A 1,145,106-nucleotide genomic window follows, 5' to 3' on the forward strand; every position below is an offset into this window, starting at 1 on the left:
AAATATCAGCATGTGTAAGAGAGAGAACTAGTTCTGTGTGAAGCTAAGAATAATGGCATATATAAAGCATTTGAATATCTGTAAGTTAGGTTTTAGTTTTCTTTGGGTAAGCATGTAAAAGGAAATTATCTTATTTTTGCATATGTATGATGAACATGTATAAAACATATGTGGTATGAGTAGAAAGACTGTCATGTTATGTGGATCATAAATTAATATATTTTTTAGGGTGAACCCCACATAGAAGAGAAAGTCGCAGGGCCACAGAATTTCATTTATAGGAGAAATTTCAAGTAGTCTTTAAATCCAATCCAGTATCTTTACAGGTGCTATTAAGGTCATATTATGTTATTCCTCTGCTCAGAATCATCTAATGGTTTCTATTTGCCCTTCAACCCCCATAAGGCTTTATATAATCTCACTGTCTATCAACTCTGTGACTGCGTCCTTGCTAGTCTCAACACTCTCCACGCAGGGTCTCTACACTTGATCTCTTCCTGGTCCAGAATGATTCTGTCAGATATAACCAGGTATTATCTAATCTCCACGGAATATAAGCTTTATAAGAGCAGAGATTTTTGCCAGTTCTATTCTCTATTGTCTACCAATTACCTACCTATATAGCATCTGACACATAGTAGGTGCTCAATAAATACTTGTTAAATTTAGTTGAATTGAAAAGAAATCTATACTAAGCAGCATATTATACAAGCACTGGACTGTATGCGTTATATTAGAATTTAGCTCAGTACTCTTGACACACAGAGATTCATTTAATCACAGTATCATATCATCCTGGTGTCATCATAGAAGAGTTTTGGTGTCACACAGTCAACAGATATTCATTTTCTTTGTTTGTTTTGTTTTTTGAGACGGAGTCTCGCACTGTCGCCCAGGCTGGAGTGCAGGGGCGCCATCTTGGCTCACTGCAAGCTCCGCCTCCCGGGTTCACGCCATTCTCCTGCCTCAGCCCCCCGAGTAGCTGGGACTACAGGCACCCGCCACCATGCCCCGCTTATTTTTTGTATTTTCAGTAGAGACGGGGTTTCACCGTGTTAGCCAGGATGGTCTCGATCTCCTGACCTCATGATCCACCCGCCTCGGCCTCCCAAAGTGCTGCGATTGCCAGCGTGAGCCACCGCGCCAGGCCGGTATTCATTTTATTACGTAAACCTCTGAGAGACAAAATGTTCAGGATGTTGTAGATGATGCAGGAACTATAAAAGAAGCAAAATAAATTGTTGTTGCCTTCCAGTTAAAGGGATAAGACACGAACTCAGGAAATCTATTACACCAAACAGTACAAAGTCCTGGAATGTACTGCTCTGCGTATGGCAAGCTGCCCAGGAATGGAGGGAGGAGCCCAGGGCTGGCCCTTTAACAATGGGTGTATGTAGGATGACCAGAAAGGAGACAGTAAACACTTCAGAAACAGGGACCTGCGGAACAAAGGAACATCACAACCAAATACAGTTATTTTCTTCAGTAGCTACTGAATTCAGAATAAACAATGACTTGTTTTCATTAATGTATTTTTAAGAACTTATTTAAGGAACTAGGACATACCTTGACACATTCTGAAGTGAACTACTCATTATTACCTGAAATGAATAGATTTGTGCTTTTTAGCGGCCTGTTATTAAAATAAGATTAGCAAGTAAATATTATGGCAAGGTTCACTCATCAATTAATTAAATTTTCAAGTAAGATAAGAGTGAATATTATTTCACATATTTTTCTGTCTTCAGAGAATACATTTGCTCTTAGAAATAAGAAAGCAAAAAATTAAAATCCTTCTAAATAGCAATCAATTTGTCCACCTCAGACTACAGAAGGCATAATAATCCATTAAGAAGGTAAGATATGATTCTCAATATCAAACTACCAAATCATTCACATTTCTAACAAAGAAGGCTCAAAGAAGGTCAGTGAGCTTTGATTTGTCACAGAAATCTCTCAATTAAAACTAAGGAAACTTTAATTCTCTGGAAAGTCCATGAGCACAATAAACAAATTCCATAACTTTAAAATAATAATAATAGTAATAATTTCATGAATCTACAGTTTTGCTGCTTCAGAGACTTGCAAGAGTACCGAAATTTTTGCAGCAACCCTGGACTTTGTGTCAAAGAGTTTAATTAGAGATTTAACTGGAAAACATAACTTGATTTAATAACAGATTTTCCCAGAATTGTTGAGAAATATAAGGGATGCAGAGAGAGTCAATTAAAGCATCCCGAATCTTTGAATAGGCATTTTTCATCCAGGGTCTCTAAGAAAAGCCTCACTACATTTTTTAAAACATTGACATCAGCTGGGATTTTATTTCTAGTGTTAGTAATTTCAGGCCATGATGAGTTTGAAAGCAAAGATCGTTTTTTAAAGGCAGAATTTGATAAAGTTGGGGAATAAAGAGCCCTGGACATAGAGACAGGGCTGTAAACTAAAAGTCAGCAAGAACAGGTCTATTTCCTGCTTTTAAAGGCTAGATAATTTGCTGTGGGTTAGCCAGTGATTCTACTGTTTACACACTACTGCCTGAGGATTTAAAAATCAAGCTATCCTTGCTTTGATGCTTTCTAAGAAATATTTCTGTACTGTTATTTCTAGTAGTAATCATGATACTGAGGGCTTCTCGTGGGCTTATCTTATTTTCAACCTCCTGACATTGAAACAGGGATCATTATGTTGATGAAAAATGTACCCAAGAAATGCAAATATTAATAAATATTTTCCTGAATGTTTTGGGTGAAGATGTGATAGGGGGTTTTAACATGTCATATATGAAAATGTCATTAAAATATTTTAAAAACATATTTTTCTCATAGTTTGTGCCTATACAAACCACTTCATTGCTGTCTTTCTTTTTTCATTTCTCCATGATCTCCCTTATTGTCTTCTCTAGCAATTGAACCAGCACCGGGCTTGTATTTTCTTCTCAACAAAACAAAGGGTCAGTAATTTTGGCCAACCAGAGACTGTGTGTTCCTCAGTCATGTTCTTGGAAGATTCTGTATATTCTCTCATTTAGCCTGTGTGTTTGTCCTTCTTTGTGATCACCATCACCATGAACAGAAAGAACAGCAACAGGATCTGTTTTTTTTTTTCTGCATGTGCCTTTTAATGGCCTCATTAAACAAACCTCAGCCGTATTTAATTTCTAAAGTGAATTCTTTAATATGAATGACTTCAAGACAAAGTAGAAATTTAACAATGTGTAATGATAATTTACTAATCACAGGAAACTACAATTAGAAATATAAATTTTGTAGCTTATAAAGATAATAATAGTAATACATTGAGATACATTAAAAAAAACATCCAAAATGGTGCTGTTTCAAAAAAAAATCGTGTGGGATATGAAAAAGTACTCTGGGTGGAATTATGGCAAGGGTTTCTTCCTAAAAATGTAGCAGAAGAATCAAACTATATGCAGGAAAAACAATATGGCACTGAATTCTAATGCATGTGTACAAAGTTCATTTACAAATGCTTTCTATTAAAAATTGCCAGTTTTCCAAAGTGGCTGTAACCATTTAAATTCCCAATATTCATTTATTAGAAATACAGTTAGTCCACATCCTTGTCAACATGTGTTATTATCAGCCTTTTGCATTTTAGTTTTTCTTTAAAAGTTTCGTAGAATTGCCTGGTAAAGCCATCTATTCCTGGGATTATCTTTATAGGAAAGTTTTAAATTATAGATTATCTATATAATTATAGATTTAATTATAAAGTGCTAATATCCAGAATCTATAAAGAACTTAAACAAATTTACAAGAAAAAGACAAACAACCCCATCAAAATTGGGCAAAGGATATGAACAGACATGCATAAATATGCAGCCAACAGACACATGAAAAAATGCTCATCATCACTGGTCATCAGAGAAATGCAAATCAAAACCACAATGAGATACCATCTCACACCAGTTAGAATGGCCATCATTAAAAAGTCAGGAAACAACAGATGAGGGAGAGGATGTGGAGAAATAGGAGCGCTTTTACACTGTTGGTGGGAGTGTAAACTAGTTAAACCATTGTGGAAGACAGTGTGGTGATTCCTCAAGGATGTAGAGCTAGAAATACCATTTGACCCAGTGATCCCAATTACTGGGTATATACCCAAAGGATTATAAATCATGCTACTATAAAGACACATTCATGTATATGTTTATTGCGCCACTCTTCACAATAGCAAAGACTTGGAACCAACTCATTAGTGATAGACTAGATTAAGAAAATGTGGCACATCTACACCGTGGAATACTATGCAGCCGTAAAAAAGGATGAGTTCATGTCCTTTGCAGGGACATGGGTGAAGCTGGAAACCATCATTCTGGGCAAACTATCACAAGGACAGAAAACCAAATACCGCATGTTCTCACTCATAGGTGAGAATTGAACAATGAGAACACTTGGACACAGAGTGGGAAACATCACCCACTGGGGCCTGTTGTGGGGTGGGGGGCCGGGGGAGGGATAGCATTAGGAGAAATACGTAATGTAAATGACAAGTTAATAGGTGCAGCAAACCAACATGGTGCACGTATACCTATGTAACAAACCTGCACGTTGTGCACATGTACCCTAGAACTTAAAGTATAATAACAAAAAAAAATTTTTTTGACTAGATTTTTATTCATTCCTGCCTCCATTGGCAAATTTTGTACTTTTAGGAATTTGTCTTGTTTCATCTAAAATTTTAAAATTTATTGGCATAGGTGTATCTCAATATGTTTTATTATCATTTAAATGTCTCTAGGATCTATATTGAATTTACTTTATCCATTCCTGAATATTAGGAATTTGTGTTTTCTGTTTCTATTCTTATCTATCTTGCAAAGAGATTGCCAATTTTATTTGTCTTATCAAAGAACAAACTTCTAGCTTTGTTGATGTTCCATATTGTGGTTTGTTGTTTGGTTATTTTCTTTTTGTTTGTTTTCCCATTGGTTTTTGCTATTTTTACCTTTTTTTCCTTTTTAGAGTAGAAATGAAGGTATTTAACCTTTATCATATATGAACTATTTTTAAATGTGAAGAATTGTTAGTTATTTCATATCTAACTTCTTATTTCCTACATCAACTTTAACACATCCTTATTGAGAGTTTCTTAAAAGCCCCAATTACTCCAGAAATAATTGATATTTTTCTGCTTTTGTCTTATTATTCCTTTCTTTCTGTAGTCTTTGGATTTCACTGGATATTTTATTTCATTTGAATTTATTTGTGAATTGAATGCTTAAATTACAGATTTTTAAACTTTAATTTTTTCCAATGTAGAAATTTAAGACAACGCACTTTTCAGTGAGAATAGTCTTCAATACATCCTACATGTTTTGATATTTTTATTGTCTTCAATTCAAAATATGTTCTAATTTCAATTTTGCTTTCTTTTTTGATGCAAGGACCATTTAGAAATGTATTGGACAATTTCTAAACGTGTGGGAACATTCTAGTTATCTTTTGCTCTTATTTCTGGCTGATTTCCACTAATTTCTTACATATTCTGTAAGATTGCCATTCTTTCAAATTTGTTGATTGGTTTCATGGACTAGCATATGGTTAAATGCCTATTTATCAGTTCATGAGAAAAGGATGGTTTTTTAAGTTATTGTGGGGGCTTAGTAGGTGTATATATTTATGGGGTGAGAAAAGAATTTTGAAATCCCTCATTATGATTACATATTCGGTTTTTTTTCCTTTTTGTTTTACTTTTACTTCATATGTTTTGAATTTTACTCATTACAAAGTTAGAACTGCTATATATTCTTGGTAGATTTTGTTTTTGATAATTATGAAATGTTCTCATTATCAGTTATGCTTCTGGCATGAAACTCTTCTTCGCTAGTATTACTAAACCAGCTTTATTTTGATACTGTCTGAATGATCACAATTTCTATTCTTTTTTTTCATCTTTTTTGCTTGCTAATATTTAAGTTATATTTCTTGTAAGTTACATGCATTTTGGTGTTTTCCCTCCGTGACAATTTTTTAATTGGAGCCTTTATTTCCTTTAAGTGTAAAATAATAATTAATTTGGTTTAATTTTTCAAATATACTATTTATTTTAAAATTTAATTTTCCTTTTTTGCATTCTTTTGAATTTTTTTGCATTCTCTTGCCATTTCATTTTTCTAGGTCTACTTGAGCTTTTCTGTTTACTGTTTTGTTTTACATAGAGATTGCAAAACAAATACTTTTCTTATAAGGTCTAACATAAATCTAAAATACTTCTAGAAAAATGAAAAGACTTCAGAATTTTACTTCTATTTTTTCCTCCCTAATTATGTGTTCTTATTGTACTTTAATATACTATCTACATTATACCCCAAAAGTCATCAGTATTATTTATGCTGTAAATATTTATTAAAGTTCATCCAGATAGTTTAACTTTCCATTGCTTTTCGCTCTTTTGTCTACCTCAAGCTGCCATTGTGGGTCTTTTCCAAGTGCCAAATATGACCTTTAGTGAAGGTCTTTTGGTGACAAATTCAACTTTTATCTCAAAATGTCTTTATTTCATCTTTACTTTTGAAGCAAAGTTTTATTGAATATAGAACGTTTGGTACATTTTTTCAGCATTAAGCCTAACATTCTCCAATCTGCTCATTTCAATTATTTCCATTGAGAAGTCAGTCTGTTTTTGTTTCTATTCGCTTTGAAATTAACATGTCTTTTTCCCCCACTTTGGGATTTTTACTTGGTTTGGGGTTCACAGCAGTTATGATTTGATAGCTTCCTCTATATGTATCCTGATTGAAGATTGTAGTTTTTATTAAATCTTGTATTATTTATTTTGTAAATTGGGGAATTCTTAGCATTAACATTAGGTATAGTGTTTCTACCCCATGTTCTCTCATCTCTCCTTCTAAAACTACAGTTGCTCATATGTTAGATCTTGGTGCCTTACTTGCCAATAATGCTCATTTTGTGTGTGTGTTATAGACACTTTGCCCATTGTGTCAGTTCAGACATTTTCTTCTTAGCCATGTATTCTTTTATATTAAATCTCTTTTAGCTCCACCTAATGCCCTATGAAACACATGCACTGCACTTTTAATCAGTTGTTGTTTGTTTTTTGTTCTAGAATTTCAATTTGATTCTTTAATAATAAGTAGTTAATAGAAGAAACATGTATGCTGATAGTTCCCAACAGTTTTATTCCTCTTTTAGTAATTTCAACTTTTATTGTAGATTCAGGGAGTACATGTGCAGGTTTACTACGTGGATATATCACGTGATGAGGTTTGGAGTATGAATGATCAAATCACTCAGGCGGTGAGCATAATGCCCAATAGGTAATTTTTCAGCCCTTGCCCCCTCCCACTCTCCTCATTCTAGTAGTCCCCAGGGCCTATTGTTTCCGTCTTTATGTCCATGTGTACCCAATGCTTAGTTCCCACTTTTAAATGAAAGCATATGGTATTTAGTTCTCTCAACAGTTTTCTTAAACATATTTTTTATTACGGAGAACTTCAAGGATATACAAATTAGAGCCGTATAAAGTTCTCCAATGTTCCTCTTTCTCAACTTCAGGACTTATCAAATCCTGGCCAAGAATACTTCACCTGCACCCACCTCACCCCCCATATTATTTTAAAGCAAATTTCAGGCATCACATTATTATATCTGTATTTATTTTTGTATGCATCTCTAAAAGATAAGAACTCTTTTGACGATTAGTTCATGTCCTTTGCAGGGACATGGATGAAGCTGGAAACCATCATTCTCAGCAAACTAACACAGGAACAGAAAACCAAACACCATGTGTTCTCACTCAAAAGTGGGAGTTGAACAGTGAGAACACATGGACACAGGGAGGGCAACATCACACTCCAGGGCTTGTCAGGGGCTGGGGGAGGGATAGCATTAGGAGAAATACCTAATGTAGATGACAGGTTGATGGGTGCAGCAAACCACCATGGCATGTGTATGCATACACCATGGCACATGTATGCCTATGTAACAAACCTGCACGTTCTGCACATGTACCCCAGAACTTAAGATATAATAAATAAAGGTATATGAACTCTTTTTAAATTGTTACACACCAAAATTAATAGTTCCCTAATATCTTCAAATATCCAGTAAGTAATTTTTAAACCGTCTCATAAATATATCTGTTAAAGGATATTTGAATCAGGGCCTAAAGTATGGCTACGCATTGCAATTGCTATCTCTGTCAGCCTGTTAAATATATTTTCTTAGAGTATGCTAAACATGTATAAAAGCACATAAGTCATTATGCTACATTTTGATAAATATTTCCATATGGATATATCTGTGCAATTGACACTAACATCGAGATATATATGTCAAGCATTACAAAGTACTTCCACTTTTCCTCTTCCCCATCAATTCTTCCTCTAACAATAACTACTATCCTCACATTTATTAGCACAAATTCATTTTGCATGTACTTCAATTTTATATAAATAAATTTAAATGGTATATACTCTTCTGTATGAATACTTTCACTCAACATTATATCTTTTTTTTTTTTTTTTTTTCGACGGATTCTCGCTCTGTCACCCAGGCTGGAGTACAATGGCGCGATCTTGCCTCACTGCAGGCTCCGCCTCCTGGGATCACGGGGTCTCCCGCTTCAGCCTCCCGAGTAGCTGAGTAGCTGGGGCTACAGGCACCCGCCGCCACACCTGGCTAATTCTTGTATTTTTAGTAGAGACGGGGTTTCACCATGTTGGTCAGTCTGGTCTCAAACTCCTGACCTCGTGATCCACCTTCCTCGCACTCCCAAAGTGCTGGAATTACAGGCGTGAGCCATCACGCCCGGCCTTTTTTATTCACCCATGTTATTGAATTCAGTTTGTTTTTTATTGCTATTTAGTATTCTATTACATGAATATATCAACAGTTATTTATCCATTTCACTACTGATGGACCTTTGGGTGATTTTTCAGTTTTAGGTGATTATAAGCTAAGCCTAACAGTCTTGTACGTATCTGGTGGTAGGTTATATCACTCAACTAAGTTAGGGATGTACTTGGGTGCTGAATTACTGAGTTATAGAGTAGATACATGTTTCATATTAGTCAAATTTTTCCAAAGTGTTTTCCAAAGTTGTTATTACAATAGAGACTTCCAGTATTATTCTGTGAAAGTTCTAGTTATTTTTCATCCTCACTAACACTTGATATCTGGTCTCGTCAGCAATGACTGTTTTAACTTCTCTTATTAGTGAAGATGTTAAAGCACCTTTCTTTGTGCATGTTGGTCCTTTCCATGTTTTTCTTGTGAAATGCTAAAGCCTTCAAGTTATTTATTAAAACTGAATTATGTTTTCCTCATTCACTTGTAGAATTTTTTCATCTATTTTAAGCAGAAGTCCTTGGTCAAATAAAATTAGTGCAAACATGTTTGCTTATACAGCAGCTAACTTTTTTTTTCCCCTCAGTAGCTTCTGATAGGTATAAGTTTTTCATTTTAACTAAGTCTAGTTTATGATGCTTGATTTATAACCGTTAGGAATCTCAAATTCAGAACAAAATTGTCCTGGAAGTTTTATTGTATTGTTTTTCACATTCAGAATTACACTCTGACTGAAACTAATATTTTATTATGACATACAGGTAAGATTTATATTTTCCCCATACTTAAATTATTGTTTAATTTATCCTGCATCATTATTTGAAAAGACTACATTTTATGCTGTATTGTTTTGGGAACTTTGTAATAATAATCAAATGACCATATATGTGTGGCTCTAATTTCTCTATTCTGTTCTATTTATTTTTATTTATATTTTTACTAATACTACACTCTTATTTAATTAAACATCAAGGCTCATTAAAGCTCTTAGCCTTTAACGAGCCTTGATGTTTGATTAAGTCTTCTAAATTTGCCTTCTTCAAGATGGCCCTGGCTGTTCCTTTGTATTTTCATATAAATGTAAAATCAGCTTGATAATTTCCACCCAAAATATTCTGTTAGGATTCTGACTAACATTATGCTAAATCCGTAGTTCATTCAGTTTGGGGAAACCTGGCATCTTATTGATATTGAATGGTTTAATTCGTAAAATGATAAATATCTTCATTTGTTTAAATCTTTGCTATCTCACGATAGTTTTGTAATTTTTGCACAATGTTTTAACACATTTTGTGAGATGTATTTCTACGTGCATTCCTTTTTTGCTGCTACTGTTATAAATGGTTTCCTTTTTACTGCTGCTGTTTAAAATTGCAATAGATTCATAAATGTTGAGTTTATAGGTCATAAGGGAAATCCTTAGAACCTTGCGTGTCATATAATATGTACTAAATAAGTGATTTGTATTGCTATATTTTTATTTTGGCTTATTCTGTTGTTCTTTTTCTAAGTTACTTTTAAAACTTAGATGTCTAGCACATAAATTTTTAGCCTTTTATTTTTTCAGCATAAACATCCAAGTGTATACATTTCTCCCATTTCCAAAGAAAGCATCAAACCTTTCTTTTCGGCTTTGTTTTATCTTTAGTCATAGCATTTATTTCAGTCCTCTAATACTCAATGTAATTTATTTAGTTAGTTATTTGTCCATTTCTACAAGTTGTAAATTAATGTTCCGTGATGTCAGGTGTTTTGACTGTTTTATGCAGTGATGTCTCCAGAATGCCAAACTGTGCCTGGCACATACCAGAGAATAAATAAATACTTGTTTAATGAATGAACTCATATTTTTTCTGCCCGAAAGTTTTGTTATTATTTTCATAAATATTTGTGTGTTCTGTTTATAAGAGATCCATAAAAAACTTAAGAATTTTGTCTCGCAACACTAATTTGAGTGTGTGTGTGTGTGTGTGTGTGTTTAATTTAACTTTTAAGTTCAGGGATACATGTGCAGGTTTGTTACACAGGTAAACTTTGTGTCATGGGGGTTTGCTGTACAGATTATTTCAGCACCCAGGTATTAAGCCTAGTGTCCATTCATTATTTTTCCTTATCCTCTCCCTGCTCCCATTCTTTGATAGGCCCCAGCCTATGTGTCCATGTGTTCTTACCATTTAGCTCCCACTTATAAATGAGAACACGCTGTATTTGGGTTTCTGTTTCTGCATTTGTTTGCTAAGAATAGTGTCCTCCGCCTCCATCCATGTTCCTGCAAAGGACATGATCTTGTTCTTTTTTATGGTTGCATAGTATTCCATGGTGCATATGCACCACATTTTCTTTATCCTTTCTACTGTTGATGGGCATTTTGGTTGATTCCAAGTCTTTGTTATTGTGAATGGAGCTGCAATGAACATACATGTACATGTGTCTTTATGATAAAACAATTTATATTCCTTTGGGTATATACCCAGTAATGGGATTGCTGGGTCCAATGATATTTGTGTTTTCAGGTCTTTGAGGAATTGCCACAATGTCTTCCACAATGATTGAACTAATTTACACTCCCACCAACAGCGTATAAGCATTCTTTTTTCTCCGCATGGCAGCACTAATTTGAGGCAGTTAATCTGTTCATATTTATTGCAAATATTGATTTTTAAAAATGTATTTCTACCATCTTATTGTAAACAATTTGTCCTGGTTTTATTTTTTGCTTGTGTTTTGTCCTTTTTAGAAAAATGATTATGGTTTCTTTTTCATATTTTTCTACTAGTTTGGAGTTTTTATTTCTATTATTTTAGTTGTTATCCTAGAAAGTATCTATGCATGCTTAACTTTCCCAAATGATAAAGCAATGGGTCTTTTACTCCCAAACAATTCCAAGAAATGGCCTTTTGATTTCTCTGCTATTATATTCAACTGTTTTAATTATTTTTTATCCCTTTACAATACTAATATCATTGTTTCATACAGTCAGTATTTGTTTAGATTTACTCACATATTTACTTTGTCTTAGGATCACTTCCTGCTGTCTTTAGCTTCCTTGTCATCTGTCTTCTCTTTCCTATTTTCCACCTCTTTTCTCTGGGTTGTTTCCAAATAACTTCTCTAAAACGTTATTAGTTTGTTAATTCCTTACAACCATACTTAATCAGCTATTAAATCCTTTAAATATCTCACTTCAACTATATTTTCCAAGTCTAAGAGTTCTAATAGCTCATTTGTAAATTTACGAGTTCTTTATTCAAGGTAAACTTCCTATTAATATCTCAAATATATTAAATCATAGAGTTTATATTATGTATTCAGTAATTCAATTTTATCAATTTTGTGGCTGGAATCCTGTTTTCTGTTCTTCCAACCATAATTTTTCTAGCACATGATGATGTGTTTACCTGTGGATTTGTTGATTTCTAATAGTTTTCTGACTATTTTTGTTGGAATGCTAATTGTGAATTCTTTAGGAGAGATAGAGGAGTCTGGAATAAATGTAGGGTCTGTCATACCATTTTTGTCTTTGTTTTAGTAATATTCCTGTACTAGTCTAGGATTTCAACTAAGTCCACAGCTTGGGTTGTTTCGGGCCATGCATGGACTATAAATTTGGGCAATAAACCCATGTGAGAACTAGTTTGTGGTTATACATTCCGAAGTTTGAATTTCCTGAAAACTAGCTAGTTTCCTGAAAACTAGCAAATCGTATTTGTTAGCAGGAGAGCCCTTATTTATGGAAAGCTTGTAATAGTATATTCTTGGTTGCATAGACTGGTTTATCATAAACAAATTTGGAATCTATGGATTTATGTGGAACGGGAAATGGAAAATGTCACAAAGGCCATGTAACTGTATGAATATAAAATGGAAGTGTTTCATAATCTGAAATATTTTCTTCTGTACACACTTAGAGACCTCACATATGAGTCTGGGTTCAGAGTGCATCTGATATAGAAAGGAAGAACTGGGAGCTCTAATAATGATCCTAGGTCTCTTCTCACTTTGCCTGTGCCCTAAGTTTAGTTGTATTCATAAAATAATTAGTAATTCTTGATACTGGGTTAGATCTCTGATTCATTCGAGTCTGATTTGACAATCTAAATTCATGTGTTATTGCAAGATGTTTTAGGTGACATGATTGGCCTGGCACCCATTCCACTATATTATAAAAATGGTAGTCCTCATGATACTAAATCGGTTTTCAAGTGTCTCTGACCTGATATAAAACTTGCTTATTAAATTTTTACCTCCATAAACGTATTTTAATTCCTTCCAGTTATGTTGGTAACACTTCTAAAACTGCTTTATCAAATGGGATGGCCTTGTATTTCTTGTTTATACTTTAAATTCTTATTCATTCCTTTCAATATATAAGACACATGGATTTTATATTCTGCATCTACCAGTACCAATGACTATAATATTCATGGGTCTGAGCATGCAATTTACTGTTTCTGGTAACTCTTGTTCATAATGATTTGTTGGTTTATTTTTTTATTATTACTATTATTATTATTTTACTTTAAGTTCTGGGATACATGTGCTGAACATGCAGGTTTATTACATAGGTATACATGTGTCATGGTGGTTTGCTGCACCCATCAACCTGTCATCTAGGTTTTAAGCCCCTCCTGTACTAGGTATTTGTCCTAATACTCTCCCTCCCCTTTCCCTGACAGGCCCTGGCATGTGATGTTGCCCTCCCTGTGTCCATGTGTTCTCATTGTTCAACTCCCACTTATGAGTGAGAACATGTGGTGTTTGCTTTTCTGCCCTTGTGATAGTTTGCTGAGGATGATGGCTTCCAGCATCATCCATGTCCCTGCAAAGGACATAAACTCATCCTTTTTTATGGCTGCATAGTATTCCATTGTGTCTATGTGTCACATTTTCTTTATCCAGACTATCATTGATGGGCATTTGGGTTGGTTCCAAGTCTTTGCTATTGTGAATAGTGATGCAATAAACATATGAGTGCATGTGTTTTTATTGTAGAATGATTTATAATCCTTTGGGTATATACCCAGTAATGGGATTGCTGGGTCAAATGATATTTCTGGCTCTAGATCCTTGAGGAATTGCCACACTGTCTTTTACAATGATTGAACTAATTTACACTGCCACCAACAGTGTAAAAGCATTCCTATTTCTCCACATCCTCGCCAGCATCTGTTGTTTCCAGACTTTTTAATGATCACTCATAATCAGTAGCTTGTTTCTTATTTGTTTTGTAATTTCTTTTTATAATGGAGTCATGTGACATAAGAATTATTTAGGAACTGTGTTTAGAGTGAATTTCCCCATGAAATATTTACTTTTGCTTCAGTCAGGTAACTATAGGCACAATTCAAGACTCTGTTAAACTAAATTTTCAAAAAGGATTTTTTTAACTTACCCATATGTGCTTGAATGTAAGTTTGTGGTCATGAATTTTCAAGCGAGTCTTTATTTTTTTCTGCTCTATGCCAAGCCTCACCCAAGTCAGATAAACTATATAAGCTTCCATGTGTGTATGTATGTATGTGTGTGTGTACTCCTATTGCCTGACTAATCTTTCTATGTCCCATATTGGCAGGCAAACTTGACCTCCCACACAAGGCCCACACGCTGTCTCTTGTCCTTTGTATTCAGTGTCCCTTTAAAACCCTAGGCTCTAAACCACCAGAGATCAGTAGATGCCTTTTGGGTTAGAATAGGCTTTACTAATATCTTGGCCCTATGATATCATATTTTATCTTTGTTTCTGGACTAAGATTAATTTACATCAGTCAAGTAGCTTTATGAAAAGCTTTTTAAAAATATTTTTATCAGCATATTTAGATGCTCTGTACCGGGAGAGTTTCTTTACCCATCTAGTCCATAATATTGCCTGAAGATTATTTTTATTAGCACAAACATTAAACAATTATGGCTTATTAATATAAATTGTCCTAAGAAAAGTCTGGTCTTTTTCCATATAAAAATTGTTTTAATAAACTTTTTTTAAGCAAATATTAGTTTTATTAGCTTTTGAAAAGTAATTACAACAGATGAAATGTCCAAATTAGAGAGTGCAAATGCCAAGAAAAGAAAAATAATAGCTTATTTCTTCTATTCCTGTACAGTAACTTAACTACAGTATAATATTTAAATATATTTTAGAAGTCTAACAATCGGATGTTCAGAATAATCTCTAAAATAATTTCATCTATTTCAGCTGATAACTTGGTTTACAGGTATCAGGATAATTTTGGCATTTACCTATTAAAATGTTTATTTTTATTGGCACACTAGGCTTGAAACTTAACCATTTTAGTAATGCAAAATGCAAAATCTTACTAAGTGCTAGCAAATAGGAAAACCCATTATTTCTTTCTTTTTTTTTTTGAGACGGAGTCTCACTCTGTCACCAGGCTGGAGTGCAGTGGCGCGATCTTGGCCCACTGCATCCTCCGCCTCGGGGTTCAAGGGATTATCCTGCCTCAGCTTCCCAAGTAGCTGGGACTACAGGTGTGTGCCACCACTCCCATCTGATTTTTGTATTTTTAGTAGAGACGGGGTTTCACCATGTTGGCCAGGATGGTCTCAATCTCTTGACCTTGTGATCTGCCCACCTCGGCCTCCCAAAGTGCTGGGATTACACGCGTGAGCCACCGCACCCAGCAAAACCCAATATTTTCTTTATAATGGAAATTATTGAATAGATAGATTCCTCTTACAAATATATATAGACACACAATAAGTACAAATGTAAATTTTTCAGGGAAGGAAGAGTGGTAAATTTCCTTATCTATTAATGTCTCTTTGCACTCATGCAATAAAGACATATACCATATGTAAATACTTGTCATATTTGATAGCGAAGTATGAAAACACAGTTACTATGACTAAAGAAATAATATCCACTGATTATCTAATGGGATTGTTATGAGACTCAAGAAACATATGTGAAAATGCTATAAAAATTATAAGATGCTTTTACTAAAAATATCATTAGGAGGAGTAGTAGTGGTTTTTCCACTTCAGGAAAAAATACGACCTTCAATATTATTTCACAGAAGTAAATTAAAGATGGTTATAAATAAGGCTAGCTCTAAGTTAGTCTAGGATTAGGTGTTAACAGCAGTAAACAGTTGTGGTTTCAGTTAAATATTTTAGTGAACACTTTTCAAGAAAGAGAATAATTTTTTAAAAATTAAGGCAAGAGATCTGTCTGAACATATTCCCAAACCATCTTACATAGTATGTGGTATTTATTATATATAACTTCAATATATAAATAAAGTTCAGTTTAAAACTGAATCATGTACACTACCTTAGCTAGATGATGCCAGGTTTCTATCGAGTGATCTGTCAAGTTGATAGTGTGTAACCTGGAGATGATTTTCTAGAACTGGCATCTTATCCCTGTAGTCTTCTTCTCAAAACACACAACCCCAGCCTAGTTTATGAGAAAACACCAGTCAAATCCCAATGGAGGGACATACTGTAAAATATCTCATGAGTAAAAACAAAGAAAGTCTAAGAACCTGTCACAGCTAAGAGAAACCTGAGAAGACATACTGACCAAATGTAATATGGTATCTTGCGTGAGGTTCTGGAACAGAAAAAGCAATGTTAGGGAGACACTCAGAAAATTTAAATATAGACTTTAGTTAATAATACTGTATTAATATTGATTCATAACTTGTGACAAGTGTGCCATACTAACGTACTAGGAATTCTGTACTATCTTGAAAACTTTTCTGTATATCTAAGTTTACTCTAAAGTAAAAAGTTAATTTTTACATTAAAATAAATAAATAAACCAGTAGCAGGAATTTCATTTTTATTTCCACAAATAACCAGTTTGATTTTTTAAAATATAGAATTTATTGGTTGGTTCCTGCCTCCTAACTCTGTTGTCATTAAATAATTTGGAGGCTTTGATAAGTTTTAATAGCTTCTCATCATTTGGGGTAACCTTGATTAATACATGTGACTAAACTTAACTACTGAAGGGAACTCCATATGTTCACTGAAGTGTTTTTCCTTTATCCAGACTCAGGATTTACACAGATTTAACTTCATCTGAGTAACTCCGTATTAAGACACAACAAAATGGAGCAGAACACTTTGACCTGATTCTGTCAGCCCAGCCTCAACTCCATCTTAGCTACTGCTTTCCCTACAGAAAAACATGCAGTTCTTACGCAGTTCCAAGTCTCCGCTAATCTCTTTCCAACTCTACAAAAGCATTGCTTCTATTTTATCATGTACTTTAAGCCTTCTCTCTTCTATAGTTCCAGTTCTCAGCATTAACCTGGTAAGTTATTGCTCAGGCGTGATATAATTCCAGACTACGTCATGCTCATAATAGAAACACTAAATATACCTATATTTTATATCCAACACTAGGGTTAGATAAATTAAACTACAAAACACTCTGAATTCCAGCACCTTTCTTCAAAGCAAGAATTTTAAGTCATATTCTCAATGATACTGCATTCAGATCTTTAAATATGAGACTTCCTTTTACTTCCTGTATTAATTTGCAAAATGCAAAATATTTTCATGAGAGTTCCTTCTGCAAACTATTTGGAAAACTTGCTCTGAAAACTGTGGTGCAGTGATGGCGCTCAAGATTCCTCCCAAAAATGAATTTATGTTTTATGTTGTAATTATTTTCACAAAAGGAAGAATTTATTAAAGTACTGCTGGAGGGCTTCTCAACCTCAACACTATTGACATTTTGGATTGGATAAGTCCTTGTTGTGGGGGAATGCCTTGTGCATTGTAGGATGCTTAGCAGCACCCATGCCCGCTAAACATCTTAGCTCCTGCTTTCTTCCCAGTAACAACCCCTTCCCAGCTATGATAATTTTGGAGTTATATCTCCAGGTGTTTTCAAACATCCCTTGCTGGGCAAAATCAAACCCTACTTGAGAACCACTGCTGTAATGTCACTACTAAAATTCAATTTTATTGAAACTGTGAAAATATTTTGATTTGGCTGTGAGAAGCAATATCCCCAACATGCAGAAAGGACACTTAAATTATTCCCTTTGTTAAGTAAACACGCTCTGTATCTTTGTGTGCCATGCAAGTTGTAACACTGCTATGGGGTGGAGCATGGGGGCAGCAGTTTAGTTGGAAGGAGGCCTATGGAATATGTACTGATGTTCCCTTTGCATTGCAAGTGAACTTTTTTCTTAGAAAGATGTTTCCTAACAGAAGCTATGGAAGTTGGAGTTTAGCCTTCTCCTTTGTCAATAAACCTCCACATCAGCCACTTCTCCAAAACGATGTTTTGGTTCAGTTCTAGCGACTAATGTTAGTAATTTAGAGCAGGAGTTGGCAATGTGTGGTCTGCAGAAACCTGCTACGCCCATGGTCTATTGCTGTCTTCCAGCTCCAATATCAGATTTCTGTCCTGGTGACAGACTGTGGCCCCCAAAGCATAAACTATGTCCTATCTGTCCCTTGGCAGAAACAAATTGACCATCCTGTTGTAAAGTCTAAAATCTGCAAATTATTTAAATTGTCTAACCTAAACCCTTTATTCTATACATGCATCAGCTAAGTCATAATAGCAGCAGCCACATTTGTAAAAGTATCAGAGTCTTTAAAATTCATGCCAGAGGCAAGATTAATTTAGACACAATTTTCATCCTCATGGGAATAAGTGGCTTGCTCCTTCACATCCTAAGGCTATTCTTATACCTGTGCTTTTTCTGCCTTTCTCTGGGCTCAGTAACTCTAATACCCTTTACCTTTTGTTATAAGTTTTCTTCCTCAGAACCTCAGAATCCTTCCTGACATTTGTGGGAGTGAAATGGAAAATGAGTCCACCTAGGAGCAAGTTTACTGTTACTGGAGATGTTTAGTTACCTTTTAGGAAGGATTGGATGTTGGAGAGATGTGGATGATTTTGGTGTAAAGTAGCTACAATATTCTTCTTCTTTATCCAGAATCAGAGGCCACTCATACTTCTCTCTACAGCTTTGTGTTGTTTGAAAGGTGAGAAGACATTTCAGAAAAAGTTTGTCTAGCAAGTCCACAAAAATTATAATTGCATATGTGTCTTTTCTCTATTAATCGTGGCTCTGGGGTGGTTTTCCTATTGCAACCAATTGATGCTGTCGTATTTCTCCTGAAGCTTATGCTGTGCTATACTCGACAATGTGGGACATAAAGTGCTCTACTCAAAATGTACAAGGCTTGGAAAACAAAGCGTGTCTATGATACTTGGCTATTTGCAGTCAGGTGATTTATTGTGGAAAAGACACAGAAAGGGAAATGGAAATGTACAACCAACCACAGCTTACTCTGTAGATGATGCCGTCAATCTGTTTTCGCTGTGTTAGAAATAACCGTTGTAAAGATACAGCAACGAGCTTGTAATCTTCATTTGTGTTCATTTCCAGAAATGACTAAATTGGGAATATTAAGACTAGATACACTATTAAAAGCAACTTTGCCTGCAATGTTTATTTCCACATGTACTTGTATTTTTCCTATGAACTAATAAACTGCTGACAGTAATAGTCCAGCGCGGGTGCTTAGAGAATATTTACATGATAGAACAGCATGTTTCAACTGCTGCCCCCTTCATCATCTGTCCCTGCTCCACCTTTGGGTGCCAAAGAAAAATAACTGTAGCCAGAGGGGTTAAGGGCCTCACCAGCAAAGAACCACGGGCTCTGCACAACGTGGTTCCAGCTCAGACAGAATTTCATTCACATTTTGAACAGATCCCTGCTAAATATAAACTTAAATCTGCTTTGCATGTCATTACAGTAGGATTAAATCTGTATCAAATATAGAAACCTTAGCTATTAATCAAAGGAATATTCAACTATAATCAACATCTAAATAGGCTGTAGGTTTAAGTGAAAAAAAGTGCCTAGCAGGTGATTGTACTTTTGTGTAAGGCCCACTTGTTTGTAAATATGCACATCAAAATGACAGAAGAAGCTCTAGGATAATTTTCAGAAAAACAGTTTAGAGGGAAAAAATGGGAGAAAATAATGAGTTTGAGGGACGAGCTGAAGAAATAAAAAAAAAAAAAATTGGATGGAACTTTTGATGTGCAGAGTAGAGTTTTGGAAAGACTATCCTGGAACAAAACAGAAGGAAGAAGAGAGACAGTAGAAAAAATAAGCTAGAAAAGATAAGCTCACTCGTAACCCATGTTTCAAAAATCAGTGGATTTTTACTTATTGTAGAATAAAAGTCAAGCTCTTATTCTACATTTAATTTCATGGTTTGCTCTCGAATTACTCAATTTTCCACCTCTTCCTCTTGGGCACCAGTCCCTTGCCTACCTCACCCCTTAGTTCACTGTGGTTTATCTCCTCTTTCAACTTTCTGGAATGTGGTCCGTTTCATTCTTTATTCTCCAACCTCCTTCTCTAGCTCCCTATTACTTATTAAACCTTTTCAATTGAATCCAGACCTCAGATAGCTTTCTTCTCTAAACTTATGCACTCACCTATTTTATAACCCCTCAATTACTGCTTTTGGATGTCTATTAATTTGCTTTCTTAAACTGGGTTTGATTTTTTTGTATATTCATAATTTCTCTTCCTGGAAAAACAGTAAACATACTGAAAGAGAGTACTGTGTCATTCTTTTGTGACGATTATAGTATACCACATAAATCTGTATACAAGGAATCTAGTAAAAGCATTTGAAGACAGAGATGTACTTTATTTCAGGATATTATAGTCACTTCTGAAAAGTTGAATTTCACAGTCACAGTTCTCTGCAGTTTGTAACGTGAAATTTAAGAGGTCCATACTAAATGACACTTTTCATTAGGTGTCATAGTAGGTTGAATTGTGGCCCCAAAAGATATGTCTACCAGGAATCCCAGAATACAACCATATTTGAAATAAAAAATCTGAGTTTCAAAGAGGAAGAAGTCATACAGAAAAAGAACAGCAGAAATATTAATGAGGCCCCTTTGAGACTTAGCTGTGAGATATATCTGCATAGGATAAAACCCCATGAGAATAAGCAGAGATTGGCTGAGAGCTGTGAGGTGAGCAGTTCCCAGAGCTCACACAGGGCTGGGGATCCTTGGGTTTATTCCAGCCAGAGTGGAGCATCCTCACTGATCACTCTCAAAATTCAATAGTGATGTTAAAAAAAAAATCCATCTTTAGTAGTGGAGTTTGATTATATCTAGAATAAGGGCTGCTGCAGCCATATCCAAAAAAAAAAAGTAAAAACAAAACTCAAAAAAGAGCAAGATGAAATGCAGGTGACTTAACTGCCTTCTAGAACAAAGGCGACACACTAGGTTTCAACAGAGGACAAAAATGACTATGACTGACCATCACCACAGTAAAATTCACACATCCAGCATCCAGTCAAAAATTATTAAACATGTTAAGAAATAGGAAGATAAGACACGTAATGAGGAGAAAAACTAGGCGATAGAAACGGAACAATAAATGGCAGAGGTGATGGAATTAGAAGGCAAGGATATTAAAATAGCTGTTATAGTGTTATTCAATTATGTAACGAAAACATGATGTTAATAGATAGAAGAAATTTAAAAAGAATAAACTAGATTATCTAGAAATAAAAACTAGAATATCTCGCACAAAAAATTCATCACCCAGGATTAAACACTGCAGACAAAAACTCTTAGTAAACTTTACTGCAAAAGAAAATATTAGTGAACTTTTGAAGACTATCAATAAAAACTACCTCAAATGAAACACAGAGAGAAAAAGAGTGAAGAAAAATGAAATGCATTTCTGTGAGCTGTGAGATAACACTAAGCAGTGTAAAGGCTGTATAATTTAAGGCCCAGGAAGAAGGGGTGGCAGAGCGAATATCTGCAGATAAAATGAACAATTTGTCCAAATTTAAGAAAAATTTAAATATACAAAATCACAATGAACCCTAAGCAGGACAAACACAAAGAAAAATACACTGAGTCCGCATGGGAAGAAATGTTAACAATATCAGAAATGAAAAAAAAAAGGGGGAACATATCAATTTAAATTCTGCTAACATTAAAAGGACAAGAAGAGCACACTATAACCAGCTTTAAGCCAATACATTAGAAAAATTAAATTCAATGAACAAATTCCTTAAACGGGAAAAAAAATACCCAGCTGACTCAAAAAGAAATAGAAAATCTGAGTTAAAATCAATTTAAAATTCCAATTTAAAAATTGGAATTATAATTTTAAATGATTCCACAAAGAAATCCTCAGATCAGATGGCTTCACTGGTGAATTTTATCTTACTCTTAAGGAAAAATAATACCAGTCCTATGCAAACTGTTCCAGAAAATTATAGGAGAGTGGAACATTCTTTAATTCATTTTATGAGGCCAGCATTTCCCTGATTTAAAATGATATTACAAGAAAAGTACAGACAAATATTTCTCATGAATTGAGACACAAAATCCTGAACAAATATTAGCGAATTAATCTTGCAAATCTTTTAAAAGGGAATATATCATAACCCTATAGGGATTTTCCAGGAATGCACTGTTTAACTTGAATATTGATCATTATAATTCACCACATTAACAGGATAAAGGAGAAGAACCATCAGACCATTCCAGAAAAAGCATGCATTTGACAAAATTCCATTTTTGATAAAACATCTCAGTAAACCAGCGATAAAAAGGAACATTCTCAATCCGATGAAAGGCAGCTATAAAAACCTACAGTTAACATCACACTTTAAAGTGAAAGACTTTTCTCCTCAGCATTAAGAATAAGGGAAGAATCAGTGTTTAACACTCCTATTCAACATTGTACTGAAGTACAATAAAGCAAAATTTAAACAAAGATATACAGATATAAGAAAAGGATGTAAAATTGTTTTAATTACCAAATGACATGATGATGTAAGTGGAAGCTTCTAAGAATTCCACATAAAACTATTGGAAAGAAGTGAGTACAGAAGATTGCATAAGACAAAATTAATACAAAAATTTATTTTATTTCTATGTACTAACAATGAACAATGGGAGGTATTTACAATTACAGTCAAAACCATAAAACACTTAGAATTTTACAAACTTCAAGACCTACACACTGAACACTATAAAACATTTCTGAGAAGTCAAAGACCTAAATAAATGGAAGATGATACTATGTTCATCAATTAGAGTACTTAATATAAGTTATTAATTCTCACTAAATTGATTTATAGATTCCATATAATCTTGTTCAGAAATCCCAGCAGGCTTTATTGTGGGGAAATATTGACAACCTAATTCCAAATGTTATAGGGAAACGCAAAGGACCTAGAACAGCCAGAACAACTTGATAAAAGGACAAAATTGAAATCCTTAAATTTGACTCCCGTATTTCCAACAAATCTACAGTAATTAAGACAATGATACTGGTGTAAAGAAGGAACACATAAAAATCAATGAAACAGAATAAATAGTTCAAAATAGACAATGCGTATTTGGTAATTTGATTGTAGACATAATAATTTAAACAAAATAATTCAATGGGTAAAAAACAGACTTTTTAATAAATGGTGCTAGAAAGAATTAGAAATATCTATAAATATATTAATAAGCAAACAAACACCCACTCTGACTTTAAACTATACAAGAAAGTCCGAATGAATCACAGATGTAAGAGCGAAAGCTAAAATTATGAAACTCAGGATGAAAATATATTTTTTATTTTTACATAGCAATATTTTCATAGTTCAAAAAGTATCGATCATAACAGAAGAATGGATAAAATGAATATAAAATCCACTATTCAATAAGCAGTATAAAATGTAAAAACACAAGCCACAAACTTAGAAAAAATATTTGATATATATGTATGTCTGATAAAAGAGTTATATTCAGAATATATAAAGGACTCTTATGACTCTATAATAAAATGTAAAGCAATCCAAATGGGCAAGTTACTTAAACAGATATTTTACAAACGAAGATACACAAATGGCCTCTAAATACATGAAAAGATGCTTAACATAATTAGTCCCTAATAAGCATTAGGGAAATGCATATTAAAATCATAACGAGTACCATTATAAGCCTATTTAAATAGCTACAATTAAACTGAGTGACAATATCAAGTGTTTGTGGAGATGTGAAACCACTAGATCTATGATATATTGCTATACGTTGTTGGGAGTGTAAAATGGTAAAATCACTTTGTAAAGCATTTTAAGCAGTTTCTTATAAGATTAAATATGCATTTTCTATGTGACCCTGCAATTTCATTCAAAACAAATGAAACATGCCCACACAAAAGCTTATACTTAAATGTTCATAGTAACTTTTATTTTTAAAATAATAATACTCTGTATCTTGAATGAACACAAATGTCTAGGCCCAGTTGGGTGGATACAGACATTCTGGTATATTCATGTAATAGAATACTACTCACTGTAGTAGGCAGCTTCTAAACTAGCTCCTTCTGATCTCAGCCTCCTGGTATTCACTACATCGTGTAATCTCCTCCTGTTGAGTAATTTCTTTCTAATTAATCAAATATCTCATTGCTAAGGGGATGTCATTTCTGTAGCTACATACTAGAGATTGTAGCCAACTCTCTCCCTTGCTGGTTTTGATGAAGTAAATTGCCACCTTGGGGAGGCCCACATGGCAACCAACTGAGGGTGAAATCTAGCTAATAGCTACCTAGTTATCTGAGGCCATCAATCCAACTACCCAAGAGCAACTGAATCCTGCCGACTGTTATGTTAAGTGAGGCTGGAAGCAGACCCATCCCAAATTGACTTTCAGAAGAGACCTCGGGCCTGACTGCTTCCTTGTTTACAGACTTGCCAACAACTTTAAATCAAAGAACTCACATAAGCCATGCCCAGATTTCTGACCCACAGAAACTATGAGGTAATAAATATGTGTTGTCTTAAGACACTTAATTATTGTCGATTTGTTAGGAAGTAATAGATAACAAATACACCCACCAATATAAAGGAAAAATCTAATGATATATACAGTGTATGTTTTCTCTTGGTGTGTAACAAATCACCACAAACTTAGCAGCTTCAAATAATGTTCACTTATTAATTCACTGCTCTACAGGTGAGAAATCTGAGCATGGCATAGCTGAGTTCTCTGCTCGTATCTCACCAGGCTGAATTTAAGGTATTGGGTAGGGCCATGATCTCATCTGCATCTCAGGGTCCTCCTCTAAGGTCACGTGGTTGTTGACAGAATTCAATTCCTTATGATGATAAGACTGAAGTCTCAGCTTTTTTGCTGGTTGTCAATTTAGAGGTAACCTTGTGTTCCCTATCATCTGGCTTTCTCTATCACATGGAAATTTTCTTTTAAAAGCCAACAGAATTTTGTCTATGCTTCAAATATCTCTTAATTTTTTTCTAACGACTCACCTGCTTAGGTCACTCACTTAGCTCAAGCTCACCTGGGAAAATTTTTCTAACTTAAAATAAACTTATTAGGGACTTTAATTACACCTGAGAAATCCCTTTACAATAGCACCTAGATTAGTGTTCAGTGGAAAACTGAGAGAAAATTATATATACCAGGAGGCAAGAATTTTAGAAACCATCTTAAAATTCTGTCTGCCATATCAACAGTATGGACAAATTTCAGAAATAGTGTGCTGAGAGAAATAAGCCAAAGTTAAAGAGGACACACTACATTATTTCATTTATTTGTATCTCTAGGAAAGACAAATATGATCCATGATAATAAAAAGCAGATCAATTGTTGCCAGAATCCAGGGGTGGGGCATTGGCTGGAAAGAACACAAGAGACTATTCTGGAATGAGGGGATCATTATATATCTTGATATTGATGCTGGTTATACATGCATATAAATTTGTCAGAACTCATCAAATTGTACACTTAAAATGTGTGCATTATTTATTATTATATGTAAAGTATACCCCGATAAAGATCATTGAACATAAAATCAGCCAGTCACATGACCTCTGCCTTACTATCACCTTCTAAATGTTACACAAGAACGTCTAATTGACCAAATCTAATCTCACCCAGGAATCTAGCTACAAAGTAGTTTAGCAAATGCAATTTTAGTCTTAGCGTCCATGCTTCGTAGTAAAGGAATGGATACTCAAAGGTAGATGGTATAGATATTGAGCTAAGCCACGTCCCTCAGTTCAAGGTATTTCTTCTCATTCCTTCAGTAAATTCAGTAGGTCAGAAAGAATGAATCAAATATACATACACATATGTGTACACATGCATATACACACAGACACACACCTACACCCCCACCTTGGGCAAACATTATGCTTAAAGACAGTGAACTATAGTCCATAAAAAGAAACATAATACCATATGTAATGATAGCTGAACATAATAGAGTTCTTCTTGTTAATATACACAGTAGTTCTAATCCTCTTCTTATTATACCTCCTCTAAGCTAAGAGACAGCAGGCCTGATTTCTAGTCCTGAAATTCACTAACCAGAGCTATCACCTCTGTAGTTAAATCCCACTATAGAGATACTCGCCTCCTGTTTTAAAATTGTGTTCCAGTGTTGATACTTAGGGTTGGAACTTATTTTAGAATCATGTAATTCTTAATAGGAAAAAAAAAAATGGAGTTGTACAAAGATCTTGTAGAAATCTTTAAAATAATGAATTTGCATTTTGTTTTTTGGATCAGCTACATTTATAGAGCAGGGATTTCTTCAGCGATCTCTATCTTAATAATGGGGTGGAGTGAGCAGGGCATGAATCAAGGCCAAATATTCCTCTGGGATTAAATGAGGGGTGTTTTCTTTTCCAGTCACAAGCATGTGTACTTAGTTATAAAAATAAAATAGAATATACAAATTAATGAAAATTTTTCAGCACATCTGGGAAGGATTTTCAGATGATGAGTCGCAGGAGCATACCACTTGAGAACCACTGACACAATAAATTATATAAATAGGGCAAAGAGCAAGATTTAAGGAAACTATCCAATGTTCATTGATTGTGCTTCTGCAGTATGTTTCATACGAAGAAAGAAATAAAATTTAATTAAAACAGTATTATGTGAGGGATGTTGCTTATATGATTTTTGCCAAACCTAGGCATACAAACTGTAATTGCATTTATCAGTTGATGTCCAAAGAAATTATAACTCTATCTAAGACAACTTTCCTGGCTTCTTTAACCCTAAGTTTCAGGAAAAGCCAACAAAGAAACCAACAAAATGATCAGACACCATTTTTCATTCAGGAAAATCCCTTGTACCATGGGCCGAGATGGAATTGTTTCAGTAGAGTGGTTTTAGCTACACATGAGTTTCATTAGATTTGAAAAGTCATGCTCTACCATTTTCTTGGGAAGGAAAAAAATGTATTATGACTGTGTTTGGTTCCAAGAAATCCCAACAATGAGTTAAATCAGTAAAAGACTTGTCTCTTGCAACAAGCTCATGAATGGGAAGATCAAGATTAGTACCGTAGCTCAAATGTCATCGAGGTCCAGATTTCTTCTGTATTACAATTGAAACCAACTTTAAAATATGGCTTTAATTTTCACAGTTGTGGGATGATTGTTCCTCCAGGCATCCATCTGGAAGGAAGGCAAAGGAACTAAGACAGGGGCCCCCAAACCCTGGGCTGTGAACCAGTACTGGTCTGTGGCCTGTTAGGTACTGGGCTGCACAGCAGGAGGTGAGCAGCAGAACCAGCGAGCGTTACTGCCTGAGCTCTGCCTCCTGTCAGATCAGCAGTGGCATTAGATTCTCATAGGAGCATGAACCCTATCGTGAACTGCACATGTCAGGGATCTAGGTTGCAGGCTCTTTATGAGAATCGAATGCCTGATGATATCTAAGGTTAAACAGTTTCATCCCAAAACCATTCCCCGGCACCCTCCAGGTCCATGGAAAAAATTGTCTTCCACAAAACTGGTCTCTTGGTGCCAAAAATGTTGGGGACCACTGAACTAAGGGACAAAGCCAGTGAGTTTATCTTTTGATAAAGCTTTCCTTGAAGCCCCAACCAGAGGCTTCGATCAATTTTACTGTTGGCCAGAATGGGGTGGCATGGGTACCTTTATTTGCACTGGAAGCTACTGAAGCAAGGTTTTTAACTTGATACATTTCTATTTAATTGACACAGACATTAAGTAAGAAAAGTGATCCAGGCACGGTGGTTCATGCCTGTAATCCCAGCATTTTGAGAGGCCGAGGAAGGTGGATCACCTGAGGTCAGGAGTTCAAGACTAGCCTGGCCAACATGGTGAAACCCTATCTCTACTAAAAACACAAAAATTAGCTGGGCGTGCTGGTGAGAGCCTGTAATCCCAGCTACTATGGAGGCTGAGGCACGAGAATTGCTTGAACCCAGGAGACAGAGTATGCAGTAAGCCAAGATCGTGCCATTGCACTCCAGCCTAGGGGACAGAGTGAGACTCTGTTCCAAAAAAAAAAGAAAAAGAAAAAAGAAAAAAAAGAAAAGGGGAGTGGATATTGGAAAGGCATCAGGCAGTGTCTGTTATAGCCAGTGACTATCATAAACAAGATCTGCTATCCTATCACAACCTTCTCCCACCTGCTCTTCAAATTACACACAAACACACACACACACACACACACCACTTTATTCTGCTCACTTACATTCAGTTTTTATAAATATCCTCAGTAGATTCATTTCATGACAAGATAAACTTTTTTTGAGGAATATAACAATATAGGTGTTATTTACCCAAGTTTCTATGTGTCTAATTCAAGTACTGAGAAGTTCTGAGACTTCAATAATTTATTTAGTTAGGATTGACATGAAATGAATTTCTGAATGTCCTAACTAGCTGTGCAGACTTTTCCCAGAGTTGATCAAAGGTCAGTGTTCAATTGAACGCATTTGAGTCAATAAACATTTGTTGAGTGTCAACAATCTGCCAGGTCTGTGCTAAAGTTACCAAGAAGAATAAGACTAAATGTCTCCCTTTGGGAGAAGCCGGTACAAAAACAACAGGATGTGAACACATAACTACAACAGAGGAAAAGTTAGAGGGTACACATAGCTAAAACAGAGGCACAAGTTAGAGGGTGGCACAGTGGAAGAATACTTAATTCTACAGGGAGAGGAGGGCAGGAAAAACTTCTCTGAAGACATGATATCCAAGTTGAATTAGTCTCCATGTTTGTTGATTCTAGTGCATTTTCCACAACCTACAAATGAAAATTAAAAAGTGGCAATAAGAAACATACTTACAATAATATTTTAAATATATTTTTGAATAAGAATACAACCCAAAGTATGGATCCGAATTTTAATGAAATATCTGGACCACTGCTTTAGCTTACCCAGAATGCATTCTGTTATTTTCACAGTTTATTGTCACTTCATAAATATAGAACATCTCACAATATGTTTGTGCCTACTGAAAAGCAAACAGCAAAGTATCTAATAATCCAAGAAATTGTTGTTTAGAAAATATGCTAGACATTTTCATGATGATCCACAGAAATATTTAAATTCTTATTTGTTTCCTATACTCATTATTTGAGAATAAGAGAGATTAAATATTTCTAACTGTCTCTACCACATGATCATGGTCTAAACTATAAGTGTGTTGTGGCAGTATACTTGAATCTCTTAATGATCAAGCTACACATTCCTGAAGGTATATATACCCATTTCAGATTTTCATGGGGTGGAATTTCATGGCAGTCCTTAATGACTGTAAATTAGGATGTTTCCTTCTCTTTCAATGACTTATTATTTTCATCGCCATCTTTAACTCAAGACACCTTCCCCAAAACTCAATTCTGTTCTGCCTAGAAAAATGTACCACAGTGTTTTCAAATATTCTATTCCTTTAATTCTCACAATATCCCCCAAAATGAGCCATTTTATGTGGGTTTTGTGAACCGAAGACATTTGGCTAAAAGTCACACATCTTGATTTTCCCCCTTAATTCCAGTTCTCTTTCTGATACTTCCCACAAGTCTTCACTACGTCAGCAGGGGGCAGGGGGTATACTGTTGGTACACCGTATGGTACGGTCAATTTTGGTAGTCAATTGACTGTATGGTACAGTTAATTTTTAATTGCTAATGTAGCAGGACAAGCCGCAGACAAAACCCTTCAGACACTGAGTTAAAGAAGGAAGGGCTTTATTTGGCCAGGAGCTTCGGCAAGACTCACTTCTCCAACAACTGAGCTCCCTGAGTGAGCAATTCCTGTCCCTCTTAAGGGCTCACCACTCTAAGGGGGTCCACATGAGGAGGTCACAATCGATTGAGCAAGCAGGGGGTACGTGACTGGAGGCTGCATACACTGGTAATTAGAACGGAACAGAACAGGAGAGGGATTTTCACATTGCTTTTCTATACAATGTCTGTAATCTATAGATAACATAACCAATTAGGTCAGGGGTGGATCTTTCACTACCAGGCCCAGGGTGTGGCACTGAGCTGTATGCTTGTGGATTTCATTTCTGCCTTTTTGTTTTTACTTCTTCTTTCTTTGGAGGCAGAAATTGGGCATAAGACAATATGAAGGGTGGTCTCCCCCCTTACTAAAACAACAGGTATTTTCTGTTATTTCACCTAAAAAGTAAGCAGTTCTACTAGGTATACTCTAAAGTGATTTGCTGCTCAAATCTTCCACTCCATAAGCCTGCATTTGCTGAGCTTCCTTCTTCAGCTAGGCTCCTCAGAAGTTCCTAATATATATTTTTTTCTTTTTTTTTTTTTTTAAGATAGAGTCTCACTCTGTCGCCCAGGCTGGAGTGCAGTGGCGTGATCTCGGCTCACTGCAAGCTCCGCCTCCTGGGTTCACACCATTCTCCTGCCTCAGCCTCCCAAGTAGCTGGGACTACAGGCGCCTGCCACCACACCTGGCTTATTTTTTGTATTTTTAGTAGAGACGGGGTTTCACCGTGTTAGCCAGGATGGTCTTGATCTCCTGACCTTGTGATCCACCTGCCTTGGCCTCCCAAAGTGCTGAGATTACAGGTGTGAGCCACCACACCCAGCCAGAAGTTCCTAATATTTTAAGTATAGTATGCATTTTAATAATCCAGGAGTCTTTATTAAGCACCTACTTATGTTTCCAGCACTCTACTAAGAAAAAGGCAGACAAGAAAACTTTCGGTTTCTGCCTTCTAGAATGATTACAGTTTATTTCACTGTTTATATAAGCATCATAATGGCAGGGACTTAAGTAAACCCTGTGTTTTTGATGCCTAGAACAGTACCTGACAGTTAATAGTTTTTAAATAAGCAAATGCAGGTATACATGTAATATGTAAGTGAATTTTTAAGAACAGACAGTATATGATGGGTATAACTGTGAAGAAGCAAATTTAGCCAGTCACCCAAAGATTATTCAAACAGGTATTAGGGACATTACTGGAACATCTAATAATTCCTGGCAGGCATCATAGCCATAGTGGAGAAAAGCCATACCTCTTCTGGGCTGCTGTATAGCAAGAATTTTAACATGAATTTTTAGCTATTTAAAAACTTTAGAACTTTTTTTTACAAACAATAATAAGTGCTCACAGGCATGAAAGTAACAACACCTGAGACTGATCCATTTCTAAACACGATGATAACATCTGAGTTAGTGGACTTAGAAGAGAATTAGGCCCTCAGAAAAAGAAAATAAGAACTTCTAGTCAAATAAAAAGAGACTAGATTGGAAATAACAGAGACTATTATCTTAACTAAAATTGGTGTAAGTCTCTGGGCTTGGGTTAATGTGAACTAAACTAAATCTGATAGCATATCAATTAAAGTTATGTTAAGTTTGAGTACATACTGCAAGTTTTATAAGAACTGTTTGTTATTTTCATTTACCAGTATAGGTTTAATCATTCTCAACCAATTCTCTTTGTCTTCAAAATATGAGCCTTTATGTATGTTCACAGAGACAGGATTTTAGTTTAGACAAACCTTGCCTTGCTATTACGTGTGGGCATCTTTCTCAGGATGTTGCCTCAAAAGCTGTAGCATTAACTATAATTTACTGAGCATGTTCCTTATTCAGGCAGAAAAAGAAACTGAGGCACAGAGGGTTTGTTTGCCCAAGGTCACATAATCAGCAAGTGGTGGGTTAGATCTGAACTCAGGAAGTCTGGCTTCATAGCTGATGCTCTAAATGATTAAACAGTGTCTGTCTTGGTCTACTGCTTGTGATGCAAACATAGTCAAAGTTCAGTTTATACAAATGTGTTTTACCTTCGTGATGAAATTTCTATAACATGAGTTTAATCCTAGAATGATACCCCCTTGCTATGTTATATGAACTATTTTGTATCTCACAATGGCATCAGTTGCCTGTCTAGGAAATATGATTTAAATACTAGTCTGAAATCAACAAGATGGTAAATCTAAGGGGTTGGGAGGGGGGAGCAATTATGTATGATAATTTTAAAACTCCACCCTGAAGAAGATATAATGGCAGTTGAAATAATAAAAATCCAGTTGGCTTGATCTTTTAATTTTCCAGGAAAACTATCAAGAAAAGTGAGAACCTGACAATAGACATCTGCACAGAGTGGGCATGAAATTGTAAAACTAAAAACCCGGTTAAATAGGATGAGCTCCCGAGAGACGTAAAAACTCTAGTGAAACAGCAATTAAAAAGGCATGAGGAATGTATATTGCGGTAATGAGATAGAAGGTTTTAGGAAGTCCTCAACCAAGATATTCTCCAGGCTTTGACCTTTCTTGTCAACTGTTTGAAAACTTTATCATGCAAGAGAATCACCTTGTTATTAAAATACAAATTGCTGGCCATCATCCCCAGATTTTCTGATTCAATGGGTCTGAGGTTTGGCCCAAGACTCACTATTTCCCAGGTGACAATACTGCTGGTCCAGGGACCACACTTTAAGAATCACTGCTTTACAGTAATTGTTCTCAATACATATATAACCATTAGAAGGAGTATTCTCTAAAATGTCTACATTGTCAAGATTATGCCTTTGTAATTAGTAACGAAGTATACACCAGAGAGAAAGGCTAGAGTTACTAAATCCACCTGAACAATTGCAGAAAAAAGGAAAAAAAAAAATCTACCCCAAAGCATGATCAACTCTAGGAGCAAAAAGCAATCTGTTTGTTGAGGACCCCTCAACCCGTGTTTTAAAAGGATACTTAACTAGACTGCAGACTCTGACCACCCTGTTTACTCTTAGCTAACACTGTCATCAATAAACCAATGAGAGAGAACCCGCCCCATATTTACTTCAATTATAGGTAAAACCTATATATTAGTTATAATTACTTAGACTTTATCCCCCATGTAATGGTGAGTCCTGGAGATGTTTAAGCAGGAACATGATCTATTAGAGCTGAATCTTAGGAAATAAAAGTAAATATCAATCAAGACTTCTCCAGTTGAAAATAATACTGAATTCAGACTAGCTTCAGCAAAATGAGAAGTATATTATCTCGGATACCAGGAGTAACTTAGAAAATTCTTTCATAGTTTTATCTACATGCTCAAAAAATACTACCAAGAATTTGCCAAATTTTTCCATTGTTCCTGAGTCTGACTCTGATTTGCCATGCTCTAGTCTGCTGTCAGCCTGAACCAATCCCTATGGCCTGGGGGATAAGCTACTCTCACTGACCAGAACAGGTCAAGTGCCCTCCTTTATAGCCAAGGATAGGCCAGTCGCACCCAAACCATGTGGAGAAAAGTGAAAGTGCAGAGAGGTGGATTCATAGGGAAAAGAGAAGAAGTGGTAAAAATAAGGGTTGCTAATGTCACAGTTCTTGCGATAAACATGTTTAAGTCTGTGTGTTTAACCCAACTTACCCCATGCTGATTTGACCATGCACTCCTTATTGAATGATCACTTGAACATTGCTGCTGCATGGATTACAGTGTGGGAACTTGCTCGAGATATACTGATGTGCCACGAGATACTAACCCCTTAGTTTCAGGAAATTGGAAGGTTGAGTTGGTCAGAGCCACAGATCCAGTCACCTTGGAACATGAGCAGCCCTGCCCACAGTCCCAATTCTCCTCTAGTTTACCCTATGTCTTAGTCTGTTCAGATTGCTATACCATAGACTGAGTGGCTTAAAAACAACACAATATTTTTCTCCTAGTTCTGGAGATTGGAAAGTCCAATATCAAGGGACTACAGATTCCAAGTTTCCTGAGGGCCCACTTCTTTATAAATAGCTGTCTTCCTTGGAACCAACCCAAATGTCCAACAGTGATAGACTGGATGAAGAAAATGTGGCACATATACACCATGGAATACTATGCAGCCATAAAAAATGATGAGTTCATGTCCTTTGTAGGGACATGGATGAAACTGGAAACCATCATTCTCGGTAAACTATCGCAAGGACAAAAAACCAAACACAGCATGTTCTCACTCATAGGTGGGAATTGAACAATGAGAACACATGGACACAGGAAGGGGAACATCACACTCTGGGGACTGTTGTGAGGTGGGGGGGAGGGGGGAGGGACAGCATTAGGAGATCTACCTAATGCTAAATGACGAGTTAATGGGTGCAGCACACCAACATGGCACATGGATACATATGTAACAAACCTGCACATTGTGCACATGTACCCTGAAACTTAAAGTATAATAATAATAAAAATAAAAAATAAAAATAAATTTAAAAAATAAATAAATAGCTGTCTTCTCACTGAAATATCACATGGCAGAAGGAGCAAGGAGTCTCTTTTAGGCCTCCTTTATAAGGGCACTTACTGCATTGATGAGAGCTCCACCAATATGATTAAACTTCCTTCCAAACGCCCCACCTTCTCATCCCATTACCTTGGGGGTTATCTTTACCGCCAAGGGGATACAAAAATATTCAGACTATAGCACCCCAGGATCACACAGTTATCTTTTTGTTTTTTCATATGTCTGGACATGAAAGAGTTTGGAAAACATTGCTCTAGCAAACAAAGTAACACAGGCCACATATTTTCCAATTACTCCTATAATTATCCCAGTGGAAAGAGCTTCCTTGGTATTTCGAAGTCAAAATCATGTGTACACAACTAGCAGCCTTAACTGTTATGCTGTTACCCAAGTGAGGTAGATAATCAATCTCTTATAAAAGGGGCTTACACTCTCTCAAAAGGTGAAGGAGAAAAAGGATCCTGAATAGAGACGACATAGACAGGATAACAGGTCTCCCTCCCTACCCGTCGGCTCAAGTACTTGAGTGATTGAGAGCTGCTTGTTTCTATTTTGCATACAACTTGCTTGAGGTCAAGTTTCAATGGCTACCAAAGGCTTGCCAAACACCACCTTCAAAACAGGCCTAAACAGAGGTTCCTCCAAAGTAGTTAACGCCAGCCTTCACAACAGTAACTCAGAAATAATTCTTTCCTTGAAAAACCCACGCTAAAGATGGTAAGAACCCTACTCCTTTCAATCTTCTATTATGAAGAGTGTGGGGAATAAATGCTCCGGGACTGAATCTGATGTAGTTATGGTGCAATTGTTTAGTTTCAAGGACATGGATTTAACTAAAGCTCAGAAATCAGCTTGTCATCTCCCCCTGGCTCACAAAAGCCTGAGCAGAGTATATCATACACTGGTTTGAGACAATTCTGGCAAGAGGCCAGTGAGAAAATATTGCATGCCAGCTTCATGCTCAGTTATCTAGTGTTTCAACCAAAATTCTCTGAATTAAAAAAAAAAAAAAGGGGAGGGGACTCATAAAATGATAACCAACACCGCATTTAGAAGAAATTTTAGCTTTCAAGAGCTTCATTGCGGAATCACACAAAAATGATTTTAAAAGCCAAGTCTGGGAGTGAGACATACAGTTCTGGGTGTTCAACAAATTCTGACAAGATTTCACACACTGTCAGAGAGGTTCTTTTTTCTTGCCCAGCTTCCCTGCAGTGGGAGAGGGGACAGAGCCAATGCCCCAACCTCCCTGCACTGGGGGAGCCACTTTGACCCAATTCCAGAAGCCCAAGGGCTGTCCTTAATTAGCATTGTAATTTATATTGCACAATTATGCAAATTGGGTACATAAACAAAATTATCCTTTCAGTTTGGCTTTGCTACCCGAGAAATGCAAAGCCAGTTAAAGATAAGAATAAAGAAAACAGAATACATTTGCTTTAATGCAATGCGCCATTTCCTAATTTATCCTTTCTTTTGTTTTACTCTTTCACCTTGCGCTTGGGGTTTTTAAAAATTTTTATTTTCTCTTATTTTTTTTCTTCCTTTTATGCTTTTCTCCCCTTTATATATACTTGGCTCTTTTTCCCTGAGAAATTTTCCATCTCATTAATTCTCCTGCAGCAATTCATAACTCTTTGGGGGCATTCCTTTGTTTTTTGATATGACTACTAACTGACTGTATATCGTTTCCTTTTTTTTTTTTTCCTCCCAGATTCTCTCCTTTCTACTGGCATCCTTTTCCATTTTACTCCATTTTCCTCAGTTAGGTTGACTTGCTTTTATACCTGTGTGATGCTCCTTGCCAGATATCTAGCAAATGCCCCCAGGATCCAATCATTTTTTTCCTAAGAAAGCTGAAAATAAGCATGGCAAATAACAGAGCCTGGAAGATAGGAAACTTTAAAATATAAAGCCCAGTGAAATCTACCTGGAAGCCAATCCTTAGAGGCAAGAGACAGTGATTCAAATAGGTGTTAACTATCAGGTAATCAATCAATGATCAGCGTAACAAAGATCACTTTCCAACCTTGGAAAGTTATGCATATTCCAATTGAGCTAGCCCTTTTAAACAGCCTTAAAATTGTATAAAAGATAAGAAAATTTAAGATATTGAAAACTGATAGAAAATAAAACCTAGATAAAGCTGGTTTTGGACGAGCAGTGGCTACTGTGATTGACAATGGGGGGACTGACTGTTAAGGGGATTTATAACAAAAGTACTTGAACAGAATTGTGCAGAGAATAGAATTGTGCATTGATTTATCTGCCCAGAACCACAGCTCCCATGGGAAATACTCCACCTCATTCTACAACCTTCTGGCTGCAACAAAAGCAGTCAAATTAAAACATAACCCAAGGGGTATCTAACCCAACTTGAGAAAATCATAGTATCCTCCCTTTGGCTATAACTTTTTCCACATGAATAACATTCAAATGCCTTGCAGAGCCTCCCATATGTAATTTTAGTCCCTATCTGCCTCCCTGCCTCTAACTTATTCCCTACATTTTTTCCCATTTGCTTACTAGGTTCTAGCCATCCTGGCTGTCTAATATTCTCAGCTCATCGCATTTGTACCTTTCATCCTCTCTGCCTGCCATCACCTTTCTTGATTTTTTGATGGCTGTTTTTTTCTTGTCATCTGGGTCTCTATTCAGATGTTATCTCAGATAAATATTCTCTTATATATCTAATATTGACCTCCACTCCTCTGCCCCATCAATCATTTGCTATATATTACCTTGTTTTAATGTAATACTACTTGAAATCAGTTTATGTATTTATCTTATATATGTATTTTCCTCTTGGATATTTATTATATATTTTAACTTACTTATTCCCTGTCTCTCTCTATAGAATATAAGATCTTGTTTGTCTGGTTCACTGCTGGATTCACAGTACTAAAGACAGTGTCAGATATATAAGGGAATGAATACATAATTGTTTTAGAATGGACAATGACATAAACCTGGCCAAAATTTTCCATCTCCACAATTAATATTGTTTGTGATTAGAAAAAACAAAGGAAAACAAAAAACACAAAAAAACCAGTCAAGCAACTGTTTTTGGGCATTTACTATTTAGACTAAAAGATATAAAGCTCACAGTAACTATGCTTTCTACTAAGTGGACTGAAGTAAGACGGGGGTAGAGCGGGGGCGGAGGGAACTGGTGGAGTGTGGTGGAAGGGGGTCAGGTGGCTGGGGCAAAGGTGGAAACTAAGTTTGGTCAGTCTTTATTCCCTGGATTCGGATATTCCTGAGGCCCAGCTGCATTCCTATAGTTGGCTTCTATGAAACCCCTCATAGAAAGGGGGAAGTACCCTAAGGGTACCCTCTATGATTTCTGCTCTTTCTTAAACTAATATAAATTGGGTTTTAACCTTTTGCAATCCATAAAAGTAACATATAACAACATGAAACATGATAGCATTATGATTATGAAGTTAAAATCGAGGACAAACTTAGAATTCGAATCAAGATTCTGCTATTTATTAATCTGTGTCATGGAGGACCAATTTATTAATTTATTAATCTCTTCAAAGTTTATCTTCTTTATTTAAAAAAGAGCAATAATAGAACCTATCTGATAAAGGCATTAGAAGGGTCAAATGTAATTATATATGCAGAGTTCTTAAAATGCCTGAATATATAGTAAGATCTTAGTTATGGATTTTTAATGCGTATAGCCTGGCGAAATAGTGAAAGTCTGCTTTAAATTGGTATTTCAAACCTACCCTCATTGATGTGTCTTATTTTCTGTGGCACATTCTTTCATGCACGTCCCTGTGAAGAGACCACCAAACAGGCTTTGTGTGAGTAACAAGGCTGTTTATTTCACCTGGGTGCAGGCGGGCTGAGTCCGAAAAGAGTCAGCCAAGGGAGATAGTGGTGGGGCCCTTTTATAGGATTTGGGTAGGTAAAGGAAAAAGGGGGATTGTTCTCTGGCGGGCAGGAGTGGGGGTCACAAGGTGCTCAGCAGGGGAGCTTTTGAGCCAGGATGAGCCAGGAGAAGGAATTTCACAAGATAATGCCATCAGTTAAGGCAGGAACAGGCCATTTTCACTTCTTTTGTGGTGGAATGTCATCAGTTAAGGCAGGAACCAGCCATCTGGATGTGTACGTGCAGGTCACAGGGGATATGATGGCTTAGCTTGGGCTCAGAGGCCTGACATTCCTGTCTTCTTATATTAATAAGAAAAATAAAATAATGGTAAAGTGTTGGGACAGTGAAAATTTTGGGGGATGGTATGGAGAGAGAATGGGCGATGTTTCTCAGGGCTGCTTCGAGCGGGATTAGAGGTGGCGTGGGAACCTAGAGTGGGAGAGATTAAGCTGAAGGAAGATTTTGTGGTAAGGGGTGATATTGTGGGACTGTTAGAAGAAACATTTGTCTTTTAGAATTATTGGTGATGGCCTGGATGCGGTTTTGTATGAATTGAAAAAATGGAATAAGGAGAAAAACAGGTATTCAAGGTATAAGAATTGGGAGGACTTAGGACATCTAATTAGAGAGTGCCTAAGGAGGTTCAGCATAGTCCTGCCAGCAAAGATTATTTATTTACTTTAAGAGTTTAGAGTGGCGGTTTGGGGATAGCACCAGGAGATATCAGCTGTGATGGCTTGGAGAAACAGTGTAAACCGGCAGTGTAAACAAGAGCAGGGCAGGTATGAGTAGTTGAGAACGGTGAATAGGAGTATGACTAGACAGAAGATAGTAGGGATGACAAGTTTTTTGGGGGCACAGTCCACGTTGGTCTGGTGTCTGGAATGAGACCGGGGCCTAATAAAAAGGAGCGTCTATACAGGAGCTCAAATGGGCTGTACCCTGTAGCATTCTGAGGACAGGCCTGAATTCTGAGAAGGGAAAGTGGTAAAAGTATTGTCCAGTCCTTTTTAAGTTGGTGGCTGAGCTTAGTGAGGTGTGTTTTTAAAAGATCATTAGTCTGTTCTACTTTTCCTGAAGACTGAGGACTGTAAGGGATATAAAGGTTTCACTGAATACTAAGAGCCTGAAAAAATGCTTGGCTGATTTGACTAATAAAGGCCGGTCTGCTATCTGACCGTATAGAGGTGGGAAAGCCAAACTGAGGAATTATGTCTGACAGAAGGGAAGAAATGACCGTGGTGGCTTTCTCAGACCCTGTGGGAAAGGCCTCTACCTATCCAGTGAAAGTGTCTACCTAGTCCAAGAGGTATTTTAGTTTCCTGACTCAGGGCATGTTGAGTAAAGCTAATTTGCCAGTCCTGGGCAGGGGCAAATCCCCGAGCTTGATGTGTAGGGAAGGGAGGGGGCCTGAATAATCCCTGAGGAGTAGTAGAATAGCAGATGGAACACTGAGAAGTTATTTCCTTGAGGATAGATTTCCAGGATGGAAAGGAAATGAGAGGTTCTAAGAGGTGGGCTAGTGGCTTGTACTATAGCATAGCTTGCCTTTGCTGGTGTGTGGCGATTAGGCCTGGTGGAACTGCCATCAATAAACCAAGTGTGATCAGGGTGAGGAATAAGGAAGAAGGAAATGTGGGGAAATGGGGTGAACATCAGGTGGATCAGAGAGATGCAGTCATGAGGGTCAGGTGTGGTATCAGGAATAATGTGGGAGGCCAGATTGAAGTCTGGGCCAGGAACAATGGTAATTGTGGGAGATCAACAAAGAGTGAATACAGCTGAAGGAGCCAGTGAGCAGAAAGTATATGCATCAGGTGTGAGGAAGAAAATAGATTTTGGATGTTATGAGAGCTGTAGAGAGTGAGTTGAGCATAGTTTGTGATTTTAAGGGCCTCTAAAAGCATTAGGGTGGCAGCAACCACTGCATGGAGACATGATGGCCAGCCTAAAACAGTAAGGTCAAGTTGTTTGGACAAAAAGGCTACAGGACGCGATCCCAGTCCTGGTGTAAGAATTCTGACTGCACAGCCCTGCACTTCAGCTGTACGTAATGAAAAGGGTTGGGATGAGACAGGGAAAGCTAGGGTGGGGGCAGTCTCTAAAGCTGTCTTCAAGGAATGGAAAGAGGAGTGGGGAAAGGATTTAGGATCTGTGGGGTCAGCTAGGTTTCCTTTTGTGAGTTTATATAATGGTTTTGTTAGGATGGCAAAACCAGGTATCCAAAGGCGAAAGTATCCAACCATGCCCAGGAAGGAAAGGAGTTGTTTTGTAGAAGGGATTTGGGTTTGGAGATTAGCAGGACATGATCAGCAGGGACAGCACATGTGTTTTTTTGAGAATTATGCTGAGATAGGTAACAGATGAGGAAGAAATTTGGGCTTGACTGAAGAAATGGGGGCTGTCTGTGTAGCTTTGCGGCAGTACAGCCCACGTAATTTGCTGAGCTTGATGGGTGTCAGGGTCAGTCCAGGTGAAAGCAAAGAGAGGCTGGGATGAAGGGTGCAAAGGAATAGTAAAGAAAGCAAGTTTGAGATCCAGAACAGAATAACAGATTGTGGAGGGAGGTATTGAGGATAGGAGAGTATATGGGTTTGGCACCACGGGGTGGATAGGCAAAACAATTTGGTTGATAAGGCATAGATCCTGAACTAACTTGTAAGGCTTGTCTGGTTTTAGGACAGGTAAAATGGGGGAATTGTAAGGAGAGTTTATAGGCTTTAAAAGGCCATGCTGTAGCAAGTGAGTGATAACAGGCTTTAATCCTTTCAAAGCATGGTGTGGGATGGGATATTGGCATTGAGCGGGGTAAGGGTGATTAGGTTTTAATGAGATGGTAAGGGGTGCATGATTGGTCACCAAGGAGGGAGTAGAGGTATCTTATACTTGTGGGTTAAGGTGGGTGGATACAAGAGGAGGATGCAGGCTTTAGATTGGGAAGAAGGGCGGCAATGAGATGTAGCTGTAGTCCAGGAATAGTCAGGGAAGCAGATAATTTAGTTAAAGTGTCTCAGCCTAATAAGGGAACTGGGCAGGTGGGGATAACTAAGGAGTGCTTAGAAGAGTATTGTCTAAGTTCGCACCAGAGCTGGGGAGTTTTAAGAGGTTTAGAAGCCTGGCTGTCAATACCCACAACAGTTATGCAGGCAAGGGAAACAGGCCCTAGAAAAGAAGGTAATGTGGAGTGGGTAGTCTCCGTATTGATTAAGAAGGGGACGGACTTACCCTCCACTGTGAAAGTTACTTAAAGCTCGGCATCTGTGATGGTTTACAGGGCTTCTGAGGCGATTGGGCAGCATCAGTCTTCAGCCACTAAGCCAAGATCTGGGAAGGAGTCCGTCAGAGAGCCTTGGGCCAGAGTTCCAGGGGCCCTGGGAGTGGCTGCCAGGTGAGTTGAACAGTCCGATTTCCAGTGGGGTCCCACACAGATGGGACACGGCTTAGGAGGAATCCTGGGCTGCAGGCATTCCTTGACCTGGTGGCCAGATTTCTGGCACTTGTAGCAAGCTCCTGGGGGAGGAGGTTCTGGAGGAATGCCTGGCCGCTGCGGTTTAGGTGTTTGGAAGTTCTTGTGTGCTGGAGATGTGGCTGGGGTTTGTCTCACAGTGGAGGCAAGGAATTGTGACTTTTTTCTATTATTGTACACCTTGAAGGCGAGGTTAATTAAGTCCTGTTGTGGAGTTTGAGGGCTGGAATTTAATTTTTGGAGTTTTATTTAATGTCGGGTTCAGATTGGGTAATAAAATGTATATTGAGAATAAGATGGCGTTTTGACCTCTTAGGGTCTAGGGCTGTAAAGCATCTCAGGGTTGCTGCCAAACATGCCATGAACTGGGCTGGGTTTTTATATTTGATGAAAAAGAGCCTAAACGCTATTTGATTTGGGATAAAGAAAAAGGAGCATTAACCTTGACTATGCCTTTAGCTCCAGCCACCTTTTTAAGAGGAAATTGCTGGGCAGGTGGGGGAGGGCTAGTCGCGGAACGAAACTGTAAGCCAGACCAGGTGTGAGGAGGGGAGGTGATACAAGGATTATAGGGTGGAGGAGCTGAGGCTGAGGAAGAATTAGGACCTAGCTCGGCGTGGCGAGGATGGGAGAGGTCAGATGGGTCTGTAGAAAAGGAAGATTAGAAAGACTCAGCGACGCTTGGGGTTGGGACTGAGGGGACAGGCAGGAGGGAAAGAAGGAAGATTTGGGACGACTTGCATTGGGCACAGAGACTAGGAAGGGACTGACGTGTAAAAGAATGCCTGGACGTCAGGCATCTCAGACCGTTTGCCTATTTTATGACAAGAATTATTTAGATCTTGTAGGATGGAAAAATTGAAAGTGCCATTTTCTGGCTATTTGGAACTACTGTCGAGTTTGTATTGGGGTCAAGCGGCATTGCAGAAGAAAATAAGATGCTTAGATTTTAGGTCAGGTGAGAGTTGAAGAGGTTTTAAGTTCTTAAGAACACAGGCTAAAGGAGAAGAAGGAGTAATGGAAGGTGGAAGGTTGCCCATAGTGAAGGAGGCAAGCCCAGAGGAAAGAGAGTAGAGACACGGAGAAGGGGTCGGGGGTTCTTCTGGAGGTTCTTGCCCTCCAGAAGAGCAGAGAAGGGGATGGGGTGCAGAAATAAGGGGTTGGGGCACAGAGATAAGAGGTCGGGGCATGGAAATAAGGGATCAGGGTGCAGAGATAACAGGTCGGGGCATGGAAATAAGGTATCGGGGTGCAGAGATAAGAGGTTGGGTTTCCTGCCCCTCCCCCAGAAAAGCAGGGCTTGCCGCTAAGGGTGAAGGATGAAGGGAGTCGTCCCTGCATGGTCTGACACCTCTGAAACCTGGGTGAATAATCAGAGAGGCGTCCCTGCAATGATTAAACACCAAGGGAAGCCTGCCTTCCCTAGTCCGTGACCAGCGCCGGAGTTTTGGGTCCATGGATAAAATGTGTCTCCTTTGTCTCTACCAGAAAATGAAAGGAATTGAAAATAAGAGAAGGGAGAGATTGAAGTGTGGCGCCAAGATTTAAGGGAGAAAGAGGTTAAGGGATAATGAAAGAGGTTGGAGATGAGAGTAAAAAGAGGCCTCTTACCGGATTTAAACTTGGTGAGATGTTCCTTGGGCTGGTTGGTCTGAGGACCAGAGGTCGTAGGTGGATCTTTCTCACAGAGCAAGGAGCAGGAGGACAGGGGATTGATCTCCCAAGGGAGATCCCCCGATCTGAGTCAGGGCACCACATTTCATGAGCGTCCGTGTGAAGAGACCATGAAATAGGCTTTGTGTGAGCAATAAAGCTTTTAATCACCTGGGTGCAGGCGAGCTGAGTCCAAAAAGAGAGTCAGCAAAGGGAGATAGGGGTGGGGCCGTTTTATAGGATTTGGGTAGGTAGAGGAAAAAGGGGAGTTGTTCTCTGGCAGGCAGGAGTGGGTGTCGCAAGGTGCTCAGTAGGGGAGCTTTTGAGCCAGGATGAGCCAGGAGAAGGAATTTCACAAGATAATGCCATCAGTTAAGGCAGGAATACGCCATTTTCATTTCTTTTGTGGTGGAATGTCATCAGTTAAGGCAGGAACCAGCCATCTGGAAGTGTACATTCAGGTCACAGGGGATATGATGGCTTAGCTTGGGCTCAGAGGCCTGACACATTCTGCATTCCCATTTATTTCAGAATATTTCCTAGACTCCCGTTATGATTAGTATGTATTGAGAGTTGGGCTTTATACCTCATTCCATGAAAATTTATGCACATCTACTTTTTGGATGTATCATTGTTTGCTAGATGTCCACAATAGGGCATTTGTGAATAAACAAAATACTTGGTGCTATGAAACCGGGGACATGATGATATGGATTGATCCTCTTCAAGTGGAGCTTGGTGAGTGCCAGGTAGTTATCCCATTTGTGAAGAGAAGAGTAAATTAACAAGTTGAGATCCTGAAAAACAAACAGCTGAAGGTTGCCCCTCCTACTGCTCTTGGTAATGGTCTTCGTTGCCTGTTCTAAAATGCAGGTTGTTACAATAAGAACAAAGAGCTGTACATGAATATGAACCTGGAGAGGGGCTTAGACTAGATCAACCTTTGTGGATGAGGTTTGAGATACCGTTTTTCTGCTCCATGGTAAAGGCCTGTAGCCTATTGTCTAGTCTGCAAAAATTCTGTGAGCTCCACTCTCACCACATTAATAAGCTAAATGTGTCACAACAATGGGGTATGGTGGTGGGGGTGTTTGTGGGGAAGAGGCATGTCCCAAGACGAGTTAGACTAAAGTCCAAAGAGTAATGAAGGATAGGATAAGCAAACATAGCAGGGAGCAAAACACAGTTTTTTTTTTAACTAACATGTATTTCCTAAAAATGTGAAAAGTTTTAAAAATGTAATTTTATAAAATGAAGTCTAAAGTATACAAGTAAAACATTTCTAAAACCCACCTGAAATCTAATAATATTGATTCTAAAATTGTTGATATGTTTTAATATGTTCCCTCTCCTTAGCCAAAATTGTAAATCAGATTTTGCTTAGTGACGGAATAGGATCTCTAGTGGGCTTGCAATTCCCAGGAAAGATTTAGGAGGAGATAACGGGGAAGGGGGAAAAAATGCAACACAAAAAGACTAAGCATTTTTTAGTATAGTAGATCAGAGTAGATTCACAGGAGATTGAACACTTTGTTTTTCTGCCAAATTTTGGATGTGGAATTCAGAAAAAGAGCAGATTATGTGTGCTGTATTTTTTGTTTACATCCAAGTTGTGTGTGTGGAATTTTGTGACTCTTCCAATCCAGCAATAACCAGGTAAAAAATGTAATGGAAAAAAATCTTTCTAATTTTCACAAAAGTATAAACTTGCCAGAAGTCTATTAAAACATATTTATGAGTCCTATAAGAAAACTTGAATACATGGAGAGATAGAATGCTGCTACATAAAGTCAAATATTATAAATTGATTATTGAAATCATCTATGTATTGCTAAGATAAAGTAGTAATGCACTATTAAGTATTGTTTTAACATCCTATACAAATTACATTTGCTAGCATTTCTTCCAGAAATTTGCAATTACCTTCTTAAACATTACCCTCAGTATTTTTAAAAACTTTTCCGCATGTGTTATTCTTTCTCATTTTTTTCCGGCTTCTTACTCCTTTTAAAATAGTAAAGAATTTTTTTCTTTAAAAGTATTAGTTCTGTAATCCCAGCACTTTGGGAGTCCAAGGCGGGTGAATCACGAGGTCAGGAGCCTGGCCAACATAGTGAAACCCTGTCTCTACTAAAAATACAAAAATCAGCCGGGCATGGTGGCACACGCCTGTAGTCCTAGCTACTTGGGAGGCTGAGGCAGGAGAATTACTTGAACCCAGGAGGCGGAGGTTGCGGTGAGCCGAGATGACACCACTGCACTCCAGCCTGGGTGACAGTGCGAGACACCGTCTCAAAAAAAAAAAAAAAAAAAGTGATCTTGGGAAACAGAACTTTCTAAATGATCGAAAAGCACTTGCGTCATTCAATAACCATTTCCTCATTTCCAGCATGCATATGATTGGGAGTGTCATGCTCTGTTTTGCTGTGAAGACGGAGACAAAAGTCAGTCAAATCACTTAGTTAAAATCAACTTGGAAAACAGATCATAATCCAGTTTTTCAAAATCGAGAACTTTGATCCTGTAGCTACTTTTTTATAAATTTAAAATTGATATGAACAGAATTAATAAACTTAGTAAACAAACTCAGACCTCTTAGGAAGAAGACAATGTCTACAGATAAGAGTAAGCGAAATTAGCTTTGCAGAGCTGAAACCTCTAATTATTCCTGGCCTCTGCCCTGCTAAGTCAATTATTAAACTGGCAATATTTATTCATTTTATTATTTGTGCTTTTGTTTATAAATATGCTGTTATAAATATGCCTAATGATTGGCATATAGTCTCTTTTATTTATTTATTTTTGAGACGGAGTCTTGCACTGTCACCCAGGCTGGAGTGCAGTGGCGCAATCTTGGCTCACTGCAACCTCTGTCTCCCAGGTTCAAGCGATTCTCCTGCCTCAGCCTCCTGAGTAGCTGGGATTGTAGGTGCCTGCCACCACACCTGGATAACTTTTTTGTATTTTTAGTAGAGACGAGGTTTCACCATGTTGGTCAGGTTGGTCTCAAACTTCTGACTTCGTGATCTGCCCGCCTCAGCCTCCCATAGTGCTGGGATTATAGATATGAGCCCCCGTGCCCGACTGGCATATAGTCTTAACTATATTTTGAAGATAGATTTATTTGTAAAAGAATCTAGATTTTCAAAGATAGATAGCTTGATTGAAAAATATCAAGCAAGCTGGGCATGGTGGCTCATACCTGTAATCCCAGCACTTTGGGAGGCTGAAGTGAGAAGACCACTTGAGCCCAGGAGTTCAATACCAGCCTGGGCAACACAGTGAGTCCTTGTCTCTAAAAAATAAAAAGGAAAGAAAGCAAAATACCTAACATAATAGAATCCATGGACTTGCATCTTACAGAAAAATAAGAAGATAATGTAAGTTAAGCATCTTCTTTAGTGATTTTCACATAATGCAATGGTTCTCAAATAGTGGACGTGGGCCAGCATACATGAACACCACTTGGGAATTTTAGAAATGCAAATTTTCTGGCTCTACCTAGCCTTATTGAGCAGAATCTGAGATTGGAGCCTGGCAATCTTTGTTTTAATAAGCCCTCTCTGTGATTCAGTTACACTCTAAAGTTTGAGAATTTCTGACACGGTAGAAATGCTATGAAAAGGCACTTATATTTATGATGTTTCGAAAAAAAATTTGTCTGTAGCAAAAGATAATATTTGCCCAGAAGTTCATTTTTATCTCTAGCACAAATAATCAGGGTACTTATCATTCTATTTTTTCATTGCATGTCAAAGATTCATAAGTAGTTTGCAACAGCTTTCTTCATACACTTAAGTAATCATTAATTCCTTACACTTGCTTTCAAAAATTCTTTCAAACAGCAGTTAGATTTCACATGCACTTTACTTACCTCATCAAGATAATGTTTCTATAATGATCTCGCTTATATGTTGCATAATTAGATCTAGTATCTCTCTAATGAGACATACCATGTTATCTGGAACCAGCTGTTATATCCTGGATAGCAAAGGACATTTTACACTAAATTTTCTGAGACACTCAAGAATAATAAAAGTGGTCATTTCATAAAATTACATTTTCTTCCTTTCTTTAAGAAAGTTGTTATTAAATAGTTGTTTTTGAATTGACATTGATATTCACAACAGCTCAAAGGACTAAGGCAGTCAGCTAGTTTTGGCAGGAAGCATAATGTGTAATAATTATTACGCTGGGAGAATAAAGACTCTCACTCAGTTCTCGCAACTGTAAACAGTAAACTGAGAGTATAGACCAGTTTTTTCTAATATCTTTGCATTTGCATATCTACCATACATCTGAAATTTTTACATTACAGTGTTAAAAATAATATTTTTATATGAAGCATACATTTATTTATTAAGAAAGAGTTGTAAGTAGCCTTAGGAATGTTGTAGTCCTTTTTTCAGTGACTGCTTACGTGTGTTTAATAAATATGAGATGGAGGTAAGTAGACATATATACCTATGGGGCTTGCTTTATTGATTATTCACTCACAAAAATATCTATGTGCATTTTTAATACAGACAAATGAATACACAATAGACATATGTGGATATGCAAAGTGAACTGCATGAAGGCATAGCCACTTGTTTACATTCAGTAGCATTCTCACTTCCTTGCTCAAATGTAAATACATAACTATTTATCTAAACTGTACTTGCTTGTTAATGAAACCAGAGCATGCAGCATTTTATGAAAGTGGTGAATTAATGGATAAGATTACCTCACCTCCCTACAGCCTGAGTTTCTACAGAAGAGGAAATTAAGGGAGACAAACTGAACTGTGATGCTTGGGGACTCCCTTGATTCTGCCTGTCACCGTTTTAAAGCTGGCTCAAGGCCTCAGGGGAGTCTGGCTGTTCTAGCCTTCCTCAGGCAGCCAGACGGTAACGGTCCACTGCTTTTATTCATTACCCTGAATGTAATGCACTAAATTTAACAAGTAACACACTCAGCGGGAATTTATTGGCCTTTTGCAGCATGATTGCAAGGTAGGATATGGATATGGATTCCAATTACTGTTGACACCCAGATAAGAACAAAGCCTGTATATAATTATTAATCAAAGTTGATATCTTAGGGAAATGAAATTAAATAAATAAATATCTCTATACTATGTGATGCAAACATTCCCAAGTTTGGAAATCTCTTTCTGGTTACACAATAGAGGCATTCCAATTAAATATAGCAATAATAAAATAGCAACACGTAAAGGCAAATGTTCTTTTAAAGCAGCAACTTCCACATAAAAATAGCTTATGGAGCAGATGTATAGAAAACAAATTCCAAACAGAGACTCATATGTAATGTGTGAATAAATAGCCAAATAAACAGTAGTCTTTAAATAAGGATTTAATATTTTAATTAGAAAAAATAATCCACATAATATTGTTATTCCAGAAGGTAGTTATATAGAGATCTACTAAAATAGAAGTAATTTTTTAAAAAATATAGGATTACATTTTCATATCTATAGTACTAGAGTTACCCAATCATGAAAATTATTGTTGGTCTATAGGTAGATATTTATGATGAACCTCAAAGTCCTTGGGTTGCAATAGGAAAATGGGAGGAGCCAGATTCATTAACTCACTTCACGCAAGGATTTGCTATTGAAATTGTTTTCTTTATAAAGGCCATAGGGAAACACAAATGTAAAGGTATAGAAGAAAATGAACATGATATTATTTTATCACACTGTGGATGAAAAATGTTGAAGAATGTAAATCATACAAAAACAAAAGGGAACGTCACCTTCGACGTGATTAACCCAAATGGCCAATTTAAATTAATGAAATAAGAGGCAACATGCATCACTGGTAAAGGCTTGAACCCTCATATTACACAGAATCATACCCTGGTTTCAATAATTATGAGCTTTCTGACCTTGGGCCACTAATTTAATGTCTCTTAGCCTGTTTCCTCAAGTGTATAATAGGGACGATTATAGTAGCTACCTGCACTGTTAAACTAAAATAAAATAATTCCAGTAAATTACTTAAAATCGTACTGGGTACAAAGTAAATACTCAATAAATATTAGCATTTTATGTTATTTTGTATTAACCTATTCAGTATTAAAACTTATTAAACTAGAAAGAAAATATCATCAAAACCTTTCTTTTATTCCTGGATATGCTTTAGTATAAATTTCAGCTGAAGCATTTTAATGAAGAAAACGGACATTTTATCCCCCTATGGATCAGTTTGGATTTGAGTCATGGTTTTATAGCACAGTCTTGTCACAATTTAATTTGTGTGAAGTTAATTTAACTTGTGTGAAGTTAAATTACAATTTAACTTGTGTGAAGTTAAATTACACTTCTGATACTCAGCATATTTAATGTATAACATTGGCCCAGTGATACCTGCCTTTGAGGGCATATAGGGGAAATTGGAGGAAACGTACATCTATAAGTATGTCCCTGAGATTCAGCACATGGGCTAGTATTATCCAAATATGGAGCTATTTATTATTAGGGTTCTATACATGGACTCTTGTGTTTTGTCATCAATGTGATTCCTCCAGGTATGATTCCCAGTATGTAGCAAATGAAGGCTGGAACATGCTAATTGGTCTTTTCAAGACTTCAGAGTTAATAAAATGGTAGAGCAAGAGCCTAACTCACCTAGCTCAGAGTAAACATTCCTAAGTCAGTGTTCTTTCTACTACAGAAACTGCCCTCAGTAGATGAGGAAGTAAAGGTAGATAACTGACAAAATGCGTGTGCGTGTGTGTGTGTGTAAAGCATATGCTGTTGATCATGATGGTTGGTACACAGTTTGGGTCTTAGATAGTGGCTAAATGAAAATCATTGAAGTTGTGCCATGTTTTTTTCTAATTTTCCTAAGAATGTCATGGAGGTTACCTAATTGAAGCCATAAATAATTGAAATAATGAGATAAAACTATCTGCAGAGAGATAAAGAAGTACTTCAATGTCAATATCACCTACTGATGCTTTGGGGACTAAGACTTCAAAAGGCCCATAAAGCCAAAGGAAGCAGTTAAGTAACATGGGTTCTGTCAACCTTAGGGAATCCTAGTATAACAATAAAATGATTATTTAAGCCACACACATTAAACAAAACTAACAATCAAATAGTATCATATAGATATGTCTAATTATTTTTTCATTTGAATTTTGTCATTACACTGGAACAATTTTTATTTCAGAATACATAGGATCTTCATGTAAAAACTGTTCAGATAACTTAAAGTTAGAGGCATAGTCTTCCAAATCAGAGAAACGTGAATAATACATGATCTTTTAAACATTAAGAAAGGATAAATTAAACAAAATAGTACTTTAAGTAAATAGTGAGTAAATTTTTACATTGAAGGAAATTCATTCATTCATTCATTCATTCTTAAGTGTTAAGTGCCTTCTCTTAACTAGTTCTGTGCTAGCAATGAGGATACAGCACTAAATCAGATAGATGAGGTCACTGGCCTCATAGGTATTTAGATTCCAGTAGTGGAGAAAAATATGAAACAATCATTGATATGGTTTGGCCACATCCCCACCCAAATCTCGTCTTGAATTGCAGCTCCCACAATTCCCACGTGTTGTGGGAGGAACCTGGTGGGAGGTGATTGAATTATGGGGGCAGGTCTTTCCTGCATTGTTCTCATGATGGTGAATGAGTCTCAGGAGATCTGATGGTCTTAAAAACAGGAGTTTCCCTGGACAAGCTCTCTCTTTGCCTGTTGCCATCCATGTAAGACGTGACTTGCTCCCTTTTGCCCTCCATCATGATTGTGGGGCCTCCCCAGCCATGTGAAACTGGAAATCCATTAAACCTCTTTCTTTTGTAAATTGCCCAGTATTGGGTATGTCTTTATCAGCAGCATGAAAACGGACTAATACAATCATATAATTACAATTTTAACAAGGACATTGACTGCAATGGAAGTCTATATGAGGATTTAAACCTACTCTGGGTAAAGGGTCAGAAGGGTCTCAATGGGACATAATTGCACATGTACTAACTCACTCAACCCTCAAACCAACCTGATGACATCAGTACTGCTACAGTCACCCTGTTCACAGATAAGAAAACTGAGGAACAAAGGCATTAAATACCTTAACAAATCACAGAGCCAGTAAGGGATAGACCCAGCATCCAAACCCAGGTTGCTTAGTTCTAGATTCTTCTTTTAACCACTCACTGTGCTGTAGAAGTCTGTGCATCTGTGAGGGGATAATGAGAACACACTCCAGCTAGAAATCGAGGCAGCTGGGAAAGCCCGAGGTGGTAAGAGCTTGGTACTGGAGAAGAGGACTGTCTCAAGTCCTGTTCTTGAGAACAAGAACTGTCTGGGTGCTGTTCTTTTGAAATGTGAAAAATTATTACAAATGTGAAAACTTATGTATGTAATTTTAAATTGTCTAATAGCCACAGTGAAAAAGAGCAAAATGCAACAGATGGGTACAATCGGGCAATCTTATAAAATAAACATGCCGTTACCATGTGATGTAGCAACTGGACTCTTGAGCTTTTAAACTAGACAAATATAATTCATGATTATACAAAAACCTGTACGGAAATGATTATAGCAAAAACAGGAGCCAACCTGGTACTTCAATGGGCAAGTAGTTAAATAAAATCTGTGGTACATCCCTACCAGGGGATACTACTCAGCAAAAAAAAGAAGAATGAACTGTTAAAATGACTTGGATTAATCTTCAGAGAATTATGCTAAGGAAAAAAAGGCAATCCTTAAAGTTTACACACTGTATGATTTCATTTACACAAAATTCTTTCAATGACAAAATTTTAGAAATGCAGAAAAGACCAGTAGTTGCTAGGGGTCAGGGTTGGGCAGGGACAGGGCACAGGAAGGAGGGCAGAGTGGTTATAATAGGGAAGTATAAGCAATCTGTGATGAAGGAACGGTTCTGTATTTTGATGTGGTAGTAGATACAACCTACACATGTGATAAAGTTGCACAGAACTAAACACCTACACACACACACACACACACGAGTACAATTAAAATTTGGAAAATATGAATAAGATAGTATCATTGCCAATATTCTAGTAGCAATATTGTGACTAAGATTTGCAAGATACTACTATTGGGAAAACTGGATAAAGGGTACACAGGATTTCTCTGTATTATGTCTTACAACTGCACAGAAATCTAGAATTATCTCAAAACAAAATGTTAATTACAAGAAAAGAAATATGAAATTCATTTTTCTTTTTTTTTTTTTTTTTTTGAGACGGAGTCTTGCTCTGTCGCCCAGCGCCCAGGCTGGAGTGCAGTGGCGCCATCTCGGCTCACTGCAAGCTCCGCCTCCCGGGTTCACGCCATTCTCCTGCCTCAGCCTCTCGCTTAGCTGGGACTATAGGCGCCTGCCCCTACGCCCGGCTAATTTTTTGTATTTTTAGTAGAGACGGGGTTTCACCATGTTAGCCAGGATGGTCTCGATCTCCTGACCTTGTGATCCACCCGCCTCGGCCTCCCAAAGTGCTGGGATTACAGGCTTGAGCCACCACGCCCGGCCGAAATTCATTTTTCTTAATCAAATATATTCAAAATATTTGTATTTCAACATATGAAACAATATGAAAAGTATTGAGATATTTTACATTTTTCTCATATTGTCCATTTGGGCTAGCCCCATTCCAAGTTCTTAGTAGACACATGTGGCTAGTGGTGACCATACAAGACAGCACAGGTATAGAGGAACACAGAGACAAGAGGTGAGGCAGAGGCTAAAGGTAGGGAGGGTGAGCACTTTGGGAGGCCGAGGCTGGTGGATCACGAGGTCAGGAGATCGAGACCATCCTGGCTAACACTGTGAAACCCCGTCTCTACTAAAAAAAAATACAAAAAATCAGCCAGGCATGGTGGCGGGTGCCTGTAGTCCCAGCTACTCGGGAGGCTGAGGCAGGAGAATGGCGTGAACCCGGGAGGGGGAGCTTGCAGTGAGCCGAGATCGTGCCACTGCACTCTGGCCTGGGTGAAAGAGCGAGACTCCGTCTCAAAAAAAAAAAAGAAAGAAAAAAAGCAGAGTCTTCGTAATGGCACACAGGGCTTCATGTGCACCCTCCTGCTGCTTTCTCCCTTCCTCATTCTCCTTCAGCCACACTAGATTCCTTGCTGCTCCTGGAAAATGCCAAGCACACATGGTCTGGCCTTGGGCACCTTGCTCTTCATGCTTTCTCTGCCTGGAACTGTCGCCCCTGGATACCTCTCTGACACGCTCCCACACCTGGAATGGTCTCTGCTCAGATGTCTATCATGAGGTGTTCCCTGATCTACTTCTATAAAATAGCAAATGGCACCTTTCTATGCCCCGCTCCATCACCCATTATATGGCTTTCATTTTCTTCTTCATACTTACATCATCTGACAGTCTATACATACATATGCACTTGTATATTTGTCAGTCTTCCACAGAGGGCAGGGGTATTGTCTGCTTTCTTGGAGACGTATCTCCCAGAGCCTGGAAGAGTTCCTGGCACACAATATACATGCAATGAATATTTGTTGAATAAATTGTTTGAGGAATAAATGATTTATGTTTAATTCCTTCATAGTTTTCAAACAAACTACCTCAAATCAAATCTACACATACTTTCCTTGAAATCAAAAACTGACATAATCAATTTCAGAACTTGGGTAAAGTTTCCTGGGTGTTTAAAGCATGAAGCATAGAAGCAATCTCTTTGCATTCCAATAAAAATCAATACAATATTTTTCATGCAAAGATTAAACTCATGGCTAAAAGTTATGTTTGTTTTTTTAACATTGCTAATTATTTTAGAGAGCTCTTATTTCTGTTATAATTATGCTTAAAGTTTATTTCTGTATTCATGATTAATTTATTTATATCTTGTTGCTAAATCTACTTTTTTACCAAGTAAATTCACTCAGAAATTCTCAAAGAAAGTTACTCACTACTGGGCCTCCAGGGACATATTACCTTCTTGGAGATGCATTCTTCCAATAACCCCAATCAGATGTTTTTTTCTCTCTTGGACTTCCATTGTTGTACTAGTTATGTATCTGAATTTAACACCTACTCCAGTCTACTTACATCAGAGATATTTATGAAAATGTTATCACTCCAGGAAGGCAGAAACTGTCTTCTTCTCTCTCAGTCACTAGCATAATGCTGTGCACTTCTCAGTTGAACTTAGATAAATATTTAATGAGCTGAATTGAATTATGTTTTTAATAATGTATGCATACATCTAGTTTAGAAGACTTGATAAGCAAGCAGTGCTTAAGATACTTTTCACACACAAATTCAGACTGTCCAGTATTTGTCCCAGAAAATAACTAATATCAAGCTCCTATGATACATTAAAAATTTTACACATGATCTCATTTAGCCTCCATAAAATATGAAGTGGGTATTATTCGTAACACTGTTATCTATGACGAACTGGAAGTTCAGAAAGAACATCTAATGTTTCCAAGTTTTAACAGCTGTTAAATGTCAGGATTCTCCAAGTTGGCTGACCCCAAAGTATTGTTTTACACTTCCTAGTGGGGTTCTAATACTTTAATATAGAGATAGATAGCTTCTGAAGACAAGCAATAGGAAGTATATATTTCAAAAGAGGAAATTGACGTGTTAGAGATTATCTAGAGAAACACATCCAAGACATGTTGAACTTCAGAAACTATATCTCATGTAAGTTGAAGAAATTGGAGTGTTTGGGGCCAAGAAAACAGCAAAGGATACAGCATAGAAAGAAATTTGGCCTCACTCAAAGAGAGGCCCAGTCTTTGTATCTGGTTCTTTGGGGGTAACCTCTAAACCCTTGAAATTCACCAGGTGATTGATAGGAATGTCTTTGTTATTCATGATGGGCTCTTTGGACAACTTGCTATATTGTTAATCAATCAGTCATGCCTATGTATTGAAACTCCAGCAAAATCTTTGAGTACAGAAGCTCAGTTGAGCTTCCCTGTTTGGTAGTTCTTCATGTGTATTGCAGTGTTTTGGACATGTCCCCCAAAAAGCATGCATTTAAAAGTTAGTTAAATATCCAATTCCAGAGTGTTGAGTGGTAGGGCCTAATGAGAGGCGATTAGTCCATGAGGGCAAAGCGAATGGATTAATGCTGTTATCACGGGAGTGAGTTTGTTATAAAAGGCGTAGATTGACCCTCTTGTCCCTCTTTTACTCTCTCTCCCTCTCTTGCCCTTCCACCTTCTGCCACGGGATGACACACTGAGAAGGCCCAGATGCTGATTGCTTGGTCTTGGACTCCCCAGCCTCCAGAACTGTGATAAATCAATTTCTGTTCATTATAAACTATCTAGTGTGTGGTATTGTTATACCAACACAAAATGGGCCAAAAATATACCATCACACATCAGTAGTAGAAGGAATACATCCTAAAGACAGCACAAATCTCCCATTTGGAACCCTTCCAGACTCTGTACTATGTGTCTCTTTCTTTGACTGATTTTATGAATCATTCCCCTGTAATAAATAAAACTGTGAGTATAGTAAGTTTCAGGGAGTTCTGTATTTCTAGTAAATTATGGAATCTGAAGGTGGTTTGGGGCAATATGGAACTTGTGGTGGGTGTCAGAAGTAAAGGTGGTCTTCTCTTTAACTTTGTAGCTGGATTCTAATTTCATTAAGTTAAACTCCAAAATTCTGGGCAGACTTTGTGGTCTGGAAAACTTTATCATAAGTCCATGTAGATGCATAACAATAATGCCATAATTCCGGAGATCCTTAAAAATTTATTGTAACAAATTAAAGGTTTGTCTGGGGAGAAGGGCATGAAAACTGACCTCCAATATTCAAAGTGCTGTCATATAGACATATTTGGTATTAGTCTAGAGATAAAATTTGGTTCAAATCAGAAAGAACTTCTTGAAAATTAGAGTTATGCAAAAATTTCATTAGTTGCCTAGGAAAGTAGTAACTTCCTTACCTTAGAAAATGTTAATTCCTTAATTAAAATGCTATAAGCCCGAGAGATGTATTGCTAAGGAATTTCAGCCTAAGAGAGGGTGGGTGATTTTAAAGGTGTCTTCTAACTCTTCAGATTCTGCTATTTTGGCCGGGCACGGTGGCTCACGCCTGTAATCTCAGCACTTTGGGAGGCCGAGGCGGGCGGATCATGAGGTCAGGAGATCTAGACCATCCTGGCTAACACAGCGAAACCCCGTCTCTACTAAAAATACAAAAAATTAGCCAGGCGTGGTGGCGGGGCGCCTGTAGTCCCAGCTACTCGGGAGGCTGAGGCAGGAGAATGGCGTGAACCCGGGAGGCAGAGCTTGCAGTGAGCTGAGATCGCGCCACTGCACTCCAGCCTGGGCGATAGAGGGAGACTCTGTCTCAACAACAACAACAAAAATACAAAAATAAAAAATTAGCTGAGCATGGTGGTGCATGCCTGTAGTCCCAGCTACTTGGGAGGCTGAAGCAGGAAAACTGCTTGAACCGAGAGGCAGAGGCTGCAGTGAGCCGAGATCACACCACTGCACTCCAGCTCACGCCACTGCACTCCAGCGTGGGCGAAAGAGCGAGACTCTGTCTTTAAAAAAAAAGAAAAATTCTGCCATTTTGTCCAGGTGCAGTGGCTCACGCCTATAATCCCAGCACTTTGGGAGGCCAAGGTGGGCAGATCATGAGGTCAGGAGATCGAGACCATTCTGGCTACAACATGGTGAAACCCCGTCTCTACTAAAAATACAAAAAATTAGACTCCACCCCCCGTCCCCAAAAAAAAGATTCTGCTATTTTTTGGTCACCATTACTATTTCTTTAAACTGACAACGAATAAATCCTAGCTTCCATATATAATAGGCCAAAGTGTTTGATTTGGTTCTTAAAAAGATCTGTTATTTTGTTTTAGATCACTTAATGTAATCCAATTAGCTGCACAAATATAAGTAAGTTTACAAGATAGAAAATTGAAGTACTCTAAGACAAAACATTAGAAGTTGTGTAGTGCTGACTCACATCCTCCCATATAAGTTTTTGTCTTATCATTATCAGGATAAAGTGAGGAATGCTTACTTTCAAATGTTAATGGAAAGTATCCTTTTTATAAAAAGCAGCTCTATCACTAACACAGAATTTTAATAATGTACCATGAGAATTGGCATTTTGTTACAAATCAATCAATTTACACAAAACCCTTTCAAATGAATCGTAAATGAATATAAACAAAATTAAAAATTATCACACAAGAACATAAACTACACATTTGACAACAATTAAATTCAATGCAAATTTACATGAACATTCAAAACAGAAACTTTTTTTTACGCTGTGATTATCAGTAAGTGCTGTCACATTGGTTTCTGAAATATACCTTCCAAGCCTCCCTAAGTAATTGACATTTCTTTATATTCAACTGAATTTTAGGTTCTTGAGTAAAACTCCCAAAATATGGGTTTTATTGATTCAATAAAAACTAGCCCATTCGTTGGTATAAGCTGCATTTCACATTTCTATTAATATTCTAATCAGAATTGTCATAAGAAACAACACAAAAGCAACTTACTTAAGATAGCTAATTTCATGGGCCTGATATATTACAAAATATGAAACAAAAATATAAGAATCCCATTTGATATAGGGTTAAGCTTCAAAATAGATAAGGAACTCAAACAACTCAATAGCAAAAAGCAAATAATCCAATTTAAAAATGAACTGGAAACTTGAATAGATGTTTCTCCAAAGAAGACATACAGGTGGCCAGCAGATATATAAAAAAAAGTTTAATGTCATTAGTTATCAGGGAAATGAAAATCAAAACTGTGATGAAATATCACCTCACATCTGCCAGGATGGCTACTAAAAAAAAAAAAAAAAGACAAGTATTGGTAAGGATGTGGAGAAACTGGAACTCTTGAACACTGTAGGTGGAAATGCAAAATGGTGCAGCTATGGGAAACAGTATGAAGTTTCCTTAAAAACTTATAAATAGGCCGGGTGCGGTGGCTTATGCTTGTAACCCAAACACTTTGAGATGCCGAGGTAGGTGGATCACTGAGGTCAGAAGTTGAGGTCAGCCAAGAGTCGAGACCAGCCAAAATGGTGAAACCTGATATCTACTAAAAATACCAAAAAAAATTGGCCAAGTGTGGTGGCAGGTGCCTGTAATCCCAGTTACTCGGGAGGCTGAGGCAGGAGAATCGCTTGAACCTGGGAGGCAGAGGTTGCAGTGAGCTGAGATTGCATCATTGCACTCCAGCCTGGGCGACAAGAGAAAAACTCCATTTCAAAAAAATTGTATTTATATATATAAATAAAATTAGAGGAGTGAGGGTTAAAAATTACATATTGGGTACGATGTACACTATTCAGGTGACAGATACACTAAAAGCCTAGACTGCACCCCCATATAATTCATCCATGTAGCCAAAAACCACTGTACCCTTAAAACTATTGGAAAAAAAAGTTACCATATGATCCAGCAATATCACTTTTGGCTGTATAACCAAAAGAATTGAAATCAAGATCCCAAAGAGATATTAGCACTCCCATGAATAGCACAATGCAGGAGTATGCACAACAGCCAAGATGTGGAAACACCCTTAATGCCCATCAATAGGTGAAATGGATTAAAAAAAGTGGTATACACAATGAAATACTATTTAGCCATTAAAAAAGGCAATTCTGCAATGTGGGATGACATCGATGAGCTGGACGACATTATGCTGAGTGAAATAAGCTAGTCAAAGAAAGACAAACGCTTTCTGCTTCCACTTACATGATGTATCTAAAATAGTCAAATTTGTAGGACCAAACGGTAATCATGTTTTCAGAAGTGGGGGAAAAGGGAAATGGGGAGATACTATTCAATGGGCATAAAGTTTTAGTTAAGCAAGGTGAATAAACTCTAGGAATCTGCTGTACAACGTTGTGCCTATCATCAATGATAATGAACAGTAGACTTAGAAAACCTGTTGAGTGTAGGTCTTATGCTAAGTATTCTTACTACAATAAAATAAAACTTTTTTAAAAAGAATCCCATCATATGAGATGTGCAATAATCCTTTACTTAACTTTGTACAGAGTATCTTACTGCTATTGCTCTGCAAAATTATAAGCTTGGAGTAGCCCACAGCTATGATTTTCTTTCTTTTTATTTATTTATTTGAGACAGAGTCTTGCGTTGTCACCCAGGTTGGAGTGCAGTGGTGCAATCTCAGCTCACTGCAACCTCTGCCTCCGGGTTCAAGCGATTCTCCTGCCTCAGCCTCCAGAGTAGCTGGGACTACAGGTGTCCACCACCATTTCAGGCTAATTTTTGTAGTTTTAGTAGAGATGGGGTTTTGCTGTGTTGGCCAGGCTGGTCTTGACCTCCTGACCTCAAGTGATCCAACCACCTCAGCCTCCCAAAGTGCTAGGATTATAGGTGTGAGCCACCATGCCTGGTCTATGCTTTTCTATTTTCATAATAATGACATCATTTTGTCCAAAGGTTCAGTCTGCTCCAGGTTCCTAACTGTGGCATGTTAGATATTATATGAAATAATAACTTTAAAACTACATATTAGATGAAGGAGCTTAATTAAAACCTAGAAACATTCCTTTTTTAAAAAAATGGTAACAATAGTATATCATAATGAAGCAATGTGTTACGGTAAGCAAAATGTTTATATTCTTCCTTTGGGGGCAAAAGCAGCAGGAAAATAGAAGTACAAGAAGTGGGTCAAAATTCCCACATTGCATTTGGTGCATTTAAGTAACATTTTTCTGGAAAAACCTCTCCAATTCCTGATACAAAATTAAAATAGATTCAAGGAACTTCAGAATTTGAAGATAACTAGTTAAACTAATATAATACAGCTCTCAGAATTCAAAGAAGATATTTTCTAACAGCTTCAAAACAATATAGGTATAATTTTAGTGATGTTTTACTGAATAATTGGCATATTTATACATAATACCATAGATTTGAACAAAAAGCATCAATGTAAATGGAATACTAACTATATTTAATTAACTCCAATCAATATATAATAGGAAAATGTATTATTTCATTTCTATCTAGTGAGATATGACATTAAAGTTCTGTCATAATGTGCTAACTAACTATAAATTAAAGACTACTAATTTTTCCAGGTCTGTTTTCTCATAAGAGGAATCAAAAAGGCACTATAGAGGTGGCTCTTCAAAAGCCATACATTTTTGAAAAGCCACAAATAATTACATACTTTCCCTCCATTCCCAAGAATACACATATACTTATGTTTTACAAAGACAACTGACATTTCACATTGTGTCTTCATAGTTTTCTCTGAACTCTGCTTCCCAGGATATTGACAGGGATGAACTATTTTCTTAGAGTAGGCTGGAATGCCTCATTGTGCTCCACCATAAGAATCCCCCCAAATTCTGATGCTTTGAATTGCTCCTGTTATCTGGTCCATATTGGTTTACTTAAGGGTCATCAAAGAAGTCCGGTTCTAAAACAATACTCCTCATTCTTCATTCTGACAATAACCAAGTATTCCTCTAGATTGGAGAAGGTCTAAATACGTATCTTGTATTTGTTCAGGAAATTCTTCCTACTGTTATCCAATTTCAGGTACATGAGTAGAATAATCGATAGTCTGATATTCACTAGGGTAATGCTACTCAAACTTGCTCAGTTGATGGAATCACTGACGGTTAAGGTTGGTTTACTTTTATTTTTTACTTTGGAAAAATGTAATGATGACTAACTTTAATATATGTGCTTGAATATTTGATTTTTACATGACATAACCATAATATATAGTTTTAAAATCATAAACATCATCCCACTAACTTCAATAAAGTCAGGTTCTCTATGTTCTGTTGGGATTTATTACAATGTTATTTATCATCTGTTTTCATAAAAAAAATTAAAAATTTCTGTCCCTTTTCTGTTATTTCTTTTTTATTTCAATTTTTATTTCTATTTTCATGAACACATACAATATTATTTATGAAGAAATCTTGCTAAAATTAAAAAAAAGGAATCTGATTAAAATATTTCTGCCTAGCTCAAAGCGTACAGAAAATACAGGAAAGAAGAACATGATTAATGACATTACAGCATATTTTAGAATGAGAGAAACAATAAAGGATAAACAACCCAGTTTCATCAATAAATAAGTTGCAAAAGATTAAATGAGAGGGGGAACCTATAGATTAAAAGGAACTTTAGAAACATGTCAATCAAATAATCCAGGGAGTTAGGAATGAGCGAATGATGTTATAAATGAAACCAGATTGGCCATAAATTGATATAATTTAATTAGCTGAACCTATATGTGTGATAAGCACATAGAGGCTCATTATGCTATTCTCTCTAATTTGCATATATTTGGAATTTTCATAATAGAAGTTTTTAAAAACAAAAGCTATGATTTACTGTGAACAAAAAGCCAAAAGAAAATGTAGCAAAGAAACATATGGAATAATTCATTGAAAACAGAGAAAACTCAACTGATTCAGTAATATTTGGACAACGGGGAGGATTCTGCCCAGGACTTGGCTGGTGTTCCACAGATAATGTTGATCTAGAACATTGAACCCTCAAGAAGCAGAGCAGATTCAAAACTTCAAAACTAATGTATCTGGATTATGTGCTAATAGAAGCATGAAAAAAATATCAACATTAGCTAGAACGTAAAAAGAAATGCTTCCTTTTTAACTTTATTTCACAGACCAAACACTAAGTCATACCTTTTACAGATGTGGAGAAAGCATTATAGATGGAGGGGAATGGGTGGAGGAGGTTTGAGAGTAAATGGTTCAGAAAGCACTTTTGTAGTGTTCAAAACAGCATATGTTAGTCTTTTCTAACAAACACTGAGTGTTTAAACCTAAACTGTGTATTAGTGTCTTTCAAGGTCCATAAACCTTTTTTTCATTAATTTCTCTTAGATGGATGCCCATTTTGGAATCCAGTTACCCAAACTGTTGTCAATATTGTTGCCTTTTATTTCACCAGTTTTGCACAACTGGGCTGGAACAGTATTGTATGTGACCAAATAATAAAAGGCATCCATATTACTACTTCTGTCTGAGTGTTTGCCTCGAGACTTGAGTGGAAAACTTTACCCTTCTGTTGGCCCATCTCTGGTCTTAGAGTGTATTAGTTGGGATTATAGTCAACTTGAACCTACTATTCAATCAATAATTGAACTATTCTCTTAAGACGCATTCTGTTTAATACTGAAGGAAACTAACACAGCTTGACCCTTGTGAAGTGTTGTGAAGAGCTGCTGTCAAGTGGAGACTTCTTTTATTCTGGTTGGAGTATTGTGTTGCTATCTTTACCTTGAGCTGGGCAGAACCGTGAATAGCTACAAAAAAAATTCCTTTATCTTTGTTGCTTCAATGTTAAGAGGCGTTATTAACACAGTGACATTAAAATTGGATTGAGTCTGTAGCTGAACATTTAATTTTAGTGCTTGCAATAACTTAAACTAAGACGATAATAGCTACCATTTACTGAGTATGTATTTTAACCAAACACTGAACTTGAGAGCTTTCTATACAGCATTATATTTACATGCTTTTTCATTATTTATTGGCATTGCAAAAGATTATCCAGCCAATTGGTCCTATCAAGCCCACCACTCTTTCCTCCAGACTCTGCAATGGCAGTGAGCAGAGCTATTGTAGCTTTTAAATATGTGTTCAGCAGTGGGCGGGGACCAGCTCATACTGATTCAAGAGACTGTCTTTTCCCAACTCTACATTAAGTGACATCACACTGGTAGTTCCAGATGGCCAGGATGGGAGAATTTACACTACAGAAATCAGTAAGAGAGCCAGTCGCTAAACACTTAGCAACACACCGCTGTATGCAACCCTCATCCATTCTCCAAGAAGAAATTTTGTCATTGGGAGTATTTGACATGGCCCAGTTATTGCTACTTTAGAGATAGTTTAAAGTTAAGACCTGACTCACTTTATAGAGATAAAAGGAAAGAAATCAGGCTCAATAGTCATGTCACAGGTAGGCGTTCCACCCTCCAACCATCCCTGAATTTGTCTCATTTCTTGAAAGAACCAGGTGAGGGAGCCATGGTCCTGTGGGCATTCTTTCAATAACTTGGGAAGAGGATTTGGGGAAGACTCTCTAATTCAAGGGGTCAGCAAACTACAGCCTGTGGGCTAAATCTGCTGATTTCCTAGTTTTATAAATAACATTTTATTGGAACACAGCCACACCCATTTGTTTATGTGTTGTCTAGGGCTGATTCCACACCTCAGCAGAAGTGCCGAGTAGTGGCGACCCAGACTGTACGGTCCCCAAAGCCAAAAATATTTACTATCTGTCCCTTTACAGATAAAGTAAAGTATTCCGTGAGTGGCTGAGGTAGGGATGTGCTTGGTATATAAATGATGCTTTATTCTGGATTTAGTTCGTGTAAGAATGAGGTGAGAATAAGCTCAATTTCTTTGTTTTTCCTCAATCTGAGGGAGAGACTTGCAGAAATCTAAACTACATGCTTAATTTTATCCTCATGTACTCATTCAAGTTCATCATTTAGAGGAATAATTGCATTCATTATGTCACAGAAACATTCTTGTACTGGCTTCACATAGGTTGGGCTGCCCAGACATTCTACCTGGATATCTTTATTCAATTATTCATTCATTTTTTCATTCAAAAAATGAATCTAATATTTATTAAAGCCCTACTAGGTTCTGGGCACTAGGGGTATAGTCAGGAATAATCAAGGCTCCTGTTCAAATGGAGCTTATATTTTAGTAGGAACAGCATATATGCATATACTTATTTGCTTGTTGTCTAACATAATATCAGGAAGTGATAAGTACTATGAAGAAAAAGCAGGAAAGGTGTTCCACAGTTAATGGGGTACTTTTAAAGATGTTTAGGAAAGGTATCTCTAAAAAGATGACACTTGAGCAGAGAGATCAGAATAAAGTAAAGAAGCCAGTCGTGCATCCCTGGCAGAGAGAACACAAGGGCTGAGGCTCACTAGCAGGCATGGTTGGGAAAAGGCAAGATGGAGAGTGAAAAAGGGGGAGAGTCATGAGAGACGACGCCAGTAAGGTAGACAGGGGCAAGGTCATACCTGGCTTTGCAAGCAAGGAATTTTGCATGTTATTCTTATGACAGGAAAAACCACTGGGAAATTACAAGGGTGCTGATTTAAAATAATTTACACTTTAGATTAGCACCCTCTCTTCTTTGTGTAGTGGAGACGACTGTGGTTTATAAAGGAGAAGACTAGTTATTATGAGGCTATTGCAACAGTACAGGCAAGAAATGACCTCAGTTTTTTGGGCTTAGGTGTCACCGGGAACCATGAGAAGACAGTTAAAAGGATTTTTTTTTTATCAAAAATGCCTGCAGTCTTTCTAAGTCCTCTTTATAATTGAATGCTAACTTAGTTTTTATTACATGGAACAGAGATTGGGAAAGAATTTATACATTCGTTCAACAAACACTTACTGATCTTTAATATGAAAACAACAGCTGCTATGTGCTTGAGATTAGAAGTTAAAAGAAGGTCTGTTCAGTGGAAAATAATGCACAGCAATCAGTTCCTCACATATTAGCTCCCCTTTTTACTTTTTAAAAACTCTTCCCATTCTGACCTCAGCCTCCTCCATTAAGTTTTCTGCATCTGTGGGAAAACTCTGGGGCCATGGCTGCTCCTTGAGGCTGCTGCCTTTGAGGTGCTCCTGTCATCTAGAGTTTGAGAATGAAAGGCACGGATTAAAATAGAGTACAGTCTATGAGGGACATATGCCTGTGCACATGAGCACGTGCACACACACACACACACACACACACATCGTAAGTCCAATATGCAATTGTTGAATCTTCTAATCTTCCGTTTCACAAATTTTACCTATCACTATTAACATGGTTAGGTGATCCTTCAGCCAATTAGGGTATGGAATTCCTTTAACTCACGTTTTAATTCTGGTAAACTCAACTCTCCCTATTCCTTTCTTACCTTTTCATGTTAAGCTTCTAGGTGATATACACTAAAAATTTTAAGCAGATTTCCTTGAAGGTCTTTCCCATTGTTTGACATACAAAGGTACATCTTCTGTTAGTAATTCCACAGCTCTCTGTGTTGCCATGGATATTGTGAATTCAATATCTGTTCCCAAAGTTATGTTTCTTTCTTTGTCTTAAACAAAGAGCAGCTATTTAACTGATTGAAATCTTCCAAATACAACATGCAAAAGTAGCTGGTTTTCCAAGCCAGCAAGATTTAAGCCCTGAGTGAACATTTTGGCACTTAGTAGAGTGGTAGTGGTGTTCCCTGTCATATGGGTCTGCCTGTGACTCCAATGGAACCTTTTAATGTCAGCTATAATTCAGGGTATATAAGAGTAGAGAGAGGGGTGTCAATGAACTGGCAGACAGTTCTCAAAGCTGAGAATAAAAGTACTCACCTAATATTTCTGAGAATAGAGGTTTTGAAATTGAAATTCTGTGGATTCCTAATTATCACAAAAGAAATTTCAGTGTGACTTAAAAATTATTAGAGACTCAAGGAAATAATATGACTACAAAAAGTTTCATGTAGTATATATAAAATACATAACTATATATCACATTGTTATACTTTTTATTTTGAAAATGCTCTATGTATACAACGTTAACTACATTTTCTTTAGTGTTATGCTAAAGATAAAAAATAAAATGAGGACTTGGTAATCCTCTTCAAGGTATGGGTGAGATACACTGGACTTCCTCTACCACACAAGCGGTGCTTAGGGGTGTGCCAGAGGAGCTTGGAAGGGTTAAAGTTTTGTCTGTGACACTGAAATTGAGGCCAGCTGTAGGTCATATTCACGTCCCAGTCACAGGAAAATGAACCTGTGAGACAGAACCTAATTATCTGCTAAACCAAAAGCCAGTCTCAGTTCAATAACTTACGACAGAGCTAGCAGCCAGATATAGTGTTACCATGGCAACTTTGGAACAAGCTCCACTGCAGTTGAAAATAAGGAGGAAGGGAAAGGGAGTGTAACCCTAAATGTGCTGTAGCTGTTTGATCTCCGACAAGTGGGTCCATCTAGGAAACCAGGTTATTCTGTATGTGACTGCCATTGTCTATTCACTTTCATATCTGCTACAATTATTGGAAAGGAAAATGCAATTACAATGTCTTCTGGGCTTAAAAACGATTCCACTCTTTAACGGCTAAATGGGAATTAATTTTAAAGAGAAAAGTATAAGCTTCCTCTTCTCCTTCATGCCATCCCTAAATACAGATAAAGCAGGACACAAAGGGTGAGAAATCTTGAATACCTCATCATTGTCATGAATGAGGTTTGTGTCCATGAAAGTCACTGTCAACCCTATTTTCCTCTGCCTTGCAAATGCCACGATATTTTAAAGAAAAACTTTCAGGAATTGAAGCAATACTATTTGCTTTTCTAAGGGGTAGGAGTAGAACTGGAGGGTAGAAAAGAGAATTTTTTTTTTTTTCTGTGGATTCTGCCTAAACTTTCAAGTGAAATAATTTCCTTGGGATATTGAAATAAGAAGAATCAAACATTAGAGAAAGGAAAAAGCCCTGTCAGGTTGGTCATCTTTCTTCTTGCCAGTTCACCTTCATAGTTCCTTCTGGAATATCACTGGAATTTCAGTTTAGGAGATGATATGGCTTTATGCACACAAAAACTTCAGAAACCAGTTACCATGAATACTGTGACAACAGCATCTCACTAAAAATATTAGCAGGTAAGAAACAAGAGCTTATCATACAGCCATATGCACTTTGAGGAAGAATTCAGAAATACATTCCTCTATTTCTTTTCCATTCCCAATGGAGGCAAATCATGCTAAAGCTTGTCAGTTACAATTATTGGATTTCAACATATTTGACAATTTTGGTATGTCATTAATGATGTAATAAGACACATGTAGCACATAATGTTATCACTTGGGGTTGCTATCCAGCTGTAATACCAAATTTGAATCACATAGATATCTATGTATAAACATATAGATATAGCAGTGTGTTTCTTTATGTATAACTCATAAAACCATTGGGTTTGGAATAAGGAGAGAAAGGAATACAGAGATGAATAATATCCTTTTCATATGCATGAATAACTTTGCAGTAATGCAAATGAGAAAACGCAAAATGGAAAGTAGGTTTCTTCTAGCAGAAATATGACTAAGAACATAGCCTGAAATTTGCCAATAAATTAGACTCACTTATGATATCTGTGGATATTCTTTAAGATGTCACACCTTTTAAAAACACTTTACCCTACCCTATTATATTATTCAGTATATAATTATGTAAATATGGAAATCCACAACTTCAAATTCCTTTAAACTGCCATGATGCAAGAAAGGGAGCTTTAGGATTGTACGACAGAAGGTGTGTTGAGGTGTGGGGTCAGAAAAGCAATACAAAGGGCAAAATCAAATTTCTGATTAATTTCCAGGTAGAAGTAACCTAACCTTTGCTTATGACCCTAACTTAATTTATTTTCAAGTAAATGAAGCCAGAAAGTATACCCCTTTCTAGGATAGATGTTTCTGAGATCAGATTATTAAAAGGTTTGCAAAGATGCCAGCTAAAACAATGAAGTTCAATACACTCTTTGGATCCTGTTACTCCTAATATAAGTTTTTCTCTTAATCTTTTCACTTATATAAATTAGTTAGGAAAGTAAATGAAGCAATTTTATCAGAAAAACATCTGAAAGAGCTATTGATTCAAATGCTTTTACATTTTAGCCTTATCACACATGATTAGCTTGCAGATATGAGTTTAGTAATGATGCAAAGCACCAAATTTCACTGGATTCTCTGTTCCACTTGAATTCTTGGGAAAGATATTAGAAGCACTCACAAAGAAATCATTCTCTCTTTTCTCTTGGTCTGTTTAGTCAATGATTTTGAAAAGATGTGCCACGACAGTCTTTCTGAACTGTTTCTTCACACATTTTCTTCAGCACCATCATCAATATTTCTTACAGGCTTGTGGGTAGGTGTGTCTCTGTGTGTATGTGCTTTGTGTTTTGTTGTTGTAGTTTGTTTGTTTTTAAGTCTCGCTGTCACCCAAGCTGGAGCGCAGTCATGTCATCTTGGCTCACTGCAACCTCTGCCTCCCAGGTTCAAGCAATTCTCCTGCCTCAGCCTCTCAAGGAGCTGGGAGGCATGCGCCACCACGCCTGGCTAATTTTTGTATTTTTAGTAGAGATGGAGTTTCGCCATGTTGGCCAGGCTGGTCTCAAACTCCTGACCTCAGGTGATCCACCTGCCTCAGCCTTCCAAAGTAGGAGGATTACAGGCGTGAGCTACTGCGCCTGGCCTGCTTTGTTTATTTCTAATTATAATCCTAAAATACTAAGTGAGATCTGTGTGAAGCATATGCTCCAACCGGCATAAAGGCCTTGACATGTTCAATTAACATTAAAAAAATACAATACAATAAATTGTAGCTGAAACTAATTTTACAACTTAAAATAATTTGCTTTCCATATGGAAGGTATTTAATGTATTTGTTGACTGAGTAAGTGAATAAATGAGCCTATCTGCTAAGGATCAAGTACTTGATTATCTGCATAAAGACAAAAGAAGAAAAAGTAAAGTCTGAATGAACCTTAGGAAAAACAAAAAAAGCCTATGTCCTATGCTACCCCTGGATAAGCTCCATGAAAAAAAGATTCCAGTTTTCAAGGTTCTTAATTCACTCACTGAAAAGGAAAAGAAAATCTAGAACAATAGTTATTACTATTGTATCTACAATATTAAAATGGACTAGAATATTCTAGAATGTATGAGAATTTAGTGTATAATAAAGGTGGAATTACACATCTCTGATTTTCACTCCCTCCCCTAGAGGTTGTAAAACTAGCAGTGAAATAGGGAATATTTGCCTATATTCAATTTTCTCTTTTCTCTTTAGGACACTAGTGACCACTAGTTGTAAAACTAGGAGTAAAATAAGGAATATTTGCCTATATTTAATTTTTTCTTCTCTCTCTAGGACACTAGTCTCTTCACTGACCCCAGTCTAGAAAGTATCATGGTGTTCTATATGATGGATGACTACCTTCAGATCATATCCTAAAGTCTTCTCTATTTGATAGTTAACTATGATAAGTTCTATGATCCAGGTCTCTAGGATTAGGCTAATATGTCTGGCCATGAACTTTAGAAATTAAAAGTAAAAACCATTTTTTTTTCTTGTGAGTCTATCTCTTCCAAACCAGTCCAATTTGTTTAGAGCTCACTACACTTGCTATAAGTTTAAAAAATAATCTACCAACCAGTCACTTCAAATCTTCTGTTTATTCTATTCTTGATTGCATCTTCCTTCCCATGAAAGAAATAAATGTTATAGATCAAATGAGCGGAGAAAAATAGAGCAACAGCATAATGTTAGGAGGTAATTATTTTGGTTTAAGTTTTCCATATATCATTCAACTATACAGTCAATCACTTGACTCTGTTAATTCTACCTTCTAAATTTTCTCTGATCCCTCTCTGCCTTTCTAATCCCACTGCCATCACCTTCATTCAGGCCATTATCATCTGTTCCAATGAATATAACCAGGGAATCCCTACATATAATTATATGTATGTGTATTTATCAACATAGTAGTGCTTATATTAGTTAAAAATAAGGTGGAAGTGAATTCAATGTACACCTGTGAGCTGACTGGTTAAATAAATTATATTAGTGTATCATAAAACAATAACATAATAAGCATATGATAAAATAATATGTGGGAAAGTATTCGGTATATAACAATTGAAAAACAAATTACAAAAGATTATAAAAATATTGAGTGCATGTATGTGATGGTGGAAAGAGACAGAGCACATGACTTTACATTGTATGATAATACGAGATATTCTCTGGCTGATGAGACTAATAGTTGTTTTTGTTTTTCTATTTAGTCTGGAATTTTTCATTTTATAATTTTATAAAATGAACATTTGCTATCATTGATCTGTAAGACTTTATTTTGTTACTTTTTCTTTTGTCCTTCCCCAGACTTTAATTTTTTTTGTAAAAACCCTAGTTATCTTTAGATAATGTGAAAATATCTTAAATTCTTTTAAAATGGTTCAAGACTAGTAGGTTTAGTAACATTGGAATAGGTTTAACTGCATTTGCAACCAGTAATATTATCTTTCCAGTTGAACATGGAAGGGTTCTAATCTTTCCAGGATATGAATCACTTGTATAAGACAGGTGTTAAAATGTGTCATAAGATATATTATAAAGAAATCTGTACATCTTTCTAAGCAAAATATATTATTTAAGGAGAAGATCGAGATAAATGTCCTCATATTATGGTTGGGTTCATTTATTATCAGATGCTTCAAAATTGTTGATGTTCATTATGACAGGTTGATAGTTTTTCTTCAATATCTACTGCTTTTTTTCTTCTGATTTTTAGCTGGGTAAATAACTACCTAGAATTAAGTCTGCATTTTCATGCACCCCTCTGCTGCAAAACTTTGTGTAACTTGTGATTAAGTTCTAAGGACACAGTAGATTCTGTTTATAAAAATTCCAAATTGTTTCCTTAAAAGGGAGTGCAGTGCCTTTATTTTTGTCCTTGCATTTCTACTAGAGCAACAAGATGGAAACAACCTGATCCCTAACTTCAAAAGTGTTCAACTGTGTTTCTAGAAGAATGATTTCTGAAGCTATGTAGTCATCTCTAAATTTTTCACTACTGCTTCAACATCTTCCTGTGGTGCCACATTCATACCATACCTAATATCAACGTTCTATTAACTGAAATACAAGTCTAAGGGGAAGTTAATGCTAATTCACAAGAGGAATATGATGATTCTAATTCTTTTACTATCAACAGGTAGAAAAACTTTATGAAATCTTCTCTACCTTTCTTTCTTGCCACAAATTTCATCCCTATGCAATCTACTCTGTCATTAAATACTTCCAATTGTAGATGCATGAACTTTCTCCCATTTACTTCATACTAACTGGCCCTAGTAGTTCTTAATTTTGGGTGATTTTAGTCTTTGAAAATATTATATACATGATTAGATCACCTTTTCCAGAAAAAAAATAGACATACACTCAAAATATTACATGCACTCTCACGGGAACATAAAACCCCAAAAGTCTAGGGGCATGTGAAATTCACGTTAGGAAACCCTGGTTTATATCTCCATTTTTGTTCTTCCTACACATTGCAATAGTCTTTCTTTATTTCTATCTAATAATCCCTTATATTTTCTCATTTCAGCATTCTCTATCCAACTCTTTCTCAATTTGTGTGTTAGCCAGTCATCTAGGAGCTTTTACGAAACACACCTGCATATTCTCTACCCCAGACTTAGTCAGAATTTACAGGGTAGGAAAAATGGTGTGTCTACATAAAGCTTGATCATGTCCTCTGGATTGGAGTATTAAGCCATGTTGACTGGAAACAGATTAATCTTGCACTTTACATCCTTGCGTCTGTCCCCAAATATTTAAAAGGTCCTCAGTGCCTACTCCATTGCAAAATTGCACAATCCCCAGGAGAGCCTCCCTCAACTCTGTAGCTACTCCATCAACTGATTTCAGCTTACTTTTTATTAGGCACTCAATTACTAACTTTCCAACAATGCACCTAACTTTGCAACAACATTCATTGCCAAACATAGCCCAGCTTTCCTGTTCCTGCACATTTGTATATACTGTATATTCTCCCAGAAACCCAAGCCCTTCCATCACTGTCTCTAGAAATCCTTCCTTTCTAGGGACTAGCTAAATGCAGCTTCCACCAAGGAATTGTTTTTGATTTTCAGTGACTAAAATAAATGCCTTTTCAGGCCAAGCATGGTGGCTCACGCCTGTAAACCCAGCACTTTGGGAGGCCGAGGGGGGCGGATCATGAGGTCAGGAGATTGAGACCATCCTGGCTAACACGGTGAAACCCCATCTCTACTAAAAATACAAAAAATTAGCCAGGCGTGGTGGCAGGAGCCTGTAGTCCCAGCTACTCTGGAGGCTGAAGCAGGAGAATCGCTTGAACTCGGGAGGCGGAGGTTGAAGGGAGCCAAGATCGTGCCACTGCGCTCTAGCCTGGGTGACAGAGTGACTCCATCAAACAAACAAAAAAACAACCAACCAAAAAAACAAAAACAAAAACAAAAAAATGCCTTTTCTAGAATCCCAAAACATCAGAACGTTGTGTTTACATCTCTTTTGTGGATAGATCACTTTCTGACTTGATAGCTTTTTGGTTTTTTAAACAAATTCTCATAAGAACATATTTTGTAAAGAAGGAATTCTAATTTTATTTTGTATTTCCCACCTACATAGCATAGGATCATGTTCTTTTTTCTTTTTTTCTTTTTCTTTTTTTTTTGACGGAGTTTTGCTCTTGTTGCCCAGGCTGGAGTGCAATGGCGCAATCTTGGCTCACCACAACCTCTGCCTCCCGGGTTCAAGCGATTCTCCTGCCTCAGCCTCCCGAGTAGCTGGGATTACAGGCATGTGCCACCATGCCTGGCTAATTTTGTATTTTTAGTAGAGACAGGGTTTTTCCATGTTGTTTGGGCTGGTCTCGAACTCATGACCTCAGTAGGATCATGTTCTGTATAGATGATTATGAATGAATGAGTAGATGATGGATAGAAGGATGAATAAAAAGATTTAAGGGTCGGGAACCCTGTTTGTAACTGTGTGTAATTTCACTGGTTCATAGGGCTTTACAAAATAATTTAACCATCAAAGTTTATGTTTAAAATTATGCTTTGAGACAAAGTTGAGGACTAATAATGAAGATGAAGAGAAATCATCACAAGGCATTGTGGTAATCCCTCCATACTTAAAAAAGAGAGATAGGTAAGGTTACCATTTTCCATTAATATTGTGTCTAGAAGACCAAGGCTTTACTGAGCTTAGATCACTCTTGGGGAGGGATCAAGACAAAACACCGGGAAAGAAGAAATGTCTTCCCCTCCATGCTTTTAAAGAAATCGTAGTATTCTTCTAAAGGAGAAAGATGTAACAGAGTAAGTATATATTAAAAATTTTAAACATTCAATGCCAAGCTCCTAAAAGCCCTAAAAAGAATTTCTTTTCATACTAGTAAAGTATGAAATTATTTCTATGTCCCTTGGGTCGAATGGTCAAAATATCTGATGCAATTTAATGCAAGGTCCCATCTAACATAATTAAGTACTTACTAGTCATCACTGGCTCTAGAATACTTAAAATTTAAAGCTTAAAACTTTCTTGTTATGTCTAAGAACATAAAAGTGAAAATACTTTTCAAAAAAATTTAAGTTTCGTTGAGACCTGCTTGATTGAAGTGCAAAATCACTTGATAATTGCTAATATGTATTATTAGGTAATCAAAGGTTAATCTGGATATGTGTGTACACAGCTTGTACTTTTAAATCAGAGAACATTTTACAAAAGTTTTGCAAAACTAAATAGCATTGGCTGCTGTTGCCATTTTAAAAACTATCTGTGCATTAGTGATTTTTCTTACATAAAACTTTAAAAATCAATTTTCTCATGTTAGGAATGAAGAAGGAAGAATATGGTTTTATAGCTTTAAAAAGTCGTAATATAACACTCAAATAATCCTCTGATGATCATGAAAATCCCAAATGAGTCTCAAGAAGACACAAGAAAAGGCTTGGAGTAGTCACCCAAGATTTGTGAAATGAAATTGATTTCCATTCAAATCAGGTCTTTTACTCTTCTTGAAAATGTCAAGGTGTCAGCCTTGGCCATTACCAGACTGTGATTTATAGTTGAGACAAAGCGATAGTACCAGCTGACTGTCTGGAGCCACGGTACAGTGTCTGGCAAGGCTGCCGATGATAGCCATCTCTTTTCTTAACCAATCAGCAAAGCTTAAGTAAGACCCGAGTCTTTTTTCTTCCGTCTTGATAAGGGAATGATAAAATACAATCTGGAAGATTTACTTCGTGGGAAATAAACAAGCATTGTGAAGGCAAGTAGGTATCATTTTTCCACAGACTAAATTGCAAGCATTATTTATGGCAATCTATATTTCAGCCCTTTAGAATTACATATTCATAATAGGATCATAAACAGATGTTCCAAATATGACAACTTATTTTAATATACTGGAAGCCACAGCATAATTTTGTAATTTGATTAATTAGTAAGAAGAATTGTGAACGTTAAAATACATTTTCAAACTCTCTAAATTATATTTATGGCTTTTCTCATCTGCATCACAACAAAAGCCCAAAATGTTTTGCATTAGAACCATTATTCATAGTAAATTAATGTCTTTCTCATTGAGAAAGATTCCTAAATAGTAGTTCTTGATAGTAAAATGTTAAAAACCACCCAGGTCATACTATGATAAACAAAAGAGCAACGAGGTAAAGGATAAGGAATAAGAATCTAACATCCTTATTTTATAACTGTAGCCATCATATATACATCAGACACACAACAACACACACGTATATATAATGCATATATATATGTATAATAGTAGTAGAGGAAGAAATTAATTCATAAACAAAAATAAAAATTCCCAAGAATCAGCACTAATTATCTCTAACATTGGAGGTAAAAGTGGGGAGGATATAAAATTTGCTGTAAGGAAATGGCCTGATCATATGGTGGTTAAGGATAGACACAATAGGCTACAGAAAAAAAAAATCATCTCTTCTTTACCAAACAATTTTTAGTAATATTAAATAATTTTTAAAATTTCAAATTCCTAAATGAGACCAAATGCTGACTTTCCTGGTATATGTCATATATTAAATGCTTATGGAACGTGTTAATAGAAGTAATTAATATCATGACACTCAAGGTTGAGATTTGCTGCAGCAGATGTTTTACAGTTTCCATGCTGTAAGAGGACATTTGGCAAAATAAACTAATGTTGCCTGCACATTGATAGGTACCAGTGAGTTTAGCAAGACAAACATTTTCAAAAGCCTATCAGTCATCATTATACTCAGTAATTAAAAAATGTGTAGCGGCCGGGCGCAGTGGCTCACGCCTGTAATCCCAGCGCTTTGGGAGGCCGAGACGGGCAGATCACGAGGTCAGGAGATCGAGACCATCTTGGCTAACACCGGTGAAACCCCGTTTCTACTAAAAATACAAAAAATTAGCTGGGTGTGGTGGCGGGCGCCTGTAGTCCCAGCTACTCGGGAGGCTGAGGCAGGAGAATGGTGTGAACCCAGGAGGCGGAGCTTGCAGTGAGCCAAGATACTCCAACCTGGGGGACACAGCGAGACTCCGTCTCAAAAAAAAAAAAAAAAAAAATGTGTAGTGGTGGTTGTGTGTTCCATTACATTCCTGCCTGCTTTAAATTCCTTTCACTTTCTGCCATTGACACACCCTCACTCATTCCTCATGACCTTGATAGGCTAGTCTTCTTTTGCCTCCCTACATTGGCCATCCAATCAGAGTAGTCCTTGTTTATCTGTCACCAAAACAGAGCCAATCCAAGATTTTCTGACAACTGAAATCGATGTTGGCGTAAAGAGAATCTTTTTGTTTGTTTACTTTTCCTGGATTCACAGGCTGTAGGATGATGCATGATGCAAGTCTGAAGTTGTATGTGGCCATCTTTGCCACCACATTCAGAAAGCTTACCTGAGAATGAAGTCAACACTGGAGAGAAAGAGATAGAAAGAGGCAGAAAATATCAGGTGAGAGGGAGAGGCAGAGCCAGCAGAGAGAACTTGGGGGATGGTGGGAAGAATAGATGCATTAATAAATAAATATCTTATTTTAAGCTGACAAATTATACTGTAGAACTGATGAATTCCATGTGGGTTTCATTCTCAGAATCTCTCCACAATGGCAACAAAGATGGTCACTAGCAAGTCCAAGCCTCCGTTCTCTTTAAAACTTGCAATCCTTGAGGACAAAGTAAAACGATCTTTTTCTTTTCCCAGTATCTATGTTACTTCTAAAAGAAGATATTAAGGAAAGCCTGCATGAAATTTCATTCGTCAGTCAAGACCATACTGGCCTTGAATAAAATTTACAAGTTTTTTTTTTTTTTTTTTTTGAGACGGAGTCTTGCTCTGTCGCCCAGGCTGGAGTGCAGTGGCACGATCTTGGCTCACTGCAAGCCCCGCCTCCCGGGTTCACGCCATTCTCCTGCCTCAGCCTCCCGAGTAGCTGGGACTACAGGTGCCCGCCACCACGCCCAGCTAATTTTTTTGCATTTTTAGTAGAGATGGGATTTCACAGTGTTAGCCAGGATGGTCTCGATCTCCTGACCTCGTGATCTGCCCGCCTTGGCCTCCCAAAGTGCTGGGATCTTTATAAGCAGTTTTTATAAAGAAAGTCAACATTGTGATTGATAAAATATATATTCTTATAGATGTGGGTATTCCTTATAGAGGCACATGTCTTATAGATAGGTAAATAATGGACAACAATAATTTCTTGACTCAATCACTACGAGATAAAGTAGGGATCACCTTTTTATCTCTTAAATTTAGAAACACATAGTCCTATTATTTCTCAGCAAATTGCTCTTTCAGAGTTACAGTTAAAATATTTTAAATCATAGAGCTGAATGCGAGAAAATGAACTAGAAAGAATATAAAGTTGAATATTTTTCAAAGTAAGATGAGCATTTGTTATATGTCTAATTGCTAAAAAAAAAAAAAAAAAAAAAAAAAAAAAAAAAAAAAATACATTATCTCTTTGTCCCATAAATGTATTTGGTTGTTTTTAGTCAGTGCACTAGGTGGCCCTCACTGGAGAACATCCTATGGAAAGAAAACACGTTTTCTTTAAACATAAGATACAATTCCTTTGAGATTCTGTTAATCACTTTTCCTCTCTAATTGAAAAAGTCACCACATAAATTAGAGTACAAATTTCATTCTTCTAGAAAGAACCTTAAAAGTTGACATTTCTTTGAACAATTGTTTCAGAAATCCTTTTTTAAGTACATTTTCATTTTCTGGCATGGCTTGAATGGAATTCTAAACTTTCTGCTGCTTGCCCTCTAAGCCCCTCTGGTGAATTTAAATAGGCTTCCCTATATATTTAGTACATTCAAGAATTCTTTGTTGCAGTGCCTACTCTGCTTTATTATTAGAGAGCTGCCTCGGAAGTACAGCAGCCAGTTTGTTTTCTGCCATTAATAAAGAGTCTACTTTTTTTTTTCCACCTCTTTGAAGAAGTTGAAAAGGCTCCATGTTGGGTGGGAGGGGGGCCAGGAGGAGAGGCAGAAATGGAGGGAACTGACTGTGGTGTAATCCCCTCAACAAAAAGTGTTGTCTAAAGTCGAAACCTCCCCGAGGTTTACAAATGCCCAGGCTAGGCTTTAGTGTGATGTACAAGACAGTGATAAGTTAGCTACAGATTGGTCTTCCCACCCCCAAGACTAGGAAGTGTACTACGAGTAAGGCACTGCGTTTCAAAATTCTACAAAATCAAATGCTTCCATTGGCTAGTGTTTCAATGCCACCCAAGTATTTTCTTAAAGATGTCCAGAAGCTGTAAAAACAAACACAATGTAAATCTATAGTTTCTTATACTTCACTTATATGTCTAGAACAAATACGTAGAAGAATTTCATAAAGACCTACCAATTTGGATGTGTAAACTACTAATGTTGACTCATGGCCTAGGGAAAGCTAATTCAAAGGCAAGGACAGATGATTCCAGAGAGTAGTCACTTGAGGCTCACAAATCATCAGACACCTATTGACAAAGAGGGAGAAACTTCTCAGAAGAGAGGCAAAGTTAAATCTATCAACACAAAAGAACCCGAAACACCTCAAAAACCTTATATGGCCAAGACAAAACCTAGGAAGTTTTTATTCTTACTTACTTGACCTAACGGATACAGTCCATGATTATTTTTACATCTGTTTTGTTTGTTTAGAAATTATTAAGGTAACAGACATAAAGTCACAGTACTTATATCAGTAATGAAAAATTTAGTTCACCTTATCAGAATTTTTCACTTTTAAGTTGTCCATAAAATATGCATGAAATTAACTGTTTATATAAAATGAAGCTATTTAATCTTTCACTTAATATCAATTACCTTCAAGTTCCACCTGCTTTCAAATTCCTACAAGTAAACTATTACATACAAGTTAATATTATTGGCTGATAATGTACTTCATAAAGTTACATTTAACATGTAGAGACGTGGAGAAAAGCAACATTTAATGAAAATTGAAGCTGGTTCATTGAAGAAATGGTGTGAATCATTTTATGAAGATATCTCAAGTTTTATACTGTTTTTACTAAACCTTTCAAGAAATAAAGACATGTAGGAAATACATATGTGACCCACTGTATAGTTGGTCACTGAAAAGATAAGAAAACCAGGATGATGATAGATAATAATGGTACCTAAGTTTCTGCACGTTAAATATGTATTTGCAGAGCTACACTAAAAGTATATTTCTCGAATGTTTACAAGGGCCCAGGATTTTTTTTTTTAAACTTCTCTATATTAGGAACTTTGTTTTCCTTATCCAAATGCAGTCTCTAAGGGATCAGTGGGATTTGAGTGCTAAGTTAAATGTCTAGTAAAAAATTAAACAAAAGAATTCAAGCAATCAAAATGATGCCTGCATTTGCTGCCTATAGAAATGTAGGCTGCATTGCATGTGTAAATGGCAAGAAAATTTGGGCGTTAGCTAACCCTTTATATACTGCTTTTCTCAAACTCATCCAAACATGACAGCTTGTAAAACCGTTTACATATTTAAGGTGTATTAGACCAAGCCTAGGCACATGTACCAGCCTGCCCGTTTGAAGAGGAGTTTAAGGCAGAACATACCCTTTCTAATTTCATTAGTAATTAAATTGTACTATAATTGTCCTGAGATACTTATTTCTCTTCAAGACACTATTAATGTAGCCTAATGCTTAAATGATTTAAGAATATCTCTACACCTCTTCTGTAGCTCCACTGGAATACTAAAGTGTTTGGGACTTTTATACTGAAAAAGATATTGATCCCATGAACCCTGAAATGAAATATAATCATATTTAGATTTGGCAAAATTCCAGAGTGGCTTCCTTGATGGATCCTAAAAGGTTTTAAAAAATGCTATTTTGGAAAATTGATGTTTTCCTTACAGAGATTAAAAGTTAAAAGCATGAGTATCGCAATATTATCAGAGCAATACAAAAGAGACAAAAGAAAAACTAATACTTCATTGGTCTTTGGTAGATGTTGAAGTTGAATGATGATTTTTTTTTTTGCCAAAAAAAGGAATTTGAAGTTCACAGTACATTAACAAACAATATGGGAAAGAAAATGAATCAGGTAGGGGTTAGTATATTTATGTAAAACAGTGATTGGCTATTTCAAAATTAAAATGTACAAATAAGCTGGTGTCAGAAAGGAGATGATTCCTCATTTCCACCGCATTGAGCAAGCTCACATCGGCAGCAGACAGCCCTTAATATATGCGTCTGGCTCAGGCTGGTCTCCCAACCAGGAAGCCATCGAATTGTTAATATCACTGCTTTTTCTGTATGCAACACACATCATTTTCTCGCTCTTTGTTGTAGATCTCTCCTTTTTATTTTAAGCTTAGTATGATCTGATTTTCCAAATCATATCATAAAGCCCTAAAACAATATTATCCTGTGACAGCTGAGACAGAAATGCAGAAAAAGTGGCATCTGTCTATGCACATACAGCATAAAGTAGCTTATATAAACAAAGTCACCCACTTAAATCTATATACACCTTTATGAAGTAAGAGAAAAGCTTTATCAATGACGCTCTCTAAAGACTGTTCACATAGGAGGGTTACATAGAGAAGTTCCAATCGTGCAGGATTATCAGTAAAAAACATTTTATATGTTTATGGTGAAAATGAACAAACATCACTGCATTCTCAATTCAGTTTTGGTATATTTCTTTTATGAGACAGAAGTTAGTTAATAAATAGTGTGGTTCATGAATATGATAACATTAAAAAATTTTCACGTTTGAATAACCTATATCTATCTGATATCACTATAGCCAATAAACATCTACCCCTTACATGGTTTTGGAACTAACTTGATGGAACCTCTTATAGATATTATTTATGATCATGTTAAAACAGGTGTCAGTAAACACATACTTGTATGTGATATTCTTTTTTTACAAGCAGTACTTTCAGATCCATTGTGTGAACATTGCTATTAAATGTAATCAAGCTTCTGTGTACATGTAGACAAACATACATAGATTTCTTTGTATTAAGAAACTTATGGTTTTAAAAAATACTCAATTCCAACGAGAATGAGGTCAAAAGAAATAAAAGATAAATACTACCAAAACTCTTTACTGTTTATATTACCTCCTTTCATTTGGAGCTTTAAAACTTATATTTATACATATACATACACACCTAAAATTTCAGAACTTCTAGGTAGATAAATGAAGTAGATCATATAAAGAAAGAATCTGAATAGGTACAGTGTGCACACATGCTTAAACATATTCTGCATGCTTTATACAGATGTGTATGTTTATGGTATTGTTATATTAATAATTTTTAATAACTGACTAATAGATGATTTGTATTCTGTAATATTTCAAGTAGGCATTATAAGAAATTTTTAAAAAGATGAACAAAGACTCCATACAGTATTCTAAAACACATTCATACATTTATTTTAACAATGCAGAAGACACATAATTTATGGCACCCATCTAAGGCAATAGTTAAAAGAATGAAGCCACTTTGTTGCTTCTATTATGGCAAGTCTGTCATCTCCATTTTGAATCTTGATATTTGTAACATTATTGTAAAATTTTAAAATAGATTTAGTATACTGATTCTATCTCCAAGAAAGACATATCATCTGATGTGGCGATGGCTATTAAACTTTCAAATATGACATATTACTTATGGTTGGAATAGTTACCTCTGATAAAACTAAAATTCTTATAAAACTAAAACTATGCAGTTCATATGCAGTTGCTAGTCAAAGCAGTTTGACTTCATAGGTGGCGTTTACTGTTTTATCTCACGTAGGCCCATGATATGTACACAGTAAACTGTAAAAATTTTTAAAAAGACATATTTTCCCAAATTATTGGTGAAGCTTTCACTCTTGGACTCTCGTAACAAAATAATTGTTAGAATTGTTAAGACGTATAAAGTATGTTGTTTGGATAGAAGACTCAGAAAAGCCCTGGCAATAAATACAAAGTAAAGTATAAAACAGCATTCTTCTTAAATCGGTAGTAAAATCTAATAGGGTCAATAAAGAAGATTGTAAATCACGTTATTTCTAGGCCTCAAGCATGATTATAGCTGTATATGACACAGTCTGAGCCATAGTTATATGGAGACATACAGGATTTATTTAAGTAGCTAATGTATATATTTCAATGCCTATGAAAAGAGTTATAAATATAATCCCCTCTCATTAACTGAAGAGATATCCTCTTATACTAGCCACCTTAAAATGCACCAAAAGAAGCATTTTAAAACACTTATATTTTAATTTTGCTCCTTACACAGGTTTCTTATATTGCTTTTGTATGATCATTGTAATACAAATGCTATTTCAGTGCAACTGTGTAATCACTTTAGAGTACAGTTTCTCACAATAGTATTTTTGGGGGTGGGTCATGGTGAAAACATTGCTGATGAGAAAGAAAAGCATTGTTCTTTTCTCCTAGGCAGAATCTATGTATGTTCTTTTGTTCTGGTGGTAACTGCAGACAATCAATAAGGTCCAAAGCTGCTGGTTCCCCTCCGCCTAGGTCCCAAGAGCCTGACTTGTGATGTTACTAAAATACCTCACAAGTTAGGGTCTCAGGGACTAGGAAAAGTCTGGTTTGATGCGGTAGAATTCTTCTTCCAGAAATAAGGATAGCTTAGAAATTACAGTTGGGTTCACTTAGGCTTTTACCTCTAAATACTATTTAAAATACATAAGTAGAAATATATATATGATATATAAAAGTTAGGATGAGCTGAGTAACCACGACGACTATTGATAGACTGATTCCAGACCTTAAAATAATGAAGAATATGAGAAACAATGCAGACAATGAACAGTTAAGAGTCATTCCCTTAGATCCAAAGAAAGAGACTAAACATGGGTTAAAATCTGCTTCTAGCAGATTTGTACAGCAACACCATAGCCTCTGTTACATTAAAGAAGGATTATATGCCAGTTAATGGGACCCTAATTGAAATTTTGCTTCTCATTACACTGCTATACAGCACAACTGGTAAGGTGGGCCCAGGACATATAATACTTTAAATCGGATTTAAATATATACCGTCGCAGTTAAGAACAAAACAAAAACTTTTCTGCATGTCATAATTTAATACCTCTGAAGCTTGATTTTTCTCTTTGAATCTCCAAACTATTCAGACAGCAAATATTTCCACGCATACTCTGTAGTTATTTGAGCAATGCCACTTAATAAACATGTAATTTAAAATGCTGGCAACATCATAAAAAAAAACCATGATTCTATTTCTTGAATAATTACATTATAAAGCTCAATACTTTTAAAAATACACAACCCCAATCCTGTATATTCACTGAATTTCCTCCGATCTTTTAGCCTTGTTTGTGGTTCGAGAACAGAATTTGTACTTTAGGAATGATCCAAGGTTTAGTAGCATAGAACGCAGGGTAAAACAATCGGACCAGCCATAATATAAAAGTCCTGGCCACAGAAGTGGAATCTGGCTCTTCTGAGGTGGTTGATCTTAAAAGGGAAAAAGAGGAGGAAAAAAAAATGGAAAGAATTAGAATGTTTTCCTGTAGAACAGGTGAATCATCCATTTCCAAGTAAGCTGCAAGGAAAGCTATACTGCACAAAATATTTGCTAACTGGCCCCCCTCCTCCACCCTAGTACCACACCCCTTTCCAACCACCACCCCCCACCCCCTGTCCAGATCTTTACTCTGCCTTGTAAGACTTTAAATATTCTGCTCCATGATGTAATGCATCATTATATAAGATCTCTTTCTGTTTATCATTTGATTTCCCATACTGAATCACTTATGGCTTAAAATAAATAGTTAAAAAACAAAAACCAAAAAAACAAAAAAGCAGCACTCACAAAAAGCGAAAAAATAAAACAGCCCTTAGATCTAAGTCCATGCTTTTCCCTAAAACTGAATATGGCTTTACAATTTTTGACCATAGCATTCAACCAATTATCAGAATGAAAAATCTCACCCCTCCATAAATATGACATTAACATAATTATACCACCCCCATCACGGAGACCCATCCTCCTTAGGGAATACATCTGATGCTCCAAAGATGGAAATCAGTCAGATTTTAGTTGCTCTCCAACGTACCTTTGCTTCTCACTGACTGACTGGCTTTTACCCTCCACGCACTCACACGCCACCCCCTCCCCTCGGCTAGACACGGATGCCCGAGCGAGCACGCGCGCGCACACAGGCATACAGACACACAGCGAGAGGCGAGGCAAAGCATCTGATGCTGACTCAGAGCGCTTCTGTGAGCAGGGGGTGGCAGCGGCTGGTATTTTCACTGCGCTCATCATTAACATTAACTCACAGTCTAGCATCCACCCTCTCCCAGACCTGCTGGACTGCAGCATTTGCATGACGCTGTCACTCTAGCCTTTGCAGGTCAGATGATGGAAGGAAAAAAAAAGAAAGGAAAGAAAAAAGCCCCAAGGCTGTCTCATAGGAAATGCCTTCATTTCTTCCAGGGTCTCCTCATTTTTCCACCTTTCTACTTCCTCTCTGGCTGTTTCTCAGTTGTTTGACATCTTTCCGGAAGAAAATGTCTTGTGCTTCATTGAGCCAGTCGTCAGATGGTCCTCCCCTCACCTCACACTCCTGATCCCCACCCCTTTCCCCCCCCAATCAATAAGACGGATCTCCAAATGCAGTTGTGGAAACAGGCTCCGGCACAGTCTCATCCTGGATCCCCTACCTCAGGAAGCAGGCAGCCAGGCTCACACGTGATAGAGAGAAGTAATGCCAGCAATTCTTTAATAGCCCTAGATTGTATTCTGTGCCTTCATTTTCCCCACCTTGGTCGAAGCAAGAGCAAAGGGGACTTTCCACTTCTATATGAAGCCCTCAAGCAGCCCAAAAGACACATGAGTGAGACCAATCTGTATAGATCAATCATTTCTATGTGATAATGAAAAAAAACCCTATGATTTTAATAAAAGTAATTGCTTAATATTTTTATTAGCTGTGCTCTCATTTCACAGGAATTGTAAGACCTGCCAGGATCTGAGTCATCAATATGATTTAAACTGTGTTGAAATCCTAAGTTGCTTAATAAAATCAACCAACAGGGATATTAGTAGTATATTTTATTTTTTTTAATTTAAGAACTTTTAAAAAATAACAAATAGCTGTGTGGGAGTGGATATGTAAAAGTCTTTGAGACTGAGACATGTTTGCAGCCTATAAAGATGAACAATTGACTATATACGTTTAAATACAATATGGATTCTTGTACATATGTGGAGACAACCTACTATATGCATTACTACAAAAGGAAGTAAAACATTTGGCTGAACACAAATGTGTTTGTGCTACAGTGTTTCACAACACAAAAGGCAATATATAGGTATTTACTCAATTCCTTTGTTCTTCAATTGCTCCCTTTAATGACAGAGTGTGGTAAAGTGCCTACCTTTCCTTTCTACATGAACAGCATTTCTGAATTACTTGCCAGACAGAGCTAGCCATCAGTGACTCCGCAGCATACAAGAAATACATACAAAAGGAAGCAAAGTACGGCAATTCTCAAGCCAACTCTAATGCTGTCTGGTGCTGTAGAAATTTCAGTTTACTCACACAGACAGATCCCAGCATGCAGTGCGCACTGCAGGCTCAACTAAGGTAGCAGATTGGCAACAGATCTGTGGCAACAAACAAGAAGGACAACCATTCGCAGAGGTTCCAAAGAAAACATCACACAACCTATAAAGAGATAGAAGCATCGGTAGTAGGGTATGTATCTCTAAGATCAGTTCCTACAGGCTCCTGATTTGAAAGCAAAAGGAAAAAGAAACCTCTCAAATGCAACAACAAAAATAGAAAAAGAAGTTGGCACCAGAAGGAAACAGAATTAAGAATATACTCTCATGAGAGAGAAAGGCAAGAAGGAAAATAACAGAGGGAAGAAGAAAGGGAAACACAGAAATGGGAAGAGGGAAGGGAAGAATGAAAAAGGAGAGAAAGAAACAGATAGCAAAGAATCCCTAAGCATTGAAGCAACAATAAAATATGAAATTGAGTTTCTGACATAGAAGAACAGGAGTAGTATTCAACAAGCTTAGAATCTAATGAAAAACTAAAGCAAAAATCAACGCATGCGCAGCATAGCTTAAAATACTTGTCATTAACATTGAGACACCTGCTGACTTCTTCCTGTTCTATGTGGATTAAATAAATTGGTCATCTCTTAATCTCTCTTTGCTCAGACCCAACTTTTTTTTTTCTTTTTTAGCTCTCTGGCATGTGTGCCCTTTATGCTATTTATTTTTCTAGACAGTTGCCCACAATACTTTGGATAAATTAATGTCATGACCTCGCTATGGCTATCAGACATAAAATGTCGACTATTTTAATAATTGAACATGTGCTTACAGCAACTGCCTACTGATATCCCAGCTCTGTGGACTCCACATGAGCACTGCACTCCTAGCTCTGTGAATCAGAAACAACAAATGCAAATACAACTTTTTTTCCCCTAATCCATGCTATCTCTCTATTACATACAGAGATATACACACACACAGGCCTTAACTTTACAGAAGGCATAACAATGTTAACTGAGGAGATTAGAAAATCAAGAAGAATAAATATTGGCGAAAAAAAATTCATACTTAAAACTGAATGGCCACGCATTTAAAATACTTATATCCAGATAGAGGTTAGCCAGTTCCGAGTGCACAGGCTTCTGGCAGGACTTCTGTTAAGGCCAATGGGAATGCAGACTTGATTAAATCAATATTTATTTGAAAGAAGATGTAATCAATTAGTCCAATTACCACTGACATATATATGGGTTTAAGGTCTCTTCTAATTCTTAACATCTTATCATCAATACAAAAGCATCCCTAAATCAGAGTTTATACTTTGACTATGGCTAAAATATTTACAAAGTAAAATTTTGATGCTGTTTTACATTTAATTTAAGTCGTATAATGCAAGTATTGCCTTGCTAGATCAACTATTTTTGTGTTTTTGGAGATTTGTTCTGTTAACTTTCTAAAAAATAAGAAAGATATGAATTTAACGTCAAAAAATATTTTCAGTTAAAGGAGGTAATAACTGACTACTCTGAAATACTTTAATACAACCTGCCTTCTACCTGACGACTAAGGCAGGAATCTTTTATTTCTTATAAATGCCATTTGAAATCAGTGCTAAGAAGGGGATCATATTTAAATTCTTTAGTGAGATTTGGAGTAAGAAGGATAGAAGACAAAAGACAAAAAATCAACTAGAGTTCAAATTTTGACTCAAAATTCGTGGATGTGCAGAATTTATTGTTTATTACTTGCATTTTTTCTGTTTTACTTAACCTGTATTCTCCAATAAGCTGTGACCAACCACATGTAGCTATTTAAATTAAAGTGAAAATTCATTTTTTTTTCTGTTGCCCTAGCCACGTTTCAAATGTATAGAAGGGCGCATGGTGGTGGATACCATTCTGAACAGCCTGGATATAAAACGTTTCCAACCCTGCAAAAGTTTTATAGGAGACCATTGACTTAAATTTTCCTTGTGCAAAGTTTTATAGCATAATTGATTATTGTATCTCAATACTTTCTTTCAAGTCTCTTTTAAGAGAATGAAACTATGGTGATTTATTTGAAGATCTAAAAGAGAATTTCTTTTGACTGAAGAGTATCTATGGTTTTTATTTACTAATAGTCTGGAAATATGCATGATTACTTAAGGAAAAAGGGTAGATACTAACTTTGAAACAGTTGATAACAGTACTATCAATCAGAAGACACAAAAAAACTACTCAAGCTAAAGTCTCCGAATAAATATGAGGTGTTTATTTGTCTAACTTTTCCAGAAATGAGAGTCATTCTCTTTTTAGGGCCAAACAACACATATTACATATTTCTGCTTTCAATAAAGAAGTGATGTAATAGTAGTGTGAGTAGCAAAAAGTAAAAAAAAAAAATCTTTTCTAAAAGTCCTGGTTTTTTTTTTTTTTTTTTTTTTTTTTTCCTGTTTCTGTTTTTGTTTTTGAGATGGAGTGTTGCTCTGTCGCCCAGGCTGGAGTGCAATGGCGCGATCTCAGCTCACTGCAACCTCGGCCTCCCGGGTTCAAGTGATTCTCCTTCCTCAGCCTCCTGAGTAGCTGGGATTACAGGAGAGTGCCACCATGCCTGTCTAATTTTTGTATTTTTAGTTGAGACGGGGGTTTCACCATGTTGGCCAGGCTGGTCTCGATCTCCTGACCTTGTGGTCTGCCCACCTCGGCCTCCGAAAATGCTGGGATTACAGGCATGAGCCACCACTCCCAGCCCTGGTTAGGAATTTTCTACGGAATTAACGGAGAAAAAATCCCAGATGATACGAGTGTGTTTATGAGTGCCTATGTGTGTGTGTGTGTACCTTGGTATGAAAATTTTGATTTATAAATCAGATTCTAGAACTAATTATTTTAAGCAAAATTAAATAATGTAAAATGTAAATTTATATGAGTTATTACTTTAAAAGGTTCACAATAAAAGATATCATTGGTTTTTAACAAGGAAAAAAAAAAACTTGACCTGTATTTTCTTTTAAGATTTTAGTGTTTGGACAAGAAAATGACTCAGTGTTAAATTCAGGCACTTTATGACCGGGATGCAATAGGTTTGCCAACCTGAAATTACTTTATTTCTCTTTCTTTTGATATATGTAAGTGTAGAATATCACAACTACCATGGAAAAATAAATAATCAGAGATTTCTCCTCCTTTTAGGAATGATCCTGGCATGTAAAAATCTAATGTTCCTTCTTGCATTTAGTAATACAAAAAAAAAAGTGATTGTAATTCATTGTAGCAACCTCTTTTTCATGCCTTCCCTTCCCTGTTTTCTTTCCTCTTGCCCTCTCCCCTCTTCTGCTCTCCGAAGTGTACAACCCACTTTCCAATCTAGTCTGTTAGTCCATCAGTATCCACAAAGGGACCTCATTCAAAGCACACTACAGAGATGACACTGAGATGAGGGAACAGAGCAAGAAGAAGAACTTGAGGAAGCTATTGAGCTAAAAGTGATGTGAACTTTGTTGTGCAACCACACATAGGAACAACTAGGTCTTGAGGATGCTGGCGGAGTGTTTCTCTTTCAGGGAAAAGGCAGGGAATGATAATGAGGGGCAATTATGGAGACCACAAAAATTATACCCTAACAAATTATATACAAATCTGAGGCCAGGCACAGTGGCTCACTCCTGTAATCCCAGCACTTTGGGAGGCAGAGGCGGGTGGATCCCCTGAGGTAAGGAGTTCAAGACCAGCCTGGCCAACATGGTGAAAACCCATCCTACTAAAAATACAAAAATTAGCCGAGCGTGTTGGTGCACACCTGTAGTTATAGCTACTCTAGAGGCTGAGGCAGGAGAATTGCTTGAACTCAGGAGGCGGATGCTGCAGTGAGCCGAGATCACGCCAGCCTGGGTAACAGAGCGAGACTCTGTCTCAAATAAATAAATAAATAAAATAAATATATACACACACACAAATCTGGAAGAGTATTTTTCAATAGTTCTCCATATTGTACATACTAATATGTAATGTTTCTGCTGGGTTGATGTGCTTCCTAACAGGTGACAGAGAAAACAGTTAATCCTGGCTTTTTAAGAATGAATATAAGTGAGAAGCCTTCAAATGACTTCAGAATTACTGTTGTATTTAGACTCTGAATATTATGGTACAGGATCAATAAAAATTTATGTTTTAAGTAATGTTAACTATAGAGAAATACTATTTTCCATATGGTAGGCTAAGTACGACACCATGAAACAAAGTGAGAAAGTAGAAAAAAACTGATCTAAGAGTGAGAAAAACTAGTTCTAGTGCCAATTCTGCAATTAATAATGTTTATCATCTTGGATAAGTCATTTAACTCTTGGAACCTAAGTTCTCTTATTTTTAAAATGAGGAGAGAGGACTAGGTTATCTCCAAAGCCCAATTTAGCCCTAAAATCCTGTGCAATGGAAGGACAGTACAATTGGAAACATATCCTGGTAATTACTATCTGCTATTTAGATATCTGTTTACATAATTATCTAATTTAACCCTCATAATAACTGTCCAGTAGCATTTATCTCCAGTAAAGCTAATGACATTGCCTCTTCCTATATCCCTGTGGTATCTCACCTCGTAGCTGAATTTCAAAATTTGTATGATCTCAGGTCAGGCGTAGTGGCTCATTCCTGTAATTGCAGCACTTTGGGAGGCCGAGGCAGGTCAATCACCTGAGGTCAGGAGTTCGAGATCAGCCTGAGCAATATGGTGAAACCTCATCTCTACTAAAAATACAAAAATTAGCTGGGCGTTGTGGTGTGCGCTTGTAGTGCCAGCTATTCAGGAGGCTGAGACAGGAGAATTGCTTGAGCCCAGGAGGCAGAGGTTGCGCTGAGCAGAGATCAGGCCACTGCACTCTAGCCTGGGCAACAGAGACTCCATCTCAAAAAAAAAAATTGTATCATTTCACATTAGCTGCATAATATGGCAACTTCAAAATGTTATACTAGATCTTTTATGTAGATTACTTTATTTCCACTGAAATTTTTAATTATTTGAAATACTACATAAAAATTTTCATTTTATAACTAGATAGTAATTTTCTAAGATTTAAAAATGTGTAAACACAGTTATGTCATAGGCACTGGGGAGAAAACCTCCTAATTTCATTGGATGACTGCAAAAATTAGCCTATGTGGATTAAAAAAACATTTTAGGATTCATTGATCTAATAGACACACTTTAGCTTTAATAAGGCATTTAAAATTTGTCAGGATAAGATATATAGTTTATAAAACCTCAAGTGGATTTCTGAAATTTGGAATACAAAGGAAACCAGAAAAACAGGTGAATCATAGGTTAAAAATTCTCTATCAACTTGCAAAAACTTTAAAAACATCTTTTTTGGTTTCAAAAAATATTCATTTTTCAAGTGCTCCATAATTGAAGGAGAATAAAGTTATTAATGGATAGGTATTATACTGACTGTGCATAATCATTTTTATTCTAGATTTTTAGAGTTTTCTTTCATGTAAAAAATATGCTAATTTTGTAGGGTTCTTTTCATAAGAAAAGAAAATGCTTTATCTGCTAATTATGACAGTTAGCAGGAACACAAAATATAGAGCAAATTATTTTAAATTAAAAAGTGCTCTCTCTTTATAGATACTTTTTTCTAAGTTTTTCATATTAATTTATACACATCCTTTTCAAGATTGAATTTTACTTTGCTATCTCTATGCTCAGTAATAGAAATTGCTCCCACTTTTAGAAGTATAAGTAATGTGAGATGAGTTTAACTTAAAAAAAAACACACAAAAAAAAAACATGTTATTCCATGAAGGATGCCGCTATAGCATATTCTCAAACTCACTTAGGTCTTCAATCTTGATTAAAGAAGCTTCCATTACATGGAGTTAGTGGAAAATGCTTCTAAGCATTATAAACATCTTTTAAATATTTCTGAACAATGAAGGTTCAAGTGTATTCTGCATTCTCATGCTTTGTTCTATCTTTTCCAATCAACTGTATTGATTTTGTTAAGGGTTAGAAGGTATACTTTCATTGATCAAGAAAATAGCCTAACATAGCAAAACTGTCTTTGAATTCAAGACAGATCAATCCCACTTTCGTCTCCTATTAGATACATTATGCTTATTTATTCTGCATCTTTAAATTCCATAATATATAGCTGTTTAAGAAAGGAAACAGACAAAGAATTTTCTATTTTCTTGGAAAATATAACACATTTCTGGGTGTTCCCCACACTGAACTGCTACTGAACTTAGGAGACCTTGTTACACCTAGTCAAGTGCTTGGCCTCAGTTTCAAGTTCACTGAAGAATGTGGGCCCTTTTCAGGAGTTTAGAAAGCATTAAAGAAAAAAAAAAACTTCCAAAAAATATTGAAATCACTTAGCAAATCAGTGTTTGAGAAAATAATGATGAAGACATATCATCGTAGCTATCTTTTCCAGAGACACCGCTCACTTTTTTAATGCCACAGTGGAACTGGGTGAACTATAAACAATTCATTGGTTCTGACAGCTTATAACTTAGGAAACAGAATGATCCAAGTTAAGTTACCTTAAAAAAATAATGCAATAGAACAAACAAAAAAGTTCTCACACAAGATAGTGTTAGTATATTAGTCTCTCTGGGGAGGCATTTTGTTAGGATCTGTATACCAAAGCTCCAAGAATTAGCATTTTGACTTTTACTATCCTGGAAAGTTATAGGCTGATTAACACTCTTCCAAACTCTCCATACAAAACTTTACTTTGATAACAAAGAAAACATTCACAAATTCAAAAGCCTAATAGCCCAAGTGGCCCACAGGCATGTTAATTTTTTACAGTAATGTTTGACTATATTCCTTTATATAGCAATTTAATTAATGTATTTTCTCTTACGTGACACTAGCCATAACTCGCTGAGGAAAAGGGTTAAGTTAGAACTTATGTTCAGATACTTTGCTATTATAAAGTATTGAGTTTAAGAGAAAATGTATTCCCATTCCCGTGCCTGACAAAGACATTTTTTAAAGTACACATTAAACAAAAGAAAACTGCTTTTCAATTACTAAATGCAGTGCTCAGTAGGACAGAAAACGTACTGCTTCTCTTACACGCTGGACCTTTAAAACATTTGCTGGATGACAGCACTATAAAAAAATACAGTTTCTTTAGTAAAGAATTAAAGCTGAATATGCAACATTTCTTAGAAGCATTGAATAAGTCTATTTGTCCAGCTTACTTTGCAAAGACTGCGTAGAAAACAGCACCATAAACACTTTCAGTCCCCACACAAGGGCTAAACAAAGAGTCCTCTTTCTAGCCATCTAATCGGGTAATTTATTTTTTCAACCATCACATAAATCGAAACACAGCTGTAACCAATGACTTGCAGATCCAGTTCCCAGCCAGCTGGAATCAGTTCTGCTGAAACAGCAAGATTTTTACATTGTTCACTTCTGTACATCTGGAGAAATCATTGAGGTTCAAAGGTGACCAGAAAAGCTCTTTAAATAAATTCAACTGACAGTGAAGATTTGCCTAAGGATCTACAAACTCTACATTCACTTCTACAAAGTGTGCATGTCATGAAATTAATGCTTATAAAGGCTAGTTGCATCCTAGTCAATATAGACTTTATGAGTTGCTAACTGAATTAAGCACTTAAATGCCAATTTCTTTCAAAAAGCTTGCATAGGTTTCCTCGAAACTTTTTCCTAGGAGTTGTTGCTATTTAAAGACGGTTCTATTTAAATACCACATTACAGGCAGAAAATCAACCATAAGAACCTGCAACAAAACCAGATACTAGAAAGGTACCTACTCATATCTCAAGTTCAATTGCTTTTAGCTAATATAATCCTTTATTTAGATAAAATGAATAGAAGTATTATCTGAAAGAAAACAGAGCTGGAATACCTCCATCAAGCTAGGCAGGCAAATCCCTCAAAGGAGCCAGAGTCCTGGGGGAAACAAATGTGGGTTAGGAATGTTCCATAAGCAGTCTTGCAGGGAAGTGATTCTGGCACAAGGAGGAGAGAAACCCACGAGCACCAACAACTTTTGCTTTGCCTTAGAAGCACATAACTGTACATAGGGCAAAAGCTAAGACTCCCCAAAGCAAAAACAGAGGCAGTCAATCTCTGATGTAAACAGCCCTGCATAATAATTGGATAAACTCAGAATAAATAAAAATCTAGAAGAATAAGTGTATTATTGGCATTTATATTATGCACAATATATCAATTCCAATGCATCATTTTCTTCACAAAAGCCATGAAAAAGATACCTATTTGTGAAATAAATATATGTGTCTGACAAACTTCTCAAGTCAGTTTTTATTGTGGTTAGAAAAACAATGTACAAGCGAATCACAAATGCATTTTACTTTCTTTAGTTAAATCAATATACAGGGAAACAAGTTATTTTCATTATTTAACCATCTTTTTCAAATGTGTGGGCATTTCAATTATGGTGGATCAATAATCAGCAACTTCCTTAGGCATTGTGCCTTGAAAAAGATTGAACCAATAAATAGTGATAATGTATAGTTCTCAGTTCATGCTGAATGACAGATGGTGATCACATAGTGAGTAGCAATTCACAATTAGATATCAAATTCATATAAAGATGTTTAAGTTCATGCACTTGTTAAACGTGACTGATTTTTATGTGTCAATCACTGTGTACACAGGCTATAGAAACATGGTCTGGAACAGTTAGAAAAGTGATTTAATAAATAATAAAGTATTCGATATTCGAGGATTACCTTTAAGACTTTTCAAGGTAATGAAAAATTACACCTACCCAAAAGGCAGGCGATCTGCCTTCTTGCCCATCACTGGTTATTAACTCACTGTAGGATGTGGAGGAAGGGAATCTAGAGAGGCACAAAACCTCTCTAGATCTCCCATAGAACAAAGGTCTCATGTCGTTTCCGCTGGCTGGAATATGCATATTTTTGCAAGGAATTTTTAAAATCCTGATATACATCTGCCAATACTATTGCTTCTGAAATGTAAAATGCCAAATTTTCTCCCTTAAAAAATGTCATTACTTTCTGAGTAAACACCATTTAAAAAAATCTCTCCTTTTTAAGATATGAACCAAGCAATCCAGAAACAACTAGAGTCTACTAACTTATATCCTTGATTAGTACAGGGAAAGTTAAATTTATAGGGAAAATTCGTGAATGAACATTGCTAAAGTTTATGAATACATCATTTAAAAGTAAGCAGCCAGTTAAACATATCATTGTTTTAAAACTGGACTAAAATTAAACATCTCCCATACTCTGTTCTGTACTGTGATATTAAGGTATTCTTCATAAGTAAATTCACATGACTGAGTTTTCAGTTTATAAACATTTTAATGATTTTAATTCACACGTATTCCAGAATCCTGTGGTCCTGTGATGTACATATAGTTATTCAAATATACAATGTTTCTAAAGCATCTGTAACATATAACAATTTACATATATATGTACAATTTACATATATTAAGTGAAGATTTATTATACTTGTAAGAGTAAAAATATCCAAGAATTTTTATTATTTATGATAGAATGTCAACTGAACCAATAGCAGCAGAAACTGTCACACAAATACTTGTTCAGGAAAAAACATAACAATTCAGCTAAAACAAAAAAAACAGGGGCGGTGGGGGGTAAACCTTATTAGAAAACAACTTGTTTTAGGTGTTTCCCAACAGATGATCTCTTGAAACATGCCCAACATGTAAATTTCAAAAGTTAGTTTCTTACTTAAACTTATTATTATCAAAGTTTGATCTAATATTTTTTACCCAGTTTCTTTTCTAATAATTCCTCTAGACTGTAAATTACAAAATAAATATTTAGTATGTGATCCACACAACATATGCTATGAAAACTATAGAAAAATGCTCTATGTGTCACTATGAGCTTGCTAAACTAAAGATGGGTGCCAGGCTTTATTCTTTCACAAGAACTAAAAATAGGTTTCTCATATAGCTTTGAGCTGGTAGACTGAAGGAGAAAGTTCTAACATAGGTGAATATTCCATGTCTATTCGTGAACATATTTTACTCTTATTAGTACATTGATACTAGCTTAACTCTTTTTAAAGAGTAGAGAAACATGGCATTTTATTAATATTGCAAGTTTTTTGTTAATCATATATATAAAATATTGTGATAATAGTTTTAATTTCTTAGAGCTAGGTGGTAAAGAGTCACAACATACATTTTTAAAGTATGTATTGAAATATAATTGCCATTAAACTAGCTCTAAAATTATGTTTGATTATTATTTAGTAAGGGCTTTTTAATCCTAATAATGGTTTTGTAATGATTAAGGCAGCTTTTATGTATATTAGTTATTTGTTTATATGCCTATTTTGTTTGTAACAGCACGTAAGTCTCCTTGGGAAATGGTAGAATTTTAGATATTTAAAAGTAGTTTGGTGGAAAGTAATAAAAATGTATATTCAGAAAAGGGTGAAAAGTTTAGTCTTTTTGGATAAAGTAGAACATGATGAGAATTTTGGAAGGTGGGACTGGAGAGAACCACGGAGTGAAACAGGGAAGGAGCTCATAGACAAAATCAGATTCTTAACATCCATTCTAGAATCTTCCACAATCAAACAATACTTCCAAATTAAGATTTAATAGGAATTAATTTGTCTCTTTATTATTTAAAGAAAAATGTGTGATATTTAAACAAGTTCTTCTCCATTTCTGAAGAAGGAGAATTGGACCTTATACTGACGTGCAAAATTCTCACGAATTAAGTTCACCATTGTATACAAACAGAAATAAAGGTTTTTCAAAGCTACAATGACCTTGGTCATTTTAAAATTTGATGGGTTTTCTTTGCCAACCAAACTGGCAAGTCCAGCCACTTTTTTTCTGAGACGGAGTCTAGCTCCGTCTCCAGGCTGGAGTGCAGTGGCACTATCTCAGCTCACTGCAAACTCCACCTCCCGGGTTCTGCCTCAGCCTCCCGAGTAGCTGGAATTACAGGCACCCGCCACCATGCCCAGCTAATTTTTGCATTTTTAGTAGAGACGGAGTTTCACCATGTTGGCCAGGATGGTCTCGATCTCCTGACGTGGTTATCCGCCCACCTCGGTCTCCCAAAGTGCCAGGATTACAGGCGTGAGCCACTGCGCCCGGCCAGTCCAGCACCCCCCTGCTTTTTTTTTTTTAAATCAAGTTGGATCTTTGTTTTGGTTTTCATTTTGTTTTGTTTTGATTTTTGAGACGGAGTCTCTCTCTGTCGCCCAGACTGGAATGCAGTGGCTAGAACTCGGCTTACTGCGATCTCTGCCTACCAGGTTCAAGTAACTTCCTGCCTTAGCCTCCCAGTAGCTGGGATTCCATGCGCCCGCCACCACGCCCAGCTAATTTTTGTATTTTTAGTAGAGGCAGGGTTTCACCATGTTGGCCGGGCTTGTCTCAAAGTCCTGACCTCCCGTGATCTGCCCACCTCGGCCTCCCAAAGTGCTGTGATTACAGGCATGAGCCATTGCACCCAGCCTATCAAGTTGGATCTTGGTGATATTCATTCAATATGAAGTACCAAGTGAAAATAATAAGGATATTTAAAAATCCTAAGATTATACTTAAGCATTTTGAGTGTTTGATTGGGTTATTGATTACACTGGCTCCTTGTCAGTAGGTAGATATCACTAGCCATTTTAGAATGTTTTACAAGAGGGTTTAGCCAAAGTCTTTGTCAAAAAGGAACACGCCATTAATTTGGGTGTAAATTTTTTGGGAGAAAATTATGTGCGTGTGTGTGTGTGTGTGTGTGTGAGACAGACACACACACATAGAGAAAGGGAGACAGAGAGAGAGACACACACATACACACAGAATTTTGTAGTTTAAATCTTTCAAGTCGCAGACTTGAAACTCTAAGAGCGCACAGAGATTCCTGTAAAAGTGGTTCATAGAGGAGCTTTTCTTGTCTTTGGAGGCCTAATTAATATTATGTGGCAATGGGTGAAGCTATTAAAAATTTTTATTTTAATTACACCAAAATTAGAAACTCTTTCAAGATCAGCTGACACTCATGTTCAGGCCAAGTTTTGTCCTATCCTTTCACTCAGTCTTACTATCCTCATAGTTAATCAGTTTTAAAGAACTACAATTTCTTCCTTTCTAAAGAGAGAATTATAAGACATTATATTTGAAAACTCTTGAGTTTATTTTCTTTCCAGAGGACCCATAAGTCTTCCAAATTGACCATGTAAATCAATTCACTTATCTCTCCCTCTCTCGAACTAGTAAAATTTCCCAAAATGTTACAGGTACTGTTTTAAGCAAGCCAGGATAGAGCTTGTAAATTACCTAATATGCTTTGTTCATGAACTAGCCCAGATGGAAAGATTATATCCATATAATTGTACCCATTAGCTTTCTATCTGTGCAATAAATTAAAATGAAGCGTGAGGGCGGAGTGATTCTGTGTCAAGTATACCAATACTTTTAGCCTTTTAGAACCAACTTTACGTATGTGAAAATTCAATATGTAAAAATTTAAAAAATCATATTCAAATGGGCACTTCAAATGGCACATCTGTGTCAAGAAGGGTTACACAAGGTTATTTCTAGAGCTTTCAGTCACTTGAATTTAATTTGACATATATTTTATAAATATCCACTGTGTTCCAGTTACTAAGTTGCTAAAAGAATTACAAAAATGAAGGGAGAAATAGCTTCTGTCTTCAAAAAGTTTAATATATGGTAGAGAGTCAGATATAGAAATTATGATCTATTGAAAGTGTGAAGCATTCTATCAAATACAAAGTGCTATAAAAACACAGGAGAAAAAGACAGTAAATACTGAGTGCTTTATAGAAGGTTTCCAGCAGGAAGCTCCACTTGAGTTAAACCTTGAAGGAAAAGGACTGTTCAACAGAAAAATCTAGAAGAGGGAGAAAAAGACACAGTCTGTGGGCTGAGCAGGAGGAAAGGCTCAGGGTGGGAATTCACACAGTTTGGGGGAAATGACTAGAACTGCAAAAATGCTGGCTTATACAAGGAATGTTACTAGGAAAAATGGCCAGGCAGTTGGATTGGGGGTTCGGTCAGACAGGGTGTTTGTTTGGTGTACTAAGAAGTAATACTTTGGGCATAAATGACCGACTAAAATCTTTTTGAGTAAAAGTTTTAGATTAGCATAAGACACACAACAACAATGCTAACAATTACTATGTACTTAATACCAAACCCATACCTAGCTCAGTGCTAGTACATATAATGCCATTTTATCATCCACTGGGTAAACAGGATAATTATTAGCAATTTATTGACAAGAAATCTGAGCTTCAAAGAAGTAATGTACCCAATGTGGTACCACTAGTAAGTGGCCAGAATTTGATTGTGGCCTATCTGATTCCATTCATTCCTTTCTTAAGTCTTTAGTCAGATTACCTCTCAAAATTAAATTGGTCTCTCTGCAAGCACAGTGTTAAATCTCAGTACACCATAGGATAAGTAGTCTATGTCAGGTCAGGGAGGATTCTACAAAGAAACTAAGAGTGCACACAGATTCCAGGAGTTTCTTTATATTTGGAACATTTTGGAAGTGACAGTGGATGCAAATATAGGTTTTTCTGATCCCAAAGCTCATGTTCTTTCTTTTATCACATGTTACTACTGGTCTAATCAATATTTTAAGTAGCTGTAAAAAATTTCATCTCAGGAATGTATTTGCTTAACAAATTCCCAAATGTTGAGAATCTCTAGGGCTTCAAATTTGGGAACATGGCCAGGCACAGTGGCTTACGTCTGTAATCCCAGCACTTTGGGAGGCCAAGGCAGGTGGATCACAAAGTCAGGAGAACAAGACCATCCTGGCTAACATGGTGAAACACCATCTCTACTAAAAATACAAAACGTTAGCCGGGCGTGGTGGCATGCCCCTGTAGTCTCAGCTATTCGGGAGGCTGAGGCAGGAGAATTGCTTGAACCCGGGAGGCAGAGGTTGCAGTGAGCCAAGATAGTGCCACTGCACTCCAGCCTGGGCAACGGAGTGAGACTCCATCCCCCCCCACCCCCCTAAAAAATTGGGGATCAAATGTATAGTGTTAAAGTGAATACTTTTTCCCATGTGTCTTTTTCCTCTATTTGAATTCTCTCCTTTGTATAACATTGTAGAAATGAGAAAGTTTAATGATTTAAAGTAGCTGAATAACTTTGGCATAACTGAATAATTGATATCCTAGAGATATTTTCCATTTTAATTTGAATTCTATAATGTATCAAGCATAAAACCATAATATCTAATATGAATTCATTAAAGCCTTTGCTTGTCAGTTTCATGCATTCATTTTTCCATTGGTTCATTACTTAACTATTGTGTTGTCCATTCACTTCTTATCTGACTACACATTATATGATGGAAGATTCAGCTAAAGATCAGACTTTTCATTATCTAGTAAGCCTGTGAGAGTAGTCACTGAATACCTTTATGTTCAAGAAAACTTATTAAGTTCAGGAACTTAAATATTCTATCCCATGTGGTAGTCTCAAGTTTCATGATAAAGTAGACCATTTAGTGATACATCATGATGTCATTTCCAGAGGTATAAAGTCAGTTCTTGGAAAAAAATTTATAACAAAACTTCCATGAGTGTTTTAGTTTTACCAGAACAAAATCTATCAGTTTGGAGGCTTCTTTTTGCATTCCTGTATCATTCATATTTCTAACTACTTTTTAAAACTTTTTGAAAATAATCACTTAGACTATAGAAAAGTAAGCATAAATGTATCACGGAAAAAGTATTTTTCAGGGGTCTAAATTAAATTTGAAGGCACATCACCCTCCCAAAGTGCTGGGATTACAAGCGTGAGCCACCGCAGCCGGCCCACACTTCTAATTTGAGAATTTAATATGTAAAAGAGAGACAGATCAAAGAAAACAAAACTTAGAAACAGTTCTAATTTTGTCTCTGCCATGTTCATTGTGCAACTACAGACAGGACACTTAACACCTCAAGGCTTCGGTTTCTTGCTTTGAAAATGCATTACGCTACCACAGTGGAATGGAACATTAATTTTGCAACTTTAAAACCACTGAAAACAAAAAGCGCCATATAAACATAAAATAACATTTCCTTGTAACAGATTGATTTGGAGTCATTTTGCCTGCTCCTTTTAAAGTAAATTTTGTTAAACGGAGAAAAAAAAATCCCAATTCATGACTATTTCTTAAACTTGGCTTTATGTGTCTGGAATTCAATGACAGAGTTGTTGATTTTTGAAGATGTGAAATGCAGCAAAAACAAGAGAATAAAGTCTGAACTCCTATTGATTAAGGTACATAAGCTGTAGTGGGGTAAAAATAAATAGAGACAACTAGTTAAGTTTTCAGGATCTGAAGGCACTGTTATTTTGAGTTGAAGAAGCAGATGAATAGTTTCCAAACTATAACAATGCCATCTCAAGTTACATATCCCTTCCAAAAGAGTTCTAGATTTAAAGAAAACAATGACAAATATGAAATGCATTTTAGACTCCTTTGAAAAAGCAACTTTGATGATTGTATTTAAAAAAAACTGTTTGCACATAGACCCTAAAAAAAAGAGTCCACTTAAGGAGGAAGAGGCAAGTGGACGAGTCAGAAAAATCTAATATTTACAGGTCCTTTTACTGGTTTCTTCCATGCACCATGATGATTTTGTCCTGAGTAGCAGCAGTTGAGGACTTCTTCACTAGAGCAGGAGCAGATACATTGGATGCCTTCTCAAAAACCCCAACCAGTTTTAAAGGAATCTGACTTGTGAAAGCAGTAATTTATCCAAACCTCAGGCATCCAGCTTCTACAACTGTAAAGTGAAAGTATACGCCCATATACCTTGAAAAATTTTTTTAGTTTTTAATTTTTATGGGTACACAGTAGGCATATATATTTATGGATTACAGGAAATATTTTGACATAGGCATGTACTGTGTAATCACATCAGGGTAAACAGGGTATCCATCACGTCAAGCATTTCTCCTTTGTATTTCTTTTGGATAATATTTATATCTTCTTTCCCCCTTTATTATTTAGAAAATACTCAATAAATAGTATGAGAAAATAGAAGGCATATTTCTATTTCTGACTACCCTTCATCCCCTGTTCGGGCAGCTTTGAGGGTATTTAAAAAGATTTTTATCAATATTCTAGACAACACTCTAAAGTAGACCTCTATTAACTCAAAGAAAATTTCAAATATATATATCACATTGTTTAGAAGTGAAAGTATTTTAGTAAAGCTTGTTTCTTGAAGAGAAGGAAAACATGCTGGTATTGCATGAATTAGAAGCATACATTACAACAACAAAGAGACAGCAGCAGCAGAACAAAGTTGAGCTTGTTTAATAAAAACTGCTTACTCATTCATTCATTCTTTACAGTCAAAACCCTCCTCACAAAAAGGCTATCATGAGCAAATCACGGAGGTGGAATTTCCAAACAAAGAGGTAGTATCTGACCTTCCTAATTTTTAGGATAGCTACCTAAACTGCATCTATGATTCATCAGGATCCACGTAATTTAGAGTTTTTACATACTTCAAATATGTCAGAAATGTTGTGCTCCTTTCTTCGTAATGGTTTGCCTTGAAAAACACTGAGTTAAGAATTTAAAGAAACCCTAAAATTTCCTTAGAGGTTTTGTACAGAATGTGTTAGAGACTATTTTTAAAAATATGAAGATAAGAAAAGTCACAGTCTATCCTTGAGGAAAAATAACAATGGAACATAATAATAATTTTAAAAGATGAAATTCCTAAGGGCTTCAGAACTTAACAACATATGAGGTTCAAACATATTTCTATCACATTCCTCACTCTCCTGTTTCATGGCTTATATCCTCTTCCATTTAGGATTACCAGACAACCTCCATATCATCTACTACTCATCCACTGAGCAGATGTGTTGAGATAATGTGAAAACCATGCCTTCTGGTCTGCATTCCTAATCACTTAACGCAGCCTTGGGATAACAGAAATCCTACTCCAGTTGGCCAGTGGAATGTACCTCTATTTCTACATTCAGGATGCTTTTTTGCTGCCATTCCTATCATTTCCATTGGCTTTTAATCACACTTTTAAGTAGTTAATTCATCAGACCTGGTAATTTTGTGACTGTCCTGTTTTCCTTTGAGACTTCAGTGATTACGTCAGAAAACATCTTATTCATTTTACTCAGTTGTCTTCATTTGAAGTTTAGGTGGGGGTAGTTTAGCTGGTGTTCTGTTTACATATGCTGATTCTATTTAACATAGTAATTTTTAAAAATGTGCTACACCTTGTTTTCAAGCAATAATGTACCTCTACTTCTTTCACCTTGTATGTACAAAATTCATTATATATTTTCTGATTGTGACTAGAACCAAGAAAACCTTTAAGTCCTCCCCATGAGGAACAATGAAAGGGCTGTAAGGAAAGATAATTTAAATAAGAAAGAACTAGCTAGATTGGGTTCCACGTATGTAATAATAAGTTGGGGCTTTAGGTCACACTAACCATGTTTCCAATAATGAAAGAAAATTCATATACCTTGAGATCTGGTTATTAGAGAACATGGCTTAGTTCTAGGTTAAGAGTATTGTAGAACAAGAAAACCATTGCCTATTAGCCTTATCTGAAATTAACAGTAATTTAAATTTTGAAAAATTATTAGGAGGTGATTTACTAGTTTTAAATTTTTCATTGAAGGATGGATCTAACTTACATATGATTTAAATAACGTGTGCATCTATGGAAAGCTAACAGAACAGACTATAAGTCTCTCTCTTCCCTGGTGAAAATAACAAATGGAAAAGAAAATGCTGGAAATGATTAAAGATGCACGCATCAAGAGGAAGGACAGCTGCCCATAGTTCAAAAAGCATTGCTCTAGCTATGTTGGTATGAACTGTTGACTCAATCACTTGATGTAGACTCGCTAATCAGTTTACCTGCCAAACACATCCTTGTTCTTCCTGCATGAGACTGGACTCTCCTCTGCTACTACTAGGTAAAAGGTGCTCAGAGGCAGGTGGAATAATGATTAATTGTAATAAATACTGTAAGTGGAACTGAACAAAGCCTAAAGTCTGAGCTTCAAAAAAACGATTTGAATATCAGCATTCTAAGTAATCCAGTGAAACTGAATTTAATATAAGCAAAGATAATTACAGTGATAGACATTTGAAAAGAAAAATTCATGAGATAGATTCTTTAATAAAGTGTGAAGAAAATATGTCCTTCTACTAATGCATAATAACCTGACATTTTGGGTCTGTACACTGGCAAAGAGATGTGAATATTGGCTGCTCCCAAATATATGACTATCACTGAGAAGAAGGGCCCGGAACGACTTAAGGCACTCCCAAGATAAGCATTTCCTCTTTTTCAGAATGTGTATTAATGTATAACAAATGCAAGAAATGGGAATATCATAATTATTAGCACATTAATTTTTTAAGATTTTCATATTCTAGTTATATGGATACGGTGATTCATAGCTATTCACAATTTAAAAGTTTTATTTAAATAAGTAGATGTAATTAAAAGGAGTATGCATTATTTCAAAAAAAAAGCAAGATTAATGCAGACAAAACAATTAAATAAACAACATGAGAGTAAGTCTTTCAACAGAGACAGGTAACAAAGACTGTTTCATTTTGAAAACTTGTCATTTCCCTGCAAATAGATAATGAATATCAAAATACCTATTCAAACCCTCACAATAAAATAAAATAACTTTTTTCCCCCAAAATCTATGACTCTATCCTGAGTGGAAAACGTTTCACATATAGGTATATTAATTATGGAATTCAAAGTAATTATTATATCAAAATACAAATAGTTCAATACAAATAGTAGTGTTCAAATACAAATAGTTTATTGTGTCAGTTTATTCTTGTGGCCCTCACTAACTCTTAAATGTATATAAGCACAACTAATTCATCATAAGAAGACCTTTCTTGTTGCTTTCTTGTATTAGTTTAGTTTTAGTTCAGCTTATTAGACAGAGTCAAGGAGAAAATGCACCTGTAATCAATTCTTCATCCCAAGATCCAGCAGAAGGAGAATATATACAGGCAACAGTTTTTGAGGCATTAAAAGTAGCAGCCCCAGGAGGGATAAACAAACACAGACTAGGAAAGTTCACACTACATATTGTGAAGCGTTAATTGAAGAATGTGTATTTGGCACAAGAGACACCCCCTTTTTGTACATTCCATAAGATGGTGGTGTCATGTTTATATGGCTATGACACCTTGCAGCAATGCATTCTTCAAAACAATTTCTGAATGATTTTAATTACTTTTCTTCCAATACTATGCGGTATTCCCACACTCAATTCAATCTATGTTTTGCAGCACTAGGTGCTGACAATGTATTTTCAAATAGATTAGACATCTTTCTATAATACCGAAAAACAGATCTCATATATAAACTGAGTTCACCGCAAAAGGTTGCTGTGCATGCACGTGCGCACACGGGTCAGCTGCCCAAGGGAAGAAGTGGTAAAATTGGATATTTTCTTATGTGTAATACTTACTTTTCTTGGTTTTCAAGAAATACAAAGCCCGAAGCTTTCTTTTATCCAACTGAACAAGAAAATTAGCAAAGAAAGTAATCTAACTCAACTACAGAGGCAAGAGAACCACATAAACATATAAGGAAGATTTTTTTCCTCCAAGGAGAAACATTAGTGCCCACTGTTGAAAACATTACAATTAATCATTTTAAGTAAGAGCTCCTAGAACTGATGCACAAGGTTTGAGATTTTAACAGCCAGTGAGTAAATGAGAACATCAAAAATGTTAAGATTTAAGTAGTCTCAGAGTAAATCCCTTAGAACATTGAAGACTGGGAAAATCCAAAAAAAATGGGAGTCTTGTATTAATCTTAATAGTTCAAAGTAAAACTTGATATTTTTAGTACACATTAAACTTGACTTAAGGATTATGGGATGAAAGTTGCTAGATTCCCACACACAAAAAAACTTTTCTTTTAATTGACTATTTTACAATCCAATCCATAATTTTCCACTTCTTAAATATTAACGTTAGGTTTCACAACAGTAGTCAATCGTTAGAGGAAGTAACTGGGTATCATGAATGCCTTTCCAATTTAAAAGATCTAGATTCTCTCTCTAAAGCTTTCCTTGAGAAAAAGAAAAATAACAAACCTGCTTTTAGGCAAGTGACAAAAGAATATTGTAAAGTTATAAACTCATAGTATTTAACATGGACAGAAACCTCAGAACCATCTAAAAGGAAACCCTAAAAATCTGCTCATCTATATTCTATAAAGAAATGTAAGAACCTAAAGCAATGATTAAGTAGGCTCTAGAATCAAATTAAAAATTGATCTATAATCAAATTAAAAACAAACCATTCCATTTGATGAAAAGCGTTAAGGTTTATTTTATGAATCTAGGCTACAAAATATTTGGCCATAGATATCATAGGCTGACAATGCAGGATGTAATTCACTACTCGAGTAACTCTTTCCTAATTCTATTTAATATTTTATGCACTGTTCAACAGGCACAGCTTTAGGTTCCGGTTGAAATAGTTATTATTATTTAGAATTTTATATTCACTTTTTAACTTTCAATCTTGAACATATACAATAACTCTTGATGTTTAAATTATAATATTTAGAATATTTAAAATGTTTTTCATATACATATTTTCACACTTGCTACCCAATTTATGTTTTTAAAAGCCATCACATTCCACACAAGAGGAACTTTGGGGTAGAAAGTCAACTAAAAATGGGTAAAGGATATGGCAAGTGTGAGTGGTAAGGAGTAGGCACCATCTTTAGTGGCATAGAGGGGGCATATCAGACTAACAAGCCACATTGGTTTTAACATCAAAATCTTATTCAGAATGTTGCAGGTACACTCCCTCCTAACTCTTGATGTCTCTCCACTGACCCACAGACATAGACAAACTCTCTTTGGAGATCTCGTTTCGTAATGTATTATATCTTCTATAGATTATTAGTAAAGGCAAGACACTTGAGTTAATTTATTCTTCCTGAGAATGATAAAACTCACAAATGCCTAGAATAAGTAGCTTTAGTATTAGGAAAATACTATCCAAGTAACATCCAGGAACTGACAATTTTTAACTGGCAAAATGGCATAAGGAAATATACACATTTTGGGGAAAGTATGTTTCTAGATATTTTTACCTGATTTTTTTTCTTTATGGAGACAGGAGTCTTGCTATGTTGCACAGGCTGGTCTCAAACTGCTAGCCTCAAGCGATCCTCCTGCCTTGGTCTCTCAAAGTGCAGGGATTACAGGTATGAGCCAGCATGCCCAGCCTGTTTGTAGCTTTTGATTCCATAAAACTAACTTATTTTACTAACCCTGTCTCTCTCATAAGAAGAATGGACTAGAATTTAATGCCTTAAGAATCAGAGTCAATTAAGTATAAAATTCACTTTTAATAGAAAATGACATAATAGGCAATGATAAAAACCATTTGTCCTAAAATATTTTATTTAAACATTTACATAAAGACAAGTTTTATAAGCAAGATGGAAATATATCCACGGTTTGTTCTGTGGCAAACACATACTTCCATACCTCCTATGTCTATAATTTAGAAGAGATAGGTTGTTAAAAGCAAGATTATGACCTCAAGTTAATATGCAATCAAAATGAAAAGTAAATGTTACATTTGGTTCCTCGTAGAATATGAAGCTGAAAGATAAAAATTTTTTTCAAACAATATTGAAGCAGTATGCCTATCCGATGAAACTGTGATCAATATATCTTACCGCAGGTGCTAATACATAAGGACAATGTAAGAAAAAAATACCCACAAGATTTGTAATGAAATCATAGTAAACAGATAATTAGATTTCACTACAATTAACTTGCTTTATTACAGTAGAAATTTTAGTTATGTGAGGCCCATTTTTTAAGCAAAGCACAGCTGATATTGATAAAATGTAAAAGAATTGGGAGCAAGTCACTTACATGTATATGAAGTTCTGGAGAGATATCCACAGATATCTGTATAGTAAAAACGAGTGACATAGCACAATTAGTCCACTTTGTTGAATTACCGCTTCTGGTTATCAAGGGTGGGATGAGTTTCCTGACTGGCTTGATTTGGATGCAGCAAGTAGATGATTGATGAACACTGGTAAGGACAGGGTTTTTTGTTTATGAACTCTATTCACCCTACTAAACCACAGGTTGGGTAGTCTAATCTAGAGTTAAACACCTTCTTCTCTTTTCTTGAGCTGAGACAATATATGCACAATAAGTTGGAAGTGGGAATTTAAGCAAAGAATTCTAAATAGTGACCAGAAGAAAAAAAAATATCTAGCAAATTCTGGAGTTTTTCTACATGGGTTACTTCATCTATTCCTGCTGCCCCGTCCACTTCCTTTATCAGAACTTTTGGGTTCACACATTCCCCCTTTTCACAATGGGGTTGCAATGTTTTGTTTGTTTCTTTGTTTTTTGAGATGGAGTTTTGCTCTTGTTGCCCAAGCTGGAGTACAGTGGCGTGATCTCTGCCCACTGCAACCTCCAGCTCCCAGGTTCATGCGATTCTCCTGCCCCAGCCTCCTGAGTAGCTGCGATTACAGGCATGCACCAGCACGCCCAGTTAATTTTGTGTTTTTAGTAGAGACAGGGTTTCGCCATGTTGGTCAGGCTGGTCTCGAACTCCTGGCCTCCGGTGATCCACCCGCCTGGGCCTCTCAAGTGCTGGGATTACAGGCGTGAGCCACCATGCCCGGCCGCGACTTTCTTTATCCTGATTACAAGAGAAAGGGGCACCAGTGTGAAGCAATGTGACAAATCCAGAAAGGCATCTCTTTTGTTTTCCTACTAATTTTTGTGCAATGTGGCTAGAGGTGGAAGGCCACTGGCCTGAGCAGCCTGCAGCGGGGGAGGTGCGCTTGGAATGTGTTGAATGTGCATTCCTTAGATGCTTGAAAGGGGTGAATGCCCCCTTATTGGCTTCTACCCATTTTCACTGGTTTGGCTGCTTTAGAAGGGCACAGGTACTACTTTTAAACACCCAGTGTGCCTCCTAGCTTTTAATCACTGATGACTTGAGGCTCATAGGTTTTTGGAATTAGGCTTTTAAAGCAGTTTTCTTTTATCCTTATTTGGTTTTTGTCTATTCAATTTTTGGTTTGTTTACTTATTTTTAAAGAATGAAGTCTTAGGCTGGGCGTGTTGGCTCATGCCTATAATCCCGGCACTTTGGGAGGCCAAGGCGGGCGGATCACTTGAGGTCAGGAGTTAAGGGACTAGTCTGGCCACCATGGCCAAACCCCGTCTCTACTGAAAATACAAAAATTAGCTGGGCATGGTAATCCCAGCTACTCGGGAGGCTGAGGCAGGAGAATCGCATGAACCTGGGAGCTGGAGGTTACAGTGAGCCGAGATCATGCCACTGCACTCCAGCCCAGGCGACAGAGACTCCATCAAAAAAAAAAAAAAAAAAAGTCTTCAGCTGGGAGTCTTCTTCTTGTGGTTGAAGCCTTTCAACCACGTATGAGATAAGCCATTGTGCTTAGCACTGGAGATACACAGATTGATAAAGCGAGATCCCCTCCCTCGAATTTCCTGGTAGGTTCATGGCTTGTTTTCTATGAGCTTCTCATTGCTCTCGGTTTGAATGGCTTGGTGATTATTAAGAAATGCAAAGAAACTGATGTTGTTTATTGACATTTACTTTTTTTAAATTCATTTGATAAAATATTTTAAATTGCCATTATTAAATGCCATAATCTGCCATGGCTATTTTCTTTTGTCTGAAGAATAATTTAAAAACTATGAGAAGTAAAATAAATCTATTCATCCAGGCAACCAGTTATTCTTTAAAAGATTTTTTAAAATTGCAGATGAACTTCTGATCAAAACTCAGGCACACAGCTGCTTTCTCGAAGGGTGCTGCTAGTTCCTAATTCACCCTAAGCCATCTTCATGCCATATTGTACTCCTACCCCAGTTCTTCACTCATCTATTCTGGTAATGTGCTTATGATCATTCTCTTCAGAGAATCTTCTGTGGATTCCAAGTTACATAAATGACAACACTAATTTTTCTAAGCCAACCACTTAAAACTATTGTGGATTAGGCTTTATATAGACTTCTGTTTGATATTCAAATTAATGTACAATATGAACAATCATGAAAACTAATTAGTTTAGAAATAACATTGCAATATTTAAACTTTCATTAATTTGAATGGGCCTTTGCCTACCTTCTTCTAAATGAGGGTAGTTATATACTAAACAGTCAGACATAAGAGTATTAAAAGAATATTAAAATAAAATGGAGTGATTTAATATGCACAGACACTGATTCCTTCTTTAGAAATTCTACAGCACAGAGTACATGGTTCTGTCAAAGCCCTTATCATATTGAATTATATTGAATTATAATTACTGTTTATCGTCTACCTCTGACTAGGCAGGGAGCTTCAGGAAATTTTAACCTATTTATCTTTGGATTCTCAGCTTTGACATAATGTCTGACACATAGAGGATGCTCAGCATAAATGTGTTGAATGAAAGAATAAGCGAGGAAAGAGAATGGGCTTGATTTCCTCACTCTGCCATTTATGGTGTGTGACCTCTCAGCCTGCCTGAGTCTCAGTTTCCATGCCTGTCATCTGAGTGAAATAAAGTGTAGTAAAGAGCTTCAAAAGAGCGCCTGTGACTCTACGCTATAGGGACTTGCACAGGGACTAGTTAACTTGAGTATCCCTTCATTCCATCAGAGTTGATCACTTACTATGGGTGAAACACAGCTAGACCACTGGACACCCAGTTCCTGTTCTTGGGAAGTTGACTCTCCAGCGAAATGATGCCAGGTAAACAGCCCACCGCCTTCGATGTGCTGATTATATTGTGACAAAGGCTGATAAAGTAAAGTACAGACTCTAAGGGGCGCACTGGACCATCCTTCCCACAGACACCAGGAGTCTGGGGAGGATTCTTGGAGAACCTGACGTCCAAGACCCAATCCTCTTTGGGTCCGATAAACATTTCAGGCAATGGAACAGGCAGCACGAGGTCCTGGAGGGAGGGGCAAGAGCCTGATACAATGTATGTAAGGGGAGCTTCTTAAATTCCTCATGTCATAGCCTTGTTCCAGAGATCATGAAGTCATGCTTTGTAATCAATCTGTGGTTCATCTGTTTCTAAATTGTACAGAAAAATATCTAAGTTAAGTTATTTTTTTCTTCCATCATTTAGGAAGTTTTCTTCCTGGAACCGCACTTCTAAAAATTACCTGACTTACCCTTATTTATCAGTGTTATCATTTTGCACATGTTCTATCAATCAACAGAAATAGCAGAACTCAATCTTTGTGATGCAAAAAAACCAACTTAATAATGTTCCTGAATATATTGCCAATTACTAAATTAGTTTTTAAAAATCTGAAAGTATTTTACTATTGATTGGTTTCACCCCTCATTAATTGCTGGTATTATATGGCTTTCTGAAGGTGAAAAGAATACTCTCCTCAGAAATATTTATATTGACAGAATTAGCTGTTTAATAAATATTTGTCACATTATATTGCTTTTTGCGGTTCATCATCACATATTGGGCATCTCATTAGCATTTATATTTTGTATATTTTATCCAAACACCACAAGAGCGTGAAGTGTATTTTGTGCTGACAAACGGAGATACTGAACTATGTATTGAGGTCAGTTATCTTAAAACCTTGACTTCTTTAAAAAAGCAGTGAAAAGAACATGGGCAAACCAGAAAATCTAAGTTTGATTCTTGGCATAGCCGTGAACTAACTCTGTGGCTGCAGGCAGGTCACTTAACCTCTATTTTATTTAATAGTTATTTTCATTATCCTATTCATTTACACTTTAAACAATGTGGAAACAGCATTTGAAGGAGCTTTGAGTGGAGATTAGTTAAAAAATAAATACTTAAAAGTTTATTTAAGTATGGGTAAATCCTAGATCTTAAATTTTTTTAGAAAAGATCCAAATCTCCTTGGGTACTATTTATGCCTTCAGCACTATTTAAATTCTGTTTTGCTGAATCATTGCTGACTTCACAATTATCGTCAGGTACCAATGTTTGAAATAGACTGTAGCAACATCAATACAAGAAATTTTTTAAATTACTTTAATGGATCTAGATATGCAGTATATTGCATGAAAATAACATAGAAAGAATTGTGATGTTATTATAAGATAAAATCCTTAGGTTTCTTTTAGAAATTTTGATGGCAAAATATGCTTAAAAGATTGATTTCATGAATTGATGGGAAGAAATGAACTACAGAATAATTCTCCTCATAATATTCACACCATAAATCAGTTTACTTTGTTCAGTTTGATCCATCAAGTATTATACCCACAATTTTCCACAAAAAGAGCATCCCGTAGAAAAATCTGTTGCCTTCCTGGTTCCTGAAAATACAGAATTGCTAATTACCTTGGAGGATGAATGTGGCTTCAGATCATATATTTATTACAGAAATCATTATTTTTCCATCTCCAAATTTCCTAATGATACGAAACAGCTTATTTTAATCAAATTGGTTTTCCTCATGCTCCTTAAGTGCAAGAGACGCCCATCTGGGTCTGAAGATAATGATGCCATGAAATGGAAATCTACGTTTTAGGCCACAGTCAGGGCAGTCTTCTACTAAAAATAAGTGGTCATTTAAATGCTACCACATCTTGTTTTGCAAATCTGTCCTCACACGGCAAATAATCATTTTTGGTGCAGAATTCAGTCATAAAATCATCCATTAGTGGTTAGTAATGGACCATAATTTTACATGTTTTTAGAAAGTGCATTTGGAAAATGAAACACTGAAAATGATGGCCATATAAGGAATATTAATATTCATATGAAATAAACTTTAGGGACAGATATTCTTTTTTACTGACAACTACTGGCACAGAATATTTTCCACTTCCTTGAGGAAAAGAGCCTATGATGCCTCATCCAATGGTAGAGATAAATCTTAAGAAATTCTACAACTTATAGAATATATTAATATTTCATTTTGCAGTATGCTAGCTTTAGTGGAAAAATGAGAAGAATTAATAGCTGTAAGTTTTAAGATACATAAGATAAATCAGAAAGCAGTTTTGGAATGTTAAATATATTACAGGCAAACAATATTAGCCTGTGTCTAAATCAAATGTAAATGCTCACAGCAAATTTCCGCCCTCATTATTAACATATAACCCAAAAGAGATGAATTTCAAGCTAATGTCAAGACAGAATTACACATGTAATTGTACTTTCAGCATAAGATTATATACATTTCCAATATGGTGCCAGTAATGCCAGATGAGCTGTGTTCAGCTTTCAACATGGTCAAAACTGATAAAGATGCTTTTGCTGAAAATCAGATTAACTGAAATCATCTAATTATAAATGAAGAAAGTAAATTCCACCCCATTTATTTCATGTTTGTAAATAAATTTATTTTTTTAAATAAAGAAAAATATGCATGTGATCAACTCAGATTAGATGAAACTGTAACTTGGTTTTTGCAAAGTAATGAATAATAATAATGATTAGGAGCTAATATTTACGGAGCACTCCTATGAGTCAGGCCCTATACTACTACATTTATAATTTCATTGACCCTTTCCAAGAAACTTTGAGGTTGACCCTGCTTTGCAGATGAAGCATCTGAAGTACAAAGAAATTAAAGAACTTGTTTAGTTCCATACATCCAACAACTGATCCAGACTCTGACCATCTGACACTAGAGCACACTCAGTTTGTATTTGTTGATTTTTTCTCTCCCCAAAGCAGGAAAATGAGAGACTCATTGAAGGTTATTGCTAGGTTCAAGTGCTAATTACTAAACACAGACCTTGCAGCCCTAAACCACAATTTGAACTAGCCAGCTGTTTAACTTCAGGACTCCATGGGGGTGGGGTGCAGGGGGGGTACTTTAGCATGGGAATTCAGTGGTCCTATAGCCCAAGGCTGCTCTAGGAACTTTGCTAGAACTTATGGGGAGAATGGTTAGATTTCTCTCACTGCAGTAAAATATCTCAGCCATAGTTATTTATTTATTTATTTATTTTTGAGACAGAGTCTTGCTGTGTTGCCCAGGCTGGAATGCAGTGGCATGATCTTGGCTCACTACAACACCTGCTTCCTGGGCTCAAGCCATCCTCCCACCTCAGCCTCCAGAGTAGCTAGGACTACAGGTGTGTGCCACCATGCCCAGGTAATTTTTTGTATTTTTAGAAGAGACTTATTAATGGTAAGAACCTTAGAGAGAGATCATCTGGCTCATTTTCCAGATGACCAAACTGAGGCCCAGATTCTTTTTTTTTTTTTTTTTTTTTTGAGACAGAGTCTTGTTCTGTCACCCAGGCTGGAGTACAGTGGCACAGTCTTGGCTCATTGCAACCTCTGCCTCCCAGATTCAAGCACTTCTCCTGCCTCAGCCTCCCACGTAGGTGGGACTATAGGCATGCACCATCACACCCAGCTAGTTTTTGTATTTTTAGTAGAGACGGGGTTTCGCTATGTTGCCCATGCTGGTCTCGAACTCCTGACCTCAAGCTATCCACATTCCTTGGCCTCCCAAAGTGCCGGGATTACAGGTGGGAGCCACCTCATCCTTAGCTCAACCATAGTTCTAAGGCAGCCCCAACCCAGTGAAGGGAGGCAAAACTGCACAACATAAAAATGGTATGATGGCAGAGAGGGTATCTGAATTCAGACGAAGCCTTAGTTCCCTCATTCATAAAACACAAGTCTTATAAACTTTTCTGCTTCTCTCTGGGTTATTAGAGAGTAGAAATGAGTAACGAGAATGAAAGTAGTCTGCAGACAGCCAAGGTTAACACAAAATTGGTACTACTGTGAAATTAAGGTTGAAGCAATTAATTGTTAGACACAAGAAAGGATCACGAAATTTGATGCCAAGGATAGAAGATCCACATGTCTAGATCATCTTAGCCAGGAAAAAGTAAGTAAGTAAATAAATAAGTTATTGCTTCAGCTTTACTTTTTCCTTGGTCTGTCTCTGGGGGTATGCATCATTAGAACTCCAAAAACAGGTGATCACATCATACAACCAGGAGAGTTCCTGGATCTCATAAAGATCAGTTTTCTGGGGGCCACTCCAAGATGTACAAAAACTTTCAGGAGAGATTTTTAATAAGTGAATCTGCAAAACAAGATGAGGTTTGAGTGAAAAGAAACATAGTATAACACAAAAAGCACCAGCCTACAATTAAGAAGCCTGGCCAGAAGTAGTTCCACAACATTCTCTTATCCCAGAAATACTCATCACTGAGAGTTCACCCTGTATCAATCATTGTTGATACTAAGCCATTCACACAGACACAGTTTTCTGCTTTTCGGAAATTCACGGACTACTACGAAGGCAAACATTATACAACAATCTCACAAAAATATGTTAGTTATCAATGAGTTTGAACTTCAGTTTTGTTAATTATTAGATGAGGATATTGGAGTAAATGACTGACAAATTCCCTTCACTCTGATTGCGTATGACTTTTTTTAAAGTGTTAATCTAGAGAAAAGTCAGAATAGGAAAAGATACAATGTCTATTAAGAAATAAGAGAGTGGCAGGCAACATAATCATTATTAATTACATTTTAATGCGAATATAAAGGTTAGCAGATCTTAAAGAACATTATGCGATTTTGCCAGAAATAAAAGTAATTCAAAACTCTTTAGACAGAATAACCAAAATAAGCAAAAACTTTCATGTCCATCTTTATTGTATCATCACAACAGCTTACACTTATTGCCTTCCCTGTACCAAACACTTCATAACATAATTTAAAGTATGTTATATCATTTAATCCTATAGGAGCTCTATACTGTGTTATCTTTTTTTTTTTTTTTTTTTTTTTTTTTTGAGACTGAGTTTTGCTGTCGCCCAGGCTGGAGTGCAGTGGCGCAATCTCAACTCACTGCAAGCTCTGCCTCCCAGGTTCACGCTATTCTCCTGCCTCAGCCTCCCGAGTAGCTGGGACTACAGGCGCCCGCCACCACACCTGGCTTATTTTTTTGTATTTTTAGCAGAGACGGGGTTTCACCATGTTAGCCAGGATGGTCTCGATTTCCTGACCTCATGATCCACCTGCCTTGGCCTCCCAAAGTGCTGGGATTACAGGCATGAGCCACCTGTGCCCGGCATATTATTTTAGTCATAGGTAAAACAAGTGAGGTTTATGGAGACAGAGATAGCCTTGTAGCTACATTTGAGCTCTGATTGTCTCATTCCAAAGCCTACGCTTATGGACTTCCTTGCCTTCCACTACACACCACTGCTCATGTGCTACGTTGGTGCATGGAGCCCCAATGTGAGTGAAATATAAAGTAGTGGTGTACACGTAGGGGCTGGGAAATGGTGGACTCAGGAGATGAAGGGACAGCCTGATACGAGTTTATGTTGGTGCATTGGAAGCAGATTGTAAAGTTCCTTACTCTCCTGCTGACGAATGTAAACTTTATTAGTAGGCAAGATTACACAATCTTTACAAAATACATACTACTCTTTGAATAGAGGAATAAAGAGAGAGAGGACAGAGCTTAAGCAGGCTAAAGAAAGCCAGAGGCTCAAATGAGGGTCAAAGGGAAGTATTGTGCTGCAACTGTGTAAAAAATGTAACTTAGTATGTGGGACAATTTTTAAAAATCCAATTACTTAAAAATGTCCTAGAGTTTACTTTAAAATACCCACAGAATTTTGAAACCCCGTCTCTACTGAAAATACAAAAAATCAGCCAGGCGTGGTGGCGGGCACCTGTAGTCCCAGCTACTCGGGAAGCTGAGGCAGGAGAATGGCTTGAATCTGGGAGAAGGAGCTTGCAGTGAGCTGAGATGGCGCCACTGCACTCCAGCCTGGGCGGCAGAGCAAGACTCCATCTCAAAAAAAAAAAAAAAAAAAATCCACAGAAACAATAAAATACGGGATACCATTTACTCATGCATTTATTCATTTGAAAATTCTTGACTTGCAAAAAAAAATTATTGACTTGCTATATGCTAATTATTAAGTCAAATTTTAAACTGAAAAGATTATAGAAACATATAATCACAGAACATTCTTGTGTGACAAACATGTCCAAGAGCAAAAGAGTTAAATAAATTTGTCAGTGACTAGAAAACGAATGGAATTCTTAGCCTCAACCAGAATTAGGTCTCACAAATTGTCTCTCACACGTCTTCTTCACTTTAGTGAAAATTGCAGGGAAGGAACAAACATTTGCTGGGAAGTATAAGCACTTCAGCTAGGTATTTGAAGTTCTATTTTAACTCTGTGACCATATGATCCTGTATTACAGAGGAAGAACTTAAGTCTCAAAACTTTGATTTGATGGCAGGGTTTGGGTTCCTGCCTTGACTTGTGACTATGCAACTTTGAAAATAACCTCTTTGGTTTTTTTTGTTTGTTTTTTGTTTTTGAGATGGAGTTTCACTCTTGTTGCCCAGGCTGGTGTGCAATGGCGCGATCTCAGCTCACTGCAACCTCCACCTCCCGGGTTCAAGTGATTCTTCTGTCTCAGCCTCCTGAGTAGCTGGGATTATAGGTGTCCGCCGCTAAGCCCGGCTAATTTTTGGTATTTTTAGTAGAGATGAGGTTTCACCATGTTGGCCACACTGGTCTCGAACCCCTGACCTCAGGTGATCCACCTGCCTTGGCCTGCCAAAGTGCTGGGATTATAGGTGTGAGCCATGTGAGCCACCGCGACCCGCAGAAAACAACCTCTTAATCTTTAAGTAAGTGCTAATGATGTCCATCCATATAAAACAAAAGAAATGGTGCCAAATTTACATAACAATTCCCTCATTAAATTAAAAAAAATTCACTAAGTGTGAATACGTGGCCAAGCACATGTGTGTGCGGTGTGACTTTGGGTGACACTATGAAAGTTTCCAGGTTTGTTATTCTCTGCTCAGGGTTCAGGCTGCAAAAGTAGGACAATTGTGGACAGAGGGCGGTGGCTGATGAATGTAGGGAGAGGACCTGGCTGGAGAACTCCGCTCAGGTGAGGGTCTGAGCAAAACAGGAAATGGGGAGAGCCACTGAGCTGAGGATGGTTAGGATGGTCAGGAAGGAAGAGATCAGGATACGGGAAAGGGTTAGATTGTGATGTGCAGGAACGCAGCCAGCGAGCTGTTATCACAGATCTCTAGGCACTATGTAAAACATTGACTTGACTCTGGGGCAAACATACAGCACAAGTAATGTGTATAAGATTTATCTTCTTATAGCAACAGATGTTTAAAAAGCTAGCAAACATTTTAAAGGAACTGATTGATAGCAACAGATCATGTGGAAAACAAATGATGCTTTCTGTTAATTGAAGAATGAAATTCCTTTCTTAGAAAACTTTCCCTCCAGAACTTGCACCAAAAAATATTCTGTAGTAGCTAATGCAGAGACCACATAGAACATCACAGAAACCCACCAGAAATATGGCTTAGACACTGTAACAAATTTTTAATCCTCTAAAGTTTATGCTAATATTATAAACTGGCTTTTATTTATTAAATGTCATTTGCTAAACCATTTTGTTTAATCATAAAATAAACATAGCCTAATACAAATTTTATATGATGCTGGCATTTAGAAAAAGGGCTTTTCTTTGATTTTCTATTAATTTAATATAAATTATTTTAATTTTGTATTTTTCCCCTGATATTTCGTACATGAATAGAATATTCATGAATGATATTTCATAAAGGAATAGAATAGTTTCTATTCCTTTACTTACTGTGAGTGGAAATATATGGAGAAACAGGAGTAAGACACTTCATTACAGAAAATGCTATCTAAATAAAGTTGCCAAATAAAAAGAGAAGATGTATAGTCAAAATTGAATTTCAGATAAGCAGTAAAAACAACATGACAACATATTGGACATACTAATATTTTAAAATTATTATTTATTGTCTAGCTAAAATTCAGACTTAACTGCATGTCCCATATTTTTATTTTGCTAAAACTGGCAGTCCTATATCTAAAGTCCATGTTTTGAAACGAAACTCTAAGCAAGGAAATAAGTAAGGTCTATCTTCCCTGCTCCCAAAATTATCCATCAAATGTGAAAAGACCCGCTCTGAACATCATAGCACTTTCATAGCCATTAGTAAAATAATCAACAGTTGAAATGGACAAACTCATTATCCCCGCTTCCCAAATCTCTGACAACACCATAAGCAGAATAGATGTTAAGCTTAGATCAAAGTGGATGAAGATGCTATTTTCGGCCAGGCATGTTGACTCACACCTGTAATCCCAGCACTTTGGGAGGCCGAGGCGGGCAGATCACCTGAGGTCAGGAGTTTGAGACAAGCCTGGTCAACATGGCAAAACCCTGCCTCTCCTAAAAATAACAAATTAACCGGGTGTGGTGGCACACACCTGTAATCCCAGCTACTCGGGAGGCTGAGGCAGGAGAATCGCTTGAACCTGGGAGACAGAGGTTGCAGTGAGCCGAGATCATATCACTGCACTCCAGCCTGGGTGACAGAGTGAGACTCCATCTCAAAAAAAAAAAAAAAACAAAGGGAGTTGGGGGGGAAAGATGCTATTTCCTGGAGAGTATTGAGGCCCTCATACATCTTTCTGCAGATTTGTAAGCCAGGAGCAGAGGAGTAACAAAAGTGCATTATACCACTGAACTTCAGACATCTGTGTTGCTTCCTCCCTGGAAGTTATCCTGCCTTGGGAAACCATCCAATACCCTGCCATAGTACTCTATCCAGCCTAGGGAAAGAAGGAAGAATAACCATGCTCAAAACCTCACAAACCCATAACCCGGTTCAAACATCTCCTGGCCACTATCTAAAGTGAAAATTGGTTACAATGAAATTACTGCATATGCTTTCACTGGACCAGCATGGCACACTAAACTTAGTTTCTACGAAGTGAAAATTAAAATTAAACATAAAATATAGACTCATTTTCCTGTGAGAAATGTTTAATGTAATCAATCTTATCAAACAGGTATGGAGTGCATACCTAGCTCATATGGAAATAATTGGCTTTATTTAAAAAAAAAATTAGGAAGAAATTACAGGACTGATCTAGCTTCCTATGGCATCCCCTGACCAAGATGATGACCAAGACTGACTAACTATTAATATATTAATTACAATGTAGCCAGTACCCTTCAGTTTCATGTGAACTAAAATCTACATTTTTCCAGCTGTTCTCATTAATTGATTTAATTAAAAAATTTATATATCAAACACAATGTTATTTTGGCACTTGGCTAGATATGAAAAAAAATTACATGCAGACATGAAAATAGTCATTATGTAAAGAGTTGAGGAGAGAAAATATAAACAGGATCTAGGCACACAGAACAGAGGCGGGTAGACAGAGAAGGAAAGAAAGAGAGGTATTAAAAGATTGAGAGAGACAGCTTTTTCTTAGGGAATGAACAATTAAAGAATACTTTGCCACTTCTTTTCTGGAATTCTACATATCGAACTTCCTGTAGATAGTCTAAATGGCTTAATTTTCTATTTATGAGAATACTGATGCTGTTTTCTCTATATTACATGTTTTTATTTTCTCAACTGTCTGGAAAAGTGCAACAGGAAGGGATTATGACCCCTATTCTACACATAGAAAAACGGAGACACTTAAGCAATTTATCATTTCACTTTATTTGCGTATACACAGCAGTGACAAGATTGTTCATGTTTGCAAACTAAGCATGATACAAAAAAGAAAAGAATTAACTTCAGATGAATGAAGAGGGACTGCAATTTCAGAAGGAAAAGGTGAGACTTATTATTTGCCATGACATGACAATGAAAGAATAGCTGAAATGTGGCCTATTCAAACTAGCAAATCCAGGCAGCAGTGCCATGATGTTTTGAAGAGGACAGTCAGAAAAAACAAAAACAAAAAAAACCACCTCCCAACATTTCTTGTGACTGGCTCTGCCTACATAAATTCTGCAGCACTGAGCATGCAGAACCTTTAATAAGCAAACAGTACACTGCCTCAGTTAATATGCCTAATGATAATAATTACCTTTTATTCAACTCCTATTACCTACTAGGCATCATGGTTGCTAAAGGTCATGTGCATATAATCTTTTAATTCTTTCCAAAATCTTGCAACACTGGTGTTATAATTTTCACCTTACAGATAAAGACCACAAAGCACTGATGAAAAGGTCAGCTTTTATAGTTGGTGTTGACTCAAACTCACTATAAACTCAGGGATCCTGACTCCAGGGTGGAGTTCGATCACTATATTACTGGAGAACAAGGGATAGTCGTTGTGCTCTAAGTAAGTTAAATATGCAACGTAAGACCAAGCTATTTTGAAGGAGGGGTAGTCTTTCCTTCGCCTCTGAAATAATATCACGGAATGGATTCTTGCCGAAATGGGTGCCCATGCAGAGGTAAAATCTGAATAGTATTGAAGACTTTTTCAACCACACCCACCTTCCGCCTCACATTCCCCTCCCATTCATGCCCAGTTGAGGGTCATTGTCCTAAAAGGTCTTAACACCCAGAGCAGGGAGGAAAACATTAAGTGAGGGTCAAGTGATTTTTAATCATCAGAAGCGGGGGAAGGAAAAACAGAGTCTTCTCTGGGCCCCTATATTATGTAAGAAACTGTGTTATATAGATGCTTCCCAAATATTAGTCAGTTAATCTCAAGTAGTCTGTGACATAAAGTTTATTGTTCTCCCATGTTTTGAAATACTTAGAATTTTTAAATGGAAATAATCTGAAGTTAAAAGACTGAGTAATAATGCACATTTTTTTTTAATCCTCAAATAAACGTATTACCACACTAACCTGATAAATCCCCAGTTAGAAGTGAATATATTTGCTGTTTTTAGATAGGTTAGGTTTGGTAACCATATGCTATTCTATACTTTAAAAACTCAGAAACAGAAAACAGCTCCTTGAACTTTTATTGTGTGGATCTCCAAATTGTAACAATGGTCTAGAAAAGGTCTCTGAAAGCACAGGAAGGGCTGGTCAGTTGGACTGGGGAGGCTGCACATTCATTTTAAATGAAACAGAGAAAAATCTTACTTGCAAATTTTTACTGTGGATACCTACTGCTTTCAAGTTTCTAATTCTCTGTCACAGGAGACATTATAACAAGATAGATAGTTAAAATCAAATCCTTTGGAGTAAGATACATCTGCTTCAGTCTGGGATTTACCTTTTATGTGGCTGTAAGGAATTTATACGTATAAATTCCTGACCATGGTTTTCTCACTTTTATAAGAAGACTAATACTATTGCAGTGGAAGCCATCCTACTTGATGTCTTTGGAATTGGTAGTTGATAGATTAAAAATGTTACAGTTGACTCTCGAACAACACAGGTTAGAATTGTACAAGTTCCCTTACAGGTGAATTTTATTCAATAAAACTTACACCGAGTGTGCCTGCCTCTGCATTCGCCTCTCCCACCCCTGAGGCGACAAGACCAATTCCTCCTCTTCCTCCTCCTCTTTGGCTTACTCAACTTGAAGACAATTAAGATAAAGGCTTTTATGATTACCGACTTTAACTTAATGAGCAGTGGAATATTTTCTCATACAATTTTCTTAACAACATTTTCTCAAGAATACTTTTTTTTTTTTTTTCGAGACAGAGTTTCACTCTTGTTGCCCAGGCTGGAGTGCAATGGAGCGATCTGGGCTCACCACAACCTCCACCTCCCAGGTTCAAGCAATACTCCTGCCTCAGCCTCCCAAGTAGTTGGGATTACAGGCATGAGCTACCACGCCCAGCTAATTTTGTATTTTTAGTAGAGACGGGGTAGCTCCATGTTTGTCAGGCTGGTCTCGAACTCCTGACTTCAGGTGATCCTCCCACCTTGGCCTCCCAAAGTGCTGGGATTACAGACATGAGCCACTGCGTCCAGCCTCAAGTATCGTTTAGAGTAAGAATATAGTATATAATGCATATAACATACAAAATATATGTTAATTAACTGTTTATGTTATCAGTAAGTAGGCTATTAGTACTTAAGCTTCTGAGGAGTCAAAAGTTATACCCAAATTTTCAACTACATTGCGGGGGTGAGGACCCCTAACCCTTGTGATGTTCAAGGACCAACTGTGATTAAAAAGGGAAACATAAAAATACATTAAAACAAATATTTTATTTTAAAAACATACAAAAGTACAATTTTCTAATTTTCCCAATGTTTTCACATGAGGCAAGGTCTCTTATTTAGCATGAAACTGGTGACTATCTATCTTTTTATGTTTCATAAACCTCACTCGTAATGCACCACTTTAATAAGCCCAGTTATTCATTAATAAAAAGTAAATCTACTTATATTGTAAAACTGAGAGATGGCTCAATCCATTTTATTTTATTTTTTTTTAGAGCTGGGATCTCCCTCCATCACCCAGGTTGGAGACGACAGCTCACAACACCCTCAAACTCCTGGACGCAAACAATCCTGTTGCCTCTGTCTCCTGAGTAGCTGAGACTACAGGCGCATGCCACCATGCGTGGCTTCCGTCTACATTTTTATGATATGTCCAGTAATTTAGAGTTAAGTGTTCAAACTTAATATGACAGCAATTTTACCTATCCAATTTAATTTAGTCCTTCCAAAGAATTAAGCTACCTTTTTTCTTATGTCAACATTGTTCCGCAAGTTTATCTAAGTAATTATAAATGTATTATTAATTACATATAAATTATATATTGTGCAATACATAAAATTTTTACATATTTAATAACATGTATAAATTTTATAATTTAAAATATATGTGGATTGATTGATAGATTTACAATATTTGTAAATGAAGGCTTTCGAGTCTATCACAGTTTACACTGAATTAAATTCAGGCACCTCAAAAAGTATTAAACAGTAACCTCATGGAGTTATTATTAACTTTTTGAGGAAATTATGCACTCTCTTGAAAATCTGACAGAGCCTGGGTTTTTCTTAGAAATACGAGCACATTGGGCAGGGTGTGGTGGCTCACGCCTGTAATCCCAGCACTTTGGGAGGCTGAGGCAGGTGGATCACAAGGTCAGGAGTTCAAGACCAGCCTAACCAACATGGTGAAACCCCGTCTCCACTAAAAATACAAAAATTAGCCGGGTGTGGTGGTACACACCTGTAATCCCAGCTACTCAGGAGGCTGAGGCAGGAGAATCGCCTGAACCCGGGAGGCAGAGGTTACAGTGAGCCGAGATTGTCATTGCACTCCAGCCTGGGCAACAGAGTGAGACTCCATCTCAAAAACAAACAAACAAAACAAATACGAGCACATTTGCATACATTTAAACTATTTATTAATATAAATAAATATTTCAAAGGTTCTAAAGACTCAACAAATTCATCCTATGGCTCCTATGGATCTATTATCGTGAATTAAGAACATTTTTTTTGCCAATATGAGAAGGAATGTCATTACTTCCTGATTAGTTTTCGGTTGAATTGAATGCTACATAAAGAGCTGTAAATCTCTGTAGTGTTTAACGTTTTACTCATTGGCTTCCTTATTTTGAATAAAGTTTTAAAAATTCCTCAAAACTAAATTTAGACTCAAACAGAAAAAAAGACAAATGTAAAAGATGATAAAATGAAACAAAAAAAGCAAAACAAACACATTCGAAATCAATCTGCATTTCCTAAGTGTATCTTAATTCAACTACAGTAGTATTCTTAACCATTAGCCACTTTGCAGATTATCTGATATTCTTAACAGAAAGCCCAGCTGCTAAATGCTAAATGCAAGTGAGCTACTCTCTAGAACTGCACAGCCTACTACCTTAGCTACAAACCACATGTAGCTATTTAAATTTGAGTCAGCTAAAATTAACTAAAATTTAAAATTCATTTTTTTCAGTCACACTAGACATACTTCAAGCACTCAATAGCTTCATATGGCCAGTGGCTATTGTTCTGGACAGTGCAGAGAGAACAGTTCCATCACCATCAAGATTCCTGGAACACCCAGTTGAATATGTCTACTCCCACCAAGTGGTTTATATGCCTCCCTGGAGTCCGTTACGTTTGCTCCCAAACCAGTTTATGCCAGTTTTGCATATATTGAATTACATAATGTAATTAAATATCACATAAACAAATTGAAATATAATTGTAAAGAAAATGAGAAGTGTTGTTCTATACCTCTAAGTTGAATATTTAGGGAAGATTTAATAAAATTCAGTCACTTAAAAAAAAACCCATAATGCTATAGAATAACATGTGGGAAAGACAATTTCAGAAGCTTAGAAAAAAATTGGAGAAAGTAGAATTCTGCTCTTAGATTTCTTTGCATTGGATTTGAACTTAAAGACATTCATGATGCAATGAAAAATTAGAAATCATATATGATGCATGATAGGATTTATTGAAAGGAAGGATGACTACAATCTGTAACCAACAAGGTAAACCAAAAAAAATGTTCTTGGTTTACATAAAATTATTGGCAAATAAATATATAATCAGGTGTTTAAAATTTAAATAAAATGTAGGTTGTGTGTATTTGTTTTTAAGATCAATTTATTTTAATATCTGAGTGTATCAACTCATTGACTATTGATCCCAATTATATTAAATAAGAGGGCTTCTACAACAGACAACAAAATTGGCAATACATGTTTTTTTACTACTAGAAACTTGGTGTTTCCATAAGTGGTTTTGTCATTTCTCTTTTACACATTTACATTCTCTGGATTAAATTATATCGAAAATTTATGGACAGGAATCTGATCTAATTCCAGATTTATGTATAATTGGTCTTTTAATTATAACACAATAAAATATAATTAACAATACCAATGTTTCTTTACTTTTGAACTCTACTCAGTTGGCTGACGTTATATGGAGATGAGAATACTTGAACTTAGTCCTCATTCTGTTTAACATTTTGTTTTTTCTAACTTGAAAATGCTATATATTTATCTATCTATGGCATTAATTACCTGAGCATAAGAATTTCAATTTTTTGTACATTGAGGTTTATATGCAAATACAAACCTAAAATTACATATTCCTACTAAGAATATTACAATTACTACTACACTTCTTTTATTAAAATAACATCAAAATAATATTGCGGTTGCTAATTATTGTTTGATGAATTAATATTTTTCATTAGTCAGTTAAATTCAAGAAACCATGTAGACTGTCATGCACCATACAGATCTATTTGAAATAACAATGTCAGCATAGAAGTTGTTGTCTTTTATATGAACTTTATAATGACTTGAGAGTAGTGAAGCTGTCCCAAATTATCTAGTTCAACTTTATGAAAAGATGTTGTTAGCTTCATCAAAATAACAAGATTTTTGAAATTTTGCTTTACTATCTGATACTTTCATATCAGAAATGGAAAACTGGCTGCCCTGGGGATCCAAATTCATACTGACTAACAAGAGTTATTTATTTTAAAATATCTTTTTTTTTTTTTTGAGACAGTCTTGCTTTGTGGCCCAGGCTGGAGTGCAGTGGCGTGATCTAAACTCACTGCAACCTCTGCCTCCCAGTTCAAGCGACTCTCCTGCCTCAGCCTCCTGAGTAGTTGGGATTATGAGTGCCCACCATCACGCCCAGTTAAGTTTTGTGTTTTCAGTAGAGACGGGGTTTTACCATGTTGGCCAGGCTGATCTTGAACTCTTGACCTCAGGTGATCCGCCCACCTCGGCCTCCCAAAATGCTGGGATTACAGGCGTGAGCCACGGTGTTGGCCTATTTTGAAATATCTTAAAGGTAAATATGCCTTCTTTGGTCTACCACAGTCCCCATTACTTCCCCTTGTTTTAAAAGTCTGGCTTATACTACCTGGAACCAGAGGTTACTTAAGTTTATGATCCCTGTGAAAGCACCTTACATGATATCTTGCCTATCTCATGGAGGGCATGAACAATTGAAACTTGATGTTGGATTTAGTTACAGTCACCATTTAATATTAACTTTCATTTTTCTGAGCAACACAGTGCTAACAGATTGAACAATATATAGTTTTTTGTTTTTTTTTTCCTTTTTGCTTAAGATATACCACCAACTGCTAGGCCATACTCTCCTCTCTTGGAGAAGCGTTCTAGAAGGAGGAGAAATATCAGAATGTAACTGAGGTAGATAACTTCCTCTCTTTGCCTAGAAGAATGAGGGCGCAGTGGTACTTGGAAAGAAGTAATTAAAGGGATGAGTTTATTTTAAATCATTTTAATTATACATCTATCATATTTGAGCTTGAAGCTAAATTGCTATGTGATTTGTAGCCTTTCGGAAAGAAAAGTCTATTCTCTAATTTCAATCAACTTTATTAAAATTTGTTTAATGACACATTAAAATGGAGTACTAACTAAAAATCTAATGACAGCAATTCTAAAATATTTCTTCTTGGATAGGTCACTGAAATGGTTTGAAATCTGAGTTATGTCCATAGCTAGTAGATTGATCTTGGCAGAATCATTAAAGAAACTGGGCCTCAGTTTGGTCATCTGGAAAATGGGCCATTTGATCTCTAAGGTTCTGATCATTAATAAGTGTCAATTTTATTTTTAATTTCAATAAAGCACAATTCATTAAGTGCCTATTGTGTAAAAATTTACACAAATTACACAGCTTATGATCTAATCTTCTTATATACTACATAAACACATAAAAAGTAACTAGAAACACAGGCTGACTATGATTGTAGTCAAATAAGTACTCTAAGAGTTCAGATGAAGAGAAACAAAATTGGGATTTAAGAGATACTGGAGGTAGGAGAGATATGATTTAATTCACACCTTCACATAGCATAGAATAAGGTTAAAAATTAAGTGACACACAAGACAATGCCAATTTTAAAAGACCAAGAATTATCATCAAACAGAAATCCCCCCAAAAATGATATTTCTAATTTATTTTAAATTCTAAACTTTAAAAGTTTGAAGAAGTCTACTTAAATATAGAATTGCTCCAATATATAACACCTTTTTATTTTGTTTAAAAAATTTTTGCTCATTCACCAAAATGGAATGGTGAATGGATCCTATAAGCTAAACATTCTGGTAGGAGCTGTCAGTTTGAAACAGACGTGGATTTCTTACATAAAGGGGCTTAGATTTATTACAAATTATAGTGATTGGCTGGTTGCCTAAATCATTTCCAATGGTATATCACATGCTGAACCAACAGTGGGCTGCAGGCCTAGGCACCGTTAGAATACTTCTAATACCATGACAATACATTTTGGAGAGTCTAGAGATGTCTTGGGTAACCCATGACTTTACTGCTGAAACTAAGTTTATTGTGAGGTGTGTAGCGGTTCTCATCATTGCCCATAAATGATCTAAAGTTCAACTCAAGACAACAGGCATTGATTCAATATATCCATAGTTTAAAAAGTAAAACATGTACATTACAAGAGGTACAAAGGCGAGTCACAGTCCCTTTGGACACTTGTACATACTACTAATAGAAGTCAGAGAAATCCCTGTGGGAATGAAAGTGGCAAGGGCCTTGAGGATTCAAAACTGAGAAATTCTATCTTAGAGAATCAGTAAAGGATTTGTAGATGAACATGATATCATGTTAAATGACATAATAATAACAGGTACTAGAGTTTTGCTCGGGCAGTAGGAATTAAAGTAAGAGTAAAGTATTCTTCTGGTATATCTTTCACAAGCATTCCCAAAGGGTTTTAGAGGTCAAGTATAGGTAGTTAAGATCAGTTACCTCAGGAGTTATTCCTCTATCCTGTAGCGGAGAAACTAGCCATGGGTGTGAAAAAATGCTCAGGATGACAGAATCCTGTATCAGATCATTTGGGTAATCTTGAGGAATCACCTGTGCTCACTAGTCAGCATTTGATAATAGGGAATAAGAGAATCTAAATTATTATTTACAGAAGTCATTCATTTATTCTAATAACATAGTTCATGGACTATTGGACTGTTTTCAAAAGACTCAGTCCAATTGCCAAGTAATTTACCTGATTCTCTCATAGTTACTTTCTCTCATTAGTTCTTATAAACTAATAATGGACTTTTCTGGTGAGGCCCAACTGATTGCTTTGGACTTGATTTTACTTTTCTTCCCTCCTTCCCTTCTTCTCTCCCTCCCTCCCTTCCCACTCTAAAACTCCTTCCTACCTCATCCCACAAAGCATTAGAGGTAAATCAACCAGTATGAACATAAAGATATATCCAACTTTGTGCCTCAAAATATCAAAAGAAATATTGGTTAAACTAAGTATGATTCACCGATATTTAATAATTTCCTGAATTGTCATACTCTTACCACATGTGAAAACCCCAGTCTACAGTTAAACTTGACCACTTAAAATTCTTAAGGAAATTATTCAGTCTGGGTAGTTGTTTCCCCATAGCTGAACGTAAGCCCTCTATATGAACAATCTTTTGCTTTGATTTCTTAGACATAATTTAACTATTTTTAATTACTGACGTCAGCAGTGGTCCTATATCTTGGTTTCTTAAAAAATCCTATCAATTTGTATATCTGACATTTGCCATTTATTTATAAACATGTAGCAAGTTACATAGCCCTCATACCTGGAGTAGCAAAATTTATTATGAATCAATCAAAGGCAAACATACAATTCTTCCATGTAGTGTTCTCATCCTACAGAGAAGTTTTAAAAATTTTCTTCATTGGTACTAACTATATCCTCCACCTTGCAGATTTTTTTCTGTTTTATTGTTTTGTTTTGTTTTGTGTTTTTGAGAATGGAGTCTCATTCTGTCGCCCAGGCTGCAGTGCAATGGCATGATCTCGGCTCACTGCAACCACCACCTCCTGAGTTCAAGTGATTCTCCTGCCCCAGCCTCCCAAGTAGCTGCGATTACAGGTGTGTGTCACCATGCCCAGTTAATTTTGTATTTTTAGTAGAGACGGGGTTTCACCATTTTGGTCAGGCTGATCTCGAACTCCTGACCTCAAGTGATCCACCTGCCTCAGATTCCCAAAGTGCTGGGATTACAGGCACGAGCCACCACACCTGGCCAGATTTTTTCTTATGATTTCTACATAACTAACATAATAAATCATAGAGACATCTTCACCATTCTTCAATTATTCTTCTATTATACTCATTCACTTTAGATGATTGATTGATAGTATATAAAAGAGGCTGTAATTCTAACAAACAATTCATTATAGTACTTTTGTAAGATTATCCTTAAACTGCACATCTTACTTGACCTCTGTGAGGCACTTAACGCCATTACACAGTAAGGAAATAGACATTTATTGGCAATCAATCATATTCTATTTGGCCCATCAATAGATTTGGCTTCTAAATAAATACACCTAGTATTGGGAGATACATACATAGAAACACACAGGAAAGGGATCCTAGGCTCTCAAGGAAAAAAACTATTTATAAAGATAGGATTGTTTGCCCATTTAGTTGTCCCTTTCTTTCACCCGTGGGTTGAACTGCCATCATTGGACACAATGGTGTTCCTCTTTGCTATAAGTCACTTTCCCTTTCCTTTTCATCTCTTCATGTCTTTTTGTTTGTTTGTTTTAGGTCTATGTCTACTGCCTCTTATTCGTTGCTTCTTGATTAGTCCTTGCAAATATTTTTCTTTCACAGAGAGAAACAGTCTTTACTACTGTAGACCAATCAAATTATTTTGCTTGAAGTGACTAGTATTCACTTTCTAAGACTCACATGTTCTACATGTTGGGGGTACACATTCCTTCTTCACTACATTGTTAGCAAGTTCTAGGTATTAAGATATTTTGGATGCCTGAGCATTCTAGAAAGGTCAGCACCACATAGCCAGTATCTTGAGGTTCTTAATATACATTTGCATCTAAACATCTCTTTAATGTATTCCATGTTTCATATTTGGAGTCTTAAAGTTCTAACATCAACAACTACTTAATCCTGTGTCTGAAAGATGAACTATGTAAGATAGCCTCACTACACAAATTATACCACTAACTGCTGCTAAATTTGACAGCAAACTAAGGTTTCAAAGAGTCCCATTTGCTTTGTAACATAAAGAATATTATAAAGTGCCTTTCCTTTAAACAAAAATGTGTTCACTTTCTCAAATTATACTTTATATGCATATTTATTATTAATTTATTGACATGTTTCTGGTTTAATTGCTTCTGGTTTATTCAACAGATATAGCTGTACAAAAATAAGGGGCAGGAGATGAGGGAAATAAACAAAAGACACAAATCTAATTTTTAAAAATCATATTATTAAATGAGACTTAGAATATTTAGTTGAAATTGATGCTAAAAGAAAAACAATTCATCTGGAAAGAAAGGTATTTAAATTCAGCAGAAATATAAATTATCTAAGTGTAGGATCATAATCTGTCATGAACTAATTAGTAAAAATGAATTTGCTCTATTATTTTTATTCTAGATAAAAAGTACTTCTAAATTTTAAATTATCTGTTTAGGATGAATGAACACATTCAACACAGTCAAAAACTGACACATATATTACTGATGCGGAGCAGTCCAGGAATTAAATTTAAACAAACAGTTTTAGGAGTAATATATAAAACTCAGATGTTTGACCACTGCCATAATTCATTCAACTATTCGATAGAAACTCATCACAGAGTGAGGTCTTATACTCCATTCACTTATCCAATAAATATTTAGTGCTTATGATGAGTAAGGTATTGCAGGGGATACAGTGAAAAATAAAACATGGACTTTGCCCTCAAGGGGCTTACAGTCTAGTGTAGAAAAAATAAGCAAGCACATAAATAGCCATAACATAAGGTAGAAAGTGATGTGTCATAAGGAAAACTCAAATAATGTGCTATGGGAGCTATTAACTCTAGCAGACCTTTTTTATTATAGTGTCTAATCAGCCAGTATAAATAGACCAACGATCAATTTGAAAATTAAGGTCCAAATTTTATTAATCTATAGATGATAAAAAGCTTTAATATTAATGCAATTTAAGTCACTACCTACAATTTTCTTAAAATGTTGAACATGGAGTGACAAGCCATTAGAAATACCATTTTGACATTGTTCATAAGCAGATGCAAATGGAATAATCTAATAGGGCTGAAATGATCATTTTAATGTAATAAAGGCCCAAATCAATGATCCAAGATACTCATGACACATTACCTTCTTGCACAGAAATTGGCTCGGTCAGGTTAAAGTGATGAAGAATTCCTCGATGGCTCAAGTGTGCTCCAAGGAAAGCTAGAAGGTTGTACAGTTAACTCCCAGGGTGTAACTCTAAACCATACAACCTACTACCTCAACCCGGATGCACACAGCTTCCAATGTTGCTTCAAACTCCTTCAGTCAGCTCCTCCAAATATGGCAGCCATACACCTAAGGGCTTGGCAAGGATATAGATATAATATTCTAACATTTTACCAGTAAACTTGAACTGTTTCTCACAGGACTAACCTAAACACTTGGGTTTCCAGCATAGGTCACGTAAAATGTCTTCTGACCATCTCACCTGCCGTAGTTCTAGTAGCAATTAATAGTAAAAGGCAATTGCAATCAGCCTCATTTTTTCAGGAGAAATAGGCTCAATAAAAACATATAATTCCAATAGTAGTCTTTAATTTTCTTACTGAAGTTGAAGAGGTACACTCAACATTACAGTATGCACTGAAGTTTCTGAACAGAATCTATCCAGATCCTGGTCCAAACCCTGCTATAAAGGTTCAACTTTCTTACGCAATTTACTGTACATGGAATCGAACTTGAATGGGTGTGCTATAAATGCTTCCAAGTTGTTGAGAATTGAAGCCTGCCTTGTAAGACAGACAACGATTAAAATAAACATGGAAAACAAAGGAAAATATAATTACTTCGAAAGTATATAATCAACTGGAGTTTAACAGGATTTTACTGAACTATTATTGAACGGCACTGTGTATAGCATTTTGTCAGATTACCACACTGACACAGACCCATAGAAGCGAGCTTGTGCGGTCCACTTCACCACAAGATCGGATCTACGGGTTTATGCCAATGGGCAACATCTTGCATGGGCCCCTATTAATATAGAATTTGTTGTAAATATCTGATGCAATTAAGAGCCAAAATTAATATTGATCCTTTAGTGTAAATGTTTTAAACGCTGAATTCTAAGGATGCATATTCTCCATTAAAGGCCTTCATAAATATTCAGAACTAAATACAAATTTATATGCATGAGAATTTAAAAAGTAGTTTATTGAAAAATTTTTCATGAACTGCTTTGGTTTCAATAGTAAATAAATATTTTGGAATTAAACTATTCTAATTGATGATGAGTTTTAAAAGAAAAAAAGAATCCATACATGCATGTATGAATTATGTAATTGTGAGGCATGAATGTTGTATTACAAGCCTATAATTAAAACCAAATTAACTATTAAGTTAATTGTGTATGAGTTAGACCGTGCTTAATTTTTATAAAACTAGTTTAGTTAGTGGTTTCAAGGAATTGGTAACATTATAACTTCCTCATAAAACAAGGAAGATCTTGTTCACTAGGTAGAGAACACAGGAAGTTATTATCAGCCTTCAATACATACATCTGTGTCTATAGTTGGAATGGTGCTAAAATTTACAATATTTGCATGAGTTAATATAAAACTAAACTAAATGGCGTGATAATGGCATGATTACTAATACTCCACACTAACATTATACTCCAGATGTATTACATGACATAGTATATCTTCTTTCCTAAATAAAATATATTTAAACTTATTGCTCAAAAAAAGATACACTTAAAATACATGGCTACATACAACTCTCATCTGGTCAACAGGTTGGGCAAAAATAAAATATTACTAAAAAATGTTTTAAACCACCAGACAACAAGCAAACACACAAACGAGTAAACATAAAGCCAGCCACATACACTTTTTTTCAGATTGTAAACTCAACTGCAACAAAATGATAAGTTGTACAATCATTAATCATTTCACATCTATAATCACTTAGCATTTCCTAATTATATCTTTATTGTGTAAAATAATACTACATACTAATTGCTTAGTGATTTTGCATATTTTGAAATACGTTTTATAGCCTTTATATAGATCATGTGTTCTACATAATTTTTAACCATTATTTATTCTTAAATTGTCCTCATAATTATTAAAAACTATAGTAAATAACAATCATACATTCAGTTGTAGTAAAAATATTTCAACATATATTTATGAATGCAAATGTGAAATAAGAGGCAGCATTGGGTTTAGTTTCACCATAACTATAAGAAAGCATGTTTTGGTTTCATTGTCTTATCAGGTCATGTAAAAAAGATGAAAAAGCATGACCTTATTCCCCTCCTCCTGATTTCACTACCTTTTATATGGTACAGCAAATAAGAGAATATAATTTTTTTCTTTTCCTATAAAGCTTTCTAGTAAACCGTATTGCACCTATCTTAAGCGTATGGATACACAGACATATATTCAACGGGACACAAACTGTCCAATTGACCACAGGAAATTTTTCACAAAGGCAGGTCATAGTACACATTTTCAAATGAAAACCATCAATAAAATTTCAACAGCTAGACTCATAAAGAATATGAAATGAATTCTTATAACAAAACACAGTCAAAAGAATGTCGTTTTTCTTTAAAAATATTCAATCTTATTTGCTCTTTGTTTTTTATTTTTACCTGAAATGGTTTTCTCCTATGATCACCTTCTTCACTTTTCATATCCATTTTAAGTTTTTCCCTAAAACAACCACAAAAGGAGAAATATCAGACAACTGCTGTCTAGGAGCATCTGAGTGGATAGTGGGAATGAGGGTAGACGATCGAGGAGAAAACACGATATCAAAATGGGCAAAACCTTTTAAAGTATTTTTTTTAAAGGCTTAGGAGACTCATAGGGCCCCACCCAGGCTACTCATATGACATATAAAGTGGTTTCATAGTTTGCATTTATGCGTTCATTTTGGTTCGTGTTGTTTTCACAGTAACAGTTTTGAAAGTGAAAGGACGATGGCTGTTAAAGAAGCGACTAGGTTTTGCACAATGAAGTAGTGAAAGCTGAAAAGAGATTTGGATTTGGCATGGAGCTTAATAAGATAATTAAGAGTGTAGAGATTAATGGCTGCTAAAAATAACATTTAAAATAATGTTTTTAAACTAAAGGATCTTGAAACATGGAAACAGGTTTATCAATATTAATTAAGCCTGTGAAAGTTGGTGTACCAGTAGCTGAGGCAGCATGGAGGTACAAGAGCTATTTTGTAAATAATTAGTGGACAATAATCAACAAAACGTTTTATTTGAATGTTATCAGTATATAGGGATTTTGTAATCTCCTGTAATTGTTCATAGAATAGCAAACACAAAGGCAGAATTAATCAGTTCTATATTTCTCATTGTTTGCCCTACATATTTGTAATATAATAAAATATGATTTTAAAAGCATAACACATTACCAAAGTATATTTTTACCGAAATATTATGACATCAATTCTTAGTATGCAAATTACAGTTTTCATTGATATTTGCTGAATTTTTCGAAAGCATTCTCTTTTAAAAATTATTTTTACACTTGTTTAGAAACATTTTTTATCAAAACTAAAATAGCTGGAATGCATCTGCTAATCCTTTCACACTGAACCAGGCAAAACTGTTTTTTTAATAAAATGCTGAAATTGCTTAGCAATTTACTTCTACAAACAGACGAAATAATTACAATGCAATGCAGTTATCTGCTGAGCCAATACATTGCTCTGAACTTAAAACAAGTTTGCTGTACTTTTTCTAATACACTTGATATTTCCAATGCTTTTTGCAACTGCTCTAGGACAAGTACTTCTTTTAAAATGTATTTTAAAAGAGCATATTATTATGAAAGAAGCTTCTTTTCTACCTAGCAACTGAGAACATGCTGTTTTCATTCCTATTTTCGTTCCACTGAAATCTTTGTAAATAATTTGAATATAACTTCCCCCAAAGCAATCTTATTTATCAGTAATTCAATGCATATTCTAATATAACCCTTTTGTACAAGTTTAAAAAGTTTCTTCTTTCACATTTCAAATTATAAGTCACATGAAAGATTTACTTTTTTTACCCACTAGGTCTAAACATTCACTTTTCTTAGACAACAAAAACTAATACTGGACACAAAAAGCACAGATTATATTAATATCTTTCCAAAACTTCTGTGTATACCCCACATAAAAACATGTATTGTCTTGTCTTTTTCATAGAGATTTTTCTATCTTTCCTTAAGTTTCTATTCTAATCAAGATTAGAGCAAGAGAGGAAAAGGAAAAAGTTAACAAGAGTAAAGTGGGCAATGAGTTAAATAAGAGTAAATTGAAAGTTCAAGGATTCCCTTTTATATAACAGTAGCCTTTAAAAGAAAAAACAACAAAAAAAGTTATACCTGATATGAAAGGTGCGATTTCACCAAGTGCAATATATTGCTAATTATGCCATATGGTTTGAAATAATAAAAATAAAGAAGGCTCATTTGGTTATGTTGCCTTAAAGCTGCTTTACAAAGCCCGATGTCTCTGTAGTTATACAGCCAATGTTTGCTTTTTTTGGTTTGTTTTGGTTTGGATTTTTGTTTGTTTGCTTTTGTTTTTGTTTTTGAGCAGGAGCATCTCTCTTTTTTTTTTTTTTAGCACTCTTGCATGTAGTAGGACACACTCAGATTTTTTCTTCAAGGGCGCCTGTAATTTCTTAGAAAAGGACCAGGGTGCTTGTCTTCTTTTTCTTCCTTCTCGGTATTCCAGGCACAAAGCACTGCGCAGAAGCTACACCAATCCTTGCCGTCACTGGCAGCAGAATGGTAGAAGGTGGGAGAGACCAGGAATCCTTCCAGGCTGTGCTGACTTTAGAAATGAGGATTGCACACGTTTGTCTCCTGAACCAAAGGGGTGCAAAGGCAGGGTGCCAGTTTGCTACACTGCTGCAATGCAATGATCTCATGCTCACTGCTGCTGTCGTCCTGTTTGCCCAGTTCAAATGCCTGTTCATTATAAACCAAAAAAAAAAAAAAAAAAAAAAGACCCAACTACTTGGATTCTTCTACAAGCAGAAAGGGTAGTAACCTAAAAAAAAAATAATAAAATAAAAATACAAATCACCAGTCAGAAAAGGCAAAAAAAACAAAAAGCACATACAATTTTAGAATTCACTTGTTATGCCTCAATATTCTATTATTATTTTCTTTTTTCTTTTTTTTCTATTTAGAGATAAGCAGCAGAATTTATCAGGCGTGAAAGGGACAGCCTCCTGGTGGCCTGCCAAAAACCCAGAATAAAGGCGAAGTTGTGCTTCAAAGCCCAGTCGCTTGCTGAGTCTGGCTAAAGTCAAGTATTAAGATCCACCATTTTCTGAGCCATGTTAGAAAAGAAGAAAAAAGTCAGGACGGTTGCTGCTTTCCAAGTCTCCGCTGGCACCATCACAAAATCTCAGTCGTAAGGTCACATGATTCTCTGCCAAATGTAGAGTGCACTCCCATCAACCATTCTGCTGATACTGCGAAGGCAGCTATTGTCTCGTTTAGACCCAAAGTTCAGCCCACTCTTCATTGAATTAGCTGAAAAACGCATCACCTTTGGGGGCTGGGAGTCATGGAAACGTCTACCTGGCAAGCTGCCCACTTTTTCTGCCCATCAACCAGAGATGGAATTGTGCTGCCTAACGCAATGATGACTTGGAATGTGAAGAGTCGTCCAAAGTGAATCTGATTCTTGCAACGCCTGTTTCGTTTGCACAGAAAACTCTGGCTTCTTGTAGTTAAGAGGGGAAAAAAAATCCTTCCTACCAAATGTAGCAAATAAAGGTCTGAACATGCCTACTCTGCAACTTTTTTTCTCAACACACCCAAATGGTTCTCAAATGAAAAGACTGAAAGCCCTTCAAGTTTTCTGAGTTAAAGGCATCCCTTCATCTGTCTCCTTTTCCTTACAAGTGAATAAAACAAGCCCAGAACATTTGTTTTTGTCTCTCACTTTAAGATTTAAAAAAAACTCCGAGTTTTCTTCTTGCTTTTTGTTACTTTCTGATTTTATCTGGCACTGATTTTGTACTACATGGTCACAATGTCTTCCAGCAACAGTGGGGATGCACTATTGCTGCAGTCTCCAACAAAGTGCTGCCCTGAGAAAGCCAGTTGTCTCTTTATCCACATAAAACCCTGCAACTGGGTCTATAGTAATCCTCATCAGTACCTAGCACAGCTGCTGTGCAAGTTTTCTGAGACTGACATATGTGGGAAGGGCTCTTTCTGTTTCTTTGCTGGCTGCAGTTTGCCCCTGTGGCATGAAAGATGCCTTTGAAAGATGCACGGACTGTGTCAACAGCTCTTAGGTAGTAAAATGAAATGGTTCCCCCTCCCCAATGAATTTCCATTCTAGCAGGCAATGAATCCCATGTACGAACATTTCCATACTTTCTAACAAAAGTAGAGTGAATTAAATTTTTCACAATTTACTTAAGCAGAATTTAAAGCCAAACAGGAAAGCAAGCATTACTAGTACTGAAACCAAACATACTAAGTGGCACTAAGAAGAACCATGTCCTTTAACTTTATTTTTTAAAAATGTTGCAACAATTGGAGAATCTTTATCTAAAGTACGATTGTTTGCAAAAAACAACATTATATTCAGTGTCTTCCCCAAATGATGGATTAATATTGCCCCTTTCCCATGTATAAACACATACACTGCACAATACATAACGATGACTTTCAAAGATAGATAATCAAACTGTGACTTGTCTAATAGAAAAAAATCTGAAAAAAGATTCAGGCATCTAGGAAACATAACTAAAAATGGTTTGCAGTTGTTTTTGTGCCATGTCCTTCAGGTGACGTTCTTTAGCAACGATAGGAGTGAATGTGCACACACACATACAGACACGTGAGAACCATCATGTCGTCCTCCCCATTTGTAATTCAAAATAATGCAATTCTAAACCATAAAGTAAAAATTTACACACGGGCTAAAATTAAAATTGCTTTTTTTCTAGATTGCAAAATTCTGGACAAATCTGCTAGTGTCCTAAGAACATATTTAAAGAGTGCTTGGTAGAAACTTAAGCCCCATGATTCAGCAGAACAAGAAAGTAGATGACACATTCATTGACATAAAAATTTAAATTTCCAGTTCTCATTCATCTATTCAGCAGATTAATTATTAAGTCCTAGTATGTGCCAGGCCTTCTGATAGGCATAGGGGAACATCAATGAAGGAAATTGACGTGACTCTCATGCGGGAGTCATTCAGTAAGTACTTTTAAGTGAGAAAAGCTCACTACTAAACAGAGATGTTGCAGGTCCTAAAAGAGACAAACTTGTCAAGAAACAAACCGATGGAAATTGCGAAGTGGAAGCAAAATGGATATTAAATAATAAATTACAGATGATAGAGATGTTTTCTCTGTCTGAAGGTTTCCTTTTCAATACTAAATTCATGATTAGTTCTGTACAATTCTGTTGAACTTCCTGAAAGAATCTGATGTGAAAATTGTATGCTGTCTTCCCAATTAAAAACAATTTTTAAAAAGAAGCAGTGTAATGGGAGACTTTCACTTCTAGAAAGATGGAGTAGACATAGGTTTTTCTAATGCCCCTTCTAGGTACAACTAAAATCCCTCCGCATTACATATCAAAGAAATTTAAGGAGACTCTGGAAAGCTGAGAGAAGATGAAAAACTAGCTAGAGACTGAAGGACTTAAGGAATGACATGGATTTTACATTTTTACCTTATACATCAAAACTTCGGAGCTGAAGAAGCCTGCAACCCAGAAGTGCCAACTGGTTCAGACAAAAAAACAAAGTTCCAACAAAAGGCTGTTCTCTCCAGTCAAAGGAACAAGAAAGGGGCAGCCTCGAAAGACAGAAAGCAATACCATTTTGCTCTCGTTGAACACCACAGAAAGAATTATGGTCCCATCCCCGTGTACACCTGCAAAGGCAAAGCGGCAAGCCCAGACGCTGCTCCTTGCCAGGGTATTCCAACACCCTCTCCTTCCAGCGCCCAGAGTAGTGTAAAAGAAGTCTGAGCAGGAATCTAGGAGTTTCATCCCTGTCGCGGGTTAGCAAGATTCTTCTCTTACCCTACATGCAGTGTCTATGTTTACTAAATGGGCAGTCTGGACTTCCACTCCAAACGCAACAATAATGAGGTATCCATCTCCCTCTCCACTGAGGTAGTGTGAGAGGAGGTTTGGTGGAGATTGAGAACATTTGAAACTGTCCAGCGGTAACGAGGCTACCCTGCTATCCCTCAACTTCTAAAGCACTGGTGAAGACCACAATAAGAGCAGCAACAAACTACTCCATTTTTCCTAGCCAGGAAGATATCAGTGCAGGTCAGTTTGGTAGCAGAAACCAATGGAGGTTCACTGAAGAGCAGGAGCTACTTTTATCCGTATCTGGCAGTAACAAGACAGCACACCCCCTTTTCCCGGCTGGAGCAGTGTAAGAAGAAGCCAGATAAAAGAGAAGGTTTAAATAAGAATCAGAGCCTCATACATAATACCTAAGATGTCCAGGTTTCAACTGAAAATCATTTGTCACACAAAGCGGAAAGAAGATCTCAAACTGAATTTTTACAAGGCTATTGACACGTGAACATTGAGAGGACAGAGATGTTAGAATTATCTGACAAAGATTTTAAAGCAGCCATCATGAAAATGCTCCAAGGGGCAATTATAAGCATGGTTGAAACAAACAGGTAAAAGTTTTGACAAAGAAATAGAAGATACAAAGAATAATCAGATAAAAATTTTAGAACTGAAAAATAAAATAACTGAAATGATCAACAACTAAAAGGATTTACTTGACAGCAGAGTGGAGAAGGCAGAAGAAAGAATCAGTGAACTGGAAGAAAGAATAATGGAAATAACTTAATCTGAACAACAGAAATAAACTATACTTAAAAACAGACTTAGGCAACTGTGAAATTATTAAAAAAAAAAAAATTTGTATCTGTGTCACTAGAATCCTAGAAAGAGAGGAGAAAAAGGGCAATGCTTAAAATATTCTCAAAGAAATAGTGGCTATAGTGGCTGGGAACTTCCAAAATATAACAAAAAGGACACAGATTCAAGAAGCTGAGCAAACCACAAACAGAATAAAACCAAAGAAATTTATACCAAAGCATATCATAGTCAAACTTACAAAAACTTAAAGAAAAAATCTGAAAAGATCTGAAAAAAACACGGTCTTATCTATAGAGGAAAAATGATTCAGACAGTGGGTTCCCCATCAGAAACCATGAAGGCCAAAAGGAAAGGACATGACCGTTTCACTTGCTGAAAGAAAAGAACTATTAACCTAGAGTTTTATATCCTTAGAAAATATCCTTTAGAAATGAAGGGGAAAGGAAAACATTGTTAGATAAAGAAGACTAGAATAATTTTCAACTAGCAGGCCTAACCTGACAGAATGGCTAAGGAAGTTGCCTACATAGAATGGAAAAGACAAAAGAGGGAATCTTGGAAGTTTAGAAAGGAAGAAAGAATTTAGTACATACGAATATGGATAAATAGAATAGACTTTCCTTCTCTGGAGTTTTCTACATTATGTTTGATTGTGGAAACATAAATACAGCACTGTTTGGTATAGTTCTAAATGTATGTGGAGGAAATATCCAAGACAATTATATTATAAATGGGTAAGAGTGAAGTTACAAAGTAGGTAAGATTTTTTAACTGCTTGAAATGGTAAAATGAGGATACCAGTAGACTGTGATAAGTTATGTATATGTAACATAATACATAAAGCAGCCACTAAAAAATTATATAACGAAATTTAGTCAAAAAAAAATTCTAGATATGTCAAAATTCTAAAAATGTTAAAATTTGTTCAAGTAACCCACAAAAAGGCAGGAGAAAAAACTCAGAGAAATAAAAAACAGAACAAACAAAAAAGAACTATTTAAACGGCAGGCTTACATCATCTAAATAAATTATTGAAATAAATGTGAATTGTTTGAATATACCAATGAAATGGCAGAGATTTGCATAGTGGATTTAAAAACCATGGCCCAATTATATGCTGTCTACAATGAAAATTTAAATATAACAATATAAACAGGTTGAAAGTAAAATGATTAAAGTAAGCATATTAGTCAAACATTAGAAAACAGGAGTGTCTTTAATAATATCAAATAAAATAGACTTCCAAGGACAGAAAATTACCAGAGACACAGGTAGACATTACACAATGATAAAAGAAACAATCCAACAAGAAGACATAGCATCCCTGAATGTGTATGCACCACAACAAAGCTGCACAACATGTAGAGTATCAAACAGAAAAGAGAAACAGACAAGTTCACATTTATTTTTATTTTTATTTTTTCTTTGAGATGGAGTCTCACTGTCACCCAGGCTGGAGTGCAGTGGTGCAATCTCAGCTCACTGCAACCTCTGCCTCCCAGGTTCAAGCAATACTCCTGCCTCATCCTCCTGAGTAGCTGGGATTACAGGTGCATGCCACCACGCCTGACTAATTTTCTTATTTTTAGTAGAGACGGTGGCATTTCACCATGTTGGTCAGGCTGGTCTCCAACTCCTGACCTTGTGATCTCCCCACCTTGGCCTCCCAAAGTGTTGGGATTACAGGCGTGAGCCACCGCTCCTGGCCAACAAGTTCACATTTATAGTTGTATACTTTGACACACATCTCCCAATAATGGACAGAACAATTAAACAGATAATTATCAAGGATATAGAATCCAACAAATCATTCATCAACAGAATCTAGTTGACATTTATTAACCATACCACCCAACCACAGAAGAATACACATTATTTTCAAGTGCCCACAAACAAACTTATTCCAAGATAGGTCACATTATATAGCACGTAAAGCACATCTCAACAAATTAAAAATAACTGAAATCATACAGAAAGTGTTTTCAGACCACAATATAATCAAAATAGCAATCAATAACAGAAAGATAAGAGGAAAATATCCAAACACTTGGAAACTAATTAACATACTCCTAAATAATTAATGAGTCAAAGAGGAAGTCTCAAGTGAAAGAAAAATAAATTGGAGTGAATGAAAATGAAAATACAACATATCAAAATTTGTGGGACACAGCTACAGCAGTGCTCACAGCAAAAGTAATAGCAATAAATGCATAAACTAGAAAAGAGGAAAAGTCTCAAATCTATGATCAAAGATCTAATGTCAAAAAACAAGAGTAAGAAGAGCAAAATCAGCCTAAAGCAGAAGAGAAAGAAAATAAGAGCACAAGTACACAAAAATGAAAATAGAACAACAGGGAAAAATCAATGAAAAACAGATGTATTTGAAAAGATCAATAAAATTGGCATCCCCTCAGCAAGACTGAGAAATAAAAGAAGAATATACAAATTATCAATATCAGAAATGAAACAGGGCATATCACACAGCAAAACATAATAAGGGAACACTGCAAACTACACTAAACACATAAATTGAATATCTTAGATGAAATGAACCAATTTTTTAAAAACACGTATTACCACAATTCACTCAACATGAATTAGATCACTTGATTGATCCCTATAATAAGCCCTGAAATGAGTCCTATAACTATTAAGAAAACTGAAGGCCAGGCATGGTGGCTCATGTCTGTGATCCCAGTGCTTTGGGAGGCTAAGGCAGGAGGATCACTTGAGGCCGGGAGTTTGAGACCAGGCTGGGCAACATAGTGAGACACCATCTCTACAAAAAAATTTAAAAATTAGCTAGTTGTGGTGATGCACGCCTGTAATCCTACCTAATTAGGAGGCTGAGGTGGGAGGATGGCTTGGGCCCCAGAGTTTGAGGCTGCAGTGGGCTATGACCATGCCACTACACTCCAGCCTGGGTGACAAAGCAAGAACCTGTCTCTATTTTAAAAAAAGAGAGATTGAATGTGTCATTTAACAACTCTCTCAAAAAGAAATCTCCAGGCCTAGATAATTTAACTGGATAATTGTAACAAATATTGAAAGGTTTTTTTTTTTTTTTTTTTTGAGATGGAGTTTTGCTCTTGTTGCCCAGGCTGGAGTGCAATGGTGCAATCTTGGCTCACTGCAACCTCCGCCTCCTAGATTCAAGCAATACTCCTGCCTCAACCTGCCTAGTAGCTGGGATTATAGGCGCCCGCCTGCCCGCACGCCTGGCTAATTTTTGTATTTTTAGTATCCATGGGGTGTCAATGGGGTTTCACTATGTGGGCGAGGCTGGTCTCGAACTCCTGACCTCAGGTGATCCACCTGCCTTGGCTTCCCAAAGTGCTGGGATTACAGGCACAAGCCACTGCATCTGGCCATTATTGAAAGTTTTAACACCAATTCTACATAAACTTTTTGAGAAAATAGGGAAGAGGGAACATTTCTCAATTTATTTTATGAAGTTGACACTATCCTGATACTTAAATCAGACAAGACAGTGTAAGAGGAGGAATCTATAGACCAATGTCTCTCATGAATATGGACACAAAATTTCTTAACAAAATATTAGCAAATAAAATTCATCAATATATAAAAAAGAATTATATTAGGTGAGTGCATTGTTGGAATTTGCCATTTGTATTGAAATACATTCTTGGCCGGGCGTGGTGGCTCACGCCTGTAATCCCAGCACTTTGGGAGGCTGAGGTGGGCAGATCATGAGGTCTGGAGATCGAGACCATCCTGGCCAACACGGTGAAACCCCGTCTCTACTAAAAAAAAATACAAAAAATTAGCCAGGCGTGGTGGCGGGCACCTGTAGTCCCAGCTACTTGGGAGGCTGAGGCAGGAGAATGGTGTGAACCTAGGAGGCGGAGTTTACAGTGAGCCGAGATCGCGCCACTGCACTCCAGCCTGGGCGACAGAGCAAGACTGTTTCTCAAAAAAAAGAAAAAAAAAAAAAAAAAAGAAATACATTCTTAAATAAATGTGATTATGTTATACATCATTTTAATGGGCATTTCTCACTTTATGTTTTTTGCTAATTACTTATTACTTGTTGTTTATTTTACATTTGTTTTAGACTATGGAAAGAACATTAATAAACAAGCAAATTCAAGCGATTTTCTTATTTGAGTTCAAAATGGGTAATACATCAACAACGACAACGCATTTGGCCCAGGAACTGCTAATAAGCCTACAGCACAGTGATGGTTCAAGTTTTGCAAAGGAGACAAGAGCCTTGAAGATGAGGAGCATATCGGCTGGCCATTGGGAGTTAACAGTGACCAGTTGAGAAGCTGATCCTCTTACAACTACAAGAGAAGTTGCCAAAGAACTCGACGTCAACCATTCTACGGTCTTTCGGCATTTGAAGCAGATTGGAAAGGTGAAAAGCTCGATAAAGTGGGTGTCTCATGAGCTGAGTGAAAATCAAAGAAATCGTCGTTTTGGAGTGTCGTCTTCACTTATTTTACACAACACCAATGAGCCATTTCTTGATCAGATGGTGATGTGCGACGAAAAGTGGATTTTACACAACAACCTGTGATGACCAGCTCAGGGTTGGATCGAGAAGAAGCTCCAAAGCAATTCCCCAAGCCACACTTGCACCCAAAATAGGTCATGGTCACTGTTTGTTGGTCTGCTGCCGGTCTGATCCACTACAGCTTTCTGAATCCTGGCGAAACCATTACAGCTGAGAAGTATGCTCAGCAAATCGATGGGATGCACCGAAAACTGTAATGCCTGCAGCTGGCATTAGTCAACAGAAAGGGCCCAATTATTCTCCACAATAATGCCTGACTGCATGTTGCACAACCAATGCTTCAAAAGTTGAACTAATTGGGCTATGAAGTTTTGCCTTATCCACCATATTCACCTGACCTCTCACCAACCGACTACCACTTCTTCAAGCATCTCGACAACTTTTTGCAGGGAAAACGCTTCCACAACCAGCAGGATGCAGTAAGTGCTTTCCAAAAGCTCCTCGAATCTCAAAGCACGGAATTTTATGCTACAGGAGTAAACAAACTTATTTATTGTTGGCAAAATTGTGTTGATTGTAATGGTTCTTATTTTGATTATACAGATGTGTTTGAGCCTAGTTTTAATGATTCAAAATTCATGGTCCAAAATGGCAAGTACTTTTGCACCAACCTAGTACACAGTGACCTGGTGAGGTATATTCTAGGGATGCAAAGCCAGTTTAATATTCAAATATCAATCAATACAATTCGCCACACCAACAGGCTAAAAAAGAAAAATCACACGATAATATCAATCAAAGCAAAAATTAAAAAAAAAGCACTTGACAAAATTCAGTACCCATTCATGACTAAAAATTCTCAGACTACTAGGAACACAGGTGAACTTTCTCAACTTGATAAAGATCTTTTACAAAAAAATCCTATAATTAACATTATGCTTAGTGGTAAAAAATTAAATGCTTTCTCCCTAAGATCAGCAATAAGCCAAGAAGGTAAAAATACAATACTATCTAGAATTGCTAAAAAAGTGAACTGGTTAGGTGTAGATAAAAGAACATGTACAGAACTTGTGTGATGAAAACTGCAAAATGCTGATAAGAAACCTAAGAGATCTGGAGAGAGATATTGTTATGGTCATGGATTGCAAGTCTCAACAAAGATGTTAGTTCTCTCCAAATTGATATACAAGTTTAATTCAATTCTGACCAAAACCCCAGCAAGATTTATTATAGATATAGATAAAAGTATTCCAAATGTATTTGGAAATGTAATGGAACTAGAATAACTGAAACAATTTTGGGAAAAAATATATGGCAGCAGGAATTAGTCTATTTGATGTAAAGACTGATTTTTAACTAGTATAATATACTAACATTAGACCTAATAATATACGTAAAATAAATTAGTAATAATAAAAATAGTAGTAGGTTACTATGTGACTCTAATCAAGACTGTGTGACGGTATTGGCAAAGAGATAGACAACACCAATCAATGGAACAGAACAGGGAATCTAGAACGAGGCTCATATATACATGCCCAACTAACAACTGATTTTTGTCTAAGACACGAAACCATTTTTTGTTTTTTGATATGGAGTCTTGCTCTGTCACCCAGGCTGGAGTGCAATGGCACAATCTTGGCTCACTGCAACCTCCACTTCCCAGGTTCAAGCTATTCTCCTGCCTCAGCCTCCTGAGTAACTGGGATTACAGGCGCGTGCCACCATGCCTGGCTAACTTTTTGTATTTTTAGTAGAGAAGGGGTTTCACCATGTTGGCCTGGCAGGTCTCGAGCTCCTGGCCTCAAATGATCCACCCGCCTTGGCCTCCCAAAGTACTGGGATAACAGCCATGACTGACCCAAAACCAATTCAATAGAAAAAAGATAGTCATTTCAGCAAATGGTGTCACAGCAATTGGACACCCGCAGGAGAGACAGAGAGAGAGAGAGACAAAGAGAGGCGGGGAGTGAAGGGGAAGAGAGGGAGAATTTTGATCTACATATCACATCTTACGTACAAATTAACTCAAAATGGATCACAGGCCTAAATGTAAAACATTAAACTATAAAACTTTTAGAAAATAACAAAACAAGATCTTTAGGACCTGGAACTAGGCAAAGAGTTACTGGAATTCATAACAAAATCACTATACATAAAGAAAAATTGGTAAGTTGGTTCATCAAAATTAAACACTTTTGCTCCATAAAATATTCTGAAGGAAACCAGAAGATGTCACCCCAAAATGTGCCTCTGTGACACAAATATTGTTGAGCTAAAGGCAATCACGAAGCAGCCAACAAAGGAAGAGCTCTGTCTATCCTCCCCCTTTTCCATGTAAGGAGAAGGTACAAATTCTTTCTGGAAACAACTCTTACCAGCGGGGCGAGGGCACCAGAGGAATCTACAAACAAACCTTACTCCATTAGTTTTTTTTCTATATATTTATCTTCCCCCAGCTTCCTGCCTCTGGAAGCCTAAAACGGCTTTTGTCATGTCACTTCTCTAAAATATATTGCTGTTTGTCAAAGACTCTATATAAACCAGATTTCTAAGCCACTCCCTTGTGTTACCTTTCATTGAAGTTTCTCCCGAGTGATATGCACTGTGCATGTTAATAAACTTGATTGTTTTTCTCTTGTTAATCTATCTTTTGCTACTGAAGTCTGTTTGAACTATGAATTTATGAGCGTTGAGGAGAAATTATACTTCCTCGCCAACAACTCCATTATGAGAATGAAAAGACAAGCCACAGATTGAAAGAATATATTTTCAAACCATCTATCTGTAAAAGGACCAGTATCTAGAAAATATAAAGACTTCTCACAACTCAAAAGTCAAAAAATCAAACAGTCTAAATGGCAAATGGACGAAACATAAGGCACATTCTACCCAAGAGGCTATATGGATGGCAAACAAGCACATTAGGGAAATGCAAATTAAAACCACAATGAGATATCACCACATACCTATTAGAAGGTCTAACATAAACAAACAAAACAGTAGTGGCAACACTAAATGTAGGTGAGTATATTGGATCATTCATATATTGCTAACAGAAGTGTAAAATGATACAGCCACTCTGGGGATTGTTTGCCAAATTATTTTAAGAACTAAACAAACACTGAACATATGGTCCAGCAATTTGACTCATGGGAATTTATTCCCCCAAAATAAAAATTTTTATTTACATGAAAAATCTATACATGAAGCTTTATTCACAATAGCCCCAAACTGGAAACCACCTTGATGTATTTCAGCTGATGAGTGGTTAAAATGTAGTATATCCATACCCTGGAATACTACTCAATAAGAAGCAAACTATTGATAAACTCAGCAATGTGGTTGATTTCAAGAGAATTATGCTGAGTGAAAAAGACCAATCCCCAAAGATCACATTCTGTGATTACATTTTCGTACTCCTGAAATGTTAAAATTATAGAAATGGAAAACAGGTAAGTTGCTAAGGAGTGACGGCAGAGATGGGAGTGAGAGAGAAGTAGCTGTATCTATAGAAGGGCAACACAAGGGATTCTAACAGTAATGGAAACATTCTGTATCTTGACTATATCAATGTTAACATCTGAGCTATAATATTATTTTCAATTGTACTGTTTTGTACAACCGTTTCATTGTTTTCCAATTGTACTACAGTTTTCAAGATTTTAGCACTGGAGAAACTGGATAAAGATTAATCTAACTCTGTTTTATTTCTTACAACTGCATAAGTCTACAGTTATCCCAAAATGAACAGTTTATTTTTTGTAAAATGACAGATACACGAAGGTAACTGCTCTTACTGGTTATTTGCTCCCACCTTGTGTTACTGTAAAGAAAAACTCTAATGGAAAAATCTGAAGGTACTCCTTGGTTTATTTGAACTTGAAATTCCAGAGCTGATACTCAATAAACAATGATGTAATCAGCTGGGAAAATTAACTTAGGGGAATGTTCTAAATCTGGAGACAGCAAACTTCTCTATGAAGGGCTAGATAATACATGTTTTACATGCTGCATGTCATATGATCTCTGTCGCAACTGCTTAATTCTGCTGTTATAGCATAAAAACAGTCATAGAAAATACATAAATGAAAGTGTGATGGTGTTCCAATAAAACTTTATTTATGGACAACATTTTATCAATTTTCACATCATAAAATATGACTTTCTAAACATTTTTCTAACATGTATCATTGTAAAAACCATTTTTAATGTGTAGATTGTACAAAAACAGACCTTGAATTTGGCCCATGGGTTGTAGTTTGCAGAAAGCTGAGATAAATTGACATTTTTTTGACTCTTCTATGGTCTCATGATTCAGTTTTGCTTACTTTTTCTTTTCTTCTTGAATATCTACATTTTCATAGCTGCTAACTGCTCCCATTTAGGAATTCCCCCTCAATGTTCTTCCATCTGTGTTTTTCTTTATCATGTTGTTAAAAGATAAAACAGAAGTTTTACTGTGAAAATGTAGAGCTTGGAATAAAGTAGAAAATTGGATAAAGTTAGGTCTTTGAAATCACATTTGCTTCAATTTCTTCATAATTTTAGTAAAAAAATAATGCTTCCTTTTGACAAGACCACTTTGATGATTCATGCCTTGAGAATCACTAGAGGAGAAAATTGCATGAGGCAAACTAGTTGAAAAATTTAGATTTATTTAGACCAAAAAGTTGGGAAAAAATAGATTAATAAAAAAGGCTATAAGAAGCAGGGCACAGTGGCTCACACGTGTAATCCCAGCACTTTGGGAGGCTGAGGCAGGTAGATCACTTGAGGTTAGGAGTTGGAGACCAGCCTGGCCTCGTGGTGGTGAAACCTCGTCTCTACTAAAAACACAAAAATTAGCTGAGCACAGTGGTGGGCACCTGTAATTCCAGTTACTCAGGAGGCTGAGGTGGGAGAATCACCTGAGCCCAGGAGGCAGAGGTTGAAGTGACCCAAGATGGCGCCACTGCACTCCAGCTTCGGCAACAGAAAAAAAAAAAAAAAAAAAGCCTATAAGAAACAATGTGGTGTGGTGTGTTGTGGTTGTAGGTGACACTTGATAGTGATGGATGGAGGGGCAGAGATGGCATGAAAAGCAGGATAAAGTAGTTGATGACAATAATAAGGATATTGAAATTAACTTAAGTCAGAAAGAAAGAGAACCATGTCAATCGCAAAGAGAAATTTAAAAGCAAGGCCTAAATGCAGGTAATGATAGTAGGTAATAATGTATATCTTGAGGTCATATATATTTTGAAGTCCATTGGGGTCATGTGAATAAAATGATAGACTTCTAATGGGATTCTTATTTTCATGAAAAATAAAATTTTCCACAATTATGTTTAATCAAAGCCATTTTACAAGGCTTTTTTAAAGTAACACAAATGAAGAATATTCCAAAGTCCTCAGACAATATCGTCTGGAAGTTCTTTAGAAAATTAGAATGTACAGAGAACAAGGCCTGTTTTTTTTTAATTAAATGACTCCAAATAATTAACGTAGAAAACTAAACTGCATTATTTTTACCCTTATGGTCAATTAAATCTCAAGATTCATTAATAACTCATGACCATTATTTTTGTATCAAATGGGAAATGATGAAAATAGTTTAATTGAAATAAGGAATTTTGTTTTAAGTTCTGGGATACATGTGCAGGACGTGCAGGTTTGTTACACAGGCAAACGTGTGCTATGGTGGTCTGCTGCACCTATCAACCCATCACCTAGGTATTAAGCCCCACATGCATTAGCTATTTATACGGATGTTCTCCCTCCCCCGCCACCCACAGCAGGCCCCACTGTGTGTTGTTCCCCTCCCTGTGTCCATGTGTTCTCATTGTTCAGCTTCCACTTGTAAGTGAGAATATGCGGTGTTTGGTTTTCTGTTCCTGCATTAGTTTGCTGAGGATAATGGCTTCATCTATGTCCCTGCAAAGGATATGATCTCATTCCTTCTGATGGCTGCATAGTAGAATGATGAATTTTAAATAAACGTAAGTTCTTAAAACACCAACCAAAAGTGAAATGAGGTTTTATCATTACTGACATGAGTCAATATGTATTAACACACTTAAAAGTTATAGTTAAAACATTTTAGTTAATAAACACAAATAGGGCCAGGCGTGGTGGCTCACACCTGTAATCCCAGCACTTTGGGAGGCCGAGACGGGCAGATCACGAGGTCAGGAGATTGAGACCATCCTGGCTAACACGGTGAAACCCCATCTCTACTAAAACACAAAAAATTAGCTGGGCATGGTGGTGGGTGCCTGTAGTCCCAGCTACCTGGGAGGCTGAGGCAGGAGAATGGCGTGAACCCAGGAGGCGGAGCTTGCAGTGAGCAGAGATCACGCCACTGCACTCCAGCCTGGGTGACAGAGCAAGACTCCATCTCAAAAAAAACAAACAAACAAAAAAAAACCACACACACAAATAGAAAAATAATATTTTTAAGCACCTCTAAAGTACAGATATTGTGCCAAGCAATTTATGTGAATTGATTCAATTGATAACTCTAAAAATAGTTTCCCTAATCAACTTACACAAGTATGAAGTTCATAAAGTACGGTTATCAATGCTACCCATCACGCATTGGGGAAAAGAGCTCTGTGTTTAAGTGTGTGGTAAAACTGGTGTTTTAAGTGGTTTGGGGTTTTAACCCTTACTTTTGTAATAACTATAAAATTGTACATTTAATTTTTAATTTTCCAAAACAGAGAAACTGAATAATATGTAATTTTTAATATAAGGGCTCTAAGTAATTTTGTTTAATGCCTCTTCTGCTGCTTTTGGATATTTGGTCTTCTCAGACCTAGAGATTTGGCCTTCAGGTCTTCATTCAATCTTCGTTTGGCAGATTCAGTGGGGTTTTGACTGGTTTAAGAATTTGGGGTTCCACAATCATCCCTCTGGGACCATATAAACCAGATTACAATGGCCTGAAATAAATTGATTTGAAATTAAAAAAAATAGCCAATAAATTTTAAATATATGTCATAAATCCTTCCTTTCCATGAAATTTTAAAGAGGTTCTAGTGCTGTGTTGAGTTAAAAATGATAAATCACGTCAAGTTTAAAATGAATAAATTTGGGTAGTCAAAGATGTTGCAGACCAGTAAAACTATTAGTTGTCTTATTAATTGGACTTCGTTTAAGAAGACATTTAGGATAACCATTCACAATATTTCATTTTCTGGTTTACATGCCAAGTGAGGTTTACATGTTAAGTATAGCAGTCTAGGAAGTCTGGCATCTTTATTCACCACTTAGGAGTTATGTTTCATGTATTAACTAATTTCAGATTTAAAGGAAAGGATGGGCTATAAGAACAACCATTTAGCAAATGAAAGGTTTTATTCAGAGTTAAATAACAAAATCATAAATATTCAAGACATTTCTTTCTATTTAATGGGAAGCATCATCAGGGCTTTCTTGATTCAATATCAAATGTACGTATGACATCATCAATTGCATCACCTCAAGTAAGTGGAAAAGCCTTTGGAAAGAAGTGAAGCTTGAGCCAGAGCTGCCCAGTGAAGAGCCAATCCCATATTTGAACCACTAATTGGGAGTACGGCTGGGAAGGGCATGATCCCCAGAACTGAAAATACCTGTTCATTATTCCCTTATTGCAACTGGATTATTTGATAAGTATGTTTCTCCACAGTCAAGTGAATATGCTCAAGCAATATCTAGGTGTAAATGTGGGTGTTTTGAAGAATGAAAAATGAATAATAATTAATTAATGCCATCCTAGAAAGGTAGAGTGAATCCAGTCTACAACACAGTATGGTGTCTGAGTGCACAAAAGGAGCTGAACCTCAGTTTTCTGTTCATCGCAGCTCACCAGGCACTCTTCCTCTGTCTGTTCTCAGTTATAGATAGTATATTCTGCTTTTGAAAAGTCACTCTATGACCTCACTTTACCCTCAAGTATGTGCTTTCAATTTTATAACAATTTTGACTTCAGATGAAATAATTTTGACTTCAGACTTTAATCTCCCTGCTAACTTGAGGTTATGCTGGAGTAGTGATATCCCCCCAGGCCTGAATGTCTTCTGCATGTGTAATGACAAATTCTCCTTAAAAAGCACGTCACCGAACCAAGAGCAGGCAGAATTAGCAAAACACATGGATTATTCATACGCTGCCTTCTGTAGTCAATTGTGTTAAATTTGTTCCAGATCCACAATGGAATATTCCAGATTACCCCCATATTAATGGCCACTGGACTGAATACGTCAGTTTTTAAGCCTCCCTTATCTCCAGGAGAACCAAATGGAAATCTCGTAAGATTTATACTTGCAATCATCTCATGGGCTATAGAAGGAGTTTACTGTCCATGTTCTGCATACAAACTTTTCTAGATTACTATACTAATATGGGTGAAAAATTGATTTTTGTTTATCTATAACCTTAATTTTTAGAGTAATGCAAGGATAATTTTATTCATATTATGTTCATGAATGAATAACTTCTTTATTTTACAAAATACCTGTGTAACTAAAAAGAAAAAAAAGAATGTACGTGATTTGTACATAAACTGATTCAGTAAAATTGCAGGATACAAAATCGACACACAAAAACCAGTAGCAACAGTAAACAACCTGAAAATGGAATTTAAAAAATCCCATTTACAAAAGCCACATATAAAATTCAGTATGTAGAAACTAACCAAAGAAATACCTAGAAATTAACTTAACCAAAGACTATTTAAAATAATTTTTAAAATAAAAAATATGTTTTAAAATATATTATATATTATTTTATCTAAATATATGTATCTAAATATATATATTATATATATTTAGAAACTATTCCATATTTGGAGTTACAAAACAGAAAACATTATCATAATTTTAGCTTTCTAGGTAAATTTAGTTTTCTAGGTGTCATGATTATTTGATTTTGCACTTTGATTGAACACAGTGTCCCATCTCCTTAATGGAACAAGATGGTCTTTCACAAAAAAGAATATGCTCCTTTAAATTGCTGTAATATTCAATGTCTATGTAGCCTACTGCCCAGAGTAGAATGTCCATACAGTTTTTAAAAAATAGAATTTATTTACCCCTAATCTACATTGTCTTTATATTTTATATTCTTTATTATATTTATTTTTTATTTATATTTTGAGTTTCATTATCTTCATTTATACTTCTTTCTTTGTCTCTCTTAGGATGTCAACTTTCTCCTATCTATCAGGGTTTGTGCCAGCTCCTCGTTTATTCAACTTAATCTTCAGTGGCCCAGAAAAAACATACAGATAACCCAATCATAGAATAGTGTGAAGATGGCTTTCACTCCTTTAATATTTAATAAAAAATGAGTACTGTGTATGTGTAAAGTGCTACACGAGAAATAGTTCCATGTCTTCAAAAAGCCTAAAATCTTGTAGAAATGATAAAACATGTGAAAAAGTTCTTTAACATAAGGCCAAATGTTTTTCCTCTGATGGCTTATGACAGTTAAGTCATGTGTACTTTTAAAAGTGTAAAGTGCTGGTCATAATTGAGAGCAGTTGTAAAAAGGAGGTTGGGTGAGAAGGGGTGAAAACAAAATCTGAAGTGTTTCATGTACACCTAGACACTGGTGGGTAAAAATTTCACAATACTGTGAAATATTTTAAAATTTATTCTGTTCCTAAAGTATTACAAAAATCATATACTTGATGGAGTATGAATTTCAAGGCTTTGTCTGACATTCCAATGATGTAATATCTAGAAGGCTACAAAAAAAGTAAGCAGTCACTCTAGTGTTTGCTCTATGGTGGCTCATAGGCAGTAACATATCCCACTTTGGGCAGAAGAGAGAAAGGAGAAAACACAAAGCTAGGTATAATGCATATACATCAATAAATTATTTGCATATTTTTGATAGAATAATTCAAGTATGCTATTGGGTACTTTATGTGTCTTGACCATGTTTTCAAAATAGTTTTGAAATGGATTTCTAATGAACAAATCCCAGCACTACTTGGTCAAATCTGTGTTTCCTTATTACTTGAAAATGGAGCTAGGCATAGTGGTACATCCTTGTAGTTCCAGCTACTTGGGAGGCTGAGGTGGAAGGATCACTTGAACCCATGAGTTTGATTAAAGACTGGGTGATACAGTAATACCCATGTCTCAAAAAAATGCTTTTAAAGAAAAATAAAAATGGAAAGTGATATGAAAAGGGAAGAGTGTGTGTACATAAATATATTTGTGCATGTCTATATGTGTGTATATATGCAATTAAACAATTACAACTTTTTATATTATGTTTTCAATTTAAAAAGAAGACTATCTTCCTATTTGTTATTTTAAGATAGAAAAGAAAACTAGATTAGCAAAGCTAAAAGTAATATCTAGATATGCAGAGTATATACTTTTTTGTTTTTTGTTTTTTTTCAATCCAACAACTTGAAATCAAACTTGTTTTTGAAAACAACTTTGTCCACAGTACAGCTGGGGTCAGAATTGATTTCCGAATTTCATTTGCACTATTTACTTTACAGACAATGGATCAGTGATCATAGTCTTTAACTGCAGATATGTGAATTTGATAAAGATGAGAGTTTATCTAGAAATTTATCTAGATAAATTTACCTAAAAATCTATCTCACCACTCCTATTCAACATACAACTGGAAGTGCTAGCCAAAGCAATCAGACAAGAGAAAGAAATAAAAGGCAGCCAAATAAGAAAAGAAGTCAAGCTATCTCTCTTCATATATGATATGATTCTTTATTAGAATCATAATTATTATAATTATTACGATTTTAATAGTGATTATTTTAATAATCATAATTGTTTCCATTATAACCAGTAGAAAACCATAGAGGCCACCAAAAGACTCCTGGAACTGATAAATAACTTAAAGTTTCAGGATAAAAAAATCAATGTACAAAAACCAGTAGCATTTCTATACATCAATAAAGCTCAAGCTGAGAGCCAAATTAAAAATGCAATCCCATTTACAACAGTCACACACACACAAAATAAAATATTTCCAAATACATCTAACACAGGAAGTGAAAGATCTCTACAAGGAGAACTATAAAACACTGCTAAAAGACAAAGAAATGGAAAAACACTCCAGGCTCATGGATTGAAAGAATCGGTATTGTTAAAATGGCCAGACTGCCCAAAGCAATCTACAGATTCAGAGATATTCCTATTAAACTACCAATGTCATTTTTCACAGAATTAGAAAAAACTATTCTAAAATTCATATGGAACCACAAAAGAGCCTAAATAGGCAAAGCAATCCTAAGCAAAATGAACAAATCTGGAGGCATCAAATGACCTGACTTTATACTATAAGGCTATAGTAACCAAACAACATGGTCCTAGTAGAAAAATAGACACAAAGATCAATGGAACAGAATCAAGACCCCAGAAATAAAGCTGCACACCTACAGCCTATCTGATCTTCAACAAAATTGATTTAAAAAGTAGGCAAGGGAGAAAGGACTTCCTATTCTTGATGCTGGCTAGCCACATGCAGCAGAATAAAACTGGACCTCTACTTTTCACCATATACAAAAATTTAACTCAAGATGAAATAAAAAGGTAAATGTTAAGGCTTCAAACTAAAAGAATGCTAGAAGAAAACCTAGGCAACATCATTTGGACATTGGCCTTGGGAAAAAAATGTATGACTAAGTCCTCAGAAGCAATCACAACATAAAAAAAAAATTGACAAAGTGGGACCTAAAGAGCTTCTGCACAGCAAAAGAAAGTATCAACAGAGGAAACAGACAACTTACAGAATGGGAGAAAACATTTACAAATTATGCATCAAACAAAGGTCTAATATCCAGGATCTATATGGAACTTATACAATTGAATAATTAAAAAAACTATTAAAAAGTAGGCAAAAAACATGAACAGACACATCTTAAAAGACATACAAGTGGCCAAGAAATACATGAAAAAATGCTCCATATCACTAATCATCAGAGAAATGCAAATTAAAACCACAATGAGGTACTGTCTCAGGCCAGTCAGAATGGCTATTATCTAAAATAAGAAACAACAGATGCTGCTAAGGCTGCGGGAAAAGGGAACACTTATATACTGGTCATGGGAATGTGAATGAGTTCAGCCACTGTGGAAAGCAGTCTGGTAATTTCTCAAAGAACCTGGACTATCATCCTACCCAGTGATCCCATTACTGGCTATATATCCAAAAGAAAACAAAGCATTCTATGAAAAAGACACATGCACTGGGATGTTCATCAGAGCACTATTCACAATAGCAAAGACATGGAATCAACCTAGAGGCCCAACGACAGAGGACTGCATAAAGAAAATGTGGTACACGGACTACTATGCAGCCATAAAAAAGAATGAGATCCTATCCTTTGCAGCAACATGGATGCAGCTGGAGGACACTGTCCCAAGTTAATTTACTGCCAAATAGAAATAGAAAACCAAATATCACATGTTTTCACTTATAAGTGGGAGCTAAATATTGGGTACTCATGGACATAAAGATGGCAATGACAGACACTTGGGACTCTAAAGGTGGGAGGAAGGGAGGAGGTCAAGGGCTCTAAAACTATTGGGTACTAGGCTCAGTACCTGAGTGATGGGATCATTTGGCTCCAAACCTCAGCATTATGCAATACAGCCAGGTAATAAACCTGTACATGTTACTCCTGAATCTAAAATAAAAGTTGAAAAAAAAAAAAAAGGACAAAAGTTTGTTTTAAATCTATGGAGCTACTATGGAAGGGAGTCTACACAGAAAAATGAGCATACTAGCATGCCCTGCCTCATTTACTGGAATAAATTTCAAAAGAGGCTGAAACATGGTGTGAAAGAATTCTATAGAAGAGATTGCTTGTCGAAACTAAGGGTAGACGAGATAACCTGAACCCCTTTTTGCATTGTAACCTGGGGTAAGCCATTTAGTCAACATGTGTTCACTTTCCTCTCCTTTGCAATAAGAATAAAAGGGAATAGCAATCAAACTAGAACTCAGGATTAAAAAACTCACTCAAAACCGCTCAACTACATGGAAACTGAACAACCTGCTCCTGAATGACTATTGGGTACATAATGAAATGAAGGCAGAAATAAAGATGTTCTTTGAAACCAACGAGAACAAAGACACAACATACCAGAATCTCTGGGACACATTCAAAGCAGTGTGTAGAGGGAAATTTATAGCACTAAACATCCACAAGAGAAAGCAGGAAAGATCCAAAACTGACACCCTAACATCACAATTAAAAGAACTAGAAAAGCAAGAGCAAACACATTCAAAAGCTAGCAGAAGGCTAGAAATAACTAAAATCAGAGCAGAACTGAAGGAAATAGAGACACAAAAAACCCTTCAAAAAATTAATGAATCCAGGAGCTGGTTTTTTGAAAAGATCAACAAAATTGATAGACCACTAGCAAGACTCATAAAGAAGAAAAGAGAGAAGAATCAAATAGATGCAATAAAAAATGAAAAAGGGGATATCACCACCGATCCCACAGAAATACAATCTACCATCAGAGAATACTACAAACATCTGTATGCAAATAGACTAGAAAATCTAGAAGAAATGGATAAATTCCTCGACAAATACACCCTCCCAAGACCAAACCAGGAAGAAGTTGAATCTCTGAATAGACCAATAACAGGTTCTGATATTGTGGCAATAATAGCTTACCAACCAAAAAGAGTCCAGGACCTGATGGATTCACAGCCGAATTCTACCAGAGGTACAAGGAGGAACTGGTACCATTCCTTCTGAAACTATTCCAATCGATAGAAAAAGAGGGAATCCTCCCTAACACATTTTATGAGGCCAGCATCGTCCTGACACCAAAGCCTGGCAGAGACACAACCAAAAAAGAGAATTTCAGACCAATATCCTTGATGAACATTGATGCAAAAATCCTCAATAAAATACTGGCAAACCAAATCCAGCAGCACATCAAAAAGCTTATCCACCATGATCAAGTGGGCTTCATCCCTGGGATGCAAGGCTGGTTCAACATATGCAAATCAATAAATGTAATCCAACATATAAACAGAACCAAAGACAAAAACCACATGATAATCTCAATAGATGCAGAAAAGGCCTTTGACAAAATTCAACAACCCTTCATGCTAAAAACTCTCAATAAATTAGGTATTGATGGGACGTATCTCAAAATAATAAGAGCTATCTATGACAAACCCACAGCCAATATCATACTGAATGGGCAAAAACTGGAAGCATTCCCTTTGAAAACTGGCACAAGACAGGGATGCCCTCTCTCACCACTCCTGTTCAACATAGTGCTGGAAGTTCTGGCCAGGGCAATCAGGCAGGAGAAGGAAATAAAGGGTATTCAATTAGGAAAAGAGGAAGTCAAATTGTCCCTGTTTGCAGATGACATGATTGTATATCTAGAAAACCCCATTGTCTCAGCCCAAAATCTCCTTAAGCTGATTAGCAACTTCAGCAAAGTCTCAGGATACAAAATCAATATACAAAAATCACAAGCATTCTTGTACACCAATCACAGACATACAGAGATCCAAATCATGAGTGAACTCCCATTCACAACTGCTTCAAAGAGAATAAAATACCTAGGAATCCAACTTACAAGGGATGTGAAGGACCTCTTCAAGAACTACAAACCACTGCTCAATGAAATAAAAGAGGATACAAACAAATGGAAGAACATTCCATGCTCATGGGTTGGAAGAATCAATATCGTGAAAATGGCCATACTGCCCAAGGTAATTTATGGATTGAATGCCATCCCCATCAAGCTACCAATGACTTTCTTCACAGAATTGGAAAAAACTACTTTAAAGTTCATATGGAACCAAAAAAGAGCCCGCATCGCCAAGTCAATCCTAAGCCAAAAGAACAAAGCTGGAGGCATCACGCTACCTGACTTCAAACTATACTACAAGGCTACAGTAACCAAAACAGCATGGTACTGGTACCACAACAGAGACATAGATCAATGGAACAGAATAGAGCCCTCAGAAATGATGCCGCATATCTACAACTATCTGATCTTTGACAAACCTGACAAAAACAAGAAATGGGGAAAGGATTCCCTATTTAATAAATGGTGCTGGGAAAACTGGCTAGCCATATGGAGAAAGCTGAAACTGGATCCCTTCCTTACACCTTATACAAAAATTAATTCAAGATGGATTAAAGACTTAAATGTTAGACATAAAACCATTAAAATCCTACAAGAAAACCTAGGCAATACCATTCAGGACACAGGCGTGGGCAAGGACTTCATGTCTAAAACACCAAAAGCGATGGCAAGAAAAGTCAAAATTGACAAATGGGATCTAATTAAACTAAAGAGCTTCTGCACAGCAAAAGAAACTACCATCAGAGTCAACAGGCAACCTACAGAATGGGAGAAAATTTTTGCAACCTACTCATCTGACAAAGGGCTAATATCCAGAATCTACAGTGAACTCAAACAAATTTACAAGAAAAAAACAAACAACCCCATCAAAAAGTGGGTGAAGGACATGAACAGACACTTCTCAAAGAAGACATTTATACAGCCAAAAAACACATGAAAAAATGCTCATCATCACTGGCCATCAGAGAAATGCAAATCAAAACCACAGTGAGATACCATCTCATACCAGTTAGAATGGCCATCATTAAAAAGTCAGGAAACAACAGGTGCTGGAGAGGATGTGGAGAAATAGGAACACTTTTACACTGTTGGTGGGACTGTAAACTAGTTCAACCATTGTGGAAGTCAGTGTGGCGATTCCTCAGGGATCTAGAACTAGAAATACCATTTGACCCAGACATCCCATTACTGGGTATATACCCAAAGGACTATAAATCATGCTGCTATAAAGACACATGCACACGTATGTTTATTGTGACACTATTCACAATAGCAAAGAGTTGGAACCAACCCAAATGTCCAACAACGATAGACTGGATTAAGAAAATGTGGCACATATACACCATGGAATACTATGCAGCCATAAAAAAATGATGAGTTCATGTCCTTTGTAGGGACATGGATGAAACTGGAAAACACCATTCTCTCAGTAAACTATCGCAAGGACAAAAAACCAAACACCACATGTTCTCACTCATAGATGGGAATTGAACAATGAGAACTCATGGACACATGAAGGGGAACATCACACTCCAGGGACTGTTGTGGGGTGGGGGGAGGGGGGAGAGGGGAGGGACAGCATTAGGATATATACCTAATGCTAAATGACGAGTTAATGGGTGCAGCAAAACAACATGGCACATGGATACATATGTAACAAACCTGCACATTGTGCACATGTACCCTAAAACCTAAAGTATAATAAAAAAAAAAAAGAATAAAAGGAAATAATTACCTAATTGGGTCATTGAAATAATTAAATAAAAATATATTCATCTAAAAGAGTCAGAACATGTCTAGCATATACTAAAAATTAAATATTAGCCATAATAGTCATTTTTTACACCTCAGGACTTTATATCTAAATTGAAAATATTTATAAACAGAAAGCTATCTAGAAAAATTTCTCAGCATCATTTCTTAAAAAGGGCGATGATGCTACCATTATTATACATTTATATCACGTACATTATTGTTCATCTATATGCACTTTACATGACTGTACATATTTATATGATGCTACATATATTATGTCCACTAATATCTTTGAAAGTTTAGCAGAGTAGATGCTATTATTCTCTTTTACAAATCAATAAACTGAAATAATACTTACTTCAAGTAATAAACAATAGCCATGATGTAAAACCCAGGATCCGTGAAACCCAAGGGCTAATTTTGTTCACTGAGTGTGCTTTTCAGGGAAAACATATATTCTATTGCATTTTTCTTCCTCTATTTCTCTCTTGCTCCAGCCTGCCTGCCCCTATGAGGGTAATGGAGATAAGAGGAGTTATACAATATAAAATGATTTTCCCTGTATAATTTTATAGAACACTTTTTTTAGTCTGGTTTAGATCACTAGATTTTTAAGGGGGGAGTAAAATTCACTGACAATAAGTAAAAGTAAAGTTTGAGTTTGGTGAAATCTGGGTTATCTGGATGGACTGTTTGCTTGTGCAGAGAAGAACAGGAAGAATGTTCAGAGTTCTGTTTTGCAATAACTTCTGGAAAAGCATTCAGTGAGAATTTAAGTAGAATCATAATGAACAAATATACCAAAAGATGGCTTTTTTAAAAAAGCAATCATTTTCCCAGCCTGGGCAACATGGTAAAACCCTGTCTCTACCAAAAATCCAAAAATTTTAGCTGGACATGGTGACACGCACCTGTAGTCCCAGCTACTCAGGAGGCTGAGGTAAAAGGATTGCCTGAGCTAGGGAGGTGGAGGTTGCAGTGAGTCAAGATCCTGCCACTGCACTCCAGCCTGGGCGACAAATTAAAAATTCTTTTTTTTGCAACAAAAGGCCTAATTTTAAACAGTATTTTGTATATAGATGTTTTTAATATAATTTGGAATCTCCATGATTACATTTTATTCCATTTGAATGTAATCGATTAATTTTTGTGATGTCATTTTGTTGACAACTTCCCCAAAGATACATTAACTGTATGAATAATAATGGGACTGTATGTATTATTAAAGAGGAATAAATGAACTTAGATGTCTGTATAACCACTTTCAATGGAATCTTGAGGTTGAGACCTAAATTCAATCAATATCTCTATACAAGCTAAGGTTAAAGTTTTTTGTAAGCCACAAATAACATGTAGGATTCTTAAAGAATCTACAAAGAACTTACACAAATTTACAAGATAAAAACAAACAACCCCATCAAAAAGTGGGCAAAGGACATGAACAGACACTTCTCAAAAGAAGACATTTATGCAGCCAAAAGACACATGAAAAAATGCTCATCATCACTGGTCATCAGAGAAATGCAAATCAAAACCAAAATAAGATGCCATCTCACACCAGTTAGAATGGTGATCATTAAAAAGTCAGGAAAGAACAGATGCTGGAGAGGATGTGGAGAAAAAGGAATACTTTTACACTGTTGGTGGGACTGTAAACTAGTTCAACCATTGTGGAAGACAGTGTGGCGATTCCTCAAGGATCTAGAACTAGAAATACCATTTGACCCAGCAATCCCATTACTGGGTATATACCCAAAAGATTATAAATCATTCTACTATAAAGACACTTGCACACGTATGTTTACTGTGGTACTATTCACAGCAAAGACTTGGAACCAGCCCAAATGTTCATCAATGACAGACTGGATAAAGAAAATATGGCACATATACACCATGGAATACTATGCAGCCATAAAAAAGGAGAGTTCATGTCCTTTGCAGGGACATAGATGAAGCTGGAAACCATCATTCTCAGCAAACTATCACAAGGACAGAAAACCAAACACCGCATTTTCTCACTCACAGGTGGGAAGTGAACAATGAGAACACTTGGACGCAGGGTGGGCAACATCACATGCTGTGGCCTGTTGCGGAGGGGTGCTGGGGGAGGGATAGCATTAGGAGAAATATCTAATGTAAATGACAAGTTGATGGGTGCAGCAAACCAACATGGCACATGTATGCCTATGTAACAAACCTGCACGTTGTGCACATGTACCCTAGAACTTAAAGCATAATAATAAAAAAAGAAAATCACAATTGCAGCAATGCAAATGCACTCCAAGAGTCTTTCTCTATAGACCATAACAGAGTAAAAAAGTACAAAACAGCCTCTACAAAAAGCTGTTAATTATCATTTCTACAACAACTAAAATGCTATTTCAACTTACCATGCCATGAATTTATAGTTTTTAAAGCAAACATCATTGAAGGATAAATGATCTATTCATCATTATTAGTAAGCTAAACATCATAAAATATTACTACAAATAACTTGCTCACATTATGGTTTTGATTAGTGTTTCCCAAACTTAAATTATCAAACAGCAGTTAGATGGGATTACTTACCAAAGTATGAAAAACATTGTGACAATGTCAAACATTAAAGAGATGAAGTGCATTGTGAATTCCTAAACGGAATATATCCCACGATGTTTAAAGGATATATTTAACAACATAACATTAAAAAAAAAAAAGCTATCTCATTAGAATAATGTTATGTTGAGTTTACTGTTAATGATAATGAATTGGTAAATGGATAATTTCAGCAAAATATTTACTTTCAGTTTGGCCCTTCCATCATTATTTGTAGGCGTTTCCAAACAAAGCATTTCTTCATGATCATGATATTTGTGATCACAATGTGGCAGACGTACTGGGAACCAACTACCCTTAGAAATTTGGGAGACCATGAGGAAAGACCATCACACACTGCAACAGAGATTCATTGATTCTTAGTAAGTTCACAAGTTTCTATCTGCCACAATGGACGTACAGTCTAAGTCTCAGTTTCTGGCATTTTTCTTGGTTTTCATCCTACACTGGCCATTTATCCAATTTAAAAATAAAATATATAGTTGAAGATGGGGGTGGCAGGAATTATTTTCCACTCTTGATTTTTTTTTTCATATGGAACAATCCAGGCCTCTCTCCTTCTCTCACTCAGTCTTAACCAGCGGCTCAATCTGATTTATATGTGTGTAAGAAAAAAAATCTGTCCATATATGACAACACCCCCTTTCTCCTCCCTTTTTCTCCTTGGGGATGACCTTCCTACAACAAGCATTATCAGGCCACAAAGTGAGGCTGGTCGTACTGGGAAGACCTGTGTTTTCTTAGTCTGTGTAGGTGGGTAAATTTCTCTAATTCTGAGGTTAGTGTTAAGGAGCCCATTTACCTGTGGGTCTAAACTACATCCTCTAGTCTTTATCTGCAACGAATGTGACATTTTGGCTTTACATCTGCTTTCTCTCCTCCCGCCTTTGTCTTATTTCACAATTGATTCAGAACTCTTCATCCAACCCCTTAAAGACCTTTACAATCTACCAAGGAAAAATCAACATGTGGGAATGACAGGGATTTTGCTTTCCTTGCCGTTTGAAATAGATTCTATTTGTGGTTATGAATTAGCTATTTCCCATGCGCTCTTTAGGTAATTCCTAATATTACTTATTCCTCAATGTGTCATTGGAGGCCACAGAAAGTTTCCTATGTGTCTTTTTGTAGGAGAACTGAGTTCATAACTAATGCTTCTCTTCATACATTAACAAGCAGATGCTGTATATAGTTCAAAGATGTGTTCCCGCCCTGCTGAAGTTACTTTCTCTTGCCCAGTTTCTTATGGTCAGTGGCATGCATCCATGAGATAGTTGGCCTGGGTTTGAACTGCAGTCTACGACCCAGAAATAGAGCAAAACTCACCAGCCCACGCAGAGATCAAACCCAGAGTTTGGCCTCATTAGCTCCATGATTCAACCAACTGAGCTAATTAACCACAGATGCGCAATTATTACCAACTGCTGATTCCACTCCTTGAAGAATTATAGGTTGACAAATTGTATCAAAATGTATTTAGAATAAATTTGGATGGGTTGTATTAAATATATTTGCAGAAGTAAAAAAATTATTTTTCCCCTAAAATTTGAATATCATTATGGTAACTACATACAAATAAAAAGCAAACCTAGAATAAAAAATACAATGATACATCCTTCCTCCCCCCAGTCATCACACACACACAGACACACACACACACACACAGTTGTACACAGTTGTGTACAAATGTCCAGTAGCATTTATAAGCTCTCCCATGGATATCTGGTATTCTGTGGTTATATCAATAGCATGTTTGCAATCAGTTCACTTTGTTTTCATTACCATTTTCTTTTATTTATGAATCAGTTCCTTAATTTCTTCCTAAAAATCTTACACTCTACAGTTTGTTCATTCACTTACCACGCACCTTTTTATTTCTACTTTTGTATTCTTTCTTCTTTCTATTATAGATTGATGGAAAAATTCTTTTATGACAAAATGAACAATTTCTTGAAAAAAATGTAGTAAATGCTAATAAATCCAGCAAAATAATTTTTCCAATACGAATTACTACTGATACAGTGCCCTGAGAATACTCATCTACACATCATGTGATTTGTAGAAACAAATAAACATAAATCAAAATATATTAAGTGGTTGCTCCATGATGCTTAGGTTACTTTGAAGACCTGGACTACATTATAAGTGTTAAATCGAAGGTGAAAAATGCCTTATACTCCTATACATTCTTTTGTTTTTCCTATTTTGTTCTTTGATTACAAAATAATAATAAGATTTTGTGCCCTTTGAGCTTAAGAAACACATACAAGTTTCTTATGATATTCTCTGGATTAAAATTAAATTATAAATAAGTATATTATTATTATTTTTTTGAGACGGAGTCTCACTCTGTCGCCCAGGCTGGAGTGCAGTGGCGCAATCTCGGCTCACTGCAAGCTCCGCCTCCCGGGTTCACGCCATTCTCCTGCCTCAGCCTCTCCGAGTAGCTGGGACTAGAGGCTCCCGCCACTACGCCCGGCTAATTTTTTGTATTTTTAGTAGAGACGGGGTTTCACCGTGGTCTCGATCTCCTGATCTCGTGATCCACCCGCCTCGGCCTCCCAAAGTGCTGGGATTACAAGCGTGAGCCACCGTGCCCAGCATAAATAAGTATATTATAATTAAAATATTATAAGTTGTATTTAAAAGTTCTAACTTGCAAAATTTAGATAGAGTTTCTCACACTGATCTAAACTTTTTAAATGGAAGTAGGTTATTTATGTGAGCAATTATCAGATAAACTTTGTGCTCATGTTTAGGGTGAGAATTTCTGCCAGGTGTAGTGGCTCATGCCTGTAATCCCAGCACTTTAGGAGGCTGAGACAGGCAGACCACTTGAGGCCAGGAGTTCGAGACTAGCCTGGGCAACATGGTGAAATCGTGTCTCTACTAAAGACACAAAAATTAGCTGGGCGTGGTGGCGTACGCCTGTAGTCCCAGCTACTCAGGAGCCTGAGGCATGAGAATCGCTTGAACCCAGGAGGCAAAGGTTACAATGAGCAGAGATTGTGCCACTGCACTCCAGCCTGAGTGACAGAGTGGGACTCTGTCTCAAAAAAAAAAAAAATAAAACAAAAAAAAAAATTAAAAAGAATTTCCAGTTCCTGGTTTGAATCTATACCAACTTGTATTAATTCAGCATAGTTTTTTAAAGATACATCCATTTTGAGACTTTTTCTCTCAAATAGCTACTTAATTTTTTTGTTTTCTTTTTAGTACGTATAATCTGGTACTGTCAATTCTTGGTCCTTGTCGTTTGATTCAATATTTTAAATATGCTTTATACTTTGTTCAATAATGTTCATTTTCTGAAGTGGTCATCAAAGATATCAAAATGCTTACTAAATATTGCTGTACTATTTATGCATCATTTGTTATTTTGAGTGTTACAGAAGCCTGTGATGTCTTCTCCCCCTATCCCCAGGATCCCGGCATAGCTTCACTTCTTCCATCTTTATGTTCACCTCTAAATTACTTACAACTTTCTCTTCATCATTAACAAAGAAGTACTTTTTTGTTCTTTAGGTAAGTAACCTCCGCTTTAATGACTATAATTATCACCATATCTGCAGGAAAATAATAGACAAATTGTACCCAAAACAATGAACTCTCTACAAAATTTAAGTCTATTTTCCCCCTCAAGCTTTGTTAGGTATTTTAGAGCCAGGGATGATTAAGCTACTTGTCAGGATCATACTAAAAGCTCCAGTACAGTTTTTCCATAGAGAAGCACAACTCAGAAAGTGAAGTTTTATTCTCCCCCTTTAAAAATGAAAGCACTATATTGCCAAGAGAAAATTCCTAGACATTTTCAAATGTGGGTTTCTAATCTCTTACTACAATAGAAGTTGCAACCACAAGGTCAAAGAGCCTTAATTGCTTCTTCAATAAAATTCACACAATATTTTACTTACATGTCTAGAATTCCTCCCTGATCAACAACATAGAGATAATTTGATTACAGCAATATAACCAACAAAGATCTATTATGTAAAAATTATGCTTTTCAGAGAGGCTTAGCTGGCCAGAATATACTAATAATGGATGCACAGAGACTTGGTATAAAGTTGTCTAAATGTCCAAGGGGAAAAAAGCATATTAAAAGCAATCTTTTTTAGATTGCTCATTTGGATAACTTACTTGTCAATTTATTGACATAAGGAAATCAGTCATCTAAACAGGACAGATGGAATTGACCAGGCTGTTGCTGACAAAATTATGTGACATTGATACAATCAATACAATACATGAAAACAATCGTATATTGACGCTTAGGTTAGAGGCTATATAGCAAAAAATAACACACAATGGTTAAGGCTCTTTGATACAGTTCTAAAAACAATCAAACAATAGCAAATATTGTTTACAACATCCACACTCCAATTACAAAATGGGCCTCATCCTTCCAAACAGCAGCAAAGAAATTTTCTGTTTAATAGAAGGAATTCTCATGCTTGTATTGCTGAACCCCATAACATCATAAATGACCCCTAAATGGCATTCCAATTAATTAGTATGAATCAATACTTTAACTACATAAAAATGTACTCCTTTATCATTCATAAGATTCATATCAGAATCAACTCTATGTCTTCATCAAATTTGCCATAAGTTTAATTTGGACCTTGTATTCTGACAATCTACAGAATTAGTGAGAAGTTCAAAAGTGTTCATCAACACAGAACTCAAAGACAAATTTTGTTAGTTTACCTTTCTGCCATCTTCTGGCAGCTAGCTTACCCTCCATACTATACATAGTAGATTGGTTCAGTTGCTTAGTAGATGGCATTAATAACACTATTGGAAGATGGCATCCATTATGTATCAGCTGCCTTCTTCTATATGATGGATACAGAGATTTCAGTCCCAAGCCATCAAATGGGTCACCAATTCTTACCAACAATCTCAAAAGTACCAGCTATTGTTTATAATGGGGATGGACTGAGAGACCATGTGTCTGTTTCAGCAAATTTTTCTGCAACTGTTGGAAAATAATTCAAAGTACATGCTCTTAGTGGATTATAATAGTGGATAGTATTATGTAGTACTATCTTTGTATAAGCAGGACAATGTGGATTTTTTAATAATGCCTTTAACGGAAAGATAAGGAATGCGTTAATGGTAACCTATTTTGCCCACGGAATGAAACCGACAACTGTCAGACCAAACATATGAGAGTAGTTATAAGATTAAAATATAGATATACAGTGTTATTATAAATTAAATGCCTCAGGTATCCTCTCCTTTTCAGTGTTCTAATTGCCACCACCAAAAGCTAAAAGCTTATCACTCACTTCACACCTGCATTCCTGGAAATGTTTCCTATGGACTTTCAAAGCTCGAGCTGCCTCCAGATTCTCTCTCCACCCTCCAACTGTCACCTATATATTGCCCGTCACTTCTGGAATAATCCATATTAAATGCCACTTTCGTTATATTGTAACTCTGCTTAAAAATCAATTATGGTGCCCTATTTCAGACCACATCAAACTATTCTATCTAGATGTCAAAGCCATACATAAGCTGTTTCCATAATGCTCATCTGATTTATTTATTTATTTATTTATTTATTTATTTATTTATTTATTTATTTTTACTGGAACGTACCAAGAAATACTTCAGGGTTACCTTCTCACTGCTATATCATTGGAAACTGCCTTCTTTCATTTATGAGATTGCCCTCATACAAAGTGCGCTCCACTTTTACCCTCGTCTCACTAATAAAGTTCTACATAATCTTCAATACTATAACCCCGATGCTTCCATGAAGCACTTGCTCATTATTGCCGCTATCATTCAGCTCCACCTCCTGTCAATTCCTATAACTAATATCACTTCCTGGTGAATGACTTTTTAATATGCAAGATTCTTTGATGTCTTTTAGAGACATTTCCATAATTATATCAAAACATATTTGAAGAGAACTATGTTAATTATCAGTCACTTTTACGATGACAAAAAGGGTGCGGAAATACAGCAAGCACTCAAAAATTACTAATCACTTATAGTGCATTGTCACAAGCAATAAAAAACAGAACATGATATTTCTACCTATTTCTGAATTCATAAAACATGTTCATCTTGCTTTTCCAGTAATAAAAGTGGTTTGCAAAATATAACAAAATATTTTTTGCTATGGAAGTTAATATTTGTTACAAGGTACTATAGGAGGTAAAACTCTTATATATAAAGACATTTGAATTTCCATACATATGTGTGGCTCAAAATTTCAGAGCAATGAGAAGATATGTAAACAGCTTAATTTCTGCTAACCCCAAGAGATACATTTGTCACTTGTTTAAAAATGTAGAAACTGACAACCAAACACTACACATCAGTTACAATGTTTGCTATTTCCCCCAAAGTAGCACAACTATTTCAATAAATACAAGGAACTTGGCAATACATTAACATTTAATAATTCTGCACTAAATAATTATTTTTGGATTTCTGAAAAACATTTATTTTCTGATTGTTTTTATTCTTTTGAACCAAATAAGCTAGCAATGAAGGTTTTTCAACCTCTGTGATGAGTGACAGTACCGCAAACCTCAAGGGTGATCAATTTTTGTTAAACTGCAATAATAGGTATTGGATAGATTTAACCATTTTGAACTTTTTTTGTGTGTGTAAAATACTTAGTGTATTATCTCGTCTGTACATCTTTAAATGTCACTTACATTTCCAGAAAAGAACTTATATTGAAATTCTTGTAAAATTTTTACAGACTTTTAAAGAAGTGACATACTAAATTCGAAAGGTACAACACTTTTATTTTGTAGTTACTACTTTAAAAGCACAGGGATTACTGCCAAATTATCCCAACCAACTGAATATGTCATGCAGTAGAAACTCTCCTAGATAAATATCCAGCTTTTCTGGACCTCATTATTGCGCTCTGTACACATGGATTTATCCTGTCCATTCTTCCTTAACGATCGAATCTGCCTATCCAAATACTTATGCATATATAGCATGTTTAAGAGTTGCACATAATGAATATTGATATTGACATAGTTAATATTAACAATATTAATAATTGATATTGTGACAGACATTTTATTAATATGTCTAATATTAATAAAATAGTGAGATGCCTAGTACTCTGAAAAGAAATGCAGCTTAAAAATCGGTCAAAACACACAGAAGTGGGGTTGAGAAATATGAGATCTTATATGAAAATATGAAATGTATGGAAAGGTAGAAGTCATAGGATGGCCTAGGGAAACTAATGGAATATGTTTTTCGGTGTATGTTATACAAAAGTGCAAAATAAAGAGGAGAGCTGTGGTAACCAATTTATTTCTTTATGTATTTATTTCAATGTTGTAGGGTTATTCCCAGAAACCTAATATTTTTCTCACTTTAAATTTCAATGAATAATTGTCATAAACAACCTCAAGTAGGGGTATTATCTGTTTTCTTCACAGAATACAGGGGTACTGTTTATCTTTTATAAACTTTACTGCAGAGAAAAAGCTCAAGTACAGAAACAAATCAAGAAAATCCCATCGATCTACAATCACCTATTTAAAATATGTCTTCTTCATACTTTTTCAAATTATTCTGGGTGTTAAATTTAAAATTCTCTTTTTATTCTGAAACTCAGATCATTGACTTAGTATAGTAATGAGTCTGATGAGTCTGTTTCGTTCCCAGCAATATTGCATATAATTATATTATTTTTTCTTTTTTTGACGGAGTTTCACTCTTTCTCCCAGGCTGGAGTAAAGTGGTGTGATCTCAGCCCACTGCAAGCTCCACCCCCCCCCAGGTTCAAGTGATTCTCCTGCATGAGTCTCCTGAGTAGCTGGGATTATAGGCGCACGCCACCACGCCTGGCTAATTTTTGTATTTTTAGTAGAGACAGGGTTTCCTCATGTTGGCCAGGCTGGTCTCGAACTCCTGACCTCGGGCGATCCACCCATCTCAGCCTCCCAAAGTACTAGGATTACAGGCATGAGCCACCATGGCAATTATATTCTTGAATGCCATTTTTTTGAGCTCTATTTCATTCTCTCCTCACATTAAGAAGGGCAATATTCATTTTTGTGTTAGGAACTCAGTTGCCATTTCCAAGTGTCAAAGCAGACAGGATGGCAGCCTTGGCCAAAAGACACTGTCCTTTGAGATGAGTAAGTGCCAACTTCACCTCCACAGTTTCTGTATGAATGCCCTGTTCTTTCTGAAAGGTTTTTTTTTTTTTTTTTTTTTTTTTTTTTTTTTTTTTTTTTTTTTTTTTTGCTTTGGTCTTTTAGCAACCTCCATCTCTCTGTAAGAAAAGTATTTCTATGATTAAAGTATATGTGCTTGATGCCAAAATTGCCAACCAAGAGGTAAAACAAAATATTTTTGGTGGGTTACGTTTTATTTTGTTTTTGGCTATAGAATTTATATACAAAAAAAAAAAAAAAAAAGCCCCTTAGGTGTTAACGAACATTGTGTGGCCTGAAGTGATGCAGTTTGGTGCCACCTAGCCAGATGAGTTTCTATTCTTCTTAAGCCCTCAGACCTCTCTATATTCCCCGAGTCCAGAATGTATTTCCTACATAATATCTTTCTAAATTTTTTAAATACAGCAAAAGTAATTCATAGTGATATGAGATAAAGCACTAGAAACATGTAATTTAAAGATGGAAATTGTTGCTTCTTTGAGAAGTAGGAAAGGATTCTAATAATCCACATTTGTCAAATTTGAGGATATAGATAAACAATACTCCAAATTGATACTGAGAATTACAGGAAACGAAATTTGTATGTTGAGAACGTTTACGCAAATTACATCTACTGTGGTTTCATAAATTACGAAAATAGTAGAAACGGAACTGAGAAAGTTGAACAGTTTTGTTTGTGTATGCTTATTCCAAGCAGACAAAAGTACTAGAACGCAAGGAGGTCTAATTCATTAGATTCCAGCAGGAAGACATAGGAGAAGCTGAAGAAAAAGGGTGATGGAAAAAAGATATTCAACAGAAAAGGAGTAAAATTGAGAGAGTAGAGATAAAAAAAAGCTAATAAAAGCAGGAGATAGACTGTTTAAAAAGAGAAATGCTGTTATGAAGAAAACAAAAAAGGTTTGCAAAACACAGTACTTAGGTTTGGAAATTTTCATTTTGTTTCAAATGGGAGTTACAGCAAAGAAAAACTGAGGTTTGAACTGTTGAAAAGCCAACCTATGAGGCATAGGATTTAATTTCAGACTCAGCTTTTCCCTATTTTCTAGCATGGAGGTTTTCTTTTTTCCCTTTTTTAAAAAAAGAGTCTTTGATCTTTTGCCTTAACGAGCCTAGTCAATATGTAAAGAATCAAAATTGTGAGTGCTAATGCCCTTATTTTGTTAAACCAAGTATTAAACATTGTACTATTTGTGTGGTCTGAACACTCAATTGGAATTGAACCTTGCGTGATTGAGGTGTTTGAAGACTCAGGAAATAAATGCTGTAATCAAAAAGGCGAAGTCATGTCTTGCCAGAAAGCCATTTTCTTTATTTTAGATGAATTAAGCTAAATAATAAAAACATCACTTCTTTCCAGCTAAGAGTAATCAAGAATTACATTTGACAAGGCAAAACCATTAATAAATATGGATCCTTATAACTCATCATATGGTCTGAAAATCTAAATCAATAACTATACTTTCTTTTAGTCCACTATTATAAATTAATAAACACTTCAAAAATTCAAACTCTACCACTGGTTATTAAAAGAAGGACTACCACAATTTGCTAATTAACAAGTGTAAACACTATATTAAGTAAGACATAAGTATATGTAAAAATGCAAATGTAAATATAGATATGTATCCAAATGTCATAGATGATATTAACAGATGGAAAAGAAAAACCTTTTGATTCATTTTCTAGTTTGGAAGTGACAGCCCTAAACATAAGCTAACAGAACTGATTATCAAAGCAATTGGTCTATTTTTTCATCAGTTATTTACTTATAAATTGAGTGCATATCTTAATTATCATGTTCTCAATTTTTTTCTTTGGGAACAAACATATGTTTGGCTGAACAGAAAGCATAGTATCAAGAATAAAACACTTGTATTCCAAGAATGCTACAAAAATAAATAGGGTTTAATGACTTCTATTTGGTTACGGTTATGCAAAGTTAGTTTGCATAATTTTTAAACTTAAATGTAGATGTATATAGAACAACCATACATACATTATTTTAAATAATCTTAATTTGTTCAAATGCTTAATAGTTATATACCTTTAAGCTATTTTTTGGTGACTCAGCAACCAAATCTTACAAACATTTCTGAAAAGTTCTGGACATGTAGACCTGAGGTTATTTTAAAACACAAAATATTAAAGAAATCTAACGGTTTGTAAATTAAATCTTAACAACAGTTGAACATGCTTTCAATGGCCTTTTAAAATGCCTGTCTCTCTCTTTCTCTCTCTCTTCTTCCCACCTTCCACCGTGATGCAGCAAAAAGATCATCACCAGATGCTGGCACACTAATCTCGGACTTACCAGAATTTCCCGAATTGTGAAAAAATTAATTTCTGTTAATTATAAATTACCCAGCCTATGGTATTCTGTTATAGTAGCACAGAACAGACTAAGACAAAATTTTACATAAACGTTGGGGCATATTTGCCAAATATTAAACCATAGGTAGGATTTCAATTAGTAAAAATGGGAAAAATAAAGTTATAGGGAAAAGGACTGAAAATTATAACAGCTTGACACAGTTATAAGGCGTGGGAGGAAGAGTTGAGAAATTAAGTGAAGAGAAAGGACATTGGGACTGGGCTGTAAAGAACGGGTCATCTGGACCATGCATTTGGAATTTGTTTTGTGAATAACTGGGAATCATTGATATTCTCTGCACAATGCAGTCAGAGTGTGCTGTAAGGAGAGCTTTGTGGAAGTAGTGGATTAGAGACAGTAAGTGGAAAGACGGGAGGCTAGAAAACCATCACAGAAAATGGTGTAAAACATTTTTAAAATTTATCATTAAATAGCATAAATGAAAGAAACCTAGTTTAAAATGACAAATCACACACTTTAAATACTTATCTAATTAGCAGACATTAAACATTATGAGAATTTCCAATATTGGAGAGAGGTAAAATTGGAAATCTCACAAATTTCTCATAATAATATAAGTAGAATACACAAATAGAAAAACAAAAAACAAAAAACATTAGATAGTTGATTCATTTGGATATGAGGAAAGATCTAATTTTTAAAGAGAACATTTACTTTTCTTCATGTAACTTATTGTCAAAAGTCTTCTCGGAAATTTTTGTCTTTTTCATGAATACACAAATTCCTTATTTTAAACTAAGATATCAAAAGCATTTATATTTAATGTGTTCTTGACATTAAAAATACAAACCTTTTTTTTTGCTCATGAAATTCTTAGCTGGAAATATACGTGGAGTGATTTATGTTTAGATACTAAATTAAAGACATATTCCATAAAAATATGATAAAAGTATCTTGCTGAAAGTAGATCAAAGCAATATTAAAATAAGCAAACACTTATTTTAATTATATATTGCATCAAGAAACTCATGAAAAATACATCTTAAATGACATAATTCTTAAGTATTCACTCAAACAACTATACTGTTCCACCTTCTCTTGACCCGTCCTGTCCTCCTGAAAATGACATCTGATAGTTTAGAAGAAAAGGAGGGAGATCATTTTTGTTTAATCTCCTCCTTTAACTTAAATATGGGCATGTTGCATGTGTATGTAAAGCCCAAAACAGCATCAGAGAGTTTTTGTTTGGTTGGTTGGTTGGTTGGTTTTTTGAAACGGAGCCTTGCACTGACATGAAGAGAGTTATAGGCCTGGGATGGCCATAGGAATGGGAGAAAGAAGCCTCTCAGAAATGACAATCATGAATTAATGACTAAGAACCAGAAGGAATCATGGAATCCTTAGTGAATAACTGAGTAGACAGATGACTCAACGGACCTGAGGTCCCCTACCAGAAGTTAGACTAGACATCAGGCAAAATAAGGAGAAAGGCTGAATTGACTGTGGCTGGTTTTTACCACCTTGAGGACAAACGGGAATTTGAAATAAAAATTATGTTGAGATTTAATAAAGTCAAATTTCTTGCAGAAGAGAATTTCCTCCTTTAGAAAAGTTTTTTTTTTTTTAATTCTGTTACTTTTTAAAATTTTTTATTTCCATAGGTTTTTGGGGAGCAGTTTGTATTTGGTTACATGAGTAACTTCTTGATTACATGAGTAAGTGGTGATTTCTGAGATTTTGGTGCACCCATCACCCGGGCAATAGACACTGAAGCCAATTTGTAGTCTTTTATCCCTCGTCCCCCTCCCACCCTTTCTCCTTAGTCCCCAAAGTCCATTGTATCATTCTCATACCTGTGCATCCTCATAGCTTAGCTCCTACTTATGAGTGAGAACATAAGATGTTTGGTTTTTCATTCCTGAGTTACTTCACTTAGAATAATAGTCTCCAGTTCCATCCAGGTTGCTGTGAATGCCATTGATTTGTTCCACTTTATGGCTGAGTAGTATTCTATACATATATCACAATTTCTTTGTCTATTCATTGATTAATGGGAATTTAGGCTGGTTTCATATTTTTGGAATTGCAAATTGTGCTGCTAGAAACATGTTTGTGCAAGTATCTTTTTTGTATAGTGACTTCTTTTCCTCTGGGTAGATACCCAGTAGTGGGATTACCGGATCAAATGGTAGTTCTACTTTTAGTTGTTTAAGGAAACTCCACACTGTTTTCCACAGTGGTTGTACTAGTTCACATTCCAACCAGCAGTGTAGAGGTGTTTCCTTTTCACCACATCCATGCCAACATCCGTTACTTTTTGATTCTGGCAATTCTTGGAGGAGTAAGGTGGTATTGCATTATGGTTTTGATTTGCATTTCCCTGCTCATTAGTGACGTTGAGCATTTTTTCATGTGTTTATTGGCATTTGTATACTTACAGCCAACTGATCTTTGACAAAGCAAGCAAAAACATAAAGTGGGGAAGGGACACCCTATTCAACAAATGGTTCTGGGATATAATTGGCTAGTCACATGTAGGAGAATGAAACTGGATCATCATCTCTCACCTCAAACAAAAATCAACTCAAGATGGATCAAGAACTTAAATCTAAGACCTGAAACTATAAAAATTCTAGAAGATAACATCAGAAAAACCCTTCTAGATATTGGCTTAGGCAAACACCTCATGACCAAGAACCCAAATACAAATCTAACAAAAGCAAAGATAAATAGGTGGGACATAATTAAACTAAAGAGCCTCTGCACAGCAAAAGGAACAGTCAGCAGAGTAAACAGATAACCTACAGACTTACGGAGTGGGAGAAAATCCTCACAATCTATACATCCGACAAAGGACTAATATCCAGAACCTACAGGGAACTCAAACAAATTAGCAAGAAAAATGCCAAACAATCCCATCAAAATGTGGGTCAAGGACATGAATAGGCAATTTGCAAAAGAAGATATACAAATGGCAAACAAACATATTTAATTATCTTTTGAAAGCGTTCAAATGCTCTTGATATTTGTTGACCATGCACATGTCAAAGCTATTGTTCTGTCTGGTCAAGGAAATACTTCCTTAAAGGGAGAAGGGGGATAGGACTTGAAGGGGAATGAGGCAAGGATTTAGGTTAATAAAAGATCTACCAATCTAACGTGCTCATGAGTTATGACTGATCTTCAAATTATCTCAAAATATATTATTTTGTTTGCATTGTAAAATTTTTAAAAATTCAGCTTTTGAATGTGACTATAAATGACTTACAAAAGACAGAGGCTTTATATGTTTCTTTATGACTTGGACATGACTCAACATATGTATTTTAAAATGACAATTCTATAATAAAATATGATATACATTTTTTGGCAGCATAAATTAGAAAATAACTATTATCAAATTAAGTAATTAGGTTTTTATCTCTGGTTTTGTTAAAGTTCATTAATTTGCTTGCATAATATGGCAATGATGATGAACTATAATAAAATCCAAGTGATAATAAATCCTAAAAGACTTCTAGACAATGAAATTGATTCATCTTTGTTACATTCAACTCCATTTTCCTTTACTAATATTGACCCCAAGGAGACCTCACTAATGCTTATAGATCTAATCAAAAGTCTAACAATAGCTTAAATAAAATATTGGCCTAAAGTATATTTTCTAAGATGTAATAACTGCCTAAAACCTGTTTAATTCTCGAAGAAAAAAATAACCTTCTCAGAGTGCATTTCTTCCTGTGGTTATTTAACCTTACTGTAACTTCGTTTTATAGCATAGAAAATAAAATCATTCTTATTTCTCAATTATGATCATTCATATGAAGGTGACATAAACATAAAAAGAGTTAAGCAATATGTTATTAAGATCCAATATTTAACTTATTTTTGTTCCAATTTATTTTAATATCATTGGCATTCTTTCTGATGAGCTAATGCAGGAAAACATTGCTGTATCCGGGTTAGATCACTGAAAACTCCACACTTTGAGAAGGCTGTTCTTCAAGCAAGTTGAGTGCTATAAAATTATGAAAAAAAAAAAAAAAATCTGGTAGGAAGGAGTGATATCCTGAATGCTGAGAAAATTTTAATCATGTTTTCCTGTTTAAACTCATATTTGAACAGTACTGATTTGAAAATTTGCAAGTCAAAATATAAAGTGGATTTAAGAAAAATAAGATTTGCAGAAATACAACAAACATCAAGATTTGGGTACTCGTCCTTTTATTTAAAAAATATTTTTCCTAGACGTTGCATTTTTGTCTTTAAAAATACAAGGCGTCCATTAAAGAAATCGTCCCACATTAACATTCGAAGACATTAAGATTATGGTTGAGACTTTTGTCACATTGGTCCTGCATTTGTAATTTTATGTAATTTTCTGGCTCACCAGGTTTCAAGCTCTGTTCACTTCCTGCCATATACATACTGCTGAATTAATCCACTTACATCAATGAATTAACTTCCATCTATATCATTATAATGATTACGGTCTAAGTTTCTCTAAGAAAGAAACCATTAATCAACATGGCACATGGATACATATGTAACAAACCTGCACATTGTGCACATGTACCCTAAAACCCTAAAGTATAATAAAAATAAATAAATAAATAAATAAATAAATAAATAAAAAGAATTCTTTCTAAAAAAAAAAAAAAAAAAAAAAAAAAGAAAGAAACCAGATTTGTCTATTCAGAACAATCTACTTAAATAACTAATTGAATATACCCCAGACACACCAACCTCTCAATATGTGCATAATTGAACTCATCATCTATCCCCCAAATCTGTTCTTTGTAGTAATTTATTGGCACCTTCATCTACCCAGTTTTCCTTGCAAACCTTTGGGAGTTATAAGATTTCCAGCTGTGCTAACCTCCCACACATGAATGGTAAAGTACTGTCAATTTGATATTTAAAATATATTTCTCGGCTAACCTACTCAACTCTGTCTTCTCACTCTTCTCTTCTTTGACCATACTCTTCTTCCCTTATCTTTCTTGCTTGATCAACTTACACAGCTATCACAATGGCACACACTTCCAGATATCAGTCTAAAATGTAAATTTGATCAATTCATGCTCATTCTTAACTGTATTGATTTGTTCCTTGCTGTATTTAAATTTTAGTTCAAAGTTGTTATTGCATGTAAAGCTCTTGTGATCTGGCACATTCCTACTTATCTTGTCCCTCCTCATCCTCCCCTCTACATTTCAAACACATTGTATTGCTATTTCTCAAGTGCCATTATTATTTGTTATGATGCCTGGAACTCCCTTATCCATTTTGACCAAATGCCTGACTTTTGAAATTTATTCCTTTACATTCCCTCCTCTGAGAGGCTACACCTGAAGCTTTCACTCCAGGTTAGGAATAATGCACTTCCCTCTAGGACAGATAATACAACTTATATCTACTGAGTCTTCAGAGCCTGCTAAAGTGCCTAATATGTAGTCTATGCTCAATGCTTTTTGATTTAACTCATAAACTAATAGACACTTTAGTAGATCAAAATAAATGATGGAGACTACCTACATGTTTTATGAAATAAGAATGTTAAATATTTTTGATTTTTAATGTGCTCAATTTAGGTTTATATATGTTAGATTCTATACATTTTAAATATTTAAGTGATGTTGACCACTAAAACTTGACATCTATTTTACTGACTGTGCAGGGAAAATGAGTGTCATTACATAAATTTTGTCTACTTCTTTCATAGATAAAAGGTCCAAAAAGGTATGTTGAGATGGTCATTATTTATTCATGCACTACCTTACTATTCTGGCTTTTTCATTAACTGAGTTGAAATAAAAATACTAAGTAGGTATTATGGATGAAGTATATAATAATGTCTGTGCTGAAAAATCTCCATTTAGTTGAAATACTTAGATTTTGGGTGCTAAGTAGAAAAGCCGAGGTTGTGGTTGGGGGATAGAGAGGTGAGTCTTCTCTTCCTATGGATTCTAATTCATTCTGAGCTTCACTCAAAAGTGCTTGAATTGACTGGAGGCTTAATCTTCACAATACTTGCCCTAATATATGGAGAATTCATGAGCGTGTTTGGTCTCCATGGATGTCTTAAATCAGAAGGTGCTCAAAGGTCACGACAGATAAGATTGAATCACTAACATTTGTTGTGAAAAAGGAGTAAGAGGTAACTCAACTATCACATGATGACTGTGAAGTGAATACTAGTTAATTAGCTCTTTTCCCTTCGCTCCATATACTATTCTCCAATATGGAGGCTTTATAAAATGTTAGTTCTCTGAATTGTAAAATATATTTTAAAGCTTTTATGGAACCACCAAAAAAGGAAATAAATTCTCCTTTCTAATAATGGTATTAATAGAACATGCACATGTTCCCAAAGAAAGTCAAAGCTGAAGACTAAGGCAACTATAAGCATATATCAGGCACAAAGATCGTTTCTGCCTCGATAACCCAGGTAATCAAAACCGAAACAGGTTCAGGCATTTAACTGGCACAATTTTCCTCTTTACTTTGGTAGTAGAGACACAAGATGGTTTTACACATCTGGAATCAGTTTTAAGCTATGTCAGTCTTCTCTGTCCATACTACATTTTGAAATACGGGACAAATTACTGGAGTTTCAAATGATATGTTCAGGCAATAAATTAATGTGACAGCAATAAATGAGAAAGTAAAGCCTCCATATGATTCTGCACAGGCAGAACTGGCACACAGAGCTCTTGAGATAAATGCATAAGCTGTATATTCTGTATGCATACATATAAAAGTACATACATACATTTCTCCAGTTTGACCTTCTCTCTTATTCTGTTTTTTTTTTTTTTTTTTTTTTTTTTTGATGGAGTCTCGCTCTGTTGCCCAGGCTGGAGTGCAAGCACAAGTGCAATGGCGTGATCTTGGTTCACTGCAAACTCTGCCTCCAGGGTTCAAGCAATTGTCCTGCCTCAGCCTCCTGAGTAGCCAGGACTACAGGCGTGTGCCACCACGCCAGGCTAATGTTTGTATTTTTAGGAGAGACGGGGTTTCACCATGTTGGTCAGGCTGGTCACAAACTCCTGACCTCGTGATCCGCCCACCTCAGCCTCCCAAAGTGCTGGCTTTACAGGTGTGAACCACTGCGCCCAGCCCCTTCTCTCTCCTTCTACAGGCACCTCAAATTTAATGTCCAAAACTGGACAGCTAAAAAACTAGTCAAGATCATGATTACCCAGTTCTATGAACATATCATGCACATTCCCAAATACACACGCGTGCATATGCATACATACATATGCGCACCCATGTGCACATGTATGGTATATGTGCACATACACAAGAGTACAAGTGCACAGATAACTGCAGAAAAGAATGTTCACACGTACAAACAGGCATACAAGTACACACACACACACATATGCATACACATATACTCTTACATTTTATTGTGCATAAATTGTCGAGCTCTATACTTTATGTACTAGGTGGATTCTATCCATTCTTTAGGGTCTACATCAAATCCCACCACGGTCTAGATCACATTTGCACCACTCTACTTTAATCCCCCTAAAGCAATGAAGAATGGCCACCAACTGTGGTAAATGATTACATTTGAAAATTTCCACTCAATTATGGATCAATACAATGGCAAAATACAATGTAAATTAATAATCAGCCTAGTGTAATAAAAATACAGATAAAATGTGAGATGGTTTTGGAATTATTAGCAAAAACAAAATTATTTGGTCAAAATGCTCAAAGATTTCTAAATTCTCATTTCCAATTTCTCTTCTTATATCATCATGAATCTGAAACAACTTGTGACCTGGAAGCAGACCACAAACCACACTTTCAGAAGCCCTGCTCTGAAGAAACTAGTATTCACTTATGCAGTGGCTAGCACCTGCCTGCTCACTATATACATTACAGATCCCAATGCTGCTAGGAGAAGACACCAGAGTCTGTGTTTTTGAGGGTTTCTTTTCTGATTTTAGACTTGTGTGTTTCCTATTTTTGACATTTTTTTATTTAGAAAGTTTTGAAATACTAAGCATTAGCCTGGTGATTCAGAGGTGCACAATAGAGATTTTCAATCATAATCCATTCCTCAATTAGTTATGAAACACAATCTGTATGCCAGACACTGTCCCAGATGCTAGGATCCAAATTGGCAGAAAACCTGATCCCTGAATTAAACAAATCCAAATTAAATTCATTCTTCAAAACCGCTGGCATGTAATCTTCAAAAGTGTCAGGGTCAAGAAAGTCAAGAAAAGTCTGTGGCACTTTCCTACACTGACAGAAACTAATAAAACATGACTACTACACAGCGCGCATCACTCAGAAACAAGTTCTTACACCTTAAAGGACAGTAATCGGAATTCACTTGGACAGCCCACAAAACTTGAATGGAATCTGAGGATTAGGTGGTAGTCATTGTTATTTCCAGGCAGGTTGGACTTCCATAACACAATGCCATAGCTTAGGTGGCTTAAGCAACAGTATTTTTTTTTTTTCTTTCAGTTTTGGAAGTCGGAAAGTCCAAGATCAAGATATTGGCCAATGAGATACCCCAGTGAGGGTTCTCCTAGCCTGCTAACAATGGCTTTCTTGTTCCACCCTCAAGGTGGGAAACAAGAGAAAGGAAAGAAGCCCTCGTGTATCTCTTTTTGTAAGGGCAATAATCTAATCATGAACATCCCTCATAATTTAATCTAAACCTAATTATCTCCTGTAGGCCCCACCTCCAAATGCTATCACATTGGGGGTTAGGGCTTTAACATATGAATTGCAAGGCAGGGGGCATAATTTAGTCCGTAGTCCTTGATGGACCTTCCTTCCTTCCTTCCTTTCCTTCCTTTTCTTTCTTTTTTCCTTTCTATCTTTGAGCCAACATTCAAAACCATGATATTTTACATAAAAATTCCAATAGTCAACTTACTACATCTTCAGAAGTGGTAGCCACTGGAACACACAGTTTGTCAGAACATTTGACTAGAATGCCCATTCTAGTATTTTAGAAGTAGCCCTTATAGCACAGATGTTAATCATATGATCAGCTGTTCCTCAGTGCCCACCATTTTCTATTATCTGATATGTGTTGGTACACTCATTTTTTTGCATGCTATAGGGGCTAGGGGTACTTATATTTGTATCCCTAGCAAAATAGAAAACAATGAGGAGATCAGAGCTTTTTTTTTTTTTAAAAAACAAAAAAAAAAAGCATTGCTAAGATATGCATTAGAAACGCTAAGTTTCAGGCTCTGGGTTTAAAAAGTTCAGCAACAAGCTAAAAAAGACTGTCTTAGAAAAGACTGACCAAGATACTTGCCTTCTTCCCAATGACTTATTGACCTGCTCAGTAAAAGGCATGTGAAATCAGAGTTGGAGCTAGTGACTTTTGCAAGTGAGATAAGAAAAAGAACTCACTAGCCATTACATTCTGTTTCAAAGAGATATTTTACTCCCACTATTTTCTAATTTTTCTTTAAATGAAATTGCAATTGTTACATCTGTTCACTGTTTTTTTGTTTGTTTGTTTTTTCTAATTTGTTTTACCAGTGAATTCAGACTAAGTGGAAACAGGTTCTTTCAAGCATGATTCAAATGGTAAGACAGTGTCAGAGATTTAAATGGCACGAGGAGCAATCTGCATTACACAAAGTACTGAAAATGGTACTCCCTTTTTATTTAATAGAATCCATACAAATAATTTCTTCTTTTACTTATTGCTGCTATTTTGTACATAAACATATACATTTTTAATCCGCAGAGGCAATTTTATTACAGTATTAACAATAGCAATAATGTCTTCCATGTGCACAACGCTTTGAAGCTGACGATGTTTTCATATTGATATGCAGTAACATATAGCCAAGTTCAGCACCATACAAATAACTTTTTCATAAATTTATAAACATTTTTCTGAAATGCTTGACTTGTAGGTATGGTTTTTGAACATAAATACCACAAAAAATCACTAAAATTCAATTTAAAATAATTTCCATTGTATATCAAACCCATGTGTTTATATTATTTGTGTCTCATCCATCAGGAGAATTGATTATAATTTACTCCAGGCATAATAGCAAGGCATATAGTGGCATCTTATAAAATCTGTGTAAGATTTAACAGTCCTACTTGATTACTTTTCTTTTTTTTTTTGAAACAGAGTCTTGCTCTGGTGCCCGGGCTGGAGTGCAGTGGTGTGATCTCGGCTCACTGAATCACCACCTCCTGGGTTCAAGCGATTCTCCTGCCTCAGTCTCCTGGGATTACAGGTGTGAGCTGCCACTCCTGGCTAATTTTTTGTATTTTCAGTAGAGACAGGGTTTCACCATGTTGGCCAGGCTGGTCTCACACTCCTGACCTCAGGTGATCCACCCACCTTGGATTCCGAAAGTACTAGGATTACACGTGTGAGCCACTGCGCCCCGCCGATTACTTTCTTTTCTTACACTTTGTTCCAATTTAATTGAATGAATATTTTTTCTGCATCTATTAGGGTCAAAGATGAATAACACATAGTCATCACCCTCTGGGGGTTAACAGCTTAGTGAGGAAAAAAAAAGATGCATACAAAATGAATTTGTACATGGGACATAACATGAAAAGGTCTATTTTTCCCTGAATTTTTATAGCGATGTAAGACAACTGGTGAGAGTGGGAATGAAGGGAAAAGTCTCTGAGTGCTTATGGAAGGAGGTTCCACTTGAGATAAACTCTGAAGAAATGGGTAGCTGTTCCATGTTACACACCTACAACACACTTGTGTGAATATCTATATTATTAGCTTTCCGTTACTCTGCCCACTAATACACACTTACTCAATACTATTTTCAGTGACTCTTTACTGTAACACTTTTTCTTTACTCCTTAATCTCTTGATTCAATATACAAGTGAGAATTATTCTTTTGTATGCCTGCCAGACCTGTGATTAAGAGAGGCCTCTTTTTATTCTATTTTAAAGTTCTATTTTTTAAACAAAAGCTTAGAGGACCTATTAAATAAATCATGATACATCCAAAATATTGACTAACGTGCAACCATTACAAAGAATGAAATAGAGAACATATATAGACTTAGGAGAATGCCCATAATTAAAATGGTAAAAACCAAAAAAAAAATCCAGAGGATCATATATATGATATGGAAACATCATATGCTCATATTGAGATTGATGTTTCTGTATATAAAGAACCTGAAAGAATAAATACGAAAACTTTTGTAGTAGCTAACTTTGAGGGATATACCATTTTATGTTTAGTATAATTCTTATTTTTTATCTTAAATAATTAAAACAACAAAGATACTCATATTGAAAGAAGCGCAAAGGATACACCATTTATTTTACCCCTCTAAGAATTAAAATAAACAATTTGCACTTTTTCCAATAATTAATTTTTAGAAAATGTCAAAAATCATAAATTATATGCAGATATAAGTTCAAATCCTTGAACAAATTCTCGTGATAAGTGACAATAAAAATTAAGTTTATATTAAGGCAAAATTATAATTTTATTATCATTAAAGCCAAGAAGTAGTTTACATCAACAAGCAGCAAGACTATTTTCTGTCAATATACCAAAAACATCAGCAATAATCACCTAAAGATAAGCAACAACAGGCCAGGAGTGGTGGCTCACGTCTGTAATCCCAGTACTTTGGGAGGCTGAGGTAGGCCTCCCAAATCACAAGGTAAGGAGTTCAAGACCAGCTTGGCCAACATGGTGAAACCCTGTCTCTACTAAAAATACAACAATTAGTCAGACATGGTGGCGGGCACCTGTAATCCCAGCTACTTGGGAGGCTGAGGCAGGAAAATTGCTCGAACCTGGGAGACGGAGGTTGCAGTGAGCCGAGATTGTGCCACTGCAATCCAGCTTGAGTGACAGAGCAAGACTCCGTCTCAAATAAATAAATACGCAACAACAAAGGTAACACATTTATGCAATGTGCTTTATGATTTTTCAACACATCTATAAATGGAAATAAAATATTTGAAAACACAGCAGGCAATATATAAAGATAAAATAGAATCATAAAACCTTAGCCATTCATCAGAAAATGATACAATGCTGCATCACAAAGGCATTCATAGATTAGAACTATAATGTAACAGCTTGAAAAATAAAAAAGTTTATTTACTTTCTGCAATTGCACTGTATCTCAGTTGTCCTCACCTGCAGCTACACAAGGCATTCTTGCCATCAGTAATCTTTGACTCAACCAGATCAAGATAAACAGCATGTGCTTCCCGTATGGGATTTGAGGAGTCACACATTCGTTTTACAGTCCTTGATTTGTTTAATCCTTATTTCAGTTCAATGAGTAGACAATAATGATGCTGTTGCATGTACTTTCCAGATGAGGAAATTTAATATCCTAGAAGCACCATGAGTTTGCTAGCCACAAATCTCGTGAGCAGTGAGGAAATTGTTATCTACAAACACATAAAGCCTAAGAAATAATCAAGCAAATTCTAAATAAATACAACCTGCCTATTCATTATAACAGAGACTTTCTGACTCCTGGTTGGTTTTTATGCTACCATTCTGACACGGTTGGTTTTTATGTTACCACTGTTTTGTTTTCTTTGTCTTACGTCTCTAAACTGTACTGTTCAGCTCTTTTAGGCACTGCAAAGTTGTCTTGAATTAGGAAAGAGGTGCTAGAATGTGGGCGTGGGTGTTGACCTACATCTGAACAATTTGCATATGATTCACCACAATTAAACAATTTGGTTTCAAATAGCTATAATTAAGTTATTATCAGAGAAGTATTTACTAGTCTAGAAATTCTAAATTTATCTTTACATATACCCTAACTGAGAAAAGGGCCACATTTTCTGCACTCTATTAAGTAAAGCAAATGCTGAACTAAATGCCTCCATGTTAACATTTATATTGTTAAGTCACTGACAGCAAATTATATGAATGATACTTTAGTCATTTCTTTAAAAATTATAGGTTTGAAATAGCAAAAAAACTACGAAATGATGGTAGACAAAAAGAGTTTCAGTTTCTAACTTCTACACACACACACACAGAATTGCCTTCCTGATGTATGGAAATTATATACAGCAATGTCAAGGCACGATGAAATTATGGAGAATATCAAAATTTAGGAGAAAGAGTAAATTCTGTCTATAGTAAAATATAAACTGTAATAGTATGAAAGAAAAATTCTAACCGACAAACACTACACATTTCTAATTGAGCAGTAAGTAGAAATAACACTTTTCACTTAGTCAGAATAAGCAACATCAATTCTATGTATATCTAACAAGGGGAATAAATTATTGAAACACAGATGAAAGAAGCATATTTTCTAACCAAAAAAAATTTATTTTTCCTACCTTTGCAGCTCAGTAGTAAAACGCTCTCTGATGAATTTTTATGGATATCCTGGAAAAGAAACAGAAAACAGATGAAATAGAGAATTCAAAAAAATAGCTAACTACTTTAACATTATTATCCACATTGAGTGTTAGTGGTGTATTTGCTTGGTAACCATACACTGTGGCAAGGCATTCTCCGTTCCTTCTCATACATACGTGAGACTGGCAACACTGATAGTGACAAAGGGCACATGAGCATTAGAATAAAAGCATGAGCATGTTTGCGCTCTGTAGAGCATGAATGTAATGATTAAAACTCTTGGTGGGGCATGGTGGCTCATGCTTGTAATCCCAGCATGTTGGGAGGCTGAGGCAGGTTGATTGCTTGAGCTCAGGAGCTCAAGGCCAGCCTGGGTAACATGGGGAAACCCCGTTTCTATCAAAAATACAAAAAGTAGCCAGGCATGGTGGTGGCACCTCAGCTACTCAGGAGACTGAGGTGGAAGGATCACTTGAGCCCAGGAGGCAGAGATGGCAGTGAGTTGAGATCATGCCACTACACTCCAGCATAGGTGACAGAGCAAGATTCCATCCCAAAATTAAAAAAAAAAAAAAAGACTCATTGTTATTCAAAATGATTAGTCAATTTAGTAATTTTTAAATTGACAGTTGGTAAAGGTAAAAAAAGAAAAATCACTCCATATTGCTAAAACAAAATAACAGCTAAAAAATAACAAAACTAAGACTTTTAGATTTAATAACATCTTTTTAAATTATTTAAAAAATAGGTGCTGAGATTGAAATCCATTATGTGGACATGATCATAAGATTTCAGCTTAAGTGGCCCAAGTTTTACATTCTAGAAACGTAACAGACTATTATCTGGTGTAGAGAACTATTATTAAAAATTATGATGCCCTTCATTAAAACAGCATTAGTCTTATAACTGGAAAGTAATTTAAAAATCAACTGGTTCAACGTCCTCACTTTACAGATAAGCAAAGCAAGGTCACATCACTAGTTCATGGCAGAACTAAGGGTAAAATTTCCATCTCTCTTCCTTATACCCATTTCACAACATTAAATTATTTAACCCTTCATAATTTCCAAGATTGGAAAGATGTAAAGGAAGTAGAGTTATGTATTTTCTTCTTGATAAGTTCCATCCGCTTGATGAAACATATTTCTGCCTGAATAATCTATGTCATCAACATTTATGTATCCACCTCATTTAAAACTCCTTTCCTTGACCATTCTTGGCTGCCTTTGCCACCTGCTGATTGTGGGGCCTTGAGTGAACATAGGCGGTAGCCAGCAGGCCCGTGCAAGACCTAGCGGTGTGCTGTCTTCACATCTGACTCAGTGCAGTCACAGTGGTGGTGGCCACAGGGGTGCTTGTGTCACTCCATTCCGTTTTAGGTGGCTCAGAACAGAGAGAGAGACTGTACGCTTGGGAGAAAGCAAGGAAAGAGAACAAGAGGTTTTGCCTGGTAATCCAGAGAATTCTCCCGGATCTTGTCCAAGACCATCAAGTTGGTACCTCTATGAGTCTGCAAGCACCACAGAGTTACTGGGCTTGGGATGCTCCCTACAGCAGAAACGTCTTAGGTCATAACACTCAAGTTCTTTCAAATATCTGGAAAGGCTCCCCAAGAATTCTGGACAGCTACAAATAAGCCTAGACAGTGAAGACTACAATAAATACCTGAATCTTCAATGCCCAGACACCGAAGAACATCCACTAGCTTCAGTACCATCCAGGAAAACATGATGTCACCAGGTGAACTAAATAAGGCACCAGGGACCAATCCTGGAGAAACAGATATATGTGACCTTTCAGACAAAGAATTCAAAATAGCTATGTTGAGTAAACTCAAAGAAATTCAAGATAACACAGAGAAGCAATTCAAAATTGTATCAGAAAAATTTAACAAAGAGATCAAAATAACCAAAAAGAAGCATAACTTCTTGAGCTGAAAAATGCAATTGGCATAATGAAGAATGCATGAGTCCATTAATAGCAGAATAGATCAAGAAGAAGAACAAATTAGTGAGTTTGAAGAACAGGCTACTTAAAAATACAGTCAGAGGAGACAAAAGATAAAAGAATAGGAAACAATAAAGCATGCATACAGAATCTGGAAAATACCCTCACAAGGGCAAGGCTTTAAGGGCAATATCTAAGAGGGTTTCTGAGAAGAAGCTCTACAAGCTAGAAGGGACTGGAGCCCCATCTTCAGCCTCCTAAAACACAACAATTATCAGCCAAGAATTTTGTATCTAGCAAAACTAAGCTTCATAAAGGAAGGAAAAAATAGTCTTTTTCAAACAATTGCTGAGAGAATTTGCCAGTAACAAGCCAGCTAGCACTACAAGAACTGCTAAAAGGAGCTCTAAATCTTGAAACGAATCCTTGAAATACACCAAAATAGAACCTCCTTAAAACAAATATCATAGGACCTATAAAACAAAAACACAGTTAAAAAAACAAACAAAGTATTCAGGCAAGAATTAGCATGATGAAAAGAAAAGTACCTCACATCTCAATACTAACATTGAGTGTAAATGACATAAATGCTCCACTTAAAAGACACAAAATCACAGAACGGATAAGAGTTCACCAACTAAGTACGTGCTGTCTTCAAGAGACTCACCTAACACATAAGGACTCACATAAACTTAAGGTAAAGGGGTGGAAAAAGATATTCTATGCAAGTGGACACCAAAAACAAGCAGGAGTGGCTATTCTTATATCAGACAAAACAAACTTTAAAGCAATAGCAATTAAAAAGACAAAGAGGGACATTATATAACGATAAGAGGACTAGTGCAACAGGAAAATATCACAATCCTATATATACATATATATACACACACACACATATATGTATATATATGTGTGTATATATGTGTGTGTATATATATATACATATATATATGTATATATATATACACACATATGTGTGTGTGTGTGTGTGTATATATATATATACACGCACCTAACACTGGGGGTCCCAAATTTATAAAACTACTACTAGACCTAAGAAATGAGATAGGCAGCAACACAGTAACAGTGAGGGACTTCAATACTCCACTGACAGTGCTAGACACGCCATCAAGACAGAAAGTCAACAAAGACACAATGGATTTGAACTATACTCTACAACAAATGGACTTAACAGAAATTTACAGAACATTCTACCGAACAACTGCAGAATGTATACTCTATTTATCAGTGCATGGAACATTCTCCAAGACAGACCATATAATAATTGAGACAAAACAGGTCTCAATACATTTAAGAAAATTGAAATTATATCAGGTACTCTCTCAGATCACAGTGGAATAAAATTGGAAATCAACTCCAGAAAGAACCTTTAAAACCATGGAAATACATGGAAATTAAATAACCTGCTCCTGAATGATCAACGGGTCAACAATAAAATCAAGATGGAATTTTAAATTTAAAAATTCTTTGAACTGAATAATAGTGACACAACATATCAAAACCTCTGAGATACAGCAAAGGCAGTGCTAAGAGAAAAGTTCATAGCCTTAAATACCTACATCAATAAGTCTGAAAGAGCACAGACAATCTAAGGTTATACCTTGAAGAACTAGAGAAACAAGAACAAACCAAACCCAAACCCAGCAGAAGAAAGGAAATAGCAAAAATCAGAGCAGAACTAAATAAAACTGAAACAAAAAAAATCAGAAAAAATAAATGAAACAAAAAGCTGGTTATTTTAAAATATAAATAAAGTTGATAGACCATTAGTGAGATTAACCAAGAAAAGAAGAGGGAAGATCCAAAATAAGCTCAATTAGAAATGAAACAGGAGATATTACAACCGATACCACAGAAATACAAAAGATCATGCAAGGCTACTATGACCACCTTTAAATGCATAAACTAGAAAACCTAAAGGAGATGGATACATTCCTGGAAATATACAACCCTCCAAGATTAAACCAGGAAGAAATAGAAACTCTGAACAGACCAATAATAAGCAGCAAGATTGAAATGGTGCTAAAAAAAAAAATTGCCAACAACAAAAGAAAAGTCTAGGACCTGTTGGATTCACAGCTGAATTACATAAGACATTCAAAGAAGAACTGGTACTATCTATTGACACTATTCCACAAGATACAGAAAGAGCGAATCCTCTCTAAATCATTCTATTAATATGAAGCCTATATCACCCTAATACCAAAACCAGGAAAGGACATAACCAAAAAAGAAAACTACAGACCAATGTCCCTGATGAACATAGATGTTAAAATCATTAACACAATACTAGCTAACCAAATCCAACAACATTTCAAAAAGATAATCCACCATAATTAAGTGAGTTTCAAACCAGGAATGCAGGAATGATTTAACATACACAAGTCAGTAAATGTGATACACCACATAAACAGAATTAAAAACAAAAATCACATGATCATCTCAATAGATGCAGAAAAAGCACTTGACAAAACCCAACATCCCTTTATGATTAAGACTCTCAGCAAAATTGGCATATAATGTAATAAAAGCCATGTGTAACAAACCCACAGCCAACATAATACTGCATGGGGGAAAGTTGAAAGAATTCCCTCTGAGAATTGAAACAAGACAAAGATGCCCACTCTCACCACTCCTCTTCAACATCGTACTGAAAGTCCTAGCCAGAGTAATCAGACAAGAGAAAGAAATAAAGGGCATCCAAATTAGTAAAGAGGAAGTCAAACTGTCACTGTTTGCTGATCATATAATTGTTTACCTATAAAACCCTAAACACTCCTCCAGAAAGCTCCTAGAACTGATGAAAGAATTCAGCAAAGTCTCCAGATACAAAATTAATGTACACAAATCAGTAGCTCTTCTACACACCAAAATTGACTAAGCTGAGAATCAAATCGATAACTCAACCCCTGGCCGGGTGCAGTGGCTCACGCCTGTAATCCCAGCACCTTGGGAGGCCGAGGTGAGTGGATCATCAGGTCAGGAGATAAGACCATCCTGGTTAACATGGTGAAACCCCATCTCTACTAAAAATACAAAAAATTAGCCAGGCATGGTGGCGGGCGCCTGTAGTCCCAGCTACTTGGGAGGCTGAGGCAGGAGAATGGCGTGAACCCAGGAGGCGGAGCTTGCAGTGAGCTGAGATCGCATCACTGCACTTCAGCCTGGGCGACAGAGCGAGAGTCTGTCTCAAAAAATAGATAAATAAATAAAAAATAACTCAACCCCTTTTACCATAGCTGCAAATAAAATAAAATAAAATAAAATAAAATAAAATAAAATAAATAAAATAAAATACTTAGTAGTATACCTAACCAAGGAGGTGAAAGACCTCTACAAGGAAAACTACAAAACACTGCTGGAAGAATTCACAGACAACACAAATAAAGGGAAACACATCCCATGCTCATGCATTGGTAGAATCAATACTGTGAAAATGGCCACACTACCAAAAGCTCTACAAATTCAATGCAATTCCCATCAAAATAACACCATCATTCTTCACAGAACTAGAAAAAAATATCTTAAAATTCATATGGAACCAAAATAGAGCCCACATAGCCAAAGCAAGACTAAGCAAAAATAACAAATCTGAAGGCATAGCACATTACCTGACTTCAAACTATACTACAAGGCCATAGTCACCAAAACAGCATGGTACTGGTACAAAAATAGGCACATAGACCAATGTAACAGAAAAGAGAACCCAGAAATAAAGCCAAATACTTATAGCCAACTTATTTTTCAAAAAGCAAACAAAAACACAAAGTATGGAAAAGACACTCTATTCGAGAAATGATACTGTGATAATTGTTAGCAAGCCACATGTAGAAGAATGAAACTGGATCCTCATTTCTCACTTCGTACAACAATAAACACAAGATAGATCAAGGACTTAAATCTAAGAACTGAAACCATAAAGATTCTATAAGTTAACATTGGAAAAACCCTTCTAGACATTGGCTCAAGCGAACACTTCATGACTAAGAACCCAAAGGCAAATGCAGCAAAAACAAAGAAAAACAGATGGAACTTAATTAAACTAAAATGCTTCTGCATAGCAAAGAAACATCTGGCAGAGTAAACAGACAAACCATAGAGTGCGAGAACATCTTTGCAATCTATACATCCAACAAAGGACTAATATCCAGAATTGACAAGGAACTCAAACAAATCAGCAAGAAGAAAACAAACAATCTCATTAAAAAGTGAACTAAGGACATAAGTAGACAATTCTCAAAAGAAGATATACAAATGGCCAACAAACATATGAAAAGAATGCTCAATATCACTAATGATCAGGGAAATGCAAATCCAAATCACAATGCGATACCATCTCACTCCTGCAAGAATGGCCAGAATCAAAAGCAGTCTACAAATTCAATGCAATTCCCATGAAAATAACACCATCATTCTTCACAGAATCAAAAAAAAATAAATAAATGTTGGCATGAATGTGGTGGAAAGGGAACACTTTTACACTGCTGATGAAAATGAAAACTAGTACAACCACTATGGAAAACAGTGTGGAGATTCCTTAAAGAACTAAAAGTAGAACTACCATTTGATTCCGCAATCCCATATTGGGTATCTACCCAGCAGAAAAGTAGTGATTATAGGAAAAAGATATTTGCACACACAAGTTTATAGTAGCACAAATTGCAGTTGCAAAAATTGGAACCAGCACAAATGCCCATTAATCGACCAGTGGATTAAAAAATTGTGGGGTATATATATATCACAATTTTTATATATATATATATATATATATATATATATATATATATATATATACACACACACCATTGAATACTACTCAGCCATTAAAAAAGAATGAAATAATGGCATTCACAGGGAATTGGAGACCATTATTCTAAGCGAAATACTTCAAGAATGGAAATCCAAACACTGTATGTTCTCACTCATAAGTGGGATGCAAAGCTATGAGGACGTGAGGATGCAAAGGCATAAGAATGATACAATGGACTTTGGCAACTTGGGGAAAATGGTAGGAGAAGGATGAGGGATAAAAGACTACACATTGGGTACATGGTACACTGCTTGGGTGATGGGTGCATCAATAAATCACCACTAAAGAACTTAATAATGTAACCAAACACTATCTGTTCACCAAAAACCTATTGAAATAAAAAAAAAAGAACTTATACCAATCTTACTCAAACTATTTTAAAAAATAAAAGCAGAGAAAATACTTCCAAACACATTGTATGAGGGTGGTATTATCCTGATATGAAAACCAGACAAAGACACATCAAAAAAAGAAAACTACAAGCCAATATTGCTGATGAATATTGATGCAAAAATTCTCAATAAAATACTAGCAAACAGAATTCAACAACACATTACAAAAATCAATCATTATAACAATACATTACAAAAATCACTCATTAATCCCTGGGATGCAAGGATGGTTCAACATATGCAAACCAATCAATGTGATACATCCTATCAAGAGTATGAAGGATAAAAACCATGTGATTATTTCAATTGATGCTGAAAGAGCATTTGATAAAATTCAGCATCCCTTCATAATAAAAACCCTTAAAAAACTGGGCATAGAAGAAATACACCTCAACATAATAAAAACCACATACGACAGACCCATAACTAGTATCATACTGAATGAGGAAATACTGAAAATCTTTCCTCTACAATTGGGAACATATAAGGATGACCATTGCCATCACTGTTATTCAACATTGCACTGTAAATCCTAGCTACAGCAATCAAACAAGAGAAAGATATAAAGCTCATCCAAACTGAAAAGGGGGAGAAGTAAAATTATCCTTGTTTGCAGATGATAAGATCTTATTTCTGGAAAAACCTAAAGAATTCCCCCAAAACTATTAGAACTGATAAATTCAGTAAAGTTGCAGGATACAAAATCACCATATAAAAACCAGTAGCATTTCTATATGCCAACAGCAAACAATCTGAAAAGGAAATATTTAAAAAATCCCATTTATGATAATCACATATAAAATTAAGTATGCAGGAACTAACTTAACCAAACAAGTAAAAGATCTCTATAATGAAAACTATAAATTGATGAAAGAAGTTGAAGAGGACATCAAAAAAAATGAAAAAACAAATCCATGTTCATGGATTGGAAAATCAATATTGTTAAAATGTCCATTCTACCCAAAGAAATCTATAGATTCAATGTAATCCCTATCAAAATTCCCATGACATTCTTCAAAGAAATAGAAAAAAATCAATCCTCATATTAATATGGAACCACAAAAGACCGAAAATAGCCAAAGCTATCCTAAGCAAAAAGAATAAAACTGGAGGAATCACATTACCTGACCTCAAATTATACTACAGAGCTATGGTAACAAAAGCAGCATGGTACTGGCATAAAAACAGACACATAGAACAGTGGAACAGAATAGAAAACTCAGGAACAAATCTACGCACCTACAGTGAACTCATTTCTTTTTTCTTTTCTTTTTTTTTTTTTTTTTTTTACAAAGGTGCCAAGAACATACACTGGGAAAAAGACAGTCTCTTCAATAAATGGTGCTGTGAAAACTGGATATCCCTATGCAAAAGAACAAAACTAGACGCCTGTCCCAAATCAAATAAAAATGGATTGAAGGCTTAAGTCTAAGACCTCAAACCGTGAAACTACTACAAGAAAACACGGGGGGAAACGCTACAACATGGGTCTAGGCAAAGACTTCTTGAGCAATACTCCACAAGCACAGGCAACCAAAGCAAACATGGTCAAATGGGATCACATCAAGTTTAAAAGATTCTGCTCAGTAAAGGATACAATCAACAAAGTGAAGAGACAATCCACACAGAATGGGAGAAAATATTTTCAAACTACCCATGGGATAAGGAATTAATAACTGGAATATATAAGGAACTCACACAACTCTAGGAAAAAAAATAATAATCCAGTCAAAAGACAGGCAAGTTTTGAAGAGACATTTCTCAAAAGAAGACATACAAACGGCAAAGCGGCATATGAAAAGGTGCTCAGCATTACTCATCATCAGAGAAATGCAAATCAAAACTATAATGAGATATCATCTCACCTCAGTTAAAATGGCTTATGTCCAAAAGACAGGCAATAACAAATGCTTTCGAGGATGTGGACAAAAGAGAATCCTTGTACACTTTTGGGGGGAATGTAAATTTGTACCACCACTATGGAGAACAGTTTGGAGTTTCCTCAAAAAAACAAAAATTGAGCTACTACATGATCCAGCAATTTCACTGCTGGGTATATACCTAAAAGAAAGGAAATGAGAATATTGAAGAGATATCTGCACACCTATGTTTGTTGCAGCACCATTTACAATAGCTAAGAGTTGAAAACGATGTAAGTGTCCATCAACAGATGAATGGATAAAGACAATGTGGTACGTATACACAATGGAGTATTATTCAGCTATAAAAAAGAATGAGATCCTGTCATTTGCAACAACATGGATGGCACTGGAGATCGTTAAGTGAAATAATCCAGGCACAGAAAGACAAACATCACATGTTCTCAGTCATTTTGGGGATCTAAAAATCAAAAAGACTGAAGTCATGGACAGAGAGAGTAGAAAGGATAGCTACCAGAGGCTAGGAAGTGGTAGTGGGGGATTGTGGGTGGAGATGGGGATGGTGAATGGGTAAAAAAAAATTTTTAAAAATAGAAAGAATGAATAAGAGCTACTATTTGATAACACAACATGGTGACTATATTGAAGAATAACATTTTAAAATAAGAGTGTAATTGGATTGTTTGCAGCTCAATGAAAGTGATAGATACTCCATTCTTGATGATGTGCTTATTTCACATTGCATGCTTATATCAAAACGTCTCATGTACCACATAAATATATACACCTACTCTGTACCCAGAAAAAAATTTTAACATAAAATAAAACTCCATTCCTTGATGGAGGGAGATACCAATGAATTAGATGACAACATTCTGATCTTAAGCTGCTTACAAATCAATGAGAGAAAGCGGGAACAAAAATTAAGTTAAAAAGCACATGAGCTACAGAGCTGGCAAAATCAGTCAATAACACTACTAGCTAGATATGAAAGAAGCCACCTAGTAGTCCTTCATATAAAATCTGTTTTCTAGGCAGACTTCAGACAAAGAAAATGTACCATTTGCTCTTTAAAATATGCTTCCTCATTCTAAATTGATCTGTAAAATTATAAGCAATAACGGAATTATTCTTTTCTCTCTGGCTACATTTCATGTTTTTAAAAATATATAAACATTTGTGACTACGAAATAATATAATTTTTGTAACAATTAACAAACCGTTTCTGGTAAATGCTTTCAGAAGATACATAGTAACCCTTGGCCAAGTTTGTTTTGCTATTAACAGATAGTAACCTCTAGGTTTTCAGTGAGTACAATAACAGAATCAACACTACATAAGCATAGATTCCACTGCTGTACTATCACAACCTGGAATTCTAAGAGACTGGGAACTGAGCAAACAGCAACACAATAGCTGTGGGAATGTTTGCTTGTGCTATAATCTCAGAAACAGCTTGTGTGTACCACACTGGAAGCTCACAGTATCAGTAAGATGCATCTTTCCTTGTTGGACAAACTCAATGATTAATTCATGTTTTCCTTGCAGAATGTCAGAGGATGAATGTAGTAAGCTTAAAAGTCATATCAGATATAAAGAAGAGATTAGATTTAAAACTGTTCTTAAAATATAGGCTTTAAATGATTTGAGAGGTCGAGCCAGGGTACCCAGCTAGAGCAGCTAGTAGCTGTAACAAGAAAAAGCATTATTTAATAATAAGGTGTATTCACCGGATCTTATGACTCGAGTTTTTCAATTCTGCCTAAATCATTAAAAAACAATGCTGAGACAAACATTTTTTGTGCCAAAGTTTAAGTAACTTGACCCAACCATATTTAAGAGGAATAAAGTCACAGAATGAATTACAAAGAAATGTGTTTTTTGAAATAGCAGTAATTGGTAAAGTACAAAGTGTGTCTACATTTTTCTATAAACAGTCATATGAACATAGTTCAGCATTCTTATTTTATAGATATATAAATTTATGCACATACACACACTACTGTAAGTGGACACAATTATGCTTTGCACAAGCAAATATGCTTAAACACTGAAATCTATTTTTCTAATCCATCATCTCAAGTTAAGAATACTTGAGAAGGGTGTGGTGGCAGGCACCTGCAGTCCCAGCTACTCGGGAGGCTGAGGCAGGAGAATGGCATGAACCCAGGAGTCGGAGCTTGCAGTGAGCAGAGATCGCGCCACTGCACTCCAGCCTGGGAGACAGAACGAGACTCCGACTCAAAAAAAAAAAAAAAAAAAAAAAAAAAGAATACTTGAGAACATAAAACACATAATGCATTAGAATGCATTAGAAGAATATTTTTCTTAACTGGAGTTGAGATTTTTGGCTTTTTCACCATCTCCAAAATAAAGGTGATGGTAAATAAACACACCTGCAAGTTTCAAAGTGACATACGTGGTGTAAGTGACTACCAATTTAAGACAAGATTACCATAATGTGGAAGGCAAGATTTTGCAGACAGTTGATAGACAAAGAGCTAAATCAAGTTACCAGTTTGTTATATAAATTACTTAGAAACTCTCTTCTTGTTCTCTACTCCCTCTTTCACTGAAGAGAGAATTGTTTATGAAGATGCAACGAAAAGCATCTTCAAAACAATGTCCTTTTAAATTAACAATCTTCTAGTTTAGAAAATCAAGGTTTGAACAATCAAAAGAATTTAAAATATCGTGCAACTGTATTCTATCTTTCATTACAAAAGGCTTTAGCTTTTTCATCAGGATAAGAAGTCATAAGAGGTTGATATTCTACAAGGAAAGCAAGTTGCTCGCAGTTGAAGAATAGGGACAAAACAGACCTTAGCATTTTTACAAAAGTGCGTAGGAAGAAATAAACAATATTACAATGTCTGTACTATGCACCTTTGACACAAAACAAACATACTCTTTATAATGAATACATAGGAAATTATACTTAACAGGTTTATTAAAACAGAATTTTTAAATACAGTATCATTCGTAGGTTAACTGAGTTAAAAACTTTTTGATTGTCTAGATAAGTCCACTTATTTTACAGATGCATAAAGGAATTAAGATGTGCACTATAATATTTATGGTAAAGTCTAATTTTATTATCACGGCACATGCTTTCTTTTGATTTTCCACAAAGCTTGGCATTGCCACTTTAAAAATGAGAATTATTGAAATGCCTCAATTTTTCAGTTTTGAGATTCACCTCCCAGCTCCTCTTCATGATTCAAATCAAGTAATGCCTACTAGCAATATATTTTAAAATTCAAAACATATATTCTTCTATTTAATTAACGCAGAAGAACACCAGGTTAAAAAATAAAGCTTAATTAAAAAATATAAATTTCCCCACATTAATAACAATGCATATGAACCAATTGTGAATTTTTGTTCATAAGAAATATATATTTTTTCCTCTTAGCCTTTTGTGCACTCCATTTTCTCTTTAATATTCTACAATTTGAATAACCCAGTTCTACACTTTGAATCCAAGTCCAGGATAGGATTAGAGTTAATATTAGCTCCTAGCTTTGATCTCTCTGATATTTATATCAGGAAGTTGTGGTTTAGTTAATAACACACAGTTTCTGCTCATGAGAGGGTAAAAGACCCAAAGCTTTTATAGTATTATAACTATCTTCACTTCCTAACAATCATAAGATGGTCTAAGTCATTATAAGGCCATTTCTGACCTTTCAGAAGCTGCAGCTTTTTGGCATGGTGATAGAATGGTTTGAGATGAGAATGGTTCCAACAGTAACTTCATGTCCAAGGAATGCGATAAGGCCTTTACCCACAAAGGCTCTATTGGAGAGAATGATACGACTGGTTTTCTGCCAAAAGACCTGCTGTACAGATTGATCTCAAGTGATCATTTTTTTCCAAGTGACAGTTGGAATATGCCCATTAGGATGGTTGTAGAAGTGTTCTTAAGCAACTTGCAGAGGCCCAGCTGAGGTCTTGTCAGCTGATCTGAGAATAGCAGTGACAGCGTCCCAAGGACAGATTGTCAGATTGTCATGTTCAATACCTTTCTAGAATAAAAATCTCCATTTAAGTAAAATGTGTTGTATTTTTAAATCAGTTTTAAAATTACACTTTTAGTATAGTTTTTAGCTATGTTTATTTTGTACATTACAAAGTAAGTTTAACCTTACTTGATGAAAAACACACATGCACATACCCCCTTTAAATGCATTTTCTTTTGACTGCAATTAATGGAATGTATGATATTTCATTTCTAAAAATTATCCCAAATTATATCATAGAAAATACAAAATAATTAATAATTTTTATTAAGAGAAGACTACATACAAAATAAGAAACTCTTGCTTTACGGAGGTTATATACTACCAAAAGTAATAAATTGAGAAATAAATATGTACCATCAATGGTGGTGAAGTGCTATGAAAAGAAATAATACAGGCAAATGTGGAAGTGAGGGGTGGGGATCACATCTTTAGAAAAACTAGGAAGATTAGGAAGGAAAAGAACAAAATAAGAGGTCACAATGCTTCCTAAAGGCTATCAGTTATCACCTTGCTTCTGCTATTTTGGACATTTGGACCTGAGATTCTCCTTTATGTCACCATCTGATCTTCCTGTGAAATGGATAACAACATACACTTTGCAAAATTTCTAACACATGTTTGATTGCAAAATATCTGATGGGGGAGCACTTTGGAAGGCCACAGTGGGAAGATTGCTTGAGCCCAGGAGTTTGAGATGAGTTTGGGCAGCATAGTGAGATCCCATCTCTATTTAAAATACTAAACTAAATATCCGAGCAAATACTATAGGTAAATATCTAAAAACAAACCCACAGTGATGGGGAATATGGGGCTGGTTCATGGGTACAAAAATATAGTTAGAATGAATAAGATCTAGTAGTTGATAGCACAATTGTGTGATTACAGTTAACACAGATTTATTGTACATTTAAAAATAACTAAAAGTATAATTGGAATGTTTGTAACACAAACAAATGATAAATTCTTGAGGTGATGGACACCTCATTTACCCTAATGTGATTATTATGCGTTGTATTCCTATATCAAAGTATCTCATGTACCCCATAAATACATACAGCTACTATATAGTCATAAAATTAAGAATAAAAAATTTAAAAAGTAAAATAAACACAGTGATTAAAGAGAAAGGACTGGAATAGTTTCATAGCATAATAAGCTTCACTGAGTTTTGGACACTTATGACACTTACATATACTAGTTAAAACTTGTAAGTATTATTTCCATTTTATAGATAAGGAAACAGATACTTAAGAGAATTAAGTAACTTCCTAACATGACAAAGATTGTAAAGGAGAACAGCAGAGTTTTGACCTGGGTCCCTGTCACTCTCAAGCCCAGTTCCCCAGCTCCGCCATTTTGAAATAGAAAAGTGAGGCAAAGCCTCTCCGAATGAGACACTCAGTCCTGTTTTTCCCCTGGGGTTGAACCTTTGTAATAACAAATAAAAGAATTGAAAATCAAGTTGTTGCATTTTCTAAAATTAGCATTTTCACTCTTTATTTCTCATAAGCTCATTTAACTCTTCCTTTACAATATAAGAAACCACTTACACAAAAAAATCAAACAAACCAACTTAATCAATTCTAATTTGGGAACACATAAAGTTGTCCTCGATGTAATTCTACCAGTGCTAGACTTGATATAATTCAACTTGGTACAATTCTGCTAATGTTCTGGCATTTGCAAAGATATATATGATTTGTTGTTTCTATCACCCATGGTTATCTTAAAAGCAAACATCTATATTATTGTGTAAATATATAATCTTAAAATATAAATACTAATATTTATAACTAAAAAGAAATTTAGTAATATAAAATGAAAGATAAACTCAAAGAAATATTAAGCTCTAAATTGACTCCTAAATTTATATATTATCCCTTGAAAACTAAACATTTCTTTTACATTTTAAAAACAATTTTGTCTTTATTTGTCACTCCAGATTTGTTGTGAAAACATTTAATTACTTGGCTATAAAAACGAAGATTTATCTGCCTGCAGTTATCAAATTGGTAATTAAGAAAAGCATAAATACTGGCTTTTTTCTTCTTCAGAATTCATTGATAGATATTACAGTCTGAGCACTAACATCTTTTTTCATTATATGATAAACTGAATGTTAGAAGAGCCGTATATTAAGATAACTGCTTTTGTTTTACAATAAATATAAGGAGCAATTTGAAGTACTTACATAAAATTTTAGTTGCTACCAACTTAGGTCCAATAAACTACTGAGATACTAGAGTAACCTGGTCGTCCCATTTTCTATGTAACTAAAGAGGAAGAGTCAATAATCACATTTGACTACGACCCACATTCTCTCCATGGCAAAGAATGGACCTCATTTGTCTCTAAAGATAGATCAATTAAGTTTTGTGGAAAATGACAAAACTCCAGGAGAATGAAGTCAAATGAATGGGAAATATCGGAGGGAACTGCTCAAAGGAAATTACTAAGCCAATCTTTTAAACTGGATGGCATTAACTATGCTCATGTTTCCTCATTGAGAATGGATCTTTATCACTTCTTCCAAGTCCTCAATAATAACCAATCACTTAGAACATGTTTCTTGTACAGAAGACACAGACTACCTCCAAAATATTAAAAGTATACCTATCACTAATACCTGAATTTTAAATGCTCTTTTTGGCAAGTGCTGAAAATTCCAGTTCTCAAATGACACTCTGAAGGACTGTGTTCTTTGGCTCGGCTTTAGCAATGAGCATGCACCACATGTGGCTCTTCTGTCCTTGACCCAGGCCTTCTTGACCTTAAAATATTAGAAGCCTTAAACTTGGAAAAGAATCACATAAACATTGCAGATACAATAGGAAACCGTTAAAACAATATAAGAAACCACTTTACACACACACACAAAGATTTTTCTCACAATGAACAAACTAGTGAGTAATCAAAATTCTCAGTCATTAGAATCAAGATGGTTGCCCAATCTTTGTCAAAGGTGATAATTATATGGGTTGTTGAAGGTGCAAAGCAGCTTATAAGGAGATCTCAAAATATTTAGCTAGTAAGTTCATCCATAGATGACAGCAAAAATTTCACCTACCTTTGCACTTCAAGTTCTCTGAGTGTAAAGGCCTATCTGGTTTTTGACAAATACATCTCCACATACCTGGAACAGAACCTGACAAACGGTAGCTGCAAGCTTAAAATTTCTTGAATGAATGGAAAATTTTAAATTCTTCAATGCAAAACCAATCATATCACTTTTACCCCTGCAAAAAAAAACCATTCAACATCTTCCCATTGCTCCTAGAAAAGAGACTGAACTTCTTAACAATCTACAAGGACCTGCTGGCTTACTGCCTACCCACTTCTTTAGTTTCCTCTCACACATGGAACTCTCACCTGTCAATGCCAAACTGGATTCTTTCAGGACCTAACAGACACCAGCTTCCCTCTATCTATAGCAATATTACCCATCCTAATAGGCGGCTGAGGCGGACTCAACCAAACACAACTACACAAAGTCCTAGCCTACTCCTCAATCGCTCACATAGGCTGAATGTGGCCCCAACTGGTCACAAATACATGCACTATAAAATTACTTTTTAAATACTTCAAAATACAAAAGTTCATAAGAGTCAAAAATAATAAAAAAAAATAGGCTCTAAGTATGAAATCTAGAATGGGTATTACCATTTTGCCATGCTCGCTTTCAGTATCTTTTTCTCTATCTCTTAAAAAAAGCTAAAAGAACCTAGCTCACTATTTACTATCTCATTTCATTCAGGTATCTTCTCAGACAGGACTTCCTTTAACAGTCAATCTAAAACGACATCACTCCTAACCTTTCATTTTCTTATTCTGCTTTACTATTTTTTGTATCGTTTATTGCTGTCTATGTTACGTATTTGCTAAATGATAAAATGTTTATCTGGCTGACTTTCCAGAATGTAAGCTGCAAGGTGAATAAATATCTTACTATGACCAACGTTTCACCCAATGCATTCATTCCCTTTCCCCTCTATCCCATGCAAATACCAACAGCGGTCTGAAGTCAGCATATGTGCTTTGTATATGTAGCTTTTACCTTTCCTAAGAAAGCGTATATCTGTAATAAAGTTACTGCACAGCTGTCTTTCCTTTTGTTGCCTGGTTAACGTCCACCCATCCTACAGATTTCAACCGAAGTGTCTCCTCGTTAGACAGGCCTTCCCCACCACCCTGATTATTCACTGTTTACTGTGCACTTCTCAGCAATTGTGACAGTAAAAATTTTACTTTTGCTTGTGTGGGTACTGAATAATCTGCCTCTTCTGCCACTAGACTATAAGCTCTACAAAAGTGGTCAATTCTGTGTTTATTATTCCTGGCATGTGTAAAGTGCTCAGGAAACATTAGTGGATGAGTGAATTAAGCTGTAATATATGAGAAATGATTCCTATCTCTTCTCTCTCACATGAAGATACATACTTAATAAGAACAGGCATCAGTCAAACCCATGGCCAGATATTTTTTCTCCATTTTCCTACAGATGAAATTCATGTGTCTGGCTAACTTGAAACAAGGATAACAAGGCACTATTTCTATTTGCCACATGATTACTTTTCCGCATAATTTTTTATTATACTTCTGGGGAGCTTTCCATTCATCTCTATGAGTAGACCAGTTCACACAGTATTCTGTATTTTAAGGCAAAAAAATTTATTTCAACACCTTCTAAATCTAGTAGTCACCAAATTATATTCAGGTACCTAAGAGAAGACTACTTTGTGCTATTTACTGATGTTTCAGGGAATCAAGTACAAATATTTCAAATTGCTGTCTCATGATTCTCAAAAAATTTCATGAAAAATACGGGATCCTGCTTATATAAGTTCCTGCTCAAATTTTCGTGTTATTGGATCACATTACAGAGCATTTGTATTTTGACACTGAGCCCTTTTTCTTCTGGCTTCTTTTTTCTTACATTTCTTTCAAACGATGTGTACTCCCACATACACAACATACACATATACACACACACCTTGATTGGTAATTGAGACTCGGACAATACCGAAATCCTTTTATCAGCATATAATTATTTCTGTTTAGGTTTATAAAAACCAAATGAGTAAAATTCAAGAAAACTGAGAAAAAAGTTTTAGAACCTAAGGTCTCTAAAATATATTGACACATAAGAATAAATTTTAACAGCAAATTTCTCCAGGACATATAGAGTTGTTTTGTTTTTTTCTTCCTTTTCTTTTTTGGAATTGCTCTTTTTTGGAATTTGTCTTGCTCTGTCATATAAGCACCCAGGCTGGAGTGCAGTGGTGCAATTACGGCTAACTGTAACCTCAACCTCCCGGGTTCAAGCAATCCTCCCACCTCAGCCTCTCAAGTAGCCGGGGACTACAGGCACATGGCACCATGCCTGGCTAATTTTTTTGTATTCTTTTGTAGAGATGGGTTTTTACCATGTTGCCCAGGCTGGTCTTGAACTCCTGGGTTCAAGTGATCTACCAACTCGGCCTCTCAAAATGCTGAGATTAAAGGCATAAGCCACCATGCCTGACCCATATAGAGATATTATACCTACTTTTAAATCTGCGAGTCATGTCTTTGGTTTATGACTAAGAAGACCAGAAGAGTAGTATGAATTACAGTATAAACAATTTTGAAACACTTTTATTAGATATTTCTCAACCATATAAAGCCAAAGCATGTCTCTGGGTGAATCAATAGTATATACAGTGAATATGTGTTTTTTAAACATTGGGAGCGAAAATAAATGTAAAATATACATGGCTTTAATATATAATGTATAGTAATAATTTATGGCAAAAGAAAACAGAATTAAGGTATTTGGGAACAATTTCCCAAAAAAAGCTTGTTTTCTCTACAGTCTTTAACTATTATCATTTTTTAAAATACATAATTTTCATCAGAAAATGTATTTAGTATTTCTATGCTTTACACAGGAGTTTAAACCTTAAATTCCCACAGCAGCCTAGCAATGTAAATTAATTATGCGGATTAAGGGAAGACTGGATTGCCTGAAGAGTACATGATAGAAGTTTATGAACTGTGCTTTAGGAAAGACAAATAAATACCTCTCCTAAATAAATCTGTATTTTACATGTGCAGCAATACTTTCAAAGTTAATTGATTCATCTTATACGGTGCTTACTGATGTGCCCGTTACTATACAAGTTGTCTGAAAATTGCTAGACTAATAAAATTGTGTTTCTTGGTGTCTATCAGTAGGCTAGGCAAACACGTAAGTGGAAAAATAACTAAGTATAAATATACTAAGAACAATAACAGGAATTGATAGAGATATGCATAGATTATTACAGGAATATGGACTAGAGTCATAATCTTTGGCTGAACTCAAGAAAAGGGTGAGAACTGGGCTGACTCTTTTCAACACAGGTAAAAATTAATTGGAATTGGGATTGGCAAAAAGGTAGGAGTGTAAGGAGAAAGCCTCCAAACAAAGGGAGCAATATGAGTAAAAGCCCGGAAAGAAGAAACAGCATGGTGTAAGCAAGAAACTGCTAGCACCAAAGTGTTTCACAGAATATGATGCAGGGAGTGGCTGGAGACAAAGCAGGAAAATCTGACCAAGGTCAGATCGTGGATGACATAGTGCTGCACTATGGGGTTTATCCTAATCAATATGGCAAATGCATTTACTCTTATTTGCCAAATCTTATATGATGTGATTGGGTGGCTTCTATTTTGAGAATTCCTCAGAATCTTTCTAAATAAATATTAAAATAACAAAAGAGAATATTTTAATTAACTAGTAATATTTTTCATAGATACAAAAATAAGGAGTCATGACATTGATGCTATATGTGCTATTTCTGCCATACAGGGATGGTGGACTTTCAGTGTATGTTTGAATTACAATGTCAAGATTTTTCTTTAATATAGATTGAAGAAAAGGCAAGAGTTGGAATGGACAAAAAAATAAGAGGCCTTTGTAGTAGCTCAGAAGGGAGACGATGAGAGTTCTAAACAAGGCAGTGGAAATACACAGGGAGAGGAGGGAAATTTTCAAGAAATGTTTAGGAAGCTATATTGGAAAAAGTCAGATATGGGTGATGAGGCTTAAGGAGGAGTCATGATGACTCCTAAATATTAGCTTGGTAAATTGGCTCATACTGAAGTCATCACCTAGGAGAAACAGCATAAGAGTAACCATCAACTTGAAGAAGAAAATGCTGAGGTATGGCTTTGAGATTTAAGATAGATTTAAGTAGAGCTACCTAGAGGAAATGGTCATGTGGCTCAGGTACGAAGTCATTTTGTTGGGGACAAAAATTGGGAGAAATAGCAGCATACTAGCAAGAGCTGAAATTATGGAATTGATTTGCTCACCTAAAACCTGTATTTAGAATGAGGGGATAAGGAATCCAAGAATGATAAATAATAAATTGTTCATAGGAGAAAGCAGCCCCTGAAGAAGACAGAGAGGAGCAATGATGAAGGATTAGAAGGAAAAGAGTGGAGAGACTCACAGAAGCCATGGGAATTTCAAACAGGGTGGTAGACCAAGTCAGACACATCGAAGAAGTCCAATAAAGTAAAGACTACATATGCCCCTTGGGTTTCACAATTAAGAGCTTTTCAGGTGAACATAGATATGGGAGTCATTTCAATAGCATCTTACATACATACATACACACATACACACATAATATATATTAGAATGTATTCTAATATAGTGTCTATATAAGCAAGAAGAAAAACATTTTTCTCATGTTTATGGAATAAATACAAGAAAGGCTATGGTCTGTTCCTTGTATGAATAAAATATTAATTTGAAAATAGTTCATTTCTATGCCATTTTAAATATGCAGCTGATACATCATATGTTAATGAAAATATGTATGAGCTTTAAGGTACCTATAGTCATGTGGGTTAGACACCAGACATGAAGATGCTGTATGCCTACAGTTATTATGTGTTTATTATTTATTTATTTATAACTATTGTTATTTATTTTATTATTATTGCCTTTAGAAAATACTCTCTATTTCTCAAAGAATCATACAGGGTATGTTAATACGTATTACTTAAAAAATAATCTTTCAAAATATTTTGAATTAGAAGTTGGAGATATTTTATGTTATAAAAATTACCTTTGAAATGTTATTTAAACATGGGCAAGAAATTTAGGGCTTTAATTTTTTTTAAGGTCTGAATCATAGGTAAAAATATGAAGACAGGCAGGCCAAGCTAAGTCAATCTACATCGAAAACTCATAGGGAAGCAGCTCACTTTTCTAGAGAATGGGGTCTCTGGACATTTTGTCCAACAGTGAATCCTTCAAATATTAGTGGGTCTTATAGCATGGCTGTGAGAAGAAAGCCCTGGTTTGTTGTTACTGATCCAGAAAATACATTAGCATGACCTCCAAGTCCTGTAAAAATGCACATGGCACAGCCCCACTCCAGGCCTACAGAAGCACCCAGGAGTAGGTCCAGGGCACATGCATTTCACAGAGGCTCTCTAGGCAGCTCTGATGTGCAAATGTAGGTAAAAATTAGTGTCCTGCACGGGAGCAAGAATTGCTTACCTACAGAATCACAGCCCCCATTCTTAATTTAATCTAAAAAAAGTCTTGATGTAGATAGAATTATTCCTCAAGTTTCTTCATCCATCAGAAGAATGAAACTTTTCTTCATCTAGACTAGAAGAGCTACAAGTTGGGCAATAGATTGGTATGAATTTCCCACTTTTCTAGCAGGAAACTGAAAGAGATCATAGGAGCACCTCTGTGAGGTTTCAGCTACTGTTTCTAAAATTTCTGTTTGTAAACTTCCAGGTTTCCCAGTTAAGCAAAAGTCAAATGCGTGGTTGTATTAGTCCGTTTTCATGCTGCTGATAAAGACATGCCCAAGACTGGGCAATTTACAAAGGAAAGAGGTTTAATGGAGAACACACAGTTCCACATGACTGGGAAGCCTCACACTCACGGTGGAAGGCAAGGAGCAAGTCATATCTTACATGGATGGTGGCAGGCAAAGAGAAGTTGTGCAGGCAAACCCCTGTTTTTAAAGCCATTAGATCTCATGAGATCCATTCATTATCACAAGAACAGCATTGGAAAGACCTGCCTCCATGATTCAATCATCTCCCACCAACTTCCTCCTGTAACACATGGGAATTATGGGAGCTACAAAGTAAGATTTGGGTGGGAACACAGAACCAAACCATATCATTCTGCCCCTGGCCCTTCCCAAATCTCATATCTTCACATTTCAAAATCAATCATGCCTTCCAAACAGTCTCCCAAACTCTTTACTCATTCAGCATTAACTGAAAAGTCCACAGTCCAAAGTCTCATCTGAGACAAGACAAGTCCCTTCCACCTATGAGCCTGTAAAATCAAAAGGAAGTTATTTACCTCCTAGATACAATGGGGGTACAGGCTTTGGGTAAATACAGCTCTTCCAAATGGGAGAAATTGGCCAAAATAAAGGGGCTACGGGTCCCATGTGAGTCCAAAATCTAGCAGGGTAGTCAAATCTTAAAGCTCCAAAATGATCTCCCTTGACTCCATGACTCACATCCAAGTCACAGTGATGCAAGAGGTAGGTTCCCATAGTCTTGGAGAGCGCTGGCCCTGTGGCTTTGCAGGGTACAGGCTCCCTGCTGGCTGCTTTCGCAAGCTGGTGTTGAGTGTCTGTGGCTTTTCCAGGCACACAGTGCAAGCTGTCAGTGGATCTACCATTCTGGGGTCTGGAGGATGGTGACCCTCTTCTCACAGCTCCATTGGGAAGTGCCCCAGTAGGGACTCTGTGTGGGGTCTCTAACCCCACATTTCCCTTCCTCACTGCCCTAGCAGAGATTCTCCATGAGGGCCCTGCCCTTGCAGCAAACTTCCTGGGCATCTAGGCATTTCCATACATCTTCTGAAATCAAGGTGGAAGTTCCCAAACCTCAATTCTTGACTTCTGCACACACGCAGGCTGAAAACCACATGAAAGCTGCCAAGGCTTGGGGCTTCCACCATCTGAAACAACAGCCTGAGCTGTACCTTGGCCCATTTTAGCTATAGTGGCATCAAGTCCCTAGGCTGCACACAGCACAGGGACCCTGGACGAGACCCACGAAACCACTTTTTCCTCCTAGACCTCCAGGCCTGTGATGGGAGGGGCTGCCATGAAGACCTCTGACATGCCTTGGAGATATTTTCCCCATTATCTTGGGGATTAACATTTGGATCCTTGTTACTTATGCAAATTTCTGCTGAAACTTGAATTTCTCCTCAAAAACATGGGATTTTCTTTTCCATCGCCTTGTCAGGCTTCAAATTTTCCAGTTTTATGCTCTCCTTCCCTTATAAAACTGATTGCCTGTAATAGCACTCTAGTCACCTCTCGAAACCTTTGCTGCTTAGAAATTTCTTCTGCCAGATACCCTAAATCATCTCTCTCAAGTTCAAAGTTCCACAAATCTCTAGGGCAGGGACAAAATGCTGCCAGTCTCTTTGCTACAACATAACAAGTGTCACCTTTGTTCCAGTTCCCAGCAAGTTCCTCATCTCCATCTGAGACCACTTCAGCCTGGATTTCATTGACCATATTATTATCGGTATTTTGGTCAAAGCTATTCAACAAGTCTCTAGGAGTTCCAAACTTTCCTACAGTTTCCTGTCTTCTTCTCATCTCTCTAAACTGTTCCAACCTTTGCCTGTTACTTAGTTCCAAAGTCACATCCACATTTTCTGGTATCTTTTCAGCAACACCCCACTCTACTGGTACCAGTTTACTGTATTAGTACATTTTCATGCTGATGATAAAGACATACCCAAGACTGGGCAATTTACAAAAGAAAGAGGTTTAATGGAGAACTCACAGCTCCACGTCACTGGGGAAGCCTCACAATCGTGGTGGAAGGCACAGAGGAGCAAGTCACAGGTTATGTGGATGGTGGCAAGCAAAAAGAGAGCTTGTACAGTCAAACTCCCATTTTTAAAGCCATCAGATGTTGTGAAGCCCATTGACTATCACAAGAAAAGCATGGGAAAGACCCACCCCCATGATTCAGTTATCTCCTACTGAGTCCTTCCCACAACATGTGGGAATTAGGGGAATTACAAGATGAGATTTGGGTGGGAACACAGAGCCAAACAACATCAGTGGTACACCAAGATAAAACAAAACAAATAGCATATTTTTAAAAGGTGGACTTAAAATAATTGAATTTAGTCAATATTACACAAGCTATTTAGAAACATATTACAATTATATGAACTATATAAAAACATACAGTAATATAATTTCAATAAGAATATTAAATATTACATGAATTGTTTCATTTAAAATGGCCAAAAGACTAAAATAGTTTATTAATTATGCCCATCTCTTAGCCACACCCTTTTTTTTTGAATGATAAAATGGAACTTTAGGTGGGTCTAGATGAACACACAGCTACGTGTCCCCTCTTCCCTTCTTTGACTTCCTCACTTACTCTCCCCATGTAATTCCCTGAAATGTAGTCGGCTACACTTGTCCTTGTGGGAGAATCCATTGGCAAAATGTGTGTGTGTGTGTGTGTGTGTGTGTGTCTGTGCAGTAGAACATATTTTCCTTCCTGATGAAGGGGAAGCTGTATTTCCAGTAATCACAGAAAGGGTGAACTGCTTATAATACACTCATTTAAAGAGCTAGAGATACAAATAGAGAAAGAGAGAGATTCTAATATATTGGTGTTTCACTGATCCATAATATGCTTTAAGATTTTTCACAAATGTAATCACTATCATCATTATTTTTACCATGTTTAACCCACATACCACTTAATACTTTCCCTGTCAGTAAAGGAGAATGAAACATAATGTAGGCATCACTGAGAAATGTCAGACAGGGAGCTGTGGGCACTTTAACAGGCAGACATGGCCTAGTCTATGGAGTCGGAGCACATTACCTGAGGAAGTAATCTTTCACTTTTTGGTTGACTATAAAGGGCAGGAAGAGAAGGTTGGACAGCTTCTTGAAAATATTCATCCTATTTCTGCTGCAGCACCTCACCCACCCCACAAATACTCCCACAAGAACTCCCGTTCTAAGGAATCCAACCCCTCCCAGATTCATCTGCTCTTAAATACAAATTTGTCTAAGCTGTTAAATCATCCTTTCTTGGTGCTTTTCATTTAAGCTGCATTCTGAGAACTTGGGAAACAGAAATCAACAAAGACCAAAAAGATGAATTTTGGACTTCTTTGATGGAAAAAAGAAAAGCATTGGATTTACTTAAACATATATAATGTATTCTCCATTAAGAACAGAATAAAAAGGAACTATATGAAATTTTAAAAGGAAGAATTTAGGTTTTACCTATAAAATGATGGAGACTTGCAAATGGGATTGTAAATATCTATGTCTATTCTCATTGATTTTTAAGTCTGATTCTAAGACCCAAAGAATTACCCTCACTACATAGATGGATATTTCTTGGCTTTGTCTATGAGAACCAGGAAGTAAATGAGTTAGGAAATGACCAATTACAAGCAACCCAAATCATTTTCAAATCAGAGATGAATAGCATTCCAAATTACCACCTAGATCCAAGTAGCCTGTGAAGAAACAAATGAATCATTCTATAGGTTAGATGGTGTATTAGTCCGTGCTCATATTGCTATAAAGAACTACCTGAGACTGGGTAAGTTATAAAGAAAAGAGGTTCAATTGGCTCAAATTCCACAGGCTGTACAGGAAGCCTGTCTGGGGAGGCCTCAGGAAACTCACAATCACGGAGGAAGGCAAAGAAGAAGCCGGCACATCCTACGTGGCTGAGGCAGGAGGAAGAGACAGAGTAAATGGGGAAGTGCCACACACTTCTAAACGAGCAGCCACTAGGGGGATGCTGCTGAACCATTGGAAACCACCCCCATGATGCAATCACCTCCCAGCAGGGCCCTCCTCCAACACTGAGGATCACAATTAAATATAAGATTTAGATGGGGATGCAAACTCAAACCACATCAGATGGTATCCTGTTACCTAAATTTTGAAGATGATCAAAATTTCATTTGAAGGCTGAGTATGCAGAGCATGGACACTGACAATGCAATGACAATTTGATCAAAATTAACTTTTTTCAGCCAATATATGTTTGTTTAGCTAATCATATTCCTGCTATATGGCACTTTATTGTGAAGTCGATGGTAGGTTTTAAATATAAAAATTGTTTTTATCTTAAGGCATTTGTTCTTCAACCAGTTCAATTGACTTAGGTTTTAGAAAAGGTTTAGAATCCAGAGCCTAATAAAACATTAAAACTCACCAATTACCTTCTAATCATTAATTTGTGTTGTTTTTTCATTATTTTGTCCATAATTAAATTTTTCCTAGTGATTGATTTTGTAATTATTTTTAATTTCCTTTCACTTCTCTTCTAGCCATAGTGTGAGAGAATGTTCTTCCTTAGGCAATCAGTGTGAATCTTTGCAATAACTAGAGGCTGGGAAAGAAGTTCTAATCTATCTTAACTTTCCAGACCAATATTTCTCAACCAGATCATTTTTATTATATATTATATATAGTACCTAAAAAAATAGGAAGATTTAAGGGTCATTGGGTTAACATTTTATTCAAGTTCTAGACTTAAGATTTTTTTACTATCTTGATATTAATATTCATTTTTCTTGAAATATAAGCATTCAATTCTGTGACTGATTTTTAGGATTACAAATGAATATTTGCTCTTAATTCTTACATGATATAAATTTGGTAATTTTATTTCACGTAAATCAATATCCCCTTTAAAGGTAATTCAGGCTGATTTGGTTTGGCTTTGTCCCCACCCAAATTTCATCTTGAATTGTAACTCCCACAATTCCCACCTGTTATGGGAGTAATCGGGAGGTGACTGAATTATGGGGTGGGTCTTTCCTGTGCTGTTCTCATGATAGTGAATGAGTCTCATGAGATCTGATGGTTTTAAAAACAGGAGTTTTCCTGTCCAAGCTCTCTCTTTGCCTTTCCACCATCCATATAAGATGTGACTTGCTCCTCTTTGCCTTCTGCCATGATTGTGAGGCCTTCCCAGCCATGTGGAACTGTAAGTCTATTAAACCTCGTTCTTTTGTAAATTGTCAGTATTGGGTATGTCTTTATCAGCAGCATGAAAATGGACTTATACCCAGTCTTCCCACCAGAAATGTGTATATGAAATTAAATGCTTCTAACTTAAGATCAACCTACATTGTTTCACTGGTGTCTTCTGAAGGGAAGGATTTTCTTGTTGTAATAGTAAAATTTACTGCAATTTCCCTATTGCTCCAGTTTTATCTTCTCTTTATTAAATGATAACAGTTCAATTTTTTTTTCATTTACTTTCATTGCTTTTCAACTTCCATCTGCTCAGAATGTACCTGAGGAAAAATTCATCTTGAGATTTTTCTCCCATTAGAAAGCGGTGCTGGTACTACCTAGTTAACAAAATCAGAGGGTTCACACAAATTCCAGGTCTTTGAATTTCCAAAGAACTCATACACTTTATCACTCATTTAGTATTTATGTATGTAAGACCTTAAAATGTTTAACTTTTCAAAGATTTAATCTTATTTCTCAACATAAAATACAAGCCACGAAGGCTGGAAACCTTTTTATATTTCCTTTCATCTTAACAACACTCAACACTAATGAATATAGTTAGTGCTCTGTAAATATTTGTTAAGAAGATTAGTTAATTTGACCATGAACTGATTTAACCAAAATGAGCTTAAACTATCCCTACTTAAGACCAGCCTCAGAATTAATATGATCAAAGCACTGCATTGTTTGCTACCAACGAGGTTCAATTTCATTCAAGTCATTAAAACAAACCTAATAAATTCCAAACATATTGGAATCCAAATCCAAAGATCAATTCCAAATACATTGGAATCCAAATTAGTTTTTGCCAAAACATACTATTTTAGGACATGAGAGACAGTGTAAGATGGAAAATGAAAGAGTCTGGAACTCTCACAACATCAAGTTCCCCTGAATGGGTTTGGCAGCAACAATGGCAGGATAGCATTCCATCCTGGGCAATTCTATTCAAAGAAGAGATCCCCACTAAAATCCCTTAGAAACCTTTGCAAAAATTATAGAAAAAAACAATGTTTGGTTTTCTTCTCACCATGAATTCAAACAAAATACTCCTGGGTTTTTCGGGTTCTCTTTTCTTATTTGGAAAGGGAAATTAGAGAAAAAAAATACTAATGGAAAAAAAATGTTTGAAGTCAGCAAAAAAATAAGTATTATTTTATTAATCTTTTAAGTTCTCATGTTTCCTCAAATTGTGTATATTTGTGCAAGCATGTACACACATAGACATTATATTGATTTGATATATATGTCTCAAATACATATATATTTGAATGTATATATGTATATGTATTTGTATATACTTGAATGTATATGTATATATACATTCAAGTGTATACACACATACACACACACACATTCATTTAATAAACATTGCCAAAATCTTACTTTGACTTCTGTATGGGTTACAGGATAGAAAAGTGGAATTTGTGAATCTATTCAAGAGCATTTGAACATCACAAAAGTTTGCCATTTTATTGATGAATATATAATATTTCAGTCTCCACATCTCCTCCAAAGGTTGAAATATACAGATATCATGAGAGAATGCATAATCCCCAAATCTTGTCTTTATCACTTGCTTAATACATGTATACTTTCTTATTATGTATTGCTTATATTATTATAAGAATCAGTTTGCACTCAAACACTAAGAAGCAAACTAGAGATAAATACATGGCCAAAAAAAAAGCCTTCTTGAAATGAAGTTGAGAGCTTATATAAGCCAGTCAAATGCAAATATCTTGTTTGTGTATAGAGATATGAATATGTAAATACATAGGTATACTTTTTGTTTTAAGAAGAATTACATATATACAGGTTATATAATTACTACACGTTGAATTTGCTACTACTAACATTTTTATATTCCGAAAAAAAATGAAAATGAAAGTATTGCAAAATGGACCTCCTAAGAGGAGTCTTCAGTGGTTTTTAGGTTCAAGTCCTTACTTTAGAACCAAAGAAACTGAGGTCCAGAGAGTTTAACTGACTTTCATTTGAAACCTGAAATATAAGTCTATTTTTGCATTCCATTTCCAATAACTAAGAAGTCCATCTGGCAATTCTTTAAATAGTAGTGTTATTTACGGCATCCACTTCATTCAAAGTGGTGTCCTTCATCTGCCTGGCAACTCATTTTCCAGAGTCATAAGGTTTCACCAACGCTAACCCCTGTCTGCAGTTTTTGCTTTGTTCCTGTGCCCATTCTTCAAAGGCTTGCTCAAATGCTACTCCTTCTTAATGATGTCTTCTTTGGTCCTCCCTGCTGGAAGCGATCTTTACCTCTTCTGATCCACTAGAGCAATTATCACATTCTGCCTTGTAATTCTACATGGCTTAGTACAAGTGAATGGATGAGCTCTGAAGTTAAGCAGACAGGAGTTCAAATTTCGGTTTTGCTCCACACAAGCAAATAAAATTTGGACGTGTCTGTCAGCTTCTCTGAGCCATAGTTAAGTATAATTATAATTATCTTGCCTATATTTGTTTTTATCCTTGCTTTAACATGGTAACAAAACATATTAACTGGATAGATAAGTTTTAAATAAATGTCATACATTTAAAAAATATTTACTATCTTCAACGTACTGAACACTGAACTAGACTTTCCTAATACTTGAAAGTCACGTGGTCATTTATATAACTGTATTTCCTATATCCCCAATCAGAACATTCACATCTTAAAAACAGGGACTACAGATATTATCATATAGTATGTATCACATAGTATCATGGTGCTATGGTGTGTATTTACAAAGTAGGTGAAAACCTAAATGAATGAAAAATTAAATTTATTATTATTGTTATTGGAAGATGGGTTTGCAAGTTGTCAGATAAAGCGTTGTAAATTGTTTAATAGCTCATGCTACACAAGAATAAACTATTTTTATTACCAATGTTAATCTATCTAAAAATGAGAATAGACTTGTTCTCAAGATGTTATGAATGTGTATCTTTTCACCAAGAAATATATTTCATTCAGTAATATATTGCATATGAAATTTTATTAAGTGACATTAAGCTTTATTAAAGTTTCTACATGAATTGTCACAATATAAATATATCTGAGTTCTCTGCAAAAAATTGCTCAAAGGGAGAAACATGATTTCTACTGTTAAATATATCTATGATTTATTCTTCTCATATCATCAATCATAATTCCTTCCATACCCAAAGCCATCTAGTAACTATAGATAAATTACAAATGTCTGACACAGCTTGGCATAATGCTTTGCATACTTAAATGCTTCAACGCTCAAACCCTACAATTGTAAAGCAGTACAGTCAACATAAGCAGATTCATCTTTATGATGGGTTTTATTTTCTAAAAGGGTTAAATCTCAAAGAACTCTTTGTTTTGTGACAAGTGTTATGTGAGGACCCTCAAAACCCTGATTTATCATTGCTCCTTTTTTTCCAGTTTCTTTCCTGGCGTCATTTTTTAAGTACTTGCGATCCACGTTGGATTAAAAAAAAAAAGACATTTGAGGTCGAGAGCTGTGGAGGTTGAGGGTGGGAGGGAGGAGGCTATTTTGAATCTTGTGACAGTGAGGTTTCGTTCACTAAGGAGCTCTCTGTGGGTTTCTGGCATTGTAAGTGTTTTGTCTGCTTGCAAGCGAGCAGCTGATGGATGGGGAAAATGTTCATTGATTTGTAGTGCCTGCACTGCAGCCAACCAGCACTAGAATGAGGAGGCACCATCATGAATCTCTCAACTATGCATATTTATATGCAGCTGCTGTACTTCTAAACCTCTAGTGAATACAAAGTACTTGTGTGGCCACCAGTTCACACAATGCCTTCCTGCCGCATGCTCTGATTTAACTACTGTATGAAAGAATAGACTTGAGGGGCTCGGTGGGTTATAGAAAGAGGAGAGGTAAGCACGGAGACAGAAAAGAACTTTGCACAATTCCTTTTTCTTGGATAGTCAAGAGAATGAAATGAATGTGGGAACAAGTAGGGAACATTCTAATAAATGCTTTCCATGCTTGAATTTCAAGTTCTGAAATTGATTAATGGAAACTAAATCCTTTTAAAGATGGTGTTTTCAGTGAGCAAGGCTTTGGGACTACATGATAATGATGTAGTTAAAATATGCTGGCACCATTGAGATCATCCCAGCACTGGGCAGTGTGCATGAGAAAGTTCCTCCCGTGGGTAAACCACATCTTCAGTACAGAGAAATAGATGAGATGCTATACTTGGGTGAAGGGAGAAATAAAGAATCTTTAATAGTGTTGGGAAGAAAAATTAAGTAAAGTGCAGAATATGAGGTTGTTAAAAAAAAAAAAGACGAAAGAGAACTCCTTTTAGAATGGAAATGGAGCAGGAGGGGAGGTTTAGAAGCATAAAAGCTATAGGGCAAGGTTTGAGAGCTGGAAGCTGAGAAAAAATAAAGGGGTACCGTGAGCAGGAAAATGAAATTAAAGGAATAAAAGAAACAAGGCAAAAGAATGATCAATGTGAGAATTCTTTCTTTCATATAACATAATCTTTACTTGAAATATAAAGACATATATTTAGAATTATAGATCCTAAATAGTTCTGTAAAAATGACCCAATTTTATTAGATGACAAAGTTTAAAGCACAATAAATTTCTAAGGCTGGAGAGTTTTAGACTTGATTAGTAGAGTTCATTTTCCCAGCACTTAGAGAGAAAAAAATTAAAGAGAGGAGAGGGGAATGGGGGGAAATGTATGGGAAACTGAAAATAATATAGAACTAATGCCTACTAGGAAATTATTCTCATTCATAAAGTCCTGAAGGCCAAATTCAGGCAAATGCTATGGACAATAATAGTCCCACAGGGCATCGTAGAGAAGCTCATTTTATTATAAGATTAGGCTCAGCTCCAAAATAAGCTATGTCAAAGCAACATGAAATAAAAAGTCAAATTCAATACCTGGGTACAGTTTGATTTCATTATCAAAAAGAAGCTTTATGCTTTTCCATGTAGAGTTAAAACACTAATTCAGACCAAATTGCAGTTGCTCTTTTGACCAGAATATAAAATGGCCTTCGTCCACATAATTCTCTCAGAGTCTTCCAGGCATATCTCCCAAGGGTGTAGGGATGATGTATTGAAACTTGAAAGTTATAATGCCAGAGCATAGTCAATGTTGGTATTATACTCTATTCACTTAGCCATTGTTAAACATGTCCAGATTTTAGAAGCAATACATAAAACCTCAACATTGATCAGGAGTTTCTTCTGGCACAGAAATTCTTACCTTTCAATAGACTAATATTAGTCTCTGGGCTAGCAATGTACTCCACCCAGTGGTATGTCAGAGTAAAAGTGTCTTTTATAAAGGCTAAACCTGACCTAATTTCCTTCTATTTTTCAGCCCTAGAATTACAAAATGTTAGATAAATACATAAAGTGTAGCATGAACTTTCCTCTCCTAATGAAAAAATAGGAGCGATACATTCCCTTTTGTCAGAAGATCATGCCTTCCAATTTTTTAATTAAAAATAAGTAAATTCTTTAGTACTGTGTTCATATATGAATTATAAATAAGTTAATCAACCTTCAACTATATACCCCCCCACACACACATACACACACATATATACACACATGCATTGTTAAAAGTGAGCTTCTGAGGTCATGTAAGAATGCACTGACTTACTATCATTTGAACTGAGAGCAGAGAAGTGCCATTTTCCTGAGAGTTTTTAATTATTTCCATAGAGATACCAAACCCCAGTGATTTAAAAAAAAAAAAAAAAAAAAAAAAAACGAAAAGAAAGAAAGGAAACCAGAGCACCTATGACTTGAATGCATGGAGAATGGACTCCTTAGGTTTATAATAATACCTATGTAGAGGCTTAACAAGAATATCTCGTCCCAATTCTGTTGAAATATCCAAAATCATTTCTTTATGCCCTTGTCCTAGATGGTAGAGCGTACAGTCAATACAATGGAATTTTTCTTTTGTGATTTATCATTGTGATAATCAATGATCATTAGATGTCAAAGATACTGTGATTTGGGTAAACAATGTTCTGAGACTAGGTCTCCCCTGGGAAATTACATTGTAAAATTCTGGTTGTTATTTGCTCCTTATAAAGAATGAGCCAAAATAAAAACTGAATTAGGATTTGGTTGTCTAATGCAATTTGGAATTTTTCCCTATTAAACACGAAAATACCTAAAAGCCGATGTTTCCATTTAATAGTATAAGAAAATGTAGAAAACAAATGCTTCAGGCTACATGGCTAGAGTTTGAAGAAACAATGAGATAATGTCAATGAGATAAAAACTATATGGTGGGTAACAAGCCTGGACTAGGTGACAAGACAACTTACTATTCTTATTCTAGATCTGCCATTAAACAATTACTTGACCTTAGGCAAGTTACAAATCTTCTGAACCAAAATTTCATCACATATGAAAACATATACCCCCAAAACTAGTTTATTTCCATTGCCAAGGAGAAAGAGGGTTAATAATTTCTAACTTTGTTAACATAATGAACCTTTTGAGAATCTAAAAAAGCTGATGAAATCCACGAACACCTTGCCTATGAAAAGGTTCACATCCATAGACAGAAAATGATTTGCATATAATTGTAGGGTTCTGTGAATCCCTTGAAACCTATTTATAGACCATACACTTCATGTAAAAAAACTTGGATAATCAATTATATACTTGTATATCTCAACCAGCATATGAAATTATTTATTTCTGTCCTCAAGTCTCAAGCAGAGTATATAGCAGAGTTGGTACTCAATACAGTTAGAGCATATACATTTTTTAGTGATTTCAAAGTCAAAGCTATGAGTTAGAGACTTTAACATCATCCCCTCAATAACTTGAGTTCAAATGAAAAATAGAAACTAGGAACCACATTAATATTGACTCAACTCAGTGGATATTTACACTTTCCCACAGTTCAATTAGACAAAAAGAGAACATTGGAGAAGGTACTCATACGTATACAAATGTAGAGAAGGTGGCATCTTTACTCAATTTTATAGTCATCTCTTTAGCTTTTATGCGATGTATTTGTTGCACAATTTTATCATCAAAAATGTAATTATTCCATCATTTCATGGAATGCAAAAATTTTTTCTTATAAAACATTTTCAATGAAAGGCAACATAAAACGCTTAGTCATTGTTCATTAAGTACTTCTGTCATGGTTTGCATATGACAGCATCTGTAATATCATGTTTTCCAATCTCATCATACCATTGTGACTCTCATCAAATACACAGTCCTGTTCATTACAGCAATGTAGAAAATGAGGTACAATCAAAGCCCATTACCAAGTTGCTCACAATTACAATGGACTCAGTGATAAGAGTCCAAAGATGTCCCTGTTTAGAGTAATTTTCTTACTGTTATCCAGAAAGACCAAAGAATTGACTCTACCCTGCCATATTACAGCATGATTACATTGCATGATCAAAGCAGATTTTCAAAAACTTAGCTTAACGAAGGAGAGAAGTCATTATTAGAAATACATTTAAATTATGTAGAAGTTTAACCTCGGATGTTACCTAATTTTTTGAAACTGGTTTCTGCATATGAAAAATGTCAAGATAATACTAGTTTTGGTTTTTCAATCCCATCATCATCAATCTAAAGTATATAGCAACATGCCTGGCCACAATTAAATACGGAATATGTGGTAACTGATATATTACTATTCTCAAAATTATGATTACAATCACACAACTAATTATGATCATAGAAGAACTTAGGCTCCCCCAAATTTTCTTTTCCCTCCAGAGTAAAATAAAAAACCCTGAAACTCTCTCTAATAGACACTGCTTATTGTAAATCTAGAACATCAACTAACCAACCTAATGTTTCAAAAATAATTATACATGACCAAGGTTAGTTCCAGTATTGCTTAAAATTGTATTCAGCGTGTTCCTACCTACAAGGTTTGTTTTTAAAAGAAACAACGTAACAGTCACTGTCGCTTGCCCTTTGCACTAAGTACAGCTCAAAATAGTTTCTTAAATTAAAAGACTGCTAAAATGTGTATATTATTATTATACCTACAGTATCTGGTGTCTTTAAACAAGGATCTGATAACAACAACCTTGACTCAGATCTTTGTGAAAATCACTTTACTAGTTGTAACTACTGAGCAATGTACCAGGACATTTTTGACACATTCAAAACTCTGAAATGAATGCAGTTGTGTTGTATATGTCCTTATAAGGCATCTGTTGAATAGCAAAACACCTGTACTTTAATTGATATTTAAATATTTATAGAAATGTATGATTACTTCTTAAGTGAAAATTTTTTTGATCCTCCTTTAGTCTTATTTATAGTAAAGAATTATAATAAAATAATGGTCAGATATTTCATATCATTTCAAATTATGGAAAGAGCTTGTAATTCTTCCTTTCATTAACATTAATTCATTAACATTAATATCTGTTATGTATATATAACAGATTAATATATATTAACATATTAATATGTTAATACATATATTAATATATATAACAATATATAATATATTAATATATAACATTAATATATGTTATGTATCTATTAACATTAATATCTGTTATGTATAACTTTGTTTTTTTAATCTTCTAAATCAAAGTAGAAACTGACAAGATTTGCTTTATTTTCAGTGAATAAAGATACTTTCATTGCACAGAACAATTTTGCTGATAATTCTTCTATAGAGTTGCTTCTCTCTTCTCTGAAAGATACAGGAATATTAGCAGGGGATTTGGGAGATGGGAACATTACCAGGGGACATAAAATTACTTGGTGATAAACTCCAACTGTGCCCTATGCCAGAGCAATAGTAATGTGATCATTTTCCAAATTAGTCTAATTTTCCTGACTTTTGCTTTGTCCCCAATAGCATAAGGTGAGGAATTCTGAAAAAATGACAAAAGAGGCTCTACGTATATAAACATTATGAAAGAAAATCAAGGGTTGTATTTCTATCTAAATTGAAGATTAGTTTTGTAGAGAAATCCTGGCCTGAAAAATTAAGACAGATTTGAACCTCTTTTTCCGACTCTAGTTATCTCAGAGATTCACACTGATAGCTTGAGGAAGAAGACCATTCTCTAACACTCTTTTGATTTCACCCCTGGAAAAATGAACACCGGCACTTTATGGCTCCCATACCAGCTACACCAAAATAAATCTGTAGAAATAAATGCCAATGTGCAATGTACAGACAGTATCAGTCTTAAAGGATATGTGAATAACTTCTGAATTATTACACTGCATCTTCAATATACCAGCTTCACAATAAAAGTACCAGCCCAATGTAATATAGACAGTGAAATTACCCTTTCTTTTCCTTTGTGTTCTGTGGATAATTATAGAGATGAGGTGCTTTCATTAGTCCATTTGTTCAGTTATTGGATGAGACCTTAGCCTAACAATTGTATAACTTAGGCTCAGTTGAAACAACGGCTTTAGCAAAACTAAAAACTCAAAGACTTTTCAGAATATTGCTCTACCTTATATTAAGAAGTGAGATTAGTAGTTTGAAAGTCTTGGGAAACCTCCAAAACATTAGAGCAAGTCTTCTAACTAATATTTTTGATGCTTGAATGAGTTCAGTGGTTATAGTTTCGTAACATAATTTTCCAAATAATTTATTTTCATGTTATTTGTATTTTACTTATCACTGACAGTCTTTCTAAAATGTTCAGTTACTTAGTGTACATACAAAGGGATTTTCAAAAATTATTGTGAACAAATTTGTTACAAATTACATTCTTCAGTTGTATTTTAAAACGTTAGTTAAGATGTTAGTATAGCTCCTCTGACCTCTGTTGCCTTAAAAGGTAAGAGCGACAGATTTAGGAAACTGATATTTTAATCTAAGGGAGACTCTTGGTATTGCCTATTGTCAACCTAAGCAAGTTTTAAATGGTCGAATATGAGTCATGATTATTAAGTCAAAATACCACAGATCTAGAAGGAGGACTTACCAGCAAAACACCATAACAGGTTTGAATGCATCTGAATAACAAAATGATTGGATAAGGAATTAAACATTCCTTGAGAGGAAGATTTGTAAAATTTTAATACTGCATCAGTGGTTCTCCAGGGTAGTTCTAGATATTCTGCTTCTGGTCCTCAGGTCACACCTAGGCCTACTGAAACTAAGTCTCCATACATGGGTGGGGCCCATCCATCTGCATCTTTAACAAAATCCTTACGAAGATTAATTAATTATGAAGAAAAGTCAGGATTTATTAATCACAAAGGTATAATAAAAGGCAATGAATTAAATTCCCTTCTCATAAAGCTTTAAGAAAGAACAAAAAAGGAAACAAAAACAAAGCATCATAATGAAGGAAATAAAATAAAAGAAGAAAATGATTTGAGAAGAAGGTAATTGAAAATCTATATCTAATATATTATCCTATTTTTAAAGAAAATAAATGAGAGAAAAACTACTAATCAAGAAAATGCAGCAATAAAGTATAAACATTCAAAATAAGAAATGACAAAAAGGAAATAATCTTTGAAAGCAAAGAAATTAAAACATACACATGCACACGCCCCCAGAGGACTGTTTCTTACAGCTCTAGTCAAATACAATTGAAAAGCTAGTTTCCCTAGAGAAATAGATATTACCAAATTGACTCAACTTCCATTATAAATCTTAGCAGATCAATGCATAAAAACAAAGAGAGCTATCAAAGAATTACTTTACAAAAAAGTAACAGGCCCAGACAGTTTCACAGGAGATTTTTAACCAATTTCAACAACCATGTAGCCTGAAGAGTCTAAAAATTATTCCAATGCCCTGAAAAGGAATTAAAATTTCATAATTCCTTCTATGAAACAAGTATAATAGTGATATCTAAAAACAAAGACATTGTAAAGAAGAAAACAAAATACCAATATCACTCATAAATAATTCCACATAAAAGATTAACAAACAGAATTCAATGATATGTTTTAAAAATAATGCACTGTGACTAAATGGGATTTATCTCAGGAATGTAAAAACATTTCTTACTGTCATACATTATATTATAAAACTAAAGGTGAAAATTACGACTATCTCTATAGATGCTGAAAAAAATCTTCAACAAAATTAAACAACCACTTATGATACAAAAATATTGAAGAACACAGGAATGGGGGAATACTTTAAAACCTATACTAAAGAAGATACAGGTTTTGGGCTAACACATATTTGTATGTGTGTATGTGTATGTATATATATATATTTGTGTGTATGTATGTGTGTGTATATATATATATATATATATATATTCCAGAAGCAATATATATGTGTATATATATATACACACACACACACACATATACGTTAGTCCAAGACCTGTATCTTCTTTAGTGAGAAAAGAGAAGAAGCATTGCCACTAAAATTGGGACAAAGGTAAGCTTGGCCATTATTTATGGATATTCAGCAATGTACTTGAAATACTAGCCAATGTAATTAGATAACTGACACTAATTAGTGGCACAAGAATCGGTAGAAGAAGCAAAAACAATGTCTGTTTCCAGATGATATGACGGTATACTATGAAGCCCCTATAAAATCAATGTTAAAGCAAACTCAGTTAAAGAAGCAGTAAGTAGCTTGATGCACATTAACATATAAAAATAAGTAGCTTCAATATACTAATAAATGAATAAAGAGTGTAATGACGGAGAAATCCTTTTTATAATGTCAATAAAGAAGATTAAGTACTTAGGAATTAATATTTAGGAATTAATATATTAATTTAGGGAATTTTTAATGCTTCTTAAAGACATAAAAGTAGACTTAAACAAATGGAAAAGACATATCCTGTTTTTGTCTAACACAACTCAACATTATAAAGATCTCAGTTCTAAGTTACATTGTAAACTTGATGAAATTCCAATAAAACCTCCAGCAAGCTATTTTATGAAGTTAGGTTGATCTAAAGTTTATTTTAAAAGGCAACATGAAAAAATAGCCAGAAAAACACTAAAAAGAAAAACTATAAAAGGAATAAACACTACTATACTTTCAAATATACTATGAAGTCTCTGTTACTAGCCTGTTGTACTGGCATATAAATAGACAAATAATCCAAAAAAAATAGAATGCAGAAACAGTCCTTGTATATACTGAAACTTGGCACATGTTAAAGGTGGCATCTTAAATCCTTAGGGTGAAGATAAACTTTTTCATAAACGGTGCTGGAACTACTGGCTAGCCATTGAAAAAAAGATAAAATTAGGTTCATATCTGATAGTATACACTAAAATAAACTCCAAACAAATTAGAGATCTAAATGCAAAAATGAAACAACGCAAGTACCAGAAAACATGAATGAATATGAACTGGATTAAAAACAGGATTTCTAAATACAAATCAAAATTCAGAAGCAATGAAATAAAAAATTCATAAATTTGACTACATACAAAATGTAAAAATCTGCAGGATAAAATCTGCGAAGTTAAAATAAATCTGAAAAACTGGGAGAAAATATTCACAACTTATACCACAGACAAAAGGCTAATATCCACGATTTATCAAGAATTCTTAAAAATTGCGAAAAAAGCATCAAAAACATAAAAACTAGAAAAACATACAAACTGAAAATTTCTACAAAAGGTATACAAACTGTCATATATATGACAGTGGCACTCCCAGGTTCAAGCAATTATCCTGCCTCAGCCTCCCGAGTAGCTGGGATTGCAGGTGCATGCCACCACACCGGGCTAATTTTTGTATTTTTAGTAGAGATGGGGTTTCACCATGTTGGCCAGGCTGGTCGCAAACTCCTGACCTTGTGATCTGCCCGCCTCAGCATCTCAAAATCCTGGGATTACAGGCATGAGCCACTGAGCCTAGCCAGCCCCCCAACATATGAAAATATTTGAACTCAATCATAATCAGTGAAGTGCAAATTAAAACACTGCCATATTGTTTCTCAATTCTCGGATCGACCAAAATTAATGACATTGCATTCTGTTCGCGAGAGTGTGGGGAAACAGGCACTGTAGTAATAGGCTATACCAGTAGGTTTAAACAGGATATGTCTTTTCTGTTTGCTCAAGTCTACTTTTACGTCTTTAAGCATCACTAACTCATTCATACGCATTCCCAGCATTATTGGTGGAAATACAAATTGATCTAACCCTTTTGGAGAGAAATCAGTCCAACTTCTAAGACTGTATCCCGAAGATACTGGAAACAATTAGAAAATACACGACACAAGGATATGCTTTGCAATATTGTTTTTCATTGACAAATATTGGAAACAACCTATTGCTAATGGAAAGGAATTTGATTGAATATACAGTCATGCATCACTCAATTAATCAGGAATATGTTCTGAGAAATGGGTTGTTAGGTGATTTCATCATTGTGCAAACATCATACTTGTGTATTTAAACCTGTTGGTATTGCCTACTTAAACCTATTGGTATACACCTCTTAAACCTATTGCTATAGCCTACTTAAGTATACACACTTAAATATATTGGTATAGCCTACTTAAGTGTATATACTTAAGTATATTGGTATAGCTTACTTTAATATAGCCTACTTAAACCTATCGGTATAGCCTATTACACACATGGATTATATAGTATAGCCCATTGGAACAAATCTGTACAGAATGTTACTGTATTCAATACTGTAGCCAACTGTAACACAATGGTATCTGTACATCTAAACAGAATGAAATAGAAAAGATACAGTAAAAACACGGTATAAAAGATAAAAAAAAATGGCACATATATACAGGACACCTACCATCAATGGAGCTGTAGGATGAAAGTGGCTGTGGGTGAGTTAGTGGGTGAGTGGTGGGTGAATGTGAAGCCAAGGGCATTACTGTACACTACTATAAACATTATAAACGCTGTACACTTATGCTACACTAAATGTATTTAAAAATATTTTTTCTTCAATGATAAATGAACCTTAGCTTACTCTCACTTTTATTACTTATAAACAATTTTTAAACATTATGACTCTTTTGTAATAATACCTAGCTTAAAATACTAACACACTGTATGGCTACACAAGAATATTTTTCCTTATATCACTGCTCTATAAGCTTTTTACATTTTAATTTTTTTATTAAAAACGAAGATGTGAACACATACGTTAGCCAAGGCTCTCACAGAATCAGAATCATCAATATCACTGTTTTCCACCTTCACATTTTGTCCCATAGAAAAGTCTTTAGGACAATATCATGCATAGAGCTCTCATCTCATCCTGTAATAACAATGTCTTCTTCAGGAATGCCTCCTGGAGGACTTGCCTGAGGCTGTTTTACAATTAACCTTCTTTTAAAATATATAAGTAGAAGAAGTACACTCTAAAATAGCGAGAAAGAGTATAGTATAGCAAATACGTAAACCAGTAACATAGTTGTTTATTATCAAGGGTTATGTACTGTACATAATTGAATGAGCTATCCTTTTATACAACTGGCCTCACAGTAGGTTTGTTTACACCAGAATCAACACAACCTCTTGAGTAATGCTTTGTGCCATGACATTTCAATGGCAACAATGTCACCAGGTGATAGAAATTTTTCAGCTCCATTATAATCTTATAGTACCACTCTCATATATGCAGTTCATAGTTAACGAAGACATCATTATGCAGTGTATGACTGCGTTATGTTAAATCAACACAACAGGGTAATGTGCAGTTGTAAACAAGAAAGGAGTGTCTCTATGAACTGATTTGGAGTGGTTTCCAGGATAATCTCTTAATTGAAGAAAGCAAATTATAAATGAGTATCTATTGTAGCTACCTTTCATGTAAGAAAGAAAGGAATATAAGAAAATAAATATGTATCTTCTCATTTGTGCAAAAGAAATACAGGAAGGAAAGCCCAGAAGCTGCAGGGAGTGGAAGAGAAATGAGTAGGGAAAAGGGTGTAAAGGGAACACAGAGGGAAGGAGCTACAGGGAACAACACCTTTCTGGGTGTAACTTCTAAAACATAGTTTTGCACCTTAGGACCATAGCGATTTTCACATATCCCCCCAAAACTTAAAAAATCAAAATAAACCAAGATATCAGGTGGACATGGAGTGGAATACAAATAGTAAAAATTGAAGCTAGCTATATTATAAATGAATGACATCACCACACTGAATGGGGTGGGAAGAAAATAACAAACTAAAGTAATTATTATTACTTTAAATATATTAGCACTTAGTAAAAATATTTTGAATATACTGCACTCTATTACATTACTATGATCCGTCAATCTGTTCTTACAGAAACAAGGTTTAGCAACTTTGTAACCACTTGATGTGTGTACCGGGATTGAACAAATAAGTAAACATGTTGTAGATAATGAGAGCTTAATTTTTCATTGTTTGAAAAAAATTAGAAACAAGGAAAGGCAGAAGACTAGAATTAATCTATCCCATTAGAATAAAATCAGAGATGACTGGGCAGGAAAAATACCAAATGAATCTGGAATATCTTGTGATGGCAAGGAGTAAGAAAGTGCTAGAAAAAATGGGGGACATGTTGAATGGATATGGAAACCGGCCTGAAAAGCATTCCCAATGGCAGAAGCTGAAATAATTTGGACAACAAAATACATAATGATAGCATTTAGGGATTATAACCCCTAAAATAAATAAACAGCTATGTGTCCACACTGATGTAAATTATATAATCAAATAACCAAACAAATGGGGGAGAAGAACCAGCTCCTTTAAAAGAATCCCAAGTAATAAATGTAGAAGGAATGAAGAACATAACAAAATCACATTAAGCAAACACAACATTAATAATTGTTACAGACAAGATCTACTATTTAATGTTAAGATTAGTAGGTGAAAGATGGAAGAAAAACAGACTATTTCCTGCATATATATTAATTATGAAGGAAGAAACAGTAATCTTACATGGAAAAATCCCAACAGGAACCACCTCACTCAAGTGCTGAAGGTTAACGTCTTCAGTAATTAGATATGTTGAAATAATGTACCTGCTGACACGACGCACTGAGTCGGGCATAGCAGTTATTCTTTCCCAAATGCATAACTTCAAAGTACTCATGAGAAATGCAAATCAAAACCACAATGAGATACCATCTCACACCAGTTAGAATGGCCATCATTAAAAAGTCAGGAAACAACAGGTGCTGGAGAGGATGTGGAGAAATAGGGACACTTTTACACTGTTGGTGGGACTGTAAACTAGTTCAACCATTGTGGAAGTCAGTGTGGTGATTCCTCAGGGATCTAGAACTAGAAATACCATTTGACCCAGCCATCCCATTACTGGGTATATACCCAAAGGATTATAAATCATGCTGCTATAAAGACACATGCACATGTATGTTTATTGAGGCACTATTCACAATAGCAAAGACTTGGAACCAACCCAAATGTCCATCAATGATAGACTGGATTAAGAAAATGTGGCATATATACACCATATTAAGAAAATGTGGCACTATTCACAACAGCAAAGACTTGGAACCAACCCAAATGTCCATCAATGATAGACTAGATTAAGAAAATGTGGCATATATACACCATGGAATACTATGCAGCCATAAAAAAGGATGAGTTCATGTCCTTTGTAGGGACATGGATGAAGCTGGAAACCATCATTCTCAGCAAACTATCACAAGGACAAAAAACCAAACACCACATGTTCTCACTCATAGGTGGGAATTGAACAATGAGAACATTTGGACAGGAAGGGGAACATCACACACTGGGGCCTGTTGTGGGGTGGGGGGAAGGGGGAGGGATAGCATTAGGAGATATACCTAATGTAAATGATGAGTTAATGGGTGCAGCACACCAACATGGCACATGGATACATATGTAACAAACCTGCACGTTGTGACATGTACCCTAGAACTTAAAGTATAATAATAAAAAAAAACAACAAAGTATTCATGAGAAAACATCAGACAAACCCAAATTGAGGGACACTCTACAAAATAACTGACCAGTACTCATCAAAAGTGTCAATGTCATAACAGACAAAGACTGAGAAACTACAACATAGTGAGAAGACAGAGACCCAACAAAAAAGGGCAATGTGGAATCCTGAATTTTATATTAATTTCTGGTTTTGATAATTGTGCTATAGTTATGTACGTTGTTACCATTAAGGGGAAACTAGGTGAAGGATATATGTAAACTCTCTATGTTATTTGCACAACTTTTTCTGTAGGTCTATAATTATTACGTGAAAATAAAAGTTAAAAAAGACACAGCATTTTATAAGTGAGGATTTTACTTTTGACTTGGCATTGTGATCTGGGTTCTAGTCCTAGCACAGATGCTAACAAATGTGACTTTAGGATGTTATTTCCAGCCTCTAGGCTTCAGTCATCCACTTATTTATTCAATGTCCATTCATGATGTAATTGAATAGGATGTCCTATGTTTTTTTTCTATTCTGATTTTCTATTGTCTATGAAAAGCTGGCAGAGAGTTTTGAAAATTTCTTTATGACTTTATTTTCTTGTAGTATGCTATTCATACTGCTCTGGCTATTTCATTTAAGTTATTCAAATAAATGCTTTCAAACAAATCTTGTTTCATTTCTAAATTTGATATTGTGTTTTTGTCATTGTTATTTACTTTTGTGGAGAAATACAAGGCAACAGAGAGCATAAACTACTGTTTGGCATCATATATCATTTCTCTGTAAATATATTACATTATTTTTCTAAAAGGCTGGTTTAATGCTTAGAAAGATTAACCAGCCTTTCATAGAATGCCAACTGTGAAAGGCATAATAAAAGGTGGTTGGAATACAGAAATGAAGAAGAAATAGTCCCAGCTGGGAGGAGCTGAAAATTTAGCCTGAGAGCAGACATGTGTGTAAATGCATATTTGTAAGTCAATGTGAAAAGCACTATGATACAGATAGGTAACATCTCAGACAGGAACAATCAACTCTGCCTGGAGGAGTAAAGCAAGCTTTTTCAAATGAGGTGTCAGAGTATTAAAGGATCAGCAGATATTTTTTCAGGTGAAAAAGGAATAAAAGAATTTTTATGCATATAGAACAGTATGTACAAATGTATCGAGCTATGAAAAGCCGGTGAGCGTTTCACATCAACTGAATCATACGCTGAAGAATAGTGGGATGGGCTTAAATGCTAAGCTAAGGTAGAAGGACTAACTTATCAGCTTCTAATTCCTGTTCTACTTACTGCCGTTCTTTCTTGCTCTCTTTCTATTACACCACAGTTCATATAAAAAACAAACATCCTAGACTTATTCCATGAGCTTCGCCTTAGCCCTGCAGGCAACAAGAAGCAAAAGGCTCATTCTCGTTTCTAACGTCTAACTTTATTCTATAAACATTCATGAGGAAAGGATCCTCTATACATAAGACTGAATATATATAAATAAGAAACAGTCTCTACTCTGGAGGTGTTAAAGTGGGTGAGAAACACAGTCAAAAAGATTTTTATAAAAAATAACATTTTTGAAATAACTTCTCCCTATATATATCCCTCAACTAATCTACATCATTTTTTTTTTCCTTTTTTTTTTTTTCTTTTGAGACAGAGTCTCACTCTGTCGCCTACGTTGGAGTGCAGTGGCGCGATCTTGGCTCACTGCAACCTCTGCCTCCTGGGTTCAAGCGATTCTCTTGCCTCAGCCTCCCGAGTAACTGGGATTACAGGTGCCTGCCACCACGCCCAGGTAATTTTTTTTATTTTTAGTAGAGACAGGGTTTCACCATCTTGGCCAGGCTGGTCTCAAACTCCTGACCTCGTGACCCACCCACCTCGGCCTCCTAAAGTGGTGGGATTACAGGCGTGAGCCACCCCGCCTGGCCATCTACGTCACTTTCTACAACACATGCATGGAGACCTATGGGCTGGTTTGTAGGTCAGGGCAAGACATTAGGAAGCTGGGTGAGCATTTTAGGCGGGTCCTTACGTCATTCATCACCCTAAACTGTAACATACTGTCAGAATTCATTGGGCATTAGAGAAGCTGTCTGGATTTTGTGTAGACAAAATACTTTCTCAACTCCACCGCTGGGGCAAAGGCTAGGCTGTGCTGACCCAATTTCCATTCCTTCTAAACAAGCATTTTTCTCATTTATTTGTTTAACTGTTTATACTTTATGCTAAAGCCATTTTTTAAATGAGCTATACACAGATTCATATGCAAAACTATCAACAATAAATGAGATGTAATTACTAAACTATGTTTAATATACTAAATTCAGCTCAAGATTTGAAATTTAATTAAAGATTTTTTTTTTAAATATGAAGCTGTGGTGACTTATTTAAAAATGAACATCCTGGATGGGTGCAGTGGCTCATGCCTGTAATCCCAGCACTTTGGGAGGCCAAGGCAGGTAGACCACCTGAGGTCAGGAGTTCAAGACCAGCCTGGGCAGCATGGTGAAACCATGTCTCTACTAAAAATACAAAAACCAGCTGGGTGCAGCAGCAAGTGCCTGTAATCTCAGGTGCTTGGGAGGTGAGGCATGGGAATCACTTGAACCTCAGGGAGGTGGAGGTTGCAGTGAGCCAAGATTGTGCCACTGCACTCCAGCCTGGGCAACACAGTGAGACTCCATCTCAAAAAAAAACAAAGATAATAAGAAACAAAACAAAACAAAAAAAATGGACATCCTGAGGAATTCTTGGTATTGAATAAGGCCTATAAAGGATAGATAAATAAATACATAAATAAGAGAAGGAAAAAATATTACTTCTAAGCTCAAATGACAATGTTTACAATACGAAAACCCCCATATTCAGGTATTGCTTTACTAAAGACGAAATTGGTCATGCTTCTAAACACATACAGTTTTAAGTCTAAAACATAACTTCAGAATTATTCTGCATTTACCTAATAACATAATTGCATTTAGATAGGAGAAGGCTTTGATACCCAAAAGGTCAGGTAAAACAATTTGTATTGTTTTCAAAAATTACATGCAGCAATTAGGTACAAGGTAATGGCATTATTTTGACCATAATGTAGAAATCTGTCATTATTCCAGCTAGCTCTAACTGAAGTGATTTTTTTGCTTGAAGCAAATATGATATCTGAAGAACGCTATTTTTCCCCAATAACATTTAAGTTATTTAAATTGCATTGAACACTTTTTTTTTCTCACTTTGTTGCTCAGGCTGGAGTACAGTGGTGCAATCATGGCTCACTGCAATCTCCACCTTCTAGGCTTAGATGATCCTCCCACTTCAGCCTCCAAAGCAGATGGAACCACAGGCGACACTACCATGCCTGGGTAATTTTTAAATTTATTGTAGAAATTGGGTTTCACCATGTTGCCCAGGCTAGTCTTGAAGTCCTGGGCTCAAGCCATCTCCCTGTCTTGGCCTCCCAAAGTGTGAATTACAGGCATGAGCCACCATACCCAGCCTACATTGAGCATTTTAATATACAAATGTGATAGTCCAGAATGGTAAGGCTTGTTTTTCTGTTTTCTTCATTTTATCTTCTGTAAACATAAGATTTCAAAAATTGTATCCTCTACTGACTTTTCTTGGCAAGTTTGACATCTATTATTAATCAGAATATTCACTTTAAATCTATTATTTTTAATATTCTATAAATGCTGCCAGCAAAAATATTTTACAAGCAGACTCATTTGATTTTTAGAAATTTTTAAATGCATTATTCTGGATTACATTTGCATAGTGAGTTCAAATAATACATACTTATCATGTCAGAGTTGCAGTTATTAGCAGTGAAATACTTTAGTCAATAACTTCTTTATAAACAACTATGAGAAAAATGTTATTGAAATGATGGGAATTTTGTCTTTTTTAATTTGAACTCTTAAAAAATCAACATACAACTAAAATCACAACAGAATTTCTGTGTTATGGTAACTAAAGAGTTTCTTAGTCTTTTCAATCTTTAAATTCATAACTTTAAGATTGAAGATGATGACTCTAAAGAGAATCCCTGAAATTTCAAAAGCTATAGTTACTGGCCTCAGAGACCCAATGCATGGCTTACACGTAGAGTTCTTAGAAACCAATGCTATTATCTTTCCTGTTATTTGTGGTGTTCCTATTTTAAAGGATGGAGGCTGGGAAAGTTCAGCTTATTCAATAAGCCGAGTTAAGAAAACAAACAATCCACTAAATTCTATACAATGTGTTTCCCTTTCAGAATGCCATCAGTTTTCTCTCTCAACTTTATTCTTCACTCATTTCCATACACCTCATAAAGGTCTTTCAGAATTTTTCTGCAATATTTCGATTGAGCTATTATAAGTGCCTATAAATACCTACAGGCAACACTAAGTAACGTTTCCTCACAGAAAGTCCCTCCAAGATCAATTTAGTATTGTCGGTTAATGATACTCATCATGCGAGTTTTGGGGAAGAAACAAATATTAATAAAATAAATGTTAAGCCGGGCATGGTGGCTCACACCTGTAATCCCGGCACTTTGGGAAGCCAAAGTGAGTGGATTACAAGGTCAAGAGATAGAGGCCATCCTGGCCAACGTGGTGAAATCCTATCTCTACTAAAAATACAAACATTAGCCGGGCGTGGTGGCGGGCGCCTGTAGTCCCAGCTACTCGGGAGGCTGAGGCAAGATAATTGCTTGAACCCAGGAGGTGGAGGTTGCAGTGAGCCGAGGTCGTGCCACTGCACTCCAGCCTGGTGACAGAGCAAGACTCCATCTCAAATAAATAAATAAATAAAATAAAGGTTATGCCCTCAAAAAAGTTAGTTGAATTCCATTTTCATCTCTCATCATATTACCTTCCTAACTCCAAACAACCTAATTTTCAATTTTCTCTTCATTATTATAAATCCAATGAATCAAGGGATTTTTGTTTATGTTAACCACAAAAGTTCTAAATTTACCTTTTTTTTAATACTCTGAATCAAATTACTCTCCTGAACAATTTTTTTACTCTCCTAAATGAAAATTTCAAAGAATTTTGGAGGTCTATACACATGAAGATTATGTATATCAAGTTGTGAATCAAGTTAGAATCTTTTAGGTAAAAAACTGATAATTAAAAAAAAAAAACAAAAACAAAAACTTAGACCCTCATAGTTTAAGTCCACATAAACTTACTGAGAAAATGAAATGTCATATTTTACACTCTCAACTAAAAATAAACTATTAAAATTTAAGCAATTTTTCTAGTATAATTTATTTGATAATTTTAAATATCTGTGACAGTTCCTTCAAATTTTATCTGAAATAAGAGAGGACTCTATGGAAGGTACTAAGAATTATTACCCAAGTTAGAAGGCATTTACATTCTAGCAGCACCTAGCTTATCAGCCAGAAGCAGAGATCCTGTTCCAAGAAGGAATGTTTGCCTGTGCTGCACATTAATGACAAGTTCCTGTCTGTAAGAGGCAAAATGGAGGAAGTCACAATTTCTCTGAATAAAAGTAAGTTTTGCTACAAAGCCAAAATATTACTGGTCTTTTTCACTGGAAGTGGAGGACAAATCCAGAGGGAAGAGATAGAGATGCTATGGAATGCAGCTGGGAATGTGATGTGGATTTGAAAACATAAACTACTACTGCTATCAAATGTTTTGAAGTTTGGGGTAGGTAAAAACAAACATAGAAAAAACAAATCACACAAACAGGCAAAAAGTAACATCTGTAATGTTCTTATAAGAATTGTATAATAAATTCTGATTGGCTAGAATGAATTTTTGCAGGCGACAAGGTTTTTAAATGAAACACTGGACAGGTGATGGTGATAATAACACTTACAGATAATGATTGTTGGCTATTGGCAAATTTTTTTTTTTTTTTGTCTTTTTTGAGACCGAGTCTCACCATATTGCCCCGGTTGGTGTACAGTGGCACAATCTTGGCTTACTGGAGCCTTTATCTCCCAAGTTCAGACAATTCTCCTGCCTCAGCCTCCCAAGTAACTGGGGACTACAGGTGCACACCACCACACCTGGCTAATTTTTGTATTTTTTGTAGAGACAGGGTTTCACCATGTTGGCCAGGCTGGTCTTGAACTCCAGACCTCAGGTGATCCACCCACCTCAGCCTCCCAAAGTGCTGGGATTATAGGCATGAGCCACTGCACATAGCCTACAAATTCTTTAAATGTGTCACCTCACTTAACCTTTACCTCAAGTCTGTGAGATTGGCACTAGAGATATATGGCTTCTTTTGGAACCTGAAATTCCAAATCAAAATCATTTCTAAATACGAAAGACTTTTCAAGTTTGGAATCAATTAACATTAAAGCAAAAACTACTTATACTATCTATTTACTAACTTTAATATTATTATTCATACATATTAATGTCCTTGGCCACCCAAGACCTTGCTGGGGATGTTACATAATGTATAGCATAACCACTCTTAACTTTTCTAAAATTCAAACTACTCTAAATACATCTGGAACCAAAGAGTTTCATAGTGAGCACAAAGCAATTTAATACGTTGCCCAAACTGATACAGTTAATAAAAATCAGAAGTGGAATTATTTTAGGTAAAGACAAAGAGCAGTAAGAGTTTTTATAGCAGAAGCAGCATGAACTAAAATAGATGGAAGTTAATATGATGTGTTAAAGAAAGAAGTGGCTTCCTGCAGCTCTAACTGTGGAACTAACCATCAGAGAAATAAGACCAGAAAGAGGGTTTAGGTAAGGCTATGATGAACCTTTACCTGTGCAGTTGGGACATGGACATCAAAGCAACAAAGTCATAAAAGATTCCTAGAAAATTTGAGATGTGATCTTAATTTTTGAAAGAAAATTTAGGCAAATGGAAAAACTACACACAATATACATGAAGGAATAAAGACTTGAAGATCGGTTGGAAAATTGCTGCTATATTCTAGTTACAATACTTTAGCTAAGGTATGCATGATGAACAGCACAGAGGAAGTCTGTCTTGAAAATGACCTTCAACTTGTATGAATAAAAATGTTATTTCCTGATGAGACATGGTTAGAGGGTTGTTATCAGAATAGAGTGGCAGTGCATAGTGACAGATGATTTGGATTAATTATTACATTGGATAGATAGTATACAGACGTTCTAAGGAATTGCTAGATCATTTGGTTATTTTTCCTCCCTTTTGTTTAAATCAAAAAACATCCACACCCTAGGCAAGGCCCCTCTGCTACATGTTTGTTTTACTGCACTTAAGAATTCTGGGCACCCTTTATTGTACTTCAACCCTCTAGTTTCTTTAACCTGGTTGCATTAACCTAGTCTACAATTTCACCCACCATCAAATCATCTCCCTTCGTAAAGTATCCTCTTTTTTCTTTTATTTTTTTTTTTTGAGTTTTCCTTTCAGTTAATTTGTTTCTGATTTATGTCTTGTGTTAGCTCTTGAAGGCAAAAGAAAAAAAAATATCATACCATCAGGACGGAAATTTGTGTGAAAATTTTAGAGAAGAGAAACACTGATGCTCTCAGTATCTGTAAGGCAAGAGATCTCAGATTGGAAAAAACTTCTTAGATTTAGATCAGGATACATCAGACACGGTTCCCCTCTGAAAGATATTCACCTTAAAAAGGTCTATCCTGCTCTTAAAATGGATCTACTGGACTTAGTATAAAGAGACTGAATTAGAGACAACCAGATTTTCCACACTGGAAGCTCCTATTACTTTTTTTTAAAAAAATTAAATAGATCAAAACATAGAGCATTAAAAAAGATGGTTTTAAGCAGGGCAAGATACACTGAAACTAATACATCTTAATGAGAAATGGGTTAACTTGACTTTGGAACTCTATTTCATGTCTAAACAGCAGAATTAAGCTCAAGGATTGTTCCAAATGTAAATACTCAGACCTGTACATAAAAGACAGTAATTAAGCTAAATACTGATTTCTCTTCCAGACTTTAAAAATCATACCAAGTTTCTTCTGGTATTCCTTTCCCTTAATTTCCTGAACAATAGAATTAGCGTCAGAAGTGAAGAGAAAATTGTCAACACCATTCAGCCTTTTAATGGTAATCAAAATAACCCGTTATGCCAGAAAAAAAGAAAAAAGAGAGAATGAGAAGATTGAGTTAAGAAAGAAATAGGAGAGTTGAGAATGTATATTTCATCTTCTCCCAACTGGAAAACTGGGAATACATGAAACTTGGATTTTAAATTAATTGCTTTTTCTTATGTGAACTTGCACAAAGAAAAGTGAAGTAGGTCCTTTGAAGTTTTGCCCTAGTTTAATTAATGTGCTTAAGGTTCCTTGAAGAAATGTTTCAAAAGAAAATATTCATGGAAGATATGGCTGGCATACCCTCCAGTTAATGACGATTTAAAGAAACACGAAGCAGTCAACATTTACTACTTTTTAATATTCTCAGAAACTTGCCACTCTGTTTTCTGTTTTTACCTTCATAATGGCAACATGTTGAACACTTTGATGCTTTTTTTCAATGATGTTATACTAAAAAAGTGTAACATCTCAAAGGAACATACTTCTTTTCCAATTTCATTCATATTCACTCCTAAATCTGGATTAAATTGTATACATCTTCATTTAAATGGAAGAGACATTAATTTTTGATTGTTTAACAAATACTGTGAAATCAAGTTTGTTATTATTACCAATTTACAGATAAAAAAGAAAGGCAAGAAAAAAACATCAAGATTTGATAACTGGTTAGTGGTAGAGGTGAGGTTTGAATTGGTGTTACCGTCTCCAGCATCAGTTCTTTTAAAAAAGCTCTACTTGTCTACCAGAACCCAGTACACTCTCTCTAGAGGCAGTGGTAGCTGCTAGTATTCTTTTTAATTTTTGCTGTTAACAACTATTTGTTCCCAACTATCTTCAATTTCTTTTTTATAGTGGAGGAGGAAGGGAGAGAAGTCATGGATTTTATATCTGCGTTAACAATATGTAGTCAAATAATTCAATCGTTATACACTTCGCTTCTCTCTTTCCCCTAAATGTACATTAGTTAGTAACTAAACTGATTTTGATTAAATCTTCCTGGTGATTAGTTAAGAAATTTCCTGATGAGAAGTTGTCGCACAGAAAGCTAAAGGCAGCAGACATGAATGCTAGAATAGTAATACTATGATCTGGAGGACTTACCATTAAATCAAGTGGGGAAATACTTTAAGGAATAGAAATCATCTGCTCCATTTTACTGCACTAAATAAAAGATGCTCCAACATAGGTGCTATACGAATTCACTATTGATTATGCCATTTCTCTGTGCATCTTCATTAAATATTAAGGTTTCTGAATAACTCAATACAAATATATACATTATGAGTACATTTGAATTTATAAATGGCAAAAATAAAAGTTCTTGGTTTTATGAAGATATGATCTATATGTACCATGTTCAAAAAATGCCCTAAGAAATGACTAAACACATTGACAGAAAATTACCTTTTGAAAACAAAATATGAGACTATAATACAACACAAAGAAACCAAAAACAGGCTGAGTGCCATTTTTACATCTCAGTTTTTAATTGATTTTTAAATTGTATTGCACACTAAATTATTACATCCTTGGTAACAATCTTCATTCCCTTGTGGACCAGATATAAGCACAACGATCACAAGTTACCACACATATATCTTCAGAAACTGTCATGTTCATTGATTGATATTACAAAATGATAAAGTGATTTCTCCGGATGCTTAAGATTTAATTAGATGTTATTTCTTTGTAAAGTAACTGAATCATTGAAAGATAAGCGACCCAGAAGGAGCTTTAAGAATCTTTTAGCATTTGAGGAAATGCACCATATTGAGAAAGAGAAACTCGGTTAGAGATACAAATATTCACATTAGGGTTTTTCATTCATGTATTCATTCAACATATATTTGTTGAGCACCTATTATATGCTATGTTCTGTTCTTCAAGAGAAATAGGAATAGGGTGCTAGATGCTAGAAGCATTATCAGGAAAGGTTTCAAACAGAATATCAATTAATGGTTTTGTTGAATTCAGTTACCTTCCAACAGGCTTATGTGGTAATTAAAAATGTGTTTTCCCTAGAAAGCCATTCAGAGAGATCCATGCTGGCTTCAGTTTTTGGCCATGATTGGCACATGATAAAGAACATCTAGCTGCTTAGTTAAACTAATTTAGCCTATTTTCCATTTTTCTCATGTTGGTTCATTTCTGTTTAATATTCTCAACCAAGCTATAATTTTCATGAGGACAGAAGCACTGATAAATCGTGTTTTAATAAGGGTACAGAAGTGTATTCATTACATGGAAGACTACTGAGAGCTGGTTAACTGCTCTGACTGTAAATTGATCTTAATTATTCCAGAGAGAAGTTAGGAACTACTATGGTGTATGGACGGTGTATGCCCATTGTTTATCTTATTCTTTCCTGAATCATTTAACTAGTAGCTTTTTCACACCAGTCAGAGACTAGAATAACAAAATAGGGTAAAAAGGATTCTCAGTTAATTTTGTAACATTTCCTATTACAGGAGTATTTGGTTTTCTTTGTAATCAAATTTTAAAAATCTCCTGCTACAAAATGAGATAATCTACATCTCTTTAATCCTTTATGTCTCAAATTTTACTTAATTTTTAAATATGATTCAAATTAGCCATGCATCAGAATATTATTTCTTATCAAATGGGTATCAGAGCCTACAATGAATGAATAGTTCTAACAGGGCAAGAGAATATTTCACATATGGCAATTTTCTTCATGGATTTGAGAGCTCTTAGGGTCCATGATGACCAGAATTCTCATTTGGTTTTCTATAAATGAGGCTTTCTTAGTAACAGACAAAGAGAAATTTTTAAAAATTAGATGTATCCCTTCTGTCCAAAAGAAGGCTTATTGATAAATTACATTAATAACTCTGACTATAAGATAGCTATTATAGATAGTAAGTTCTATGCATTAAAATGTTATATTTGGTAAGAAATGTACTTTATCACTTCACAATTAGTCTATACAAAAAACATATTTAGTTATTTCATAATTAAATATCAATTTACTTTCTCTTACCAAAAATAAATAAATACAGTGAAAAAAAGATCACTTATCAATGTACTGTTTCTTGGTCTATATCAAACAAACAAATAAATAGGATTTTCAGATTATAAATATCAATGTTTCAAAATAAAAATTGCTATTAATAAAAAAGTGAAATACATTATCATTTACTCCAGAGATCATTTCCAAAGCTTAAAATAATCTCCAGGAATTAAATTCATCTCAGTAAATAAACACACACACACACACACACACACACACACACACACACACACACACACTATATTTTTACTTGTATCCCTGCAAGGCATGCTAGTTTTATGAATTATAATTATTTCTTCATGAACATGATTGCTTTTATAGCAGTTCTATTAAAGGAAACAAACACAGAATTGCAAAAAAAAAAAAAACAGAAGTGGAGACGGATGAACTAAGTAGTATATCTTTAAAATAAAATTGCTTAAGTATTACAAAAAGAATTAACAGGCATGTTTTAACTGAGGAATAAAAAAAGTACTTCTAGTGAAAAGTTCAACACTTTCTTCATGAGAAAATGGATAAAACGTTGACAGATTTAGTCAAGGATACCTAAATGGAAGTCCTTTTAAAATATCCTGAAGTAATTCCATACTTTTCTTCTTGATCTCTACCTATTTCTGATAAGCTCAATGTAAATAGACATTTTCTTTTTTTTTTTTTTTAAATCAGCTTCTTCCTCAAAGTTGATTCATTCTGCTGTTCTCAAATCCAAGCCATGAACCTGACCTTTCTACATGGTGAGATCAGACTAACTCCAGCCATTTTCATGGGTCAGTAAAAACCAATAGATACAAGGTGACATCCAAAGTGAAAAAGAACAATACTATGAATTTACCCATATTTTTACAAAACCAAACATATGTAGCATAGTAGTAGGACAAACAGGTATACATTTTCAAATGTCCACATGAGTTTGTTAATTCAGAAGTCTTCAGACACTGCACATGTTTAAAAATGTTTTTAATACCTAGAATACAATTACGGGGACAAAGCATGGTGGAAAGTTAGTCTTCTCTTCCTATTAGATGCAAATACATCTAATTAAGGAGAAGCCTAGCAGTGCAATTTTGTAGTGTCCATTGCATGTAAGAATTATGAACAGGCCATCTATCACTTCATCTGAGAGGGGAACTTACTGCCAACTGGTATCAGGAATGGAATCCACATCAGGCATTGTATAGTTGTCAAAAAATAATAATAGGATTTAAGAATCATTGACTTTGGCCAACTTTGAACTGATTACTTAAAACAGACAAAAAAAATAGAAAGTGACTTACCATTTTTAGGGGCTAAAATGTATGTAATACACAACCTCCAAGAAAATGTGTTAAATGATGAATACATCATTTATCATATATGGTTGAAAACTTTCCAGATCATATGAGAATTTTGTAGCATTATAGATACAAATAAAAAAATATATTTTGTTTAAAAAATATTTTGAGAGATATATTAAGCCACTAGTTCACCATGGATCTCTTGTATGAAGTTCTATTATTTACAGAGATGTAGTCTGTTGTAATAAAAGATGACAGATTTAGAGTAGAAAAATAATTTCAGTGCAGGTCATAGCTCAGTCTTTCTTAGCTACAGGATACCAATTATTTTACTGTTTGGGGTGGAAGACTGTGATATCCTCTCCCTCTCAACGTTAATGTGTATATGTATATGTGAAAGGGCTTTGCAAACCACATTGTAATATACTACTTTCAATGTTATTTATTTTATTAAAGCAATTGCTTACTAGCAAGTGTGAATAATATCCAGATGACAACCCCAGACTGTTTATCAATATAGTCAATGTAATAAATATACTCATTAGCTCTCGGATGATGCACTCAATAGAAGCTTATAAATAAATTCAATTGGTGACTTAAGAACTTCTAAATAACTTAATCTTTTTTCCATAATAAAGGAAAAATTTAAAAATCTGTACAATTTTATACTAGCAATGTTTGTGTTATCCTAGCAGAGGAAAAGATCTTAAGTTTGAGTATAGTAACACCAACAGTGGAATTGTTAAAAAATATCATAGAAAATAGTTAGAAAAGTATCTCTAAAACTATTCCCATTACTTTCAAACAAATATTTATCCCTATTGTCAAAAATATCGGGTCTCATTTCACTCACATCGTACATAAAATGTTGAGTTTAAAACTTTTAAGAATCAGCTGGGCGTGGTGGCTCACGCTTGTAATCCCAACACTTTGGGAGGCCCAGGCGGGTGGACCACGAGGTCAAGAGATCGAGACCATCCTGGCCAACATGGTGAAACCTCGTCTCTACTAAATATACAAAAAATTAGCCAGGTATGGTGGTGGGCGCCTGTAGTCCCAGCTACTCGGGAGGCTGAGGCAGGAGAATGGTGTGAACCCAGGAGGCGGAGCTTGCAGTGAGCCGAGATCGTGCCACGGCACTCCAGCCTGGGCGACAGAGCGAGACTCCGCTTCAAAAAAAAAAAAAAAAAAAAAATTTAACAATCATCCCAAATTATCCTATGTAAAATACAATCGCTTAATTATTTTGCTTTAAACCAGAAAATTTTTGCCATCCAGAAGGAGTTTTAGAAAATAAAGTGACAACTGAGTTTAACTACATGGATATTTGGTCCAAACTATAATTACAGTTGTATATATATGTAATAAATAACAGGAGCAAATGGGTGATGATAAAGTTTAAATATTGCAGGACTGGTTCTTCAGCATCTACTTAGGATAACACATACTAATTCTTTTTTCCAGGATTTTTTTCATAGATAACTCAGAAATATTGAGTCATCACTTTTTGGAGTTCAAATATAAATGAATTTCAGTTAGCATGGGACCATGTAAAGCAATAACTGCCTGTAGTACTTTAATTAAAGTGATTCTAGTTTTACATTTCATCTATTAAAGAAAACAACTGACTACTATATTTTTGGTACAGGTTCTGCATTTAAAAAATTATGTAAACAGACAACTGAAAACAACCAACAAGTGTACTAACACAGTAGAATAGATTAAAATTGTGCCATAATCACACAAATAAATATTACAAAGCAAAAAAGAACAACCAACCAATATATGTGACATAGGAAAATCACATGGACAAAATATTGAGTAACGTAAGCCAGACAAAAATACATACATACTGTGCAATTCTATTTATATGAAATCGAAGACTGGTAAACCTAATATATAGGGTGACAGGTGTCAGATGGGGATGAGAGAGTCCTATGGAGTGCTGAAATTTTTATATTCTGGTATCTGGGAGAAGATGTATGAACGTATATAACTACATATGGATGCATATGTAAAACATTCATCCAGATGTATGCTTAAGAATCATGCATCTTAGAAACTTTAAAACTTTTTAAAGCTCATAAAAAAGAAAAAAACAAAAGACAATCTTCATTTTTCAGAAAGCATGCTCAGTGGGCGTTTCAACAAAATTCTTTAAAATGTCAGCATGCCCTAGAATATACATCAAGAATGAAATCACAAACTAGGCATTTTAATAGTGTGCATTTACAGGAACAATAACTTATGGGTAAGTTTATATTCAATACCTCTTATTAGTTATTTCTACATTTACCAACGAAGCTAAACCTCCTTCAACTGTATTTCTATACTACTAAAGTTTTAGGAAAAGAAAAATTATTTTATAACTAGATGTAAATGATTTAGAGGGTAAATAGCCTTATATAAATGAAGGAACAGAAAACTGGAAGGAAAATCTGTGATCAAAGCCAACTCTCCAGGCGCTAGTATTATGACCATGAGCAGAAAGGCCATTTTTCCCTCTTTAAGCCTTCATTTTCTGTTGCATAAAATAAAGGTGTGAAAAAATAACATTCAATGATCCTAGCTCTAAAATCAACAACTCAAATGGGCCAGTGTTGAAAAAGTGACTTTGGCCCAAAATTTTCAGTGTTCATATCTTGACTCATAACAGCCACCATTACATAAAACTTAAAAATAAGTTTATAAGAAGTATTTTATGCCCACATTCTCATTTCAAGTATAGCGCTATCAATAGACGTTAGAAATCTAATTTTTATAACAATTGCCAACAACTAGACTGTAACAGAGTTCAAATTTCTTTCTTCATAAGCATGTGATATGGGGGAAATTCTGAATTTTAAAGAAAATGGACATTGTTGTCTAGTGAGAAACACCTGTTTCAAGGCAGTTAAGCACTTTGAGAAGGCTTCTGAGGATTTGCTTCTGTGGAATGCCACAGTAGAGTCCTGCACGGGATGGCACAGATGGCCACAGTGAAAACTCACCGTGCCTCTCTAACTCTTGTATGTCTCGGTATAGCAATGTCTATGTTGACAAAACAAGCTAGTGCAATTTCCTGTCTGAGAGGTGTTTCCCCCTATTGTGCTATTCCACTACTCATTATTTTAAGCCACTGATGTGCAAAAGAGCCTCACATTAGAAATACAACCTTTGTTCATGGATATTATCTGTTTTTGTTTTTTTTTTTTTCTGGAGAGAAACTGTCTATGACCAAAATTGTTCATTGGTTATTGCTTAATTTAGAATAATACTAAAAGTACTTCAGAAAATACTTCTGTATTTAAAAAAGTATATTTCTCACTACTTTCTGTCTATGGCTGATTTTAATATTTTTAGAACTCTGTTTCTCCAATTGTTAGAGAGGAGTGAGAGAGAGAACATTTACACCAAAGGGTTATATTTAATCGTCCTTCATACTCTGAAAGTCCAAGATTATTCCAACTGTGGTGCAGCAGATAACAGCATCGACTAGAAACACCATTAACACAGGTTCAGATCCAGACATCAACACTTACTAGCACTGGAACTTGGGGAAAATTAAACACTCTTAGCCTCCCATCTGTACCATGAGATAATCATCAACTTTCAAGGTTATTTAGAGGATTGAGATGAGATATATGAAGCACTCTGCACAGGACCTGAACAAGTCCATCAATCACTGGCCATGGATAATGCTTTCAAGGGCAGGAGTCAATCACTTGAAAGAACGTCGTACATAGGATAAAGTGTTCTACCATCATACTCAAAACTAATGCGTCAGTTTTCTAATTACTTCCAAGGTCAAATTTTTGAAATTCTTTCAGTAGTGCGCTTTGAAAACTGTTGTGGAAATACTAATGGATTGTTTAATGATAAATTTCTGAGCTTACGTAGGGTAAAAGCTCTTTAATTCTCTATTCCAATGCAATGCCCCCACTTTTTACCTCCCCTTCTTCGTTTAACCATCCGCATGCCTTCCCATAAGAGTTTTAGAAAAACTTGGCTATTCCTGGCTGCAAAGAAAAGCCTATTTCAAGCCTAAGAAAACTTAGTCAAGAACAGGACTTTATTTAATGGAATAATATTTATGACAGTAGCTTATTGCTTTGGGCATGTAAGTAACTCTAAGTAAAACAGACGGATTTTTTTAAGTTGATATTACAGATACGTAGGTTCATAGTCATTGCTTATAATTTGATATGTAAAAACAATTTAACAGACTTGCATATCTTAAACAGTGTACTTACATCTTACTCTTGATATTTTCCTTATCATTAGGCAAAGAAAATGTAAAAATCTCTGTCACACATACACACCCACACCTCCCCCCACGCATACCATTTTATGAACATATACACACGTTTCTTTCACCTATAGCTGAATAACTTTCATAGTGTCCTAGAGTATATAATATAAATCTCATAAAGGCATAGAGTGTATCAACACACATACTAATCAATTTTTTCAAACCCAATGTAGGTTTTGGTCTTATTATAATTTCCAATACGTTAATGGCTCTGCTGCCACCTAAATGAAAATTGTACCAGGTACTCATAAGCATTAACTCTCTTCGTCTGGTAAACCTAGTAATGATGTTTCAAATTCAATTTAAAAACCATTAAAATGTAGTGACTTTTAAACCCATTATAATTTAGCTCATTTCTGCAAAATTTAGTTTAGGAGAAAGCAGCTGTGCATTTGAACATCTGGAAATTACTTTTAATTGCACTTTTCTCAAGTGAGAAATGAGAAACTCTACCTGCGATTCTATTTGTATATCTGACCACACGAATCCTAGCAAACACCTGCACTTTATTTATAATTTCATTTTGGGCTACATAATCTCATTTTGCTATTAATCCAGACTTCTATGTGATTTAGCCACTGCAAATTTGATCTTGAACAGGCTTTAAGATGGAAAATGGAAATTGCAAGATATTTGATTACTCATAAGTTACTTATCTAAGGAGAAAACAAATTTCAAAGGTAGACATGACTAATCTGAAAGTTGAAAATATGCAAATACTATTACATTTACACTTAATGACTTGGGTATTGGAAATAAAAACAAATTCCAGATATGGGGTGGCCTAATAGCTTACATTTTATCTAAGACCTATTCATTCAATAAATCAGCCCTTGGTCTTGAATAAAGCATTTAAAACTACTGATTACCAAAATTGATTACTGCCTTCTAGTAACAAACACCAGTTTCCAAATTAAATTTGTTGGCACAAAAATATATCAACAGGAAAATGTTATCATTCCATAAATATTCCGAACTGATTATTTCTGTTTATCTGCCAAGATTACAAATCATTGTTTGTTTCTATATCATTGATTCATTTCCTGACAACCAAACATGTTTTAGAGATATCCATAAAACACTTCAGTAGGAATTTTCTCTCCATCAACTTTTTCAAATGTCATGCTATCTGAATACATCTACAATTGGTGGCTGAGGTAGGAGAATCTCTTGAGCCCAGGACTTCAAGACTATAGTGGGCCATGATTGCACCTGTGAATAGCCACTATACTCCAGTCCTGGCAGCAAAGTAGGATCCTATCTCTAAAAAGAAATAAATTAAAATAAAGACTAAAATTGGCTGTTGACAGGAAAAAAATTAACTCTCCACAGAATATTTATGAATGGGCTCAAGGAATGGAGAGGAAAGAGCATGTGATCAGATTAGAATCCCACAGAACATGGCAATAGTCATATATTGTATTTTTCCCAAACTCCTGCACTAGCAGAAAATTCATATCCAGAACACTATACTTCACGAAGACTGTAACAGGAAATTTTCAAAGCAGTGCTTTCAAAAAGTAATTTTGGATGACATCTCAAATAGAATTGGAATAAAGCCAATGCCATAACTTAAATTTCAGAACAACTGTTTCTATCACTGTTTAAATATTCTGTACACAAACATGTATTTATATATACTATTTTGAACACAAAACACAACTTAGTAACTCGTAAGTGGAACATGCATGTTCTATAATTTTTAGCAACTTGATCTTTCATGCACAACTGTCCATATTCTTCAGGCAAATGCCCAGGTTTAGGGCAAAACGAAAAGCTAACGATCCTTGCTAAGGCTGAGTCAGCTTGGTTATAATGCTGATTTGTCCAACTGAACGAGCTGAACTACCTAAACAGGGACTTAAAAAAAATCATTATACAGAGAAGAACCCTGCTTCTGCCAAGGAAACCCTATCACAGATCCTCCAGTGAACAAGAATGAGTGTGTAACTCCTCTCTCCTTGTAAAAATATCTGAGATTGGTAATTGGGGCTCTGAGGCAAGACTCAGGGATTTAAATATGGTAAATGACTGCATAAGCTTAAAGCACCATGGACCATACAGAATGGATCACCACCATCCCTTTAACACCATTTTCACAAGAGTTCTTACAGGCTGAGTAAATGAAAGCTGCTCTCAAAGCCCACTGTCTACCTTTCCAGCGTGTTGTTTATGTATGAACAGCAAGTTGTAATTAGTTGCTATAAAATATATCATTTTATTACCCTCCATCTTACTTTCTATTTTAGTTTTAAAACTGAAGTCCACAGAAAGCCCATATATTCCTCACATTTATCTAAACATTCAAATAAAACAGTTACTCCTTTCAAAATCTCTGCAAATGATAAAGCAGTTGATTATCACAGGAAAGAAAATGTTTTTGAGATATTTCCTCTTACAGACGTTGACCTCAGATGTTAGCGAGAGAAATGGAAAGAAAGGCACGATAGCTTGGTCTCATGATATTTTTAAACAAGAGATTATGTAATATTTCAATAATAGCAAAGCAGAGACAATTACAACTTTAGTAGATACTAGTTTTTTAAGCAAATGATAGTTCTCCAGATTTTCAAAGAATTAGTAAATCTTTAAAACAAATAACAATCAAATATTTAGAATCACTCTATAAACACGTAAATTAGCACGAATTTGTGCTGAATATTCAATGTTTTAAGGGAAGCAAATCCTCAGATTTGATGTGATCATTAATATTGATTCATATATCGACTTACTCTCAGTAAGAAACTCAATAAATTTGTTTATAAAAAGTAATATGGAATAAGAATAAACTTAGAGCCTGCTATCAGACTTTCCAACCTCGAGCTCAAAAGACATATATCTCAGGATGTAGGCAAAAACACAGGTTGGCAAATACACATGAACACATAAACAAGAGAAAACTAAAAAAATTCTTACAGTTTTTTAAGAAAAAATTTTGAGCATTTAAAAAGAGGTTCCTTTACTATCTATTTGTCTTGATTTTGAGAGAAGAATTTATAGCAAGATATAAATCATCATTGTTTAAACAGCTAATAGGTCAGGTGGCTTGTAAAATGAATGTTTAAGAATGATATCAAACAGAAATATTTACTTTGTGATAATTTTAAAATTAAACCAATATAAAGTAAAAAAAACTGCAACAAGTGCAAATCAACGCTTCTTTTATTTGAACAAGACTTAAAATCAACTAACGTGATTCTTTCTATACAATATGAATTGTACATAAATCAAAGTAACATTAAAAAATCATTTGGTTATGTAAGCTATAGTTGTATGTTGGCTGCTTGGAAATATGACATTTGTTCATCTAATAAAAGAGTAAAATATGGCAGTTAATTTTATGAGAAAAGCCTTACAAATGCATTACAGATTATAATTACTGTTTTAATATTTCACATTTATTGTAATAATGAAATAACAAAGTATTATTATTAGCAGTTTATATGAAAGGTATCATCTTTTATTTTAGTGCATACTTTCTCCAAAACAACAAAGGTTGGTGTCTTCATGTGCTTCTATATCTAGTTTTGTTACTGCAAATTCCAAATCATCCTGACTATACTAGTTTTTTATGGCCGAGGTCACTGAAGTTGTGCCAAAAATTCAACAATGATGTTCAATCTAATGTAGCAATGCATTTATCTTATTGCTGAATTTTAGACTGCTCAGAACAAAGCACTTCATTTAAATGATAAATGCTCACCTAAAATATCCTGTTGTAAACATTTTTCACATTTAAACAATTGTGGATAAAATACTGCAATGTTAAAGCTTTCTTTTCAATACAGAATAAAAGTTGATGTTTAATTATTTAATGTCTCTTTTAATTGGGGGACAGAAAGTATTTTATGTGCCTGTTGCATAATTAAAATAAACAAAAATCCCTGTCACATTTAAAATGGTAAAAGTCCAGAATTTGAATTGACAACTATAAATGAATTTCACTTTTTCTGAAGAGTAAAAGAGATTCCACATTGTAAAATTTCATAGATTTTAATATTTCCAATATAAGTATGGGGGAAAAGATGAACGAAAAAACTTGTTCGAGCTATTCTTTATAAATTGAAGAAATTCAACAAAAATATTAAAATATTTTTCTTTTTAAAAGTAATCACATTTCCATATAGTATTTTTACAATGTTAACTCAATGAAGGAAATGTAATCAGTGTTTTGCATTTATGGTCCTAAGGAAAATTAGCTAATAATTCTGCTAAAAAGCCTACATTGTGGAAATAATTACAACTCATTGCCATAGCAAAAGAAGCAAATTTTTTAGCTATTTCAGTAAGGAAGATAATTTAAATTGTCCTTAATACTTACTTGTTTCTACCTGAACTAAAAAATATTTGTCAGTAATCGTGTACAAGTAAGTTTCTTCTGAACTCGCAAACTAACACTTCTGTGTGCTCCAAAATTTCTATATTTGATGGCATTTACTTTCCTATGGGCTCTAATTAACCAAGAATACCCTATAATTTTCAGTTAAAACATTTCTTAGTAAATATTAGAAAAATAATCTATCAATTTCAAATGCTAAGTACAATTGATTTAAAATAATCAAAAAATAAAAACAGAAGATGTGTGTGAGAGCTAAAATTAAAATTACAATTGAATTCAAAAATAATTTTTAAGTGAGAATAATGCTGAACAAGAGAAGCTATCTTATTTTTCCTGCACCTGTTTCATGATAATAAATGTGAAAATGTTTGGTTTTTAATCCAAGTTTTGAAATATTTACCTTTATTAACTTCTTTTATATAAATTACAAAGATTACATTAAATGAGAATTCAGCTGTAAACTCACATACAAAGAGAATTTATCTAGGTAAATCTCTATTAATAACAATGTATAACTTCTATGGATTTTAATGTTGACTAGTATGAAAATTCCAAACACTCCATTCGTCGGTAAACTAATAGCAAGGTTTTTACAGTATCATAATTCAGTCCACAGCAGAACAAATATAAATTGTATATTTACAAAAATGACCTGAAGGAAATCAGGAGGCATTTTCTGATCCTAAAATTTACCTAAAATTAATATGATTTTTTCTATCACCAAAATTTGCAATATTCTATACTGTAAATGGAAGATAAATAAATACAGAATAAACATACCTATTAAGAAATCTCTTAATTAGGTCACTCTTAAAAAATAATATATCTGATTCTCATCAATATTTTAAAGAGAAATATGACTGCTTCTAGTAAAATAAAGTTGCACTCTGGATTACCACAGATTAATACACAAGGCATAGTAAGTAGTATTTATGATAGTGATAATAAAATTTCTTTTAAAAAAACAAAATAGAGCAACTGATATTACACTTTTCTACTTCTAATTATTCTGTAGAGTACCTATGTTTAATGTCTAAAGATACTATTGAAAATGGCTATAGAAAATTTGAGGTGTTAATATTTGATTACCATAATAGTATTTCATTGCCACTCGTGAATTTAACTCTTAAAACACTAGAGTATAAAATTGGCTTATAGAACAAAATTCAGTTATAGTAATATCAAAATTAATAATAGTTCCAGAAATTGGATGTAAGTACCTTTGAGCTTCAGGATTTCTTTCATGAAAAATTATCTTTTTATTGCAAAACAGCAATTAAACACAATTACTTAAAGTTATTCAGCCATGTTTATAGACCAAAGCATTTCTATTAAAACATTTGTTAGAAATAACATCAAGGTGTTAATACGTTTTTAAAATTATATAACAAATGCTGACATTTTTAAAAATCTCAAATGCTACATTTTAACATAGACAAGAACACTATAAAAATGTTAAGCTTAATTGCGCGCACGATGAAACTTCCAGAAAACTCCATTACTTACTGTTCACTGAGTATTACTTACAGAGATTAACAGTTTTAAGAATTCATTTGTTATTTATCCTGTAGTGTTTTGAAAAACCTTTCGTGCACTGTATACTTCTCAATCAGATGATCATACCTACTCTGGTCTGCTGAGAAAAACAAAAAATCAGCAAATCTTCTTTAAGATTGTGCTTGCTCCATCGTATCTTAGGTGGTAACAAGCAAGGAATTCATAATGATAAAAGCAACAACACGAGAAAAAATATTTAATGCTTGTTTCATATTGACTGTATAAAGTCATTTTGACATGCCTATACAACTGGTTGTGGCAGCTTTCAGACATGATTCCTGATTAAAAAAAAAAAAAAAAGAAAGAAATTGCTCCAGGTTCTTTAGAGAAAGCTTGCCGCTGGGAAGTTGATTTTGGCCAAGTGCCAAAATCATGTGCAAAGGGGCCTCATTACGGATTCATGGCAGCCTTCAGCACTAACAAAAAATGTGACCCAACAGGCTAAATCAGCGACTAAAATTAAAAAGTAAGAGACAAAGACAACTTACTTAATATTCCTTCCAAAGCAACATTAAACTTTTTTTGGTAATTAAACCCTTATTAGTATAATGCAGTGTTCCTCTGTCCTCAAATGATTGTACAATTACTCTTTAAAACTTGTCAGTTTCCCTTCTAAATAACACTTTCTTTCTGTGGCAGTTTACAAAGATTTCGCTATATAATAAAACTCTATATCCACTGTAATGGGTTCAACAGAAGAAAACAAAATCGTAAAAATGCAGACGACGTATTCCATCAAGATTTAAACAAACAAACAAAAAATAAGCAAACAATCGTCAGTACATTTTGAACTTCTACAAAAGTGAACATGCACCCTCTAAACTCACACTGGTTGTGATTAAGCAGTCTCAACTGCCCAACTTTCCCCCAAAAAAGTAGATTTGATATCGCAGCCTTACCTAGATGTCTTCTGGCTTTTCTGCAGATCAAAAAGTTTCCTCCCTAAGCACACAGATATTCTTTCACAAACCATAAAGGCCCTTTTATGAATCCAGCACTGTAACAGGCTACCTTCCACACCACGTTGAGAGCCCAGTGTACAAGCTCTCAAGATAAAATACGTTGCTAATACACAATTAGTGGAGGAGGTTGTCTACTGGAGAATTTATCTCCACGAAAGGAGGAAAAAAATAGAAGCTTTTTTTTTTTTTTTTTTTTAATAGCAAAAAGGGTGCGGTCAGATGTTAGGTTTTGCCTGAGAAAAGGGTTCTACACTGCACTAGTACCTAAACATTAGCAGAAGCTGCCTGGGAAGGGAGCCAATGGAAGGACTTTGTTTGACCCAGCTGCCAATCTCCCCTGAAGCCGTGCGCCAGACTAAACACTCACGCTATTTTAACTCAAATCAGGCTACAGCAGCTGTTTGCTTTCCGGCTCTGAGCTCTGCACCCACCGTGGCCTGTGCAGTTCATCCGCGAGTTTGCTAGCTGCCTGGCTGAAATCTGTTCCGGGTTGGGATTTGTCATTGGGGAGCAAATATTAACCCTATTCCTCATGGTAAATCTGCACTGTTTGTTGTTCAGCACTTGGATCTGGTCATTGGGGTAATTTCTGAGCTTTTAAAAGAAGACTGATATTTTTATATCATGGAGAAAATTTGAGATTTGAAGGTAACAAGGATTCCTACGTTTCTTTCAAATTCTAATGTAAACTCTTCTGATGTGTTCAAATTAACACTAAAATAGCCCTTGTGTGTTCCTACAAAAACAAGGTCCCTAGAGTCCACCTCTAAGAACAAAGATGGTACCCGTTCACTCCAACCTAAAGCTCTTCGACTACAGCGAGATGGTAAGTTGGCATCACAGAGTCGGAGAGACTCATATGGTTGCAGGAGTTAGCACTGACTCCTCAATGCTCAGGAAAGTTTCTCCAAAAGCAACACCTAGGCACACAAGAAGTTTGCTTTCCTTGGATGAAAAGGTACCAAGTGACCTAATTTACCGTACCTAAATCTCTAAGCTTATTTAGTTACTAGGCTAAGTGTAAAATTCACGTTCTGAATTGTAAAACGTTATGCCCACAGGTAGCTGAAGTTAAAAACAAACTAGAGAGAAGTTAGTTAGGGAATGTACAATTAAAGTAATAACCAAAATGACCTGATTGTAGGGGGGAAGAGATCCAATAGTTAAGATTGACTGCACATGAGATAGGAGCCAAACATTATGTATGGGGCAAAAATAAACCAGTAAGTCATTCAACATGTGGAAGAGAGAAAGAAGCTCAGAGGAGTGTAATAACATGGATCATAACTGAGTTATTTTTATTCCTGACCAAATTCCTTCCTATTGGACAACGATGGTGAGAGAAGCCAGCACGTTTTTCTTTAGAGATTTTAGTTTCTGTTGTTGCATCGGGCAAAAGGATATCTCTTAATGTAAGGCAAATAGGCAGAATTTTTTTTGTTTATTAATATAACTAATTTTGATCTAGCTATGATGGTTCACAGTGCAGTCAGAAGATGAGCAAAAATGAAATGTTCCTGAAATACACGAAAGGTGTGTCTTCAATTTTTTTTTTTTTTTTTTCAGAAAGTTGTTTCCCCCTGCTTTAAGAGGAGAGTTTATTTTGTTTCTATTCTTGCCCCAAATGATAGGTCTGTTTTCTTATCTGAGAAACTAGAGATCTAAATTACAAAAAAAAATTGTAATTTTATAATAAAACGTTATTTCCTCAGACGGGAAGTAGCAAAGATGCCTATAGAGAAGATGAACTGTTAGGCTTTATAGATGCACAAAAACTGAAAGACCAAATTAACTAAAAATGTGTGTCATGATAATATTGCACAGCAAATAAGGCTAGTATCTTTATTTTGAAAGTGATCGATATGTAAAATCCAAAGATTCCCATTGGATCTGGCTTCATATAGAGCAGTGTATAGTTTGATGCTCAGAATTCTTATGGAATCTAATAAAATGCTGGGAAATCATTTCTTTTGTGCCCCTTTTTTTTTTCCAATGTAAGAAAATATTCAACTTGTTTCTCTGAATGGTCTATTACCATCTACAAATCACCCACTATCACATTGTTATATATATATATATATATATGCAGTAGCTATAGACTGGCAGTCCTATAGTAACATTTGTTGATCTCAGTAATCACTTCTTTACACTTATTTTCTGTCTTTTCATTAGACATCTCATGCACAATAGTAGTTAATTCATATCATGACTGCTACAGGCTGAATTGTCTCCCCCCCAATTCAGATGCTGAAGTCCTTACTCCCAGTAACCTCAAAATCTGACTGTATGTGGAGTTAGTGTCTTTAAAGAGGTAATTAAGTTAAAGGAGATCATTAGGATGGGCCTGAATCCAATGACTGGTGTCCTTATAAGAAGAGGAGGTTAGGACACAAAAACACAGAAGACCATGTGAAGACACAGGGAGAAGATACTCATTTGCAAAGCAAAGGATGGGGCTCAGAAAAACCTACCCTGCCAACACCTTGAGCTGGGACTTCTTGCCTCCAGAATCGTGAAAAAATTAATTCCTGTTGTTTAAGTCATTCAGTCTATAGTTGTTATTTGTAGAAAACTAATGCAATGCCTAAGTTGAAGGGAGTGAAGAATTGTCCTATCTACTAGTGGAATACAATTCATTTCTATACTCAAGTCTACTAGTGGAATACAATTCATTTCTATACTCAAGTGTTTCTATGCTCACGTGTTCGATTTTGTCCAAGACAGCATGGAATGTACAAAGGAAATGTAATTTATTCACATTTTCCAGAAAAGAGGAAAAACTGTGTGTACACCAGAGTTTTATATAAAAGGAATAACAAGGTGCTAAAAATGAAGGAACATAAAACACAGTTGCCACTTTTCCATGATACTTATTTTCATATTTTGAACAGGAATACTGTCTTAATTCACTTTGTAAATAATAAAATAGTATGTGCACAATTAATACATACAGACTTTAAAAACAACTGTGGAATAAATAGGTGCCTAGCTTCTCCTTTGGGATAATCAAAAATGGCATGTGAAACTTTTGATTTTGAAAGACAGTTCTGACACATGGACAACTCACATTCAAGGTCTGATGCTAGATAAAAACTTTACATCAAGAGTTGGAAGCATAAAAGCTAGTCTTTGTAAGTGGAGAGTTCCAATAACCTATGCAAAGCGAAGAGACCCTAAAGGAAAAAGCAGAAGAAAAGTGGCCTTATAATAAAGTCTATATAAAGGTAAATGAAGGAAGACTGAACGTGTCAAAGATAAAAGAAGTCAGAAAGTTAATCAAATATCTCCCCCCAAAAATCATCTTTGCCCATAAGCAAAGCAACAAACACACCACTCACACGAAGTTGGAAGACACAAGGTAGCTATGGGAAACATACTGGAGTAGGAATATTTTGCTGCTTGTGGTGGGCAGGATTCTAAGATGGCCCCAAGATTTCCACTCCCTGTATACTTTTACTTCCCTAGTAGGTGGGGTAGAATCTGTGAATATGGCAAGATACTTGCTTTGTTGTTAAGAGTCAATGAGATTTCCATCTAATATTAGTAGAGTGAGAAAGAAGAAAAGAAGCCAATTGCAAATCAACCCACCTGCCCAGAAGAGGTAAGGAATAGGTGACTGAAATTACCATTGTAAGAAGATACCATTTTACCTAGCCACAATTCCCACCCGATGCCACCTGAAAGTGAGTACGCATTCATTCATCCTTTGGCTCACCTGGTCCTATCAAAAATTCTGTTTAATGCTGACCCTGTGTGGGGCATCGGGCTGTCATGTGGTATAAAAAACACAGCTTTTGATCTCATGATGATAGTCTAGGAAGCAAACTGAAAGCAAAACAACCAGTCCTAAAGAAAACGGCACTGTGTTGAGCACATTAAAATGCTGAGGTGGTAATGTCCAGTGGTTTCGTAAATGTGATAGAATATTACGACAATATTAGTAATTATCACATATTCAAATAATTACAATAAAATTATGGAGAAAGGTGCTATTTGAAAAATGCCATTTTTTTGTCATCCTACAGCTGCATGATGTCATTGTCTTCAAACAACTAAATATAATATTGGTTGTATGAAACTACAATTGTTAGTCTCTTTTACCTTTTTATGAAAATATTACCCCTCTACTTCTCATGCTAGTTGAGACTAAGAAGACTATCTCTTGAAATTCTAACGTTTTAAAATAAAATCTGAGACATAATCTTTCTACACAAAACCCCATTGTTACTCCAAAGTAAATTGCAAACCATGCTACAATGGCTTTCACTTTAAGCAAGATATGCTAATAATGACATGGTATTTTGAACACCTATTTCTTAATGAGAATAACCATAATACATTGACAAACAATTTCAAATAAAGTTAAATTAAGTTGAATGTGATCATGAAACAACTCAAACTATTTTAAAGAAAATAAGCTTAAATGATTAAGTAAATCTCCACAAAGGTCATATGGAAATAATTTAAAATAAAACATAATATGATATGTAATTGTCAAAATAGAAATTTTTTTAATTTAGCAAACAGAGATGCACACAGACACATGCAAACAAACAAACAAAAATATGGTACATTGAAGTAATGGAGGGAAGATATCTTATTAATTTGACCAGAATTTCAAAAATGATTTTGCATTCTCAGTATAATTTTTTTTAACCATTACCAGCTTCATTCCATTTTGTAAGCCTATAAATCTGCTTTTTTTTTCTGAGGGAATCTCTAGGGCACTTTTATATTTTATCAAATGTATTTTTTAGTTTCAGAAAGACTAAGAACAATCTAAACACACATGGAGAAATGGATGACACGAATAGCCGTATATCTAAAATAAGTTGAGATAATAATTCATAATCTTTCCCCAAAGAAACCACTGATCCAAATGGTTTCACAGGTGAGTTCTACCAAATATTTAAGGAAGAACTCATATCAGTTTCCCACAATCCCCTCCAAAACATAAAAGCAGAGGAACACTTTCTAATGCATTGAATGAGGCCAGCATTACTCCTAATGCCAAAATTAGATGAATATATTACAAGAAAGGAAATTTGTACACCCTTATCCTTCATGGAGGTAGACATAAAAATCCTTAATAAAACATTAGCCAGTATAATTTAGCAATGTATTGAAATAATTATACCTGAAGACCAAGTGGTCTTTATTTCATATATGCGAGGCTGGTTCAGTATTTGAAAGTCAAAACAAAATATGATCATATGAATTGACACAAGACACAACATTTCACAAAATCCAATACTCAAGCAAGGATAAAAACCCTTAGCAAACTAAAAATAGAGGAGAACATCTTCAGATTGATGAAGAACATCTACAAAATAGCTACTAGCATCATACCTAACAGTGAGAAACTAGATCCTCTCCCCCTGAGACAGAGAAAAGACAAGGATGTTTCCTGTCACTACTCCTATTCAGCATCATACTGGAAGTCCTAGCTGATGAAATAAGACAAGAAAAGGAAATAAAACATAAATGTTGGAAAGGAATATATAAAACGGTCTAGTCACAAATGATATGTCTGTATAGAAAATCCCAACGAAATTACAAAAAATAAAGCCAATTTGGCAAGGTTTTAGGACACAAGCTTAATACGCAACAGTCAAATGCTTTCCCCTTTACCAGAAATAAACACTTGACTTTTGAAATTTTAAAAATATTATTCATAATAGAATCTAAACATTATGTACTTAGATATAAATGTAACAGAATATGTATGGCATGTATATGTGCAAAACTACAAAACACTGATAAAAAAATTAAAGAAGATCTAAATAAATCTATGTTCGTGTTCTGTCAGCTGAGAGGGTCTAGAAGCAGTGACAGCACCATGGAAGTGAGCATACCTAGAAACCAGATGTTAGTTTCTAATACCATTCTCCAATCAAAGACACTAGGACTCCTTAGAGAAATGCTTGATTCTAGGACTTCACAAGAAATATATAAGGTGGACCTGGAGCACAGTGCCACAAAGAAAGTAAGTGCTAAAAAATAAAATAAAAATAAACAATGGTGGGATATTTAAAAAAGGCGTATAAGTGACAGCTGAAAGAAGTCCCAATTACTAATGCTGAAACAATTTAAACAACAAAATAAAGTAGTATTGGTTGATAACCCAAGTATAAAATGAATATCCATGAATCCATACTGATGTAAGTAAATGATTAGATGAACAAACAATAAACATATAGAGAATAAACAGATATTCCATGAAGAAAATTGTTTTGATTTTGTTTTTTTTTGAGATGGAGTTTCATTCTCATTGCCCAGGCTTGAGTGCAGTGGTGCAATCTCAGCTCACTGCAACCTCCACCTCCCAGGTTCAAGTGATTCTCCTGCCTCAGCCTTTCAAGTAGCTGGGAAGCTGGGATTACAGGCATTTGCCATCAAGTCGGATAATTTTTGTATTTTCAGTAGGGATGGTGTTTCACCATGTTGCTAAGGCTGGTCTTGAACTCCTGACCTTAAGTGATCCACCCACCTCTCTCTCCCAAAGTGTTGGGATTATAGGCATGAGCCACTGCACCTGGCTCTCTCTCTCTCTCTCTCTCTCTCTCTCTATATATATATATATATATATATATATATGTTCTCTCTCTCTCTCTCTCTATATATATATATATATATATATATATTATGTTCTACCTCTTTTAGAATATATATATATATATTCTAAAAGAGGTAGAACATAATTTTTCACTCGTTTGTTAACTGGTGGCTGAGTGTAGTGACCTCTTTTCAAAAAGAATGATGTTAACTGAAGGAGATAGAGACACAAAAAACCCTTCAAAAAATCAATGAATCCAGGAGCTGGTTTTTTGAAAAGATCAACAAAATTGATAGACCACTAGCAAGACTAATAAAGAAGAAAAGAAAGAAGAATCAAATAGACACAATAAAAAATGATAAAGGGGATATCACCACCGATCCCACAAAAATACAAACTACCATCAGAGAATACTATAAACACCTCTACGCAAATAAACTAGAAAATCTAGAAGAAATTGATAAATTCCTCGACACATACACCCTCCCAAGACTAAACCAGGAAGAAGTTGAATCTCTGAATAGACCAATAACAGGCTCTGAAATTGAGGCAATAATTAATAGCTTACCAACCAAAAAAAGTCCAGGACAAGATGGATTCACAGCCGAATTCTACCAGAAGTACAAGGAGGAGCTGGTACCATTCCTTCTGAAATTATTCCAATCAACAGAAAAAGAGGGACTCCTCCCTAACTCATTTTATGAGGCCAGCATCATCCTGATACCAAAGCCTGGCAGAGACACAACAAAAAAAGAGAATTTTAGACCAATACCCTTAATGAACATCGATACAAAAATCCTCAATAAAATACTGGCAAACCGAATCCAGCAGCACACCAAAAAGCTTATCCACCATGATCAAGTGGGCTTCATCCCTGGGATGCAAGTCTGGTTCAACATATGCAAATCAATAAATGTAATCCAGCATATAAACAAACCAAAGACAAAAACCACATGATTATCTCAACAGATGCAGAAAAGGCCTTTGACAAAATTCAACAGCGCTTCATGCTAAAAACTCTCAATAAATTAGGTATTGATGGGATGTATCTCAAAATAATAAGAGCTATTTACGACAAACCCACAGCCAATATCATACTGAATGGGCAAAAACTGGAAGCATTCCCTTTGAAAACTGGCACAAGACAGGGATGCCCTCTCTCACCACTCCTATTCAACATAGTGTTGGAAGTTCTGGCCAGGCATTCAGGCAGGAGAAAGAAATAAAGGGTACTCAGTTAGGAAAAGGGGAAGTCAAATTGTCCCTGTTTGCAGATGACATGATTGTATATCTAGAAAACCCCATCATCTCAGCCCAAAATCATCTTAAGCTGATAAGCAACTTCAGCAAAGTCTCAGGATACAAAATCAATGTGCAAAAATCACAAGCATTCTTATACACCAATAACAGACAAACAGAGAGCCAAGTCATGAGTGAACTCCCATTCACAATTGCTTCAAAGGGAATAAAATCCCCAGGAATCCAACTTACAAGGGATGTGAAGGACCTCTTCAAGGAGAACTACAAACCACTGCTCAACGAAATAAAAGAGGACACAAACAAATGGAAGAAAATTCCATGCTCATGGATAGGAAGAATCATTATTGTGAAAACGGCCATACTGCCCAAGGTAATTTATAGATTCAATGCCATCCCCATCAAGCTACCAATGACTTTCTTCACAGAATTGGAAAAAAAGCTACTTTAAAGTTCATATGGAACCAAAAAAAGAGCCCGCATTGCCAAGTCAATCCTAAGCCAAAAGAACAAAGCTGGAGGCATCACACTACCTGACTTCAAATTATACTACAAGGCTACAGTAACCAAAACAGCATGGTACTGGTACTAAAATAGAGACATAGATCAATGGAACAGAACAGAGCCCTCAGAAATGATACCACACATCTACAACTATCTGATCTTTGACAAACCTGACAAAAACAAGAAATGGGGAAAGGATTCCCTATTTAATAAATGGTGCTGGGAAAACTGGCTAGCCATATGTAGAAAGCTGAAACTGGATCCCTTCCTTACACCTTATACAAAAATTAATTCAAGATGGATTAAATACTTACATGTTAGACCTAAAACCATAAAAACCCTAGAAGAAAACCTAGGCAACACCATTCAGGACATAGGCATAGGCAAGGACTTCATGTCTAAAACACCAAAAGCAATGTCAACAAAAGCTAAAATTGACAAATGGGATCTAATTAAACTAAAGAGCTTCTGCACAGCAAAAGAAACTACCATCAGAGTGAACAGGCAACCTACAGAATGGGAGAAAATTTTTGCAACCTATTCATCTGACAAAGGGCTAATATCCAGAATCTACAATGAACTCAAATTTACAAGAAAAAAACAAACAACCCCATCAAAAAGTGGGCAAAGGATATGAACAGACACTTCTCAAAAGAAGACATTTATGCAGCCAACAGACACATGAAAAAAATGCTCATCATCACTGGCCATCAGAGAAATGCAAATCAAAACCACAATGAGATATCATCTCACACCAGTTAGAATGGCGATCATTAAAAAGTCAGGAAACAACAGGTGCTGGAGAGGATGTGGAGAAATAGCAACACTTTTGCACTGTTGGTGGGACTGTAAACTAGTTCAACCATTGTGGAAGACAGTGTGGTGATTCCTCAGGGATCCAGAACTAGAAATACCATTTGACCCAGCCATCCCATTGCTGGGTATATATCCAAAGGATTATAAATCATGCTGCTATAAAGACACATGCACACGTATGTTTATTGAGGCACTACTCACAATAGCAAAGACTTGGAACCAACTCAAATGTTCAACAATGATAGACTGGATTAAGAAAATGTGGCACATATACACCATGGAATATTATGCAGCCATAAAAAAGGATGAGTTCATGTCCTTTGTAGGGACATGGATGAAGCTGGAAACCATCATTCTCAGCAAACTATCACAAGGACAGAAAACCAAACACCACATGTTCTCACTCACAGGTGGGAATTGAACAATGAGAACACCTGGACACAGGAAGGGGGACATCACACACCGGGGTCTGTTGTGGGATGGAGGGAGAGGGGAGGGATAGCATTAGGAGAAGTACCTAATGTAAATGACGAGTTAATTGGTGCAGCACACCAACATGGCACATGTATACATATGTGACAAACCTGCACGTTGTGCACATGTACCCTAGAACTTAAAGTGTAATAAAAAAAATTATATATATATATATAAGCATGATGTTGAAAGAGAGAGGAAGAAAATAATTGTCTTTACAGTGGGGAAATCTGATTAACACTTCCACAAGCTAGCTGATCAATGTCAACATCAATAGTGATAAATTATTTTGACAGTATTCATCTTTGATAATAGGTGATGAGAATGGCAATTTATCTTTGTGGTCCTCCTCTCAAAATGCATGACTCCTGTCTAAGCATGAGATAAATATCAGATAAATTCCAATTGAGGAATGTTCCACAGAACAAGTGACCAGTAAGCCACAAAATTATAAAGGTCATTAGAAGCAAGAAATGTCTGAGAAATTGTCACAACCAAGAATAGACTAAGGTGATACGACTACTAAATGGAATGTGGTACCCCTGCACATCATCCTGGAACAGAAAAAGGGTGTTGGGGAAACACTGAGGAGATTTAAATAATGTATAGACTTTGGTGTGTTACCATGTATCAATTATGTTTCATTAATTGTGATAAATATATCATACTAATATGATATATTTGAGAAAATGAGTGTGGGAGCTCTATTATCTTTTCAATAATTTTGTAAATATAAAATTGTACTAAAATTAAAAATTAAAAGATACACGAGCAAAATGTTTTAATCGAAAAAAATAATTAATCTAAACACTTGATAGGTATGTTACAGAAATATTTTCTCGAGTATGGAAGTAATGTCCAAAAAGCAATTTCTGAGAAATATACATTAAAGTAGTAAAACTACCCCTTAGTTTCCATGACGTTGTTTCTCCTGTTTTGTTCTTCTCTTATATCTGATTTTCTTTTCAGTTCTTTTAAATCTCATTGACTCTTACATATAGGTTGTTTGATGACCTCCAAATCTTCAGCACATACACCAGTACAGTGCTTCAACCTAATTTCTAAATGTCCACAGGCACCCATCTCCATTTAAAACCAAAATCAGTTTTTTCCTACTAATCTTCCCTACTGCATTTAACAACCAATCATTCTCCCTGCTTAATGAGTCAGAAGAGATCCAAGACACCTCAACACTTTCCCAATAAAACACTGGGACAAGTGAAGAAATGTGGATTACAAATATGTCATCAAAAAGTTCCTGACTGAAAGAAAAAAAAACACATCAAATTGACTTTTTGGTTAAAACTTGAAGATAGTAATAACATGTATTAATATGCAGAGTAGGTCTCTTAAGAAAAGAACATTGAGGGCCAACAGAATCCCATTTTCATCGGCCAGATCATTCTCCGCAATATTCCCCACACCATAAAACATACTAAGTTGTGAATTTATAACCTTCAAAAGAAGTCGGAAATACTCAGCAGTTGGAACAAAAAGCCCATTGCAGTTCTGAAGCGTCGAGTCCCATGTGAATCCTAATATATGGAATGTTGACGAGGTTTTAGAGTTAAAATGTTAAGTCCATTAGAAAACTTAATTATTACATTAGCCTTTTGGAGCAAAGGTCTAAAATATAATGAATTTTGGTTTACAAAGAAAACTAGTAGTATGATAAAAAACTGAACAGAAACACAAGGATAAACCCACAACTTTCAATGATCCTTTTGAAGAAAGCGGTACCTCTAATCTCACAACTGTCACTGCGATTAAATACAGTGAGAGCACATATCAGAAATAAGTACTGCCATGAGGGACTTTAGCCAAAGTGTAAAGTATGCTGTTTGTCTTGGAAATGTCCCACCTCTTGGTAAATTCTCTTAATCTTTGCCCAGGCATCCAGTACCCTCATGCTTCCCTCTGGCTATCCCAGGCTCTCCTAACTCACTGAACACCCACAATCCCTCCTCCTCCAGCAAGAGCCCTGTACTTTCAAACCAAACTTCCTGTCAGTTCCACTTTTCAATCAAAACCCCAATTTCCTCAGGGTGGCTGATTTTGGCAGTCACTAAGCAAAATCCTAATCTGATAATCTGATTAAATTAATTCAAAGTAAGTTGTAAATGGCTAATAGCCTAAATTTCCAAGAGAAGCTGAATATATGACAATCTAATTTGTAGAATATACAAAGGAGATGTATTGAATTGGAAACCTGAATGCCCTCTGTTAATACTCAAATTTCTTCCATTACTTCTTTCTTTTCTACCTTTTTCTTTTTTCTTTTCTCTTTCACATTCTTTTCTTCCTTTCTTCCTTTTTCTTTCTCTTTTCTTTCTGCTCTTTTTTCTTTTCCTTTTCTTTCCTTTATCTCCTCCCTCCCTTCCTCTTTTTTCCTTTCTTCCTTCTTTCCTTTTTTCTCTCCTTCCTTCCCTCCTTTTTTCTTTCCCTCCAGTTTTTCCAGACTCTCAAAATTCTCCCATGCTAATCACTTTTTAAAATCTGTAATGAGAAAAAAAATTGACTAAGATTTTGGATTATCTTTTCTATTTCTTGTAATAATCTGTCACCAACTTAAAATGTGAACAGTGCATTTGGAAGTATCATAATGAGCTACTGCTTTTTTTTTTTAATTCAAACACTTAACCTGCCACAAATAGCAACTATTGATTAGAATGTCTTTCCCAGAAATGTTAGTCATCCTTTGTAATTAATTACTGCTATTTGCATCAGGCCATCAATGCAAAGCACAGCAATATATATCATATATTCATTTTTACTAATTATTCCTTCAACATATTCATTAATAATAAGTAATACCATGACTTATGTCTTTCTATGAAATAATCAAAATAGTCTATCTTTATTTCATATTTTTCTGTGCCAAGTGCTGCTCTGAGTACTTTGGATACAATAATTCATTTCATCCTCAAAATGAAATTATAAGTTGGTAATTTTTATACACTTTCTTTTAATATATTTGGAAACTAAAATTTAGAGAAGCTAAGAAACTTGCCAAAAATTACATAACAGCTAAATTGTATTTAAACCCCACTGCATGAGTCTATAAAAAATGTGTACGGTCTACTCCTCCAGGAATATATATGTATGCATGTTAAAATAACTTATATATGAGTACTGATACTATCAGAAGCTCAGTCTCAGTAGAAGGTGTGAAATCAGAAAGTGGGAATTAGACTAATGTTAAAAGATTACCTTGCATAGGAAACATTATTAGGGTATCTTGGATAAACCTGGAAGAAGGTGAATGGGATATGATAGCCAGGAGGATTAATAAGAAGTAGTGTTACTTCCAGGCCATTTCATCTAAGGAGTAGGCGAGAGTAGAGGTACAGACTTCACAGTCAGGCTTTGCCAGGCTTGTGAATGATAGTCCTGGTGGCAAAATGGTGAACCGAACTGACTAGATAAGGGAGACGGGAAGTAATATCTCCAGAAATCCTAACAGCAAGTGAAAAAGAAAATCAGTCAGCCTAATCACTGTGAAATAAGAAGAGAAAAATATAACAGACATTCTTATCAGAAAAAACTTTTATGTAATCCAATAATATAGTTTAATAATATAGTATAATGTTATTTCATTTATTTATATTGAATATACTGGGAACTTCCAATAGACATTGCTAAGCAGAATACCACCAAGTAGCAAACTATGCAAAGGAAACATTTGAACACTTGTTCAATAAATATCATAGTGGACTGTTTGAAAAGGTAATACCTTCTTGAGGTTTAAAAAATTTAGTCATACAGAAGCATACAAAACATAAAATAAAGATGCCTTCTTTTCCATAATGAGAGTATTCTGTTCCCCTGATGTAACTACTAAACTGAATGTGTTTTCAGGAAATATGCATTGTATGAAAAATACACAATCACTTGTACTTTTTTTTGTAATATTTATTTATTTTTGAGACGGGGGTCTTGCCCTGTCGACCAGGCTGGAGTGAAGTGGTGCGATCTTGGCTAACTGCAACCTCCACCTCCCGGGTTCAAGTAATTAGAGACAGGGTTTCACCATGTTGGCCAGGCTGGTCTTGAACTCCTGACCTCAAGTGATCTGCCCATCTTGGCTCCCCAAAGTGCTAGGATTACAGGCGTGGGCCACCACACCTACCCTATTTTTAATTTTTAGAAATTTATTTATTAATTAATTTATTTATTTTATTTATTTATTTTGTGAAGACAATGGTCTCACTATATTTCTCAGGCTGGTCTCAAACTCCTGGGCACAAGCTATCCTCCTGTCTTGGCCTCCCAAAGAGCTAGGATTACAGGCTTGAGCCACCACTCCCAGCCCTCACTTGTAAAACAGATTAAATTATATTCCATATATGTGACTTTAATTTGCTTGATATAGTTGGCTTTATAAGAAAGGAAATCTTACCGCATATATTGTGTTGTAACTTGATTTACTTACATTCTTAATATGATGTGTGTGTGTGTGTGTGTGTGTGTGTGTGTGTGTGTATAAACCTTTTGTAATTAGGGACCTAAGTTCTTCCTCATTATCACTCCTGTTTAATATTCTAAAAATCCAAGCTGTATCTGGTGTGTTTAATCATGGGAATATTTTATATTTGTTCTCTATTATCTGGCAGAAATAAGATACCAAGGTCTTAAAAAAATTACTTTATCTAATTAGTTCTCATCCATTTCACACTGCTGTACATTTGGGGGTGGGGGTAAAAAAGCAGATCTAAAGCCAAATGGCAGAGTTTAAAATACCCTGTAGACCATAGTTAAGTATGTAAAAGTTTAATAAACTTAAATTTCCAGTTACTCTGGCCAAAAGTTTATGTTCAAGAAATATTAACTGACCACCTTAAAAGTAAATCGTAGATGTTGGGGTAGGTGGTTAGGTAACGCATTCCTCCGAGAATTATAAGGAAAAACGAAACTTGCTGAAGGAGTCAGAGTGAATGGGGTCATCCATGCAATAGAAGCTATATTTTCATCTCTTTCCACTTATCCCCCTTGGCACTAAAGAAATTCAGTACAGAGAAATGTTGCAGCTGGGGAGAAGAGACAAGCATCTGGTTAAGAAATAACCCCATTGCTCAGGACAACTTTTGGCCTTCTATGTTGATCTTATTAAGTTTCCACTCTTTTTTCTGGAAAAGAAATTCACTAAGAGAAGAACAAATATTACACTACTTCTGGCACCATGAGTAAAGCTAGTGGGCTTCAGACGTCTTTTAGGTAGGGAACATATTTACTATCAAATAAAGATAAGAGCTAGCATGGGAAGCATTCTTGGGCTGTCAGTAAAGCAGCATAAGCTCCTTGTGATATTGTGACTTTTAATAACATATACAACTAACCCTTGAATAACACAGCCTTGAACTGTGAAGGCTCACTGGTATGCAGATATTTTTCAATAGATACATTTGGAATTTCTTTTTGAAATTATGTGACAATTTGAAAACACTCACAGTGTAGCACAGAAATTTTGAAAAAATTCAGAAAAGGTTAGATATGTCATGAAAATGCATAAAATATATGTGAATACTGCTCTGTTTTATCATTTGTTACTATAAAATAGATACAAATCTATAATAAAAAGTTAAAATTTACCAAACTGTACAAACACAAACACTTATAAAGATATTTGCAGTCCAGAGAAATGTAAACAAATATAAAGATGCTGTATTATATAATAACTGCATAAAATTAACAGTCATATATGCTGTACTATTTTAATAATTTTATAGCCATATTTTGTTGCCAATTCATGTTGAAAGGATCAAGCATGCATTTAAAGAACCATGTGAAGCTAACCATCTTCAAGTGATCAATTCGGTTCTCCAGTAAAATATGCTACATAGTAAACATATCTCTTTTCATGTATTTTTCATGTTAGTGCAATATTGTAAACCTTGAATAACAGCATGGGCCCATATGAAGTGCTATTAGTGTTACCGAAAATGCTCCCAAGAAACAGAGAGAAGTCACCACATTACAAGAAAAAGTTGAATTGTTTGATACGTATCACAGATTGAGGTCTGCCATTGGAATTGCACAGCATTTCAAGATAAATTAATCCAGCTTAACAACCATTGCAAAAAAAGAAAAAGAAATTCATGAAGCTATAGCTACAATTACACCAGCGCTTTCTGCAAAATACTTTTTTATATTGTATAGAATGTGTACCTTTTATGTGGTTTTAAGGTCGATGTGAGAAAGACATATGTATAGACACTAATATGATTTGAGAAAAAGTGAAATCATTATTTGGCAACTTAAAGCAAAAGAAAGGTGAAGGAGTTAAAACTAGAAAATCTAATGCCAGCCAAGGATGGCTTGATAATTTCAGAATGAGGTGTTGCTTGAAATTGTCAAGATAACAGAAAAAGGCTGGGTGCCGTAGCTCATGCCTGTAATCCCAGCACTTTGGGACGCCGAGACAGGCAGATCACCTGAGATCAGGAGGTCAAGACCAGCCTGGCCAACATGGTGAAACCCCCATCTCTATTAAAAATATAAAAATTAGCCAGGCGTGGTGGTACATGCCTGTAGTCCCAGCTACTCAGGAGGCTGAGGCAGGAGAATCGCTTGAACCTGGGAGGCAGAGGTTGCAGTGAGCCGAGATCATGCCACTGCACTCCAGCCCAGGCGACAGACTCCATCAAAAAACTTAAAAAAAAATTAAAAAAAAAATAGAAGCAGCAGCTTCTGCTGACCAAGAAGGAATAAATGAGTTCCCAGACAAAATTAAGAAAATCATTGAGGAGAAAGGTTTTCTGCCTGAACTGGTTTTTAATGCAGACAAAAGTGCCCAATTGTCAGGTAAAAAAATGTCACAAAGGACTTTTTTTTTTTTTTTTTTTTTTTTTTTTTTTTTTTAGTAGGGAAGAGAAGCAAGCAAGCACCAGAATTTAAGGCAGGAAGGCATAGGCTAACTCTTCTGTTTTGTGCAAATGCAGTCTGGCTTATGATTAGGACTGCCCTTGTCCATAAAGCTGCTAACCCCCAAGCCTTAAGGGTAAAAGATAAACACCAGCTGCCAGTCTTTTGGTTGTAAAACAAGAATGCCTGGACAACAAGAACTCTTTCACTCTTTCTGGATTGGTGCCAACAATGCTTTGACCCTGAATCAGAAAGTACTTTGCCAGTAAAGTGCCTTTAAAGTTCTTATGATGGTAATGCCACCAGCCACCCAGAACCCCATGAGTTCAACACTGATGGTGTAGAAGTGGCCTATCTGCCCCCAAACATAACATCTCTAATTCAGCCTCTAGACAAGGGAGTCATAAGAAACTTTAAAGCTCATTATGCATGGTAATTTATGGAAAGGATTGTCAGTGCTATGGAAGAGAACCCCAGTAGAACATCATGAAAGTCTGGAAGAATTACACCATTGAAGATGCCATTGTTGCTACAGAAAAAGCTGTGAAAGCCATCAAGCCTAAAACAATAAACTCCTACTGGAAAAAACTGTGTCCAGATGTTCTGCATGACCTTAAGGACTTACAACAGAGACAATCAAACAAATCATGAAAGAGATAGTGGATATGGCAAAAATGATGTGTTGGGGGGGAGTTCAAGATATGAATCTTGGAGAATCTTGGAGTTAACAGACAGCACACAGGAGGAATTAATGGAAGGAGATTTGATGGAGGTAAGTGGTTCCAAACCAGTACCAGGTGCTGAGGAAGAAGATGTAGAAGAAGTAATGCCAGAAAACAAACTGACATTAGACAATTTGGCAGAGGGATTTCGGTTATTCTAGACTCATTTTGACTTATTTTATGACATAAACTGTTTTGTGATATGGGCACAAAAATTAAAGAAAATGGTGGAAGAGTTGTTACCATATAGAAACATTTTTAGAGAAATTAAAAAGCGATTCGACATAAGTTAGGATGTATTTTCATAACCCAAGTGTATCTGCCTCTCTTGCCTCCCATTCTACCTCCTCCACCTCTTCCACCTCTGTCAACTGAGACAGCAGGACCACCCCCTTTTCTTCCTCCCCGTCCTCAGCCTACTCAATGTGAAGATGAGGAAGATGAAGAGCTTTATGATGATCCTCTTCCACTTAATAAATAGTAGATATATTTTTTCTTCTTTATAGTTTTCTTAACATTTTTCTCTCTAGCTTACTTTGTTGTGAAAATACAATATACAATGCATATAAAATAAAATACGTGTTAATTGACTGCTTATGTTATCAGTAAGGCTTCCAGTCAACAGTAGGCTATTAATTAAGCTTTTGGGGAGTCAAAATTTCTAAGTGGATTTTTTACTGTGCCACCCCTAACCCCTGCGTTTTTCCATGGTCATTTGTATATATATTTGTTCTTCATCCTTGTTTCCTGATATATAGCTCTTATAAATTCTGGAATCTCTAGAGTCATAAGAGTATCTAGGATGCAAATAAGATGACCACAGGGCTGGTCACAGGAAAAACCAAGGCATGATTAGAGGGTTTGGACTTTTTGCCCGCCCTTCCAGCTTTGGGGGATAGAATAAAGACTGGAGGTTAAGTTGATCACTAATGGCAGATAATTCAATCAATCGTGACTATATAATGAGGCTTCCATGAAACCTGAAAATCTAAAAGGACTGGGTTCAGAGCTTCCAGATAGCTGAACAGGTGGAGGTTCCTGGGAGGGGTGACACACCTAAAGAGGGCATGGAAGCTCTGCACCTGTATTTTTTGTTGTTGTTGTTTTGTTTTGAGATACAGTCTCATTCCGAGCTGGAGTGCAGTAGCATGATCTTGGCTCACTGCAACCTCCGACTCCCAGGTTCAAGCAATTTTTGTGCCTCAGCCTCCCAAGTAGCTGGGATTACAGGCGTGGCCACACCCAGCCTGCACCTGTTCTTGAATGCCTTGCCCTCTGCATCTCTTCCATTTGTCTGATCACTGATATGTACCCTTTGTAATACCCTTTATAATAAACCAGTAAACATAAGCGTTTCCTTGACTTCTGTGAGCTACTCTAACAAATTAATCAAACTCAGAGAGAAGATCAGCCAGGCGCAGTGGTGCACGCCTGTAATCTCAGAACTTTGGGAGGCCGAGGCAGGCAGATCACCTGAGGTTAGGAGTTTGAGATCAGCGTGGCCAACATGTTGAAATCCCATCTCTCTGCTAAAAATACAAAAATTAGCCGGGAGTGGTGGTGTACGCCTGTAACCCCAGCTACTCGGGAGGCTGAGGCAGGAGAATCGCTTGAACCCAGGAGGCGGAGGTTGCAGTGAGCCGAGATTGTGAATTGTACTCCAGCCTAAGTGACAAGGGCAAAACTCTGTCTCAAAAAAAACCAAAAACAAAAAAACAATGACTGGGCATGGTGGCTCATGGCTGTAACCTCAGCACTTTGGGAGGCCTAGGCGGGCAGATCACGAGGTCAGGAGTTCGAGACCAGCCTGGCCAACATGGTGAAATCCTGTCTCTACTAAAAATTAAGAAAATTAGCCAGGCGTGGTGGCAGGCCCCTGTAATCCCAGTTACTTGGGAGGCTGAGGCAGAAGAATCACTTGAAACAGGAAGGCAGAGGTAGCAGTGAGCCGAGATCACACGATTGTACTCCAGCCTGGGCAAAAGAGACTCCCATCTCAAAAATAAATAAATAAATAAATAAATAAATAAATAAATAAATAAATAAATAAATAAAACAGAGACGATTGTGGGAACCCTGATTTATAGACAGTTGGTCAGAAGTATGGGCACTACTACTTGTGACTGGTATCTGAAGTAGTGTGTGGGGTCAGTAAGAGGACTGGGCCCTCAACCTGGGGGCACAGAAACTATTTTGAGGTAGAGAGTCAGAACTGAATAGAATTAGAGGACACCCAACTGGTGTTCACTGCAGAATTAATTGCTGGAGAATTGCTTAGTGTGTGTGGGGAAAAAAATCCACACACATTTGGTCACAGAAGTGTTCTGTGTTGTGAGAGTATGGCAGGAGAATCTGAGTTGGTTTTCTTCTATATCCTTACACTCCTCTTTTCCCCCACCAAAGAAATCGTCAAAATATCTAGAGTATTTCTTTATAACTAGCATATCTAATGAAAAAGAAAAAAATTGGTGATCAGTTAGTGTAGACAGGGGCTGGAGAATCTTTGTTAATAGAGTTTGATGAAGATAAAATATGCTGCTGTAATACTAAAGAATAAGTATCTTCATGAGTATAAACAGGTAGGAGGCAATACATTGGCATTAGCAGAGAGAGAGATATTATGTAGGCGACAAAGCAAATAATTTCCAGAATTTCCAGGTAAGTAAAGAAAAATTATGACTGGGTCAGAACTGGTTTTTCTATTTATAATTGTGATAAAAAGCAAGCAAAAAACAAACAAGCAAAAAACAAAATAATCTGGAGGTAATAGATATCAATATTCAGATAACAAAGCCAATATCATGGGAATATTTGTAAAATAATAGGTACCTTTAAAAAATATAAATTTCGCCACAGGTCAACTAAGAGCCTATTTTAGGAGTTTGTAAAATGACTACAGAACAAACATGAATAAAATTGTAGTTTTTTTATTTGCAAGAATAACTATGCAAATTTGTTTTAGGTTTCAGAGAATGACAAAAGGGAAAGTAGGAACCAAATTCTTGAAATGTTTTTATTTCTCTAAAAAAAATCATTAAAATGAGTCATAAGCGTACAAATTTTACAGTCAACACAATCTGGAGAATTCATGATAATAAAATACAAACAAACTCCACAATTCTTTCAAAATCTTCATTTTAATCACATCTATTCTAAATTCTAAAACTATTTTAGACAACTTTTTCTGTCATCACTATCGCTGAACAATTAATAAAAACCCACTGATGGTCTCCACAGGAAAAAAATATATAAACACAATGTATCGCATATAATTTCAGAGTGATTACTTATTATTTTGTATAAAACTTCCTCTTTGATCCAAATTTAAGGGCTTCTAGTATAGAAGAATGTTTCTAACTAAATAAAGTAGGACCTACAAATGGCTTTTGAAATTTGACTACTACAGAAAAAGGGTAGCTTGTGCCTGGATGACACTGCAAACACGCAGCCTTTTCCTGGGCCCTTGATGGGGTGGGATGGTAGTGGGAGGGGTGGAGTACACAGCTAGCAATGTGTCTATATTCACGCACCAGAAATGACTCTGGAACTCTCTGCTCTTATTTTTTCTTTACTCTCTCAACTGTCTTACTACTTATTGTCTGGGAGGCCCTGAATAGCACAAGAAGTAAAAAAGAGACTTACCTAATACATATATTCCTAATATACTCACTGTAGTAAACACAGCAAGAAAAGAAAATAAGTCAAGACGTTAAAGATTCTTATAAACTACATAAAACTAACTTACTTTTGTAAACAAATAAAAAGCCCTGTAAATATCAGGATATATTAACTGTCACATATGTATGTTGAATAGTCTGAATAAGTAATAGCCACATTTTAAGACACTGTAAATTCCTGGCTTGCTATTAAAACCAGTATTATAATCCTAAATGTCATCTTAAGAAACTCTATGGTTGTAGCATCACAAATATGTATGTTCTAATTGTCAGGCCTCTGAGCCCAAGCTAAGCCATCATATCCCCTGTGACCTGCACGTATACATCCAGATGGCCTGAAGCAGCTGAAGATCCATAAAAGAAGTGAAAATACCCAGGTCCTGCCTTAACTGATGACATTCCACCATTGTGACCTGTTCCTGCCCCACCCTACCTGATCAATTGACCTTATGACAGTACACCCTCCCCGCCCTTGCAATAATGTACTTTGTGATATTCCCCCGCCCTTAAGAAGGTACTTTGTGATATTCTCCCCACCCTTGAGAATGTACTTTGTGAGATCCACCCCCTGCGCATAAAAAATTGCTCCTAACTCCACTGCCTATCCCAAACCTGTAAGAACCAATGATAATCCCACCAGCCTTTGCTGACTCTCTTTTCGGACTCAGCCTGCCTGCACCCAGGTGATTAAAAAGCTTTATTGCTCACGCAAAGCCTGTTTGGTGGTCTCTTCACATGGATGTGCATGACATTTGGTGCCAAAACCCGAGAATGGTTCTAAATGGCCAGAAAATGACACTTTTGATTTTTCCATCCTATAAGATCTAGAAAATTTTGTCGAAAAATGGGCAAACGGTCTGAGGTGCCTGACATCCAGGCATTCTTTTACACATCGGTCCCTCCCTAGTCTCTGCTCCCAATGCGACTTGTCCCAAATCTTTCTTCTTTCTCTTCTGTCTGTTCCTTCGGTCCCAACCCCAAGCGTCACTAAGTCTTTTGAATCTTCCTTTTCTACACCCACCCATCTGACCTCTCCCCTTCTTCCCAGACTGCTCCTCCTCAGGTCGCTCCCTGCCAGGCTGAATCAGGCTCCAACTCTCCTTGAGCCTCTGCTCCCCTACCCTACAACCCTTCTATCACCTCCCCTGCCACACCCAGTCTGGCTTACAGTTTCATTCCATGACGAGCCCTCCCCTACCTGCCCAACAATTTCCTCTTAAAGAGGTGGCTGGAGCTAAAGGCATAGTCAAGGTTAATGCTCCTTTTTCTCTATCAGACCTTTCCCAAATCAGTTAGTGTTTAGACTCTTTTTCATCAAATATAAAAACCCAGCCCAGTTCATGGCCCATTTGTCAACAACCCTTAGATGCTTTACCGTGCTAGACCCAGAGGTGCCAGAAGGCCATCTTATTCTCAATATGCGTTTTATTACCCAATCTGCTCCTGACATTAGGAAAAGCTCCGAAAATTAGATTCCAGCCCTCAAACCCCAAAGTAGGACTTAATTAACCTCGCCTTCAAGGTGTACAATAACAAAAAAGAGTCAGCCAAGTGGCAACATATTTCTGAGTTGCAATTACTTGCCTCTGCCGTGAGAGAAACCCTAGCCGTATCTCCAGCACACAAGACTTTCAAATTGCCTAAACCGCAGAGGACAGGCATTCCTCCAGGACCTCCTTCCCAGGGATGTTGCTCCACGTGCCGGAAAATCTGACCACTGGGCCAAGGAATGCCAGCAGCCTGGGATTCCTCCTAAGCTGTGTCCCATCTGTGCGGGACCCCACTGGAAATTGGACTGTCCAACTCTCCCAGCAGCCACTCCCAGAGCCCCTGGAACTCTGGCCCAAGGCTCTCTGACTCCTTCCCAGATCTTCTTGGCTCAGCAGCTGAAGACTGATGCTGCCCAATTGCCTCGGAAGCCTCCTGGACCATCACAGATGCTTTGGGTAACTCTTACAGTGGAGGGTAAGTCTGTCCCTTTCTTAATCAATATGGAGGCTACCCACTCCACATTACCTTCTTTTCAATGGCCTTTTCCCTTGCCTCCCTAACTGTTGTGGGTATTGACGGCCAGGCTTCTAAACCTCTTAAAACTCCCCAATCTGGTGCCAATTTGGACAATATTCTTTTATGCACTCCTTTTCAGTTATTCCCACCTGCCCAGCTTCCTTATTAGGTCAAGATATTTTAGCCAAATTATTTGCTTCCCTGACTATTCCTGGGCTACAGCCACACCTCAATACCTCCCTTCACAACCCATCATTCTGTTCTGGATCTCAAACATGCTTCCTTTACTATTCTTTTGCACCCTTCATCCCAGCCTCTCTTCGCTTTCACTTGGACTGATCCTGACACCCATCAGGCTCAGCAAATTACCTGGGCTGTACTGCCACAAGGCTTCACAGACAGCCCCCATTACTTCAGTCAAGCCCTTTCTCATGATTTATTTTCATTCTGTCCATCTGCTTCTCACCTTATTCAATATTTTGATGACCTTCTACTTTATAGCCCCCCCTCCAAAATCTTATCAACAGTACACCCTCCTGCTCCTCTAACATCTGTTCTCAAAGGGATATAACATATTCCCCTCCAAAGCACAAATTTCTTCCTCATCTGTTACCTATCTCAGCATGATTCTTCATAAAAACACACGTGCTTTCCCTGCTGATCATGTCTGGCTAAACTCCCAAGCCCCAACCCCTTCTACAAAGCCACAACTCCTTTCCTTCGTAGGCATGGTTAAGTACTTTCACCTTTGGATACCTGATTTTGCCATCCTGACTAAGCCATCCTGACTAAACCATTATATAAACTCACAAAAGGAAACCCAGCTGGCCCCATAGATCCTAGATCCTTCCTCCACTCCTCTTTCCATTCCTTAAAAACAGCCGTAGAAGCTGCTCCCACAATAGCTCTCCCTAACCCATCCCAATCCTTTTCATTACACACAGCCAAAGTACAGGGCTGTGCAGTCGGAATTCTTACACAAGAGCTGGGACCGCGTCCTATAGCCTTTCTATCCAAACAACTCAACTTCACAATTCTGGGCTGGCCCTCATGTTTGTGCCATTTAAATACTTCTAGACGCCTTCAAAAATCACAGGCTATGCTCCACTTACCCTTTATAGCTCTCACAACCTTCAAGCATTAATATCCTCCTCATACCTTTCACATTTATTGTCTGACCCCCGACTCCTCCAGCTCTATTCACTCTTTGTTGAAACTCCAACAGTAACTATTACCCATGGGCCTGATTTCAACCCAGCTTCTCATTTAGCATCCAACACAAGTCCTGAACCACATGACTGTATTTTCCTAATACACATAGCATCTTCTCCCTTTCCTCATATTTCTAATCTTCCAATTCCAAACCCGGACCACACTTGGTTTATTGATGGCAGTTCTTCTGAACCCAATCAATTTTCACCAGCTAAAGCTGGATACGCTGTCATGTCCCACCCCTCCATTATTGAAGCTGCTGCACTTCCTCCCTCCACCACTTCCCAACAAGCCAAACTGATTGCTTTAACTCGTGTGCTCTCTCTAGCTGAAGGAATGCACATTAACATTTATACTGATTCCAGATATGCTTTCCACATCCTCCATAACCATGCTGCCATCTGGGCCGAAAGAAGCTCCCTTACCATACAAAGCTCTTCCATTATCAATGCCTCCCTAATAGAGGCCCTCCTTCAGGTTGTTCTCCTGCCAGCCAAGGCTGGAATCATTCATTGTAAAGGACACCAGAAACCTACTGATCTTACTGCAAACAAAATAACCGATGCCTCCACACCCGCTAATATTCCAGCCCCCACGCCAAAGGGCCAGTATTCTTTTTTCTCCTCTATCACTCCCACCGACTCTTCTTCTGAAAACCTGCTCTACCAGTCTTTTCCAACTCAGGGCAAGTGGTTCTTAGATCACGGAAAACTCACCCTTCCTGCCTCATAAGCTCAGTCAATTCTTTTGTCTTTTCATAACCTCTTCCATGTAAGTTACAAGCCACTAGCCTGCCTCTTAGAACCTCTCATTTCCTTTAAGATATTTCCCCTGCATTTCACTCAATCCTTAGCTACCTTCCCCTTGTTCTTCGGACTCTCCTCTTAGCGCCTCCTCTTGCTTACTTATACCCAGCCCCATGAATAGCAGTGAAGGGTTACTCGTAGACACTTTGCACTTTCTCATACACCACAAAAATCAAACCTCCCCTTCTACCCAGTTGCCCCATCAATCCGCATTACAACCTCTAATGGCTGCTGCCCTTACTAAATCCCTAAGAGTCTGGGTGCAAGACACCTGTTTTGGTGCTCCCTCTCATCTTTTCACTTTACATTTCCAGTTTTGCCTTACAAAGGTCTCTTCTTCCTCTGTGGCTCCTTCACCTACATGTGTCTACCTATTAATTAGACAGGCACATGTACACTAGTTAGCCTTACCCTCCAAAATCAATTTGCAAATAGGACCGAACAGCTTCCTGTTCCCCTCATGACACCAACATTTTACTTCTATATATTTTTTATTATTATTATTAATATAAGAAAACAGGAACGGGCCTTGACTTACTCACTGCTGAAAAAGGAAGACTGTATATTTTTAAATGAAGAGTGTTGTTTCTACCTAAATCAATCTGGCCTGGTATATGACAACATAAGAAAACTCAAGATAGAGCGCAAAAACTCACCAAACAAGCAAATAATTACTCTGAACTCCCTTGGGCACTCTCTAGTTGGATGTCCTGGGTCCTCCCAATTCTTAGTCCTTTAATACCTGTTTTTCTCTTATTTGGCCCTTGTGTCTTCCGATTAATCTCTCAATTCCTACAAAACCGCATCCAGACTATCAGTAATCACTCTATACAACAAATGCTGCCTCTAACAACCCCAAAATATCACCCCTTACCCCAAAATCTTTCTTCAGTTTAATCGCTCCCACTCTAGGTTCCCACACTGCCCCAATCCTGCTCAAAGCAGCCCTGAGAAACATGGCCCATTATCTCTCCATACCACCTGCAAAAATTTTCGCCACCCCAACACTTCACCACCATTTTGTTTTGTTTTTCTTATTAACATAAGAAGACAGGAATGTCAGGCCTCTGAGCTCAAGCTAAGCCATCATATACCCTGTGACCTGCACGTATACATCCAGATGGCCTGAAGCAGGTGAAGATCCACCAAAGAAGTGAAAACACCCAGGTCCTGCCTTAACTGATGACATTCCACCATTGTGACTGGTTCCTGCCCCACCCTAACTGATCAATTGACCTTATGACAATACACCCTCCCCGCCATTGTGATAATGTACTTTGAGATATTTCCCCCGACCTTAAGAAGGTACTTTGTGATATTCCCCCACCCTTGAGAAGTTACTTTGTGATATTCCCCCACCCTTAAGAAGGTACTTTGTGATATTCCTCCACCCTTGAGAAGGTACTTTGTAATAGTCTCCCCACCCTTGAGAATGTACTTTGTGAGATCCACCCCCTGCCCACAACAAATTGCTCCTAACTCCACCACCTATCCCAAACCTATAAGAACTAATGATAATCCCACCACACTTCACTGACTCTCTTTTCAGACTCAGCCCACCTGCACCCAGGTGATTAAAAAGCTTTATTGCTCACACAAAGCCTGTTTGGTGGTCTCTTCACGTGGACATGTGTGACACTAATCACATAAGCAACCTTAATTTTCCCTAATTAAAAATTAGAGTAAAATCACCTGCCATGAGTGATAGCCAAGTATCTTTTACACCAAGTTTATCAAAATAAGCTTTTAGGAGTGGAACAATTTTGATCAACTGTGTTAATATTTTGGAACTGCTTGCAACAGTGACTACCATAAGTATGCATTTTACTATGCATGCAACTTACAAGTGATAACTGCCCAGTGGAGCACTAGAAATGTGGTCACACTGGTCTATTTTGCAAGTCACTTACCATATTGTGTATTCCATTCTCTTCTTGTTCAAATCTTGACATTGACAGTTCTCTTCATCTCAGAAAGAGCTCCTGAAAAGTATTTTTAGATTATAAAAGATTGCATTTATGCATATACATACATTTCCCCTAAATAATGATCAATATCTTTTAGATATTTTCAATATTTGTTAAGAGTTACAGGTCCAGAAACAATCAGCAGCTTCGTAGATTATCTCTAAGCACACTTGATTTTTACTGAATGCTGTCAAGGCATCAAAATGTACATATTCACCTTTAAAAAGTGTTAACTTTGCATTTATTGTTTCATCCGCAGGGCTAACAGCTGGGTATTACTGTTTTTGTTTTAAGCGACTATCTGAGGTGTTAAGACGTCCTAATTAAGTAAATTTAACAAACACAGCATTAAGTTTCAAAATCGAAGTGTTAGAACAGATACCTGTTTGATCTGCAGATAACTAATGAGAGCAACAGTACATCACAAACACATTTGATGTTATTCCTGCCTCAGCATATTTGGTTTGATAAAAAATATCTCACTCAAGTAACTGCCCAATATATTGCCCTGAGAGACTGAGAGAGAATTAACGATTTAATTCTAGTTTTTCCTGCCCTTGTTTTGCAAATAAATGAAGACATGGATGGATGGGTTTTTTGAAATGCCAATGATCTGTGTTACAGTGTGGCATTATCATTCCTGGGAGGAGCATGCCGTGTGCAGGGCTGAATCACAAAACACAAGACAACAACAACAAACAGGGATGAGTTATTTCAGGCCAATTCACAAATCATTATAGAAATAAGGTAATGAGCAGCCAGGCGTGGCGGCTCACGCCTATAATCCCAGCACTTTGGGAGGCTGAGGCAGCCGGATCACGAGGTCAGGAGATCCAGACCATCCTGGCTAACAAGACGAAACCCCGTCTCTACTAAAAATACAAAAAATTAACCGGGCGTGGTGGCGGGCGCCTGTAGTCCCAGCTACTTAGAGAGGCTGAGGCAGGAGAATGGCGTGAACCTGGGAGGTGGAGCTTGCAGTGAGCCGAGATTGCGCCACTGCACTCCAGCCTGGGCGACAGAGCGAGAATCCATCTCAAGAAAAAAACAAAAAACAGGGCCGGGCGAGGTGGCTCACGCCTGTAATCCCAGCACTTTGGGAAGCCGAGGCGGGCAGATCACGAGGTCAGGAGATCGAGACCATGCTGAAACCCCGTCTCTACTAAAAATACAAAAAATTAGCCGAGCGTGGTGGCGGGCACCTGTAGTCCCAGCTACTCGGAGAGGCTGAGGCAGGAGAATGGCATGAGCCCGGGAGGCGGAGCTTGCAGCGAGCCAAGATCGCACCACTGCACTCCAGCCTGGGCCACAGAGCGAGACTCCGTCTCAAAAAAAAAACAAAGAAAGAAAGAAATAAGGTAATGACCGACTTACAAGTTCCACAAAGATCACTTGAGAGACTTACATTCTGATGAGGAAAACAATACAGACATGTCTACAACTAATGATGAAACATGATGCAATGAAGTTAATTACATAAGAGTTCTTTCATTCTTTCTGAATTGAACAGGGTAGGCATCACTGAGATAGAACTCAAGCTGTACCTAAATGAAAAATTATCATGTTCAAACAAAGTGAGAGAGGGAGAGAATAATCCAGATGAAAAGAATAATATGGCTTAGGAGGCAGAGGACAAGTGGGACAGGAGAACCTAAACACTGAATTTAACTTCAGCCCAAATCAGGGAGTGAGAGTAGGAGAAATAAATGGATGTTTATAAGGGGAACTAATAATCTCAGTTTAGTGCCTAGTTGAATCTGTAGTACCCATGGGAAATTCAGAACAAAAAGTTCAGGATGAATATCCAAATTCAAGGTAAAGACTGAGTCAGTTGCACGAAGGTGATAACTGAAGCTTTGGGAGCATTTGAGCATTCTCTAACCACGGTGTGCTTGGAGAATAAACCTGTGGAATGCCTGTATTTGAAAAGACAAGCAGCAAAGATGAGAATAGAAGACGTTTGGAGAAGCAGCAAGGGAACCAAGAGACGATGTTTCTCAGATGTTACAAGAGTGTAAGAGTTTCACTGAAAAAGAAAGTGGCCAGCATTGCCAATGATGCACGCAAGTAGCAGATTGAGCTTAGAAAGTCATTTCCACTTTTTGAGGGAGCAAGCAGTCTTATGAAGTGGTAGGGAAAGAAATCAGATTGCAAATTGATTAGGGTTAATTGGTCAATGCAGGAATTGGTCAAAATGAATAAGGAAGTTAGTGAAAAAGCAGAGTCTGGAAACTTTTAGAGAAAGGCACATTGGAAAATGAAAGAAGGAAAGCAAGTGTGTCAAAGAATTAACACATTGGTTTAACAGTATTACATTTTAATGTGATTTCTCTGCGCTATTCATTAAAGAGGTACATCAATCAAGCCTGATTTTCTAACCAGGATAATTAATGGGTAACTTGAAACAATTAAATTTCAACATTTCAAATTGTCTAATACTACCTATCTAGTAGTCACTAAGAAAGAAAATGGATAACTTGTGTGGTTTTAAAAAAAAGACTGTTATGATTAATTTTAGGTGTCAACTTTATTGGATTAAAGACCAGCTGGAGAGCTAGTAAAGCATTAGTTCTGGGTGTGTCTAGTAGGATGTTTCCAGAGGAGATTACTGTGTGAGTCGGTGGATTGGGTGGAGAAGATCCACTCTCAATGTAGGCAGAAAAGGCAGAGGAAAGGTAAATTCTCGTTCCCTCTCTCTCCTGGAGATAGGACACCCCTCTTCTCTTGCCCTGGTGTCAGAGGCTTTCAAACCAGAGTGACTCCATCATGAGTGAGGGCTAGGGAAATGAGGCTGGGACTTGTTGGGCTGCATTCCCAGAAAGGCAGGTATTCCTAACCTCTAGATGTTTATGGGCAAGGGAACACATTGATAATGTTTACTAAACAGACTCAGACTTAGGAGTGTCCTGATAACCTGTTATCTTGAGAAAAGAAGCATTCCTAATTTTGCTTCAAAGATCATAATATTGATTCTTGCAAAATACACTAATTAAGAAAATTAATCCTTTATCACAAACCCTAGTAGCAGAGCCCATGTCCCCATGATCTTTTTTTATACTATACATAAACAAGTATTGTATCTAGTGTGGATGCACTTCTCCTCTTACTTTCAGGAACACCCTACTCTATCTATGGAGTAGCTGTGCTTTCACCACTTTATTAATAAACTTGCTTTTGCTTTGCACTGTGGACTCCCCCTGAATTTTTTCTTGCACGAGATCCAAGAACCCTCTTTTGGGGTCTGGATCAGGACCCCTTTCCTGTAACACTCCGACACCAAAAATTCCAGGCTGTCCAGCATTTGGACCCAGGTATTTGCATCAGAGGCTCCTCAGGTTTTCAGGACTTCAGCCTCAGACTGAGAGTTCCACTCTCGACTTCGCTGGTTCTGAGGCTTGAAGACTTGCACTGAGCCACGCTACAGGCATCCCAGGATATCTAGCTTGCGGATGGCCTGTGATGGGACTTCTCAGCCTCCATAATCACATGAGCCAATTCCTCTAACAAATTACCTCTCATGTATCTATCTACACATGTATCTTATTGATTTTGTTTCTCTGGAGAATGCTAATATAAATAACTTCACATTTTAAAAATATTTTTTGATAAAGGATGTATACTCATGTGAACAGAGGCTTACAAAGCTCTGAAACTCAATCTCATTATAAATGTTTCCAAAGACTATTATAGGACAAATCATCAGGAAAGGGGAAAATAAGATATTTCTGCCTTTTTTTTTTTAGACTCTAAAACATGCATTTTTCTCACATGGAAAGTAATGATACAAGTCAATGAAGCATTTGGGAAACAAATGCTTTCCACCCAAGCAACGTTCAGAAGTATGCCTAAGACTATTTTTCAAAGGATATAATGGCTACTGACATAGCAGACAACCTGAAACTGATGTTCTACAAAATAACTGGATAACGCTTTTGATAAATGTCAAATTCTTGATGCACAAAGAAAGATTGAAGAAATGTCAGATTGAAGGCAAAGTGCCTGACAGCTACCTGCAATGTTGGATCAGGGATTGGATCCCAGACTGAGGAAATAAGTCCTCAGGGAGACGACTAAGGAAACTTAAGTAGGTCTATAGATTAGTTAATAGGATGACTTCAATGTTAATCTTTTGTTTTCAATAAATGTTCCCTGATTATGTAAGACATTAACCTTTAAGGAAGCTGCTTAAAAACTGCAAGGAAATTTCTGTACTACTTTTGAAACTTTTTCATAAGTCTGAAATTATTTAAAAGTTTATTTTAAATAATTATAACTTAGGAATAAAATGGATGAAGAACAATTATCTAGAAAGAATAAGGAGAGCCAAAATTAACAATGTAATTGTAGGTGTCATACTGCTTTGAAAAATTTTTTTTTTAAATTTTGACCAGTTGAAAAATGGCCAAAACCAAGTGACAACAAAAAAACGGTACCAATAATGCCAGAATCCTCAAGAAATAAATTCTTTGTTTACATGTGAAGTAGCCAGTGTATATCTTAGTAATTAAAAAAAAAAAACTCAAAATGTGATTTTCAACCTGCATTTTCATGTGGTAAAAGAAATGGTCAAGGCCAATTTTTAAGTTGCCATGCCGTATGATTTTGCATTTCTACTCCGTGAAAGACATTAGTTATCATAAGCAAAACACCGTCTGTGATTATGAAAATGTTGATGGAATATTATACGTGTTTCCCAGTAACAGTATTTCATAAAATCTGTTATGACAAAGAGGCAAGCAAAGTCCTGTTTAGACACAGAGAAAAGAGGAAACATTTCGATTACCTCAGCAAAGCCTGGACAAACAGCTGTCACCATGGTGAGAATGAGGAAAGGTGGGAGGGAGGAAGGGTCATTTGAAGGTAGCACAGAATTATGAAGGGCGCCGATTGAGGCATAAAGGAGAAGGACATTTTAGGAAGAGAAAAAGGTTAAGCAGAGGCATAGGATAGAAGATGACAGGGTTGTTTTGATGATCTAATTCCAATGAGAGGTGGAGGAGCTCCAAAGCTGGAATTTCATTGAGTGATAGGATATGAGGAAAACACTTTGGAGTGTAAAGATCCTTAAGGCTCCCAACAAATTATGTGTTGCAAATAAACACTAAGCCCTCCCACATTTAAGACCAGTTATACTGAATGCTGCTTAATGCATTTCTGTCTCCAAATTCAGCAAAGTTCCATAGAATCCAATATATGAAATGCTTGCTTTAGTTGCCATTTCCAAAGTAGTGCTGGCAAATTTCCAAGTGCGGAACTTAAAATAATGCTCTAAGTGAATTGCTTTGTATGTGGACAATTATTATTCACCTGCAGACTTCTTAAAAGGTCAATAATTCAAGAATCTAAACCAGTATCAAGTTGTCCACAAAGTTATACAACACTGAAAAATGCTGTTAACTGGATATGGATTTCATTCTCACAGCAATTGCTAAGGTGTTTTAGCAGCATCTGCTTCCCGAAATGCTAGTCTCAGAATATGTTAATTGGTCTGATGTAAAAAGTGTTCTGTCAGTAAATACATTTGGTAAACATTGGGTTAAGCAAGGTTAATCAGATTTCTTTGCTGTAGGAGATATTAAAACCTTGAAAGGCTGGGCGTGGTGGCTCACGCCTGTAATCCCAGCACTTTGGGCAGCTGAGGTGGGCAGATCACCTGAGGTCAGGAGTTCGAGACCAACCTGACCAACATGGCAAAACCCCATCTCTACTAAAAATACAAAAAATTAGCCGGGCGTGGTGGCGGGCGCCTGTAGTCCCAGCTACTCGGAGAGGCTGAGGCAGGAGAATGGCGTGAACCCGGGAGGTGGAGCTTGCAGTGAGCCGAGATTGCGCCACTGCACTCCAGCCTGGGCGACAGAGCGAGACTCCGTCTCAAAAAAAAAAAAAAAAAAAAATCAGCCGGTCATGGTGGTGGGTGCCTGTAATCCCAACTACTCGGTAGGCAGAGACAGGAGAATCAGTAGATCCCCGGGAGGTTGAGCTTGCAGTGAGCTGAGATTGTGCCATTGCACTCCAGCCTAGGTGACAGAGCAAGACTCCATCTCAAAACAAAACAAAACAACAAAACAAAAAACAAACAAAAAACCTTGAAACAATGAATGAGAAATAAGGTACTTAATGAAGAGGGAGATAAGATGCACTGTCACACAAACCCAGCAGAAATCTAGTGATAAAAGTGTTCTAGAACACACACTTTGGAAAACTGTGAACCAAATGCATCTCTGCTTGCCTCATTTTAAATATATCAGACGTTTGATGGAATAGCTTGTCCAAATATTCATGAAGAAAGAAAATTTCTTCTAAACAACTAGATTTCTGCATACTTGTTATTGTCATTACAACGTTTCCAATTAATGCCGTCTGTGGGAAAATCTTCTCTACTTGAGAACATGTCTCTTAAAGTAGAAATTGGTGAGGAAAAAAAATCATGAATAGATATGTCCTTTTCTGCCAGTTTCTTCAGGGAACAAAAGCTAGTTAGTCAACTGGAAGCCTGAATTTTATTCATCTTATAATATAATCACTTAAAATAATCAGTTAGATGACAATGAAACACTGCAATAGGAAATCAAAAGCAAATCACTAGATCAGTTTCAAAAAAGTATAAGAAATAGAACAGCAGTTTGAGGATATTTATATATTTTACAGTTTTCTCGGTCCTACTACATGCCAGCCATAACATGTACATCCATGAAAAATGACCGTATAATGTCAACACTTTGGAATTGGTTCACACTTTCAGATATTAGAAGCTAAAAACAGAATAGATGTCTATGCTAGTCATGTTATGGTTCTCTGGCTTGAGAAGTGAAAAGCATATAAATGACTAACACTAGAATCTGGGGCAGCAGAAAGAGTGATACTAAACCAGAAACATTAATACGTCAAACTCAGTTTCAAAATGTCAGTACATAGTCATCAGATTGTTTCTCTGAGAAGTTAAATTTTGTGATTGTAATAGGGATTGAGATTAAAGCTATTTATCGTATCTACCATCATATTTATTATATTTCTTAATCATGCAAGTGTTAATTAAAATTTTCTTGGTACTTTCATCAGGCTGCTTACATAATAATCTTCAGTTTACAACCATCTCAACTGACCAACAGTGAGATTATCCCTTCTCAAGTGGATGATCAGAATTGCCAGTCATGGGACAGACACCATACACTCTTCAAAAGAAATCATGATGTATGTTTTAATATAACTTTTTATTTGGGGGATTTATCAGTATCCAAAAGCACCTCTTTTTCTTACAGAGTTCTGGAGTTAGATCCTCCCACACAAATAAATTACTTAATTGGGGTAGTCACCTCTTGTCCAGAAGTGACATGTTTTAGAAAGATGTGAGTCTTGAGGCAAATACTGGATTTGATTGTTCTTACTCCTAATAAGAATGTATCTAACTTCACTTCAACTATCTCTAAGTTGCTATTACATTATTTTTTCTCACGATTTTTGTTAATCTTCACTCTCTACAATACTCAGCAAACTCATGAGGAAGAAAGATTGTCAGAGTATGTACACAAGGTTTTTGGTAAAGATTAATGATCAGAATTAGATAATACTTGATTTCAAAATATTGGAATGGTTAGATATAATATTATTTAGAGTACAAAAATACCGGGTTTGCTAAAGCAAAATTAGTCCTTTCTTCTTCTCTAAGCAGTAAGTGTTTGCCTCTTGCTTGATACTCCCTACCTTGAAAGGGAAGTGCTAGCCTTATGTGGCAGCCACCTGCAGTGAAGAAAACAGCCTTCAGTTTCCCTGCCTGGAAGGTTCTTCCCCCAGATATAGATGATATTAGCCTCATGTCTTCCAAGTTGTTACTCAAGAATTATCTCTTCAGGGAAGTTCTCACCAACTCCCCTACCTACAATTGTTATTAACCTCCTGGGCTCAAATGGGTCCTCCCACTTCAGCCACTTCAGCCACCCAAGTAGCTGGGACCAGAGGTGTGTGCCTGGATAATTTTTGTACTTTTTTGTTGGTACAGACAGGGTTTCACCATGTTGCCCATGTCTTGAATCCCTTGGCCTAAGCGATCCATCAACCTCAGCCTCCCAAACTGCTGGGATTACAGGCATGAGCCACTGTACCCAGCATCTCTTTATTATTAATCATTATCAACACACTGTATACTTTACCTACTTATATTATTTATTACCTACTTACATAACTTAAATGTAGGCTCCACAAAGATAAGGAGTTTTGTCTTTTTCTTTTAGTTCTATATCACCAGCACCTAGGACAGTCCATGGCTCATAACAGGTACTCAGTAAATAATCATTGAAAGACTAAATCATCATCATTGTAAAAAAAAAAAAAAATCTCTTCTATGTATACAGATAATTCTGCTAGTTGGTGCACTTTGTTAAATAATTATATACCCAAAGCCCTTTAAAAAGTTCAACAGAAATTACATACCCAAAGCCCTTTAAAAGTTCAACAGAAATTATTAAATTATTAAATGCTGACATAGGGAGATGTCAGCATTGGACAAACAATAAAATGGATAAACAATAAAATGAATATTGGACAATCAATAAAATGTGATAAAATATGAATTACGATGAATGAATGTTCATGTAAAAACAACTAAAATAAAACACCATGTAAAAACAACTAAAATAAAACACCTTAAAAAATAGTAAAATAAAATGGATACTGGAAGAAAATATTAACAGTCTGTGTTATATCTATACCTCTCTAAATTTTAAACACAGGCTCACTTTTTTCAATTTCTTTTTCTTTATAAGTCCCAATAAGCACTCTCAAAGTGGTCATCTAGTTATTACATTCTTTATCCAGGTTTTATATTAATTTGCTCTTATTTTATTTTATGGCTCTTGTCTTTTCAACTTGGTTGTAAGTTTCTGGAAGGCAATATCACATACAACAGTGGTCCTACAGCATCTAACTCAGGAGTAAATGCATTGCCAACCTTGATTACATATGTGTTGATTGACTGATTGACTCATGTATGGTATCAAATATAGAATCTATAGATATTGGCATATGGTATCACATATAGTATCTATAGAAGTAAGTCTCTATCACCTTCAAGTCAATGAGCTCTATAGAATGACACTAAGGAAACAAGCGAAAGAGATGAGCACTTCCAGCACTTACTCTACAATAATATGTCATTCAGGATACCATGAAAAGTTCTAATTTAAAAGTTGAAGGAGAAGTCACATTTTACAAACAATGGACACACAACCACGAAACCAAAGGCACTATCTTAGAAGCAATTTTCAAAGACATTTAATTTTTTTATATATCAAATATCAAAATTAGGAAAATGATATTCGACATTAATACTTGTACAATATGAAATTTACTTAAAGAAACTTTATTGTCAAACATTTGGGTTATTTTTAAATTTTTGTTATATGTAAGTCTATAATGTACTTTAGCTAAATTTCTGTGTGATCATAGAATTTGTTCATTCATAATTTTTTTCCTCATCGTATGTCGAGTAGCTTCCATGCTTAGGCTTGGACTTCCAAAAGGCCAATGAGTCACACTTGGGAAGTCTGTAGCACAGTTTAAACATGTGATTATATTAGAATCCTGAGAGCACTCTGATTTTTTACCAGGAGCAACAATTCTTGCAGTGGATTTAAAATACAAAACATATGATGCAGTTTCCAACGGATGATATGAAACCATTACCAGAGACATGCTACTTTTTCCTGAAAGAGAATTTGTGAAGTTCTCAAATAGCAACGACATACAATTTCTTAAAATAATGATATTTAATATACTTACATTTGGAATAGCACCATGAAAGTCATAAAACACCTGCCTTTCACTCAAAAACAGTGCTCTGCTAATTAAATTGAAAATCTGAAGAAATTAAGCTTATTTCCAAAATTATCTCCTTAGCCAAAAGTTTTGGAGAATAATCTAAACATTGTTCAGGGCCACCGGAGTCTGACAGTCAAAGAGAGAACTCAGACTAAAATGGTAAGGATATTTATCAATAGCAAAAATTGCATACCAAAACATAAAACAGAAACTAATATGAAAGCTGCATTTAAGTCATGACCAATTTGAAAAGAGTTGTGACTATTTAAAATATGTAAACCATCTTGAATGTTAGTTATTCAGCAATAAATGCCGAGTAGTTAGGCATTTAAAGATTTTAAGATGGTCAATATTTTTATTGGCATGTTTAAAATGCTCTCTTAATTAAGGAATGCAATTTTAAAGGCTAAGAGTAGAACGAATGGAGCTATATTAAGTTTTGAGCCACTTTTAAAAATGTAATATCTATTCATATAATTTCATTTAAGAAATTTAATTATATACATATATTTTTAAAAATTTTACCAGCAGTTTATTAAGTTTCATTAAAACATCACATTTGGATAATTAGTGAGATTGCATTGAGTAATAGATTAATGTACCATCTTTCAATCTGGGAACATGCTATGTCTTTTAATTGATTATACATGTTTAGTAGGTGATATTTCAGCCAACTTTCAGCATAAAAAATCAAAGTCAAACAACAAAAATGTTAGGGTATCTAAAAAGCCTTTCTGAGAAACATACTACATGCAAGTAAATGAAACAAAATCCAGAATAATTTCATAGAAATCTTTCAGGATAGACAATCACTTGGAAACTACCTCTGCCATAAACAGGAACAAGGGTATCTTGGGGGAGGGGATTAAGTTAAAAGGGATGATGTCAAATTTTAGATCATACATTCATATTCCAGAGAGAATAAGAAATCGACATGTCCTATAAATGTCTGTTCTAAATCCAGGTAAAATACATTTCAGAGAAAGTTGTTTTGATAACACAAGTTCCTGTTTTTCTCCCAATCAGAATGGTAGCACTCATAATCTCACATTTTAAAATTCAATTAAATCAGCTTCTAGCTATGTACCAAATATTAGTTGGAACACAGGTGAGATAGTTCTCTTTGCTGTATGTTTTACCCATCTTTTGTTTAGGAGGAAACAGCTTTTTAAGAAACAAATTATCTGTCACTTGATGTGTCTTCTAATAGAAAAGGAGTTTTTTACTTAAAAAATTGAATTTACATTATCTGTATAAACTTCTAGCAGCTATGTACTTATTCACATAGACTAACCTTCAAAAATTATCTACAATTTGTTTTTACTTCACACCATCACCAGTTACCAATTTACAATGTAGACTTTTAATCATTTAAGAACCATTTTATAGAGTTTATTCTTAAAAAAGATCAATACAAATACCATCTATATCCCATATATCTTGAATATATTTTCAATAACTGAAATTACAACCTTTGGTGAAACATTACTCCTAAAAACAAATGCATTTGGTAAACATATCTTATAAATTTATCTTAAAAGGTAGTTTATGAGCAAAGTATGAGTATACATTACTATTAATGTGTACTATTAATAACTTTCCCACATCCAAACAATTTAAATTCAGTGTATCCAAGGTCGTGATTTAGGGGAAAAAATACAAAAAGAACCTTTCAAATTTTTGCCATGTCCATATTGTTCAGAGGTATCATTCTCAAAACATATTAAATTTTAACTTGTGGTATATATGCAAAGTGATCATTTCAATGTGAAAGAATTCTAGCATTTGCAAACAATAAAAGAACAGATTCTCTCATGTTGCAACATCAAAGCAACCAGCCATTTTGTCATACTGGATGCCCAAGTTTCAAAGACTTAAATCGCCATATCCTCATGAGACCACCCGGCATTTACTTCTTTTAATATCTCTTGTTGAAAACACGACAGCGATCAGGCACAAAGCACCACAGTGCACTCTACTGTAAATGCCCCATCTTGTCATAATTGTTCTTTTTAAAGAGAAGAGTCCTTAATATATTAATGAGCACTATTGTGAAGTAGAAAAGCCTCACCACAAAGGATGGCCACGTCCCCTGAACTGATGCAGATTTCAGCTTAGAAACTAGAAGGGAATTGAAATACTTAAACAATCAATCAATAGTCACCTCTCCAAGAATGGTGTGAACCCAGGAGGCAGAGCTTGCAGTGAGCTGAGATAGTGCCACTGCACTCCAGCCTGGGCGACAGAGCGAGACTCCGTCTCAAAAAAAAAAAAAAAAAAAAAAAGTCACTTCTCCAAAAGCAGGGCTGTTTAATAATGAGAGAATAAAATATCAGTTTTAACCTGAAATCTTTGTTTAAACAGTATTTTTAATTCATCAAAGTTCTCATCTCATTACTTTGTACAATACACTTAATATAATTCACTAGGTATCATCTGGGTTCTGTATTATTTTCTTACATGTAAAACATGTACAACTGTGCCTGCCCCTTGTTGAGCTGGCTATCACCAAGGGCACTGAGCATAGCAAGAGGACCCATTGGGGACACAGAAACAAATCAGTGAAACAAACTGCAATTACTTTTGCACCAACCTGAAACATAGAAAGGGGAAATAATGCTTGTTTTGCTTTGTCTCCTAATAGCTCCTGGCTAAATGTTTTATAAACATCATAAATGAAGGGATTAGTAGCAAACATTAAGACTAATAAGTGACTAAATAGCTTTAAATAAATCTTAGTTAAAATTTTTTATGTATGCTTAGATTAAGTATTTAGAAAAGTATAAATAACTTAGTCTATCGTGTTTTCGTCTCAACTAATTTTTTCAGTTATTTGTACAAAACCTCATCTCCATGACACTTTCTGTGCTGGGGTGCAGAATGTTCAAAGTAAAACATTCCTCTTACAGATGCTGGTGGAACCAGTGTTATCCCTGGAGAGGTATCACACATGTTCACGAGAACTTCTGATTCAACAACACCGCAACAAAACCACGTCTCTATGGTCTCCACCACACAGTATCACCAAAAGCTGCTTTTATTAATTGGGTTGGGGTTAAAGTACATGTTCTCCTGAATGCACATAGCTCAATAACTTGATCAATGCAATTATCTTGAAAATGAATAGAAGCCATGAATACAAAGATAGAGGACATATACGTAACTATTAAAGTCTCTGACAGGGGTTTTTGTGAAAACAAATTGCTATAAAGTAAGCTATTACTGGTACTGGTAGTTGCTAAACAAAGCAGAAATGGGACAGAAAAGAGAAAACAATATGAAAGTAATCACTGAGAGAACCACAAAATTCCAGGAAAAGTATTTGAAATTGGTAGCAATCAGGAGTTGAAGGCTGGAGCAAAAATGGCTCCTCTGAGTGGCACGCATAAGGAAAGCGTCTTTTCAGGAGACACTTCTAATTCTGTAGTCTATAGAGGAAGGAATGTCTTCTGCAGGGAGCTGCCCTTGCTCCTGCTCTGTTGACACACATACTTTCAGAAAGGTTAAATATAACTCCTTGCTGGAAAATAGCCTATAACCTTCCCAAGAGAGTTAATGGCTCTTGTTCAATATTTTCAAGAATTTGGGTCATATGGCTGGATTGTAAGTATTTACTCATTACTTTTTTCCCCAAACCAGCACGTGCACTCTCTCAGGATAAGAACTGTATTTGAATCATCTTAGCATTTATCAAGCCTAATCACAGTACAGTATTCAAATTTTTCCAATTTTGTGCTTAGAATAGACCTACGCATTTATTCTGTCTCTCCTTCAGAATTTTTAAGGATAATATTCTTTGTTCTCACACTAATTGCAACTATGTTAGACTACATCTGAATTATGTAGAATAAATATATTAAAGGCCTTTTATTTCCTTACCTCTTCCTAACAGGTAGAAAACCCAGACTTTAACTCTAACTACTGTACCTTATTTTTTGTAGGCACATGTCGTGGTTCCCTGTCCATGTTACACAGTCTCTGTAATTGGAGATTAACATAGGCATGCACCTAGAAATGGCTATCACATCCTCTCTTTATTGTCTGACATTTAAACCTTCCAGTTCTAGCTCTGAGGTGTTAAAAAAATAACACAATTAATGTAACAGAGTTATCGTTAAACTTTCACATTACCAGAGTGAAGTCAGAATAATATGATTCTCAAAATAAACATTCCGGAATGACACTGAACTAAATGGGCAGGCTGTTGTAATACTCTCATTGGACAAAAAATGACATTAACCACAAGTTAGCCTTCAGAATAGGAGTCTAAAAATAGCTGTTATCCTAACAAAATCAATGACTGTATACTTTTATATTTGATTATATATATGTGTATGTATATACACGCACATGCATTTGTATACATATTTGTGTGTATATGGGCACATATACATATATACACATTTATGTTTTGTATATATGTTTGCAAGTTTGTGTACACATGTATAATATACACATGTATATTTGTGTGTGTACACATGTACAATATACACTGAAATATAGAAGTGTGTATGTTGGATCCCCACTTGGAAAGACACTCAAGTCCTAACACAGGGTAGAAAGAGGGGAAATAGAATAAAAGAAGAGAACATTTTCTGCAAAAATTTAACAGCATGTAGAAAGCCAAAATCATAGACAGGGTTTGGTCTAGTGGAAGATTTATTTTCCATTCATTCTGTATTCTTGACCTACAGACTGAGGGGTAGAGTGGAGGGGAGATGGTGAGAGAGGCTGTAGAGGGCTCTGACTGTTGATGCTGGACTGCTTCCTTCTTCTGGACACTGTGGCTTTCTCAGAGGTGGTGAAGGAGGAAACCCACAGAAGGGCAGGAATGGAACACAGTTGAGTCCTTTAAAACCTGGGAGCTCAGATGTGGTGGTGGTGGCAGGCCACCATCTGCGGGCCGTGGTTAGAGTGTTGGAGTGCCTGTCTTCATCTGGTGGAGAGCCACAAAAGTGCCTCTGGTGAAGTCTGTGACTCGATGGCAGTGCAATTCAAATGGCAGCATACGGAGGTTTCGCCCATGGGCGTTAAATAAAGAGCACAAATTCTCTCTGGTCTGCTTACCAAATTTTTTGTACTTAAAATAACCAGTTTTCTCATCCTGAGAACTAACGACTTAAGGCAGTTATAAACAAAGTATCTGCTTGAAATTCAGAGTTTAGTCTGTATGGCTAGGGGGCAACCTTATTTAGCAGCACAAATTATGTCTAAATATGGAAAGAGACAGGTGGTCAGTGTAGAAAATTATACCGAAAGATCTTTTTCCCTTGGTTGACAGAGTTAGCTCTTTGAAAATGAGGGCGAGCTGGACAGTTATCAGGGAAAGGTTGTTGAGGGACAGTGAGAAGACAGGGACATTCTTTAGACACTCTGGAATGCTCTCTAGAGGTGAGAAACAGGGTCTGGTTTTTGCTCTGCTAGGTTCTATTTTTAATCTTTTGTTACTTTATTTTCCACAGATATTCCAATAAAATAAAATAAATTGTGAATATAAACTTTGTTACTTGTTTTGTAATATTTGGCCACACAGTGTGTGTGGCCCCTAATAATTTTCCGTAGCAAATATTCATTAGAAAAATGCAGTACAGACTTCTAAACTTCCTAAGTCCCCCTTGCCTCATGTATAAAAGGTGAATAATGATGATGCCAGCCATGAATGGTTGTTAAATCTGGTACTATGAATATATACTGTTATTGGGGAGAAGAATTTTGTTTTTCCAAAAGCATTTAGAGTGGCCTGTGAATAATGAGTTTAACTCCCAAACAGTTAAATGTGGTTGGAAAAATAAGAAAACAGAAAAGTAATTTAGATTGTAACATTGAGCAGCAGCAACATACAACCTAAGATGGGTATAATTTAGATGTATCTAGTGTACTGTGTACCATTCCTGATGAAACTTGCAAGAAGGTGAAAGTAACATATTCTATACGTTCAAGCCTCATGCCTATCTTAGAGATTAAAAACCACAAGTCCTCAGATTGCAGTTTTATCTGGTGTTAGATTGTTAAAGCAAGGCCTTAAGATATGACTGGTTTGGTTGCCTGGAGTATAAAATCAATACAACTGACAAGCAAGTTGGGAGGACTAGTCAATCATAAACACTGGGGTTTATGGAAGATGTTTACTCTCTCAGTTACAAGTGAGGCTGAACAAATGGAGAACAGGAGAACAAATTCCAAGAGGCTGCATGAAATTCTACTTCCAAGGAAAGGCCAGGAAGCAAATCACTATCAAAGAAGAAGTTTTGTGTGCTTATATAATTATGACGCACTCACCAGGGCCACAAAAGACAGATGAATCTCCTTTGTGAATTGGTATATTTTAAACTATATTTGACAGTGAATATTATCTGCTAGATGGAAAGCTCTCTTCATGAACACAGAAAAGCCTAACATATTTTTTCAGACAGAGGAAAACGTTATACCGTTGTCCTGATTGATCAAAGTAGTTGCTCTTTCCCTACAGATATTTAACAGGCAGATGAAGAGCCCTACCACAACAGCTCCTGAAGGAGGTTCTTCTCGACTCATTTTCCCCAGCAGATCCTTCTTGCCACTGCCAAAACTCAAAAGGTGGAGATCTCTTAGCTTCTTGGCACTGGAATATGGGCATGTGACATAGCAGTAAGGTGTCTTCAAGCCACAGTAGGATATTCAACCCTCATTGACATTTTAAACCCAGGATTTTATATCTGTTCCCAACTTTCCATGTCTACTGCTACTGCCTTTGTTCATTCATGAGTTCACTCAGGAAATATCTAAGTATCTACTCTGTTAGACACATACTAGAAAAAGGCAGATCCAATCCCTACCTTCATTTTCTTTACAGTCATCTGCCTTACAAAAATAAAAGTCTGATGAAATGGTTAAAATTTGATGAAATCTTGATGAAATGGTCAAGATTTATAAAGACCCACCTGGTAGACTGCCTTAGCTCAATTTGATATCGTAGCCATTTACCGCCCCTAGCAGCTCTCTGAGAGAGCACCGTCAGAGAGAAACGCAGGTTCCAAGACGTGCCCAAGATCACGCAACCTTCAGTGGAATGCCTGGCCAGACCAGATCCCAAATGCAACAAGAAACTGCTCTAGTTCTTCTCCTTCTACACTAGGGCTTTTCAAGTGTTTTTGTTTGTTTGTTTGTTTTTTCCATTTAACGTGAATAGTCCCTTTACTTAAATTACATGTTACTTAGAAATCACAAATAAAAATAGACAAAAGCAAAAGTTATCCAGGGCTGGCTAGGTGTGCTTTTCCTGGGAGGTCACCATGTCACATGAAAGAATTTTCAGGTTCTTGCAGACAGGGTTCTACAGTATTCCTTGTTTAAAGAGCAAATAAGATGAAAGATCTAATACACTTAGAAAATTTAAAACATGTGCTTGGTTCTATTGTTTGTTTTTGTACTTACCTACATATGGGAATTGAAGAAAGGAAGAACTGCACTAAACATTAGAAAGAAAAGATATTATCTTCATGCTATTAAAGCTTGCACAATCATTTTTGTGCAAGGACAAGTAGATATTCATTGTCAAGAAATTCCTTTACACATCATAAATATATACACATCCCTTTGCTTGTGAATGAAGTTTTTGTGCATCCTTTTTTCTCCCTTAATTAAAATGGAAAATGTTTTGAGCCTTTTGTTACTTTATTTTCCACAGATGTTCCAATAAAATTTTTAAAATTACAAAAACAAACACTGATGCTAGTTTTACAATATTTATTTACATAGTGTGGGTGGTCCCTAACAACTTTCCATGGCCAATATTTGTTATTAGGAGAACTATTTATTATTCCTTACAAAGATATTTAAAGGGGAAAGACACTTTATTTTGACAGACATGCCTGGATCATTGCTAGTACCCCTATATCTCCATTATGAATAAGATGTTCACTGGGTTTTTTTACTGAGAGGGCATCTAGTTCTTGATATGACTCAAAATCACCAGTGAAGTGGTTTGGAAACTTAATGTATGTTTTAGTGAGAAGTTTTCAATGGGACATGAGAGTTTGTGTGTACATGTGTGGTATGTGTGTTTTAATTTGAATGCTGACAAGTTTGGGGGATTCTGTTTAAGAATATTATACTCTGAACATATTTGTTACAGCTATTAACCCTAGATTAATCATCTGTGATCTTGGGGATATCAGTACATTCTTGAATCTGGATTCATATAAAATGAAAGAGTTGGACATTCTCGCAGCATTCTTATTTGGGAGGGTTATATGAAGGATGGAGTTCTTAAGCTGGGCTCTAAAGAACCGCTAGGACTTTGGTACACTCATAGATGATTTTTCTTATGATTTTCATTATGTCAACCTTCAGTGGAAGAACTTTTCAAAAAACAAATGCTCGTTGGAGGACAATTCCAAATCACTTTGCCCAGAAAGAATAGCCGACATTGTGACTCCTTTCCGCCATTTCAATCTTTCTACCACTACTAGCTTAAAAGAAACTTACACAATAGGTAGATTCAGTTACTCATTCACCATGTCCAGAACACACATCACCCCTTATGGCATCTTTGACCATCCTGTCACTCTAATACCCGCCCCCCCCCAGAATGTACTTCTCCCTTCTTCATAAATTGACCTGTTCTTCAACTCAAACCTTTGTCTGGTATAAAGTTTTCATAAATTCATAAGTCAATCTTCAATTTTTTTTTTTTTTTTTGAGATGGAGTCTTGTTTTGTCACCTAGGCTGGAGTGCAGTGGTGCAATCTTGGCTCACTGCAACCTCCACCACCCAGGTTCAAGCGATTCTCCTGACTCAGCCTCCTGAGTAGCTGAGATTCCAGGTACGTGCCACCACGCCGGGCTAGTTTTTGTATTTTTTAGTAGAGATGGGGTTTCACCATGTTGGTCAGGCTGGTCTCAAACTCCTGACCTCGTGATCCACCCACCTTGGCCTCCCAAAGTGCTGGGATTACAGGCATGAGCCACTGTGCCCAGCCACAACTTTCCATCTATGATGGCTTCTGCTACTTTTGGAATACAATTCCATTTCTACAACATGACAAAGGCTCTTTGTAATATGGGCATTGCCTCTAGCCTAATTTATTAATTTATTAACAGATAATTAATAACATATAATGTGCTAGGCAGTGGTCCAAAATAATGAATCAGACACTGAAGGCTCCTTTCATCATGGAACTTGCATTCTAGTGGGAAAGACAGATAATGAGAAGTAAATAAACACATTGAAATGATAATGTCAGGCAGTGATATGAAGAAAATCAAGCAGGAACAATGTATAATAGAATGCGGGAGGTGGTGAATCAAGGAGGACTTTGAGGAAACCACATTTCAACAGAAACTGAATGACAAGAAGATGTCAGCCAAGTCCAAATCCAAGGGAAAAAAAAGCATTATAGTCAAGAATAGCAAGTGTCCAGGGCAGAAACGAAGTTTGGCCTCTTCAAATCACAGAAGCCACTGTGATTCTGTGTTGCATGCCAGCTGAAACATATGGTTTCAAATAGATCCAGAGTAATAGTATCCAGGCAGGGCCAGCATAAGCAGGGCCTGACTGGGCAGGATGGATGGAATTCGGGTTCTCTTCTTATGACAATAGGAAGCTACAAGAGGGCTTAAGCAAAGTGAGAAGTCTGTTCGACTTATATTTTTAAATGATGATTTTGGCTGCCATTGGGAGAATGCTTTTCAATGTTATAAGAATGGAAGAGGAGGCAATTGTCATAGTAACTTTATCTTCAGCCCTTCTTAAATGTCTTCCTTTTTCCCTGGAGGTGACTTGCAGAGTAGTTTTTCTACTGACTAACATAGAAAAGTTAGAAATGAAATTTTGTTTTGCAAAGATTATGTTGTAACCAGTAATATATATTATTAGTGTGGAATTCAAAAGACACAAATGTTCTAAAAATGTATAATCATCAGTTGTGTTAAATGCAAGATTCATTAATTCATTTCACTCCTCCATAAAATATTGGTCAAAAATCAATATATATCAGGCACAGTGCTAGTTTCAAGGATTACAGAGGTGGTACCAATAACAAGAGCTAAATAACAACATCAGCTAAAATATATAGGACAGCTACTATGTGTTACTCTCTACCCAACACTCTTTACATATATTAACTTATTTTTCCTCATAATGTCTCTATGAACTATACGTTGTTATTTGCCCTCTTTTTTTTTTTTTTGGTGAACTAGTCTCTCTCTGTTACTCAGGCTGGAGTGCAGTGGCATGATCTTGGCTCACTGCAACCTCCGCCTTGTGGGTTCAAGCGATTCTCCTACCTCAGCTTCCCGCGTAGCTGGGATTACAGGCTCCTGCCACCATGCCTGGCTAATTTTTGTAGTATTTTTAGTAGAGGCAGGGTTTCACCATGTTGTCCAGGCTGGTCCTGAATTCCTGACCTCATATGATCCGCCCATCTCAGTTTCCCAAAATACTGGGATTACAGGCATGAGCCACCGCGCCTGGCCTGTTATTTGCCATTTTACAAATGAGACAATCTACATCGTAAGGGTTAAGAAACTTCCCCATGATCATTCAGCTAGTATATGGCAATACAAGATATTGAACTTACAGAATCTAGCTCCAGAACCTACACTTTTATCATGTACTTCATAGGTCTTTAAAAAATAAAAATAAAACAAATATTGAAAAATGAAACAAATACTGTCTTTATTTTTAGAACTTATTATTTGATTATTAAGATAAATATTAAGCAAAACTATAAGAAAATATAATAAAAGCCAGTGGTCACAAATTTTGCAAGAGTAAATGTTTAATAATCTGAAATACTGACATTTCTTTAATAATTTCAATGAGTTAAAAGGAAAAATATATGAGGACATAAGAGCAATGAATTTGGCCATTTGTTTGAGAAATTGCTAAGAAGAAGAAGAACGTCGAAAAATAAGACAAGAATTAGAAACACAATGTTCTTTAAGAATGGAAGGCTCTGACAAATTTGGAAATAGAGCAAAAGTGCCAGCTGGAAAGTAAGAGTAAAAGCTTAAAAATGGGAAGAAATAATGCATACACAAGTCCTTCCAGGTAAGGATGATCTAAACACAGGTAAAGGAATTATATTCAGAACAGGAAAGAAAATTTTATCAACAAAGCTTTGAAGCAATAAGGAAGAGGATAACCATAAATAAAATTAAGAATAGAAGAAGTAATTCACATTATATAGTCATATTAATAGAAACATCATATGGGATATTGGAACCATATATAAAATAACAGAGAACATTAAATGACGTAGAAGCGGCAGATAGGAATATCATTTATCCCTTCCTGTAACAAGACCGAAGGATATCAGAACTCTATTGTTTGTAATTTGTCACTTTACATAATATTCATACTTATGTTCAGTATTTTGTGTATTAAATATAAAAGACACCATCACACAAGTTCAGGTATTCTGTTTTGAGATTATCAAACTCTCTTCAGGCATTGCCAAATTTAGAGCCAATCGAGTTGAGATGCTTGATAATGTCAATCAACATTAGAACCAAGTAGGCTAACTTAACAATGGTGTTTTAGAAAGAATTATTCTGGTATGAAAACGTATTCTCCAGTTGCTTAGGACTTGGGTAACCTAATACGTCTCATGTGGCTAATACATGTAAGGCCTCACATCTGGATTTCCATAGCTTAAAGCCAATTCTGAAGTTATGAACGAATGAATGACTATAGAATAATCAGAGAAGAGATGGAGAGACAGAAAGTGAGAATGCTACCAGAACGCCTCCATAAACCACTGTAATCGGTGAGATGTGCACCCCTGTGTCTTCGCTCTCATTACTCCACTGGGGTTGGGTATCACGCATCATCATCAAGAACAGGTGTTGGCATCGCTTACAGCTCATTCATCATTAGGCTGCAGCAATGTTAACATATGCTGCGTTAGTGCTAATCGCGTTTGTTTTTAAAATCAATGTTGATCTGCCCTTCATCATGCCAAAGAGATAAATGTTAGCTGAGGAGAAACAAACCTGGGGCAACATATTATTTACTTACCCAGGTTCCTGTTCTCCCACCCCCATCCCCCAGGAAAATTCTCATGCCTGGAACCTGTAAATGTTTAAAGATTTCAAATTCAAGATTTTGAGATAACTTAAAAGTATACAGAAAGCATTTAAGAATTATATTTGACATAAACTTATCAGAGAACTCCTGGTTAAATCCTTAAATTCTGATATTGATTTTATGTCATTGATTTAACTGTAGATCACTTAATCAATGGCATTCTATTTAACAGACTATTTAGAGATTAGATTTTAAAGACAATTAAATTTGAATTATAGACAGCCCATCTTGCTGTTCAATTGTTAAAGTATAAGATCAGAATAAAATGTTTAGCATTTTAGAAAAACAGGGAAACATGTAATCAGAACTATACAGAAATGTTACACATATTCATTGATTAGGCTCTGACTGATTTAATGAAAAGACTTAAACACAGAGTTCCCCTCTTCAGTACAACTGTGGTTTTCATTAAGCATATCACTTAACTTCAGCTTAACAAATGAGAGTTTGTTAATTAATTAGTTCATTCAGGATCTCTAAATTGCAATTTGCATATCAACTGTTAGTTCTTAAAGAGATTTCTTAAAATGTTTACAGAAAGTTTCTTCTTAAATGTTGTACTCTTTACCTTGGCTTCTTTTGGCCAGGGGGTGGCGGGGGACCGAGTTTCACTCTTTCACCCAGGCTGGAGTGAAGTGGCATGACCTCGGCTCACTGCAACCTCTGCCCCCCAGGTTCAAGCGATTCTCCAGCCTCAGCCTCCAGAGTAGCTGGGATTACAGATGCCCACCACCACGCCCAGCTGATTTTTGTATTTTTAGTAGAGATGGGATTTCGCCATGTTGGCCAGGCTGGTCTCAAACTCCTGACCTCAGGTGATCCACCTGCCTTGGCCTCCCAAAGTATTGGGATTTCAGGCGTGAGCCACTGCACCCAGCCAGTTTTTTTTTTTTTTTTTTTTTTTTATAATGGAAGTTTTGCTGAGTAAAAGTACATTTCCATTCAAGCTTTTGGCAAATATGATAATTTCTAAATCAGGGAGTAAACAATTGAGGCTGTATAGCCAAGTAATTTTTACAGCTACATAATTTTTTACTGTTTTTCCTACATTTTGTTTTGTTTTGGTGCGTGTGTGTGCTATGACAAGAGCTGCATCTTTTTCATTTTGCTTTTTGCTGGCTCTCTCTCATTACGCTATTTTTTCTTTAGGGCTCTGGCTTGAATTCCATTCTTTGTGGCTTTGGCATTTGACTTTCGGGTCTCTGATTATAGCCAATTTAGTATCTTGTTATTCGTTCTGTCATTCCTGTGCACTGGTATCATTTGTTCTTGAGATAGAAAATTGTTTATCTGATGAGCTTTTAGTATCTTGAAATTTCCTTTCTCTATTAAACTTTACCCAGTTAGTTCCTTCTTTTGTAGCTGAATTTATTGTAATTTTTTTTTTTTTTTTTTTTTTTTTTTTTTTTGAGATGGAATCTCACTCTATTGCCCAGGTTGGAGTACAGTGGCGCAATCTCAGCTCACCGCAACCTCCGCTCTCCGCCTCCTGGGTTCAAGTGATTCTCCTGCCTCAGCCTCCCTAGTAGCTGGGATTACAGGCACATGCCACCATGCCCAGCTAGTTTTGTATTTTTAGTAGAGATAAGGTTTCACCATGTTGGCCAGGCTGGTCTTGAACTCCTGACCTCAAGTGATCCACTCACCTCAGCCTCCCAAAGTGCTGGGATTACAGGCATGAGTCACTGCACCTGGCATAATCCTCTTTCTTAAACATAATTATTTTTATTTTATTTTGATTTTTCTATTTTATTTAACTTTACTCTTTATGATCTTTAATTCTGTAGTTACATTCAACAAGACTTTATGCATTAAAATTATTTTTCATTGTCAATCAAATATTAAATAACCATGTAAGCAGAGTTTCGTCTTAGGTTTTTGACCACTTATTACAGTCCTGAATTTTATGAGGTTCAACTGGCTGAGAGGCAGCCTGGAGTGGTGATTAAGACTTTGAAGTTAGATTATTCACATTCAAACTCCGGCTTTTCCATTACTCCCTATTTATCCTTGCACATATAACTTAATCTTGCTGCGTCTCAGTTTCCCCATCTACAGAATGGTGATGCTATTACCTAATACAAGGTTGCTGTTGAAGACAAAGTTAATTAATAAACAGTGCTTGAAATATTAAAGTTCATTATTGAAAGTACTTAGCTTTTAGTTTTCTGACATTATTATTATTATCCTAGTTTTTCTAGGATGAAATACATTTATGTTACCTCCATGTTCATGTGCTTGTACAAACATACAAGCACACACATGTATATGCTACTCACAGTGTCTTGAAGGTAACCATTTAGGAATCCAAAATATTCTCTAAAATTTCAAAGAGTCTCTGTCCATAACCATGTATTTCACCTCAATTATGCCTGAATGTCCTTTACTTGGAGTCCCAGGGATCTGCATTTCACTTAATAGATGATGGTGCTCTCAGGACAGATCACTTACACTAACAGCGATGAAAAACATGGGAAGGTGGGTAGTAGACCGAATACATTGTGTCTCTGGCCCCTTAATAGCTTCTCATAGGACTCAGTAAAAAAATTCCAGCATCCAGAAGAAGAAATTGCCAGTGACCAGCAACATGAATGCGAGGAGGTCAATGACGATGTATTGACAAGCACACATTCACTGGCAAACTTTCTACACATTCAGATGCCAAAAAATGCAGAGTGAGTGAGTATATGGAACACTTATTCAACCAATTTCTCTATGAAATTTTAAATTTTAGAATATTTTGGCACATAATTCTTTACACAAATGTTAAAATACCACTGTAATTGATGGTCACTCCTTGCAGTTCAACCATGCCCAAATTAAACCTGAATAATGCACTGTCTGTGCTTCATACTGTTATCGGTTACCACCATAGGAAAACAAAGCTGTATTTAAATGTAATGAAAACATAAGTCATGTCACCAAGTTGAGAGTGAGGCATTCTCTCCCACAGTTCTTTGAATTAAATCAGCCCCCCTGCTTTTAGCAATCTTAATACAAGTCACATTATATGACAGTAACCTTGTCCCCTCTACTTAGAATGAACTATAAAAACAATAATTAATAGCTAAAAAATAATTTTAGCCCAGAGGTGAATTTCTTGTTATTTTGAAAATGCATTTACCACTACAAGACTGTAATCTCCCTGAGAGCATGGAACCATGACTAGGTAGTCAGTCGCTATAATCGAGAGAGATATTTACTCAGTAAGTATTTATTGTCCAGGTGAATGAGAAAACAAACGCAATCAGGTTATCAGAAAGAGTTCAATGATCACTGACTTCTTAGTAAGGATCAGAGGTTGCCATAGTAATGTCTATCTACTACTGTGTTCCATATTTTTATTTTGGTAGTTGCTTTTCTAGTTGCATTCAGCTTCACCTTCATGAACCCTACTTTATATTTTCACATCATTCTATTATTCATAAAGCATGGAGATATCTGTATGAGGGATGGATTTGACTTATTAGAATAAACCTGTTATAAAAAATGTTCATTTGTGCATTTGAGATTTGTGAACATATTCAACTTGAGTTAATTGAAGTTTTTTTTTCTTTTTTCTTCTTTAAACCCTACAAAATGTTGGGAAGCCTGTTCATAGTTTTCATTTTAACGTGTTTGGCATTAAGTGATAGAACGTCCTGGTTCCTTTCTGAGAATCACTCAGTTTCATAGTAGGATAGAGAAAGGTCTGAGTAATCAGAGAGTGACATAACATAAAAGCAGGATTTGACAGAAATAGAGTCAACTGTCAGTTCAGGATTTTCCATTTAACAAAGCTGACATCATTGACGTTAGCCTTTATACATTGTGTCATTGTGCAAAAAACAACTATAACTTTTCTCATTTTTATTCTATAATTTATTTTTATTGTATCTGAACATCATTTTTCCTCTTTGGGGAGTTTTATATTTAGAATTTGTATAATGCACTTTTCTAAGTTCCCTTTTGGCCTTCAGTCACTGCTTTACGAAAAGAGCCATTCTCATGTAAGTAACAGGAAACAGAGAAAGAAATATTGACATAGTGTAAAAATCTACGCCATCTTTGATTTTTACTGCAAATCTCTGCAAATGAGGCAGCACAGTTTGTTCAAAGATGGAGGATAGAGAGGATTTTGACTACTTTTCAAATTTATACTGTGCATTATACATGTTTATTTAAGCCATTAAAGGCTGTAATGTGTGGTGCTATTTCTCACCAAGGGAAAATTAACAGGATTAAAAAGAAGACTTAGCTTTGTTTTAAAAAGGAGGGTGATACTAATTTTTCTGAGAAATATTCCAGTTTTTTACTATTATGAGTTGTTTTTAACTATTATGAATTATACACAGCACACATAAAGATGCTCTTAATACTAAATGACGAATGTCATGAACAACGACTTCTACCTACCATATAAACGCCAATTTGTTATGGAAAGCAAAGTAATACATATAAAAGATTTAAAATGATGGTATGTCACATATGAAATGAAAGACAGTTTTTGGTTTGGTGACAGGTTAACAAGTATTAAAAAAAATTTGAGGAGCTATGTGAGGCCGAGGTGGGCAGATCACGAGGTCAGGAGTTTGAGACCAGCTTGTTCAACATGGTGAAACCCCGTCTCTACTAAAGACAAACAAACAAACAAACAAACAAAAAAAAAACTTAGCCGGGCACGGTGGCAGCCGCCTGTAATCTCAGCTACTTGGGAGGCTGTGGCAGGAGAATTGCTTGAACCGGGAAGGTGGAGGTTGCAGTGAGCCGAGATTGCACCACTGCACTCCAGCCTGTGCAGCAGTGAGACTCCGTCTCAAAAAAAAAAAAAAAAAAAAAAAAAAAAAAAAAAAAACTTCAGGAAAGGGGAAAAAACACCAGACTGATTTAGAAGAAAACAATATTAAGATTTTAAAGATAAAGGGGCTAAGATATCAGGAGAAAAACAAAAGTAAATTGGAAGTAAGATAAAGTTAATAGGTAAATATGTATATATGTTTATATATAGCAAATAAATAAATGAATATGATAAGATTGCTTTGAATAGCTAAGAGTCTGTGTTTTCATCCTTTTATCTGCAAACATAAAAAATTATTTCTTAATATGCGATTATTTACATATTAAATAGCAGAAAAAGAAATGTAGCTTAAAAAAAAACTTTTTTAGGTATATAGTCTACTCAGCAAGTTGAAATCCTGACAAAATATCTGAGGAGAGAGAAATTCTTCCTTGCGAATACTCACATAGATTTGTATTGCTATTAAGTTGCTTGTATATGTTCTCATTTATCTTCAGCACGGGAAAATACTAACTTTATAAGTAGTTTGTGATTAATTACTTTTTTTCACTGTTTTTGTCTCAATAAAAAGCAATATATTAAAGTAAATGTTAGTAGCCAGTTAATCTAGGCACTCAAAGGAAGAGTGAAACAGATTGTAAAGATTAATATATGTGTTATATATTTAATATAATTTATATTTAATATATATGAAAATTTATGTTAGTGTGTATATAGATATGTGTGTGTATATATGTGTGTGTATATATATACGTGTGTGTGTATATATACACGTGTGTGTGCATATATATGTGTATATATATATGCACACACACACACACATATTGTACCACGGACCTCCATTTTTTTATGTTGTGTGCCTGTATATAGTGAATACCACATACTCACTCCCAGGAAGGAGGAGGAGGAGAAAGAGGAGAAGGAAGGAAATTTTCAAATGACAATTTCTATCAGGATCCATTTTCCTATTATAAGTTCAGAATACTTGGACGTCTTTATAAAATCAAGTTGAAATCTCTAAGATTTTGATCCGTATTCTCTTAAATATTAAAGGTTATACCTAGGGAGATTCCATGTTGACTGGCAAACAAAGCATACGATTTTAAGAATGACTCTTCATAAAATATGTGTCTAAGAATTAAAAGTGTCTTGTAACAGATACACAAAAGAGAGATTTAGAATAATTAATATTTAAAGACAGATAATTTTAATGTTTCACACTTTTAACTACAAAATTCTTTGTTTTCCTAAATATTAGCAAAAATGTTGTATATTAAAATAAATCTTGAAAATCTCACCCAACATTTAGATAATAGTTCAAAAGTCATATTGCTAATTTACCTCTCAATTCTGCTATTCTTACAGCTTAAATTCATTTATGGCAAATCACAGATTTTACTTTGTCCTTCTGTCTTATTTGATTACAACACCTGATGTCTCTGAAACTAAATATCACAATTTGATGCTGCTGTTCATCTCTTTTCTCAAAGCATTTGTTTGAATAGGATGGAACAACCAAATTGAAATTAATCTCAAGAAAAAACATTAAAAGCAAAAACCAGAGTAGAGCCAAAAATAACATAAGCTGGTCCTCCTGCATTCAATCTTTCTTAAGTGTTCTGCCAGTGCACTCTCAATGTGTATATTCAATTACTACCAAGGGGCTGTAAATTATGTGACACATTTTGAGTGGTCTAATGTCCACTAGGGAAATGAGAGAGATGCTGCAATGATTTCCATTTGCTCACTGACTTTGAACTCAAACCACCAATGGATCTCACTTGACTGAATTTTCTGCTTGAAAGATTTGAATTTGTATGCCTGAAATAAAAAAAAGCTTATCTACAAGTATGTAAGATTTGTTCAAATGGCTTTTCAGTTTTGTGTTTGAGAGTTTCACTAAATTCCTAATGCTTTAGAAAGGACCAGTTAATGGCATCACACCTTTTGTATTTCTCTGTATGAAGCTTGCAAAGACTTCTACAGCCTTCCCTCTGCAGAAGAGTACATTCAGGGCTTTTGGGAATTGTATCCTGGAAAGCCTGGAAGTGAAGGGAGGTAAAGAAGAAGCTGCCAGTCAGGCCCAAGGGTTTTGTTCATCACAAGGATAATGTAAAAGACAATCAACAGCCTTGCTGATGAGGCTCCTTGATTCATGTCTTAGAAGGCTATTAGGACCCATCTGTTTGACTGCCTCTTCCATCCAGAGGCCACAGGGAACAGTTCTGCAGCTACTAGTTGTACAAAACATCACTCTGATTCTGAATTTGACAATCCATGAGTCACAGACCCAACACATTTGGGACATAGAAGCTTTGAGTCTCAAGATTTAACACAGACTTTGAACTGTATTTTATTTGTATGTTCAGTGCCTTCCTTGGGTTAATGTGAGAGCTTTTGTGGAAGATGTTGTTAATTATTTGTTATATATGCCAATAGTGTTTTTCAACAAAATGAAAATCACTATTTCCAAAAATAATTATGAAAGAGCTAAAATGGGGCTCAGTCAGTGATTGTAAAGTACAACACTATTATTTTACAACTGAGGGCATTCAGCAGAGTCTGGATTTGCTCAGAGTTGCACTATGATATGTTAGGTTTCAATGTCAGATTTACTCTGATGACTTAATAATAAGTCATTCCTGCCTTCCTATCTACAAACCTTCTTATCATCAGCTCTAAGAGTTGTCAAGAATACCTCAATAGTTTAACATTCCTTTTTTTGGAACACTATTAAACTATTCCTACTTGAAATCAAGGTGTAATTTGAATGAATTTGAATTTATTTTCAAATTATTTATCAAAAACAAGCAGAATGATCAGGATTAAGGGCTCAACTAAATTTAATCAATCCAGATAAGAATTTTATAAGTTTTTGTCGAAGATGCAGTGATGGCTAATTTTATTAATTAAATTAGGATAGGTTTTAATGTGTAAAGTAGTGATGGTTTACATTCAACACACAGTATTACAATCATTATTATTAATGACAAAATTCTCTTTTATACAGAGCACATGAATAAAGGAGGGTCATTCATCCCGCAATCAGTCTTCCTAGTCGTTTTAAATAGAACACAGTACCCCAAATTTCCTTTAGATACTCCAATTCAGAAAGTAACAGGCCCCTGGTAAAATTATGCTACTATATTAATATATTTTTGTGTTTTAATTCATCTATGAAATAAAGTAGGTCCTTTATTTTTCTGATATTCTAAGACAGAACAACTCCTACATTTAGCCCATTGTCCAGATGATAATGATCCAACTCTTGACAGTAAGGTAAAAACAAAACTCTTACACACACAATTCGGTTTGAAAATGTGAAATTTTCACTCAAGAAAAGGCAATTTATAAATGTATGCATGTGTGTGTGCACATCTTTATTTATGTATCTAAACTTTCCTATTTTCAGTTACTATTAAAATGATAACTATATATAATACATGGGTTAAAATGAGATATTATAACAGCCTTCCTCTATAAAACTCACTTTAATAACAATATACCATGAATTGTTGTAATTGTTATAGAATTAAGAATATGAAAGACAACTTATAAGTCAAACTGGTGTTCTCATGAATTATATATCAGATATTTTGTACCTATAAATTAAATAGTCATTTCAAGTTTTTTGAAGAAATATTTTGTTGGGTTTTCTATAAAATTAAACATTTAAAAAAATCTTTTAAGACCTAGAAATAGTGAATACCATTTTTTTATTTAAAATTTTTTATCAATACATAATAATTATATATATTTATGGGCTACATGTGATTTTTTATTATTGTATTTTTAAAAATAACATATAATTGTACATATTTATGAGGTATACAGTGATGTGTACATACATATAGTGTATAGTGATCAGATCAGGGTAATTAGCATATCCAACATCTCAAACATTTATCATTTTGTTGGGAACATTCCTCCTTTTCACTATTTAAAATTATATATTATTGATAACTATAGTCATCTTATTGTGGTATAGAACCCTAGGACTTATTCCTGCTGTCTAGTTGTATTCTTATAGTCTTTAAAAATTTTCTATCATTCCCTTTCTCCTAACCTTCCCAGTCCATAATATCCTGTGTTCTACTTTTTACTTCCTTCTAAACCGGGATATTTCATCACACTACCTGACTTCAAAATGCACTACAAAGTTGTGGTAACCAAAACAGTATGGTACTGGTACTGTCATAAAAATAGATACATAAAACAATGGAACAAAACAGAAAACCCAGAAATAAATCCATATATTTACAGCCAACTGATTTTCTACGATGGCACCAAAAAATACACATCAGGGAAAGGACAGTCTCTTCAATAAATGGCTCTGGAAAACTAAATATCCACATGCAGACAGTGGGGTGAAACTAGACCTCATCTTTCACCATTTAGAAATATCAAATGAAAATGGATTGAAGACAAATGTAAGATCTCAACTATTAAACTACCAGGTGAAAACTAAGGAAAAGCTCCCATGACATTGGTCTGGACAAGAATTTTTTGAATAAGACCTCAAAGGCACAGGCAATAAAAGCACAAATAGACAAATTCTATTACATCAAACTAAAAACTTCGGCACAGCTAAGGAAACAATAGAGTAAAGAAACAACCTACAGAATGGGAGAAAGTATTTGCAAACTATGTATGTGACAAGGGCTAGTTTCCAAAATATGAGCAACTCAAACAACAGAAAAAAAAAAAAAGAAAAAAGAAAACAACAACAACAACAACAACAAAACCCTATTAAAAATAGGCAAAAGACCTGACTAGACATTTTCCAAAAGACGACATACAATCAGCAAATATATATATATATATATTTATGTGTGTGTATATATATATATATACACACACATAAATATATATATATTTATGTGTGTGTATATATATATATATTTGTGTATATATATATATACACACACACATAAATATATATATATTTATGTGTGTGTATATATAGCTCAACATCACTAATCATCAGGAAAATGCAAATCAAAACCACAATATGGTATTTGCCTCAACCCACTTAGAATGGCTATAATCAATAAGACAAAAATTAACAAATTTGGTAAGAATGTGAAGAAGGGGAAACTGTTATACACTGTTGGTAAGAATGTAACTGAGTACAGCCACTATGGAAAACAACATGGAGATTCCTCAAAAACTTAAAAAGAAAACTATCAAATGATTCAGCGATCTCATTACTGGGTATATATAGTCAAAGGAAAGGAAATCAATATGTCAAAGAGATTCTCCACTTCCATTTTTATTGCAGCACCGTTCACAAAAGCCAAGATATAAAATCAACCTAAGTGACCAATTATGAATGAATGAAGATAAAACTATGTAAATATACATAACGCAATACTATTCATCCATAAAGCAGAATAAAAACCTGTCATTTGTGGCAACATGGATGAATCTGGAGGATATTATATCAAATGAAATTACACAGGTACAGAAAGACAGGCACCACATGACCTCGCTCATATGAGGAATCTAAAATAGTTGATCTCATAAAAGCAGAAAGTGGCATAACGGTTACCAGAGGCTAGGGAGGGGAAAGCATGGGGAGACAGGAAGAGATTGGTCAAAGGGTACAAAGTTACACTTAGGAACAATAATTTCTGGTGTTCTATCACAGAGTTGAGTGACTATAGCTAGTAGTAATGTATTATATATCTCAAGAAAGGATTTTAATGTTATCACTACAAAGAAACAATAAATGTTTAAAGTAATGGATATGCTAATTACTTTGATTTGATCCTTATACAATGTATACATGCATTGAAATATCACACTGTACCTCATAAACATGTACAATTATGTGAAAATTCTAAATAAAACTTTAAAAAACTGAATATTTCACATATTCACAAATTTGTTCATAAATTAATATCAAATTTAGTTCAATAAACATATATTTGGATTCTAAATATACTGGCTTTCTAAATATATTATTTTGGAGTTGGGTCTATTTCTTAGTTTATATGAGCTTTAGATTAGAAAGTATAATAAGCTGGGAAAAATGCTTCATTTAAAATTAGCAATCTTAATTAATGGCTTCAAATTTTACAGAACCTACAAATATGTATGGTGAAATGAGTGTTCCAGACATGAACACTTTATAAAATGGTGGCAGAGATCATTTGAAATGATCAAATATATTTAGCACTTTGACATAAAATATATCACAATAACATGCTCTGCAATATTAAACACTTCATTAAATGATTGAATTCTGGGTTTCTTCCAGTGTTCTAATTGGCACTGTTCCTGGTTTCTTCATTTATTTCAGCCACTTGATGGTTCTTGCCAAAATCTCTAAATTTAAGTGTCTGAGACTTAGAATCAATCCAGATTTGAACAAATGTGTTACCACCTTTAATTTACAGTGTTAATTGGGTTATTAAATTCCTAAATCTACTTTTGTAGATAAAGATGTGCTAACATACAGCCATTTAAGAAAACCTAGAAGAGAAAGCTATGTCTGAGGCTTATTTCCAGCTTTCAAAACAGAAAAAAAAAATAAGAAGAAAAAGGAGAATGAATAGCAATGCTATTTTCCTCAAGGTTACTCATTTATGCAAACATTATAAATCCAGCTTAAAACAAATAAAGAAACATATATTTTCATCATCCTGTTGGAAGTGGAGTCTCTGATTATATTACCTGATCTTATAGAAAGGCAGGGAACTACTCTTTTAATGAGCTCAACAGCGAAAAGAAGAGAGTGATGAGCTCAATAGAAAAAGGAAGAGAATGATGATCTGGAACATTTCCTTTACTCAGAAAACCTCTAATATCTTAAATCATAAAGATGTTCTTCCAGGACTCCCTGGGATCTATACCCTACCATTAGTGTCAACTGCATAGAAGAATCGCACATTTTTTACTGTGAAGTGGTGTGGCTTTGCAAGATTTTCCCCTTCTAATACTCATCACCTATATGTGCTTACACACACACACACAAGGCTGAGGAGTCAAAGGGCTATCTCTTGCTTCCTTAAAATTTGAGGTTCTACAACAGATTGCGTGCACTTTAGTGAGTTAGCTACTTACACGACTCTTAGTGGGGATTACATTTACATGACACTGTGAGAAATCAGGGAGCACTGATTCTTTTTTATTTTTCTGAAACGGAGTCCTGCTGTGTCTCCCAGGCTGGAGTGCAGTGGCGCGATCTCGGCTCACTGCAAGCTCCGCCTCCTGGGTTCACGCCATTCTCCTTCCTCAGCCTCCCGAGTAGCTGGGACTACAGGCGCCCACCACCATGCCTGGCTAATTTTTTGTATTTTTAGTAGAGAAGGGGTTTCAGTGTTAGCCAGGATGGTCTTGATCTCCTGATCTCGTGATCCACCTGCCTCTGCTTCCCAAGGAATCTGTCTTCTAAATAAAATATAGTAATCTTTTTTTATTATTATAACTCAAATCTTCTACTCAATCAACCAATGACTATCACATCCCTCTACAATCAAAAGTGTGTTATCTTCACCTCCAATTGACATCTATTAGTAAGTATATTGATCAAATGATATCAAAAGTTAATGTTTAATTCATATTTCACAAATGGATAAACATAGTACAGTAAAATATCAATGAAATAGAAAAAAATAGGAATGAGAGGAATATGGTGCCCTGGGAGCTAAAAACCTAATGTCCAAAACTAACTAGAGCCAGTGTCTTTTGAAATACCAGTGTTACAATAACCTGCAAGATCAAGAAGATTTTACAGAAGAATGTTCAATGTTTATAGGAATTCATTCTCTCATCATGTATGCAAACTTCTGTTGAACGCATATGGAGGGTCAGGCATGAAACTAGCATAAGTTCATTTACAGATATAATAAATAAAATGGTATGAAACAGGCCAGGAGCAGTGGCTCACACCTGTAATCCCTCAGCACTTTGGGAGGCCAAGACGGGTGGATCACCTGAGGTCAGGGGTTCTAGACCAGCATGGCCAACATGGCAAAACCCTGTCTCTACTAAAAATACAAAAATTAGCCAGGTATGGTGGGGTGAGTCTGTAATCTCAGCTACTCGGGAGGCTGAGGCCAGAGACTCAGTTGAACCCGTGAAGTAGAATTTGCAAGGAGCCAAGATCATATCACTGCACTCCAGCCTGGGCAACAGAGCAGGACTCCATCTCAAAAAAAAAAAAAAAAAAAAAAAAAAAATGGTATGAAACATTTGAATATTACTTAAGAGTAGAGTCCAACTGAAAGTTGAATAGAATTCAAATTTAATATTTGGGGAAGAAGATTATTAAAATACATCAGGAAACAGACATGTGTGAAATATTTTAAGACATTGCCATCTGTAGTGGAACGTTACATTACACTTTATGTACTTGTAAACAAAATGACTCTGGTGCCCTTGAAACACACATATAAATACACATTCCCAATGGGTTCCATATGCTGCTCAGCACTAATTACATACATTATTTCATTTACACAAACGAAATAAGAAGTCTCATTAGCATTAAATTTGTGAACCAATCTTTGTCTTTATTCCTTTTCTCAACTATGTAAGACACTGCTGTCCTTCAATGGCATTCAATTCACTCATAAAAAAAACTCTTTAAAAGAAGGTACTACTATATTACTTTCCATCTCAGAACAAAGAGTGCTCTCAAAAGTCAGTCAATTGGGGAATGATCATTATTAACTCTTAAGCCAAGTGGTAGTTTCCAAAAAGGAGAGAGTTATACCACAGAATTAAAAACAAAAATAAAAATTTGAGCTTTCACTTAATGTAAATGAAATTTAAATTTAGATTGAATATTACCCTAGAATTATCAAATATGACTTTCAAATGAATCACATTTCTTAGGCAACTCCATAAGGACTGACTTTGCTGACAGTTAAAGTTGATGCCATCTATTACTTTTTAAACACACCTTTGGAAATCTTGGTCTGTAAGTGTTTTAAAATAACTTGTCAAACTTGGTTATTTTAGTTTATCAAATATGCATCTTCTGAATAGTCATTTTGAATTTAATGACTTAATAGGTATATGTATTAGATTCTCAAGTAATATAAAATAAGTTAAGCTATTAAAACTAATCACACAATGAAAATTTAAATTGTTTGAATGTTAATTAAAAACATTAACAATTTCTTTCTTTGTAGACAATTGCAAATATGTTAGGGTTCTTGCATAAACAGATAACAATTTTTTTTTTCTCTGGCACATTTCACTATATATATTACTATCTGTCTTGTTATGAGGAGACACACTCCCATAGGCATATATTGAAATATATATACATTCACAAATGTGCATGTGTATATTTCCACTATACACACACCTACATATATATTTATTAGATACAAAAGACCTGGGTTCTCATTTCGTCATGAAACTCTGTACCTTCGATGGGACCAAAACACTTGGAGCCTCAGGTTTTTGAGGTATATATGGGGTTCCCACATCCTGCCTACCTCACATGGCTTTTATGAGCATCTAATGAAGAACTGTATCTGAAAGCACTCGAGAAATAAGGTCACAACTACAAACTAACTAAATAATACAAGGCTTATATGCTAGTCCTAATATTCTATGTTCAATCTATAGCACCTAATAATGAAAAAGGAGAAGTTCATGAAGCACTCTTAAATACACATACAAAAATGTAGATTAAATTTAAGGATCAAAACACTATGAAGCTAAAGGTTCTCTCCACCATACTGTGCTTTTTGTTTGAGAACTGCAATAGTAAAATAGCTAGTCACTTTATCAGTTATATTTTCAGTAGAGAAAGGGCTATTACAGAGATGAGGGTTAGGGTGGAAGTGGGGAAGGAGGTTGGGCAAGTGAGTTGGGAAGATATTTATCCACACACTTTCACCTGGACTGAGGGATATCACAAATAGGAATGTCTTGCACATTGGAAAGACAGGAAAGCAAAACTAAAATAAATAAAGTTTGAAAAGTATAACATTAGAGTTTATATACACCTTGAAATGAAAACAGATGGTACAGGGGAACAAGGTAACCTTGAATGACCTAAATTATATCATTCTAATAAATCTTCCCATTGTTTTTAATAGCTGCTTCACATTAATATTTAACTATAAATCCATGTCAGATTATGGGACTGTATAATGATGGCACAAAATCTAAACTTGTTTTCTCCAACTGTCTACTTTCTGAGACAGTATTGCTATATAAAAAAAATTTGTTATGAGTCCATGCATTTACTATTTCTTGAATCTAATGATGGTAATATTAATAGCTTCAGTTTCTAGCTTTCAATGCTCTCTACAAGCTGACAAAATCCAAGTATATATCTCCAGCAGGGACTTTTCCCCTAAATTCCACACTCCAAGTAAATGCCTACTAAAAATTGCCAGATACCCTAACATGTCCACATATGGCTTGTGATTCTCCACAGCCCTTAAGCCTACATTACTGCATTCACCCTTGTATTAGTCTCTTTTCATTCTGCTGATAAAGACCTGAGATGGGGAAGAAAAAGAGGTTTAACTAGACTTACAGTTCCACATCACTGGGGAGGCTTCAAAATCATGGCAGAAGGCAAAGGACACTTCTTACATGGCAGCGGCAAGAGAAAAATGAGGAAGAAGCAAAAGCAGCAACCTCTGATAAACCCATCAGATCTCGTCAGACTTATTCACTATCAGGAGAACAGCACGGGAAAGACCGGCCACCACGATTCAATTACCTCACACTGGGTCCCTCCCACAACACATGGCAATTCTGGGAGATAAAATTCAAGTAGAGATTTGGGTGGGGCACAGCCAAGCCATATCAATCCTCAACTTAGATAACTGCAACTCTATATTCCCAGTTACTCAGGCTAAAAAGTTTGCGGTCATACCTAACCCCACCTCATCCACTAGTAAACACTTTGGCTCTATCTCCAAAATTTATTTCTTGCTTTTCAACACCTGCACTGCTAACCACCTGGGCCAATACATCACCATCTTACATGTTGAAAAGCAGATTTCCAACATATCTTACTAAAACTGCCCTGCTTTCCGACCACATATTCTCAACTTAGCAGCTAAACCAATGCTTTTATGATGGTTTAGCTGCTAAGATGGCCGGGCGCGGTGGCTCATGCCTGTAATCCCAGCACTTTCGCGGGCCAAGGCGGGCAGATCACGAGGTCAGGAGACGGAGACCATCCTGGCTAACACGGTGAAACCCCGTCTGTACTAAAAATACAAAAAATTAGCCGGGCGTGGTGGCGGGCGCCTGTAGTCCCAGCTACTCAGGAGGCTGAGGCAGGAGAATGGCGTGAACCCGGGAGGCGGAGCTTGCAGTGAGCCAAGATTGCGCCACTGCACTCCAGCCTGGGCGACAGAGCGAGACTCCGTCTCAAAAAAAAAAAAAAAAAGATGGAAATTACGAGTCACTTCTCTGTGCAAAACTTCTAATGGTGTACTAGTTCATTCAGAATAAAAGTCCATTCCTTAAAGCTAGTAGGCTTGACAAAACTTCCTCCTGTTACCTTTCTTATTTTCTCTTCTATTAGTACTCCTTTTGCTTCCTCTGCTCGACCCATAACCACCCTCCTGTGTCTTCACAAACATACCAGGATCACTCTTCCAATCCCAGAACCCAGGTATTTTTTTTTTAAAGGTACATCATTGGCAAGTTAATTTATTTGTTAAATAATCATGACACCTACTGGAAAAAACAGATGAGTTTAACCATTCTTGACGAACAATTAAGAATTCCTGATCTGTGATCAAATCAACTCTTAAATGGAAAGACGAATAGCACCAATTCAGGAAGTGGAAATTCTGGATTTTTGCCTTCTTTCCAAATATAGTTATTCAACATTATGACTTGTTATGTACAAAATTGATCAGTTCTATCTTCTTATTAAGTGACATCATCAAAACTCTTCTAAACCATAAAAACAAATGTGCTACCAGCCATGTTATTTTTATCAGTGGAAGAGATCCAAGTTACTCCAAGGTTACCACGTTGAATCCGTACGTGTCTGCAGCAACTTCAATTCTTGCCTCCTCAGAAGAAATAATTCAACTGAGGGGCATAAAGCAGAAAAAGAGACAGAGGCAACTTTCAGAGAAGAAATGGAAGTTTATTTAAAAGGCCTTAGAACAGGAAAGAAAGGAAAGAACCTCCGGAAGAGATGCAAGTGGGTGCCTGAAGGTAAAAGGGAGAAAAAAGGAGAAGCTCTAACCTTGATCCTGGGACTTTATACGCTCACCTCTTTCCCATGATTCTTCGCTTAGGGTGGGCTTCCCGCATGCACAGTGCCCTCCTTGCCCTTGGGAATTGAGCACATGCAGTGTGTTTAGGGAGTTATACGAATGCCCATCTAAGGCTTTCTGCCTTTTTCCAGTGGAGTGTACCTGGAAGATCATACTTCATCATTTCTGTCTCTTAATATGCATGCCCAGGAAGTTGCTTCCCCCTGAGGCCTGTCTTTAACTGACACTTTAATGTTAACAGGCGTGGACCCTCAGAAAATGGCCTATCCCTGGCACTGGCTGTCAATGTATCACTTTTAGACAGGCAACGTAATAACTGCTGAACCATCACTTGACATTTCTAGTGGGTGAAGGTGGGGGGAGAACCCTCCCCTTCCCCATTCAAGCCTATCTATCTACCTATAACACTATTACTATATTTTTAATTGAACTTATTTACATAAGTGTTCTATTTAGTAGATGTATTAGTCTGTTTTTGCACTGCTATAAAGAAATGCCTCAGACGTGTAATTTATAAAGAAAAGAGGTTTAATTGACTCACAGTTCTACATGGCTGGGGAAGCCTCAGGAAACTTGCAATCATGGTGGAAGGCAAAGCAGGCATGTCTTACATGGCAGCAGGCGAAAGATGTGAAGTGCAAGCACAGGAAAAACTGCCACCTTTAAATCCATCAGATCTCATGAAACTCACTCACTATCATGAGAACAGCATGAGGGGAACGGCCTCCGTAATCCAATCACTTCCCTCCCTCGACACATGGGGATTACAGGTCCCTGCCTGGACATATGGGGATTGCAATTCAAGATGAGATTTAGCTGGGGACACAGAGCCAAACCATATCAACAGAGATACAAAAAAAAAGAAAAGAAAGAAAGTAGTGAAGATACTCTGAAAAACTCTAGAACAAATTAAATGAAGCTAATCTCTTATGTAAACTTTCAAAGCAGTTATAAACACTTTAACTAGCTGAAATGAATCATACAAGCTCCAATCAAGACGACAATACTTCCAGCCAATTATCTTAGCTCCAAGATCTCTTTATACCAACAACACATGCATTTCACTCGTATAGTACTTACATAATAATTAAGGTCTGTTTTTTGTGACATAAGAAATATAAATGAAAATGAAAACCTAAATATATCATATTATTTATACCAGGGTAGCAATTTGATCCCTTCTCACTGCATACACTGGTGTTTTCCAGAAGTGACGATATTGATAAAAATTTACCTCTGAAATAGTAATTTTCCTTCCAGGTATTAATAATCCATGTTAAGGAAGTATAAATATAGACTTTACATGCATATGTGTTCATCAAAGTGTTATTTATAATAGTAAAAACTTAAATAATACATTCAGCAATTTGAGAATTAAAAAGAATGATAGAGCAATATTTAATTATATAGCCATTATAATAGAGTATTGAACAATGATCAACATTCATGTAATTATGTTAAGATCAAAAGGCTAATATATACCCCAATTTTTCCTTCTTGCTTCTAGATGAATAGTATCTTGAGTCTCAGCCATATCTAATTTAGATGATTTTTTAAATATTCTGAACTTTAAATGTTAGAGGTAATACTGGCACATCAGGGCTGTAAAGATTGAAGGAATGCCTTTGGCATGTGAGAACATAAATTTGGGGTGTGGGCAGTGAAAAAATGCTATGGACTGAAGGCTTGTGTCCCACAAAAATTCATATTTTGAAATGCCAATTCCCAATGTAATATTAGGATTTGAGACCTTTAAAGGTAATTTCATCATGACAGTGAAACCTTCACGAGTGGTATCACTGCTTTTATAAAAAGACAAGAGAGAGCTTGCTTTTTCTTTCTCTGTTCTCTGCTGTGTGTGAGTATACAGCAAGGAGATGGCCCTCACCAGAACCTAGCCACGCTGACACCTTGATATCAGATGTCCCAGGCTCAAGAACTTTGAGAAATACATCTCTGTTGTATAAGCCATCCAGTGTATGTTAATTTTTTATAGCAGCCCAAACTAAGGCAACATGCACATATTTACTTTTAAAGGGCTAGAATGAATGAAATCCAACGTCGTTTTTCCTAGGTAATAAAATTATGGGTAGGTTTAATTTTCTGATTTTAAATTCTTTCCAGTAGCTAGGTTTTACTTTATAATACCTTGTATTTGGGTCATCTATAATTTATAATTTAATACCTTGTATTTGGGTTATCTTTGCCAGATACATGGAGAAAATTAGTAGTTATTGCAATATATTTTGAAGAAAGGAAAGTTCCACTAATAACAATACCCACGATAGGCCAGGCGCGGTGGGTCATGCTTGTAATCCCAGCACTTTGGGAGGTGAGGTGGGTGGATCACCTGAGGTCAGGAGTTAGAGACCAGCCTGACCAACTTGGCAAAATCCTGTCTCTACTGAAAAAAAAAAAAAAAAAAAAAAATTAGCTGGACATTGTGGTGCATGCCTGTAATCCCAGCTACTTGGGAGACTGAGGCAGGAGAATGGCCTGAACCTGGGAGGCGGAGGTTGGACTGGGCTGAGATCCCGCCATTGCACTCCAGCCTCGGTGACAGGAGTGAAACTCCATCTAAAAAAATAAAAAAAATATATATCCAAGACATTTTTTTAAAATTTTTCTTTTCTGGTTTTCCTTCTTTTTTCTTTAAAATATTTCATACTATAAATTTTGAAATAGATCTGATTGGCTACCAACAGACTTCATTCCACCTCAAATAAAATCTGTTGGATAAGACCAGAAATAATGAAATATCTTTTCTTACATTTAAATTTTTAACAATACATTTCTCAGTCCCCTTAAGCTTTAAAATATCAAATAAGTGCTAATAGATATGAGTTATCATATTCTTAAGCAACAAAGCTAAAAAAGTAAAGAATGAATGATCTGTACTTGGAGTTAGGAAAAATCTTGTGCTCTCAAGGTCCTATATAGCACCAACAGATACAGTATGTTTTATTCATACATATGTTACTACCGCATTTAATCAACAGCCTTCATTTTCCAGGGAATCAACAGTTGAAAGTTCAGAGGAGATTCATATTTTATACATTTATGTTAAAAATTCATTCAGCCAGACGTGGTGGCCCACACCTGTAATCCCAACAGTCTGGGAGGCCTAAGCGGGAAGATCACTTGAGCCCAGAAATTTGAGATCAGCCTGAACAAGATAGTGAGACCCTATCTCTACAAAAAAATTAAAAATTAGCTGGATATGGTGGTGTGCACCTGTATTCCCAGCTACTCGGCAGGCTAAAGTAGGGGGATCACTTGAGCCATGGAGGTCAAGGCTGCTGTGAATTGTGATTGCACCACTGCACTCCAGCCTGGATGACAGAGCAAGACACTGTCTCAAAAATAAAAATATATAATAATAAAATAAAAGTCTATATAAGGACTGGGGGAAATTCAGGAGAATATGGTGATTCTTAATGATCATTATACCTAAACTTTATAAGAAAATAGAACTGAATCCAGCATTTAATAAATATAGGTGATATCACTAGCCTCCCTAATTCAGGAAATGAATAGGTTATTCTAAATTATTGAAAAATCATTTTGACCATCTGCAATGACCAAAAGTATCTACAATGACTGCACTTGATCACTCTTGTATATATGAAAACAAAAAACATATGAGCATTCCAGCATAGTTTCTATTTGAAAACGTTTTATTGGAAAGTCCTATATTACAAAGTAGTAATGAATATTAACTGTGAAAAGAAACAGCAGCAAGTGCCAGTGTTTGTCAGCTATAGTAAGTGGGGATGACCATAAAAAGAAGTAACATTAACCAGGCCCCAATTGTATATTCATTTTACAGCGATATATTATATTCATTACCTTATTCTTTTGGGGGGAAACCAAATTCCTATTTTATACCAGACAACATAGTGACATAAAAATTAATTAATAAATTTATCTAAGTATGTGAAAATAGGCATATTTTAACTAAATTGTTTCATGAACCCTTATAGATTAATCATATAGTGGTATATGATGATGCTTCTACCTGCATGATGTTGAGGATATTCTGTCAGAGTTTCTATGAAATTGTATAAACAACCTATGCAGTATTTTAACACTATTTGAATTGCATCTTGAAGGACTTCAGATTCAGAACAAGAACCGGTTACAAAAGGCCTGGAAGTTCAAGTCAAGAAATTAAACTTAATGCTAAGTGCAATGGAGGCATCATGTTAGACATAAATAGATAGAATTAAGAGCTATTTAAGAGTTAAGAGTCAATTGACTGATTAAAGATGAATTCATGGGTTGAGAAAAAGTTCAAGGGTGTTATCCAGGCTTCAATTTGCACAACTACTGAGCTAGACACAATAAAAGGAAGACAGGTTTTGGGGACAGGTGATGAGTTCAAGTTTGGACATTGAAAACAAGTGCAGAACTTATATAATGCAAGAAAAGGAGGAAGTCATACCAAGTATAGAGAAGAAATGTTTAAGCATTAAACCAGTTGTAGAGTGAGAAAGAAGCCGAAGCACATTAACTTATTATAATAGTTTTGTTAAATATATGGGGTTTTCAGAAAGTGAAATGTTAATTACTGCAAATCAACTCTTTAATTCGATAGTTCTTTAATTCAACCTCCCCTGAAATTTCTATAGGTTTGTGGTTTGCACAGTGTCATCCAGAGACCACAGAGGTATTTGAGAAGCTGGGCAAAGGATTTTATTTAAATTTCATGCTTTGAAAATTATGGCATTGAATGACTTTTAAATATTTTAACAATATGAATGCTCACCCAAAGGTGATATATGTATTCCACCTTGATGACAGAGTGTTAGGTTTATTACTTCATTTGGAGCAACTGTCAGAGTCAAGCTTCTACTGCCATCTTAGCAAAACATAAGAATGTCTAGGAAATTTGTTATTGACTAAGTAGCTACATAGTTACACTGATCTATTTTTGAAATCAGACCATCACCATCCTTTCTGTCTGTTGTTGTATCAATATTCTCCCCTGCACATCACTGTCAGGCAACACTAGATACCTCTGCCTGGTGCTAGCCTGATGGTGGCATGAGGACAAAATAATCCTCTGAAAACTTTGTAGGGCAGCTTTATGTTCAAAAGTTTTCCAAACTAAGTGTTCTTAGTTTTAAGACTTAATTCTTAAAACTGATCTCAAAACTCAGTTCAAAACCAAGTTTTCTTAGTTTTAACAGTTTTTCTTTCTGATTTTCAGAAAGTCAGATAGAATATACTACTTTGTATCTTTTTCATTATCATTTTGTTTCTGGTTTTTCAGTTTTTCTCCAAAAGGCATGTTGTTTCAATTGCTTCTGGTAACATCCCAATCCCTTAGACACAGAGATATCCATATGACATCCATATCCCCATTTTCTCTAACAATATACTGTTGGAAATAAAGAGCCAGCACAATTTTTTTTTTTTTTTTTTTGAGACAGAATCTCGCTCTTTTGCCCAGGCTGGAGTGCAGTGGCGTGATCTCGGCTCACTGCAAGCTCCACCTCCCGGGTTCACGCCATTTTCCTGCCTCAGCCTCCCGAGTAGCTGGGACTACAGGCGCCTGCCACCACACCCGGCTAATTTTTTGTATTTTTTTAGTAGACATGGGGTTTCACCGTGTTAGCCAGGATGATCTCGATCTTCTGACCTCGTGATCCGCCCGCCTCGGCCTCCCAAAGTGCTGGGATTACAGGCGTGAGCCACCGCGCCCGGCCACAAATTTTAAGCATAGCCAATCAGAGCCCTTCCTTGGGACGGAAAAATGAATACTCTGGACAAAGCCTATCTATGGTAGAAGAGAATGAGGCGAGCTCATGAAGAAACAGAGACAGCAGAAAGAAGAAATGAACGCAGATATAGATAGGGGAAGAACTGAGTCCTCAGTGCCATTTAATCCAAGATTCAGGTTTTCCTTTGAATGTATGGAAGTATAGCAACTTTTCCCAACTCAGTGGTCTAATAAGTCACTCTTTTTTTTTCTTAAGCTATTTTAAGTTAGATGTCTCTCACGAAAGATAACAATTCAGACCAAAACATCAAATAACTGCAATTCGGAACTTCAAGTTTGAATTGGTACTATTCAATGACAATCAATGGATTTTTACTGGGCATCCACTAAAAATATACAAGGTACAGTCTAAGCACGTTCTAGGTGTCAACTCGTTTACTTATCACAATACTCAATTTGCTATCCCATTAAACAGCTTAAAAAACTGAGACCCAATCAGATTTCTCAGTTGCCCAAGGGCACACAACCACCAAAGGGTAAAGTATGAATTTAAACAAAGACCTTTTGTCTACAAGGCTGTTAATCTTGATACGAAGATTCTTAACATATGCCATATACTACCTCTCTTCACATGCTTGAGTTCTGATTCAGCCATCTAGTAGCTAAGTGATTTTTTCTCTCTGCAACTTAAACATTTTCATCTCTAAAAGAGGGATACTATTATTTCCTACTGCAAAATTGTTGTAGAAATGGAAAGAGATAATGCTTATGAAAGCATTTTGAAAACTGCAGAGCACTAGAGAAATGTCAGTTCGTATTATAAAATTATAACCTACATTAAAGCTTTACTATCTCTGAATCTTGTAATTAAGTTACTACAAAATTTAATCAACAAGTTTCAGCCAATAATATCTCAGTAAAGTAGATACAGGAGTCAACTCATATGTCAGAAAGTGGCTTTTAATCTAAACTAAAATAAATAATCCTGGTGAATAAAATCTGCCTTCCTTCAATAACAATGATGATGACTAAGATAAAATTAACTCACATTTCAATATCAATTTAAGTTTTCAAAATTACATTTTTTACTTCATTTAGCATATTTTGGTGTCTTGGGAAATGGATTATATTTATTTTTCCCTGTTAATGTCAATCTACAGCTACAGTGCAAGTTTTAGTAATAAGTATTCCAGATGAAAGCTTTGTGTGGTTTATTATGAAGCTCACAAAAAGATAAATATGAAATATTTATTCAAATTTTCTTTTGAATCCCTTCCTTTTACATATCTTGAAGACTGTTCAACATCCCAGAATATCCTCATATTACATGTAAATGATATTAAGAAAAACTATTCATTATAAAGGCCAAATAATACATCTACACCTAGTTCTTTCTTATTATGAAATTAAAGTTCTATAAAATATAAATATTCATTCATGTCTTTAATCATTTCTTACTCAACCTGGTACTTTCAGATAATCTTTGTGCATTTAACATGTTCAAACATGTTAATTTTTGTTTATGTTGTTAGCTATTTGACAATAGGAGCTATAGTGATTAATCTCAAAATAAGCAAGTAGATTCTTACCATTATTAAATATGATTTCAGTACTAACTCTAAATATTATATTTATAATTAATATTTATAAATATCAAAATATGACTAAATTCTGTATAGACCACTATGACTTAGAGATTATTTTGGGTTGAAGGGAAATTTAGTTTGGTTTGAATCATATGCTGAATCATTTACTCTAGCAGTGTAACGTTTTATGGGTTTCATAAAAACATTCTAATTGAACGAGTACCACTAATAACATTCAATTTATCTAAATCTTAAAGACAGACCCGAGAAAAAAATCTGATGAAGAAATCAGACAACTGGAGAATGTGAGTAAAACATATATTGGGCTATATGCATAAGAAACAACAATAACAGCAAAGCTATGAAATGAAATATATACGGTATATGAATTTACATGGTAATACATTTGATCTCCATATAAGCTCTTACCAATTCTAAAATAGTTTACCTAAGCTAATTCCTTATTGCCAGTAACATTTCTCAGAAATAACTTCTTTCCACATTTATATAAGTCATGAAGGCCTATTTTATGAGAACACATAATCAGGCAAAATAAAATGTTACATAAAATGGAGAAAAGATATGATTTGCTTTTTAGGAGTGTGTTTATGAGCTGCAGCAGAGTAATTCTTGTATCATGGCTTAAAATTAAACCGATACAAGCATAGCTGTTGATTTATATTTCCCTTATTTGATTTTTTATACATATGCAATATTATTTTTAAGCTCATTTGTATTCATGTGAATTGGATTGCAATTTAAAGTCTGGAAGGTTTGACTTCATTAAATATTTTTTGCTTCAATCAAAAAGTCTGTACACACATGAACATTTCAAATCAAGTATTCATTTATTTTAAGATTTTTAAAGTTGCATTATTAAGTATAATGTCAAGGAAAAATACACGAATATGATTTAACATAAAACTTAGTGAATAGGTTTATTGAACAAGCTAGGTTTAGGTAGGAGCCAAAGTCCAAAATAGACTTTTTTTTTTTTTTTTACCACTGTCTTTCACTCATGTAAGTTTACATGCTTTGTTTCTGAAAAATATCTTGGGAAGATCCACAGCTTGGTGGATATTTTTAGGCATTAAAATTTACAGACCAGTCTAATACCTTTATCTCTTCTGCTGGGCTTGACAGGCTTAGGAACTGCAGTAACAGGGAAAGAGGGAAAGGAGTGCACAGTCGCTTCTTTCCACAATTCACAGCTTGAGTTCCTTGTCCCTACTCATTATGCTGGGTCATGGTTACAGCAGAGAGATGGAGAACTTAAGGCATAGAGAGAATCTTATTTAATTAGTGCAGTTGTAACCTGTGTTGATGCCACTTCTCATGGGATAGTTTTTGTGAGTTCTTGTGGGCAATGACTTCAAAAGAAATAGAGATTCTGTTTGGTGAAACTGCTTTCATTTTCCTGTTGATTCCTACATTCTGTTCGTATCCATTTAAAATCTAACTCTAAAATGTCACACACTATTCTCAATTAAAAAAAAAAAACCTTTTTCTAAAACCGTGTCATAATTTTTTGTAATAGTTGAGAAGTGATCACTGGTTTTCTTATAATTACTTTGAAAATAAATTATATATTTTTAACTGCAAAACAAACAAGATGAAACAGCCAGGTTACTTTCTCTGGTGTCCAATCTGAGGATCTAGTAATGTCTTTAGAATGTGTGGGCACCCATAACATTGTTTTCAGATTTGGAGGCTTACTAAAAATTCTAATTCACCAGGCAAAGTCGCACTTACCATCCGGTTAAATGTACGATTTTTTACTTAAAGAAGCTATACTTTAAGAGATCCCAATTAAACAGTCCTTTTTAAGAAAACATTTATAGATTTCATTTGTACAAAAGGAGAATTCCAGTCAAGATGGCACAGCGTTCATAATTTAAAATATTATTCCACTTCAAACACATGGCAATGTAAATAAAGTATAAGAATAAAAAAATCCAAAAGACAAATCCAGGCTTAAGAACAGAATGAAAACTCAATGACTGAAAATCAGAAGAGAAATGCAAATCGGCAAGTGGAGCTGCAGGGCTAAGCCCACAGTGAACAGAGGTGGCCAAAACTTCAGCCCCCTATGGTAAAAGGAGGAAACAAAGTATCTTCCACCCACACGAGTTGGGGGACCAGAGACTTTCATGCTGTTTGCTTGAAACCACAGGTTGAGGTAGAATTCCCTTGTTGAGTGAGAGGTTGAACAAGAGAAATAAGCAAAACAAAATACTCACAGCTGAAGCTATTTGGGGAGTTAGCTTTATAAAAGGATGGGGGGTTAAATACAGATAAATTTTAGTCAGAAATTGAACCAGGCCACCCAACAGCTTCTGCAATTGGGATGTAGTGGCTTCAACTCAAATGTGGGGAGGGTCTGGGCTAGGCAACTGCAAAAATGCCGACAGTGAATGAGAAGGGGAGGAAAGTCTCCTAACTTGCCCTTTCACTCAGAATAAGCTTGTAAACCTAAGTACCTAAACAAGTGACCTAGTAGAGATAGAAAAGACAAGCAACAGCCCCAAAATTGTCACTTTAATTTACTTTAAATTTATTTGATGTAACAACCTAACAAACACTAAAAATAAGTATGCTTAATAATATCCATTTTTAAAAGAGCTTATAATAGCAGATATGAATAAAAATAGGCTTATTTTTAAAATTAGAAATATTAGAAATAATACAGACATTAAAATAGAAGCCGCAGTAGATGGGAAGTATTATAGATTTGATACCAATTAAAGAGAGAAATAGTGAACTGAATGATAGCACTCATCAATTTACCCAACTTTATAGACAAATTTCATCATTCTCTTCAAAGAATACATACAAACTCTGTTTTTCGTAAAACGCCTCACAGATATTTTAAAAAAGATGGAATGCCATCAAATTTTCTTTACAAGGGTAATATAGCTTTTATAGTAAAACCAATAAGAAGAACACAATAAAAAATTTATAGCCCAATCTCATTTATGACCATAGGTAAAATATCTTAAAACAAACAGTAGTCAAAATCAGAAATATATTAATCTATTTTAAAATATTAAAATTAACATATTAAAAATAAAAATTACCCTGGTGAATAAAAGGCTATTTTCTCCTCAGAAAATCTAATTTTATCATTTACAAAATAGTTGATTACAAGAGTTAACCTCATGTAATCACCATCACAGATAAGCGATTAGACGTTCGCTTGTAGAAAAAAAAGAAGTTATACGAAGAATCAAAATAGCCTTAAATTTTTCTTGCAACCCCTCAATATGTTATTCCTATCTTTTTGCCTGCTTTGTTTTTTCTTCTATGGAATTTATAGCCATTGCATGGTTATACATTCTATAGCTATGTATTTTACTTTGTTTACTGTCTGTCATTCTCTACTCTGGGACCTTTGGTCTGTTCACTGTTGTATCTCTAGCATCCACAAGTTCCTTTTTTTTTTTTTTTTTTTTGATTCAGTTGTACCTTATTTTATGTGCACTAATACAGTGTTACCCTGAGTGTGAGCTGAGAGTGGTGCCTCTCAGCAAACTCTTCATTACCTATCTGGGACAAAGTAAGCATACAAATTAAGACTTTAGAAGCTTTTTCAAGATTCTAAACTTAAAATAATAAAAAAGTAATAATTTGTGGATTAAAACAACAAATAGAGGTTTGTATCTTAAACATCACTTTTTCTAGTAATTCTTTTTTTTGTATTTTCCAAAAGTATTAGTCTGTGCAGATATTAAAATTTCTTTTTAAACTTTGCTTCACCACAAGTAGTTTGAGAAGCACTATATTAGAGAAGATAATGTTGTGTTATTTTTCTTTTCTTGGTTTCCCAACTAGACATTTTGTTCTTTAGCAAAAGTAGTATCTTTTCATTTTGTTTTCTCTTGTTAAAAAATTAACTGGGAGGCCAGCGGGGTGAGGTGGCTTCAGCGCCCTTGATTCCTATGTAAGTAAGTCAAAACCCCACTCAGTGTAAATGGTCATATTTTAGGTCAGTCATACTCTGACTAGGGATTCCCACTGGAATGATCCAAATAAGGCTACTGCTCTACTTTAACCAATCAAATATTTTATTTGTGTTGCTGCTACATTCACCCTATAAAAGTCTTCCCCTAACCCCTCTGTCAGAGCCCTGAACAGCTTGTGGTCTGGAGCTGCTGGATTCACGAACTGCTGAATGCTGAAATAAATTCTTGACTATTTTAATGTGCCTTCTAAAATGCTAGTACATAATATACACTTGTGAAAGCATGAATGGGGGTGCTTTCCAAGTTCTTTTCTTTTCACCTTATTAATATAACGTATAATATTATATCCAAGTTATGGGCTTTTATTTCAAAAGATGTATAGAAGAAACATTGGCATGGGTAGATTCTACTGTACTTTCTTGTGTGGCCAGGAGAAGGTTAATGCCTTTATTAGAATTAGGAGAGCAAGAAACAATAGTATTTTGTAGGGAAAAATGTCCAACTTATTTTAAAACACACTACTTTAAAAGTGAAAATTAGTAGAGTAGTGAAGGATCTGGAAAACTTATCACATGAGGCACAACAGAAGATAGTGGGAAGTCTTCACATGTGAATATTTAAGGCGTGGTAATATAGATGGTTTTAGATATGCAAAAGGTTTTGACTAATTATAGGAACTGATTTTAAGCTATTATTGAAGATCAAGTTTAAAAATTATAGTGGGTTGCTTTGTGAAGTAGAGTTCTCAGTATGGGAAATATTCAACCATAATCTGGAAGACTCCATGCCTTTTAGGTGAAAGATTAGACTAGATGCTATTTAAGTCACTTTCAAGTCCAAGCTGTTATGATTCTATGAACTAAACAGGGACTGAATGATCATGGATGAATTGGATGATAGCTAAAATTTGGTATTCATTTGCATTAAAAATCATCCTGGTGTACATAATTTGGAATAAGGCAGAGAGAAGAGAGGCAGCTGGTATTTATTACGATTCCACTCTACTAAATACTATGATGGTTTTCCTAGCATTTCCTCATTGGAAACTTTTAGCAGCCTGACAATTGTAGCACCCCCATTTTTAGTTGAGAAACTGAGGCTCAGAGAAAATGGGTTACTGAAGTGTCTACTGTTGGAAAATAACAGGGACAGAACTGAACGTAGCCTACACTAACACTCAGTCTGACACCAAAATTGGGGCTCTTTTCACCAAAGCAGGCTGTCCCAGAACTCAAGATGTCCCCAAACATACACATATATATATATAAAACCTATATAAATAAAACCTATATAAATATATATATAAAACCTATATATATATAAACCAAAAAAGATCTAAAGATGTGACAATACTGCTATCATACCCATCCAATATTTAATGATATTTTCAGCCATAGTATAAATTCCAAAACATATCATAACAATGACAGACAACCATGTTTAAAATTTTCAGACATCTTTCCTTAAAAGGAGAATCTAAGAGTTCCTTTAAATATACACCATGTGATTCTAAATTTAAGTTTTCAGCAACAAAATCCTGGAGCTGAACTTGGCTGATACTAAAGCCACATTGATATGACACTAGTGGAGGCAACATAAAATGTAAAGAGTCTTGGTGAGGACCTACTATTGAACCAATCACATAATCATGTGCTAGCTGAGGAAAGATGTAGAATAAATGAAAAATCTCAATTGTGCAGCATAGCTACTCCATGTTTTGTGAAAACCTAGAACCAAACAAATTGACATAAAGGACCAAGACGATGACAGAGTTTTGAGTGATCCAAGAGCCAAAAGTCATATAATGCAACAGAGGAATTCATTTTAAAATACAGCTTGAAATATAAAATTCCAGACCACACAAACAGATAATCCATTTCTAATCTTGGGGCCCTAAAATCTGCCTTGAACTTTAGGCCCCTGAATTCAAGCAGCACTGGACTCAACATACCAACCTGAACCCATCAGACAAATAGGAAGCAACTTCCAGTGATGCCTTTAGGAAACACATATCAATAAGGAAGTATCTTTCTAAGTATTAGCTATAGAGAAATACCCTAGAAATCAGCAGAGCAACTACAAAAAAATTAATAGTTGCTTAGAACAGAGCTTCCAACAACTTTGTTGCTTCTTTTTGTGCTTCAGATTTAGATATTTCTCTCCAAAACTGTTGTTTACTCTCCTCTATTTCAGAAAATCCATGCTCCAGCTAATTATCCTATTTCATTTTGTTATTCCTCAGCTAAACCTGACAAAATAATCATAGTGGATTTATTTCTAGACGTTAATTAGAAGTAGAATTAATTTTATTAGAATATTTATTATTTTCTGTAACAAATTATTAAAGAAAGACCAACATATAAATGTCATTTGATCAGCACTATGAACTTCTAGGAGCACAATTTAGTTTATTATAAAATTGCTTTCCAAACAGAATCTGCCATACCTTTAATGTCATTCATATGGTTTGAATGACATTATACAATGTCATACCTTAAATATGAATGACATTATACATACATACCTTAAATACGAAAAAAACCTCTATTTCCCAGCTCTTTCCACGTAGGAACAAAAATTAAAGTTTCTGGGAAAGATAAATTGTCTGGTGTATTTGATAAACAAAAACAGGAAATAAAAAAGAACTAATGGTAGAATATCCTTGGAAATACTTGACTAAGAAAAGCCAAAAAAACATATAACACACACACACAGAAGTCCTTCTCTTTCTTTTGAAATGATCCGAATTGAAAATGATATCAATGCCTAGGTAAAAACTGCCTTAATATATCACAGGCCTGGAGAAAGCAAACTGAAATGAAATCGTAGCATATTTGAGCGCTCTAAAAGTAGTGCCTTCCCCAGTACCTTCAGTGCCCCGAACGAACTGAGTCATATTCTTCATAACACCTGGGGCCTGTACCTCATAAGCAATTTCATGATCAAAAAAATAGAAAAATCTTTCTTCTCTACTCACATAGTTGAGAGTTCCACCCTGTTATTAGTGGAGTTCTTGGACTTCATCTTCCATGCTAACAGGCTATCGCTGACTCTGGTTGGACCCTATCAATTCTACTTCTGAGTTCTTTAATAGCTTCTCTTCCCCATGGTTAATAATGCAATGACTTCTGGACATAGTCCTTCTTTTTATGTATGCTGCTATTTAAAATATTATCTCCCTGCCAATCTTATTATTAACTTAACATAGATACTGCCCTAATCTCAGCTTCCACTCCAACTCTCTACAGAGTTCTGGTCCAGGATTTCTATCTCACAGCTACACATTTCACCCTGAATGCCTCCTCACCAGTTCCAATTCAAGACATCTTAAATCTGACCTTTCCTTTATCCAACAGTAGCAATAAAAACAACCTCTCCTAGTCACTTCCCTATTTCGCTAATGATTCCAGTCATCCATAATCAAAATCCAAACTATCTTTGACTCACTCTTGTCATGCTTAAAGTTTGAAACATCGAAGTGGCTACATTAAGAACTCAGGTTCAGGTAAGAGAGAGCTATATTCACCCTTGGCTCCACCATTTACTACCTGCGTAACTTAGGTATATTACCTTAATTATCCAAACCTTCATTTCTATACCACAAAAATAAAATAACAATAACTAACTTTTGTAGAGCTATTTATAAGTATTATATATAAACACATTTAGCATTTACATTAACTAAATGAAATAGATACTACCATTATTTCTTTTTTATAGATGAGAAAACTGAAAAATAGAGAGTTAAATAAATTGCCAAAAGCCACAAAGTAAGTGGCTGAGATTCAAACTCAGACAGTCTGGCTCCAAGACTCTAACCACCATAGGCACTGTCTTCCTGAAAATAATAATTTATGCTCATGTTTTTGTGAACATAAAAATAAGGCCTATAAAATACTTGTCAATATTGGCTATTATCATTATAAATTTCTACTTCGCAAAAGTCAGAAGCAAACCATCCAATAAACAAATCCCTATAGCACTTATTCTTGGACCATATGAATTACATATTGCCTTTTATTACTTAACAATCCTCTCACCATATTGTGTATGTTACAAGCTGTTTTAAGCTGGGAATGGTGTATAAAACTACCCTATGCTTAATAAATATTAGTGGAATTAATGGATGTTAAAGACTTTTTAACTGATTATGGTTACCCATATCCATTTCACAGTCTCTTGCAGCAGCCTGGTCTTTTGTTATCCTAAAGTTTATGGCTGCGTGCTCATTCGCAGAATCCGTATTTCTCCAATTTTTGACCTCTTTGTTCAAGGACATCCTTCCTACATTGAACTGATTCCTGGGCCCCATTCACTGATTTCTGAGCCAGACCTACTCCTGAGTCCTTCTACATTCTACACCTCACCATGGTCTCAGCCCCTCAGCATACCCAGTGTCATCTGTCCATACTTGTTCTAGTATGTGCTCGAGGCCCTAAGGCTTCAACACATGAAGCCACGCTCAAAGGTTACACCCACAAGTGCCTAGATTGTACACCAGGAGCTTATGTAGTGTTGCTAGGAAAACAACACTATGTTAGAATGTTGTTTTCTATCATTTCCAAACATACATTTTTGCGAAATCAACAGGGAGGAGCTAGGCTTTTCCACAAAAAGGACATTGCTTTTATTTTAAAATGATACTCAATTTCTCAAAAACTATTATGACATGAAAAAGGTATTTTCAATATTTATGTTAAAGGTGTGAATTTTAAAAGACTGTGTACAATATGGACTAATTCATGTATGCAATAGTGTATATATGCATAGAAAAATGTATGGATGTTGATATACTGAAATGTGCATAGTTTATATGAAAAAGCAGAAATTATGAATAATTTTCCTCTTTCTTATTTATATTTTCTATTTTTTACAATAAATCTTTATTATTGGTATAAGAAAAATATTATTTAGAAATCTGTTGAGTTAGAACATTTTCATTAATCCTTGTTATTGTCCCCAGTGCCATATAATTAGCAAATTATCTGGCAGTATTTTATACAAATAATCTGGAAAACTAAATTTTACTCATCTGTTTCATATCTTAAAATCTTACCTAAAGTCCATTTCTCTAGGTAATCTTTTATTCTCTCTTTCTGGCATCAGCTATATAGATATCTAGACCACTGATAAGTTAAATGGATGCTTTAAATGTCTTCTAAATTTCAAAGACAATATGTGTTCAATTTTCAGTGAACTATACATCCTTCTTAGGCGACTTATTTTTCCTGGCCCCTGGAGTTGTTTCATAAAACAAGTTTTGCTGTACACATGCATCTTTTTTTTTTTCAGCTTTATCCATCTAAAATATAGAATACTCTAAAAACAAGTTTAGTTATTTTCTTTTTACATAGGTGTTTTTAAAGAATACAGTTGCCACTTCCTTTGGAGAAAAAATAAACTTTAAGGTGTCATGTAGCAACTAAAACAAATGACATGTTGTCTATATACCAATACTGCAAAAAATTCCAACCCTGTAAAGCAGTATGAAAACAAAATGTAATAAACTTTCCTACAATAAGCAGGGTCCTTAAACCATTGCTCACTAGCATCCAGCACAGCAATCCAGTTCTATGTTCCCAAATATAATCAAACCAGCTTGTTTTTCAAAGTGAAAGAGTACTGATGGTTGGAATTTCAGCCCAGAGTACTGACCAAATGTGAATAACTTTAGAAGGAGCTGTTAATGGTAAAAATCTGCCTGTAGCTTGGTCTAGCAAAACCTCGGTCAACAGAAACAAAAGAGAATCTACCAAAGTTTAAGCAACCTGTAATAGGAAGGTAGGCAGGCAATGAAATATTACATGAACAAATTTGTATGAAGAAGGCCGGGCACGGTGGCTCACGCCTGTAATCCCAGCACTTTGGGAGGTCAAGGCTGGTGGATCACGAGGTCAGGAGATCGAGACCATCCTGGCTAACACGATGAAACCCTGTCTGTACTAAAAAATACAAAAAATTAGCTGGGTGTGGTGGCGGGCGCCTGTAGTCCCAGCTACTCGGGAGGCTGAGGCAGGAGAATGGCGTGAACCCGGGAGGCAGAGCTTGCAGTGAGCCGAGATTGTGCCACGGCACTCAGCCTTGGTGACAGAGCAAGACTCCATCTCAAAAAAAAAAGAAAAAAGAAAAATATATGTGCAGAGAAAAAATATTTAATGAGATATTCAAAATTGTGTTAACACAGTTGTCGTCCCATGGTGTCATTGTAAGAAGTTTGCAATCAACTTTTGCTACAAGATTCATTAACACTCTTTATGATTTAAGGATAAGATTCATTCCATCTAATCAGCAGAAATTTAGTGTACCTATTCCTTAAAATCATCAAAATAAAGGCTGCTGAAGGGAAGCATGACTTTCTATTGATTTGAACACTGATGCCCAAAAATCTGTGTCTTAAAAAATATGTAGATTTTGAATTAATGTATTCTCTCTCATATTTTTTTCTGAATAATCCCATAAACTAAGAATGCAAAATGAAGAAAACACAAGATTTTCAATATTTGGTCTACAGCAACCTATGATACACAACAGGGAATAAAGAGAGAGCTTGACTTAGCGTCAGAAGATCTGGTGTTCAACCTTGACTGTGTCTCTTATTAACTTTGTAATTTACTGGTCACAATTTTTGTTTAGTTGGGAATTTAAAAGCTAGCCTATTGTTATGTATATTTTGGTGGGGTTGATGTGAAGGTGTAATGAAGTTACATATGACAGTGCTCAGTGAGCCAAAAATGCCTATATAGAATAGTTGGTAAGATTATTATTATTCTTGGAGGCCGGGCGCAGTGGCTCATGTCTGTAATCCCAGCAATTTTGGGAGACTGAGGTGGGTGGATCACTTGAGGTCGGGAGTTTGAGACCAGCCTGACCAACATGGAGAAACCCCGTCTATACTAAAAATACAAAATGAGCCGGGCATGGTGGTGCGTGCCTGTAATCCCAGCTACTTGGGAGGCTAAGGCAGGAGAATCGCTTGAACCTCGGAGATGGAGGTTGTGGTGAGTCGAGATTACTCCGTTGCCCTCCAGCCTGGGCAACAAAAGCAAAAGTCCATCCCAAAAAAAAAAAAAAAAAAAAAAGATTATTATTTTTCACTTCTCTGATAATAGTAGGGAGGCAGAGTGCAGGACTGACCATCTAGCATTGACACTTGAGTCTAAACTATTTTAACATATTTGTATTTTGGTCCTGAAGCTCATTTTTGTGCCTCCATATTCTACATATATTTATAGGATGTGCAATACAGTGTTTAGTTGAACTTCTTGTTATTTATATAAAACTTTTGTCACTACATCTTGAAAGTTCAAGCAATAACAACATCAGAAAAAAATAACAATAACCACCCATATTAAGAACTTACTATGTGTCTGGGATGATTACAGATGCCTTTAATTCTCCTGTAATTCTCACAATGGCCAGATTTATAAAGAGAAAAAGAAGGCATTGATATGGTCTGAATGTTTGTTTCCCTCTCTCCCCAACCCCCCCCCCCCACCACCAAATTCTTATGTTGAAACCTAGCCCCTCACGTGATGGTATTAGAATATTAGAAGGTGGGGGTTTTGAGGGCGTGATTATTTCGAGGGTGAAGCCCTCGTGAATAAAATTGGTGCCCTTATAAGGAACTGAGGAAACTAGAATTCTTCCTTTCCACCAGTGTGAGAACACAGTGAAAAGATGCCATCTATGAACCAGAATGTAGGCCCTCACCAGACAATTTACAGCGTTTTGTTTTAGCAGCCTGAAAAGACTAGGACAGACATTGAGTGTTAATTAACTTCGCCTAAAGTGATGCAGATAGTTGATCTCCTGTCTTACTTTCCAAATTATTTTTGTTAATAACATTAACACCTATTTCTTATCATAACAGACGGAAAATAGCCGTGTAGGTATGAGAGTAGACTTTTTTTTTTTTTTTTTTTTTTTTTTTTTTTTTGAGACAGAGTCTCGTTCTGTCACCCAGGCTGGGGTGCTGGAGTACAGTGGCGTGATCTCAGCTCAGTGCAAGCTCTGCCTCCTGGGTTCACGCCATTCTCCTGCCTCAGCCTCTCCTAGTAGCTGGGATTACAGGCGCCCGCCACCACGCCCGGCTAATTTTTTATATTTTTAGTAGAGATGGGGTTTCACCGTGGTCTCTATCTCCTGACCTCGTGATCCGCCCGCCTCGGCCTCCCAAAGTGCTGGGATTACAAGCGTGAGCCACCGCGCCCAGCCGACTTTTTTTTTTTTAATTAATTTCATGGTTCCTCAAAGACACCTTTATGTCATATGATGACTAGGGGCTCGTTAGCATCTTTTATAAATTATTCTTATTATACTAAAATGAATATACACAGCAGTACAGAATGTATCATTTTAGTCATTTTAAGTGTAAAGTGCAGCCATCACCAGTCCGACTATAGAACTTTTTCATCATCTCACACTGAGACCCTGTACCTATTAAATATTAACTCCTCATTTCCTCCTCTTCTCAATCCCTGGTAGCCACTGATCTACTTTGTGCTTTTATGTATTTAATTATCCTAGATTCCTTATATAATTAAAATCACAAAACATGTGTTTTCCTGTGTCTGACTTACATTACTTAGCATAATGTTCTCAATGATCGTTTACGCCATAGCATGTATCAGAATATCACGCCTTTTTACAGCTGAATAATATTCCAGTGTCTGTACACACCATATTTTATTTCTCCAATGAACATCTGGATTGCTTCCATCTTTTGCCTGTTGTGAATAATGCTGACATGAGCCTAGATATGTAAATATCATGTTTTCAATTATTTTGTGTGTATACCACCCAGTTTTTGTTGCTACAAAGAATACTAGTATTGCATCTTTGGAAGAGAGAATTTAACAAAAATTAGCCAGGCATGGTGGTGGGTACCTGTAATCCCAGCTACACGGGAGGCTGAGGCAGGAGAATCACTTGAACCCAGGAGGTGGGGGTTGCAGTGAGCCAAAATAGCGCCATTGCACTCCAGCCTGGGCCACAGAGCGAGACTCCATCTCAAAAAACGAACAAAAAAAAAACAGAATTCAGTAATTCCTTCATCCCTTTATATAACACCAGCTTGAGTTTCATCATTCAATAAATATAGTCTAATAATTTTATTCCTTAAATGTGCTATGTTGCCCATGTGGAATACCTTATACTGGCTTAAATTCTTTCTTCCACTAACCTTGAAACTTACAAGTTTAGTCTCTAAACTACATGGTAATTAAAATTACTTTCATTATAAAACAGGTTTATAACAAATATTTCATATACATCAAAAGGTTGAAAAGATTTCAAATTTTAGAAAAAGAAGGACTTCTTAGAAATAATTACAATATATCTTAGTTGATAGCCTGTATATATAACCATTAACATCAATTTAATACCAACCTGATTCTAATCCACAATTTAAAATTTTATAGTTTTGTAGTATGTTACATGCTTCTCTGTAGTTCACCAACAATACTTTATAAGAGCAAAAATTAGTACACTTCAAGCAAAGTTTAAAACCTGAGGGTCAAAATTAGGAAATATCTATTCATTTAAGCAAAGTGACGAAATGTACTCAAAAGAAGCAGAACTGCTTTTCATACAAATGTATGTCCTTTCATCAAAGCACAGTGCTAAATGTTATTTGAGGCAAAACTTTATAAATATAAATAATTTATCACACATTTTATGATTCACCATACAACTAAGGAATGTAACACAGCTTGAAATCATGTAAAAATATTTACAGCATAAGAATGACAAAGAATTCAAAAACGTGAAGTATGCTTGCTCTAATAATTTAGAAAACAATAGATACTTTCATGGCCTATTTTCACCAGAACAGGCTTATCATATTAATTTTATCCAGAGTCTGTTGTTTTTTATGTCCTCGTGGTTTATATGTGCTACTTCATAATGTGTATTTGATGTCAAAATTCCCTTCACTGAAAGAAACTTTTTAGGGTGTGAGTATATTCATGTGTCTATAAATTTACCCAGTGACAATTGTTGCTGATGCTAACATTTATTGTTCACTAGGTGCTACATATTATACTAAATAATTTACATACTTAGTTTTAACTATATAAAATTGTGGATGTTTATTTTTAATTTTAAGGAGGGCAATTTCATATGGTTCATCCTGAGATTTTAGCTCATTTATTTCCCATAAGAACCATGAGATAGTTATTTATGTATGCCTATTTATATATGTATATTTAGTTACGTATGACATTTTATTTTACAGATGATCAAACTAAGTCATAGAGATGTGAAATGTCTTGTCCAAGGTTACCTACATAGTTAAGCAACAAACTCAAGAAATGAATTTGGCAATTTGACTGTATAGGTCATTGAATGAACTAGTCTGTTACATTATAACAAGATAACAAGCGGTGAAATCTACTCTGTGGGAGAGTTTGCTTCATTTCTGGACTCCTTCCCTTTGATAACCTACTCAAAGCCTGTAACTGCCTAAAGTATGGTCTGACTATAAACAGGACCATGGTATCACCTAAGAGCTGCTAGAAATGCAGGCCCCCGGGGAGTCTGAATCTGCACTGTAACAAGATTCCCACGTTACAGTGTTTCCTATGAACCTTACCTTTTAAGAACAGATCTAAGCTGTCTTCATTTTTAAGACTTAATAAGCATATGCAAAACAATCCATCTACATTCAAAAGGTAAAGACAAAATAAGTCTACATGTAATAAAATGTCCTGGTTCAGGTAACCTGTGTTCAATAAGCAATAATACTTTAGATGTAATTTTGGGTGTACACAAAATGAATTCTCGTGAATGCATGCATTCCCCACATCCTTTCTTTTCGTCCCACATACCTCTTTAACTTATTCAGTGAATAGATGTCTATTATGTCTCTAATTGTCATGAGATTGTGTCTTTAGTTTGCCATTTTGCTCTCTGCGATTCAGAAAAACTGTGGCTTTCTCTTTACACTTAGAACTTTCGGGCTTTATATACAATCCCTGACATAGTGACAGGGAGTATTTCTTCCCACTAGATGGCAGTAACGGCAATTTAATAATACATACAAAGACACTTCCAGTTTGCTACAGGGCACTGCAAACAATGAGTGAGAGTTTCGTGAATTGCTGGACTTAATATAGGGAGCAATGACTTGGTGACAAATTGGGGAACAGTATTTCTCTTTTGATGTCTATGTTTAAATTTTGTTTTGCACGCTTTTCAAGATTAAAAGCAGTCTTGTTTGCGTATCTCTTATCCCTAGCTATAAGGAGCAGCTATTTTATGAATAATTTTCACTGGTAAGAGTGATAGACAGGTGGTTGCTAAAATAAGGTATTTTGTTAGCATGACTACATAAATCATTTTGTTATTCCAGTTTTTAAGGAGATCTTTCCTTTTTCCTATAAATGACCGTATATATAATTTCTAAATGCAGATATTCAAGATTCTCATGAGAAATCACATCTTGGATTGATAAATGTATTTTTATTAAGTTTCTTTCCAGTAAATGTTTTAAGAGGACCACATACAAATGCCCTATAGAAGTTAAGCAATAACAGAAGGAGAGAAGAAGTTTATAGTAAAATGATAATAGGATTTTAACACATATAAATGCAATTCTACTGACATTCTATTTAGTGTTTAAATATGACTTTTTGCATTCAGAATGTTTTTACATAAATATTTAAGAGAGAGAACAAAGCTTATTAATAAAGATGTAAATTTCTTTAGGGATATAATTATGCAACCTCATTGTTGCCTTGATGTTTCAAGGGATTGAAAATACTTTTGCCATTGATCACACTTGTCTTATATTAATCTGTGTTGAAACTCTAAAAGTGCTACCCCAGTGCTTCTCAAACTGACTGTGGTCTAAGCCAGACTATTTTTTTCCCAAATCATGAACTAATGTTTTACAATTTACAGTAAAAGTGGATAACTAGAGAAATTAAATGTAAAAACTGACATTAAAACATTCATATTTTATTATTTGAATCAACAGACACAAATGTTGGGTTTTCTATGAAATTTTCTAAATGCTTACTCTCTATTTTTGTACTTCCATGTTTTCTAATGGATATCAAACCATTCTCAGAAGGGCCTAGCCCATGGACCCCACTTTGCATAGTGCTGCTCTAGACTGCTTCCTAGCAGAATGGAGCCACATCTTGCTGGGCAGTTAGGTTCTAAAGCGACCATGCACGGTGAAAACCTGGGGCCTCTCAATTAGTCTAATAAAGGCAGGATTTTTATTTTTGTTTTTTAATTTGGCTTCTTTGTTATCCATAATGATGTGACTGGTTTCCATTTAGATGCATGCAGTAGGAAAAATACATATATCTTAATGCTGGACTTACACTGAGCACAAGATGGGTGCCAAAGATGTGATGTTCCCAGGCACAGAAACTGATACATGTCTCCCAGCTGGGACTCAGGTCTTCACCTCTGGAGAGGGAACACTGTCTTTTGCCACTATTTTATGTCTTTCAGTCTGCATCCTCCTCCCTCCACCCCCAACTGCTCTTTTTCTTCCCTAGAGTGAGTACCAATGACCATATTCTCTTCCAGAGCCACATCAAAAGATTAAACAATGGCAACTTATACTGTTAGAAGGAAAAACACAATCTCTGCTCATACAATCTGACAGTTTGTAGACATCAGCTGAGCTATGCTCACCCACTTTGGAACAGGATGAAAGGCCAAACAGCCTTCTGTGAGGACATTTTTCAGAAGCACTTTAGTAATAGGTCAATGGCATAATAGGCCTAAACACAGAAGTTTTGCATCTGAGATCTCAATTCTGTTTGGATATTGTCACATTAATTTTCTACGAATGTTATTTAATTTCAATATTATCCCATAAACATGTATGTATGAAGAATATAAATATTCATACATACATTTTGAAGGTGTTTGACATATGTCAAACTAACATCAGCAACATATGTTTTACATCTAAACTCCAAAATGAGTTGTGTCAACTTTTATCATTTGATTTTATGTAATTTAGCTGAGACAGGCCTGAATCTTAGCTTTAGAGTATTTTGGATTTGGCCTTACATATATAAATTCATTTATCATTAAATTGAAAATATTTTCTTAAAAAAATACTCATGGAGTTATTTTAATTTCAGAACTTCACTAATACTTTTTATGATTTTAAATACATTTTGTTTTTCTCACTCTAATATAATGTTCAAAATGGGGAATATATTAAAATTATCCAGTTTATGTATCACATAGGAAAACACACCAAATTTCCCTAAGTACATACATTTATTTGCCAGGCATAGATCAGAAAACTAGAACATTTTATTCGTACTAGTTTCTCCATTTGACTTAAAGCTCTGTTTTTATTTGTTTTGTTACTGTATCAAAGGTGTATGTTTAAAAATATCAATCGGTATTTGAAGCTCAAGTTAAAACTAGCACCATTTATCACTCTGCCAGACTTTAAAAAATACATACATAAAACAAACAAAATAATAGTAACCACAGAACAAAAACACTACACAAAACTGATTTGCATACCATGTAAATGTATTTTTAAGAAAGCAGTCCTCAGGAAACTAAGAACCAATTAGTAGAAGAATAACTTACACAGGAACTATTTTCTAATTTTCTGATACCATCTACTTCCAAGCTAACACTTAATGATTGTATCATTGCCTATATGAGTTTTTATTAACATACATCATTTTATATGAATATATGTATGCGCGGCCGGTGATATTTTTTGTAAATGTTTATATTTTTCAAGCATAACCAAATATATTTGTATTATTTTAAAGTTTAATATGCTACTTTTCATGTGCTAAGCCATGAATTTCAAAGAGTACAGTGAATGTTGTACATGGTTATGTATATGTATATACATCAAGCAGGGTTGAGCATTGAAGAAAATCATATAAAAACAATAGTACAGAGAAGACATTTCTATCTAAGAGTAACAGGCTGGGAAAAGTCAGCTGAAAATAAATGTACACATTTGGAGACAAAATTTTCATATAAATGAAGAGAAAAAGTTTGATTAGGATTTAATTTTTAAAATGTAAATAGAAACAATGCCAATTTAGTTTAGCTGTTTTTTTTTTTAAATTAGGTTTAATTATAACTCATGCAACAACTTAAGGATGAAAAAAGCTTGGATGTTACATGTAAAATTCTTAAACAACTCTGTAGTAGAGCACATCCTCAAATCCTTTAACTTATGTTTGACTTTAGTGAGGAAAAGAGGGTCATATTTGTGACATCATTTAAGACTACCTTTTTCCCAAGGGCATCTATTAAGCATTTGGATAATGATGATGGTGATTATGATGATAAAGAGGATAAAGTTAATAGTTAGAATTTCCACGGAACTTACTGTGTGCTAGTATTGCTTTAAAGCTCTACACATATTATTCAATTCTGCTGTGAGAATTAGATAAATTATAAATCAAATATTATGTTATTAATATCATTCTGTTTTGAAGCACCTAGTGTCTACAAGTTCACTCTTCCAAAGTACTGCCATAAGCATTGAACCAATTTCCCAGTTTCCTCTCAGGCTAGTTTTTAAGTAGCAGAGAGAACTCTTTTTTTTTTTTTTTTTTTTTTGAGACACAGTCTCGCTCTGTCACCAGGCCGGAGTCCAGTGGTGTGATCTCGGCTCACTGCAATGTGCGCCTCCCAAGTTTAAGCGATTCTCCTCCCTCAGTCTCCTGAGTAACTGGGATAAAAGGTGTGGGCTACCCTGCCCGGCTAATTTTTGTATTTTTAGTAGAGATGGGGTTTTGCCATGTTGGCCAGGATGGTCTCAATCTCTTGACCTCGTGATCCGCCCACCTGGCCTCGCAAAGTACCGGGATAACAGGCGTAAGCCATCATGCCCGGCCGCAGAGTGAACTCTTAAAATATACATATTCACTTATATATGATATGAACTGAGACCTCACTGATCAAAAGCCTCCAAGGGCTTCCCAATTGACTTAGGAAAAACAATCCAATATTGTTGATATGGCCAACAAGGCCTTTCATGGCCTTATTTCACCATCTTATTGTCTTTGGTATAGCTCAAATATGCTACACTCTGCTCTCCTTGAAAACCTCACTGGCTCTTTTCCCTGACTCGGGGTGCCCTTTCCCGGGCTATGCCTGGTAGCATACTTCTTCACTTCTTGCAGGTCTCTTCGCAGATGCTACTAACCGCAAAAAACCATCTGCAACCAAAAACAGAAGAAACACTCCCCATAGACACCCAATCAACTTTATTTTTCTTCACACTATTTGACACTGTCAAAAACAGTATGATGCTTTTTATTTGTTTGGTTTTTGGCTTAATGTCTTCCTCCTCTCCATGTGCCCCCAGCACCACCTATAGAACATAAGAACCATGTTTGCTTGGGACTTTTTGTGATCACTACTATAACCTGAACGTTTAGAAGAGTACCTGGTGTATAGTAAGCATTTAATCAATGTTGATAGATTGAATTGCATCATTCTTGTCAATTTTCTCCTTATGTTTCAGCTGAACTAAATCTGCCTGACCCACACTGTTTGCTTGAAACTTAGGCTCAGTGGTAACCACACACACACACACACACACACACACAGAGCACACACATGTAACAGACATATATACAAAGACTTTTAAACACTTGTTAATTTAAAAAGCTTCTCAAAAGCATGACCTACCTTTGCTATATTACTATTAGGATTTAAATTTTGTACAAGAAATACACTTTGTGCATGCAAAATTTAAGATGGAAAAAGTCTGATGTACCTAACAGTATGGTAGGTATACTATATCAGCATACTATGTGAAATATGAGTATATAATAGACATTAATATGTGTGTAATACATGTTAAATATGTAATAGATGAGTGTATACAATATATAATACATATATATATAGCTTTCTGGTGACCTATGCCATTCTAAACAAAATTGCTATAATGTTTTCACTGAGAAATATTATTTACTCTTATATATGATTGCATCATGTTTATTTTCCGTGAATTGTATTCACTTGGATTAATCCACGGCTTAACTTATTTTTGCTCTCTTCGTTATACCTAGTCTTAATCTAAAGAAAATCCTGCATCCTCATTTATACCATTGGTAGAAGCTTAGCAAATCTATTCCCTAACTCATTCCTTTCTACTGACATATGGTTTTATAATGTGATCTTTTTCACCAAATATGGTGTCTGAAAACTACAACCATTACATCATAGTGAAGCATGTATTCTACCAGGGGGATCAGGTATTTTTGGAGATAGATAGCACGAGATAACAAATAGATCAGTTAAAGAACATTGTCTACCAAATTGCAATTCACTTCGTAAATCTTGGTTTCCTGCTTTCCCATAGACATCAGAATCATTTTCATGTGATTATCAGACCTGGAGTTAAAATATCACTGAGATTTGCAGTCCATGACAATATTGGTACTTTTTACTACGACTATGATAAAAGGCAATGAATATCCAGATTTTTATTTCTTTAAATTAAAAATAGCGTGCCTTGATATGGAATATTCTGTATATTAATTTGAAGGGGTATCTATAAAAAACAAAATGAAGAGCAATGCGTTTGATAGTTTCTGTATAAAAACAAACCACAGAAACAAAACCTCATCTCTCTAACAAAAGAGATGTACAAATGTGCATCTGTGCTTTCTGAGCTTGGAGAAGCTCATGAGTGAGGTAGAGAAACACATACCACACTCTGACATTGGCTGTCTCAGGATGACAGGAGGAAATGATTAGTAACTTTCTCTTTATATGTGTCTGTTTTGAGTTTTAGAATCTATTGCCTTTATAATTATATATCTATATAATTATGTTTACATATTAATATGTATTTATATAATTTACTTATATAATTTATTTAAATATATATTATATGTCTGTTATATATATATATATATAATCCATAATGGTATATTATTATATGCCTGTATAAACTCTGCGTGCATAATATACACATATTAACATACACACATGCATATATGTATATCTAAAGTTGCCAGTTGTTTTTAATTTAACATTGTTTTTCCATGTTTTATTTCTGGAGGTGATTATTAAGTTTACTACTGTGCCAACTGTCTTTGGGTAAGAAATGTTATATACAAAAAGTATACTTTACTGTCAGGAAAGGTTGTAAATCTGTTCCACTAAAATACTGATTAGTCGTTTAGCCAAAACCAATATTTTAAATTATTCTAATAAGTAATGAGAAATAGTACAGTATTTCCACCAGTCCTTTGCATATGCTATGTATGCATTTCAGAAGAAAATGTATGACTGATTTAAAATTTTTATTATAAACAGTAAACATATTAGGATGCATGGTTTTGAGGTAGCAATGGTACTATATAACATCTGATGTAAGTGTGTATTACTTTCAGAGATAATCTAACTCCAATAAAGAAGGTATTGTTATACCTATTTCATTTGGTTTAATAACTAGATCTTCTGACAAAAGTTTAAATGTACCGTAAATGTTAATTATTTTTAGCACAGTAGAAAGAAATAGAATATGCTAATGTTACTATAATAACAATAAGTTTATAAGCATTTGCACACAAAAATCTCTTTAAGAGAAAAAAGGACATTGAATTAGAAGATAAATACTTTTGTTGGCTTTTCTCAAAAATAGGACTGTACTGAAGCTTGCCAAATCCAAAAATTAACTGGCTGTGTCAAGTTCAAAACATTTCAGCTTCACATAAAAATATACTTTGAGTTCTAGGGGTACTACTCACATTCTATGCCCTATAGCAGCATACAAAACTAGAATAGAGAAAAAAAATCACCAAATATGGTATGGCATGTTACACTGCAATATTAAAACAACGTATCTTTCAAATAATTAAGACTTACTGTTATTTTGGAGCTATCTCTTTATAATGCCATTTTAATAATCAATAACCTGAAATGAAAAGTAATCAATATATAGTCATCAAAAATTTCCATAAACTAACCTACATCCAAATCATTCATTTTGCATTTATTCTTAAAAAAATTAAAACTAAAACATACTTATTAAAATGGAATGTCTAAAATGCTTAAACATTTTAGTTTAAAACCTGTCAGCTGAAACCATCCTCCCTATAATAAAAACTGTCTTCCTCTTAGACTCTCTAATAACTACTACACAATAATATCAATAATATTAGTAAAGTACTTCACTAGGAATAATCAATCTAATTTATTGTAGGTCTGTTTTTTAAGTTTGGAAATATAAAACTTCCAAACATCAAAATTCACAGGAGTCAAAATTAATAAAAATATTAAAAGAGGTCCAGTCACAGTTAAGTTTCCATGAAGTCAAATTTTACTCTTGCTATTTTTATTGCTGTTTACAAAATACCAAAAATATTTTAGAGACAAAGGTGAACAGAAAAAATAGCACCGTTCAATTTGTTTAATATCTATAAATTTACAAACATTTTTTCAGTCATTGGGCTAGTAAAATGCTACTTTTAAAAAACAGTTTTATTTTAAATGTTACCATTAAATGTATCATAAAAAGTCAAATGTATAAAATTATAATCCTAGAGACACTATTTCAGGTTTTTAAGAAGTATTTGAAAATAATTTTATATGCTCTATTTACAATTCATTCCTTACTAATCTTATTAGCTGATATTAGCCATCCAGAAATTCTTTATTCACAACAGTAACTAAAAGAATTTAAAATGAGGTAGAGATCTGAAAAACCTATGTTTACTTATGAGGTTTTACAAGTTATATTCCAACTCTGTGAGAAGCTACAAATGTTAACAAAATGATTGATGGGTTAGTCCAGTTTTTCAAACAGTTGAATATTAATGTAGGCTGCAGAAAGAATGTTTTCCTTCGTTGACCTAGTTCATTCATACTTGGCAAAATATTTGGAAACTAAAACATTAGAGAAGTCTAGTCTCCTCTACAGACCAGGAATATGCAGAAAGAAAAGCAAAATTGAAACTTATAACCCAATGTCTCAAGATTTAATTTTAAGATGCTATTATCTATTTTTTGTTTAAAAAACTACATGATATATAAGCAGTTCAATTATACATACATACACAAACACACACATCCATATACATATATGTATGTTTGTGGTTAAACATTTGTTTAAATAACAAATGGCTATTGATCTGTTTAATATTGAAGTAAACTAGTTAAATATTGATAACAAAGTCTAAATTGTTAAAAGTCAAGCACCACATTACTCGATCAAGCAATACATCTACATTTGTTGAATAAAATAATGTAAGATTCTGGTGAGTTTTATGGTTTTTGTAGTCCTAATAGAACATAGGGGAAAATAAACAAAAATCCATAATTAATTCTGTTAGTGCCTATACTTTAAAATGCTCCAGTAGAAAGATTTCACAGTACCTTGGTTTTTCCTTAATGTACACACTAGAAGAAGTTAGCTAAGATTTAAAGAAATCTAATCAGAGATCCACTCTCTACATTGGTTAAGATCTACCATTTCCTAATCAGTAGTTCATACTCCAGGGGCACCTGTGGCAAATGCTTCAAGTCTCCAAATATTGCACTGTGAAACTACCCATTGGAGCTTGGTAATTTACAAGACAGTTACAAATAATTTTTCATTGATGAGAAAAATGATGATCAAGATATGTGATTGGCAGGAAACACTGGGTAATCTCCCCATTGTGGGAACAAAGTAAAAGAACCCCAGGAAAAGGTCGTGAGTCTAACATCTTTGAAGTGGTACCTTTGATCTAAAATCTATTTGAATTGCTACCCACTCCTGGACATATAAGGTGGGTCCTTCACCTGGTACTACTAGAAGGCTCGTTGCTCCTGCTACTAGAATACAGTTGCATTTGCTCTGCAGTGAACGTTTTCTACAAAGTGCTGGATGGCATGCCTAAAAGGACAAGGAACAGAGACTCCTTCCAGATTATTTAGAACAAGCTATTTGGTTTCGTATCTGATTGTTAATAAAAGTCTGTACCTCTGCAGAAATTGATCGGTAACATTTGTTTCTTGGTTTGTTTTTGTTTTTGAAACGACCTAATTAGTAGCAAATTTGTAAAAGAAGAGACATTTACCTCCTACCTATCTCTCATTTGTCAAAGATCAAAATATTGACAAAAAAGTCCCTAATTTGTTGGGGCAATGAACTACCTTAGATCAGTTCCCGCTCTCAGCATGTTAAATAGGAGATAACTCAGGTTAGAGTAGCTCATTTTTGCTAGAGAAAGTCATGATCAGTCAGGATGCTTTAGATGATGCTGGAGTACCAACCAGTTTAAAATCACAAAGTATTTCTCCCTCACATTAACAGGTTAGCAGGGAAGCTTTGCTGACTGTAGCATCTTAGCTAAGCAGGATAACAGGGCAGCTTCCACCTCAAATGCAGAGAAAGATGCAAGTAAGACGAAGAACACTGGAAATTAAATACTCTGGCCCCAGGCACACTTGGTCACAATTACTTTTCTATCCCATCTAAATCACAAGAGCTGGGAAACGCAACACGATTCTGTCACCCAAAACATGAGAAAATCAGAAATATTTGCTATTTAAATTACCATAGCAATCCAATATCTACAGTTGAAAACTCAGGTTTTCTGTTTTGAACAGTGTATCTACAGTATGCCCTAAAATTACACTTTTCTTCAAAAAAAAAAAAAAGATGATTAAATTTGGTTTTGCTATTTAAGATTGAAATCTATATGACTGAAATTAAATCTATTTTAATCTGAACAACCTAGAATGTGTACAGGCAGGTTTAGATACATAAATGATGTAAACAATCAATTTTTTTTGCCATGGGAATCCTTACAAAATGATAGAAAAGATATTAAACTTTATATTTAAACATTACAACAGGAGGGGCCAAATTGTTATTTGCATAGTAATGACAATGCGTATTTGTTTTGTAAAATGGATATTTTCGGGTCCCTGGACTAATATTAAGATTAAATAGGTCTGACACTGGAATGCAGAAATCTACATTTTACAATGCACCCATTTAATCTGATGTAGGCAATACTGAGACCACATTTTGACAAGTGATGCTGTAGCTGATTGGTTCCAGGAAGCAAGAAGCATAAATATGAAACTGAATTAGAGAAAAAAAGTAAGGGTTCAATCAATCCATGGCAACTTTCATTTGGTTGTTCAAATTATATTAAAATTATAAAAGCATCAAAAAAACACCTGACTCAGCAGTCTGCAAAAGATGCAGTGGAAGCATGGTGGCATCACCTCTCTGTTCTGATATGCAATCAGCCCCCATTTAAATTAGGGAGAACAGAATCATACTATTTTCTTTGCAGATACTTCCCAATTTGATATCTCCAATCCACATTCCTTTCCTGAGTACTAAGCTCATATATCCAACTTTCTACTCAATATCTCCACTTGGCTACACCTTAATATGTCAATCTGTATATGTCTGAAATCAGGTTTTCAATAGTCATTTCACAAACTGCTCATTTACTGCAGCCATTTCCATCTTAATCCACGATAACTATTCTTTTAGATACGAAGGTGAAGACCTGGAAGCCAGGCTTGACTCATTATTTTCTCTACTATTTGTCAGTGCTTCCTTTGAAGATTCCTTGCAGAATCTCACCACTTCCTATCACCTCCTTTGTTACCATGCTAGTCTAAGCCATCACCATCTTTTACATAAATGGTTGCAATACACTTCTAAGGGTCTCTTCAGAGATGTGCTGGTAAATGTTTATCAACAACTTTGTTTAGAAATAATAAGTATATATAATGTTGTAAAAAAAAAAGAAAAGAAGGAACCGGAGGAGGAGGAGGAGGAAGGAGAAGGAGAAGGAGGAGAAGAAGGAGAAGAAGAAAGGAAGAAATGCAGGAAAGACGAGAGGGGGAAGGGACAAGGGAGGGAGAAGAAATCCTCTATAGTATTTGCAGATTTCCACATGGAATTACCTTCACCATGGCTAATTTCAAGTGACATGAGGGCATGTTTCAGGAAGAGATGCACACATGGCTTCTGCTGAGTTGGTAGGAGCCCATTCCAGCATAACACTGGTTCTCCTTTCTTTGACCCTAGCCACCTAATAGCCTCATCACCACACGGCAGCCGACGTGACTTGAGTGGGATGATACCACTCTTCTGCCCAAAGCCTCCAGAGAGGCTCCCCATGTCACAATGAGTAAGATCTCAGATCCTAACGGGAACTCCAAAGCTTATTTGATGGTGCCCAGGCCCTGTCCTCTAACCCTCTGGCCTCACTGCCTGCTGCTGTCCCCTGGCTCACTGCACTCTAGCCACCCTGGCCTCCTACCTTGTCTTTCAACATACCACACATGCGTCCACCTTAAAGCTTTCGCACTCACAATTCCCTGTGCTTGGACTACTTTGCCTCTAAGTACAGGCTTGGCACCCTCTCTTACTTCTCTTGGTCTTTGAGTAAATAGCACCTAATCAGAGAACCATGCCCTGAACCTCTGACTAAAAAAAAAAAAAAAAAAAAAGAAAAAAAATGGCCTAATAACCTACAGTCTCTAACCCTTCAGCTTGCTTTATTTTTCTTTATAGCACTTTTTACTTACTGACATTTATACACATAGGTAAATAGATCATTATTAGTATCAATATTTATGTGTCTGTCTCTTTAAGATCACACACACTCACATTTTCCCAGTTCCTGTGACAGTGTCTGCCACATAATGAACTAATAAAATCTTATTGGCTAAAGAGACACGCAATATACAAGCAAATAAATGAAGAAGGCAATTCCATAAGGAAAATAAAAAGATAGTGAGAGATTCCATGAGGGATACTGTGGCTGTGCCCAGTGGTGGTGGATATCTTAAGTGGTGATATTTAAGCTAAGGTCAGAATGACAATGTAGTTAATATAACCTGCACATGAATAAAAATTCATGACAAGATGAAAGAGAAGCAACAGCTTTCTGGATGATTTGGGGGTTTTGAAGAAGAGCTGGTAAAACAAAACAACTTTTAGGTGTGTTCTCAAAAAGTACACCCTGAGTCCTGGAATGATGGAGTGAAAATAATTCATTTAAAGGAGGAGGAAAAGAGGCAGAAAGAATCACCCTCTCCAATCCTTTATGCCAAAGAATAGGGAGGTGCACTACAAAATTCAAGGAGAAACCCTTATACTCCTGTGAGCTGTTGCTCTTTCAACGTTTACATTTTCAAAATTTATTTTTAGTTCGTATTTATCTCTCATCATAAACTTTGAAAACAGGCAGAGTTTATTATTCCCATCATTATAAGAAAGAACTGAAGACTCAGAGAGATGAATGCCTTCTCTAAGGTCAAAAGGCTAGCAAGTTAGTGAACCAGGATTAGCAGCCAGGCGTCCTCATGCAGTCCACTATATTGTGTCCATTATGACATGCTGCCTTGATGAAAATTGGCAAAAGACTACCTGGAGGTTGCCAATTTGCTCTGTACGAACCCAGACCCCGACAGTTGACTTACATTTAAATTCCACAGAGTTGAATTAAAGGTTGACTTTGAATGCATGGCAGGAAGGTCAACAGTAACATTAACTTTCAAAGACTTCTTAATGCCCCCCAAATTAAGTACAGACTCCCATAGCTAGCATCCAAGGCTATCACAGTGTGACTCCAATGAGAGCTTCCAGCTTTCCCTCATATACTTTTAAGACCTTTTTGCCTACACCAGACCATTTTCCCAAGTCACTCACCATGAATGAAGGCAAAGAGAGGGGAAGGTATAATTTGTCCCACCTGTAATATCTATCCTCTTCCTCTAATCTATTTCTGTCACAATTTAGCCATCTTTTAAGGAGTCTTTTTCAAACCCTTCAAGTCAGCTGTGATTTCCTCCTTTAAAGTGTTTCTTATGACACCAAAAATCTCCTGCCTGGTACTACAGTTCATTGAAAAATTATTAAAAATCTTATTTCGCAAATAGGATATAAACTTTTTTTTCTTAAAAAAATACTGTTCTTCAATTCTGTATTCTTTTTGTAGTGACTCTGCCATATAATGGGGAATCACTAAATATTGGTGGAACTAAATACAATTGATTCAAAGAGATGAATGCAACCTTCAAATTAGTGATTTCAACATTCCACTGAAGGCAGAAGTAAAAGATATGGGAGACATGGAGCACAGAGTGAAATCAATAAATCAAAGTATCTGAGAAAATGAGAAAAAGTAGAAGTAAATGGAAAGAGTCAGCTGCATCCACAGCAGCTGGCACAATGTATTGTGCACGGTAGCTACACATCAAGTGTCTGATGAATGAATAAATGAACAAAAAGAGGAGTGTAAAAGAGGATAAAGAACTACTGAAGATAACTTTAAAACAGGGGTCATCATTTTAGGCTAACTGGGCAAACTCTAAAAGAAATTAAGGTTGCTGGTATAAAATATACTCTTCAAGAAATAAGGCAAAATATCCTGCTGCATTACCTTCTCTTCTATTCTCTTGTTATAAAGTGCTTTCCTCCTTAATTTAATTTGAAACACAGAACAATTCTATGGGTAGGCAGCAGAAACATGATTCCACCCGTTTTATAGATAAGGAACAGGATCAGGGAGGTTAAGTCTCTAAGTTAAGATCAGAATTGGGGCAAAGCGAAAACTTGAAGCAAAGTCTTCTAACTCTCACATTCTAACTGCAACCCAATAGGCCAGCATCACCATCACCTCCTGGGGTCTTACTGGAAATGCAGATTCTCAGACTCCACCCCAGATGCCTGAATCTTAATTCAGTATTAATAATATCCCCAGATTACTCCCCAGGTTCATTACAGGATGAAAGAGGAGCAACAGCTTTCTGGATGATTTGGGGTTTTTAAAAAAGAACTGGTAAAACAACTTTTAGGTGTGTTCTCAAAAAGTACACCCCGAGTCCTGGAATGCTGGAGTAAAAAGATAATAATTCATTTAAAGGAGGAGGAAAAGAGGCAGAAAGAATCATCCTCTCCAATCCTTTATCCCAAAGCAGAGGGAGGAGCACTGCAAAATTCAAGGAGAAACCCTTATACTCCTGTGAGCTGTTACTCTTTCAAAGTTTCACTTGAAGAGTTACTCTCACTTAGAGTTACTAAAGTTAACTGCTTAACTGATATAAAACTAGAGAACCTATCTGCCTTCAAATATATATCATGATGATATATATTTGACAAGATAGATAGACAGCAATAGAAGAACCATCACATAGAAATGTTTTTCTTATATATATATACATAGTTGACTATATATATTTTGTTTTTATTTTGCATAAATTTATATATTCAAATACATATATATTCAAATACATTTATATATTCAAATATATAGTAAAATATATTTGTTACTTTTATATATATTTGGCTTATATATAGTCATATATATTCTTATATATAGGATATATGTGAATAAATATATTCTATATTTACATATTCATATATCCTATATATGAATATAACTATATATAGTCAAACTATATATATTTGACTCAATATATTTGACAATATTTGACAATATATATAGCAAACTATGTATATTTGATCATGTATATATATGTATAGCAATATATATATAGCAATAGAAGAACCATCACACCATACATATTGATATGTGTGTGTATATATAAAGTAATAGAAGAACTATCACATATAATTATTCTTACTTAATACTGTGTATTAATATAACTATTTCTATATTAAATAACTATAACAAAGCAATAAATATCCTATAAAGAATACTCAATATATATTATTAACCGATAATATGATTTATATAAAATATATGATAATGAATATGAATTAAAAATAAACATTTTAGTTCCATGGATGTGGGCCTCAAAGAAAAAAAAAATTTGAAGGAATGAGCCTCTTTTTAACGGAAGCAAAATTGAACAGCCTGGTGTAAGTAAATGAAGATGGAGTCAATCATTTGAGAAAAAAACAATACAAAAGAGGCCACAAAGTAATGTAGCAAGCACAATAGTCGGCATCCATCTGTAAAAACAAAGTATTGAGTGTTGCTTATTTTAAGACATGTTAACATTAGGGGGTCTGCATATACACAGAGACACACCATGGCTAAGTCCAATGGGTTTGATACTCAACAAAAAAAGGAAGGTTATGACATGCTAATTAAAGGCAATTGCTTTGGGTGATCTTATGTTGGTAAAAACAAACAACAATTTTTGGAAAGCAGGGCGATATAGGACCTAGACAGGGCTTTTTATAAACACATTCACCCCTCCTTGCTCAGCTAAAAGAATGGACGGGAGTAAGAAGGTCATTTCCCCTTTCAGAAGGGAGGGAGATTGTTTTTATTTTGCATTTTTTAAGGTTCAAACACAGCATTTTTTAAAAAGTGGTTCAAAGTTCAGAGCTGAGTTTTAGACTCAATTACTACAGCGTTCCAATGTAAAGATCTGCTGTATATATTTTAAGTTTCCCTTTGCCACCTATTTATTATCATTTGTTCCTACCTTAGTGAAAATATAAGTGGAACAAAAGTGAAGAGCAGATGAGTACATATAAGGGGGAAAGATAGAGAAGATAGTCCAGTGAGAAGAGACATACAAAAGAGAATAGTTGAACTAGGCCCAGAAAAATGAATTAAATTTTCTAGACAGAAATTCTTAAAAAAAAGAAAACAACACTTTGTTATCAAGAGCAGAGATATGTTCTTTAAAAATATATAAAATTATTTTATCTAAAATTGAAAGATAATAGTGCTTATAAATTTATCTATCAAATAGCAAAAGTATTTTTATTAAATATGTGACATTCAATAATTCATTTAAAAACCTTTCATATATAAATAATTTACAGTAATATGTTTTCAAATTTGGGAGGTACTGTTTGAAAGAAAGAAGAGTTCCAGGTTTTATGGCACAGAGAAGAAAATTTTCCAGTGATAAAATTGTGTATGACTTTCCAGCGTGGTTGAGATAATGAAAAGTAAAGCCTTTTACAACTTTATATTGGCTTTAGAGTTTTCAGAAATATAATGTTAGTATGTCCAAATGATTTTTTTCCAAATACAAAGAACATCTTATCCAATGAGTATTCAAATATGTATTTCATACATAAACACACAGGCATACAATATTATCTAAGCTGAATGTCTGTGAGAATTTTCACTGGGTTTAGAATTGCTTGTATTTATCTTTAATAGTGAAGTATCCTCTGAGAATCTTGACTTTATATGAAATGCTTCCTTATGTTTATAAACAGGATGGACAGCAAGATTCTGTAACGTAACCTGTACTTACTTACTCTTCACTCAAGAATATATTAAGGATCATATCATTGCCATCTTGGTTGTACTATTCATTAATGTTTTGTGAATATGGAGCTCTCTGTGATGTACCAACACTTATTATGTGACGAGAGTAGAATCCAAAAAGTATACAAGATTCTGAGATTAAACCAGAAGAATTCTGGGAGCTAGATATACATATATATATATATATATATATACACACACACACACACACATATATATATCACTTTAAATCAAATATATATATATAGTTATATTCAGAAAATTTTCTCGTGATAACACATTTCAGCTGCTTTCTTCTCACATTTGACTGTGGGCTCCACAACGACAGAAACCAGGTATTAGTCAAGTTTTAATTTCTGTTAAATAACACAAAACTTGGCTCGAAATAGACACTCGGATTAATTAATTTGAGGGCTCTGTAAACAGAAGTGCCTAGTGCTTTGGGTTCATGGGTTTGGGTAGGTAAATTAGAACCATCATATAAATCATCTCGTATACTGTCACAAAGTAGATTCCAGAGGCCCTTCAAAACATGTCACCATAGAACTCATGGCTTCAAGCAATAAGGCCAAAGAAGAATCCATTCATGATTTTAAATCTTTTATTTAGCCAATATCTATACTTATACTCTACCTATATTTACAGATTTTACCTGTTAACCTATTCACAGAAATTTAGTAGGTAAAAGATTGGTTGGGAATTAATTGATTTATCACTTAAAATGTGTTTTTCAAATTCTCTATTCATAGATTTTCCACTTTTGTTTTTCTCCTAAAAATCTCACCCAAGATGTCAGGCAGGTAAACATGTCTGATAAAATGCCTTAAATTACATGATATGCAATAAAGTGTATATATTGATTAAAGATGCTTCATCTCAGCATTATACGAACTCAAAGGTAACGAAGTGGGTCTGAGTTAGAGACAACTTTCAAAGGATATCTGGCGGTTTTCAGAGCTTTCATGTCGAGAACTCACTTAAATATGATTAGACAATTACATACCAGAGTATGTAAATGTTTTGACAGAAAAGGGATAAATGAATGAACATGGATGTTTATCCAGGTAATTTAAAGAAATCAGAAACATAAACTATATGAAATCCTGACATAACTGCTAAATCTTTAAAGAAAAATTAAGTGTCCAATATTTTTTATTGCTATCCCTTTCTTTTATGTCTAATGTTCACAATTTGCTTTAAATTGTTTTGTACTTTAGACAGTTTGATGAATAGAAAACCTCTGAGCTTATTGACCTTTTAGTGCACAGCTTACCTACAAAAATAGATCCAGAGACAAAATTAGGCAATGGTGTGCTGGTAAATGTTCAACAACCAGTCTCAAAAAAGGAAAAAGAAAAAAAGCCTTGATTTATAGCATTTGCTGATTTCCAGGGTGTAAATATTCCTGCCACAACCGATTTCAAGCTAAGAAAATGATGTCACTGAAGATGGAATATAGGAAGAGATAGTTAAAATTGGTTTATTCAATCTGGCTTAAGCCAGCTTGAGCACATCTGTGAAATTAGGTCATATTACATTATTAAGTATTTTCTGAAAAAAGTTGATTAAATAGTTCTGTGAAATGTCAACTATATACGCTTCTTAGATATGCGTTAGTCTTTTAAATGTCCTAAAATCTATTGTACCTAAGAAATCTAATTTCCGTTGTTTAACATAGCATCTTTCTCACATTTATTTGACTCTTTGATTTTTTCCCTCAGAATACCTTCTAACATCTTTCAGAATAATAATGCTTCACAGGACCTTGTTTGGGAAATGTGGCTGTAGGCACACACTTCTAGTCATACTGGACACACAGTAAGCATTTACTAATAGCAAATTACTGACAACAAGTATTCATGCATATAGAACGGTCATAAGAAAAAGGTTAGAAATGATATACAAATAAATAGAAGGGATTATTTCCTGATTTTCATGAGACTGGATTATTCTGAAAATTGTTTCACTGGTGCAACCATAGTTGTATTCACTTATGAGAGAGGTATTTACTGAGCATATACTATATCCAGAGCTCTGTTGGGACTCTAAGTCACTGAAACATTTCAGACTCTTTTTTTTCACGTTTAAGGATAAATGCTCCATTAGGCAACGCCAAGTTTAGTTTAGTTTTCCTTTTTTAAACAAATTTTTAAGTGGGGAGGGCAAAACTCAACAATTAATCTAAAATGTAATTTAAAGGAATATTTAAATCTAACACGTTAGGAGTGGAGGTTTTGCGAACTATATGCAGGATGTACATAATACACAGCTATTTGATAACTCCGATATAGAGAATTTTTTAAAGGCAAGAAGCTGTCATTTCCCACTAAATACTCAATATTAAATATTTTTACCTGGTTATTAAATGTTTACATAATAGCATTTTATGAACCACCAATTTAACTCTATTAGAATGTTTCTAAGTGTTTAAACATGTCCACACTTAGCAAGTTCATCTAATTTATGGTCACATATAAGTATTCCTAAAACTGAACATGTTTTTAAAAAACAAAAAAGCAGGAGTAGGCTAAGTGCTAACTAAAAAAATAACAAGAATCCAACTATCTATTTTGCAATGGATTTCAGGTAATAGACACAATTCCCTTTAATCACAACTCACAAATTATCATGCAATGTATAAACCTTCATGTATTTGTTTTTGTTTTGTTTTATTTTCCTTTGGAGAACCGACAGGTAGATTTTTTCATTGGAGAAATATTTGCCACTTGACCTTTGGGAGAAAGTGTGATCTGTTGTTACATCAAAGAAACTCTGATGTTGAATTATCTTGGTAGTATGTAAATTATTTAAAGCAAATAGAACGCAGCTACTTTAAGATAATACATTCATTGCTTATACTAGTGTATAGATTATTATACTATAATAGTGACAGTCCAATAGCTCACATTTTTTAGCCCTTAAGTTATTCTCACCATGCAAGAATAGAAACTAATGCATCTCAACACATTCAAAGAAACCAAACAATAAGCATATGTTTGCCCATGAACCCAACTCAAATCGAGGGATCTATATGAGAAACATACCAGCAAATACTTCTCTGGTTTCTTAATTGGAAGTGTAAAATTGTTTCTACCATTATTGCCAACACTTCATTGCTTTTGCTAAGCTATAAGGATATTTTCCTACAAGGTCAGTATTTGAAATGAATATCTACACACAAGACTATATGGTACCTATCTATATTAAAGACATAAATTCTGAAAAATAAATTTAATGAAAGTTGTTTTCATGCCTTGTCCTTTGAAGGATCCTTTCCTTTTTCATTCCCTAATTTTAACAATATACTTGCAAACAAAAATTGCTCAAAGGATACACGGCATGGAACATCTATAGTTTATTGTACATAGTTAGAACATAACCCAATATTAATTCTTCTAATAATGAGTTGTGGTACATTGTCAGAGGAATGTCTTATCCATGTTAATTATATATATGTGTGCATTTTGTGTGGTTACCATATACTATGGTCTTTCCTTAATAATACAGAATGTTACATTTCATGCTTGTCAAATTTTTATTCAAATAACATTAGCTGCTAGTATATTGTATTACAAAATTCAACTTTATCTTGCAGAAAAGAAAAAAACATTTATATTAGAATCTATAGACTCATTGACGTATTACACATCGAATAAACTACAAAGGCATGAATTAGTCCAGAGGCAAATGGTTTTGCTGCAGATTTGAATTATCTGTAAGCAGATTTCACAAGGCAGAGGCAAGCTCGCACTATCTTAGAGGAGTAACACCACAACGAGGAAGTCTCTCACCAAACCTTCTACCTCTCCGCATGAGATCTAACAACGGAAATGAACATAAGATCTAAAACACGGAAAATCCTGGGTAACACATCAAAGAGAATCAGGTCAGAGAGAGAAATTTCACAAGAACACAAATTCTATGTTATGGTCCGCCCAAAAGAGGGAAACTATTTTAAAATGATATCCATAATAAAGCTATATTAACAATAGGCTGTATGGTCCTGCCATAGTGGAAGGGTGTCTTGACCCTTGACCTCTGCTCACATAAAAGCCTGAGAAATGAAAATCATGTTTATCATGGTTGTTTGTTTTATACAAATTTACTGTCTTTCTTTATCTAAACTGGCATAAGAAAAAAAAAAAATCTTTTCTGAAATAGCCCAAGTCTGGTTCTTAATAGTCATGTGACTATTTTTTCTGCCAGCCATGTGCTCCGTATCATTTTACTCTGAAATAACTATGCGAATTTCGGCTCAACCTGCCTTTGCTTATAATGCATGACATACCCCGTGAGGGAGCCTGAGAACAGATTCCCTTGAAAAGCAAGGTTCTCATAGTTGGCCTGTAACCATGGAAGCAGATGCCGTTTTCTTCTCACCCTGCTTACCTCTTTGCAGCCTCGAGCTGCTCCCTATTGTTAAAAGGGGTACGCCTTGATTTTTCTTCATCATGACCGAACTTGCCTCTTCTTCAAAGGGCATGATGATGCAGGTCATTGGTCTAGACCGTTTGCACGGTCCAGAGAACAGCCTTGATGTAACCCTTGCTCCGTCTGAGCCACACCACCAGCCGTGCATCTGCAGACTGGAGGGGGACATTGGAGATCTGTATTTGAAAAGAAGTCTGTCTGATTTTGCCATTGTGCCTTTTCACTCATCGATCGAATGAATATCGAACCTTCTGTCGTTGCATGTGTGAAATAGATAGCTTAGCAAGCACTTTTGTGCCCAACCTGTGCAGTGGGCCAAAAGGTTTTCCTTTTAGCCTCAAGAATTTTTTCGTCAGGCTTTATGAATTTCATGTTAGCTTAAATTATTTATATGTCTTTATCCAACTGTTATGATGACCGTTTCAGTTACCTCGTCAGCAGTGACTTTCTTTTGGTATTAGAAGGAGCATTTTCTTTTCTGTCAACTATGTTCGTTTTCCTTTTAAGCTTTTTAAGATCTTCTAGATTAACTCATTTGTAACTAGAAATTGTATAATTTTGACTGTAACCTATGAAGCCAAAAAGTTGAGGTGTCCTTTCAAGGAGCTAATGAGATGGTGTCTATCATTTAACAGGTTTATTCCAGAAAGGTGAACTTGAACTGCCTCCAGGTAATTTCAGTGATTTGTAAGAGTAAGTAAGTCAAATAATCACATTGATTTTAAATTAAACAAAATTGTTTGATAAGCTCTGTTTCAAGGGAAAATTTTTCTGTTTATGCCCATTAAAATATTTGCAAAAATGTTATTGCGTAGCATTAAAATAGACTTAAAAGCACATAAATTCATTATGATCTGTGAAAGGCATATAAAATCATGGTGATTTCATATGTTAAATAAATACTATATATTTATGATATATATCTTGTGGCATGACTTAATTAGAAAGTACACAATATAAAAAGATGTTTACATTTCATTTTTAGTACAATTACAATTCCCAGCTTGTCATCAATAACTAATGTTGACAATAACTAATAGCAACTATACCACCTGCTCATTCTAAAAAGCATTCTTTTACTGTGTTCTTATAAAATCAGAATGACTTTAAAATGCCTCCTCTACTAATCTGCAGTATATTGCTTAGCAAGTACTGTCTGTATGTGTCATCAGTTTCTGTTTTGTTTCATTTTAAGAACCCACTATTTCATACTTCAACGCATACCTATTTTCTCTAATTGCCACAGGCAAAGGGGAGGTCCCTGACAGAATAAAGAAGGTTATTGTGACAGATGAAACATAATTCACAATGAGTACTCTTTTCATCCAGCTCTAAGTAGCAGAGGATTACTTCCAAGCTGAATTTTGTGGCAGAATGTATGAGCTGATTTTATTAACACATAAGGATAGGGCAAAGGCAGAAAACCTATTTCTCCTCAGCTGGATGGTGGTTATTTTGTGTGTGTCTGTTTGGGGGCTTTATTTTGATCCACCTCAAGCAGAAGATATGCTGGCCAGAAGAGACTCTGAAGACATCGAGGGCGTAGGCGGGGAGGGTAGAAAATAAGAAATTTACAGTAATAAAAGTTGTGGGTTTTCTATACTAGATAATGAAAATTGATGAACTAAATATACAGTATTTCTACATTCTTGGCATGCACATGAAATAAAGTCATACTTTTTTTCATCAAATACAGCAGCTGCAAAAGTAGGTAAATTTTATTTCATAAACTTACCTTTCTTTAGATTTTTTTTTGTTTTTCATATTTTTAATTTCAAATGCTTTGTTAGATCTCTAGATGCTGTTTAGTTTTATAAGAGGGCTTAATATTAAACTTGGGTTAAATAGGTATGTGTTTATTTGAATATTTCACTTGCTTTCAATTGTTTGTTTTGCTTCTAATGACAAGGATTTTATTTGATCTTTATAAAATTTGTATATGTAAATACAAAAAGTATTTTCCTTTCTATTTCTTATGAGTCCAAATTTTTAAATTAACTAAAAGAGGGGCAAAAACTTGTGCTTGATAAATATCTGTGCATAATAAAAAGAAATCCCAGACTATAACATTTATTGCAATTCATTTGTTTTAAATAGATTTTTACTTATATTAACCATTTGGATTTAGTTATTCTTGAAAGTTGTATTTTCTTTCCTAATACTTTATAGAAATTGTAGATGAAATAGTTTTCTATCTGTAAAAGGGAAAGTGTACAGTTGTTCTGTCTGCTAGTATGCCTATTACAAGACTTACAAAGTGCTATTTCCCTATGTTCTTGTCCAGAAAGTTTAAAAAAAAAAATCTAAATTCTAAATTGAAGTCTTTCTCAATTTATTGGATCCATTTCATATTTCAAATATTGTAATGAATAATTCAAATGCACTTAATTTAATTAGGTATTCCTTGGAAGGAGGAATAAGACTATAATCTACAACTATTTCTGTTTTTTTTTCTTAATTTGGTTATTTTGATATACAAATTATACAATTTGAATTAGCTGAAATGATTTCATTAAGTTGGTTTTGTAGCTAAAAGCTAAATTAAATACGCCATAATATTTATCTTGAAGTTTAACACTGTTCACAAATACTTATTACTTCATAAAGATTTACTTCTATTAACAGATTTCTTGGTGAATGAATTGTTAATGTTTAAAAAGTAGTAATTTAAAAATAAGAGTGCTTATTCTATAACTTCAAAAAATACAAAAAGTAATAGAATTATGATTTTCTATTTGTTGATGCAAGCAGAAATCCTCCTCTCTCCTCCCTACACAAAAAAAATAACTGAATTAAACATATGCCTTGCAAATATTTTAGAATATTCTTTTATTATGTTTTTGCTAACACAACTAAAAGATGATATTTTAACAAAATAGGAATTTCAAAGGAAAAATATAAAGATTTATATAGCAATTACTGTCAGATTATCTGCAGAGATTTCCTATCTATAGTTTTATGTCTTCCTAATAATTACAGAAAAAAGCCAATTTACCTACTTTGGCATTTGGTAAAATTTTTCACTTCTGTTGTTATTTTATGACTATCCTCTTTATGTAATTTATTTGAAATAGCTGCACAATTTATATTTAGAAAATATAAATGACTGAAGTGATATTTTTAATTAAACATAGGGGAAAGAAGAAAAGTTTACGAATGATGATGTTGTTATTGAAATTGTTTAAATGTGTGGTTCATAGTATAGATTTTTAAAATAATAGGTTTTGTTTTGTTCATAGTTAAGTGGAGCATGCCAAATGGTTATGTCTAAAAGTAAAATTCATTTGCACTCACTGAGTATTATAAAATATTATATAGGAAAATAACTGTATGGCTCTGAGGATAAGACTTTGTTTTGCAGTTGCATGACAGCTTTTTAAAAATAACATCATGCAACCTGAAAATGATGTCATTATGTTGTTTCTATAAAGAATTTACCTGAACACTCAGCATAGTGCTGCAAAAAATACTAGAAATAGAGGCCTGTGTATTTTATTTCGGGTATCATCTTTGCAGAGTCAACCTCTGTTTTATTCAAAATTTATTTCCTGTGTTTCAGGCCCAGAACATTTTTCATATTGCTTTCTTCTTCCTCACCCTCCCTAAAACACATTTTGCTCTAAACTTCTGCACCAGTCACTAGGAAAGACACAAACAGCAGTAGCGGTTCAGGAAGCAGCCCCGTGAATGTAAAAATCACAGACTTTGATTTTATAAGACAAGTTGGATAGGAGTCAAAACTGCCACATGCGGTGTGAAAAAATGCCACCCTGGTGTGAACAAAAGGTTTAAAATGGAGTCAAGAAGCGTGCAAGCTCGATGTCTAAGCTTTTCCTGAGAATTGTCTGCCACAACCTGCAGGGTATCAAGTGGGCTGGGAAGAACAGAGAGCTCTTGGAAGCTACAACTGAGAAACATCGGTAGTCAAATGTGTTAGTTTTTGTTTTGTTTTTTTAATTTATTTTGTTTTGTTTTGTTGTGTCTCATTTAGGCATCATTATACTAAACTGTTTTACCCAAAACATAAAACAAATCCAAAAAAAGTCACATAATGTGTGAAGAAACTGTTGCTTACAAATGAATTGTTTGTTACTTTTTTTTTTTTTTGCATCCCTTCATGTATAGCAAAGCAAATTTATCAACTGCACTTTATAGTTTAAATTCCTTGTTTTGTGGGCTTGAGTTCTGTTTACAAAATGATGAACAGGAATAGAGGCTCATGAAGTCCTAACAATTAGAATTTAAAATGTAACTATAACACGCATATTTGGTTAACTTCTAAATTACCAAGAAAAGGTGGAGAAAAAAGACCGAGCTCACTATTGGAAACAAGTATTTCATTTTTTAATAAATAATGCAATAACTCTGAATTCAGCAGGAATAGACCCTTCAAGAAACACTACTACAATATACTGCTATAGTATGCCAATTACACCTTTTTCTAAGATTTTGCTATGTAAAAATTTACCCATAAATAATCAGTCATTAAACCATCATCATTTACTTAAATAACAATAAAAGACAATTCAATTTTAAGGATAATTAAAATGTATACCATTGTGTCATAACCCTCACTTCAATAATCTTAATATGTGTATAAAGGCACAACTCTATGAATGCTAATTCCATAATAAATTATGAATAACATTTAAAGAAAGTAACATTTCCTAGGTGATTGTGATCTAATCAATACAACACATTTAAATGCATCAACAAACATCTTTGATGAGCATTGAAAAGATCCTTAAACTTCGAAGCCAGTTTTATTACATTTGCATCTTATCTCTTATTAAAGATTGGGTCTAAAGCCAGCAAATCCCATTGGTTATGAATGCAGGTCAAGACAGGAACATTTTTCTATTTACTCTTTGTAACACTGGATAGAAATCAATCTGCTACTTTCATTACAACCACACAATCAATTCCGTTTAAAGTATAATACAACAGCCAAGTCCAAGGACAATATGGATTCTTGGAAAAAGCTCATACCGTTTGCAGGGCTGTACTTGATACAGCTCCTGGTAAATTGTTTTCTTTTTAATTAGTGTACCTGGTCATTTAAAGCAAATATGCCTAAATGAGTATTGCAATGTAGGATCCAACCCAAAATTGAGAGTACTCTCTTCATTTAAGCTGCATTTAAAAAAATCCTTTTTAAACAATAAAAACCTTAGGAGAAAGAATTCTTTCTACTTTTAATCTAATATGACACAGCCATTTTGATATTTCAAGCAAAATTTGCACACACCAAAACTTCTACCTTGAAATTAGCATAAGAAATCCTTTATTTAAAATACCAGCTTCCTCTCATTTCTCAGCAAAATGACTTTATTTGGATTACTCTTACTTTATATCAAAATGACCAAGATTACTGCTTCTAGATTTTTTCTTGCACAAAGCATATCTCAGTAAACAAAAGAAATATGCCCACTGTATACTCCATTTACACATAATAGAATCATTATTTTAAATTCTTTTTAAGCACTAAATGTAAGATAATCTTCATATATGTAAATTATTAGAAAGCACAGATAATCCATTGTATACCAACACTAATGGTGGTTCAATGATTTCTTTTCCCTTTATTTTTTCCCAGCTTTATTAAGATAGAATGACAAATTTAAAAGTGGTATATATTTATGGTATACAGTGTCATGTTTTGATATATACAAATGCATTGTACAATGATTAAATCACCTACTTATTTTTGTGGTGAGAACATTTAAGATCTATTCTTGTAAAATTTTTTGAGTATAAAATACAATATATTATTATTAACTAGTTGCCATGCTGTAAAATAGATCTCCAGAACTTATTCATTCTTACGCTTTATATGCTTTCACCATCTCCCATTCCTCCCTCACTTTATTTTAGAAATAAGGATATTTTCCTTTTTCACATCAGTTTTAAACATTTCAATTTACAGTCTCATGATTTTCTCAAACATGTAATAAATGAATGTCTTCAAGAAAATCACAATTTATAGCTCTCTGAGTTATAATATTGAAATATATTCCTTATTAAAAATGCAGTATGCCCCTTCCATAGATGAGGAATAATTCAAATTTAAATTAAATAATGTGATGGTTTTATTTAAAAAAAATCTATGTCATTTAATGCAAATCATATGACCCTGAAATTTTGGAGTTTGGAAAAGTTTTATCCACTTAGAAAAACAATTTCAAATTTTGCTTTAATATTTTATTCTTTCTGCAAAACCTTATTGCACATCTGTCATCTTCTAATAATCTGTTTATTTTAATAACTATTATTAGTGAAATTCTCTTTCTAGTGATAAGAAGTAAATTGAACATTTTCCAAGCAAAGCCTATGGATAGTGCCTGAGACATGAAGGTACTCCCACATCTTGTATGGTGCTCCAGATGTTCTCACCCGGAAACAGGCATCATTTTTGCCACATTTTTTGCATACATTAGCAATGGCTAATGAATCCAACGTCAAAGCCTCCAGACACACCGTCCCTGCCCAGGAGACATCCAGAGGATGTTCTCCTCCAATCCGCCTCAAGAACCCAATTTCTGATGGCCTTGCACAGCCTTGAACACGGCTGCTTTGAGCTTTCTTTCCTGCTTTTCACTGGCCTCCACCACTGACGGCATCTGAGTCTATTCTTGCTTCTCTCTGATCTATCAGACTCTAGTCCTTAGACTGAGCAGGCGCCACACTCACAGATGACTTGCAGAAATCATGCTCTAGGCCACAAAACTTCATCAGAGCAAATTCAGAATGCAGAGGTCAGAGATAGACAGGCCAAGCAGGCCTCTGACAGCAACTCAGCTGACGCACGGACAGACTAGGACAGAGTGAATGCTGAAGGAAATGTTAGCTTAGGCCATTCATTATACAATCACTTAGAAACCAACAAGTTGTTTCAAGTACATGGGCCGTAACTTAAATGAGAGATGTACCACTTTCATGTTTATACACAGGCAAGCAAGCAAACAAAAAAACCTTATATGCTCATTTTAATATATTTTTGGAATTTTTTTATGTTAATGTCATGTTGTTTTTATATGTTTCCAAAGCCCAAAACCACCGCTGTTAAACTTGCATCCCTGAGGTGGCATTTAACATATTCTTTATTTTAAGTTTTGTCTCCCACCCCATCAGATATCCTTTTAAATGAAAGATAAACTTCCTGAAAAGTCAGAAATGGGTTAATCCTTCGGAGTTTATCCAAGTTTCTCTGGAATCTGAGGATTTCCTAAAGGAAGATCAGAAATCACTAGCTGTATTTCTTTAGCTTTTTTTCTCTAACATTTGAAAAAAAAAGGGCTAAATATGATTTACTTTTCTTTTTAAAATTAAATTTGTTCACAGATGCTCAGTTTCATATGTCAAATCATATAAAACATGATACTTTTCCATGTCGAAGGGATTTTTAAAACAATCTAATTAACATAATTTTGTATTACTTTTCCATTAGCTATACTACATTTTGGTAAAAGTAATAAGCTTGAGTTAATACTTTTTTTTAAAGAAACTGTTTAAAACTATTTTTAAATGTCAAGACTTTATAAATACTATTTTATGTCACAAAATTATAGCCCCATGCTAAATGTGCTTATAATATATCCTAAATAGGCAATGAAAACTTTATATGCTTTCATTGTTGCTTTGGACTAAAAGTAAAACCCCATCTATGAGCCACACTGTTCACTAATCAAAGAAAATACATGTCACTGTGATTTTAGGAAAAAAATCTATCTTAGTTTATATTGTTCTTTAAAGCAAAAACTCAAGTTCAAATCTTGGCCCAGTGTACTAGCTCACACTTCTCAATTTATATTTAATAATGTCAAAATACAGTTTAGACATTTGTAGTATTACAGCTTTTGCTATCAAAAGCCAATACACTTCAATGTATACATATAATTGTGAAAGTTGTTCTAAAAATGGAAAACTATTGCCCTCTAATCATATTTTACATTTAAAAAACATTGAATAAAAGTTGGAACATGACAATATTTCTAGAGAGCATTATTTCTTCCATACAGTCAGATAACCATGTGTGTATATATATATATATATATATATATATATATATATATATATATGGTTTGAAAGATAAATATGATAAGCTATAAGAACTTGCAATAAATTGGCAACTGTTCTTTGGGGGATATGATTTTTTATTAGATGCCTTGCTCTCAAAAGACATTTCTGAAGTAACTCATAAACTAGCATAGACATTGACAACATTTTACATCAAATAGTCCTTTGGTCTAAAATCCAATAATTCATTCATGTAATATATTATTATTATTTTTAGACAATCTAACTCTGTTGCCCAGTGCCAAATCTCAGCTAGCAGCAACCTCCACCTCTCAGGTCCAAGCAAATCTCATGCCTCAGTCTCCTGAGTGGCTGGGATTACAGGTGCCCACCACCACACCCGGTTAATTTTTGTATATTTGTAGAGACAGGGTTTCGTCATGTTGGCCAGGCTGGTCTCGAACTCCTGGCCTCAAGTGATCCACCCACGTTGGCCTTCCAAAGTGCTGGGATTACAGGCATGAGCCTCTGCTCCCGGCCCAACTAACATTTTTTAATTGCCTTTGTGCTATCCCGAGTTTGAAGGAAATTTGTTCATTCAACAAATATTTTCTATATATCTATTTAGCAATGTTCAAGCTTCTAAAAACGTAATATGGATTATGTTAAATGATTGGAGGATTATATGATATGATAGAGAATAATGAGAATGAGGAAGAGAAGGAGTTCTTGCATAGACAGAATGGTCAGGAAAGGCCAGGAGAAAAGGTCTTCAGAAGACAACAGAAGGCAATGCGTGAAATGAGTTTTTAAAATGAGAATGACCCCGTTATGGGAATCAGAACACACCAAGTTTCTGCACTAGATGGAACTGCTTGTGTAAGGGACCAAAGGCAGAAAGGCACTCAGCATATTAGGAAAGGCTAGGATCTTATTCCCAAGGCATTAGACACCCGAGGTACCATCTCTCAGAAATGAGACGTGGGATATAACATTTTTTAAAATCTCCCTAGATTTGGGCACCATCAATTGCACCCAATATATTAGGCAATAATTATTAACAATATCATAAACAATCCTTGTGGCATTACTTGGTGAATCTGGTTTTCTCATTTTGCTTAACTGAAAAAAATTGCATACTTGGGACACTGGTTTATGATTTTTTTCTCAAGAGCAAATGAAACCATTTCCTTCCTATAGCTAATGGGTCAATTTGGCAATTGGTTGAGGTATGTGATTCTGGTAGCAAATATATATCTAACATTCTCAGTCAAGAACAGGTGTGTCTTCTGAGTTTACCTACTTATACAGCAAAATAATTCACCAATGATATTATTTCCTTTAATTCTATGTTTTGTCTTAAGTATTCAACCACAAAATTTAAGGGCAACATATTATACATGTAAAGGGTTGACTCAAGTAGTTTCAGTATACTAGCAACTAAATGAATTGAGTAGCATACATGTATGCTGCTTCTTTATGTTACCATTAGACATGATACTATTTTCTACTTAACAACCAGGAATATTCAATTATAATATAATTTACATTTTTAAGAAAAATTTTTAAGTTAACTGTTTAGATGTCTTTTGGGAAGATAAAATGTATTCATTAAATGCTCTAAAGATTGGATAGGCAGTTAAGATCATTCTGAATAGGCTGTGGCCCAAGCAGGATAAGAAATTAATAACACAACTATTAAGATAAATTACAAGGTGTTTCTGCTAAATAAGATACTTAATAAAAAGTTTCATTGCATTTTTCCAGCCACTTAAAAACAAATTGTTGCAGCACTGTAAATTCTGGATATTAGAACACAAGATTAAAAGCAACATGTTTCAAACTTACCATGGATATACAATAGTACAATAGTTGACATTTTTAACTGTGGCTCCCCTTTACTGAACTTCTCCTGAAGTAAGTATCTTGCTCCTTTTCAAAGTCTAATTTACAGATCTACCCCTTCTTGGAAATTTATGTTTAATCACGTAGAAAATGAAAATAAAGCTACAAAGAATGCTTAATACACTTAAGTGTAAAATTTTGTACTTAATATTGATGGCCCACTTTTTTTTTTTTTTTTTTTTTTTGGAGACAGAGTCTTGCTCTGTCGTCCAGGCTGGAGTGCCGTGGTGCAATCTCGTCTCAGTGCAACCTCTGCCTCCTGGATTCAAGCAATTCTCCTGCCTCAGCCTCCTGAGTAGCTGGGATTACAGGCACGCACCACCATGCCTGGCTAATTTTTGTATTTTCAGTAGAGACAGGGTTTCAGCACGTTGGCCAGGCGGGTCTCAAACTTGTGACCTCATAATCCACCCGCCTTGGCCTCCCAAAGTGCTGAGATTACAAGCGTGAGTCACCGCGCCCGGCGATGGTCCACTGTTCTAAGTGCATTAGATACTGTGGCTTTAATTTAAAAGTTTCTGGACATGGGTCTTCTGTACCAATAATTACATACTGAAATGCTCTTTTGGTGTTCAATTTGGTAAGTCTAATTTAAAATCAGAGTTAAAGTTGTCACTTTATATAAGATTTTATTTATTTTGGGTATATATCAGTGCATTACATTAAAAGTGTTTAATTGGAGTACCATTATATAAGAGGTATTAGGTGGCAAAGTAGGAATTTCAAAGTAGGTGGCTGTGAACACCTTGAAACTATATAAGGCCTGAAATGAAGACACATGAGAGGGTTTTCTGAGGAAGATTTCTTTGGGGAGCATTGCGCCTGCCTTTCCACTCAATTTTAATGAAAGAGATTTCAGTAGGACCACTTGGGGAGCTGAAGTTTGAAGACAGAGTGGAACTGACTTTCAATCCTACCTGGACAATGTAAATGTCACACTTGCGTTAGCTAACTGCTTCAGCCTCCGATTCAAGAAAAGCTTCCTACAGTGTTGATATCTGCTTAAATTCCCAGAATTCATCAGTGCAAAAATAGATGAATATAGCCTGTGGGCCATATTTGTGTTCCTAAGCATGAAAAGAGGCTAACAGAGCACCTGGAAGGATAATGGACATCATAAGGGAGAAAGCTGTGTGGAATAGATCCCTAAAAAGGTGAGCTGAGGATGACACATAATGAGAGGAAACCCTATTACCCAACACGTAGGAAGTACAGTCGAATGTTGCCAGTGGGGTCCTCTGATATGCACCCAAAAGCACCCAAAGGGCATAAACTACCCTCTCTGGATAGTGGAAAGTGCAGTAAAGACAGTAACAGTAAAATGGGGGTTCCCGGATATCCATACTTCACCCCTCTGCAACTTTGATCACTGTGCAGTAGAAACTGTCCTTAAGAAGACGCTGAAGGAGGAATTCAAGCCTAAGGTGGGGAAGAACAGAAGTTTCTCCCTTCTGCTTCTCAGGCCGGGAATACCTTGCCTGCAGCAGACCCCATCGAGGCAAAAGGAGTGATGAGTTGAGAGGTACATTAGTCTGTTCTCACACTGCTAATAAAGACAGACCCAAGACTGGGTAATTTATAAAGGAAAGAGGTTTAATTGACTCACAGTTCTGCAGGGCTGGGGAGGTCTCAGAAAACTTACAATCATGGCAGAAGGGGAAACAAACACGTCCTTCTTCACACGGCTCAGGAGAGAGAAGAATGAGAGCCCAGCCCAAGGGAAGCCCCTTATAAAACCCTCAGATCCCGTGAAAACCAACTCACTGTAGGAGAACAGGATGGGGAAATCTGGCCCCATGATTCAATTGTCTTCACCTGGTCCCTCCCACAACACGTGGGGATTATGGAAACTACAATTCAAGCTGCGAATTGGGTGGGGACACAGACAAACCATATCAAGAGGGATGACCAACAGCCAGTTAATACAGGACATTTGCACCTTTTTTAAAAGTTCAATTTGTGTGCAATGAAAAGACTTTGGAAGGTTTTAAGAAAAGAATGACATTATCAGATCTATGAGTTAAAAATATAAATCTGATTGCTCTATGGGAAAGAGGATAGAGAAAGAGGAGGATTAAAAACTAAAGAAGAACAGCTGGGGTGTTATTGCAATCGTTCTGCTGTGAGAGAAGAGTGTCGCATTCTAGGGTGGTAGCAATGGAGATAAACAGAATGGGATGGTTTAAAAATACATTTGTGAGGTAAAAGTAACAGCACTTGTTGATGAATCAGATTGAGGTAATTATAGAAAGAGAGGTCAAGTATGACATCTGGGTTTCTGGCCTGAGCAATTGGGTGGATGAGGGAATTTAACAAGGGTGGATAGTAAAATAAGGCTGGAAATCCAACAAGAGTGGGTTGATGCCAGGCCAGAAACGCAGCATCTCCAAAATTTTCTATTAGAGGAATGTACAAGTCCTCCCCAAACATAAATTTCCTTTCCTATTCCTTGCAGAATTGTTGGCCACTCTTTCCAGCCTCCAGGGATATGATTATATCCCTTAATAATGTCAAAGAATTTGCATCAATCCCTAATTGCCAGTGATCTCTTTCTACTATCTTCATTACCATATTCTTGAATCCTCAGCCTCTACTAAACTTGCTATTATACATCCAGCAATACATTTTCTCAGATTTTTTAGCTTTCTTTTTGTTCGTTTTGCAAGCTATTACTTGAAACATTTATGTCAGCTATAATGGTCAAAGTTGTTGTTGGAATTTAAAATAAATAGCACAAAAGGAGACTGTGATAGTCTTAAGAACATCTGAGGTAAGTTGTGTTAATAGTAATTAGCTAACAATAGAGTACAATCTGTCATATTCTCATTGTCTGAAAGTTTAAAATAGCATTCAGAGCCTATAAATAGTAGACTATATTATTTTTCTCTGTATATATGTTTTTTGTTTGTTTGTTTCTTGTTTGTTTGAGATGGTATTTCACTCTTGTTGCCCAGGCTGGAGTGCAATGGCACTATCTTGGCTCACTGCAACCTCTGCCTCCCAGGTTCAAGCAATTCTCCTGCCTCAGCCTCCCAAATAGCTGGGATCACAGGCATGCGCCACCACACCAGCTAATTTTGTATTTTTATATATATTTCATTTTTATAAAAGTGATTGAGAAACAGGATTAAAATCAATTAGCAGAACCAACATTAATTTCTTAGTTTTGATCACTGGATTGTAGTTACATCATATATTAACATTAGGAAAGCAAGGTGAAGTGTATATAAAAACTGTGTATACTATCTTGTAACTTTTCTGTAAGCCTAAAATTATCTCAAAATAAAAAATTTTAAAAATCAGCAATGTGAGGTCATTTAAAAGGGGTATATGTATACAAAATCTCTGAGAGAGAAAGATATTCAAATATCAGCATTAAGGGCTGTTATTCAGTGTTATGTCTTTATTCTTGATTAAATACATGAGTTCATTTACATTTGCAAATCAAATCTGATTGCATTACATAAGATAAAACAGGAATATATACATAAATATATGACTACATAAGATGCCTTGGAGCTTAATGAATAAACAAGAGTTAATGTTACTTAATTATAAAAGAGCTAAGAATCTACCATGAATCTCAGTCAAAATCTGCTTACATTACGGGCCAGTTTACACTTTTTGTTAAGAAAAAATATTTAATAAATTTCCAGAGTTCTAGGAAAGCCTCTTAGCTTTACCTAATCTGTTAACTCAACACCATTTTTCCATTTACTCAGGCACAAAACGTCAGTTGTCTTTAACCCTTCTGCTTCCTTTTTTGTGTTGTTTCACCCACTTTCTAAGTCATGCCAAATCTTCATCTTCATTATATTCACTTGTGTCTCACATTAAGCCCTTATTGCTTCTCTTACATATTACATAAGAACATCCTCTTACATATCATTCTCACACTCCTTGACTCAAATGATACCTTCTACATACACATGACAATTCATTCTTCACAGATTATAGGCCTGATCATGGTCAAAAGACTTCAAAAGAAATATATTATCTGGAAAACAATAGGAAAATAGAAAAACAACGCACTCCCCTAGAACCTAGTCTGCAGGTGAACACTTTCATATCTTTCCAACCTCAACTCACACCCCTTCTTTCCATGTATACACCCTGCACTCCTGCCAAAGTGGATTGTCTACTTTCCCTAAAAAAGCCCTATACTCTTCCATTTTTACTTTTATTCATGTTGTTTTCCTCCAGCTGAAAATGTTAATGCTCTCATTCATTCAAAGGACCAGCTTTAATACGGAAACCCAGGATCTGCTTATCAAGCTAGTTAAGATGACAGAGTGGTCCTGCCCTTCACAGGCTTCCAATGCAATAGTCCACTTTTCCCATGCAACTTTTCTGATCCACCTGTCGATATGTAGGTTTTTCTTCCTTGGACCTGCTTTCTTTGTTGTCATGGCGTTTGTATTTCTGTGTTCTCTATTATAGTGACTCCTGCACTGATATGGGGCTCCTAATTGTTGCTTCCGTAAGGTCCAAAACTGTTTGCACACATTTTTCTACAACTCGAAATGTCCAACAGAGGAGAGGATACTCAGTAAAATCATTAGAATTACGTTTAAAACTAAAGGTATTCTCTAAAAAGCAGGGATTACTCATTTCCTGATGAACTCCTCCCTTTCCTACCCTAAGCTTACTACAACTTTGTCAAATTAGTTTTTAGGCTTAAAATATTGAAAAGCATGCTACTTGGACAATAGTGTTTTTTAGAGTTTGGGTCAATAATAATCAGTGATCCACATTTAAATGTGACGTGCCTGTAATTGCTTTTTCTGTCGTAGAAACTACATGTCTCTTTTATTCTACATGCTGTTCAAAATTTCCAACTGAGGAAAGGCATAGCTGAGGTTTGTTTATCTTCAGCTCACTCTTTTCGGAATCTTATTCTGTCTTTGTATTCATTATCTAATATTTACAGGATGTTGCATGTGGTTGGTTGGACTGAGCCCTGTGAAAGGAAGATTGGCCAGGGTGGTGAGTGAGATTGAAATATAGCCCAGGCTCTGCTCATCAAGCCCTAAGCATGAGTCCAATTACACCTGCAAGGGTACACGTGTCATGTGCACAGAGGAAAGGGCACCTTTTTGTAATTTACACGAAGTACAAGTGGGGATTCGTATAGTCAATGAATGTTAATATATTTCACAGAAACATTTCAATACTAAAATCCTTGGGCTTTTTAAAGTCCAATTTTATGGATAAGAGTGCAATTTTCATGTAAGTGTATTTCAACATAGAAACGGTAAAGAATTCTATGAATTAAACATACAGGTTCTCCCAAGAAATAACAAAAAGATACATTGGGTCATTGGCTTGATTTCTTTTCCAGTGTAAGATTGTTCCCTCTTGCATATTTTCATTGTTTTGTCCCATATAAGTTCAAACGATTTAAGCTATGGTTCTTACTCCATTTCCCAAGGGTGCATATTCAAGAGTCTGATAGAAGTCACTGATAATGAGTTGGAGAGTTGGGGGGTGGGTGTTTATATTTTATGTTTCTTTGGTGAAGTATCCTGGCTACAATCCAGGGCACTGAGTTATTACTCTTTGTGTGTGTGTGATGGAGTCTCGATCTGTCACCTAGGCTGAAGTGCAGTGGCGCGATCTCAACTCACTGCAACCTCCACTTCCCAGGTTCAAGCGATTCTCATGTCTCAGCCTCCCGGGGTTATTACACTTATATTCACTATTGTATTATTATTATTATATCAGTAAACATCTCCTATTGGCCAACTACTGTGTTGATAATGTTTATTATCTCTAATTCTTTCTGCAAACCAGCCTTATAGGTAGTGTTATTTCCATTTTTTATAGGATAAAATTGAGGTGTTTAGTGATTTCTCCAAGTCCGGAAGGAAAGCATGTGTCTAAAATGAGATTATAATCCAGGTCCTCCTGGCTACAAAATAACTTTCCACTCCTTCAGATGAAGTCTTGCAAACTATGTTCCACTTTCCTTAATAAATTCATTCAACGAATACTTATCAAATACTTCTTTTGTGCCCTGAATTCTTCTAGATCCTGGGGATAAGCAAAAGAGACAATGCCTTTGCTATTATGGGACTTACGTTAGGAAAAGGACAACAAACAAATACATAAATACATAATGTGAGTCCAGGTATTGACAAGTACCATGATGCTAAACAAATGAGGATAATGAGATGAGAGTAATGAGTTGGAAGTAATGGTTGGGAGGTTGGATAAGGTCTTTCTGAGGAAGAGATGCTTTAGTGGTAGCCTGAATGTAACAGAGAAACCCATATGAAGGCTGAGTGTCCCAGGCAGATAGTAAGCGTAGTCTCCGAGGCTAGAAGGATTAAGGCACATTAGAGGAACATCTTCAAGGCCAGTGTCATTAGGACATGATACGCAAGGAAGAGTGGTAGGAAATGAAGCCAGACACATATGGAGAAGCTTCAAAATGTAGGCTCAAGCAGTCAAGGGTATGCAGTTAAAATTTTTTCTAATGAGAGACTACAGAAAAGCTTTATCTAATTTACATTTTTGAAAAATCACCTTAACCGGTGTGAGCAAAATTAACTCTAGGGGGAGAAGAATGAAAACAGAAATATCAGTGAAAGGGCTATTGTAGCAGATGACAGTGGCTCCAGATAAAGTGGTAGTTCTGGGGGTATGGGGAATTGGCTGTACTGGAACAGAGTTGAAAGTAAAGTTGGCAAGACTTGCAGATAGAAAGAATGTGAGTGTCAGAAAAAAAGAGAAATCTATCACACCTTGCTTTTACACTGGAGATACTGGGTGGGTGAATGTTGGTACCATTTCCTGAGACAGGAAATTGGAAAGGAGCAGGATTTCAGGAGTAGATGAGTGGGAAACTATGAGGCCTGTTTCACACATGTCATTACTTCTTAGGACAATTTATACATCTCTCTCCCATTTTGAATGTATAATGTTTTAGTCTACATCAAAAAAGATCTAAATGGTGTTGGCAGATAGGTACCTCCCATGAATGTATACAAGATGTGAAAACAGTGCTTCCCTACATACGTTCACTCACCCACCTGCCCAAAATATAAAAGTGCCCCTATTGTTTTATATTATAGCTACGTATTTATTCATTGAGACACATAATTTCATTTGGATCATGAAACCACTGATTAAGGTCAACCAGAGAACATGCAATGAATGTTAGTCCTTTTTTTTTTGCTCTAGATAACCCCTGTGATGTCCTGAGGCAATCTTCTGTGGGTCCGTTTTCCCCATCCATGAGTACTTCTCCACGGTCCTGAGATTGCGAGCAGAGATACAGAGTTCTCTGGGATGTTTTTTTCTCTGTTGGTTTGTCTGTCTCTAACTTTCTTTTAGAACCATTCTCAAATCACATTTCCTCCAAAAATCTTTCTCTCATTGCTCTGGGCTACACAGAAAAAGAAAAGCCCAATTCTATTTTGAAGTTCTGAAGAGGATCGATTTGTATCACTTCTTTAGCACTTAGAACTGACTTAAAATTCTTAGTTTTCCCTCCGTTTCAAGATGTTTTCTACCTAGCTGTATTGCAAACTGCTTAAGGTAAAAAGTGGTCTTTTGTACACTCACATCACTCTCTACTGAACATAGTGTGCACATAAGATAATTTTGATTAGTTTTTGCTGATAAATCAGAAAAACTATCTTCCAAAATGTAGAAAGTTTGCAAAATTGTAGAGTTGTTTGGGGACTTTTTTCTTATATATTTGTGAAATCTGGAAGCAAAATTACAGGTACTCTAATCCCACAGTTTTTTTACTTGCATTTGAAACTTTGCTAGATAAACCGCTACTTGCTAAAATAAAACCAGACAGATAGATAAACAAAGAGGACCAGAACAGACATCTATGCTTATAAGTGGCATGCTTTCTTTTGCTAACTAGTTTGTTCTTTTGTGACTATATTTTGCTTAGTTACCTTGATCTGTTTTGAATGATACCAAGCATTCCATTGACTTATTTTACTCATAAGCAATGATAATTTGCATGAGGATAAAGAAGGGACAAGACAGCAGAGTCCATTTGAAAGGAGCTTCCCACCAACCATGTTGGAGACTCCTGATTCCTCCTCACTTGACTGGAAATTCAGGTGACAGTTATCTGGTGATAATCATTAGGATTAATGTATACAATTTATTTTGATGTATAATCTGTAATGGTCATACAAACACTAGTATGATTTCCTGAATTCACTATTCTACTGGAAAGAAAATGTTTTGATCAGCTAACAAATACATACATCCTTCATTTATCCATGGTTGTTTTCTTTTTTCTATTGTTGCTTTTCCTGTAAACTCGATTATGTGAGAGTTAATCCTCAAGGACTTTTATCACCCTTGTGTACAATGACCAGATGAGCTTTCTCACCAAATTCAACAGAGTCGTGGAACACTTGGACCCAGCTGAGGATTTTTATGGCTTAGCCCAAAACAGTGAGCTTTACAATATAACATGACAGGAAACAAGCGAAGAAGTGCATGTCTATATTTGCAGACATCTTTAGTTATGGGTAAACACTCCAAAATTATTTTTCCCAAGTGACAGGTGAAAGCAGCATAACTTTGTTGCTTTACCTCTATTCTCACTGACCAACTTGCCCAGATAATTCCACTTCTCTTTCCCACACTCTTAATTCAATCTGTTACAAGTCAGTCTTTTAGAAAGCTTGCTGTGCTTGGTGGCCAGAGACAAATTTGTTTCAATATTCAGCTAAGTAATTCAAGTGATAGCCAAAAGGCTGACATTACACTCATTAATGACTGAAAACAAAACACAAGAAAACAAAAAACCCATAAGAGATCAATCAGATTTTGATGAGAGAAAAGGTAAAATGCTACGGTGGGAATACAGTGAGAAGGTTGATCAACATGAAGAATTTCTAGGTTTCATCTGGACTATCTTTTTCAATGTGTGATTTGAGGGTATATCTTCTACTGTTAGCAGAGTATTGTTTAAACTTTCACCACCAAAATAGCTTGTCAAATTCCTTTGTGTAGCAGACACCCAGTTATTCTCAAAAAGAATCTTACTCAGAAAACAAGCTTGGAGTTACCTTCTTCTAATATAAAAATCATGAGAATATTAATGCTAATACTAATCTCTAGAAACGATCTGAGGAGAAACAGAAAAACGGGACCCCAAATTCTTCCTCTGGAGTAACAGATCTCAATAAAGAGAAAATTATCAACATATAATTATAAAACATTCAAATTCCTCCTCATGCTCAGAATGCATAATTAGCACATCTGCATTTGGGAAGATGAAATTTAACTCATCATGTGTTATAAACATCTTCAGATATGGCATAAAGTTTTCTGACTATTTCAACAAGCATACATTAGCCTCCTCCAGGGTGCCAGGCACTGTGGGCAGAAAGATGAATAAGACAAGGAACTCTGCCCGGCAAACTCTAAGACAAGATGATAGGGCTGACCCTCAGTAAGACATCTAGAGGCCTCCACAGGGCAAAGACCTTTCCTAAACTTCCTCTTAGATTTGAGCTCCCATAGCTTTTCTGAGCCTCAGGACCTTCATCTGTGAAAGCACAGAGATGAAGTCTGTGACCATTAAGATTCATGCCATATCGAAAACTCCAAAATTAGGACTCTAAAGAGTTTCCAATACAATTAGAGAGGAAGAGATGAGTAAAGTGTGAAAAGTAAGAGAGATAGAGATTGAGAGAAAATGAGCCAATAGAGAGAACAGATTTCATTGACTCAGAGTCTCATTTGGAGAATATCAACTTGAAGTTTTCTTAGGTTGGCACTTCAACAAAAAAGGTACTAAGAAATACTTTGACGTTTCAAAAGAACAATCTATTTGAGATAAATGGTAGTGGACTACTGAGGGAGTACTTCAAACCATGCTGCAATAGCCAGAAAGCCATGCGGGAAAGATATTAAGACAAAGACAGAGAAACCAATGGAGGTAGATACCGGTCAGAATCTTGCAAACATGAAGATAGGCACAGAGTGATTATGAAACTTAACATCATCTTGTTGATGATTTTGATTGTTCATAAATTTGAAATTGTTGATACCTTGCCTGCAATAGAATGCCTAGAACATCTTGTTAGTTCGATAATGTAAAGTGGAGGTTTAAATGTTGAAGAGAAGGAACTGCCAGGGTCTAAGGGACGGCATCTTCCTTTAAATCCTCTTTGATGAACAGAAAATAAGAATGGAGAATATAGGAACCTTCTGTTTCTCGAGGGCACTAAGTATGATCAGCATGATTACTTCAACCTCCATTTATCATCTCCAATTGCCTTTTACTTTACAAAGCTTACATTCTAATTGCAAAGAAAGCCTATAAAGAAATAGAATGCAAAAAAAAAACAAAGTTTTTAATATTAACTACAGGCAGCAAAGAATTTTTAAAAAGAAAAACATATATCACTGACAACTGGTGCTTAACTATCGTGTAAATTGCCACGAAAACAGTTCTTTAAGAATTTAAGGGGAGGCAATATTGCCACCATGATTTGGTTATGTATTCTCCTGGAATTGAACGCTGAAACTTAGTGTATTAGGTATGATCCCAAACTAGAGCCTCTGTTTCTATAAATTCTGTAAATCATAGTTACCTGTGATTTTTTTAAGCCTACCTTACGAAATATTTAAAATTCCGTCAGTTAGCTGCGGAATGTAGTACAACTTGGAAAGTTGCTTTTCAGTAGCACCTTCTTGGATCCAAGAGAGTGAAGAAGCACCCCACACCCAGATTAGACCTGAACTATCTCAAAGGATAAGAGAATGACCAAACATACCACTGCAATTCCTACCCTATCTGGGAAAAGTTATAACATTATCCTAGCACATCAAGGAGTACTATTCATACCCTTTATGAAATGAATAAAATGGTTTGCATTAATTCCCAACACAAGCACACAAATATGTTCATTACGCAGTAATGCTTATTGAGTGTACAATGATTATGTGAGTGTAGAAATCTGTTCTCATTACATCTTCAACCAAAGTGTTGGTAGTGTTTTCATAAAGCATGCATTAAGCAGTCTTAGCACATACCAAGTATATATTGAAAAAATTTCATGTGCAATATTTAGGATACATCCCTTTTTTTTCCCAGACATGCTCTAATTATGTCTTATGTTTGGATCATGTAGAAAAACTTTTTTACTTACTACCTACGTCTTATGCATGTATTTTCCTTAAATAAATGTCAATTATACTTTGATGTTTATCTGGTAAGCCTTGTCTCATGAAGATGATTTTTTTAAAACATCCAATTTAAAAATTTACAACCTCAGAAGGAAACAGTAAAAATAAAGATAGCCAGGTCCCACCTCACATATATATGTATAGTTTTTAACAATACCTACAAGACTTATACCAGCAGCATAAGATTTTGCATTTTTCTACACTATCGAGTGGGTTACAATGTGGGTTATCAGTTAAATTCCCACCTAAATCATTTCCAAGTGCCCTATAATGTTTGTAAAATTAGTAAACAACTGCTTTAACCAGCAGCTTTTCTTTAATTTTAGGATAAAAGCATGATAGTTTAAAATCACTGATAAATTTGGATTAAGACAAAACACACTGAGTGCCTTCCATAAACAAAATTTTAGGATAAGCTTTTAATGACAATTAAATTTTTTTTTTTAGTAAAATCACTAAAAAAAAAAAAACCACACAGATTGGTAAATTAGCTTCTGTGAATTAGGATATGGAAAATTTTTGACTCACAGTGGTAGGACCCAAGTGTATTATTTTTCTTTGCTTACATTCCTTTCCCAAATGACTGAGCAAGCTTATTATAGGACCAAATTACTCAGTGTCAAAACCGTAAAGGGGGATTCAGAATACAACTAAATGTGTTGGATGTCTCCCATGGGCCAAGTACACAGGATAAGCATGGAGCAATCATTTTCATATTCTGAGTCTCATAATTCTCAGAGCAATGCTATTTATTTTTCAGATAATGAAATTAAGGTTAAACTACAGGCTGTATGCATGTTTCCCAAGGTCATATACCGAGTATATAGGGGAGCATGGACATTAACATATTGATCTAATATTAAAACTCCTGCTTATATTTTTATTCCATACTCCCTTCTAGTATGGATTAATTATCAGAAGCCATAACCTCGGTTAGAAAATTCTGAATGTTCAATTTGAATCTGGCATTGTTTTGAGAAGGGCAAGGGAGTTTGCCAAACATATCCTGCTTTTATTATATGTGCTTGCAATAGCGATTTTAATGTCTTTTAAAAAAAACTTTGCATACATGAACTGTTACTTTTAGAACCTCTCACATCCATGAATTCCTACAACCCTCATTATAACACTGGTAGCAAATAGAGGTAGTGATATAGTTAAGGGAAAATACATCATCAAGGGTAATCAAGGGTAAGGATCAGAATTCATACAGTTCTAAATTCTGAAATTTACTCACAGTAGTACACTTCTTGATAACATAGGCAACAATTAGAATGAATTGTTTATAAACTAAAAAAAAATACCTACTATTTTCATTCTATCAGCCTTAAAATCTATTTGCAGAAAGGTCAACCTAGAATCACAGTCTCTTAAAAAAATGAGAAAATAATTTCTCATTTGCAAACTTCAAAAATGGCATGACTTGGACTCAAGTATTTTTCTATGTGGCTCATTTTTAATTATCTTGAGCTGGTAGAAAAGTGATGTTAGCTCATAGGTCTTTGAAAATAAATCAACAATAATTAACCCCAACTTAAATTCTAGTAACCCATCTCATACATCAACAGAAGTACTCTGTGTATGTGAAAATATAAACATGGCATGTTTGACATTTTGGAGCATCCTTAGAGAGACATTGATTTGTAATTCAGATCACATAGCATCTTTGATTTCTCCCACTTGCCCATGCCCTTTCCCCATCCCTTCCTCCAAAATAAAACACAAAAGCTGTATCTGCAATGGATGGAGAGCAACGCAGGAATCTGTGCAGAGACTATCCATCACATTTCTGTCTTAATTGAATGACACCAGAATGAGATCGATAAAATGTAACAAGAGACAGCTTTGCATTTCCACACCCACTTATTCCCCCCTCCATTACTCTCAGCCACCACCGTGACCAGAAAGCTCAAGTAAAAAACATGAACCCTGCTGCCAGACAAGCTGTTAGGATATGAATAAACTTGTCACAGAAACAACAAAACTTATAAACATTAGAAGGGAGCTAGGGAGACAAAATTTATTAAAGGAATATTGAACAGCTTCTTAATAAAAGCAATTTCACAGATGTATTCTCACTCCTAAATAGCTTCCTCAAATGCAATGTTTCAGTTAAATAATCTCAACAGCTTTCCCTAGGTGCCCAAGATTACTTGAGACTGCATCAATGGCTGGCTCAAACACAGATGTGGTGACAACTCAGCTCAGACCTGCAAGTCCTACGATAAATGCGGGGCAGCTGTGATATGTGTATGTCGAAGGTTCCCAAGATCTCCAATGCATTATTGATAACCTCATCACTCCGCGAAAAGCAAAAGCTGACGTTGTTATAATCTCAACCTTCTCCTGAAGAGCTCTGGCTTTGCCCAGGTATTGATCACAGGAAGAAGTAAACCAAAGGGTAAAACAGCACATGTAAAAATCCAGAAGGTTAAGGTTTGCCTGCATTCGCTATGAGTGCATTAACCACAGTCACACGGCCTGTTTCAGTGTGTTTTACCTTTGACGGTTTACAATGTGGTCCTACTTCTAGGCTACATGTTGTAATAATTCATTTAATACTCCATATCTTGAGCTTGTTACAAGCTATCCTGGAACAAAAGTCCGTATTACAAAATAAAAATAAACCTTCCATGTAGTTGTCTAAAAGGCAGATTTTTTTCTTCATTCCAGTAAATTTTTTCTATATCATTTTGAAATTTAATTACATATAGGTGACTGTTCTTTCTTAATCTGTCTTCTTTCCATTGCATGTAACCCTTCAGGGAAAAATATGTACCTACAAAGATACTCTATATAATTTTACTCTTTTATTATTTTAAATAATAATGTAAGACTACGAAACATATTAGTGCCTAAGTTCTTTTAAAATGTTAGATGTGATTTTAAGTTATTTTTAAATGATATGTTGAATAATACGACAAAACATAAATGTCACGTCTTATCACAGGTAGTTCAAAGTGAGAATTAGAAGGTATATCCAAAGTATGATTCAGAGCTTGAATATTTTATATTTTCTATGTTCATACTTGGAGATAAAATCTTAAGTAGCCTATCTTTGCTACTAAAAAAAAAAAAAGAAAACAGTTTCTGATGAAGCCTATGTTGGTAGGGACAGCTAAGGTTGTTGATGAATGCTAACAGCTCTAACACACACACACACACACACACACACACGCACACACACACACACAAAAGAGAGTGAGAGACCATTATTTTCTTAGCTGGTAGATGACTAGGTAGTTTGCAAAATGATCATTAGTGACTGGTTGCTCCTGGATTCCAGAGCAAAAGAGCTTACAATTCAAACATTATTTATGAGTGAAAACAACTGGTCATAAGGCACTAAGAGCAAAATGTACAGAGTTTGGTTTCAGCTGCAGACAGTGGTCACCTGAAGCAGGAGCTGATGGCTGCCTGTCCAGGTAAGACACATGGCGTGCAGCAGTGAACCTGTTTCATCCACCTTTGACTTGCCGGGCCTTGTATGTGATGTCATGTAAATTTGCCCCAGTTACAGATTGATATTGTTCACCATGAAATTAAGGCCCCAGAAAACGTGAATATACTAAGAGTAGTTACAAGTCTTTATACATGGATGCCTCTATTGTGAGGCATACAAAATTGTTAGTACATTCTAAAATAGGTAAAAACAAAAGCGCCCCAAGGTTTATCACATTGTTTTGTTATGCTTTGTGTTTTTGAATGAAGCCATTGCTCACTATCCCGAGTGCTGCAGGAGCTTAACCCCTGGGAAAAGACAAGTTTCATGGAATATGAAACTTATTTGAGCAACAGAAACTAAAACTATCTTGGAATAAATATGTTCTACATCTGATCATTTTTTATTTCATTTATTGTTGTTTGCTTTCGTTGGTGGGCATTCTATTTAGCAGTAAGAAAAAGTCAGGCTATTTCTGGTATGCATGAGTATATCACTTAAAAAAACTCATGAAAATATTAAAAATGACAGCAGAGTTAGGTAGCATTAGAGTGGGTTATGGTCCTCTAAATGTGTGTGCACCTCACAGTGGGGGAATTTGATGAACCCCAAGTGTGCCAAGTAAATCAGAGCCCAGGAGCTGGATGCAACTGCTCCATAGTGTGACTTCACACAGAGAACATAGTTTATGCTGAGGGGTGGTTGTTGTTGTTGATGTTATTGAATGTGGGTTATTTTTAATTTTTAAAATGACACTGCGGCTAATTAGGGGTATTGGCACAGCGTGGACTGATGAAGAAACTGATTACAATTATAAAGACTTCTGGGGCCAAAACAGTCAAACATAATGCCTGCTACTCATGATGGCCCCAGCAGTGTCTATATGGTTGTCAAGTATGATTAAGTGAGAAGCAAACTGTATTTATTATTTTTTTCCTACGGGATTTAGATGCCCATGGATATGGCTCATAATATTACCAGAGTCCTACTTCTTTTCTTGTATTTTCCTTGAACAGTTAGAATACTCAAGAAAGAGAAAAAACCTCCATATTATTGTATTCTCCAGAATCTATAATATGGCAGGATAAGTCAGAGAAAAATCATCTTCTCTAAGTAACTTTCACAATACTTTATCACTCTTAAAACTTGAAGTCAGTTCCAGACTTGTTTATTTTTCACGTTCTATATATTTGAAACTGACAAAAAGCAAGAAAACATACTGGAAATACATCAGTAAAATGAAAAACAAACAAATGAAATTTAACTCTGGGGAATTTATTTTTTAGAGCACACGCAAAAAAGAAAAATAACCTTTGCTTAATCCTATGGGGTCACCTATTGAAATGCAGCATCTAAACGTAGTTTATGTTTGAGTTTTGTTCCCTAAGAGTATTTTTCATTTGGGAGAAGAGCACTTATTACATGTTACAAAAGAGCCTGAATGGGTATTCAAATAACTGCTGTAATCAAAAGATTCTTTTTTTCAAGGAAATGACCATAGATTTTTATACTTATTTTTGCTTTGCTATGGGCATTCTAGAATGATAGAAAGATTCTCATTTGTTTCCCCATCCCCTGGCCCCCTGGAAGCTATTGAATTGTTCTGGTTTTGTACAGTGTAGAACAATCCTGCAATAATAAAACATTTCAACTTTGTACAAAAGGTGAAGCTTTCCATTTGAAGTTTTTCTTTAACGGGAAAAAAATAGAGAAAATGGGCTGACAGCTTTAGAAAATTCAAACAATTCCCCTTGCCAAGATACGTATTTTGTGAGTTTTCTTTAATTTTGGATTTGGTACATATGTTTCCTCTAACAATGAATGCTTTCAATTTCAGAGTTCAGTTTCTGCTCTCCCTACTCAAACCAATCTTCACCTTTTAATAGGCAATTATTTTTCTAATTGCTTTGTAAAAACTTTTTTCAGGATGATTTTGAGACACTCAGCTCTAAGTTATACATTATGGTTGCATTTAAAACAAACAGAGTGGGCAATAAACTGTAAAATGGCACTTGATTGGTAAAAGCATCTTAGAGTAAGAAAAAGAAGCAAGAAGACTATACTTCAAAGTACTAGAAAACTTTTGTAACTTACGAATTCATAAAAATCATAGGGGAATCTGTTGAGAAGAATTCTTTCAAGGAACAAAATGAGCAAAGCAGTATAGGCTGTGATAGTTTTAATGGGATAAGTAGTGTTGCGATATTTTCTCCCACTGGCATTAAATCTCACTTCACAAAATGGAATACTCTCCTACTGTATTTTCTCTTTATAACCCATTACTTACATGGAACTACATTTTTTTAATGTTTAAAAAAATACATAAAGCCAAGCTTTCATGATCTCAACTGTTTCATATATATTCATTTGAAATACAATGTTTCGAAAAACATTTTCATGTGGCAAAATGAAACAGGAAAAAACGGTTAGAAAACAAGAATAAGTAATATGCTCTATATTATGAGAATTTAACCATCAGGTGTGAAAAGAAAGGCAATCTCACTCAGCTCTGTGATACTTCACAAAAGCGTGTTTAGCAATGCTAATTTTAGCATTGCCTGCACAAGTCGAATAATAAAAATATATGTGGCTAAGCAGTTGAGATTTGTAATTGCGATATTGCATAGATGATTCCAATACAATTCAATTCAAATCAGGAAAATTAGTTGATATTTCATGAAACCAACTAAACCTAAAATAAAAGCTTCCTTCAATCTCGATGTTTTAAAATCAATTTATGACAGGCTGTTTAAAAGACTTGTTTAATTATTAATTGAAATGTTTTATCTCATGGTTCTCTTAAAAAGTTGCATTTGATATTATCTACCACTGACTAAACACAGAAAGTAAAATACACACATGGTTGGGCCAATATTGCAAATATCCTCATTAGTATCATGCTATAGAAAAACAATGAAGTGATTTTGTCACCAATTACTGACAATTAGCCTAAGTACAACAGTTAATTTCATGGAAATAAAACCACTGTAAAATGAAAGGAACAAAACCTATCATAATTAATGGCATTTGCCTGCATTTCTCTACTGGTTATTTAATTAATGAACCATAAAAGTTTGAAGTAATTTGAACAGCTAAACACATATGCAAAAATCAAAAGCCTGTGTATCTGGATTTTCTGAATTTTAAGTATCTGTGGAAACATGTTATTTGAGCAGCAGAATTATGTATATCGAGTTTTTATCCCCTGAACCTAAAGATGTCATACTTTCAGACAATGCATTTGTCAAACAGTAACACCTATTATATTAAGTTACAGAGAAATGTCTTGTGAGAGCTTGTCATTATCCTGTTATAATGCTTCTAGAGATAGGGAACTGCCAATAATTGTAAAAACGTTATAATCTTAAAAGTTCCTAGCTTCTCTCACCCTTTCTTCTCACTCAAACTTTTCTCTGCACTTGCTTCTTCCATGGTTTTTCTAATGTAACACTGTGGTCTGTGATCATGAGCATGAGGATGTCCACTTGTGATTCCAGGTCAGTTTTGTCTCATGCATTAACTCTCTGCCACAAGTTTCAGAGCTTGCAGTGTTGGGATGTATTACGAAGTCAAATCAAGATTTAAGATCTTGTTCTGGCCCCTCCCAAAGCTGGAATGGACTCATTTTGCAGGCTACCTACCAATTGACAAAGTAAAAACAACTCAAGGCCAGTGACTTCTAAAGCTAAACTTCAGAAAGTGTACCCTTGCAAATATTTTTCCAGTTTCAACAAGTTCAGAAAACAACATTTTAAAACCTCACAAAGCCTCTCTATAGACTGTTGCTTAATGAACAGCCACATGGATTTTAAAACTTTAAGTACACAAATAAACATTTTAGAGGTTTTTTGGCTGTGCAGAGATAAGATCCTCTCTGGGGAGACGACTAGAAAAGGCCGGGCTCCTTTGTGCAGACTCCTGGAATGTGCTTGCTTTTCATTTCTTTCTTTGTGTCTGGCACACTGGCCTCACAGGCAGTGTCTTAAGCCATGCAGGGTCAGGGCAAACAGAGAACTGCATTCATGGACAGATCAAGTTTATGTGAGAATCTGCTCCTCCACTGCCCTCAATCTCCATATGAATTGTTAATAAAATCTCAGCCTGAAAGCTCATCACCCCAACAGTGGGGAAGTCATGCAGAGAATCCTCTCGTTCGGAAAAACAAGATTTCTTCATCTTTTTCATCCTTCGCCAGCATTCGTGGGAATTCCGCCATGTAACCTCCTCCTGAACTAACCCGCACCCCCTCCCCAACCAATACCCCATTCCTCTCCACAACTCTCTAGGTCGCACCTGATCATCATCGGGGGAAGCAGGGAGCCGAAAGACAAAAGAAACATTCTTATACCCACAGCAAATCTACCACAATATCAACTTTGCCTCTGCAGTATTTTGCTGCTGTAAAAACCTTCAGGCAAAGGGAAATATCAATGCTTATTTCTCTTCCAGTTTGTGTCAAACACTAGAAAGACTTTCCCATAGCTTTATGACACCATATGAACCAGAGAGCCACAGATATAATAAAAGGTCACATATAAAGCGAAGAACAGAGTCCTACCCTAATTAACTTGATATCTCCATGCAAATACTGGACAGGAACAAGACCCGATGTGTGTGGCAGGCAATCTTGCGTGTATCTTCTAACCTTGCTACAGTCTAGCTGGGCCTCTTCTTTCCTCTGCTTTTGCTCCTTGAAAACTGTTTTAATATCGAACGCTTTTCAGAGGGATGGGCTGATGAACGAAAACATGAATTTCCTGCTTGCCCTTTAAGGTGGGTTAAAGGGGGTGCTAGCAATCAATTACAGAACAAAAGAACAAAAAAAATGACTTAAGAACCTACAAGTGAATGTATAACAGTCTTTGCAGTCTATTTTTTTTTCAACTAAGTGCTTTATCTGTATTTATTTACCTTTATCATAAATAATATACAATATCTATTTCATTAGAAAAGGACGTTTGCCCAGCAGCTCCTAAAGAAAAGCTGTTTTCTACTGAAAATGCCTTTAAATGCACTTAACTTTCATTTCAACTTGATGAGTTAACGAGGAGTAAAGAAGTTTAAAATTTTTTCTATATTTATGCTTCAGATTTTCAGATTGCTTTAACACACTCTGATCTATTTGCAGAATAAAAAGTTACATTTTCAAGTCTAATCAACATTCTGGCCCTATCAAATCTTTATTTTCTTATTTTATTTTGGTAAAAAAGACAACATTAACTTTTAAACTCTGTACACAAATGATTCCAAGGTATCTTTCAGTAAACGTCTTTTTACTGCAGCTGCATATGTCAGAGAAAGTTGAATACTGTTTAAAAATAATACTTCTAAAGTACACATAAATAAATCTGATTTGACTAAATATTATGCAAACTTCTATAACCATAAATCCAGAAATGCTGTTAATATTTAAGAAGATAGAAATGCACAAACTCTCAAACACATACAGAATTTCTTTTTTCAAGAGGCAAAATAAAAGAAACATAAAATCATTCCTTAACCATTCACATAACAAAGTCATATACATGTATTATTTCACTCAATTTATCTAAAACAAAGTTGCTATTATAAATAAAACATGCATTTGCTCTATACCCATAGGTATCACTCTTTGTATGTGAATCATAGGAACCAGTAGGTCAAAGAATTCTCTTCTACCAAATTTGAGTCACAGAAATTTGACAAATTTTCAAAAGAAAGAAAATTTAGTTGCTTATTAAACATCCCAGTGCCTCATAGCATTCTATTTAGGTATTAAGATTTAGAAATTTATGAAATACACATTGGAATCATAATTGTAATATAAAGTTCAATATTATTATTCAGCATTGATATAAATTATTATAATTAATATGCATTCTACTGTTTCTGAAAGCATAGAAAGTCCAATGGCTCTTCAAATATACATAAAAATTTGCCTTTAAATATAGAAAATCAGTAAATCAATGGATGCTGAAGACATACTTGCAGTTACGCAAACATGTGAAAAGTGTTATTTTAGGAAACGGAAAATGATCTGAGATATATATTCCTCTTTTGTGGAATAATTAAACAATAAGCTAATTTTATAGTAGTGAGTTTAATATTTAATATGGCTATGTAAAAATCAATAATTTTTATTCATAAGACTATGTTAATGAGTTATATCACATCAAAATGTTAATGTGATCGTTTACTTTCATTAATCACCAAAGGAATCATAATATTTTAGGACAGAATCTGTATTATCAAACCTCAATTTCTATTGTGACAAGTATTTTCTGAGAAGCAGAAATTATTGGTTTGACCATTCCCTTGAAGAATTTGCTCTTCAAAATACTAGTGAAGTTCTAGAGTAGGGCTCCCCATTCCTTTTCTAAGGAATGTGTTCCATTGATTTTCATGGGGTCTTGCAATCCATAACAAGGTGGAGGAGGAGGCAAAGTTGAATGTAGATGTTACTGGAGGGCTTGAGAAGTGGCAACCAATAGTACTTTCTTTTCTGCCTGAAACTCTGGGAGCCGAAACGAGAGAAAGTGGCCCCAAGGATAGCTTGGAGGTGGTAAAGGGTGGAAGCAATTGAGAACTCAAATCTGGATGTGTGTATTTACATTGAGAATATAGATAACAATGTGACTCTATGATACGAGGTTTAACAAAGCTTTTAGAGAGCCTCTGATAAACCTAGAGACAAGTTGAGGTTTTCATATTGTTATGGACTGAATGTTTGTATCCTCTTAAAATTTACACGTTGAAGCCCTAACCTGCAGTGTGACTGTATGCGGGGACAGAGCCTCTAAAGAAGTAATGAAGGTTAAAGGAGGTCCTAATGATGGGACTCTGATCCAACAGTATTAGCGTCCTTATAAGAAGAGACAAGAGAGAATTCACTCTTTTTCTTTCTGTGCACACACATATGGAGGAAAAGCCATATGAGGCCATAGGAAGACAGACATCTACAAGCCAGAAGGAGAGCCCTTACCAGAAACCAAAGCCCTTGATCATGACTTCCAACCTCCACAACCGTGTGAAAACAAATTTCTATTGTTTAAGCCACCTCATCTATGGTATTTTGTTATAGCAGCCCAAACAAACTAATATTATCACATGTTAAAATCAGCAATAACAACAACAGCAAGTTGAAATAAACCAGAACTTCATTCTAAGGATATTCTTGTTTTGCTTGTATCTTCTCCCTTCCTGTAGAGCCAGGTGAAGTAGATAAGTACTTCAGTATTTGTCCCTGCTTCTGTTATAAAATGTTAACCCTACCACCCACCTGCTGGATAGCCTGTAGATCTGTCTTTAATCAAAATTATCAATTACATACCTAAACTAGAGAGTATAATGGTTAATTTCTCATGTAGTTATTTTCCTTCAAAATTCCGATTTGAGAAAAAACCTATAGTGTAAGGATGAAGAGTATAGATTTTTGAGTAAGGGTCTAGATGCAGATTGAGCTTCAGGTACCTGCTTGCTCTTTGACCTTATGTGCCCCTTGGCCTGTCCAAGCTCCAGTTTCCTGAGCTCTAAAATAACATCGTTGACATCAAAAGATTGTAATTTATACTCGATGCTAGTAAACTGGCAAGATTCTTCATCATGATCATGACCAACATCATCATCATTTTCATCACACTTCTCTAGGCTTCCTAAAATTCTTTCAGTTTAATAAAGGCAGCAGAAGTCTATATATTTGGATCTGCACAATCTTAATGCCCTCATACAATCACTTTCACAGAATTTTTAAAATATAATGTCTAAAACATCTGTAAAGATCAATCAGTATGAGGAATAGCAGTATCTTGATCTGATGCTAAGATGTTTCTAAGGACTCTGCTCATTACACAGGGCTTTAAAAGTGACTGGTATGAATCATCCTCTCACATCACAAGAAGTGTGTGTGTTTCCACCCTTGATTTTCACCCTGGCTTCAGGTGGCTTATGTTAAATTACCTGTGGCTTGCTTAACTGGCATACTTGCAGTTTTATTCCCTTTGCTCAATCTTTTCTCTCTCCTTTGTACTTTATACTGCTCTTTCAGGAGGGTTCAGGTTTTGTCCTATATTTAGGAAGATGAATTTAGAAAGACTAAGGCAGTGAAAAGCATGGGGCCCTGGAACCAGACGGTAGGGAGTCAAAAAAAGCATGGCCACTTAATAGCTGATTGGTTTTGGGCAAATTAATAATCCTTCTTATTGGTTTTCTTGTCTGTAAAACAGGTGTGATCTCAAAGGATTAGGGTGAGAATTAAGTCAGTTACTACAGATGCCAGAGCGTTACTGGGAAATGTTAACCATTCAGTGTATATTAACTGCTATTAATACAGTGTTTAAATAGGCACCATGCAAACACAAAGTCTAATATAATCAATGAAACAGAAACATTTCATTGATCATAATAGATACTAAAAAAAAAGAAGAATATGGGGTTCGCCCTCAAATATACTAAAATTTAACTGGTGAAGGAATTCAACTTATTAAAGAACTTTTTAATGAAAATTAGAGAAGAACTCTTTAGGTGGAAGACTATGTTAATGAGGTATTTTTTTTTATTTTTTATTTTATTTATTTTTTTTTTTTTTGAGACGGCGTCTCGCTCTGTCGCCCAGGCTGGAGTGCAGTGGTGCGATCTCGGCTCACTGCAAGCTCTGCCTCCCAGGTTCACGCCATTCTCCTGCCTCAGCCTCTCCGAGTAGCTGGAACTATAGGCGCCCGCCACCATGCTTGGCTAATTTTTTGTATTTTTAGTAGAGACGGGGTTTCACCGTGGTCTCGATCTCCTGACTTCGTGATCCACCCGCCTCGGCCTCCCAAAGTGCTGGGATTACAAGCGTGAGCCACCGCGCCCGGCCAATGAGGTATTTTTAATGTTCTGAAGGTGGACCAACATGGTAGTGGGAGACGATATGCTTCTTTGCTTATAAAGGGATGTTTAAGGAGGGTTAAAGATGTTTCAAGGAAAATTGGAAAAGTTATTTGAGCCATAAAGATGATATCAAAATGATAATAATCAAAATAATATCAAAATATTTATATCAAAATAATCATAATATTTGCCAATAATGGGCTACATCTGCAGGTTCTATATGTAACATTGTGAAGCCATTTAACCACTCAGAGGAGACATAACAGAATCCTCTATGTCTAGCCTTATTTCTGTTTTTCCAATTAGTACACATTCCTTTGAAGCTCAGAGTGAAAATTTGTACATATAGTCCATCCTTGCTATTGATTTAAATATTGTATTCTATTCTCATTGAAGTAAAAAAAGTTATGTATAAAGTATATAAAATGTCAAACAAAACATATAACGTCTTATTCCATTTTATAGTTATGCTTTTGCAGTGTATGCTATTGAAGTGAGGTTTTTTTGTTTGTTTTGTGAGACAGAGTCTTGCTCTGTTGCCCAGGCTGGAGTGCAGTGGCACAATCTTGACTTGCTGCAGCCTCCACCTCCTGGGTTCAAGTGATTCTCATGCCTCAGCCTCCCCAGTAGCTGGGATTACAGGCATGCACCACCATGCCTGGATAGTTTTTATATTTTCAGTAGAGATGGGGTTTCACCATGCTGTCCAGGCTAGTCTTGAACTCCTGAGCTCAAGCAATCTGCCCACCTTGGCATCCCAGAGTGCTGAGATTACAGGCATGAGTCACTACACTCAGCCAAAGTGAGTTATTTCAAATGAAAATCTAGGAGTTAATTTGGTTATAAGATGACATAAATATTTATAAGGACAAATGAGGTATGACTTTTTCAAAGTGAAGCTTAAAAATAGATCAAAATGACTAAAACTGTGCCCACTCAAGGGAAGTACACCTCCAAAAATGTTTAACATTGCAAAACTTGTATCCTTGCCATAGTTCTACAAGAAATTATTGTCTTTAAATTGTAACATTAATGTTGCTAATGGGATTCTAGTCCACAATCACTCACTTTTCAGCAATAAACACATCTAATGATAGAATTATTCTATAAGTAACATTAAAAGTTACATGATGTATAAAACCCAACAACATTTGAGATCAATCAAATACAAAGAAAATTTAGAAACTACTTAGAAACCAAAAACTTAGAAATTAATTTTTCACAAGAGTTTTTTTCCTGGTTAAAAAAAAAAAACTCTCCATTTATTTTAGAAATATTTTGAATATGGCAGTTCCCAGCACATATTTTCCAAGGATGTTACCTTTTCTTTTTTGAATATGCATATTGTTGAGGTAGAATTCAGTCAGAGAAAGTGTTCCTGATTGAGGTTTACTCAACTCTGGAGGTATTTGCTCCCTAGAAGTGCCAGGGCTTTGACCTAGAGCACTGTGTCAAGAATACATGAGAATCAGGTCACAACAGGCTCATGTACAGAGTCCAGGCAGTCCTTCTCACTGAGTTTGGCAAAACATACTCTCCCACATTTAATTCTTCCAACTACAACTCAGAAGTAAGCTCTAAAGATAGATAGTGATGGGAAAAAAATTATTTAGCCAAAATTAAAGCAGAATCTTTAGGTTTTAGCACAGGAGAAAAAAGCATATTTTATGTATAATAATGAAAAAAGTTCTATTATCTTTCTGAAATATAAAGTTTGCTAAAATGCAGGTTATAGATATATCATGTATAACAGTGTATGTTCTAACACAATAGCATATCTAGCTGAAACACAACAATATAAATATAAGATAACCAGTTGAAGTAGAATGTAAGAAATAAAATAATACATCCATTTCATACAAAATGTAGTTTAAATGATGCTTAAATTAACAAGAATAACTTAGTAAGTGGAAGCATAATTAACTATCATCATCACCAAATAGTCACCTGTTGGCAGTTGTCCTAGCACCTGTTGGTTATGTTAGTCAATTACATTCATAAACATTTTATTTTATTATGGATATTTATGAATATAAATATTTTCTTCAACTTTTTTTTTTTTTTGAGACCGAGTCTTGTTCTGTTGCCCAGGCTGGAGTGCAGTGGTGAGATCTCGGCTCACTGCAACCTCCTCCTCCCAGGTTCAAGTGATTCTCCTGTCTCAGCCTTCTGAGTAGCTAGGATTACAGGCATGCGCTACCACACCCAACTAATTTTTGTATTTTTAGTAGAGACAGAGTTTCGCCATGTTGGCCAGGCTGGTCTCGAACTCCTGACCTCAGGTGATCCACTCGCCTCCGCTTCCCAAAGTGCTGAGATTACAGGCATGAGCCACCACACCCGGACCGTTATTCAATTATTTAACTGCTGTTTATTTCATGCATATTATATGCTAGATAGGGTACTTACCTCTAGGAAAGGATAAATAAGGCATAAGATCTTTGCCTTTGCGATGGAATTGCTACTTTCTCTGCATTTAAAAGGTGTGAAAACTGAGACCTATAGTGGTTAAATGACAGTAAGTAAAAGGTAGAGATGGGATCCCAATCCATGGTGCCTGAGCTCAAAGCCTGTATTTTAAGATTATCAGCTCAATTTCCCTTGCGTTATTTCAAGATCTTGGACACTCATTCAGTCCCTCTGTGAATTCTCTCTCTCTCTCTCTCTCTCTCTCTGTCTCTCTCCCTCTCTGTCTGTCTCTGTGTGTGTGTATGTGGTATGTGTTGCCCGGCGTTTTTTTTTGTTTGTTTGTTTGTTTTTGACTGAAAGAATGTTTGGGAATTTGGCAACAAAGAAAAATTATTTGAAAGAAACATCTTTTCACTCTATTTAAAACTAATAGTTCATAGGAATGCTTATTGTTACAGACAACTTTAAGGCAATGTTCTAAAGAGACCATGACTCTTAATACTGAGATTTTTATAAAAGGAATAGTAAAGACTCTTTAACAAGATGGAAGCAACACTCATCCATCAAATATCCTTTTCTTTTGTCTCAGTATATGATGTTTTTGTTCAAGGAAAACTTTAATTTGATCATAATAATGTCAACCAATCTTGATAAGAACTCTTCCAAAATGCCCTTTAATGTGAAGTATTTGTTGGCATTATAGAACACAGCCAAATATTACCCTGTATTTAAGGAGAACAATAATAGGGTAATACTCTCTGACGGCAGAGCAATACTAAAGAAAACACCACGCTGTCGCTTTACTTTTCCTACAAATGTAAGTCATCACCTACACTGTGAATCAGAAGTAGAATGGTGCTTTTCCCTAAAAATTTTAAACATAAACATTTTACTAACATCATCTATGACTCCAATACGGTTGAGATGTTGTTCCATTACAGATTTAAGCTCAATGCTGTACAAGTCAGAAATGTGCTTGCTAAGAGATTTGCAGAATAATATCTTGGAAGGTCATCACTTGGGAGAAAAATAGAGATAAAGACTTTACCCGTCACAGGAAGAGCTGAACTCGACCTGATGCTGCAAAAACAACCTTCATAAGGGTATCCAATGATCTATCAGTTTGATTAACACTTATTCTCTTTTTTTCTTGATGATCATTATTTACTAATATGGATGCAAATATTGCAGTTCCTTAACGTTTATTATTTTATCACATGCTTTCTAACAGTTGTTTGTAAAATATTTGTTATACTTGCAATGTGGCAGAGATATACTCTAATTCATTTTGTTGCTTACGTAATTTTTACCAAAATGTTTATTTTATTTTGTTGACTCTATAGAGATATGTTTAAATATAATGTATATTATCATCTGTTCTCTAGTAACCACTACTTATAACATACTATACTTGTATTTGTTTTTATAGCTTTATCAATTATTTAGTATGTTTTGTTACTGTCTTCATAACGATATTTACCAATTCCAGCATTGTTTAAAGTGGTGATATTTTACACTTTATTTCAAGGTTTGTAGAATATTACCACATTTTCAGAACTTATGAATTCCTACTGAATTCAATTACACAATTTACTTTATTTCTATAAAGTGTCACCCTACCAACACTGTTACATCATTGAACCACTTGAAAATCACATTCAATACATGATTTTTAAAAACCCATGTGGCATTGATATAGATCAAATGCAGCTAGCATTTCTTAGATTCAAACACGTACAATAATGTTTAACTATACCTTCTTAGTAGGCATACTCTACTGTTAATATGACTGTCAATACTAGGTTCTCACAAACAATCAAAAGCCCAGTTGCAATATTACTCTCTGCCACCGTATTTTAAACTTGCACACCACCACTTATTGCTATAAGCTGTGCTGTTCAATGTTAGCCACTAGTCACATGTACATATTAAACATGTGAAATAGTAATTTCAGGAACATACTGCTTTATGTTTAAATAATTTAATTCAGGGGTTGCTATGGTTTGAATATATACTATCCAAAATTCCAAATTTAAATGTTGAAACTTAATGTTTAATGTGATGTATTAAGAGGTAGGGACTTTAAAAAGTGGTTAGGCCATGAGGGCGCCTCCCCTTGTAAATGGGATTAAAGGGATTAAGGCTTCACGCAGCATTAGGATTTCTTGCCCTTCAGCCTCCTGCCATGTGAAGACCCGGTGTTCCTCCCCTCTGGAGGATGCAGCAAGAAAGTACCATCTTGGAAATGGACAGCAGCCCTCAGAGACAACTGAACCCGCTGGAGTTCAAGATCCTGCTGGATCCTGGATTTACAACTTCCAGAATTTTGAGAGAGTAAATTTCTGTCCTTCATAAATTACTCACTTTGTGCTATTTTGTCATGGCCACACAAACTGGACTACCACAGGTGTCAAAACAAGAAACTACCCTTCTCTTTTGCTTTGTATCTGTTAGTAGCAGTGGTTTTAAGTATTATTGGGTTACAGACACCTCTGAAAGAAAAAAAATTAAATCTCTAGGCCCTGCTCAGAAAAAATAATGTGTTTATGAACATGCATATAATATTGCAGGTAATGTTAGGGTTCACAGACCTTCTATAGCCAAATAGTGGATCCAAGTCAAGAACTATTATAAAAGTTATTTTGCTATGTAGCAGCATTCTGTATGAAAGCCTTTTGGGACATCAGAACCATGAGCAGGGGGAGCTTGGACAAGGAGAGCCAACACGGATTAAAATAATCAGAATTTATATTCTAAGGTGGGAAATTGATCGTTCCATGTAGAATGTCCAAATGGGGTGCCAGGAGGTTGGGTTGAATGCAGCAGCAATTAGAACCCAAGAACCAGCATGAGGGTAACACGCAACATGGCAGGCAGTATGAAATTCCAGAATCCAGTTCTGTAGGTTCAAATGATAAAAACTTTTAGACCAGGCCTCTATCAGTGATGAAAAGTTAAAAAAAAAAAAAAAAAAAAAAACAAAACTGGTTCTGTTTCCTCCTAGATAGAGCATAACAAGAAATGTAAAGCCCTGGTCAAACTGGCTAGTGTTTAATGCTGTGCTATAATATCTATGAGGAATCTCAGGGTGATTGGATTACTACTGCAGAGGTTAAGGAGAGAAACAGCTGAAAATATACCCGGCAGAGAAACAGTTGTACAGAGTCTAGAATTTGTCATATTATCCTAAAGAGCTGAACATGGTGACTGCAGTGTACTCAGTGTACTCCAAGAACCCAAGACATTATCCCAATTCTACAATTAACTTACCTAAGACCATTGAAATATAATTGAAATATCTTGTAATCATAGTTTTCTTAAAAGTATAGCTATACATTAGTGTGCAAACCCTGGAGTTGTCTTGCCTGGGTTCAGAGTCCCATTCAACCAAAAACTAGCAATGTGACTTCAGACCTGACCTTCTGGAAGCTATTTACAAACCTATAACATCAAAATGATAATAGTACTCAACCCATAAAGAATTCTAAATGTTAAATGAGAATATATTTAAAGTATTTAGAGCAATGCCTGACACAAAGCATGTGTTCATCCAATGTTTGATTTCATATATACATATATTATGTTTTGCCCAGTAGATTATTTTCATTCTGTGAAGTCTTCGAAATGGCTAATTATGCATAAATTCTAAATTTTCAGGTGTTTTAATCTGATAACACACACATTAGCGTCCTATAGTTTTCAAGGATCTAGATTCTGTGGCACATAATTCTCATATGAGAGACGAGCTGTGCTGAAATATGATGATTTCACGTTGATGATGACGTGTGGAAACATGTCATCTAGGTGATTTTACATCACAAACAGACTATTTGACATCTAAAACTGCAAGATTTTAAAACAGGTGTGAATGACAAACACAAAGGAAATAAGCCAATCTCATTATCATAGTTATAGCTTGTGCTTGGCAACAATTAGACGGTAGCCTGTCTTAGAGAGTAGCACGTTTTCACAAGAAATTTTCTTAAAATTTTGTAAGACTAGAACACAAGCATTATCATAAGAAAAAAAAAATTCCTGAAGAGATCCCGTGACTATCAATAGAATATCAAAATGCAATAGAATATCAAAATTATTCTTTCTGTGGAACAGTGGAAGATATAACAATCTCTAGAGACAATTGATATTTTGTTAATGTTATGTTCCGCCATCACTATATTTTCCCTATCTTCATTTCCCAGAATATACATTAGTGCGTAAGATTAGACACCCGGGTGACCATCTATATAATACATTCTATGCCAAGCTCATTATTAATAAAAACGAATTGAATTTCATCAAATAATTATAATTCCAATAATAATATACTTTCTGAAGTTTTTCAGAATATTTGTTATATTCTTGTGTCCCAGGAGGGATATAACTTGGGTAAGATGTTATGAACAGCTTTAAACTAGTCATATCAACAATATGTATATTAAATCCCATACATTATAGCATTTCATGGAGAAATTGAAGCCCAAATTTAATTGGTCTTTTTAAAATCCTTTTTAAGAGGTTTTCTTCCCAAACTGAAATCTTACTTTGCTATCTCCTTTTGTGCTACGGTCTGACCTGAAAAACTAATATTTGTATCTTGCCCAGTTTTTCCAATTCTCTTTATTATGTTATTTAGCATTTTCTTCTGTAGATAATTAGATAATTACCCATTTGCAATGCCAATTATTAAGTTTTTCCTCTTTCATAATGCCTATATTGGTGGTTTGTTTGTTTTACGTGTATTATTTCTTTGCCAACTAAATTAGGATCTCCTAATTGGAAAAGCAACTTTTAAACATAATTTTGAGCCACAACATCTATAAAGGTACAAGATATGTTATCATGGCTCCATTAAGTATTTCAGCCAAGATTGATGATTATAAATGTATAAAATGCTCTAATTTCCTTGAAGTAAAATTAACACTAAACGCTAAACTATTTCCTACCTTAGCTGGCATTACTGGTAGCCAACTTATTCCACCTGTCGTATGATGAGTTACAGTTACTTAAGAGGCTGGCATTTTGCAATGAAAATACAAATTTTTCACCAATATTCAAGACAGAATAACAGCCACAAAATCTTATGAATGTGCTACAGTTCTTGAAAATTTTGAAAAAAAAAACAGTGATAAATGTAATGAGATATGTTGGTAATAATATAATGATATACTATAAGGTTTTTACAGTTTAAAAATTCCTAAGTGTAAGAGAATAAAACGTAAAATATAATTATGCTAACAAATTAAATAACAGCACAGATCTGTCAAAAATTCTAATTTGGTCATTTCACACGTAGGTTTATTTCAGATTCTGTGTATGTGTGTGTTCGCTGGTGTGTGCGCCACATGTTCATGGGCTGGTTGGGGAGGGCAGTGGAAGTAAAACCTTTTTTTTAATTTGAAGATTGATATTTAAGAGTCTACAGAAAGCATGGTATCTGTTTTTCAATGAAAATAACACTTTCCTTGGAAATACTACAGAGCTACTTTATTGAAGATACATTTTATTTGCATTTGGGAAATAAGAAAAATTATATCATCCACTTTGACTCATTGCTTTGGGTGTTCTGCCCACCTATGGTGCAAAAACCAAATGATCCCTAAAGACCATTTACTCCCCAAAAGTAAGACTCATGCCTTTTTGTGCCTACAACTATATTCCCAACATGTAGCAGGGCTCTTAAACGGCATTCAATAAATATTTTATTTAGTCAAAAACAAAACACTGAACGTATGAAGCACCTTATTTTAAATAATTTTACACAAGCATTCATTGTATGTAAAGTAATACGGATATGTGTATAAGGCATCAATAAAAATAAATATTTTTCATATCACTCAGAGTTCTGCAAATTTGTAACAGTGGAGAATGAGGGCTTCGGGACTTTCGTGCCTCACAGATTTGAGTTCCAATTCTTTTTCTGGAATTGAGAAAACATCAGCTCTTTAAATGTCTGGGGTTATCCTCATCTGACAAAAAGAGACTAAGTCCTATTCAAAGAGCTCATGACAGGATTGGAGTATATCATACAGGGTTTATGAAAGCCCATCAAATGATAGAAACCGTCTTCCCATATTATTATTTTTTATACCCATGTTGACATTTTAAATGAAAAGTCTGGCATTTCAGATTTTTGACAATAATAACTGACAAAATTAGTACAGAATTTGATTTTCAAACAGAATTTTTTAAAAGCTTGGATAGATTTTAGAACATTATTTGGTCCAAAATCATGTATGTAAATAGGCAATGGGTAAACTAGCTATAAAAATAAATCCTTTTGAAGATATGCAAATAGACAGATTCTATGCTGCCTTTTCCTTGTCCAAAAATGGTTCCCTATAATTCAAATCCCCTAACTGGTTATATACTGTCAGAGAACACCAGTAAGCAGTCATTGTACTCAAAACAACAGCAGCAATAATGGTAATAATCTGAAGAGAATAATGAGTTTACTATTTTTTGCCCTACTACTGGAAAATTCCAAATTGAATTCACCCTCTCCTAACTGGCAATGTTGTGCTTCCCTTTTATGTTATGAATTTGATGACGGAAATAGTTATATCTCATCTCAGGTTTTCAATCACTTGGATTCCCTTAATAAGAATCAAATTAGTAAGGGTACTGGCTTTTGCTAATTTCAGTGTTTTTTGGCAGAATGATATTACCTCTGTTATAATCCAAAAGTTCAGTTAGGGTCCTATGAATTGCTTTTCAAGAGAACACTTGTGCATAATGCCAAAATCCACCGCAAAATAAATGCATATCTGATTTAAAAAATACTTTTTTGGTTTGGATGTTTTTGAATGATAACTGTAACACAACCTTTTCATTTATTTCCTTTTATTTAGTCCACATAGTGACTGTGACATAATGAGGCCTTTTCTTTAAAATTACCATTATCTACATAAGATTACCTAAATCCTTCAACTCTTCTAGAGCAATGAAATTACAACTTCAAATCTATGTGAAAGTCATATTCCTTACTTTCCTTTCTCCCCTTATTATTACATATTTTTGAGAGTCTACTATATAGCAGAGGGTCTCCAGAACATCTAAGAAATTTTCCTGACACTGAAGAATTGGAACCTAATGGAGAGACCATAACTGAAGGCAGCATTTCTAAGTGTTTTGTAGAACTATAAATTCCCTAAGAAACCTTAAAGTTTCAAAATCTGATTTGTGTGAACAAAAAAAAGAGATGATCATTAATTTCTGCTTATAGTCTATTACTGCCATAATATACAGGCAGTTCAGGAAGCTTCACGCATTCACGTAAAAATGGTTGATAATAAGATAGAAAGAATCTGAGACAGTAGCTGTCTTTATGGTGATGAGCCACATGCCTGCTCTGGTTGACCTATCTTCCTCCAGACATGATAGGAAAGAGAAGTAAATTTCTATCTTGTTTGATCCACTCTATGTGAGTGTCCTTGTTACCTGTTTTAGGCTGTATCAGTGTGCTTCTAATTATTGATGCTGAAAACTTTACAGCCAATGATATTTTCACCTCTACTTCTAGTACCCAACTACTGGATTATAGTCTTTGTAGATCTAATGGCATATTCCCCTTCTCCACCTGGAAAATTCCTACATAAATCTCAAATATTGCATCCTGTTAGAAATCTTCCCCAACTCAATCAGAGTTTTTCACACAATCCACTGAGCTCCCCAAGCACCAGTTATTTGAGAAACAACTGGTCCTTGGAGAGCTGCAAAACTAATTTAAGAGATATAGTCTCAGAAAGGTTGAGAAGGATACCTTTTTTTTTTTTTTTTTTTAGACAGAATCTCACTCTGTCGCCCAGGCTGGAGTGCAGTGGTGTGATCTTGGCACACTGCAACCTCTGCCTCCCGGGTTCAAGCGATTCTCCTGCCCCAGCCTCCTGAGTAGCTCAGATTACGGGTGTGTGCCACCACACCAGGCTAATTTTTGTATTTTTAGCAGAGACAGCATTTCACCCTGTTAGTCAGGCTGGTCTTGAAGAGAAGGATACATTTTTTAAATTACATAATTAAGAGAGACCTTGTGCTATAAGAGAAACAAGACTGACAATAATTTAAAAAGCCAGCATAATATTAGAAGTTGTACTAGTTTAGAAAAAAGCACAACTCTCTCCCTTGTTCCTTAATTTAGCTTTGATGTTATGACACATCATATAAACTGCAGTATTCCACGTAAGTTAAGCACAACCCAAACATTTACCTGAATAAAATTAAGGCCAAACAAAATGGAAAACATATTTGCCATCTAATCTCTCCATGCCGGGCGTTTAGGTTTCATGAGGCTGTCTTATAGAAGAAAGAATCAGAATAGTAAGACAAAAATAGTTCTAAGTTAAGAAGAAATGCCGTCTGTGAAGTTTATGAATTAAGTTGGATAATGATTAGTTCCTCAAAAGAGGAAAGTTAAATATAAACTAATAAGTCTTTTATTATAGTAAGGTGAAACCAAAAGACAAACGAGCAAACAATAATAGGCAAAAAGCAGCAATTTTGAAAAAGTACACATATATGGCCATCTTCTTAGAAATACATTTTATCCAATATTTCATTGACTATTGAAAGTTATACAAGAGTATTTGCATCAATCAGAATATGCTAAAAAAGATAAGTTGTGTCTTTAAAATAAATGATTTTCTTGGAAGAATAGAAAATAGTCAAAATTAAAAGCAGTTACCATGAGACTTTTTTTTCTGTGATAGAAAAAACATTAGGAATGGAAAGAAAATCATAAAGTCCAAAAACTGAGGATGAGATATCTAATTTCTTAACAGCTTTTTAATTCAGTTTGATCATGTTCACATTTAACAACTCATGGATCTCATCGGGTTTCAGCTTAGAGTCACGTATGTTGAAACTGAAAGGAACCTTACAGGAAGCCAAACATCTCCAAATTATGGAAATGTATAGGCTGAAGAAGAAGTGACTTCCTTATAAAACTCAACACTGCTTTTAAAAGATATTATAAGCGACGTAATCACTTACTTTCCATGTTCTCCTTACTAGGACCCATGGGAGACTCCTGTTCCTAATATCAAGAAAATAAGTATTCATATTCTTTGTGACTGGTTGATTCGTGGTCTGGCAGATACCCTAAACTTGTGTAATTTCACCAGGATCTCCTTTTTTGCATTGGCTGCTAGAAATCTTGAAACAAAAATTATGACCTATTTACAGCAAGGGCATATAACATTATGTTATCTTTTTAGCCCCGTTGCTGGCACTTTTGTTTTGTTTTCAAGGTGATTTTTCTTTCTTTTTACACTTTTATCTTTAATTACAGATCTTTCCCAATACCCTTTACCAAACAAGGGCAAGAATGAATAAATGAATGAAAGAACACTCAATTTTAAATGGCACATCTGGGCCCAGAGTGCAAATATTCTGTCTCCAAAACAAGTGCTTGTGTCTTCTCTACATTATTTAGCATCCCTACTTAAAATTGGATGAATTTCACCTTGCATCATTGAGAGTTGTAAGAATGACTTATCCTTTACCAAAAAAGAAAAAAACTGGTTTCGAGGAAAATTGCTTTCTAAATTCATTTCCTTTTAAAAAATCAACAAGTGTCTATTATTGGTAATGAAGTATTCCATATGTCTATCTGTCTATCTATCTATCGATCCATCTATCATCTATCATCTATTGTGAAGATATTTTAAAGAAAACATAGAAAACATTTAAAGGTACTATTTCAAACTTTATTTGGTAATTTTCACTCAGCAAACCTTTGCAAAGACACATAATAAAAACAGAAAGAAAAAAATAACTATTTCAATCATTCTGAAACCTTTAGATAGCTAATCTCTGGCTATCTAAAAGTTTAGCACACCACATAACAGCCCTCTAACAGAAAAGCAAGATAACATCATAGAGAAAAAAAAAAGTCATCTTCTATCGCAGAACAAAAGGAAAATGCAAGGAATTTTTTGGAAATAATTTGAGCTATGGACAGACCTGTCATAGACACCTACCTATTTTCGAAGCCCTTCTGAAGAATCCTTAATTGGTATAAGACCATAGCCAAGAACTTTGGTTAGTGTACTATACTCAAGTTCCTAAACCATCCTCTAAAAGTTTTGAGGCCTCCTATTTAGAACTGAGCGAAAGAGATTTTGTAATTTGATGAATGAATAACTAATGAGACTAGTTAACATTTTAGAGTGGTTTCTTTGTGTCAGGCCCTGCAACAACTGCATTATCTCTAATCTTCTCAAACCCAAGAGGCAGTAATATAATTATTCTCACTTTTACAGATGAATAAACTGAGTTTTAGGAAGGCTTGTTAAAGGTCATAAAGCCAGTAAGTGTTGGAAGTTGGTCTGCCTCCAAACACCACACTCTTAAGCCCTACCCTATATTACCATTTGTGCTTATATATGGTAATACTCATGTGTGGCTAACATTTGATATTACTGGTATTAATGTTCATTGGTATTCTTAAAGGCCTTCTTCAGGCTGAGCATGGTGGCTCACGCCTGTAATCCCAGCACTTTGGGAGGTCGAGGTGAGCAGATCACCTGAGGTCAGGAGTTTGAGACCAGCCTGGGCAACATGGTGAAATCCCATCTCTACTATAAATACAAAATTAGCTGGGCTTGGTGGCACATGCCTGTAATCCCAGCTACTTGGGAGGCTGACGCAGTAGAATTGCTTGAACCTGGGAGGTGGAGGTTGCAGTGAGCCGAGGTCGCACCACTGCACTCCAGTCTGGGCAACAAGAGTGAAACACTGTCTCAAAAAAAAAAAAAAAAAAAAAAAAAAAATTAAAAAACTTCAAAAGACTAACTGTACAAATGCTACATACAAGGAAACGTTGATTAAAATATAAAATATTTATGCTGGAAATTTAAGACTACTCAGTCTTAAATTTCAAATTAAGTAAATAAAAATATCCCACCAAATATAAGTTGTATAGGAAAAAGTAGTATCATTTAATTTTCTAAATAGGCTGAAAATGAAAAAAGGCTTCCAAGTCCACCTTTGCAAACCATATCTAGTACATCTATATACTATATCTAGTATTACCCACACTTCACATATTTTTATATAAGCGCTGCCAAGAGACTACAACATTTTTTAAAGGTGGAAGTAAAACTGCAAATTTGGAAAGAAGAATTTTATTACCTATCCATAAAATTCAAGTTTACAAAAGAGTTGGAACCTATTTATGCTATGGTAACTTGATCATGCATAAAAGGGGTGATACACTCAGTGACTCACATTACTTTAATTAAAAACCTGGTTGGGGTTACTTCGGGTTGGAGAAAAGCATAGACATAGAAGTCACAAGGGAAGATTTATATTCTTGATAGTACCACTAACAGGAACTCTGCATAATATAAAGATTGTTTTATTTCCATGTCAGAAAGCAATCAATATAAACTGAATGTGAGATGTACAATACTTTCATTAGAAGGAGGGAATTGTATTATTCATTCATAAAATTTCTTTCAGGGATGACTGAGAAGTTCCTATTCAATGATTTCCACAAACTTATAAAATTTTATCTCAAATCAATGAATGCATGCAGCAATAGAAATTATTTTTCTTAAAATAGAAGTGAGGAGTCCCGCAATGAGAACTATATTTTACAAATTATTACACGAAATATCATAGACTGAAGCCTGAGAGAAGGAAATGTTGACCAAGAGACTTGAATTGGGAGCAGTCTTGCAAATAATCACAATTTTGCCTGCTAAAGCGAGAACCGAGCCAAATAAAGAGGGAAAGAAAAGTGGAAATAGATTTAACTAGTGAAACAGAATTATGAAAATCAGAAAAATTATTTACTTCGCCATTTCCATTTCTAACAAGTACCTCATTCTATTCTCTTTCTTCCCAGATTTCCCTTCAAAGTAATAAGGTTGATTAGTTTTTCATTCATGAGCACTAACTCTTATTCTACTGATTCTATTACTACTATTAATAATTCCATTATTACTGATTCTTCTTGATATTAGGCAATATTGATGACATAAAAAGGGGGTGGAAATGACACATACAATTACTTTCTTTTTGAGCACAAATACATATGGACCCTTCTGGGTGCTTTCCTTATAAAATGAAATGGACCTACCTACCCATTTTAGGTGTGACATCTACTTTTTAAAATTAAAAAAAAAAAAACTATATACATGTTTCAGAAAAGTTTGTAACTGTCACAACAATGCAACTTGTTTAGTCCATCAATATAAACATACTTTTATTGGTCAAAAATCTCTGGATGAAAAAATGTGTGAATTATTCTTAAAACTGTGCCTTACAACGTGGTAGAAAATTAAGCCAAAACACAAGACAGAATGATCAAAGCCACCAGATGTTTTCAGAGAATGCAGACATTGCTCTAATGAATTTCATCCCTATGGAAAATCTCACCCCATTTTATAAGGTTCATAATGTGTTTCCTAAAGGAATGGAAACATTATTGGGATTGCTGACTTAACAGGCAACACATAACTCCACATTATGAAAACAATTTATTCAATTATTTTTTCTTCGAAATACCATACCTTGCTAATAATAGGTTCTACCATGGTTTGTCTCTCTTAATTTTAAAAGTTATATTTCCTAGAATTGAAAAGATACTAAAAATGTTTAAAGAAGTAAACAGGGGCACTCATATCATACATATTCTTACCATCTAGAGTTAACCATCAATAATACCTTAGCATATTTTTATTAGTATTCTTCCTTGGTTTTTCTACTAGGAGTCATGTTCACTGCAAAAAAGAAAAAACTCAAAAAATTATTTGTCAGGAAATAAAAAGTAGAGCAAAATATTTTTAAACACACAAAACCCTAACAAAGAAATAACTGGAATTGATATGAGGGGAAATTCATTTCAGGCATTTTTCTGTGCGTAGATATGGATGGATGGATGAATGGATGGATGGATGGATGGATGGTAAATGATATATTTATGAATATGTAATCATTATAAACACTGTTTTTTGAGTCTTTAATTTTTATAGATTATAACAAAATGAATCTGAAGTAACACTAAAGATAGTGGTGAATTTCTAATATTTCTTTACCAACAAAGGTATGATTTCTTTAAATTTCCTTTTTGCTTAAGAAATTATTTAAAACATTAAGAGGTGATGTCATTTTCCATCTTAAAACTCTATATTACAGGGTATAATTCTGTAGGATTCTGTAAAATATGAAGACATCAGCAGTTTACACGTCCCTACCTCATCTCTTTGCACTTTCTAATTTTAAAATGAATACTCTTATACTTATCTTCTTTAGGTTTAAATGTTTGTACACCTCTGCTACAATATTACCCTTGACTGCTAAGTATTAATTTTATATTTAAATATTTGCAAAGCTTACTATTTTTTTTATGAAGTCTTTCTTTTTCTGCGTTTTTTATTTTGATTCAACTACTAATTGGCTTAATGTATTGTTACAATGATTTTAGAAACACTCAGGCACCACTACTATATATATATATATATGTTTCAGAAAAGTTTGCAGCTGTCACAAATATATATATAGTAAATATAATGTATTATCTATGTGTGTGTAAATATATGTGTGTGTGTATATATGTGTGTATATCTATATATTTATAATCATTTTGAAAGGAAACAAACTCCAAATACCCACACAAAGGAATGTATTAAAATTGTGCTGTCAACTAATTCGAATTCTGTAAATGCCTCTTTACTAGCTAATTTCAAAATAATTTAACTAAAGGGAATTCTATGTGGACAAAGAACTTCTAATTTTATTTTAAAATGTAGTTATATTAACAAACTATTTTTAAGAACACCTTTGATAGCTATGCTGTATCGGTGTTGGAATTTTGTAATCTTCTACTCCTCTGAATTTATAGAACACATGCAAAGTCACTATATCAAAATGATTTCTACTAATATTACAGATTTGCTTTTTAATAGATGTGCTAACTTTCATGTTTGGAGAGTAAGAAAAGCACCACTAGAGGCCTGACTACTAGAATGATACTCAAAAAAGCACAGATGGGTTTTTGCATTTGTCACAGTTGATTCAAGAAGTTTGTCATCTCAACAGACTGCTTTCTTCAAATCTTCAAATGCACCCCACAGTAGCTTAACCCAGAACAGGTGACAGACCCTGCCCCAGCGAGAAACTATGTCCTTCAGTTGATTTAACTTATTTACAAAGGCTGATGACGGCAACCTAATACTCATATATTAGACCCCAGGTTACCAAGTAAGAAAGGAATTAGCTGTGACTTAGCAAGATCGTCGTTTAAATTTCACAGCTCTGATTTTAAAATTACATATTCTGGTTCAAATGGTGTTATGGTTTTGACAAGCTATATGACACTCTCAGCTACTTGCCCAGCAATATGATAGTCACATTAAAGCTCAGGATGAAATAACACGTCTGACAAAATGGATAACCCGTGACAAAACAACTCATTGGGAAATGTCAGATTGAGCTTATGAATCACCTATCATCAGACATGCTTAGTACCCAGGAGGCTAGTGGTATCACCAGAAGAACTTTCCCAACTAGGAATAATTAGGTTTCTCTAGAAGCAGCTTTCAGAGTAAGCTTTCAGACTGTCACAATTAAAAGCAAGCTTACTATTAGATATGGTAGCCTTATACAACAGGCCCTATCAGAGGAAAGAACTGTGTAAATATCATATAGAAGTAATGGGTTTTGGAAGTTTTCAACATAATTAAAAAACCTGAAATGTACCTATCCTTGGAAGACAATAAATCATTGAAATCCCACATTCTGATCACTTAGAATATGGGGGTGGGGAAACACAACTGTTTACGGCTTTTTGTTCATAACTGGCATTGGCTCCCAAAGGAGAGAGGGCATTTGTTTCTGACACAAATGAAGGCAAAATCCACAAATCCAGCTTCACTTAATCCGTCTTCAAGATGTTGATAAGAGAGACTGCTGCCACATGTAATCATATAATTTAGGGGTATGTGGTTAGCCACAGAGAAGCAAAGGTATGCACAAAAACTCCAAGGGCAGAGGAGTGATAAAGAACTAGATCTTTGATGTGCTATAAAGAACTTGCTACAGTGATAATTTACAAACATGTGAAGATACATACACACACAGTTTGATTTAATGTCCATTATTTCTTAATAAGGCCACTATTTAGAAATCGGTCAATCTCGTAAGTATATTGTAAATGACAGGTAGATCTGCCACTCCATGTATGTTTTAATGCAGTTAGATTAAGAAAACACGGTCACATTAATATAATCAAACTATGAATATTAGCTTTATAATAAAGCAATCAGTAGTAAGGAAGAATCTAGGAAATTTGCTTATGATTATCTTCAAAAATGTTCCCCTACTTTCTATAGACATGGCCAGAAAAGATATTTAGAACCAAGCAATGACGATTTAAATTAATTATTTCTAATTTTTTAAACAGACCAATAAAAGACAGCCAAGGTTAATTTAGTTAACATCTCATGAATTCAGGGCTGCAAAAATCTAAGGTGGAATTTTTATGGAGGGTTTGCTTTCTGTAAGAAATCCATTAAGGCTTATGAAGTTTGCCTATTTCTTTTAAATGGCATCCTAAAAGCAATTTTTTTAAAGAAATCCTTTTTATTCAAATATAAGCACCTTCCAAAGAAGACTAGCTTGCTAAGAATTTACCTATTCATATCTGAAAATACTTTTCTGACAAAAATTCTTGAATCCAATTACCATAAATTTAACATCCTGATCACTTATGCTGGAGGATATTTGTTATAATGCTAACAAACAGTGTCCTGTGTACTTTTACTCATCTTTCTTGCTTTTAAGGAAGGTATTCAGCTTAAATAGCAACTCTGTTAGCTTTAGAGATAAGTAATCACTCAAGACAGGACTGACAATTGATCCTATGGTTTATAGAAAAGGCTTTTACAAGCCAAATCAGTGAATTCTTCAGTAAATATTTTTTCCAGATTTGTACCTGTGTTGGTAAGAGACATGGAAATTTGGCAACTGCATCAATAGAAACTTGGTTTAATTTACTGACCAAGATACATTAAAAAGGTTTTCACTCACCTTGCGTAGCATTTCCATTTTGGTATACTACCTCTTTCCCTCAAAATATCTCAGAAGATCACATTTAGTAAATCAAAATTTATCCTTTCCTAGTCATACTATTTTACAATACAGGTATTTAATGGACAAAGACAATAAAATCAACTAGATATGGCCATCTGGAGTTTGAGGCCACCAAATAATGAAATAACTGTTAAACGTGTTAGTCTAGTCCTCTGAGTGGCATTTTCCCCTGTGTCATCATGCTAAGTACTAAGGGATGTATCCATCCCATAATTTGAGACATCTAAGCCTGCGGGCAAAAAGTAGATAGAAAGCAAATGAAGTTTAAAATACAGAAAATTGATTAGAAATAGAATTGAATTAACACCTAGAAATTAGATTGCTTATTTAATTATTCCATTTAGTTTCATTTTCCTTCAATTACTTTGCAATCTTTTGCAATAAATGAAGCCAAATCATAGGGAGAAAAAGTGTAAACTTTCTCTTTTTTAAAAAAACTAACATTAGTCAATTGCATACGGTAGAAATGTGAACATGTCTGGTAAACTATTTACTTTTTGTAGGACACCTGATTGAAATTTGAACAAGATCCAGTTGAATGAAAATGATAATTTAATGACTGTATTTCTTCAATTTTCAATGTAAAGAAAATGCCAAATGAAAAAAAGAATGTTTCTGAGGCAAATGTATTTTAGAAAATCAATATCAACTGAGATGAAAATGCTATTACAAATGCTACTCTAATTCAGGCTATGGAAATTAATGTATTTAAATATGTCTTTGTATTGAAAATATAAACTAGAAAGTTCTAAATATATGCAACTAGAGACAAACATATCTGATCTTGGGGAAAAGAGAAATAGTAAACAATATGGTGGAATTATCCCACAACACTGTTAAACAGTTGACAAATATTAGATCTGAAGTTACTGCCAGTGGACAGTCTATTTTTATTGGTAGGCAATGCATCATTTGAGATAAGATGGAAAAAAAATTGGGGGTATCTACTGATAAAAACTGTATAATCAAAACTTTTGTTTACCCAGGACCAACACTCTGAGTTGAAAACAGAGGAAAAGGTAGGCATTTGCTCTTAAGCCTACTATGTATGTGTCTTGTCTATACACACAACTGTACATGTTAGTGTGGAGATTGGCCCAGGAGTCTCATGACTGAATGTCAGGTAAACACGTACCTGATGTAGGAACTCATTGGTGGCAAGGTCCTAAGTATAATACCAGCCCCAAAATGTCTTCTCTCTTCAAGGGGGACTGAAATTCCCTTACTAGTGTATTTTGTTATGTTAGAGAGGGGAATTGGATATTCAATGATTCCTTACCAAATGCAAAATTCCTAGAAAAGAATTTTCCAAGCTACTACCAGTGACCAATATTATAGTTTAGTATTTGCCAATCTTTTTCCATCCCAGAATCCTGATAGACACGACAAACTTCCATCAACAGTTTAACATCATTAAGGATTCTATCATTAACATTTCTCTATAGCAGAAATTCTCTGTACCATTACTATTATAAACTATACAACCGATCCCCCAGGTGAGAATCACTGCCTTGATTGAAATGAATGCATGAGGTTTCTTTCCCATGGGAAACATTCAAAATAGGCTCCTGTGTAGCATGAGACAGGTGAGTTGGAGAAAAATAGTCCAATTCATAGATATTATCCGTGAGCAATACAAGTATGTTGAATGAATTGGACTTGCTTTTTATGTAGTTTTGGATTATTTAATATTTTTATTTCTATGTGCATTTCTATTTATTCTCTGCACAAAAAGGAGATAATATCTGTTTTGTATTCTATAATTTCTGTAAGGTGGCATAATAAAAATCATAAACTAGCATACTTCAACAAGATACTTAGGGGAACTCAAAGGCATTTTATTTAATATCACATTCCTAAGCAATATCCTATAACAAAAGTTAATTGTTCTGTGTTATCCTATGTTTTCTCCCTAAATAGCTTCAGCATGCTAGCAGAAATTATCCTAAATATTTGCAACATTTAAATATATTTCCTGAAATTTTTCCAAGTTATATTTTATAATTTTTTTTTTTTTTAAGACAGAGTCTTGCTCTGTCGCCCAGGCTGGAGTGCAGTGGTGCAATCTTGGCTCACTGCAAGCTCTGCCTCCTGGGTTCACGCCATTCTCCTGCCTCAACCTCTCAAGTAGCTGGGACTACAGGTGCCTGCCACCATGCCCGGCTAATTTTTTGTATTTTTAGTAAAGATGGGGTTTCACCGTATTAGCCAGGATGGTCTTGACCTCCTGACCTCATAATCTGCCTGCCTTGGCCTCCCAAAGTGCTGGCATTACAGGCGTGAGCCACCGCCCCTGACCTATATGTTATAATTCTTAAATTTAACTATAAAATTACAAATACCAGCAGAATATTTTAATAAATCCTTGCTAATTTAACAGAATTATTGTTTTATGACTAGAAGATTTTTATAAAGTGTCATTTTAAAATACATTAATAAAATTTTTATTTATATAAATAGAAATAAATGAGTGTGTGATTGGATCACACATTCATTCATACGGCACCAGTTTTAAGGAAAGAAAACATCAAATCTTGAAGCCAGTTCAACTTCAAGAAGCTGTCTCTAAGGAATCCAAGAAAGTCCAATATCAGGATGGGACACAATGGATGAAATGTATTTCCCACAAAATCTTCAAATGAAGGGAAACTAATTCTGTTTATTCTACAGATAAACCATTACATTTCAGTGAAAGGCAATTGGCTAGCTTTCTATTTTTCCAGCTATTTCTTTCGATGGAATTAACAAATTTGACATTTTAAGAGCAATAATTTATGACAACCTATCTACTGTATTAGCACTCATGTTGGTGCCTCTCATATCAAGCTAAACCTAAGTTTTAATCACAAAACTTTTCATTCGTAAGTCATTAATTGCCATTAATAATATACCAGATAGATGTAAACTGAAGTACATATAACTTATTCCAGTGGCAGTAAGAAATAGAAATGATTTAGTACCTAGTATGATTGGAGAAGAAATGACATTTTAAGAAATTATTTAGCATAGATGACATGCTGGACATACTTGTGAACACGTATTCATTGGAACTTTATTGGAACTATTTATTTTGGCAAATGTCACACTCAAAATAAGTTACATGGTAGCACTAAAAAATAGAAATACAGGAACTTTTTTCAATGAGGAATTTATTCACGTTTATAAAAATAAATGGAAGAATTGAGAAACAAATTCTCCACCAGCAGTAACAAAAATAACACAAGATAAAGTCAAAAGTCTTTTTTTTGGTTGTCTTTTGCTGGGTTGATCTGGCTTAAATAAATTCATGCTTTCTATTTTAAAGAGGGCTACCAACACAAAAATATGGGGAAAAAAACTTTTATTTTTCATACCTCTCAAAATTATTAACGAGTTATGAGTCATTTCCCAAATTTAGTAAAAAAAGTAAAATAAAATAATACTACATTTAATAATATATGAATCAGTCTTCAAAATGATCTTTGATGACTTTACACAGTAGAAGGAAGAAGAAATGCTAATATAAGTGATCTATTTGATACTCTTACTGACAATTTTTAAGGTGGAGGAACTCATTGGTGGCAAGGTCCTAAGTATAATATGTCCCAAAATGTCTTCTCTCTTCAAGGGGGACTGAAATTCCCTTACTAGTGTATTTTATTATGTTAGAGAGGGGAATTGGATATTCAATATTCAATTCTATTCAATTGATAGATTGATATCAATTTGCAGGAAAATCTTGTGATAAAGGTGGTACAGAGTATCTCCATCAGGTCTGTCAACCTGACAGTGAACCAGGGTATCAGTGATGTACATATCCAGAGCTGTCCCATAAGGACCACACTATGGTAGCTGGGCAACTTTGCCTGCTTCTAAGAAAACAGACGGGAGTGATAGAGTGATTACCAGACAATCTACTCTCCCAGTAAAATGTAAGGGAATATGAAATGAAAATTATTTTCTTTTATTTACCCTTGAAAATACGTATCCCCCAGTGGAAAGCATTCCATAGATTTAAATATTGGTACCTAACCTATGTTTTAGCCTCCCTGGCAAAAATGTGTACAAATGCAATGATAAAAAAAATTTTAAATGAAAGTTATGCTTCAAAGTTACACAATATACTGTGCCTCCCAATGAGTGGTTTAATCCAAATGACAAACTAGTTGATATGATTTGGCTCTGTGTCCCCACGCAAATCTCACCTCGAATTGTAATCCCCACAAGTCAAGGGAACGACCTGGCGGAAGGTAATTGGATCATGGGGGCAGATTCCCCCATACTGTTCTCCTTATAATGAGGGAGTTCTCATGAGATCTGATGGTTTTAAAAATGGCAGGCTTCCCTGCAGTCTTTTTCTCTCTCTCTCCTGCCACCATGTAAGGTGTGACCTGCTTCCCCTTCCCCTTCCACCATGATTGTAAGTTTCCTGAGGCCTCTCCAGCCACGATAAACTGTGAGTCAATTAAACCTCTTTCCTTTATAAATTACCCAGTCTCAGGTAGTATCTTTATGGTAACACGAAAACAGACCAATACGTTAGTAATTTAAACTACTTCTATTATTTAGTCCTTGGAAGATCACTAAACATCTGTGAAGTTTCTGATTTCCCCTACTGTCTCAATGAAGCTGATGATTATTCATTTCAAATAATCTATTAGAATGGATGCAAACTTAGAAAGCTGTAGAGAGCCACAGCATTGTCTAGATGACATTTCAATATCAATTTCACATTAAGGAAAAGTATGTTTAATCTAAGAAATAATGTAGCAATTCTGTTTTTAGCTATAATTTGAATGATGTGAGGTTAGCTCCAAATATTGACATTTTTCATATTATTTTAAATTATGTAAAACGAAGGAATGTGTAATTTTGTTAGAGACTCAGAAATAATTTCATGCACTTTAGTTAATTTTTATCACAAGAGTATACCATAATTTAATTTTAAGTGATATGACATATTATAATAATATTAATCCCAGTGGCATGGCACAGGGGACTGAATTAACATGTTTTAAAATTGAACCAGTATTTCAATTCACATTAGACCTACAAATGCACCAGAGCTTCTAATAGATTTTGCTGCTGCCTGTGGTATATAAATTTTTGAATTTCACAGACACAATATTTCATAATTGTAATCATAATTTAAATCAGCTATAACAAAGTGTTGAACCTCTATGGATGCTACCCTAAAAATGATCATTAACAACTAAACTTCTATAAAAGGTAATTTGTGCAGTCTATTTTCTGTTGAAGTCCTATATTACAAAAAGTTACACACAATATTTATAGGGTTTATAAAATTTCCTATTATTTTAATTGGTACACAATGACAGTGAGTACTGGTTATTCACAAATATACAGAAGCATGTAGTGGGTTTTATTTCTGATGTGTACATTTTCTTTTCATTTTCTTTTTAATTTCTTGTCTCTATTGCTTTTTAATTGCTTTAATTTTAATTTTAATTTTAATTGCTTTAATTTCTTGTCTATTGCGTTTTATTGCTCTCTATTGCTTTTTAATTTCTTGTCTCTATTGCTTTTATATTTTGCAGCATGCTTTTCTCTTATTTTGCTTAGTGCATTTCAATGTAAAATCTATTATGAATCATTTCTCTCTTTCCACATACATACAGATACATTCAGACCATTCACATACATATCTATACATATGATAGAAACATTTGAATGCAATATTAGAATCATTTTACGGCATTTGTCTTGCTGAGACTTTCACTACCTTCAGACGTATTTAACTTTCCATGAGGTACACTGGATCAAGTAGAAAATGGGGATAATTTTAGTAATTGTTTTCATAAACATTAAAAAGTCTAAGGGTCAAATATGCTGAAGTAAAGATTCCATTTTAGGCTCAATCACTGACACAAATTTGTAAAACTTCTCATTTCTTTACTCTGTCTTGCACACAAGCAATTATCAGAGTTATATAAACATTATCCATATAACAGTAATGAAGTGGAAGCCAATTACCAAACTGGAACGAAATTAACAAAGGTTAATAGCCCTTTCATATAAAAATGGACAAAATTATTTGCACGCTATGATTCCAACTATGCAAAATCAGTACCCAGGAAAAAATAAATGAAAATAAACACCAAAGTAATGGTAGTGATAACTGTATGGCTTCATAGTTATTAATAGTATATATTTGAAACGACAAGCTTTTCAGAATAAAAACTTGTTTTATTTTTATTTTTACAGTACACAAAGAAGTAGATAAAAAGTCAGACTTGCCTGAAGCTATTTTATTGCAATTGAAAGTATAGTGGAGTTTGGCAGATTTCCATAAGGGTGGAATGAAATTAGCTTGTCCATATATGATCATGCTTATGCTAGAACTACCGTTGTGTATTAGAGTTAATCAGGGTCTGTCTGTCTCACAACCACATCTCATTCCTTCTGAGGTTAGTGAAATTCTTCCTTCGTTTTTTATAGTCACTGAAAAGACCCATAGGCGTTAACGACAATATTACAATTCTGTAATCCACACCATAACAAAACTTCAAAACTCTTTATAAACTGTGGGACTGATAAGAGTTTGACAAAACCGATGCTACGGGGTTGCATTAAAAGCCCAGACTTCACCACTATGCAGTATATCCAGGTAACAAAACTCCATTTGTACCCCTAAATTTATATAATTTTTAAAAAATATGTTTAAAATGCTTATCATCCATCTCTACTAAAAATACAAAAATTAGCCAGGCATGGTGGTGGGCTCCTGTAATCCCAGCTACTCAGGAGGCTGAGGCAGGAGAATAACTTGAACCCGGGAGGTGGAGGCTGCAGTGAGCCGAGATCGTGCCACTGCACTCCAGCCTGGGCGACAGAGCAAGACTCTGTCTCAAATTACAAACAAAACAAAACAAAACAACTTACCAATTCTAGTCCGAATGGTACTTACAGAATATTTAAAACTATTATGTAAAATATTGCTTGCTTTATTTTATAGTAAACATATGTGTAAATACACACACATATATATCTATGTGTATATGCATATATATATGATAATATAAAATAATGACAAAGAAGCTTAACTCTTATTTTGGAAAATCTGAGCTCTCTAAAAATAACAAACCACATGCTATCTGACAAACTGATAACTAAGACAAAACAAAAATCAATTAAGCAAGAAGAAATTAAAGAATGGAAAAATAATATCAATTGTTCAATTTTCTGGTGTAAATTTGAAGTAGGAGCTAGGTTCTGTATTTCAATACAGACACAGGTCTTTTTAAATGTTCTTAATGATCTGTTACAGTTTCAGCAGGTATTGAATTATCTTTCCATTAAGACCCCGTATGTATGCACAGGTGTACCTTCCTGTGAACTCTTTTTTTAAAATTATGATCTTTTCTATAAAATGATGTTAATACATATGGCAAATACAGGTATTATGTACACCAAAGTATTATTAACGTATATTTCAATGTTCAAGACCATTGTGTAATACATTTATCAAGTAATATTGATGTGTGTATCACATAAAATTACTTTTACGTTTTATAGTGGAAAATTTCTCTTGAGAGGTTTTCTGGTTATTCTTCCCAGAATAAATGCAGGCTCTTGACATATTATGGGGTGGATGTCTTTGTAGGATTAGGCACAAAATACATCTTCACCTATAAAAGTAACTGAACCATGGTATAAAGTAATAACCAGGATTAATTCTGACCTGATTAATTCTGCGTAATCTGAATTCCACTCCAGCCTCTGCCCATCCACTCCAGGCTTGCCAGAGGAAACTCTGCCAGTGAACACTGAAACCTCTCATTTTGAGGACATCCTTGAGCCTCTGTATTAGCTCTGTGGCCTAATATCAGGCTTCTTGTAGTATAAGACAAGTGAATATGCTTCTATTGAAGCCACTGTAGTAGAGATTTCTGTTATTTGTACATGAAATCCTAACAAGCTGACTGCTTTTAAAACTGATTCAATATACCTCTTTGGGGTACGTCTCACCCTAGACCGCTGTAGCAAAACTTCTATTTTGCAGGTGCCAAAGATGACTAGAGTTGTTGAGGATTCTCATTATTTCAGTATTTTAATAATTGTCTGCTGTGGGACAACAAGAAATAAAAAATCAAGATCACTCAGAAGTGGAGCAGCTGCAACTTCAGGACTTCCTCAAAGTCAGTCATAAAGGTAAATTGATAAAAACAGGGCAGAGGCTGGGCGTGGTGGCTCATGCCTGTAATCTCAGTACTTTGGGAGGCTGAGGGGGCAGATCACCTGAGGTCAGGAGTTTGACACCAGCCTGGCCAACATGGCAAAACCTCATCTCTACTAAAAATACAAAAATTAGCTGGGTGTGGTGGTGGGCGCTTGTAATCCTAGCTACACAGGAGGCTGAGGCAGGAGAATCACTTGAACCTGGGAGGCAGAGGTTGCAGCGAGCCGAGATCACTCCTGGGTGAAAAGAGTGAAACTCTGTCTCAGAACAAAAACAAAAACAAAAACAAAAAGGAAAACGAAAAAGAAAGAAAAAAGAAAAAAAAAACTGCAGAGGTAGCCACACAGCAGTCATGTTCTTGTTGACTGCTACCATCCTGAAAGTGCCAATCATTAAAACTTTAGCAGTTTTGTGCATTTATCATCGTCTTTCACCCACTGTTATGCTCCCAAGATTAACTCAAGTTTTCCTTTTTCCCATTAGTTCAGAATGTTTTACCTAATAATTAGCGACCATGCCCCATTTTGCTATCATGGGTGAGTGAGATGAGCATTATGAAGACTCACAACGATGTCTCCCAAATAATAGTCTTCCAAACAGTTAATACACGTAACAGGCAAATAATAAATTACATCTTTATGTCTACATTAGTTGTTCTGAGTCTTTCTTACACATTTTTCTTTATAGATATACTATCTGTAGCAAACAATTCCAGTTTCTGATACAGTATGCATTCCTACTTTTTTCCTGTCAGAACCCTGATTTAGTTTGGGACATCAATGTACCCAGGTAAAATTACTCAACTTTTTAGCTTCTCATAAAGCCAGAGCAGATAAAGTGACACAGTTCTGGGTAATCACATGAAGTTGAAAGGGCCATCTCTTTCCAAATTGAAAAACAGAGTATTGCTTTTTTGCTAATTTGTTCTTTCCTTCTTTCCTAGATAGTTATTCTGAGGATATGGGACCTAGAAGTGTAGCAATCATCTACCGAAGAAGGAGTTAGCATGAGGGTAATAGGAGCCAGTAAAATACTGAGCAGAAAAAAAAAAAGAAAAAGAGCCCAAAATCTTGAAGGCACTCTTGAGTGTCTATATTAGCCTGTGGCCTAATCTCAGGCTCCTTGCAGTATGAGACAAGTAAATATGCTTCTATTTATGCTCCTGTAGTAGGGACTTCTGTTGCTCACACATGGATTCCTAATACACTAACTGTTTTTGGAAATGATTCAAAATACCCTTTTGGGATACTCTAGGACATGATACACGCCCAGTGCTTTGCTAAAGAGTGAATTCATCCATAGGACAGGGGTAGACCAATATTCTCTGAGACATCTTTAGCTTCTAAAATATTAGCCTCTAAAATATTCTACAGTGGTTTGCTTATAGCTCTTGCAATCACGATTTGTGAACCCCAAAGAGGGACAATTTGCCTGAACTTTTTTATATGAATAGGAATCTGGGACATACAGTCTAGATTCTAGATGTATTCAAAATTTCTGGGACATTTCAATTTTTTATGGTACAAGCAGGAAAAAAATTGATTAAAATCAGAATCATCCCAGCAAATCTATAATAGCACATTCCAAAATATAAACCAGAAATAAAAAATAAAAAGAGAAAGAGTTGACAGAAAGACTAGTGATCAGATTCTTAAGAAATAAATATAGTTTTAAAGGAATTTAGGCTGGGTGTGGTGGCTCACGCCTGTAATCCCAGCACTTTGGGAGGCCGGGGCGGGTGGATCATCTGAGGTCAGGAGTTCGAGACCAGCCTGGCCAACATGGTGAAACCCCGTCTCTACTAAAAATACAAAAATTAGCTGGGTGTGGTGGTGCACACTTGTAATCCCAGCTACTCAGGAGGCTGAGGCATTCTACTCATGAGAATCGCATGAACCTGGGAGGTGGGGGCTTCAGTGAGCCAAGATCGTACCACTGCACTCCAGACTGGGCGACAGAGCAAGACTCTGTCTCAAAAAATACATACATACATACATACATACATACATACATAACGGAATTTAGAGTTTCTTTATGCTTTTGCTTTGTTTTGTTTGAGACCGAGTTTCTCACCATTGCCCAGGATGGAGTGCAGTGGTGCGATCTCGGCTCACCACAACCTGCATCTCCCAGGTTCAAGCAATTCTTCTGCCTTAGCTGGGATTACATGTGGACAGCACCATGTCCGGCTGATTTTTGTATTTTTAGTAGAGATGGGATTTCACCGTGTTGGCCAGGCTGGTCTCAAACTCTTGACCTCAGGTGATCCACCTGCCTCGGCCTCCCAAAGTGCTGGGTATAAGCATGTGCCACTGCACCCGGCCAGAGTTTCTTTAAACATTTTTTTTTTTTTTTTTTGCTGTCTAAAAAGTATAAATTTGTATTTTGTTAAGAAAAGAAAAGGCAAAAATGTTTATGCTCTAACCAATATTTTTAAAAAAATGTTCTAACAAATATTTTTAATATGTGGATTACCTAAATTAGAATAACTTGGAGTTGCTGGTACAAAATGTAAATTTAAAAGACACACTCAGATTTATTTAAAAATTTAAAAATCTGAATTTCTGGGGGTGGCACTCAGGACTCTCTTTTAAATAAATCACTCGGTTGATTCTTGTGTTCACCTTGGTGTGAGAACATCTACCATACCTGACACCGTAGAATTCTGAATCTCTTGATCTGAAGTTTAAAGTTGACATTTGGCAATGGCTTAGAATGTTCAGTATAAACCTTGTTTCTCACATTAAACACTCAGAATCAATTTCTTCCATATTTCATTTTAGTGTTCGTTTTCCTAGGAAGCAGACGACTAATACATTATCTTCTCTGAGATAGTCTCAGCCATTATATACTGATGGCACAATGAGACAAGGTCCTCCATAATATTTATCTTTTAATCCAAAGATATATTTTAAAAACAAGCAGTTACATCCAATGTAATTCAATTGGGTTGTACACGGGCAAGAACACTAATCAAATTGTAAAATTAGAGGTATTTGGATAATGAAAGAGAATATAGTAGTCTCAAGGAATTTTTCCATTTACTGAAATTTAACATCACTAGTAATGTAGAGCTTGCTTAAGATAAAGCATATTATATAGACCAAGCAAAGCTAAGAAGTTTCATTCCAAGTCTTGCAGTAAATTATGCATATAAACACTGAAAAGACTGTAAGACTGTCCAGTGGAATTGTATACATTGCCTAGAAATGTATGTGTTGAAATCCTAGCCTCCAATGTGATGATAGGAGGAGGTGGGGCCTTTGGGGGGTAATTAGGTCATGAAAGTGGAGCTCTCATCAATGGGATTAGCGCTCTTATGAAAGATACCCCAGAGAGTCCTCCAGTCCTCTTTCTGCCATGTGAGAATACAATGAGCAGATGGCAGTCTGCAACATGGAAGAGGACCCTCACCAGAACCCAACCATGCTGGTACCCTGATCTTGCACTTCCCTGACTCCAGAACTGTGAGAAATAACTTAATGTTGTTTATAAGCAACCCTGTCTATGGTACTTTGTTTCATCAGGACAAACTAGACAGATTGATTAAAAAAAGAGTAAAGCAAACGGAGAAACAAAGTTTGTGAGAGTTGTGTGTAAGGCACATAGAAACAAAACCCGGTAAATATAATAAATGACAAACTGAAAATCACAGGAAAAAATGAAAAAATGTTTCATCTTAGCTGTATCAAAAAGAATAATCCATTTTTTTAATACCAGTGTACCAAAACAGTACATTTAGTAAAAAACAAAAAAACAAGAACTCATGTCTTGAAAATTGGTTTCTGTTATAACTGGCGGCACAGCCAACTGACTGAACTCTCCAAGAAATATCTTTATCTGTTTAATGCATCAGTTGAAATAGCCACATTATTCATTGAGAATTATTATTAGAATGAGATACAGATCTATTCTATTCTCAGATTAGTACAACATGGCTTTTATACTAAATGTGTCATTGGAGACACTTTGTCACACAGACAATATATTGGCATTTTTGATTATATGATTTTCATCTAAATAGAGCAAGCAATATAATGAACAAAGATGAATAGGCACTCTGTGTGTTGACTTGATGTTATTAATATTTATCCCAAAGGTTGTTTTATACTAAAAGATGCTATGAAAGGACATTGGAAAGGAAACAAATTCTAAAAGTGGTTGGAATAACTATTTGTATTGGAAAACATCACAGAATATAATTATAAGAGCAGATTAAGTATATTAAATTTTACTGAAGAAAATTAATAGTGCATAATATTTTAAAATGCCAATAAGAAAACAACTCAATACTACCTTTTGTTGATGAGTAACAAAAGGTAATAATACTAGGTATAGAACATCTGATGTGAATAAAAAAAAGTTCATCTCATCATAAATATTTCTTTGCCATTTATTTGATATTCATCAATATCAAATTTATTTGATGAATATGAATATCATATTCATAAATATCAAATAAATCATTTGATTTATGTGAATATCAAATAAATCATTTGATTTATGTGAATATCAAATAAATCATTTGAATCAAATATTCATTTGATAGTTATGTTTATATCCTCATACTATAGATATAAAGCCTTACCTTTTGGTAAAAAAATCAATATCTTCTTGTGAGATTTTCATGAAACCTACTATTATCACAAATCCCTCAGGAAATCATGTCATACATGATATATTATATTACTAAAAATGTGTTTCTAAATTTGACAATATATATCTAAATAGCTAATAGTGTTAACTAAATTATACCTCATCACCACCCTGCTTTTGCATCAATAAGAAAGAACAAGTTTCCTGATATACATATAATTTCTCTTCAATCATTTTTTATTCACATTGCACATATTAATAATCTCGTCCTTCCTTTCTCTGACAGTTGGCACAAGATTTTATATCTTTAGGAAAGAAATTGCAATATAAAAAACAGAAATATGTTATTAATTCAAATTAATGTCTATCTTTCTGGAGAAAAGAATGAATTGTTTTTAATTTGATAGTGAAATTATTTTGTTTTTGAAATCGCAATAAAACTTAAACCTGTAAGATTGCTGTAAGTAAATTTATTTGTGATCTTTTCTTCTGAAACAATGCTGATATGGTTGAAAATAATTTTGTCATAATTTAGACATGGACTTTCACAGCATTGAAACCTATAGTAATGTGACAGAATTAATGAAGATTTTTATATTTAATTTTACTTGCAACTCAAAATATCAAGCTTTATAAATTGTGACATTAACATAATAAATTTCCCTTGTTTTTATTTTTAACTATTTTCAAAACAAAAATAAAAAGAATCAATGTTTTACATGTATGTTCACTCCAAATTTAGTTAGTAATAACATTTTCAATATCCTCTATAACAATTTTAAGAAGCTAAAGACTTGATCCTGCAGCTTGTCATCTGGAATTATAAAATGGTACTTTTTTTTTTTTTTTTATCCAATCCTCTTATTTTCAGAGACAGAATCTGAGACCCTAAAGGGCTACAGGACATATGTACAGCTGATGTACCTAGATAGTAGCAGCTTACATTCTTAGCAAGGCAATGGAACCCAGCCAAACCAGACTTTAGTTTGTGGCTCCTTTTTAAAAAAATTATTTTTATTTTATTTTATTTTATTTTATTTTAGGCAGAGTCTCCCTCTGTCACCAGGTTGGAGTGCAGTGGCACAATCTCGGCTCACAGCAACCTCCACCTCTCGGGTTCTAGTGATTCTCCTGCCTCAGCCTCCCGAGTAGCTGGAATTACAGATGCCTGCCACCATGCCTGGGTAATTTTTGTATTTTCGGTAGAGAAAGGGTTTCACGATGTTGGCCAGGCTGGCCTCGAACTCCTGACCTCAGGTGATCCACCTGCCTCGGCTTCTCAAAGTGCTGGAATTACACACATGAGCCACAGTGCCCTGTCTAGTTTGTGGCTCTTCTAATTTTGTTTTATAGCTAATTTCTTTATTCTACTAAATATATATTTTAGGCATCAATTATTTAATACAAATTTATCAGTAACAAAAAATAAGTTCATAGGTAGAAACTTTTACATATAATTGAAGAATTTAAAAGCTGAACCTTTTCAAAAGTTTTTTAAAAAATACTGTATTTTAATTACCTTTATTTACTTTTACTCAGAACAGAAAGGATATGTTAAGAAAATTACAAATTTCCAGCAAGAAAAGCGAAAGCTAATTTTGGTTATTCAGTAATACCAAGTGTAGATACAAGATATAATTTAGAAGGCTAAAATAGAGCCTTTCTTTTAAAAATTACATTTAAAAATTATATTTAAAATATACTGTGTGTTCTCCAAAACAGAAATAGATCTCTTAATTTATGCACACATAGAACCTAAACTTGGGGGAAGGGTTAATATTCCCTAATAAGACCTAAGCTGTCTGTAGACACAGTAAATCATTCTTGTACAAACTCAGCCTATCAAATGGCCAGAACCATCCCTAGCAGCAACAGAATCTTGTCTCTAAAACTCAAATTACTCACCAACACTTCTGAGGTTACTGGAGTGAAACCATCTCAACAAAAGCTGGTTTTTCATTAAGTTTGTGTTCTTGGATGCTTTGTCTATTATATATGGACTTCCTTATGAGATACAATAAATTATATAAAGCCTACCTGATAAAAACACACAGAATAATCAACTTCTTGTGGTTGAAAGTAAATTCTTTTCAATGAGAAACTACATTTAAAAAAATCTCCAAATGTAGTAATGATAACTACTTCTTTCCTTTATTGTAATATTATAAAGTGTAGATTCAAATATATTTAATTTTAATTGAAAATATGCTTGGTTTTGAGATAGGGAAAAGAAATAACCATAGGATTCTTTATTTATTTTTAAAAAAGGGTATTAAAATACCAGTACCTCACTAATATTTCAAAATACATTTTATTCTTTTAACAAAATGCCTCTTTTAAAGAAGTCACAGTCTATTTTTTCACCCCTTGAGGAATTGCAGAAAGCAGAGAATTAAATAAAGGTTGGTTTTATAGGCATTGAATTAGAATATTAAATCAGTATGTCTAATTCACATAGAACAATGCCTTTTGGACAAAATGGAAACCCCAAACCACAGGACCTTATATCTGTACACAAAGTTTTCATCACATTTACTGTGCAAACATTAAATCATTTTATTTAAAAAATTACATTATCACTAAAAAAATCTGAATTTTGCAAATGTTTCTAACCATCTATTTATCTATCAATAAATAATCTATGGACGTGAAAATATAAAAATTATAAGATGTACTTATAATTTAAAAGTTATAATTTGTTTATACGAAACTGATATTTTATCTAAATGTAACATTCCTCTGTCAAAACATGTTTCTACCAAAACAAATACGTTAAATTCCTCACATAATTTTTTTCTTAAAAAAATCAATTCAGCTAAAACTTGTGAATAATCTACCAATTGAGTAATATCTCCTTAATAAATTCTATGTTCTTTTCATAATAGAATAATAATTTTTTTCACAAATAACCACATATAAACTTTCATTATATTCATATTCCAAAAAGTTGGCAATGTAGAGTTTACATTGGAGCTAGATACATTTAAGTTTATAATTTGAAAAACAGAACAGTAGAAATTCAGAATTTTTATCTTGATCTTTAAGAAAGAAACTCATTATTGAGCCAACCAAAATCTTGTTGCATTTTCATGTATTCCTCATACATTTATACATCACTAAGAAATATAAAATGTTTCATATCTGTGCATGTTGACATTATAGAGCTAATAAACCTACAAGTTCCTCTAAATGACAGATATTGCAATAACTTAGTGTAGAATAGGGTACTTTAGAAACTTGAACCTTAAAATGAATATTCTCAAAATATTTATTCTGGATATTTAAAAGCACTTTTATAATTTGTTCAGGGGATACAATTTTATTTGAAAATATTATAAAGGAAAAAATTTCAGCGGGGAGTGCTAATAACACCTCAAATGGTTAAACGTGTTCACAGGAATGAATGTAAATAAATGTAGATACTCAAAAATTCTTCGGTGCCCTGATAAATATTTACCCTTGTCTTTTGTCGTAAGGTCTATTACCTGCAATCTCACCACAGAGCGAGGTGGGAACGGGCACCTCCAAGAAGGTCCGCTAGATCAAGGTAGTGGACTAGTTGTTTCTGGACGGAAAACATTTAATTAAGATCATTTCCGATTTTGTATCTCCCTCTGTGCAGATGCAAAGGCTCACTGTAGGGAAGAAAAAGGGCCCCCCATTGGCTGTAAACAGGATAGAACAAATATCCTGCAGCTCCAAACAAGGAAACCCAGGCCCCCCTGCTGGCTAGTAATGGGGAGGAAGTTATCTCCTACAGACTTCAGAGATAAGTCCAAGAAAGGCATATTGGTATGAGAATCATGGGCACATTGTGAAGAAAGAGGAAACAGAGCTAAATCACTCATTATGGCTTAGTTCCACCGTTGTGTCATGATGCAGACAGATTCCTGAACACACAATGTTTGGGACTTTATATATCAAAAATCATGGCTGTTATCTTTCTAAAGCGTGTGTGGAGTGACAGGGGCACGAATCCTTCTGATAGCTTAGCAGCAGAGTCATATAGCCATAAACTTTTTTTGTGCACCCAATGATGAATATTATTACATCACATTTATGAAAAAAATGGTATTTTTCCATTGAATCACAAACATTAGATTATCACAATAAATTAAATTGTCACAATAAATCACTCTATTATATGGAGTCCTTTAATGAAGAAAATATAATGGATTCTACATGTTCTCAAACCATCAAACATTTGAGAGAAATAGTTTGGCAGCCCAATTTATAGTTTTGAGCCACTCTGTTTGACGAAATTAGAATGATGTTTTTATGGAAAACCTGACTCATCCTTCATTTGACAGCATCTTTGGAAAGTTATAGAAAATGAGTTTGAAAAACCTGACACATTTAAGTCTGTCCAACAATGTTTGCTTCCAGGAAGCTTTTATATTTCATCTCTGTATTTTTAAGTCCATGCTCATAGCGTTGTATTAAAAAATACAAGTAATGCTTGATTCATTAAGTCTTCTGACCCTTCCTATTTAAAATAAGTAAATAAATAGATGCCACCATTTTGGTGTAGCAAAATTGCATTAGTAACCCTCCCCATTGAGCTGGTCTGGTGGCACCTGCCTAGAATCCTAGCTACTTGGGAGGCTGAGGCAGAAGGATTATTTGAACCCAGCAGTTCAAGTCCAGCCTGGGCAACATAGTGAGACTCTGTCTCAGGAAACAAACAAACAACAACAACAATAAATTCTCCCTTTTGGCTGAGCTTTGCATTTGGAAAACTTCCCTTCTGCCCCTTCAGAAACTGTTCATTAGCAGATTGTTCTTGTTTTAGTTTTTTCTTTATATTGTCGGTGGAAACATTGGAATTGCAGACAAAATTGAAGGCTATTGAGAAACAACATCATTCCCAGTGATATAAATATGGTGTCCAGTGGTTATGATTTGCTTCGTTTTTCAACTGAACAGAATATTTTTTAGTGAAACTGTAAAGGTGGACTGAAGGTAGGAATAACTTTTAACACTAAAAAATATTGTTTAAAGGAAAGTATAAAAGACAAGCCGATGGTAATAGTTATAAATTTACACACTTAAACCTAAGAATCTATGCTTATCATAAACTGGCTCTTTGATTATAAAATAAAGTAGCAGTTATGTAAAAGGATCATACAATGTAAAGTAGCAGAACACAGTACAGGTTTCATATCAATGAAATATGTGGAGACATAATTATGCTATAAAGACATAATAAACCTGATCCCTCTTCTCACTAGCTGTGGGTGTATAGTGACGCTGTCCAGGCATTCTGATTCTCAACTTCCTATCTGAGAAGGTGCAGTGATAAGATTCTACCTTCCTTACAATACAGGCTTATGTTGAGAAGAAAAAGATACGCTGTCATCCAGTATCTCACCCATCAGAAGACGTTTGTGGGTCTCTCTAAGACTCGTTTACAAACACTCCAATTCTCCTCTCCTCCCAGGAACATAGTAGGAATGTACTTTCTCACCCCTTTTGAATGAGAAGTACCCATGTGACTTGTGTTAACAGTGAACTACTGTTCATCAGTGTCCCTTTCCCTGTCACATGAGTCAATATGGTGCCTCCCTGAGTCTGGGCTCCAAGTAACTATAACATGCAGAGCACCCCTTGCTCTATAAATGAAAAGTAAACCCGCCAGGGGTAGTGACTCACGCCTGCAAATCTAGCACCTTGGGAGGCTGAGGTGGACAGATCACTCGAGGTCAGGAGTTCGAAACCAGCCTAGCCAATATGGTGAAACCCTGCCTCTACTAAAAACACAAAAATTGGCTGGGCATGGTGGTAGGCGCCTATAATCCCAGCTACTCAGGAGGCTGAGGCCCGAGAATCACTTGAACCTGGGAGGCACAGGCTGCGGTGAGCTGAGATCATGCCACTGCACTCCAGCCTGGGCAACACAGCAAGACTGTCAAAAAAAAAAGAAAGGAAAAGTAAACCTTTGTCAAGATAAATCAGTGAAATGTGGGGATGTTTATTACTGCAGCATAGTCTATAGTATTCTCACTCACAAAATATATACATTCTAAAAGGTTAAAATTATAAAAGTTATGCCCAAAGAACAAAAAAAAATATAAAATCTTGCCACAGTTTTTCTTCCAGATACAAAGTATGATGAGATTGTCATCTCACTTATACCCCATTTTTGAGACCCACAATTCTAACTACCAATGTCTACATTCTAATTTTTTTCTGCTACCCACTCATGTTCATAATAGAAAAATGAAACTGAATCATAAATTAAATGTGCAAATATTTTTACAAAGACAAAAATGGGAACACTACTAAACCTTAACTGTCTTGAACCAAAACTTATATAAAACTGAAATTTTCAATTATAAACTGATGTTTAAAGAAATGAATTTAATATTTAAAAAAACTGGGAATGTCTCCATCAAAGTCCATGATCAAAACAAATAAATATGACTCAAATGACCATATACTATGTAAATGAAAGTCATTTGCAAACTACTATATCATATAAAATGGAAATTTCAAGAAAAATAGTAGCCATTAATAAGATGACAACTTGACTTAAATTCCATACTTTAAACTGACCAATCTTTGTGAACTTTTTTCAGTCTTTACTCAAAATGCATCAAACGTACCACACAGATGATGTGTTTTTATGATGTGTCTTAGTAAAGATGTATGCCTATGAGGCTGTGGCATGTCTATACTGCAAAAAGCTATTTGGGAGTACTTCTTTTGCTGGACTTCCTCTGGCGTAGTTTATACATCTCAAGGCTTTTCAATGTATGTATTCAAGGCTTTATTACTTGTAAATTTTTTTTTCTTGAGACAGAATCTCACTCTGTTGCCCAGGCTGGAGTGCAGTGGCATGATTATGGCTCACTTGTAGCCTAGACATCCCAGGCTCAAGTGATCCTCCTACCCCAGCCTCTCAAGTGTCTGGGAATACAGGAACGCACCACCACGGCTGGCTAATTATATTGTATTTTTTGTAGAGATCGGGTTTTGCCATGTTGCCCAAGCTACATTACTTGTAATTAAAGAAAAAATGTATTCAATTAAAATATGAGGACAGGCCAGGTATGGTGGCTCACACCTGTAACCCCAGCACTTTGGGCTTAGCACTGAGGCAGCACTGAGGCAGGAGGATTGCTTGAGGACACGAGTTCAAGATCAGCCTGAGCAATATAGCAAGACCCTGTCTATACAAAAAATAAAAATTAGCCAGACATGATATCATATCACACACCTATAATCCCGGCTACTTGGGAAGCTGAGGCAGGAGGATGGCTTGGGCCCAGAAGGTTGAGGCTGGAGTGAGCCATGATCTGACTACTGCACTCCAGCCTGGGTGACAGAGTGAGAACCCGTCTCTAAATATATATATATTCTCATATATATATATATGTTCTCATATATAGGTATGTATATATATAGACCCACACACGTATATATCCACACATATATAAACATGAGAACAATTATTTTTAGAACTTACTATATGCAAAGTACTCACTAGAAGTTCTCAATGCTGAATTCACATTAGGATCACATGGGAAGTTACTAGTAAATATCAGAGCCCGAGCCTCACTTAAGACCAATTACATTAGAATATCTGCAAATGGGACCTGAGTATTTGAACCCTCCCACTTTTCCCCTTCCCACCCCCAAGTAGGAGGATTAGTGGGTCATACGATAAGTGTATGTTTTCCTTTTTTTTTTTTAAGACTGCACATATTTAAAGTGTATAATTTGAGAAGCTTTGGCATAGGTAGATACATGTAAAGCTATCAGTGAAATCAAGATTTATCACCCATACATGATTATTTGTTAATCTTCTGAAGTGTTTCTAACATGCAGCCAAAGTTGAGAAATGGGGCTACAGGGAGATAAAGAGGTAAGTCCTGATCCCTCTCTCTAGTCATATGACATCATTTGTGTGACAGCAGCAATTAGATAATTCTAACTAAAATACAAGGGAAACTAAAAAAGTCTAAATATAGAAATAAGCATTATGTCTTGAGATACTCAAGAAAAAACTAATAGGATGAGAAAAAAATCTTCCCATTTAGAGTTAGCTGTGGCCAATTACATATAACTTGATGAATGACATATTTCTATTTATATATAAAAATCATTTATATTTTACGACATTGTTATATGACAAAACACTCATCATATTCAACATTTGAATAACTGTCACTTTGAAATAAAAATTTAAAATATTTTTTGAAAACATTCTTTTAATAAAAATAGCGATCTTCCCTTTGCATTGTATAAATACAACAGTATTTCAAAACAATATTTAAAATATATCAGTGAAAATAGATTAATGTTAATTTTGCTGTTAAATATAATTACCTCTCTATAAAGAAATACTTATTAGAGGGTATTTCAGAATTTTGTTTATTTAAATATTCCAGAAAGCCTACATCAAGCAAAATTTTATCTTACTTTTAATATTCAGATAGTTATTTTAACTCTTCCTGTATGTAATTTGATTCGACCCAGCTCTCTTGTTATAATTAAAGTTATTATGAATGACTTTGCCATGTTTATTTGTATATATTTATCACTATAGTTATGTCCTGTCAGTCACTGACTAGCTCCATGAACTTGATAATTCATTCAATCTCTTTGGCACTTTATACAATGTGGACATTGGGTTAGATGCACTCAAAAGAAAAAAAAAAACACTACCCAATATATCAATAGGGTTTTATAATTATATATTCAGAAACTTGCCCGTGTACAATAGGAATGAACCATCTTACATCTAGAAAAGGGATATTTTAAGCTACTAGTTTCATATAGTGTTTCCCAAACTTAAACAGTACAGCCCCTCTTTGGAAGAAAAGTGTTCACAGATCTTCAGTGTGGGCCTAAATTATTTTTCATAAGCTTAAATGCAAAGCTGCATTTGAATTCCTAAGGCTTATAATCTTCTAAAACTATAAAATCTAGAGAAATGCATACAATACAAACAAAGCTATGAAACAAAATTTATACCTCTCCCCACTCAATTGAACTAGAAAGCTGAATATTTTATTTTTCAAGACCTGGGAGAAGAATGTCTTGATACTAAGTCAATTGAGTATAATGTTTACTTCATCAATGTTTGAAAAATCAGTGCAACCATTGTATATTTAATCTAGTTTCCTCAATTACTGGAATGGTCAAACAATCTACTCTTTATTTCAAAAAATTTGTCACTGACAATGTTTGTGGAATACTACATATCACATTATTAAGAGTAAATAAATACACCTTGACATTTAGAAAGAAGTACCTAAGAACAAACAGTTAAAAATTTAAAAAGGTAATTGTAAAGACTTAAAATTTTGATTCAAAACTTTCAACTATACAAAAATATAACAAGGAAAATCTATCCTGGCTGCTTTTCTTTCATATGATAAAGACTAGGAGAAAAACTACAATCTCTATTTGAGCCAAGTTGTATGAAGCAGCTACTAAATTAATTCACTCTCTCTCCATTTGAAGTCTTCCATGAAGCACTCGTGACTCTATTTCTAACCTTAATTTTAGAGGTTACAAATCAAATATCCAATTACATGCTTTAAAATAAAAACCCTGGAAATTGCATCCTCATAAATACTGCCATATAGATACCTCAGGAAAAATCATAATTATACACCCTTGGAGGTAAATTACATGTATGCAACCAGTTTGGAATCAAGTCAGAATAATCTACTTCTATCAACAATAGTTACAGTTCATCGTGTCTTTTAAATTCCTACTCAGGACTCAAACCATTGTTTACCTCAGTTGCCACAGATTCGGGAGCAGTAAATCTCATAGTATTGAACAGCTACAAGTATTATTCTGAACAAGTCCCTGATACTTCAGGTCTCAACATTCAGGAAACATAGCTTAGTCTAGGTCATTTCTAAGTTGTATTTATGAATTCCATTTCCATGGTATTCTAATACAAAACTTCAAGAGTTCCAATAAGTTATCAACTAAACAACTAAACTGTCTTCTCAGTCTGACCCACTCAGGTGATTGATCATATGCTCCTGCTTGGTCTAGCCCTTTGCCTTTTCAAAATAATGACCAGCAAACATTGGCTGAATACCCACTATGTGTCAGAACATGGTCTAAGTATGAAGAAGCCATAATGCACAGTAATTAGATGTGATGAAATTCCGGGGAATGAGGATGATGGAGATGGAGAAAGGGAATAAATTGAGAAGAGATAAACTTGGTACTGGGTTGTGAAGAAAACTGAATGCATCCTGAGGATTTTGTTTTTTCCTCTAAGCAAAGCAAAATCATAAAAACTTTTCAATGGGTGACTGGCATGATCATATGCAAATTTTAGGAATAACTCTGGTAGGAGTGTAGCTGATGGACAAAAGAGGTAGGGATATAAAAATAATTAGCGATTTATAAAAAATCAAAAAGCATATGTTGTGGTCCTAAAACTGAGGTAATAAATACACAGGTAAAGAGAAGTTTGGGATAAATGTAAAGATGTGATCGATAGGACTTCTATGAAGTTTGGTTAAGGATAGGACAGAGTAAAGATATAGCATAAAATATTAATTAAATAAAGATTATATATTGACAGCCTATTTCTAGCATAGATTAATATCAGCCATCAACCAGGATAGGAAATACTAGGAGAGGTAGGTTAGGGATAAAGACTGAGCTCATTAAAGTTTTGGTTGTCTTCAGGTTGTCGAATCAAAAATATATTAATGTTAGTTGGAGATGCTGAACTTTGGAGAATTCAAGCAAAAGATTAAGAGCTCTTTCGTATGGAGGTTAAAGGTTCTATCTCTTGTAGGGAGGCAGCTTTTTCTACCTCTTAGCATGGTGCCTAGCAGATAGTCGGTTTTCAAAAATGTTTGATGGCTGGCTGGATGAATGCTATATCTCTAATTCTGGTAGAAATTTGTCTTGGCTTTTACAAGCTATATCAAAGTTTCTAAAAATAAAAGTGGGGGATAAAATTCATGAGACAAGAAAGTCATTATATTTTACATTTAAGAAGTTAATGTCACAGAAGGTCACGAAAGGACTGAGAAGGAAAGCTGATGGAGGAAATGGACTGGATGAAGGAAAAGTAGAAGATGGCGGGAATTGCCTTAGGAAAGATTAAGAACACTAAACGCTTCCTTCAAAGACTGGAAGGTATTTCTAAGGTCAGATTCCTAAAAGTAGAAATGCTGAAATAAACAGATCCTTAAATCTTATATTTGGCCTTAGTCGTACCCCACTGTAGTTGATCTTTCACACCCTCAAAGATTCATCTTCCTATATAGGGTCTACTCATATAACTTGCCAGCTTACATTCAATAGTTTTATGCCTACTGTATAAATCCAAATGGATCATTTGGGCAATTTAAGAATTTGCACAAATTAGCCTCATCTCTGTCCAGCAAATAGAATATAAGAACACAAAATTTGAATATTATGATGAATTGTGCTGAACTGATAGAACTATATCCAAATAAGTCTATGACAAGGATTACATATTGTTTTCAAATATTTCCAAAACATTTTAAAAATCAATCATATTCAAACCCTGGTGTATACAACCCGATACACTTAGAAATATTTTCATAGAAATAAATCTCAGAATTTAAAAAATGTTATTAGAAATAGATTAGGTTTTGGACAGCTATGATGGCTCATGCCTGTAATCTCAGCACTTTGATCCACCAACCCGAGCAGATCACATGAGGTCAGGAGTTTGAGACTAGCCTGGCCAACATGGCAAAACCCCATCTCTACTAAAAATACAAAAATTAGCCAGGCATGATGGTACACGTCTGCAGTCTCAGCTACCAAGGAAGCTGAGGCACCATGAGAATTGCTTGAACCTGGGAGGTGAAGGTTGTAGTGAGCTGAGATTGCGCCACTGCACTCCAATCTGGGCGACAGAGCAAGACCTCATCTCAGAAAAAAAAAAAAAATATATATATATATACATATATGTGTGTGTGTGTGTGTGTATGTGAGTATAGACATATACATATATATACATACACTAGGTATTAAGCAGAATTAATGAATCAGGAAGATAAATATATCAAACAAGTACATAATTCCACTTTTGGCTTTTTGAGAGAAGCTATAAAACAGGGAAACTTCTGACATACAATATCAGTGAAAAATGAAGAAAAATACATAAAAATAAAAATGATGAGGAGTCTATCAAACCTATTCAACAATAATTTTGCAAACCAAAAGATTATATTTTATAAATACGTGGCAGTAAAATGAAAAACTTAACAAAATGAGCAATACTATTAAAATGTCAGACTAGAAATTAATTCAATAAAAGTAGAATTCCTACAAAATTCAAAGAACAATTAATAAAACATTTTTTTCTAAATTTCACCTCCAAAATAGATTCTGTGGTCTGAATATTCTACCAGTAAGGTTTTTATTTTATTTGTAATTTTTACATATATATAAACTCCACAGAAAATATTGTAAAGTTCAATATGGATATAACATCCTTAATAGTACCACATAGATATCAAGCAATAACAAATAGTATATATCATTCTTACTTTGGAATATTCTTTAAAATTCTCAAGTAAACAAAAAGGAATTGAGCTAAGGTGTGTAATAAAAGTAAGCTTCCAGCTATGCAAGAGTAACATAATATTAGCAAATCTGCTGACCTAGAGAGGAGAACCAAATCATCTTCTCAACAGATTTTAAAACATTAATTTATATTTAACTGACATTTATAGAACATCAACAGGAACTTCTGATCATCAAATATAGTTAATTAAGAATATAATTACTTCTTAAGAAAAAGAATAAAACTTATACAAATAGTCAACACAGTACTCAAATTACAATCATGAAAGTAATTCCTAATAAAATCAGAAAGAACAAAGAATTATTCAGTTATTTCATGTTACACTGAAAGATGTAGCCAAGGCAATAAGTAGTGAACTCAAAATTGAAAAAAGTATGATGCTAAAAAGGAAGAAATAAAAGTATCTAAAATTGTTATTGTTTTTAGAAAATATGATATTCTATCTGGAACCACAAAATGACTAACTGAAGAACAATTACCATTAATAAAGAGCTAAATGAGATATAAGTATACAAAATATGCACATCTTAAGAATTCCAAACAATAATTCAAATACAATAGGTAATTTTGTAATATCTAACACTTATGAGCTAGGCACCGTTCTATACACCTAACTTGTATCAACATATTTCATCCTCAAGACAACCCCTTCAGCTAGGTATGTATTATTGGCTCCATTTTGCAGATGAGAAAGGACAGCCCAGAGAGTTTAAAGGATTTGCCCAAGTTCACACAGAGAACAGGTGGTGGAACAGGCATTTATACCCAAGCTGCAGAGGAAATGGGGTCAGAGGAGGTGAACCTGCATTTTACATCATCATCACACTCATTTCTTGAATTTTTACAGTAGGTTGTGTGTTCATATACTGAAAACATTCACCAATTTATACAAAAGGTTAACAGGTTACATTAGGTGGTGAGAATATGTTTTTAATTGTATTTATGTGTATCTAATTTATCTCTCCATTATGAACATAATATCATTTGTAATAAGAAAAATACAATAAATGCAATTTTGAAGCACATTGCTTGGGTCATGAGCTCAGATGGAGAACTATCTGTATTTTAGACAACTCCCTTATGTTAAACAGTATTAAAAGACTTTGCACCATCTGACTGACAGTGTGATTCTCATAAACTTAGCATAAAGTTTTCAGGGAGATAGTTCCTGCCACATAATTATAAAGAAGAAGAAAGACTTCATGTATCCCACCTCAAAACTTGAGAAAACAAACTCTTAATGAAGATGATCCCCAAAGTGAAGATAGACCAGCTTATCAAAGTTTCAAATGTATGAGGGTACTGAATTGGATATCATTTCAAAACATAGTTAATTATGTATCTATGGAAGGCTATAGGTTGTATTTTTATAATTTCACTATAAGAAAATAAATGATACATAATTATCTGAAAAGATAGTTTCATGTGTATATTTTGATATACAATTCTTCTTATATATTGTTTACAAAATGTTTGCCAGTCACCTATTTTCAGAAATTTTACCTTTTACCGGATTTTAGAGTAAAGTGATTAAATAGTTCCCAGGCTTACATGCCATGTATTTGCATCTCAGGATTATAATTTTTAAATAAAAAAAAAAGAAATTCTTTAGTGATTCTAGTTTTTCTTATAAAAAAATTAAAACATAAGTGAAGAAGAGTAAATCAAGTTTCTCATTTCAATACTCAGAAAGTTATATTAATTATGGATAAATGAATATGGTTACATAACAAGATGTTCTGCTTACCATTTGGATAGAATGCTTGCAATTTATTTGGACAATTATTCCAGTAAAATTCCTGAAGATCTGAAAAGTAACAATGATTGAGGAAGATTAATTAAACCTATTTTGTATATCATTTTATAACACATTAATTCCATGTGATCTTTGACTCATATTCATTCCAGACTCCTACATTCAGGCTCATAATTTTCATTTAATATGAATATTAAGTAAACTGAGGAAATAGCACACGTCTTTTATTTATTCACACACTCTTTTTATTGCCAGGAGCTACCTTTCCAGCCTGACTGCATTGAATCTCAACTCTGACCTTCATGAATCACACTGCGCAGTTAAAAGAAATAATTCACTCTAAACTCTGACTTGATACTTCCCTTAAACAAAATAGAGAGACTGTACCATTATGTTCATAATTTTTTTATTATATTTTAAGTTCTGGGATACATGTGCAGAACATGCAGGTTTATTATGCAGGTATACATGTGCCACAGTGGTTTGTGAAACCTATCTACATTTATTTCTCCTAATGCTACCCCTCCCCTAGCCCCCCACGCCCCAACAGGCCCTGGTGTGTGATGTCCCCTTCCCTGTGTCCATGTGTTCTCATTGTTCAACTCCCACTTATGAGTGAGAACGTGTGGTGTTTGGTTTTCTATTCCTGTGTTAGTCTGCTGAGAATGATGGTTTCTAGATTCATCCACATCCCTGCAAAGGACATGAACTCATCCTTTTTTATGGCTGCATAGTATTCCATGGTGTATATGTGCCACATTTTCTTTATCCAGTCTATCATTGATGGGCATTTGGGTTGGTTCCAAGTCTTTGCTATTATGAATAGTGCTGCAATAAATATATGAGTGTATGCACAGAATTATAGTAGAATGATTTATAATCCTTTGGGAATATACCCAGTAATGGAATTGCTGGGTGAAATGGTATTTCTGGTTCTAGATCCTTCAGGAATCGCCACACTGTCTTCCACAATGGTTGACCTAATTTACACTCCCACCAACAGTGTAAAAGCATTCCTATTTCTTCACATCCTCTCCAGCATCTGCTGTTTCCTGACATTTTAATGATCACCATTCTAACTGGCATGAGATGGTATCTCATTGTGGTTTTGATTTGCATTTCTCTAATGACCAGTGATGATGAGCTTTTTTCCATATGTTTGTTGGCGGCATAAATGTCTTCTTTTGAGAAGTGTCTGTTCATATTCTTCACCCACTTTTTAATGGGGTTTTTTTTTTCTTGTACATTTGTTTAAATTCTTTGTAGATTCGGGATATTAGCCCTCTGTCAGATGGATAGATTGCAAAAATTTTCTCCCATTTTGTAGGTTGCCTATTCATTCTGAAGATAGTTTCTTTTGCTGTGCAGAAGCTCTTTAGTTTAATGAGATCCCAATTGTCAATTTAGGCTTTTATTGCCATTGCTTTTGGTGTTTTAGTCATGAAGTCTTTGCCCATGCCTATGTCCTGAATGGTATTGCCTAGGTTTTCTTCTAAGGTTTTTATGGTTTTAGGTCTTATGTTTAAGTCCTTAATCATCTTGAGTTAATTTTTGTACAAGGTGTAAGGAAGGGGTCCAGTTTCAGTTTTCTGCATATGGCTAGCCAGTTTTCCCAACACCATTTATTAAATAGGGAATCCTTTCCCCACTGCTTGTTTTTGTCAAGTTTGTCAAAAATCAGATGGTTGTAGATGGGTGGCATTATTTCTGAGGCCTCTGTCCTGTTCCATTGGTCTATTTGGTACCAGTACCATGCTGTTTTGATTATTGTAGCCCTGTAGTGTATTTTGAAGTCAGGTAGGGTGATGCCTCCAGCTTTGTTCTTTTTGCTTAGGATTGGCTGGGCTATGCAGGCTCCTTTTGAGTTCCATATGAAATTTAAAGTAGTTTTTTTCTAATTCTGTGAAGAAAGTCAATGGTAGCTTGATGGGAATAGCATTGAATCTATAAATTACTTTGGGCAGTATGGCCATTTTCATGATATTGGGTCTTCCTGTCCATGAGCATGGAATGTTTTTCCATTTGTTTGTGTCCTCTCTTATTTCCTTGAACAGCAGTTTGTAGTTCTCCTTGAAGAAGTCCTTCAGATCCCTTGTAAGTTGGATTCCTAGGTATTGTATTCCCTTTGTAGCAATTGTGAATGGGAGTTCACTCATAATTTGGCTCTCTGTCTATTATTGGTGTATAGGAATGCTTGTGATTTTTGCATATGGATTTTGTATCCTGAGACTTTGCTGAAGTTGTTTATTTGCTTAAGGAGACTTTGGACTGAGACAATGGGTTATTCTAAATATAGAATCATGTCATCTGCAAACAGGGACAATTTGACTTCCTCTCTTCCTATTTGAATACCCTTCATTTCTTTCTCTGGCCTGATTGCTCAATATTCTTTTGATTTGGCCTGATTTTATTTGGCCTGATTGCTCAATATTATTATTGCTCAATATTATTTTGAGTACGAGTGGTGAGAGAGGGCATCTATTGAGATAATCATGTGTTTTTCGTCATTGATTTGCATATGTTGAAGCAGCCTTGTATGCCAGGGATGAAGCCAACTTGATTGTGGTGGATGGGCTTTTTGATGTGCTGCTGGATTTGGTTTGGCAGTATTTTATTAAGGATTTTTGCATCGATGTTCATCAGGGATATTGACCTGAAATTTTCTTTTCTTTTTGTTGTGTCTCTGCCAGGTTTTGTTATCAGGATGATGCTGACTTCATAAAATGAGTTAGGGAAGAGTCCCTCTTTTTCTATTGTTTGAAATAGTTTCAGAAGGGAAGGTACCAGCTCCTCTTTGTACCTCTGGTAGAATTTGGCTGTCAATCCTTCTGGTCCTGGGCTCTTTTGGTTGGTAGGGTATTAATTACTGCCTCACTTTCAGAGCTTGTTATTGGTCTATTCAGTGATTCAACTTCTTCCTGGTTTAGTCTTGAGAGGGCGTATGTGTCCAGGAATTTATCCATTTTTTCTAGATTTTCTAGTTTATTTACGTAAAGGTGTTTATAGTATTCTCTGATGGTAGTTTGTATTCCTGTGGGATCAACGATGATATCTCCTTTATCATTTTTTATTGTGTCTATTTGATTCTTCTCTCTTTTCTTCTTTATTACTCTGGCTAGGAGTCTACTATTTTATTAGTCTTTTCAAAAAACCAGCTCCTGTGTTTATTGATTTTTTAAGGCTTTTTTGTATCTCTATCTCCTTCAGTTCTGCTCTTAGTTATTGCTTGTCTTCTTCTAGCTTTTGAATTTGTTTGCTCTTGCTTCTCTAGTTCTTTTAATTGTGATGTTAGGGTGTTGATTTTAGATCTTTCCTGCTTTCCCCTGTGGGCATTTAGTGCTATAAATTTCCCTGTAAACACTGCTTTAGCTGTGTCCCAGAGATTCTGGTACATTGTATCTTTGTTCTCATTGGTTTCAAAAAACTTATGTATTTCTGCCTTAATTTCATTATTTACACAGTAGTCATTCAGGAGCAGGTTGTTCAGTTTCCATGTAGTTGTGCAGTTTTGAGTGAGTTTCTTAATCCTGAGTTCTAATTTGATTGTGTTGTGGTCTGAGAGACTGTTATGATTTTCGTTCTTTTGCATTTGCTGAGGAGTGTTTTACTTCCAATTATGTGGTCAATTTTAGAATAAGTGCAACGTGCTGAGAAAATATATATTCTGCTGATATGGGGTAGAGACTTCTGTAAATGTCTATCAGGTCTGCTTGGTCCAGAGCTGAGTTCAAGGCTTGAACGTCCTTGTTAATTTTCTGTCTCGTTGATCTGTCTAATATTGACAGTGGGTGTTAAAGTCTCCCACTATTATTGTGTTGGAGTAAAAGTCTCCTTGTGGATCTCTAAAAACTTCCTTTATGAATCTGGGTGCTTCTGTATTGGGTGCTTATATATTCAGGATAGTTAGCTTGTCTTGTTGCATTGATCCCTTTACCATTATGTAATGTCCTTCTTTGTCTTTTTTTGTCTTTGTTGGTTTAAAGTCTGTTTTATCAGAGACTAGGATTGCAACCCCTGCTTTTTTTTTTTTTCTTTCCATTTGTTTGGTAAATATTCCTCCATCCATTTATTTTGAGCCCATGCGTGTCTTTGCACGTGAGATGTATCTCCTCAATACAGCACACCAATGGGTCTTTACTTTTTATCCAATTTGCCAGTCTGTGTCTTTTAATTGGAGCATTTAGCCCACTTACATTTAAGGTTAATATTGTTATGTATGATTTTGATCCTGTCGTTATGATGCTAGCTGGTTTTTATGCCCATTAGTTGATGCAGTTTCTTCATAGTGTCAATTATCTTTACAATTTGGTATGTTTTTGCAGTGGCTGGTACCAGTTTTTCCTTTCCATATTTAGTGCTTCCTTCAGGAGCTCTTCTAAGGCAGGCCTGGTGGTGACAAAATCTCTCAGCATTTGCTTGTCTGTAAAGAATTTTATTTCTCCTTCGCTTATGAAGCTTAGTTTGGCTGGATATGAAATTCTGGGTTGAAAATTCTTTTCTTTAAGAAGGTCAGATATTGGCACCCACTCTCTTCTGGCTTGTAGGGTTTCTGCAGAGAGATCCACTATTAGTCTGATGTGCTTCCCTTTGTGGGTAACTTGACCTTTTTCTCTGGCTGCCCTTAACATTTTTTCCTTCATTTCAACCTTTGTGAATCAGATGATTGTGTGTCTTGGGGTTGCTCTTTTCGAGGAGTGTTTTAGTGGTGTTTTCTGTATTTCCTCAGTTTGAATATTGGCCTGTCTTGCTAGGTTGGGGAAGTTCTCCTGGATAATATACTGAAGAGTGTTTTCCAACTTGGTTCCATTCTCCCTGTCACTTTCAGGTACACCAATCAAATGTAGGTTTGGTCTTTTCACATAGTTCCATATTTCTTGGAGGCTTTGTTCATTCCTTTTCATTCTTTTTACTCTAATCTTGTCTTCCTGCTTTATTTCATTAAGTCAATCTTCATTCCCTGATATTCTTTTTTCCACTCGATCAATTCAGCTATTGATACTTGTGTATGCTTCACAAATTTATCGTGCTGTTTTTCAGCTCCATGAGGTCACTTATTTTCTTCTCTAAACTGATTATTCTAGTTGGCAGTTCTTTTAACCCTTTTCCAAGGTTCTTAGCTTCCTTGTGTTGGGTTAGAACATGCTCCTTCATTTTGGAGCAGTTTGTTATCAGCCACCTTCTGAAACCTACCTCTGTCAATTCATCAAACTCATCCAGTTTTGTGCAGTTTTGTTCCCTTGCTGACGAGGAGTTATGATCCTTTGGAGGAGAAGAGGCATTCTGGATCTTAGAATTTTCAGCCTTTTTGTGCTGGTTTTTCCTCACCTTCATGGATTTATCTACCTTTGGTCTTTGATGTTGGTGATTTTCAAAGGGTGTTTGGGTGTGGACGTCCTTTTTGTTGATGTCGATGCTATTCCTTTCTGTATGTTAGTTTTCCTTCTAAGAGTCAGGCCCCTCTGCTGTAGGTCTGCTGGAGTTTGCTAGAGGTCCACCCCAGACCCTATTTGCCTTGGTATCACCAGTGGAGGCTGCAGAACAGCAAAGATTACCGTTTGTTCTTTCCTCTGGAAGTTTCGTTCCAGAGGGTCACCTGCCAGATGCCAGCTGGAGCTCTCCTGTTTGAGGTCTCTGTCAACCCCTGCTGGGAGGTGTCTCCCAGTCAAGAGGCATGGAGATTAGGGACCCACTTGAGGAGGCAGTCTGTCCCTTAGCAGAGCTTGAGTGCTGTGCTAGGAGATCCTCTGCTCTCTTCAGAGCCGGCAGGAAGGAATGTTTAAGTCTTTTGAAGCTGCGCCCACAGCCGCCCCTTCTCCCAGGTGCTCTGTCCCAGGGAGATGCGAATTTTATCTATAAGCCCCTGACTGTGGCTGCTGCCTTTCTTTCAAAGATGCCCTGCCCAGAGAGGAAGAATGTAGAGAGGCAGTCTGGCTACAGTGGCTTTGCCCAGCTGCAGTAGGTTTCGCCCAGTTTGAGCTTCCCTGCAGCTTTATTTACACTGTGAGGGGAAAACTGCCTACTCAAGCCTCAGTAGGAGCAGATGCCCCTCCTTCCACCAAGCTCAAGCGTCCCAGGTCAACTTCAGACTGCTGTGCCGGCAGTGAGAATTTCAAGCCAGTGGATCTTAGCTTGCTGGGCTTTGTGGGGTGGGATCTGCTGAGCAAGACAACTTGGTTCCCTGGCTTCAGCCACCTTTCCAGGGGAGTGAACAGTTCTGTTTGCTAGCATTCCAGACACGACTGGGGCATGAAAAAAAACTCCTGCAGCTAGCTCAGTGTCTGCCCAAACAGCAGCCCAGTTTCATATTTGAAGCACAGGGCCCTGGTGGTATAGGCACCTGAGGGAGTCTCCTGGTCTGTGGGTGTGTGGGCCAGAATGCATCATTCCTCATGGCACAGTCCCTCACGGCTTCCCTTGGCTAGCGGAGGGAGTTCCCGACCTTTTGCACTTCCTTGATGAGATCAACGCCCCACTCTGCTTTGTTTCGCCCTCCGTAGACTGCACCCACTGTCTAATCAGTCCCAATGAGATGAGCCAGGTACGTCAGTTGGAAATGAAGAAAACACTCGCCTTCTGCATTGATCTAGCTGGGAGCTGCAAACTGGAGGTGTTCCTATTTGGCTACCTTCCCCACAACCTACGCTCATAATTTTTAATGGTAGTTCACAAACTTTCTGTAGGAGAAAATTGCACTATAATCTTCAAGTGTGATCAGAGCAAATCTATATCCTGAACTTTTTGAGTCTATATACTAGGTGAGCTAATTTATAGGTTTGGCAATTATATCACCTCTGGAAATATATTTATTTTAAGATTGTGATTAGCACTTTACTTCAGACATGGTATCATAGTTGTCAAGTACTTTTATAAGACCAGAGAACTCTCATCAATTTTTTAAAAATCCTTATTTTTAGAAGATGAGGAAAACGAAACTCAAGGAAAGAAAAATGACTTGGCTAAGATCTTAGCTTAGAAGCAGGGCTATGGCCATGCTAAGTCTCAAAGCTTTATTTTATGCCTCTTTCAATGGCATTATTTTGAAATATATTTATTAAAACTATAATATATTCCAAGCATCTGAGTACTGGGGAATCAGTAATGAACATGATAAAGAACCTGATTTCATGAAGCTTAATTCTAATAATCTTGGTTCATTAAAGTATTGAATAAACTCTTCCATCCGTATAATTAATATAGAATGAAAGTTTAACCAAATGCCAAGAGTTCAGAATGCAGTGGTATTATGAGCCAAGCCTAGTTTCCAATGAATATTCTTTCTTTAAACCTCTTAAATATATTTGACCTACAAAGTGCTTAGCTGAACATCTGAATATCTTTGACATGTAGATAGACGTTTTGTGCAAAGATAAAACTTTCAAAAAACAAGTATTTTTTTTCCATTTCATGTTTTCAAAGACATGTTTTATTTACTCACTCATCTGATTCTGTGTTAACTTCCAGGCTCAGTGTGAAGCTTAAAAACATTCTGTAGAGATTAAAATTTCCACACGTGCAAATGAGCAAATAGATTTCACACGCAAGAGCAAAATAAAGACCTTGAGATCCATTCTGCAAATCATTTCTTAACTACTCTTTCATATTTGGCAGTGAGTTCAGTTGTTCTGCTTATAGTAGGCATTTGCAAAATAGAATGGCATAGTTTAAAAATAACAGATTGGATCTTTAGATCACTAAAACACCTTTCTCGTGCCTACATTTTTATGCTCCCTACCAATAAGATATAAGTAACTACATTCCTGTTCAGTTGCATTATCTTAATGACTTTGGATATTAATTATTTTAGAATGACTTTCACATGAGGCAAATTGGGATGGTTTTGTCATTATAAAAACATCAGTTGAAATCTGGCAAACAAAGAGCCCAAAATAATTTACTAAACATAAGGCCAAGTTGCCAAGTTTTGCCTAAAATTACAGTTGTTCCTAAAATTATAACAACAGAAAGATACGTAGAATGGTTACTCGGTGTGAAGTGATTATTGGTTAGGCTGCCCTGTGACCGAGTCCAAAGCCTCTGAATGTGACTACCAACTTGATTCACTTAGAAATACCTCTGTTTTAGCATAGTTACCTTTCAGATTCTCTCTAAACCTCCTTAATATGACATTCAGGATACTGAATTAGTGACTGATTTCACCAAAAAAGAATCAGCTCATAGAAGGGACCCATCAGAGAATGCCTGAGGAGAATCATTCTCTACGTTTTAAAGAGAAGACAAACCCAGGCACATCGTCAGTGATTGATAGAATGGAATCTGGTTAATGCTCCTTTATTACTAGTTCTGTGTCTTTTCCATAATGTCATAGCTATGATATGAAGTGTTTTATTCTTTGTCATATACTTAGGACATAAGGAACATCTTATGGTATATATCATAAAATAAAACTCCTTATATATATTACAGAACCTTATATTACATATTATTACATATCTATGTAATTCACCATATACATGATATTAATTAGAAATTTCTGAACTTGAAAACTGTGTCTTCTGATTCTAGGGACCACCTCCATCATATAAAGACACTGTCTGTGTCATCGTTTCAGAATTATAACATTAAAAGATCATAATCAATTGCAGCACCAAGGCTTGTAACTATTGTCTTTGATACTTTCATCCTATTTTCTTGAGTAAATTTTCTCCAGCAGATGAGACTTCAACAGGATCTTCTCAAGTGCCTTCTCCTCCTAGAATCAAATTTAGTGCATTTCTAAGAAAAATTTCAGAGCTTATTGTCTTACATTATGCTTTTTTTTCTCTAATCACTGTCATTATAAAAATCAGGGTTGTGAGATTCAAGATTTTCCAAAATGTCAGTGTGTCCCACTTTTATTCTATTTTATTAGCTAAAGTTTTCACTCTAATTTATATCCTTGAAACACATGGTGCATGCATTGAGATTGCTTGTCATCTAATTAGAAAAAAATATCAAAGATTGTTTAAAGTATTGCCTTACTTATTACTGGGAATTGAGGGGTCAAATAAAACACAAGTGATAGAAACACTGTTTTACTTATTTGTCATTTGTCATTTTCAAATAAGGCAACAGCAAGGAGTCAAATGTTTATGACAGAAATAAGTCACATTAGTGCTGAATATGTTTTCTATAAATCTACCAGTAATCACATGTTTGGAATAGGTTGACCAATTTTTAAATGTCTTTGCTATTATAGAGTTAAATGAAGGTAAAGAGAAAACCAAAAGAGAAAGAGAAAGGCAAATTCTAATTATGATTATAATAGTCATAATTTACCACATGCCCAATATGCATTATTGAAGAGTTTGAATCAGAGAGTGACATGACTTGGTTTGCGTTTTTATGATATTACTGTGGATGGTAAGTGGAGAACAGATGGAAGAGTGGGGCCGGGGTGGCTCTAGATAAGCAGAGAGAAAAGTTAGGCAACTCTTGTAGTCTGGGGATAACGTAACTATACTTTCAATTACAATGCAGTAGTAGAAACTGACAGGAACACAGGAAGTTGAGATGTCTGGAGAATAAACTGTGGAAAAGAGAATCAAGGACAACTCAGGTCTTCAGCTGGAGCAACAAGGTAGACTGTGGTGCCGTTTATTAAAAGGGTGTGTCTAGCATATGGTGGAGGGAAAGAGATTTGGAAGAAAGATTACTATTTCGGCCATTTTACCTATGTAGGTTTAAAACATTGCTATATAAGTGGTTAATAGGCTGTCCTTTCATACACCATAATTTCTATTTTATCATCCACAATTTTCTCAATAAAAGGAATAGCCAGTTCGCCCTTTTTCTGCTGCATTGTGTTGAGAGCTGCTGTATCTGTGCCTCGTAATTCCTATCTCTTCTACATTTTCAGTCTCTCACTCCACCAGTTATTTTCCCGTAGACTGTTAGTAATGCCTTTGTGTCTCTTGTCTAATTAATTAATGCATCCCTCTATCCTGTGAATTCCTCAAGTTAATGTCCTCCCCTCCCCCACATAGCTAAGCTCCTCAAAAAAGCACATGAACTTGATCATTTTAACAGTTTCATTTGTATTTTATTCTACTGTGCACTGAGTGGGCGCTCCACTTCTACTTCCACTATGTTACTGAGACTGGTCTCACAAACTTCCCTAATAAACTCCTAATTGTGACACCCTATGGATTATGTTGGTAAGTCATATATATATATATATGTATGCTATATATATATGTATGCTATATATATATATATATATAGCAGATTGCTATTCCTAATGTTATTCTTCCTCCTCTAAACATTTTGCTTTGTGCAATATTAACATTATATTTATGAAACGTCAGTGACCAACAAATCTACATCTCTAATTCGTCCCTGTGTTCTAACCTTTGGGCCCACATATTGAACCGCATACTTGGAATCTCCACCTGGCTGCCACTATACACTCCAAACAAAACATAGCTAAACAGTGAACACTAACCACTTCTCACTCTTTGCTGCCAAATCTCTTTTCCTATTCCTATTGGTGAACAGCATCACCATCCACCCATTAACCCAAGACAGATGTTTGGGAATCTACTGCCTCTTCCACATCATCAAAATTTTATCATTGACTTTGACTTGTTAATACTACTTCTGGCCGGGTGTGGTGGCTCACGCCTGTAATCCCAACACATTGGAAGGCTGAGGCAGGTGGATCACCTGAGGCCGGGAGTTCGAGACCAGCCTGACCAACATGATGAAACCCCATCTCTAGTAAAAATACAAAAATTAGCCAGGCATGGTGGCATGTACCTGTAACCCCAGCTACTCTGGAGGCTGAGGCAGGAGAATTGCTTGAACCCGGGAGGTGGAGGTTGTAGTGAGCTGAGATTGTGCCATTGCACTCCAGCCTGGGTAACAGAGTGAAACTGTCAAAAAAAAGAAAAGAAAAGAAAACACACACACACACACACACACACACACACACACACACACACCCTACTACTTCCTTAACATATCCTGCTTCAAATCCTTTCCTCTCTATCCCCACCATTCAGGCTTTACTTCATGTCCCAATATCACCAGAAGGAATCACTTAACGCCTCTTATTGTGCATTCCCCATTCATCCTCTGCATTTCTACCAGAGGTCTCTTTCTAAAATGTACAGCTCTGTTGCTCTCCTGCTGAAAACCCCTTAAAAAATCTTCACTGCCTAAAGGAAAATGTTCATGAACTTTGGCATGGTTTTTAATGGTTTCCAAAATCTTACCCCTGCTTCACCACCTTACCTTCATTCTCATCTCTCACCGTGCCTTATTTACATGCCCTAGTAGTCACATGTACCAGACATGTGGCTTCATGCTCCTTTCATCCTCTCAAATGTTCCATGTCTAAAACATATCTCCATCCCTGCCTGTGCAAAAAAAAATCCCATTTCTGTCTATCCAGATTCTGTTGGAGCTTCCCCATATAAATGAACCCTTTCTTGATGGCACTGGTAGAAGAGGTTCTTCTTGATGATTTTACTCCTGTTGATACACAGTTCTTATATAGCAACTCAAATATTTTATAGAACTCATTGATTTTATGCCTCTAATGTCACTATATCGATCTTGCCTTGTTATCCCCACTAACATGATTGGTAGTTCAGTACATTACTGAGGATATTCTAGAATAAATACAGAATAATGAATTAATTAATGAATAAATGATGTATCCCAAAACCCTGCCAAAAAACACTAACACATCAAAACATTTTCAAAAAATTCTCCATGACTTTCTAATCCCATTTTAAAGCACAGCACACTGAAAATAACAATACTGTGAAAATAACATACACAGTCTGGTATGAAAAGAACAAAGTGTCAACATAGGACAAATCTATTAGGTCAACTATTGACAGACATAAGCCATTTCATGGACTTTGGCTAGAGCTAAACTTGAGAAAACAATTCACGTTAAACTTTGAACTTTAGAATTTAGGCAGAGGGAAAGCAACCAAAATAAGCTGCATAATCAGCTTAAATTCAATCAGCACTATTTCTAGATACAGCTTAAAGATCTGTGAGCTGTCTTGCATCTTATTACTAAAATTAACCATAGACAAAGCATGTGAATTGCTTATGATCTTCAGCAAATAGTGATTTTCAAAAACACTTGTAATCTTATTCATGTGGTTGAATCAAAACTACATTAACCCAGCAGTACAGATGGATATGATTTGCTCTGGAAACCGAGATTGTTTTATTACTTTACAGTTTTTACCTATAAAAATAAATTTACATGCTAGTGCATATGGTGAGCCTCAGACCTTAAAATATGCCTAGAAATAGCTGAATAAAAATGCCCTCACACTGCAGCTATGAAATTCAGGTTGGATGCTTTCACACTGTTTACTTTGATACCGCTATAGTAATACCTTTGTGTCTCTATTTTAATTTTATTTTTAAAAATACATAGCAGTAGGCCGGGCGCGGTGGCTCGCGTCTGTAATCCCACACTTTGGGAGGCCAAGGCGGGTGGATCACGAGGTCCGGAGACAGAGACCATCCTGGCTAACATGGTGAAACCCCGTCTCTACTAAAAATACCAAAAAAATTAGCCGGGCGTGGTGGTGGGCGCCTGTAGTCCCAGCTACTCAGGAGGCTGAAGCAGGAGAATGGCGTGAACCCGGGAGGCAGAGCTTGCAGTGAGCCGAGATCGTGCCACTGCACTCCAGCCTGGGCAACAGAGTGAGACACTGTCTCAAAAAATATATATATTATATATATATATATCATATTATATTATATTATATATATAATATATATACACACGCACACACACACACACACACAGCAGTATATAAACTCATCTTTCCTGTAAAAAATCTAAACAATACAAATGTATTTGAAGTAAATTTTCCTTCCCCACCTTTTCTTAGTTTTATTTTCCTCCACAGAGTTAAGTGTTTAGTGTATATCATTCAAGTTATATGACACATTCACATAATAGATCATTTTTAATATACATGTCATTTATAAAATGTATTGTTCTAAGTCTTGTATTTTCTCTTAATAGTAAGACTTAGAGACTTTGTTGATAGAAGTATAAACTGTCAAGAACAATTTTGAAATTCAACTTTTAACTAGGAATTCCACTTCTGCAAAAAATGGCATATACAGTGGTGACTATTATAGGGATGTTCAAAACAATGAAGCAGAGGGAGGAAATGAAATAACCATCCAACAATAGAGGAATGTTTTAATATATGGTATGATGATAAGTCTATGCTATGAATTATCATGCTGCTGGTTTAAAAGCATGAGGCAGATCTAAATATAGTGAATTTATGTACCTGTAAGTTATTTTGCAATGTTTCTCTGGAATTATTAATTCAGCCTTATTTCCAAGCAATATTCCTTACCATTTGACTCTCACACTCCTGTCAACCACCATCTTAGAGACATATTTTTCACAGAGACATAGGAAGGGACTAGTGGAAGATGGAAGATGGAGGATCCTGAAAGTTTGGTAAATGGCTGGGTCATATTTTGCCTTATACTAAATAACACAGAAGGAAAGAAAGACCTAGTAATAGAAAGACCTAGTAATAGGAATACCTGGGCCCTGTTAATCACATGCATACCTAAGCCAGTTTTTATTTGCAGAAAGTAAGAGCAAGGAACTGATTGAAAACTAAACTATACATAGTAGCTAAGATTGCTGCACATAGCTGCAAAATTTAGGCCCAGGTGCCAAGTTATTAAAAAAACGATTAATGAAATGAAAGCAGAAATACTAGATGTGAAATATGAGAATAAAAGGGAAAGAAATTATAAATATTCAAAACAGAGCTTAAGAAAAAAATAACTGAGAAATACTTTTAGACACGTGATATAAATATTTTTAAAATATTCATCTCCTCTCAGAGTAATAAAGAGAGGGCTAAATATTACACTTAAGGAGATCAAAGGAAGAGGAAACAGTTATTCTATAACTAAAGATAAATTCACAATTTTGTAAATAATAGCTTCAAATGTGGAACGTTTTAAAAAAGTGTCACTTAATCTACTTCATCTTCTCTCCTTTGAGATGAAAGAGAGAAAACTTACTTTGACACATTTTTTGTGAATTATTTTTCAAGGTCAGATTAAATAAACATATTCTAAGAAGATTGTTCACGTAAATTATCTCATTTAATTCTCTCAGCAGCCCACTGGGGTAGAAATTCATAGCTGCATTTTACTACTGGATAAATGGAGGCTCAGAAAGTGTAAGAAACTCAGCCAGCCGGAACACTTCAGAGCTGGAATTTGAATTCCCGTTTGTTCACTACAGCTTTAACACTCTTTCTATCTCATCACAGTTGCTTTTAAATCCTTATATAAGAACGCTACCAGAATGGAAATGAGTACCTTGCATTCAGTTTTAGTTAGCTTTTTCTGATTAACAGATACATTCACATTACATATTTTAGGGTAGTGTTTATAAAATGCATAATGACTGTCACTTAATAAACCTGATTATATAGAGAGTTATCAGATATATCACCCTCTTTTATGTGGTAGGGTGGATTACAAGGCTCTGAAATGAGTTCTTTACTGTTTTTTTTTGTTGTTTTGGGTGCTCTGTTTAAAGAGAAATTTTTTGCGATTAAATAGCAATCAGACATTTAAAAGACAAGCTGATCTCAGTACTGTATTTACGTAAGGCAGACAAAGATTGCATTTTCTATTTTGTGGTCTGGACACCTGGGGCACAAACTTCAGTAAGAGGGTCAACATCACTGAAATAATCCCTCATGTATCTGTCATATAAACAAGGCTTTAAATTCTGAAAACTCTATATAACAAAAAGAAATAAGTATTTCTCACATTACTATTATGAAGTGCCAGTGTTTCTGTTCTTAGTTGATTTGTTCTTGTAGCCACTTGTATAACTTTTTAAAAATCATTTTCCACTTAATAAAATGCTTTGCACTGGCAGAACGTAATTATGTTATGCACAAGCCACAGAGATAATTATAGTTCCTCCAGACATTCTTAATCTGTATTAGTGGAAACAAGTTACAGGGCGATGAGAACCTTACATATCATTATCCAATCTCAACAGCTGCTTAGTTAATCTTGCCATAATCAAATCTAAGTTATCATCCTATCATTTCTAACCTGCCATGTTCTTCTGAATTTCTGCTGATTTAAAGACATATCTATGCACTGTTGTAAGTCCTCAGATCTATTTAAGACTGCACTATGATTAATGTGTCTCACTAAGCCAAATGTCCTTTTTCTAACATAATTTAGGACTGCACTGTGTCCACATTTAGAATTCAACCTAACAAATAAGTGCTTGCTGAACTTCTCCTACATCCTTTGTATTAAAGGAAAAAGGGAGCCTTATGAGTATTAGAGAATCTGCTACATGTTCACAAGCAACCAAATCCTGCCATGGAGAAAATACATTCATTTACACTATGATATGTCCAATTTTCCATACCTCTTAATTGGCCTAACACTTAAAAGTAGCAATCAAATGTCAAGTTTTCAGCTCAATAATCTATCATCAACTAATTATCATCAATATAGGAAGCATTCCTTTTTAGAGCTGTATTAGATCCTTACTAATTGTAGTTTAGTACTTTGTCCTGTTTCGTTTTGCTTATTCCAAGTGCCAGGATTTCCACCATTTCCGATGGAACTTTCCTCTGTAATTGAACAAATTTCACTACTACGTTGTATTTCCTGTGATTGAGTTTATCCTCTTCCTGATGATTATTAAGCTGTGGACAATTACCTTAAATCTTCAGGACAAAAAATGAATTCTTCTTTGTTTTTAGCAATCTAGGAGACTCAACAATCATTTGTGAGTTTCCCAACATTAATAAGCTTGTTCTTATCTGTGAAGTGTCGCCATCATTGTAACCATTTCTCAATGATGCAATATTATTGTTTTTGACAAGCAAGGAAAAAGTTACAAAGGACTGGCTAAAATATTTAAGCCTTTCTATACACATCAAGAGACTCCAGGACTCCCTCTTTGGGGAACAAAAAGTGCAGGTAAATGAAAATCCTCCTTTTGTAAAAGAACTAGAAAATACATCCTACCAGGCCGGGTGCGGTGGCTCAGCCTGTAATTCCAGCACTTTGGGAGACCGAGGCAGGTGGATCACCTGAGGTTGGAAGTTTGAGACCAGCCTGACCAACATGGAAAAAACCTGTCTCTACTAAAAAAAAATACAAAATCAGTTGGGCGTAATGCCACATGGCTGTAATCCCAGCTACTTGGGAAGCTGAGGTAGGAGAATCACTTGAACTTGGGAGGTGGAGGTTGCGGTGAGCTGAGATCATGCCCTTGCGCTCCAGCCTGGGCAACAAGAGCAAAACTCCATTTCAAAAGACAGAAAGAAAATACATCCTACTACTTAGAGTGAAAAAAGGATAGGAAAACAAACCCAGCAGGTACTCATACATATACTCATCCTTATTAATATGTCTCACTGATGACTCACTAAATCCTTCAGGGTCTTCAAGACACCTGAAAAAGTTTCTTTATTCTTATTTTAATGTGTGCTTATAATTCTTAATCTGGAAATGTTTTATATTAATTGTAAGTATGTTAGCCCATTCAAATCATACCTATATGCAATTTGCCCTATTTTATGCATCAAACCCCTGTTACTAGCCAATAAACTCACTAAAAGAGTTACCCAGTTATTTATACATGCAGACTTAGATTCAGAGGTTGTTTAACTCCCCATATTCTATTTTTTTCACTGCCTTATTTAAATAAGTCAAGTATCCTAAATATTTAGTCCTTCTGTAGTACTGTCCTGCAGTGCAGAAGAAATGGTGATGAGGCATAGCAAAACAAAATAAAAATTTTCACTCCAAGCACATACTATTTAAAAATCAGTGGAAGTTTATCTTTATTTTTTAAAAACTCAAAAGTAATCTGTTGTGGTTTTATTCAAACTCAACAAGATTTAACAAGAGCACCTGATTCTTACACATTTTCAGCCTAAATTCTCAAATCACAGATTCTAGTACATGAGATAGATTTGAAGAAATGCCAAAATCAAAAACCAAGAGACTTGAAAAACATTAACAGATAGTTTTAAATAGAGTGGTGTGATGTAATAAGAATTGCAATGTAGAAAAATAATCCTTTCGCAGCAACCAATTACAGGGTAAAAGTTATATTCCTTCTTTTTTTTTTATCTCGGTCATTGCCCTAATATTTTACCTTATCGAAATGCAGGAATTGTATCATTCTCCCAGGTGGTAAAAGCAGAGACCGATAGGCTGAGGACCAGGCCTCCTTCACAGACTCATGAGTGATCAGAAAGTCACAACAATAGGCCATGGGATTTATGTCAGTGGAGTTAAGCCATGATGGTATAAAAATACTGGAGTGACCTCAGAAGGGAAATGATTTTATACACTGTTTGTGTATGTAAAACATGTAATAATTTGGCCCTTAACTCTGTGAAGTGGATAGAATGGTTATTATGGATAAAAACTAAAAAACTCAGACAAGTTTCATGGCCAATAAGGAGGGAAACTAAGCTAAAACCCACATCTTCTGGTAATTTATCAGTCCTTTTTCCTCTTGCTTAATCAGAATTTTCTTCACTCTCTCAATATAATAAAAGTAATAAAAGTAAATTTCAAACACGTTTAATATGTCTTTTTCTTCTCTTTTAAATATTTTTGGAATGTATCCATTATTGAAAAGAAACCCACACCTTACATCAAAGTGTTTAAAGAGCACGTAAATACTACTACCCATTATAACAGGAAACCACATGATTAGATAAAATTTTTATTATAATTAATGCACTTTCACTTGAATTCTGCTACTACACTATATTTCCAATTGCCATTCTAAGCTTAACAATTATACATAGCATATAATATGTTTGATGGGAGTAAGACAATTTTTCTGAAAGTTGGAATAATTTAAATTATCAATCTAAAAGTTACATGTTAATTATAACTCCATGGTTGTCATCTAAACTTTGTTACCCCTTCTCTGAGGGAGTTGAGGAGGATCTTTCATTTTGACCTTGACAAGAGTTAGGCTGTCTTCTTGGAGGACTAACAGTTTCAGTTGCCAGTGAAAAACATTCTTAGGTCAAATACCTGAAAACGAGACTTCACATATTCTACATCAACACTATTTGATGTTTTACATTGTGGTAAATTGTTGCTACGTCTAATGGGAATATAAGAGGATATTTTACTCCTCAAACGCTTAAATACTTCCCCTGCATCATAAAAACTAGAAAAGAATGGCCCTCAAAACCCTATCTCAAGAGTGCCCTTTATGTTGTGAATACAGTATTCTTGATTATGCAGATGAGACTTACACGTGCCATTGAAGAACTACGCCAATATTACCTTTTCCTTCACTGAAGTCTAGCAGAATCAAAAGACTCATAATGCCTTCAAACTCTCTGAAATGTTACCTTTCTGTATAATTTCAAAAATATCTATACCCTGACCATAAGTCTACAAGAGAATGTAGAATGAAGATTAGAGCCATATAATTTCGGTTAAGGAAAAACAAAGATAAAAAAGACTTTTTAATGAGTTTTTAAAAAGGTGGGGGTATGATCTATCCTATATAATTTATTATTCAGTTTTGCTTTTCAAAATGTGGTAATTTGTGGCTATAACAGAAGATATTTTTACTGTGTTTCTCTTCAAGTTCAAGGCTTTCAGAGACGTCATAGTCAAACCCAGAAAAAATTCTTGCCTTAGCAGGTTTTAACAGACCCTTAGTTAATGAGATCAACTGTTAGCTGTTAGTGCCCTTTGGAACTCATCAAATAATTCCCAAGGATTAACAATTGAGAACACTCTGTCAGTGAAACACAAAATCTCTGGATTACTCACCAACACAATCTGCCTTTTCAAATCGACTTTCTCAAATGTTTTGCCTGTTCTCTCGTTTCCATTCCCACTGCATTAGTTCAAGCTGCTCTGCACTACTCCCATTCCTAATTTCTTTCCATTCTACTTGTTCTGAACACTGCTTTCTTTCTCAAGCATTTGCTGCAGATCTTGAAGTGACTCCTGAACTATAAATAGGGTGCTTAAGGCCTGTCATGTGATAGTCCACAAATATCTTTCAGCATCTTTATCTCTGCCCCTATCATAGAATCTCATCTCTGGCTATTTTATAGTTTCCTGTTGTCATGTCACTTTTCATGCTGTAGCCTCTATCTCTGCTGATGACAAGTCCCTGCCTACGCTTCAAGCTCTGCTCCAATACTGCCCCTTGCAAAAAGTTTTTCCTTGTGAGAGAGTCTTTATCCCTCTACTGTATAAGCTAATAAATCCGGCCTTGCGTTAACATTGATTTATGGAAAGTTCTGTTCCATAACTTCTAAGAATGTAGAGGGTAGAAAATGTGTATTGGTTGTAGATGTGCTCTCCACAGTGCCTGGCTCAGAGTTTGTACATACAACCAAAGTTATCCTACGTGTGTTATCTGGCTCTTATGAGGGACACAGAGAGATGATATTGCCCAGTTTCACCTGAGCAAGGTATGGCCATGTGGCTGAGCACTGAAGAGTGGAGTATATATGGGTCGGCTCCAGGTCCAGACCATAAAATTTTCCCATGTGTGAACTAATACTTCAATAGCAGCTGTGGAAGTTGCTATTGGTGGAGCTACAAGATGGAAAGAACTTCAGTCTTTGAATCAGGGAGTAAAAAACTGTCCAAGGCATACTGCATGGATTGTAATGTGAACAAGCTCTGAACCTCTAAGAAGCTAGGGTTTTATCTATCACATCAGCTGATATATCCTTACAACACAGCAAGTCTGCTGATTGGTCAGCCAATTATTACAATGGAGACTATAATAAATAATGTTATTAATGTAGACATATGTATATATGTATATATTTATATAGTTAAAGTTTTCTTTACCTGTGTGCCCATCAAGCATCATTTTATTGCTATTGCTTTTTGTGTATAAGCTGTCCCATCAATAATTTTGAATTTAATATATTTTTAAATGAATGGAGAATTTAGTCACTAGAGAAAAAAATTTCAGTACGGACATCTGAATTTTTATAATTTGTGCAGTCTTTTACATTTGTATTGCCCATACTTTATTCAGTGGAAATATTTCTTAGAAACTTACTTTTACCAAGACTTGCCAAAGCAAAAGCTCAGTTTTCAAAGAAATAACAGCTTTCTTTCTTTATATATACATTTTTAAAAATCAGTTTACCTAATTTTTAGTTAAGTAAAATCACATAAACAACTGCCATAAATAATGTTTGAGAACAAGCATGATTAAAGCTATTATATGTTTGTGATATTGAAATTCTTTATATTTAGCTTAAGCCTTGTACTTATTAATGCATTTCTCTTCTCCCCTGTTTCTACGCTCAGGGTCTCCAGGCACATACAATCCTACCACACTGTTGCATTTGAGATAAATGAATACATTAAGAAATGGAGCTGGTACAATACGTATCTAATTGAATTGTGAAAGGTAGTTTACCAGAAGATACTAGCATGTCTTACTTGTGTTGTGATGGCTGTGTGAGTTACTGGTCCAGAGAGAATATTATACAACCTTATTGCACTTTAAAGAACATTTGTTTTCTTAACTTTTTTTTAATCACATATGAAAACCAGTATGATCTGCAGATTTGAGATATGCTCTTAAAATACACATCTCCAGGTTTGACTTCTCTCCTCATTGTTTGCAACTGCTGAAAGGACTTGCCTCTCAGCTTTCTTATCACCCCTCACAAACTTTTTATTTCCCAAACTAAGCTCCTCTAGTCTCTCTACCATTAGCTCCTTTCCTGAATTTCCTGTTTCTCAGAGTTTATATGTCCGTTCTAGCCATTCTTAGCAGAAGACCAATATATTTGATATTTGGAAATTTTCTTTTCATATCTATCTTTGCCTTTTCATCCCCCAAACAATCTCACTTCTAAGTCAAACTCCACCACAAGTTGCCCTATGTCAGAGGAACACACCCTCTGCACCTGTGCTCCAACTATGGATGTTATCCATCAGTTTCTGTATCTATAGCAGGCCCTCTTCACTTTTCCAAACTAACTCTTCATCCTCCAGACTGTTTTACGTCTCCCCTGGAAACAATAAGTTGATGAGCCACTGGCCCAGTAGCCTTTGCCCTTGAACTGGGTGAGACTGAAACTGTCAGCTGAAGCTTTTAGCAGGGGATTCAGAAGCAGGAGCAGTCAAACATCTCTGCCAAGTTATCATGTTCCTTTCCCTCAGAATGCACTTTTAAAAGGCGAGTCTCCCTATTGTATCCATCTCTTTTGGGTTCCTAGAATTTATTTTATTTTATTTTATTTCATTTTTTGAGACAGAGTCTTAGTCTGTCACCCAGGCTGGAGTGCAGTGGCGTGATCTCGGCTCACTGCAACCTCCGCCTCCTGGGTTCAAGTTATTCTCCTGACTCAGCCTCCCGAGAGCTGGGATTACAGGCATTCGCCAACACGCGTGGCTAATTTTTGTATTTTTAGTAGAGACGGGGTTTCACCATGTTGGCCAGGCTGGTCTCGAGCTCTGACTTCAAATGATCTGCCTGTCTCGGCCTCCCAAAGTGCTGGGATTACAGGCATGAGCCACCATACCTGGCCTTGACTTCCCAGAATTTCTGTGTCCATTGTCTTATAGAACAGAAGAATTTACCCTTATGTGTTTGAGAATTATATTTTCCTAAAGTTTTTGTTAAGAGAACTTTTACCAATTTGGCAAAAATGTCTGTGAACTAGAAGGTCCCCAGTCCATACTTTATACATAACAGGGGACATAACTGTTCCCTACAATCCTGTCCCTTAGAACTAAATCTTACTTCTGCTTTCTCCTGGTTTTATTCTGGGATGACTTGGCTGGAATGACTTTACCTTGACTGGCATGGCCATCTCGTCTTTCCTCCAGTGCTGAACCCAGCCTTTTGCTGCTGCTTAGATTTAACAATTTCTCCATTTGGACATTGTTACTCTTCTGGGATTTGCTACCTCTGTATGGAATTGGTTCTTCAGACCTTCTCACTGACCACTAAATCCATTTGGCTAAACTTTTAAACTACTAGCCATATATTCCAATCTTTCCCATCACTCAAAGTCAAACAAGTGTTTTGCTCTTACATTATTTGCTCTCACATACATTGTTTATTATCAGTCAATCCAGAATGTTCTTGCCTTGCTTTGTACATCTCTAACATTCATCCGGTAATCTTTCATCCTCTGAATAAACCTATTTATATTCTGCCTTTTTCTATAAAGGGTTAAGGAAGCTCTCTTAGTTAACCCTCCCTACGGCCACTCAGCTACATGTGAATAGGAATTATATCTCAGATAATTGACTCTAGATCCCAAAGCACCTTCCATAGTGGCTGTAAAGTGATTAGACATGTAAAAAGTTCTGGATTGCTGATAGGCAACACGTAACATTGTCCCTCTTAAAACAAATTTAAACACAGACTAATCCCAAAGAAGTTCATCTAGATTGTCACTATTTGAAAAAATTAAAAATAAATGAGACATAGTGTCATGAAAAGCAATAGTCACATGTTCTTCAAAACGAATTGGACTAAAAATATACAACCATCTTCGTTATCTGTGAGCCCCTATAACTAGGAAGTACCAGGGAAAGATTGGAAGCTCCAAAATTAATGATGAATACAAAACTTTCCCTATGTTAAAAAACTGAATTCCCTGGCTTCAAAGATATTAAAGAAAGTCAGCCCACTCAAATTTTCCTAAAAAAGATTAATATTACTTTGAAATTACATGATGCATTAATAATTAATCTTTAAAACAAGAATTCCAATGAATACACACTCTGATTCCTCCTTTTTAATGGTGCATTCTGGAATTTTCAAACCATACAATTCATTTTGTCATGATTTAACTTAAAGTATATCAGTGACTTATGCAGATGAAATATGGAATATAGCATTCCATAAAGTATGATATGTATATATCTCTCTATGTACATATATCTGTCACTATTAGTCTTTGCATGTGTCTGTGTGTGTGTATGTGTATAGTATCAATGTCCCTTTTCTACACATCTGTTTATAACTAGTCATTTCTAATCACCCAACACATAATTAAATTTATTTGCGAAAGACATAACAGTGATTAAAAAGTTAATAACATTTAGTAAACATCGATAATTTCTTCTACCCACAGAAGTAAATAATTCTAAATGTTGATTAAAGGGCTCTAAATCTAGATGATTTGGGCCATATTCCTGTTATATTTGTCCCTATGTAATCTCTAGTGTGTGAATATGTAAATAATATTGATTGCAAACAGCTTGCTAAATTGTTTTGTGATATCCTTCAAGAATATATGAAATCTAATCTTGCTAATTTAAATCTGACTGACAAGAAAATATTGATTGGGAAGATGAGAACAATAAGAAAGTCATTTAAATGTTGCTATAAGATATCAAAACTTAACATAGAAGAGACTGATGTCAAAGAATACCATATTGAGCTTCAAGATTTAAAATGTTTACCTCTTCTTTGTTGAGACAGATATTTTACAGAGAGTGGAGTGAAATTTCTGCTGAGGAAAGGAACTGTGTCAGCAATGGGGAACAGTGTAAGAGAACTTTAAAGCACCAAGAAGTGGCAATACAAATAGGGTAATGAAAGATAGATTTTGCTAAGAGCTGAAGGCAAACAGGACTTTCACTCCGAAGTAACAAATTATGAGACGTGAATGCAGAAATCAGCTACACTTTGTAGAAAGAAAGGTAAGAGAAGTCAAATAAGACAAGTTAATGCAACTGAAAAAAAGAGCAGGAGAAAATATTAAAGACATGTTCATGTCCTTGGAGGAAAGACAAACTAATAAATAATAAATAACAGTTTTATTAGCTATTTAACAAATTACTAATAAAAAATAAATACTAGAGAAAATGGGCTTGCTTAGAAACAAGTAAACAACAATAGCAACGCCTCAAAAGGTCTATATTAGATATTTTTGGAGTAATCCAAGAACCAGCACATAAACAGAAATGATTAATACTTTATATAAAATGATAAAAACTAAAAAGCTTAAAATCATAGAAAATGTCATGATATCAAGGTATTACCTTCAAAAGGCAAAAATCCTTATAGCTCTGGCCATAGTTTCTTTATATCTGAAGTCATTTCTAATACAAAGATGGAAGTAGAAATAGGTATATGCAAATATCCAGACATAAAGGATGAAAAAAAATTGAAACCAAGTTATCAAGAAAAATATACTATGCCAAGAAGGCTGGTTGCTCTATGATGTAGTATCTATGCAGGAATGGAGTATAAAAGATCATGCATATGATGTTAAATGAACAAATCAATAAATAGCTTTTAAACATTATTTAATTTTTTTCAGGAATACATGTTTCCCTAGTTATTGCATGAAATAAAAGCAATAAATCCACTAGGAACCGGTTGATATTAAGAAAAAAAAAATGCAGAATATAATAGAGATTCACTGAGGGTTTTAATTTCCTAATATTTTTTATGACTTACCTACCTAACTTTATAACTGTGACCATGAATTTACAGCTCTACACAGCAATCCCCACACAACAAAATCAAGAGAGTCAACTAAATTAAAAATTTAGAATTTTAAATATTAAAAAGAGAAAAGTCTGTCATGAAAAATATAATCTGGAACACATTTTTAGTCTCTTTACAAATTCAGGCATCATCTAGAACTGCAGCATGTGGTTCCAGTCAGTTCTCTTCTGCCATATATATATATATATATATATGTATATATACTGTATATATATATATATACTGAATACATATATATACTGAATATATATATGTGTGTATATATATATATACTGTATATATATATATACTGAATACATATATATACTGAATATATATATATGTATATATATATATATATATATTCTGCCATATATATATATATATATATATTTTTTTTTTTTTTTTTTTGAAACAGAGTCTTTCTCTGTTGCCCAGGCTGGATGGAGTACAGTGGCACATTCTCAGCTGACTGCAACAGCACCACCTCCACTCACTGCAATCCAGTTCAAGTGATTCTCCTGCCTCAACCTCCCCAGTAGCTAGGATTACAGGCACGCACCACCAGGCCCAGCTAATTTTTGTATTTTTAGTAGAGATGGGGTTTCACCATGTCTGCCAGGCTGGTCTCAAACTCTTGAGCTCAAGTGATCCACCCACCTCGGCTTCTCAAAATGCTGGGATTACAGTCATGAGCCACATGCCCGCCTCCCAGTCAGTTCTCTTCTGAAAGACTATTTCTTTTGCTATGTAGAGTAGACATTACATTCCTCACCTAAACCTCTCTCATTGCCACCTCCTCTTTACCTAGTATAGGTACCCTTCCAGTGCACACAGCTAGAGAAGCCCTAGCACAGGTTCAATCTCATGACACACCTCCCCTACTAGACTTGGACTTCTCAATTTCCTGGAGGTTTTCCCTAACAACTCTATGCCTTTATGAGTCATATCAAGAACCGGAACCAGTTCACACAACCCTCACTCTCAGTAGCTTTGCTAACTTCTTATTTACCCATCATTCCCTCCTTCCTGTCAGCACAAGTATCTCAACAATCTCATTTCTGCATGCATTTGTTCTTTAAGCTGTAATCACGGCCCCCAAACTCATTAAAAAGATAACACTCCTTGGACTTTGACTCTGAATCTCCTTCCAATAAGCTACGCTCCCTGCCCTATTTCAACTACTATTCTAAGCTTGCAACTCAACTGCAAAATCTCGGCCAAGGAGGGAGATCTCAATTTTGTATCCTTTAAAGAACTTTTTGCAGTTTTTAACCTAATAGCCCTTCTCTAACTATTCTATCTGAAAACAGCCCCTCTATTCTTTAACTTTATTTTTTTCTTAATACTTATTACTTCTTAATATATTCACATATTTATTTGGTAATTTGGTTAATACCTATCTCTCCTTTCTAAAATGCATACCACTTGGTAGTAGATTTTCTTAAAAAAAAAAAGTCTATATTCCTATCACATAGAATAATCAACCAAGTACAGCAATCACTTGATAAATACTTGTTTAATGAGTATATAAACTTATTTAATCACTCAATAGTTTTTGAAACTTAAAAGGTTGGTGTGACAACTGCTTGTTATTCACCTAAAATTCATTCTCCCTCTTCTTAAAGACGTGACTTTCCAGCTAGAAACTACATTTCCCAACTTTTCTCATATGCAGTTGTGACTGTGTAACTATAATTAAATGAGTAGAATAGAAATACTGTGTATAATTTCTAGGCTGTCTTCAAGTTAAAGACAGGCTGTGGTCTCCGAAACTTGGCTCTTTTTCTCTTCATGTGTGAACTCAGTGATGTCTGCAACCTAAAAGGCAACATATTATAGGATGAGAGAGCAACAAGGTGAAAGAAACCTGGGCTCCTGAATTACCTCGAGGAGCAGAACGGCCCCATTAGCACAGAAAAGCTGGCTTGTACCATGAGGGAATTTAACTGTTTTATGTAAAGGACTTAATTTGGAATCTTTTTCTTCTTTCACGCACTTGGCTTCCATGATTCTCTCTGTTATTTCTCTGAACTTAAATATTTTCTTAAAGGTTCTTTTCACAAAGGTTCTTTTCTTAAGGGTATTTTTCTGTTCAACCACCGTTCTTAATTTAATCTAGCGATTTATCAGTGTTTCAATCAACGAAATGTTTGAGAATTTAATAAAGGATCTGTACATATATTCTTCTTTATACTAGTGCGTATACAGCAGATAAACGCTGGTCATTTTTAATAACCCTGAAGCCTATCTTCGAATCCTCTAAGTAACTACAGTAACAGGATTAAAAAAATCCTTGAGAAATGGCACATATTATCATGGTTTAACTACCACTCATGTTCCAGGATATTTTCCTATCTAAATAAAGAAAATATACAACCATTTGCCAACCTTATTAAACCCTTTAGATTTGTCTCTAGTGCCCTTAGGATAGTCCAAACTAGACCTTTCAAGAGGGAGCCAGTATTTATCTCCAAATCTTCTTCTCAGCCATTTGCCACTCCCAGCACTTGGTGCTCCATACAATTTAAACTTTTTGCAGTTTCTCAAGCTCACCAGACTCTCAATTTTATAATATTTCATATCTCTTTCCTCTGCCTGGAACACTGCTTACTCTCACTTACATATCTCTCTACTCTTTCAACAAACCTCCATCTGAAATCCACACACCCTGTCCACACGCTACACCTCCAATACCTTTTTATTAACACACTTTATCCAGCATATCTTCATTGCTGTTTAACTCTCAGCCTTTGCCTCCCACAAAATCAAGGACTATCTGCCTTGTTCACTTTTACATCCCTCATACCTCTCACAGTGTTTGATATGTACTAGGTTCTTAATATATATTTTCTTCAATTATAAATTTGCTACACTTTTCTCAGCTATAGAAAGCTTAATGTTTAAGATGCTGGAGACCAGGCACGGTGGCTCATGACTGTAATCCCAGCACTTTAGGAGGCAGAGGCGGACAGATCATCTGAGGTCAGGAGTTCAAGACCAGCCTGACTAACATGGTGAAACCCTGTCTCTACTAAAAATACAAAAAAATTAGCCAGGCATGGTGGTCCGTGCCTGTAATGCCACTACTCAGGAGGCTGAAGCAGGAGAATTGCTTGAACCTGGCAGGCGGAGGTTGCAGTCAGCTGAGATTGTGCCATTGCACTCCAGTTTGGGTGACAGAGAGAGACACTCTCTCAAGAGAAAAAAATAAAGGAAAGATGTACTCACGCTTGTAATCCCAGCACTTTGGGAGGCCGAGGCGGGCGGATCACGAGGTCAGGAGATCGAGACCACAGTTAAACCCCGTCTCTACTAAAAATACAAAAAAATTAGCCGGGCGTGGTGGCGGGCGCCTGTAGTCCCAGCTACTCGGAGGGTCTGAGGCAGGAGAATGGCGTGAACCCGGGAGGCGGAGCTTGCAGTGAGCCGAGATTGCGCCACTGCACTCCAGCCTGGGCGACAGAGAGAGACTCTGTCTCAAAAAAAAAAAAAAAAAAAATTCTGGTGGTGAAGTAAACTGTATCTCCTTGATGCATGATTCTCAACTGTTCTGAAGAATATTCTCTCAGTTGGAAAGAAATATCTCCCGTCTGAATTCCCATAGTGTTTTATGACTCTCTCAACATGGTATGATAGACTAATCTTTCAGTGGATAGGCTGTGTATTGTGTTCATATTTTCATCCCTAATAGAATGAAGCACAGTTCCTTACATATCTTGAAATATCTCCACAGTACATTGCATGACAAAAGCAGGGTTTAAAACACTGTATGTAATTGAAGGAGGTGTAAATTGTATGCTTTTATTTGATTTATAGTCAAAGAGAACTCTCACAAGGGGCCAGTGGGAGTGGAGTGGATGGGAAACAAGGATGGTGGGGAGACTTTTCACTCTATATGTTTGTCTGCTTTTGTGATTTCAAAATGAATATGTTTATCTTAAAAATGATTAAAATTTCTCACACCTTCTTTATAAGAAAAACATAACAAAAGTTTAAAATCAAGGGATAGCCTGGGAGACATTATTTGAAACATGTAAGACAAAGTATCAACACTCAGAATGTATATAGCAAATGCCAAAAAGTTAATAAAAAAAGATAAACAACCTAATAAAAATTGTCAAAGTTATAAGGAAGCACTTCACTGAAGAGAACACTTGAATAAATAAAGATATATTTATAATAAAAATGATGAATGTATTGCATTCTGTATATAAGGTCTCCATTGCTCACTCCATTTCAGAGATTTACTAGATATCTTTCTGTTTTCATTTAGAATCAAAAATATGAAAATTTTAAAAACCTTAAGATATCATTTACCCAACAAATAAAAGTTAAAACATTGGACAATATTAAGAATTGGAAAGGACTGAGGCAAACGGGTACGCTAGCAACTGCTGATGGAAGTAGAAATTTGTCCAGTACCCTTGGAGAGAAATTTCAGTATTTTAGACAGTGATTGGAAAAGTAGTAAAATTGAGACCACATATATCTCACAACATATAAATTCCACTTTGGGTATTATCCTAAGAAAAATTTGATACATGTTCACAAGGGTGCATATACAATTGTGTTCTTTGCAACGTTGTTTGAAATAGCAAACACATAGAAACAACTTAAATGCCTCTGAAATGTGCAATGCAGATGTTTTTGGTGTTCTCGTATACCCTTGGCACTGACATTTTCCTTACACATTGAGGATGTTTTACCGCAAGCACCTGCCACTCTCTGCCTGAGGGTGTTCTCTAGCCAAGAACATGCTAGGGCTGCCTTGAGATGGGCTGGGATTCTAGAATTCATGGTCACAGGAGTAACCTTCAACTAATGACAGAAAGGAGTTTCAGATACACACCCCAGCTTCCTTGTCCTCAAGTGATACAACTCTGAAGTGGTCCACCATTAATCATATGGTAAGAAATGTGTAGCTCTGATTAAAAAAAAGATTAAAAATAGAAATGGTTAGAAATCAATTATTTCAAAAGCCTTAAATGTGTAGAGACAGAAAGAGAGAAGACAAAGTTCGTATCTTGTTTCTGTTTTGTGCAACCAGGTGGATGATGGATTGAAATGGTAAAAGATTCTGGCAAAAAGATGATTATTTGAATTCAGATGTCTTGAGGATGAAGTGCCTGTGGCTAATTGAATATACTGGCTTAAAGTTTGAGAGCAAGAAACAGGCTAGAGATGGGCTTATATTGGTATTTGAAGTCATGGTGATGGATGAGATGAACAAAGGAGAAAGAAAAGTAAGAGAGGGCAACCCAGGAAAAAGCGGTGAAGCTCATGAGTATTTAAAGAATGAGCAGAAGATGTGCCTTCAAATGGAAATGAAAGAAATAAGCTAATCTGATGGAAGGAAACCCAGTGGCAAGAAAGAAAAATAAAATGCTTATTTCATAAATGTCCCACTTGAGGACATATTGACAATAACTTCTGTTATGGTTTAAATATGTCCCCCAAAGTTGATACGTTGGAAACTAAATTGCCATTGAATCAGTGTTAAGAGTTGGGGCTTAGTAAGAAGTGATTGGGTCATGAGGGTGGAGTCCTCCACAAATGGATTGTTATTGCTGGGCTGGGTTAGTTATTGGAAGAACGGGTTGTTGTAAAAGGGAATCCTTGGGCAGTAAGGCCACACTTTGGGCAGTATGGCAAAACCACTGGCTTTCCTTCCACCAGGTTAGCTTCTTCCTTTCATTTCCATTTGTAGGAGCATCTTCTGCTTATTCTTTAAATATTCTCTGTTGGTTGGAATGTAAATTAGTTCAAGCTCTGTGGAAGACAGTGTGGTGAATCCTCAAAGATCTAGAACCAGAAATACCATTTGACCCAGCAATCCCAGTACTGGGTATATACCCAAAGGAATATAAATCATTCTATTGCAAAGACACATGCATGCGTATGTACATTGCAGCACTATTCACAATAGCAAAGACGTGGAATCAACCCAAATGCCCATCAATGATAGACTGGATAAAGAAAATGGGGTACATATACACCATGGAATACTATGCAGCCATAAAAAGGAATGAGATCATGTCCTTTGCAGAGGCTGGAAGCCATTATCCTCAGCAAACTAAGGCAGGAACAGAAAACCAAACACCACATTTTCTCACTTACAAATGGGAGCTGAACATTGAGAACACATGGACACAGGGAAGGGAACAACACACACTGGGGCCTGTTGGGGGATGGGGTGTGGGGAGAGAGAGCATTAGGCAAAATAGCTAATGAATGTTAGCCTTAATACCTAGGTTATGGGTCGATAGGTGCAGCAAACCACCATGGTACACATTTACCTATGTAAAAAACCTACATTTCCTGCATATGTATCCCAGAACTTCAAATAGAAAAAAGTTTTTTAAAAAAGGGACTCAACCCCTCAGGCTCTCTGCTCTCATCTGTCTTACATTCTTGCTTCCACCAATGCCATTCCCTTGGAATTCCCAGCCTCCAGAACCACAAGCCATATATAAATATCTATTGTTTATAATTTATCCCAGCCTGTGGTATCATGTTATAGCAACAGAAAATGGACTAAGACTGATTCTTAGAAACTTGTTTCTATTTTCAAATTCTAAGACAAATTCCAAGTTGCTACTACTGCTTCTTCATCTTCATCCCCATCTTTCTTATTTTTAAAACTTTTTGTTTTCAGAATTTCATTTCCCACTCAACTAAACCTACCCTTTGCTGATGCTGTAAATTTGAATGCTAGACCATCAAAATATATGTTTTTAAAAGGGACAATATTACAAAGTAGCTACAAAGCAACAAAACAAGACTATCTGAAACACTTACAAAAGATCGCCACCCCCCTCCCCATTTTCACTATTACAGAAACCCAACCTGTGTGATATATATATATTACTATTCATCAAGCCACAAGCATGTTCTCATGCCACTTGTCTCTTCTTTTCCATCTGTCTTAAGTGACATGGATTTAGAGAACCATACCTAAAGGGTCATTCTGAAGAATGCTTTTCATTTTATTAAGATTCTCTGAATTAGGTGAATAGTGTAGGTGGATAGTGTAACAGAGCTTTGATCCACCTGTGGAAACTCATGCAGTCGGCAGTCATCTTTAGAAATGTGCTTTAGATATCAAAAATGATAGTGTTACTTTCACTCAGAATACAAGGAGCAAGTCTATTTGATACTCCAATTACCATTTGTTAATTACATAATCAGTAACATCTAGTTTTGTTTTTGTTTTAATTGCTTTTTCTCCACCTCCAGAATTTGCACACACAGAATGTTTAAGCACAGGCCTAACTACTTTCCACATCTTTTCACATTCAATGCTTACAACAGTCATATGAAGTAGGCATTACTATCAATATTTGCAAGGGAAAAGGAGGTTTATAATAGATTAAAGACTTTGCTTATGGTAACACATAGTTCATAAGTGAGTCAGAATTTGAAACCAAGTTTTCTGATTCCAAAGCCCATGGTTTTGAAAACTCTTGTCAAGATGGCATTGCAAGAATACGGTTTGAGCCCGGTGCCTTTGCTTCCAACATGTAACAATAATAGATAAGTTTTAAAAGAGGTGATAAAACAGAAAAGCAATAGTCAAAAACAGGATAATCACACCAGAAGTAAACTATAAACACAAAGTGAGGTAAACTGCACCAGATGGTGTCTGGAATGAGAAGCAAGCAAATCGTTGTATCTGCAAAGTAACTGGATGCCACATGTGCCCCACAGGGAGTAATAATCAGTGCCAAGCTTACTGATTAAAACCTGAAGGTAAGACAAGAGGCAGCTGATCAACTGACTAACACCTCCCTTTCCCTGGAGCCACAGCTTGCATAGAGCTGCTTTCTTGGGAAGGCCAAAGCAAGCAGCCATAATCTCACAGTCACATCCTGGGACAGACTGCTCTTTGATTTAGTGACTAGGTTTTTGACATCCCCATTAGCAGAGATTATAGACTGGGAAACAAGAGGATACAGAGCCAACACTAAGACAATAGGACTGGTGCAGAAGGGCTAGCAATGAGAGAGACAGAGAGAGAGAATTTTTAAATCCTTCTCATTCCAGTTAAGCCTAAAAACCAAAATTCTAAGCCATGAGAGAACGATATAAAAAGGCACCAGCAAAATTTTAAAAACAATATTCAGTGAAGTTATTCCAGAAGACATGAAAATAATAGAGCAGTTTCAGAATGACTTCAAAATAAGCATGCTAGGATTTTGGAAGAGACAAGAAATAACATCAATACAATGTGTAGCAAAGTAAGTAGAAATAAAACATTTGAAGTGGCGATGAGAATCAATTAAAATTTCCAGAAAAGAAAAATATTGTCTTAAAAATAAATTCTGGAGTGGACATAGTCAAAAAAAGAATTAGTAAATGGGAAGATGTCTCAGCAATTCACCAAAAGTGCAGCACAGATAGATATATAAAATAGTGTGAAAGAGAATTTAAGAAATATGTATGATATATTATGAAACTTTAACATATATCTACTATGGAGTTCCAGAAAAAGAGATTAGAGCTAATGTTAAAAGAAGCAGTGCTGGGCATTGTGGCTCACGTCTGTAATCCCAGCACTTTGAGAGGCCAAGGCAGGTGGATCACAAGGTCAGGAGATCAAGACCATCCTGGCTAACATGGTTAAACCCCGTCTCTACTAAAAATAATAATAAAAAAAATTAACAGGGCATGGTGGCGGGTGCCTGTAGTTGCAGCTACTTGGGAGGCTGAAGCAGAAGAATCACTTGAACCCGGGAGGTGGAGTTTGCAGTGAGCCGAGATCCTGCCACTGCACTCCAGCCTTGGCAACAGAGCGAGACTGTCAAAAAAAAAAAAAAAAAAGCAATATTTGTGCTTTTGTGGGAGCAAAATTATGGAAATAATTTCAGGAAGATCAAAGTGTCTAGAAAGATGAACAAACTCTATGCTGTCTCCCCAGTAAGAAGAAGAATAAAACTATACTGCTACTCTCTAGGAAAGTCTTTAAGGACCCATAATTTGTCTGGGATGATAGCATCTAGTCCTATAGATTATTTTCTATATTTTGATGGAATAAATTACCTTTAACATAAATTGGTCAATCCATTTGAAAGAATACAGCTGATATAATATGTATTCTTAAAGAGAAGGCACGATTTTACTGATCAGATGTCAACTGCTACAAGGGTACAGAAGAGCCTGAAATTTAGTGACCAAGAGAATTGAAGAAGTAAATCAAAGAGTGTCATAACCCTGGGACATGTCCAGGCTACTCTCTCATCCCTATGTGAGCTCATAAGTGCACACACACACACACACACACACCACCAACCTGGTCTATAGGCAAAGGACAAGTAATCATCAATATGGTAATAAATACATAAGAAAAGCAACAAACCCACTAGTGATATATTCTGTAACAAGTGCTTGGTGTTACGCTTCACACCATCGGTGGAGCATTTTTTTTCTTGTTTTATTCAGAACACTTGTCAGAAGACTCTTTTGTTTTATTTCATTTACACATTTCTTCAAAACTGAGTGCATAACCAGGAGGAAAAGACATTGCCTTAAGACGTTAGAGGCCCAAGCACAAGATATGTGTTTATGTTTGTATGTGAATATATGTTTTATACATAGATAAGAGAGATCAGCATATATTAATTTGTGACCGTATAGCCACTGTTTCCTAGGAATCAAATACATAATCTAAACATCTATGGAAGACTAGCTTTATATAAGAAAATATACACCTTCTTAAAATCATGGTATTAAAATTATGTGGTTGATTTCAGTTTTTCAAAGATGCCTCTGTCTCAGCAGCAAGTCAGTAAGTAAATAAACAAAGAAAAGACAGGCGTTATTAGTTTAAGATTAAATGTTAGGAGAACTAAGAAGTAGGTCTTTAGTTTTTCACAATTTATGTACTTTCATTAGAGGGAAGCTCATTCTTTTGCAGCCTCTCTCCAAAGCCTAGTAACTTCCTGCATTGTGGTTAGACTTTATAACCAAGGAAAATAATAAAGTTCCCTTTAATTTTTGGTCTTTACATTCATTTGGAGGGAAAAGGTAAGTGGTAAACATTTTTTTAAAAAATTTTATACAAAAAGGATAAACTTTCAAAGGTCTAATCTCTTGGCCTTTCAAAAACCCTCAGCCACACCTTAACTTTACTTAAGATATAGTAAAAGAAAAACCAAAATGATTTATATGTCCTTTCCTGACTATTCACATTAAGATAATAACCAAAGACCCTATTAACAAAACACTTTGGGCAATTATGATAAGACCACAGTTTTTTAAAGCTCAAAAGATTCACGCAAATGAAATCTTTGACATTTTCTTTCAGAAAAAAAAATATTTTCACTTTCCTGCAACACTAATAAACAGCTAGGAACTGTGTATGTGGGCAAGGGAGAATGAATGTAACAGGTGACGAGAGCATAATGAACTAGTTCTCTTAGAAAAGGATTTGTCAGTCATATTTTGCAATTGTTGAAGGAAGCTTGTATCAAATCACAGAAACAGTTTGGAAAATAATTATTCTTTTTATACATAATTTTTGTATAAAGCCAAGCCTATTAGTTCTACAACAGTTGATTTTTCCTTAAATCTTTGCGAAAGAGAGCTAAGTAATGCTTCAAAATTGCCTTATAACTGAAAGCACATTCATTTTTTCCTAAAAGCTTTCTTCCCTTTGAAAAGTTTTGGAGCTTCTAACTCCAATATATTTTTTCAGTTTCTTAGTTTACTTTAGCAAACAGAATGTATAAGTCTCCAAAAGCAAGAGCCTATCTAGTAAATTTTATTTTTTAAGTGAGTATACAAAATTTGTATTACGCAGCTGCTCTTTAAAAAGTTTAAATGAATGTGACGCACAAAGTAACCACACAAACCTCTGTATTTCATCAGATCAACAGGGTAAAAGCACATTTTTCACTTCGGTCTCAGTTGGTAACATCTAATGCAATCACCTTGTTAATAAAATTGCTTTTCTAGCAAAGTCAACAACAGCAATAATATCTTGGCACTTAACAAATTGTAAAACCGAATCTGCAATTTTTGCCAAATAAAAACATTTCTATTAACATTTCTAGGGATATTCTCTATAGGCTCTGATATTTTTAAAATAAGAAGCACATTTAAAATAGAGTTATAAGTATGACTACACGGGGAGTTAAACACAATTTACACTCTGAGACATTGTTTTCCAGAAAACATAAGCCTAGCAACTTTCAAAATATTTGCACTGAAATAAAAACTGCTTGGTACAATTTCAAATTTTTTTAAAGTGTGTAAAGTTTCAAGAAACATGAGCAAACAAGACAAAAAGAAACAAAAGAAATTTGCATGCCACTTCCTAAAAGAAATTTAAACAATTCTTTGCCAGGAATAACATCCACATACTACAAGAAGGGAACTGTTGAAATCAAACACACTTACTTTTTAATATGTAAAGATGCACTTTTTTTTTTTTCCTATTTTAAGTTAAAAATAAGAGGACACACCAGTGATCTTGCTGGCAGTCAGATAACGCACAGGCCCTGACCCTTCAACTGCCCAGGAATTCTCACACAAAGCTCTTTTCATACAGACAGCGCTATATATTCCTAAGATAAGGCGGCAAAACATGAAGCCGTGGAGAAGTGACACAAAGTCGAACTAAATGAAATGTTTACATATATTCTGTCACACCATTGTTCCTTCATCATCTGTCCCACAAATGATTTGCCTAAAACAATGTTGATTCAAGTTGAAGAGAAGCATGATTTAAACAAAAGGACAATTTTCAGAAAAAGGACACACAAGACAATACAAATATTGTATTTTTCTGTTTGCATCACCAAGGTTAGTGTGAAATCGAGCAGAAACAAAACCATATCGTCTAAGAACTAAGAAATGCTTTTGCTGTAATTTCCCTCAAAGCACAACAGATTTCTTAACTTGTTTTACAACACAGAAAGTATATTTTAAATATAATATCTTAAATCTGCACTCACCATGAAAAAGCAACAGTTGCGCAGAGTAAAAGTGTGCTTTTTTCTGCCCCTGTTCCATTTCAGTTTTGCCTATGGTTGTCCAACACCCAAAAGCCCAGAGCTGCCACCCAGAGGCCCCTTCCACAAGCTGGCTTATTTGCCTGTCAATCTGAGTGCCGGCTTCTCTATTATGCAGCTGTGCACTTTGCTGAAGTTCTAATATGATTTCCATACGCTTCCCACCGCCTGAAGTAGGAGATTTGTTCTTTCAGTTCAATGAATACTCAAATCACTTTTCAGGTAACTGTAGGATCAAGCCTTAAGTTGTTCACCCTCAAGTTAAGGAGTTCTTGGTAAGAAGTGGGTGGAGAGAAGTAAGCTCACTACAAGGGAATTCAGAGTGTAATCAGAACGCAGAGAGAAACTTCCTTTTTTTTCCTTCCTTGCTATGCTGAGCTACTAGTGCCTCTTTCACAGAACTTAGGAATGTAAAGAGAGGACGCAAAGAGGCCCCGCCAGACAACCCTTTCTCAATCAATTAGCTTGCAGCCATTACTTGTGACCTTAGGTCACACAGCATAAGTGTGTGGGGCGTGCCTTCAGGGGTCTCAAGGCTACTTATTACAGCTTAGATAACCAAAACCAAGCAGACACTAAAATCTAGAAATATTTTAATGGAAAATGTACTGAAGATGGGACTAAAGGTAAACTCCGAGTGTCTTTTTGCAGTAACTACTATCTAATCCAGTCGCAGATTTTTTTTTTATATTAAGAAATCTAAAACAATATTTTCCATGTTGGATCAAACAGGATTTAGAACGAAGCAGTGAAACTTTTTTTTTGTATTAAATTTCAAGCTGGGAATAGAGAAATGATGAGTAATATATCATATAGATCACAGAATCATATATGTATTACTCATATAGCTCAGTTTCCAAAGTCTCGTTTGAGTTTTTTAAAGACTGCTGGTTTATTATACCTAACTGCAGAGTAGAACTACTGTAAACAAAGTTCTCTATGCTTAAGGAAATCAAAATAATATCACTTTAGGGGCTAGGAACAACTATTTTAAACTCTTTAAAGATTACATGCTGTCTTAGTATCATGATTTCTCTCATTCTCATAGTTGTTTTAATGAGAATTTCCTTTTGAGCTCTATTTCAGACAAATGTTTTTTCTCTTTAACATATTTTTAAAATGAGAACTCAAAATAACGGAAAATAGGAGAAACACTAAAGAAAAAGGTAATATTTTAAAACTACAGATTTGTGTAAATTTCATACTGTAAGTTTTCATATTCCTTGAAAACACTAAAAAATAGTAGCCACCACCATCAATAAATCAATGATACAGAAACATCAGGCAATTTTATTTCAAATTAAATCCATGCTTTTGAATAATGCAACCCAATTAAGAAGCTCAGGCTTTGATACTGATTGGATTAGCCAATCTCTTCGCTCCAAAAAGGCTGTTACTCAGAAATGGATTTGCCACACCCACGTTTTCTCAACCTTTTTACTTGGTGATGCCACAAGGCATGTCTGACTCAGCACAGTGTAGGAATGGCAATATTCCTTATGGATACCTGGCCAAGTAAATTGTCTGCAAAGTGGACACTGGCGTAAATAAAACAGACAAACCAAAAAAAAAAAAATCAAGAATAAATAAAATAGGTGTAAGAAAACAGCGGCCAAATAATACTGTCTGATGGATAGAGTCAATTTTAAAAACTGCAGTAACAAATAATGTGGTAATAGGAGTGTTAAAATCAGTTATGGGTGGGAATTAGGGCAGAAATTAAGAGTTTCCACTTTCTCCAATACATAATAGAGAGTCATTGATAGGTTTGAAAAAACAGATTGACATTGCCTCTCAATAAATTTTAAATAATAATAATTTGATGTCTTTTAGTGATTCTGTTATGAATGTTTTATATATTGAAAACAGGCATTATTGAAAACCATTTTTGGCTCTTTAGCCAATAGATATGTAGAAAATCAAAAATTCTAATTACTGCTTGAGAAATACCTAGTTTTTAGAAATTTCTACAACTCAACACCACCCTATCATTGCATGTTTCATCTTACTCTGTTATAAAAAGAGCAAGCTTTTTTTTTTTTTCTTGTTTCTTTCATTTGAGACTAACAAATAACTTCTAAAAGTCAACAAGACCAGCAGGCCTTATGCATTAGAAGACTGCAATTAAACACCTGAAGATCTGGCCTCTATTCTGACAGAGCTACACATGCACAAGACAAAGGACTTTCTGATAAAAGTGCAAAAAGGTCACTAATAACCTACATAAAACATAAAACATACATCAGCACTTGAAAGGGTCTTGGTGAGTTCACAGTCCATAATGTATTTTTTTTTTGATGGCCAGTTGACTAAAACAACCACAGACATTCTGAATCACATATGGGTTACGAAAAAAAATCCCATTTTAAAAGTGTGGTATCTTGCATTGAAAAGATCACTACCAGCATGCTATTGAAAAAAGTTGGTCGGTTTCCACCATCATTTCACTTACCACCATCATTTCAATTACCACTGCTCTAGATGTCGTGGTAATTTTATCGAACATTGCAGAACATTTTTCACTAAGTTCATCTAATTTGAAAAACATCTCAATAGCTCAGATAATTCTACCACTAAAACCCTATTATGTGTATTTAGAGATGCTAAGTTAGAATAAATATGAAAATAATTAAAATTATATTTTAATTAAATAAAAGGCCATTCAAAATGGTATGACATAATAATAATACATGAAGTTACAAAGACATAATTTCAAAACATCACATAATGAAAGAAAATGCTTGCTACTTATTATGTCATGTTGATATTTTCTACTCTAATCCTATTATGCATCTATACATTTGTCCGTTCATTTGGAATGTCTTGAAAGATAGTCATTTTGGGATGGAGGAAGAGTTGAACTAAAATCAAAGCCCTGAAAAATACTGCCATAAAAATTTTAGTTTTCCATGACATCTGGTTAGCAGTCCACCATCATAAGGTGGTCTCAGCTAACTTTTTGTTAAAATACTTAAACTGAAAAGTGCATCTCTCAACAATTCTAAAAACTAAGATTAATAGCGGTAATATCTTTACCATTCTTGTAAAGCTAATGATGTTGGGCTAAGAAAAACAACAGGTGGTCTGCATTGTAGAAAGATTAGTCCTATCCAGCTGAAAATTAAGAAGGTATTTTAACATTTCTTGATTAACTGCAGTCATATTTATGGCCTGTTCCACCAAAACTTGGACTGCCATAATTACATCGGATATCAATAGAAGGTGCTGGTTCTTGGGATACATAGTGCAGTGTCCTTATATCACTATTGCTTCCTATTTTGGCATTAGTACCCAAAAACAGAAAGTTGCAGTGGGGTGGGGTTGGCGGAGGACAGGGCAGGGAGGGCTGGCATGTAACACATTACGTCACCCCACAATTAGTTAAAATGAGTTATACAGTAGGAGAGAGAGGAAGATGGTGAAGAAATGAACTTACTGTACTAGGAATAGTAGCTTTTCATGCTTGTGATATAACAAGGTTTGGGACTTAAGAGACCTACTTACTATTGAGAGCAAAGTCAGATTGCATAGATGTGTCCTGGTCTCTAGCTGCTGGGAGGTCCTCACAGCAACGTGTCACCCAGCTGGAGCAACATGAAGTGGATTTAATCAGCATGAATGGGATTTAACCAGCAAGAAGTGAATAGTAAGAAAACAACAGGTGTTATCTGGTTGTAAACATGACATTGGATAGATCTAAGCTAATCCAGAGTGTTGAGCCAATAAAAAAACAAATATAAAGGTGGAGCCTACATGAAAATACTACAGAGAAAATGGGATAAGAACATTTTTAAAAGGAGAGCAATAAGTAAATATATTACTATTAAAACAGGTGAAAACAGGGATTTTAAATAAAATCACAAAGCCATGATCCCTATCATACAGGACAAGAAGGAGGAAATGGCTTAAAATAAAAGGAAGAAAATGAAACGGAGATATACACTTTAAAAAAGAAAAGAAAGAAACCATAGTGGATTTTAAAAAAATGAAGTAAGGATGATAAATGACACTGGAAAATTACAACAGTGAAATGAATGACAAACTTAAAAAATAGGAGATGTGTTTGAAATCCGTAGCAACAACATAGGTAAGCTTGCTGGAAGAAATCTTCTAATATTTGATTTCACATGTTTTTAAATCTAAAATGTCACAAAATGTAAGGAAAACTTAAAGGTATATTCTGTGTTCTACCAAAAAGACACAGGCACTTGTGTGTTCATCACAGCACTCTTCATAATAACAAAGACATGGAATCAACCTAGATACCCATCAGTGGTGGACCGGATTAAGAAAATATGGTACATACATACCATGGAATACTACTCAGTCATGAAAAATAATAAAATCATGTCCTTTGCAGCAACATAGATGCAGCTGGAGGCCACTATCCTCAGCGAATTAGTGCAAGAACAGAAAACCAAATACTGTATATCCTCATTTATAAGTGGGAACTAAGCACCGGTACAGATGGACACAAAGATGGAAACAATAGACCCGGGGGTCACTAGATGGGGGGAAGAGAGGGAGGGAGGAAAGGGCTAAACGTATTGGGTACTATGCTCACTACCTGGGTGACAGATCATTCATACACAAAACTCAGCATCCTACACTATACTCATGTAATAAACCTGCATGTGTACTCCCTGAATCTAAAATAAAATGATATTATGATATCACTTAAAAATGATATTATGAAAGAGGGAAACATGTCTATAAAAATGTGAATAATTTCAACATAATTAATGCATAACAGCCCTTGCACATTATTTTAAAGGAAAAAAAGGAGCAAACACTTTAATTAAAAAAAAAAAATGGATAAAAAAGAGGAAGAGATGAGAAAAAAAAAAAAAAATCTAAGGCCGGGCGCGGTGGCTCACGCCTGTAATCCCAGCACTTTGGGAGGCCGAGGTGGGCAGATCACAAGGTCAGGAGCTCGAGACCAGCCTGGCCAACATAGTGAAACCCCGTCTCTACTAAAAATACAAAAAAATTATCTGGGCACGGTGGCAGGCACCTGTAATCCCAGGTACTCGAGAGGCTGTGGGCAGGAGAATTGCTTGAACCCGAGAGGCGGAGGTTGCAGTGAGCTGAGATCACGCCATTGCACTCCAGCCCAGGTGACAGTGCACGACTGCATTTCAAAAAAAAAACAAAAAAAAACCTAAAGCAACGTTGATATATAGTGTACATTTTTATTTTTTTATCATTTAAAAACTAATATTCAAAGTGGGTTATTCTGTTGTAAAATGAGTATTCTCACACATTGCATATGAGTATACAAATTAAAACAGGCTTTCTGTAAGGCAACTTATTTATATGTACCAAAAGTTTTGTACTTTTTTGTTGTTACGTATTTATTTGTTGAACAAATAAATATTTATTGATCATGTACTATGTCTCAAGCACTGTTCGAGACACTAGGAATAAAGCGTTTAACAAAACAGAATTTCTGCCTCGTTTATCTTTGATTCTGTGAGGTAGAGATAACAAGTAGACAAACATTACGTATTAAGTACTACTGACTGTTAAGACAAAAATAACGCAGGATAAGACAAATGACTTCGGAGGCAGCAGATACTACATTTTACATAGGTGTTCAGGGAAGTGTCTTTCTGGTGTGGTAACATTTGAGCAATAATCTGAGTGTAATTTGGGAGCCCAACATAATATATGGGAGAAAAGCACTTGTGGAGAGGGACATACCAGTGAAGGGCTCTAAGATGGGGCACGATTCTCAGCGATACATTGAGGGCCCTTTTGTAAGAAATTCATTAGTGAGATAGGGGTATGTGTAACGTGTGCACCATTTTTGTACAAAATTGTTTATAACTGCCAGGAAAACTGAAAATAGAGTATATCAATTCTTATGATATATTAGATATTGGTTAAAAATGATATTTTCAAGAGTCATGAGATGTAAACTTTAGGTAAGCAAAAGCATGGGGAAAAAAACAAACTGCAGATAATGTATGATTCCAATTTTGTAAGATGAGTATTTTTTGAATATAGTTAAGAGATCAGGTATCAAAGTGTCGATAGTAATTCTCATCTCTGTATAGTAGAATATCAGATTTACTTTCTGATATTTTCTAAATTAAAAAAACATATAAGTATCTTTTTTAATAAAGAAAAACATTAAACAAAGGAGAGGCAGACATTCCAACTTTGGTGTATCATTAATTCCAGCATTCTCTTTATCACACATCTTGAAGCCTTTAATTTTTTCAAATATTTTACTTTCCCAAATCTAGTTAGAATTTGAAATGATTCTTCTTTTATAAGGAATGGAAATTTCCCCCTTCCCTTCAATTTCACTGCTTCTGCTCTGTTGCTTAGATTCACAGGAAGATTTTAAAAATAAATCTATAAAATCATGTTCATCTCTGTCTATAGCCTTTGTTTTCTCCTTCCAGAGCATATGGTGAGAGTCATCTCATGCAGTGACAAATGCCCTCCCACAACATCTACTACTTTGACCCTTAATTAGATCTTCTCAGACAATCTAAAATAACTCATGTCTGAGACTCTCCCTGTCTGTATAGATCCCAAAGGATTGGAAAGCAAGAAAGTATCTTACTGCAGCTGAGGACACATGTAGCCACATGGGTGAGCAACTAGGAGTTGAGTGAGGTTGCTTTTAAAAAATAAAGAAAGAAAGAAAAAGAAGGAAGGAAGAGAGAGAGAGAGAAAGACAGGCAGAAAGAGAAGGAAGGAGGGAAGGAGGGAGGGAAGGAAGGAAGGAAGGAAGGAAGGAAGGAAGGAAGGAAGGAAGGAAGGAAGGAAGGAAGGAAGGAAGGAAAGGAGGAAGGAAGGAGAAAGGGAAAGAGAAGAGAACAAGCATGCAAACACAGAAAAAACTACACAATTAGGTCATTAATGAAAAGTGAAAGGTCAGCAAAGTATCAGAATGTACAGGTGAAATCTCACGTTGAGAATCAGAGAGCAGGATGGTCAAGAGCACCCAGTTCAACAAGTTTTGTTTTGATAAATCTATAAAGCATACTGCCTGCGTGTTGTCTTTCAAAGCTCTTGTTAAAACAACAACAGAAAAACCCACTACAACAAATAAGAAAGTAAATATGAAGGTGAGAGAGAGAGAGAGAATACTAGATGATCTCCCACAAGTTTAAAAAATGAATAAATGATTAGAATGGGAGCTGGGAAGGAAGAGGAAGAATGGCTCCTGGAGGGGGTTATGAAATGCACATGTATAATTGATTCTTGTGTTCACTGGTGTTGCTACATTAATGTAAGTGGAGATTTTAGAGCAGAATATAGAAAATGGTCTGACTGGACTGGTGATGATGGTAAAGGGGGTTGAGAAAGCTAGAGTGGTTGGAAAGCACAAGTTCGATTCAGATAGAAAAAAAATAGAGACATTTATACAATAGAGAGTGGAGAAAACTCACAAATTGGGAAGAAACAAAAGCACAGGTAGCATGTCTACAACGGTGACAGGTCAAAGCTGAAGTCTAATCCTTTTTTTTTTTTTTTTTTGGAGATGGAGTCTCGCTCTGTCGCCCAGACTGGAGTGTAGTGGCACGATCTCGGCTCACTGAAATCTCTGCCTCCCGGGTTCACGCCATTCTCCTGCCTCAGCCTCCCAAGTAGCTGGGACTACAGGCACCCACCACCACGCCTGGCTAATTTTTTTTAGTAGAGACAGTGTTTCACCGTGTTAGCCAGGATGGTCTCCATGTTCAGACCTCGTGATCCGCCCACCTCGGCCTCCCAAAGTGCGGGGATTACAGGCGTGAGCCACCGCGCCCGGCCTGCTGAAGTCTAATCCTATGGGAAACTATTTGAGGAGCAACTATTGAGCTCCTCAAGGGAGGATCATTATGTGTGGGAGGCCTGGGCTAAACTGGGGGTCCTGATATCCAGATTGTCTTTCATCTATCGTGAGATACTGCCTGGTCCCCATATGCCTCATTGCCAATAGAGTTCACCCAGTCAAGTGGCTGTTCTAGCTGTTGGGTGACCAAATCTGCTTGGGCCCCAGAGACAGACCTAGGAAGATAGTGTGGAATTAATAACAATTTTAACCAAGGAAAAGATACCGGAGGCATTAGGCAAATGTGCTCCAGCGTATTACAGCTACATGGAGTGGCAGGGTCAAGACAAGACTGTATTTGGCACTTATGCAGGAATGTTTCTGAGATAAACCAGGGCTTCCTTGAGCAGATGGTGAAAAGCATGTCACATGCCACACCTCAAGGAGTGTGGAAAGGCCAACCTGTTCAAATTATCTTTCCCTTTAGCCCTCCTTAGTTCTAAAAATCTCCTTAGAGATTTTGGTGCCCAAAATCCTTACCATACCAAGACACTAATTTGTATATGGGTAAAATCCTATCTCTGGAACTTCTACAAAAATAAAATATAGTACATATAAACATTGTATTCACCTCCTTACGACTGTCTTCAGGCTTTAGATTAGGATATTCTGAATCAGAGGATGTTGGCAAAGAAGGCAAGGCTCTCAGGACCACGGCTGCCGAATTTGAGTTAATACTCACTCTTAAACAACTGGCCCTAAATCCCTAGTACCTAAAACTGTGGGTGCCTATGCTGTTACTGAAACTTTGCCTGTTGAGTTAGAGAATCCTGAAGAGTTAATCAAAGGCAACATACCACTTTCCTGAGCTCCCTGAGCCTATATCCAAATGATCAGAACTAAACTTCCATTTAGAAGAGGATATTATGGGATAATGAATATAAAAGCAAATAAAGTTCTATGATTCTAGTTCTAAAATTTTCAAGAAAAGCTATTTTTTTCAGATCCCAGCTACTGTTGAATTGGATAGGGGAATTGTTTTCATTTTGTCCCCAAGTCATAGTTCAATTAATTAACTTTCAAGCTTTTAAGAAAAGAAAATTGATTCTAACTATAGCATGTGATCAGAAAGGTATCCAAAATGTCTGAGCTAAAGCATTTTGGAATATATTATACAGATTACATGTTACAAAGTTTATTCTTTTCTTGCCCTTTTTCCTTTCAGGAAGCAAAGCTTGAGGAGAAATCATCAAATGTTGCAGGATACTTGTAAGCACAGAGAACGATGAAGACCTGACGAGGAGAGTATCTTTTTCTTTAATGTTTGTCCAACAAGAGAACACATTGTTAGTGTGCTTGAATTCCAACAAAAGAAGGCACAGAATGAATCTTGGTTGTTCCCTTTTACTTGCTAAATATGTACTGAATGAATAAATGGTGCATTATACATCTATAAAACAACTGAAAATAACATTTGTAGTGAGTGCGAATCTATACAAATTTCCCAAAAAAACACGAAACTAGGATGCCTGCTGTGAAAGATAAAAGCTCTGATCATATTTTTAAAAGAAGGAAGTCTTATCGGTTGATAAAAGACTGTTTTAGGCCTAAAGACTGGTATACATTTAAGAAGGGGCTGGGCACGGTGGCTCACACCTGAAATACCAGCAATTTGGGAGACTGAGGAGAGAGGATTGCCTGAGCCCAGGAGTTCAAGACTAGCCTGGGCAATAGTGACACCCTATCTCTACAAAAAAATAAAGTTACAAAGGTGTGATGGTGCACATCTGTAGTCCCAGCTACACAGGGTAAGAGTGATGTTTAGGGAAAGAAAGGATGGGGACATTAACCAGAAGTCTCCAGTGACTGGTTCCTTCCCACCTTACCTCCCACCAGACTTTCTCCACCAATAATTGTACAATAATTAAAGCAAAGCCAGCAGCCACTCTGTTTGTCATGGCCATGCCTTTTACTAGAGAGTCTTTGGTGTTTGGAGAGCCCTGCGGCCACAGTGTTTTCTCTCCTCTTTCTGGCTTCTCTTCTTTTTCATGTAACTTGTTTCTTCTCTCTTTTAAGACTTATCTTAGATGTCACCTCCACTGCTTCTGCCCAGACCCAATTGAGTCCCTCTCCCCGGCATCCAGTTGTTCTCTGTGACTGCTAGCATCGCGCTTACTATCTTTCACTAAAAGGTAGAAATTACATCCCTCTGCCAATGTGGTTTCAGAAATATCTCTTGATTCCATTCTCTGATCTTGTCCCAGTGCCTCTACTGTTTTGACTCAGGTAATTGTCATCTACTGCTCACCTGGTTTCTTACAAAGCCCCTTCCCTGGTTTTCCAGCCTGTCTTCAGCAGCTCAATAATCAAAATACTGCCAGAATTTTCTTCCTAAAATACATGCCCTATTTCTGCTCAACCTTTAGTTTCCCTCATTTCCAAAATAATAAAAACCTAAACTTTTAACACAGCAAAACACAATAATAATAGTATTCATCATAATTTGACTTTTATAGTGTCATTAGCCCACACTCCTGCCACTCTTAATCTATGTTCTGGGCACAATAAATATCTGGCCATGCTCAAGAAACCTGTGCTCCCTAATATGTGTGTGTCTTCCACAGAGCCAGCTCTTTGCCATAAAATGCCTTTCCCACATTTAGTTATTTCTAAAACGCTAATTCATCTCCTAAGATGCTACACAAGCACCCTTCAATAAATTATCCCAGTTTCTGCCAAGCAGAGCTATTTGCTAAATGTTTTCTGAGGTCACAATATTTTGTTCATGTATCTAATTTAGTTTTTTGGGTTTTTTGTTTGTTTTTATTTTTTTCTTTCTTTTCTTTTCTTCCTTTCTTTTTTTTTTTTTTTTTTATTTTGAGACAGAGTCTCATTCTGTCACCCAGGCTGGAGTGCAGTGGTGCGATCTCGGCTCACTGAAACCTCTACTGCCCGGGTTCAAGAGACTCTCCAGCCTCAGCCTCCCGAGTAGCTGGGATTACAGGCATCCACCACCATGCCCGGCTAATTTTTGTATTTTTAGTAGAGACAGCGTTTCACCATCTCGGCCAGGCTGGTCTTGAACTCCTGTCCTCGTGATCCGCCTGCCTCAGCCTCCCGAAGTGCTGGGGTTACAGGCATGAGCCACTGCTCCTGGCCTAATTTTGTATTTAGTACAGTATTTTAGTTGTTGATTTTATTTCTGCTTTTGGCTTTATGTCTTGCACGAAACAAATGTTACTTTTGTCTCTCCTCTATACCAATAGATGGTGACCTCATGGAGGCATCAAACTGCTTTATTGGTTTCAGTATTTCCAAAGCCTGTCACAACGTCTAGCACTCAGTAGGAAACTGCTGGATTACTGGGAAAGGAAAAGGAGAAGAGAGGAGGGGAGGAGAGGGGAGAGGAGGGCAGGGGTTGGAGGGGAGGGAAGGGGAAAGGAAGGGAGGGGAGGGAGAGTAGAGGAGGGGAGGGGAGGGGAGAAGAGGAGAGAATGATATGACAGGAGATAATGTACTAAGACGAGGAGAGGAACGAAGACTCTATTAAAATTCCATAACTGAGAATGCATCATTCTTCTGAAGGTGGATATAATCTTTATAGCAAAGAAAAAGTAAACTATCTTAAATCAAATAACTAAAGGATTCCAATTTCAAGAAGGTAAAATAAATAATCTTTCCATAACTTTCTCCTTCCAAAAATCATTGCAAAGAATGAGGAAGAAAAAGAAACTCTAAGACAAATTGTGTTTGTTTCTTGTGTAACAAATTCCCACAAACTTCGTGGCTTAAAAACAACAGAAATTTCTTCCGTTACAGTTCTGCAGGCCAGAAATGTGACATCAGTTTTACTGGGGTAAAATCAAGCTTTTTGGCAGGGCCAAGTAAAAAGAGGACGTGATTTCTGGAAAAAAAAAAAACAAAAAACAACAACAAAAACAACAACAAAAACACCTACCACATCATAAAATGGAAGAATAAACTAGGATGACAGTCAAAACAAAACAAAAACAAAACCCTAAATGACATCTCTTTATAAGAAGCCTTCCAGGGCAACTAGAGATAAAAGTGGAAGGTAAAAGTAGAAGGAGATAAAAGTCTCCTGTCTCTTTCTACTTTTATCTGGAAGGAGACAGGGTAGCAGGAGAGATTTCTCCAAGGGTAGTGGGAAGGGGACCTTTCTAGATTATTTGACCAGCTTGTCATTGTAGAAAATTGAATAGAAAGGCATTTTATAAAGATATTGGAGGGTTTGGGAAGACCTAGAAAAAAAAAAAAAAAGAAGAAGAGGAATAGGAGGAAGGGAGGGAGAAAGGAAGGAGGGAGAAAGGGAGATAGGGAGATGGTGAGGGAGGAACTGAGCAAAAGAAAAATAAAGGTGGCTCACGCCTGTAATCCCAGCACATTGGGAGGCCAAGGTGGGCAGATCACTTGAGGTCAGGAGTTCGAGACCAGCCTGGTCAACATGGTGAAACCCCATTTCTAATAAAAATGCCAAAAAAATTAGCCAGATTTTGTGACACACGCTTGTAATCCCAGCTACTTAGGAGGCTGAGGCAGGAGAATCGCTTGAACCCAGGAAGCAGAGGCTGCAGTGAGCCGAGATCCCACCAATGCACTCCAGCCCGGAAGAGACTCCATCAAAAAAAAGAAAGAAAGAAAGAGAGAGAAGGAGGAAGGAGGGAGGGAGGGAGGGAGGAAAGAAGGGAGGAAGGGAGGAAGGAAGGAAGGGAGGAAGGGAGGGAGGGAGGGAGGAAGGGAGGGAGGGAGGAAGGGCACTGAATTCAAGAGAAAACGAAAATTCTACTACAGTAAAGAGAATGCAATCATATCACATCACCAGGCTCAGCAGGAAACATTATTTGTATAGTCTTACTAACTATAAATTCAGATACAGATTTAAACTAAAATAGTAAAAATAGTGATATAGCTATATTGGGAGAATCAAGAATTTGGAGGTTTTAAGGAAGTTTAAATCCACATCTATAGCAACAAGAAATCAATTGTTAGAGCACTAACTCCAAAAATTGTGAGATAGATGTATAGATGTTATTTAAAACCACAAAAGTAAAATAAAAATCAAAGAGTTTGAAAGTGGTTGCTTTCCTGCAGTTGTGTCAAAAGGTTTATTTCTTCAGTTACTAGCCTTTAAATTTAACTGAATTTTAAATATATGCACATATATTCATTTGGTAAAAGTTATTTTTTAAAGAAATATTAAATTTATTTAGCCCATACCTCTTTCCTTTGTTTAGAATTGTGACAAGCAAATCAAATAGCCACATGTCCTCTTTTTTTCTTTAAAATATTTCTATAAAAGTAAGTTATACTACAACTATAACTTTATTAATGAGTCAATGCACAAATGCATGCTTTAGTCACTCTGCTCTTCACAGATAATTGAAATTGATATAACGTAATGTTTATTAACAAGTTATACATTAGATGATAAATATAGCTTCTTGCAAAAATCTGTAGATCAAACTTGAGAAAGAAAATAGTTTATTTTATAAAGGGACTATGCATTCCTAAAATCGTCTGTATTATTTTTACCTGGTTTGCAGAACATTGAACTGTCTCCAGATGAAGAACTGGTTCGGCCTTGCTATTTCTTCTCATCTTCACATCACCATGGGCAAGCTAAAGAAAGCTGGAGAGAAGAAATGTTGGTTTGTAAATTCAGAATTGGCACTCATTCAAAAACTTCCTACAGGTATACTAATGCTCATCCCATCAACTTGTTAATAAAAAGGTCTTATTTATATCCCTTAATTTTAAAACTAATTTAATGCAAAATCATATTTTTTCAGAGTAAATGGCTGTTTAAAAACAGTATTTCCACCAAACACACACAGAGCAAAGTACAAGGAGCGTTTACACAACAGGATGAGATTCTCCATTATTATTTCTGGAGAGCATCCTAGTCTGATGTTTTTCCTTTCGCCATTCTTAGAGAAAGTACGCTGTCCAAAACAGATCAATCTAAGTCCTCCTTATTTCCTCAGGAATACAGGTCAGGCAACATGCAGTATCCTTGGGAAAGTGGCCCAAAATGACCAAAAAGGCCATCTCAGTAAGACATCAGGAAGCACAACTGTTTCCATTGACACCAACATAATAAAAAACAAAACGCTCTAGGACTATGTGCCTTCTGAATCATAGTTTGTAAAAATATTGCACATGCTGTGTTTTGACCACCCAAGATAAATTAAAGTCACTTTATCTCTCTAAAAGCATCTTGGTCCTACTGATGTTTATGATTCTAAAATCAGGAGCATGGGTGGGACCCTCTCTGTCTCTGGGAAAGGATCAGTCAGTATCTGCTAAGGCGATGTTAGAAAAAAGCTTTAAAATACCCCCTTTGTTGCAAACCTGCTATGGGAATTTATGGTATGCAACATCAAAGGAGTAAAATTCAGGTCACCTCTGTTGGATGTAGCCATGTGGGTGTGTGAATTAAAAACATGCAACAGTGAGCCTCACAGGTTCCTGTTTCAGTCTGGCCTCTTCTTCAACTTATCTAAAAGTGATCCTTATTGATAGTCAAAGGAGAGGGCTCAGACAATTTTTGGAATGTGCTGGTTCTCAGAAAAGTGGATTAAAATGGTCAAATGCCCCATTACGCTCACGAAATAACCAATAAAAAAGCAGGCCCATATCTTGGTAGCTAAAAGAAAAAAAGAATTTCTGAGAATATTTCTGTTCATCATGAAATAGATGAAAAACGAAGCTGTTCAGGAAGAGCTGGAGAATGTGTAGAAGTGAACTGTATACTTCTGGTTCAGCTTCTCAAGCTATTAGGACATAGCATAATAGGATGGTGTTTCAAGGTGATCGACCACCTAGCAGCTAATATCTGTGGATCCCCTAGGGTGGCCAGACCCTCAAAGGAATGGGACATTCATCTCCAGTTTCAAAGCTTATTTCAAAGCTTACATCCTACAACTAATAAAAGTACAGAGATTTTAAACATGACAGTTTGTACTAGCCTGAAGAGTGATAAACTGATAGAGGTAAAGTAAAAACACGGATAAAAATAAAACGAGATTTTGTTATTTGAGCAAAGCTTCTATTTTAGTTGTTCTGATGTTTCCTTCAAACCTACTTTCCCTAAGCAACTTCTGCAAGTTGATTTCCTTCCTGCCCAAATTGCTGTGTCACCTGCTTTCCAACTAACAAAATCCTGCCCCTCTTTGAAGTCTCCTTTCAAATTGCACCTCCTTGGTAACAATTTCTCTGACCATACTAGTCCACGACATTCTTTATTTACTGAACTCATCTGTGACCCCATCTTGGCGGCTGTATTATGCGATCTTGAGATGTTATGTATGTGTGTCTATGTTTGTTTAAACTGATGCCTTATCTCCTGTGTTACAGTGCAAATTCAACAAGCCGGACAATCAGGACTTCTATTTTCTGTTTTAATTTCCTACAGCCCTCGCTTCAAACTTACACAATTAGTACAATAGGAAGGTTGACAAAAGAACCAGAATATTTTTTCCTTTAGCATAAGTAATATTAAAAGCCTTCTGCTTGTCTTATAATGCATTTAGACAGAGATTTAAGCTGACTTTGTGAAGAAATATTATCCAATTATCTAAGCTTTCTATTTCGGTTGTTTAGGAGTTTGGCTTAGAATAAGATGATAAATAGGTGAACAATATTAAGGAGCAGCTTTTGAGTTGCTTATCAGTAATTCCACGTTATCTCAATATTTATGGGTTCTTTAAAGACTTTATTTGTAATTTGCTCCCTATATAGACGAGTAAGCTGCATCTAGAAACTGTCTTCAGACATGTTATTTCATTTAAAGTTTTAAAAACTGGATTGCTTTTGAAATAATACCAAATTCAAAGTAATAAATAATAATAATAAATAAATAATACCAAATTCAAAGTAATAAACATAGGCTTTATTAAGCATGTCTAAATTTGGTTCAAAGTTCATGTACTTTTTTTACATTTACCTTTTATTTAAAATTTTAAAATTGCTGTATAATAGATGTACACAGTTTTGGGGCACATGTGCTAATTAAATATATTCATATAATTTATAAATTTTGATATTTTTTCCCAATGAAGATTTAAATAGTCTATGAAAAGTGGGTATTATCCTTTAAGAGAACACAAAACTGTATAAACTGAGAAATATTATCGACCATACACAGAATATAAAGTTGATAGAAATGAAACTTGGAAAACATAAAAAACTCTTTTATGCTCTTGACCAACTTGAAAATATAGACCAACTTGAAAGAGTTTTCATTAGTCACATGACTATTTTCTTTTTTTTGCTAACAAGGAAAAATATACCATTTCTACTTATGAATATCCAAATCATTTTAATAAGTAAAAATTGGAAAAGCATTGTGAAGGACAATGTTGCACGTGAGCTACACAAGGAGGTAAATGCAGAATTGAGACATGTGACGGCTACCTAAAGGATAAAATCGCCCGTGATAGAGTCCTTGCCATCAGGAGATGGGAAAATGAAATAGACACACACATAGGGAAAGTTAAAAAACAAACAAACACAGGTTTGGCGAAATTTGAATCTATCCTCTTTTGCTTTCTTTTTTTTTTTTGAGATGGAGTCTGGCTCTGTCGCCCAGACTGGAGTGCAGCGGCGCGATCTCGGCTCACTGCGGGCTCCGCCCCCTGGAGTTCAGGCCATTCTCCTGCCTCAGCCTCCCGAGTAGCTGGGACTACAGGCGCCCGCTGCCTCGCCCGGCTAATTTTCTGTATTTTTAGTAGAGACGGGGTTTCACCGTGTTAGCCAGGATGGTCTCGATCTCCTGACCTCGTTCGTGATCCGCCCGCCTCGGCCTCCCAAAGTGCTGGGATCACAGGCGTGAGCCACCGCGCCCGGCCAATCCTCTTTTGCTTTCTACCAAAGAAACTTGGGAAAAGCTGCTTGGATTCATTAAGCCTCAGTTTTTTCGCCCATACAACAGGCATGCTAGTTCTTCATTGCCTGGTTGTTAAGAGAATTAAATGAGGTACGTAATAGAGAGGACCTAGAAAAATCCATGGAGAACTCTGGACATTCAACAGGTGTACCCTTCCTTTCTGCTCTACAGATAGATGAGCAGTTCGGCACAGCAGATGTGTACCTTATTTGAAAGAAAAAGACCCACGCATCCACAAATAGTGTTATAGAGATGGGAAAAATTTTAAAGACCTTTAGAACAAGAAAAAAAATTGGAGCAGTAGGAAAAGTGGAGAAAGTAAAAACGTGAATCCAGGGAAGTGAAGGAACATACATATTCTTGAAAAGATGGAGGCTGAGTGGAAGAAAATGCTTATGTGCAAAAGTAATTATATATAAAAGAAGTAACAATGTAAGTTGGGGCCTGGCCCATGAATTCCAGGTGGAAGAGTGGGGAAATACTGGGAAGGTAATAAAGCTCCGGAGCAGAACAAGGAGAATAAATTTTCATGGAAGTAAATGGTGCTATTCTTATAAAATTCAATTATCATAATAAAATACTGCAACTATGAAGCCTTTCCTATTGGAAATGTGTCAATTCTTGCGAATAAAAATTTACCCTTCATTCAATTTTAGATTGAGCTTTTACATAAGAGAACTTTCCTTAAAGTGCATTACTATATTTTGTTCCAATAAATTACATTGTGCTTTTAAGAAGAGGCCAACAAGGCAACAAAACCCCTCCTGCCTAATTATTTGTAAGCACAGAGAATTTGGAGCAGGAAGAAAATAGAAGTGCACATTATACATCTGATACTGCATAAAACAACCGCGGTTTGGGAAGCAGAGGAGATCACTAAAAATGCTATAATGGATCTGTAACGGCTCTCTGTGGAATTCTTCAGACACAATAAAATCTCTTTGTAATGAGGATAAATTGCACATATTATACTTATTATTCAGTAAGAACATATTTTATTTACCTATAACATCTTTCTAGATGGATAGCGATACAGTCTAAAAAAGGCTTCCAGACATCCTATTTTGTGTATTCTCCTTCCCTCTCACAATTTTACATTTAAGGTAATGGATCTTTCTGTTTTTGGTGTATGACACATCTATTACTCTCCTGTAGTCCATATGTTAGTCTTGCAGCTCTGTTTCAAATGATGATTTAACTAGCTTGAAAAAAAATAATTTTGGTATTCAGAGTAATATAAGGCCAAAGTGCCCAGGGTTCTACCCGATCCTTGCAATACCGTTTATTTTTAAAGAGCTGAGATAAAGTTTATTTTCACTGAGTAAAATTAAAGAATACTGAAGCCTCAGTTCAGATGAACAACTATAACATGAAAACACTATATTATCATTAATATTAATCTAACTTTCTTGCATTAATACAAGATGTCCTATACTGCTTAGTTTTATTGAAGAAGGGATAGAGGGGAAGCTACTAGCTACTCTCATAAAATGATAAAAACAAATAGTCTCCTAATATCTCTTTATTTTAAATAACATAACATTCATATTACTCATAATATTTTAATCCTCACTGACCATGTCAATTCAGTAATGTCAATAATAAATCCTTCACAGTTTTTTTGTCATATTTAACTCTGATTTTTAAATTCAGAATCATTGTTAAATTTAGTCTAATGTGAAGAATAGCTTACATTTTGCAGTGATATTCTCTCTAAAGCATTTTTTAGATTTATTTTATAGTAAAAATAGGTCTGAAAAGAAACCACAATCAAAGTTAATCATGAAGAAAGTCTCTTTAGTAAAGGAGGCAATGGCTTCCCAAATGACTCATTTGGATGAGCAGAAAGCCAGCCTGTTTTCACAACTCTTGGCCCAGTCTGGGACTTGATGTTCTAAGCAATGCTCCAATCCCCCTAACATAACTGAACCTCCATCTGGTCTTCACAAGTTACAGGGAAATGTAAACCATAAAGAAATCTAGAGAAGACTCATAAAGTTTAACAAAGTCTTATAAAAAAAGATTTATAAAATCACATTAATAAAAATGAGATTTATTTTTTCAAATTGTGGAGTATGTTGAGATAAAGGACTGACTTGATAGTCCTTGAACTGCTACACACAAAACAGGCCTTAGAGGAAAGTCCTTGACTCAATATACAGGCAGAAAGCAGATACAGAGAAAAGCCACTATTGTATGAATAGAAAGGACAAGAAAATAGAATAAGTACTAATGTTGGTGTTTGGTTAGAACAGGAAGTGGTAACTTAACATAAGGAGATTTGAATATGTTTTCAGCTTCAGGTATTGAATCTTATCAAAACATAGGTGTTGGCAAAGAGAAGAACATGTGATTTATGTATGAAGTGAGGACTAAGGGTGTTCCTAAAAGGAGCAGCATTACTTCTTTCCAGGTCAGAAAACAACATAAGCGACAAACAAAGATTGTACCAACTTCCTCTGCTATACAATAACAACGACATCTACAACATTTATGGACCACCTACTATACATCAGGCCATAATCTCTACTAACTCTTTTGTTCCTACAACATTGCTAGGAGAGAAGGTAACATTATTCCTCAAAATCTAGCTGCAGGGAGTTTAAGTAAATTGGTCAAGGTCATAGCCAATCAGCGGCAAAACCAAGATTTGAACCTCAGCCATCTGGATCGAGAGCTTACATTGCATTATTATTCTTTCCTGGCTCTTGGTGTTATTATTTTCTTTAGTTTTGTTTATAAAATTGGTTATTATTTTGTGCCTCTAAGGTTTGTGTTAAAGTAGGAACAACACCTGTGTCCATTTAGTATGTTTCAAGTCTAAAAACTGCAGAGGTAGAAAGGCATGAGGGGATGGGAGGGACTAGGGGGAGGAGGAAGACAACAGAATTTTCAGAAATTTGAAGGATGATGTACTGTTTGAAAAGCCCTACTCAATATGTTCAGTTCCATAGTTTAAATATCATAAATTACTAACAGAAAGTACATTACTTTAGAAGTTAAAGACTGGCTCCATTAGATTGCTAGAGCATAGGTCAATGAGTTCTTTAAAAGTTTAATCCAGACGGGCTGGGCACACTAGAAGGATCAGGAGTCACAGAAACAAAGCTGGGTCATTTCACTCTGTTCTTGACACACAAAATGCCATTATTTATAGTATGGAGTTTTAACTATTCATAGCATGAAGTTTAAACCACTTCACCTGGAATTAAAAAGTCTTGGCAGTTTTGCCCCAGCCACCTTTCCAGCCTCGCTTCCTGCGATCTGTGACCACTCCTCATTATATACATGTTAATTGTTCCCAAACATGCTGTAAACTAGAATGCTTTCTCTGATTAAAATTTAATGGATGCAGCACACCAGCATGGCACATGTATACATATGTAACAAACCTGCACGTTGTGCACATGTACCCTAAAACTTAAAGTATAATAATAATACAATTAAAAAAAAAGAATGTTTAAAATCTGATTTGTTGTTGGAATGCCAACTCAAATGTTAATACTTTCTTTGTTTTTTTATTTTTTTGTTCTTCAATAAATATATCTATTTTATGAACACATAGAAAACATGAATATGCAGTATTTGGAGAATATGAAGTTTTCTCTACCTATATGTAAAATTATTACACATGTATTACATATATACATACCCCAAAAATCCAGTTTATTGATTACATTCCTCAATTAAGTTTTGTTATTTCTGATTTTTTCTGGTAGATCAGCCCCATTCTTAAAATACATCACCTAATATGCTTCCTCGCCATCTTTACTGTAAATATATGTATTCTAACTTCCGGATATTAAAAGGCCAATATTTTCTAAATATTTCCATCATGACTCCCCAAGCAAATCTTTGCCTACTTCTTTTCATATCTATATATATAGAGATATGTAGATAATATATTTATTTCTTATATATCTATATATGTTATATTTATTATATATCATATATAGATATTATATATAGAATATATTATATATAGATCTATTATCTATATTATATATAGATATATATAACAAATAAGTATATATATTATCTACATATCTCTATATAACAAATAAGTATATATATTATCTACAAATCTCTATATAAATATATAGATATGAAGAGGAATAGGCAAAGATTTGCTTGGGGAGTCATGGAAATATTTAGAAAGTATTGGCATTTTAATATCTGGATATAAATATTTATATATAGAGAGATATAGATAATATATATATATACTTAAGCATATATATTATACTCTAATTGTTTCCCTTAGTGCATTTATTCAATCATTGAACAATATATGCTGAGTACCTATTACATACCAGGCATATTCTAAACTCCCTAAACCTAGGACTATTTGTCATTTTGATTTGGGGTGGGAGAGTGACTTTCTATTCCCATGCTCACTTCTCAACACATAGTAGCCATTAATCAAATACTTGTTGAACCGAACCATCCACAGGAGCCTCAGTAAACATCACAATCAATAAGTAATCATTAAAAGATAACATCTTATGCTTTCTTAAAATGCAATAATTAATGTGTGGAAAAATACACAGGCATAACTCATTTTAGTGAACTTCACTTACTGCCCTTCACAGGTATTAAATTGTTTACAGATTGAAAGTCCATAGCAACCCTGTGTCAAGCAAGCCTATCATCAGCACTATTTTTCCAACAGCATGTGCTCACTTTGTGTCTCAATATTTCAAACTTTCTTCATTATATTGGTTGTGGTGATCTGTGATCAGTGGTCTTTGACGTTACTATTGTAATTGTTTGGGGGCACCACAAACCACTCATATAAAACAGATAATTTAATAAATGTTGTGTGTGTTCTGACTTTTACACTGACCGATGGTTTCTCCAAATTTTGCCCGCTCCTCAGGCTGTTCTATTCCCTGAGACATAATAATATTACAATTATGCCAATTAAAAACCCTACAATCGTCCAGGCGCGGTGGCTCACGCTTGTAATCCTAGCACTTTGGGAGGCCAAGGAGGGTGGGTTGTCTGAGATGGGAAGTTCGACACCAGCTTGGCCAACATGGTGAAACCCTGTCTCTACTAAAAATACAAAATAAAATAAAATAAAAATAAAATAGCTGGGAACAGTGGCACGTGCCTGTAATCCCAGCTACTCAGGGGGCTGAGGCAGGAGAATTGCTTGAACCCCGGGGGGGCGGAGGTTGCAGTGAGCTGAGATGGCAACACTTCACTCCAGGCTGGGCAAAAGAGCGAAACTCCATCTCAAAATAAATAAATAAATACCCTACAATGGCCTCTGAGTGTTTAAGTGAAAGGAAGAGTTAACACGTCTCTCACTTTAAATCAAGAGCTAGACGTGACTAAGCTTAGCAAGGAAACCATGTCAAAAGCCAAAACAGGCTAAAAGCTAGGCCTCTTGTGCCGAAGAGGAAAGTTTTGAATGCAAAGAAAAGTTCTTCAAGGAAATTAAAAGTGCTACTCCAGTGAATATACAAATGCTAAGAAACAGCCTTGGGCCCAGTGCGGTGGCTCAGGCCTGTAATCCCACCACTTTGGGAGGCCGAGGTGGGCGGATCACGAGGTCAGGAGATTGAGACCATCCTGGCTAACACGGTGAAACCTCGTCTTTACTAAAAATAAAAAAATAAAAAAAAATTAGCCAGGCGTGGTGGTGGGCGCCTGTAGTCCCAGCTACTCGGGAGGCTGAGGCAGGAGAATGGCATGAACCCGGGAGGCGGAGCTTGCAGTGAGCCGAGATCGCGCCACTGCACTCCAGCCTGGGCGACACAGCGAGACTCCGCAGGGGAGGAGGGGAGGAGGGGAGGAGGGGAGGAGGGGAGGAGAGGAGGAGGGGAGGAGGGGAGGAAGGGAGAAACAGCCTTATTGCTGATATAGAGAAAATTTTAGTAGTCTGGATAGACGTTCAAACCAGGCACAACCCAACATTCCCTTAACCCAAAGTCTAATCTAGAGCAAGGCCCTAACTCTCTTCAGTTTCATTAAGGCTGAGAGAGGTGAGGAAGCTGCAGGGAAACACGTTTAAAGCTAGCTGAGGCTGGTTCATAAGGTTTAAGGAAAGAAGTCATCATTATAAGATAAAAATGCAGTATGAAGCAGCAAGTGCTGATGGAGAAGCTGCAGTGATTCAAAAGATCATTGGTGAATGAGGTTTTCTTAAACAATAGATTTTCAGTATAAATGAAATAGCCTTCTATTGGGAGAAGATGTCATCTAGGAATTTCATAGCTAGAGAGAAGTCAATGCCTGGCTTCAAAGCCTCAGAGGACAGGCTGACTTACTTGGTAGGGGCTACTGCAGCTGGTGATTTTAAGTTGAAGCCAATGCTCATTGACCATTCTGAAAAGTCTTGGGGTCGTTAAGAACTATGCTAAATCTGTCCTCCCAATGCTCTATAAATGGCACAACAAAATCTGAATGACAGCACATCTGTTTAGAGCATGGTTTACTGAGTATGTTAAGCCCACTGTGGAGACCTACCGCTCACAGACAGAAAATATTCCTTTCAAAATATTACTGCTTATTGACAACGTACTGGTCACCCAAGAGATCTGATGGAGATGTATGAGGAAATTAATGTTATTTTCATGTCTGCCAACACCACATCCATTCTGCAGCCCATTATTTAAGACATATATTTTATAATGCTATAGTTGCCATATATAGTGATTCCTCTGATGTATCTGGGCAAAGTAAATTAAAAATCTTCTGGGAAAGATTCACCATTCTAGATGCTATTAAAGCATATATGATTCATGGGAGAAGATCAAAATATCAACATTAACAAGAGTTTGGAAGAAGTTGATTCCAACCCTCATGGATGACTTGGAGGGGTTCAAGACTTCAGGGAGGAGGCCGGGCACAGTGGCTCACACCTGTAATCCCAGCATTTTGGGAGGCCAAGGTAGGTGGATCACGAGGTCAGGAGATCGAGACCATCCTGGCTAACATGGTGAAACCCCGCCTCTACTAAAAATCCAAAAAATTAGCCAGGCGTGGTGGTGGGTACCTGTGGTCCCAGCTACTCAGGAGGCTGAGGCAGGAGAATGGCGTGAACCTGGGAGGCGGAGCTTGCAGTGAGCCAAGATCTCGCCACTGCACTCCAGCCTGGGCAACAGAGTGAGACTCCGTCTCAAAAAAAAAAAAAAAAGGCTTCAGGGAGGAAATAACTGCAGAAGTGGTAGAAAGAGCAAGAAAATTGGAATTAGAAGTGGAGCCTGAAGCTGTGACAGAATTGCTGCAATCTCATGATAATATATGAACACCTACGGAGTTGCATCTTATGAATGAGGGGCAAAAGAAATTGTTTCTTGAGATGGAATCTATCCCTGGTGAAGATACTGTGAACATGGTTGAAATGACAACAGAGGATTTAGAATATTCCATAGACGTAGTGGGTAAAGCAGTGGCAGTGTTTCAGAGAACTCACTCCACTTTTGAAAGAAATTCTGCAGTGAGTAAAACACTATCAAAGAGCACTGCGTGCCATAGAGAAATCTGTGAAAGGAAGAGTTGGTTGATGTGGCAAAGTTTGTTGCTGTCTCATATTAGGAAATTGCCACAGCCACCCCATCCTCCAGCAACCACTGTCCTGATCGGTCAGCAGCCGTCAACAGAGAGGCAAGACCTTACACCAACAAAAAATTACAACTCATTGCAGGCTGAGATCATCATTAACATTTTTAAACAATAAAGTATTTTAAAATTAAGGTATATACTTTGTTTAGACATGATGCTGTTGCACACCTAATAGACTACAGTATAGTGTAAACATAGCATTTATGTGACTTGTTTTATTGCAGTGGTGTGGAAGCAAACCCACAATATCTCTGAACTACGTATGTCTGGATAGGTCAAAAAGTAGAACTTTAAATTTGGCAGGATCTCAGATCTGGAACTTTTATAATGCTAATTAAAAAGGGAGTAATGAAACACAGCACCATTTTGTGGCTCTTAACTTTTTCTCTAACATTTTAAGTAGATTTTAATCTCCTCCAGGCCACCACGTTAGACTCATCGATTGCCCTTAAAATTCAAGGGTAATTTAAAGTCATCTAGTTCAAACCCCACATTTTGCAGATGAAGACACTGTCTAGAGAGATTTGCAAAGATGGGATGAGTACTACGTTTCTTTTCCCAATGCCTCTCCCTTTGTATCCTGTCACCACATTTTTTTTCTCTGAAATTTTATTCTCCGGATATTCAGTGGAACAACAGTAGCAAAGTATCAGTTGAGAGGTTTGAAAGAGTGGATGATGGAGAAAATATTTCCTTCTTTTTACATTTCAAGATCTCTCCTGAAGTTAGAGTATTTTATAATAAGAGAATGAAACAGTGCTGAGAAATCTATCTTTGACTAACAGGAAGAGAATTCTGATTAAAACTTTATTTTCCCCTTTTATTCCTTTTTTTCTTCCTTTTCCTTTATGAAAACAAATCTCTTAAATAGAATGTCACATTCATGTGTATACACATATATACACACACGTGCATGAATATATATATTCATTATGGGAAACAAATATTTTACCTCCTTGTGTCTGAAAAATTCCCTGAAAGTTACTTGTTTTATGGCTGATTGTGATTAATTTATTAAGTTATTTTTAAATACAGATCAGACTGATTATGATTAATGTGTTTATCTGCTAAAAGAATAAAAAGAAAGTTAGTTTAGGCAAGCAACCCATTGTGTTCTACTTGTTAATAAATCATTTGTTCTATGAATTTTGCCTCCTGGGTTGTTTACATTTTGAAGCAAAGTCAACATTCCTTCATTCAAAAAATAATAATACTTTATCAACCAACCGCCAGTATAACCTTCAGTCATTTTAAAAGAAGTTAAGACAGGTTGCCTCAAGATTATTACAAGTATAGAGTGTGGGGAAAGTAGCTACCTTCATTTGGATACTAGTAAGTCTTTGAAGCCCAAACCAGATACAAAGTGATTAGAGATGACTTGATCTGAAGGAGGCATATGATTTTTTTTTTTTATTTTTGTGATTTTTTTTTTTTTTTTTTGAGACGGAGTCTCGCTCTGTCGCCCAGGCTGGAGTGCAGTGGCGCAATCTCGGCTCACTGCAAGCTCCACCTCCCGGGTTCACGCCATTCTCCTGTCTCAGCCTCTCCGAGTAGCTGGGACTACAGGCGCCCGCCACCACGCCCGGCTAATTTTTTGTATTTTTAGTAGAGACGGGGTTTCACCGTGGTCTCGATCTCCTGACCTTGTGATCCGCCCACCTCGGCCTCCCAAAGTGCTGGGATTACAAGCGTGAGCCACCGCGCCCGGCCGGAGGCATATGATTTTAAGTGTCCACATTTGAACAGAGAGCTAAATATCAGCTAAGCAGAAGTTAGGACGCAACATGCAGTGTGTACATTGCTGGCTTTTGCTTCCTATTCAGTTTAATGCCCCAATTTTCATTGCTTTCATTTTTTTTTTCTCATAAGGTTACTCTTGATCTGATTAGTGAGACCTCGCCCTCTTCTAATCATCTCACTTCTATTATCTTACAGTATTTTTCAGAACCAGTATGTACAGTATTTTTTAGCTCTTGTTGAAAACACACAGTTTCCTCCTCCTCTCCTTGAAACCAGCCCACTGCCTGGCACCATTTCTTGAAACAAATCACGATGCCATTCCAGTCTAACAGGCAACTTGCAATTTCAAAAACAAATTCAGCTGCAATCGCTTTTAAAACATCTTACTAGGTTACTTTTCTGTCTTACGTCACCCAGGTTTCCAGAAATCTACTCAAAATGCCTAATGAGGCAATAAATTTCTTTATTGACTGCTCAGAATGTGGAAACAAATTGGAGTGACTCGCTCAGGCCTTTTCTTAACCCTCTTATTCAGCAAAACAGTTTATTTTACTGAAAGAATAGGAAAAAAAGAGCTGACAATTTAAAATTAACTAAGTAGGCCCACCCTCTCTATGGCCTTTAGGCTATTCAGGACGATCTTTTTTGCAAGAGTGTATGTTACAGCTTAAATGAGATTGTAAAAGAGCAAAATCTTGGCTTATTTATCATCTTGTGAAAATAACTCCCATGTTTGCCTTTTCATTTATTGTGATTTATTACTCCAACTAATTTTTAATGCAGAATTTTCTTGCGTTGTGTTTGTTAGTTTTATGATTTGTATTTGTTTTGTCTTAAGGAGCAATGGTCTTCTGTTAGGCCTTAATCCATTGGTAGAAATTGACTTGAGGGGCTATCTAAAAAACAAACCTTGCTTATAATGCATTGGTAAGGATAGAAAATAACACAGGAAAAAGAAAGTGCCATGAAAACTTTACATTTCTCTCTATAGTTTGCTTAAACAAATATTTGAAATATTTACATTTGAAATATTTGCTTAAAAATATTTAAATTATTTGTATCCCCTGAGCATATTCCAAATGATATGGGTAAACGTATTGAAAAATGTTGTTAATGGATTAAAAAGCTAACAACTAACTACATGAAGAAAAGTATTTGTTTATAAACACATAAAGAAAATACATCCTAAAATAAATATGTTTACAGTTTAAAGTGAGCGTAGAGTAAGTTTAGCTCAAACTCCTCAATTTACAAATATTGAAAGAAAGGGTGGGGAAATAAAGAGATTTAATAAACATCACCAGAAATTTGGTACAAGGCACCAGATCTGGAACTCTCATTTCCTAAGCTCTGAGTGTTTATTCCAATATTTCATTTTTGCCTTCCTTACTTTTCATTGCTGAACCTGAAAATGCCATATGGTATTAGTTCCTTTTTCATGCACCCGTTCATAAAAAACAAATCTAAATGGATGTGGAGGAAGGGAGGAGATCATCTATGCCCCAAAATGTTGGGAGTCAGCATTTTATTTTCTCCTTAGAAACAGTGGCCTTCCCCACAGTTAAAAATAATGTTTTATGTTCCCCTTTTCTCTTCTTTTTAATTTTGAATCTTTCATACTTATTACTTGAAGTTCAGAATACTAATATGAGTATGAAATATGGAAAGGAATTGAAAATAACACTGGGTAACTATAGCTTCTAGTGTGTTAAAAATCAATGCTGATTATTGGTTTGTGAAATCTTTTCATGAGTTCTTGGAATTCCCAAAAGTGGGATGATACTAAGGAGAGAATAAAGGTAGTTAATAGGAGGCAATTGATTGCTCCTATTTTGAATTAGTTATTTATTTTGAATTTTCAAAAGAATGAGACACAAGTTTATATCGTCATCTATGAAATTTGGATTTATGTTTATATGTACAATTAACATTTATTATAGAAACATAAACAGACCTAGATAATACCCTAGATATTTAATGCTAAACTCTACATTTAACAGGTAATGCCTAGGAAGATAAAGTCATTTACTTCAATGGTACACAGCAAAATAGTAGTAGAGAAAGAGCTAAATATACCTAATCTCACGTTATTTTTTCCCAACAAGCAGCCTCTCACCTATATATGAGGGTACTTAAATGTTCTTATGCAGATAATTTGAGTTGTTAAAAATAAATATACAGATGAACGAATTCTATACAAGTCCTTCATTAACACAATCACTTTTCTAAGCAGCACTGAAGTTACAGAGAAAAGTTTATTAATCACCACAACATCTTAATACCGCCCCTTAAGTGCCCATGCATTACTGAAACCATGGCCACTATTACAAATCATTTATTCCTAAAATAAAGAGCATAAACAGAAAAACTCTTTACTAACATGAAGATATTGCAACTCTCATTCTCTTTATTAACTCACTGTAATGGAAGACTTCAAAATCTAAATTAAAGGCAATTATGAATAAATAAATCCTGCTATAAATATAATTACCAGTCTTGAAAAGAAATGGATTTATCTTAAGATTTTATCAGAAAAAAATAAATTTTTGTATATTCCTTACCATAACAGTTTTTCACACACACACACACACACACACACACACACACACACACACACACACAGTCATCTGGGTGAGCCTTATTGACAGCTATTTCTTCTGTGAACTCATTTCCCACAATTTTCTTAAGTCATCTTCTTAAGTAATATAGAGATGTGAATGAGTTGAAAACATGGACTCTGAGAAGACTACCCGATACTCTAATAGGTATATCCCTAATATGCCTTTGTGTATCTTTCTCAGTTGCAATACTTACCAGAAACTTCCGAATCAGTAAAACAGATGATTATTTAAATTTCATATGAGGATAAACATTGCATTAGTAACTCCTAAGGTCCTAGAGTTTCTCTTTTGTGGAAAGAGAGTGCATCTCCTTGATACGAGCAGTTCAGATTGGTTCATTTGTTTTGCATATATGGCTAAGCAACTAACGTAAAGTTGAGAATCTGAAGATAGGGCTCTTCGTTAAAAGTTTTCTCTAAACAGTTTTTTTAACTTTGAATAAAAGACTCTGTACCCTTCTGAGCATTACTTTACTTATTTATACCTATTAAATTGTTTGGGATGTGATAATTTCTAATTCTCCAAGTATTCATATTCTGAATAATATTTTACCTCTAAATGGCATTTATGTACTATACACTTTGTAGTTTACTTAATGCCACTTTAAAATTACCAACTCATATCAGAACGAGGATAAGTTTTACCTGGTAATCCAAATCCAAAATTTACTTTTCCACTTCTCCAATGGTCCATAAGCATACTCAAGAATATAAAAAAATTAAAGAGCAATTCTTCAAGTTACAGAATACTGATGTAAGAATTTAAGGATTTTCTGATACTATGAACTAGTTTATTTAGTACAAGAAAAGGTTATTCAATGAAAAAAACAGTATATTAATTTATCTTATATCTTAAAAACTAAGATTTTCTCTGGTGGCTAATTCACTTAAAATAATGAAAACATTAAATTGACACTTCTTAGTTATCTAATGGGGTTGTAATGAACATTTCCTGGGATTTCATGTCAGTTGCTCTTCTATCATAACTACTTTCTCCATCCACAGAGACGGGTCCCCACGAGCAAGTGACACTCTTTCCTCTAATCCCAGCTGACTTGATGTAGCTGGAATAATCACACTCTTTCTCCAAGGAATGTAGAATTAAAATTGAGAAACTCTTTTTCAGCTTAATCCAAGTCTTTGGAAATAGATGTAAACTCATAAATACGGAGGAACCCTAGTCCAGCTTCTCTGAGGATTGGAATCAACAGCTGGCATAGAAACAGAGATGAGACAGACACACAGAGAGAAGCAGAGATCGAAGACAGAGAAAATATTTCAGCAGACATTAAGGATCCAGTTTCTGTCTCTCCTAAAGAACAAACCTTTTTTTTTTTTTCCTCTTAGATGACATGAGAGAATCCAGCAGCTGTTTAATACATATATTTTTGGTTTAAATTTGCTCAAATTGGAATCTGTTACTTGTGAAAAAAGAGTCCTAATTAAGTATAGGATGTTTTAGTAGTTTTGTTAAAACCAGCCATATAGACATCCAAAATAAAGAAGTTTCAGAATCACCAATGTGAAATAAGTTGGCATTAGAAGTATGATCTATACTGATTATAAAACTATGCTCATAATATATAACACAAATGAATCTTGTAAAGTAGAATTATCAGTAATATCATCAAAGTAATGGTTAAAGTAAATTTTAAAAATATGTTTTATTATAGTTTGTTTCACCAAAGTTTTACAGCTTTACTCACTTTAAACACAGTTCACTTTTAATTTTCATTATATGATAAAGAAGATTAATTTGCATTTTACATTTTGCCTCCTAATGTTTTCTAGAATAATGGACTTTCTACTCTCAGCCCCTTGGTAGGCATAATGAGAGGGTTTCACTGCCTACGTTTTAAGGCAATGTTCAAATTAGCTTACCTACTCTTTTCATCACGTCTTATGTTTTAAGAGCTCTGTGAAGCAATGAAAAGAGTATAATGGAACCATAGATCAAGGCACCTCATTCATTAACTTTTAAAATATCACCTCATTTATTTAGTCTTCCCTTGGAGTTTCTCTTTTGATAAGTAGCAATTTTATTAAACCTCCATTTAAGCTAAATGAGAAAGAATGACATACTTTGCTACAATACCTATAAAGACAATATTCTTACATTTAAATTTACTTTAGGCAGGAACATTACAGTGTAATCACAACATCTGTTTTTTGTGTGTGTCTATAAGCAGTGGGGAGAATACTACTAGCTTTTAAATTTATAGCACACCAAATAGCTAATACAGATTCTGGCCATGAGGGAAAACTTTGATGAAATTACCCTATCTAAGGGAACAAAATGGGTGAAATTACTGGCAGGCCAGAATATTTGAAAGCATGCTCTAAGAAGTCTGAAGGAAGAAAATCCTGGTATCAAATGTAATTCATTAAAAGTAACAATGCATGTTGTCCTGTAATTGGGTATGCTTGAGGCTCCAGACAAAAATCAGTAACATTATATCCTCTAAATTAAAGAATAACTGTCATAGGATTCAATACATCACCTTGCAAATATAATTTCTTTTGTAATGAAAATATACATGTACTCCCAGCACGTTGGGAGGCCCAGGCGGGTGGATCACGAGGTCAAGAGATTGAGATCATCCTGGCCAACATGGTGAAACCCCGTCTCTACTAAAAATACAAAAAATCAGCCAGGCGTGGTGGCGGGCGCCTGTAGTCCCAGCTACTTGGGAGGCCAAGGCAGGGGAATCGCAGAGGTTGTGGTGAGCCAAGATCATGCCACTGCACTCCAACCTGGGCGACAGAGCAAGACACCCTCTCAGAAAAAAAAAAAAAAAAAAGAAAAGAAAAGAAAAGAAAAGAAAAGAAAAGAAAATATACATGTACTCGGGGACAGTGTATGAGAAAGCAGTAGCTTAAGAAAGAATGCTACAATAGCACCCCCTTATCTGTGGAGGAAGTGTTCCAGATCCCCAGCGAATACCTAAACCGCTGATAGTATCAAACCCTATATATGCGATGACTACTAATAAAATAGTATCAATCCCTATATACACTATAACTAATCATAAGATAGAAGAATTAAAACAATATACTGTAATATAAGGTATGCAAATGTCTATTTCAAAATACCTTATTTTACTGTAATAACTTATTTTCAAACTCTGGTTGACGGTGAGTAGCTGAAACCTCAGTGAGTGAAGACATGTGATAATGGGAGACTACTACATAAATCTTTAGACTTTCACTATGATACTCCTAGTAAAATATCCAATTCACAAAGAATGGAAAAATCAATGGCCTATAGGATTTACGAGAAAAGACTGAGGGGAAAAAAAACACTTTCTATTATATAAAAAACCCATAAATATTAAAGTAATCCAATGAATATTATCTACTATCTTATTCAATAGTAGGAAATAAAATTGAGAATCAGAAATCCAGCTCTGTTCTCCCCCCAAGCCCCACCCCCAAATTTTTACATAACGATCTCCTTCTTCTCACTAGCCACTGGATCATGTCTTCTCAAATTAAAATTCTATGAATTTTCTACTACATAACTTCTCAGAAGTATACACATGAAAAACTATATTTAAAGACAAAGTAGCCCCAACTTCTGATGACAACCATCTTTTCCCTATGCTAGAAAGCCCCCATTTCTTCTTTAACAGGACAGAGGAGAGTTTTCGCCCACTGAGCTACTTTGCACAGCTGGATAAAAACTTCTCCAAATTACTAGATTTTACTTTTTAGTTCACCCATGAATAATAATGAGCTATTCAATCATAAGGAAGAAAAAATGCCAGCTCTACCCACATTCTGAGATTGTCTTTTGAATCACAACTCACTTGCCCCCTTTTGCGTGGGGCTGGTTTGTTTCATTAAAAGTGTGCACGGAAGTTTTATAGTTCACTATAGTGTGCGTGGGGAATCATCACTCACAGAATTCAGTGCTCAACTCACATTACATTATAACCACTTCAGAGAGGGGCATTCTGTGTTTAGATGGACAAGGGTCAGGTACAAACCAGTAACAAAACATGTTTCTTCCTGCACCTACTTCTTCAGTTCCCTACCTACCACAGAAACATCACACTGAGAATCTGAAGAAAGCTATGAACTTCTCTCCCCAACACTCCAAAATGTAGACTGAAACTTTACACACAATATGATTTCTTTTACTGAGAATTTATTCTTTTCACATCAAATATAAAAACAAAGAATTGTTATTTTAGTTTTTGGTTTTCAGTGCAAAATTTAACAAAACAGATACTTCCAGGAAGGCATACCGAAATAAATTCTAATTGGAAAAAAATGAACAAAAACTAGGTAATTCTTTCTTTCCCAGGAGCAGTGTTTCTCAAGCTTAGCTGCACATTGGAGTTACCTGGGGAGATTTAAAACATACTGTGGCCTGGGTCCTACCATCAAATATTTATATTTAATTGGTCTGTGGTGCCCTTGGCATTGGAATTTTTTAAATCTCCCCAGGTGATTCTAATGTGTAGTCAAGGTTGAAAAGCATTGTACTAGAATGCAGATTAGTACAAGATTATGTTAATCTTTCAAGTAATTAGAAAAGTTTTGTTGGAAATAAATAAGACTAAATGTTATCTGATACCATTCTACAGTTACTGACATGCTAATTAAAATAAGAAAAAAGCAGTAAAATATTCGTTCAAGTAAGATTATAATATTCAATCTTTATAAATCCCTTTAATGTTATAATATGGAATAAGATATTTAGTAAGACTATGTATCCCTGGGTAAACAACTTAAATTTCAGAAACATGCCTACATTTAAATTGTACTAATTCTCCGTTGCTACCTATGGAGGATCATGGAAGAAAAATCCCAGGTTTATTTTTGACGATTATATTGTCCCACATATTAACTTTTTCCAAAGAATTACCAGGAATTGTCTGGCATCAACTAAACAATATTTTTCAGAATTATAGGATGATAAATGGCATTTGAGATGCCCAGATTATTATCTACTTTATTATAATTCAGAAAAAAATTAAGATGATTAATAATCCTGGATTCTGAAAGGAGTTTAGTTAGAATGAGGAGCTATCAGAGTAGCATTAATTTTATAGAAAAAAATGAATTGTCCGGGCACCTGTAATCCAAGCATTTTGGGAGGCCAAGGTGGGTGGATCATCTGAGGTCAGAAGTTCGAGACCAGCCTGGCCAACATGGTGAAACCCCATCTCTACTAAAAATACAAAAATTAGCTGGGCACGGTGGTGCATACCTGTAATCCCAGCTACTCGAGAGGCTGAGGCAGGAGAATCACTGGAACCTGGGAGGCAGAGGTGCAGTGAGCCGAGATCACATGACTGCACCCCAGCCTGAGTGAGAGAGCAAGACTCCATCTCAAAAAAAAAAAAAAGGAAAAGAAAAAAATTACATTGTACCTCATCCAAATGAATCTGAGCAGATAGTACTGCATTGTACAGAAGATTAGTCTCTTCCATGCAGTGAACACTATGTGCCAGGAAAAAAAAAATACACACAGGAGAATGGTGTGAACCCAGGAGGCGGAGCTTGCAGTGAGCCGAGATCGTGCCACTGTACTCCAGCCTGGGTGATGGAGAGAGACTCCCTCTCAAAAAAAAAAAAAAAAAAATTTATATACACATATATATTTACTAATGTGGAAGAAGCTGCAGGATGCATTACACCATTTCTTTTAAAAATACAGAAAAATATTTATAGTTTGCTACCTCTGTTAAAAAGGTGAGAGAACAATACACTGTATATTCACATTTGCTTGTATTTGTTTCACCAAATGTTGGAAATATACCAAATAAACCAAAAAAATCATGGAAAGGGGCCAGGCGCAGAGGCTCACTCCTGTAATCCTAGCATTTCTAGCACTTTGGAGGCCGAGACAGGTGGATCACCTGTGGTCAGGAGTTTGAGACCAGCCTGGCCAACATGGTGAAACCCCATCTCTACTAAAAATACAAAAATTAGCCAGGCGCGGTGGCGGGTGCCTGTAATCCCAGCTACTCCGGAGGCTGAGGCAGGAGAATCACTTGAACCCGGGAGGCAGAGGGATCGCGCCATTGCACTCAAGCCTGGGAGACAGAGTGAGACTCTGTCTCAATAAATAAATAAATAAATAAATATGGTGGAAAGGGAACATCTCAGTATATATTTGTATATAGTCTTGGTTTTGAAAAATTTTAACATATCATTGTTATAAATATATATTAAAATTAACAAAAAAAACAGTGTGAATGCTCATGCTGATATTTTAGGGTTTCATTCTAAGTACTCATTAAAAAGAGTCTGGTCAAAAAAAATGAAAGCAATAAATATAGAAGATGGTTTTTATAGGTATCTTGTACAACAAGAGAATACAGGCTGAACATCCCTAATCTGAAAACCCCAAATCTGAAATGCTCCAAAATTTGGAATTTCTGAACGCTGACACAATGTCACAGGTAGAGAATTCCACAGGTAAGTACTTGACACAAACTTTGTTTAATGAATAAAATTATTTAAAATATTGGATAAAGTTAACCTTGGGCTATGTATATAATGTGCATATGAAACATAAACGAAATTTGTGCTTCTACTTGGGTTCCATCTGGAAGATAGCTCATTGTGCATAGGCAAATATTCCAAAATCCAAAATTCAAAACATTGGTGGTCCCTAGTATTTTGGATAACGAATACTCAACCTATACTGTGAAGGCTTAGAAAAGGATATAGTAAGAAAGGAGAGAAGGAGAAGGAGGAGGAGGAGGAGAAGGAGGAGGAGGAGGAGGAGGAAAGAAGGAAGAAGAAGGAAGAAGAGGAAGAAGAAGAAGAAGAAGAAGAAGAAGAAGAAGAAGAAGAAGAAGAAGAAGAAGAAGAAGAAGGTTTGTGACCTAAAAAATGTTTGTCTCCTGTTTTTTTTTTTTTTTTTTTTTTGACAGAGTCTCCCTCTGTTTCCCAGTCTGAAGTGCGGTCCCGTGATCTTGGCTCACTAAGACCTCCACCTCCCGAGTTCAAGGGATTCTCCTGCATCAGCCTCCCGAGTAGCTGGGACTACAGGCGTGCACCACCATGCCTGGCTAATTTTTGTAGTTTTATTTTATTTTATTTTATTATTATACTTTAGGTTTTAGGGTACATGTGCACAACGTGCAGGTTTGTTACGTATGTATCCATGTGCCATGTTGTTTTGCTGCACCCATTAACTCGTCATTTAGCATTAGGTAGATCTCCTAATGCTGTCCCTCTCCGCTCCCCCCAACCCACAACAGTCCCCAGAGTGTGATGTTCCCTTTCCTGTGTCCATGAGTTCTCATTGTTCAATTCCCACCTATGAGTGAGAACATGCGGTGTTTGGTTTTTTGTCCTTGCGATAGTTTACTGAGAATGATGTTTTCCAGTTTCATCCATGTCCCTACAAAGGACATGAACTCATCATTTTTTATGGCTGCATAGTATTCCATGGTGTATATGTGCCACATTTTCTTAATCCAGTCTATTGTTGTTGGACATTTGGGTTGCTTCCAACTCTTTGCTATTGTGAATAGTGCCGCAATAAACATATGTGTGCATGTGTCTTTATAGCAGCATGATTTATAGTCCTTTGGGTATATACCCAGTAATGGGATGGCTGGGTCAAATGGTATTTCTAGTTCTAGGTCCCTGAGGAATCGCCACACTGACTTCCACAATGGTTGAACTAGTTTACAGTCCCACCAACAGTGTAAAAGTGTTCCTATTTCTCCACATCCTCTCCAGCACCTGTTGTTTCCTGACTTTAATGATCACCATTCTAACTGGTGTGAGATGGTATCTCGTTGTGGTTTTGATTTGCATTTCTCTGATGGCCAGTGATGATAAGCATTTTTGCATGTGTTTTTTGGCTGCATAAATGTCTTCTTTTGAGAAGTGTCTGTTCATGTCCTTCGCCCACTTTTTGATGAGGTTGTTTGTTTTTTTCTTATAAATTTGTTTGAGTTCATTATAGATTCTGGATATTAGCCCTTTGTCAGATGAGTAGGTTGCAAAAATTTTCTCCCATTCTGTAGGTTGCCTGTTCACTCTGATGGTAGTTTCTTTTGCTGTCCAGAAGCTCTTTAGTTTAATTAGATCCCATTTGTCAATTTTGGCTTTTGTTGCCATTGCTTTTGGTGTTTTAGACATGAAGTCCTTGCCCATGCCTATGTCCTGAATGGTATTGCCTAGGCTTTCTTCTAGGGTTTTTATGGTTTTAGGTCTAACATGTAAGTCTTTAATCCATCTTGAATTAATTTTTGTATAAGGTGTAAGGAAGGGATCCAGTTGCAGCTTTCTACATATGGCTAGCCAGTTTTCCCAGCACCATTTATTAAATAGGGAATCCTTTCCCCATTGCTTGTTTTTGTCAGGTTTGCCAAAGATCAGATAGTTGTAGATATGTGGCATTATTTCTGAGGGCTCTGTTCTGTTCCATTGATCTATGTCTCTGTTGTGGTACCAGTACCATGCTGTTTTGGTTACTGTAGCCTTGTAGTATAGTTTGAAGTCAGGTAGCGTGGTGCCTCCAGCTTTGTTCTTTTGGCTTAGGATTGACTTGGCGATGCGGGCTCTTTTTTGGTTCCATATGAACTTTAAAGTAGTTTTTTCCAATTCTGTGAAGAAAGTCATTGGTAGCTTGATGTGGATGGCATTGAATCTATAAATTACCTTGGGCAGTATGGCCATTTTCACGATATTGATTCTTCCAGCCCATGAGCATGGAATGTTCTTCCATTTGTTTGTACCCTCTTTTATTTCATTGAGCAGTGGTTTGTAGTTCTCCTTGAAGAGGTCCTTCATGTCCCTTGTAAGTTGGATTCCTAGGTATTTTATTCTCTTTGAAGCAATTGTGAATGGGAGTTCACTCATGATTTGGCTCTCTGTTTGTCTGTGATTGGTGTACAAGAATGCTTGTGATTTTTGTACATTGATTTTGTATCCTGAGACTTTGCTGAAGTTGCTAATCAGCTTAAGGAGATTTTGGGCTGAGACGATGGGGTTTTCTAGATATACAGTCATGTCATCTGCAAACAGGGACAATTTGACTTCCTCTTTTCGTAATTGAATACCCTTTATTTCCTTCTCCTGCCTGATTGCCCTGGCCAGAACTTCCAGCACTATGTTGAATAGGAGTGGTGAGAGAGGGCATCCCTGTCTTGTGCCAGTTTTCAAAGGGAATGCTTCCAGTTTTTGCCCATTCAGTATGATATTGGCTGTGAGTTTGTCATAGATAGCTCTTAATTTTTGTATTTTTAATAGAGACGCGGTTACACCATGCTGGCCGGGCTGGTCTTGAACTCTTGACCTCAGGTGACCCGCCCACCTCGGGCTCCCAAAGTGCTAGGATTACAGGCATGACCCACTGGGCCCAGCCTGTCATAAGTTTTTAAATTAAAAAAAAAGCATTTTCAAAAGAAATATGTGATATCTCATTTGCATAAAAAAGTAAAGGTACATACAAAGTGATAAATAATAGTAAGCTTTGTTCATTGAAATTTCATCAACACTTTTCCCTGGGACATGGCAATAGATTTAAGTTTCATATTCTTTCAGCTTAATGTCCTTGGCTCCACCCACCACATCCCTGGCTGGTGCTCTATCTGTTGGACTTTACTGAGCATCCCTCTTTTTTCAGAGACCATGACTTTCCCTCATGTTTTCTTCCCACTCACTTGGATTCTGGAAAAAGCCTCAGGCCACAAGAGCACTAGACAGAAAACTTCAGGAAACACAGATATGAGATACATCTAGGGTTTGGAGAAAAACCAAGATTATTCCCCCTCTGTGTCTTCTTTTTTGCAAAAAATGGGGGTCATCCTGGACGGTTTGCCACAAAATGATGATGAGACATGATGAACCACAAGATGAGACCTGGTCTAGCTTGAAGTTGGTAGTTAAGTCCTCAGGATGGAATGCTGGTAAGGTATGAGATAGTAGGAACAAGTAGGATTGACTGTTTGTTAGGATTCAGCTCCCTTGTTCCTGTGTTACCCTTCTCATCTTGGGCTGCCCAACCACCATAATCGCTCTGGAACAAGATGAGATTCGACTATGAATTAGGAATTTGAAAGAGAATTTCATAGCAGCAGAGAAATTAGCAGCCAAGTTAGCTGGAGCAATAAGGTGGATAGATATAAGGTTTTCGTTTCGAGTTCTCTTGGCCAAAAATAGATTTTACTCAGGCAAGCGCTTGACTCCCAGTCTCCTTCCAAAGCTAACTCTACTCTGAATCAGGAGGTAGGAAAGTCAAATAAACAAAGCAGTAACCATGTTAACTTTTCTGGCTAAAGGCAATTTAGGGAGAGTCAGAGGCTAAATAATATTATGGTGGAGAATGTCGTAGAAGTTCCAAAAGTAGTCTATCAAAGGCTTTTGAATAAATATTAGGCTTTCAATAAAATTTTTTGACTGCATCTCCTGATGACTAATCATTCCAAATGTGAAAACATTTCATAGTCTTTGTTCACAGTGCAGGGCAAAGTCAAATCCGAGTTTCATACAAACACTCTCAGCAACTACTTAATGAGATTTGACTATAAAATAATGAAACTGAACTTCTCTTTAGTCACAGATTGGCTGAGACAAATTCTTTAAAAGGAATTGAAATAGCAGCAGCCCCACTCAACTGAGAATATATTTCCTAAGGTAAAAACATAGGACAGTGCTCACTTGGTGTGGAATGACTGAAAAGGAGGTTTGCAAACTTGAGCACATCAGAATCACCTGAAGAGCCTCTTAAAATACAGTTGACTGGATCCCATCCTCCACATCTTCGGTTTCAGTAAATCTGGAGTGGGTCACAAGAATTAGCTTTCCATAAGTTTCTAGATGATACTGATCTACTGCCCCAGGGAACACATTTTGGGAATCATTGCTTTAGAATAATATTACCTTATGGTCTACATAGAAACATTTTTAGAGTATTTCAAAATTTTTGAATTATTTGATTGTATTGTTTTTATTTTCATCATTCATCTGCTAAAAGACATATTAACATTAGCAGTTTTTCATCCCCATAGCCAGGTTACATCCAAGTTTTTCTATGGAATTTAAGTTGCAAAAATTTATATTTGTATGTGTAATCATATGAGCACAAAACTATTACTAGTGTTAATTTCTAGATCAGCATTTCTCAAACCGGGTCATTAAATGTATTTGAGGGAAGTATTAGTCTCTTTTGGAAACACTAGCAAGGGTATAAATTAATGTAATTAACAAAGAAAACACATGAACATTCTTTTTCATAGGTACATAGCTCATTGTTTTGGCCAGTACAGACAGTAAAGTGGCATTTAAGAGTATGCGTTCCAACTATTTCATGCCAAGGCACATAGAGAAATTTAAATTTATTTTGGACCCTTTTGGGGGAAGTGAATGGAGCTGCTGGGGCCAGGAGAGCTAGCCTGAGGGCTCTTACTTCCCTGTCCTGACTAGCCCACTGGGAAGAGAGGAAATTTCTCAATGTCTTGGAGAATTTTTACCCTAGTTTGACTGGGTCCTAGCGAGTTTGAAGCTCTTTATTAGGGTACCTTTTGTTCCAGAATTACATAATAAGGATGCCATATCTAGACAGGTATTTAAGATTGGATGGCCATTGCAGAAATAATACATCACAACATCTAAAGGAGGACAATTTTTCAGGATCTCTTCAGATTTTACCACCCGCCCCACATTCTGTCCTTGAAAAGTGGGAGTACCTTCCTGTCTTCATGCCCCCAGCCCTGCATCTATCCACGTGGTGTAATAAACCTTAGTCGTTGGCCAGGTGCCGTGGCTCACGCCTGTAATTCCAGCACTTTGGGAGGGCAAGACAGGAGGATTACAAGGTCATGAGTTTGAGACCAACCAGACCAACATGGTGAAACCCCTTCTCTACTAAAAACGCAAAAATTAGCGGGGCATGGTGGTACATGCCTGTAATCCCAACAGCTACTCAGGAGGCTAAGGCAGGAGAATCGCTGGAACCCAGGAGGCGGAGGTTGCAATAAGCCAAGATCGCACCATTGCACTCTAGCCTGAGTGACAGAGTGATACTCAAGTCTCAAAAAAAAAAAGTTAGTCATTGACAAGAGTGTCCCCTATTCCTTGGAAATGTTAAAAGAGAAAATAAAAGATGCCAAATATTAAACTAGTTGCTACTGTCCAATGGTGATTTTTCTCCAAATGGTTCAGTGTATAGTGTGTCTAGAAATAGCTATTAATCTCTTCTCTAACCAACATGCTTTGAGAATTGAAGTGTGTAGGATAATGTGCATTTTCACATGTAAACATCCCAAAGTATGCATACATATTGCAGTGAAATGTTAAGATTGCAAGTAAATTTTTATAGCAATAAATTTTAGCTAATTCAAAGGAATAACATAATTTCTCTTTGATGATTTGGGAGAAATGCCAGGATTTTACGTAGACCCGAGCTAATACTTCCTGAGTAAAAATCATAGACCAGAAACCAGTCTCCAAAGCTTTATCTGTCTTAACATCTTTCTCTGCTCAACGATCATGTCAGGTAGACACTCTTATTATCATCATTTTATAAATGAAAAAAAAATACTTGCAATACAGTAAGGTTATGTAGCTTGTTCACAGTCACACAGCTTGTAGAAGGCAGGGCTGTAATTCAGGCCTGAAAACCAAGTCAGGCTTCCGCCATTTTTAATGGTCATCCAAACACTCCAGGGACAGCAAACAGGAATGTGCAGACTGAAGGCATTTTTATTATCTATATTTACAAAAAATATTTAAGATGCCAGGGGTGACTACTTAAATTATGGACCACTATGGAGCACGGAGCATGATGAAGACACTAACATCAGTTGGTACATCTATATTTATTGATGGAAAGATGGCTATGAACTGACAGTAAATAATTAACTTATAATAAACACTTACAATAAGTGTTTTTTAATAGGAATTTTCTTTCTTTTTTCTTTATTTCATTTTATTTATATATTTATTTATTTTTTTGAGATAGGGTCTTGCTCTGTCATCCAGGCTGGAGTGCAGTGGTGTGATCTCGGCTCACTGCAACCTCCACCTCCGGGGTTCAAGCGATCCTCCTGCCCACAAGTAGCTGGGACTACAGGCACATGCCACCATGCCTGGCTCATTTTTGTATTTTTTGTAGAGATGAGGTTTCACCATGTTGGTCAGGCTGTTGTTGAACTCCTGAGCTCAAGCAATCTGCTCTGCCTCAGCACCCCAAAGAGAGGCATTACAGGTGTGAGCCTGTAATTTATTTATTAACATGGGATCATGTTAATAAGGGCATCTGACAGCTGTACTGATAGTGGACAGATACAGTCAGATAGTAAGATAACACTGGATTCTTATTTTCTAAATAGGATTTATATCTATAGTTCTATTTTTCTGAATTTTTGGTAATAGGTATGTGAATTATTTTTTATTTAGGAATAAGCATGATTTTTTTAAAAAGGTGATCCAGTCATCAGTATGTAATATTAATTGCTAACATTTATTGAGCACTTACTATGGGCCAGGCAATGATCTCACAGTTGTTCACAGGAAATCTCATTTAATCTACCTTTAAGAAAACAAAAATGTTGGCCTGGTGCAGTGGCTCACTCCTGTAATCCCAACACTTTGGGAGGCTGAGGCAGGCAGATGAGTTGAGGTCAGAAGTTTGAGACCAGCCTGGCCAACATGATAAAACCCCATCTCTACTAAAAAGACAAAAATTAGGTAGTTGTGGTGGCTCATCCCTGTAGTCGCAGCTACTCAGGGAGGCTGAGGCAGGAGAACTGCTTGAACCCGAGAGGCAGAGGTTGCAGTGAGTTGAGATCACGCCACTGCACTCCAGCCTGGGCAACACAGCCAGACTCTGTCAAAAAATAAACAAAAATGTTGAGGTAGGTATTATTAGCCTTTCCGTTTTACAGATGAAGAAGCTGAGGCCTAGAGAGATTCCACAATCTCTCAGTGTTCAAATGCTAGCAGCCTGAATCCTGAGTAAATGTTCTCAGTCACCACAGTGCAAGGATCTGCAGTTCTTAGGATACGGTTCACAAAAGCCTGCTGTTGCAACATTTCTCCCCACGATGCTCAGTATTATATTCCAGGTATCAGGCAGGATCTTGGAATTTTAAAATAAAATCATTCATTCAAACTGTCGGCCCCCAATACATTAATTCTAATGAAACCAATCTATGTTTATACAGTATTTGAAATACTGGTGATTAATAAGGATTGAACAAAAAGAAAAAAAAATAGTATGAATGAAAGAACTCAGGTCTGGAAGCCAAAAACAGAAAGCTGTTTCCAAGCACTTAGGAAACTGATTTGGCTGGCTTGTTTGCATCCAAACAAGGAATGTGTTCATTTACAAGTGACTGGTCTCTAGTCTGTTTAACACCTAAAGATTTAGAAAATATACCTAATCCCGTTTTCTGACTTCCTTCCTTTGTCTGTTATATATTTTCATGCAATAAAAATAAATGAAACTTCATTTCTGTAAGGCGTTTTTCATTCAGATCTGTCACTGACACGCTGATGTGCAAAATCTCTCTCTCCCTGCTCTCTCACTGAATTTTCTCTCTTCCTTTGCCCATTATGGCTCAGTGGGAGGTTGCACTGTAATTGCAGGATAGCTATGTAGTACCTAAAACACACTCCAGCATTTCAGGTTCTGATAATAAGCTAATAAAAGAATTAAACTTTTCTTCCTACTGTTCTACAATAACAAATCCATTTCAAAAGAAATATTCAACTCCACAACCATTTTATTTATTTATTTATTTATTTTTTTTTTTTTTTTTTTCTCTGCTAAGATTTGGCTGGCTTCACTGAAGTTTCTCCCCTCCTTTTCTTTTCTCACCCTGGTCACTGTGGGTAAGTGGGCAACACAGAGCAGGAACACAAGATTGACCCATACTATTCACAGAAGCTACATGACGGACAACTGGGCCCACATTCAAAGCATCCTAGCTTTCCCTCCATCTTTCCCTGAATCTGATTTCAGTATAAATATGTAAAAGATAATACTCATCTTTAATGCCACTGCAGGTAAAAGCACTCAAAAGTACAAATTTTGTATAAAGTTTTTCAATGATTTTTTAAAACGTGAAGTACTGTAGATTCCGGGAAGGTGCGCAGTAAAGCTGGCTTTGGTGGGATACAATTGTTTCAAACACTTGCCTCTGACTTCATTCTTTAATGAACATCTCTGGAATCAGTAATTACTGTGGGAACACATCTTTAGAGCTATTCTCAAAGAGCAAAATTGGCAGAGGTTGGTTTTATAAAGTTCACAAAATGAATGGTGCCTTATTGCCATAAACAAAGGGATTTTTAACAGCCAGCTTTAAAATACCGAGCGAATTACTGATAAGTGAATCAGTGAATAAAGTCTTTAATTGACAAGAAAATGAAGGATTAGTCTAATAGTGCATTATAGCAATACGCCATGAATTCAGACTTAGGCCTTCTTCTGTATTTGAACTCCGTAATTTAGAAGCTCTTTTAAAAAAATAAATAAATAAAGACTATTTCTTCTAAAGCATTTCTGCTTAAAATTTCCTAAAATGTGTGGTCCTAGTATTCAATCCCAGCATGAATCCTCCAAGTGACTATCATATTCTCATAACTGTGTGTGTACACTATTTGAAGTGACATTATAGTATAGAAAATGTTATCTATAATATCCAAATACTTCTTATATTCAGGTATTTTAGGTATTTTACTAAGTACTTTCTACTTCCTTGTTTTCCATGTGGAATTAATTAATTTAATAAGTAGGGATATAAACCCTGTCCATAATGTGTTTATTTATTTATCTTACTCTCTAAAGCTTTGATTACTTTTAAAAAATTAGTCATATCAATATTAAGTATATTTCTTTAAAAGGGTAACACAATATATGTTTTTCAAAAGCATTTTTTCAAACATAAGGTTTTCACTATTATTAACGTTAAGGGATTTAAGCTTTTTAAGAAAGTTCCCAAAGTGAGATAAATCATTTATTGAACAACTACAATTGAGGTACCAGCTATACATAGTAAGACACTCACCGAATGTTTAAAAATGAGGCATCTATTTAATTTATGTGCAGATGTCTTTTAGTTTCTTTTACTCAGCCAATATCCTTAAAATAGAAAATAAAAAGACAACAGTGAAGGAAAAAAAGGGAAGCAAAATAATAAGAACAACAACGAGCAGTTACTGAGCGCTTACTAGGTCCCAGCCCTGTGCTTAGCACCCTAGAGCTACGATTGCGTTTATTTCCGCTACAATTGCAGAAGGCAGTTATTATTCCCATTTTATGCACAAGAAAACTGAGAGCATAAGATTCCCAGCAAATTTTGTGAAGTCTGGTTTTAAATCCAGGTGTATTTAACTGGCCCAATAAGTGCCAGATACTCCGCTAGGCACAACCACATGCTAACTTACTTACTGAAGAACGAAAACAAATTCTGTCTTCTCAGATTTCACACCTCACTCAGAACTCAACGAAGACCACAACAAAGCGCTCGAGGGAAGCGATTTACCAGGGTGTCTGGGGGTGCTGTTATCATCGCTGCCACACTAACAAATAAGAAGCATTTCCAGGAGAAGACAGGTCCAACACAAGATAGGTGTGCTGAGAAAAGGGTATCATAGTCTTGATTGTGTCCTTTCTCAAAGGGCCAATGTAAACAGGAAATATCAGAACACCTAAATGTAAACAAGTACTTGAGGAATTCTAAAGTTGTTCTAAGAACTATGGAAAAATATTTTTAAAAACATTCATATTATTAAAAATATGGAATATTGTTATGGTTATTATAGCCAGAATGTATCATGGCTCCACTTTTATAAATACTATTAAAAAGTGGTATTTATATCATACTCCTTATAAAATTTCAAACGTCACATTTACGGCAGTGTTTTGTCATTGTTTGTAGTACAATTTAAAATGCACTCCAAAATGGACATGTGATTTTTCTCTTCCATGTATAACTGAGAACTTTTTCCATTTAAAATAATTTGTGAAGCAAAAGTAAGCTTTCACACTATGCAAATAATATACACTAAAACACAGTCACATAACATTTAATAGGCAATAAAATATTCTAAAACTTGACCAGTGTTTCTAATATTTATAAATTGCAGAAGGGTGATTACTTCAGCAGGCTTTTTCATGGAAAATTCCAAATTTTCTTCTTAAATAAGAGATAATTGTCAGTTTGGTATCAGACAATTGCAATAAAGCAAATATCACAATAAAGCAAGTTCCGTGAATGTTTTGGTTTCCCAGTGCACAAAAAAAGTTATGTTTACACTATGCTGTAGTCTATTAAGTGTGCAATAGCATTGTATCTAAAAAAAATGCTCATGCCTTAATTAAAAATATTTTATTGCTAACATATTCTAACAATCATGTGAGCCTTTACCAAGTTATAACGTTTTTGCTTGTGTAAAAGATTGATACTGGAAGCAGTGGGTTTTGGCTTCCGCTCCCTCCCTCTTTCCCCACATCATCATGCTTCCCAACTGCCCCCTGACTGTTCTCTCCCACTTTTCCACCGGCCTGAACCCCTGCCGCAGCCTGGGACCTCCTCATGGGGGCCTCAACGTTGATGGCTGCTCACCGAACAGGTTGGTGGTTGCCAAAGGTTGAGGTGTCTGTGGCAAATTCCTAAAATAAGACCGTGAAGTTTGCCACTTAGATTGACTCTTCTCTTCATGACAGATTTCTCTGTAACATTCAATGTTGTTTGATAACATTATACCTACAGTAAAACTTTTTCCAAAATGAGAATCAATCCTCTTAAACTCTGCTGCTACTTCATCAACTAAGTTTATATCATATTTTAAATCTTTTGACATCATTTCAGTAATGTTCACAGCATCTTTACCAGGAGTAGATTTCATCTCAAGAAATGACTTTCTTTGCATTCACAAGAAGCAACACCTTATTCATTCAAATTTATCATGAAATTGTGCGATTCTGCCACAGCTTCATGTTCCACTTCTAATTCCAGTTTTCTTGCTGTTTGTACCATATCTGCAGTTATTTCCTCCACCGAGGTTTTGAACCCCTCCAAGTCATCCATGAGGATTGGAATCAACTTCTCCCAAACTCCTGGTATGTTGATATTTTGACTTCCTACCATGAATCGTGAATGTTTTTAGTGGCATCTAGAAGAGTGAATCCTTTCCAGAAGGTTTTCAATTTACTTTGCCCAGATTCATCAGAGGAATCACGATATATGCCAACTATAGCACTGTAAAATAAATTTCTTATGTAACAAAATTTGAAAGTTGAAATTACTCTTTGATCCATGGGCTACAGAACAGATGTTGTGTTAGCAGGCATGAAAATAACATTAATTTCCTCATATATCTCCATCAGAGCTCTTGGGTGACCAGGTGTATTGTCAATGAGTAGAAATATTTTAAGTGGAATCTTTTCTCTGTGCGTGAGCAGTGGGTCTCAACAGTGGGCTTAACATTCAGTAAACCATGCTGTAAACAGATGTGCTGCCATCCAGATTTGGTTGTTCCATTTATAGAGCACAGGCAAAGTGGATTTAGCATAATTCTTAATGTCACTAAGACTTTTCAGAATGGTCAATGAGCATTGGCTTCAACTTAAAGTTACCAACTGCATTAGTCCTTACCAAGAGGGTCAGCCTGTCCTTTGAAACTTTGAAGCCGGGTATTGACTTCTCCTCTCTAGATATAAACATCCTAGATGTCATCTTCTTCCAGTAGAAGACCACCTCATCTACATTCAAAATCTGTTGTTTAAAGTAGCCACCTTCATCAATGCTCTTAGCTAGATCTTTTGGATAAGTTACTGCGGCTTCTCTATTAGCACTTGCTGCTTCACCTTGCACTTTTATCTTATAAAGGTGGTTTCTTTCCTTAAACCTCAGGAATCACTCTCTGCTAGCTTTCACCTTTTTTTCTGAAGATTTCTCATCTCTCTCATTCTTCAAAAGGTTGAAGAGTTGGGGCCTTGCTCTAGATTCGACTTTGGTTTAAGGGAATGTTGTGCCTGATTTGATCTATCCAGACTACCAAAGTTCCTCCATATCAGCAATAAATCTGTTTCACTTTATCATTCATGGGGTCACTGTATCACTTTTAACTTCCTTTAAGAACTTTTTCTTTGCACTCACAACTTGGCACACTGTTTGGTGCAAGAGACCTAGCTTTCAGTCTGTCGTGGCTTTTGACATGCCTTCCTCCTTAAGATTAATCTAGCTTAATCTAGCTCTTTAAGTGAGAGATGTGTGACACTTCCTTTCACTCAAACACCTGGAAGTGATTGTAGGGTTATCAATTGACCTAATTTCAATATTGTTGTGTCTCAGGGAATAGAGAAGAGCAAAGAATGGGAAAGAGATAAGGGAACGACTAGGCTATGAAGCAATCAGAACATTTATCAATTAAGTTTGCCCTCTTACATGCATGAGGTTCATAGTGCCCCAAAACAATTCCAATAGTAATATCAAAGATCACTTATCAAAGACCACCATAGCAGATATAATAACAATAAAAAGGTTTGAAATATTGAGGAAATCACCGCAATGTGGCACAGAGACACAAAGTAAGCACATGTTGTTAGAAAAATAATGCCAAGAAAGGAGGGAGGGTAGGATGGCTGACTAGATGCAGCCAGGTGAAACAGTTCCCACCTAGGGACTGAGACAGATCTGTTCCTAACAGATCTGCAGAGTGAAGGCACCAAGAGTGCAGGGAAGACATAGAAGCTAACCTGAAGGAGAAGAAAACTGGGAACCTTGCACGGAGTTCCCATGAACCAGGACTCATTCTTGGCTCACAGTGGCTCCAGGGAAATGGATGAGTTGAACTGGCAAGGAGCAACCCGCCCTCGCCACAGGGTTCTGGGACTCCAGCAGGAGGAGATCCCTTGACCATCATGGGCATTTGAGTTGGCAGGGAGAGCTGCTTAGAGAAGTGGTAGGGGCAACAAGACAGCTGATGTGGAACCCAGAGAGTTTGATGCGAGAGCATCTATAACATAGCACAGCCAAGGACAGTCATCCCCCTAGACTTGACTTGCTCCTTTAGGAGACTTTAGCCCTAGAGGAACTGTCAGACCTGAACTCTGCAAGGCAGCCTTGACCATCAGACAGAACCAGTACGACTTGAGCACCCCTTGGTTTGCTGCCCTTTTTCAGGGCCCCAGCGTGGCCATGCCTCCTGGCAGAGCAGTCTTGATTGCACTGGGGACTCACAGCATAGCTTCTGGGCTGGCGAGCCATGTCTGACTGGGGGAGAGTTCCAATGGGGTGGCCCCTACAGACACACACCAGCCCACAAGCTCTCCCACCCACATACTGTAGATTCCCCCAGGCCCAAGGCAACTCCTCACATTACTTTGCTGGCTCTCTGCGAGCAGATTTTGCTTTCCTTGCCCTGCCAGCACATGGGAGTACAGACCACCCCACCTCCCCCCAAGGACCACCATTGCAGATGGAACATTTGCAAGCAGAGAGCCAGCCATCCCTGCCCCTGCCAGCTCCCCGCCCATGCGCTAACACTGAACAAAGAACAGCAGAATTCTCCCCTGCCCTGAGAGATCACTCCTGCTTTCGGGGCACAGAAAAGGCACCTAGACCTGTGCCTGCAGGCACCCTGTCCCTGAGCCAATACCACCTCCAGCAGGACCCTGCACACAGTCACCAGCAGGAGCCCCACCCCCTCCCCAGCTGCACTGCCTTTGCCACTGTGGTAAACACCCACAGGGAGGCAGGCACCTCAATACCCGCTAGTACTCTGCCACAGCTGTTGCTACTGCTGCTGTGCGCATTTGCAAAGGAGGATGAATCCCGCTGTCCCCACACTTTGAAATGCTTTGGCCGACACCACTCATTGGAGTGCAGTGACCACTGATCTTGGGACCCCTCAGCCCTCCCGTGTAGTGGATTCCTAACCTCAAGGAGCCGGAGAACAAAGTCAGGGCCCAATACAAGTCTCCCAAAGATAGCATACAGTCCAGTAGTTGGGAGCTGACCACTAGCCCCCTAGGATCTTCCAGAAATGAAGCAAGTTGGCAGAATCCACCCTACACCACAATCAAACCTTCAAGGTCATAAAATATAATAAAAGAAAAAGAAAATAATCCAAAGGTCAGCAATTTCAAAGACTGAGGGAACATCATGCACCCAACACAGCAGCACCCAGATTGATAAAGCAAGTTCTTAGACACCTTCAAAGAGAATTAGACTCCCACACGATAATAATGGGAGACTTTAACACCCCATTGACGATATCAGACAGATCATCAAGACTGAAAATTCACAAAGATATTCAGACCTGAACTCAGCACTGGATGAGATGGACCTGATAAACATCTACCGAACTCTCCATCTAAAACAACAAAATATACATTCTTCTCCTTGCCACATGGCACATCCTCTAACGATCACATAATTGGAAATAAAACACTCCTTAAATAATACAAAAGAACTGAAATCATAACAATCTCTTGAAGCACAGTGCAATCAAATTAGAAATCAAGACTAAGAAATTCACTCAAAACCATACAATTACATGGAAATTGAATAACCTTCTGAATGACTTTGGGGTAAATAATGAAATTAAGGCATAAATCAAGAAATTTTTGAAACCATTGAGAACAAAGATAGAACATATCAGAATCTCTGGGACACAGCTAAGGCAGTGTTGAGGGAATTTTATAGCACTAAATGCCCACATCAAAAAGTAAGAAAGATTTTAAGTTAACAACTTAACATCACAAATAAAACAACTAGAGGAACAAGAGCAAACAAACCCCAAAGCTGGCAGAAGACAAGAAATAACCAAAATCAGAGCTGAACTGAAGGACATAGACACCTGAAAAACCATTTGAAAGGTCAATTAATCTAGGGGCTTAAAAAATCAATAAAATAGACTGCTAACTAGACGAATAAAGAAAAGAGAGAAGATTCAAATAAACACAATCAGAAACAACAAGGGGATATTATCACTGACCTCACAGAAATACAAACAAACATCAGAGAACATTATGAACACCTCTATGGAAATAAACTAGAAAACCTAGAAGAAACAGATAAATTCCTGGACACATACATCCTCCCAACACTGAACCGGCAAGAAATCGAATCTCTGAACAGACCGATAATGAGCTCTGAAATTGAATCAGTAATAAATAACCTACCAGCCAAAAGAAGCTCAGAACCAGAGAGATTCACAGCTGAATTCTACTAGATGTACAAAGAAGACCTGGTACTATTCCTGCTGAAACTATTCCCAAAAAAATGAGGAGGAGGAACTCCTCCCTAACTCATTCTATGAGGCCAGCACCATCCTGATACCAAAACCTGACAAACAGAAACAAAAAAGAAAACTTCAGGCCAATAACCTTGATGAACATCAATGCAAAAATCTTCCATAAAATATTGGCAAACCAAATATAGCAGCACATCAAAAAGCTTATCCTCCATGATTCAGTAAGCTTTATCCTTAGGATGCAAGGTTTTTCACCATAAATAAATCAATATATATGATTCATCACATAAATAGAACTAAAGACAGAAACCACATGATTATCCCAATAGATGCAGAAAAGGCTTTTGATAAAATTTAACACGGCTTCGTGTTAAAAACTCTCAATAAACTAGGTATTAAAGGAATATACTTCAAAATAATAAGAAACATCTATGACAAACCCATAGTAAACATCACACTGAATGGGCAAAAGCTGGAAGCATTCCCCTTGAAAATTGGCACAAGACAAGGACGTCCTCTCTCATCATTCCTATCCAACATAATATTAGAAGTCTAGCCAGGGTAATCATGCAGAACAAAGAAATAAAGGGCAATTAAATAGGAAGAGAGGAAATCAAACTATCCCTGTTTTCAGACGACATGCTCCTACATCTAAAAAGCCCCCTAGTCTTGGCACAAATACTCCTTAAGCTGATAAACAACTTTAGCAAAGTCTCAGGATACAAAATCAATGTGCAAAAAGTGTTAACATTTCTATACACCAACAACAGTCAAGCGGAGAGCCAAATCAGAAACATAATCCCATTCACATCTGCCACAAAAAGAATAAAATATCCAGGAATACAGCTAACCAGGGAAGTGAAGGATCTCTATGAGAACTACAAAACACTGTTGAAAGAAATCAGAGATGACACAAACAAATGAAATAACCTTCCATGCTCATGGACAGGAAGAATCAGTATCGTTTAAATGGTCATACTGCCCAAAGCAATTTATAGATACAATCCTACTTCTATTAAACTACCATTGACGTTCTTAAAAGAACTAGAAAAAAACTATTTTAACATTTATATGGAACCAAAAAAGAGCTCAAATAGCCAGAGCAACCCTAAGCAAAAAGAATAAAGCTGGAGGCATAACGTTATCTGACTTCAAACTACACTACAGGACTACGGTAACCAAAGCAGCATGGTACGGTATAAAAACACACATATAGACCAATGTGACAGAATAGAGGACACAGAAATAAGGCCACAAGCCTACAACTATCTGATCTTCGACAACCCTGACAAAAACAAGCCATTGGGAAAAAAATGCCTATTCAATAAATGATGTTGGAATAACTGGCTAGCAATATGCAGAAGACTGAAACAGGATCCCATCCTTAAATCATATGCAAAAATTAATCGAAGACGGATTAAAGACTTAAATGTAAAACCCAAAACTATAAAAACCCCGAAAGCCAACCTAGGCAATACCTTACTGGATATAGGAATGCGCAAAGATTTCATGACGAAGATGCCGAAATAATTGCAACAAAAGCAAAAATTGATAGATGATGCCTAATTAATCTAAAGAGCTTCTGCACAGCAAAAACTCTATCAACAGGGTGAACAGAAAACCTATAGAATGGGAGAAAATCTCACAAACTATGCATCTGACAAAGCATAGTTTTTAACACCCAGCATCTATAAGGAACTTAAACAAATTTACAAGAAAAAAAAAACAAGAAATCTCATTAAAAACTGGGCAAAGCACATGAACAGACAATTCTCAAAGGACAATATAACATGCAGTCAGCAATCATGGAAAAAACTCAACTTTGGGAGGCAGAGGTGGGTAGATCATGAGCTCAGGAGATCGAGACCATCCTGGCCAACATGGCGAAACCCCGTCTCTACTAAAAATACAAAAAATAGCTGGGTGTGGTGGTGTGCACCTGTAATCCCAGCTACTTGGGAAGCTGAGGTAGGAGAATCATTTGAACCCGCGAGGCAGAGGTTGCAGTGAGCCGAGATTGTGCCACTGCACTCCAGCCTGGTGACAGAGCAAGACTCCATCTCTAAAAAAAAAAAAAAAAAGAAATGCAAATCAAAACTATTGATTAAAGTGTAAATTAGTTCAGCCAGATGGAAGACAATGTGATGATTCCTTTAAGACTTAACAACAGAAATATTGTTCAACCCCGCAATCTCATTACCGGGTGTATACCCAAAGGAATATAAGTCATTCTCTTATAAAGACATGTGCACATGTATGTTCACTACAGCACTATTCACAATAACAAAGACATGGAATCGACCTAAATGCCCATCAATGGTAGACTGGATAAAGAAGATGTGGTTCATATACACCATAAAACAGAATGAGACCATGTCCTTTTCAGGAACATGGATAGAGCTGGAGTCCATTATCCTTAGCAAACTAACACAGGAACAGAACACCAAATACCACATGTTCTCACTTATAAGTGGGAGCTAAATGGTGAGAACACATGGACACATAGAGGGGAACAACACACATTGGGTCCTTTGGAGGGTGTAGGCTGGAAGGAGGGAGTGGATCAGCAAAAATAATAAATGGATACTAGGCTTAATTCCTGGGTGATGAAATAATCTGTACAACAAACCCCCATGACACAAGTTGACTTAGCACACTTGCACATGTACTCCTGAACTTAAAAAATACATTTAAAAAAGAAGACAAGTAATGACACTACACTTGCTTGACAGAAGGTCACCACAAACTTTCGATTTGAAAAAAATAATCCACAATATCTGCTAAGCAATAGAGCAAAGTGTAATAAAACAAGAAATGCCTGTATTGGAGAGGAAAAGAAAATTTCGTCTTCAAGGAAGACTTATGTTCCAAAAATGCCAAAGACACTAAGAATATTATTTTAAATGTTGAGTAAAATGGCCTAAATACATGACACACCAAAGTAAATAGCCATTTCATGGGACAACAGAACCCAGTTGGAAAATACAAAACAAAACTTAAAAGGACAATAAACATACTATATATAGAATAATCTTAATAATAAATGATCTTGATATGGTTTAAATTTTAGCTTTATACTTCATCGTCTCTCAAATTGAAAAACTTCCTGAGTCGCTGAGTAAAAAGGTTACTTGTGGAAATATTTTGTTTCTTCCCCATCACTTAGTGGTTGTGTTAATCGTTGTGCAAAGTAGCCAGAAGCTGGGTATATGCTGAAGATAGTCCCAGAGAAATTTTCTGTTGAATTCCATGTGGAATGTCAGAGGAAACTGTCAAGGATGACCTAAAAATTTTGAACTGAAGAACTGCAAGGAAGAAGAAGATTGCAGGGGCAATAGATTAGAGGGTGAAAATAAGGAGTTTGATTTTGTATACTGCAAGTTTGGGTATCTATTAGGGACCTATGGGGAGAAGTTGAGGATGTATATTCTCACCTTAGTCCATCAAGAGAGACAGATGAAAGCAGAAAAGCTCTTCTATTATGAGTATATTTGATTCTAAAAATTTATTCCTAATTCTATTTAACGACTACGAATTAACACTGAAATTGATCTCTGCTCTGGCACACAGCTCAAAAAGCTTGTTAGTTAAACAATTGAAAATTGAATGCTTTCAGATGAGCAAGAGAAATAAAGTACAAATTCGGAGCTACAGAGACTGAGTATCTGTAATCTGGGGAAGAAAAGGCAAAATTGCCTGATGGGATCAAATTTGTGTTAACCAACAGTCAGACCAGGGTCAGCAAAGTATGACTGATGGGCCAAAGCCAGCCTAAGCCTGTTTTTGTGAATAAAGTTTTATTGACCAAAATCATGCCAATTTGTTTATACTTTATCTATAATGACTTTTGCTATGCAATGGCAGAGTTGTATAGGTGTCCCACAAAGTCTTAAAAGTTTACTATCTGACCTGTTATAGAAAGTTTACAGACCTCTGAACTACAATCAAAGCACTACGACATACAGTCGGCCCTCCTTATCAGAAAGTTATGTATCCACAAATTCAACCAACTCTGGATCAAAAACACTTGGAAAAAAATGAAGCCATAAAAAATAACAACATAGCTGTAAAAATGATACAAATTTTAAAAACAATACAGTACAACAACTACAATCATGCACAGCTTAAAGACAGAGATATGTTCTAAGAAATGTGTGCTCAGGTGATTCTGTCACAGTGAAATTATCATAGAGTGTATTAACACAAGCTTAGATAGTAGCCACTACATATGTAGGCCATATGGAATAGCTTATTACTCATAGGTCACACACCTGTACAGCATGTTACTGTATGGAATACGATAAACAATTACAACACATGGTAAGGATTTGTGTATCTAAACATAGAAAAGGAACAGTACAAATAAGGTATAAAAGACAAAAACGGTACACCTCTCTAGAGCACTGATACAGTTTGGATGTTTGTCCCCATCTAAATCTGTTGCATTGTAATCCCCAGTGCTGGAAGTGAGGCCTGGTGGGAAGAGTTTGGATCATGGGGCAGGTCCCACATGGCTTGGTGCTGTCTTTGCCATAGTGAGTGAGTTCTTGTGAGATCTGGTTGTTTAAAAGTGTGTGCACCTCCTCTCACTCACTCTGTCTCTTTGTCTCTCTGTCTCTGTCTCTCTCTCTTGCTGTCTCTTGCTTCTGCTTTTGCCAAATGAGATGCCTGTTTTCCCTTCACCTTTCACCATGCTTGAAAGCTCCCTGAGATTTCACCCAAAGGTGAGCAGATGCCAGCACCATGATTCCTGTAAAGCCTGCAGAATTGTGAGCCATTTAAACCTCTTTTCTTTCTAAATTACTCAGCCTCAGATATTTCCTTATAGCCATACAAGAACAGCCTAATACCGGCATTTACCATGAATGGAGCATGCAAGCCTAGAAGTTGCTCTGTGTGAGTCAGTGAGTGAGCGGTGAGTGAATTGAAGGCCTAGGACATTTCTGTACGTACTGTAGACTCTGTAAGCACTGTGAAACTAGGCTACTCTACATTCATTTTTTTCTTCAACAATAAATTAAACTTAGTTTACTGTAACTTTTTCATGTTACAAACTTTTTAATTTTTAAGCTTTTTTACTCTTGTATCAACACTTAGCTTAAAGCACAAACACATTTTACAGCCATACAAAAAATATTTTCTTTCTTCATTTACTTGTTTTATGATTTTAATTTTTTATGTTTTAAATGTTTTTCTTAAAAACTTTAAGATAACGTTTTTTAATAAAAAAAACTAAAATAAAAAAATTTAATTTTTTATGTTTTAAATGTTTTTCTTAAAAACTAGGACATCAACAAATGCATTAGCCTAGCCCTGCACAAGGTCAGGATTATCAATGTCACTCTCTTCCATCTCCACATCTTTTCTCACTGGAAGGTTTTCAGGGACAATAACGCCAATGAAACTGTCATCCCCTATGGTAACAATGCCTTCTTCTGGAATACTTCCTGAAGGACCTGCCTGAGGCTGTTTCACAATTAACTTTTTTTTTTAAGTAAAAAGAGTACACTCAAAAATAACCATAAAATGTTTAGTACTCTAAACACATAAACCAGTAACATAGTCGTTTACTATCATTACTATTATGTACTGTATGTAATCGTATGTGTAGGTTTGTTTATACCAGCATCACCACCAACACGTGAATAATGCATATGGCTACAAGGTCACTAGAGAATAGAAGTTTTTTAGCTATATTATTATCTTATGGGACCACCATCATATATGTGGTGCATTATTGAGTGAAAAGTTTTTATGTAGCACCTGACTGTATTTACACAGCATTTACATTGTATCAGTTACTATAAGTAATCCAGAGATGATTTATGGTATATGGGAGGATGTGCATAGGTTATATACAAATACTATGCCACTTGATAGGAGGGACTTGAGCAAGCTTTATTTCAAACCTCCATTACAATCTGAAAGAAAAAGCACATAGAAAAATATTTCTCACTATCACCATATGAAGAAGATCCAATTGCTTCCCTAATTTTTTACCGTGAAAACTGCACCACGAAGAGTTAAGTAATTGCCAATGATATCATAAGCAAAATAGGGCACAGTGAAGCTTCAAACTAGGCAAAATAGCTTGAGAGTCCATGCCTTTAATCCCTGTTCTATATGCACACTATTCTTCTTTTACCCAAAAGGAAAATGAGGATGAGGGAGATTAAATATGTTGTTCAGTATTACTTGGGTACCAAGCAGTAAAGCCAGACTTCAAAAGCAAAGCTAACACGCCTTCTATTTTCCCAAGTAATTATTTCACTATATTAACACTAAGGAGATAAAGAATTTTGAAGGTTACTGGAAGAAAATTATAATCATATATGGGTTGGAAAAATACCCAAACCTACAAGAAAAGGAGCTCGTTTCCATCCCAGGAAACAAATGATTTGTGTTATCTTAAAATAATGGCAAGAATGACAGGGCTTCAGTTGTTAATAACAGCAAGGCATACAATAGAGTCTTCAGAGTCTTTAAATAGAGTCTTTTAAAAAACTTCAATTTTTAAAATAAGGCAAATACACAATCTGCAGAGTATCTCTGATACTATGAATGAGATTATATCTAGAGTACAATGGTGGCAGGATACTCCTTAACAAAAACAAAGCAAAAATTAGATTTATTAGAAGTAATGTAGAAGGATGGATTGGAATTAAGATTCACCTATGAAACAGAGAGAAGTAGAATGACATAATTTCTAATAAATGATCACAAGAACATAAATGACATAATAGTGTGAGTAAATTGCAAGCTCCAAAGTGTTCAAACTGAGGTATCTGATGTTTTCCTAATGCAGAAAACCAAAATGTCCCAGAAACAAGACATGGTAGTGATAAGAGTTTTCGAACACTTGACAATCTACTGAAGTCCAAATGCTTCTATAAGTGACTCATTTGAACCTGTCTCCTTTTAGCAACTGTACAGTCAACAAATATTCACCATGTGCCTGGCCTTGTCTTTAAGATGGTTGGTGTGACACACCTTAGCCACTAGGAAAAAACTTCAGAAAGGTCAGAGAAAAAACAAATGTGAAACCACGATAAAATGCTAGCACAGATTATTAAATAGTTGAATATGTAATAATTAAGTTTATTAAATAAGTGTATTTGAATAATAAATGCTGCTCACCCAGAGGGAAATTGCTTGAGCTCCAGATCTTGGCTGAAGTGACTCCTACCCTGCAGAAAGTTAATAGTGGCACTTGTGGGCTACCATGCTCAAATCACACAGCGCTGCCACTCCTACTAATAATGGAGGCGGTGACATAAAAGACTGCCTAGGAAAGATTATGAACTTCCTAGGCAGATAGTGAAGGACGTTGACAGCTTTGTAAACTTGGGTAAACATCTTAACTCCTCTTAGCCTGTTTTCTTATTTTTAATTGAGATAATGATGGGTCCTAAGTAAAAATATTTTGTCATGTAATACAAAATCATATTTTCCTAGCACAAAAATATGGTTAAATAGAAATTGGATGACATGTATCTGGGGCTCTATAAGAGGAATATTAAAGGGAATGTCAACTGGATCCTAGCTCGCAGTGTCTCATGATCCATCATAATCACCTTTGTGTTATTTAATAAACACCTGTATGTTGTTAATTCTATGCCAGGCTCTGTCCTAGGAACTTTACAGATATTAACTCATTTTATCCTCATCAATATTTGTTTATGTGTACTATATTTTACATTTTGACACTTGACAACTCTGAGGACAATTACATCCATCCTAGATGCCAAAGACAAGAAACTATCAGGTAGTTACAAATGCATTAATTCAGCAGTCCCCAACCTTATTGGCACCTGGGATCAATTTCCTGGAAGACAACTTTTCCATGGACTGGGACTGAGGGGATGGTTTCGGGATGATTCAACAACATTACATTTATTGTGAACTTTATTTCTATTATTATTACATTGTAATATATAAAGAAAGAATAATACGACTCACCTTCATGCAGAATCAGTGAGAGCCCTGAGCTTGTTTTTCTGCAACTAGATGGTCCTATCTAGAGGTGATGGGAGACGGTGACAATCATCAGGCATTAGATTCTCATAAGGAGTGTGCAACCTAGATCCCTTATACATGCAGTTCACAATAGGGTTCACGCTCCTATGAGGATCTAATGCTGCCTCTGATCTGACAGGAGGCAGAGCTCAGGTGGTACTGCCAGTGATAAGGAGCAGCTGTAAATACAGACGAACCTTCCTTTGCTTGCCTGCCACTCACCTCCTGCTGTGTGGCCAGTTCCTAACAGACCAAGGACTGGTACCAGTCCATGGCCTGAGGGTTGGGGACCCCTGCATTAAATTTCTAAATTCAAGTTTTGTGAAAATAGCTTTGGGGTCTATCATAGGTTCTTGTTCAATAGCCACCTCAAAACTAAACACAGAGGTAGAATTTTTCCCCAGTTGAAAATAGACATAATATGTATACTATCAGACTTCATAATCTGATACATAAGTCTCTGGTATTAAGGTCAGGATGTTGAATGCCGTATTATCCATTGCATCACAGAATTACATCATGTCTAAGTGAACACAACCTAGTAGACAGGAAGAGAGTTAATCTGGCATTTTGTTAATGGTCAATTTGAATGATCCCACAGTTAATCTCATAGGTTGTGGAGAAATATACCTGGGGAATATGAATCTACAGGGTCCCAGAGAAGTACATCGTGCAGCATGGCCACAAACTTACTTTGTGACTTTAGTCAGTTATCTCCAAACTTCTCTGTTCTTTCTTTTGTAAAATGAAGGTCATATGCCCAAAGACAATTTCAGGAATACAAACTGGAACAGAATTAAGAAGTCTCCAAACCCCTCAGTTTACGATGACTCCTGGAGAGATGCTAGTCAACATAGGATTTGCTATGCTGTGGCACAAAACAACCCCCAGATTCATGTAGCTTGATACAGCAAATATTTCTTTTGCATGTCACAATGAACAAATGGCTTTCCTTTTCTTTTTTACAGCTCAGAGATCTCCTTGCTCCCATCCTGCAACTCGGCCATTTTAAAACCTTTGGTTGCTGCTTTGCAGATGACAAAGATTATTGAAAATTTATCCTGGTTCACTTAACTCCTTCAAACTGGAAGACAAACATCCCTTGGACTTATGTCCTGCACTTGTCACATGACCCCACCATAGCCACAGGGGATGCTTGCAAACACTGATGAACACATGGAATATTTGATTAGCATTCATGATCTCTTCCAGGACAGATGAATGAATATGCTGAAGATAATATCAGTAGCACACACCAGTTTCAAGACCAGAACTCAGGAATTCTGGCTGCCAGTTCAATGTTCCCTTCAGATAACATGTGGGTTTAATATACTAATGTCTCCAAAGGCTTTAAAATTGGCAAAGGAACAATTCTTTCTCATTATAATAGCTTGCATTTCATAGAAATTTCTTAAAGGAAAAAATAAAACTTCTCCAACCAATATAGAAATATGTACTCTTAATTAGCTTACTAGCAGGGTTACAAAAATCTACCTACATTTCACTATTTTACATTATTCCAGGAACTGTATCCCAAAAACTGTTGTACTATGGTTCTTCTTTGAAAGGTTTTTATCAAAGCCCCAATCCAGAGTACACCTACTTGATATTCCATCCCCTGCAAGTCAGAGTGTTTAGAGTGGAGAATCTCCTCGTGTGAATGAAATAGACGAATAAGTTGAGCTACAAAGTATGCAGATTCCTCAGAGGTATTTGAAAAGGGTTATAAAGCTTTCTAGGCTAAAAGGTGGATTTTAAAGATCCTTTCTTTAAACCCAGAATGAAGGAATAAATTCCATTGTGTTTTGGTGGCTGGCTGCTTTCACGCAAGCATTCTTGGCTCCAGCCGTTCATGTTAGAAGCCGGAGGTGCAATTCAGCCTACTGGACATTTTAAGAAAATGCAGTTATCCAAAATCTGGGTTATAATAAAATTCTGAGTTGATCCTATGACTTGGCCAAACGTTTAATTTTTTTTAAAGAGTAAAGCTTTTTACATAACTACAATCAAGGATAAAAGAGGACAAGAAAATGGGTAGCTGTTTTTCATTTCACCGTACTGATATGTTGGGAAGATCTTTCTGCCTTAAAAAAATAAAAATAGGTTCCTCATCCTTTCATTAATCCAACTAAGAAAATAAGTGGACAAGTGCGTACCTGTGGTGAATGCCATCAACACCTTCCATCTCCCACAGTTATCTACTAGTTCATTTTCTGCATTTTTTGATCATTGCAACTCTTGAAGTCAGCATGCAAGTAGTTTATGAGAGGTACCTCTGACATTCCAGTGAAAATGCTGGTCACTACCTCCTCATTTCTTTCAAGACAAGGAAATTCAATACAAAGACTGAGCGTTTTCTGTTCAAGTTTGTTCCTCTATATGCAAAAAGAAATAGTTCTAGTAAACTATCGTCTAATGGACATACTGAAATCTATAATACATGTTCACTTTCGAAATAGATTGTTTCCATTCTTTTAAGCATTGAAAAAAGTACCACTGGGGACTCCTGGGCAAGATGGCCAAACAGGAACAGCCCCGGTCTGCAGCTCCCAGTGAGACCAACACAGAAGTCTGGTGATTTCTGCATTTCCAACTGAGGTACCAGGTTCATTTCGCTGGGATTGGTTAGACGGCAGGTGTAGCCCATGGTGGGTGAGCAGAAGCAGGGTGGGGTGTCGCATCACACGGGAAGCACAAGGGGTTGGGGAACACCCTCCCCTAGCCAAAAGAAGCCTTGAGGGACCGGGCCAGGAGGAATGGTGCTATCCGGCCCAGATACTATGCTTTTCCTACGGTCTTCGCAATCCACAGACCAGGAGATTCCCTCGGGTGCCTACACCACGAGGGCCCTGGGTTTCAAGCACAAAACTGGGTGGCCTTTGGGCAAACACCAAGCTAGCTGCAGGAGGTTTTTTTCATACCCCACTCAGCCTGGAACACCAGCAAGACAGAACCATTCACTTCCCTAGAAAGGGGGCTGACACCAGGGAGCCAAGTATAGCTCAACAAATCCGAACCCCACGGAGCCCAGCAAGCTAAGATCCACTGGCTTGAAATTCTCACTGCCAGCACAGCAGTCTGAAGTCAACCTGGGACACTAGAGTTTAGTGGGGGGAGGGGCGTCTGCCATTACTGAGGCTTGAGTAGGCGGTTTTCCCCTCACCGTGGATACAAAGCCTCAGGGAAGTTTGAACTGGGCAAAGCCCATGGCAGCTTGGGAAAGCCGCTGTAGCCAGACTGCCTCTCTAGATTCCTCCTCTCTAGGGAGGGTATCTCTGAAAGAAAGGCAGCAGCCCCAGTCAGGGGCTTATAAATAAAACTCCCATCTCCCTGGGACAGAGCACCTGGGGAAAGGGGCGGCTGTGGGTGAAGCTTCAGCAGACTTAAATATTCCTGCCTGCTGGCTCTGAAGACAGCAGAGGATCTCCCAGCACAGTGCTCAAACTCTGCTAAGGAACAGATGCGCTCCTCAAGTGGGTCCCTGACCCCTGTGCCTCCTGACTGGGAGACAACTCCCAGCAGGGGTCGACAGACACTGCATACAGGAGAGCTCTGGCTGGCATCTGGCGGGTGCCCCTCTGGGACAAAGCTTCCAGAGGAAGGAGCAGACAGCAATCTTTGCTCTTCTGCAGCCTCTGCTGGTGATACCCAGGCAAACAGGGTCTGGAGTGGACCCCCAGCAAACTCCAGCAGACCTGCAGAAGAGAGCTCTGATTGTTAAAAGAAAAACTAACAAACAGAAAGCAATAGCATCAACATCAACAAAAAGGACGACCACTCAAAACTCCATCCAAAGGTCACCAACATCAAAGACCAAAGGTAGATAAATCCAGGAAGATGAGGAAAAACCAGCACAAAAAGGCTGAAAAATCCAAAACCAGAATGCCTCTTCTCCTCCAAAGGATCACAACTTCTTGCTAGCAAGGGGACAAAATAGGATGGAGAATGAGTTTGATGAACTGACAGAGGTAGGCTTTAGAAGGTGGGTAATAACAAACTCCTCCAAGCTAAAGGAGCATGTTCTTACCCAATGGAAGGAAGCTAAGAACCTTGATAAAAAGTTAGAGGAATTGATAACTAGAATAACCAGTTTAGAGAAGAACCAAAATGACCTGATGGAGCTGAAAAACACAGCACGAGAACATCGTAAACCATACACAAGTATCACTAGCTGAATCGATCAAGTGAAAGAAAGGGTATCAGAGATTGAAGATGGACTAATGAAATAAAGCGTGAAGACAAGATTAGAGAAAAAAGAATAAAAAGGAATGAACAAAACCTCCAAGAAATATGGGACTATGTGAAAAGACCAAACCTACATTTTATTGGTGTCTTTGAAAGTGACAGGGAGAATGGAACCAAGTTAGAAAACACACTTCAGGATATTATCCAGGAGAACTTTCCCAACCTAGCAAGACAGACCAACATTCAAATTGAGAAAATACAGAAAACACCACAAAGATACTCCTTGAAAAGAGCAACCCCAAGACACATTATCATCAGATCCACCAAGGTTGAAATGAAGGAAGAACGTTCAGGGCAGCCAGAGAAAAAGGTCAGGTTACCGACAAAGGGAAGCCCATCAGACTAACAGTGGGTCTCTCTGCAGAAACCCTACAAGCCAGAAGAGAGTGGGTGCCAATATCTGACCTTCTTAAAGAAAAGAATTTTCAACCCAGAATTTCATATCCAGCCAAACTAAGCTTCATAAGTGAAGAAGAAATAAAATTCTTTACAGACAAGCAAATGCTGAGAGATTTTGTCACCACCAGGCCTGCCTTAGAAGAGCTCCTGAAGGAAGCACTAAATATGGAAAGGAAAAACTGGTACCAGCCACCGCAAAAACAAACCAAAATGTAAAGACCATCGACACTATGAGGAAACCACATCAACTAATGGAGCAAAATAAACAGCTAGCATCATAATGACAGAATAAAATTCACACATAACAATATTAACCTTAAATGTAAACAGGCTAAATGCCCCCATTAAAAGGTACAGACTGACAAATTAAATAGAGTCAAGACCTATCAGTGTCCTGTATTCAGGAGACCCATCTCATGTGCAAAGACACACATAGGTTCAAAATAAAGGGATGGAGGAAGATTTACCAAGCAAATGAAAAACAAAAGCAAAAACAAACAAACAAAAGCAGGGGTTGCAATCTCAGTCTCTGATAAAACAGACTTTAAACTAACCAAGATCAAAAAGACAAAGAAGGGCAATACATAATGGTAAAGGAATTAATGCAACGAGAAGAGCTAATTATCCTAAATATATATGCACCCAATACAGGAACATCCAGATTCGTAAAGCAAGTTCTTAGGGACCGGCAAAGAGACTTAGACTCCCACACAATAATAGTGGGAGACTTTAACACCCGACTGTCAATATTAGACAGATCGAGGGAGAAAATTAACAAAGATATTCAGGACTTGAACTCAGCTCTGGGCCAAGCAGATCTAATAGACATCTACAGAACTCTCCACCCCCAATCAACAGAATATACAATCTTCTCAGCACCACATAGCACTTATTCTAAAATCAACCACATAATTGGAAGTAAAACACTCTTCAGCAATTGCAAAAGAATGGAAATCATAACAAACAGTCTCTCAGACCACAGCGCAATCAAATTAGAACTCAGGATTAAGAAACTCACTCAAAACTGCACAACTACATGAAAACAGGACAACCTGCTCCTGAATGACTACTGGATAAATAACGAAATTAAGGCAGAAATAAATAAGTTCTTTGAAACCAATGAGAAAAAAGACACAATGTATCAAAATCTCTGGGATACAACTAAAGCAGTGTTTAGAGGGAAATTTATAGCACTAAATGCCCACAGGAGAAAGCAGGAAAGATCTAAAATCGACACCCTAACATCACAATTAAAAGAACTAGAGAAGCAAGAGCAAACAAATTCAAAAACTGGCAGAAGACAAGAAATAACTAAGATCGGAGCAGAACTGAAGGAGATAGAGACACAAAAAACCCTTCAAAAAAATCAGTGTTTCCAGGAGCTGACTTTTTTAAAAGATTAACAAAATAGACCGCTAACTAGACTAATAAAGAAGAAGAGAGTGAAAAATCAAACAGACACAGTAAAAGGTGATAAAGGGGAGATCATCACTGATGCCACAGAAATACAATCTGCCATCAAACAATACGATAAACGCCTCTATGCAAATAAACTAAAAAATCTAGAAAAAAATGAATAAATTCCTGGACACATATACCCTTCCCAGACTAAACAAGGAAGTAGTCAAATACCTGAATAGACCAATCACAAGTTCTGAAATTGAGGCAGTAATTAACAGCCTACCAACCAAAAAAGCCCAGGACCAGATGGATTCACAGCCGAATTCTACCAGAGGTACAAAGAGGAGCTGGTACCATTCCTTCTGAAACTATTCCAAACCATAGAAAAAGAAGGAATCCTCCCTAACTCATTTTATGAGGCCAGCATCATCCTGATACCAAAACCTAGCAGAGACACAATAAAGAAAGAAAATTTCAGGCCAATATCCTTGAGGAGCATCAATGCAAAAATCCTCAATAAAATACTGGCAACCTGAATCCAGCAGCACATCAAAAAGCTTATCCACCACAATCAAGTTGGCTTCATTCCTGGGATGCAAGGCTGGTTAAACATATGCAAATCAATAAACATAATCCATCACATAAACTGAAACAATGACAAAAAACACATAATTATCTCAATAGATGCAGAAAAGGCCTTCGATAAAATTCAACACCCCTTCATGCTAAAATCTCTCAATAAACTAGGTATTTATAGAACATATCTCAAAATAATAAGAGCTATTTATGACAAACTCACAGCCAATATCATACTGAATGGGCAAAAGTTGGAAGCATTCCCTTTGAAAACTGGCACAAGACAAGGGTGCCCTCTCTCACCACTACTATTCAACATAGTATTGGAAGTTCTGGCCAGGGCAATCAGGCAAGAGAAGGAAATGAAGGGTATTCAGATAAGAGGAGAGGGAGTCAAATTATCTCTTTGCAGATGACATGACTGTATATTTAGAAAACCCCATCGTCTCAGCCCCAAAACTCCTTAAACTGATAAGCAACTTCAGCAAAGTCTCAGAATACAAAATCAATGCGCAAAAATCACAAGCATTCCTATGCACCAATAATAGACAAAGAGAGAGCCAAATCATGAGTGAATTCCCATTCACAATTGCTACAAAGAGAATAAAATACCTAGGAATCCAACTTACAAGGGATGTGAAGGACCTCTTCATGGAGAACTGCAAACCACTGCTCAGTGAAATAAAAGAGGACACAAGCAAATGGAAAAACATTCCATGCTCATGGATAGGAAGAATCAATATCTCGAAAATGGCCATACTGCCCAAAGTAATTCATAGATTCAATGCTATTCCCATCAAGCTACCATTGGCTTTCTTCACAGAATTAGAAAAAACTACTTTAAATTTCATGTGGAATCAAAAAAGAGCCCGTATAGCTAAGACAATCCTAAGCAAAAAAGAACAAAGTTGGAGGCTAAAGATTTAAATGTAAGACCTGAAACCATAAAAACCCTAGAAGAAAACCTAGGCAATACCATTCAGGACATAGGCATGGGCAAAGGCTTTGTGACTAAAACACCAAAAGCAACTGCAACAAAAGCCAAAATTGACAAATGGGATCTAATTAAACTAAACAGCTGCTGCACAGCAAAAGAAACTATCATCAGAGTGAAACAGGCAACCTACAGAATGGGAGAAAATTTTTTTTTTGCAGTCTATCCATCTGACAAAGGGCTAATATCCAGAATCTACAAGGAACTTCAACAAATTTACAAGAAAAAAAAGAAACAATCCCATTAAAAAGCGGGTGAAGGATATGAACAGACACTTTTCAAAAGAAGACATTTATGCGGCCAACAAACATAAGAAAAAAATCTCATTATCACTGGTCATTAGAGTAATGCAAATCAAAACCACAATGAGATACCATCTCATGCCAGTTAGAATGGTGATCATTAAAAAGGCAGGGAACAATAGATGCTGGAGAGGATGTAGAGAAATAGGAACTTGTTTACACTGTTGGTAGAAGTGTAAATTAGTTCAACCTTTGTGGAAGACAGTGTGGTGATTCCTCAAGGATCTAGAACTAGAAATACCATTTGACCCAGCAATCCCATTACTGGGTATATACCCAAAGGATTATACATCATTCTACTATAAAGACACATGCACATGTACATTTATTGCAGCACTATTCATAAAGCAAAGAGTTGGAACCAACCCAAATGCCCATCCATAATAGACTGTATAAAGAATATGTGGCACATATACACCATGGAATACTATGCAGCCATAAAAAAAGATGAGTTCATGTCCTTTGCAGGGACGTGGATGAAGCTGGAAACCATCGTTCTCAGCAAACTAACACAGGAACAGAAAACCAAACACCACACGTTCTCACTCATAATTGGGAGCTGAACACTGAGAACATATGGGCACAGAGAGGGGAACATCACACACCAGGGCCTGTCGGGGCGTGGGGTGCAAGGGGAGGGATAACATTAGGAGAAATACCTAATGTAGACGATGGGTTGATGAGTGCAGCAAAACACCATGGTACATGTATACCTATGTAACAAACCTGCACATTCTGAACCTGTATCCCGGAACTTAAAGTATAATAAAAAAAAGAAAAAGAAAAAAGTACGACCACTTATTTTTGCTAATCTGAGATAATTCTGTGTCAGTAAAATCGGGATTTGCTGGTAATAAAAACTCGAACGGATAAACTTAAAGTTTGATCACATTTTATTTTATTTGCTTACTTACATTTCAATATCACACAGCCAAATTTAATTTCTTATTTATCTTTGAATTTTGTGTCTCTAGCACCCTGGGATCAGTTTTGAGAAAATATATTTTAATAGATTAATAGACGGTTCTTGGTCTATAGAGAAAATAATGTGTGTTCATTCAGAAGTAACAGCGTAACAGTGAATGAACATGTTTACCAATGTAACTAGTTCTGCTTCCTTCATGATAAATTTCAATTTACAAGGTAAAAAATATAATTTTTAATTACTAGAGATATAAAGCACATACTTATATAGCCTATATATAAACATACAGCCTATGCTAACCAAACTAAATGCTTATAATTTGTAAATAACCAATAGAATGTTAAAGGTAGAAAGAACCATTGAGAGCTTCTAGTTCTTTCCATTTGATGAAAGGTAAGCCTAGAAAGGAAAAGATCCCAAAGGCACACAATGAATTCACACCAGAATCTAAATCCAAACCTGGGTAGTATGAATACAAAGTCAGTGATTTTTCCTTCTATTTATTTAAATACGATAAAATATGTAAAGAAATTATTCACATGTATACCAGTTGTCATTAATTTTAATTGATGTGACCACATAAGATATTAATAAGCAACTCTCAACAAAAATATTTGAAGGGGTCGTTAATCCTATTTAAATCTTGGAACATAATACTTGGAGAATTCAATTTTTTAAATTGTAAATATAAAATATTTGCTGTGTTAGAAACAAAATTGGAAGAGAGTTATTCAAGAGGTGATCTGCTCTTGTTTTCAGAGTGGTAAATGTTAAATTCTACATTTTTGAACAAATTTATTTATCAGTTTTAAATTCTACAGACATATTTACAAGCAGAATATTCACATATTTATTAATATTTTTGTTTCATGCTGAGAATGTAGAAGAGCATTATGATAATATCCTTAACTTGATACATCTAATTTTTATACATGTGCCCTATGTTTATAACTGCAATATTTTTGGCATAATCTTAAACAGATGGTGGGGTATTTAATGATGCCTCTGGGTAAAAATCAATAGTATCTGAAGCCAGGGTTTATGAATTCATAGAAAGAGAAATGTACATCTTCTATCACTTCAAACACTACTTTTGAGTTTGTTTTCTATTTATCTTTATTACCAACAAGGAATTTTTTTAATAAGGATTAATAAAGGATTTTGTTTAGGATCAAAAAAACATTTGGAATACAAAAGGAACTTACACCTAAGATTTTTCTCTGAGGACCACAGACCACAGTTTTCTTTGTTTAGGGTATATAATATATTTATAAATTTATGCTGCTCCTTCTACCTTTGCATAAAAATACCATGCATGATTTTCAACTCATATCCAGTGATGTTATGCTGCCACGGTTTTTAAGTAATAAAGGACTTGTGACTCAGGAAAATCATTTCATTTGAACACCACCTAAGACAATGTAATACTGAAAGAAAGCCTTTTATAAAAATAAATGAATTAAAATATTTCTGGAACTCACCAGAATAGCTGCTTATTTTAAAATCAAATTAACAATATGCAGTTAAATATAAAAGGTTGTTGTACTTACATAATTAAATATTTCTTATTATTGCTTTGGAAGCGTATGGAGTGATTTTCATTTTGCCATTTAAGAATACAAGATAATAATTTTTTAAAAACATAATACAAGACAGTTCAATGTATAAAAATCTCTTTGCAATGTGATTATAAAATCTTCTAAAATTATCTTTGAGTAGATATTTTCTTTCAGTGAAGAAAACATTACACTTGTCCACACAAAAGAATTATTTTCTAACTTGAGAAACCCACGTTTCATGAAAGTCACTAGCCTGTCTCAAGGTTTAATTGAAACCAAATGAAGTCTAGTAAAACTAATCAAAACCAAACAAGCCTTGGGCTACGAGAAGAACTTACTGCTGGCAGGTTTCACCTCGAGTTATGGCTCTTGAAGATTTGGTTAGAATACTCCACAATCAAATGTTGCCATGCCTTCTGAACTAGACGTAAAATTTCTCCCAGAAGTTCTATGAATAGTTAAATTAAAAATGCCACCTTATTACCTCAGAATTATACTATGACCACTAAGAAAGGCAAATGATGTTAAATTAATTAATAGAAAGTACTGGATGAGAAAGAATGAAGTTTTCCAGATATTAAAATCTATATGTTACATTAACACCACTCATTAAACAGAAATTTCAAGAAATCTCTCAAAAATCTCAATGCATAATTTGCAGAAATGATGTCACAAGAGCTGAAATCTCAAAAGTAATGCATGGGTGGGATAGAAATCAGTAAAAATGAGGAGAAAAAGACAAACTAGGGTTATTGGGGGTAGTACCAGACCTGAAGTTGAACAGGGCCATGTGACTCTCAGCTTCTTGCACTTGAGTTTTGCTACTACTAAACGAGAGTAATATTTCTAACTCTTACTGTATACTTCTCTCAGATGTAGTCATGTAAAGAGTGATGCAAATGGAAGTTATTGTGAAAGCATAAAGCAGATACCAGCAAATATCTGTGAGCTAAGGAACAGAAAAGATGATCACTCCGAAATTACTGGTTCATTAATTACATTTTCTTCTTTTGTATTTGAAGGCAAAGAACTGGTAGAGAAACAGTGACTTTAGCTTTGATAAATAAAAATACAAGTATTTAGATGTATTGTGCTGCATGTTAAACAATAAGAAATTTATTATCCTCTGAGTAATGCACGTCTTAAGCAAATACCTATGCAATGTTTCAACAGAATAGTAAGTAATATGACCACTTGCTGAATAGAATACAAATGTTACATATAAAAGTGATTTAAGAGACTTGGTGTTGCAATATGGAATAGGTCCAAGAACGATTTTTCATTCCACGCACTTGGGCTCCTGCCAGGTTACTTTAAAAATTATGGAGTGTTAAAAAAAAAAAAACCAAACAAATAGACATAAAATAAAACAGGAATGTCCCAAGGGAAAATAATAAGAAAATTTTCCTTTCAAGCAGTTAGATAGATAATCTACATTTTTGACAAAGAAGGAACAAAGAAATATGATTGAGACATATAGTAAAGTTTATTACCAATAATTTGATATGCTTACCCAAGCTTTCTGGTTAACTGAGGACACACTATGCCACTGTTACTTTCATTTATAATTTTAAACTGATGACAATCTAAATAATTTAATAACACATTTTATCACTTTCTTTATACTAGTATAACACACTAATAGTTATACTATTAAGTTCGTAATTTAATTTTGGGTAACTTAGAATACGTCCTTTAGCTAAATGCCATTGTATGCACCTTATGTTCGGACAGATTTTCACTAGTTACTTTCCAATTGCTAATGCCTTATATAAATTTAAAATTGCTAAACAGTCACTCTAATTATGTACTCAAACTCAACTGCATTTGTCCATAATAAGTTCTCTGGCCTTGTGGTATGCATTGAACAAGAAAAAAACAGAAGAAAAAAATCTCCAAATAGTTCACTAGAAAGAGTACACATAAAACTCATAAAATGTGCTTTTTTGGGTGTAAGCAGAATACTTACTTATTAACAGCCTTCATTTGATCTTAAATGAATAGATTTCAAAGTTAATGTGTTTTCTGAATTGACTGTCATTGGTGAGATTAGGCCTGTCTCCCGGTGTGTATAGGGACTAAGGAAAATGATGATGTGCTATATCCTCCTTACTCCAACAACTTCTGTTGAAGTGAAATTACACTGAAAAGAGAGTATCAGGAGCTTCTGCTGATGGTAGACTAGGTATTCAGATCAGTCCTCCTGCTAAGAACAACTAAAAATAGCTTGATAAACTATTAAAAAGAATTCTTTTTTAATGTATCAAATAACTTATAAATTCATGATGAAATATGGGATGAGATCCAGGAAAGGATGAGAATTCATAAAACCACACCCAGTACTTAAGGCTACTTTTGCATTGAGGCTACTTACCAATATAAAGAAAGAGCTGAGAAACTAGTAGTGAAAATGCCTCACAGGGGTCAAAATACAAACTGTGGTGTATCCTCAAAGATTGGCTATATTGGGCTTAGAAGCACTTCTTCTAAAGCATACCAGGATTACACCTCCAAAGGACTGCTTCCTAAGAGGACAAATGAACCAGAAATAAACCACCCAGTGTGCATACTTACAGCTCAGGTTTGCATTATAAAGGCCTAGAAAATGTGAAGCCTTGAAATGGGATCACAGGCATCTAGGATTTCTAGCACCTCTAGACGTGTAGCAAAAGCAAACCAAAATCCTCTGTGTAGAAACATAATGTTATACTGGGCCTCAATACTTTTCTAAAATGTTTTCTCTAATACAATGTCTAGCCCACAGTCAAAGATAACTAGGTACTCAAGAGAAAGGCACCATTTATAAAACCCAACAGAAACATACTCAGACACTTTACATATTGGAATTATCATATAATAATTGTAAAATAATCATACTTAGAATTTAAAAGAAAATAAAAGCCAAGCTGGAAAAATGTAACAGAGTATTTTCAAATGACATAGCATATTTGAAAAGGAACCAAATAGAATGTATAGAACTGAAAAGTATGGTAACCAAAATAAGAAACTGGATAGATTTGAGAACAAATTGGATCCAATTGAAGAAACTTTGTGAAATGCAAAATAGTTAAGAAAAAAAAAATCAAGAACATCAAGAATAAAGCTCAGAAAGACAAAAATATAAAACTGTTTGGGAAAGGATCTGATACATTAAGGATACAATAATAAAATCTAACATATATTTTATTGGAGTTTTCAGAAAGAGAGAAAAGAACAATGTATAAACAATATTTAAGTAGATAATGGCTGAGAATTCTCCAGAATTAAAAAATGTATCAATCCACAAATTCAAAAACCTAATGAAACCCAAGTGGATAAAAAGCTGACAAATCATAGTGAAATTCAGAAAACTACAAAGAGGAAATCTTAAAGATACATCTATTTATATGACATGCTTCTATTTATGTATATAGATATATCTATTTATAAATCATATACACATGGAGCGAGAAAGAGAGACATAAATAAAAGACAAATTACTTTCAAAAGATTAATGGCTGACTTATTTACTGGAATCCAGAAGACTTTTAGAAGGATTTTTTTCAATGTACTAAAAATAAATTTCAATTGAGGATTTTATATCTAATGAAAAAGTCTTTCAAGAATGAAGGTGCAAGAGACATTTTCAAAGAAACAAAAAGCAAGAGACTTCACAACCATCAAGCCTCTATTAAAGGAAATTCTGAATGACAGACTTCAAGCACAAGAAAAATACAGCCGACTCTTGAACAGCAGAAGTTTGAACTGTGCGGTCCACTTATAGGTAGATTTTTTGCAATAAACACGGTTGTTCCTCTTATCAATATTCCAGGGTTCCTCAACTACAGGATTTGATTATGCTGGGATTTGGGTATCCACGTGGGGGAGAGGGGAGTGGTGTTCATGGAACCAGTGCCCCACCAGTAGCAAGGATGAATGTAATCCTGAAGCCCAAACGGAAGCTCAAGAGAGGCAAAGGGAAAGGGAGCACAAGAAAAGGGATGAAGGTGAGAATTAAAAAATAAAATCTACCCATCAGGACTGTGTTTCTCACCTGGGTGAGGAAGTAATCTGTCCAACAGACCCCAGCGACGCACAATCTACCTGTGTGACTAATCTGCACAGGCACTCCTTGAATCTAAAATAAAAGTTCAAAAGGACAAAAAAGAAAAGAAAAGAAAGGGGGATGGAAATGTGGATAAATGTAATTAAACATTGACCTTGTAAAACAATAATAAAGGTGTTTTATGTAATTTACAAAAAAAAATATGAGGCCGGGCGCAGTGGCTCACGCTTGTAATCCCAGCACTTTGGGAGGCCGAGGCGGCCGGATCACAAGGTCAGGAGATTGAGACCACGGTGAAACCACGTCTCTACAAAAAAATACAAAAAAATTAGCCGGGCGTGGTGGCGAGCGCCTGTAGTCCCAGCTACTCGGGAGGCTGAGGCAGGAGAATGGCGTGAACCCAGAAGGCGGAGCTTGCAGTGAGCCGAGATCGTGCCACTGCACTCCAGCCTGGGTGACAGAGTGAGACTCTGTCTTAAAAAAAAAAAAAAAAATATGAAATTAGTCTCAGGTTCTTGCTTTCAAGATGACAAAGAAAAGAAGGAACCATGTCATACCAAAAAGTGGCACAGCCACGTGCAGCCTATTTGCTGCAGACACTGTGCCCAATGTATGCCCAAGGACAAGGCTACTAAGAAGTTCGTCATTCAAACCAGAAGAGGCTGCAGCTATCAGACATTTCCAAAGGGAGTGTCTTCGACTCCTGTGTGCTTCCCGAGGTATATGTGAAGCTACGTTAATGCCTGAGTTGTGCCATTCACAGCATGTTAGTTGGGAATGGATCTCATGAAGTACTGAATGCACCCACCATGATTTAGACCTCCTGGTGCTGCCCCATGACCTCCAACAAAACGTAAGGAGCTGAATCCTTAAGGATTAAAGAAAAATAATCCTCTGGAAAAAAATAAAATGGAAATTATGCTTTATATATAATTTACATATATATGCATATTTATAATTTATATATATATAATATACATATGTATGAAATTAAATATTTCCATTTCATACCACATAGATGAATTCCAGACTGATTATATATGTAAATTTAAAAGGAAGAGCAGTAAATGTTCTGAAAGATGTAGAAGAGTATCAATAGGACCTCAGACTAAGAAAAGACCTCAGCTGGGCGAGGTGGCTCACGCCTCTAATCCCAGCATTTTGGGAGGCTGAGGCAGGTGGATCACTTGAGGTCAGGAGTTCAAGATCAGCCTGGCCAGCATGGTGAAAACTTGCCTCTACAAAAAATACAAATATTAGCCAGGAGTGGTAGCGGGAGCCTGTAATCCCAGCTGCTTTGGAGGCTGAGGCAGGAGAATCACCTGAACCTGGGAGGCAGAGGGTTGCAGTGAGCCAGGATCAGGCCACTGCACTCCAGCCTGGGGGTGACAGAGTGAGACTCGTCTAAAAAAAAAAAAAAAAAAAAAAAACCAGAAAGAAAGAAAGAAAAAACTTCTTAAACATTACCAGAAAAACCATTAATTTAAAAATTGAGCAACTTCATTACATTAAAATTAAGTAACATTTTCCAGAAGGCATCCTTAACAAAGTGAAAAGTCAATCCTGCTGTGAGGGAGAAGACATTTGTAACTCGAATAACTAACAAGGGCTTATATCAGGAATATATAATGAGCATCTATAAATCAATAAGAGAAGGTCAGGCAACCTGATTTTGTAAAAAGGGAGAGGGGACTTGAACAGGCATTTTACAAACTGGATATCCAAATAGCCAATAAGCACACTAAAAGAAAGATACTCAACCTCACTCATATTGGGAAAATTCTAGTTAAAAATAGCAATACATTTGGCTTATGTTGAAAAATCAATCAATAAAATTTGCCACATAAACATTTTAAAGAGAAATTATTGAAATTCGACATCCATTTATGATTTTTTTAAAACTCAACAAATTAGAAACACATGGGCACATCCTTCCATCTAACAAAGGGTAGCTACAAAAGGAATTTTCTGCAATTACTTAATGCTAAATCTGCAATGGTAAGACATTAAGCACAAGACAAAGATATTCATACCACCATTTTTATTCAACATGTCAGTATTGAGAGCTGTCAATATTTGCAGATGATGTAGCTTTTTGAAATAGAAAATAGAAATAATCTACAAATTGATGGAATTTTTTTTTTTTTGAGACGGAGTCTCACTCTGTCGCCCAGGGTGGAGTGCAGTGGCGCAATCTCGGCTCACTGCAAGCTCCGCCTCCCGGGTTCACGCCATTCTCCTGCCTCAGCCTCTCCGAGTAGCTGGGACTACAGGCGCCCGCCACCACACACGGCTAATTTTTTGTATTTTTAGTAGAGACGTGGTTTCACCGTGGTCTCGATTTCCTGACCTCGTGATCTGCCCACCTTGGCCTCCCAAAGTGTTGGGATTACAAGCGTCAGCCACCGCGCCCGGCTGATGGAATTAATAAGAGTTTAGCAAGGCCATTTTTTATAAAACCAGTATACCATAATCGATTTTATTTTTAAACATCAGTAACAAAATATAAGGTACAACTTATCATAGTGTAAAAAAATTAGGCAACAAGGAAAAAATCAAAGAAAAGATATGCACCAATTCTATGGGATAAAGTTTATGGAGAGAAATTAATGATGTAAGTGGAGATATATATCATGTTCATGAATTACAGACATAGGTATGTCAGTCCTTCACAAATTGATCTACAGACTCAATGCAATACCAGCCAACATCACAACAGAATTTTTGACTATACAGCTGATTCTAAAATGGAAATGAAATTGAAAGAGCCATGAATAGCTAAGCACGCTTGCATGCAAATAAAAATGGGAGGACTGGCTCAACTGATGTCAAAACTTACGATAAAATAGATTAATATGAAGACACCCGCAGTATTAGCACAGGGAACAGTACAAGACCAAGAGAAAGCAATAAAGATCCTGGGGAAAAAGCTGATACATACATCGACCTTTTATTTAGGTGCCTGCATAATAACAAGGAAATAACTGCCTTCTCAGGGTACAGTGCCGACACAATTTTTAGAGCTTACACTAATATTTGGGGAACCTTTTTGTGTCTTAATGAAAATGGTCTTTATAGACTCTCCTTAGCAAATGCCTATATTTCAATTATGCTCATTCTCCTAAAACAGCTCTTTTGCTGTGCTATTAAAATCAGGTAAATACTCTAAGTTATAATAGCACTGTCAACAAAAATCAGGTATGTAATTTTGAAAGGGTAGAAAGTTTAGAAAGTCATGATGATGCCATCTGGTGTAGATTATTGCTATAAAAGTATTTATCGCTATAAAGATATTTTATAGGTGCAGCCTAAAAAATGTTCAATAAATAAAAAACTATTTCAAATGACTTTATTTTTTACCCACTACCTAGATTCTTACCAAAGGAAGAGCAGCATTAAAAATTAGATGCTGTACCCCTCTTTCCAATATGTAATTGGAAAGCAGACTGAAATAATGCCTCAAGGTTAATCTTCCAAAAACCTATTTTAACGCTTTCTTTATAAAACTTTGTAATACGTTTCTTTCAAATTACTATTAATATCATTAGTTCTTGTTAAAAATGTAATATATTGAGTAAAGTGAATATATAGGTATTAAAAACAGATAAATTTTCCAAAATTGTATTTTCATCATATTGACATTGATTTCCACATTTGGTGACTCAGAAACTAGTATTGTAGTTTTGAATGGAATATATGTAGTATATAATATAAATACATTTTTGTTTCAATTTAGCCTTTTCCACTAAATTTTATCATATTAAAATGTTAAGAACTTGGTAACTTTTTTAAACTTGTGAAAGAAACAAACTTTTTATCTTTCACATTCAAGCAGAATGTGGACTTTTACTTTACAGATACTGCTGTTATATTATCAATAATATTTCAATTCTTTAGATACGATCCACTTTTATCTTTTCTAAAAACAAAATACCCAGTGAACTTAATGATCAGTTATTAAATAATTTTAATTATTTATACACTTAACTATTAAGTATATAAAACCATATGAGGTAATAATTCTACTGAAAACTCTTGAAAATTTCTAAGTCACATTGAAAATTTCTAAGTCAGATATTGTTAAGGAGTTGTTGATGTTAGAAGTGGTCACTGCAAATATATGTCCTACTTTTAGGAAAGAAATACTGTTAGAGCTCTCTTCACGTTACAGAATTAGCACAGAAATCTGCTTCCAATTAAAGAAACTGTGGGAGAACCCAGCTGGATTTAAAATTTGGCAAACGTATTAAACTGTGCTCCAAATGCTTTGGTTTCAGCAAAGCCTATACAGTATTTTTTCATGTCTTTTCCTCCTTAACTTTAAAACACATGTCCAGAGAATGGATCTGTCAGTCTCTCCTTCCAGTTACAATGATTAGAAAAAATGTCAATATTCAATGCCTGTAGTATTTTCTCCCTCTAACACACACAAAGGGTGGAAAAGAATATTCATGAGGTCACCTGTGTAAACCAAAGGATTTATATCTTGGTTGTCAGAGTGTTTACAAAATGATTCACTTTTACATAGAACCAAGAAGCTAAGTTTTGCCAACAGCTGATGGTACTCAAGCTGAGTGGTTTGGATTTAATCTGAAATATAAAAGCCAAGAAGATCGGCTTTTATATGAAAGAAGAAGATTGTTTCAGGATAGTTTTAAAGTCCCCACAACTACTTTTTATGACCCATGCAATAACGTTTTGAAAACTATGGTTCTACATCAATTTGGTTATGGAGAAAATGTTTTCTAGGGATACTAATTCAAATATACAAATTAGAAGGACTTTTGAAATTAGAATGAGTAGAATGAAAATAGTATGGAAAAACCACTAAAAGTAATCTAGAGGATTTAAAAAAAATCATCTGTCTTCAGAACTTACATCATCCGTTTCCTCTTTAAAAGTAGAAGAAATCAGCACGTTTTTCTTTCACTAGCTCACTCAGTAACAATTCTTCCATTTTCAAGCTTTAGTAATAGAAAGTTCTAGAAAGGCGAGAGTTTTTAAAGTGCAAGTAGACGTCACACCTTTAATGTCGTATTTCCTAGCTTTAAAAGACCATTTATAAGCAGAAATAATATCTTTTCTTCCTTGGGATAGATGGAGCACAAAGTAATACAATTAGAAATTACTAACTCATCTATAGAACTTACTGTATGTCAAGCACTATTCAAAATCTTTTACATATATTAATGTATTTAATCCTTCCAATAATCCTATGAGGTAGATACTGCTGTTATATTATCAATATTCTACACACAGAGACAAATAAAGGTTAGACACAGACAAATTAAGTAGAATGTGAAATTAAGTGCAGCTATTGCATTGTACAACTGGAATTCAAACCCAGGCACAAATTCTTGAGCCTTTAAACACTGTATTATGATATAAGGAAGCAAGACAAAATCAAGTATAAATAGATTGTTACTTATTAAGTTCTTGGACCTCCAGGATATGATTTAATCTATTGGACTTTCAGTTTTTTTCATGTGAAAAATACCAAGTATGGCATAGAATTATTTATATTTTAAAGAATGTGAGTTCCCAGAACATATTGAATATATAGTACATATCAGTTCCTACCAACACAAATTTTTCACATGCCTATTATTCACAGCTCAGTTATAAAACAATGCAGTCTTCCTGGTTCAACCTGGAGTAGTAAACATGTTTTTTTTTTTTTTTTTTAACCTCCTTTCCCTTTAAAAATTCTACTAAAATGTCTGTGAAAGGGTTAAAAAAAAAAAGTGAGGGTCCCCTTGAGGACAAGAAAATACCAGAGAAGAAGGCAACGAATAGGAAATTTTAATAAAATAATGAAGCTGAAAAGAAGGTGACTAAGTGGTGAAAGGCAACATATAGAAGAAACCTCAAATCTAAATATCCAAAAGCATAAAGAAAGCCAAAGGAAATCATCATACACTACATGCCAAAAAAAGGCTCAAAAATGAGACAGGGTGAACCCTGAAAACAGAGAATAAGTGAAATAGAAAATAGGGAAACTAGTTGAAAATCTGTGCGCAAAGCAACTAGATTTTTTGGTGATCAGCTCTCACTAGTCTCTTCTTTTTTTTTTTTTTTTTTTTTTTTTTTTTGAGACGGAGTCTCGCTCTGTCGCCCAGGCTGGAGTGCAGTGCCGCGATCTCGGCTCACTGCAAGCTCCGCCTCCCGGGTTCACGCCATTCTCCTGCCTCAGCCTCTCCGAGTAGCTGGGACTACAGGCGCCCGCCACCACGCCCGGCTAATTTTTTTGTATTTTTAGTAGAGACGGGGTTTCACCGTGGTCTCGATCTCCTGACCTCGTGATCTGCCCGCCTCGGCCTCCCAAAGTCCTGGGATTACAAGCGTGAGCCACCGCGCCCAGCCTAGTCTCTTCTTTTTCAAAAATGGAGGACTGCTCTATGGCAGGGCTGAACTAAAAGGACACTAAACGCAGAAACAGTGCACAGAAGGGAAGGCTTGGGTGGCATCTGAAAATAGAGAAATTAAATACCACCTTATGCTGACTGGTGGACCTCCACACCACCAAACTCACTTGTTACTAGGCTTTGAGAAAAGTGGCAGCCATGCTTATAATACCAGGAAAAAAAATTGAAGAATCATCTCTTCCAACATGGACCTTCAAGGAATGATATGTAGTTTCTGATAGTTAAATTCCAACAAAACTAATGCACCCCTGGCCAGTTATTCTAAAGTAAAGCTCTTAACTTAGTATTTCCAGCTGAAAAGCTGGAAAAAGCTGGTAACTATGCCATGGTAAACATCCAGTAAAAGTTAAAAGGAAAATTGTATGATTACTGAGTGTATAATTTTAGGTTACTGCTGTCTTATAGAAATCTTATATCAATATAGGAAATGGTGGAAATTTTTTTACATCTGTGCTGTTTGATACTATTGAGCAGTTGAACTGTGACTACTGCAACTGAGGTACTGAATACCAAACTTCGTTTAATTTTCATAATGTACAGCTAAGTAACCATAGATAGTTACTGCTTACCATATTAGACAGCACAGCTGTAGTCAAGGACATTGGAAAAAGTCAAAACGGTGGTGCTTCTTGGCTGCTTGTTGCCACTTTAAAAGATGTCTCAAAGAAATAAATTTCGCAAGACTTACTTCATTTGAAAGGAGAGACAAAAAGAGAATACAACTTTGCTAAAAAGTATGTCTTTCATCCCGTTACCTTCAATTTATATTGGCTGAAGACAACTTCACTTGGGGCCTCAGTTTAGAAAACTAGCCAGCTCCTGTATCTCAAACAGAAAAGATGAGATGGGACTCCCAAGCCTCTCTCAGTCACATTGCAATTTGTTCTCACGAGGAAAGATCAGTTAAAAAGACTGTTCTCTGTTTCAGATGGTTTCAGAGTGTAGCTTTCATTAAGTTGATCTTTTGAGTGTGTTACACACATCTCTTTTGTCATTTTTATTTCATTTTTAGTTTTTTCTCTCTAGATGCTTTTGTTTTGATGTTTTCTATCGAAATATCTTCTATTTTATGATTTTCTCCATTTGCTATTAAAACTATTTACTGATTTTTAATTTTAGTATTGCATTTTTTCAGCTCTGAATGTCCATCTGAATCTTTTCATAGATAGAATTTTTTTCTTTTTTTTTTTTGAGGTGGAGTCTCACCCTATCACCCAGGCTGAAGTGCAGTGGCGCAATCGTGGCTCACTGCAACCTCTGCCTTCTGGGTTCAAGCGATTCTCATGCCTCAGCCTCCCACATACCTGGGATTACAGGTGTGCACCACCATGCCTGGCTAATTTTTTGTGTTTTTAGTAGAGATGGGGTTTCACCATCATGTATAGCATTTCTATATTAAAAGTCTACATCCTTCATTTATTTTCCAACTTTTCCTCAATTTTTATTAACATTTTGTGTATGTATTTATTTATTTTGAGATGGGGTATTGCTCTGTTGCCCAGGCTGGTCTGGAACTCCAAGGCTTAAGTGACCCTCCCTCCTCAGCCTCCTGAGTAGCTGGGACTACAGGTATGCGCCACCATGCCTGGCTAATTTTTTTAAAAAAATTTTTGTAGAGATTGGGTCTCCATGTGTTGCCCAGGCTGGTCCCAAACTCCTGGGCTCAAGCCATCCTCCTGCCTTGGCCTCTGATATAGTTTGGCTGTGTCCTCACTCAGATCTCATCTTGAATTCCCACATTGTATGAGGGACTCAGTGGGAGGTAATTGAATCATGGGGGCAGGTTTTTCCCATGCTTTTCTCATGATAGTGAATAAGTCTCATGAGATCTGATGGTTTTAAAAAGCAGAGTTTCTTTGGGAGGCCAAGGTGGGTGGATCATGAGGTCAAGAGATCGAGACCATCCTGGCTAACACAGTGAAACCCCACTTCTACTAAAAATATAAAAAATTAGCCATACGTGGTGGCGGGTGCCTGTAGTCCCAGCTACTTGGGAGGCTGAGGCAGGAGAATGGCATGAAACTGGGAGGCGAGGCTTGCAGTGAGCCGAGATCACACCACTGCACTCCAGCCTGGGTGACAGAGCAAGACTCCCATCAAAAAAACAAAACAAAAAACCAAACCAAACAAAAAAAAAGTGGGGGAGTTTCCCTGCACAAGCTCTCTTCTCTTGTCTGCTGCCATGTGAGATGTGCCTTTCATCTTCTGCCATGATTGTGAGGCCTCTCCAGCCATGTGGAACTGTGAATCCAATTAAATCTCTTTCTTTTGTAATTTGCCCAGTCTTGGATATGTCTTTATCAGCAGCATGAAAATGGACTAATACAGCCTCCAAAAGATTACAGGCATAAGCTGCCATGCTTGGACAACATTTTAAGTATAATTAAAATAATTATACATTCTTAATTAATTTCAAGTTCTTGTCTGTTACCTCCAATATCTAGATCATCTATGGATCTGCTTGGATTATTTTTTTTTCTCTTTATTGTCAGTCATATTTTCCTACCTTTTTACATATCTAGTAATGGTTATTACATATTGGAAATTGTCATGAAAGAACCACAGAGGCTCCATACCATGTTATCTTCCATTAGAGAGGGTTCCCCATTTCCTTTGTTAGACAAATGTAAGAAGGAACTGATGATCACAACTAATTGGAGACTGAACACTTTTGGGATTTGGTAATAGTTTTGCTAAGACTCTGTTTACATCTGATTAATTCCTACTCCTCCGTCATGGTGTCCTGGGCTTTTGACAAATGGTTTTTACCAAGTATTCTTCTCTTCATCCCTGAAAGATTTGAAGATCAAACTCTACTGTCACAGGTTCCAAGGTCAGCTCTTAGCCACTTGACCTTCAATCCTGGCACTTCTATTCAGAGGGAGATTAGCTGTGTGCTTGAGTAAGCCACTCTCGCTCTTTGGTGGTATTTTTTTTCCTTAATATTCACAGATCTGTAGAAAATTTTGTTTTCCCTTTTGATCTGGCTCCTTGACCTCTTGAGTAGCCCCAGAACTCAGCCATGTGTTAGAATCCTCTCAAGTTTATAACTTGTCAGTCAGCTTTCCATGACAACTAACAGCTTTGTTGATTTTTTTTTTTCCTTAATCGTAGCCTCGGCTTGCGTTGAGCTTGTTCTCTGCCCTGATTCAGAATTGGCCAACGCCTCTAGGAAGTTTTAAGCAGCTGGTGATCTTCAGATCACTTCAGAATGGTTCTGCCCTCTCTGATATTGAGTCCTTACTGTTGTATTACACCTTTACAAATGTTATTTTTGTAATTTGTCATTCTTTTCCTGGTAGCTGTAATGTCAGCTGTGGGTTGGTAGCTGGACAGGACTAGTAAATAAACACGAGATTTCAGAATTAATATCTATGGTTAAATAAAATCTTTGCTTGTGCTTACCTGCACAGGGAACTGACTGAAACGATTGCATTTTGATGGAAATTGTCTTTTCAAAGAAACCACAAGGGAAATTTTCAAAAAGCCTGTGTCTTTTAAACTTTCAAAGCAATCTCTAGGTCTCCAAATCTGTACTAGCAGGAAATGGACTGTGAAATTTCTTTTCCGAAGAAGGGGATATATTCTAACACTCACCTAACAGGAATCCATAGAGAATAATAGAAACAAACAAACAAACAAACAAACAAAAACTTCCCAAATGGAAAATCCAGGAGCCATGGAGAAAACTAGAACAAAATAGTTACCCCCCAAAGGCAGAATAATGATGGTCAGTTTAGGAAGAGCTAGCACTGACTGCTCAGCAGGATTTGATAACTCTAATGAACCAACGACTTTAGTTTGTATAATATTCTTGGCTTTTCTGAAAAGAAGTATTTTGTGGTATCCTGTCCCGCTATACAAGCGATTGTGTGTAAGTCAGGGGAGGAGTGATTAATAACTCACCTTTTAGTGTATACGTTGCCAGATAACAAGTAGATTTAACTGGCCCAAAAGAGAGAATTATACATTCCTTGAGCTATATCAAGTAATATAAAAATACTTCGGATTACTGTATGTCCAAAAGTATGTTTTAAATGTATCAAAAAATAAATAAATGACTCATTTGTATATGAGTGATCAGGCTAGGAGATAATGGTATTCATCAACCAATACCCATTCTCTCATTCTACTCTTCTGGTAACAGAATCCCTAAATATTTAATTGAATGAATGGCAGCTAGGGAAAGCTACGCAAATAGGAAACAGCCTCCTGGATGTGGAGCAGAAGAGGTTTGTGTCACTGCGGGTAACGTTGACTTCTTCCTCCCTTCCCTTGTGTTGGACTGTGGTTGTAGTGATGAGTTTTGACTACGCAGACTAGGGAAACACTTGGCGAAGCAACAATGCAGAAGAAATTTGGGATCTTGGATGACCTCAAGGGGCAGAGCTTCCCTATTTATCCCTTCCCTTCCCCGTCCCATGCAACCACAACAGGCTCTCACCTTGCACTTTTACATAAGAGAGACATGAGATTTGTGTAATCCATCATCCCTTTATTCTTTGTTAAAATACTGTAAGCCTATATTCTACTTAATATGTAAGCTTTGTAGAAATACGTCTTTTTAAGGTATGTTTGATTTATTTTGATATAAACCAAAATTATATTTTATAAGAAAATAAAGAAATGCTGGCCCAAAATAATTTTGAAGGCATGAAGTATTTCTTAATTATATCTAATTACATTAGTGCTATTTTGCCAGACTAAATATTAATATGCTGTGTATGCATAGACATAATTCACAAAACATTTTCACATATGACTACATTAATGTACATAGTATTATTTATTAAGAATTATATTCATGGTTATACTAAAGACTGATAATCTTGTAAGTATTGCTTATTGCAGAATACCTAAGCTTCAACTGCCTGCAAAGGTAATAGGATGGTAGTGGAAAGAGCCCAAGACCTGTAAGGGAGAAGCACTGGGTGATTCTGAAGTCCACCCATGCCACCTTCATCAGCTGTGTGCCCAAAGTAAGTCATAGAATCTCTTTGAACCTCCGTCACCTTATCTACATATTGAAGATAATAATCTCCCATTTATTTCACAGGATGAAATCAATCAGGTTCAAATGAAATAATATTTATGAAGGTAATTTATAAAATGTTGCTAATTAAACATGTAAATATCAGAAAAGAAATGAATAATAACTCAATAGTAAGCCTTTCAAGAACAAGCTACTACTAGAACAGAAATAAAACTTAATCTGTGGCAGAAAAAGAGCAAAAACAAGGAGTAAATAAAGCTAGCTGTAAGAGTGAAAAGTAGAGGTCTGAATTCAGATAAAAGATTAAAAACAAAAAATAAAAATTCTAAAAGTAACATTTAGCTACATGAAATCAAACAGCTCTTATTTCTCAAAATAGCATTGATCAGAAATTCTAATTGGTATCATTGAATATCAATTAAATATTTTAAGATCTCGAAAATATTTAAATATTTATTTAAATATGTAGGACTTGTTGGGAGCTCTAAGAGATACTTGGTAACTTATGAAAAGAATTAAGGAAGAAGAATTTGTTAGAAAACAACTATTCTGCAGCTAAAAATGTTAATTAGCCAAGGTAATCATAGGGTTAGAGACTTAGATACTTCAAACAGATTTTTTTCCTCACTATAAAAGAAATGGAATACTATGAAACAAATACAAAATATATGAACATGAAGAGAAGAATACAGCCTTAGAATGTGGGCAATTATTATGAAAAGAATATTTTACAGTAGCCACATAATCCCCTTAATATAAATAAGAACCACAGTGAAAATTGGAGATAAGGAAACAAAAGCAAAGTTAAGACTCTATTTGGTTCCTTATTAAAGTGAAACATGTAGATTGCATTTCAATACAAAAAAGTATAAACCGAATGTATGAAAATGTCTTTCTCTTAAAAGTTGTCCCAAGATACTATCTCACAAAAATATATCTTTATTACATTAAAATGTTAATCCAAATAATGAAATTGAACACTAATGGCAGAAATAAAATGCACAGAAATTACTCTTCAAAGTACATTTTTCTAAGTATGTAATTATTATTGATTTTTTATAATACTTTAAAAACAGTAAGGTTTAATCCACAACATAAAGTGTTTGCATATTTATTTTCAGTGCTTTTGTTCCCTAAAACAGTCTTTATATCCAATAATCAATTTGCTTTCAGATAATTGTGTCATGGGTAGAGTAAATATATCATTAGATCTTAAAACTTATTCATTACTCATTTACTCTTGAATTTAATTATAGTTTATGCAGTTAAGTTTGGTTTCTTCTTATTAGAGAACCATGGAAAATAATATTAATAAAAAATAAGAAATCATTTTTCCTTGCAAATATTTCTAACTCTTCAAAACTAAGTGTTTTAAAATTAAATTTTTAAAATTGAACCCTGAACAACTACATTTACATTGTCACAGACAACCCTATCGTATTTCCTGAAACACATCATGCCTTCGCTGATTCCCCTGGAAATGTTTCAGTGATATGACTAGGGTGGTCAGTCTTTTTATCCTCACATCATAAGATTTTTTCCTTTCTTAGTTGTTTTTCTTCGGGAAAAAATGGTGCAACATGTGAATAGTAAGAAAGAACAAAATAGGAATACATTTTCTCCTGAATGCAAACTTCCATTTTTATCTAATAAGCTATATCTAATTCTTCAGAAAATCCCCTTAGCTCCTCTTTCAAAATATACACAAATTTAATCGTATCTCATAAATTTCACACCACCACCATAAAACATATGGCTGTTCCATGACACCAACATGATGTGCCTGATGTTGCCTTAGTTTGCTAGGGCTGCCATAATAAAATACCACAGATGAGATGAATAAAATCAATCTATTTTCTCACAGTCATTGAAGCTGGAAGTTCAAGATCAAAGTGCTGGCAGAGCTGGGTTCTTCTCAGGCCTCTCTCTCTGGCTTGCAGATGGTCAACCCTCACATGGTCATTTCTGTATGTGTGTGCCCCTCTGATGTCTCTTTTGTGTGTCAGAATCTCTTCTTACAAGGACACCAGTCAGATTGGATTAGGGCCAATCCTAAGGGCCTCATTTTAACTTAATTGTGTCTTTAAATTCGTATCTCTAAATACAGTCTCATTCTGACCTACTGGGGACTAGGGTTTCAACACAGGAATTTGGTTGGGGGCTGACGAAACAATTGAGTCCAAAACACACATATACAAAAATATATATGTTTATATACAGTTGATTCTCATTAGTTGCAGTAGTCATGTACTAAAAAGTTATTGCAAATGCTGAATGAACAAATACAGAACCATTGCTTCTATGGAAAATGCAGAGTTAGGTTTCAGTAGCTGGTCATGTTTTTGTCAAACAATCAATTCATAACCTTGTTTTATGTGTGCTTCTGTTTAAAGACACCTTATTTAATACATATTTCTCGCAACTAATTCATTGCATGGCCTTTGAATGATTTAAAGCCTGGTCTTTAGAGGCCATTTGCATTATACAGGTTTGTTTGCTGATGTCATCATAAAACAAGCAGTCTCATCAGCATTGTGAAACTATTCTTTCACATGACCCTTTTACTGCATAACACACAGCAGGTATTTTTAAATTCTTGAGACTCCTTATCTGCAGAGCCTGAATCTCATGCAAGTTTAACATTTTCTGAAATCTGTGAGTCAGCCAGCACTAGCCCAGAAGAATTTAACATTCTCCTGACCCTGGGTAACGCGATGATAAATTTCTATGGCCTTTATTTAGCCTCACAACAATGTTGTTCCACATGTTTTTCTATTGGTCATCATCTTATGAATTCACAAATTTAATTTTTTTCCATAGCTTCAATGCATAAGTGTTAATTTATCACTTTTGTGGCCTGAAGTGCATATTAGTGAATTTCTCTATTTTTTGGACATACTGCATTGTTGATTCATTAACATTAAATTCATAATCAACAGTTCTATCACTTGTGTCTGAATGAAACTGACCTAACACACATACTTTCTCTGTAAGGCACATCACAGCTTCTTACACTTACCAACACTAGACAGCACTTCAGCACTTTGCATCAGGGCAATTTTAAACAACAAAATCCCATGAAAATGCAAAAATAAAAGTGGCACCAGATAGACTGCAATAAGGACACTTCTTTACTGCATGAGAGCTAAAACCAGAAAGCAGTGCAGAGAATCACCTTGTTTGAACATGTGCATTGTGCATCTCAAATTTTTCAACACTTTGTACATGCATGTGTTGTAATGCATGTATGAAGTATAGATTTGGGGGTTATTACCAAGTAGGGAAATTACAAATATGAAACCTGCAAATATTGACGATCAATCGTGTTTTGTCTCCCTAGTTTTATCCTCACGTCTGCTTCTATGGTCTACACTCAATGCAACAGTCAGGATGACTCTTCTAAAATATGTGAGATAATGTCACTTCTTCAGATCCTCAGAATAAAAGTCAATGTGCTGACAGTGGCCTACAAGACCCTCCGCAGTTTGACCCTGGCTATTTCTTTGAGTCCACCTCGGCAGCTCTTCCTTACAACCATGTTGGCCATCTTGCTGTTACTTAAACTTGCCAAGCCCTCTTTGGTGTCAGGGCCTGCCCTTGCTATTCTCTTTCATGCAAAGCCTTCCTCCTCAGCACTGCATCACTCTCTCACTCTGTTAAGTCTCTACTCAGGTCTTTCCAAACCAACCTGTTTGAAATAGCCCCTCATTCCAATCCCTTTTCTCTCTTTCTTGCTCCATGTTTCTCCATTGTACTTATCAGCATCTGTCTCCTTATATGTTTTACTGGTACGTATGGTGATCATCATTCTTCCTCCTGTTTGCTTCATGAAGGCAAAGAGCTTTTTCTTATTTGTATTCACAGTGCCTAGAATATTGTAAAATCTCAGTAAATATTTGTTGAACAAATTATTGAAAGAAAGAGATGTATTTAATTAATTTAAAAGTGGATGGAAGAAGAAATACAACCTTGTAGAAAATATGCAAACACTCATAAACTTTGTCCAAATTCACTTTGTGTTTTAAGGTTTGTTTATATCAATCCCTTTCTGGTTAAGATATAAAATTGAAAAGTCAGAAAAAAATGGCCACAAAATATTTAATGAATTGGTGGAAATGTTTTGGTTTGACTTTCTAATTGAATAAGAATGAATTCAGATTTTACTTGAATACTATAGGCTATGGGTTGAATGTGTCCCCCAAAGTTCATGTGCTGTAAACTTAATCCCCAATGCAATAGTGTTAGGAGGTGAGACTTTTCATTGGTAATTAGGTCATGAGCGCTCTGCCCTCATGAATAGATTAATGCCCTTATCATGGGATTGGGTCTGTTATCACAGGGGTGAGTTCCTGATAAAAGGATGAGTTTGGCCTCCTTCCTCTCTCTCATGAGCACTTGTGCTCTTTTGCTGTTCTGCCTTCTGTCATTAGATGACACAGCAAGAAGGCCCTCCTCAATGCCAGCACCTGGCTATTGGACTCCCACTCTCCAGATTGTAAAAAATAGATGTCTTTCCTTTATATGTTACCCAATCTTTGATATTCTGTTATAGCAACACCAAACAGGCTAAGACACCATGTATTCCCCCATCTTCCCTTTCTTTTCTGTTGTTTTAGAAAGATAAAACTTTCCAAAGACCTTTGTTTTAAAACCAGTAAATCAAAGAATCTCCCAGTTTGTAGCTATAACTGATAAATACAATACTGTTTTTAACTAATCAAAACACAAATCCATAATGAATTAATTCCCTAGACTTTGGAAAAAACTATTTTGCAAAGATGGTTTCTAGAATGAGATACCTATTATGGTTTATCCTGATATTGTACTTCCAAAAACCATCATGTTAAACAATATAACTGTAGTGTCTCTTCAATCAAATTGATAAATATATCTCAGCCAACCTCTCTCTTCAATCTGATTCTGCTTTCTCTATTTCTGATCCTGTAAGAATCATGGCAACCTCTTTGCTTGAGCTCTATTTGAAAACAAACAAAATGAGGTTCTATTTCATAAATTTAAAACAAAAAATAGAGTACCTACGCTGAAAAGTGCTTCATGCAAAAGAGCATATTTCAAGGGCTTCTTAATCATATGTTTGTAGGAACTTAATCTGCAAACCAATGTCTAAATCTGACATTGTTTGGTCAATATATAAGACTGATAGGCTAAATTCCCAAGGTCTAATTGTTTTCATTAAAGTCTCAGTTTAGGAAAGCAACAAAGTTAGCAGATTATCTTCTTTATCTTTATGTCGTTTTCCTCTCCTTTTACAGTTTAGTGACTTCCAAGACCACTAGATATTTCTGGTCTAGCATAATAAAATCTTATTTTATTTTGCTAGGAGGAGAGGGATGGAGGTTCTATAGCAAAGAGTGAGATTTATTTTCATTGTATTTCTGATTGTTCATGTATTAATTTTTCAATAATAAAATAATTAGAAAATAAATAAGGCTATGAGGTTAGGTGCCTTGGGATTTTCAGTTAATAATCAATTGCTGTGTGATGAGAAAGTGAGTAAAAGTTTTGAAAGAAAAAAATACATTTTCAATATTTTTGTTTCATGTTGGTGTAAAGAAATGCAACTGATTTTTCTATGTTGATTTTGAATTCTGAAAATTAACTGAATTCATTTATTAGTTCTAACAGTTTTTTGTGGATTCATCAAAGATTTCTACATACAGGGCTATGTCATCTGCTAAAAGGGATAATTTTGCTTCTTCCTTTTCACTTTGGACAAGATTGGAAAAATAGGTATTGCTAAAATATTTGTACTACTTAAAGCTATCTATAGGTTCAATACAATCTCTCTCAAAATTTCCATAATATTTTTCAGAGAAATGGAAAAAAATGCTAATATTGTATAGAATTGCAAAAGATATTGAATAGCCAAAGCAAACTTGAGAAATAAAAACAAAGTTGGAGGCATTAAAGTGCCTAATTTTAAATTATATTACAAAGCTATAGTATGTAAAACAGTATGGGCTGGGCACAGTGGCTCATGCCTGTAATCCCAACACTCTGGGAGGCCAAGGTGGGTGGATTGCCTGAGGTCAGGAGTTCAAGACAAGCCTGGCCAACATGGTGAAACCCTGTCTCTACTAAAAATACAAAAATTAGCTGGCCGTGGTAGCACATGTCTGTAGTCCCAGTTCCTCAGGAGCCTGAGGCAGAAGAATCTCTTGAACCCGGGAGGCAGAGGTTGCAGTGAGTGAAGATCTCACCACTGCACTCTAGCCTGGGTGACAGAGCAAGACTCCATCAAAACAACAACAACAACAACAACAAAAAAAAAAAACCCAGTATGGTGCTGGCATAAAAGCAGGCACACAGATCAATAGAACAGCATAGAGAGTGCAAAAATAAACCCAAGCATATATGATTAACTAATTTTCGACAGGTCACCAAGAAGACACGATAGGAAAAGGATAGTTTCTTCAATAAATAGTGATGAAAAAACTGGATATCCACATGCAAAACACTAAAATTGGACCCTTATATTATACCATATACAAAAAAATCAAATCAAAATAAATAACAGACCTCAATGTAAAACCTGAAATTATAAAACTACAAGAAGAAAATTAGGAAAAACTCCTTGGGGTTGGCCTTGGCAATGACTTTTTGGATATTATACCAAAAGCTTAGGCAACAAAAGCAAACAAAACAAGACCAAACAGGTAGGATGGCATCAAACTGAAAAGCTCGTCTGCACAGCAAAGTAAATAATCAATGAAATGAAAAGGTAGCCTACAGATTGGGAGAAAATATCTGTTAAGGGGTTAATATCCAAAATTTATAAAGAACTCACACAACTCAATAAAAAATGGGCAAAGGACCTGAATAAACGTTTCTTCAAAGAAGCCATTTAAATGATCAACAAGTATATGAAAAGGTGCTCAACATCACTGACCATCAGAGCAATGCAAATCAAAATCACAATGAGATGTCACCTTACACCTGTCACTGTTGGAGAAAATATAAATTGGTGCAGCCGTTTTGGAAAACAGTATGAAGATTTCTCAAAAAGTCCAAAAGAGAACTACCATATGATCCAGTAATCCCTCTGCTGGGAATATACTCAAATAAATGAATACTCAGTATCTCGTAGAAACATCTGCACTTCCATGTTTATCATAGCACTAGTCACAATAGCCAAAATACAGAAATAACCTAAGTGTCCATGGACAGATGAATGTACTAAAAAATTGTGATGCGCACACACACACACACAATGGAATATTATTTGTCTTAAATAAGGGGATCTTGCTAGGTTTGTGACAACATGGACAACCTGAAGGATACTATGCTACATGAAATAACCCAGACACAGAAAGAAACATATGGCATGATGTCACTTATATGCAGAATCTTTTTTAAGTCAATGACATAAAAACAGAGTAGAATGGTAGTTATCAGGGGAGGAGGTTAGGGAGGAATAGGGAGATGTAGATTAAAGCGTACAAAATTAACAGTTATGTAGGGTGAGTAAAGATAGAGATGTAGTGTACAGAATGAGAATTATAGTTAACAGTATCGCATTTGGGAAATTGGCTGAAAGAGATTTTAGGTGGTCTTCATACACATCCCCCTAATACACACGGTAATTATGTGAGATGACAAATATGTTGTTTGATACAGTAATGCTTTCATTATATATATTATATATATTATATACATTATATATACACTTATATATACATATATGTACATATGTGTATATATGTATGCATATATGTATATATAGGTAAAACATGCGATGTTTTGAGATATATGCACATATATGTATAGATGTGCACATATGTATACATATCTGTATATGTATATGTACATATATGTGTATAGATGTATACATATATGTACACACGCACATATATACATGTGTATATACACATATGTACATGTATACATATATGTACATGTATACGTGTATATATACATATATGTACGTATATGTATGTATGCATATATGTATGTACATATGTACACATATACGTACGTATGTGCATATATATATATCTCAAAACATCACATTAGGGATTATTTTACTAACTTATTTTATTTAATCCTAATAGCATTTCAAGCTTATGACTCCACTTTAAAAAGAGAGAAAAAATGCTGTAGCAAATATACACAAGTGAATCACACAGAAGTTCATTCACTCAGTGGGAACACTACTTTACACCAGTAAATGTATAAATGGCAGAATGGTCATTCTTATGTACAAATGGCTGGGTGATGTATAAATGTCTAGAGGATCATTCCTATGAGTGTGGGATTTTGATGGGCAGTCAGTGAAACATTTCTGGTGTCTGCTGCCAGATTTAGTCCTCCATTTTGATACATTTAAGAAGACTCATTAGTCTCATGAATTAGAGTAGAGAAGAGTGTAAAGAAGACAACAAGGGAAACCAAAAATTGCTTATCTGACAAAAGAGTCAGGGATTACTTAGATTCACGAGTCATAAAAATGACTCCAATCTAACAAGATAAAATTTAATGAAAAAAAGTAAAATTCAGCTATCAGAATTTGCAAAATTAAAATTTCAAATATGTAGAAAGGCACAGTTGAGTAAGTGCTAATGACAGAGTTTTTAGTGAATTTCAAGTTCATTATTGGTCAATAATGTGACGTGTGATAAAAGGGTGAAAAACTTCAAGCCATGCAAATAAAAGTGGAGTGGCCACAACAAAGAAAGTAAAAACTTCATGTCCATAGGCCTTAGTAAATCACAAATAAAATATCTGTTCCATTTGGAGAGATTTTGACAAATTGGAATGATCTTTGCTGTTATGTAAGAGATTCATACATTTTAAGAATTGTCAACATTTATGATTTCTGAGCTTTCTTGCTACTCATAATCATTTGAAACTTTCACCCTATGCAAAATTCTCTCTTGTTATTGTTATGATCACCAAAATTTAAAGTATTACTTCTGTAACTGTAACCTAATGGTCTTTACTTAATTCCTTATCGGTTTCAACCTACTCTTAAATTGCTCTGGCTCTAAATGAGATACAAGAAAGGAAAATCTAACCACCTGACAATCTGTACAAATGAATTTTGGGAAAAGACTTGTATTAAAGCCTACATATCAGTTATTTGAAGAAGATGAATGATGACACTTGACAAATATGAGACCAATATGAAATTTTTAAAATGTTATATAGAGTTGTTATAGATAAAATATTAAAGAGAAACTAAAGTTTCATCTTCAAGCTTGTATAATGAAACAATATTGAAATAACAATACAAAATCTCCTTCAACTGAGTCTTTGCTCAGATGTCACCTACCCTGACCACCTTATTTAAAACTACAGATACACTTTCCACTTCTTCTTTCTTAGCTCTTACTACGTTTTTGCATGATATATTATATACTTATTCTTTTCTGTTTATTGCTTATTTTCTGTCTTATTCCACTAGCATGTAAATTCCATGAGGGTATTGTCTGTTTACCAATGACTCTCCAGCACATATGAAAGAATAAATATATAGTATCACCTTATAGTTTTCTAAATGCTATAATTATTGTATTTGTTAAAGTTCAGTTTCAGAGAAAAAATTCCACACTTGGTATTTTCAGCCCCAACTTAGGTATCACAGGGTGTTAAATGACTTACAGAATCACTGGGAGAAATGAACAAAAATATTCTAGGCAGAACCTTCAGGAAGAACTCCTAACGTCACAATTCAGAGGTGCACCATGGAGGAAACTACAGCCTTTTCTATGATAGAAAGCTGTCTGGAAAATTGGAAAGTTTCAGTATAACAGCTTGCTCCAGGATCACAACATCACTGACTTAATTTGTTAGCAACCAAGATTAGTAAGCTGACAGCACAGTGCCATTAGCAACAGGAAGCTACTCCTACTATTTCTGGATTCAGAAATGTCTCATGTTTTCTAGATTAAACACATACCTTTCAAGAGGAATTAACATAGTCATGGGGAACAATGAAACCAGCAACTCATTCTGTCTTTCTGAATTTGTAATATTGCTCACTTCTTTCTACTTATCTGCTCTGTTTGTCTTTGCCAAAGACTGATTTTTCCGTCTCCAGTCCACCTATAAGAAACTAGAGTTTTGTCCAGGATAGATCACATATTAAGCCACAAGACAAAGTCTCAAAAAAATTTTAAAAATCTAAGTCATATCAAATATCTTATCAAATGACAATGGAACAAAAATAGAAATTAATAACAAGAGGAAATTTGAAACACATTTGAAATTTACAAATGGATGTAAATTAAGCAACATAATCCTGAACAACCATTGATCAATGAAGAAATTAAGAAGGAATTTTAAAATTTCTTAAAACATATGAAAATGGGAACACAACACACCAAAACCTATGAGATGCAACAAAAGCAATGCTAAAAGGGAAGCTTGTAAAAATAAACACCTACATCAATAAAGTAGACAGATTTCAAATAAACAACCTAATTATGCACCTCAAGAAGCTAGAAAAGCAAGGAAAAACTAATCTCAAAATTAGAAGAAAATAAATAATAAAGATCAGAGCAGAACTAACAAAGTATAGATTAAAAAAAAACAAAGATAAAGTGAAAAGTTTTTTTTGAAAAAGATAAAATTGATAAACTGCTAGACTGAGAAAAGAGAAAGAATATGAAAATAAGATCAGAAACAAAAAATACATTACAACTGATACCACAGAAATAAGAAAGATTATTAGAGATCATTATGAACAACTACATGGCAACAGATTGGAAAACCTAGAGGAAATGAATATGTTCCTGAACACATACAACCTACCAGTATTGAACCAGGAAGAAATAGAGAACCTGAACAAACCATTAATTAGTAACAAGATTGAATGAGTAATAAACAGTCTCCCAACAAAGAAAAGCCCATGACTGTTGGCTTTATTGCTGAATTCTTCCAAACATTTGAAGAAAAACTAACTCCAATTCTTCTAAAACTATTCCAAAAAATTAAAAAGAGGGAATTCTTTCTAACTCACTCTATAAGGCCAGTATTAGCCTGATAACAAAACCAGACAAAGACACAACAACAACAACAACAACAACAACAAAAGAAAATCACAGGCCAATATCCCTGATGAATATTGATGCAAAAATCCTCAACAAAATACCAGCAAACTGAATCTTACAACATGCTAAAAAGATAATGTGCCAAAATCTAGTGGAATTTATCCCACAGTCGCAAGGATGGTTCAACATAGGCACGTTGATAAATCTGATACATCAAATCAATAGACTAAAGGACAAGAACTATCTGATCATCTCAATTGATGCAGGAAAAAGCATTTGATAAAATTAAACATACCTTCCTGAAAAAACCTTCAGCAAATTAAGCATAGAAGGAAAATATCTCAACACAATAAAGGCCATATATGATAAAACCCATAGCTAACATTATACTGAATAGGAAAAAGCTGAAAGCCTTTCCTCAAGAGCTGGAAACAAGATAAGAATGCACACTTTAACCACTCCTATTTAGCATAGTACCGAAAGTCCTAGACAGAGCAATCAAGCAAGAGAAAAATAAAAAGAATCTAAATTGGAAAACAGGAAGTCAAAGTGTCCCTCTCTGCAGGCAACATGATCTTATATCTAGAAAAACCTGAAGCCTGCACCAAAACCCCTTAAAACTGATAACAAAATCAGTACAATTGTAGGATACAAAATCAAAATATAAAAATCAATAGGATTCCTTAAAACCAATAATGAACTAGCTGAAAAAGAATCTGGAAAGCAATCTCATTTATAATAGCTACCAAAAAAATACCTAGGAATACATATATCCAAGGATGTGAGAGACCTCTGTCAAAAAAAGTAGAAAACACTGATGAAAGTGATTGAAGAGGACACAAACAAATGGAAAGATCGCCCATGATTATGGACCACAATAATTAATACCATGAAAATCACAATACTACCCAAAGCAATCTTCAGGTTCAATTCAATTCCTATAAAATACCAATAATGCTCTTCACAGAAATGGAAAAAAAATCCTAAAATGTGTACGTAACTACAAAATACACTGAACAGCCAAAGCAATCCGAAGCAAGAAGAACATAGCTGGAGGCATTACACTATCTGTAGGATGGGAGAAAATATTTGCAAACTATGTGTCCACCAAGGGACTAATACCAAGAATGTGCAAGGAACTCAAATAATTCAACAGCAAAAAAATAAACAACTAATCCTACTACAAAGTGGGCAAAAGATCTGAGTGCGCATTTCTCAAAAGAGGACATAAATATGGCCAACAGGTGTATGAAAAAATGCTCAATGTTTCTAATCATCAGAGAACTACAAATAGAATGGATACCAAAAAGACAAAAAAAAATAACAAATGCTGGCAAGATTTAGAGAGAAGGCAGCTCTTATATACTGAGTATATATTATACTCTTATTTATCTGTTTTTTCTTTTTTTTTGTATGTAACTTTTTATTTCTAATTAAATAGATGTGTAAGAGTAACAACATTGAATTCCTGCATATTTATGCCAATTTTAGCTATTTTTCCTTCCTAATTCTTCAATTCCTAGGAAGCCCAGAGATGATGTACTAATATATTTTAAAAGTAAAAAGTGGGTTGAAGAAAAGTTGTAAAATACATACAAGTACGTTGACCTGTAAGTGAAGCTAATCTAACAAACATGTCAAATCAGTCTTCTTTTTAACTCTAAAATATTTGTGTATAGGCTATATTTCTTTTTTATATTATTATTATTATTATACTTTAAGTTTTAGGGTACATGTGCACAATGTGCAGGTTTGTTACATATGTATCCATGTGCCATGTTGGTATGCTGCACCCATCAACTCGTCATTTAGCATTAGGTATATCTCCTAATGCTGTCCCCCTCCTCCCCCCACCCCACAACAGTCCCCGGAGTGTGATGTTCCCCTTCCTGTGTCCATGTGTTCTCATTGTTCAATTCCCACCTATGAGTGAGAACACGCGGTGTTTTTTCTTAAGATTAGGAGTTGACTTGTCCTTTTTCTAAGTGACTTTATCCAAGATCACCTCCTGACATTAAGTGACCAAGTTTTTTACATGATTCCCAGGATAGCACTAACAACATACTCTAGCACAGCTGGTCAGGGAAGGATCACAAATATAAAGATCGTGGCTGGAATAAACAATTATCAGGTCCGTACCTTGCTGAGAAAGAAAAATAATACCGTTACTGCAAGATAAAAGTTTAAAGGCTGAGCAGGAAATAGAAAAGCATGCTATAAATTATTTCAATTTACTAGGATAATTTTTAAAATAACTGTTTTCAAGAATTCTTTCAAATTTCCATAATTTAAAAATCTCTTCATTGCAGCTTAGTCAATCCCTAACTAGTAAGTAATTGTAGGAAGAACATGTTATCCATATGAGTTCAAGAGTTTAATAGAAAAATGCAAAGATTGGACCCCAACTACTATCAATTTTTGAGTCAATTTCCCTTTTGTTTTTTTAATTATAAAAAAGCACTAAGAAATAACCATATTCTTCTTTTAAATAACTTTAGAAGAGACCATAACCACAGTTGAGACTAAGAAAAGCAAATAAAAGATGACTTTAGGAAACCTATCAATCACCATACCTGATATATGTTGGTATCTCTGAAGATTAGAATAATGCACTTTTGCCTCATTCAAATCCTGGTATAAAGCTGGACTGTATAAAGACCAACAAATAGTCAACACATGAAACTACTTGGTTTTAGTGCTTGAGGCTAATATAAATTTTATCCAACATTGAAAGCTGAAAGGCTCAATAGCCAGCTCAAATACTCTAGAAAGGAAGTTTATCAATGCAATCCCACACCGATTACATACGCTAGACCAAAGTCTGACTCCTGCATGCCCCCAAATTAAATGGATCCTACCTGTGCAACTCAGATTCCCATTTCATCAGTTTTCCAAACACCCTCCAAACACCTAAAGCTTTTAGGTACTCAGTGCCTAGTTAATGGATTCTACAATGATGAATCTTGTCTAGTAAATGAAAATATATCTGTGCCTAAAGCCAAACATATCAGAATAAAATGAATGTAATGTTCTACCTTAAACAAAGCAACACATACATTTTTTAATGTGGTTTGTTTTCCTACATTGTATAGTATATATTAAAATCTGCAATATGTGAAACTCTATCACTGAAATAACTATTATTGATTTCAAAGGAAAATTATTATAAGTGTGACTTTTAGTTAACACATAAAATCACATCAATAAATAGAAATAGAAAATATTTTCTTAGCTTTGCTTTTCCTACAAAAAACTATTTTATTGGAAACTCCTGAGGGTGAAACACTCATATAGCATTCTTTTATAAAGATTATTTTAGCTTATGGGTCCTTAAAAACAAATATATCCTGAGTACCTATTCTGTACTGGGCAAAATTCTAAATGTTGGCCATAAGTACCCAAATAGGACAAACATATTTCCTGGTCCCATGTAATGGGGAGTAATATATACTAAATATTCACACATATATTATACATCTATGTCACATAGGTACATGGATATGTGTGTGTAGAAAAGTTAGGTATTTTTGTGAAATTTTGTTTTAGGCATGTCTGTGTATGTGTGTGTGTATGTACTGATGACACAAATATCTTACTATGGTGACAGCCAAAAACACACAAAATCTAATGATCTAGGAAATGAAAGTGGCTAGAGAATATTTTCAGGAACACAATCATGAAGATTAGGAATATTAAGGATTTGAGGTAGCCACCAAATATTTTTAAGCAACAGGAATGCTCAGATTTTCATTTGTAAAACATCTTTTAAATGATATGTGGTGAATCAACAATAGGGAAACAGAACTCAAGTGAAGACACCAATTAGGAGGTTATAGTTCACGCTGGGAATGATAGAAGCTAGGAGAGAAAACAGAGGCAGAGAGGGGTGGACAAATTCCAGATGTATCAGGGAGCTTGAGATGAAAAGACTTTAAGAGACACACCAAAGTGTACACACACACACACACAAACACACACACACACACACAGCCCAGAAAGAAAAGGAGAGAGGAAAGCAGAAAATTAGAAAGTAAAAAAGGAAAACATGGCATATCTCAGGCATCATCATACTTCCCAAATTTTTTTAGGATGTATCATTGCCAATGTCATGCACAGTAAAGGCCTCTGGTTATGGAGGCATAATATTAATATTAATCACTAGCTACGGAATAAGTACAGTAAGAGAATCCTTTTTATTTCTGCCAGAAATTACTTATTTTGAATCACAATGAAAAGTATCTATCCGTCCATCCTATGTAAAAATGGTGGCAACCACAGTTTTTCTCGCAGCTCTCTCCATCAAGACAAACCCACACAGTGAAAAATGTTCTCAGGAGGTTAGAGGGAAACACTACTTCCACGGTTATTGATATGCTTACTACAGACAACTGCATCACAATTCAGGAAAATACTGAACAAAGCCCAAAGCTACTTCTTTTCTGTTACATTTAAAAAGAGAATCCAGGAAAGTGCAAGGACCCAGACCTTACTAACTGGAAAGAAGATGAGCATTAGCAGCATTGATCACTCCAAGAATTGAGCCTAAAATATATAAACCAGTTATTTCTCTTAAAGACAACTCATTGACTTTAGAATTTGAGATGAGAGATGGCACATTTGGGAAAATATAAGCATGCTGATCACTAGAAAGATTCTAATGAAAAGTGATATCTGTGCAAAAAAAATTTTCAATCCTATACAACCAAACTATGTTTGCCAGATATTTTAGCCAAGAGGGTTACTAAATTTATTTGTTCATGAGTGGTTAAAATAAAGGCACAGTAGATTGTGATTCAGACTGGATTCTGGAGACAAGCTCTCTGGGTCAATCTTCTGATCAGTTGTTTAACTTCAGGCAAGTTACTTCATGTTTCTAAGCTTCAGTTTCCTTATCATTTTTTCCATCACAATTAGTTGTGAGAACTAAATGAGGTTCAATCATAAAAATGTCGTCTAGAGTTTGGTACTTACTAAACACTCGGTAACAATTATTAGTAGAAATATAGCTATTATTGTTGGAAAAGAATATGACATTTGTTCATTCAACAAATATTTACCAAGAATTCACTACTAGAAATAAGGCTAATGTGATGGTTAATTTTATAAGTCAACTTGACTGGGTTAAGGGATACCCAGATAGCTGGTAAAATATTATTTCTGGTGTGTCTGTGAGGGTGTTTCTTTTTTTTTTTTTTTTTTTTTTGAGACGGGGTCTCGCTCTTTCGCCCAGCCCGGAGTGCAGGGGTGCGATCTCGGCTCACTGCAAGCTCCGCCTCCTGGGTTCACACCATTCTCCTGCCTCAGCCCCCCGAGTAGCTGGGACTACAGGCGCCCGCCACCGCGCCCGGCTAATTTTTTGTATTTTTAGTAGAGACGGAGTTTCACCGTGTTAACCAGGATGGTCTCGATCTCCTGACCTCATGATCCGCCCGCCTCAGTCTCCCAAAGTGCTGGGATTACAGGCGTGAGCCACCGCGCCTGACCAAGGGTGTTTCTTGAAGAGCTTCTCATTTCAATCAGTAGACTAAGTAGAGAATATCTGCCCCTACCAATATGGATGTGCACCATCCAATACTTTGTGGGCCCAGATAGAACAAAATAAGCAGAGGAAGGGAAGAATTTAGTTCCCTTTCCTTAAGCTGGAACATCCAGGTTATGCTGCCCTTGGGCATCGGAGCTTCTGATTCTCAGGCCTTTGGGCATGGAACTTATACCAAGGAGACCCCTGGTTCTCAGCCATTTGGCCTTGGACTAAGATTTACATAATCAGTCCTTCCAACTCAAGCTGAATTACAACAATGACTTTCCTAGTTGTCCGGGTTACAGATGAAAGATCGTGGGACTTCTTGACCTCCATAACTGTGTGAGTCAATTTCCATAATACATTTCATTTTTTTTTTTTTTTTTTTTGAGACAGAGTCTCGCTCTGTCACCCAGGCTGGAATGCAAGGGCATGATCTCGGCTCGCTGTAACCTCCGCCTCCCAGGTTCAAGTGATTCTCCTGCCTCAGCCTCCTGAGTAGCTGGGATTACAGGCGCATGCCACCACACTCGCCTAATTTTTGTATTTTTAGTATAGATGAAGTTTCACCATGTTAGTCAGGCTGGTCTCTAACTCCTGACCTCATGACCCTTCCACCTCGGCTTCCCAAAGTGCTGGGATTACAGGTGTGAGCCACCATGGCTGGCTCATTTTGTCATCTATCTATCTATCTATCTATCTACCTACCTTCCTACCTACCTACCTACCTATCTTACTGCTATCTATCTTATTGATTCTGTTTCTAAGGAGAACACTAACTAATACAGCTCAAAAATATTTTTACATTTTAAAAGCATTCAGGCTGCAAGTGGAATGGTGCCTTCACTTTGTCCTCCAGCCGAGGCATCTGTGACCCAACGGCATGCAAACCCAGTGGCCTCAGCTGTGAGCACAGCAGTGGGAGCACCACCCATCCAGAGACCACCAGATTATCTCTTCCCAAGTCTTTACCATGGTGACCTACAGACAGACCTGAGTGTGGCCAATGTATTCCTCCATCGTATGCTGACCTTGGCACAGCTGTCAGAGATACTTTCCACAAAGGATTTGGTTCAGGGTTGGTGAAACTGGATGTGAAAAAAAAAAAAGTCATGCAGTGGCATGGAATTCTCAACATCTGGTTCATCTCATACAGACACTGGTAAAATTACTGGGATGTTGGAGACCAAATATAAATGGTGTGATTATGATCTGACTTTCACAGAAAAGCAGAACACTCTGGGAACAGAACACTCTGGGAACAGAAATCACAGTTAAAGACCAGGTTTTTCAAGCTTTGAAACTGACATTAGATACTACCTTCTCACCAAACACAGGAGAGAAAAGTGATAAGATCAAGTCCTGTTATAAGGAGAATGTATACACTTTGGTTTGACTTTCATTTTTCAGGACTTGAAATCCATGGTTTGGCTGTCTTTGCTGATGAGGCTGGCTTGCTGGGTACCAGATGACCTTTGACAGTGTCAAATCAAAGCTGACAAGGAATAACTTCTCACTGGACTATATAGGACTGGAGACTTTCAACTACACACTAATGTCAATGATGGGACAGAATATGGAGAATCAATTAATCAGAAAGTATGTGAAAATCTTGACACTTGAGTGCATCGTACTTGGACATCAGGTACCAACTGCACTCATTTTCACATTGCAGCTAAATATCGGATGGATTCCACTGCTTCCATTTCTGCAAAAGTCAACAACTCTAGTTAATTGGAGTGAGCTACACTCAGACACTGAGCTGAACAAGTACTGTCGACTCTGGTAGATAGGAAGAGCATTAATGCGGGAGGCCACAAACTTGGGCTTGCCTGGAGTTGGGAGCTTAATCCAGCTGAAAGAAACCTTCAGGATATCAGAAGATTTGACCTTAGTATATTTTCAAAGTGACCAGCAGGGCTCCCTACCACCCAACAAAAAAAGGTGATCAAAACTAAGAATGAGCTAAACAAGAACTGTGTTTTAAATATTTAGACAGTTACTTGATAGCTGGTTTATAGATGAATTGATTATCTATCTAGATACCAATGCTGCAGTCGTGCAGTCACATATACATTATTTAAAGATATGTAGGCCTGGTGTGCTGACTCAAGCCCATAATCTCAGCACTGTGGGAGGCCAAAGCGGACAGATCACTTGTGGCCAGGAGTTTGAGACCAGCCTGGCCAACGTAGCGAAACCCTGTCTCTACTAAAAATTACAAAAATTAGCCAGTCATGGTGGCACGTGCCTGCAGTCCCAGCTACTTGGGAGGCTGAGGCACGAGAATCGCTTGAACCGAGGAGGTGGAGGTTGCAGTGAGCCGAGATTGTGCCACTGCACTCCAGCCTGGGTGACAGATTGAAACTCTGTCTCAAATAAGTAAATAAACAAAAATAAAGATATTTAGGCCAAGGCATGAGATTACATGCCTGTAATCTCATCACTTTGGGAGACCAAGGTGGGTGGATCATTTGAGGCCAGGAGTTGGAAATAGCCTGGCTTTAGTAGAGCCAACCAGTCTCTACTAAAACTGCAAAAATTAGCCGGACATGGTGGTGTGCACCTGTAATCCAAACTACTCAAGAGGCTGAGGCAAGAGTCACTTGAATCTGGGAAGCGGAGGTTGCAGTGAGCTGAGATTAGGGATAAGATTAATAGCTAATTATACATTGCAGACAAAGAAGGTCAGTGAAATTGAAGACATTATACAGAAATTATTCAAAATAAAGCAAGCACAGAGAGGAAAAAGTCTGGGAACTAAAATGAACAGAAAATAAGTGACCTGTAAGACAATACTGTATAGTCTAACTTACATACAATTGGAGTACCAAAAGGAGAAGAGTTAGAAGGAATAAAAAACAGGTTTTTGAAGAAATAAAGGCTAAGAAATTATCAAACTACAGATCCAAGCTGTCCAACAAGTCCCAAGCAGAATGAAACTAAAGAAAAGCACATTGAGACACTACAAAATTAAATTGCTGAAAATTACTCCTAAAGTTAACCTCTTAAAAGCAGTCAGAAGAAAAAAAGACACATTACATACTGAAGAACAAAGATAAGAATGACGGCAAACTCCTCAGAAAGTACTTAAAACTAACACAACAGAGAAAAACCTTTAAAATACTGCATAAGAAAAAGAAGCTGCCAACCTACAAGTCTTACCCAGTGAAAATTTTTTCAAAATTGAGATGAAATTAATACTTTTTTTTTTTTTTTTTTTTTTTTTTTTTCAGAAAAACAACCAATGAGGGAATTAACCCTCAATAGAACTGCACTACAAAAAATGTCAAAGGACATTCTTTAGACAGAGGGAAAATAAAATCAGACAAAAATCTGTATCTGTACAAGTGAATGAAGAACACTGGAAATGGAAAATAAAGTGGGTAAATGTAAACATTTTTTAATCTATAAAATTAATTGTGTGTTTTAAAAATATATTGTGGTGTTTGTAGTATATAGAGAAATAAAATTTTTGCCAAAAATAGTAGAAATGATGGAAAGTTTGAAAATAGAAGTATATTGTTATAAGGTTCTTACTGTGTACATGAACTGGTATAATATTATTTGGAAAAGTACTATTGCAAGGTAAAGAGGTATATTATAAACCCTAGCGTATCCAACAAAAAACACAAAATTAAAACTAATGGTAAAAATAAAATAAATTTTAAAATCTTAATTAATCAAAAATAAAGAAGGGAAAAGAGAAAAAGGAACAAGAATGGATGAGACAAGTAGACAAAAACTGCAATACCGTAAATGTAAACACAACTATACTGAAAATAATGATACATTTAAATTGTCTGAACATATCAATTAAAAACAATGAAAAAGCAGTGCTTGTCAGATTGAATCAAAAAGCAATACCTAAGACATTATCTAGAAGAAACCTATTTTAAATATAAAGACATATAGGTTAAAAGCAAAAGGATTAAAATAAATACACAAAGCAAACACTTTTAGAAAGAAGCTAGAGTGTTCATATTTATATAAGACAAAGTAGAGTTTATAACAAGAAATGTTATAAAAATACAAACTTTATAAGATGAACAATTTCAGCAAATCTAGTATACGGCTTGGATGGTAATAGATGTGTTAACTAATTTCATTGTAGTAATTATTATATAAGGTATACATATATAATCATTGAGTTGTACACTTTATTTACAATCTTGGTCAATTAAATATTTTTTAAAGAGAATGATATTCATCATTTTGAAGGGATCAATTCATCAGTATACATAAAAAACCTAAATGTGGATACACTAATACCAGAGGTTTAAAACTGATAAAGATTGAAAAATAACTACACATATCCAATATTATAATTGAAGATATGAACACTTTCAGTAGTTGATAGAAAGAGAAGGCAGAAAATTAGCAAGGGTATAAAGTGCCTGAACAACAGATTGACCAGTCTCAATAAATTTAAGAAAATTGAAATCATATGAAGTTCTGTGGTCACTAAAGAATTAATTTACAGCGGCTCACGCCTGTAATCCCAGCCCTTTGGGAGGCCGGGGTGGGCGGATCACGAGGTCAGGAGATCGAGGCCATCCTGGCTAACACAGTGAAACCCCGTCTGTATTAAAAATACAAAAAATTAGCCGGGCGTGGTGGCGGGCGCCTGTAGTCCCAGCTACTCGGGAGGCTGAGGCAGGAGAATGGCGTGAACCCGGGAGGCGGAGCTTGCAGTGAGCCGAGATCGCACCACTGCACTCCAGCCTGGGCGACAGAGCGAGACTCCATCTCAAAATAGATAAATAAGATTTAATTTAAAAATCAATAATATTTGGGAAATCATCAGGTCTGAAAATTAAATAACACATCTGTAAATAAACCATAAGTAAGAATAAATTAGATAAAATGTAAGCTAAATGAAAACATACTATATGAAATTTGTAGGATGCAGCTGAAGCAGTGTTTCAAGAGAACTATACAGCATGAATAAAGATCTAAAAACCAGTGAGCTAAGATTTCACTGTAAGAAACAAAAATAGAAAAACAAATTAAACCCGACGTAATTAGAAGGAAGACAATAATAAAGATGAGTGAAAAAATTCAAGAAAAAGAGAAAAAAAAATAAAGTAAATCAATGAAACTAAAATCCGGTTCCTTGAACAGAGGAAAAAGTTGCTAAAGCATTAATTGAACTAATCAGGAAATAAAACACATAAATACCCAACATCAATAATGAAGAAAATGGACATAAATACAGATTTTACAGACATTAAAATGATTAAAAGGTAATATGAGCAAACTATAGGCTTATCGACATCTTGGATGTAATGGGCTAACTCCTCGAAATACATAAACTGACAAAAGATTCCTCAACAAGTCACAGATAACTGGATAGATAGCCTTATAACTACTAAACAAATTGAATTCATAATTGATATTCTTCTTACAAAAAAAGCTCCATGCCTAGATGACACCGGTGAATTCTACTAAACATTTAACGAAAAACAATACCAGTTTTGCACACATGCTTCCAAAAAATAGAAAATAAAATACTTCTCAACTTACTTTATCAGTCCAAATTACCTGATTTGAAAACCAAACAAAGGCAATATTTGAATAAATGAATAAATACATAAATACATGTATACATATTTACATGAAACAGACCTATAAGTCACCTGAACATAGTTGCAGAAATCCCAAACAAAATTTTAGTAAACAATACCCAAAAATGCAAAAAAAGGAAAAACAATAGCACATTATCTCAGCCCTATGGAGGTTGATTTAATATCCAGTAATCAATATAATCCAGCATATTATTACATAAAAAAGAAAAAGCATATGCTCTTCTCAACAGATAAAGAATAAAGCATTTGATAAATTCACAATTCAGTCATAATAAAGTTTATCTCCAAACTATGAATGGAAAGAAACTTCCTCAACCTGATAAAAACATCCAGCAAAATTGGCTAACATCATTTTTGTGAAAGACTGAATGACTTCCTCTAAGATCGGGGCAATGTGAAGATATTTGTTCTTACCAGTTTTTTTTTTTTTCAAAATTATATTGGGAGTCCCAATTAGTGCAATAGGGCAAAAATAATATGATTAAAAGTATGATAAATAAATAAAATGTAATACATGTTGGAAAGGAAAAAATGAAACTGACGTTATTTACAGATGAGATGATCATTTATGTTGAAAATGCAAAGACACCCATAAAAAGTGTTACTGGAACTGAGCACAGTAAAGCCATGGAATCCAAGATGAAAACACAAAAATCAGTTATGTTTCTATATACTAGTAAGGCTCAACTAAATATTTAAATTAAAATGTCTTTTAAAATAGAACAAACAAATGTGAAGCATATAGGGATAGTATACTTACTAAACTTCATGCTAGACCTGTATATTAAAATCTCCAAAATATGGCTTGGTGGAATTAAGGGAGAGTTAAAAAGATAAAAAAAGTGAGAGGGATATCACGTTCATGAATTACAAGATACAACTCTAGAAAAAGGTTTTAATTCTCTCCATATATATCTATAGCTTTATGAAATCCCAATGAAAAGTTCAGCAAGCATTTATGCAGAAATTAACAAGGTGATTATAAAATCAAATGGCAAGGCATAGATCCAAAATAGGCTTAATTTTTTAAAAGAACAATGTTGGAAAATTTACACCACTTGATTCTAAGATGTATTGTAAAGCTAGAATTATCAAAGCAATGTGGTTTAACAATTGACATAAGATCAATACAACAGAATAGGTAGTCCACGGATATTATCCATTTATTTATTTATTTTGATTTGATTTTTTATTTTTTGAGACAGAGTCTCGCTCTGTCACCCAGGCTGGAGTGCAGAGGCGCAATCTTGGCTCACTGCAGCCTTTCCCTCCTGGGTTGGTTCAAGTGATTCTTGTCCCTCAGCCTTCTAAGTAGCTGGGATTACAGGCGTGCACCACCAGGCCTGGCTAATTTTTGTATTTTTAGTACAGACGGGGTTTCACCATGTTGGCCAGGCTGGTCTTGAACTCCTGACCTCAGATGATCTTCCTGCCTTGGCCTCTCATCAATTTATTTTTTGAAAAATGTGCCTAGGTTATGCAACAATGGACGCATAGTCGTTTCAACAAAGAATACTCTGATGAGTATTTATGCACAAATAAAATGAATATCGACCCTGACCTTCACATCATATACATAAATTAACCTGAAATGGTTCATAGAACTAAACATAATAGATTATACAACATGTAGAAGAAACTGTAAGAGAAGGTCTTGGTGATGTTGGCTTAGGCAAACAATCTTTGGCCAGGACACAAAAAGTGCAAATTATGAAATATCAGTTGTTAAATTGGACATCATTAATATTAAAGGTTTTCATTTTTCAAAAAACACTGTTAAGGTAATAAAAAGTCATGCCACAGACTAGGAACAACATCCGCAGACATATATATACACACGATTTACGTCATATATATTTAAAGAATTCTTAAAACCCAACAGAAAGAAAAAAGATGCAGTAAAAATGAGCATCTTGAAGAAGATACTCGCATGAACAATAAGCACAAGGAAACATGCTGAAAGTATTAGTCTAGAAAGTATTAGCCTAGATGACACTGGTGAATTCTACTAAACATTTAAGGAAAAATAATATCAATTTTGCACACATGCTTCCAAAAAATAGAAAATAAAATACTTCTCAACTTACTTTATCAGTCCAAATTACCTGATTTGAAAACCAAACAAATTCAAGTTAAGGCTACAATGAGATACCATTACATACACATTTTAGAAGGGATAATTTTTTTTTAATGACCAATACCATTGGTTGGTGAGGTTGTGAAGCAAGTGGTATGTGGTTGAGGGAACTGCAAATGGTTTAGCTAATTTAAAGAAAAAATACCTTATAAGTTACTTAAAAAGTTAGGCATGAACTTGACACGCAACCCAGCAATCCCATTTCTACACAATTAGCTATGATAAATCAGAGCTTTATCCACAAAAGCCTTATACTTTAATGTTCACAGAACGTTATTCATAACAGTCCCTAATGGAAACAATCTCAGTGTCTATCCACTTGTCATATATGCAGTTAATACAGGAGACTGCTCAGCAATAAATCAGATGAGCTACTGATACCCTCAAGGATCTGAATAAATCTCAAAAGCATTATGTTAACTAGAAAAAGCCAGACACAAAAGTCTGTATACTGTGTTATTCCATTTACATGAAATTCCAGAAAATGCAAAATTGCAATGACAGAATGCAAATCAGTAGTTGCAGAAGCTGAGGGTAGGTGGAGCCGACTGACCACAAAGGGACTCAAGGGAATTTTCCGAGGCGATGGAAATGTTTTCCATCATGATTATGATGTTGGCTACATGACTATATGTATTTGCCAAGGATGCAAATTGTACACTTAAAATCTGAGTATTTTTATTATGTATAAACATGAAACTAGAGCTGATTTTAAAAATATTTACCAAGACAGTTCTATTTAATCCTTGCAGTCCCTTTATAGGTTAAATTACTATCATTACATAATTAGAGAAACAGGGTTTAACCTTGGTTATATGGCTGCTAAGCGGTTAAAACAGGGCTATTCCCTTAAATATGCTTCTTACTCCTGCACTGTAATCTAAATCAAATGCCTAAATTAAGTTAATGCCGTCTATATCCATTGATATAAGGAGCCAAAAAAAGACCAGTGATTCAATTAACATAGGCTCTAACTCTAATGTCCTCCTTCTTCAAGCAACCATATTAGCTCTACCATCTTAATCATTTTACATCATTTACATACAAATAAAAAACATATTATGTATATAGATAGTAAGTTCCAGGAAATTGGTACCATAAACAATATGTTGCAACCTTCCAAATTTCTCTAATTTTGCTACAAATATAATCTGTACCAAGATTTCCTCTCTTTTTCTCTTTCAATTTTATATTTGATAAATTTTAAAAATTTTGTTCGGCTTTCTCTTTTCATACAAATCAGAAATGTGTTTCAATTATTTTCTGAAGTATAAAACAAAGGGAATAATTTTCCTTTCCTGTAAATCCAGTTAAATTTATTAAAAGATGACATAGGAATGTTTTAGCACAAAGAAAACAGAATTTGTTTGTAGCACGATGTTCCTTCCTAGTCTCAATACACAGGCCAATAAAAGGTATTCTTTAGTGTTTTTAACATTTGCCCCATAAATTCCATTTATTAGAATTACATTCTTGATGTTAACCTGTCAATCTAAGGTATTCACCCTTTGAAGAGCAGGCTATTTGCTTCCCAGGAAAGCTAAGTTGTGCTGTTATCTGAAGTGTCAGAGCAAAGAATTTCAAAGGGAGACAGCTGCAGAATCCGTTTCAGAGCCCCTTGATCTCTGGATTAGAGTGTATACATGCCCCTCTAAATTGTCTAAAGGGAAATTTAGAGTTTACTTTTGGAATATTTAAAGGTAATTTGTTCTGATTAAGGTGATATTGGGAAACTGTTAGTCCAAGAGATAATGTCTATTTAATGTGGGTAAATGCTGACATGTTAAACTTCAACCCAAATTTGTCTTGACAAATATTTGTTCAATCTATGCTATTATATAGAAACCACATAAAACTATGTTTACCAAAGTGTACATCTTGTTGGGGACAAATGCTAAAATATGTAAAAATAAGATGATATGATATCTGGATTTACTTCAAAATAATATAGGAGGAAAATTAGATGGGGGTATGGATAGGACAGAACTCATAATTGGTTGATGTCTATTTGGACTGGTTAATAGCTGCAAGGTAGTTTGATATACTATTATGTAATTTTGGCATTTTTCAAAATTCTCCATAATAAAAAATAAAATACCAAAACAATTAATACAACTGAAAGCTGCATTTAAAAACCACTGCTTATGCTGAAATGACAAACACAGTTATTTCCTAAAGCTCTTTGGCAAGTTAGTTACTGAAAACTAGACTGCACTTTTCATTTGATTTCATGTTTTATATACCTGATGAATAGGTTCCTGAGTCCACCCACAGAAACCTAGAAATGTTTATTTTAGATGCACTTATCACAATGCTTTCACTAAGCTGTGGATTCAAAAATATTTTGTGGGCTGATCCCATTACATGGGGATGTGGTAGCTAACATCCTCATATAATGATATTTTCATGCCATATTACGTTCCACAGAACTGAGAAAAAAAAAGAAATTTAGCTGCACCAGATATGTGTTTTCCAAACTGTCACTGATCAGTCTAGCCTCATAGACACATGATACAAGATATCATCTAATTCAGTGTAATATTTGAATGAAAAGCGACACTATTAAGAATTGTAATGAAACAAAAGATGTAAACTGAGACTGCCCCCAAATAAACCAGAACCTCTCATCCCCGTATCTGCAAGGCAAATATTCACATGTTCTTATGCTGAAAGAATTAATGTGTCACAGAAACTTAATGATTATTTGCTAGTTCCACAACACTATTACTTTATAAATAAAATCTGAGAACTCTAAGATTATATGTTGATTTTTTTAAATCACAAACTACAAAATATTACTGCCTTTTTCCTTCTCTTACTATATGGATTTACAGCTTACATTTGACTACAGATTCTATATGTTCTAAATGATTTCTCATATTTTAGGCAGGTTAAAAATGATTTGGATGATAATCTCAATGCATGTCTTTTGTACTGTTCACCAAATCTCTTATTATTTTCTTTCTCTGGCATACAAGGAAAGAGTAGATTTCTTAGCCTCTAAACAGTTAGGTGGCACCATGTGACTAATTCTGGCTCATGAAATGTGACTAATTCTGGCTCACAAAATTTAGCTGCACCAGATACATGTTTTCCAAACTGTCACTGATTAGTCTGGCCACATAAACATGATACAAGATATCATCCAATTTGGTGTAATATTGGAATGAGCGTTTAAGTAATGAACACTTAAGTAATGATCCATCTCACTCACTACTTGCTTGAAAGAATCTCAGCTATGGCAAAGACTAAGCTAAGTCAGAAAAATAAAATTAAATTATAAAGCTAAACTTCATATATTTCCTATGGTAGTCAGGAAAGTCCAGGTTATACAATGGTAACAAATGAATCGTGAAATGTCAGTAACTTATGTCATAAAAATCTTTCATCTTCACTTAGTACCCAGTGTATTTCACTTCATCCTTCACTTTGCTGCGGCTCCTTTCCAAGCAGAGTCTTGGAAATCCAGGCTGTTTCCATGCTGGAACTTGGCCATCTCAGGACACAGGCCAGAGTCGGTGAAGTGACTCTGATGCCTTCTGATCAAATTTCATGAGCCAGAATTAGTCACATGCTGCCACCTAACCGTTTAGGGGCTAAGAAATCTACTCTTTCTTTGTACTCAGGAGAAGGAAAATAACGTGGAATTTGGTGAACAGAAGCTAATCTTTCAGAAAGACATGGGAGGTTTTCAACCAACAAGCGGGTCTTTCTATACTTTAAACAAAGTGATGCAGTATTATTTGTATGACTATAATGGCCGCTGCCTTCCAACTCAGCACGATGATGTTTGAAATACCACAAATGAAATAAATGATTTCCAGAGGACAGGCTTAGCACAAATGTTTTCAATAGCCCATTCTGATTAGAAGAATCCATGAAATTGTTGTAAACAAAATGTCTCAAATTACAATATCATCTCTCTTTCTGGTGTCGTACATTGAGATAGGCAAAAATTTCATCACAGCCCTCTCTGAAGGAAACTACATTCTGAGGAATGGTACCAGTGAGTCTGGCTCCTCTTCCTCAGGTTAAATATTTCAGTCACTTAATTTTTTTTCATTATAAATCTATTCTGAGGGCAAAAAAAGAGAAAGGGCTTTAGGATCTATGATTCACTATATTAACTAAAGTGATAGAGGACTAATGTGGGAGAAAATGTATTTAAAATCTAAAAATATGATTACTTAAAGAATTTGGGGTAATAATTTTGATGGAAAGATAACTACTTCCAATGCATTTGGTGGCATGTGAATTATTATAAAGAGTGATAATTAAAAGACTCAATCTACTAATGCATAATGGATTGTGACTAACCATCTCTAAAGTTCTAATTTTGGAATGTTCTCTGATATTTACAATGTAATACAGGCAAGCCACTTAATTTCTTTTCTAGCTTTAGACTATCCTTAATAACGAAAATAATACTCTTTTCCACAATGCATTAGAAAAAGATGGTATCTAGTGGATAAAATTGAACCAGTGAGGTAGGCATTTGAGTTTAAAGTTAGCTTTCATCTTTAATTTTTCTTTTCTTCTAAGGACTACATAATTGGCAGTTCATACAACTCTAAATACCTGTGTCCCACAGCTCCTTCCTAGGAAAGTTGCCACAGACAATTATTTTCATTAGACAAGTCTTGTGTCTCATGACTCTGGCTTGAAGATCAGACTTAGTTCTCAAGGTAAAGATAACTGTGTGTTCAGGTAATCATATCATTGAGTATTTGAATTGGGATCACTTTGAGAGTAAAATGGGGAGCTAGAGCTATCACTAGTTTCACCTGGAAAACAGGCATAAACTTTGACCTTTTATGTTGACTGTTTGATATGGTTTGGCTGCGTCCCCATCCCAATCTCACCTTGAATTATAGCTTCCATAATTCCCAAGTGTTGTGGGAAGGACCTGATGGGAGGTAATTTAATCATGCGGGCGGGTCTTTCCTGTGCCATTCTCATGACAGCGATTAAGTCTCATGGGATCTGATGGTTTTATAGAGAGGAGTTCCCTTGCACATGCTCCCTTGCCTGCCACCATGTAGGACGTCCCTTTGCACTTCCTTCATCTACTGCCATGATTGTGAGGCCTCCCCAGCCATGTGGAACTATGAGTCTGTTAAACCTCTTTCCTTGATAAATTACCCAGTCTCAGGGATGTCTTTTTAGCAGCATGAGATGGACTAATACACTATTTAAAGAACAAGCTGTCCTCAGTGGGGTCTAACCAACTCAGGGGACTTAGCAAGAGACTGCCCTTAAGGGGTGATCTGTGTACAACTACAACAAACTGACTCAACCAGTTCTTCTTTCCTGGGGAGTATAAATAAGTGGTATCCAAAAAGAGGAGCAGAGGCAACTTCTGGGAGGCTCATTGTTGGCATGAGGGTACCAGAGCTGTTGGGTTCCAGGAGGACCTGCTGAATCCCAAAGGAAGGTGTTGCTCTGTGTCTCCATGAAGTTACTATACCTTTAAGCTTAGGGATATGAAGCAGCTTCCTGAGATACCTCACTTCCCTAGTTATCCTTATCACAAATTCCCGTCACCTAATATAATTTGAAAGCATCCCCTCTCTGCAAAGTTAAGGGTATACACAATGAAGACTATCATTGGAATTGCATTGCTGTGGAAGGGAGTGGGTGTTATGGGATAGAAAAATGAAAGACCAGGTCACTGTAAATTTGGGGTTAAAAATTAGCCTTCCAGTGAAGCTGTAAAATCAAGACTGTATGAATAATAAATTTAGATGCTCATGAAAATGTGTTCACTTGAAAATTATGCAATTTTTAAAAATTTCTATAATCAGAGCAAGTAGTATTTTTTACCAGGCATCATAAAGACTGGACTAACCAATAGTTCGTAATGTCTTGAAAACAGAATACCAAGTGAAAATTCAGAGGTTGAAAAAGAATTTTAAAGTTTAAAATATAAGACAATAGAATTCTTCTAAAATTTGTGTAGGAAGTCCAAATATGTGCTTTTAAATATTAGACTGAAGATTGTCAAGATCAAAGATTTGATCTACTGCCATCTAGTGGAAGTTTAATTTATATTAATTTATTAATGGCTGACCAAAAGAAGCAAAACCAAAACAAAACAACAACAAAAAAAAGTCTAATTTTCAAACTCTAGTCAATGTAAACAATTATCTACTCTAGTGGCTTTATTCTCACGGAGTTATGAAGCTGTAATGAGGGCATCTTAGGCACCACCTAAAGTGCATGAGGAGTAAAAGAATACAGCTCTGAGGTTCCCAACCCTAATCCAAACAGGGTCATTGCACTTTCTAAAAATATTTTGAGATTCTGAGTCGATTTTATTTAAGAAAGAATTCTACTTTAAAAAAAGTTGTTGAAAGTCCTGATCTGGTCTCCTGTCCATCATATAAATTGATAAACCAATAAACACCGGTTTTCCAATGTCACACAAATGACTAGTGGCATAGCTAGCAATAGATAGGAGATCATCTGATTCCTATTCTTATTGAAATAATTTTGGAGCAACAAATAGGCTTCAAATGCAGTGATCTTTGTTCAATAGCACAAAGAGCTTATTCCTTTAAAAACAGATTGTTTCCTTGATCGTTATTTAAAATAACTTGACCCTACTACCTCCCCTGCACCATTAGAACCCTGAGTGGGAACAGAATCTCAAAATAAATAAATGGAAATGAGATTGTGGCTGTAAATGGTAATTATATTATGTCAAAAACACCTTTAGAGTTAGTTTAGAGCTCCCTAAAAATAACAATTAAAAAGTAGCTTGTAGAGGATATTTCCTCTCTTCTCCTTTCAATTTATGTGATGTTCAAGGTGGACAAAGTACTTTTGGAAAAAAAAACTACAGCTTTTTAACATCGTTTTATATTTTATGAAACATAAAACTATCAATTCTGCTGGAGTGCAAAGAAGTTACACTACTTGTCCCGAGTGAGTTAGAGTCTTTTCCCAGCTCTCCTGACTTCATGTCCAGCAACAGAATGGATAAGTAAGAGATACAAGAGGAAATAGGTTTATGGGGGGTGGCTATTATTGTTTTCCTCATCTGTTTACTTAGGATGAGTGAAAGTTGGTTATTTTCGAGTTCTGGGAGGGAAGAGCTGGTTGAAAGGAAGGTGATGATACAGGAGAAGGATCACCGATGGAAAAATTCCATGAGGATTTAAGAGAGGGTATAACCCAGAGTATGTGTGGAGGGAAGAGATACTACTTCCCAGGAGCAAGAAAGGGCATCCACATCTACAACAGCGTTGTCACTTTGACATATCTCTCTTCAATGTACCACAAAACATTTTTATGAAATGACATTGACGTATTCGTATTCACTTCTATATATATTCTACATAGCCTCATATAATTTGTGAGGTTGTAATTCAAAAATATCTAGGTTTTTAAATGCCCATCTTATCAATTCTTTCTTCCTTTATTTTTCATCTAAATGTGCATCTCTTATATCATACCACATAATATTTTCTCTCTTCATGTTTAAAAATAAGATATAAAATATTTATATAGTGAAACTTCAATATTATTCAAAAGACATGTATTTTTAGAATTTGTGCAACTATGGTAATTTATATAGAGTAAAATAACTAAATATTTCAATTTTCTTTCATATAACTCTAAATTTTTCAAATTTAGAGCAGAGAAAATATTTTTATAATCAAAACTTTAAAAATTCAAATTTTAAAAAATCTTGTTTTTTTTTCTGAGTCTATCACAAACTGCTGTGTAAATCTGAGCAAGTTGAATACCATTTCTTTACACATTTCCTGGGCACATTTAAAAAATAAAGGAATTAAACAATTGTCTTAAGTCTATGTCAAACTCCAAACAGTTCTGGTTTTATGATATAATTGTTCTCATTTTAAATATGTACTCAACAGATAAATTGCTTAAATATGTATTCTTAATATATAAATTGCTTATTATTTTTATGCACATAGGTCGTTTAAAATTTTAAAATATTCATGGGCTTTATGAAAAGTCAAATAACAAGAGAAGGTGCTTCCACAGGAGAGAAATCACTTGAAAAGCTCCAGGATACATTTAAAAAGATGAATTATATATATAGGCAAAAATGAAAATAACCTGTCCTCAGGGAGGAAAAAAAAGTTTCCAAAAACAAATAAGGTAGTAAATATTCCATGTACCTTTGTGTGTTAACTAGAACATAAGAAGATCTCAAGGTATTAGAAATTTGGATTTCTGAGCTGCTTCTTGACTAAATAGAAACATAAAAATCATGGGCAGCTGGCACCATCAACTCCAGTAGGGCCTAAGATGTCAGGTAAGCTATTGACTGAGAGAAAGAAAAACGTACCCAGTAGGAATTCATGGTATAAAGTTAGCCTACATCATGGAGCAGTCTGAATAAAAACAGGTTGGGTTTTAAATGAAACCTTCTTTTGTCAAAGCAATTTGTATAAGAGAGCAAAATGTCATTGGTATAACTTAATAAATATATATTATTACCCTATAAAGGACCGCAGAACACAAGCTTTATGAGCACATCGGACTTTGTCTATTTGCTTTACTGCTGTGTCCCTCAGTGCTTATAGCAATGATTGGCACATAGTGCTCAACCAATATTTGTTAAATGAATTGACATGCTGGACTTCTTCCTGCTGTTAGTCTAGGCTAGAGTACTAATGAAATCTGATGCTCAAATGAGTGAGTTTAGATCAACAATTACTCATTACATGTCTAACACATATCAACAAAATTATCTATCACTGTAGTGACCACATTTGCAAAACCTAAACTCATGTTACACAATCTGCAAAGTACAAATACTTTCATGATGACAACAGATTTCCATATCTAAAAATATAATTTTTACCAAAAAATTCAGAAATTAACTTTATATTATAGAATGGCCACGTAATTTCTAATGAAAAATGGGTCACTACTGAAAACGAAAGAGGACACCATCAATAATTACCCTAGTACAGTAGGCATAAACTAGACATATCCCCGGAAAAATGGGGTATATGGTCTTTCCAACAGCCCCCATGCTGAAGCCTATCCCTAGAGAAGTGATATGTTAAAAACCCACTTTCTCAGTCCTAGAAAAATCAATTAACTAACAAAGGGAAAAAAATAACTAAAATGAGTTTAATAAAAACTTTTAAAGACTCCTAAACCATCATCCTAGGAAGGTAATAGAAAAGCTTAACTCCACTGCAAAATGAATATCTTGTAAGAGCTGAAAAGCTAAATAGATTTTATTGCACTATAATGACATGCAAGACTATCTCTGTTGATGTTTAATAGGATGCTAGGTAATTGCTGTTAAATAAAAGGAGAAACAGGGATTATTAAAAGGCAATATTACTATAAGATACCTCAAACAGAATGTGTAATTTCTTTGCTTTACTATTTATATACATAGTTCAAACAACAGGTACACCTACAAAATACCATGGCAAAATTCAGTTGATCATCATCTTCATTATTAGCACCATGAGAAAGCATGGATAAAACTTGAAGGGTGTAATAAAAAATTGTAATGGATTAGATGAAATTGTAAAAGCATCATAAAATTGGCACATAGGTGTTCAAATATGATGCTATTTATAATATTTTTCACCTTAATGAGACACCTGAAAATTAGTTGCATCGTTACTATTAATCTAAAAATATTCATGCCTTTGAACATCCCTCTACCTCAATCACTGGAAACCCTTACTGATGCTCTTCGCTACCCAAATACGTCAGTTTCTCTCAGAGGCAGGGAAAGACAGAGATAGAGATGGAGGTGGAGAGAGGGAGCAAGCTCATGAACCTCTTTTTAAAATGAAACTATTTTTAGTTTCAGTCATTCCCAGGTTAAGACGAGAAAGAATTCTGATTTAATTAACTTGCATTCACCATCCCCTGAAATCATTCGAACTAATGGGGGTTTTAATGAGAAATATTTTTAAAGAATCTTGTCATTCTCTATTCTATAGAATACATCATACTAGAGTTTGCCTCCTCAGAAGCTTGCATTTTATTGAAGTCCTGTTGGTCTCATTGACATTGAAACACGCACTTGAACAGACTTTACAAAACCTACAGAAGAGAAAACCTAACAGTACTCCACAGGTCCTCTTATTTAGCCCACACAATTATCTTTCCAGTTAGGCATTACTATCCCCATTTCATATAAGAAAGGTGAGGCTTGGAGCACTTACAAAGGGTTTTAGGTCAGGTCTTTGGATTAGAATCTATTATTTTCTTCCTGAGTACAATGGAGACTGTTAAAGGAAAGTCTATGTGATGAAGTATCTGATTCTTGAACATTAGACACTTGGACTATGGATTAATTGTCTTTACAGAATGCCACTAACTAGGAACCTAACCTCTGGTCATTCTAGAGTATCATGGTCTAAAATATTAGCTCTACCAACGAGCTTTGCAAAAATCAGAATAAATGGTTTCCTGTATTTTTACATGTGACTGAGGACATTTGTATTTTCTGATATATACACTGAGCAATGGAGGAAAAAGTAGAATCAATGGATTGAATATTATTAGTTGCCTGAAATTGTAAACTTATATAGATATTACTAAAATAACATATAGTCTTTTTAAACAACTTTTTAAATGAAACTGATATTTGATGGGATAAAACTGATGATTATAACAATGGTTGACAGCTTGTTCAAACAAAAGGAAAACTTGGTTAAAGTGGTGGAGTAAAATTAAACTTTAAAAGTATTCATGAAGCATAAATACATCTCTGGTATAGCACTTAACTACACTGTACTAATATTTATTTAAATATACACAAACACATACTCTCTAACTACATGCTATACTTTGAAGAGTAAAGAACATGAATTTACACATCTTTATAACGCCATCCTTTGCAAAAATGCACTAGAACCCTCACAGTCTTTTAAGGTAGGTACTATTGCACAGATGAGAAAACTGGGGCCCAGGGAAGTTATGTAACTTGTCCAAGGTTATGTGTCTACTAAGTCATGAAGTTCAGAATCAGAACCAGGCATCTGTACAGAGATTTTATGCTCCTAACCACCTCTCATAGTATCTCATGGAGTTAAGTGATCACTAAATAGTCATTGACACTATTATCTCTAGTTTTCACGGTGTAAAAATTAACATTCTGAAAATAAATGCTTGAAGTACTTTAGTAGTACTTAAGTCCTACACTTTAAGTGCTTTCTCAGTAAGTTCAGAAGCAATGAAAGGAACTGCTATGTTGACCTTGATTCTTTCCCACAAAGGTTATTACTAGTAATGCGAACGTCAAGGAATCTTGGGAGAAAAAATAATATCAAATTCTAACTGTACCAGAGAATAGCATAAGGCACAGGCAAAATCAGATTATGATCCTTAAACCTGCTATTGAGGTCTTTACACCACATCTATGGGCCTAGTGGCCCCCAAACACAGAGATGATAGTCCTCCTTCACCCTGCATTCCTTAAACCTTCCAAGGAGCACTGTATTGAGTTCTGGGTATCAGGATCATAGAAGAGGCACAGGTGCAGTGGAGAGCGCAGTGGAGTGGAGTTTCATTCAAATGAGAATCACAAGGGTCAAAACTTTTGCTTTTCTAGATTTTTTGAAAAGAGGGTACCATAAATTATGTAACCAAACTAAACACCTCGATTATACATGAACATATATTGATATAGTGTTTTCATTATGAAAATCAATAACAATGTTGAAGTTGGAGTACATGAGAGGCTCGTTTTATTGTCTGCACAGTTTCTGGCATATGGTAAGTGCACAACATTGTTCTAGAAAGAAATAGAAAATTGAGAAAGAAACTGGACAACGTTTCATCAGGAAGCTAAGAAACTATACAATTCTGTTTTCTCCTCTCCCTTCCCCAAATTAAGCTGACTCCCTGAAAGTCAACAACTTGTCAACTATGCCCTCTAGTCTGGACCACTGTAGATAAAAACTAAAAAATCTAGCATTAGGCATAAAATGTATTACTACATCTTCGGTAATTGTAAGATTCTTTTAACATCCCGTGGATTGCAGTGGGTTGTAGACACAAGATGTGTAACCAGGAGTGAGAAACTGAACTACCTTAAATGTCTGGATAGTCAGGGTCTAAATAAGCCAAACTGACATTCTGCAACTGCCAAATTAATGATAATTAATTTTGTCATAAAATAGGTGTTATATTTAATAAGTAAAATATCTAGGAAAAAGAGGAAATGGAAACATTTAGTCTAATACTTATTTTTAGTAATTCAGACTTACAAAGACATTTTAGTAGTAACATGACCTTGCATTTATCTGGTATGTCACTGTTTAGAAATTGTTTTGGTATGCATTACCTAAATGATCTGATTGGGTGCAGAAATACCAAAATATAAAGAAAATATTAACGTAGATATTATTGCGAAGTCAATAGCTTTCAAACTGACCTATAAAATACTACGGTAAAAATACATGTGAACATTTAAAAAACTGAACCAGATACACCATTAATGAATGTAATATATATAAAAAATCTGTTTCTACAGCAAACAGCAAAATTACATGTACTGATTATTCAGTTTGGAATGATTAGGAATGCATGCTCTCAAGTCAGAATCCTTCATTCAAATCCCTCTTTTGCTGCTTGTTAGTCATGTGACTTTGAGGAGTGGCTTAGCCTTTTTGAAACTCAATTTTCTCAGGTTTGTAAAATGAGGATAGTAATGACACCAAAGGATTGATTTGAGAATTAAATGAAAGAACGTGTGCATTGCACATAGTGTAGCATATGGCATATAGTGCAAATATTAGGCCCCAGCAAATATTAGCCATTAACTCATAGCCTTTTGTTCCTCCTCTTGGTTCAGCAACCAGTTACAGAGCAACCTCACTGATCAATAACAAGATGTGTTATCTTCAGTTCGTGGAGATACTCGGTAAACACCTAAATATATTGATACTGCTTTTAAATCATGTCGTAAGAGTTAAGCAGGAAAAAAAGCCAGAATATGCAAATGTTTTAGGTCACTGTTATCTATTTCTTTGCCATCTTATAAATAAGCAATTCTTAATCACAAACTTACTAGTTTTGCTGTGTAAGTGTATGCCCTAATATTTACTCCCCTTTCCTAATTCAATAGTTAATTTTGGAATAAGGACCATACAATTATGGTATCAATAAGTACCAGTATGGGGGGGTGTTTCATTATTTCTATCTTGTTTATCATTATTTTAATAAATTTAGAAAAACAAAATAGTATTCAAATGCACATGGCTGTCAGTTACCATGTCTCAAATTAGGATGTGAAGTAACATTTTCTTTAAGATGCTTTACATTTTCTCAGTCACTCTCTGAACTCTTAACTGTAATTTTCTAAACAGAAGATGCTGGACAGAGTCCTACTATTTTTATTGTCTTTGAGAAACATTCGTTTCTAAGTGGGCACAATTCATCTCTCAGTATTTATAAGGTCCAGAATTATATTTTTAAATAATTGGCAAATATCTCACCTTTGGGATAACTGGAGACTTAAGCAGAATAAAAAAGATTAAGAATAACAGTATAATTCATTGGTTAAAAAAAGTTCAAGCTGACCCACCTAAATCTATTTAACCAATCTTGTCATTAAGATACAATATCTGTGTTAACTGAATTCAAAGCCAGCAAAGTGAACCCAGATATCATTTCCATTTTACTTCATCATAACCATAATTATTTTTAAAGAATACTGATATAAATGATTACTTATGAGGACCCAATTGCATTATTGTAGGATAGTGGAAAAATACAGCTCAATCACGTCCAGTCTCCTGTTTTTCCCTGGGATGTGCGAATTCTGCATACAGTGTTGGATTACGTAAGTGAATGTAATTTATGTTAGTATTATAAAATTGTATAATCCTATCTTGCTGGTTTTTAACGTGAAGATTATTTGTTAGAGTAAATAAATATTGACCCAGTCTTTCTGAATTCTTGGTACCAGTCTTAGCTGTCCGGAGAACTTGAAAGTACATATTTTGGGCAAGATACTTTTCCTCTCTAATACTTTTACAAAATAAAGGCTTCAGCTGATTTCAAGCTCTGAAATTTCTATTTTTCCAGATATAAAAGTAAAGATATATATATTTTCTAATTATTTCATTCTCTTCTCATAAAATGTAGTGAAAAACAGTTTAAAATATATTTTTAAATCTAAAGACAATTTTCAAACATTAACAAAAATATCATTGTTTGCCAAAACATTAATTTCCCCTTAGCAGTAATACAATAACCAAAAGTATAAACTTAAACAGATAACTAACATAAAATCAATCATGTTTTGGCATTATGTTATCAGATTATATCAAAAACATCTAGAAATCACTCAAGATTATTGTACTAGTTTACAGATTAAAAATACATACGTTAATTATAACGCTGACATGGGATTCTATATTTCCTGATTTATTATGCTTTGTAAAGCATTTCAACATTCCATGTTAACTGCTTACCTTTTCCAAGTAATTTTTCATATCATTAACAGTAGAGCTGGATACTGTAATTTGCTTATCATGGTTGCTTGAATCTACATAAATTTCATCTATTTTTAAGTTTTTAAACACCAACTAAGTTGGCTTAATTTTATGTTTAATAAACAAAATGATTTGCATTTCCTTACGACTGGCTATTTAAGAAAAATAATACAGGGACCATTTAATCTGAGCTTTCTTATGAAGGGCCAGTGAAATAAAAGGCTTAACATTGATGAGGTAAAGCTGACATCAACTGGTACATAGTGGTAATAGTTGACAATAATAATCGTAATCCCCGGAATTTGTATGACCCCCCCTCTGCAATTTATAATGTACTTAGAATTCATTAATTAAAACATGGATTTAAACCTTAGGAGCATCATTCATTATTCTTAGAGCTGGGGGTGGAAGAATTCAATGTGGTCTCTGTCCCCAAGGGGCTTTCAGTCTAGTGGCAAAGATAGACACACATGTGGCCCTACAGCAATACTGACTGGCACACAGGCAATAAAGGAGATGAAAAGGGGTGGAGAAGTGAGAGATTCTGGTCGTGATGATTTGGAGAGATTTTACAGAAGAGGAGACATTTAACCTGGTCCTTGAAGCAGAAAAGGATCTAGACTCTTAAAAAATGGGAAGGCATTTCACACAAAGGGAAAATTTCTATGCTGGCGTTGTCTTGAATTTTTGAATGTAGGAGAAAATGGAAAGAAATTAAGTGATCTGATCAAGGTGATAACAAGAGAAAGAGTCGGAGGTACACTATAATTTTTAACTCCAGGGTCAAAATGGTTCCTGCTATATTACATTGCTTCCTTCTCGAGGGGAGACAATTTCTCTGCTTTCACGACCACCTTCGCCCCCCATTTATTTCTCCACGTTGCTACGCCCTTTACAGGACCTGGCTAGGATGTCCACAGAAAAACACAGAGGCAGCCACGTCTTCATAAAACACATTACATTTCGGCTGTGTCTAAAAATCAAATGAACACATGTAGGTATATTTTTGGCCCCCTTTCCTCACCATTCTCCATCATTTCAAAAGAATGGGAGTTTGCGCTGTCGCCACATGGCACACTCAATAAAATGTTGATCCATTCCTTTAAACCTTCCATTTTTCTACTTCAGTTTGTCAAGTGTTCCCAATTCCAAGAAATCATAATTCATACTGTGCGGGAGGTTGCAGATTTTTGGCTCTGGAGGTTGTGCAGATGTTATTCCTTAAGGAAGACGATCGTGATTGCCTATGTGAGTAATGGTTGTGAGTCGGCTAGAAGCCAAAAGTTCTCTTATAGCAGAATGTATAAACCATTCTCCTACTGAAAGAAGGCCCCCAGTAGGATAATATATTATTACACATGATTCAAATTACAGGATCTGCAGCAGGGGAGCTCGTGACTGATTCAGGACAGTCGCCCCCTGAATACTGATGATGGGATGATGGAATGCCTCATGAATTAAAAGGGCCATGGTTTCTCATCTAAATCCTTCATATGCTTTAAAAAGTGGCTATGCCTATCATTGCACTCTCTAAGCTTCTTAAACGAATCATGCACTATTATGAAACCCTTGTCAATATTTTTAAAATTCCATGATTTTGAATAATTATATTCAAAACATCCTTTTAAAAGAAAGACAATGAAACTTCACCTTCTCTGCTAGAAAACTGTGCACCTTTAACGCAAATATGCAATAAAGATATGACTTAATAGAAATTGCATTGAAGTGTGACCCAGTTTTGCTCTCTGGGATTTTATAAAGCAAACTGAAATCTTCACATGCCACATGTTCCAGCCTCTTTAAGTTATCTATAGAACAAATGACTTTATCCCTGACAACTAAATACAAACGTACAAGGCAAAATTGTATGTCCACAGGTTTTCTGCAGATAAATGAACTCATTTGTGAACATTATTTAATTTGATCTACTTTGGTTATGTAACAATCCCATAAATTTGCTAAAGGTATTACATTGCAGATGGAGACCAGGCATTTTTATAGAAACACTAAGGCAAATGTTAAGTATTACACATTTTAAAAAAACAAACGGTATTACTGCAATATATTCTGAAATAATATGTAAGCTGGTCTCTTAACTTCTTTTCAAGCTGGTTCTTGTATTCAGTTTTTCTAGTAAATGGATGCAAATCAGGTGCATTGTGCTGGGATGGGAAGGGGGAGATTTGTCCAGAAATGACCTCAGTTCTATTCATTAATAAAATGACAATGTTGGCTGAGAGCAGTGGAGAATGAAATATAACAAGAGTGAACTTTCCTCCATGTGACAGATGCATACAAGTGCTTTTTGGATAAAGCACTGTATGTAAAATGGCCACTGCAGCATAAAATCTGGAAACGTTAAAGGAAGTTCTAAGATACAGATTGTTTGAAAAACCTGCAACTTCCATGGCAATGCACCCCTTATTCTCTGTTACCTTGTACAATTCTGAACCCCAACTTGGAGAAGCATGTATTCATTCATAAGAAGAGGGATCAGACAATATAAACAGAGGTTTAATGTTGTTAAGATTTTTTTTCAAGAAAGAGAAGATAATTTTTGCAAGTTCAAAACAAAATAGAATTGTACCCAGAGTCACTTTCAGTGACGGCAGACACCAATGGGAAAAAAAAAAAAAAAAAAAAGGTAAAAGCCATCAGAGAGAATGTAGCCACATTTTTGCATAGCGGTTTAAATTATGCCAGCAGAATAATTAATGGAAGGACCTAATATGGAAGGGGGGGGTGACAGGAAAGGGGAAGGCTATGTTAAACAAAGTTCATTACTGCATGATGTAAATGAGTTTCTCACCAATGATGTCACTGATTGGCTGAGCTGCAGAGCTGGCTTCGAGCATGGCCGGATTGGCTGCTAGCTCTTCTGGTGCCTGCCTGCTCGGGCAGCGGTTGAACCAGATACTTTCTGTCTCTCTTGTTGTCGTTTGAAGCAAATCTTGTTCAGCCCAGCTGTGTCTCCATAGTAGTGGCACCCTAAGAGAGAGTCTCCCTCCTGCTTCCCACAGCTCGTCTGTGAGGCGGTCGCTGCTGTGAAATACCAGCCCTTGGCACCAAGCCCAGACAGCGTTCTCAGATCCATCTATAACACACACATACAAAAAGAAAGATAGAAAAAAAAAAGCAGTTCTTTCATCTGAATTGCATCCTAAGGAGGATTAAGAAGGCTTCTATTGCTACTGATTTGTGTTCCTTCAATTTGATGGTTAAAATAGTTTTTGAAATACAGTATCTTCTCATCTGCAGTAGAACACCATTGGTTAAAACTGGTTAAAAAGACGGGGGGAACCCCCCTCTCCCATGTTTACCTTGATTACAGAAAAATAATTCTTCATTTTCTTCCTAAGCACCGTAACTGATGTTTTTGGTCCCCTACCAGAATTTTTAAACTCTCACCGGATTTCTAATTACAGCCGAGTCATTATATTTCAGGTTAAGACAAGGGATCTTAATTAGCATTCTTTTTTAGCTATGCGAAATGAGACAGGGCATGAAACAGAAACGATCTATGGAGAGGCAGAGAGAGAGAAAGAAAAAAAATCTGTGCAGCTTTTACAGTTGAGCTGACACCCCCTCCTTCCCCGCTCTCCCTCCACCCGCCCTTGCAAAAAAGAATGCAGTCATATGAACTTTACCAGACAATGGAGTACCTACAGGCTCTCCCCTAGACAAGTCCTTTATAACCAGCCAGCGCTATGTGCTGCAGACAGTGGCCAATCGGCAGGCTCCTTTCTGCAGCAGGGACACAATAGGTGCATTGGCCACACTGTCCTCCTAGACCCTGACAGCAGTTCAGGTTCATTTATTGTACACTGGAAGGCACATATGTCTTTAATATTCACTGTGAAATTATCAGTGCGACTGCCTTTGTTTCACCATAATTACATCAACCTAATTACCGCGCACAAGCTGCAATAGCACTGTTTGCACAGAGTGGCGCATAGCCATGCATGCCGTAAAAATATGCATGAACATGCTTGCTTATTTCAATAATAAAATCCACCAATTTTCTTCCCACAGCTTCCTCCAGAATACTTCAGTGGCATATAGCCATCGCTTTTCCCCTTCAAAAGAAAAAAGCATATGTGTGTGTATTATCTATACATATACAAATAACACATATTATTTAAACATTTTCCTAGTCATTTGTTGCGGTGAAGCATGGGAGTAGAATCTAGTCAGTAAATAAAAGGTCATTAAAGACCTAAGGCATTTCCCCCGTATTACTAGGCATCAGAGTGAAGGAGTAAGTGAATCTGCATGAATCGCTATAGCCGTGACTACATGCCGATTTATTTTGAGTCTGTCATGCACATCTGCATATGCCTAATTTATGTATTTTTATATTACATAATTATGTCATGCCTTGCAACACTGACTCAAAATGCTTGAAAAATTAAATCTTAGCTTTTTGTGTATTAGTTCAACAGAGTTAGGCACAGTCTGTGGTAGAAACTGTCTGCTTTTCTATTTTATTTTATGCATGTTACATTTACATATTCATGAACACAAAAGCTGTTATGACCGAGGATTCTGCAGCAGGGGATGAGAAGGCACGATCCCGCATACAGATGTATTAATTTCTAGGGGAAGAATGGCAGCCTATGATGACCAGGAAGAGAAGATGTTTGGGGGTTTCATTTGGGGTTTCCCTCATTATATAATACATGATGTCGCTAACCTGCCAACAAATGTTTAAGTACAATAAACTTGGAAAGTAAAGCCAATTTGTATTATTCGTGGCCATTCATCCACACTGTAAAAAAAATAATAAGCATTTTGAAATGCAGACTTCTGACTCAGGTCCTTGCAGGTAAAATAAAGGGGGTGTGCTCAGAAGCTGCTCATTATTTCATAATTTACATATTTCTTGCTCCAAATCAGAATGCTAAGCTTTGATTATTTTCTAAGTCAGAATTTTACCAACGTTTGCTTGTATTTATTGGTGTATTTTGATTTCTAGCTCATGATTCTGTAAGCAGGAATGCAATTCATCATTAAAGTATGCACATTAGGAGAAACAGTAACCTATTTATACTCATAGGGCTGTATGTTTATAACATATACTCATTCCGAAGAGAAAGAATCCCAATCGTTTTTTATACATTTTTATAAATGTATATTTTGTAGTCCTGGTTTTAAATATATGTAAAATTTGTATCAGAAAATGTATTCCAGTTGCTTTTGAATTTTATAAGCATTTTAAAAGAAAAGCACAGCTCTTCTATCTATACTTTCCAAAAATCAAGTTTTAATAGGAGGGATGGGGAAGGCAAATCCCTAACTAAACCAAAAGATCATACGGCTCAATCATAAAAAACACAAATAATACAAGAAAATACTGCATTTTTATTCCTGAACTGCTACACACACTGAAATCAAAATACCTGAAATCATATATGTAAATTAGTTGCTCGATAGATAATGTAAAATCCTTTTTTCTCTAAGTGAATGCAGGTAATTTCAGAAAAAAGCAAAGCTTATGCAACTACTTGCCTTGCCTTTTTGATGATTTTCCTATTAAAGGCAAATTTGTCTAAATATTTGAATTAACCATAAAAATGTACTAGTAATAAAATTAAATTATGTAGACCTCATTTCTCTCTCCCCTCTCACTTTCACACACACATATATATACACATATATGCACACACATATCCATATATGTCATATATGTAAATACACTTGTATAAAACTGTGGCTGTCCTTTATATTTCATAAGAATGTGCAACTTTTCTACCCACTCATCCCAATTCTTTGATCTGACACTGAACAAAAAAAAAAAAAAGCTTAGGAAAATCAAAGAGGTCATACTTAACTGTGAGTTGACCATTTTACTAAGTAAAAATCAAAACAGAGTTCAAACTGTCATAATATCACATAGATTTAGATCCCACTAACACATAGAATGTGTTTGGAAACTACTGTTATTCAAAGAATTTTACTGAATATATTAATTTCATAAACAAGATTAGTGGATAATTCATATCTGACTCATTTAACGAAATAGTATTTGTAAACAAACAAACACTAAAAATATAGGATGCCTTTCTTAAATACTACAATTCATTAAACTAGACAAGCTAGGCTTCCTACTTAGAAACACTCTGCCATTGAGTTGCTAGACATATTTGAAAAAAATATTGCATTTCTTATGTTATTCTACTATCCAGTTTTTACTAGCCCTCTCAGATCCCAAACACAAATTGCAATGACGAGATTTTAATATACTACTCAAATTTGAAATAATTTTGCAATAAAATTTTATTTGGAACCACTTGACTAGGTAAGTTAAACAAAAAGTAGACCTTAGAAATTTAAACCATCCTTTTATATAGGACATCCAAAGAAAATTAGTAACTAGTTACTGTATTTCCACCCTATCATGCTGCTATCCTTTATTAAAATATGTTTCTGATCTGCTGCTGTCAGGATATTTTTAATTGGTTGAGTTTTACTATAGATAAGGAATTTATGACCTCCTCCCATAAGATCAAAGACATGCATTTATAAAATAACTGTATGGAGAATATAAACGTCATCTACATTCCCAGGATGAAGGAAAGCAAACTTCTTTACAAAGATCAAAAGCCCAACCTGAGACGTACAATCATGATGATCTCACCAAAAGAGTGAAGTCTGCACAAATTGGCTGTAAGAATGTGAAATAGCAGCCAATCGCATTAACTTTATGAATAATACAATGCATTCTATAAGAAGAGTGAACTTGAAAAGAGACACAAAAATAATAAAAAGCAACTTGTCTGTCTGCTCATTGACTTATTCTTATAAAAAAAACTTAGTTTTAATAAGTATGGAAAATATTCATCAACATGAAGAGACCACTGTTTATCCCCCGTCTACAAAATGACAAGCATTCAGATGACAGAACAAGATGCAGCTCATCATCACAATGGCCCTAAATATCTGACTGCTTTTTGCCCACAAACTTATAGATTCAAAATTCAGTGTTTATGCTTTGGATTTCAAATAGACAACCCTTGAACTCTTTAATAATGATCATCTTTATAGGATGTGAAAGGCATAAGAATTTTAAAGGTGTCATTGATGGTTCAATTAGTCTACATTCTGATACCAAAAAACATTTCTCAATGCATAGTTACGGTTGTTTATATTGACCTCCAAAAGGTGAACAGTGTATCCCTGTGGGAAAACATGGCACCTCAACTTTTAAAACTGGCTTCTTCTCTTGCAAAGTTCCCAAACTGTTTTAACGGGATTATTTACTAAAGAAACAATTACTTCATAAAGATAACATAATAAATCATGACATCTAAATACCCAAAGGAAAAGAAAATCTTCAAGCAGATTAACCAGCTAACGAGAAATATTTTATTAGAAGAAAACAGCCACAGGTTTCAGCAACTTTTAAGTTGAATCTGGTGGTCTATAATTACTATGATTTCTTTTCCTATATACAAGAAACAGCAGAGAACTTTAGAAAGAAAAATGAAAACCTTTCATCTGAGAAGTTGTCACCAAGTATCCAGGACTATCTCATTGTCTCTGAGTAATGATTTTCATGCAAATAAAAATTATTTTTAATATCCAGATGAATTAGAAAGAAATACTATCTGTGGCCAGGCACGGTGGCTCACGCCTGTAATCCCAGCACTTTGGGAGGCTAAGGCAGGTGGATCACATGAGGTCAGGAGTTCGAGATCAGCCTGACCAACATGGTGAAACCCTGTCTCTACTAAAAATACAAAAATTAGCCAGGCATGGTGGCACACGCCTGTAATTCCAGCTACTAGGGAGGCTGAGGCACAAGAATCTGTTAAACCCGAGAGATAGAGGTTGCAGTGGGCCAAGATCACACCACTATACTCCAGCCTGGGCAACAGAGTAAAACTCTGTAAAAAAAAAAAAAAAAAAAAAAGAAAAAGAAAGAAAGAAAGAAGAAAAAGAAAGACATGCTCTACTCAAGCTCAAGCCATAGACTAAGTCCAGAATTATATTAAGCAGTAGTTATTAAATTAATGATTAACAAGAAAGTTGTCAGATTGTATCTCACAATCTGCATGTAGTGTAGTAAAAAAAATTGTTCACTCTATACCACAGATGCGCAAAGGAAACATGGTTTCTTCATTTTCTAAAAGTGATCTAATTTTCATGAGATGCTCTACCCCATTGGGTAATTAGGGATAAGGAGAAGAAATTTAATTTGCCAATTAATTTATCTCATTGCTTTTTGGTTTCAACAGCGTCTTCTGAGTTATTTCCTCTTAGGTGACAGATAGATGGTCCTCCAAAATTTTCCACATCCTGATCCCTAGAAACTGCATATATTACATTATGTAGCAAAGGATAATTAAGGGTCCTGATGGAATTAAGGTTGCTAATCAGTTGACATTAAAATAGGGAGACTTTCCTAGATTATCTAAATGGATAAACTGTGATAAAATTATTGCTTTGGTGGGAAACTGGTGAAAGTACTAAATTCAGGTAGACTAGAAAGTCAGGGATGATATCATGATATGTAGGATAATCTCTAAAATAATAATGTAGGAATTTATTACTGCAAAGCTATTAACAAGATGAATAAAATTTAAAAACTGATTAATCCAAAGAAAAGCAAAAGAAGAAATAATAAGTGGAACAACTAAAAGACAATCAAAAGAGTGTTGATTTAAAGCCAGTTTTATCAGTAACTACATTAAATATATTCATAAATATCGAACTCAAGGATTTTTAGACTAAGTATAAAAACATATTAACTGTGTGCTGTTTATAAGAGACAAACTTTAAATATAAGTATAGAGGCCAATTGAAAGTAAAAAAGATGAAGAAAGAAATCGCCAAACACTATCTTAAAAAAAAGAAACAGATTATAATAATATGAGACAAAGAATTGAAGGAAAAAAATTATAGAAAACAAATAGGGCATTTCGTAATAAAAAATACGTCAATTAAATAGGAAGATATAACAGCTTACATTTATATTAATCTAATATCATAATTTTATAATATTTTAGAGAAAAACTGGACATCTCCTAGAAGGATTATTTTAAGAACAAAATTAACTAAAATGACTTTATCAATATATAGAGAACATGTTAATAAAAAACTTCAGCATATATATTTCACCCTTTTATAATTACATGCAGAATATTATTTTTAGAAATACTTAATTGAAAAAGATGTTGGACCATAGTGTAAGTACCAGCAAGTTTCAAAGGATTGTAATTATACCATATATTTTATCGGACCAAAGTAGAATTAAACAGATAAACAGTTATAAAGATAATTCAAAAGTAAAACGATAAAGATAATTTGAAAATAACACTTATAAAAATAACTCAAAAATGTCTACATAATTGAAAGTTATGTAACATGTTATAATTAACCCATGTGTCAAAGAATAAAACAAAATGAAAATTAGAAAATGTTTTTAACTGCATAGTAATAAAATATAACGGGCCAAATTTGTGAAATGCATGTAACTGTAACAGTGATTTTAAAAATCCTACAGAAGTAAATATATATATTTTTAAAACACTAAAATTTAAGCTTTTATTCAAAGAAGCTAGTAAAATAAAAACAAGTTAATCCCAATGAAAGTAAAAGAAAAAATAATTAACTGTAGAAATCAATGAAACAAAAAGCAGTCATAAAATAGAGAAACTCCATAAAGAAAAACAGTGGTCTTTTGAAAATAATTTAAAATAATAAATTCCTAACAAACATGTATTATGAAAAAGGAGCAAGATAATACCAACATCAGTAATGAAAAAAGAGAACATGACTACAGATACTAAAGGCATTAAAAAGGTGTATAGAGGATATTAGAAATAGCATTGCACCAGTAACTAGAAAACCTACATGAAATGGATTAATTCCTTAAAAACCAGAACTTACCAAAATTGGCACACAAGAAAACAAAACCATGAATAATCACATACTGAACCTGAATTAAGCACCTCCCTAGAAAGAAAACTCCAAGACCAAATGGCTTTACTGGTAAAATTTTTCAAAAATTTAACATAGTCACAACACCAATCTCATAACAAATCATTCAGAAACCAGAGAATGATGGAACAACTGCAAACATTTTGTGAGTCTGGCATAACATTGATAACAAAGCCTGACAAAAATTTTACACACAAAAAATGAACACTACAGAACAATATTTTCGTAAATATCTAAGCAGAATGTCTAAACAAAAATTATTGCCTTGAAGTCATGTATGTATAAAAGGATAAAACATCCTGACCAAGTAGTTTATTCTAGGACTGTAATGTTTTCATTTTTTAAAACCATTGATATAATTCATCGCATTAAATAATGAAGAAGCAACACCATGCAACCATCCTAATAGATGCAGAAAATTTATTTGATCAACTTTAACATTTATTCAATAGAAAAACTCTTATCAAGCTAGTAAAATAAAGATATTTTCTTAACTTATAAAAGATAGATAGATAGATAGATGGATAGATTCTTAAAAGTAAAATATTGAATGCTTTTCCCCTTACCCCAGAAACAAGATAATAATCTCCACTATTGCCACTTATGGTCAGCATTGTGCAGTTCTTAACACGCAGGAAAAGCCAAGAAAAATGATATACATACATCAAAGTTTCATGGAAAATTGTCAATATTTGGAGATGACTTGATAATACACAACGGAAATCCAAAACATTCAAATCAACTATTAGAATTAATAAGTAAATGTATCAGAATGTAAAGTCAAACTACAAAAATCAATTGTAGTTTTATATACCAAAACCAATTAAAATATTAAAATTTTAAAATTCCCTTTTAACAATACCATAAAAATAAATCTTTAGCAATAAATCAACAAAAAGTGCAAGACAGACTACTGTAAAATATTACTGAAAGAAATTTTAAAGAACCTAAATAAGTCAAGATATATGTCACGTTTATGGATTCAAATTTTTAATATTAGAATCACATCAGTTCTGTCCAATTGATCAATAAATTCTACAAAATCAGAATCACCACGTTTTGGTGAAAATTGATAGTTGATTCCAAAATTTATACATACAAGCAAAAGGCTTAGAATAGCCAAGATAATATCAAGACTTCTATATCAGATATCAAGAATTATTATGCAATTTAATTAAGGCTGTATTGTATTAGTGCAAGGGCAGACACAAAAAACCAGCATAAAACAGAATAGCGTTCTAAAGCAGATCCACTCATAAACAATTATCTGATAATATACTATAAATATTATTTTTCTCTTTTTATTCAGAAGTTTTCCAGTGATTGTGTTAAACAATTAGACATATATGGTTTTTAATACTCTGTATAAAAATTAATTTATAGCGACTTATAGACCCAAAATTGAAAGAAAATAAAAGAAAGTTTCTGTTTAATAAACCTAGGACAGTTTTTTTATAAGCTTGGGGTAGGCATATATTTAAGAAACTGCACAAAGTGACTAGCCATATTGTTAATAAAAGAATAATAAATTATATTGTATAAAATGAGGAAGTTATATTCATCAAAAGTCACCATTTAATAGAGTAAAAAGGCAAGTACAAAAGATTGATTGCATTAATGTCCCCAATTTTTCATGCTTTTTCATGAAACTTTCAATTCCTCTTACTACAGAGGTAGAAATTTTACTCCAACCCTTAACTTCGTATCAGCTTTCTGATTTGCTTTGGCCAATGGGATGTTAACAGATGTGACAGACAGCTAAAGAAAGCTGAAAGAGCTGACCATTTCTGTTTCATCTCTTGTTTGTCTGCCATGATTATAAGAAAATACTGAAACTTGCTTTCTGGAAGATGAAGCATGTGGAGCAGAGTTAAACTGCTTCAGTTTCACCCGATACAGCCATGCCAGTTCAGTCAATAGGCAGCCAATCCAGACATGTCAATGAGCCCAGCTAGTAATGGTAGAGCAGCTTGTTTTCCCACAGATGACCACAAATGCACGAGAGAGCATGAAACCATCTGAAACTTAGAGAATCTCAAGTTAAATAAGTGCTATTGCTCTATGACTCCGGATTTTTTTATTGTCTGTTTTTTGACAGTAATATAGAAAGAGATAACTTATATAGCAAGAAATATATTGCAAGAAGGTTCAGTCCATGCAATATATATAAAGGAGTCACATTCAAAATATATGAAGAATTCCTGACCGGGCGCGGTAGCTCACGCCTGTAATCCCAGCACTTTGGGAGGCCAAGGTGGGCGGATCACAAGGTCAGGAGATTGAGACCAATCTGGCCAACACGGTGAAACCCCGTCTCTACTAAAAAAATGCAAAAAATTAGCCGGGCGTGGTGGCAGGCGCCTGTAGTCCCAGCTACTCTGGAGGCTGAGGCAGGAAAATGGCGTGAACCCAGGAGGTGGAGCTTGCAGTGAGCCGAGATTGCTCCACTGCACTCCAGCCTGGGCAACAGAGCAAGACTCTGTCTCAAAAACAACAATAACAACAAAAAGAATTCCTACAAATAAGTAAAGAAAAAATGTAGGCAACCCAGTTAAAAATGGGAAATAGAAATAAGCTATTCACCAAGGATATAAAAATTTAAGCTACAATTAGATACGACTACATAGCTAACAAAATTGCAAAAATTCAGAAGATTAACATTACTGATAGCAGCAGTGGCCCATATGCAGCCGCTGCGGCAAAGATGCTGGCTGCAGCAGGGAGAGGCATGGCTGGGGCTGCATGCTCGAGCAGAGTTGGTGGGAGCTGAGGACAGGTGGGAGTTTCTCCCCCTTCTAAGTTGGTGGGGTGGGAGCTCACCCACCTGGGCATGGCTGCAGCCACCTAACCATGGCTTCAGACCTAGGAATCCTGTGCTTCCGGGGCCCAGGAAGCCCCCCAGCCCCTGCAGGCTCGGAAGTGCCTGCTCCCACTGCCTGGCATCTCCCCACTCCTGGCACCGACTCCGATTTCAGAGCAAATTTGTGGCCAAACCTGGGCACCATCATGACCCAGCCAGGCGTGTACATGCTTAGGGCAGTACTGTCATGCCAGCACCCAGCCACCTAGGGCCCCTCTGGACTTTGGGCACTGAGGAGCATGGGAAGGAGGCCGAGGTGGGGCTTAGGGCAACTTGGCGAGGGCACAAACAGCCTGGGCATCATGAATGGTAGCAGGAGGCAGGTTCCTGGGCAGAAACAGGAAGATCCCCATTAAAACCCCACCTTCATGCCAGAGATGGCCTGAAGCCTGGGGGCTAAGCTGCCAGTTCCGCAGACCAGAGTGGAAACATACGGTGCTTTCTCCAGGTGTGTCCATGGCCACCCATGAACCAATCAACATGCACTTCCTCCCCTCTGAAGCCCATAAAAACTCTGGACTCAGCCAGACTCAGGCAAACAATGGGATGGCCTGCCTGCAGATAGGAGCTACCCAGTCCACGTTTCCTCTCCGTTGAGGGCTGCAGAGACATTGGAACACCTGCCTGGGGATAGGAGCCACCCACTCCAGGTCTCCTCTCCACTGAGGGCTGGAGAGATGTCAGGACAACCCGCCCGCAGATAGGAGCTGCCCATTCTGGGTCTACTCTCCATTGAGGGCTGCACTTATCAGGCCACCCTGCCTGTGGAAAGGAGATACCCACTTTGGATCTCCTGAGAGCTGTACTGTTGCTCAAATGAAGCACATCTTTGCCTTGTTCACCCTCCAGTTGTCTGTGTACCTCATTCTTCCTGGATGCAGGACAAGAACTCAGGATCCACCAAATGGCAGGACTGAAAGGGCTGTAACACAAGCAGGGCTGAAACATGCCTCTCACTTGCCATGTTACAGGTGAAGAGAAGGAGAGGAGAGGGAAGAGCTGAGGCCTTTCAGGGATCCCAGCCTTAGGAGCTCCCTGAGCCAGGGCTATAACACCCTATTTGGGGCTCTGTGGCTCCTGGTGTCTCTAAGCTTCCAGGTGCTACCACGTTCCCTGGTGCCTGCAGTGGAAGCCTCTTGCGGTACACCTGGTCCAGCTGCATCAAGGAGCCAGAGCCAATGCCAGCGCCTGGAGCTGCCTGCCCCACAGCAGCTCATATGCCTAGCTGTGTGCAGTGGCTGGACCCTGCATTCATTCACTCACTCATGTACCACTCACTTCTCTGTGCGTGGCTCGCCCTTGGCAGACATGGAATCTCAGCCAGTAGCGAAAGCCTAGCACAGCCTACCAGCCTGAGTGGGCAGAATGAGCCCAGTGGGCTCAAGCAAAATTGGGCAAAGGCGCCACCAGCCACAGAGGTGTCCGGCTGGCAAAGCAACAGCCCAGAAAGCCCGTAACAATATCAAGTGTTTTCAATAAAGTGAATCAATCAAGCCTCTTGTACTTGGCTAATTTGGCTATAAATTGATACACCCATTCTTTGCCAAGATCAAATAAATCTGAATATATATACACCCAATGATCCAATAATTCCACCTCAAGGTATACAGTCAGGCAAAACAGAACTGTATTTCTACCAAATGACATGTATAAGAATATTTGGGAAATAGCCCAAAAGGGCATCAATGATAGAATGGACAAAATAATTGCACACATAAAAATGGGCGAACTATTTCCATGTTAAACAACACAAACACATGTTGAGCTGAAGGAGTCGGTCACAAAAATATACATACCATATGATTCCATTTACATGGCAGTTAAGAACAAGTATAACTCCTGTATAGTGATAGAGGTCAGAATAGTGTTTCCTTGGTTGGGGAGAATATTAACTAAAAAGGAGCACAAGAGCATCTTCTGGGTTCAGGAAACCCAGATTTTATATCTGAATCTGGGTGGCAGTTACACAAGTGTGTACCTGTGTGAGTTTTTATCAAGATGCACATTTAAGACTTTGACAGCCTACTGTATATATGTTACAATCTAATATAAACTTTAAAAAAATCTAGTGGAAGCTAAGCTTCATCAAAATGAAAGAAAAAAATGCAAAAGAAGGAGATATGAGATGCCAGTGTCATGAAACCCAATATAGAAGAGAGGTGAAGGAAATCACGATTTCCTTCCAAGGTAAGGGAAGATTCCAGAACAACATTTGTACTCTAGACATGGAGAGGCAACATGCCCAGATGGCAGCAGTGTGGTAAAGATCAGGGCAGACATCCCTCTTGCCATTGTCCTGTTTTCTTGTACTGAGGAATTAATGTCAGCTTGAACCTTGTCTTTTTATGGGTTGATGAAGAGCCTGCTTTCCTTTCTCTGACCTGTTCCCTGATCACCATCCTCAATTCACTCTACACAAGTGTCCTGCCTTGACGTTCTCCTGAGAACTGGAATAAGCCTTTCTGAGCTACAAATAAATTATGGTACCCACTCCCCTAGTTCATATTCCTGAACAGATGTTCGGTAGCTGGGCCGTGAGTAGTTTTTCCCAAAATGAGTAAAATAAACTCTAATATTTTAAAGTCGCCATGTATTACGTGTAATAAAATACAATTCTAACTTATGTAATCTTAATATCAGTCAAAAAACTTGCCAAAAATACATACTAAATGAAGTACCATCTTTAGCAACACTACAATTCATAAGTGCATTTTGACATAAAACTTAATAAATCATGTATAATACTGTTCTCTTTTTACTTATCTTCATGTTTTCTGTGAAATAGAACGAGATTTTGAGTACATTGTTTTCTTCACAATATTCACAAGATTATACCATCTTGAGCTCTGTGTAAATGACATTTAGCAATCAAACAGTGTCACAAAGGAAATAAGATAGTTATCTACACAGAAAAATGTTGACAAAATTCCCTTAAAAAGCAGAGCACAGAACAATAAGCATAATTCTGTGTACAAGTGTGCACACTCACATGCATGAATGCTACATTTATGATGAGAATTTAAAATATCTGGGAAGATACCAACCAATGTGTTGGTACCAATTTGCTACTCCTTATTTAACGGATTGGGAAAGGAAATGGGGACCTTTTCTCTTAACTGCATTTTTAATAACAAATATAACTAAATAAAATGTTAAAAAGAAATGACACCAAGCATATGCATCATTTGGCAACATGATGCCAAATGTACAGATATTCAGGAACATTTGGCTTATTCACTTGTTTTTCCCACATTCTTCCAGATGGTGAAGACCATGTAGACACTTCCTCAGTTAATATTTAATGAGTGATTACATTTGTGGCATCTTCCTTCAATATGGAGTTACAGAGATTAAAGAACTTCCCCACATTACGTTCATTTCTTTCTTAAAAAAAATTAACTGTGTATTTCTGAGGTGAAAATTCAATAAAATAAATAGCAAAGTGAGGTAGTAAGAAAAGCACAGGCTTGGGAGAAAGCATAGATTTCAATCTTGGCTTTTCTGCTTTGAGATGAAATTTATTCATTTATAAAACAGAGATCAATCATCAAACCTATTTTAGAATGTTGTCACAATGATGAAATAAAGTAACATGTTAAAATATCTTCCTTGGTGTATAGCCCCCAAAAATGTACTTGATGCATGTCATCTTCCTCAGTCTGCCTGATAATATCCTAATCTAAATAGCACTTAGAATAAAATCATGTTTTGTGTAGTCCCAGCTACTCGGGAGGCTGAGACAGGAGAATCGCTTGAACCTGGGAGGCGGAGGTTGCAGTGAGCTGAGATCAAAGCCACTGCACTCCAGCCTGGGTGACACAGTGAGACTCCATCTCAGAGAAAAAAAAAAAAAATCCTTTTTTGCTGTTTATATGATGCAGAATTTTGAAGATCAATATACCCTGGTGGTGGGGAGGTTAAAAAAAAAAAAAAAACTAAGAAAACTTTAAAATCCTTTTAGCATTAAAAATACATATGAGATAAACTGGTCCCTGCTGTGAATTCTTCTAAGGCAGATATAGTTCGGGAAACAGATGCAAATCTGCCTCATGCATTGACAGCCTCCCACCAGTCTTATGGAAAACGTGTGATTCTCGGCTGAATCAACAAGGTAGAGTTTGGCTAAAGGTTATCTTACAACTCTGAATTTTGAAAGCGATGTTAACTTCTTCCAGGCCTTATTTTTTGTTTTAACTGTTTATCTTGGTAAGCGGTTGCTGATATTAGCATCCATCCAAGTGTCTCAATAGGAAGCCACCATAATGCAATTACACTTTCTTTTTTCATACCGTCCAACTCTGGCCTGGAGTGGATAAAGCTTGCAGCATTATATATAAAGCAGATATATATGACAATTATTCAATTCAGTTCTGCTTCACCTGCTGGGACTTGGGTTCCTACCCTTGGCAGATAGGAAAGGGCCCATGGTTGTGGGCAGCATCCCCCTCCTGGCAGCACCTTGCCTGCTGTGATGAGGAATGGCAGCCCTGAACTTACCTCCTTGTTGAACCCTTACTTTTCTTCTTCACTGGGATTTGCCTAAAACAAGACTTATTCAAGTTCATTAAAGCCTGTCTCTGTCTAAAAGACCTCTTCTCCAAAGGAGAACACAGCTACTTTACTCTCCTTGCAATCAGAAAATTGGTGTTTAGCCGGGCGCGGTGGCTCACGCTTGTAATCCCAGCACTTTGGGAGGCCGAGGCGGGCGGATCACAAGGTCAGGAGATCGAGACCATGGTGAAACCCCGTCTCTACTAAAAATACAAAAAAAAATTAGCCGGGCATGGTGGCGGGCGCCTGTAGTCCCAGCTACTCGGAGAGGCTGAGGCAGGAGAATGGCGTGAACCCGGGAGGCGGAGCTTGCAGTGAGCCGAGATTGCGCCACCACACTCCAGCCTGGGCGACAGAGCGAGACTCCGTCTCAAAAAAAAAAAAAAAAAAAAAAAAAGAAAATTGGTGTTTAATCAGCTAAATTAACTTTTCTTTCAGCTACTTCTTTCAGGAGGTATCTCTACATTAAGACTTTCAAAAAGCAAAATCTCTGCATACATAACTGGAGCCTCTCTCAGATGACTTCATGCATCACAACACAGACTTTGCTCCCTTAGGATCCAGTGGAAACTCTATCTTTTCCTAAACCATGGTTCAAAGAATGGCCCTCAGTTTTGCCAGTGTCTTCTAAGCAAGGACACTTCAATGAATCTCAGTTCTAGTATGGTTGGAAGAAAAATGCTACATTTTCAGGTGTATTTATATGCTGTCGTCAGATAATGAAAACTATGTAACCAAAGATCTTTCTCTTTTTGCCTTTGATGCCAGAAAATGTGAAGCAAAATTTGTTGCACAAGTGTTATAAACTGTGCTGCCTCTGCTTCCATTAGAGGGATTTTTTTTCTCTCCCATAAATGTCTCCTCTTATTCAGTGCTTTAACCTCTAATCTCTCAAGTCTTTTTTTTTTTTTTAACAGGTTACCGGATATATCATCAGTTTCCCATTGCTCCTGTAACAAATGTTTGCAAATTTATTGGCTTAAAACAAGCCAAATTTATCATCTTACAGTTTTGGAAGTGAGAAGTCCAAAATGGGTTTTTGTGAGCTAATAACAAAGTGTTGGCAGTGCTGTGTTTCTTCTGGAGGCTGTAAGGAAGAATTTGTTTCCTTGTCTTTTCCACATTCTAGAGGGCACCCACATGCCCTGGCTGGTGGCCTCTTCCTCCAGATTCAAACCCAGGAGTGTTGCATCTCACAGACCGTTCTTCTCTAGTTGTATCTCCCTCATATGCTGAAAGCTTCCACCTCCCTCTTCTATTTTTAAGGATTTGTGATTACAATGGGCCCACTCAGATAAAAGCCAAGGTAATCTCAGCATATGCTGATTAGCATCCTTAATTGTATATGCAATTCTTCATCTCCTTTGCCACATAATGCAACATATTTCCTGGTTCTGGGAATTAGAACACAGACATCTTTGGGGGAACGTTATTCTATCTACTACAGAGGGCAAGTCCTAAATTAACAAAAGAAAATTAATACTCGGCAAATGTATAAAACTTGAGTTGAAGAATAATCTAGGATCAAGACCACCACCAAAATCCCCTTGAGAAAGCAGTGATCAGCATGAGTGGTGAGAGAATCAGACAGAAATCATCAACCTGAGGAGTGGCAATGGAGGGTGAACTCAGACAGCTGGGGAGACCTAGGAGACAGACTAAGAGAAAGGACCAGGACATCAAATGGAGACAGGCCACCCTCTGGGACCTCCTCCTCAACAGACCCAGGTTTTTTGTTCTCTCTTTCTGGCCTCAATTCCAGGTCTTACTACTTGATTGCTGTATGCTAGGATTGAGGGAATATGCATGCAAATACTAGACAAAGCATTTGAGGGAGGCCTTCTCCCACAGTACTGGTGGCTGTGTAATAGATGTTCTTAATTACCAAGTGCTTAAACTGAGCCCTATGTACTTAGGCAACCTGTTTAGAGTTCTTACCCACTTGCCAATCACACTTGACTGCTGAATCCAAATACGAAAAAACTATAGATAGGTTCAAGGACCAAAATTACGGATATGCCATTGAAAACGTATAGTAGAGTAGGCCGGGCACAGTGGCTCATGCCTGTAATCCCAGCACTTTTGGAGGCTGAGGCGGCTGGATCACAAAGTCAGGAGTTCAAGACCAGCCTGACCAACGTGGTGAAACCCTGTCTCTACTAAAAATACAAAAATTAGCCTGGCGTGGTGGTGGGCACTTGTAATCCCAGCTACTCAGGAGGCTGAGGCAGGAGAATCACTTGAACCCAGGAGGCAGAGGTTGCAGGGTGCCGAGATCGCACCACTGCACTCCAGCCTGGGTGACAGAGTGAGACTCCGTCTCAAAAAAAAAGAAAAGATAAGAAAAGAAAATGTATGCTAGACTATTAAGGGGCCTAATAATCATAAACCCCTTTTCCTTCATAAGTATATTTATTTTCTTCTGTTCCTATAGAAATTTAGTACAAATCTGGTGGCTAAAATTAATACGCATTTATTCTCTTGCAATTCTGGTAGTTGAAAATCTAAATGCATCTTAAAGAACTAAAATTAAAGTGTTTGTAGGATTGATTCCTCCCAAAGACTGTCAGGAAGAATCTGTTTCCTTGTCTTTTCCAGCTTCTAGAAGCCACCTGCATTCTTCAGGCCTTTACGTCCTCCTCCATCTTCACACACTTCACTCCAACCTCTGCTGCCATCATCCCATCTCCTCTGAACTTCACTCTTTTAAAGACCCTGGTGATTATACTGGGCCTTCTGTGCAATCCAGGATAATCTTTTTTTTTTTTTTTTTTTTTTTCTTTTGAGACGGAGTCTTGCTCTGTCGCCCAGGCTGGAGTGCAGTGGCTCAATCTCGGCTCACTGCAAGCTCCGCCTCCTGGGTTCACGCCATTCTCCTGCCTCAGCCTCTCCGAGTAACTGGGACTACAGGCGCCCGCCACCACGCCCGGCTAATTTTTTGTATTTTTTAGTAGAGACGGGGTTTCACCGTGGTCTCGATCTCCTGACCTCGTGATCCGCCCACCTCGGCCTCCCAAAGTGCTGGGATTACAAGCGTGAGCCACCGCGCCCGGCTGATAATCTTCTTGTCTCAAGATTCTTAATAATCACATTAGCAAAGTCTCTCTTGCTCTGTAAGATTATTAAGACATAGACATCTTTGGGAGGCTATTGTTTTGTCTACCACAGGGAGGTAACCATGATTTTTAGGTTGGTGCATGGCCAGATGAAATAAAGATTACATTTGACAGTCTATTGTATAGCTACGTGTGACTATGTGACTAAGTTCTCGCTAATAAAATATAAACTGATGTGTTCTGTAAAAATAGTCCCAGCTACTCCGAGAGGCTGAGGCAGGAGAATGGCGTGAACCCGGGAGGCGGAGCTTGCAGTGAACCGAGATTGCGCCACTGCACTCCAGCCTGGGCGACAGAACGACTCCATCTCAAAAAAAAAAAAAAAAAAATTTCAGGAAGTGTGCCTTAAAATAAAAGGGGCATGTCCTTCTGCCTTCTTCCATCCTGATGGCTGAAATGCAGATGCAATGGCTGGAACTTCAGCAGTCATCTTGGATTAAGAATTAACCTTTACAGTGGAAGCCATATATAACAGAACAAGATGAAAGGAATTTCAGTGTCTTTTGAACACCAAAACGAGCCTGAAATTATCTCTCTGCTTCATGAATTTGAGAAAGAAATACAATTCTGTCTTGTTTAAATCACCACTATTTGGATTTTTCTATTACTTGTAATCTGATTTAATGTTAACACAAATATATTTTGCATTACATATTAAACTTTCATATTTTGTATACACAGAGGCGATATATTTCATTAGCTCTGTGTATATAAAATATTTTTTCATAAGTAGAAGGATTTTTATCATAATGACAATTAAACTGTAAATAACTTCAAGGGGATATTTTTATAAGCAAGGAACCAAAAGGAAGTCTCTAGATAAAGTTGAATTTAGGAAAGTTAAATATAAATTTACATCATTGGTTCATTTCCTGTCACTACGCTGACCAAAAAAAAATCTCAACAAATGTATAATTTCAAAGGATGATCTAAAAGTTAGCACCAAATATTGACCAAAGAAAAATGTCAGTTCAGAAAGACTACTCTAGGAGACTTTGCATAGATCTTCTGTCTCCTTGATGAGATCAGCTTAATTCATCTTTTTAATCCATGTGCTTTAAAAAATGCTAAAATTTAAAAATTTACAAAGAAAACACACACCTGAAGTGATCTATATTTTATCTTATTAACATCCTGATAGCAGGATAATAAATATATACTGCCTGTAGCCTTTTACAGTTTATGAGCTCATAAAAAGAAAATTTTATATTTTAGGTTAACTTAGTACATATGCATTTTCAAATAGACCTTCTCAAAGCAATTATTTCTATATTCCTATATTATACATATACATACACACACAATCATTTCACTGAAACATGTATCGTTCCCAAATTAAATACATGTGCATAATGAAATTCTTTCTGCTTTATATTTTTCCCAGCTCCATTCATTCTAGCTCTGTTGCATCACTGAAGAAGGAGAACAGCTGGTTACCATCTTCTTAATAATGTTTAATTTTATAACTATGTAACACATAATATATTACATACATGTGAATACATAGACTTCTATTACTATAGACATAGTAATATTATTTATGAAAAATGTACTTTTGTTTCCCTATAAATAAATTATTCAAATATTACATCAACATACTAAGAAATTTTAAGGGCAGATAATAGAAGAGATAGTATTTAGGAGAATGGGTAATAAAATATTACAGTTAACCCATAGAATCAAACTTAGAGTAAAAGTGACCATAAGCACAAGAAAAAAATTACATGTTAACAGATCAATTTGTATAACCCCCAATATTTGACTATTTCACATCTAATTAGATTATACCAGGAAAAACAGAATTATGAATGAAGAATGGACCTCATACTGACTGCCTCTGACTTGCATAGAAATGATGCTCTGAAAGCTTAACTGTAAGGTGGTTGTCAGAAACTCAGAGCATATTTTTGTTGTTCCTCCCTAACACTGTATTATAAAATATTTCAAGCTTTCAATAAAGTTGAAGGAATTTTACAATAAATAAGTGTATCCCACCACACCTAGCTTCTCTAACATTTTATTACTGTATAATAGCTACAACATATATCTCAAAACAATTAATTACATCTCTTTCTCATAGCAGAATGCTGTTTTAGGTCACATAAATTGAATTAAGCTCATAGGATGTCACTAACTTAACATTAAGTTGTTTAACCTTTCCCAAGACATGGTTTAAGTAGTGGTGCTGCACCTGTGTAATCAAAAACTGAGAAAACACAGCAAATAGGAGAAACAAACCACCATTATATTATCACCAAACACAACCACTATAAATGCTTAAAAATTTTTTTCAATACATATTTTTTAAATTTTTGTGGTTACAGAGTAGATGTATATGTTTATAGGGTACATGAGATGTTTGATACAGGTATGGAATGTGAAATAAGCACACCATGGAAAATGGTAATAATAGCATTGGGGTAATAATGCATCCCACAAGCATTTATTCTTTGAGTTAAGAACAATCCAATTTTGGTCTTTAAGTTATTATAAAATGTAAAATTAAGTCATTATTGACTATCGTCAACCTATTATGCTATCAAATAGTAGGCCTTATTCATTCTTTCTAAGTACTTCTTTTCTGTAGCCATTAACTATACCAACCCCCAGTAGCTTTGCCACCCTTTGGTAACCATCCTTCTACTCTCTATGTCCATGAATTCAATTGTTTTTTCAGATCCCATAAATAAGTGAGAACATGCAACGTTTGTCTTTCTATGCCTGGCTTTTCTACTTAACATAATGATCGAACATGCAACGTTTGTCTTTCTACGCCTGGCTTTTTTACTTAACATAATGATCTCCAGTTCCATCCATGTTGTTGCTGCAAATGACTGGATCTCATTCTTTTTTATGGCTAAATAGTACTCCACTGTGTATATGTACCACATTTTCTTTATCCATGTATCGGTTGATGGATACTTAGGTTGCCTCCAAATCTTAGCTATTGTAAACAGTGCTGCAACAAATGTAGGAGTGCAGTGTCTCTTCAATATACTGATTTCCTTTCTTTTGGGTATATACCCAGTAGTGGGATTGCTGAATCATATGGTAGCTCAATTTTTAGATTTGTTGAGGAACCTGCAAACTCTTCTCAATAGTGGTTGTACTAATTTACATTCTCACCAACAGTGTACAAGGGTTTTCTTTCCTCCATATCCTCACAAGTATTTGTTATTACCTTTTGGATATAAGCGTTTGTCATTGCCTTTTGGATATAAGCGTTTGTCATTGCCTTTTGGATATAAGCGTTTGTCATTGCCTTTTGGATATAAGCGTTTGTCATTGCCTTTTGGATATAAGCGTTTGTCATTGCCTTTTGGATATAAGCGTTTGTCATTGCCTTTTGGATATAAGCGTTTGTTACTGCCTTTTGGATATAAGCGTTTGTTATTACCTTTTGGATATAAGCATTTGTTACTGCCTTTTGGATATAAGCTTTTGTTATTACCTTTTGGATATAAGCATTTGTTACTGCCTTTTGGATATAAGCGTTTGTTATTGCCTTTTGGATATAAGCGTTTGTTATTGCCTTTTGGATATTAGCCATATTAACGGGGTGAGATGATGTCTCATTGTAGTAATGATTTGCATTTCTCTGATGATCAATGATGCTGAGCACCTTTTCATACGCCTGTCTGCCATTTGTTGTCTTCTTTTGAGAAATGTCTGTTCAAATTTTTTGTCCACTTTTTGATTGAATTTTTAGATTTTTTTCCTATAGAGTTGCTTGAGCTCCTTATATGTTCTAGTTATTAATCCTTTGCTAGCTGGGCAACTTACAAATATTTTATCCCACTCTGTAGGTTGTCTCTTCAGTTTGTTGATTATTTTCTTTGCTGGGCAAAAGCTTTTAAACTTGATGTAATCCTATTTGTCCATTTTTGCTTTGGTTGTCTGTGTTTGTGGGGTATTGCTCAAGAAATCTTTGCCCAGACCAATGCCCTGGAGATTTTCCCCAATGTTTTCTTGTAGTAGTTTCATAGATTGAGGTTTTAGATTTGAGTCTTTATCAACATATTTTTGTTTTGCTTGTCTAAGGTCTTGTGGATGTTTTCTGTAATAGTAATTATCCCATATTTAGCAATTTCCATAAAATTACATAACTTTTCTTGTCATTTTAAATGAGTAATTAATATATACCTCTATAGCAAATTGAATATGTGTTCCAAAATTTGCTTGCCATTACTAAGCCATTTATTAATACTTTTAATGAAACATTTAGGACGTTTTTTCATTCTGAGCTATCATAAAAATTCTGTAATTAACTTACCTTGTGCTTCCTTCAATTTTTCTCCCTTATCTGTTTTCCTTAGATTCTCAGAAGTGGAATTACTGTGTAAATGGGAAAACAATTTTTATTTTTATTTGCCTAATTCTTAATATGTATTAGGAACCCTCTACTTTTTATCAATTAATAAGCATCCACTTTTGGTACTTAAGGATGGGAAAGAGCAATGACATCTTCCCTTCTGACATTTAAGATTTGCCTCTTTTTCAGTACAATAAGATTTCTCTATTTTACACTCCTTTACAGTAGGAGGCCTAATAATCCAAAAACATAATAAGTTTTTGAGGTACACAGTGAAAAAATATCTGGGGGGAGTATCTGTTGCTACAGATAGAGATTGAAGATAAGAATATAACCATTATCTGTACTGGAGATCTATCCATATATCACAAGAGAAAAATTAGCTCACCTCTGCTGAACTCTAATGTTATAAGTTTCTATCTGACTTAGAGTTCACTCACAAGCTATTAAAATTATGAAAAATAAATATATATGCAAACTTGAAAGTAATTTATGGCAGCTTTAAGTTTATGCTACAGTGTGAGAGTTGCATAAGAGTGAAAAGACGAGTGAATTAAAAAGGACATGAAATAAATTATTGGGTGAGAAGTGAAAAACAAGTATCTGGCATATTCAATGCTGGAGAAAGCAGTACATTAACAGCCAAAGGCTGAGAAATATTGCAATCTGTTTGAGGTTATACATTCCAGGACTGATAGACCATTACATTCTCTGTCTTTGATTCTATAACAATCTGTACCTGTGATTAAAATCTGTGTTTTTGCACAATGGAAGATTTCCCCTAACTCATTAATAAAAAACATTGTGAATCCTGGGCACCCTTATTCAATTACAAAGTCATAAAACAACTTTTGAAAATCCTTTGAGTGACTACCATCAGAGAAATCAAAAGCTTATTTTATACATGGCTCACCGGAAAAATCTCCCCCCATCTCAACATCACAAATGCGGGCTCAGTATAGCATATTACATCATAAAATATTACATTAAATCCTGGACACCACACTGCCTATATACATCTACCCCCAGATCCAAAGCACATCATTAGAATTCGACCATCACTACCTAAAATCTAATGTATTTTTTAAACATTTTATGACTACATCACATTGAAGGGCTGTTAATCCCCCACTCTACGTGCTGTTTCCCCATTCTTAATGGAAATTCTAATCGATTACTTAATCTTGCTATGCTTTTGCTAAGTGTATTAATATGCTTAGGATGTTAAACTGAAGGGTCCCTTCTTATCTGCTGAAACATTATACTTTCACCAGGTTGACAGATTAATTTCCAAGAAAAAACCATTAGCAATAGTCTCCTCCCTGCTATTAACATGACGTATGAAATGAAAATAATTTGAAACAGCTGGATGAAGACTTCCCAGGGTAATACTTAGGGACTAAGCTCAGTGTAACATGAATCCATGTTATTATGTTGGATTAAGGTTTGCTATAAAGTTTAAGGTTTGATGTAACTTTTGGAGAATTATCTCGTATCACTAGGATGGAATGTATAGCATTTGAGAGGAGTTGCAGTTCTCTACTGATCTTAGCCAAGCACTGAAAAAAAAGACTAGAAACTGAGAAGTGACTAAAAGGATAACAAAAAGATATTTGCTACACTTTAGTTATAATTGCCTTTTTCTACAAATATTTGTCATTGTGCTAAACTCAATTATATTTTAGTTATTTTCTATTTAGAAATTGCTAAGCACGCTAGTTTACAACAAAGCAATATCAGAAATTCATTTCCTAATACTTAAATTATTACAAACCAATTTTATTCTTTAAAGAGAAGCATTGAATTCCTAAACCTCAGAGTTGCACACTAAAATATTTACAGATTAATTGATAGGATGTTTAATATTTGCTTTTAGATTACCCAGCAGGGCTGGGGGATTGAGTAAAGTAGAGATGAAGTCCAATCAGCCACGTGTTGATAATTGTGGAAACTGGGGGACGAGTACATGAGCGTTTTTATATTTTTCTATCTCACATATTAATCACCTATAAAATAATGGTCTTATTAAATTATTTTAAAGGTAAGACCTCTATAGCATTTTTTTAAAAATCACCTGCTATGTAGATAGAACATGTCCCCCTCCAGTCCATATGTTGAAACCTAATCCCCAATGGGAGGGCATTAGGAGGTAGGGCTTTAGGGAGGTGATTATATTCTGAGGGTGGAACCCTCATGACTGGGATTAGTGCCCTAATAAAGGGGCCCCAGAAAGCTCCTATAAGAGCTTTCACAGAGGTTCCACCTATGAACCAGGAAAAGGACCCTCACCAAATACCAACTCGGCCAATGTTTTGATCTTACCCTGCTCTCAGGAGAAATCTTACCCTGCATCTCTGGAGAAATGACTAAAAGGATAATAAAAAGATATCTGTCGTACTGCAAACATAATTGCCTTTTTCTACAAATCTTTATCATCATGCTGAAATCAATTTTAATTTTTTTTATTTAGAAATTGCCAAGCACACTAGCTTCCATCAAAGCAGTATTAGAACTTCATTTCCTAATACTTAATTGCAAACCAATGTGACTCTTTAAAAGGAAGCACTGAATTCTTAAACCTTAGCACTGCATGCTGAAACATTTCAAACACCGACCCTGTCAATGCCTCGATCTTAAACGTCCAATCTCCAGAACGGTGAGTAATAAAAACTGTTGTTTATGAGCCGTCCAGTTTATGGCATTTGGTTATAGAAGCCCAAACATAGACACCACCTCTAAAAATAACACATGTAAATGTATGTGGAGAGACAGAAACAAAGAAAAGAATGTCCAAAAAGCTAGACTTTGTTTCCTAGTACATACATAAAAGACAAGAAAGGGCTTTTATATACATAAAAGACAAGAAAGGGCTAGCTGCAGAAAACAACACCCAAGACAGAAAAAGAAAACTAAAAATGTCCATGTCAACCAAACGAAACTAGAGATCAATGGTAATTTTTTTTTTTTTTTTTTTAGACGGAGTCTTGCTCTGTCACCCAGGCTGGAGTGCAGTGGCACAATCTCGGCTCACTGCAAGCTCCGCCTCCCGGGTTCACGCCATTCTCCTGCCTCGGCCTCCCGAGTAGCTGGGACTACAGGTGCCCACCACCACGCCCGGCTAATTTTTTGTATTATTAGTAGAGACGGGGTTTCACCGTGTTAGCCAGGATGGTCTCAATCTCCTGACTTCGTAATCCGCCCGCCTCTGCCTCCCAAAGTGCTGGGATTACAGGCGTGAGCCATCACGCCCGGCCGGTAAAATTTTAGAAGTAGTTGAAACTTTAGAAATTCTTTATTCTGATTCCTTCTAAGCAAACTGCATCCAAGAATTATAAAGTAACTTGTACTCCAAATAGTCAATGGTTTGTTTCTTGATCAACAAAAAGTTATCAAGCACACATTATTGAGCCAACCACAACAGTAGATGCTGAAGATAATCAAGGTGACAAAAATAAAATAATCGACGCTTCTAGGGAAGACAGATGATCAAAAAATTAGAGTATGTAGATGAAATAATTCTGTAGAGTTATGAATAATACTTCGGGAAGAGAGAGAAGAAAAACCTAATTCTTTATGGCAAGATTATTGCAAATTTATGACAGGGCTGGGAATACAACACATGATTTCTTACCCGAGTTTGAGGTTGGCTTTGTCAGAAACCACTTGGTTTGGAAAGAAAAAAATCTTACACAAACTAAATTTTAAAAAACATGTAAGAATACAGGGAACAAAATTGCAGAAATTATAGGAACAATTGCAGAAAATATAGGAAGACTATTGCAAAGAATGAGAAAATGTAAGATTTTGTGAGACAGCAACTCTAGAACCTCACCCCACATCTGTGAGCCATACTGACATTAAGGGCTCATCCATAAATAATTACTGTGGGAGAGGGGAGTGAGGCTGTTGGTGCTAAATGCTGGTCCTTTCAGACTCTGGGTGAGGTGTTTTCTCACAGAAGCAAGCCCTGAATGGTAACTGTCTCTTGACGAAGGGCTGTTTCCAAGGCTCTCTTTATAAATGTGTTATGGGAATTAATAAAACCCTAACATAAAGCGCTCTGAAACTGCTAAAAATGAAAACTTTCCAGTAATATTAAGTTACATCATGTTAAAATAAGGTTGTCTTTTGAAAAAAGTTCAAATAATAAAGAACTATCATTTAAGAGAGATATAATGTTCACTGTTTTGCCAAAAGGAGGTTGGTGCATACTGATGGCCGATAAAGTTACACAAAACAAAAACAAAAGCAATAACAACAACACAAAAATAGGAGTAAGTTTTGACTCATCTTAATGAAATCTCCTCAACCCCAATTCTTTAGTATTAATAAATAATTAGAATTTAGTTATATAAAGATACAAATGCTTTGTTATACTTAATCTTTCTTAAAACTACAGAATTATATGATGTTGTATTCTAAAAAGACAGTGATTTTCAAAACAGACCAAAAAAAGTTAGTTTTGCCTATACACTGATTTCAACTAAATAGAGCTTGAGAACAAACAAGAGTTTAAAAAAAAGAGTATTTAAAATCAAATATACTTCATTTTATTTCCCAGGAGCAGTTTGGTTGACACTTCCCTAATACTTCAGGCTATGAAACATATATTTTAAAATATTTTGCAGCAATAATGAGACCACAGAAGGAATTGCATGCACAAGAAATAATCTCAGCCTGACAGAAAGGGAATTAGGAAGAATTCCATGTTGGGGGACAGATAACCCTGAAACACTGTTTTGCTGATAAGAGTATGAGAATGAAGAGATTTCATGTCTTTTTCTCATTTATATCTCATTTTCATTTCTCATTCTTATTCATTTGGACAATTAGTAGTAATGGCAAGATAAGCAGTTAAGGCAAGACAAACTATGTCACAAAAAGAACATTATAAAATAAGAACACCAATAAAATATTTGAGGTAAGTTAAGTCATTATCCAGACATTTCATGCTACAAAAGTTTCAGAAAGTTGTCCATGCAATTCGTGAAATGAAATTCTGGGAATAAGAGAAATGTGAGAACTTGACTTAAAAACTCTACGTTATAAATGAACCAAAAAGATCAAATAGAAGCTAGAAGAGAAAGGGAAACTCCTTCAATCCTGGATTTAGGAAAGTATAATATGAAAACCACATGTCACAAACTTAAAAAAAATTATCAGATACAACACAATTTGAATCCAACTGACAAAACATAAGCTGAAACACAACTCCTTTTCACAAGAAAGTACTTCAATCTTATGGTAAATAAGTGGAGATAATTTTATCAAATTCCACTAATACCCCTCACAAACTCGGAGGAATAAAACAAGAATGTTACATAGGACCTGGGAGAGACAGTCATCCAGCCTTCCCACCAGCCTTCCAAGGGTTTGGCAGGTGTGGAGGGGGTACACATCTTTCAGACTGCACTGAGGGATGCTCAAATAACTGGTAAGACATTATTCTTGGGTCAGTCTGTTAGGATGCTTGTGGAAGGGATTAGCCTTAGCACTGAGTAAAGAGAATCCACTCTCTCCAGTGTAGCCAGACATCATCCAATTTGTTGACCTAAATAGAACAAAAGGCGGAAGATGGGTGAACTCTGTTTTTTCTTTCTTTCTCTCTCTGTCACTCCTTGAACTAGGACACGTATCTTCTCCTAAACTCCGACATTGAGTCTCCTGGTTTTTGGGAATACAGACTCCAGGATTTACATCAGCATCCACTTCTCCCCACCTGGTTCTCAGGCCTTCATACTGTAACTGGGATTTATACCATCTGCTCCCCTGGTTCTTGGCCTTTTGGTGTGAGATTGAATTATACCACTGCTTTCCTGGTTCTCCAGCTTGCAAACAGCAGTTTTGGAGACTCCTTGGACTATGCAATCACAGGAACCAATTCCCATAATAAATCTCTCGATATATGTATCTCCTATTCGTTCGTTTCTCTGGAGAATTCTAATACACCCCATGCCTGGTCCCATAGCTCTGTTCCCCTTATCAACTACTTATTGCAGATACTTCTCAATAGATATGACCTATTTCTTATGCCTTATGTTTTATGTCTGCCTCACCATGTGATAAAAAGAAATATTTACAGTGGCAACCAGGTATTGAATTAATTTTTAAAGGTAAAAATTAAAAATTATAATATAAAATGCCAACATTGATATAACTGAGTGACATATGCTATATAAAAGTCAGTTGGTAAATGATAATTTTAATTAAATGAACTGAGGCACAAATTTTAAAGCATATCAACAAAATTTATGACATTGAAGGAAGGAGGGGAAGATAAGAGGAAATATAAGTGTGCTAATTATCTAGAATTCCATAGAGGAAATTAATACTATCTGACTTCTGACATTAATAGGTTGCAAAATATAAATTTAAGCATGCAATTTAAAGCTATAGAAATAGCTGCTTTTAGAACAACACCATCAAAAAGCTGTGTACCTTCCATTAGTAGATGACATGAACAATCCCACGTCTGTAGTAAAAGGTTGTATTCCTGTTGTGCCTGGGTTAGCTAAAAGATAGGGACAGGTTATTTTTACCCTCCAACCCCACTATCATGGGCAAAACCTGTAATACATAGAGTGAACAATATTTAAATTTCAGGTATATTTATTAATTTGACAGAAGTGGTGAGAAAATAGGGTCATGTTAACCATAACAAGAATTAATATAGCTCACAAATTAATATATCTATATGAAGGGGATGGCATGTGAAATATTTACTTGTGCCAGTAACTCAGAATGAGGAATATTAAGGGTTATTTTCTGTCTGCTTGTTACTACAATTCCCCACCAAAACATAAACATAGACCTTACTTACTGACAAAAATAAAAACACTAAATCCTTAGATGATATAGTTTCAAAGGATTTCAAAGATAAATGTTCCCAAATTTTTCCCAATTACTTAAATATCAACTTTCAAAGCAGCAGTTCTTTTCCATTTCCATAGTAAGCTAAAAGAGAAAAAAGCAACCACAGATTAAGAGTAGAGAATTCAAGCAAAATGGCCATCAAAGAGTCCCCTTTCTCCAGGGAAGCTGACTGACTTAGTAGCCTTGTTGTGCTCATTCATTGGCTGGGAGCAACACATAGGAAGTATGGCCTCGTCCTAAACATGGCAACAAATTTTGTCTGCCTTAGTTAGCTCTGCTTCCTATAAATGGAGACCTGTGAATCCATGACCACAACATTCTTCCGAAGGCTTTTGGAAATAAGAAAGTCTCATTAATAACAATTTAGACTGGTATTTACAAAAGCTCCCTTGTTAGGAAATTATTTTAAAATAAGAGTTCTCTCTCTCTCTCTCCTCTGCCCCATCCCCATACGCTGACATACACTGCTCTGAGATTATATCAAACACTGAAAAATTAACCCCCGAGGAAGAGAAGAAAGAAGAGTGAATGTCTTTCTATAACTTTATCATCCCTAAAAGAATTATACTAATAAAAATATGTAGATTGCTTGCCCTTACCCTGAGGCTATTTGAATCTAAAAGGGAAATTGACCTAATGTATTTTCTGGATTTATTACATATGTTATCTCATACCTTTTCATAGCATTATTCTATATATGTATAATTATTTCTATTTTCAGAAATGAGGAAATTGAAGCTCCAAAGAATTGTAAATTGGTTTAACATAATCATTAGCTTTTGAATTGAGGTCTGGCAGCCTTTAAATGTGTTCCACTGTACTCCTTTGAAATCTTCCAAACAATTTTGGACTTAGAAAAAAATACACAGCAAATTAAAAAAGGAAGTGATATCCCAGAACTTAAAGTAAGATAAAAATGTTTCTACCAAAGGAAGTAAAATGTACTCCGCAATATAACTTAAATTTCTAAAAGACACATAAGGAAAAAATCAGATAATTCTTTTGCTGTAAAAATTCTGAGAGAATATGAAAATAAATTTATTATATAACCTATAAAATGAAGAGATGAAATGTACTATTCAGCAACTTATCAATGTTGTTTACGAGTCTTTATTAATCTATGTATGTAAGATGAGAGTAATAAAATACTCACGCCATAGAGTTGATTGAATTAATATGTGTGCATGTCTTGCGATGGAATAGCCGGAGTTAGGCAGACTTCACAGGCTGAGGGCACGGCCCTTCACAAGACTGCTCTCACTCACCTCAGACACTAGCCACAAGCTTATGAGTTCCAAGGCCACCAGCACTTCTGACCAACAAGCTAAATATTCAGGGGTTCCTACTCTCTCTTCATGCTCAATCATTTAATAGACTGACAGAGAATTCAGGAAAGTCCTATACATATAATTACAGTGTTATTATAATACAAATCAGGATCAGCAAAAAGTGCATAGGGTGAAGCCTGAGAAGGTCCCAAATGTGTAGCTTCTGGTGTCCCCTCTCCCTACAGAGTCAGGACACATCACCATTCCAATCATTGATGTGTAACAATACACATTGTTACCCAAGGAAACTTTTATGAGCTTCAGTGTCTAAGTTTTTATTGGAGTTCTATTTTGTGGGCATGATAGATTCAATTACTGGCCATGTGATTGAACTTAATCTCTAGTTCCTACTCCCCTCCCTGGAGGTCAGGCTAATATCACATGGTTCAGAGCTCCAACCCTCTAAAAACATGGTTAGTCTTTCTGGATTGGCCAACAGCATCCTGAGTCATCTTGTTAGCATAAACTATCTATGAGCTCACCATGAGTCACCTCATTGGCATAACCTATCAGAACATACTATGAAGAGCAAAAACTCTCCTGTCACTCAGGGAATTCTAAGGATTTAGAAGATAACTCCCGGGAACTGGGAAAAGAGGCCAGCCAAATTATTTATTACACAATAATATGCAAAGCACTTTAATTGGTACCTGACATATATTATTGTTCTTGTTGTCCATATTCATAGGATACTAATTTAGAATAGAGTTAAAAGTAGGTCCGTGATTTAACTGTTAGCCTCAGAGATAGCTGAGGATTTGGGTTAGCTTTTCTAGGATTTTTGTAGACTTGTTACATTTTTACTTACAAGTTGAGTTTCCCATCAGTGTTTCCCAGAACATTAGTGCCATGCCTAGTCTGCTCAAACAGAGTCTCTGCTCTTGGGTTCAGACTGACTTTTACAAGTCAAAATAGGTTTCGGCCTGGACTAAGTTTACTTAGCTTTAAGATAGGATACATGATAGGCCACATTGCATGAATGGCAACAACAAATCAGAGGAATTAAGAGACTTACTTCGTTGCTAGGATTTGGTATTCTTAAAATCTTTCTTGCATATTAATTAAAGGAGTCACAGGAGCAGACTAGACCCTAGATTATTGAGAATTCATCTGTGGTTACTACATTCCAGACCCTACATTTGATCCTCATTGCTGAAATTGTTTATTGAGTAACAAGTATCAGTGAAATTCTACTGTACTGGAGAATGAGGGCCAGTCATGTGAATCTGAGGAGAATGTTATGAATCTTACAAGGTGTAAAAGCTGAAAGGGCTGCCAGAGCATGCTGCTTCCATGAATTGAGGTGGCTCATGCTTATCTTGTCTCATCTCCTGAGACTATGTCCATCTTAGCAATGAAGTAAGTCTCCTAATTCCTCTGATTCGTTGTTGCCATTCATGCCATGTGGCCTACCATGTATCCTGCCTTAAGGCTAGGCAAAACTTAATCCAGGATGAAACCAATTTTGACTTGTGAAAGTAAATCTGAACCCAAGAGCAGAGATTTTGCTTGAGCAGACTGGGCATAACGCTTATGTTCTGGGAAACACTGTTTGGAAACTCACTTGTAATTAAAATGTGACAATTTTACAGAAATCCTAGAAAAGCAAACTCAACAATGCAGTGATTAGATGCTCTTAATGGTAAGAAACCCACTTCAAGTGAGTTTAAACATAGAAAGAAATGTGTTAAGCCACATGATATGGTTTGGCTGTGTCCCCACCCAAATCTCATCTTGAATTGTAGTTCTCATAATCCCCACATGTTGCGGGAGGGACCAGGTAGAGAAAATTGCATCATGGGGGTGGTCTCCCCTATCTTGTTCTTGTGATAGTGAGTTAGTTCTCATGAGATACGATGGTTTTATACAGGGCTTCCCCCTCTGCTGGGCACTCATTCTTCTCCTTGCTGCCACCATGTGAAGAAGGACATGATTGTAAGTTTCCTGAGGCTGCCCCAGCCCTGCAGAGCTGTGAGTTAATTAAACCTCTTTCTGTTATAAATTGCCCAGTCTTGGATGTGTCTTTATTAACAGCATAGAACAGACTAATACACCACACAAATGAAAACTCTAGGAGTAGTATAGACTTCAGGAGGAATTCTATCTGGGTTCTATCTCCATCCTCTGCTCTTCCTCCAAGGACAATTCATCCTTCATGTGTTTGCTGGGTTTGTCATGGGTGCAAAATTGCTGCAGTTTTTCCCAGTATAATGGCTTCTCACAAAACCATCCAGAGAAACAATAAACATGTTTTGATGTTTAAAAAATTCAAAGGAAAGTCATGGTCTTTACTTTGCAGAAGCAACATAGATGCTGCCCAACCCTGAACCCATCACCATGGTCAGAGGAATGTTAAGCACTAATGGTTTAGGTCCAGACTCCATGTCCACTGTTAAACCAAATATTGCCACATGAGGAATAGGATTAACCTGCTGGTCTGGGTTTTGTTTATTTGTTTCGAGGGTGGAGATGAAAGTAGATATATAATAGCTGTTTCTTTCCTGCCCAAGTTTAGAAACAAGTGAAAAATAAAACACAGGGGATGGACCTATGGAGATGTCAGCCTTTTTACTGACTGGCTGGATAGGGAACATAGTTTAGCTTGTGGCCAAATGAATTTGCTCACATTTCAACTATAGATGTCTGGAGACCCTCATAGAGACAAAGCCTGTATCACTGAGTTTATTCCAAGCTGCCTTGCTGAGGGGAGAAAACCTAATAAGAAGAAATAGGACTGACTGGAGAACACTTACTTTATTTTTCTACCTCATAATCAGATGTCATTCCTTTTCCTTAAGGAGGACTGAGTGAGAAGTGGGGAGCATTATTCCACCTGAAGTCCCTCCACAAGGGAAAATAAAGCCAAGAGCTGGAAAACATTTCACCTTCTTCGCCTACAATGATGATGGTTAGTTTGGGTTAATAATGGCTTACTCCTCCAAAATCACATAGTTGGCAATCTGATGTCTTGTTAACAATGAGTACAGAAAAACTGATGCCAGGGAGTTCACTGGCTCTGTTCACTGCAGACAGTATAAAAATATATCATGACAGAGACTTCCTAAAAAACATGGCAGACATGTGCACCTCTGCTCCCTCCCCAAACCTAACTAAAATGACACTCAGATAGTTTTAAAAAAAAATCATTAGCCTACAAGGACAAATAAGATGAGAAAACAAAAGCACTCTAATGAGACCAATAAAATTTTGAAAGCTGACTTATGGATGGAATAATAGTAACAGATAGGTAAGTGAATTCTTGGAAAGAAGCCAGGATAAATAAGTCCATTTGTGCCATAAAGCTCCAGAAAGGCTCAGGAATTGAAGGTAACCACTATCTGCAGAGGACAGGGAGTCGGGATGTGGGAAGGGGAAGGCATAAAACAGGAAGATTGCTTTAAAAATTCTGAAACAAAAGTATTCAAACCCCAGCTTCCTTTTTTAGTCTGTGCAACATTTTTTCAGCTTTGAGAGTTCTAGATAAGCTGTGCCATAGCATAGAGAAACCACTGATAAAAAAAGACAAGAAGCTGGATGGCAAAAAGGGAAATGAGTGAAAGTCTGACTGTTAGATCATGAGAACACTGCTCCAAACCCCAACCATACCCAGACACCTACATCAGGCAGGAAGTGTTGGGAAATCTGACCAACCCACAAGAAATGATGGGCATCCCTTTCTAACCACCCTTCAGGAAATGGAGAAGTCGGTAGGCGTTGCCGCAGCAGACAGAGTTCCCATAAGCATTTTGGCTTAAGGCCATGAAATATTTGAGCAAATCTCTAACTTCATTGTAGCTACTTTTCCTTCTGCTTCATTGCAGATCTTTAAAAAATGGTATATGAGATTGAATAGAATGATAGGCTACTCTATTACGACCTAGCAAATTTAGCTCAAAAATCCCACAATTGTTCAATGGAAGGACATTCTCATGATAACTTGTCATGATAGTGTCTACCCTGAAGCAACTGTTAACACATACTGAAAGGAAATTACGCACCTACAGGAAAAGAAGATGCATGTCATTTTCAAGAAATCAAACTATTACATGTAATCAATATATGAATGAGACAGGATAATAATATAACACTAAAAAAATAATAATAACACCAGGCTGGGCTCAGTGGCTCATGTGGATAATCCCACCACTTTGGTAAACTGAGGTGGGAGGATCACTTGAGCTCGGGAGTTCGAGACCATCCTGGGCAACATGGCGAAACCCCATCTCTACAAAAAAATTAGCTGGGCCTGGTGGTAAGCGCCTGTGGTCTGAACTGCTTGGGGGACTGAGGTGGGAGGATCGCTTGAGCCCAGGAGGCGGAGGTTGCAGTGAGCTGAGATCACACCACTTCACTCCAACCTGGGCGACAGGGTAAAAAAAAATAAAAAAATTAGGCCTTGTGCAGTGGCTCACACCTGTAATCCCAACACTTTGGGAGGCTGAGACAGGTGGATCACTTGAGGTCAGGAGTTTGAGACCAGCCTGGCCAACATGATAAAACCCTGTCTACTAAAATAAATAAATAAATAAATAAATAAATAATAGGCAGGCATGTTGGGTTGGTACGTGACTATAATTCTAACTACTTGGGAGGCTGAGGCATGAGAATCACTTGAAGTGGGGAGGTGGGGGTGCAGTGAGCAGACGTCTGCCACTGAACTCTAGCCTGGGTGACAGAGTGAGATGCTATCTCAAAAAAATAAAAAAAATTTAAAAAGTATCTCATCATAATAGTAACTAAAGTGGCAATCTTAACTTGAAAACACAAATGAGAGATATAGGGCATACTTTACAAAAATTATAAAGCTTTATTGGAAAGAAACTTTATTCTTTAATAAGTAGACACACATAATCATGCTCCTGGATGGAAAAACAGTCATATATAATTTTGGACCTCCCCAAAATAATGTGAATGTTTAATGAAATCCCAACCAAAATTATAAGCTCTTTTTTGGACTATAGCCTTCAGGTGACAAATTTTATTTGGATTATTAATTAATAAAAAATATTTCAGAATTGTCTCAAATAAGGGAGAAACTAGGCTTAGCAAATATTAAAATATATGCTGAACAATCAATAGATGAAAGAGTACGGTAAAAAATCAACATATTACATCATATTAAAAAGTACAAAAAACTAAAAACTGACCCATACATCAAAATAAAAGAAAATGTTTTTAACTAATATATGCATAGATAATTGTTTTCCCAGTTTAAAAAAAATCTATGCAGACTATTCAAACTAATAATATCCCATCCCTAAATATACTCTAAAAGTACAATAGATCATTATACAAAGCATTAATAATATCCTTAATGCCTCAAATAGAATAAAACTGGACATTTAGCCTATTGCGGCAGTGCTAAGTAGTAGTCAATAACCTTTGAACTATCTAAGAAAAAGAGGTATCTGCCCCCCTCAAAACAAATGAGACCATAAAATTTTGAAATTTCTGAATTTTAGCCATAAATAAAAATTGAGAAAGGCTAAAAAAAAATGTAGAGCAAAATGTAATAGGAAAAGTTTAAAATTTAATTATAATTATTTTACAAATAAAACTCCAGATTCAAATGGGCAAACTCAAGAGCAAACGACTCACAAAATAAAGAATATTCTTTTAATAAACACACATTAAAAATGTTTAACCTCAATTGTATCTCAAATGCTAACTGTAAACTCAGTCATATAATTGCTTACTGAAGGAGTAAAATTAAATGACGCATGCTTTGGCAGAAAATATCTTAAAATTGGCACAATCCAGAGAAAATAAACATGTCCTCTTTTAAGGATGACACAGAAAATCATGAAGCATTTCATTAAAAACAAAAAAGCACTAAAAAGAGGAACACGAGTCTCAGTTAATGAAAAAAAGCTAAAATCATAATAAAGTAATTCACCAAAACATGAAGTAATTTGGCAGTTTCTGTAACTGCAAAAAGAATTCCCATGATTAATTCAAATCAATGCAACAAACATTTAATGTTTGCTTAGTATGTGTTAGTCATCGTTCTAATGTTATAGAGAAGTAAATAAATACAACAGTAATAAATACACTCTCCTAGTTCTCCAGGAAGCTATGATCTTCTTTGAGTCTGGAAGTGGGACAGTAAAATAAAAAGAATAAAGTATAATTAAATGTAATGCATAGTAGTGGAGAATAACCAAAACTGATATACATACTATATTGTGAGATAGAAATTGTTTTAAACTCTTTTTTGAAAAACTTTGGCATTTCATATAATGAGCCGTAAATATTTCCAAACCATTTATTCAGTAATTCTATTTCTGGAAATGTAGTCCAAGAAAATACATTCAAAAGGAGAAAAGATCATAATGCAAGGTTGTTTAGGCAGTACAAAACTGGAGCGTGTTTCTTGGAAAATTGATTACATTTAATAATAATTATGAAGACCGTAGCAACCAAGGGGAAAATTTTAAGACATATTTAAAAAATGAGATGCGAAGGTTAGTATTCTGATAAATATGTTTAAAAGTATCCATTTGGAAAAAATCTGGAAGCAAATAACATAGTAGAGACACATATGCTAGGATTCAGGGTAGCTTTCATTTATATTCAACATTTTATTGCTTGCCAAAAATATAGACTTCCCCTGGGCAAACATTCTCTCAAGCTGTTTAATGCTATTGGATTCTTTAATAATTAAGACAATGTAAACAAAGGAGTTTTAGACCCTTTGCTAATACAAATTTTAGAACCCTAGATTCCCACTGTTCCATTTTCCCAGGGATTCTTTTAGATTTACATCTTAACAAGTTAACCAGTTAACTGCTGGAGAACTGGGTAACAGAGAAGATACTTAATAGAGGGAGGGCCTCCGAGGCTTTGGTCGGCCCTGCATTTAGTCCCTTGAAACTGGATTCCTGTCTCTCGTCCTTCCAAACCTGGAGTAAGATTGGAGGACTGAATTTCACCCAATATTAAAGAATCGGAGGCAATGTGGTTTTGTCCAATTATATGGGGAAAAGGAAAAGGGAAAAGTGGAACACCATATTAGGTGTTGTGTGTATAGGAAGGAAAGGATAAAAATTTATATATAGTTAAGAAGGTTATTAATTCAAAAAAAATTACTGTGAGTAATCTGAATATCAGACAATAACATGGACTGCACTATGTCCAGAAACAGCCCCATGACCCACTCCTAGTTAATTCATTCTAGGAGAGGACACAGTCCTTTCTTCACACTCCCCCCAGGCCCCATATCTCAGTCAAGTGAAATTTCAAAAAAAAAAAAAAAAAAAAAAAAAAAAAAAAAACAAATATTTCACAGTATATTTCTCAAAGCTCTAGGTGTTCCACATTTAACAGTCCACGTTAGGCACACGTGGTCCAATCTAAATTTCCCTCACTTAGTAGGAAATAGTCATTTAGTAGGAAAACCATTTTTCTGCTTTCTCAAGGAAACAACTAAAATTAAATCTCAATTCAATTTACATTAATAAACCAAGCAATTTCACACCATCCTTGCAGATCTTTCACTTTTTCCAAGACAATGAATAATGAATTGCTTAACTTTTTGTAACTAAAGGGTCAATCTGTTGTTTTATGTCATACAGTCTCAGATCACAAAGAAAGTCAACTTTGTGGCAAAAGGGGGCAATAGGATTTTGATGCACTGGAAGTAGAAAACATTCCAGATTGAGGTGATTAAGAAAAAGGGGTTTACAGGCTTTATTCTACTTTGTTGATTCAGTGAACAATACTTGGTTCAGAGGGATTCAGGGTTTAACGTGCAGGCAATATAGCAGCAGGGGATGCAGCTAGAAGTTCAGGCTGATAGTGGGCCACAGTAGGTATTGCATGTTAACTCAGGGTGTTTGCACTGGATGTGACCAGAGGCCAGACTCAACTCCCCTTTCATTGCATCACCTAGACTTCAGGGCTGCACCTGTCAGGCCTGGGAGCATGCCATCGACTGAGCAAGGAGTTGTTCAAGAAATCAGCCTATGCCAGACTGTGTATGATATTCCCTGACCACAGAGACAAGATTTAGAACATGCACACGATTCAGTCTGGAACAAGATGCAAGATGCGACGGTTTCTTGCAAAGTTATGGGGATGAAGTTTAACTGCTCTGGACAGAAAGCTGCTAGGAGATAATCTTTCTTTGCTTGTCATGACATAAGGATGACCCCTGGGATTGCTTCAACCATTTTGCCACCAATATGGAACTCTTCTGCTGAAGAACTAAGTCCTTACGGAGAAGAGCAGAACCAAAGGGGTTAGAGAGAAACCGGTGGAAATGCCAGCCTGAGCCTGCCCCAAGTCCCTTCCTGTCTCTGGACTCCAGGTACAGGGGCCAATAAGCTGAGTGATATTAAGAGTATGAAACAACTTGTATAGTATGTTATATATGTACATATAAGCCAATCTATAATAAACTACTCATGTATGTGTACATATATATTATAAAACTTTGTTTTTTGAGACAAAGTCTTACTTTGTCAGCTGAGCTGGAGTGCAGTGTCATGGTCTCAGCTCACTGCAACCTCCACATCCCAGGCTCAAACAATCCTCCCACCTCAGCCTCCCAAGTAGCTGGGACCACAGGTCCATGCCACCACGCCCGACTAACTTTTGTATTTTGTGTAGAGACGGGGTTTCGTCATGTTGGCCAGTCTGGTCTCAAACTCCTGAGCTCAAGCTATCTGCTTGCCTCAGTCTCCCAGAATGCTTGCCTCAGCCACCGTGCCCAGCCTGAAACTTTATTAAGTGATGTATGCTGTAACTTATAGATAACTCACAGTACATATCACTCATCAAATCATTCTAATAACTTCTAAATTGCTTCTCGATGTTTAGAGTGTTATGATCTTTCCTTTGATGTGACTGCCTCTAGCTAAATAATATCTCTTTTTGAGTCATGATTTGACATAAGAAACTATATCAACTCCTTCCAAAAATTCCTCATAAAAATGTTAGTTATTATGTAATATAGTCTGAACAGGTAGGGAATTTTTCTTCACACACAAAATGTAATTAATTATACTGGATCTTCTCTACATGTCTGGTAAACTACCAAAAATTATATCCAAAATGTTTCTAGTTTTTATAATACTCTGATTTTTACGTATTAAATTTATGTATTAGTAATTCATAAGATATTTATTAGAATATCATATTTAATTACTTAGCCTAATTTTATTGGTATGCTAATCTTAAAACTGTAAATCTACCTAATATTACATGGAAAAATGTCAGGATCTAATAAATTGAAAGGTCATAAAATGTATTAGATATTTCATTTGTGATATCAGTTTTATGTAATTTAAGTGCATGTAACAGTCTTTTTATTATAACTATTTTGCCTCAACTGTTAAATCATATGCCTTTATTTCTACATCTTCTCTTTCACAGCATTATTTAGTTTTATAGGTTTAATCACTTTTATCATGCATTAATCTGTCAGCTTTAACAAAAATTTTTCAAGTTAAACAAAGTAGTGAAAACTATAAAACTATAATAATTTAAACCCAAATCTTTTTAAAAAGTCCACTTTCCAATTTCTTAATTATTTCCACTTCGCAATTTCTATTGAATATTCAACATTTGATAAAATTTCCAAACTATGTTTGCTATTCTAGTGAATCAGGCTATAAACAGAGGTATATGACTCAATTTTCATTAGGTCAATTCCCCCAGCTGGTTAGTACATCATTTAATACTAATGTTTATCTAATATAGGATAACAGTATAAAATCCGTCAAGAAAGGAATTTAATTTTATTTACATCTTCTATCGCCTCACCCAGAAATAATTGAATATAATAATGTAGTGCTAAATAAAAATATCCAAAAATTTTTATGACAGTTTAGCCTAAACTCCAACCTGCCCTTCAGATTATGTTAACACAACTACATGAAAATATATCATAAGATTTTTATGCAAATATTTGCCAATTATTTTTCTTGAATAAAGAAAATAAAGATTGATATATTATTATTTCTGGCATTTCTTCCAGTTCCATGATGAATAAGAAAACATAAAACTATTTTCAGCCTTGAATTTCACATTTTAAGTGAATTATTAATCACTTTTATGTGAAATAATTGAAGCTTCATCAGTGATAATTGAAATTCTACTGTCTTGATATACATATTTTCCCAAAAAAGTAGGAAAGTTTCATAAACTATTTCCAAATGTATGTTTCCAAGTGAGCCATACATAAATCTAGACTATAATAATATGCACATATTATTATTTTGTTATGCACTATTAATATTTTATATCTAGAAGTGCTTATTTCTAACGTAAAATGAAGTTTGGATGGTACTTTCTAAATTTTTATATTCTTTATTGATATTCTTTAAAAAAGGTTTGGAAGCTGATATTATTTCAAATGCATTATTATGTGAAACTGATTGATGTGATATACGAAATGGAATTGATAATTTCAATTTCATTTGAATTGAAATGGATTGATGATCCATCCCTTCTTTTTTCTTTTTAATTTAAAGACAGGGGCTTGCCATGTTGCCCAGGCTGGAGTATAGTGGCTATTCACAGGTGCAATCACAGTACACTGAACCCTTGGGCTCAAGTGGTCCTACTGCCTCAGCCTCCAGGACTACAGATGCATACCACCATGCGAGGCCAATTTTCCCTTTTGATGTTTGCCAATTTTCCCTGTTTGATGTTTGCAAATTTTCCTCATTACAACTATGAGCTTTAATGGAACATGATCAACATACTAATGAAATACATGTGTTAAGCACTTTCATCTATTATTGCCACAAAGTTTAAGCAATTTTAACGCTTAAAAGTAATGATAAGCTACTTATACGTTTGTTGAAATAATTGTTTTTATTCAATAAATGCAAATGATTTGTTATATTTTATATTAATTCTTGACATTATCAAAACATATTCCACTTTCTGATTTTTACCTAGCATCAGAAGATGGCCCAGTAGGCAGTTTATTATTTTATTTCATTATATTTTTGCTGTGCTCTCACAAATTCTAAAGATTTTTGTTTATTACATAGGCATCTATTGCTATCCAAACTCTCAATTATCCCAATAAATTCCTATAAGTATGTGTAGTTCCAAACAATGGCAATTGTTTAACTAAAGGACGATGAAAATGCTGATTCTCCTAAAACATAGAACACTTTTTAGAGAATGCATGTGCTGCTTACCATGACATGATTATACCAGGTGAGTGGAACCGCTAATGTTTTGGATCTCATTCCAAGAAGAGGACTATTTATCAATAGCATCCTATGACAACTCACTTGAGTCAGTAAGTTTATTGTAGCTTGATTGTTATCAATGATTTCACCACTTCACCACTCCATTCATCTGTGTGTTTGGGGCATGTGCCTTTGCAGTGCTATCCACTTTGTCTCTGGGACCCACAAAGTGACCTGACAAATGGAATATTAGTAAGCGTGTGCAAGCAGAGGCTTGAAAAACACATGTGTGACTAGGCATGTGCTTGCTCCTCTGCCTTTACTATGAGGACATACTTGGACTAACTTTCTACAAGATGAGACAGGTGGAGCAGAGTTGAGTTACTCCAGTTACCAAAGCCAGTGCCAGCCCCAACATATGTGAGCAAGGCCAGCCAAGATCAGGAAAGACACCTTAGCTGGCATGTATCTAAGAGCAGCCACAGAAACAAACCCAGCTGAGATCAGCTGAGCTCACACGAAAATACCTGAATCTCATAAAACCATAAGCTAAATAAATTTTATTAATATATACCACTGAGTTCTTGCGGCCACAGGCAGCAGGTGCAATTTTATTTACTAATTTCTTTTTATTAATTTGACTACTTAATGAAGTCACTATTTTTTTTTTTTTTTAGCAATCAGTGAAAAAGCATTTCAAGTTTTTAAAAACTACTCTTCCTATCCCGATATGAATTGGCTAACCATCAGTCCAACCAATGAGTCTCATAATTTAGTGCTGTTTGAGTGGGTTTTCTGTTACCTACGGCCAAAGGCAACATAAATGATGTAATTTTTCTTTCATTCTGTATGCAATGAAAACTCATTTGGTGATGGCAACACTTCAAAGTCTGTCAAGTATAATGGCCAATACTTTGTCTATATTTTCTGTGCATACGCTTTACCCAGAAGCAAATTTTCCAATTTGAATACAATTACCTCATTTTCTTGCTTGTGAGCCAATAATGATTACATGGCTTTTAACAACTTAGAATAGTAGCAATCACTGAGATCAACATCCAATGCAGTAAGATGATGTCAGTAGAAACTTTAATAAAACTTCATTTTCATAAATTTGATAGTAATTGAATTAAAAATATCTGGGAAAAGGGTCACAACACAGACTTTATAAAGAATTATTTAGCAAATTAAAAATTAAAATCTGTGCTGCAATCTCTATATCTTCTAAGAGGAAATAAACCTGACAAATATTATATTAATTCTACGAAAATAATTTGGAAAAAGATTCACAGCAAAATGTGACTTGTTTTAATGAAATGACATCGAATTAGTAACCATTTCATTGGAGTAAGAGGAAAATGTTGCACTTAAAATTAAAACGAAATACTAATTATCTTTTATCAAACTAGCAAAAATTTACAATGCTATAAGCCTGGCTGATGAAGGCAGCAAAACTATTGATAGGGCAATTTTTTACCACAGTTTTGGGAAACAATTCATCACTACAAATTATAAGGCTTAAATATATTTATTCTTTTTGGCCAAATAGGTTGTATCCGTTGGTTTTGCTGTGAAAACCACTTCAAAACTTAAATAAAATGACAACAATTTATTATTATTCTTTTAACTGGGAGTTCTGGTCATGCTGGGCTCACTTGTGCACTTGTATCACGTGTCAATCACGGAGGCAGCTCTGCTTCTGCAGTTGGCTGACAATCAGCTGGAGTGACAGGGGCAAATGAGTTCTGAATCTCTAGCTGGAAGGAGTCCAAGAATCAGAGCAGAAGCTGCAAGACCTCTTAAGACCTAGGTTTGGAACTAGCACAGTTGGCATTCCTGCTCTGTTTATTTTATTTAATTTTTTAAAGACAGGGTCTCACTTTTCCACCTGGGCTGGAGTGTATTCGTAGAGTCATAGCTCACTACAGCCTCAAACTCTTGGGCTCAAGTGATCCTCCTGCCTCAGCCTCCCTAGTAGCCGGGACTACAGACATGAGCCACCATGCCTGGATATTTTTTAAAAGATTTTTGTACAGACAGTGTCTTCCTGTGTAGCCCAGGCTGGTCTCAAATTCCTGGCCTCAAGCAATCCTCCCACCTTGGCTTCCCAAAGTACTGGGATTACAGATGTGAGCCACTGCACATGGCTTCTGCTGCATTTTATTGGTAAAATCAAGTTACAAGTTCTGATTCAAGAAGTAGTGGAGAAACAGGCTTCACTCTTGATGGGAAAAATTTCTCAAGGATATTGCGAAGGGGTGTAAGTGCAGGAAGTATGGAAAAATCTGGCCAATTTTGCAAACTACCACATAGATTCTGACAATATATTCTAAGGAATTATCTTAAATAAGAAGGCTGGGAAGACTCAATGCACAAAGTTGTTTATTGCCGTAAAATTAGCAGAAACAACTCCTCGAACTCTTTAGAAAGATTACCATGTATGTTATGAAAAGTTGACTTTGTGGAATAATAAGGAGATAATATTTAAAATATGAGGAATAGATACATGTGCTATGAAGTGGAAAAAACAAAAATGCATGAAAGTAGTAAGATCACAGCCAAATCAAACTTTTTAAAAAATATAGCAAAAGTCTGCATATCAAAATGTGTTTGGGTAGTGAGTGTATATTTTTTAATCTGCTTGTTTTTCTGAATTTCATTCTTCTGTATGTTGCACATGTCTAGTTCCCCCACTATTGGATATATATTGATTAAATTCATCACCCCTCAGCCATTCTTTTTTTTTTTTTTTTGAGACGGAGTCTCGCTCTGTTGCCCAGGCTGGAGAGCAGTGGTGCGATCTCGGCTCACTGCAAGCTCTGCCTCTCGGGTTCTCGCCATTATCCTGCCTCAGCCTCCTGAGTAGCTGGGACTACAGGCGCCCGCCACCACGCCCGGCTAATTTTTTTTTGTATTTTTAGTAGAGACGGGGTTTCACCGTGTTCACCAGGATGGTCTCGATCTCCTGACCTCGTGATCCGCCGGCCTCGGCCTCCCAAAGTGCTGGGATTACAGGTGTGGGCCACTGTGCCTGGCCCAGCCATTCTTTTAGAACAAATTTTAAAGATAAAATGTGGAAAGTAACATTACACTTCAGCGTGGGGAAAGGATGTTTTCAATTTATTTTCCAAGTGGGAAGTGACCCAAATCCCCTGGAACACCAACCCCATCATGACACTAAAGCATCCAGAGACAGCACAGGTGTAGACGTTGTGCACCACAGACAGAAAGGCAGAGAACTTCAGTAGAGAAGAGCCACAATACCCATTGAACATATTAGCCCAACCTCAAGGCTATTCGCTGGTCAGGACTTGATTTTCCAAGCTGTGCTTTGGGGAAATGCACAAACAAAACCAGAAAATTCTGTTATCAGTAACTAGGGTCTTGGAGCCAAAAGCACTCATTCAGCCCAGACCAAATCACACAAATCAGTGGTAGAGAAAGGAATAGAAGGACAGAAAAGGAAGACTTTGGCTACTCCAGTTAAGAATTATAAAGCTATGGCCGGGCGTGGTGGCTCACGCCTGTCATCCTAGCGCTTTGGGAGGCCGAGGCGGGCGGATCACGAGGTCAGGAGATCAAGACCATCCTGGCTAACAAGGTGGAACCCCGTCTCTACTAAAAATACAAAAAAATTAGCCGGGCGTGGTGGCAGGCGCCTGTAGTCCCAGCTACTCCAGAGGCTGAGGCAGGAGAATGGCGTGAACCCCGGAGGCAAAGCTTGCAGTGAGCAGAGATGGCGCCACTGCACTCCAGCCTGGGCGACAGAGTGAGACTCTGTCTCAAAAAATATATATATATAAAAGCTATGTGGTGAGAAAAACATAAAAATTCTTTATATATGCTTAATAGCTATTTGAATACAATTATATATAAGTATTATATAGAGCCTGTTTCCAAGTACAGTCCTAACCTACAAGTTAGCAACTTGAGAGGAGGTAGGAGGTAGAGAACAGTCCACCTGTAGTTTTGCTGTTGTGTGCCCATTATGAGTAGATGGACCCTCAGCATCTTTTTTTTCTTTTCCTTATCTAATGTATACACTCTGTCATGTTAAAAATGGTAGAGAACATGGTCTTTCAAGATCCTTTCTAGCATCAAACTTCTACAATGTGATGATTTGGTGTTAAATGGTGTGCCCACTAACCACCGGATCCTGTGAGGACAACTCACTGACTCCCTGGCTTGCTTAAATTAAGATCTAGAAAATGAGGAAGCAAACACCTCTTCCTAGAAGCCTTTGTCTTATTCTGAGAAGCACGATCAACTGTTTTATGCATAGTTCTACAAATAGACCATATAATTCCTCACACGTTAGGCCCTAGACTAGGACAAAATTAATCACTACATTATGTTACCTTTATAGTCAGTCCTCCCTCATCAGTTTCCCGTTTAGTCCCTGGACCAGAAACTGACAGACAGCTCCTACTTCTCAAAGAAGGAAGTATTTTTCTATATATGGCATTGATCCTAATATTCTACAATTCCAGAAAACCATACTTATTGTGACAAACTAATCCATGTTAATCCATGGTCATTCTAACAGTGTGACATAAGCAGTTAAGAACCTGATAATTACACTGGGGTTTGTGGTAATTTGTAATGGCAACAATACGAAACCAATACACATGACCAAACCATGTTATAGTTGTGAGCTAATGCAGTGCCATATGTATCTTCCATGTACCTACTTACATTTTCTGTTTAGGCCTTTGGAATAGACTAGACCAAATTTTGAAGTCACATAGAGTAATATTTCTTCCTGAGGCATAGTATTAGAAAGAGTTGCTTGCATTTTATTTCTCTGAATGCATTTTATGGGAAAACCGATTTAAGAAAGAGTGACAGAAAAAAATAACAACACTCTTTAGAATTCAGAGATACACAAAACAAAGTCTTTCCAAGAAATAAAAATAAGAAAGAGCAACCAGTCTTAATATATATATCATGATACACAAAGGAGATGTATAAAATGAAAACAAACAAAACAAACAAAAAACAAGAGAAAGGAGGACATTGTTCTATTATGTCTTCTTTACATTTTTATTACATCCTGTCTTATAGTAATCTCTTTTGAAAGACAGACTTTCATAGATAGATCTGCTTTATTAAATAGAGTAGTATCTTTAGTTGTTTAACATTTTTGTGGGTTTTACACAGTTAACTTGATAAATTATACTTATTTAAATTGGCCAATTCATTTTTATGCCTACTGAAATAAACATGTTTAAAATATTTACCTTTTCTCATTAAAATAATTTCAGTAATTGTTTTATATGGTCTGAGTATATTCTTCCAGGAAGGAATTTATTAATTCTTATATGATGTTGACTTTAGAAGAACACCAATCATCTAAAGTTTATTGATTATACAAGGAACACAATATCAAATAGACTAGAAACCTTAAAATTAGTTTGGTAAATTTTAACAATCATTCTGTCCAACTAGTCATGCAAAACTTATATGATAGGGGAGAAAAATAATATTTTGATGATGCAATTGAAACAGAACCAAGGCATTTTTAAGTAGCCAAAATTGAATTTCTGATCTTTCCTACAAATTATCCAGTTCAAAACTCTTCACACTGAAGAAAGTAACCATTTTTCTCAGCCAACCCCACTTTTCTATACAGATTCTTCTTACAGGCCACGTCATATGTCAGTAAATCACATTCCCAAATAGTCTCTGAAATCACTCAGGAGAAGGAGCACTGAAATGTCAGACTCCATTTATTTTCCTAAATGTATGATATATTCTTGCTTTTCTATTTATTTATTTATTTATTTATTTATTTATTTATTTATTTTGAGACAGAGTCTTGCTCTGTCACCCAGGCTGGAGTCCAATGGTACGATCTCGGCTAACTGCAACCTCCACCTCCTGGATTCAGGCAATTCTCCTGCCTCAGCTTCCCAAGCAGTTGGGATTACAAGCGCCCACCACCCCTCCTGGTTAATTTTTGTATTTTCAGTAGAGACAGGGTTTCACCATGTTGGCCAGGTTGGTCTCGAACTCCTGACCTCAGGTGATCCGCCCCCTCAGCCTCCCAAAGTGCTAGGGTTACAGGTGTGAGCCACCACACCTGGCCTGTTCTTGCTTTTTCTAAGCAATCAAAAAAATGCCAATCCGTTGCTAATATGACTATATCATAAATTAAGATATCATAGGTTCAAGTTACAAAATTTACACCTTTTATTGGTCATAAGTCACACAGTAACATATTTTCTTTGTCATTTAATTGATTCAAAACCAAAAATATATGTTACCCCTTCTATTGCTATAAGCCAGGTATTATGACAATCTTTACTAAAAATAATCTTATGTATTTTATCAGAAGTAAAAAATATTTACACGGTTTATAGGGGATTAATATAAAATTATTAAATTGATAATTTTAATTCACAGACTTCATCAGAATGTTGAAAGACTGTGTTTTATTTAATCTTCTATACAAACCAGATCTTCTTACTTTATGTGCTTATGTCAGGTACAGGTACAGGTACAGGAAGAAGCATGTGAAAGGGAAGGATAAGAACAAAGGAGAGAGGAGGAACATGATCCCTGAGTATCTTTGATGACATCAAGATGAGCATGAGCTTGATTCTGTGGGCATTGAGAAGCCTTTAAAAATGGCTTTTTTAAAGAAGAGTAGCATGGCATATTTATATTCTAGTAAACTCACTCCGGAAACAATGAGGACTATAAAACAGAGAAGAATGATCCCCAAATAGGGAAAAGAGTCATGGGAGATACGAGGAAGTTCTAAACTAATAGCAGAAGGAATGGAGACTGGAGACAAGCCCTGAATGAGTAAAAATAGTAGACTAGACAATATAATTTACTCCGGGACTTAGAACAAAGAAGGAGATAACTATTCACCCTTTGTGACTTGGGTGGCTAGTTGGAAATGTTGATTGACATAAAAAATACAAAAGTCAGGAAAAATGTCAAGGGAGAGGGGTGGAGACAAAGAGTTGGATTTGGCAAGGCAGGATTACATATGACTTTTCCAGCTGGAAAAGTCCAGTAAACCATACGGAAAATTCCTGTAAGTTGGAACTTAGTAGAGAAGTTGAGGATGGAAACATAGCTTTTATGATTACAGTTGACTGATAACCTCATGGGAGAGAAGGATATTGGTCATGGTGGTTGGATAATTGAGAATATATCCAAGAACAATCACCTCAGTGTCACCAATACTTGGAAAGCAGGTTTTTGAAAAAGACAGAGAGAGAAAAGAGAAGAGAAGCCAACAGACGAGTCTGAGAAGGAATTAGTTAGGGGATGGGTAAGAAGAGACACAAGGCACGGGGTATTCTAGAAGCCAAGAATAAAGGGTAAAGAAGACAAGAGTGTTCAATGCTGTAAAATACAGACAGGCCAGATATGATGAGGATTAAACAGAATTCACTGAATCTTTTTTTATATTTTCATAACATATGGTCTTTTGATATATTATCTTGCTAATTATTCAGGCAGAAATACTTTTATTTCTGTTAAAAAGAATGAGACAATATTTTGATGCATTGTTAAACCCATTTTGAGTATCATGCTCCTTTCTCCAGCTTTCTGACAATCTTTAGTAGAAACAGAAATCCTGAACACTTCATTTTTAGTATGTGTTTTAAAAACTCACCTTCCACTTATTAGACGCTCACAGAATGATTCAATATTCATGATGTCTTGCTTATCCAAGTGCCAGCTATGAGTGGAAACTACAGGACAAATGTCAGAAAGCATTTCATAGACTTGCCACAACCCCTGGAGGGGAGCTGGCATGGAAAGTAAAGTAGCCGGGCTTACATTGGGAATTAGAGCCAAGAAACCCAGCAGTGGGGTCAGTAAGAGGTGATGTAGGGAAGTAGAGCAAGTGTCACCAAGGATCATGCAAAGCAGAGAGGGAGGGATGCAAATGCCGAGTAGGGAGACCACTGAGCCCCAGAGTGAGTTGCAGTTCGAGCTAGAACGCCTGTTCTAGTCCTGAGGAGATTCCATTTCCAAACTCTTAGAAATCTTGTAAGAATCTTGCCTTTACTTTGATGTGAATTGAATGAATCTGTTCCTTGCAACCAAAGCTTAGAGATAAAAACTGTCACGACAGTTGACAGTCAGGGAAGAGAACTTCTGGCTCTGGAAGGAACAAACAGGCAAATGAATAAAACAAACTCAATGAATAGATGAAGGCTGTCCAGAGGAGGTATATGTGAGCTGAGTCTTAGATGTACTGATCTGTTTGACAAGTTAGTTGTGCCAATATGTCTATCTTTATGATGGGAGTTTGAGAGCCTTGGGATCAGGCTTACAGTCGCCAGTTCAAAGCATATTGTGTTTACGAGCTTGAAAAATATTTCCTCATTGAATAAAGGGTATGGAAGCACAAAAAATGATCACAAAAATGCTTTATTCAGTACAGCTCAATATGAAAATAAGGGGTTTGGTAATAAAGACAATTTTAAAAACCGTTAACAAAGATGTCTCTCCATATTCCTTCCGTGCTATAGTTTAATAAACCATTTTCACATATGAAATTCCCCAACATTTATCTGAACGTTGTTGCACCAACATTTTATTCCACTGAAGACAAAAAGAACAAAAATCAGTGCCCCAAACTTTTTTAAACATGTGCAGTATATGATTAATGTCATACTCTTTCCCAGATTTAAAAACCAACCAAATAAGCAAAAAGTCATAGTCTTACTAAGCCAATTTAATTTTTTAAATTTCATTGGCTTGGAAGATCATATGTAACTACTAGAAAAATTGTAAAAGCTAAGCAAAATAAGTGCATCAACAGCAGGACTTACAATGGGAATACCTAAAATTCCTGTGCAATAATGGTGTTATTATTGAGGTCAATAGGAGTATATCTCAAAAAATTCTAAATAAACTGTGTCATGTTCAGTAAGCAAAAGTATTTCATTTTCTCATGATTCCTTAGCCAACAATGTCACCCCCAAATATCATGGCATAGGGGAAAAGTGGTATTGGTTTAATTTAGATTTGATTTATGTGCTGTATCATCAAGAACAGATAAACCTGCATAATAAACAGCATATGTTGGCCTTAACCAAGCATGTGGATTCTGTTATATGAAAAGCAAATGTTCAAGTAACAAAATTAATATTAATGTGTTCTGCAAAATCAAAGTCTGGAGCAAGTTTGAGTAGAGTTGAATAATCACAGACCCTACTGTAGGCTAAATCTCATTTATTTCACGTAATGAAAGAGACCCGGTGGTCTTCAGTATAGAATTTAGGTCTAATGCCCAAAACTAAGTTTGGTATTCTCTATATAAAAAGTCTTTCTGTGAGAGAAATACATTTTATAAAAGCTGCAATCACAAGAAAATTGTAATTATGTAATAGATAACCACCATTGTTACAAAGTTCTTCCAAGCCATATTCAGTCCTTCTGTGTTCTAGTTGCTTCACCTCATTTAGGAATGCTCAACTGCAAAGATCATAAGAGACAACAATAAACCAGGAAAGAAATTCTCCTTAAGGACAATCGTGGACAAGGCAGGGCAATCACGGCAGGGCAATCATGGCAGGGCAATCATGTCCAATTTTTCCCAGACCTTTGCTACTAGAGGCTCATTTGTAATCATTTAAGACTCATGAAAATTAAAAATGAATGCTTAAAAATTATTCTATAGCTACCTCAAGATGGCTAGATTTCCTGAAATCTCATATTCTGATTTCACTTTTGATCTCTGGAATCACATTTCCTCATATACTCATATGTCATATGTAGTTTTTTCTATATTTATTGCCCCTCTTCTTGGGTCTGCCATTCTGAATCTCATTCTGTCTACTGTGACAAACAGCAGTTGTCAAGATACCTCTCTCTCCCAAGATAGAACATGAAAGTTTTATTTTTATTGTTTTACTTTTCATAAAATAACTTCTTCCTACAGTAGGCTTACAGACAGCCTGCTTAGAACCAAGTGTTCCCTTGTTGATATTTCTCTGACATAAAAATAGATCTTCCCTTTTAATATTAATGTGAACTCATATTTAAAAAAAATTGTAGAATGAACCATCTTGGAGTTTCCTGTAGTTTTATCTAACAGAAGAGGTTTTCAAAGGTTTTGCTGTGGTCTGGGTGTTTGTATCCCTCCAAAATGTTTATGTTGAAACCCAAACACCAATGTGACGGTGTTAGGAGTTGGGGCCACTGGGAAATGATTAGATCATGAGGGAAGAGGCTTTATGAATGGCATTAGTGCCCTTTAAGAAAAGGCCCCACTGGGAGGCCAAGGCGGGCAGATCACGAGGTCAGGAGATCGAGACCATCCTGGCCAACATGGTGAAACACCGTCTCTACTAAAAATACAAAAATTAGCCGGGTGTGGTGGCACGTGCCTGTGGTCCCAGTTACTTGGGAGGCTGAGGCAGGAGAATCATTTGAACTCGGGAGGCAGAGGTTGCAGTGAGCTAAGATTGCACCACTACACTCCAGCCTGGTGACAGAGTAAGACTCTGTCAACAACAACAACAACAACAACAAAAAAAAAATGAAGAGGCCCCAGAGAACTGCCTGGCCCCTTTCACCATATAAGGACACAGTGAGAAGGAGTCACGTATGAACCAAGCAACAGTCCATCAACAGACCCCAAATCTGCCAATGCGTTGACTTGGACTTCCAAGCCTCTGGAACTATGAGAAATAAATTTCTGTGTGTTTAAGCCACCCAGTCTGTGGCAACTTATAGTACCCTGAATGGACAAAGACACATATCCCGAATCTTTCCCCATCATCAAACTACACAAACAAATCTTCTATCTCAAAATTCTAGATGTTTAACCTCACGTAAACACAAAGGGTAGAAAAAGAAGTAATCTGAGAAACGACTTAAAGCCTCCTACGCTTAGTTATTAACATAACAAAGTAAAAAAAAAGTTGCTAATAGCCTAAAAGGCATTGCTTTAAATAATTTCCTAATACTAAATGATTCTTTTAAGGTATGGCTTGCTCAATATTTTAAAAACCTAATACCATCCACTGCTGAAGCCTTATGTCAAAAACCCAATTATTGAGAATGATGCCATTCATCCCTTAAAGTAACTTATTTTTTTCTGCAGATTAAGATACACATACTTTCTACAAAATATTTTAAAGGAATAAAGAAAAGTGTGAGAAACAAAGACAGCTTGTGATCCTTTACCCAGATATAACTATTTTCTGACTTATTAACTTTTATAGTGTGCATGTGTGTATCAGGAAGATGATCATATATTTCTATCACATCTCTTTTCACGTATTAACAAATATATCTTTTTTAAACTTTTAGGTTTGGAGGTACATGTTAAGGTTTCATAAAGAGGGAAACTCATGTCATGGGCGTTGTACAGGTGAAATAATGACAACAAATCCAGGTATTAAATCTAGTACCCAATAGTTACTTTTTCTGCTTCTCTCTCTCCCCCTACCCTCTACCCTCAAATGGAGACTTTCTCACCACTAAGTGCATTTGCACATCATTTAATGGCTTCATACAATTCCATGGTTGGCCTGTTACAATTTTTAAATCGACAATTAGGATGTTTTTGACTTTCCCAGATTGAAGACAATATTGTGATGACTATAGGTGAAATATATCTTAGTTCACAAGCCCCATCCTTTTTAGAAGTGGAATTGTTAAACCAAAGAGTAAGCACACTTTAAAATCTAAACTATATTGTCCAACTGCCTTCCAACCAATATCACATGGGTGCATTCCTTGCACTCTCCCCCATTCATTTTTTAATAGTCAACATCGATTGCATGCTTACAACGTACTGGGGTGTGTATGTGGTAGTAGATAAGGAGATACAGGAGGACTAAAACATGGTTCCATCCAACTCATCTCAGAGCTCATAGTTTAGTAATAGGATATACACATAATTGAAATGTAATGTCATAAATGGCAGTGTTTTGGTGACATGCATAGTTAATTAAGGAGGATAAGTAACATTAATTAAACATGTGTTATGTACCTTCACATTTGTTACCTTATTTAGTAATAATAAGCATCAGAGATCGGTCTTATCATTTTTATTCTACCTAGGAAGACAAATTTAAGACCCAGAAAATTTAAGTAACATTTACAGGCTTGGCTGCTGTAGTTTCAGATCAGTAACCCTCTAGCTTTGTGACCTTTAACAAATGAACTTATCTAAGACTCAGTTTCCTTATCTGTATAATACAAATAAAATGAACTTCAGGATTTCAGCAAGGGAGGAGTCAATTAAATGAGAAATCTTGCAGAGCATTTAGTACAGTGCTTGGTAAGCACTGTACTTGGTAAGCTCTCAATAGAAATTGCTACCATTAATACCACCACTGCCTCTACTAATAATTCTGCTACAAAAGGGAAAGACCACTTTAAAAATAACCCATTTCATAATCAGAAATGTTTAATGTTCTACGTAAATCTCCTCAATGCCCTTCAGGGACATTTGACAGTGTAAATATTTCTTCCTTAAGCGAAAGAATTGAAATGTCTTTACTGTTTTCTGTTTTCTATTTACTGATCTTTTAGTTATTTTCACAAAAATGCCGCCGTCTCTTAAAGATATATTACAGTCCTGCACTTGGCTTTGAGCATCTGAAGAAGTTACAAATTGAGTTTCTAAAGCAATCTAAAATATAATTTTTAAATGTTCCAGCGAAATAAGCGATTAGCATACATGTCATTACCTAAGGGCAGGGAGAACAGACTGTGTTCAGTGGAATCAAGTAAATTATTGGTGTAGAGTTCTGAAGTAAATAAACATCTTTTAATGACTTCAATTTTAGCACTTCTCATTTATGTAAATATGTAAAGTCATAAGAGACATATTCTGAGCCTCTCAAGTAATTTATTAAACAAATTATTTTTTCTATTAATTCTTCCAGAAATTACTTATAGGTCATGGCACAGCTGGTATTTGGAACTCTTGCCTTAATTTTGATAATGTTTCTAAATAAAAATAAGTGTACTGTTTTTGCTTATTTTGTTAGTTAAACAGAAAGATTGGGTTGAGAGACACAGAGGGAGAGAAGTTTAATTTGTATTTATGCTTTCAATATTCAGATTAATCAGCTGAAAGCATCTATTTGGGTTTTGGAGCACAGATAAAATAGCCCTCAAAGTGAAACTATCTCAATCATCTTCAAAATATAAAGATGTTTCTCATTAAACACATAAAAATGCAGAGAAATTATCTGCCAAAAAATACTCCACTAAGCAGCAGTGAGGAATCTAAGAAAGGTGAATGCCAATATTTTGAAAACTTACCACTCTAGCCATCTGATTGCCTTCCCTCTCAATCCTTGTCCATCTACCTACAGCTAGTTCCATGGCATGTTTCTTTAGTAGGCTCATTAATTGTCTTTATCAGTTGTTTTCATTTCAAGTTTTAGGATGAAAAGTGTTAGTGAAATATTTGTCCCAAATTTCAATGGGTTTTCTCTTATTTCCAATGGTTTAAAGACTTTGTGGATCACTAAGCCTTAATTACTACTATAGCAAAGAAAGTCATTTAAATTATCTCCTTAAGCTGATAGGAAACTTCAGCAAAGTCTCAGGATACAAAATCAATGTGCAAAAATCACAAGCATTCTTATACACCAATAACAGACAAACAGAGAGCCAAATCATGAGTGAACTCCCATTCACAATTGCTTCAAAGAGAATAAAATACCTAGGAATCCAACTTACAAGGGATGTGAAGGACCTCTTCAAGGAGAACTACAAACCACTGCTCAATGAAATAAAAGAGGATACAAACAAATGGAAGAACATTCCATGCTCATGGGTAGGAAGAATCAATATCATGAAAATGGCCATACCGCCCAAGGTAATTTATAGATTCAATGCCATCCCCATCAAGCTACCAATGACTTTCTTCACAGAATTAGAAAAAACTACTTTAAGGTTCATATGGAACCAAAAAAGAGCCCGCATTGCCAAGTCAATCCTAAGCCAAAAGAACAAAGCTGGAGGCATCACGCTACCTGACTTCAAACTATACTACAAGGCCACAGTAACCAAAACAGCATGGTACTGGTACCAAAACAGAGATACAGACCAATAGAACAGAACAGAGCCCTCAGAAATAATGCCGCATATCTACAACTATCTGATCTTTGACAAACCTGACAAAAACAAGAAATGGGGAAAGGATTCCCTATTTAACAAATGGTGCTGGGAAAACTGGCTAGCCATATGTAGAAAGCTGAAACTGGATCCTTTCCTTACACCTTATACAAAAATTAATTCAAGATGGATTAAAGACTTACATGTTAGACCTAAAACTATAAAAACCCTAGAAGAAAAACTAGGCAATATCATTCAGGATATAGGCATGGGCAAGGACTCCATGTCTAAAACACCAAAAGCAATGGCAACAAAAGCCAAAATTAACAAATGGGTTCTAATTAAACTAAAGAGCTTCTGCACAGCAAAAGAAACTACCATCAATGTCAACAAGCAACCTACAGAATGGGAGAAAATTTTTGCAATCTACTCATCTGACAAAGGGCTAATATCCAGAATCTACAATGAACTCAAACAAATTTACAAGAAAAAAACAAACAACCCCATCAAAAAGTGGGCAAAGGATATGAACAGACACTTCTCAAAAGAAGACATTTATGCAGCCAACAGACACATGAAGAAATGCTCATCATCACTGGCCATCAGAGAAATGCAAATCAAAACCACAATGAGATACCATCTCACACCAGTTAGAATGGCCATCATTCAAAAGTCAGGAAACAACAGGTGCTGGAGAGGATGTGGAGAAATAGGAACACTTTTACACTGTTGGTGGGACTGTAAACTAGTTCAACCATTGTGGAAGTCAGTGTGGCGATTCCTCAGGAATCTAGAACTAGAAATACCATTTGACCCAGCCATCCCATTACTGGGTATATACCCAAAGGATTATAAATCATGCTGCTATAAAGACACATGCACACGTATGTTTATTGCGGCACTATTCACAATAGCAAAGAGTTGGAACCAACCCAAATGTCCAACAATGATAGACTGGATTAAGAAAATGTGGCACATATACACCATGGAATATTATGCAGCCATAAAAAAGGATGAGTTCATGTCCTTTGTAGGGACATGATGAAGCTGGAAACCATCATTCTCAGCAAACTATTGCAAGGACAGAAAACCAAACACTGCATGTTCTCATTCATAGGTGGGAATTGAACAATGAGAACTCATGGACACAGGAAGGGGAACATCACACACCGGGGCCTGTTGTGGGGTGGGGGTAGGGGGGAGGGATAGCATTAGGAGATATACCTAATGCTAAATGATGAGTTAATGGGTAAAGCACGCCAACATGGCACATGGATACATATGTAACAAACCTCCAAGTTGTGCACATGTACCCTAAAACTTAAAGTATAATAAAAAAAAAAAGAAAGAAAAAATTTACCTCGACAAAGAGTTGTCCTCAATGCAATATTACAATAGTCCCTCCTGATCCTAGGAGTATGTGTTCCAAGACCCCTAGTATATACCTAAAACCACAGAGAGTACCAAACCTGATACATACTGTGTTTTTCAATCTGGTGATGAAACCGAAACTAAGTAACTGAGGACTGAGTAGCCTCCACAGTGTGGATATGCTAGACAAAAGGATGATTCATGTCCTGGGCTGGACAGAACAGGATAGCACAAGATTCCATCACGTTATTCAGAGTGGTGCGCAATTTAAACTTTTAAATTGTTTGTTCCTGGAATTTTCCATTTAATATTTTTGGATCGCAGTTGACTATGGGTAAAACTGAAACCTCAGAAAGCAAAACCACAGATAAGGGACGACTACTGAATTACACTGAGAATTTGTGGGATGCTGTGAAAAAGAACCATTCTACCTACCTTACTAGGAAATACATACGAATGATTTGAAATTAATGTAATTTAAGGAATAAAAAAATAAGGTTTGTATGTGTTTCTACAATCATTATTGGCATGGATATTGGATTTTTAAAGCTACTTACAAATGCAGATGCAAAACAGCAATACAAACCCGCTACTAAAAATAAATGATACTCACTTTTCCTTTCCCCACGTGAACAACTCTTAAGAGATCTTCTTTGACCAGAAGAGAATCTTATCATCTAATTGTAGTAAACATTCTTTTCTTAGAAATGAAACGTCAACCTTGCAAATGCAGTATCAATAAATTCACTATTACATGAAGGTTGAAGAAGGCCAGAAATTTCTAGCTCGATGGGAAAAATAAAAAGACATTTTCTCTAAGTGTCATACAGTCCTGAAATGACTTTAAAGTCAGACCCATTTCCAGTCCTGTAAGACATAAAATGTAGTACTTGTGTCAAGTGGATTTTCGAGTGGATTATTTATTTCCATCTGTCTCATATTTATGGGCAGGTCAAGTGCAAGATCGGAGGCTGCTTGAGAGAGATAAAAAGATAGACTGTACTCTAAAGAAAAGAGCAAAGTTTAAACAAGAAAATAAGACTCAACGTTTGTAAATTTAACCGAAGAGCTTTGGGAATAGCTATAGTTTTTCACAATTCAGGCAATTTCATGTGTAGATTTTACTTTGCAAACATGAAAATTCGACAATCCCCACATTATTATAAAAAGAATATGTGGAAATGATTGTTTATAGAAACAAAAAAGATATGCATGTACATATTTCCTAAGAAATATATTACAGTTCAGTTTTCTCTATTTAGTTTTATTTTCTTTGTTCCTGTAAAACTAAGTTTCAGTTTCCCAAGTTCTCCTTCAGTGAAAGCTATTCAGTTTTAGAACTCTCATTTACCTTTCCTAGGAAACGCCAATCTTCACTAAAGTTTGTACCAACAATTAAGCAGGAAAGCAAATAATTTGATATAGTCATATTTTGAATAAAGGTTCTTGACTTGTCACCACCCATTAAACCAGTACATAATTTATATTAACTGCAGATCTATATCCTTAGAACTTTTTAATTAGTGAATACTTTATTTCCCTAATGTAAGCACTGTTGTTTGTTCAGATTCTTATAAAATATTAAAGAAGTTACTCTGATGTCCTTAGATAAAACTAAATTAACTTAGAAAATGAGAAAAGCATAATTAAATCAGGTACTATGTAGCATTCTACCAGTCATGATTATAAATGAAAATAATAGCTTGTACTAAAAAGAAAATATGTACAGCATTCATTGGTCTTTTGGAGTAGTTAACATTAAAAATGGGATATTTTGGCCAGGCGCAGTGGCTCACGACTGTAATCCCAGAACTTTGGGAGGCCAAGGTGGGCGGATCACCTGAGGTCAGGAGTTGGAGACCAGCCTGGTCAGCATGGTGAAACCCCATCTCCACTAAAAATACAAAAATTAGCCAGGAGTGGCAGTGGGCGCCTGTAATCTCAGCTACTTGGGAGGGTGAGTTGGGAGAATCACTAGAACCTGGGAGGTGGAGGTTGCAGTGAGCCGAGATCACACCATTGCACTCCAGCCTGAGCAACAAGAATGAAACTCCATCTCAAAAAAAAAAAAGGGGAGATATGTTTAGAATCAAATAATTTATGTCTTACAATTTATAAACAATTGTTGAGGGCATGAAATACAGTTTTTAGGGGATCAGAATTTGCCAAATAGGCAGCTTTCTTTTAACTTGAACCTATATTAAGTAGTCTTTCTTCTGAGCAGCCTTTGCTTTCTTATTTAAGTGTTCTACACCATTATTTACCTGGGACTAGTCCCAGGTAAGCTTTTCAAATAGAGAACTTGTTGTAACATTGATTTTTTTAAAATGTTAACTTCATATCTCAATGGCTTTAGTACAACAAGAGATCTCTTCTTGCACATGTGTCTGGCTTGGGTTAACAAAGGTTTCTCTTCTTCACGGTGTTTTTGGAACCTGGGCTGAGGGAGACTTCTCTATCTTGTGATGCTGGAACACACAAACACACATGGCTTTAACGCTTGCTATAGCAAAGGAAGAGCTTAGAGAACTCACAGCCACTCTTATGAGAAGCACTTTATTTCTATTCACAGCTCATTGGCAAATTTTGTCCCTGAGTACTTTAAGGAGTGTTAGGAAATTTTCAGGCAAAATGAGAAGAATCAATTATGGTGAAGACTATTAATCTCTACCACCTCTTACTCATTAAGTTTTCAGTTCACTGTTCTTCTGACACATACTCGGCACTGCCACATGGGAAACAGCCTGAAGCCCATCCAGTCAGTCCCTGAATCTCAAAGTCCAGAGTGTCTACGTGAAATGCAGTAATCCCTCCCAAGCCCAGAGCTTGTTTCTGTTGGTCTGGAGACCTCCAAATTTAAAAGCCAAATTGCCTGTCCTACATACACACACACACACACACACACACACACACACACACACACACACACACACTAAATGAAGGGGTGGCAGAGCCAGAATAATTACAATAATACTCACTTTTAGAAAGCAGAGGAACAGGACATATGCCTCAGCCCATTTAAATCCTGAAGTCCTGCCGAGCACAAGCAGCAAAGGCTCCCCACCAGTGTGTGGCTTCTGTCTCTACCCTATGACAGGTTCTTTTTTTTTCCATTCCGTTCTGTGACTGTATCTGAAAATAAGACTCCACAGCTTTGCCAGCCCCCTTCTTGCTCACATAAACTTCGGTGCACAAAGGTCATTTTCAGCCTCATACTGTCAAAGGCTTCTTCAGTCCAGGCTTGTAGTCGTTTTGGCAGCACATTGCCCTCAAATACTTAAGAGGCTTCTTCTCCATCCGTTTCCAGTCCCTGCCCTGTGCCAGTAACTACACTCACACTTTCAAATACCTGGTTCTTGGATCTCCTAGAGAGCTCTTTGTTTTCTCAACCCCATGTCACTTTCTCTCAATTTGATGGGGCGACCTTCAACATATCTGCAATAACCAACGGGAAGGCCTCACTATTAAGGACTTTAGTCAACTTAAGGTCTTTAATCAACCAAACAGTTTTCTTGAATGCTCTGTAAAATTCCTTTGCTTACTGCTTTGGGTCAAGAGGCCGTTGTTTATTCATGTGGATACTGTAGGAATCCACATTTCTAGATCCTCTTTATTTCTTCTCATTTCTGCTTGTGAGCCAACTGATTCTTTCCTGAATTCATTTTTGTTTTAACAGCACCTTGCCAAACATACCAATAGCAGTTAACATCTACTATTTTGGTTCTAGCTTCCCCCTTTCACCCAGGAGCTAAAAGGTACCTAGGCCTATGGTCTGCCTTCCAAGTCCTGACTATCACAGTTTCACCAGATGTTTTACTATCATGTAACATTAATTTTCTCCTTTGCCTGCTTCGGGGTCAACATTCTTAACATTTGTCCACTGCCGGCTGAGTACATATAAAGGATTTTGTGATAGCAAAACTCAATTTCTAAAATTAATTTCTGGGTTAGTGAGAATAAATGGGGTTATACTGTGGTAACAAATTAATCACACAATCTCAGTGGCTTATGGAGGCATGGGTTAATTTCTTGTTCACACGAAATGTTCAATTTATGTGGGAACTCTGCTCCATATAGTCATTCAGGGAACCAAGATACTGGTTGTATCACTGTCTTTTAGTCGCCATCTCAACTTTTGGATCCTGAGGTGGCCAAATCAATAGGAATTTACAATCATACTTTTAAAGTGACACATGGCACTTCCTCTTAAAACCTTAGTCTACAATGAAAGCTGAAATTGGATCCCTTCCTTACACCTTATACAAAAATTAATTCAAGATGGATTAAAGACTTAAATGTTAGACCTAAAACCATTAAAATCCTACAAGAAAACCTAGGCAATACCATTCAGGACACAAGCGTGGGCAAGGACTTCATGTCTAAAACACCAAAAGCAATGGCAACAAAAGCCAAAATTGACAAATGGGATCTAATTAAACTAAAGAGCTTCTGCACAGCAAAAGAAACTACCATCAGAGTGAACAGGCAACCTACAGAATGGGAGAAAATTTTTGCAACCTACTCATCTGACAAAGGGCTAATATCCAGAATCTACAATGAACTCAAACAAATTTACAAGAAAAAAACAAACAACCCCATCAAAAAGTGGGCAAAGGACATGAACAGACACTTCTCAAAAGAAGACATTTATGCAGCCAAAAAACACATGAAGAAATGCTCATCATCACTGGCCATCAGAGAAATGCAAATCAAAACCACAATGAGATACCATCTCACACCAGTTAGAATGGCCATCATTCAAAAGTCAGGAAACAACAGGTGCTGGAGAGGATGTGGAGAAATAGGAACACTTTTACACTGTTGGTGGGACTGTAAACTAGTTCAACCATTGTGGAAGTCAGTGTGGCGATTCCTCAGGAATCTAGAGCTAGAAATACCATTTGACCCAGCCATCCCATTACTGGGTATATACCCAAAGGATTATAAATCATGCTGCTATAAAGACACATGCACACATATGTTTATTGCGGCACTATTCACAATAGCAAAGAGTTGGAACCAACCCAAATGTCCAACAATGATAGACTGGATTAAGAAAATGTGGCACATATACACCATGGAATACTATGCAGCCATAAAAAATGATGAGTTCATGTCCTTTGTAGGGACACGGATGAAACTGGAAACCATCATTCTCAGTAAACTATCGCAAGGACAAAAAACCAAACACCACATGTTCTCACTCATAGGTGGGAATTGAACAATGAGAACTCATGGACACAGGAAGGGGAACATCACACTCCGGGGACTGTTGTGGGGTTGGGGGAGGGGGGAGGGACAGCATTAGGAGATCTACCTAATGCTAAATGACGAGTTAATGGGTGCAGGAAATCAACATGGCACATGGATACATATGTAACAAACCTGCACATTGTGCACATGTACCCTAAAACCTAAAGTATAATAAAAAAAAAAAAACAAAACAAATAAAAAAAAACCTTAGTCTACAATTAGATGCATGCCCCTGCCCTAATGGCAAGGGAGGTTGGGAAGTCTTTACATGTGCCCAGGAAGGACAGAAATAATGATTATCATGGGGGCTAGTGATTTCCATCTCCCTGTATTTATAATATTCAGATACATGTGAATAAGCCATAGCAACATCATTTGACCACCACCATTGTTGAGAAACATTTTTCAAAATATTGGATTATGACTATGAATGGGAAGAAAGAGTTTCATCCATTTCTTTTTAATTATAAAAACACCTAGTGACTAATAATGTATACAAGAAAGCTATATAACAATCTAATTGGCTCTTAATGAAAAATCTTCCTTCATAACTAATGATCCCACTTTGAAAATAGATGATTGAACAATAGCAAAGTCAGGAAATAGTAAGAAGTGGAGCAGGAAAATGGAGAAAGAGAGATAAGTCAAAGGAGAAAAGGAATCATGGTAAAAAGGATAGTGGCAGCCGTGCTAAGTTATTGGACACTATATCCATCACGTCAGCACCCAGGGTTCTGAGAAATCAAAAGAGGAGGAAATAGGAATCTCATAGAGATGAAAAACCATCAGGGCCTAATGAGACAAGCAAAATACTTAAAATATTTGCAAAAGTATTTGAAACACAGGTTAAAATTTTTACTTCACAAATAGCTCATTCAAATTGATAAAAAATATTATTTATAAACCAGCTCTCTAATTCAGAGATAGGATCCCATAAACTCTTTCTATAAAGAGTCTGAGAGTAAATACTTTAGGCTTTCCAGGCCATAGAATCTCTGCCACAACTACCTGATCCTTCTGTTATAACAACAATCACAAAAACATAAACAATAAAATATGTAAATAAATGGGCATGGTTATTTCTCAATGAAACTTTATTTACAAGAATAGGTAGCAGGTTGCATTGGGTCTGCAGCTCAGAGTTTACAAACCCCTTGTTCTAATGAAGACAAGGGCAAAGAACTGTAAGAGGATTTCTAACAAGAATAAACTAGTCAATAAATAGAATAAGAAAACAATGTTCAACCACACTAGTAGTAAAAAAAAGCAAAGGAAAACAATAACGTTCTATTTTTACCTACAACATTATGAATTAAATACCATAATACATGACTAGAGAGAAGGAGAGGATATTAACATAAATTTCACAAACTATCTGAAGGCCAAATTCATACATATTATACATATATTAATATATAATATGTATATACATAATATATAATTGTGTGTATATATACATATATTTTTCTTAGATATGTAAGAAATATATAAATTCATATATGCATTTCTGTATATATGTATGTATATACAAAGAGAGAGAGACTTAATTAGAATTAGGAATTCTTACTAAGGACATGTGTTTGGTTTGAATTTTTAAATTCTAATTAGTCAAATGCTATTTATAGATGAATTAGGAGCAAGACAATAATTCTAGGTTGCCATAATAATAGTTTATTTAATAATAAGTGTGCACTTTTATAGCCCCATTATTTACTGGCAGAACAAAATGATAACAAGCGCAAAAAGTCCTACAACCTCTCTACTGATTGTAAGATTTCTCAGTGTTAGCAGCATGAGGTCCCCTATTCCATTCCCTTGTTATCACCTTCCTTCTTCCTCTGGATTGAGCAGCTTTCTGAAGAAATCATGTTAAGCAAAAGTTAGAAGCATGTACTTTTACCCATAGGACTGTCCGCCTTGCATGAGAAATCCTAATGTCCCCATTTGTCCACGAGTCTCACAATCTTTAGATAAAAATATTTCCATAGCACCTTTGAACTGTAAGCAGAGTCATCCCCAAGTTTTGTGAGTACTTGAAAAATGAAGATTCCACTAAAAAGTAAGAATTGTTCCCAATATCTTCTCAACCATTGTAAATAAATGGAAGCACAGGTTTATGAAGTGTCTCATACCTAATAAATCCGTTTTCTCTTTTTGAAGTTATCTTTTTTCTTCCCAGATCACAAAAGCAATACATGGATCACTGACAAATGTTACAAAGAAAAGATTAAAAGGAAACAATACTACATGATGCTAGTACTTAGAGTTAATTACAGTGGGTATCATGATAAATATTCATCCAGATTTGTGTGTGTTTGTGTGTGTGTGTGTGTGTGTGTGTGTGTTTGCCAAACTAAGATCTGTTAAACTATTTTTTCATTTCATTTGCTCTATTTCACTTAAAACAGCATAAAGAATTTTAATGTACATAAAGAAAAATGAACTCCTTCACTTTTAACCAGACTGCATTCCATTGGAAGCGTGCACCATAAAGTAGTTACACAATCTTCTACTCCTGGACACTGAGCCCACAAAACTCTTTTCACTCTTATACACTCTAATGTGAGCATTTCAATACCTATATTTAGGTGAGGTTTTCCTATTAGTTCCCCTAGGATAAATTCCTAGAAATGCAATTTTCTATGTCTAAGAGCCTCTAAATTTAAAATTTCACATTATATTAATAGATTAACCTTTAGAAAAGTTGTAACAATTTACTGTCTTCCTAAGTTTGGAATATAAACATGTTTAAATAAATTATGATACTTCTACAGACTGAAATGCTATGTTGCAAAAATTAATCACATAGGAAACTATGCATGGGACTGTATCAAGTTAAACAAGATACAAGATACAATAAAGCATACCAATGATATGATATATTACTATATAAAGTACAATTTTATCTGTGTGTGTGTGTGTGTGTGTGTGAAGAGAACACACGACAGAAAGTGCCACAACTGAGGAAAAGGCTTAAAGCAGACTTCTTTTCTTTTTCTATATTTGTGAAAATTTCAAAAATTTACATATTTTACTTGTAATCTGAAAAACAATCTTAAGAAATATTGGCAATCACAAAGCTAAAGAAATAAGTCTTCACATATTTTGCAATTTACCTGATATTGAACATAGTATTGTAAATCAGAAAGCCCTAAAATTTGCTCCAATCTGTAATGTTTAAACATGCTGGACTGAAATACATTTGCCCAATAAAGAACTTGTTAACTCATGAAAACTCTTCATGTCTAATAGAAAACAGAATGAAACCTTTTTGTTCCTCACTGAGAAAGCAAATAAAGGGCAAAGGAGTGAGGTCTCCAAAATCAGACTGAAAAGCCATGCTCCAGCTATAAGTTCCTGGCTGCAGGCATTTTGGAAAGCAATTTGGAGGGGAACAAATCCATTAATAAAGTTTCAATACTTCAGTGACCTTTGAGCAATTCCAGATGTAGACATGGAGATAGCCCCACAAATAATAAGAAAGGGCCTGCTACAAGAAGTGGCAGTCCAGAACAGGCTTGCAAGAGGCTAGAAGTCCATGGAACCCAGAAAAGAGGTTCAGCAGAAAAGAATCCAGATTCTTGATGAAGTATCACCAAAGATTCATTCTCTTACAAGAGCTTTTACCAGTTCCTTATATTTCCTCCAGTGACAAGGAAATACATGCCAGTCTATATTTCTTGATAAGATGATAGTTTTATCAATAACTAGTCTTTATGATGCACTTATTTCCAATCTATCACTATGTATAAAGTAAATCATTTAATCTTCACACAAACCCAACTTAGTAGAGACTATTATTCTCATTTTATAATTAGAAGATGAGGCAAAGAAACTTAAAGAACTTGGGCAAAGTCATCCACCTAGAATAGGGGTCAGTAAGCTTTTTCTTGAAAGGCCAGAGAGTCAATATTTTGGCCTTGCCAGCCGTAAAGTCTCCACCACAACTGCTCAACTCTGTTGCTGCATAGAGAAAATGCATCTATAGACAATACTTAAACAAAAAATATAGCTGTGTTGCAAAAATAATTGGTAGGGCCACTGATTATGGTTTGCCAACCCCTGATCTAAAAAGCAATAAACCAAGATTCAAACTCAATTCCATGCCTTTAATAATTAAACTGCCATACAGTAAGAGAAAATAAAATAAATACGGTTCTCTTTCTACAGTGTGGGCAGGCTCACTAATTCTCAAATATTATTTTGGCTCTCTATATGGTCCTATTCTAAAGAAACTGACCAGGTAATGTGAATTGTTACTTGTCATGATTTAGTGGACAACAGAATTTGGATGCCCAGGGGGCATAAACAAGGTAGGTAGCTTCCCTAGCAGGATGTGAATTTAATAACATTATTTCAGGGTATATCTGTAGACCTGAAATTTGATCAGTATTCAGCCTTCTCAAATGAAAGGGGAAAAAAGGAGCTGATTTTGAGCTCTTTTTAATACAGAAATATCTAGTTTAACAAGTCCTATGATCTATATTTTTTCTTAATTTCAAAAATATTGTTACTTTGTAAATTTGTCTCACAAGTATAATAATAATGGACAATATAGCTATACATGCTTTAAGTTGTTTAAAATTCAAAGTATTAGGGAAAGATATTTTAGTCGTATCTAGTTTTTCTTATATTTATAAAGCAGAGTTGAAAAATAATCAATATGTTAGGTCAGTCATTTCATTTTTTAAATAATAGTTTTCACCAGAATTTATCTGAGAGTCACATCTAGGAATACAGCATGACTAAAGATAACATAAGACTTCTACAATAATTGAAAAGCTATATAATCTATGGGCAAAAGAAAAAAAAGTCATAAAATTTAAATTCTCAGTCTTTACAATATTCATTACCTGAGCTAATTATTTCTAAATCTGAATCCTTCACAGGAAAATGGCAATCATATCACCTGTTAGCTTACCAGGCTTAGTCTAAAAGTTTTATGAAAAAAATCATAAATTATTTTGTAAATTTAAAACACTATATTCACGAAAGTAGTCTTCTAAGACACAGATGATTCTAACAAGGAAAAAAAATCTTTGTTTTCTTTTTTCCCTCTCTCCTTCATAGATCTATAATCCCTTCCACCAGGAACAGAATGAAGAAGACACCAGGAGTTCTCTTTGCCATCCCATCCTTGTGAAAAAGCAAAGTAAACTCATTATCATAGCATCATTTCATTTCTCAGGACCTTCTAAAATTTTCCTTACCATTAATAATCACCAACATAAGATATAGTCATTCATAAATATATAGTCCACAGCACGTCCTCAAATAAAATCATTTTGTTATAATGTTGATGAGAAAAATACTGATTCCCAGCTGGGGCCACTGTCTGAATGGAGTTTGTACGTTCTCCTCATGTCTGCATGAGTTTTCTCCCCATTCTGCAGTGTTCTCCCACCCCCCAACGCTGTGCATGTTGGGTGAGTTGGGATGCCTACATGGTCCCAGTCTGCGCGCGCGCACGTGTGTGTGTGTGTGTGTGTGTGTATGTCAGTGTGCCCTTTGATGGGATGGCATCCTGTCTAGGGTTGGTTCCTGTCTTGTGCTCTAAGCTGTCTGCATAGGTTTTGGACACCCACAATCCTGAACTGAAATAAATGGGTAAATAATTGTCTTACTTGTTTTTATTACTCTTTCTTAAATGTATACATTGCTCACATTTATTATAATATTTAATATTAGAAGTGTTTTAGTCTTTAGCTAGAAGTTTGCTGATGTTTTTGTGATCAAAATATGCTGTAGGAACTTAACTCTTGTTTATACCAAGTAGCCTGTGGGAAGATTCGTTTCCCTACGCATCTTTTCACTCAGTCAGTTTCCAAGAGCCTATTAACAATATTAAGTCAGGACTTAATGTACTAGATTCCTAGAGCACTTTCTTCAGAATTCTCAGGGACTGAAGACTAAACAATAATAATATGTACAGAACATCTGTATAAGTAGTTTACGCCAACCAGTTGACTAAAATTTTGGCTCGATTTCTCAGAAATATCATAGAGATACTGCAGTAGACAGCGTTACTTTTGGCAAGTGTTTACAGCCCAGCTTTCAGGAAGGATTATACTCCCTCACTCGCTGTTATCAACCTTGGTCGTATGACTTGTGAAAAGTGGGCAGAAGTGACACATGTCACCAGCAAACAGAAATTTTAAGAGCCACTATGTAGTCTGGCACTTTCTTTTTTCTCCTATTCTATGAGATTAGAATATTGCAGAGAAGCGCTGCTCCATGAGCTGGGGTCCACAGTGAAGACAGCGTGGAATCACACTAGGATCAACCCAGAGGACCGTGTAGCAGAATAAGAAATAAAATAGTGTTCCTGTAAGTCACTGGTATTTTAAGTCACTTAAGTATCAATGATATCCGTGTTATCCAGTAATAACAAGTGACTTAAATATCAGTGACTAAATAGCAGAATAACCTAGGCTCTCCTAAGTAAGTCACTGATTAATAAAATGTTAAATTCCAGTTACACTCTGTACTTTGACACTTTAATTACAATAATTAACATAAAGAGGGCGGCAACATAAAATATCTTATTTATTCACAAAGAAACAAGCATTTGAGTGTTTCGTATATGTTAACACAGTTGCTTAAAACAGGATAGAAAATCCAGTTTTGTCTGCACTAAGCCACAAAGACGTTGTAAGGGATTCAGAATCAAAGAAGGATTTTAAAAGTTATTTATAGGATAGGAAAGCATATAGCTACAGAATCACATCCAGAAATAATATTGGCCATTATTTACAGACTGGATATTGGGATGGTCACGATCCTGTTGTATAGTCACTTTTTTCTTTTTTCCTTTTTAACCAAGAGACTTCAAAATCGTTTTCAATGCAAAAAAAAAAAAAAAATGACTCTCAAAATGCATCAGCAAAACTCAATAAATTTTCTAAATCCAGAGAATGAAAATAAATACACCATTTCCTGTCTAGAAGCTAGGTCCTCATATTACACAGATCATATCCAGATCTCTGGTTTTTAATAAAAAGTAAATTGTGTTATCAGTATTTTTTAAACATAAAATCTTTAATATCTGGCTCAATACATGAAATATATGACTTTAGGGATAACATGAGATGGTCTGCGATTTCAAGAAATCATCAGCGCAGCATCAGGGATACCCTGCCCTCTACTGTCAGTACTTTAATTTTGCACCTTTAACTAAATAGTTATTAAATCACTTCATTGAAAATCCAAGGTTTTTTTTTTCCCTTTATGCTTTGGTATATAAACATTGTTTCTGTTCTATTAGCTGTTTTCTTATAAAATTTAACATGATGTTTCACTTACATATTAAAGTTAATCTGTCTTTTTTTTTTTTTAGACGGAGTCTCACTGTTGTCTCCCAGGCTGGAATGTAATGGCAGGATCTCGGCTCACTGCAACCTCTGCCTACTGGGTTCCAGCAATTCTCCTTCCTCAGCCTCCGAGTAGCTGGGATTACAGGCGCCCACCACCATGCTCGGATAATTTTTGTATTTTTAGTAGAGAGGTCTTAGTTCAAGACCATGCTGGCCAGGCTGGTCTTGAACTCCTGACCTCAGGTGATCCACCTGCCTCAGCCTCCAAAAGTGCTAGGATTTTAGGTGTGAGCCACTGCGCCCAGCCTAATCAATCTCTTTACACTACTCCTGAATAATGAAAGGAACTCAGAAAGCTTTCATCTAATCAGTCATTTCTCAATTTATATTCTCTTCTTTCATATTTATTTTTCTTGATTTTTATCCCATTAGTTTTAAAATGTTGTAATTCTTTTACCTGGTAAATATTTCCTTACAGTTACGAAGATGTGTCTATTTTATTTGCTCACCATGTCTTCTTGCATCTCAGACTTCCTTTGAAGTCATTTCATTTTTTATGTGGGTTTGCTGATGAGAAATGCCCACTATATTTATTTTTCTGCAAAAATCTTGAGTTTCTCCTTTTTTAAAGGCTTGGAGATAGAAAATTCTAGATGAACAATTATTTCCCTTCACTACTTGAAAATAATATTCTCCTATTTCTAGCTTCCATTGTTGATGATACTGCTCACCATCACATTCCAACTGGCCATTCTGACTGGCCCAGCTTTCCAGCTTAGCGATAAACTATCCTGCTAACAACCTCATAGACTACTCTAGCCAAGCTCTTGTTAATGCCAGTTTGGGGAGTTTTTTTTTGCAGTTTTGCTAGGAAATTTCACTTTTTCATTGGCTTTCTACTTCACCTGAGTTTCAAGTTCCTCAATTCTATTTGGTTTCTATTTATCTGTCATTTGCTTATAACTTCCAGAATTTCCCTACAATGTGATCTCAAATGGTAGTTTAAAATATATGCATATTTATAGTGCATTGTTTACATCATCTGCACTTATGTCAATGAAGAGTAAACATGTTCATGAACCATCATTCAATATTCTGCATCATCATAGTATTCTGGATATATATTAATGGTGGTCTTGTAAACAGTAATATTCGATTTTTTTAAATCATGTATTTGTCAAAAAAAATCACTTTCCCAATATATTATACTCATTTGCAAATTACACACATGTTCTACCATAAATCCTTTTTTTATTTTTTAATTTTAAGTTCTGGGACACACGTACTTCTGCACATGCAGGTTTGTTACACAGGTAAACGTGTATCATGGTGGTTTGCTGCACCTGTCAACCCAACATCAAGGTATTAAGCCTCACATGCATTAGATATATAACCTGATGCTCTCCCTCTCCTACTTCCCTCTGACAGGCCCCAGTGTGTGTTGCTCCCCTCCCTCTGTCCATGTGTTCTCATTGTTCAGCTCCCACTTATAAGTGAGAACATGCGGTGTTTGGTTTTCTCTTCCTGTGTTAGTTGGCTGGGGATGATGCCTTCCAGCTTCATCCATATCCCTGCAAAGCACATGATCTCATTCCTTTTTATCTACCATGAATTTTAACATTAAGTAGTAAGAAAATATATTTTCATTTTTAGAGATATAAATTTGAATACCATATATGAAATCAATGTTGTATATATTCTTAAGTGCATGTCCCACTGGTATCAGTAAGGGTCCTAGAAAGTCTTACCTATTCAGGGTATTTGTTGAGCAGCAATCCACCTGACAGTAGAGCTAGCTATGTCCTTTGGACACCACATATTTTCAGAGTTTTTAAGTAATGCAATAAGAAATCTAAAAAAAAATGCACATATATTGTTACTGTCTTTAATTACTAAATATGGTGCTTCTCAAATAATGGTTATGTCACAAACAATATACACATACAATATTAAGTAAAATCTTACCAACAGTCAAACCACTTCTCATTAACCTAACATTTGTCTTATACCTGTAATGTGCTTGGTATTATATTAGGTACAAACGGTAGAGTGGAAAAAGTTGGTCCTGATAAGGTCATAGGTTGCAAAGTCTCTTACAAGAGACTCACTATCATCAAACCTGTACAGTAAAGTGTGATGAGTGCTAAGATAGGACAAGTACAGCACATTCTGTGAGTACTTAGTTTTGGAAACATTTTTAAAAGACTCAAGTTCTTGTGATTTGGCTTAACAGTATACTTTAGACAGAACCTTGAAAAGTATGTTTTATTTCTTAGCCTGGAGAATCACATCATAACTCATTTGTTCTCCTGCAATATTTGAAATCCGAGAGGGACACTAAAAACAATTCATAAAAAAATAAAACTTATGAAAAACATTAGTGATGATTTACAAACAAAGCTTGGTACAGATAGTTCCAAGTCAATACAATCTTGAAAGGGCATCTCTTGTGATAGATGTGTTCGCTCAAAGTAGAGTTTATTAGAGATTCAGAAAATCATACAAATATGTTTGGTTCCCCAAAATCAACAGAGAGTGAGAATATAGCAACTAAAAAATAGGTAGAAGGTAAAGTATGAATTAAATACACTTTTAAAAGTATACTGAACCAGTTTAAAATTTAATTTGGTGTAACATGATCCAGCACAAGTTTAAGAGCATCACATACTACAAGATTATCATGATTAGACAGTCATTAAAATGGATGTTCTATTTTAAGTACTATGCCTAATAAGCATCATCTTGCAATAAAGGGAGATGACCCATTTTCTGCCTGTTCTTTCTCAACACCAGGAGGTTAAGGTACCAATGGATGCTGCGTATACACACTCACAGAGTTATGCAGTCACGTGTCTGGAGGTTCACTAAGTCAGAAAAAAATTACAATCCACTTTCCTGGCATCTAAGATTTAGCTAATCTTATGTAATTGAAAGTATCTAGAAACACCATTAAGTATGTACACATTTGTGTAAACTTTCGTGGTAGAACATTTGTCTACATAGTTGTGTTTGTGGCTAGCCACACCAAGATAGGTGTGGCTATCTTGGGGTTACATTATCTTGGGGGTACATTATCACAGCCTGTTTGAGAGTATTTTGGAGGATCTGAAACAACTGTTATTAGAACTAGTCCTTAACTGAACTCAGAAGTCCTGGGTTTGAGGACCACTCTTCCTCTGAGTCCATGGCCGTGGACAGGCCCTGAACCTGTGAGCTGTTGGTCACAAAGTCCAAATCCCTAAATTAAGATCTCTGAGGCCATTTAAACGCAAATATTCTGTGTCTCTCTGTGGTTTCTGCTAACACTGATTGAGTCTTGGCACACGAAGTCCATTTTCCCAACAAAATTTTTTGAGTACCCCCAGAGTAATAATTCACTATGTTTATTCATTACGAGTACATATTCAAAGGATTTATAAGGTTGGTAGCAAATGGGAATGGTCGACCAGGGCAAATGAGGAACACAAATCTATACATTTCAAACAGTAAGTTCCCAGTAACTTCTTGATTAATCTCTATACTAGCTTAAAAATAACCAAGTAATTATTTGGCATGTGGAGCTTTTACTCTTTTTACTTCAGACAAAACTCTGAAATGGATTTCTTAAATATAAAAAAGAATTTTACAAATCATTCTCACTTTTATTCCCACACAATTACTGTAAAAGAATGATTGAAAAAAAAGAAATAATAAAACATTTAATCCCAAAACAAGAGCAGGCAAGTCTCTCATTTTATTAATATAAGACCACATCTGTCATTTTTATGTTAAGTGTGTTATTAGTAAGTTGGTACATGAATTATTGGTAAGAAAATTTTTCTTAAGGAAAATGACTTTTAAAATAAATCTTATGTGGAAGAGTATATTGGATAGGAAGGGGTAAGGCAAATCCCAAAAGAGAAAGCTGTCCTGGATCCTGGGTATGAATATTTAAAAAAAAAAAAAATCCCCTCATTTCACCTTTTTCCTGAGGGCCAGATTGTTCTGTGAAGTGAATCCATTCCAACCTGAATATATTTAATATGAATGAATATTATAGTAAATGTTAACAGGGCCAAATTCTGCTACCACAAAAATTTTAAAACAAATAATCACCGTAGGGAAAACAGTCATAAGCCCTGGCTTATGGCTTATGCTCTGTTCAGTTTTTAAAATGTTACTTGAAATAATTCTGTACAATTTTATCAAGTCCTTAACACTCATTACTCCAGTGGTTTTGTAACTTTTTACTATGACTCCCAGTAAAAAAAATTCATTTAATATCATATATATATATAAACATACACACATAACAGATTCATAATGTTTCATTTAAAAAATGTCTGTTCTTATTACATACAGTAGATAATCTGGTATTATCCTCCTATTTCCCTTCTATTTCATTTTTAAAAAGCTGTTTTAGTACCAGTTAATTGATTTGCCACATACTATCATAGTGTGAACCTCAATGCATAACAGAAAACAGCAGGGATAAAATATTCTCCTGACAAAAACGGAGAAATAGAGAATAAAAAGGAAATGGAGAAGAGAACAGAAAAACGAAGGAATAGTTGAACATCACAGAGAAAAAAAAATGCCCTTGTGAAATGGATATTTCCAAGGAGAAGAAAAACTCAACTAGAAGAAGAAAAAAAAATTCCAGAAAATGGTCAGAATTGATCTCTAGAGTTTGAATGATTCAAACACCTTTGAATATTTCCCTCCCAATGTATGAAAACTAGCAACTCCACAGATTAAACATGACCTTTGCTAGATTCATAAACTATGTCCAAGCTACAGGCTGATGAAAGCCAATGTACCCTTATGATTTTTTAAATTATGGCATATTAATTTTTGCAAAATATGAAGAATTTTTTATTCACAAATGTAGAGGAGTTAAGAATCCCATTTTGTTCACTAACTCTGAGAAGTTAAGGGTTTTCATAATTATTTGTAAGTTCCTATGTGCTCAACTACCGCTTACTGAGATGAGCCAACAATTCTGCAGAGCAAAGGCTTCAGAGTTGGAGGATCAAGTTTTGTGTTTGAGCCTAGGTTTTACCACTTCTATAAAAAGGATAAATGACAAAATCTGGTCATTTTGTAAACTAGATCTCCTCCAAAATGTAGCTAATCCTTAACCAATTATAGTACCACTATGCACTTTACACATTGTATACTGTATACATATATATTGCATACTCTATACAAATTTATTGTATACAAATGTATACTCTATACAAATATACATCATATACTCCATACAATTATAGTATTATATAGAGTTACATAAACTTTTCCATAAGAGAGTCCATTTATAACACAGGTATAGTTCTCCTTTATTCTAGTCTTCCAAATAAAGAGCTTTCCATTTAATTTCCCTAGTGTAAAATAGTTGTCCAGAAGATTTGACTTTTTACTTGCCTATTACTTCTTTAGAAATCCCTTTCTCTGATCTGCAAGGATTCAGCAAATATCTTGAAATCTACCATAATGAAAATAAATGTTATTTATTTGGTTATCTTTTGAAATTAAATGAGTCGCACTTGCTACTTTGCAGATATTTCAGTGAATCAGTGGTCTCACGCTTTTTCTTCTGTTGTGCTGACACACAGATGTAAAAACATCTATGCCCTGGTGCATTTCATGATCTTCATTGTTAATTATTTTCTAGTTACTCTACTTACGTAGTTCTCAATGCTAGTCTTAGATTAATTTTAGTTGTGCGACTTTCACTGCCACTAAAATGTAACTTCCATGAGAGCAAGAATTTTTGCTGTTGTTTTTTTTTTTTTGAGACGGAGTCTCGCTCTGTCGCCCAGGCAGGAGTGCAGTGGAGCGATCTCCGCTCACTGCAAGCTCTGCCTCCCGGGTTCACGCCATTCTCCTGCCTCAGCCTCCCGAGTAGCTGGGACTACAGGTACCCGCCACCATGCCCGGCTAATTTTTTGTATTTTTAATAGAGACGGGGTTTCACCGAGTTAGCCAGGATGGTCTTGATCTCCTGACCTCATGATCCGCCCACCTGGGCCTCCCAAAGTGCTGGGATTACAGGCGTGAGCCACCACGCCCAGCCTTTGCTGTTGTTTTTAACAGTCTTAACCCCAGCATCTAGAACAATGCTGGGCACATATTACTCAGAAATTGTTCATTGACTAAATCAATGAAAAGTTTCATCTTTGACTGCACTGATTCTTTAACCTTTTTAAAAAAATGTGTGTCCAATATGTGGGTTGATAATCTCTAAACCCCCTTCCAGTTCTAGAATTCTATGATTCTAATATTCTAATATTCTATGATTCTAATAGTTAGTCCGTTGCCCCACCTTGCTCCCACAGCACTCTATACTTGCTGAAAACATGACCATTTTTCATCATCTATTTTCCCAAATTAGACCAAGGGTTTATCAAGAGCAAGTTAAGTTTTTATCTGTTTCTTCATATCCTCATGATAATATGCCATGATGCCTGGCACTCATGGTGTTAGTTATTCAATAAATATTTACTGACCGAATGAGTGAGACTTGTATAAAATAATTTGCGGAGCGGCAGGCATGCTGAGAAAAAGAGAACGTTTATTTTTTTATATCTAGCTAAGCAGTTTGAACCACTGGGCGTTATTTCTACAGTAGGTTATTGAGAGCTTTTTTCGATTTTTCACTCTTCAATCTTGAAACCCAAGCAGTATTTTTTTCTTCTTCTCTGATGTTTTCCTTGGGGAACCGCAAAAGGCATCATATCCTCTACGGGACTGTTAGGATTAGCAGTCTCATTTATAAGGGCAGAAGCATATTAAAGTCTGCACAAGTAAATGAGAGCCTACCCTAAAGCCTTCACCTGAATTTCTCATTTTAGGATTTTATTTTAATATTTTTTAAAATGAGAAACAAACTACAAAATATCTATTATGAAACATCATTTTACTGCATACTAAATCAAAGTATTTAAAGAAAATAAAGAAAAAGACATAACTTTGTACATGACAAATTTCAAAGAATCTTCAATTTATTTATATGTCTAATCTTAAGAAAATGACAAGAAAAGTCACACGTTTAGTTTATTTATACATCTACAACAAAAATTCATACTTTATTATTCATTGCAGTATAAAATATCATCATTCTGTTAAAATAATGAAGCTCAAACATATTTGAGTTTATCATCATTCCTTTCCTAAAACTTACTTGCAACAGAATAAACTAAATTTATTCACAGTATGACTGTTCTTCTCTTTGAAAATGAAAATATCACATCTTTATTGAAACAAGAGTCAGAGTCTTTAGTTCATGTTTTTTTCCTTAACTTTCCATAACTAAAAGTATTGATCCATCCAATTATATGCTCCAGATATATTCAAAAGGGAGAAAAATCAATTATAGCACTAATAATAGCCACCTCCAAACATACTCTTAAGTTAAATGAAGATCTGACTGGAGTTCATTTTACTTATAATTTGCATTCAAAGTTGAAAGAAAGTTAAAGTGTAAGGCTTTTTCTGATAGAAATTTCTCCTGACGTTCAAAATGGTCATCATTACTTTTGGGATACATTTTGTGTCTTAAATCACAATTAGGGAAAGATGGAATCAGACACCTTCGAAGACATTTTTTCTAAGCCAAATGATGCTATGCTTTCACTGGATGGTTGGACTACTCAAAGTAGTATTTTCCAAATTTTCTAAAATGATAAATTGCTATCATATAATAGTTTTCATCTGAATAGTTCAAGCATTTTGCTAGTAAAAGAGGGGACTCAGAACCTCTCTGAGAGGGTTTCTCATATCTCATGGTCTATTAGATACTTATGCATCCTATAATCATTTACTAAGCAATTTCCACTATAGTATATCACACACTGTACTATGCCCAAAGGTTTTAAAGATAAACATCCTGGTTTCCTTCTATAAGGAATTAACAGACTACAAAATAAATAAAATAAATGCTTACTAATATCTGCAAAGTGTGTTCTGCAGTTTGGTCCAAGTTTTGTTGGGCCCGAAACTTACTCAATTTAAAAGACCTTCTTTAAGAAAGAGAATATGGCCGGGCGTGGTGGCTCACGCCGGTAATCCCAGCACTTTAAGAGGCCGAGGCGGGCGGATCACGAGGTCAGGAGATCGAGACCACAGTGAAACCCCGTCTCTACTAAAAATACAAAAAAATTAGCCGGGCGTGGTGGCAGGCCCCTGTAGTCCCAGCTACCCTGGAGACTGAGGCAGGAGAATGGCGAGAACATGGGAGGTGGAGCTTGCAGTGAGCCGAGATCACACCACTGCACTCCAGCCTGGGCAACAGAGCGAGACTCCGTCTCAAAAAAATAAAATAAAATAAAGAGAATATAAACTTACGAATATAAAGTTACACATGTATATGAATATTTAGAATAAAAAATCATAAAAATTGTGAAATTTAAAAAGCTAAAAATACCACAATATCAACCAACTCCGTCTTTTCTTTAGCATAATATTTGAAATTTAAAAATTATTGATAGTTTAGGAAACTTTCATCTTCACAACTTATTGGTAGTTATGAAAATTTTTGTGATTGTTCTCCAATTTGGCAAAGTTATCGAGTTTCTTTCATATAAATAAGATTTTAGGTATTGCAAATGTTCCTCTTGCATGTCAACTGAGTTGTCAAATGTCAGAGTATGTGAGTATGAAACTAAGTTGACTTGGTTAACATGCTGAGTTGACAACACTTATTAGCCTGTTTGTCATAGATCTCTTCATTGCTTTGATGTCATTAGGAGTTTCATGTTATCCTCATTAAAGTCAATAATCACATTTAGTCAGCAATAAATTTAAGTCTTTTTCCATGGGTTCAGATGACTCATTCCTTTCTGCTAATTTGATTAGCTAATAATACTCTAGCATTCAAGTTCTATTACCCTGAAAAAATCTCTCTCTTCATGACTTATTAGTTTAGTTATGATTTAAACATGTTTTGATGCAATTTGCTTCTCATTATTAAAAAAAAAACTAAATTTATTCCTGAACGTTTTTGCTTTTGTTTCATGCTCAGTTAATTTTTCTGTAAATTTGTTTCACTTTTTAAAATATATGTTTCAATCAAGAATCTATAATTTCTTATGTGTTGTATCAAAACATTCCAAAAAGTATTTTCAAATTGCAGCTATAATAGTTTCCCCTTAGTCTTATCCCAAAAACACTCTAGTAATTACAATGAGTAAAATGAGACTCAAATCATAACTAATTGCAATTGAACTATCTTTTGCATCATAATAAATATGCATTTATTCTATAGAAAAGTGAAAAGGAAATCTGTGCCTGTAGAAGATGAAGGAAGGCTTCATAAGGCACATGAACATTGGAGCTGACTTTTGAGAAAGTAACTCATATTTACAAGGTAAGGAAGATTGTGGGCAAGAATTTGTGCAAAAGTTCAAACCCGGCCAGGCACGGTGGCTCACGCCTGTAATCTGAGCACTTTGGGAGGCTGAGGCAGGCAGATCACCTGAGGTCAGGAGTTCGAGATCAACCTGACCAAAGTGGAGAAATCCCATCTCTACTAAAAATACAAAAAAATTAGCTGGGTGTGGTGGCGCATACCTGTAATCCCAGCTACTTGGGAGGCTGAGAGGTAGGAGAATCGCTTGAACCTGGGAGGTGGAAGTTGCAGCGAGCGGAGATCTCGCCATTGCACTCCAGCCTGGGCAACAAGAGTGAAACTCCATCTCAAAAAAAAAAAAAAAAGACAAAAAGACATCATCATCTTTCTCTTCCCATTAGTTATCCAGTATCCCCATTTTCCTATTTTCACCTATTCATATCCAGTAGCAATTGTAGTTACTATAACACAAGGGCAATTGAAATAATCCATATGAAGACAAAGTTCTAGATGAAAATAGAATAAAGGCAATTTTAGATTTTTCATTTGTAAAAGTACAGATCATGAGAAGAATATATAAACATATAAATAAACATGAAGGACATATTCATTTTCAAATCTAGGATGAGCCAAAAAGGAAGCATGTCCTTGAAACTTGAAGAAAACATTTTTTGGAAAATGAATGCATACTTCTACTCAGTGGACTTCATCAGCTTGAAATCCCTGAAAGGTAATAGAGATGAAAATAAAGAGTTTCAAGAAAACTGTAGATGACATCATAGATGAGAGAGCCTTATCAAAAGGAAGTCATACCTTTGAATTCCAATCTCTACTCTTTGTGACACAGATCAAAGAAAAATGCTACCATCCTCCCCACAGGAGTGGTCCTATGAAAGTTGGAGGCTCCTGAGTTGGATGAGCTTTTGGGATGAGCCATATGATTCTAGTGTTCTTAGTTTCTCAAACATCTTTAAAGCCCCTTGGAAAATAAACAGCAGTAGCTAACCCCAAAGCTTAGAGACAAATACATACCTCCTGCATATCTCCCTTTCTGAGTAGTGAGTTGTTAATTTTATGTATCAACTTGGCTGAGCCACAGGGTACACAAACATTTGCTGGCACATTATTCTGGGTGTGTCTCTGAAGGCATTCTTAGACAAGATTCACATTTGAATCAGTAGACTAAGGAGAGCAGATCATCCTCCCCAGTATGGGTGACCCTCATCTGAGCCATTGAGGGCTTGAATAAACAAAAAGGCTGACCTTTCTGTGAGTAAGAGGGAATTGTTCCTGCCTGACTGCTTGAGCTGAAACATTGATTGTTTCCTGCCTTCAGACTCAACCTGAAACATGGGCTCTTCTTGAGTGTTGAGCTTGCTGGCCTTTGGATGAGAACTACACCATCTTTATTCCTGGGTCTCCAGCTTGATGACTGCATATCTTGGGACTTCTCAGCCTCCATAATCTAAGCCAATTCCTTATAATAAATCATATAGTATATATTATAATATATATATATTATATATACTCTATACTACAATAGTGTATAGTATTTATGTATAATTATCAGATTTGGTATATATTATGATATAATATCATATAATATATATTAACATATATATGACATATAATTATAATAGAGTATGTACATAGTATGTATATAATTATATACAGTATATATCATTATAAATTAACATCTATACTCTATATATCCTTGTAGTATATAGTATATATAATTACATATACTATATGATTTATAATATATACTATATTACATCATAATACATAATATATAATTTATTATATATACATGATTATACGGTAATATATAATGATAAGTAGATAATAAATGTATTTATATATCATGATGTTATATGATTTTCTATATATTAATATTAATCATATTATGTATGATTTATTGGGTCTGTTTCTCTGAACTTTTTTTTTTTTAGTTCTGTTTCTCTGGAGAACCCAGATAAATACAACTAGATATAAACAAGATAGAATTTTATAAGTTAGTTAAGATGAGCATGTTAATCGAATATTCCTATATATTTATTTGGTCTGTGTGTTTGGTATTTGCTAGTTCCGATATAGCAGAAAGGAATAAAGGCAAACCTCATTTATAAACATACAGTCGGGAATGTTAAAGTTGGTCCTCTTTACAGCTAAGAAACTGCAATGCAGTGAGTTTAAACACTTTCTCAAATACACACAGCAAATAAGTGGCAAAACCATACTTAGCACACCTTTCCTGAGTTCTAGGCTAGCGTCCTATCCTTCACACAGGCTTCTAAGTTCACATTCATTCTTTCCACGCTTCAGTGCTTAACATGTAAAATGATCTCTGAAGCTAACTCACACTTCCCACTTCATTTACTATGTGCCAATTCTTTCTTTAGAATGCATGTATTTGACTGAATAAGCCAGATTCTTGGCCTAGACGAGGAACACATGTTTCTGCGTTAGAAAGAGGTATGGCAGTGAAGGGCCAGAAGAGAAGAATGCCTGTGGCTCATGAGTGTCTATCACAGAGAACCCTCTCTAATCCAGCCTGAGGTGGGAAGGAAGTAGGCATTGAGATGGTGCCAGCATGCTCAACTGCAAGGATGGCTGAGAAAGAAGTGCCAAGGCCTACAGGAAGGGATTAACCTGGTAGCCTCTTTAAGTCTTGCCATCTTCAGACAGGGCTCTGGAAACCTGAATATGCCATACTTAAAGAACACGTCCATCACGAAGAAACAGAAAAGTTTGCTTCAAGAGGTTTTCCTTGGATATTTTTATATGAGGCCTTCAGGGTCCATCAGCTAACTGCTTTTGATAAATTTCACCACTAACTCTATTCAATTTTGACACTCTTGGAAGTCTCACTCAATACATAATGATACACCGGCTTGGCAAAAATAAAAATAATAAAATAAAATAAAACCTGTAAATTATTTTTGCAAAACATATCTGCTTGCTTCAGAAAAATATGTAGAAAGAAAAAATAAGACATTGATTCAGTTTTCCTGGATAGCTTGTAAAGCTAGATGAAAAAAAAAAATCATTTCAAAAACATTCTAATTTCTAAGAAAGCAAATAAAACAGTCATTTAGTTAAGTGTTTATCTCAACTAGCTATACTTCTTTATCAAATTTATAACAAAAGTTTTATTTATATAACTGGTATGTTTAATGCATTCCTCCCCAGTCTATGGATTTGAGCACAATTTTTTTGCTAGTTTAAATTATTGCAGACTCTGATAGTTGTATGCTTTTCCCTATCCTTGGTCAGAAATACAACATCTACCTCCTATTACAATTGTTCCTATGGGAAAAATCAATCTTTTTGACAATGAAATAAGTCATGACAATTTCCATGAACATCCGCTGATGAAAAGTAAAAATAGCCTGTTACATGCCCCCACCACATAGAATGGACCAGAGGGGGCGATATCCTAGTGTTTGCCTAAGATAAATCGGTCAGATTTTATGAGTCCTTGCATAGATCTGTTTGCTATGTCAGAACAAGCCACATGTTCCTAAGAGGATTTCATAGACCTCCAGGTGCTGCTGAGCAGCAGTTCTGCTTCTCCATAGACAGGAGGGTCAATATCCAACATTACCTATAGGAAGTATTTGACCTATTCTATGGTTAGTAAGCTGTCTGGGATATATTAGGAGAGCTAGTTATAGGTGACACTAACTCTATACTCACTTCTCATGTCTCTCTCTTTGTGGATGGACAAGGGATAAATGTGGGTAGGCTTACAAATGGAATCAAATGCTTAGTCTGGATGGTGGTGATACATCTAAGAAGAAAATCAATTTTATTAGGAGTAAAACGTTCAAATACAAAGAACAAACTATAGTGCATAAAATTATTTTTCCAGAAGGCTGTGGTGTTAAAGTGGTCTGTGACACCTGTATACTTATTTTCTGGCCCACCACTGTCATGAAGCCACATCATACGAACAAATTCAACATAAATATTATGTCTTAACCAATTAGACTTCACTGAAACTTTCCTTTCCACCTGATGCTAACTTCCATTCCTGCTCATCATATCAACCGCTTAATGGAACATGTCTATCAGTTTCTCCTCGGGAGTTGTAAAAATCTGACAGTGGAAATTGATTGCTAAGTGAAATTACAAATTATGCAGAAGATGTGAGAGTTCATAAACTTCTCGAAAGTGATTTTGGAGGACTGTTTTTATTTTATGGACAGAAACTGGCAGTGAAAAATTTAGCTGGCTTACTCTAGTTAACTACTGAAGAAAAGACAATTGCCTCAAAAGCAAATGCTAAATATCAAAAGATTAAGAGTGGATTTGGGGAAAAGTTATGAAGTTTCCATTTTTGTTTTAATATGATTCTCTTGATAATTATAAAAGTCACATGTGAAGTTAAAGCCCACTTGGGTCTTCAAAAAAAGTCTGTTGTTTTTTAGTAGCCTTAAGTGTTGAAAAAAATAGAATCTGCTGAGAGTTTATTCCCTTTCCTTTCGTGATCCAGATAACCTACAGCAAATTTAATTACCAAATAACTCTCCCCTGAGCAGAATCCCTGTTTTCAGCTTCCTCATTCAATAATGGAGAGGAGTCTTTCTTATGAAAATGAAGTGAGAATCAAACTTTTACTTTATACCCTAAGGGGTTCACTCAACCACAGTTTGAAATATAGAACAAGGCTGAGAGGCAATAGCAGAATATCAGGGTAAAAGATGAAGAAAAGGGAGATATATAGTTTGAGAACCATATTTAGTATAAGATTTGAAATTTTCCAAAGCACACAAAAAGTATTTCATAGTTCCATAGGAATAAATAATACAAACCACAGAAAATAAAGCTATAAAATCTTTTTCATAGGTGGTAATATGTATATAATACAGTGATTTTAACAGGGTTTATCACAATCAGAAAGAAGGAAAATTTGGGAATTGAGATGTAGGTTTTTTAAAAAAGAGGAAAAAAGCCTGGTCTTTATAAACAGAAAAAATATATATTTTATTGGTAGGAGAGGAAAAAATAACAAAATCCATTTGACCACATCTATTCACTCTCACCTTTTCCTCTAATAAAATAACAACTGTGCTATTTTAAAGGTGGTAGATTTATATTAATATTCCCCTCCCACCTGAACACAGGCCTAGGCTCCAGTATTAACTCTTTATCTGATAAAGGATGGCCAGGCAGAGGCTAACACACACATACCTTCTTTGCAAGTTCAACCTATGGCTAAGAATTGCTAGTGTTTAAGTCATGTGTTTATGTTGGTCTTAATTATATTTATAAAAATGGAGCAGAATTCCTCCTTTGATTCTATAATTCACTCAGTTCTGGGAGGTTTATATAAAGGTCAGCTGTTGTAATTGGTCATTTATTCAAGAATGTAGTTTAACCTTTTTTTATTGAGATCTTGGGATTCTTGATATATGAATTTTTTTTCTCTAAAGCCTCTAAACAGACTAGGAAATAGTACAGGGTTTAAGTAATATAATTTCAAACCTGGAAGAGACCTTAGAGATGATTCAGTTTCTTCATTTTTATAAATATGAAAACGAAGTCCCAAAAAACTAGAGTCCAAACTCGTGCTTACACAGCAGTGCTGCAGGGTACAAAGAAAGACTGCAGGATTTGGAGGCATAGGCATCTGAATTCAAATCATTACTCCACCATTTAGAACTGTGGGATGGATATTGGGCAAATCATTCAACCCTAGAGGAAGATATTTTGATGTAGTTAGTTATTTACTCATGCACTTCAGTTTATCCATCCATAAAATTGGGACAATAATCCTGGCTTTCAGGGTTACTGATAGAAATGTAGATAATGTATAAAAGTTTTTAAATGTTAACCACAACCACGCAAGACCCTATCTCTAAAAATAAAATTAAATAGTATAAAACAAAATAAAAATAAACAAAATATTAACCACTATGTTAATTTACTAGAAGAAATTTCAGAAACCCTGTATCTCAGGGCTTTTGCTCTTTTTAACAAAGAATATAATGTGAATACTAGTTTTAAAAGTCAGATTCATATTTTTTAAATCCCTTTAGTAAAAAGCTCCTATTTCTTGGTACTATCCTGCAACAATGTCATAATTAGGCCTAGATTATTATTATTATTTTTGTTTACATTGAATAGGTCTTAGCAGCAGACTCAGAATATTCCAGAAAAAAGAGGCAATTAATTCAGGAAGTGCTGTACACTGTGGCTGTAGACTTAAGAGAAAGAGAGTTCATTGACACATGAGAGGTTTCTACAAAAAATCCTCCAGTAAGGAAATCTGTTTCTATTAGCATCTCCAGTTTCTTTGGCAAAGGTAATACATCATATCTATTAATACCTCCAAAGACTTGTGTTACTTGGTCAAGCCCCACCCCACAAATAGCTTATGAAAATGTAGCTAGAGGCATAAGTTTACTGAAATGATTAATCAAACATAATGTCTTTAATTCCTTTTAAGTGTTAAGTAAAGAAAATATCAAGTCAATTCATTTATTTTTATTTTGAAAATTTCACACATGGGATGAGGAAGAGGGACAAGTGGGAAGAAACTGCTGAATGGGTACAAGGTTTTAACTTGGGGTGATGGAAATGTTTAGGAGCTAGGTGGGGTGATGGTTCTACTACATTGTGAATGCATGAAATGCTATTAAATTGTTACTTTAAAATCATTTATTATGTTGATTTCACCTCAATAAATTATTTTTTAAATTTTATACATACATAAAAGATTTCATTTCAAAATATTAAAACCTAAATATTTCAAGTGGCATATGAGAAACCAACAAAAAGTTTCACAGAATTAAAACATACATTACCAACTCAGAACAAGCTTTCTTAATGGTCTTTAAAATGTCTGTATGTATTTGTAAAAATAAAAATCAATATTTCTTTTAAGCTCTGAAATTGCAGAAACTATATAAAGTCAATACTATAAAAAGAGGAATTTTCTACAGGTAGCTAGTATTTTACAGGCAGATTACAAACCATCAAAAAACACATATTGACAGAGATTGACTGTGGCTGCTGTAACTTAATCTCAGCATTCTGGTGATCTCAAATCTCTGGAGTCTCACTTCATGGTTTATGATACAGTTACATCACAATCCCTCAATAGAATTACAGCTTTGTCACTAATCTCTCCCTATCAGTTATCCTGTAAGGAAGGAAGCTGGAAGGCACCACTAGAAAGAGGCAATGGCATGAATGATTGCATTCAGTCTCTTTCCACAACAATATCTGTAAGTCTGGGAGTGATAAATGGCACCCAAGTTATAAATGAGCAACAAGGTCAGTAGCACCAAGCAGCCAAGAGTTCAAAGAAAAGTCACAATTCTGACGGGTTCAAGAAAAGGCCACATACTGCTGGCCTGTATCACTAGAGATAAATCCTCCAAGATGCCTTACTGCAATTACAAAACAGAATTAGAAAAGCCCGTTATTGAAGGGCTAAGATTTTTGCCCAGGAATTGAACAAAGAACATTGATTATCATAAAAGTCATTCTTTTCCCAGAAAAATCTTGTATTTAACAACATTCTCTGACCAGTCAAGAATCCTAGTGAAAAATATCTTCAAGATGTCAAGTAATTCTTTGACACTGAAAGATGTGTAATAAATAACATTGTTCGTTGTTTTCTTCTTGATCTTTTCTTTTTGTTCTCTTAAATACATCTATAAAGAATCCAGAAGACACACGTAGAGAAATGACCCTTCTAGAACTGTTTATGGCTGTCTCCCTTTATTTCCTTAGGTTAATTGCATAACATAAAAATGAGATCTTTTCTTATAAACCAAAATGTACAAATCTTATAAGAATATAATGAATAAAAACCATTCACAGAGTGTTGTAATGAAATGTCATCTGAGAAATCCTTTTTTTTTTTTTTTTTTGCCATTTATGTAATGAAGATCCAGAAAATTTGGGGGTCTTTCTCAAGGTCATGTCACTGGTAATTGGCAGATTAGGATTAATATCCCTGGGCACCTAAAGTCTACTCTTACTTTCTTTCCACAGAATAGAAGTTTCCCTCAACTAGGTAGCTACTATCGTCCGTCCTGTAGCATCTAGGTCTCTCACTGGATGGGCCATAGTTCTCAGTTTTGCATGCACCACGGATTTATAATTGATTTCAATATTCTTTTTTTATTTCTCATTTATTTGTTCATGAGTATCAAGACTAATTGCACCATATTGACAAATTTGCTAGCCAATTGTCATGTAAAACTGGGGAAGAGTACAAGAAGGGACCGTCATTACAATCTTTACCACTCCTCAGAAAAAGCAGCTTTATACAAAAGTGTCAGGCCTCTGAGCCCAAGCTAAGCCATCATATCCCCTGTGACCTGCATGTATACACGCAAATGGCCTGAAGTAATTGAAGAATCACAAAAGAAGTGAAATTTAAATGGCCTCTTCCTGCCTTAACTGATGACATTCCACCACAAAACAAGTGAAAATGGCCAGTCCTTGCCTTAACTGATGACATTACCTTGTGAAATTCCTTCTCCTGGATCATCCTGGCTCAAAAAGCTCCCCTACTGAGCACCTTGCGACCCCCACCCCTGCCCGCCAGAGAATAACCCCCTTTGAATGTAATTTTCCTTTACCTACCCAAATCTTATAAAACGGCCCCACCCTTATCTTCCTTCGCTGACTCTCTTTTCAGACTCAGCCTGCCTGCACCCAGGTGAAATAAACAGCCTTGTTGCTCATACAAAGCCTGTTTGGTGGTCTCTTCACATGGACATGAGTGAAATTTGGTGCCATGACTTGGATCCGGGCACCTCCCTTGGGAGATCAATCCCCTGTCCTCCTGCTCTTTGCTCCATGGAAAAGATCCACCTACGACCTCGGGTCCTCAGACCCACCAGCCCAAGGAACATCTCACCAATTTTAAATCAGGTAAGCAGCCTCTTTTTACCCTCTTCTCCATCCTCTCTCACTATCCCTCAACCTCTTTCTCCTTTCAATCTTGGCGCCACACTTCAATCTCTCCCTTCTCTTAATTTCAGTTCCTTTCCTTTTCTGGTAAAGACAGGAGACGCGTTTGATCTGTGGACCCAAAACTCCGGCACCATTCACAGACTCGGGAAGACAGTCTTCCCTTGGTGTTTGATCACGCAGGGATGCCTGCCTGATTATTCACCCACATTTCAAAGGTGTCTGACCACACGGGGATGCCTGCCTTGGTCCTTCACCCTTTGCAGCAAGTACTGCTATTCTAGGGTGCAAGAACCCCTCAACCCCTTCTCTCCGTGTCTCTACCCCTTCTCCACTTTCCTGGGGGGAAGCACCTCCCACCCGTTCTCTCTGTGTCTCTAACCTCTCTTTTCTCCGGACTTGCCTCTTTCACTATAGGCAACCTTCCACCCTCCATTCCTCCTTCTCCCTTAGCCTGTGTTCTCAAAGTCTTAAAACCTCTTTAACTCACACCTGACCTAAAATCTAAATGCCTTATTTTCTTCTGCAATGCCACCTGACCCCAATACAAACTTGACAGTGGTTCCAAATAGCCAGAAAACAGCGCTTTTGATTTTTCCATCCTACAAGATCTAAATAATTCTTGTCATAAAATAGGCAAACGGTCTGAAGTGCTTGATGTCCAGGCATTCTTTTACACATGGGTCCCTCCCTAGTCTCTGTTCCCAACGCAACTTGTCCCAAATCTTCCTTCTTTCCCTCCCGCCTGTCCCCTCAGTCCCAACCCCAAGTGTCGCTGAGTCTTTCCTCTTTCCAATCTTCATTTTCTACAGACCCATCTGACCTCTCCCCTCCTCCCCAGGCTGCTCCTCGCCAAGCCGAGCTAGGTCCCAATTCTTCCTCAGCCTCCACTCCCCCACCCTATAATCCTTTTATCACCTCCCCTCCTCACACCGGGTCTGGCTTACAGTTTCATTTGGAGACTAGCCCTCCCCCACTTGCCCAGCAATTTCCTCTCAAAAAGGTGGCTGGAGCTAAAGGCATAGTCAAGGTTACTGCTCTTTTTTTTAATCCCAAATCAGATAGCGTTTAGGCTCTTTTTCATCAAATATAAAAACCCAGCCCAGTTCATGGCTCATTTGGCAGCAACCCTGAGATGCTTTACAGCCCTAGACCCTAAAAGGTCAAAAGGCCGTCTTATTCTTAATATAAATTTTATTTTATTACCCAATCTTCTCCCGACATTAAGTAAAACTCCAAAAATTAAATTCCAGCCCTCAAACCCCACAACAAGACTTAATTAGCCTCCCTTCAAGGTGTACAATAATAGAGTAGAGGCAGCCAAGTAGCAATGTATTTCTGAGTTGCAATTCCTTGCCTCCACTGTGAGACAAACCCCAGCCACATCTCCAGCATGCAAGAACTCCAAACGCCTGAACCGCAGCTGCCAGGGGTTCCTCCAGAACCTCCTCCCCCAGAAGCTTGCTACAAGTGCCAGAAATCTGGCCACTGGGCCAAGTAATGCCCACAGCCCAGGATTCCTCCCAAGCTGTGTCCCATCTGTGCGGGACCCCACTGAAAATCAGACTGTTCAACTCACGTGGCAGCCACTTCCAGATCCCCTGGAACTCTGGCCCAAGGCTCTCTGACTGATTCCTTCCCTGATCTTCTCGGCTTAGCAGCTGAAGACTGACACTGCCTGATCACCTCAGAAGCCTACAGGACCATCACAGATGCTCTAGGTAACTCTCACAGTAGAAGGTAAGTCTGTCCCCTTCTTAATCAATACGGAGGCTACCCACTCCACATTACCTTCTTTTCAAGGGCCTGTTTCTCTTGCCTCCATAACTGCTGTGGGTATTGATGGCCAGGATTCTAAACCTCTTAAAACTCCCCAACTTTTGTCCCAACTTAGACAATACTCTTTTAAGCACTCCTTTTAATCATCCCCACCTGCCCAGTTCCCTTATTAGGCCGAGGCACTTTAACTAAATTATCTGCTTCCCTAACTATTCCTGGGCCACAGCCACACCTCATTGACACCTTTTCCCCCAATTCAAAGCCTCCTTCACATCATCCCCTTGTATCTCCCCACCTTAACCCACAAGTATAGAACACCTCTACTCCCTCCTTGGCGACAAATGATGCACCCATTACCATCCCATTAAAACATAATCACCCTTACCCCGCTCAATGCCAATATCCCATCCCACAGCATGCTTTAAAGGGATTAAAGCCTGTTACCACTTGCCTGCTACAGCATGGCCTTTTAAAGCCTGTAAACTCCCCTTACAATTCCCCTATTTTACTGTTCTAAACCCAGACAAGGCTTACAGGTTAGTTCAGGATCTATGCCCTATCAACCAAATTGTTTTGTCTATCCACCCCATGGTGCCAAACCCACATACTCTCCTATCCTCAATACCTCCCTCCACAACCCATTATTCTGTTCTGGATCTCAAACTTGCTTTCTTTACTATTCCTTTGCACCCTTCATCCCAGCCTCTCTTCACTTTCACCTGGACTGACCCTGACACCCATCAAGCTCAGCAAATTACCTGGGCTGTACTGCCGCAAGGCTTCACAGGCAGCTCCCATTACTTCAGTCAAGCCCAAATTTCTTCCTCATCTGTTACCTATCTCAGCATAATTCTCATAAAAACACACGTGCTCTCCCTGCTGATTGTGTCCCACTGATCTCTCAAGCCCCAACACCTTCTACAAAACAACAACTCCTTTCCTTCCTAGGCATGGTTGGATACTTTCACCTTTGGATACCTGGTTTTGCCATCCTAACAAAACCATTATATAACCTCACAGAAGGAAACCTAGCTGACCCCACAGATCCTAAATCCTTTCCCCACTCCTCTTTCCGTTCCTTGAAGACAGCTTTAGAGACTGCCCCCACCCTAGCTCTCCCTGACTCAGCCCAACCCTTTTCATTACACACAGCCGAAGTGCAGGGCTGTGCAGTCGGAATTCTTACACAAGGACCAGGACTGTGCCCTGTAGCCTTTTTATCCAAACAACTTGACCTTACTGTTTTGCCTAGCCCTCAAGTCTTCGTGCGGCTGCCACCACTGCCCTAATACTTTTAGAGGCCCTCAACATCACAAACTATGCTCAACTCACTCACTACAGTTCTCATAACTTCCAAAATCTATTTTCTTCCTCACACCTGACGCATATACTTTCTGCTCCCCAGCTCCTTCAGCTGTACTCGCTCTTTGTTGAGTCTCCCACAATTACCATTGTTCCTGGCCCAGACTTCAATCCAGCCTCTCACATTATTCCTGATACCACACCTGACCCCCATGACTGTATCTCTCTGATACATCTGACATTCACCCCATTTTCCCATATTTCCTTCTTTCCTGTTCCTCACCCTGATCACACTTGGTTTACTGATGGCAGTTCCACCAGGCCTAATCGCCACACACCAGCAAAGGCAGGCTATGCTATAGTACAAGCCACTAGCCCGCCTCTTAGAACCTCTCATTTCCTTTCCATTGTGGAAATCTATCCTCAAGGAAATAACTTCTCAGTGTTCCATCTGCTATTCTACTACTCCTCAGGGATTATTCAGGCCCCCTCCCTTCCCTACACATCAAGCTCGGGGATTTGCCCCTGCCCAGGACTGGCAAATTAGCTTTACTCAACATGCCCCAAGTCAGGAAACTAAAATACTTCTTGGTCTGGGTAGACACTTTCACTGGATAGGTAGAGGCCTTTCCCACAGGGTCTGAGAAGGCCACCACAGTCATTTCTTCCCTTCTGTCAGACACAATTACTCAGTTGGGCCTTCCCACCTCTATACAGTCTGATAGCAGACCGGCCTTTATTAGTCAAATCACCCAAGCAGTTTCTCAGGCTCTTAGTATTCAGTGAACTAATGGTCTTTTAAAAACACACCTCACCAAGCTCAGCCATCAACTTAAAAAGGACTGGACAATACTTTTACCACTTGCCCTTCTCAGAATTCAGGCCTGTCCTCAGAATGCTACAAGGTACAGCCCATTTGAGCTCCTGTATAGACGCTCCTTTTTATTAGGCCCCAGTCTCATTCCAGACACCAGACCAACTTGGACTGAGCCCCTCCCCCCAAAAAAACTTGTCATCCCTACTATCTTCTGTCTAGTCATACTCCTATTCACCATTCTCAACTACTCATCAATGCCCTGCTCTTGTTTACACTGCCGATTTACACTGTTTCTCCAAGCCATCACAGCTGATATCTCCTGGTGCTATCCCCAAACCACCACTCTTAACTCCCTCTTAAAGTAAATAAATAATCTTTGTTGGCAGGACTATGCTGAACCTCCTTAGGCACTCTAATTGGATGTCCTAAGTCCTCCAAATTCTTAGCCCTTTAATGCCTGTTTTTCTCATTGTCTTATTCCGTTCTTTCTTCAATTCATATGAAACCATATCCAGGCCATCACCAATAATTCTATATGACAAATATTTCTTCTAACAACCCCACAATATCATCCCTTACCACAAAATCTTCCTTCAGCTTAATCTCTCCCACTCTAGGATCCCAGGCCACCTCTAATCCCGCTTGAAGCAGCCCTGAGAAACATCGCCCATTATCTCTCCATACCACCCCCAAAATTTTCACCACCCCAACACTTCAACACAATTTTGATTTTTCTTATTAATATAAGAAGACAGGAATGTCAGGCCTCTGAGCCCAAGCTAAGCCATCATATCCCCTGTGACCTGCACGTACACATCCAGATGGCCTGAAATAATTGAAGAATCACAAAAGAAGTGAAATTTAAATGGCCTGTTTATGCCTTAACTGATGACATTCCACCACAAAACAAGTGAAAATGGCCAGTCCTTGCCCTAACTGATGGCATTACCTTGTGAAATTCCTTCTCCTGGCTCATCCTGGCTCAAAAAGCTCCCCCACTGACCACTTTGTGAACCCCACTCCTGCCCACCAGAGAACAACCCCCCTTTGACTGTAATTTTCCTTTACCTACCTAAATCTTATAAAACGGCCCCACCCTTATCTCCCTTCGCTGACTCTCTTTTCGGACTCAGCCTGCCTGCACCCAGGTGAAATAAACAGCCTCAGTGCTCACACAAAGCCTGTTTGGTGGTCTCTTCACGCAGACGCAAGTGAAAAACGAACTCTTTAAGAGATTAAAAGAACAACTCTCAACTTTTAGTCTACTTCTTCACTAGGTGAGTCCCCATCCCCCTGCAACAATCCTGGAGCTTTTCCTCCTAATCTGTGAGCAGCCATGTTGGATAATAATATTAGAGTAGTGATTTTCATGATATTTCCCCCTTAAACATCATAGAACATGAAATGTCAAAAAAAAAAATGCTCATGGTACACAGCGATGGAATTTTAAGACCTATCTTGTATACTTTTGCTTTTAAGATTCAAGGTGATGTTACAAAATCTTAATGATGGGACATGAACATGAGAATTAGATTAAACAATGGAATAAAATTATCAGTGCTTATCAAAGGACACAAGAGTTCTTATTATCCCACCTAGCAGACAATCCAAGAATTACATGTCTTTAAAGACTATTTTTAGTGTCGTCATTTGAGCATGTCTATTATTCTGGAAATAATTCAAACTAAATATTGAAATTTTATCATGAAGCTTTGAAGATTGATTTTCTCCATCGTGTCCTATAACTGCCCTTTTGCCCCTTTCCAACTCACGTGGAGAACACCTCTCACACCGCCATTGTGATCAGGCCCCAATAATTTCTGCTAACTTGATGACTCACAGCTCCCTTGCATATGCATAATAATTCTGCTTCAAAAGTAGTATCTCTCTTTTCACTATGCTAAACTTGAAAAAACATAGCCTATTTCAATCAAACACATCATTAAGAAGCCAGAATATGAATGAGATTTTTAATAGATAATGAAAAATGTGAGTGACAAATAAAAAGCCACACACATCCAAATACACATAAGAATTCCAAAAAGTTGTGCTCTGATGGAAGAGTAAGATGAATAGAAACCTCAATCACTAAAGTATTCCACATACTCTCAATTCTAGGAGGAGTGTAGTTCAATGCAAATCTTTCTACAACCACTTCAAAGAGCCTCTGAATTCTTTCCTCGTGCTGGAATGCTCTAATAATGGCTAAAAAAAAACAAGTTGCAGCATACTTAATCACCTCCCTGTTCAAAAAGGGAATAAAATAAAGCAGACCTCAAATGTCCCCCGGGCTTCTTTTGGCACCTTTTGTTCAATTTGGGCAAGTTTCTTCAAGAATAGGCCAAATGTAGAATTAATCATCATTTTCTTAGTCTGTGAAATACATTTTCCGTGCTTATCTATCTTGTAACTAGTGCTGGGTGCATGGCTTTCCTTCCTTCTGCTCTAAGCTCCCAGTCGTTTATCTGTCTGTCCTCAATCAAGTGTCATGGTAAAGTGCTTCCTTCGGTCCTTGCTAAGCCAGGAACCCCACGTTCTGTTGTTGTGGAGAGAGATCACTAATAGAGACACGACCTGGACAAAAGCATTTTTACCTTAATCGAGATAAATATTGTAATGAGAACATTAAAGCACACACATTGCTGGCAATCTGCTAGAGCTGGGAGACTGTAGTGGATTTTATTGTTGTTATAATGGTTTCTACCATAATGAAATTTAATACATTACCAGGAAAAAGCCATGCCCTGTGGTAGGGAGCTGCTTATATTTCGAAACACGTTAGCGTGAAGCTACAGCCAGATCTAATAATAGAAATGAACTTACCTAAAGATGTATTGATTTTTATATTAGGTCATGTTGAGAATTTACAAAGAACATCTAGTCCATGAAACAAAAATCCTCCTGAGAACAGCATTGATTACAAGAAGTGTAATATTAGAAAAGTGGAAATCCTCTCCTCCCAGTATGGTGCACATTCATATAATGGATTAAGTGCACTATGTAGTTTAGAAAAGGTCATCTTTCAGATAAATGATAAATTTGATAAAATTCAACAGATTTAATCATCCTTTGAGACTTGATCAAAACAACAATGAAGAAATGAGTGTAAGAAAATATCCATCTCACTCATATAATTTGCTTATTGAAAATAGGGTTAATTTATTCTAACTTCTGAACTTATAAACATTTCTATTATCATGTACCTGTTCCATAAAATTTCTCACAAAATAAATTCCTATCTGTTTAGTAGATACTCCAATCATTAGATGGCTTCAAAAATCAGAAATTCTCTCTTAGACAAAACACCTGGTAAGAGGAGAGACAGAGAATTAAGACAGTATCTCATTATGTGCTTTACAAAACACAGAGATCCTCTTTTAGATACAAAAGAATAAAGAGGGAGGGTTAATTTTTTAGGCTCACATTTGACAATGGATATCAGCATTCATTCAATAAACATTTTATACATGCGTGCATGTACACAAAAAAAACTTTGCAAACATTTCTTCAGAGTAGTGTATTTTAGTACATTTCTGTGTTTTCATTATTCTAATGGGCGTTGTTGGTCACTTACACTTTCTATCATATTCTTAATGTATTTTGTTTTCAAATATTAGATTACAGTGTTTATTTCTTCGACAGTATGTCTCTCAAGTATTTTTTAATCTATAAGGATTTCTGGTACTCCTTATTCTTTTTTTCCCAATGTTAAATTGGTATAAGATTTGACTCACCTTTTTCTATTGCTCTGTTTTAAGTAAAACAAGTTTTCACGTCCTTTTAGAAAAGAGTGATGAGCCCTTTCAGCATTTCCAACTTTGTGGCTCTAAAACACCCTCTGTGGAGTCGTACTTTCTGAGACCTGCTTCCTCTGCTTCCCTTTTTCATTTCTACAGAGTTCAAGCAAACTACAACCTGTGGACTAAATATGAACCTTGGGCCTGTTTTACATTGCTCACAAGCTAAGAATATTTTTTAGGCTTTTCAAGGTTGAAAATAAAAAAGAAGGAAAGAAGAGAGAGAGGGAGAAAAGAGATACAGGAGACCACATGTGGACCACAATAGCCCTTGCAAATTTATTTTATGGACCTATACTGAAAAAGTTTGCCAACTCCTGACTCCTGGCCCAACATTTTCCTTTGAGCTTGCTGTCACTATCCTGGTCAGTTTGAATTCTAGTCCTAAAAGTGTCTCCTATTTCAAAGCTTTGACCTGGAAGAGAGCGTCTGTTTTATAGTATAAGAGTTTCTGTTTTATAGTATGAGAGTTCTTAGGATCCATAACTTACTGTGGTCTCCATGAACCAACCAGCATTATTAAAACCAAAGAATCAAGTCTTAATCACCAGCATATCCAAGAAATTCCTCCTAATTTACTATTTAGACATAAAAAAGAAACAAACGCATACAAAGACATGAAGCTTACCCAGGCTACAATTCATGCACCACTTCTCGAGGGACAAGAAACTGAAGTGTTATTGAGCATCTTCCATTTTATCAAGCTTACTGAGAAAGTAATTAATGTGTATCATTGTTTCATGTATATGTCTACTCTATGCAAAAAACTATTCTAGATACTGTAGAAAATGTTTCCCTTCTTAAAGAAGTTTGCATAGTAGTAAGGGAAACATACATGTTAGCTCAGGGAGGCATGAATGAGATCTCTGCATTTGTCAGTCCAATGTCATAAATACCCCTGGCTATTCAGAAAGAGAAAACATTTTCTCTTCCCCCTGTCCGATTTGCATTCCTTTCTTCAGAATTCCCATAGTAGTACTGTTCATCTATTACAGCACTTCTTAAACTATATTATAATTATATATTTGACTTGCTTTGATAACATAGCAAGATATTACAGGCAAAGAATCAGCCATCACCATGGTTTGCCTCTCAGGACTTTGGAACTACATGAATTCCATCATTCAATAAATTATTTATTTATTTATTTATCTGTTTATTTATTTATTTATTTATTTATTTTTTATTTTCTTTTTTTGAGATGGAGGAGATAGAATCTCGCTCTGTCACCCAGGCTGGAGTGCAGTGGTGTGATCTCGGCTCACTGCAACCTCCGTCTCCTGAGTTAAAGCGATTCTGCCTCAGCCTCCTGGGTAGCTGGGATTACAGGGGTGCACCACCACGCCCAGCTAATTTTTGTTTTTTTAGTATAGACAGGGCTTCACCATGTTGGCTAGGCTGATCTCGAACTCCTGACCTTGTGATTCACCCACCTCGGCCTCCCAAAGTGCTGGGATTACAGGTGTGAGCCACTGTGCCCGGCCAATAAATACTTTCTTGAAGAAATAATGAAATGAATGCTAACTTTAAAATAAATAATTTTCACACTTTAAAAAGAAGACAAAAGTTTAAAGCAACCTTGGTAAATAATCTTAAAATATGACATTTGATTAGTTGTTACAGTAGGTAGAGGGAAGTAAGGGGAAGCAGTTGACTAGTACCAACAGGCAAATAAAAACAGATAAAATAAATAATTTTTATAAGTCCTTATTTAACAAAAGAGAACCATCACAACCATAGAAATTACAGAGCTATAGGGTAGAATGGCACCCTAAAAGATCAATTCTTTTATCTTCTCAATCTGACCTTAACATTCCTCTCTTAAGGCATTTTAAACATCGAAATTATTTTTAAACATATATACTGCCAAAGGTGAACTATAGTTTATTTTGGTATTATACGTTAAAGTTCAATTACATATTTGGTTTTTTTTTTTCATAGTCTCACCATTTCCCCATTATAGAAATAAGAATCTTTCATATATGGGAATCTTTTTTTTTAATAAAGGTCCCATGTCCTCCTTAAAATTAAAAATAATCATAACAAAGTTTATGATTTTTTCCCACTTCTTCTCTTTAATCATTTCTATAGCACAAAGATAGGTGGATGCAGAAGCTGTAGTCAAATATGCCAATTCTAAATCCTGTGTTCTTCCATCCGCTTCTCAACAAATCCACTTCTCTCAAAGCAATCCCAGCTACAAGAGATGAGGCCTGTGGGCCCATTCTGTACAAAGTTCATTCAGCGGTGATTAAGGCCCTACTTATTTTATTCAAAACTCTTCTGAAAGACTCACATAGTTTACCCTTTCAATCTTAGCCAAATTTTAGTGAATAAAAATACTTCGTATTCAATTGTTGTAAAGACTCACCACCTCTTGGAAAGAGATTTCTGTATTCAGCCTGTGCTTTCCTTCGAAACTGCATTACCTGTTAATAGTATTATCATTAAATGAGGAGTCAGTCAGCTCAGTTCCTGCATTTGAAAGAGGGGCTTTCGAACTAAATGCTTTGTTAGTTTCCAGCAATAGAAATTCTTGATCACATTATTTTTTCTCCATAGAATCAGAATCTCTCAGAAAAATGTTTATTAATTTAAAATTTTAAATATATTAATGAAATATTGTTCTATTCCAGGAGTAACAGCTCCTAAGATTTAGCTTATAAGATAAAAGTACATAGAAACATTTTAGCAATGTGTTGAATAACACTGAATTCTTACTAATCTAACCTATTATTGTCTAGATAATAGTTGTAGTTATGTAAGTGATTATGACAGCTTTTATAATGCTGATTATTAAGGATAATTATGTTATTGTTGTTAAAACAAACTGAAGCCAATACATTAACCAAGGGTTAAATAAGAATATTATATAGGCGGGTGGATCGCAAGGTCAGGAGATCGAGACCATCCTGGCTAACACAGTGAAATCCCGTCTCTACTAAAAATACAAAAAATTAGCCAGGCGTGGTGGCGGGCGCCTGTAGTCCCAGCTACTCAGGTGGCTGAGGCAGGAGAATGGCGTGAACCCAGGAGGCAGAGCTTGCAGTGAGCCAAGATCGTGCCACTGCATTCTAGCCTGGGCAACAGAGCGAGACTCTGTCTCAAAAAAAAAAAAAAAAAAAAATTATATCAATGGATGGTATTTACATGTTTGTAGAAAGCGTAAAAGTACTACAGGAATCTGCAAAAAGATGAGATGTCTGACGGGAGATGTTTATTAGTATTTCTCATCAAGTAACAGGCCTCCAGAGATAGACTGACCTGCTCAGATCCCAACCTCTGCAGAATCAGATAAGGAACCTTGAACACACCGGAAAATAACTTTCCATCTAGGTTGTTATAAGACATCTAAATGGACAATGTGCACATAGTATATATAATGGGTTCACAGCATTTCCACATATGACAGACTTGTACATGCTTCCTATATTATAAAAAGACAGTACTTAAAATCTACAGTGTCCAAAGGAGCATCCTATTGGCACCTACCTGAGGTGACTTTACAATTTTATCCAGACTGCAGAGTCTACTTTGTTAAACTAACTCAAAACTAAATGAGAAACCATGTGGACAGTGCTGCTGGCAGGGGTTGGGAAGGGGGGTAATCTGGAATTTGGAGATAAATAATTCTCTTTTCATTGCAATTTTTTGTCCTGAGGTGATTTCCTCAAATTTTTCTTTTTGAGGTTGCATGCTGTAAAAAACAAAAAAGAAAACAATAATAAAGTTTTGTTTTCTTTAATTTGGCACACTCCTTCATGTACCATTAAAGATGCTGGCTTTTCAAGATGCTTGTATTTAGTAAAATTGGGTGCTATCTGTAGTATTATTATGTTTCCATCTGAGTAAAATATGATAATAACTAAAAATTTTACAGGTAAAATATGCAATGAAAAATTACATTTGATTATCTTTCTAAATGTAAAAATGAAGATGGAACCCCCTAAAAATATTTATTTTCAAAGAATGATCTTCCATTTTTCTAATTGAAATGATCAAGTGAGGAAATTGGTTTCATAGAAACTAGCTTTTGGCCTGTTAAGATGATGATCTAGCAGCTCATAATTTTCTAGGTAGTAAGACTTCACATATCCATGTAGAACTCAGAAATCTGGCACCATGAAATACCAGAATCACAGTAATCCCAGGAGACAAAAAACGGAAATGTAAGCACTGCATATACTTTTAAAAAGAAACCTGACTTCTCACATTCTTTACAGAGAAGGCCTTAAACTTTTGCAGGATGATCATTTACACCTCCTTTAATATGAAGCTAGTGAGGCTGATTAGGTGATTGAAGCAATTACTCCTGCTAAAATAATAACATGCTGAATGCTGATAAAATGTCAAAGGACACTGACCAAAACACTATCATAATTTTCTGATTCTAAAAAAGCAGGCTTAATAAAGTTTGTTTCATCCTTTGCTTCAGTTAACTGTATGTATTGCTCACAGATCACAAAGTTAAATATTCTGTCATTTACTGATGAAAAGAGGAAGCTCAACTATTCAAATGAGGAATTTATTCAAGAAGGAAGTTCAGGGTCAGAGTAGATTCAACTAAATGCCTCATATTTTTATATCTAAAACAAAGTATAATAACTGATTACAAATATTAGCATAAAAATAAAAGTGACATTGTTTTCATGAACATACGTAGAAAGAAAGAAAACATGGGGGAAAAATTTACCTACTTTCTAAAAGAAATCAAAATGATGATGTATTAGTCAAGGTTTTCTTAGAGGGACAGAACTAATATGACAGATACATAGATAGACAGATAAGATACATTAGATAGATAGATAAGAGAGTTTATTAAGTATTAACGATCACAAACCCACAACAAGCTGTCTACAAGCTGAAGAGCAAAGAGAGCCAGTCTGAGTCTCAAAACTGAAGAATTTGGAGTCCGATGTTCGAGGGCAGGAAGCATCCAGCACAGGAGAAAGGCATAGGCTGGGAGGCTAGGCCCATCTCTCCTTTCCACGTTTTTCTGCTTGCTTTGTATTCGCTGGCAGCTGATTAGATTGTGCCCAACAGATTAAGGGTGGGTCTGCCTTCCCCAGCCCACTGGCTCAAATGTTAATCTCTTTTGGCAACACCCTCACAGACACACCCAGGATCAATACTTTGTATCCTTCAATCTAATCCAATTGACACTTAGTATTAACCATCACAGATGGTTTCCAGTATTAGCTGGGGAATACTAGAAATTTTTAGAGCTGGAATATAAGCTTACTTATCAAATCCTCTCTTGAAATTTTAATTATTTATTACATTACATGTTTCAAATGAATGTCAAGAAGTTATTTTAAGTAAATGTGAATCCCAAAGTGAATTAAAACATAAATCCCAAAGTGAATAAAAATAAACTCCTATAGCACAGTAACCTGTTTTTCTAAATTAAGAACTCTCGAAAGCAGAATTTTAAATCATTTGCCCCAATTTTCACACATAGAAAAATACCATATTAAAACATCCTTCTTTCATACTGTTTTCTGTCAAGCTATGATATAATACATGTCATGATTTACTTGCCAATGTTGGGCAAATATTTAACACTAAAATTATTTTGTAGCATGCCACGGTCATCTCAAATATAATTCTTATTCCTGAGGACTTTATCATATAATAGAAGACAACCTTCTTCAGCAACATATACTTTTGACCCAAACCCACTCCCTCACATCTGGCATATCCTATCTCTGCCTTTCCAAATATTATAGATGCATTCTCTTGCAATTACGCTTCCTTGCCTTTTTCACCTAAAATAAAACCCTCCTGCATGTTGAAATACTTGGCATAAACTCTCTTTTTACCTTATTTCAATGCTGGCTCTCCCCTGAATACACCACTTCCTCTACAAAAAGTTCTACAGGTATAAAAGCTTCTATAGTCAAGTAATCTAGGTTCTATTCTATCCCTACACAAGGAGTATATATAGACTTGGAGAGGAAAAAGTAAAGGGAATTGATTATGCCATTATTCAAACTGTAGGCACACTCCTCACCGCTTGTAATTCACAATGTGGTGGATGATGATGATGATGATGACTGAACAAAGAGGAAAGGAGATACTCCTCCTCTACATGACCTTAATATTGCTTCACCCATCATTCCCCCAGAAAGAATACACAGTAGTTCCCAACGATAGATTAAGCGGTTCTTCATTGAAATCTGTCCGGAGTCCGAGTATGGGAGTCAGATTAGAAAAACAACCTGAGCAAGATAACCGGCTATCATATACCACACATTCTCCAGGAATCCCAATCCTGTCCTGAGACAATGATGAAATCCCACTTCCCCTTCAGTGTCTGGTAAATCATTGCCTTTTTCCTATTGTTTTTGTTCTATTTCAAATACCTGCTACACTAATCATAGCCATTGTGTTTGTCTTAGCAAAAACGTCGATAATCTGTAGTAAAATGCACAGCATTTTATATCTGCATGATGATCTAAAAGATTAGTTCATACCAATTAACGCATTTATTTTTCCTTTTCCTGGAACAAATATATAGATTCAGTTATGTAAATTGCAGAGACTATCAGTGAATGAATAAAGGGAAGAATTTCTCATCGTTCTGACACTTAACTCACATATGGCCCACTCATGTCATAACTAAAGCAATCTTTGAGATAGTGAACCAGCTGGAGAAGAACCAGACTTGAAATATAACAAACCCAGGAGAGGAAACCCAAGACAGGAAGCTGGAGGCAGTATGGTGTCAGCTAATGCCATGGTCAATCATCTGCAGGTTCAGTTTTAGCCAGGCCAGCTAGATGGAGGAAAAATGTGAAGCAGAAACTTGCTTATTATAGAGGTGCAAGTTGACTAAAACCAGAGTAATGCTACTCAATAATTACCACATTTTCCCCCAACTTCTCCCCAACCAGACACACATGCACTCACGTCTAATAGCAAATGGCTATCTGGCATGAAGTTCTTTGGCCATAAGACAACAGGCAGAGTCCAGCAAATGTAGCCTGGGAAAGAGCTCTAAAAACACTCTGAAAATCTTCACTTTGCTTCCCTAGGTCTCAATGATGTCTTCCCCAAAGGATTAGTTAAGGTTCTCCTTTCAGATCCAAGAAATTTTCTTGATTACCAAGAAATATTCTCTTTTTCTCAGACCAAAAACAAATGTTTTGAAGTATTTAAAACTAGGAAAAGGGAAAAAAGGTGATTTTCAATCTTGGTAAATGTCTATTTGCGTTCACATTTTGTCTCTCTTCTCTAAAGTTCTTTGTAACATGTGCTAAAAGTAAACCAACTGGCAAAAATATATATATATTTAATCTATAGAACAAAAGAAAAGCTGATTGAGGAATGTTGCCCACTTCCACCTCTGAAACATAGTAAGCTACCAACTCTTGTGATATATTGTCAGCTAGGTCACCGCATTTACAAGAGGAGAAATGAGACATGCTCTAAAGGCAGAAGGATTTAGACTAGACATTTGTATTTATACAGCACTATTGATAAACTGTTAGGCTTCTTTGTAAAAATGACTTACATCAAGTCAGTGCCAGAAATCGTTGTCATCAAGGATTGCATGCAGCTGGCTCTTGTCCCTAAATTGCCCTTGTTATACATTTGCTTTCTTTGCCTTTTGTTTTATTTTAGCCCTATAAGTTAGTTTTGACTTGTCCTCTGCCTAAAACCCCATGATCACCCCATCGTCTTTCACCACCTGAAGACCGAAGCCCTGTCCTGAACCCTACCCAGCAAAGGAGACCTCGCCTACAGACAGATCAATTCTATGAATAATAATCACTGTCCACTTGGCTCTCTGTATCCCCTGCTTTCTGGTTTACTCACTATGGACTTAACTGGAAATGACTTTTTTCTGCTTTGTAAATTAGACTGCAACACTCATCAAAAATTGAGCCCCCCAATTCACCACCCCTTTACCGTCAACTGCAACTCAGTCACATCTCCTATGTCAGTTCTTCCCCAGAGAATAGGTTCTGTGCTACCAACTAGCTCCCTTCTACTGTATCCTGCTGTAGGAAAAAAACAAACAAACAAACAAACAAAAAAAAAAACATCATTATTTGAGCATGAGTCATCCCAAGACATGGCATTGTGGTAGGCAAAAATTCTAAAGATGTCTCCCACAAGATCCCCATCCTCTAGTTATTCAAAATGAATCTAGGCACTGTTAGCAGATACAATTAAGGTTACTATAAGAATGCAGAAATCTGAAGTGTTTTTCCTATTATCATTCACTCATTCAATACTTCCGACACCAATGCGAGGGGGCAAGGGACAGGGGGCCTTCCCACATACACCGAGCAATTCCACAGATGAATCTCCAGCAGACACTAGCTTCCTCTAAGTCAATTCTGACACTATCTACCTGGAAGCAACATGAGATCCCACAGGTTGAGGGCTCAGTCCCATAAGACTGCCGCTACCTTTCATGCCAATCACAAGCCTCAGGTTGTTTTACCTATGCTTCTGAAGAACTAGCTTTCCACAGCTGCTTTCTTGGATTCTATTAATATACTACAGCAACTGACAGTACTCTGGGACATACATACACTGGTTTATTATAAGGAATATTTCAAATAATATTGTAATATTATAACATGCTATTGCAATATTATATAATATAAAATTACAATAATATCAAATAGAATATGACAAAGAATATGGATGAACAGCCAGATGGAAGGGATGCATAAGGTGAGGCATTTGGGAAGGGGCACAGAGCTTCCATGCCCTCCATGGGTGCACCACCGTCCCAAATCCTCCAAATGCTCAGCTATCCCCAAGCCATCAGAACTCAGTCCTTTGGAGTTTTTAATGGAAGTTTCATTACGTAGGTGCGATTGATTAAACCACTGACCATTAGTGATCAATTTATCCTTTATCTTCTCTTCCAACCTGGAGGCTGGGGATGGAATTAAAGTTCCAACCCCATAGTCATGGCTTGGTCTTTCTTGTGACCAGCCCCAGTCATGAGGCAATCTAGATGGCCCCAGCCACCAGGCATCTCATTAGCATAAAAAGGACACTCTTACCACACTGGAGATTCTAAGGATTTTAGGAGCTGTATGTCAGGAAACAAGACAAAGACCAAATATATATTTCACAACATCACAGTTACTAATCACCTTAAATAGGGAGCTTATCCTGGATTATCTGGGTAGGCTCAATGAAATTCCATGGTCCTTTAAAATCAGAAAAGAAAGGCAGAGAATCAGTTATAAGAGACGGAGCGATGGGGAAAGAGGAAGAAAAGAGAAAGTCAGAACAAATCTAATCCCAAGAAGGATTTGATTTCAAGTTGTTGCTGGCTCTGAGATACAGGGGCCCTCAGGCAAGGGCCTGAGAAGGGCCTCTAGGAGATAAGAGCAAACCCCAGCTGACAACCAGCAAGGAAATGGAGACCTTAGTCCTAAAACCAGGGAACTAGACTCTGTCAACAACCTGAAAGAACCTAGAAGCCAATTCTTCCCCAGATAACAGCCCAGACCACTGACATCTTGATCCTAGCCTTGTGAGAGCTGGAACAAAGAAATCTGTTAAGCAATCCTGGCCATGTGACCTATAGAACTGTGAGATCATAAATTTGTGTTGTCACTGATGTAGTAATTTGTTATGGCGGCAATAGGAAACTATTACAGATAAAATTTACTCACATAATTTTTTGTGGAAAAGAACTATTTCTTATAATTCTTGCCACTATTATACTACTGAAAGCTTTTTTTAAAATCAAGCATGTTTTAATTCATTAGACATTTATTGAGAATCTCCTATATCCAAAGGTCTTCAGCAGATAGAGCACCCTGTCTATGAATCTATCCTGTGTGAAACATAAACTGGCCTCTATAGGATAAAGTGTAAACAATTTAACAGAGCATACACAGTGTTCAATCATCTGGCTTCTGCCTATCCTTCTCCACTTGTCCTCTAAGACCCAGCTAGACATAAAACCAGCTGCTTTTTAAGCCCTTGATTTCCTTTAATGCCATTGAAACTTGGAGCTTGCAGTTTCATACCTCAAGTATGGCTTTTTCCTCTGTCTAAAACACAGCATCCCTAGATATCCAGGTGGCTCTCTCATTCCCCTTCTTCTAGTCTTTGCCATATTTTGCTCTTTAAAAGACCCCTACTCTTGAGCACTCTATTGAACATTGAGAATTACCACCATTTTCGCATTCTTAATCACCCTTGTTTCTGCACAATTTCTGTTCCATAACATTTAGCAACTTCTAATGTTGCTAAATTCTAATGTTGCAACTTCTATATTTTTTATTTACTATACTTGAAGAATGTATTATATTTGTTAGGTGTTATCACTCTATTTCCCTATTAAACATAATCTTCACAAGAAAGTGAGTTTTATTGATTTTGTTCACAGTCAATGAAAGTGAGTTTCATCGATTTTGTCTGAATCCCCAGCACTCAGAACAGTGCCTGGCTCCAAGTAAATAGATACATTATCAATATCAGTAAAGCATTGAATGGATCTTATCGAGGCCACATATTTTTTCAAAAGTTATTCATAAGATAGAGTCTGATAGATCACAGTAGGTGTCTGTGTAAAATGGAAATCTAAAAAGTCCATAATTTACCTTGCTCAGCTCAGGAAGTGGGTCCAGGATTTTGAAATTATCAAGTGTCATTTACATCCAATCTTCTTCTTGGACTGGTCTGGAAATACAGAAAGTATTGCTCAGTAGGTATTGGTGAAATGAGGTCAATCTTGTATTTATAAAATCTTACCAAAAATCAACACCTTTCAAATTCCTAAAAGAAAATAGGACAGTTTATAAGTCTCACTCATAAATTCCTTTCCCCAACTCTCCCTTTTATGTTTTGAAAAGTCATAAAAATTATGCTTAATTGAATGAAATATTTATTACTTTTCTACTGCCATTCCATTGGCTACCACTTCCTTTCTGAAAAAAATTTCAATTCATGACTTAACATTTTTTGTCTTTTTTTCTGAAACCATTTTTACCTTGGTGTTCATATGCCAGAAACGCAGAGATGAAAAGTAGTAAAAAATTAGAGAAAACCTTCTCCTTGTTACAAATACAAGTTGTTCACTTTGAGATTATTATTTAACATTTTCTAATTGCTGATTGATTATTCTAAGTTGCACCAAGAAGAAAACAGTTTGCAAATAGCTGTTAAGCACTTACAAAGCCACACATTGCTCCTCTAACGTGCGCCAAGGCCACAAATTGATATTTATAAAACTTCAAGAGTGTAAGGAGTTTTTCTGGAATGTGGCTGAAAAGTACCAACACTGTCTGTGACAAGGAGCTAGTGTGCTTACCAGTAAAGAAATTCTAGGTCATGCTGGCATCGAACAACATGCTTAAACTTGTCCATTTAGTAGTCCACAGTTTGCCAACTTTATAAAGGAAAGGTTTATTAAGGAAAAAATTTCAGCTGCTCCTTCTTCAGCTTTCTGTATCTTGTCCAAAGCAGTTTTGCCAAAGCCAAAAGTTTAAGGGCTGGACTCAATTTCTCCATTTTAAATAGAGACCACAAATAAAACTGTCAACCAGTAAGAATAAATGTAGTGAGGTTTTTGCTCAAACTGGTAGACTTCACTTGGTTAGCAATGCCAGAGCAAATATGTCCATAGGGCCCATTCAATGACTGACAAATTTTGACTTGATCCCAACAACAGCAAGTGGAAAAAAATCAGTCCTCAAATCACCTCATTGTGGTTTTGCATGTTTTAAGTTACGCCTGCTGCTGCAACCTAAATAACAGCTATTTCAGACATGTTTTCATCCTAAAAATCCTAAAATGAATCTAATCACATAATTTCCCATCTAACAGCACAATAAGCAAACATAACCAATTTTCCTATAAAAAGCTGGAAGCACAGCAGATAAGCAAAGATAGTTTGAAATCCAACATATTTAGGCACGAGGAAAGAAAAACAGCAATTTATTTCAAAAATGCATGAAAAATCATTTTAAAAAGCTTCAAATTCACCCAACAAATTTCATTTCTAAAGGTAATCTTAACAGTCTGAAAAATGAATATTAGATACTTCAAAGGATACTCATAGTAGAACAATTGCTGTGATTACAAAAGCATCTGATTTTTTGCCTAAGATAGTAGTTGTCAACACTGAGCATTAGAATTATCTCTGCCACATAGGCCCTAACACAGACCAATAAAACTAGCATTTCTGGGAGTGAGGTCCAGATGATTCTAAAGTCCAGAGCTGTAAATTGAGGTCTACAAGAAAAGGGAAGGTAATGAGAATTGTGAGACAATGTTTTCTAAACTTGCCTGATAATAATCAGTGTCTCTCAGAATGCTTCCTAACACATGCCTGACCTGCTGATGCACCGATCTCAGAGAAAAGCCATAGAAAGGTATTGTTAAACCGAAAATTTTAAAATAACTAAAAGAGTATAATGGATTATTTACAACACAAAAGATAAATGCTTGAGGTGATGGATACATCATTTACTCTGATGTGATTATTACACAATGTATGCCTGTATCAAAATATCCCATATACCCCATAAATATATATACCTACTATGTGCCCACAAAAATAAAAAAAAAAAAGAAACTCAATAATACTTATCATCAGGAACCTGATCTGGGAGGATAATGTCACTATATAAAGGCTTTAGCAAAGATCTGTGGAAAACACCTGGAAAAAAAATGCCATTTAATGTGAACTTCAAGGTTTAAGGGCTGCATTAACCAAGGTAAATTGTAGGACTATCTGAAGTCTCTCCTAAAATTCTCAATGCATCAGTAGAAATCAAAAAAAGGTCAAGAAGACAAGGGAGTGGTCAGAGACACAGGGGCTACTCAATGTTGGAGGATGGGGCAGAGTTTTTTTGTTTTTTTTGTTGTTGTTTTTCTGAGACAGAGTTTCGCTCTTGTTGCCCAGGCTGGAGAGCAATGGTGTGATCTCGGCTCACTGCAACCTCCCACCTTCTGGGTTCAAGCAATTCTCCTGCCTCAGCCTCCAGAGTAGCTAGGATTTTAGGCGCCTGCCACATCGCCCAGCTAATTTTTGTATTTTTAGTAGAGATGGGATGTCACCATATCGCCCAGGCTGGTCTCAAACTCCTGACCTCAGGTGATCCACCCACCTCGGCCTCTCAAAGTGCTGAGATTACAGGCATGAGCCACTGCACCTGGCCGGGGTGGAGATTTTATGGGAAGAACTAGTTTGGAGCAAATCTTCTTGTGTCTTCTTCTTGTCTTCCTTTACAGTCACTCTCTTCACATCAAATGGCGATTTCTGTTCACTGTCTTTCGTTGTGTTGACCAGGGCCTAAAGCATCTCTTCAATAGCAGTTACCTCCAACCTCACAAAGCCTGAGGATACACATGGTTTGCCTGGTTAATATCATGTAAAACATAGTCCTTGTAAGTATCAGTTTAAGCAGCTTCATTTTATTCAATGTATTTACTCTGGACAGTTTTTCTATTTCTTTTTTGTAACCTTGGGTATAAAAGTATTTTTTTAGCATTCTTCTAACATACCATAACACAAAGAGGGCAAAGGCAGGCTTTTCCACTGTGCCATTAAATGGCCTGCATAATTTGCCCCGCGAGTTCCCAGGACATTAGTGGTAATGCCCAGTGGAGCAATGAAGCCTGGTGGGCAGAGCAACGTTCCATCACAATCTGATGGGATATGGTAGCACCAGTAGGATATGGTGACACCAAGGACTACGTGGCAGGGAACACAAAAGAACTTACTGGGAACTAATGAAGTAACGATTAGACTATTCTCAGACATAACTTTGTTACCATTTGAACAGGACTTGAAGTTCTATCCAGAAGGTGAAGGCAAAAGCCTGAAAAATCAGAGAGGTTACCACACTCATATCTGCACCCACAAGTAAACGAGGTTTGAAGATACCTGAATTTAATGAAAGTTTGATTTTTGTTTTCTAAGAAGGATATAAAATAACACATACACTACAATTTTGTCAGAGGAGCTTAGGTGCCTATTTTTAAACTTTAATAATATAGAAGACATGATTGATAGCGGTTGTCTCTCGGTAATAGGATTATAAGAGATTTTTAGGGATTTTTATTTTGCCTAATTTCATTGTCTAAATATTCTACAATGAATATTTATTTTTACAATAAGACACAATATTAAAGTTAGAAAAAGTTTGTGATTGTTCAAAATTAATTACTAGGTATTTGTGGTTTCATAAAGCCTCATCATCTAAGGTAATTTACTGGTTTAAGCCTTTCTCATAGCAACAGCTTGTTATGGAAATAAGTATGCATTTATGGGACTCAAGTTATACCCTCACCTAATATGATAGAGCAATAATTAAGTATTCATAATCAGAATACAAGAAAAAGGGTAGCTTTTTCATTGCTATTGTTAAGTAGAAAGACTTTTCTATAATAATTATCCACTATATGGGTTAGTATTTTTTCACTGTAACTTTATTTTGTTAATCTAGCCTGTTTTATGATGTATGGCTATTGTCGACATCATTTACTGTGAATAAACACAAGATTCAAGCTCATTAGTTTTGGGACCCAAATCTTAGTCCCACCTCAACTGGCCAACACATTCACCATCATAGGGAAGGGAAGGGAATATGGTGAGAACATTTGTTTTAGTTAAAAATCATACCTTTTAAAAGCAGAGTAAAAAATCTATGGTTCTATTCAATATTCCTTTTTCAAAAACAAAACAAAACAAAATTTAATAAGATGTTCCACCACAATCAATCTTCACATATTAAATATAATGGATTACCCTTTCGAGCTTAGTTAAAAACAGCTCATGTATTTCAATGAGTACTTATTAACAAGAGTCCAAAATACTCAGCAACTTATTACATGTAAGAATCACATGCAAGAAATGCCGTATCTTGGAAATTTTCATTATAATGTATATTTTCTCTTCATCAAGCAAACACTCAAGTTTTTATAGTATTCACAACCCAAAGTGATTTAAGGGAGAACAATAAGGTGCCTGAATCACAGTACGATCAACAGAAACAATCTGTCATGAGGCTCAAACCCTAAGTCAGGTGTTGGGTGGCACAATGATGAGGAAGAGAATTTACCTGCATAGCATCATAAATTAATCAGTATAACTTTTTTCCTCTTCTTTCTTTCTGATAGGGTACACTCTGAAAGGGTGTGCCTTCATTTCAGAGCCAGTAGGATAGCAGTGTTCACTGACTTAATTGTCTGGCAAAAATTTAATGTAGCTAATTTTATTATATAGAGACATATATAACGACACAACTAAAATGTTACCATTCAAAGCAATAAACCTAAAATATATAGCATACATTTCATTATTCTGGTGATGAATGTCTATTTTATATATACATTAGCAGAATATTTTTCTGGCCTCATTAACTCCGAAGAGGAGTTTTCAAGATGGCAGTCAAGAATATCCCCACTCTCTGATAGCAGAAACCATCTTCATCATCATTGTCATATTCCTTATCATCATCATAAGATTCACTATCATGATCATCCTAGATACAGCAAAGAATCTATAGCCAGAAGCCACCATTTGGAATCTTGCCATTGGCTTAAGCCACAGCTATGGCACTCTCCTGCCATGTAAAGTTAGCATTTTAAGGACTAACCTCCAAAATTAAAATTAAAGTGGAAATCAGCTAAGATGTTTAAATTATTTTATGAATTTATCTTAAATCATAAGACTACAATAAAAGACATATATTTTACATATGTGCTTTTTTATTGCTTATTGAGAAGAAAAAGTCAGTCTGCAGCTCCTTCTCAGTATCTGTGAATATTGTCATTATTGGTCTACTATTACTAAGTGGCTGCTCATCTGAAAACCACTTAAAACTATGGAGTTGGACATATAAAATGTTGGCAGTAGGATAAATATCACATCTAGCATTGAGAATAAAAATGGGTAAGTATAACAACAGAGAAAAAAATGTGAAGCGATTTGCTGGAACTCAGTCACAAGCAATACAAAATAGGTGGAAAATAACTGTTGCCAACAGAACTGAATGTTCTGTAGTTATAAGAAATTTTATTGAGCTGTAATTTTAAGCAAAGCCTGTGGCAAAATATGTGCCCAGGAGGCATGTTCCAAAAGAGATGGGCACTTGAATAGTGACTAGAGTGACAAGTATTTGGAGAAGTGCAGCTGAAATACAAAACATAACACTCATCTATGAAAATCGGCCTTTATAACCTGATCTTAACATACACGTTACACTTACCTCTCAAACCATGCTCATCATTAAAAAATAGAATATATACGTGTGTGTGTGTGTGTGTGTGTGTGTGTGTGTGTGTGTGTGTGTGTATCAGGATATATTTAAGGGGCTAGGCTACAGCTGTGTTGAACATTGCTTAAACATTAATATTAAACTAATCTTTGTTATAAGAACTCACGGGGATGAGTCAACCAAGAACATACAGAGAGAGGATCAACTGAAGTATAGTAAATGGCTAAAACACAAAATAGTGAGATAATTAAACAAAAGTCAATAAAAAGGAACTAGACTTCCTTTTGATTCAGGTATACTAAATGAAAACCCAGAATCCATAAGCAAAAACAGATAAAGATGCAGATAAAGAACAGAACACTCCCCACATGCTAGCAAAGTTCAGGAGGTAAAACAGAGAGAGGGAGGGAGAGAGAGAGAGACAGAGACATCCAAAAGGAAGATCTGCTTACTGATATCAGCAAATAAACAGCTTACTTGAAATTCCTATAAATTGTAAGCTATTGTTTGTAATATTTCCTTTCTTTACTGTTTTGAGGTTTAATTTTATTAAATTTATATAGATGTGCAATTATCACCACAATCCAGTTTTGGAACCATTCTATTAACCCAAAATTGTCCCTCATGCCAGATACAATTAATCCATGCTCTTGCCTTAGCTCCAGGCAGAAACCAATCTGATTCTGTCTCTATAGTTTTGCTTTTTCTGGAATTTCAGAACAATGAAATTACACAGTATGTAGTCTTTTGTGCTCGGCTTCTTTCACTAAACATATTGTTTTTGAGGTTGTTGTAGGTTGTTGTATGTATCAGTAGTTCATTCCTTTTTATTGGCAAATAATGAAACACCGCTGTATTGATATATTACATTTTATTTATCCATACAATAGTGTTGGACATTTGGATTTTTTTATTTGAGGGATAGTATGAATAAATGCTACTATAATATTGAAGGAAGCTAGAATATCAAAAATAGTTGAGCTGAAGACAAGATGCAGGGGGATCTCTTAGCCTTCCCTCTGTTAGCCTAAATGTTGGGCAGAAAGTTACAACAATAAAAGTTCTTTCTATTCTCTCCCCCTTTCCTACCTAAAGACAGAATGTAAATTTTCCTTTACTGCAGACAATGCTTATAGGCTCAGAGAGGGGCACCAGAGGAATCTGCAAACAGACTTGACTTTGTTAGTTTCCCCATAAATCCATTTACCCACACTTTCCAATCTTTGGAAGCCTGGGACTGCTTTTCTTTCCTTACTTAATGTTTTCATATCTTCTTTGGTAAAATATCTACTCAAATATTTTACCAAGAATTTTTATTGGGTGTTTTGTTACATTATTGAGTTGTAAAAGTTCAGATACAATTTTTCCAAAACTGTCACTTTTCTTATTCCTTCCTTAATGGTATAATTTAAAGATCAAAAGTTTTTAATTTTGTTCATGACCAAGCTATCAAATTTTTTATTATGAGTTACATTCTTGATGTTATATCTAGGAAGTCTTTGGTTAACTCAAGGTCATGAAGATTTTCTCCTGTGTTTTATTCTAGAGGTAGAATAGTTTTAGCTATGGTATTTAAGTCTGTGGTACAACACCATATATTAAAAAGACCAGACTTTCCCAGGTTAATTATCTTGGCATATTTGTCAAAAATCAATTGATACACATAATATCGTTAACATGGAAATACTCTAAAAGTTCATCTACAGATTCAACACAATCCCTATCAATATCCCAGCTATTTTTCTTTTTATAATTTGACAAGCTGATCAAAAAATGCATGTGGAACTGCATGGAATCCAGAATACATGAAATAATCTTGAAAAAGAACATAGTTGGAAAAAATCACAATTTCTAATTTTAAAACTTTCTACAAAGCTACACTAATCATAACACTACAGTACTGGCTTCAGGATTCACATATAAGTCAATGGAATTAAATTGAGAATCAAGAAATAAACTCTTACATTTATGGTCAGTTGATTCCAACAAGAGTGTCAATAACATTCAATAGAGAAAGGAAAGTATTTTCAACAAATGGTGCTGGGACACCTGGATATCCACATGCAAGATACATAGAGTTGACATTTTTTTACACCATATATAAAAAATAAAACAGACCATAGACCTAGGTTTAAAAATAAAAACTATAAAACTTTTAGAAGAAGGCATAGGATGCATCATGACTTTGGATTAGTCAAAACCTAATTAGAGATACAATGCCAAAAGTCCAAGAGATAGAGGACAAATCAGATAAACTGGACTTTATAACAATTAAAACCTTTTGTGCTGCACACTACACCATTAAGAAAGTAAAAAGACAACCTACAGAATGAAATGAAATATTTGCAACTCATATATATGATAAGAGAATTAAGTTCAACATATATAAAGAAGTTTTATAACTCAATAATTAACAGACAAATACCCCAAGCAAAAAATGGGCAAAGGATTAAACAGACAATTTTCCAAAGAAGATATACTAATGACCGATAAGCACATGAAAAAATGCTAAACATAATAAGCCTTTAGATATATACAAATCAAAAGCATAATGAGATACATTTCACACCAACTAGAATAGCTATTAATATAATAAAAAAGACAGATAATAATATTTATTAAGATGTGGAGAAATAGGAACACTCAGAAACTGTTAGCTGGAACGTAAAATGGTACAGCCAATTGTTTGGCAGTTCCTTGAAATGTAAAATATAGAGTTCCCATATGACATCACAACTAAAAGAACTAGAGAAGGAAGAGCAAACACATTCAAAAGCTGGCAGAGGACAAGAAATAACCAAGATAAGAGCAGAACTGAAGGAGATAGAGACACAAAAAACCCTTCAAAAAAATCAATGAATCCAGGATCTGGTTTTTTGAAAAGATTAACAAAATAGATAGACCACCAGCCAGACTAACAAAGAAGAAAAGAGAGAAGAATCAAATAGACACAATAAAAAATGATGAAGGGGACATCACCACTGACCCCACAGAAACACAAACCACCATCAGAGAATACTATAAACACCTCTATGAAAATAAACTAGAAAATCTAGAAGAAATGGATAAATTCCTGGGCACATACACCCTCCCAAGACTAAACAAGGAAGAAATTGAATCCCTGAATAGACCAATAACAAGTTCTGAAATTGAGGCAGTAATTAATAGCCTACCAACCAAAAAATGCCCAGGACCAGATTGATTCACAGCCAAATTCTACCAGAGGTACAAAGAGGAGCTGGTACCATTCCTTCTGAAACTATTCCAAACAATAGAAAAAGAGAGACTCCTCTCTAACTCATTTTATGAGGCCAGCATCATCATCCTGATACCCAAACTGGGCAGAGACACAACAAAAAAAGAAAATTTCAGGCCAATATCTCTGATGAACATTGATGCAGAAATTCTCAATAAAATACTGGCAAACCAAATCCAGCAGCACATCAAAAAGCTTATCCACCACGATCAAGTTGGCTTCATCACTGGGATGCAAGGGTGGTTTGACATATGCAAATCCCTGGGATGCAAGGCTGGTTCAACATATGCAAATTGAAACTGGACCCCTTAGAAACCTAAACAGAACCAATGACAAAAACCTTATGATTATCTCAATAGATGCAGAAAAGACCTTCGGTAAAATTCAACACCACTTCACGCTAAAAACACTCAATAAACTAGGTATTGATGGAACATATCTCAAAATAATAAGAGCTATCTATGACAAACTCACAGCCAATATCATACTGAATGGGTAAAAGCTGGAAGCATGCCCTTTGAAAAGCAGCACAAGACAAAGATGCCCTCTATCACCACTCCCATTCAACATAGTAATGGAAGTTCTGGCCAGGGCAATCAGGCAAGAGAAAGAAATGAAGGTATTCAAATAGGAGAGGGAGTCAAATTATCTCTGTTTGCAGATAACATGATTGTATAGTGAAAAAACCCCTTTGTCTCAGCCCAAAAACTCATTAAGCTGATAATCAACTTCAGCAAATTCTCAGAATACAAAATCAATGTGCAAAAATCACAAGAATTCCTATATGCCAATAATAGACAAACAGAGTCAAATCATGAGTGAACTCCCATTCACAATTGCTACAAAGAGAATAAAATACCTAGGAATCCAACTTACAAGGGATGTGAAGGACCTCTTCAAGGAGAACTGCAAACCACTGCTCAAGGAAATAAGAGGGGACACAAGCAAATGGAAAAACATTCCATGCTCAAGGATAGGAAGAATCAATATCATGAAAATGGCCATACTGCCCAAAGTAATTTATAGATTCAATGCTATCCCCATTAAGCTACCATTGACTTTCTTCACAGAATTAGAAAAACTACTTTAAATTTCATATGGAGCCATAAAATAGCCCGTATAGCCAAGACAATTCTAAGCAGAAAGAACAAAGCTGGAGGCAACACACTACCTGACTTCAAACTATACTACAAGGCTACAGTAACCAAAACAGCATGGTACTGGTACCAAAACAGATATATAGACCAATGGAACAGAACAGAGGCCCCAGAAATAATGCCACACATCTACAACCATTTGATCTTTGACAAACCTGACAAAAACAAGCAATGGGGAAAGGATTCTCTATTTAATAAATGGTTTTGGGAAAACTGGCTAGCCATATGCAGAAAGCTGAAACTGGACCCCTTCCTTACACCTTATACAAAAACTAACTCAAGATGGATTAAAGCCTTAAATGTAAGACCTAAAACCACAAAAACCCTAGAAGAAAACCTAGGCAATACCATTCAGGACATAGGCATGGTCAAAGACTTCATGACTAAAATACCAAAAGTAATGGCAACAAAAGACAAATGAGATCTAATTAAACTAAAGAGCTTCTGCCCAGCAAAAATAGTCACCAGGGTGAACAGGCAATCTACAGAATGGGAGAACATTTTTGCAGTAGAGAAATGTGGTACATGTACACTATGGAATATTAGACAGCCACAAAAGAGAACAAAGTCATTTCTTTTGAGAAACATGGATGGAGCTGGAGGCCATTGTCCTTAGCAAACTAACACAGGAACAGAAAACCAAATACTGAATGTTCCACCTTATAAGTGGGAGCTAAATGATGAGAACGCATGGATGCATAGTGGAGAACAACACACACTGGGGTCTGTTGGAGGGTGAAGGGTGAAAGGAAGAAGAAGATCACGAGAAATAACTAACATGTACTGGGCTTAATACCTGGGTGATGAAATAAACTGTGCAACAAATCCCCATGACACAACTTTACCTATGTAACAAACCTGCACATGTATCCGTGAACTTAAAAATGAAAGATAAAAACAAAATTAGACCAAATTGTAATTAAAAACATTTTCTATGTTAAGAAACTTTGTTAGAACGAAAAGACAAGCTACAGATTGGGCAAAAGTATTTGCAAACTGCTTATCCAATAAAGGTTTAGTATCTAGGATATATAAACGACTCTCAAACTCAACAGTAACAAAACAACCCAATTAGAAAACAGATAACAGATATGAATATATAGATATATATGTATATCCTATGTAGAGAGAGCAAATAAGTATAGGAAAACATCATTAGCAATTAGAGAAATAAAAATTAAAACCAAAGTGAAATATCAGTACATGTCTCTCAGAATGACTAAAATAAAAAATAGTGACATCAAATGTTAACAAGCATGCGAAGAAGCAGGATCACTCATACATTGCTGATGGGAATGTAAAAAACATACAAACACTCTTTAAAACAGTTTGGCAGTTGTTAATGGAACTAAACCTGTAACCAAAATAGGATCCAGGAATTGTACTTTGGGGCATTTATCTGAGTAAAGGATAGTACAAAAAGCTGACTTAGAGGAACAATGATAATGGGACAGAGGCTGCCTTTGTCAACCATACCCATTCTTCCTTTAGTTAAAGGAACTTAGTTAAAGAAACTTTAGTTCAGTCTAAATAGCTTTTATTTGAATGATTTGGACAAAAATAGATGGATACAAGAGTGGGGAAGAAGAGGAGTGAAGTTTATCTTAAATTGTAAAGTGAATTTCAGAAAATGTCTGCTTTGCACAGCACTTAAATTCTGAGAGTTCAGCAAATAAAATATTACATATGGAAAAAAATTGAATTGCAAAATGCCGTGAATGTGTATAAAGATGTTATTGTTTATAAAATCAATACTTTATGCTAGAATTTTCTTGAAAAACATGCATGAGTTTAAAGTTATAGGACTTCAATTGCCTAGGATATTTATTGCACATGAGTCTTTAGTTACTGAAATTTGCTAGTATCCATATAAAATATGACTTTATTAGTTACTACAATTATCTGGTATATTCTAATCTTATTAGCAGGAATGCTACTAGGAAGACATATTTTAATGATATTTTTCTGGAAAGGAAATCTTTTGGGACACAGTGCTGCTTTCTAAATTGCTACCCACACGTGAGAGACGCCTAGTTTTAAAATCCAGTAGGCAACGTTATGGTAAGTGACTCATTTGGTTGAGGTAACATTTCTTACTTTGATGTTTCTTCATTTATATTGTTCCTGAGCTTTAGTTTCAGAACAACACACATTTCTTTTGCATGTTTTTGTAGTATTCATTCTAAATAGGTTAGTTCTGTAACCAAGTTCTAGTGCCTTTACTGGTTTTATAAAAATACTTTTCTAACAATACAGTTTGAGGGTTGAAAATAATTGTGGAGAAATTTTAATATACTTTTCCATTTATTTCTGAAAAAACCATTTTTGTCAACAATTCAGACAAAGGAAAATGGGGTAACCACTAATCACCCCCTTATCCATTTATCTCCTTTATCTGCGTAGATATTAATTACTTGTGATTACATGTTTTCTTTTTCACCACATTCTGAATGCCATAAGAGACACATTAACACACACTCCTTTCTCTTACACACTCTTTTCTCTTTGCAAACTGATCATGTAAAGCTGATGACTATGTTTAGTAAACGCCACATGATTTGCTCATCTTTGAACACTTGGAGTGGAAGGAGTTACTTTCAAGTGTGTTTTCAAAGGCAGCAGGGCTGAAAGGGCTGACCAGCAGCCTGGTGAGGAAAGCACTAAGTATCCCACTGTCATCTTGACCCTGATGACCCTTTCATTTCACTTCCCTAAGCTGCAAAAACACAGAGAGCTGTGTTACCCTTGCTTACCCGGGGGCATGAAAAGGAAATTTTGCAACAAAAACAAGTTGGAGGTCAGACGTGGCAGTGAAGTCTTGTGGAAAGAGGTGAGTTGAGAATCGGAGGACCCGTTTTCCACTAATCAGGACTATGTAACTACAAACAAGTCACACTTTTCATTTCTTTATTACAGAATAGCCATAATGACTATAAAAAGGGTGCATGTTTTATAAAACTTCTAAGAGTCCTCTAAAAGCTTAATAAAGACTGAATTAATTTAATGTATTACTATAATTACCAAATAACAGAATAAAAAGGACCGACTTCAAAACTTGTTTTTTAAAATTTGAATAAGAGCTAAATAATCTTTTATTTATTGTCAAGGCAAGTTTCTTTTAGTCAAAGAAGTTTTTAGGTTTTGCTAAAACAAACAAACCAGCAAAACACACACACACACACACAGATTACCAAAAACACAAATAAAAGAACTTCTTAAAGTACATTAGATCTTAGATATCGAATAAGTTTTAAAAAAAAGATTGTGATAACACATTGAAGGAATAAAAGCCCAGTGCATTTAATTCTGTCAAATGGTTTTAAAAAGAGAGAAAATGTTTACTCAGATATGACTGGAACTTCACAAAAGACAAACATAGAACATGATACCAAGCCAAATGATATCAAGTTATACCCTATGAATTAAGTTTTGTGAAAAGAGAGAAGGGCCTTGGGAAAATTTGTTTATCATGGAAATAAAGACATGCAAACTGTTTTGTTCATGCTAAGTTCCTGCCATGAGTATTTAAAGTTTGCAGTAAAGTGTTGAAACTGTGAGATATAAATAAGAGATGAAACTTTTTAAATATGCCACTAAAGAAAATGTAACACTTATTTTTAACCCTAAAATATTTATTAAGTAGTATTAAATTCCTTTGTTATTTTCAAACTCATATTTTTGATGGCTCTTTAACAAATTAGCTATTTAAAACATATAGCCTTATATGTGCTGGCAATTCCAACAGATAACACATAAATTTCAGCAGATAAGGTTAGAAATACAACACAAACACTTTCAAATTACCTTCCTCTTTTCTTGATCAAAGACTATAAAATGTCATATACTGACTGACCATTCCTTCTCAATATTGATAATATAATCAGAAATAGTTTCTTGTTTTATTTTCATAAATACTTAAAGAAGACATTGAGGCTTTAACATTTTTAATTTGGATGATATTTACATCGTACAAGTATATGACACAAAAGCGTTTTCAGGTAGAGTTTAAGTAACTTGAAATCAAAGATGAGCTGAAAGGGAAGTGACTCTCAGTTTCACCCACACTATCTGAAGGCTGATATTGTTCTCTTTTCCTAGCTGAACTGTTTGCTCTTTCATAGAAAATGGAACTATGCAGAAATTGCATTTTAAAATGTGTATTGCAACTTTATAATGGGAGGATAGGACAGAAAACCACCATGGGAAGAAAGAACTATAATAGAGAATCGGAATGCAAAAACCCAGAAAAAAAAATCTCAGTACTTAAACATTATAATACATCTTTTACCACAGTAATTATATAAACTAAAATTAGAATCTAATTTTTGCCTAGTTATACCTTATAATATAAGACACAATTATAATTGAATTTATGCCACGGTTAAGTGCTAGTCTACCTTACACTATATTGTGTATACTATTGCGAAGCACTTCTTCCCAATGTTAACTGAATGTGAAAGGAATAAAAGTCTTCAGCAATCTAGGCATGCAATCTTTCTCAGTTGAGTGAGTTAAATGGCACCTGGAAAAGGGTTTGATACGGTGTCAAAATGTGAGATATAAAAAGATGGCTTCTATCTGTGAGGTTTTTATTATGCCATTGAATTAATAAAGACTTTAAAGAATGAATCAGACTTTAAAACTCATCTACTGATGGATCTGGAGAGACGAAAGTCATGGTTATTTCTAACCAAAATCAGCTAAAGCATTATTTCTATCACTTTTCTGTTACACTCACTGGTGTCAAGAAAGGAAGGAAACTCATATTTCTGACATCTGCCAGATTACAGGGACTTTCAAATGTTTCTCATTGAGTCCTTTAAACAATCTTAAGAACAAGGTTTTGTTATTTTTAATTTTACAAATGAGGAAACAGATACGTAAGCAATTTTCCTAAGTAAATCACAGGGCAGTTATTCAAATTCATTTAGTTTAAGAAAATTTTATGGCAAAAATGCACAGAAAGTGTGATGGAAATAAAATTATAAAATTATAAAATTTTAATGTAATTTTTTCAAAATCTGTGAGTCATTTTCAGAATATAAACCACACTGCCTAAATAAGGGTCAATAGTTGATTTACTCTTCATAATCTATACATCTGACAAAGGACTAATATCCAGAATCTACAACAAACTCAAACAAATCAATAAGAATGAAACAATCCCATCAAAAAGTGGGCTAAGGACATGAATAGACAATTCTCAAAAGAAGATAAACTAATGGTCAACAAACATTTGAAAAAATGCTCAACTTCACTAATAATGAGGGAGATGCAAATCAAAACCACAAAGTGATACCACTGTACTCCTGCAAAAAACAGCCGTAATCAAAAAATTATCGTACTCCTGCAAGAATGGCCATAATCAAAAAATAGAAAAATAGGAAATGTTGGCATGGATGCGGTGATCAGGGAACACTTCTACACCGCTCGTGGGAGCATAAACTAATACAGCCACCACGGAAAACAGTGTGGAGATTCCTTAAAGAACTAAAAATAGAACTACCATTTGATCCAGCAATCCCACTACTGGGTATCTACCCAGAGGAAAAGAAGTCATTATTTGAAAAATATATTTGCACACTCATGTTTATAGAAACACACTTCACGAATGCAAAATCATAGAACCAAACCAAATGCCCATTGATCAACGAGTGGGTAAAGAAACTGTGGAATACTACTCAGCCATAAAAAGGCATGAATTAACAGCATTTGCAATGACCTGGATGAGATTGGAGACTATTATTCTAAGTGAAGTAACTCAAGAATGGAAAACCAAAGATCATATGTTCTCAATGATATGTGTGAGCTAAGCTATGAGGACACAAAGGCATAAAAATGATATAATGGACTTTGGGAACTTTGGGGGAAGCGTGGGAGGGGGGCAAGGGATAAAAGACAACAAATATGATGCAGTGTATACTGCTTGGATGATGAGTGCACAAGGATCTCATAAATCTCCACTAAATAACTTACTCATGTAACTAAATACACCCGTACCCCAATAACTTATGGAAAATAAAATAATAAAATAAAATAGTTTATTTACCAAGCAATCGGTCTATTTCAGAGTCACCTCAATACAAGGAAAAACTGACCATCAAATATGGATAACTACCTTTTGAAATGATGGTCTATGTTGTTCTATGTATAATTGACACTAATGCAATCTACATGAGTTTTTCATCAGAGGCTCTGTGTGCTCTGAATATTGTTTTTAGATTGTTAACTGTCTTATTATCATATTGATCGTGATCTAAAAATCATCAGTTGCATAAGCACCAATACTGCTTTCTGGTCTGTATTTCTTTATATGGAAGCTCTAATGATACCACCTTACTTGTGTAAGCTCATGAGAAAACAGATACTCACATAACACTTAACTGATGCATTCACACAAAGTAAAAGCCAAATTATATCAAGTCATACCATATGAATTAAGTTTTCTGAAAAGAGAGAAGGGCCTTGGGAGAACCTGTTTATCACGGAAATGAAGGCATGTTAAATATTTTTTAATGTAGTGTAGGAGTTAGAATTATACTCTCATAACAAGCAACATTTTAGTTTCAGGAAAAGAAATCATCTGTCACTTTTAAGTTAATTTTATATGAATATCATTGGCTTTGTCATATTGTTTCCATTTAATTTCCAGCTAAATTTTGGATTTTATAATTATGGAAGAACTATAAGAATGTATGCCTCCCTTGATTACTATACACAAATAGCATCATGAAAACAACATTATAAATCAATTCTCAGAGATTGTGAATGTATTTCTTTCTTTAAAGAGATGTAACTATTTTTAAAGAAAGATTAGTCACATTGATCTAAATTATATTCTTCCAGGACTGTGAATCTGGTAATTGGCTGCATTTTAATCAAAAGAAACTTCTTTGGTAAATATTTTTGCCTAGAGATCACCTATTATTGTACAGCCTTGGAGCTAAGAATGGCATTTCCATTAAATTGCTTTACATTAAGACTTAGACTTTTGGTGAGAACATTTGCTCAAAGAGTGAATTAAATGGTTTTACATTAAGACTATTAGACTTTTGGTGAGAACATTTGCTCAAAGAGTGAAGAACACTGAGAGCAATATCAACTCTGAGTTTAAAAACAATGTAAATGATTTTGAGTGGCTTTCTTTGGCTCTTGATGAATGGATAAAGATTACTAACACTGTCCAGTCCTTGTTCACTGGATGAGTCATGCTGACTTTGAGATGACTAAAGAATTAGCTTCTACAAATAGTCTATGTGGAACAAATACTGGCAATAATATTTTCAAATAATTTGAGAAAAGATTAACTTGGTACAAACTGAAGTGGAATCTGCAAATTTTACCCACTAACATTGGTAAAAAATATATGTGGAGAAAGACAATTTTACAAAGCTTGTGAAAATGTACAGTACTTAAAGACTCTGGATGTGCACTGTGTTATTCAACAGCTAGTAATTTGCAGAAGATATTGAAGTCAATCCTATGTTATTGACTAGTAGTTTCAATTGTGAACTTCATTTGCTTTCATAACCATCATCAGTTCTGTGATTTTTGTCACAAACAGGAACCGAATATCCCGATTTCCCTACCACACATCAGTTTGATAATTTCATGGTGGTAAAGTTTTATTGTGAATTTTTGAGGTGAGGATTGAGATTGAAAATTTGTCTGAATGAGGAGGAATACCCTTAACCACCATTAGCAAATACTGGATGCTTTGGAGAGTAGCTTTTGCTGCAGACTTCATAAAGTGTCTTAATGAATTCAATCTAAAATTACAGTGTTTATATGCAACACTTACAGTGTGGTACAATTATTTTAGTAACAATTAACTTTGTTTGAATCACGAATAATATCCAGCTGTTTTTTACATTTACCAAAAGTAAAGAAAAAAAAAAGGGAGACCTCCATGCACACAAACATTTGCAACATGTATAACTTCCAAACTGAATCTACATTTCCAGGAGTGTTTTTCTGACCTTAAATATCTGTGCAAAGGGAATTTCCATACTTCCAACTCCAGTTGTGCAATTGAGGAATTTCCATATCATCTTCACTTGGAAGTAATTATAATATAATGACATGCTAAAAGGTAAATATTAAGAGAAGAATCTAACAGAATTTTTTGAACGCATTCCAAATGATGAATATGCTCAATTAAAATCATATGTTTGTGGATTGATATCTGTATTTGGTAGTAACTACCTGCATGAAAAGATCTTTCCAAAGTGAAATACATAAAATGTCATTACATATCTGCATTAACAGATGAACATTTGCAATCAATTTTCAAGACAGAAACACTAACATCAAAACTCAATTAAGTGAAGTGGTGGCTCCCCTACCAAAAAAACTCAATTCCTCCCATTAGTAAACCTACATTACAAAATTGTTTGCTAAATCATTATTATATTTTAAATTTCATCAATGAAATAATTCATAAATATTTTTCTTTAGTGTTATATAAGTGCTTTTATAATATTCTAGATTTTTTTCGCTTGGCCTATAAAGTCTAAAATACTTATGATCTGGCCTTTTACAGAAAGTTTGGTGACCCCTGTTTTTGTCTTTTTGTATTGTTTTCTGGCCTGTATTATATCCATATTGAAAACTTTAGAAATATGTGATCAATATTATCACATTTTTATTCTCAAGCAAATTGTCGTAGCATGATATTTATCTTTCAAAATAGGGTCTAGTGGCCCTTAGACCTATCTAAATTTATTTCAGAGCTGAAGAAGAAGGATCATGGATTGAGCTGCTGGAAACCAAATAAATGAAAGACTTACTATGGGTTTTGTTTGTTTCATAAAGAGTGGTAGGAAAAAAAAAAGAACTGGAAAAAGTGAATAAAAATAGTCTAATGATATTATGAATTTAAAGAAATTTGCCTGGGTGCATGAAGGAAAGGATAAGTGTTTAAAAAGAAAAGGTAAGATAGTAAAGGGATTTAAATCAAATTGTTAACAATAAGGAAGTTAGAATACTGACAGTATGACTTTGAAAGGCTTTAGAGCTTACATAGTTTGAAAATAAAATCTATAATAATAAATATTCTAGAATTGTTTTAAACCTGTTTAACCACTGACTGAAATCTCACTTTAATGATCAGTCCTTTGTAATCAGCACAAAACAAGCTGCTAATGTTAAAGATAACTTATTCCTGCCTCTGTCATCAGTATATCCCAAAACAAACCCTTCAAAAATCTATCTAAGCTCAACAATTTACTTTATTCATCAAAATTATTATTGAGCATTATGGTTCTCCCCTAAGCAATAATTATAGCTGATTGTTTTTAGATATTAATATTAAGTGACAATCTTATTTGATAGTCTTGAAGGTATCACTGGATTTTTTTGGAAAGTGTTACCTTCTTTATTCCTACTGCTAAAATTAAAATGCGAGAGGAGAAAGATAATTTAAAGAAAACAATGTTAAACAAAAAAGATCCTGGAATTGCTGCATATGAATATCCAGAGGACAAATGATGATAAAATGAAGAAAAGGCTTCCATTTAAAGACCAAAGCTAGGACACCTTCAATAAAATATGGTCAAAAGACAAGACCAAAGTATAACTGTAAAATTCTTTAAGACCTTAGGAAGACTAAGGATTATGACTTGAAGAATGATTCAGTCAGATAACAGGGAGTCTAAAAATCTTAAGGGCATTGTCCTTCAGCAATCTCACCAGAAGCTCAAGGTAGAGAATGGCCTAATTCAAAGAGATTTTTGGATGTGGCTTTTATCTAATGAACAAAGTATTTAAGATGTTTATTGACAGAAACACTGCTTATGTGGACTGAAAGACACAGAAACAGTACAAAGTGAATAGAGGCCTTTGGACTCCCAGACTTCTACAAGCAGAAAGCAGGCAGAAAAAACTACTCTGCTGCAAATATGAGAAACCTTTTATTGCATAGGAAGGACAATTCTGAAGGCCAGCCAAGAGCCAAGAATGCGGATCTAAGAGCTATGGCATATTATTCCCAGGTCTTGAGTCTTGAGTAGCAGTCAACTACCGCCACGCTGGATTTTAGAAATTCTGTAACTAGTAACCCCTATATGCCTCCAATTTCACCCTTTTTTGAACAGGAGGATCAATAGCAAATATTCTGTGCCTTTCCAGCCACAGTATGTTTGGTATATTTGGCTCACATAACTTCTCTTTAGTTCAGATAAAGAGGAACTGTGCGAGAGAAGCTGTCCTTAAGGAGTAGCATCTTACGGGGCACATCCACACTTAGATCTGATTTATACAATGAGATTCTGGACTTTGAGCTAATGTTGCAATGGATGAAACGTTTGGGAGGCTTTAGCAGGGCACAACTGTATTTTGCATATGGTGAGGACGTGGCTCTTTGGGAACCAAAAGAGAGTTGTTTGTAGCCAACCTCCAACATGACTTCTAAAGATCTCATTCTCTGGTACTTACGTTCTTGTGTAGGACTCTTCCACATTTTATAGAGCTAACCAGGGAAACAACATAGCCACTGATATCTCATTGTAAGAAGAAAATAAAGACACATCAACCTAGAATTCTCTATACAAAAGTATATTTCAAAAATAAATACAAAATTAAATATTTCAGACAATAAAAGTTTAGGGAATTCATTGCCGGCAGATACACACAATGAGAATTATTAGAGGAACTACTTCAGGCAGAGATAAAATAATATCAGATGAAAACGAGAATTTATACGAAGGAATAAAAGCTGCCAAAAATGCTAAAGATGTAGATAATTACAGTTTATCTTCTTTCACTATTTTAAAAATGTCTTTAAAAGATAATTATCAACTATGATCCAGTAATCCCACTTCTGGGTATTTATCCATAGGAATTGAAAGAAGGATCTTGAAGAAATATTTGCACACCCACATTTATCAAGGCATTATCCACAAAGGCCAAGAGGTATAAGCAACTCAAATGTCAATCAATGAATGAATGAACAAATAAAATGTTATATATATATATGTTCACACACAATGGAATATTATTCAGTTTTTCAAAGGAAAGAAGTCCTGTCACATGCTACAACATGGATGAACCTTAAGGACGTTATGCTAAGTGAAGTAAGCCAGTCACAAAATGGCAAATACTGTGTGATTCCACTCATATGGGATATCTAAAATAGTCAAATGTATAGAAATTAAAAGTAGAATGGTCATTGCCATAGGCTAAAGGGAGAGGAAAATCAGGAGTTGTTAAGGGTATAGAGTTTCAGTTTTGCAAGATAAAAACATTCTAGATATTCTTTGCACAACAATGTGATATATGTAACATTAGTGACTTGTACACTTAAAAATGGTTAGCAGAGAATATTTTTATGTGTATTTTATCACAATTAAAATTGTTTAAAAGATAATTGACTGGTTAAAGCAAAAATAGTAATAATGTATTACGAAGTACTTATCACAAAAACACTTCAGGAAAAATGTAATAACATGTCAGCAAAATTCCAACATTGAAAACTATAAAACTATTATGTGAGAAATTAAAGATTTCCTAAATAAGTGGAGCTGCATAGCATGTTTGTGTACACGAAGAATAAATCTTTTTGAAGGTCAATTCTCCTCAAATTAATACACAGATCCAACATAATCCCAAATAGAAAATAACTTGAGGTGGAAAGCAGAAATTGAAAAGACTCAAAAATTAGTATTAAAATGTAAAAGGCATAGAATAACCAAACCAATTTTTTTAAATGAAACAAAGTTGAAAGAGTTTTATACCTGATTTCAGAACTTATAATACACTACCATAGTTAGAATGCTGAATTGAGAGTAAGAACAGATAAATAGAAAGTCTAAAAATAGATTCACATATCGTACAATCAATTGATTTTCAAGAAATATACCAAGGTGTGATGGTTAATCCAACTTGATTGGATTGAAGGATGCAAAGAATTGTTCCTGGGTGTGTCTGTGAGGGTGTTGCCAAAGGAGAATAACACTTGAGTTAGCGGATTGGGAGAGGCAGACCCATCCTCAATCTGGGTGGGCACCATCTAATCAGCTGCCAGCGCAGCTAGAATAAGCTAGGCAGAAGAACTTGGAAGGACTTGACTTGCTGAGTCTTCTGGACTTCGTCTTTCTCCTGTGCTGGATGCCTCCTGCCCTTGAACATCAGACTGCAAGTTCTTCAGCCTTTGGACTCTTGGACTTACATCAGTGGTCTGCCAAGGGCTCTCTGGCCTTCAGCCACAGACTGAAGGCTACATTGTCAGCTTCCCTACTTTTGAGGTTTTGGGACTTGGACTGTCTTTCCTGCACCTCTGCTTGCAGATGGCCTATTGTGGGACTTCACCTTGTGATTATGTGAGTCAGTACTCCTTAATAAACTCCCCTTCATATATACATCTATCCTATTAGTTCTGTCCGTCTAGAGAACCCTGACTAATACATACGGTAATTCAACAGGGAAAGGATAGTTCTTTTAATAAACAGGGCCGAAACAACTGAATATCAGTTTTGGACAAATTATTCTCAATGTTCCTCTCATACCATGCAGGAAAATGAACTTAAAATGGATCACAGACATAAACGTAAAAAGACTTCATCAAATTTAAAAGCATTTTCTCCTAGAAAGATACAATTATAAAAATAAATAGGAAAGCCACAGGCTAGGAGAAAAAAATCTGCAATATCTATATTCAGCAAATCACATGCATCCAGAATATATAAAGAACATTTATAATTCAATAGTAAAATAAAATATTTTAAAAGGTAAAAATTTGAACAGATACTTCATAAATAAAGATATATAAATGGCCAAATAAACCCATAAAAAATGCTCAACAGGATTAATCATCAAAATGATGCAAATTGAAACTCTAATGAGCTAGCCCTATACAACCTATAAAATTGATTAAGATAGATGCTATGGCCTGAATGTTTGTATTTGTACTGTATGATTCCATTCACATGCGATTATACAATTAGCAAAACAAATCTATAGTGACAGAGAGCAAGTTAGTGACTACTTGGTGTTAGGGGTGGGTGGGGAGGCATTAACTGCAAAGGAACAGAAGGGAACTTTTGTGGATGATGTTCTATATCTTGATAAGATTGGTGTTTGTACAGGTATATATTTTTGTCAAAACTTACAAGCCAAGAGAGTGTTTGTCTCATTTTGAAAAGAAGATGGTATATTCTCATGGAGAATTAATAAATATAATAATTTCAGGTGAAAGAAAGCCTGAAGTAGGAGTAAGAGGTGGTAATCTGAGGCTACAACTAGAACACACATTAATATATTCCCACATTTAATTCTCACATTAATCCTAAGAATTAAGTAGTTCAATATTGCTACTGTACAGATAAGGAAACTGGAGCACAGAAAAATATTGCAATTCACCCCAAATCACAAAGTTATTACATAATATGCCTAGGAATTAATCTTGAGTGGAACTGGGGAGACTTTTATCCTTATCCATTATGAAATAAGGAACGTCTATACATCAAGGTCTATAACTACTTTATGCAATTTCAAGGATGTTTATGGCAGCTAAATTTCTTAAAAACTAATAAAGACATTTAGAAGACTAGTGTATTCAAAGCAGTAAATCATAAGAGATCCTTAATTGCTTTTGCAATATGATTTAAATAATAAGTAGATAAGTGTGGTGGATGCAAAACTCAGTATAAAAATTCAGATGTGCACATAATACAATTTTATTTTTCTATATTTAGTTTGTTTTCTATTACCAGCTTCCAAGCAGTTAGATCACAACAAGTTAGTATCCATTGAATGGCCTTACCATTGAGTTTCAAATGCTGGGGTGGGTGAGAGGAGCAGGGCATCTGGCCCCCGTGTCATAATCTGTACTTGCGTCTCCTGAGATCTGCTGAGAATTCCACCATTCATTTTGGTCTGTAGATTTCTGTCCAAACAGATCACTGCTAAGTCATTGGTCCCCCATTCACAAGGTTTCTTCAGGTACACTCTCTCTGCTGACTCCCGTGAGATCATCCTCCTGTTCCTCATCACACAGCCAGAGACTTACAAGATGAGGCTATCTATAATCTCTCGCTGTTTCCTTACTCCTCTTAGTTTCAGGGCATATCCGTACTTCTCAGGTATCACGCTGGGATGTGAGGAAAGTGTGTTATCTTAAGTTTGGCAGAGATCATTGTCCAAATCGTTTAGCAGAGATAGTTGTCCATCTAAATCCATTTTGTCTTTTTCCTGGACAAAGATACCGTATTTCCTTGTTGGGAGGTGTGGACAGGTGACTGAGTTTTAGCCAATGGGATATGAGCAGAAATAATTGGTACCACTTCCAGACCTGGCTCCCACACCCCCACCCACACTACTCTGTGTTATTTCCCCTTCTGTTGTCATGACACAGACAAGAAAAGCCCTTGAGGTTGCAGAGACACAAGCTGTACAAGCTGGAAAGGACACCGCTTCCTGAATGATTTAGAAAGCCATCTTCTGGAACACGCAATAGGACTGATGCTGATCAAGAAATAAACTTCTCTTTTTTGTCTAGCCATTACTAGATTGGGTCTGTTATTATGGGCTAGTGTATAGTATAAGTAATATACAGAACCATCTGATTAAGTATGTTAAACAATGGTTTCTATTCTGTAAGACTGATGCCTGCATGGGCTGTACACAGGAAAGGAAATAAGGCACTCCTTCTGTTGCAATCCCCTAAACCTATCTGGAGTGTCCGAATGATCCCTCATGCAGGAGAGGTGAAGTTTCCCTTCTTTAAGGGACTCCCATTATTTATTCACTTGTTGCTTCACCATCTTACTCATCTCTTTTCTTCAGCTCCAGGAAACTTTATTACTTTGATAGGCAGAAAGTTTTGTGTTACTCATAAAATACTCCTTTAAAAAAAAACATGTGGAAGAGACTAAAATGCCAATAATTTAATATGTGGGAAATAAGTAAGGACATAAGTAATACTGTAGTTGATTAATTGGGTGAAAAGCAAAGAGTACAAAGAAAAGCAACGATGAGGGAATCTCTCTCATCTTTTAATATTTCATAATATTATCCCATGACACTTACAGTTGTTTGTCAACTGGACCAAATATCCAAGAACTGTGTTATCTCTTAGGGTCTCAGTAAGCAGCTTGAGTCCTATCTAGTATTTTAGGGACTGTGATACTTGAAAATGACTATTATTTTTTATAATGAGGCATTCAGTCAATGCACAAATGCTACTGAATACCTACTATGTGGGAGTCACTGATACAGGTGTTAAAATGTAATGAGATATCAATTATCTCTATTTTCTTCCAAAATGCAAATACTCAATGGAGGTAACCCTCATCCTTCAAGCACGACCCATACTGAGATGGTAAAACTAGACAGAGACCATTGCAAGGTTCTGAAATTGTTCACAAATGTTCTCATGAAGTTACTGATGTGCCCTTACTCATATGTGAAAAGATAAGTATAGTTCTCCTTGCATTGCTACTAGAAACAAATTAATATCATGAGCCTTTCAAGTCCAGATCTTGACTTAAGACACTTTCCGTTATCTCAGCACGCTTTGCAGAGAGTATTCACAAGGTTTTGTGATATAGGACACAGATAGTGAATGAAATTGCCTCGAACTCTTTCAGGGCCTGCCTCACTTTTTAAAGTGGAGCAAAAAAGCACATATTGAAACTATAGACTTGGCACATGGTTGAATAAACTATAGTTTCCTGATTGAATATGCAGAGTAAATTCCAACACTGATCCAGCGTAGTATGCTGGGTGTTAAGTTTTGTAAAATAAGTACTTACTGGTTTCTCTGTCATGATTTTATGTTGTTTTTAAACATCAATTTTATTTCCCAAAGTCTCACCCCAGCTGGGTAAATTAAGAGAGCATGAAATGAATATCAGGTATGATTCTAATATAACAAACATGGGAATTGTGACTTCAATGCCAGAACATTGGAAAGTTGAAGGATAGGGGATTTTTAGATTTATTGAAAATGTCCTTCTAAAAACAACTTAGTTTTCATGGATTGGAATTTTTTTTTTTTTTTTTTTTGAGATAGACTCTTGCTCTGATGGTCAGGCTGGAGTTCAGTGGAATGATCTCAGCTCACTGCAACCTCTGCCTCCCGGGCTCAAGCAATTCTCCTGCCTCAGCCTCCCGAGTAGCTGGGATTACAGGTGTGCACCACCATGCCTGGGTAATTTTTGTATTTTTAGTAGAGGCAAGGTTTTGCCATGTTGGCCAGGCTGGTCTCGAACTCCTGACCCCAGGTGATCCTCCCACCTCAGCCTGCCAAAGTGCTGGGATTAAAGGCATAAGCCACTGCACCTTGCTGGATTGGGATATTTTGAGGTTACAAGCAGTGGGCTAACATAAAATCTCAGAGCTCGGCCGGGCGCGGTGGCTCACGCCTGTAATCCCAGCACTTTGGGAGGCTGAGGTGGGTAGATCACGAGGTCAGGAGATCAAGACCATCCTGGCTAACACGGTGAAACCCCATCTCTACTAAAAATACAAAAAAAAGGTAGCCGGGCGAGGTGGTGCGCTCCTGTAGTCCCAGCTACTCAAGAGGCTGAGAAAGGAGCCTGGGAGGTGGAAGGTTGCAGTAAGCCAAGATCACGCCACTGTGCTCCAGCCTGGGTGACAGAGTGAGACTCCGTCTCAAAAAAAAAAAAAAAAAAAAAAAACCTCAGAGCTCACAATTTGGTCAAACCACAAAATTCTGTCTTAAATGAAATTTCTGGTGACACCAAGCTTTACATTGCTTTCGCCTGAACTCATAATGAGAGAAGCCAAGTTTACACATGCGTAGAGAAAAAAGAAAATAAACAAATGAAGTTTGTTTATCACACAACCATAAAAGCAGGCAGTCACACTGCGTGCCAGATCCACCCAGGACTTAATGCAAAAATCCTGGAGAAAGATTCAGTGAGCCACAATCAATCGTTCAGCCAGTTTGCCCCCAAAGATTTGGGCATTCATGTCCTATCATCCTGTTCCCAGACCAAGCTGAGGGTCGGGCTGCTGTTTCTCAGGGCCCAATAACAAGATGCAGATGAACTGGGGAGGAAGAGTTTTTATTTCTGTAACCAGTTACGGGGAGAAGACCTGGAAATGATCGCCAGACCAACTCAAAATTACAAAGCTTTTCAGAGCTTATATACCTTCTAAACTATATGTCTACGTGTAAGTGTGCATTCATCTCAAGACATAAGTGATTAAGTTCTTTTCATCTATAACTAAGGTCTGAGGCCTGAAGACCTGCTTCTGGAGCCTCAGTAAATTTAATCTAAATGGGTCCAGGTGCTGGGGTGATTACCTTTATCTTGTCTCCTGCTAAATCACGGAGGTTTGGGGAGTGTCTTCAGACTCCCAGGAAAACTTGTTTAAACCTAAATGGGTCCTGTTAGGAATTCCTTCATTATTTTGTCATGCTTTAAGGCCCAGGAAAGGCCTGGGAAAAACTCTTAATGGGCTTTTGTTACATTCTAGCCTTTGTATAAGGGCACTGTCTTTTTTAGCTTTTAATATTTAACTTAACCACTCAGTCAGTGCTGAAACAGTTGTCACAGAGGCCTGCGTTAGTGAAACCTGGCCTGCCACAATCCTGGAGGAAAGCATGGGGTAAGTCTGCATATTTTAGGACAGTGTGGCCACGGTTGGAAAATACTGTTGTGGGAACATGCTGTTATCATTGCCAAAGTGCAGTTTCACCAGATTCAGTCAAATCAATGGCCTTCCCCCTCCCCCTTTTTTGTTTTGTTTTTGCCTTTTTTGGTACCTTTCTTCCATCCTATTCCCATATAGCTAAAGATTTATTTTCTTTTATTATTTCTACTATGGATCACTGAAAACTCATTCTCAGTTTAGAAACATGGAGAGGCACTTTTCCTTATTTCTCCCACTAAGTAAAGCTAAATATCTTCAACACCATATATAAATCAAAATAAGAAGGCTCTCAAAGGCAGAGAGAGGACAGACTAGCTAAGGACTATGGACCCAAGGAATGGTGCTATGGTGAGACACCTGAGTCTCATATATTATATAGATCTGCCTCCTATTTTCCAGATTGGAAACTGAAGATGCCAGCAATCAGGAAATGCTAATGGTCACAAGCAGTAGAGCTCTACGAAAGCCTGTTTTTTTCTACCAAAAGGATAAGAAAAAAGGAAACTAAAAAATAACAGCTCACATCCAAACAAATAGGCCAGAAAAAACTGTGGTCTCACACCATCTCGGATCAACAAAGGTGGTGTAGGAAGACTAGATTTCCACTCTGACCCAGCTGCTCAGGCACCCTGCACACTCCACTCCTGCTGGGTGGTTGGAGAAGGCTGAATGGGAATTTGGGAAGTTCATCTCCATCAAACAGTAAGAAATCCCACCCCACTCTGCAGGTGTCAGCAAAGAGCTCATGGGGAGCCTGGACTTCTACCCTCATGCTGTGGCACTAAAGCATCTTCCCCCTCCACCCTTTAGTGGCATCAGAGGAGGCCTAGTGGAGAATCCAAACTCTCCCCACTGCTCCAGAAGGGTGAGGCCACTCCTCTTCTGCCCTGTGGTGTCAGTGGAAGCCGTGAAGAAAGCAGTAAGAAGGCATTCCAACCAGGCAGGTGTCAGCAAAGGTTGAATAGGAAGCCTAAATTCTCACCCCTACTCAGAAGTAATGAGGTACCCCCTCCCTGCCACCTCCCTCCAGCATGGTGTCTACAGAGGCCTAGTGGGGAAGCTGGATTTGGTTTTCACATGGCAGTGATGAAGAGATCCTGCCACATCCCCTGCCAGCCTCAGAGGAGCCTGTGGAACAGAGTTATATAAGATCCAGCCACAATATAACACACAAAATGTCCAGGATACAGTCACAAATGAATCCTTTTACCAAGAACCAGAAAAATCTCAACTTGAACGATATAAAAAACAATCAATAGATGCCAAGAACAAACTGGCACAGATGGAGTTATCTGACAAATAATTTAATAGTCATTATTATGTATCAGATTTACTATAAACGTTGGTGAAGTGGGACAGCTCAATATAGCTAATGAGTTATAATTCCCATTTAATGAAATGTATTTATGCAAATGGTCACCCAGCACCAACCACTAAGAAGTTAATGACAGCAGGCCAGTTGCAGTGGCTCACACCTGTAATCCCAGCACTTTGGGAGGCCGAGTTAGGTGAATCACTTGGGATCAGGAGTTAAAAGACCAGCCTGGCCAACATAGTGAAACCCTGTGTCCACTATAAATACAAAAATTAGCCAAGCGTGGTGGTGCATGCTTGTAATCCCAGCTACTCAGGCAGCTGAAGTGGGAGAATCATGTGAACCTGTGAGGTGGAAGTTGCAGTGAGCCAAGATAGCACCAATACACTCCAGCCTGGACAACACAGTAAGACTCCATCTCAAAAAAAAAAAAAATTAATGACAGCAATTAATAATGGCTTTTTACAACATGAGACTGGAATATAGGTTAAAAACTTAAGAATTAGAGTCAAAAATGTATGTGTTCTACTCCATGTATACCAATTATTGTCAACTGTGTTATGGATTGGGGTTCATTTGTCCACATTCATTTGCATATTTTCTTTCACCATCCCTTACAATCCCTGTACATACATCCCATAATCATTTACAAGTGCCTATATACCTAATTGCTTGTAAATCAGGATTATTCAAATATCGTCAAACATAATTATGAATATTATTTGTGAGAATGGAACCCTTAAAGACAAGGGCCCATCAAACTTTAAGTTAAATAGTTAATTAATTTTCTAGTTGCTCTGAACTACCTTTCTTCCTTAATGAGTTCTTAGTATCTAGTTCCTTGAAAAACAGGCCCAAAAAGGTTTTATTGAATTTGATCGTCTTTAATATACCATCTCACTTTAAATACTGTTTCTTTTCTCTCTCTTTTTTAGTCAATTTTTATTGAGTCTTTATTTATGAGATAATGGCATGATTCAAAAGCAATACAAGCCTTTTGATAGAATCTTTTTCCCTGTGAGATAAGACTATAAAAGTTCTTGTAAACCTTTCTCTCTTAAAAGCAAGAATTGGAAGACTCTATTGAGATTTCAAAACCATTGAATATCTGAAATTGCGTGGCCATTTGCCTTAACATGATTTTTTCACCTGGTTTTTATTTTCAAGAGAAAAAAAATTGTGGATGACTAACTTTTCCATTAAATCAAATGTAAAAGCATAAATGTGTCACTTTCCACCTTTATTTGTTTTATTTGAAGGTATCTGAATCTCAGGGATGAATGTTGTTAGGCAAAAGGGATTTTCTAATTTTAATATTTAAATAAAGGAAGACAGGAAGCTTTTTTCTCTTAAATGGCAGTTCCAACATTCTTGTATTTGTAAGAAATTATTGTCTTATAAAGCAAATAAAACTGACTATGTTATGAATAAGAGTTCTTGAAAATTGACCAAAACACGGAAAATGAAACTTTTCTACCCTGGACTCTGTAGTACTACCGAGTTATATGAGGTAGAGTACACAAATTATAATTCTTTCCAAATTAGTAAACCTCAAAAATGTAGGAAGCAGAAAATTACTTGCAAGCAAAATGAAACCAGTATTTACAGTAATTAAGAGATGAAGAATTTGGGAGGGCACTAATTTTTAGAGGGGGATCTATATAACTTAATTAAATAACAACTCTACTCCAGGAAATTTAAAAAGCAGTTTCTACAATAGAGTTACAGAGTGGCCCATGCTCCACCCTGTGGTATCTGAAATATCCACTCTTTCAGCTACACAGTTTAGGCAGGTATATCAGATGCAAACACTTCAGCCTTACTCATGCTCTATTTTCTTTTCTGCTTAAATTACAAATTGGTTGTGCATGACTGGAAAACATGGTAATGATATTTGGAAACTCCCAAGCCTTTTAAAATTAAATTTGGGATATGCTGGAACCTTATGTTAGAAGATAAACTCTAGAAATCTTAGCACAAAAATAAACTCAATTTTATAAAACATTAATTCTGATGATAGGGTTTCATCATATTTCTGTGGAATACACTGAGAAATAGCAGGCCATTACTTCAATTTAATTCCGCTTTGATTGGTTCTATAGCCACTGCAAAACAAACTCTGGACCATAAAGATTCAGAACATTACAAGTTTAGTATGAAATGACGGATTTCTGCAGAAATGCCTAAGGGGTGACAGCTATCTGAAGTTCTAATAACATTCAGGCCCACTTGGGAAAGAGTTAGTTTTCCTCTAGATGACATCTAGAAGCTGTTATTTTATGGTAAACTCCTATAGTCACAGAAAGTTATAAATAGTATTTTGAATTGGTCTCTCTGATGAGCTCTGTGATATCACTTCAACAGCTTTTAAGAATGATTTTACAAAGAGAATTTTTTAAATGTTATAAAAGTTAAATAACATTACAAAAAGTAGAGTCAAAACAGAAATACTTCCAGAGTAGATTTACATAGCACTTTACAATTTACAATGTATTGTAGATGCAACGTCAGCACGTGGTATGTTTCTTTCTATCCAATCAGGTTAAATGGAATACAACTCCATGTCTTAGATGATTCAGCAATACACCAAAATCAGCTTGGCTTGAACCACGCAAATACTATCCCAACTCAATTTTTAAGAAACCACAGACATTCCCCCTAGGGAATGAACTGTTTATGACCAGGCAGTATCTTTTATTTAAAAAAAAAATCTCCAATAGAGCATATTCACAGGCTAAAACTGAGAATTCTGACACTTTCACTGCATAAATGCACTTAAATATTTCAAAGGAATATTCCAAAAACTAAACATTAACTAGATTCTTGTTTATGAAGTTTAAACAACTATATGAAGCCATATGTAAAATTTTACTGTTTTCCCTTGTTAGATAAATCTGTGAATTCCAAGTCTTGCAAGACCCCTTGTTTTCACTTAGGAAAAAAAAAAAGCAATTCTACTTACTTTGTTCAGTTACCAGTTTATTGCCTTGCAGCTCCAACTCCATCCTCCATTGCTCTGCCTGTGATACTGGAGCTAAACCTTATAAATATTTCTCCTCTGTCAGATGCCCAATGTTCGTGTCGTCAGCAGATGGCTCTAGGAAACACTGAAGGAAAACAGGGCTTGTTTCCAGTGTTTTTCTCTGCTTGCTCCTGTGGTACACAACGTCTAGCAGGGCACAGAAAATGCAGTAGGGCCACCCTCCAGTGAGCTCTGCTGCATGGTACCTTTTCACGGGCAGCTTCCCCTGGCATTTCAGAGGGCAGCTTCCCTTCAAGCAGCTTACTAGCAAATTCCATGAAGCAACTCTCCCCTGTGGATAGTTTCCCAAGCATCCCAGAAGACATCTTCTTAGCAATTTCTGCTGGCAATATTCCTCAGAGAACTCTTCCACTAACCAATGGGCCATGGCTGTGACCCCAGCCTCTCAAATGGCAGAGAAGGGTTCTTACTCCAGATTTGTTTCTTCCTTTGATGCTCTTGCCTTAGGCCCACAGGTAATGGCTGTTTCCTATATCTACAATTCCACTATTGTTTAGAGTTCTTTTTTCACTTGGTTGGTAACGTAGGTAGGTTATAGTTATTAATTTTTATATTAAGCTTTCTCTGTTAAAATTACAATGTGGGTCTTGTATCCTAATTGATCCCAGAATGATATACATCTTCAAGCAGTTTTAAATTCAATAATAATAAATGGTACACATATAAATTTGTTTCAAAATAATGACATAAAAATGTAGGAAATCCAAAATACTACCTTAACAAAAAAAGGTCCCACAATCTTTCTTTAAGTAGACATTATTTTTAAAGAATCCATTTATGGCAATATAAATATACCATCTTATACAATACATGTACCTAATCTCTACTGTTTGGAAGGAAATTTCCTGTACTGAAAATACTGTGAAATATCCACATAGGTATTGATAAATTAAAATGCCAAGTGAAAATGAGATCAATTTGTGTACTTTTAAATAGAAGTAGATTTGAATACATGTTAGATTACATAATTCAAAGCAGAATGAATTTACCAGAATGAAAAGCCACTCTTTATCATCAGTATGGACATTTTAAAAGCACATAGGTCAAAAAACTAGATAATTTTCAGAGATATTAAGGTATTTCCATTACCTAAATAAATACGTAGGTCAACACTTGTTTTTATAAATTATCCATTTAACTGTGCTATTCCTTCCCCTCCTCCAGGTGGAAAATTCCCTCAAGATATCAGAACTTACTTTCATCACTTCCTGTACATTTAAGATTATTTAGTTGCAAACAACAGACATTTATGATGTCTGTATTAGTCAGTTTTCACATTGCTATAAATAACTACCTGAGACTGGGTACTTTATAAAGAAAAGAGGTTTAATTTACTCAATTCCATAGGCTGTATAGGAAGCATGGCTGGGGAGGCCTCAGGAAACTTACAATCATGGCATGGAGGAAGGGCAAAGGGGAAGCAAGCACGACTTCACATGGTGGCAGGAGAGAGAGAAGGGAAAGTGCTACACACTTTTAAATAACCAGATCTCATGAGAACTCACTCACTATCACAGAAACAGCAAGAGGGAAATCAACTCCCATGATACAATTGCCTCCCACCATGCCTCCTGTCCAACACTGAAGATCACAATTCAACATGAGATTTGGGTGGTGACATGGTTTGGCTGTGTCCCCACCCAAATCTCATCTTGAATTCCCACGTGTTGTGGGAACAACCTGGTGAAGTAATTGAATCATGAAGGCAGGTCTTTCCCATGCTGTTCGCGTGAGAGTGACTAAGTCTCATGAGATCTGATGGTTTTAAAAATGGAAGCTTCCCTGCACAAGCTCTTTTTTTTTGCCTTCTGCCATCCACATAAGATGTGACTTGCTACTCCTTTCCTTTCAACATGATTGTGAGGCCTCCCCAGCCATGTGGAACTATAAGTCTAATAAACCTCTTTCTTTTGTAAATTGCCCAGTCTCAGGTGTGTTTTTATCAGCAGCATGAAACTGGATTAATACAGTAAATTGGTACCAGTACAGTGGGGTACTGCTGAAAAGGTACTTAAAAATATGGAAGCAACTTTGGACCTGGGTAACAGGCAGAGATTGGAACAGTTTGGAGGGCTCAGAAGTAGACAGGAAAACATGGGAAAGTTTGAACTCCCTAGAGACTTGTTGAATGGCTTTGACCAAAATGTTGATAATGATATGGACAATGAAATCTAGGCTGAGGTGGTCTCAGATGGAAATGAGGAACTTACTGGGAACTGGAGCAAAGGTGACTCTTGTTACGATTTAGCAAAGAGACTGGTGGCATTTTGTACATTTCCCTAGCCCCATTAGCTCCTAGAGGTAGCCATGTGACTAGTGTTTGTCTAATGAAAGGTGAGTGAAAATGATTGGTGTATGTCACATTGGGCCAAATAATTTAAGAGGCTAGTGTGCCTTCCCAACAGTCTCTTTTCCCTTCTGCTGGCTAGATTAATAATATGAAAAGGAAATCATAGAGATACAACAAAATGGATGAAACCGTCAACCCAAATAACAACCAGAAATAAACGCTTTCTTTAAAAAATAATATTTTGGAAAAGGCATTGCAATGGAAATAAGGGTCCCATGATAAACTATGTTTCCATTCAAGGAAGTAAAAACTATGGATGACAGAGACTTAGAATAGCCATAGCTAAAAATCTGATGGAAGTTAAGCAGTAGACAAGGAAATTTGGTTATTTTGTGGCATTCAATATAATAACCAGAATTATGACTAATGACATACTAGATTTTTAAGAATATTATATAATTTTATGATCTTCATATCAATAACATACCTATAAATGTAATTAAAAGATCTAACATCACTTATCATTTGACTTTCTTTGTACAATTACAAAGGAAATAAATTAGGTAAATAAACCTAATCACTTAATATCTCTACAAGATGAGAGATATGTCCGTTGATCCTCTCTAGGGGCCCAACTGAAATATTCCAAAGTAATTTTAAGGCAGAAAGACTTAATTTAGTTATTTTAATACATAGAAACCCTGTCAAAGATTACAAAAGGTTTAAAACACCCCATCAAGACAATATAACAGGTATCTGTAAAATTATAGTCATTTTTTTACCCAGAGTGATAATGAAATACTTTAAAAGCAATACAGAAAGTTATACAGATGTTTAAAAAAAGCCTTAAACTTTTTTAAAGCTCAGTTTTCTTAACTAATCAAAAAACCCAACAAAGAGAACATGAAACATAGGAAATTATCTGATAAAACTGCAAAGTCTTTGTTTTTTAGGCCATTTACCACAAAGATAGAAAAAAGTTTCTCCTGTGTTATTGTTTCCCTTCCTGGGAAGCTAATTTAAATAAGTTAGAAGTCAAACCTGATTAAAAGATACTTGAATTTCATCACACAGGAAAAGCACGTATTCAAGATTATGAGTGTATACCATATTATATGGGAAAAAACAAGTAACACCTTAAGCAGAGAAAGTCATGTTCTTAGTAAAATAAGAGGAAATTTCCTGGTTACATAGAATGACCCAGAATTTCATATCCAGCCAAACTAAGCTTCATAAGTGAAGGAGAAATAAAATCCTTTACAGACAGGCAAACGCTGAGAGATTTTGTCACCACCAGGCCTGCGTTAAAAGAGCTCCTGAAGGAAGCACTAAACATGGAAAGTAACAACCAGTACCAGCCACTACAAAAACATGCCAAATTGTAAAGACCATCAATGCTATGAAGAAATTGCATCAATTAACTGGCAAAATAACCAGCTAATATCATAATGACAGGATCAAATTCACATATAACAATATTAATCTTAAATGAAAATGGGCTAAATGCCCCAATTAAAAGACACAGAATGACAAATTGGATGAACGGTCAAGACCCCTCAGTGTGTTGTATTCAGGAGACCCATCTCACATGCAGAGACACATATAGGCTCAAGATAAAGGGATGGAGGAAGATCTACCAAGTAAATGGAAAGAAAAAAAAAAGCAAGGGTTGCAATCCTAGTCTCTGATAAAACAGACTTTAAACCCACAAAGATCAAAAGAGACAAAGAAGACCATTACATAATGGTAAAGGGATCAATTCAACAAGAAGAGCTAACTATCCTAAATACATATGCACCCAATACAGGAGCACCCAGATTCATAAAGCAAGTCCTTAGAGACCTACAGAGAGGCTTAGACTCCCACACAATAATAATGGGAGACTTTAACACCTCACTGTCAATATTAGACAGACCAACGAAACAGAAGGTAAACAAGGATATCCAGGATTTGAACTCAGCTCTGCAGCAAGCGGACTTAATAAACATCTACAGAACTCTCCACCCCAAATCAACAGAATACGCATTCTTCTCAGCACCACATCGCACTTATTCTAAAATTGACCACATAATTGGAAGTAAAACACTCCTCAGCAAATGTAAAAGAAGAGAAATCACAACAAACTGTCTCTCAGACCACAGTGCAATCAAATTAGAACTCAGGATTCAGAAACTCACTCAAAACCTCACAACTACATGGAAACTGAACAACCTGCTCCTGAATGACTACTGGGTAAACAACAAAATGAAAGCAGAAATAAGTTATTTGAAACCAATGAGAACAAAGACACAACGTACTAGAATCTCTGGGACACATTTAAAACAAAGTGTAGAGGGAAATTTATAGCACTAAATGCCCACAAGAGAAAGCAAAAAAGATCTAAAATCCACACCCTAACATCACAATTAAAAGAACTAGAGACGCAAGAGCAAACAAATTCAAAAGCTAGCAGAAGGCAAAAAATAAGATCAGAGCAGAACTGAAGGAGACAGAGACACAAAAAAAACCTTCAAAAAAATCAATGAATCCAGGAGCTGGTTTTTTGAAAAGATCAACAAAATAGACCACTAGCAAGATTAATAAAGAAGAAAAGAGAGAAGAATCAAATAGACATAATAAAAAATGATAAAGGAGATATCACCACCAATCCCACAGAAATACAAACTACCATCAGAGAATACTATAAACACCTCTATGAAAGAAACTAGAAGATCTAGAAGAAATGGATAAATTCCTGGACACATACACCCTCCCAAGACTAAATCAGGAAGAAGTTGAATCTCTGAATACACCAATAACAGGTTCTGAAATTGAGGCAATAATTAATAGCCTACCAACCAAAAAAAGTCCAGGACCAGATGGATTCACAGCTGAATTCTACAAGAGGCACAAAGAGGAGCTGGTACCTTTCCTTCTGAAACTATTCCAATCAATAGAAAAAGAGGGAATCCTCTCTGACTCATTTTATGAGGCCAGCATCATCCTGATACCAAAGCCCGGCAGAGAAACAACAACAAAAAAGAATTTTAGACCAATATCCCTGATGAACATTGATGTGAAAATCCTCAGTAAAATACTGGCAAGCCAAATCCAGCAGCACGTCAAAAAGCTTATACACTATGATCAAGTCAGCTTCATCTCTGGGGATGCAAGTCTTGTTTAACATAAGCAAATCAATAAATGTAATCCATCGCATAAACAGAACTAATGACAAAAACCACACGATTATCTCGATAGATGCAGAAAAGACCTTTGACAAAATTCAACAGCTCTTCATACTAAAAACTCTCAATAAACTAGGTACTGATGGAATGAATCTCAAAATAATAAGAGCTATTTATGACAGACCCACAGCCAATATCCTACTGAACGGGCAAAAACTGGAAGCATTCCCTTTGAAAACCAGCACAAGACAAGGATGCCCTCTCTCACCACTCCTATTCAACATATTAATGGAATCTCTGGCCAGGGCAATCAGGCAAGAGAAAGAAATGAAGCATATTCAGTTAGGAAAAGAAGAAGTCAAATTGTCCCTGTTTGCAGATGACATGATTGTATATTTAGAAAACTCCATTGTCTCAGCCCCAAATCTCCTTAAGCTGATAAGCAACTTCAGCAAAGTGTCAGAATACAAAATCAATGTGCAAAAATCACAAGCATTCCTAAACGCCAATAACAGACAAACAGAACCAAATCATGAGTGAACTCCCATTCACAATTGCTACAAAGAGAATAAAATACCTAGGAATCCAACTTACAAGGGATGTGAAGGACCTCTTCAAGAAGAACTACAAACCACTGCTCAAGGAAATAAAAGAGGACACAAACAAATGGAAGAACATTCCATGCTCATGGATAGGAAGACTCAATATCATGAAAATGGCCATACTGCCCAAGGTGATTTATAGATTCAGTGCCATCCCCATCAAGCTACCAATGACTTTCTTCACAGAATTGGAAGAAACTACTCTAAAATGCATATGGAACCAAAAAAGAGGCTGCATAGCCAAGACAATCCTAAGCAAAAAGAACAAAGCTGGAGGCATCACGCTACCTGACTTCAAACTATACTACAAGGCTACAGTAAAAAAAAAAAACAGCATGGTACTGGTACCAAAACAGATATACAGACCAATGGAACAGAACAGAGGCCTCAGAAATAACACCACATATCTACAACCATCTGATCTTTGACAAACCTGACAAAAACAAGCAGTGGGGAAGGACTCCCTATTTAAGAAATGGTGTTGGGAAAACTGGCTAGCCATATGTAGAAAGCTGAAACTGGATCCCTTCCTTACACCTTATACAAAAATTAATTCAAGATAGATTAAAGACTTAAATGTAAGACCTAAAACCATAAAAACCCTAGAAGAAAACCTAGGCAATACCATTCAGGACATAGGCATGGTCAAAGACTTCATGACTAAAACACCAAAAGCAATGGCAACAAAAGCCAAAATAGACAAGTAAAATCTAATTAAACTAAAGAGTTTCTGCACAGCAAAAGAAACTATCATCAGAGTGAACAGGCAACCTACAGAATGGGAGAAAATTTTTGCAATCTACTCATCTGACAAAGGGCTAATATCCAGAATCCACAAAGAACTTAAACAAATTTACAAGAAAAAATCAAACAACCCCATCAAAAAGTGGGCAAAGGATATGAACAGACACTTCTCAAAAGAAGACATTTATGCAGCCAACAGACACATGAAAAAATGCTCATCATCACAGGTCATCAGAGAAATGCAAATCAAAACCACAATGAGATACCATCTCACACCAGTTAGAATGGCAATCATTAAAAAGTCAGGTAACAACAGATGCTGGAGAGGATGTGGAGAAATAGGAACTCTTTTACACTGTTGATGGGAGTGTAAATTAGTTCAACCATTGTGGAAGACAGTGTGGCAATTCCTCAAGGATCTAGAACTAGAAATACCATTTGACCCAGCAATCCCATTACTGGGTATATACCCAAAGGATTACAAATCATTTTACTGTAAAGACACATGCACACGTATGTTTATTGCAGACTATTCACAATAGCAAAGACGACTTGGAACCAACCCAAATATCCATCAATGATAAGCTGGATTGAGAAAATGTGGCACATATACACCATGGAATACTATGCAGCCATAAAAAAGGATGAGTTCATGTCCTTTGCAGGGATATGGATGAAGCTGGAAACCATCATTCTCAGCAAACTATCGCAAGGACAGAAAACCAAACACCACATGTGATGTCAATCATAGGTGGGACTTGAACAACGAGAACACATGGACACAGGGCGGGGAATATCACACACCTGGGGAGGGATGGAGGGCTGAGAGAGGGATGGCATTAAGAGAAATATCTAATGTAAATGACGAGTTGATGGGTGCAGCAAGCCAACATTGCACGTGTATACCTATGTAACAAACCTGCATGTTGTGCACATGTACCCTAGAACTTAAAGTATAATAAAAAAAAAAAGTACAAAAAAAAAAAAAGAATGATTCAAACAAGGAAAGTTAAATATGCAGAATTAAGTTTTACTTGGGGAAAACATTTCTCTAAATTGTAAAGCTGCCATGCAGGGGATGGTTGAAAATTTAAAAAAACAGACCTGGCACGGTCGCTCACACCTGTAATCCCAACACTTTGGGAGGCCAAGACGGATCACTGGAGGTCAGGAGTTTGACACCAGCCTGACCAATGTGGTGAAACTCCATCTCTACTAAAAATACAAAAATTATCTGGGCTTGGTGGCACACGCTTGTAATCCCGGCTACTTGGGAGGCTGAGGCAGGAGAATCGTTTCAACCTGGGAGGCAAAAGTTGCAGTGAGCTGAGATCGTGCCATTGCACTCCAGCCTTGGTGACAAAAGCAAAACTCCAACTCAAAAAAAAAAAAAAAAAAGAAAATTTAAAGAAACAGATCTCAAATCAAATCAAAACCTTTCGTAAACTTTATTACAAGCAAATAAATATTTTATGAAATCTTTGTTGTTCTATCAGAGACCAAATGTTTAGTTTTAAATAGCAAGTACATTTACCAAAGCTCAATCTTTAAAAAGACAAATAATTTTTAAAATTATAGTCAAATTGATCATATGCAAAATTTTCTTTACAAATTTATTTTTCACAAACATTTTTATTACTTAGACACTTCACAGCATGCTTAGACCTTTTGTTGTGTCCTGTATTTTATTTTTCTTAAAATAACCAGTCATTTTAGTTGGGGACAAAAATTTATCATAGACTTTTTTTTATGCGAAAATTTTCAACCTTTTTATTCTTTATCAAAAACAAATCTTTTTATGTATAGCTATTCAAACATCTCTCTCACTTATTTACTTTTTTTTAGTGTTTTTATTTTTTCCTAATTCCATAGTTTGCGACAACCTTCAGGGACTGCTGAATTTAGATACAATCATTTTTCAATAAAAAACTTATATTTGTCTTTTTATAATTTTTTAAACAAAAACATATTTTAGTTTTTGTTACATTTTGTATACAGAATTATATACTAATTTTAATTTTTAATTCTCAGTAATTCTAATTTTAGTAAAAACATAAGAACAAAGAAATTTGAATTGCTTATTACATGTCAATAATTTATATATCAGAACCACTTTATAACTTTAGAAACATGTTTATTATAACATACTTTTCATGTTAATTGACCCAAATATAGCCTTTTATAACATTTAAGAAGCCAAAGACATAGTTATATTTATGTTCAGTAATTTATATTTTAACATTTTATTGATTTGAAAATGACCCAGATATTTAATGAGTATCTAACATTTAATTTAACATAAATTTAAGATATTTAATTACATAAAAAGTCATTTATAAATGTTTAACCAATTTAATGTCTAATTTTTTATTTTTATTAACTATACCTAGATTACTTATAAAAACTGAGATATTAGACAAAATTAGTCATAATTTTAAGCACTTTGACAGCCTGTGAATATCAAGTGTTTACCTAAGTAAGAAACTTAAATATATGGGTATTTTGTCAATAACTCAGAAGACACAGTTATGTTAACTAAACCAACAATATTAATATTATTACACAAAGATTATTCTGTTTTTAGGCTAGGTTTATAGTTAAACCAGTTAAATCATTTATCTCTAACAGAGACAAATATGAAACTGTCTGGCCATAAAAACCAGGCAAAAATGTATGCTGACAATTTTGAAGACATTTCTATTTTTATTTTATTATCAAATTTAAAACCAGATTATTATCAAAGATTTATTAAGTCGCAGGAACTAAAAGTCATTCTGGTTAACAACTACTTATTTCATGAGTACTTATTTATCTAGGCCAATGTGAATAAAATTTCTTAAGGGATTTCTGACCAACTTTGCTAGATTTTACCTTGTAGACACAACTTAAAAAGTGCATAAACACACACATAAATACACACACAAATAAAGATAGCTTTCATTATAGAATTTTAGTCATGAGACAGTATAACCTGGTAATACAACTTCACTAGTTTATAAAAGGACACTTGGATCCAAGTTAAATTTCTGACAAAATGAGACTTGTTCATATGACAAAATTTTATTTGTTCCAATGGGTAATCTGATGAAAGCTGTGGACCAAAATTTTGAATGAAGTATAGCAGTTTGAAATAAGCTCCTTTTACCCCTTTTTCTATTTTTAGTTTTTAAAAAGTTTAGAGTTAAATATTCAAATATTTACATTTTAGCTAAGATTGGCTGAATTGTAGAATAAAAAGAAAGTCTGCAAATAGCCTCGAATTTTTTAGTAACAAATTGCTATTTTGTTTGCAAGTTTGGTTTGCTTGACTAGTCAAAGCAGGTGGGGAAGCATTTTAGAGATACCTTATATTACTGCTCAAGATATTGGGCAGAAGATTTTGACTTGTCTTTTGTGACAGTCCTTGTTAGGCATTTGTGTGTAAGAACACTCACTCCATGGCCTTCCCTGGCTCTATTTGTCAAAGTTTTTAACACCAGAGACTTCATTTTGATTCTAACAATTTTATAAAACTGAGTCTGTCAATAATTACATGGAGAAAAGTTATCTATAAATATATCCAAACAGGACAAACACAAAGAAACACATATCTAGAAACATTTTGGTGAAAATGGAAACACTGAAGAAATATAATAGTTTTCCCTTATCCAGAGCTTTACTTTCCACAGTTTCAGTTACTCACAGCCAACAAGTCTGAAAATATTAAATGGAGAATTTCAGAAATGATTCATAAGATTTCAACTGTGTACTCTTCTGAGTAGCATGATGAAATTCATATCATCTGCCTGTGTCTCACTCAGAACATGAATCATCCCTTTGTCTAGGGTAACTATACTGCATCACCCACCTACTCGTCAATTAGCAGCTATCTTGCTTATCAGACTGACTGTCGTTTTATCCCAGTGCTTGTGTTCAAGTAACCTTACTTGGCTCAACCTTATTTGGCAAGATTAGTGATGCTGGGCCGGGCGCGGTGGCTCAGGCCTGTAATCCCAGCACTTTGGGAGGCCGAGGCGGGTGGATCACAAGGTCAGGAGAGCGAGACCATCCTGGCCAACATGGTGAAACCCCGTCTCTACTAAAAATACAAAAAAAAATTAGCCGGGCGCGGTGGCGGGCGCCTGTAGTCCCAGCTACTCGGGAGGCTGAGGCAGGAGAATGGCGAGAACCCAGGAGGTGGGGCTTGCAGTGAGCCGAGATCGCGCTACTGCACTCCAGCCTGGGCGACAGAGCGAGACTCCATCTCAAAAAAGAAAAAAAAAAAAAAAAGATTAATGATGCTGGCATTTTAGATATGAAAAGAGAAGCTGTAAGTGCTTCCTGCAAGTGAAAAGGGAAAGTTCTTAACGTAAAGAAAAAAAAATTGTATGTTGAGGGCTCTAACACGTCTGGTTAAGAAAGAATCTTTAATCTGTGAATTGTGAAGAAAGAAAAGTCATACTATTTTTGCTGTCACATCTCAAACAAAAAACTACAACCACACTGCATGATAACTGTTTAGTTATGGAAAAAGGAATTAAATTTGTAGGTGGAAGAAAAGATGATCAGAAGTGTGTTCTGATGGACAGCAACTGAGTGCTATACTGTCTGCAGTTTAAGGCAATCACTTAGGGTCTGGGAACATATCCCTACCATGGATAACAAGGAACTACTGTAAAGAGGATCTTAAAATCATTGCAAAAGGTAGACCATCTACAAAGGCATAATAGGTAATTAATGGTGGATTGATGATTGACAGATAGATGACAGAATTTAGCCAAGTATGGTGGTGGACCTACTATGTCCCAGCTACTTGTGAGGCTGAGGCGGAAGAATCACTTGAACCCCAGAAGCAGAGGTTGCAGTGAGCCAAGATCACACCACTGGCGACACCCTGACTCAAAAAAAATAAAGGAATTTCAAGAGTAACAAAGGAAGCAAGAGGAGAGTGGAAAGCTCTTAAAGTGTTGAGAGAAAATACATATCCCAAGAATTGTGTATATAGCCAAACTCTATTTCTAGAACAAGAGTGAAGTAAAGGCATTTTCAGAAACCAAACCTTTGAAAGTTTATCATCTCAACTAAATGAACTTCAGAGGTACATCAGAAAAGAAAATTGATTACAGGAAGACAGCTGGGACATAAGAAATACTGAACAAATAAAATAATAAATGGGCCAGGCACTGTGACTAACACCTGTAATCCCAGCACTTTGGCAGGCCAAGGCAGGGAGATCGCTTCAGCCTAGAAGTTTTCAGACCAGCCTGGGCAACACGGCAAAATCCCATCTTTACAAAAACCACTTTAAAAATCAGCCAGGCATGGTGGCGTGTGCCTATAGTCCCAGCTACTAGGGAGGCTGAGGTGGGAGGATCACCTGAGCCAAAGGAAGTCAAGGCTGCAGTGAGCCGTGAACATACCAGTTCACTCCAGCCTGAGTGAGAGAGTGGGACCCTGTCTCAGGTAAAATAAAATACATATATAAATATAAAACAAGTTGCTTGTATAAGTTAATAACAGTAATATCCAATTTTGGTTGTAAAAAAAAATAAGGGAACTAAAATGCTGGATGGCTAGAGTACATGTGTTGCAATACTGCTGTATTTGAGGCAACTGCCAGTTATTAAATGTAAGCATACATTTTTAAGTTAGATTCTACCTCGGGCTACAATTAAGACTTGGTTGAGGATGTCAGTTAAAAGAGATGACCAAGAACACAATCTTTTGTAATAAAATATATTTATTTTCATTCAACAAGCTAAATAATCAATCAATCAATTAAGCAAACAAGCTATGACAGCTGATAGGGATGGGATGTCCTACCTTATGCTATTATTTGGCCATTCTGTTTCCTTAGGTTGTTGTTTATTCCCAGCTGACCCTTTGTTCACAAGAATTCTCTATCCCATCCTCTGTTAGGCGGTCACAGTAACTTAACTATTTCCAGCAAGATCAATGTACTCCAGAAAGAGGCAAGACTATAACATCGTTCTTGTCCAGGGAATGGCAGGCTAGGCATTACATGCCAACTAGAGATGGGAGCATATTTGATATGTCTTACATTCAATTTTTTTTGTTGTTGAGAGACTAGTTCTCACTATGTTGCCCAGGCTGGTCTTGAACTGTTGGCCTCAAGTGATTCTCCCACCTTGGCCTTCCAAAGTTTTGGGATTATAGGCACAGACCACTGCACCCAATCTATCTTACATTTTATTGGTTCATATTTACATCAAACTTATTATCGCCTTTAGATTCAAAGTAAATATTTGTAGAACAGATGTTACTTATTTAGAAATTAAGTTTCTAACAGGTATTTATCACTATCAACTTTTTTTGGAACTCTAGAGATTAACCAGTCAGAAAGATTCTACTAATGATGGAGTAAGATCCTATCAGAGCACTCAGTTATCAGAAAGCAACTGTAAAATCTAGACATAATACCAAAAGGCACTGAAGAAGGAATGAAAGCAGACAGGCTCAGATGAGGAATACACCCTCCAGGCAGGGTAGTGGAGTGGGATACATTAAGCACCTCTATTTCCATGACTTTTTAGCCTAGGGTTAATTAGTCTTTGAGGCCACCCAGGAATGTGGCAAGTAATTGTGAAAAATCCCACTCTGTTTCTGCCTGGAGGAACCAGAAAACTGATTCGAGAAAAATACCACGGAAGTAGGAAAAAAAAAAAAAAAAACCTGAAAGGGAAAAAGCCAGAGAAAAACTCCATATCCACATCTCTAACTCCTGAACATATGATAAATGGCTCCCTCCTCTAGAGTTTTCTTCAGCACAATCTCCAGCCCTTCAGCTTCTGTGCTCTAATCTCTGTCTTCTCAACATAACAAGGCCACCACACTCTGCTTGTGTTCCTTTCTGTGAGAGAGTAAGGGCTTAGGTCTGTCCTGGTCATGCCACAGACATACCCACGTGTATGGTCTTGCAGATCCCCCAGTATATATCAGAGGTTTTGATAAGTCCCATATGGACATCTCATTCTCCAATTAGGTAGTTTTCTAATGCCTTCAAATTGATAAATGCACTTTATTTTGTACATCTGTGTCTTTGTTGTTGTTTTTCAGAGTATTACTCTGAAATAACTGATTACACCATTTCCAGAAATAAAAACTGCACTCAAAATTTTCCTTCGACATTTTCTGGCCAGTCTCTTATTTGCCCGAACTAGTACTGCCAGCTCAGTCGGCTAGTGTTAAATAACTGCTGCTGTTTTTGTTTTGTTTTTTCTGTTTGTTGATTTTCACAAATGCCCTGGACATAGTGTTAGCGGTGTAAGTTATCTGGGTTACCAGTGGCGAATACGTATGAGTCTGCAGCAACCTCAATTCTTGTCTTCTCAGAACAAAGATTTGACTGAGGGGCATAAGGCAGAAAAAGGACACCAAGGCAAGTTTTAGAGCAGGAGAGGAAGTTTATCAAAAAGCTTTAGAGCAGGAATGAAGAAAAAAGAAAGGACACTTGGAAGAGGTCCAAGCAGGCATCTTGGAGGTCAAGTGCCCTGTTTGACCTTGAACCTAAGATTTTATATGGTGGCCTACTTCCGGTGTCTTTCACCGGCTTTCCCTTGATGTTTCTCTTAGGGTACGCTGCCTGCGTGCACGGTTCCCGGCTTGCGCTTGGGAGGCGAGCATGCACAGTGTGTCCTACCGTAACAGGACCTTTCCCACTGAACATGTTCTGAGTCAGTTCAATAAAGATAAACACTGTGAACTGGACTTTCCTTGTGAACTGAGAGACAAGTCAAAAAGTAACAATCATCTGGAGATGAAGCTTTTGGGGAAGCACCAAATCCATTTTGACTCCATCAGTGGTTGCTAGACTGAAAGGTTCTTTATCTCCATGGTTTTCAGAGCTACCATATATTTGGGAGAGGGGACTGCAAATAGGGCAAATTAAAATCCCAGAAAGCTTGCTCTTCTTACTTAGATTCAGTAATTTTTCTTGAATAAACATTCATCAGATTTCCACGAGCCTTTGGTTAATTTCCAGAGTTCTGAAGAAGTTGATTTTGATAATTTTTCCAGTGTTTTATGAAAAAAAAGATTTTCAGAGGTCCTTACACTATCATTCCAGAAATGTTTCTTCTCCCATAGACTTTTATTTTGCCCTTCATTCTTCCTTGCACCTCTGTCACTTAAGATCACTTTCCTCCACTCTGAAGATTAATATCCTTTAATACTTCCTTTGGTGTGAATCTTCTGATGACAAAATCTTTTTTCAGATATTTTTGTCTAAACTTGGCTTTCATTTCACTACCGTTTCAAAGAATATATTTTCTTTATATTAAATTATGTACTTAAATTTTTTTCAGCAGTCTGAATATATCATTCTGTCTTCTAGAGTTTATTGTAAGAAATCAGCTACCTGTCTCATTTGGCTTCTGAGATACTCTGCCTTTTGTTCTCTGATTGCTTTTAAGATTTTCTCACATTTGTTGTTCACTGCAGTTTATGTTGTGCCTGGACGTGATTTTCTTTCTGTATATGCTTAGTGTTTGTAGTGCCTTTCAAATCTGTCTTTATCTCTGTCATTAGTTTTAAAAGATTTTTTTTTTTTTTTTTGAGACGGACTCGCGCTGTCGCCCAGGCTGGAGTGCAGTGGCGTGAACTCGGCTCACTGCAAACTCCACCTCCCGGGTTCACACCATTTTCCTGCCTCAGCCTCCCGAGTAGCTGGGACTACAGGCGCCCACCACCACGCCCAGCTAATTTTTTGTATCTTCAGAAAAGACAGGGTTTCACCGTGTTAGCCAGGATGGTCTTGATCTCCTGACCTTGTGACCCACCTGCCTTGGCCTCCCAAAGTGCTGGGATTGCAGGCATGAGCCACCGCGCCCGGCCAAAAGAATCTTAACAATTACTTCTTCGAGTATTGTTTTTCATTTACTCTCACCTCTCTTCCTCTTTTGGTATTCCAATTAAATGTATGTTTGCCTTTTTTATTAAATCCCATGCTTTTTATAACCTTTACTGTATTTTAAAAAAAACTTATTGTGTCTGTTTTTGTTTCAATCAGAACATTTATTCTCAACTGTCTTGTAATCCACTACTGCTCACTGTAGCTGTGTCTACTCTACAATGAAATCCATTCACTATGGTTTTAGTAACTGTAATTTTTAGTTCCTCAAGGTCCATTTGATTCTTTATTTTACAGTGATCTGATAAAGTTTTTCTCTGGCCATTTAGTTCTTTGAACCTATTTATCACACTTATTTTAAAGTCGGCTTTTGATCTGGATCTCCAATGTATCTTTTTATAAATGACTCTCATTTTTAATTCAAAGCCATGCCTTCTCTTACACTAGTGTTTCTTGTCTGTTTTGCTTGAATGTGTAGGGTTTGAAGAGACCGTACTGGGGTCTGGATGATGTATCTTTGCCCACAGAGGATATAGTTTTATTTATATTTTTTAAATTTTAATTTTTGTGGCTACATAGTAGGTGTAGATGTTTATGGGTTACATGAGATCTTTTGACACATGCATGCAACATATAATGATGACATCAGGGTAAATGGGTTATCCATCACCTCAAGCATTTATCCTTCATGTTACAAACAATCCAGTTATACACTTTTAATTATTTTAAAACATACAATTAAATTATTTTTTACTATAGTCACCCTGTTGGGCTAGCAAATACTAGTTCTTATTTATTCTATTTTTTTGTGCACATTAACCCTCCCCACTTTGCCAACCCCACCTTCCTTAATACCCTTCCCAACATCTGGTAGCCGTCCTTCTACTCTATCTCCATGAGTTCAATTTTTTTTTTTTATCTCCCACAAATAAGTGAGAACATGTGGAGTTTTCCTTTCTGCAACTGGTTTATTTCATTTAGCATAATGACCTCCAGTTCCATCCATGTTGTTGCAAATGACAAGATCTCACTCTTTTTAAGTGGCCAAATAATACTCCATTATGTTTACGTACCACATTTTCTTTATCCATTCATCTGTTGATGAACATTTAGGTTGATTCCAAATCTTGGCTATTGTGAATAATACTGCCATAAATATGAGAGTGCAGATACCTCTTCAATATATGATTTCTTTTATTTTGGGTTATGTGAGATTGCTGCATTATATGGTAGCTCTATTTTCAGTTGTTTGAGGAATCTCCAAACTGTTTTCCATAGTAGTTGTACTAATTTACATTCCTATCAACAGTGTACAGGTTTCCCTTTTCTCCACATCCTCGCCAACTTTTGTTATTGTCTGATTTTTTGACACAAGCCATTTTAACTGAGGTGAGAAGACATCTCTCATGGTAGTTTTGATTTGCACTTTAGCTGATGATCGATGATGTTGAGCACATTTTTATATTTATTATTTCCGTGTCTTCTTTTGAGCGATGTCTATTCAAATCTTTTGCCTTTTTTGATTGGATTTTTAGACTTTTTTCCTAAAGAATTGTTTGAGCTTCTTATGGATTCTGGCTATTAATCCCTTTTCAGAGGGGTAGTTTGCAAGTATTTTCTTACATTCTGTAGGTTGTCTCTTCACTTTGTTGATTGCATCTTTTGCTGTGCAGAAGATTTTTAACTTGACATGATCGTATTTGTATATTTTTGCTTTGGTTGCCTGTGCTTATGGGGTATTTCTCAAGAAGTTTTGCCCAAACTAATGTTCTGGAGAGTTTCCCTCATGTTTTTCTTATAGTAATTACATAGTTTGAGATCTTAGATTTAAGTCTTTAATCCATTTCAATTTTTATATATGGTGACAGATAGAGGTCTAGTTTCATTCTTCTTCATACAGATACCCAGTTTTTTCAGCACCATTCATTGAAGAGACTTTCCTTTCCCCAATGAATGTTCTTAGCACCTTTATCAAAAGAGTTCACTGTAGATGTATAGATTTATCTCTGGGTTCTCTCTTATGTTCCATTGGTATATGTGTCTGTTTTTATGCCAGTTCCATGCTGTTTGGTTACGATAGCTCTGTAATATAATTTAAGTCAGGTAATGTGATTCCTCCAGTTTTGTTCTTTTTGCTCAGGATAACTTGGGCTATTCTGGGTCTTTTGTGGCTCCATATAAATATTATGATTTTTTTCTTCTATTTCTATGAAGAACATCATTGGTATTTTGATAGGGATTGCTTTAAATCTGTAGATTCCTTGGGTAATATGAACATTTAACAATACTGATTCTTCCAATCCATCAACATGGAGTATCTTTCCATTTTTGTGCATCCTCTTCAATTTCTTGCATAATGTTTTATAGTTTTCCTTGTAGAAATCTTTCACTACTTTGGTTAATTCCTAGGTATTTTATTTTATTTGTAGCTATTGTAAATGAGATTATTTTCTTGAAATTTTTTTCAGATTGTTTGCTTCTGGCATATAGAAATGCCACTGATTTTTGTATGGTGATTTTGTATCCTGCAACTTTACTGAATTTATCAGTTCTAATAGTTTTTTGGTGGTCTTCAGGATTTCCTAAATATAAGGTCATATTATTTTCAAACAAGAACAGTTTGACTTCTTCCTTTCCAGTTTTGATGTCCTTTATTTCATTCCCTTGTCTGATTGTTCTAGCTAGGACTTCCAGTACTATGTGTAATAACAGTGGTGAAAGTGAGCATCCTCATCTTTTTTTTTTTTTTTTTTTTTTTGAGACGGAGTCTCGCTCTGTCACCCAGGCTGGAGTGCAGTGGCGCAATCTCGGCTCACTGCAAGCTCCGCCTCCCAGGTTCACGCCATTCTCCTGCCTCAGCCTCTCCGAGTAGCTGGGACTACAGGCACCCGCCACCACACCTGGCTAATTTTTTGTATTTTTAGTAGAGACGGGGTTTCACCGTGGTCTCGATCTCCTGACCTCGTGATCCGCCTTCCTCGGCCTCCCAAAGTGCTGGGATTACAAGCGTGAGCCACCGCACCCGGCCAGGCATCCTCATCTTGTTCCCAATCTTGGAGGGTAGGTTTTTCAGTTTCACCCTATTCAATATGATAAAGCTATGAGTCTGTCATATATGCCTTTTATTAAGTTGAGGTATGTTCCTTCTATAGTCAGTTGTTTGAGAGTTTTTTTAAATCATGAAGAGATGTTGAAGATTATCAAATGCTTTTCCCACATCAATTGAAATGATCATATAGTTTTTGTTTTCTATTCTGTTGATATGATATATCACATTAATTGATTTGCATGTATTGAGCCATTCTTGCATCCCTTGGATAAATCCAATCTGGACATAATGAATTATCTATTTAATATGTTGTTAAATTTGGTTTGCTAGTATTTTATTGAGGATTTTTGCATCAATATTCATCAGTGATATTGGCCTATAGTTGTCTTTTTTGATGTTATTGTCTGGTTTTGGTATCAGGGTTATTACTGACCTTGTAGAATAAGTTTGGAAGTATTCCTTCCTCCTGTAGTTTTTTTGGAATAGCTTGAGTAGGATTGATCGTTCTTTAAATGTTTTGAAGGATTCAGCAGGGAAGCCACTGAATCCCAGGCTTTTCTTCGCTGGGAGACTTTTTATTACGGCTTTTGTTTTTACTTGTTATTGGTCTCTTTAGATTTTGGATTTTCTCATGGTTCAATCTTGGTAGGTTGTATGTGTCTAGGAATTTGTCCATTTATTTTATATTTTCCAACTTATTGTCATAAGTTACTCATAGTAGCCACTAACGATGCTTTAAATTTCTGTGTTATCAGTTGTAATGTCTCCTTGTATATCTCTGATTTTATTTATTTGAATTAGTCTAGCTAAAGGTTTGCCAATTTTGTTTATCTTTTAAAAACTTCTTTGTTTAATTGATCCTTTGTGTTGTTTTTTTATTTCAAATTTATTTCTGCTCGGATCTTTATTATTTTTCTTCTACTCATTTTGGATTTGGTTTGCTGTTGCTTTTCTAGTTCTTCAAAGTGGATCATTAAGTTGTTTATTTCAAGTTTTTCTTCTTTTCTGATGCAGGCACATATGTTTCCTTCTTAATTTCTTCAATTTCCTTCTTAATTTTTTCATTGACCCACTGATCATTCGGAAGCATATTGCTTAATTTCCATGTATTTGTGTAATTTCCAAAATTTCTGTTGTTATTAATTTCTAGTTCTATCCCATCATGGTCAGAGAAGATGCTTGATGTTCTTTTTTTTTAATGCTTTCAGACTCGTTTTGTCTAAATTATAAGATTTTATGAACACAAAGAAGAAAACAATAGACTCTGGGGTGTACTTGAGAGGGGAGGGTGGAAGGAGGGAGAGGAACAGAAAAGAGAACTATTGGATCCAGAGCTTAATACCTGGGTGATGTAATAATATATACAACCCCCATGACACATGTTTATCGATGAAACAAACCTTCACATGTACCTCCAAACCCAAAATACAAATTTTTTAAAAAAGATTTGTTTTGTGACCTAACATATGGTCTATCCTTGAAAATAATACATGTGCCAAGGAGAAGAATGTGTATTCTGCAGCCATTGGATAAAATATTCTGTAAATATCTATTAGGTCCATTTGGTCTACAGTACAGATTCAATCTGATGCATTTTTGCTGATTTTCTGTTTGGATGCTCTGTTCAATGTTGACAGTAGAGTGTTGGAGTCTCCAGCTATTACTGTATTGGAGTCTATTGCTCTCTTTACCTCTACTCGCTTAATATATCTGGGTGCTCCAGCATTAGGTACATATATATTTAAAATTGTGATATCCTCTTGCTGAATGGACCCGTTTTTCATTATACAGTGACAATCTTTGTCTCTCCTTATAGCTTTTGTCTTGAAATCTAATTGTCTGAGAGAAGTACACTGACTCCTGCTCTTTTATGGTTTGCATTGTCATGGAATATCTTTTTCCATTCCTTTATTTTCAGTATATGTGTATCTTTAGAGGTGAAGTTTCTCGTAGGCAATGGATCATGGCATCTTTTTTTAAAAAAATACATTTAGCCATTTTTGATTGGAAACTTTATTTATATTCAATGTTATTATTGATAAGTAAGGACTTACTCCTTCCATGTTGTTATTTGTTTTCTGGTTGTTTTGTGGTCTTCCCTTCCTTTTCTTCCTTCCTGTCTTCCTTTTAGTGAAGGTGGTTTTCTCTAGTGGTATAATTTAATTTCTTGTTTGTGTGTGTGTGTGTGTGTGTGTGTGTATCCATTATGTGTTTTTTGATTTGAGATAACCATGAAGCTTGCAAATATTAATACTATTTTATAACCTATTATCTTAAGCTGGTAACAACACTGTTAAGTTTATGTTATGTAACAACATAAACAAACAAGAAAAAGGAAGATAAAAACTCTACAGCTGAATTTCGTCTCCCCACTTTTAAACTTTTGGTTGTTTCTAATTATATCTTATTGTACTATGTTTTGGAAATTGTTGTAGTTATTATTTTTGATTGATTCATCTTTTTGTCTTTCTACTTATGAGTGGTTTACACAGAACAGTTACAGTGTTATGATGTTCTGTGTTTTTCTGTGCACTTGCTATTACCAGTGAGTTTTGTACCTTCAGGTAATTATTTATCACTCGTTAATGTCTTTTTCTTTCTGAAGTACTCCCTTTAGCATTTCTTGTAGGATAGGTCTAGTGTGGATGAAATCCCTCAGCTTTTGTTTGTCTGTGAAAGTCTTTATTTCTCCTGCATGTTTACAGGATATTTTTGCTGGATATACTACTCTAAGGTAAGAGAATTTTTCCTTCAGCACTTTACAAATATCATGCTACTCTCTCCTGAAAAGTCTGCTGGCAGATGTACTGAAGCTCCTTTGAATGTTATTTGTTTCTTTTCTCTTGCTGCTTTTAGGATGTTTTTTCCCTCGATCTTTCGAAGTTTGATTATTAAATTCCTTGAAGTAGTCTTCTTTGGGTTAAATCAGCTTGATTTTCTATAACTTTCTTGTACTTGGATATTGATATATTCCTCTAGCTTTGAAAAGCTCTCTACTATCCCTTCAAATAAACTTTCTACCCTTACCTCTTTCTCTATCACCTCTTTAAGGCCAATAACTCTTAGATTTGCCCTTTTGGGGCTATTTCTAGATCCTGTAGGTGTGCTTCATTGTTTTTCTTTTGCTTCCTCTGTGTATTTTCAAATAGCTTCTCTTCAAGCTCACTTTCTTCTGCTTAATCAATTCTGCTATTACAAGACTCTAATGCATTCTTCAGTATGCCAATTGCATTTCTCAACTCCAGTATTTCTGCTTGATTCCTTTTAATTATTTCAATCTCTGTTGAATTTGATAGAATTCTGAATTCCTTCTCTGTGTGATCTTGGATTTCTTTAAGCTTCCTCAACACAGCTATTTTGAATTATCTGTCCAAAAGGTCACATATCTGTTTCTCCAGAATTGATCCCTGGTGCCTGATTTGGTTCATCTGGCAAGGTTATGGTTTCCTGGACGGTCTTTATGGTTATGGATGCTCATCTGTGTCTGAGCATTGAAGAGTTAGGTATTTATTATAGTCTTCATAGTCTGGGCTTGTTGTTTACCCATTTTTCTTGTGGAGACTTTCCAGACATTCAAAAGGACTTGGGCGTTGTGCCTAATTCACATCTGCATTAGGGGGCACCCCAAGCCCAGTAATGCTCTGGTTCTTAAAGACTTGTAGACGTAGCACTTTGGTGGTCTTGGAAAAGATCTGGTAGAATTCTCTGAATTACTAGACGGAGACTCTTGTTCTCTTATTTTCTCACAACGAGTCTTTCTCCATTCTGAGCCACATGGAGGTGAGGTGACACAAGCATCCCTGTAGCCACTACTATTGGGACTGCACTAGGTTAGACCTGAAGGCAGCACAGCACTATGTCTCATGCAAGAGGTCCACTGTAACCATGACCTGGCTACTGCCTATGTTCACTCAAGTCCCTGAGGCTCTACAAATCAGGTGCTGGCAAAGCCAGCCAGGCACGTGTCCTTCCCTTTAGGGCAGTGAGCTCCCCCAGGCCTTGGGCATGTCCAGAGGTGCCATCCAGAAGCCAGGGACTGGAGTCAAAAATCTGAGACATCTACCTGGAATTCTATTTTACTGCAGCTGAGCTGGCACTCAAACGATGAGATGCAGTTCTTCTCACTCTTCCCTATCTTTTCACGGGCAGGTCCAGACACTCTGTCTGGCCAAGGCCTAAATCAGAGATCTCCAAGAGCCCATTTGGTGCACTACTCCCTTGTGGTCAAGCTGGTACCTGAAGCCACCAAGTCTCGGAGTCTCACCCAAGGCCCAAAACATACTACGTGGGTATTACTGCTGGTTATTCAGGGCCCAAGCATTCTTCAGTTAGTAGGTGATGAATCCTGCCAAGACTGGGCTCTTCCCTTCAAGGCAACAGACTCCCTTCTGATCTGTGTCTGGAAATGTCACCCAGGAGCTAGGGCCTGGAAATGAGGGTTCATGACTCTAACTAGTGCCCTATCCTATTGTGGCTGAGCTGGTATCCAAGATGCAAGAGAAAGCTCTCCTTACTACAGCCCCCCACACTTCTCCTCAAGTGGAAGGAAGGGGTTTTTGGAGCTACAAGCTGTGCTGCCTGGGGTTTGGGGGGTGGTGGCACAAGCCCTCCCTTAGCCATCCTGGCTGGTGTCTCAGTAAGTTACATGCCCCCCTCCACCACCAAGTCCAGTGGTTCTGAGCCCAGTTCAGCACCTGGATTCACCTAGACTAGACTGCCTTTCAAGTTAATTTAGGGCACCAGAGCACTTTAGCTTGTGGCAGCAAGTCTTGCCAGAACTCAAGTTCTGACCACCAGATGGGCAATTTCTCTCTGGCTAGGGCTGGTTTAAATATTTCCAACATGGGTGGGCATCAGCCGAGTTCAGCCTGGTTTCACTTTCTACTATGACAGGGTAGCACTGAGTTTAATGCAATGTCTCACAATTGCTGTGTGCTTCCTCTCCCAAATGCATAGATTCTCTCTCCATATCACAAGGCTGCTCATGGGGGATGGAGGAGTAGCAGCATCAGTGATCAAAGACTGTCTTTCCTACCTTTCTTTCAGTGATATGAAGTTAAAACTAGGTAAAACTAGGTACTGTGAAGTGCTCAACTTATTCAGTGATATGAAGTTAAAACCATGTACTGTGAGTGCTCACCTTATTTTTGGTTCTTATGAAAGTGATTTTTTGTGTGTGTAGTGATTAAATTTGGTGTTCCTGTAGGTGGGGGGACAACTGGTACAGCCTTCTATTTGGCCATCTTGCTCTGCCTATCAGGATTTAGTTGGCATGCAACTCTGCTAGGGGGAGTAACAAACCCAGCTCATATTAATACTGGCAGTCACTGAAATGAGTCAAATCTAAGCTTTAGTCCTCTTGAAGGCTGGCCTATTTTTGTTTACCTGTAGTTTTACAGCATAACTCTTCATGGTGACAGCAAAATGTGTTTTCCAAGGCCTCTCGTCATGAATGGGTACTAAATTCCAATTTTTGTTCTCTCCCAGTCCCCTGGCTGCATGAGTTGGTGGAAAGCATTGCTCAGCTTCCCCACCTCTGAACTGCCTCTTTAGAAATTAGTAAATGCATTCAAAAGAAAAGCAGTACCTGGTTACCTATCTGAGTTTCCATTCTTTTCTGCATTCTAGCCCTGCAAATCCTTAATCTTCATTACTTAGGTAGTTTTCCAATGCCTTCAAATAGTTATTTGTACTTTATTTTGTACATTTGCTAGCTTTTTGTTTGTTTTACAAGGAGTATTGCTCTAAAGCAACTGATTGTACCATTTCCAGAAATAAAAACTCCACTAAAAATTTTAGTTCTTGACTCTTTTTGAATCTAAATTGTAGGATACTCCCCAAGGAACTCACTTCACACCAGAGGATATAATTGAAATTTTTATGGAATTCAAAGAAGAGAATGCCACATCATAATGTTGGTCTTCTGATGCCACTACAGACAACCTTGATTAGAATCAACTGGGGTGCCTGCTAGAGATGTAGAATTTTAGGCTCTGACTTGGACCTATTGACATAATCTCTGTTAGTAGTGCCTCCACAACTACATTCTACAAAGCTTCTCTTTCATTTTTAGGCAAAGAAAAAAGATTGAGGACATTTGCACCAAGGGAAGAAACTAAAAAGAAGATCTATTAGTTTTCTAGGGCTGTTACAGTGAAGTACCACAGTCTGGGTGGCATATATTTATTTTCTCACAATTTCGGAGGCTACAAGTCAAGATCATGCTGTCAGGGGGGTTGGTTTCTTCCAAGGTCTCTCTTCTTGGCTTATAGATTGGCTATCTTCTCCTTGTGTTTTCACATGGCCTTCTATCTCTGTCTCTGTGTAAATTTTCTCCCCTTATAATATGCCCATATTGTATAAGGGCTTATCCTAATGACCTCATTTTAACTTAATTATCTCTTTAAAACTCTATCTCTGAATATAGTCTATTTGTAGTTACTGTACCAGCGGTTAGGACTTCAAACAATGAAAGGCTTTTCTTTGGCAGAGGGGGGCCAATTCAGTTCATAATACCTCAGGTAATGAACCTTGACTCCCAGGAAGAAGTATCATTTTTTCCATACATGGAAGGCCATTAGAATTTAGAATTAAATTCAGTAGCTCCCAGTGAGCTTTCAGAAAATGGCCCTTCAAGCCACTGCACTCTATACTCAGTAATAAAGTGAAGAAAAATTTTCCTAAAGAATGTCAGTCTTATTGCTAGAGTCCCTGATATTGCCATATCTCCTGCCCTTTCAAAGGTCTAGGTGTTCAACATTTCCTTGAATTTAATGAGATGCCTCAGAATTCTAAAAAAAGTTTGAAAAGTTATTACCTGAATTTTTTAACTTTTCGAAAAAAATGGAAAGAAAAAGTGCTTTAAATTCTCTACCAGACTTTAAAAAATGAGTGAAATATTTATAATTTTTTCAAAATAATTTACATCATTCCATTAAAAATCAACCCATGGAGAGTACAGATCTTCAGATTCTTGACTACTGAAGTATCACAAGCATTAAATTAGCAAAAGAATAGATTTCACATTGAAGTCATCTAATCTCTGGAGTACAGGGACAGTCAAGGAGAATTATTTAAACTTACATAGCATCACATTTATTCAATATGTATTTACCAAACACTACTATATATATAGGCATTTCGGTGATTACAAAACAAAAAACAAAAGAACCTACTAATTTGTGGGCCACACACTCAAAAGGCTTATGACCCAGCTGGGAAGGCATTAAAAACATGGAATGTTGAGAGTCATCCTTGCATAGAGGCCACACTACTATCTGAGTTGTAACTATCTGAGCACATGTTGTATTGTGAAAGTAAATGTAAAGGTTACTAAAATGTAAGGTAGAGAAATTAGAACTACTTACAACTCAATTAGAAATAGCCAAAATTCCAAAAAGGTGAATTACTTATGATGTAGAGAGTTTTTGAAAAGGGTAGCCAAAAATAGAAAATATTTTGAGCGTAAATAAGGTTACAATAATTATAATGACAGATCCTGGTTTGACTTCCAAGACAAGTACAGTTTTTTTTTTTTCATATGTCTAAGATATGAGAGTAAAAAAAGATCATGAGAAAATATTTCTGTAAACATTGTGGCCATCTCGTTCTTTTGACTAGGTAGTATTGTATCATTCTAGAGAATAAAAGAATAAAACTGTCAGTACATATTTTCTAGTAAAAATGTGAATTGAAGAAACATTAAGGAACTAAGTTGTTTATAACAGTGTCATCTCATAATAAAACCAAAACACTTTTAAAATGAAAGTACATATACTTAAGTAAACACATTTGCACTTTCTTTTTTCACTTTATTAAATAAATAAAAAAAATTCCCTAAATACAGTATTATGACACCACCTACTGGGAATTTAGAAGACAGCAATCAAGTTATCTAAGTATAACTATCCTTTTTTCAACTGCAAGGAAAAAATATCAATAAAGTGAACAAAAGAATGGCCAATATATACACACTGGTGACAGCACAGAGATATTTAACAAAATTATTAGTCAATTTTCATGTTAGGGAAGCCTCTAGCTTAACCATTTATCTTTGCTATTTTGAGTACTATTAGGTGAACTAGTTTGGATTAATAAAATTAATAGATGTGTTTATTAAACAAAACACTCATTTACTAACCTATGATGAGAGACAGTTGCTTGCAAGATGAATTTCGTTCTGTTTTTGCATCGGCATACCTAAGAAACCTAATCACAGTAAATTATTTGGGTAAGTGTATGGAAGAGGTTGGTCCTCCACAAGCCGAGATTCGATCAATCAGCATCTGTGGACAGAATTAGGAAAGTTAGGATTGGGTAGAGAGAGAAGTACAACTATAATGATCAATGGCGTGGTCAACCCAGTGAAGGACTCTAGGGCATATGTGGCCCTGCATTGGGCCAAAGTGGCTTGACCCCTTATTCATGCATTCATCGGCCCAAGATGTGGGAGACCGCAGGAAAAGCATGCCCTCTAGTGACCCTCTGCAGCTGAGGTAGACCCTGAAGGACGTGCCAGCAGGAAACGCTCCCTTGAAAGGGGATCTGGGAGATTCCTCTCCCAAACCAACTCAACATGAAATTAGAGAGAGGCTCTAAAGATAATTTAGGCCCCGTTTTTGGGATGATTAATTTGATAAACATGATTATATTTATCATGCTATTTCTCAATTCTTTTAAAATTTTCTTCCTTCCCTGTGCAAAACTGCCATCAAAATCGAGGCAGATACTTTTACATCATCCACATCTGAAATAATTTTTTTTTGGTAAATTTCTACAAATGTTTATATTTATTTACCTTTTGGTCACAGCTTATATACATCAAATCAAATAAAATACTATGTTCCTCAAAGCCAACACTTAACAATTAAACTCACAAAGGATTTAATTTTGTTACTGCCAGGTTCCTGGGATCACTACAAACCTGGAGCCATTTAAAAGTACTCATTTTGAGATGTTTCAGATTATCTATGCAATGTCCACTCTAGCCTCAAACCCACATAACCAAATACTCAGCTTGTATGAATTTCTCCCTTCATCCAGAGTAAATTATAAAAAAACACAAGTTGTTTTCTTGTCTTTTTTGGGGGAGAAAGTTTTCTCCCCTTTTCCTGATAATTTTGCCTTTTGCATGGGCCCTCGGCTCTATGTTTTTCCCCTGCTTACTCACAAGAATTATGTTTCATGGCCTAACGATCCAATTTATAGTGGGAGGACAAGTTGTTAAATTTTAAAATGTAAAATTGTGAAGAAAGTTATTTAGGACGAAAATTAAAATTACAAAAATATGACAAATACCAACAAATATCATTAAATCCAGTAGTCTCTGTAATTTTATTCATTTTGGGCCACACCCCTTCATATATTAATAATTTTGTAAAATTTCCTATGGGGAGACTGGAAAAGTAATTTATTCTTCCTTTTAGATCAGTTGGTCAAAACGATGTCAGGTTTCCTTGATTCTTGGTCATTAAGAATAGTTTCCTTCCTTCTTAGTCTAAGGAATGCATGAAAACTTTCAATATTAATATTTTTTTCAATCCTGTGTCTTGTTAATGGGAGTGTTTTCCAGCTGTATGATGCATGCTTCTGGGAAAAGAAGTCCCCACTGAACTCTTGAAGCCACTCTGACGAGCCTTGGTCCCCACCGTTCGGAAATAACCCTTGTCAAGATTGCCTACTCATCTATCCTCATTTTACTCCGAAGCACTTCACATAGGTGCCTACTTCTTACGTTTGGAAGAATTCCCCTGAGAGACAAAGACTTTCCTACTTCATTCAATATTGGTCTCTACTTCCTTTGTAGATTTTCCCTCCAACATAGAACCTTTCAGTGCTCCTCAGAACTCGTCGTAGGCCCTTCTCTTTGTTATCATTTCATTACATGGTATCATGAATTTCCTTGGCTATAAATGCATCTCAGAGCTGATGATTTATATTTGTATTTAACTTTATATCTCCAAGGGACAATCCTACTCTAAATCCCAAGTGCATAACTTCAATTGCAAACTTGCAGATTACAAAATCGAATATTAGAAGCAAGTATAGCCACTCCCAAATATCCCTTTCAAACCATACATCTTTCCTCCCTCCTACAAGTAATGATTAATCTAACTTGCATGGCAATCCTTCTTTTTCGTTTTACTATCCATGAGTGCATTCTGGTATGTTTTGGGTTTACCTAAGGTTTTTTGGAACATCAAATAAATTATACTATGTGTTTTTGTCTTATTTCACTCAATACTATTTCACTCCTGTTGATACATGCACTGTGGTTTGCTCTTTATTGCAGTACAGTATTCCATTACATGAATATGGTGCAATATGTGCTTACTGTTGACGGATATGTTTCCAGTTTTTGCTAATACAAACTATGCTTCCAAGAACATTTTGTACATGTAAAATGATACACATGTATCTAGATATCTTTAGAAAAAATACTTAGGAATTGCTGAATATACTCATAACTTCAGATTTTTAAAGTAATCCAAAGTGGTTGGACTTACACACACACCAGTATAATGAATGTTCCCACTACCACAGATACATCTTCACCAACATTTGCTAGTGAGAATGGCTAAATGTTTTTTTCAATTTTACATGTGTTTGATGCTATCTCCTTGAGGCCTTAACTTGCATTTTCCTGGCTGCTAATAAGACTGAACACCATTCCACATTGATTAGTTTTTTCGTTTTTTTTTTTTTTTGTAAAGTGCTTGTTCAAGCCTTTTTTAATTATCAGGCATGTTTGTATTGATTTAAATGTATGTGTGGTAGGTTTTTTTTTTTTTTAATCTGCTTCGTGGCTCCTCACATCTTCGAAACCTGCCAAACTCTTTCAAAAGTATTGTAGTTATGTAGCTGCATCCACTTGTATTTTATGGGTTATGAACATGCCTTGTCATCAGTTCTTTTGAACATGATGTCTATGGGTTCTTCTTTAGCCTATTTGCTCCATTTTTTATGAAACTATCTGGGGACACTTCAGAAAGCATGTCATAATTATTTTTCCCAAGCCCCAAGTCCATTGTTTATGAAATTTTATTAGTGCATTGCCATCTTGCCTCGCATGCTGCAAATATCTTCTCCCACTAACCTGCCATCTTTCCACTGTCTTTAGGGAATCTTAATGGACAGAATATTTAATGTGGTTAAAATTGCCAAAAATTTCCACCGTTTAATTTTGTGTGTGTGTGTGTGTGTGTTTGTGTGTATGAAGAGATCCATTGTTATTCCAAGATTTAAAGATAGTCTCCTATGGTATCTTCTATGAGAATTATAGATTTCTGAGATTTAACCATCATGGAACAGTTGGTATCCGAATAACTTTCCTGCCATTAATCAAAGTTGGATAAAAATATATGAAGCCGGCCGGGCGCGGCGGCTCACGCTTGTAATCCCAGCACTTTGGGAGGCCGAGGCGGGCGGATCACGAAGTCAGGAGATCGAGACCATGGTGAAACCCCGTCTCTACTAAAAATACAAAAAAAATTAGCCGGGCATAGTGGCGGGTGCCTGTAGTCCCAGCTACTCGGAGAGGCTGAGGCAGGAGAATGGCGTGAACCCGGGAGGCAGAGCTTGCAGTGAGCCGAGACTGCGCCATTGCTCTCCAGCCTGGGTGACAGAGCAAGACTCCGTCTCAAAAAAAAAAAAAAAAAAAAAAAAAAAAATATATATATATATATTTATATATGAAGCCATTCTTTTCAGTGTCTGGACAATGGATAGCACAAGGTTGCAATACTGGAGAGCAGTAAAGCACACACCAGGTAAACTTTCTTCCTGGAGACATTTTCAAACTATGAGGCAAGGGAAGTACAACCCACACAAAAAGCAGTTGTCTTAGAGTGTGGTATTTCCAGACTAACGGAGACGCCTACGATCCACACTGTCACTCTTAGTTTTAATTTTCCTGAGAAATTATCTAATTGCCAAGAAATCATATGACTACCATGAAAAATGATTTCCATCCATTTTTAAGATGATTAATAATCTTTGCTAGTCCAAATTTCAGGTTAATTCTATGTGTTATTCTTTAAGTGTGAGTACAGGGACAGATATAGTCAGTATTTTATTTCCCTACAAGCCTCCAAAAGAAGGGCTAGGCAAAAAATTTAGCCATTTTTCACTTAAAATATTTATGCTAATGTAAATGTTACATAGACATGTCACTTTCCAATTACGTTTCTAATTTCTGAAGTGGTAAATATTAGCAGACATACCTGCCAACATAAAAGTTCTTTGAGGCCCTTACTAATTTGTGTGAAGACGTTCTGAGATTAAAAAAATGAAAATATTCAATTAGAAAACATTTTTGTAAAGAGGGAGAAAAAAGGAGCACATTCATAAATACAAGAACATTAAAACACATTAAGATACCTGACTAAAGAAAAATAAAAATAATCTAAAAACTCTACTGAGGGACATATGAACCTAATAGGACAAACACTACTCTTTAGGAATAAGAATATTAATACTGAAAATGTGCCACAATTTCTCTATGTGAACCATGCAATGTCGTATGTATCTATGTATCCTGTATTATAATCAGAATACCAATAGAATCTGTATTTGAAGGAAGATTAAATAATTCTACACTTTATCTGTAAAACAGTATGGAATTATGAAAGAGATAAGGGTGTATGTGTTGGGAAGTAATACTTGACTTATTAGGTATGAAACCTTGTATTAGTTACAAAACAAATATTTTAAATATATATTCAAACAAGAAGCAACAATAATCAAATCAGTGAAAATAGCTGAATAGAGAAAATAGAACTGAATCGTATTTGTAAATATCAAACATAAAAATGATTATCTAGTGGAAGTTACATTTTAGATCAATGAGGAAGAGCAGGAATTATTTTATAAATGGTATTATGACAACCAGATAATACTGACAGAAAATGTTGACTCTTTATTTCACTACTTTAATGTAACTGTCAACTGCATTAAAAACTGATCTAAAAATGAAATCATAAAAATATCAGGAGAAACACGAGTATTTTTATAACCCTGACCAGAGAAAATTCTAAACATTATACCTAAGGCAGAAATAGTAGAGCACCACTACGTAAGAATGGTTATAATGCAAGAATAAAGAAATTAATTGTAAAAGTATTTGCAACGTGTGTAGTAATGATTCCTAATGTGAGCTACTGCCAAGTTACAGACATAAACACCCAAAAGAAAAAGTGTAAAGGATGTAAACAGGTAGTTAACAATACAAGAAATACAAATAGCCAATTAACATATTGGAATATGCTCTCACTAAAAATTTCAAAATGAGAATACACTTTTAGCTAGCAATAAAAAAATTAAAGGTCAGTAATATTCTGTTATTGAATGTATGAAAGAACAGTCTCATGTACTATCGGTGGCAGTGTAAACTGTAACAGCTTTGGTGAAGGGCAGTTTGAAAAACGTAGCTCAAAATTTTAAGTCTACATATTCAGTGACCCAGACAGAAATTATACATTGAGAAATTTTAGTGGAAAGACAAAGTGCATAAAGTATATAGAGACATATGTAGCAGCCTATGCTCTATGTCCACAGATAAATACTAATGGAGCATTCTCCGTATAATCAAATACTATAGAGCAGAAGAGTGGTAGATGAATATACACTTTCTTGGAAACATCTGCATTTATAAACTTTATGATATTTTGATAGTTATGTGTGTACATGCATACGCACAGAAAGATGTCCACAGGCACGAACACAAAAATGTTAACAGTCCCTAACTCTGGATTTATAGATGAATTTGGGTGAATTATTACTTTTGTCTTATTATCTAAGTTTTATTTTATATACATACCACCTGACAGACTGTGTGGCATGTGGTAGGCACTCAATAAATGAATGGATGGACATGAACACCTGATTATAATATGCAGATTCATCCACTGTCAATTTTAAAAGTTAGGCACTATATAGCAGCATTACGGTCTCATTTAATAGAAAAGAGTAACAAGATTTCAATTTGAGCTAGTACACTTATTCTTGAGGGCCCTGAGTGTCTCTACAAACTCCTGAGTATCTGGCGTTTTAGGGACTAATACCTGTAGATAAAAATGAGTCTTTGAAGGAAACCCGTGTGCTGGTTCTTCATCTATTGTTTCTCAGCTCCAATTCCACCCTTCTGTCCTCTGCTGTGTGTGCTGGGGCCGGGACTCTGCAAACTACACTTCTCTGACCCCTCTGACTGCTGCTTATTAGGTTCTGCCAGTAGGAAGTACTACAGGGAAGTTGGAAGGAAGATGAAACAAGATCTAGTTCATCTCTGATGGCTAGTCCTATCAGCTTTGTAATAACGGCAGCGAATGCCAGCCTTCAACGACTTCGAAACTTCTAGAACTGTCGTTACTTTACCCCTCAGCATTACCATGAGCAGGTAGGTGGTGAGCCTCCTCAGGGGTCTGAGCACTAATGCCATGAGGACCCTTTTTGGAGCTTTAAGGCTGGCAACCCCAATTTTTTCCCATTTGTTTTCTTACCCTTAGGACTAGTAGCTGCATCCTACAGTTGTGATCCCTGGGTTACTCTCTAATGCCTCTGTACTCACATCTCCTCTGTTGAAATATGTGGTGTCGGCTTTCCTGATTGGACACATGCTGGTAATGGTGCTCTCTGCAGAGCCGACGTAGTAAAGTCATCAATTGCAGGATCAAGATAGAGAGACATAAATGCTGAAGGCCAATCTATTAAGGTTAACATTTGGGAGGTGTCTGAATGTTAAAAGGATGTTAATACAGAAAGACATCCGTATCAGCAAAGGTCTGCTGGGGCAGCTCTGTCCAATGAAACTTCCTATGATAATTGAAATGTTCTAAAATGTTGTCCAATATAGTAGTCAACAGTCACATGTGGCTACGAGCATTTGAAATATAGCTAGTATTACTAATTAACAGAATGTTTAATTTTATTTAAATTTAAATGGCTAACGAAAACTGTATCAGTGCAGGTCTAGGGTGACTGGAGGGTCAGAGAATCTGCAAGACTGCACCACTAAGTTGCTAGTTATTTTAACAGGTGCTAGGATTACACAAACAAGAGATACAATCTCCTGTAAGAGCTCAGTCCAGCAGTGGAAGACAGACATGTAAAATAAACCACTTTAAAAGATTATTCTTTCAACAGTGTGAAGATGAATTTCAGGGGCAAGATCAAAGACAGTGCTACTCAGGGACAAATCTAACAGTCAAACTCAGAGATGGCGGACCTCATCGGCCATAGTACTAAGGAGTATTAAAAAATCTGACGTGTTGACACTTGGTAATCAACGGGAGGTAAAAGGAGAATTGAGAATAATTAATTTTGGGATTCTCACATCATTTCATCAAGGGAGTATGAGACAATCAGATTTGGGAAAAAGTGATGAATTCAGATGTGCCAAGTCGAAAGTGTCTGTGAAACATCCAGGTATATGTGCTGAAAAGACAACTGCAAATATGTATTGGTTTAGAACTCACATGGGTATGATTAGAAAACAATGACTTGTGAATCATGGAGGCATAATAAGAAGACAAACTAATAGACACAACCAGAAAAAGCGAAAAGCATGAGGAAGTGGCCAAGTACCAAACCTTGAGCACAACCTTAAGTAGGAAGGGAAAAAAAAACAAAAACAAAAAACACTAGGAATGCAGGTAGAAGATGGAAGCCAAAGATCCTCAAAACCAGAACAGGAGTAAACAATACCGACAAACTATAAAAAGGGCTGACAATTATTGAATACTTAATGCGGCACATAGTTTCCAAACATTTTATATCTGGAAACCCATTTAATCTTTTAAAAAATCCTCTAAGGTGCATTATGTCATAATGCCCATTTTATAGATGAAGAGTCTGAGGCACGGAAAAGTTAACTCACTCATTCAAGGTCAACACACAGCGAATAAACAGCAGAGCCAGAATCTGAATCCAGGAAGTTTGGTTCCAGAACCTGCACTGTTAACCATTCATAAGAGAAAAATCCAGTAGGGACTGAAAAATATTTTCATGCAGCTTTGGCTAGAGCACATGTCAAAAGTGGGCATGGTCTATGGCTGAGGGAACATCAGCAATCTGAAGACCCCTGCCCTTTCATGTGACATACAGTACTGTAAAAAGCAAATTCCTCCGCCCTACTTTAGCTAGGCTCAATCACAGTCTCATAGTAGGGAGACAGGCAAATCCTAAATTAAAATTGGAAAAGCAACCATCTAAACTCCAGTACTCACATTTAAAGCCCTGTAATACACATGAGAGATAACATCTGGACACTTTAAAGAAAAAAAAGTTCCTCATAAGCTTTTGATGAACTAGGTTAGGAATATGGGTCTAGGTCAGGTGCAGTAGCTTGCACCTGTAATCGCAGAGGCATGGGAGGCGGAGGTGGAAGGATCACTTGAGTCCAGAAGTTTGAGACTAGCCTGGACAATATAGTGAGACCTCATCTCTACAAAAAAATAAAAAATTAGCCAAGCACAGCTTGCACATGTAGTCCCACCTACTTCAGAGGCTGAAGTGGGCGGATTGTTTGAGCCAGAGAGTTGGCGGTTGCAATGAGAGGAGACTGCACCACTGCACTCCAGCCTGGGCAACAGAGCGAGACCCTGTCTCAAAAAACTAAAAATACACACAAAAACTCCACAAAATGAAAACAACAAAAGAATACTGGTTTAGCTCTACATTACTGAAAAAATAAGAGAGCTGTTTGCTACAGGGCAAACATGTTGTATGAGATAGTCTAGGGGGGAAAAGTGAGCTTTCTGGATTACTTCTGGAGAAGAGCAAACACTCCCCCAAAATAGTGGACACATGTTGAAATTTGTAAGCTCATTTTATAGTACATTCTGATTCTATTTCTATTTTCTAAATAATTTGGGTTATCAATGTTTACCCCTTTATTACAAGCTGGTTAACAACTAATTAAATTTATAGATAGGAGGCACAAAAGTTGAAAAGAGGATCATACCTAACATCTCCAGTTTTCTCGGTTAGGCAAAGAAAAGATCATCCAGCGTTACAGAAGCTGGCATTGCATAGGAGAGGCTGAGGATGGGAATGAAGGTCTGAACTACCCACTGAGAACTGTACACAGAAGGAATAAGGATATTTGAAATTTTGGTGTGCATGTGTGCAGTTTCTCCAATCATGCCTCTTTTATTTTAATTCTATTATTATCACTGCTATGTTATTTCATTTTATTGTATTTTAAGTCACTCCGACAAAGCTAATTAGAAAAAGAAGAAACTGAAGGTTGGAAAGTACAAGGGGAAGACATGGGAAAGGATGTGTAAAATAGATGAAATTAAATTTTTGTAAAAACAATGACCCTCTCTCCGCTTCCACCACCACCCCCTAAAAAAACCACCACCCTTTAGGTGTATATGCTGCATAAGGTTATCCAAACATGGAAAAGTATGTGGCTACGGTGGTTAGCGGTTGTTAACTCTAGGCTGGGAGTGCTATGGAAGATGAAAAAGGGACATGTGATCAGTAAGAATAAAAACACTAGCAAAACAGAAACATATTCATGGTATAATGTCAGGTGAAACTGATGAAATAAACAGGAGTAAACATGGAAATAAAAGTTTGTTCAGTAAGAACACTGAGCTGATTAGATGAATGCATTATAAGCAATTTCTAACTGGGATTGCTATACTTTCAATATAGTTTTTAGAAAAAGTAAAATAAAGCTTATGTAAGAACAGAACTACAGATATTTGCACTGTATCTTGAGGCTAAAGAGAAGACGTTAACAACCACACTCTTGTTTCTGGAAAGGAGGTATATAAACTGGGCTGTCACATACTATTTTTTACTAAATTGTCCCCCAGATTCATAAATTGAAGCCCTAAGCCCCTAAAGTGACTGCGTTTGGAGACAGGGCCCTTAAAGAGGTAATTAAGGTTAAGTGAGTTCATAAGGACGGGGCTCAAATCCAATGTGACTGGGGTCCTTATAAGAACTGGAAGAGAGGCCAGGGATGCAGCACACAGAAAAGGCTAGGTGAGGACACAGAGAAAAGGCTAGGTGAGGACACAGAGAGAAGGTGGTGGTCTGCAGGCCAAGGAGAGAGGCCTCAGGGGAAATCAAATCCACCAACAGCTTGATCTTAGACTTCCAGCTTCCAGAACCAGAAGAAAAATTTCTGTTGTTTAAGGCACCAAGCCTGTTATTTGGTTATGGCATATCTTAGCAGACCAATATATATATATTTTGGATGAAGTTATCATGGGCACAACAAATGGTATTTAATGTTATTTACAATGTAAATTTTTAAAAATTCAAACAAGAGTATTCCCATTCACCATCCACCTCCACTTCCCCAAGCATCCACATTTTTATTCGCTGGGAGAATGACAGGACCCCTCAGAGGCATAACTTGACAAATTTAAATCACAAAATAAAGATGCTGAACTTTGGAGAATCAAATACCTACCTTATTCTCAATTAAATGTAAAACTAAGCAAAAAAAAAAAAAAAAAATTAGATACTTCCTTGAAATCCCAAGTGAGGGAAACATAAAAAATCTTCCAACAAACAACAGAGCACAAGTGAATGAAAATTAAACAGCATCAATTTACGGCGCACAAATGCTACCAATAGTTTCATTTAGTGCAGTGGCTCTGAAACTTCAGTAAACATCAAAATTATCTGAAGGACTTGTTATAACACAGGTTACGTGAAGAGTTTCTGAACTGGCAGCTCTGAAGTGGGACTCAAAAATTTTCAATTCTAACACGTTCCCAAGCTGCTGAAGCTGCCTACTGATCTGAAGAACACACACTGAGAACTACTAAAGCGTATGGTCATTGTTGTATCGTAATGGATGTGGAACGTATTAGAGGGATCCCTACATGTTCATTCATGTGTACTGGTCTTCTGAGATGTCTGAAGTTCTATCTATATGAATTCTACCCTGAATTATTTCAAAACGTAACTTTTTTGGGGTAGGAAGGAATAACATAGTAATCAAAATGAGAGTCATTTAAATCAAAGTGAAATCTGCTATGGACTACAGTTCTGAGGTTCCAATTCTGAAGTTATTAACTCTAAGTTATATTTAACATGGTAAATTATATAAAGAAATTTCAAATACAACATACCAGCATCTCTGGGACACAGCTAAAGCAGTCTTAAGAGGGAAATTTATAGCACTAAATGACCATATCAAAAAGCTGGAAAGATCTCAACAACCTAAATCCCAACTAAAATAACTAGAAAACCAAGGGCAAACAAACCCCAAAGCTAGCAGAAGACAAGAAATAACCAATATCAGAGCTGAACCGAAGATAGAGACCACCCCCCCCAAAAAAAAACCCTTCAAAAAAATCAAAATCAAACAATCCAGGAGTTAATCTTTTTTTTTTTTTTTTTTGAGATGGAGTCTTGCTCTGTCACCCAGGCTGGAGTGCAGTGGCACAACCTCGGCTCACTGCAAGCTCCACCTCCCGAGTTCACGCCATTCTCCCACCTCAGCCTCCCGAGTAGCAGGGACTACAGGCACCCGTCACCACGCCCGGCTAATTTTTTTTTTTTTTTTTTGTATTTTTAGTAGAGACAGGGTTTCACTGTGTTAGCCAGGATGGTCTCGATCTCCTGACCTTGTGATCTACCCACGTTGGCCTCCCAAAGTGCTGGGATTATGGGCATGAGCCACTGTGCCCGGACAGAAGCTGATTTTTTGAAAAAAATTAGTAAAATAGGAGACCACTGGACTAATGAAGAAAAGAGAGAAGATTCAAATAAACACAATCAGAAATAAGTGGGATCTTACCACTGACCCCACAGAAAGACAAATCAGATACTATTATGAACACCTCTATTCACATAAACTAGAAAATCTAGAAGAAATGCATACATTCCTGGACATACACACCCTCCCAAGGCTGAAACAGGAAGAAACTGAATCCCTGAACAGACCAATAATAAGTTCTGAAACTAAGGCAGTAATAATAGCCTACCAACCTAGGAAAGTCCAAGACCAGGCAGATTCACAGATGAATTCCACCAGAAGTACAAAGAACAGTCAGTTGCTATCATTGCTCCAGAAACGATTTCAAAAAATTGAAAAGGAGGGACTCCTAACTCATTCTATGAGGGCAGCATCAGCCTGATACCAAAACCCAGCAGACATACAACAACAAAAACAACTTCAGGCCAATATCCCTGGTGAACATCGATGCAAAAATCCTAAACAAAATACTGGCAAACTGAATACAGCAGCACATCAAAAAGCTTATCCACCATGATCAAGTAGACTTCATTCCTGGGATACAAGGTTGGTTCAACATACAAAAATCAATAAATGAGATTCATCACATAAACAGAACTAAAGACGAAAACCACACGATTACCTCAATAGATGTGGAAAAGGCCTCTGATAAAATTCAACATCACTTCATGTTAAAAGTTCTCAATAAACTAAATATTAAATGAACATACTGCAAAATAATAAGAGCCACCTATGACAAACCCTCAGCCAGCATCACATTGAATGGGCAAAAGCTGAAAGCATTTCCCTTGAAAACCTGTAAAAGACAAGGTTGTCCTCTCTCACCACTCCTATTCACCATAGTATTGGAAGTTCTGACCAGAGCAATCAGGCAAGAGAAATAAATAAAGGTATTCAAATAGGAAGACAGAAATCAAACTATCTTTGTTTGCAGATGACATGATCCTGTATCTAGAAAATCGCATCATCTCAGCCCAAAAGCTTCTTAAGCTGATAAGCAACTTCAGCAAAATCTCAGGATACAAAATCAATGTGCAATAAGTGCTAGCATTCCCATACACCAAAAACAGGCAAGCCAAGAGCTAAATCACAAGTGAACTCCCATTCGCAACTACCACAAAAAGAATAAAATACCTAGGAATATAGCTGATAAGGGACGTGAAGGAGCTCTTCAAGAACTACAAACCACTGCTCAAGGAAATCAGAGAGGACACAAACAAATGGAAAAAAAAATTCATGCTCATGGATAGGAAGAATCAATATCATAGAAATGTCCATACTGCCCAAAGCAATTTACAGATTCAGTGCTATCCCATTAAACTACCATTAACATTATTCACAGAATTAGAAAAAACTTTAAAAATTCATATGGAACCAAACCAAACCAAACAAAACAAAAAACCAAACCTGAGTAGACAAGGCAATCCTAAGCAAAATGAACAAAGCTGGAGGCATCACACTACCCAACTTCAAACTACAGTACAAGGCAACAGTAACCAAAACAGCATGGTGCTGTTACAAGAACAGACAGATAGAGACCAACAGAACAGAATAGAGAACTCAGAAATAAGACCACACACCTAACTATAGCCATCTGATCTTCTACAAACCTGACAAAAACAAATAATGGGAAAAACATTCCTTATTCAATAAATGGTGCTAGGAGAACTGACTAGCCATACGCAGAAAATTGAAACTGGACACCTTCCTTACACCATATACAAAAATCAACTCAAGATGGATTAAAGACTTAAATGTAAAACTCAAAACTATAAAAACGCTAGAAGAAAACCTAGGCAATACCATTCAGGAAATAGGAATGGGCAAAGATTGCATGATGAAGATGTCAAAAGCAATTGCAACAAAAGCAAAAACTGACACACAGGATCTGATTAAACTAAAGAACTTCTGCATGGCAAAACAAACTATCAACAGAGTAAAAAGACAACCTACAGAATGGGAGACAATTTTTACAATCTGTGCATATGACAAAGGTCTCATATCTAGCATCTATAAGGAACTTATGATACTGACAAGAAAAAAGAAAACCTATTAAAAAGTGGGCAAAGGACATAACAGACACTTCTCAAAAGAAGACATACATGAGGCCAACAAGTATATGAAAAAAAGCTCAATATCACTGATCATTAGAGAAATGCAAATCAAAACCACAATGAGATACCACCTCACACCAGTCAGAATGGCTATTATTAAAAGTCATAAAAACAACAGATGGTAGCAAGGTTATGGAGAAAAAGGAACACTTTTACACTGTTGGCGGAAGTGTAAATTAGTTCAACCACTGTGAAAGACTGTGATGGTTCCTCAAAGACCTAAAGAGAGAAGTACCATTGAGCCAGCAAACCCATAACTGGATATATGCTCAAAGGAATGTAAATTGTTCTCTATAAAAACATGCCCGTGTATGTTCACTGCAGCACTATTCACAATAGCAAAGGCATGGAATCTAACCTAAATGCCCGTCAGTGATAGACTGGATAAAGAAAACGTACATATATGCCATGGAATACTATGCAGTCATAAAAAGGAATGAGATCATGTCCTTTGCAGGGACACAGATGAAGCTGGAGGCCATTATCCTGAGCAAACTAACATAGGAACAGAAAACCAACTACTGCATGTTCTCGTAAGTGGGAGCTAAATGATAAGAACATATTGGACTCAGTGGTGGAAGGAACAACACACACTGGTGTCTGGCTGGGAGGAGGAAGAGGATCAGTTAGAAAAGCTAGTGGATGCTGGGGTTAATACCTGGGTGATGGGATGATCTGTGCAGCAAACCACCATGACACACATGTACCTCTGTAAGAAACCTGCATGTCCTGCACATGGACCCCTGAACTTAAAAGTTGGAAATTAAAAAAAAAAAAAAAAAGAAATTTCAATGATGTAAACCTTACAATTAGATTAAAAACCAATATTAAAATAAGTTGTTTCTGTAGGTCGTGAAAAAGGTCACTTTTTTAAATAAGTTATTTCAAATTCATTACTAGGAATAAATAATCTGGTTTTTAAGTATATAGTAAATACAATTATAATACTTACCTTCAGCACAAGAGTGACATGATTCTCTGGATGTGCCTTTGAAGAAGTAATTTCCATATAGTGTTTGAGCACTTTGTGTCTCAGCAGTCAATTATACACAAACACAAACAACTTTACCACTGTGGTAGAATGTTGTAAAATATTAAGGATACTTTACAAAAGCTGTGATGACACATATGAAGTTTCTAAACTTTTAACAGGACTGAAAAACCAGTGCAGAAATCTGCTCAGTAGACAACTTAAAAACTAAACCCAAACATATTTTGATAGATACAATATGCAAAATCTAACTTTACGACAGGAATAGTACTAATTCATTGTCATTAACACCTTACTAGTACATTGATACCTTTACAAACAGCATCATATAATAGCATAGTATTTCATCTTACTCCTCCATCCAGGATCTTTTGTGAGAGGCACTTATAAAGAACACTAGTTTTGGCGACGCTGTATCAAACATACACATAGTATAATGGTCTATTTTACTATGCTCACAAAACATCATTTATAAAGAAATTTTTATGAATTCAAAAATAGGTTGTTAGTAACACGATTACCTTTAAAGTACGGATTTTGATTTTCATTCACAATATTAATTCATTAATCTTAAACAGTAGTTTCATCTACAAAATGTTCTACAGCTTTTTCCTTTTTGAAAAGGAATAAAGGCAGTTAAGATACTCAAAACTTCTAGTTAAACAACATCAATTTTTGTTTCACAGTATTAGTAGAGAACATTTTCAATTAAAGTGATACACAATTTACAAAAATAGAATGATTTATATATTGCAAAACATTGCCCTCCATTATGAAGTATATATACATGTGTGTACGTGTATATATGTGTATATATAAATATTTCTTTTAAGTTTTACAATAGCCCTTATTCAAGTACTTTGGGATTCTCTTGAAATAATCACCTTGCTATATATTTTAAATACATTTAAAAAGTAATAAAAGCTTCAGTGTAGTTTGACTTAAAAAAAATCAACCATTTACTTGAGTAAAAACCTGACTGAATTCAAAACAGGTTCAGGTACCATACTAAGTTCAAGAACTTTGTTAAAAATATAGATAAATTTAAGTGTCAAAGAGTTAAACATTTTCCAATTTGCTAGCATTAGAGCAGAATTAAAAGACTGTATTAATCTATTAACTATCCAATCTTAATCCCCAGACAAAATTCATTTATATATTATTACTAATACACTAATATACAATATACCTGCTTACAAACACATAGGTAGCCATAAATAAAACTTTATTCTTTATTTCATTTACAAGCTACCAAATATTACGTATCGTACACAGTGCTGAACACTTAAATGGCTGTAGTCATGGAAGGATCCAGACTGAATGGAAAGCTGTTGAGAAAGAACAGATAAAAGCAAAGTAATACTGTAACAGGAAGGTGGCAAAAGCATAGTTTTGCCATAATAAAACCAATTAGATTTGTGATTATATATCAGTTCCGGTTAAAACAACGTCTGAGCGCCATGCGATTCTCAGCTTTATTGTCTGCAGTCTGACTAAAGTCTGTGTATTTTGTCTTTTGCAGTTATTAAAATAAAGTTAAAAACTATAGCAGCAACAAGCAAACCCTGTGACAGGAAGGCAAGGGTTAAGAACTAAAAAGAGTTTATACAGTGCGTTCAGGGAAAGTGTGCAGTTTATCTTCCATCAGCAGGAGTTCGACTGAGGGACAACATGATTCGGGCAAATCGCTCACAGAGTTCATGCGTGGAATATGAAGGTAACTTCGGTGGCTCATGGAAACTTTTAATCTCCATAGAACAATCAAGCAGTTTTGGCAAAAAATCTGTCAGCTTTTCTTGGAGGTGTGCTGCAAATACAAACAATTAAATCTAACTAAAGATAGAAATTATCACACGATCACTGTCAACATGATTTACTAATATTAACTTGCTGTAATAGGTAAGATAATTGCCATTTTGGGGAGACAAAAACATAAATGGCAACTGCAATGCACACAGTTTAGCTCATCAATATGGAAAAAGAGTAACAATCTGAATGTGAAAATATTAAATATAATACTTATTATATTTAATATAAAAAATTGCAAGAATAAATAACATCTAATTCTAACTGCATTTAATCCAGACATCTCAGGTGCCTACTACCATTGTTTAAACTTACGTTCCATTTCTTGACCAAGGTAGGAACACCATCGATTTCTCATATCTTCTACAGCTAGTATATCCTTCTCTTCCATTTCATCCACCAGTAATAATGGCAAAAATGGGACAATAAACTCATTCATGATAATCAGACCATTGTTTACTTCTCGATCCTCTCCAGATTCAAAGAGTTCTGCAGCTTGCTCATTTAATTTCTTAATGCAATGCAGAAAAAAAAAAGAATAGGTTTTTGTTTCCTTTTTAAATTAAGTATCTGTAAGTATTAATAAGGAAGACAACATACATATGTTCACAAACAGTATTAGAACAAACGGTATTTACAGAAAACAATCTCAACCCATCCAGAACTGAAAATCTCTCTTTACAAAAAGCTATGCATATGGCAACAACAGAAACAAAAGCAACAGCAGTGGAGAAAACATTATTGTGTTTTTCAGTCATATTTGGCTTATCTCGATCATCAACACAGGGGCCATTTTTTCTTCTTTAGAGATTAACTTCCCCCAATTATAAAATTGTATAAGCACTCAAAATAGTTTTAAAAATAAATAAATTCAGAATCCATATTAATTTTTGAAAAACTCATCTCCATAAGTGGAAACTGAATATATACTATTGTATTCCTTGATACAGAAATATAAAGGTAATCAATTCACTTATCCCTTCAAAAACTTCCTACAGAGTCAACACCATGTGTCAGAAATTTTTGCAGACGCAGGGGCACTCAAGTGATTAATACAGAAAACTCTCATGGAGCTTACAATCTGGTACGAGGATTGGCAAACTTTTTCTGTGAAGGGCCAGACAAGGACTATTTTAGGCTTTGAAGGCCATAAAGTTTCTGTTGCAACTATTCAACTCTGCCATTGTAATACAAAGACAATAATACACAATATATAAATGAATGTGCATGGCTATGTTTCAATAAAACTTATCTATAAAAACAAGTGGTAGGTGGAGCACAAGCCATAGTGTGCTGATCACTGATCTAGTAGAACAGAGAAATCCATGTAATAAGAAACATAAGAGATAAATATAGGTATAAGACCTGTGATATTTAAGGGTTCTTATTTAAAATCTTATGTTTACAGCATGATAAACATGACTTTTAAGCTGAATTTCAAATAAAAAAGTTATATATTTAGATCTACACCATATAATTCTTATGCAATTTATTTTGATTTTGGAAAGAAGGTTGTGCTATAAGTCCAACTTGGCCATGAATCAGTTACCCAATTGATACGGTTAGGCTTTGTGTCTCCACCCAAATCTTATCTTGAATTGTAATCCCCAGGTGTTGAGGAAGAGACCTGGTGGGAGGTGATCAGATCACAGGGGCAGTTTCCCCAGTGCTGTTCTTGTGACGGGGAGTGAGTCTCATGAGTTCTGATGGTTTCATAAGCATTTGGCATTTCCCCTGCTTGCACTTCTCTCTCCTGCCACCATGTGATGAAGGTCCTTGCTTCCCCTTCACCTTCCGCCATCATTTTAAGTTTCCTGAGGCCTCCCCAACCATGTGGAACTGTGAGTCAGTTAAACCTCTTTCCTTTATAAATTATCCAGTCTTGTGTAGTATCTTTATAGCAGTGTGAGAACGGACTAATACACCAATCGTGAAGAAAGTCATTGGTAGCTTGAAAAAACTACTTTAAAGTTCATATGGAACCAAAAATGAGTCCGCATCGCCAAGTCAATCCTAAGCCAAAAGAACAACGCTGGAGGCATCCTGCTACCTGACTTCAAACTATACTACAAGGCTACAGTAACCAAAACAGCATGGTACTGGTACCAAAACAGAGATATAGATCAATGGAACAGAACAGAGCCCTCAGAAATAATGCCGCAAATCTACAACCACCTGATTTTTGACAAACCTGACAAAAACAAGCAATGGGGAAAAGATTCCCTATTTAATAAATGGTGCTGGGAAAACTGGCTAGCCATATGTACAAAGCTGAAACTGGATCCCTTCCTTACACCTTATGCAAAAATTAATTCAAGATGGATTAAAGACTTACATGTTAGACCTAAAACCATAAAAACCCCAGCAGAAAACCTAGGCAATACCATTCAGGACATAGGCATGGGCAAGGACTTCATGTCTAAAACACCAAAAGCAATGGCAACAAAAGCCAAAATTGACAAATGAGATCTAATTAAACTAAAGAGCTTCTGCACAGCAAAAGAAACTATCATCAGAGTGAACAGGCAACCTACAGAATGGGAGAAAATTTTCGCAACCTACTCATCTGACAAAGGGCTAATATCCAGAATCTACAATGAACTCAAACAAATTTACAAGAAAAAAACAAACAACCCCATCAAAAAGTGGGTGAAGGATATGAACAGACACTTCTCAAAAGAAGACATTTATGCAGCCAAAAAACACATGAAAAAATGCTCATCATCACTGGCTATCACAGAAATGCAAATCAAAACCACAATGAGGTATCATCTCACACTGGTTAGAATGGCGATCATTAAAAAGTCAGGAATCAACAGGTGCTGGAGAGGATGTGGAGAAACAGGAACACTTTTACACTGTTGGTGGGACTGTAAACTAGTTCAACCATTGTGGAAGACAGTGTGGCAATTCCTCAGGGATCTAGAACTAGAAATACCATTTGACCCAGCCATCCCATTACTGGGTATATACCCAAAGGATTATAAATCATGCTGCTATAAAGACACATGCACACGTATGTTTATTGCAGCACTATTCACAATAGCAAAGACTTGGAACTAACCCAAATGTCCAACAACGATAGACTGGATTAAGAAAATGTGGCACATATACACCATGGAATACTATGCAGCCATAAAAAAGGATGAGTTCATGTCCTTTGTAGAGACATGGATGAAACTGGAAACCATCATTCTCAGCAAACTATCCCAAGGAAAAAAAACCAAACACCACATGTTCTCACTCATAGGTGGGAATTGAACAATGAGAACACATGGACACAGGAAGGGGATCATCACACTCCGGGGACTGTTGCGGGTTGGGGGGAGGGGGGAGGGATAGCATTAGGAGATCTACCTAATGCTAAATGACGAGTTAATGGGTGCAGCACACCAACATGGCACATGTATACATATGTAACAAACCTGCACATTGTGCACATGTACCCTAAAACTTAAAAGTATAATAACAATAAAATTAAAAAAAAAATACACCAATCGTGAAGAGATTAGCTAAATCTGTTAGCTTCACTTTCTTTACGTTAATAATAGGGTATTATTATCTTCCAACCATAGGGGTTAAGAGAATAAAATGAGATAAATATTCAAGTATTTACTACAATTTTTGGAAGTATGCATTAAATGAGAAATAAAATTTAATGACAAGTTTAATGTTAAGTTTACTGAATCAAAGAATGTCCTGGAAATCTCTTAAATATAACATGTTCAAAGCCAACCTTGTTCCTCCTATTAGACTCCCTAATATTAAACGAAAAACTAGTAAGTTTGGCAGCTTTGACTCTTCCATTTCCTTCTTCCCACTCACCCAACAGCTATGACATGCCCTGATTTCATTTCCTTCACCATCATACCTACTTTACTACATGAGTTGAGGCCCTCACTCTCCATCCCTTGACTTTCCCCTCTAAGGTTCTTGACTTCAATCTACTTCTTTCCTGTTCATCCTCTAGTATGCTATTATTATTACCAGAATTATTTTCTGAAAACAAACCTCATCATGCCAAACCTAATCAAACTTACACTGGTGCAAACTCATTTGAATGTCATAAAAGTTTCTTCATCATCTGACATTGACAAGTATTGTCAGCTTCATCACTTCCACCTTACCCCACTTCCTCAGAACCTGGATAGCCACAATGAATTTATCTTGATTTTCTGTTGTGTACTGGAATATTCTCCCTTCTCTATCATGAATAAAACTCCTATTTATCCATCAAGATCCAGATGAGGTTTACCTTATCTCTTAAGGTTCTTCCCAAATATTTCAGGCATATCATTGTGCATATTTCTCATAATGGCACTTATTCCAGAACAAACAATTATTTCTGTATGTCTCCTACCAGACTGAGTTTTCTGAGGACAGGAGGTACATCTTACTCATGTTTGTATCCCTCAGAACCTGACACTTTGTAAATAAACAATGTGAAAAAACCTGAAAGGAACACTAAAGTAATCTTGATGAGGTTTCATTTCAATTCCTATATAAAACAAATAACCAAATGTGGCTGGGTTACTACAAAAAAAGATGAGAAACATTATACCATTTTTTGAATGTTTCAGAGGAACCATCAGGTTTTGGTTGTATTTATGTTTAAAATCAGCTATACTATTATTGTACCTGAAAATTCAATTTTTTTAAGTTAAACAAATTACTCTAATACATTCTATGCATACTCTTGTTTTTTTTTTGGTTTTTTTGAGACGGAGTCTTGCGCTGTCACCAGTTCGCCAGGATGGAGTGCAGTGGCGCGATCTTGGCTCAATGCAACCTCCACTTCCCAGGTTCAAGCGATTCCCCTGCCTCAGCCTCCTGAGTAGTTGAGACTACAGGCACACACCACCACGTCCAGCTAATTTTTGTGTTTGTGTATTTTAGTCGAGATGGGGTTTCACCACGTTGGCCAGGATGGTCTCGATCTCCTGACTTTGTGATCCACCAGCCTCAGCCTCCCAAAGTGCTAGGATTACAGGCATGAGCTGCTGCACCAGCCTGCATATTCTTATAGACTTACATAAAACATTTTTTAAGGCTTATCTATGCATCCCTTCCTCTCCCACCAAAAAAAGGAGTGGTAGTGTGATGATGAAATCTAAATATAGACATGTAAACAAACTGATGCTATTTTAAGAACATGTCTCATTTATCACCTATATACTTGGGATTCATAAAGAGAACAGAATAAAGTACTGAGTGTACTTTGCCATCTGAAGGGACTGGAACCAGTTTATAGACATCATCATGTTCTTATCCCATCAGAGTTTATGGAGTCAATCACTTAAGTCTGGAAAACTTGCCCAACGTCAGACAAAATGATAATATCATACTATATGCATTCAACTTACTAGTAAACATTCTCTCCTATAATGTGATATCAATTCTTCATCATGTCCTCTGTATAAGCCTTTAGACAAGAGTTCTTTGTTATTCTGATAAGCACAGATGAGGAACAGCAAGGAATCTATATAACTTGAAAATTAAAAAGAAACATATAACATTAGTATTTCACCTTTGTAGAAACAAAGTCAGCTATAATTCTAAAACATTTTAAGTATATGCTTAAGTTTTGATAATCTACATTATAATAAAAAATATCATCTGACGCAGTGTATGCTTAAGAGCGCCTTTTTAGCAACGGCAACATCTGAAACCCAGAGATACTTATCTTAAAAGTAAAAAAATAGGAGCTAAAAATTAAGAAAAAATCTGGGAAAAGAGGCAATAACTGATAAAGTCAGATAGTTCTGTCTTCCTTGGTATTTATTTTCCTGATGTTTTCCATTTGAACTCAAAACTGACGCTAATGTGAAAGCCAACAATCTACTTGTTTAACGCCATGTCACATTTGTATGAAGTAAATGATCACAAACTTCATTTGGTTTGTTCAACGACAACTTAGACAGGTTCTTTTCTATGTGCAGACAGTTTTAGTTACTGAGAAAAATGTAAAAAAAAAATAGAAATACGAATATCTAAAGGAAATAGAGGAAGTGGACAATGAAAGATTTCTTCTAAATCTGGGAAACCTAGTGGAATAAAGCAAAAACAAAAAGCCTCCAAACATAAAAAAGCTGATAGAGGCCGGGCGCAGCGGCTCACACCTGTCATTCCAGCACTTTGGGAGGCCGAGGCAGGCGGATCACCTGACGTAGGGAGTTCGAGACCAGCCTGACCAACATGCAGAAACCCCACCTCTACTAAAAATATAAAATTAGCCGGGCATGGTGACGCACGCCTGTAGTCCCAGCTACTCGGGAGGCTAAGGCAGGAGAATCCCAGAAGGTGGAGGTTGAGGTGAGCTGAGATAACGCCACTGCACTCCAGCCTGGGCAACAAGAGCAAAACTCTGTCTCAAAAAAAAAAAAAAAAGTGATAGAATTAGGCATATGTGTTATATTAATATAAGTCTAGATAGTATGAAATTCAAATTAGGTTTTAAAAAGGGAAGAAAAGGGGCCAGGCACAGTGGCTCATGCCTGTAATCCCAATACTTTGGGAGGTGGTGGTGAGAGGATCAGTTGAGGCCAGGAGTTCAAGACCTGCCTGGCCAACATAGTGAGACCCCCATCTCTACAAAAACATAAAAAAAAAAAAAATTAGCTGGGCATCGTGGTACATGCCTGTAGTACCAGCTACGCAGGGGGCTGAGGAGGAAGGACTTCTTGAGCTGAGAAGGTAAGAGGTTGTAGTGAGCCATGATCATACCACTGCATTCCAGCCTGGGCAACAGAGCAAGACCCCAACTCAAAAATACAAAACAAAACAAAAATGGAAGAAAAAAATATTTAATAAAGAATTACTTTTACCTCCAAACTATCCTTGTAACATGTCAAAAGAAAAACTATATCTAGCCAAGTATTTGTATAACTGAAATAAAAAATACTATTTTAAAATATTTCCTTTGTGTCAGTTTTTCAATAATTAACATATTTTTTCACAGATTAATATGGAAAAATATAATAGTTTAAAAAATGAAATATTATAAAGAAACACAATTTTAAACTCTAGACTCTCCTGCCAATAATTACTGTTTATTACTTAATTCATGTACTTAGATACAAAATAAATCCATTCCACATCCCAAATGTTAAATGTAAAATTATTTAAAAATTAATGTATACATTCATGGCAAATCAAATTACACACCTGAAGGTGTCGTGATAAATAAGTCTATTTTAAACATTTTTTGAAAATGGCTTTCTAGGAATTTGTTTTTGAGATTAAATATAACATTTTATTTTGAAATGTTATTAGGTTAATAAACATATTCTCAGCTAAAGATTTATGAAAAATGAAGGAAGTGATAATATTAAAAGTTGTTTTACAACATTAAGTTGTAGTAGTTCGTTAATTAATAAGTAACTAGCACATCTATCTTTTCCTTTATAGCTACTGAGTTTTTTGTTAAGAAGATCTCTTCTGAATGACACTGACATCTGGCTTTCTAGACCTGAGTCACCTCTTTGAGAATTGCTCTGAAACCATGCCCTTGTTCCAATTCTCTACTGAGGTTCGCAAAATGTTCCATATATGATCAAACTTTAAAGTGCTTACGAATGTATATTCAAATAAACTTAGAATAAGATTTAGCAGTCCAATTACCATATTCTTATCTAAGATAAAATAAGATCATGTAGCCTGGTACACTCTATAAAATTATGGTTCTTGCAACCATGATTTCACTTCACTGTTCTCAGGATTCACAAGGGTCCATCGGTAAGTATTTCACTCAAGGCTTTAAATGTTTACATTTTCATTAAAAACAATTTTGACAGAACCTTTTGGCAATATTTTACAAACAGCTAGCTAGCTACAATAACTGCTGTATTTAAAGATTTAAAGTAAAAAAAAACAAACCAACAAAAAAAAACCAGTATTTCTTTCTTTCTTTTTTTTTTTTTTTTTTTTGAGACAGTGTCTCCCTCTGTCGCCCAGGCTGGAGTGCAGTGGCGTGATCTTGGCTCACTGCAACCTCCACCTCCCGGGTTCAAGTGATTCTCCTGCCTCAGCCTCCTGAGTAGCTGGGATCACAGTCGCACACACACCAATATTTCTTTAAAAGATATTCCATAAGTAGTATCTGTCACCATTATTGATTTTCTAATTAATCCTTCTAATTTGATAAGTATTTACTATACTAGAATATTAACTTTCTGAATAAGTATGTATTTGAAAACTGACAAGCAAATTATAATATTTAAACATATTTCCAAGTTATATCTCAAATTCCTTTAATGTATGTTAACTGGGAACAACTAATACAGAAGCTATCCAGATAGGTACAAAGTGACAGTTTCATCATTTTAATTCTTATTGCGATAAAAGAATAGATTTTGTACTTATATGATTTCATTAAATTATACAAGAATACGAGGTCTCTATTTTAATTTTTCTTTTCCTAGTTAGCTGTGTGACCTTGACAAAGTTACCACATCTCTGTGAAGTCTGATTTCTTTATCTGTAACACTGAAATGCTTTTTTATATCTCACTCTATTGAATTATACAATCATATTATTTTTCTCAAATCAGCACAAATACAAATTCTAATAGTACATTTGAATATTCCTATTAAAGAAATAAAATCTTGATTGACATTACTCATAAATTGGAGGTATCGATCAAAGTAAGTTTTCTACATCAATGACTAAAGTGAAATTATCTTATAAATAGCACAATGACTAGGACTTTAAATAATTTGTACTTAAGTACTTAAGATAAATTGTCAAGTAAAACATTAATTTTTCCTTTTGCGTGATAACTTTAAAAATTTTGATAACTATTAATATAAAAATGAAAGTGCTGTCCTCTAGAATAGTACTGTCCAATAGAAATTTCTGTGATTATGGAAATGTTCTGTGCTGGCTAAAAATAGAGGCCACTAACCACATGAGGCTACTGAACTACTGAAATGTGGCTGGTGTAACCAACGGACTGAAGTTTGGTTTTAAAAGTTTTAGTTATTTAAGTTGTCAGGTGGCCACTATGTTGGACAGTATAGCTCCAGAATTAAACACTGATCTTCGCTTCTTGTTTTGAAAAAGAAGCATCATTACCTAAGTGGGAGCTTCTTACATTTCATAAAACAAAAAAGAATGGAAAAATTCAGTATCCCTTTTACTTGGCTGCAATATACACTGCATTGAAAATAAAGCATTTTCTCAAAAAACAATCACTAGTCAAGTTAATGTTAAACAACACGCATTAAGAAATATGTGGAGAAATATATGCCAACTAGTGAATCTAAAATGTAAGTAAAGCAAACTGTATCCTTTCTTAATAACAATTAAAATAATAGTATAATTAAATAAGCAGATATTCCTTTAAGACTATCTTTAATTTAAATAAAAATTAATCCAAAATTTGTTTAAAGTCACAGTACTCAAACATTTTCTACAGCTACATATTTTACAGAACCTGAAAGTTCACAAAGACAGACTGCAAACACTATCTCTGACTTGATATCAAGATCAGACTCAGCTTCAAGGGTAGTGTTTGAGAGCTGATAAACGCAGACACTAATGCCAACCTTACAGAGTTTTAAATGGAAAATATATTTTATGTGTGGTATATAGGAAGTCTCTATATCAACTTTGCAATTTTTCTGTAAACTTAAAACTGATCTAAAATAAAACATTTATTAAAAATATAGAGTGTGAACAAAATCTTTTCCATGGATGAGGTCACACCTGAATAGAATTAAGTGCAAAAATTATGCTCTTTTCATATTTGTCCACTTTGCCTTACCTTTCTCTTTGAAAATTTTCTAGCCCAATTATGAGATACATAGTTGTTTCCCTGAATTTCCTATAATCCTGATGCCACTCCTGTAGGTGAAAAAAACATTAAAAATGTTCAGAGTAAGATTTTAAAAGTACTATGAAACTGTACAAAAAGTAGTGAACTGTTTTGCTACTATTTGAATTAATAGAAATAAAGAGTTCAAAATGAAGATACATCAGAACTAAAGACTTTACTTTCTGGCACACAAGACTATTTATTAATATAACATTAAATCTAAAAATTATTAGGCATGGATATGAAATTAAACAATAAAGATTTTACTAGCAGATAACAGAAATATAAAGGCATGATAATCAGGTCATCTCAAAAATTCATCAGTGTAAAATTATATTATTGAACTACTATTATATCTACATCAACTGATGGAAGAAAATGAAATTATGCTGAGTATAAATCAAAGCTTGGACACTTGATACATAATTTTAAGAAACTAAAAAAAAGTTAGATTTATTTAACCTTTTAACTTCGCAAATGTGTGGTAAATTTGACTTTAAGTGTGTAAGCGAATACTTTATTTACATGAGATATGGTAAAAGAATAGCTGCAGTTCACATTTCAATGCCCCTCCCCACTCCCAAAACAACTATAGGGCATGTAATAGGACTAAATAATTCCAAGGTGATACCAAAGTCAAGATTTTCTTAGCTTACTTTATAATAATTGACTCAAGAAGAATAACTGAAATTCAATGTAGGATGAATTGGAAAAAGAATACTGATAACAAAAGTGTTAAGGCTTTTATATAAACATTATAAACAAAAATAAGAAATATAGTCAAGTTATTAGCCAACGATATTCTCCTTGAATATATAAACTTTTTTTTTTTTTTTGGAGACAGGGTGTCACTCAGTTGCCCAGTCTGCAGAGCAGTGGCACGATCACAGCTAACTGCAGACTTGACCTTCTGGGCTCCAGCAATCCTCCTACCTCTGTCTCCCAAGTAGCCTGAATTACGGGTGCACGCTCCCAGTTCCAGTTCAGTTAATTATTTAATCTGTTTTGTATAGACAGGGTCTTGCTGTGTTGGCCAGGCTGGTCTCAAATTCCTGGCCTCAAACAACTCCCTGTGCCTTGATTTCCAAAAGTACTGGGATTATAAGCATGAGCCACCACATCCAGTCTAATTTTAATTTTCAAGACATAATTTTCATGCTACTAGTAGATCTTAATAACAAAAAAGGTAAAACTTGTCCTGCAAGTATGAAGTTAGCTTTTCTGGGGAAGGTATTCAAACTGTCATTCCTTGTTGTCATTAGAATTGCCTTAGAAGTTGTGAGCAGGCAAACTTTTTCTGTAAAAGGCCAGATAATGTTTTAGACTTTGCAAGCCTCATCTTCTTCAGTTATTCAACTCTGTAACTGCAGTGTGAAAGTATCCACAGACAATATGTATACAAATGGCCATGTTCCCATAAAAGTTTATTTACAAAAACAGGTGGTAAGCTGGTCTGCAGGCTATGGTTTACTGAACCCTGAACTTAGAGCAAGACAAAGATATGAGGAATATGCAGAATCTAAAATCAAGTCATTTAAATACTTGTATGATTTAATGGCCCTGCAGTTAGAATATGAGAGGATTTATGAATAAAAATATAATGAGTCCAATCCGTTGAAGCAAACTGAAGGAAGCATTGCAGAATCAAGTCACAATTAAAAATCAAGTCCCATGAACACGAATCTTGGGGACAAGGGAAGAGCTCTCAATCAAGCTGAAGGGCACAGATTTGGAGTCATTATTAGCTAAAAGATGACTTGACTTGCTACTCAGGGTCAACAGAAAACAAATTTTGAATTTCTCTGGCTCTAGATTACATATCCTGGTCAAAAATATCTGGTCAGTGAGTACCCTTATGGATAAATGAATGTCTTTGGGCTTCTACAACTATGTTGACTTCTAAACAGCTTTACATAGGAGTCTTTCACAATTGAAATGAACTTTTGCATATGGAATAAAGAAGAAATCAAATTTTATTTATTTCCCAGAACCATTTATTAGAAAGTCTTTCTACTGTTCACTAACTTGCTTGTCAAAGATGGGAGGTGGACTGGGATCTCTGCATTTCCGTAACATTTTTCAGTTGGCTTATCAAGCTCCATAACATCTTGCTGGAATTTTCATATGGCCTGCACTGAATTTATAAAGTATTTGGGGAAAAGCGATATCTATATATTAATAATATCAAGTTTTCCAAATACCATATGTATGCCCATTTATTTAGGTCTTTGTTAATGTCTCCCAATAAGTTTTATAATTTTCCCCACCGAAGTCACACACACCTTTTGTTAAATTTATTTCCATATACTCCATAGTTTCAGATACTATCATAAATGGTCTCGCTTTTATACTTTATTTTTTTTTTACTGGCAAAAGGGAATAAAATTGATATTTGACACAAGTTTGCACGCTGCAAAGCTGTCTTACTAGTTCTAATAAATCAGTTGTAGATTTTATTTGAATTTCAAGGTAAAAAAAAAAACTACAAATAATGATGTCTTTGTTTCTTCTTTTCCAATATTTTACTTTTTGCTTATTTTCATTGCCTTGTTTTTGACAACAAAAATTTTAAGCTTTCAATGCTCACAATTCTATATATTTGCTGCAGTTTTATTATTTCTTATTTTTGTTTTTAGAGACACTCTTTAGTGAATTAAGGTAGTTACCTTATATGCCAAACTAGCTAAGGTTTTCATCAATAATGAGTGTTTTCTTTCTCTTTCCTCTTCCCTGTTTGTGTAGTGAATTACACTAATTGTTTAGGGAATCTAAAGTACCATAATTAAGTTTGTAAATGGAACTAAATATTAAGCAAAGGCACCCAAGAAAACAAACTTAAAGTTTACTAGACTTATAAATTAAAAAGACAATACGTAAAATTAAATTTAAAAACGTGAATACTAGGTGTATGAATTCATCAATTAAAATAAAGAATATTTTAAAGCCAAAGTTGACAAAAAGAAGTTTGTGCACAAAAAAATCCCACAAGCACATGTACAAGTACCTATGTAAGTGCTCTCTCACACACAACACAGTCTCACAATGACAAATATATATCGCATATAGGGACTAAAATGAATCTCTAACTTCCCCAAAATACATCTGATGAATCAAAGTGAAGGAAAAAATATAGCCCACAGAGTACAGCTGCACAGTGTAGTGTAACAGTTAAGAATGTAGATTCTATTAGCCAAGCTGTAAACTTGTGGCTGTGAAAACTAAGGTTTACTTCACTGCTCTATGCCTTATTTTCTCGTGTGTGTCAAATGGGAATAAGAACACTACCTATCTCACAGTGTTACTGTCTGAATTAAATCAGTTAATATATGTAAAGGGCTTAGACAAATGCCTGGCATACAGTAGGGTCTTGACAAATATTACTTGTTGATATTATGTAACAGCAATTTCTAAGTTGATTTCAAAATTAACAATGTATGTTACTTTGTTTTTAAGGTAGAAAAGTTCATTTAAAAAGTATTTGAGAATTAGTAATTGAAATAGAAAACCAAAAATCTTCCTTTTTTGATTTTACACTTTTTGGTCTACATGCTATCATATCATGTTAATCCTAAAATCACATATAAAATTATTAATTACTTGAGCATTGACTTGGAAACTTAATTTTTTACTCATCATTCATAACAAATTCAACTTCTGTTGGGTTGAAATGAAAGGAATATCAGTGAATTACAGAATCCCTAAATCTGTAGTTTAACCTCTAAGAAAGCACATTACCTCATATTGTTCCAAGTTTACTTCTTCAGGTTTTATCATTTCCAGTTTGGCTTGAGCAACTTTCATTATGTTGTGACACCTTAAAAAAAAAACACATACATATGCGCGTGTGTGTATGTGTGTGTGTATATATATATATATATATATATATATATATATATATATTTGTAAATCAAAAGCAAAATCCATAAACACTGAGCAAAAACAGCAGTACTTTTGTATAGAAACAACTCCTAAATAACCTTAAGTGAAAAACATTTTTGGGACCAATGTTGGGGAATTACAAAGAAGACAGCAGCAATAATTCTAATTCAAATTTACTGTGTTGTATTGATATATGGCTTTTAAATTACATTCTAATTAACAGTTTGCATAGGAAGAAAATGAAACTTTTTAAAAATAATGTGCATCTATTAAGCAAGCTCAAGAGACACTGCATCTTCTTTTCCCCCCACATGGTATTATTTATTCTTAAATACTAAAAAGAAAGAGTCTAAAACGTGCCTATCATCTCAGGTAAAAATGGAAACATTCCAGTGGATTTTATGATCAGAATCAGTGATAAAGAAATCCTCACGAAATATATTTATTCACATGTGCATAACTCTGTATTTCAAGCACAAGTCAGGTTATCAAAACAGATTAACTAGTTATAGTCAGATAACTGCAAAAGACTGAAAAGTCAGTGTAATTACTCCATTAATATCTTCTCCAAATTAAACAGCATAGATCCAATGGAACTCAGTACACTGATAGCACAGATAACGAGGGTCACAACAACCCTGTTTCTGAACTCTCTGCAGTCATATGTATCAAAATAAATGATGTCCACACTGCTACTAATACAAATAGTAGTGGCCAACATTCATTGAGCATTCAACCACCTATCAGATATTGTTCACAACTATTTATTTGTATTATGCACAGAATCCTACATTTCACAACACACATCTAATAAGGTAGGATTGATCCAGATGCTTTGCTTCCCCTCATATTCTTTGCTACACACTTTTAACTCAGTATTTTTGAGACACTCATAGAAGGATAATCATTTCAGAATTAAAATTACAATGAACTGCAACAGCATAAATATTTTTATATATGAAAATAACTTTCAATACTCTAAATTTCACATGGGCCCTAAAATTATTTTCTAGTGTCATTCATTCTAATTAAATTGTGATTTTTAACATTAGTAGTTTTATAGGACTTTCTGAATAATTATAAAACTACTACTACAATCTAGAGAAAACATTCTCTGGAAATATTCTATAGAATATTTTCTATATTCTACAGAAATTCTACAGAAATTTCTATAGAATATTTTCTCTTTCCAGAGAAAATATTTCTGCGTGAATCTAATTCAACCCTTCCAAGCCTCCTCTTTATGTGAAAGAATGTTTAATTATTTTATCTGCAAGACTAAAAACTTTTCTCCAGTGATTCTCTAATAAGGGTGATTTTGCTCCCCTAGGAGTTATCTGGCAATACCTGGAGATATTTTGGTATGCCACAACTTGGGAGCTGCTACTATCACCTAACAAAGAGACAAGGGATATTATTAAATATACTACAATCACAGAACAGCACCAACAGCAAAGATTTATCTAATTTAAACTGTCTAGATAGTACAGAGGTTGAGAAGCCCATTTTTGTTTCGAAAATATTGAGTGTATTAAGTGCAGTGATTACTTGATTCACAATTAAAATTTATTAAAATGATCTAAGTTATTTTCAGTTCAAACTTCAAAAGGCCACAGACTCCAGTAACTAGCTGCATTGAGTTCAAATTTTGTTACGTATTTATTAAAATATGTGCCCATGCATATATAAAATAAATACTCAAAAAATTATCCTGGGAATCTGCAGGAAAAAAAAAAGAACAACTTGAGCATAAGAATTTTATACTTTCAAATTACCTTTCATCAAAACTCAAATTTCTATCTCCAAATTGTTCTAGCAATGTTTTCTCAATAATTTTCTTTGGTGCCTGGTTCTGGATAAAGTAGACCACTACATGATGTAAACGATAATCGGTTTCTGGTGGGGTGTCTTCTTGGGCCAACTTAACCAACCTTGCATATTCCAACTTAATTGCCTGGAAAATGCAATGAAAATGACAATTTTGGTTAATTATTTAAACACCTAAAAATCCTTCAATATTACGAGTTTAATTCTTCTTGCATTTAAATCTGTTCTCTTTTTTTGGCTTTTAAAGTATCACAAACAAGGCAGTACATCTAAGAACACAGTCCCATGTTCCATAGCCTCAAAGAATTTTCTGAATAACTGACCACAAAGGCCCTTCTTTAAAAAAAAAAAAAAAAAAAAAAAATGAAGTCTCACACTGTCTCCTAGGATGGATTGCAGTGGCGCGATCTCGGCTCACTGCAACCTCCACCTCTAAGGTTCAAGCGATTCTCCTGCCCAGCTAAATTTTTTGTATTTTTAGTAGAGATGGAGTTTCACTATGTTGGCCAGGCTGGTCTCAAACTCCTGACCTCATCATCCGCCCGCCTCGGCCTCCCAAAGTGCTGGGATTATAGGCGTGAGCCATGTGCCTGGCCACAAAGGCCCTTCTTTATCCCTTTACTATATAAATATTCTTTTTGCTTCCACACATGAAAGTGGTAAAATAATATGTGTAAACTTACAATGTGAGTAATTCTGTAAAATTTATCAGAGCCTAGTCAAAGTCTATTCACAGACATCGTAAGATGGAGATGGTAGTTTTCCCATTCTGTTTTACCTTTCTAAGCGCCAGTTTGAACACCAAAATTCTAGAGTTGATATATAGCTCCCAAAAATACTCAAATCTGAAAGAAAATTGTTCTTAAATGCATAGTCGTATTATTGCAATTAACTTTCAGCTGAATAATTCAGCCCACAAATAAGGAATGCAACATCAAGCCCCGGGGTTATAATTATCACAAAAAGAAGTACTTATTGCTTCAACAGTATGTAAATTTTATTAATGTAAGAATAATAATGATTATATATTATCACTATTATTACCTTGAGGTTTAAACTTAGTTTTTCTTTATAAACAAAAACATCCCATAATATACAAATAATAATGGGAAATAACAAATACTAATGCATGTTTTAATACACAAGCAAAATCTAGAAAATATCTGACCATACAGAAATATGTAGACTTACACATATTGTACATATTGCTATGTACAAGAGGACCATATGATTAAGATAAAGCTTTTTATATTCATTTATATTATACTTATATGTAAACTCTAGCTCTAATAAGCATAAACATTTTGGGCTTCAGGCAAGGTTACAAAGAACCCATTCAACTAAAAAGGTTTTTTAATTTAAAAAATGCATGCCTTTCTTAAGTAATTCTTTGACATCTAGATGTTATAATCTATAGGGTTGTATTTTACAGACGGGAGAAAAAATAACTGATAAACATTAAATGAAATATTCTAGTTATGCAATATACTTCATTAAAAGGAAGGCTAATATGTTCTTTCTATGCAGCATAAGATTATAAATAGAATAAGAGAACAAATTATTCTAAAATACTTTTCCCTTGAAAAAACTGACTTTTTTGAGGATATATATGTCATTCCAAACTCTTATGTGACTAAATAACAGCCATAAATATCAACTGTATTTTAATGATACAGTTTAAGATTATCAACGCTTACTGTGTGCCTAGTTAGCACACATAAGCTTTGCTTAGAACTCTTTAAAAATCTTCCCATTATCCAAATTTGGAAAAAGAAAAAAACGGGGGGGAGGGGGAAGAACATACATAATAATCAAAGTATACCGAATTTGAGAATAAATCTAAAACATTAACAATTCAATTACTGTTCTTGTTGATATGAACCTTAGACAATGATTCTCACAGGCTACAGGTTGAGTATCCCTAATCTGAAATACCTGGGACCAGAAGTATTTCCAATTTTAGATTTTTTTCAGATTTTGGAATGTTTGCATTATGCTGGTTGAGCATTCCGAATCCAAAAATCCAAAATCCACGATACTCCAATGAACATTTCCTTTGAGTATCATGTTGGCACTCAAAATGTTTTGGATTTTGCAATATTTCAGATTTTGAATTCTGGATTTGGGTCCTTTGAGTATCATGTTGGCACTCAAAATGTTTTGGATTTTGCAATATTTCAGATTTTGAATTCTGGATTTGGGATGCTCAACCTGTAATAGACTTTTAGAATATTCAAATATTTCATATATCATATTTTAGTCCAAAATAGCATGACCAAAATAAAACAAATTTGTACTGAGTCTCTTAAAATATTATTGTAGGTATACATGCACGGAATGATTCCACTAAACGGTCATCATTCCCCTACCTACTTTCAAAATAGAAGCTGTTTTAATAAATAGCAGATTTCTATTATACAACTGAAATATATAACCTCTTATACTCTAAGATTATATGTTCACCTCTTGATTTTGCTGAATTTAAGACTCTCCTAATTTTCAAAAGCAAACTGCCAAAGTCACAGTATTTTTGAATATATAGGTGTTTAAACCAGCAGAGGTAGAAAGACGCTTCTGAATTTCTAGGAACTGTTTTTCAATCACACAAGAAAACATTTTTACCACCATAAATGCATTTCTTAACTATTTTTTATACACTTCCTTCTTAAGAAATTACCTTCTAAATTTCTAGAAGGTGTTTTTCAAACATACAAAAAAACATTTTTACTAGCATAAATGCATTCCTTAACTATTTTTTATACACTTCCTTAAGAAATTTTTGGCTTTTAAAATATACTGGAATCATATTTATTCAAATTCTCAACAGATGTTCCATGCTAGTATATTTAGCAGAGTTCTACACAATCTGCCATTATGAGTAAATTAACATTATGTTATATTTGTCTCATACTACCTCCTCAGAATCCTGTTCTAGAATTGTATTTGCCCATATTTTTTGGCGGTCTATGCTAATTATTTTAAGTTAATTATCACAGACGCTGCAATGAAATCACCACGCATTTGCAAAATGAAATGTGATACTAGTCATTAGATGACAGAACTGCTATTTAATTTTTTTTTTAACTTTTTCACTAGACCTTTAATCAGGCTTAATGCCATTTATTCAATCTTATTTCCTATCACCCTGCAACAAGGATCTCCCTTCTATCTAGGTTAGGGTTGTCTCCTCACAAATGCACACATGCCTTTGTTTCTTAAGTTCTCCATATGTGTGATATCCTTTCTTATTAATTCCCCGTCTACCTACAGATGACCCATCAGTAAAATTAGTTTAAGTCACGCTTTTGAGACCTTGTTCAGTTCTAAAGATGCAAATAATTTCTACCTAGACTTTTTTCTACTTTTCTAAATAATATTATAAAACCATATTCTAAATTTATAACTTCTTATGGACTTAATTTTTTATGTGAACTCTCTCTCTATATATATATGAGAATACCAAATATATATATATATATATATATATATATATATATGAGTGTATATAGATATAGGAGGATACCAAAAATATAAACATTGATATTCCAGAGGCAGTTAAATCTAATGGGAAACTGATGAGATTAAAATTCAAAAAGCTAGATACGTCATTTATAATTGTGACATAGAATAAGGCACATAATCTTCTAAGTCTGATTGCTCTTATCTCTAAAATAAAGTTGGTTAAGAGAGTTTATGTGTATTTTAAAATGCTTATGGGCTATTTTTTTAAAAACTGACAGTGCCAAGAAATGAAGAAAACTTACTTCAAATTCCAGAGGACTGAAATAATATTGGCCATATTCTTTGACCACACTCGTAATACAAATAGGAATTATAAACAGAGATATCTTCCAAGCTAAACACTGAGAAAATTTAAAATATGGCTCTGAATTATTCTTGAGCCAAAGAAATAAAAAACTATACTAATATGGGAATATCAGATATCAAAACCTATTGGGCTGTTAGTCAAAAAAAATTTCCAGGCAGGCGCAGTGGCTCACACCTGTAATCCCAGCACTTTGGGAGGCCAAGATGGGCAGATCACCTGAAGTCAGGAGCTCGAGACCAGCCTGGCCAACACAGTGAAACCTTGTCTCTACTAAAAAATAGGAAAGATTAGCCGAGTGTGGTGGTGGGTGCCTGTAATCCCAGCTACTCAGGAGGCTGAGGCAGGAGAATTGCTTGAACTCAGGAGGCAGAGGCTGTGGTGAGCTGAGATCATGCCACTGCACTCCAGCCTGGGCAACAGTGTGAGACTCCATCTCAAATAAACAAACAAATAAAGTTAGCTGGGTATGGTGGTGGGAGCCTGTAATCCCAGCTACTTGGGAGGCTGAGGCAGGAGAATCACTTGAACCCAGGAGGAAAAGGTTGCAGTGAGCCGATACTGTGCCATTGCATTCTGTGCCATTGCATTCTAGCCTAGGTGACAGAGCGAGACAGAGATCTAATATTATATATATTATATATTTTACATATATATTTTTTATATAATTATATATTATATATTTTATATATATTATATATTATATATTTTATATATATTATATATTATATCTCTATATAGACAGAGATATATTATATATTAATATATAATATATAAAAAAGATATATATTACATATATATTATATATCCAATATAAATATATCCAATTTAATATATATTAAATATATATTTAATATATCCAATATATCCAATTTAAATATAGAGAACATTTCAAGAATTTAGAAAAATAAAATATAAAGTAGGAGAAATAAAATATAATTAACAATTTGATAGTCAAAGGCCTTTTCTTTCCAAAATGTTGGATGGAAGACCAAAAAGGGGAAGAAAACTCATTGGTAGAAATAAGAAAGGTGATAATACAGAATAAAATGTTTTAAAATTTCTTGAAGAATAACACATATAACTTTGTCAATAAACTACAGTATCCCAACAGATAATAATCTAGAAAAATATAAACTACCAGAACTGCTTTCAGAGGCAGAAAAACTGAACAGACTGTAAAACTTAAAAGTTTTCCCTAGAAATCTGGTAACACAAAAGATATCAAGCCCACAATGTTTTAGAGCTGGGCTGTTATGTAAAATCTTCAAGGACCAGATAATTTCTGTGATATCTAAATTGCCACAGAGCCAGAAAAACAAGAGAAAGCAGCCGGGCGCAGTGGCTCACGCCTGTAATCCCAGAGCTTTGAGAGGCCGAGATGGGCAGATCACGAGGTCAGAAGATTGAGACCATCCTGGCTAACACGATGAAACCCCATCTCTACTAAAAATACAAAAAAAATTAGCCAGGCATGGTGGCGGGTGCCTGTAGTCCCAACTACTCCGGAGGCTGAGGCAGGAGAATGGCGTGAACCCGGGAGGTGGAGCTTGCAGTGAGCCGAGATCGTGACACCGCACTCCAGCTTGGGCGACAGAGCGAGAGTCCGTCTCAAAACAAACAAACAAAACAAAAAAACAAAAAGACAAGAGAAAGCCTCCTTAATGGTTATAAAAGGCTATATAATATATATATATTATATATATATAATTTGTATATCCAAAACTGACAAATATAAAGAAAGAAACCATAGATCAATTTTGTCTATGTACCCAGATGCCAACACCCACACCCACTTTCGGTAAACAGTGTGGTGTACAAAAAATATATGATAACAAAAAGTGTTTACAATAATTTTTGTAAACGTAGATCAAAGTTAACACCTTTACAAGTATTAAGAATTAAGGGTTTACAAGTATTAAGAAGGAGAAATCTGTTCAGCATCTCAATAGGTATATTATAAAATTTCTAAATTTCAATACCAATCAGTTTAGTTGGAAACCCTTATCTACTTATTTGAGAGTATTTTAAAATTCATAAAGCGGAACCAAAACTACACATTATACATAATAATAAAACACTGGAGACATACTCATTAAAATCAGAAACTAGACAAAGGCACCTACTACCATTATTTCAATATTGAGAATATGTTATAAAAATTTCTGATCACTGCAATAAAACCAGAAATGAAATAAGAAATAAAGATATAGAAAGTAATTTTTGGGAGACAGTTTGCTGAAATAATCAAGAAAATAAAATGAAAAACCATTAGAAAACAAAGAGTTCAATAAAGTTAACTAAATACAACATAAACATGTTAAATTAATTAATTATCCCATTACCTACCCCTTCAATAACCTGGTTAAAAAAAAAAGTGGAAGTAAATGACCCTATTCATAAAGGCAAAAAAAAAATCTAGGAATAAATTAAACAAAAGGACATAAGACTATTATGAAATAAAATTATAAAACCTTACTAAAGAATACAACAGAAGACAAGGAAAGTGAAAAGGCGTATCATGTTCCTTTTGGGCAAGACTCAAAATACTAAAAAAAAAAAATTATCTGCTTCATGTTAAATTAACACATAAATATAATTCTAAAAGGATTTGGAAAGGAAGTAGCAATTGATTTTAAAAATCATCAGAAGAAAAATGAGGCTTGCCAAACTTCCTGTTTATAAAAGAACAAAAATTACTAAGTGTTCTTCGAACAAAATGTGAAAGTGTATTACAAACGATCTACAATAAGATCATTTGTATTCAGTGAATTGTACAAAAGCAGAAAATTAGACCAGTGGAATACAGAGACCCAGTTAGAACTACTTATAAGTAGGGATTTAGTATATGATTAAGTATAAATCCCTGAAAAGGGATTTAGTATAGGTATGATTTAGTATATGTGTCAAGTCAGTGTGAAAAGGAGGCATTAGTCAGTATTTTATGTTTAGACTATCTGGATATTTTACTATTCAGAGAAAGCTAAAATCTTCTCTTGTAATCAAAACAAAAAGTATTATAAAACCATGAAAGTAGTAGAATTAAAATTTTCCATAATTTTTTAAGTGATCGCAGGCCCAAATCTATAAAAAAAAGTTGCTGTATTTTATAAGATCTAAAAAATTGTGTAAACTAAGACATAAAAATAAATTTAAAAGACAAATTATAAACCACAAAATATAATTTGCAAATTATAGATGAATCAATTGTCTTAGAAAATCAAATGTTCATTTAACTACAAAAACTCAACGTAATAAACGTATAAAGAGGAATGACAGTCAACATAAATACCAATTGCCAAAATATTTATGAAGAAAACTGACCCTCACAAAGATCAAAGAAATACATTTTGAAATATGAGATTACATTTTTAATGTTTTTTTAGACAAATATCAATAGTAGAATAAATCAATATAACTATATGTAGGCAATTTGATAATACTGGTATTTAAAATTTGCAAGCATTTTGACTTGTCAATTCTGCCATGTTCACGTAAGTGTTCAATAATATATGCACAAAAATGTTCACGATATTGAAAATAACTCAAATATTCAACAACAACAACGCTGATAAATTTAATAAGAATAGGTAACAACTTAGGTGTTCTTTATGTGACAGACACTGCCTTATGAGTTCCATGTGAATTATCTCATTTAATTCTCAAGATAACTCCTCACACAAGTGAATAAACTGGTTCTGATAATTTAATAAATTGCCTGAGGTCACAATTACTAATGATAATGCTAGGATTTAAACCCAGGACTTGACTATGGAGACCTTGCTGGTAACAGCTAGCAGGAGACAGAGTTTCCTAAATTAGAGTATGAGTAACTTATCAGTGTGCTGACATATTGCTCCCATCAGCCTCTATTGTGGGTGGAAATGTATTAACTTTCTTCAAATTTGTTGTAACATGAACACCCTATTCTAGGAGAATATTTAAATAAATTTTGATAAACTCTAGGAAACAAAGGAAAAATACTCAGATAAATCTACAAATCCTGATATGAATAATTACATATACATAAAAAATAAACTCAAGAAAAAGAAGCAAATAGAAAGAGTATACTTCTACTTTTATTTAAATTATAAATATAGGATGAATGCCTGAATGTAAGTCAGTCTCATCTCTCTAGGATATACAAGAAACAATGAATAGATGCTCACTGTGGAGTGAGAATTAGGAAGTGAGAGAAAAACGCTTACATTCTACATTTTGGATTATGTATTACTAGTTTATACGTCACTTTTTCTAAGAAGCCCTCTAGATACTAGCTCTGTTCTCTCATTTTATGTTCTTTTTCTACATTAAACTGGTTCTTTATCATACTAATAACTCTAATTAATGTTTCTGTCCCTAGCAGAAAATGAGTAAATGACCCTATTCATAAAGGCAAAAAAAAAAAATTATCTAGGAATAAATTAAACAAAAGGACATAAGACTGTTATGAAATAAAATTATAAAACCTTACTAAAGAACACAACAGAAGACAATAAAACGTAGGAACTCAGTCCATCATTATCCCAGCTACATTCCTGGATTCAGGACCATGCCCTGCATATAAAAAGGCAATACCTTTTTAGTATGTCCACCAACAGAAGGATAGAAAAAAATTACAGTTATACAACAAAATACCATGAGAGGGAAGAAATGACAACTGTATAACATGGATGAAGCTCCAAACACACTGTTGAGTAAAAGCAGACAGACAAAAAAGGACCTAGAGTAAAAGATGCCAAGTGTATAAAGGCCAACAAGAAAACTAACGTATGTTGTTGGAAGTCCAGATAATGGCTACTTTTGGGTATGGACAGACTGTAGTGATGGGAAGGAGGAAAAAAGGTACTTCTGGAATACTCCTGATGTTCTACCTCTTGGCCTAGTTGGTGGTCACATGGGTAAACACACACTGTGATAACCCAGAGTTGGAAGTACAAGTCTGAGAGCCTAAAGGCAGGATGTGTAACTGACTTGAAAGATGTGGCACTTAAAACTCAGGCTACAAATGTACATAGCCAAGAGGAAAAGAGTCTTCTTTGGCTAAGCATGGAAGTGTTGGACCGCTGACTTGAATTTAACAAGATGCATGGAGAAGTGTATTTTTTGCATTGACGACTTAGGCCTGCGTATACCTTTAGGGAACAAGATTTCATTAATACCATGTTGATAAATATTTCTTCCCCTTCACATTCCTTAAAAGGCCATGTAAACAAGGAAAGTATCACATACACAAAAAAATTCAATGCGTTGTACTTTTCAGCATGTTTTATATTCTAATAAACATTTTTGTATCTATTGAATAAACAAAGTGATTAAGAGACATTTCAAAAGCAAAAAAGGGTGATAAAGTTATGTCAAGTGGGGACACCATTATTATAAAGCAATGAAACAACTATTAAGAAAAAATTTTTATAATACGAAAATATTACTTCAATAAAACCCTAAGGGTACTTTGATACCGACAAAATATTTACAAAAAAAGAAATTTTAATGTCTTTTAAAATAAATGAAAAAACTTCACACTAATCCCATAATTGTAATTATAATATGACCCTCCCACCTCTACACATACATACAAGCAACCAGTACTTTGAAAATATTTTGTTTTTATCTTCTGGCTTTTATTTTTGCTTATCTTAGAAACTTTGTATTGCTTTCTTCTGAATTTCATTTTTACACAACAGAATCTTCTCTCTGTAAGCCACTGTTATTTGGGGATTTTCTATAGTAGAAACTAGTCTTAACCATTAAAGTCAATTTGAAGAAGGACTCAAGTTAGTGTAGTGTAGCCCAGTCTCATCCTCTTGCATTTTTTTTCCAGATCAACTTTGCCTATTAACTTTTTCATACCGCATTCTTATAGGGTAGACTTTCATGTGGGATGATGGCCTGTGGTTGAAAGAGTTCCTATGACTGGGTTGGTAACCTCCTAATTCGGAGGTTAAACTTTAGCAAGTCCACTTACTCAGACCTAAGTTTCTTATAACAAGGCTGATAGTGGCATCACTATTCTTATCACTAGCAAACATTTAGAGTATTAAAAAGTTGGTCTAATCATAATACATAAGGAAATCCATATTCAGAAGTACCTAAACAGGCGCAGAGTTAAAAAGCTTTCTTTCATAGCCAAAAAGCTAATGTAAAATAGACCCGACCAAGATTTTTTTAGGACGTGCCAGGACAGAAGAGGTATTAAAAAAAACAAAAACACAGCTGGGCGTGGTGGCTCATGTCTGCAAGCCCAGCACTTTGGGAGGCCGAGGAGGGCAGATCACAAGATCAGGAGTTTGAGGCCAGCCTGGCCAATATGGTGAAACCCCATCTCCACTAAAAATACAAAAATTAGCTGGGAGTGGCGGCAGGCCCCTGTAGTCTCAGCTACTCAGGAGGCTGAGGCAGGAGAATTGCTTGAACCTGGGAGGCAGAGGTTGCAGTGAGCCAAGATCGCACCACTGCACTCCAGCCTGGGCGACAGAGTGAGACTTTGCCTCAAACAAAACAAAACAAAACAAAACAAAACAACTTTTCCCTCAATCTATAATACACTAAACACGAAAAAGAACAAAAATTTAAACATACTATATCTAATTGTGGGGAAACAGGAAGACAGAAGCAGCGACCATATGTTAGATTCTATGGTGTGTACATATTTTATGAATTAATACTGAATGTTGATGATGATTAGAATAAATCAAAAAAAGGTAGCATATTTAAACATGCCAATAACTGTGGAATGAACCAAGAAAATGTGTTAAAAGATCTACCCCACAAGAAGGCACTCGGCTCGTATGATCTTACGAGTGAGTTCTAACTAACAGAACAGATCATTCCTACGATAACACGGTGAAGTACTAAAAAAACAGGAAAGCTCTCAAACTCATTTACCAAAGCTAACATAACCCTAATTGCAAACTTGATGAAGACAGCACAAAAAAGAAAAACATCAAATTCATTTAATACAGAATGCAGAAAAGCCCAAATAAAATGCTAATGAGTTAAACAGTAAGCATTTGAATTTACAAAATAAAAATTTACTAAGAAAAGTATTTTAAGTAAATAGTGGGAAAATTTATATAACTTTGTGTAAGAGTAGATCTTTTAATATGGCAAAAAAAAATCCATAAAGTAGGAAAATGAATATACTATTTTAAAACCTGTTTAAGAAAAAAGGTACTCTAATTCAAATAGAAATGGTAGACTGGGAGAAAATATAGGACACATGTCCATAAAGAGGGTAAGATATAAGAAACGAGAATACATCTATAGCATGGAATACTGTGTGTGTGTACACGTGTGCATGTGTGTACATGTGTACACGTGTGTGTGCATGTGTGTATGTGTGTATGCAGACAGCTAGTAAAGATAATGTGATATTGTCTAAACTTTAAGCCCACAATAGATTTCTGAGTGATATGTTACAAAATATTATGAACAGTAAAATCTACATTAAAAAAATTTTAAGTCTCTGTATATGTGCATTGTTATAAACAAAAAGAAAAAAACAAGATACACAGTGCTAAGAATGGTTACAATAGGGCCATGGCAGTGGCAGAGACTGTCATTGTTAGTTTTACTTTAGACACCTCTATATTACTGAATACAACTGCATTTTGTATATATTACTTTCATTTTTCATATGAAAAAATTTTTAAGGCGACATATTATCAGCTAGAGTTGTCCAAATGCTTCTACTTTTACCAAAAACATGCATTAATTAGAAACAACTTGATGTATGTTTACATAGAGGGGTTACACTCATATCACAGATAGGTGAAAATGTACACAAACTTCAGAAATTTTATAAACATATACACACACTAAAGACATAAAAAGGTAGAAAGAGGGTTTTATGATAGTAATTATTAGGTTAAGCCAAATGAAACTGTTAATTTTGTTACTCCAAAATGGTACTGACAATTTCTAACAAATGAGTTAAAAAAATTATATTAGCAAATAAAGGTCCTTGACACAGATATGGCACATTCATTTTTCTCATTTTTCATCTCCGACTATATGTGGACCAGAACTGGACACATAAGATAAGCTTTGTGATAATACTAACAACAATAACAGCTAAATTCTGAGCATTTACTATCAACCAGATACTACTTTAAAAGCATAACATTGATAGAATTTATTTAAAGCTCACAGTGACTCAATAAATTAGTTATTTAACACCTCAGGAAACTGAGATACAAAGATTGAATAATTTGCCCAAAATCAAAGCTACAAAGCAGTCGGCCCAGGCAGTCTGGCTGCTAATATCAACATATAAACTACTTCCTTCCTAATGTACATTCCCCCTATTCTTGTGTTTTTCCAGCAGAAAAAAAAGCATGAAAGGGAGTATGATGATAGTAAGGAGAATGGTTAGCGAAACAGAAATTCTGTAGTAATTATTTTTAACATCTGACAAAGAGCACAATCTCCTTATGCTATGAGTAAAACGTCAAACTTGACTCAAAACTCTCCAAAGCAACTTGAAAATTTTTACCTCAGATTCACTGAAGTTTATTAACCACAGTATTTAGATTATGCGCTGAGAGTTGCAATATAACATAACTTATTTAAGAAAATGCTCTGTCCCTCTTCCACAAACTTTTTTTTTTTTTTTTTGAGACGGAGTCTCGCTCTGTCGCCCAGGCTGGAGTGCAGTGGCGCAATCTCGGCTCACTGCAAGCTCCCCCTCCCGGGTTCACGCCATTCTCCTGACTCAGCCTCTCCGAGTAGCTGGGACTACAGGCGCCCGCCACCACGCCTGGCTAATTTTTTCTATTTTTTAGTAGAGACGGGGTTTCACCATGGTCTCGATCTCCTGACCTCATGATCCGCCCGCCTCGGCCTCCCAAAGTGCTGGGATTACAAGCGTGAGCCACCGCGCCCGGCCTCTCTTCCACAAACTTGATTCTTGCCCATGCTTTCTTGCTGTACTATCAAAATCATAAAGCAAACCAATAAAGAAAAATATATGAAATACAGAAAATATACAAAGGAAAGGATGCAAAGGGAATCACCAGAATGATGGTGAAAGGAGATCTCAAGTTATTAGTTATGGATCAGGAGAAAAGAAAAACCAATACAGATTGGGGCAGGTCATAAAGCTCCAGAATAGATGTTCCAAGAAGATAAAACTGGTAAAGGCAGAATGAGAGATTTAAACAAGCAGTGGACAGCTTTAAACTAAATCAGTAATACACATAAACTAAGCAAACCAAAAAACAAAACAACTAAGTTTAAGGAAAACAAAAGTTGAGGGAAAAACAGAAAGTAGTAATATTTATAACTCAATCATATATAGCATACAGAGTAATATTACAAATGCAGAATTCTGATATAATTAAAATTACAAGATTTTACGTGTGTGTGTATGGGGGATGGGAGCTGTGTCTCACAGCGTTATGTGAAGCAGCAAAAGAAAGAGCGCTCATCATTCATATTCCATAGAAGCAAATTCAACAGGTAATGTGTAAACTGTGAATAAAAAACCCAAATATTCGGGAGTGGAGCCAAGATGGCTGAATAGGAACAGCTCCGGTCTACAGCTCCCAGCCTGAGCCACACAGAAGACAGGTGATTTCTGCATTTCCATTTGAGGTACCGGGTTCATCTCACTAGGGAGTGCCAAACGTGGGTGCAGGAGTCGGTGCAGCGCACTGTGCGCGAGCCGAAGCAGGGCAAGGCATTGCCTCACTCGGGAAGCACAAGGGGTCAGGGAGTTCCCTTTCCTAGTCAAAGAAAGGGGTAACAGACGGCATCTGGAAAATCGGGTCAGTCCCACCCTAATACTGCGCTTTTCCAATGGGCTTGGAAAACGGCACACCAGGAGATTGTGTCCCGCACCTGGCTCGGAGGGTCCTATGCCCCCGGAGTCTCGCTGATTACTAGCACAGCAGTCTGAGATCAAACTGCAAGGAAGCAGCGAGGCTGGGGGAGGGGTGCCCGCCATTGCCCAGGCTTGCTTAGGTAAACAAAGCAACCAGGAAGCTCGAACTGGGTGGAGCCCACCACAGCTCAAGGAGGCCTGCCTGCCTCTGTAGGCTCCACCTCTGGGGGCAGGGCACAGACAAACAAAAATTCAGCAGGAACCTCTGCAGACTTAAATGTTCCTGTCTGACTGACAGCCTTGAAGAGAGTAGTGGTTCTCCCAGCATGCAGATGGAGATCTGAGAACGGAGAGATTGCTTCTTACAGTGGGTCCCTGACCCCCGAGCAGCCTAACTGGGAGGCACCCCCCAGTAGGGACAGACTGACACCTCACTCGACCGGGTACTCCTCTGAGACAAAACTTCCAGAGGAACTATCAGATAGCTGAATTTGTGGTCTCACGAAAATCCGCTGTTCTGCAGCCACTGCTGCTGACACCCAGCCAAACAGGGTCTGGAGTGGACCTCTAGCAAACTCCAACAGACCTGCAGCTGAGGGTCCTGTCTGGTAGAATGAAAACTAACAAACAGAAAGGTCATCCAGACCAAAAACCCATCTGTACATCACCATCATCAAAGACCAAAAGTAGATAAAACCACAAAGATGGGGAAAAAACAGAGCAGAAAAACTGGAAACTAAAAAGCAGAGCACCTCTCCTCCTACAAAGGAACGCAGTTCCTCACCAGCAACGGAACAAAGCTGGACGGAGAATGACTTTGACGAGTTGAGAGAAGAAGGCTTCAGATGTTCAAACTACTCCGAGCTACGGGAGGAAATTCAAAACAATAGCAAAGAAGTTAAAAACTTTGAAAAAAAAATTAGACGAATGGATAACTAGAATAACCAATGGAGAGAAGAGCTTAAAGGAGCTGATGGAGCTGAAAGCCAAGTATCGAGAACTACACGAAGATTGCAGAAGCCTCGGCAGCAGATGCGATCAACTGGAAGAAAGGGTATCAGTGATGGAAGATGAAATGAATGAAATGAAGCGAGAAGGGAAGTTTAGAGAAAAAAAAGAATAAAAAGAAATGAACAAAGCCTCCAAGAAATTTGGGACTATGTGAAAAGACCAAACCTACGTCTGATTGGTGTACCTGAAAATGACGGGGAGAATGGAACCAAGTTGGAAAACACTCTGCAAGATATTATCCAGGAGAACTTCCCCAATCTAGCAAGGCAGGCCAATATTCAGATTCAGGAAATACAGAGAACGCCACAAAGATACTCCTCGAGAAGAGCAACTCCAAGACACATAATTGTCACATTCACCAAAGTTGAAATGAAGGAAAAAATGTTAAGGGCGGCCAAAGAGAAAGGTCGGGTTACCCACAAAGGGAAGCCCATCAGACTAACAGCTGATCTCAAGGCAGAAACTCTACAAGCCAGAAGAGAGTGGGGGCCGATATTCAACATTCTTAAAGAAAAGTATTTTCAACCCAGAATTTCATATCCAGTCAAACTAAGCTTCAGAAGTGAAGGAGAAATAAAATACTTTACAGACAAGCAAATGCTGAATGATTTTGTCACCACCAGGTCTGCCCTAAAAGAGCTCCTGAAGGAAGCATTAAACATGGAAAGGAACAACTGGTACCAGCCCTTGCAAAAACATGCCAAATTGTAAAGACCATCGAGGCTAGGAAGAAACTGCAGCAACTAACGAGCAAAATAACCAACTAACATCATAATGACAGGATCAGATTCACACATAACAATATTAACTTTAAATGTAAATGGGCTAAATGCTCCAATTAAAACACACAGACTGGCAAACTGGGTAAGGAGTCAAGACCCATCAGTGTGCTGTATTCAGGAAACCCATCTCACGTGCAGAGACACACATAGACTCAAAATAAAGGGATGGAGGAAGATCTAGCAAGCAAATGGAAAACAAAAAAAGGCAGGGGTTGCAATCCTAGTCTCTGATAAAATAAACTTTAAACCAACAAAGATCAAAAGAGACAAAGAAGGCCATTGCATAATGGTAAAGGGATCAATTCAACAAGAAGAGCTAACTATCCTAAATATATATGCACCCAACACAGGAGCACCCAGATTCATAAAGCAAGTCCTGAGTGACCTACAAAGGGACTTAAACTCCCAAACAATAATGGGAGATTTTAACACCCCACTGTCAACATTAGACAGATCAACGAGACAGAAAGTTAACAAGGATATCCAGGAATTGAACTCAGCTCTGCACAAAGTCGACCTAATAGACATCTACAGAACTCTCCACCCCAAATCAACAGAATATACATTTTTTTCAACACCACACCACACCTATTCCAAAATTGACCACAGTTGGAAGTAAAGCTCTCCTCAGCAAATGTAAAAGAACAGAAATTATAACGAACTGTCTCTCAGACCACAGTGCAATCAAACTAGAACTCAGGATTAAGAAACTCACTCAAAACCGCTCAACTACATGGAAACTGAACAACCTGCTGCTGAATGACTATTGGGTACATAATGAAATGAAGGCAGAAATAAAGATGTTCTTTGAAACCAACAAGAACAAAGACACAACATATCAGAATCTCTGGGACACATTCAAAGCAGTGTGTAGAGGGAAATTTATAGCACTAACTGCCCACAAGAGAAAGCAGGAAAGATCCAAAATTGACACCCTAACATCACAATTAAAAGAACTAGACAAGCAAGAGCAAACACATTCAAAAGCTAGCAGAAGGCTAGAAATAACTAAAATCAGAGCAGAACCGAAGGAAATAGAGACACAAAAAACCCTTCAAAAAATTAATGAATCCAAGAGCTGGTTTTTTGAAAAGATCAACAAAATTGATAGACCGCTAGCAAGACTAATAAAGAAGAAAAGAGAGAAGAATCAAATAGATGCAATAAAAAATGAAAAAGGGGATATCACCATCGATCCCACAGAAATACAATCTACCATCAGAGAATACTACAAACACCTCTATGTAAATAAACTAGAAAATCTAGAAGAAATGGCAAATTCCTCAACAAATACACCCTCCCAAGACTAAACCAGGAAGAAGTTGAATCTCTGAATAGACCAATAACAGGCTCTGAAATTGTGGCAATAATCAATAGCTTACCAACCAAAAAGAGTCCAGGACCTGATGGATTCACAGCCAAATTCTACCAGAGGTACAAGGAGGAACTGGTACCATTCCTTCTGAAACTATTCCAATCCATAGAAAAAGAGGGAATCCTCCCTAACACATTTTATGAGGCCAGCATCGTCCTGATACCAAAGCCTGGCAGAGACATAACCAAAAAAGAGAATTTCAAACCAATATCCTTGATGAACATTGATGCAAAAATCCTCAATAAAATACTGGCAAACCGAATCCAGCGGCACATCAAAAAGCTTATCCACCATGATCAAGTGGGCTTCATCCTTGGGATGCAAGGCTGGTTCAACATATGCAAATCAATAAATGTAATCCAGCATATAAACAGAACCAAAGACAAAAACCACATGATTATCTCAATAGATGCAGAAAAGGCCTTGGACAAAATTCAACAACCCTTCATGCTAAAAACTCTCAATAAATTAGGTATTGATGGGACGTATCTCAAAATAATAAGAGCTATCTATGACAAACCCACAGCCAATACCATACTGAATGGGCAAAAACTGGAAGCATTCCCTTTGAAAACTGGCACAAGACAGGGATGCCCTCTCTCACCACTCCTATTCAACATAGTGCTGGAAGTTCTGGCCAGGGCAATCAGGCAGGAGAAGGAAATAAAGGGTATTCAATTAGGAAAAGAGGAAGTCAAATTGTCCCTGTTTGCAGATGACATGATTGTATATCTAGAAAACCCCATTGTCTCAGCCCAAAATCTCCTTAAGCTGATTAGCAACTTCAGCAAAGTCTCAGGATACAAAATCAATGTACAAAAATCACAAGCATTCTTGTACACCAATCACAGACAAACAGAGAGCCAAATCATGAGTGAACTCCCATTCACAATTGCTTCAAAGAGAATAAAATACCTAGGAATCCAACTTACAACGGACGTGAAGGACCTCTTCAAGGAGAACTACAAACCACTGCTCAGTGAAATAAAAGAGGACACAAACAAATGGAAGAACATTCCATGCTCATGGGTTGGAAGAATCAATATCGTGAAAATGGCCATACTCCCCAAGGTAATTTATAGATTCAATGCCATCCCCATCAAGCTACCAATGACTTTCTTCACAGAATTGGAAAAAACTACTTTAAAGTTCATATGGAACCAAAAAAGAGCTCACATCGCCAAGTCAATCCTAAGCCAAAAGAACAAAGCTGGAAGCATCACGCTACCTGACTTCAAACTATACTACAAGGCTACAGTAACCAAAACAGCATGGTACTGGTACCACAACCGAGACATAGATCAATGGAACAGAACAGAACCCTCAGAAATAATTCCGCATATCTACAACTATCTGATCTTTGACAAACCTGACAAAAACAAGAAATGGGGAAAGGATTCCCTATTTAATAAATGGTGCTGGGAAAACTGGCTTGCCATATGTAGAAAGCTGAAACTGGATCCCTTCCTTACACCTTATACAAAAATTAATTCAGGATGGATTAAAGACTTAAATGTTAGACCTAAAACCATTAAAATCCTACAAGAAAACCTAGGCAATACCATTGACGACATAGGCGTGGGCAAGGACTTCATGTCTAAAACACCAAAAGCAATGGCAACAAAAGCCAAAATTGACAAACGGGATCTAATTAAACTAAAGAGCTTCTGCACAGCAAAAGAAACTACCATCAGAGTGAACAGGCAACCTACAGAATGGGAGAAAATTTTCGCAACCTACTTATCTGACAAAGGGCTAATATCCAGAATCTACAATGAACTCAAACAAATTTACAAGAAAAAAACAAACAACCCCATCAAAAAGTGGGCGAAGGACATGAACAGACACTTCTCAAAAGAAGACATTTATGCAGCCAAAAAACACATGAAAAAATGCTCATCATCACTGGCCATCACAGAAATGCAAATCAAAACCACAGTGAGATACCATCTCACACCAGTTAGAATGGCCATCATTAAAAAGTCAGGAAACAACAGGTGCTGGAGAGGATGTGGAGAAATAGGAACACTTTTACACTGTTGATGGGACTGTAAACTAGTTCAACCATTGTGGAAGTCAGTGTGGCGATTCCTCAGGGATCTAGAACTAGAAATACCATTTGACCCAGCCATCCCATTACTGGGTATATACCCAAAGGACTATAAATCATGCTGCTATAAAGACACATGCACACATATGTTTATTGCAGCACTATTCACAATAGCAAAGACTTGGAACCAACCCAAATGTCCAACAACGATAGACTGGATTAAGAAAATGTGGCACATATACACCATGGAATACTATGCAGCCATAAAAAATGATGAGCTCATGTCCTTTGTAGGGACATGGATGAAACTGGAAATCATCATTCTCAGTACACTATCGCAAGGACAAAAAACCAAACACCACATGTTCTCACTCATAGGTGGGAAGTGAACAATGAGAACTCATGGACACAGGAAGGGGAACATCACACTCCGGGGACTGTTGTGCGTTGGGGGGGGGGTGGGGTGGGGGGGACAGCATTAGGAGATATACCTAATGCTAAATGATGAGTTAATGGGTGCAGCAAAACATCATGGCACATGGATACATATGTAACAAACCTGCACATTGTGCACATGTACCCTAAAACCTAAAGTATAACAAAAAAAAAATAAAAAGAGTTTGAGAACATCCTGGCCAACATGACAAAACCATGTCTCTACTAAAAATACACAAATTAGCCTGGCACGATGGCATATGCCTATAATCCCAGCTACTGGGGAGGCTGAGGCACAAAAATCCCTTGAACCTCGAAGGCAGGGATTGCAGTAAGCTGAGATCATGCCACTGCACTCCAGCCTGGGCAATAAAGCAAAACTCTGTCTCAAAAAATAATAAAAATAAATAAATTTTAAAAAGGAAAAGAAAAAGGCAAAACCACCTCCACTGTTTTAAGACTGGGCATCAGTGATTCAAGAAATTCAGAGACTTGAAGGAGAAATCAAATACACTGAACTGACTGCTGAATAAGATAACAAGTGTCATATTTTGGAATGTTTATTACAATGCTAAGAAATAATTATTTGATTTCTGTCTATTCCAAAGAGAAGCAGGTCTTGATAGAAGACACCAGAATTCACAGTTTATGTTGAAATGAAAGACACTTTTTTCCTAAATTATAAGAAACTGAAATAATAAGAATTAAGAGAAGATCGCTTTGGTTTCTTGAGGATTAAAATAAACAGATCACTTTAATTTCCCATTTCCTTGGTGTTCTCTACAAAACTGCAATTAGCAATTGGGACAGTGATCACTGGTGGTTAGAAATTTTCTTGAACAGAGAAACAAAAAAACAAAATTAAGAGATGACTGGCAATGACATATGCATCCAAGAATGCACACAACATATATTAATAGGTCCTACTACTCGAGTAACATTAGCATTAGTGAGAAACAGTGAATAAATATATTTAAAAATAAAAAAACCCAAATATTCTATTTAAAGATATGAATTAATACCAAACAGATTAAATAACTGAAAGTCATTATCCCCTGGGGGTTAGTAACTGTTGTAATATATACAATTAGGTGATTCTTTATATGCAGATATTAACTTAATAAAAATGAGATTGGCAATTCAACATAAAAAGACCCAACCTTGTCAGAAATGACAATGGCACTGTAAATCATAAATAACTTTTCAGATATTAACTTAATAAAAATGAGATTGGCAATTCAACATAAAAAGACCCAACCTTGTCAGAAATGACAATGGCACTGTAAATCATAAATAACTTTTCCACAAGAAATAAATACTTTAGAGGACATATATTCAGTGTTTTTTTAAGAAAGAAAATGTAGACTATCTGGGCATAAGAAGGAATTTCTAATTGTAAAAATTAGGAAGCCAGTTAGAAAACTAGAAACCATAAAAAATGTATTACAACAGGAAACTATAAAAAATACGTGTTTCTTCTTTTTTTAGAAGTAGATTTTCAGCCTTTCTTATGGGATCATAATAGGGTGATCAACTTGTCCTGGGACCAGTTTGCTTAGAACTTTCCCAGTTTAGCACTTTAAATCCTGTAGTCCAGGAAATCCCTCAGTCCCGGGCGTATCAGGAGAGTTAGTCACCCTAATCTCAGCTAACTCAGAAATGCTTATTGATAGGTCTACTACTATGTACAAGGCTTTTGTTTTGTACTGTATACTGAAAGAAATAGTGAAAAAAGAACCAGTTTTTGAAAGACCAAGTTGGATAATGGCAAAATATGTAAAATGAAAAATGTTAGATTTTTAATGTCAAAAAGAAAGAAATGCACAGTTCACTGTAGCAAACTGAACCTCAAAAAAGCTGCTTTTTAAAAACACTAAGAAGGGTTTGAAAAGAGTGAAAAAAAAAAAACTTGAAGATTTTCGGTTAATGTAAATAAAATGACAAAACATACATGGTATTTTCATCTTTCAAATCTGTAAAAGGAAAAAATTGTAATCAAAACATTGTAAAGCTCTGATATTAGAGGGAAAAAGATGTGGGTAAATCATGGAATAGTGTTCAGCTTGATGTTCTCACATGTGTTGAACTCACTAGGTTATCAAAAATTAATTATGGGGAAACAACGAAAATAATATAATAAATCATTGTATAAACAAAAAAGCAATTTAGTACCTAATCATAATAAAATTAAAGAATATTATGATATTGACCAATAATATGAACAATGAAGATAAAATAAACTATTACCAGAGGCAATTTACTCAGTTCTTATTATTGTTCATCAATGTCCTCATTCCCTTCAAATAAAAAATACAATTCAAATTTCTGCTGACAAATCAAAAGCACACTATTAGAGTGACTCAAATAAAAATATTTTTTTCTTGAATTACCTGGATTAAGAGAAAAACAATCAGTATTAGGTTAATTAATACATAAAATAAAACCCTAGGATATCTCGTGGCCATAACTAAGATAGGAAAAGAGAAATTATACAGAAAACCAAACTGAATTCAAAGAAATAAAATATTTTAAGAAGTTTAATTTTGAAAAAGAAAAGAAACGAAAACGAAAATGTTCATTGTACCTTAAAGAACCCTGCTTCAGGGCCACACCTGTCATATACACTCCTGGATTTACCTATCGCCATGATAATACCTTGCATGTTCGGTGTCATCATGATCTGCCACAGAAGATAGTTAACATTAAAAAAAGGTTTTTAAACTACAATAATTTATTTACATGCAAGCTGAAACTCCTTTGTTTTCCATATTTATAAATCAAATGTTGCATTTTTAATACCAAATTTAATCCAATATGCATGTAAGCACCTTTTAAGATCATCCATACAGGGCACAGCTGGTTCACACGGAGCCTTTGTGCAAACTGCAAAAAGGCATCCTCTCTGAATTGGATAATTTGAAAAAGGCACCCTGCTTCTAGACAAACAAATTAGAAAAATGTGCTATCCTCTGAGCGAACTATTTAGAAAAAGCAACATCCCTTTTTACCAATTAAAAACGGTACCTCTTCCTCAAGCCTCAGAGAGCTCAGCATGAGCTCAATTTGCTTCCCACTTCTGCCCGTCTAGTCATTCTTGCAGAACTGTACAACCTGCACATCCCTAAGCAGCAGCACTGTATCCATAACAACTCATTTTTAAAAGTTCCAATGCACATGCACTGTTAAACTGTCACTGCAACAAATTTTAAAAAACGACAAAACACACAACTCTGTCAATAGCATAAGCACTTGCACAAAAGATAGTGTTAAATGATTAATCACAATTCAACTTTTTTAAATGAGAGAGGGCACAACCTAAAACAAGTACTTAACTGCTTAATCAATAAATTCACAGGTTTATTAAAAACATGCCAGATTCCATAATTTTCAAGAGCCAGTATGTTTATAAAATAGTTAACTAGAACAATGTAGAGCCATTAAATACTAAATACTTAAGCATTTTTTTGTTTTTATAATAGATTATTTTTACCTGTTTACATTTTAAAATATCTGCAAAGTGAAATTACTCAAGGCCCTATGAAGCTATCTTATAGCAATCAAGAGATTGACTTCGTTCCCTCTGATTCACTGAACCTATTACTCATTGTATTTACTTTGGATTATACACTGAGAATTGCAATATATCTAACATCTGCTTGAGAAAACTCTCTGACCAGTTTATCTCACAAATCTCTTATTCTCTTTATGGCATGTGATTTCTTACACTGGTACAGTGATATGTCTTTATGACACTTCTGACTTTGGTGATTAACTCTAGCATGATAGTAACATTGGAGTAAGTCAGAAAAAAAGTTACGTGAAAAAAAGCTAACATAAATGCAATTCTTATCCAAACTCATAAAAACTAGAATCCAACAAGCGTTTGTCCAAATCACCCCCTCCCCCACTTCCCAATATTATGGCCTTCTCTGTGTTCCTGTTCAAAAACAGCTTTACTGGCCGTTCCTCAAAAAGAGTAATATTAAGTGTCTCAAGAGAAAAGTGGAAAAGGGGAGAAAATAATCTGATAGAATAAGACAATAGATCATTTTCATCTGGATTCCAATGAACTAAATCATGAGAAACAAAAATGCCTCCATGCTGTTGGAAAACTAAGTAAATGAGAATTAACAGTGAAGAGATAAGAATAAAGATGAAGGTCCTATTAACGGTAGGCACTCAGTAATGTTGATGACTTACTCCACTCACAGTCACATGGAGAGGCTGTAGTAGCAAAAATATCAATTATCCATCCTGCAATCAAGCTGTGGGATTTTCTGGCAGGAGATAGCGGGCAAAGTATTATAATAAGTAATTCCAGTAAAACAGGAATGGAATATAAAAAATTATTTTTAAATGCAAAAAAATTTTTGTACTAATTAAACAAATCTTATTGTAATCTGTCAACCTGAAAGTAAACTGGTACTATTTCTGCATAAAAGAATTAACTCCAGAAACAGAAAATTCTTTTGACAAATTCCATAAGTTTTCTACTTAAATTTTCATTTGAAATTCAAAGTTTTGTTGATAATTGGTAAAGTAATTTTGGACTATGAGGGGGCAAAGCTGTATGTTATGTAGCAATAGACATTAAGTATGAGGGTGCAGGCATGCCCAAAGTATTTGTATTAAATAGCAAAAGTTAAGTAGCAATGGTGCAGAGGGCTGTAACAGGTACCTCGTCATCATACCCCCCCTCCTTTGATTCAATCATAAATTTTCCTACATGAGGGATCGCCACCTCTACAACTCGCTGATTAGAAAGTGGTTGGCTTGTAGTATTTTCAGGTTTCTGCAGAAGGAAATCATTAATATAAATATTAGAAAAGAGAACAGTGGAGAACAATGGCATCCTTGCACAACTGTACAACCTGCACATCCCTAAGCAGCAGCCCTGTATCCATATGACTTATTTTTAAAAGTTCAATGCACATGCACTATTAAACTGTTTAAGTGCATACTCTTAAATCTTTTAAAAATACCTGCATTGACTTGGTATCAAATGAAACCACTTAAAACTAAACATCAGAAGCAAATGCATTCATCAAGTAGTAATACAAAACCTGCAGTTTTCCCTTTACATCCTCAAACTGGGTATTACCAATATCATTACATTTTTCCCTGAAAGTATTTAGAACTTTAAGTACTTAAGATAAAAAATAGTGGAGTTGTATTTTCTATTATTGTCTGTAGAGCTGACAATTTTTTAAAAAGTCCAATAGCTCCCCAAAACCTTTCTTGATATCTCAACCAAAATAAGATATGACCTCCTCTAAACTCATCAGAATTTGTAGGGTTTTTTCCTTATAATTTTATCTTTCTACTATTCTTTTTGGTAATCAATTGTGTATCCAGTTAATATCCATATTCTATTTTGTTTAACTTATTATATACAGCCTATGAGGCTCCAGTATACTTATATCTTAAGTGTTCAACAAACACCTGCTGAAAAAAAGAAAAGGCCGTTGGAAGCTGATACCCATTTTTAACAACTCAATCACATTGTGGAAGTCAGTGTGGCGATTCCTCAGGGATCTCGAACTAGAAATACCATTTGACCCAGCCATCCCATTACTGGGTATATACCCAAAGGACTATAAATCATGCTGCTATAAAGACACATGCACACGTATGTTTATTGCGGCACTATTCACAATAGCAAAGACTTGGAACCAACCCAAATGTCCAACAACGATAGACTGGATTAAGAAAATGTGGCACATATACATCATGGAATACTATGCAGCCATAAAAAATGATGAGTTCGTGTCCTTTGTAGGGACATGGATGAAACTGGAAAACATCATTCTCAGTAAACTATCGCAAGGACAAAAAACCAAACACCGCATGTTCTCACTCATAGGTGGGAATTGAACAATGAGAACTCATGGACACAGGAAGGGGAACATCATACTCCGGGGACTGTTGTGGGGTGGGGGGAGGGGGGAGGGACAGCATTAGGAGATACACCTAATGCTAAATGACGAGTTAATGGGTTCAGGAAATCAACATGGCACATGGATACATATGTAACAAATCTGCACATTGTGCACATGTACCCTAAAACCCTAAAGTATAATTAAAAAAAAAAAAAAAAGAAAAAAAAAAAAAAAAACAACTCAATCAGATTTATTCCTTTTTTTTCTTTTTATTGTTAACAAATTCTATGTATTTCAGTAATCTATACTAATACAGATGTCAGTGTAAAATTCAGAAAATTTCATTCAAAACTTTATGACACTCATATGATTCATTCAAAATACCGTACAGATTTTTACATACTTATTTATCTTATTCAACATATTTATAACTAGCGTATCCACTATTTACCTATTAAAAAAGCCAAAAGTACTGAAGGTGCTTAAAAGCAACTTTAGTAACTCAACTGCATAAGTTTTCATAAACAAAGATAAACTTTTGTTTTGATATTACAAAAAACATTTTTATAACAGCAATTAAAGAGGTTTTATTTCCGTTAGAAATATGGGTAAATTGCAGTAATGTGAACACTTCCTGGCTTCCTGGAAGCATATATAGAAAAAGAGTTTAACTGATAAAACAAAACCAATAGCTGCAACTGGTACTGCCCCTTTTAAAATAAACGCTATTTTTGGCATGGCGTAGTAGCTTAGACTTATAATCCCAGCAGTTTGGGAGGTCAAGACGGGCGTATCACTTGAGGTCAGTAGTTGGAGACCAGCCTAGCCAACATGGCGAAATCCGTCGCTACTAAATATACAAAGATTAGCCAGGCATGGTGGCACATGCCTGTAATCCCAGCTACTTTGGAAGCTGAGGCATGAGAATTGCTTGAACCTGGGAGGCGGAGGTTGCAGAGAGCTGAGACTATACCACTGCACTCCAGCCTGGGTTACAGAGTAAGACTATGTCTCCAAAAAAAAAAAAATATATATATATATATATATATATGTATATCAAAATCCACAATTTATCCTTAATGTATCAAAATCCACAACTTTTCAACAGGAAATGATCAGCCTGAACAGGTATCATGATCATGAGATATAATATGCAGCTAAGCCAACACCTGGTATGTAACAGCTGGTCTATAAAATGACAGCTATGAGTCATTATACTACTTTGTTGTGCTACTTTAAATTGTTTATATTTGAATAATTTTAACCTAATACTACTATCACACACATTCTACAGAGATGTGCTTGGTCTATGACATTTAATTAAGGATTTTTAATCTTTCTAGCATATAAGAGAAGAACTGTGGTAGGTCTCTGTACACAAGAGTGAAACATAAACAGGTAAATTCAGAAATCTGTTTGGAGTTTGTGGTGATGATTTCTCACTAGCAAACCAATCCAAAACAATTCTATCTTAGGAAAAGAAAATATAAATTGAAAGCAAATGGTTATTACTTAGAATATTAATCCTTACAAAACAGATTCCCTTTGGGGGAAAAAAATCGCACTTAAGGAACATAAATGTTTCATAAACCTTTTCAGTTACTATTGAAGAGTTTCAACAGCATAATGCTGATTAAATACATGGGTAAAAGCTGAAAAGGAGAAGAAACTTTGCCACATAAAATAATTCTGTAGTATCATTCATCAAATTTAGATATCCCAAAGTACCATAAAAATTTTTCATGTAAAGAATTTAAGGGCTCACTAGAGTAAAATACATGTGTATTTATCTTTTTCTATGGTTTTCAGGTCTTATATGACTACATTAACAAAGGCTAAACTTGAAAAGAGTTAAAAATAAGTTTCTCAGTTAATATGCTGCAAAAATAATTAAAATACAAAGATTTTTATGACTTGCCTGAAATCCATTAATTACATGACTTTTTAAAAAGTGGTCTCATTAGAAGGGTGACAAAAAAGCTATCTAAGTCCACAGCCACATTAATGTGCCTTTACCTTTTAACCTAGTAATTCAACCATGGGAAATCTATTCTAAGGAAATAACCTGAAATATGAAAAAAGTTTTCATTTCTAGCAGCCTATTTATAATGTAAAAGTAGAAACAAATATACAATGGGGTAGGAGATACATAAACAAGAAGTTAATTATTCAATGGAATAATATTCAGCCACTAAATGTTTTCACTGAGTGTATAACATGGGGAAATGGTTATAAAAGGTAAGTGATTAAAAGAAGGCAAGACAAAATTTTGTATGCAACTATAAAAATAAATCCCAAATCTACATATTAAAATAAGAGTGAAAAAAATACCAACGTATTTACAATAATTAACTTTGAGTAGTGAGTGGGACTAGGCATGACTTTTTCTCAGGGTCTACTCTTCTATATTGAAAATATCCTAAGTATTCCATTTAAAATTAAAGACATTTTTCTAAAAAGAAGGGCGCCTGAACACTTGAAGACTTTCTCTAATTTCCATGATTCTATGCTTTCTAGGAAATTTTTCTTATACTAAGGTTGATTTTAATATATTGCATATTTGAAAAGCAGCTAGGACTGATGTAACAGAAGGAAACCAACAGTTACTCAGTGTCTACTACATGCCATGCCAGGCACTTACAAATAATGCTCTTGACTAATCCTACAATTACCTTCATTTTATGGAAAAGAAAACTGAAGTCTATCTGGAGAAATTAAGCAATTTATTCAAGGTTGCATTCATAATAAATAAAACTAATATTCCAAAATCCAGAAATGTTTAATCCCTAAGTCCGAAGATACTTTTCACCTGTGCAATTTAGCTTCTAGTGTACGCTAAGTTTAAATGAAAAAAACCGCTATGAAGTAGTTATCATGACGCTAAGCAACTGACTGTAAGATCAAGCCACGGTTAATGAATTCTTAGACTTGCTTCAGGATTTACATACGCAATGGGGCTAACTGTGGATGCCACTGCAGAAAACAATTAAATGAATAGACAAATAGTGTATTTGTCTATCATATAGTCTCCCTGTCATCCTCCTTTCTGAAGTAAAGATTAGGTAGTAGGTTGCTACCTTGTAAGACGATATCCATATTATGAAGCTGAGCAATCAAAATTTACGTGACTTCTGCAAATTTAAATTCCATATGATTTTCCAAACTTAAAATCAGGATTCTACATTAAGCTAAGTAATGCTTTTGGTTTTCTAATATCAGCTTAAAAAGTGACACTTATTAATCATAATTTAGGCCTTTAACAAATAAAAATTCTAATTAGCAGACGCCTTGCAAATGCAGTTTTTGTCAGACAAAACTATTTCCCCTCGTACCTACTCCTCTGTTCTTTCTCCTTCCCTAGGTTTTCCTCTTACCATCACCCAAGAAGTAGACATCCCAGATCCACTAAACAAAGCATTTTCCAGGAAAAGCTTTAGAGTTAGTGATGTTCATATCAAATTCATTTAAAGCTTCTAAGGCATTTGCAAAATTTGGAATCATCAAATATCTATTTAAATTAATACATTTTAATAAGATGATATATTAATACATTTTCAAAATTGTTCAAACAAAAAATAATTTGTATTGTTATTCAGTTTATCAAAACAAAATTAACAGAGTACCATATCTCTTGAACATTTTGGCTAAAGGAAGTCTTATTATATATTTAAAGCCTCATTGCAATTAGCAGGTTATTGCTGGCACTGAACTCACTAAGCAGAAAATTACGTGTTGTAAAATTATTATACGTCGTACTCTTTTTAGTTGTCAAGGGGAATCTTCAAATATTAGAAAGAGCTACCATAAAATCTGCATTAGAGCTGCTTATGCTCACTAATAAAAGATAAATGACTACAGGAACTAAAAGGTTTAGTAGTAACAAATTCTTGAAATAGCTTCTCTCAGAATGTCATATTCACTGATAACATAGTATAACACCAACATGCTCAATTTACTGTTATAAAAAGATGTATTTGAAAACTACAATAGAGTAGCCTAATGATATTTTTGCATAGGACGTTCTTGAAATATTCATAAACAGTTTTACAACATCATACTTACCCTTCTAATAATACTCTAATCTACAGTATCTAGTAGTTTTAAATAATACTCTAATCTACAGTATCTAGTAGTTTTATTGTTAAACACATTTCATGAAATTATGACAATTACGTCTTAAATTCGCAACTATTCCAATGTAATCAGATTATAGATGGAGGAATGGGTGAGAGACAGGAGAAATACTGCTAAATTTTACACTTCTCTTTTTAAGTTCCAAATCAAATGGTCAATTTAATTTATGATTATGATTCATTAGAATTCTCTAGCAGAAAGACAGAAACTTAAGAGAAAAGTGTCTTTAAAATCACAGCTGAGGAAATCACAGCCTGGGCATGAGCTGACTTGCCCATGGTCACTGATCATGCCCATGGCAGAGCCATTACTGGGCCCCGTCTCTCCTGACTCCCCAACAGGTCCCTCTCCACTATACTGGAGGAAATGTCGTGACCACGGCTATGTTCAGAGAGCCAAAAGAAAAGTTCTTACCGACTGCAAAACTGTTTCAGGACTTTTATCTTCATGCTCATGTGATGCCTTGGTAATTATTCGAATAGTTTCTTCTTTCAAGTGCTTTGAGAAATCACTTCTTGATGGCTGCTCTAGATATTCTGGGTCTCCTGTTGCTTGTGCTTCATGAGAAAAGAATCAATTGTATATCTAATATAAACCACAGAGTCTATACTAAGATAAATCTTTTATTCATTTCTGTATCTGAAGTTATGTATGAACCAATTTTAGTCTTCCATTCAAAGTAAAATAGATCTTTCCTCGTATGGCACTTCTTCCCAGAATTTATTAAAAAACAAAAACCCAGAACTAAGAGTACCCCAATAATTATGAAAGAAAGCTCTCATTATAGTTTATGGTAAGGAATTCACAGTAAATTTTTCTACCATGAGAAATAACAAAAGCTCATTTTGGAAAATTGCCAGCATTTTACCAAAAGAATTTGGTTTGAACAGCAATCCTGGGCTGACTTTCTATAGAGTGCACAGGAGCTATTTTTCTCTGGCCACAGCATCCTCCTTCACACTTCCTGGCAAAATCTTAACCCTGAATGAACCTAACCTTCCATCTTTTCTGTACTTGCCCCCAGTAGCTGAGCGTTGTCAGAGGAAAGGCAAACTGGTACCAATAAAAATTTACGATATCTCCTACCCATCTTTTGAGTTCCAGACTCATATATCCAACAATGTATAATGAACATCCACTGGTGTCATGGAGACAGTCTCTGTCTCCATGAAGCTTACAGTCATCTGCAGAGAACACCACTAACCAAATAATCACATATATAAATTTTGACAATATTATAACACTTTCTATGGGAACAATGGCAGTGAAGTGATGTGAGCAATTTGGATTGTGACCTAAAGTGACCTATTAAGCGGAATAATGAATGAGCTGTTTTTCCAGGTGGAAAAATGAAGAGTCCATGCAGTAAGCATGGGCTACATTCGAGAAAAAGAATAATATGACTGGACTACAGTATGAGAGTGGAGAAATGGCAAGAGATGATGCAGGTATATAATATAATATATAATACAATGGCAACATAGCAAGTTTTTAAAAAATTATTCTGGGGATATTGTGAAGAACGAATTAGAGAGGAAAGTAAAACTAGAGATCGGTGAAGGTAATAGAAGGCAGTAGAGCAACATGAAAAAGAAATAAATGTGCTTTCTGATTAACAGAGAGAGCAACAGAGGGACACAAAATTGGCTAGAATCAAGACATATTTTGTACACAAAGGTGTGGAGGCTGCACATGAACATACCAAGTTTTTGACATGAGTTAACTGAGATCATGGAGGTAAAACTATGTGATAAGGAAAACTAGAGGTGAGGATGCTTACAATGTGTACAAAAAGGAAGGAGAGAAGTTAAAAGAAATTTAATGTCCTCATTAAATCATTTCCTGATTTTGGACTGCAATAGCCTTTCAATGCCCATGAGCAATAGATAAAGAAAATCTTTGGCTACCATCAGCTTAGCAATACTTCTGTTTCTGGAAGACTTCAGGATAGACGGCTCATGCCAGCTGCTTTAGGGCTGGGAGAGAAACTCCTTGTTGATAAAACTTTTCCTTGTGTTTGGCACTCTTCCTCTCTTCACCATAGTAGATAATGTCAACGGTTAATAATTGGATGTGAACTTAAAGCAATATATCCATCTGGTCTGACATTGGTCTAATGACCCATTGAAACCTAGAACCTTTGTAAAATTGGTTGTTAGGACCAAGAGTAATTTTATCTGATCAACACAAGTCAAATCCACCTTAGGTCACCAGGGCCAAGGTTTCCTTCCATAAAGGAGTTTGAGTACAAAAACGTTACGAGTAGCACTGAATGCTTCTGGCTAAATGTCATACACAACAATTTTCTCTAGGGTTTGCCCTATGTATATAACTCCTAGGGAACTTAAGTGAGTGGTTTTGTTGTCACGGTAGTTGAACCTACAATATTTGACACCCTGGGAGATTGGAAACAAAAAATTCAAATTGCATTCCCAACATGTTTATTGAACCTGTGCCATTTTCAGTACTATATTAGGTATTAAAAATGTAAAAAACAAAAGATTACATACTACACTAATTTTAAGGAACTCTGAGTAAAATCTGACAAATATACATTCTATTATAATACAATGTGCTAAATTCAATAAAAGTTACACACAAGGTTTTATACAAGCACTGTGGACCCAATACACACACTTGAGATAATGCTGCCTGTTAAACACTTTCTAGAGGAGCTGCTAACTTAGGTGAGTCTTGAAGGATTTGTAGAGGATTATCTTGGAGAAAAGAATAGAAAAGATTCCAGGCAGAAGGAACAGCACATTGTAAGGTCTGATCAAAGATTCATAAAATCCCTGCTATATATGAGACTCTGGAAGGCAAGCCAAAATATAAGTACAATAGAGAAGAACATAATACATTTGGTAGTAAGAAAAGGTTGGAATTAAGAGGAAAAAGATAATAGCTGCTACAGAAGTGCTCTCAGAGAAATTCACAAAGACTCTGGGATATGAGGAAGATCTTAAAGAATATGCAAAAATTCATGAACACTAACGATAAAAGAACATTTTTAAGATGAAGGATACTTCATGAACATGCCATAATGACAGAAAAATTTCCTACATGCAATAGAAATGATGAGTAATCTGGTGTAGATGAAACACAGGCTATTCACAGGGAAGTGGTCTTGGAAGAATTACAAGGGAATCAGATTGTAAAATAAAGTCCGTATAAAAAAACTGTCAAAGGAGACAAAAAAGAGGTTTTGTCTCCAATTTATCAAACCAAAGAATAAAAATGTTTACTAGAACAAACAAGAAAAATGTGGAAAATTTAAAACTCTTTGCATTCCTCAGAGATAATCACTATTAATATTTCTGATACATTATTTCCAGACTGTACCTACCTACTCATATTTTTAAACAAAAAGAATTACTCTCTATTCAACATAACATGTACTGGTTATATTGTGTTGTTCTGTACGGAAGGCTCATGCAACTAATACCCTACCATACACTTTAGTAATTTCTATTTCTGTGTTAGGAACAACAGCAGAACAAGTTCGGCTTTTACCATATAATACAATTGTTGTTTATCCTCTAACCCTATTAAAAACCTCATCACTAGTGGCCCGCAGCTATAAATTCCCTGAATGCCATACAGAACAATTTTCTCCAGGGTTTTCCCTGTGTATATACCTCCCAGGGAACTTAGATGAGTCGTGTTGTGGTCAATATCCTTATTCCTAAAGACTCTCTCAAATCACTCATCTGTTCTATGGGTATTTCTGTAGGATTTTCAAATGACTGACCTCCACAGAGTGATTTTCCGGCCATGCTTCTCTAGCTGTTACAGAAGACAACTCAACATTCTGAGGGAACTCTGAGCCTGCTCCTTTTGTCCATCTTCATGTTGAAACAGGGTATTGAGGAGGTTTGGGAGTACTTTACTTATGCATATTTCCTGGTTATCGTCTTCAATATTTTAAGGTCAACTTTACCATCAATTGGCTATTAAAGAGTAAGGATCTGCTCTTAACTATAAAATAAGACCAACTTCTCTGATATCTTTCAGAAGTCTTTATTTTGTTGACTTACTAATAGGTCAATACTTACTATGTTCACATTGAAGAAGATTTAAAGGGGACTGCTTGAGAGATATACAGTCCATCCATTTCTAGAAATGTATTTAAAAGTCCACGATACCCTGTAAGAGCCTACAAAGAGCCACGCTTAGGTGGTTGCATAGAATTTCTGGTGGAACTTTTGAAACTTCAGATTCCTGGGCCCCATTCCAAAGAAAATCTGAGGGGTGTGGGGGAGAGAGGTTTACAAACCAGAGTCAAACCATAAATTTATCCAGAACAAAGAGCTACATCCTCACCACATGTATTTGGCCTGCCTCCTTATTGTGTGACTATTTTGTTTCTACTTTAAAATTGTTATGTTCTCCTACACTGAGGATCACCCCTAGGAAATTCATTATTGGATTATTGGAAATCTCCATAGGGAATGAATTTATTAACAGAAAACTTTCAAGGAACATCTACCATATGTCGTTTATTATACTAGATGCTGGAGACATAAATAAGAACACCACCAGGCCTGGCGTGGTGGCTCATGCCTGTAATCCTAGCACTTTGGGAGGCTGAGGTGGGAGGACTGCCTGAGCTCAGGAATTTGAGTTCGAGGCCACAGACTGGTCAACATGGTGAAGCCTTGTCTCTACTAAAATACAAAAAAAATCAGTCCAGTGTGGTGGTGTATGCCTGTAGTCTCAGCTACTCAGGAGGCTGAGGCACAAGAATTGCTTGAACCCGGGAGGCAGTGAGCTAAGATCATGCCACTGCACTTCAGCCTGGGCAATAAAGTGAAACCGTCTCAAAAAAAAAAAAAAAAAAAAAAAAAAAAAGAATATCACCTAGTTCCTGCTTTCAAGGAACTTGAGAACATTGACGATATTGTTTATTCTACCAGGTCTTACACTCAGGATCCAACCGTACTCTCCTGGAACATCAGCTTATTTTTAACTTGTAGACAGTGTTTGTAGAGAAGTTTCAGAGCCAACTCTGCCTGCTGCCTCTAGACAAATTTATAAAACCTTACGCAATACACTTCATTCCAATCTTCACTAGTGTTTCCTTGTTTTTTTAAAGAAATCTGGGTGTGCTATATTGTAAGAACTTCAGATACTTCTTGGATAAGACAAGAGTAACATATGTAAAATAGTAACTCAGACAACGCTCTTCTCTCCAGAATAATTTCTGTTTTATAAATACAGCCTAGAGCCATGCTGCTTAACCTCAGAATTATCTGAAGATCTCTTTAAGATAGCACTGTATCAGATCCTTTCTCCAGAGATTCTGACTCCAGCATCTCTTAAGTGGTCTCAGGTAGGGTGTGCTGTTCATACTCAGAAAACAAATCCCTCTACTCATTCTGATCCATACACTGATAGCAAGAATGGTTGGCTAAAAATCTAAACAAAAGTATTCAGGTAAGTTTGCCTTTGCAGTAAGCAGATCTAGGGAAGCAGCATGAAATGAACCAAAAAATACTTTCCCATCATTTATTATCTCAGTAGGGAAAGAATGGTGCTGGAGAACTGATACACATGAATTTCTCGATCACATTTTAGCAGAAGAGGAACAAATACTAATTTGATTAATACAATATGAATTAGTACTCTTATTTGGAATATCACTCAGTAGAAATTGAATTTTATGAGGTCTTATGTTTCAGCTTTAATGAGAAGATTTTGCAGGGAGGAAAAAAATCATTCTGTTGGATTTTATGAACAAGATTTCCTTTTATTATTTCCACTAGTCACTCGTAATACTAGTGAACACCTGAGAGATTAAAATACAGATTTGCTTTGAGATCTTGGAAGTATTATACCAAATTAAATTACTTACTTTGAAAACTATGAAAAGAATCAGAAGAGGATGGCACGGACATTAAAATAAAATTTCTGTATTAATAATAGGGAATAAATGGTTCTAATGAAACATTAGCCTTATTCAATTTTGATATGCGAAACTATCCTGCAGCAGAGAATAAATTTCTTAATATAATCTCAAAGATAATAGTAATAGAAACCAATCTTCTAAACAACAATCTCACTCTGTAAATTTATGGACTTGGCATGTTCTACTTCGACTAACTCAAACCAAGTGCGTATTTCTGTCAAGTCTATAGAGGATACAATGTTTCCAACAGAAGTAGTATTACCACTGCTTTCTAAATAACCCACGCTGAAAGGTAACTACAAAAGTTATCTAGGAATAGGAATTGACCATTTCCATCTCTTTATCTTTAATTCTGGTTCCTCCCAGAAATATATCAACATTCTCTTCAAGTTTATTTTGCATGGTAAAAAGAGACATGAAAATATATGTCCAATACTGAGTACTGCATTTTTTAAAAATTACAAAACACCATGTAAAGTGTATGGTCAAATGTATTGATCATGAAAATGGATGCAGTTAAACACACATGGTCTTTTTACAGAGAAAGAAAAAAAGATGACAAATGTAAAATGAGGATGGAGCAAGGCTAGTCCTTATCAGATAGGAATATTAGTTGGAAATATTAGTTTGACTCAGCAGAAATAAAATATGTTAACTCTGTAAATTTGGAGAGACTTACGAGAAACAGACAAGATGAAGAGGAGAAGGATATATAGAACTTCGTATTTTGGTATCACAAAATACAGGTGAGCCAAGAATAAAACTGGAGCTTAACCAATGAATGGAGGATTCACCTGTGTCTGGGAGCTTAGCTACCACAACTGCTTATAGTACATTATGCAGCCCCTTACTCCCACTAATAACAAGAACAGTCACATGTGAATGGAATAAGTAAATGTTAAGGGAACAATAACACAGTAGCACCATCTTGGCGCAGGTTCTGAGGAGTGATTTGGAAAGAATATGTACAGAATGCAAAGCATGAAATCACAAAGGGACAGAAATTTTTTTTTTTTTTTTTTGAGACGGAGTCTTGCTCTGTCGCCCAGGCTGGAGTGCAGTAGCGCAATCTCGGCTCACTGCAAGCTCCGCCTCCCGGGTTCACGCCATTCTCCTGCCTCAGCCTCTCCAAGTAGCTGGGACTACAGGCGCCCGCCACCACGCCCGGCTAATTTTTTTGTATTTTTAGTAGAGACGGGGTTTCACCATGGTCTCGATCTCCTGACCTCGTGATCCGCCCGCCTCGGCCTCCCAAAGTGCTGGGATTACAAGTGTGAGCCACCGCGCCCGGCTGAAATGTTTTAAAAATGAAAGGAACTATAATATAGTTACTACACTGTGATTTGAGCTTAGATACCTCTTGATATCGACTAAAAACTACATTGTTGTGGACCCACATAGCTTCACCTGCTCTACACAGTAGCCTTGTACATGTGGGGGAAAAGTGCAGTCCTACATAATGGTAGAGTTCACCAGCCACTATAATGGTGGTATTCTCCACAGCACTGGAGTATCCAAATGTTGCTGTAATACCATTATCTTTTTTAAAAATGCTGAATTATCTGCCTCTCAGGATCAAAATCAATGACAATTATTTGATCTACATGAAAATAAGTTAAGTATCTGGACAGATTTGTGCACGCCTGAGACAGTCACAATACTACACTGTAGCACTGTAAAACAATCTTCTATTGAAGTAATAATTCCTTCTAAAGTTCAAATGATAATGCTGAAGCCCAACCAGGTAATGCTGCAAGGAAACCTCTGTCTGCAAAAGATGAAATTAAACAAACAAAAGCTGGAACTACTTCCTTAAAAAATAAAACATGGAGATCTTGCAAAAAAAAAAAAAAAAAGTTATTCAATAACATCCACTAGCAGTTATAAAAAGAGACAAATGAGTTTGAGGAAAATATATGGGCTTAATTTATAGCTTCTCATTTCCTCAATTCGTACTGAGAAATAGCATTTTCTATACCAGAAAACATGTTGCCCTAAAACGTATTTGCAACTCAGTGAAGAGTAATCTTTTAAGAAAATCAAAAGACAATATATTTTCAATTTTACTAGAAACTATTTTCTTAATTCTTATACAGTGTATACTTTGACTTATTTTATTGATTTCATCAGCTAATAGTTCATTTAAGAATAATGTTTTTAAATATTTACATGTTTATGTATTTATATCTTTGGTTTATAGGTCTATACACTTATTTTTTACCTGTGATATACTAAATAGTTTTGGTCAATTTTCTCTTAATCTTAAAAATTCTGAAAAACATCAAATAGTTATTAATAGTATTTTACTATTGCACAAAGTATATATGAATATACTGGTAGTATTATTTTGGCCAAATTTGAAATTACTACTCTTGATAGCTTTAGTGAATTGGTTTGCGTTTCTTGCTGATTTCACAGCTTTCTCTGCTACTTGCCAAGAAAATCCAAGCCCACCCAACACAGGCAGAGTAGGTAGAGGTAAAGTCAACAGAATTATCTCATTTATCTTGAAAAACATATAAATATATACAGTGGTGTCTGGCAAAAAGGTAAACTAAATTGTTAACTGTGATAATCTGAGTGATGGAATTTGAAATGATTTATACTGATTTCCTCATACTTTAAGATAGCTAAAACTTTTTAATAATGAACGTATCTTATCATTATAAAAATAATATTGATAATCAAACACAACTTAATAAAAATGGACAAACCTGTTGTCACAGAAGTCTCTGACTCTCGCAATTTCTGAGACGCTAAAAGCTTTTCCTGCAAAGCTTTCTGGGCAAGTTGTGCATCCCATTCTTCTAGTTCTTTTTCAAATCGTTGGTTGTCTTCCTCAACAAAATCTCTCAAATCCGGTGGTAATGTTTCTATACCAACAAGAGGCTGCCCAGTTTCTTTATTAAACTCCTCTGCAAATCATATTTCAAAAACTAGTATGAAATTAAGAATTAAAGGGAAAATGCAAAGCTCAAAACAGATTGCATTTCAAATAGAATTTAAACTATGAATTACCACTCAGCCAATCAATATTACTTAAGAATTACTATTGCTTAGCAAATAATTATTATCTAAAAAACTTTTTAAAACTCAAAACAAATGCTCAGAAAAACAATGATAAAAATATTTGATAATCCATCATAGGTAATGGTCTCAGATTTTTTTTTATCTTCAGAGTAGAAATGAGAGAAAATACAAAGCCAAAGCCAAGTTTTTTGTTGTTGTTGTTGTTTGTTTTTTTGAGATGGAGTCTCACTCTGTCACTCAGGCTGGAGTGCAGTGACACAATCTCGGCTCACTGCAACCTGCACCTTCCGGGTTCAAACGATTCTCCTGCCTCAGCCTCCCGGGTAGCTGAGACTACAGGTGCCCGCCACCAAGCCCAGCTAATTTTTTTGTATTTTTAGTAGAGATGGGGTTTCACTGTGTTAGCCAGGATGGTCTCGATCTCCCGACCTCATGATCTGCCCGCCTCGGCCTCCCAAAGTGCTGGGATTATAGGCATGAGCCACCATGCCTGGCCATTTTTTTTCTTTGCTACTCTAATAGTGATGTAATACTACTTCTGCCATTATTGGAAAATACCAGATGTTTGATTACTTAAACCTTTCACAAAATGTAAACAACTCATAATCATGTTAACCTTAGTAGCTCAAAATAAAACTAAAACTGTTTGTCATATGAATAAATTAAGTAGACTTAAATATGCAATTATGAAAATTAATCAATACAGCAAGATCTTAAAAACAATACATAGAGTATTCAGAAGAATTACTCAACTTCTACTACACACACAGATAAATAACTTCATTTTTTCAGGCAGAAGTGGACGGCCTAGCTGATTCTGAATGACTAAATATAAAAAGATGATTTTTATCAGTTTCAATAAACCTTTATTGTTTTCTATATGCAAAGCATATATCAGAATATCAGAAATAAAAAGATTCAGACATAGTATGACATGGTCTCTGGCTCTGAGCAGATGAGAGAGAAATGTGCAAGACAAGTCATTACACAATTTCAATACACAACAGTAAATGCCCAGTAGACAGATGCCAGGACAGCATAAGGAGAGATACTTTTTGGCAGATCAAGAAATAGTTTGCGGGGGAAATGACACCTGAATTGAATCTTGACAGAAGAACAAGAATTAGGCAAAAGAATTACTGGCAAAAAAATAAAACATATAAGAACATGCAAACATAAATGTGTGAAATGGTTTGATATGAGCAGATACAGCAAGAAGTTCAGTAAGGATATAAATTCAAAAGGAACACTGGTGATCAATGAAGGTGGGGAGATAATCAGAGGCCAAGAACACAGGCCATATATGTTAGGCTAAGGAATTAAATATTAAATATGAGTCAATTGGTGGAATAGTCACTAAAGCATTTTTAGCAAGGACAAAAAAGGTCATATTTGCCTTTAATAGTTGACTTGGAATACAAAATATATACGAATTCTTAGCCCTGCTGACATTACTTTTCAATTCAGTCTTGTCAAAACCCAGTAGCATTTCCTAATCACATCCTTCATTGTCTGAGTGAATTACACTTAACTAATCACACACATACCAGAGCCGCTTTTATGACTATTTAAAAATATATACCACCCTATATATTCTTACCTTGTATTAGGAACTGTGCCTTATCATTTATGTACATTAAACAGTATGCACTGGCATTTCTATAACCACCAAAAGAGTCCCTCACTAGCTCTTCCCATGATGATTTTGTCACAGCAATATCATTGTACTTCATCCATCTGCTTTCACGATGATCAAAAATATATGCCCAGTAGTGCCCAGCATTAGCTTGGCCTTCATGAACTAAAACGGCATGTAATCGATAAGGAACCTAAACGTGGAAAAAAGAAGAGTTAAACTGCAATTATGTAGTCTACTATACCACATTCCATGAAACCTACAAACAACCTGTTTGGAGAAAACCGTAAGAGCATTTTCTTTTTTAAATGAGAGAGAACTGGCTGGGATTAAAAGTTTGAAAAAACTAAACTATAAAACTTTAAAAAGACAGAATCTGAATAAGCTAAAGATATAAAAAGTTGATAGATTAAAAAGATGATTTTTGAACAACTAAAAATGTATTTATTGTGTATGTACTCATTGGCCTAATTGTTTCTTTTGAATAAAAAGCTTATAGTGGGCAGTTTTATATATAGTAAATGTGTCTAAATCTTCAGAATTCTAAATTGATGGTTAACAAAATAGATTATATAATATACACCAGAAGTTAAAACGTAATGGAGTCCTTAAGTTTCTTCCCAAATCTTAATATCCTTTAACAACCATAGATTTTCTCCCATAAGACTTTTTAAAGATGCTATAGCCTTTTGAAAAACTTTGGTAGATTTTACTGTAAAATAATAAGGGTACACAACACATATGGTGTGAAAATACAACTGAATGGGGAAAACTTGTCATGAATTTTGTTATAAATTTGTTATAAAATTTTCCCCATTCAGATGAACTGTCACATTGTACATATTGCAAGCCCTTATTATTTTACAATAAGATTTACCAGAATTTTAAAACAAAACATGTAAAGAAAAATTAGACTAAGATAATGTAAAGATACATTAAAATATATGTAAATAATTTTGGCAATGATTACTAGCTCAAAATTTCACTTACTTGTATCATAGATTTGTCAGAGTACATTAGTTCAATTGTTCGATGGATTCTGGATATGCTTTCCTGCAAATCTAAGGATATAAGGTGTCATTTAATGATTAACAGCAAGTGTGTTTCTACTTATAAGGATTAATGGTTTTCCTACAAACACATTAGAGGAATAGGAAAATTTTCCTAAAACTTTTCTTAAAAAACATTACTATTTGAAATCTGTAGAAAATGAATTATAGTTATTCTTAATAAAAGACACAGTACAAATGCATACTTTAAAAACAACACAAATACGATTTATCTAGAAAATGTGCAGAGCCAATAACAGTGAATTTTGTTCAAATCTATAAAGGACAGTTTCAATGAAAATGAAAGCTAAGCTTCCTTACATATTGCTATAACACAAGTAAACTTAAGAACAAGGTAAAACATGTTCACCACGTATCTTGTACACACACATAACTGAATAAAAATCGACTATAATCAACAGGGAAAATAAAATTATAGCACTCCCATGACAATTATTTCTACTTCTAGTAGAAAATAATCCTACAAAATTGTTCAGATAGAGATGTTCACAGTCATATTGTCCACAATAATTTTTAAAAAAGAGATAACCTAAATAACTGTCAATAAGGAAACGTTTAGATTGTAACCACATCATATTGTGAAGCTGCTGAACGAATCAGAAGAAACCTTGAAAAACTATAAAAAAAATTAGCTAACTTTAGAGTGGGGAAAGACCTGTCTAAGACTGTCAGAAAACCAGTAACCTTATAGGAAAAGATAAGATCCTCCCTGCCCAACACTTTAAAAAATCTACATTATAAAAACAAAACAAAACCAACATAAAGAAAATCAAATGAAAAACTGGGAAAATAATATCTGCAGCATATGTGATATTGTAGGTAAAGGGTTAATATCCACAATACATTAAACTTTCTATTAAGCATTAAGAAAAAGACAAATAGCTCAGTATTTTAAAAATGGGCAAATGTCACAAACAAGAAGTTTACAGAACAATATAAATATCCAACTTCACTCGAAGCTAAGGGAATGCAAATCAAAACACTAAAATACCAGTTTTTCAATTATAAAAACTACTAAAAAGTGTCCAGGGCTAGGGAGGATACTGGGAGACAGGCTCTCTCACACAGCGGGAATGCAAACTGGCTTACTGTTTTGGAGTGACAATTTTAAAACAGTCGTCAAAATTTAAAATATACACACTCTGAACCAGAAATGGTGGACATAAGGAAACAACAGACATTGGGGCCTACATTAGGGTGGAGGGTGGGAGCAGCGTGAGAATGGAAAAACCACCTATCAGGTACTGTGTTTATTACCTGCGTGATGAAATAATCTTACACCAAACCCCTAAGACACGTAATTTATCTTTATAGCAAACCTGCACATGTACCCCTGAACATAAAAAAGAACATATACTACTTACAGAAGTGTTTAAATATGTATATCGAAGGCCAGCATTATTTAGTGAATATCAATATGGGAATTAAATGAATTACATCATACCTGTGTGTTGGAATATTACACAATAGTTTACAAAATAATGCTAACTGCTGACATCAATAGGGATGAAAGAAAGAAAAAAAATATCCTGAGGAAAACCTTCTTTCCTGATCCATAGTATTACATATAAAAACCTTAACAGCCAGGCATGGTGGCTCACGCCTGTAATCCCAGCACTTTGGGAGGCTGAGGTGGGTGGATAACAAGGTCAAGAGATTGAGACCACCCTGGCCAACATGGTGAAACCCCATCTCTACTAAAAACACAAAAATTAGTTGGGTGTGGTGGCACACAACTGCAGTCCCAGCTACTTGGGAGGCTGAGGCAGGAGAATCGCTTGAACCTGGGAGGCAGAGGCTGCAGTGAGCCGAGTTCATGCCACTGCACTCCAGCCTGGTGACAGAGTGAGACTCCGTCTCAAAAAAGCTCTTCAAACTTAAAATGGCCAAAAGAGAACTCATCATATTTCTCTTTCCTCCCCTGAGTGGGAACCTCTTCGCCCACTGGCTTTATCTTTTTTCCAAAACACATTCTATTTGGTTATTCATACCATTATGAACTAAGAGAATCATTTGATTCGTCCCTCTCTCTTACCTCTAGCCAATGACCCACATCTGTCAGTTGTCTCCAAAGAATATTTTAAGTACATTCACTTCTTCCTTCCCTCAATGCCACTACTTAGGTGTCAAAAGCTTCCTAGCTTCCACCCCTCTGAATGTAATCTTTTAAAAACAACCCGCCATGAGGAGTAGAAAATTACCTAACACCTAATATAGTGCTTCATCAACACTATTTGCTTGATTAATGTTTGTTAATGAGTTCAAATATTTTTTTAAATTCCCTCTTATTTGAAAAATACTAAAGAAAATCTTGACAGCTACTAATGCTGTTAGTCACCATCATACCTTATGTACTTCTTACTAAATTAGGGCCATTGTTTTTCAAATATTGTCTATAAAGAGTTAAGTTGGTCATATAATATCCAACAATCAATATTGTTCAATATAATTCCAACCATGTCACATAGTTCATTTTTTTCATAAACCAATAAATCAGCATAAAATTGGGGAATGATAATAGGGAATTACATTTTCACATTTAAGGAAAAAAAATGTAATAAAATCTACCATAATCCATTTTTTTAAGTACACTTTAACAGCAGCAAAGTAGGAAAGAGAAAAGTTCAGAATAACTTATTCTGAAAAAAAAGAAAAAATAGAAAAGAATAAAAGAGAGTTCCTTCCAAGAATGGACGGATGGCAACTTGACACACACACACACACACACACACACACGCACACAAAGGCACACATGCGCACACACCCCACCCAGAGCACTGTCCTTATTTTTCTTATTTTGCTGCATGCCAGTAAAAACTCTGTTACAGACTAGTAATGGGATCATAGATACTCAGAAATCTGATAGAACTATTAAAAATTAAAATTCACATTTCTAATTCTTAAGCCTAAAGAAAATTTTTTTATCACCGGAACTCCCTGTGCAAACTTAGATTTAGTACCTAACTGATATGTAAAAACATTGATGTTGTATGACATTTCTCCAATGGAGTAACTGTGAATACCAGTTTGATATAAACTTAGAGCAGTAAACTAGAAAATCAGGCCATCTGCCATGTCATTAATCAGCTAAGCAATCCAGGGAAAATCTTTTGGTCCCTGTGAACCTGATATTGAGATTACAAAAATGGGGAGCCAGACTAGTTTATCTTAAAACCCTTTCTGGAAAAGAAAAATGACTATAATGTTTAAATATAAAATCCAGACGTGATTTCCCTTCTCAATATTAACATTATACATATCCATCTGAGGTGACAGTAACCATGCTATGAGACACTTCTTACCTCTGGTGTCATTTTCTATTTCTGTCCTCCAGCGATGTAAACAACTTTCCAGCACAGAAAGTTCTTCCTCCGTTATGTGCCTTGGTGCCGGATGCATGGGCAAATCTGGAGGTATCCGGGACTGAGTAAATGGTTTGTGTATTACTGATCTCGATGAAATGGCAGCAACTGATGAAGGTGATGTGCTTGGCAGTTCTGAAGATGGGGCTCCCTGTTGTTCTGTAGTGCTGTATTAAAGCACAGAGTATTTGTTATCAACCTTTCAAGCTGAAACTCTCGACAAAGATCGTGCCAAACCCACAGTATTAAATTGGCTTATAATTCAAAAGAAAAAATCTTAACAAAGAAATATGTGGATTGATCTAATATCCAAATGAGATTTTTAATACATAAGAACTAAATTATTGTAAGATGAAGTTGTAGCTTTAGAGTTAAAACAGCTTAATCATATTTATTTTTAAAAAACAAGAAAATCTTATGCATGATGATATTATTTTCCCTGGCTTATCAGCTTATGTTACAGAAACAAATTCTAATTTGATAGTACTATTTTTATGTATTATAAAATGCTGAATCTTATATATGTAAATACCAAAACATGCTAAAGTATAATTCTGAACTGAAAAAAATGTGATTAAAATTTTAATCCATAACCATAAAATCTACTGAAATAATAAAAAAACTCCCAGAGGACATACAGTCTTCTAAGTGAATCTACTCTTAGGAGTTCACTGAAGTAAATCAAAGCATACATTTTATAGAAACTGTCTTTAAAGGCAGCAGTTAACATTATTATGTAATAAAGGTAACAACTGTCTCTTGCATCAGGATTACTTTTTACCTTGGTAATGTCTGTGATGGTATGGAACCACTAGGTGGGGAACTAGCATCAATATCGTCAACAGGAGAAGTGCAAACAGGTTTACTTGAGGCAAATTCCAATGCATACTGAAGAACATCTACCAAGGGGAATCGTTTGGGACCGGAACCATAGCTTAAATATCTGTTAATCATAAAATGTACAAGTGCTTTTATTTCTATATACAGCATATTTGGGCTTTTATTATTGTTATAAAACGTGATACTTCAATAAAACTTCCTCAGCAATAAAATTCATCTGCTTTAAAACGAAGATGGTAAAACTGAATATACATTTAAGAAAAACATATTAAATGTTCCCCAAAGACAGGAAACCAAGGCCGATTGGGACTGAATGTGAGTATATACTGTTATAATTTGTAAATGCTGTTCTAAATTGTAACTCAATAGGAAGATGAAAACTGACATCTCCTGAGACTGTTTTTATTTTTAGATCTGGCATCTGGTCTCATGATCAAGACAGTGATATGTACTATCTTCCTATCTTTTACCACTAATCATGTTTCAATATGATTATTCATACTTTTTAAGAATAAAAATCATTAAAATACGATATACTATTCGATATAAGAAGTTTTAGACTACTAATTTGAAAATTCCTAAAATAAGGGAATACAGAGTAGATTGGGGTTTGCAAACTGAAATGACTTGTGACATTTCAGCCTTTAGATTTCTGTCTGGCCTGTAGAACATTTCTCAGTCCAGATTCTGACGTCTTTTAGAAATGATCCAAATCAATAGACAACAGTGAGGCCATACTCATACATGGCACCATCCACTGGTATGGAATGGCATTCATTCCCTGTACACACAGATTGCTCTCTAGGCTCCCAGAACATACCATCCTACACTGACACAATTTCCTCCTTTACGAAGCTGCTGAGAAGACTTGGTAGGCAGCTGAGTTTGTATCCTGTTTTAAGGAGAAAAACTCAGATACCACTCATTTTAATGAAAACCTCAAAAGTAATCTTTAGTTTCATGCAAAAAGAAAGGTCAAAACTATATTCATTTAACTTTCTATCTATTTTCAGCAGTAGGAACATTACCTGTTGACAATGAGATATTTAATTTTAAACACTAGAATAATTTTTTAAAGTCTACTATAGATTTTTAGTTTCAAGCAAAACTCAAAACCATTCACACAATATTAACTACTCCTAAAATTATAAATCACTCAAAGCAAATTTGAAATTAAAAATCTAGTCACCAAATACATGGTTTCTGATAATTATCTCCTAATTTCATAAAAGTTAAAATACCTTTCTAGCCTTTGTTGTAATACTGTGAGGTAATCTTTCAGTCTCTTGATCTCTTCCCTCTTAATTCTCGTTATTTCTCTGTTTCTGTGCATGTATCTATCAGAAAAAGGCAATCATTAGCATTTCCGAATATCATGAAAGTAGATGCAATATGGCCAGATGCCAGCGTGCCCAGCCTACCACTTTGGGGTGCCAAGGTGGGAGGATCACCTGAGGTCAGGAGTTCAAGACCAGCCTGGCCAACATGGTGAAACCTCATCTCTACTACAATACAAAAATTAGCCAGGCATGACGGTAGGTGTCTGTAATCCCAGCTACTCAGGAAGCTGAGACAGGAGAATCATTTGAACCCAGGAGATGGTGTTTGCAGTGAGACAAGATCACACTTGTGATCTTGCAGTGGCACTCCAGCCTGGGTGACAGAGCAAGACTCCATCTCAAAACAAAAAAGAATGAAAGACAGAAAGACAGACAGAAAAAAACAAAAGAAAGAAAGACAGACAGGAAAACAGGAAGACAGAAAGACAGGCAGACAGAAAGACAGAAAGACAGATAGATACAATATTAAGTATAGACATCACCACAAAGCATCAATTCCTTCAAAATTGTATAAGATATAAGGTAGATAATACAAAATGGTATTTTTTAAAATTCTGAATTTTAAGATTATAAAATTAATCTTTTTAAAATTTCCTTATAACATTATTCCCAAAAACTATACTTTTCTAATACAAAGTGAACTTCATTTACCTTGACAAATGGTATTAGGTATATTATGCAAAAGTAGAAATTAATTCTAAGAAAATTATGCAGAATTTTCCTCTGAACAATATTTTCTCCCTTACTAAACTGTTTCAAACCAAGTCATGCAGTATATCAAACCATACCTGTCCAAATATAAAACTTGGGGAAATTCTAATTTGTTGTGAATTTTTTCTGGTCTTCCCAATGCCTGATTAAATTCAAATCTTGACAATTCAAATGTTAACACAGGTGGTAATTCAGTAAACCAATGCTGAAAGGAAATAAAACAATAACAAAAACTTTAATACCACCTTTGTTTTCTTCATTGCAATCTTAGGCACAGGATGTGGGCACTGACATTGTTACTGACAAGTAATTGTGTACACAGTTTAGTTAAAACTCAACCTCTTTCTAAAAGTTTTCCGCACCTCTTGAAAATTCCAAGAGTGGGTATAATACATGATCAGGAAAAAAGGAAATCTCACAACTATCCTTTGAAAATAATTCTTTGTATTAGGATTTCTAGCCCAAAGAAAAAGACACTGGTTAAAACCATGACTTAGTAGCTCAAGTCTTCTCTGTCTTCTTCAATATGATGTTGAATGGTACTTATACTTAACCAAAGCATCAAAATCCTGTGACAAAATAACTTGTGAGAGGGAGTACTCAAAAAAAAAATTTATATCATAAATCATCACAACTCTCATACTAAAAATTAAAAAATGGTGTTTTCCTGTTTTAACTTTAGCTCCTCTGCTGGATTTCATACTAATTTATGAAAAAGACATATCACTAACAAAAAGTTAATACTTAGAGTAATTTACTTAAAATCTTTTAAAATAACTAGTGTTTAAAGAATTGAATGTCTCATTGCTATGAGCCAAATTATGCTAATGAGTATAACTGTAATTTCCTTCCCCTACCCCCAGCCCCTAATCCCCATACATGCTTTGGTAACTGTTCAATTAAGCATGAAATTCAACATTTTTAAAAGAAAATCATTTTCATATACAACCTCAAGTTATACATAAGCATATGTATTTAAAGAGAAAGAAAAGGTAACAAACTTGTAAATCAACAAATACCAGAAGTACAAAATAAATATTTCTGAAGTGCTTATTATAAACTGCAATATGCGAAACTGCTGCATAATCTATTGTGTATGATAATTTCAAGGGTCACAAAATGCCACCACACATCTATCAATAAGTTAAGAATATACTAAATTTAAATTTGAACATCCAAAAAAAGCATGAATGGCACACACCTGGCAAATTGAATCTGAGGAGGATCTGGAAAGTTGCTACTTTTCTCTACAGCAAATAAAAGCAAATGGTATTCAATACTATTTCTCTTTCAAAATGCAATAATTACTTGAACTGAGATTTCCTGAGCTGGATGGTTATCTTTTACTGAAAGCTAAGGTTTAAGGAATTTGTTTTATATGGATAATACCTGAAACGGATTAAATAAAATTATGAAAACTATCAGAAACATCTCAAGTTTTAAAATTTGATTAGCAAAGTTTGCTTACTCATTTTGATCTCACATGGAACTGGCAAGAATTTTTGAGTTAGTTCTAATCCACATATAAAATTATTATTAAGAATTAAAACATTACCCAGACATATCACAAAGAACACTTTTGATTCTTTAGGATAATATTCTCTGCTCCATTTTATGATACTCAAACAAGAAAGTAGATTTCAAGAACTATCACTTTCATATTTTATTGCAATACTTTAAATGTCACCATTAAAATTAAATAGTTACATATTTTAATTCATGGAAATCTACAATGGCCACAAGAAATGAAATGACCCAAACTGGGGTATACTTTTCTGTAGACCATGAAAAGTCCAGGAAATATAAATAGCTTCCATACCTTACAAAAGGATGTTCAAAAATGTTATGTAATATGTCTCTGTTATGAATGCATTTTCCTCTATCAGCGATGGCAGGTTTTTCCTACTACAAGAGTGGAAGGATTTCACTTTCTCATTCTAAAGCTGATGGGGACAAGATGAGATAACCAGACATTCTGTAAATTCATGTTTTAAAATATTAATGGTATGTCTAGCTCTGCAATATTTGGATTGTAGTATAGCAGTACATAATTTGAATTTTAAATAATACAAAACATGAGAAATTTTTCTTTCAAAAAAATATTTCCATTCAACAAAAAACTGTATCTACTTCTCTATAATCTAACTAGTATGCCATGCTTGTGAGACAGAGGTCATTCTCCATATCTCTAAACGTATTATTATTTTACTAGATAATGAAACTACATGAGGAATAGATTTCTGCAGTTAGTGAATAAAGAACTTACATAATCAGTATTGGCAGCACAAGTGCTTCTAAATTCATCACAATTCTAGAAATCTCACCTGTTAACAAAAATAGTTCCTAAAGAGTATGTCATTTTTATGAGTTTTAATAGCTGGTTTTTCTATTAAAGTGTATAAGATACCTTGTTTTTATGAGAGGATTACACAAATGTGGAGGAAATAAAACAACAACAGAAAAAACACACCTATCACTTCAAATTCCGCACGGAATATCAAACCAAGCCAGGATGTAAACTATGCACAAGAAGCAAAAACTTTTTATTCCAGTTAAAAAATTAGCTCCAGTCATTTAATTGCCTTGACTCATTTGCCCTTTGATTTTAAAAGGTAAGTTCCCCATATAACCTCTATAGATGTCTAATATGGTACATGTTGATACTGTTTCTCTAATTTTGTTTTTAAAGCTTTGTAAAAACTCCTTCTAGCACTTTATTATAACTTGGTACAGCTTTGTGAAGGGAAATTTGGCAGTACCAACACATCTAAATGAGTATGCCCTGTGACCCAAAGATTCTACTTCTAACTATACTTCATTCCTAAGTGCTCAAGGGTATTTATACAAAGACATTCTTCAAAATAATTCTTTTTCTTAGTTACTGCCTTACAGGAGAATTAAATCAATTTAATTTTATAAATACAGACTATGTGACACTATGTAGATTTTAAAAACACTGACGTAAAGCTGTACACTAACTTAGAAGCAAGCTCATGATATACTCTTGGGTGAAAAACGCAACTTTTGGGGCAGTGTGGACAGATGCAAATACTTATATGTGCATAGCAATAGTCTAAAAGAACACACAGCATACACTGGTAGTAGTGAATACTCACACTACAAGTGAAGTATTTACTATCTGAAATTTTTTTCCTCCAACAGACAATCAAAAAATATCTCCATGTTTCCTGGAGAGTCTGACTCGTCCACAAATTGCATACCATTTAAAAGTTACAATGTATCATTTAAAAAATATTTAAGTAGTTATTTTGGATACAATCATGTTTAACTTATTCAGTTGTCTCTTAGTATATCATCCACAAAATTTAAACTCTTATAGCCAATTGGATGTTTTAGCCTGGAAGACTGGAGGTCTTCCTATATTAGTTGGCCACAGCTATTTCAGCAAATAAGATGTTTTCTGGGCCAAAATAAAATCAACAATTTTTAATAGATTGAGGAAAAAGCTATTGTTATCAGGGATTATGCCAATTTAGAAATAGCCTATAATGTTACTTACTGGCTTTTAGAGATTCAAGAATAGTTTTTCTAAAGGATATAATAAGACTATAATTTAAATGTTATTTTTTAAAAACTGATATTATACTTTAGTCAGTGACAGTCTCTTAAATCAAGTTGAATTATTATTGAAACTATAGCCTCCAGCAAATCTAGAAAAATGGTAACAGGAATCACGGCAGTCAAATTTGCCACAGTAGTGGAGATTAGAAACTGCTAAATATAGAGAACATCATAAATCATTATATTCCCTAGGCTACATGAAAAAACCTAGGCAGAACATTTATATTGCAACATAGGGGCATTCAGAGTATAAAACCAATAAAAAGATGGAGGACAAATCTAAGATATTCTAAATAGACAATAAAATTTCAATTCTGTGTAAAATAAAAATTTTTAAAAGCTGGGAATATGTGAGAAAGATTACCAATAAACCATAGTGTATTTCAGCTACTCTGACAATATTAAAAAAAAAGTACCATCCCTGCCCTACTACCCCAATCATCCTTTTACTTAACAGCAAAGAGATCGGATTTTAAGAGTCTGTTTTCTTATTCCATTGTGGGACACTGCTAAAGTCCCAGTCTTTAGAGATCTGTTTCCCAATCAATAAAATAAGCTGAATTTAAACATTCTTATTTAGAGGTTTATATCAGAATTAGTTGTGCAGCTCTTGTTTCCATATACCACATCCCTATCCTAGTCCCTGCTTTGATAACTTTGAAGTCTGGCTATTCTCTACTGAGAATGGCTGAAATGGATGATCTATGATGTAGAGAGAAAGACTATTTCAAATACATCTCTTCCTCTTAACAGGAAAAGCATATTTTTGTTTGTTTATGTATGTGGGGGGAAGAGGAAAAAAATGAGTATGCACCTGAAACAGGAAAGGTTAAATGCATCTTTAAGAAAAAAAAAAAAAACAAAATTTAGATAAAAGCAATTTGTTCTCAAAAACACAAGAACAAAGTCTCCTTTTAGATAAACACAGAGCCATCGTATCACTGAATATTTATTAAGCACCTATTCAGTATAAAGACCTCAGAAACTTGTTTGATAAGCACCAAGACATTTCATTCATTCATTCAATAAATATTATGTATGCAGTTACCATATTACCACTAGGGATATAGTAGTGAATGACACAGATAAAGACCTCTAGCCACATTCATGGAGCTTAACAGCTAGACAACTATCAGCAATTGCTTAACAATGACTGATTGGGGAAGCACATATGTCCTTTGCTTACTATTACAGTGCCAAAACTCCCTGACAGATGAATGCATGAATGAATGGCTACACAGATGCAGCTACAGAGATGGATAAAGAAGCAGAGATGGGTGGAAAGAAAGAAACTAGTTGAGGTAGACATGTAAGTTAACAATATTTTATAAAAATTATTTCTTCCTTGAGAAGGGAAGTTCTTCCATCTGACCTTATGCAATCACGTAGCAATTTTACAAGAAAAGGAATCTGGGCATCGTGGACAAATTCCAATAATCGTTGATATAAGTAGCATATATCTGTTTTAAAATCCACTGTAATATCAGGATTTTTCTTCTTTATATCCAGGAACTAGCATGCTGCTAATGGCTGGTACCTTGATTGAAAGGTCTAAAAAGACTGAACAATGTCCTAAGATTTTAAAATTCTGAGATAAATTATTTAAGTGAGAATTTAACATAGATTATAGGCCATATGGACTGGGCAGGTCTCCCGAATGTCTAAATTACCAATTAAATCGAAACATACTCTCTGAGTATTCTCTCTCAATTATTAGGTAGCTAGATAATTAGAACCTTACATTGTGCTATACAGCATTGTAAGAAAGACCTGGGGAAGAAAGGGGACAATGAAAATGTTAAACTCACCTCTTGGCCTGATTTTCCTGAATTCTCTGAATGTAAAGACTCAATTTCTCCTTCAATCATTGCAGCTTCTAGGCACTCATGCAGATCTTTGAACCCATTGACCTGAAGTGGGTACTGACCAAACATTTCAGTGTTTTCAAATTTTTTACCTGTAAGAAGGGAGAAAATTAATAATCCTCAATATGGCCTTCTGGCTACTAAAATTAAGAGTACGTAAGGATTCTCACCTGAACCTGAAAATTGTAACGCTGACTGATTTCATTCCTGAGAAGTGTTAGTGTAATTTTCCTGTTGGTTCATACACATGTGCAAATGTACATTTATACCCAGCCATAGATATTACACATCCACATATATGTAATTATATACACACATACGTATGTATATTTTTTCTCACAAGAAGCATTTTCTAAGGGCAAGATACTGTACTGAACACTAGGAATATATACAGCAGTGAACAAGAGAGATATGGTCACTGAGCTGAGAAAATTCTCAGCCTCATTTAAAAAACATTATACCCATTAACTTCACATATATTTATAAACAAATAATTACAAATAATTATTATTACAATTGTTATAAAAAGAAAGTTGTGATGAGACAGAGTTATGTGAGAGGTATAAAAATGGGAGCTTAGTCTTGGGGGTGGTGGGGAGAGCAGAGAAACTTCCATGGCAAAGGACATTTAAGCTCAGACTTGAATAATGAGTGGGAGTTAGCCATGCCAGAGTGCTGGGGGACTACAGAGTATTCTTGGCCATGGAACAGCATGATGAAGACTTTAAGGCAGTAAAGAAGTTGATATGTTTAGGAACTAACAGAAGGTTAGTGTAGCTTGGGGAACCAAGGGAGAGATCACAATGAAAGGTCAGGCAGCGAGTTAAAATCTACAAGGTCTTGTGATCCTATTAAGAATTTTTTTCCCCACCACGTTCTGGGTATAATGCAAAGTCACTGATATGGTTTGGCTGTGTCCCCACTCAAATCTCATCTAAAATTGTAGCTCCCATAATTCTCCTGTATCGTGGGAGGGATTCAGCAGGAGATAATTCAATCATGGGGGCAGTTTCCCCCATACCGTTCTTGTGGTAGTGAATATGCCTCATGAGATGTGATGGTTTTATAAGGGGTTTCCCCTTTGGCTTGGCTCTCGTTCTCTTCTCTTGTCTGCCACCAAGTGAGACATGCCCTTCACCTTCTGCCATGATTGTTAGGCCTCCCCAGCCATGTGAAACTGTGAGTCCATTAAACCTCTTTCTCTTTCTTTTGCAAATTACCCGGTCTCGGGTATGTCTTTATCAGCAGCATGTAAATGGACTAATACAGTCACTGAATGGTTAAATCTAAGAATAACAGGCTCAGGTTTAAGTCTCCGAAACACCTTTAAAGTCCCTGTGTGAAGTAGGTGGTCATCTGTTAAAAGACCATTGCAGAATCCATCCAGAAATAAAGGTAGCATGGATGAAGGTTGTTAAAAGTAAAAATACACAAAAGAGATAAAATTATATACTTACACATTTATACACATATACAAGGAAGGGCACCAACAGGGCTTGACTGAGCAGGATAAGAGATAGATAAGAAGGAAAATATCAAGAATGACAGAATTCTGGCATGAACAACTAGATGATGATGATGATGATGATGATATTTTTTATTTTTTATTGAGACAGAGTCTCACTCTGTCGCCCAGTCTGGAGCTCAGTGGTGTGATCTCGGCTCACTGAGAACTCCACCTCCCGAGTTCCACCAATTCTCTTGCCTCAGCGTCTCTAGTAGCTGGGATTACAGGCGCCCACCACCACGCCCGACTAATTTTTGTATTTTCAGTAGAGATGGGGTTTCACCATGTTGGCCAGGCTGGTCTCGAACTCCTGACCTCAAGTGATCCACCTGCCTCAGCCTCCCAAAGTGCTGGGATTACAGGCATGAACCATCATGCCTGGCAGATTATGGACTGAAAATGGCACCACTTAAGTAAGAACAGAGGATTTTTTTTTTTCTTTAGTTTTGAGGTAGCAGTGGAAATCACTGGTTCATTATGACCCATGAGATTTCAATTTGAGAAGAGAGTTGAATATGAATCTATAACTAAGATTCACATTCTAGAATAAAGATAGAATTGCTGGCTTATTGACAGCAGGAAATTAAGGCACTGAATGAGATGCCTAGGGGATGGGACAGGAAGAAGAAATGGGCCTAAACAAAGTCCTAAGGTTCTGCTACCTTTATATGCAAAAAGAGACTATAAACACAACTTTTCTTAGAAGTACCCACAGAGGCAGGAAAAAAGCCACAAGAATACGGTGTAACAAAAGCCAGAGAAATGTGTTTTTAAGGAAAGAATAGGAAAAAGGAGGAAGAAGAGGTTAAGAGTCATCAGCATTAATAACTGGTAAGAATTCAATATGGAAAGTGTATTAGTCCATTATCACGCTGCTGATAAAGACATATCCCGGACTGGGAAGAAGAAGAGGATTAATTGGAACTACAGTTCCACATGGCTGGGAAGCCTTCAGAATCAGGGCGGGAGGCGAAAGGCATTTCTTACATGGCAGAGGCAAGAGAAGATGAGGAAGAAGCAAGAGTGGAAACCCATGATAAACTCATCAGATCTCATGAGATGTATTCAATATCATGAGAACAGCACAGGAAAGACTGCCCCCCATGATTCAGTTACCTCCCCCTGGGTCCCTCCCACAACATGTGGGAACACTGGAAGATACAATTCAAGTTGAGATTTATGTCAGGACACAGCCGAACCATATCATTCCAGCCCTAGCCCCTCCAAATCTCATGTCCTCACATTTCAAAACCAATCATTTCTTCCCAACAGTCCCCCAAGGTCTTAGCTCATTTTAGCATTAACCCAAAAGTCCACAGTCCAAAGTCTCATCTCAGACAAGGTTAAGTCCCTTCCGCCTATAAGCCTGTAATATCACAAGCAAACTAGTTACTCCCTATAAGAAGGGAGAAAATTAATGATCCTCAATATGGCCTTTTGGCTACTAAAACTAAGATTATGTAAGGATTCTCACCTGAACCTAAAAACTGTAACACTGACTGATTTTTTTCCTGAGAAGAGTTACAACTGGAGTACAGGTACTGGGTAAATACAGCCATTCCAAATGGGAGAAACTGGCCAAAACAAAGGGGTTACAGGGCCCATGCAAGTCCGAAATCCAACAGGGCAGTCAAATTTTAAGACTCTGAAATGCTCTCCTTTGATGCCACGTCTCACATCCAGGTCACACTGATGCAAGAGGTGGGTTCCCATGGTCCTGGGCAGCTCCGCCCCTGTGGCTTTGCAGGGTACAGCTTCCCTCCTGGCTGCTTTCATGGGTTCGTGTTGAGTGTCTGCAGCTTTTCCAGGTACACGATGCAAGTTATCAGTGTATCTAACATTCTGGGCTCTGGAGGACAGTGGCCTTCTTCTCACAGTTCCACTAGGTGGTGCCCCAGTAGGGACTCTCTGTGTGGGCTCCAACCCCACATTTCTCTTCTGTACTGCCCTAGCAGAGGTTGTCCATGAAGACCCCAACTCTGCAGGAAACTTTTGCCTGGACATCCAGGCATTTCTATACATCTTCTGAAATCTAGGTGGAGGTTCCCAAACCTCACTTCTTGACTTCTGTGCACCCGCAGGCTCAACACCATGTGGAAGATGCCAAGGTTTGGGGCTTGCACCCTCTGAAACAATGGGCCAAGCTATACCTTGGCCCCTTCTAGCAAAAGCTGGAACAGCTGAGACATAGGGCACCAAGTTCCTAGGCTGCACACAGCATGGGTACCACGGGCAGCCCACGAAGCCATTTTTTCCTCCTAGGCTTCTCTGGGTCTAGGATGGGAGGGGCTGCCAGGAAGACCTATGACATATCCTAGAGACATTTTCTCCATTGTCTTGGGGATTAACATTTGGCTCCTTGTTACTTAACACAAATTTCTGCAGCCACAACTTGAATTTCTCCTCAAAAAATGGGTTTTTCTGCTCTACTGGATCATCAGGCAGCAAATTTTCTGAACTTTTATGCTCTGTTTCCCTTTCAAAATGGAATGCTTTTAACAGCTCCCAAATCATCTCTTGAATGCTTTGCTGCTTAGAAATTTCTTCTACCGATATACTAAATCATCTCTCTCAAGTTCAAAGTTTCACAAATCTCTAGGGCAGGGGCAAAATGCCACCAGTCTCTTTGCTAAAACATAACAAGAGTCACTTTTGCTTCAGTTCCCAACAAGTTCCTCATCTCCATCTGAGACCACCTCAGCCTGGACCTTATTGTTCATATCACTATCAGCATTTTTGTCAAAGCCAGTCAAGAAATCTCTAGGAGGTTCCAAACTTTCCCACACTTTCCTGTCTTCTTCTGAGCCCTTCAAACTGTTCCAACCTCTGCCTGTTACCCATCTCCAAAGTTGCTTCCACATTTTCAGGTATCTTTTCACCAACGTCCTACTCTACTGGACCCAATTTACTGTATTAGTCCATTCTCAAGCTGCTAATAAAGACATAGGCAAGACTGGGAAGAAAAAGAGGTTTAATTGGACTTAACAGTTCCACATGGCTGGGGAGGCCTCAGAATCATGGCAGGAGGCAAAAGGCACTTCTTACATGGTGGTGGCAAGACGAAATGAGGTAGAAGTAAAAAGTGGAAACCCCAGATAAATCTCAAGGGTTTATCCTGGATTTCCACTTTTTATTCTACCTCATTTTCTCTTGTCACCGCCATGGAAGAAGTGCCTTTAATAAATGGTTAAGTCTCAGGAGACTTATTCATTGTCATAAGAATAGCACAGGAAAGACCAGCCCCCATAATTCAATTACATCCCCCTGGGTCCCTCCTACAACACACGGAATTCTGGGAGATACAATCAAGTTGAGATTTGGTTTGGAACATGACCAAACCATATCAGAAACTGAAAAGGATCTAATGGATTTAACCACATGTGGAAAATCAATAACCTTAGCAAGATCCCTTTTAGACAAGTTCGGAAGCCAGAAACTAAACTGGGGCTAGGTCGAATAAATGGGGAGTAATCAGTTGAAACTAACTCCTCTCTTTAAAGGGGCTTAACTCTGAATAAGAATCAAGAGAGGGTATTAACTGAAAAAGAGTATGGGAGGGGATAACGTTTTTAATTTTTAAGGTTTGAGATGCCAGACAATGTGTAAATATTGATGAGAAAGAAAGTGGAGTAGGAGAAGCTCAAAAGCCAAGAAAAAACGAATGAAGTAAGGTCTGAGTGAAAGCATGAAGGGAGGGAATTCTGAGCACATATAAAGAATAGTCTTTTGATATAAAACTGGGTAATTCCTTTATTACGTGTAGGAGCAGGTAAAAATATAGTAGAGGTAGCGATAGATCTAGGTTATGGAGCCTGAGGCTCATATATTTGGGGATGTTGTGTTTTTAGAATATGATACAAAACTACAAATGTAAAATTAGATTCGGGGACTGGGCAAAACCTGTGATTAAGTTTCATTAACGTGACAGTAAATCTATGAAATCTGAGGTAAAGATGTTCTCAGAGAATGAAGAGATAAGTTAGATTTGAAATGAGTGGAAAAGACGAAAATATTTATTGCAGTAAATGAGAGAAAGAACGGTGATTACACAGAACAAGGTGGGTTATAGGATTGGGAGCAGCAAAGCTCAGTATCACTCAAATTCATGATCCACTACAGTTAGCCCATTTCTGTGACTTTTCGCCAGCCATCTTCAGGTACTCAGTACAGACATAGAAAAGATGAACAGCTCAGTGAAGGTTTGAGAACAGGGAGGGGGTGCCAGAAAGGAAGGGGGGAAAGAGAGTTTTAGGTTTTAGATGAAAAAGGAAGAAGTGAAGTACAGAGAAGGGCTGAGAGGGGACAATGAACTAGAAGTTCTCAAAAAGTTGAGGGACTTTTGCAGTGGGGATACTTTGGCAAACAAACTAAAAATCATCCCCAATGGAGAACCATTGGTTTGAAAGAAAGTATTAGGAAGATCTATGTAAAAAGTGGTAAGAAAGTACTCTGAAATAAATTACTTTTACTGAAGCAAACACATAGTTCAAGTGAAAACGTATTAAGGCCACATTTATATAACACAATCACTAAAGCAACTTACTAATACCAAGTACAAAGACTTTAACACTGGATTGACAAATTTTTTTTTTTTTTTGAGAGAGAGTCTCGCTCTGTCTCCCAGGCTGGAGTGCAGTGGCCGGATCTCAGCTCACTGCAAGCTCCCCCTCCCGGGTTCACGTCATTCTCCTGCCTCAGCCTCCTGAGTAGCTGGGACTACAGGCACCCGCCACCATGCCTGGCTGATTTTTTTTGTATTTTTAGTAGAGACGGGGTTTCACCGTGTTAGCCAGGATGGTCTCGATCTCCTGACCTCATGATCCACCAGCCTCGGTCTCCCAAAGTGCTGAGATTACAGGCGTGAGCCACCGCACCCAGCCGACAAATTAAATATTTTAATAACAATCAATTTTAGGAATCAATATAATACAGGTAGAAATGCTCATGCAGGGTATTATAAACAGTGCCTAGTCACGACCTGATCAGACCTACTCGCTGCATCAGATACAGTGTTCTACTTCAAATAAAACCAGAATGATTAAGATGAATGACCCAACGTAAATGTACTATGTAAAATATTCTACATATATATATAAACTTATATATATATTAACTCATATATATGTGCATATATATATAAAACAACTTATATATAATTTGTTACCACTTGAAGCAAACAAAAATGTACGAACACTTCACTAAGACTTTTTGAAGGGCCAGCATCTGAGTTAGTATTGCCTTTTTCTGAATCCCAAACCACCTACGTTCAAATAAAACTTCAGGGAATCCACTACTTAAGATCGTGAAGAAAAAACATTTTTTCAAATTTTACACTGTAGCTGATCTGGAAAAAGATAACTTTCAAAAGCTGATGCGTTGGGTGATTTGAGAAAAACAATTTTTCAAAAGTTTATGCTTTGGGACCTAATATTATTACATAAAGTTATATTTAAAGAGTCTCCTCCCTTGTTAGGGAACCCAAACAGAAATTACTTAGGCCAAATTTTAAGAAACAGGTATTTAGCTTAAATGGAACAGTATCACTCTTCACTGATTTTTCAAAAGATAGAGTACAATCTTTTCCTGAAAACTAATATCTACATTTAAAATCACTCAAAAAGTGAGAACTCTATAACACCCTGACTATGCTAAGTTGCTAAATTCAGCTTTCAACATGAAAAAGAAAAGTGAGCATCATACCAAGCCCAGTATTTAACTCCAATATTATCTTCAAAGGATCTACCTACCGTCCCATTAATCCCTGTATTCCAACATAATTGTATCACAGAAGCCCTCTCACTGGAAAAAACATGAGGATAAAATAAAGTATCAATTAGTATGTGATAATGCACTCTGTACATTCCTTTTCCTTCATTCAATTCTGTGCTATATGCGAATAACAGTAGCAATCCAGACAGAATATATCAAATTAAAAATGAAGTCCACTAAAAAAAAGTAACTATCGAGACAAATGAACGAATGAATAATAATCTCTCTTCACTTGTAATAAAAAGCAAATGTATAACTCTACCTTCAAGTACTCCCACAGCCAGGAATCTGCCATAGAACAACTCTACCATGGGGTTCTTTGGCTTCTCTTCATCCCTAAAGTGTGTTAAAAAATATAAATGTGATTACAATTTTTGGACCTATAAATAGAGAAAATATTAAAGAACTATAACATATGACAAGACAAAAACACGTATGTGGCTATCATGCACTTGCATTTAGCTCTGTTATTTACAGTGCCACGTTGCACAAGGTACTTATTCTTCCATTTCTTCACCTGTCAACTGAGGATAACTATGATAGCTGCACTCACAGGACTCTCACAGGAGTTAAAATGAGCTACTACATGTATGAACTTGGAAGAGAAATTGACACAGTCTGTGCACAAAGTGCCTGCTCTTTCTATCATCATTACGCATTTCAATCTCATACTCTGTGTAGTGCATGTTTATTTGGACATGGGAAGGAAGAAAAGCCACTTTTAATCAGAATACATTTCTACAAAATTTTGATAGGTTATTTCCTGTATTTACATGGAAGAGTCCAAATAATCCAAAAACAACAACTCTCACCAGGGAGGGAACAAGGTACCAGTTTTTGACCCAAAGTAGCTGAACAGCTACTCCATTCTTTTGTGAAGTTTCACACTGCTGGTAGAATTAGTCATTTACAAATTTTCCAAGTCATTTAATACCAAAATTCATTTTTTTCTTTTCTGTTTAAAGCAAACAAAAGTTGATAATTTTAAATTGTCTTTTTATGGTTTGTGTGACCTAAAAAGACAAAGTTTATCTTTGCCTTACTGTATAGAAATGCATTGTATCTACAATTGTGTACAGATTTTTCTGTATTAATTTGTGTTTATATTAATTGATTTGTTAAGTATTATTTAAAAAGGGAGAGAGGGGATACCATCTCTCTTGATAAATGGGTCATCATGTAATCCTTACAATAATGTTGGTAAGTACTTCTCTTAATTCTTACAAGAACCTCAGTAGGTAGTATAGTAGTCTTCAGTGCTTCTGAAAAAAAATTCTGGCCCTTCACGTTCAGGTGCATGGTAAGATACACTGTCCTACTCACTTCTTAAAACTGTGATAAAATATACATAACCCTTTAACTGTACAGTCTGGTAATGTTAAGTATATTCACACTGTTGTGCAACCAATCTCAGAATTCTTTTCCTCTTGCAAAACTGAAACTCTATATGCATTAAACAACTCCCCATCTCCCCCTCCCCCCAGCCTCTGGCAACCACCATTCTACTTTCTGTTGCTACGAGTTTGATAACTCTCGATACCTCACGTAAGTGATTTATAGTATTTGTCCTTTTGTGACTGGCTTCTTTCACTTGGCATAGTATCTTCAAGGGGTCAGGTTACACCATGTGTCAGAACTTCTGTGCTTTTCAGGATGAATAATATTCCACTGTATGTATATACAGCACATTTTGTTTATCCATTCACCTATCAATGGACATTTGGTTTGCTTCTACCTTTTGGCTATTGTGAATAATGTTGCTATGAACACAGGTGTACAAACATCTCTTTGAAACCCTGCTTTCAATTCTTTTGGATATACACCAAGAAATAGAATTGCTGGATCATATGGTGATTATATTTTTAATCTTTTAAGAAACCCCCATACTGTTTTCCACAGTGGCTGTACCATTTCATATCCTCACAACACTGCACAATTTCTCCACATCCTTGCCAACCCTCGTTATTTTCTTGGGGCAGTAAGGGTTGGGGGGTTGTTTTGTTTTTTTTTGTAGCCGCCATCCTAATTAGTGTGAGATATTCCTACTCACTTTGAAGTTACGCCACATAGCTCTGCCCAACAAAATGTTTGCAGAAGTGATGTGTGTCACTTCTGGGCAGAAACTTAGAGACACAGCGTAATTTTCACTGCCAGCAAGATCTCAGAAACCTAGGTGACCTTGGGGCCCTGAGCGAACAGATAAACAGAACCACTTGCTCACATGCACTGCTACCTCATATCCCTGTCTTCATGCTTCTACGTAAAAGGATTTTGTCACAATTCATATTCCTGACATCTTTCTCCACCGCAAATTCATTCCTCCTCATGAAAAGTGATTATTGAATCTAAGAAAAGGAACTGGGCATATAAGACTAGCTCTTCCAGAGATCACTTTTTAGATTTTTTTGGTTAGACTATTATTTGTGCCTGCAAATTCTAAACAGCTTGTCAATAATACAGAAAATACTGGGATTCTCATAAGTCTGTCTTGATTTCTTATTTCTCTGTTGACATTTAATATATGCTATCTAACGAATTCCTAAAACCCCATCGCTAAACTTCATGGTAACTTACGTCTCCTCTTCAGCTTTCATTTGGAAGGCATCTTCTAACCAATCTAATAATTTGTGTGTAAACTCACTCACATCTTGCTGTGAAAAGAAAAAAGCCTGTTGATATTTGAGCCTACTAAAAAAAAAATACTAGATGTTGTAACATCAAACCTAGAGCCAGTTGTTGAAATGTATAATTACCAACTCCTTACAAAGATAACAAGTGAAATGTTTCACACAAAATGCAAGAAACTTTTATAATTTAACCAGGATATAAGATATTTGAAAAAACAAGCATTATATTGATAATCAATTATTGGGTTTCACTTTAAAATACACACACACACACACACACACACACACAATCGAAAACCAAACTTACAAATGAGATTTTTAAAAAATAATCATTACTCCCCACCCGAAGAGCTCTGTAATGAATCTTTATAAAATGAAGACATCATCTTACCAAACAGTTCTTCATTTTATAAAGAATTATGACTGGCTTCTCTCTTAGAAGGAAGACTAGTCTCTTTCCACAATTCATTTTCTTAATTCAACTTCTACACACAACTTTTTAAGCCATATCTACCTTTACTATCATTCAGAACCAGCCCATTTATCACCCTTCACCATTCCTTTGGTCTTGCTCTCCTAACACAGAAAAACAGGAATAGGTTGTGGCAGTTGTGTTATCAACTACCATAATTCTTTCAATAACGTGAGTTGGAACATAGAAAATAATAAACAGAACATAAGGGAAAAACAATAAATCAACTCTACTGGGGCTGCTTACAGACAGATGAATCAGTAGTAAGCAATTTGCCCTTACTTATCAAAATAGCCCCAAATACAAAACAAACTTACTATCGTATATTTTTTCAGCCAGCAGTTTCTTAAAGAACATGTAGGCCAACTTTATGTTAACCTCAAAAAAAAAGTTGAAACTAAAGTCTGGGAAGTGTAAGTAAATTGCTCCAAAGCTGTAGAGTTAAATAGGACTAAACGCAACACAAAAATCTAGCTGTAAACATTCATAACATCTGTGGTGGGTTGAATAGTAGCCCGTAAAAATATACGTCCACCTAGATCCTCAAAATGTGACACTATTTGGAATAATGGTCTTTGTCAATATAATTAAGGCAAGGATCTTGAGATGAGATCAGCCTGGATTAGGGCTGGGGCTAAATCTGATGGTGAGTATTCTTATAAGAAACAGAAAACCAGAAGACAGACAAACACATGAGGGAAAGCCAAATGAAGAGGGAGACAGAGATTGGAGCTATGCTGCCTCAAGCCAAGGAACACCAACAGCCACCAGAGTACGGTGGAAGCAAAGGATTCTCCCCTAGAGCCGATGGAGGAAGTGTGGCCCTGCCAACACCTTTACTTTGGACCTCTGCCCTTTAGAACTGTTAGAGAATAATCTTTTGTTTTTAACCACTCCGTTTGTTGTAATTTGTTACGACTGTCCTTAGGAACTACTGTTAACACCTTAAAACAACTTTTCATACTTTTGTATAAACTTTAATTCACTTAAACGTTATATCTAACAAAAAATAAGAAGGTTTCCTAGCTATCACAATATTTTTCAGAAGTTAATCCCTATCTTTCTTGGAAATCAATCTAAAATTGACAATTATAAAATGAAACAATTAAAGGTATGATTAAAATTGACAGTACTGATTGGGGCCAGGTGTGGTGGCTCATGTCTATAATCCTAGCACTTCGGGAGGCCAAACCAGGAGGATAGCTTGAGCCCAGGAGTTCGAGACCAGGCTTGGCAACATAGGGAGATCCTGTCTCTATAAAAATAAAATAATTTGCCAGGCGCAGTGGCATGTGCCTGTGGTCTCAGCTACTTGGGAGACTGAGGCATGGGGAAAGCTTGAGCCCAGGAGGCTGATGCTGTAGTGAGCCATTGTCATACCACTGTACTCCAGCCTAGGTGACAAAACAAAACTGTCTCTCAACAAAAAACAAAAATGGAAAAGAAAAAGAAAAAACTGACAGTATCACATACCAAAGGGTATCACCAAAAGACTCTTTTGCGCTTCAAAAGATGATATATTCGAAATATTCAGGAAGAATATATAATGAAAATATAAATTCACTTTAAAAAAAATCATGATGCTTACATTTACAGATTCACTAAATTACTCGTGTAGACTTCAAATTCAAGTGTTTAGGGAACAGAAGAGAATCAAACTTATCAACCTTAATTGATGTACATCTACCTTAAAAGGCCTCTAAAGAAAAAGAATCATTAATTTCAAAAGTTAGTCTACACTGCTAATCTGAAGCAAAAGCATTTATATTGTGGCCTTAACAGCCAGTTGTATCTATTTCAACTCTAACTCAAATTGAAAAGCCCACCTATGTACATATATGGCTCCTGACAAAGTCTATGCTGCCTCATCTTTAAATGTGAAAAGATACCCCAAAATCACCATGAATCTCTAGAAAAGAAAGAAAACAAAAAAGAAACCAGAAAAAAGACAAGGAAAAAGCCATCCAGAAGGAAAGATAAGTCAGAGAACAGAAGTAATCTTTTAAAAAATTTAATTGTATACTCAGAATCCCTGGAAAAGATACTATGCATACTAAAGAAGAAAAAAAAAAGTAAAACACATTCAGAACCAGAAGGAATGCTGAATGCCCTAAAATGATGGTTTGGGATCAACTGTAAAATTATTTCTCTTTCTTTTGATTTGTGTTAGTGTTATCATGACAGAGCGAGTAAGAAACAAAGCTGAGTAGATACTAAGCCTAAAAGGCACTGGAGCATTGTTAGAATTTTTTTAAAAATGCAACGACATATGAAAGAAACTCTGATGTGAGTGCCCTTTTTGTTCATTCACATTTGCCATACGAGGTAAATTTAAAACAGAAAAAAAAGGCACAAGGAAGATGGTGAGAGAATCTCAGACCTTCCTCTTCCAAATGCCCTCTCCATACATCACAAAACAGAGACACATCCAAGTATGTACTTTAAAAAACAACACTGCAAGCTTAGTGGCTTTTTGAAACTTCTGCCATTACACATTGCTGCTATCTTTTTGAACACTTACTATTCTTTGCCACTGTATTTTTTCCTCAGTTTTCCTTCTTTAATTTCTCTGATTTTTCCAATTATATGTGAAAATATTGGTTTGTTTATAGATATTTTGTATTTTTTATAAGAAAATTACCAATATTCTTTTAAGGTAATGGATAAAAATCTACCACAATAGACTATATAAAGAATAAAAGACAAAAGCAACAATAACAAAGATAATGTCTTTCAAAAACCATTTCTGGGTAATTAAGGAAAAGTACTCCCTGCCAACAAACACAGGAATATCAAAAGCATGTGTACTATAATGATTCTCTATTATCACACATTTGTGAAGATGTTTAATTATGTATTTGTAAATAATCTTAATTTTATCCATCATTTTCATTTCAATCATAATATAAATTAAAACTTTATTTTAACACCTTCAAGATCACTTTTCTCTTAAAAGTCTCCCAAATGTTTTAAATGGTTCCAGGTTATTTTTAATAAAGCAGAATCATGCATCTTAAATAGTCTCATATTCTTGGGAAAGCTGCTTAATATTGTTCAGATTAAATACAAATGGTTAATAAACAAGTAAGTGCAACAAAACTACCTGCTGTGAGTCATTTGATTTGAAAGCGTCCTTAAGAATTTCAACTGCTCTTGATGGATCAACATACTTTCTTTTGGTACCAACAAGAAGTGCAAATAGATACCTCAGCTCACGCATAAAAGGCAAATTCCGATGTTCCTATTGAAGGAAAAAAAACAAAAACAAAAACACCTTAACTGAAGATTAAGAAAATTTTTACTAGTAAATAGATATTCATTTTAACAACAACCAAAAATTAAACTGGCCAATATAGATTAGGGATGAATTAGCACTCTATCATAACTGAAGAAAGTAGAGTGTTGGTGCCATCTAAGAGACTCAAAGAAGTCAAGCACAAAAAGGCAGAAGACCTAGGATAGGCTCACAATTTCAGCATGAATGCCACATATTCACAGCAAATCATGTCATTACTCAGCCAAGAATATCTTCCTCATTCAAGACTGCTTATCATAATACTTCCCATTCAGCAAGGCCCAGCTGCTGTTGCTGAGAGCAATAATAACAGCCAACATTCAATGAGTGTTCACTACATGCCAGGCACTGTTCTAAGTGCTTGATCTCAATAAACCCATTTAAGCAAAAATCTCTACTCCTCCATGAAGCCTTTCCAGGCTCTTCCAAGTCAACTATACCTTCAAATTCCACATCTACTGAAATGAATGCCTTTCACTGAGCAATGAATTACCAACTGTCATTGTGGTGTGACAATCTTAATTATTAGACTAATATTAGAACTTTATCCAATTATTATTAGAAATTTAATATTTTTATATTTAATAAAAATTACTTATAAAATTATTTTATATTTATTTTATATCTATTTTATCAAACATTAATATAATTCAATCACAATATTTAAATTTATTTAATTTTATTAATTTAAGACCAGATCCTAATAGGAGACTAATATATCACCCTCCTAATATTCCTTTGAAATCTTACTTTTGGTTCTCAATAAGACTATAAGATTCTCAAAGACAAGAATTTCTACATCTTTTCCCCAACTTTTTACTACACAAAGCATTCAATTCTTACTGACTCACTAAAGCAAAATCTCCAGAAAAAAAATTAAAACAACCCACATTACCAATCACTAACAATTTATTTTAAAACAAGGAAACTTTAAAAAATAACGTAATTCACATAACTTAGTGAAATGTTTCATGACAACAAACCAGGCAAGCCATTCTTATAATATTTAGTTCTTCTAACAATTTTAACCGATAAAATTTAGATATTAAACATGAAAATTTTCTTCCAAATTTACACAGTTGGCATTCTCAACACTGTAAAATTCTAGGAGTCTGGGATGGGGTGTATCTTTACATAGTTGCTGCCCAGTATAATATAATCCACATAGGAAGAATTGCTTCTAGAATATATTCCAAAAAAGAGTCCTAAGAAATAGGTAAGAGGGAATAAAACAGGTTCCAAATATGACCTACAGAAATAGGTTTTAAAAGTATAAAAACTATAAGCTTTAATCCATAAAATTACTTCCAAAAGTACCCTTAATTTCCTGAGATCAATTTCTTTATCACCGCACCTAAGTCAATGCAGTTTTTTGAGACATTCCCAGTAACAAAGTTGGAAGTAATAATTTTTGGAAATCAGGGGAATTCTGCTGAGAAGCATATTTGAAAAGTAAATTGCTTCCTAGTTTCCAGAAGATTTTACCATAAATGAGATTTTAGCTTTGGTCAAATCATTTTTCTTCATCTGCAGAGATGATAATATGGTTTTTCTTCTTTAGTCTGTTGATATGGTGAATTATACTAATTTATTTTTGAAAGCTAAACCAATTTTGTATTCCTGGATAAGCCCCACTTCTCTACGAAGTATTATCCTTTATATATAATTGCAGGATTTAATTTTTCAAAAATATGCTACAATTCTTTGCTTCCAAATTCATTAAGAAATATTGGTGTGTGGTTTTCTTTTCTTGAATTGTATTTTCCTACTTTTCATTTCAGGGTAATGCTTAGCTCACAAAATGAGTTGGGAAGTTTTACTTCTTAAGTATCTGTACAAATTTATAGGGAATTATTATCATTTGTTCTTCAAATGCTTAATATAATTTACAAGTAAAACTATTTAGCTGCTGAATTTTTTGGTGGACGGGTTCCAGTTCCTTTAATATAATGTAGGGCTCCCACACGTTATCTATTTCTTCATTAGTGAGCTTTGATAGCCTGTGACTTTCAAGATACTTGTCTGCTGTTTATAATACTCCACTATTCTCCTTTTAGTGTCTATAGAATATGTAGTGATGTTTCCCTTTTTCACTCCTTATATTTGTAATATATGTCTTCCCTCTTCTTTCTTGCTTAGTCCACCTAGAATTTCATCAATTTCACCAATCTTCTCAAGAAGAAGTTTTTGGTTCCATAATTTTCTGTATTGTTTTTCTGATATTTGGTTCACAGATTTCTGCTATTACCTTATTGCCTTACTTCTGCTTTGAGATTAACGTGCTCTTTATTCTCTAATGTCTTGATATGCAAGCTGATATCATTAATTGAAAACCATTCTTCTTTTCTAATAAGATGCCTGGTAAGATGTCGCTTATAAGGTATCTTCCACTAATCACGGTTTTAGCTTCATCCCTCAAATTTTGGTATGTCATGTTTTAATTTTCATTCAGCTCACAATATTCTGAAATTACTCATTTGATCTGTTTTTTGTCCCCTGGGATATTTAGAGGTGAATTACTTCATTTCCAACTATCTGGGGATTTTCTCTGTATCTTTCTGTTGTTGATTTCTACCTTGATTTCTACTATTTTCATCAGAAAAGGTATCTTGTATGCTTCGAATCCTTTAAAATGTACTGAGACTTATAAATCCAGCTCCTGTTACTTCTTCATGACTAATGGCAGAAATCTCAGAATGCCTCTCTTATTTGTAAAATTCAAAATTCCTTCAGGTATTTGCTCCAGGAATACAGTATGGTACTCAACTAAACCAATTTCCTTCTGATGACGTTCACTTTAAGTAGTGGAAAGTGAGAAATTTCTTTATTTTGAAATATTTGTCCTAAATCAAGACTTTAAATAATAAAACCTTCCAATTAATAAGGCTTTAGCTATTTATATGATGATTTCCACTAAATATTATACATGTGCATCTTTGTTTTCTCAACATTTAATATGTTTTGCCATCAGTCTGAAACATTTTAAGCCAAATGTATATCTGTGTGAGGGAACAGGGGACGATTACATCAAGGATCTATTATTATATTTCCAGGGACCTCACAATTCTCCTAGACACTGAAATTACAAACAGTTCAAATAAACATGACTGTCTAAAATTAGTTTCAATTTCTACAAGCAATTGCCAAGTCTACTTAAAATACAAACTAATTTCAAATACTATATTTCTTTCAAATCTCACTCAATATGTATGTAACATTTGTGTCAAATTTTGCTAGCAAAAAATATCCAGTTTAAAAGTGCATACAAATGGCATCTTTGTGATGTGATCAAAGTAATCCCAAATGTATTCTGCAACTTAACACAAAGTGTTCAAATTGAATGTAGCTATAGATATGTCACGAGTTGGAGGTAAATTCATTATTAAATAAGTGACAAGTTACACTGACACCTTTTTTAAAAACCTGCTGTCACCATCTCAAGTGAATATAGGACCATTCAGTGGCTGATAACTACCTATAAATCCCACATTTGCTTCAAAGATGTCAAGGTATAGTGTGTACTGCTGTCACTATACTAAATTAAAGTCACATTTGTGGAATAATCATATAAAATTGCACAGTATTCTAAGTAATTGTCTCAGAATGGAAGTGAGAAATTCTTTTATTTCCTTAAGCTAAAGGGACACCTGGAGAGGCTAACCCATTGCAAGAAACAAACTTCTCTAGAAAGGTGCTGAAGATTGGAATTACACATTTCTCTAGTATTCACAACTCGTTCTGATATATAAGCATATATATAGCAACTGTCTTTTAAATAAGAATACAAACTAACATGGCCTCATTCAACTCTGTGAAGAACAAAAGAAATTAAAGCTCTGTAAGACATTAAGATCCAGGACCATAAATGGTCAAGATACATATACATACATGTATACATAACTAGAAATGATAATTCTAAACAATTTGACACAAATTATACATATACTTTGAGATATGAGAAGAGAGAAGAACTGTGATATTAACAAATTGCAATGACGGAGGCAATAGTTCAAAAAGTTTCATGTAAAAACTATGACTGAAAGGGCTTTCCTTAATTTTTCTGGAGACATAAGAGTTTGTCAGGCGATCCTGACTCCCTTTTGAAAATGGGTTATCAGCCTGACACTCTACAGCCCAGAGATTATAACCTGAAAAGCTGGTTATAAATCAAGTTATCTTCCCACTAGCATGCATTATAAATGTTTTAGCTGTTTACAGAAAAAGTCAGAAAAAGTGGTTTTAAAAATTAAATGCTAAAACGAAAACATAATTTAATAATTCATCACTCCTACTAAAATAGGTCAAAGAAGTTCAGCAGTTTACTGAAACCTAAAACTAACTTCCATGTCTTGGCAACAAGTCCACTTTAGGACTACAGATTGTTTACGACAAGATCAACCACTAAAGCCCTACATGCAACTATGTCATCTCCATAAGTAATTTTTTCCATTAGGTATAAATTGTGTGTGCAAATTGGTTCTTTTTAAAATAAGTCTTATCTTTTTAAAACTTTTTCTTATTGTTTAACTGATGATAGCTGACACCTAGTACCTACTCTGTACCAAGCACTTTTAAGCCCCTTACATGTTTTACCTCATTTAATGCTCACAGCAACTCTATGAAATAATTACTATTATTATTTATGATTTACAGATAGTAAATGGAATAGAGAGAAATCAAGTAACCAGCTCTAGGTCCCTAGCTAGAACTCAGGCAATCTGGCCCTGGTGTGTGTGTTGTCCCTTTATATTACCCATCTGTGACAGTCACTTCCAAAATGAAAGATATAGATTTGTACTGCAAAGACAGGAATGCAAAACTCATTTTTTAAAGGGCTCCACAAGACAATCAATTGAAAAGAAATTTCGATTTCCACAAAATTTTTTAGGAGACAACTGAGTAAAGACCTTAAATTGTAAACTACAGCCTATTAAGTTTACTGAAATTTGACAGTCCCCCCCAAAAAATTACTAAAGCAACACCAAAAATTGGCATATTACTGTGACAGATAAAGAAAAAAAGTCGTATTTGTAATATATTAACAAAGGATAGGAACTTGCTACGGTAACTAAGGCTAATGAATTGACATTCAAATTGACAGTTTCAGATTGATGAGCCAAGTAAATGCCCAAAAATCAATCACATATAAAAGAACATATAGAGTATATATGCTGCTTTAAAAAATCTTTTGAATTTTACCTTTTGGTTTCGGGGTAAATCTTGAGCATTTGATGGAGGCTTGTAATTCAGAACTAATCTTCTAAATTCCAAAAGATTAAATAATGACTGAAAAAGAACAACAATTTAACATAACCTGAGGGAAAATTCCATTAGCAGAATGTAAAAATGACTAGTCTAAGAGGTTTATTTTTTACAACTGTGTACTACTTATACTCAGAATCATTGCAACTGGCACAAGGAGGACATATTTCTGAGAAAAAGTCAAGTTTCTTATTTTTGACATACCATTCTTGATACCTGATAGTGCACAAGATTATATTTGGACAACTTTTTAAATATACTACTCATTATTAATAGCTCTTTTTATATGCACTTAAGCAGTTTCCTCAAAATAAAGAGTATGCAAATGTCAAGTCTAAAACTTTTTAGACATGCTATGCTTACCATGAATTATCTAGATGTATCATTAACACTAGAAAAATGGAGTACAAATAAATTTACTCATCAGATCCCAGGTGACAGAGACACAAAGAAATTACATATTATCTCAATGCTCAAGGAAGTACACAATTTAGAAAGGAGACAGACACATAATAGAAATGTCATGACTTCAAGATGCAGTGATAATAATTACACAAGAATATAATGGAGCATATGAAGGATGCCCATGGAAAGGCTTCCTGGAGTATGTTTTTTAAACTGTAGTTTGCAACCACTTACTATCATCATACTGAACATTTCTTTAAAATGAGATAAAATACAATGGAAAATATCACAATGTATCATACTCAGTAAATACATCAGAGTATTTTCTTGCAAAATTTTCATTGTAGATATTTTACAAACTTGTGTATGTGTAAAATGTTTTATAATATACAGTATATTCCTTTCTTGGGTCACAGTTTATAAAGTTTGAAAATTACTATACAGGAAGTGATAATGTTTCAAATCTTAGAAAAGGTGAGTCAGCCAACTTGACAGAAGATAAAGGTGGCACCACAAATCAATGAGGAAGCAAGGTTTTGATCAACAGCTGGGTGTTGAGAAAACTACATATAAAGAAATAGAGCCAGATTACATATATCAATTAACAACCTAAATATGAAAGGTAAAACCATATAGCTGGTAACAGAAACTGTAAAAAAAATTTTTATCTTGTGATCTAGAAAGATTTATTCAACAATATAAGCACATAAATCATCTATTCATTCATTTAACAAATATTTATGGAGCATCTATTATATGCCAGACACTAAGAAGGTAGTCTCTGCCCTTGTGGGGATTACAGTCTTGTGACTGCTTTTTAAAACAATAAGAGTAGAAGTAATAAACCAGAAGGGATATGAATACATTAACAGTTGGCCAAGATCAGAACCTTGGGGAGAAAGCACCATTTAAAAGTCACAGGAAAAAAAAAAAAAAAAAGAGTTTTGAGAAGGAGAAAGGAATACTAAGGGAAATCACAGAAGAAAAAGGAGCGGAGAAAACAAGGGCTTTCAAACATACTTGTGTATTCTAATAAATTGCGAAGCTTTAAAAAATAGCAGTGTCGGGGGACTCTCAATAAAGATACAAAGTTCCACAAAAGATTCTGCTGTACATCAAAAAATAGCTGGCACATTTCAAGGAGGACAAGATTAGCAATATCATGAAAGGTTGCCACATTCTTCCAATAAATTAAGGACAGAGAAATAACCTTTGGATTTGGCGACTGGAAAGTCATGTTTGCAGTGGAGTGGTAGAGGAAGAATACAGGCATTAAATAATGGGAAAATGGGGTACAGAGTAGCACCCTCTTATCCAAAAAGCATACATTCCAAAACCTCCTCTGAATACCGGAAACCGCAGATATCACTGAACCCCATATATATTATGATTTTTTTCCTTGCATACCTATGATAGTTAAATTTATAAATTGGGCACAGTATGAGATTAGCAACAATAACGAATAATAGATCAATTGTAAAAAATATACTGTAATAAAAGTTATATGAATGCATTCTCCCTCTCTCCCTCTCCTTCTCTCTCTCAGTACTGTAATATTTTCAGCCCCAATTAACAGCAGGTAACTGAAACAGCAGAAAGTGAAACCAAAGATAAGGGGGACTACTGTAATTAGGGGAGACAAACCATGAACTATTCTTTTGAGGAATTTAAAGAGGAAAGAGAATCTTGGCAGGTTAGAAGAATTTCAATCCCACTTCTATTCTCTGAGCTCCCACTGTAGATAGAGAATTTTCCTTGTTCCTGGACACTTAGAACTTCCTTCGGTGTGGCTGTGCTGGTGAAGAATTATTTCAGCTAGTTTTTCTTCATTTTTAAAGACTTCTGCTAGGTATAAAATTCAAGATGGCCAGTTATTTATTTCTAGCACTTTAAAGACATTATTTCTGCTTATGTGTGACTTGATGTTTAAAGGTATCAAAGTCAGCTATTAGTCTTGTTTTTGCTCCTTTATAGTTGTATCTTTTTCCACCCTGCAACTTTTAGGATTTCTCTTTGTCTACAGTTATTTGTTTTATTATGATGTACTTTGGTGCAGTATTTTTTACGTTTATACTATTTGATTCCTATTGCTTCCTGAATCTATGGCTTGATCTTTCTCAAGTTTGGAATATTGTGAGTCATCTCTTCAAATATGCTTTTGCCCTATTTCCTTTTACTCTCCCTCTGGAACTACAAATACACTGTTAGTACCACTCACCATATCCAAAGTATCTCTTTGATGCTCCCATCTTTATGTCACAGCTTTAGTCTGAAAAATATTCTCCAGATTAATTTACCAGCTGGCTAATTATCTCTTCAGTTGTGTCTAATAATGCTGCTAAATTTATCCACTGACTTCTTAGTTTCATTTATATTTTTCCATTCTGAAATTTACATTTTGTTCTTTATAGTTTTTAGTTTTCTTCAGACTCGCAATCTTGCTTTTAATTCCTTAAACATATTAATTATTATTATGGCAGACAAATATTCCAGTTTCCCTGTGCTGTTTTCTATTGTCTATTTTTTTGTGTTAGTTTTCACACACATCTTATTTTCTGGTATGACTGACCTGAGTACTAGACATTGTGTATGAAAAATTGAGGAAAGGTTCCAGATAATATTATCTTCTAAGAGAGAATTTACATTTGCTCTGGCAGGCAGGGAGACTAGAGTCACAGTCTCAGGTCGCCTTAATCCAATAAATTCTGAGATAACTTAAAGCTGTATAATTCAGAAACTAGGAAGCCTGTCTTAACACAGTTCTCAGTTAATGCTACATTCTAACCATTTAGAATTCCAACTCATAGTCTAAGATGTTTTACTAGGGCTCAAACTTTGCGCAAAAATTTTCTTAGTTCTTCAGCCACTCAGCAGTCAGTTCTGGAGATGCCTAAAGGACAAAATCCATCAAAAATAAGAAGCTCACTCTATGACTATCCTCCTTTACTCAAAATTCCTCACTGCTTTAGGACTCTGTGATGCCCTCAAAAAGTTGGTTTTATTTCTGTTTTGGAATCCAGCAAAACATCACGAGGCAGATGGTCTAAAACAACTTCATCTGCCATTACCCAGTGAAACTCATCACCATCGATTATCACGACAAATCATAAAAATTAGGTTTTTCAAGTCCCAAATACCCTATATCCTTCACCAACGTCATATGAGGACTGTCCAATGTATTCCTTCAAAAGAGATAAGAAAGGGTAACTTTTACTGCCTAAAGAGTATTTTTGATTAATGCACCTGAAAATAAGCATCCTTTCATTCACTCCAAAGCTAATATGTGAATTTTGAAAAGCACTTATGAAAATGAAGTTTGGTTAGATTCTTGCTAATAACAAAAACGTAATGGGGGATATGAGTTCAAATAATTTGTGAAAAAGAAAGAAGTGATGGCAAGAGTGCAGAGGAAATGAAACATAAACTGCCTACAGTGGAGAATACTGAGAAGCATGATAAATTCTCCTTGGAGGATTAAAAAAAAATTAGCATGGTATCATGTAAGTTTCATGGTGAGGCAGGGATTGAAAAATAGATGGCATTATTGAAACCACAAGTCTATGTACAGAACAATTAAACCCCCATGTGCTTTCCAGACCCAGCACATTCAGACAATTGCCTCCCCTCTGTGGCGGTAAAGGAAATTTAGTCTTTGGAGATCTTAAATGACTCAGGTTCAGAAAAATCAGTCAAATTGTATGTCACGGTAGAAAGAAGAGATAAGATTCAGAGCTACAAACAGCAAGATTAAGTAAAAACATGTAAACTGATACCCACATCGACCAATCCCATTTCTCTAGACTTACTTTTAGAAAGCGAGTGATCATGCTTAAACCACAAAGAATCAGAATTCACCCCAAATTTGAAATACAGAAATGGTCTGTGGGACAGAAACTCCAAAAACTGTTTGTACAGACAAAAAAATGAAGCTAATATGTGTGGGCATACAGAATATATTATTAAGACCATAACAAAGATGTTGAAGCATTTAGAAAATATTAAAGTATATAGAAAATAGGGGGAAAAGGTAGCAATTGACAACTCCAGAATAACAAAGTACTATAGATGGGAGGACCTAGTGAATCACTGTAGTATTTACAAAGTTATAAAAAAATGTAAATACTGACAACCTACTATTTTTAATTTGTATTATAACCATGTTGAGAGATGAAACAAAGGGCAATTCTAGGCAGGTGAACTGAAAGAGCGAACTCCTCATCTATCTCAGTGGGAGGCATGTCATTTAGAAAAATGAAGATAGAGAAGAAATGGATTAGATATGCCCCCTTTCAAGGGGCAGGACTAGGAAGCAGACAGGTTTAAGCATTTTAGTGCCATATGATTTTTTCTTTGATGAAAATTAAAGAGAGAAGAGCAAGGAGTATGAATAAGCATTTTAAATTATATCCTGAGATGTTCTGACAATATGCATCATTTTTTAAAATATCCTCATGTAATACTTTAGATACTCCATACATGCTCCCTTTTGGTTCATTCATCCATTCATGCAATAATTACTTGATGGGCTATTCCAATGTGCCAGACACCGTATTACATATACTAATATAGAGTAACCTAAATGTGCTGTCTGCCCTCAGGGTGCCTGTATTTTAGTCAACCTGCAGTTATACGATTTATGAGTAAGGTAACCACATACTTTACCATCATACACAGCAGGGCTTTAGGACTAAGTGACAGGTGCCAACAGATCTACAATAGGAGTAAGTAAAAGCGACTATGACAAGCAAACTGATGAGCACCTTACTTCTCGGCATCCAAATGGAAAGGTGCTAAGGGGCTAAAGGTCATCATGAGCACCCATACCACTTCAACAACATGTCCCGGAGCTACAGAGGAGAACACACACCTCCAAAGAGCTAACTCATTCACTGACACCCTAGTGGGGAACAGCTGCAATCAGTACTTTCTACGTAAAAGTACCAAGTGACTAGGACAAAAATAATCCTGACTAGCTGTGGGGTTGATGTCCAACCTAAAGACAGGCTAATGTTGCCAGCAACCAAAAGATTATTTAAGCCATTATCTGTATAATCTTCTCTTTGTTTATATTCCCTTTCTTACATTCTGTTCCCCCTTTCTACCAAAATATTGGTCTCAGTATCTAAAATAATAAGTATGCAAAGCTATCTATACCTGTTGTAGCCTACCCCAGCTATATACTTTGAAGTTAAAGGGTGATATTACTAGCAAACTTCTATAACTGGTCAATATATTTACAAGAAAAAGAATTCCAAGTTGTTTCAAATTAGTCCTACTAAGTAAATTCCATCCCTGAGAAAATTTTGTAATCAAAACTTTACAGTACATTTACATCACAATTTGAGTAAGTTCCAACTCACTGTGGAAAACAACAAAACCTCCAACACTATGGGAGATTTTTGGCCCAACTTTTCATTCATAAGTAAAAAGTATGATGGTCAAGTATTATATCTCAGTTTATAACTTAGAGTTAAGCAATAATGGTAGAAAATTTTTAAGAAGACTCTACTAAAGATAAAAGTTAAAAGCTACTTAAAATAGTTGGATAGACTTTAAAATTACCATAAAAAATAAAACTTCAGGTGATCTCTAGCCAAATTTTTCTGCCCGCTCACCATTTTCTACAATCTAATGCTTAGTGTTTTCTACTCCCTCAAAAGTCATTATCTTATTAGGCCATTATAACCTGAATTTTTAGGCTTATAGGTTACTTCTCCTAGATGTTTAGATTTCACCAAAAGAAAAAACAAATAAGTCAAGCCCTCTTATACTTGCCTATGTTAGGAGTTAAGCAGCCACTAAACTTACAGAAAATTTTAAAACTAGTACAATTACTAGTTTTTAAATAAGCTAGGCATTTTTTTAAAAGATAATTTTTTTCTAGCCCATTCCCTCCTACTCAAAAAAAAAAAAAAAAAAAAACTAAGCTAAAAAGAAAAGCTAAGATTAGCAAACTTAGGGTAGAAACAGATTGTAACTGTATCAAGATTAAACTGAGCTGCTGTAAGAAGTTTATCCTACTAAAACAAAAGATCATTATCCCTATATCAGCATTTATCATTTCAAACAGAACTTCCCTACACATATAGGATAGAGAAATAAAAAGCAACTATTCTAACAGTATTATTTACAAATACTTCCTTTCTTCTTATACTTTTCTAAGAAAAGCTTCTAATCAATGACCCTCATGTATTTGCCATAATAGTGCTGAGATAGCATCTACTTGACCAAATACAGGCAGCAAAACATGTTCATGAGCACTCAGTTCAGAGCCTTAAAATTATACTTAATATTTTAAAATTATGTCTAAATTATCAAATGCACAAACCTTCTTAATAAATAGTACAAGTAAAGTGAGATAGCCTATTAAGATGATCTAAGAAACTCTAAGGTATCAACATTTTAGATATTATTTTTGGCATGTAAGTAAACAATGTATAATCAAGGCTAGAGGCAAAGATACTACTATAGATTTATGTTAACCCAGGTATTCCTTAGAATCTTCATGTCCTGGGAAAACCAATAACATAGCATATTACTTATTAGGATGCACCACAGCATATTAAAAAGTGAAGTAAATCCAGAAAAACAAAGAAAATCAAATTATATGGTATTATGCACCAGAAGCAAAAAGGGAGAACACGGTGAAAATTTTAGCACTGAAGTATATAAAAAAAGTTAAAATTACGAGTTAGCAAAAACAATTAACTTGCAGAAAATGAACCAAATAACCTGTTAGTTGCCTTAATATCATATGAAAGTTTAAGCTGGCATACACACAGGTTTGGAAAGTTACAAAATGAAGATATATTTTGAATATAAAAAATAGCATGCATGTCCAATGAAGTAAAAAGCATTCATCAGGAACATGAAATAATAAGCTATAATTCAACTGTCATACAAAAATAAACACAAAATATTAGTTAACTTTCCTAAGGAGTAATAAAAATTAAGGACATATTATTCATAAATTGTTTTAAAGTTCTGCAATCTGATGGATAACATTATCAATGTCAACTGAGAATGATACAGAATTTTGATAACAGTTGTTAAACACGTAAAAGAAAACTGTTCCAAATTGAAAAGAAGAGGGATATCTACACATACATATGTCTCTTATTTTAGAATAAGCAGATCAAGAAACATATCATTAAGGGATTTCTTAGTAAAAAAAGACAATGTGTTATTCTTGATTTACCAATATTTATTCATCACATCATTTCATATGCAAACTGAGATTTATTTGCAAATCTATACCAACCTCAAACAAAATGCCTCTGCTTATTAAAAATATTAAGTGTCTATAATTCTATAAATAACACTGTCTAGTATATACAAATAAATCTGATCTGACCCACAAAAAGCCAGTTCTAGTTTCAAACTTGGTTACAATGCTTCCATAAATTTGCAGGGAAATATATACAAAACTCTTTCCACCCCAACAATTCCTAAAAGCAGAAAGAAAGGATAAATGGATTCCAAATAACTGAAAGGCATAAGTAGTGATCTACTGTTAAGAAATACATACTAGAAATGAAAAACAAAGAGGGATGGGGAGGATACTGCAATCCCCAAGCTAGTTTATTAGACAAAAGAGTATATTAAAAACTTCTCTGCACTTATCTTTAAAGTACACAACTTAAACACAACCAACTCACTTTCCATTGCTACCATACACATCAAATAAGAACTGAATAAAGAAAGATCCTTACCTGAATAACAGCACTAAACCAACAAGTATTGCCAACATTCTTTAGCCCAACCGGAGCTTTGTCCTGTCTTTTTCTATCATAAGGGTTTCGAGAATCCCTCCAAACTTCCGTAGGTGTCCTCTTCAAACATGCTTTATTCTCTGCTATGCTGGCTTCAAGAACTCTTAAGCAATGGTAGAAAAAAATGCAGCATTATATAATGGTATATATCCCAGGCATATCACACATTCTAAAAGCATTTTCATTACATAAGATTTGAATAATGTATTTGAAGAAATAATATTTAATACTAACTTTACTCAAATACAGGTTTTAGCAGTGTCAATGCTAATACATAGAGAAGTGTAGTCTTTTTTCCTAAGAAAAATGAAATTTCAAACATAAAATGATAGTAGTATATAATAGAAAGTACAATAAATCACATTTCAACAAATTAGATATTTAGTACCAGGAATATACCACCTAGATGAATTTTCTGAGAAATAATGATTAAAGTACATATTTACAACATAACATGATGACTACTTTTTATAACAATTACTCTGAATCAAGAAAACATTAAAAACTGAACAAGTTGCACTTTCACCACCGACCACTTAGTTCTTCTTCTACAAAAAAAAGTTAAGTGAGTTAAACTTTATGATTCCTTTCAATTCTTGAGATCTATGCCTCTATGAGAGCCAAGTAAAGGAAAAGAAAACCTGTATGTTCACTGCCTTGCCCAAAAGTTTGCCTTTGGGAAAATTTAATGAGATAAATATTAGAATACATATTAGAATAACAAAAGATAGTTAACCTTTCCAAAATAAACTCACCTATGAATATCTTAAGTATATCTAAACATGGCAAAAGTAATGCTACTTTGCTTAATGATGTTTCTTGCTCCTGAGCATGCAACAACATAACTATAATCGTAACTGGAAAACCCTGGTTCCCACATAGGATCTAACCAAGCATTTTGCCTGCTCAAGAAATGTGTTACTTGCTACTTGGCTTCAGCCAAAAAAACAAAAAAAAGAAACTTGTTACTTATTATTCTAAATCAGCATAAATAACAGTCAGGTATCTTAACCACTTTGTGTTAGTAATTAACACAAACCTGAGTAAAGTAATTAACAGAACCTGAGTAAAGATTAGTTTTTTCAACTTTTTGGTTTATCAAGAAAATCTCATTCATTTCACACCATTTTTATCCTAAAGATTTTATCCTATCAGATTAATGTCAAAATAATATTTTATCCTTAACCGCAATATTTACCACAAGACATTAGATATAATGAAATCTAAAATATCATTAAAATATCCCACGTGAATACAGAAGTCAGTCTTTGGGAATCAATAAAACACATTTTTGAAAAACTTGTAACAACATGATATGTTAAAATGTAAACTCATGTAGTGAAAAGTAAACAGTTTCTACTTCTGTCACATTTAAGAGTGACCCAACTGGCCAGCACTACTCTCTGCCCAAAAACCAACTCCCACAGGCAACCCCAGACTCTAGGCTTGTTTCACGAAAAGACATAGAACTCCTTGAAAGACATTTCGTTAGATGAAGTGGGGCAGAGGAAAACCAAAGAATATCTAGAACATTCTACTGTTACCAGAAAGCAAGTTTTCAAGAATACAAGGGAGAGATAGAAAGATAGTCAACTTGACTCTCCTATTGGAGACCCAGGAGGTCCTAAAGACCTTCTAACAGTTACATTTTGCAGTTCAGCAGAATAATAATAACCCGAACAAACTGAATTTGTTCAAGACTGGTTTATGTTCAAAAAGAAAGGTTAATGCACAGTATATAAAAAGTAACTGTAATACAAAAGACTGTCGTATACAGAGGGGCTATTTAACTTTTTATTGACTTTTATAAATGGCAGTATTCTCATTTGGAAATTTTGTTCCTTTTGTAATATATATGTATATTTAGACATTGAGATACAGCAAACTTATTTATATCTTGGTAGTCAGAAGTAAATAGACTAAAACATGGAATAAGTTCTGGGAAAGGTAGATAGAAATGATACCATAAAACAATTAGTACCAGTGATCCTATATGAGAGATAGAAGAGGTACCCAGCAATTGACTAGTACCAGTGCAGATAGACAATAACTATGTAAAAAGAGGATTCTACAGCATATTCTAAAATAGAAACTGCTCAAAAGTCTAAAAGAACCAGACGTAATCCTGAATCTACAGCATATGAACATCTGTCATTATATTTAACTACTAATTATAACAAGAAACAAATCCTTCTTAATAATGTCAACAGAGCAGATCACACATATCATAAGAAGCAGAAAATGGTTCATACATACATTAGTTACAGAAAACTTGAGGATGTCTGATTTCTGCACAATACACCCTAAGTACATTTTTCATATTCCAGATCTGGGCTAAGATTACTAAACCCCAGGAAGGTCTTTTGAAATGTTTTTAAGTATAGTCAATTCCTTTATGCCCCTCTTCTGCTCTACCAAAAAATATACACCACTTGATTCGTATGTTTACATACAAAATATTTAATGTAAACATCACATTGATATATTGAGATAATGTAAGCTTTTTAGTTCCTTTGCCTTCTCTTTCCCCACACAGGACTTGCAAGAATGTGTGGCCTCAAATGTACTTTCTAGGAGCAAGTAATGCCTGAACCATTTGTCACACCATTCCAAAAAGGAAGTTAGAAGGGCAAGAAAGTTAGGGATACGAACGAAGACAACATCTTCCCAGCACTCCTATATACCTTTCTTTAGAGGTCAAATGAGGCACAAAGTGTAACAACTTTGATTAAAGTTCAAGAGATACATGTAATGGCTGATTGCTCCTCAAAGTCACCTAAGATTTTAAAATAATAGCCATTTCCCAAGTAGCTCAATTCAGTCATATGGTAGATATTGTCATTCATTGTTAACAAAAGTATGGGTTTTAAAGAAATGGGTTTATCACAATACATCTTAACCATACCACATGGTAGAATTGTGGTGCAAAAAAAAGAATGTAGGTGAAAGGGGAATGCCATGATTTCCTGACCCTCTTAGTTTAAACATATTTTATCACCAGAATTTTACAGCATGCCTCAGTAGGTCTCCTCCTACCATCTCCTCTCGGTTCCTAAAGAACTTAATAAACACACTTAACACTGTGCCAAAAATATTAACCAGTGTCTCCAATCAGTGTCTGAAAAATGGAAACAAGAATTTGCTTTACCTCTAGAGCGAACATTAAAAATGAGTGATAAACACGTTTTTAAAGTAAACGGCTGATTAAGATATTAAATGCTGCTATTTCTTGGTTATTGATTGACTGACTGATTGCAAAAGCCAACCTCTAGCTCAAATAATGCTCTATTGCTCTGCCTAATCCCCTTCTATAATCTAGTACTGGCACCATAAATCCAAACTTTTTATAAAGCAAAATCCTGCATAAGGCTTCCTCCCCTGGCCTTTCCAATGATACTACCCAAGCTCTTAAGTATAAGACATGCAGTGGCTAAAATCCAGGTATTACCAGCTGGTAGAGGAGAAAAAAAAAGACAGGCAAATTTCAGAGATAGCCTATAACAAAATGTTTGAAGGGTAAACTCACAAGCCACAAACCAAAAACCAGCCTGACCTATCACCTTGCTTTATCTTCTCAAAACTGGTCATGACCTTGGTAATAAGCAATATAAAAAGAAGACAAAATGTTTTGCTGCGTCTTTTCCTTTCACACACTACGCTAAATGTTTAAAGCATTTACATACGGTAGATCTTCATATTTCCATTAAATTTTATTACACGGTGGTTTTATTTGGGGGAGGGTGAGGGGGTGTTATTATTTTATCGTTTTTGTGTTGTTAACTTGCCTATAGCAGTAATACTGAAAATATCCCACTTTATAGCTCACCTAAGCCCCTTTTTGGAGCTGAGAAACATGCATATACTTTAAGCTGTATAGATCAACCACAAAGAAAAAAAAGGGGGGCGGTGGGGAATGAGACATCTCATTTGATTTCTTAAAAAAGCAAAAACAAAACTAATGGTATTTTTAACTGGGATCAAACTAAACCCATAAATCAATTTAAGAAGAACTGACCAGTTTGACAATGGTCTTCCAAATCATGAAACAGCATATGTTTCAAAATATTTATGTATTCCTTAATGTGTCTTAATGATATTTAATCATTTTCTTCCTGGAAGTTCTTGTATATTTCTTAGATTTACTCCAGGTAACAGCTTTTGTCAAAAATCAGTTGGCTGTAGGTGTGTCCATTTCTGGGCTATTCTGTTCCACTGGTCTATCTGTCTGTTTTTTACACCAATATCATTGTTTTGGTTACTATATTCTAGCAGTACATTTGGAAGTCAGGTAGTGATGCCTCTACCTTTTGTTCCTTTTGCTCAGGCTTGCTTTGGCTATTTGCGCTCTTTTGTGATTCCATATGAATTTTTGGGATTGTCTTTTCTAATTCTCTGAAGGGTCACTGGAATTCTTTCTTTTTTTATTGTACTTTAAGTTTTAGGGTACATGTGCACAATGTGCAGGTTTGTTACATAGGTATCGATGTGTCATGTTGGTGTGCTGCACCCATTAACTCGTCATTTAGCATTAGGTAGATCTCTTAATGCTATCCCTCCCCCCTCCCCCCACCCCACAACAGTCCCCGGAGTGTGATGTTCCCCTTCCTGTGTCCATGTGTTCTCATTGTTCAATTCCCACCTATGAGTGAGAACATGCGGTGTTTGGTTTTTTGTCCTTGCGATAGTTTGCTGAGAATGATGATTTCCAGTTTCATCCATGTCCCTACAAAGGACATGAACTCATCATTTTCTATGGCTGCATAGTATTCCATGGTGTATATGTGCCATATTTTCTTAATCCAGTCTATCGTTGTTGGACATTTGGGTTAGTTCCAAGTCTTTGCTATTGTGAATAGTGCCACAATAAACATACGTGTGCATGTGTCTTTATAGCAGCATGATTTATAGTCCTTTGGGTATATACCCAGTAATGGGATGGCTGGGTCAAATGGTATTTCTAGTTCTAGATCCCTGAGGAATCGCCACACTGACTTCCACAATGGTTGAACTAGTTTACAGTCCCATCAACAGTGTAAAAGTGTTCCTATTTCTCAACATCCTCTCCAGCACCTGTTGTTTCCTGACTTTTTAATGATGGCCATTCTAACTGGTGTGAAATGGTATCTCGTTGTAGTTTTGATTTGCATTTCTCTGATGGGGTCACTGGAATTTTTATATGGACTGCAGTAAGTCTGGAGATGACTTCAGGTAGTATGGCCATTTTAATAATATTAATTCTTCTAATCCATGAACATATGATGTATTTCCATTTGTTTGTGTCTTCTATTTCTTTCCTCAATGTTTTACAGTTTTCAGTGTAGAGATCTTTTATCTCTTTGGTTAAGTTTATTCTTAGGTATCTTGATTTTTTGTAGCTATTGTAAATGAAATTGTTTTCTTAATTTTTCAAATAACTCACCATTAGCATATAGAAGTGCTGATTTTTGTATGTTAATTTCGTGTCCTACACTTTTACTGAATTCACTTATGAGTTGTAGCAGTTTTTTGGTGAACTAGGGCTTTCTATATTTAAGATCATATCATCTGGAAACAGAGACAATTTTACTTTCTCCTTTCCAATTTCGATGTCTTTTATTTGTTTCTCCTGCCTAACTGCTCTAAGACTTCCAGTACTATGTTGAATAGGATTGGTGGAAGTGGGCATCTTTGTTAGGTTCTTGATCTTAGTGGAAAAGCTTTCATCTTCTTCCCCATTCAGTATACTACTAGCTGCGGGTTTCTCAACTATGGTCTTTATTGTGTTGAGGTACATACTTTCTGTATCTATTTCGAGAGTTTTTATCGTGAAGGGATGTTAAACTTTGTAATGTGCTTTTTTCTGTATCTACTGAAATTATATGGTTTTCGTTCTCTTTGTTACTGTGATGTATCACATTTATTGATTTGTGTATGTTGAACCATCCCTGCATCTCTGGGATGAATCTTGATCATAGTGGATGATGTTTTTAATATGCTGTTGAATCGGACTTGCTAGAATCTTGTTGAGAATTTCTGCATCTAGGTTGATCAGGGATACTGGCCTGTTTTCTTTTTGTTGTGTCCTTGTCTAGTTTTTGAATCAGGGTAATGCTGGCCTCATCAAATGAGTTTGGAGGTATTCCCTCCTCTTTAATTTTCCAGAATAGTTTGATAATTAATACTAGTTGTTCTTTAAATGTTTGACAGACTTCAGCAATGTAGCCATCAGAAACTAGGGATTTTTATGTCAGGCTTTAGCAGTTATTCAATTCTCTCACTCATTGTGGTCTGCTGATTTTTTCCATTTCTTCTCAATTTAATCTTGGTAGGTTGTGTGTGTTCAAGAATTTATCCATTTTTCCTATATTCTAGAATTTGTTGGTATACAGTTGTTCATAACAGTCTCTTGTGACCCTCCAATTCTGTGATACATTTGTAATGTTTCATTTTTCATGTCTGGTTTTATTTATTCGAGTCTTTTTTTTTCTTTTTTCTTAGTCTAGCTAAAGGTTTGTTGATTCTGTTTATCTTCTCAAAAAAATTTCACTGATCTTCTGAATTGCTTTTTTAGTCTCCATTTGTTTACTTCTGCTCTAAGCTTTATTATTTCCATCCTACCAATTTTGGGTTTAGTTTGTTCTTGCTTTTCAAGTTTCTTTAAGTTGCACAGGTAATCTGTTTACTAGAAATCTTTCTTCATTTCTGATGCAGGCATTTATTGCCATGAACTTCTAGAACACTGTGTCCCATAGGTTTGGGTATAATGTGTCTCCATGCTCCTTTGTCCCTGTGAACTTTCTAATTACCCTTTTAATTTCTTCACTGACCCATTGGTTATTAGGGTGCATATTAACTTCCATGTATTTGTTGGTTTCTAACGTTTTTCTTGTTGTTGATTTCTAGTTTTATATAGTTGTGATCTGGTAAAATACTTGATATAATCTCTAACATATGATCTTTACTGGAGAATATTCCATGCACAGTTGAAAAGAATGTGTATTATGCAGCTGTTCATGTTCTGTAAATGTCCACGGTGTAGTTTAAGTTTCATGTTTCTAGATCATTTGTCTATTGTTAAAAGCGGGATGCTGAAGTCCCTACTATTGTTGTATTGGAGTCTATTTCCCCCTTTAAATCTAATAATATTTGCTTTATATATTTGGATGTTCTGGTGTTCGGTGCTTACATATTTACAGTTTTGCTTCTTGGCGAATTGATCCTTTTATTATTACATAATGACTTTGTCTCTTTTTACAGTTTTTGACTTAAGGTCTATTGTATCTAGTACAAGTATGGCTACTTCTGCTCACTTTTGGTTTGAATTTGCATGGGATATCTTTGTCCATCCCTTCACTTTCAGTCTATGTTTATATTTAACGATGAGGTGTGTCTCTTGTAGGCAACATATAGTTGGGTCTTTTTTTTTTAATCCATCCAGCTGCTCTATATTTTTTAATTGGGGAATTTAATCCACTTACATTCAAGGTTACTATTGATAAGTAATAATTTACTCATGCTAGTTTGTTTTCTCAATATTATGAAGATCCTTCGTCTGATTCTTCTCCTCTTGTTTACTTCTGTGGTTTGGTGGTTTTCTGTAATGCTAAGCTTTGTTTCCTTTCTCGTTTATCTATCTACTATAATTTTTCTTGTGGTTACCATGGAGATAACATAAAGAGTCTTATAGATACAACAGACTATTTTAAGCTAATAACAACTTAACTTTGGTCACACAAAAATAATCAAGACTTTTTCCCCTCACTCCCCTAACCCACCATCATTAGTGTTTTGATTGCTGTAATTTACATCTTTATCTTTTTTTTTTTTTTTTTGAAACAGTTTCGCTTTTGTTGCCCAGGCTGGAGTCCAATGGCTCCACCTCCCGAGTTCAAGCAATTCTCCTGTCTCATCCACCCAAGTAGCCTGGATTACAGGCATGCACCACCATGCTCAGCTAATTTTGTATTTTTAGTGGAGACAGGGTTTCTCCATGTTGATCAGGCTAGTCTCAAACTCCTGACCTCGGATGATCCACCAGCCTCAGCCTCCGAAAGTGCTGGGATTACAGGCGTGAGCCACCACACCCAGCCACATCTTTATCTTTCATGTGTTCCTTAGCCACTAATTGTAGCTGTTGATGTTTCTGACGTTTTTAACTTTAAACCTTCATATTAGAGGACTGAAGGAATTACACAGCACCATTATAGCACTGGGGTATTCTGAATATGATTATGGATTTACCTATTTTGATGAGTTTTGTATTTTCACACATTTTCATGATATTAATCATTCTTTCATTTCCTATTATTTCCTCTAAGTGTTTTTTGTAGGACCAATCCAGTGGTGATGAATTCCATCGCCTTTGCTTGTCTGGGAACGTCTCTATTTCTTTTTCTTTCTTTTTTTCTTTATTTTTTTTGAGATGGAGTCTCACTCTGTTGCCCAGGCTGGAGTGCAGTGGCACAATCTCGGCTCACTGCAAGCTCTGCCTCCTGGGTTCACGCCATTCTCCTGCCTCAGCCTCCCGAGTAGCTGGGACTACAGGCGCCCACCACCATGCTCGGCTAATTTTTTGTATTTTTTTTTTTTTTTAGTACAGACGGAGTTTCACCATGTTAGCCAAGATGGTCTCGATCTCCTGACCTCATGATCCGCCCGCTTCAGCCTCCTAAAGTGCTGAGATTACAGGCATGAGCTGCCGCGCCTGGCCCTTCTTTTTCATTTCTTAAGGATAGCACTGCCGGCTATATTCTCTGCTGACAGTTTTTATTTTTATTTTTATATTTTATTTTTATTTTTTCCCAGCACTGTGAATATGTCATCCCACTCTCTCCTGTCTTGTACAGTCTCTGCTGAGAAATGTACTGACAGTCTAATGGGAATTCCCATATACGTGACGTAATGTTTTTGTCTTACAGCTTTTAGAATTGTGTACCTTTGAGAAGATTTTGAGGGGTTGAATTTTATTGGGGATCTTTTCATTCCCAGATGTCCATAACTTCCCAAGACTTTCTTCCAAGAAGTGAAGGGCACAGGCAATCTATTTAACCAAATGGGTGGTCTACGCCTCTCTTCACTACTTCTTTCTCTGGCACTCCCATAATATGAATATAGGTTTGCTTAATGGTGTCTGCTAAGTCCTATGGGCTTTCTTCATTCTTGGTTATTCTTTTTTTTTTTCTTCCTCTGAATGGGTTATTTCAAAAGATCTGTCTTCAAGTTCAGAAATGTATTATTCTGCATGTCCTAGTCTGTTACTGTGGCTCTCAGTTGCATTTTTTTTTAATTTCATTCACCGAATTCCTCAAGCTCCAAGATTTCTGTTTTGTTCCTTTCCGTAATATCTATCTTCATTTAATTTCTCACTCAGCTAATGAATGTATTAATTTCGTTAAATTGTTGTATTCTCCTACAACTCAAAAGTTTCTTTAATGTCATTATTTTGAATTATTTTTCATGCATTTCATAAATATTCTTTTCTTTGGATTCTGTTACTAAAGATGCATTGTGGTGCCAGGTTTGGGGGTGACAGGTTTGCTTTTTCATGATTCTTCTGTCTCTATGTTGGTACCTGTGCATCTAATGGACAATTGCTTTTTCCAATTTTAATGAGCAGCTTTCATAGGAAGAGGTTTTTTCCTGTTGATGGGTCTTAGGGTGCTGACTGGAAATGGTGTGGTGGCTTTGGTTCAGGGTGGACTCAGTACTGTGGTGTCCAAACAGATTATTCAGCTAGAATCCTCACCTGCGGTATCCGTGATTATCTCAGTGACTTAGTATGCAGGAGCCCATGACTGTGGTGGCATGGTTTTTCTGGAGTTGGGGGCACCAGGCTGGTTGCTGGTCAGGCACATGCTTATGCAGCAGGCCAGAAAGGTTGTACGATTGTCTCTCCTGAATGGCAGGGTTACTGCTGGGCTGGCTATCAGGCCAGGGGTGGATGCATGCAGGTCTGGAGGCTGTGCATGACTCTGGTGATGTAGGGTTAAGCTGTGGAAAGAGTGCCTCCAAACCAGCTACTGGACTAAAGGTAGGAAATTGTGGCCCAGAAGCTGTGCAGAATCCTCCAGTGGTACAGGCAGACAACCTTTGCGCCAGCTGTTCAAGCTGGGAGCAAGTTCACACAGGCCCACTAGCTGTACACTGCTCTCTCCCTTGGGGTGGGGCCACCTCCAGGCCAGCTAGAGCCAGGGACAGATGTACACTAGCCTGGTGGCTGCATGGGGCTGCCCTGCCATGCAGGCACACCTGCTTCCCTGGGTAATAGGGAGCCTTGTGGGTTTAGGTATCAGGGCCCCAGTAGTGCCTTTGAGCCTAGGCTCCAAGTAGCCAAGGTATTAGTGCTAGAGGCACTTGTGTGAACTTTCTGGAATAAGGGCAATGCCTCTGGGATACAGGGTGGCTACTGGCCTCCAGGTCAGGAAGCACTCCAGATGTGGGCTTGGTTTCACAGTTGTGTCATCCCTTAGCTGCTTGGGTTGCAGGGGTGCAGGGTGTCAAAGAGGTTCCTGCTGTGGGGGAATGCAGCCACATGTACTTTCAGCAACTGTTTATGCTGGACTTGGGACCTGTGAGGACTGGGGAACTCTCTTGTAGCAGTGACTGCTGGCATCTGTGGTGGTGATGAGGACTGATGATTCTCAGCTTACCTCCTTCCTGTAGGAAGAGGAACCCCCTGGCTTTGATTCAATCCTGGCAGGGGAGACAGTATGGCAGAGGCAGGATACTTTGCTCTCCTCCCTGTAGAGCTATTCTTGACTCTATGCTCCACAGGGACTTTGCTGTTCTCCTGGTACTCTCCAGTGCATTTCCTCTGTCACTCCAAACAAAATAAACTTATTTGTTGTTTTGGTTCCTTTTTTGTGAGGGGAATGAGAGCCAAGCAACTCTAGTCGGCGATCTTGCTGACATCACTTCCCATCAGTCTTTTTAATTTTAGCCACCGTGATGGATGAGTGCTCTAATGTGTTCTTCAATGAGATGAACAGAATAAAGCTTTTGATCAAACTTGCACAACCCAGATCACCACCACTGCCACAATCTTAATACCCAAAACGGAATCACATCCACAATCATATACAGATTAAGGAACTCTATGTTTCTAACACAGAGGCTACCACTACTTGTCAGACATGTGTCTCCTACCAAAAGTTGACCTATGTATCTGGCCGTAGGAGAGCCCACATTGCATGGGGTGTGGCTCCTGCCACAGGGACGGCCTGATTACATCAACCAGTTGATCCCTCTTCCTGGGGATATCAGTGGTACCTCACTGTTGCTGATACTTTTTCAAGTTACACTGCTGCTGTTCATCAGTTACCTACAGCCACAACCTTGTAGCCCGGGAAACCAATCTGTGTCATATTTCTTACTTTTCCAGATCATCCATAACCTGACATAATGCATCTTAAACGGTTTGATGGTTATTCGATGGCCCTTCCATGCTCCTTAGCATCCACAAGTGGCTGGTATTATTGAGCACCGAAATCCTCCTCAAAGATCAATTTTAAAAGATTTCTAACTCTGCCTCTCTCATCCACTCCTGTTTCACACACCATCTTTAGGCAGTTCCCCTTCACAGCTGCTTCCTCAGTAATGATAAGGATAAAAAATGTAGGAGTTATATAGACCTATTTTAATAATTCAGAATTCCACCCTGACTATTTCTGGACATGATCCTTCTTTCTTTCCCCAGTGGCAACTCCAGGCTGAAGATAACAAGAAATAACTAGCTGAAACACAGAAATAATGAGGAAAAAAGAGAATCTGTAGTCTACTATTTCTTGAAATTGTTGAAGGTGCGTGCTCTTTGTAACAATTTTAGCTAGAAAACTTAGCACTATCTTCTAATGAGGCACTTCAAAGTTATTTCATGAGGCAAGCTATTTTCACAACAAATATGCCATAGACACAAACCAGTCACAATGTAGTTTATTAACAAATTTCAACTGTCCATACTCCACTTGTGTCCTGGCAGTGATAATCAAGAGATAATAAATATATCCAATTCTGACACTAAAAAGTATATAAAGAAATACTTTTAAAATGTTCTACTTAAAAAATTTTACGATGAAATGCATAAATGCCTAAACACAGGATTCTAAGATATAAAAAGATAGGCTTTATCTCATCAAATTACACACAATGTAATATCCTAATGTGTAACTTCACATTAAATTATGTCTCCTAAAATATAATAAGCAAATGATTCTGGAATTTTATTTGCAAAGATTTTCCCTATATCAACTTCAGTAATGAAGAAGGAGTTAATTTACTTTTAAGCATAATATATAAATGTCTTCCTTTTAAAACGCATCATTTTCTCTTTTGAATTTAGAGTTCTATACCTTAATAAACCCATAGGAGCAAATATATCCCTGATAATGTTTAGCTAGAACTCTCCATACCCTCTTTTTCTAATACAACATGATTTACATATAAGTTTATTAAATGCATATTTTGCACTGAACACCCATTTGTTCATTGTGGGTTATTGAATTTACACATAATTAATATGACTCTTTTACTTCTAGGGAGTATAGCTTTATGGCATGTTACATTATGCCAAATCTCTATGTCATCTACAAAAATAATATCTACCAAATATTTACTATTTTTAAATTACATTAAAATGTAAAAGACCTAGAATAAAAAAAAGCATTATCTGAAGAGACATTCTTTTGCCATTTTGGATAAAAACAACTCCAAAACAATAATATAACATATACATTGAACTGAATATCAAATTAGGAACAGCCTTCATCCCTTTTTATATTACCTTACTTTTATTATATAATTAGTACCTGTTGTTTTAATTAGAAAACACATTATAGAACTACTGATACTAATTGGGTATATAAGCTCACATACATTTTATATTCATATACTCATATAAATTCATATAAACAAAAATATTTTAAAAATTTTAAAATAAACAAAAAATTTTTAAAAATATTTGTATCAAGTATACATTATTTTTATAACCCTTTTCACATAAAATCATGCCCCATACATATGAAATCCAACTCATGTGTTTTGTATTTAAAATATTTCTCAAAGTAGGCAGGGTGCAGTGGCTCATGCCTGTAATCCCAGCACTTTGGGAGGCCGAGGCGGGTGGATCACGAGGTCAGGAGATCGAGACCATCCTGGCTAACATGGTGAAACCCCGTCTCTACTAAAAATACAAAAAAATTAGCCGGGCGTGGTGGCGGGCACCTGTAGTCCCAGCTACTCGGGATGCTGAGGCAGGAGAATGGCGTGAACCCGGGAGGCGGAGCTTGCAGTGAGCCGAGATCATGCCACTGCACTCCAGCCTGGGCGACAGAGCGAGACTCCGTCTCAAAAAAAATAAATAAATAAAAATAAAAATATATATATATATTTCTCAAAGTTTAAGTATTGTCGTTTTATAATTATTCAAGACAATTATGCATTGCAATACACATTTTAAAAAGAAAAAGCCCAATTCATATAATTTCTCAAATGCTTCAGAAAATAAGCCTAACTATGTATTTTTTGGTTTTCATTTAAAATTCCTGACAATAAATATTAGCCACAACTAATGAGAGGGACAATAGGGTTTAATTAGGTCTTTACATAATATAATGTCTTACAAAGTCGTTTCCCAAGTAACATTTAAAGACGTTAAAAAGTCGCACTAAGATAAAAAATTATACGTCTTTGCTAAACATAGCATTTTGAAACATTTCCTACCATACAGTAATCTCTGATTATTTGGAAAGAAATATCCTATTGATATTGTGCCAAGAAAAATTACCTGAGAAATTTGGTACATTCTGTTACCAAAGGACTATGTTAAAGGAAAAGAACATTAAAATCTTAAGATGCATCTGAGCTGTGTGCCTTTGGAAAAAGCACATTTAACCTCTTGCAAGCTAAATTTCTTCTTCAGCAACATAGAGTTACCACTGCCTTCAAATAGTTGTTTAGAGGATTACAGTTAGTCATAACTTAATGGCTTATTAAATTATTGTATCTCCATCTTTAGAGGTATTATGAAAACCAAATGTATCTTTTAGTCCTTAGATGAATCAAACTGTTTCAAACTACAAAGTTTTGGTTATTAAATTAAAAACTGCATTCTAGCACACCTCTTGAAGCCCTGCCCATTTATTTGAACAATATATATAAGCATATTATCATGCCGTAGATCAGAGGTCGGCAAACCACAGCCGAGGGGACAAATCCAACTGGCTGCCTTTGTAAATCAAGATTTATTAGGATACAGCCAAGCTCATTATATTATGTATCAGCTATAGCTGCTTTTGCGTTATGACACCAGAGCTGAATAGCTATAACAGAAACCCTATAGCCAACAAAGCCAAAAATATTTACTATTAGCCCTTTACAGAAAAAGGATGCTGACCCTTGCTATAAATTGTTATAAATTGGACAGTGCATCCAAAAAAGATAGGGGAAGAAAAAAAATGAAAGAAATATTAAAATATGCACCTAAATGTAATCCCTCATAACACCATCCCAAAATCTTAAAAATCTAAACCCAAATGCAATCAAAACTAAATATGAAGATTTGGTTACATAAAATTTAAAAATACACAAGCATATTACTAGTTTAGAGTAACAAAGTATATCTTATTACCTCTTAAAATTAATTTAACCCAATTAATGATTTCTATTTTTAAAAGTACTTATATCTGCTTTATATAAATTATGTTTTTACCTGCTAATGGCTTGTTCCTCATCAGTTATTCCAGTCTCCCTGAATGCCCTGTTTGATTCGGCCAAACTCAAGGCAATTGCTCTCTGAAGATCATCTTTATCATCTCCAGTGAGATCAATCACATCTGAAAAGCAAAACTATCTTTCTCAAAATTAAAAGTAAAACAAAATGAAAGGTAATTTTTATTATGGAGACTTTATATCCAATAAACTCTTTAAACCAGTCAGTACCAACTAATTTTGTATTTCTAAAAGCCTATCTAAAAATAAATGCAAACATATTTTTAACTGGTCATACTCAGTAACTCAATTATTTTTTTGATAAAATATACCTAAAGCAGTAAGCAGAAATATATTTCACTGTAGAAGAATCTCCGTATTTCCTGTGAGGTCTCTTATTAAAAGCTAATAAGCAGAAAGATGCTGAGAATGGTTTATCAACAAAAATTGAAATCAATACAATTAAACATTTACATTTCCGCTTTCTGAAGTTAACCCAATTACATACGCATTATATTCTGTCCATACTACTACTGTCTAGACATTATCAAATTACAGTAATTAACAATGAACCCTTAAAAACTGATGTTTCAGAAACTAACCACAGATGTACATTTACATATACATTTTTTAAATTCTGAAAGAATGTGCCAAACTATTAACAGTGGTTAACTCTGAGGAAAGGAGTTATAGGAGGAAGAAGTATAAGAATCTTACACTTTCTATTTAAATACTTCTATACAATCTGAATTGTTTAATAAATATGCAGTCCTTTTAATTTAAAACAAGATTCTCATTTCACAAAAATGAAATATACAAGTGAATGAAACAAGCCCTCTTCTAACAAAAAAAATAGCCTTAATGCTATTAAGTATTAATTCTTTTTCCAAAAAAGGTTACAACTAACACCGCCTTCAATGAAAATGACTTTTAATCCAATTTCCCAATATATATTGGTCAATTTCCCTAAACCAGATGATGCCAATGATAAATACTCCCATTATCATTTAAGCAATGATAGAAACCATGGTATATTGCTAAGTAGGGAAGTGGTAACAGGTTACAAAACAATATGAACAGAAAGAGAAACTATCTGTTATTATCTTTGCATGGTTGGGATTATGCTTATTTGTATTTTGGACACGTTTTGCCTTTATTTTACTTATTTGTATTTTAAATTTTATTTTTTAGAGACAGGGTCTCACTGTGTCACCCAGGCTAGAGGGCAGTGGCATGATCACAGCTCACTGCAATCTCAAACTCCTGAGTTCCAGTGATCCTCCCACCCCAACCTCCAGAGTAGCTAGGACTACAGGCATGTACCACTTGGCTAATTTTCTTTTTAATTTTTTGTAGACACAAGGTTTTGCGTGTTGCCCAGGCTGGTGTATTTTAGACATGTTAAAAATGTTTTCTTTGTAATCATACAATTTTAGAAGAGGAAAAAAAACAAACAAGATAGAGGATGGGGAGGATAAGGTGGCTTTATTTTACCATATGGCTATAAGGTTTTACATAGATACTAGAAAAACATATATTTAATGAAAAAAAGTAATGTATATTGATGTTTTCCAGAGTCTACTTCTATTCTCATCCACACGTTCTCCAAATAGTAGCTTGTAAGAAGATTTAAAATATTAGAAAGGATACCTGATCATGGAAGTGGTGGTATTTTTTTTAATGTCTTTAGAGAGTATAATAAAACCTCACAAAAGTGTATTAAGTAGAGCCCCCCATAAATGCAAGCAAGTGAAAATTGTGAAAGAGTTATACAGCATAGTAATTGAAATGGTGAATCACTTTACAGACAACAGCAGGCCACAGGTTTTACAAGTCTGGTTACAAAATCCAAGTCCACCCAGACCACAGCTGAAGATGAGTGTAACCCAGAACTGTATAGTTGAGCATAAATACTGACGAAGCAGCGAGGATAAAAAGGTATGGAATGCCTCATAAAAATGAAAGCTATCTTGGTTATTAAAATGGCTAGAACTTAGGTCTAAGTAAAGAAAGGATAATGAAAAGTGGAAAAAATTTGAAAATCACAGAGAAGCAGAAAAACAGGGTTTAGGTATGTGATTAATTAGCGGTCAGATTCCATTATGTCGTTCTCCTAAGTTTACTTTCTTCAATTATAGAAACTAAACATAAAAAAAAAAAAAAAAAACTAGAAAAACTATCTTCCTTATTCACTGGCAGTTAGGGTTTTGGATGAAACTTAGGCCTCATCCATTAGAATGCACTAACATGAGATATGGAAGGCAGAGTGCGGCGGGGCCAGGGGGGAAGCCATTATCCTGTTGCCTTTGGCTGTTTTCTCTAGCGTGATTGAAAAGATTTAAGTTGTTCCACAGTATTCCAGACTCCAATTTCCAGCCTTAAGAATGTCAAGAGATGGAATATAAGTGGCAACTAGACTTTGCATTCCAATCTCCAGGCACAGCTCAGTGGCAGTTACCTAATCCTGGCTTCCTGTTTCCTGGGCTGCAGCTATAGAAGTATGTTCTTGAACTCAGTAGTCCTAGAGGCCGCTTTCCTAACTGTGACAGAAGTAGCTGCTTCCCTGACTGGTCAGTCCTGCAATGATGTAGGAGTCATTTCAGAAGGCTGAGCTAGAGCGTTCCTCCAGTCCTTCCAGTGATTTTTAAAGAACCTAATCCCCTGTATTAAATTCCTTATTTGAGAATTTCTAGAATGTTTACTTGTATCATGACTGACAAGTAAAACAAATGGGCTATAGCTGAAACTAATTTAAAAATAGCAACTACTTACACTTACAGCTTTTCCTAATTTATCAATTGTAATTCAAGCAACAAAAAAGCAAAAAAACAAGATGGGTTTTTTTGAATGAAATCACTGAAATTCTGAGAAATGAAGCACATCGTAAGAAGCGAGAATGGTGCACAGGCTTCAAAATTTAAGTCTTCTAACTCTTAAATCCAGTGATCTTTCTGCCTTACTAGCAGTTCTTCAAACATGGTCCACTGATCCTTGGGGTCCCCAGGGCCCCTTTGAAAAAAGGGAGGAAGGTCCTTAAATAAAAAAATAATAATACTCAGATATTATTTGCCTTTTGTACTATAGCCACGTTTGCACCAATGATGCAAGACAATATTGAATAAAACTGCTGCATCTTAGCACAAATCAAGGCAGCAGCACCAAGTTGTGTAATTCACTGTATTAGTCACAAATATACACACTCACCTTTAAACAGAAGCCAAGCCAGTTTCTTTTAGAATTATGTTCTTGGCGAAAAGATTAAACCTAATTTTATTAAACCTCAAACCTTGATTTATGTTTAATTCTAACATAAGAAGTACACGTAAAGTACTTCTGCGATATATCCAGAGTATGCTGTTGCTAACAACTAGTGTAAAATGAGTTACAAGCTAAACTGATTTTTCCCATGGAATGCAATTTTTATTTAAAAGAAAAACTAACAAACTACAAACTAGAATTATTCAGACTTCAGTATTTAGCAAATGTTGTCTGGAAAAAGAAAGTGAGCCTGTTGCTTTAAGGAAAACAAATGTATCTGTTGACAATGATTAATATGGAATTTTCAAACAAAAATCTAAACTTCGAAAAACTTGTTTCTACCACTGTGAGCGTGATATCTTCTCAATACTTAAAGGCTTGTATATGAGTGGTGATAGTAACAAATTCAACTTTTTCTTATAATAGACATTCTTCAAGCACTTAAAAAGAAATCTTTTCAAATTACCAATGCAGTGTTACAAAATCATGTATGGGTAAAAGATCCATCCAAAAAGCAAGAAACATTAATAGATTTTAATGCAACATAATATGAAAAGGTTGTTGATACCACCATAGAATAACTGATGTGATTTCGAATTCCACATTGCAACTAATCTTTAAGAAATTACCATCTGTTAAGTTTGGGTACAGCATTAAAAAGAATATCCATTATTATCTGATTATCAGTTAAAATACTCCTCCCTTTTCTAAATTATTATCTGTGTAAAGCCAGATTTTCTTCACAAACTTCAACCAAAACAACTTATTGCAATAGAATGGCAAACCTTCAGAAGCACACTGGAGACTCTAGCTCTCCTCTAATACCGCAGACATTCAAGACTTGCAACAATGTAAAGCAATCTACTCTTCTCACCATTTTGTTTCAGCAAATGTGTTTTTCATAAAATATGTTATTCAAACACAATAGATTGACATTTTAATATGAACTAATAGCCTAAGCTTTTCTCAGTTTTAATTTCTAAAATAGTAAATTTTATGTACCCAAAAGCGCTGAGGTCCTCAATAATTTTTATGAGTGTAAAGGGGTCCTGAGAGCAAAAATAACAAGAATCACCATTTACTCCATGTTCTTAGACATGTTTTTTATGAAACAAATCATAATTGAAAATGGTTTTCTTTGGTTTTTACAATGTGATTCAAAATTTTTTGAAATAACTGGCAAAAGATAAAGATTAGGAGATTGTATGTGTACAATAATAGGTATTTCTTCCCTCATGCTCTGGGAGGAAAAAAATAAAAAACCAGAAGACCTGGTTACACGATTCCTGCATGGCAATAATCATTGTGACACAGCCAGAGTGTAGTAGAAGTAGTAGTAGCAGCTCTCTTTAGATAGAATATTCACTCTCCATTTGCCCCCACCCCCAACTTGGCCAGCCACACACACTCACATTACCTTCCTTGCCCTTGCATCCTTGCATATCCGTAAAAGGATAAAGCTGCTTGTGGCTAGAATGACTATACTAAATGGCTCCAGCCACTCCAGCCTCTCCTAGCATCTCCAACAGCGGAGGGTTCAGTATACAGGCACATCTGTACCCCAGATGGGAATTTGAGCCTCCAATCCCTGGTATAGAGGAATAGTAGTCTTTAATGCTGGAAAAGTTGGTTGAGACCAGAGACTAACAATCCTTAACTGAAAAGCTGGGACTTCTTCCTTTAAGCAATGGAGGAGGTTTATTTATTATTTTAATTTCATTATAATTGTAACAATTTTCTCCATGATCTTCCTATTATTCCATAAAGCTGCTTCTTTTCACAGGGTATTTTAGAACAATATGACAATCCCGAAAGATAGCTGAATCCTGAAAGATCCCTCACATACGGCCCTCACATACAATCCTGAAAGATGCCTCACATATCAAATGCAATCCTGAAAGATACCTCACATACCAAATTCGCATGACTTTAAGACCAGTAAAAGAAAGTAAAATGTTATTTCAACAGACTGGTTAAACCCAATTTATTCTTTTTCTGGACTTAGTGGAATAATGATTTGTGTAAAACATGTAATGAATTACCAATTTATAATAAAAACTAGCGCTCAGATATTCTCACATGCTTACAAAAGAAACAGAATAAGTTTGGCTGTAAACAACTTCTAACTGGTAAAAGTCAGTTATAAAAAATTAGCCTTTGTAGAACTTCCATCTCAATGCCAGAGCATTATTAATATTCTCATATCTGTGTCATGGCAAGACCTTGGTAAAACACTAAAAACATTATTTTTAACCAACCCTCCCTCTAGTATCGGCGTGAACACAATTCAACAGCACACACATGGGAACAGTTAGCTGGGTGCCACTGTATAAAATCATGTTACAAATGCATCTAAGCAGTAATCTACATTTTTATGAGAGTCCAAATTAAAACATTTTTCCTGTAAAGTGAGAAATAGATACCAAAACATGATACTCATCCTACTATATCTTTCACTTTCAAAGGAATACCATTTGAGTAAAACTTATACACCAACTACCAAACATTTCTCTGCTAACTCCAAAATACATGCTAGTCATCAACTTATCAACGAACTAGACTTCAAACAAAATATATGCATTGTTCATAACTCATAATTCACTTTCCCATGAAAATACTATATTAAATAGGAACGTGAATTACATAAGTGAATCTTACTTGAACCTCAGGTTTCTAAGTAAGTTCACAAAAGCCTAGTTGGCCCATAATCTAGCTGAACTATTATATATGTAAATATTTTGAATTCAAAAGCAAAAAAGAGTTCTTCCATTGTTTTCCTTATCTGCACAGGCTAAACCAAGAGGAAATACTTTTTAAAAAAAAAAAAAAAAGCCAAGTTTATATTTACTGTCAGCAAAGATTTCTAAGAAAGGGAGTGTAAGAGCAGAAGAAAAATTGGGTAGTGAAGAGTTTGAGAAGCATTGCAATAAGAATATGTAGCAGGGCAGGAGTAACTGAAGGGAAAAGTCTACATACAAAAACTGACAGATCTGCAAACCAAATGGTTGTTTTGGGAGATTGACAGAACAGCTATTAAAAGAAAAAAACAAAACAATACCCTGGACCACCAGAAGAATGGAAATACCCTTAAGAAAAAAAGGCAAATATGAACATCAGGATGTGCAGCAAGAGATCAGAAATGAGAATACTGCCATTCCTACCCTCACTCATTCAGCTTCAACAAGGCTGTATCCTCACTATTCATCTCGAGGGCCAACACACTGCTGCATCAGGTCCTGGCCTGGGATGCACAACTTTCAGAGAGCCAAAAGTTCATGCTCACACTTCGCTCAGGTATCTATACAAATATGAGCTCTTCCACACTACCTAAAATCACATATTATCCTACGCCCAGCCGACAAGCACACCCCCATCACTTGTTTGTCTATGTCCAGGTCTACTGTTATTCAAATATGAGCTCTTCCACACTACCTAAAATCACATATTATCCTATGCCCAGCCCACAAGCACACCCCCATCACTTCTTTGTCTACGTCCAGGTCTACTGTTCTTCATGAACTACTTATTACTATCTGATACTGTTTGTTTACTGTGTACTGTCTTTCCTCTAGGTAAACTGAGGCTCTGTATGCTTTCTTAATGGTCTATAAAAGTACTTGCTACATATTAGACAATAAATATTTGTTAAAGAAATACAGAATAGAGATAAAAACTGGTGAGTCATCTTCATAATGGCACTAATTAGAAGATGAGAACATATCTTTTATATATTCAAAATTTTTTCAAGTGAAAGGGCAGACAGCATAGTAAGGTATCATGTTGCAAGAATCTTAAAAGCCAGAAGACATAAACAATATAAATTGTTTCCCACTCCACTCTCCCATTCTCCCTTGCTCTCAGCTTCCTTCAGATGTTCCTACTTTTCCAATATTCTCACTGTTAAACTCAGATTCTCTAACACAGTGTTGTAAATTAGAACTTTCTGTGATGATGGAAATGTAGCATTATCTGCACTGATCTGGTAGCCACCAGAATTACACATTTAAAGTGCAACTGAGAAACTGAATTTCAATATTATTTCATTTTAATTGCCATGTGTGACTAGTGGCAACTATATTGAACAGCTCAGCTTTAAATGGTCTAGTTCTGTTTTTAATAATAGCTGCTAAAATCACAGTGGCAGCAGTGGTAAGTAAGGAAAATGAGTAGTAAGGGAGTCATTCCAGAGTTTTGTCATTAATTCTACTACGTTTTTCAATTTTTATTGTGAAAAAAAGTAAAATTAATCTCCCATGTTAGTCAACAGAAGTACAAAAACCATGGCTATTATTCTAACCCAAAACTAAAGAAAATTCATCAAGTTATACAAGTAATTCTACAGTTCATATCTAATAAAATGCACCTAATCAATTTGAATCACCTAATTGCACCTATCAGTTGGAACTCATTTTCACACCATTTAGCATCTCAGTTTTTAGGCTTCATCTTGACTTTCTGTGAGTCATCAAAAATCGTTTTACATATTAGAAATTCCTAGGAAAAAACTGAAGTTACTTGGGAAATGGGAAAAGTATCAGTGTTCAATTAATAATATCCTAAACTGTTTAGCATAAGTGAATTATCCTAAGAATAAAAGCACTAGAATTGGATCTATTTATCACAGTTTAAATCACTATTACTGTGGCCACGCAAGATAGCCATAACTAGAATTCTAGGATAGAACCTCAAGGTTTTTCTCCCTTTCTATGTCATCTTTTCAAATTCAAGGTGTTTTAGAAAAAAAACAAAAAACACAGCTTATAAATTTTTGAAGAATCTTACCACCTAACACTCATTTCAAGTCTTATACCAATTTCTCTAAAACTTAAGTCAATATGTGGCATTACTTTCTGTGTTAAAATTACCTACCCAAATCCCTCATCTTTTGATTGCTCAATTGTAGCACATCTTGTTCGGGAGAGCATATACTGTTTTTTTCCTGTTTTAAAAATGTTCAAAAGAATTTAATGGTCACAAAATAAAAAGTATTACTGTTAGATTTCAAAATGGGGCAAAAGCCCTGTATGGTCATGTCTATGACAGAGTTTGCCATGACACAAAAACTTGGCAGAACCTCTTCTCTGACTATTAATCACACCTATAATGCTCAATACCTGGCATTGTGTCCTGGTCTCATTTTCATTTGTGTTTTTGACAGCAAAACTCCAAAACAATTTTATTCTCAATTTAAGCCAGGGACAAGAGGCACTCATTTGACAATCTATAATATTTGATCTGGACAGGAAGTCCAAATAATAAAAAAAGTTACCTAGAATGTTTGCTAATTACAGTACAAATGATTTGGGCTTTTTCCCAGAATTCAACAGAATTACAGTATGGAATGTAATCAAGTAAAGACATCAGGTGTACGACTTCTAAACTCTTTTTTACGCAGAGCACTAGATTTCTTTGATATGTCTCCTTTTTCTCTCAAAAGTGAAAGGTAAAAAATACGCCAAAACGGCATATAATTGTCCTACTATTGAAAATATATTTACTTCCTCAATATTAAAGGAAGGCTCACAAATTGTTTTTCAAATCCAGTGACATAATATAGTTTAGCCTCTGACACACCAGGTATGCATAAACAAAAATTTCTCCGTATGCCCCAAATATAACTTCCATGTGATATTAGTTTAAAAACTATATTTTTCTAGTCAGCAAAAAAAAAAAAAAAGTTTATTCCTTCTAAAAGAAATAGTCCATTGTAAACAGTGATATTCTAGCTAATACCAACAAAGAGGTATATGTATTTGGTATTAGAGATTTTTATTTCAGAAGACAGACGTTTTGTCAGCACTGCAACCAAGTGTATCACTTAAAGTTAGCATGACTGTTTCTGCTTTAGCCCTGGTTTTGAGATTTTATACCTAAAAAAAGAAGAATGGAAAAAAACTGAAAATAAAAATCCCTGCCATATTTGAAAGAATTAAGTGAAACTGTGGTCAACCTTTAAATAACAATGTATTTCACACAAAATGGAGAAAGTGCTCAAAAAGGGTTTTTATAGCTACAACAATCCCTTAAAAACTCACACTCTGATCTATTCTTCTACATTCCTACAGCAGTTAGGTAGATTTTTTTAAATAGAGGCCTGCATTTGAATATATATCCATTTGTAATTATTCTGTCTTTCCTTCCCACATGTTTTACCACTTCTTCCAAGAATTAAAAATACACGACTTCATTTCTTCTCAACAGTAACTGCACAGTCACTTAAAGAGTATTTTTTTAATACCTGCTGAAATGCATGCATGACATCTCCCCACTTTCTCAGTTTTAAACCATGTAACACTGTATTATGACACTACTGGCAGGAATGTTTAATGGAAAAGTATTACTGTTACTCCGTCAGTTAACTTTTTTTCTGGTTTGATATTATCATAGTACAATCGCCACATTAAATTCCTGCAACTGTTTGCTGTCAATAATCTCAAACCAACTTTATGGACACACTATCTCAATTGGCATCCTGATTAGAGGGAAAGCACTTGATACATACTATGTATTATGTGTTTTATGGATAAAGAAACCACAACAGCAAGCAATTTACTTAATATGACAATCAGTTGAGATGACATCAGAAACTTCATTTCTCTACATTATTTCAAGTGGAAAATAAAATTACTTCATGAGTATTTTTCAAGAGATCCACAAACACACAAAAAAAGTTTTAATTATCAGCAAATTAGACACATGCCTCCTGAAATTAGGATGCCTTCTCCCTAAAGGAACCTATTCAAAATTTTTTTTTGTCCTCCATAATATTTTCACTATTCCCTATCTAAAATCTTAAATTTGCCTTATGCAGTATTTTCTCACTTTGCACAGCAAGTATCTTCTTTTGTGCAGGACACATATAATCCTAATTTTCCCCTTTTCTATAAATATACTACGTCATGTCACCAAGTATACCATCTATATTAAGAGTTCACAACTAACAACAATGATCTCTGTTCCCTTTTATCACCCATCTAGTTTCTTTTTCCCCTCGAGTCTTGGAACTTTGAAATATCCGAAATATTATTAAGTACTAATTTTTCTGACCTTTATACCACTTCTCTTTCAACTTTTTGCAACAAGCTTCTCAACTTCATTCCCTTTCCTTGGTTTTGAAAGAGCTTTACTGCACATATTATCAAAAATAACTCAGTGAATATTTTTTGAGCACCAATAATGTTCAAGCAAATAATTTCAAAATAACAGAGTACTCATTAAGACAGAAGCATGCCCTGGATGCTGGAGACACACTTGGTCCTAGCTAGAGGCCAGAAAAAACATTCTCCAGCAAGCAGCTCTTTAGCTAAATCTTTCAAGACCAGAACAAATTAGGCTAGGGAGGAAAAGGCCAGAGTGCATTCAAACAGAAGGAACAGCACATGTAAAGACAGAAAAATTAAATACCACTGAGTACATGAGAACTTCAAGCCATTCTGTATTATCACAGTGTTGAATGACAGGAGGAAAACAGTGGAAAATGAGGCTAGAAATGTGGATGGGGGCCAAGTCACAGTTTGCCTTGAACTTAGACGTTAAGTAAACAGGTCTATCTTATATATGCTACAAAAATTCTCCCATCACCTATTAACTGAGACAGGAGTATTCTAGTTTTCTCTGACACAAGATCATCTGTGTATCAAAAATACTTAGATTATCCTGAAAACTAAAAATTAAAATATTTTATCAATAAACATTAATAAACATCTATGTAAATGAACTCTTTTCTGGTTGCTTCCTAACTTTGAGAATGTCTATAAACAAAATAAGAAATTCTCTCCAAATATGTTAATAATCAAACTTTGCAAATCCATAAGGCATAAAAGTAACTATTTTTAAGTAGTACAATTATTAAACTATAATGAGATACGAAGGTAACTGAACATAGTTTGAAAAACTGTGTGCTACGTAAGTATAAAGTATTCATATTATGAAGAAAAACTTAAGTCCCACATAGAATCTTCCGCATATACGTATTTGTGTGTATCTCCAGAACACTTTTTCCAAGTTTTCTTTTTTTTTTTTCTTTTGGATGAAAGGCAATTTCATTACACAATAATAAACTTCTTCGCCAAAGCTTTATTTGGAAGCAGGGGGAAAGGGAAGGGAAATTTTATTAAATGGTAAACCTATCAGTAATTAGAAATAATACTTTAACCTCAAAAGAAATACTAAAGCCTCTACCAGCACTTAAAATCTACAAAATAACTGTGCCCATTAAAAATTCTAGTTCTTCCTTTTATGAATATCTGCAGCTATTCCATATTTCAAAACAATAAATACTATATGAAATGTTCTATGAAAAACTATATAACTTATATAAAATCTTTTCCTTATAATCTGAAAAAGATAATATATGTTCCTTTCAACTACACTAAAAAGAACCAAGGTTAATAGAGTTCTTTTTTGGTTCTTTACCTCTGCTTAAGCAACATTAATATATTACACCAAGGAAAGTTTTTCAGTATGTCTCTATTAAAATAATAAGAAAAGAAAGAAAACTTACTTGTATCTGCTTGGCTTCCCACACTGATGTATCTATCATTGCCAGGAAGTGCTGTTTGGTAGTAAGTTGTCTCCTCCTGCTGAGGGGTCTTAGCATTCTTCGCAGTAAGGAAAGCCACTGCTAATTCCAAGTTTCCATTACTATCCTTCAAATATCAAGAAAGGAGTATCAAGTGTTTTGAAATAATTTTATACATCAAAAAAAGTTATACAATATTCTCCATAACAATACTCTAGAACAAAACTGCTTTAGATTTGCAATTAATCTATATGTGATTCTAATTTTAGAGTGTAAATGCATCATACATAAAGTATACTATATCAATAGTAATACCTTTTTTACTAATTAAAACTACTGATACAATGTAAAAATCCATCTCTAATTTCTTGGTCTTCATTACTTTCCTATCTGCTTAATAAAAGTGGATCACAAACTTATACTTTTGAACAAATAAACTAAAAAATGTCTTCTGGAACTTGCCATAAGAAAGAGTGCAAAATAGGTATTAAAATTAGTACTTCTACAAAAAAGGACAATAAAAGATATTCCTTTTAATCTGGGTGCTGGATACATACGTAGGGGCAAACTTAAGCAAAATGTCAAGTACTCATAGGAAGAAAATGGCAAAATGTACTGAAGGGCTTGATAATATAGAAATATGGAAAGACACATAGAACTCTAGACAGAAATACTCAATATTGTCAACATGACAATCCTGCTCATATTAAATACATACATTTTGCATAGGTCTCATCAAAAGCATAGCTGAATAAAATTATTCTAAAGTTCATTTAGAAGAAAGCAGATGCCAGAATAAGAATTTTTAAAACAGCAAAATGAGAAGAGACTTGCCCAGTTACATCTTTATATTCTCTGCACAACTGACAACAAGTAAAACGCTAGCTCTAAAACAGTTAACCGAAACAACACAGGAAACCCAGATATTCATAACGAAGCTATCTTTGTAACAGAAAACCAAAACATGAAAGGCTCTGTAGGTTCCCTAAGAACTCAGACATGCACATGGGTGTAATAAGAAGCCAGTGGAGTGTTTTGGAAAGGAATGACATGTATGACTTACATTTTAAAAAGTTTACTCCATGTATTAAGAATAGACTACAGGAGAAAAATGGGAGAAGACAGCATCCAATATTATTGCTATCTTATTAAATGTGGGACATGACAGAAGTAGGATCAGCATGATTCCAAAATTTAAGGACCGAGCAGCTGGCAGAATAAAGTCCCCAGGACCTACCCCAAATCCAATTCTAGCAGTCAGTGACGAAAGGAGTAAGGGTGCAGTTTCAAAAGCACCACCACTTTCAAAAATGCTATGTGTCATGATCATCAGACGATTCCAAAGTGACTCATCCAAAATATAAGATACACTATTGTTAAATAAGTAATCTAACAATAACTCACAATAATGATGGCTAACATTTATTGAGCACTTACTATATGCCAAGAAATGTGCTAAGTATTTTTCATAGATTACCTCATATAATAATTTAAAACAACACAGTAGGAATTTACACAAATTGAAGTTCATTTACTTTTTAGAGCTAAAAATATGTTCTCAAATTAAAAGTACTGAAATTAATCGATGACGTTACAGTGCCCAAAAGGAGACTTCTTGTCAATATTTATAATGGGCAACAATTAAGGTTTAAATACACTCTTTTCCCCCAGCTACTGGTAACTGAAACAAAAATTTTGGAAAATTAAAAATACCTATGCTCACACAACCTATATCAAAGGAAATGTGGATAAGACTTCATTCGAGCTATATATTTACTAAGTTAAAAAAAAAAAAAAAGCAAATTCCCCAAATTTACCCTGGCAAGATGATAGGCTATGGTCTCACACTCAGTAATACATAATGAAAAAGGTAGTTTCTGAAAACAAACATGGAATTTAGTAACGATATTTATCAGAATAAAAAGGGACTAGCAATTATCTAAATGTCATAATCATAAAAATTGAGGTATAGCACTTCTGCTTCCTCTCCAAATACTTACAGTATTCATACACCCCGCATTAATGCTCTAAACACTACTATTTCATGATTTTCCTGATAGGGGAATAAGGTGAAGCAAAGCTTCTAGTAAAAGAAGCACAAATTAAGTGTGGCACCTGGGATCAGGCTGCCTTGGTTTCTATTCCAAGCTTCTCCACATACAGGCTGTGTGATCTTGGGCAAGTTACCTTAACCTCTCTGTTACCCATCTTTTCATAAGGGGGATGAAACTAATACTTATCTCATAGAGTTATTTATTATTAGGATGAGATAGCCCACATAAAGTACTTAAAATACTGCCTGGTAGTACTAAATGTTTAATCAGTACTACTTATTGTTATAATGACTTTTATTATAATCATCTAATAGATTATTTCTAAAAACAAATAAAGAACTCTAGGCTTGAAATCAACTTCCAAAGGATTGGAGCTATGTATATGACTGCAGTGGCAAAAACGCTATACTGTTTTTAGCCTATAGTAGTAATATGCAAATGAGCTTAAAATACTGTACAGTTCTGGTTCTTATATACCTTTCATTCACTCTTTTTCAGTGTGAGTATCCATATGATATGACTCATTTGAATGTCGGTGTGAAAATGAAGGTCCAACTAAGATACGACCAAAATGATACATTTTAGTTGTTGCCTATACTGAAGGGTTTGAAATCCAATGTTTAACTTAGGGTATAATTAGCTGAATGGGTGCAAATTTATCTCTCTGCTTCTCAGGAGATGAAAAATGTAAGCTTTCAGCCTTCTATTAATTTTCTACTTTTCCCTTCTCTTACATCTCATCCTCTAATACACCCCACCTTGAACCTTCATTTAAACTCTAAAATCACAGCTTGTAAGTAAAACCATCCATTAGAATTAGGATTCACATAACATTATTTTGCACAAAAAGCATTTCATATATAGAAAGAGATTATCTGTCACTCTAAGGTATCATGGACATCAGACTGCTGAAAGCTAACATGCTCAAAACTGCAGTGTGTTAACTGAGGATTTTACTTTACAAAGTCCATTCCTGTATCTCTAAAACTACCACATGGTATAGCCAAAAAAAAAATCAACTATCAAATATAACACACACTAGAGATGAGCGTACACCACAAACTGTATATCATAAAACAGAGGCCATACCTTCAAGGCTTGCTGTAGTATCTGGGTGTCATTAATCCCCGTAATTTCTCTCAGTTGATTCAAAAACGTCTGCTGGTGCTAGAGGGAGGAAAAACCCAAAATCATTATATTCTCAACTCTGAAAATATACTAGGAAAAGAAAACAAATGACCTTTGGTTTTCCAAAACAAACAAAAAACAGAATAAAGTAAACTAGAGTAAAAAAGGAAAAAGAACTTGAGAAAGGCCAAACAACTTCATTTTTTTAGAAAGAATGAATCATGCTGTGGAGAACCCTTATTTCATTCTCATGTTTTGAAAAGGTAACTTCTCTACATTACTCCCCAATAAGTCTTACTGAATTAACAGTTTCTGTCCTTTTCTTCATCCCCTCATTTATGCCACCTAACAAGAAAAGGAGCCTCATCCATGATGGTTAAGCACAAGGAGAGAAACACCTTTGGAAAAGACATGCTTTCAGCAAGACATAACTTGGTGGGTAACTATATCACGGAGATCTTCAGATCTACTTTAAAAAGAGGATCATTTCACTGTCCAATCTGTCATAAAAGATTCAAAATTGAATAGATCATTTGCCCCCATTTGCTTCAGTTCTTTATATGCTATTGGCCTATATAATTGATTGCAACATACTGGAGGGGAAATGAGGTAGAGAGATAGGATTTCACTATCAAACTCTCCCCTAATGGCACTTAAATAAAAACCAACTTCCTCCTTACATCTCTGTATTTCTTGAAGTTCCCAACACTATAGAATAGTACCATGAAATAAAAAATCACAATGGATATGATAGGAAAAGCAAACTAGTCAATAGGATCTATTGAAATCTTTTTAAAAAAGATGTTTCACATTTATCTCAGTAATAATTCAGTCAGGAATCTTCAATGGATGCTAAAACTACTGAATGAAAGTTTGATCAGGAACAGAATATTTACATCATTTTAAATTCTCTTCCACAAATTATAAAGGGAGAAAGAATAACTTTATTGTGTTAACAGTGGCGAACCCATACATGTCTACAGCAAGCTCACTTCTTGCTTCCTCAGAAGAAAGAATTTGACCAAGGGGCATAAGGCAGAGAGAGAGACCAAGGCAAGTTTTTAGAGCAGGAGTGAAAGTTTATTAAAAAGCTTTAGAGCAGGAATGAAAGCAAGTAAAGTACACTTGGAAGGGGGCCAAGCGGGCAACCTGAAAGATCAAGTGAACAGCTGACCTTTGACTTGGGGTTTTATACACTGGCATGCTTCCAGGGTTTGCATTTCTTCTCCCGATTCTTCCTATAGGGTGGCTGTCCACAGGCGCATGTGGCCTGCCAGCACTGGGGAGGGGCTGCACGCACAGTGTGTTTACTGAAATTGTGCACGTGCTCACTTAAGGTGTTTTTCCCTTACCAGTTGGGTGTTCCTAAACGAAGGTCATATGTCAGTTAAACTCCACCGTTTTGCCTCTTAGTGCATATATGCTTGAGCCCATTCACTCAAATCCTGGGATCTTATCAGGAAGCTGCTGATCACCAATTTCACGTGTTTCTATCTATTGGGAGACTGCCTTTTCCTGGCACCGGCTGTGACCAATTATTATTTCAGAGAGACGGTTAATAACAGCCTGACCACCGCCTAATGGTTGCCTGAAATTCCTGGGGGGAGGCCCCCTTCTGCCCTGCTCATGTCTGACTAGCTACCTACTGTAACAACAGTGCAAACCCTGACAGTCACCGCCTTAACTGAGAGATCAAAGTTAGTATTACCAATAATGGGATAAAATGGCAGTGCTTGCCTCCTGACACTATCTGTGAGACAGCCCTGCCGAAAATGCACAACCTAAATCGAATCTTGAGAAAGCATCACACAAACCCAAACTCAAGGACACTGTGAAAAATAATTATTCTATCATCTTCAAAAATGACTATGCCATGAAAAACAGGTGAAGTCTCCATCCTAAAGGAGACTAAAGAAGCATGTGAGCCAAAGGGGGAGCTGACTGCATCCCATACCAAATGTTACGCAGGATATTGTTGAGACAACTGGAGAAATATAAATATGCACAGCTTAGTAATGACATTTCATTAATATTAAATTCTTGAATTTGATAACTCCAGTATAGTAAGAGAGTATCTTTTTTATTAGGAAATATATCCTGAAGAATTTAAGTGGCAAAGGGGCATGATGCCTGCAACTTACTATCAAATGGTTTGGGGAGAAAAAAAGTTATGGAAGTTCTGTGTACTAAGTCTTGCAACTTTAAATTTGAAATTTCAAAATAAAAAGTTTTAAAATGTTCTGCATTCAGCTTTGTTGACATCAAATTGTAAAATGTGCATTTCAAAACATGCCTGACAATTTATGTATAAAATATATATTTTCAGAAGTCTAAAAAGTCCTAAACAAATTACATGAAAGGTTTAAGATACTGCAGCCCAAATATCTTTTACAGAAATCATATGTATTAGATAGAAACTATATTCAGCTACATGTAACAGATTCCCAACGTAACAGCAGCTTCAATACTCTGGAGTGTCTTCCTTTTCTAACTTAGAAGACACAATGGGTAGTCCAGACCTAGTAAGGACACCCAACATCAAGTCTTTATGTGGAACGTGCATCAGAATGTCTGTCACTGCATGGTCTCCTCCTCCATCATTCTGTCCAAGTTTTAGGTAGGATAAAGAGAAGAGCAAAGGACAAAAGGTGTCTCCCAAATGAACGAGACTTCTTTAACAAGCCGCACCTACAAACTTCCACTTACAAAAGCCTCACAAAGCACAACACAGTTGCATGGCCACTCATAGCTGCAAAGGAGATTGGGAAACGAATTTTTTGGGTGGGCAAAGGCTGCTGTGAAAATGAAATCAGGGTTCTGCTATCAAAAAGAAAAGAATGTTCATTGGATAGGCATTGGCAGTGTCTGCCATGCCATCAAAGAATTTCACTTCCATAAAAATTTTTTACAGAGCTGGGATAACCAAGCTATCTAACAATAAAATACATAATAAAGTACACAAACAAAGTCACATAAAATGCCAGGAAGTATCAAAATGGATGAATAAAAGAACTGCCAAATTTACAGAGCCGAATTGAGAAAAACAAAATTATCTTTAAACCTATCAGTTTTTATACCATAAACCAAAAATAAAATTTGAAGCTTCAAGGCACTCTAAAATTTAACCTGAAAGACTGGTTCAGGCCATGACTGGAAGTGGGGGGTAGACATGCCTCAGTATACCTCTCCAGCATTAACATACACACAGACCTTAAGTCTGGTAAGAAACATTATCAGTCTACTCTCTCTAAAGCCTGCAACTTGGAGACTTCATTTGCATGATAAAACCTAGGTCTCCACAACCCCTTATCTTAACCCAGACATTCCTTTCTATTGATAATAACTCAACCAATTGCCAATCAGAATATGTTCAAATCTACCGATGACCTGGAAGCCACCCTGTGACCAGACCTTGAGTTGTCCCTCCCTTCCAGATTGAACCAATGTGAATCTTACATGAATTGACTGATATATTATGTCTCCTTAAAATGTATAAAAGCAAGCTGTACCCCAACCACCTTGGACACATGTTGTCAGGACATCCTGAGGCTGTGTCACGGGCACGTACTTAACCCTGGCAAAATAAACTTTCTAAATTGATTGATACTTTTTGGTTTATACTACTTTCATTTAGAAAATTACCAATAAATAGCAATGGAATCATGACTAAGCCATGCAATACCCAACATTATGAATTAAAGGCATAAAAGTTTTACAGAAATCATCTTTATTCAATTCAATGTCTTCATTTAGTTAATATAAAATCCTTTATAATTTTTATAAGTCTGTAATCTCACTGCTACCAGCACTCCAAATCTGATTTCATATATAAAGTATTATTTTCCTCAACTGAAAATTATTCAATCATGGCTCAGAGAAAAATTACTGAGTACCCAAGGAAATCGGTCATTTGTACAAGTGTTGATGGCCATTAATTATAAAAATTAAAAAATGGCTGTGTCCCCACCCAAATTTTACATTGAGTTGTAGCTCCCATAATCCTCATGTGTCATGGGAGGGACCTGGTAGAAGGTAATTGAATCATGGGGGTGGGTTTTTCCCATGTTGTTCTTGTGATAGTGAATAAGTGTTATGAGATCTGATGGTTTTGTAAAGGAAAGTTCCCCTGCACATGCTCTCTTGCCTGCTACCATGTAAGATGCACCGTTGCTTCTCCTTTCCCTTCTGCCATGATTGTCAGGCCTTCGACAACGTGGAACTGTGAGTCCATTAAACATCTTTTTCTTTATAAATTACCCAGTCTCAGGTATGTCTTTATTAGCAGCATGAGAACAGACTAATACACTGGGTAATTTATAAAGGAAAGAGGTTTAACAGAATCACGGTTCCACATGGCTGGAAAGGCCTCACAATCATGGCTGAAGGTAAGGAGGGGCAAAGGCACATCTTACATGGTGGCAGGCAAGAGAGCATCTTCAGGGGAAATGCTCTTTATAAAATCATCAGATCTTGTGACACTTATTCACTATCATGAGAACAGGATGGGGGAAACTGCCCCCATGATTCAATTATTTCCACCTGGTCCCTCCCACAACACAGGGGATTATGGGAATTACAATTCAAGATGAGATTTGGTTGGGGACACAAAGCCTAACCATATCACCCAGTCTCAGGTATGTCCTTATAGCAGCGTGAGAACAGACTAATACAAACGCCATGTCCTTCCATTAAGAAAGTAGTTCTCAAACTTTACTGTACAGAAGGATGACTCCATGACTTTGTTAATAATGAAGATGTCCAGGCCTCATCCCCAGAGATTGATTCCAGAGGGTCTGAGTTAAGGTCTAGGGATCTGCATTTTAATAAGCACTTCAAATGATTTTGATGCAGATCAACTTAGAAGCAGAGTCTCAGTTAAACATACAACTATTTTTAAGTGAAAAATATATAATCTATACAGAAGTTTTCCTTACAAAATCATATTAAGCTAAAGCAGAATACAAAATAGTATATACACAAATTAATAACCACAAGGTAAAATACAAACACGAATATAAATCCCAGAAAAGATTACACTGCCTATGCTAGCCTCCCAATTCTCCCATCCCTGTATCCATACTCTTTGACACTTTTACTTCCTCATACACGATGTATTTCCTTTTGTCACGGATGATGGGATTTGACCAATGGCATGTTAGCAGCCAGCATGCAAGCAGACATGAAACATATCTGCATCGCTGGGTTTGCCCAGTTGAACTTCTGCCACCTACTTAAGAACATGACTTGGTAGCCCACTTGCCCAAGAATGAGGCACATGTGAAAAAAGTCACATGTGAAAAAAGCCCAGCCAACCAGCAAATCTGTGAGTGTGAGTGACAATATTTTGGTATGCCACTGGGTTTTGAGGTGGTTTGTTATGGTGGTTCCATAAAGTGCAATACGAACACTGAGTATATTATGGAGAAGAGCAAGGTCTTTGAAACTGTTATTTTGCTGTTTTATCTTTTACTATGAATTCAAATATCCCAGAAAAAAATCAGGTGTATCTCTAGCACGGTTCATGTTTTCATAAATCTTGACTGAAAATGAAACAATGAAAAGAACTGGTGATCGGGGAGAAGGCCAGGTGGAAAAGAAAAAAAAAGGTGAAAGAATTTTCTTAGCTAAACCTAGGTATAGAGAAATGGGAAGAGGTGAGCAATGAGAAAAAATCTAAGTTTAAGTTAGAGAAGCCACCTCATTTGTAAAGTTTTTTTTCCCTTTGTTACTGGCATCTTCCAGTTGTGTTTTTCCTGTATTTGAAAACCTGCACCTTCATTTCTTGCAATTATGTGGGGGTTCTGTTGCAATTTCTGTTGTGATTAAGACCCTAGTCTGTTTTTCAAGGTTTGTACCTTCCCATTTATGAAACTTCTGGGCCGGGCGTGGTGGCTCACGCTTGTAATCCCAGCACTTTGGGAGGCCGAGGCGGGCGGATCACGAGGTCAGGAGATCGAGACCACGGTGAAACCCCGTCTCTACTAAAAAAAATACAAAAAATTAGCCTGGCGTGGTGGCGGGCGCCTGTAGTCCCAGCTACTCGGCGAGGCTGAGGCAGGAGAATGGCGTGAACCCGGGAGGCGGAGCTTGCAGTGAGCAGAGATCGCGCCACTGCACTCCAGCCTGGGTGACAGAGCAAGACTCCGTCTCATAAAAAAAAAAAAAAAAAAAAAAAAGAAACTTCTGATCTGTGATACGCCCTGATACTCAACTGGAAATGTCCTAAATATGGTCCTCTCCATGACCAGCAATTCCAAATCCAAAGTGGTTCCCATCCAATCCACTTCCATATCTAGAGCTCCTTTTCTGGGCTCTGAGATGCTCCTTGTATGGATTTTTTTTTCTCTAGTTAAGTATAGGGAGGTGGGTTCAACCTCTTCCCACTGCTAAACCAAAGGGGCAAGATGCAATGTCCAAAGAGATTCAGTTACTTGCAAACACCACAAAAATTAATAAGCAAAGAAGTCGAGATTACCTACAAGTCTTTAGATTCCTTCCTATTATTTTTACTGCACAATAACATCCTTAAGTGTCTACTATGTGCAAAATATAGTACTATGCACTTCAGGTATAAGGAAATATTGGTAATTTCAATATAAATTAAAAATCTGAGAGTTTCATAGAAATTCTTTCCAGTCTCAGGTGACCTCACTTAATGTTGGGTCTTTTTAAAATCTGTTTCAGTAAAGAGGGCATATTTAACATCAGTATAACTTTTTGAGGATGCAAAAAAAGGGATCACTGGCCCAAGACAAGGAAAGAAAATATGAATTTATTATACTCTTGCTGTATATCAATGCTGAGGTTATGAAAACAATGCCCCAAAGTATGGCATTCTGGCTTGCTGAGTGCTCTGAACAAAAGCAATTGAAAGGACTCAGAAGCAAGGTCACTCTCTAACATTCTCCTGCCTCCCTGTTTTCCCTTCCAAAGCACAGGGAGAGGTTTTCTCTGAAGTTCCCTTATCTGACTGAGGGACGTTCATCCTGAAGGAACGAAATTGTCTTGGATAATTCCCTGTAATCTATATAAACCAGAGAAGATTAACTCCTACAGCAGGAGAGAAAACAAAAAATTGCCATGCCCCTGGGCATACCGTACCCAGACAGACTTTTCACCTATTCTTTTGACTATTCTTCTAAGGGCTATTTGTTACCTCAGAGACTTTATCTATATAACAAAGACAACTTTTGTTTGCAGTACAGTTCTGCCCCTCACCTTCCCAAAAAATTGCCACCATCTCTCCCAGAGCCCAGAAGAATTTTGTTCCAGGTCATTGTCTGCTCTTCAGGCACACTCATCTCCCCTTGAAATCATTTACTCTTCCTCTAAAATTGCCTGCATCCTCCACTTCTCCCTTTATGAAGATGGGATTCAGGCTTCAATCATCTGGCCCTTTTTAGAGCCTCATATTTTTTTTGTAGCTCCCACCCATGCTTGCATGTCAATAAATTTGTATGCACTTTCTCTTGCTAATCTGTTTACTGTCCGTTTATTTCAGCACTCAATTAATCGAACTTACAGAGTGAAGGTTTAAACTTCCCTATACCAGACTGTTTCCAATGTTTCCAATATATACTTTCATTTAATACACACATACACACACACCCTCTAGAAAGTTACTCTCATTTTATAGCTAACAGAGACTTCAAGACATTAGTAAGTGCAGAGACACGGTTGAAACTAGGTCTTTCAAATTCCATGTCCTTGCCATATTTTCTCAACTCTAGGATATCTAATATTGGAGATTAAAGATTCAATAAAAAATGAAAACTCAGTGCAAAAATCCACTATTATGTTGATGTAAAATACTTATAAAATGGTAAAAGAAAACTAAAGCACCACTGACAACAAAGGAGAAAAAAAAGTTTGTGTTAAGCGGTGGGTGACTCATTAAGCCAGTCCTTGGCTCCTTGAGCTAAATTTCCAAATATAAATGAAACTTGGTTCAGGAAAAGAAAGTCAAAGGTTTCCATCCTTGGGGATAGGTGTAAGGCGGGAGGAGCAACTCTTAGAATGACCTCTAAAAAGACTTTCCAAATTTTCTAAGAATAGAGGGGAAAAAAAAAAAAAACCTGATAGAAACTCCAAAGACATTCTTAAACTTCAGAATCACATGCACTGCTAAGCACCAAATGTAGGCATTTCAAAGTTACCTGTCAATGACAGGATTAATTCATTATACTGTCTTTAAAGTGAGTAATCACACACACATCTGATTCTGCAAAAACCTCTGCATCTACCTGATAACACTACACTGCTCTAGCTCATGTTCTCTTACCATAAGAAACCTCTAATACTCACTGTCCAAGAATTTCAAGTACATAACACATCCTTCATGTTTGTAAGTCCAAACCAGTCTCTAAATAGCTAGAAAGCAAAGAAGAAGAAAAAAATCTCCTGAGTCATGTTTTTCTTGTTAATCTGTAAGCCGGATCTTTCATTTCCCTCAAATGTAATATTCTATGACTTGTCTGAGGAATTTTCCTATAGTATAGTCCTTCTCACAGCTTAAAGGACCTCTGCATGCTAGAGTCCCTACCTCTGTCCCCAGCATTATCTTGCTTTGCTTTCCCCCTGGCATTCCTCTTCCCTCTCTTTCATTCAGGGTCTACAAAACACCATTCTCCTTCATAATGAAAAGGTCTCTGCACATGTAGGTGCCTTCTGTGAGACTCACCACAAATTATAATAGTACACTATGGTTAATCACAAGGTAAATCCAAAGACAAGAACTCAAACTTCAGAAGCACGTGCACTAAAGCACTGCTAGGCACCAAATGGTAATCATTTCAAAGTTATCAATGACAGCATAATTCGTTCATCACTGTACTCCTGGTACATACATATAATGCCTGGCATATGGTAAGCAATCAACATTGACTGAATAAATGAATACAGCAGAGCCTGCAGATGTGAGCTGGAACGAGTCATATCACAAGACAAGCTTATCCACAGAAAAGAGGCACTGACTAATTACTGGAGATGGGAATGCTGGGGCTCAGGACACACCACCCCCAAATAAGACTGCAGGCGACTAGAATATGCCACCCAAAAATATACTTCTTTGGCATATTTTGAGAAACTGCAGACACAAGAGTAACCTTGAAAAACTGTCCTTTTGTGAAAAAAAATCCATGTTTAAAGGAAATCTACATTAGAAAAAGTATCTGTATCAGCAAGAGGGCTGCAACAACTTTTATTACTTGAGCGACTTTTTATCTACACAAGACACCCTTTATTCACCATACATTTCCTCCCTCACCCTCTCATAACTTGTGTTGCCACCCCTCCCAGAAGCCCCAAACCCCTATCACTTTTTGTAGCTCTGGATGCTACATAAGCTTCAATCATGTGACCCTTCTTCAAGTCTCTTATTTTGTGGGACTCCTGTGAGTTCACACAACTTTTACATAATTTCTATGTAATTAAAATGGGTTTTCTCCTGTTAATCTGCCTCTTGTCAATTTAATTTCTAGTGCAGCCAAATAACCTAGAAAGGTAAAGAGAAGCCATTTTTTTTTCCTCTCATACAGGAACGAGAAGCATACATATATCAGGCCAGGTAATAAGCAAATTTTCTAATTCTTCTAAATTGAAGAATTCTTCTAAACGACATAAGTCAGGCCCACTTACTAAGCAAACTTTCTACACTCCTACATTCCATCTAGAATTTCCTAGTTCTGGTCCTGTCAATCTCATTTGAAGGTTTGTATAAAATATTACTGAAATTCCCTGTTGCAAATAATCTATATAACAGTCCCATGAATGTGTAAGCAGACAAAGAGGGTCCCCGGCGACTGTAGGAATTTAATCAACTTGAATAACCAGCCTGTTTACAATCTCCTACCTTGCCACCTGTTTTTTCCCAAACCCTGTGAGGAATGAGCTCACCTAGTCAGTTGGAGCCAGCTCCTGACAGACCCTGGCAACATGCAGATGAACCCAAGTGAACTTTCCTCATTATCACGCTGAAGTCAGCACCCTGGGGGGGAACTATAGCTTCATTACCATAACACGTGACCTACCTGCTGGCATAGGGACTCACTGCATCTGCACCACTGGGACCCCTCCTCTACATGTGATGTCACACCCTCTCCCCTCTCCATCACCCCATAAATCCTCCCTGTCACTTTCCCTAGAGGCGACAATAAGCATTCTCCTTATTTGTGACAAGTATTCTCCTTATTTGTGACAAGTAGTAAAACTCCTACTGATCAAAACCGCATTCTCTTGAACAGTTGTTTATTATTCACCAGCCAACTAATCCTGGTTTTGAAGTTTTGGGGGGGTAACAAATGGTTCAGGTATGCTGCATATCCTTACCATCACAGATTGAAGCTTTTCTCAATCTTTTTGGATTAACAGCACTTTAGTATTAAAATAAATTATTCATATATCTCTATGGGCACACAAATCTGAAGGTATACCCTTTCCATTAAAGTTTAAAAATGCCAAGAATTCTAAATTTTAAGTCTCTTCCTACTTTTTATAGAATTCCAGAGCTAAAACAACATTAAGCATTCATGTAATCCAGAAAAAAGAAATGAGATACTTTATGAGAAACAGCTAGCAAAGAACAATGGATATAGTTAGTCCTAGGTAAATGATGGTTTCCATCCTCCCTTGCCGCAGAGTCCTTTTCCCTACCTGTCACCCAACCTTTCAACCGTATCTGCATCATGTTTATGACCCTTAAGAGTATTCCCCATCTGAGCCAGGCGCAGTGGCTCACGCTTGTAATCCCAGCACTTTGGGAGGCCAAGATGGGTGGATCACAAGGTCAGGAGTTCGAAACCAGCCTGGCCAATATGGTGAAACCCTGTCTCTACTAAAAATACAAAAATTAGCCAGGCATGGTGGCAGGCACCTATAGTCCCAGCTACTCTGGAGGCTGAGGCAGGAGAATCGCTTGAACCCGGGAGGTGGAGGTTGCAGTGAGTCGAGATCGTGCCACTGCACTCCAGCCTGGGCGACAGAGACTCCACCTCAAAAAACAAAAGGGTGCAGTGGCTCACGCCTGTAATCCCAACACTTTGCGAGGCCGAGGCAAGCAGATCACCTTAGGTCAGGAGTTCGAGACCAACCTGACCAACATGGTGAAACCCCATCTCTACCAAAAATACAAAATTAGCCAGGCGTGGTGGCACATGCCTGTAATCCCTGTAATCGGGAGGCTGAGGCAGGAGAATAGCTTGAACCCAGAAGACGGAGGTTGCAGTGAGCTGAGACTGCGCCATTGTACTCCAACCTGCGCAACAAGAGCAAATCTGTCTCAAAAAAAAATTTTTTTAATTAAAATGTAAAAGAGTATTCCCCATCCCTATTAATTAGTAGATAAAAGAAATGCATCATGAGTAGAAACTCTAAATGTATTTCTCCCAAAAAATATTGTTACTCAGCACCATAAGCTAAGTTCATATCGAGTTAAATACATTTCTAAATAAGAACACAGCACCAGGAAACATGGTTTCTATGGGAACATGTATTTTCAGTTCCAAAAACCCAACTTGCAAAATCTTTTGGAACAGTCTGTTTTTAAATTAGAGTGCCTATATTCTGGAAAACAAATAGGTAAACAAAACTTTTATGAATCAAATCATATCCTTGAATCACTACGTCTGCAGTTTAAATAAAATATGTATTTAACTTGTTGTTAATGCTAATAATCAGAGTCCTATTATAGCTCTCTTGTCCAATTCTTTATGCATCTCTAGGTTCTGTACTTGTTTGCCTAATTAGCTTATAATCCAAAAATAAACTCCCTTATACTAATAAAACAAAATAAACGTGCTTTAAGTAGAACTCTGAAACTGGAATACTATATAATTCCTAGCAGTTGTATTTGTCACAATTCCTTAAAGCAAATACAGTTTTTGGTCATGCTAATTACTTATATAGTATGTCCTGTGGTCTCTTGGAAACTCCATTCATCTAGATACAATAAAGTACATACTCTACACCACTTCAAAAGAGCTACTGGCAGGAATGTCCCAAGCTACAGCACTTCTGCAAACTGCTCTGCCATCCAGTGGGCTCCATTCACAACCTCTCCAACAAGAACCGAATCTCTCAGAGTCTTGCGGCTTCTGGAGGGCCTCTCCCAAATTTATTTCTTACTTTAGAGTTCTCTTTACCCTTTAGCAGCCAATCATCTGTTCCTAGTCAATACTTCTTTATATCAAATCTCCTTTGTTCTACTTTTTGTCCTTTCTTTGTCCTCACTGGACCCTGATACAAATTCCTTGAAAACAATTTTTGTATACTAACAGTGTATTAATAATATAATTCTATTGTTTTAAGAGAAAAAAAAGGGCCAGGCATGGTGGCTCACGCCTGTAATCCAAGCACTTTGGGAGGCAGAGGCGGAGGCGGATGGATCACAAGGTCAGGAGATTGAGACCATCCTGGCTAACACGGTGAAACCCTATCTCAACTAAAAATACAAAAAATTAGCCGGACGTGGTGGCGGGCGCCTGTGGTCCCAGCTACTGGGGAGGCTGAGGTAGGAGAATGGTGTGAACCTTGGAGGCGGAGCTTGCAGTGAGCCACGATCACGCCACGGCACTCCAGCCTGGGTGACAGAGCGAGACTCTATTTCAAAAAAAAAAAAGAATTAGGGGAAAAAGTTAACCATATATGCTGAGCATTACCATAGAACTACTATTTACTGAACACTTATTAAAAGGATATAAGGGGCCGGGCACAATGGCTCATGCCTGTAATCCCAGCACTTTGGGAGCTTTACGCGGGTAGATCACCTGAGGTCAGGAGATCAAGACCAGCCTGACCAATATGGTGAAACCCCATCTCTACTAAAAATACAAAAATTAGCCGGGCGTGGTGGCTTGGTGTGTAGTCCAGCCTACTCAGGAGGCTGACAGAAGAACTGCTTGAACCAGGGAGACGGAGGCTGCAGTGAGCCGAGATCGTGCCACTTCACTCCTACACTCCAGCCTGGACAACAGAGTGAGACTCCGTCTCAAGGAAAAAAAAAAAAAAAAAATACACACACACACACACACACACACACACACACACACATATGGCACTGGAGATTTCATTAAGGTATAATTGATTAAATCATTGGCTATTGGTGAATGAGCTCAATCTGCAGCCCCTCCTCCCTCCCCGGATGCTGGAGTGGGGTTGAAAGTTCTTGCCCTCTAACTACAGTGGTAAAGAGTACCCACCCTGAAGCAGAAGCTACACAGCCTCTCCTCCCCGAACACCCAGATCCACGCCACTCATCTGATTAGCACAGACTAGAGAGTAAATTCCAAAGGCTTTAGGGGCTCCATGCCAGGAACAAGGGAAAAAGACCGAATATTTATTATTATATCACACTCAGCCAAATAAAACCATGTGTAGATAACAGAAGGCACTAAATCATTTAAGATTTGTCCTTGCTCATAGACTTCTCTTTACTTGGAATAACACTTTGACCTGCCTACAAATCTTCAACAGTTTATTTCAGCTATTACCTCCTTTATAAGATCTTTCCTAGTCTTCCTAGATCCTCTTAGTTCTACCTACAAATACTTTATTTAACTTGTCTGTGCACCTCTGACTCTAGCCACTACCAATTTAAAAGCTTTTTGTATGTTATCTATTTCTCAATCTGCTTAAAACAAAGAATACATAAATGAACGGTCATGATACTGAGTGATGACTGTCTAAGCAGAAATGTACACATGCAATTGAAAGCCTAAAACTAGAATTTATGTGAAGATGTAACATTACACTTATTTTCAATACACATACTTGATAGTAATGAACATATATGACTCGGAAAATATATACTCTCTCAAAGATAAAGCTTGCAAAGAAATCAGAAAATCAAAGACAAACCTTGGAAAATTCCTACAGATAAGCAGAAACACACACTAGCAATAAAGCAATACTCAGAATACAATTATTACTTCAGTATAAGAATACTATTTCACAATGTCTACAAAAGCAGTTACCACGCTGCATAGTATGTCCCTCTCTTGATTGCCCAGGCACTCAAATATGTACACAAGGCAAAGTACTCACAAGTTCTGATATTTATTTGGCACTAACTTAAAGGTAAGCTATAATTGTTACCCCTTATTCACAGCAAGTGTATCCTACTCTACACTAAATCACACAACCTGTTCAGTTCAACACGGAAATATTGGTATTTACTAAGCTATAGCTTAAGAAAACAAAAATTAAAAAAAAAAAAACACTTGGGAGCATATCTGTTAGAGTTTTACAATAAAAAGACCAAAAATACCACTCACTCTACAATAATGGTTATTAATTAGGTATCAAGTCAGAAATGTAGTATGGTTGACAACAGAAATAAAATTTACTCCCAAAAGCTTAACATATTACAATATCCTGAAATACATATACCGATTTCCTTAGTTGAAGCCACAAATGCCAAATTAGCTTCTGCAAAACACTGCCATTTGTCAAATTAAGCTAACCTTGTTATTCTGAATTTCTCCAGTTTTGTAGTTTTGGTTACCTTTAAGTTACTAGTTGGTTTTTCATCTTATTACATAAGAGCTACCCCACAGAACATAATAAATGTATGCCTAGTTTATATTTAAACAAGTTTCAGTAAAACCATAATAAAAATATTTTAATTTGGCTGAGCACAGTGGCTCATGCCTGTAATGCCAATGCTTTGGAAGGCCAAAGTGAAAGGCTTGCTTAACACCAGGAATTCAAGACCAGCCTGGGAAACAGAGCGAGACCCCATCTCTACAAAAAAAAAAAAAAAAAAAAACCAACTAAAAAATAGCTGGGTGGATGGTACACACCTGTAGTCCCAGCTACTTGGGAGGCTGAGGAGGGAGGATAGTGTGGGCCCCGGAGTTTGAGGCTGAAGCAAGCTATGATTATGCCACTGCACTCCAGCCTGGGCAACAGAGCAAGACTCTGTCTCAAAAATATATTTTTTAATTCAAGGGCGAGAGTTCCTGACACCTGTTTTTCTTTAAAATGTCCCAATTGAAGAATTTAAAAAGTATACACACTGTTGTCAGGTAGAGTATTAATGGGAAGGAGAAACTGTTCAATAAGGTCGCTGGTTCTCCAGAGGGGAAAAATAAATTCTGACATCTACTCAAACAACATGCAAAAATCAAACCCAAGTGGAATGAAACTTAAACCCTGAATGAAGACAAATTAAGAAAACATTTAGAGGGCAATAAATGAGACTATCTTTGTGAAACAGGACACGGAAGTTCAAATATTAAAGGAATCTAATTATATATGAAACTAAATTAAAAATAAAAATGTCTATTCATGAAAGAACATAAAGAGAATAAAAAGACATCATGAAAACAGAAAATATTTGCAAAACATATACAGTAGTTTCCCCTTATCTCTTGTTTCACTTTTTGAAGTTCAGTTACCAATGGTCAAATGTAGTCCAAAAATATGAAAAGTTCCAGAAACGATGTTTTAAATTGGGCACTATTCTGAATGAGTGCTGTGCATAATGAAATCTCACTCCATGCCACCCACAACATGCATCTTCCCTTTGTCCAACATATCCACACTGTGTACACTACCCACTTAGTAGTCAGCAGCCATCTCAGTTATCAGGTATTTTGAAAAAGACTACATTCACACAACATTATATTATCATAGTTGTTCTATTTCATTACTAGTTATTGTTGTTAGTCTCTACTAATTTATAAATTACCTAATTTATAAATTCAACTTTATCACAGGTAGGTATATATAGGAAAAAAATTATATGTACTATATGGTTATATAGTGCCTAATTTATAAATTAAAATTTATCACAGGTATGTATAGATAAGAAAAACTATATATACCATATTCTATATAGTATTGAACCATACTATATACGGTATACCATTTCAAATATTTTGAAAACATATACAGTATGTTATGTGAATGTAGTCTCTTTCAAAATATACTCTATATATGGTTAAATACTAGCCACAGTTTCAGGCATCCACTGGGGGTCTTGGAACACATTCCATGAGAGTAAAGGTGGGCTACTGTAAACAGAAAAACAAAAGTAGTATCTAAACCATAAAGAACTACCTCAAATCATAAAGAAAAAGATAAATAGCCCAAAAGAAAAAACAGGCAGGAGAAACAAATGTCAATTTCACAGAAAAGAATCACAGTGGACCATAAATATATAAAAAGATATATAAACAAATAGTTTAACTGTAGAATGGTTAAGCTGTAATATATCTAGAAGTATAAATAAACAATAACACAACATTTTTAACAAAATAAGAAGTGCAACAACTAAAATCATACTTAGTAGTAAGACTGCTTTCCATATAAAATCGGGAACAAGACAAAGATATCTCTCATTACCACTTCTATTAAACATTTTAGAGAAGACCCCAAAAAGTACAATTTTTAAAATGAATAAAGGTGGTAAATAAAGTTATTAGAATAAGTGAATTTCGCAAAGTCGCAGATACAAGCTTCATACAGAAAAATCAACCACATTCTATATACCAGCAAAAAACAATTGGAATAAAAACTAAAAACTGCTGGCAGGGCGCAGTGGTTCACAACTGTAATCCCAGCAGTTTGGGAGGCCGAGGCCAGTGCATCATGCTGTCCAGAGATCAAGACTATCCTGGCTATAACACAGTGAAACTCCATCTCTACTAAAAATACAAAAAATTAGCCGGGTGTGGTGGCACGCACCTGTAGTCCCAGCTACTAGGGAGGCTGAGGCAGGAGAATCGCTTGAACCTGGGAGGCGGAGGTTGCAGTGAAAGTGAGACTGTGTCTCAAAAAAATAAAAATAAAAATAAAAAATACCATTTACAATAGCATCAAAAAAGTAAACTCTAACAAAAGATAGGCAAAGACCTTTAAACTGTTAAAAAATAAAATCTAAATAAATGGAGAAATATATGTGTTCTTGGATTGAAAGGCTAAAATACTGTAAAGATGTCCAAACAGCCAGAATGAATCTATATATCCAACACAATCCCACTCAAAAATTCCAGAAGGCTCTTTGTCCAACTGTTCAAAGTGCCTCAGAATTGTATTTGGAAATGCAAAAAATTCTAGAATAGCCAAAACAAATTTCTAACAAGAACAAAGTTGAAGAATTTACATTTACCCAGTTCAAGGCACATTTCAAAGCCACAGTAATCAAGAAAGTACGGCACAGTATAAGGATAGAAAGGAACTGAGTTCAAAAACGAACCCATTCATACATGGTCAATTAATTTTCCATAAAGGTACCAATATAATTCAATGATGAAAGGACAGCTTTTTCAAAAATAGGTGCTGGGACTAGATATCCACATGCAATAAATGAACCTTGACTTAGTGACACCTCAGAACACACACAGAAATGAATTCCAAATGGATCATAAACCTAAAATGACAAAACTTCTAGAACAAAACACATGGAGAAAAAATTTACAAACTACGTTTCAAGAAAATGGTTAAAGTAGCCGGGCGTGGTGGCTCACGCCTGTAATCCCAGCACTTTGGGAGGCCAAGGTGGGCGGATCACCTGAGGTCACGAGTTCGAGACCAGGCTGGCCAACACGGTGAAACCCTGTCTCTACTAAAAATACAAAAATTAGCTGGGCGTGGTGGTGCATGCCTGTAATCCCAGCTACTCAGGAGGCTGAGGCAGGAGAATCGCTTGAACCTGGGAGGTGGAGGCTGCAGTGAATGAGATCATGCCATTGCACTCTAGCCTGGGCAACAAGAGTAAAACTCCGTCACAAAAAAAAAAAAAAGAAAGAAAGAAAAAGAAAAACGTTAAAGTACTAACCATAAAAGTAAATTAAACAATCAATATTAAAATACTTCAACTTCAAAGAAACTGTTAAGAAAATGCAAATACAAGCCACACATTGGGAGAAAGTATTTGTAATTACATATACAGGATAAAAGACACCCAAAATATAAAGAATTCCTACAACTCAACAGCAAGAAGATAACCCAACTAAGAAACTAGGAAATAATCTTCACATGTTAAAAAGAAGACATAAAAATGGTCAATAAGGAAAAGACAGAGGCCCTGGGTTACTAGTAGCTCTCTAGCAACAACCCCTGCCTGCCTCCCACACCTCCCTCTCCCCGACCATAAAAGACGCCCCTGCTTAGAAGCTTAAGGCAGAACAGCATCAGCACTCAGGAAAAGGAGGAGGGGGAAGGGAGGGGAGAAGAGGAGAGTGGAGAAAGAGAGGGAGTAGGGTGGCGGTGGGGATGGAGGCCGTGGCCCTAAAGTGGTTAGTCAGCCCTCTTGCTTTAGACAGCAAACCGAGAGAATTCTACCCCTTCTTCTGCTCATGCAAGAAATGCTTGGAAGAGCATTTACTTTCATTCAAAAGCTGCAGACCTGGCCGGGTGCGGTGGCTCACGCCTGTAATCCCAGCACTTTGGGAGGCTGAGGCAGGTGGATCACCTGAGGTCAGAAGTTCAAGACTCGCCTGGACAACATGGCAAAACCCCATCTCCAGGAAAAATACAAAAATGAGACGGGTGTGGTGGCAGGCGCCTGTAGTCCCAGCTACTCAGGAGGTTGGGGCAGGAAAATCGCTCGAACCCGGGAGGCGAGGGCTGCCGTGAGCTGAGATCACGCCACTGCACTCCAGCCTGGGCAACAAGAGCGAAGCTCTGTCTCAAAACAACAACAACAATAACGACAACAACAACAACAACAAAACTGCAGACCCTAGGAGGCCGAGGCAGGAAGATCACTTGAGGCCAGGAGTTCAAGACCAGCCTGGCCAACATGGCAAAACCCCGTCATAAAAATTAGCCAGGCCTGGTGGCGTGCATCTGTAGTCCCAACTACATGGGAGGCTGAGGCACGACAATCACTTGAACCCAGGAGGCAGAGGTTGCAGTGAGCCAGATTGCACCACTGCACTCCAGCCTGGGTTACAGTAAGACCTTTGTCTCAAAAATAACAACAACAACAACAACAACAACAACAAAAAACTACAGACCCTAAGGTTTGCCTAAGCCAACACCAAGACGAACAAAAATAAAGTAATGGCAAACCCCACCAATGTTCACACAGCCCTAGGACCACACCTCCTAGCACAGGACCCCATGACCTGAGGGAGCAGCTCTGATCTCTGTAACCCCAAAGGCCTGAAACCCATACCCACTTTACACCATAGAAACCACAGAGCTGACCAGGGTCATCTTATATGCTGCTTTCAGCTACTCTGCTACAGTTCCACACGCTCAGGTACACTGGTGCTCTCCTGGCGCCACCCAGCAAGAATGGAAATACTGTCAGTTCTGTAAGTTCCACTGTTCTAAGTGACTTCAATTCCTGCCTCACTTGGGAAGAAGCCTAGAAGCCAGTTCTGCGAATCTGCATGATGCTACCAAAATTGGTAGAGAGAGTGTCCACTGACCCCAGGAGGCCTGCGCAGAGCTGTTTCTGATAGACACAGTAGACAAATTCCCAGGCAGGCAGGGACAGTAGACAAATTCCCAGGCAGGCAGGGACAGTAGACAAATTCCTAGGCAGGCGCCACAGTAGACCAATTCCTAGGCAGGCAGGGACAGGTCCCTGGTGAAACCCGACCTTCAAACCAGACAGTTTAAAGCCTACCAAGCTGCCGGTTCTAGATATAGATAGAGTCCACAGCTGGAGTGAAAACTTTTCTTTTTGCCTACTCTTTCCCAATTGGTTCTTTCTGAATAATGCTTTTAAACCAAACGAATGTTGCCTTTTCCAAGGCTACCTCCAGCCCACATCTCATTCCAAACCTAAAAAAACCCTGGACTCAACTACAAAGATGGCTACCAGCTTTTGGGGCCCCTCTCACACAGAGGGCTATCCACTTCATGTCCCCTCTCATTGTCAAGAGCTTTTCTGTTGCTCAATAAAATTCCTCTCTACCTTCCTCACTCTCTGGTGTCCACGTACCTCATTATTCTTAGTCACAGGAGAAAAACCCAGAACTCGCCAAACAGTGGGAACTCGCCAAGCGGCTGTAACACGCACCTGGCCAGCTCCTGGAGCTGCAGGCAGTGGGCATGAAAAGAGCTGTTACACACTCCCATTTGCTGGACTATGGAAGTGATGAGCTGCGACCCCTCTGGGGGCCCAAACCTCAGGACCCCCCAAACCAGAACCATAATACACCCCCATTCACAAAGCCGTGAGCGGCAAGAACAAACAAGCTCTAACACACCCCCATTCACGGAGCTGTGAGTGGCAGGAACAAGAGAGGGCTGTGGCATTCCCTGGTGGCTCAGACCTCGGGACTCCCCAGGCAGAAGCTATGACACCCCCTTGGGATTCCACGGTTGCTGCCGTCTCCGAGTTTCTGGGTTCTACCACGTTCCCCTCGTCTGAATACTGGAGTCCAGCTGTGGAAGCCACATGCGGTATACCCGGTCCCGCCATGGGCTGAGCACAGAGTGGCAGTGGTCGTGGGATCTGGACTGGGGATCAGCCGAGAGCAGCCTGCTGGGCCGAGCAGGCAGAGCGAGCCCAGTGAGTGCAAGCAAAGCCTTGGCAGAGGCACTGCTGGCCTTAGAGGTTTCTTGCTGGTGAAGTGGCACCGATAAAATCTTGTGTCACTTCTTCCCTCCAAAAATTGAGGATTTTAAACCTTAGGTAGTGGACCATTTCTTGTTTCCTTTCTTCTGTGCTCATCCTCAGCCCTGCCCAGCTCCAAAGCCTTTCTCCAAAGCCCCATGGGAAAATTTCAGGGCATTCTTGATCAGACACCCAGATCCAGCCCAGAGGCCTCACACGAAGACAAAGAAAACCCCAGAACTTCAGTCCAGTGTTTCTGTAGCTCCGCCTTAACTGAGACATTTGATTATGCATGTATTCTGGCATGAATTAAGACACAAGACTTTTGTATATGTGAATGCACAGTTGGTTTGCACATTGGTGTTACCATAACAAGCCCTGGCCATTAATGGTACATCATTCCCGGGTCCTCTCTGCACACCCCTCCCCAATACATCTATCCCACTTCCGTGAGGATGTAGCTCCCAGCTCTGCAGACAATTCTGCCCTGATGACCTAATGACCTCTCACCACACACCACCCATTTCCAGACTGAACAGCAACAACAAAAACCCAACAGACATAGTGGGGTTTTTCCAATTCATTTTCCTCTTCTTCCCTGTCTTCAGACAGATGAAAAACTGTAAAAAAAAAAAAAAAAAAAAAAAAAGTATCTTTCTGCCCAATTTCTGTCCAATTTACTTACCTCACCACAGTTCATCCCACCCCCCTGCAACTGCACCATGTTCTTTTCAAACTTCCAACCCATCTAAAATGTGAAATTATTTTTGTACACTGTGTAATAAAATATGCATCATAAAGATTTCTCATGTATGTGTGCAATTAATTGTTAGAGATAAATTTAATATTTACTTTGAGGCATGATGAAACGAGTTCCCATTTTTCAGCAATGTACCTTTTTATCAGGTGTTAGTTTAAACAAGCAAACAAAAAAAATTGTGCAATCTCAATTTGTTTTGTGAACATATTAGCACTTGGTCCTGCAGTGTTTTACCATTAGCTACATCTCTGACATTTTTGCCATTTTAAGACTTGGAAGAATACAGCTATTGTGATTGCTATCATGTAGGAATGTTAAAACTGGATAATGTATGAGAAGCAATGTTAAAAAAATCATCCTCAAACTTGCCAACAAGCACATGAAAGACGTCCAAAATCATTAGTCATTAGGGAAATATACAATTACTACCACAATGAGGTACACTACATATTCACTGAATGGCTAAAACATAAAATATTAAAAATGCCAGGTATTGGCAAAAATGTAGACCACCTGAAATTCTCCTATATTGCTAACGAGAATGTACAATGATACAATCAATTTGGATAACAATTTAGTATTATAACAATTCTACACCTATGTATTTGCCCAAGAAATATAGAAATGTGTCTCAAAGACCTGCTTACAAATGTACACATAACATTATAGATGGGTCAAAAACTGGAAAAAAAACAAAAGTACATCAAAAGGTACATGAATACACAGATGTGAGAATATTTATATAATATTACTTCATAGTAAAAAGAAACATATTGATACATGCAATAAAACATGGCTGAATCTCAAAAGCATTTTGCTAAGCAAAAGCAGTCAGATGCGAGAAAAAAAAAAAAATCGGTATAAACAAACCTATGTGAAGACCCAGAACAGCCAAAACTGATCTACAGTAATAAAAATCAGATCAACAGTTGCCTGAAATAATGAGGGTGTTGATAATAACGAGAAAGGTGATACAGGACAAATTTTGTGGAGTGACAGAAATGTTCTGTATGGCCAAATTCATCAAATTATACACTTTCAGTGTAAATCATACCACAATAACATTAACCTGAAAAAAGTCAAGACAGCAGTAATGTGGGGGCAGGGGGTGGTGTAGAAAAGAGGGACAGTATGAATGAGGAACAAATTTCCAGGACAATAAGATATTCTATTTCATGTCTAAAACAGCACAAAGAATAGTAATCTTAATATATTTAAGTTGCACCTAAGTTTTCATATGCTATGGTTGGCCCCTCCCAAAAAAATCCTATAGGAATTATTCATACACAAATACACACACACACACCCCAAAAAAAAAAAAAAAAAAAAAAAACCAGCCAGAAAGAAACAAGAAGATTACAACTTTAGCACATACAATCATTTTCCAACTCCCTAATGCATCAATTCAACTTATTTGCGCCCCCAGGAGTAAGAGGGGCAAGTATCGCACCTAGCCACCTGAAGCTTTGGGTTTCCATAGAGATGCTGGCCAGAAAAGCCTGAGGGAGGAGACAGCTCCTCTACAAGGAAACATGTTGCTGCATTGATGGAGAGAAACACCTGAAACAAAAAAAACAATGTCTGTTCAAAGACCCTGCTTCCATATTAAATTTGGTGTATTGTGATAATTCAATCCCTAAAGGACCCTGCAGTCAATTTACACAGTGCTCAAGGCACTTTCATCTTTAAGAATACTAATTAACTTCAAGCAGTGATCCTCAAACATTAAGTGCAGAAGAATAATCTGAGATTCTTGTTAAACATGCTTTAGCCCAACCCTCAACATCTTGAAACAATAGGTCTAGGGTGAGGCACAGAAGTCTGCACTTTTAGCAAGCACTACAGATAATTAAGACAGTCCACAAAAACCATATTATAAGAAACTCTGATCTAAACCTATAGTAACAAGACTAAGGAAAATATTGCTGGGCATTTAAAATATCCAGCAGTTCAGAGAACCAAAAACTAAAAATAAAGCAGATGGTCTGTACTGAAGCAGAGTTAATCAAGGGGCAAAAAAGAGAAAAACTGAAAAATTACTTATTACATACATAAAACAAGATGTCATGACAAGGATGATGTCCTTGGAAATTAATTAAAGTCTGCCAAAATAAATGCAAGGCCTCATCCTTTTATAAATTCAACTTTCACATCATCTACTTGCTCACATTATATAGTGATATTCCTAAACTCACTTTCACAAGCCAAATTTGGTCCTTCATACATAATAAAAGTCAGTGATTATATTGTAGGAAAAACATAGGCCACTGATGCAGGTCAGTGCTTAAAGCAATTCTATGACATTAGAGAGTAAAATTATGCCACTGTCAGGAGAAGAAAGACCCTGTAGCCACCCTACTCTAAGCACATAAGGGAAGAAATCAATTGTGGAGTGGCCTCTGGAGAAGGAAATTAGTGAGGGCCACTAATACAAAAAAAAAGTATCCTGCCTGACTTCATAGTTCCTAGGATGATAGAGAAGAGACTGACAAACTACCGGCACCCCTCCACCACCACACCCAGGATACCTAGGGTGAAAGCTTAAACAAAGGTCACCAGTACCCAAAGAAAAAATACATGCAAGCATCACAATTGAAAATACTACAGTATCTTTTAGTTAAACAGAACCTACTTTGTAAATCTGCACAACTAACACATGTAAATATTTCAGAAATGCATGAGATACAAAAGCAGGTAACTGCCTTTTTAGATCAGCAACAACACCAACAAAATACTCATTGTCATCACTTCTAATCAATATTTATTGGAAGTATTTGCTAGTACAGGAAAAAAATGAAAGTACAGGCACAAAAACTGAAATTATACATAAAACTTTTTAATCATGATGTAGCAGGAGGAGCCGCAGACAAAAACTCCTCAGACACCGAGTTAAAGGAGGAAGGGGTTTATTCGGCCGGGGGCATCAGCAAGACAGCAAGACTCCTGTCTCAAGAGCCGAGCTCCCGGAGTGAGCAATTCCTGTCCCTTTTAAGGGCTCCCAACTCTAAGAGGGTGCGTGTGAGAGGGTCATGATCGAATGAGCAAGCAGTGGGTATATGACTGGGGGCTGCATGCACCGGTAATTACATCAGAACAAAACAGTATAGGGATTTTCACAGTGTCTGTGCAATGTCTAACTGATAACATAACTGATTAGGTCAGGGGTCGATCTTTAACTACCAGGCCCAGGTTGTAGCCCTGGACTGTCTGCTTGTGGATTTCATTTCTGCCCCCATTTCTTTGGGGGCAGAAATTGGGCATAAGACAATATGAGGGGTGGTCTCCTCCCTTAATGATATGATCTTTTACACAGAAAGTACAAAATTGTCTCTGGAAAAGGTATTAGAAACATTTAGCAAGGTGGCTAGATATAAAATTAATATACAAAAGACCACTGCATTTGCATACACCAATAACACATTTTTAAAAGCACTGCCATACAACAGTTATCAGAAATTATCAACTACCTGAAACAAAAGATGTACAATAATTTTGTGTTAAATTATAAACCATACAAGAGATATTAAACATGACCTAATAAAAACAGAAGTATATCCTGCTCATCCTGTATCATAAAGATGTTAATAATCCCAAATTGATCTACAGATTCAATCAAATTAATCAAAAAGACAGAGGATTTGAGAGAATTTGGTATGATCATTCTAAAATTTCTAAGGAAAAGTCAAGTGTTACTTCTGAAAAAAAGGAACAAAGGCAAAGAACTTTCTTTTCCAGTATGAGAGATTATTCTAAAGCAACAACAATGAACACAGGATGATATTCACAAAATGAATGATGAAAAAGAATGAGTCAAGGAAAGGGAAAAAAAATTTTGCATTAAGCTTTTGTATATATGACAAAGATGGCATATCAATTCAGTAGAAGAGAGCATTAACTTTTCAATAAAGCGAGGATAACAAAAGAAATTTTTTAAATCATTTACAGGTTGCACATCCCAAAACTCCAAGCCAGAAATAAGAAATGCTCCACAATTTGAAAACTCCAAATTTTTTGAGCACCAACAAGATGTTGAAAGGAAATGCTCACTGGCTTATTTCAGATTTCAGATTTTCAAATTTAGGATATTTACCCAACCCAGGTAAGCAAAATACAAATATTCCAAAATCTGAAGGAAAAAAAAGGTCCAAAATCTAAAACACTTCTGATCCCAAGCATTTTGGATATGAGAGACTCAATCTGTATATGATGAAAATAAAACTGTATCCCTACCTCGCACCACATACAAAACTCAAGCACAGATGAAAAAGGGTCTAAAATGTTGCAAATATAATTTTAAAACTCTCAGTTAAAAATACAGACGACTACCTTCTAGATATTGTAGCAGGGAAAAGTTCTTAAAATTTTTAAGTTAAAACAACTAACATTAAAAAAAATACCTTCAGCCATTCATATAGATGCAACAAATCAACAGGAAGATGAACAGAGGATTCAAGATGACAATCTCAAATGAAAGTAAAGGGATAGGATAAGGGATATAGGTTATTATCGAAGTTCCAGCTTTTGTTTTAAATAGGGGGTTCGTGTGTGTTTATTATTTAAAATAAGCAATTTAACAAATAAATGAAAACATATTTGCAGGAAGAGCTGATCATGAGACAATTGGTAAAATTAATTCAATTATGTGTACTTTAGAACCAAACTAAAAATATATATTATTAAAAACAAACTCTTTGTAAACTACCTGACCACATATAAGGGTAGTAAATACAGAACTGGCATTACAAAAATAATAATCTAGATAATCAAATTAAAAAGTTACCACAGCATACAGGACAAAAAGGGAGAGAAGAAACATTTGAAGCCAGGAAGAAAGATAAGTGACGTATAAAATCCAAATAATGTAGTTTTAAATGAAGATGAGGAAAAGAGTTGAAGAAAAATTCCTGAGAACACAGATTTCAGATGTAAAATCCTAGGCAGGATCATTAAAAAGGTACACACATAAACACATGCGAGTGAAATTTATGAACTCTTAAAAACAAAGAGTAAAATCTTACAAGGTAACACAGAGAGTTAACTTACCTGAAAAAAAAAAAGCAGAGTGACATTAAACTATCAAAAAGCATTATACAACAGACCAAAAAACACAGTTAAAATTAAATAGTTAATTTAAAAAAACTAGCTACTAATAATGCATCTGCAACACTAAGAAAACTCATCACCTAGAATTACAATTCTATATTATCCCAGCAAAACTAGGTATACCATAAGAAAAAACATGGTAAAATGTCTTACCTAATTTGGGGCAAATAGGTGGAAAAAAAGTTAATTTTTTATATTATCGAAAAAAGCTATTAATGTTTTATATCATCAAAATTTTATATTATAAAAATATATTTGTTTAAAATTAAAAGAGCCAAAATTGAAAAGAAAACTTTAAAGACAAGGGTAGGGGTGGTGATACAATGTCTATCCATCAAAACTGAATGGAGAAAACAAGACTAATAAATGGATAATCAGATGACAATAAAAAGATTAAATTTATCAGTTATCACCATATGTGCATGGTTAAATTCAAAAAGACAAAAACATAAGTTTGGATTGGATCCATTAGAAATACAAAGAGAAACTGCCCAGCACTTTGGGAGGCCAAGGCAGGCTGATCACTTGGGGTCAGGAGTTTAAGACCAGCCTGGCCAACAGGACAAAACCCTGTCTCTAGTAAAATTACAAAAAGTAGCTGGGCGTGGTGGTGTACACCTGTAGTCCCAGCTATTTGGAAGGCTGAGGCAGGAGAGTTGCTTGAACCTGGGAGGCAGAAGTTGCAGTGAGCTGACACTGCACCATTGCACTCCACCCTGGGTGAGAGCGCAAAACCCCGTCTCAAAAGAAAAAGCAAGAAATAAGATCAGCATCTGGCAAACACTACTGACAACAAAACAAGCAGGGATAAAAAAATGGCATGTCTAGCTTCCTTCCCTTCCTCCCTCCCTCCCTCCCTCTCTCTCTTTCTTTCTTTCTTTCTTTCTTTCTTTCTTTCCCCTCTCTGGCCCAGGCTACAATCTACTCGCCTTGCTGCTGCCCGCGCCGCGGACTGCCTGGGACTGCCGGCGCCCGCCACCTCTACCTGCCTTTTCTCCTTTCGCTGCAGGCACGCGTTCGCCATCTTGGCCACGCTGGTCGCCAGCTCCTGACGCCGAGTGCTCTGCCCGCCTCAGCCTCCCGAGGTACTGGGACTACAGACGGAGTCTCGCTCACCCAGTGCTCGGTGTTGCCCGGGCTGGAGGGCGGTGGCGTGGTCTGGCCTCGCGGCAGCCTCTACCCCCCGGCCGCCTGCCTTGGCCTGCCAGGGTGCTGGGATTGCAGCCCCTGCCCGGCCGCCGCCCCATCTGGAAGGTGGGGAGCGCCTCTGCCCGGCCGCCCCGTCTGGGAGGTGAGGAGCACCTCCGCCCGGCCACCCACCGCCTGGGAAGTGAGGAGCGCCTCCGCCCGGCCACCCACCGTCTGGGAAGTGAGGAGCGCCTCCGCCCGGCCACCCACCGTCTGGGAAGTGAGGAGCGCCTCCGCCCGGCCACCCACCGTCTGGGAAGTGAGGAGCGCCTCCGCCCGGCCACCCACCGTCTGGGAAGTGAGGAGCGCCTCCGCCCGGCCACCCACCGTCTGGGAAGTGAGGAGCGCCTCCGCCCGGCCACCCACCGTCTGGGAAGTGAGGAGCGCCTCCGCCCGGCCACCCACCGTCTGGGAAGTGAGGAGCGCCTCCGCCCGGCCACCCACCGTCTGGGAAGTGAGGAGCGCCTCCGCCCGGCCGCCCCGTCTGGGAAGTGAGGAGCGCCTCCGCCCGGCCACCCATCGTCTGGGAAGTGAGGAGCGCCTCTGCCCGGCCACCCATCGTCTGGGAAGTGAGGAGCGCCTCTGCCCGGCCACCCCGTCTGGGAAGTGAGGAGCGCCTCTGCCCGGCCGCCCCGTCTGGGAAGTGAGGAGCGCCTCTGCCCGGCCACCCATCGTCTGGGAAGTGAGGAGCGCCTCTGCCCGGCCTCCCATCGTCTGGGAGGGGAGGAGCGCCTCTGCCCGGCCGCCCCGTCCGGGAGGAAGTGAGGAGCGCCTCTGCCCGGCCGCCCCGCCCGGGAAGAAGTGAGGAGCGCCTCTGCCCGGCCGCCCCGTCCCGGAAGAAGTGAGGAGCGCCTCTGCCCGGCCGCCCCGCCCGGGAAGAAGTGAGGAGCGCCTCTGCCCGGCCGCCCCGCCCGGGAAGAAGTGAGGAGCGCCTCTGCCCGGCCGCCCCGCCCGGGAAGAAGTGAGGAGCGCCTCTGCCCGGGCGCCCCGTCCGGGAAGAAGTGAGGAGCGCCTCTGCCCGGGCGCCCCGTCCGGGAAGAAGTGAGGAGCGCCTCTGCCCGGCCGCCCCATCCGGGAAGAAGTGAGGAGCACCTCTGCCCGGCCACCCACCGTCTGGGAAGTGAGGAGCGCCTCTGCCCGGCCACCCTGTCTGGGAAGTGAGGAGCGCCTCTGCCCGGCCGCCCCGTCTGGGAAGTGAGGAGCGCCTCTGCCCAGCCACCCATCGTCTGGGAAGTGAGGAGCGCCTCTGCCCGGCCTCCCATGGTCTGGGAGGTGAGGAGCGCCTCTGCCCGGCCACCCCGTCCGGGAGGAAGTGAGGAGCGCCTCTGCCCGGCCGCCCCGTCCGGGAAGAAGTGAGGAGCGCCTCTGCCCGGCCGCCCCGTCCGGGATGAAGTGAGGAGCGCCTCTGCCCAGGCGCCCCGCCCGGGAAGAAGTGAGGAGCGCCTCTGCCCGGCCGCCCCGTCGGGAAGAAGTGAGGAGCGCCTCTGCCCGGCCACCCCGTCCGGGAAGAAGTGAGGAGCGCCTCTGCCCGGCCGCCCCGTCTGGGAGGTGAGGAGCGCCTCTGCCCGGCCACCCATCGTCTGGGAGGTGAGGAGCGCCTCTGCCCGGCCACCCATCGTCTGGGAGGTGAGGAGCGCCTCTGCCCGGCCACCCATCGTCTGGAAAGTGAGGAGCGCCTCTGCCCGGCTGCCCCATCTGGGAAGTGAGGAGTGCCTCTGCCCGGACACCCATCGTCTGGGAGGTGAGGAGCGCCTCTGCCCGACCACCCATCGTCTGGGAAGTGAGGAGCGCCTCTGCTCGGCCACCTATTGTCTGGGAAGAAGTGAGGAGCGTCTCTGCCTGGCCGCCCCGTCTGGGAAACTTATTTCAAAAATCCATGGGAAGGACTTGGATTGGCTCATCCTGTGTCACATGCCCACATTTGGACCAGCACTTATATTCAACCAGTGTGCCCAGGTACCACCATCTATCTAGTGTCTACTCTGATTGGTAACAACCTTTGACCTGTCGACTATTAAATACTTTGAGTTATCAAAAAAAAAAAAAAAAAAAAAAAAAAAAAAATGGCATGTCTATATACATATATATGTACATACATACACACACACACACACACACACACACACAGATTTAGGACAAAACTTTAGACCAATAAATACAGAAACCTAAATGAAATTTAGAATTTTCTAGAACTAAAAAAACTTTTAAAATTTGACCCTAGAAAACATAGAAAATTTAAAAGACAATAAGCAAAATTTGGAAACTTTACCTAAAATTTGCTCTAAATGAGCAGCTCAGCCCTGATATAGTCATGTTCACCAAATCTTCAAAGTAACGAGTACTTCAGTTGAACACTATCTAATTTTTCAAATCAAAAAAGATCATACACCATCAATTTTGAATGACTCAACATAATCCTACACTAAACAATTCCAAAAGCACAGGAAAACACAGAAAGCCTTCTAATCATTTTATGAGCTAACCTTATCTTAATAGCCCTCATGGGCACACCAAACCTTGTAACCAATCTCATTAAAGAATCCAAGGAGGACTGGTTCCAGGACCCCCAAAGAGGCCAAAATCTGCATCCCTTATATAAAATCAAATCAAAATCAATACAAATATAAAATACAAATCAAAATCAAGTCCCTTATATAAAATGGTATAATATTTGCATGTAACTTACACATCCACACATCCTCCAGCATACTTTAAATCATTTCTAGATTACTTATAATACCTAACACAATGTAAATGCTACATAAATAGTTGTTATACTGTATTGTTAGGGAATAATGACCAAAATGAGACTGTACATGTTCAGTACAGATGCAACAATGCTTTTTTTTTTCCAGAATATTTTCAATCCACAGCTGGTTGAATCTATGGATTCAGAACCTGTGGATACAGAAGGCCAATTGTATACCAAATTCTAGGTTTAAATGTATTATATTAAATATAGAAATATATTAAAATAGTAAAGCAACATGACCAAATGGGGTTTTATCAGGAATTCAAGGACAGCCAAAACGATACAACATTGTGGTTAAGAGCAGGGGCTTGTGTATCACATGATTTTTGAGTTTATCCGACCCTTAATACATACTAGAGATGAAATGTTGCTTTAGTTCTCCAATACTGTTTCTTCAGCTTCAATAAGAAAGGAGAAAAATAGTACTCACTTCATAAGGTGGCTGGAAAGATTAAATGAAAAAAGTTTGTAAGAAGACTCAGCACAGTGCCTTACACGGATTATATGGTAAATATTCATATATCTTATGTACAAACGGTTCTTATATTACTGACATATAAAATATCATTCACTGCAAAGAAAAAGACATGACAGTCAACATCTAAATCTAGTTTTGAAACATTTATAAAACTTAGGAATGTAAGAAAATTTCCATATTATAAGGAAACAATATATAATAGAAACTAACAAATTGTAGTAGCATTCTGTAATCTTAAAGTAATAAGTGGTAAAAATAATGACAAGAAAGAGGTCAGAATATTAAGTATTTGTAAAGGATATGGACTGTATACATATAATATTGAAGAAAATCGACAGAATATTTATCAGAAATGATGTGAATTCATTTAAAAGGCTGGATACAATGTGAGTATACAAGTCAAAATTAGGTGTGAAAAGGAAAGAATAAGAAAAGGAATAAACAGCTGGAAACCTCTCTCTCTGCCCAAATCAAGTCTTATACTAATAACAAGATAATCAACTGATTCCTAATAAAGAATACCCCCCTTTATGTAACATTTAAAGTGATTTAAGTAATGTTAACTATCAAATGCTGCACGGTGTAGTTTTACAACCTTAGATAATCCTAAATTAGAAAATACACGTTATTTTAAGTAAGAAATTTACCCTGAATCCAGTCTGCATTGTTTTTCAAGTTTTAACTCTTGAACTTGGTTAATCTATAACAACCTTCCCACCTAACCCTCATCTTTCAAGGAATTCAGTGAAAGTTGACTGCAGATCTGTTAGATTCCTCTGCCTCCATTCTATACTACTTCTTTTTTATTCTCCCTATACAGAACACTTGCTTAGGACCATTAAACAATCTAATCTAAAGAAGTTGCTAAAGTTTAAAGCCTTAACATACTACTGTTAACATACTAATATTACAGCTTTAAAAGAACCTTCAGAAGCACTTAATGACTTGCCCAAGGTGACAAAAAGGTGGTTGAGATCTATCCCACATCCTGTCTTTCACTACCACTGCCTATTCTCCTAGCATGAGCACAGTTTTTCAAACTTTCATTGTTTTGTTTTGGCTTTTTGTTTTTTTAAGATGGAATCTTGCTCTGTTGCCCAGGCTGGAGTGCAGTGGCACGATCTCGGCTCACTGCAACCTCCACCTCCCAAGTTCAAGCGATTCTCCTGCCTCAGCCTCCTGAGTAGCTGGGATTACAGGCATGTGCCACCACGGCTGGCTAATTTTTGTATTTTTAGTAAAGACTGGGTTTCACCATGTTGGTCAGGCTGGTCTCGAACTCCTGACCTCATGATCCGCCCGCCTCACCTTCCCAAAGTGCTGGGATTACAGGCGTGAGACACCGCGCCTGGCCATTTTGTTTTAAGAGACGGGGTGTCATTTTGTTGCCTAGGCAGGTTTTGAACTCCTGGCTTCAAGTGATCCTCCCATCTCAGCCTCCCAAAGTGCTGGGATTAAAGCATGAGCCACCATGCCCAGCCTCATTGTTTCTCAATAATTTTTAAATTTCAAGATTCAGTTAGGAAACAAAGTACTATATTCTTTTTGGAAACCATTCACTTATTTCATTCATCACATATTTGCTGAGTCCTACTATGTGTAAAGAACTGTTCTAAGCCCTAGAGTGAAACAATATATTTTATTCAACTCAGAAGGATACATTTAATGTAAATAGCATCCTGTTCATTTCACTCTGTAAATTAATTTGGTCCCTGGGAGCAAACCTCCTCCCAATAATAACTGCCCTAAAGAATCCTAGCTTGGTTCATCTGGTTAGATAGATTGGGGGGGGCCACCATGGAGTATCCTCATTTGGAACTTGAATCTACGTATCAAATTTCTGAGATCTAAGGCTCCTACACTTTGGTAAATATGAAGCACAAAGCCTGAAGATATATGTCCAAAACGAAAATTATCATAGAATTTAACTAATCTGCTGCCAACTGCACCTCACCTGAAATATCTAAACCTCAGAAAAGCAGCTTTCTGCAGTTTTACTACATCTCCTAAGTCCCTGGGTTGGCCAAACTCCAGCAATCAAGCAAAGAACACATCAAAAGGGAAAGGCGGCCCCTTGCCTCATCATACTACACTGTGACAAAGACTAATGAATTCTACAGGCGAACCAAAAAATCATGAAAGTTTTGTGTAGTGTGGTGCTGCAAATAACAAAAAAACTTACATCCATCTACAAAATAGAAGTTTAAAAAATCCTGAAAATATAGGAAACCATTCCGACTACCAAAATACAGCTATTTACTTAAAATTTAAAAACACATATGTACACACAATTTTTTAAGGTGAGAAGAAAACTGGCTAAAATGTTGGCTATGCAATATACAGTACACACCTCTCCTTTTAGATAACCCATAAACTGTCTGAGTAAAAACAGACTTTCACTTTTGTTTCTTCTAAGTGTGAAGTTCACTTCCTAGTTACCAGCTTTAAGTCCGCTTCCTGGTTACTAGCTTGATGGATTTAAATCTGTCAACTTATTGAGATAGATGGTTTATTTATATCCATATAAATATTTTTAAATAGTTCTAATATGAGTAACAAAGTAATCGTGTACTAATATGGAAAGCAAACACATTTAAGTGTTTCTTTTGTAAAAACAATCTAAACATTATAGAAGTATAAAAGTTTCTCTAAAAAAAATCCCCAATAACAATGAAATGATCTAAAACACACCCATACTAAAAATAGCATCATAATGATAATATTTTGAATTAACTACTACTCCCTTTGTGTGGGGAGGGGATTCATTAAAGTAGGAAATTGGACTCGACAGCCAAGATCACTTTCGTTAACTTGATTCTTGATTCTACAATTTTATGCATAACCTCTGAACCATGCAATAGAGCCTGCATAGTTATTTAATGCAGTTTAGTCAAAATCAAATGAAAAAAAAAAAATCCCAAACTTACAAAGTTCTTCCCATTGTTCAAACTTACGAGATGTGAAAAATTTGTATTTCTCACTTTGAAACAGACTTTAATATTCAACATTGAAGACAATTATAAACAAATGGTACCATACATATTAAATATGGCTTAGCATTCACATGACCATGTGCTCTTTCCTATGCCTTAAGTCTTTAAAAATTGAACTTGAAGGTATTCAAAATAGAACAGGGAGGATTAGGAAGTAAACTCTTTTAAATTCTCATTATTAAATCCTGAATTATTTCACTGTAAATAAAGTGCAGTGTGCGATATCCTTCTAACTTTACCAGTAATATCAACTAACATACAAGTCTCAAAAACAACTTTCCCAACGTTCCTAAAATAACAATGCACTATCCTTGCTTTCCAAACTTCTCGAGTATCTTCGATTACTTTAAAGCAGTATCATAAAATTCTAAAAATAATCCCAAAGCAAAAATTTAGCAGGCTGTTTGTAGACAGCCCATTTTAGAACAGGTCTTATTCTAAAGTCAAGCACAGGTAGAATATTGCTACACCAAAACTACAACAGGGTGGGGCATTCATTACTCACCCAGATAAACCAAACATAACTCTGGTGGTTGATCACAGTAAACCCTAACTGTCCCCGTAATTCCGACACGACTAAGGCACGGTTTACTCTTTTGCCCAAAATGCTTTTAACGCAAACGAAAAATTAAAAAAAGAAATTAAGTCATGGCCAACTACTCTTCAGAACATGGTGCAAGCCATGATAGTGCACTTAAGATTCTGAAAGCAAAATCTAAAACAGCAGAATGATCTCTTACTATTCACTTTAAAGATATAAAGTTTCACAAACAGTTTTTTAATTGTTTTCTTTAGTGAGTGACCATTTGAATGTGTGACTGATGCAAGAGTAAAGGGTGAAGGAAAGAACAAGGTCAAACATAGGGGACAAAAGATTCCTGGAATAACATGGCCAGAAAGGTTTCCTCTCTTAGGGACGGTTTCTACACTGAAAAAAAAAAAAAAGAAGAAGAAAGGGAAACCTTAAAAGGAAAAGAAACCAAGCAAACCACCTACTTCTAGAGTCCACCTGGTCAACACGCCTGCCCCGCAAGGCAGGTAATTCGATTTTGGTGGAGACCGTTTTGAAAATAGCAGGCCTGGTACACTACTACCTTTGAAAGACAAAACCGGTTCAGAAAGGATGACAACTGGCTATTCTTTCTTATTTAAGGGGAGAGAATAAAGTTTCATTAAGAAGCCACACAGAGCACTGTAGGAATGTGAGGGTCGCTCTCAATACCTGGCACCGTCTGCTACGGGAAAACAATCGGCAGAAGGAAGTGGATTGAAGCCCGCAAACTACACTCTGCTTCCCATACGCAGCTGGGCACTGGGCGCGACGCCCCCGAGGCGATGGGCAGGGGCCAGGGGTGACGGGAGGGGAAGCCGGGGAAGGCGGCGGCGGCGAGGCCGGGGCGCCCGGCCGCGGCGGGAGAGGACAGCCCGTCGGAAGGAGGAGTGGGGCCCGCCGGCTCGCGGGCTCGCCTCACCTTCTGCGCCGCGCTCTGCTGCAGCACGTTCTGCTCCACGGTCATGGCCCCCGCGGCGGCGGCGGTGGCGCCCGGCTCCTCGCGCCTCCGCCGGCCCTGGCTGCCGCGCTCCGCCGAGCTCCAGGGAGCGGCGCGGACGGCCGGGGAGGACAGCGCCCCCGCCAGCCAGGCGCGAAAGCGATGGAGGCCGGCGTGCGCGGGCACCGCGGGCAGGCGACGAAGCGCCGACTGTGAGGGCCACGGCGGCAGCCTCACGTCTCCACGCGGCCCGCCTCAGCGCCGCTCGTCCGCGGCGGCCCGGGCCATGAGCGGGCGGAGGACGCCGGGGCGCGGGAGAGCGTGAGCCAGTCGGGCGGGCGGCGTCACGCGTTCGCGCGCTCCTTCGCTGGCGGCTTGCGGGCTGCTTTGGGGAAGGGAGAGAGGGGACGGAGGGAGCGGCCGCCCGGAATGGCGTTGTCCTCCTCCCTCCGCGAGTCCGCCTCCCTCCCCTCCCCCACGCGCCGTCCCCGCCTCCGCCCGGCGGCTCCTCCCCCGCAGAGCTCCGCCCGCCGGCCGCCCTAACCCTACATTGTGACCCTCCGGGTGGCGGGGCGGGGCCGCCATGGAGCCCCGCCCCTCCCGGCGCGGGCCTGGCGTTCCCGGGTGGGGCGAGGGCGCGCCTGACTGCCTGGGCCCGGGAGCCGCCCCTGCGGCAGGTTTCGCGACGCTGGCGCTGGGCTTCGGGAAGCGGGGCTGGAGGCCAGACGGCAGCGTTCCTCTCTGCGCCCAGGGCTTGTCGGATCCCTAGCTTGCCCAAAGCCTCCAAAGCAAACATTTCCCTCCATGCCCATAACGTCCCAAAACTACGTAGGGTCCCGAACTCCGGCCCCTTTCTATGTCACGCGTTCTCTCCCCTCGCCTTTCTAGGAATTTCACAAGCCTTGAACTTGCCTGAAGGGAAAAGTCAAATAAGCAAAGGATTGCCAGAAATCTTTATGCAGGGAAGTACTTTTCTCCTTAACTAATCGTTACGTAAATGAATATAGACATTTTCTATCTACTTCATTCATTCAAATATGTGTCAGTCACTGCTAGGCTCTGGAAAAATAAAGTTTATCTTCCCAAGACTTAATATAAATGAAATAGGATCTATCTAGCAAACAACCTTACAAAAATATCACTGCCTAATGATACATAATTCTAATATCCCAGTTGCCAAATTAAGCAAACAATTAACTACCATGCATGGAATGCTTGACTATATATGGAATTGTAAGGAAAATCTAACATTAAGAAAGCAATCTCTAGCCACAAAAATATCTCGAGTTCCAGGAGCTAATCTGGGAACGGAGGTGAGAGTGCAGCAGTGTGAAGAGAGAAATTATCAATGCATATTGTCACAAATAGAATACACTTGAAAATCCAGGTATAATTTTTAATCCAATGACAAGGAAAGCAAGCTTGGCAAATGCTAATTGAAATAGTATGTGGTGTTACTTAATAATCATGGGTTATAGTAGCTCTTAAGGCTTTGTAACAGTTCTGTGCACGTTACAACCATCTTTGATCTGCAGCTCGGATGTCTTGAACCACCTGTTGTCACCTTTTCCTTGAAGCTTCATATCTGTTGACTCATTTGATATTTAACAAATTGCAAATCTTATTATATTAATATCCTATGTCGTTTCTAGAGGAAATGAAAAGTCATGAAACGGTTGGAAACAGAAATTTAGGAATACTGTCACATCTCTAATCTCACGTATCAATTTTTTTGTAACTCTGAAACCCAAGGAGGGTGACCTGTCAAAGAGAGCTTATTAAAACCCATTTTTCTTCATTTATAGATCAAAGTTTCTTCTTTTCTTTATATACTAACTTCATGTTTCTCCATGTGAGGATTTTGGTTTTTTTGTTTGTTTGTTTTTTAGAAATCAGGCTCATACATTTGAATTCAAGAAAATTAAATTTAACATAAAAATCTAGTAATCTAGTACCATGAGGGGAAAAATATTGCCAGATACTAAAGTTTAATTTCAAGAATTTGGCAATACAACTTTTCTCTGAGTTAAATTTGTTACTTCCATACAAAAAAAAAAAGATCTTACAATAGATATCATCAAATAGAGCTTTTATAAGGTAGACCTATTTGCCCACTGAGACCATTCATTTTCAGCTTACTTCTGATGGTTTCCTACTTACTCAGCATTTTTAAAAATATTTTTAACTGTTGTACTGAAGAACATTGAGAAGAAAATTTCAAGTTTCCTCACAGGCATTCCTTTTTAGAAGGCTTACAATTGGGATGAATAATTAGAGAAATTTGAGAAATTGAAATAAACAGGCACAGAAAACCCATCGCTGGGATTTCCTAACTCATTTTTTAAATTTGCCCCATGACAATTATGTTGTATGAGTCAGCTTTAATGTGCATGTTTGTTGGAATTATATATCCTCAAGATATTATTTAATAACTTCTGAACTGCTGCATTACTCTATGTTGTTGACATTCAGGTTAAAAATGTTAAGTGACATATTTCATATAATATGAAATATTTTTTGTGTAACAATGCTGTGGTTTGAATGTATCCCCCAAAAAACCGTGTGATGGAAACTTAATCCCCAATGCAACAGTGTGGAGGTGGGGCCTAATAAGAGGCGATTAGGTTATGAGAGCTCTGACCTCATGAATTAATTAATGGTGCTATCACAAATGTGCAGTCACTATCAAAACGGCAGTTTCCTTATAAAAGGGCTAGTTTGGCTCCCTCTTGCCTCTTTCTCTTTTTCTTTCCTTCCCTCTCTTTCTCCCCTTCCCTTAGCTCTTCCACCATGATACAGGAGGAAGGCCTTCACCAATTGCCGGCCCATCCATCTTGACCTTCCCTGCCTCCAGAACTGTGAGCCAACACATTTCTGATCATTATCAATTACCCATTCAAAGATATTATGTTGTAGCAGCATAAAATAGACTAAGACAAACTCCAAGACTATTTTTCTGTTTTGGGTCAAAATGTTATTTCTAGCAATACTCAGTATTGTATTTTATATGTCAACTAAGAAAATTGGTATTCTTCTGCCTTAGGTGTCTTTAGAAAGGGTTTAAAAATCCATTTCCGGATACCAAAAGTTTACCATATTGCCAAAACACATTTGTAGGATTTTTCTTTGTTTCCCCGCTAGCTGGTGTTGAGCTCCTGGGCTCAAGGAATCCTCCTGCCTCAGCCTCTGAAGTAGCTACCTGGGATTACAGGCATGTCAACAAAGAATTATTGAATCCATGGAGCAGATTTAGATAATTTCCATTACAAAAGAGTGGTTTTAAATCTACTACAATGAGGATCTGAATTATTTTCCTCCTTTAGGAGTGTTGGCATTCTGGGATAATTTTATTTCCACCAATAAGAAAACAATAAGCAGGCCGGGCATGGTGGCTCACCTCTGTAATCCCAGCACTTTGGGAGGCCAAGGTGGGCGGATCACCTTAGATCAGGGGTTCAAGACCAGCCTGGCCAACATGGCAAAACCCTGTCTCTACTAAAAAATACAAAAATTAGCCGGATGTGGTGGCAGGTGCCTGTAATCCCAGCTACTTGGAGCCTGAGGCAGGAAGAATTGCTTGAACCTAGGAGTCGGAGGTTGCAGTGAGCCGAGATGTGCCATTGCACTCCAGCCTGGGTGACAGAGCAAGACTCCATTTAAAAAAGCAAAAAGAAAAGAAAACAATTAGCAATCATTTAAAGAGGAGGTTTCTATGATGTCATAATGGTACTATTCAGCAATCAGGTGTTCATAGATTACAACCTGCACAAGAGTACTGTCTGCCTAATACATGCACAATAAAATGCTTATTGAATTAAGTGGGCAGCCATGAAGGAGAGAAAACAAATGTATTTGTGCTTTTGTGGTGCACATCTAACTCTAACTTCTCATTCCAAGTGGATAGCTTTGTGGTCCTGGCAGCCCAGCCATATTATTCTATATGACAAAGTGTGTCATTATTAGTTTCTCCAGCCCTCAATAGTGCCTCACATTCTGAGGGATTCTAGATGTTGCTTCTTTGGTATTGTATTAGTTGTCCATGCTGCCATGACAAAATACCACAGATTGGGTGTCTTGAAAATACAGAAACATATTTTTTCACAGCTCTGGACACTGGGACTTCAAGATTAAGGTGCCAGCAGGGTTGATTTCTCCCGCAGCCTCTCTGTTTGCCTTGCAGATGGCCACCCTCTCACTGCCTCTTTCCATGGTCCGTGTGTGCCCACAGTATCTCTTCATCTTCTGCTGAGGACGTAAATCATACTTGATTTCAGCCCCACCCAGATGGCATCATTTTAACTTAATAACCCCTTTAAAGACTTTGTTTTCAAATATAATTACATTCTGAAGTGCTAGGGTTTAGAACTTCAACATATGAATTTTAGAGAGACAAAATTCAGCCAGTAACAGTCAGTCATATTCAATCTGTCTTACTTAATCCTATGCTTCATACTTTTGTGCCATCAAATATATTTTTTCATGCCCCATCCTGTAACTTCGTAGATTGGTAAGAGATGCATTAGCACATTAAAGGATAGTACCTGCACACATTTTCTGCCAGTATTGGCACTTCCAGTTAGAATCATTTTGGGGGAAAAGAGTTTTGTTCATTGAAAAGCAATCTAGTCTAATGTGCTTTGCAAGGTCTGCTTAGAAAGTAAGGACTATGGAGAAACAGCTACAATTTATCAACTGAGAGCCAGTGCAAAAGCGTATTATTTCTTGCCTGCGTCACTTGCTTTCACTTACCTTGAACAGGCCCAAAGTTATACTTGCACACTGAAAAGTGGCTTGGAGGCCCCAGACCTTTTCTCATCACTTTTTAGTCCATTCACGTATACTCAAAAAACAAAGTCTCTCCCTCCATGTTGGTAGGCACACATTTCCCTGAAATTATCCTATGATATATATGAGCAGAGAAAACCACATGTCACAATGGGACTAATGTCACTTTCCAAGATCTCTCTCCCATGTTCGGTGCACATGATCCCTGAAGAACAACCCAGGGACTTCTAGCTCTGTGATCTTGGGCAAGTTGCTTAAGCCTTAGTTCCTATTTGCTACGAGATTGATTCCTTGAGCGTCTATTGTTCTGCTGTGAATCACAGAGAGGACTATCCTTGCATGTTTCACGCTCGTAAGTCAGATGGGTTTGAAACAGATTTGGCTAACAGGCAAAGGAAAGGTACTGGAGGGCAAGAGAAAAGGTATAGCCAGGCTATTTCTCTTTCTCCTCCCTCTCTTCTGATGGCATCTCTTTGGGCTGTATGTATCTCTTGGATGGTTTCCCCTCTCGCCAGACTGCCCTTGCCTGATTCCAGGTCTTCCCAGTGAGGTGAGGTAGGTCCCTGAGATTTAGAAACTGCATCCTCACATCTCTCTCCAAATTAAGGGTAGTAATGCCTTCTTGATGTTGCTAAACTCTGGCTTAACTCACTGCCCTTGTTCGGCTTTTCAGCTCTGCATTGCCTATATAACAAATTCTTCGGATAAATATTCCTTGTTTTAACCACTGTAGGGGTAAAGGGAAACTTTCTCCTTCACCTTTTGAAGGTTGGCTGAAAATCAACTGACAAAAATCAAATTAATTTTAAAAAGGCATATGAATTTGTATTACTACACACAGAGGAAAATCTCAGCGATTACTTCCCAACCATATGAGGTCCGGAGGGTTATATACCCTTGTTGTTAGGGAAGGGAGTTCAGGAAGTACAGATATTTTTAAGGGGATAGAAAATGATTTTTAGAGGAAGTCAGTGGACTTAGAGCATGTACAATGGCCAGTACAAAGCCTGTTGGGTCCACAAAGAAGACCATGCCTTGGGATATATGTCCGTTCGAGTGTGTTGACAAACTTCAGCCTGCCTTTCTGTGATATGAATTCAGTTCATAAAAACTCAGAAAAGGGTTCATAAGGTTTTTTTTCTTCTTCTTCTTATGTGGGTCCAGACTTTAGAGAGAGAAGGAAACTTCAGAGAACAACTTCATTCTGTGCTTTGGAAGACACAGAGAATGAGAGATGGGGGAAGGGAGTGGTCAGAGAGACATTGAGGCTTCTTCTTTAGTTCAGCATGTCGGAGTGCCATATTTTGGGATATTGGTTTCTCCGCCCCAACACTACCTAGAGAGTATTCTGTTTTTCTGACATAACTCTTTCTGACCTATGTTCTCTGTGTTGTGTCGGTTCCATCATCTATAAAGTGAAAAGAATAATATACAGTTATTTTGATGACCAAATGATTTAGTACACGTAAAGTTCCTAGAATAAGGCACAAGGTACTAAATAAATGTTAGCACATACTGCTATTTTATTAAGACTTCCTCGTGACCTGTAAGTTGAGAAATTAAAATCGTTAGATGAGCACCAAGAAAAATTAGTTAGGATTGAATGTTCTAAGTCTAGGAAGACAAGACAAGAAGCAGGGTTAAGCGAGGTCAGGTCAAAAATCTGCCAGTCTAAGAAGGGGACTATTCCAGTGATATTTCTGTATGATTTAAAATATCAGATCATGTGCAAAAGAATTTGTTTAGTAATTCCTAGGCAGCTACTTTAGTTTCAGACTCTTGATACTTATTTGTATTCTCTCTTGAATAGTAGAAAAGACACAAAGCTCAGGTGTCAATGTCTTTAATTTTAAAAAACATATCAGTGATATAGGAAATCAGAAATTTATTTCTAGGCAAACCATGCTATTAGCAAATAGAAAGAAAAGAAAAAAACTTAAATGTTAGGCAAAAATGCTATCATTTTTGGATTCTGCACAATGACATTTAACAGCATGGGTGCTCACTAAGTATAATTGAAATAAATTTTAGTTTGAAATGAATAACTCATTTGCAATTTGAAATGGACTTTTAATTTGAATTAATTTGAAAAGAATTTATAATGTGAGATAATTTGAAATGAATAACTACTTTCTAGACTTTAAGAAAACATTTTCAGTATGTTTAGTATATTTAATATCAGTTTATAAAATGAGATATGAGTATAATAATCTACCACTGCCTTAGCTTATTAGTTTGGTCAATTTGTCATCAAGAACAACTCATGAAATTTCTTTAATGTGAAGGTTCATTGGATAATTCTGTTCAAATCTACCATAGCTTTCAGGTTGGACTATGATACTATAAATATCATTAAATATATGGGAATGATGACTGAATAAATCCTGTATATATAAAAATAGAATAGCATATTTTAAAATTAGATCCCATGAGTTTTAATTTCAGAACCTTCTCTCTAGGTCTTACTCTCAGGTGAGATGAGATGGCTCTTCCAGGCCTTCTATTTTGAGGGAGATGTGGGAAAATGTGATACATTTAGGGACAGACACTATTTTTTATATACTTGCTATGTGCCAGTACCTGTGCTAGGCACTTTACACTTATCATTTATCATTTAATTTTTATAATAATCCAATAAAGTTGGAATAATTACCCTCTTTTTACAGAAACAGAAGCTGTGGCTTATAGTTGAAGTAAATAGATCAAGGGCACACAACCCAAACCTGTTAAACCAGTTTGAACCAAGGTAAGAGTTTTGTGTGACTTCAAAGGTTTTGCACTTACACCCCCTACACTGCAAACTGGTATGGTTTGGATACGGTTTATTTGGCCCTCACCAAGTCTCTTGTTGAAATTTGATCCCCAGTGTTGAAGGTAGGGCCTGGTGGGAGGTTTTTGGATCATGAGGGCAGATCCCTTATAAATGGCTTGGTGTCATTCTCTTGGGAGTGAGCGAGTTCTCACTCTTAGTTCCCATAAGAACTGGTTGTTAAAAAGAGCCTGGCACCTTCCTCTTGCTTGTCTCTTGCCATGTAATCTATACACACTGGCTCCCCTTCTCCTTCCACCATGATTGGCAACTTCCTGAGGCCCTCACCAGAAGCAGATGCTGGTGCCATGCTTCCTATACAGCCTGCAAAAATGTGAGCCAAATAAACCTCTTTTCTTTATGGATTATCCAATCTCGGGTATTCCTTTATAGCAATACAAATGGGCTAAGACAGAAAATTGGTACTGAGCAGTGACATATTTCTATAAAGATACCAGAAAATGTGGAAGTGGCTTTAGAACTGGGTAAAGAGCAGATGATGGAAGAGTTTGGAGGGCTCAGAAGAATCCGGGATGATGAGGAAAAGTTTAGAACTTCTTAGAAACTGGTTAAGTGGTTGTAACCAAAATCCTGATAGAGATATGAATAGTGAAGGCTAGGCTAACTAGGCCTCATATGGAAATGTGGAACTTACTAGGAACTGGAGCAAAGGTCACCATTGTTACACAGCAGCAAAGAGTTAGCCTGCATGGTGTCCCTGCCCTAGGGCTTTGTGGGAGGCTGAACTTAAGAATGATAACCTTAATGAATCTGGCAGAAGAAACTTCTAAGCAAAGCATTAAAGAAGTTGCATGGCTGATTTTAACAGCTTATGATCAGATCTGAGAGCAAAGGAATGAACTAAAGTTGGGATTTATGACTGAAAGAGAAGCAGAGCATAAAAATTTGGAAAATGCACAGCCTGGCCGTGTGATAGAGAAAGAAAGAGAATTTTCAGGAGAGAAATCCAAGATTGATGTGGAGTAATAGCTTGCTAGAAAAATCAGCGTGTATAAAAGAGAGCCAGGGGCCAATAGTAAAGACAATGAGGAAAAGGCCCTGAAGGTGTTTCCAAAATCTTTGAGGCCACCCCTCCGATCACAGGCCCAGCAGGCCCAGAGGCCTAGGAGAACAGAATGGTTTCTGGGGACAGGCCCAGGGTGATGCTACCCTATGCCACCTCAGCATGTTGTTCCTGGCATCCTGGCTGCTACAGCTTCAGTCAAGATTCAAGGGGTCCCAGATACTGCTTGAGAAGCCACTCTGGAAGGCACAAGCCATAAGACTTGGTGGCTTTGTGATAGTAAGTTAGCAGGCATGCAAAATGCAAGAATGATGGAGGCTTCGCAGCTAGATTTCAGAGGATGTATTGGAAAGCCTGAATGCCAAGGCAGAAGTCTGCTGCAGAGGTGGAGCCACTGTAGAGAGCCTTTACTAAGGCAATGCCAAGCAAAAATGTGGGTTGGAGCCCCCACAGAGAGCCTGTATTAGGGCAATGCCTAGTGGAGCATGGGATCAGGGCCACCACCCTCCAGACCCAGAATTATAGTGTCCCCAGTGGCATACAACCTCATCCTGGAAAAGCCTCAGTCACTGGACTCCAACCCATTACAGAAACCACCAAGTCTCCATCCAAGGCCTTGGGAGCCCACCCCTCACACCAATGTGTCCAGGATGCAAGACATGGAGTCGCAGATTATTTTGGAACTTTAAGATTTAATATTTGTCTTGCTGGGCTCCAAACTTAGCATGGGGCCTGTTACCACTTTCTTTTGGCTGATTCTCCCTTTTAGAATGGAATGCCTGTACCACCATTGTATGCTGGAAGTAGGTGATGTGTCTTTGATTTTATAAGCTCATAGATATAAGGAATGCATCTTGAGTATTAGATGAGATTTGAACTTTGAGTTGATGCTGCAACAAGTGAAGACTTTGGGGGTAGGATGATTATATATTGCAATGTAAATAAGAGATGAGATTTGGGGTGCCAGAGGTGAATTAGTACGGTTTGGATGTGGTTTCTTTGGCCCCCACCAGATCTGTTAAAATTTGATTCCCAGTATTAAAGATGGAGCCTCACAGGAGGTGTTTGGGTCATGGCAGCAGATCCCTCATGAATGGCTTGGGGCCATTCTCTAGGAAGTGTGTGAGTTCTCACTCTTAGTTCCCACAAGAGCTGATTGTTACAAAGAGCCTGGTACCTCCTCCTCTCCCGTTTCCTTCCTCCCTCATATGTGACCTGTACATGTCAGCACCCCTACCCCTTCTGCCACGAGTGGAAGCTGATGTTGGCACCATGCTTCTTGTACAGCCTGCAGAACCATGAGCCAATTAACCTTTTTTCTTTATAAATTACCCAGCCTAAGGTATTATTTTATTTATGACTGAAAGAGAAGCAGAGCATAAAAATTTGGAAAATGCACAGCCTGGCTGTGTGATAGAGAAGGAAAGAAAATTTTCAGGAGAGAAATCCAAGATTGCTGTTGGGCAATAGCTTGCTAGAGAAATCAGCATGTATAAAACAGAGCCATTATTATGTATTGCAATGTAAATATGGACTCAGACAGTGGCCATTTTAAAATTTGGTTGATGGATTTGTGGAGGTAGTCAAACCCTTTTCAGGGGCTTGGCAAGATACAGCTGCTTCCAACCATATATCTGTGTGAGGCTAGATATTTTTCATATACTTCAACTCAAACACCATATGGTATCAGATTGACAGCGAAGGCAGATTAGATGATTTCATTGTCTTCTGTTGAACCAGCCCTTAGTTTAACAGATGTGTTAGATGCAAAAATCAAAAACAACACTGTCATGGTTCTCACTGTTTTTTGTTTTGGAAAATATGGTTATTTTAATAATATTATTATTTATATTAAAATATAATGGGTATCTTGTTATTTTTAATGAAATAATAAATACATCTTTAAAAATTCAATAAATAATAATAGATATAACCTACAGACATGAAATCTCATTGTGGTACTCAATAAATTTTAAGAGAGTAAAACAGCCTTAGTACCAAAAAAGTTGAGGTCCACTGCTATAGATTTCTACTGTCATTGGGCATTTTGCAAGAACTAGAAATAAAACTGATCTGACAGCTCTTTATGTCTCTCACGTCTCATTTATCATTATAGTGAACCTTCAAGAAATTGGAGTAGAAATAAATTGGATCAAAATTTCATCTTTATCCAAGTACCATTCAAAAGCTACTTGAGCTCTAGGTTAGAAACAATTATGTAACTATATAGAAAATATAATCCTAGAAATATGTGCATGAAGAAATAAAGCAAAGAATGTTGTTTCACTTTTTAATGTTGGAAAGATCAAAGATGAATTATTTGCAGGCACTCTGAAATGGTAAAGGACAATTCAAATGTATGACATTGCTACGAGTTATTACAGAATTTTGGAAGTAATGAAATTGTGAAAGTTAGGAATTGGCTCCAATAGATAACCATAGTGCTTTTTAATAAATATAATTTTATTGCACTAATATACTATAGTTGTCTTAGTCTGTTTATGTTGCTATAAAGGAATAACTGAGGCTGGATAATTTATAAAGAAAAATGGTTTATTTGCCTCATGATTCTGCAGGCCGTATAAGAAGCATAATACCAGCATCTGCTTCTAGTGAGGGCTTTAGGTTGCTTCCACTAATGATGAAAGGAGAAAGGGAGCTGACTATGCAGAAGTCACATGGTGGGAGAGGAAAACAAGGAGAGAGGTGCCACACTTCTTTTAAAACCAATTTTCGGCCAGGCGCGGTGGCTCAGGCCTGTAATCCCAGCACTTTGGGAGGCCGAGGCAGGCAGATCACGAGGTCAGGAGATCGAGACCATCCTGGCTAACACGGTGAAACCCCGTCTCTACTAAAATACAAAAAATTAGCCAGGCGTGGTGGCGGGCGCCTGTAGTCCCAGCTACTCGGGAGGCTGAGGCAGGAGAATGGTGTAAACCTGGGAAGCGGAGCTTGCGGTGAGCTGAGATCTGGCCAGTGCACTCCAGCCTGGGCGACAGAGCGAGACTCTGTCTCAAAACAAAACAAAACAAAAAAGCAATTTTCAGGGGAACTAATTGAGGAAGTACTTACTCATTACCATGAGGATGGCATCAATACACGCAGGAAGGATCCACCCGCATGACTCAAACACTTCCCACTAGGCCTTATCTCCAACATCGGGGATAAAATTTCAACATGGGGCTTGAAGGGTCAGATATTCAAAATAGAGCAATAACTATATTACATATTAGGTTGGTGCAAAAGTAATTGCAGCTTTTGCCATTGAAGGGAATGGCCATTATTTTTGCATTGACCTATTATTCTAATTTATTATAACTAATATAACTTTATTTAGTGCTTTACCATATACAAATCACTTCAACATACAGTGTGTCTCATTTGACTCTCACTAACCATGCCGTGGAACAAGGCAGGGCATACTCTCCATTCTCCAAATGCAGAAACCTAGCCTTCGAGTGGTTGAGTCATTTGCCAATATTACACAGCAAGTATTTGGTTGTGTTAAAACTTACATCTATCATAACACCTCAGTAAATATTTATTGAATAAAAAAATAAAAAGAACCCAGGTCTTTTGACTCCTAGTCCAGTGTCTTGTCTCTAGTATATGCTGCCTTAAATGGTAGAAATGGATTTTGCAACAGTGTCTCACTTGCCATCATTATTTGAAGTGAATTGGAAAAGATACACCATGGTATTTATTTATAAATATCACTCTCTTCTGCAGATCTTTGTCAAGAGGGTTATAATAGATCAGAATGACATACATTCTTATATTAAGAGCTTGCATTCAATCTTTATTTATTTTTCCATTTTTAAAGAGTAGGTGATGTAGCACTCTTTTTCAAATGGCATGTTAAGATTAACTTTTTAAAATAAAATAGCATGAGGCCAGGTGCAGTGGCTCACACCTGTAATCTCAGCACTTTGGGAGGCTGAGGCAGGCAGATTACGAGGTCAGGAGATCGAGACCTTCCTGGCTAACACAGTGAAACCCCGTCTCTACTAAAAATACAAAAAATTAGTCAGGTGTGGTGGCATGCACCTGTAGTCCCAGCTACTCGGGAGGCTGAGGCAGGAGAATTGCTTGAACCCAGGAGGCAGAGGTTTCAGTGAGCCGAGATCACACCACTGCACTCTAGCCTGGGCAACAGAGTGAGACTCTGTCTCAAAAATAAATATATAAATAAATAAAATAACACACGTTTCATTGGAACTCCAAAAATATAATAATTTTACCAAGTAAATGGGAATTTTGTTCACATCTTGTATAAGTCAAGCTCACTGAAGATAAACAAATGGTCTCTTCTCATTGATTCTTTCAATTTTCAGTACCATGGACAAAGACAACAAATCTATTACATTTCTTTTTTTATCTTTTGTTTTAGGTTCACAGGGTACATGTGCAGGTTTGTTATATAGGTAAACTCATGTCACAAGGGTTGGTTGTACAGATTATGTTGTTACCCAGGTGCTAAGCCTAGTACTCAATAGTTATTTTTGCTTCTCCTCTCCCTCCTTCTGGCCTCCACCCTCAAGTAACAGCACCCAGTGTCTGTCGTTTCCTTCTTTGTGTCCATGAATTCTGATAATTAACTCCCACTTTTAAGTGTGAACGTGAGGTATTTGGTTTTCTGTTCCTGCGTTAGTTGGTGGAGGATAATGTCCTCCATCTTCATCCATGTTCCTGCAAAAGACATGATCTTGGTCTTTTATATGGCTGCATAGTATTCCATGGGGTACATGTACCACATTTTCTTTATTTAGTCTGTCATTGATGGACATTTAGATTGATTCCATGTCATTGCTATTGTGGATAGTACTGCAATGAACATTTGTTTGCATATGTCTTTGTGGTAGAATAATTTATATCTTCTGAGAATATACCCGGTAATGGGATTGCTGGGTTGAATGGTAGTTCTGTTTTCAGCTCTTTGAGGAATCCCCACGCTGCTTTCCACAATGGTTGAACTAACTTACACTCCCACTAACAGTGTATAAGTGTCCCCTTTTCTCCACAGCTTCACCAGCATTTATTATTTTCTTACTTTCTAATAATAGCCATTTTGACTGGTGTGAGATGGTATCTCATTGTGGTTAAAAAAAAAAAAAGACAATTTCTATCCCCAGGAGCTTACAGACTTGTGGGAAATCAGCTAGAGAAACAATGTCACAATGGACAAGGTAATAAGGAAACTAGGAATAGAGAATGTCTAACTTTGCCTAAATAATACAGTCTTTCACACAGTTCATAATTTCCTGAGAGAATCAAGATACAGACAATGAAATATGAAACATTAATAAACAAAATTATTTTTTAAAATTACTGAGATTCAAAGAGAGGAGAAATGGGCCCATTGTAGAAAAATAAGTCATGGTTTCACAGAGAAGGTATTATCTGATAGAATCCTCTGGTAGATAAAGAATGAAGTAGAAGTAATTGTCAGCATGAGCCTCAGTTCCCAGCCTGCAGAAGGAAGGCACTAAGAATTCAACCTTCCCTTCACCTTTGCTTGCATTTAGTCCACAGAAACGTAGGCTAAATGATCATGAGCCTGTTGTGTTATTTTGAATCAATTATGTAGATGTGAGAGTCTGCAAAATCAAGCCAGGAAATAGGAGACATTGAAGAAAACCCCTTACAAATGACAATCGTACTTCTTGAACATTGCAGAATCCGCATTCCACTTAAACAGAGTTATCTACAGCTGTGCATACATTTTGTTATTACCTTCTTATGTAAACATTGCCAAAAGTGACCTTATACTTAGCCATTAAACAATCTCATTCTGGTGTTCTGGATATATCTGCCTTTATTTCAAGTCTTCCTAGAAACTCATATCTGCTGCATGTTTTCTTTCCACAATACCATCAAAATAAGCCTATTTCTAGATGGTGCCTCCATTTTGTAGGGATGTATCAGGGGTTGTGTTTTTGGGTGGGGCAGCCCATTCTCTGAACCCTGTGTTTGGGCAATTAGCGGTTATGTGACTCTCAGTGAGATATAGGGCTCCACCTACTACCAAAGAAATCCAAAATGCCAGATACTTGCTCTCTCAGATCCCTACAATGAACTCTCCCAAAGCCCCCCAAGGCCCACTGAATCTTTATCTAGTGAGGCAAAGAAACACAGAGGGTTAGAATTCATTCTGGTTGTTGGAATGGTGGTGAGGGGTGGTAGCATGGTGGTGGTGTTGAAGGCTTCATGAGTGGCGTCCAGTGTCCAGCCAAGAATGCAGCAACACACTGCATTGGCTGCTAAAGGTCATCTCTTTGGCTGCGGTTTTTGTTTCCAAGCCAATTTCTCCATTTGTTTTAATTCTATCAGCTGCCAGGTAGGTTTCCAATGCACTTCTTTCTTAAAGGCAGAATTGATTTTTGTCATTTATAACAATGAAGCCTGACTGGCCTAGTTTTTCCCAAGTAACAGAATGTATCATGCAGTTGCATTTTGTAGTACCTCTAATTGTATACATTCTATGAGAAATGAATGTTAAGATTGTCTTAATTATTGTCAAATTACAGATGATATCACTCCAAAGAAAAACGTCTTTATAATTAAACATGAATGAAGACACATTAATTTGAATAGCCCTCATGAACCTCCAAACCCAAGGGAGTGAACTTTCACCAGACTATGAAATGCTAAAACTTGTGAGTTATAACCCAAACATGGCTGGTTAACTGATACAAGTTCTTCACCACTTGGGATCAGTTAGAGGAAGGAATACAATTAAAAGGTGGGAAGGACAGTTTGTTAGCAGAAGAATTGAACTTAAAAAGACCCAGGGCATCACAAAAAGGGATTCATCCATTAATTTATTCATTCAAAAGGCATTTTAGGAATGTGTACGTACCAAGTGAAGGGAGACACAAACAGAACCAAGAAGAGCCAGCTCAAGCTGTGTACAATATAGGTTGGCCATGAGGCTGGAAAGTGTCTGAATTACAGCACTGTGTCCAAAAGAAAATAGTGGAACACCAGATCTTCATGGATGTTCTGCAAAACCTGTGCTTGCTGGAGACACAATGGTGGAAGAGAAGTCTAGGAACCACTGGGTTGCCCTACATCTATCATCCTAGAGATAGGGAACCTGTCTGCAATGTAATGTGACTTCTGTATCTGATAACCATACATCCCCAAGGACTGCAGTTCTAGCTTTAGATTTTACTCTGCCTTTTAGGTATCTAGAGCTTAATTAATCCATTATTATGCCCTTCAAAAAACAAGAGTTGGTGTGAATATCATATTGTTGGCACTTACTGACATTTGGCCTGGAACAATCAAAAGTGAACAACTTTAAGGATCTCGTAATCCTATTATGTTGAAATTTATTTCCAAAACTCTTCCTCACTATAATGTAAGGTAATAGGAGAATCATAGTTACACCTCTGCACTACCCTTGTCAACAGGAGCATAAGATCCCCCTTCCCCACCATGTGCTTGTCTAGTTGAGGGGATAAAACTTATACTCTCATGTGGATATCCCTTAAAGGAAGGCAGTAAGTGCCAAATGGGAGTTACAGCTGCTACAAATACAAATGCCTCAGCCGGATCCCAGAAATTCTGACTCAGTAGAACTAGGTCCTTGGCATCTGTGTAGATTTTTAAAATAGATAATATATACATAAAGAGATAAATTGCAAAATTTCAAAAGGATATACAGATGACAATATTTCTTTCATCCAACTCCCTTGTTTTCTTCCCCCCTGCCAATTATTCTCACAAGTTTCTTTTCTATCCTTGGAGACATATTCTGTGCATATACAAGCCTATAGAAATCAGAGGGGAAAAAAAGCATCGAATACCCTCTACTCTTTACCTTGCTGTATTTTCATTTAATAACATATATTGGGGGTTATTCCATGACCTTAAAACACTCTCAAAGTGTTTTGATAAATTGAAGACACTGGAAAAATCTTCCACATGTATTAGACTCTTCCAATATTCTTTTTTTTTTTTTAGATGGAGTTTCGCTCTTGTTGCCCAGGCTGGAGTGCAATGGCGCAATCTTGGCTCACCGCAACCTCCGCCTCCCAGGTTCGAGTGATTCTCCTGCCTCACCCTCCCTAGTAGCTGGGATTACAGGCATGTGCCACCAACGCCTGGCTAATTTTGTATTTTTAGTAGAGATGGGGATTCTCCATGTTGGTCAGGCTGGTCTCGAATTCCTGACCTTAGGTGATCCACCCTCCTTGGCCTACCAGGGTGCTGCGATTACAGGCGTGAGCCACTGCGCCCAGCCAGACTCTTCCAATATTCTTTAGGGGTAGTTCCATGCTGGACCCAGACTGCTTTACAAAGATTCCATCAAATCCAAATTCTTTTTATCCTTACCTACCAACCCAAATTTACCTGCCATTCTAAGTTTACATTTCTTTCGGTCATTTAAGCTAAACAGTTCTTATGGGACTGCTTAGTACATCAAGACATTTTTTCTAATCAACAAATCTTAAAGGCCTAGAAAATGACCATCCTTCATAAAACTTTAGCCTCCTAATTCCTTCTACTTTTGATGTTTGTCACATATACAGTTAAAAGAATAGTAAAGGGATTTGTTTGCAAATATTTATACTTTAAAGATTCTAAACCGTATACTTCTTAAGGACAGGTTTTAATCTATTGCCTAGATAAGCAAAAGAAAAAGCGTATTTATATAACAACGGCTGTAAACTTGCATTTGGAAAAAATGTTGCTTTCCTTTTGAAAATTTTATTTTCTTCAGGAGCACACAGTTAAAAGTTTAACAGTCATCAAATGTTTCAACCAATTTAATTGCCTATTCAACTTGGAGGAAGATTAATTTGGAAATTACGTTGAATAGATTGAAAATGATTAAACACACACACACACACTCACACACACACACACACACACACACACACATATACACTCGCACATACCAAAAGCCTCTTAACTGGGCATCACCAACTTATGGTTATAAACCTGGGAAGAACAAACTAGTTTCCATTTTACTTTAGGTAGAATTTACCTGGCACAAGTACTTTGCTATTTAAATATTAATTAATGTGTTTAAATATTAAATAGAAGTCTCTCTGATTCTAGACATGCACTAAAACAAATTGAAATTGGTTTTTGAGTTGAAATATTGCTATTCTCTTTGGAAACAAGCGAGAAAGAAAACTTAATGACAAAAAAAGTTACACTTAAGGATGCCCTCGAAGCCAGAAATAAAATATATACACTTGATATACACTTGATACTGATAGCTAAAAGTCTAGGGAATTGTATATAATTTTATTTATGAACTCAACTAAGTACAAACTTAACAGTAACATTTCTCATTTTTTTACTAAATGGTTGGGAAATACAAGTGAAACATACATAGGAAATATCTTCTCTTTTTGGAGATGAAAAATTTTTTAGATTTTTTGGGTTTGTTCTCTTCTGACATAAAGTTTGCATTTCAAACTGTACATTCATTGGATTTCCAAAGTTTAGTAATTACTTTTCATATTTTGGATCAAATAGCATACTAATAGTTGCTCATTTGTCCACATCATTATTTTTTTTTTATTAATTCTATTCTTATGGTAATAAACATTTTTTCTCTTATCTATCTAAAATGTATATTCAGCCAGTGCCCCACATTTATTCATAACATGAGTCATAGAATGAATATGAATAAATCACAGGGCTAGAAATAGAATTCTCCTATTTCAGTACAATTCAAAAAGAACTTTAACCATTTCAAAGTTTCATTTCAAGTCTAGCTAATTTCACAGTATGAGTGGTCTGGTCTGCATTTATTTATTGCCCTAATCCTCAAAGTATGCTCATTTTTAAAATAGTGATGATTTTTCACAATATTCTTGTGCTGTGAGGCATTCCATTTTATTAACATACATTCAAACATAAATTTGTGTTCTACTTTTTAGCATCAGAACAAATTTATAAATCTTTCTTATTGCCTATGAAAATTTCCAAGGCATGCTAACTATATTTTTAAAGTTTATATTGATTTCTGTTGCACCGGTGGAAATGTTTTGATGCTACGTTAGAAATGATAATTAATGGCCGGGCGCATTGGCTCACACCGTAATCCCAGCACTTTGGGAGGACGAGGCGGGCAGATCACCTGAGGTCAGGAGTTCAAGACCAGCCTGCCCAACATGGTGAAACCCCATCTCTACTAAAAATACAAAAAATTAGCTGGGCGTGGTGGCAGGTGCCTGTAGTCCCAGCTACTCAGGAGGCTGAGGCAGGAGAATCGCTTGAACCCAGGAGGCGGAAGTTGTAGTGAGCTGAGATCATGCCACTGCACTCCAGCCTGGGTGACAGAGTGAGACTCTGTCTCAAAAGAAAAAAAAAAAGAAAAGAAAAGAAAAAAAGAAATGATGACTAATGACACTTCTAGATCTCAGTTACCAGCTAAATATCATGTGTTACATGTACAGCAATACTGTAGACAGTCTGAAAGCGGGGAAATAAGCTTATGTCCTTTAGAAGCAGAAACTGTAAATGGGGGTGTATCGAATTCTTTTTTTTTTTTTTGTGACAAAGTCTCACTTTGTTGCCTAGACTGGAGTGCGGTGGTGCAATCATAGCTCAATGCATCAGCAACCTCCTAGGTTCAAGTGATCCTCCTGCCTCAGCGTCTCAAGTAGCTGAGACCACAGGTACGCGTGACCATGCCCAGCTAATTTTTTATTTCTTGTAGAGACAGGGTATCTTCCTGTTGCCCAGGCTGGTCTCAAACTTCTGGGCTCAAGCAATCCTCCTACTTCAGTCTCTCAAAGTGCTGCAATTACAGGCATGAGCCACTCTGCTTGGCTAGAGTTCTTCTTAATTAGGAACAATTCTGTTGTTCAACAGAGCAGAGATTTTTAGGAATAAAAATGTTAAAAAATTAAGATTCATCTCAGACTTTATGAAGTAGTTGAAAATTGCACCTTTTTTTCTTTTTCTTTTTTTTTTAGAGACAAAGTCTTTCTCTGTTGCCCAAAGCTGGAATGCAATGGCATGATCGTAGTTCACTACAACCTCCAATTCCTGAGTTCGAGTAATCCTCCCACCTCAGCCTCTTGAATAGTTGAGACTACAGGTGCCCACCACCATGCGTGGCTAATTTTTTAATTTTTGTACAGACAGGTTCTCACTATGTTGCCCAGGCTGATCTCAAACTCCTGGCTTCACATGATCCTCCCACCTTGCTCTCCCAAAGCACTGGTATTACAAGCATGAGCCACTGTGCCTGGCCAGAAATCACATCTTTATCCCTTATTATTGTAAGACACAGTTGTCACTAGTTATGACTAAACTATTAATGTCACATGCTTACCCAAGACACTTTAAAGATAGAATACAATAATTTTTCTTAAAAACCCGTGACATACTAACTCTTCTCAAACAGAGTGTGCCTTAATACAGATTACACATCTACACGATTTTTCTTTTATTACAGCTTTTTGCCATTTTAATTTGAAAATTACTATTCAAATGACTATCCTTTCAAAGATTCAAAGTATATTTACTTTCATCAGGCACAAGCTTAAGTTCTCGAATAAGTGAATAGTACATTAAAAAAGAGTAGGTATTAATAAAACAGTCCTTGCTGTGAAAAAGCATACTGTTTACTAAAGATAAAACACACACGAACACTATTGATACAAGTGAGATTAGTATATGCAGGGTAACAAACAAAGATGTGATCAATTTCAGTGGAGATCAGTAAAATCTTTATAGCAGCAACAACACAAGTTGTTACAAGTTATTCAAACTGTGTTAAGTGAGTGCTCCCAAGGTGAATGAAGAGAACAGCACAAGCAAGGGTACAGAAGCTTGACCTATCATGTGCCTCCAGGGAACCTTAAGAGTGCTGGTGGGATCATCAGGGAATGGTGGGAGTAAGGAAAGCGTAGTAGGAGCAAAGGCTAGGAAGGCTGGAAGAGGACAGATGACCTGGAACCTTGCACCATGCAAAGAAGGTTGAGCTCATAAGACTTTATGTTGTCTATTATTTGTTTTCAATATCTTGAAAACTACTTTTAAAATGGGAACTCCCTTTTCTAAGAAACATAATGTGGAAATTCAATATTTAAAAATATACGTAAGTTCTGTTTGACTTTTTTCTGATGATTAGTGACGTTGAGCATCACTTTTTCATATACTCATTGACCACTTATGTGTCTTCTTTAGAGAAACGTCTATATTCATATCTTCTGCCTATTTTAAAATTGAATTATGTGGAGTCCTTTTTTTTGTTATTGAGTTGTTTGAGTTTCTCATATATTCTGGTTATTAATCCTTTGTCAATTAAATTCTCACCAGAGTTAAAATGTTTTTTACCAGGGACATGCAAATGAAAACCACAATGAGATATCATTTTACCCCAGTTAGAATGACTATTATTACAAAATAAAAAAAAACACAGAGATTGGTGATGTGGAGGCAGGGGAATGTTCATACGTTGTTTGTTGGAACATAGATTACTGCAGTCACTATGGAAAACAGCATGGAGATGCCTCAAAAAAAGTAAAATTAGAAGTACCATATGATCCAGCAATTCCATTGCTGAGCATATATCCAAAAGAAAGGAAATCAACATATCAAACAGTTATCTACACTCCCATGTTTATTCCAGCACTATTCACATTAGCCAAGATATGGAATCAACCTCTGTGTCTGTCAACAAATGAATGGATAAAGAAAATGTGGTACATACACGCAATGAAATATTATTCAGCCATAAAAAGAATGGAAATCCTGTCACTTGCAACAACAGGGATGGAAGTGGAGGGCATTATGCTAAGTGAAATAAGCCAGGCACAGAAAGACAAATATCACAGGTTCTCACTTATATGTGGGGGCTAAAATAAATTGATCTTATGGAAGTAGAGAGTAGAATGACTCAGAAAGGTAGTGGGGAGGGGAGATAAAGAGAGGCTTGTTAATAGGAACAAAAATACAGTTGGATAGTAGAAATAAGATCTAGTGTTCAGCAGCACAATGGGGAGACTGTGGTTAACAATAATTCTTTGTATATTTTAAAATAACTAGAGGAGTAGATATAGAATATTCCCAGCACAAAGACAAGATCAGCGACTGAGGTAGTGGATCTCCCAATTACTCCAATTTGATCATTACATATTATATGTGTGTATCAAAATATGACATGTATCTCATAAATATATGCAACTTAAAGACCTGTTTCAAATACTTATCACATAAATAAATACATGCACTCATCCAAAGAGCAGGCACTTTGCTTTTTGAATGTTGAGGATAGCATGTCCATTCAGCCCTTAGCCACCAGAATAAAAGCTTTTATTCTTAGTTCTATAGAAAGTATGAAGAAGTGCCGGCACCAGAGGAGAATGTAGCAGGATGAGGAAACTTATTAACAATGCATATCCCTATCCCCGCCTAGAAGATACCTGCTTTTGTTTTACAGGATCCTGAGAATGAGGTTGGGTGGATGTGATGGATAGTGAAACCTGCCAGGAGATTTATTACTGTTTTGAACTCTACAGTTTGTGCTTTGCTTACATTATTTAAGCTTAGGATTAAAGTTGATACTGGTAACAGTATTGCAGTTTGTTAGATACTGCCTGAAAAAGGAAAGGAGGAAAGAAAGAAAAAGGGAGAAAAGCTATTGAGATTGGGAAGAAAGTGTTTGGGAAAGAAAAACATTAAGAATCCCTACGTCTAATGAGGATTTTGCCTAAATTTCTGCTGTGTGGTGTGTGACATGGCATCTTCTCTTTCTCTCTGCAGCATCTTCAGTGAACCTTCCATTTCTTATTACTACTTGATGGAGCTTCACATGTTTTATGGGAGACTTCACAAAGTGCTGGAAACAACTTCCATGTGAGTGAGGAGTCAAGGTGGAGGCTTGTCCAGAAACCTCCACAAGAGAGTCTCATAAGGATGAGCGGTTTACAGTTTATCCTGAAACCCACCTCTCTCCCACATTAACCTAGAAGATACGTATTACCTCAAATCACTGTTAAGATTGTGATAGCTGATTGTGTTATCAATTAGGGTTGTAATGGTATCTGATACTGAATGTTCCCTACTATGTAGACAAAGCTGGTTTCATCCCTCCTCTAGCCTGTCTGGCTACTGGTATTAGACTAATATCAAGTGTTTGAGCCAGGGATGGTGGTGTGTGCCTGTAGTCCCAGCTACTCAGGAGGCTGTGGCAAAAGGATCACTTGAGGCTAGGGGTCCAAGGCTGCAAGGAGTTATGATCACATCTGCGAATAGACACTCCATTCCAGCCTGGGTAACATAGTGACTCTCTCTCTCCCCCCCACCCCCCCGTGTGTGTGTGTGTGTGTGTGTGTGTGTGTGTGTGTGGACAACCATCACTGACCAGACGTCATTTTGAACATCAGTACACTAGTTCCTCTTCAGGACCTATGAAATTCACCTACATCAAGAATAATATCTCTTAGAGATATAGGTTCATATTTCTTTTAGCCAGAAAAGTTCCAGATACTTAATGTATTAATGGATTAATGAGTTCCCAGTAGAGTCATGTGCTGATCTGATGTCATAAGAAGATTTGAGGCTGGCACATTTCACATATTTGTGTGAACACCCAATCGTCATGCTCATGAACTACAAAAGGATCAGGGGCAAGGTTTGTTTTTTTGTTTTGTTTTGTTTTGTTTTGTTTTTTGAGACAGAGTCTTGCTCTGTCACCCAGGCTGGAATGCAGTGGTGCGATCGGCTCACTGCAACCTCTGCCTTCCGGATTCAAACGATTCTCCTGCCTCAGCCTCCCGAATAGTTGGGATTACAGGTGCCCACCACCACGCCTGGCTAATTTTTGTATTTTTAGTGGAGATGGAGTTTCGCCATGCTGGTCAGGCTGATCTCGAACGCCTGACCTCAGGTGATCCGCCCGCTTCAGCCTCCCAAAGTGCTGGGATTACAGGCGTGAGCTACCGCGCCTGGCAGGGGTAAGGTTTTAAGGCTTGTTACTTTTGTGTTTTACAGGTACATAAAAAGGAGAGCCAACTCACATGTCTGAAGAAGAAAGAACAAGTCAACTACTGTTATATTGGGTCGACATGTGGTTAAGAACCGAGACTTGAAGTCAAAGCTTTTCAAGCACGAAGGAATGCACACATCACCAGGAAATCTTGTAAAAATTTACATAATGATTAAGTGTAGGGTAGAAGCACAGGGCCTGTGTTTCTAATATCACCAGTGTTACCAATTGAGTAGCAAAATTCTGGAGTCTGATTATCTGGGTTCACGTCCTGGTTCTGGACTTTACCGAGCTGGGGACCTTGAGTAATTTAACCTTGAGTAACATGCCTCAGTTTCTTCATCTGTAAAATCTGAAATAATAATATTACCTACATCCATGGGTTTTTATAAGAATTAGTAGAATTAATATAGAGTAGCACTGAGAATAGTGTCTGGCACATGGTGGATACATGATAAATATTTGCTGAATGAATTTCCTAGCAGCAAAACAAGTGGGGAAAAAGGGGTCTGTGCTTTTGAACTCAACTCTTTTATGTCTCATCAAATAATTCACTCATCTTTCACCTTCTAACTTGGTACCATTGATTGTCTTTGAGTTAACTCTGTAGAGTCCTAATTAGGATTGAAAAGAACAAGATGAAAAGCTTCTGCAGAAGGTAATGAGGAGTCCTAATTTCCCCTCCACCTAAGAGTAGGGAATGATCAAATTTATATTTAAGAAAATCACTCATAGCAGAAGAGAGACAGAGAGAAGGAATTGGACAAGACTAGGGGTGGAAAGATAAGTTTACAGACTATTATAATAGGCCAGAGAACATATTTAAAACCACCTGAGATTAAGACAGTGGAGACAGTAGAAAGGTGGAAAACAATACAAGCACAATTAAGGAGGTTGATTTGGCAAGACATGGCATTAAATAGTGGGCACAGCTAATGTTCAGGGAGAAATGTGAGGATGTTTCCCAGTTTTCCAGCTTTGGTAAGAAGATAAAACTTGGGAACATTTGCAGAGATAGAGAATAAAGGAGCAGGAATAAGTAAGAATAAAAGGGATGAATAAAATGAGAAGGGAAAAAGATGGTAATAAGACTAATTTTGGACATGTTAAAAGTGGCTGTGGGATAAATACCCATAGGCAATTAGAAATGAAATATGGAGCTGAGGAGACTTTACACGTTGGCCATAAGAATTTGGAAGTCATCAGCATTTGTGTATTAAGGCCCTGGAAATGAATGAGTCAGTCCAGGAGAGTATTAGCTGTAAGAAAAATTGGATACAAATTGAAGACCATAAGGAAGACGTAGAGAGAACAATGAAAGAGGTAGGAACAGAGCCAAAAGAGAGGGATGGCAGAAGGCTAGGGAGGAGAGTGCTTCAGCAATGAGGGAATGGTCAGCAGGGCCAAATTCCACAACACATCTATACTCTTGGGAACCAGTTCTTCCACTGTGACTCACTGAATCTGTCAACACCACATCGTTATTTTAATCCTTTGGGGACAAAGCCTAGTATCTTGGTTTGACTCATTCTGCTTCCTCATTCTCTATATTTAAGACACTAAAACTTCTTTTCCATTTTTTGATATCCGTCCTTTACTAAGCCCAATTTTACATGCTAGTCCAAATACTCCTAGATGACACAAAAACTTTCTGTACTGTATGTTTTAGCTAGACCCAACTTCCTGAAACACCTTTTTCATTATGCCATATTTATTCTCTTCAAAACTTCTCTCTCTCTCTATATATATATGTGTGTGTGTGTGTGTGTGAATATATGTGTATGTGTGTGTGTATATATATATATATTTTTTTTCTTTTTTCGAGGTGGAGTCTTGCTCTGTCACTCAGGTTGGAGTACAGTGGTGCAATCTTGGCTCACTGCAACATTTGCCTCCCAGGTTCAAGTGATTCCTGTGCCTCAGCCTCCAGAGTAGCTGGGATTACAGGCGTGCACCACCACGCCCAGCTAATGTTTGTATTTTTAGTAAAGACAGGGTTTCACCATGTTGGCCAGGCTGGTCTTGAACTCCTGACCTCAAGTGATCCACCTGCCTCAGCTTCGCAATGTGTTGGGATTACAGGTGTGAGCCACCACACCCAGCCAAATATGTATATATTTTATAATTTCAACTTTTATTTTAGATTCGAGTGATACATGTCCAGGTTTGTTACATAGGTATATTGTGTGATGCTGAGGTTTGGGGTATGAATGATCCTATCACCCATATAGTAAGAATAGTACCCAGTAGGTAGTTTTTCAGCCCTTTCTCCCCATCACTCCCTCTTCTAGTAATCGCCAATGCCTATTATTCACATCTTTATGTCCATGTGTACCCAGTGTTTAGCTCCTACTTATTGTAAGTCAGAACATGTGGTATTTCGTTTTCCATTACTGTGTTAATTTGTTTAGGATAATGGCCCCAGCTGCATTCATGTTGCTGCAAAGGACAAGATTTCACTCTTTTTTAATGGCTGCATAGTATTCTATAGTTTATATGTGCTACATTTTCTTCATCCAATCTGTCATTGATGGGCACCTAGGTTGATTCCATGTCTTTTCTATTAAACTTCACAATATATTTTTTAACTTGGAACATTTGTTTTGTTTTAGAACATAAGCATCTATGTATTATCTAAGTAATATCTATGCATTTGAGTATAAGAAATGCCTAAGAATAATAAACACCAAATATAGGATAATGATTATCTCTGCTAAGAGAGAAATTAGTTATGATTGTGGAACAAAACACAGGAGATTTCAACTGCATTAATAGTGTTTTATTCCTAAGCTGGGTGTATTAGTCTGTTCTCATGCTGCTGATAAAGACATACCTGAGACTGGGCAATTTGAAAAAAGAAAGAAGTTTATTGGACTTACAGTTCCATGTGGCTGGGGAGGCCTCACAATCATGGTGGAAGGTGAAAGACACATCTCACATGGTGGCAGACAAAAGAAGAGAGCTTGTACAGGGAAACTCTCCTTTTTAAAAAACATCAGATCTTGTGAGACTTATTTACTATCAAGAGAACAGCACAGGAAAGACCCGCCCCCATTATTCAATCACCTCCCACTGGGTCCCTCCCACAACACCTGGGAATTCAAGATGAGATTTGGGTGGGGACACAGCCTAACCATATCACTGGGTAACAGGACCATAGGTTTAAGTTTCTGTACGTTTAAATAATATGAAAAACTACAGTGGTTTAGAAACACTTTAAAATAACAGCACCCTAAAATGTAAGTTTGATGTCCTCTTAATCGGGGACCCTGCTCCCTGTCTCATCTTATTTTCTACAATTCCTTATTGCATTCTCTTCTGGGTTTTTCTTTTCAATGTTGTTCAAAAAGGTCTTTGTGAAGTGTATTGGTTTCCCTTCCTTCCGTCACAGTTTCCCTCTGCCAGAAATGTGCCTCCACTCAGTCAGGTCCTCCTGTCCAAGACCTTTGCAGTCCTTTACACTCACGAGCCTTTGTTGCTAACTTTTATTGGATATGATTTCTCAATCCTGTGAAATCTTGTGTGAGAGAGAGAGAGAAAGAGGGTGAGAGGGAGGGAGTGTGTGTGTGTGTGTGTGTGTTTGAGACATTCTTATGTATCACTTTTAAAGCTATATATGTGAGATTTTTATTATTATAGAAAGTAGTTCAGCAGTTCTAACCCCATCTGCACATTACAATTATTGGGGAAGTGCTTTAAAAATATTAATACCTAGGCCCCAACTCAAACAGGTCCCACCTCAAACAGGTTTGAATGATAGAATTTTTAAAAAGCTTCCAAGGTGAGGCTAATACCACAGGTATAGTCTGATTATGTCTTAAAGGCCTGGGCCGCCTCTTCTTAGCCCTCTCTATAACAACACAGAATCACATATATAAATGAGAGTTATGGGCATGGGGAATATATGAATATGGGCTTAAAAGCCAATTACAGTCTGTGAAAGTAGGAAAAGCTAATAATCTTAAGAAACTGCTATAATATTCCTCTGCTATTATAATATACAAAAAAGTCCATTTAGCAGTAACTTGACCTCCAATAGTTCAGTGTCATGAGTATTTGCAAGCAAGTAACCTAAATACTCAAACATGAACAGCTGGACTGAAATCGACACTGACTGAAGTGAAGCTAAATACTGAGTTCAAGGAAGCAAGGCCATAAATAAGAGCTCTTAGTTACAATGTTTGACAGCACATCCTTAGTCCCAGAAAGTATCAAGGCAGCAGTAGCTGAGTGTAAAGGGTATGGTGTGAAAAATATATGGCATTTAGTTAAAAAATGATCATACAGAGACGTTAAAAAATTGGCCAAGATATTATACAAATAGTGAGGAAAATGTAGACTCTCTTTTTAATTTTTTGAATTAAATTATAACTGTAAATAACTGGTATGTTACATTGCTCAGTAATGGCCAAATGGTATTTGCACGGGAAAACTTGTTTTATCTATGACAGTCATGTTAAAATCACATGCTTGCAACAATCTTGAAAGTGAGAATTAGATGATTACTGACATAATTGGAATTCCATCAGGAAAGAGGATGTGTGTTTAAACCAGTTCTTAAATAAATAGATACAGTAGACAACTTTTAATGTCTCTTCCAATTTTTAGATACTTTAGTTATTTCTATTGACCTGTCTTCAAGCTCACTGATTCTTTCCATGGCCATGTTGAGTCTGCCGATGTGTGCATACCTCATTATTCATCATATCTGTTACAGTGTTTTTGATTTCTTGCATTTACTTTTGATTCTTTCTTAGATTTTCTATCTCTCTGCTTACATTAGTCATCTATTCTTGCCCATTGTCTACTTTTTCCATTAGGACCTCTTAACATATTAATAATAATTTTTTAAAATTCCCTATCTGATAATTCAAAAATCTGTGTCATATCTGGGTCTGGTTGTAATCCTTGTTTTACCTCTTCAAACTATGTGTTTTCTTGCTTTATCATCAGACCTTGTAATTTTGTATTGATAGGTGCAAATGACACATATGAGTAATAGGAATTGAGAAAAAACAGACCTTTAGCATGGAAATTTACGTTAACCATAAATGTTAAAAGGCTCAAATCTTCTAGTGCCCTTGTTTTTGATTTCCCTCTCAAGCTCCCCGAAGTATGCCTCCTCAGAGAAAGTCTGCTCCCTGTGGCTCTTTCAGGTGCAGCCCACTATAATACTTTAGCTTTGTTGGTGTGTGTCTTAGTCTGTTTTGTGTTGCTTATAATAGAATACTTGAAACTGGGTTATTTATAAAGAAAATGAATTTATTTCTTATCATTATGCAGGCTGAGAAGTCTGAGGTCAAGGGGCTGCATCTGATGAAAACCTTTTTTCTGGTGGGGACTCTCTGCAGAATCCCAAGATGGCACAGGCCATCTCATGGAAAGGGGACTGACCAAGTGTGCTCATTCAAATCTCTCTTTCTCTGTTTACAAAGCCACCAGTCCCACTCCCATGATAACCCATTAATCCATTCATTCATTAATGAATTCATCTACTCATAAGGACAGAGCCCTCATGACCCAACCACATCTCGAAGGCCCCACATCTCAATACTGCCACATTGGGGATTAAATTTCATCAAGCGTTTTGGAGGAGACAAATATTTAAACAACAGCAGTGTGGTATGGTATGGCAGAGTGGGGAGCATTCTCTAATCTTTTGATTAAATTTCAGTGTATCAGTGGTCCTTTGTCCTTGGACTATGACCTTCACAGGTGTTTCTCCAGCAGTATAGATTCTGCTACTCAGGCCTTCTACTCCCTCTCCTGGCTGCAACCTGTTTCCTTGAAGCTCCTACTCCAGCTGACCGCGTCTCCACCTCATACTCCCTCACCTTACCCATTCTTTAGTAAAACAGCAATCCTGGAGCAGGTGCAGTAGGAAGAACTCCCTCCCACCAGCTGGGATAAGGTTCTGGTGAAGTTGTTTTTCCGGGAGAATAGGCTTATTTTATAACGATGACTCTTCCTCTACCCCTGCCACAGCCACAGGAATCTTTGTTGGATCTTCATCGTGAGAACACGGTGGAGGTACTAGAAGCAAAGCCCATGAAATGTCCCTCAAGTCTCCAACCCCCAGGAGTTTCTCACTGTTACCTTAGCCCATATTCAGCCTGAATCCATTTATCAACATTATCATTTCAGTGTTCCTTCCAGTTAAAACTCCTCTTGCTTTTGTTTCAGATAAGCAGGTCTCAGCTGTGTCTCCCATCTCTTTAGATTTCTGACAACTTGTCCTGTGACCTCAGGTCTCTGAAGGGTTCAAGATATGTTAATGTTCTATCTGACCAGTTTTTCCTTGTGAGGATAACAGTAATAAGTTCTAAGCTCTTTAATATCAGAGCAGAAACCAGAATTCTAACTAAACTACTTCTACTCATAATTTCTAAGCTTGTAGGCAAATGTAATAGTTAAATTCAAGATTTTAAAATATTTTATTACAGTTGCATTTCCTATCACTTAGCTATATTTTAAAACTTCATTTTTTTTTTAGAAAAGTTGTTAGTGATAAATATTAGTGGAAGTTTAATGTTTAAATTTTGGGCAATTTTTTATTGTTGACAGTTAACAGTTAAAATTGATTTTGATTATTTAATTTATAGAGCAATTGCTTGTCAATTCATAAATATAGCAACCCGAATCTCTGTCATTTTGTAAAACCTTCCTTAGTTGTTACATTATTTGTATTCCCGTTAATCAAGAGTAATGTTGGCTTTTATTTTATTCTATCAGTTTAGTTTGGGCATTAGTATATTTCTTTTTATTATTATTATTATTATACTTTAAGTTTTAGGGTACATGTGCACAATGTGCAGGTTTGTTACATATGTATCCATGTGCCATGTTGGTGTGCTGCACCCATTAACTCGTCATTTAGCATTAGGTATATCTCCTAATGCTATCCCTCCCCCCTCCCCCCACCCCACAACAGTCCCCGGAGTGTGATGTTCCCCTTCCTGTGTCCATGTGTTCTCACTGTTCAATTCCCACCTATGAGTGAGAACATGCGGTGTTTGGTTTTTTGTCCTTGCTATAGTTTACTGAGAATGATGGTTTCATACTACAAACACCTCTACGCAAATAAACTAGAAAATCTAGAAGAAATGGATAAATTCCTCGACAAATGCACCCTCCCAAGACTAAACCAGGAAGAAGTTGAATCTCTGAATAGACCAATAACAGGCTCTGAAATTGTGGCAATAATCAATAGCTTACCAACCAAAAAGAGTCCAGGACCTGATGGATTCACAGCCGAATTCTACCAGAGGCACAAGGAGGAACTGGTACCATTCCTTCTGAAACTATTCCAATCCATAGAAAAAGAGGGAATCCTCCCTAACACATTTTATGAGGCCAGCATTGTCCTGATACCAAAGCCTGGCAGAGACACAACCAAAAAAGAGAATTTCAGACCAATATCCTTGATGAACATTGATGCAAAAATCCTCAATAAAATACTGGCAAACCGAATCCAGCAGCACATCAAAAAGCTTATCCACCATGATCAAGTGGGCTTCATCCCTGGGATGCAAGGCTGGTTCAACATATGCAAATCAATAAATGTAATCCAACATATAAACAGAACCAAAGACAAAAACCACATGATTATATCAATAGATGCAGAAAAGACCTTTGACAAAATTCAACAACGCTTCATGCTAAAAACTCTCAATAAATTAGGTATTGATGGGACGTATCTCAAAATAATAAGAGCTGTCTACGACAAACCCACAGCCAATATCATACTGAATGGGCAAAAACTGGAAGCATTCCCTCTGAAAACTGGCACAAGACAGGGATGCCCTCTCTCACCACTCCTATTCAACATAGTGCTGGAAGTTCTGGCCAGGGCAATCAGGCAGGAGCATTAGTATATTTCTTGAAATAACTCATGACATCTGAAAACTCTGATCAAGTTCAGCATTCAGAACATTTATTTTGGTTAACTGACCTAAAATATTTCGAAAATAACATTTAATGTCACAATCCTAGGATTATTTTGATTATTGAAGCTGCTTTGGTTTAAAGGGAAAGTATTGTTACAAATAAAGATAATTCAATTTTCTTTTCTTTTTTGTTAATACAAAGTGTCATTGATAGATGTAGTAACAAACCATCGACATCGTCCAAGTTTCAGTGATCCTACTTTGGCATAGTATAATGAAGGTTTTCCTCATTTGAGCTGCTCTATAATAATTTGATATCTTGTCTCATTTTCCAGGCCAATTGTGGGTCAGAGATGAGACCCTTCATCTAAGGCTATGGTTTCAATCAGCAAACACTGGGAAGAAAGATGTTTCTGTATGACTCAATAACCTTGATGGTTTCTTGAATTGTTCTATACATTAAGGCTCAAATAGAAATAAATTGAAATGGAGTTGTATTCTTAGCTGGGTCAAACCCTGAAATACTGTTGGCCAATGAAATAGGTAAATTATTTATTTTAGTGCTTCCGAATGCAGTTAATGAAGGATGAAAACTAATTAGTATTTCTTGGTTTTTCTAATGAAATGAAACTCTACTGAAAGGCTCAAACTATTTTATCCATCTGAGAATCCCACGGATAGGTATCTGACTTGCCTAAGAGAAGAATTTGTCAGCTTTCCCTGAGATGGGTAAATCCTCCACTGTCTCACAACTATTTCGCACATTCTCCTCTCTACAAAAGTCTCCAAAACCACTTCCCTGCTCCTTGTTCTTAACTGATGGTCTTGGTTCTTATTTCATGGAAAAATAAATAAAAATCTGCCAACTTGTACTGTACTCATATACCCTATATTCTTTCCTATAGTTAAAACTGATAGACTGTCCTTGGTCCTAAGGCTAAATACTCCTCTTGTGCACTGCTTCTCATCACTTCTCACCTGCTCAAGGACTTCACTCCTGCAATTGTGTCTTCTTTCTTCCATATAAAAAAAAATTACAGCAAACTCATCTTGATTCCACATATCCTTCAGCACAATTTTCCATTTCTTTGCTACCCTTTACAGCTAAACTTCTGAAAAATCACTGTCTCTACTAATTGTCTGCAATTTCTCTTTTCCCATAGTCTCCCAAACCTGCTCTGATCTGCCTCCTGTCTCTTTCTCTCTGCAGGAACTGATTGTTCAAGATCGCCAATGACCTGCATGAAGCCAAATGCAATAGCCAAACCTCAGTCCTATATTGCCTAACCTATAAACAATTTTTGAACCTCTAAACATGTTTGACACAAATGATCAAACACATTCCTTCTTGAAACACATTCTTTGCTCCAAGCCAGGATCTTCCTCACTCTTGATTCTCTTTCTATCTCATTGGCTGCTCCTTATCAATCTCTTTTGCAACCTCTGGTTCTTCCTTATCTGCGTAATTTCTAAACTGGTTTGCCTCAGAGGCTTATTTTTCTCTTTATTCACTTACTAGGGAATTTTATTTAGCCCCACAGCTTTCATGCTATCTCTATAAAAATTTTAAAATTAATATCTGCCTATGCAGCAACTCCACATGGACATCTGATATGGTCTGGCTCTGTGTCCCCACCCAAAGCTCATCTTGAATTGTAATCCGAATTATAATTCCCACGTGTTGGGGCAGGGACCTGGTGGGAGGTGATTAGATCATGGGGGTGGCCCCCCCATGCTGCTGTTCTCGTGATAGTGAGTGAGTTCTCAGAGATCTGATGGTTTTATCAGGGGCTTTCCCCCACTTTGCTCTGCCCTTCTCTTTCCTGCCACCATGTGAAGGACTTGTTTGCTTCCCCTTCTGTCAAGATTGTAAGTTTCCCGAGGCCTCCCCAGCTATGCTGAACTGTGAGTCAATTAAACTTCTTTCCTTTAGAAATTACCCAATCTCAGGTATGTCTTTATTAGCAGCATGAGAATGGACTAATATATCTATAAGCACCTCAAACATACATAAATTTTCCAGAACTGAACTTTTGATTAAACTTATTCCTCCCTAACCCTCTCCATTAGCACATTTGGATGTTACTATGGCCAGGTACCAGATCATAAATGCTGAAAAGCAAAAGGGGATTAAAAAATAATACATTTTAAAAAATATATCATCATATAATTTTCTCAGTGTGAACTGTATCTCTTTAACATTTATTTTATTTTTAGGGTACTGAGAATTCATACTAGTGGAAAACATAATGATTCTATTTAGTCATTTAAAGGATAATTTGGGCAGGGTGTGGCAGTGGATCTAGGAGAGAAAAGCTTTCTTTTTTTATTATACTTTAAGTTCTGGGATACAGGTTCAGAACGTGCAGTTATGTTACATAGGTATACACATGCCATGGTGGTTTGCTGCACCCATCAGCCTATCATTTACATCAGGTATTTCTCCCAATGCTAACCCTCCCCTAGCCCCCTATCCCATGACAGGCCCCAGTGTGTGATGTTCCCCTCCCTGTGTCCATGTGTTCTCATTGTTCAACTCCCACTTTTGAGTGAAAACATGCGGTATTTGGTTTTCTGTTCCTGTGTTAGTTTGCTGAGAATGATGGTTTCCAGCTACATCCATGTCCCCGCAAACAACAGGAACTCATCCTTTTTTATGGCTGCATAGTACTCCATGGTGTATATGTGCCACATTGTCTTTATCCAGTCTATCATTGATGGGCATTTGGATTGGTTCCAAGTCTTTGCTATTGTCAACAGTGCTGCAATAAACATACATGTGCATGTGTCTTTATAGTAGAATGATTTATAATCCTTTGGGTATATACCCAGACATGTGCATATGTCTTTAGAGTAGAATGATTTATAATCCTCTGGGTATATACCCAGTAGTGGGATTGCTGGGTCAAATGGTATTTCTGGTTCCAGATCCTTGAGGAATCACCCTGCTGTCTTCCACAATGACACTGTCTTCCAATGGTTGAACTAATTTACACTCCACTGTTCTCCAATGGTTGAACTAATTTACACTCCCACCAACAGTGTAAAAGCATTCCTATTCCTCCACATTCTCCCTAGCATCTGCTGTTTCCTGACATTTTAATGATCACCATTCTAACTGGTATGAGATGGTATCTCATTGTGGTTTTGATTTGCATTTCTCTAATGACCAGTGATGATGAGCTTCTTTTCATGTTTGTTGGCCACATAAATGTCTTCTTTTGAGAAGCATCTGTTCATATCCTTCACCTACTTTTTGATGGGGTTGTTTGATTTTTTCTTGTAAATTTCCTTAACTTCTTTGTAGATTCTGAATATCAGCCCTTTGTTAGATGAGTAGATTGCAAACATTTTCTCCCATTCTGTAGGTTGCCTGTTCACTCTGATAATAGTTTGTTTTGGGGTGGCTTTTGTTGCCATTGCTTTTGATGTTTTAGTCATGAAGTCTCTGTCCATGCCTATGTCCTGAATGGTATTGTCTACGTTTTCTTCTAGGGTTTTTATGGTTTTAGCTCTTAACGTTTAAGTCTTTAATCCATCTTCAGTTAATTTTTGTATAAGGTGCAAGGAAGGGGTCCAGTTTCAGTTTTCTGCATATGGCTAGCCAGTTTTCACAACAACGTTTAATAAATAGGGAATCCTTTCCCCATTGCTTGTTTTTGTCAGGTTTGTCAAAGATCAGATGGTTGTAGATATGTGGTATTACTTCTGAAGCTTCTATTCTGTTCCATTGGTCTATATATCTGTTTTGTTACCAGTACCATGATGTTTTGGTTACTGTGGCCTTGTAGTATAGTTTGAAGTCAGGTAGTGTGATGTCTCCAGCTTTGTTCTTTTTGCTTAGTATTGTCTTGGCAATGTGGGCTCTTTTTTGGTTCCATATGAAATTTAAAGTAGTTTTTTTCTCATTCTGTGAAGAAAGTTAATGGTAGCTTGATGGGGATAGCACTGAATCTATAAATTACCTTGGACACCATGGCCATTTTCAAGATATTGATTCTTCCTTTCCATGAGCATGGAAAGTTTTTCCATTTGTTTATGTCCTATCTTATTTCCTTGAGCAATGGTTTGTAGTTCTCCTTGAAGAGGTCCTTCATATCCTTGCAAGTTTTATTCCTAGGTATTTTATTCTCTTTGTAGCAATTGTGAATGGGAGCTCACTTACGATTTGGCTCTCTGTTTGTCTATTATTGGTGTATAGGAATGCTTGTGATTTTTGCACATTGATTTTTGTATCCTCAGACTTGGCTGAAGTTGCTTATCAGCTTAAGGAGATTTTGGGCTGAGACGATGGGGTTTTCTAAATATGCAATCATGTCATCTGCAAACAGAGAAAATTTGACTTCCTTAGGAGAGAATAGCTTTCTAGAAGCCTGGGCAATATGCTGTGACATGGCGGTAGGGGGTGAGACAGGCAGGTTTGTTGCTTCCCTATTTTAAGATGGTCCGGAGAAAAAGGGCAAAAGCCCCTCACTCTAGTTCTAGCTGATCTAAACTCTCAGCCAATCAGTAATGAAAGACCCAAGAAGCTATTCACCAAAAGCTTCCACTTCAGGGGACGAAGGACTCCCGGGAACCTTGTATATTTGGTAAGACTTAAACTCCAACCTGAACTTATCTCTTCCTCATTTTAATGCTAAAATTCACACCAAGTGATAGAGATTTAAATTGTTAATGCTACATATAACATACGAAGAAGCATGTTGAGCCACTGTGAAACCACTAGGAAAACCCTCGCTATACCTGCCATGACATAAATCTTCCCTATTGAAAGACCCTATAAAACTAACCCATACACTACCCTTGGGAGAAGCCCATTCCTCTTTCTTTCTGGGTGCTGGCTCCCTTGTGCACAAGCTGAAGTAAACTTTCCTTTGCTATTATGTTTGGTGATCTCTCTTGAGTTCTATCCTGGTAGACTGTAAGAACCCAAGGCAGATGTAACAGACGTAGGAGTCTGGCTCTGGGGATATATATGTACTGTGGGCTCAGTTAGGACCTGGGTTCCAAAATTCAGCTTAATGCAGGAGACTAGACCCTTTGGAGTTGGTTGTAGTTTTGTAGTAAAAGAAGTGAAAGTGAATAATACATTTTAGGTAGTGGGACAAAAATAAGTTGCTTCAGACAAAACCCTAATGATGGTACTGCCTTCAAAGAATATGATCTTAATAAGGAAAGCTTTGTGATGATTATGATGGTATCTCAAAGCAGTGGCAGCACCAGCCCCATCTACAACCCAGTGACCGAATCCTGCCACTGCTGCTGCAGTTGTTTCAACTAGAACAGCAGCTGTGGCTCAAGTCCCAGCCTCTGTCTTTGCTTTGCTTGTCACTTGTGTGGCTGTACCCATCACTCCAGCCTCAAAGACAGTATTTTCTGGACCTGCACCTAGTAGTGCAACTGAATAAGAGAAACTTGCAGAAAAGTCAGTGGGAACATCAGTGATTGGTAGCCCAATATCAACTGAGAGCTCCTTAGAAGATTTTTCTCTGGAAAACATTTTGAAGATGCATCAAGAACATTAATGACAGATTGACCTTATAAAAATAGGGTAATGAGATCATGTCAATATGTTATGAACAGGAACAAATAATTACAGCTCTCAAAACTAGTTTCAATAACCCTGGCAGAGCAGTAAAGTATCTTTTTTTTTCTTTACCATGTATCTAAAAATTATTTCATTCCTACCAGACTTCAATTTTTAGAGATTTTTAGGTTTACAGAGTTATTGAGAAGAGTACAGAGAGTTCCCCTATACCTCTGCTACCCACCACAGGAGTTTCCCCTATTATTAACATCTTGCATTGGTGTGGTATATCTGTCTCTATTTGTGAAACAATATTAATACATCCATTATATTAATTAAAGTCTGTAGTTTAGTTTAGGGTTCACTTTTGGTGTTGTACCATTCTGTGGGTTTTAACAAATGCGTAATGTCATATAGTCACCATTATAATATCATACAGTTTACTTTTACTGCCCTAAAAGTCCTCTGTGCTACATCTATTCATTCCTCCCTCAACTCCCTCCCTCTGACAAACACGGATCTTTTTACAGTTTCTGTAGTTTTGTCTTTTCCAGAATGTCATATAATTGGGATCATACAACATGTAGCCTTTCCAAACTGGTTTTTTTTTTTTTGACTTAGCAATAGGCTTTTGAGGTTCTCCATGTTGCTTGATACCTCATTTCTTTTTATCACTGAATAATATTCCATTTTATCAACATATCAGTTTGTTCATCTCTTCACCTATTGAAGGACATCTTGACAGTTTACAATTTTCATCAATTATGAAAAAAAGCTGCTATAAGTAATTATATGCAAGTTTTTGTGTGAACATGAGTTTTCAATGTATTGGGCCACATACTTAGGAGCACTATTGCTGAATTGTATGGTAAGACTAAAGTTTAGCTTTGTAAGAGACCACCAAATTGTCTTTCAAAGTGCCATTTTGCATTCCCACAAGCAATGAAGGAGAGATCCTTGTGTACATTTGATTTTATCAGTGTTTTTGGATTTTTGCCATTCTAACAGGTGTGTAGTTGTATTTCGTTGTTTTAGTTTGCAATTCCTAATAACATATGATGTGGAGAACCTTTTCGTATCCTTATTTGCCAGATGCACATCTTCTTTGGTGAAAAGTCTGTTCAGATTTTTAGCCTACTTTTTAATTGCATTGTCTATTTTTTATTACTGAGTTTTAAGAATTCTTTGTATATTATGGGTGCAAGTCCTTTATCATATGTGTATTTTGCATATATCTTCTCCCGGGCTGTGGCTTGTATGCAAAATATCTTTTAATGGGAAGTCCTGGAAAAATAGAAAGGAAGGCTATAGTTGAACGCCCTTAAGTGGCTAGTACTGGACTCTTCCATCTTCACCAGAGGCCACAGCTGCAGCAACTACAGCAGCAACTTCTAGAGGATCTGCCTTTGAATTTTGATGGAATAAGCCTCAGTTTCAATACAGGAGATACATCACTTAACAGAATCAGTCCCTACTTCCGGTATTGCTACCTCAGATAGGTCAAGAGACTCCTCAATGACTGGTACAAATTAGCCAACCTTGGGAACATTTATGGAAATGCCAAATGGACCAGTCCTAGAAGCTAGTGGAGGAGTGGGCGGAAGTGGCAGTGGAGGAGCTGATGAGATAAAAGTGTGCCTAAACCACATTCAAGCATTGCCTCAGGAAACAGACACCAAAGAAAGGTCAACTGCATCAGGATTTCCTGAGGGACTCGTGTTTTCCCCTCAGAAAACACATCAGTGAATGTATTACACTAACTGTTCCCTGGACCATCTAGGATGATATGGGCTCATCTTCATAACTTAGTAAAATAAAATAGTAGTAAATAGTAGCCCTAAATAGTAGCCAACTACTTATTTTGGTGGTGGGGAGGGATGGATATAGGAAATAGTAAAAGGACAAAAAGAATTTATATCTACCTAAATTAATATTGCACATCCACACAATGCACAGACTATTAAAAAACCAGAAAAGCAACCTTTGTAGGTCTTTATTTCTTCCATAAAATAATAGATAACCTTTCCTAGTTGCTTACTTTCCTTAGTACACTAGATCCATAAATTTAGCATCATGCCGCGTTTTATATTCCTTTGACTGAAGATTGGTTTCAGAAAGAATCTTTGCTAACTAGAATCTGCAGTCTCTATTTTATGGCAATACTGGATAATGAAAAAAATATTTTGGAGTAACTATAAGATATATATATGAAGCAAAAGAGTCATCAGTAATTTGGCATTTATGAATATGAATATTCACATGAATATTATATATACGATATTTGTGTAGGAAAGCACACTCATGAGAAAATTCATGGGAAAGTGAGAAGCCTTCTCTTTAAATGAGAATAATTTCCAATTTTGAAAATATTTCTTGTTCATTAAACATAAGACCCTTCTTTGAGAATTTGAGAAGCCTATAGTTTCTGTACACAAATATAGTTAGTTTGTTGTTCTCATATTAGGCTTTGTTTTGGGAGAAAAACTGGTAGTTTTCCAATTACAGTTTATGTCAATGGCATATTGAAGTAAAATTTCAAAAAAGTCACCACGGGTTTGATTCTGATGTATTCTTTAGGGCAATATACACTTGTGGTCAACTGAGCAGTGCAACAGTCACTTTCTCTCTATCTTACCCTTTCTTCTGCAAAAACGTTTATCAGCAGGTTGTGAGCTCAAACTGCTGTCTTTCTTTTTAGTTGACAACCTGCCGACTGGATTAAAAATGAATATTAGGTTGGTCCAAAAGTAATTGCAGTTTGTCCATTACTTTTAATGGCAAAAACTGCAATTACTTTTGCACCAACCTAGGAGAGTTATTGCCAAACGCGTTTCTGACATGTGTGGACTTTTTTCTTTTATTAAATAAGTAAGACGAGCAGGGACCCTCTTTTTAGGGAACTATGGACTCCCAAGCATAGAAATAAAGGAAAATGCTTGGTTTCTTCAAGGGAAATTCCAGGAATCTAGCTAGCAGAAAAGTAAATAAGTAGTTTTTTAAACAAGAAGATAATAGTAGCTTAAGACAATAATCAAAAAAGTTAGAGCTCTGAAGATGTTTGCTTTTTCCATGGAAACTAAAGATGACATCTTAACAGATGTGCCTGAACTGTCTTTCAGAAACTCGCATCCAGACCAAGGACCCACCACATGGATCTACTGGCATTTAGGCCTCAGAAAAGGGGGAGGTGAGGACTGAACTCTGACCTCTGTTCTTTGTTCTAAATTTCTTCCTGAGGGGCCTGAAGAAGGTCCTACCCAGGAGCTATAGCTAACATTCTTTTCTGCTGATCTCAAATTTTCAGACAAAACCTCACTTCCTGAATCAGTTGCAAATCTGAAAACCTTTGAATCAATCTACAACCTGTAAACTCCTCACTTCAAGAAAAGTCTGTTCAGATTTTTAGCCTAAACCAATGTGTAACTTTCATGAATTGATTTACAATTTTGCCTGCAACCTCTGCTCTCCTGAAATGTACCCCTATCTCTAAAATCTCTTATCTGCAAGCCATTGAGAAGTTCAAGTCCTAAGCATGGGCAGCCTTAACTCCTTGCTTGGTGTCCTGCAATAAATGTCTCACATTCTCTCACTGCTATCCCAATGTCAGTGATTGGCTTTGCTCCTGTGGGAGAGCAGACCCCAGTTAGGTTCTAAAACATAAATATGTATGACAATTAAGGCATTAATATTATAATACTTCCAAAAAGAGAAGAACAGAACTGAATCTGGCATCATTGATTTCATCCAGAAGATAGGAGCTGTCTTTTAAAAGGGTTAGGAGATATTGCTGGAAACATACTTTCAGAAATATAAAATAAACATTTTCATGGCACATTCAAGAGTTTAATAGCAAAAAATTATTTGAATGCCCTTTTAGTGGTATAAATATACAATTATCTACTTAATAACTCATATATATTTTACAAGCATCTCAAATCTATCATTTTCTGAATAAACAGGATTCTCTCTAAGGCTTATCCATATGAGTAAATATAAATAGTAGCACTATTCACCCTTACTGACTTAAACAAGCCTTTTTTTAATTCATTGTTAGTGTTTCAATTTTATTTGTTGCATTTCTGGCATGCCAAACATGTTGGGTTTTAGATGATCAAATCTATCATAACTTTGTTTTTATGACTTATTGCTTAGAATAGCAACTATAAACCAAAAATATATAGATATTTCTCTGCATTATTTTACAATTCAGTTTGAATATCTGATATGTCTGATATATTTCATGGTAAGTCCTTGACTTGATCAATAGTTAATTCAAACCGCTATCTAGAATTATCTTAGATTTCAGGACTGTTTGAATCCAGAGAAATTGTTTCAGAGCAGTGATGTGATGGTGGCAGTGGTGAGAGTAATGACAGTAGTGGGGGTGGTGTCCATTTATCGACTGATGGAGGAGATGATGGGGGTGATGGTGTAATGGTGATGGCGGTGTCGATGGTAGTGGTGGTGGAGATGGGGGTGGTGGGGGTGGGGCTGGGTAGTAACTGATGAGAACATATAGCCTTACAGTCTGGCTCATCAGGGAACAACTGAGAGGTTTCAAAATCTCATGTAGGAAAGGCATGTGATAATCATTGCATATTTATTATACACTCTTATGTATTGTAGAAGGAAAGCATATAGATGGATTTCAGATGAGATGGAATGTTGAAATGTGCTACCATAGTATTCTGAATTATTGTGATGCTTTGCATTGTGATCTCTCTCCTTTTGCCTCAACAAATTTCTGTTTTGATGGCGAATGTTAAAAGCAGTTTTACTAGTGTGAGTCTTAAAAGATTTTAGACTTTTAAAATAAATTCTAGCACTATTAAATTTTAAGCCACATTTAAAATTCCAACAATGTATTTTTATTTCCCCATTTGTTTTTAATACTTCATTGGTAAGGGTGTTGAAGTTGCTACTTTCTCAGATTTTCCCCTAAGTATAATTATTTGTCAAGAGTCATGGTTTTAGAATTTTCTAGAGTTTCATGATCTCTATAAACATGCCTAGTTTTGGTGGCATGTTTTTTGTCTCTAACATTTGTCTCTAACAAAAATAATTTTTAACAATGAAATTTGATTCTTTTTTCTGTATAAAGGCCATTCAAAGTAAAATACAAAAAATAAAGAAAATAGTTATTTTAAACACTTACAATTTAGGGAGTGGAAAGGAAACATCTACTACATGCCAGCCTCCTAAGGCTTCCAGTTGTGGTTCCTTCCTTCCTTTCTTTCTTCCTTCCTTCCTTTCCTTTCTTTCTTCTTCAAGGTCTCACTCTGTTTCCCAGGCTGAAGTGAAGTGGCATGATGATGGCTGTCTGCAGCCTTGACCTCCCAGGTTCCAGTGATATTCCCACTTCAGCCTCCCAAGTAGCCCTGACTACAGCTGCACACCACCACGTCTGGGTAATTTTTAATTTTTCTGTAGAAACAGAGTATTGCTATGTTGCCCAGGCTGGTCTTTCTTGAACTCCTGGGCTCAAGCAATTCTCCTGCCTTGGCCTCCCAAATGTTGAAATTATAGGCATGAGCCACCATACCCAGACTCTCTTACCTTTTTGAATGGGCAAATGGCCACCTCCAAAGTAATGACAAGTTTCTTTTCATATTTTGTAGCCTCTCCCCTCCCAAGTGTACCCTTTAACAACCTGGAGGCCCTGGTGACCTCACAGGACTCATTCCGATCATGAATAGGAATAGAGATAAAGGAAAAGAAAATCTTTACTACTCCTCAAAGTGGAACATCTATATGAGAAAAAAATTAAGGAGACGAGAAATAGAGTTAGATACTTGATAATATAGTACTAGTTGGGGCCGGGCGCGGTGGCTCACGCTTGTAATCCCAGCACTTTGGGAGGCCGAGGCAGACGGATCACGAGGTCAGGAGATTGAGACCACGGTGAAACCCCGTCTCTACTAAAAATACAAAAAATTAGCCGGGAGTGGTAGTGGGTGCCTGTAGTCCCAGCTACTCGGAGAGGCTGAGGCAGGAGAATGGCGTGAACCCGGGAGGCGGAGCTTGCAGTGAGCCGAGATCGCGCCACTGCACTCCAGCCTGGGCGACAGAGCAAGATTCCGTCTCAAAAAAAAAAAAAAAAAGAGAAAAATATAGTACTAGTTGGTACCTCATCCAAGTTCAATGAGCATGAAATTTCATGGTAACTCTGCCACCCAGGATGAAGGTTTCTCAGCCTTGGCACTGGTGACATTTTGAGCTGGACAATGCTCTGTTGTGGGGAGTGTCTTCTGTATTATAAGGTATTTGGCAGCATCCTGGCCTCTATCCATTAGATAAGATTGACACCCCTTCCCCCAGTCACAAGTATCAAAAATGTCCCTAGACAAATGTCTCCTCAGAGGCAAAACCATGCCCTAGACCCTCGACCCACATTGAGAACTGCTACTCTACACTAAGATGTAGGTATGTGGGTCCTTTTTACACAGATCACAGAAATGAACTGTTTGATGACTAGGCCACTCAATCTTCCAGGGCTGTGGAAAATATGGCGGGCACTGTGGCTAACGCCTGTAATCCCAGCACCTTGGGAGGCCGAGGCAGGCAGATCACCTGAGGTCAGGAGTTCGAGAGCAGCCCAGCCAAAATGTTGAAATCCTGTCTCTACTAAAAATACAAAACTTAGCCAGGCATGGTGGTGTTTGCCTGTGGTCCCAGCTACTCAGGAGGCTGAGGCAGGAGAATAGCTTGAACCCGGGAGGCAGAGCTTGCAGTGAACTGAGATCACGCCACTGCACTCCAGCCTAGGCAACAGAGTGAGACTCCGTCTCCAAAAAAAGAAACAAAAAAGAGAGGAAAAAAAGAATGTAAGACAGAAAGAAAATAAGAAAGAAAGAAAACCAGCCTGGAGTACTTCATCCATGTTTTCTTCAATAGTTTTTATGGGCCTCTCATGGTGTAAGCACCTTCCCCATCCTAAACTTAAACGAAGTATATTATCTGTTCCAGAAGAAACAAAACCTAGTTCAAGGCTGAGTGAAAGACTGGCTGTATTGGACTTTTAGAAATGGTAGATTATATTAAAATATGGTTTAGAAATACCATAGACTGTATTTTACAAGCAATGTAGGGGGTTTTCGAAGACAATGCTGACTATATGCAAGTCTTCACATTGCAAGTTGAGCCCAGAATCAAGCCCTCAGCTGTTAGGTTGGTGCAAAAGTAATTGTGGCTTTTGCCATTACTTTCAATTTCATTACCGCAATTGCTTTTGAACCAATCTAATAAAATTTGAAACTAGTGTAAAAGAGAAGTCTTGTTTGAGTCAGACATAAAAAGAATTCATACTTACAAAATATGTTAGGATATAACTAATCAAATTCCAAAAGAGTTAGCCAATGTTTTCATAAAGTATTGAGTGTATCTGAAACATTTAAGGGATGATGACTTTTACAAAATCAGTGTAACTAACTGACACATTTTGGAGGGAAAACAGCAGCTGGAGTACCATTCATCTTTAGTGTGACTGCTACTTTTCTGTAGACTTTAAGCCAAAGTGTACTTAATATTACTAATGGTACTAATATACCATTTTGACTATAATGTCAAATAAAAGAGATGAGTTTAGGAGTGAAGTTTTTATAGTATATGTGGAATAACTCTATAACAATCAGAGCATTGTTGCATTGCCCAACCCCAGGGTCACTACTGTATTCTCGTGTGAAGCACTCTGGAGTACCAATGGTCCTGAAGATGAAATCTTTTTTTTGTTGTTGTTGTAGATGGACTAGTAGTCCTTTATTTTCTAAGTGTGGTTTTTATATAAACATCAAAAAGGAAAAAATTTTTTTAGCCCTTTTCTTTTCATGCTAAGTTTCTTGAAAGCCACATTCTTTGACTTTACTTCTTATGCACTTTTCTACCTGTTGTGCTCTAACATCTGTTCCTACAACAAGGCGGGCGGATCACCTGAGGTCAGGAGTTCGAGACTGAAGATGAAATCTATTCGATTTTTAGATATTTGTTATGGCCAGCTCGGTATAAGCACTTTATTTTTCTCGAGAAAATGAACTATTATTTCAAAATCACTCCTTGTGTGGGCAGAGGACTGTGGTAGAGGCTTGTAAGTAATGAAATATTTCTGAATACCAGAAAAATACTACTGACTTTTTAAATAGGGTGTTTTCTATTTAGAAAAAAGTCAGTCTCAGTAATTTGAGTGGAAGTAGGGATGGTAGTTTATTTGATGTTGAAAACTTAATATTTTTCTTCTGAAAAGCTGCCACTGACTAACAAGAAAACAACCCATAATATGGGAGTTGTGTTTAAATATTGTTAGCTCATTACTTTTGATTATTTTTATGCCATTTATGAAGTCCTTTAAAGTGAACTTCATAACCACAATTATTTTCTACCCTTTCCTCTCTACATTGTTCTGTTGCAACATTTTTGTTGAACAAAACTTCAAATAAAGTTGGCATATTTGCTTTCATAAAACAGCAGAAATGTCCGAAAGAAAATGTAGCTGAGAATAAGCATAAGCCATCATATTTTCTCATACCGTATTCCTTATAGCAAAGCTATTTATTATCTCTGTAGACTTCTTTTTTTTTTCTTTTTGTAATGGCAATGGCAGCCCTCAGAAGTAATACTTGTATATTTGAAGCAAACTTGTATAGGTTGAATCCCATTAGAGTGAATTATAAGACACATTTCAATTTTTTAAAAATAAAGTATCCACTTCATTGAATAAACTTTCAAATAAAAAAAGACTTAGTTCATTAGAGCTGCTATAAGAAAATACCACACACTGAGTAATTTATAAACAACTGAAATTTATGACTCACAGTTCTGGAGACTGGGAAATCCAAGATCAAGGCACCAGCAGATTTGGTGTCTGGTGAGAGCTCAGTCTGCTTCATAGATGGGGCCTTCTCACTGCGTCTTCACATGACAGAGGGGTGAGCAATCTTTCTCGAGCCTCTTTTGTGTGGGTACTAATCTCATTCATGAGGATGAAGTTCTCATGATGTAATCATCTCCCAAGAGCCTTATCTCCTTGTGTCATCACACTGGGACCTAAGTGTCAACGTATGAATTTTGGGTGGAACAAACATTCAGGCTGTAGCAAAAGCATGTGAGCATACATTAGAAAATTGATTCTTATTGGAGGGGTGGAGGAGGAGGCAGCTGATAAAGAGATTCAGGCTTGGCCAGGAAGATGGGAGGAGATCAGAATCTTGTTATCCCAGAAGAGAAAGGAAGAGTATTTCCAGAAGGAAGTTAGAAGTGGTGTCAGATGTGCCAGACAGTTCACAATATTAAGGACCGAAAAATGCTTCTTTTGTTTCAACAAAGAAATTGTTGGTATCTCTGGAGAGAGCAGTCTTAGGCAGGTTTGCAGAAGGCATTTGGAACCCAGAGAGTTAAGGAATAGAGGTAAACAAGATATAAGAATATAGAAAAATGGAGTGTAGATAGTCCTTTCAAGAAGTTTGGCAGGAAAAGAAACAGAGAGGAGGCAGCCACAGAATGGACATGTGGAGCTGGGAGGGGGATTACAAAACTACTAAAAATGGGGAACCTTAGAGAGCTTGTTTGAATACAGAAAAGAAAGGGGAAGAAGAGAGGGAACGATTAAAGACTCAAGCGGGGAAAAAGATCACTGATGCAGCAGAGTCATCCTTCCATACAGAACTGAAACCTCATCTCTGGAAAGCCTTCCTTGGCGGCATGCACAATCCACTTTGGAAGATTCTCCTTGTGCTCCCAGAAGCTCCTTGTGCATTGCTGTAGGCAGACTTTGTCCTATAATAGGCACTTACTTCTCAGTCTCCTTTAGACTGCAAGCACTTTGAAGGTAGTAACATCTCTTATTTGCCTTTGTGTCTCAGAGCCCAAACCATACCAGGAACTCCATCTGTATCTGTCGAATCACTTCTGCTTAGTTGAAATGAAATGTCAACCTCCTCTGAACTCCTATGTGTGGTGGGGCATGGGAATGGCATGAGCTCCCTTCCTCTCTCTCTTGCTGTGAATTTCTGCTCCTGACTTGATTTACAATCCCTTCTAATCATCTTCACTCTGCAGCTGTTGTTCTCTCTGAGCTTGGCTTTCATCCAGGCTTGACAAACATAGCTCTCCCATCTTCTTCCTTCTTTCCAAAAAGTCACCCTAAATAACAGATTTTTTTTTACTAGATGTTAGGGCTTGATGGAGAACTACAGAGATGTGCAGAACAGGAATCACCCTAAAGTGGTATATTAAAAACCATGATAAAAATCAGTTTGTAGTCTCATTGACAACCCCTACTACAGATAAACTCTCACTGGTGTCTTTCTCCTGAGAACACAGCCTGCCACCATTTGCAGGAGCTTCCTTCTCCTTATTACTCATGAGAATTATTTCTCTACCTCTCCCACATTCCATGGCACCCACCCTTCCTACAGGGATTGTGGTAGGCAGAATAATGGCCCCTAAAGATGTCCATGCTCAAATCCTCAGAACCTATGAATATGGTATATGTCAAAGGGGAATTAAGGTTGCAAACGGAATTAAGGTAGCTTATCAGCTGACCTTAAACTAGGGATATTATTCTGGATTATTGAGATGGATCCAATAATCTAATAAAATCTCAAGGGTCTTTTAAAGTAAAGAGGGAGGCAGCAGTGTCCCTGTCAGAGTGATGCAATGTGAGAAAGATTGAACCTGTCGTTGCTAGCTTTGAAAGTGGAAGGGGCCACAAGCCAAAGAATGATGGTGGTCTCTAGAAGCCGGAAAAGGCAAGAAAGTGGATTCTCCCTTAGAGACTCCAGAAGGCAACACAGCCTTCCCGACATCTTGATTTTAGCCTACTGAGACCCATGTTAGACTGCTAACTTCCAGACTATAAAATAATAAACCTGTGTTGCTTGGAGTCCATAAGTTATAATAATTTTCTATAGCAGCAAATAGAACACTAATGCAAGGACCCAAACAGCAAATCCATTTTCACAAATTTTATGATGTGAAATATATTAATTTTGTTCACTCAAAATCTGCTCCAGCCTAAGCTCTGGAACTTTCTTTTGGCAAATTAAAAAAAGTTTAACAAACTTGCTTTAAAAAACAGTCATTTGTCCCTAAGATTAATGAAAAATAGTTCTCTCATGCCCAATCCTCTTGCTGCATTTATGACAACATTTTTCATTTCTATCGTAAATACACTGTTCAATGAATGAGCCTAGAAATTACCTTCTTCTTCCAGGAAGACACTACATGTATGTTGGTATTTACCACACTGTGTATTTTAAATAAGAATGTGTAAATATGCACCCATCGAAGGGATGGGAGAAGACGTGTTTGAGAAATAGAAAATTTTTTAAAATGTTGATTTGCCAAACTCTTCCAATTTGACTCTTACAACTCAGTATTAAATAGCTGCATACTTCAAAACACAAAGATATTATGTTTAATGAAATTGAACAAAAATGACATTAAACTAAACCTTTTCAATTATTCAAATAGAGATTCCTATATAAATAGGATCAAGTTCTTATTCTAAATAAATAGAATAAAGTTTTAGGGCAATTCCTCTCAAGCTTTAACGTGCAAACAAATCACCTACAGATCTTCTAGAAATGCAGATTCTAATTCAGTTAGTTTGTTTGGGAACTGAGATTTCAACTTTCTAATAAGCTCCTAGTTGCTGCTGATGATACTGGTACCTGGACCATATTTCAAGTAGCAAAATCATAGGAGACCTTGAGGGTTGTGGTAGAATCTAATGCTTGAATTCTATACATCAGTAAAATAAGTGTATTAAAAGTACATGCTCACAAAGTCTCAGTTTATATAGCAAAGAGAAAATTATTTAAAATTATTATTTGAAATTGAAAAGACTTTTGTGGCAAGATCCTAAGATTGTACATTTCACTTGCAATTGGTAATGGCATAATTAAACAATTCTATTCCAATAACTGTAATCATGGCAAACTCTGTGTTGCCCTAAGTGTGTGCATCAAACATATATTTCAAAATAGGTTTCCACCAGCTTATTCATCTGTGTACTAGGATGAGGTAGGATCAAGAAGTCAGATGTCATTAGGTTGCTCCCTTTCCCATCACTGACATACCTGAAGGAGGTTCCAAGTCTCTAATAAAACTTTGCGTTTGGCTGGGTTTCACATTCAGCATGTTGCAGGAGCAACAGTACAGCAAATTTGATTCTATTACCTAGACTTAAAATATACCAATGGCGCTTAACTGCCTGCAATACTTACTGTCCCCATGATCTCTCTCCTGCCCACTTCTCCAGTCTCATCTCTGCCAGTCTCTGTCCTTCTTTTCTTCATCTCCATCCAGCCACGCTGCTGGTCTGTCAGTTCCTTCAACATCCATTCTTCCTCCCACCTCAGGTCTGTGTTCATGCTCTTTTCTCCCCATAAATACAACTCTCTTCAAACTTCTCACTTTATTTAATTCTTAATCATTTTTCCGATCTCAACTAAAAAGTCACCTTCTCATCAAAGACTTTTTTGACCCCTCAGACTAAATCATATATTATTGCCATATACTCCCATAGCTTCTTTAAATGTACTTATCACAATTCATAATTATTAATATATGCTTGGCTGATTGGCTGATCATATTTGTGACTCTAGATGACCATATGTTTCCTGAAAACAGGATGTGTCTGTTTTTCCTCCGTTGTATCCGTATTGCCTAGCACAGAAAAAATTTAATAAATATTGATGAAAAATGAATGTAAAATTTGCTTTTAAATGGGCTAACTTAGACAGCTAACATTAGAATCAGGGACTTATTTTCTCATAGAAAAATGCCTGGCTTGGAAATAAAGTTTTAGAGCCAACCTTTCTCATTTATTGATGACTGGTAATAGTAGGTTGATCAATTTTCACCTATATAATTTGTTCATCTTATATCCATCACCATATAGTATGCCAGGTGTTGAGGGTATAGATTTAGAGCTAGGTGGGAAGCTGAACCTTGAGAAGCTGAACCTAGTGAAGGGCTCCTGTTGACTGTCCAATGCTCAAGTGACCAGAGAGGGGTTTGTGCACAGTTTTCATTTGTGTCTGATCCTGTGATTACAATGGAGAATATGCAATCAGCACATGGTTAGAATCTGACTCATGTTATTTCCAGGAAGGAGACTCTGCCTGCTCAATGTTTTAAACAATAGAATAATAAATATTATTTCTTTGCAATGAAGCAAGACATAACCCTTTGCCACTTCCTTCTTTCAATTAAGTGTTGTTTGCAAATCCAACAATGATCAGAATCTGTGTTATGTAAATGCTTAAAGGAAAATAATATCTACATGCTTTATAACACTAGGACAATAACATTTCAATTACAGCAGAAAAATGATACCAGTTTTGAAGATTCATTTTATAAAACAAATATATATTGAGTTCCCCCTTTATACTAGACATCTTCCTGGGAACAAATATCCTTATGCTCACTGAGTTTTTATTTTCATTAGGAAGAAAAAAGACACATAAACTAACAAGATAATGACAGATAGCAGTAAATATTATGAAGACAATGCAAAGATGTGTTGAGAAAGTTACAGAGAAGGCAGATCTGGAACGGAGACCTTTGGGTTGAGACCTGCATGATGGGAAGCAGCATGCCTGGAAAAGAGATGGTAGAAAAGCAGAGGAGACCAGGAATGCAGAGGACCCAAGGCAGAATCCACACTGGTGTATCTATCAGAAAAACAGAAAAAGGGCCAGATGGGCCAAAGCAGCAGAGGGAGGTTGTGGTCAGATCACGTACATTTCAATTTTAAGTGCAATTGTAAGTCACAGGAAGGTTTTGAACAGGAATGTAATGTTACTCTGGTACTATGTAAAAATGAATTCTAATTGAGCAAGAGAAGATGTAGAGAGATCATTCAGGATATTGCATAAGTCCAGGGAGGAAGTGGTAGTAGCTTGAATCAGAGCAGTAGCCATGGAAGGTGAGCAAAGTTCTTGGTTTCAAAATACAACTCCACACATTAAATACTGCACATAAATTCTAGTTAGGCAGTCATCTTACACAGGAAGCTGTTCCATCAGCAACTGCAATTGTCTTTAGGCCATTTTATGAAAGAATATTATGGTTATAGCTAAAGTAATACTATTATTTCAAATATAGGTTCAGTTAACGGACAGCAGTGTGGATTCAGCCATCTTTCCTATATTTGCCTTTACTCACAAATAGGCCAAAGCATTAAAAAGGAATCAGAATGATTGTATCATAACTTTCTGAAAACACGGCTGAAACACAAACCCTGCTGTTAATGAAGAAATATAATGCTGCCTCATCACGACACTCATTTTAGTGAAAGAAGTGGCAACTTCATATACTGATAAAACTGTGATCTAATCAGAATGAAAAAGCAACTGGAAACTATTTAATATCCTAAATATTCTAAGTTTGGAATGTATTCTCCAACAATAAGTACTATCAAACAGTACTTAGATTGCAGAATAGCTTTCTAGTTATCATTTCACTCTGTTATCTGATCAGTTGTCCAAAATGTTTGTCAACAACCACATATATATATAATATAAATATATATATTTACATTAGACAACCTAATTCTTTAGTGTACAAAAATCACATGGATAATATGGTTAACTCCTTCATTCCAGGCTTTGATTGGAGACTGTTTTACCTTGATGGCCATAGACCTTAAGGTTGCTAGTAACCACAGTAAAACATAACAATACTTTGTTGATTTATTAAATTAGAATATATGTGCTAGATAAAATTTTATATTGCCATGGTACTAAGTGGGATGGAATTTGTAAAACTATTAAAGAAACTTACCAGTACCTTCAATAGCAGTAAATGATTTTTTAAAAATTGTAATCTCTCAATTGTATTTTCCACCGAAGTACAATTCTTCATGAAATAACTTTTTATACATAAGAAATTGCATTTATATTCAAAACCACGACCACACAGTTTTGAACAGTATGGGCAATTCATCTTCAAGAATATCTTTTGTCAAAATTTCTGCTTTTCATTTTTAAATAACAAATCTACATTCCTGAAAATATACTTTCTTTATCCATTGCTATTTTTGATTTCTAAAAGTGTAACTCACAGACATAGAATGTTTTAATTAACAGTATTGGACTAATAATTTTTCTGGTTTGCATTTACCACATTTGAACCAGGAATAAAAATTGAAACTAATATTTTTAATTACTAAGTTGCATGAATTACTGTGAAGAATGAATTATTATTTCTCTCCAGTTATTTTCTGAGTTTTGTTATGCATAAAAACAAGCAGAGTTTTCAGTGAAGGTTATTCAGAAGGTAGTATAATAAGGGCTCCTCTTTTTCTGGTTACTTATATCACTAAAAATATTCCTAAGTGTATCCATATAATAATTATCTCCTGGATTCAAGACAAGCCTGGGCAACATGGTAAAACATCATCTCTACAAAAATTAAAAGGTTAGCTGGGCGTGGTGGCACACATCTGTAGTCCCAGCTATTTGGGAGACTGAGGCAGAAGAATTTCCTGAGCCCGGGGTTGTCGAGGCTGATATGAACTGTGATCATGCTGCTGCACTCTAGCCTGGGCAACAGAGTGACAGCCTGCCTCAAAAAACAAAACAAAACAAAAAAACTACCTCCTGAAGGAGTCTTATTCTCTTTCTACATTAAAACTCAACATGCACAATGATAATTTTAATTAAAAATGGTTAATAGTATTACAAAATAGTTCATGAACAGTAAGAATCTTAGTATTCATGTGAGTAATGTACTCATTTATATTGTTGAATACTTAAATATAAGAACTCATGGCTCTGGACTATTAGCCTAGTCTCCTAATTCTGAACACTTTTAAATTAATCCTATGCTGCTTTGTGATGTACAGCACTTTGAAATCTATAAATCATAGGTTTCGTAGTAATCATAGTATCCATTGGAAATTTAATTGTGGGAAAGAGAGCTCCTAAATTCCTTAGAGAATTAAATGGTGGGGTTTGTGTTGAACTAAGTATCTAAGACACAGACCTATAGCCAAGATATTTGAAAAAAAATTTCCACTTCCAAAAAAATGTAAATTACCAATACGATGAGAAACACATTGCAAACATTGCTCTTTTGGGTTATAATTTTGAGTTTAGTGAAAAGTTACGAGAATCATCTGAATAACTCTTGTATATTCTTGACCTCGATTGACCAATGCATACATTTTGTCTCACTTACTTTATTATCCTGTCTGTTTATCAATCTATTTATGAACTTTCTGGAACCATCAGAGAGGGCTGCAGAAATCTTGCTTCTTGACCTGTAAATACCAGTGTGTATTTCCTAAGAACAAGGATATGCTCTTAAATAACCAGAGTATAATTATTAAGGTAAGAAAAATCAATATAGATATAGTATTATCTAACACATATTCTTTTTAAAAAATTTCGCAATTGTCCTAACAATGAATTGCGTACTTTAAAGCCTTCTCCAGCTTCTGGGGCCCCCCTCACTGTCTAATATCCAATCCAGGACCATGAGTTGCTTGCTTTTTTTTTTTTTTGAGATGGAGCCTTTCTCTGTCACCCAGGCTAGTGCAGTGGTGTGATATCGGCTCACTGCAACCTCCACCTCCCGGGTTTAAGCAATTCTCCTGCCTCAGCCTCCCGAGTAGCTGGGATTACAGGTGCCCACCACCACACTTGGCTAATTTTTGTATTTTTAGTAGAGACAGGATTTCACCATTTTGGCCACTGCACTCCAGCCTGGGCGACAGAGCGAGACTCCCCGTCTCAAAAAAAAAAAAAAAAAAAAAAGATGGGTGAAAATATTTTGTCCTCCTCATTTACACTAAATTATACCTCTAAAAATTTTACTCTTGTTCTCAGATTAATCTCATCAAGCCCTCTTTCAAGTAAAAACTTGAATTTTCTATGACATATTATTTTCACATATGGAGTCCAGACACATTCTGTGTTCTTTAATCTGTTTAAAATGTGTTAATTTTTATTGACAATTTTACCACAAATTCATATTTCTTTCAGAATTCTAATTTCAAATGCATTCCACTTAAAAGTCTTCAAGATTTCTTAGAACTTTTATCCAAATATAAGTTTTTTATTGCCATTTTTCTCCCATGATAGAATTTTTGTCAGCAGAACAATGAGTACAAGGAAATGCTACCTGTTTATATCAGTACGTATAACCAATGCAAAATATGCTGTTCTGGTAGAGTAGTTATTAATTAAATATTACTTTGATTTTGTATTTATTCACATATTTCATTATAAGGTCAATGAACATTCTCATCATATTCAGATTTAATATCAGATGATTAAGTTCCTATGAATTGTCTATGACTAAAAAACAGGCAGTGATGTGTTTTGTCTTAGCATCAAATGATAAGAATGCTATTGCTGAATTTTATGTTTACATGTTCTGTATGATTTTTATTTTCTATGTATCTCTTACAAAAAGCTGTTGCAGTAACCCAGGAATATGAAAGACATGATTGGAGGAAAATTCATCATGACATCAATTATTGTATTTGTGTAATGTGTTTAATTTGCCCCAATATTCTTGCATTTCTCTACTAGTGAGGACATTTGTTGGATGACTTCCCAGCCCTTATTCCCTATTCCCAATGGTATTAATAGCAGATATTTTTCTGGTGGAGATGGTGGTGGATCCATATGGCTCCAGGGAAGCTAAAAAAAAAAAGTTATAGGTATGGAGTATGTGATCGAAGCTACTTTAATCAGTTAATTCTACCTCCCTGGATACAAAGTGTGGTTCAGCAGGTGGGCATGTAGCATTAGCCCATGCAGAGATAATTAATTTTGAGACATTTGCTGAGAATGCTAAGACACATACACTCTCCTCTATGGTGCAAATGTATTCCGGGAAGTGTGTGTTCCAAAGATGTTTGTAGTCATCATGTTATTACAAGAAGTCATCTTTAGAATGAAACCAGCTCTGCAGAAAACATTCTGGAAAGACAAAGAAACTGTATCCTTGGTGATATGCTTGCACAGGTAGCTCAAGCCCCGCTCGAACAAGGCCTAACTTTGGGTTTTGTAGTTATATAAGCCAACACAATACTCTCATTTTCAAGCTGCTTTGAGTTGTACTTTCTGTGATTTGCAAGCCAGGCATTATAGCTGACCTAAGTACCCATATTAGAAACATCCTTCCCATGTTACATTTCTTCATACTGGGTAGTTGTGCTGTGATCTCGGCTGACTGCAACTGGGGCTTCCCATTTCTATTACTCTTTCTTATTTCAGAGTACTATTTCCATTTTAGATGTGACAGAGTTTTGTCTTGGCTCTTAGACATTTGATTTCGTATTACTATTGTATTTAGATTTCTCCTTAGAGCTCTCAGAAATAATTCTGCATTACTTATACTTTTACCCTTTACAATTTCAATCATATAAAAATATTTAGGAATGCATTAATTTCTTATAAACAATTTTTTGCACTTTTTAAAGTCAAAATAGTTGGAGTTGTTTAATACAGCAATGTGTAAAATTCAAAGCTTAACTTCAAAAAGATTTACTAAGCATTGGCATATAAACATAATTCCTATAGTTATTTACCTACTTGTTATTTGCCAGTATTTGTTGATAAACTCATAGGTATGATTTTACCACGATCACTGTTCAACAGTAGACTAGCTGAAGTAATCACATAAAAACCATACCCAGCTGAACGTAAGAAGGCATATCTAACGGTTTGACATGTGTAGAATAAGACATGTATAAAACATCCTAAGAATCGCAAATTTTAATACCAATATTCTTTAAAAACTCATGGCTGTTTTAACCATTTGCCCTTTATTGATAAATTTTGATATACAGTGGACATGAGATTTTATTATTATCTAAATTTATAGTGGCATTAGCTGTGTGCTGACTAAACATTCAGTGAAATATTCCACTATTTCACACATTATTACCCTTGATTAATATGGCAGCCAAACTCAGAATTTTTGTGAAAAACAACAAAATTTGTTTTGACATTATTTTCATATGAATCAAAATCTCTGGTAAAGAAACCATAACAAGTCAATGTTAAAACGCTACATGATTGAAGTGCAGTAAAATGTGTATGCAAGACTGGGCATGGTGGCTCATGCCTGCAATCCCAGAACTTTGGAAGGCCAAGGTGGGCAGATGACCTGAGGTCGGGGGTTCGAGACCAGCCTGGGCACATGGCGAAACCCCGTCTCTACTAAAAGTACAAAAATTAGCCAGGCATGGTGGCATGCGCCTGTAATCCCAGCCACTTGGTAGCTGAGGCACGAGAACCACTTGAACCCGGGAGGTGGAAGTTGTAGTGAGCCGAGATTGTGCCACTGCACTCTAGCCTGGGTGACAGGGCGAGACTCCTCTCAAAAACGAAAACAAAAACAAAAAATAAATAAAAAAAACAAAACGTATACAGCAACAGATGCAAAGGCACGTACCATTGTGAATAAGCAAGTTCTTTTCAATTGTTAGGCAGAACATCAGGCTGTTAGAGACCAAGAGTGGTGGGAGTGCTAATATCATTGGCAGGGCTAATATTCGGGTAGTATACACAAATTATAAAAAGGCAGGGCTAATATTCGGGTAGTATACACAAGGTTTTGTCTGTGCCAGTTGTTAAAGAGTGAAGTACATGTTAATGCCTTGTTCATCCCAGCCCCTTCCCTGAATCAGCAGACCTTTAGGGCCCTTTCTCCAACAGTCTGGTCTATGCTCATTTTAATAGGTCATTGCTTATACCATACCAGTTGTAAAATATTTTTGTATCATCTCTGGATCAAAGTGCTAATAGCATTTTTAGGTTAGTATACTTTATACTATTTTTTTCCAACAAAATGTTCTCACTGTTAGTAAGCACATAACAATGCGACTTCAGGATCATAATTGATTTAGTTGATTTCTTATAGTTTTGACAGTTCCTCTGTGTTACTGATATAAACCTCTGAAAGGTGTGGGGAGGTAGGTGTCAAGCACCGTCCTCAAACCCTTACCCTCAACAATGCTAACCTAATTCCCTATAATCAGGAGTAGTGGGAGGTGCCCCAAAGCATTTTAACACCCATCTCACAAACAGATTGCAGTTAGGCAATCCTGCCCTTTATATAAACAGTTACTGATTCTTACTTCAGAAAGAGCTTGGCTGCCTTTGAGATAAAATCACCAGCTTCTCAGTTCACATCAGGAGCTCCTCCTACTCCTTTGGCCTGACTTCACCAGGGGCAGCAGAAGCTTCAATTCTTCTTCCACTTCTCATAATCCACAAAAACCTGTCCAAATCCACTCTCTTCTCCCATCTCACCACACCCTGATCATATCCCACTAGCCACTTTGGTTTTTATTTTTTATTTTTTTATTTTTATTTTTTTTTGAGATGGAGTTTCACTCTTGTTGCCCAGGCTGGAGTGCAACGGCAATGGCATGATCTCGGCTCAACACAACCTCCGCCTCCCAGGTTCAAGCGATTCTCCTGCCTCAGCCTCCCAAGTAGCTGGGATTACAGGCATGCGCCACTATGCGCAGCTAATTTTGTCTTTTTAGTAGAGACAAGGTTTCTCAGTATTGGTCAGGCTGGTCTTGAACTCCTGACCTCAGGTGATCCACCCGCCTCGGTCTCCCAAAGTGCTGGGATTACAGGCGTGAGCCACTGCACTCAGCTGCCACTTTGGGTTTTTAAGATAGGACAATTTAAATAAATGAGAAAAAAATGAGGGAAAAGTTGAGGAAGATGTACTCAGTGACTGATAACCAAAATAAAATTCTTTATTTAGTATACATCTGCCTACGCCCATTACCTGATTCAAATTCACATGAACATCCCTGTGTCTGGGTCCCTTTAATACTGACATCTCTTAGTTATGACCACATAAGGAACAACTTCTTTCCCTATATGAAAATTTCATGACTCTAAGCAAATATAGGTTTTCCCCAAAACAATGAATAAAGGAATCCCTGTATTCTCTGTGTTGGTGATGACATGATTTCATAGTAGATTAGCATTACGGTACTTTGTTTGGGCAATGGTCAAATCTGCTTGCTTTCCCTACATACATAAAGACTACTTGCAAATGCAGGCTGTTCATAACTTGGGGGAGGTTGGCGCGGGAGAATGATGGCAAAAAATGAGCCCGGATAGTTAAGCACAATAAATGACGTGAGTACAGATGCAGTGTTGACTATGGTATGAGTGCCTTCTGTGGCCATCCAGCTTTTCAACGCTGTCATTAATAGTGATAATAGAGACTACAAATCATCTGCTAAGAATGTCTGGGCTAATGTCTAAATAGAGAATAGATGTCTGAATAGACATATAGAATACAGTAATGTCTGAATAGAGAAGTCAGAGAGGAGACTGCTAAGCTTGGGAAAATACAGAATTATTTTTGAAAAGGATCGGAATATATTTTGGGGAGAATAAGTGAGCAATTGGGAAACAGAGATGGAGACGCCACTAGAAGGGCATTGGCTATTGGGGGTGAGTGGCACCGATAGCTGTTGTTGAGCTAGAATATGTGAATGGAAGAGTCTAGCAGGCTAGCATTCCATAGGCCTGAGATTCCAGAACAGTAGCAGCTAATCCCCATTCAGTCCACTTGAAATGTCATCCTTGCTTAATCCACAATCTATTCTCAAATGCTTTCCATCAACATTTGACGTAAGAAGCTATAAATTATCCATGGATGTTCAAGTTTGTATTCACGTACAGAATTTGCTGATTTCTTCAAGATAACTCCTTAAATCTGAGTTTAATTTAGTACCAGTGTATCAATAACACAATGCAAAGCATGATGGGCTGTGGTCCAGAGGTGAAGTATGAAAGGTCATTTGAGGAATAGCATTATTAATGTTCAGTATACTTATGAAGGAAATGAATGATTCGCTAATTATATCTTATTGGTGTAATAATTCACAACCAAATTGGCATGCTTTTAAAAATCACATTATGTGAACCAGAGCTATTTATATGCATGTGTGTGTGTGTGTGTGTGTGTGTGTCGTGTTCCAAAATCCAGAAGAAAAAAAAATGTATTATTCTAGTTCTAGTTTATTGGCATAAAAAACAAAGATATCATTTCTATGTATTTAAGATAAAGTTCTGTGCTTCAAATGTACAGGGTTTCACTTTTATTTTATTTATTTTATTCACTTTAGCATCTGAGGTTTTATTTCAAAAATAATATTTGAAGTTAGAAGGAAGATATCCAGATGATGAAAACATATGGTAGCCTCATAACCAGACTATACAGAAATCATTAATGTTGGTGATCTATAGACATATTAATTCAACAAGTATTTCTAGATTCCTCTTGGATGGTTACACGATTTTGTTTTGTTAGAAATTAAAACATGAGTAAAGAAGTCCTTGTTAGTGATTCATTGGTGAGTACCTTATACCACCAAATGAGAATTAAACAGATATTTCACAGTCTATAAAGAGATTTCACCAACCCTTGTAAAAATTGCAAAGTTATATTTGCTTACTAAATAATCTCATCCAGTGAGCGAAACCAATACCAAACAAATACAAATGAAACTCATTCAATAACTAATCATGATCAATCATTTTTCAGTTAAGCAATACTGATTACTTGTTCAGATTTTAAGTGTTTTATTTTAGAGGCTAAATTACAATGGGTTTGGAAAATGAGAAGCTGGATTACATTTCTCCCACCTGTGGCAAACGTTTTAAAAATTAAAGAGTGAATATGATTTTAAAATTGTTTGAATGATTATATACTCAATAAATTTAAGATTAAGAATAAATAAGCAAGTTGGCAAGGTGGCTTATGCCTGTAATCCCAGCATTTTGGAAGGCCGAGGAGAGAGGATTGCTTGATGCCGGGAGTTCTGAATCAGCCTGGCCAACAGAGCGAGACCTCAACTCTACAGGAAATTTAAAAACTAGCTGGGCCTGGTGGTGCGTGCCTATAGTCCCAGTTCCTCCAGAGGCTGGAGTAGAAGGAGTGCTTGAACCCAGGAGTTTGAGGTTGCAGTTAGCTACGATCACCCCACTGCACTCCAGCCTAGGTGACAGAGTAAGACCCTATTGCTAAAACAACAACAAAATGAGTCAATTAAGATATTCAGCAATGATGCTGAGGACAAACACTGTCTATAGCTCATGTATAGCTTTAGTTTTATTAATTATGAGAGAATTTGTGTTTATAAAATGGATTTTTAAACTAATAAATATAAGTGATATTTCATGATTTAAAAAGAAAATAAATCTATTTGAAATACACTCTGACTCTCCTGTATGTGTCAAGAATCTTTAATAGTCCTAGGATTTTGCTTAAAAAACATGGGGAGACGGTTGAGAACATTTTCTCCTTTCCTTCTTAATATGAATCACACTTTTAACTTATCTTCGACTATTTTTATTTTGATAACTTTACCTACCTACCATACCGCTATCTATGCTTGCCCTATGGCTATTATTTCTAAATGCTTTAATTCTCTTAAAAAAGTTTTTGTTTTGTCTTAAGGGTACTATTTATTGCTTAAAAAAATTCAAATATGACAATTTGGAAAATGGAGAAAAACTTTAATGAAAAAAATAAAGGCATTCAAAATACCATCATCCAGAGTTGCCTATTTAATTTTGATGTAGTCTTCACATATTTTTTCTAAGCTAAGATAATACTGTACAGTGGCCCAGGAGTTCAAGACCAGCCTAGCAATATAGGGAGATGCTGCCTTTACAAAAATAAATTAGCTAGGCATAGTGGTGCACCCCTGTGGTCCCAGCTACTTGGGAGGCTGAAGTGGGAGGACCGATTGAGCCCAGGAGTTCAAGGTTTCTGTGAGCCACGATCATGCCACCGTACTGCAGCCTGGACGACAGAGTGAGACCCTGTCTCCAAGAAAAACATTAATGTCGAATCTTTTTAAAATTAAAAAATAATAACACTGTATAGCATTCCATAATTTCTGTCATTTAAAGCTATTATACAGTGAATATTTCCCCTATATCAGGAATTTTGCTACCCAACTACCTCTTTGGGTAATCCATTTTAGGCAATCAATGTCTTTGATTCAATAAATCCATTGTTAATTCCATTTTAGAATAGAACTTTTTATATTTATTACAGAGGTAGAGGCTATTTTTTGCTGGATGGCTGTCTCATTCCATTCGGGCTACAATAACAAAATACCATAAATTGAGTAGCTTATAAACAACAGAAATGTATTCCTCACAGTTCTGCAGGCTGGGAAGTCTAAGATTAAGGTTCCAGCAAATTTAGTGTCTGGTGAGGGCCCACTTTCTGGTACCTCTAGATGTGTCCTCACATGGCAGAAGGAACTAACTAGCTCTCTGGAGTCCCTTTTATAAGGTCACGGATCCCTATCACAAGGGCGTCACTCTCATGACCTAATCATCACCCAAAGGCCCTACCTTCAAGTACCATTACATTGGGGGTTAGGATTAACATATAAATTATGGGGGTACACCAACATTCAACCATGGTAATCATCTTCCTTTGTTATGTTTTAACTAAATAGATCTTTTTCTTTTTGTTTTTTGAGAAAGAGTCTTGCTCTGTCGCTCAGGCTGGAGTGAAGTGGTGTAATCTCAGCTCACTGCAACCTCTGCCTCCTGGGCTCAAGTGATCCTTCCACCTCAGCTTCCCAAGTAGCTGGGACTACAGGATCATACTAGCATGCTTGGCTAAGTTTTTTTGCTTGTGTGTTTTTTTTTTTTTTTTTTTTTTTTGGTAGCGATGAGGTCTCACTATATTGCCTAGGCTGGTCTCAAACTCCTGGGCTCAAGCAATCCTCCTGCCTCAGCCTCCCAAAGTGCTGAGATTACAGGCATGAGCCACTGCACTTGGCTGGAAGTTTTCTTTTATAGATGTTTGATAACCAAGAAACATACTGGCTTTACTTAGCAAATACATGCAGAGGTGGTGTAGTAGTAATAGGAGGATTTCAAAGCAAATTTGGTTATTAAGTTACTGATTCTAGCACCTTATTTCATGTTATTTTATTTTACTTTTATTTCAGAGATAGGGTCTCCACTCTGTTACCCAGGCAGGAGTGCAGTGGTGCAATCATAACTACGTAATCACAGCAGTCTGTGAAGAGATTCGTAACCTCAAACTCCTGGACTCAAGCAATCCTTCCATCTCAGCTTTCTAAGTAGCTAGGACTGTTGGCACACACCACCACTCCCAGCTAATTTCTTTTTTAATTTTTTTTTGTAGAGACGGGGGCCTCACTATGTTGCCTGGGCTGGTTTCAAACTCCTGGCCTCAAGTGATCCTCCTACCCTGGCATCCCAAAGGGCTTAGGATTATAGGCATGAGCCACCAGGCCTGGCCTCATATGTAATTTTAGACATGGTACAACTTCAACCTGTAAATTTCCTCCTCTGTAAAATGGGAATAACACCACCTATGCGAATTTGTTTTTATGAAGAGTATGTAGCACTGTGACCACGAAAAGACTTTGTAAATAATAATGAATGTGGTTGACTGGTGCAAAATGTCCAACTTGCTGGCTTTCTGCAAGTGGGCCTTTCTGTATTGCAAAGGCTTGAAGACCAAACCACAGTACCCAGGCTCTCATTCATCTATTGTTATGTATTTAAAATAAGTTCACCCAATGTAGATGCCAGAGCGTAGGAATCCAGAAAGGAGCCAGTTGCTCAGTGTTGTGTTCTGCTAGCAGGCGGAGTTGAGAAGTAGAATTTGTGCATAGCAGAAAAATTCATTCCTAAGTTTCAAAGGTGTTGGGAAGAAATTGCCCTGAGGAGGCAGCTGGTCTCATGAGGTAAGTGCTCCATTCCTGATGAAGTTACTCTGGCAGTGGCTTTTTAATCTTTGTGGCACAGCAATGGAGGTATTTTTCCTTTTTTTTAAACCCTAGAGTTTCATCAGCTATCCCTGATTCTCCACCTTCCTGATTCTGGCAGAGGTCAGACCTGAAAGCCCAGCCCTGCCTTCAGGTCTCCAGTTCTTCCAAGCATTTTATACAATTTACAATTATTGATTTGATTTCTTTCCTGCTTAAAATACCTAAGTGATTTCCAGTTCCGGAACCAAACTCTAATACTGTCAACTATAAAGCATACCACAACACCAGTGATCCAATGATTGACTGAGTATTTCTGTTTTCATTTGAGTCTTTCAGTTTGTGGATCCATTCATAAGCTAAGTTCTAGAATTGAGATTCTGAAGTATTCCATGGTTTTCTCTCACATGATTCATAAAAGTCTCCTTTATTTTTAATTACTTATTTATTAATTATATAGCAAACTTCCTCCCTCCTCTACCCATATTTGAACTCCCAACTTTTCTGCTTAAGAAGTTGTGTTTCATTTCTTTTTTGTTTGGAAGTTATTGAAGACTTTGATCTCAATGATTGATGGAATAATTTTCATTTATAGGCTATAGTTGTAATTTTCCCAACACGGTCATGTTAGTCAATCAAGGCATAAAACAGAGAGAATGGTTTCTAAATTATTTTTGATGTGCTAGTAGACTGACCTCTTCAGCCTCTATATTCTTAATGGGGTAAGAATTCTCAGAAGACAGCCCACGGAGACAAAGAAGACCGTGAACCTCACTTGTGAGCTAGATTGAAAGGCACACTTACAAGTGTATATAAATGAAGCATAGCACAAAATAGATTATTTAGAGTATTAGTCACTTCACAGATTCAAAATACACATGGATAACTTAAGCTGGATCCATTTCTAGTCACCTTGATATGTTTCTGGTCATTAAGATATATTTGGTGGTTATGTCAATATGTATCATTTATTAAAGAAGAATTCATCAACATTGCTATTATGTATGCTCAATAAACCAGCAGATGGTGTATGACAATTTCTTCAAGGTGACATCAAAAATGCTCCATGTAATCCTCTCTTGTTTCTTTCAACATCAATATATTGGAACATATTTTTATTTGGAACATAAGATAACTAGATACCTGACTGGCTTTTGTATGCAGAGATAACTGAACGTTAAGGACATCTAAATTTGCCTATGTGATCCTGTGTGAAATGTACTGAAAATCATAGAACAGTGTTCTGTAAGCAGAAAAAAATGTTAGCATAGAAAAAAAATTGCTGATCATCAAACTTTAATCTGGCACATTTCCTACTTAGCCAGAGGTTGGATGAAATCAGTTGAATGTGAAAATGAGCTGAAGACGTATTTTAAATATTTTCTTTTCTCCAGAGCAAGCTAGGAGAACATGAATAGAGTGACTGAAATACATGTATCTTGAGTGTTTGATTTGAAACATACTGAAATACTGCTTTAATACCAGTTTTTAATGCAGAATTATTAGAATCAACCAATAAAACCTAGGTACTAAAGATTTAATACAATTTATTTACAAATTTAGGAAAAAATATTTATAGACTGGTATTTACTTTCATAAAACATTTATAAGGTACTATGTAAGTTGAATTTGATAACAATGGAGTCAATATACATTGTTGTTTTAATATAGATGTTTTAATATAGATCTATATTATTAAAGATCTATATTAATATATTATAAAATTATACAATATTATACATATATATATGTATATGACAGCTCTGTCACCCAGGGTGGAGTGCACTGGCACAATTATGACTCACTGCAGCCTCCACCTTGCAGGCTCAGCCTCCTGAGTAGCTGGGACTACAGGCACACACCACCACATCTGGCAAATTTTTCAATTTTTTTGTAGGGACCAGGTCTTACTATGTTGCCCAGGCTGGTCTCAAACTCCTAGGCTCCAGCAATCCTCCTGCCTTAGCCTCCCAAAGTGCTGGGATTGCAGGCATGAGCCACCGCACCAGGAAAATAGGCATATATTTTTGTGAAAAAGTTTCCAGTTGCTAATAACCTTTTTTTTTTTTTCCTGACTTTAAACTACTTGGTGAGGTGGGAGTATAATGAGTTTGTTTTCAGCTGATCAGCTGATCAAAATGTTTCCCTCTGCCACCATCTTCAAATAATCCAGTATCTCATTTGATAACTTTGTGAAGGGCTTTTTGTTTTTGAAAAGGCTGTAACCTTTTACTGGTGTCAAGTTGAGCATTTTTTTTCCCAAGTAAATAATTTGGGGTTTGATATCTCCTTTGGTTTCATTGTGCATTGATGGAAATTTTGGCATACTGCCATGTTCACATTCATATTCCACTTATTCTGAAAGTTTTTGGATTAGAAAAATATTTTTCTTGCAGGCAACTCCTTATAATACCAGGATATGGTTAGTTTTTGAGATTTAACTTGGTACTAGTCTACCTCGGCATTAAAAAAATTTTTTTTAAATGAATAGAGTCCTTAACTTGAAATGGGTCCCCAAAACTTAAATGATTGAGATGTCAGATTTTAAAAAATCTAGAAATAGATTTCATTGGCAAAATGGTTAATGTTTTATACTATGACACCACACAAAGTTATTTCCAGTTTGGAATGACAAAAGAACATATGAGAGATTAAATTTAAAAGATTTTTAAAAACTAAGAGAGCAAAGAATGGGGAAAAAATCTACAATTTACCCCTTTTTGTGGTAGCAGCAATGTAGCATTTAGGGAGAGGTGAGAGGTTGGGGGAGGTAAGATACTTTGATTTATCATGTCAACCTCAAATAATCAGATTCAGAAAATACCATCAAGTGTAGAGTTTCTCTGAGCCAAACTTGAAGATGGCCACTAGGGGCACAGAATTAAGTGCCCTGAATATACACTTTGATTAGCAGCAGTTACAAGTGGGTTTTTAAGGGGGAAAAGGAGGCAATTTCTATGTTGTTTACCAAGAATTTACATTAAAATAACATAAGCTATTGATTGGCTGTACATTATTCTTTGTATCACAAACTCCAAGAACATGAACATAAGCAGCTAGCTGGGAATAAGATGCCTTTAAACATTTGTTCCCTGGGCATGGATGGCTTGTATGAACTCATGTCTCTCCAAGCCTGATAAATTTTGCATATTTTACATATCTGACTGCTCTGAGCTATTTTTCTTTTCTCAGATTATTCTATTTTAATAATAGCAGGAGCGAACAATTTTGCATGTTTTGTCATTCAGTAAGTATCTCAGATAGTGTGAGACCTACTCTACACAAATTATCTAATTTAATCCCTACAACCACTCCATGAAAGCAAGTACTACTGTAATCATTTTACCATGTGTTTTAAATGTTGAGAAATTTGTCCAAGGTCCCACTGCTCATAGCTTGTGAAACTGGGGAATAGAAATAAGCTTTGACCGAGGAGCTGAGGAGTTAAATAGTCTCTTCTGGAACTGCACTCCTCATCGTACTGCTATTACTACCGCCAGCGAAAAGAGAAGGAATTATCTTGTTAATGTGACAGCTAAGAACTTGTACGCATTTGAGCATTAAAAGAAAATTCATAGTATCATAGGAAAATCGTTTAAATCTGTTTGTGGTAACATTCCAAAGAAATGTCCTCATTGAATATGCTAAACTGGAAAGTGGTTTAAAAAGAAGCCTCTGTGTACTTTGCAAAGGGTAGCTCTGCCAATGATTAACAGTCACCATTGTGATCACTACCATAAAATAACTTGATGAGGCCTGGTGCTAGGTCTTTAAACATTCCTGATCTCAGTTAAGGATAGCAGGTTTCAGGCAGTGGAATAGCGTGGGTGGGGCTGGGATCAAGAAATTCCCTGTATGGAAAGATTTGAAAACAGCAACGAAACTCACTAAAGTCGGTCTGCTTTTTATTATCACCAGGCATCAGCAAACTCTAAGCAATACCGTGGTAAAATACTCCTGCCAGAAAAAGATCTCTGAATTCTAAAATATCGTTGTAGTAACTGTTGGGTTTTAATAACATGGATGTGAGCTTCCCGTTGGCAATGTTTTATTACTTAACCTTTGATGAATGTTATATTCTATATGAAAGTTACTTCGGAATATTCTTTGGATAGATTTGCCTCTCCCTAAACTTAACACACACACACTCACACACACACACGCACACACACTGGTGGGTGCAGTTCTCTCTCTAACTGCCATGGTAACACATATTCTTCTATTTAAACAGTGGATCAAAATAAATAGACAGCACATCGTAAATATGAAGAAACAGAACTTGACTTACTTCAATTCTATCATTCTTTGTGACAATTTACAGTTTTACTTGTATTTAAATATTAAAACAGTGAAAAAGTATGAACTGCACATTGTAATATACAGTTGCATTATTTGGTAAGTGCCTATTTTAGTTCATATGAAATATTTTACTAAATCTTACTATTTTTTTAGTTTGAACTTTTATTTTTATTTTCAGTAAATAAACGGTAATTTTAAAATGTCAAATTAGACTCTCCCACTCAAGGGGAGAGAATAGAGCACTTCTATTCCTGAAATTTAAGTCATTTTTAAATTTTTTAATTTCTGTGGGTACATAGTAGTTGCATATATTCCTGGGGTAAATGAGATATTTTGATACAGACATACAATGTGTAATAAACACGTCAAGGTAAATGGGGCATCCATCACCTCAAGCATTTATCCTTTGTGTTACGAACAATTCAATTATACTTTTAGTTATTATTTCAGGTACAATTAACTTATTATTGACTATAGTCAGCCTGTTGTGCTGTCAAATGCTAGATCTGATTTATTCTTTGTATTCATTTTCGTATCCCTTAACCACAAATAATGTTATTAATATTAAAGTGTGTTCCTTTTAATTGCTTAATTATTTTAAAAACAAAAAACAAATCAAGAAAACAGAACCTGCAATGTTATTATTTACTACAGTTCTTTGTTTCTAAAAATATATTAATACAATTAAAAGTATTAATTCATTGCCCTTGCTCCCTTTTACGCTGCCATTTTGGTGTTTTTTAAAAAATCATGTCTTCTAATGAAGTTCAATAAATTAAAAAATTTCACTGCATTTTTTTACAGCTATTGTTATAGGCTAAGAATCCCGTTTTTTTTTTTAAAAAAACTCAAATTTTACAGTTATGTAAGGTGCTCTGTGGAACACTAAGAAGCTGGACTTCTTGGTTTCTTGATAGCTGGGAACACATCATAAGTATCCTTATATCTATTTCCTTAGTAAAATAGTTAAGAAATACAATACGGCCCATCTTTTTGGAATTTACAATGACATCAGAGATGGTAAATATGTACAAATGATTACCATAAAATGAAGCATCTGAATATTGCAGACAAATACTAGAAAGTTTCAGAAGAGAGAAGTCGGAGATCTTGTAATCAGGGTAATCACAACATATGTCATGGATGATTATTTAAACTGCACCTTTAGTAACTTCTAAAGAATTTATGATGAAGGAAAAGGCTTAATGGGGCAAAGATAAGGAGTTTGTGTGTGGATATGTTGAGTAGCAGGTGACTCTTCAGTCTTAATTATAAATAGAGGTCTGGGTTTCCTCTGTCAGGTTTTTAAAGTGCTGGTGAATTGGATTTTTAGCTCGAATCTGAAAACATTTTTTTGGCCAACAATAATGAATAATTTATTCAGCATTGCTTCATTTAGAAAGCATAGAATGTTATAGAGCTTGATGTCAAATGAACAACAATATGGCATGAGGTTGTTGTTTTTTAAGATACTTGCACATGCATGTTTATAGCAGCACAATTTGCAATAGCAAAATTATGGAATCAACCCAAATGCCCATCAATCAACAAGTGGATAAATAAACTGTGGCATATATATATACAGTGGAATGCTACTCAGCCATACAAAGGAATTAATAAAGGGCATTTGCAGCGACCTGGATGAGACTGGAGACTATTATTCTAAAGGAAGTAACTCAGGAATGGAAAATCAAACACCGTATGTTCTCACTGATATGTGGGAGCTAAGCTATGAGGACACAAAGGCATAAGAATGACACAGTGGACTTTGGGGGCTTAGGGGGAATGGATGGAGGAGGGTGAGGGATAAAAGACTACGAATAGGGTGCGGTGTATACTACTTGGCTGATGGGTGCACCAAAATCTCACAAATCACCACTAAAGAACTTACCCATGTAACCAAATAGCACCTGTATCCCAATAACCTACGGAAAAAAAATTTTTAAGTGGGCTTAGCTATTTTATTATCCTCTGTGTTAAAATTGACAGAACTTCATTCTCCCTTTGGAAAGCTACTATGTAGACGAGATCAGAGATTTAGAGCGGAGAAACCACCTGCAGAACTACGGACACTGCAAAATCTTTACATCTCTGCTAAGTCTCCCAATGAAAAGAGATGGTAGCAAACTCTGCCAAGTGCAACTGACACTGTGTGGGCAACATAATATTCTTCTTTTATTTATAGCTCACATCCCTTTTGAGATATAAAACGAGGCTCATATTGTTAGTTCTGAGTAGCGTGTATTTAAATTTGAAATTTGTGTAGGATAGACTTTTAGCCTATTCTATCTAAATATGTATATAGTTTTCTAAAAAATTAGTGTTTTCTTTCTAACCAAGGCCAAAACAAAATATATATTTATAATATTCTTTATTCTGCAGTGTTATGATTCACAACCAGTTTGGTTTTAGAATTCAATTTACAATCATATTTTTATTACTATTATTTTTCTGGATATTGTAAATATTCAGGTTTAATTTTGGTGAAGTAGCCGAAACACCAACACCAAAACCATAGGCCCAGACTGGACATTCGGTTTCTTTTGTTCATAAGGTTGTAAATATTTCTGAAGTTGGATACCTTTCCAAGAGCATGCCTCTTTCATATGCCTCTGAAGCTATTGCTTTTGATATCCTTATTCCAGCCTAGCCCTAGAATTGTGAGGCCCTTGAAGGCATTTGAACCTCTGAAAGTTCTTGGGAGTGCGAAGTGTTAAGTAATTAACTCACAAAGAACAATGTATTCCTTCCAATTTATTTTGGACAATTGAAAACCAAAAGGGGCTGGGCGTGGTGGCTCACGCCTGTAATCTCAGCACTTTGGGAGGCAGAGGCGGGTGGATCACCAGGTTGGGAGATCGAGACCATCCTGGCTAAGACGGTGAAACCCTGTCTCTACTAAAAATACAAAAAATCAGCCTGGTGTGGTGGTGGGTGCCTGTAGTCCCAGCTACTTGGGAGGCTGAGGCAGGAGAATGGCGTGAACCTGGGAGGCGGAGCTTGCAGTGAGCCGAGATCGCCCCGCTGCACTCCAGCCTGGGTGACAGAGCGAGACTCTGTCAAAAACATCACCACCAAAAACACCCCAAATGGTATTATAGAAACTTAACAAATATTTAAAAGTTGAGGTGAAAGTGTTTCGAAAGATACTTTGGAGTATCCAAAGTAGCCTTGGAGTTCTTAGTTCAACTGATATTCAGAAATCGGTCAGAAGTATCTTCTTGTTAATTACAACTGAATCTTCTGTCTTAGATTTGTGGGACTTGAGATCTGGCATAGCTATCTATGTCTGTCCGTGACTATGGATACGTCACTTTGCCCACCTGAACTCCAGTTTTGTCTGTAAAAGGGAGATGAAGAATTTCCATCTCAATGGGGTGTTGTTCTTTGGTCTTAAATGAGCAAACACATGAGAAGGTGCCTGGTTCATATTAGTCACTCAACTGAAAACATCGTAAATATGTCGTTGTAATGCAAGCTACATTATTTATAAAATGCATCTGACTCATTTGGAAACTCAAAATTGATTTAAAATCTATATATCTATATAATTAATTTATTTTAACTAACACAACATCTCTTTAAACATTTACTATGACTTTTCTAGTTATTTACTATAACTTATCTAGTTTTTCCCTTTTGGCACTAGCTTCAATTTAATTTTTATCTTAACATTTGAAAAAAATCATACTATGGTAAATTTTCTATTTAGATTTTACTTTATGAGATAAAAAATTTTGCATTAAAAAATCTTCAATGTACTAACTGCCAATTATTTACTTCGAGACAAATTTTCTATTATAGTTTTCCCCGGTTTTATTAAAGTTTGTTCTTAAATCTCCACTTTCTTTGTGGTGAGTTTACGTTGAACATATTTCAGACATTTAACAATTTATCTGTAGAAAAACTGTGGGTTGGCTGGGTGCGGTGGCTCATGCCTGTAATCCTAGAACTTTGGGAGTCCAACGCGGGCGGATCACTTGAGGTCAGGAGTTTGATACCAGCCTGGCCAACATGGTGAAACCCCCTCTCTACTAAAAATACAAAAATTAACTGGGCTTGGTGGTGCGTGCCTGTAGCTCCAGCTACTCTGTAGGCTGAGGCAGGAGAATGGCTTGAACTTGGGAGGCTGAGGTTGCAGTGAGCTGAGATCGCACCACTGCACTCCAGACTGGGCGACAGAGCAAGACTCTGTCTCAAAAACAAACAAACAAACAAACAAACAACTGGGGGTTTTCCCATGTGTAGTTAATATTTGATTTCCAGAAAACCTAGTAATAAAGTGGTACCCTATTTAACATCTGTGAATTCAAATATTCCAATTGTAATGGGGAAAATACCTAATTATGCAGATGGCTTCATCCTTCCCCATCTTGTGAAGTACTAAGAAATACCTGCGCCTAGATTTTGAATATTTGAACAAAACACTTTGCGGACCAAGTCCTGGGATAGTTGTATCAATTTGGTGTAGGAGGGAACTCGAGAATGAATAAAAGCAAAGAACATATAGATATGCTCCAAAAATAACTTGAAACTTGTAAAATACATGGTTTTACTCCAATATATGGCTTTTGGAATATAAATTCTGACTATGGTTTATGATGAACATACTCATCAAAATGTAAAATGTACATATATACTTTTTTTTTACTCAAAAGTTCTACTTCAGGGCACTTATTATATCGATAAATGCTTATGTGCAAAATGATGTGCATACAAAGACATTCACTAGAATACTGTTCATAAAAGCAAAAGATTAAAATCAATCTAAAGTTCATCAGCATGATGTAGGCTAAGAAGTGGTTAGCAGCACATGTTTTATTATGAGAAGCAGTTTGGCACTAGTTAAGAGTGAAGCTTCTGTTGCAGCACTGGCTGGGTTCTCATCCCGCTTCCACCGCTTATTGCAAAGTGGGTTCTAGTTAGCCTCGTTGGTTCCATTTGTGCATCTGCAAAATGGGATAGTATTAGTACCTGCTTCATTGGACTTTTGTGAGGGTTAAATGAGTGCAGTGTGCGTTAAACATGTGCAGTATTTAGCACAGTGCCAGCACAGAGGAAGCACTTAACAAGTATCAGTGGATCCTCTGCCCTGCTGAAAACATTTGTCCCACATGAGCCCGAAGATACAATGATACATCAGTAGTAAGTGCTACCATAGAGAAGGAAGATGTAATTTTATCTGAGATGTAAAGATATACTTGTTAATGCAGATGATCTTACAATGTAGATTATTTCTATGTAGTATAAGGGAGGGTTAACTTTAACCAAGGGCACCCGATAGTGGGAAAAACAAATAATTCAAATCTTTATTTCTGTAACCAGTACATGACAATGTGCCGATACTCACTTTGACTTGTGATCCATTCCTCTTTGGACTAGTACTCAAGTTCTTAGGAGGTAAAAGCTGTGATAAAGAGTAAATCAAATAAAAGTCGAATTACCAGTCTTTTTACAGGAAACTATGGGATGGAGTCATGTGGCTGCCACATGACCTGGTAGCAGGATAAAATAATGATGGGGAAATGATTTTTTACTCCACCAGAGTAATTAGCAAAGGTCATATCACATGGGTAAGAGAAAACTATTTCATAGAGATAATGAGTTCTCCAGATGGTGGTGACAGCTGTGTGACGGGCATTCCCAGGGCAGCATCAAGTTATCAGAAACGTCAGAAGAAGCCATTTAGGGATGGCTAATAAAATGACTTCAAGAGAGAAAGCCCAGAAGAACAAGGAAGATGAAAATACTCGAGAATGCTTCCATAATCCTCTTGGATCAGACATTTCAGCAACCTAATTTGGTGGGCACAACACAGTGCTAAAATACAGGAAAAATGTATCCAAATAATGAATTTAGATTTCTGAAACCACAGGACAAGCAGGATTGAGCCAACCCAGGTATGTCCTTGTCTGTGTGTCCTCAAATTTTTACTCCAGAATGTAGCATATTTTATTTTTACATTATAACATTCTAGAAGCTTCATATTTGGATTTTGGGAACTGATTTTGGCAACGGTCATTTTGCTCAGTAGAGTATGGTAAAGATTGATGGCGATAAGAGAAAAAGGGAGAATGGGTTTTAGTTTTAACAAACTACAGAATCAATTGCTTTTTTTCTTTTCCTTGTACCCGCAAAATTATACTGTCAGATTTCTTTAAAGGTGATGATTTTCAAACGTACTACCCCGAATTAAGAAAAACTAAAACATTAAGCGTAATAGCTGTGAGTAAATAAAAACATTTCTGATAGAGACCCTTTAATTTTTTGTGTAGTGAAATTCCTGAAGAAATAGGCCCTTGAAGTTTTAAAATGATAGATATTGTTTCTTCCTTGTTTCTCCTTTCTTAAGCCAACCAATAATTTAATACAAATAAGAAGTAGTAAAGGAGCCTGTAATCCCAGCACTTTGGGAGGCTGAGGCGGGCGGATCACCAGGTCAGGAGATCGAGACCATCTTGGCTAACACGGTGAAACCCCCATCTCTACTAAAAATACAAAAAATTAGCCGGGCGAGGTGGCGGGCACCTGTAGTCCCAGCTACTCGGGAGGCTGAGGCAGGAGAATGGCGTGAACCCGGGAGGCGGAGCCTGCAGTGAGCCCAGATCGCGCCACTGCACTCCAGCCTGGGCGACAGAGCGAGACTCCGTCTCAAAAAAAAAAAAAAGAAGTAGTAAAGGAAATGTCAACTTTACCAAAACAATGAAAGCGTTTAGCCCTGAAATTTAGTATACGTGTATGAAGAAAAACACCTGGGGGTGGTGAAAGTTTGAGCAGGGCAAAAGAAGGCAGCAAGGAATAGATAACAGCTTATGAAATGATTAGTTGGTTTAAGAAGTAAGTAAGGGGAACAAACACAATATCTGCTCATTTAAAACTGAAAGTCTCTATTTGTCTTGAGGGGCTCCTCACCCTCCAAAAATTCAGTGGTATCTGTTGTTAGTATTTGTATTCATTCCTACTACGTATAGCTGCTTTTATTTTGTTGCAGTGTCGGGTAAGCACAGTTCTCCAAAATCAAAAGCCTGTTGCTCATGCCAACCGATGTCATAGACACAGGCTGCTTGCAAGTTTCCATGAAGTCTGTTTGAAGAGATGCTATAATAGTCTGCAGCATCTTTTGGTTGCCTTAGTGCTTATAGCATAAACCTTCAACATACTGGAGTGTAACAGAAAGTGGTATTATATCACTTCGAGTGTAGTATGACAACCTCACATTAATACATTTCCATTTTTCCTCTCCCAGCCTTTGCACTGCCATTACCGTAAGAATCATAGATAAGAAACAAAGGAGGAAGAGCAGAAATGGAGTAGTAGAGTATGAATTTGGTTTGTGATTATTACATTCAAAGACATAGCTTCAGAGATGCGAATTTGGAGCGTTGAAGAGAAAGGGATGGGTTGGAGACAGATATTTACCAAGTACTATGTATGGACATTAATTAAAATGTGACAGTGAAGAAGTTCATGTAGATTGTGTAGTGAGGAAAGAAGAGAGAAAAAGATGGAATGCTGTGGGTAAGAGGCGCTAGAAGAGAAAAATGAGAAGGAACAAAAAAATCCTACCAAGAATTAAGAAAGCCATTAATGTAAAAGGAAAGAAAGGGAATGTGAAATCGTGTGAGAACTAAACAAAATAGAATCCAATTTAGGGGTTATGAATTAGTAGGCAGTACATGGCAGAGATTTTTGATTCTTGTCTACTATTTTTAGATCCAGGGATCTTGCAACCTGTTGTATGGTTGTATGTATGTGTGTATGCATACATACACACATATATATCCGCGTATATATGTATCTTTAAAATTTACATAAATACTAGTTTTCTTTCCTAATTATACCTTTTCATGCCTTCCCCTGAAAGGCAGGATCCTATAGAAAATAAGCAGATTTTAAGGCTGGTGCCCAGGGATATGCCCAGATGTGGAATTCAGCTTGAACATACTGACATTACCAAACAAGTAATAGGTTCTGAGGTCGGGCTTCCCAACAGGAATGCTGTGAACCTTATAAAGATGCCCACAGTTCTTATCTGGCTCCACTAGAAAAGATGCGTCTGCCAGATTTGTCATGATCTGAGAATGCAACATGGTATTTGACCCAATTTCACCACCACCTCACCTCAAGATAAATAGATTTGGCCTGTGACGAAACTTTACTTTTTCAGGAAAAAGAAGAAGAAATGGAAGAAAACAAGAATTAGTTCCTTTTAGAAATTGAGATCAGTGTGGCTTTTCATTGCAAAAACCCATGTAGGGGTTGTTTTTTACAGATCACTTAAAAGAAGGGTGGGAAGCCAAAAACCAGAGATATTTGGCTAGTGCTTGCAAATAATTTTGTTGCTCTCAAAATGAAAACTTAAAATTAAAATCTTTACAAAACACTATTTAATTAACTAAGGCCAGAAAGTGACTAAAATAGATGATTGTGCTGAGATTGTGTGTGTTCCACAGAGACTAATTTTGTCAAAAATAAGAAAGCTGCATAGCCTATTTTTAAGGAGCCAAATTGCATTTCTGTACTTTTAAGTTTAGTGTATCTTAGCAACGAACAGAGCAGAATATGCACGCCTGAGAACAAGAGAAGATTCACACTTCTTTATGCTCTGTTTTACGGAAATGTTAAAACTCATGATTTTCTATTATTTTTGGATGAGGTAGTTCCTCTCCAAAATATAACAGAGCCATTTAATGGTATGATAGCTCATGGGGCAAAGGTACTTGGAAATTTTCTTTAGTTTACAGAATTTATACAATAGTTTAGAGGGATGAGTTAAAGTTTTCACTGGAAAGCTTATACAAAATTATAGATCCCAAGAAGACATTTATAAGGATGAGAAAGTTTGTATTACTTAACTAGCTTCATAGTTAGAACTAACAACTTTTAGGGAAATTAAATATCCTGAGCATGGCCATTGTATACATGTAAAGCTTTTCATTACACATTTACTGACTAAGTACCATGTACCGTACACCGTGCAAAGAACTGAAGAGATCTCACAGAAGTGGTAGTTTCTGTCTTCAATGCACTAACATTCTAAGAGAGAACAAAGCAAACAAACAAAAAAATTTACAACGTAATTAGAACATTAATAAAAAATGTGCATCAGGACATTGTACAAATTGCAACACAAACCAAAAAGCTATACAGGCCTATAAGAAATAACTTTTCATTAGGGAATGTATAATACATTTTGAGCTATTAAGCCTTAAACACATACAACACATAAACATTTCCATGTAGGAGGGATTAAAACCCCACACTTAGGTTGAATTCTACTTAACTGATATTTGAGTAATGTTTTCCCCATGCAGTTTGTATAGTTATCATTAATATTATAGTGTTTTCCTGGATATTTTACTTTGGCTGTAAAATGTGCCAAATTATGTTGTAAAAATATGTTTATCCTGGGGGAAAACAAAATATATGCCTGAAATTGAGGTGCTCTTTTTTTATTATGAATTGGGAGTCACAAAATAAATTTACCTGGCTTCTTTCTTCTGTGGTTTAAATGCTGTCTCAGTCTCCAAGATAAAAACTACGTGGTTAAACTATCTTTTATTGTCAGAATTCTTTTTTTTATTAAAAACTCTGTCTACAGTAGGAGTTGTTGACTTAAGCAGGATAGTTTCCTTTCTCCAGATCTTTTATCATCCTTTATATATTATACTTAAAACATTTTTCTTAAAAGTTTTCTCAGAAAGTCTTTAAATGTCATTATAAGAATTAATTGCTCAGTCAAGAAATATTATGAACCATATCCATGTTTTCTAACATGTTGTTTATCTTTTTTTGCTATAGAACGAAAAGGATAAATGTGAATAGTTGAAAATTTTCAAAAAGACAAATCCCACCTATGTATAATACTAAAAATTAGTCGAATCCATGTTTAATGCTAATAACTACAGCAAGTCATGAACACGATTAGTTATTGATTTCTGAAGGCTCATTAGGTTACAAGTAATAATGTTCTCTGTAGCTTCCTGGAGGCAACGGCAGAGCTTGGTGCTCAGTTAATAATTTTGCTTCAATAATCTATAACTTTCTTAATACTCGGTTTTCTTCTTGTCTCATTATAGACAATAAAGTTTTTAATCTGTCCACCCACTGTTGTTTTATGAAGATGATGGCTATTTTCACATAATTCCCTCCAGACAGCTTTTTTTCTAGTAAATAAACAGGGTTCCAAGCAAATCTTTTTCAAATCTGTTCCCTCGTTTCTATTTCCACTTCTGTTATATCCACTGCCTTGGTTCAGACTACCTTCCTTCATCTGGACTAGTCCATCAGTCTCCCTACTTTTATACTTGCTTAAAATTTTTTCTTTGGCATATAAAGTGAAGAAGAAGTTCTCAGGTCTAATACAGAATCTATCACTTTAAAAAGAGGTCTGTTTTTCTCTGAGGCCACTTTTTTGGCCTGACAACTGCCTTGAACCAGAAAAGAGAGAAGATGCATTTCTGACAACGATCGGTCTGATCTGCTTTAGAAATTCGTCTATTACCACTGCATCAATTCATGGTCTTGAGCAAAGTGAGGAGGAAGGAAGTCCCAAGGAAGGAGAAAAAGACAGCCTAGGATCTGGGGATGAATTCTCAGGAAGGACGGCTTACTACAGCATTTAAGGGTCAGGTATGTAGACGGAGACATTTAGAATCTCTGTTGTGACAGTGAGAGAAGGAGGAAGAAGGGACTGTGGCTCGGAGAAAACAGACATAGGGCACTGTGCATCACAAGAGGTTGAACTAGAGGGAGGAGATAATGATGTTTTTACTCCGGTAATTTGGGCCTTGCTTACTTAAATGAAGCTTTGATATGAGATAAGAATAAAAAGAGGCAGTGAAATCTACCAAACTAGTAAACTTAGCTCTACACTTGGGAATCCGTTTGCACACTGGGGTCTCCATGCTGTATGGGTATCACCGCTAGTGAAAGTGATAACCCACACTCCTTCCCTGTCTCTATCTCTCACCTTTGTCTTTCTTTCTTCCTCTCTTTCTTTCCTTTCTTTCTTTTTATTAAGTATTAAGTAGATATAAAATAATATTTATAACATATTTAGTATGTATACAAACCCCCACGAACCCACCATCCAGTTAAAAATGGAGAATATTGTTTTATTTTTGAAGTTCCCTAGGCACCGCTCCTCTAAGCCCTCCATAGAGGTAGTAGCTGTAAGAATTATCTTTACCATTCTTTTGCTTTTCTTTATAGGTTTCTATTGGAGTCTGTTCAAGCTGCTATAACAAAATATGTTAAACTGGGTAATTTGTAAACAACAGAAACTTGTTGCTCAGAGTTCTGGAGCCTGGGAAGTCCAAGATCAAGGTGCCAGTAGCTTCCATGTCTGGTGAGGGCTTCCTCGCTTCTTCAAAGATGGTGCCTTCTTGCTATATCCTCACATGGCAGAAGGGCAAAAGGGGGCCAATGAGCTCTTGCAGGCCTCTTTTATAAGGACACTAATTGCATTCTTGAGGGCTCCATCCTCATGACCTAATCACCTCTCAAAGGCGCCACCTGTTTATAACAGCATTTTGGGGATTAAATTTCAACGTACGAATTTTGGAGAAATGCAAACGTTAAGACCGTAGCACTTTCCCACGTGTTTGTAATTCTAAACACTAAATAGTTTAGTTCCACATTTTAAAATTTGATGTAAAGAAATGCAGTATGCATTCTGCACTTTCCTCTTTCCCTCCAAATTGTATTCTTGCCATTCATCCTTGTTTCACTCATTACTATTGTTTGATTTTCATTGCTGGATGGTATTATGTTGTGATAGATATTTGGTTGCATCTGTTTTGTTTTTCTTTTTGTTGTAGTTATTATAAACAGAGCTTCTGAGAGTATTTTGGTGCCTGTTTCCTGGTTCATATATACAAGAGTTTCTCTGTGCTATATACCTAGAAGTGCAGTTGCTTTGTCATACATAGAATACACACATCTTTTACTCTAGATACTGCCAAATTGTTTCCAAAGTGGCAATAAAGTCTTACACTTCCACCTGCAGTGTGTAAATGTTTTGGCTTTCCCCACTCTTGATAACACTTGATATTCTCAGTCTTTAAAATTTCCAAGTGAGCAAACATGAAATGATATCCCACTGTGGTTTTTTCCTCAACAGTAATATGGCTGAACATCCTCTAATATACTCATTGATCTTTGAGACTGCCTTTTTTCTGAAATTCTATTTAAGTATTTTCCTCACTTTTCCATGGAGCTGCTTGTCTTTTTTCAATTTGCATTGTAAGAGATCTCTGTCATTTCAATGTATTTATTGCAAATACCTTCTCACCATTTTAGATTTATATTTTTACTTTCTTTGCAGCTTGGTTTGATGAACTTTCTGGAATTTAATGTAGTCAAATTTATCAATATTTTCTTTTCATCAATATTTTTCTACATTTTTTTTCTTGGTTAAGACATCTTTATCTAAAGAATATAAAGGGCCAGCTGCGGTGGCTCACGCCTGTAATCCCAGCACTTTGGGAGGCTGAGGCAGGTGGATCATGATATCAGGAGATCGAGACCTTCCTGACTGACACGGTGAAACCCCGTCTCTACTAAAAATACAAAAAAATTAGCCGGGCGTGGTGGTGGTCACCTGCAGTCCCAGCTACTTGGGAGGCTGAGGCAGGAGAGTGGCATCAGCTCAGGAGGAGGAGCTTGCAGTGAGCTGAGATCACGCCACTGCACTCCAGCCTGAGTGACAGAGCGAGACTCCATCGAAAAAAATATATATATAAAGATACATTGATAATGTTTATTTTAAATCTTATAGTCTTTTAAAATACATTTTTTACTTTTGAATCACCTTAGATTTATAGAAAGTTTGCAGCAATAATACAGAGTCCCTGTGTTTCTCCGTTTCACCCTTTGTTAACATCTTACATTACCATAGTACATTTGTCCAAGATAAGAAACCAACATTAATACATTACTGCTAATTGAACTCCAGATTTTATTTGGATTTCACTAGGTTTCTTTTCTTTGTTTCCAGTGTTCAATCCTGGATCCAGATTGTGTTTCTTTGTCATTTCTCCCACGTCTCCTCCGGTCTATGACAGTTTTTCTTTCTTTTCCTTGTTTTTCATCATCTTGGCAGTCTTGAGGAGTACTGGCCAAGGAATCTGTAGAATTGTCTTGGATCTAAATTTATCTGGTGTTTTTCTTATGATTACAGTGAGCTTATGGGTTTTTGGAAAGAATATGACATGGGTAAAATGCCCTTCTCATCCCAGAATATCAAGGGGGATATCATACCCACATGACATCACTGACGATGTTAACCTTAATTACTTGGTTAATCACGCCTTGCCAGATTTTTTCACTGTAAAGTTACTGATTTTCTCTCCCCTTACCCTAGTCCTTGGAAGCAAGTTATTATGTCTAGCCTACCAACAAGGAGAAATGTGGTGGTGATTAAGTGCCACGCCTTTGAGGGAGGAGAATCTGCATATTTTAAATGGAATTCCTCTGTAAGGAATATTTGTTTTTCCTTTCCAATTTATTTATTTAACTATTCACATTTTTCAGTACATATTCATGTGTGTATACATATATATATGTATACACATATAATATTTTAAGTTAGTCTTGTATCTTTTTTACATTTAATTATTTTGTGTGTCTGTAATTGATTTTTGAAAATGGTGTGACGTAGGGTACTAGTTTTATTCTTTTATATACAGATGGTTAATTGTCCTAATGCCTTTAATCTAGCCCCTTGCCCCACTATAATGACAGTCTGTTGATAAAAATATTCTATTAGATATTATTGCTAATCTAGGCCAGGTGCAGTGGCTCAGGCCTGTAATCCCAGCACTTCGGGAGGCCGAGGCAGGTGGATCATGAGGTCAGGAGATCGAGACCTTCCTGGCTAACATGGTGAAACCCCGTTTCTATTAAAATACAAAAAACTAGCCAGGCGTGGTGGCACACAGCTGTAGTCCCAGCTACTTGGGAGGCTGAGGCAGGAGAATAGCTTGAACCCGGGAGGCAGAGCTTGCAGTGAACTGAGATCGTGCCACTGCACTCCAGCCTGGGCGACAGAGCTAGACTCTGTCTAAAAAAAGAAAAAAAAAATTGGTAATCTAACAATTAAAAATTTGTATTGATTTAATTTTCATATCAAGAATTTTTGAAGTTTAACATTTTTTGTAATCTATTGGATGTTTTGTGTATTCCTTGTGGGTGTTAAGAACTGTTTATAGCACATATCAATTAAAAAATCTGTTAACATACACAGTTTTTTGATTGTTTGTTTGTTCTGAGATGGAGTCTGGCTCTGTCGCCTAGGTGGAGTGCAGTGGTGTGAATGGTGTGATCTTGGTTCACTGCAACCTCCGCCTTCCGGGCTCAAGTGATTCTCCAGCCTCAGCTTCCCGAGTTGCTGTGTTTACAGGTGCGTGACACCACACCCGGCTAATTTTTGTATTTTTAGTAGAGATGGGGTTTCACAAAGTTGGCCAGGCTGGTCTCAAACTCCTGACCTCAAGTGATCTGCCCGCCTCGGCCTCCCAAAGTGCTGGGATTACAGGCGTGAGCCATGGCCCTGGCCACAGATTTTATTTTTTAAAGCAAAACTAGAAATGTCTAGGTAATAGGAGGTACTATTTATTAGATGCTTTTTGTGAATCCTATGCTAGAAATTTAGCTACATTATCTCATATAGTTTTCACATCATTCTCACGAAGTCTGTACTTTCCAATTGTACACATGACAAAATTGAGGTGCATGTTCCAAATCTTAGCTAATCAGTAGCAGAGCCAAATTTAATCCTAGGTTTGATTTGATTTCTAAGTCCATAGCCAATTTTTTTCGGAAGCCACAGGCTCCGCTCACTTTACAACCTAATTCTTTTGATTCAAACATACTTTCAATGAACTACTCATGTTAACAGTCCAAGGAATATTTATTGGTAAGGGTGGCGTCTACTACATCTTGCCTCAGCCAGTGTTGATTATTAACAATAGTAGTTTCAAATGGAAACAAATGCACAACTTAAAAACCAAACCTAGCCCACTGGCAATATAAATATTAAATTATGCTTCAGAGAGAAAATGTGACTGCTTATAAATGAAATTATTAGAAATAATCAAATTTACAAGCCTATTTAAGCGATGAAAACTATTTTTAGACAAAGCAATAAACCAAATGAAGTCAGCAAGAGCACCTGCTATTAAAACCATGGAGAATTAAGATGAGACTAGAAAAGAGAATGAGAAAGTAATTTGCAAAAGCAATTTAACATCTTTGAGGTAATAAGGCACACTCACCTCTTTGATAGATATTCGATTTTGAATTTTACTATGCAGAAGACATTTTATTTTAAAGGAAACAATAACAACTTTAAGTAAATGTTTATAATTACTTTTTAAGAATCTACGTTGTTGACAAATTCCATAATTGGAGAAAATCTTATTAGCAAGACCAAATTCTCATAGAAACTAGGGAACTGGAGAAAAAAATTAAAATGACAGTCACTGAAAACAAGAGTGTTAGAAGGCATTGACTTATAAAACAAACCAGCGTAAATAGTGTTCAAAATTTTTGCCAACAGGTTAGCAGTTCTTACAAATTACATTTCTTAATTACTCAGGAAACACTGCAGTGACTTTGCCCTGGACAGCCATATTATTTCCCAAAATTTCACATTCTGCAAGTTGTGTATCCTTATAAATTATCAAACTGTTCTTCACTAGTTTAGAATTCTGTACCTTCTACTTCTATTTCTCTAATTCATTACTCTAAGGTTTATTAACTAAGTAATGTTAAAAGTTAGAACAATTTTAAATTTCAGTATGAAAATGTGGGTTGTTTTCTAAATTTCAACAAATTCTCAAAAGCAAGGATGTTAAAATCACTAATGGTTAGGTGTTACTTTCTTGGCCCATGTTCCCAAAATCATATGAAATCAGAAAACACGTTTTTAGGAAATGATCTGCATAGCCACATCTATAAGTCAAGTAGCATGAACATTATCCAAAATGCTTTGCAAATGTTCTCTGCTTGGGTCACTTCTTAGGCAATAGAATTGATGGGCATGGTAGGCAGAATAATGGCTTCCAAAGATGTCCAAGTTTTATTCCTGGAACCTGTGAATATTAAGTGGCAAAAGAGAATGTGCAGATATGGCTAAATAAGAACTTGAAATGGAGAGGTTATCTGGGATTATCTTTGTGAGTCCAGTGTAATCAGGAGGGTTCTTATAAATCAAAGAGGAAGACAGGAGAGTCAGAGTCAGAAGAGGAGATGTGACCATGGAGGCAGAGATCGGAGGGCTGCGCTGCTGGCTTTGAAGATGGAGAAAAGAGTCATGAGCCAAGGAATTCCAGAGGCATCCAGAAGCTGGAAAATCTCCTCTAGAACCTCAGAAGAAAGCAGGCTGTGGCTCTCTTGACTATAGCCCAGTGAGACTCATGTCAGATGTCTAGTTCATAAAACTACGAGATAGTAAACATGTTGTTTTAAGCAACAACACTTGTGGCAATTTGTACAGCAACAACAGGCAACTGATACAAAGGGCACTGGAATACATTTCGCCAGAATAAGTAATTTCTGGTTTTTAAAATGCAGAGCACTGAGACACAGAACTATAAAGATCTCCAGGAGAGATTGTCTATAATTACAGTTTTCTTCAAAACAGAGCAACAGAGAATATTTCTATGCATTGGTTCTACAAATATCAATTACACATGTTCTGTTTCAGATGCTGCAAAAGGTTTAAATGCCAGTTTCATCTTACAGTGAAATTTGTCTTAGCAGAAAAAACAAGTTATTCACATTCAAACATTTACTGACCATCTAAACATATACTAAACACTGGGGTTAGCAACATAAATAAGACAAGATCTCTTTGAAGTATACAACCTAGTATAGCATTTTTCTGTTTGTTCTTTTTGACCATGAGCCACAGTAGGAAATATATTTTACAGTGTAACTTAGTATATATACCTTTATAAGCCTGAACCAAAAACTTGATACACTTTAATATTTTCTATTCTTTTCTGGCCTAGTTCGTTTAAAAATGCTACGTAGAAACTGTTGAATTGATTTGATAACCCACTAATGGGCTTGAAAAGCACGTGGTTGTGAGTAAGTTAGACATGTAGAGAAATAGCAGAGCACGTCGCATACTAATGAAGATGACAACCAAGATAGGTACAAGAAAAGTAGTAAGGTAACATTTGAATGCTTACTATATTCACTGTTCTAAGGGAGTATTGAACATCTGAAGTACCCTAATCAGGTATTCACACTTCAGAGGTAGCTACATAAAAACTTTAAATATTATTATAGGAATGTATACCTGAGAGTTTTTAATTAGCATACAAACATTAGTAAAATAAGCTGTGCTTGAGTTACATGACTGGATAGAATGAGTGTACAGGCACCAACACCCATGTATGAACTTGATGTAAGGATATGCAAATCCAGCAGCAACTAATATCTCTGGAGCAGCATGGTAGGTTCACATCTCCATTTGGCCACACACTTCCATTTCAGAGATGACAATGTTGCTTGACCCAAACTAGAAGGTTGGCTTATACTGCTTTCAGAATGTCTTAACAGCCTTAGTATTCTAAGCTTACAAGAGCAGCTGATGTGACTATTTTTGCTTCTTGTTAATACATTTTAGACAAGTCTTAATCTGTTATATAATTTGTTTTCATTATTGACATACCATGGGGTAGCACGGTTACATGGGAGAGGATTGTCATCCAACGCCTACTTGCCTACCTCTAATTGCTGGGAGCTCTCAATATTTGCCAAAAGAACCTGATGATTAATAAATGGTCAACTTGGCTTCTCTCAGTTCCCCAAGAGATTCTGCATTCTGTTCCAAGAAACTCGTATTTCATATTTTAACTGGTATTTGTCAAAAAGAGGCATGCTGTCAGAAACACTTAAACAGAGCTCAACATTCCACATATTGTACTTAAGCAGTAGCTCTCCCACTTTTAATCCGCGTTCTTAATATCTGTATGTAGTGAATGAGAGGGGTGCTTGTTGAATCTGTGGAATATTGAGCTCTGTTTAAGCAGTTCTGTTACAGTCTTACTCCTTTTTCTCTTCCCACCCCCAAACTGGAAAGACAATGTGTCCTGATCACTGCTTTGAAGACCATGGCATGTTCCCTTCTCGCCACACCTGGAATTCTTCTTGATTATTTTTTCCTCTCAGTCTGTGGCGTAAAATTTGTCCTCACTCTGGCAGTCTCATAAGGACAGAATTACAGAGAATAAACAGTCATAGGTAGTACTATTAGTCATTTGTTAGTTATTATCTGCAGCCTTCCTATAAGAAAGGATAAAAGGCAGCATAAAAGTGCTGAAAACATAACCTATCTCCTTCCCAATCTGAGCTCTCATTCTTCAGGTTCCTTCCGTGCAATCTATAGATAACTTCCTGTGTATTAGTCCATAATCTTCAAACCTCCTCAATCACCACGGAAATGCCTGACTGTACTTCCTCTGAAATGTCATGAAACTTATAATCACCATAAAAGAGTGACTCCTAATAATTGTGTCAAGTTTGTTTTTCTTGGAGGTCTAAGATTGAAAAGGAAAGAGTGAAAGAGAGAAGGAAGGAAGGAAGGAGGGAAGGAGAGAGGAAAGGAGAGAGGGAGGGAGGGAGGAAGAGAACAAAAAAGTTCTAGAAACTTTAGAGAATAAAACAAATTATTCTTCCTTTAATTTTGATGATTAAAAATTAAAAACAGGCGAGGTACTGTGGCTCATGCCTGTAATCCCAGCACTTTGGGAGGCCAAGGTGGGTGCATCTCTTGAGCCCAGGAGTTTGAGACCAGCCTGGGCAACATGGTGAAACCCAGTCCCTACAAAAGATACAAAAATTAGCTGGGCACGGGGGCATGTGCCTGTAGTCCCAGCTACTTGGGGGGCTGAGGTGGGAGGATTGCTTGAGCCTGGGAAGTTGAGGCTGCAGTGAGCCATGTTCACACCACTGCACTCCAGCCCGGGTGACAAAGTGAGGTCCTGTCTCAAAATAAATAAATAAATAAATAAAAACAAGCTAAGCTTTAGGATACAAGACTGCTTGCCTCAGGGAGTCCTGGAAAAATTATCCTTCTCTCCTAATTCCAATTTTCAGCATAGTGTCTGAACCATGTGAAGATCAATAATTATGCTTAATGGACAATGGATTATCTGAAACAGATTTATCTGTTTCGTATGTATGCTTATGTTATGTATGCTTAGGACAGACAAAGATTTTAATAATATAATAATAACAGCTAAATTTACACAGAACATTTTCTGACACTGCTTTAGAATGTTTCAAATTTCAATTTCTAAAACCCCCATATTATCTATTTACAAGTATTCAGCTCCTCTGAGAAGTCCTCCCTCGCACCCTTTTTTTGTTCGGAAGTACGCCCTAGTTCAAAGTTTTCAGAATACCCCAAGATTCCCTGTTTTTAGGGCCCTTATGAGAATTATCTTTCACTCTTTCTTTGCCTAGATAAAAATCTGGCATACAATAGGTGTTCAGTAACTGCTGGATGGAGGAATAAATGAATTATTACCACTACTATGGATTTATTTTTTTCCACTAATGACTAATTTTCCTTTTGTTTTGGCATTAAGGCACTTTTTACAGAAATGCAAAAACATTACTCAATGTGAAAAACCACTATTATGATGTATTCTAATCTTCACTCCAAAACAGAAAGGAACAAATTGTCTTTTGCAGCTACTGTCTAAATTGTGGATTAAAAGTTTTGGTTTCTAAATGTAATTGCTGTGCAGATCTATTCATTTTGTTCATTTTGGAGCTCCCTTGAAGCATTCCTCTAGCCTTCTACCTTTGAGTTTTGTTTTAAGAACACACTTGTCAGTTGAGATTAAGATAACATTTCTGTGTGAACATAAAAGCTGAGAAAGAATTCCAGTCATGCTGCCAGAGGAACCAGCTGTGCTGTTTAGCTCCTCTAGACAGAGTGCTGGCTGTGCCTCAAACATTGAAGGGAGTCAACAGGTACAATTCCTGGGTGAGTAAGGCGTTACACAACATTCCCTCAAAAACAACAAACATGGCAAGCACCAGGATTAAGGCTAGGCTCCTAGCCTTCTATTAAATATTGTGGAAAAAACTGATGTTTAAATTAGGTATTTTAGGGTACCGGATGGGATCCTGACATACTCTTTAGTCATTGTTGTGAACCCAAAGTATCTGAGACAGATCTCAGACACTTCAGAAAGTTTATTGTGCCAAGGTTAAGGCGGTGCCCATGACCGTCTCAGGAGGTCCTGATGACATGTGGACATGTGCTCAAGGTGGTCGGGATACTGCTTGCTTTTATACATTGTAGGGAGACATAACACATCCATCGATACAGGTAAGATCTACATTGGTTTCATCTGAAAGGACAGGACAACTTGAAGCAGGGGGCTTCTAGGTCATAGGTAGATTTAAATATATTCTGATTGGCAATTGGTTGAAAGTTATTATCAGTAGAAAGGGATGTCTTTGTTATGATTAGGGGTTGAAAACACCAAGGTTTTATCATAAAGATGAAACCTCCAAGTAGCAGGCTTTAGAGAGAATTGTAAATGTTTCTTATCAGACTTAAGGTCGGCATTGATGTTACTGCTGGAAGGGTATCATGAGGCATGTCTGAACCCCACTTCTCATCAGGGCCTGAACCAGTCTTTCAGTTACATTTTAGAGTGCCCTGGCCAAAGAGCGAGTCCATTTAGACTTTTATTCTAATGCTTTGTTTTTTTTTTTTAAATTCCTGAAATACCATAGCCCAAAATTCTGAAGTTGCTTCCCAGATTCTACTACACTGTATTTTTGCAGTGTTCTCCAAATGGTTTCTCTCAGTAAGGTATAAGACATCTTTATAAGAAATCATGTTTGGTGAAAGTTTGGATTCTCAGCCTGTGAATCCCAAGAGAGGCTGTTTTGGTAGTAGGATTAACCCAGTAAGTTCTATTTCTGAAAAAAACTTCTAAAGTGTTTTTTGGGAGGCAAACACTCAAAAATCAGAAACATTTTGTAATAGCAGAAAATGTAAGTGACTACATAGTTGAAAAGCATTTTTAATGTTGGTTTGGTAAGGCCATTAAGTCACATTTAGAAGAAAATTATCAAATACAACTTAACCCAGTGCAGCAATAATCATGTTAAAGAATGACTAATGCTCTCAAGTAACTTGATCATTGAGGATTTCTCCAACTCACGCAGTACAAATTTAAAATAAGTCATGCAAATTGGTAAAAATTAATAAGACTTGTGAATGTAAAATGAATGCACATCTTTTGTTCTGGTTAGATGCTGAAATATGGCAACTATCCTGTCTTTACCAGCTTGCACAGAACCTCAAAGAACATTTTCTGTAAGAATAGGTACTATAAAAACACCCTATTGCTGTGTAATCACATGATGAAATGTCTTCTGCATTGACAGAGCCAAAAGCTAGGATTACATCTAAGTAATTCTGTTTTCTTCTTAGAATCATCCAAATCCTTTTAAGGGGATCTATAACCAAAGCCTTTGTAATCTTAGGTAGAAATTTGACTTACAAATGCAGCCTTTGTTGATTTAAAATTTTTAATAACATTTGATGTTTGATCTATTTTAATTTCCAGAATTTCCATTACTAAAAATTAATATTTAAGGATTCTTCCCAGAAGCCTTTACATGTTTAAAGACAACAAATAAAACAATTACTTATTATCTCCTTTACGGTAGCTGTCTAACTTTGCAGCATTTTTTTCTTCATTTTAGATTTGACACAGTCATTGCCAAATTAATAAAATGCCTTTTATAATTATCCAGAAATACAGAATTCCTAAAGTGAAAGCAAATATAACTAAAAAATTATTTATGTTGGAGTGATGAAAATTTTCTAAAACTAAATTGTGGTGATGGTTGTACCACTTTGTGAATTATTAAAACCACTGAACTGTATACTTTAAAAGGGTAAATTTTATGGTATGTAAATTATATCTCAATAAAGCTGTTAGAAATAACTTATTAGGTTTATATTAAGTGCTTGTGATGGCTAATACTGAGTGTCAACTTGATTGGATTGAAGGATAGAAAGCATTAATTCTGGGTGTGTCTGTGAGGGTGTTGCCAAAAGAGATTAACATTTGAGTCAGTGGGCTGTGGAAGGCAGATCCGCCCTTTATCTGGTGGGCACAAACTAATCAGCTGGCAGCGAATATAAAGCAGGCAGAAAAACGTGAAAACAAGAGACGGCCTAGCTTCCCAGCCTGCATCTTTCTCCTGTGCTGGATGCTTCTTGCCCTTGAACAGCGGACTCCAAGTTCTTCAGTTTTGGGATTCAGACTGGCACTCCTCGCTCAATAGCTTGTAGACAGCCTATTGTGGGACCTTATGATCGTGTAATATATATGTAATACTTAATAAACATATATATGTGTGTTTATTTAATAGGATATATATATATATATATATATATCCTATTAGTTCTATCCCTCTTAGAGAACCCTGACTAATACAGATTTCGGTACCAGGAGTGGTTCTAGAGGAACAGAATATTAAGGATGGTGTTCTTTCATTGGTTTTGGGGATTCTGAAATTGGCTGCTTAATATGATTAGACCTAAAAATGCCAGGGACTCTACTTGTAATAGTATGGAGAAAACTGAGAGTCCTTGTTCAAAACTGTTTAAAGAGTTATGCAAAATAAATGCATTTGAGATTCCTGATTCACTGCTCATGAGAGGCAGGGGGTTTAGTGACTTTATACATAATTCCTTTGGCCATATGTGGAAAACCAAAGAACATAATGAAGCTGGTTGGTTGCTCCTGTTCAGTGGACAAAGTGATGAAAGCAAATGTTGAACTCAGGGATTCTGTCTCCCAGCTTCAGAAGCAGATACTGAGCCACAAGTATGCTAAGATTGCCCTGAGTGAGAGTCTTATGTCCTGTAGAGAAAGAGTTGAAATTGTGGAAAAACAGACACAAGCTTTTATCATGCAAGTGGCTGACCTGCAACGAAAGATGCACGCACAGCCTCGCCAGGTGCCTACTGTTAAAGCGAAGGCATTGATTGGAAAAGAATGGAACTCTGCAACTTCAAATGGGATCGTGTGGGAGGACCCTGATAAAGCCGGGGACACTGAGTCTGTAAACTCTGATGAATCTTTTTTGCCAGAAGGAAGAGCTTCCCCATCCCCAGTAGTGGCAACATCCCCTCCCCAAACCAGGCTACCATCACCCTTTCCACCTTTGTCTGAGGAGATAAACCCTGCACTGCCTGAGGCAACAGTGATGGCCTCCCCGGAGGCAGCTGCCAGGCAAGATAATGTTGACTGTCCTCAGAGCCACCCTCAACGCCTCTGTTTGCTTTTAGACCTGTAACTCCACTAAAGTCCCTAGGGGCCCCTAGAGGGGAGGTTCAGAGTGTGACCCATGAGGAGGTGCGCTACACTCCAAAAGAACTGTTTGCGTTCTCTAATTTATATAAACAGCAATCTGGAAAACAGTCATGGGAATGGATATTAAGGATATGGGATAATGATGGAAGGAACATAGAGTTGGATCAGGCTGAGATTAATGATTTGGGCCCACTAAGTAAAGACTGTGAATTTAATGTGGCAGCTTGGGGAGTTAAAAAGGGTCTAATAGTTTGCTTGGTTAGCTGAAATATGGGTTAAAAGATGACCCACTGTGAGTGAGCTGGAAATGCCTCATCTCCCTTGGTTTAATGTCAAGGAAGGGATCCAAAGGCTTAGGGATTGGGATGGTGGAGTGGATTAGTTACTTTAGACCTACTCATCCCAGCTGGGAGGGTCCAGAAGATAGACCCTTGACCAATGCCTTGTGAAATAGATTTGTGAAGGCAGCACGTGCATCTTCGAAGAGCCCTGTAATTGCTCTTCTCTGTATGTCACATCTAACAGTAGGAACTGCAGTCACTTAACTACAAAGTTTAAATACACAGGGAATAATTGGATCCCGAGGTGGCAGGGGCCAAGTGGCAGCACTCAGCCATCAAAGCCAAGGTAAGCCTAGCGACTGCAATGTCCAGCAGAGGCAAAGCGGCAATCAGAATAGTCTGACTCATTTAGAGCTCTGGCATTGGCTACTTAATCATGGTGTTCCTAGAGGTGAAATTCATAAGAAGCCTACTGCATTCCTACTTAAATGATCCACACAGAAAACTTCTAGGTCGAATGGACAAAAGGCTAATTTGAATTATAAAAACAGAGAATCACAGCCCCTCAATCAATTTCCAGACTTGAGCCAGTTTACAGACCCAGAACCTGTTGAATGAAGGGGAGGCTGGGTCCCCTTGAGGAAGGACCCCACTACACTACTGACGATTTATGCAGTGAAGCTTTCTCCCATTCCTCACCAAGGAGACATTTGGCCTTTTACCAGGGTAACCGTGCACTGGGGAAAGGGACATGATCAGACATTTCGGGGACTACTGGACACTGGCTCTGAGCTGAAGTCGATTCCAGAGGACCTCAGGCATCATTGTGGTCCTCCAGTTAAAGTAGGGGCTTATGGAGGTCAGGTGATTAATGGAGTTTTAGCTCAGTTCCGACTCACAGTGGGTCTCTGGACTCATCCTGTGGTCATTTCCCCAGTGCCAGAATGTGTAATTGGCATAGACATACTTAGCAGCTGGCAGAACCCCCACATTGGCTCCCTGACTGGTGGTGTGAGGTTTATTGTGGTGGGAAAGGCCAAATGGAAGCCATTAGAGCTGTCTCTACCTAGAAAAATTGTAAATTAAAAACAATATTGCATCCCTGGAAGGATTGTGGAGTTTAGTGCCACCATCAAGGACTTGAAAGAGGCAGGGTTGGTGATTCCCACCACATCCCCATTCAACTCTCCCATTTAGCCTGTGCAGAAGACAAATGAGTCTTGGAGAATGACAGTGGATTATCATAAGCTTAGCCAAGTGGTGACTCCAATTGCAGCTGCTGTACCAGATGTGATTTCATTGCTTGAGCAAATTAACACATCTCCTGGAACCTGGTATGCAGCCATTGACTTGGAAAATAACTTTTTCTCCTTTCCTGTCCATAAGGCCCACCAGAAGCAATTTGTCTTCAGCAGGCAAGGTTAGCAATATAACATTAATGTCCTACCCCAGGGGTATATCAACTCTCCAGCTATGTGTCATAATTTTATTTAGAGAGAACTTGATCGCTTTTTGCTTTCACAAGATATCACACTGGTCCATTACATTGATGACATTATGCTGATTGGATCCAGTGAACAAGAAGTAGCAAACACGCTGGACTTATTGGTGAGACATTTGCATGCCAGAGGACGGGAAATAGATCTGACTAAAATTCAGGGACCTCTACCTCAGATAGATCAGTATAACAAGAAAAAACATGTCAGCTGACAATGACTATACATTTTGCTTATTGACCATGTGTTTTCATGCTCTATCTTTGTGAATATTCAAGCCAAGTTTCCATCACATTTGTAGAGTATGCTTTAGAAGGCATTTCCACACTGAGTGTGAGATTGGGCTTAAGGATTTTAAAGGTCCATATGATTCTGAATTGAATAAGAACTGTGATGTGGTTTAGCTCTGTGTCTCCACCCTAATCTCTTGTTGAATTGTAATTCCCAAGGTTGGCAGGGAGACTTGGGGATTGGATCATGGGCTCGGATTTCCCCCGTGCTGTTCATGTGATAGCGACTGAGTTCTTATGAGATTTGATGGTTTAAAAGTGTGTGGCACTTCCCCCTTAGCTCTCTCTCCTGCCCCCATGCTAAGACATGCTTTCTTCCCCTTCACCCTTCTGCCAAAATTGTAAGTTTCCTGAGGCCTCCCAGCCATGCTTCCTGTGCAGCCTATGGAATTGTGAGTCAATTAATTCTGTTTTCTTCATAGATTACCCAGTCTCAGGTGGTTATTTATAGCAGTGTGAGAATGGAATAATACAAACTCCAAAACATGGGAAATCAGCCCTACTGTAATAACTTTTGTTGTGGTATCTATGGATGTGCACTGAAGAAAAAATAAAATGCTTAATGCCAGAATATTTTACAAGAAGCGTACCATTTAAAACATATTAAAATAAGTATATTTCTAAAGCAGGTTTCTTTTGTTCATATAATTTAATCAATTTTATTACCAGTATTATTGTCCTCTCCCTAGGGTAGTCATAACTGTTCTGTGAAAACAAAGGCCAATCTTGGCTAAGGGGACTATGATCCCATGAGACATGCCAGCATTGTGGCAACATGGGATTCTGTACTTTAAGCTCATCTCAGAGAAGTAAGTTTCTGTAAATCTCAACTAGGCCAAGGTCCTCCTCACCATTCAACTTCTTTAATGACTCCCTTCTAGATTGTTTCTTTTCCCATCATTTAAGTAACACACACCCCATAAGTAGTTAGGTGTTTTCAGGGGAGGTGAAGGAGTCAGTATTGGTAATTGTCTTTGAGAATCCCATTTGGTGATTTCCTGAGTTTTTGATATGCCAAGTGCGTATCACCAATGATCTGTACTTAAAAACCTCTATGTGTGTCAAGACACTCTGAGTATCCTGAACGTTGCTCAGAGCCATTTACATTCTTGTAAAAATATGCATCAGTGATAAGATTGCAGAGATTGTACAAAACCAAAATGAAGAACACATATTTCCAATGTTAAACTAGACTTGTTACACAGAAAGCAACTCCGCATTCCGAATTCAAAGGGCAATGAGGAATGTTAGACAACGGCAAAAATTACCCAAAGACTCACCCCCCCGAGCAACAAGAAAGGAGAAGTATCCAGACCAAACTGGTGATTTGGTCTGGATTTATACTTTATACTACAGTATTTATATTTTATGATGATTTATTCACTCAGCATAATGATTGGATTATTCACCCTCTTCCTTGACTTCTTAATTTGAACATATAATACACCTTCCCAGCTCTTTTTGGCCTTCCTTAGAGTAGAACATGTACCTTATTTTGTTATACATGTACACTGCACTAGCAACTCTCAAACCAAGAAGTCGAGAGCCTTTTCCATTTTTTTTAAAGAGCAAAGTAAGAGAAAACTCTGTTACCAGGAACACCATATTCATGGAGAATTTTCTCTCCAGAGTCAGATGTTAATTTGATCTATTTGATTGCCTGGAAATAGAGATGGGTTTTAAATACAGAGGAAATTTACTCCAGAGGCTGTGAACATGTGAACATCATCACAGAATGGATCCTGTAAGTTGAAATACTCATAATCTGACTTGATAAATTATTGTATGTAGGAATAAAAATATTAAACACTATAAATGTGCATGTACCCACATAAGAAAGTAGACAACAAATACTGGCTATCATTAGTATTAGTAGAAAATGGACAAAGATAACCATGTTCTAATTTTGCTTTCAACAATACCCAAATATCTGGGGATCACCTTCGATATTTGCTTGATTTCAGTCTTTGTAACAAAGAATATGTAATTTTAATGAGAAAAATCTGTTTATAATGATTTTAAGAGAATCATCATATTGGGCATGGAACAAGGCTCTTGGAAACATGTAATAAAGACATTTCATGACCATGTGAAATTCCCACATTGCATGGAAAAGTTTTTGAAGTAGAAGTAAACATTTTCAAGACTGAAACTATAATTACTGTCATGAGATAGTTGATTATGATAGGCATTTTCAGACTGTGAAACTCAACCTGCTCACAGATGCCTTCTCAGATGATTTCAGTAATTTGTAATTCCTGAGTAATTGTAAAATCAATTTATATTTTGGAAGGAGCAGAAATAGCACAAACGTTACCATTTTACTCTATAAAACAGGAATATTGTATGCCAAACAGTTTTCTACATGAGTCATCAAGATCAACAACCAGGTCTCCATGGAAACACAGACATTTATAAAAGCCCAAACCTTGTTCCTAATATTTCTTTTAGTTTATATTATTTTATTATTTATTTTTTAAATTGCAGTAAAAGATGCACAATATGAAATTTACTATTTTCACCATTTTTAAGTGCATAGTGGCATTAGTACATTATATATATATATATTTCTGTTTTAGAAACAGGATCTCACTCTGTTGCCCAGGCTGAAGTGCAGTGGTGCCATCATAGCTCGCTGCAGCCTCCAATTCCCGGGCTCAAGGCATCCTCCCACCTCAGCCTCCTGAGTAGCAGGGATACCTTTAACATTTTGTGCAACTATTACTACCACCCATCTTCAGATTTTTATTTTCATCTTACAAAACTGAAACTCCGTATCCATTAAATAGTAACTCTCCGTTCAACCCTCCCCACAGTTTCTGGAAACCACCTTTCTACTTTTTCTCTATGAATTTGACTACTCTAGGTCCCTCATATAAGTGGAATCACAGTATTTATATTTTTATGATGATTTATTCACTCAGCATAATGTCTCCAAGGTTCATCCATGTTGTAGCATATGCGAGAACTTCCTTCCTTTTTAAGGCTGGATACTATTTCATTGTATGTATATACCACGTTTTGTCTATCCAGTAATCTATCAATGGGCACTTAGATTGCTTTCACGTTTTGGCTGTTGTGAATAGTGCTGCTATGAACATGAACGTACAAATATCCATTCATGCTATCAGTTCTTTTGGGTACATACTCAGAAGTGGAATGGATCACATGGTAATTCCATGTTTAATTTTTGAGGATCGTACTATTTTCCACAGCATCTGCATCTTTTCACATTCCCACCAGCTATGTACAAAGGTTCCAATTTCCTTAAAAACACTTGTTACTTTCTGTTTTTAAATATTAACTATCCTAATAGGTGTAAAATGGTATCCCACTGTGGTATTGATTTACATTTCCCTAATAATTAGACATGTTGAGCATCTTTCCATGTGCTATTGTCCAGTTGTAAATCCTCCTTTGAGAAATGTTAATTCAAGATCTTTGACCATTTTTAAATCAGGTTGTTTGTTTTTTTGCTATTGTTGAATTTTCTTTATATATTCTGGATATTTACCCCTTATCAGATGTATGATTTGCAGATATTTTCTTCTGTTTATGGGTTGCCTTTCATTTTGTTGACAATATCCTTTCATGCACAAAAGTTTTTTTAAATTTTGATGCAATCCAATGTATCTATTTTTTTATCTTGTTGCCCTAATTTTTATTTAACAAAATGAGATTCAGTTGAATTGGTCAAGGTTATAGTTATAGTCAGTTATACTCAGGACAATTTTCCATACAGACTAGATGAATTTAAATGCATCATGATTGTGTACTCTGTCACCCAGGCATATTGCAGAATTGGTGCACAGTTTCATCTAAGTATGGACAGGTTTTCTTATTTTGGTAATTTTTTTGCCATTTGATTTCTACCTGCATTTTCAAATAAAATTACTGTTTAATCTGAAGTCTTAAGTATTAACTTAGGTAAAGGAACTAATATTCAGAAAGGTTTTTTTTTTTTTTTTTCTGAGACAGAATCTCACTCTGTCACCCAGGCTGGAGTGCAGTGGTGCCATCTTGGCTCACTGCAACCTCTACCTCCTGGGCTCAAGGGATTCTCTTGCCTCAGACTCCTGAGTAGCTGGGATTATAGTCATGTGCCACCACGCCTGGCTAGTTTTTGTATTTTTAGTAAAGATGGGGTTTCACCATGTTGGTCAGACTGATCTTGAATTCCTGAGCTCAAGTGATCTGCCTGCCTCAGCCTCCCAAACTGCTGGGATTACAGGTGTGAGCCACCGTGCTGGGCCTGAAAGGTTTTTCTCATTGCCATTATTCATACTTCTTAGACCTACTACATACAAATATCTAGACATTTTCCTCCAAGGCTGGATAGTATTCAAATTAATTTGTTCTATAGTCACTTCAGTTTCTAGTCGTGTGTTATTTACATATGAGAGCGGAATGGAAATATTCTGAAACTCTACCCCCCCTGTAAAAACTCTAGATTTTTAGGAAGAGTCAAATTCGAAGACCCTGTGATAGTCTGAGTTTACTGCATAGTGCTTTGGTTATAAGTAAAGAGACCAGAATCAAATACCTGATCCAATGAATAAAGTTGGATAGCTTCCTCATCATACGCACACACACACACACACACACACACACACACACACACATGGTGAGGAAACTAGAAATAACCCAGTACTTCCAACCAACAGGCTATCTATAGATCTTAACCAAAGTGGTGGATTTCAAGAATGCATTAAAACAAGCAAAACAGGTTGTCCCACTTTCTACTTGGGTGGGCCACCTATAGGGCCTTTGACATTTACAAATATCTAATGTTTGACATCATCTAAATCAGTTAAGATTGTGAGTAGGCTCCAAATATACTAATATTTTACATGTAAGAGATTTTAAAATATCTATTTTCAGAAAGTCCATGTGAGAAAAAAAAATAACTTGTTTACAAGTTGGCTGAGATCTAGCCAGTAAGATTTTAGGATTTCTAGGTAGAAGCTTCATTCCAAAAATATGGAGATATTTAATTATCTTTTGTAATCTAAATACATTCCTTGTTAGATGCCCAATCTTTTAGGTCTGAAAGGATTTTGGTCTTCTAATATTCTGTTAAGAAAATGAAAGCTCAAAAAGTTGACATCATTATCAGCTGAAATAAGCCAGGAGCCAATTGTGAGCTCTTGTGGAAATAATGCATTTGATGGTAGACTTGGAGGTCAAGGTGTTCCAAGGTAGAAGAGAGAGATGTTAAAACAGTGTGGATCTGCACCTCTCTCAACTGAAAATTCAGATGAATTGAAAAGTTAAAGTTAAAAAAAAAAAACGCTTTAAAAGCAAAGTTAAAAAAAAGCTTTAGAATAGTTATAAAAACGGTCTCTCTCTCTCTCTCTTTCTCTCTCTCTCTCTCTGTGTGTGTGTGTGTGTGTGTTTAGGTATCTGGATTCAGATAACTTTCTAACACGAAACAAAAAGTTATTACTACCAAAAATCACTCAAAAAACTACAAGTAAAATTAAAAGACCTACTGGGAAAACAGTCACCTCAGACATAAGAGTTGATGTTTTTTATATTGATTTAAGCAAGTCTAAGACATGATATCTTAGAAATAACAAATTCACAGAAGACTAAATGTCATATTCATGGTAACAAATTTATAGAAGAATAAATGTCATGTATCTTAGTCCTTGACAGAGAGACATAATCATAGGGAAAAACGTACAATTGAAAAATAATAATCTTGTGTTGGCAATGAGCGATTAAAAAACAAACATGTGATACCAAGGGTTTATTTGATGGGTCATGCCATTTTCCCAATCAGTATAATCACTTGATTAGAGGTGGCCCTAAGGAGAGCCTGCTCTTACAGAGCCATTTCTCAAAGGCCATTAGGATTTAGCTGGTAAACAAAAAGTCATTAATGTGGCATGGCTACCGTCACTTTTGTGGCAGTATAAACACATAGCTTTTGCCAAGGCCCTACGTTAAAGGAAACATGTATCTATACGCCTGCATTGTTCTGTGTGAATCACGAAATAATTCTCAGGGATTGACTTATTTTCTGGCGAAGATAAGTGCTTTTGTGTTTCCCTTCTTTTGTAGTTTTCTCCCTAACAGCCTGTTTGACTCTGAACAAATGAGGACAGTTAACAAAATATATGTGTGCATACTTTTCAAACCTGTGCTTTAACCTCACTTCAGCTTCTTTCCTACTTAGATCGCAAACGTTGTTAGAGACTGACCAACATGTCAGTTTGTCTAAATTCTCTGAATTGCATATTGTCTGTTCACCGGAGCTCTTACTCAGGTTAAGTCTAAGTTAATTAACTGTGTTCCTTTTTCTAAGGCAATAAATCTCAATCATCTTGTTTTTCTGTTGTCTTAGCTGTAATTTTGATCTTATAGTTAAAAATTTCTATAAGATCTTATAAAGATCTTCCAAAAATCTTATAATGTCTTATAGATCTTATAATTCCTTTAAAGGAATGCTTTTCTCATAAACACAAATTAGAATTTGCTTCAGATGATGACAAGATCTCAGATTGAGGTCTGTAGATAGCATCTTGAGTGTCCAAAATAGCTTTCTTTGAATTCTGCGTCGTTTAGATGCCAGTCTTATAATGGATCTCCCAGTCACATCAACGCCCGAGTCTATGGTGATGACAATGTTTGTGCAAAGTGGTTGCCAAGTGACTGCACAATAAAGTTTTCTGAGTAGTTGAAATAGATAAGTCTTGAGTCAATCAGTACATCTGTACCACATTCATGTGGCAAATGCTGCTTTATGGAGATGTTTCTAATACTGACCTACAATAATTCAGCCAAGGTAAGTGAGCACTAAATATGCAATAAAGAAATTTGCTGCTTTCAATTTTAGCAATCAATAAAATAAAAATTATTTAATGTTGATTTCAACAAAGCCACAATGCTAACTGAAACGTTAAGCAAACAAATAGTCTTTTTCTTTTTTCACGTCTTAGATTGGCACTTGAGGACTGCTTGTTGGGTAAATTGTGATTATTCTGAGCTAACTGTCTTAACAATTCTGCTTTATATAGTATATAAATGTAAGAGGCAATTCTTACACTAGTAGGATTCATGAAAATGTACATAAACAGATCAAACATAAAACCAGATCTAGGGCTATATCGTTCTGTCATCAAACTCAGTATCATTGATCACATTAAATTATTAATTTGAATATTTAAATTGTTTTTGCTTGATTATTCTTGGAATTTTACTTGGTTTCATGGTTGTAGTTATGTTACAAATTTAAAATATTTATTCTTAGTTTTATTTGTATTTAATATTATACCTAAGGGCTTTTAGTCTAAGCATTTTTCTTTAAATTGGATCTAAAAGATAAATGAGAATTTTGCAAAAAAACCTCATGAAAACAACAACAAAAGATTCCTCTCCTTTATTCAAAGGATCATGAAGAAAAAACCCCAACTAAAAAAACATCCTTGAGAAATATTCCACCCATTCAAGCTGTAGTAACACTACTGTTAGCCAGATAAAATATACATTTTTGAAAATAAACATTTTATTTGGTGATTTCCCAATACCATAAGAGTAGGTGATAGAAGCCAATGATTCATTTTTACTGCTTATTTTCAAATGAAAGCTGTAATCTTCATATCTTATTTTAGAGAAGTACTGAAATCTTGCATTATGAAATACATCCATATAACTGCTATGTCATATTCTTAGAAATGTTCTTACTATAAGCAGAAATTCTTACTTGATTTTCTTGTCTGCCTTTGGTTATGTTTTCAAAATGTGTGCCTTGTGAGGATGTTGCAATAGGAATACTAATATTATTACTGCTAATAACACTAATGAAGTAGAGCTGACAAATCCTTGGGATTTTGTGGGGTTGAAAATCTTATAAAATGCTTTCTCCTATGTTAATTCTCACAACGGCATTTTGAAGAAGGTCTATGACTCAATTTACAGGTTAAGAAATTGAGGCAAAGAAGCTTACCCAAGGTCATAGAGTTAGTGAGTAATTTAATCAAGGAGACTTTATCTTGGCAACTTCTAACAATTATTGCCTCTTCTTTTTCTCTTATTGCCCCCAAACCATTCTAACAGCCCTCTCTCTGTCCTTCCTGCCCCTAGCTTCTCTCCCCTTCCAGATGATCCTTCATGAAGCTACAAGAATCCCTTCCTTCCTTCTTTCTTTCTTCCTTCTTTCCTTCCTTTCTTCCCTCCCTCCCTCCTTTCCTTCCTTCCTTCCTTCCTTCCTTCCTTCCTTCCTTCCTTCCTTCCTTCCTTCCTTCCTTCTTTTCTTCCTTCTTTCCTTCCTTTCTTCTTCTGTGCATATGTGTGTGCGTGCGTGTGTGTGTGTGTGCATGCGTGTGCATGTATGTGTCAGACTCTCACTCTATTGCCCAGGCTGGAATGCAGTGGTGCAATCCTGGCTCACTGAAGCCTCGGCCTCCTGGGCTCAGGTGATCTTCCCACCACAACTCCCTGAGTAGCTAGGGCTACAGACGCACACCACCATGTCCAGCTAATCTTTTGTAGTTTTTGTAGAGACAGGGTCTTGCCATATTGCTCAGGCCGGTGTTGAACTCCTGGACTGAAGTGATCTACCCACCTCAGCCTCCCAAAGTGTTGAAATTACAGGGGTGAGCCACCACGCCCAGCTAAATTATTTTCTTATAGAAATAAACCTGAGTCTGTCACTCCCCTTCTCATTAAAGAGCCTCTGCTAGCATTATTGACTGAAGGGCAGAGTATCATGAGCCTGACATCTCTCTTCATCCTCACCTGGTAGCCATCTTTCATTACAATCACTGCAAGTTGCATAGGATGAAGGACAAATAACCGAAGAATGTCCTATTAGGTGGGCAATAGGCAATTATAGCATTGAAGCACAATGGTATTGTCAAAATTTCTTGAAATCAATTTCACATATTGTTGTACTATCTCAAGCAGTTCTTTTTGCTCTCACATAAATTCCTATTTGCTTATTTAAGGTCCCCTTGTGAAGAAACTTGCTGTGATTGTGAGCTAATAATGCTTCAGATATTTCAGTCATGATATGCTTAGGCCAAGTACAGGACACACCGCCATTGCTATGGAAATTACCAGGTGCTTTCATTTTTCTGTGTCTGGAATGTCCTCGTTACCACAACTTGCCTGACAAACCTATCCTTACATTTTAGCTCAACTGTGTTGTGATGTCTTGCTAATTTCCTTAGGCAAGGTTAGGGTATTTATCTCATCCTCTTGTCTAGCATTCTGTCCATTCCTCCAGAAGATCAACCATCCTCTATTTGCAATGTTTTTAGAAAGCTGCTACATGTAAGGAAGAGAAACAAAATCACCTATAATTCTATTACTTATTAAAAATTTAGTATAATTTTGGCTTTACTCATTGCAAGTTTTTCTAGGATCTAGCTGTTTTTCTCTTTTTATTTGATAATTCAGTAATCCTACTATACATATGAGTGCCTTCTGCTTCCTTTCATTATTTCATGTCATTGAAACCATCAGTTTTAATGTCTGTGTACTGTTCAATTATGTATCACCAATTATTTATCACTTCCCAAATCTTTCAAAATATGTTAATTTATTTAGTTCTTCTTTAATCATATATATTTGCAGCTCCAATTCTGTCACTAAGCTTGGCATGTTAAATATTCAGTAAATTAGTGGTTAAAAAATCTTCTGGCTGTCTGGAAACTGATGCGATTTCCCTATTATCTTACTATTTTGATGATAATTACAAATGCTAATTTGGGATTTGTGACTAATTTCCCCAATATTAGTTGAAAATTTATGATGAGCTGGGAAATGAAGCGAGAAAGGTAGAAAAGCTCTCTGGATATTTTAGTTTGAAAACATGCAGTATTACAATTCCTGTGGTTATCATGACCATTCCAGATAGACGATTGTGTTTAAAAGTGTTGCTCCTTCCTGAGGAGCAATGCCACTAATGGAATAGAAAGAAGAAGACGCCAACATCTTTTACAAAATATCTAATGATTTATGCTTGGATAGATATCAAGCATGTGGCATGCAAATATTTTTCAAAATATTAAATTAATAGTAAACTGAGAAGGTTTACTCCTTCAGAAAGGGGACAATTGTCTTGTGGCTCAAGGAAATGTCACAGAATGAATAAATGAGAGTTAATTGTAGAAAGCTTTGCTTAAGTTTTTGGCCTTTTTAACCAACATCAGGATTTGCTTCACCCATCAGTGGAAGGTAGGAGTGGGGAATGGGATAACAAGTGAGTGGGTGAAACACCTTCCATTTGACCACATATATATACTAAGGGTCAGTGAAGCTAGCTGATATGGCTTGGCTGTGTCCTCACCTAGAATTTCATCCTGAATTGTAGTAATCCCCATGTGTCAAGGGAGAGACCAGGTGGAGATAATTGAAACATCGGGGCAGTTTCCCTCATACTGTTCTCGTGATACTGAGTGAGTTCTCACGAGACCTGATGGTTTTATAAGGGGCTTCCCCCTTCACTTGGCTCTCATTCTCTCTCCTGCCACCATGTGAAGAAGGATGTATTTGCTTCTCCTTCTGCATGATTGTAAGTTTCCTGAGGCCTCCCTAGCCATGTGAAACTGTGGGTCAATTAAACATCTTTTCTTTACAAATTACCCAGTCTCATGTATGTTTTTATTAGCAGCATGAGAACAGACTAATACACTAGCTGACTCTGACAAATAATTGTTTGCTAAAATAAGTGATGTATTTGGAAAACTGTTGACGTTGGTATTTTATACATTGGCTTTCATCACATAGTAAGAAACATAATATGGAAATAGTCTGGTACAGAGGAAGAAACAAGGAATTTGGATTCAGGCATGGGTTCAAATTTCATTTCAATTTTTTATGACTTCTGAGATCTTAGACAAGTTATTTAACCTCTTTGATCTTTAGATTTCCCATGTATAAAATTGTCAAGTTGATATAAAAGTAAAAAGAGGCAAGCACTTAGCATCTGACACACAGTAGGCATTCAAAAAGTGGGAGCTATTATTATCATCGTATTATCTTACATATTGGCATATAAAAAACAAATAGAAAAACTTGGATTTTGTCTGAAATAAAAAAGCAATTGACATGAGAAACATACTGAGAAGAATAGGTTATCACAGGACTCCTGGCATTTTTTTAAATATCATCTGGAACTTAGTTTCTCTGATATTGTTTTAAATCCATAAACCTCTCTATTTTGGGGCACAGGCCCCCTGAAGGACATCTGAAAACTTCCAATGCACCTATCATTGATTGAGTCAATAAACTTTGGGTTTCTGGTCCACAAAAAATAGGAATCTCCAAAATGACACCTTTAGTTGCATAAAATTGGGGGTAATATCTGCTTTGAAATACTACCCTTGAATTATTCCATCTGAAGTCTCTAATCTGAGTCCAGTAAAAACCTCTTGCAAATGAGATCTACCAACCAAACAACATAACTGTGCTCAGATTCTCCTTTATACTTAGAATATTTTCCTTCCCAAATATATCAGTAAAAAGAGCTTTGCGTATTCAAGAGAGAACAGCAAGCTCACAAATGAAGACTCTTCCTCCATGTCCTGTTCTTTCTTCTGGACAAGATACTAATGAACATATGGAAATGTCAAACCCTTTTGGAAGGAAAGACATATTAATGAAAATGGGAGGAATAAAAAGGGAGGTTGGGGGAAGAAGAGAGGGGATGTGAATAAAGTATTTATTTAATTAAAATATACAAGAAGACTAAATTTGAGGTTCATGAGATAGATATAAATTAACTTTCTACCCAAAATGGATTTTGGAGAAAGTAAAATCAAAGTAACTTGGTTGGGGTTTGATTAGTACTGTGTGAATGTGACTGATTCTGAAGAATGGTTCATTAAGTTATGCCCAAGCATATGCAATATCTCTTTAAGAACTATCATTTCCTTTTGTAAATTGGCAATTATCTTTCCTAATACATTTATATCAAGAAAGAAATTTGCTAGCTGGGATACATGGGAAGATACGAAACATTGATGGATGAATCCTCTTTAATTTGAAAAGACAATCAAGTCCCCTTTTCCTGAAGAATGCTTTCTCTCAGATTTTAGTGAACAATAGGTACCACCCCATCCTGCCCATAACTTTTCCCTAGAGTAAATAGGAAGGGTGTCATTTTCACTATTACTCTTAGAGTAATAGAGTTCTACTGTTGTCTTAAATCAAAACTTCTCATTTGTGAGCAGACAAAGCCTTTTTACACGTGCCCCTCCTAACCATCTATGAAGATGCTTTTCTCTATTCCGTGACTGAACTAAGTGAGTTCAAAGGTTTTTAAGTAACCTGTCCAGTGGCACACTATTGGTGAGTAGAAAATGGAAATGGAGGCCTCAAAAATCCTAGTCTATATTCTCATGAACTCATTGAATCAATTCAATGTCATCTTGGAAGGCCACAGACAACTGTGGCAAGGAATGCAGGCAGGTAGACGTTCATGTTGGGAGACTGGCATATAAGATACACAATAAAAACCTTAGTAGCAACAAATGATTTATGGTCTAAATTGGTATAGGTAGCCAAAAGGAAGGTAGTAATTTTGAGAACATCAGATCAGGAACATAGAAACAAGGTGTTAGAATGAGGGAAAGGTCACCTGGAAGAAGTAGAATATAAATAACAGAGAAGATACTCTTTGAAAACACTTCATTTTGGTCTCAGACAGGCATGCAATGTGATAAGAATATTGCTATGGTCTGAGTATCTGTCTCTCCAAAATTCATATGTTGATGTCCTGACCCCCAGGTGATGGTATTAGGGGGTGGGGCCTTTTGGGAAGTGATTAGGTCATGGGTATGGAGCCCTTGTGAATGGGATTAATGACCTTATACTGTAGGACCCAGGGAGTTCTTTTAACCCTTGCCACCATGTGAGACACAGTGAGAAGACGCCATCTATAAACAAGAAAGGGGACCCTCACCAGACACCAAACCTGCCAGAGCCTCAACCTTGGACTTCCTGGACCCCAGAACCATGAAAAATGAATTTCTATTGTTTATAAGCTACTCTGTCTATGGTATTTTGTTATAGCCAGCAGCCTGAATGGACTAAGACAAAGATTTTATCTATTTTACACTGTGAATGACTGTCAAGTAGAGTCTTAGCAGTTGAGATGATTTTGACTCTCGTGTAGTCATCATTTATTCTACATTGTATTCAAGTTTGAACTTTCTATTGTGGGCTATATTTCACAAACATCAACAATTTTTTACCCCTCCTGGAAATTACTACAAGAAGTAAAAACTAAAAAGGGAAAAAGTGGAGACAGAGTGCTAGGTAATGAGCTAGGATTACTCACCAGATATGGGACTGTCTGAATCTCCATTGTGTGATCAAATTCTTTTTCTGAAGCACTGGGATAGAACCCTTGTTAAGGTCAAGTTTACTATAGAACCATCTAGAATATGCACGAGACATCTTTGGATTTGTTTAATTTATATAAAGCCCCCTCTCTTGTACAAAGCACAGAGGCTCCAGGACCTGTAGCAAAAGACAGAAATGAGCTTCAAGACCCTATGACAAAGTCAAGGACATATCTGCTTTAATGACAATCACCCTGCAGAGTCTATAATGAGCGCTGTATGATCAGGGAGCTGAAATTTCTATTAAGAATAGCCTCCTGTAGATAACCTATTATATATTAATGTGAAAATTACTTCCTATATCCAACTTAAGTTACTTTGATTCAGAAGATGACTGATTTCTGCTCTCAGTAACCAGACATGCTTGATCTCTGAAAGACAACCTCCCTCCCAGTACACTTCTGATGGACAGACAGTGGGCTGTGGCCTGACAGTGCCTCCATATGGTCACCTGGATTCACACTGACCCTAAATGGGTCAAACTGAAGTCTTAGAGCCTTAGAAAAATGGCATATTAAATGTTTATTCATAGTTTTTATTTGAAAGATCTCTATTAATATGAATAAAATTGAGACACAAGGGACGAAGAATACCTGTTTTCCTGAATTCACTGTGATATGAAAAGAATTTTCTGACATCTTTTAATTCAGAGAATTCTTGCTGGTGAAGTGTTCCCTTAAAAGGTGATCAAATGGGTGATGGGATTTAGAACACAATACACCCTAAAATATGACACTTTGGCATCTTGAATTTTTTAAATTTAAGGAATTTGAGAAAGGGCAAGTGTGGAAAGGATTCTCTGACCTTCCCTGAGCAGATCATGCATGTAGGGAAGCATGTTGTGAAAGCCTGTAATCTCAGCAATTAGGAGGCTGAGGTGGGTGGATCACAAGGTCAAGAGATCGAGACCATCCTGGCCAACATGGTGAAACCCCGTCTCTACTAAAAATACAAAAATTAGCTGGGCGTGGTGGCATGCACCTGTGGTTCCAGCTACTTGGGAGGCTGAGGCAGGAGAATCGCTTGAACCCGGGAGGTTGAGGTTGCAGTGAGCCAAGATCGTGTCACTGCACTCCAGCCTGGCGACAGAGCAAGGCTCCATCTCAAAAAAGAAAAAAAAAAAGAAAGAAAGAAATGCCTCTTCTCTGGAAAGTTCGCCTTCATCAGTTGTATGCATTGCAGACTTGTTTGAACTCTTGGACCCTAAGATGAAGATGAGGCTGGGTGCAGTGGCTCAAGCCTGTAATCCCAGCACTTTGAAAGGCTGAGGCGGGTGGATCACCTGAGGTCAGGAGTTCAAGGCTAGCCTGGCCAGCATGGTGAAACCCTGTCTGTATTAAAAACACAAAAATTAGCCAGGCGTGGTGGCACACTCCTGTATTTCCAGCTACTCAGGAGGCTGAGGAAGGAGAATCGCTTGAACCCTAGAGGCAGAGGTTGCAGTGAGCTGAGATCACGCCACTGCACTCCAGCCTAGGTGACAGAGTAAGACTCTGTCTCAAACAAACAAACAAAAAACAAAAAGAAAAAATGAAGATTATTGTTTTATTAGAGCAAAAACTACTGTTGAATTAGAGGTTAATGTCTCTTCCAGGCATTTCTGGAAGCTTTTCTTCTACCGACTTCTATATTACTTGATGGTGAGCATCAGTTAAATGAAATCTTAATAAGATTCATTTAAATGTTATATGTTTTGAGAGTCCAAAAGCTAAAAGTACCTATTCTTCCTACTGGAAATGTTGACCATGGTTTAGTTCTCTTACCATGTCCCTTTGAATATGAAATCGGAATGATATGTTTAAGGAGATAAACAGGTAGAACGTGATATTTCACTTACTATCCCCGATTAACAAAGTACATGGAATAGTGTCTCTTAACTTTCTATACACTAATCCCAACAAAGAAAAATGACATATTATGAGTCAACCTGAGTTATGTAAGTATGTGCTCCTTGCAGTGACCATCTTTTGTATCCACGGCATATCTTCTCTCTCAGATTAGTGGGAAAATGCCTCACTCCTAATTTCTTAGCTATTTTACCTAGCTATTGAGGGCAGCAGATGATAATTCCTCAATATTAAAAGTAAAGTAAGATGAGTTTCCTGCACTCTTTAGGAATCAAGCTATTGCTATAAAATTACCTGGAAGACTATTTTCAAGCTCAAGAGTAGTTGGAGCTCTGTGTTGTAAAGGGTTAGTTTTTGAACACTATTTGAACTGAATTTGAACACTATTTTCCTTCATAATGGGTGTGGATGGGAACAAAAACCAACTTCTCATAATGACCTCAAACATCCCAGGAATGCAGTCTGACCCTTCCCAAAGATGGGATGGCCGGCAGGGTGCATGACCATGTGGGATGAGGATTCTTTATTTACTTCCCCAGAGGATATGAAATGAATGGTTCATATGATTCTGTTTTCAAGGGTTTTGTTTGGCTCATTTCAGGGAACTCCCTTGTACAATGATGTTGGCGTCTTTCCGAAAAATGTTGATGCTTAGATAAGTTTATAATATCTCATCCCAGGAAGCGATTTATGTCTCCTATATTGTGAGAACTATCTGTTCAATTTAACTGCTCCTATGTTGTTTATATGTGGGAAAAATTTTGTAACACTAGGAAAAAATTAAAAATGGCACAACTTTTGGATAAGCAGGGCCTTAAAAAAATCCACAAAAACCCTGGGTTTGAGTTCTGTCTGTATAACAAACCAGCTATATGATCCTCAATAAATAATAATCTCTTGACATTTCAGTATCTAATTTAAAAATGAGAATAATAAAACATACTTAGTAGATGCTGTAAGTAGTCAATAATAAAAGCATGCTAAAGAACCCATAATCTTTGGGCACAGTATACTCGATAAATCTTGATTACTAGTTTTCCTTCTATCTTACTTGTGAATTCATATTTTATTAACCTACAAGTACGGATTTGGCTGAACACGGTGGCTCATGCCTGTGTTATCCCAGCACTTTGGGAAACTGAGGCAGGAAGATTGCTTGAGGCCAGGAGTTCAAGACTGGCCTGGACAACCTAGCAGGACCCTGCTTCTACAAAAAGATTTAAAAAATTAGCCGAATGTGGTGGTGCATGCCTGTAGTCCTAGCTACTCAGAGGGCTGAGGCAACAGGATTGCTTGAGCCCAGGAGTTTGAGGTTACAGTGAGGTATGATGGCACCATTGCACTCTAGCCAGGGTGACATAGTGAGACCCTGTCTCAAAAAAAGAAAAAAAAAAAAGGATGGTTTTATTTTTCACTAGCATTCTTTGACATATTGAGTCATTTAGATTTCCAAGAACGTGATGAGGTAAGAAGATATTGAAAATAATATTTCTTTAGAAAGTTGATGTTTTTATTTCTAAGGTTAATACACATTTATATTGGACATCTATGAATAAGTGCTAGAGTTATTAAGAAAGATTAGTACAAGCTTTGAAATTTAGACTCTTTCTGTTTCAAAGAGTATCTGAGCTCAAAATGTGATGCAACTTCTGTGCATTAATCCATCGCCTACTCCCACAGAAGCCTCCTATTATGCCTTGATAACAGCTTGTCATCCATTTGGCAGAAGTTTTATCCTTTGAGAACAACCAAATTCCAAATTGTGGAGGTGTTTTTTAAAATGGCAACTTTTGTTTTATTCTTTTTTCTCTGTGTTCATAAGAGTAAAAGAAAATTCTACTCTTTAAAAGTAAAGAATTTAACGAGCCTAAATTTTACATTAGATTTAGTTATGCCTTTAAAACTTAACATTCAGAGTACAATTAATTTACAATTTCTTTACAACAAAGAGATATTAGATACTGAACTCAAATTGAAAAATCCTTTTTCATGAGCCTGGCAACATGTTCTTCTTTGGGAATGGTTTTGGAAGTCCACGGGTTTTTGTGCAATTCTAAATTTTAAATCTTTGGTAATAATACATCACCCATCTTAGTTTCCCTGCAATTATCCTCACTTTTACACTTAAGAATTAAAGAAGCAAACACAAATATAGCAGGTTGTCTTGGAGTAAATAAGAATACCTGGGAACTAGATGATTTTTAAATTATTTTTTTCCTTGTAGACCAGGCACAAACCTGTACATCTGAAATTCTAACTTCTGAACTAAATACAGCTCTATATTTTGGCTTTGATTGGTTAATTTTATACCTATATTACTATCTTAGTGTATTCACTTATTTGATGCTACTATATAATTGTGACTTCTTTGAATAAGAAGTCACATGAATCTCAGTCTTTTATTTTCACAAAGAATCACAGGTAATTCAAAAGCCTATGACTCGAATATACTTTGTCAATGCTGCATTTGTAATGGGACAAAAAGAGCTTTGATAACAAAGTCCAAAAATCATTAAGTATTAAAATAATTATTTGGAAATCTGGCAATTACACACACACCCCACCAACTTTTTTTGTCATTTACTTCTTTAACACTTTATTTTATTCAGAAATAAAAATTTTATTTGTCAGTTGCTGACCCATCCAAAGTAACATTTTTTAAAGGAGAAAACTGAATTTCTGAGAAATTAATTACTTTTACTAAGGTCGCACACTGGGCAGGGAAAGCCCAAAGTCTCATCTGGGTTTGCCTACCCCCATTGCTTTTGTTTGTTCCACATGATCCATACTTTGACATAGACAGTCAAGCTGAGAGCTCTTCCCTCAGAAGACAACATTTAACAAGAGAGAGAAACATGTAAACAACCATTTATAATGTACTTGAAAGCAGAATACATTTTACTAGTTTCATTGAAACTCCTATAATGGGACCAACTCAATCTGTCTGGATACCACCGAGGAAGATTTCATTGAGGAGCAGGACTGAGAAGGAACAGAAACTTTCAAGACGGAGTAGGAACGAAGGCATGAGAACAAGAGGAAATAGCACATGTAAATGCTTTGAAACATAAGGGAACAGCTCAAAGTTAGGGAATCACAAAGAGGAGCGTGTGATAAGAACCTAGAAAAGAAGAGGACGCATGAAGACTTGAAGTCTCAGACACCATGTTAAGAAATTGAAACTCTACAGTATAAGAAAGTGGAAGCCATAGGAAGGTTTTAATTATAGGAAGAAACTTCATTTACTCAGCAAATATTCGAGTGTCTATTATTACCAGGCACTAATCTCATTCATAACTTGGAAAGATCTGACAGCAATATAAAAGACAGACTAGACATGGGAAAGACTGGAAGCTATTTCGAAACCTTCAGGCAAAAATGATGACACAGAATTGAGGTACAGACTGCATCTATTTCACCTTTGGGTAAACTATTGTCAGGTGGTAAAATAATAGCAAGCATCATTTTTGTAGCTTTCCCCTCTCATCGCCCTACCTGCAGTTCCCCAGAAGACCTCTAAGGAGCAAACAAGTTTGTCTTGAACATAAATAGTACCACCTGGCTCGCTCCAGTCACCACTGTATTTCACTACCATGCCTAAGACACTGTCTCCAGTGGAAGTCAAGTTTAAGAAAGAAACTGTTGAGACAGTTCAGCAGTATAAACCCCCACAGGCTTCTGCCTATAGCCCAGGGCTTCAGAGCGCTCCTGCTTTACTTAGTGAAATCTTTTCCAAGTTGCTTATGTTATTCAGGAACACGGTAGGTTTGGCTCAGTTCCTGGGCCTTTTATGTAAAAACTCATTAAGAAGCGAGGAGGACTCTTCCCTACTTTGCCAAGCATCTTATGCTACCAACAATTTAACTCATATCTTTTCCCCTCTTTGTTTTTGTCCTCTTCACATTCCAGCTGTTGAATGTAAGTTTAGAAACACCAATCTAAGAAGAAAGGTAGAAATAAGCACACAGGCAAAGGAGTTCAAGTAATTGAGTTTTACTGTAATGTTAATGTAATGTACGCAGAATTTGCTTCAAGAAATCTTTATGCGTACCCCCCAGGTCTGGGACCGTGTTTCACAGTAGAGGGTAGTTTTTTAAAAAATTATTATTTCTACTGGACTTTTTGCTAGAACAGTTTTGGATTAACAGCAAAATTGAGCTGAAGGGACCGAGATCCAAATACTTCCTGCCCAAACACATGCACAGCCTTCCCCATTATCAACATCCCCCATGAGAGTGGCACATTTGTTAAAACTGATGAGCTTACCTTGACGCATCAGCAGCAGCTCACCTGCCAAAGTTTATAGTTTACGTGAGGGTTTGCTCTTTTTATAAAATGCGGAATGCTTTATGAATTTGCATGGCATCTTCGTGCAAAGGCCCTGCCAGTTTTCTCTGTGTCACTCCCATTTTAGTGTACATGCTTCTGAAGGGAGCATATCATCGGTCTTTTTACTGTATCCATAATTTTGCCTTTTCCAGAATTGAAACCATACTGTATGTTGTCTTTTCAGATTGGCTTTTTCACTTAGTGATATGCATTTAAGTTTCTTCAGTGTCTTTTTATGGTGTCACAACTTATTTCTTTTTAGCACTGAACAATATTCCATTGTATGCATATACTATAGTTTGTCCATTCACCTGCTAAAGGACACCTTGGTTGCTTCCAAGTTTTGGCAATTATGAATAAAACTGCTATAGACATCATGTAGAGGTTTTTGTGTGGACATAAGTTTTCAATTCTTCATTAGTCAGAGTTCTCCTAAGAGATAGAACCAATAGGAGATGATAGACAGATGATAGATAGAGAGATGATAGATAGATAGATAGATAGATAGATAGATAGATAGATAGATAGATAGATGAGAGGGAATTTATTAGGGCAATTGGCTCATGGGATTATGGAGCCTGAGCTCCACAATGGGCCATCTAGAAGCTGGGGAACCACGAAAGCCAGTCCAAATTTAAAGGACTAGAGCCAACAATATAACTCTCAGTCTGAAGCTGAAGGCATTAGAAACTGGTGGGCCACTGTTGCAAGTCTCAGATGGCAAAGGCTGGAGAACCTGGAGTTTTGATGTCCAAGGGCAGGAGAAGAAATGTGTCTCAGTTTCAGGAAAGAGAGAGAAGTCACCTTTCCTTTGCTTTTTGTTCTACCTAGGCCCTTAGCTGATTGGATGGTATCTGCCCACATTAGATTAGGGCAAATCTTCCTTTCTCAGTCCACTGATTTGAATGTCAATTTCTTCCAGAGACACCCTCACCAACAAACCCAGAAATAATGCCATACCAGCTATTTGCACATCCTTTAATCCAGTCAAGTTGACACCTAAAATTAACCATCATGAACTCTTTTGGATAAACACCAAGGGACGCAGCTGCTAGATCATATGGCAAGAATATATTTAGTTTTGTAAGAATTGCCAAACTGTCTTCCAAAGTGGCTATCCAAATTTGCATTGCCACCAGCAAGGAATGAGAGTTCCCGTTGCTCCTCATCCTTGGCAGCATTTGGTATTGCCAGTGTTCTGGATTTTGGCCATTCTAATTTGTGTGTAGTGGTATCTCATTGTTGTTTTAATTTGCATTTCTTGGATGATATATGATGTGAAGCATCTTTTTGTATAGTTATTTGCCATTTGTATATCTTCTTTGGTGAGGTGTCTGTTAAGGTTTCTGGACAATTTTAAAATCATGTTGTTTGTTTTCTTATTGGTGAGTTTTTTGTGTATTTTGGATAACAGTACTTTATCAGGTATGTCTTTTGCAAATATCTTCTCCCAGTCTATGACTTGTCTTTTCATTCTTTTAACACTGTTTTTTACAGGTTTGAAATTTTCAATGTTAGTGAAGTCCAGCTTTTGATGTCATATTGAAAAAGTCACATATTGAAAAAGTCTAGAAAAACCCAAGATTTTCTAGATTGGTGTGTCTAATCTATTGGCTTCCCTGGCCACATTGGAAGAAGAATAATTGTCTTGGACCACAAAAAATACACTAACACTAACAACAGCTGATGAGCTAAAAAGAATCACAAAAAAAATTTCGTGTTTTAAGAAAGTTTACAATTTGTATTGGCTCACATTCAAAGTCATCCTGGGCCACATACGGTCTGTGGGCCCCGGGTTGGATAAGCTTATTCTAAATTTTCTGTTGTTATCTTCCAAAAGTTTTATAGTTTTGTGTTTTACATTTAGGTCTGTGATACATTTTGGTCATTTTTTGTGAATGGTGTAAGGTTTGTATGTAGATTAATTTTTTTACATATGTCTGTGCAATTATTTCAGCACCATTTGTTGAAACACTATCAATTCTTCATTGAATTGCTTTTGCTCTTTTGTCAAAGATTAATTAACTAATATATTTATGTGAGTCTATTTCAGGGTATTCTATTCTGTTCCATTGATCTTTTTGTTTATTATTGCCATACTGTCTTGATTACTATAGCTTTGTAATCATCTTAAATCAAGTAATGTCTGTCCTCTGACTTTATTCTTCTTCAATATTGAGTTAACTATTTTGATCTTTTGCCTCGCCATATAAATTTTAGAATCAGTTTAGTGTTATCTACAAAATAACTGATGGAATATTGATAGAGATTGCATTGAATCTATACACCAAGTTGAGAACCACTGACATCTTCACAATATTGTCTTCTTATTCATTAACATGCAATTTGTATTTATTTAGTTCTTTGATCTCTTTCATCAGAGTTTTGTAGTTTTCCTAATATAGATCTTGCATATATTTTGTTAGGTTTATTCTTAAGTATTTTGTTTTTTAGGTGCTAATGTAAATGGTATTGCGTTTTTAATATCAAATTGATTTGCTTACAGGAAATACAGGAAAGGAAAGCAGGAAATACAGGAAAGCAATTGACTTTTTGTATATTAACCTTTTATCTTGCAACCTTGCTATAATATTAATAGCTTATTAGTTTCAAGAGTTTTTGGTCAATTCTCTTAGACTCTCTACATAGACAATCATGTCATCCATAAATAAAGATACCTTTATTTATTCTTTTACAATCAATATTCCTTTTATTTCCTTTTCTTGCCTTATTGCACTAAGACTTCTAGTACAATGTTGAAAAGGAGTGATGAGGAGGGACATTCTTGCCTTGTTCCTCATCTTAGTAGGAAGGTTTTTCGTATCTTACCATTCGGAATAATAATTTTCATAGATACTATTTATCAGGTGAGGAAGTTTCCCTCTATTTCTAGTTTACTGAAAGTTTTTAACATGAAAAGTGTTGGATTTTGTTAAATGCTTTATCTGCATCTATTTATATGCTTATGTGATTTGTTATCTTTAGCCTGTTAGTATGATGATAACATCAATTAATTTTTGAATGCTGAGCCTACAGCCTCGCATACCTAGGATAAATCCCATTGGTCATGATGTATCATTGTTGTATATATTGTTGGCTTCAATTTGCTAATATTTTATTGAGGATTTCTGCATTTACATTCATAAGAGATATAGGTCTGTAGTTTTCTTTTCTTGTAATGTCTTTAACTGCTTTTACTATTAGAGAAATGCTGGCTTCACAGATAAGTTAGGAATTATTCCCTCTGTTTTTATCTTCAGAAAGAGATTGTGGAAAATTGGTATAATTTCTTCCTTTAAATGTTTGATAGAATTTACCAGTGAAACCATAGGGTCTGGTGCTTTCTGTTTGGGGATTTAATATTTTTAAATAGATATAGACTAATTTAGAGTTTTTAATTTTTCTTTGTGTGTTGTGACAGATTGTGTCTTTCAAGGAATTTGTTTATTTCCTCCAGAATATCAAATTTATGGGCATAAAGTCATTCATAGTATTTCTTTACTATCATTTTAATGTCCATGGGATTCACAGTAATGCCCTCTCTTTCATTTCTGGTGTTTATAACTTGTGTCCACTCTCTCTCTTTTTTTTTTTTTTTTGAGATGGAGTCTCGCTCTGTTGCCCAGGCTGGAGTGCAGTGGCGTGATCTCGGCTCACTGCAAGCTCCGCCTCCCGGGTTCACTCCATTCTCCTGCCTCAGCCTCCCGAGTAGCTGGGACTATAGGCACCCGCCACCATGCCCGGTTAATTTTTTGTATTTTTAGTAGAGATGGGGTTTAACCGTGTTAGCCAGGAAGGTCTTGATCTCCTGACCTAGTGATCCGCCCGACTTGGCCTTCCAAAGTGCTGGGATGACAGGCGTGAGCCACCGCACCCGGTGTCCTCTCTCATTTTTAATAACTTGGCCTAGCTAGAAGCTTATCAATTTTATTGATCTTTACAAAGAACCAGCTTTTGGTTTTGTTGATTTTAAAAAATTGAATTTCTATTTCCAGTTTCATTGATTTCTGTTTTAACTTTTATTATTTCTTTTCTCATGCTAACCTTGAAATTAATTTGCTCTTCTTTTCCCAGTTTCGTAGGTTAAAGTTTCGATAATTGATTTTAAATCTTTCTTCTTTTGTAACATGTGCATTCAATGCTGTAAGTTTACCTGTAAGCACTGCTTTCACTGTATCACACAAATTTTAAGTTGTTTTCATTTTTGTTTAGTTCAAGATATTTAAATTTTTTTTGGATATTTCTTTTTTGACCCATGAATCATTTAAAAGTATGTTGTTTAATCTCCACATATTTTGGATTTTTCAGCGACCTTTTTGCCATTGATTTGTAATTTAATTTCACTGTGGTATGAGAAGGGAAATTGTATTTTCTATTTTTTTTAACTTGTCGAGGTGTGCTTTATGGCCCAAATTGTGATCTCATGTGGTTTCTTGTGAGCTTAAGAAGAATATATAATCTACTGTTGTTGAATAAAGTACTCTATAAATGTCAATTATATCCAGTTAATTGATGGTATTGTTGAATTTTACTATGTTCTTCATGATTTTCGACTGCTGGGTCTGTCCCTTTTCTGATCAAGGAGTTTTGAAATACATGCCAAAATCCTTCATTGTGTCATATTTTGACACTGTGTTATAGGCAAACACATCTTCAGGATTATTATATCTTCCTGGAGAAATGACCCCTTTATCATTGTGTAATGCCCTTCTTAATCTCTGATAACTTTTCTTGCTCTGAAGCCTGCTCTGTCTGAAATTAATAGTGACGCCACTTTCTTTTCATCAGTGTTAGCATGGTTTATCTGTCTCCATCCATTTACTTTTATTCTGTATGTCTTTATAACTAAAATGTGTTTCTTACAGACAACGTCTAGCTGGGTCCTGCTTTCTGATTTACTCTCACCATCTTTGTTCTCTAATTGGTGCATTTAGACCATTGATGTTTAAAGTGATTATTAACGTAATTGGATTAGTATCTATTGTATTTGTTACTGTTTTTAGTTCATTGCTTTAATTGCTTGTTCCTATTTTTGTCTTCCAATGTTTCTTGATCTGTTGGTGCTGCTATAACAGGATACCACAGACTGGGTAATTAATAATGAATAGGAATCTATTGGCTTGCAATTACAGAGGCTGATACTGTCTTATATCAAGGCAGCAGCAACTTTAGTATCTGCTGAGGACCTGCTTTCTGCTCCCAAAATGACACCTTGAATGCTGAATTCCCCAGAGAGGAAGAATATTGTTCTTTACACAGCAGAAAAGCAGAAGAGTTGAGAGAGAGCCTACTTCTGAAAACCCTTTTATTAAGACATTAAACCCACCCCTTAGAGTGGCACCCTCATGGCGTAATCACCTCTAAAAGGTCTCACTTCCTAATACCATTGCATTGGCAATTCAATCTCTAAATAAGTTTTGGAGAGGGACAAACATTCAATCTATAGCACACTATTTTTCTGTCTTTTATCATTTTAATTGTGAATTTTATACGATTTTATTTTTTCTCCTTTCCTAGATCATCAGTTATACTTTTTTAAAGGTAGTTTCCCTGAAGTTTGCCATATGCATTTATAACTCATTCAAATCTACTTTAATAAGACTATACCATTTATTATGGGTAGTGTGTATGGTACCTTATAATAACAAAATAATCTTAATTCTTTCCTCCTATCCTTTGTCTGATTGCTGTATTTCATTTAATTTATACATGAGCATAAGTAAGCACATATATACACACATATGTATTGTTGTTATTATTGTCTTAAAAACTGTTATCCTTTAGATCAATTAAGAATGACAAAATTAAAAATTTTAATTTTACTTTCATTTATTCCTTTTCCTATGCTTTTCCTTTATGTAGATCTGAGTTTCTGACCTATATATTTTTTCTTCTTGCGAAAAAACTTCTTAACATTTCTTGCAACGTAGGTCTATTGGAAACACATTCCTTCAATTTTTGTTTGTCTTCACTTTTGAAGATAATTTCAGAGTTCTAGTTCGGTTGCTTTTTTTTCCCCTGAACATGTTAGATATTTCACTCCACTCTCTTTTTTCTTGCATGGTTTCTGAGGAGAAGGTGGATGTAATTCTTATCTTTCCTTCTCTGTGCATAAGGTTTTCTTTTCTTTTGGCTTCTTCCGGGATTTTTTTTCTTTATCTTTGATTTTTCTATAGTTTTAAAATGATATACCTAAGTGTATTTTTTTTTTGTGGGGGGGAGTGTATTTATCTTCCTCAGTGTTCTCAGAGCTTCCTGGATTGGTGGTTTAGTGTCTGATACTAATTTGGGGAAATTTTCAGTCATTATTGTTTCAAACACTTATTCTGTCCCTTTCTCTCTTTCTTCTTCTTCTGGTATTTGCATTACACACATGTTACACCTTTTGTAGTTTTCCTAGCCCTTGGATATTCTGTTCTGTTCCTGTCAGTTTTTCTTTTCTTTGATTTTCAGTTTTGGAGGTTTCTATCTGAGATATCCACAAGCTCACAGATTTTTCTATGGCCATTTTTAGTCTACTAATAAGCCATCAAATACATCAATTCTGTTACAGTATGATTGATCGCTAGTATTTCTTTTTGGTCCTTTTTTAGAATTTCCATCTCTCTGATTACATCATCTGTCTGTCCCTGCATACTATTTGCTTTATCCATTAGATCCCTTAGTGCATTATTTATTGTTGTTTAAAATTACTGGTCTGATAATTCTAACATCCTGGCCATATCTGAGTCTGATTCTAATACTTCCTCTGTCCCTTCAAATTATGCTTTTTGTCTTTGAGCACAGCTTGTAATTTTTTCTTGATAACTGGACACGATGGATAGAGTTAAAGAAACTACTGTGAACAGGACTTTAGTAATATGGTGGAAAGATGTGAGGGGAGGAGAAGTGTCCTATAGTCTCATGAATAGGTGTCAGTGTTTATTGAGCTTTTACCTGGACTGTGAACTTCACAAGCGCTTTTCAGTCCCCTTCCCTTTCTCATGAGGCACGATGGCAGGACTGGGCTGGAGTTGGGTTTCTCTTTCCCCATGTGGAAGCTAGAGGGGACTGGGATTGGGTATTTCTCTTCTACCAGGACACGTAGGCTCTGAGAAAACCACATTAGGTTAGGCTCTGGTTAAATGGCTTCTTCTGAGGGTGACCTTGTTAAGTAGAACACAATGCTCTGGTGTATTTCAAAGTGGTATCTGTTCCCCTCCCTGTGCTGGAAGAATGAGATTTTTCTTCACTATTCACTGAGAGAAACTGTTAGGACTGCAGGAGGCAAAACTCACAAAATTATGGGGACCCCACAATGATTGGGTCCCCCCAGAGATTTTATTTGTCAGACTTGTCCATACTGATCCTTCAGCAATCCATGCATTACAGTTCAGGTTTTCCTACTGGTTTGCAGGGAGGTGTTTGCTCTGGTAAGCTGTGCTTCTCTATAGTCACCTGTCCATCTCTCCAATTTTAGGATTAGCGATTTGCTCTTGGACCTCACTTTGCTTACAGACCTGACAAGAGTTGTTGATTTTTTCAGTCTGTTTAACTTTTTACTTGTTAGAATGGAGTGGCAAACTCTGAGATCCTTACCTGCTGTTGAATCAAAAACTAGACACCTCTGATGAGAGGTTTTTGTTTTTTTTTAAGTGACTTTTATTAAGTGATGTCTTAGGAGTAAGGAATTAGAAATATGTGTACAATTTAGTATCATTTGATACTCCCAAGCACCTTCAAATTTATAATTACTTGAGAAGGGCAAGATCATATTACAAACCATACCTCCTTCGTTCTTCTTTCTAACTCCCCTTTTCATATTCTTCCAAAAGACCACACTACCCCCTCCCCTGGATGACCTACTCCATGGCAATCAGGGACACAGAAAATACAGTGCAGATTTCTCCTCTTACTAGTGCCACTGCTATCAAAGAATAGCACCAAAAATTCTGGGAAGTCTGTTTCCTTCACTTTGTTACTCCTTGGCATTTTATGTTTAAAGGCAAGTCTTGCCAGGAGCCATGTCTCACACCTGTAATCCCAGCACTTTGGGAGGCTGAGGCAGGCAGATCACTTGAGGTCAAAAGTTCAAAACCAGCCTGACCAACATGGTGAAACCGCGTCTCTACCAAAAAGAAAAAATTATCTGGGCCTGTATTCCCATCTACTCTTTAATTTATTTTATTTATGAATAAACAAGTTTTACTTATAAATTTTATTTTATTTATAAATAAATTTTATTTATAAATTTTATTAATAAATTTTATTTATAAATTTTATTAATAAATTTTATTTATAAATTTTATTAATAAATTTTATTTATAAATTTTATTAATAAATTTTATTTATAAATTTTATTAATAAATTTTATTTATAAATTTTATTAATAAATTTTATTTATAAATTTTATTAATAAATTTTATTTATAAATTTTATTAATAAATTTTATTTATAAATTTTATTAATAAATTTTATTTATAAATTTTATTAATAAATTTTATTTATAAATTTTATTAATAAATTTTATTTATAAATTTATTAATAAATTTTATTTAGAAATTTTATTTATAAGTTTATGTATTTATAAATTAAGTTTATGTATTTATAAATTAAGTTTATGTATTTATAAATAAATTTTATATATAAGTTTATGTATTTATATCGCTTCTCGGCCTTTTGGCTAAGATCAAGTGTAGTTTATGTATTTATAAATAAATTTTATTTATAAGTTTTATTTATAAATTTTATTTATAAGTTTTATTTATAAATTTTATGTTTTACTTATAAATTTTATTTATAAGTTTTATTTATAAATTTTATTTATGAAGTCTTTATTGTACTGTGGATTTGACAGAAAAAATTTAGAGGTGATACTATATTGTAGGATTCCAGAAGTTTTTTTTATGAAGTTGTGATTTAAGAAAGGAGTTTCTAACCCCATTAGAGGAATTCAGGGTTTGTAAAATATTTTGGAGAAGTCCCTTCCTTTCCATACTCATATACCCAGAATATGTGCAGATAGTGTGTTACACTTGGGAATACTCAAATGTTAGTGTTTTTCAAACCTGTCAGGTGCTGTGGAGTTTGTGTGAACCAGTCTGACAGGACTTCACTGTCTGTTCTTTTAAACTTGTAAAACCAATTCAGGAGGGATATAGGAAGGGTAACTGGAGTTTAAAATGGAAAATCCTGCAGCACCAGTTTATTAAAAAGATGATTTCTTTCTCTGTTTGACTCTACAATTCTGCCTAAGCCACAGGCAGTCCCCTAAAATCATCCATTTTATACGGATATTAAGTTCCAGAAGGAAGTTGGTCTGAAAACAGATGCAGGTCCTCTCAGGGTCTGGGCAAAAGGACATGATGCCCCAGGTCACATTCATAGACATTTTCCCTTGGACATAGCAACTCAAAGATTTCCGCCCCCACCCCCCACAAGATCTAACCTTGGGTTCAATGCAAAGTTATACATATTTAAGGCTGGCAACCTAGGGATCACATGTACCAGATACAGGCTTGGGGTCCAAGTCTTTACTTTGGGTTTGAACAGTTATTTGGGGTAGTAGTGGAATAAGTTTATGCATTAGTATCTTCTTCTAGGGGAATGGAGGCAGAAATATTTACCTAGTAGTAGTGCAAGTTAAAAGAGTTTTTTTTGGTTGATCTTTTCTGAACATAGAAAAAATTAAACCTGTTTTCTGTGATGCAGAATTGTGGGAAAGGGATAACCCACCATTCCCACTGCCATGACCGTCACCAAAGTTCTTTCTTATTCCTTTTTCTGCCTATACTATTCATTTGGTATTTACCACATTTTTTTATTATCATTTAACTTCTCAATCATTTGTTTCTTCATCTTTATCAGAAACACGTGAAGAACAAGATTCACTTGGTATTCTATCTTGTGGTGAGAAAACTTCATTCTCCAAATGTCAAAACCAAGTAAACAAAGGTGCTTTAGTTACTTACAGACTTACTAAACATAACACATAAACTGAAGCCCAGAGTTCAAAATTTTCCCACCCTTCGTGAGGGCGTATGTGACAGAAGCTTAGCAAAATGTCATCACTCAGTTTCTGGAATTAAAACAACTGAGCTGTTTGCCACACCCCACAGCTTGGCATGCAATCAGGAATTCAGGAATGTCAGGCTCCGCTCAAATTAAGATGATGCAAAACAATTGCATTAGATGGTGAGGAGGTCTGCCCTCCTCCTACTCAAAATGCCTGGGAAGCAGGAAATACAAGTTCAATTTAAACGGCCTCTCTGTAGTGGAAAAGTAATTGTCTCATGCCAGAGACAAGTGAATAAATATTACTGATGATTCTACAATCAAAGGAGACTTGGCTTTTGTTCTTGTGACAGTCATTTGGCTGCCCGCCTTGCAAATCAACACAGGTTAATAGATCGACGATGACTGAACAATTACAATGAAAAAAAAACTTGCTTTTGATCCTTGCTAGGGGGAGAAAAGAAGCCAAGACATGTTCAGGGTGGCAGCAGTTCAGAGTTCTCTAGGAGGCAAATACAAGTTATCTACATTAGAGAGCATTTTAGTCAATGGTGAAGATTATGCTGAGAATAAGGATAACAACGTCTAAGGATAAGGAACTTCAGTACCCACTTGTATTTTGAGCTGGCGTGGTGTCCTATTTGCAGGTAATTTCCCACCGTGATAATTCCTTTTGGAAGGCAGTATCTTATTTCCCACTGCAAAAGGCAAAGAGGATAAGGAACAGCCTGGCGGCCAAGCAGTTACGATGATTTAGTTCTCTCAACTGGATTTTCCATACATGGTTTGGAATCTTTGCTTCGTGGTGCATACAAGAATGATAGCAATTCATTCTCAACAGCAGTGCCCACATCTGGGCCAGATGAGATGCTAAGAGATGCCGCTTCAGACAAGCCTTCTATTAATATAGTGAGCTCCTGATATCCTTAAAGTGTATGTATTTAAGCTATCCACAGTATGTTTCTGTTGCTGACTGCAAAACAACGTCTTAATTGATGCAGAAAGCAAAGCAGATAGACACAAACTAAATATCCCTGGGAAAATATGGAGAAAATGGGATTGGTTATCTGGTCTGAATGCATCTAGTTGAAGTACTCTAATATTTTGGTTTTGGAATTGAGCAATCCATGACAAACAGTTTGGAAAACTGCTAATTAAGTCATCCTGTATACTGCTAATTATGTCATCTTGTGTGCCCTTGGGAACAAAGTTCGGGAGACAGCATTGTTGCCACTGAAGTTTGGTAGCAAAAATGGAAGACCTGTACGGTGGCATGACTCTTTCTAGTAGAATTAATTAGATGGTGTAAAGGGAGGGAATTTTAAACCCAAATATCTAAATTCAAGAACCAGAAATCGGATCTATAGGTGGTTTTCGCCCACCTTCCACGAAGCATCTGCTACCCTGAAAAGCAGTTTTTTTTTTCTTGTCTGAGAGTTCTTTCTCCATTGCTTGAGGATTATTTTGTTACCACCTCACCATAGTGACTTCCTTAAAGAAACAGCCCATTACCCACACGTCTCTCCTTATCCCTACTTTGACCACACCTGTCACTAGAGTTAGGTGTCAGTATAGCAAAGGGAATAAACTACAAATTAAAAACTTGCAAGTTTGGTTGATGTCATATACATAAAAAGAATAAAAGACTTGCCAATTTATATTGGAAAAAATCTGGAGGGTGTGTGTAAGAACAGATTTTAGGGTGCTCATACACGGGTGAAACATTTTTAGATCACTAATACCAGTTGCTAAGATAAAATTCTCCTCCCATACTGTGAACACTGGTACTTATATAACTTCGTTAAAACCTTCCCAAGTGTGTTTTGAAGAAACTAATACAGTTAATCATCATCTCCAAGTGACTATATAAAGACATTTGAAAAATTTTAAGTTTAATGTATTATGCAACTTTGGATATTTTATCAACTGTTCTTTTTTTGTTTCCTCTATCTCCTTCCCTTAGCTGCTTACACTTTTTTTCTTTTCCATGAAAACTATTTGTGATATAGTCAGTCTGATTAGATTATGAGAAAAGATTAAGAAATTCTTAAATGTACCTTTTAGAATTTTTCCATTTGATTGTCTGAAACTGAAGTCTTTTCTCCTACTTACAAGAAGAGAGAGCTGAGAATGAAAATGTCAAAATTAGTCTTCATATGCTCATCAAACACTTATCTTCTAGACTTCTCCATTCCTAACTCACTTTTCTTTTGTAAGAAATTATTTTTGTTTCCTCCCAACTAGTTGTTGTCCTTAGCAATGGCCCTAACACTCATGCCTTTCGTAAATTGCCCTTAATCATAATTCTCTGGCAACTGTTTTATAAAAATCAGCAGTATTTTTTCCCATAGATTTAAATAATAGTTGTTTAAATAGTTTTGTGCCAATAGTTGTTTTCATGAAAGGAAAAAAAAATTGGCCTATAATCCACAAAGGGCCACAAGATGACATAACTATATTGCTTTTATTTACTCAGGGAGGAAAAGAATAAGCTTTCATGCTCTTTAAGGATTAGAATGAAAGGAAAAATAGGGTGAAACTATGGGAAGAAACCTCGGAGGGTCAAAAGAACATAACCTCCTGGAAACTGTTAAAACTGCTATACATAATAAAAGGGTTATAAGTGGCTACTATCTATTTGGTTTTAAACAAAATGCTAAGGCAATATTAAAAATACCACTCTACATGTATGTAAGATGCATTCAGATATTTACATGGAATGTTACAAATAACCATTGGAAACTGATTCCTTCCTTGGAAGGTGTAAGAATTAGGGTTCTCCAGGAAAACATACACACACACACACACACACACGAGACAGAGAGAGAGAGATTGAGAGAGAGAGAGAGATCTATTTTAAAGAATTGACTCAATTATTGGGACTGGCGAGCCTGAAATTCATGGGGCAGGCGGAAAAACTGGACTCAGATTTCAGATAAGAGTTGATATTGCATTCTTGAGTCTGAAGGGTGGAAACTGAGGCAGAATTTCCATGTGACAATCTGGAGACAGAATTCTTCTACTTTGGGAAAACTCAGTCTCTACTCTCAAGGTGTTCAACTGATTGGATGAGGCCCACTCACATTATGGAGTGTCATCTGCTTTACTTAAAGTCAGCCAATTGTAGATGTTAATCACATCTAAAAAATACTGTACAGCAACGTGTAGACTAGGGTTTTACCAACCAACTGGGCACCATAATCTAGCTAAGATGACACATAATATTAATTACCATGGAAGGTTTGGAAGAAGAGAACATTTTGTTTATGATGTGGTTATAATTGCTTCCATTTTTTTATTTCATGGTTATGCTCTGCTGATTTTACTAAAAATTTAAAATAATTTTGAATATCTTAGACACAGATTCCTGTTTAATATGTTGTACTATAAGACTTGGCCGTGGCAAATTTTAACACTGGATTTACTGGAGTACATTAAGTTCATTTTTTTCCTGCAAGTCAGTATCTGGTGGCTCAGGCTTTGCTTAGTCACCTAACACAGTGGCCCACATGTAAAAATACTGTAAAGAAGAGAGTAGACAAGTGATAATTAAAGTTACAGAAATAAAAATTGGGTCCCCCAAAATGAAAGAAGGAGGACGTCTTGCTCTGACATATTAGGACTCAGAGAAATGAATGAAACAGGAAGATATACCAAAACATTTTAAGTAGAGTAGCAGATTATACACCTCCAAAAATAGCACCAAAGCCTACTTTTAGTTATATCTTGAGACTATGTATCAAAAACTGAAAACATCTGTACCTCACAAAAATCAAACTCCATCAGAGCCAGTGGTACAAGGCTAACTGTATCATTTCTTCAGAAACTGGATTTAGTTCTCTCAGCTTTGACTTGATAATTAACATGTCACTCAGAATTATTTTTCTTCTAAATCTTGCAACCGATTTCCACACATAGCACATTAGAAAAGCCTTCTAAATGGATTTTCAAGTAAAGGAGATCTCAAAAGACAGCCAAATATATGAATGGTCCTTGGTTGGCCACCAATAAAAAAGTTTAACTTTTAATTTTCTTATTTTTTAAAATAACAAAGCTCCTCTAAATTCCTTAGCATAATAAATAAAATTCCCCTTTGCAACACACATGGTACGTCATTTTATATTTTCCTTAATAGTCTCATGAATATCTTTTCTCATTGAGATTCCATCTGTGTCCAGTAGAAGGAAAACTTAGCTGAAAGGAACCGGAAGCAGGGTGAAAAACAAAATTTCTAAATTGCTAGTAGCCTTAGAACACCTTAACTCAATTTCAGAGATTTAGCTGCTTTGAAGCTGGGCTGCAGTCTGTGTGAGGGCAGTGCTACTTGAGGTTGATTCAGAATGTAGTCTTTAGGGCCCCAAGCTTAAAATGTGGGCCTAGATGCCACCTTTGGTGTCTTTATCCCTGAGACGCTGTCAAAAGTGCTGGCCAGGTCCTGAGCAGCTAATGGTCCCAAGGGAAAAATTACCCTCTCAGCTGGATTCACTTTTCTGCACTTTAATCTTCCTTTGGATCTTCACCTGATAATTTCTCACCATTTTCTGAGCTTTTTGGTGTCATTAGGCTAATGGCTTTGACAAAATGTCCATGTTTTCACCTTGTCTTTAGTAGGAATATTGGTTCAAAGTATGCAGCCCCACCTTGCCAGAAGTAGAATTCGTCCCCATTTCTCAACTCTTTATATATTTCCTATCTCTCTTAAATTCAGATGTGCATAATGACCACTATGTTGATGACCAAAACTAAGTATTATATGATGTCATTTACACACCATAATGTGAATAATGTTGGTTTTAACATTTTATATCTAATTTTACTGACTTCTAACTGTGGTTCTTTATTTACTGTCTTTGAGCCTCTAGCTAGGGCTTCTTTCCAGTTTAAAAAGCCTCCCTACCTTAAGGTTATCTATTCTTCTCCTACCCGTATTTGAAGGTCTAGCTTGAAGCAAATTCAGTCCATGATTCCTTCTTCTATCCGTCCTTTCCACTTGATCACCTCCTTTTCCAAATATTATTTTACTTATTCTTTGTATGATCGGCATAGGGTTTACATTCCTTATGGGTTGGCTAGTGTAGTGGTGGGCAAGATGATTCTGTTGGCCACTCTGCGTTGCAAACTCTCCTAAAACAGGTTTTAAGTTCTTAGTCCTTTCCCTTGCATTTATTCTAGTGCTATGGACACAATAGGGACTCTAGCACTTGTTAGAGAGATCATTTTTACTCTCTCACAGCATGTTAGAGAATTTCCATCAATCTCTGAATCTCGTAGAAACTTCTGAACTCTACCTTATTTAAGTATGTGGATAAGTTTTTTTTTCTCAATTTTTAATAGTTATGACTTCTAATGAACATAAAAAGTTTTAACTTTAAACCCACAATTTCATATATGATTATGGTAATGTAGACCTCATGAATAAATAGAATGTTAAAGAGTTGGTAAAGGAATTTTTGCAAAATTCATGAAGATGGCAGATAAATGTGGTAGGCTCATTGCAAAAATCATTCCCAGTTCTTCACAATGTGACTTTAAATTTCTTCTCAAGAGGTGGTGTCCATCTCCTCTCCTCTGAAACTAGGCTAGCCTCAGAACGTTTTGGCAAATTAAATGTGGCGGGAGTGACAAGCTGATGGTTCCAAGCCTAGGCCTCTGAAGAGATGCACATTTTTGAGCAATCCCTTGCACAACCTTGCTAAGCAATTAGAAAAGCAGAGGCTAATTGGAAAGAAGAGCCAACATGACAGTGAGAAGGCTGCCTGTCAGGAGAATTTGCTCTCACCTGAGTAAGGATCAGACTTTTGTTCTATTTAGTCCTTCAACTGATTGGATGAGGCCCTCCCACATTATGGAGGATAATCTGCTTTATTTCATTTCTACTGATTTAAATGTTAATCTCATCCAAAAACATCTTCATATAAACACCCAGAATAATGTTTGACCAGATATCTGGGTACCCTATGACCCAGTCAAATTAACACATAAAATTAACTATCACATTCCTCATTCTTAAACGAAGAGATTTACTTAAGATATAAGTAATGACACTCAGGATTAGAATCATAGATGCACTGACAAAGGTTTAAAAACCAGATCTCCTTTTGCCATGTAAAAGCTCTTTAGTTTAATTAAGTCCCAGCTATTTACCTTTGTTTTTATTACATTTGCTTTTGGGTTCTTGGTCATGAAATCCTTGCCTAGGCCAATGTCCAGAAGGGTTTTTCCAATGTTATCTTCTAGAATTTTCATAGTTTCAGGTCTTAGATTTAAGTCCTAGATCCATCTTGAGTTCATTTTTGTATAAGGTGAGAGATGAGGATCCAGCATCATTCTCCTACATGTGGCTTGCCGATTATCCCAGCACCATTTATTGAATAGGGTGTCCTTTCCCACTTTATGTTTTTGTTTGCTTTGTCAAAGATCAGCTGACTGTATTTGGAAAACTCAGCAGAGTAAATAGACAACTCACAGAGTGGGAGAACATCTTCACAATCTATACATCTAACAAAGGACTAATATCCAGAATCTACAATGAACTCAAACAAATTAGCAAGGAAAGAAACAAACAATCCCATCAAAAAGTGGGCTAAGGACATGAATAGACAATTCTCAAAAGAAGATATACAAATAACTAACAAACATATGAAAAAATGCTCAATATCACTTATGATCAGGAAAATGCAAATCAAAACCACAATGCAATACCACCTTACTCCTGCAAGAATGGTCATAAACAAAAAATCAAAAAATAATAGATGTTGGCCTGGATGTGGTGAACTGGGAACACTTCTACACTGCTGGTGGGAACATAAACTAGTACAACCACTATGGAAAACAGTGTAGAGATTTCTTAAAGAAATAAAAGTAGAACTACCATTTGATCCAGCAATCCCACTACTGGGTATCTACCCAGAGGAAAAAGAAATCATTTTTCAAAAAAGATAAAGATACTTGCACATGCATGTTTATAGCAGCACAATTCGCAATTGCAAAACGTGGAACTGACCCAAATGCCCATCAATCAATGAACGGATAAATAAACTGTGGCATATGTATACATACACACACACACAGACACACACACACACACACACACACAATAGAATACTACTCAGCGATAAAAAGGAATGAATTAATGGCATTTGCAGTGGCCTGAGTGAGATTGGAGACTATTATTCTAAGTGAGGTAACTCAGGAATGGAAAACCAAACATCACATGTTCTCACTCATAAGTGGGAGCTAAGCTATGAGGATGCAAAGGCATAAGAATGCCACAGGGGACTCAGGGGAAAGGATGGAAAGGGGGTAAGGGATAAAAGATTACAAATTGTGTGCTGTGTATACTGCTCAGGTGATGGGTGCACCAAAATCTCACAAATCACCACTAAAGAACTTAATCATATAACCAAACACTACCTGTTCCCCAATAACCTATGAAAACAAAGAACAAAAAACAGATTTCTAAATGAAAAAAAAAGGCCGGGCGTGGTGGCTCATGCCTGTAATTCCAACACTTTGGGAGCCCGAGGAGGGTGGATCACAAGTTCAGGAGATCTCGACAATCCTGGCTAACAGGGTGAAACCCCATCTCTACTAAAAAAAAAAAAAAAAAAAAAAAAAAAAAATTAGCCGGGGGTGGTGGCGGGTGTTGTAGTCCCAGCTACTCGGGAGGCTGAGGCAGGAGAAGGGCGTGAACCCAGGAGGTGGAGCTTGCAGTGAGCAAGATCGAGCCACTCCAGCTTGGGTGACTGAGCGCGACTCTGTCTCAAAAAAAAAAAAAAAAAAAGAAAAGAAAAAGAAAAAAAGAGAGAAAAAAGATCCCTGCGATCTGTCTGAAACACGCTGCTCCACTGACTCTCATGGCTGCTTATGCCTAAACATGCCTTAGCCCAGTCTTGTACTCAGACAACCTCTCGAATTGTGGTTAGGTGTCTTATAACACCCACGTTTAACTCAATTAATGCTACTTTATTCATTCATCCAGGAACATTTGGGTGTTTACCATGTGTGAGGTGCTTGCTGACTTCTAGAGACGCACTTATATGCAAGGAGACATTGTTCTTCACTCATTCCTTGCAATGCCATGTAGGGGAAGAGAAATATCTTTCCTTCTCATCTTAGGTTCATGGCCAAGACCCTGATAACAAAAGACAGATTAACCAAAAAAAAGTATACGATTTAATTTTTTTTAAATTTTACTTAAAAAATTTTGTGGGTATATAGTAGGTGTACATATTTTTGGGGTACATGAGATGTTTCGATACAGGCATGCAATGTGAAATAAGCACATCAGGGAGAATCCTCTCAATTGTCTGAGTTACAAACAATCCAATTACATTCTTTAAAGTTATTTAAAAGTTATTTAAAAATATAGAATTATTATTGACTATAGTTACTCTATTATGCTATCAAATAGTAGGTCTTATTTATTCTTTCTATTTTTTTTATACTTATTAACCATCACCACCTCCCTTCAAATCCCCTGCTACTGTGCTACTGCTCTTAGCCTCTGGTAACCACCCTTCAAATTGCTATGTCCATGAGTTCAGCTGTTTTGATGTTTAGATCCCACAAATAAGTGAGAACATGTGATGTTTTTCTTTCTGTGCCTGGCTTATCTCACTTAACATAATGATCTTCGGTTCCATCATGGTGTTGCAAATGACTGGATCTCATTCTTTATTATGGCTGAATAGTACTCCATTGTGTATATGTTTCACATTTTCTTTATCCATTTATCCTTTGATGGGCATTTAAGTTGCTTCCTAGTCTTAGCTATTGTAAACAGTGCCACGACAAACATAGGTGTGCAGGTATCTCTTTAATAGAGAGATTTCCTCTCTTTTGGGTATATACCCAGCAGTGGGATTGCTGGATCATATGGTAGCTCAATTTTTAGTTTTTTGAGGAACCTCCAAACTCTTCTCTATAGTGGTTGTACAAATTTACACTCCCACCAACAGCGTACAAGGGGGTTCCCTTTTCTCCACATCCTCGCAAGCATTTATTATTGCCTGTCTTTTGCTTATAAGCCATTTTGACGATGATGAGATGGTATCTCATTGTAAGGTGTTTTTTTTTTTGGCATATAGCTGATGATCATTGATGTTGAGCACCTTTTCATATATCTGTTTTCTATTTGTATGTCTTATTTTGGGTAATGTCTATTCAGACTTTTTGCCCATCTTTTGATTGGAATATTAGATTTTTTTTCCTATAGAGTTGTTTGAGCTCCTTATGTATTCTGATTATTAATCCCTTCTCAGGTGAGTAGTTAGTTGTAGTTTGCAAATATTTTCTCCCATTCTGTGGGTTTCTCTTCACTTTGTTGATTGTATCTTCTGCTATGTAGGAGCTTTTTAACTTGATGTCATCCTACTCATCCGTTTTTGCTTTGGTTGTCCCTGTTTGTGGGTTATTGCTCAAGAAATCTTTGCTTAGATCAATGTCCTGGAGAATTTCCCCAATGTTTTCTTGTAGCAGTTTTATAGTTTGAGGTGTTAGACTTAAGTCTTTAATCCATTTTGATTTGATTTTTGTATACGGTTGGAGATAGGGACCTAGTTTCATTCTTCTGCACCTGTACATCAAGTTTTCCCAGCACCATTTATTGAAGAGACTGTCTTTTCCCCAATGTACGTTCTTGGCACCTTTGTCAAAAATATATTCACTGTAGGCATGTCTTGTTTCTGGGCTCTCTTTTCTCATTGGTCTATGTGTCTGTCTTTATGTCAGTATCATGCCATTTTGGTTACTATAGCTCTGTAGTATAGTTTGAAGTCAGGCAATGTGATTCCTCCAGTTTTGTTGTTTTTACTCAGGATTTCTTTGGCTATTCTGGATCTTTTCTGGTTCCGTATAATTGTTAGGATTTTTTTTTTCTGTGATGAATGTCATTGGTATTTTGACAGAGATTGCATTGAATCTGTATATTGCTTTGTGTAGTAGGGACATTTTAACAATATTGATTCTTCCAATCCATGAACATGGAATATTTTTCCATTTTTTGGTGTCCTCTTCAATTTCCTTCATCAGTGTTTTATAGTTTTCATTATACAGATCTTTCACTTATTTGGTTAATTCCTGGGTATCTAATTTCATGTATTGCTATTGTAAGTGGGATTACCTTTTTATTTCTTTCTCACATTGTTCACTGTTGGAATATAGAAATGCTACTGATTTTCATACGTTGATTTTATAACCTGCAACTTTACTGAATTTATCAGTAAATTTAACAGTTCTTATAGCTTTCTTGTGAAATCTTTAGGTATTTCCAAACATAAGATGATATCATTTGCAAACAAGGATAATCTGATTTCTTCCTTTCTAATTTGGAGCCTTTTACATCTTTCTCTTGTCTGAATGCTCTGGCTAGGACTTCCAGTATTATGAAGAATAACAGTAGTGACAGTGGGCATCCATGCCGTGTTCCAGATCTTAGAGAAAAGGCTTTCAGTTTTTCCCCATTCAGTATGATACTAGCTGTGGGTCTGTCATATGTGGCTTTTATTATGTTGAGGTATGTTCATTCTATACCCAGTTTTTTGCCACTTGGTCATGATAAATAATCATTCTAATGTATTGTTGAATTTAGTTTGCTGGAATTTTGTTGAGGATTTTTGCATCAATATACATCAGAGATATTGACCTGTAGTTTTCTTTTTTTTGTTGTGTCTTTGTCTGGTTTTGATATCAGGGTAATACCAGCCTCATAGAGTGAGTTTGGAAATATTCCCTCTTCAACTATTTTTAGGAATAGTTTGAGTAGGATTTAAATTTATTTAATATAAATTTTATGTAAGATAGGAGGCTTCAGAAATTTGAAGATCCTGCAAACAGGTAAGCTTGTGTATTTTAATGCTTCAGTTTGATTAAGAGTGAACAGTTGTCAAGAATTGTGATTGGACAGAGGGCATAATCTAGTGATAATAAACTGGGGGAGGGGGGATTTAGCAAGTTCTGCTTGTGCAGATTCTTTTCTGTGTCCCTGTTTCTCTCCTCCTGGTATAGGGAGGATGCCTCTGAAATGAGGGTCTAGAGAAGGTCAAAGAGTAAACTCGCTGGGTTTTGTAGCCTGCTTTAGGAGAAAAGTGTGATGGGAAAGTGAGAGTGACCTTTCTGCTTCTGCTGTTTTCTCAAAAGCCAAGGTCTCACATGTTGTGGTAACATGTCCTCAATCCCATTAGCCATATTTTGTCTTGTGTTTGCCTATCTGTGTTTCTGCTTTCTATAGTTACTTCATACTTCTACAGTTACTTTGAAGGGAAGAAGAGTATGTCATGCTTACTCTGTGTGCAACACCTCACCAAAACTCAATAAATATTTGCTAAATGAGTAACCGAATGTCCTCCAACTCATGGTTCTAAACATACCTGAATCCAAAATCTCTAGTTTCTCCATGCCAAAATGGACAGGCATCTCTGGCACAAGTGGTTTAAATAAGCTAACAAATAAAGAAGTGTTTGAACAAATTTACAAACAAAACAAATGAAAAATGAAGTGTTACATTAATCTACATGCAATACAAATCCAAAATGCTGTATATGGTAGTACCTTCCATGCCTCTATGGACCAAAACACCAGTTGGTTTTGCTCAGTGTATGTATCAGTCACCAAGCCCAGCACGGCATTCACACAGCTAATTCCAAAATGTTTTTGAAATATATAGATGCGACCCAAAATTGTGCTTACCCAAAAAGTTTACAAAATTTAAAGCAAAATTCCCAACTGCACATGGTGTGTTTGCTTTGTACAATTCATTGTTTAAAGGCCTCTAACACTAATGTTCACTTCATGACACACACAGGAAGAGCTAAAACTGTGTATTTACTGTTGGGATGGCTCAGATCCACAGTAAGTAATAAAATCAAATTACACTACTCTAGCATTTCCCTTCAAATTCAGCCTTGCCTCTCCGTATTTTAATAATTGTACATTGGTCATTTTCAGTCATGAAACATTTGCAATTTGTTCACCTTAGTGGCCATTAGATGGCACTGGTATACCATAATAGCAGTGGCATTTTGTTTGGTTCTTGTTTTTCTTAGGCATAGTGCAAATCGTTTTTCAAAAAGCAAAAGGCTGAAGAGAATTTTCAGAATAGAGATAGGCAATCAATTCTCTTTGGAAAATACAAATTTAATTAAATCTCCCCTACTTGAAATAAAAGAAATTTTAATATATATTTTCTTCCTGAGGCTTAGATTTTTAAATAGTGGCTAACAGCACACTCAATAGTTACATGGATAAGGGATTGAATTTTTTTCTTCAGAACTCACCAACAATTTCATCATAGGCAATTACTAAATCTTTTTAGCCTTTGTTTTCAAATCTGTAAATGCTGTTCTTATAGTGCCAAACCCTACAGTGCAGTTTAGGCCATATAGTTCTCAATAAATGCTAACTCTAATAAAACAAAAACTATTTTATTACCAGAAACTTGGTAGATGGAAGAAAATTTAACTAAAAAGTCTTCGCCTTGAGTTTAAAGATGGAGAGAGGGATCAGGCGCTGTGGCTCACACCTGTAATCCTAGTACTTTGTGGGGCCAAGGTGGGCAGATCACTTGAGGTCGGGGGTTCAAGACCAGCCTGGCCAACATGGTGAAACCCCATCTCAACTAAAAATATAAAAATCAGCAGGGCATAGTGGGCTGTGCCTGTATTCCCAGTTACTCTGGAGGCTGAGACAGGAGTGTTTGAACTGGGGAGGTGGAGGTTCTAGTGAGCTGAGATCGCGCCACTGCACTCTAGCCTGGGTGATGGGAGCAAAACCCTGTCTTAATCAATCAATCAGTCAATCGAGTGAAAGAAGCATGAAGGGCAGAAATAAAGGGAATATCTAATAGGTTTTGCAAGAGAAGCAGTGACAGAGTGAAAACATCAATTTTAGAGCTTTATAGACTAGTGTTGGAATACTGATTTTGCTGTTGACTACCTGTCATAGATAGAAAGAGTCAAAGGAAGAATCCTTACATTGCTAAGCCTTGGTTTCCTTATATGTGAACCAGGACTCATGGCACTTTTAGGGCTAAGATAAGATAAAGCAAGCTAATATACAGAAAGTACTTGTCAAATAGTAAGTGCTCAATGTCGCTATTTCTTTTCCTTGCAGACTTTCATAAAAAACTACTAAGAAATTTTGGACACTAAAGTTTGATTTCATTATTTTCCTGGGGCTTGAGCTCTCTCAGAAGTCTGTGAAACATACAGATCTAGTAACCCCACTAGAAACCCAATAGTGTTTCTCTATGTAAAGGTTGATGTTACAGGTCTTTACAGTTTTAAAACCTTTGGCCAGGCACAGTGGCTCAGGCCTGTAATCCCAGCACTTTGGGAGGCCGAGGTGGGTGGATCACTTGAGGTCAGGCCAACACAGTGAAACCTCGTCTTTAATAAAAATACAAAAATTAGCCAGGTGTGGTGGGACACGCTTGTAATCCCAGCTACTCCAGAGGCTGAGGCATGAGAATCACTTGAACTCGGTAGACAGAGGTTGCAGTGAGCCAAGATCTCATCACTGCACTCCAGCCTGGGTGACAGAGCGAGACTCTTGTCTCAAATAAATAAACAAATACAATAAATAAAAAAAAACTTCTTTCCAAACTTACAGATTATCTTAAATCTTCAACAGCTTTCTTTAAGCTTCCATTCTCTGGGTAAGATGTTAATGGGTGTTGAGATGACAACACTAGTCAGCCTAAGGAATTAGAAAACACATAGAGGATTAATCCTCTAAATGGAAACACAGTCACTTCATGACCTATGTTTTAAAAGATTATGAGAAATAAACTCCTTCAAAGTGATGTCTACGGATTTTTCCCAGGGGGGTTAAGATAATTAAATTATGGATTAAAGAAAGCAAAAATACAAACAAATTGTGTTGACTGGTGGATCAATGTTGACCTAACAGGTGATGTTATAAGTCCCGGTAAAGAATACTAACAGTAGCAATGTGAACAATGTTCTGTGTGCTTACTCTTCAATATATAAATGGAATTTCCATGGATTAGAATTTGTGTGTTCAATAGTAGAAAAATAGATGGTATAAATCTGTAAATAGGCCGGGCGGGCGTGGTGGCTCACGCCTGTAATCCTGGCACTCTAGGAGGCCGAGGTGGGTGGACCACATGAGGTCAGGAGTGTGAGACCAGCCTGGCCAACACGGTGAAACTCCATCTCTACACAAAAAGTAGCCGGGTGTGGTGGCACACACTTAAATTCTCAGGTACTCAAGAAGCTGAGGCACAAGAATTGCTTAAATCCAGGAGGCGGAGGTTGCAATGAGCCAAGATCCCAAGATCGCATCACTACACTCCAGCATGAGAGACAGGGTGAGACTCTGTCTCAAGAAAAATAAATAAATAGAATCTGTGAATAGATTCCCATTTACAGAAGAAGATATATGCCCAAGAGAGGATTCATTTTCTTGGGCATATATCTTCTTGGGAATATTTGTGCTCTGTTACCTACTCATTCTCCATATCAGTCTTTGTTTTTAAAGAGAGTAGTATAGTTAGAAATGCTGAAAAACGTAGCCACCATCCTGTCAAACTGATTACCAATGGAGAGACTGAGGCTTTGAGAGACTGGATTTTTCCAGGCTGCACAGGTTTTTAGTGGCACTACTCACCTAATTCCTAATCCAATACTTTGATTTTTCACATCCTGCCTCACAGAAGAGGAAAAATCCACAGTTAGATTCTAGTCTTTTTCATTTGAATTTTTAACTATTTGCTATGCCTCCTTTTAGACAGCAGACTGAAGAGTTGCTGATTATAAAAAGCAAGCAGACCATAAAATGAAAACCCTACTTATAAATCCAAATTAAGAGCACACCTTTATTGGACAGTTTTAGGGACCTGGAGGGATTCCTGGTCTTTTTATTTCTTATTGATTCAGGAAACAAGGGTGTAAACAACCTAAAATACTTCAAAAACGCCATTTTAGCAGCTGCTGATCTTGAAAGCCAAAATGAGAGAATAGTGGAATAACAGCCCGATCTAGGGGTTACCTGGGTGAAAAGCCAAACACTTAACTGAATTGATTGTCCTTTCAATATTGCCTTTCATACCCAGGGTGGTAGAAAGGTATTCAGATGTCTCCGTTATGTTGCTTAATCCTGCTAGCCAAAAAGGCTGAGGGTTCTCATTAATTTAATGGGAAACTGCTAAGTCCTTACCATTCTCACTATGGAATGCACCATGGTCAGCACTATCTGTCATTCCCAATTTATTATTGTCTGATAGCTAAAATGCTGCTGCACTTGACCATCTTAGGGAATCCATTCTCTTTTGGTACACTTTGGATAGAGTTATTTCAATATAAAAACAGCACATTTTAAATGTCAAATAATAAACAAACATGTTAATGATTTTTTAAATAATTGTTTTCTTTGAAAAAAAGAATTTGTTGGAACATAATCCATATGACATTAGAATGTAGTTGAGACATTAAGTTTTCTTTTTTAAAGTTGTGAGCAGCTGGGAACTGTGACTCATGCCTGTTATCCCAGCACCTTGGGAGGCTGAGGCAGGTAGATCGCTTGAGCCCAGGAGTTCGAGACCAGCCTAGGCCACATTGTGAAACCAAATCTCTACTAAAAATACAGAAATTAGCCAGGCATGGTGGCATGTGCCTGTAGCCCCAGCTATTGAGGAGGCTGAGAGGTAAGAGGATTGCTTGAGCCCAGGAGGTCACAGCGGCAGTGAGCCATGACTGTGTCGCGGAAACTCAGCCTGAGTGACAGTGTGAGACCCTATCTCAAAAAATAGTAAAATTAAATTAAATTAAAAAGTGTGGGCAATATCCCTAATTTGCAGCTTATGGATTAAATGTTAATTTAAAGAATACTTACAACATATACCTATTCTCTTAGAGATTCCATTATAACTCAAACTGAAATGCTGTATGTAACTAGATGGTTAACCTCAGTTAAAGATAAGGAACATAAGGCTAAGAGCAGTTAAATCATCAGGCAGAGGTAACACAGCCGGTCAGGTGAGTGGAGCCCAGAACATCTAATTCCTCAACTGGCACGTTTTTCACTACGCCAAGTTGTTCTTGCTAGGAATTCTTTTGATGCTGGTTCACCTGGGAGATTGAAGGGATGAGCCAGATTGCTCTCATACCTTGGAGTTCTGGGTGGAGATGGGGAAGGAGGGTAAGAATCCCTAATTTGAGCAAGTTTTATAAAGAGGATACCATTTGAAGCCACTGTGTGTTGAATAAACATGGAGATAGATCTGGTCCAATGGAAAGATTATGAATGTTTCCTTGATGGTTACTTGATCACTTGACTCTTAGTTTTCCTAAGAATAAATAGGAAAAAAACCATAAGCCTTGGGAAGTTGTTTAAGGGAAAATTGGGTAGACTATGTAAAGCATCTAGCAGAGTGATTTACTCACATTTGGTGTTTAGTTAACATAAAAACTAATTTACCAGGCTTCTAAGGCAATTAACCATTTAAACTAAATTTGAATTAAAGCTAGGCGTGCGGTAAGAAAGCAAGAAGTAAGAGAGACTTGGAGCCTGGTGTACTCTAATGAAGTGAAATGTGCAAAGGAGAAAAGGTGTTAATCTTTTCCTTACCTGTTTCAATGTTCCCAGCTAAGGCACCTGTAACAAAAGATAGATTAACAAGAGAAAAACAAATCTATTTAATATAAGTTTTGCCCGACATGGGAGCCTTCAGAAATGAAGATGCACGGGGTGCAGTGGCTCACGCCTGTAATCCCAGCACTTTGGGAGGCAGAGGCAGGTTGATCACTTGAGGTCAGAAGTTCGAGACCATCCTGGCCAACATGGTGAAACCCCCGTCTCTAATAAAAATACAAAACTTAGCTGGGAGTGGTGGTGCATGCCTGTAATCCTAGCTACTCAGGAGGTTGAGACAGGTGAATCTCTTGAACCCAGGAGGCGGAGCTTGCAGTGAGCCGAGATCGTGTCATTGCACTCCAGCCTGGGTGACAGAGCAAGACTCCGACTCAAAAAAAAAAAATAAATAAATAAAAAAAGAAATGAAGACCCAAAGAAACAGGGAAACCCGTATATTTTTATGCTCAGGTAGGAGGAAGAGTGGAGAGTTGTGCAGAAGTGTGATTGGACAAACGAGGTATGATCTAATGGTAACAAACCCCATCTTAGCAAGGCCTGTTTGTTCAGATTCTTCTCTGTGTCCCTCTGATTTCAGAGATAAGAACATTCGTTCCCTCCAGGTACAAGGAAGGCACCTCAGGAAACAGGATTTTATGACCTGCTTCACGGGAAAGTCAGCTGAGTTTATTCTCTGCTACAGGAGAGGTCAGAGAATTATTTCTACATTTTATGGCCTGCTCAGAGGAGATGGGGCAAGGGGAAGGTGAGAGTGACCTTCATGTTTCTACTATTTTCTCAAATGTCAAGATGCCACATCCTGGGTTAGTGTGTCCTGAACCCCATCAACTGCAAAACTTTAAAAAGTTCAGGAACATACCAGTGTACTCTTTTGTTTGTTCAGGAAATACAGTGCTGTTTAATAAAGTTAACGAATCATAGGCCATCTAGTCTGTGTTTCCGAAGCATTCTATCTCACTTCGGAGTACTTCAATCCTAGCAATTGCTAGAATCTAATAGGATCATCTGCAGAGGCACCAAAAAAGACTTCTGAGAGCAATGCTTTTAACTGAGACTGCTTTCTTGAAATTTACATTGTTACATCTTTTTCCCCTTTGTGCTCTAGTTGCAGTCGAGACAATTTTCATTTGTCCTATCATGGTATTTTCTGCATATTATTGATCTGAGGCAAATAGTATCTGAGAAGAGAGAGTTTTCTTAGGCTATCGTGCCTTTCATCAAACAAGATAAATCATCAAATGAGCAAATTTGAGGTCTGTCTGATTGTTATTCTTCACACAGTTTTGCCATGTGGATGGACACTGAGAGAACACATACTCCATTGGTCTTTAGAGAATTAACAACAATATATTCTTGAGTAAATGTAGGCAAACTTGCCTTCCTGGTATTAGTGAGGCTCCTGGGAAACATTACTGAATAAGACACAGTGATTATCCTTAGGGAGCTCACAATTTAGCACTCGTTTATTGAACTACTGAAACAATTTATAGAATTGAGTTTTTAGTCAAGAAAATGAACAAGGAGCTACAAACCAGTGTTCACAGAGAAGCAGGTTTCCTGCTTTTAAAAAGCAATTCCATATACAAAAGTTTGCTGCAATGTAATAAACACGATTATTGGAAGAGAAAGAAGTAATTTAATTCTTTTGTTTTTCTAGTGGTCTAATCAAGCTTCCACCTAAAAAAAAAAGGTGTAAACTTTCACCTTTTATAGGAATTTAATTTTAGCTTAAGCTATCCACGTTGCTTCTTTTTCCTCTTGGATCATACATGGCCTCAACTCAAAGTTTAGATAGACAGGCTATTAGAAATCTGAATAGAATGATTTCCTTCCTTCCTTCCTTCCTTCCTTCCTTCCTTCCTTCCTCCCTCCCTCCCTCCCTCCTTCCTCCTTCCTTCCTTCCTTCCTTCCTTCCTCCCTCCCTCCCTCCCTCCTTCCTTCCTTCCTTCCTTCCTTCCTTCCTTCCTTCCTTCCTTCCTTCCTTCCTCCTTCCTTCCTTCCTTCTCATCTTCTTTAATTGTTTTTAATGATTATTAGGGCCTGAAAAAGTCAGAAATGAATTAACACATACCACCTGATTTTATGTATGGTGAGAGACAAGGAATGTGTTAAATGTTTCAAGAGAGTATTTACAAAGGGCAATGGGAATGCAAAAGAGAAAGAGAGTAGATTGAAATTTGAGTGATTTGTAAATTGCGAACAAAAGCAGATCTTTTTTTTTTTTTTTTTTTGTGAGATGGAGTGTCATTCTCTCACCCAGGCTGGAGTGCAGTGGTGCCATCTTGGCTCACTGTAAGCTCCGCGTCCGGGGTTCATGCCATTCTCCTGCCTCAGCCTCCCGAGTAGCTGGTACTACAGGCGCCCGCTACCATGCCTGGCTAATTTTTTGTATTTTTAGAAGAGACTGGGTTTCACCATGGTAGCCAGGATGGTCTTGATCTCCTGACTTCATGATCCGCCCACCTCGGCCTCCGAAAGTGCTGGGATTACAGGTGTGAGTCACCGCGCCCAGGCAAAAGCAGATCATTTAACTCCAAAACTTTTACTTCTAGACTTTTGATATAGATGTGTCTTCCTTTTTGAGACTCTGTTAGTGGTAGTAATGAGGAGATTAAGTATTAGGTTGGTGCAAACGTTGGCACCAACCTAATAAATTCAACTTTCTACTCACATGTGAGGTGATGTGTTAGGAATATCAAGAGGGAAACCTTTGAAGAGGGAGTAATGTCTGGGGTGAACCTTGAATGTCTGTAGGATTTAGCTCAGTGAAGACAGATATCAAGGAATTTTCAAGTAGAGATAACATCATGTGCAAAAAAAAAAAAAAGAGAAAAGTAAGAAAAGATACAGGTCATTTGGAGGAATAATCCTTTGCTTAACAGGATGGGACATTTTAAACAAATAAAATAAGAGTGAAACCACAAAGTACAGTTTCTCCTGAAAGGAGAAGGGGTGGAGGATGCAGTCAGGGCTGCACATATTAAAGAGATGATAATGTGTTTGCATGAGGGAGATTTGATACTACCTGATGCTTATAAAACAAATTACTGTGAAAAAAATTGCTATTACTAAAACAATCAGAAATACTTCGATGAAAAACAAATGGTTGGAAAATATAGTGTCATTATAAAATTTACAGTGGTACCACACACACAGCTTGGCAAAATGTGCATACTGTTTAGACTATTCCATCAGAAACACTTCTTCGAAAGTTCCTATACTTTCTGAGATGGGCAGAGTTTGGTATGGTAGGCAGGGAGTGATAAACTGAGGTGAGCTTGGAAAATCAGGTTGGGCTCAAAAGCTTTGAAATCCATTCTCAGAAGTTCTAACTTTCTCCAAAAAGCAGACAAATGGCATGATTAATCAGTATTCTAGAAAGAACTTTATGGCTGAGGTATGGATTGGACAGGGGAGGAGACTGTTAGCAGTGAGGTCTATTGGTAGGTTACAGATGTACCTGTGAAAAATATTGAAGGACTGAATGGTGCTGTTTATAGAGCACCCTTGACATCTGTAACTCCATCTTAGAAAAAGACTCATCTTATGTTTCAGAATGCATCAGACCAACAGGGATCACACCAACAGGGATCAGATGCTCGCCTAATCAATAGAGACTGCAATCAATCAGATAAGGACATAACCAGGCACACTCCTTACTATCAATTCAGTCCTCACCAGAAGACTCTGGGGCCATAAAAGTAGCAAGACTTCACCAGCTCAAGACGGCCATCTTGATAGACACGGTTATGCTGTCACTTGTGATTAGCACCTGGCATCTGAGGCTGAAGGCTCTGCCCAAATAAAAGACTCTTCAGTGCAAGTCATTGACATCCATCAGGATCAGGCCAGGACACTCTCCTTGTCCATGTCTCTCTCCTTGCACTGGTTCATTTGACCCCATTTTCCTAACCCTTTTTGTCTTGATGTTAATTGTTTGTCTGACATGGAATGTTTAATCTATAACATTTATATATTAATTATACTACAATATGTGATTTGCAATATTGACTGACTTGTGGCTTGAGCCCGTGTGCCCATGGCGCTAACTACTGAGTGAACAGGTAGTGCTAAGGAGAATTGCTTCCTTGGGAACTCCGTGTAGCTGTGACTTTTACGATTGAAAGAACACCAATGAAAATCTGACCTTGTGGAAAGATACAAACATACACAGACTTGGTTACGTCTCATCTTTCGCTGCTCGCAACACAGTTACAGCAGTATTAAAGAAGAGCAGTGGGTTCTGAACACATTTCAGAATTATGACATCAGGTTTGGACATGGCTTTTGAGGCAGAGGAGCAAGTCAAAGAAGCATTCGGGCTCTTGGTATCTGCACTGATAAAGATAGAGGTGGAAGCAAGGTGATGTAGTAGTAATTTCTTTTAATAAGCAATAGCTTCTAAAATGCTTTTCATAATTGCTCCCAATTCGATCCGTGGAAATGGAAAAAAAACAAAAAAAACAAAAAAAAGGCTATAAAAAACCTTGCTGAAAGAGAACAAGGGTACAAAATAGAAGGAGGGAAAGGAGATAGGGAAACAAAAACATCAAAATATGACCGAAATTTGGGTGAAAATAATTAAGGTTAAACCTAGTTTAGGTTAGATAAAACTCAAGAATTTGATTTTTTGTATCTTAGGGATTTGATAATTCAGCAAAAAGTTATTAAAAGGACTGCAAAGAGAACACAAAAATTGAACTTCACATTACTTATTACTTGGTAAACTGTTTCATTGTCAACTAACGCTGTGTAATAAACCTCTTTATATAGATTATTCTTCCACAACATAATTTTAAATGGGTGGATAATATTGCATTATAAAAATATATCATAATTTATATACAAATTTCATTGCTTGAGCATTGTATTAGAGTTCTCTAGAGGGACATAACTAATAGGATATATATATATCTCTGATTAGTATATATGATATATATATATAAGCTTATTAAGGAGTGTTAACTCGCACAATAATAAGGCCTCACAATAGGCTGTCTGCAAAGTGAGGAGCAATGAAGCCAGTCCCAAAGCTGAAGAACTTGGAGTCTGATGTTTGAGGGCAGGAAGCATCCAGCACAGGAGAAAGATGTAGGCTGGGAGGCTAAGCCAGTCTAGCCTTTTCTGTTTTTTCTGCCTGCTTTATATTCTGGCTGCCGTGGCAGCTGATTAGGTGGTGCCCACCCAGATTAAGGGTGAGTCTGCCTTTCCCAGTCCACTGGCTCAAATGTTAATCTCCTTTGACAACACCTAGCTGTCACATCCAGGATCAATACTTTGCATCCTTCAATCCAATCAAGTTGACACTCAGTATTAACCATCACAAGTCTACTCCCTTGTCAACTGGAACCCATACGCATCTCCTGAGATCATACATAATCTTCAAATAAAGACAGTAATAAGGTTATAATTACACCTAACAGGATACAACTATCTTTCATACAACCGAAAATGCACCAATCCTCAACGCAAATGCTATTACATAAAGTCAACAATACTTAAATGCTGATATGAAGTCAATAAATCTTATGTCACAGGATAAAGGAAAAAGGAAATAAAATGAAGATATTTTCTTAGTACAAGTATATCCATGCACAAACATGTTGTTAACAAAAGAAGGTGGATATACTCCTGACAATTACAGTCCTCCTTTCTGCAACTGACCATGTGATTATAGTTGGTATTAATTATTACCCTCTTCTACCACACATTCTGTATTCCCATCAGCAAGCACCTCAGCAGGTCGTAGTTTTTTCCTGGTGGAGTGACCCAATCCTTCATTCCTGATGGGCCTTTGGTAGTCCTGCCTGGATTGGGCTGTTGCAGTTTTCCATTGACTTTAATCACAGGGCATGGAAATACTAAGAGTCACCCTAATGGATCTCCTGTATTCCATGCGTGCTCTTCCTTACCTCTGTTGTGGAATAGTAGACTTACTTCATCTTAATAGCCTCAATCCCCCAGCAAACACTGTAACACCCTTCTTAGCCTGTTGATTTAAAGGTAGGAGGAGTCTAAAGTGTCCAGGTGGCAATCTTAACTTGCAGTTAAATGGAATTGTTGTTGTGTCTCCTGGTGGCAGTGTTCCTCCCTCTGGAACTAAGACCTCTAGGCCGGCAGAATGTAATGTTCTGGGAACAGGAAGCAAAAATCTTGCTAGTGGATCACTTGGGGTGATGGTGAGTGGTGCCACTTCCACTTCCACCCCTTGATTCCCGAACCTGTGAATCCTGGCTATGGGACAAACAGTGCCATATGTTGGATGCTGATGCAGAGCATACACGACCTTCTGGAGAACTTCGCTCAGGCATGCAAAGTATTGTCACTTAGTTGGTGTTGTACTTGTGACTTCTAAAAGCCATTCCCCCGTTCATCAATCCAGCCTCTTCAGGATGATGGGAAACTTGGTAAGGCTAGTGAATTCAATGAGCATGAGCCCACTGCCGCCACACTGCTTTAGCCGTAAAGTGAGTGGGTTGGTCAGAGGCAATGCTGTGCGGAATACCATGATGGTGGATAAGGCATTCCGTGAGTCCACAGATGGTAGTCTTGGCAGAAGCACTGGGTGCAGAATAGGCAAGCCCATAACCAGAGTAAGTGTCTATTCTAGTGAGGACAAACCTCTTCCCTTTCCATGATGGAAGAGGTCCAATATAATCAACCTGCCACCAGGTTGCTGGCTGATCACCCTGAGAGATGATGCCATATTGAGGGCTCAGTGCTGTCTCTGCTTTTGGCCATTGGGCACTCAGCAGTTGCCATAGCCAGGTTAGCCTTGGTGAGTGGAAGTCCATGTTGCTGAGCCCTTGTGTAACCTCCATCCCTGCCACCATGGCCACTTTGTTCATGGGACCATTGGGCTATGACAGGGGTGGCTGGGGAAAGAGGCTGAGTGGTGTCCACAGAACGGGTCATCTTATCCACTTGATTATTAAACTCCTCCTTTGCTAAGGTCACCCATTGGTGAGCACTCACATGGAATACAAATATCTTCAGTTATGACCGCTCAGAGAGTTCCATCCACATATCTCTTCCCCAAATTTCTTTGTCACCAATTTTCCAATCATGCTTCTTCCAAGTCCCTGACCAGCCAAACCACTGGCTACAGCCTATGAATCAGTATATAACCACACATCTGGCCCTTTCTCTTTCCATGCAACCTGCACAACCAGGTACACTGCTTGAGGTCCTGCTCACTGGGAAGCTTTTCCTTCACCGCTGTCCTTCAGGGATGTCCTAGAAAGGGGCTGTTGTGCTGCAGCTGTCCACTTTTGTGTGGCGCCTGCATATCATGCAGAACCATCTGTGAACCAGGTCCTAATCTTCTCTCCCTCTGTTAACTGATCATAGGGAACTCTCCATGAGGCCATCAGCGCAGGCTGGGAGAGAGAAGGCAGGGTGGCAGGAGTGGAGACCATGGGCATTTGAGCCACTTCCTCATGTAACTTACCTGTGCCTTCGGGACCTGCTCGAGCCCGATCACGTATATACCACTTCCATTTGATGATGGAATGCTGCTTTGCATGACCCAGTTTATGGCTAGATGGGTCAGAAAGCACTCAGTTCATGATAGGCAGTTCAAGTTGTATGGTGACTTGATGACCCATAGTCAAATGTTCATTTCCACCAAAGCCCAGTAACAGGCCAAGAACTATCTCTCAAAAGGACAGTAGTTATCTGCAGAAGATGGCAGGGCCTCTGCTGTTATTCACCTATGGGTGCCTGCCAAAGGCTACAAACTGCATCCCTATCTGTTACTGACACCTCAGGCACCATTGGATATGTTGGGTCATATGGCCCAAGTAGCAGAGAGCTTCCACAGCAGCCTGGACCTGTTGCAGAGCCTTCTCTTGTTCTGGAGCCCACTCAAAACTGGCAGCTTTGGGGTCACTCTATAAATGGGCTGGAGTAATGCACCCAAATGAGGAACATGTTGCCTTCAAAATCCAAATAGGCCCCTAGGCATTGTGTCTTTTTCTTGGTTGTAGGAGGGGCCAAATGCAGCAACTTATCCTTCACTTTAGAAGGAACATCTCAACAGATCCCACACCACTGGACCCCTAGAAATTTTACTGAGGTGGAGGGTCCCTAAATTTTAGTCAGATTTATTTCCCATTTGCTGGCACACAAATGTCTTGCCAGTAAGTCCAGTGTGTTTGCTACCTTTTGCTCAATGGATCCAATCAGCCTAATGTCATCAATGTAATGGACCAGTGTGATATCTTGTGGAAGCAAAAAGCAATCAAAATCTCTCTGAATCAGATAGTGACACAAACCCAGAGAGTTGATATACCACTAAGGTGGGACAGTAAAGGTATATTGCTGTCCTTGCCTGCTGAAGGCAAATTGCTTCTTTGGGCCTTACGAACAGAAAAAGAGAAAAAGGTATTTGCCAAGTTGATGGCTGCATACCAGGTACAAGAAAATGTGTTAATTTGCTCAAGCAATGCAACCACATATGGTACAGCAACTGCAATTGGAGTCACCACTTGGTTAAGCTTATGATAATCCATGGCCATTCTCCAAGATCCATCTGTCTTCTGCACAGGCCAAATGGGAGAGTTGAGTGGGGATGTGGTGGGAATCACCATCCCTGCAATTTTCAACTTCTTGATGGTGGCACTAATCACTGCAGTCCCTCCAGGGATGTGATATTGTTTTTGATTTACTATTTTTCTAGGTTGAGGCAGCTCTATGGCTCCCATTTGGCCTGTACCACTTAATACCCCTCATCTTACCAGTCAGGGAGCCAATGTGGGGGTTCTGCCAGCTGCTAAGTATGTCTATGCCAATTCTGCATTCTGGCACTGGGGAAATGACCAAAGGATGAGTCCAGGGACCCAGTGTAAATCAGACCTGAGCTAAAACCCCATTAATTACCTGACCTCCATAAGCCACTACTTTAACTGGAGGACCACAATGACATTTTCAGTCCCCTGGAATCAACATCAGCTCAGAGCCAGTGTCCAGTAGTCCCCAGAATGTCTGATCATTTCCCTTTCCCCAATGGTAAAAGACTAGAGGTCCCTTTGGGGAAGAATGGAGAAAGATTAACAGCATAAATTGTCAGTAGTGTAGTGGGGTCCTTCCTCAAGGAGACCTGGCTTCCCCTTCATTCAAGTGTTTCTGGGTCTGTAAACTGGCTCACGTGTGGAAATTGATTGAGGGGCCGTGATTCTCTGTTTTTACAATTCACATTAGTCTTTGTCCGTTTGATCTAGAAGTTTTCTGCTTATATAAATTAAGTAGGAATACAGTAGGCTTCCTATCGATTTCACTTCTAGGAACACCTTGATTAATTAGCCAATGCCAGAGGTCTACACAAGTTAGACTATTCTGATTGCTGCCTTGCCTCTGCCATCCATTACAGTAGCCCACCTTACCTTTGTTGTTTGAGTGCTGCCACTTGGCCCTTAGCACCTCAGGATCCAATTATTCCCATTGTATTTAAATATTGAAGTTGAATGACTGTGGTTACCACTGTTAGATCTGACATATAGAGAAGAGCAATTACAGGGCTCTTCTAAGAGGCAGGTGCTGCCCTCACAAATTTGTTTCGCAAAGCATTGGTCAAGGGTATAACTTCTGGACCCTCCCAGCTGGGATGAGTAGATCTAAAGTGACTTATCTACTCCACCATCCCAATCTCCCTAAGCCTTTGGATCCTTTCATCTACACTAAAGCAAGGTAGATGAGGCAATTCCAGCTCACTCAGAGTGAGCCATCTTGGAATTCATATTTCAGCTAACCAAGCAAATAAATTATTAGAACCTTTTTTAACTCCCTGAGCTTCAACATTAAATGCAGAATCCCTACCTAGTGGGCCCAAATCAATAAATTTAGCCTGATCCAACTCTGTGTTCCTTCCACCATTATCCTACACCTTTAATATCCAGTCTCATGCCTGTTCTCCAGATTTCTGCTTGTATACATTGGAAAACTCAAGCAGTTCTTTTCAAGTGTCCCACACCTCCTCATGGGTCACACTCTGAACCTCACCTCTAGGGGCCTGCCCAGACTTTAGTCTAGTTATAGTTCTAGAAGCAAACAGGGGTTTTGGGGGTGGTTCCTGGGGAAATCAACATTATCCTGCCTGGCAACTGGCTGAAGCAGTCCATCACTCTTGCCTCAGACAGTACAAGCTTTATCCCCTCAGACACAGGTGGAAAGGCTGATGGCAGCATGGGTTAGAGAGGGGATGTTGCCACGGCTGGGGATAGGGAAGCTATTCCTTCTGGCAAAAAAGTTTCATCAGAGTTTACAAACTCAGTGTCCCCAGCTTCATCAGGGTCCTCCCACACATCCCCATTTCAAGTTGCAAGGTCCCATTCTTTTCCAATCAATGCGCTCACTTTAACAGTAGACACCTGGTGAGGCTGTGAATGCATCTTTCATTGCATGTCAGTCTCTCGCATGATAAGAGTTTGTGTCTGTTTTTCTGCAATTTCAGCTCTTTCTCTACAGCTCTTTCTCACTCAGGGCAATCTTAGTAGATTTGAAGCTAAGTATCTGCTTCTGTAGCTGGGAGTTAGAATCCTTGAGTTCATCATTTTCTTTCATCACTTTGTCCAGTGAACTTAGGAGCAACCAACCAACTTCATTATGTTCCTTGGTTCTCTACATATGGTCAAATGTATTATGTATAGAGTCACTAAACTCCTTTCGTCTCATGAGCAGTGAATCAGGAGTGTCAAATGCATTTATCTTACTTAACTCTCCAAACAGTTCATGCCAAGAACTATCAGTTTTCTCCATACTATTAGAAGCAGAGACTTTAGCATTTTGGGCTCTAATCATATTAAGCAGACAATTCCAGAAACCCCCAAACCAATGAAAGAACTCCATCCTTAGTATTCTGTTCCTCTAGAACCACTCCTGGTTCCAAAATCTGTATTTGTTAGGGTTCTCTAGAGGAACAGAACTAATAGGATAGGTATATATACAAAAAGAAGTTTATTAAGGAGTATTAACTCACACAATCACAAGGTCCCACAATAAGCCGTCTACAAGTTAGGGAGCAAGGAGATCCAGTCAGAGTCCCAAAGCTGAAGAACTTGGAGTCCGATGTTTGAGGGCAGGAAATAGCCAGCATGGGAGAAAGATGTAGGCTGGGAGGTTAGGCCAGTCTAGCCTCTTCATGGTTTTCTGCCTGCTTTATATTATGGCTGTGCTTGCAGCTGATTAGATGGTTCCCACCCAGATTAAGGGTGGATCTGCCTTTCCCAGCCCACTGACTCAAATGTTAATCTCCTTTGGCAACGCCCTTACAGACGCACTCAGTATCAATGTTTTGCATCCTTCAATCCAAACAAGTTGACACTCAGTATTAACCATCACAAACATTTTAGTTGATTCCTATTTTTCACCAATGAATAGTACTCCAATAAACATTCACCGTAGCTAAACTTTCAAACATGTATTGAAGAATCCATCTTTACTGGAAGTGAAAAGTAACTATTTCTGTATATTACATTTCTATAAATAGCTGAGTTCTTTCTGGACCTTACATTGCATCATTGAACGGCCTATACTTCCTACACTTGTTCCTCTCTATTTTAATTACTTTTTTCTTATTTATTTTAATATCTAGCAAGTCAAAGCACACCTTATTTCCAAAAATCTGTTGGCCATTTTTTTATTTATTTCTTACAGGTAATATTTTTAATAATTTTGACACTAATCGGACTTATAAAATATTTATAAATTAATTTGGAGAGACCTGACTTTTAAGCAGTGAATCTTTAAGAATTAGGGTATTCTTATTCTTATATCATTCTCAATTTTATTAAAAATAAGACATTTTACTTTTACCTTTGTATTCAGCTTTTGAATTCTAAGATATGGTCTACAACATATAAGAAGCATGGTGTAGGGGGATAAACTGGCACGGTGGCTCACACCTGTAATCTCACTTTGGGAGGCTGAGTCGGGTGGATCACTTGAGGTCAGGAGTTGGAGACCAGCCTGGCCTACATGATCTCTACTAAAAATATAAATTTAGCCAGGTATGGTGGCATGCACCTGTAGTCCCAGTTACTCGGGAGGCTGAGGAATGAGAATCACTTGAACCCAGGAGATGGAGGTTGTTTTGAGCTGAGATCACACCACTGGACTCCAGCTTGGGCGACAGAGCAAGACTCTGTCTCAGAAAAAAAGTAAAAATAAATAAAATAAAATCAGGAATATAAATGAAATTTAATTAACTAAATAAATTTCTGGCGTTAAACTGCTCATACAATTTTCTCTCTTATATAGTAGAGGATAAATAATATTAATAGGTCCAACATAAATTATACCTTGCATGCTTAGAGTGACCATACTTGATCATGAATGACATATTATCATTTTAAGGTAATGATAATTGTTTTGCTAACATTTTGTTTGAAGATTTTGTTTCTAAGTTCTGAAATGCCAATTGTCTTTGTTTTTTTCATTCTTTTTAAAGATCACATTTCTACTGTTTTCAGGAAATGAGAAAATAAATCTAGGAAATTTCCGTCTTTAAATATACTCTATAAGTGTGCTGTCCAATACACAGATAACAACTGAGCACTGGAATATAGCTAGTCTGAATGGAGATGTTCTGTAAGTATATCATATATACCAAATTTCAAATACTTAGTATGAAAAAAGAATTCAAATATTGTACTTTTGTATTGAATGTACATTGGAATAATATTTTTGATACATCAACTTTTATAAAATCTTATCATTACAATTAATATATCATTATAATTATTATTAAATCACATTTCTTCAATTTCTGTTACTTATATGGGGAATTCATTTATATTTTTATTGTATAACTTCTCTCAATAACATTCTAAGTAGGAGATGAATGATCTAGTTCTTAGAAGTCTGAAGGGTATTCTCTGTCACAATGATTAAATGGGTGTGGCAGCAGGGCATGAATATACACACAAATCAATGCAACAACATAGAAAATTCAGAATTTGCCTTTTTTGGGTAATGAATCTTTAATAAAAATTTTAATTGTTTGGTTATTGTTTTATTGAGCTTCTCTACCACATTTCCACCATTTTTATAATGTATATTTCCTCAAACATTGCTTTTTTATTCAGATGTAAAAAGTTAATAGTATAGAGTTTTACTTCCTTTACCATTGCACTACTTCTCAACTAGAGGTGATTTTGCCTTTCCTGACATTTGCTAATGTATGGAGATATTTTCAGATTTTACAGATGGAAGTGGGAATGTATTACTGACATCTAGTTGGTAGAATCCAGGGCTACTGTTACAATGCACAGGATAGCCCCTTATAACAGAGAATTATCTGGCCCCAAATGTCAGTGTTGCTAAAGTTGAGAATTTCTGGTCTATGATAATATCCCATCCCCTTCATCATTTTTCAAACTTAGGTTTTACCTCTTTTTTTTCTTCATTTAACATTTCCTAAGGTTTGCCTATGGTCTTTTCAAAGAGCTGGTGCTTGGATTTATTTATCAGTTTTGCATTTTAATATTTTATCATTAATTTAAATGTGGTTCTTAACCTCTACTAATTTCTCTTTTCTGCTTCTACATTTAGAAACTTAGTTTCATTTTGTATTACTTTTTATGACTTCTTGAGTGATATTCTTTTAAGCACAAAGTGCTCTGTATTTTCCTTAGTATACTTTTAAATCTGTTCCCACAGATTTTTAAAACATTTTATTGAAAGATAGTTAATATAAAAAGAGAAAAGTGCATACACCATAGTCATAAAGCTCAATGAAATTTTACAAACTGAACACACTCAAACAACCATCACCAACTGAATAAACCTGTGTAATCTGTACCTAGATCGAGAAATAGAACATACTAGCTTCCCAGAGCCCTTCTTTCTAGTCACAATCCTCCCAAAGGTAACTAGTATCTTAACTTTAAGTAGCATAGATTAATTTTGCCTTTTTTATTCTTTGTATAAATGAAATCATAGTTTTTAGCCTTTGCATCTGGCTTCTTTGGCTCACTATTATTTGTGAGCTTCCGCCATATTGTTATGTATAATTATAATGTATTCATTCTTATTGCTATATCTTATTTTATTCTGTGAATACATCACCATTTGTTTATCCATTCTACTATTGATGGGTCATTTCTAGTTATAGAGCATTATAAATATTGCTGCTATGAACTTTCTAGTAGATGTCTTTTGGTGAACATATGGATGCATGTCCAGTGGGGATATACTTAGAATATGTATTTTCAACATTAATAGACACTCTGAACAGTTTTCCAAGTTGGTTGTACTAATTTCATTTCTACCAGCAACGTATGGGATACTTGGTTACTCCATATCCTTGACAAAATTTAGTATTGATTGCTCTTTTTAATTTTAGCCATTCTGGTGGGTATGCAATGGTCTCACATTGCAGTTTTAATTTGCATTTTTCTGACGACATGCAGTTAGTATTTTTCATTGTTTATTGGCCATTTAGATACTTCCTTTGTGAAGTAACTGTTCAAATTTTTTGTCTATTTTTCTTCTGTATTCTCCTATTGATTTTTAAGTGTTCTTTTTTCTGGATCTGAAGTCTTCATTACACATGTACATTATGAGTATCTTCTTCCTCTATGGTAGCTGTTTTTTCACTCTCTCAATGGTGTCCTTGATTAACATAGTTTTATAATTTAAATGTTGTCCAGAGGATCACTTTTTTCTTTGAAGAGGTGTGTTTTATTTCTTGTTTAAAAATTCTTGTTCTAAAGTTATGAAGATGTTATCTCTCTTGTGGTATGGTAAAACTCTTATTGTATTACTATAATCACCTAGGTTTGATATACAGACACTTAATTGGTTATATTCTAGAATCTAGAATACAATCTAGAATTATCTAGATAATTTAAAGTGCGGTTTTGATTTCTTTTGTTACTCAAAATTTTCTTAGGAGGATGTTTTAAAATTTCTTTGTAGTATGATTTTTTGTTTACTATTATTATTAGAGTTTTGGTGTACTTAAATATGTGGTCCATATAATTTCCACATTAGATAATTTATTGTGCTTTCCTGTGGCATATTATATTACTGTTTTTGTAAAATATCCCTAAGATATTTGGAAAGAAAGAATAATCTCTATTGGTAAAACTCAAAATTCCATATATATATATGTACATCATCAGTTATTATTATAGCAGCTCATATTAATTATTTATTTTGGGCTGGGCACTAATTTTATTACTATATGTATAAACTTATTTAATCATTGTAACAACGATACCATCCACTTTATAAGGGAGGATAGAAGGAAACTGAGGTAGCAAGATGGTAAGTGTATTGCCTAAGGACTGAGCTAGTTAAGTGGGGGAAATAAGTTTGAAATTCAGGTTATACAGCTCTGCAGCCAATGTCCTTAATCACGACCCTGTTTTACATGTATCTCTATATTGTTATATTATCGCTTTCATATCCATAAAATTAACACACTAAATATACAATTAGACCTCTGTATTCATGGATTTTGCATCACTGGATTCAATCAACTGCAGATGAAAATTTTTAAAAAAAATTCATGTAGAAAATATAGTATAATAACAATTTACATAGCATTTACATCGTATTAGGTATTGCAAGTAATATAGAGATGATTTAAAGAATGTGGAAGGATATGCATAGGTTACATTCAAATACTGCACCACTTTATATAAGGAACTTGAGCATACATGAATTTTAGTATCCAAGATGGTCCTGAAACTCATCCCATTTGGATACCAAGAGACGATTTGTAATAGTCAATTATTTTATATACTGAACTTTTGTCTTGATTGGCTTTTTGCCACGATTACCATGTAAGCTTTTATTGTTTCATTGGATTTTGCTGTGTTTTTTTAAGTGCCATGGTACATAGCACATACAAAGTTTTTATCTTTTACAAATTCATTCTGGATTTTCCTTTTTATGAACAGAAAATAGTTGTCTCTGTCCTGTTTATGTTTAATTTGAATTTTACCTTTTCTGAGATTGACACATATGTTTTTAAATTTGCGTTTCCCTGGCATATATTTACTTGTCTCTTTATTTCTAACCTTTCTGTGATTTAAATTCTTTACACTGCTGAAGAGTCATATATTTCTTTTTTTTTAAGAATTTTTTTCCAGCTTTATTGAGGTATGATTTACAAATAAAAACGGCATACACTTAAGGTGATGATTTGATATACATATGCCTTGTGAAATGATTCTCAAAATTAAGTTAATTAACATATCAACCCACCTTTCTTGTGGGTGGGAACACTTAAAATCTACTCTATTGGCAAATTTCAAGCTAATAATACATTATTATGAACCATAGTCACCATAATCTACATTAGATCTTCAGAAGTTATTAATGTTATAATTGAAAGATTATACTCTTTAACAAATATCTTTCCTTTCTCCCCATCTCCCAGCCCCTGGTAACCAACCTTCCACTCTCTGTTTCTCTAGGTTTGACTTTTTTGGACTTCACATGTGTGAGATCATGCAGCATTTGTTTTTCTGTGCCTGGCTTATTTCACTTAGCGTAATGTCCTCCAGGCTTATCCAGGTGGTTGCAAATGGCAGGATTTTCTTCTTTTTTAAGGCTTGGAGAGTCATGTTTTCATAAGAGGTACGTATTTCAATACTTTTGTCATTGATTCATTTTTAATAATTATTTTGGAGCTTCCTCCTTCGCATTTTCTATTTTTGCTGTCCTTTCGTTTTCCTTTCGAGGAGCTGGGTAGCCTAGTGGTTCAGCACTCAGATGTGGTACTCAGACTCTCTGGGCTTAACTCCTGGCTGCACCATTTTGCTAGCCCTATAACTGTGAACAAGTTCCTTGATTTCTCTAAAACTGTATTGTGCTCTGCAATGGGTATAACAACAGAGTTTATTTCATAGGGTTATTGTGAGGTTTGAGTGGGTTACTAAAGTATTTGGAACAGTGCTTTGCCCATAGTAACCACTGGGTAAACACTACCTGTTATTATACTACCGTCTTCCCCCTTCTTAGATTTCTGATACTGCTTTTGCCTCTGTCAGCTGTTCCCTTCTTTTGTAATGTTTTGGAAGGGGACGTAGTTATTATTCTTTGTCTTTTCTTTTCTTTTTTTTTTTTTTGAGATGGAGTTTCACTCTTGTTGCCTAGGCTGGAGTGCAATGGCATGATCTTGGCTCAACGCAACCTCTGCCTCCCAGGTTCTAGCGATTCTCTTGCCTCAGCCTCCGGAGTAGCTGGGATTACAGGCATGTGCCACTGCGCCCAGATAATTTTTGTATTTCTAGTAGAGATGGGGTTTCACCATGTTGGTCAGGCTGGTCTCGAACTCCCGACCTTAGATGATCCGCCCACTCCAGCCTCCCAAAGTTCTGGGATTACAGGCGTGTGTCTTTTCTTTTCTTTTGTACATATGTCAGCTCAATTAGGTATGGAATTCCTGGTTCTTAAACCGATTTTCTTAGACTCTGAAGGCAACGCTCCACAATCCTTTGGGATTTAGGATTGTGAAAAACTTGACGCCAACTTGAGGATTTCTTTTGTAAGTCACTTGTCCTCGCCCTTCTCTGCTGGCATCCCTGTGTTGATGCTTGTAGGGTTTTGTTTTGAGTGCTGAAATGAAATATTTCATCAAAATATATCAGGCTTAAGTCTGCTTTAATTAATTTCACCTGACATTAAACGTGTCCTCTACACTTGTAGTCAAATGACTTTCTTCAGCTCTGCTAAGTTTTCTATTGCTTCTTCCTCTTTTTTTTTTTTTTTAATTTTTGCTGCTCTATCTGCCAAGTTCTTTGTCTCTAGACAGCTATCTTTTTCAACTTTTATTTTAAGTCCAAGGGTACATGTGCAGGATGTGCAGGTTTGTTACATAGGTAAATGTGTGCCATGGTGGTTTACTGCACAGATCATCCCATCACCTAGAAATTAAGCCCAGCATCCGTTAGCTATTATTCCTGATGCTCTCTGCCCCACACTCATAGGTACCCAGTGTGTGTTGTTCCTTCTCATGTGCCCATGTGTTCCCCTCAATCAGCTTCCACTCATACATGAAAGCATGTGGTTTTAGGTTATCTGTTCCTGGGTCCTTCTAGACTTCTTATAAAACTTATTTTAGATCTCCTGGATATTTCCTCTAAATTTTTACCTCTTTGGCAGCATTTTTTTACATTTTTTAGAAGTTCTGGGAGAAGTTATTTAGCTTATTTTTCTAATCCATTGATTCCAATTCTACAGAATCTCCTCTTGTATTCACAAATTCCATTACATTAGAAATTTCATGGTCATATTTTTCATCTCAAAGCAACTTTTTCTGCTCTCAGGTCCTACCTGTTTAATGACTTCTTGCTTTTACTTCATACACAAAATGTTCTCTTGAATCTTCTTGAAAGTACACATTGAATATTTTCTATAGTTTTTCCTAGCTTTTATTAATAAAACCATTCTTAGGAAATATTTTGTCTGCCTTCTCAGATTGACCCTCTTCTAACTATTGACTCTCTTTAGAATTTTCTCTTTGCTTCTTGCAAATAACACATGGATGGGATAGGAAATGAAGGAGTGACTGGGTAAATAGAATGTTGGAGGACATTCTAGGTTTGTCCATATTTGGAGATTTATGTGACTTCTTTTAAATAGATACAGTTTGGGACAAAATAAAAAATAAAGCAGGAATAAAGAGGAGGGAAGAGAAGGAGTAAAGAAACAGGGGAAGAAAGAAAGTAAAAAAGGAAGGAAGGAAGAAAAAAGAATGAAAGAAATTAAAAAGGAAAAGGAAGGAAGAGTTAACACTATTGTAGTTTTACATTGAAAAATTATAAGGTGATGACCTCTTAAGAATAGGATATAAATTAAGGCTGGGTGGGGGTGTGGACAGCAACATCAAGAAGTCTTATTCCTAAGCCAAAGAGATTAAATTCACTCTTTTATTGCTGGAATAATGTGCCTGTTCTCTGACTGTCACAGCCTTTCTCTTTTGAGACTAGTTGTAGCATTGCCCCTATTCTACTTGGCTTGCTGCATGATTCAATAGTAAACTGGGGAAAAATTATGCAGAGTAATCCCATCCTTGTCAGCTCCAGATTTGTAACTTCCCTCCAGTACCTCCTACTTTGTCCTAATGCTTTGCTGCTATCAACTTGGAGTCAGTGTGGGAATTGTGACTTGGTCAGCAGTTCTCTCAATTTTCTTGCTTGCAATATATTCTGCAGGAATTGCTTTACTTTTTCATAATAGTTTGGTTTCCCTCTACGATTTTCAGAGCTGGTACAATTTTTCCACAATTTTTGAATTCCTTTGGTCATTCCATTGGGGATTTTGGGGAGTCGGAAGTTAAATGCAAGTATTCAGAACAAAGTCGTGTTTTAAATGTTTGAGTAGATTATGATCAGGTATTACATGATAATTAACACTTTAACAAACCATTGGGAATATTTAAACATTCCTCAATTTTGTGGTTCCCAAACTTTGGTGACAGATGAGCTGCATCTGAAATACCTGGAAACTGCTTTATGAATGGTGACTCTCAAGAGTTCCAATTTAGAAAGTATGTTAAGGGTCCTTAAAATATGAGTTTTAAACCTCTTTCCAAGCTATTTTTATGATCAGCTAGGTTTGAGAGTGCTATGATGTGAAAGTGTCCCCCAGAAGTTCATGTGTAAAAACGTTAACTGCCATCCTAACAGTATTAAGAGGTGGGGTCTTTAAGAGGCGATTAGGTCAGTGAGTACTCTGCCGTCATGAATAGATTAATGTTGTTGCCTCAGGAGTGAGCTCTTGATAATAGAATCAATTTTGCTCTGTTTGTCTCTGTCTTGCAGATTCACACCCTATGTGATGCCTTCTGCCATGGGATGTCCCTCACCAGATTCTAGTGCCATGCTCTTGGACTTCCCAGCCTCCAGAACCATAAGCCAAATAAACTTTAGTTCTTTATAAATTACCCAATCTGTGGTATTCTATTATAGCAGCAGAAAATGAAGTAGAACATTGAGTCACTTCCCTAATCTAGACTGGCCAACTCTTTGCAATTATGATCTTATTATTCAATTTTTGATTTTAGGAACACTTTCTCCTTTCTACTCCTAAGGATAATGTAATATATTTTAGTCTTTTGTTTATGAGAGCAAGTATACATTAATTTTTTTTCTTTTAGAGTTTTATCACAGTTGTTAACATAACTGGAGACCCCCTGAAGTGTGACAAGAAAAAAATTATTGCTCTAACTGTAGGGTGGTTGTAGCTACATCTGAAAGAGACACATTTTGAAAATGAGATCGTAATCCCCTACAAATTCTTTGCTGGAGTTCTTAGATCTGGAGAAGTAATTTCATCATGCATTGTGATTATTTGGGAAAGTCCTATTGTGCCTTTTTAAGATGATGGTGTGGAGCTGATGGGGGAAAATAATCAGGAACAGCTGGAGGCTTTGCAAGTGTTTTCATGAGCAGGATGTTCCATGCCAGGAAGGAATGCATTTTACTGGAATTTTTAAATAAAAGTGTTCTACTTCGTGAATATGTTTTTTATTAGTATTATTTAGAAATTTCAGTACTGGCTTTATTTTCTGTAATAACAAGGACAGATATACTTATTGCTAAAGATGTAGTTAACACAGTTTGGTTTTATTTGGGGAGTGGTTGGCTATTTAGATTAATCCGTAATTCAAATCCACTAATATCAGTGAGAAATGTTCATACTTAGAATGACATATGCAAATACATAAAAATAAAAGGCAATTTTAAACTTTGTTTTTAACCTAGGAACTCTGCCTCTGGTATCTAAACATCTGGTTTCCATTCTCTTAGTCAAAGCTAACAGCCAGAGCCCTTAAGAAGAGAGATTAGTTATAAAATCCTGATAAATCCCATTCAGTTTGAGTTCTGTACCAATAACAGAGCACCATTTGTTGTCCATCTGTCTTTGGGTAAAATGGGGGAGTTTCGGGGCTAACACCACAATGAAAAAAGTGATCGGAGTTTATCTTGCATTGTATTTTATTCTGACTGCAATCTGATGACACAGATATATACCACACTGTACTCTGAAATCACTAGAATAAAATTGTTTTAGGCCCTTACATAATACGGTGCTAACTAAACAATAACGCCCACATTTAAATGGTCTGTGGGTTACACAGACAAACTGCAGATTTTCTTTTAGGTTTACCACTCCCCTAGGAACTTTAAATCTCTTTGTATCTAATCTCTGATTTCTTCTACCGCTCATTCTGTTTATAAGTGCAACTTGGGACTCAAAACAGAAAAGCATTTGCAAGGTTTAAGGGTTTAGAACTCTACCTCTCAAGACAAAACAAATTAACAAGAAATCTCTTGTGTAGGTTACTGCATTATCATCAAGATGAGAATCTTAACAATTTATTTAATTGTAGAAGATGTGTATGAAAGATGGATAGTAAAAGAGCTATTTAGATATAAAACATAAGTCAATGATAGGTATACAAAAGGCATATAGAACAACAGCGAGAATATGTGTTAGGTCCTGCCTGTGTTTCAAAGTCACTGAATTCTCTTAGGCACAAATTATGCATGCACACAAAGCTACGCATGCACACATGTACACACACACACACACACACACACAATGACATTTGCCATTGTATTAGTTGTATTAGTTTTCTATGCTGGATAGAAAATAACCACTAACATAGTGGCTTGCAATAATATTAATTTATTATCAGAAATCTGGCATGCTTTCGTTGGGTTCTCTGCTCAGTGACTCATGGTTGCAATCAAGGTGTCTGCTGGCTGCATTTTCATCTGGGGGCTCAGCTAGGGAAATCTGTTTCCCGGCTCTCTCAGGTTATTGGCAGAATTCATTTTCTTGAACTTGTATGACTGAGATCCTCATTTTCTTACTAGTTGTTGGCTGAGGATAAACAAAATGTGATATATCCATATAATGGAATATTATTTGGCCATAGAAGGGAATGAAATTCTGATACATACTACAACAGAGAAGAGCTTCAAAGACTTTATGCTTTTCATATTTTCATAAGTGAAAGAAGCCAGACACAAAAGACCACATATTATGATTCCATTTATAAGAAATATCCAGAATAGGCAAATCTATATGCACAGAAAGTGGATCTATGTTTACTTTGGATTGCGGGGATAAAGAGGTAGGAAAATGATGGCTAAACAGGTTTTCTTTTACGGTGATGAAAATGTTTTAAAATTAGCTACAGTAATGGTGTACACAATTGTGAATATACTATGAATCCTTGCATTGCACACTTTAAATGACTGAGTTGTATTGTGTAAGAACTATATCTCAGTAAAGCTCTTAATAAGGGAGTTATAACCGCTGAAAGGAAATCATGTTGGGTAAACAGAGGTCAAGCACAAACTTCAGGCCCCTTTCTCAAAACCCAAGTAAGAAAAGGAACCTCTGTTACAGCAGAGTAACTTTCCCCTGGCAAAACCTTTTCAATTCACTGAGAATATACATTTTTGTCTACTTTTTCATCCAAGAAGTTCCAGTGAGGACGTTGTTTCTTAATCATATTGAGAAAGCTCTCGGGAAGGTGTAAGAGTGGGCTCTGGTTCTGAATTCCAGGAAGAACAACATCTTGTCTTTGCTTTTGAGATTGCTTTGCTAGTTTACTTATGGAAAGTACCTTCATGTGGAGGGTTGGGAAGTGGGTGACACTTGGGAATCGTTAAGCAGCTTCACAGAAGCAGGATTGCTTCTTCATTGTAGCTACAAAGTCAAAGATCCAGGTTTCCTAAGAGAGAAATAAGAGGATAAAGTTGTTCTGGAGTTTGGTGGAGCTAAACTGGACTAAGCTTTGAGGGAGAAGGGAAGAGATAAGAGGCCAATAGTAATGGACACTTACAAAGGCAGGCACTTTGAATATGCTCTCACTTTAAGAAGGGTTTTCAATATTAAATAATTGCCACACCTATTTTGTGAATTAGATTATATCATGTCCATTTTGTAGATGAGAATACTGGGGTCTGGAAAGATGGTCACAGTTAGTCATGGAACTGTAAGTGAATGATGGATCTGTATGATCCCTTGAGGCTTCATTCTCTGCCCTCTTCTCTTTTTACTCCATACCACTGGTTCTCAACTGGGGTCACTTTTGCACCCACTATCCCCCAGGGGACTTTGGGTAATATCTGTAGACATTTTTGGTTGTGACAACTGCATGTGGGAATGCTACTGGCATCTAGTTGGTGGAGGCTATGGATATACCTAAACATTTTACAATACGCAAAGCAGAATTGGCTGGCCCCAAACCTCAGTAGTGCAGAAGTTGATAACCCCAGCTTCAAACACAGCTTTGTAGCTCATCAGCTCATGTGTGTTCAGCAAGAATTCATAGTTGATTCTGACTTCTACATATATTTCCCCAGTTCAGATGTCTGTCAAGAGCTTTGGATTTATGTATGCAACTGCCTCCTCTCCCCATTTATTCCAAACTCAAAGTATTCAGTCATCGTATATTGAGTCAGTATTTACATGTGCAATTGTGACATAAATATCGCAATTTTGGTGTACAGTTGATTTTTTTAAATCAAGGTATGAATAAGGTCCACACATTGTGATTGATAGGCATGTCTCTGATTACTCTTCTAATCTATAGTCTTTCTCCATTTCTTTTTTATTTTTGTAATTTGTTTGTTAAGAAAAATAGGTCATTTGTCTTGTTGATTTTCTGACTGTAACCTGTATCATTCTAAATTTCCTGCACATTAGTAATTGGTCTGAAGGTTTGATTAGATGTTTAATTAGATTCAGGTTTAACTTTTTCTTTTAGCAAAATTAATTCATAGGTAATATTATGTTCTCCTATTCAGAGGCACATAATGTCTATTGGGTTTTCTTTCGTGGTTTTAGCAGCTCTTGCTGATCAATACCTACTCCATTACCTCATTTATAGTTGCAAAATGGTTATGTACTAATTAAATTATTCCTTCCTCATTTATTAGCTGAAGTATTTCTATAAAGGGAAACATCCCATCTAGTATTGTTTACCCCTTGGTACAGTTCATATAGAAAAAGCAAGATAAATGCTTGAATCTTTCCCTTTATTAACAGTTTTAAAACAATTTATTGGTATCCTTTGGTGGTAGCTAATTTGTGTTATCAAAGTATCATTATAGACTGAAGCTTATGTGATGCACTTCAATCTATTGTAGTTATCATTATTGACACTCAAATTGCCCGTCTTTAATGAGAGCCCTTGGAAGTTGACTCTTTAGTCCCCTCAGATCTGGGAGTGAGGAGGTTAGGAGTAGAGGCCGACCTGTTCAGCTGCTCTAAATAGAGTTTCTCAGTGTTCTGCACTGCTGTTTGCCCTGTATCTCTTCCGCATAAGGTTGGGGCACCCTTGGTTCTCTCTTACCTCTTTTTCTCTCTTGTTCATAGATTGGCCTGTGGCTTCTTTGTCTATCTGATACGGTTTAATTTCTATTTTTATGCAAATCTTCCATTTCTGAATTCCTTATTGTTTCCCATGGCTGTTATTTATTTGGCCTTTTAGATAATGCTCTTTGTCCTTGGGGGAAAAGAGGTATTTGGTAAGAGTCAGGAATTGATGGAGTCTGCTGTCTTGATCGAATCTGAGAGATCTTTCAAAAATGTGAATCAAACAATGCTGCTTCCATGACTGAAACTCTAATGGCCCACACCTGCTACAGACCAAGTCCAAACTCTTTAAGGAATTCTGTTATCCTCTAAACCCTGCTTAACCTTGCTTCTTGCCTGACACCTTCTGCCCCCATAATTTCAGCTATGTGAAATCTCTTGCAGTTCTCCAAACATGGCACACTGTTTCTCCAGCTTATTGTTTTCTGCCGACTACGTTCTTTCTGCCTGGTCACCTGGAGTACACTTCCTTCTTTCTCACCTTTGTCTCAACTTCCCTTGCTCCTTTAGGTCTCAGTTTAGATGGTATTTCTTTCATTAGATCTTGTTTGAACAGGGTGCACACATCTCCTACTTTTCCTGGGAAAGTTCTAGATTATGCCTGCTTAAAAATAATTAGTGCCTTTAAATTCTTTTTAATACACCTTTTCACTCTTACAAGTGTCCCTATTTGAATAATACATTACATAATCACTCGATCTCTGAATTTACATTTCCAGAACTATGTTATATTTCTTTTGTATGGATTTCCATGACATTTTATAATTGCATCTAGCATATTTCAGGTGCAATTATACTTTCCTATTTACTTGCCTTTGTCATGGAAATAGTTGTGTCAGGCTCAAACTCATATGTTGAAGCCCTAACCCTCAGATGTGACTATATTGGAGATAGGTTCCTTAAAGAGGTAATAAAGATTAAATGAGGTCATAAAGGTGTCATCCTGAACCCCTATTTACTCCAATAGGGATGGCACTGTGTCTGAGAGGCTGAAGAAGAGACTTGGAGACAATGAATAAGACACAGCGTTCTTTGGGGGAACTTGCTTACAGGGACAGTCCAGTGGCAGCGAGCGGAACAGGAGAAGTGCTACCATTTGTAAAAAGCATGCAGTTTATATAGTATTTTCACACAGTACCATCCATCTAGCAATCACTATTTAACCCAAAACAAAGGACCTCAATCCGCTGGACAGCCTGTGTTCTAAGGGAAAGGCCAGGGATTCAGAACTCTAAACAGACATTCTTCTTAGACCACAGGGTCATTCTCAGCGTATGCTTAAGTTATTGCCGACATGTGTATCTGCTGTAGAAAATGTGAGTCCCTAATCCAATAGGACTACTGTCCTTATAAAAAGAGGAAAAGACACCAGGAACCCACGCACACAGAGAAAAGGCTGTGTGAGGGCACAGAAAGAATACAAGCACCTGCAAGCCAAAGAAAGAGGTCCCAGGAGAAGCTAAACACGTTGATACCTCGAGCTTGGACTTTTGGCCTCCAGAGCTGTGAGAAAATAAATTTCTGTTGTTTAAGCCATGCAGTTTGTGGTATTTTATTATGGCAGCCCTAACAAACTAACACAGACTTCTTCACTAGATTGGCTTAATTTTTATATCTGTACGATCAGAATATAAAATTAATTTTATTTTATATCCATATGATCAGTGCTAGGTACATGGTGGGCATTGTATGAGTCAAGGTTCAGTCTGACAAAACAGAGCCCTTAAGAATGAAATACATTTGATCTGTGTACCTAGTTACTGTCACCTAGCTCCTAAAACCATTGGAATTTCCTGGGTAATTAGAGTGTCTTTTGTTATTCATGGACCCTCTTTGATCACACCTGTATTTATCCTAATATCTCAATTTAGGATAGGGCCCCTGGATAGCCTCGAGATGCTGCCAGTTATCAGAAAGACCAAGGGATTAAAGAATTAAAGGGTTGGAACTGTCAACCCCACCCATTGACCTGATGGAAGGTGCTGGAGATTATAGTCTATAAAAACTCTTGAACGACGAGATTTAATGAGCTTCCTGGTTATTGAACATGTGGAGGTGCTGAGAGGGTGGCAAACCCAGAGAAAAATGAAAACTGTGACATCCCCTACCCCAGACTTGTATCCATCTCTTAAATCTAGCTGTTCATCCATATCCTGTATATCCTTTAAAACAAACCAGTAAATGTAAGTAAAGTCTTTCACTCAATTCTGTGAGCTGTCTTAGCAAATTATGGAACACAAGGAGGCAGACTGCGGGAATCCCAGTTGGTATAGCCATTGATCAGGATTACAGGTCACAACCTGGGGCTTGCAATTGGCATCTTAAGGTAGGGGGGCAGTTTTGTGGGATTGAGCTTTTAATCTGTGGGATCTGACTTTTAATCTGTGGGATCTGACTCTTAACCTGTGGGATCACATGGTGTCAGAATTGATTTGAGTTATAGGACACCCAAATGGTGTCTGCTAAAGAATTGCTTGGTGTGTTGAGGGGAAAAAAATCCATGCATTTGGTCACAGAGGCATTCTGTGTTAAGAGTGAGAGTAGAGAGAAAAATGTGGTTTTGGTTTTGGTTTGCCTTTTATAAGAAAAAATTCCAACTGGCCTTATGTAATTTTGGAAGTTGCTTAAATGATCGGTCTAACAGAGTCTATTGTCTTTGCACCTGATTCTGAAGTCTGAATCAGGAGGGCAGCCACCTGTGAAGAAAAGATGAAGGCAAAGTAGTGAAGAGCAAGGAGAAATTGGAACCCATGAGAATGAGCTGGAACTCCAATGGGTGAATTAGAACTATGTCAGTCTTTCCAAACCTCCATTTCAATGCTGAAGGGGTGACTTTCAATCGAAGTTTGAGCCCTTCGTCGTGGAACTAAATATTCACCTGATCAGGGAGTTGAAGAAGCTTGTCAGAGAGTTGAGGGGGTGTCCGATAGGAGCAGAAAAACTAGGAGTGGGATCTGCCCTATGCTATTATTGGGGCTTGGAAAATAAAACTGCAAAGATTGGCACTTTGACATGCTGAGAGGCCTTAGAAGCTGCCTCAGAATCAAGGTCCCTCTAATATTGTCTTCTTCCGCCAACCCCGCTTCCTGCCCAAGCACAAGAAGGGATTCTCTGGAATTTTCTTATTTCACCATGAAATCTTATTTCCAAAATGAACAAGATTGCCTTCTTCCTCTCCCTGAAGTCCCCCTGTCTCTCTCAGAAAAGAAGACTGAGGAATGCAACTAGGATGGATTTTTCACAAGAGAATGCCTGCTTTTCTGGCTCATTCAAATTCCAAAGAGAATCATTTACAAGTTAATTTCTGTCCATTTCTTCTCCTTAAGAATCATTAGCTGCCTCTGAAAAGCATTGTCCACATTCCCCATCTTCCCTCACCCCTATGAAAAAGGATATAAACTTCTGTACCTCATTGGGTTATTGGGTAATCATTCTCCTGAGAATCACCTGTGCTATGCATGTTAAAATAAAATTGTGCAAGCCTTCTCTGCTATTGATTTGCCTTTTGTCAGTTGATTTTCAGTGAAACTTCAAAGTGCAAAGAGGTCATTTCCGTTTGGCTCCTACATCTTCAAGGCAAGCACGCAGATGGGCGCAATGTACATGAGTTGCAGTGGTGCCTAGTGGACCTGTGCAGATCTTTCAACTATTTATTTTATTTTTTAAGGCTGCTGTTTCACTTCTACTTCTCAGTTTTTGCAAATGTCATTTGTGGCCCATACTAACTTGGAACTATGCAGTGAAGGGAAGTCTGAAAACTGTGGTTACACCTTAGCTAAGTTGACATGATATAAATCCACCACAGGTACTCAATATTATTTGTTAAATAAGTAAATGACGCTGATATCAGTGACCTTATCATAGTATCATGATCCTTCTCCTAGAATGGAAAGAGCCCTTCAGACCCATTTAACCTCTAGTTTCTTCTCAAGGAGCTTTACGTGTCAGTTTGGTCCTGCAGATTTTGAGGGTGTTAAAATTTTATTGTGAGTGTGAACGGAAAATACGGGACCCCCAAATCACAAAGCCAAACAGAAAAGTCAAGCTGGGAACTGCATCAGGCAAAACTACCTCCCATTTTATTCCTAAATAAGATAACTACAAAAATACAAAGTATATATCTCCCTCACAATTTGCCCACTAGGAAATTCCTTGTGGACTTCAAGGCCTTTACCCTACAACGGTTCTGTTGAATTTTACTCTGACAGTGAAATAGACAGCTTATCTTCACAGGTGCAGGACAAAGGACAGAACTCTTTTTTTTTTTTTTTTTGTTTTATTTATTTATTTTTCTTTTCTTTTCTTTTTTCTTTTTTTTTTTTATTATACTTTAGGTTTTAGGGTACATGTGCACAATGTGCAGGTTTGTTACATATGTATCCATGTGCCATGTTGATTTCCTGCACCCATTAACTCGTCATTTAGCATTAGGTACATCTCCTAATGCTGTCCCTCCCCACTCCCCCCACCCCACAACAGTCCCCAGAGTGTGATGTTCCCCTTCCTGTGTCCATGAGTTCTCATTGTTCAATTCCCACCTATGAGTGAGAACATGCGGTGTTTGGTTTTTTGTCCTTGCGATAGTTTACTGAGAATGATGTTTTCCAATTTCATCCATGTCCCTACAAAGGACACGAACTCATCATTTTTTATGGCTGCATAGTATTCCATGGTGTATATGTGCCACATTTTCTTAATCCAGTCTATCGTTGTTGGACATTTGGGTTGGTTCCAAGTCTTTGCTATTGTGAATAGTGCCACAATAAACATACGTGTGCATGTGTCTTTATAGCAGCATGATTTATAGCAAAGGACAGAACGCTAAGTCATCCCTCTGATCACTTGAGACAAACACATATCTGATTGTTTCCTCTGATGTAAAAATGCTGATTCAGTGAGCTCGATGACAGCATAAGTGTCTATTCCTCCACACCACCGACATGGTAATTGTGTATTCAGTGAAAGGCTGATCAAAGATTCAAAAGAATGCAACCATTTGTCTACCCACACCTTTTGAAAATTTCTTTCTCTTTCCCAAATACCCACTCTTTCACCTTTAAATATTGAAGCCCTCAAAACCATCTTCGGAGAAAGGCAAAGACCTGCCTCTCAGGTGTGCATTCTTAACCTTGGCAAAATAAGCTTTCTAAATTGATTGAGAGCTGTCTGAGATACTTTTTGGTTTCCATAAGGTTGGCATGTTATAACTAAAACAATAGACATGAATCAGATATATTAGACATTATGCTATAAAAAGAAGCCCGAATCGTGAGAATTGGCTATAACTTTGCTTTATAATTAACCAAATTACAGAGGATTGGTAAAGGAGATTACCAAGTAGTGATCATTGTTGCTTCAAATTTACCCTCAAACTAATGTAATTACAGATGTAGGTGAGGTAAAACTCGTTTTCTCTATCCATTTTAGATTCTTCAGCTGGGGCTTTATAAATCAGACTGTCCAAAAACAGATTTACAAGAGAAAAACAAACAATAGTTTATTAGTGAAGTGGCATCCTTGTCTGGGGTAAATAACCGGGGTTCATCATCTTGCACCAAGAAGATTAAGAACATGGACACATGTGGGTGGGTTAAGGAGCAAAAAGTTTAATAGGCAGAAGAAAGAAGAGAGGACAGCAGCTATCTGAAGTGAGGTGTCTGAAAGGGAAAAGCCAGCCTGCAGCAGACCACAGCAGATTTTACAGGCAGGCATGAGGAGGCAGTGTCTGATTTACATAGGGCCCACAGATTGGTTCTACCAGTTGTGACGTTTACATAGTGAGGGGTGGGGCCAGGGAAGGCTGGTTGCACCACCCTAATCTTATTATGCAAATGAACTTTCCACTTGGCCAGCACCATCTTGTTTGCTTCTTACCGTACATGTGGCTGGCAAAGAGAAGGGAAGATGGAGCCGCCATTTTGATTATGCCTAGTCATAGGTAGCCTTTTCCTACTGGCACAACTGCTAGCCTTTACCCATGCAAGCTTCCAGCTTGCTTGTGTATGTCTGCAGCTTGATTTTACAGGCTGCTCATTGTTAGAAAAAATTATTTGGGGTCTGCTTTTTATTAAAAGGAGACCTCACTATCTGCCTAAATAATTTCTTTTTAACTCCTATATCATTAACACATGTGTTGTGCTTACACATGCGAGTACCCAGAGATGAGTGACCTACGGGGGTGGTTAGAATTTAGGATTATATACCATCTTAGACTAAAGAAAAAGGGTTTCGTGTTGTGAGTGGAAGGAGGCAAGTTATGGGAAGGTGACAAGAGAAAAGAATGGCAAACAAGGGTTGTTTATTAAGATTTGTTTGCAGATTTAAATTGATGCTTTCTCCATTGATAAGAGTTAAGAGTTGTTAAGAGTCCTCCTCTTCCTGGTATGAGGGAGACACCTCTATAAATGGAGATTTCCCTAATAAAAGGAAAATCTGTGCTTTACTTTTAGAGCTTTTCCTGCTGGTGGTTTTTAATGGCTTTTAGCTCAAAATAATACATAATCCAAAGAGGCATATTTTAGGGTGGCATACGCTGGTATCCCTCAGAGATTACCTGGCTTGTGAATTAGCCAATTTCGTTTCTTCATTGACTATTTACCTCTTCCATTTACTGATTGCCGTTTTATGCATTCATGTAGAATGAATGTAGAATTCACGTAGAATGAATGTACATGAATGAATTCATGTAGCGGTTCTGAAACATATAATATACTGTGACATTAAGAGATTTTGTTCTGTAGATTTTCCAGGGACCAACAGTTTGAAGTAGAACAAGAAACACCATTGCTGTTGATTGCTTATATTGAAGGACAATATATGTTTCATCACATCAGCTCACAAAAATGATTTATTGCCATAGTATCTAAACAACGCCGTGTAACCAATAACTGTAGTTTTTAGATAAACGATAATTAGCATGAACAGTGTTCAGTCCCGTTCTCTCTGGGACACTTGAAGCAGCTCAGCTGTTATACAAAAGCACCCTCAACATGGGAAATTTTTCTTTTTCTATTTTCCAGGGTTGCTTAAGAAACTAGACCCATTCTTAAGATCTTCCACTTGGTCATTGTTGGAGGGGACAGAAAGTGCATCCTTAGGCTTAACCAACCAACCCTTCAAAGGTGGAATATCAAGCATGTTAGCTACTTTGGCTAAATGTCTGCAGTAGGATTCTTAGTTAAAATGTTACTGACATATAGGCAGACTTTATTTAGCCAATTAAATCTCAGGCATCATTTTAAAAAATATAAATAATTGCAGGTTGCTAGTGTTCTTCTTTTAATTGATTTTGACTATGCAGAATGATTTTTTAAATCTTTACAGCTGCTTCATTAGAATTGAAGAGACAGAAAGTGGCCCATCCCGTCACCCTCCTCTCTCATTGTAATGAAGTAAAATTCACAAAACCAGAAATGCAAATGGATTTTCTTGAGTCTTTCCTTCTGATACACTGATTAGCATGATAACCAACTCTTTTTCGTCAACTACTTCCATATAGAATCATGCATGGAAACTGTACATGGACTTGGCAGTTATGTGAAGGGAATTTGCATCCTCTAAAAGCAATGCAGATAGCAGAAAAATGAACTGAAATAACAGGAATGAGAAAATGGGAATAAATCATAAATGATAATCAGAAAGATCCTGATGAACCAGTGGCAAGGATCTTACAAGTCTCTAAAGGTTCATAAAATTGCTTGATTGCTGCCAGCATAGCAAAGAAAGGTACTGTATGAGCGTCATCAAGTCATGCTTCTTTGTGTCTCCTATTATTGCAGCTCATCTCTTTCTCCTCCCAGCTCATCAACTCTTATAGCTCTTTGGAAATTAAAAGGGCTCTCTCTCCATGTTCTCATTTGGTTACTGAAAAACAGAGACTCACTCAAACCACTAGAGGGATCTCTCTTCTTTGAAATGAGAGAGAGAGAGAGGAAAAAAAAGTAAGTTGCATAATAAGCTATAAAGTTGGAATGACACAGGAAATCATCGAGCAGGACAGAAAATGAACTGTTGCAATTTTCACAGACATTTCAGGGTCTGTGGAGGGGACTTTCCCGCTGTGGATTCTGGCCTTGCCAAGGTCTTGAGACAGATCTGTCTGGCAAATAGGGATCCTGTCGCACCAACACGCTTTGGACGACTCTAGTGGCCTTCAGTGGTAGCTGGGATTACAGATGCCCACCACCACATTGGCTAATTTTTGTATTTTTAGTAGAGAAAGGGTTTCACCGTATAGGCCAGGCTGGTCTTGAACTCCAGACCTCAAGTGATCTGCTTGCCTCGGCCTCCCAAAGTGCTGGGGTTACAGGCGTGAGCCACCACACCTGGCCTTTGACTTCTATATGATAAAAATTTAAAGCTACAGAAAGAATTGCCACCTCAGAAAACTTTCCTCACTAGTCTTCCAGAATGCCTTACCATTCTGTGGCTAAAGACACTGCAAACATTTCCCTGATTTATTTGCCAGCTGGCCTCCTGTTGGGTTCTGCCAAGAGGCACTAGAGTGACTGGAACACAGGAAGAAAGGAGGAAGGACCTCCTTTCTGCTGTTTGTTATTCTTGCTCTCACCTGTGTGGTGACAGTTTTCTCCAGCAATAACATTTCATCCCTGTAGAAACAGTTGTCTTAACAGTGCCAGTTGGTTTCAATATCCAACTGCCTTCAAATTCCCAAACCAGTTTGTTGCTCTCCTTCATAAGAACTAACCACCGTCAAGCGTTGCCTACTCTTTAGAAGTCTGAGTCCCGCCAGTTGTGGTGGCTTATGCCTGAAATCCCAGTGAGGCGGAAGCAGGAAGATAGCATGAGGCTGGGAGCTGGAGATCAACCTGACAATATAGTGAGACACTGTCTACAAAATAATGATAATAATAATTAGCCAGGTGTGGTGGTGCCTGCCTGTAGTCCTAGCTACTCAGGAGGCTGAGACAGGAGGGTCTTTTGAGCCCAGGAGTTCAAGGCTGCAATGAGCTATGTTCATGCCAATGCCACCCAGCCTGGGTGACAGAGCAAGACCCTGTTTAAAAAAAAAATCCAAGTCACAGTTATGTAAGTCCCCTTTTGTGAGATCCTAAGCTTTAGTAGTCTAACCTCTTCCTTTTTATTCTTCCAGCTCTATGAGAAATAGCTGCTTGTTATCTCTTGCTAACCTTTAGTGTTTTCTGTTGCCCTTTCATCCCTCAAACATCTGTATAACCAGCGCCTATATTAAATCCTCCTTGTTGGAGTCCCTAGTGTGGTTTCTGTTTTTTTCTGACTGCACCTGACTGATAAACTGTGAGAAGACTATAGCAATTAAAGATCTATGTAAATAGAGTGGGGGTTCCCCAGTAATTCAGGTGGAAAGATCAGGGAAGAATTTATGAAAAAATAGGATTTGCAAAAGATATTGAATATAGGTAGGATTTAGAGGTGTAAAGATGGGGTGGAAAAAGACTTTCAAAGAAGGAAAACATTATAAAAATATTTAATAACAGGAAACATAAAATATTATAAATCAGCTGGAAATCATAATATGTAAAAGTTAATATTTAATAATAAATTACCAAAGGTAAAATTGAATCAGATCTTAGTGCAGGAGTAGGGGGAGGGATCTTTAACACCACTCAGAATTGCTGAACTATTTAAGGCTTTTGAGCAGGAAGGTTGCAATATTAGGAAGTCAGAGAAGGAAAGGAATAAAACATATTATATATTTTGAAGATATGTAGTCGGTATCAGTATGTTCTGTGTTATGCTGGCAATAATAAGAATGTCATATTCTTCTATTTTTCTAAACCAAATGTACTCTGTGTCTGAGTTCCCAATTATCTGACCGGCAGGACATCCAGTATCAGTCATTACTTGAACTCATTTCTTACCTTCATGTAAGAAGGTAGGTGAAACTTTATTCCGTATTAACGTACTGTGAATTAATCAGTTTAATTCACACTATTCCGTGAGAACAGGGGAGGTCCCTGGTTCTTAGTTCAAGATGGCCAACATTGCTTTCTTGTTCCTTTTGTTTCTGGGTGGCTCGGTTGACAACTGCAAAACTGTTCTGGTTGGGTTCCAGAGATGCCTTGTCATATGGTCCTCTTCGATACAAGAAATTTGCACATGTTTACCTATGTAATAAACCTACACATCTTTCACATGTACCCTGAAATTTACTTAAAAAAAAAGTTGAAAAAAATTTGTAGCTGCTCTCAAGGTCAGGGTGTTTACATTTTAGCCTCTTTGGGTCTCTACATTTGTCCCTCATCAGAGGTTCTGCCACCTTCTAAGTTCTGGTTGGGAGTAAAATATAGGTTTTGCATGTTCCTTGTGGTAGGTAGAATAATGGTTTCTCAAACATGTTACATCCTGATTCCCAGAACTTGTGAATGTTATATGATATAAAAAAGGGGAATTAAGATTGCAGATCAATTAATCAATTGATTTAAAAGGAGATTATCCTGAATTATTTGGGTGGGCTCAATGTAATCATAAGAGTTCTTAAAAGTGGAAGAGGGAGGCAGAGAAAAAAGTTGGAGTGATGTCATCTCAGAAGCACTGGACCTGCTGCTGGCTTTGGAGATGGAGGTAGAGGACCATGAACCAGGACATGCGAAGCTGGTGAATTCAAGGAAACATACGTTCTCCTCAAGCCTCCAGAAGAAACATAATCTTGCTATCATACTGATTTCAACCCAGGGAGAACACTGTTGCCCTTCTAACCTATAGAACTGGAAGGTAATAGCTTTGTGTTGTTTTGAGCCACAAAATTTGTGTCAATTTGTTACAGCACATATAAGAAACTATTGGAACAGTTACGACAGAGATCATATGGTTGACAAGTTCTTAAACATTTGTTAGCTGGCCCTTTTCAGAAAAAGTGTACTGTCTTCTGTCTTGGGAACAAAATTATCGCTAATCTTAGGATGAGTATGTGAATAGGTAGGGGGATGCAGATTTTTTTTTTTAATTGTTATTCTACTGTGGCAATAAGCATGACAGACAATATCTATGTCATGAGACATAGAATAACTCATGGTTGCTGAGGTAAGCTACATTGTGGCCCCAAACATATCAGGTCCTAATGTCTAGAACATGTAAATGTTGTAAATGTTACCTTACTTGGAAAAAGGGTCTTTACAGATGTGATTAAGGATCTTGAGATGAGAAGGTATACCTGGATTAGCTGGGTGGGCCCTAAATGTCATCTTGAATGTCCTCGTAGGAAGATCTAAGAGGTGGAGGGAGATCTGCTATATACATAGAGAAGGCAATGTGAAGACAGAGGCAGAGATTGGAATGATAGGGCTGGCAAGTCAAGGAATGCAAGGAAGGCTAGCAGCTGCCAGAAGCCAGAAGAGGCAAGGGATGGATTCTCTCCAAGAGCCTCAGGAGGAAGCACAGTCACTGTCACTTTGATTTTGGACTTCTGGCCTCTAGAACTGTGAGTACGGAAACTTCTGTTGTTTTAAACCACCAAGGTGGCTATGATAATTCCCCATAATTTGTGGCTATTTGTGATTATTTGTTACGGTAGCAACAGGAAACTAATATAGGTTGGGAGACCATTTGGGAAGATAATAACCTTTTCATTGGCCTATATGATTGAAGTCAATAGAAATTCTGTCTGCTTATGAATTTCAGACTCATTACTTCACATGATATCTGTCTTTGGTGGAAGAAATGCAGGGAAATGCAAAAGAACATGCTTTGGGGACTTATGGACTTCGTGGGTATTCAAATCATTTACAGTGTGTAAATGATTTCACAGTAATGCAAAGTTCTCAGAGTAAATCACTTTGATTCTCACTTCTGTCTGGCACAAAGAAATAATCAGCACTTCAGAATGAGCCCTTGGCTGTTGTATCTTTGCCTCAGTAACTGCTTACAGAGCACATGTGATGCCAGCTTACTTCTCTTCTCTTTTTATTATCAACTTTTCAAAATCAATATTTATGTACATATACAGATTATACTATACTATTTTACAATACATTATGTCATATGTGTGTGTATATAGATTTATGATGGTTGTCCCACTTCATTACCATATTTAATGTATTAAATATGCTAAATATTTAAATATTCTGGCATGCATCAGTGAAAACTACGACTGGCTTTCTTATAGATTGGCATATATTCTTTGAACTCTTAATATCTATAGTATAATTTTCTAGTTTTAATATGTACTATTCTCTCCTGAGGAAGCTGTGTATCTTGGTAAAGGCATCAATCATAAAATTGCCTATTAGGAGTTTGGCTGTTTAATATCAATATTCCCAAAATTAATCCGATGATTCATTTTATTGTATCAAATTACAGGCAAATTCTACAACTCATATGCAAGTGTTAATAATCCCTTTTTGGGGGCAGCATTACAGATCTCTTGCCACATATCAAATTCTCCCTGCCTCCCCTCTTTGTGTAGCCACAGATATGATAGCTAATTCTGCATAGGCTTGACTTCTCATCCTATGGGTACCCTAGCAGGACAAGGACTCGGGTATACCAGATGTGCCACTCACTTCATGCCCTGGGGTCTCTCTGAGGCTGAGAGTGTTTGTTGCTGAGGTTCATTTCATCACACTTCTCCGAAAGCCCTTCCATGTGAGCAGCCTCATGTGATGGCCAACTCAACAATGCATCTTTGTGAAGACCCTCTCTTATTTCCTGTTTACCACCCTCCTTCCATCACACTTCTGAATAGTCCAATCAGGCAGCAGCTTTTCTCTTAGCCTTTGCTTTTTGGGAAACTCAGACTAAGGAGCTAGGATACCATGGTCAAGAGAAAACACCAGCAAAGATTAATTTTTAAAACCTTTCATTGTAGGTATTTATAAATAAGCACAAAAGTATAGAGAGGAGTAAAAGCGACCCTCATGAACCCTTCACCCCATATACCCTTTCCCCAGTGTTATCTTTGAAAGACATTCCTAGACAAGGTTATTATAGAGGGGAGATTGAAAAATAAATACATATATAATTCTGCTAGTTGTAACTCAATTCCCCATGATAAAGATTTTATCATTTTAGATTCTTCTTACCAATAAAGTCTAAGAGAGCCTATTTCCCTGTAGTCACCTTGATAGAGTATGTTGTCAAACTTTTGGATTTCTGCCAATCTCATCAGTGTACTTTTAATTGCATTCTTTATTATACTAGAGATTGAGCATATTGTTATGTTTATTTGTGAGTTCTTTCCTTGTATCTTTTGTCCATTTTTCTATAGGGCTATTAGCCTTTCTCTTCTTGTTTTCCAGAAGGTCTTCTACATAAGATGTATTAACACTTTATTTGTGATATAATTTGAAAATACATTTATCCAGTTTTTGTCATTTAACTTTTACTTTTATTTGATGTTTTCTTGAATTTTTTTGAACATGTGTTTACAATGAGGGCCTTACAAAGTAATCACTGGAGAAGAGATTTGCATGAGAGATTATGCTAAATAAATATTGAGTGAATTAGTTCTTATTCTAAGAACATTTTGACTTCATGAAAGGATTTATAGAAAAGGTGGTGGATATGATCAGAACTGTTTTTTGGAAAGGTCAATCTGACTTTTGTATGGAAAACAGATTGTAAGGGTGCCTCAGTGGGAAGAAATCCAAACACGAGGTAGGGTCTATGATTTGAGACAAGACAGTGAATATGATTAGGGTGGGTGACAGCGTGGGTATACCTGGTGCATTTCACAGTGGAGTACCTCATTTTTTAATACCTCCCCATGTGACAAATTATTTTCAGCAATCATCAAATGAAACAAACAGCTTATAACAATAATGGCTAAAAAAGAAATACAGACAAGGAAAGATGTTTTCATGGAACTTTGTGTATATAATCATGCCAATTTTTAAAAAATTAAAAAATAAATAACAAAGCACAAAATAGGAAAAAAAGTATTCATTCAATTATTTTTGTTGCTATTTAACATTTTGAACTTTAATATCAGGTTATAGAGCTATTATAATATCTTATGTAAATAGTGTTTTGACAATAAGTGCATTTTAATAAAACCAAAATGTCTGCAAAAAATACAATTTGGGAACAACGAAGTGATAACACTGATGAAATGTTTTGTTTTCTTGATTCTTTGGCTTTAAGATGCTTACTAATTTTTTTTTTAAATTTTAAAGATACTATTCATTATGAGTAAACTAAAATTTGTGGTTAAGAAACAAAAATATTACATCTCATAATTCACACTTTCACTTTTTTTGTCCTGCCGTGACTTGGATATGGCCTGTTTGCCCCCCACTGAGTCTCATATTGAAATTTGATCCTTAATGTTGGAGGTAGGGCCTGGTGCAGGGTGTTTGGGTCATGGGGGCAGATCCTGCATGAATGGCTTGGAGACATTTTCTTGTGTGTGAGTTCTTACTCTTAGTTCCTGCAAGAACTGATTGTTGAAAAGAGCCTGGCAGCTCCTCTTCTCTCTCTCGCTTCTCTCGCTGTGTGATCCCTGCAGGCCAGCTCTCCTTTGCCTTCGGCCAAAAGTAAAGCACCCTGAAGTCCCCACCAGAAGCAGATGCTGGTGCCTGCAGCATCTTGTGCAGCCTGAAGAACCATGAGCCAAATTAACCTCTTTTCTTAATAAATCACTTAGCCTCATGAATTCCTTTGTACAACACAAATGGACTAAGACGGCTTTAAGTGGTCAACATAGAATGACAGAATTGAAGTAATTGAAGTTCTGCTTCCTTGTCTTCACAATCACTGTGCTGTCATCATATATTCGGAATCTACTGTTTAAAAGAAATAATGAAAATTATATACAATATCCAAAATAAGCTCAAATGATTTCTGAACCATTAACATCTGTATTAAAATGAAAGCATGTGCTGAACCAATAGATATTAAACGCTGACTGTACAACTGGGAATCCTGTGAATTAATTTTCCTGTAAAAATACAATAGTTGTTCAAGGATACAATAGTTGTTAAAGGATAAGGGATAAAAATGTGCTAATTTAAAACTTATGTATACATTGTTAAAACTGAACAGGAACCAAGAATATTATCTAGAAATTAGATCCACAAAAGATTTGGAAAAGGAGGAGTATTTTTATCACTGACATTGTTTAGAATCACCAGCATATGGTAATAATAAAAAAAGATGCTTTAAAATGCTCTATAAATAATGTACATCTTCTAACTGCTTCCACCAGAGGAAGAGCTTGCCCACCATTTGATCTACTACTGGATGGCAGTGAATGTGGAGAAAAATGGATAAATTCACAGGGGAAGTTGTTCAGAAGTATAACAAGCCTACTTTCTGCTCTAAGAGAGCTTATGCTACAGGTGGAGAAGACATTTAACTCTGATTTTAATGGCCTTCTAATACTTTTCTGATACAGAGGATATCTAGTGAGAGTGAGCTGAGAGTGGACTTTGGCCAGAGACTGACAAAGATTCTCTCCTTGACCAAGTTCTTACCAGGCTTCTTTGATCCTTACTGTGGGCTAGGCCTCAACCTTGGCCTACAAAATCTTTTTATTCTATTTTAGTATACTTTAAGTTTAGGGTACATGTGCACAACTTGCAGGTTAGTTACATATGTATACATGTGACATGTTGGTGTGCTGCACCCATTAACTCGTCATTTAACATTAGGTATATCTCCTAATGCTGTCCCTCCCCCTCTCCCCACCCCACAACAGGCCCTGGTGTGTGATGTTCCCCTTCCTGTGTCCATGTGTTCTCATTGTTCAATTCCCACCTATGAGTGAGAACATGTGGTGTTTGGTTTTTTGTCCTTGCGATAGTTTGCTGAGAATGATGGTTTCCAGCTTCATCCATGTCCCTACAAAGGACATGAACTCATCATTTTTTATGGCTGCCTAGTATTCCATGGTGTATATGTGCCACATTTTCTTAATCCAATCTATTGTTGTTGGACATTTGGGTTGGTTCCAAGTCTTTGCTATTGTGAATAGTGCTGCAATAAACATACGTGTGCATGTGTCTTTATAGCAGCATGATTTATAATCCTTTGGGTATATACCCAGTAATGAGATGTCTGGGTCAAATGGTATTTCTAGTTCTAGATCCCTGAGGAATCGCCACACTGACTTCCACAATGGTTGAACTAGTTTAGACTCCCACCAACAGTGTAAAAGCATTCCTATTTCTCCACATCCTCTCCAGCAGCTGTTGTTTCCTGACTTTTTAATGATGGCCATTCTAACTGGTGTGAGATGGTATCTCATTGTGGTTTTGATTTGCATTTCTCTGATGGCCAGTGATGATGAGCATTTTTTCATGTGTCTTTTGGTTGCATAAATGTCTTCTTTTGAGAAGTGTCTGTTCATGTCCTTTGCCCACTTGTTGATGGGGTTGTTTTTTCTTGTAAATTTGTTGGAGTTCATTGTAGATTCTGGATATTAGTCCTTTGTCAGATGAGTAGATTGCAAAAATTTTCTCCCATTCTGTAGGTTGCTTGTTCACTCTGATGGTAGTTTCTTTTGCAAAGTCTTAAAACATTAACATAATTTCTAACTGCTTATGCTCTCATCCCTAGGATGATCCTAGCCCCTCTTAAAGTACTTGACTGAGAAAACTCAAGGCTGGCAAGTTAATTTACTCTTTGTTTCAGCCCACACTGAAAGATAGGGTCCCTTTTGCCCAGCCTCTATGATAAGATGGAAGCCTAAATTCAATAAGTGCCAATTAACAAACCCAGGTGGGTTTCACGTGGACCTATACTGCTTCCCATTTTTTGTAACTTTTCACCTTCTTGACTATACTGAGGCGCTGATCACCTACTCCCTGTTTCTTTTTTATTTTTATTTACTTAAAAAATTTTATCTTTAATTTTTGTGAGTACATAGTAGACATATATATATTTATGGGATATACAGGATATTTTGATACAGGCATATAATGTATAATCCTCACATCAGGATAAATGAGGGTATCCATCACCTCAAGCATTTATCCTTTGTATTACAAACAATACAATTATACTCTTTTAGTTATTTGAAAATGTACAGTTAAATTATTATTGACTATAGTCACCCTACTAATTAATGAATTAGCATTCATTAATGCTAATAATTATTAGATCTTCTTCATTCTATTTCTTTGTATCAATTAATCATCACCACTTGCCCCACCATCGTTCTACTCTCTATCTCCATGAATTCAACTGTTTTAATTTTTAGCCACCACAAATAAGGGAAAACATGGGAAGTTTGTCTTTCCATGGCTTATTTCACTTAACTTAATGACCTTCAGTTCTATGTTGTTGTAAATGACAGGATCTTCTTTTTATGGCTGAATAGTAACCCATTGTGTATATGCACCATATTTCCTTTATCCATTGATCTGTTGATGGACATTTAGGATGCCTCCAAATCTTGGCTATTGTGAATAGTGCTGCAATAAATATGGGAGTGCAAATATCTCTGCAATATACTGATTTTCTTTATTTCGGGTATATACCTAGTAGTGGGATTGCTGGTTTGTATAAAAGCCCTATTTTTAGATTTTGAGGAAGCTTCATACTGTTCTCCATAGTGGTTGTACTAATTTACATTCTCACCAACATGTACAAGGGTTCCCTTTTCTCTACATCCTCGCCAGTGTTTGTTACTGCCTGTCTTTTGGAGATAAGCCATTTGACCTGGAGTGAAATGATATCTCATTGTAATTTTGATTTGCATTTCTCTGATGATCAATGATGATAAGCAGCTTTTAGTATGCCTGTTTGCCATTTGTATGTCTTCTTTTGAAAATTATCTATTCAGATATTTTGCCTATTATTAAATGGATTATTAGATTTCTTTTCTTATAGAGTTATTAATCCTTTGTCAGATGGGTAGTTTGCAAATGTTTTCTCCCATTCTGTAGGTTGTCTTTTCACCTTGCTGATTGTGTTCTTTGCCATGCATAAGCTTTCTAACTTGATGTGATCATATTTGTCCATTTTTGCTTTGGTTGCCTGTGCTTGTGGAGTTTTACTCAAAAATAATTGCCCAAACCAATGTCCTGGAGATTTTCTTGTGGTAGTTTCATAGTTTTATGCCTTAGATTTAAGTCTTTAATCCATTTTAATTTGAATTTTGTATATGGAAAGAAGTGTCTAGTTTTGTTCTTCTGCATATGGATATCCAGTTTTCCAAGAACCATTTATTAAAGAGACCATCTTTTCCCCAGTGTATGTTTTCAGCACCTTTGTCAAAAATGATGTCATTGTAGATGTATGAATTTGTTTCTGGGTTCTCTATTCTGTTCCATTGGTCTATGTGTCTGTTTTTATGCCAGTAGCATCCCGTTTTGATTACCGTAGCTCTGCAGTATGAGTTGAAATCAAGTAACATGATTTCTCCAGTTTTCTTCTTTTTGCTCAGGATAGCTTTGACTCTTCTGGGTCTTTTGTGGTTCCATATAAATTTTAGGATTTTTTTTATATTTATGTGAAGAATGTTATTGGTATTTTGATAGCGATTCCATTGAATCTGCAGATTGCTCTGGGTAGCATGGACATTTTAAATATTGATTCTTCCAATTGATGAATGTGAAATATCTTTCCATTTTTTCTGTGTCGTCTTTAATTTCTTTCACCAATGTTTTATAGTTTTTATTGTAGAGGCCTCCCACTTCTTTAGTTAAGTTAATTCCTAGGCATTTAATTTCATTTGCAGCTATTGTAAATGGGATTACTTTCTTGATTTCTTTTTCAGATTGTTCACTGTTGGCATATAGAAATACTGCTGATTTTCATATTTTGATTTTGTATCCTGCAACTTTGCTGAATTTGTTTTTCAATTCGAATAGTTTTTTTGTGGAGTCTTTAGGTTTTTCCAAATATAAGATCATATTATCAATGAACAAGTATAATTCGACTGTTTTCTTTCATATTTAGATGACCTTTATTTCTTTCTCTAGTCTGATTGCTGTAGCTAGAGGTTTCAGTACTACGTTGAGTAATAGTGGTGGAAGTGGGCATCCTTGTTGTGTTTCAGATCTTAGAGGAAAAGCTTTCAGTTTTTCCTAATTTAGCATGATATTAACTGTGGGTCTGTCATATATAACTTTTATTATGTTGAGGTATGTTCATTGTATACCAAGTTTTTTGAGAGTTTTTATCACAAAGAGATGTTGAATTTTATCAAATGCTTTTTCAGCATCAATTTAAATGATCTCATGGTTTTTGTCCTTCATTCTATTAGTTTGATGTATCTCACTGATTGATTTGTATATGTTGAACCATCCTTGCATCTCAGGGATAAATTCCAGTTAGTCATGATGAATGATCTTTCTAATGTTTTGTTGCATTTTGTTTGCTAGTATTTTGTTGAAGATTTTTGCATCAATGTTCATCAGAAATATCAGCTCATAGTTTTCTTTTTTGATGTGTCTTTGTCTGGTTTTGGTATCAGGGTAATACTGGCAACAGAGAATGAGTTTGGACAAATTCCCTTCACCTCTATTTTTTTTTTTAACAATAGTTTGAGTAGGATTGGTATTAGTTCTTCAAATGTTTCGTAAAATTTTGCTGTGAAGCCTTTGGGCCCCAGGCTTTTCTTTGTTGGGAGATTTTTATTATGGCTTTGATCTCATTAATTCTTGTTGGTCTCTTCAGGTTTTTTATGTCTTCTTGGTTCAGTCTTGGTAGGTTATACGTGTCTGGGAATTTGTCCATTTCTTCTAGATTTTCCCATTTATTGGCATATAGTTGCTCAGTTGCTCATAGTAGACTCTAATGTTCTTTTGGATTTCTGTTTTATCAGTTATAATGTCTCCTTTTTCATCTCTTATTTTATTTATTTGGGTGTTCTCTCCTTTTTTCATCACCACTGGGATTGTGCTGAAGCCAGCACAGCACTGGGTCTTGCCTGAGGCCTGCTGTAACCACTGCCTGTACCACCTATGTTCGCTCAAGGCCCTAGGGTCCTACAATCAGCAGGTGGCAAAGCCAGCCAGTTTTGTGTCCTTTTCTTCAGGGCAGTTAGTTACTCTGGGCCCCACGCAGGTCCAGAGATGCTGTTTGGGAGCCAGGGCCTGGAGTTGGAAGACTTAGAAATCTACCTGGTGTTGTTTTATATTGCGGCTGCACTGACACTCAAACCATGAGATGCAGTTCTTCCCACTCTTTTCTCCCCTTTCCACAAGCAGAGGAGACTTGCCCCCAAGGCCTACGGTATGTACTATCTGGTTACTGCTGCTGATTATTCAGAGCCCAAGGGCTCTTTAGTGAGCAGGTGATGAATTCCACCAGGAGTAGGTCCTTCCCTGCAAGGCAGTAGATTCCCTTCTGGCCCAAGGTATGTCTGGAAATGCCATCCAGGAGCTAGGGCCTGGAACAGGAGACTCAGTGCTCTGCCTGATGCCTTATACTAAAGTGGCTGAGCTGGAATACAAGCTGCAAGACAAAGTCCTCATTACTCTTCCCTCTCTTCTCCTCAAGGGAAAGAAAGGAGTCTCTTTTGGAGCTGCAAACTGTGCTGCCTGAGGTTGGGGGAGGGGTGATGCGAGTACTGCCTTCGCCACCCTGACTAATGCCTCACTAGGTCATGTACCCCTCCAAGTCCACTGGCTCTTAGGCCAGCACAGCAGTAGGACCTGCCTAGAAGTTGCAGTCCTTGTGACCCAGACAGGATTTAGAGTTAATTTAGGGCTGTGCGCAGTGGCTCACACCTGTAATCCCAGCACTTTGAGAAACTGAGGTGGGTGGATCACCTCGGTCAGGAGTTTGAAACCAGCCTGGACAACATGGTGAAACCCTGTCTCTACTAAAAACATAAAAAATTAGCCGGCTGTGGTAGTGGGTGCCTGTAATCCCAGCTACTTGGGAGGCTGAGGCAGGAGAATCTCTTGAACCTGGGAGGTGGAGGTTGCAGTGAGCCAAGATCACAACATTGCACTTCAGGCTGGGCAACAAGAGCAAAAAACTCCATCTCAAAAAAAAAATTAATTTAGAACCCCAGAGCCCCTTAGCCCATGGTGATGAGGCTTGCTGAAACTCAAGCTCCAACTGCTGAAATGGACAATTCTTCTCTGGATAGAGCTGGTCTAAAGACTCCCTTTGTGGGCATCCCCTGAATTCTGCCTGGTGTTGGCAGCACTGAGTTTCAATGCAAAGTTGCACAATCACTGTGCTCTCTCTCCCACAAGTGCACAGATTCTCTCTCCACGCCATGCGGCCATTGCTGGGGGATGGGAGAGAGGTGGTTCAGCCATTCAAGACTGCCTTTTCCACCTTCTTCAGTGCCTCTTTCAGCAATATGAAGTTAAAACCAGGTACTGTGATCTCTCTCCTGATTGTTGGTTCTCATATAGGTGCTTTTCCCGTGTGTAGAGAGTTGTCACATTTGGTGTTCTTATGGGAAGAACAACTGCGGGAGGCTTCTATTCGTTATCTTGCTCTGCCTTTCCACCTCCCTATTTCTTAATTCCCCCTTTAAAACACTCTGTCGCCTCCATACAAATCAAAGCTGAGTTCAGGTCAGGCTGGACTCCTTTTATTGCAATAATATACTAGTGATTAAATCTATCCATACCACTTTAACAAATTTCCAATTTTGCTTATATTTGGCAAGATTTATAACTCAATCTAAATATATATTTGAACAAAGGTAGGCACATGAATCAAAGGCCCCATTCGGATTAGATCCACAGGAAAATTCTACTACAAATGTGGTCCTTCAAATGGAACACATTTGACTCTGTTGATTACAGCTAGAAATAGAAGTCAGACCAGACATAGGACTGGTGGAAATTGAAACAGTCTGCCCATCGGCAGGAACTAGCAATAGAGATGAAGATTCTAACTAAGGGCTTGGGAGTTGCCAGATGGAGAGGCAGTGGATGGACTCCATCCCAGATGGAGAGAGAAACTTGTAGAATATACTGGTTTAGTGATAATTCCTTAAATGTCAATTTCTAAATAATTTGGAAATGTTTAAATTACAAGAGCCATCAGATCAAATAAAAGCTTTCAGTTTTCCAACAAACTGCATGGGATGGGATGAAAGGGATAAGGCACAAATGAGAATTATTAGAAAAGGTCAAACAGCATAATATTTTTGTATGCTATTTTGACAAGTTATAGCTCCACTATACCAAGAAATGTGGCAATTTCATAGGAAGTCATATATACACAAAGAAGCACTGATTTTCAGATTATTAAATGCTGACATTATATTTGCTAATAAATCATTCATTTATTCTGTAAAATATTTATTGATGCTTAATGAATGTTAGACTCTGGGCTAGGCAGTGGTCCCTGTCTTCATAGAGCATATAGATGAGTTATAACAGAGGTGGAAGTTCTCCAAGAGCCCTTAGGTGTGGGTGTCAGTCTTTTAGCCGTTGGTTCTTGAATCCATTCCTTGCCCTACTCCAGCTCTGCTCTGTATCTCAGGAGACATAAATTTTCAGGCTACATTTCCCAGGCTTGGCAAGATTTTGGCTGAGTTTGATGGAAGAAAGGAATCAAAAGGAAAATGAAAGGTAGGAGGATTGTAGAAGCCAATGTACTTGTCCTCTTGCTCTACTCAGGTAGCATTTTGGAAACGGTGGACTCTTTTGCATGGCTCCAAATTCTGCTTGACGGGCTCAGCTTCTGGTTTCTGGTGTGTGAGCTCATAAGAGCTGAATCTCTGCATCTCTTCCCAGCTCTGCATTTAGTGAAATGTTGGTGTCTTGAATCAGCCATGGTATGATATTAACACCACAGAAATTGGCAGTAAAATTTTGTTTATCCCTAGAGAGCTGGATGTTAAAGATGAACCAGTACACCACTGTTTCTAGTAATGATACTTCTACTGGTTCCTCAAACTCTAGAGGTGGTAGTTCGCTCTCTTCTGTTATTCCCTCAGTTGCCTCAACTTCTCAATTGTTTCTTCCTCTGTACAGTTATTTCCTTGTATTAAATCCCTTAGGCTGGAATAACTAGAGTAGTTTTATTTTTCTGATGAGATTCCAATGGATATTACAGGGCATCTAACCTGGGCTTGAATATTTAAATATTGGATATAGAGGAAAAAATCTTCAGAAGAAGTAAAATATCTACTTTCAAACTTTAATTTAATTTTATTTTAAGTTCTAGGATACATGTGTGGGACGTGCAGGTTTGTTACATAGGTAAACATTTGCCATGGTGGTTTGCAGCACCTATGGACACATCACCTAGTATTAAGCCTCTCATGCGTTAGCTATTTATCCTAATGCTCTCCCTCCCCTTGCCCCCCGACAGGCCCTAGGGTGTATTGTTCCCTCCCTGTGTTTATATGTTGTCATTGTTCAGTTCCCACTTAAAAGTGAGAACATGTGGTGTTCGGTTTTCTGTTCCTGTGTTAGTTGCTGAGGATAATGGCTTCCAGCTCCATCCATGTCCCTGCAAAAAACATGATCTCATTTCTTTTCATGGCTACATAGTATTCCATTGTATATATGTACCACATTTTCTTTATTCAGTCTATCATTGATGGGCATGTGGGTTGATTCCATGTCTTTGCTATTAAGACTAGTGCTGCAATGAACATACGTGTGCATGTATCTTTATAATAAAATGATTTCTATTTCCTTGGTTATATACCCAGTAATGGGATTGCTGGGTCAAATGGTATTTCTAGTTCTAGATCCTTGAGGAATTGCCACACTGTCTCCCACAATAGTTGAACTAATTTACACTCCCACCAACAATGTAAAAGCATTCCTATTTCTCCACAGCCACAGCATCTGTTATTCAAATACTTATTTTTAAAAGATAAAATGAACATAAGTTGGTAATAAGATGCAAGGATAAAGAAAAGGGATGATCCAGCATCAGGCCTAGATTTTTGGTTTAGGAATGTAGGTGGATAATGGTGCAATTTTTCAAGAAAGAAAGCAAAGGCAGAGGGTTTGGGGGTGGAGATGGAACTGATGAGTTGAGGTGCTTATAAGATCTCCAAGGATAAATATGTCCAGTAGGGTTCAGTGAAATCTACAACACAGAGGGGATATCATTTCCTGAAACCCTCCTACTCTTCCTAATCCCTTTGTTGCCTTGCTCAGTAGATTATCTTGTTTCCTTTCTGTACCTTCAAAGTGCTATCCCAGGTTTCATTTGCACATGCTCATTTCTCTCTTATCTTTAAAAAAATAAAATAAAATAAATAAACAAATAAATAAACCCTTTCTTATTAAATTCCATATTTCCCACCAGCTTCTGCTGAATTTCTTTTTCTTCCCTTCATAGGCAATTTTGTGTCCATAATAGCTATTTGTACTTTCTCCTTTCTCATTCCTTCTTAATCCATTGAAACCTTGCTTTTATCCCCACTGTCCTGAAAGTGATCTTGGCAAACAGCAATGACTTGCTTATTGCTGAAGCCAATGGATTCTCAGCTCTGAGTGGGCCAGATGAGTGGCCAGTACATAGTAAATATTCAGTAAATGGGAGTTGTTATGATTATGATTGGGCTGAATTAATTTTTTAGTGTCACTGATAAATTTACTTTATCTCAAGAGAAATTATCTTTATAATTCATCACTTCATGAAACCATTTTATTTCTTAGTGAATTCTTCTTTCTAATTACCTATCACTAAAAAAACTGGAGAATTCAGTGAGGAAAAATAACATCAATAACTTAGCATTCCATGAAAAAAAACAAAAATGTAAACTCTAAAAAACTGTTTGAGTAAAATTTTCACCTTCCTACTAGTTGTTTGTTTCATCACACAGAGAAAGCTTCAAAGGATGCAAATTGCCTTAGGGGAATGACAGATAAAATATTTTTCTCCAAACTTTCTATGTTTCTCGCAGTTTCCACAAATAGCTAGTACTCTTTACTAAGGAACAGAAATGAAGAATACGGGTCATTTACTAAAGTGGCATGTTTTGTTTACAGTCTGGTAGTTGCAGAGAATTAGTGGTGTATTCATATTTCAATAGCTCACAGCATAAAAGGCATGGCTATAGTGATGAGCATTCTCTTAAATCATATCTTTGCCTAACTGTAAAAGAGAATATACTTTAAAACAACTCTGCTACCTAAGCTTTCAGTATCTTTCAGAGGAAGGAACAAGATCTATAAATGAGATATGATACTTTATTTTTTACTTCTTACTTTGGCTTTTTAAAAATAGCAGTTTCTACTTTGTAGACAATTTGAATTTTGAAAGCCAAGCTTTGCCATGTGGACATTTGTAATCATATATGCTCAGATTTCATCCTGCATCACTACCAATAAGCCTCATGTTCTGAAGCATAAAAACCACAAGGCAATCTTGAAATGGTCAGTAAACTAGCGTGCTTTGTAATGTAACACCTGTGGTTGGAGTGCAGGAAGATTTTTAGGGTTCATTTAAGGGCACACTTAACATAGTATTTCTAATTAAAAGATTATGATGACACAATGATCCATCTCTGTTAGATCCCAAATGAAATGTTAAAGTTGATAAACGAATTACAGGTACAATCCTATATTAGTCTTAAAGAAATAAATCAACCATTCTTTTAATAAATAAAGAGATAGAAGGAGACCTAATACCATGTTTATCTCAGATGTTCACCCACAATCTCTCTTTCATCACATGGAGAAGCTCTAAAGAAAATAAAACGCAGTGCTAAATGGAATCCGCCTTACACAAATTACAGAATTTGAGTAAGAAAGTTCAGAAGAAAGGAGCATTTTAATTTAACATGAGGCACATATGTTCTCATGTCTTCTCCTGGATAGTTCTTGTTTCTTTGCGCCCTTATATTCACCCGATTAGGTTATACTTGACTGAAGGATTTTAAAAGGCGAATGACCAATCAGGTAAGCTTACAAAAGTAAGAAAGGCAAAAAAAAGCATCAGTGCATAGTTAAACACACACACATGCACACACGCACACAGATTGTTTTGATGATCTCTTGAAAATTTCTAAACTGTCCCTGTTTTGCTGACCAATATTAAGTTTCCTTTGATAATTTCTCCTCTTTAACAGACTTGGGAAATAAGTAACCTTTTCTAACACATGGCATTATTTCTGTAGGTCAAAAACATCCATTCTACTTTAAGGTATTGAGGCAAAGAACAGAGCCTCGCTCAAATCATTGTGCACCACAGGGTTTTTCTCAGGACACACGTGTAGGAATCAAGAAAAACTGAACCATCTGGTCAAGGAATCTTGGGAATTCTGGAAGAGCTGTGCACCCCAGGACAAGAGCTGAAAATCTTCCTTACATTTCATTCTCCTTCAAATAACCTGCAATTTTGCGTAGTAGGCATTCACAACTTTAATCACTTTTCATTTGCCATATTCAGTCTGATAAATGAACTGATTAATGAATTCTTTCTTCTTCCCTTCACCCCTTCCTACCTCCTTTTTGTTCTTTCCTCCTTTATTTCCTTCTTTGGTTTCGCTACCTGGATGCTGTGCAATCTTGAGTAAGCTACTTAGCTCTTCTATGCTTTAGCTTCTTCTCTAATTGAAATAGTAATATTAACATTAATAATAATAATATATCCTCTAGGGCTGTTGTGATGATTAAATGAGTTAATATATCTGTAATGCTCAAAGTATTGCCTATTACAAGAGCTTTAAGTGTCATTTGTTGTTATTATTAGTAGTTACTTTTCTTTCTTTGTTTTCCTTTCATGAGAAGTATATAAATCTATTCTTGTAAAAACATTAAATGAACACAGAAATACGTAGAGTACAATGTCAAAGTTTCATTTTCTTACTTCCCATAGACGCTATCCTTGGCAGGGATAACAACTTGATGTATATAATTTTAGTTCTCTATCTAGATAATTACATGCATGTATATGTTAAACATATACACACCCCTATATATAAATACTCACATATTCTTAACATAAATGTGAACATATCATTTGTGGTTTTTTTGGCAACACCAATAGATCTTAGATATTTTTCTATGTTAAAATACACAGTTCTATCATACACTTTTGTAAAATAAATGAATTTATCAAACATACATTTATTCTTTACAAGACATCACTCTAGGCATTGGGGATTTAGTGATAAATAATAGATAAATTGCTTGCCCATAAAAGTTTTGATTCTAGTGAAAGATATGGACAATAAAAATGTGGCTTAATATTTAATATAATGTCAAGAGAAGGTAAATTAGACAAGGAAAATAAGAAGAGATAAAATATAGAGAGGTTTGAGGTCAGGTTGATGAGGAAAGTTCTCCCTGAGGGTAACATTTAACCAGAGATGCTGGAGAGAATGAATCAGCCTTGAGAATGGCTGGATATATAAAATGAGCAGAGGAATAAGCAAGTGCAAATGCCAGTGACTTCTGAAGCAGGTGAGTGGTGGGGAAGGAGAGAAGAGATGAGTTCAGAAATGCAGGGACCAAATTATATAAGACTGAGGTTCAAAGTAAGGATGTTGGGTTTGATTTTATTTCTATTGAATCCCTGCTTTTTTCTAATGAATGAAAATAACATAGCCTACTTCACCCTCATGATGGAAATGTACCTCCTTTGAACATTACAACGAAAATCCTTGCCTCATCTTTGTGCACGTGGCTATTTTTGCAAGTTGTATTCCTGGAGTAGATTAACTGGGTGAAAAGGTGATGAGCATAATGTAAATGCTGGTAGATGCTGTCAAATTGCCTTAATAACTTGTATATTCCCACCCATGGGGTGTGGAGGTGACCATTTCTTTTCATTCTTTTCAATATGAGATATTATCACCCTTCTTATTTTCAATAATATGAGACTTGTCACTCCTCATTTTCAACAATCCAGCGGGAATAAAATCATGTCTGTCTCTTTTTTTAGCTTGCATTTTCACTGTTAATAAAGCAGAAGAGGCTTTATAGGTTTATTAGCCAGTTTGATTTTTTTTTTCTCTTATGAGTAGCCTATGATCACATTTGCATTCCAGGTCATGCTCTGGCCAGGCTTTGGATTGGCTGCCTTTGAGTCAAGTATTCACCCTCAATACAATCAGCTGTGTCTGGAGATTGGGGTTACATATTACAAAACATAGCTCTTTAAGGCTGCTCTTCAACATGGGCTATAAGTAGCACATGATAACTTATAAACTCTATGGGCAAAGCAGTTACCCTGACTAATGCCCAGTAGAATTTGATGGTGAGTAAAATTAGAAATGTAACACATTATTTATTGAGCACACACCGAAAGCATCTAAGCTCTACTTTACATGTTATAGGTGACAAAAAGTTATACAAGACAGTGTCACTATCCTCAAGGAAAGACAAATTCAAAACTAATTATAATTCAGAATCCAATGTATTCTGAATTCCCCAAAATGATACTCACCAAACGATAAAGTAATTCTGAGAGAAAGGAAATGACATTCAGCCAGTAACCCTGGTAAGGTTTAGGGGTAGTAATAGTCTTTGCCCTCAATTTTGAATAGGTATAGGATTTTTTTAAGTGGCTATATTGTTTTTGTAAAATAAATGAATGCTAATACATGACATAAAAGACTGAAGTAAAAATCAGCTATAGTCCCCCACTGGGAGAAAACCACTTTATTTTTTAGCAAATGACTCAATATTTTTGAGAAGTTCCCGCCAGACATCTGTGTGTGTGTATGTGTGTGTGTTCATATGAATATATGTAAAGTTTTACATCAATAGGGACTTTTTTTTTTCTGTCACTCTTTGGTACATTGGCCAATGCAGATACTTAGTATATATTTTTTGAATGAATGAATGTTTTATAGCTTGCTCTTTCTACGTTAATAAAAGGTATGTCTAATTAGTCTTGTTTACTGACTGCATAGTGTTTCATTACTTGTATAATTTATTTAACCAGGATTCTATGCAAAACTTTTAGGTTTATATTCATCTGCTTTATTTTAAAAAACACTGATAAAATAATCTCAGGCTAAATCCATTTTATATGGATGTAACTATCTCCCTAGAGATAATTTTTAGGAATGCATTTTCTGTAGGAAGGATAGAGCATATTTTAGAGCATAAATGGTGCATATAACCAAACTTCTGTCCTGCATGGAAATGTGAATTAAATTTTCAACAAGATGTGGTAGCACATGGTTTTACATACTGGCCAAAACCAGGTTTTAAAAACCTTTCACCAAAAACCTTTTGGTGAAGAGAAAAATAACAGATACTGGAGCTTAACTGAGCAGGGAGGGTGAAAGGAGGGACAAGATCAGAAAAAATAACTATTGGATACTAGGCATAATACCTGGGTGATGAAATAATCTGTATAACAAATCTCTGTGACATGAGTTTACCTATATAACAAACCTGCACACATGTACCCCTGAGCCCAAAATAAAAATTAAAAAAACTGATTACATTCTAGTCACTTATCATGTAGCAAAAAGAAATAGATAATTGAAAATTGATTCATTTTTTAAAGTGGTGAACACATGATAAGAAAGTCAATAGGTAGATGTTCTTAATTATTTATTATTATAAATTATGGTAATAAATTTTTTTTGTGTACGTGGAAGTTAGAAATTCTTATTGTTATTAAGTGTGTGTCAGGAGGTAGAGGGGGATTAGAAGTGGTTATATGGTTTAGAAATATCATTTGAGATAAGGTTTATTTGGTCTGATTTGAAGGATAAGAATGCTTTAATTTCGTGTCTTTTACTTGTTTGTCCATTTATTTTACTAATTTTATTCTTGGAAGCCACAGGCTGGTTCAATATTTCTCAAACAAGAATCAAAGTGGACTTTCAGATGCACAGTGTATCTCCTTGTATTCCGTAATGAACAGGGAGTGGAAACTGAATGCTTATCTCTTTCTCTTTGTTAAAACTATGAGACTACGCTGAATCATACAGCTTCTTCGTAAGTTACAAAACTATATAAGCAGTTTAGCTATACCATAGTGTAACTAATCATGAATCAATTTTGGGTTATTTCAGAAGATTTTCGGTGTATGGTTGTGCCGCTTACTCAGCTATCGTCTCTCAGCTCAAGCCACATTTCTATAATTGCTCCAGGATCCTGAAGCTGGAACTCTGCAAACCTTATTTCTGCTTTGCCCCCTGATTTCCTGTTATGCTCTGCCAAAAGGGGGCACAAGAGGGAGCCTAGGACTGGAGGAGAAAGAAGGAACCTGGTCTTTCTTATTTACTCCTCGTTAACATCCTGTCCGTTTGCAGTTCCTGTAAGCATCATCTTGGCAGTGCTTCTTCACCCTGGCAGGAGTAGTAATTCCGTATGCAGTAGCTGAATTCAGTTGACAGTTTTTTAAACACTTGTGAAACAAGCTTCACTGTGTCACAGTTAACAACCACCAGCATCTGCTAACAGTATCCTGTTTTCTAAAGTCTGGGTCTCAGCCCCTTGGGACCGCTCTTCCAAGCTCAGAGACACCAGAATTTGTCGAGCAACTGAACCAGTAGCCCTCCTCAAAGCCCTGAGTTTCAGTTATGCAAGACCCCTCCTCTAAGTTTCTAAATTTTAATAAATCCAACTATGTCCCTTAGATTTTTTTAACTATAAGGATGGTATCTGCTTCCTACATTTGCTGCCTCCATGATACGTTAGCGTCCTCTTTTTATCTTTTCAGTTCCTAGTTCACAACTTCATACCTGGTTGACAATTATTTACATTACATTCTCCCCGTTCAGAATCTCCTGTTTTCCATCCTCTTACCGGACCCCGATGGAGACAATGGTCATAGAAGAACTGTGGGAGTTTTGTATTAAGTGTATTATAGTAGAAACCAAGTTTTGTGTTTTTAGAGAACAAATGTTAATTCACAGCCACCATATATATATATATATATATATATATATATCTCCCTGGAAGGATTCTATGAGACAGAGAGGACGAAGAAAACCAAGGAATGAGGCTCATTCATTGTGACTCAATAAAATGTGTCCATAGAGCATTGCCTTCACCACAGAGAGACTCCAGAAACCTCTTTGCATGTTCTTTTTTCTTCAATGTCATCAAGTCACATCTCCACAGCAGTAGCAGGATGGATTTTCTTGATGTAATCTGTCTAATAATGGGTTATTTGTAGAGCCAAGGTGTTTCAGTGACCTGGGGTTATTCTGGAAGCTGCAATTACCTACAGAGAAGAACCGCTGAAATTCCTACGTGGAGAAATCCAGGGAAATGTCACGGAGAGGTACATCTTTGAAATGGCCGTGTTCGTAAACTATGGTTGAGGGCAGGATTTCACGGTTTACAGCAGCGAGATAAAATTCCTACGTACAGTGATTGTGGTCATAACAGATTCTTTACTTTCAATATTCATTTTCTATAAAGTTTTATGGTTTTAAAATTTCAAGTTAACCATTAAAGCTCAACTATGTTAAATAAGCATTGAGAATCAAGCTCATAGCTCTTCTGAAAATCAAAGTGATTGGAGAACTACTTTTTAACTGTGTTCTAGTGAAACAAGCTAATTGACCTGCTCACAGGCACAATTTCTTTTGTGCAATTAGCTCGAGGCTGTATCCATTCACCTGGAACCCTCTAGAAGTAAGCCCTATTAGACTTCTTCAGTTACTGATGATTTTGGATGTAATTTCACCTGCTTTCCAAAAAAGATTACTAAAACATTTCAGATATATTCTTCCTATCTTACAAAAGTAGACACAGTGTAGCATCAAATGTATTTATGTCTGTAGTAACCTTTGTGATACATACTAATTTTCCATAAAGCTATGTTTGGGGGTTTTATGTAGATTATCTTATCAATTGCAAATAATGACAATTTTGTTTTCTTCTCTATCATTTTCCACTTACTTCTTCAGCTCTATTGTTTAAATGCAATGTTGTATAGAAATGGTGAGAAGGAGCATACTTATCTCACACCTGATTTTATGTGGAATAATTTTAAAGTTTCAAGACTAAGTAGGTTGTTTACTGCACTCTTTTAATAAATTGCCTATTTATCTATTAGAATTTAGTTCAGGAAACAGAAATCACTCTAGATATTACAAGGAGGGAAGAATATAACAGACACTTGAAAGGTCATTGGAAGGGCTGGAGGAGAGCATTTTGGGGATGGGGGATGATGCTAAAATTTCGTTTCACGGTCACTTACCTCAGGTGTCATCAGAGGTCAGATAAGTAAATTTGCTGTCACTGTCACAGTTGCCTCATACCACAAATCTAGTACCAAAAACAGAGAATAATGAATGAGCGTATGTTACTGGTTCTTATTTGTTAGTAACTTTTGCCAAAGGAAGATGCCTCTGCTCTTTTATTAGTCAGCATCCAGAACAACCACAAAAGTTACTTTAACACACGTGATTGCGTACAAATATTTTAAAAGTAAGTAAGTGGTTGTTAATGTAACTCAGAAGAAAAAATATATAAAAAACCATTAAGTTGTGGAAATAGCAATCGCAGGCAGCAGTGAGCACTCCTAGGCTTAGTGCACAAAGAGAAGAAGTTAGAATTATTAAAATTCAAAAGCTTTGTTGAAGAAACTTGGGGAGGTGAAACCGACGTTTCAGGAAATGAAGCTGGTTGGCTGGTGATCAGTTTCTCTAGGAGGATTTAGTTAGGCCATTTCTACAAATTTTGTGGGAAAAAAATCCAGCTAGATTGAACTGCAGTTAAGGAAAGGAAGTGCCTCCGCTATGGTGTAGGAAAGAGTTTTGTAGCAGGTCTGATGTTGCCCTTCGAAGGGCTTGCTAATCCTTGGCTGGTGTCTGAAAACTTGACTTTGGAATTTTCCCTTTGTTACTAAAGAAACCGGCTGTCTTCTATGCCTCGGGCACTGAGTCCTCCTTGCCTAGACTGTGCAAACAGTGTGATTGATGGTAAATACTTGCTTTCCTCCTAGGAGTCTAGAACTTTGACACTCATTCCTGGCTACACCGGGAGAAAGTTCCGAGGTGACCAGTGCCCCAGTAAGAACCTTGAACTCTAAATCTCAAGTGGGCTATCCTGGGCAAAATCACAGCACACATATTGCAGCATTTTGTTGCTAGAACAAGGAATGTGTTCTAGGCAATCTATTCTAAGACCTACCCGGAAGGGAGCTTTTGCCTGGATTTTCTAGACTTTGATTCATCTTTTTCCTTTGCTAACCTCACTGTAAAATCATATGAACTCCCTTGTAAAGCTGTCTGGATTCTGTTTCCATTTTTAAGTTTTAGAATTTCTTTCTCAGTGTTGTTGAAGGAATGCAACTTTAACTATGAAATCAGACTCTTCATGATTGAAGCTCTATTCAGGCTTTCTATTTCTTCTTCACTCATCAAGCTCATCTATCTAAACATTAAAATTTGTTTTTTACATGGAGGTGTTGTTTACCTACAACAAAATTCATAAGTTTGAAGTATGCACTTTGAGTTTTGAAAAATATATAGAGTAGTGTAATTACTGCAACAATTATGATATAGAACATTTCAATCTTCCCAACAAAATTCTTTTAATGCCCCATTGAAGTCAATTCTCTAACCCACCTTACTCCTCATAATCACTGAGATGCTTTATATTATTATACTTTGTCCTATCCATAATTCCACATAAATGGAACTATTCAGTATATAGTCTTTGGGGGCAGACTTTTTTCACTTAGCACAATATTTTTGAGATTCATCTGTGTTGTTTATACATATGCAGTTTTTGAAATTGCTAAATATTATTTCCTTCTACATACCACAGTTTTAAAACTTATTCTCCAGTTAATGGATAATTGGATTATTTCTACATTTGGCTATTATGAATATAGTTTGCTGCAAGTATTTGTTTGCAAGGGTTTGTGTGGAAATGAGTGGGTTTTTTAGAGACTCTCAATTTCTAGTAGTAGAAATGCCATTATATGGTGTATTAGTCTGTTTTCACACTGCTATAAAGATACTATATGGGACTGTAATTTATGAAGAAAAGAGGTTTAATTGACTATCAGCTCTGCATGACTGGGGAAGCCTCAGGAAATTTAGAATCATGGTGAAAGGCAAAGGGGGAAGCAAGACAAATTTTATATGGCAGCAGGAGACAGAAGGCATCCAGGGGAAGCTGCCAGACACCTATCAAACAACAAGATCTCATGAGAACTCCCCCACTATCATGAGGGCAGCATGGGGAAACTACCCCCATAATCAGTCACCTCCCACTAGGTTCCTCCCTCAACATGTAAGGATTACAATTAGAGATGAGATTTGGGTGGGGACAGAGCCAGACCATATCATACAGTAAGTTTTCAATTAGCTTTATTATAAAGAATTAAACTGCTTTCCAAGGTGACTATGAAATTTTACATTTTCACCAGCAATATATGAGCGTTGGAGTTGCTTCAAATCCTCTCCAACACTTAGTATTGTCAGACTTGTTAATTTTAGTCATTCAAGTAGATATATATTAGTAACTAACTGTAGTTTTAATTTGTATTTCCCTGATGCTTTGTTTATTGGCACTAGTGCATCTTTACTGAGGTACGTGTTCAAACTATAAAAACAAAAATCAATAAAATGGATTCTAACAAAATTACATCTTTTGCTTTTCAAAAGATACTATGAGGAAAAATAGAAATATAAAAAGCAATTGGAAAACGTGTATCTGATAAAGTATTTATATCTAGAATATGTAAAGACTTCATACAACTTAATAAGAAGACAAATAACATTATAAAATAGGAGGTTGTATTAGTTCATTCTCATACTGCTCTAAAGATAGTATACGAGACTGGGTAATTTATAAACAAATGAAAGAATTTTAATTGACTCACAGCTCCGCATGGCTGGGGAGGCCTCAGGAAACTTACAACCATGGTGGAAGGGGAAACAGACACCTTCTTCACAAGTTGGCAGGAGGGAGAAGAGTGTGTGAAGGAGGAACTGTCAAACACTTATAAAACCATCAGATCTCATGATAACTCACTCACTATCACAAGAACAGCATGGGGGAAGCTGCCTCCATTATCCAGTCACCTCCCTCCCTCCACACGTGGAGATTACACATCTCACCTTTGACACATGGGGATTACAATTCAGGATGAGATTTGGGTGGGACACAGAGCCAAACCATGTCAGGGGTCAAAGATTTGAGCACATGTCTCTACCTCCCAGGCTCAAGTGTTTCTCTTGCCTCGGTATCCCAAGCAGCTTGGATTACAGGCCTGAGCCACTTATACTGGCTACTTTTTTTGTATTTTTAGTAGAGATGGGGTTTTCCCATGTTGGCCAGGCTGGTCTCGAACTCTTAGCCTCAAGTGACCTGTCTGCCTTGGCCTCCCAAAGTGCTGAGATTACAGGCATAAGTCACCATGCCCAGCCTCTTTGTATTTTTTAAGGAAGTTGTTCTAGATATTATAATATGTATCTGACATGGATCCCAATTACTTAGAGTTGAAGATGAATTATTTCAGGTAAATCTTAGAAAAATCACAACAGAATATTTTTATTACTCTGAGGATAGATTCATACTTTCCTGATTTTTTTTCTTTTTTGTGTACATAGTCTAATTTTGGATTATAATCTGGATATTATAGGTAACACACTGTAGCAACTCTAGAGTCATCATATTGTTCAGAAGATTGGATTTTAGTTCTATGATTCTGTTACGTTGCCTAGAATCAATCTAGAAACTTTGCCCCCTACTCATTTCCCATGGTAGACAGCTGTTTATCATTCCAGCCCATTCTAATGTCTTCCTACTGTTGCTTTTAAAGCTTCTCCCCCTGTTGATTTCCTCCATGCTTGTTAAATTTGGGCAGAGATGAGGAACTAGGCAATGATTAGGATCATTCTCTCTGTTGTTTTCATGTTTCTATGAATTTTCCTAATTTTCAGCTGTTGTGTCAGGTTTGTCTTTAAACTTGGACACTTTAGGCTTTTTACCACCCAGGTTGCACATAATTGGAAAATTCAGTTTAAGAAAAAAAGAAAAGCATGTAGCTCACAAATCTGGATCCACATTACTCTAGCTCTAAGGA

The 1,145,106-nt window shown here is 36.2% G+C and overlaps 2 protein-coding genes, 2 long non-coding RNA genes, 4 other non-coding genes and 1 pseudogene across 22 annotated transcripts; 4 read left to right on the forward strand and 5 right to left on the reverse strand.

Annotated features, from left to right (window-relative positions):
* Window positions 1–22,667: 22,667 nt before the first annotated feature.
* LOC129482846 (uncharacterized) lies at window positions 22,668–581,370 on the reverse strand. 9 transcript variants are annotated; one of them, XM_063640658.1, is made up of 6 exons: window positions 580,909–581,370; window positions 492,025–492,111; window positions 442,185–442,244; window positions 187,079–187,127; window positions 106,978–107,013; window positions 80,903–82,990 (listed from the first exon to the last, which is right to left on the reverse strand). In XM_063640658.1, the coding sequence occupies exons 1-6, from the start codon at window positions 580,933–580,935 to the stop codon at window positions 82,818–82,820; spliced, it is 432 nt and encodes a 143-aa protein (XP_063496728.1). In that variant the 5' UTR covers window positions 580,936–581,370; the 3' UTR covers window positions 80,903–82,817. The 9 variants fall into 9 exon arrangements, 1 of the variants encoding a protein (XP_063496728.1); XR_010121219.1 differs by lacking the exons at window positions 80,903–82,990; window positions 106,978–107,013; window positions 442,185–442,244; window positions 492,025–492,111; window positions 580,909–581,370 and adding exons at window positions 22,668–28,923; window positions 77,877–77,991; window positions 133,580–133,640; window positions 281,376–281,398; XR_010121216.1 differs by lacking the exons at window positions 80,903–82,990; window positions 106,978–107,013; window positions 442,185–442,244; window positions 492,025–492,111; window positions 580,909–581,370 and adding exons at window positions 53,377–65,042; window positions 77,877–77,991; window positions 133,580–133,640; window positions 281,376–281,398.
* Window positions 387,399–387,478, forward strand: LOC129483757 (small nucleolar RNA SNORD74). The gene has a single exon (XR_008658254.2). It is a non-coding gene; the product is annotated as a small nucleolar RNA SNORD74 (small nucleolar RNA).
* Window positions 581,371–640,798: 59,428 nt separating the features above from the next.
* On the forward strand, window positions 640,799–640,900 carry LOC129483643 (U6 spliceosomal RNA). Its single transcript, XR_008658154.1, has one exon. It is a non-coding gene; the product is annotated as a U6 spliceosomal RNA (small nuclear RNA).
* Window positions 640,901–769,274: 128,374 nt separating this feature from the next.
* On the reverse strand, window positions 769,275–779,905 carry LOC134736842 (uncharacterized). Its single transcript, XR_010121225.1, has 2 exons — window positions 773,706–779,905; window positions 769,275–769,769 (listed from the first exon to the last, which is right to left on the reverse strand). It is a non-coding gene; the product is annotated as an uncharacterized lncRNA (long non-coding RNA).
* A 4,545-nt stretch (window positions 779,906–784,450) lies between these two features.
* On the reverse strand, window positions 784,451–946,807 carry USP25 (ubiquitin specific peptidase 25). Of its 7 annotated transcripts, XM_055279310.2 has the most exons (26): window positions 946,314–946,800; window positions 911,014–911,091; window positions 907,853–907,997; window positions 896,093–896,216; window positions 881,350–881,512; window positions 873,170–873,256; window positions 867,779–867,916; window positions 864,151–864,227; window positions 861,839–861,912; window positions 854,244–854,392; window positions 848,931–849,058; window positions 848,044–848,139; window positions 846,744–846,905; window positions 845,903–846,129; window positions 842,521–842,591; window positions 841,495–841,723; window positions 839,579–839,779; window positions 831,371–831,513; window positions 825,622–825,735; window positions 823,528–823,623; window positions 801,587–801,765; window positions 799,668–799,746; window positions 795,882–795,961; window positions 791,482–791,605; window positions 786,434–786,629; window positions 784,451–786,119 (listed from the first exon to the last, which is right to left on the reverse strand). In XM_055279310.2, exons 1-26 carry the CDS (start codon window positions 946,356–946,358, stop codon window positions 785,947–785,949), a joined length of 3,378 nt encoding a protein of 1,125 aa, XP_055135285.1. In that variant the 5' UTR covers window positions 946,359–946,800; the 3' UTR covers window positions 784,451–785,946. The 7 variants fall into 7 exon arrangements, with proteins under 7 accessions (XP_055135285.1, XP_055135286.1, XP_055135287.1 ...); XM_055279311.2 differs by lacking the exon at window positions 825,622–825,735 and having other exon boundaries at window positions 946,314–946,795; XM_055279312.2 differs by lacking the exons at window positions 823,528–823,623; window positions 825,622–825,735 and having other exon boundaries at window positions 946,314–946,807.
* Window positions 946,808–969,441: 22,634 nt separating this feature from the next.
* On the reverse strand, window positions 969,442–969,550 carry LOC129483809 (small nucleolar RNA U13). Its single transcript, XR_008658300.1, has one exon. It is a non-coding gene; the product is annotated as a small nucleolar RNA U13 (small nucleolar RNA).
* Window positions 969,551–1,045,533: 75,983 nt separating this feature from the next.
* Window positions 1,045,534–1,105,437, forward strand: LOC129482844 (uncharacterized). Its single transcript, XR_008657830.2, has 4 exons — window positions 1,045,534–1,045,620; window positions 1,097,411–1,097,550; window positions 1,101,390–1,101,552; window positions 1,104,741–1,105,437. It is a non-coding gene; the product is annotated as an uncharacterized lncRNA (long non-coding RNA).
* LOC129483636 (U6 spliceosomal RNA) lies at window positions 1,058,364–1,058,470 on the reverse strand. The gene has a single exon (XR_008658150.1). It is a non-coding gene; the product is annotated as a U6 spliceosomal RNA (small nuclear RNA).
* On the forward strand, window positions 1,067,004–1,067,076 carry LOC134736859 (uncharacterized; annotated as a pseudogene).
* Window positions 1,105,438–1,145,106: the final 39,669 nt, after the last annotated feature.

Source organism: Symphalangus syndactylus, chromosome 5, assembly GCF_028878055.3.
Source record: "Symphalangus syndactylus isolate Jambi chromosome 5, NHGRI_mSymSyn1-v2.1_pri, whole genome shotgun sequence".
Classification (NCBI taxonomy): Eukaryota; Metazoa; Chordata; class Mammalia; order Primates; family Hylobatidae; genus Symphalangus; species Symphalangus syndactylus.

What these genes read in the sequence shown, in the direction of transcription:
- LOC129482846 (XM_063640658.1), bottom strand. Translation starts at nt 580,935, where the DNA reads ATGGAGGAATACATTGGCCACACTCAG. An exon ending in AATACATTGGCCACACTCAG is followed by an intron (nt 492,112 to 580,908) that starts GTCTGTCTGTAG and finishes AGCTTTCTTTAG; the next exon opens with CTTGCCCATGGTGATGTGAA. An exon ending in CTCCAGAACTTCATATACAT is followed by an intron (nt 82,991 to 106,977) that starts GTAAGTGACTTG and finishes TTCCCTTTTAAG; the next exon opens with ATCAACCACCTCAGAAGAGC.
- USP25 (XM_055279310.2), bottom strand. Translation starts at nt 946,358, where the DNA reads ATGACCGTGGAGCAGAACGTGCTGCAGCAGAGCGCGGCGCAGAAG. An exon ending in CTGAAGCAGGGTTCTTTAAG is followed by an intron (nt 801,766 to 823,527) that starts GTACAATGAACA and finishes TGCATTTTCCAG; the next exon opens with GCAATTAAGTTGGAATATGC. An exon ending in GAAAATTTTCAAAGAGAAAG is followed by an intron (nt 791,606 to 795,881) that starts GTAAGGCAAAGT and finishes TTAATTTTCAAG; the next exon opens with TTATATAGATTCCTTGCTGT.